At 32.9% G+C, this 1,103,048-nt stretch overlaps 30 protein-coding genes and 4 long non-coding RNA genes across 81 annotated transcripts; 15 read left to right on the forward strand and 19 right to left on the reverse strand.

The window, feature by feature from the left end:
* Positions 1-253: 253 nt before the first annotated feature.
* Positions 254-24,469, reverse strand: LOC126780591 (uncharacterized). The gene is made up of 9 exons (XM_050505194.1): positions 24,411-24,469; positions 13,551-13,652; positions 12,406-12,605; positions 7,091-7,195; positions 5,420-5,590; positions 5,051-5,299; positions 3,563-3,708; positions 2,296-2,392; positions 254-313 (listed from the first exon to the last, which is right to left on the reverse strand). Exons 2-9 carry the CDS (start codon positions 13,648-13,650, stop codon positions 254-256), a joined length of 1,128 nt encoding a protein of 375 aa, XP_050361151.1. The 5' UTR covers positions 13,651-13,652; positions 24,411-24,469.
* A 4,330-nt stretch (positions 24,470-28,799) lies between these two features.
* LOC126780452 (TBC1 domain family member 13) lies at positions 28,800-40,077 on the forward strand. The gene is made up of 9 exons (XM_050504951.1): positions 28,800-29,048; positions 31,592-31,665; positions 31,848-31,973; positions 32,108-32,286; positions 32,877-32,975; positions 34,328-34,538; positions 35,844-36,045; positions 36,529-36,651; positions 38,364-40,077. Exons 1-9 carry the CDS (start codon positions 29,029-29,031, stop codon positions 38,482-38,484), a joined length of 1,155 nt encoding a protein of 384 aa, XP_050360908.1. The 5' UTR covers positions 28,800-29,028; the 3' UTR covers positions 38,485-40,077.
* Positions 40,078-40,570: 493 nt separating this feature from the next.
* On the reverse strand, positions 40,571-67,392 carry LOC126780453 (uncharacterized). The gene is made up of 6 exons (XM_050504952.1): positions 67,038-67,392; positions 57,525-57,934; positions 49,917-50,051; positions 45,373-45,537; positions 43,995-44,169; positions 40,571-43,833 (listed from the first exon to the last, which is right to left on the reverse strand). Exons 2-6 carry the CDS (start codon positions 57,794-57,796, stop codon positions 43,624-43,626), a joined length of 957 nt encoding a protein of 318 aa, XP_050360909.1. The 5' UTR covers positions 57,797-57,934; positions 67,038-67,392; the 3' UTR covers positions 40,571-43,623.
* On the forward strand, positions 50,543-52,999 carry LOC126780454 (uncharacterized). Its single transcript, XM_050504953.1, has 4 exons — positions 50,543-50,565; positions 51,394-51,529; positions 52,471-52,611; positions 52,885-52,999. Exons 2-4 carry the CDS (start codon positions 51,396-51,398, stop codon positions 52,973-52,975), a joined length of 366 nt encoding a protein of 121 aa, XP_050360910.1. The 5' UTR covers positions 50,543-50,565; positions 51,394-51,395; the 3' UTR covers positions 52,976-52,999.
* Positions 67,393-68,676: 1,284 nt separating the features above from the next.
* LOC126780574 (uncharacterized) lies at positions 68,677-80,680 on the reverse strand. The gene is made up of 8 exons (XM_050505171.1): positions 80,512-80,680; positions 79,321-79,500; positions 77,681-77,766; positions 77,256-77,426; positions 73,259-73,402; positions 71,822-71,962; positions 70,222-70,344; positions 68,677-69,892 (listed from the first exon to the last, which is right to left on the reverse strand). Exons 1-8 carry the CDS (start codon positions 80,587-80,589, stop codon positions 69,790-69,792), a joined length of 1,026 nt encoding a protein of 341 aa, XP_050361128.1. The 5' UTR covers positions 80,590-80,680; the 3' UTR covers positions 68,677-69,789.
* A 6,660-nt stretch (positions 80,681-87,340) lies between these two features.
* On the forward strand, positions 87,341-95,887 carry LOC126780370 (staphylococcal nuclease domain-containing protein 1). The gene is made up of 10 exons (XM_050504819.1): positions 87,341-87,489; positions 87,818-87,939; positions 91,196-91,499; positions 91,581-91,751; positions 91,863-92,088; positions 92,168-92,384; positions 92,616-92,819; positions 92,894-93,872; positions 94,155-94,394; positions 94,531-95,887. The coding sequence occupies exons 1-10, from the start codon at positions 87,439-87,441 to the stop codon at positions 94,702-94,704; spliced, it is 2,688 nt and encodes an 895-aa protein (XP_050360776.1). The 5' UTR covers positions 87,341-87,438; the 3' UTR covers positions 94,705-95,887.
* Positions 95,888-112,269: 16,382 nt separating this feature from the next.
* LOC126780375 (uncharacterized) lies at positions 112,270-118,208 on the reverse strand. 2 transcript variants are annotated; one of them, XM_050504828.1, is made up of 7 exons: positions 118,068-118,208; positions 117,610-117,728; positions 117,463-117,505; positions 113,030-113,168; positions 112,730-112,905; positions 112,582-112,619; positions 112,270-112,495 (listed from the first exon to the last, which is right to left on the reverse strand). In XM_050504828.1, exons 2-7 carry the CDS (start codon positions 117,674-117,676, stop codon positions 112,296-112,298), a joined length of 663 nt encoding a protein of 220 aa, XP_050360785.1. In that variant the 5' UTR covers positions 117,677-117,728; positions 118,068-118,208; the 3' UTR covers positions 112,270-112,295. The 2 variants fall into 2 exon arrangements, with proteins under 2 accessions (XP_050360785.1, XP_050360784.1); XM_050504827.1 differs by lacking the exon at positions 118,068-118,208 and adding an exon at positions 117,874-118,012.
* A 3,311-nt stretch (positions 118,209-121,519) lies between these two features.
* LOC126780592 (proton-coupled amino acid transporter-like protein CG1139) lies at positions 121,520-123,948 on the reverse strand. The gene is made up of 8 exons (XM_050505195.1): positions 123,900-123,948; positions 123,769-123,826; positions 123,341-123,491; positions 123,025-123,231; positions 122,500-122,775; positions 122,244-122,422; positions 121,978-122,150; positions 121,520-121,767 (listed from the first exon to the last, which is right to left on the reverse strand). Exons 1-8 carry the CDS (start codon positions 123,946-123,948, stop codon positions 121,520-121,522), a joined length of 1,341 nt encoding a protein of 446 aa, XP_050361152.1.
* Positions 123,949-124,888: 940 nt separating this feature from the next.
* LOC126780369 (triple functional domain protein) lies at positions 124,889-209,172 on the reverse strand. Of its 4 annotated transcripts, XM_050504815.1 has the most exons (47): positions 209,001-209,172; positions 207,630-207,845; positions 207,358-207,550; positions 206,777-206,890; positions 206,523-206,703; positions 204,133-204,353; positions 203,849-203,952; positions 202,931-203,082; positions 202,443-202,666; positions 201,940-202,020; positions 200,053-200,250; positions 199,851-199,973; positions 199,583-199,774; positions 198,007-198,188; positions 184,501-184,660; positions 183,934-184,065; positions 183,492-183,696; positions 183,149-183,377; positions 182,762-183,062; positions 182,081-182,281; positions 180,147-180,412; positions 179,144-179,311; positions 178,679-178,805; positions 177,003-177,214; positions 176,685-176,817; positions 174,039-174,299; positions 173,236-173,397; positions 172,820-172,902; positions 172,427-172,511; positions 161,579-161,828; positions 150,595-150,667; positions 144,351-144,474; positions 143,560-143,676; positions 140,728-140,793; positions 140,469-140,552; positions 139,030-139,230; positions 138,594-138,691; positions 137,619-137,811; positions 137,186-137,383; positions 135,629-135,817; positions 135,286-135,497; positions 131,674-131,878; positions 129,005-129,772; positions 128,127-128,405; positions 127,786-128,037; positions 127,352-127,543; positions 124,889-127,088 (listed from the first exon to the last, which is right to left on the reverse strand). In XM_050504815.1, exons 2-47 carry the CDS (start codon positions 207,809-207,811, stop codon positions 126,978-126,980), a joined length of 8,484 nt encoding a protein of 2,827 aa, XP_050360772.1. In that variant the 5' UTR covers positions 207,812-207,845; positions 209,001-209,172; the 3' UTR covers positions 124,889-126,977. The 4 variants fall into 4 exon arrangements, 3 of the variants coding, with proteins under 3 accessions (XP_050360772.1, XP_050360773.1, XP_050360774.1); XM_050504816.1 differs by lacking the exon at positions 140,469-140,552; XR_007670487.1 differs by lacking the exons at positions 124,889-127,088; positions 127,352-127,543; positions 127,786-128,037; positions 128,127-128,405 and adding an exon at positions 129,853-130,048 and having other exon boundaries at positions 129,625-129,772.
* Positions 175,034-180,490, forward strand: LOC126780376 (uncharacterized). The gene is made up of 3 exons (XR_007670488.1): positions 175,034-175,498; positions 179,119-179,346; positions 180,160-180,490. It is a non-coding gene; the product is annotated as an uncharacterized LOC126780376 (long non-coding RNA).
* On the forward strand, positions 206,703-299,753 carry LOC126780367 (E3 ubiquitin-protein ligase MYCBP2). Its single transcript, XM_050504814.1, has 74 exons — positions 206,703-206,722; positions 214,784-214,898; positions 214,974-215,226; positions 215,500-215,646; positions 215,779-215,985; positions 216,125-216,451; positions 216,667-216,843; positions 216,925-217,203; positions 218,016-218,150; positions 219,061-219,210; positions 219,454-219,606; positions 220,682-220,793; positions 220,998-221,163; positions 222,633-222,754; positions 223,436-223,654; positions 223,753-223,928; positions 224,051-224,273; positions 224,357-224,852; positions 224,935-225,101; positions 225,285-225,469; positions 225,660-226,415; positions 226,489-226,641; positions 226,943-227,038; positions 227,151-227,384; positions 227,689-227,892; positions 228,524-228,658; positions 228,941-229,119; positions 229,371-229,674; positions 229,888-230,054; positions 230,454-230,628; positions 231,453-231,574; positions 232,065-232,169; positions 232,318-232,511; positions 234,247-234,406; positions 275,513-275,741; positions 277,730-277,870; positions 278,040-278,252; positions 278,662-278,856; positions 279,159-279,308; positions 280,066-280,168; positions 280,246-280,319; positions 281,247-281,335; positions 281,489-281,576; positions 281,835-281,954; positions 283,214-283,385; positions 284,607-284,753; positions 284,885-285,031; positions 285,130-285,229; positions 285,326-285,423; positions 285,500-285,679; positions 286,442-286,660; positions 286,774-286,961; positions 287,053-287,206; positions 287,459-287,697; positions 287,779-287,910; positions 288,014-288,237; positions 288,502-288,613; positions 288,735-288,968; positions 289,054-289,168; positions 289,281-289,465; positions 289,550-289,702; positions 289,862-290,032; positions 290,244-290,357; positions 290,518-290,606; positions 291,657-291,864; positions 292,100-292,272; positions 292,747-292,936; positions 293,044-293,304; positions 293,493-293,678; positions 293,920-294,027; positions 294,658-294,855; positions 295,241-295,399; positions 296,291-296,399; positions 296,497-299,753. The coding sequence occupies exons 2-74, from the start codon at positions 214,807-214,809 to the stop codon at positions 296,616-296,618; spliced, it is 13,059 nt and encodes a 4,352-aa protein (XP_050360771.1). The 5' UTR covers positions 206,703-206,722; positions 214,784-214,806; the 3' UTR covers positions 296,619-299,753.
* Positions 237,599-248,644, reverse strand: LOC126780373 (uncharacterized). Of its 2 annotated transcripts, none has more exons than XM_050504826.1 (3): positions 240,734-240,888; positions 239,566-239,752; positions 237,599-239,473 (listed from the first exon to the last, which is right to left on the reverse strand). In XM_050504826.1, exons 2-3 carry the CDS (start codon positions 239,719-239,721, stop codon positions 238,298-238,300), a joined length of 1,332 nt encoding a protein of 443 aa, XP_050360783.1. In that variant the 5' UTR covers positions 239,722-239,752; positions 240,734-240,888; the 3' UTR covers positions 237,599-238,297. The 2 variants fall into 2 exon arrangements, with proteins under 2 accessions (XP_050360783.1, XP_050360782.1); XM_050504825.1 differs by lacking the exon at positions 240,734-240,888 and adding an exon at positions 248,350-248,644 and having other exon boundaries at positions 237,600-239,473.
* LOC126780371 (uncharacterized) lies at positions 252,170-273,340 on the reverse strand. Of its 2 annotated transcripts, XM_050504820.1 has the most exons (5): positions 273,120-273,340; positions 262,087-262,339; positions 255,426-255,598; positions 254,987-255,279; positions 252,171-254,892 (listed from the first exon to the last, which is right to left on the reverse strand). In XM_050504820.1, exons 1-5 carry the CDS (start codon positions 273,270-273,272, stop codon positions 253,293-253,295), a joined length of 2,472 nt encoding a protein of 823 aa, XP_050360777.1. In that variant the 5' UTR covers positions 273,273-273,340; the 3' UTR covers positions 252,171-253,292. The 2 variants fall into 2 exon arrangements, with proteins under 2 accessions (XP_050360778.1, XP_050360777.1); XM_050504821.1 differs by lacking the exons at positions 262,087-262,339; positions 273,120-273,340 and adding an exon at positions 258,336-258,448 and having other exon boundaries at positions 252,170-254,892.
* A 4,165-nt stretch (positions 299,754-303,918) lies between the features above and the next one.
* LOC126780593 (sodium- and chloride-dependent glycine transporter 2-like) lies at positions 303,919-310,776 on the forward strand. The gene is made up of 9 exons (XM_050505196.1): positions 303,919-303,924; positions 304,462-304,699; positions 305,165-305,323; positions 307,318-307,408; positions 307,943-308,203; positions 308,866-309,073; positions 309,484-309,700; positions 309,892-310,157; positions 310,378-310,776. Exons 1-9 carry the CDS (start codon positions 303,919-303,921, stop codon positions 310,696-310,698), a joined length of 1,767 nt encoding a protein of 588 aa, XP_050361153.1. The 3' UTR covers positions 310,699-310,776.
* Positions 310,777-314,357: 3,581 nt separating this feature from the next.
* On the forward strand, positions 314,358-351,474 carry LOC126780372 (tyrosine-protein phosphatase corkscrew-like). Of its 3 annotated transcripts, none has more exons than XM_050504822.1 (12): positions 314,358-314,631; positions 322,375-322,537; positions 337,893-338,057; positions 341,976-342,129; positions 342,539-342,685; positions 344,162-344,290; positions 344,489-344,616; positions 345,118-345,279; positions 345,710-345,820; positions 346,571-346,661; positions 347,528-347,692; positions 351,035-351,474. In XM_050504822.1, exons 1-12 carry the CDS (start codon positions 314,477-314,479, stop codon positions 351,112-351,114), a joined length of 1,650 nt encoding a protein of 549 aa, XP_050360779.1. In that variant the 5' UTR covers positions 314,358-314,476; the 3' UTR covers positions 351,115-351,474. The 3 variants fall into 3 exon arrangements, with proteins under 3 accessions (XP_050360779.1, XP_050360781.1, XP_050360780.1); XM_050504824.1 differs by having other exon boundaries at positions 347,528-347,676; XM_050504823.1 differs by having other exon boundaries at positions 347,528-347,672; positions 351,033-351,474.
* A 2,332-nt stretch (positions 351,475-353,806) lies between these two features.
* LOC126780316 (coiled-coil domain-containing protein AGAP005037) lies at positions 353,807-563,339 on the reverse strand. 12 transcript variants are annotated; one of them, XR_007670476.1, is made up of 25 exons: positions 562,933-563,339; positions 553,545-555,299; positions 452,999-453,031; positions 424,179-424,327; positions 423,927-424,031; positions 423,110-423,278; positions 422,790-422,988; positions 419,037-419,187; positions 416,314-416,391; positions 369,251-369,377; positions 368,924-369,043; positions 367,862-368,000; positions 367,597-367,692; positions 365,870-366,054; positions 365,512-365,568; positions 364,187-364,276; positions 363,148-363,210; positions 362,667-362,827; positions 362,403-362,522; positions 362,210-362,316; positions 361,467-361,608; positions 361,283-361,383; positions 361,024-361,168; positions 357,252-357,582; positions 356,229-356,363 (listed from the first exon to the last, which is right to left on the reverse strand). XR_007670476.1 is itself a non-coding variant. In XM_050504682.1 (24 exons), the coding sequence occupies exons 2-24, from the start codon at positions 555,238-555,240 to the stop codon at positions 355,647-355,649; spliced, it is 4,923 nt and encodes a 1,640-aa protein (XP_050360639.1). In that variant the 5' UTR covers positions 555,241-555,299; positions 562,933-563,339; the 3' UTR covers positions 353,807-355,646. The 12 variants fall into 12 exon arrangements, 11 of the variants coding, with proteins under 11 accessions (XP_050360639.1, XP_050360638.1, XP_050360643.1 ...); XM_050504682.1 differs by lacking the exon at positions 357,252-357,582 and having other exon boundaries at positions 353,807-356,363; positions 368,951-369,043; XM_050504681.1 differs by lacking the exon at positions 357,252-357,582 and having other exon boundaries at positions 353,807-356,363.
* Positions 374,102-378,705, forward strand: LOC126780317 (uncharacterized). The gene is made up of 5 exons (XM_050504693.1): positions 374,102-374,203; positions 374,448-374,553; positions 375,870-376,078; positions 376,445-376,508; positions 376,586-378,705. The coding sequence occupies exons 1-5, from the start codon at positions 374,102-374,104 to the stop codon at positions 378,670-378,672; spliced, it is 2,568 nt and encodes an 855-aa protein (XP_050360650.1). The 3' UTR covers positions 378,673-378,705.
* On the forward strand, positions 387,913-412,752 carry LOC126780321 (uncharacterized). Of its 5 annotated transcripts, none has more exons than XM_050504701.1 (9): positions 387,913-388,048; positions 401,537-401,673; positions 402,619-402,881; positions 406,865-406,985; positions 410,202-410,295; positions 410,747-410,840; positions 410,970-411,611; positions 411,774-411,952; positions 412,043-412,752. In XM_050504701.1, the coding sequence occupies exons 2-9, from the start codon at positions 401,540-401,542 to the stop codon at positions 412,214-412,216; spliced, it is 1,701 nt and encodes a 566-aa protein (XP_050360658.1). In that variant the 5' UTR covers positions 387,913-388,048; positions 401,537-401,539; the 3' UTR covers positions 412,217-412,752. The 5 variants fall into 5 exon arrangements, with proteins under 5 accessions (XP_050360658.1, XP_050360660.1, XP_050360657.1 ...); XM_050504703.1 differs by having other exon boundaries at positions 387,939-388,048; positions 401,540-401,673; XM_050504700.1 differs by having other exon boundaries at positions 387,958-388,048; positions 401,528-401,673.
* Positions 563,340-564,120: 781 nt separating the features above from the next.
* On the forward strand, positions 564,121-573,450 carry LOC126780327 (solute carrier family 35 member B1 homolog). Of its 2 annotated transcripts, XR_007670480.1 has the most exons (8): positions 564,121-564,489; positions 565,049-565,168; positions 565,414-565,647; positions 566,026-566,087; positions 566,710-566,857; positions 567,157-567,292; positions 567,889-572,933; positions 572,989-573,450. XR_007670480.1 is itself a non-coding variant. In XM_050504711.1 (7 exons), exons 1-7 carry the CDS (start codon positions 564,301-564,303, stop codon positions 567,948-567,950), a joined length of 951 nt encoding a protein of 316 aa, XP_050360668.1. In that variant the 5' UTR covers positions 564,121-564,300; the 3' UTR covers positions 567,951-573,450. The 2 variants fall into 2 exon arrangements, 1 of the variants encoding a protein (XP_050360668.1); XM_050504711.1 differs by having other exon boundaries at positions 567,889-573,450.
* A 6,575-nt stretch (positions 573,451-580,025) lies between these two features.
* LOC126780594 (uncharacterized) lies at positions 580,026-581,961 on the reverse strand. Its single transcript, XM_050505197.1, has 5 exons — positions 581,906-581,961; positions 581,648-581,707; positions 581,146-581,202; positions 580,746-580,823; positions 580,026-580,101 (listed from the first exon to the last, which is right to left on the reverse strand). Exons 1-5 carry the CDS (start codon positions 581,947-581,949, stop codon positions 580,026-580,028), a joined length of 315 nt encoding a protein of 104 aa, XP_050361154.1. The 5' UTR covers positions 581,950-581,961.
* A 159-nt stretch (positions 581,962-582,120) lies between these two features.
* LOC126780328 (PDF receptor) lies at positions 582,121-616,118 on the reverse strand. Of its 2 annotated transcripts, XM_050504712.1 has the most exons (6): positions 588,745-588,868; positions 583,623-583,779; positions 583,225-583,454; positions 583,080-583,149; positions 582,603-582,688; positions 582,121-582,313 (listed from the first exon to the last, which is right to left on the reverse strand). In XM_050504712.1, exons 1-6 carry the CDS (start codon positions 588,759-588,761, stop codon positions 582,121-582,123), a joined length of 753 nt encoding a protein of 250 aa, XP_050360669.1. In that variant the 5' UTR covers positions 588,762-588,868. The 2 variants fall into 2 exon arrangements, with proteins under 2 accessions (XP_050360669.1, XP_050360670.1); XM_050504713.1 differs by lacking the exons at positions 582,121-582,313; positions 582,603-582,688; positions 583,080-583,149; positions 583,225-583,454 and adding exons at positions 589,672-589,782; positions 607,002-607,146; positions 616,095-616,118 and having other exon boundaries at positions 583,674-583,779; positions 588,745-588,896.
* Positions 598,907-600,652, forward strand: LOC126780331 (tubulin polymerization-promoting protein homolog). Its single transcript, XM_050504715.1, has 2 exons — positions 598,907-599,149; positions 600,463-600,652. Exons 1-2 carry the CDS (start codon positions 598,965-598,967, stop codon positions 600,650-600,652), a joined length of 375 nt encoding a protein of 124 aa, XP_050360672.1. The 5' UTR covers positions 598,907-598,964.
* Positions 616,119-619,545: 3,427 nt separating the features above from the next.
* LOC126780334 (uncharacterized) lies at positions 619,546-620,790 on the reverse strand. Its single transcript, XR_007670484.1, has 3 exons — positions 620,627-620,790; positions 620,470-620,548; positions 619,546-619,649 (listed from the first exon to the last, which is right to left on the reverse strand). It is a non-coding gene; the product is annotated as an uncharacterized LOC126780334 (long non-coding RNA).
* A 6,117-nt stretch (positions 620,791-626,907) lies between these two features.
* On the reverse strand, positions 626,908-775,199 carry LOC126780312 (basement membrane-specific heparan sulfate proteoglycan core protein). 17 transcript variants are annotated; one of them, XM_050504662.1, is made up of 80 exons: positions 775,044-775,199; positions 728,261-728,381; positions 727,567-727,639; positions 727,134-727,204; positions 726,272-726,434; positions 725,458-725,630; positions 724,146-724,286; positions 723,550-723,957; positions 723,245-723,328; positions 722,171-722,284; positions 666,216-666,326; positions 666,005-666,115; positions 665,390-665,503; positions 665,162-665,269; positions 664,771-664,884; positions 663,831-664,055; positions 663,135-663,254; positions 662,591-662,714; positions 662,212-662,321; positions 662,026-662,136; positions 660,746-661,006; positions 660,364-660,483; positions 659,533-659,586; positions 658,909-658,917; positions 657,304-657,437; positions 656,746-656,839; positions 656,293-656,430; positions 655,725-655,976; positions 655,389-655,585; positions 655,097-655,221; positions 654,376-654,598; positions 654,117-654,299; positions 653,891-654,033; positions 653,426-653,594; positions 653,091-653,302; positions 652,798-653,013; positions 652,211-652,483; positions 651,953-652,064; positions 651,538-651,635; positions 651,225-651,461; positions 650,882-650,972; positions 650,608-650,723; positions 649,774-649,951; positions 649,115-649,310; positions 648,867-649,027; positions 648,572-648,790; positions 648,170-648,356; positions 647,653-647,958; positions 646,838-647,167; positions 646,135-646,351; positions 645,703-645,894; positions 644,451-644,739; positions 644,015-644,165; positions 643,728-643,908; positions 642,700-642,911; positions 641,996-642,145; positions 641,534-641,603; positions 641,355-641,457; positions 640,542-640,771; positions 640,227-640,354; positions 639,637-639,909; positions 639,304-639,450; positions 638,667-638,821; positions 638,048-638,177; positions 637,299-637,462; positions 636,974-637,181; positions 636,578-636,772; positions 636,183-636,318; positions 635,296-635,431; positions 634,985-635,154; positions 634,580-634,812; positions 634,354-634,496; positions 633,276-633,383; positions 632,522-632,620; positions 631,717-631,969; positions 630,966-631,160; positions 630,432-630,529; positions 630,169-630,286; positions 629,715-629,856; positions 626,908-628,180 (listed from the first exon to the last, which is right to left on the reverse strand). In XM_050504662.1, exons 1-80 carry the CDS (start codon positions 775,092-775,094, stop codon positions 628,177-628,179), a joined length of 12,711 nt encoding a protein of 4,236 aa, XP_050360619.1. In that variant the 5' UTR covers positions 775,095-775,199; the 3' UTR covers positions 626,908-628,176. The 17 variants fall into 17 exon arrangements, with proteins under 17 accessions (XP_050360619.1, XP_050360617.1, XP_050360620.1 ...); XM_050504660.1 differs by having other exon boundaries at positions 641,978-642,145; XM_050504663.1 differs by lacking the exon at positions 665,390-665,503 and having other exon boundaries at positions 641,978-642,145.
* Positions 680,074-692,037, forward strand: LOC126780333 (uncharacterized). 2 transcript variants are annotated; one of them, XR_007670483.1, is made up of 3 exons: positions 680,074-680,152; positions 681,186-681,325; positions 691,972-692,037. It is a non-coding gene; the product is annotated as an uncharacterized LOC126780333 (long non-coding RNA). The 2 variants fall into 2 exon arrangements; XR_007670482.1 differs by lacking the exon at positions 691,972-692,037 and adding an exon at positions 691,819-691,896.
* A 14,912-nt stretch (positions 775,200-790,111) lies between the features above and the next one.
* LOC126780323 (galactose mutarotase-like) lies at positions 790,112-799,004 on the reverse strand. Of its 5 annotated transcripts, none has more exons than XR_007670477.1 (10): positions 798,595-799,004; positions 798,063-798,320; positions 797,745-797,954; positions 796,607-796,694; positions 795,850-795,997; positions 794,614-794,719; positions 792,439-792,552; positions 791,658-791,768; positions 791,122-791,285; positions 790,112-791,027 (listed from the first exon to the last, which is right to left on the reverse strand). XR_007670477.1 is itself a non-coding variant. In XM_050504704.1 (9 exons), the coding sequence occupies exons 1-9, from the start codon at positions 798,895-798,897 to the stop codon at positions 791,193-791,195; spliced, it is 1,431 nt and encodes a 476-aa protein (XP_050360661.1). In that variant the 5' UTR covers positions 798,898-799,004; the 3' UTR covers positions 790,112-791,192. The 5 variants fall into 5 exon arrangements, 2 of the variants coding, with proteins under 2 accessions (XP_050360661.1, XP_050360662.1); XR_007670479.1 differs by having other exon boundaries at positions 790,112-790,572; positions 790,893-791,285; XR_007670478.1 differs by having other exon boundaries at positions 790,112-790,572; positions 790,653-791,285.
* Positions 799,005-799,752: 748 nt separating this feature from the next.
* Positions 799,753-826,623, reverse strand: LOC126780324 (uncharacterized). The gene is made up of 4 exons (XM_050504707.1): positions 826,323-826,623; positions 801,216-801,389; positions 800,724-801,019; positions 799,753-800,636 (listed from the first exon to the last, which is right to left on the reverse strand). Exons 1-4 carry the CDS (start codon positions 826,521-826,523, stop codon positions 799,949-799,951), a joined length of 1,359 nt encoding a protein of 452 aa, XP_050360664.1. The 5' UTR covers positions 826,524-826,623; the 3' UTR covers positions 799,753-799,948.
* A 419-nt stretch (positions 826,624-827,042) lies between these two features.
* Positions 827,043-828,383, forward strand: LOC126780332 (uncharacterized). The gene is made up of 4 exons (XR_007670481.1): positions 827,043-827,147; positions 827,220-827,286; positions 827,540-827,722; positions 827,989-828,383. It is a non-coding gene; the product is annotated as an uncharacterized LOC126780332 (long non-coding RNA).
* Positions 828,384-834,744: 6,361 nt separating this feature from the next.
* LOC126780326 (alpha-tocopherol transfer protein-like) lies at positions 834,745-844,434 on the forward strand. Its single transcript, XM_050504710.1, has 7 exons — positions 834,745-834,841; positions 840,920-841,110; positions 841,272-841,431; positions 842,309-842,370; positions 843,325-843,518; positions 843,603-843,807; positions 844,147-844,434. Exons 2-7 carry the CDS (start codon positions 840,927-840,929, stop codon positions 844,353-844,355), a joined length of 1,014 nt encoding a protein of 337 aa, XP_050360667.1. The 5' UTR covers positions 834,745-834,841; positions 840,920-840,926; the 3' UTR covers positions 844,356-844,434.
* A 4,643-nt stretch (positions 844,435-849,077) lies between these two features.
* Positions 849,078-882,015, reverse strand: LOC126780314 (chondroitin sulfate proteoglycan 4). Its single transcript, XM_050504678.1, has 25 exons — positions 881,764-882,015; positions 881,517-881,653; positions 880,980-881,126; positions 878,485-878,628; positions 877,710-877,891; positions 876,145-876,352; positions 869,437-869,592; positions 868,990-869,214; positions 868,001-868,285; positions 864,350-864,547; positions 860,946-861,052; positions 859,474-859,609; positions 858,213-858,388; positions 857,735-857,894; positions 856,446-857,651; positions 856,194-856,375; positions 855,709-855,862; positions 855,032-855,526; positions 854,697-854,892; positions 854,459-854,614; positions 852,136-853,994; positions 851,510-851,745; positions 851,246-851,396; positions 850,885-851,032; positions 849,078-850,712 (listed from the first exon to the last, which is right to left on the reverse strand). Exons 1-24 carry the CDS (start codon positions 881,816-881,818, stop codon positions 850,925-850,927), a joined length of 7,059 nt encoding a protein of 2,352 aa, XP_050360635.1. The 5' UTR covers positions 881,819-882,015; the 3' UTR covers positions 849,078-850,712; positions 850,885-850,924.
* Positions 882,016-887,646: 5,631 nt separating this feature from the next.
* Positions 887,647-967,824, reverse strand: LOC126780325 (DNA-binding protein D-ETS-3). 2 transcript variants are annotated; one of them, XM_050504708.1, is made up of 9 exons: positions 967,457-967,824; positions 964,276-964,661; positions 957,588-957,674; positions 923,230-923,283; positions 914,589-914,660; positions 894,614-894,661; positions 890,587-890,776; positions 890,168-890,376; positions 887,647-889,015 (listed from the first exon to the last, which is right to left on the reverse strand). In XM_050504708.1, exons 1-9 carry the CDS (start codon positions 967,459-967,461, stop codon positions 888,891-888,893), a joined length of 1,176 nt encoding a protein of 391 aa, XP_050360665.1. In that variant the 5' UTR covers positions 967,462-967,824; the 3' UTR covers positions 887,647-888,890. The 2 variants fall into 2 exon arrangements, with proteins under 2 accessions (XP_050360665.1, XP_050360666.1); XM_050504709.1 differs by lacking the exon at positions 967,457-967,824 and adding an exon at positions 964,805-964,822.
* Positions 967,825-987,085: 19,261 nt separating this feature from the next.
* On the reverse strand, positions 987,086-1,014,858 carry LOC126780596 (succinate dehydrogenase [ubiquinone] flavoprotein subunit, mitochondrial-like). Its single transcript, XM_050505204.1, has 13 exons — positions 1,014,815-1,014,858; positions 1,011,580-1,011,587; positions 1,011,085-1,011,276; positions 1,009,410-1,009,483; positions 1,006,525-1,006,697; positions 1,005,209-1,005,364; positions 1,000,650-1,000,807; positions 999,198-999,362; positions 997,551-997,750; positions 990,221-990,415; positions 989,206-989,350; positions 988,716-988,951; positions 987,086-987,238 (listed from the first exon to the last, which is right to left on the reverse strand). Exons 1-13 carry the CDS (start codon positions 1,014,856-1,014,858, stop codon positions 987,086-987,088), a joined length of 1,899 nt encoding a protein of 632 aa, XP_050361161.1.
* A 62,086-nt stretch (positions 1,014,859-1,076,944) lies between these two features.
* On the reverse strand, positions 1,076,945-1,082,416 carry LOC126780329 (succinate dehydrogenase cytochrome b560 subunit, mitochondrial-like). Its single transcript, XM_050504714.1, has 3 exons — positions 1,082,292-1,082,416; positions 1,077,665-1,077,909; positions 1,076,945-1,077,278 (listed from the first exon to the last, which is right to left on the reverse strand). The coding sequence occupies exons 1-3, from the start codon at positions 1,082,360-1,082,362 to the stop codon at positions 1,076,992-1,076,994; spliced, it is 603 nt and encodes a 200-aa protein (XP_050360671.1). The 5' UTR covers positions 1,082,363-1,082,416; the 3' UTR covers positions 1,076,945-1,076,991.
* An 11,418-nt stretch (positions 1,082,417-1,093,834) lies between these two features.
* Positions 1,093,835-1,101,377, forward strand: LOC126780598 (protein SCAI). The gene is made up of 9 exons (XM_050505206.1): positions 1,093,835-1,093,926; positions 1,094,002-1,094,184; positions 1,094,519-1,094,872; positions 1,097,043-1,097,281; positions 1,097,597-1,097,776; positions 1,097,867-1,098,115; positions 1,098,387-1,098,557; positions 1,100,808-1,101,010; positions 1,101,324-1,101,377. The coding sequence occupies exons 1-9, from the start codon at positions 1,093,838-1,093,840 to the stop codon at positions 1,101,375-1,101,377; spliced, it is 1,722 nt and encodes a 573-aa protein (XP_050361163.1). The 5' UTR covers positions 1,093,835-1,093,837.
* The last annotated feature ends 1,671 nt before the right edge of the window (positions 1,101,378-1,103,048 follow it).

The raw sequence follows: 1,103,048 nt of genomic DNA on the forward strand, positions 1-1,103,048 counted from the left end.
AACGAGGATAGCTGACTTAAAACCGCTTACAGTGGTCTTATCTTGGTCATGTATTTTTTGGTTTTAATTGCAATTTCCATTTCAACTGTAACACATGATTGATTAGGAATTATGAACTATTTTCTAGAAAACATTAAAGGCTGCCATTTTAAATAGTAATTATTAATCAATGCACTGTAGTAAAAATATTGTTTTAAAAATGTCGTTTTTTGTCAATATTTGTTGTAGTATATTGTAATTAATAAATATCCGCTCAGCATCTGGCGGGTAGAGTGGCCGGGAGCATACGCTTCCCGGACAGTCGAGAAGTGTCCTGTGCCAGAGTGAGTAGAGTCACACTATAAGAAGTTGTATTTGTGATCCACAAGTAACAATAATATATTTGTTATTGCAACGTCAAACAGCCAATCAAACAATCCCGTTTTAGCGGAACGTTTTCCATCGTTATAGTTTCCATTACACCGATAATTAAGGCAAATTAAAGGTAAAGATTGCGCACCATATTGTCGGATGTTGATCCAAACATTATTATCAGGAATAGGACACTATTATTATTAGGATACTAAAATAAATACTTTTAGGTTTTCTCAAGGCCTGTAAAACGTCGATTTGCATATTGTGATTCAATTGATGTTTCAAACATTTTAATTACTATATGTGTATGTACTCGTGACACTAATTTGGTATTACAATTTTAGATATTTTTGTTCCGACAGATATTGTCACCATAAAAAATTACAAACATCAACGTCCCAGACAAGCCCCCGTCTCGATCCTCTGGACGGCGGTCGGTAAACAACGCTAATCGAGAGGAAAACCCGGGATGCTGGCTATACCATGAAATTAAAGGTTTGTTAAAAATTAATAACCCTTAATGCCATCCATTATGAATTTTTAAAACGATAAAAATCGTTGTAAGCTTTTATACATAATATATAAAAATAAATGTTCGAAACTGAGAGTGCGGATACGCTGTTTAAAGCAAAAACTATAGAATTTGGTAATATCAAGAATAAGGTTTTTTTTAATGTTTTTTATCAATGTGTAAAATCCTTTTTGGAAAAATCCGCAAATCCTTAATTGGAGAGATTCACATTGAGTTTCCGCCAAAATACTTATAGTAGCCGCATAATTGGAACGTTTTTATAAAACATATCGTTGTTTTCATCGTTCCTTCGTGCCTAAACGAGCATAATGACCAACAGTGAATAAAAAAAAAAGAGGCTTTTCTTTCAAAAAAGCCCAGTCTAACGCTAATTAAGCCCCGTAACAGAACGCCTCTTTATTTTCATGTTTACCCGCATAGAGAACTTGTTTGGTTCATAAATAGATTCATGCAAATATATACGGAAATCTAATAAAAATACTGGAATCTAATAAATTCTTTATAACGTTATTTAATTTTTGATTGACCTTTTTAATTAAAGAATAAAGACTATACAGTCAATAATAATTGTATACTTAAGACGTATTTATTTATATTTCTCAATGTCACTTGTAAATAAAAAAAAGACCATAGTAAAAAACTTAGCAAGACTTAAAAGCAAACACTTTTAATGCTTAATTCATATTTAAAAAAGATGCTGCACAATTGTATGTGTCAAGATTTCCCACTTCATGACCTAAGTGACGTAAGGCATTCTGACTAAGAACAAAATGTAATACTTTCCGGAAGATTTTCCGGTTCAAGAATTATGAAAAAGCGTTTTTGTTATTCCTTTTCATGGTATATACTTCTATTTTTGTAACAATTTGTACTTTTTATTGTAACATATTCCACATAAATTACTAAGTGAACATTGCGCTGATGAAATAGCATTTAATTAAGGTACGCCCACAACATTTGAAACCGCTAAGCCTATGTAAACTCATGTCAATATCGTTTATTTATACGTATACAAAATTATTATTGAAAACCCGTCAGTCATTTTGCTCTTTGGTTATAGTCAAAGCGATTTCAAATTGTGCTTCCATTTGAATGGACGATATAATAATGGTTAACCTAAAATGGAAGTTTAGTTCAGTATTATTTACTCATGAGTATGTAGTTGCGCATTACAATACCAATTTTGCCACATGCCTTTGACGAACGTCGTCTCTGTTTGAGGGCTTGGTCTAAAACTACGACGGAATTAAATTTATATAATATAATTATGTTCTAGTCGCATTGCGTCACATTTAGTTTTATTTACATACTACTCCTTTAGCTCATGAATGTTACAAGATTTAAAGTAAACATACTAACTGCGCGGTTCTCTCTTGTCCCATGTTTTTTAGTGAGTCGAGCATTATTACCGCATGCTTGCGGTCTTCCATAAGCGCATCTCTCTTCATACTATTAAGAGTCAGCTGCGTCATGAGACGCTCCGTTTGGTAGCGTTGTTCTTTCAATCTGCACATATTTTTAATAATATTAATATTATCGCCGATTCAATCTAGGCATGTACCCACCACCACCACCCCTGCATCACTTAGTTATTTAACTCGCTTGCAGATCATAACAGTTTTTATAACAATACATATATAATTACAAGTAGTTTACTAGTTTCCGCTCGTAGCTTCGCCAGCGTGGGGGAGAATTAGGTACCATATGTCCTTTTCTGTTCCCCTGACAACATGTATGTAAAATTTCATGATGATCGGTTGGGTAGTTAAGTACCAAACAAACACACCCACCTTATAACTAATAAAAAACTAACTATATTTATAACAACATTAGTAATATAGTACAATCTACATTTCAATCAATTTAGAAAAAAAAAACAAAGGTGTGCATAATAAAAGATGGATAATTAAAGGTTATTTAAAAAAAGGATATGAGCCATCATATGCTTCATTTTAGCTCATGGTCGGCAGTGAAGAAATACACCGTGAGGAAGCCTACGTGTCTCAGATGAAAAACCGCAAATGTGCGGCGTGGCGGAATAAGGGCGTGGACCCATGTCGGCCGCGGCAGCGGCACCGGCACCGTGTAACGGCACAGCGCCGCTGCCGGGAGACGGCACAGCACGGTACCGTGTACGGTGCACCGCAATAATTTGCCGTTCTCTTGTATATTATAAAAAATATACTAAAACATTGGCGTAAACTTATATTTATATATAGTTATGCATTTTCATTGAATTGATCAAGCAATTTTTAAGACAGACCTACAGGCAATATTATTAACCAACGTGTTAAATGTACTACACGTGGATGTTTATTGAGATTCAAATCTGGGGAAGCATCACTTAGTTTTCGTTATTATTAGTTATTTAAGTTTTAGTGGAAGAACGAGATATTGTGCTTTCACTTTATTATTAAAACGTGCGAACTATGCAATAGCAAACACGGGCTAAGGCCAAGACATTACGACTACCATGATTTTTAAATAAAAGACAAAAAATACTTTATGAAGAAATACTGGAATTTTAACAAAATATTATTTTATTACAAGACTTCACTAGTGACTTAATCTGTAACTAATCAAATCATCATCGTCGTCATGAAAAGTTTCAAAGCAATTGTCAGTAATCAAATAGCAAAAGCAATAAAATATTATGTCCTTATTAATGTTATTTACCTCAAAAGAATTTTTTCAAAGGATGGAACCAACGTCGCTTTCTGCAATCGTTTGCAGATTCCCATTACCTCTTCAAGCTCCCAGTGGACAGAATGTTGACTGATTGCGTCATCATCTTCATACAAATCATCTAGATTTGTTGCTTCCTATAGAAACGTTATTACGTTCGTCGTCACATTAATGTTATGAATTACTTTTTTTTACATTTGTTTTAGCCATAAATGGCAGTAATACTCAAACAATATATTTTCCAATATTGAATTTGTGTGAAATTATGAAAGTCAAAGGAACGTTGCGGTTAATATTATTTTTCAATATATTGAGTAGTAAAAAGAATGAAAGAGTTTATTGTTTGCGCTCTGTATAAAACACATAATAAAAATGTATCATTTTGAAAGAAAATTCCAGGTCACAAAGCACAATATTAATTGCGGTTTCTTTTCTCTTATAAATATATTTTATTATAAGACACAGTCTGCTTTTAGGATATATAAAAAAAACATCAAATCGTATGACATATTATTTTTTGTTAATCTGGTGCGGAATGAGGCCGTGTCAATACCCTTCCTTTATTAGCCTTAAATTGAATTATAAATTTTTAACGACTGCTTAAATTTGGTAGTTGGTAGGTTACGAATTGTAGGTGTTTCATACCGAAACCGAAACAGCCTGTGAATGTCCCACTGCTGGGCTAAAGGCCTCCTCTCCTCATTTTGAGGAGAAGCTGTTTCATACGTATATATAAATTTATGCCTAAAATACTTACATGTTTTTTTTTTTTTATAAAAACTAAATATATCATTATAAATTAATAACCGAAAAAAATCGTTTAATGACTGATGGTTAATGACTATTGTAAATTATCTCTCTTTAAAAAACGCATATCGTCAAAGTCAAATAACTTACGTCACTCTAAAAACCTAACTCATTAAATCTATATAATAATTAATTCAATTAAAACTTTGCCTAACTTCGTGTTTCCAGAGCTAAACTAAAATTGAGTTATCCCTGGCTGTTCCGTAATGTTACGCTCATGTTAGCAACCACTGCTGTAACGATAAAAAATAAACGAAAATTGCTTTAAAACGTTTTAACTTTTAATCTAACTCTTGCGATACAGAAAAATAAACAAATTACATACATATGTACTTATATTTATGAATAACATTTTATATTTAAATCGAAATAAAAACGTTGGTAGTCATTTTGTGAATAAAATATGAACTAATTCGAAATCCTCTACCTGTTTCAAAAGCTGGTTTTGACAAAGCCTGCTGGTATTGAGTGCCTCGGGCTATTCAATTGGGGCCTACAAAGCGAAGAGATTGGAAATTCACCCATCCCGTTGGTGATTTATTTAAAATAAACAATAGTACACGAAGAGATTACAATTTGTCCCTAATTAATTAAGCGAGGTCACGTTACATTGTGAATAAAATAATTAACATTTTATAAATTGCTACAACAAAGTAGAAAATATAATTGTACCTCCTTTCTTATTAAATTGGGAAACGAGTCAGTTAAGAAGGCTACTTCTCTTCTTACTAGCTTCAGAGTTCTTTCTCTTTCCTTCATATTTGCTTTTATTTCCTTTTCCAATTTACTAAACTCAAATTTTCTATCATCCAAGTATTCCATAGCTAGCTGTCCCATCTCAGTAGCCCCCATTAAGCACTTGCCTTGCGCGCGACAGTCCAATTTAAGCGCTTCCAAAACTACGGTGAAGTATGAAGAATCCTATATAAAAGGGTATACCACAATAAATAATGTTTTTTTTTCTTGTCATAGTAGAGCATATTATTTTGCTGAAATATATTTTAAGAACAGCGAATAAATTTAACTTTTCTTATTACGTACCTTCTTAAGGATATCCAATATTTTCTTATACATGACCTTTATGGCTAAAGCTGCGTTCTTTTTAATATTGGCTCTTTGGACATAATTAGCGACCGCCTGTTCCTTTTTTTCGGCAGGGAGTTTTCCGCCGACTTCGTAAAGGAGACGATCCCTCAACTCAGCCGACTGGAGCTTTAAATAAAAATATGCTCAGATTAATATATCTCTAAGTAACTTTGAAATATTGATAAAAAGAAATAAGCTTATTTTGTACATTTAATACTCAAAATAGCGCAATTAAAATATTTTTTTGTACATCATTATAAGCGTACATTTTAGTATTAGTAATTCCAATATCGTTCACGTAGGCATTACTCTATATTTCAGAATAAAGCACGTGTATTAACTTGTCAGGCCGGGGAACCAGCTATTATTGATTTACTCTCGAATAGTTTCAGGGTATTTTTCAATCTCTACACAAAATCTAGGTTTTATTGTTGGTACTGCCGATTCCCTACATCTTTATTCACGAGTTTAAAATAAAATAAATAAAATACTCCAAATGGAGGTACATCCTTTCAAAGTTATTGCATTCTTCATACAACATATCTGATTTTACATAAAAAAACTGAGTTATGCTCTATAATCATTTTTAATATTAACCATTATTATAATACAATCGATATCTAGCCATGCAATCCATCCATCCATATCGCTTATATATTATAGCCGCACGCCTTACGCCCATGTTTTTTCATGCGTCTATTCAAATATCTCTAAACCTACTGATCCAAATTACAATTTTTTAACAGCTATGATTATTTATATATAATGCATAACATTAATATGTTATTCATTTCTATAAGGACACGAAGAACACACACACACACACACATACACACAAACACAGGATATGTGACAGTCGCAGTCTATTTGGTTCAAAATTTTGAAATTTAGTTGGGGTTATAGTTATATCTATTGCAGCATTCGGTAGATAAGCACCCGGATCAACACTATGTCTCAATAGATTCACATAATAACATTTAAAAAATAACCTTTTTCCGTACTGAAAGTATAACCTGTTTGAAAGTTCCTTCTCAAACTTATATATAAGTAGATTTTGCGTGAATTACGGACAAAAAATAACATTTTCACGTTATAATATGTAAATATATGTAAAAGTAGGCAAGGACAAAACACAGAACAAGACAGACAAAGACAGTTCAGTGCATTTTTCTCTTCTTTTTTTTTGTCAACCGATTTACGTTATATTTGTTTGGTAGCTATTGACGATATTCGGTGTTATCGATAAAATTTAAGAAATAAGAGTAGGAAAAAAACATTCAAAACATAATAATGTTTTTCTCGAATCTTCAATAATGATTACGGTCGAATTTCAACTACTAAGCGAGCATTAGTTTGTATAAAAATACATATTAACAATGCTAAACTACTAATTTATATGAATATAATAAATATTCATATTATTAATTCATATTTATATTGTCTACGTTACGTCTTAACTACTCCATCTATTATTATGCAAACACGTTGTCAGGTGTATGGAAAAGGACGTGGAGTATCCAACTCCAGCCCCATCCCCTTCACACATAGTTAGTAGAAACTGCATTGGGGTGGCGCGTCGAACTAGCACTAATATAATTATAGTTACGTAATAAATAATCTATTTACTTGTATTTGGCGAAATTGTTCCATTTTCCTCTTTTTCGTGTATCTGATTCTATCGAGCTGTTTACGTTTATTAAAATTTTCTTGATGAATACTCTCTAATACTGTCTGAAATCATTGGAATTGTTAAGTTAGCATACATTTTAATTAATCATTACAACAGTATTTGTTACGAAATTAATAAGATATATAAGATAAGACCGCAAACACTGTCAATGATTTGGGTTTCTGAGGGCAAGTTTTTTTTTTATATGTAGAATAGGAAGGCGGACGAGCATATGGGCCACCTGATGATAAGTGGTATTGTAAGAAGTGTTAAACATCGCTTACATCACCAATGCGCCACCAACCTTGGGAACTAAGATGTTAAAAAAACATTTGTAAATTTCTTATTTCACCCGGACGAAACCGGGACTGACAGCTAGTCAATGTTTACAACATTAAAACGCATTCCGTACTTTTTTGAGATGTTTAAAATAGCGCTATTGTTTATACTAGCAGTTTCCAAACAATGCGCCACCAACCTTGGGAACTAAGATGTTATGTCCATTGTGCTTGTAATTACACTGGCTCACTCACCCTTCAAACTGGAACACAACAATACCAAGTATTACCAAGTATTGATGATCAAAAATCATGTATATCTTAGACAATGGAATCGAAACCTATAACTACACTATCAATGGTCTTGTAAAAAGTGGTTACCATTGCCTATAGGCATTGAAGAAATATTACTTAATATGCAATAGCGACATTGCGCCAGCAACCTTGGGATCTAAGATGTTATTTCCCTTGTGCCTTTAGATATACTGACACACACTTCAAACGGGAATACAAAGTAATGATATATTATATAACAAGACAGTAAGTAATAAACAACAAAATATTTATATTTTCCGTAATAAAACTTACAACAACTTAATTCACGTTAACTGTTTCCCAACGTTATATAGCGCGAATTTATCGCGTTAGTTGTCTGCAGACTTATTTTGTAAAACTACATATTTTAATACGGTAAGTTAATGTACTCCCTGAGGTCTCAGCAATTTGTATTAAAACATTTTGTTAATGGAACCATTATGAAAATTACATATTTTCTTGAAATTATGAGATGTTATAGAATATAAATGCTCTGTATCATTTTTATTTAAGAAATGATTTCGTGCATGACAATTATAATCAGGTATCCTGCATTACGTAATTATATAGTATGTTTGGTAATTAGACGAGTTCACCTGTAAAATTCAAGTATTTTTGTCCGTATTCCAAAAACTAAAACTAAATATGTAGCATTATTGTATTGTGTTTTGATTTAAGCATTTGTGAAGACTTGATTTTATTTTAATTTGATATTTTACTGTGTATTTTGTAACTATTTGCCTTCCTAATAATCCTTACTAATATTATAAATGCGAAACTGAGTTTGTTTGTTTATTTGTTACGCGTACTACTCGATCGCTTATCATGAAACTTTTATTGGGTACAGAAAAGGACATAGGGTACTTCCCCCTCCCTCGCAGACGCGGGCTAAGCCGCAGGCCAAAAATACTAAATAAATAAATCCTTAATAATTTTGAAATGGCTGTACTTAAAATATACAAAATGAACAAAGGCAAAGCCCTGATAAAGACAAAATTTGCAGACGTTCACAAGTAGGATCGTAGTAAAGATTATATATATATATATTAGTATCCAGTTAGAATCCACAAGTGTAAATGATTTTAAAATAGCCTCGAATTGGTCTTTTTAAAAATAGAAAACCAAATCATACAAATTGATGTAAATTACTCACTCAATTACTCTTAAAAATTCAAATAACACAATTGAATACATTCAACAAATCACAAGTCGCGCCAATAATGAATACTTACTACTTTATCTTCTGTCCACCAACAAAATGGCGGTTTAAAATTAGCGCGCGTCTTTTTTGTAACAACGCCTTAATAGAAGTCAAAGTAGCTAGCTCCTAACTATATTATAATATAAAAAATATCAATACTAAATATATTTAATCATATATGTGATGACATATAAATATTATGCTAATTTTGGTTCTTTTATTGATTCGTGAATATTTAATTTCAGCACTAAATAAACAAAAGCTTAACGGTCCAGTCATTACGTCAAAAAATGCCTATGCATTTTAACCGAAAATGATGATTTTTAGATGTTATATCGGGAGGCTTAGAATTCGAAACGAAATTGTCGACCAAAATTTCTTATGATCTTTCTCAGCCATCTGTAAAAATCCCATCGCAATTTTATTGGATTTGAATATTATCAAGTTTTTATTAAAAGCGTCCATTCAGGAATTTTTTTGATGTTGGTTTTTATTTATTTTTTGGGCAAAAGTAGTGTAGCAAAATTTTTTATTTTCCTTGTCAAGGTCAATTGTAAGTTAGTGTATAATAAATCAAGACAGATTGTAAATTATCGAAAAATTGTGAATTTCATTTTCAGTGTTATAGTGTAATTTCAAAATAATCCTTTAGTTAATAGCTTACGAACTACAGAGAGTAGACAAAGGCAGGCCGCCTCTAACACTCTAGTGTGACGTGTGCCGTGCGAAAGCTATTATCTAAGTAATGGAATCATTATTACTCTGTATTGAAGGCGTTACATGCATTCCAAATCCGTTTTAATTAAACCTTAACATGTACATTTTCTCAATTTTATCTATACACACAAATAAATAAAATTGAAGTGTATTCAAAATAACTGACTCATTCAAAGTTAATATGGCTATTTGCAATTTATCAAAACCAAAACAAACATTTTTAAATTTTTGTTTGTCTAGACAGACAATTGTAAGTTATGCTTGTCGAGGCTAATCTTTGAAACGGCTAAAAATTACAAAAAAAAAATGAATTATTTTAAGATATATTTCAAGTTTTAGTCTTTATGTCATCTAAATCGGTTGAACTAAATACATCAATTTTTGATTCGCTGTGTCCAGATTTTGCGGAGTAGTCCTTCTTCCATTTTAGCATTCGCGTTTGTTCATCAGTTAGCGTTGTCGTTATTCTTGTAATTTTTTTGTATTAGTCTTAACTTCTTAATTAATATTTTTGTTAAAATTTTTATAGTTTATTACTTTTAACTTTAATGGTTACCATTCCTTAGTTGAAGGTTTTAATAAAGTTGGCATTAAATTGTTTAGTTTTATCTTTATTTATAGTTTAATTAGATAAGATCAAGTTCGTGATGAATTATAAACACAAATTAAGCACATGAAAATTCAGTGCTGCTTGCCCGGGTTCAAACCCACGATCATCGGCTAAGATTCACGCGTTCTAACCACTGGGCTATCTCGGCTCATTTCATCAGTTATTAGTACAAGAACTATACGAATGATATACAATCCGTCATTGTTGCTAACGTAAAAAAAATCTAGATTTAGATAATACTGCAAACAAATTGTGTACATGATTCTTTTGGGTGTAAATAAAATTTTATTATTATTATTTAAGAAAGCAATTATCCGTACCGCATCGAGTGAACGAATGATAATACGCTTTACTATTAACTTTGATTCTCTCTACTCGCAAAATCTCAATTGCAATGCTGTAGGTAATGCCTAATCCACTTCATCCATTACGTGCATTTCAGGTTGAATACACGTTCAAACAATGACAAATACAATGCAAATACAATACAAACGCTGTATTCTATCTTCCATCTATACAGGCTTAATAGATTATACTAATTTAATAATAGGACGTTGCTAGATACTAGCACTTAGGACATTGGTAGCGTATATATGTTGATATTATATAATAATGTTTTATATTTTGAACCAATTATTATTATTTGTGTACTGGAATCAAATTTTATTTTTTTTTAATCGACGTAGGATTTTGTAATCTGTGGTAAAATATTAATTTACAATTTTTTGTCAATTCGGACCAGACTAATAGTTGAATTTTTAATTTTTCTAGTAGGTTTCGTCATCGTCGTGTGGCAGTTATTTATTTAATTAAGACCGTTATTTAAAAAAAAAGATCTACATATATTCATTACAAAGTTTAGGTAAGGATTTGGCGACGTTCACCAGAAAATGAAGCACAAAGAATAAATACGTGTTTCACTCCTTCATATTATAGTTGCAAATTCAGCTAAATAGAAACTCGTATAACATACACGTAAACGTTATTATAGTTGAAGCTATAGCTTCAACTATAATAACTTAGCCATAATTGATAGTAGTTCTTTCATTACTTCAAAAGAAACAAAAAAAAAACGAATTCGTAAACTAAAAGTATAATAATAAAATTGATTATTATCATTTATCTCTGCCAAAGTAACTTTTGCTAACATATGAAAACAATTTAAAAACGTGAGGTCATTTTCTATTAAAACATCACAATTATGTACCCACCATTCAACGAAACATTTTGTAATCATTCATATAAAAGAGGCTGTTAATTTTTGAAGGACTTTAAAATAGTAGAAATTAAATTAGACTTTCCATTGGAACATATGATAAAATTAAATCGGGATATGATTAATCGGACTATACACGGAGCGATTTCTCGCTTCAATTAATCATCAAGATAATTTCAACGATCCGTCACTATTAGGCGCTTGTCGTATACGAAATGATTGGTCGTTTCGATTGAGAGGAATCACAACATTTGTACAAATATATTTAGATACTTTTTTTATAGTATCATAAAGAAAAATTAAGCATTGGCACTTTATAAAATCTAACTAAAGTAAATAAAATATAAAAACAAGTGACGGCTCGACAGATGTAAAACATCGATATGTATTAATATGGAGTAAATGAAATAAAAACATTCTTTAATATAATAAATACATTTTTCCAATTTTTATTGTAATATTATATATAAATCAACGAAGTATATAAGATACGGGCCACACACACAAGGGATTAGAGAGCGCTGGCGGAGAGGGGACATGACGTCATAAGAGAACGTTGTATACGGCATACGATTCGGTCTTACACTATGTTTCACATCAAAAGTAGGGAGCACTTTGAAATATAATTATTAAAATAAAATTAATACAAATTCGCATGTAAAAAAAAATTCAATTCAATTAGTGCGACAACCAAAAGTTAACTTAACTATATGAAAATGACAGTCAGTATTTATCAGTTACAAATGGACCTAGTATCATTTAAAGTTTTACTGTCTATAAATTGATTCGTAGTTGCATCAAGAGCCTTTTAATGTATCCTTACAAAATTAATTTGAAACCAAATTATTGGGTGCCTTTAACTCACTAGTCTTATTTTCTGCCCGGAAAATTATAGCAATAAAACAGAATGACACAAATTAATTTAAAATTCTTACATCGGCTTGGCTATTCATATACGTGAGCTGTAACCGTCGATGCTCTTGGAAAGCATTTCGTAGAAACTGCTTGTCTCCATACACTGCTACTTGCAATTCTTCACGTTTGCTCGTAATATCCTTTCGTAATTGCCGAATATCGCGGCAATAGCGTTTTTTCTGCTTAGCCAGATCGCCTTCATGAATCTTACGATCTCTTTCTAAATACAACAAAAAATACGTTTCATTATTATATAATATTAAAAAAAATTAATTATCGAACGTATAAAATTTGTAAAATTAATTTTATGATTAAAGAGGTTTTAAAAAAAAGTATAGATAACTAGACCTGATTAAAATATAAAACTTGTAACAATAAAAATATTCTAAGACTTCGTACGCTATAGAAAATAGAGAGAGCGAGGAGCGAGGAAAGATACAAGGTAGATCTGTAAAGTTATGAAAACTTAAATAACGCAATTGTTATTCTACTCACAACCAATAAGTCAGATAAAACGTTTACATTTTAGCTACCTATTTCAGACGAAAGCGGTTTAAGTAGAACGAGTTTACGAGAATAGATATTTTTTTTAATAAAAAATATTATTTATGCGTTTGTTTTTTCATCTGTAATAAAAATAGGAACATTTCAACTCATATTTCTACACTGAAAAACATTTGGAGTATACTTAAGCAAATGAGTTTTTCAAAAAGCAAGTACTGCTTGATATCATTAATAACTTTTTACGGAAATACATTGGATATGTTGCAGAAACTGGACTGTGATAAAAGCGCTTACTGAAGCCGAGAGGAGTGAGTTTGAACAGTAAAGCTCCCCGAAAGACTGCTGTTCTCAAACAGACTATTATTATAACAAATATTTGCAATGTAGATTCATTGTTATTTGTAGTAGTAGTAGTATTGAGCAATTATACAAATTTACTTAATGGTAAATATACACATACTACACATACTACAACAACATTGCTTATATACATGTGAAAAAACTATTTAATGCTACAAATACTGTACTATACTTCTAATCTAGCTTCCAATACGTTAATATAGTATTAAGTTGTATTGGAGTATGAACGCATATTTACAGGTATTAAATGAATTCTCATAATGTGATTTGGATAGTTAATTCTACCCAAAGCAATTCTCACCGTATAGTTTGATGAGTCCTCGGTATTGATTAATTTTATCCTTGATAACCCAATTCTCATCTTGCATTCCATGAATACGCACTTTAGCAGCGGACAACATGCCTTCAAAAATGTATAAATTACAATTAAAATATCAAAATTGATTTTATAGCTTTATATTTACTATAATATAAAATGACGTTTTATTGGTTCCCTTTTTTTTTACGAACACTAAAGAGGTTTTATATATGTCAGATCGGTTGCATATATTTGCCAAAAAGAATATTTCGACCAGGGCCAGGGAAATATATTAAATTACGAAAGCTCACGATGTGCACTCACTGAGCAATTTTTATGAATATTAACAAGCAATCGGAGGTAAACAGGCGAGACGAGTATCGTGGCGCCTCGGTAATATATCACACTTTACATTATAAAGAGTTAGGATAATATTAGATTATTGTTTGTTTTCTTTCAACATTCACGCAAAAACTATTTATATTAATATTAGTCTATATTCATCAACATATACATAAATATTTTTAATTTTTTTTTTTTAATATTATTAATTTTAATTTTAAATTTTATAAATACATTATTAGCATTTCAACCATAAACATTTAACATTAAAGAAGTAAAACCCATTGAAAATAGATGGATCCTGATGAATCAAAATCTCTTTGGATATTTATTCACAAAGTTGCCATAGCAGGAAACTCTCAAGGTTTCCACTCTATCAGATTAAGCACATCTAAGTTCTAGGTGATCTCTAGGATTTCTTTATACTTTGTATCATTTCCGAATTATATTGTGTTCTGCAATTAATATTTTGAGTATTTTAAGTCACGCGGTTTTGTTTTAGGGACGGTAGAATTGATAACAATAGTAAGCTAATCATAAAATCGCGCCACAGCCATACCGATATTTCTTAATGGAGATAACTCCAATTCCCAATCTATTTGACTTAACTTTCAGTGAATTAATAAAGTTATGTGAAGCAAACTATTTTTTATTAGTATGTGAATAATTATTAGGTATTATGTCAATTTTTAAAGAAGGATGATGTAAACCAATTTGGTTAATGGTTTTAGGCTTTCATTTATGGAAATATCTCCGCAGTTACTCAGAATTAAGTCGGGATTTCAGTTATTGTAATTCTTTACATTGTTTTATTAGGACAAGTTATTGAGAGTAATAAAGTCTACAAAACGTTTACTTGTTTCTACACTTGTAATTAATAGGAGACTTGGTAGGGTTATCTTGACTATTTTTTTTTTGTATTGATTTTACTAACAGCCGCTATTTCATATCTGGCTCTAGTCATCGGTAGCGGTAGATTGCAGCGCATTGCGTTTATTTTTAATTTACGCTAATGTTGTTCAATTAAAGTAAATCTATTTGATACATCGTTATATTCGCTGCTAAGAAGGAAAATCCGTAGGGTCGGATTTTAAACGATCATATTTGGTACTTAGGACTCCCAGGCCACTTTTAAGATCATATAACGTCGCCAATTCGCTTTTTAAAAAAAAAAATATTTCATTATCTAATGCCTTTTTAATCGAATTATCTCTTGAATAATTATCTCTATACCTCATTTCGAATAATTGAAAGTAGGTCAAACTATACTGAATTTTAACACAAGACTTAAGTTACTCTACTTGAGGTGTTTTGACTACCTTTTGACTGAGCGGATTTTACGCACGTGGTTGAATTGTAGGCCTTTTTCTTTGCTTCTACATTTCAAATATTTTTATTTATCTAATGCATCTTTTTCTGTCGGGATAAAACACTGATGCGATATGTTAGCGCGTTCTATACCTACAATACGAATCCTAAGAAGTCAAATAATTTAAAAAATATTTTTTATTTATTGATTTACAAACAACATGTTTTATGATAGTACTGTTTGTTCTATTTCTATTTACCATATCTCAGGAATACTGACCATTCATTTCGATAAAATAGTGTACGGCTTACACAACAGCAATAAAAGCCATACAAAACTAGATAAATCTGTGCAATAAAGTAATTAGTTTTTTCGCTTTGATTTCAATACCAGTATCTGTATATTAATCCAGCAATGCGCTTGGTCCATGTTTATATTTACACATAACAGAGCTGAATAAAATTGTAATTACTTCAATGTTGTTTTAAGGTTTTTCTTTTACAGGCAGGCGGATTATATGTTTAATGGAACGTGATCACCGTCCATTGACCGTTGGTACACAAATCAATCCCTACTGATAGGTGAGTGGAATCAGTCGGGCTTGCATACCACTACCTATACCTAGATGGTAATCGTCGTAATAATTAAGTAATATATTATGTACGTTAATTAATCAAATCGTTATTTTATCCTGTGTTTGTACCTGAGTTCTGCCTACACATCATACTGAAGCCGCTCTTCACGAATCATTTGCCCGAAGCATCAAATTAAATACGAAATATTTTCTTATCTGCGATTCCTACATTTTATTTTGTTTCTAGTTGTAATTTTCGTTTTACATTGCGTATTAGACAATTAACACTACAAATTGTTGTTGTTGTTGTTGTATAATTTTAATAGAGTAAATTAATATTTAATCAGAACCAACTGGTTGAGAATATACTAATTATAGAGTTCGAGACTCAATCCCGGATCTACTTCTTGAGGTGAAGGCGTATTCAAAACAGTTTTTTATGGAAAACAGGTTAGACTGATCACAACATTTTAGCGCTTACAGAAACGGCGCTCGATTTCAAGCACTCTTAAAACAAGTTGCCTCTAAAATTTATTTTCTCATTGCCTGATAGACCTCATACCCATAAAACTGTGTTTTTTTACAAGCCAGAGAAAACAAAAAGAAATAGCGCCGGAAGCAAAAGTTAAGTATAAAATATTTATCGAAATGCTGGCATATCTTGCCTTTTTTTAAGTTTAATAGTTGAAATATAATATTCCAAAGAAAATATGACGAAAATATTTATATAACAAGATAAAAATGCAATTATTAATTAAATCAATAACTGTTAAAAAGACGAACCTAACAACACATTTGTAAATTGCTGATCTATTCCCCAGGTGTGAGTAATCTTCAATCCACTCTTAGATATCAAGTCATTTTATTTACGTGTAATCATATCGTACTAACATTAATTTTGTTTGTTAGTTTGTTTTTCGAGTTTCATGACAAAAACTACTTTCGATATGACAATATTCTTTTTCAGTTTATAATTTTAAAATCTACATGATTATAATATAAATTATGTTTTTATGGCGTAGAGTTTTTGAGATATAGCTCATTTTGTCAACGTAGTCGGAGAGAATATAATCTATAAATTTGGAACGAAAACTATTACTCATACACGATACCATACCATACCATTACCATAAGTTAGCCCATACGCTCATTGGCCGTGTTTAAAAAACAAACAAACACACTTTCACATTTATAATATATATAAGGATAAGTAAATTGTGTCTATGAGTATATTGTCTTATGTGCATACGTGCATACCTTTGTGTAATTTATTATTGTCTTATTTATGTCCATATTTGAAACAACATTTATATCAATATCTTAAGTCCCGAAAATGTTTGTTAAAGTCCTAAAATGATAAAGAAAATACATAATGTCAAACAGTAAAGAAAGGAGTGCAAGCGTGCTACCCCTCGTTCTATCCTTGAATTGATTTGCATATCGGGGACTACATAGATGAGTTAATATTCATTGATTTTCATGCGAGTAGGTTATCCTTTATATTTAATTAATATTATATAAAAATAACATTAATGGAAAAGAGTATGTAATAAGGTTCTTGGTTCGGTTTTTATCGTTAGTAACTATCTAGCCGATGGTATTTATTCATTTTATTTTACAAATAAAAAGTGCTTTATAAGCAATATTTTAATTTAATTCGTTTTGTACATATTTAAGAGGTTTCTTTGATTGCAAGTTCCAGATCGGTACATGTGAGGAAAACAGCGACTACCTCGGCTGTTATCCCGCGGGCACCAACCTTTTCAACAAGGCACCACTGACGCACACTCCACGTCAAAAATATGATTGCCTTACAAATAGAGCTTACAAGAATTGCTGTAAATCCGATCATTTTTTTATAGAGTAGGTAGACGGACGACCATAGACATTGGCATTGTAAGAAATGTTAACCATCGCTCACATCGCCAATGCGCCACCAACCTTGGGAACATCTTATGTTATGTCCCTTGTGCTTGTAATTACACTGGCTCACTCACCCTTCACACCGGAACACAACAATACCAAGTACTGCTGTTTTGCGGTAGAAAATCTGATGAGCGGGTGGGTGGGATTCAGACTAAAATACCTAATTGAGGATACAAATGTTTTATCATCATCAGAGATATGCAGGCTTCCTTCACGTCGAGGATGATATGAGTTGTGTATGAACATCTACTTATTTTTGTAAACTAATTTAGTTTTATTAGTGAGCTATACTCCAATTACAGTTTCAACTATTGTTTTGTCCAGAATAATTACTTACTAAAATCACGAATTTAAATATACATGTCCAATATTTTTATTACTGTACAGTACAAAACAGTGTGTATAATATTATTTTTATTAAATGATTTATTTTTATAATTTTAAGTGAAGCTTGAAAACAATATTTGAATCACAATTATACAATATAATAGTGACATTCGCACACACACCCATAATTAATAATTATTGCAGGCTTATTTTCTTTTCATTTTCACTGTAAAATAATATGTACGTAAATTGCAAAGAATGCATTTGCATCTGTATACCTATTACACAGATAAAAAGCTTTTTTAAACATTAAATCTAAATGTTCGAGACTATTATTAACTGACGTATATTCTAACTATAAATATAATTTCCATTTTACATATTATTCATATTATAGAAGTTCATATCTCACTCTTTAGAAGACCAAAAATGTTTGATTTGATTAAAGTAATACAACCCCGAACAGCAACTGCTTCGTCCGTACCTCGTGCCTAGCCAAGATAGCCGCTGTATGGCCGTTACTACCCAATAGCTTTTCATACGCCATTTTTGATAATGACAATGTTACTTTTTAATCGTAATCGTATGTGGTAATTTTTAATTTAATGAAAATCATGTTTCAATATAATATTATATAAATAATTTGTTTAAGGAGGTTTTGTTTGCTTAAATTATGTTACGTTTATGTATATCATATATATATATATATATACAAATCTTTGCCAATAAATTCTATTTCGTCAACTTTGTAAAACTTTGTAACACGTCTTCCATCTATCATAATAAATAAGTTCCATATCACTATTAAAAGTTAAAAAAGTTCAGAAATTGGAAAGAAACAAACTTTTAATGAGAGTTTTAAATAACTGTATTAAATAATTTTATTTCGATTGATTCTCGGGATCACTTAAAAGGGCACATAATCCTCTATTAGTTCCAACGCCACATCGGGTTCCGTATGGACAGTTACTGCAAGTCACTCCAGGTTCGTATATTGGAAATCCGTCAATATTACCAGCGGGTCCGTAATTACAGAATATGTAAGCCATAACATTGGGTTCTCTTTTCTTATTTTCTTTGTCAAACGAATTCAACTTACCGCGGTACAAAGGCGATTCCTGATAACTGTTTTTAATTGTTGTTGCAAAGTCTTCTAGTCGTGACGATTGGGCTAATGTCATATATTTCGTTCTACGTAATAAATTTTCTTTTTTAAGACTTTGCGTAAAGTTTTTCATCGAATTATTAATTTGGGGTCGTGGTGTCCTTTTCTTTCTAAATAAGACGCAAGAACTTTGTTTAACTGTACATATAGATTGCGAACAACCTATTCGCCAAGTGGACGCCCAATCTGCGGCGGAATACCAATGAGCGTTACATCCACCAGAAGCACTGCAGTTACTTGGCTTAAAAGACCAAACGTATTCGGGAGGAAGAGTTCTAGAACCCGAAAACCAAGCACCAACAGCGTCTGCTAATATCTGGGCAACGGTCACCCGAGGCAGTATCGGTCTGACATCCATGTTTTGGATAACATTGAATCTTATCGTATTTCTACATTCATCGTGCCTTTTTTGACACTGCCGTGCCCATATTTCTGCTATTTCTTCAAGTTCGTAATCCCAGTACATTTTACGCATGTTAGCAGCTGGCGGTTGACCTGCCTCAAGTCCCAGAGCTATATTATCTCTGTGTCGATTGTGTAGTTGCAGAATTTGATATTTCATCCATGTTGTCATTCCCGAAGCAAATAATCTTGGACTATGTTTATTCTTAGCAACACACAAGGTATGCTGGTTTTTTAAGGAACAATCGGGGTGAGAACAATAATTGAAAACCCCCACCGTTTTATTACCAGTATCACAATACATTGTAACAACAACCATAAAAGAAGTTAAAATAAAAATTAAAATATACATTTTCAATATTTGTATGAAAAACGGTAATAAATTGTCATTACGATCCTTTGTAGTACTTAAGTCTGTGTCAAAAAGTATATATAGACTTATGTAATCCGTATAAATCTGTCAAAAAAACGGTATGGTATTAAAATATAATATAGGCACAAATTAAAAAAAAAATTGTCGACGCCCATAAAGAGTATCAAAAACAAGGGCAATTTTTTTAATCTGTTTTACAAAATATTGACTTGACACATATTTATTTTAATGAATCACGTGAATAAAGTAAATGATTAATGTTTCTAGAAAGTTTATCTAAGTCTTTGGTTTTCCAAAGAATTCGTCTAACGTGTTTCTTTTTGAAATGTTAATTAACTTAACTATGGCTTATCAGATTATGCCAATGATTTTACGCAGTTTTACCTTAGTGTTAATGGCTTTAGGATATTTTTTTAATTCGGAAAGCCAAGATTTAACAAGAATTGACCATTTCATTATGCTAGGAGTATGTGGTGGGTTCTCCATAGTCATCTTGGGCATTCTCTTGGAGTCTGGTTTACAACTATACCCTGACAAGGTTATAGAAGCTTCCTTTTTAATTGCGGGTATTGGATTGAATCTATTAAGTACAGTCTTAGCTCTTCATGTATTTTATTCAGACGGTATTCCAAGAAAAAATGAAACTATGAACATTTGTATTATATCAGCTATATGTACAATGTTTTGCACAGTTGATGTTGTTCTTCTTTTAATAAATTAGATACTATTAATACATAAAAATATATTTTTTTAACAATTTATAGTGAAATTTTCTTTTTCGAGTTTTCCTCATTTTTCTAATAAAATTAAATTGATTTCCATATTGCACATAAATTTAGATTCGCAGACTCGCGTATTCGCAAAAGCTAAATACGATTTTGCTAGAGCAATGATTGCGTCGCAGTCAAAGACGCTGAAAATTGATAATATATGCATTTCAAATTAATATTAACGTCAATTTCTCGTAAATGTATTCGAAATATCTTGTTTGCTTCAACACAAAGTAAATTAGTGAGACGTTTGTTATTGTCTAGAGCGATTTGTTTTCCTTTATAAATGTATATATTCAATTATTGTATTGATATTTTTATTATTCAGGTATACGCTACACAATGCTACAGATTTAATTTGGATAATCTATACATCTCAAAAATATATTAATTGTACTATTTTTTTTTTAAATGCTTAAAATCTTTCTCCATAATTATTACGTACACAGTGATATTGCTAGTCACAATAGATCGACTTAATATTTTTATAGATAAATCCACTTTCAACTTAGAAGAATATTTATAACATTAATGATTTTTTTGAATATTTTTTAACATAATTACTAAATAATATAATATTAAAGCACCTATTTTGCCCGCCTAAGCCCACCCCTATCAGGGGGTGATGCGGGTTGGTAAGTTCTTATAAGAATAGCGTATTGCGTCGCTATATTCATTTGAAACTTGGTGTGAATTGTCTTGAAAAATAAAAGTGAGACATTGTTCTTATTTTCCAATACTTCTTTATAAAAGATTTCGTTTGTGTAAAAGTTTCCTTTGTAAAATGTTATTCCTTACGGTAAAAATGACTGATTTAACTGAATAGGTAGGTACTCGTCTGTGGTCGCAAGTCACCCACTTGTTTTTCAAATAATTGGTATAGGTTTGTTTCATTATGCACCTTATTTTATGAATATTATGATAAACATATTATTGTTAGTAAATTATTTATTTACTTTCGCCGGTTCTTCTTAGGTCAAGATATTTCCTTTCCGAACCGGTAGTAATTTCTAATTTAACAATCAATAAGTTGGTGTCATGATTTTATATTGAATAAAGTATTTTTTTGTTTTATATTATTTGTTATATTATTTTGGTTGGCAAAAATTTTAAAATATTGTACGTCCTGCCACTAATTGTTCTGCAGCCAAATTGTAATACTTTGTAGTATTGTGTTCCGACTTCCAAACCGAAGGGAAGTGTGTAACTGTAATTACAAGTTTAAGTATCATCTTATAAGATTCCATGCTCGGTGGCGCATAAACTTCGAAGTACTTTATACTTCTTTACAACATCAGGTTTATTTATCGTAAATTCTTATTTAAATAAAAAAATATATATTTCGCTAAAGGTTAAAGGAGTTTAAGATTTTTGGAAATATAGCGATATTTTCCAAAATCTTTTTACAATTAAAACACTCAATAATATAATTATAAATAATGGTATACAAAAATATACAGCAGAAACTACACTTATATCTGCAGCCAGATCAGTAATAATGTTTTAGTTTTTAGAAACGTATTTTACTAAGGGCGTTAGAGTATCGAGCGATCCTAAGAGATTTATTTTTATTCTCTTTTGCAATCGAGACCAGACCGACGGTATAATTAAAACAAAGGTTCTTAGTAGTCTTCCATTAAAAAAAAAATAGGACTTACTGTTTGAGTTCTACCTTTACTCGACCTTTGATCACACTCCTATAAAAATTAGTAATTTTTAATTGTTTGTTCATTTTATTTATTACGGATAAATACAAAAATTACCATTACTGTTGACAAAAAACTTTTACAAGATGGCTTCGACAATCGAGAAGTTAACAACCAACAACGGCCAGATTGTTTAGGTTACAAAATAGCAATTAACTTATTTAAACATAATTTAACAAACAAAATCGCTAGTTATTGTATTTGGAATACACTGGCAAAATAATAAAATATACCATAATTTTTATAAAGATCATTCTAGAATATAGTAATATCTATATAAAATCCATATCCGCATAAATAAATATACCTATGTTATTTAATGGATAAATACATCAAATAATTTTAATTAAAAAATAAAATTAAAACAGTTAACGGTAATAGTTAATTTATGGTAGCTCTCGGGGATTTAATTACATATTTTTAAATAACGGTAGTAGACATAAAAATATAAACTAATAAAGTATTCATCCATCACGCTAGTAATAATGAAAGATTCACGTGTATCGTAGGGTTGCGTCTACAATCCTCTGCATGTTGACGTAATATTTTATCGAATTTGGAATTATCATGAATTGGTTTTTATGTCTGTAATATTTCACAAAAAAACATTCAGAATCTCCTTGTACTTTCATGGACAATTGAATAGAAACAGAAAAAGTGATAGCTAAGATATAATATATGTATAGTTAACATAACTATAAATATTGTAATTGAACAACTAATGAGTGATTGGTAAGACTTGGTTATCTATTGTATAGCTCTACTACTGCTATTTAATAGCTCTTATTGATTCTATCACTTATCACACTACAGACAAATATTTCTCGAATATTCTATAAAAACGTCATAACTCATAACGTTGTTGTTTGTGACTTTTTTATCAGATAATCCGATTTACTCACTATGTGTCATACAATCTCTATTGTATTACAATCTGGACTGTTAAACTACCGCACTAATACAGGAATCAGCTGATCTCTTACAATTCATTTAACATTGTTCGCTTTGGAACAATGTCGAATTGATATAACCAAGTAAATACCCTATACCTTCCATATCCTTTTATAAGGATATGGAAAACTTAAAAATCCTTTTATTAGGCTACTGATCTAACAATACCTATAATTTTTCTAAAAGGTCAAAGCACATATTAAAAAAAAACTTTGCTCTTCTATATTCATACTTACCTGATTTTGTCTTTTGAGTGTGTACTTACGACCATCCTTAAGAGAGACTAGCCAACTATGCAAGACATAGTGCCCAAATATGTGTACAAACACAAGTGGGACGGTCAATCCGACACGACCGAAAAGAGCTTAGGCACATAACCAACGGATATACATGCTTCGCAATTGCAGGGGTATGTAATACTGCTAACCTGCAAACTCTGGGCTACTACTTATAATTTCTTAACAAAAATTAACATATTTTTTTATTGGCCCGACCTGGAGATAGATCCAGAACTTTGGGATCTACAGCCTTGCTAGCTACTATTGAAGCTATCTAATTATTTAGTTCCTACATCTAATCAGTTAATGAACTAATATTCTTTTAATTCTATTTTAATTCTCATTTCAGAATTCTCTAATCTTTCAAAGCATTATAAAAATCAATAAAGCTAAGTAAACCGCGGTTTTAATTTTCTAGCGATAATAGAGCTGTATCTACCTCGCCGCTTCGCATTCGAGGTGCGCATAAAAATTACGATATGATAATTATAAGTTTTGAGATCAAATTTTTTTATAAATGTATATGACGTTACGATGTAGGTACATCACCTGTCTGGATGGGCTCAGTGGTATATTTTCTTAAGATAATACTGTTTGCTCAGGGCTCATAAAGCGTTTTTATTTATAATTTAAGTTTTTTCTACATATACAGGTACCCAGTTATAAAATGTATATTGGTATTTTATGTTGTGTCGCCTAATGAAACATTTTACACTCGAGGAACTAATATATCTACTTACCTACTCGCGGGCGACCCGCCTTGGGAACTCCAGGCGGAAGTGCTCGCAGAGGTGTACCACTTCCGGACCGAGGTGAGAGACCGTGGATACCATCCAGGGTGGGCGGAAGTGAGGCGGATCAGGGCTCTAGCCCAGCAAGCCCTGATAGCCCGATAGAAGAAGGACCTGTGGTCCCCCACGGCGGGCCTGGCGACAGTGGAAGTGAAAACGAGACACGCTCTTGTTCAGGTTGACGCAGGTACTTACCGGACGTCTCTGCGAAGAACGGTACCCGCGCAAAACGTCGTTGGAGTGATCCTGCCAGCTTTCGAAACCTGGATGAGACGAAACTGACGAGTCACCTTCCGACTTACGCAGGAAATGACCGGGCACGGTTGTTTTGGAGAATACCTGTGTTAGATCGGACACGAATCGTCGGCGATGTGCCACCACTGCGGTGCGGACCGGGATACCGCTCAGCATACGCTGGAGGCGTGCCCACCGTGGAATGCGGAGAGGGAAGTCCTAGTCCGCGAAGTCGGACAAGACCTGTCTATGCGAGAACTCGTGTCGGCGATGCTCCGCAGGGAATCGGTGTGAAGGCCGTAGCCTCCTTCTGTGAGACCATCATGGTCCAGAAGGAGACGGCAGACCCTCCCTCAGCCCCGACACCCGGGACTTAAAAGATAGGGCGTAACCCTGGGGCCGTGGATGCGTGAGGTGAGGATCTCGCTTGTCTTATTTCAGACGGCGCTGAGGAGGACGGCAGCCGGAATGGGCTCGCGCTGCCGTATGCACTAGCGAGGGGTGCGGGGGGGCGAGATTACCTTTGTCCCCTGAGGGGAGCTCCGCCAAGCCACGAGCGGAGCAAAGCACGGAAGAGGCCGCGGATACGTTATATAAACACGATCCCGCAGCCTCTCCGATCCGTACCGAGGACAGCCATCGCAGTGGTTTTAGTGGGTCAGAATCACAGACAGAAAAGAATGTGCCGTGTCGAATAGTGCACCACACTCATGGCAATGGCGCAACACACCTTGACGGAGTGTGCCGCGTGGAGGCCCCAAAGGCATTTGTCGGCGACCTCTCCTTGCCGAGCATCATTAACGCGATGCTCGGAAGTAGGAGTACCTATTCTATCAAAAATAATCTACTTACCTAAAGCGCAAAATTATAAACTAAAACAATAAATGGAAAAAATAAACTGTAATAATATACTTGTCATACAGTTTTATCTGAACGTATTGCAAAAGTAGGCGTAACGATCATGACGAATTAACTAAATAAAAAATATATATATCTGAATTAATAACCACAACCTGTACCTTTTTATTTGTGTATGTATTGTTACAATCAATAAATATTGAACATAGTTTGTACACAAAAATTTATATATATATATATTTAATTAATTATCATATCGGTATTTTATTAAAATTAATGATGCAATTGTTTATTAGAAGAAACGAACCAAATCTTCTTGCCAGTTTTAAAGAATACATAATTTTCTTTATAAATTGCTTAAGAAAATTGCAATTAAATATTATTACGACGCTGTAGAATATATCAAATTTTAGCATTCAAGAACTTATTCTAATACAACAATTCTTGCTCACGAGGACAGAGCCTATCATTAGAATTTAGTTTGATTATCTGTGGATTTTAGTTGATTAACATTTTCAGTGCTACCAAATTCTAAATTTTACCCCTACATTAAGGACGTCGTAGTAATAGATGTAAATAACCATTTATACATATTTTTGTAATTAATAAACTTTTAACATCATGTTAACAAGATGCGACTTGATTGATTTAAGAGATAAGAACATATATATATATATATATATTACCTTTGTCCCCTGAGGGGAGCTCCGCCAAGCCACGAGCGGAGCAAAGCACGGAAGAGGCCGCGGATACGTTATATAAACACGATCCCGCAGCCTCTCCGATCCGTACCGAGGACAGCCATCGCAGTGGTTTTAGTGGGTCAGAATCACAGACAGAAAAGAATGTGCCGTGTCGAATAGTGCACCACACTCATGGCAATGGCGCAACACACCTTGACGGAGTGTGCCGCGTGGAGGCCCCAAAGGCATTTGTCGGCGACCTCTCCTTGCCGAGCATCATTAACGCGATGCTCGGAAGTAGGAGTACCTATTCTATCAAAAATAATCTACTTACCTAAAGCGCAAAATTATAAACTAAAACAATAAATAGAAAAAATAAACTGTAATAATATACTTGTCATACAGTTTTATCTGAACGTATTGCAAAAGTAGGCGTAACGATCATGACGAATTAACTAAATAAAAAATATATATATCTGAATTAATAACCACAACCTGTACCTTTTTATTTGTGTATGTATTGTTACAATCAATAAATATTGAACATAGTTTGTACACAAAAATTTATATATATATATATATATTTAATTAATTATCATATCGGTATTTTATTAAAATTAATGATGCAATTGTTTATTAGAAGAAACGAACCAAATCTTCTTGCCAGTTTTAAAGAATACATAATTTTCTTTATAAATTGCTTAAGAAAATTGCAATTAAATATTATTACGACGCTGTAGAATATATCAAATTTTAGCATTCAAGAACTTATTCTAATACAACAATTCTTGCTCACGAGGACAGAGCCTATCATTAGAATTTAGTTTGATTATCTGTGGATTTTAGTTGATTAACATTTTCAGTGCTACCAAATTCTAAATTTTACCCCTACATTAAGGACGTCGTAGTAATAGATGTAAATAACCATTTATACATATTTTTGTAATTAATAAACTTTTAACATCATGTTAACAAGATGCGACTTGATTGATTTAAGAGATAAGAACATATATATATATATATATATATATATATATATATATATATATATATATATATATATATATATATATATATATATATATATGTTCTTATCTCTTAAATCAATATATATATAATAATTTAAATATTTGTATCAGATATGTATTTATGTTAAAAAAAAATTTCCACGTATTTTGGTCTCCAGGCCTTTGTGAGCCCCCTTTTTATCATATATATGTATTGATCTTTTAGCCGTTAGATTGTTCCGTTGTACACAATATATGTAGAAAAATTTATAAAAAATATTTAATTACTATCTTAATTACTAATGCACACTTACGTCTTTGTAATGCAACTGTGAAAACCGCTTACGACGCTTACACTAAAGAGAAATAATTTCAATACGAAGTTGCAACCCAAGATGTAGTCAGTTCCTCAAACACCACATTGGATTTTCGCATTTTCGAGTCATAATCACTTTTAACGTTGCTTTAAGCAGTCTCAGTTTTCGGGCATGAGAATGCATAATGATTCGACTGCCACATAACATGTTCAACATAATTATAATCTCCAATTAAATGTAATATTTTCATATGAAATATATTTCTCTTAACCAAATAAATTTATTTTATTTTTACATCTTAAGATTCAACAGCTAACAAGAATACTCAACCAATATACAGTTTCTTTTCTACAAAGCGGTCTACATTCACAATTCATTATAGCTTTTGTAATCGAATCGTATGAGTAGTGATATCTATCATCCATAAACGTTGGCTCTTTAAAATGTCCATCACACCGTCAATATTCCACTTAAAATCAAGTTAAGTGTGGTATATAAACCATGAGCTTGTTATTACACTGTAACAACTAACCTTTTCAAACTTATGTGTCTTGTTTGTGTAGTATAACTGACGAGTTGTTTGGTAGTCTACTGGTAGGAGCTTTCCAAAATCCATACTACCAGCATTATTTACACTCATGCTTCAGTTAATGGGGTAATTTCAGCGCATCTACACCTTGCCTTAAAGGGGATAAAGAAAGGTCAGGTCATTTGGTCACTATGTTTCTCGGTGCCCTATTATTGTACCAGACGTATCTTACAACATGGAAGTGAAACGAGATTCACGTTATTCTTGCTTCATTTACAAGTCTGCAAATCCTTAATTTTCGAATAGTGAGATTTGTACGAGCGAGCGAGAAAGACAAGAAGATTAATTGTAGGTCCTGTTTGCATAAATAATATTAGAATAAAACGTCAGAAATAGATATATATCCAAAAGATTTCATTTTTGGGGATGATTCGTTTAACTGAAAACCCTGCAAGCCTCACTGATTTTCATGTTTTTATTTAGAATTTATAATTCATTTCATGCTCGGTGACGAAGGAAAATACCGTGAGAAAATCTTCATTAGTTTCAGATGAAAGTCTGCTACATGAATGTGTACTAACCAACTTTAAAGCACGCATTTACTTAACTTTCAGAATTAACAATGTAATGTGATGTGGGTAATTTTTTTGATTTAGTAGGCAATCTTCCTCAACTGACAGGCTTGACATTTGAAAATATGAACGCAAAAAACCTACCTACCTACCTAGTGTAAACTGAATCGTAATTTTGTAGTATGTAGGTATATTAATTGTTACAGAATACGTCGTACAAAGTATCGTACATCATGTGGAGTATCTAAAAATACCGTGTTAATTATCATACCAACGTGGAAACTCAATATAAAGGATGTGTGTTTCATCAATCATATGTTTTTTAATTATGCATTTATACAATTAAAATTTTATGCGATAGTCGAAAATGAGTCTTCACAAAGCCAGGTAATCGTAATAAATATAAGTTATATTTTTGTAGGTAGGTTATATTAACACCCCTTTAAAATTAACTTTTAATGTAATGTTTAATTAATCAAAAATAATTAACCTAATATATTTATTAATATGAAAACGTAGTAATTAAGTTAGTTTTTATAATATTATTTATTAAAAGCAAATAAATACAATATATTAGGATGTTATATTAACGATAAGTTGTAAAATTATTTAATAATCCTTTATTAATTTAATTAAAATAAAAATGATTAACTTTTAGCGAAAACAATATGAAAACTAAGCCTTATTACCAATCTTGGTCTATGGTAAAGAAACTGCATACTGTAGTATAAGGTTAAATATATAAATAATTCATTCAACCAATCATCAGTGATTCGCAATCCACTGCTGGACAAAGGCCTGTTCCATGGTGTGTCTAAATTATAAAGTTTAGAATATTGCTAGTTTTGATATGTATTTCAAGCATCATTATCTCAACCCATAGGGGTTGTAAGAGGCTGCTAAGTTCATATTTGCTATATGTACCATTTAAAAACTACAATATATTTTATCAATGGCATAGAAAAAATAGACATTAGTCTAAATTCAAGATACATTGATTAACTTGGTGGTTGCATCTCGTGCACGCCTATCTGGATGGATACCTATCCTAGCAAATATACCAGCAATATATCCTAGCAAACAGCAATTATTTAGTAAAGTCAATGTTCTGAGCCAGTGAAACTACATGCACAAGGGACATAAGATCTGAGTTCACAAGGTTGGTGTTGCTTTGACGAAGTAATGAACAGTACCCTTTTTACAAAGCCAGTATATATATGAGGTGGTTACCACTTACCATCACGTGGCCCATTTGATAGTCTGCCCACTTATTTTTGAATTAAAACAGAAATAAAATTAATACATACGAAAATGATTCATAATATATATATTACAAATTTAAAAAAAAATATATGTATAACACCTTGTTTTATAAATGATGAGACTGAAGCATTACTAAAACGATCAATATAACATTGACCTAACCTATTCTTTCTTCCTACCCCATCCCTTCCTTATAGTATATGTATTTAGATGTATATATTTATATAGTATATTTTGTTATTAGTTATTGTGTTATTAAATTAAATGATATTTGATTGTTATGTTTATAATGAACAAATAATAAATAAATGTGCTGTTGAATTGGAGGGTGATAGTAGCTACGACACAGTTTTATACTAATGTAGTTCCTATCGTATTTATTGTTTAAAATATGTATAATTTGTTCAAAATAAATAAATAAATAGAGTGGGAAAGTTCCAGGCATCCAAGATACAAAATTAATTTAAATCATTGTTATTAAATGCAACAATAGTACTTGATATGAATGTAAAGTAAAAATAATTGAAAGTAATAGACCATAAATGTCACAGAGCTATGCAGCGGCTTCCTTTCCTTGAAGGTGAATGCTTGGTGCTTATACAACCAGTTTAGCTTAAATTAAGCACCTAAAACATTGTGGTGCTTTCCTAGATTTGTTGTGAGAATGTAAATTCTACCTAGAAGAATGGCGAAAATTTCAGTAGTTACTCTTTTTAACAATTGAATAATTGCATGTAATAATCATTTTTAAATATATTTATATATCCTGTATACATCAACAAATGATAACTCCAAGTTCTTCTATCATTTTTATAATCATGTACATACTGTACAGGTTTAACTTCAGCTACTCCTATTTATTATGAGCCTTATTTACAAATAAGGGTAGCTGAAGTTTATTATAGGCATACTAGGCAATGAATTATAATATTGTAAGGAACCTTGCACATTTCAGATATCTAGTGGTTCTATGAAACTCATCTTGATTCACGCAATATTTTAATTCCTAATCCACTTTGCCTATATTTTATCTAAAAAATATGCCTAAACATTTATGCAGTATTAATATTATGCGTAACAATCATTCGGATAATTAATAGTAATGCCAATGTAAATTAGGTCATTAAATTTTATGCCAATCAATAGTGAACCCTATTAAAAGTGGCTGATCATAGGTGACTGATGGGCATACATAAATTTGTTTGTACATTAAGAATGTCTTTTAATTTTCTTTCTGCATTTGTATATATAAAAATTAAAACTTAAAGAAGTTTGTATTAGTATGATTATCTTTTCTTTTAAAATCATAACCTAAACTTTTAAATCATAAATATATTTTAATACATAAAGATATTTATTATTGTCTGTAATTCTGTAACATATAAATAAGACGTTATAATATATTGATTTCAAAACATTTAATCTTCTTGTAAATAATTTACTTGAGCCTTATGTTTGATGTTAGTATCTATATATGTATACCTTACTAAATGGCTTAATATAATAATAATTATTGTGTTATTATGAAAATGAATTGTTACATGCTAATTTCAACATATAATTACATATATTATATGTATGTATGTATGTTGAAAGTTGAAGTTATAATTGGAAACAAATTTAACTTCATATTGATCTCAATTTCTTAAAAATATATTCTTTTACAGGATTAAAGCTTTCGAGGACATTTTAGAGAAAGACATAGTAAATATTGAACAGCTACAAAAACTAGCTTTTAATGGTAATTACATATTTCTAATAAATTTAATTAATGTATCTACCCATAAAACTATGCAATTTATTAAGATTAATGTATTAACATTAAAGTGACTGCAGTTACTTATGGCTACTTTACTTTACATAGCTATTTATATAATAATAAAATATACAAAATTTTATCATAAATAAAACTTTATTTTATAGGAGTGCCTGATGAAAAAGGTTTACGATCTTTCGTTTGGAAGGTCCTACTGCACTACATACCCCTGGAGAAGAGTGCTTGGGAAACCACACTTCAAAAGAAACGGCAACTTTATCGACAACTTATAAGTACTTTTTATATGTGCATATATTTGCTTATGACAATATACTTAAGATAATATTCATTGCTGTTCTCGTAAATATCATGTTAATTTCATTATATGTTAAGTTATATAAAATACTCAAACTATTAACTATTTCAGATGAAATTATAGTTTCACCTGGAGGTCCGACTGATCATCCTCTTAACCTAAGTCCAGACAGTTCGTGGAGCACCTACTTTAAAGATAATGAGGTCTTGCTCCAAATAGACAAAGATGTGAGGAGATTGTGCCCTGATATCTCTTTTTTTCAATCAGCCACCGAATTTCCATGTTCAGAGGTAAGTCAATTTTTTCTAAAGCAATTTAAAAAAAACTTTTGTGTGACAATTTTTTCTTTACCAAATTTATTTATTGTCAATACCATTTATCTTGATTAATGTATATATGATTTTTACTTAGTGGTAGAACTTTGAACAAGCCCATCTGAGTAGGTACTAGCCATTGATCACATATTCTACTGCCAAACTGCAATTCTTAGAATGTTTTGTGTTCCAGTTTGAAGGGTCAGTAAACCAGTGTAATTAGGCACAAGGTACATAACATCTTGGTTTTCAAAGTTGGTGGTGCATTGTCTATGAAAGGGATAGTTAATATTGCTTACAGTGCCAATGTCTATGGATGGTGGACACCACTTACCATCAGGTGGCAGTATGCCTACGTATTTTTAATAAAATTAAATAAATTCAGTAAAAAAATTTTACTTAAATATCAACCTAGCCCTTCTTAATGAATTAGATAAGCATATTTATATTAAATATTATCTTTTCAAAAATCTCTAATCTCTAAAAACTTTTACAAAATTTTACTTTTATATGAAAATTATGATTTATGTATTATATTTATAATTCTATGTCATATGTCTTTATAGATTGTAAACAGCAATGGAGTGAAACGTCTGCACAAGCGGGTTGAGCAGTCGGTATTAAAATACTCAACTCTAGAACGAAGAGGTCTCGGTGTTGCCAAAGTAAGGATAAATTCAATAGCCATTTTTTTTATAATAGACTAAAAATAATTTGTAATACTGATACCGAAAAAAGCCGAGATGGATTACGCGTGAATCTTAACCGATGATCGTGGGTTCAAACCCGGGCGCACCACTGTATTTTCATGTGCTTAATCTGTGATTATAATTCATCTCGTGCTTGACGGTGAAAGAAAACATCGTGAGGAAACCTGCACGCGTCTAAATTAATTGAAATTCTGCCACATGTGTATTCTACCAAACCGCATTGGAGCAGCGTGGTGGAATAAGCTCCAAACCTCCTCAAAAAAAAAAGAGGAGGCCTTAGCCCAGCAGTGGGACATTAACAGGCTGTTACTGTACTGTACTGATACTAAAATTAACGATTTATAACGATAGTACTTCTTAGATATGAAACGATCACATTCAATAGATAATATTATAGATCGACGTTATTATATTTTAACTGGAGATATCAATTTCCTTTTTTGCATTCTGTCATGTAAATGTAATATAAAATATGAAACTATAGATCGCATTCCTTGTACTCGGATCACTTCACATTAAGGTCATAATACTATTTCATAATCGAACCGTGTCGAGCAGAATCTACATTACAAATATTTTCTTACTGCGGTTTCTCATAGAAAAAATAAAATGATCGGTTATGTCTCGCCCCCTTTTTTTTCGAAATGTCAAGTTGCTGTTGGCCAGAGTGGCCTCTACAGCGTCACCGGGTGTGGGCGAGATGGACTCAGCCGAATGTTGGGAGCCACACGCGCGGCTCAAGAGAGTCGGACGTCCTAAGGGTGCCTCCTGTGAGGCCGGACCTCGGCTTAGGACGCCGTTGAAATCGGGAGGGGACCATCTCGCCCCCTTGTATCGAGGGCCCCATGCGAACGCATTGGTTGCATTGACACGGCTATGCCACTGAATAAGACCTATGAGCCTTGTTTATATGGAATTTTCATATCATGATGGGGTTTAGTTTTACAATGGAAAAAACAGGATAGATAGGTCGGTTAAAAATATTGTTTGCCAAAATTATAAAGTTAAAAAACGACACTTCTAGTATATTTGTTGAATGTTTTGAATCGATTGATTTTTTTATTACCAAAATAATAAGAGACTGACAATTTTTTTTAAAAGTGTTACGTAAACATCGAGTTTACGTTTAATATGTTGCAAAGAGGAATTTTGGCAAATACATGTAAATGCACTACATGAAAGATCTTTCATAATAAATTAATTATTTTTTGATGTGACGTCTTACAATAAGATACAATTAAAATGTAAACTGTAATCCACACACAAAGGGCATAGCTAAGATTGACTTTATATTTCCGACCTGACAGTTGAGCAACGAAATCCGTCGCAGTGAGAACATCACAAGCGGCGACTACACCCCGTTGAATGAGGGCTGTGAGGCTCATTGGGAGGTTGTGGAACGGATGCTCTTCCTCTATGCGAAATTGAACCCCGGCCAGGGATACGTGCAGGGCATGAACGAAATCATCGGACCAATATACCACACATTTGCATCCGACTGTAACGTCGAGTATCGGAGTAAGTATTACCACTTTAGAGCCTGGTGGTAGAGCTTTGTGCAAGCTCGTCTGGGTAGGTACCACCCACTCATCAGATAATCTACCGTAAAACAGCAGTACTTGGTATTGTTGTGTTCCGGTTTGAAGGGTGAGTGAACCAATGTAATCACAGGCACAAGGGACATAACATCTTAGTTCCCAAGGTTGGTGTAATTATCTATATAAGTATGTATTTGCAAAAGAAATGTAGTATATGTAGTATATCAGTTGTCTGGTTTCCATAGCACAAGCTCTGCTTAGTTTGGGATCAGATGGCCGTGTGTGAATAAGTGTGTGTCCCAGGATATTTATTATTATTAACTAATACAAAAATTGTAGGTAGCATAATAAAACGAAACATTAAAACGATGTGATAATTTTTTTTTTGTTGTTTATGACATTATGATCTTTAGGTATAAGAGAAAATAAAACAATCATTTATAAAATATAACAAAAGTAAATATATAATATAATTAGTCAGCCAACGAAACAGACCTGTTTGATAAGAGCAATGTTGACGTAATTACGGGGCTCGTTTGTCTGCAATTCAATAAATGATAATGACATTTATAGTGATAATTTATAAATATTCTAAATTTAAAATAAAATTGATATTCTATACGTATGGAGTTGAAAACTTTGTATAGTTTTTGTATACCCTATTCCAATCAGAGTAGGAGTTAAGGTAAACAAATCGTAGATGCTATTTGTAAAATTGCATGCAATTCGAGACTAACTGCCTTTGATAATAATTAAGACAGATCAGATCTTTGTTTCTTTCTGAACAAGATGTTTGCCAATAAATAAGCAGTGCTTCTATATTGTATAAAGACCGAAGAGTCGGTGGACAGTCTGGTTTCCTTGTGTGCTTATATGTCTACCATGAGTTTTCCTCTGTTTGGACGCAACTCCCGTTTCTAGATTTTTTTCACAAGGCATCTCGGGCTATTCGCCAATTCTTCTGCGGTTCTTGTTACAGCGATGAGAACATCGGTGTAACAAGGATTAGTTACGGATGCTCTAATTTCGATCATTTGTTTTTTCATTGGAGTTTTTTTCTTCAAGTGTCTTATGACGCATTACGTAGTCTCCATGATTGCATATAATATAGGAGACATGATACAACTTTGGTGGTAGTTGGTATGCCCCTCTTGAAATTAAGGTGGTGTAAATTTGTTTAACCCAAGACACAAAGGTCCACTAATGCTAAAATACATCATTAAAAACATTTAAAGCTTATTTCGACGAGTAAAACTCTTATTTACCAATTGTAAATTGCTTACAGAACATGCGGAAGCAGACTGCTTCTTCTGCTTCACGAATTTGATGGCAGAGATCCGCGATTTCTTCATACGCACCTTGGACGAGACCGAAAGCGGCATCAACTATATGATGAGCAAGTTATGCGAGTGCGTCAAGAAGAATGACCGAGCTGTGTGGGACCGTCTCGAGAGACAGGAGCTGAGGCCGCAGTACTACAGCTTCAGGTAACTCCTGCCTCCTGTGAGGATTATTAGAATTACATAAGCATCAGATTTAATATGCCCTTTTTAAAATAAACTTCTTAAATAAACTTACTCATACTTATTATATATTTATAACCACCAACAGAATGTATGTATGTACAATGATATTAATTGTCTGAGAAATTTGTATAACACTATTTCCACTTACAATTTTCGTCTTGCATTTAAGACGAGACGAGAGGTTAACAGGATAAGGATATTACACAACCGAGGACTTTTTTAATTGATTGCACACCTTGGGAATGAAACGATCCAGGTTATTTCAAATTTAAAAATTTGACAAAAAATGTCAATATTCATATTGAAAGAAACATAAGTTAAGACAATATAAATACGTCCTCATAGAGTATTGAAATATATTTTCAATACAGAGTATTCTTTGTAATTTATTTATTTGTTACAGAGTATGTTGTTAAATGTTATGATTATTCGTTCTCTTTACAGGTGGCTAACACTGTTGCTCTCTCAAGAGTTTTCGCTTCCTGATGTAGAGAGGATCTGGGACTCACTTTTTGCAGACCCGCAGAGGTTCAACTCGCTCATATATATATGCTGTGCCATGATCTTGTGAGTACCTTTATATACGTTTATATTTGTAATATTTTTTTATTTTTTTTCATCTATTAAAAATTAAAGTAAGGTATAATACCATAGCAGAGTGAAATAACTATAGAACGCAGAAGTATGAATTCATAGAAACAGCAGTCGTACTTAACTTATATAAATAAATAAAATTGAAATGTCTATCTGTCATTTATTATATAACAACATTGGTCTCTTTTTAAGTTAACATGGCTTTTTTTATAGAATAGGAAAGAGGACGAGCATATGAGCCACCTGATGGTAAGTGGTCACCAAACGCCAAATAGACATTTTTTTTTTTATAGAATAGGAAGGCGGACGAGCATATGGGTCACCTGATGGTAAGTGGTCACCAAACGCCCTTAGACATTGGCATTGTAAGAAATGTTAACCATTGCTTACATCACCAATGCGCCACCAACCTTGGGAACTAAGATGTTATGTCCCTTGTGCCTGTAATTACACTGGCTCACTCACCCTTCAAACCGGAACACAACAATATTAAGTATTGCTGTTTTGCGGTAGAATATCTGATGAGTGGGTGGTACCTACCCAGACGAGCTTGCACAAAGCCCTACCACCAGTAAAGACACCAGACATTGGAATTGTAAGAAATGTCAATCATCGCTTACATAGCCAACGCGCTACCAACCTTGGGAACTAAGCTTTTATGTCCCTTGTGCATGTAATTATGGCTATTTGCGAACTACAAAAACAACCATATTTTTATTTTATACTACCGTTGTTACCTAATAATTTATATCAAATCGGCATTACGTTAAACTGGTTGATTTTGAACGATTTACGTCACAAATTGAGTTCAACGCTGGTAGCTGTTTTGCTGGATCGTAATATATCAATTGAAAACTTCTGGAAAATTCCTTATCGTCTGTTACACGTTAAGTGAGAGATAGGCCGAAACAAGTGTAGGACTTCGATCGTCGCGACACTTTTTTCTGTAGTATGTGTGTTTACAAGTGTATGACTATGTATTACAATGTATTAAGTATATCAGTAGTCTGCAGCGTATCCGTGTGATGTAAGTATCGGCCGTTTGTGTATGCACAGACACAGGGGCACTGTTTTATTTCGTCACACTCGTAATCCGATAGGACGGTAAATCCGACACAACCGAAAAGGGTTTAGATGCACGACCAACGGCTTTACATGCTTTCCGAAGCACGGGAATGTACCTACTTCCAACTTTTAGACTCATTGTTGCTTATTATTACCAATAGTAAGGGTTGTTGATATTGGCTAAAGAATTATGCCACTTGTATATTTATCCATTATATTTTTCTTGGAGGAGGAATTAGACATATTTATACAGATGGCATATGTATATATGTCAGAGATAATAAATTAAAGCGACGTCACTTATTAGAACAGCAACACCACACAACGTGACGTATGTCATATAAATTGGTCGGTTGTCAGACGTCAAGTGTGAAAAATTTAAGATGGGTGCCTATTTTATTGTACAGACGAATGATGAAAGTATGGAAATATAATGGTGTATCTGTCAATAGTGCGTGTGATCGTTTGTCGAGCGACCCTCTTGGTCTCAGGACAGCGCCGGACGTGCGCACTGACTTATTTAATAAAATCAACATATTGGACGACAATGGCGGCCATTTACATGGCAATCCGTTTGAATCCGCGAAAAATATCAAAATTTATATTTTTTTAATCTTCAGGTTGGTAAGAGACAACATACTGAATGCTGACTTCGCGTCGAACGTGAAGTTGCTACAGAACTTCCCGCCGATGGACGTATCATTAATATTAAAGAAAGCAGTCGAAATATCATCAGGTTAACTCTATATCAAACGAATGATATTTTATTAAAATTTTTATATAATACGATTTACCATTTTATATGATTATTTTAGTTTTAGTGTTTTAAAAGGAACGAATGTCTTTATCGAATATATTATAGTATATTATATAAGAACATTAAATTCACGCGTTTCACGGCAATAGTCTAAATTGAAAGCGGGTGAAACTGCGAAGATCAACTGCTTATATATCTAATAATATTTTACACAAAAACTTCTTCTTGTATAAATTTAATGTGTTATAAGGTTTTATGATTTAGACATTACAATAAAAACATATATTTTTATTATTATAAGTTATGTAGTGGTGACAACATTCCAAAATTGAAAGTCCTAAGCGATATTTTGTTTTACAAAGAATTTAGAATATCATTTCTTCCAATCAGCTTTTTTTAATCTTTTATAATTAAAAAATAAGATAAACCTAATCGAATATAATCAAAATAATTATCGTTTACTATTTTCACGTTTCATACTAATTTCGCTATTTTACAGAAAAAATATTTTACAGTACAATAAAAGCCCAATATAAAAAAACTAGATTTTCAGCTGTAAAAATGTACAATATGCATTTCATAACACACGATTATAAAAAAGTGAATACTCCTACTTGTTTCCAAACAATTACATAGCTATGCCGATGCCACCAATGCGGGCCGGTCTCTTGATTCCAGGGGCTCGATTCGAATGATTCAGCGATCCACAAACAATTATTTATTTCCAAAACAATTTTTGAAATGAAAATGGGCTCATAGAAGTTTTAAATAAAAAGAACGAAATTAAAGATAATTTCCGCCCACGAGGTATGACCATACCTATGTTCGAAAAAACAATAAATGTTTAGAGGAAAAAGTTTATTTTCTTTATAAAAATAGTATTTAGGATAGGTACTAACTATTATTTTAATGTCAGGGTATTGTGTGCAGGAGTATAGAAATTTGAATGCGTTGTGTCATTGCATAAACAGCTTTTCAACGAATTTGTTATATTTTAGTATATTGTGTTGCTATTCTCTTATGAATATGTGTATATGGAGTAGCCGATTGCGTTATATATTATATTTAAACTATCTGTCTCAAATGTGTGGATCTTGGGACAGCAATGGTGTCCTTGTTTGTTGTTAAGTACCATAACAGTTGTTCGATATTCAACATTACGCGACCGTTTTGGCCGCAAAATAATTGTCTAAAGCACGCCTGTTGGAAATTCTGTACGTCTGTACTCTTTGATCCCGGTCTGAAAAGTGAGAGAATATTTAGGCTCAGCTGACATTACGTCTTAGACCCCGTGGACATAGACAATATTAGAAATAAGAATTTCATACAACTTGAAGCCATGATGAAGATGATACACATATAACGATGGAATCAGTTTTAATTATAAATCTTTTTTGTAATTGGGAAATAAGGGCATTATTAAGGAACTTAATTTTTTAAATCCCTTGTGTTTAAATTTAAAGCTTTCTAATAAATGAAAGACAAAATGTTTTTACAATTCTAGGTAAATAAGAAGCGACAATATTTTAACTTCTAATGGGTTTATAATATTTATTGAATACAATATTTTTACCGTTTGTTGTGTCTTATTTACATTAAACTAGAAGTTGTAGAAAATGTTAATTGTGTGTTTAAAAAACCGCCCGTCGCAATTTCTGCATCAGTTTTTGTTCCATTAGGACACGTACACAAGTCGATTTCTGATCAGACATAAAAAAAACAAACATTTTGCTTTATTTTTTGTACATTCGCAAAACATATGCATAGTAAATGCAGGTCCATATTTGATAAGTATCAAGGCACCGACTAAATTAATAGCTTTTTTTATTTATTTATATTATGAAGAAAAGCCAATTAAAATTCCAATTAACTCGTTAATTGTTTACAAAGTGTAAGTCAACTATCAGCTATTATTAATTGCACTTAGCAATTAATTTATTAAGTTATCTAAATACACGTCTTCAATTTGGTTAATGAAAATATTGTAACATTCTTAGGAGTAGGTTATTATTAAGGTATTAAATAAAAAAATGTTCATGAGGATAATAATGTTAGAAGAAAACATGTAAAGACGTCATATTAAAGATTTAATATAAATAATTACAATGTAATCGATTTGTACATATTCATTGATTGATAATAATAATAGAAAGTAAATAGTTTATACAAATATAATGTCATTTTAGATTTAGTTTTCTATTACACATCTAATACATTGTAAAATATTGGAAACGAGAATATACTTTAGGTCTAAAGTCGTGAAGTAAATTTTTTCTATTTTCATTTGAATAAAGCAAACCTTCGCTTATCATTTGTAATATATTGAACCTTAATGAGAGTACTTTTATTAGCAAATAAAAAACATTATTAAGGTACATATATTATGCTCCGGTCGAATATGCAATATAGCATATATAATTATCAATCTCAGTTCGAAATGTCGCTAAACATATATTATATAGCTCCAAATCTAATTCGTTCGGGAAACCAGCATTGTACGATGATAAATGTTCTTGTAATTATTATGGCAACTGATTTTCTTTCTCGTGATCATATTTCAATCAAATCTAGTTCTTACAATCAAATAATACAGGTTTATTAAGACCTACGGTTTTGATGGCCATTGCTGCTTAGCTACTTATTACTATTAAAACATTGATTTGTATTTTAAATATCTTAACCGTTATAAATTCAGAACGATGGATAGGACCGAATTGGACATTACAGATTATGAAGCTTAAACTTACCGAATATATAAAATAGGAAGCTTTGTTTTAAAAGATTTTTGACATATTTGGGCCCTGTCTGAACTGTTTCACGAGATAAAGCACCAATATTTAAAATAATGTTTTACACAAATAAACCGAACATGTTACTGTTCACACTTTATTGTATGTTGTATAAAATTACGACCAAAACATTTGTGCCCAAATGGATGCACTTAAATATTACAGGCTGTAAACATATCAAAATAAAGATAACACTTTAAAAAGCATTATTACACTAGATATTCTTATTTTAAGGTTAATTTAATAAAAAAAGAAACCACGTGAGTTCGTAGGTGTAAGTAAATCAATTACGCTTCACAATATTTGAATACATATATATATACTGAGAGTTCAATAAAATAAATATTTTACGACAGACGATTAATAGCCGAAATTTTAAATGCCTTAGTCTAATTTCTAGGTGCGTATATTATCTACTTCGTCGATGGTAGTCACGTGGGTTCTCCAATATTATATAGTTTAGTACAATTGCAACACTCATTGAAGCAGTAACGGCGCGGATTGTTGAAAATAACTACCAAGCAATGCTGTATCTATTAACAAAAATCGATTGCTCTAGAATATTCAGAAAATTCACATTCACACCCAATTACATTACTCGAAATTATTTTAATTTGAAAATGTATCAATATCATGAAGTCATACTGTTTTACCGACAGAGTGTCGTCGCTTCAATGTTGCTAACAAACAATATCTATGTTGTATGTCAAAATAATTTATTAGTTTTTAAATAACCACCATTAAAAAATAACCGAAGTAATACAATGTCTTAAACATTATCATTCTATTCACCTATCTACTTAAGGAAACATTCAAAGAGAAAACGTAATCTAGTTACATTTTTCACAAACTTTTATTAAGTAATACATGAAATTTTCATGTCCCGTTCCATCATTTCGTTTCCATCTTCCCTATCTATTTAATTATAATATCGAATGATATTAATTTTATAACAGCACTATTGTTGCTTCTTGATATAATTTATAAGCCCATACATTTTTATTTGAAAGGAAAAATAAATAGGCAGCTAAGTGCTGTTCGTTCAATTTTATTTTGTAAATCTGAACCATCTGATCAATCAAAAAATTTGTTACTAACCACTTGTTACAAATTAATGAGTACCCTACTTGGCCACAGAGTTAAACGACAAATACAGATTACAATAAGGATACATTTTTACCTATACACATAGACCAGCGAGTGATGTTACAATCAAATCTCTATCTTATTAATATTATGTACATACATTCACGGTATTGGACGTAAGCCTGCAGCTAAAAGGAGTCAGGGAATACATTTATAGACATTTTTAAATATCATGGGCTACTATCAAGTACTATGGAGGTGCTATTACAAGCCCATATCGGATAAGCAATCTTAAATCCAACGTTTCCTATATTTATTTAATGTTATTATAAAAATCGAATAAACGAGATCATTACTGCTTTGATATCTCAGTACAACCTTCATAACAGCTGACAGTATCCCAATAAGTATGAATTATGACACCATTTAAGCATGCATATATTAATTGAAAATATTTTCATTACTGTCGCTGATATTTCTAAACACTAGGTAAATTATAATTTAAAGATTATAATACTTCTTCATAAATAAACATATAAAAATATACATTTAAATTATGTATTTTAACATTATTCAACACAGATTAACTCAGTAACAGTTTTAAAATAAATAATTAATGTTTGATACCTAATTTATGATATAAAACACCTCACCGTGAATTTTTAAAATGTTAACAAATATAATTATTGAAATATTTTGTCACAATAATTAAAAATATTTCGATTTAATAAAGTTTATTTGTTTCCTTTTAGTTTATATATTTAATAAAATTTATACTGGAGTAATCCTGTTGAGATTCTCTTTCAAGTTATGTACTAAATCATAATTAAATCAAACACTGTGGTGGGCTGCTTGTATTTCCAATAATCGTTCATATTCTAAACCTGAATCAAATATATCACCCAGACTAGTCAAATAATGAATATATCTATAACTGTCACAAATACTTATAATATAAAGTTATTAACAGATAAAACAAAAACAGTCACAAAATGTAATGCAACCTCAAATAATAAAACAAACATATATAAAAAAAATTGAAGTACGCTAAAGTACAGGCCAGACTTGTAATGCGATAATTTGTAATACAATTGAACACATAGACTTTCTGGATAATTTGAACATGAATTTTAGGTACTTCTTGTAGAACGAGTGTAAAATTATATAGCACCGAGTAAACACCGAAATCGAAATATGCTAGATTTGAAAAGCATAGCGTGTTACCGGCGTTGACATGGGTTGTGGAGTTTATTGAATGGCGCAGCATTTGCACTTCTGCTTCTTCTTGATGGTCACGTGTTCTGGCTGCAGCGGCTCTTGAGGTGGCGCGCGTTGCACCTCCACCTGTCCGGAGCGCACCTCCGGCATCGCTGTTCCGTTCTTAGTGCCGTTGGCAGTCTTAGGGGCGCTCTGATGCACCGGGCTCGCTACTTTAGTTTGCGGAGCTGGAGGGCTAGCCTACAGATTATATTATTGATGTTAATAAAAGGAAGCTTTTTTTAGTTTTTTTAGCATGGAATTGCATTTAACAACTGAGTCTAGAATTTATTTTCATTAAGAATTACTGCTTTTAGTCAAAATTAATCATCATAATAATATATATATAAATTGTTACACACATTGACATTGTTAGCGTGATCTATTTCCTCCTTCTCATCACAAGCTGGCATCTGATTTGTAACAGGTGGTGTAGGTGTGATTGGCTTGCCACCCTTGATCAGAGAGACGATTTCATCTGCTTCACGGCTTAGGTCGCCATCTGGGCGGAACGGGTTATCCCAACCGCTTTCAGTGCTATAAAAAAAAAGAAAAGTGGAATGCTTTTTTTAGACGTTTTTTTAGAGCAGATATTACAAAAAAAAAGTTTATCCATAAATTATAGGAATTTTTCTCTAATTTATTTTATTAAATAATTATTATATAAATGTCAAACATCACGGAAAAGCAAAACTGATTCTGGCGTCCTTTTTCCAATACGACATCAAAAAATCATGAAATGAAAAATCTGAAAGATCAATTTGAAATCTATACAAATTTGTTTTGTGTTACTCCTGGTACAACTATCACCCGACTACTAATAATTAGCTTTTACTCACAATTTTATTGAAGGAATTTCTTACTAGTGAAGTTAATTTGTTTACTAGTAAAGTAGTAAACAAATAGCAGTAGCTGTTTATTGCGTAACATATTATTAAACGACGTCATGCTTCTATTTAAATATATATTTTTAAAATAATCAATCCTTGATGACAATATAATATGTACATATAAATATTATATACTGATCTTATAAAAAATGCGGTCATCTCAGAGAGTATCACTCCCATTTGATAAATATTGATTCCATTCGACATGTCTGTTTAATGAGAAAGCCTCTAAGAGGCTCTAAAATTTCATCAGTAGATCAGCTTCTTCAGTACAAAAAAATGACAAATCCAATGGAGGTGGGGAATCATTAGACAACTTGTTTAATTTTTTTTTAACGAGCCTTGATTGGTGGATGCTTGCCTTTCACGCCGAAGATTGTGGGTTCGATTCCCACCCAGGATAGATATTTGTGTAATAATTATCTATATAAGTATGTATTTACAAAAGAAAAGTAGTATAAGTAGTATATCAGTTGTTTGGTTTCCATAGTACAAGCTCTGTACAAGCTTAATTTGGGATCAGATGGCCGTGTGTGAAAAATGTCCCAGGATATTATTTATTTATTATTTTTATCAACTGTTGTACCTACTCAATAATGCTGCTATTGAATAGGTACAGCAGTTTAACGAGTGAAAGAATTTATGTAACATATAATACTTTATTGTATTCTCCTATAATGAGGTCACAATATGAACAACAATGGTACACATTTTCAATGCCAACAAAGAGTCCATTTTTAAATTGTTAGCACATAGTTCTGAACTAGTAAACTCCATCTATGACACAATGTATTTGTTACTATTTAACATTATAATCAAAGTTCATAAAAATGTTATGGTAAAAAGTTACCTGACTTGTCTGTTATACATAGCGTGATCCGCCATGTCAATGTTTGCAGCAGCAGACAGTAAGTCTGCGTAGAGCACGTGTGACTCCGACTGTGCTGGTGGCGGTGAAAGACACTGCGGCCGTGCTCCTTGGTAGAAGGACACACGGACCTTCGAACGCTCCGAACTGTAGTTAAAATTAAAAAATTAGAAGCTTTTTTAATAAATAAGCATATTTAAATATCATTGTAAACGCATACTAATATTTCCCGCTGAAGCAAATTGTATATCACTAATATAACAATGTAACAATCGACATTTAGTAAAAACATTTAAAATTATATTAATTGAACAAATTATTTAACACTTATAACAGAGCATCACTATTACAATAAATATTATTAATATATTGTTTTTTTTTTATAAGTATGTTTTGAGTTTAATTGATTCCAAGGCACAGAAACCAGCACCCTGCTCTGCCTAATAACAGTACATGTCAGATAATTAAATACTGTTTAAACAAGCAATAATAAATAAACATTTCGCATAAACATTATTGCATAATATATTAGCTTTGCATTGATGACACATTAGCATACAACACATATGCACATATTGAATGTAATTTAGCAACTCCTGTTCATTATAGTAGATGACTGTACACCCACACTTTATTAACTTTAATATCAAGATGGCAGTTGGCTTTATTGTTGTTATTTAAAATAATTTTGTTGTTCATGTAAATTAGTCAGGAGTAAAAATTTATCTAAATGTTGGCTGGACTTTGGTAGAAATCCAACTTGTGATCTTAGTGAGCGAGGATAGAAGAGACACCCACACATTTTAAGATGTTAAAACTTGTTCATTTAATGAACTCATGACATCATACATGTTTAATGAATTGAAGGAGTAACAAGAGAACACAAAATTGATGGTCTCATTTATATAATTGCATAGTTAAAACTGAATTTATGAGCAAAAATTGTTCAGTAATTGAGCAAAGCTATTACTACTTCAAATATTAGTACCTAAAGGACATTAGATAAGCTGAGTTGAAGACTAATGCAATTTTTGTAACCAATGTTCCTTTTTACAAAATTCTGTTATTTCTACATGAAAGACCCTGAATCGATAATAGTTCCATATTTTTTTGAATGGCTACTATAAAATCTGTTATAGTAACCTTTTTCCAGTATGTGTGTCAGTTCAGTGAAATGTATTAAATAACATGAACATAGTTGGTGTTACTTAATAAAGAGTTATCTATACATGACAAATTGATAAAAATTGAAATACTTTTCCAGCCTCTCGTCTTTTAACATAGTAACAACGTTTAAATAGTCAAAATAAATTTAATAAGTATGACGCTCAGCAAGTCGGCCTTGTACTGGACCACAGGGCGGGTCCTCGTTATAGGGTTACGATCATTGATAGTAGAATTATAAATAGCATATATCTAATTGTTTGCCAATATATGTTTACTATTTGTAGCTAGGTGTGAATAGTGACCTTGAGCTCCAAATTACTGGATGGAATCAAAAGTCGCTTTATGTTTATAATTCAGTCCTAGTGACGTCATTCTGACCGAATTTTTCTCTTAATTATTTTGCGAATTCGTAAAGTTTTTTCGCTGCAGCGTAGTATTATTCTAGCTTTTCATAAATTAAAATGATTAACATATACATAAATACATTTCTTTTAAAAAATCCTATTATATTCGGCTGATGAATTCATAGTGCGCAGCATAACAAGTGACGTGAACTGGTAAATAACATACCTTACAAGTATTCACAATTTAATCGATGCTCACTAATATTGAAAATCACCTGTAGATAACACTTAACAGAAGTTAATCGTGAAATACAGTAAAGATTAAACACACAAAACTATTATGCACTGTAGGGCTAGATTCGCTCAGCGCTTCACAATAGTGAACACGAACAGTTTCACTGCGTTCACAACATCGATCTCGGAAGTCGCGGTCGCGCGCGGCCGTGGCGAATGGAGCGAAGCGGCCGGGCGGAGCACAGTCGTGCCAACCTAGTGACGTGCTTACCATTCACGAACACGATTCACGATTCTCATTCGAATCTCGATAAATTTAATCGGTGTTGTTTGATCCATTTTTATACAAAACATTTAATTATTATAATTATGCTACAGTAAAAGATCTCATGGTGATTTTTTAACTTCATACCGCATGCGCTAAAAATCACAAGAGAGTTACGTATCCGACACGGAAAAAAATACTTCTCCATGCATTGTTATTATCCATTTAACTGTCAAAATGGAATGGCTATAGATTACTGAGTTGACACATGACAGAAATTCCAGAATATTATCTATCTCGTTTAGTCACGTGGTTAAAATTACATATAAAATTTAATCGCTGATGTAGAAATACCATAATACTGTGTTTTTGTGAACTATTATGTATACTACGAATCAGTATTAAAGTTCGTTATTCAAAACAAAACACTTGTTACAATGATAATATATTACGATAAGTATAATAAGTGTTTTATTTGACTTTAAAACTGTAACCAAAATTATTTTGAATGAATGGTTTTGTACTACGTAAACCTGTTGTAGTACCGAAAGAAAATTCATAGAATAAATAAGTTTATCAATTAATATATAGGTAGCTCTATCATCAGCAGTCCTGCTCACGCTTTACTACAGTCAAATTCTTGCCCAAATTATTTTATTTGCTTTGAGGTCACGAGACAATATTTGTCAATTTTAAGATCGTTCTTTTCGGAATGATTAGGATTAGAAATTAGTTAAGCTTGAATGATGTAATGTTAAGTTTACTTATAAAAATCGTTTCAATGGTTCCCCTTTATAAAAAGTATATTATTTAGCACGGCTCGCTCCCTAGAGCTGGCAAGTATTATTTCTGCATGATTTAATCATTATTATAATCCTGTCAGCGTGAAAAGAGGGTCATATCCAATTTGAGATATTCAGTTTGTTTCAGTTCGTCATCAAAGTTCTACGTCTCAAAATTGAGCCGTTTTAATTAAGTCTTTATCTCATTACGCTACTATGAAACGATTTGTTTATTATTTTTTGAGAATTTAATTAATTTTTTATCTGAAACTATCAGCTAGACATTTTAAGTAAAAGTATTTTGCATTCTATACAAGTATTGCACTATCGCATGTAATAAATACCTACAATCTAAGGTACTAAGGCTACCTACTTAACTTAATTTTTAATAAAACTCACACTTTTTCTTACGTGAATAAATGGATTAATAATTTAAAGTCGAAGTATTATTTAATGTATACCTAATAATTTTTTTTTATTGTATATACGATTACCATCATAATAATTAAGAGCAGATTTAGCATGTAGAATTTGATTACAATTATTACGTTTATAAACTTTATTACTAATAAATTATAATTTAATTTATAAAATAAATCATCAGTTCTAAAAAATTAGTTTCTTACATCGAGGTAAAAAATAAAGTCAACGACGTTCCGTGAACTTGTTTGATGCAGTCTACACGTTGCGTTATAAAAAAAAAATAAGTAAAATGTTGACTTCTTAAAAAAAGTTACGGTAACACTAAAACCGCTACTTTTATGAGAGCCGTATTGCGCAGTTCGCGGAAAAGGACCTTATGCAATTGACCCCTCCTATCGCACGGTCGTTAAAACTTGTAAGTTTAGTATGTAATCGGTGGTTCCTAAAACTAAGTTTGCTGAATCATTGTGATATATTTTATAAAATGACTAATAAAATCAAAGATCGCGATTCTTATTTTTGTCCGTTTTATAAAAGCTTATAAAAGCTTTTATTTAGTTTCGACTGATATTTATGTATTTTACCAGTTCCATTCAATCGATTTAGTTGATATTTTGCACACTATAATAGGTATTTTCTGTGTTACCTTATTATTATATAAATTGATCAGTGTATTTATTTTTTAGGCATAGAACACACTACGATATTTAAAATGTGATATATAGGCACATATTTAATTAACATTTGAGAAGGATGCATTTATACACGGATTGTTCATATGCAGTTTGATATACATATTTACGTGATTCTTGAGCTTAGGCTAAGATTTACGTAAATATGTATATCACTAGCCTAGGTCAACAAGGCATCGGACCCCCCAACCAAAAATAATATCATTTTATTCAAGCCGCTTCGGAATGAAGGCGGGCTCAATGTCAAAGTGTCCGGAAGTCCGGGCCTGCTTAAGCTTTATATACGTACATAACTAAACATATATATCAACCATAAAAACTTGAGTGTTATATTTCCCAAGTTTAGGATCTGTTTAAAAATATTTCGACAAAAAACTAGATATATAGTGTAGAATTTGTAAAATATAAAAACATTTTTAGAGCAACAACAATGCAGACACCATACTAACTACTTGGTAGGTAATAAATAATAGTAATGGAAATAAAATAAATAAATTTAAATAGACATTTTGTGTGACCTCCTTCTTCCACGAGTGTCAAATGATATAAAATATATATAATTCGCCAATTCATTTGAGTGAAATAAATAAAACATACTCATTAAAGGAATATAACGTACTCGTCTTCGACGGGCGTATACGGGAACGCAGTTTCTTGAAACTTCGGTGGCGGGCTGCACTCTGGTTCCTCTTGCAGAGGGCTCTCGTAGATAAGCGTCTCCACCATGGACCCCTTGGAGCTCCCAAAAGACACCCTGTAAATTAGATTTGATTATGAGGATATTCATTTAAAGCATATTATACAAATAAGTTAAATACCTATATATATTTGTTACACAATACATTACACTAGATAATAAAATAGTTTGTAATTAAAGGCGTGAAATTTAATTATACAATAAAATCTAAGTCTATATTTGAGGTGTTGGGGTTTAAAGGTGAGCTTAATCGATGGTTAATGTCACCTTTTATGGCTCTATTCATACACGCCTTTGATCACAATGATCGACATTTGTCATCAATTATGCCTTTGTTATTTCTCGGGCTTTTTTTTATAAATGTAATCTTTAAGATTTAGTTCAGAGTATACATATATAATATTGGAAACGTGTATAATGTACGTTTTATTTTAAAACAAGAATAATCGTTCGACAACTTTTTGATTTTATATACTTTTATTGTATACTGTACAACCTTTTTACACTGTAGATATTTTTGTCAAAAATCACTGTCAATTTTTTTTTATAAACTAAGCCACAATTTTAGAAGGTAAGATAATTAAAGTATAAAATGAATTAATCATACACACGTTATTTACCTCATCATCTATTGTAATACATTCGTGATGCTTTGAGAAAATGACGTTCCTAGATAACGTTTCCTCAACAGGACATCTCGATTCCAGTCTTACCCTTAACTCGAGAACTAAGTTCGTTTTAAAAGTACTCTTTGTATATTAAAATCGAATACTTTCTAATCGACCTACATTAACTATTAAGGTAGAGCACGCGGCATCTAAAATTTTATACTTATTGTATTGCCGTATCGGTCGGAAGCTGTTTAATATTCTTTGTTATAACCGTCCTACTTAACTATAATTGACTCTATAATTCCCTTGTGATGATAATAAATGCAATCAAGTCATATTTTGTGACGAATATATAGTTAATTGTGAGCTATTATTATATCTATAATACGGCTTTTTCGATTTAGCTATCACTCGATCAAAAACTTGGAGCAACTTAGAAATATTTTTTAATTTGTCAAGTAATCATTTTTATTTTAAATATAACGAATCATTGTATTGTAACAATTTATTATTAAAAAAATGTAGAGATAAAAATTGCAATAACTGTTTTTATATTTGCACGAGTGAGACATTTTGCTGTCAATTCAAACAATTTGAATATTTGGTTGGTACGTACATGTTACGTTCTTATTGTTAGTAAGTAATGGTACAAATAATTATCTACACTACATCCAACCAACAATTGTCTAAACTGGTTTTATTCATATTTTTAGGCGTGAGGCGTTAATTTATTTTTAAATGAATGAATAGATGAAGTATTAATTGATTCATCTCGGTTTTTATTATAGCAATGGCGAAAGATCTCGGTGGGCCGAGATATGATCCGAACACAGAGGCATTCCAGTCTCGGGCTCAGTGGAAAAAAGTAGACAACTGTCGAAAACAGTGGATTGAACGTTGGAGATGGTTACTTGATGAAAGAAAGTAAGGTTTTGTTTGTGTGCAACATGTAAATAAAATAATTTTCAATGAAAGTCAACTTAAGGTACAAGAGAGCAATTATGAGTTTTTATTGTCGCAGATAAAATGGACATTATACGTAAATAAACGGATACTCTTAATTTACCAAGAACATTTTATGGTGATTATAGCTATGGATTGATTATTTGTTTCATTTAAAGAAATTGTAACTAAAATATTGATATAGCCTGAATAGGTATCAGCTTCGTGACTAATTTATTAGGTAACTTACCTATTTCGTGCGCCGTCTCTAACAAGACTATCGATAATATATTAAAAATATTATCTGCACTTAAATAGAAAGCTTTAAATTGACATTAAATAAAGTATGCTTTTGAAAATGTATACGTACCACATAGAAACTAAGTACTTGGTAGAAATAAGTCGGAGTAATCAATATTACAGTAAGATTACAGTTTATTGCAATTGTGCTAGCGATGTTAGCGCTGCATCGCAGTAGGAGCATTCGCCACAGAAATTAAAACCATCTGAAGTTTCGTGCGAAACCAATGTCAAACATTATGATACTTCCTTGCCCACGCAGTCGTCTATGACTAATAAAATTGCCATAAAAATTAAGTGGTTTCTATTGAAAATAAATTTTCTGATTTATTTCGGAGTTTTTAATAGCATAACATTATTTTTTACAATCCAAAAATATTTTACTTGATTATTTTCGAAGGTCAACCGTAACTCAATTTTACGTAGATAGTTGGTATTAAGATAAGTACTAGTTGATAAGAGTTATTTATACTAAAGAAATTAGATTTCGCATGCATTTATAATTATAAAGCGAACAAAGAATAAACAGAATCAATGATGCAACAAGTAAAGTACCACATAATATAAACTATAAAGTATTGATTGCTCTATTAAAACCTATTCTATAAAGCCATCTCTAACAGACAGGCGCAGAACGAAGCGGATGCGATTCGTCAGGAGGTTGCCGCTGTTTTGCCACATGTCACGGGCAAATTGGAATCCACGAAATCATTGAAACCAGTGCCTATCGTATCGTCGGGCATTATCGGCTGGCTAGCTGCCAAGTATGATAATTTTTTAGTAAAATTGTTATGCTCATAAAATTCTTTCACTCATTACGCAAGTTACTGTATCATCTGTATTCTCAAGCTTAAAAGCTCCGATTTACTAACACTTAATATAAAATATACTTTATAATAGTAAAGCTTCACTAGTAGAAAAATCATTGCCATTTAATACCGTAAGAACAAGAGCCAATAGAAAGGCTAACAAATGGGTAGCCATTTTTTAAATTAAAGTTTTTTATATAAAAATATTTATTTTAAGCTTTGTTTCAGACCTGATTGCCAGTTAGAAATTTACACGTCTTGGATCTCGAAGATTCCATTGAAACTTCCAGATGCTTGGGATGACAAAAACTATGTCTAATAAATGCATTAAAACGAAGTTCAAGTGATATTTTTATTTTTGCTTTTTTTAACAAGAAATGCAATTGCGATGTATTTTAATTTGTTATTATAATAAAAAAATATAATAATATAATATAAAAATATGATATTATTCTGAAACTACTAAAAATTGTAGTAAACACAATTCTGAACACGAAAACGATAACTAAATATAATCTTTATAAGACGATATAAAGTAAATAAGTCAGCTGTTAATACACCCAAATTTAATACGTAATAGCTGACAGCCATACGCGTTAGTCTTTAATTATAAGTTTTAAACGAAAATTGTTCTTACTTATGAAAGTAAGTAATGAAAAGAATAACGAACAAAAACTCGGCTCCATTTGATTTTCATTTTATTGCTCATACTATTTCTGTTAATGCAAGTACTGTTACAGTAAGTAATGAATACAATGTACATACATATTACCTCATCATTTCATGACATTGTGATTTTACAACTTGATGAAGGTGTTCATAACATTATTTGATTAACCTCTATATTCTATATAATCAAAGATCGATTTTACTCTTGTTAGATATTTATCAAGAAATGCTTGATAAACTTCGAAAAGACTACGATTCCTTTCATCACGGAGTTGACATGTTGAGGTTGTTTCGACTTTTACTAATTGCTCTTAATTTTCTTATAAATAGTAGTACATATAATGTACTAGCTGACCGTTTCTTATGAATAAAATAATGATTTTATCCCGTGCATTTTTAATCAATAAAGTATAAACATTCGCCGATCGATCTGTCCGTCCATACAGTAAAATGCTAAGGGCATATATGCAGAAAGCACCGTCTTGCGTATTTTTTCATGCGTTTGTTTATTATTGTCTACGATTTCTATTTGTGAGTGGTGGCTTATCGTACAATCGTCCCCCATTATGAGACAGACCTCTTGCTAAAGATGGCCCGTTTATATTTGTTTTCTTTTTATATTGGTAATTGGTCACAACCATCCATAGACATTGGCACTATAAAAAATATTAACCATCCCCAACATTACATCGCCAATGCCCCACCAACCTAGGGAACTAAATTATTTTTATTATTATCCCTTATACCTGTAGGTACGCTGGTTCAATTACCCTTCAAACCAGAATACAACATAGCTAAATATTGCTAGATTGTAGAATATGTGATAAACATATTCTACCATCGAATGGAACATACAAAATCTTTGCGGTTTCTTCACCACCGCATAGTTGGCCATCACCATATTTATAATATAGCGGCTTAAAGTTTTAAATAATAAAAAATATATTAAAATTAAAAACGCGCAATTCAACGGTTTCTAGTTTACAAATAATAAAGGTTAAGATGTAAATAACGGACTAAAGCGTAGTATTGTCCGCTCCCGATATCCGTGGTTCGCTTACACCGAGGCTTATTTACCTTACTTTTTGCGTTATTATACCAGTCCTAATTTCCAAACGAAAGCTCCGATTCAAATATATATAGTTATAGCCTTGCCGACTTTTTTGTAGTTGATAATGAGTAGGTACTATAAAAATGACACTATTTTAAGCTCACTGATTAATGACAATAAATGAAATGAAAAAAATGAAACCTTTTGTTAAATCAATGTAGCCTATGTTACTCACTGCGCTACATTAACTTTCTGTAGGTGAAAGAATTTTTAAAATCCGTTTAGTAGTTTTTGAGGTTATCAATTACAAACAAACATACAAAAAAAAAACAAATTTTCTTCTGATGATAAGATTGTAAAGTAAACAAAATTAAGAAAAAAAAACTTAAAAGATTAATTACGTACCTACTCTTAAATAATTATGTAGGTGATAAAAATAATATACCTACTTAAATATATAATCATATTCATTTACTTGAGATTTATTTGTATTATCTACCCATTTTTTAATGAGGTACAACTGCTAAAACTCATTAAAATGTGGTGCATCGCTTGGTAAAAAAACTCGTTTTAGTTGCTCAGTGTATTAGGTGCATATATTTATTTATATGTAAATAACAAAAAATGTCTCATTTTTTTCATCTTCAGCCGCGACGACAGTAAAATTTCAAGATTGAATTTGACGTGTAACCAATAAAGCACAGATATTAAATCAATATTTTTATTCTGTTCATTTTTTAATTGGCTGAACTCGTCACCTATGATAGATCATATCACCTATGATAGGTCGACGGCAGTTTTAAATAAGTATTCGATCATGTCTATTATTGCATTATTGTATGGGTCATCGGTTTTTTTCCTCAGATGTTGCTGTAATTCATAGCTAGTTTTTTGTTCACGCCAAATAAATTATTTAGAAAAAAATACATTAAGCGTAAAAAAGCGCTGAAACCGGTTACGCAAGAACTTATTTGAATAAATTTTTAAAATAAGCTCAATAAGATAATCAAGTAGGTTTAAATAAATAATAAATTCAATTTATATTCATAAAGTAATACATAGCTGATAATATGAAATAACGTTATTTGGTACGAGAGTGGAATCTTGTTCATAAGTATATAATTATTATGCCAATATATAATAACTGCAATTCTAGTTTCGCTTGTTAAATCACATTGTCCTACGAAATGACTACCGTTCAAAAATCATAAGAACCACACGAAAAATAACATAAATACCTAGAAATAATAGCGTTTTTATTTTTTGTTTTATCTGTTGTTTGTTTAAAATAGACAAAATTGCTACTTGTTCCGTAATGAATTCCTATTAATCGCCTTTTATATTGTGCTATAAGTATAAAGAGCTGTGCGAGCCTTCCGGTATATGTATAATTTGCTCATGTTTGTGAAACTCCATGTCTGGCTCTGGGGGTGATAATCAAATTCATCATAAAATGCTCTGATTTATCACGGAGAGGAAATTGTAAAAATAAAGAAAAAAAACGTCTACTAATGAAATTGTTCATGGACAAAAACTAGACTTTTTACTCACTGATTATGAACTGCAATGTTTTGAAACTCATGGAATTTAGCTTATATATATATATATATATATATATATATAAGCTAAATTCTTATTATTATTATATTATAAATATATATATATATATATAAATATATATATATATATATATATATATATATATATATATATATATATATATATATAAATATATATATATTATTATATTATAAATATATATATATATATATATATATATATATATATATATATATATATATATTAGTATTTCTAATATATTATACATATATTATTATATATATAACTTTATATTTATATCCTTCATACCGGTATGAATTCAAAATAAAATAACGGAATAAAATGTTTTCGCTGCAAAATATCAGCATGGATGTCTGTTTAATCAGGTTTTCTTGTATTTCTAAGAAATATGTTGTATTGCCCAAGAAGCAAAAATGGGCAAATGATATAACATGACTTTTGTTCAAGCTCAGTCAATTGAAAAGGTAGAAACAACATGCAGGCAGATCATATTCCTGTGTTCTTTGTCTTCATGTGTGTACCATTTCCGGTAATCTGCAAATTTTAGTAGTCTAGATGATTTTAATTTTATTCGTTTTAAAAAGTTTTCAGATAAGCTCTAGAAGACTTTACATGACACGAGAAAATCATATAATTCATGTTCATTCGTCATCTTTAATAAACTTCTTGTCAAATTAAGAACGGGATAAACGAAAAAAACGGGAGAAGATAAATTGATTGAATCACTAATTCCAAAACAATTTGAAACATAGTAATGTTTTAAAAAAAGCTTCCATTTTATATGATCTTGTATAAATTACAACAAGAACGAGACGCTTATTATTCTAATATTCAATAATTGAAAGTAATGTTTCAAAAGTATATAAAAACTGAAAAACTGAAAAATAATGTATCAACTACATATACGTTTTTATATCTGTTCTAGTTTACATGTAAATTGGACAAAATTAACTTTCATAGAATAAAATAAATAATACGGAATAAATCACACAATTAGTGTCGAACCTCCTAATTTTTAAATAAAATTACAGATATTTAATTGAATAAAATAAATTAAAATCTATTCAATAAAAAAATCATTAAAATCGTTTCCCAATCGAGTCCACAAGTTATTTATTTTCTTACATTTTTTATTCATTAAAGTATAAGATAGGTTATATCTCGAGGGTGTCCTCGATAAAAAAATAATTATTTAAATCAACTCGAACCGAAGCCTATCTCGAAAAGTGCCCAGTTGGTAACCTTTTTAAATTAGCTAAAATATTAAATATTAAATCGACAATTGTAACTCAAGAACTTATAACTGAAAAATGATAATATCATTTAATTGCAGTCCGGACACACGGCTTAATAATAAATAATTAGTAGAAAAGTTGTAGCTCACACCCCAGGAGTCTCTCTGATCAAGTCTTGTCGATTCACGTTTATTAATGAATTTAATCAAAATGAAAATAAAAGAATCATTGTTAATCACAACCCGTGGAAATCCATAGATAAACACAAACAAAATTGAGCATAAAAATTGGCTAATTTCGAGCACACGTGATAGTTTAATAAAGACACTAACCTTTTCAACGAAGTGTGTTTGCTTCCATTACTAAGTAGCTTGTGTTTTGGTTTGTCATAGGTCGTCGGTGTAGACGAAGATATCGTTAAGTCACTTGCAAATGAACTCGTCGAGGACTCCTTCGAAATATTTGTACGAGGTCGTCGGGCTGAGGTCTCTGGGCTACCAGGGCTAGCGATTAGTTCCAAATTCATACGGTTCTTGCCAGGTACTTGGGGTGGTTTTTCGTCTACGGGCACCATGTAGGACAGCATGGTGTCCCTATATTTCATTAAACACACGACCGCTAATTCACAGTTCCGCGTTCGCACTGTAAATTCTGCTCACATTGTCGTTTGAAGAAGCTTTTGTCTGCATACAAATACGTCACTGTGATTCAAATCTCTTTCCTTGCGATTAGGTACGAAGATCTAGAAAAAAAATAAAATAGTTTATAAAAATCTGTATGTATGTACGGTGTCATCAACCGTAATATTGTTTCCTGTTATACTAATTACTTAATTAATACATAAAAAATGTACGATTTCGAAATAGATGGAACATTAAGAGCCTGAACTATGGTAAATCCTAAGATTTTCAAATAAAACCAATGATTTACAAAGTTTGATGGTAAAAGTCGGAACTGTTCTGTGATCATCATTCATTTCGAACTTCAATCACCAATAATTCGGTACATCTTATGTTATTAAAGAAGAAGTTAAATAAGAAGGAATACTTTCGTTACAGGCATATAAAGCGTTTTGATATTTGATAGTGCATGAACAGCTAGTTGCGTCGACGAAGAAAGAGAATGACAAAGTTGTTAATTGAAATGCTATATGCAAATCTATATTTGAACTAAGTTTCCGTCCATTTGTGCAAGTTAAATAAGATTTTTTATATTATACGTAAACACGTACATAACAATAATATATATAAACATAGGCCAAGAAAAAATATTTCAATTCATATTTCTTATCTATTTCTCAACAGTTTCTATTTTTTGTTTTTTTTTTCGATGGCTATTTAGTGTTACTTATGAATAAAAATTGAATTGAAAATAAGAGTAAAAACTTATACTATAAGATACATCGCATTTCAGAGTAAGTTTTAGCGTATTATATAGCTGCGCTTCAGTTTCACCCGCATTAAATTTAGACTATTGAGGTGACAAGCGTGAAGTTCATTTTCTGGTATATATGTATACTTATACGTTTATGTTAGGTGCGAATGTAGGTGTCAAGTGTCATAATAAGTTCACTGTTTAAACGATACATAATACGTTTAATATCAAATTTTAAATGTTTGCTTAATTAACGAAATATTAAGTTACAAGTGAAAATTGAAATTAAGTGTAAATCTTGCATATTTTCAGCGTTCCTTAAGTTTGTAACGGCTCTTAATTATGCCATTATAAATTTATATTTACTAAATGGGTATAGTACGGACCATAATAACAAGTTTGTTCCAATTTTGTAACCAGCCGACAAAGGGAATCGAATTCTTGACCTCTTTTGTCACGACCTAATTAGTGCTGGCGACGGAAATTTACCTACACAAGAAATTCATATTTATATTTAAAGAGTAGAATAAACAGGGTTATAATTTACGAGGGCATATATTTTATGATTGATTTCTAGATGTTACATAGGCAACTGGATTCCAATTAGACCAATATGAATGAGTTCATCAGCAAGGTTATTAGAGTCGGAAGCTTGTCGGAATAGCGAATCTATACCCTAATTTTATAATATACACATATTTATTGGCCTGGGGCTATTGAAATGAGTAACTGTGGACCGATTAAGTTACACATAAATGGGGTCAAAAAAGCTCGATACAGGGATTTTCTTTAAATTATGAGTCTTTATTTCTTATAGTTTAGGCTCTAGACATAGGCCAAGGCCTCAACGCCGTTTTGTATGTAATTAGCTGCTTCACACGCATTAAACTTATTTCTCGCCCCGTCGGTGATAGCGTGATGTTCTATAGCCTATAGAGTTACTCAATAAATCAAATTAAACAAATAAATTCACACTTTAGTATAGACTAAGACGCACATCATGATTTTTCCGCATTGGCGATGTAAGCGATGCTTAACATTTCTTACAATGCCAATGTCTATGGGCGTTGGTGACCACTTACCATCGGGTCACCCATATGCACCATCGCCTACCTATAATATAAATATACATAACTATTAAAGTTACAATGTTGCATGTCATATTTAAACAACGAAAAAGTTTGGTAGGAAAATTATTCATTGGTTCAGTTCCCTATTAATGAGACTACTATTAACCGAGCATCATCTATGCCTTTACGCATAACATTTCATCGTTCACTGTGCAATACTGTTTAATTATTTCAATATGCAACGTATGTGTTCAAATGATTTGCTTTAAGATTGTACCAGTTTTGCCTTTGCCAAGGTGAAATAAATAACTCAACAAACTAAAATATTAAACACGTTAAGCTGACACTTGCATACTTTACGACGCTATAACTTTTAATTTCCCTTATTTATTTTTAACTATTGACCAATCTATTATGAGTAAATCAGAACAAATAATAGTTGAATTTGTCGGATATATTTTTTTCTATTACATTAAATTTAGTAAGGAATGATTTGGATTAATATTAAATTATTTTAAGCTGGTAGAATCTTTAAATAGATGCAGTGCAGATCTGTTTCTTCTCAAAAACATATCAATCACCTTTTTCTTCAATGAGTGAGACTGCTAAGCCCATTTTCCCCTATTCAATACTAATTTACAATTATAATACATTAAAAAAAATCTGACGTCAGATGTGATTGTAAATGATCTGGTGCCAGCACAAATCTCGCATACATTTTCTGCGTGGGCGGTTGTCTAAATATAATTCATGCCTTAATGACAATTTGAGATTCATTCATAACATTTCAATTGCATATTTTTTAGCATAGGACCTGAATGATTTCCGCACAGTAAGGAATGGCTTTAAATAGATATAATCTAACTTGAAATAGGAATGACAATATAATAGCATTCTTTAGCAAGGGAAAGGTCAACCTTTGCTATAACACAATGCTACTTACATGTAGTGTGATTTTAAGTCGCAGAATGTCTTCTGTAATCTATGTGCATATTTAATATCACCTACAGTTCATTTTGACCTAAGCGAAATCTATAAGAATATCTTAAATAGCAAATAACAATGATAAATGCATATGTAAAGTTATATTCTTAAGGTAAAATAGTTATTATAACAATGACATATTTCCTGAAAATAATACGTTTTGATATGTAACTTTGATGTAAACGACAAGAGTAATTTAAAGAATTGATTTTTTACATTTGTAAAGAATCATGTGACTGTAAATATTTATGTGAAAACATTCAACTCAATACTTTTTTCTAACGGTGACTGAAATAACTACCAAGTAAAAAAGTCGATAAGATAATATCCGCTATCTTGTAAAGTACTTTTTTTATTAATAATAAGGCGATTACAAATGAAAAAAAATGGTAGGTATGATGTAGCTCCCTGGTAAAATACTTTTTTATTGTATTTTATATTTGTATGTTTACAACATTAAGTTTTAGCTTGGTTTTATTAACATGAATATAATTTTAAATCTATGAAAACAAATAAGAAACGTTTGTTATAGCTAACGCGCTCACATCAGATCGACGGTCGGATAAGAAACAGCGTAAACAATCTAATAGCATCTGTATTTTATTTTTCCATTTTTACGACATTAACATTTATAAAAGATTCAATATCTAATGAATACATACTTCAAGATTAAGCGAGATTACAGATACATCGGAAATTTTTATATAACCTTGACCTTTACAATGAATCCGCCGTACCGAATAAATCCTTCATGATTCATTTAAACGTAAACAGAATACAAACATGATTATATTACTATAAAATATGAATCGAATTTACGAAGCGAGAAATTTGTCGAGTTGAACCATGTGAATGTTACAATATTCACAGTTTCTGAGTAAAGATTGCAATCTGATATGGGATAGTCCATGTGACCATTTCAGTTCTACGCTCAGCGCACAGCTCTCTTATAGACGTGGGAAAGATGGCAACTGTTCCGATTCGATAAGCTCAAGTTATATGCAGAGCTGCATTCACTTATGTAAGTAAACAGTTAATTTAACACGGGTAGCGGAATTCATAATTTATATGAAACAAAGCACTAATAGTGTGAATTCAATATTATCTACATTTTGAATTACTATTGAGTCTTTTTATGATAGATAACAATCAAAATCATTAAAATACATTTCTGTTTAAATTTACTATGTTCATCCAATTACTTTTTTCTTTTGTAAATAAAAAGCGTTTTCTTTTCAGGAACATATCATTACAAATCAGAAATTTAAAAAAAAAGTTATATGATTGCCTACGGGGTATTTTGTAGCTTGTACTTGACATTTATGTTTTTTTAAATAACTAAATCTATATTTTTTATGTAGTTTTTAGTAAATTTAAAGCCCTTAACTATTTTACTGCTGAGGAAAGGTGCTGCTCTCCTCTTAAGGAGAAGATAAGGTGTGACCTATACATGCGGCAGAATGTTAAAAAGTTGATTTTGTTTTTGTCTTTGACGGCAAAAAATATCAATGTTTACATCTTCTATAAAAAAAAAAGAAATAAGTAAATAAAACAGTTAACTGTTAGCCGTTCCACCCAGCGAGTAATAAATCCTAAATCTTACAAGTGCAATCTTACCACGAGTACTTGTCAGATATCGATTTATCAAGCCATTGCGTTGTTTATAATTTGAGAAACGATATAACAACCCTCATTTAAATCATTGAATACTGATCATTATATAAAACAAACAAAAGTCAAATTTGCGTGTTGATATTCGTAGCCCAATTGTATTCATTTCGAGCACATATGTAATATTTTTCGTTAAAAGTGCACGGTCAATGTTATGACTGACGTAGAATACGGCGTTATGTAATTTTATGCACGCAATCGAATCATTTACTTATATGAAGGCTTTCAGTCAGTTAATAAGACAAACGTTATTTTTGCAGCGGTTCATTGTTGATCACTCTTTTGATGAAGTAGCTTTTCATGAAGCAGGAAACGGGTACATCAACCGTGTTGGTCATCATGCTCATCACGGAATAATGAAATGTAGGTGGATAGATTTGACGCACCCAGATGACGTGGGCCGGGCTCCCTATTGTCGGACATATAATGTTTGTTTTGTTTGTCCGTGTGACATCATCCACAAGGACGCAGGGACGCCGCGCTGTGTAATGCATTTCTAGCAAGATCTAATTATATCCTGTGATGAGAGAACAATAAAACGCAGGCGTCATCACGCTAGATACTTACCTACTTTAAAATGTTTGTATTATGTATGCATTAACTGTTGACTTATTGCACGATATAAGAAATTATTTTCGAAACTATCAGCAATATTAATAGTAATTCTTTGAACCGGCAAGAATAACTGTTCTAGAAACGTCAAACGTCTTAAAAGTCGTGCCTAATCTATTATGTATAGTAACAAAGCTTTAGATTCTTCTCTTCAACTTCATAAAACGACTTTCCAATCCAACTCAACAACGAACAACCCGAATTTAGAATGTATTCATGGGTTCTGAACTGTAGCTAATTTAAAAGACGGGTATTTTATTCTTATAAGAAAAAAAAATATTGTTCTTCGTTACTTCACGATTTTGATTTAAAAATTAAAATAAAAGTGTATAAATGTCTAGCACCTATCTTTGTCTATAAAGATAATAAGATTTCTTATTTAACAAGATTTGAAAGTAATTTACCGTTATTTTTTGTTCTTAAAGAAGAAATATAATTTTTTTTTTTTTTATATTCTCAAGTGGTGTAACTGGTTGTAAAATAAAGCTCATTTAGTATTACTAACATAAATGATACATAATTATGAAATAAATTTAAAAAATACTTATTTTTAAACAAAGTTCTAATAACAAATTCAAAATTACCTACTTGTCTAACGAAGTGGAATATAACACCCCATACTTTTAAAAAGGGGGTGCGTCTCGCTCTTCGCTGGGCGACAAAAAGCGCGGCTTCGGAACAAAAAAAATTAAAGTAAAGAATAAAAAGTATTGTACATTCTACAATATTTACTTTATGTCATACGAAACTAACATATATACCTATATATTCCAGGTATCTACCAGAAAAAAAAAATTTAGTTTTCATCTTTTAAAAATAAGTATTTTTTAACTAACTTATAGGTTCAAAATGACAAATAATTTGCACCCGGCATGCAATATCCCTTTTCTGTCGTTCTGTACATATGGATACTTCACCTACTAGCATTCGTAGAGCAAATATCAACAAATTACATGCATTCAGTTTATTTGAGTTTAGGCGGCGTTATTTGTTTTTATAAAAATTTATTTAAAAAAAATATATAGTTAGTTTTTTTTACGTCTGTGCACACACAAACAAACAAACCACAGTGCCAGCTGCCTCATAATTACGGTTTTTAGTAATTTTTGTTAAAAAAGTACGTTCCCGAAAATTAAATCAAAAACGTCCTTACTCCTTACTATGTCCAAGGCCCTTGCGAACGTCGTGCATCAGAATCACTGTAAAAAGTGACTGATCAGCTTTACAATACTACCAGTATATAGTACCTAGGTATTTAAAACTATTTAATATTTTTGTTTAAATCTTTGGTACCTAAATTATTAAAAGTATTAAATTTTAAAATAGTCAGAAAAGCAAAAAAGTGATCGATTAAATTTTATTCTCCAAATGGTTCGTGTAATTATTACACACGGTGCTGCTCGCCAGTTCTGTTAGCTGGGACTTCTTTCTATCTTATTTTCTTTACTAACGCACGTTATTCATATTTTTTAATGAGTCAAATAAAGTTCTTTATTTTTCTATCGATTATTGGAATTCTTAATGTGGTCTTATATATTTTTTTGATTTCGCTAATATAATTTTTATTTTTTTGAGTTAGTGATTTAATAAAAATGTATGTTTAGGTACCAAATAGGTACTAAATGATTAGGTAAAAACAATTGCACAATACGGAGCCTTTATACGAAAATTATAAATCTTGGGAGTCTGAATAACCGGCGAATTTAAAAATGTTTTTTTTTGTTAATGATATGGTACCAAATATTTAAACAAAGGTACTAGATAAGTACTAAATGCTGGTAATATTTTAAAGCTGATCTTTCACTTGGTACAGTCATTCTGATGCACGCCCGCGAACGTACCTCACCTAGAGAAGAGCGGCCCATATATATATATATATATATATATATATATATATATATTATATATATATATATATATATATATATATATATATATATATATATAATATTTATTATATATATATAATATTACTATATATGTGAATCTTAATAGTAACCTACCTTCGAAATATTATTGACTCTATTGTTACTATAATTTAACATCGTTATAGAATGTCTTCACTCATGGCCTTGCCAAATTTAAATATTTGTTTCAATACAATGTTTTATTGTATTGTGTAACGTGTTTGTTTTGTATAAGTTGAATACTTACAAACTGTTTTAGAGGTGTTATAGTTTTAGTGATGACATAACAAAAAACTAACCAAAAACTCGCTTTGAAATGTATTTATAATTAAAGTTATATACTTACCGAGTACGTCGCATTAGACTAAAACTAATTGAATTATAGTATAAATATTCCATGCATTTTTATTTTTTTACATTTAAAACGTTCCTTCTCCAAAATATACGCTACTAATAGCGTTAATATTTCATACAGCGCCAATGTATATTGACCACTTAACATAAAATGGCACATTTGCTAGTACGCCTACCTATATTTTAAGTGTTTATTATGTCAAATGGGTACAAATATTGTCCAACTAATCTTGAAAAGTAACCTATGTTACTTATATAAGGTGAGATGAGGTGAGGTGACGTTAAGTCAGGAGAGATGAGGAGATGCGAGGTCATATGAAGAGAGATAAAGAGCGGTGAGCGAGGTAAGAAGAGTAGAAGAGAGGTGATGACAGAGCAGAGGTGAGCAGATGTAAGGAATGATGAGAGGAGGTGAGTTCAGCAGAACCGAGATAAAGCGAGATGAGGTGAAATCAGGAGAGATGAGGTGCGAGGTCATGTGAGGTGGTAGAGGTAAAGAGTGACAAATAGCGAAAATTACAATGGTTGTCAAATTATGAGTATTTAAAGTAAAGTTAAGTAAGTTTGTGAGAAATAAAATGTATTTTTGAAGTTGTATTGTATTCTTATATATTAACAGAAGAACGGAACTAAGGAGTAGGGGACAGAACATAAGATTGCGGGCTCAAATCCGAGCAAGCACTATTAAGTTTTGTCCACTTCATTAAAAGAAAAACTGCATCTACACAACAACCCGCAGTAAGAGCAACATGGTGGAACAAGCTCCAACCTCTTTCCTTATCAGAATAGGAAGTATGTTATCCAGTAGTGGGGCATGTATGGTCTGTTACTTTACTTACTATATCAATATAATTGAATGACAAACTATTTTATTAATAATTCTACCCTAGAAAATATATTCAGCGTATTTATAGGCATGTACGAGAAACTAACTGACCTTGAACCTGTGTGAGAAAGATTTGTATTGGTGCCTTTTTTATACCGTAACCAATCTAAAAAGTTTGTTACTCAAAATAGAAGGCCTTGTCGGTACACTTTCATCTTTAAGTCTCATGAGTTTCAGTCGAGATACTGAACAAAAACAGGATGACTGCGTTTAACTAGTCTACTGTCTCAAACGCTATGGCGTAGGAAAATGTACGCTTCCTGTCAAGTGCCGACTATCGCACCTATGTACTGTTTAACGCGACCTTCCGCAATACGACAGAGATCATTTAGTTTAAAACTGTACGACATTATGTAGTCACCTACACTAATATACTTAATTTATTTTATTACTTGTTTTGATTAACTATGCTATCGCTACATTGACCTTTTAACTTAGTGTTATTATATTGTATGCAATAATTGAAATAGTTATAATTAAATTAGACATTGTAACAAAGTTTGTAAAATAATTCCAGCCCAAATGTTATAAATTTATAGTAGAAAAATGTTATTGATTGTATTTAGTCCAGAATGTGTTTATTGCTACATTTATAATATACGTAACCTATGCCTGGTCTGAAACTAGGCGATAACTTGCGTAATTCACGGTAGTTTATGCCGATGTAACAAATGAACTTACATCCAATAGGGTAGGCAATGGAAAGCCAATGCAAAATACAAAACATGCAATTATAGGTATGTACATCTCGTCCGTAATATAAATAATTTACAGTTCGCAATTTTTCATTCAAAAATATCAATTAAAATGATACTGATTGTATCGTGAGAGAAAAAAAGATATAAACAGGGTTTAAATTATATCTTAGAATAAAAAACATTACCCGATTTTATTTCTAATTATACCGCCATAATCGTGTAATTGCCGTCAGCAAAATACTGCGTAGAAAAATATACTGCAATAAATTAGGTGATAGTGCATACATACTTGCACTGAATCCTATGAAGATGGCTGGTGCCGTCGGTGCCTTCAGGATCAGTTATCCAAACTGTTTGCACCCGGACAAATGTTTTAAGCACAAGAAGGAACGAATGGATACGACCGGCTGTTTATAAACATTGAAACAGTCAAAGAAGACGGGATGCGATCAATACCGCGCCGGGCGAATTCTAAGCGGCCGGAGCCACGCCGGCGGCCAACCTCACCTGCCGCGCAGAAGACGCGGCGTGGGTACACAGTGCACTGGACCGCGGACGAAAGGCAATGATTACAACAGTGCAAGAGCGGACTGCACGTACGTACTGCACGAGCGGCTGGCCGCAGCCGTGTGTGCGCCGCCCTAGCGGTTACGTCACACAGTTTTGACAGCTGGCGCACGAGGACTACGCTTTCGGCATCCGCACCGCGGCGCCACCGTCGCTTTGCCGACCGCGCATTCCGCGCAGAAGCCGATCGATACGCCATAATGCAACGGAACACAGCCCGCTCCCGCGACCTCTTGTCGTATTGCTACCTTCTTTCCTTTGCAGATCGAACGCTTATAAATTAAAAATTATATAATATTTTAGGATATTTTTAAATCCAACTTTCTGCAAAAGTACATTTTGAAAAGAATTAAAAATAATATCAAATAGATTTCAAGAAACAAAATATTTTGTTATCATCATCAAATTGCAGCAGTTATTAAAATTACCTATAGGCTAAATAAATATTAACAAAATTTGATTCAGAAAATGATGTAATGGTGCACACCATCATGTCGATTATGCCTTTATTTAAACATCGGCCGAGAAAGTCCGGTCGAGAAATTCAATGAAGTATAAATTGTTTTAATCAAATATAAAGTTCCCAGACAATCAATAAAACAATTTGGAAGAGACGCTGATTTTCTCCTGACATTTAATATAGAGAGTGGCTAGGGAGCGGAAGTTACACGCGGATACGATTTGCACCTGTAACTACCTTATGTTATTGGGCTTTAAGCTATAGTTAAAAGTATTAAAAGTATAGTTAAAAATAAGTCATATTAATTATTTTTATTAATTTAAGTATTAAAGTTTTAAAGTATTTCATTGCTATTTTTGTTGTATCCTGAAAAAGCAAAAGCAGTTTACGCAGCGTGCATCAGAATGGCTGTACAAAGTGACAGATCAGAAAATACCACTTAGTACCTATTTAGTACTATTTAAATACCTAATATATTAAGCCACCAAATATGTATTAAATTACTGTGTAAGAACAATTGCACAAAACGGCCGGATTGATATTGATATCTTGACGTCAGAATAACCTTACATTTTTTTTTATTAAGGACTTAGATACCAAATATTTAAAAAGGTACTAAATGCTGGTATTGTTTTAAAGCTGATGTGTCACTTTGTACAATCATTCTGATGCACGCGACCAATTTCATTATCTTAATCGTACTTTACCCTAAAAAAAAGTATTGTAAGATCATCTGTTCAGCTATATAAATTAAGGAATAAACAAAAATATTACAAAAAAAATGTTTATTAGATAATAACATATGATAATTATTTCCATACTTGATGTTTTATGACCAATGAAACTAATGTCACAAGCCTGGTAAGTTGTGTCTAAAAGATATGTTTAAATAAAACATTAATTGACTGCCAAGAAGCGTTTATTGTATTAAGTGGTTATTTATTGTAAAAGATTGAAATCTCTTTAAATTAGTGTTATCTTTAGTACTGAAAGATATATGTATAAGCAAGTTCGGAATAACACTTTGGCAATCGTATTAATTTAATGCGTTGTGAAAAGATTCGAGTTATATTAATTCAAAACCCAATAAAAATATTGGAAATCAGACTTTACGTAACAACGCATTAAATGAAATCTTTGAAAAAGTATCAACTGCACATATAGATAATATAAATACTCTTTAGTAACTATGAAGTGATAAAATCATAAAAACCAATACAAATTAAAAATGATAGATCATAGAACACGTTACGGAACATTGATTAGTCTAACACTTAACATACAACTGTAGTCTTATTCACTATTACAGTCTTTTATGGAAAATGGCGGTAAAAATTGTCTTGGCAGCATATACTTTCTAAATGTACATATATTCATAGTTGTTAATAATAATTAACGAAGAACTATTACTTCAGTAAACGTTCAGTAATAAATCGACATCGCAACACCTCGCCAGTGCGTTGCACGTGGAAGCAATATATTGGGGAATTCGTTTAAAGGCATCGGTTATTTTAAATACTTTTCGATGATTGAACATTAAGCTAGAGAAACGCAAACTTCATTTTAACTACTTTCATCAAATTCTCAAATCAAATATGAAAAATAAGTTTAGTCATAGTCCTTAACTGTGACGACATTCAGCCAATTAAAAAAAAACTATATAATTTGTGAAATCGAAGTTAGATATATAAAATTTTAGAAGATCGTCGACATACAATTCCTCATGCTGTGCGACATATGCGCTCATATACACAAATTACATCGGCAACTAGGCTAGTGACAACCGGTTATTACTAACAACTATAATATCTAACTATATTACAAACATATATACCCGAAATTTTTGTACAGCTTGTACATTAGTTTCAAGCTAACCAAAAAGCTATATGACGTAGATAATAGATATAATGTGGCAGATATAAAAGCCTGCGTAGTTCTGTACAACATTGGTAAAACAACGATTGAAATTGAATACTATGATAATATAGGTATTGGGAACGACGACAATGAAGGTTCAATAGACCTTGAGTTGGTTCTTGTCGTCGAAACCGGCAGAATGGCCAGCGTTGCGAACTATAAAGGAGTTTCCGTCAAAATGCATACGCCTTTCTCCGCGCCTGCAAAATTATAATTATTATCAATTTATTACACATTTTGCAACTTGTCGAGTACAATATTAAACTTTGCCTCGCGAGTTGCTAGGTATGACTTGTTAATTTTAATAATATTGCAACATCCACTCGAATTGAATACGTTAATACTCTCATCTCGTCTCTTGATAATATAATAAAGGGCAACAAAATACAATCTCCAATTGCCTTTTGATCCGTACTACAAGATTGATAATCACTAACATTTCATAATAGATAGTTCAGTTACAATTTAAATAGTTTTAATAAAATATTACAAGTAAACAAAATATCTAAATATGAAACCATTATCTCACCGTACGAAGAGGTGCTGCGTCTGTCCGAGAGAAGCCGTGCAATGGAGGAAGGGGCTGGTGATAGAAGCTGAGCCATTGCTTGGGCTAGTTCGCAGCTGATACTTGTGGCTGCAGCGATGAACTCTACCATACAATATTAATTATTATCGATTTTTGTTTAATAATAATTAAAATTATACAAAAATTTGTTTCCAATGAGAATTTACATCGTATAATTTTTCAATTACAATATTTCATTTTAATAAAATACATATATAACCACTTGGTATATCTCTTAAATCAATTTTAAATACAAACTATTCTTGACGTAATTTTTTTTATCTCAAACCAAATTTAAGGGTATTTGTTATTTATATTAAAAAAAACTACTTTTAAGAAACTACTAGATATGACTCTTATATAAATTCGACACACTGCATATTTATCGATCAGTATTATTTTATAAACATCTTTTTTTTTAATGTTCTGTATATTTTTATTTTATTGTTATTACTTCTTATTTTTTCTCTTCTTACTTTTTATGTCTATGTGCGTTGGTGACCACTTACCATCAGGTGACTCATAAGCTCGTCCGCCTACAGACACTATAAAAAAAATAAAAAATAAAATTTTATTTATTTGCATAGATGAAGAACAAGGATGTATTTATTACTTCAAATAAAACAGAAAAGCGCCTGTGTTTGCGCACACACTTGTGCACTATAATGTCTCCTATGTTGTTGGCTAATCTCTCTTGAGATTGGTCGCCGTAGCCGAAATCGGTCTGGAGGACATTATTATTAGAATTGTTATCTGAAGTTGTGTAATCAATGTAATTTCCCTTAACTACTCTAGACCTGTATATTTTTTTGTCAACCTGTAGCCAATTCTTAGCCACGAGACACGATAACTAAAGACTAAGCGTACTGCTGCGCTTTCCATCGTAACGAGGACCGCCACGGGTCGCTTGCTCATGCTATCGAGAGATGACAGATATGCCCGCCCAGAACCTGAATATGCAAAAATTTTTTGTGTAATGCGATATTATCGCTAAATTTAGTCATGCCATTATTGCAGATACTAAATAATCTTAATTGTATTTGTGATTTTTCTCCTTTTTATTTAAAGCTGTGTTATGTATACATTATCTGTGATTCTTTTTTCATTTTCTATGATTCTTTCATATAATTAAAATATGACCATTTCACATATAAAAAGCTGTATCCTATATATGTATAATTACTTATACTATTTATAAACCTTGTCGCAATAACAGCACTATGAATGTTTAACGGCGGTTTTGTATAGGCAGTCTAAAGTATACTGTCTGTCGCAGCTCTTCCTCCCCTTTTCCGTTCTTATTTCCCGACGTCGATAACTGTCAATACTCTTAAAACTCTGGCATATATCGTCTATCTTTTTTATTTCACAATATTTATGCGAATAATTTTCATACTTATTATTTACAATAATGTTCATACTTTATTTATTTCATATCAATTACATTCAAATACATACTTACATATAATAAAAGGTGTGGCCAAATTTCGGTTTGCTTAGAGCTTTTGATGAAACCAACACAATAATAATATATAATTAGTAATAATAAAAGCGTATTTACCTAACCAGCCCGTCCGAAGTCTGGCTGACTCGGACATTGTTAATGATCCAGTTATCGGTACCATCATCAGTGAGCCAGTACTGCACAGCTTGGAGAAGAGACAGCGCCTCATTTACGTACGACGGTCCGTGGCGAGATTCACTGGTAATAAAGAATTACGTTTCAAAAAACTACTACTAATTTCGAAGACTGAAAACACAAACTATATTCTGACATATGGCGGATAAATACTATATGAATTAACTATTTTAATTAAGTCATTACCAAATAAACTTATGTCAATTGTACTTTTGGAAACAAAATATAAAAACAAGCGGTGAGCTCGTAATGCTGACTTTCCGTTGTTGAATTTGTATATATTATATATTTATATAATATATATATTATGTAATATATATTTACCATATATATATATAAATAAATTAATTAATGTATAAAATGCACCTACCTAATATTAAAAAATAACACGAACCGGGTAAAAAATTAAGTTTTCAACGGAATTCAATTTTTTGGGAAAAACAAATTTTGAATGCAAAATGTATGCATAAAGCTCGGAAAATTCGTGTTGCTTATACAAAAGAATCAACTCAATTGTCTGAACTCCGCGGCACGGGCAAACACGCTCTACAATAAAAGCGCTTTGAGGTGTTTCTGCACTTTGAGCGTTCTGATAAAGGGGAAAATAATTTGCTGTCAAACTCGAGTATCGAAAACAATGTTTTGGCTACGTTGAAGTTAAAATTTTTTAAAGGTGGCGCTACAAAATATTAATTACGTAAATTTCAAATTTCCTTCTTAATTTAGTTTTCCGGATTCAAGCAAATACTTTAGTCCCAAGCATATAAAAAATAACAAACAACACTCTAAGTATATTAGCTTATAGTTTAGAGGTGGAATATATAAGACAAATCTTATATATAGCATGATTATATATTTTTAGATTTAAGCAAACACACTCTGATAAAAACGCCAGTGCGAGGATTTCAAGCGAATGCTAGCAAAACTAAAAAAATACTTAGATTTCTTATTAAATTGTGAAATCTTTTTACGATTTTTAACAACGTTACTTACGTTTTTAAATGTATATAAATAATTCAACAATAACTATTTATGTTTTATTTAAAGATCTATTGTGTATGAACAACAAAGATCGCTTGGAGTGATACTAATTGTATTGTAATATTTCCTGTTTGCGAATAAGTTAGTATATATTAAATAAACTTCTCGGAGTTATACTTTAATTATATCCGTGACAAGTCGGACGGCTGGTGATTTTTAATAATACATGATATTTGAACGAGGTCTTATTTCCTATATTGATATTAGATAAATTGAATACTACACAAATTCTGTATTTGTTTGAAAATGTATCTTATTAAGAATATAATTATAGCAAATATATAAGGTAAGTTGTGCCATGGAATAAACATCGCTTACTTGTAGAAGACGTTAAGCGTAAAATCTTGACTCATGTCGAGGAAGGTGTCAGTTGTAGTGCGTGTTCCGGCAGCGTCTACTAAATACACCAGCGCACATTGCTCTGCTGTGAATGACACTCCCTTGTACCACATCTTGGCATACCTAAGAAACGTAGGTAATAGTTTATAACATTTTATTTTAATCGGTAAATAAAAATCAAGAAAATAGAGATTAAACGTGCACAGTATTTTACTTATAAGTACAATAGATAGAAAAATATTTTCTGTATATATGAACCTCGCCTATTTATTTAGCAAATTGCATTTTTTCAGACCTAATAGAGAAATATTTCACAAAGCGAAAAGCCATATCCATGTCAGCATTTCCCGGTAGCGATCCCTTTGACTCTTTAATTGAAGTCCAATGAGTGCATTGGATCGTGATACTTCAAAGCGAACGCAAAACGCAATAAAATAGGAAAGTGTAAAAGCCAAATCAAATATTAATTTGCATTTCTAAGCTAAAGCTTCATTTGAAAATTTTAATGACACAGTATTTTCCAAATCGAAAGTCAATAAATACATATATTTTTTTTATTTTTGGAAATATTTACTATAATTGTATCTTTTTAACAAACCTTTTTTTCACAGATCCCGTTGCAGACACGACTAAGCCAAATCAAGTATTGGCGTATATTGTGTGTTTACGTCATCATGACATTTTACCATATGACTTATTTATTAAATACTTTTTAAAACAATAGGGGAGAGAGAGGCAAGATGGGCTACTTATCGTTTGAACCTCAACCAAACTAATATTTTGGTGTTTATAATATCATTTTTATTTTAAAAATCATCTTTGGTAATCAGTCTTCTATGATTCAATGAAATGAGGAACATATGTTATGAAATGAAATAGAAAAAGTCAGAGTCAGATCTTCTTATGTTGCCCCCTCTCTCGGGTAACTAGGGTACAACTAAGGGGCAAGATAGGGTTTGCAAAAGTTTATTTAATTTTGCTGACGAAATTCGCAAGTAAACGTCGCATCTCCGTCTACATCATCTACTCCAGCACAGCTGCAGTGAGCCCATTTGCCTTTTTCAGCCGATGCAGCCCAACCTTCATTTGACTCAAAATGACAAACATGACAATGTGTGTTTTTAACTTCACTTTCACTGCTCTTTGTTGATGACCTAACCTTAGATATATTTTTCTCTTTGGTCACTCTTTTTCTCTTATTGATTTTTTCTTTTCTTTTTTTTTTCTTGTTCCAGCTTCTTCTAATCTTTTATATCGCCATATAAAGTTATAATTGTAGTGTTTTCTCGTTTTCTTATAACGCGATAAGCTAGGGACTGGCCATGTGGAAAATGTTGATTTTTGTAGAGTATGTATGGGGTACCCCATATTCCTTGCCCTTCTATTTACAATTAAATTTAAAAATTGACCACAAAAAAAAAACGTGCATACACGTGTTTCAGCACAAAAATAAGAGCTTACGTGTAAGTATAATTGTTGACGCATGTAAATAACTTTTTATTTTGAAATTTTGTAAGAAACAATACAATCACGTTCCAATCAAAGTAAAAAAAAAAACTAAGCAAATCACCGAAAACTGTTTTTTTTTTAAATTTTACAATAAATCATGGGGTGCTGTCGCCCTATTTCTGACTAACAATGTGTTATGAGCAAAATGCGAAAAAAGTGTGCATCCTTGGTTTACAGGGAACAGGGGGCTAGCTCAAACAAAATTCTAATCATGGTTCCTAACAGACTAGACTGTATATTTATAAACCGCTGTTGTAAAGTTGGACCAGTAAATTGTATAAGTAGTACGTAGTAGTGTTTATTTTATTTTTTTGTATATGAGTCTTGCTACTTGAATAAATAAATTATTATTATTATTAAAAATAATCATCATTAGTCAATTGGTTTCTGAGGTACCGTCTTTCTCGCTATGCTATCTAGCGCCTCCTCCTTACTCAGCTACGCCGTTTTACACGACAGCCTAAAAAATGAGTGCCATGTTTTTAGGGTATATACATATACGTACATACATATGTGAATTTCTTTATTCCACCAAAACCTTTAATATACCTGGACAGATTTAAATATTACCTTTTCAATCGTAACAGAGCCGTCTGGTTTTTATTATTTTTTTAACATCGTCATAATTATCATAGTGGATCGAATAATAAATTCTTATCTACATTTCTTTCAAACCTAATCTATCCAACCAGTTTCCTTTTCCCCGAATGCGGGTGAAGCGACTAACGAAAACTATTTACTAATATTCTCCATGTTTTCTCCCCTGCGATTTGCGTATAGCTTTACTTGTGCTTGTAGTATTAGAGATGACAGTGCGAAATGGACGTGTTATGTATTTCCGGTTCCATAAGGTACAGAGAACGTTTTTGCGTAAGCCCACCCCGCAATTGTGAACAATAAACACTTTGTCAATCTGATTTATTGTAAAAAAGCGCGTGCTCATGTGACGCAGGCGAAAACGCTGATTAGAGTAAGTTTATTAAATTATATTACATACTAAACAACCCTCTCCAAAACGCGCTGCATAAGTTATATGTAAACGACATGGTTTTTGTAAAAAAAATATACAGTATAATATAATGTGTATTTAGACACATTTTGACTGCAATTATTTTAGATATAGTTTAAAATGAAAAATAAAATGTAGATGCGCTTGTTTTTTTTATGAAAACATTATATCGACGATTTATAGATAGCCATAATTACTGGAGATAAGTATAAAATTACATGTATTTACGGTATGATTAAAAAAATGTGACTCAAGAGTATTACAGTCCATCTTTTTTTTCACGTAATGTAAACCTTCAGAAAGACTACCTGGAAGGGGCTTAGCGGGTTATGTTGGATTCTTACACACTAAAACTACTGCGTGGCCATCCTCGGCTGAGCTCCTTTCGAGGGGTGCTTCTGTTTATTATATATATATAATTTACTTGAGCTCAAATTTAGTGAGTTTGTTTTTCGTTTTTAGACATCGCTTCTAGTGAGTGGTGCTGATACCATGACTATTGTAATCAACCTTATCCTACTTCATTACAAATCGAATATATGTAACTAGAGCTATGAACAAATCACTTAGTAAAGCTTTTTCACAAATACGTATCACTGTCTGCCTCGTGAACTTTTTTCGTTTCTAGGTTGATTTTGAATACCAGCCACAAAGGCAAACATGATATTACAGATTAGACCAATATTTTACATACTTGAAGCACAATAGCTCAAATACGCAACAACATGGAACCTGGACAAAATCCATACGTATCGATTTGAACTTAACCGCAATCGATACGAAAAATGTGCAAATCGTGTACCAAAATGTTCGCCAGTTCTGTGACCAAAAGGGTATACGGGTGGGCCTAATGATGTACGAAATGTAGACAGTTGACATATGCATTCATAGACAATACTTATTATAAAGTCCCAACAGATTAGTGTTTGAAAAATCAGACGCATAAATATCCTTTTGACGAGACAAATGGATCATTTTCAATATTTGTTTATTTAAAAAAGGGAGTTTCTTAGGTCTGTGATAGTAAGCACTCAGACAAAATTTCCATGAGATACATGTCAATATAGTTTATTGTAACCCCGGTTCTTGGACTATATTTCAGCGCCACTATGTGTGGCGTAACCAAAAATCTAAAAAAAATTTTTGTTCATATTTCTAAGCGAGATTATTTATAATTCAAATGAATTTTGTAGGCCAAAATATCTTTAAAAGCACCTTTTATATTTTGGATCAAACAACTGTGTGGGTGGTATAGCAGTAGGTGGAGGTATTTTTACGGATCAATAGTATATTTTCCTTTTCTCTTACAAAAAAATTGGTCACCAAGCAAATCGGCTTAAAAGAGCTTATCATGTACGATTTTTTTTAAAAAAGGTACAAAATGTAGGTACGAGAATGAAAACTTGTACAATATTACCCTAACCAGACACTAATAATAAAATACAATTTTCTATTTACTTGTTATTTCCTTGCTGGTGTCTCGCTTGAATTTCGACCCTTGAACCATATTGGTAGACGCGGCCGTTAGGGTGGATGAGAGCGGCTGAAGCTCCAGAACGAGATAACGCAAGTATTATATTATTTTTAGCGTTAGTCAAGCGCACTGCCCCGTCGATGGTCATATCCACCCTAGTAATAAATTAAATACGTAAATTGTGTTATTAAAAGATTTATTTACTAAGTAGAATATGAGTATTATAAAAAATATTTATAATTGTTAGAGAATGAATAAAAAATACGAAAGTTTTTTTAGGTACATAACTTTAGGAAAATACAGATTTCGTCTATCACGAATATATTTTCAAAATAATAATTTTTAATTAGTATTTGTTAATTGCTAAGTAAGTTCTCGTTGTATCGCACAATGCATTTATAATACTTACTTAACTCGATCCCTTAACCGCATACAGACAGTGCCGTGCGGAGTCACGGAAACATTATAGGTTGCACCTCCCATTCCATCGGTAACCTTAAAGTGAAAGGAAGCGTAGAGCGCGCATAGCAGATTAATATATTTCATTTCGAATATACTGATTTTATGTGTATACCTCTGTGTATTATTTTACAAATTGCCCAACATGCCCAACAGAGAAAGTAAAGTTTTAAATGATTTAACAAATTTCTTAATCAATCGCGGACAGACAACGGTATATCAGTAGAATGGGCCTTACGAAGGCATTTATAAATAGCATACCTACCATCTAGACGGTATCAAATGTATATACTTGAAGATGTCTGCGTAGAAAATGTACACTAGAGTGTAAGTTCATGTTTAAGTAGCGGAATAAGCGAACACAAGATGCAAGAGATCTTGACTTCCTCTTTAGACAGTTTAAGCGGAATATAAAAAATAACTTTCTTTTACTAAAGGCAAAAAATAATGGACCAAATCAAACCAATACAACCAAAAAACGTTAGAGCATAAAACATTTCTACTTTCCCGGCAATTCTCACTTAGAGATTGGCTTTTAATCCAAAGTCCATTTTGCTTCGCCGACGCGATCCATTAAGGTAATCAGATTAAAGGGGTTGGTATTGTATTACCTCTTTACAAGCTATGATTGACTTTATCCTTTGTTATTGTAAAAATATAACATGTTATAATATCTAATTTCTGGTTAGAAAGCTGGCAAACATTCGATAAATTGATTTTCTATGTTTCGATTTGTTCTAATAAGCTAAGATCTTAATTACGCTCTTTTATTTAACAATTTAAAGAGTACAGGTGCTTCGAGGCGTAATTAAAAAAGGGCACTAAGTTATTTACCATTGTGACCACTAAAAAATTGAAATCACAAGGAAGACAGAAGAAAATTTTCAGGTATTACAGGGATTTTCTTCTGTTTTTTAAAAAGTTAGACATACTGACAATTTTAAGCATTGGTACTTGGAAAACGCAGAGGCAACATGTTTCAAGACCATTCTTTTGTTACTTCACAATGTCTTTTTCTTTGAAAAACTCAAGATTTTTGTATATTATATTCACGATACGCATTTATATCAATCAATCATTAAAAAAAAATATAATATTACAATGATTTTTGTTTACATTACCGATTCTCTTCAAAAAGATTCTCATATTTCTTTATTTATACGAAATTCGAAGCCATTCAAGTGAATGGACAGCCATTGACAACGCGCGCTACCATAGCGACAGACGTGGTGCCGAAGGTTTTATGAAGAACAATAGTCACTATAAATAAAGTCTGCCACGTTATCGAATCATATAGAAAATCTGCTAGCCTGCTCTCTAAGCATTCAAGTTAAAGTTTTAAGTCATTACAACTTATAGAAAAGTAATATGTACCTAACTATTTAAAACTACATTTGTACGAGAATACAGCGAATAGTAGTGAAATAGTAATGGAGAATCGGTGTACGGTGTTTATTAATCTATGCATATACGAAATATTATATTCTAAATAACCCACCTTTATAATATAATCATTTATTTATTCAACTATTTTTTATTATTACTAAAGCAAAAATTGGAAATCAAATACATTAAATGAGATTATTTCACCTCCAATTCTCGCCACGTATCAGCATGAAAGATGTCATCGCCCGGGTAGAAAGGTGCTTTGCGTTGCAATGGAGCTCTCCATGGAGGCTGCCAGCCCGATGCACCAACTAATTCTGCTTGTCCGAGACCACCCTCCAGGAATTTACTGTAATCTTGGAATGTTGATAGGCTTGTGTCCTCCTACAAACCCACTCATGTATTACTTTTCAGGCTATATAGAATATTCTACATTACAGATATATTTCCACCAACCCGCATTGGAGCAGCGTGGTGGAATAAGCTCCAAACCTTCTCCTCAAAAAGAGGAGAGGAGGCCTTTAGCCCAGCAGTGGGACATTCACAGGCTGTTACGGATAGAATATTCTATAATCAAATTGTAATTGTGAGCCAGTGTAATTACAGGCACAAGGGACATAACATCTTAGTTCCCAAGGTTGGTGGCGCATTGGTGATGTAAGCGATGGTTAACATTTCTTACAATGCCAATGTCTAAGGGCGTTTGGTGACCACTTACCATCAGGTGGCCCATATGCTCGTCCGCCTTCCCATTCTATAAAAAAAAGTGTTATTTTGTTTTAAACAGAACCAAAAACCAAGATTTATATAATATTATATATTCATATAAACATAATATAACACAATGCAATATGGTATACGAATCGATATTTATAAATATCCATACATGGTAGTAATGTTATTGCAATATTTATCAAACTTATTTATTTAAGACCACACCCGTAATCTCTTTTTCCGTGATAGCGCCATTTATATGACCTGACTATTTCAACTGTGTTGTTTAATTGTCACTAGTTAGTGCAATAATAAGTATAAGTACTAGGTATGTTTAAAGACTTTTTCAATATTATAGTCAGCGACTATTTTCGGTAAATCTAGTGCCCTTTAAATTCGTACTATTAAAATACCAACTTCCATTTCTATTCGTATTCACTTTATTGGTTTACTGCTTATTAGTGTAAATTAACTTTTAATAGCAACTTCTAATATGGCAAGTAAAATTAAAGCTTTTAAAAATATTAAATGAACCAACACACAACTCGATCTTTATTGACGTTCTCTTATCTTAAGAAACTCTATCTGATACTAAAATAAATGTAAAAAATGTTTTGATCATAAGACCAAGTGCTGTTTTATATTTAAAAGTTAATGATTAAAACAATCAAGCATTGTCACCTGATTATAAGAATGTGCTGTATACACGCTTCTCGGGCGTACTGGCATTACATCCTTTCTAAAGTCCGCATTGGCCATTGTAGTACTTATTTATCTGAACTGTGTTTAATTTGCTGTTTTAAAAAATGCAATTAAGTCTAACGACACTGGCAAATACTACATAATACAAAGAGCTATTCACACGGTTATATTCTAAAGGAATTAATTTGTCATGTTCCTTCTAAATTCAAATTTTTTAAATATTTCTCTATGGCGACGATGTTCACAAAACAAATAGCCAGTGTTACAATGTTGTTAATAAGGCCTAATATATATTAGCTGAAATTGTTATGTAAAAAGACAATAGCTAATACCTCGTAACATCTATAAAATGGAGAAATTGTTTGGTTTAATACGAAAAACTAAGAAACTACCAGACCGATTTCTATAACTAGTTCTTTCCATTCGCTATTCGATTTGTGTGTAGGTTCCTTGAGAGCTTTGATTGTGAACCAACTTCAATACTTAATAATTTTTTTATCCAATCAGTTACAGGTCTTTCGAAGATTGTCTTGCTAAATAATATGAAAACAAATCTACGCCTTATGTAGTTTTTAGTGGAGTGCTTTGTTTTTCTTTGTATATTCGCGATCTTGATTATTCTTATTTTATTGAACATATTTTAGGTTGAATTATTCGCCTCGCTTTTCTTCTCTACGGAAAGCAAGAAAAGTCTGTTTAAATATGAAATCCAGCACCAAAAGTAAATAATTAAATATGATTATCTGATTAGGTGTAGTACATATTTAAATATTATTATACAATGAAGTTTAAAAATTTAACAATTGCAAAAAACCAATAGGAATGGGAACACAGTTGTGCATTGAGCACAGGTGCCCGTGTGGAAAAGCGGTTGACTCTTTTGACTTACACGGTCTTTACTAAAATCGGTACTTTCTTGTCCTAGGAGTTCAGGCAGGCTTTTCCACCGCGGTTCTCTTAATGATACAATAAAAAGAGCTGTTGCCACCATTGACGTTCCTGCTTTTATTGAGCCCCATGGATTTAGTCGTAATGGACTAACATTAGTTCCCTGGGAATGAGGACGGGCCCTAGTGTGGGAGGCAACATGTGTCAACAGGGTAACAATGTTAAAAGCCGGAGCTGCCGCGGAAAAAGCTGAAGCGAACAATCGTTGCAAATTGTAGGTATTAAACAGACAATTTGTGTATCTCTTTGTCGCACCTAGAAATTGGCACTAAGCTTTTCTTTACAACCATTGGATCTAAAATTGTGTGTAAATATTTTATTTACATGTAGACTGTCGACTTTAAAATTTACTGCATTATCTATACGAATAAATAAAATTAAAGTGTCTGTCTGTGATATAAAAATTACTGTCTCTTATAAAATTAACATGGCTATTTGCGAGAGACCAAAACAATTTTTTTTGTCTGTCTGTCTGTTTGTCCGGGTTCATCTTTGAAACGGCTAAAAATTACAAATTGAAATAATTATAAGAGGTATTTTAAAAATCCGTTTTAAGTTAGGCTATAATATATCTTGCTTGTTTCGTTCAAATTTGCGTTGTCGTCGTTCGGTCGTCGTTCCGTCTGATTGACCGTCTTTTGAGTTTTTTCTTTAATTTCATAATTAAAATGTACATTAATTACATAACTGATATTTAATACTTTGTGGCTTTATTAACTCGGTTATAATGTTGTAGTCTTAACTTATTAAGTCATATTTTGGTTTTGAAATTTATAGAATATTACTTTTAATTTTTAAGGTTACCTATTCCTTAGTTGTAGGGTTTCATAAAGTTTGCATTAAATTGTTTAGTTTTATACTTATTTAAAGTTAAAAAAATAAGAAGAATTGAATTTTTTTTTCTTTTCCTTGCTGCTTCTTTACCCATGGACAAACAAATACCTAGGCATATGTAGCACTATCATATTTAAGGCATGCCAAAGATATCGTTATTATAGGAAATGGAAATACTACACCTTATACCTACATAATATAAGCAGGAATTACCATAATTCAGTAGGTATATCCATTTAACTTAATTCCGTTGGCTGTCAGCCTCGATATTTCCAAGGCTTTCGACAGGGTCTGGCACAGAAGTCTTCTCTCCTTGCTGCCGGCATATGGTCTGCCTGCTCAGCTATGCACCTGGATTGCCAGCTTCCTACACAAGCGTAGCCTTCGTGTTTTAGTTGATGGTTGCGCTTCACAATTCTATGTAGTGAATGCTGGGGTCCCCCAGGGATCTGTGCTATCTCCCACACTCTTTCTTTTGCATATCAATGATATGCTCTCTCTTGGGAACATACATAGCTATGCAGACGATAGTACAGTGCATGGTGGATACCACGGACGCGCAGTGGCTGGGCGAGCGGAAATTGAGGAGAGGCGGAAGGATCTTGTCATTGAATTCGATAGGACGTTAGAGCTCATCGCCAAATGGGGCTCTGATAATCTTGTTGAGTTTAATGCCAATAAAACACAGGTATGCGCTCTCACGGCGAAAAAGTCAACATTTTCCCCTCTTCCCTCCCTCTGTGGTACTCCGCTGGTGATGCAAAGCAAAATCGCCATGCTGGGGATTGACGTTCGCTGCGACCTTAATCCAAGGGATTACATCGAGGCTGTTATAAAAACAGCTTCACGGAAACTCGGAGTTCTGAACAAGGTGCGGCGTTTTTTCACGCCACAACAACTGTGCCTGCTGTACAAAACACAGGTACGGTCTTGCGTGGAATATTGCTCGCACCTTTGGGATGGCTCCGCTAAGTACCTACTTGAGGCCTTGGACCGGTTGCAGCGACGTGCCGTACGCATTATTGGCGACGTAAAGGTCACAAACACCCTTGAACCTTTACAATTGCGTCGTGAGATAGCAGCACTGAGCGCTTTCTACCGACTGTATCACGGCGAGTGCTCTGAGGAATTATTCTCTCTAATTCCTGCTTCCCCCTTCCTTCTTAGGTCCACGCGAGCTGGTTCTAGATGTCACCGCCTAACTGTGACATCAATTCCATCGCGAACAAAGAAATTTGGCAAATCCTTTCTTTGTCGCACTTACAAAAAATGGAATTCCTTACCAGCTCACGTGTTCCCCTCCTCTTACAACCCAGGTTCCTTCAAACGAGGCGTGAAGAGGCATCTTGCGGGCCGGCAAGGCGAAGGCGGCTAGTGCAGAACGTTTTTCCCGTCTGTACTGGCCGTCGTCGCGTTTGGACTCTACTACCACTTACCATCAGGTGGAGTACAGTCATTTGCCCTCCCGGCGAATATAAAAAAAAATCCTAGAATAATAATAATCACACTAATTTCATTAATACGAAATATTATGTGCGTTGTGAATACTAGTTACTCCTTCACGCTTTATCACAGCTCAAATATGCCATAATCAACATATTTTGACCTTTTTATCCCGTTTAACTGGATTTTCGTTTATTACGCGGGCGAAGCGGCGGATCAAGCGCTAATATATAGTAAAACTCGTCAATCTTATACTAAAATCATAAAAGCATCTTAGCTACTTAGTATTATTGTGGCTTTTCCTATCGTAACGAATGGGATGTAATGCAACTTTTTGACTCTTGATATAGATAAAACGCAGTATCCCTATTACTTTTATATATTATAGTCGCTCATATTTGCTCTAAATACCAGGATATAGTTTCTTGCAACTACAATAAAATCTCTCTTACTGCATCATGGCGTGGGTAGGTGCTGCTAAGATCAATATACTTCGATTAGAAAGAGCGCAATGTCTTTTATTACAAATTATGATCTCTAAGCCTATTCGTTTCCCTACAGCTGATTTATTTAAAACCTGTAAAGTTCTCACAATGCGCCAACTGTATATACTTCAAACAATTCTTAGAAAGCACAAAAATGTTCCTTATATTCTATGGTTTGCCGGACATCAGCTATAACAAGTCAACAATATAATTACTGGAGCTCGTTTCTATATAACAGAATAATTAAGAAGATTACTTACGACTAACCAATGTAAAACGCAAATGACCTACTGGCTTCTCACATTGGGATATGATGAGACTGAGTTATTACTTAAACGATTAATATAACATTGACCTAACTTATATTTCCTTCCTACCCCATCCCTTCCTTATTATATACCTACTTTATAAATTATATTTAGGTATATATCTATTTAATTCAGATTTTTCTATAAAAATATGTTAGACTATAACAATTATTATCTAAAATAGATATGTATTTATTGTTCGAAATCAAAAAATAAATAAATAAGCTGGTCAACATTTTTTAAATAACATTTTTTTAATTTACTTCTTGCGCTCTAAAAACAAAATATTGGTAGAGCAATTTAAATTAAATAAACTATCACATCATTTCTTTGACTTAATAAAAACTTATTATTTTAAAATAAATCTATAGTCACATAGTTAGTTTATAACATTTATTAAATAAATAGCAACATGGACATAAAGCATATATACTACGGTAATGCAAATAAACAAAACGAAATAAGATCGGCAACGTCGCAAAACCATCGCGCCGGGCTCCAGCTCTATCGATCCACACTGCACCGTGCACGTAACTTTGTATTTTCATGGCTCTATTTATACTTGTATAAACAAATATATAACATTTTTTAATTAAAATATATTCTGCTTCTGATAAAATTTTAAGATAAAAACACTCCGTAATTTAAGATTATAATTAATCCTAAATAAATAAATATAATAATGTTTGCACGATAAGTATAAGTATGTAATTTTTTTTAAATATAGTTGAAAAAAACCAATGTCTATTCATTTGAACAATTGCTTATCTGTTGAAACAAAATTATATACCTATAATTCTTATATTTTATCTTAGTTACGGCTTTAATCAAAATCAAATCCAATCCAATATTGGGTGAAAGTTGATTAATGCCTAATTGTAATTAGATTTTATTAGTATCTCAGGATAAGTAAAATATGAATCCTATTATAGCTTTTACACTTACATACCGCGCTTTATGACTAAAAATTGCACTATCGTATCTATGTACATTCAAATTCAGCAAAGTAAATCGAAATATATCTGAGAATCGTTAATATAGGTCTTTTGCCCTAACGATACCTACCCTAACGACCAGATTACCCCACTGGCATATTTTTCAAAGAATAAAGTTGACATAAAAAGCTATAAGAACTGTACAACGAATCGAACATTGCAAAAATAATAAAAATTCGGAAGGTTTCTTGGCCATGCTAGGATATATCTCGAAGATAAATGAGGCTAGAGAGCCTAAAAGCTACTAAACGGTAAAGCGGAAGGTCATAGAAGTCAAGGCAGGCCCACGTCAATGATGGCTAGATGATCCGTTTTCGTTCGGTGTGAAGAATTGGAAGGAGAAAGCTAAAGACCAATACATTTGGACAAGTCTACTCGACCAGGTTAATGCATTTGATGATAATAATGAAAACCCGATATTTTGTGTGTAAATTTGGATCTTGACCGAAGAGATCGTCAGGATAAATCTCGTCTCAAGAGACGAGATTTATCTATCAAGATAGACCGTCAAGAGTCGAATTCAATCCGACGTTGTCAAAGCGTGACGCTTTCCCAATTTTTTTTCCTGGTGGTAGGGCTATGTCCAAGCTCGTCTGGGTAAGTACCATCCACTCATCAAATATTCTACACTTGGTACTGTTGTGTTCCAGTTTTAAGGTTGAGTGAGCCAATGTAATTACAAACACAAGGGACATAACAACTTAGTTCCCAAAGTTGATAGCGATGTAAGCGATGGTTAACATTTCTTTCAATGCCAATGTCAATGGAAGGTGGTGACCACTTCCCATCAGGTGGCCCATATGCTCATCCACCAACCGATTTTATAAAATAAAAATAAAAAACTTGTGGAATGATATTTAACGATACATTGTAGAGTGAGAAAATACCAAGTATAGTAGTCCTAGTAGCCCGCATAGTAGTTTTTTTGGTTTTATAACATGATGTTCTCTAAAAATATGTTAGTTATATCTGATAGTCTATTATAAATATTATTATTATTATTTAATAGACATTTATATTATATATATTATTTAATATTATATTAATGTATATTTATCGACCAGCATAAAGAAGACTTTTATATTATTAGTCATTATTCACTTATCTCATCTAGATTAGATTTTATATATTTATTTATTTAATTTATTTATTAGATCACCAACAAAGTACACACAGTTTCATGATAGCACACAGTTTATAAAATAAAAAATAAAAGAAGTGGTACCTCAATTACAGGTGATAACTGCATGAACAATAAGGCAACATATACATTATAGCACAAAAAAAAAAACAAATAAAAGACAAGTTACAAATTATACAGTTTCAAGTTACAAAACAAAAAAAAATAACTAATAAAAAAATAAAATAATAATATATATGTAATCTATTGATTGTTATACTAGGATATCTCTTTTGTATATTTGTTGCAGTTACATTTTTGACATTAAATTTAAACATATTAATGTTCATGAAACTTTGTATATTATATCTTTATATTTTTTGAATATAGTAATAAGGGAACAAAAAATTGAAACTATTGTAAAATTGATAGTAAGAAAATAGCCTAAAGTTTTTTTTTAAAAATAATGTAATAGCTACTTACTAATATTATTAAACAAATAGAGAGACATAAAAATAAAAATAATAATTTAAATTATTTATAATAGGAAGGCAAAGCAATGTTAATAAATTAATTCATTGGTAATGTAATGTTACTCGTAGAGTGAAAGTAATTTTCTAGTTATTAAACTGTTATCTCTCATTTTAATTTTATGTATAGGTAACACTGGCACCTCGCCACGTTTCGCCAGCCCTGGAAGAAGCTCTGTCCAGTCGTCAGTGATTTTTATGTTCTTAATCCTTTACCACGTTGCTTAAATAATTTGTTTAAAAATGAGTGCAACTGCACCCACTCCTGCTTACAAAATTGGAATAGTGAAGCAGGTAATTCATTTTATTACTTATTTTCTTTTATATTAGAGTAAGTGTACTAATAATCGCGATACCTCGTGCCCATATCGTTTGCCCTGTTGGCACCGCGTCCACAATTTTCAACATAACATTGATCGATTTTTCACTGTAGGTACTTAATTTTCTTTATAAGTGTAAACATATTTAAATTTTTGTTAAAACTACTTTTGTGTCATAAAACTTAATGATTTTCGCTAGAATAAGAGAAATAACTTAAAAAGTGAATTAATTATTTAATTAGTTATTCGGTTCATACATAGGACCAATTTCTGATTTTGACTTATTTCTATTTGTTGCGTAGGTTTTGTCAGGAGATACCGTTGTTATCAGAAAACAGCCACAAGGTGGACCACCGCCGGAGAAAGTGATCGCTCTCTCTGGCATCACGGCACCGAAACTAGCACGTCAAAGAACTGCCAACAAGTAAGTCCCGAATTCTAAATTAGTCCTATTTGCATTTTATTTATTTAATACGACAATGCGTACGAGAACAGTAGATGAACATTTAAGTGAGACCTTTCCAATAATCTTATCAAAAAAATATAGTAACATGCATTCTTCAAACTAAAAGTGAATGGATAGGTGATGTGTCTATAGACACATGAGTTTGTAAAAACACTGTCTTCAGACATATACATACATTTTCATTCATGATTTTATTTTCTGACTAGTGACAGAGTAATTTTCTAGATATTTTATTATAACATAATTATCTTATAAAACAATTATTTATAAGAAACAGTACATTTAACATTAATTATACAAATAACATTATATCTTTCTTATCTAAATACAAAAGTAATTTAAAAAAAAAATCAGTAAGGCAGCAAAATGTTGTGTTTAGCTAATAAGATATTTGAACTTTGTCTTGCCTAACACAGGGGTCCCCAAACTTTTTGTCTCCCAAACCAATGGTTTTTCAGGTTTGTGTAGACTCGTCAACTTTAAATTTGTTGTTGAATGATTTCTAATTGTGTTGTGTAGAGCAAAAAACCAAAAAAGAAATAACATAACGTTTTTATTGTCCTATGCTGTTTTTGCGAATGTCTGAAACAAATATGGACAAGAACATCTACTGCATGTATGCAGGTTGGCAACATGATACCTAGTATCATTATATGTTCAAAATGTATTGAAACCACCAAGCGAATATACTATTAACTCACACAGTTTTATGATATATATATCACTATTTTAATAGTATAAAATTGCGAAAACAAATTTATAAAACCTACGACAGTACTATTGTCGTTTCGTTTATTAATTTTTCAGGTAAAAACAAAGCAACAACACGTACAACACACCTTTTGTGTGTATGAGTTATTCCATTAGCGAAAAGTCAAAATAAAATTGAAACTTGACTGAATGAGATCCACTACAGGCGAATCCCTTGTAGGTTGTTGTTGACCCTTGAGGGTCAATATAAACAACTTAGGGTTTGGTTGGTCTAATGGATAAAGCTAACTCCTTATTAATATTTGTTTGATCATCCAAAATCAAAAATGATTTTGATGTTCGAACAGGTGTTTTTCATACACACTTCACTGTATTCTTACACATAGTATATTCTTACCATCATTTTAATTGCTTGATGTTATCAATTATTTTGTATTACTGCATTTTAATAAATTATTTGCAACTTTTTACAATAATAAACAAGTAAATTAGTATATGAACACAAAAATATGTAACATATTTCAATGCAGCTCATTATATAACTAAATAATATAAAAATCTTACTAGGTTTTTAAAGTAAATGAATAAAACATATTAACCTAACCATATAAAATATAACCTAAAAAAACTTAGGTACTATACACACTATGATGAGTTCATAAAAAAAAAATTCAGTATCTTATGAAATCATTAATTTTACTTTTATTAATGGTCTGTTACAATATAAATTTAATCTTTAATTGCAATTGCTATTTGAAGGCAGCCAAGCGAATTTGCACAGCGAAGATATATCATGGTAATTTTTAGTCATTTTTATAATATATGAAATTAAAATAAAAAAACAATAAAATTGTTACAGTAAGTTATCTATAAAATATAGATAGGTATATGCTATCGCGGACTTTTTTGTAGAACTACTATTTTCGTGCAATTTTAACTTTTACCGCAGCGCTCGTCGTAGAAGCTTTTAAGGTGCACAACTTTTTCCGACTTAGTTGGTAAATATAATCTTGACTGAAATTGATTTCATTTTGTAGTCCACCATGTTGCATACTTTCAGGTTGCAGCCTAAAAATCCGCGAAAAGTGATAGCTAAGCTACTGCGTTTCGTTCGGTATGTGAGAGTCTGGAGGCCCAATCCTCCTCACGCCCCTAAAACTTGATGATCGTGCAGAATCCGGTTTTTCTACCTCAGGAGGGTACCATTAGCGATTGCGGTGGACAATCGCTTTGGACATCCATGCTCAGGAAATACACCACTTGAGCAGGGATGCCCAGGCTGCTAGCGGCTCTGAATTTTTGGGGCAGGGGGCAATTTTGCGCTCGTCAATGTTACAATGCAACCCCTTCCACCCTCACTGTGGTCTTTTGCAACATAAAGGGGACTGAACTCCAACTTGAACTCCGTTCACTTCAGACGTTATTACCGACTCGATCGCTGATGTAGTGCTTCAGGGCATGGAACTCTTCATCCCGTACTCAGCAAGGCTCAGTTTTGTTCGCCTCAGCATAACTGCATCCCGCCAAAAGCGAGAATGACACCAAGCTTGAACTGATGCATCGCCATCTTGTGATGTAAATACCAGCTCATTTAAAAATAAGTATATTTTTGCCCCTCCGTCCTTCAGAAACGTTATTTCCAAGGTGAAGTTGGAGCACATTGGCAGGATTGGCGAGAGATTGGTGCGCCTTCCTTCTGGAACACGCGCATTTTGGTGTCTCGCTATGGTTGATTTAAGGAATTTCTGCGTTGCATAGGTACGGTGACTCGTTGGCCCATGCCGCGAAGGGGGAAGCTGATTTTTTGGGCTCTCTCTTCGCATCCAACTCGACTCTTAATGAACAAGGGAAGTCGTCACCGAAAAATAACAATACCACGATGCCTGATGTAAAATTCTGTCAAAGCTCAGATCGTAAAGCACTTTTTTTATTGGACATTCATAAGTCGAGTGGGCCCGATGGCATCCCTCCAATCGTGCCCCGTACATATGTTCTGAGTTAGCACTGATCTTAACGCGTCTTTTCCGCCACTCCTTCACAGTGTAGTCACGAACTCTTGAAAGACTGCTTTGGTAACACCTACTCCGTTTCTTTACTAACTAAACCCTAGTAAGACTCAACCTTGCGCGTTGATCGCTCAGAATACTCCCCTCGCCGCCATAGCTAGTGGCAGAGGAATTGTTTGGATTAGTCTCAGCCGCTGAATTTCACCACCGAGCACGATGTTCGGTTACAATTCTAATTTCTATTATTTAATTCTAACTATTTTTTTAATATACATAATAAAGAGCCTATGTTCGTCTAGAATAAAGTACCTTTTAAATTTTTAAAGATGTTATTAAATAGGTACCGTGGTGCCGGATATTACTTTTCGCATATACATAAACTCTCAAAACTCACTCTCTCTCTTTATAGTATATAGTATAGAAGTACATATCCAAAACTGCTTTGCGTTGCAAAATCATACATATATTTAGTAAAATAATTGTAACCAAATTTGCAGTGACAATGAAACAAAAGATGAACCGTTTGCATGGGAAGCTCGAGAGTTTCTTAGAAAGAAGTTGGTAGGAAAGGAGGTAATTTTCACCGCAGAAAAACCTCCTAACTCTGCTACTAGAGAGTATGGATCTGTGTGGGCAGGAAAGGATCCCACAAAGAGCGAAAATATGACTGAAGCTTTGTTATCTGAAGGTCTTGTGAAAGTGAGAGAAGGAGGTCGTAACATTCCTCAACTAAAAAAACTTGTTGAGATTGAAGAAGTAGCTAGATCTCAAGGTAAAGGAATTTGGGGGTCTGATCTGCAGGTAATTTATTTCTAATCTAACATTCATTGTTATAGTTTTTTTAAAAGATTGATTTATTGTAATTTTTTCAATAATAAACAGAGCCACATTCGCGACATCAAGTGGAGTATTGAAAATCCCAAACAATTTGTGAATAAATTTAATGGACAGCCAGTTAAAGCTATCATTGAATATGTCAGAGATGGCTCCACCGTCAGGCTTTGCTTGCTGCCTGATTATACACCTGTTACATTGATGCTCTCAGGAATTCGAGTAAGTAAAATCCCAAAATGCTTTATAAGAATATTATAAGTTCTAGCTTTTATGTAAATAGTAGGCCATTATTATATATTAGGGAATATATTGTTATTTTAATATGAATAGTGCCCTGCTGTGAAACAAGATGGTGATTCAGAGCCCTATGCAGAGGAAGCCCGTTTCTTCCTTGAATCAAAATTACTTCAAAAAGAAGTTGATGTAATTCTTGAATCAGTCAACAACAACAACTTAGTGGGAACAATCTTACACCCTCAAGGAAACATTGCTGAAGCATTATTAAAACAAGGGTTTGCAAGATGCGTTGACTGGTCTATTGCAGTGATGAAATCAGGTAAGAAATAGCATTCTGATGTATAGGAACCTTCTAGTCAGTGTTATTTCTTTACGAAAATTGGTATTTTGACACACAGGCGCATCGACTTTAAGAGCAGCTGAACGTTCGGCTAAGGAAGCTAAACTTCGTATCTGGACTAATTATGTCAGTAATGCTCCTGTTATTGCTGCTAAGGACAAAGAATTTACTGCTATTGTTATGGAAGTTGTCAATGGAGATGCTCTTGTTGTAAAACTACCAACCAATGTCCAAAAGAAAATATTCTTAGCCAGCATCAGACCACCTCGTGAAAAGTAAGACATTCAAGATTACTATTTCATACATATTCTTTGTTGTGGAATTAAAAGTAGATTGCATGTTCATACTGTTAAAACTAAAATGAATATTATTTTACTGGAACTGTATATTTGTAGGCTCTATCCTATACTTAACTGCTCTGCATGAATTAGTCTTAAAGAAAAAATTGATAAGAAAACATTAATATTATGGATTTTAATTTGTATTAATGTTTATTTTATTTTTAGAAATAGTCCAGATGAAGAGGGGAAGCAATCACCAAGGCCCAAAGGATTCAAGCCTTTGTACGATATTCCATGGATGTATGAAGCACGTGAATTTCTAAGGAAAAAGTTAATTGGTAAAAAAATCAATGTAACAGTTGATTATATTCAGCCCGCTAAAGACAATTTCCCAGAGAAAACATGCTGCACAGTTGTGGCAGGCGGAACGTAAGTTTCATTGATATAGAAATATATTTTTAAATAAATACAGTACATAACAACGGTATCTGTTTTTGTTACAGTAACATTGCCGAAGCTTTAGTCAGCAAAGGATATGCAACTGTGGTTAGATACAGAAATGACAATGATCAAAGAAGCTCTCATTATGACAAATTGCTTGAGGCGGAATCTAAAGCTCAAAAAAGTGCTGTAGGCGTTCATGCTAAAAAAGATATTCCGACTCACCGCATACAAGACACTAGTGGTGATTCTGCTATGTCCAAAAAATTCTTCCCATTTTTAAAGAGAGCTCAAAAGACGGAAGCTGTTGTGGAATTTGTTGCTAGTGGATCACGTATGAGAGCTTACATACCAAAAGAATCTGTCCTTGTTACATTCTTACTCGCTGGAATTAACTGCCCAAGAGGGGCCCGCCCAGCTATTGGCGGTGGTGGAATGCAAGTAGCGGAACCTTTTGGCGACGAAGCTCTTCAATTTACAAAAGAAAAATGTCTGCAACGTGATGTAATTGTGACAATTGAAGAAATGGATAAGGCTGGCAACTTTATTGGCTGGCTTTGGATAGAAAATGAGAACTTATCTATATCTCTTGTAGAGCATGGTCTTGCCTCAATGCACCACACTGCTGAAACATCCGAATATGCTCGGACTATTAAGAATGCAGAAGAAAATGCTATGAAAAAACGCATTGGCATATGGAAAGATTATATAGAAGTTGAAAAAGAGATTGAGAAAGAACGCTCTGCCCCTATACAAGATCGTGTCATTAAATATGAAAAAGTAGTTGTTACTGAAATTACAAATGAAGGGTTCTTCTATGCTCAAAACATGGAGCTAGGTAACAAGTTAGAGTCTTTGATGGATAAAATACATCAAGAGTTTAAAAATAATGCTCCTCTTCCTGGATCCTTTGTGCCAAGGAAGGGACTAATATGCGCTGCTCGCTTCACTTTGGATGACCAATGGTACAGAGCTAAAATTGAGAAAATTACAGAAGATAAAATGGTTCAAATCTTCTACATTGATTATGGAAATAGAGAGGTGACATATTTAGACAAATTTAATAATACCATACAATTAAACATAATTTTATAAAATCAACAAATTTATTACAAATTTTAAATATCTTTGGACATAATAAACAATACTTTTTTTTATGTCATGTCCATTTATAATTTTTATTTAATAAAAATTAATTATTTTTTACTGAACTTATATTTTAAATGTTTAAAATATAAGTTAAAATTTACAATCAGTGGCTGTTTAACTACTGAGGCAAAATATTATTATTATTTAGACATTAAAAATATATTTCTTGGACAGGTTCTCAGTCCAACCAGACTGGCTCCATTGCCAGCGGGCTCGGAGAGGGATCCGCCTTTTGCGACCGAGTACGCACTTGCGGGCGTTAAGTTCCCCTCCGATAATGATGACCGGCAAGAAGCAGTGCGTGCCTTTTCTTCAGATGCGCTCAATAAGAAACTACTGCTCAATTTGGAAATTCGTGGTACTCCAGCATCTGTAACTCTTGTTGATCCCACTACTAATGCCGATATTGGCAAGGTATGTATTTGAATTTAATGCTACCAAGAACAGATCCGAGTACAGTACTAGAGTACTAACTTGAAAAGTTCAATTTATTTTTCTTTTGTATCTTTTTAAAAATAACGAAAATTTAACCAATATTTATCTTTATTAGAATCTGATCAGGGAGGGCCTAGTGGTGATGGAGAACACCCATGAGTATCGCCTTAGCATCATGCTGGCGGAATACCGCGCTGCGCAAGATCATGCTAAGATCTCGCGCTTGAACCTGTGGCGGCATGGAGATATCACCGACGATGATGCGGTAGAGTTTGGAGCGCGTCGCTAGCGCGAACTTGTCCGGTACGATGCTACCCTCTCGCCTTCGCATACACTCTATTGTGCGACGTGCAAGGCGCCTCATATTGAGAAGATCATCTTTACCCTCATCTTAGAGTTTCTGTAAAGGCAGCAGCAATACAACGTACCAACCAATTTTGAACTAATAAACATTATGATATTCGTGTTATTATCTATCTAACCTTTTGGACTGCCTTCCCAAAAATCAATTACTGTTTTTAAATAATCGATTATGATCAATTTTAAAATGTGAATGTTAAGTGTTTAAAAGGACAAATATAATAATATTAAGCGGTGTCTATCGTAGACTCTTTCATTGTGCTCTCCGTTGACGCGCGATCGTGTAGGTATTCTTTACATGTGCTCACAGTGCATTTGTACGAAATAAGGAAATACGACAGTGTGAACCGATTGAGTGGCAACTTTAAAACCCTTCCATACCTATTCTATTACAATAATCACTTTAGATATTGTCTACATATTTTTATATTTCATTAATCTAAAATTATTAAATATAAATAGTGAATTATACATAAATTATAATAAGGACGAGGACTGTTTAAGACTTGTCAATATTTAATTAATAAAAATCATAATATCGTATACAAATTAATGGAATAAATGTTAGATTAAAAAAATTCAATTGTTATTTCACTATTTATTTACAATGCATATTTTACTATTGTTCTAATATTAGGTCATATCGACCTAATATTTAATAATTATGTTTTAATGATTTTACTGCTTCCAATGTTTTAATGTTACAATGTCGATCTCTGTCTTATTTCTGTTTTTACATATATCTTACTAGAATGTATATTTTGTATCTGTCTAAGATTCATTCAAAATATTGTAGTGGTAAAAATCAATGTGTAATGTTAGCTAAGTGTGAATTTTATCTAAAGTAATATAATATGGGAAGTCTGAGTGTAGTGGTATTTTATAAGATTTTTTTTACTTCATTATTGTTTTATATTTTATTGAATACTTGTTCTATGCAATGTAAGTTTGATTTATCGTACTTATGAATATATTGTTTTTTAAACCTACCTCTCTTCCCTAAATGTTTTAGTGCTCCACATTGCAAATTTCATTTTATAATCTTAGAGTACCACACGGTGCGTGGATTGTTAATTAAACTCGATATATTGAAATAAATATTTTAGGAATCATTAATTATTTATTACCCTTAACATTATAATTGTTATTTGTGTAAATAATACTGAATAATTACAAATGATAATGTAATTCTGATTATAATTGAAGTTGGGGCCTGGCAAAATAAATGCTTTTTAAAATAATATTATCAAGTCTTTAGGGTCCTTGAAAATACTAATATTTTTCCACTTTTTTTTAATATAAAATATAACAAAATAAATTCATAATATTTGTGCAGTGTCCTTTTCTAAGAACGACAAATGTTTCTATGGAAAATTATATAATTTTGTCAAATTAGAATATAGATCTCACGATAATTTTAGTTACCCAAAATACCTATCTTACCTTAATAAATAAATAAAGTGTCTCCATCTCGTATAATATTCGTTAAACTAAAGCCAATGTGTTATAGGTACTTATAGCAATGCTCTCTACCTATTAAATTTAGTTAGTTCTTTGTATTCTCCTCTTTTGGGTGTGAGGCTTACACGTGGTATTCAGAATTCCCAATATCAATGGAAATCTTACTTACTACAAATATTTTGGTATTGCCATTTAAAAAAAGATTTTTACAGAAGTTTGTGATTGATCTTGGCTTGAAATAATGAAAACTAATATTAGTGTTTATAAAACTGAGTAATTTATAGTAGAATAAAAATATTAAAGGAAGATGGCAAATTATGACCTAGCTTGCTTAGAAATCGCGCAGGTTTATTTTAATTAAGTAATATAGTATTTTTCTGTACGGTACCAAAACATATAGAACATTCAAATAGTCGAGCAATATTCAATAAAACGGTAATAATAAGCTGCGTGGCGTTGTAAGGTACGTTCTGGCTTGGAAACGAGATTCTAAGACTACTTTATTTCATAGTTTTTTTCCCATTGTACATAGTCGAACATTAATTTTTATAATTTCAACATTACTATATAACGAAAAATATAGTGTTGATATCTACCTAAATCAAGAACTAAATATTAAAATGATAAATTAAAAAAAAGACTTCAAAACTCGACTGGAACGGAACGTTAAAACTAACTTATTAAATGCCATTCGTACCCGAGGTTCAAGAAGCCTCTTAAAACTTGTTCAATCCAATGACACTGGCAGAGACCCCTCTGTTTACGATTAGTTATAGTGGAAGTAAATAAAATTTCCTAACGTTTACGTAATACATCAATGCTTATTTTCGGGTTTTGTCTAATAAGAAGTATTTACATTAAAAAAAATTCAATATATAGAAATAAAAATTTTAAAAAGCACACATCATGTCCACATTGTATTGTGAATATTCAAACACACTTCTATTTTCAACATTTCACCTTTGAATCACCATTCTTATTATGTGGGCGAAAAATGAGGTCATAAGAATATAAAAGGATGTTGTATTTTTGATAAAAGTTTTAGACTATTGGTTCAAGGTCCAATCGCTTAAACTGCAAAGAAAATAAAAATAATTTTAATATAGTCTAAAATTTTTCTAATTGATGGAAATCGAAAATAATATATACTTGGATCCTTTTAGGATTTTTAAATAAAAATAAAGAAAACTATTACAACACACTGATTCTTTTATAAAATAAAGAAAACCAATCACAAATCAAAATTATATATTTAAATTTATTGGTTATAAAGTTATAATGCAGACGTCCGAACTAGTCGAGCGACGAAAGTGAAGTGAAAAGTAGGCATGGGCGATACAAATCGTATATAGATTCAATATCTATATATCGGTAAAAAATCTTTATCCAGATATCGGAGCGCACAGTATCTATATATTCGGATATCCACTGATATCGTTTCTGTATAATCTGTATACGGTATTGTTATGGTACTAAATCTAATATCTAGATAACGAAGCGCACGCACAGTATTTATAATATTCGGATATCCACCGATATTGATTTTGTATACTCTGCATACAGTATATCCGATATCGAATATCGTTGTAAATTTGTAAATATCAATTGTCAAACGAGTAGGCGCGAACGAGAGTAGGATTGTTAGTGAAATATCGATATATCGAACTTGTTATTTAGAAATATCTATATTTAGTACTATTTATTATTATTATATTATTTATGTTTATCTATATCTTAGAGGGAAAAGATATATATCTCTTTTTTCTTCTTAATAATATAGTTTGCGCAAGTCTAACATTTAATAATTACATATTTTTATATTGTATTTGATTTAATAAAAATATAATCAGTTTCAGAACAATTCATAAATACGACTCACGTTTAGGTTATCTGTTGATATTTTTTAAAATATCGGATATTCGATATCTACGTAAACAGAGAAACAAAGTTTAGTTTCTCTGTCTACGGATATCTAGATATTTTAACCGTTAAGGATATTGTGATATTTTTACTGGTATCGGTTGTTTGACCTTGGGTGTCATTTTAGAAATTGCTATTATTTTTATGATCTATTTTATTTTTGTTTTATGTTTTCGCGGTCGCGTTGTTAGTTTTGTAATTTAATAACTCGCTTTTTTTTCTAAATTTTAGGTGTTTTTCGTAACTCATGTATTTTTTCTTTCTTCTTAAATTTATGATGTGTGTCAAATAATGTACACATTGTATTGAACTTTTCAAGGAAATGAGGTATTTAGGGCAAGTGTTAATATTCATTAAATGTAATTTTAAAGAATGATTTTTAGTTAGATTAATGTTTGTGTTAAATACAATGAAGAATTGTCTCGTCCCAATACGAGCGTAATTTTTGATAAATTCAACTGTAGGCAAAAAAGACAAGGGCTCTTCAGGCATTTTACAGATATTTTTAAAAGTCAAATTAGATCAAAAGAGATACGACTTATTACTTTTTCGACAACAGTTAAAAGAGATGTATATACGAAGAAATGAACTTTTAAATACGCCGGCATTACAGAAAAACATCGCTATTACGCAGTCAGTCATAAGCTTGAAAAAAGTATGAAGGAAAGTTAATTTCACTGATTTTCAAATTCGGAACTGCAACATATCTATGTATTAATAAACAAATATTTACTTATTTAACCATGTTATTATAAATAACAAAAATAAACCAATACATAATATATGCGTTAAACACAAATATTAATTTTAATCTGATATCATCTGGTACTGATTCGATTTCCGAGTACCATAGACTCGATACATTATCTAGATATTAAAATATATAGATACGAAATCCGATATTCAAAACCGATATCTAGATACGATACGATATCGCTTCAAAGCGATATTACCCATGCCTAGTGAAAAGATTTTCCTTAAGTTACTTCACTCATCCCCCTTCTATGATGGGGTCTGGTGATGGCAGTTCCAAGGGCCCTTATGACTGCGGTATCCGTCCGTTACTACGGACGGGTCTTTGGGGCGGGAAGATCCCTGGGTGTGTGCAACAGATGTCTCTAATGCTTCTCCGTTCATTCGCAGGGCGATCTAGCGCACCGGATGAGACCTCATTCAGAGAGGCCCAGTGAACGACCTGCTTTGCGAATATCTGTGTCTGATAGATGTCTATCAGATACAGATATGGTACAGAAGGAGTAGTTTCGAGGCATCTGCTGCTGATATTTTGTTGTAGGCGCGCGTGTATACTCGTTGCTTCCAATGGTAGCGGCAAGGTGGCTAGAATGAGAAGATGCGTTGATAGGATGGTGTTCTAGAGATGTTTGGCGTTGATGTGTGTTTGATGGTGTTGGCGAAGTTCGACGTTCCAGTCTGTGACTGCGAGCGTTCCCACGATCCGATCAAGCGCACCGGATGAAAACCCGTTCGGGGAGGTCCAGCGAGCGATCTGCGGTCGTGGGTAGTGGAAAAAAGATTTTGCTGTTTGCCGAGCTTTTTATACTCTATAACGTTGGTACGATGTCAACTGCAATATAAATAAATGTCTATTTTTTAGACATTAATTAATAGCAACACAATATGTAAGTGAGCAGGTTTCTCCATTATTATTTGAACTTTTATATTTTGTCGATGATAAAGTTTTTTACAAGTTGTCTCAAGCTTCTGGCTGGCACCAGCTGTATATCGTGTGATCGATAATGAATGTTAGTTGTAAGTTCTGAACCTAGCTCATAGATAAAATGAAAATATTATGGAGAAACTCGGTAACTTGAGGATCAGTATCATATACTATTTAAAAAGTATATAACAAAATAGGCAATAAAGGTAAATACTTACTAGTGTACATTCTATATAAAAACGTGTTGGCATTATAGAAAAAATATAAAACACATAATAAGTAAACGTCTATTTCGCAAAAGACACATTTCGCTAGCAACAATGAAAATAATTCTCCATTGTATAACTGGTCAGGAAGATGTGAGAACTAATAATTATATTCTTCAGACCGATTTCGGCTACGGCGGCCAATCTCAAGAGAGAGATTAGCCAACTGCGCAGGATATATTATAGTGCACAAGTGTGCGCGCAAACGCAGGTGCACTCTCTATTCTCTAGCTCTCATAACTTGATGGGATGGCAATGCGACACGACCGGAATGAGTTCAGGCGCATGACTAACGTTTTTACGTGCTTTCCGAGGCACGGGAGTGTATACACTTGCAACTTGCAGACTCCGGACTGCTACAGAATTTTCCGACAGATAAATCCAATAACTTTTTATTGGCCTGACCTAGAAATTGAACCCAGGACTTCCAGTTCTGCGGCCTTACATCTAGCTACTAGACCAACGAGGAAGTCTGAGGAGAACTACATTTAATTCGACCACACTTTCTGGAACTAAAAACAGAAAAATCATCAACAGACGAAACCGAGTTACCGTACCTCTAAAGGAAAAAAGGAACCCTTATAAGGTCACTTCTGTAATAACACAACTGTATAAAGTTGTATAATAGTCTGTACAAATTATTAAAATTGTTCTTCGTTATTCTGTTTCACCCCTCTATTGTCCTTTAAAGAAGCTATTAAAGATTGTATAGTTTGCCTAATTTTTTTTTTTTTTTATATAATTGGTCAAAATATTCTTGATAAATATTATTGTTACCGTTTCCATGAAAAAAATATTAGATTATATCAAGAGTTACGTATTACCACTCATCTGATTTTCTTCACCAGACGACGACTTTTATTGCGCTAGAATTCTGCAACTATTTATTTTTCAAGATGGTGGCTAATGCTCACGATATGGGATGACAAAAACTCGGTTTTATACTTAGGGGGCAGGTGCCCCCTAAGTATAATTATAATAATTAAATATAATTATAATAATTAGTAGGTACTAACATAATCCAATCGATAAATCGAGTAGCGGGATTTTATGCAGAGCGAACGTATTTTTTGGTGCTGAAATTTGTGGATTAAATAAACTATACGTAATTCAGTACAGTAACAGTAACAGCCTGTAAATGTCCCACTGCTGGGCTAAGGCCTCCTCTCCCTTTTTTGAGGAGAAGGTTTGGAGCTTATTCCACCACGCTGCTCCAGTGCGGGTTGGTAGAATACACATGTGGCAGAATTTCGATGAAATTAGACACATGCAGGTTTCCTCACGATGTTTTCCTTCACCGAAAAGCACGAGATGAATTATAAACAGAAATTAAGCACATGTAAATTCAGAGGTGCTCGCCCGGGTTTGAACCCACGTTCATCGGTTAAGATTCACGCGTTCTTACCACTGGGCCATCTCGACTTACGTACGTACGTAATTCTATTCGAAATAAAAATACATTAATGTAAATCCAATCCTCAAAGCAACAAAATACAACCGAGGCTCGCCTCTTAAACAAGGAATAAGCTGAGTCGACCTGCACAATATTTTTTTGTCTATACCTTCGAACAATAATTATAGTACTGGATTAAAGATCAGAAACAATTAGTTGCTTAAGTGCCTGATGCCTGAACTATGTCGGTGTTTTGTTCAAAAAACAGTTTTCGTAAGCTTACATGGCTAAACCTAGATCTCCTCGTTATTGTATGGCAGTCAGCTGTGCGATTGTGGAAACTCAGTTAAGCGTAGCGGACTTTGTTGAGCCGTTTCTTAAATTTGCGAAATAAAACAATGAATTTTGTTATTTTATTAAAAAAAAATAAGTTAGATGGAGTCATGAATTTAAAAAGTTATGTCAACTAACTTTGACACATTATCTTTTAAAAAAAAGCACTGCTAGCTAGGTTAGTTGTTTTAAAAGTTGAGTCATTTGGTTATGGTTTTAAAATGGTACAATACTTGTCACTTTGTATTCCATAAAAAATATCATTGCTAATTTTTGCAAATGGACCATATTCAAGAAAACTTATGCCATGATATATAATACTTTCGTGTACTCAAAAATCGCTTTTACAATTATAGTATAAATGGGATGAACAGATGTGATAGAGTGAGATTAGATAGTGGCAATTGATTATTGGATATGATCAGTACCCTTCGTTCCTTCGTTTACTGCGCATCTTTTCGGAATCGTGTAACCTTAATGACGACTTTGGCATGTGTTACCTGGAGTTGATATTGCAGACGCATTTGGCTTTGTTTCCCCGAAGTTGATGTGTGTTGTGCAAACTGTGTTTAGTTAGTATTTAGTAATACTAACACGTTTAATATGTATCTTATCTACATCCAATGCCGTTGTAAAGCAGCTAGAATATATCGCGAAAGGTACCCAAATATGAAGCGTCAGCTAGATCAGCACCGTATATTGTTAGGTCTGCATTGGAAAGTCGCTCCAATTGTTAAATATTTATTGTTGTAGGTACATTTTTCTTATGTCATAAGCTTTGTTTATCTATTTCGATTACACTAGGAAATTGTATATGCAACGTTAATGTAAATTAAATTTATACTTTTAGGTTGGACACATACTATGTAGTAAGAAAAAAAAGAATGACACCTGCAGTTTAGTTTAATTGTCACAAAAGTATTATCTATATCAAATTTTATTCGCATTCGCATTACATTCGCAATGCTTAAACTTAATTTGTTACCTACCTTAGTCGGTAAGATTAAAATATACTTGACAAAAAATGCTTGCTTAATTTTTAAAACTAAATTAGGTAAATAAGATTAATTATAGTATAAGTTAAACAACTTTGCTTTATATCCGCTCCTTAGAACACGTCTATGTAATAAGAATGCAAATCGAAATATCAAAATAAATATCTACTCCATTATATACAATTTAAAAAACATCAACTTGTAACCTAGTTCAGTTGTCACCGGTTGCCTTCGTTCCTGTATCATCTTTTTACGGTTCTTTATCAGTGATAAACTTGGTTCCGGTGCCGTTGTTCGACTTCTGTCCGGTGTCATCGCTCGATTTCGTCAGCTTTAATCGGTAGACTCTGTATAGGTTCAATCGATTGATTTCGTTATGATGTAAAGAGTCCACTCCGTTTAAATGCAACTGGTAGAATTCGTATAGGTGTAACCGGTGAATATTATTCAAATGTGCCTGGTAGACGGCGTTCATTTGTATCCGATCGACTTCGTTGAGATTTAAACGGGAGGCTTCGTACAGGTGTAGTCGGTCGGCTTCAGCCAGGCGTACACGGAAAACATTGTTCAGTTGTATCAAGTCGACATCGTTCTGACGTAAATTATAGATTTCGTTCAGGTGTAACTGATTAACTTCGTTCAAGTGTAACCTGTACACTTTGTTAAGGTGTAACCGGTCGGCATCGTTCGTGCGTGACCGGCTGATTTCGTTCAGATGTAATCGGTCAATTTCGTTCCGGTATAAACGATAAAATTCGTTCAGGCTTGCCCAGTAGACTTCGTTCTGGTTTAAACGATTGACTTCGTACTGACATAACAGGAATAGTTCATTCATGTGTAGCCGGTAGACTGTGTTCATGTGTACTCGGTCTACTTCGTTTAGGAGTAAAAGGTAGATTTTTTTCAGTTGCGACTGGGCGACTTCGTTCAGGTTCATCCGGCCGACTGCGCTCTGATGTATCCGGTTGACGTCATTCAGATAATACTGGTAGACTCCGTTGACATGAAGCCGGTCGATTTCGTTCGCGTGTACCCGGTATATTTCATTCATGTGTAGCCAGTAAATTGCATTCAGGTGTGAACGGTATACGACGTTTATATGTAATCTGTATAATTCATTCATTTTTAATTAGTAGACTTCTTGCAGGTGTAACTAATAGAGTTTGTGCAGGTGAAACCGGTTGATTTCGTTCAGGAGTAAATGATAGACTTCGTTCAGGATAGTCTGAGAGTCATGAAAATGTAAGAATTCTATGTTTAATAAGAGGCAAAGTAAGAATACATACGCATTTTTATTTAAACATAATTGCTAAGCCGTAAGTTTTAAAAAACTGTCCAAAAACGCCGATAATAATCAAAATGGAACATGAAATACGACGTTGACGAGCCGGTTGGCGTGGTTGGTAGGTACTTGCCGCCGAAGGTTGTGGGTTCGATTCCCACCCAGGACCGATATTTGTGTGCATGAACATGTCTGTTTGTTCTGAGTCTGGGTGTAATTATCTATATAAGTATGTATTTACAAAAGAAAAGTAGTATATGTAGTATATCAGTTGTCTGGTTGCCATAGCACAAGCTTTGTACAAGATTAATTTGGGATCAGATGGCCGTGTGTGAAAAATGTTCCAGGATATTTAAAAAAAAAATACCATCAGCAAAGTCGGCATATATAAATTTAAATTATCTTTTCAATATTTATTTGTTCAGATATTGTTTTGTAAACAAGCTCAAATATATAGGTCACTAGTCAGGCGTCCGTTGAAGAAGGGCATAGCGCAGGACTACAATGATCGATTTATATAAATCCAGGTGCATACATTTCTATAAACGTGCGTAATTTATAAGCTCCGATTGAAATGTTAAAATGGGAATACATTTTTTTTGCAATATCTTATATAAATATATCAATTTTACTAATTAATTTATACTTGAATAAAGTAATCAATTGTTTTTCTTTATATGGTTTAATAAGGAGTGACTGAGTAGCAAAAAATATATACAAATTAATATATCATCACATAAGTGTGTCGCATAATTACTAACAGAATGGAACCGAGGAGGTCACAATCTTTTCACTTTAACGCCCATCCTTTCTACCGCTTAAGAAAAAAATCATAAATTTTCCCTAGGCACCAGGCAAAACACATCAGAAGCAGCACCGGTTCTAGTCCTTCTGAAGCGTTAAGCAATATTTTTTTCGGTGCACCTCGGTTCAACAATAGATCGATATTTAAAAATGTTTTTTTTAAACTGAGTGACTTTCAAATGTAATCAAGGTCATTTAATCTCTCTAAAAATTCACTAATTTCATATTCATAACTCATTTCAACAACACATTCATAACTCCAAAAGACCACAATATTGTCTAATCAAATCAAAAGAGAAGTAAATAAAACAACGAAATAAAAATTAAAGAATATAAAAAAAACCTTAGGTTTCATATTTACACATTCATAGTAAACTAACAAATAACTTTGCTATATTATGCACTTCAAACATTTATTGAAGAATATAACACTATTTTTAATACTACATTATTGCACTTAACTTCTTATAAGGATATATTGGTAATTTTACTTACATTTTCCGTCAACAGCTACGCCGCCATTCAAAAGGTTGATTTTCACTGAAAAATAAATACAGCATAAATATTCTAGACCCATAATATTTTAGAATTTTAATGTCAAAGTTGGCACTATGCTATGAACATTTGTTTTAAAACTATCATTATTATTAGAATAAATAAAAACTAGGGAAAACGCTAAGAATTGTAATGATCTGTGAGTTATATTTATTTAAAAGGATAAATTTTATTTTATTGTTCTGAACGTGTGATTCTGTGTGAAGGTGGTTTGAACACCTTTGTTTATTTTTTTTTTATTTGAGTAAAATAAATTGTTGTGTAATTGTTTATTTTCTTGTTTGTTTATTACACTTTCACTTCTTCTACTCAACCATTACCATTACCATGAAATTTCAACAGATTGTCAGGGATACTAAAAAGACATAGGCTACCGTTACGTCAACCTTTGCCTTTTTGGGGGTAGGTGTTGCCCTTCACACTAGGGCAAATCCGCAAAAACTATTACTAATATAATATAGCTAAAGAGTTTTTGTTAGTTTTTTTTGGTCGCGCGCTAACCACTGACACTACCAGTGAGATTGGAACAAAGTTTTGCAAGCAATCAATGATAAAAACTGTACAAATGACACAAAACATCCACTAATTATAAATAATGAAAATAGATACTCGAAAAAACATACTAATCCTTACGGTTTTGGAAATCTGGAATGAAATACTACCACGACCTAACGGTGGATAAATAAATATAACCGCATTTCCGTTTTATTGAAATAAAACGCAAATGCAGAGAACATTTTGTAAATAAGCAAATAGAAATGGGGTCGATTGAATGATTACTATGTTTACTTAGCCATTAGCTGGAAATTTATCCGTACAATATGATCGATGCTAAATAAGTACTTACTATTTATTAGGAAAATGTATTGATTACATTTTTTGTGTTGAGGAGTAATAGTTGAATTGAGGAACCCCAAATCTGTATATTATAATATGCTTACTTTTAAGGGTGTAAAGTTTTTTATAATTTTGTAATATAACCTTGAGTATGTTAGACGTTTCTGCTTTTATCTGAAAACATTTTCTCATGTTGGTTATTTGTGTGTTGTGCAGATTTTGAAAATTAAGGATACCTAAGGTAAAGCAACACCAAAGCCTGTCTGTCTTTGTGCACAGGCTGCAGGTAACGCTTTCTGTTTTTGATCATGAGGTAAAAGCTGTTTCAGGTCATTTTTTGATAATAAAAATACTATGGGCAAGAATTAAATATTATATTAATGTGGATATACTTAAGAAGGATATTGCTATTGACACAGCTGAATACTGTGTTGTTCGTTTGTTTGAGACATTTGTTTAGGTATAAAAGTAAGTTGTTGAATTATAAATTTAAAAAATTACTTTATTTTATTTGTTATAATATTAATTTTGGACGTTATCATTATTAAGTAGTTCTAAGTGTATCTTTTTTAAATTATTTATTTTGGTTATAGTGTGTTGTGTACTATAATTAATTATTATTTACGTTCGATCTCATATTATAATGTCTAATTTCAATAGCAACCATGTGTTTAAGTTTTTCTAGGCGTCTAACATCTATTAGTTTGTTATTAACAATTATTACCCTACTTTGGTTGGCTGCTCTTTGTTCACTTACATGTATCAAATGAGGAAAATGCAGATCTTGTATTTTTCTATAAGCTGCTAAAGTTGTTTTATAGTTATTTCTCATTTAATTGTTAAGACAATTCATTGTCTTAATTGTGATAAAGGGCTTAAGTCTTTTGTTGATACCTAAACATTTTGAGATTGGCTAAAATATTTTCTTTGTTGTGCACTGTGTTTCTTTGTCAGTTTTGTGTATTTAGTTACTTGTTGTCTGTTGTTTATAGGATGCTTAAGTAGATTTTAGCTTTACTTTGTAAAGCGTTTTACAATTAAAATTTTATTATAGCTCTACGTTGGTCTCCTAGTCTTTACTTACACTTGCATTAACCTATTCTCATGCAATTTAATATATAGTAAGAGATCTAGAACTTTAAACATCTCTTCAGAATTAGATGACAATGCAATATACAATTAACCTACTCTCTAGTCTGTACGTGCGTTTATATGCCACTATAGACATTTTTTTTTTCAATTTTAAACTTACTTACTGGTGAGCTAGAGAAAGTTAAAACATTGAATATAGCACAGAACTAGATAATAATTCAAAATTAACTAGCTCTTCTGTCCATCTGTATTGTTTGTTCGCTACATCTTATTCACTCGATTTTAAGCTAACATCCCGATGAGCTAGAGACTTGTAGCTTTAAATATATTTCAATACCAGATGACAATGCAATATCAACTCAATCTCTTGTCTCTCTTTATTAGTTGTTCGCTACGGCTTAGTCACTCGAATTAAACTTATTTCCCGATTAGCTAAAGACTTAAAACTTTGAACACGGTTTAGAGCTAGTTAATAATGCAAAATTAACTCATTCTATTGTCTGTCTGGTCGCTATAGCTTATTCATTCTTAATGAAAGTTTCTACCCGATGAGCTAGAGACTTGAAATTTTAAAAATCTCTAGACTAGATGAGAATATAATACTTACTGTTGAGTAAATGTACATAGAGTTGTCTCTTGTCTGTCTGCATGTTCGTTTTTTCGCTTAAAATTTTTTTCTTGAGCTTAAGCAAACTTTCAAATGAGCTAGAAACTTGAAATTTTGAACATATTTGAGAACTAGAAGAGAATGCAATATTATAATACCCGTCAATAAATATTGCACATCGACCACTAAAAAGAGATAATCGACTAATTTCGACTCTGTAGAGAGTTATCTCCATCGCACGAAACACTAACAGCCCGGTATCTTTTAGGAGTTGTTAAAACAGTTATGAGTTTCTGTGTAATTGAATAAAATACACCAATTAATTCTAAAAGTACTGTCTTTAGATTATGGAAAAATAAAATAAAATGATCATTTTTGTATCATGTTAATGTAATTTTTCGAAAGTTACAGATGTAGTCTACATAACAAACACCATTATACCTTTTGTTAAAATGACACATTCTAATAGAAACTATTAATCATTTTAATTCTCAATTTCACGATGTGTGCTCCCAATGAAGTCAATATCATTGTCACTATCAGCTGTATTTATCACAAGTCTATCAGTGTAATTATCTAAATCGTGTTGAATTATTCGATATTCATTTTCACATTTGATCCCGTGATTTTTACTGTAGTCAAATTCATATCCATGTTTCTAGCGGCTACATAGCCTTTTAGTTGAGACCATATATTTTCAATTGAATTAAAATCCGGATGATATGGTGGCAATCGCAACACAATGTGTACATGTTCATCAAATACCGTGTCCACGAAAAACTCTGTAAACCTCTGCTTGTGATAGGATTGACATATAAAATCGTAAATCTGAGTTTTCATCAATTTTGAGTCGCCTGGAATTTGGTTTCTGAATGAAATGGTGTTTGAATTGGGGGGTCTTTCAAGAAATTTCTTGTGATTCGTAATGTGTTCTGTTCTAACAAAACAACTCACTAAAATGCCATCGTACAACTTAAAATTATTAAAAGTTAGGGGTTTTACAACTTTATATATTATTTTTTTAATAAGACACGACCACACTCTACTGCAGTTGAACAATGACTGGAAAACATCACATAGGTAGTGAGCGACACACATAACGCTCTACGAAGGCGAAATTAGACTTAATAGATTGTCTCTTTTGAAAGGTCGATATGCCATATTTATTGACGGGTACTATAAATCATTCACATTTCCGTCTATACGTTTGTTTGTTTGTTCGCTAGAAACTTTTTAATTGCTTATAAGCTAAATTGCTTTCGGTGATGTGAATAGAAACTAGTGTTTAAAATCGATTACCAAATTTCACAACAAACTTAAATAATCAAATAAAAAAATATATACCGTTTTCAAATGGACCAAAAAGTATACAATCATTTTTTGACCTATAGAGATTTAGGTATAGTCCCTAAACTGATTTCTCGAACTATATTGATTCTTACAATTTACTTTTAAGTTAATCGAGAAAAAATATTATTCTTATAATAATGTTAGTTATGAAAAATACATTTTTATAACTAAAAACGATATGATAACATTGTTAACGAAATTATAAAAAAAAACATCTTGAGATCCACGCCTTTATCTTTAATTTGTTCAACAAAACAAAATCAATTAAGCCAAAGCTGCAAGCATGTTGTTTCCATTAGCACCACAACAGGTCTACCACCCCACAACAGCTCCATCACCAGGTCAATTAGTCCTTCGTTATCATTAGAACTGAATTTGTTTCGTTAAAAACAACCAAATGAGTTATGCGAGTACTGTGTGTTTTGCTAGAAGCACTTTAACAGTTCAATTTGCCACGTCGAGTCCTTTCATAAGCCACACACATAGAAGATTATGAGCCACCTGTTGTCGTCACAATCATTTCGGCTCGGTAAAAATATTTATTTATTTATTTAAGATTCACCAGTGGTAAATACATCAACACGTACAAAGGTATACAATTTTAATACAATTTAAAACTAAATGCATTACCTATTAAGGTGAATACCACTTGCAAAGATAAAGTTGGAGATGACAAACTTATAAATAATTAATTGTTAGTAAATCAAGGTTAAAAATGACAAGAATTAACAATAATAGTAAAATAATAAAATACAAATATAAACAAAATAAATTAGTTAGCTGACAATTTTGACAATATTTTTTGTGAAACTTATTTGATGGGTCTCCAAAAGGGTCTAAAACAGCACTGTGCTCATTCAAAATCCCACATAAGCGAGATACAGGTGAATTGCTTCCTAAAACAGTTTTGCGGAAAGGTCTTACTAATGGTGTTATTGGTTTACGTGGATATCTAATGGGAACATTCAATTTAACTTTTGATATCAAAAACGAGTTATCATAGTTGTTGTTAAGTGTTTTATAAAGAAATTTTAAATCCAACAAATCCCTCCGATCACTTAGTGAAAGAATTTTGAAAAATTCCAATCTTTTTTTGTAAGAAGGAAGTATTTTCCCTTTACCTAACGAGAAAGTAAGATGATAAAGAAAACGTTTCTGTATCCTCTCAAGTCTTAGGCAGTGTGTTGCATAATGTGGCCTCCAAACAACGCTTCCGTATTCCAGTATACTCCTGACTAAGCTATTAAATAAAATAATTTTTGTTCTAGGATTTCGAAATAATCTTCCATTTCTAATTACAAAACCCAACATTTTCGAGGCACGGCTAATTACACCATCAATATGAGGTATGAAAGTTAGTTTTTTGTCGAAGATTACTCCCAGGTCTGAAATTCTGTCCACAGATTTAATAGGGGCACCAGCTATGTAATAATTCGTTTGAAATTCTTTTAAACTCCTGGTGAATGATATCCATGAACATTTTACTGAATTAAGTCTCATGCCGTTATCATTACACCAATGGTATAATCTTGTCAGATCATCTTGTAAAAGAATAGTGTCATTTGGTTCTTCAATCATTTTAAGAAGTTTGACATCGTCAGCATACAGAAATGGTGTAGAATATTTAAAACAATTAGGCAGATCGTTTATGAATATATTGAAGAGCAGCGGACCCAGGTGTGACCCTTGTGGGACTCCAGATTTTACATCGCATTCAACCGATTCATAACCGCCGGCAACAACATAAAAATGTCTTTCTGTAAGATATGATGCTAGAAATCTCAGTAAAGATCCGACAATACCATAATTGGACAACTTCAAGACTAGTACTGAACATGGAACCAGGTCAAATGCTTTACTTAAGTCTGTGTAGATAACATCCACTCTCTTGTTCCTATCAACAGATTCAAATAAGATTTCGGAGTAATTTACTAGATTTGTGCATGTAGATCTACCGGCTATGAAGCCATGCTGGTGGGTACTAAGAAAACATTTAACATGACTGTAAATATATGGATATATTAGAGACTCCAACACCTTACCAAAGATAGAAAGGATTGAAATAGGCCTATAGTTTTTTACATAATTTTTTTCTCCACTTTTGAAAATAGGGACTACTTTCGCAGTTTTCCACTTAGAAGGAAATATTCCGGTGACTAATGCTTTGTTAAAAATAATTGTTAGTGGTACAGCAAGACTTTGGGCACAGTTTATAATAAAATTAGGCGGAATATTGTCAGATCCAGCACCTCTATTTATATCTAAATTCTTTAATTTAGTAATGACTTCGGATTCATCATATTGATTTATCATGCAATCAATACGAAAATAAATTCTAAATTTTGGTTATAATTTAGGTTAAACTCGACTTCCTAGATATATTTACATAAAAATAAGGTGTTTAAAAAATTAAATCAATTGAATTATCATTAATCAATCTCCTTCGTCAGGCGAATGAACAAGGAATGGCTGTGATTGTGATTTTAAGACATTAATGACATTATAATTGAGCCATTTTCAAACAAACAGCAAAACACGACCTAATTAAAAACAAAAGTTACTACCGTAGTACGACCATTAGCTACGTATCCACAGTATGTAATACAAAGATCAGGAAAAATAAAACATAAATACATATGTGTACAGGCACTGGAGATATGGCTACTTAGATCACATAGCTGTTAGCTGGTAGCATATTACTTGTTGCTAAATACCTTCTTGTAACAGATAAATAAAAAATTTAAAGAAGGGTTGAAAGCGTAAGTCGAAGTGTTAATAAGGTAAGATATCTCATCGAACTCTGTAGACTTTTAAAAATGAGGATTAGTTACTGTTTCGTGTTTTAATAAGACTGTACGATATGACACGCAACAAAAAAAAATGCTATATTCATACTTTTTCAATTTATTTGACTAAAGTAAATCAAAAATAGCGTTGATTTCCAAAGTCAAATACTTGTTTCTATACTTCCTAGATCTTGACGTGAAGATGAAACTATTCGAGGTAAGTTTTTGGTGGTAAAAACACCACATAGCCGCTCAATGTCTTGCAATTGTCGAAGTTGGCGCAAAACGAGGCGTACGTGCGAGTTGCGAAGCGTACGTAAATCTTTGACCCATTTCTCCTCACACTCCATGCAACTTTCAGCTAAAAGAAAAGCATATTAAGTATAATTATTATGAATTAAATGTAAGAAAATAATTGACTATGGTTATTTAAAAATATAATTATACCACTGGAACTTGAACTGATGCACTCGTTATTTACGTGTCTGCAATCATATTTGTAAATAATTATTTTAGGTATTAAATATACAATTTCATAAATGTACTTAGTTTTTTAAGCCCAAATGGATAAAAATCTCCCCAATTAAAAACTGACCTATTCATTGCAGCTACGAGTCCAGTTTGTATTGCAACGTTTTGGGTTAGGATATGGACTGAGGACCCGACCGAGACTGTGTTAACGGACGTGTGAGCCACAACTTTATGAACAACTGACTTAATAACCAATTGTAACACATGTTGAGCTATTATCTTGCCTTCGTCAATCATTACCTGTCAGAAATTAATGTAACTATCAGATATAAAATAATTTTTAATGTGTTTACTCATGTTTGATTATATTATGCGGTCTATTTTCTACTGTATCGATTAAAAACACTGTAATGAGTATACTAACTTTTGGTTTCTGACCGAAACCTTTAGATTTATGAGATAAACTGGAAATTGAAAGAAGATATAGCGGCGCTGATGGCGGATATACAGAATAGTACGCAACCTTATTGCAAAAGCCAGGAAAAGGGACATTATTGCTGCTCCTAAAAATCGAAATATATACAACAGACAAATGACGTTGTATGACATATTTGCATTCAACAACAACAACGTGGCGTTATTATCATTTAAATTTTATCTTTATTTTATTATTAATTTGAGATTAGTGTTCCTATTATAAAGATACCACACTTAGGGTAGGTGGCCCAAAGCGAGTAAGCGTTTGTATACCGGATGAAATGGGAGTGTCAATGTGTGCATATACCGACAGCACCAGAACATCCCCGAGGTTCGAACAGTTTCGATCGGGCGTCGGAGTTGTGATTTAAGATAATTCCGTGCAATATAAAAAAAAATGTGACTTTGTTAAAAAAAACGGTATAATTTGATTATTCGATAACTTCTATAATATTGTTGATAGTGGTCGTAACTAACTTAGAAAAAAGATAACAATACCGGTATATTTTATTTTGTTTTTGATGCTATTACTCCTTAAATAAAAAAAGGTGCTCATGGAACAAAGCGGGTACTTGCTTTGCCTTGATACGTACGATACAGTTTCTTTTATTTTTTAATTTGTAATTAGTGTTAATATGTAAATATAAAATATAGTCATAAAAAATATAAAATATTTTTTATTAAATACAGACAATAACACAGGTAGATCAATTATAAATAGAACTTGTTATATGTTATTATATTATTTGTAATGTTATTAGTTATTATATTAATTAGTTGAAATTGTATGTGTGCGTTTTTATTTGTTTACTAGCTGATCGTCCCGGTTTTGCATGGGTATATAAGAAAAATGTGTTTTGGATAGGATTTGCGTAAAATCTGTTCTCAGTGAGCGTCTAAGTCGGAGAAGGAGTAACTGTGACAATTTTCAAGTCAATCGGGCGGATAGCTTAGGAGATCTTGTCATGAGTTTTATTTCGCTTATATATATATACTATAGATTTGTACATCACGTTTGTACTTTCTCGACTTTTTTGAGTCGGCTTTAATAAATACTCCGTCCCGGTCACCGGGAAAAAGAGCATTTATATCCCCATCAGAGTTTTAATGTTTAAAAAATAAAGTATTCTTTTTTTTCCCCTATTATCTACTTACTACTATAATAATGACAAAAAAGTTATATATATATATATATATATATATTAACATGAAACTTACCAAACTATTTATATGATTATTATTTTTAAATGTGCATTTTTATAAGTTTTTTTTTTTTCTAAATTTATTTTTTCTTTTATATTTTCAATAATGTATAATTAAACAGGTCTGCCTGAGTAAAAATAGTGTATAATAACTAGAGTTTGGACGTATGATATGATTATTGTCTGTAGGTGAATGTATTAGAGTAAATTATACAAAATCTATTAGCAGCTTCAGTGTGGTTCTTGAATGCTGTTAGATGTAAGACTTTTGTTCCCACTGTTACTAGTCTGCGTGCTTGTTACAAATATTGTGTCTCCAAGAACTTTGCTGATTATTGTGGTTGAGTGGAGTGATGCTTGTGTTTGGAGGAGTTTGTCGCAGTACCGCTTTAGATTCTTTGTCACTACTCCTGTGGCGCCCACTACTATCGGAATCGTTGTGACTGTGCTTTTCCACAGTCTAGAGAGTTCGACTTTCAGCGGATGGTATTTGCTGATTTTTTCTATTTCCTTTGCTCCAATATTATAGTCAGACGGTACCGAAACATCAATAAGGTAAGTTTTATTGTTGATTTTATCTATGTATATAAGGTCCGGTCTATTGTGAGTGATTGTGACATCGGTTTGTATGGGAATTTCCCACATTAATTTGGCTATATTATTTTCCTTTACAGTGGGTTGTTTAAGTTCTTCTTTCCACCATAATTTATTAACTTCTATTTTGCTTTTTCTTGCTAAACATCAGAATATATACTGTACCAAATTGTTATGTATAACATAATATGTTCTAGCTAGTTTTTCGCATCCTGCGAGAAGGTGTTGAACAGTTTCATCTTTAGATACGCACAAGCGGCATTTTCCGTCGACGCTTCGTTTCAATATGTCGCGTTCGTGCTGACGTGTAAGTACCGCTTGGTCTTGTATTGCAAATAAAGATGATTCCAATAAAGCTGAAATAGTAGTATCTTTCTGTATCTCTTTTGCTTCTGTAAATATGGAATATTTTTCTCTTCTTTGGTCTTGCTGTACTATTGCTTCAATTAGGTAGTCATTTTTTTGTTCTAAATATTGTTTAAGTTTTAGAATATGGGCTTTATACAAGTATTCTACATTAATTAGTCCTCTACCCCCTTTAATCAGCGGTAAGTAAAATCAATCAACGTCTGCTTTTTGGTGGTGGGCCTTTTTAATTGCTAACAGCTTTCGTGTTCTAATATCAATCCGCTTAAGATGGCTTATGTTGTAGTTGATTACACCAAAAAAATATACAATATAGATTTATAATTTTTTCGGATTCATTAATACCTAAATACTTATAATTTTGATCTAATTTTAACTGCTTAAAAGTATCTCCGTTCAGTAGCACATGCTCGTTACCATCAGTGTAGTTTCTGTGTCCAGCTATTAAGTGAAGTGTGTTACATTTATCTAAACCAAAAGTCATGCCTATATCCTCCGTAAATATTTCAACACTATTTAGTAAAATTTTTAAGTTATTTCTATTGTTTGCATAAACTTTAATATCGTCCATGTATATTAGGTGATTAATCCACACTTTATCCTGTAGTTTATATCCTTTCGTTTCATATTTACTTAGTAATGTAGAAATTGGGTTAAGAGCTAGGCAGAACAACAATGGAGACAAGGAATCTCCCTGAAAGATGTCCCGTCGTATGTAAATCGGTTCAGTAATATAAGACTCTCTAGAGCCCCTAACCGTCATTATAACTTTCCATTTAAGCGTTGCTTTTTCAAGAAAATATTTTATTAGATGTGGGCATTTATAAATGTCAAGTACACGCAACAGCCACTCGTGGGATATACTATCGAACGCTTTACTATAGTCGATTCAGCTCATGCTCAAATTTTTTTGTCCCTTATGTGCATTTTCTAGGATAGCTTTATTTACCATCAAATGGTCTTTGCATCCGCGGGCTCCGCGTCGACATCCCCTTTGTTCTGGGGCCATAATATTGTTTACTTGACAATGAGTGTACAGTTGATCGGATAGTATCGGTGTGAAAAGCTTATACATGCTAGGTAGACATGCGATAGGACGCCAATTATTCTATATTATTTATTTCTATCTTATAATTAATTATTTAACTTCTAAAAATATGTAAAAAAATAGTATTATAAAATCAACGTAACATACAAATAACCCTTAAAACGTTCTTAATTTAAAACATATAATATATAGTATAGTATAAAATTATAATATATATACTATAATATATACTATATATTATATGTTTATAATATATATGTTTCATATTTTTTACATATTTTTAGAAGTTAAATAATTAATTATAAGATAGAAATAAAACAGGCATCTTGTGGTGAGGAGAAATGCAATACACATCGTAATATAACAGTCCAAGACTACTTCGGTTTCCAAGGTCAGAAAGTATGACATCACGCTCTCTACCTCGGATGGGGCACAACTTGGCACCAATGCTAGCATAAATTTTGATTGGCTTATCCATTTCTTCGAAATTACCCGCCCAACAACACTAGAACATCTCTAAAATTTTTGGAGGCATTAAAATTTGCGAAACAGCATATTATGATTTACTTTACCTTACAAAAGGCAGCCCTTGGATTGTTGCGTATATGGACCTATTTTGTTACCGTAATTTATACAGTTCATAAGCTGTAAATTGTATACGACGAGATTACTTTGTTTACCCGCTTTGCCCAAACGGCTTAGGTCCACTTTTTTTTATAGTATGGGTAGCGCACGAGCATATTGGCCACCTGATAGTAAGTGGTTACCAACACCCATAGACAGTAGGATTGTAAAAAATGTTAACCATCGCTTTCATTGCCACGGTGCCACCAATCTTGGGAACTAAGATGTTATGTCCCTTGTGCAATTACACTGGCTCACTCACCCTTCAAACCGGAAAACAATAAGCACTTTTGGCCAAGGGGGTTTTTGAAGAGCCTTTAATTTTTGTCAATAAATAATTATCTAATACAAAATTACACCATTGGGCCGTTTTATTTTAAAGTTCGATACCACTCTTATCAAATAAAACATATTATTATTATCAAACAAAATTTTAAATTTTACGGCTTTCAATATTAACTTAAACTGCTTTAGGCCACCTTCCCCTAATTATACTACTGAGGTAGTGAGTTCGTGATTAAAATACACAGTAAACAATATATTTACCGAATAGGAGCTGAGCGCGAGCGTAGTGAGCGCAACTGGTTATCTAAACACAGAAATTTATCCAATATATCCAATATACAAAGTATTTTATGACTAAGCAAATATTTATTTGTACTTTTATAATAAAATATTTCTTCTAATACATACGAGTCTCGTGATGCGGCATGCTATGCCAACTGTTCTGTCCCATATTCGTATATCCTGAAGCAGACATTCTGGCTACTATCAACTTTGTTTCATTGGTTTCACTTTGTTACTTTGTAGTTCTGGGCGTAATTAAAATCAGTTATTAAAAAATGAATTATCGTAACATTATATTATAGCTAATCAAATTTTTTTAATATTATTTTTCATATTCATTTTCCGTAAGATTTAAATATAAGTTTATAGAAATATTTTATATTTACAGACCCTAAATAGCAGACCCTGAATTTTTTCATAATTTGAACTGTTAAAAAAAAGTTGTAATTTTTTCTAAATATGTTTTCTGTTTTCTAGTTATGTCTTCAATAAAATGTTTATTATTCAAAAGCAAAATATTGATAAGTCGTTACATAATCTAAATAATGACATTGATAATAATGTCATTTTACAAGAGTACCTACATAAAGTTCTACTAACTTCCGTAGTTAATATGGTTCTCTTTGTTCCTACGTAAGCTTGGATTTTGCCGAGCCCTGAACCTATATATTCTTCTATCGATTCTTGTAGATATGTATGTATATTTTGAGTATCTTGGAAACGACTTTAACGATTTGGCCAAATTTTATATTTCGATAAGGTTTTACTTAATCAAATCGTCAAATCAATAGAGTTGTTTCCAGTGTGTAAACCAGAAATTACTAGTTGCACTAATAATGTCTAGTTTATGGTTCTTTTTGAAAACATGGATGTCAATGTCATATGACATAAAAACTAAAATAGGTAGGTATACTATTCTTAAAGTGATTTATAATATTGATAGTTTTAAAAATTATTATTAGTTTAAAAAGTGCTAAGGTAATTGACATTTGTATGAAATACAGTGTAAGGAATTTATAAAAACACTATAGTATAATTTAAATATCATGTAAAATCAATAGACATGTATATTTTTCTTTTGTTCGTTTATTTAATATTACTCACCCTACACAGTAACATTTTTTTTTTTTTTTTGGGCGCATCTGCCATTAAGGGAGGGGTTTGCCCATACTCGCCGCGCTGGGCAGGCGTGTTGGCGAGCGCAGTAGGGGGTAAGATGTTTATGGGAGGGGGGACGCTGCTGCCCATCCCCCCTTTTCCCCGTCCCTCAGTCGCCTCTTACGACACCCACGGGATGAGATTGGGGGAGTACTATTCTAAGCCGGTACTCCACGGCGAAAGTCTTCAACCAATGCGTCTTACCTGCCATGACATACGGTGCCGAAACGTGGACACTAACTGCGGGACTAGTCCACAAATTCAAAGTCGCTCAGCGTGCTATGGAGCGAGCTATGCTCGGAGTATCTTTGAAGGATAAGATCAGAAATGAGATTATCCGGAAAAGAACCGGAGTCACCGACATAGCTTGCAAAATTAGCAGGCTGAAGTGGCAGTGGGCTGGTCACGTATGTCGTAGGACCGATGGCCGTTGGAGCAGACGAGTCCTAGAGTGGAGACCGCGAATCGGCAAGCGCAGCGTAGGGCGCCCTCCAGCCAGGTGGACCGACGACCTTAAGAAGGTGGCGGGCACCAACTGGATGCGGAAGGCGGAGGACAGGGAGCTTTGGCGCACCTTGGGAGAGGCCTATGTTCAGCAGTGGACAACGATTGGCTGTTAATTGATTGATTGACACAGTAACATTATGAATTGATTGTCACTGTGTAATATATTTTATTTATATACAGCAAAATATATTTATTGATATTTTTATTTGTTACCTTTACTTTTTATACAAATTATTATTCACGTATTATTCAATAGTGGTTGAAAAAGAGAAGAAGTTCCCAGCTATCAAAATATATTAAATGAATTAGTATCATTGGATTTTGTGTTTTGATAGAGATTAAATTAGGTAACTGTTCAAATATTGAGATATTGTTTTTAAATTGTAATTGGTAAGTAAATTCTAAGATATCTATTGATTCCCCTTCCTGCAGACATGTGAAAAATGTTCTTTATTTTAATTTTTTTAACTCATATAGGCCAGTTTGACCGTTAACTTGCCTGATGTAAACCATCAAAATAGTCTATTATGTGGCATGCTGCCTAGAAAAAACCTGTTTTCTCTGAATTTGAAGAGACCAACGTTGTATCTATCAGGAAATACAGATTAAGACAAAGTATTTCTCAGTTTTGCATTGCGAATAATAAAGAAATTATATAACCTATGGCGCTTTGGTCGCGTTTGTCTGGGCATTCGATGGATTTTCATTTTACAAGTTCAATAAACAAAATAAAACAAAAACAGCATTTCTTTTACTTATGTACAAATAAAAACCATGGTGTAATTATTATATATTTATTATTTCTGATTTAATTAAATAAATATGAAATGAAGGTTAGGAAGAGAGACCTTCTTTTTTTGGTTGAAGGCTGACAGACCAGATAATTTTGTTTCATGTTTTAATTGATGATTACACGTCTATTAATGTTACCTACACTATCTTCAGCATTAACTGGGCGCCATCCAATATATCGTCCATTAATAAAACAAGATTTTAAAATAATAAATAAGAGATGAAAAATGAACATAGTCTATACATATTTAATTATTTGTCCTAATTGACACATACATTAATGCAGAGAAGCAAATGGAAGATGCACTGATGCTGGAAACATGAAATTGTGCTCCTTTATAGGTTACTTTTTCGATGTCGGCATCCACTAAGAAAGGATTTTTGGTAATTCTATCCCTAGGTGAGTCAAATAGAGGATAGAAATTTGTTCTAGTCTAACACTTTTTAAGCGAAATCAATTAAAAATAGTATTTGGACTTTCGGTTATTCGGTTAAAAACAACGAAACATGTATTTAAAAACTTTGTCGCTAAGGGGGTGAAATAAGTGTTTAAATTTATATGAGAATGTATTTTTGAAGTAGAAGCATGGAATTTAACATTGAGTGTCTAGTTAGAAATAAATATACACATGTTTAAGGGTTTTTGGAAACTATACCCCTAACGGGTAAAATAGGGGTTACAGGTTTATTCTAAGTTATACACATGAATTTAAATAATGTGATTTCTGGTAAAAAATAACTGTATAAGCATTTTTGTTCAATTCATAAGAGAATATAAATAAATAAGGACTGAAAGTTTGTATGAGAAATCTGTGATTTTTGAAGATAAGAGTTATTAGATATTAATAGTTAGATTATTTCATACAAATAAAGAAATAGGTGTTGTATTTCACTGGTGGTAGGGCTTTGTGCAAGCTCGTCTGGGTAGGTACCACCCACTCATCAGATATTCTACCGCAAAACAGCAATACTTGATATTGTTGTGTTCCGGTTTGAAGGGTGAGTGAGCCAGTGTAATTACAGGCACAAGGGACATAAAATCTTAGTTCCCAAGGTTGGTGGCGCATTGGATATGTAAGCGATGGTTGACATTTCTTACAATGCCAATGTCTAAGAGCGTTGGTGACCACTTACCATCAGGTGGCCCATATGCTCGTCCGCCTTCCTATTCTATAAAAAAAAAAAATTCTTAATTCCTGTGAAAAAGTCCAGATACAAGCGGATGAAGTCGCGGGAAAACTGCTATTCATACATTAATTTGTTTATGCATAATTGTTGATTTTTCTTTTTAGTGATAATCAATATTTATTATATAAGTTATAGTTGGTTCCTTATGCTCCATGCAATTTTCAAGGAAGTCATAATTTATAGAATCCATTAAAAATTGTGTTATTTTCACAGATTCATAATTTTTGAACTCTATAAAATTATGCATTTCCTCTGGCGTTTCAGGGGCCAAAATACTTGTACAATTTTTTTTTTACTGAAACTTACTAAACTTGGGATTACTTCTTGTTCCGAGAATAAAAAACTTTAAAACAATTTTTTTATATGATTTATTATAGGCACATTATAACAATTACTCCTCGTCGGAAGCAGCTGTTATCTCGAGTAAGCTAGTGTAGCAACCCGAGAAAAGGCAGGTGAGCCCTATTACTACTATGAACACGTCACGCACCAAACGATAACGACATAATCCATAACTTGTAGGGTACCACACACATGCATCCATCAAACCAGGAAATACCATAGCCAACAGAGAGAGACAGAGAGCGCCAAACAATGCGATGAAGGGTCCAAGCTTGGGTACTGCTACAGCTGCCATCCCTGTGTATGAATTGATATATATCTTAAAATATCAAATTTTTTAATAATTTGTGCTAAATTAGGTACGGTACATACTTATATACTTTTTGTCAGGAGACGGATTAACAATATGTTGTGGAAGATAAAATAACATTAAATCACTTGTTTAATATCAGAATTGAGTTTACAGAAAAAATATATGTATGCTTTTGTAAATATAATTTTTCTTACATGGTAAAACTACAAGTAGTATACGCAGCATGTAATCGACACAATAAATGTGCTTCTGTTGTCCACATGACTTCTTAATTTTTCTCCAGAGTATATTGTAGGCTACAAAATTCTGTAGTGGGAATGTTAAAAATATTGAGATTGCAAATATAATCTTCGCGACTTGTGCCTTTCTGCATAATAGGATTATAATATATTACTCACTGTAATGTAAATTAGTTTAATTTATGAAGTGAATTGTATATAAATGTTTATTGTATTCTTACTTTTCATTATGAGGCAAGTTTAGTGTAATAGAAGCTTTTATATCATCACCGTACTTTAGATATCCAAAAATCCCCATTAATAAGTAAAGTGACATTATGACGCCCATTCCGATGTTAAATAAACCAAACAATCCCACAAATCGCTTTGGGGATTCCATGTTATACTCTAATGCCAACACCTATACACAAACAGAAAATAATTATATAACGGCATAGAAATGCATCTCAGTTAGATCCATTACTTGAAGAAACTTACTAGTCCAACAGCTTCAAGTGCGAATAATGTTGTTCCAATAAAAAAAGGAATTTCTTTATAGGCTTTAAGTTGAAGTTTTTCCTCATCGATTGTAACGTCATCTTCAATGAGGTAGAAAAATACGAGTATAAACCCGAACATTGTTACTATGTTTGAAATAGACGAGAAGGGTGTAAGTAACTTTAAGTCTTTGACTAGACCCATGATCGTAAGAGGAACTATTAAAAAGCAAAGGTGATACCGTAATGACATTTCTTGTCCATAATAGTCGCAAACCTGTAATAATATTATACTTTATTTAATTACCCAAAAAACATACAAAAAACTACACAATTATTATTACGTCCTTGTGATCAATTTCACCCATTCTGAGCGGAGAATTACCAATTGATAGTGCACAAGTGTCTGCACAAAAATATTTGCACGTTCTATTCCTTCACTGCCACTATGCGAAGCACAGTAATGTAGACATGCACATTAACAACTTTTTAATTGTCGGTGCCTGTTGAGATTGTAAGATGATACCTGTTTTATATTTTCCGCAACAAATACGCAGTAAATGCAACAGATGCCAAGTTGCCATAAAACAAGCACTGTATCGACAAAATAATAAAGATATCCTGCCGCCCAACGCATGCAAGGAGGGCCATCTTTCAGCGCTAGAAACATCGATTTGGGATAGGCCATATAACCGCACCGCCACTTTTTGCAGAGTCTGTATTGTGCTGCAATCTGAACAAATAAGTAATAAAACCGACTCTGCTTTTCAGAGACTTTAGCAATTATTTTATTTACATAATTAAATTATACTAATGAACGTATTATTTTAATATACACTTACAAGTAGATGTATACAATATGTCGCGAAGGAGCCAATAAGGAGGATACCAAATATGCTGACTATGATTCCTACTCTACCAACGGCGTCTGCCATCGCTAAAACGCCCGCGCCTATACTTCCCTTCAGTAAATGTATCATAGTATCTGAATAGCTGCCAACAGATCGTACATGTTAAACTATATTAAATGCATTGCCTACCATTGTTAAAAATGTATACTACTTGAAACAAGTTTCAAGGTTATATTGTTTGTCAATTAATAAATATGGTTAGCTTATAAGATCATTTTAAATTACGTTAAAAATAACTTAACGCATTGCTGATGGAACTTTTACGTCACTTTTATAAGTTGAAGATTTTAAAAATTAATAACTAAGGATAATGATGAAATCTTAAAATAGTAATAGATTTTTAAGTAATAGAGACTGACGACGTGGGCTTCTCTACTTTACGGTGCTCATGCGGATCGTAAGACTCCGCATCCTCTCCTGCAAGGTTTTTTTTCATATCAATTTAAGTAAATTATTTTAAAGATAATTGACAGTTAATTTGAAAAATTACCTCCTGTTATCTGATCCACGATACCAGCCATAAACTCGTAAACAAACATTTTTGGATATTTGTTTCTATACCGATACTATTTCATGATTAATGTTTTCAAATCGATGTTTTGAACATTAAAGAAAAGTAAGAAAGACGTCATAGAGTTTTTATAGACTATACTTACCATTAAAAATTGTCTTTTGACTCTGTAATTATAATTTCGAGTCAATGAATAATTTTACGATGAAATCATTCATTCTATATTATGAAGATAAAAACTAGTTATTATTTCACGTGGTCGTTATTTGTAAATGATAAAATAGATAGATTAATAAATTTATCTGTACGACTTGTACCTTAGGCATAACATATATAGTAACTATATTTTTATGTCTATTAAAGGTCAGGGTTGCCAGATGTCTGGTTTTTGCCGAATAAGTTTGGATTTTCTGTCAATATATTATATTAGTAGTGTTATGCAGTTCCACACATAACTTGCAGAGTACAATAAGCTAAAAAAACTCCAGCTGTGTGACTTCATTTATTGCCGAGTTCGGTTTTGTATTTTAGGGTTTGGCAACCCTTCCTGCCAATCTTTGGGAATAACTTGTATATACATGTTTACGTGATAAAAATTGTTAAATTGATTCATATTAAAACAAATGTATAAACTTTTACTTGACGTTTCATCTCAATCGTATAATTGTAAAAAAGTTATGTCCTATTAAATAATAATAATACGTAATTGAATTATGTCTAATTCCACTAGAACCCAGTATTCTCTTGACTGAAAGGGTCAAATTTTTTAAATAACCCCCATTTGAAATCAACCAAATTTAACTCGGATAACTAGTTACAGGTATATATTACTATTTTCATGGGACCCGTGCAATCTTTTGCATGACTGAAGGACAACCAAACAAACAAACACTCGTATTTATAACATCAGTAAGGATTACATGACAATGTTAGGAAAAATATTTCGAGTTGTAAATAAAACTATCAAGTTCACAAAACTATATATTGAAATTTATTAAAGTATAATATTCAGAGTTATATCAGTTCTATAGTAGACGTGTCACTAGCAGACGGCAGCGGTTGCTCAACGATGAGCGATGAGCGAAGCCTCGACAGAGCGGCAGTAAGATCCTCGAACTTTTCTAAAAGCATCTCTCGCATGGTGATTGTGGTTGGTCAATAATTATATTTGACAGAGCATGAGTTATAACGAGTCGCACTTTTCCGAAAGATACGAGGTGCTCTTAGAGATCAAAGTAGCAACAAGTCTAACGATTTACATGTTATGAATGATGCAATACTTTAAAAAGCAACAAATTAAAGCGTTTAAAGTTTGATTATATTTTTACCATATACTATCATATACCGCATTCGAGGTTACTTCGCCATACATTTATTTTAAATCGATTAATTTTATGTAATTCATGAATAACGACGCGTGTATCCTACTGGGTAATGTAGCGTCAATACAATGTTAAAATTAGCCTTTATTGCGATTACTTTTATATTCTTATAATGTTTTAAAGCTTAAATATTAGTCCTGCAAAGTTATTGCAGATACAATATTAATGGTTCTGAATATTTCCATCTTAGCTTAATAAAAACTATACTAAAGTGATTACAGAGATTGTTATAATATTTTTAAGTGTATTCCTATTGTTTTATTTATGATGTCATATTAAGAAGAACTTATTTTATCATGTTATTTGAAGTACTGATAAAAATCTGGTACTAAACATACTATTTGAATTATAATAATAAAAAGATTGTGACAAAAGCAGGTTATTCTATTTGAAGTATTGTAGATGTCTATTGTTCTATTAAACTAAATACAAACTAAGAGTAAAACCGAAACGTGACTCGCCGACGTGCAGCGTGAGGCGGAGCGCCAAGCTGTGACTCAACTGGTTACATTATACTATCAGCTAGTTATGTTATAGGATACTTATATAAGACTTCACGTTACACATTCCTTATATCTAATTTCCGCAATTTGGTCACAAATTAATATAAAACTATACGTTTGCTAAAACTTAGTGATATATACAGTTCAATAGTTGTTAAAACGTAAAATACATATTTTAAATTAGGAATAAGCATGAAATATTATTTTAGGCAAAAATCACAGACACTTTGCTTACAATCGCCATTGAAGTACGTATTCATTTTAAAATCCGTGACTTCAAATACAACGAAACGATTTTGATTTTTTTTTTGTTACGTGGTTTCCTAACGAATCACAAAATTGAGCGAACAATCGAGAAGGAGAGTATGACATAATTATACTATCCGTTGATCTATTTACACTTCGTGTTTCGAGTGTGGGAATACTATAAACTGGTTCAATCACATTCAAATCTGTCAATTTCATTAGGATGAGAAACGCATTGTACATTTATTTACAAATATTTTATTTTATATCATTTTCAGTATGCAACTCACCTATTGCCTAAATCGTTGCACAGTGTACTAAGAAGTATTAAATTTAGCGGTTTCGTGAACTGTGATTGCGTATGCTTAACATACGTCATAAATAAACAAGTTGTCTGAGCATTTAGGAAAATACGTCGACGTATCGTTTAAAAACAAGTGAATCCGCAAAATGTACGATAAGTTTCTCAAAAATTTTGGTAGGCGACATTAAAAAAAAATTAACTGTAAGAGAAGTCGCAATGTTCCAAGTATTATCAACATCAATGTAATGGATAGGTGGGCACAATGACTATAATACGAACGCTAATAAAAACTAAAGCTTAACCTCACGGTGAACGTAGTTAATACAGATTATTACCGAGCACTGTTTTCATCTCATTAAATAATTATATTTTTTATGAGAACTTCAAGGACTTGCTTACAACAAACAGCTTGTTCAAATACGACACAGCAATATGTGGCTTCCTTTATCACTGCGTTAATGACTAAAAATTTTATAAAAACCATATAAATTAAAATTTTATAGAATAATTTATAGAAGTAGCGATCCACTTCATCCATGACGTCCACCGTCCGGGGTCTCCATGGCCTCTTATGTATTGTCTCGCGACGGGCGGCGAGCAGGCGGTCGTGCGCGCGCACTCGTCAAGTGTCGTTGGGCGAGCGGAGAGAGTGCAGCGCGTTGCCGAGTCCCGACGGTCGCCGCCTCTCCAGAAACGTTTTGAGTTGCGCAGCAGAAAGCACCGTGTTTCCGGCCTGCCACATCAATATTCCCTTTTTAATATTTTCGTTTCCTAATTAGATCGTTGTGTCAAAATGATTAGTTAAGATCAATATCTTTTACGATACGGATTTTTCGCGTATTTTTGAAGTCAGAGTTTACGTTTATAATTATTTAGATCTATTATGTATAAGTTATTCTATTATGACGCTTACATTATATTCCGTGATTGGCGAAGGCGCATCTTCGATACTTTCTTATAATTGAACATTTATAATCAACTGAGCTTGTCTCATACCTCTTCAAACCACGAGTCATGTAGAGCGTCTCGAAGAACAAGCCGGCGATTCGGCGTCGGCTCCAGCAGGCGGCGAATAAGCGCCTGCGCACGTTCGTCTACACCCGACCAGTGCTCCGGCGGAAAGCAATAGTCACACTTTATGATATTCGCCGTTGTTTCTTCAATAGACTCGTCCAAAAATGGTGACAGCTGAAATTATTTTTTATTGATTACAAAAAAATTTTAGAGTAACAAATTGCTCAGTATTTCATGTTAATGCTTGTTTTATTAACTATCGAACTTTTCTTTATATAGAAGATTATTTAAGGCTTATCATTAAATCTTCTATAAATATGTTTATGTGTCGGAATTAAAGTATCAAGTAATTTCTATGACCGAAAGTATAATGTTTGAATTTACAGATATTTGAATTTGTCTAAAATGAAACCAACCCCTGTTAAAAATACATAAAGGAAGACGCCAGCAGCCCACGCGTCCCATGCCGGAGCAGCTGGGCGGCCCAGCACACATTCAGGGGGCGCAAACTCGAGCTGAGCGGGAGCGGGTGGTAGCACCGTCGTGCTCTCCATAACACCGGCGCCAACGGAACTTCCAGCGTTCCCGTCCAATTCAATCGCCGAACCCAAGTCGACTAATTTCACTTGTGGTTGAGCTCCACCTAACTCAACCAGGATGTTTTCCGGCTGGCGGAACGAAAACGAAATATGTGAAGGTGTCTTGTGTCACTTATAAACTAGTAAAAGTCAATAAACTGTTACGCAATAGTCATTACCCGAACGTCGAGGTGTGCTACGTTGTTGGAGTGTAGCCAGTCTAGAGCAGAGAGCAAGTGTCTTGTGTGCGTGGCGACTGTGCGTTCCGTGTATAGTTCAGGTGAGGCCGCAGCCCAATCTAGGAGAGGGCCTCCAGCGACCAATTCTAGCACCAATGTGTGCGCTCCCGCACGTGGTACCTCTGCAAATAGCGCCAAGGCGCGCACCACCGATCCGTGGGCACCGCTCGATAGAATGCGGTATTCTCGTACTGCGTCAGCTCCGCGACCGCTCACCACCTGATATTTTAAATTTTTAATTGATCAAGTGGCCGTTTAACTTTCAATTAGAACGTTGCTAGCTAATCTATTATATCTATAGATAAAGCCCACGCATAAAGACATATTGTATACTTATGATTTTATAACATAAGTCATCTAAGTCAAGTACATGTTACTGGTGGTAGGGCTTTGTGCAAGCTCTTCTGGGTAGGTACAACCCACTCATCAGATATTCTACCGCAAAACAGCAATACTTGATATTGTTGTGTTCCGGTTTGAAGGGTGAGTGAGCCAGTGTAATTATAGGCACAAGGGACATAAAATCTTAGTTCCCAAGGTTGGTGGCGCATTGGCTATAAGCGATGGTTGACATTTCTTACAATGCCAATGTCTAAGAGCGTTGGTGACCACTTACCATCAGGTGGCCTATATGCTCGTCCGCCTTCCTATTCTATAAAAAAAAAAACATATTTTTTTATATTTTATGTAAGTTCAACATATAGTAATTAACATTGTCATGTCAATTTCTTAAAATAATTATTATTGAATCTTAATTACTTTAAGTTTATTGTCCTCAACTCAAGCGTACGTAGCGTACATACATAGTAACTACAAACCTGTTTTAGTGCAACTCGTTGACCGGTCCCAGTGTCACGAGCGCTGAGAACGCGCGCAGTTCTACCCCGACCGATTTCCTCCTCGAGAGTGTAGCGACGGGCAAACTGTTCGCGTTGCCAGCTACCGCCGCCGCCGCAAGTCGCCGGCCCGGACGCCGTTCCAACTGCTCCGCTCCGAGCGCTTACTACCCGAAAACTGTATTGTCCCGCTGGGAGCTCTTCTAACGCTAACGTGTTCGCCGATGCTGGCGTTTCCGTCGCTCGGCGCCATTCTCCTTCACCGACACGACAATATTCTAGATGGACAGGTTCAGACTCATCCCACTGTATCACGAGCCCACCTCCCGGGTGCGCTCTCACTGCAGGCACACCTGGTGCTCCACCCGATCCCACCGTTAAACGCGCAGAGCTCTGAACACCACCGAGTTCGTTGCTGATAAGACAGCAGTAGACTCCAGCATCGGAAGCGCGACATGCGTGGATCGTGAGTGTTGCCAGGCCGTCAGAACCAAAACTGATTGCAAAGCGGCCGCCGTTGCGCAAGGCATGTGTCTCTGGGGCAGTCTTCCTCCAAGAGGCGGTGGCCCTCGTGGCGAGGGCTCGGCACGCGAGCGTGGCGGAGGCGCCGGCTGCGATTGCCACATCGGCGACTGGCTCGGCGAGCTCGGGCGCACGCAGCTCGGTCACGACGCCCTCGCTGGGTTCACCAGTACCGCCCCCGCTTCCACCACGCCGTAATTTCAGACCCCAGGCACGCTTCGACAAACCCTGCCGCGTAAACACGTACAAAGGTCATGATTACAATATTACTTACAAACAAATAAAAAAGGCGAATCATGCAAGCTCACCCGGCTTATTCTGCGTTGTCATCAGGCCACTAATAATTTGTGAAAATAATAAAATGCCTATTTCTATTTACAAATAAAATAATAAATAATTTAAAGTCAATGCCGTATCACATAGCACAAAATCACAGTCTTGAGTAAGTCAATTCGTCCCATTTATCACAGTCTATGTTAAAATGCATTCTTGGGTATATCATACCTATAACAAAAGAAATACATAGAAGCGTTAAAATAAGAAACCATGCGAAACTAAAAAGAAGATTATAAATTTCATAAATACAATACATAAGTAATTAGATTTATAGTAATTACTTTGAAGAAAATACTTAAAAGCAGTCCATGCATACGCAACAATAGGTTTTAAGCGAAAGTTCCATTACTAGATAGAGACAAAGCAGTTAAATAAAAAATGAGAAAATTTTACACAGTGGCGTATTCACATACTGAGATTGTCTGTCCCGACTTTCCGAGCCCGACACAACTATTCATGCTATATAAGTATAAGTAGTAGTAATTTAAATGCTTTAAAAGAAATATTGTTAAAAAGTATTCAATGTTTTCTTCAATTAAACCCCACTATAAAACGTGTGCACTACCAAAGATCCATTCCAGATGTCACCTCACCTTTACGCATCATGAGGTGTATAGTTTATATAAATGGGACAATACTGAATAATTTGGCACAACAATGAAAAATACAAAATATATAATATACTTTATATAGTTTCTGTTTTGTTTTTAACACTGGATTCTTAAGGTACGGATTAATTAAGTTTTATAATATGTAATTTTCTCCTAATATTTGGTACCAAGTAATAAATAAATTTATTTTCCAAAAATCTAATATAATTTTTAGTTTTCATTGCCGACCAGTTTGTTAGTAATTTATTTTCTTTTTTTTTTATAAAATAGGAAAGCGGACGAGCATATGGGCCACCTGATGGTAAGTGCTCATCAACGCCCATAGACATTGGCATTGTAAGATGTTAACCATCGCTTACATCACCTATGCGCCACCAACCTTGGAAATTGGAAACTAAGATGTTATGTCCCTTGTGCCTGTAATTACACTGGCTCAATCGCCCTTCAAACCGGAACACAACAACACCAAGTACTGCTGTTTTGCGGTAGAATATCTGATGAGTGGGTGGTACCTACCCAGACGTTCTTGCACAAAGCTCTACCACCAGTAATAACTTTCACTGATATTATTTAGTAAGTTAAGCGTTTACATACAAACACTTTAACACTGCGATATACCGTTACTAGATTTAGCATCTTTGCAGTCTTTAGCGCGGCCCAGGTAGCGGTCAGGTGTAAGTGAGTTAATAAATGAGATTTTTTTAAATTATATTTTTATGTCGGTATGTTTATTTAGAGATTGTTACGCATTTTTTTATACCTGTAGTTATTTTTCAAAATCTTTGTTTTTTATAATCAATAGCGAGATTTAATAATAATAATATGTATACATGCAAGTTAATTCGAGGATATTATGAAGTTTTTCTTATAATTATGATACTGCAAAGTCAAGATTTGCCAAGTCATAATGCTAGTAGAGTTCCAATATTAGAGAGTCGTAGTGTCCAAGTTTTTTGACAGTTAAGTTGTTTATGTACTAATTTGACATTAATTTAATCCTGATTTAGCGTTTATTATTTTATTACTACTAATATTAAAATTCTATTCTAAGCTTTGTATATGAAATGATACAATTTTCAACGTTTCTATTATATTCACTTTTACGATTTACGAAAAGTTTACTTCTTAATTCGAGTACAACTTACAAGTTGTCTATGTTATCATTTTGACATTTGGACTTACGTTATGATGCTGTGGTGAGGTAGGAGTTAACGGAGCGTTACTGGGCACCTTCTTGTGGTCGTCACGAGCGCTTGAGGGCAGATTGATCGTATTGGCCTTGGCGTGGGGGCGCTGAGTGCGACCACGCAGTTCTGGTGCTAAGCGGCCCCCCATAGACGGCGGAACACTCTCTGTCTTGCGGAGCCCGCACCACCCCTCACCCATGCTAGATAGGGGGGAATAGGATATTAAAAAAAAAATTAAAAAAAAAAAACAAAAGTGACTAATCGTAGACCAGCTTTTACCTAAATCGAAAAAAATTGTAAATGTATTATACATTGAATATTTTTGCCAATCACTTTACTTTTTCGAAAGCCTCTTTAATGTCAGTGGAATAGGATATTAAGGGAAAGGTCGTTAGTACCAGTTGTAAAATGTCCTAATTAAGCGAATACGATCATTCAATGATTAAAATATGGAATATCTCGTTAATCAGAAATTAAATTAATTAATAATAAACAAATATATTAATCAAAACAATCTACGTAATGTTATTATCGCATATTGTAATAAAGAAAACTGTTGTACTTATCGCTATTAATGTTTTTTTTTCTAATCATATCTTAATATACATAATTTAAAGATAAAAGCTTGTTCTCATTAAGGACCGTATCGCTGTTTTAACAACCACACCTTACGAAGGCAAAGAGCGTTAGTGAGTGTAGCGTTGCATCAGCGTTGTAAGTAGGCTCAAAGCTGGCCTCGGTAAAACAAACAAAATAATATAAATAATAATTATAAGCATGCGGGGCTAAAAGCATTAAATCACAAGCGTTTTTATTCACATTTATTGGTTACTCGTGTAACATATAGTCACGTAGTACAGTGATGATAAAGGATTAGTATATTTACATGACCATAAATAAGTTAGTTTAACAGTAATACATATATACAAGAATTTTTTTTTATAAAAAGGATTAAGCATAGAATCGAAGTTTGTCTAGAAAATACAATATTTATTATAGATTTAAAATATTATACTTCAACTAATATAGATAGAAAACATTTTCAAGTCATAAAAGATATTTATTTAGCAATAGTATCCGCTAAGCTACAAATCTAATTAATTTTATAAGAACGTTCGAACGTACAAGCCATCTTTGGTTTTAAATATTTTAATTGTTGAAATCTAATGGATACATGACAATTCAGAAAGCAGATATCAAAGAAACAAGACACAACTCAGACATGAATCGATACAAGATGACTGATACTTTACAAAACCGTACAAACAAAGGCAAATAATAATATTAATCATTATACGGATTACTTTAGTCCATTTATTCTTAATATTTATTTACCTTAATTTTGCACCAATTTTTTTACAATTTTCTTTCCAGGTGGAAGACATCACGACTTAAGATTTAAAACTGTCCCGAATAAATTCGAATGTTACAAGTAAGTGCGATTTATTTTATTATCCGATCATTATGTTAGTTTTTTTTTCTCTCGTATTATTCATAAAAATAAATGAAGTCTTTTGTAAATCAAACTTCATATATTAATTTCCATAGAAAATAGCGGACAATAGCATAGTTAGTTATAGTAAATATTGAGTTAGATATTTTATTACAATATTAACATCGAAAGCAGAGTTTAGTGTTAGCATTTTATGTAGTAGCTCTCCGAATACACAAATGCCGATACGCGCTCGATCTCGGCCAGAATATGGAAGGAGTTACTCGCGATGGACGTACGCGATATCCAGTCTTGCATTCGTGTACTCAGTCGCTAACATCCTAATTTATAAAAACCATACACCTACGTATTCTTGTCGAAAAGTTTGTCACCTTAAACTATCATATTTATCGCAAATGAAATACGATCGTGTACAACTCAAATTGGCCCCATTCGATTTTAAAATTAACAGGCTGATCCATGCGAAATCCGGAACTGAATTAACCAAAACTCGATGACTGTTTGGGACTAAAGATTTTAATGAATGAACAATGCCATCAAACACTACAATACTCGGGTATAATTCTACGTTAACTAGTAAAAAATTGTAGCGACGGTTGTGTTAGGTTTAATATTAATAATACATCTACACGAGTACAGCTTACAATATAGTGCTACACTATTGTCGATATAAACGAGAAACGACTCGAGCGGATTAGCGATTATTAATATAAAAGTTGGACGTGTGAGTTTGAGTCTATGTATTAAAATTCGTTACTGAACCCTTCACATAATACTTGTGATCGATCCCCTACAACCAAACTTACCGCGATTCTTAAATTTTTCATACATTTTAAAATGTTCACTCCAGATTATAATTCCAGTCTTCATTAATTTAACCTTAACACTAACCAAATTGAGTATGAACAATTATGCCTATGTCGATAAAACGCTTTTCAGTCATCACAATGCAATCGGAACTTATATATCAACCAGAATCAAATCAAACTCTTTAAATTATTATTAGGTATATTAAGCTTAACATTTACAACCTAGTACCCGTCGTATGAAGGCATTTTTGGTTAAAATTATTTAAAAAAAAAAACGTAAAATAGTAAAAATTAATGAATTTTAATTGATATGTTTGTGCTGTCGCTATATTAAAATATCTAACGGTGCCTCGAATGAACGTCTCTATTAATACATTAGACTTAGAAACGGTACTATCAATTTATCGACATTGCTATTGGAAATGAATAAACCGAATCCAAGAAGTTGTCGCCTGTCATATGATCGTTTAAAAGACAGATTGGTCTTCTAAGAAAATGTGAAATCGTCGATAGATGTTGGTCGACAAAGATTGTGTGGTAGTTCCAAACTCGAGACATGTATTCGGTTCGAGCCATTTCCAATTAACAGTGGAAAGCAAAATATTATAGATATTATCACTAATTACGAGTCAATTCCAAAGAGTTCTTAAAGCCTAGTGCGGTTAACTATGACGTTATTAATATAAACTAAGCTATGTAGTTATAAACTGATGTTACGAGTTACGTGTTGGCAGTAGATTTATTGCGATACTTTTACAATTATTCGTTTCGGGATTACAATATAATACTTAATATAATTATATTTTCAACGACTGTCGTCGAGATGTACGTCTGGCGTAACTCCTTATTGTTTGCTACAAAAAATATTTATTATTATTAATTTTTACGAAATCATACGAAACACAGATGGGATTATGTATATTTTGTGACATCATAACACATAGGGCGAGATTTCTGTTCGACTAATGAAATAAAACGTATATATTCATTTGGGCAAATAACTGATCACAAAATATACAAAATATTGATGTGAAAATTATATATTAAATGTATCTAGTACGAATTATAATGAAAAAATGTAAATGGTTCGAAATACATACAATTCTTTATATTATTACTATCAAATTAAAACTCTTTTTTTTAACAACAAGTTACTCCTCTAAAAGCTTCCACAGCTAAATAAATTACATGACAACCCACTCTTGCTAATTTATGACAAATTTGCCTATTAATGCGAGATAGAAAATCAATTACATTATCGAGGTCCTTTAGTTTTATTTCTAGCGTTCTACGGTGTTAGTCGAAAGCGTATAAAGGCAGCGCGCGACCACGGGCGGGTACTTACGCGGAGGCGTCGCGTTGGAGAAAGGCACTAGGGTTCTCCAGCCGCTCGCCGAAGATGAGCTGCGATTGCAGTATAGTGGACAGAGTGGAGATCCAGAGGTGGCGACGCGTGTCGGGTGCGCGGCACATGAAAGTCTGCTTCTTATTCGGATCCGTCGAGCTGATGATGAATGAATTGCTGCCGTCGATCTCCTCCAGCTCCATCTTGTTCACCTGGATTCAGTTACGTGTTTAACGTATTCAATGTTTTCGGAATATTATAATACAAAAATCTTTTTACTATAAAAATATGTGAAGAGTATGGTCTTAAAACAGTAATAGTTATTGTAGCTAGGCCAAGGTACCTGAACATGAGCTTTGTAGTTGTACGTGGGGCTGGTGAACTGTGACTTCTTTCCCACGGCCTCGGTGAAGATGACGCACTGCTGGAAGAGAAACACGTGCAACTCCTTGCCCTTGTCGTTGGAGCAGTTCGCATCCGAAACTACGAGCGGCTCTTGGAATAGCAGTTTCCCTTGAGCGGCTATGTTACCCTGAAATTAAATAAATATACATACTGTATAATGTTCTTTCTATGTGTTCGTTAATTGCTAGTAAACTCTGCCGCTCTATATAAGTTATATTTAAAAATTCTCCTTAAGTACTTCTTTCGGCAACTATTAATATGAGCGGTATATAGATCTATCGGACACTTTTAGGTCACCGCCCATAGATATTAGCACTGCAAGAAATATTACGTTCCCTAAAACGGTTATGTGCCACGGAACCTGGGAAATAGATGTTATGTATCTTGTGCCTGTAGTTCCATTGGCTCAATACAACAATACCAATCGTAACTAGTGCCGTTTACCAGTAGAATAAATAACGATACACGTTTATCGCATTAAGTAAATATGTCGCCTGGTAGATTTGATATTTACTCTAAATACTATGTTATTATAACCAGTTTTAGAATTATTAAATTAACAAATAATTAAAATTTTAAAACGAGTAATCGAAATATAAAGACAGTATGGCGCTTGCGTTTGCTTTGCTTTCAATAAAGAAAATACAAATGATTTTATTTGAATCAACGGTTTCTCGTGCTCTTGAGGAAAAAAAATTAAAAATTCCGTTAAATATCTATTAAAGCTATCTATCTATTAAAGTTAATAGGTAGGTGGACGAGCATATGGGCCACCTGATGGTAAGTGGTCACCAAACGCCCTTAGACATTGGCATTGTAAGGAATGTCAACCATCGCTTATAGCCAATGCGCCACCAACCTTGGGAACTAAGATGTTATGTCCCTTGTGCCTGTAATTACACTGGCTCACTCACCCTTCAAACCGGAACACAACAATATCAAGTATTGCTGTTTTGCGGTAGAATATCTGATGAGTGGGTGGTACCTACCCAGACGAGCTTGCACAAAGCCCTACCACCAGTAATATATATATATATATATATATTACTTTCTTTATTTGCATTATAATAGAGCGACATGAGTAATGACTGTTATTTTCATATTCTTTATTTCTCTTTATATATATTATATGTAATGTGTTTTTATAGATGTTGTATGGATAGCGTGGATAACAAATGTTGTGTAATTGTATATTTAGGAGATATAAATGAACGACTTCGTTTACGACAAACGAATTTTTCACTATAACTACAAAAAGCACACAACGTTTTCGCTTAGATATTCCGTTTTGCTCGTGCAAATATTAACAGCTTTGCAGCAAAATGTATTGTTCAAATCGCCACAATAAAACTCAGCACGAATATAAAAAAATTAAAAAAGTCGCAATTTTGCAGGAGGTTTCGCACATGCAGATCTTATATACTATTGTGTATTACAGTAAAAATATTAATTAACATGATATAGTTTAAATAAAAACGTGGACACGTGGACATACCGCGAAACCTTGCAGACGGCCGACGTCCATCATGTCATTGGCGTTCTTGGGAATTATGGAGGTGCACTGCACGGCGTCGCGCAATGACGAGATCACGTTGGGGGCGACGTTGGCCATTTCCGAGTAGGACAGGATCTTCTTTACCAGCAGGTGATACTTTTGAATGCGTTGAATTGGCTTAATCAGAAGATCGCCGAGCTGAAATAATGTTGTTATGGTCTTAGCTATCACTATAATGTCATGAAATGTTCACGAAGTCTAATTTAGTCGGCATTAATTAATAGATTAAACTAAAATTGGCTTCAGAACTTATACAAGAACCATAATAACGCGATTTTAATTTTCATACGTAAAATCAACTCTTCGAAGCATATTATAATTTATTAATATCAAAAGTATAAAAATTTAATTCTTGAAAAAAAAAATAACACACCTGCAACTTGTGTCCCAATTTGTGTCGCAAATCTTGGAAGTAGTGTTCATGATCGGAAACGATGTACTCCGAGACGGGTTTGTTGCGGCAGTAGGCCTCGTAGAGGAACATCTTCTTTTCCAGGAAACGACGGAACAGCGGTCCCAGCAGTTCGGGTGACTCGATGCAGCCTTCCAGCTCTCGGACGAACTTACTGCAAGTATCGTTCACTTATCGTACATGTCACACACCGCTGCCACGGACCCGTTCGGACCGTCACGGAAGCGCCGGCGGACATATCTTCGCTACGTAGTATTTAAAATGTTTATTACACACCTAATACGAGTCGAGTGGAACGTATGAAACATTTTATAGATTCGCAAATCATGCAATAAAATATTCGCTTAGCGTTCTTTGTGATTTAAATTCATAGCGATTTGTTAATTTTGTTGTTTAAAGACTGCAAAGCAAAGAAAACATTGATCACATTTGAAATGAAAATAAAATATTAGTTTATTTTAGACGCTCGTGTTATCTACCTCAATTATATTTTTATGACAGCGTTACGATATATTTATCTTTGTTAAAATGTCTATACTATAATAAAATATTTTAACAATTGCATCATTTACTCATAGTCACCTAAGTCTATGGTCGCTAGCACACTGTCCCTATTCGGTAGCGAATAACACATTTTAACATCGGACTCGCCGACTGTACCGTTAGTCTAATAGTAATTTAGATAATATATATTGGATTATATGTATACATATGTTGTACGAGATCACCCGATCGTAGGAGTGCTTAGGAGGTCTTAGTATTATTCACCAATTTAGAAAATATCATTTTAATTCATACACATAAAGCAAGATCTTGAGATTGTGTGTTTAAAATAAGGGATTTAAAAAAAGTACTAAAGTTATTCGATGTATATTCATATATTCTTATGCATATGATTCTTATTTTATTACAGTTAAATGGAGCCAGACTACTTACTCGCGATGCCACTCGTAGATGGCTTGTATGTTTCCGAAGATCATTCGGAGGCGGCGATCGCGAAGACCGTCTGGGATCGGAGGGTCGCTATTCGGGTCCTAGGAGAGTGATTCATTTTTATAATTTGAAGTTTAGAAAACGAATACAAAACGTTTTATTAACAACTTTTGTTAATGTTACTTTTCTTCTTGTGTCTCTATTCTGCCTTCATCGTGTGAAAGGTTTGATGGATTGGTTGGGATTTAATTTAATTCTGAGTAAGGGCGTTGCGAAGTATCCGTTTTTCGCTTAATGTCGGATTTAACAGCTTTGGATTCAATCACCGTCACAAGACAGATCTAGAGATGTTTACGTGATCGATTGATGTTATTCAGTTAAATAAAGAATCCTTAATCGATTTCTAATGTTACTTGGTTTGTTTTATCGGATACGATACCATCATGTGCTTCATGTATCCATCGCAAACGAGGCTCAGGTCGGAGACGTATATCTCTTCGGTGTCGTAGAGCTCGCGAAGCACGTACTCTCGTTTCTTGAGCGTGGCCTCGATGCAGTCGGCATTGGCCGCCTCCTCTTCGTCCCCCCCGGCCCCGTCCGAGCCGCGCGCCGGGCCCGTGCCGCCCCCACCGTGCTGCTCCTGCGTTTACGTATGTTAACATGTATTCATATTTAATCGACTAAAAACACAAAAACAAAGACCTGGGCTACATTTATAATGAAAACATTTACAAGCCCGAAAGAATAAATGCTAAATTACTCAAAATAAAAAAAAGCTTTTCGTTCGGATATTAAATGCAAAATTAAAACCAAAACATATAAATAGAAGCTTTTAAACATATTTCATCGTTGAATATTGTCATTTAGAAATAGCTATTAATTCCTACTTAATAATAATATGATTTCTAACAATACAAAAAACACGAAGCAGACAAGAAAAACAAAAACTACCAAAGCAATAGTCATGCATTTTTAATATAGATACCTGAAATGAAGCCTGTACTCACCTAAATCTACAAAACGGAAACGCGCTTAAACACAATAAGGCCTAGATAATCATTTAATTTAAAATAGAAAATAATATCATTATCCTTAAATTGTATTAACTAACTGGATACAATTAACATTTACTTTATTCAAACTCATACGAGAAATTTTCAATCGTCAATGGATCAGATTAATAAAAATTTAAACTTAGCACTGGAAATGTATTTTATTGCCGGTTTTCTCGGTTCGTACCAAGTAGTTACCTTTTTTCTGACAGGTGCATAGGTAAAGAAGTTCAATTGAATAATTTTATCCTGCATCGTAATCAGCGAATGCTTATCACTATTTTCATGTTTTATATCAATTATTGATCGAGAAATATGTCTTATTATTCATTAAATGGACTTTTTGAATGTGATATTTAATTTTTTTAATTGTCTAAGTTAAAATGATTAGAGGAATTTTATTATAGATGCCATAATTATAGTTAAATATTAATTCAGAAAGCAGTTTCGCCAATATTGATGGCAACAAAATCGTTGGTTATATAATATTGTCCGCGAAAACAACTGAAGCGGCACGAGCACACATGATTAAACACACCATTAATCTTCAACGATTATCGATCCCAATTAAAACTGCTGCAACTAAGCCGAGGTGAAACTAAAAACCGCATCATAAACTCGTTAGGGAGTTTCAAACTACAGGTGAATTTAATGCTCTTATATTCAAATATATCGAATTTTATATATTATATAACGAATCTGTAAACTGCTTTCCATACCTACATTTTCCCTATAAAATATCTGAATAATAAATAAGTTTATTTTTGAACAAAATCACAATTAACGGGATATTCATGCACACTACATGCTTTGACTTGAATCGAACCATTTTTTCCTTGACTATTTGTTCTATTTCGGCGATATCGGCGGGACCACCGTTAGAATCCAGCGCGTCCATTGCCAATGAGTTCTGAAAATGTTACCAATATATAACCCAGGTGTTCAAAAGCACCTTTCGCGCCCTCGTTTGTTAGTTACAAGTTAAGAAAAAGAGCATATATAGTTTTGAGTAGAATAATTTGAAGTACTTTATTTGAACGAATGAAGTGGCAGAGAGGATGAGATAGCGTGGGGTGTATACTGACCCGGGCGGCGGGCGCGGTGGTGGCGGTCGCGGGGATGGGCGCCTGTTGCAATACCGCTTGCGGATCCTGTGACATAATACATCATTCTATCACTCGAAACAATCTCTGTCGAAATAGTTATAACATAATAGAGTTAAGAGATTGACGTAATAAAAATCGAATCTAAGTGATTCGATTTCGACACGGGAAGTATCGTAAAAAAAGACCTGATCAATATATATGACACGTCGTGATTGATAGAAAAAGCAATACTTATTGTACTGCGTATCGATTTTATTCTCTACGACTAAAATATCATAAGTTGATGTTTATTGAAGTCACATAGTTGCCTCAAATTGGAGCACAGATATATTGGTGTATGAACGCATCTGATCTGCGTCGATTGTCTATTCGGGCGGGAAAGCATGTGTATCTAAGATCTGAGTGTATATACTCGTGTGTATCGAGGCGCTGTTATTGGACCTAACAAGACGTTCATGTTTGATGTAATTGAATAGAGCGATTTCCCGTTTGGCGCCAGGAAATCACAGTAATTTATAGCTAAGGGACGCCATTCAATCATATTACGCAAGCTTGTTTAAATCGTAGATTTAGTTTCGTCACAAACGTAAATAAAAATGGAACATTTGTGACACAAATAAAGCGATTCTCGCTTAATTGTTGAGACTTGATATAATTTCAAATATCATTTTGTAGGTCAATAATTTAATAATGATAACGTTAAGTATACCTGTTTCAGAAGTTAAATAAAGTAAATTGGAACTGGTTAATGAAATTATTCGTAATATTATTTAGAAGTAGTAAAAATAGTTTATAAATTGATAGATTGTGCTACTCAACGTTGCTTCGGATATTCGCCGCACTATCAAATGACACGAAATATAATCAAATCCTAAAATGCCTGATTGTTAGCTAATCTTTAAATAGTTTAGTGATCTTCACACTTACATATCAACATACATACCTATTTATTATTATTTAAATTTATTATTTAAATTATATCAAGTCTCAACATACATATAACATATTACATTTTATGCTGTAAATATTTTCACATTCAAATTATTAATACAAGTAAATACAGTAATTATAAATGTGACTTTAATAAAGAATTACTTCCTATTCGTCATTTTACAAGCAGCACACAATACATGGCCATTTCATAAGATACAATCTTACGTTCTAATCACCATAAATTAGAATGCACCACCACTAACGTGTTCCTCGCTTTCATATGGTAATTTAACTGTACTAATTTTAGTTAATATTTTTACCTTTTTTCCTACATCAGGGTCAATCATTTCAGCAAATGGTAATGGTAGAGCGTTTAGTATGATTACTTTACATAACCATAAAATAATAATATAATATTATATATTTAATATATTTTAAAATGTTCGTATGTGATAGCGAGAATAATGCCGAGATGATTCTATGAATTAGAAATATTTGTAATACAATTACAAAAATGTTGTCGGTACATTGTCCATTGTCTTGAAACTCATAGAAGTGTACGAGTGTATGACACTGCAGATTACTATGGGATATAAATGCATATAAATAAGAAAATGAATCTTTGAACGAACGTACGAATCTTTGAAATTTGAACGAAAGTTTTCGTGCACCTGTAAGCTCTTGTTAATAAATGCTATATGCCATATACTAATGGCAGACGTCAAAACCCATTTACAGTTTAAAAGCTTACATTACGTGTCATTAAAAAGTGTGGCGACTAAAGGTCTACTAAACATAATAATTCTATTTACTAGGCCAACACGGAGTGGCCTAGTTAATAGAATACTAACTGTCACAAGGAACCTAGTTTATAAGAGGAGGGAACACGTGTGCTGGTAAGGAATTCCATTTTCTAGAGGTCCGACAACGAAATGATTTGCATAATACGTATCGTCGTGCGCGAAGGAATTGATGTCAAAGTTAGGCGGTGACATCGAGAGACGGCAAGTTTGTGACTTTTACGTCGCCAATAATGCGAACTGCACGTTGCTGCAACCGATCCAAGGTGTCCAGTTTGTACTAAGCGGAGCCATCACAAAGGTGCGAGCAGTATTCAACGCAGGACCGTGCCTGCGTTTTGTACAACGGGCACAGTTGTTGTGACGTGAAAAGAGGCCGCATGTTGTCCAGAACTCCAATTTACCGTGAGGCTGTTTTTATAACTGCCTCTATTTAATCCCTTGGATTGAGGTCGCACCGACCGTCAATTCCCAGCATGGCGATTTTGCTTTCATACATTAAAGTTGTATAGGAATGTGGATAACTACCTTTATCTACTTACAACAGCCGAAAGCCATGTCCTTTATAAAATAATATAAATTCATTACATTCCTAGAACACCGAGGTCCGAGTACGGTGACGTATTATGCTGGAAGGTATTATACCGCAAATTAAAAAATACATATTTTACGAATGTTTAGTGACGATGAAACTCGAAAACAAAAAATGTGGTTCGAAAAGGTAAGCAAGACGTTCTCATGATTGTGTGAAAATTTAGGCATTGAACAAAGATTTTATTGTTCAAGTGACCAATGAACGTTTGCCCTGTTCAATGAACTGAAATCTCATTGACTTACAGATTTATCTTCAAATATTTTAATGACATGTTTTAGTGAAAACGCTTTTGCTGCCTCCAATAAGTAAATAATTATACGTGTGGAGCATTGTCATGACAAAAATGAGATTACACACTGCTTAAATTATTTTGCCTAATATTACTGGAATCCTATCTTTTAGCCAATAAAAACCTTAGAAAATAACATTGAGTCTGTTAAAAAAATGTTTCTATTTTCAACACAAGTGAGTGGTAACACTAACCTGTATCGGTTTCATGGGCGGCGGCAGCTCAAGGTCGGGTGCGTCGTCCTCCGCATCGTCGAGCGCGGCCGCGCTGCCTTCGGCATCTTCTACGCGCGCATTTTCAGCGTATGGTAGCTACACACACGGAATTTCATTATAATATAAAAGTCAACCAACACTAATAATATACTCTTACTATCGTCTACGTCTCAATAATACAGACTCACAACTAAATAAATATTTAACAGTGTTGTTATTATTACCATCCGCAATTTACACACAAAAAAAATTATAGAAATATTAATCAATGTTCGGTCTATTTAATATGTATTGTACACTTGATAAAGCCCTCATATTCTAATGTGATCATTTTTCTTTTCAGGAACACAACGAGAGTGTTTTGTTTATAAAATAATCGAGTTAGGCATAACAAAAGTATACAATGAGAAATGACAGCGTAATACAAAAATCAAAAATATCAAGAACTTCAATCGGCAATGTACATCACGCTGACATATTCTTTACACGTTGGCGAATGTGGTGTATCTTCGTTATTGTTCGTCTGTTCTCGTAACTCGGAGCATAATTAAAAGTTCATGTTTTTTATTGTCCATAAACGATCATATTTATTTTTAGATAGATAACAAAAATACAGAGTCACTGATCAAAGCGGCTAATAATTTAACGAACGCCCAATTATACTACCAATCTTAGAACTAAGCTATTATATCCATAATTACTGCAATTTAATAAAAAAATAATATTGTCGGATTAGCTTGTATGTCCACAATTGCTTGATTATAAAATACCTTGAGTTTCTTTTCGGATGGAACTTTCTTCAAGGAAGGCTTTTCAGCGGAGGCTGGAGATTTAGCGCCACCTGGTGTCTTCTCGCCCTTTGCCTGCGACTTGCTAGGTCGCGGAATCCACCTTCTAATGAAAAAAGATATTGCTTAGCAAATCCACATAGAATTCTAACCGTCTCAACAATATTATCGACTTTTACTTGGAAACGCCAACCTTTCACCTACATAAAGCTTCATTACCATCAGGTAACATAGACTATTTTTTATTTTAAAAAATTAGATATCACTAAGAAAATGGCAATAATGTAACTCAAGGTATCAAAAAAAAATCCCAAAGGGTCATTATTTGACGTGTGCTACAAAAACTATTGATGATATCTAAAATAATGTATTACAAGTTCATAGTACTCGTCATTACCTACAAAAAGTCCGCAAGACTATATATTTAATTATTATATGACTGCAATTATTGTGACTTTAAGTCACAATAATTGCTTTTTGTTCAAATTATCCAATAGAAACACGGGTAGAATCGAAAGATGATACATTTGTATCATGATATTTATCCTTATGCAATTTAATAGCTTTATAATAAAGGTCGATTATTTACATGTAAATGTAAATCTTTAACGACGATGCGATTTGTCCGAATGTGCGATGACCTCACACACAGCTGTAGACATAACTCTAAAAAGTTTAAGAATTTCAGAAAAAAATATGGCAGTGTTTGTCGGTCACTTTTGTCGTAAATAAAAAAATACCTATCTAATATTCAATAGCTTTCAGATTGACAGATTGCGATGCTCGAGCGCTTTTTCACGAACGCTTAAACTATAACAGATAGAAGGAGACTTCGTTCGGACATATGTATGTCTCGTTTTGTTATTATATAAAACTAGGCTGCGCCTGCGATTTCACCTACATCACTTTCGCATTTATAATATAATTACAAAAAGCAATCATTCAATAACTTTTCTGAAATAAAAATGAGATATTCAAAATTTTTCGAAATATCCATATGATATGATAGGAGATTTAATAGTGACCGTGAGAAGCCGTGGCGGGCGGCTAGCTGGATATTTACTCGAAATACATGAACGTAATTTTATACATTAACCGCATCACTCGGATTGATTATCTATGCTTTATCTCATTACAAAGCCACTTTGTGGAGAAATAATATTCATATTACATTAATCATTTACAATTTTCGACTAGAGCTATACTTTTACTAGATTACAAAAAATATTTACGGAATTGATAATTTTGTCCATTTTGTCTATTTTTAAGATATATATGTTCCCGACTTCAGACATACTATAAGTATAAGACACACACCACATAATATGAGTGAACTTTATAGTCGGAAACTAGAATTTGGGGCAGGGTTTGTTGTTTAAGCAATCGCTTTATTTTAATCAACATATTATCAAAATTTCATGGTTATTGAGTAGTTAAGAAGTGCAAGTGTAACAAACGATCTCACTTTTGCATTTATAATATTAGTTCGTATTATTTTACATTATTCGTTTCTTATTATATTATTACCTTTTAACCGATATATAAAGGCGGCCTCTAGCTCGTGTCGTTCACTGGGTGGGCGCTACGGGCCTTGAGATCAACGTTATCAGCTCATACGTAGTGTTACAAGTCATTTCAATTATTATGAAATTTAAACTAGGCCGTCTAGAGTATTTTCACGCTTTCATTTTGTACGAAGGGAAAAATTTATCTTGTAATTAGATAATTTTGTTAAAAACGCAAATGTTGATTTAAAATGAACTTAACTTACTTTCAACAAGTAATTACCCACTAGTAGCTCACGTATGCAATAAATTATCGAACATATCATCGCATTCGCAGGTCGTAATGAAAATGGAGGACGGCTCCACTATTCAGTATTTGAATAATATTTTACGGCATTTTTTAAACATTGGAATTTATCGATAAATATTTGAAAAATCATATTGAAAAAAATTGTTTTATCATAAAATCGTTTCAAATATTTGCACATTATCTATTATTACCAATACACATAAACAGCCTCACTTTATAGACATTTTTTGAGATTCAAAAAAAGACGACAAAGTATTGTGTAAAAATATAAATGGTATAGTACAGAGTATTGTATAGTTTTTATAAGGGTTTAAATAAATATAGAGAATGTAATATTTATGCATATAGCCGATGTCAATTGATAAGTGAACAAAAGATAAAGAAAATCGATAAGATAAAGAGACAATTCTCATGCGTAATTCAATATCAATTGTTAATATTATATTTTTATTTTATTTTTATTATTATTATTATTTTATTAATTAAAAATACCGTAATATTCCTTGCTACCCCAATGAGTGAAGACGACCGTCTTTATATAAACATATATACATACGTATGATATTTTTATTTATTAAACGAAGATATAGTTGTAACTTGTATCAAAAATTATGATCCTACTGGTCACGGCGGCTATTTTCAAAGGAGACTACAATCTCTAATTCTTCACTCTCATAATCCAACACAAGAGTACAGGCGAAGAACCAACGGCATTAAGTGGTGTCCACGGCGTGCGGATCGTACACATTGCCAATTACTTATAAACTTCAGAATTCTAAGTGACAGAATTTTATGACAGAAAAACCAAATAACTTTTTATCGGCCTAATAATGGAATTTAACCCAGGACCTCAGTGAAAACAAAAATATCAGACTGAATACTAGTAACATTGCAAGTATTTTTACTACACCTTACGTACGTACGTTGTACTAATACGTAGATTACCTATACTGGTAATTTTATAATAAATACTCATATGTTAAGTTTGTGTAACGATAGGGTTATACATGCATGTATTTGCAAATGCCAAACTCTCATATAAAATGTTAATACTGTTTTAAAAATGGAACACATCTCAAAACGCTTTCTCGAAGAGTGGAAATCGCCAATGCCAATGCTTAACGGTTATAAAGCGCCTGGTAAACATGTCAACCTATATCTCACTTTACATTATGTTTATTTTTTTTATTTATACTCAATTATATGAATTAACATAACTTAAACAAAACAAGGCTTCATTTAGGCACTTGACAACAAATACATTAAAAAATATATATTATAAAGAAATATTTGTTTTTCTGCCTACAGACGTCATATATTACACAAGTGCTTAAGTCAAGATAAGGTGTAAATTATCTTTATTTTTTTCCATTAGTGCCATAATTTTCTTCAGAAATACGTTATTTGGTAATCCTAATTAAGTCGCCAGAAAAAAAAAAACAAAAACAATGGGGAATGACTTTCGAAAAAGATTACTAGATTTGTGACTTATCGCTCAAGACAAAAATAATTATGTGTTGAACGAATACAACGAAATACTTGTAATTTTTTAAACTAAAGTGATAGCAATGAACTTACTTGGAGAAAACAATTTGACTCCACATCCTTATATTGATATAACATAGCACACATCACAGACAATCACGTTCGCAAGTCTACTGCGTTAAGTTCACTAAAAACCGACATACAAATAGTATCACTACATTGGTGCAAACATTGTTATCACGTATTCGTAGCGTAAAAAGTAGACGAACAAGTCGGGGACGAAGAGGGACGAGTAATATCGGCAAGATTACGGCGATAATTTTGTAATCTATTGGTCGGTAGGTGACAGGAAGCGCGTCGCAAAACATTTACATCGACGAGAGCGCGACACACGGGGAGCGAGCGGCGAGCACGTCCAGGCGGGCTAGAACCGAGCGCGCACGCCTCTGCTGTACGCCGCCGCGTCGCCCGCGTCGCCCGCGTCGCGCGCACTGGGCCCATCGCCAAATTCATAATGCAACCAAACGTTCAATCCCATGACGCATCCACTGAAGAGCGGATACCGTGTTCTTATTACAATAAATCACGTCTTTAATACTTATCACTACACTTTATTAAATTATATGACTTAGCAAATACAATAATAGTAATAATAATAGTAAAATCGATAAGATTAAACAATAATCGAACTTACCACACAACGTTGATACAAAACATGAAATACCTACTACTACAAGTTTATTGTGTTACAAATACTACATGATTATCTAAAATAAATATTCACCTTTGCCAAGTTAGCTAAATAATATACAATTCCACCATAATATAAATTACATAGAATATATACATACTGATGTTTGGAAATATAAAAAAAACGATATTCAGCTTTCCATGGACCATAAGGCTTCCAATTAATTAAAGCGAAACCGCCCGCAATCTGTTTAATCCAGGCACGCTAGTCTATTAATACCAAATTAATATTTGAAAGGATTCACAGTTACCGACAGGAGCTGAAAGTAGATCAGATTACAAATGTACAATATTTGTAATATAGTAGTTATTTATTAATTAAAACAATATCTATATTCTCCACAACCCTACTCCACATACCATATATATTTTTAGAGCTACTTTAAGAAAAATTTAACTAGCCTTTTTGATTTAATTTTTTCAGCAATGTAGGTTGGCTAGAACAATAATCTGAATGTTATATAAAAGTTTTAAGAGAACGTAAAAAAACATGTTTCTAAATTCAGTGAATCTTGACTGTAACCTGGTGAGTATCGACGTATACAGTCATCTGGGTTCCCTGGGCCTGGTCATCCAGGCCTTATCACTACATATTATAAAAAAGTCTGTCGCCATACGCGGTAGCTACGTCTGTCTGTCTTTCGGATCGCGATAAACCATTGGTCGGAGTCATTCATGAGGAAGGTTTAGGTTGATAATTTATTTATGTTTTGTGTAAATTCTTTGAAATAAAACGCTGATGTCGGAAAAAAATCATGCCGACTGGGACCTTCACTGGCCACGTGAACCAATAAAGTTATATGTATAATATTAAGTTATATGTAGGCCCTTATTAAACGCGAGCGAAGCCGCAGGTAGCTAGTAAATATATAATATCTAGGTAAACAAATATGAAGGAATATATTAGTCGGACTCGTTCTGAGATTCACGTTCACGTTCACACGCTTTGAAAGGTCTGATCTTTGTGAGATATTGTTGTGCATCCGATACACGGTGATAACGACAGGATGAAACAATAAATAGACAGAGGTTTCTTGAGTGCTCCCTTCCTATTCTTATAGACTGAGAACAAGAACGACATTTGTTTAACTCTATTACTTTAACGGTATTTTAAACTTACGCCACCGTTTCTAATCATTCAATAATAATGAAATGAAATTTGCAATAATTTCATACACAATATTAAATAATTTTTTTTATCAGAAATTTTTACAATATATACCAATATTTTCAGCCATTTAGACCTGGCTTATTTTCGGCCATATAACGCTGTGTTAATCATTTATAAAGGAGAGACTTAAGCCTGATATTTTTAGCCAAAAGACTCGGGATAAGGCCCTCCAGAGCATGCCTATGGGCCAGTTGTCGGGAGTGAGGACATAACGGATGCTGTATCACGCTGTCATACGACGAGCCGTGTAGTGGTTGTTATGAGCGATGGATAAACCGTCTAACCTTCATCAATTTGTTACAATTTTCGTTAAAAGAAAAAAAAGTTTTTTTTTTTTATATAAACCATGTTATACCATTAATTATTTATATCGGCTTTGGTTCATCCTATAAAAGTCGCTGAATTACTATTAAAGTCGAAGTGACTTGTTTGCTTTTGTATGGCAGTTGTTAGTAAAACGAATGATATAAAGAAAGAAAATCTTTACACTTTCAAGATTTAAATAATAGAACACTGTAAGAGAAAATAAATCAAAGAAATATCTCCTGTTATTTCTTATATCAGATAGCTTGTTACGACAAACAACTGCATTTGCATTGCATAAGCTGTAAAATGTCGAACAATTTGTGTCCTGGGTATTAGTACCATCTCGGGACGCTGACTCGAAAGAGTAAAATAAACCAAGATAAAATGTGACTAATGGGAAACGAGACCGAAGGACGAAGCTGATAACATTATTGTTTTGACCGGAAATACTTACTTTAGATGAATAATATTTTCTACGTAGTAGGTATTCTTTCAAGTAACATTATTATCGTTTACGTAAAATTATCATCCAATACGTAATATTTAATATTGATTTTTAGGAAGGTAGAAGCATATTTTAAATATTATACACTATTTTGACAATAACTTTAGAAAATATAGATTTTATTTTAAATATATGTTGTGAACTTTTATTATCTAGCAGCGTTGTAGGAGTGATAAGGTAAAACATGCACTTACGGAATGATTCCCTTCCTGTGTTTGCCGGGACTTGCGGCATTAGCACTTACACCGGGCTCCGAGGACGAAGCTTCTGCGAACAAAACATAACAACATTAGTAGAATAATTGAAATTAAGAAAATTCTTAATATAAATAGTCCTTAAAATATCTATAAGATTAGTAATACAAACCACAATTATAACAACCTCAACCTGGACTTCGGAGATCTAAAGTTCGTCTTAGCATTCAGCATGTATTACAGGCATTGAAATCTGACAATAAAATAAATTTCTTTTCTATTTTCAATTCGTTGCACTTATATGGTAATTTATTTTCAAAAAAGCTCTTCGGCAGTATTTTAATAACATGTTTATAAAATTTATAAATAAAGCCTAAATAAATGTCTTTCTGGCTTGTGCGTGGATTAGATATAACAGTCCGCGTTCATTTTATGTGAATAATAGAAGGCAATTTGTATTTTTTTTTAATGAAGAATCTTCTCTATGACTGTGAAATTCGCATTATTAACTCTAACGTATACTATAGAACTTTTTGATATTACTTCGTAGAAAGACTGCAAATGTCAATTGAATAAAATTAAAAAAAAAACGAAAGTCTGACAAACGGAAAAAAAGGAAAAGTTGAATACGAAGGTTTCGTCATCAAAGTTACTGGTTTAAGTGACATAATGATTTATTGACATTTTAATGATTTATTTACCCACTTTTCAAGTTTATTAACCCATTTTATGGATTCGCCGCAGTGCGGTGAAATCTTTAGGCACTAAAAGATATTCTTAAACAGTATTCTATACTTATCTTCTAAATATTAAAAATAAATAATATATTAATATAAAATATTCTGACCGATTGTTTATTATAATTATCAACCCAAAGCGTAATCTATAAATAAAGCTGTTTGAAATTTAAGTGTTATCTTTTCGTAATGTCGCAGAGGGGAGACGCAGAACTACTGTTTGTAAGTTTCGAGTAATTTTTATATTTGAAAGAGAACGTTGTCCTTCCTCAACTTTGACTTCATCATATGTTATTTGTTTTAATGTATATAAATAAATTCATATACCCACAAATATTATATAATTATATATTTAATTCCTCGGGCAAACAAAGCGCAGATTATTATATTTTATTTAGCGAAACGAAAATACGACATTAAAAAGTTAAAACGCATAACAAGCATTTTTAAATGAAAAATTCAACCTGTTAGCAAGTCATACAACTCCAGACTCATTTAAACTTCTATTATATTGCGGGATTTATTCAACTTTACGTTCATCGTCAAAATTGTTAAAAATGATTAAGATAAGAAGTCACGATTTGATAGATTCCAAAATCTTGACCGATTGTCATAATCATTGTTCAATTAGAGTAGAGTTTATTGTTCAATTAGAGTAGTAGAGTTTAAAATTGTTCATAAGATCAGTACTTTAATTGTGGCGGGTAAATAAAAAACATTTGCATTTTTTTATATAATTATTATACGATGATTTGATTTATATACTCAGAATAGAAGTATTAACTACGACATACGTGCAGTCACCAGTACATTTGAATCGTAATAATACTGACTACTATGCAAAACCTATGGGACTAGAGACCATTTAACTGTATTTTGCTGTCTGCACGCAACACGATTTAAAGCCAAGCCGAGGGTGGTCAGTATTAACACATGACACGGAATTAAATGAATTAAAATTTCAAGCGGAAGTTAGCTGTGTGACAAAACTACATGGAGTGTATATAATTTATATGTATCTGTTAACGTTATGAAAAATATGATTACTATTTAAGTCTCCATTAATCAAAACGAATCCATTAAAAGATTAGACATCTCCTTTCATAATAATATAATTGCAAGTAATGTAAGCATTTTGTCTATAATAATTTTAAATACTTTTCTCAAAAACATTTATTACAGATTAATAAAATTTATTCAAATTAATAAATATAAAATTTTATAAGTTTTTAGTTTCAGTGTACCATTCCAGACATATTTATAAAGTCGGTTTTACCCTCTACTTGCGCAGTTCCAATAATACAGCGCCTGCAGGAAGCAAGTGACGGGTTATCTAGTTTTCTTTTACCATTTTCCATATTCAGAAAGTGTAATTTCCATTAAAAAGAGGACCCAAAAGAATGATCAAAGTCGATTCACAATCGGCAAAAAAAAAACATAGGCTGAAAACAGCCAAATTGAGAACTTTCTCCTCTTTTTGCTATTGGCTGAAATAACGAATTCCTGTTAATTATATAAAAGAATATCATGACTCGCAATCATATATTCGGTGCCAATTAAGAAGAGTTAACATAATTTAAAATTAAAATAACTTATAAGTAACAAATAACTGTAAAATAGTAGCTTAGGCTTAAACAGCTGAATGCGTTTCAACGTATTTCATTGCTAGGGAGTATATGTTGAGCAATATTTGATTCAATTAATTAAAGCTTGGATTTATAGAGCCAACAGTAAAGCTGTTTTTACTAACATCTGACAAATCTATAAATATTCGCATCAATAGAAAAGAAAGATTTTGCCGTTTATCAAAGTCGTTATGATTGAAGTAAAACAAGTTCATTAGCACTGACTATACCATAGAAGAACTCTCAAAATAACCATATTTTTTTATTTAAAAGAAGGTAAGATATAAAGGAAGTATAAAAAATATAATTTAGTGTCTGCCGAGGAATAATTTCTGACAAGTACACGCTGTTGTACAAAAGAACTACAGTTTACGTAGTATTATTCCGTGGTTCCGTAAATTAAACTTGACTGTTCCTAGTTTTTCTTTAGTCTATCAACGGTGTAAGATTTAAAATTATTCATTGTTATTTTTACGTTTGCATAGAATATTTTTAGGTCTTAAATACGCTAATATGACCCATAGCTTAAATAATAAAATGTTATTTTTAACTCAGATTATTCTTATAATCTATCTAGGGTGAACACAGTACTCTAAAATGTCTTTGTTAACTTTAATTATTGTGTAAGTTATACCTTGTGTAGTCTTAGTAGATGTTAAAAACCTTATGTGATATAAATTTATTTATTATTATATAGTTTCTGTTACTCATAACTCAATTACTCTTTATTTGTTTAATAAACGATTTCAATGCGTAATAAATGCGTAAAAATTGCAATGTTGTCAGGCTAAAATTAATTCAAAAAAATAAATAAAGTAACGTAACTTTACATTTTTTTAAACTATCATTTCGATTTTATTGTTTTTATTTTAGAAAAGTAGACTATCAAAAAGGCCACCTGATGATAAGTGGTCACCTGTGGAAATAAAAACTGGCACGGTAATAAATATAAGTCATTCCGTCTACGATGAAAACACCAGCTACTTTCGGACTACATTGGTTCCCTCAAAGCGGATCTCAGTAAAATCAACACCATTCGCGGTAAAAGCCTTCATGGTTGTCTAGCAACATAAGGTTCTACGACTTTTCCGAATACTTTTTTAAATAATTGTATTATATGCAGTAGCTATTCACGTCTGAACAGGCGCATGATTCGTTGATAAGAATAAATCGATAATAACAATATAGCCTGCCTGTCACACGAAAAGAGTGAACATCGCACGGTGTATAGCTTTTGATAAAAGACATATATTGCGTATATAAACATCGGCATTTCAATTATCTTTCAATGTGAGCGTTGATAAGCTCGTAAGCTTATCTCTATGATGCTACGCTCAGGTCCTATTAATTAGGTTGTGCGAGTTTAATGCATACACGAGAGCTTGTATTACATTTAAAGTACTGCGTCTTATGATTTAGCATGGTAGATACGTTAGTTGAAAGAAGGCTAAGCGATGGTCCATGGTACCGTATTTCGGCCGCACTCGCACAGATGCGAAGTTATATTTAAATCGACGTCTATAGTACGCTCATCAGAAGCAATGTTAAGGTTGAATTCCGGAACGCTTGCGTCATGAAAATCGCGCTTGGGATAAAACCCTGACCTTATCTTTTAAGAAGACAATACGTGTGATCTAGCGAAAGTACTTCTCGCATAAAACATTGCAACATTTCAAACATGAACAGCTGCTGAGTAATAATTAGTAAATACATCTCATTTACTAATCATTATATTTAGACTAAGATGTTTAAAATCATTATCACAATGCGCTTTACAGAAAATAATTAACAATCACCAAATAAATATCAAATGTAGGTATATTTGATAATAATATTAATAAATAAGAACAGATATGGCCTAGTGGATAGAAAATGTGTGTTTAAACTCAATATCAATGTTGGCTCAAAGAATCTCACAGGGTGCGGTGAGTTTTTTTGAGCTTAATTTGTGTTTGTAACTCATGTTTTGCTCGGCGATGAAGGAACACACATACAGGTTATGTGTCAGATAAATAGTAATTATATGTGTATCCAACCCGGACTAGAACAGCGTGATGAAATAAGCTCCAAACTGTATAAGAGGAAACTTTATAAATGTCATTGTATAATACTTTATGTTTTTCATAATCTAGTATAATAAAGTACAAAAATACTACTTTTACTAGGTCGTCTGTTTGTTTATTGTGGATTCACGCAAAACTAATAATCGGATCAATTTGTTTACTGAACTAAAAGCATTGGTTCTTTTTTAAATAAAATCAGCGATAGCACATATCCAGGTGTCTACTAGTTTGTAGGTGTGTCGCATCAACATCGTTGAGGTACAAAACAAATTAACGATTACTGTAGCTCAAATAAAATTTGTATTAATTTAGCTCAAATAAATGTCGTAACGTAGTATTTTACTCATTAAAAGCCATTTCATTTTGTTAATGACTAAAAGAATATTTTCGACAAAAGTCCGTTAAAAGGATATGCGATAGAACGCTATACGCCAGTACACCTGTCATTTATTAATTTATTATCATTCTTAGTAAACTGGACGTAGACAAAAGGATTGCTTTGTGTGATTGACTTTTGTTTGTTCACACAAATTGTTCTATATTTTCTACCCGACGATTCGCTACTAGTTAAACCTAAAATGGTTATTCGCTTTATCATTGTTGCGAACAATGATAAAGCGTAGCAAATTTGAACTTTCTAAAACAAGAAGTCACTGCGACAACAGATCAAGCAAATAGTCCAGATTCCGTTTAGAATTAATTTAAATCAAGAAGAATGAAGAAAAAAAATAGGTGACCATTTCAAAAGCAACTGTTTTATTACTAGTCATTCTTAATATAAATAGTAGAATTTCGAAAGATAAAACGAATGTTGTCTCTCATAAAGAGATTGTGACACACTTATTATTGGATTAAAATATATTAAACAAAAATAAATCTAATGGAGTTAGTGGCGCCAAACGGTCGTGACGATAGACTGGCTTAAGATTTTACTTTAGAATCGTCGTTTTGCTACTTAAGCCTTTTTAGCTTTTAGTTAATATAAGTACTAAAAGTAATTGTCACGTGGTTGTCCAGCCAACTGGCGAGAATAATGCCAGTCATTGGATATCGTAACAGCTGACTAAGAAAAATTAGATTGATGAATTTTGTAGATATCAATATCACAAGCGCTTATAGCGTCCCAACAAACAGTATGATGACATGAAACCATCCCAAGCAATAATATTTCAATATTTCAGTTAGGCAGACGACCGCTAGTAAGTCTCATTAATAATTTTTCTTGCATTATTATAAAAACGCACCGCGTCGACCGCATAAATGGGCTTAGGACAGATATATTTATTGACAACCACATTTTATGTTTATTTTCCATATTTTAATATATGTTGCACACCTTTCGTGTGTTTCGAAAGATATAGAAATTAAATATTACATATGTAATTAGAACACAATTTTTAACTGCCTTTTTTATCTGTATTAAATGGTTTTTTTTTTAAAATTATATTTACAGTTCCTAATGGAATCGTTAAAACAGATATAAATGATTTACATAACTAATAAAAAGCTCGAGAAAAATGTTTGTTGGAAATATGAATAAGTAAAAAAAAAATTTCCGCAATCAATATGCCGATACAAGATCTTCGTATATATATATATATATATGCGATTGCTTTATGAAGATATATATATACTTAACATGTTATATAAACAAGATAAGTTCATACGTTGAACTCGATGAGCTGTAAGAAAAACTATTTATTTATACAAAACGGTTCGAGTCACAGCCACTCGGCGATCTAATCACATCCAGCTGCGGGAGAGGGGGAAGTTTTGTGAATGAAACTATTTAAATATACAATTCGAATCAGGTCGGCTCATATTGTAACTAGTACGTACAGCAAATTATACAAACATTTGAGCGACATAACGTATTTGTTACTTTAATGTTTTGTCATTTTATAATAGTTAAACGTTAAATACGAGGAAAATCATCTATTTCGCGTTACAAGTACAAACTGTTATATCAATTTTGTTGAATATATGTAAATATTTCCTTATGATTCCACAATAAATATGATAAAGTTAATTTAACAATAACACAATAACAAGGTTTCGTTTTAGAATTGTGATCATTGCAAACGAATTAGATTTGAACGATTTCCGCATTCAAGATACCATAGTCATTTCAATATTAATATCTCACCTGAGCTTTAAGGACCGTATAGCGATATATAATACATCATTTTAGTTTTTATGTAATTATACGTTAATTACACTTACCATGGCGTTTATCCATCAACAGTAATTTCACCATCAAAATCGGTTACGCGTGCCGAAATGAAACGAAGTCGCGCAAGACTCGACTACTCCTCAGTTCGGACATTATTGTGCAAGACCCGTGCGAGCTGCTATTCAATTTCAAATATGGTAACGGACGTACACACGTCCCATTGGCCAGGCCCAACATGCAATCGAATCGATCGCGAATCAAATTTATTATAAGTGGTTACCTTATTAACAAAAAATATAACTACTAAATTAACCGTAAATGTTCATAATGTTATTACAAATATCGCGTGTGGTCGTAATGCGCTCTATTTTTATGAACATCTACAGCCCAGTCAGTACCTTTCGGATGATATTAAAGTTTCATTAAACTGCTTTCAAAATAAATTATAAAAGTCTATTATAATTTTCGTATTACACGTATTTATATTTATCAGATTAATGTGATTAGCACTTGCGTTATGTATTAAGGAATGCTTGACACATTTCGGCGAGACTACGGTAACGTGATGACGACGACGTGATTTCGACGCTTCCGGTCCGTGACGAGCCGTCATATCAAAACATGTCGAACCTACATATATCCGATATAATATATAATACTAAAAATACTTAAATTTATGACTATCATCGAAATTGAAAGTTAAATGTTTGTTTTTCATCGGAATCAGGTCACCTTGTCGTTAAATGTAAAGTTGACTTATGAAAAAGAATATATTAAAAAGTAATACAATCACGCACGTACACTACACGCAATTCGTCGGTCCAGTGTTACAGTGAACAGGTATTTTTATGTAGAATTAATTGTCAATGTAACGTATGAAAATTACTGGATGACTTTAAAAATATATTATTTTTAAATATTTCTTCCAGTGAACATTGCTAATAAAGTCGCCGGCGTGAAATTCTATTTGTTACGAAAATCTGCCATTTTAACGTACATAACTGTTTGAATTATGTATAATTAAAATTTTTAAATTATAAAAGAGGCTAGTTAATGTAAAATCAGACGGAATAAATAAAATTGTAGTGTCTGCAACTTTATTTATTTGTATAAATAGGACTACTCTGTTATTGTAGTGTCTACAGAAGCTGTTTACAACGCCGTTTTAATTAATTAAAATACCCATTTTAAATATTATATTATTTCCCACGGAAACTTTCTAACATATTTTTTTAATTCTATTAAAAGTTCATATTATTATATAATATATTCATACTTTTTAAAATAAACTTTTATTGTATGGTCATTTTATTGATAATACAGAAGTAATGTGTATTTGAATAGTCTGAGGAATATATTGCTGAAATTCTTTACATATTAAATATTTATGGATTTTTTTTTCGTCTTTTATTCTTAATCTTTAAACCAAAAGTATATTCTTCTTCTGAGTTTCGTGACTTTGGTATTTATTTTCTCATATATCATAATTAATACAAAACGTCGAAACGTTATGACAGTTTATTTAAAAATATTTAGTGAGATTTAAAATTTTTGAATATAAGATGATCGTACATACCCAACGTAACGTTGTTGTTACCAACAGTATGGCCCAGCATCCGTGACATTTTATTGTAAGCTGACCGTAGAGATACTGATCTTGTATTGGTGTCATTTAAGACAACGTGCGCACTAGATAATATGAGACCTGAAGGCGTTTCGACTGAAGCTAAAGGAACCGAATAAAGATCGTCATCTTCACCAGAATCACTTTCATTGTTAGTAATCCCTGGGCTATTACTTGCAGCCATCTTCGAATACTGACAATATACAAAATATATTACCAATTTTTAAGAAATATGGACTGTATAATCTGAGCAATATGTTTTGAATGTCTTATGCGTTGGAGGATAGTTCATAAATAACACTATTGATATAGTTTCCGGCGTGTGTCTAATTTAAACAGGATGTGTTAAATGAAAAAAATAGGCGGTGCTCGTGCAGAGCGTGTTCAACGGGCGGGCGCGCACGTTACCACCGCCCGCCCGACTGACCGAAGCACGTTAGCACGCCCGTTCACATTCACCGCTTTCGCTGATGCGCTTCAACAATCTCAAAAGAATTCGAGCAGCATCTAGCTCAAATACTAGCGAGACGGTTGTTGCGACACAAATCACTGAATGGCAAAAACAGCTCAATAGCACGCACGTTCTACGCATTAACACTACAGTAACGCCGCGCGCGCCTCGTTGTACTTCCAAAAAGTACATTCCACACAAATGTACAAATATTAGATTTTAGGGTTTCATAAACCCGATGAAAAAACTACAACTACACCACAGCCTATTTTTCCATAGCATTTTCCAGGCAAAAAATTGCTTGAAAATTTAGGAAAAATAGACTAACAATGTTATGGACGCATAGCGTAAATAGATGAATTGCAACTGATGAAAAAATGTGACAAATAAAAGTAAAAATGATGAAGTATGATAAAGGAATACCCAGACGAAAATTCTAAATCTGTAAATTCTCCCGGCAAACGGAATAGAGCGGAACCATCTTTTACGTGAGACCGAACAGCTGCTTGGTTGATTCTTTAAAAAAAAATATAACGATATAATTTTCAAGATATATGTGTACTCATAATATAATTAATTCAATCATACGTAAAGGAAGGTAGGAGGATGTGTGCCAAGCTAAGTAATGTTATGTGGAGTGCTCGCTGACGAGTGGCACTTGGCGTCGCTCCCGCGGTCTCTCGGTAACAAGCTCGCCTCTCTACTCTACAAATGATTATTGGCAATCGTTTCACTTACTCTGTTGAACTATATCAATTTATTTTTAACGTAAACTTAATGACTGGAGTAATTTCGGTAATACCAAATAACGTAAAAACGTATTCGTAAAATTTGTAAAAAATACCAGAGACTAAGTAAGAATATATAAATTAATAATATTTTTATAAAGCCTTTTCATATTTTTAAATTTTAAATGGAACAATAAACGCATTTATCCGCTAGAACGAAACAGGAGCAACGCACACATGGCAAGTTTTTCAAGTTTCTTGAATACGCGACTCCTTTACAAGTTAAAAATTTCTGGCGACCCCCCGAGGTACAATACGTACGTACGTAATTACCTACGTATTTAATTTTCCTTCTGTTGAGACCTATATTAATAATTGACAAGTTCTGGCACAAAGATTTTGTCTTCTGGTGGAAATGACGTGTATGAGAAGTGATTAAAATTGTAAACTCTATGAAGGCAATTTTTTTAACCTCGGCCCCTTGTTTAAATCTTTATATAACACTGGTATAGACTCGGAGGTGTTTTTCAATCAATTTGTAATAAGGTTAAAACTATATCTGCTACTGTCATGTGTAACAATGATCGCGTTTTTGGCAAAATATGCAAGAAATGTTGAAGTCGCTCGATTCAGTTCGCTCGGGTACGTCATACGCCACTCGTATGTGTCTTTTGCAGCATATCACTTAAATATTGAATGTCAATCGACAACTTAGATCATAAAAAATAACGTGAGCTTGAATCAACGATAAAAAACGAAGACATTTACGTTGTCGAATAAAATCGTCAACGATGTATCATATATTTAATATCGTCGAAAGATTATATCAACATCCCTATAAATTTATAGATAATTTACATTTAATAAAAAAAAATCTTTTAAAAAAGATGGTTAAGGTTGGCATTTTGTGGCATGTAAGTTCGCTATTGTCATCGATAAATACGTTCAATTTGAACTGAACTTGAACTTTGAATTTGAAGTGAACGAACGGTGTGGGTTAAAGTGAACGAGTAATACCTTCGACTTTTATTCGTTCGTAAGTTCTTACGAGTTTTGCATACAATCAATTACGGTAATGAGGGTTTCATTATTTTAGCATAAATTTAATGCTTGATGTTTTACGCACAGAACTGTTATACATAAAACACCAGCAAAAAAAAAATTTTTAGTTGAAATAAAATTTACGACATAACATATTAAAAATGGCGATTTATTGTAGCAGGTGTTTTTCATACAGTTTTACCTAAAATAAGCAAAAGCTCCTTAAAATTTACTTTATTCGGAATTATTACATATCATGTTTAACAAGGAAATTTCACGTAAACAACAAATTTATAAGCAGCTGTTTGAGTTGTGAGGGTGAAATGTAGAAACATCTTCTTTCAAAAACATCAATTACTAAGCCTAAGTAGGTTCGATGCTAAAAAAAACAAGAAATATTTATTGCAAACTAAAGTAGCCAGTAATGAGCAGTACTTTAGACTGACAGGGAAAAAATAATGTCTAACATAATATAAGTTTCCTTTTAAGCCCCTTGTTGGAAATAATGGTTTATTTAAAATGCGTGTATAATCTACACTTACCTATAGGATCGTCGGATGGTTGACTGAGTGGTCGACGGGAGGGAGAAGTTTTCTGATGTGGCTGGGGCTTGAGAACCGCGGCGGGTACAGCACCCTCCTGCGGAGGCTCACCAGGCACGCGCACCAACCACCAATCGGCACGCACAGCCCACGCCTCCAAGACCTCCACCTGCTGCCCCTTCGCCACAGACACCTCGCCGGCACCACCAGCCGTGTGCTCAGCAACCACCCATGTCATCTCCGCCCCTGCCTTTAATATACGCAAACTTTACACACATGTACAACTACAATTTACTTAGTTTCTCAACAATCACCTCCGTTTATTTACTAAAATAATAAGTGAATAATAAGGGGACAATTAGTTAAGAAGTTTCAACGATTTATTTTAATATATAAAATTTAAATTATAGTTTATGTGTCGTGGATGTTTGTGTGAAATCACCTTTGTGTAAGGCTGGGAGAATCCTATAACGATAAAGCCAGCAAGATTAACTATCAGACGCGATGTACGTTCTACCGCCGGCAGTTGGAACTAAAGTAATATATCTGGCCTATATGAAACAAACTCTATTTTATAACTATCCAACATCTACAGAGCGGTGACGTTTTATTTGTAACGTTTGCATTGAGAGCAACTAATAGCTATAAGCAAGCCGACTATTTGCTACGACTACGTTAAGTTAATAATTTATGACTCAAAAATAAAAACATATAATAAATATACTTTACGGACTTTGTCTATAATAGAGTTATAAATATCCATAATATAAAGGTTAATTGCATGCATATAATTCGGGTTTATAGTTGAGAGTTTTTTCCGTGAAATCGATTTTTTGGAAAAATAAGAACTTATCACGTTTGTAGTTGACAATAAGTCAATACATTCATGTTACTAAAACACAGTTATCTTGCATGTAACGACAAATTACATGTCACTTTAAATTGACATATGCTATAGTACCGCTTATACCTTTATGAATAGCAATTTTAAAAATATTCTCTATTTCCGAGCTTCCTGGCTTCCTATAAACTTAATGGAGGCACGATTCCTCGGATGCTAAATTGAGTGTACTAGGGAGACGAGTTTTAACTATCTCAAAGGCGCAACGATGCATAAGAAAAAACGATAAAGACGGTAGAACGCCCAAGATGAACATTATTTCAATAACCTTGACAAAGGTATATTAAGGCAACGTAGAGTTTATGATTTACTCAAGAAATTTAATTGTCGACTTTTAAAGAATATTCAAAATAAAATTACTTCATAATCTACGTAACACTGAACCAACTATTTCTCATAAAACTATACATAAGGATCACGGATCATTTTTGGATGAAATATGCAAAGTGCTAATTAGTTCACAAATAGTTTGCAAAATACAAAGAAAGTATGTATTTATGTCACACTGACATGTTCTACAAATAATTAATATAATATATATACAATTAATATCCAGACTGGTATATACCTAAAGATTAATATTAATACGAATTAATAATTAATACGATTTAAAAAAGGTGGCAGGTTCGGGATGGATGCGGACTGCCCAAGATCGGGACGGTTGGCGTTCTATGGGGGAGGCTTTCGTCCAGCAGTGGACGGCAAAAGGCTGATACGATATACCTAGAGATTATGATAGCTTGCATGAGAAAACAGTATGTACTTATTTCGCGCACTAACCACTCCTTTAGTTTTCGAGTTATGCGTCGTCAAATCTAGACTACTTATTTTCAATTCAATTTAATTGCCGTCGTCGCGTTTGGACTCTACTACCACTTACCATCAGGTGGAGTAGAGTCATTTGCCCTCCCGGCGATTAATAAAAAAAAAATCATATTTTCACCTTTTCAAGTATTGTTTTTTCGGCAACCGTTACTTGCTTTGAACAATTGAGTGGTAAAATTTTAAAAATATGTTTACGTCAGAAGATGAATTACTAATAGTTGAAGATTCTAATATGATGAAAATAAAGATTCATGATTCACACACCTAGCGATACGTTCAGATACCCACTACGTTTATATAGAAGAAATTTCAATGAGCAAAAGGTTTAATTTAAGAAATTTTAGGACGAGGCAAATATATTAATACAAATACATATACTGTATATATAAACTACATAACTATATATATAAACTACTTGTGGTTTCCTGTTATAAAGTATCGTAGGTAGGTTGTATGTTTATCCATACAATTATATATCATATCACACATATTATTTCACGGCAATAGGAGAAATGTAAAAATTCCCATTTAACACAGCGAGCTTACATGAATGCATTCGGTGTCGATTTCTAGCGTCAATCCTCGTTTACATGACTTAACAAATTAAAGCAGTCATTACTTTCATTCTGTCATTTATCAACATTTTTGTGTTTTCAACAAAGGAAATCGTCAATATTTAACTTGTCTTGTATACGCCCCGCTGCTATGCAGATTTTTTCGACATAGACGTAATATTCATGTAACAGAAAAATATCTATTCCTACGTTATATATCTATTTATATAAATAAAGAAGAAATTTTGTTTGTTGTCATGTATGCGTTGCTAATCTATTCATCGGCAAAAATGTTGCTTTATATATTAATCTAGACGTTTTATGTTGATCCTTTTTCTAGCCGTTCGTAGTTTTATATATAAAAAAAAAAATCTGTTTTTAGCTTTGTCTTTGTTTTATGAAGCTGTGAATGCAATTGTTCTCTCATCTGAGCCGCGGCCGGCTATCTCTGGTCGTTTTATTTTAATAACTGTTTTGATATAATAGGCTCGTGAATAGTGTCATAACCGATCCTTTATACCAGTCTTTGTGAATTATTAAAATAGTACGTGCGTTGCTATTAGTGAACCTTGAACAGATATTTCCATCTCTAACAATTTATTGAAAGCATCAGATGCTCACATATCCGTAGTTGTGATTGCCGACATAAATAGCAATTTTGTATTTATGTATTGTTATTCGCTGCGTTTGCAGTCGACGGAGCGTATTATAATGTATTTAGATCTTAATAAAAACCTACTATAACTATATTTTATATACTATATTTTAATGGTTCTTAATATAAATAATTTTTACTTGAATATCAAAGTAAAAAGTTGAAGCCACGTAAATTGTTTTTTTTTTTCATTTTTCTTTAAGACCATCGATTCTAACCTTTTATTATAAATATTGATTGATTATATTATAAATAGTCAAACATATCATTATCTTTGAAAACCTCTGTTTGTAGGAGATGTCTTTTTGTACTGTTTAAATTATGATCATCGTTACGCACATTAACCGAGTGACCCACGCCATAACACCAAAATGGTAAACATTTTGAATTTATGGTGAATTTGTATTCGCATGATACCTTTTATATACGAGACATGATATTCGAGTAAGAGATATGAGTGTTGTAAAATATTAACAAGTAGATAATTATTGTGACAGATACGGAAAATTTACACATATGTCGAAAATCAATAATACATCAAGCGTGGATCTCACTCCTGTTAAGAAAATTATGAATAAAATATTTTACTAAAAATTTGAGTATGATTCTGGTATTGCATTGCAAGCATTAAAATAAAAATAACGCGCATAAAAAATACAAGATGGAATTCAACGATCATCTGTAAAATATATATTCTCAAGCAAAATGAATTCCTAAATGTTTTTGTATTTATTTATTTAGTTTTATTCTTCTAAGCTTCTCAATAATAATACAATATTCATTAATGTAAAAGAATCTATTAATTAACAAATAGACACTAGCAACAAACGTGAGCATTCAACTTTTTAAATGGCAATGGCAATGTTTACAATAACCTAAACAACAGATGCGCACATCACCACTCAAGCGATGGGCAAAAATAAATTAAAATGCGAGCGGTATACACTTTATATTTTCCAAAGTGTTACATTCTATACGGTAAAATTTATTGTACCAATAAAAAGCTAATGTTTTGCGACGGAAATGCATATATATATATATATCATAAAACAATAAGGTAAAGTGCAAACTGAAACGTCGTCAATATCATTGAACAGGTATGCAAAGTCGGCGAAGGGTTCACAAGGGTGTGTCGAAAAACTAAGCCGGAACTCTAATACGATTTGCATTCACCTGACGTTGGCGGCTGCCCTTGAGTAGTCGAGCATGGAACGAGCTTGGAGTGTCAATTGTGTGCTGGCGCGAAAGTGCTGAATGGGGCGCGCTCACAGAACTCTGCCTAAACCATGGCAGCGATATTTTGCGCCGGCTTTTATGTTGTTTAGTGGGTACGGGTAAGGGCGAATGCAGAGGTGGGGTAGTAGTCATCGTAAGGTCACGTGGCACCGAGAGGCGCTCAAAAAGAAGAACGGCGGGCGGCGGGCAGCAGGCAGCGGGCGGCGGGCGGAGACGCGGGCGCGAACTCGAGCGGCAATGAGCGTTGATCGCGACCCGCCTCGTCCGATGCGGCGCGCGGCGCTGTCGCCACTGCCGCGCATTGTGCCGCCCGCTACTATCGTTCGCTATCTTACGGGCGAAGACCCGTTCATTACGCAGCCTCCGTATCGAGCTATATTTCCGAATTTATATGTCTCAGTCTTACCTTTGCGAAGAGAGCTTTTAATTGCTTTGCGCGGGAAGCTATTGCACTAATGTTATTATGCAACGATATGCTTGCAAGAAATGTCATATTTGCTGCAAGCAGTAAAATAAGTAAGTAAAATATTTGATGGCTTAAGAAATAAATCAAAAATATTGTAGGGGTATTATTATATAATATTTTAAAATAACGTTCATTCAATCTACTTTTGGTACTTTTTGTAACAAATATATTTATTTGTAAAAAAAAAATTTAAAACAAATAATAAAAATTTCATAAAAACAATGAAAAATCTCGCACAAATTATTTAAATACACAATATAAAAGTTTGTTTGCTGTGTGTTGTATAGTTTTATTGTAACCCATTGGAACACAACTCGAACAATATGCACATCAATAATTAATAACAAACTATTGAAACCATCGTTACAAAAAAAAAAACATTGACGTAAAAAACAAAAGAGCAATACTTGAATATGAAACTTTGATTTAAATACTTTATTTTGCTCGCATTCGCATGTGCAATTACAAATCAATTGAGAACATGCAACATGAGCTCTTTTAAAGATTGAATCGGGATAATGTATTTGAGAAGTTGAGAACATGATTTGTTTTTTTCACTGAATCGCTATTGTTTGGCTTTTTCCATTGGCATTGGCACGGTAAAAAGTGTACCTAAGCCTTAAACGGGTATTACACTTCCCTGGATCTGGGTCACTAAACCCTTAATAAGAGAGGTGTAATAAGAATAAGGCAGGGAGGGTCCCTCATTAGGGAGTCTAGAGTGGATCCGGTCGGCTTTACTCCCTTAGTGCGCTTACATATTATTACACGGTGCAGTGTAATAATATTTAGTGCAGTTAAGGCACTTATTCAATCGCGACGAGCGCTAACAGCGGTTGTGTTCTTTGTTTTCGTTTTTCTGCTACTGTTGTGTACTGTTTTTTGCCCTGTCACCCATTCTCAGGTAGTTACGAAATTAATTTGGCTCCAGAACTATGAGAATCCGTATACTTGAGTGGTTTTGTCTGAGTTTTAAATATTTTTTCATCCATATATTTCTTCTTCTGCTCTTTTCTTTTCTTTTTGTAAGTGTAAGGCTTCCAAAAGCCTTACACTAATAAATTTAAAATCACGCGACATCTTGGAAATAGATGGAATGATGTGGTAAGACTAGCGGATACGTTTTTTTTACTTAAATGACTCTGTTTCAGTTTCAGACAGTTCACATTACACTATAATATTATTCAAAAAAAAAAACAGTCTTCAAATAATATCCTATAGATATAGTCTAACATTTTAAGATTAACAATTCCTCATGCTTCTATCGTCCTATTGACAAGATAGACAGATATTCATTCCAAAGATGCGTTACGTTCGCTAGAAGATCACCTGTGGACCATTTTGTTTGAAACTCGTACTGACGATACACAGTGATGTTCTAGGTAATGGATCATTTGGTTGTTTAAGATCCATTCCATCACCTTACAAAGTACTGAAGTTTGCCGCGTCGAACGATTTTTGTGATCATTTATATAAGAACAAAATTTAGAGAAATATGGTCTACGAACCAACCAAGATAAATGTAAAACATTTGTATTTCAATATAACTGACAAAGTTAAATCAAAGTAGTTTACTTAGGATGTAAAAACAAAGCAGAGCCAACAACAACCTTTTAGCTCGTCGAAGAGTCAATTTAGTGTAAATGTTCAGGGAAGGAAAGTAGTGGTAGTTATTAAAATGATGGTTAAAATCTGTCGGGCCGGCAAATTAATTAATTAATCATAACAATGTTACATTACCATAGTTCAAAAACAAAACCCCGTAGAGTTGAAAAAGTCAGTTCATTTGAAATGCGTTTAAACAAAGGAATCACGGAAACGTTGATGTAACACACACATGGAAAATACGCGAAATGTAGTAATTTAGACCAGTTTGATTAACGATTTTGATACATATATAAAGTACAATAAACATGATACGAATATCTTTGTTAAAAGCAACGCTTACTTGTATAAATAATAAAAAAAATATTTGTAAACAGATGTCGAAATTATTCCGGCTAACACTGTCCGAAATTATCAAAAATGTAACAAATTATAGTATTTAATTAATATTACACAAAATATTTTCAAAATCGTAATATCCTTGGCAAAATACAATTTGAATATAATGTTACATTGCAGATAACTACGGCGACAGAGTAATATAGTGTATCTAATTAAGTTTGTAGCGAAGCCGAGACTCATTAGCGACGCAGCGAAAATTAGTACGCTTCGCCTTTGACACAACTAAATTTATTTCTAACAAGATGGCTCTTCCTAGATAACTGATAACTCATTTAAAAAGTAATGCATACTTTTTAACAGAGGTGTTATACTAAGTTAGAGAGACAATAAAAAAAATTAAAAGAAATCGAGTTTCATGTTTGAACAAGTTTTGATAAAACAAAATCCTCCATAACATCAAAATTTCAATAAACCTGCCCATTGTTACCACTTCGCTGAAAGTAATCTCGATATTGATAGTCACTGAATGCATTTAATACAAACCAATTCTGATAAAACGTCTATTAAAAGATTATGCTATTGTTTGTTCCCTTTTGATTTATTTATTATTCCCTAATTGAATTGTTGAAACTGTAGGAACTTGTACAGGTTTTTATATGTTATATGAATAGATGAACACCCAAGCCTCTATCCAGGCATAATATAAAAAAAAATACTTGTAATTATTTTATTGTAAGACTGCCTATAAATTATTTAAATGCAAATTTCGCAGTGAACAACAAATTTGCAAAACGCTGTAACACGCTGTACTTTCGCGAGAGTAATTTATACGTGAGTTGCCCTTACACAATTAAATTTTCTCTATGAGATATGGGGCATATGAAAAACAGAAAACATAAAATAACTCAATAAGAACAGAATTCAGAACGAAGCAGTATTTAAATAAAAACCTTTGTTTTTACTTCATTTCTACTCCGTTAATGTTTGTTTCAATTCAAGATAATATTTGCGCAATTAATAAATTCGCTTGCGTCATACCTAGGGAGCAAAATACAGGGAAACAAAGCACCGGAATTCCGGTAACCAGGTCAGCGCACGGTCAGTAAAATTATCAATACTAGGATTCCTGGGATTTGTATAGGGTCATTTACCTTTATCGGGAAATAAAATCAATGTTAACAGGTCTCTCGAGATTTTAATATAAATTATTTGAAGGTATTTTTTTATACAAACGGTAAGTAAATATATTTTTAAATTGACATGCTTTCATCGTATGAGCTAATTACGAAGGGGGTGGAACCGCATTTGCTCCAAGTAAATTCATTGCGTTCCAGAGTAGTAATTGCCTTGTATTCGATAAAGCTTGTGTGCAACGCCGTGTGGACGTTATTTAAGGCTGTGTGACACATGTCCACGGTGCGCCACCGGACACCGTGCACCGATACCGGGAAACGGTGCGGCGTCGTGCCGTGTACAGTGCACTACAAAGTTTTGCTGTTGCTTAGTTCTGGCGTGGTAATAAAAATGGCTAACATTTTAGATGTCGAATCTTAAACTTTACTTGTGGAAGCACGTCCCGTTTTCTGGGACTATACAAATTTGAAAACAGTGCCGCACCGTAGATCGTAATACGTTAGTGATCTTTTATTTGAAATGTTACATATGAAAAAGTTTCATTTAGGTATTGACCTTAATTTTTTACTAATTGTCGCATCTAAGTTGTTTTGCTTCATAAAATATTTAATTTTATATTTCATTGAAAGCATCATAATGTATTTATAGTCATTATTTATGACTAACGCAATTCATAGATCCGTCCAAGCGACACAAAATTAACTTATTGTCACAAAAATCACTAATGCTAGCTTGAACCCCAAAAAAAGACTTCGCGTATTTTTTTATTTTAAAGACAGAACTTGGACCTGTGACCCCTCGATTTTGTAAAATCGAACATGATCTTTAATTTTTAACGATCAAAATGTAGTGATTTCCAGATCATTTTTTGTACTAGATAAAAAGGGGAAGAAACTCAATAAATGAACACTTCGTTCATAATTTTTAAACCAGAAATGTGATGACATTCATTCATTTAGGTAGATACTTATCGAAGTAAAAATAAGATTTTTGCGTTATTCAATCCTCATTTCAAAAAGCATGAGAGGTTTCTTTCATGTTTTAGAAGTCTGTACCTTCATATAGTTAAATTTCTTTATCGTAACAAAATTTTTTTATTTAATAAAAACTAGTTCGCTCCCGCGGCTTCGACCGCTTGCGGCGCAGGAGGAGGTGTTAGGTTACCAATATGTTTTTCTGTACTCCTGACAACTACATATATCAATTGAATAGTTAAGACATGAAAGCATTACAAACAAACGAATAAACAAACTCAATCTAGCTTTAATAATAATATAAGTAAGAATAAACGTAATTTTAATGGCAAATTGGCAACAGCACTAAAAAATAATATGTTTATAAGTCGTTCAGCTCGCTAGCCCAGTACGGCTTGAAGGCAGTAGAAGTTTGTTAAGGCAAACAAAACACAACTTCGAACATCGCCAGAGTTGGAGGTTTTCTCACGATGTTTTCCTTCGGAGTTGAAGCCAGTGAAAAAATACTTATTTAAAGATAGCAAAACTTCGAAAAGACAGAGGTATTTGCCGTTGGATTAAATATTTGCATGCAGTCCAACGGTCTCGCTGCTTATTTTTATTTTTTTATATGTAAATTAAAATAACTTCAATACGTCATTATAAGATATAGTTGAGCAAGAAGTTTTGTAACAAACCGAATTACATGCGGGCGAAGGTGCGGCTATAGCTTGTATAGAATAATTAAAAATATTAAAATTAATTTGCGTTATATATAAAATAATATGAAGTAAAAAGTAAAGTAATAACCCGTAGATGTCACATAGCCGGGCAAAAGGCTCATTTCCTGTTAAGAAGAATTGAGAAACACAGGTTTCCTCGCGATATGATTTGGGCGCGATATAAATTATAAACAAATAAAAACTTGATGTGTTTTATGCTAGATCTGTGTGAACCCTGCAAACCTTACTGCTCAGTTACGCTACTACTGATGCAGACCAAAAATTAGATAATTTACTGCCATATAGCCGTAATATGAAATAACATCGAATTGATGTTGAATATAGTTTTACCGTATATACGCACAAACAACTAATATGACACAGAGCGTATTGAATAACATAAATTTTTGTATAGTAATTCCAATACGAAATCAGGTTGAGAATATTTTTTTATTCCACAATAGAGAGACTTTTGCAGACCAATAAATCCTAGTATTGATTTTTTATAATTGGTGAGCCCTAAAAGTTAATCGAACCTTTCATCTCGGAAGGCGGCGAGTATTAATATTCGAAATAAATATTTAAAATTGAATACCTCTTTAACAGTGCGTCGTATGGAAATGACTTTTTATAAAAACTGTGTTTGATTACGATAACTACTTTGGTTATTTGGTAATACTAAAAAAAAATTGTTACAAAAATAACCCCTTGGGTTTATAAAAAAAAAAACACTTTTTGTCGATTGCCTTTCTGTTTAAACATGACAATTTAAATAACTAATTTAGGAGGTATTTTAACTTAAGAAGTGATAAAAAGGTGGTCTCGCATGAGTCTTATCATAAAAGACATTTTGAAGTCGGTTAATAACCGAATAATATATAACATAAGTAATGAGTATTGTATTCATTATGTATTTAAAAAATATCTTAATCTTTGCAAACCCAACGGGATAAATATGGTTGATTATAGGGAGATTTAGCTGAATCTTCTCGATTATTCTAATAAATAATTCATAAAAATAAATAGACGCCGAGCGAAGCGGACAGCGCTATAACGTCGGAAGTGTGGGGTGAGTTACAATAGGCGTCGACATCTTGTATAATATGACCAGCTTTGATATCTTGAAGCGAGAATTATTGTTATTATTTTATTCTAAAAGCTAAAGTGTGTTATTATTAAAGTCGCGGATGTTGGTGCAAAGGACGGAGGAGATTGGCGGAAATCCGCAAAAAACCCTTACCTTAGGTGTGTTGTTGAGTTAGAAATGTTGTAAGAAAACATGTTTGCGATAGACGGTCTGTGACCGTACGAATATGCCGAGAGTATGTCTGATTTTCTACAACGAAGCGAGACTTCTTCTTTATTGTACATACAATAATGATTACAGAACGAATAAGTTTTTCCACTTCTAGTTAGAAAATGCTACAACTATATAAAGTAACATTTGGGACTTACCTTATCTGAGTCAGTGGTGTTACCGCTGCCGAAAGATGCCAATGAGTTTCGATCAAGGTTATCCGTGTCGGTGTCTTCAAAGTCTCTGTAAAAGAAAACTTAGTTATTATTTATATCTTAGTTATAATCAAATTTTATATTATATTAAAATATATATCAAAATTTTATATAAATATATTTCGAATTTAGGTTTTAAGTTATTGGGTAGGAACTACATTTGTACACGAAATATAAGAACTGAACTAAATATACAAGATCATACGTCTATACAAATAGACATGCACATATTTTAAATAGACAGAATCGTATCTTACATAATTTTCATAAACCTCTTAAATTTTTTACACAATAGATAAGTCCGACAAAAGTATTAAACGAGTCTTTCGCACGTACCGACTCGACCGCTGCGAGCTGGCGGGCCGCGCCCGCGCCGGGCTGCGCGGCGGCTGCTGGAGTGCACCGCTAAAGTACGTTTCCTACAAGAAATACAATTTTTTAGACTATTTTTGTTTAATAAAAAAAAAAAAAAACTGAAATGGTACATGTACAAAGCAGTATCCTTTTAGGTTACTGTAAATATTCCTATTGTCATTAGAACCAATGACATAGCAATATTTATATAAACATCTCACATAACACTGAATTTGGTCGTAGGACGACTATCGTCACTGTGAATCCCCTTCAAGTATGATATTGAAGTAATTAAAATGATGATAATAATACATATGACACATGAATGTATTAAAGTTATTTTTGACGTCAACATTTACAATATTAATTAATATGTATATGTATTTTGAAAAATGTACCTGTATAACTTCTCTCAGCCGACGCACCCACGTCTGCTTAACGTCTAAGGAAGGCGCCTTCAGTACGATGCGACAGTCGCTAGCCATGGGCTCGCGGCCCGTCCACACCGAGAATTTGCACTCATCGCCCTCAATGTGTTCCGTTACACCCAACTCGGAAGTCTAAGCAACATAATATTATCATTAAATCGTTCTTAAACACAATCTACAGATAAACGAGCCTATATTTTCGCAGTTTTTATTTTAACTGCAAATTATAGGCTTTATAAAATTATTAAATAATATGTTTAGATATGGAAATTTTACAATTTTATTTGACAAACCAGTAACTAATTTACCAGTTTCTCAAATTCATCCTTTTAAAAACATAATAAATATTACGGAATTTAATTTTAATTTTTAATAAGAACGTAGAAGAGAATATTTGCCTAATGATAAATGTCCAATATGGGGTCTATGATGTTCCTTGAGCTTTACCCTTCATTGAACACTTCAAACTAGTGTTGTTCCTGTTTGGCGGTACAATAACTGTCGACTTTACGGTATATGGTATTTATCAAGCAAATAATACAAATACAACATTACTATCAAGATAACAGAACTAAAAATGTATCGTATTTTACAAATAACATAATGACTCCTAACAACCCTTAAATATTTGTAAACATTTATTGTAATAAATTTACCGTTTATTACATACTATGTACATTTCGCTCGCCATCAACTTATCAACAATTACGTCTACGAATTATTTATCATTTAATACTAGAAAAAATAAATCTGCGTCTCGGTCAGGAACTCACCATGAATTTTGTTTTGAAAATGTATTTGGCTTTGCCATGTGTGTCCTTGACTTCTTTCGCGAGAAGTAGGTGCAGATCGAACAGGAACACCCGCCTTTCTCGACATTTTTTGATGATCTGCCGAAGGTCCCATACTTGAAAGGAATCCTGCAACACCACTTCGCCTAAGCTGTCCATGGGCACGTCGCATCCCTCCAGATTTGACAGGTGCATAGCATCGTTAGCCTTTTTCGGAACTGAGAGCATAACTTCCAGTCCGTCCTGTGAACAATGGCCATGATTTATGAATCATCATCGGTTATATCGCATAAATTGTTATTTATAAATTTGCAACAAAATTAAGTGGAAAACTTTTTTAATAGACAAAACAAAATAACATAAAATAATAATAAAATAAATTATTTGATATTCTTTTCCAGTTTAATATTTGGCTAAAATTTTAAATCGAAGGTAAAGCTTTTCAACAGACATAATAATAATAATAAAGTCAAAAATAATTTCCAATTAGTTAGTTTGACGCATTTAGGGAACCCTTTAAATATTTTTTTTTATTTTAAATAATGAATTATTAATATGTATGTAAGAACTTGAAGGATAAATATTTCCTGTACATATAAAAAAAAATCCTTGTTAAATATGTTAGATCAAAAACTAATATTATTAATTTTGTTATATATGTTAGTATTATACATATTTTTTTTTATAATTAATATATCTGCACATACAACACCATCTTTCGAAGCGGGTCCAATTTTATTCGTGCGATGATAATTCAAATATTTAAGCATCATCACAATCACAAAGTCTACGTTTACACCGATCATATCATTTTATACGAGCTGAAGAAACAATTGAGAAGCACTTTAAAAACGAACACTGAAAAACACTACTCACTACGAATCCCGACTAAATGTGTCGCTTATAAATGAATCATGAGGAAAATATTGGTTCAAACTAATCGTCAATTTACAGCGTACAGTGGACTAGTTTATTTAATTTCCAATATCACGTATGCATTGTACAAACTTAAGTGAACAACAAACATTTTATACTGATAATGCCATTACAAAGCACTGAACCTCATTAGCAGTGCAGATAAGCGACTAAATCGAATCGGAAGTAGAAAAGAGCTTAGAAATAGACAGGATTCCAGAGTTCTTGTTATACACGAGTCGAATTACTCATCGAACCAGTTTTTCGATTATTGGTCTTGCACTAGCAATATTAAAGAAAATGTTTCATTAATTCTCGGTCGCGATGATATAACGCGAAACTGACACTGCCTATGATGGTGACAAAAGTGAAGCTGATTTTATATGAGAAGGGATATGGCTGTTAGTTTCGTCGATAGCACCGAACTCACATTGACGAGACTTGATTTGCAATACTAATTAATCCACAATATGTTCAAGTATCACACGGATATTACAAGAATCCGTTTCACTGTTTTGTGTATTTCCGTAAGTAATTTTATTCCAATCTTGTTCCCCTCAGCTAACTTAGATAATAAATGACGCAGAACTCGTAAGACTAATTATTAACCTGCCGTAACAAAAGCATTTACATTAGCGCGGCAGCCATCGCGCTTCATTAATTAATTAGACAGTAATTATTGCAGATTATTAGATAAAATACAACTTGTCCGAATACTAAACTATTTCTTAACAATTTTCTTTCAATAATAAAACCAATTTGCATTGTTATTTATTTAAACCGTCGTTAACTTAATTAATCATTTATTTTTCATTACATAATACTTGTATGAGTCGTATTTTTTACGATTAAAAGATATTTTAAATTTTATCACAAATTGGCAATTAGCTATGTTTATCTAAGCTATTTTTTATTCAAATAATTCTTTGATTACGGCCGAAACATTTAAATATTCTATAATTAATACAAAATGTACAAAACAATTTTACGAATATTTAATAAATAGTTTTCAAGGCAATATCGAAAAGTAAAACAAATTTTACGTAATAATCAATGTTTGTTTATGATTATAATACATTACAACTGCAAACAAATCATACATAATCGTTATTAAATATTAGTATTAATTGTTGTGTACGCCACACACTCATGTCATTAAATAATGATCGAAAACTTCAAAACCAATTGAATTATAAGCAGGCGGTTTAAAATGAGACTCACCACGAGTTTAAAAATGAGAAACACGATAAATTTTAGCAAATATACACATTACTATCGACATACACTTCTTATGGAGATTTTTTGTAACAAGGACCTTTATCTTATCGCGTCCTCTTATCACTGGATGCTAGTTAGAGCACGATAAGAAATAATAATGTAAGAGATTAGATTATCAAAACGGATTCAATGTTCTTCGTATATGTATAAAAATAAAAGTAATTAACTATTTAATTAGTTGGGTCGATTTACTTGTGACTTTTATCGATTTACTGTGAAAAATAAAAAAATATATCCCTGTTAAAATGAAAAACATCCATCCCAATCTTGTTATTGACATGTTAATTACAAACCAAATAGTGTAATAACAACATTTAATTCTTTTTTTATCAAAATAGATAACTCCGAGCTTCCATTTGCCGTCCCATCGTTTAAGAACAAATAATGTTAGTTAATTTAAAAGTATATTGGTGTAAATAGTAAAGAAATCGTTACCTTAATTTCTCCTTGTCCTTCCGCACAACACGCTTGTAAATCTTTGAGTAACAGCTGATATTTCGTTATTCTTTGCACTGGTTTTATAAGATAGGCAGCCAAGGGATGCTCAAGTTTCTTCTTGCGTTGTACCCTATTTGTAAATACAATTTTTAACATACCGTAAAGTTAAAGAACTTTTTAAAAAAAGCAGAAGAAATATATTACCTATGATGATCAAATCAATGTCTACATTTACTGTGTGAGGGAAGCAAAACGATTACTCTCAATTATTATACAAATTAAAATTATAATATATGCATCGCTGCCAGCACACACCTGTCGAAGTAGTCGCCCGCGTGCTGCACTACAGCTGCATTGCTGTCAGGTTTGTTCCGGCAATACGACACGTACATGTCAAACTCGCGCGCCCACGTTACAAAGCAATGTCCCACATCCTCGGGCATCGTCTCGTACTTGTCCAACTCGCGAAGGAATACACGCTCGTGGAACCGGTGGATCTCTTCAATATTGCCAAATATAAGTTCTTCCTAAAAAAACGAACGCATTTATTTATTATTCCGTTTGGATAACTCACAGTTATGCTTTAAGTTGACAGTCGGTATAATAAGTTATAATAAGGTTTATAAAAATAAATAAGTCTAGAGTATTTTAGTGTCAAACTCACATCAGCATTTAAGACTTACGCTATCCGTCGGTCAACTTATATTTGTTATTAAATGAACCAATACATACTAAAATGTTTATTTACACATAATTTTCACATTATTTTTGGCTTAAGAATTAAAGTCCTTGTTTAATATATGTATAAAATCCCTAGATTTTAATACATAAACGTTGAAAATGTTATCTTCTACAAAACGCTAGACGCTATGATTATGACGTCATTGGTCCGAATTACATCTATCAGCATCGATTCGTTTTTATCTATTGAAAATAGCTTTTTGCATAAAGATGCGTAAGCACTTATTCTCATTTCGACATAGATTCAGCTTTTGCATTTTTTAAATGTTAAAGGATGTTTAACAACGTCAAAAGATGTAAATGGATGCTTAAGCATGTGAAAAAAATTTAAGACAGCAATTTGCAATTGAACAGCTACGTGTATACATGGAAAAGCCAGAAATAATAGAATGCTTTAGCAACTGGAAGCAAGTGATAGCCACCTATGCCGCCGATGCGTAAAAAATTGTCCACAATTCAGTTAAATTTTTTCTTTACTAAACATTAATAAAGAATTTATTTATTTTGTGCAATAATAATATTTTAAAAATTAAATCATAAAATGTGTACTATCAACTATAATTTTTTTTTTATAGAATAGGAAGGTGGACGAGCATATGGGCCACCTGATGGTAAGTGGTCACCAAACGCCCTTAGATATTGGAAAAAGAAATGTCAACCATCGCTTATAGCCAATGCGCCACCAACCTTGGGAACTAAGATTTTATGTCCCTTGTGCCTGTAATTACACTGGCTCACTAACCCTTCAAACCGGAACACAACAATATCAAGTATTGCTGTTTTGCGGTAGAATATCTGATGAGTGGGTGGTACCTACCCAGACGAGCTTGCACAAAGCCCTACCACCAGTAATGCGAACTGATAGATGTATATCAGGCCATAAGCGCTATAAGTATTAACTCTCTCCATGGCTATAACAACTAAACGTTATCTATATGGCACTCAAGCTTTTTCATCTCAGTAAAACATCTTTAAAAACTCTTTTTATCTAGATTAAATTTGGTCTTTAATTATTTTATTGCTAAAATAAATCATGGACGTCTTGCTTTGTGCATTGAATTGACATGTTGTAGAATGTTGTTAATAAAGTTAATTTTGATTGAAAAGTTCAAGTGTTATAGTAGAATACAATAAATATGTTTACGGTCTAACAATAACATCATGAACAATTAATGCTCATTCAGCGAAAAGTGCCCATTTAGACGATTGATTAATGAATGAAGAAACCAGAGATTCTACAGTATACATACCTTTCCTTGGAGGGCGGTAGGCACCGCAGCGGGATCGGTCCGCATTTCGCGCAAGTAACATGTGATACATGTCTCTAAATCTTTAACATATGTACGTTCCGTCTGCAGGAGCTCAGCCATTATAAATCTACGAAATAAATTTTAAATTAATACTTACCTATGAATTTAAAAAGCAAGGACAAACAGCTTACGGTAATAGAACAGTTTTCTTAGTTAAGACTCATAAACTGCTTCTAGATGTGAAGTGATAATAACCGGAACCGGCCGATCAAAGTGCAATTTATAGCACGTAAGGGAAGCACTTACAAGAACAACACGACGTCTAGATTCTCATTACAGGAACAGAAATGCATTTGCTTGCGAGCGGAAATTTATAGAAGTGTTAAATTAATCTATATTGTTTTATTTTGATACGGCAGTATTTATTATATGTATTATAGTAATGCAATTGGCTGTAATACATACTCCTTGCGGCGTGCACTGCGTCGCTTGTCGTCAGCGGTCGCAGCAGGCGGCGGGTCGACGCGCGGTTCCGCCTCGCTCGTCTGTCCCGAGCTAAGCGATGCCGCCACGCCGGAGTCGCTCTCCGCTTCGCTCTCGCCGCCTTCCATTGAACCACTGAATTCTGCATATCTGCGTGTGAGATGGAACGGCACGTTACTCACTTAGTACTCTTCGAAATTATACACCTTTAATAGATGTTCCTCGAACCATAATGACCATTGCATGCTAGACTGAAATCTTAAGGCAATTGAACGTCTAACGTGAAAACGTTATTTAAAAAAAATATAAAATAATGCACTAATATGAAAGGAATTGTATTTTTATTATTGTATAGGTAGGCGGACGAGCATATGGGCCACCTGACGGTAAGTGGTCACCAACGCCCATAGACATTGGCATTGTAAGTAATGTTAACCATCACTTTCATGGCCAATGCGCCACCAATCTTGGGAACTAAAATATGTACCTTGTGCCTATAATTACACTGGCTCACTCATCCTTCAGACTGGAACACAACAATACCAATTACTGCTGTTTTGCGGTAGAATATCTGATGAGTGAGTGGTACCTACTCAGACGACCTTGGAACTTGGAAAGCCCTACCACCAGTTTTTGTATTATTAAACAATAATTAATAAGAACATTTGGTTTATTTGTCTTAATTAAGTAAAGTAATTCGCTCCATAAAAGGGGATAGTTAGGAGGTAGTGTCACCACGCTGCACCAATGCAGATTGGTGGATTCACATGTGACAGATTTTGATCCGACACACGTAGATTTCATCAAGATGTCTTCCTTTACCACCAAGCACGAAGTAAATTATAAACACAAATTAAACAATTCTTGCACGGGTTCGAACCCACAAACTTCTATTAAGATTCCGGTGTTCTAACCACTGGCCATTTTGATTAACTTCATTGATTTCATAAGTAGATACTTTTCGTATCATATTGAAAATCTTTACCTTGCATCAACAGCGGCAACCCACTCCTTAATCTGCACGGCATGAGGGTGTCCCTTCTCGACGAGTCCGTCTGCAAGTTGTGCCAACAACCGCACTCTTTCGCGGGACTCGCGAGCCACGCCGCCCGCTGCCGCCGCCGCAGCCGCTCCGCATCGCTCCTGGGTCTCGCGGATCCACTCCACGGCCGCTCGCGCAGACCGCTCGAACAGAGCGAATTGTTGGCACTGCTCGAGACGCTTCTTACGTACAGTCCAGTGCTCCAGAACCTAAAACAAGTTAAATATAAATACATAAATTCTAAGACCAATCTCACCAACAAACAATAACCGATTGTATAAATTTGATTTCACTGGAATTGTATTTAAAAAATGTTATTTTGTTATTGCATTCGAAAATATCACTGTAACCTTTATTAATAATTCTTTTCTTTCTTAAATAACCTTAATTATTAATAAGAACAAACCTTCAATTATTAAAATTCAAAGTAATATAGAAATTTAAGAAATATTTACTGTTTTCATTAAAAAGATAAATAGACTCGTCATGACGAGCTTTATAATTTCACATGGCGTAACTGCAACGGCAGACTGGCTACTAGCGATTGCATTGACCATAACATTAACGCCATTGTCCGCAACTTCATCCAACCGTACTGATCGCTGATCCAACCAGCGGGCACAAAAATATAAAATTGTACTAAATGTTCACTCGGTTGAAAGTAACGCGATCGTCGTTCATTCAAACATTTACAACGACAGCAAAATTATCGGCAAGTGCGAGGATTCGATTTCATAAATATTTTCTAGTGACATAATTTGAATCGTAAACAAACAATGAGCGATCTCGATTGATTCAAAGTTGTTAGTGTTTATATTATTGCAATGTATTTGAATCACACCATGAATAATGTATAATGAGCGATCGTATATCATAGGTTCAGAGCTATTTTTATAATGATCACCCGGAAAACAATAAGCGTACGAGATAGTTTATAAATAGAATTCCCATATCATGAAACGATCGTGCACAATTATATATTATATTACCTGACGTGCAATATTGTTTATACAATATATACATCACGCATGCTACTGATGCAGAAGAAAATATGTATTTCAGAAATACAAAGCAAAGCTAGCTTTTTATTCCCAAGGCGTGTAAACATCTTTAAAGTCGTTATTATTTATTGCTACTCTAGTACACTAACATTTTTTAACGTGAAATTTTGAGCGTTTTCTGTGTATAGATTATGGAATTATTGTTAAAACGTAAACGTATTCTAAAAAAAATTTCTAACCCTAGTAGTGTCAGTTACGGGGGTAACATGTTAATGTTTGTTCATCGTATTAATAGTATTGACGTTAAAAATTCAAGAATAATCTTTCGTATTTTTTAAAACATACACCAAATAAATACATACGATATATGTAATGATGACAATTATTATAATAAATAAAATTATTTGTAAATTAACTCTATACACAAAACCTATAATGTAATGCAATTGACTAAAGAACTAGCGACTTATATTTTTATTAAAGTATAGAAAACCAAACATAATGTAATATCGCGCATTAATTATTCGAAATTTAATATTTTCCTCGTTTTAATTTAATATTTTAACATTTAATTATGCCGTCTACCTACCAGCTTTAGTAATTACCAGAGAACACATCTAAAATGTTCACCCGAAACTTTTAAGTCAAAAAGATAAACTTTTTAGGAAAGTAAGTTTTTTGGACTCGGATAAGACTATCTAGAAAAGTCATATCCAATTCATCATTATCTAAGAGAAACATAATATATAAAAGTATTTGTATATACTAATAAGGGCAATTGATTTTATCAAAAGGCACTTAATGCCTCTCACAATACGCTGTCAAAGGGTATCAACGCGTTTTGGACTTTAAATAAATTGTTTAATGTTCACATACCTTGTTTTCCTGTGCAAGCAGCGTATCGAGAATGGCGCGCGTTTGCTCGTGATGTGCCTTGCTGGCCGCCGCTGTCTGTCCATGCACCTGCGCCGAGCGGGCGGCATACTTGAGGAAAGTTTCAGCTGTACGTCGAGCGAGCGTACAAGCTTTTAGAAATGCTTCTTTTTGCTCGCCGTGCTTCACTATTAACGCGGCGACCTTTGATAAAATAATATTTTGTTAAATTAAATAAAAGATTCTGTTTAAGCTACCATAATACACAAATAACGGCGTCCGACCTCTATGTCTAGACCACTGCGAAATTAAATTATAGTGCATAATTAGTGTGAATTATAGTGTATAAGTGTGTACGCAACAGCACACCTTTCGATAGGACCGCAATATGACAATCGTTTGTAGGGCCTGAGGCATTATGTTCGCATTGAGTTTTGTCCATTGAAGTTCGGATTTTTACATTCTCAGCTTCATCAGTAACACTAAAAACTCTATATATTGTCTAGACCAGTGATTCAAGGCCGAGACAGCGATGTAGTTTAACAGCATTGACAAGATTACATTTAAAAAGAGGTAATCGATTGCGATTTCAATGGTTGATGTTTAATTCATCAGCAAACTGATTTTAGCGGTTCAATTAAATAAGTTCTTAAATTGTAAATAGTAAATCAAAAAACTAATCACCTGAGATGCTTTATCCAAATTCTGCAGATGTATTATTTCGTCTCCGTCACTTGTTAAAGAAACCGAAGACAAAGAGACCGTGGAAAGGCCAGTATTAGAAGCGGATGCAGCAGCTGCAGCCGCAGCGCTAGATCCACACCAGTCTTCGTCGCGTCGATACTCCCGTTCTAACGAGTCTAACACGGAGCAAACCTGCTCTGCCGTCTTGTAAAAGTTGAGTGAAGCTGTTACTAGCTTGTGTCTTTCTTCCGCGCACGTCACTAGCCTTTGCCATCGTTCTGTCACTTCTTCCGATATTTCTCTAAAGATTAGACCAATAAAATATTTTGAGTATTTAACACTTCTCCATACATTTAAAAATATATAAAGTATATGAGTGCCCTGTACCTTATGGTATGTGGATCATAATGATTTGCTGCTCGAAGAGCGTCTGCCCTATATTTAACTTGCACGGCACTAGCGTGAGTTTTTTCAACTGCCACTTGGAACTGATCATGTTCTCGCTTTAACTGTTCAGCCTCGGACAGGGTCCCCGGAATAGAGAAGGAAGCTAATAACATCGCCTCGCCGTTCCTGATCCAACTGACTACCTGTGCTGCGTCTTTTTGGAATTGACCTAAAAATATTGTATAATATTTGTATTTTATGAATACAATATTATTATTGTAATAATGAATACAAATTGTCATATTCGTAGCAATTAGTTTTTTTGATTCACTACGTTTCTTACCGAGTTGGACACACTGTTCAAAACGGGCACGCCTCTCCTCTGCTAATTCTTCTAAATCTAGCTGTCTATCGTGAAGAAATTCGAGGAGAAGCTGTACACGAGCTTGTGCATCCATCGGGGTACCTTCTGAGCTATCTGAGCTTGATGCCATCACATCCGAGGCTTCTGCGATTGCCGCAGCTAATTCCTGACCTTGTTGCACGACCTTTTCATAAATAATAAGTTATTAGAATAAAAAAAATATTCAATAAAAAATTTAAACTATCCACTTTCTTCCCCAAACAGAAAACAAAATAGTTAAACCATGAGACCAGGAGTACATGAGTCATACGCGGTTCACAGGACAGGGAAACGGTTAAGTATTTGCTACAGTTCGCATTACTTAGTTAACTAACTATGATTTTTTTGGGCGACGAAACTGATTTATGCAAACAAATGATACCTGAAATGTGGCATGCTGCATCCTAGCTACGCTCTCATTGTGCGCAGCGAGTGCTTGCTCCGCTTGTTGAGGATCTCTCGGCGGCTCCGTGCGCTGCAGTTCGTCGCCCCACAGCTCGAGCCGTGACGATACCTGACATCATTGGCAAGCACAACTTCCTTAATTAATATTCTCGTTATTTCTAATAAATTATTATAACCGCTTTCACTTCAAAAAAAGTATTTAAATTTATAACAGCAAGAAAAACACATCGTGTACTACCCAATCATTTTCATTGCAAATTTCCTTATCAGCGTAAATATTTTACAAGCCATTAAAAAAACCCATTATTAATAACAATTAAAGCATAAACATTCATGTCGATATATCAATAGAAAAACTGCATGAATATTTAAATAAGACAGTATGAAACAATATAAAATTATCTTTACCAGTATACCACCATATACCTACGGTATACCAGTATACTACTAGTATATTAAAACAATAATATGTATATGAAATTTTAGTACAAATTAGTGCATAAACCCTATCGTAGCAGTTGTTTATAGAAAAATGTTCGCTTGCCTCAAGTGCATCTCTCTCAAAGTGTCTGAGCTGCAGTGTGAGCTCAAGACGGCGCTCACGGTCTGACCACAGTTCCTCAAGAGCACTGCGTGTGCCCCGTAATCTTTCGAGGGTGGACTCCACCGCCGCCGTGCTCGCTGCTTCCGTTTCTCCGGATGACCTTTAGACAAGATAAAATGTTATTTTAAAATTTAAATAATAATACAGTGTAACGAAATCAAAATTTGAATGACTTAAACTAAACATTTCCTCTTACAAAAAAAAACGAAGCTTCATGGATCAAGATTTTTTAAATTTTAAAATATGTTGATTACTCGTGTTGTCCGTCCATCATTACACTGAACAAAAAGTGAAAGATACAAATGTGCTTTTAAATTTCGTTGTAATGTTAACGTTATTTAAGAGTGATATGAATTGGACTACGCGAACTGAAGATGTGTTAGGTACTGCTAATAAATCAAGTAACGCATTCTTGGATATGGTAGATTAGATTTCACATGTTATTAAAAACAAAGTGTCAAAATCGTTTTATAAACGATATATATAGATCAGCAACTATTCTACAAACATATTTCGTCAGCATTATTTGATTTCATTTATCCTATTTATTTGGAGTCGGCGCACTATGTTTAATGCAACCGCATTAAATATGATTTGGCAGACTTTTACAGCCGGCCGACAAACTGACGCCAAACCACCATGGACATAATTTTGTTGCTAGGTGAGGTCAGGTATGTGTAATTGAAGTAACGACCAAAGTGTTCCACTGCTCGGGCTCTTCTTCTCCTAAGTTAGGAGCTTATTATAAAGCGGGGTGGTGGTGACTGGTGAGGCGCTATTAATGGACGCAAATAACATAATTTTTTCCTTTAGTCGGCTCTTATGAAACCCACGCGTTGATATAGAGTAACTCTACTCTACTCTGCCGTAAGTTAATGTATGAAAAGTAACCACTGATTCTCTAGCTGGTTCTTCTCAGAAGATTCGATCAAAAGCTGTTGTTACTTCTACTTACATACAATTTTATTTTTGACTTATTTAATTATGTATTTATACAGGAGATTTAAAAATTATCACGTAGATATGGCCAAAAGTTAATAAATAATAACAAATTTATGGTAGCAAGAGTTACTAACCTCCACCGCAAGCATTGCACGGGCGACTTGTGTCTATGCGATCGCCGATGATACTTGAGCATTTTAAACTAAAATGTTCATTTCACTGGCCTTTAACGTCAATATTTCGTACACTTCGAATCAAATTAAATCACTGACGCCTCGTTTTCAAAACTAATCACGTAACGTATTATTATTAGAGAATAGAATAAAGAATTACTACATAAACACATGAGAAGTCAAGGGTGACCTATACAGCCACGGCGCCTACTGTTATGTTACGGTCGGTTAATAAAGCTCTTACGCGATGTTGGCGAGCCATCGGTAATCAATAATATAATTGACAATTCTTTGTAAAACGCGGAAATCGTTAAATTAATAATTAAATATTAGTCTTGTTATCGGTGACGGCGTAATGTCGCCCGCGCTCATTCAACCATTTGTCATTCAAAGGTGTTGAAATTCACTAATGACTTCTTGATTGTAAAATCATGAGTCGAGCCTGCGTATGTTATGGCGCCCTAAAGTAGGGCTAGACAGATTTCATTATGTTATATACAAATTGTTGAAAAACTTGCAAATACAAAACAATAAACTACTAAAATTTGAAATATAAATTTAGTACTTTAGAAAATATCTTTATAAAAAATTAGCGGTAAACATTAAAATACAATTTTTTGTTTGGAAAACATTTTTAAAACATAATTATCCAACAATCTAAGCTATTTATGCTTGTTTGTTAAATTATGCATACTTTTAAGAATTTCTAATTAAATTGACAATTGAGACTATTAAAAAATTTATCTGCACTTCCATTGTTTTTAATGACGATAATTTACTATGTTCTAATAGGGTGGTGTACATAGTTATTACTTTTAACTGTTTCGTATTATGTATATCTAACAGAGGAACGATAAAATGAACTAGTGACAAATTAATTGAAAACGAAAATTACATATATGGCAAAATTAAAGATGTGTCCATAGATATTCCCGACACTTGTTTAGGAGAAATATTTCGTGCTACCACGGTTTCTAATGTCGTCGGAGCGCGACATTCCTCACGCGTCGGCGGCCAATCGGAACCGAGAGATATCCATCGCTCTCGAGACCGCAGCGCGAGCGTCGCAGCGGTACTCGGTTCATGCATGTGTGTTTACATCCCGCCGCGCGACCAAGGCCCTTTTTAAATACATTAACCCTGATTTATTACGAATTTAAACTTAACAGATTATTTAAAAATATATGGTTTATTTATAGAGAAAGTAAGTGAAACGATTTGTATGTTCAGAAAACTGACAAAGCACTCGCATTGACCAGTTCAAATACAAATATAGATAAAGTCGTTGACGTTTAATAAATAAATGCATTTCTTCGCTTAGCTTGATAAACAGTTCAAAGTGCATTTTAACAAGACATAAAATTTTATGACACTCGTAAATATGTTAGCCGTGACGGACAGACGTCTATGAAGGGAGCTGCCCAACAATTAGGCCTCAGTCGTAGTTTTATGGGATGTTAAAGTGCATCGCGAGCATTTTATATCCAATTTATAGACGTCGAATGTGGTATGAAATTAAAATTATTTTCAAACTATATATTTTTTACTTCTCGTATATAACTATAAACGATAAATAATTATTTTGCTATGATACTGTAGTAAGCTCACAAACGAAACGTGATGCGCATCGTAATATAAATTAGCAACGAGTACTTTTGCAAGGACAAAAAGACAGGTGAAAGTTATAGAAAAGCAGTATTAAACTGCGCATACATATGATGTTGTTCCATGACAATATTACGTAAACGTGTGTGTGCCTAAAATATCATTGGTCAATACTTTAATATTACAACTACAGCCAATTGAAAACAAACGAAAACAGTTTACGATAACTTTTGTGTCTGATGTCATAATTATGACCATTAGTAATATCTCTATTCTAAAGAAATACGAACATCAACAAACTGTAATAATTATGTATAATGATAAATATTATCATAACAGAAATCACCGCTAGCGTCAACCGCATTTTCTAGGTAGGAGGCTGGCGTTGCGTGGAGGACAGGCATCTTATTCTATAAACAAGCTCTGGCTTCAGAGTTAGAGAGTTTGACATCGATAGACAAGAAATATAATGCACATCTGTGGCTTCCGTTGCTTTAATTTATTTTTATAGTCAACTAAATTTTTATAGCAAACCAGTATGAAGTTAATCTAAAAACAAAAGAATTGATCGAAACCTATTTTAAAAGATTAAAAACAGTTCTCATGACAAATTCGAAAACCAACCCTATACTAATCTATAACCTTAAGTTTAAAAAGTAAAACGTTAATACTTAGAAGACTTTCTAAGGAGGTTGACAATATATTCGCGTGTTGCAAAACAAGGTATGCGACAATACCAGTCAACCACGCCAACATTAAAGTCGCATTCATATCGACATCACACACAAAAAATGTATAATGAGAGACTATAGGTACAATTTTAATTATCTGTGGTTCATATTATTCATGGGATGTCTGAATAATATTTAAGCTATTTTAAGATTAATTACCGTATTCTCTTCACTAAACTATTTTACGAGAAAAATAATTGCGTAAAAATTTTAAAATTAAAAAAAAGTTAAATTCACCGCTCATGTCATTTATTATATTGCTACATATGGCAAAGTATAGCACAATCAATACAATATGTTTTACTAATTAGGTAAGACGTAGTAGTAGTTCAAGATTTACGTGATGCCAAACAAATAAACGTAAATAATTAAAAAATAAATATAATGATCGGCTTTTTATGTCTATATATAGAGGGGGTTTCTAGTAGTGCGGAGAGAATGGTCGAAAAAATGTATCTCTATGAACAAGCTACACGCGAACGAAATCGCGGATACAAATCGTGTTAAAAAGACCTAAGACGTTAGAGACCTTGGTACCAATGGTGTAATCTAACTTCCTATTCCCATACGTCTCGACAGTTACAATGAACGTAATAGTGGCTTTCTCTATTGCTAACAAAAAAATACTATAATTCCTCATCACGACGTAAACAATGATTTCGCATAAGCAATTATAAGTATTGGCATTAAATGTTCAATGAGAAACATCAGAAATTCAACTTGGAGAAGAAGACAGACAAACTATCGATGTATAATACAAGGAGCTATTGCTCGTATTTGAGTAACAATTATTACATTTCTTCGTATATTATATTGACATTACTTAATTAATTAATTTTGTGAAATATATTATTGAGCGTGAGGGATAATAGCGTAAATAGTCGTCGTTACTTTTAATTACTTTCACGCGAACAAGTACGTTCTAAGTCATGTAAATAGCAAGATTAGCCTAAAATTATATTTTTTATTATCAATTAAAACAAACTGATTTAACTTTTATTTAAACGCCAAGTTGTGCGTAAAATGTCGCACAAATATGATGACTTATCTTATAAGATAATAGAAAAGGTAGATATAAAATGTATTTTATTAAAATGGAAAACGGTATTGAAAGCAGACGGTTGCAGTAAATTTAAGCTCTCGGTCTAGGTTGTTGACTTTGCTGTTTGATGTCAGGAAATGAGGGTTGCATTTCAAGCCGATGGATTTAATATCGACGTACAGTTAAGCAGGATCCCGCCCGATCGTTAGTCTCGTTATTAAAAGTTGGAGAGAGTGAATGCGCGAGTCGAAAAGGTGAAGTGATGCAGGGGGAGCGTCGGTGAGGGAAATCCGGGGGCACTATACAAAGCTAAAAACTGCTTGTATGTGCTTTTTAATTATTGTAATAGCTTACTAAATAAGTTCATGTTTTCATTAACCCTTCTTTTTTATAATAATAATGATTAAACGAAATGGTTACATTGAATGTCTTTTATTAAGAAAAATAAAACATGTAACGGTTAAACGATTTGATGCTACTTGCATAACGACCTGACCAGCGCAATCATACCGAAGCGAAACAACCGTGAGAGTTATGATTGTGTACTGATCTTCAGTAAGTACCGAACTTACAAAATGATTTACGAATATATTTACTAATTATTTAACTAAAATTAAAAACATATAGTGAGATTTATTTATTTATAAAAAATTAAAAATCTTTTATTAAACTATTTGTTTTTGTTTAATTAATTATAAATTTGTTACTCTTCGCAAAGCACGAATTTTAATCGACTTTTAACGAAATGAAATCTGATCAATTTGTATTGCTCGTAAAAACATAAATATATATAAAGATATATAAATATAATCATTTGAAACAAAAATAATAGCAAACAGACCGTGTTTCAGTATCAGTGACGAGGAACCCTAGACGTGATCCTACATAATATAACTAAAGTACGTAACAGTTTTGCAGGGATGAATGTAAACTGCAACGAGACGACTGTGGGGGTGGAGGAGACGGCGGGCACCGATCGCCGGGGCCCGTTCGCCCTCACCGACAGAAAACCGGAAACGCCGATTGTGAGACAATTTAAATCAGTCGACGCAACCCATCAACTATTGTTGTCGACTTCCCGACGTAGTGGAATTACTGTGCCTACACACCTATATACATCCGACGGCTGATTCCAATTTGGTTCTAACTTTAGCATACAATGATATCGACCAGGTTTTCTGCGACTAAATATCATAATACAATATGTTTAAAATATCTATTATTATAAAACGTCGTAACAAATTATTGAACGATTGAAAAAAAAATTGGTATTTCTTTTTAACTCTTAAATTGTAACGTAGCGGATAAAATCGATTAGCAACATTATTTTGTTTAATATCGGTCGGAGTGTCAAAAAAAATTGGCACAGTGCGTGTCGGACCGCTTCAAAATAAGATTTCATAATCATACAAATCAGTCGTGTGGTTATCTCACATCATAGTCTATCGATGTGTGTTTTTAGCATCTTTGGTAAACACATCTATTGAAATATCTATCGAAATACCTACTAGCAAGATATATCGTTAAATTGCATTATAACAATATAAAAGTTATAACTAGGTACTAATGAAATCATTTACTGATTACTTTAGGGAAAATATAATTAACGTTTAACGATAGCATATTAGTATATCACATCTTTATAAATAAATAAACAAAATTGCAATTAGTATAAAAAAAAAACTTATGTATTGTTGTAACTTAGTCATCTTATTTAAGTCTACAAATATTTTAACCTTAAAAGCCAAGACAAAAATATTTGTATTAACATAATAATTAAAGAAATAATATATATATACGCTTCTTAGTAGAAAATGCAGTAATGTAGGTAAATTAAACCTATGTTATATAAATATAATCAAGGCGACGAATAAAATACCGTGAGACTCGTTCTATAATCACAAAAAATTGCGAACATATTTCTACTAATCTGTTAATTATATTGAATAAATAAAACGTCCACATTAGTTGTTAGTACAACCGTCTCCCCTACGATATGAAGTACTGAACAATATTTTAAAGTGCCACTCAACGGAAATTATATCAAAACAAGAGCGTATTCTGTTATATTTTATCTAGGGTTTCTACCCTTATTTTTAAATAGAGACACTAAGACCGCCTGCGGAGCTGAACATATTATAATAATTCATTTACTAATTTTCAAAATATTTATATCGTTTTTATTACTTTCTATTATTTAAAAATATATAATAAATATTAAAATAATAGTAGCTCTTCATAAATACACCAAAATCACATCTCCATAATATGAAACGATTACACACTTGACAATTAATATTATAGTTGATTTTGAAATTACTGCGAGAATAATTATTTTATGGATATTATGAATGGCGCGAAATACGTTCGCGGCACTGCGGGGCGGTGTATACGTCGGTCCGCTCTCCTTGCAGATTGATACTGCGCGAGATATTGTGACGGCGCATTTACGACTACGATCGTAACAATCGGACGACGACTTGCTGGAAAATCGCATAAATAAAGGTTATTTTCTTGGCAAATCTATGAAAATAATGATAATTTTTTTGTCTATGAATACTATTTTAATAAATAATGCAAAATTATTACATAAATGACAAAAAAGCGTGAACATTCATTTAATGTTTTTATATTTATTAGAGTGGGGCGAAAATGGACCTACCCGTTACACTAATGAAATGATTTCTTTTGTTTTATTTCTTGTTGTTAAATATTTGTATATATTACAAAGGCATAAAAATAAATATATTAATGTAATGGTAACCGTTCTCCGTTTCTTCTTATTTGGTGATGCTGTCTAGAGTTGTTAGTTGCACTCACTCTAATTTAAATCCATCTAACATATTCCTAAAAGGACTTCAAATCCAGTTACGTCTACGCTTTTAAATAGTTTAATGTTCTCATTTACATATATATTTTTAATTGTTTAATTCCACAGTATTCTTACGCCCTCATTTTACAATGGTTTATAATATCCATAATCAATAAATATTCATAATTATGTTTAAAAATAACTGGGACCGCGAGTTAGTAAAAGGGTTTATTTATTTTCGAATTAGAGTTAATTTATTAGTGTAAATAACTCGGTACTCTAACTCGGACCATAAAACATCCTGCGTGGTATACACAGGATATTTTAACAACGTATTTTTTATCACAACTCAATATTAACGGCCTTAAGTTGTTTAGCGACTGTTTAGTTTAAGATTTATTTCAAACAACGTTTATAAGTAAGGCAATATGTTACTACCATCAAGCAGCATTTATTTACAAATTACTGGTGGTAGAGCTTTGTACAAACTCGTCTGGGTAGGTATCACCCGCTCATCAGATATTCTACCGCAAATCAGCAGTACTTGGTATTGTTGTGTTCCGGTTTGAAGGGTAAGAGCGAGCCAATGTAATCACAGGCACAAGGGACATAACATCTTAGTTCCCAAGGTTGGTGGCGCATTGGCGAAGTAAGCGATGGTTAACATTTTTTACAATGCCACTGTCTATGGGCGTTGGTCCGGACCACTTACCATCAGGTGGCCCATATTATGCTCGTTCGCCTACCAATATTATAAAAAAAAAATACACAGCTGCACACACGTTGTTAGGTGTACAGGAAAGGACATAGAGTACCTATTCACACGCGAAGTCGCAGGCGGAAACTAGTAATCTTACATTAGAAATTAAATTTATATTAGCGATGGTATACACATATTGCATATACATTTAAGCATAATAAAATACTCGCAATAAGGAAAAATTCGTAAGGAAACCAGTCTACGAAAATAATCAAATGAAAATCTGTTAGATGTGAATCCACCAAACCGCATTAGCAGCGTGGTGAAACAAGCTCAGCCCAGCAGCTATACATTTACATGCTATTAAAGCGGTATTGTTTTTAATTTAGTATTTATGTGCGTCCTCCACAGTTATTTAAGTATAATGGTACACGTGATAAGCATCGCGCAACGAGATCCGTCCACACACAATCAATGTGTCGATACTGGTGATAGGGTATTGTGCAAGATTGTCTGGATGGTGCACACTCAACTCCAAGCTTTGTATTACTGTTTAAAGGGTCATCTTAGATTGCATCGTCGGCGGCACATTAACGTTGTAAGGAATAATTAGCATTTCTTAAAGAGACGAGATGAATGTTATCAGATGTGGTGACTTATAAAATATTAAAATCGTTATTTTTACTACAAGCCTACAACCAAATCTATAAAACTTGGAGATATACAATAACAAACAACTTTATTATAGCACTGAATAAAAAAACCTTATCTACTTAGAATACTTAATAAAATAAACGTTTATATAAAAAACAGGCCCTGGAAAAGGAAAATCTTAAAAAGGATACCAGGGTCCCAGTCATCCTGTGCTCTGGCGCCATTGTAGACGCCAATTATACTCCTTACGGAAAACGAGTTAGACGGGAGCTGAATCATTGCAAACTGCTTAATATGAGTATATAAGTAGGAACTATTGACCGACATATTACTTTTTTAAATTCAATAATAAAAAATAATAAAAAACGGAAATAAAACAAACGTAATAATAAATTTAATAATAAAAGTATTGTAGACATAATATAGATTTAAAAAGTACATGAATAATTTGTTTTAGGCAATAATAAGGAAATTATTTTGCATAAAATCATTGGAATTAGTAAGGCAAAATTGAACTATTTTTAAAAATAGAAATAAAGGATTATTTTTCAAATACTGTGTGCGGTAAGTACGGTAGACTTAGCTTTCCGAGTAATGAGTGTCTGACCTTTTATGGTCTACGTGTATTTTTACATTCGGGTCAGGTAACTTATAATTAGCCAGTATTAGAAGTCATTGAACACTAAGTTACACTCTTAAGTTACGAGCTCTAAGTTTATTTGCTTCACGTTATCGTTTACAAAACATTCATTTATCTTAGCAATCAATATAAATAAATAATGCTATCTGGATGTTGTTAGATCTTATAGTATAAGCTGGTTAGATATTTTAGGATTTTCTTTTATTACATTGGTGGTTAAAGTTCTTTCTACCTGATGGTCGCCTTCGTCTAAAGACAGACTTTACAAGAACTATCCCGCCATAATTTACCGTCAATATACCACCAACCACGCTATCTAAGATGATGAATTACTTGTGCCTTTAAGATCACTAGCTCACCCATTCTTCAAACACAGCAGTACATTGTATTGTAATATATAGTGATGTTCAATAAAAGAAAGTGGTAAGTATCTAACCAGGCGAGCTGAAATCACCAGATGAAAAGTAAAGCCAATGATAGAGGCTTTTTTTTTTTTATAGAATAGGAAGGCGGACGAGCATATGGGCCACCTGATGGTAAGTGGTCACCAACGCTCTTAGACATTAGTATTGTAAGAAATGTCAACCATCGCTTACATATCCAATGCGCCACCAACCTTGGGAACTAAGATTTTATGTCCCTTGTGCCTGTAATTACACTGGCTCACTCACCCTTCAAACCGGAACACAACAATATCAAGTATTGCTGTTTTGCGGTAGAATATCTGATGAGTGGGTGGTACCTACCCAGACGAGCTTGCACAAAGCCCTACCACCAGCTTTAGTTAATAATAAAAAATAATACGTAAAAATTTGACTAATTGTTCTTCGGTTCCGAACATTCTTATCTAAAGGACCCCTCCAGACCTTACTCCAGCACATTTAAAGATTGGAAGGGTCAACACACACGTTCTGCAATACAACTGCACGACAGTCAGCTCTACGTCTTGTTCTAACAACTGCATACCAAATACTTGGTCTGCAGTTTCGATGCAGTTACGTCAAACGCACTAACTTTTTTTAAAACTGCAAATTAATGCAGACCGTGTGTGTAAACGCTTATTACATTTTTATTTATAGTCAATAAGTTTATATACTCTTACGGAGTAGATTCTTACAAGTCTGTCATATCAGGGAAGCTATCGCAATCGGTTAAACGTTTCGGAGTGTCGTTTTCTCCGAGAAGAATCAACAAGCAACTCAGATTTATAGATAGATTTATGATTATAATTTCACGTCATCGTATATTATATAACATATTATAAGAAACATACTAAATTGCGATGCTTCTCTACTGAAAAAATATTTTCTTTGATTAGATCAATACTTAAAACTATACGGCCGAGCTTTTTATGATATTGTTTTTATTTATTCTTCTTCAAAATTAAATAAAGTAATATTTTAAGCTAGATTAATCAAACGTAAATAATGACCATAGCAGCATAGCATGGTGAGGTAAAATAATCTTGAATATTTCTTATATTTTAGTGTGTATCGTTCATATAATGAAATATATGTAACGTATGTAAAGATAACGAGCATGTAGAACGAACATTTCACATCCATTCACGCGTTAAAAATTCCGTATGCTATTAAAAAAGGCGATCTGAAGATACCTAAAATATCATCGTGCCGGTAACGACAAAACACAATCGCGTGTGCGATATGATATTTATAATTATGATGAATCTTTGTAATTTTTTTAAATTTCATCTATTTACTTTTTAATCTGCATTTTCTAGTGGATTGTTGTTGTTGTTGTTGCAGTAATAATACATTTACTCAGATAGTGTCTGGAACTGGAGTTGTGCCCGTCTCTCCAAAAGCATCGCAAAGCAAGCAACACTGCTCTCCCGGAGCAGTCATCTGACCAGTTTTTTTAATTTAAGTCTATTTATTTTAAAACAAACTGCCTATCAAATAATTTGTGTCTTAATTATTATGAATAGACCCTTATATAAACACATGAGCAAAACATTCGTATTTTATTTGTTTACTGTTCAAAAAAATATTTATAATTGTAAAAGAGGGTGCTTTTGGAATATTGTTAGCTCATATTGTGAGTACATCAGTGTAAAATGCCCCGAAAGCTTCAAAATAATAAAATGCTTCGTGTACTGCAAAACCTACCAGTAGTGCACAAATTCAGCGATTACGATTTTGAATCAGTTCAAGCTTTGTTAATGCAGACTCTATTTATAAGAAATAGCCAAAATATCAGTATCAGCAATACTAATTATCGTGGTCGTAGTGGCAAAGGTTGATTGATTGCCAGCGCCGCTCATGGGCATGATCATGTTTACACGGAAATAGACGGCACCACGTGGGTCCCACAAATGGAATCAACTCGAACTGGTCGGCGGACTCGGCAAAATATTATAACTGATTAGGTTTACATCATTCGGAAACAGGAATTTTAAAAGAAATGTAATAGATACGTTGAGTTTTTTTTATATGTTATTGAATATACCGAATACAATATAATATTTCAAAAAAAAAAAAATATATATATATATAAGCGAAATACCATAACTCCATTTTACTTGAAATTTGTCACTGTTACTCCTTTCGCCGACGTAGACGCTCACTAAGATCGGATTTTAAGCAAATACTATCCAAAACACATTTTTCTTCTTATCTACCCGTGCGAAGCCGGGACGATTAACTACTACATATAATATAATATATTATCATATCCTGGAACATTTTCCACACACGGCCATTTGATCCCAAATTAAGCAGAGCTTGTGGTATGGAAACCAGGCAACTGATATACTACATATACTATTTTTCTTTTGTAAATACAAACTTATATAGATAATTACAGCCAGACTCAGGACAAACAGACATGTTCACAAATATCTGTCCTGGGTGGGAATCGAACCCACAACCTTCGGCATGAAACGCAAACATCCACCATCCACGCCAACCGGCTCGTCTTATATATATTATAATATATTTTTATTTTATTTTTTATTTTATTTATTTATTAGGGAAACATACAGCATATCGTATATTACAACTTAATATAATAATCATATTTTAACACTTATGCCAGTTAAGTTTCCACTACTGTTTTAACAGGGAAGTGGACTAATTTTGATGTTACATAAAATATAACTATTTATATATATATATATATATATTGAATGAAAATCACCGAAAAGCCTCTATTCAAACAATTTTGCGATTTAAATTTAGTAATGGCCAGTGGCGTTAAAATATCTACAGAATCTTATCATAGAAAGGAATACGTTGCCCCAGGAAGGATGTGTTTACTTTGTTACGAGTTTACTTTTACTTCTCGTGTTTATACAATGACTGTCGCCGATTGTATCATAAACATCTATGTTATTGTGAATATGTTATAATTCTTGGAAACAATCAGTTACTCTTGAAAATTTTATTTATATATATCCTTACTAATATTATGAATGCGAAAGTGAGTTTGTTTGTTTATTTGTTTGTTACGATTTCACGTTTTAACTACTGAACCGATCATCAAGAAATTTTGCAATCGTCATTTATCACGGGAACGCAACCAGGGCGGTAACTAGTAGGAAATAAATATAATTTTCTAAATTAGTATTATTATATTCTATAGGATTCCTTTACAGAGGTTAGTTGCATACATTGCACCAGACTACGCTAATACACCATTTTCTCTATCTGCGTAAAGTGGCTTTAATGAATAATAATGGCTAAATAAACATTAATGATATGAGATATATTAATAACAGTCAAAGTTTTCTTCTATATGTTAGTGTTTAGGCAGATTTCACTTTCAATGCGCACAGGGACCGACTACGGTGACATAATAATGAACTAAATCTCAAAACTATATGTAACATTTAAACAAACATACTATAAAGCCTGTGGTCGTCCTGAAACAATAAACTCTCCCAATATGAAAGTTCCATTTCACTCATATTTTTTATTTTGACGTAAATCTGAAAAATATCAACAAAGAAAGAAACTACAGAAATAAAAAGTATGTTACATAATCAAACAGGTAGAAGGCTTTTCTTACCGTCCTCACGTGACAACGCCGTTTAGATAATCAAGTGACGAAACCATTCGATTGGCAACTTTATTGGAAAATGTGTGCGAATATTCTACGAGTATATTTTATTGCGATTTTATCTCACCTGAGGTCTTGTAGTAACGCCTCTCCATGTGCAATGGTAGCGGCGCAGGCGTCAAGCGAGGCGGCTCTGTGCTGCGCGCACTGCTCCAGAGCTCGTCGCGCCGCCTCGGGGCTCTCATCGGATGTTACTGCGTTCGTACCGCCCCCGCCCCCGCCGCGGAGCGTCTCAAGCCATTGCAAGAGCTACACGATATATCGATATATTTTAATATCATAATGTTGACATATACATCCGTTTACAGTCTACTTTGTTTCACATTTATACAAATAAAAAAATTAGGTAAGTTCAGATGGTAAGTGGTCACCACTGTGGTCCAGTAAACAGCATCTTAAGAAATAAATGAAGAAGTCATCCTGGCCCGAAAGATAGTCAGCTGCTACGTATATATATAGTGTGAATACTGAACAAAATAACGGAAGTGTAACTATTTCAACTTCCTTACTTCGGGTTGCTGGTAAGAATTTTATAACAAAACAACTGACTACCCTGTCCCAAGAGTTGAACCCATAACCTCGACCTTTGTAACCTTGGAAGCAAGCCATTAGAGACCGACGGCATATTTATTATCTGTTAACAAATACTAACGCTCGCGCAATGGTGACAATTTAAGGCAAACATATACTGCATGTTTTGAACAAATTATTTTGTACTTATATTTTAAAATTATTTATATTAATAACACTAGAGGTCGTCCGTGGATACCAAAAGAAAATCGATTGACCAACAGAAGAAACTAAATATATATATTTTTTAAATGTATAGGCTAGCGCTTGACTGTTATCACACCTGATGGAAAGTAAGAGAGATACAGTCTAAGAGCGCGCTTGCCTAGAAGATGCCTATTCACTCTAGACTTGAAGGTACCCACATTGTAGGTGGTGGGGAAAACGGAGGTCGGGAGGGTATTCCAGACCTTGGCAGTGCGTATCAGAAACGAGGAGCAAATCGTTCCTTACGTGTCTTAAATACGTCAACTACGTACGGATGCAGATCTTTTATATATAAATAGTACTGAGCTGTTTTGGCTATTTATTTGTATATAGATTAACCATTCCATACACCATCAAAGCACAACAACGCATCGGAACTAAGGAGTTATGTTCCGCGCGTGTAATTACATTGCTCTTCAAATTGAAACACAGTAACACAAAGTATTGCGTTGGTCAATAGATTTATGAAGTTTTTTTAAATCTATATTTCTGAGATAGGCCGGCCAGTGCGCAGAAAAAATGGATCCGAGCACGCACCGCTAAATGTGTATAATTCGCGTGTAAAGATACACTTAGTTTGAAAGGATACCTGTAAGTGTCGGATGAAATTTTGGCACATGTATACCCCTCACTCGCATTGAAGCAGTGTCGTGGAATATCCTAACCTTCTCTTTATAAGATAATAAGTTAAAGCGGATACAGCGGACCGAGTCCAGCGAGGGGACAGCTGATACTTGTTAATTTTTTTAGTCAAAATAGTGTGATGTAGTAGATATGTGATACAGTAAAATAAATATGAATGTAGTAACATTCTAGTTGTAAACGATTTAACCGTCGTGTAATGCTACCACTGACGATGAGCTTACTTCTTTCTCGTGAGTGTAGAGCAACACTGCTAGGTCAAGACGGCGTCGTCGACGGTCGACCCGTGCGGCGAACGCCGCTACGTGCGCTTCTAATTCACGCGCCACACCGAGAACTTCCTCTGCTTCGCATTCGCCAGACCGAGCCAGCTCCTCAGCCGCCGACAGTAATTTTTCCGCGTTTGTGTACGTGTTCTGCAAAACATGAGTATTTTTACTAAATATAATCGAATATAAATGATAAAGGATTATATTTTTGGAATTTACTAACCTGAGCTACATTTTCAAAATGTTCGTGCGATTTCTGATACATTCGAGCCTTGTGGAGATTCCTGCCTATACCTGTGTTCTTAATTAAGAATTTTTCACCATGGTTACCTAGCCAATCTAACACCTAGAAATAAGAAATGTCATTATTAAAAGTATCTAACATAAAATTAGACACTGAGCAAGATCAGACAATGATCACTAACCTGCCTGCAGTCTTCTTTGTACAGCAGCAGCGCTAGTCGCTGGTGTAGCTTTAGTCGAGCTTGGTGGTAGCGCGACTCGAGGGCGCGGTGATGACCTAGAATCTGGTGGATAACAGCCAGTACGTGGTTGGCACCGGAACTGTAATCTGCTGCCGGGTCACCGCCGCTGCCGCCCGCGGAGCTTACTGAGCCTTCGTTCTATTTGACAAATAATAAAACATTTATTTCGACCAGCTCATCGTGAGATCATAATTTACAAATACATTTGCATAAAATATATTGTTAACACAAATTTCGATAAAATAATAATCATGATGATGATAATATTACATGTCAAAAATAAGAATCATTGAATTAAATTTTACGGATAAGTTACTATAGTAAGTTAGTGAGATTGAGTAAATTATATTTAACATATTGTTTGAATAGTCTGAATATATAAAATATAGAATACAAGACGAATAAACATACGTTATATTAAGTAAGTCATTATATGGTACAATTCAAGTACTGACAGTGGAACCATGGTTGAATCTTCCTGAAATCAGGCTCAGATTGGTATTGGAGCAAACATGTTTCATTTTGACAAAAATATTTATATCAATATAAAATGATATAATAGCATTTTATAACGTCATATTAACATATCATCATATGATTCATCTTCATCGATTCTATCGTATAAGCCCGATTCACTGCAGTCATACAGCCAGGATGACCCGAAGAAGGTGGCCGGACCCGACTGAATGCGAATGGCTTAGCGCATCTTGGGAGAGGCCTATATGCGGCAACGGATTGCGACTGAATGATAGTGACAAATAATATTATCTTAAGATCTAGTAATACTTGGCAGGAATTGCTGTACATGTCTGAAGCTGCAATTGCGGGAAACGACAATTAGATGGTGTGCACATAAGATGATGGTGTGATATTTTCGATAGGCTCGATGGGCTGGCGTAAAGTCAATATTGAAAGATCTGCAACTCGATGGATATTTTTACTAAGATATGTTGTATGAATTTGAAAATAAACTGTAATAAAAACTATTCAGCGCAATCAACCACATTTTTATTAAATAAAATTCGCAATTCGTACTTATTTATTTAGAAACAATACATACGGATGACACAGAAACATAATAATTGATTTGCTTAATCAACAATTACTATATAACAATGTCATTGAACTTTAGCCTCTTCTACAGGTTTATTTATAATTTATATTCTATTGATTTAGTAGCAAAACATTTTGGAGTGATAAATCAAAGTCTTTCGTTTATATTATGTAATATCTTATGTATTCCTATCGACAAATATAGTTTGAATCATTTTAGTCCTTACATATTTGATTCGACTGAAAATGTTTTTGACTTAATAGAAGATTTATGAAACTGCTACGAATTTCTCTAATTTGAATGATATAAGACATTAGGATATTACTAATACTTAAAGGTGATTTGACATGTTTATATAATCATAATAATTAATGACGTGAGAGCAATAAAATAATAATGTCAATAGGTCAACGTTTGTATACTCGACAGCATTTTAAAACTACTTTTACGATTAGTGCAGGATAGCACCATACAACACTGTAACATCTCGTTTTAAATAAATACTTGGATATTAATAAATACTTATGTAAATATTAAACTATTAATAAATATTTTTATAAAAACAAGTAAAGTTTTCTATTCTTAATAAAATTCACTACACGCAATGAATGCGAAATTTAAATATTTCCATTACATTAAATATCTTTTAAAATTATTTATAATCTTTATAAATTTTCGTTTCGAAATCTCAACATATTTTTGTCATAATTCATATTTCGTTAAATTAAAAACTAATTTTAACATAACTACAATAGATATATAATAATACTAACCATATCTGCGGGATCTGTCTGATGACAAACTTGCACTAAATGGTCAAGTTGGTACAGCAATTTTTTACTCGTTGAGTGGACCTGTACACATAATAAATATTGTTAAAAAGATTCAAACAATCTGGGACCTTAGTATATAAATACTTGTCAGAATTTGGACTTCTAAACCATCACGGCAACTTTCATATGGTGAGTTGCATATGTATTTACGTAAATAAGACAATATATTCATTAAGTTTTTGGATGGAAAAAAGCAATTTTTAAATATTTTTGTTGAATATATATTATTGTAAGAGGTAACTGTCTCGTTTACTATATAATTACTTCTTGTTGTTTTGTCTTACGGGTTATATAGCAAATATAGATATCGAAATTTGACACGGACATATAAAATGGTAATGTTAATGTAGGTGAACACATTACGTATGTTATTCTTATTAAATTAAATTAGTTTGTAGCTCACGCATATATCGTTAATAAGGGTAAGATCCGCTTCGACTCACTTCAGTGTAAGCTTGGCACATGTGCTCATATAGCTGTCTGTGTCGCTGCGCGTGTTGTTCGAGTGCGCGCGGGTCAGAGCAAGGGGGCGCGCCAGGCCCGCCCGCCGCCAGCTGTAGCGCCACTGCGCACTGTGCGCCCCATCCACCCACAGCGCCCGCGTACGCCTCCGCCTTGTGGTGGAATACCACCGATAGAGATAGTACTGCCGAACGTTCCTCTAGACCTACATACAAATTATGCAAAGTGAATACTAAAAAAAACAATATGCGTATCATACGCGTTTTTATGATATTTATACTTCAAGTATTTTTAATGAAGATGTATTAACAAAGTATGGCATAGCTTTTATAGGTGTATGAAGTCCTAAATGTTTTAATTATAATAAATGACACAAAATTTTTAATAACATAACATAATAAAATAACAACATAGGTCATAAATCAAGTGATAAAATGTTATTGTAAAAAAATTAAAAAATATTGTGAACCTGCTGAAAGTTGCTTATACGCTCGTTCGAGGCGATGCGCAAGCGCTGTAATCTGCGGTTCAGCATAATGCCTTTTGTCTGCAAGACGACGTGCGGCAGCAGTAACCCGAGCGACGCTAGGCCGCCCGCCGCCCGTACACGCCGCTGCGAACCTATACAAATTAATAAGATATTTTAAAACTGATATTATGAGAAACTTTATTGATACCGACGAGACAATCTTTAAAAAATAAATGTAGAAGATATCGACACGCAACCATACTTACAATTAAAAATATTTTTTTTTATAAAGACAATAAAATATCTTGTTGGATCACAAAATACTATGTGGATCTTAAAATGACTCCATGAAAATAATATAAACGTTAATGTGTCGGACTTTTGTTTCTTTATAGAAATCATTTCTGGAAATTCTTAATAACTTTATTTAAAATAAAATAAATGAAATAAAGAAAAATGTAAATTTTAATGAAACATCAACAAATTCTAGATATACCCATTTAGCGTTACAAAAAAACAAAAAGCAAGCAATATTTATCAATTGATAATATGATATTTTAGTTCTACCACAATGTAAGAATTTACTTATACGATTATAACAGTATTAGTACTATTATAAATGAAACTCGATTTCACTAATAATTAATCCTATACATACTGTAATAGAATGCAATTATTATTACAAATGCATTGTCAGATTTCTCAAGTTATTAACTCGTTGGCCTTCAACATAATCATTTCATATTCCCAGTAATACCGTCGCAATAATACTGAATTTTATTCTCAATTAAACTAAATAAGTAATAATTTTTCGGTGTTTTAAAATTTTGAATGTACTAATTTACATAATTACTACGTAAAGAAAGGTATGCGGAAAGTGAAAGTGAGTATAATAAATTTTAGCTTTGTTTAAATTACCTCGCATGCTCCTCCTGAAGGCGTTTAGCTGCAGCACAGGAACGACCGATTTCGACGTATGTTGCCAGAAATGCCGTACGATGATTGACTATCCACTCCAGCATCTGGTTAGTGTTCATTACAAATGAAAAATAGAATGTGTAAAACTTTATATTAAAGTATAGCTAAGGAATTAATAAAAATAATTGTATTCAATCATTTTGTTTAATTTCAATGTATGTTACTGACGTTTGAGTTAAAGGTGTTTACTTTTTAGGTTTTGTGTACTTAAATATAATTATCACCTTTTCGCAATCTTGTTCGAAAAGTCTTAATTGAAAACATTGATCAAGCTGCATCTTCTTGTGTTGCCATAGTTTGTGCGCATGCGCATGTGCTGATCGCACGGCGGACAGTTGCGCGCGAAGAGCAGCAGGAGAGCCGCAGTGAAATGCAGCCTCAGCAGCACCGCTTGCTTCGGCACACGCTGCCGCCGCCGTTTCCAGTCGCTGCACTACTCGTTCGCCTGCAAAATGCAAATTGACACTCAAATTGTATACAGAACTATTATCTTTCTTCTGATATCAAAATAAATTCAAAATTTAAAAGTAACTATATATTATTTGAGTATGAGTAACGCTCAATATTTCGAGAGTATATTTGTAGATCAGAACTTAACGAACCTTTCTGCTTATAAAATAATCTAGCTACAATATTCAAATGTATATTATGGACTTCTCAAAAGCAATATATATCGTTTGTTTATTATAATTTACGATAACATTACTAGAATCACTTCGAGGCAACATTTCTTTTTTACTGATTTTTGTTAATTCGCTTATATTGCGGCGTAACTTTCTAATACGTTTTATTTAACATTATTTTATAATAGTCCGTAATGTATGAAGTTTTATATGTTTATATAAGTATTAATAAATACATATTATAAACGACACGAAAAATATAACATATGATATTTCTTTCGTTAAAATGCAACGACAATGACTATGTCAGTGGATAGAATGTAGGAAATAAATTAATATTTATAAAGCGTAAATTAAACCAATCGTTTTTTGTTTAAGAAATAAGGTCAAGTTGCAATAAAAAAAATGTGCTAATTATAACTACATGTGGTCGTAATTATACAAACGTGATGTATGTAATTAAAAATAATTATAGCTTATTATAAATTAATATGAAAATTGAGGTGCTATTTACCATGAAATGTATTCTAATTTGATAAATATCGTAATAGTAAAATATCGTACCCCTGGCGTCGGAACATCGCAAACAATCAAAGCACATGACTATATGCCGACATATTTCGATATATTATGATTATGAAACAATCGCTTGCAACATTTCACAGTAAACTCCACGCGCCAATACACAATATATCGAACGCAGGAAACTCATCATGCGATCGCGGTCTTTATAACGTTCACAGGGCGAGCTGAATTTGTATAACCATATCACACAAACCACGAAATGGACCTTCGTGCAACGTTCTTGCCGTCAGTTTGTATGGACTAACTCTTTTTACCACTTTAGCAGTTGAAAGTCATCCAAGCGTGTAGCGATATAATTCCTATCATAACAATTAATAAACTTTATATCCGTTTTCATGAATGCATTAAGCAGATTTATAAAAAGTAATGAATTTTGCACTAAATACCTTGAACAAATTATTTAAAATATATGATTGATATTATTTATAATATAGCTTTAAATATTCTTATTTGCACATTTCTAATAAACTAGTTACTTACATATAAGTCAGCTTGGACACGTGTTCGCGTTTATAGTAGTGAAATACCTACTACAAACGCGAACACGTTACCAACAAGCTAATTATATAATAATTGTCGTCCCATCGGATTATGAGAGTTAGGGAATAGAGAGTGCAGCTGTGCTACTGTGTACAATATGTCCTGCGCAGTTGACTAATCTCTCTTGAGATTAGTCGCCATGGCCGAAATCGGTCTGGAGGACATTATTGTAATACGTACTATAGTAACTAAAACCGGAATAATCGAGTTTGGCCTAACAATCACGTGCCTCGCGTAAGTAGCATTATAAGTGTCATTTTGTTTATTGTTCTTTTCTAATAAAGTTCACAATGAAATATATGAAGGAAAGTGAAGCCTTACGTCGCAAAAGAAGTTGACACAGCGAATGTGAATGCTATAATGATAGCTAATGTAAAATGTAATGCCATAACTGCAGAAGAATGGTCAAATGTTTGTCGACAGTCTATTGAAGAGGGAAAGAAATTTCAGGCTGTCCTGAAGAGACTCCAGTCTCTGTAGACGAGGCTTTAGACACAATATCAGAGTGAAATATCATTAACATAAATGATTTATCGAATGAAAGCGAGGATGAGGATGATTACGAAATATCTGTAGTTGAAGAAATTCATGATTAAAAATTACATTTAAAATTTATAATTTTAGTACCTACTTAACTACTATAAGAATAATTTTTTTTTTTAAATCTATTTATCTGTTGATAGTGCGCTACAAAAAATTCAAAAACATGTTCAACCCGATTTGGCTGTACTTATATTTGAAAGTCGTAAATTACGATTCTCGGTCGTTGTTATTATGTACTTTTAGGGGTAAGCTATTGAACATAAAAAGTATATAAGTAGGGTATCATATTTCATCATCTGCCAGGTACTTATAAGATAACTAACCCTGTGCTTCTAGTTCGTCAACAGGTACTTTGGCCAGTCTCTTGTTGATGTCAGCATGCGCATCTATGGCTCGTCGAGCGCCAGTCACATCGTCAGCAAAATCTGCCCGTGCTACATCTTCTTGTAAATCATCGAGTCGGTCAAGGAGTTCACCCGCTTGCCACATCAACTCTTCTAAAGCCTAAATTAAATCATTATAGGTATGTTTAAATAAATTGCAAAATCATCAAACAATTAATCTTTGATACACTTACTAGTCTCAGATCTATCCATTGTGCATGGTCATATTGAAGAGTACCATCTAAATCTGGTGTTAGTTGTGAACTATCTATAACTTTGGGTAGTGCCTCTAAGCTAATCATTGTTGTCTGAAATAAAATCTCATATTTAAATACATATACTTGTGCTATATATAAATATTGTATGGGTCGTGTCAAACCAAATAACAATATGTGTTTTTCACTGTAATCAAAGTATATTTATTTTCTTTTAAATTCTTAGATTTAAATGTCTCCGTTTACATAAATATAACTCTACATTTATAACCATATTTGATGTTTAAATATTTAGTTATACTGAGATTGGGTGAGACTACACTAGTCAGACTGAGATTGGATTGGGATTGCATGTGTCATAATCAAAGGAAGATGTTTTATTACAACAAAAATAAAATGGAATGTATATGTCATCTCTTTAGCGTCAAATTACAATGACACTTATTAATAGACAGTAGAGTTTATTTTGATAGTTATTCTATTCAAATATTACAAACTCTAAACCTCATTCTTGTCAGTCAGCACAATTATTCATTTGTTTACTAAAGATAAAATATTACCTCAAACTTGTACTTATGTGCTCCTATTGTTGTGCGTTGCTTTTGCCAGAAGTTGTCAGGTTTGACAACCAATGCCTGGTGGACGGATGAAGAGAAATGCTCCTGCAATATTTTCAATATTGGCTTTATAGCAGCCCATGCTGAACCTCTCATGTCAATTAGAATTGTAAATCCATGAGATCTAGCTGGATCACTAAAAATAAACAAAACATACAATTTAAGTTTTGTCACTCTCTAGATTATCCCAAATATGTAGTATATAATTGTACTACCTAGGTATACTGATAAGATAATGTAGCAAACGTCGGTAGTCATCTGGAGCGACGCGATCGCGTCTCGAATTTGCAGGAAACCAAATAATAGGTCCTCCGCGACGATCCCGGCCGCCAGTGAGCGAGGCTACCCGCTCCTGAAGGAGGGGCAACACGTCTAAGGCTCGCGCCCCGACCTCCATCACTGGCCCTCTTCACGAATTTATTAAAACGAGCCTAGTAGATTAAAAATAGTTATTTAATAACATAAATTATAAAATAAATATTACTATAGATTTATTCTCAATAACAGTTATTTTGTAGTTGTCCTTTACAAAATATATTAAAAAACCTTAAACAATGCAAAGTCTCTTATAATAAAATAAATAATTTGTATAATACTCCAGCAAGTCATGCAGCTGTATATTTAAATATACTTTTATAAGTTCTTTTTACTTGTAAAGTTACAAGTTATGCCAAATAAAAGGAACAAAAACTACACTACTATTTAAATGTACACATGAATGGTACAAAAATAATTATATATCATAGAGAAAATGTCAAAGCTTTTACATGAATTTTTTTACATTAACTTTACATTTTTTAATTGCAAAAAATTTTACTTTCATCGTTACTTAAATATTCTTAAAACAAATTATTATTATTTTTCATTCAAAGCAAGAAGAGTACTAGATTTCACCAATTAAAATATAAATTATATTTTTAAAGAAGTTAAAGGTTATTAGATTGGACTATATTACCTTGTAGCATTGGAAGTGAGTAGTTTATACACAAAATTCACATTTTATAATAATTTACAAAAAAATTAATTAATAATTTATCCATTATGTTACCCTCTTAATTTAAAATTCATTATTTTATTATTCAATAAGCCATAAAATGATATTTTTTAAACAAGTGTTTATTATTTGATCACAATTTTGCTAATAAATTTAGTTAATCTACATTTTTTTAATTCGTCGAATTTTTAGTAGATAAGTTAAAAAATGATTTATAATAAAGATAACTAAACTTACAAACTACTTAATTTTAAAAACTACTTAATTTATATTCAAGTTAATAGAAAACAAAAGTGACTGATGCGCATTAATTATTTTTCATTGAATTGAAGTTGTGTTCGTTTGGTTGCTTTACAAAGCGTAAGACCAACGCCAAGTAAAGAATAAGGGGTGTATGCAGTGTAGGTAACTTCGACAATACCAAAACAGGAACTTTGTAGAAATTACACAAGCTACGAATGCGTTCATTATTTTTGTACTATTAGAACATTATAAATTATGTTTTAATAAACGCCGATGACAAATAATTGTTGTAGATATATAACTACATGTCATAACAAATAACCTCAGACAGCCATCAATTTGAACTAACCGTGGTGACTCAAAGTTGCCTTTTAGTCAGGTATAAAAGGTTCGGCACACATTATTGTCACAGTTGTTATTTTCACTAAAGCAAATGTAAAAAATATATCCATTTGTGCCTTAAAAGTTAATAAAAACACGCAGACTGGTCATTATGACACTCAAAAACCACCAACTATTACAGTCAGTATCCACCACAATGGCGCGTCAGGGATGTTCAAACTTTAAAAAACCGGTAATATTAACGACTTGCTTAATCTCTATAAATAAAACATGTTTTGATCAACACGTTCTCTTTCTTTAAATATTTATTTACTAAAACATCAAATAATAAAAGTAGTAATTTCATAAACTGAATTATACATTATTATATACCTATGATCATAATAGAATAAGAATTTTATTTACAGGATATATTTATTTATTTGTGGCATTTTTTATACCCTGTGATTAATATTGGATAATCAATTAAAAGATCACGGTATAATTATATTATAGAATTGTGTATCTAATTCCGAACATATTGTTATAGGAATTTGGTATTATTGTGAATAATTATAATAAAGAGAAATACGTCAATATTTACACATCAACAATAAAATAATTATTTGTTAGTACTATTTTTGTATCAAACGTTAAAAATATATTCAATTAAATGAAAATATTTCATTTCTAATTTTATTCGCTTTTTTTTCATATAAGACTTATTTATGTAAGAATGCTAGCTGTATTTTCACTTTGAATCGCAATGCCAATCCTCAGGTATAAAAATGTACCAGTTGTTACCAGCCCTCCTGTTACCAGTAGAGGCAATCAGAATAGTTGTTAAATTTATTTTATTTTTATTGACGAATACGTTTATTTTACTTATCACATTAATAACTTATAACATGAAACTTGGTTCAAAAAGTTACTCATTCATTCAAGGCAACAACTTCGAGTTTCGGCATATCTTATTTAAATGTTTAATTGTTTAGTGTTGAGACCATTGGACTGTACCGCAAATGTTCGATCAGACGGCCCACACATTATTATATGTTTTTATTAATTAGTTATTTTTCAACGTTGTGAGAAAACATACATAGCTGAGAAAATATGTGAAGTTTGGCTAACTTGTTCACCACGTGTGGCGAAACTATTATTACACTGAGAAGAAGCGCATGCCCAGCAGTGGGACAAATTAGAATAGGGCTGATATTATCCTTATTAATATTTAGGTATTGTTGTTATTGTGCTAACAAAATTTAAGTTGTTTAATTTTAATAAATATTTTACTGGCATTCTTCTTAATATTGACCATTGACAAACCAAATATTAATCAATCCTTACATAGTCAATGCGCCACCAACGTAGGAACTAAGATGTTATATTCATATTACCTGTAGGTATACTGGTTCCATAGACAGAGAAACTATTAGACGCAATGATGATTTCCTTTTCACTTACACAGGAAAGAGAACGAAAATTATATTACAAATGGCTTAGAGAGGGATAGAATTATAAAATCTTTAGTCCCTTTGCGTAACCAGTTTTATCAAGGTCGGCTACTCCGGTAGCGACACAAACTTGACAGTTGGTGCGTTCATTGTGCTTATTGTTCATTTTTGGTTATTTTTATGTTAGAAAACGATTCTGATCCAGAAAAAAGACAGAGAAATAATCCTTATATCATATCGAAGGCTATAAAATGGTGCATTATCGTATTATTTCATGTTACAGCGATAGCAAGAATAAAATTGCCGGCGTGTGTTTTCACGCGTAAGTACGACGGTTTTGTCTCTAAATATAGTTTCTCAGTGATGATTATTTATGCCATAGCATGACAGAACCTTATATCGCATTAAAATTCTGAAGATAATATGATTTTTCAGTTTACATCATTTATAACCTATAATTATTTATCAAGTCAGTGATGCCAGCGTCAGTTAAAAAAATATTCCGATATTAAAAAAAAAAATATATCGATTCATCGACAATGTAAACAAATAAATACAGAATCCAATAATAGTATAAAGTGCTTCGTTATATATAAATATGTTATTTTAATTTATTCTTTGTCCTATTTACCTAATAATAACATTATTTAAAATTCTTCTTGAATTTATAATATTATTACATTACGAGTCAAGAGGTTAACTTAGAATATCAATCCTCATAATAAATATATATATATATATCGTAATGACAAACATAAATATATTGAAATATAAATCGTACTAGATTACTGAATAAATAAGACAGTTATTCAATAATAAAATAAACAATTTCCTATTTTTCAAATGAAGTGCCATGTTTATGTTAACAAGAGTATAGTATCTACCGGCTACCTACCGCGTAAAATACTTGTACCTTCTGTCTATTTTTTTGGTTAATCTATGCCAAAAATGCACTGATTGGTTGATCTGCGTAATACGCATAGGTGACAAATACTTGCCTTCTTTCTTTTTCATACTAGTAAATACGCCATCTCTTCAAAGAACATGGCAACGTAGGGAAATGTTAGATTTCTTCATTCTTGCAAAACCATATGTGTGTGTATTTTTTGTTTGTTTTTTTAGGGTAAAATAAAGTAATAGTTTTTAAAATCATTAGATTTAAAGGGATTTTAGACATTTTGTTAATACTTAATAATATATATATATATTTGGCAACCTATTAGCATTCTTTATTAATAATTTACTTGCATATTTTAGATTTCAACATTTGAGAAGAATGCTAATCCAGAATGCAGTTACTATGGCAATATTATACGCACACGTTGACAAACTATCTCTGTCTCAATCGCGGTTTCACGGCCCCTTGGTCTATTAGTTTCTCTGTCTACGAATAGCTCACTCACCCTTTCAACAGAACTTAACAATACTCAGCTGTCAAAAACCTTAAAATTGTGTTATTAGGTCCTTACATACGAAATCGGCGTTTTGTACGGGAGGAATATAGTCTTTTTTTTTGCAAAATATATTTAATTAATCAAAGTATGCACCGTTGTTATCCATGCACTTTTACCATCTCATAGGTAGTTCATTGATCCCTTTACTAAAAAAATATGGGGGCGAGAATCAATAAACTCTTTAAAAGCGGTTTGGACTGCCACATCGCAGTTGAATTTTTTTCCTTGTAAGATGTTGTCGAAATTCCGTAACAAATGGTAATCTGTTGGAGCAAGGTCCGGGGAGTACGGTGGATGTCGCAGACATTCCATTTGTAGCTCATCTAACCTAGTGGTTGTTTGTTGTGCAGTGTGTGGTTTTGCGTTGTCGTTTAGCTGCAGTGGCTTAGAGCGCAATCGCTCTAGGCCACTGCAGTTAGTTCTTCCTTCCAATCTCGGTTGTTTAGCAGCTAGTTCTTCCTTCATGGTTTGCAGTTGCTGACAATAGATATCTGCCGTAATCGTTTGGCCAGATTTTAGAAAGCTGTAGTGAACGACACCGGCGCTAGTCCACCAAACACGCACAAATAACTTTTTCTGAGTAAATTTTCGTTTAGGGCAGGATTTGGGTCTCCAGGGTTCAGCCATTGCGACGAGCGCTTCCGATTATCGTACAGTATCCCCTTTTCATCACAAGTAATGATTTGATTTAAAATCCCTTCGTTATTGTGTCGATTGAGCAAAGTAACACAGTAGTCGACGCGTGTTTGCAAGTTCGATTCACTCAATTCATGAGGTGGGTACCTCGTTCAAGTTTTTTTACTTTCCCGATTTGCTTCAAGTGGATTAATACAGTTTTATCACTTACCCCGAAGCCTGCTGCTATCTCTTAAGTGCTTTGTGATGGATCCACTTCCACAATAGCCTTAAATTCTTCATTTTCAATATACCGATATTTCTTGTTTTCCATTGTGCGGTAATAAGCGACGCCAAAGAAAAAAATAATGAGGAAAAAACAAATGAATGACTGTTTCCAAAACTCAAATGTACCAGCTAAATGAATTTATAAAATTTAATTTGGAATTCTAAACCAAAGAGGAGATATTTCAAATCAAAGTAGACAGTACGACAAAACGCTAATTTCATATGTAAGGCTCTAATATGCTATTTATACTTAGATACTTATCTAAATATATTATGTGACAAATTTCGTCAAAAAATAAAATTACTTTTATTGTGCCCTATTTTATTCTAAAAGTTATTAAAATCACTGTTTTGTTATTTGCACCGAAAAGCGTTATGTATTTTTATGAGTTCATCTTACAAACACAAACTACGGCAACACCAGCTCCAGCGGATACTTTTTTTCTAAAATCCTTTTAAATCTAATGATTTTAAAAACTATTAATTTATTTTACCCTAAAAAAACAAACAAAAAATATTCCGCGACAGTACACACACATGGTTTTGCAAGAATGAAGAAATCTAACATTTCCCTACATTGCCATGTTCTTTGAAAGAGATGGCGTATTTACTAGTATGAAAAAGAAAGAAGGCAAGTATTTGTCACCTATGCGTATTACGCAGATCAACCAATCAGTGCATTTTTGGCATAGATTAACCAAAAAAATAGACAGAAGGTACAAGTATTTTACGCGGTAGGTAGCCGGTAGATACTATACTCTTGTTAACATAAACATGGCACTTCATTTGAAAAATAGGAAATTGTTTATTTTATTATTGAATAACTGTCTTATTTATTCAGTAATCTAGTACGATTTATATTTCAATATATTTATGTTTGTCATTATGATATGTAGTTCTGCGATGTGAGTGAATCAAGCAATTAGCGAAGTAACAGTCGATATTTTTTTTAACAGTCATGATTGTTGATTTTTTTAAATCTAGGGATATATCTCCGTGTACTCGTAGTTATTAAAATGAGATGTTTCCTTATGGTTTTCTCAGGTACGAAAGATTCAACTATTAAATTATAAACTTCTCAATGATATTATTTATTTTTAAATAATGATAGATCAAACGCAATTTGGTATGGGAAAGATATTATACGTTAAAATAAAAATGAAAATTGTAAGCATATTTATTTTGTATTAATTTCCCTTTTTTACTTACGATATGCCGTCTGCACTTTATAATCTATGTTTAAACATATTTGCTAGAGTATATTTGTTTGATTAATTTTTTTTTTGTATTTTCTTAAATATTTTGTTTAATATATATTTTATATTTATACAACTAATTATGATTTTTCAAGCAATTAAAATGAACTTAAAAATTACCGGTTTTCGGTCAACAAGGGGTGAAGGGCGCGGGGAATATTTATTGATCTTTTGACGTCCAACTCCTAGTCGGAACCGAACTTATACTGCAGATGAGATTTTAAATTTTGTGCTGTGAAATAAAAATATTATAAAAAGGCATTATGTGGTTGTTTCGGTTAAAGGTATTATTAAGCTTGGTTTAGTATTATTTTTATTGTCTTCGACAGTTCTTATTTGGTTTTCAAATATGTAGTGATTTTTATAACTCTTTATTAAATATTTAATAAGTGAAGTCATTTCACTATTATTAGATGTGATGTTAACTTAAATTGTTAATTAAAATAGGTAAAAGCTGGTGCGATTTGCTTTATTCTGTATATGATGGGAGTCTTTGTCATGTATTGATTACTTATTGATTGGAGATAGGCCATTGCACTTGTGAAGAATTTCTCGTCGTAGGTACATGTTTTCGTAAACTAACTTGCAATGCCAATAATTATACACAGATTTACGTATTACACTGCATTTTTATTGATGGCTAATGCGAAAGTTAATAAATATAGCGAATTTTGAGTTTATAAATGACTCCCTCAATATGGTTCTTAGTCACTTATAAAAAGCAACTTGACTGATAATTTTCAGGAATAAATTTCAAAACGTTCATAATGGATTTGAAAATTAAAGCACCTGAATTAAAATGTATGGATTCAGAGAATTATCGAAAATATTTTAAGGCTCTTTGTTGGACAGGAACCAGGTAAAAAAATATATTTTACTAAAATATTTTTTTAATTTATTTTAATGTGATTGTTACATATTTGCTTTTTGTTAGAAGGATTGACAAAAAGCCACACAAAAAGTTTAACAAAAAAGATAGATTAAGGAGACTCAAAGGATCACATGTTCTGGCACTTTGTTATGCACCTATTCTACTGCCCAATCCATCATGCTTTTCTGTATTTGCTACCGTGCGTGCAAGTATTTTAACTCGCTGTCGCCAACTTGAAGCTGCAGCAGTGGACTTTTCAGATGACAGTGACAGTGATGAAGCCAGTCCTCCACCCGTCCTTGCTAAATTGCCGAAGGTAATTTAACATAGAAAATAATACACACTCTTATAACTTACATTATGTATTCTTATGTAAAGTGTATCTTAACCTTTAATAATCAACTAAATTTGCTCTAAAGTTATGATAGATTTCTTTTAACAATCTACAACACATTATGTTGCTTCAAACCCATTTTTAAATAGAATTTTTATAGTTTGAGCTTTAACATAGGAGATTCAAGAAGTAGATAGATTCAATAGTAGATATTAATGAATTGTATGTCAGTTTAATATAAATTTGTTGTTTCAGGTCACAGGTATTGGATTACGTACGGTTTTTGCTCTTATTTCTCAGTCCCGGTTCACAGATGCACAGTTTTGTGAATATTCGCTTAAGGCTTTACTGGATGTTCTACAAGGGCATGCACCTGAAGATCTTGCACATGAACCTCATGAGGTATTTCAGTTATTTTATTTTCCTGTTTGTAAATATGTTCTATATTTTGAAATTTTTGTATTTATTATCTCCATCAATTAATATTAATTACTGATACCGTTTAAAAATAGAATTGTATAATAATCTGTGCAGATAATGTCAAATCTGCATAGCATGCTGGTAGAAGTTGCGAGTGGAAGTGGGCCTACAGGGCGTACCGAGGCCCCTACATCCCTAACTTCACTTAGTAGTTCATGCCTCATAGCACTAGCAGTAGCTCGTGGTGAGGCTGATCTTGTGCTTGGAGCGGTCACATCTTTAATTATGACTTCAACTCCGCTTACTGAGCAATATATACAGGTTTAGTACATGAGATATTTAATAGCATTTTGTATGGATATAGTTATAATTACTTACTATTTACTGAAATAATCATTGAATGTTTTTATATGCATTGTTAGTGATACAGTAAATATTAACAGCATCCTAAAATTTTTAGATACCAACAAACTTGACAATTCTACAACGAAGTGTACAGTCTGTAATTATTGGACCTCCATCTCGTAATTTGTGGTTAAATTTTGGAGTACCTCATAAGTCTCTAGTGACTAGTTTCCCAGTGGATTTACCATCTCAATTAACTGCTGGCTTTGGAGAGCTTGTAGTCCGATCTCTGGTGTCCGATGGTTGTTTCTTGTATGTTTTCACATCAAAAGGGCTATTGAAAATCGGCTCAGGATATGGCAGCACTATAAGGCAACACGTGTATTTGTATAAATCTGACTTTTTTGCTAGTGATCGTCATGGTTGGCTTGGATATTGTCGGGTTAGTTTGAAAATATTTTTATTTATTTAATTAAAGGCAAATAGCCACTACAATGATTTTAAAGATTTATTTTTGACAGTTTGTGTATATAAAAATTGACAAATTCTTCGACTGAAAAATCATCCCTTTAATTTAGAAAAGTTGTAATATATTAAGGTATCTAAAAATCCACAGGCAACAACAAAATTTTTACACTTATCTAACCTTGTTGACAGAACAAATTGTATGTGAGAATTGGCAGGAAAAAATGCGAAGTGCATGAAGTAGATAAAGATTCGCTAGAAGCAAAGTGCGTGTTGCGATTAGATCCAGGACAACCAGGACCCATTGAGCCAAAATCGGCGGTGTTTACCGACGGTAATCTGCTAGGCTTAATCCTTCTTACCAATCATGTAAGTTTTTGTTCATTGTAATACATGGAACTTAAGAAAAAAAGTGGAAGTTATCTTATTTATATATTGAATTATATACAGGACCATCTCACAATAAAACTGTATGACGCCGAGGCAACAGCAACGGAGCGCGTTAAAGGCGGAAGGTATATATTGACAGCGAGGCGAGAATTCAGTGTCCACTTATTGAGACGACGCATTCTAGTCCTGGGACGACCCGCTTTTGATGACGGCCTATCGAGACGCTTGATCGACTTGGACTCACCTGTTGCGTTGCAGTTAGACGATAATGATGATGATCCATTATTGAGTATCTCCAGCGGTCAGGATTTTGGCTTGTTAACGACGACTTCGGGAAAGGTAGGTCTTTTGTTTATGATTGTGTGCTTATGCAAATTTAATCTATAAAACGCCCCGTGCCCGTGTTTTTGTATAATACGTGTTTAAGCAGACAAAAATTCTAACTATCATTGTTTTGGGTTCTATTGCGTTGATAAAGTCCCCCGGTAGTAGATTTACTTATATATCTTCCATGTACAGACAGCGATCAGTTACAGATTTATTATATGTATAGAATAGATAGGTTAACTTTATTGTTTATGTTAGTTTAAATTATTTTAAGAATTTTCCGGCGACGATTAACGAGAAAAAAGAAATTAATGTAACTCAAATTAAGCCATTTAATGTAATAAAAATAATAATAATGTCCTCCAGACTGATTTCGGCCACGGCGGCCAATCTCAAGAGAGATTAACCACCGACGCAGGAGATATTATAGTGCACAAATGTGTGCGCAGGTGCACTCACTATTCCCTAACTCTCATAATCCGATGGGACGGCAATCCGACACGACCCGTAAGAGTTCAGGCGCAGGACCAACGGCTTTACGTGCTTTCCGAGGCACAGGAGTGAACACACTTCCAACTTCCAGACTCCGGGCTGAACCCAGGACCTCCGAATCTGCGGCCTTACATCAAGCCACTAGACCAACGAGGCAGTCAAAAATGTACATATATCATATAATGTATGATGTTGCGAAGATCTAACTACCAAACGTAGCAAACAAATATTTTTCTATAAAAACTTATATTGATTGCATTTACAGCTGCCTACCATTACTTACGTAGAAACAATTAGCGGTAACATTTTGATGTAGAGCTTTTCTTGTTTAGGTGTACTATACCGGCAAAGGCACAAGCTTAGGCTACAAAGTTGTGTCGCCACAAACCGGCCGCTGGACTCTCATGAAAGAGACGCTCTTCAACAAAAACGACACTCCTAACACGAGACGGTGCAGGGTGGTTCAGGTAAGACATGAATCACTACGCACCATTTTAACTATGTATAATATGTTTCTTAATTTAACTTTTATTCTATCATAAGAATTTGTGACTTATAGTGGGCTCAAGTGCGTCTGCGTAAGTATCACTCGCTAATTAGGTATTCTAATGCGAACATCAATACTTCGTTTTTCTATAATAATAAATGCTTTTCATAATAATGGAACACTGCTAATTTATGAATGAATGAATGTTAATGATAATGCTTATTTGTTTATTAATATTTACGCGTCGCACTTATTCCGTGGTTTGCGATGGACTGCTGACTTGATTGACGCGTATTATTTGTATATTGCTCGAAAAGAATTATTTTAATTAATACGGTGCACCGAAACATCCAGGTAATAAGATAATGCGCAGAGCAAAGAGTCACAATTGAACAATGGTCTACACTTCTTTCATAGTCTTTCAGAAATAAAAAAGAAGCGACTTTGACCCTTAATCACCTGTGAGGCAATATTTTTTATGATTTTTATCATTTTGTTCGATACTGATCTATTACATGCATCACGTTTTTATCTTTAGCGGTTTCTGCGTTGTTGTTGCTAATATGAATATAAATACATAAGCAAATCTTATTGTGGAAATAATGAAAATTCTATTTCTCACAAAGTGAAGTACATTAAGAGACAACTTCAAAATTGAAGGATTAGCCTACAAAACATTCATCCATACTATTTTACTCCCCGAGGGGTAAATAATTTTTTTTATCTAATTTTTTAAGTAGCCTATGTCCTTTTTTGAGATTAAAAATTATTCCGTACCAAATTTCATCGAAATCGATTATAAAAAAACATAGATAGAAAGATAGAGAGATACTTCCCCATTTATAACATTAGACGATGATTCAAGAGTACAATACACTTTTTCTTTGTAGGTTGCTTTAGGCCATGAAGGTGTCCATGCAATTCTAGTGTTAGACAATGGATCGGCGTTATTTACGGGCATAGCGCGACGAGGGGAAGACGGCGATGCCGTTAAACAAAGACGAACACCCAAACCGACGCGTCCTAAGAAGATTCTAAGGGTCTGTATCAAATAAGAGAGGAATAAATTTTATGTTCTTCTATCGACTGTCGCAATTATTCTTTATTTATCGAGGAATGCTCGGCGTATTTGTTGCTTATTGCTATTTATTTTATGAGATTTGATAAGCGTCTTGTTGGTTCATTAAAGATTTTATAAATTGTATAATTCTCCAGCTGTAAGTTCCATTACTCTAGTATGCAATGTAGTTATTTGTATTAATTATATTTGGTGATTTGTACAGGCTGAACGGCACCATATAGTATACGCAGCATGCAACTACGGCTCGACAGCACTGGTGACTAGGCAGGGGGAACTGCTTATGTTCGGCAAGGATACGCAGCACTGCAATGAGTCCGGACTAGTCACAGGATTGCAAAATGAAAATGTCATTCAGGTATGCATACAATACATTACTTACTTTAACTTTTACTATGCTTAGACTAGGTGGACGAATGTTTGGAGATACCTTCGCTCCCCTCCAAGTCATCCATCGCGTGAGAAAAACTCACTAAAATATGTTAGAATCACAATCAGTCATGAGGTAGGCGCTACAGAAGAATAATGTCAATTCCAATTGATGGTATAATGTAAACTAATTTTAGCTACATATATTTCATGCGACTTGCAGATAGTACTGTTATGTATATACTACAAACCATTCTGGATTAATATATCTTTATTTATAATACAAAATAAGCTATTGACAACACAAATCCACTTCAATTTCCAAATTGCCGGTGAAACTTTCGCTGCTTTTCAAGCCAAAGCGAGCCTAGCGAATTTTATACAACATTTGATACGTGGTGGACAACTACAGGCAATTCGGTACAAGGGACATTGCATTTTAGTAACCAATGTTGGTGGTGCATTGTCCATGTCAAGAATGGTTAATATTTCTTATAGTCTATGGCCACCACTCATAGACCATAGACAAGGTCAATCAAGGTCAAAGTTGTTGACGAAGCAGAAAGGTTTTTAAAAATTTTGTTTGTCATTTAATTTCCATTGAAAAATTCTAATGCTTTAGTCTGTTTATCAGTGTTATATACATATAAATATTTAAAATGAAGTGTATAGGCCGAAGTTAATTGGAAATTTAATATAATATAATAAAATGGTTCGTAAGATTTTTTTTTTCACTTTTTAATTTGTTAAATTGGTTATTTTTTTTTTAAACATGGAATGTATCCTATCACTCTCTAACTATTTGTGTGTGTAAGCAGAGAGACTTGTTACTCGATTCATACTTGGATCAAATGCCATCCGTATATAGATACAATCAATCAATCGTATTCAATACGTCTTTGTTATTCGTATTTGAAACACTTGGTTTTATTAATTATTATGACAGATCAATGTTATTGACAGAAGTATTTATTAATTAATCCTTTATATGTTTTTCAAATGAAGTATCTAAATATTTTGATTGTTTTATACTTACTTAATAATTTTATTTGTTTCGTTCATAGGTCGCATTAGGAAAAGCGCACGCAATCGCTCTTACAAAGTTTGGTGATGTATATTCCTTTGGTATCAACAACAAGGGTCAATGTGGAAGAGAATTCGGATACACAAAAGAGAGTAAGTACATAATCATTTAACTTCAAATGTAAACAAATGCAATAATGATCATATCGTAATTAAAATATATTCACTGTGATACATACTTACTGTGTTAGTACTAGTAGTTAACTTAAATGGTTGCAATTGAGAGTAACAAAAAAAAACACAAACGCCTGCACTATTATATCAAGTTTTGGTCAGGTGGATGTCATTTTTTTATAGAACCTTATCCGAGTCGAAACACGAGTACCAAAGAGGAAGCGAGGCCATGCCCTGAGGAGCATACTTGGAGTGTAGAGTACTGCCGTGTGTGCGTTCTTTGCCGAGAATGCACTGGATTTGGAAGCGGATGCCACTGCGCCACACTGCCCAACAGGGTGCCCGGCGAGTGAGTATATCTCTTGTATTCTATTTTTCTGTCGTTGTAGGGCTTTGTGCAGCCTGTCTATGGTAGGTAACACCAACACATCGGCTACTAAACCAAATAATAATTCAGAACACAGCAATATTTTGTATCGCTTTGACAATATTTTTTAAAATGTGAAAATGGACGTGACCACAGCGCTTAATTGTTCGACATCCGTCTTATTGTAAATAAATAATATACTCTCATTTCTATCTACAATTCTTTCATATAAAATTCAAAGCTTTGGCAATATTCTGAACCTAGAACCCGCGTAAAGAAATCTTACCGTAGTAAATGGCTAATTACTTCACCTAGGCGTTGTCTTCTCTTTAGGAAATCACTGACGGAAGTCTTGCTTTTGCTTAAATACTTCATTACAATTGAAATATATATCAATATTATTTATATAATAAAAAGAAAAAGTTAAATATGAATAGACCTGCGAGGAGGTAGAATAGACCTGCATCACTTCTACATATTGTATTGTGTGCATTCGCGAGTCCCGCGCACAGGCAATCGAAATTACACAGAAAATATTAGTCTCGGAAAACGCCAGTAAACGTTTCGTTAAAGTTATATATGACACGTGCTTAAAATTAGTGGTATAAATTTTCGCAGGTATCACAGTGACCACGGAATTGCTATCAGCTTCAAATTATACCTTAAAGCAAACTAACGTCAGTCATAAGTCCGCCTATCATTGAAAATATTAAGAAAATGTTGCCTTCATCGTCCTCGTTCTCTTTATGGTTTGCATATAATTAATTATCTTTTTTTATTGCATTTTTTTTTCATTTTCACCTTTAATTATCGAAACGACACTAGATAATTTAAGACTAGTATATCCGCACTCTTCATACACTGTTTTAGAATCAGTTATCACTTTTTTCTAAATGATGCCGCCTTGATGACGTCTCGCCAATGGCTCCCTTGGGAATTGACTCCGCCAGTTTAATTATCTGTTAAAATATTTGTGCCGGTTAAATCCTGAAGTACTATTGTATTGCTGTCTAAAATTTAAATCGTGTTCTAAACTCAATCATCATGTAATATTGCACCTTTTACAGCCTAACCATTCGACGCTAACGAACCGAGCGCACTAAAGCGATCGCTAGTTTGAAATAGGAAAGCGCGACACAGTCGCCATTTATAAATAAGCGACTTTGCAGTTAGTAAAGCACTATTTAGGTATATAGGAGTATTTGCATACAGTTAATATAACCTTTATACACCTTACAGTGTGAACTAAACCTGCGTAGACAGAGGCTTTATTTACTTCTTTACAAAGCAAAACAAAATCGAATATATATATATTATATAATATTATATATTATACTCGTAATACGTTTACCTTGGCATTTATTCATTTAAAAATGTTAAAATCTCAGGCTAAAGTATATCTGGGGCTGAATTTACGTATTTTCGTTATTTCAATTGATTTAATGTTGCAGGCGTTGCGGTTGCGGTGAAGGCGACAGTGGATGCAGTGTGTGCGGCGTGTGCAGGCGGTGCTCGGAGGGCTCTACGTCATCCGCTCCAACTTTGAAACCGGACCAAGATAATATATCTATTGGTAAATATTATTTTATAAATTAAATATAATTAATAAAGTTACGACATTCTAAACATTTAATCTATTCACTTCCATTTCAAGATATAATCAAAACATTTTTTTTTCAGTTAACCGACTTGTATAAATCTAGACATCTAATATGATTGTCATTTAAAATAAAAGAAAATATTCCATATAAGGGTTGTTGCATAGTCACACTTACCGCCAGCGCTAGTGGAAAGTGTGCGGGGCAAGAGTTTTTTTTGTTATCGATTGATAGTGAAACCTACTCTCGCTGACAGCCCGCACGGAATGGCAAGTCCGCGTTGGCGGTAAGCTTGATTACGCAACTACCCTAAAGCTTGTTTATGGGTATACGCTACTCTCGAGGAACTCTTCTTATCTCACATTTAGTATGTGAAAGAAAACGGAACAGCACCACGTTTAGCGCCGCTTTGAATATCACATAAGTGACTTGTTTATCTGATACAGTCGCTTATTTCGATATTCGAAGTGGAACAAAACGCTGACTACCAAGAAGCGAATTATGCAGCTGGAAATGTTTAGTTTTTGTGCTTATTGTTTGTTATTGTAAAGTGAAAGAATGTGATAAAATGTATTTTTGGGGTAATCAATAACCTGTAGTATATATTTTTAAGTAACACAATGTAGCATAAAATTCAATAACGTGACACTCGACAGAAAAAGAGCAGGAGCAGTCCAATGAACCTGGACCGTCAACAGCGTCGGCTGCAGCAGCTGGACCGAATCCCAGTGGGTCGGGACCAGGCACAGAGGCAGAACGTGAGGCCGGCGTCAAAGTGAGCTGTCTGTCACCAGCTCGCGTAGTCGTCCCCGGTGGACATCGAATACTCGCTGTAGCCTGTGGACTGCATCATACCATCCTGCTATCCGAACATGGTTTGTGATATAAATACATAGTATACCATAATAGTAGTTCTATTGTTAATATAATGTTCACCTTTTAAGTAAATAATAACGTATATTACTGTACACAGGCGAAGTATTCACGTTCGGATCGAACCAATGGGGCGCGTTGGGTGCGGGTGATATATCAACACATCACCGTCTCGTGCGCGTGCGCGTGCCTCGCGCGGCCGCCATCGCCGCCGGTAGCAATCACAGTGCTGTACTGACGCGCGACGGAGAAGTCTACACCTTTGGAAGTTACCAGGTCAGTACTCACACAGATACATATTCAATATAAACTGCAACGTTCCCAGTGATATTATTAAGAGTTAATTCATGTAAAATTGTTGTTCCTTAAATTTAAAAAAATATATGTTTCACAATTAGAAAGGATCGTTGGGACGAGCCCGACAGGATGAACCGCGAAATGAGCGCAGTCCAATCTGGTATGCAGCACCTGGCCGTGTACCGAGAATAGGACCACGTTATGGCTGCCGAGGAGTATGGATCAGTGCGTCCGGCGACCAGACCTTCATACAGGTCTCACAGGCGATCATCAACACTGACACGCTCTTCAGCTCTACAATCACGTCAAACTCCAACAGTATTAGTTAGTGTCAATTTCAAATTGCATTACATTTCTCTAACCAACTCGTATAATTCTCGTTCAACTGTTATAATCTCTGTTTGCAGTAATTCTACCGAACCGACCGGAGCATTCTTTCAAGTGCGTTACTATAAACAAAAATGATGGTTCGTGTATTGCTTGGACTGGACCCGAACAAGTCGACTTTGTGAACTCACTCGCTTGTCTCGACCCTCTTTACGATGTTCTGTGGTGCTATCAGCCACAAATGCGAGTCATGAAATGTTTTAATATAATTGCATTTGACTCGCACAATTTACAGCGATGCTGCTCGAATGATCCCGAAGCATTTTCGAATGCCGAATTCGAGTATCCGAATTACGGCTGTATGAAGAGGTTGGGAGATTTCCGACATGTAGAAACATTTGATTGGATTACCAATATTCCTGATAAAGAAACGGAGAACATTGTACTTTCCGATATGTCTATTCTTCATCAAGAATTAGCAATACCATGTAGCCCAGGTTTTCAGATTACAAGGTTCCATGCTGCTTTACATTTATTGGGGACCTTAGACTCCCTCACATACGCACACGACAACAAGTATGAGCTATGTATATTTAAACTTTTCATACTTTAAAATCATTCAAATTCGTATAAAAACACGTTTTGTAATATTTTAAAGGTCACCACTAGACGAATGCATACGTGATAATACTGTATTGCCAGTGGCACCATTGATCGATGACTACTTCACTGTGACCCGTTTCGAAAACCACGGTGGCGGTTGGGGCTATTCGGGGCATTCAATCGAAGCTATACGCTTCATGTGTGATAGCGATATAAAACTAGGTAAGATTTATTTAATTGTGGTGTACATGAAAAGTGTATTTATAATCATGATACCCAGTAAGCATATTTAATTTGTGAATTGCGCAGTTATTATCGCCATAGCACTAAAATTTCTTTCTATTTATATTATAGCAGTTCATTATATTACGATAAACAAATGAAACATTTAATTTTGATGCACAGGGGGCGTTGGGTTGTACGGAGGTCGAGGTGAATACACAGCTAAGATTCGACTATACGACATTGGCCCAGACGGAGGAGACCAAGAAGGCGAAGGAGAAATTATTTTTGAAACGGAGGATGTTTTCTATGATTGTGCTCCAAAAGACAAATACCCTTTAATGTTCGAATCACCGCTGCCTGTTATGGTGAGTAGAATGTGCACTAAAATGTCAAATTGAACATATTATATTCGTGTTTTAATCGCGATCATAATAAAATTTATTAAAAAATTTATTCAGTACAAAACAGGTTTGGCACAAACAAAATAATAATCTAGATATTATAAAAAAAGATTGGACGATTGTACAATTGACTGATAAATAAAATAATCCACAGGCCGGGAGATGGTATGTAGTGTCCGCTTCAATAAACGGGCCGTCGTCAGATTGCGGTTCAGCGGGTCAGGCGATGGTAATTAACGACGACGTGGGATTTCATTTTAAAACTTCGAAGAAATCAAATAATGGCACTGATGTTAACGCCGGTCAAATACCCAGTCTCTTGTATAATTTGACGACCTCGGACCATCCGGTACCTATCAGACATTTGGATCCCGGAGAACCAGTAATTGTTCTCTCCAGAAATGTGTCGAGGAAAGTAACAGTATCATGTTTCCGATCGCTTATAACACTTTTGCAGTGGAGTTGGAGGACATTTAAAGATAGTTTATTAGATACAAACGGTCAAATACCAATTAATTATCAAAAGCTTATGATAATGAAACATCAGAAGAGGTTGGTATATATCATGCGAGCTGGAATGAGATTGGTTAAATCTTATATCAAAGAGGTTTATCCGCAGAGTATCAAAAAGAGAAACTCACCCGACTACATGTCGTATTTCGAATCTATAGCGGATGCTAGAAGTTTCATTCAGACTGTAATGGCTGACCAAACGCCTACGTGTGCTTCGTTACCTCGAAAACAAGGTCGAAGTAAAGCTCACAGGATATGCTACGTGCAATTTGCTCTTGAGCTGACTAACTCCGTATTGAAGGAAGCTCATGAGACATTTAACGCATGTTTTTACGCGTTTTTTCCAACACCCATTCTAAAATGGAACCATCTTTGCTTAATGCTATACAATGTCAGGGTAAGTAACATGTGTTTTGATATTTTTAGCTTAGTTGTTATTATATGCTAACAATTATGGTCGTTTGGTTTAGGAAGGCAACGTTCCTCCGGCTCAAATTCGTGAGTTAACAGCAACTTGTGCTGCGATGTGCCTCTCTCTGAGTCTACGCGATGTATTGCAGTACATCGTACCTCTTACCCAGAGTCAAAGAGCTCGCCAGGAGTCACGCAGATCTGAAGTCAAGGTTATTTTTAAAAACGATGTACATACAATTAAACATGTTAAATAAATAAAAAATATTGCAATCTTTATTTACTTCAATTACATGAAAACTTAGTGCAAAGAAGATGAAAATTTCATGACGCTTATTTTAAGTAAAACATTGTATGAAATATTGTCAATCGAGTTTAAGTATAATTTAAATTTTTTATTTTATCATAAATATCATAATAAATGAATACATAAAATAAACGACTGTAAAATATGTAACAATTTTAAAATTTTGTCTTATTAAAATCCTCTAAAACATTTCAAACATTTTGCAGAATAAAGATACACCTAGTAAATCAGCAACAGTACCGCGTTCTTCTCACGCACAGAAACCGCCGCCTGTTCCACCTCGAGCCAAGGGCTCTCAAAAGGTAAGTCGAATAAAAAATTGAACTGCTTCTTTATATATATTCTGATTGTGTCTGTTTCATAAACACAACGTAACAAATTTAAAAATGATATTATTTAAAACTGTTATTACAGGCTCATGGCAACGTCGATAAATCAAGCTACTTAGAGTGGCATCTACTGGACGTTATAGCTCGACTGCTGGATGTAGTACTGAACCCTATCAAGCAGCAAATAACGCATAGGCAATGCGCGCCCGCTCACGATCATGGGGAGCTACAGACGCAGGATCGCCTAGCTGAATATTGCTGCAAGCTGACGGCACGCATTATTTCCGAAATGTCGTTAAGTGCTTTGCAGTATAACAAGGTGAGAACTAATGTCTATTCGATGAAGGTATAGTTAACAATGACGTTATTGACCGACTTTAAAAACTCTTTTTTCTCTATATGTGAAAGATTTTTACAGAATCTATTAACATTGTAATTATATTATTATATTCTCATTTATAGTTGGCGTTAGTTGATAAAAAAGCACAACACGTAAAAAGTGTATTTAACGATACTTACGGTTTTTTATTTATTTAATCGTGTATCACAAATTCGTATCAACTGCTTAGGATGCGATGGTTAAATGGAATAAAATAATAAGCGACCTATTGTGTTACCTGCAGGAAGACCCCGAGTCAAAGACACTTAAGCACCTTGTGACCGCTTCTCGCTTCATGCGCGTGAATTCGATGCGGACGTGGAGCACGGGCAACGGCAGTCCAGACGCGATCTGCTTCAGCGTGGACAGGCCAGGAGTCGCGCTCTCCGGCGCCTGCGTATTCGTTGGCTCAGGAAAATACGATTATTCTTTAGAGCTCTTGCATGACGTAAGTCCTTTTAAATTGTATATTTCACTGAGTGAATTCTATCGTTGTCATTGCTAAGTGTAAGCGGACGTCTGTGCTGTATTATTTGTTATTAAGTTTTCCCTTTTTTCTCTTTTGATTACTTTGTTTTTCTCAATTATATTAAATATTACTTTTTTTTTCATTCCGTCCGTTTCCATTGTTAAACTAATTTCCTGTGTTATCCTTTATTAATGTTGTTTGTAGTTGTCGAAATGCGAACCTCTCTGTTGGTATTATCATATGTAAGCCAATATGGTCTAGTGGCTAAAACACATTAATCTTAACCCAATCTTAAAGATAGCGTGTTCAAATTGGCCTCAATTTAATTTTTCATGCGCTTAATACATAAATTCATCTCACGCTCGGCCGTGACTGAAAATACATGAGAAACATGGATGTGTCGAATAAAATTCTGCCATATATTTATTCATTCGGGTTGATGGAGCCTCGGAGGGCTTAACAATTTCGCAACATTTTCCTCAACAGTAGAGGAGGCCTTTGCCCAGTTGTAGAGCATGCTGTTTTTGCTTACCTTTACAGAGATAAAATAAAAAAATAGAGGTATGTATTTATCATTTTTTTAAATTCATAAATTCAGTGTTCATGACAGATGCGGACAGTAGCAGAAGATGCAAATGCAGCGCACTGTTGGGTTAGCCTTGAAGTGAAGGAAGGAACATTTACATCAGACGATGCTCAACATGATGTGGTGCATCTGAAGTTTATAAGACCTGTTCTACTCAAGGTTATATTCTTGTATTGTTACTTATTAACTCTATCAGTTTAGCGCAATTAATCTATCGGATTTTTTTTGTTTATTACGAGTACAAGTAGTATAAGTTCGTTGGGGCATAATAATATGCTCAGATACAGACAAAGATACAGCTCCTATTTGTCGATGAATAAATATGTAGTTATTTCCTAAATTACATGTGACATTCATTCATTTGAAGGAATATCGATATTGATATATAAAAATATAGAAATTATATTGTAAAATGTTATCATTTAAATATTATTTTAACAGGATGATATTCGGTATGCCTTGCGCTTCTGTTGTGAAGGCGCGCGTACTGCTAGTGGAGACTGCGGATTGCCAGCTGTCACAGGCCCGGATGGCACTACGTTTCACTTCTCCTCATGCTCACTCAGTTTCAATGGAACTACCCTCGCCCGTGGACAGTTGCCTTCTCTTATATATTATAGGTAAAGTTGATCATAGTATTCATAGTAACACTATAAAAATAATGTCCACCGGACCGATTTCCGCTACGGCGGCTAGTCTCAATAGAGACTTGCCAACTGCGCAAGACATATTGTAGTGCACAAGTGTGTGCACAAATACACCTGCACTGTTATTTTTAAAAAAAAAAAAATTATAAAGGAAAGTTTTTTTGTACGATTCGATTTAGATTTATCATCAAATAATAAAAAAATATATTTTTGTTTAAATCTAGGACAAAATGGGTAGATCGCGCTAGCGACACTGCAAACACTGGCGCCCTAATCAACACGGGCTTGGTGGTTCGGAATGTGCAGCGCGTCCAGGACGACATGGACTGGGAGCGTGGTGCTGCTCGCGAGACGGCCGTGGCGGTGGCGGGGCAGCTGGCTGAGCGCGGCGGCGCCTTGTTGGCAATGATGCGTGCACTCTCGCCGGACGACCTGCGACGCGCCGCGCCCGCTTTGGCTGCCGCGCCCGCGCTCAATATTCTGCTGCCGTACGCTCTGTCCAGTCTCAAAGGCCTATCCGATACCAAGGTTAAATACATTTATTCTTATATAAAAATATATTTTTTTGATTGAAATATATGCATACAATTTCGTTTAACTAGCTTTACTTTTTTTATATAACATTACATTGATCACGGTATTCGCTATTGTTGTTGAGTACTTCTTTACGTATTATTTTGATTTATTTATTTTTGTAAACTCTTAAAACTGATGTAATGAATTTGGTGTTTTTTGTTTTAGAGCATTATTAACTTACTCGAAATCATACATAAGCTACTGCCACAAGTAGCGGAAATAAATCTTAAGATGCCAACTAACGATGAAACCCCTACAAATACGACTAGTCACTACTATACATGGGTCGAAAGTGATCATCCATACAAGCAGTCTACCGTCATCAATAAAAGGTAAATGGAATCAACAGAAGGTAAATTTTAAGGTTTTGAAGGATACCGTTGTGCACGGTAGCTCCACTATTCCCTTTGGGAGAAACGCTTCACGCGTTTTTCCAGCGTGAAAAAAAGGATACCATTGTGGACGGTGCTTGGACAATGAATTAATTTTATACTTCTTATAGTACCAATACCTTAGTGAATTACCATCACCAATCGTAATCAGAAGACCTGTTACTTATCGGTCTACCTTCTATAAATAAGAAAAATTGTGTTTTCCCTTCTGGCAAAAGAATATGAAGACAGTTTTGGATATGATTGCCAGTATCTAATTATAGTCTGTAATGAATCTAAACACTAAATAGAATTTTCTTTTTTTAATCCTGTTACTTTAATATATATTTTTTGGTTAAGGGTGCTGTTCCCTCCTCAAGTATCATGGATGACACTAGAGATGGATCCACGCAGCGTTACCGCGCAACCCGAAGACACGCTCACGATCTACGCAGTGGCCGGTGCTCCGAAACATAAGTGTCATTGTGCGAATGATACGCACATCGCAGACCCGCCCTTCCGCAAGGTATATAAGGTAGCGATCGTCCATTCCCCCATTCATTGTAATCACACTGCTACACTACACTGGCTGGTCTATTTCGGATAACTACATGCAGCGATGTCTCTTTCTGGTGACCGTGCCATCCGAATCTTAGATTCGGTATACGTGCCATAAAGACATCTTTAGAGTGAGAGCTATTTTGAGTCGACAGCGCTGCGTATAATTATACAATACATGACCAGCCTTACCTAGCATAAACAAATAATAAAATTATTGAGTGCTAACTACAGTAGTACTAATGCGTGTGATGCACTGTAGGGAAGGACACATTCGCCGTCATTCATTTTCATAATAGACTGAATTAGCATTATAATTAAACGGACTAGCGCTATTATTGCACGGCGAAAGACTTTATTTATATAGACTTAGTTATTTGTTTGAATTAATTATTGCTTTAAAATATTGCACTTTCAAATTAATTAAATTATATATAAATTAAAAATAAATGTACGAAGTTTAAACACTAAGCACTATAAATATTATTCTTATTATTTATAATATAATATTGTAAAAATAAATTTGGTAAATAACTGAATTTCTTAGTATTGAAACATTTACTGAAGTTTTTTACCCACGCTTTATAAAAATTGATAAAAACAAAAAAAAGGCCATCTGTCGCTCGTAATTGAGGTACTATGGTTCCACGGGCAAATAATTGAACAAAAATATCCTGATGTCTGTTCATTATAATATAAAAAAATATATACATTAGGATTTGCGATATTCTGTACATGGATGTTGTATTATAGTAATAAATGAATGAAGAATGTATTGTAACAAAGTTCGGATCGTTGCAGCGGTTAATACAACTAACGTCAGAAACTGGCGAGGCGGAGGAATTGGAGGAAAACGTCTCTGAAGCACCGTGTATGCATTACAACTGCACGTACGTCAGTGTCGCACCGAAGTTTTCAAATAAGTAAGTCAATTTTGTACACTTATTAAGTATTATCAAAGTCAAAATGTTCTATTTTTTTTTAATAGAATAGGAAGGTGGACGACCATATGGGCCACCTGATGGTAAGTGGTCAGCATCGCCCATAGACATTGCCATTGTAAGAAATGTTAACTATCGCTTACATCACCAATGCGCCACCAACCTCGGGAACTAAGATGTTATGTCCCTTGTGCCTGTAATTACACTGGCTAACTCACCCTTCAAACCGGAACACAACAATACCAAGTACTGCTGTTTTGCGGTAGAATATCTGATGAGTGGGTGGTATCTACCCAGATAAGCTTGCACAAAGCTTTACCATCAGTAAAATTTCTTTATTTGAGTAGGCTATTTAGTCACTTTTGAATTGTACTATATGACTAAACTGAGCTTCACTATTAAAGATACAAGTTTATATTCGTATAAAAATAATGTTCGTTGAAAGTGGGCTAAAATTATTGTATTATTTCAGCCCCATTGAGTGGCCACAAAAAGCTTTGTTAGTGCCTGGAAATGAAGTGATTTTTTCGCTGGAAACTGCTTCAGATTATTTGAACGATTACAACAAAACTAATAAGTAAGTATATTCATATGCCTTAATGTTATTGATGCTTGTGCGATTAATGGAAAAATAAAATATAGTTACTAAAGATTTAGAATAAAATAAAAATTAAATACAAGGAATTATATATTTCACGCCAAAAAACATACTTTTGTTAATAAAGTGAAGAGAGTCGCTTCGGCTACCGATGCCTGTGCGTCGGCTACGAGGACAGTCCTGTAGCGGGCTTGAACATGAATGGCGCGAGGACTGGAGGCGGCTCTCTGGCCGCGCTCGAGATGGAGCTCGTGCACCTCGGCGCCACCTGTGCCACGCGACTACTCACACCCGACTTGGATATACCGCCGCTCACTCAAGGTAATGTTCCTTATTCCCAATTCACCATTCACTTGCCCTTATCTATGTATCTTATGTTCAAATATTTATATTCATTCACATTCAAAATAAAAGCATTTCTTTCAAACAACAACGGATGCAACGGGAGCGGTCTTGTCTTGCTCCAAAGTATCAAGGCAATGTTGCACTTTAGTACGATAATCGTCATTATTCTGACTGATAAATATATTTAGTTTGGCTTAAGTTATTTTTTAATCGTTTGTGTCTTGAAATTGCAGCTTGTTAATTAACTTAATTAACTTGATGTTAGAGCTTTGTGCGAGCCCGTCTGAGTAGGTACCGCCCACTCATCACTTATTCTACCGCTAAACAATATTACGCCGAGCCGGTAGTGAGACTGTACAGTAGCATAATGTATATTGCGTTTTAATTTAATCCAATCCAATGTTTATTATCGGTAATACCCATCGACCTTTAAAAAAAACCCTTCATATATTTATGTTATTTGTTCTACCTAATAAATAACTATGTTTTAAGTTAGACCTCTAGCAATACATCGGTAAAAATTGCATTATTTTCCATGCAGTAGATTTTGAGTGATGCCGGTACAAACAGACAGAAACAAAAATTTTTTGAGTTTTGGGTTCTGTTGCTCTTATAAAGACACCCATATTCGTTTTTTTATAATATAACAATACTTATAATGTACATACATCAGCCTGTTACAATTTTATTAGTAGTATTTATAAAACATAAATTAAATTGCGTTTAAAATGCGATTGTATTTAGTTAGAAACTGTATAAAATATGGATGTTGCATCATCCGTTCGTCCCCTGCGTTCGTAAATGTCAAGGCTTTTGTATGCACTATGATATCAAAGATCGCCTCAATGATTACTTCCTCAATTGTTACAAGACATTGTATTACAAAGTGCTATTTCAATTAGAATATGAGTTACTCATACAAAAATATTCAATATTTTATAATAATGATATAATTATATAATCATGGTTTTAACGAAATAATAAACTTAACAAAATAGTTTGTATTTCATTAATGGCTCCTCGGTATCTTCGTATGCACCTCAGGTGTACATACAAATATTAAAGTTAACCAAATAATTTCTAATTTTTTTTTTTTTAGTTTGTAATGAAAACTATTTCTTTTTTTTTATAAAACGTCAAACTCCTTAAAATAGTCTTTAAAGATAAAAATAATTAAAGAATAAGTAGGAACTCGTTATATACAAAGCAAAGGGAAACTGATACATACAAAGTTCCGAGCCACGAAGTATGCCGAGAGCCGTTAATTAAATAATACGCGGTATTATATATTACATGTTGAGTATTTTTTTATATTCGGCTTATGAAAGAAAAATGTCGTTAGTAAAAAAATGTTGCTATGACTCATTAGGCCCTCGATTAGATGATTATATGGCTTGCTCGAGTGGAGCGTCCGCTCGTGACCAGAATGCAGGGCTGCAGGTGTTACCTTGATCCATTGTACTCCAGCTTAGTAATATACTTGATTAGAATTTCAACTTGTTCGTACATTTTCAAATGAAGTATATACATAATTATGTTTCCTATTTATGTATTTATAACAACTACAATATTCTATTATACTTGAATCTTCGTAAAGCTTCGTGTAATGCAATAAATCTTTCATTTATTTGCAACGATCGAAATGGAGTAATAGTAAAAGATATATATAAAGAAGTTGTTCGAATACTAAAGAAATGTTATTATCTATCAGCCACAATAGTTGAGGTGCAAATGCTCGCGATGACGTCGAACTCGGGAAATGGTGACGGAATGGCTGCTGACGAGACAGAAACACTGCTGCTGTCTCGTGGCCTTGAAATAGGACCGCCGCCTGGGATCCAAAGTGTGCTCGACGGAAACCCGTTGCTGAGGTAAGTATCTACTTCGCACTAGAGATTAAGTCACGTGGGTATATTGTGTCTAACATAACAACAATAGTTACAGCGTGTAAATGTTCTGCTACGGCTCAAAAGCCTCCTCTCCTATTAAGGCGATGCTTCGCTTTGATCACTCTGTTTCAATGCGGGTTTGTGGTTATATATGTTGCAGATATTTTAAGGGTTTCCGCACGTTGTATTCCTTCAACGTCGACCACCAAAATAATTATAACCAAAGCACCCGATCACTCCGTATTAGTAACTCAGAATTGAACTCGCGATCTTTGGTTTAGTTTCACGATTTCTATTCACTGAACCGTCTGTGCTTTTACAGTAATTTTATTAATTTGCTTAAAAATATGCGCTGTATAGATACCGTTGTGTAACTATTGTATTTTGAAGGTAAATTATTGTGGCTTGTGATGGTGGTGGATGGTGGTGATGTGAAAGCTGGTGATCATTTAATATATGATATGCTCATGTTTCATAAATTTGTGTTCGAAAGATTTTTTCAAAATAAAAACAAAATATACATGTTGTCTGCCTTCGGAATATTGGATACTTGGATACATTAGTAGAAGCAGGCATGACAAAGTTATACATATAAACCTTTTCTTTAAGGGGCTATCAAGGATGAAACGCTGAAAACAGACCATTTTTCTGTAATATTACGAATTTATTGACATTAATTGAACAATTTAAATGAAAAAAAAAAATCAAAGCATTGGATGTTTGTCTCTTCGATTTTTTCTTAGTAAACCGAATTTTGAACATCAGCTTAAGATACAGACAGGGGCACAGTTATTTTTTTAACAGAAGTTATTATAATCAATTTAATTAGAAATTTTACTCACTAGCCCCCTAACTAAATGCGTCATTACTATTAAATATATAGATAAGTTAATAAATATAATGATGTAGCAAAACTTTGTATTACCGTTAAGTGATACGTCATATTTTGGATGTAAACTTATGATGTCTCTCGGACCGATTTTGGTCAGGGCGGCCATTCTCGACAGAGACAAGCCATCAGCGCAGAAGGGATGATAGTGCAAACGTATGCACAAACACAGGTCACTATTTCCTCAACTCATAACCCAATTTGATGGCAATCTGAATAGACTTGATACCAAGATGTTACTGAATAATAATGCAATAATTTTTTATTGGCTCTATCGGGGAATCGAACCCAGAACCTATTATGCAGCCCCACTTATAAGGCTCGTGGAATGCTTACTAGCGACAAAAGAAACGATGCAGCAACTACACATATATCTATATTAAGGGATACGTATTTATTGTGAGGTTGGAATATATTGGACGTTTGATTATTTAAAGGTAAGTATTCATTAAAATTTAAGTAAAGAAAAAATAATTTAAATGATATGTAAATTACATTAATTAATTCATCTTCGTAAGTCATATATAATACTGGTGATAGAGCTTTGTGCAAGCTCGTCTGGGTAGGTACCACCCACTCATCAGATATTCTACCGCAAAACAGCAGTACTTGGTATTGTTGTGTTCCGATTTGAAGGGTGAGTGAGCCAGTGTAATTACAGGCACAAGGGACATAACATCTTAGTTTTCAAGGTTGGTGGCGCATTGGTGATGTGAGCGATGGTTAACATCTTACAATGCCAATGTCTATGGGCGTTGGTGACCACTTACCATCAGGTTGCCCATATGCTCCGCCTTCCTTTTCTATAAAAAAAGTCAACTTTCTTGTTTCTGTATTTTTATAGATCTAGTTCAGTCAAATAAGGATATAATCTCAAAATTAAAGATAATAAGCTACAAACATGTATAAACAGTTGTTTTAACATTTTACATTACTATGTTATTTAAAAGGTCTCATAGATGCTCGTGGTCGCGGGTCAAGATATTGAAGGTCGAATGTCACTAAAACGTGTTTTTTTTTTCGTAAAAATCTTGTTTCACGTGCTTTTAAAGGCTTTTTAAATTATTAATAAAAGTCTTAGAACCTCAATTGATACATAAATGTTACGTATTGATTGTTTCAAACTTTTGAGAAAACATAATAGTATAAAGTATGAAACCGAGATTAAGCCGGTGGCTTACATTATTTGATTCCTAGGTTTACATAGTTTTCCCTTTATTTTAATAATTTAAATTTTAAAATAATAATACGTATTGTTTATGTTATCTTGTATTATGCTTAGGAATGGAGTGTAATAATATTCACTCACAAATGACTAAATATGGAAAATCTTAGTCATATAGAAATATATCGAGTATTCGCAGTAAGACATTACTAGCCAGACAGTCAAATTCAACTTTATAAATCAAATTTACTTAGTTGAATTACTAAATTAATTTTTGTGTGATTTGTTAGTAATATAAAACTAGTATTTTTTTTATCAAATATACTTAATTATTTATTTAATTGCACAGTCGACTTCAATAGGAGACACTATAACCGTCCAGTCTTTCGAACATGATTGAATAACAAACACACAAACAAAAAAAAAAACTTTCGCATTTATTATATTTAGTAAGATCAGTTTGAGGAAGGGTGCACAGTATGATCGCTCTTTAACGCCGCCTTTTCTTACTACAGTATGCTTACGAAAGTGTATTATATCATAGATAAGAAGCTTTTTTCTCCCACTTAAAAAACGGTTCCTTTTTAGTTATCGCACAGCATAAAGGATTGTTTTACAAATTTCTATCGTATATATAATTTCTAGTAATCTTACAACGAACAATTGCCATTTGACCTACGCAATCGTTTATCGCAAACAATAACATATCGGGTTTAAATAACTTTTCCACCTCTCGTTAAAGATTATTCTTTGTGTTGTTTATAAGTATTTAATAAGCGGGGTCAACGTCTTGATAATTTTTAAATATATTTCAGAATCCATTTTCTCGTTACTCGCTTTAATTGTTACACGTACATACAAATATACAAAGTCGTGACAGTCGCATGGAGCAAACGTTTAAAACTTTGAATATATATTTGATTTAAAGGCACATTTAATTAAATTATAAATTGAGCTTTAGTGAAATATCAGGTGAAGCAATATATTTTCTTTATAAATCGGATCGTTGTTGACATAATTATATTCAATATCTTCATTGCACTCGCTTAGCAAGGTCATAACGTCAGTAGGTATTATTAGTGGCGCAGTGTCAATAAAATATGTTTACATCAGTTATACACATTTATTTATTAATTATAATAAATTATAAACTACACTACCTACACACTAGCACATGGACAAGTGACTTAAATTATCTACTAATTTAGAAAAAACACGTATCAATCAAAATGGCATGTTAAGCAACAATATATGTTGTTATTGAATTCCTTCAAGAATTATAACAAACTTTAAAACAAAATCTGATGTTTATATATTTTTATCATTTACAATTTGCTAAAGATTAGATGGAATAGATACGCATGTGGTAGTATTTATTGATTGTATTTTTACATGTAATAGTACTATTAAAAGATGAATTACTAAAGTTTCACATCTAAATGTGTAATATTGTTTATTTCATAATACAAATTCTGGAAGTCTTAGTAACAAGTTAATATTTACGTTAAAACATTCTAGTCAAGTCATATTCATTCGCTAAGCATAAAAAATATTAAAAAATGTAACTTTTAAATCAATCGATTTGTACTTTATTGACTTATAGTAATATACACTTCATATAACAACAACGCAATAACATGTTTTAACATATCGAATAATACTGATCGAAAGATAAACAATCTTGGCACAATTTTAGGATGACATCTTGAGGTAGAACACAATATTAATATGTGTAGGCTTCGTCCTTTGATTACATTTTTGACCAGAGAAGTTCTCTGGTTCCGGAGATCCAAAAATTCTATTATATAACGCAGTACATTCATAAGTCTGTTGTCAAAAGTTCCGCTCTTTCTACAACAATATGAAATTCTGTTTCTCTGTATGTCTTGCCATCAGGAAGAACTATTTGTACTTTTTTCTTTTTTTCATTCTCACGTCTCACTATAAAAAATATCACAATAGCCGCTATTAACATAACGAATACAATTCCTACAACGACGAAAATCCAGAAGGTTTGCTTAAAAGACCCACAGCGACTGTCCACGAATGTTGGCAGAGAAATGTAGTGACCTTCCAGATCGTACCAGCAGTTTACAATTCCACCTTGTTCGCTTAGAACTTCCCGCCATTCCTCTGCTAACCCACAGGTACACTTCGCGTTAAGATTTAATCCATCGATTCGACGCGATAATGTTGTCTGGTTGTATACGAGTGAGGAGGGCATCACGGTACTCATTGTATTGTTGTCTATTAACAGTTCCTGTCGTCCCGCAGCTGACAATACTTCTCTGTCTACCGTTAATCCTAAAAAAGCACCTTTACTAATGGTTGACACTGTGTTATTTCTAAATGTTACAGGCCCCCTTGAAGTTATATGAAAACTATCTCCTTCTAAAACACGTATAATATTATTTTCTATCAATACTCTCTTTGGTAAAGTGACAAGAAACGTTAAACTAGATAAAGTATCAATAATCACGCCTTCGATTCGGAATAGATTCGTCACTTCTACGTCTGACACAAATCTACTCGGTAGGGTCTTGGCTTCACCACCTCGCAATATGAAGTTAGCCGTCGTGAACTTTTTAAACGCTTGTATCTCCACGTTATTGAAAACATTGTTTGTGAGCTCTATATTTTTAACTCCAGTTAAACTGGAAAAGGCATACGGCTTCAGAGTGATCATTTTACTATCGCTTATCAATATATCGTTAATGTGGCCTTGAATAGCGTAGGATGAAATTTCGTTGACGGTGCTGTTGATTATTTTTATACTAATACCAGGGTTCATCTCACTATCTCTAGGATAAGGAGACCAGGCTAAAGCTCTTTCGCTTATAACAACATAGCCAACATTTTTGAGCTCTATTGTACGTAATTGAATGAGATTTCGGATTGAATCCGATAGAAAGATAACGCGCTTACAGCCCTCGATTATAATAGCTGTTGCTGTCGAAGGTATTCTGTACGCTCCGTCGGGCCGTAGCGTCAGTTCCTGTTTAGTAAAAATAGTATTTGTTATATAATAATAATCAATAAAACTTTATTTAAAATAATCTATATACTTTGGACGGATACAATGCTTGCCTCATATTCTCCGGTGCAGTGACATATGAGCCTCGTGAAGGAGTCGCATCGACAAGCCTCGTCTTCACAGGCAGTAGGCACAGCGCGCTGTGCAAGCGTTCGCGTCAGCAATAACGCTATCAATGGCCACCACGTCGCACACCGCATTCTGAGCATATCACGTCACCATTGCAATTCGTCTGGGGCCCTGTAATAATATTGTTGTAAAGACTAATAAGTGTTACTCGTATTAACGTGAAGACCTTGAACATAAATGTAACAGTACCAATACCAGTAAGAGCCTGTGAATGTCCCATTGCTGGGCTATAGCCTCCTCTCCGTTTTGAAGAGAAGGTTTGGAGCTTATTCCACCACTCTGCTTTCCTTCACCGTCAAGCACGAGATGAATTACAAGCACAAATTAAGCACATGCAAATTCAGTGGTGCTTCCCGGGATTGAACTCGCGATCATCGGTTAAGATTCACGCGTTCTAACATATAAATGTGGAAATATTAATTTAAATTAAACTGCGCAGGAGTTATCCTACAGCTATATCGCACGGATACTATTGAATTTTCCTCTTACTTTAAATTTTCGACAAGACGATATTCCCACGCGGCCGGACTTATAATCTGCATCCCAACGCGTGTATAAGTATAACAAGACGGCAAACATTATTATCTCTGATTTCTTTCACTTTCTCATGTTTCCCTTAGAATTTGTACAAAAGATAATGTTATGTAAATAAATAATATCTATTTTGATGTACTTATCACTTATATTACATTGATCGAGCCCAGCATTTCATTTTATGCAAATGTAAACTAAAATGGACGTTTGAATTCATTTTATGAATCATCATAGTATAATTTGTTTATTAATTTAATACGAATTTTACACACGGTTGATTTACACCTCTGGTATCTCATCGTTCATCAAATCCGTTGTTAACCTAGAATTGTCGACGTGCGTGCTGTGATCGAAATTCTAGAAGCGTTACGCGAATTAGTTATTCTTAAGCGGTCGGGTGTCATCTGTTATCTTATCTATAAAATTGCTTGCTATTGCTATTATTAATCATTAACATATTTCACAATAAAATATTCAATCGAATCGACACCATTCTTATTATTAATTATTTAAATATTTGAAACTAATATATCAATATATATGATCACTGTTCCTTACCTCTCTAAAACAGACGTATTCTCAATAAAAGAGAGATTATTCCTTTAATTATATTTGTTTTTAAATCACTCGTCACCCTGATCGCACAAATAACACATAGTATTGTGACTATACGTGTTATTCACTCGAAGCAGTTAATATCTATGTGAGTCAGATACGTTTCGTTATCGTCGCGTTATCAGATATGCTAGGTAGTTCACAAATAGTAGGTACTGAATTAATACCCACGTACGCGTACATGTGTGATTGCTATATAAGTTAAATTATAAAGAACCAGCAAAAATGATTGCCACTTGTAATTTTACAGAATAATTATTGAAAAAAAAAACATACATAGTAAGTCTCATTATTATGAACCAAATTTCTTTTTAAATTAGTTCGTGTTTACTTTATGCTTACGACAAAGTTGGGTAATTTACTTTTTACGAAAATGTACACCAACCACGGACGAATTTTAATCTAATGTTATCAAATCTAACGTTGCTATAAGATTTATGAATAGTTTACATACCTAGTAGAATATCGTAATTAATATTTAAATGAATGTTTAAATAAATTTTACTGAAAAATATAAATCTAGTTGAAATTATATTTTATTTAGCATTTTATAACTCGCATCGACATTCCTTTACTTCGCGCCGCGCCCCTTAAGATAACTGGCGTGATATTTATGTATAACGCAAGAATGTCCTTTAATAAGACAAATGTGGTTACTAACAGTCGCGTCTTCTGGCTATGCTAATTACAACTTGCCATGACGCTATTTTAGAATTTAAAACATACTGTTTTGGATTCATGTTTTGCAGATTGCCGTTGTCGCGGTATTTGAGATGTCTGGCCATAATTCCACTGTTCGAAGTGATTTTATTTATTTAAATTGTTATCAGTATTTTATTTGTCTGAATAGTTTTGATTAAACTTCGTTCACAACGTTGGTGGCGCATTGGCGATGTAGGCAATGGTTAATATTTCGCCAATGTCTATGGGCGGTGGTGACCATTTAACACCAGGTGCGCCTACCTATAACATATATAAAAAAACTTCGCGAGTTGTGTGTTCGGCCTCGTTATTCATTTATTTCTTAATTCATATTAATCTTCCATTGACGGCTTATGTTTTTAAGCTAGGCAACCGATTTTCATTACATTTATATTTGCTTTTAATATTAATATTTTATGTATTAACATAATTAATGTATTTATATAATTAAAATGTATATAATATTTACATATATATCTTTACGTATACGTATGTCGCATTTAAGTAAGCGTATTTTCAGATCAACAATTCTTGTACGTTTTAGCAAAGTGGATTACATCTTACATACAATATTACACTATATGTCATATCTACACGTCTTATATACTCAAAAATACATTTAATAATTTCGGAAACATCAACCTGGGCATGAACCTACGTTACTGAGTCAAGAGGACTGTGATTCATAATAAAGTATCTCGAGTGAGTAAGACTATTACATACTCCTTTGTTGTTTGCTATTATATAGTTTACGGTATTTTTAAACTTGCAACGTAAGTAAGTTTATCTGATTATCATACAAAAAATAGATATCAAACATCAAACTTTGGTATAATAATTTATAAGTGTATGATTGCGTCATAGAATTAAACAAAGTTTTTTTTTTATTATAAGACAAATTCCATTATTTTATATAAAAGATTATCATCGAAATTTCATTGTTCTTAAAATAAGCTTTTTAATCATCTAATAATTAAGAATTCAAATTTCACCATTCCACACACGTGATATGCTTAAAACCAAAATTCATATGATTAAACAAATCCGATACAGTCTCAGCCGATTGGGTGACGGTTATAGTTACTCTGATCCTCATTTACGTAGCGTGAAATTATATAACAGTCTTGAGCCATCCTCAATAAATATTTTATGCAAATTAGACTTAGTTCATGAGATTATTGCAGCAGAAACATACGTACGATATATACGTAGATTCTGTTACAAATAACAATATATATATATATAAAGAGCTCTCCTATCCATTGTTAGCTATGTATATACCTCCTTTGAAATTTTAAATTTGAAAAATTAAATTGGGAATTGAGTTTTAATTTAAAAAAGACAAATTTTTATAACGATACCAAGTTAGTCGTAATTCTTTTATTGTAAATAATACTAAGTAGAAATTATTATGATGAAAAATTAGTTCTCACTTGACACCTCGTATGTCTGCGTGAAGCGTGACATCATATTAAATGTAACCTTTTCAATGGCAGATCTTATATGCACGACTTTGGAGCGGTTTGTGTTAAAACATTCAATATATTTATAAAGTAAATAGCAATTCGTATTAATAAAGTAAAGTTATGAACTTTTAACTTTTATAAAGTAATAGCCTGTGAATGTCCCACTGCTGGAGGGGGGCCTATTAAACAAATTGTAATTATTTTATTGAGCTCTTTCACTGCAGCTTTATGGATATGCATGTGCCGTTTCAATCGTCAAACACGTGATGTATTAAGTATTTTTACAAATTAACAACATGAAATCTCAGTGGGTAGTCTGGATTTTTAGTCACGATTTTCGATTCGACAAAACCTCTGTGTTTAATCCACTAGGTAATATCAGCTCTTTCGTGTAAATATTTATTTTAAATGTTTCAATCTGTAGTGTCAGCGAGAAATGTTATTGTTATTATTTCTAGAAGGTATCGTTATCGTAGTCACAAATTAATTGTTCGATGATATTTGATACGCGCGATAAGTATTGTTTGTTCTGCCTTATATAATTATATATATATAAATAGTCGGTAATGAACGTTATATTTAAATCACTCCACATTCCTGTATAGAAGAATATTGACATGACTTTGAAAATTTTTATATTTTTTTGCAACTTATACAAGTCACTTGCAAGATAAATTACTCGACATAATATAACTTACACAAAAACAATAACACCGTCGTTCAACGAATATTTATGCTTTACACATTAGCAATATTCAAGGTTTCTTGCTTTAAATACGTGTTTTATTGAGATTACGTCAGCTACAGTTCGATAATGTTAGCTTATCAAATAAAAATGAACAATAAGATTTAGCATTTATTAATATCATTCCATTTATATTTATATTATCTATACGTTTCTAGTATCATGTAAATCATTTTTTACGTACATTTTAAATTAACAGTATTATTTTACACGTTACTAAAATCTAATATAATATCTAAAAAGTAGGTAGATTTTTTCACTTCTCATTACCAATAAACAATTATAAATACCGCCGATGTTTTCGGAACACTTGAACAAATCAACGCTATTGTATATCTTTTTTATCGTTTATTACATCTGCGTTTTACGGGAATTATATTTAATGTTTTTCCCAATGATTAAAATTAAAACTAATAAGGAGCTCCTCTGCCATTGGTCGAAAAAGAATTAAAACGGATTTACAATGTCTAATGCAAAGCATATGCACGCTCAGGTAATGGCTTAAATAATATATTGTAAATAAAATACTGTAACTAGCCACGAGCTTACAACTCAACGTATTTTAATTGAAACAATAATTATAATAATAATGTCCTCCAGACCGATTTCATCCACGGTGGCTAATTTCAAGAGAGATTAGCCAACTACGCAGGAGATATTATAGTGCACAAGATTGGTATCATACTAATTCCATAATTATGGTATTTCAAATCGTTCTACCGTTACTAAAATATACGCAACCTAAAACATATTTTTAAAACTTCAAATAGCTATCTTTGATGGACTACAAACAATTAAAATTCTAAAACGGGGTATTTAATGTAAATTTATTTAACTGGTTTAGCTTCATGATACTTTACTAAATTTTTTTTATTAATAGTAAAATTACTAGTATGGTAATGCACACAAACATGTTAAAGAAAAACGTATTTTTATAATTTGTAGTAGAATGGCATCGCCCATATATATTGGCATTTTAAGAAATATAATTTTTCCTTCTTACTCCATTTGGAACTTAGATTTTATGCGATAAGGTAAGGGGTGTGCCCATGTGCGCTAATTGATGAAAGTAATATTAGGAGTATATTGTTAATAAAACCAATTTTTTTTTTATTATAAAAGACGCGAAAAACACACTTGAAAAGGAAGAAAAGGGCACCAGATGGTAAGTGATTCCCATCGCCCATAGAAACGGATACTGCAAGATGAATACCCACTACATACACTGACACCGGTTGTAAGATTTTATATCTCTTGATATTACAGTTTTGAAAACTCGATCAAAAGAATGTGCCCAATATCAAAACTCGAGTTGGTGCACAAATCCCGACAACCTGATTAATTTTCATTTACTCATGTATTGCAGTCATTTAATGTAAAATAAATATGTTATTAACCAAGACAATATTTTTTACGTCAGAGTAAATTCAAAGTTCATAATAGAACCGGTTTAACCGATCCTTTTCCTCGTATCATTGTAAGTTAAGTGAATGTATATTTATTTAGGTTCGGTGTAACTTCTAACCCGTTTTCTTTTATTTTTTTAATTGGTTTCACCAAATATAATATTTATTGAACTATTTTTATAGATAAACCTTAAATACCAAAAACAACATTGTTTTGCTTTTAATTTTCAATTTCAGTCACGATTATGAGTCTTAATTTTAATAATAAACGACTTTAGCTAATTTTTTTTTTTTATTTTGGATGAATGTGTTGTATAGTTTTAAATTATTTTCGTAATTAATTGATTTATATGCTCAGTTGCGATTACGACGATGTATTCGTTAATCGAATTAACGTGAACTGTATGCTTCCTGCGACGAACGAAGCCGCTGTTATTCGTACGATGACGGATCATCACCCGCTCCATACTATTGCATTAGCCAAGTAAAAGTTTGACTTAACTAAAAACTTACGAATTTAAATGTATGTGACAAGGTTTTTAATGTTCGTAAAGTAAAATATTTAATGGCAGAAAGAAATGTAAATAATAAAAATTGGCTATTATATCGCTAAAGACAAATATAGAACTCGAAGCAATATAATTATATTAAAGTCAGAGCGAAGAGAGAGATTTTACCCAGAGTTTTATCTTTTAAAAGCTAACCAACGCCAACGTGAATTACATTCACGACTTATTGCATTTGAAGTGAAGTCTTAATATAAATTTTTGCTACAAATGTAGTCTATATTTACCAGATGGCAAATAGAGAGACTGCCACTTTATAAAGTCTTAGGGTTATCATGTATAAACATGTTTTGACGTTGTGACGTGGCATGTTGCGACATCGTGTCGTGGAAACTGACGACGCGATCCCGTCGTTGGGGTCGCATTACATATTTATGGTAGTATTTATTTGATGAACGACGTCGTACCGTACTATGTGGAAGGTCTAGATATCCTGACTTAAATTTTTACAATATGCAACGTCGATTTTCACGACACGACGTCGCAAAGTTACACGATGTCGCAATTTGCCATGTCACGTCGTCGTAACGTGTTCGTGTGGTAGTCCTTAGTATTGTTGTTTACTTTGTGTCGAATAACATACAAACGATAATAATAATCGATCTCTTAAAGAATATTTCATACATAGCCATCATGATCCCTTTTTATGAGATACTAGGAATGTATGTAAAACTAGAAGTGGAAATAAGTCAACATACTAGTTATGTAATAAATATAAAAGCAATATTTTCCAGACTAGTTCCTTCTGGATATTGTTTTGTTTTTATTTTCACATTAAAATAATAACATATATATGATGCTATTTAATTAATGAATTTATTCAGAAAAAAATATATCAAATATTCGAAAATGTATCACATATTCGTGATGTTTATTTGATTATTATATTTTCTATATATTCTATACACATTATCATATTTTCTAATATGTATAATAATATATCAGGCAAAAATTTAATATTAAATTTCTGCCTGATCTTAATTATAATGTTACATTATTTCTGTAAATCTTATTGCGCCCTTGTAAAGGTATACACCTTTAAAAATAACCTATTATTATTAATAATATTAACAGTATATTTATACTGAGATGCCACCGTAATTAAATCAACTTTTTAAAAAACAATCGAAGGGAGTCTCCAGCTCTGAGATTGAATAGCATTTGATGTATTTATACAACATTACTACTTTAGATATAAAACGATTGTGTACCTGGTATTAGGGCTTTGTGCAAGCTCGTCTGGGTAGGGACCACCTGATCATCAGTTATTCTACCGCAAAACAGTAGTACTTGATATAGTTGTGTTCCGATTAGAAGGTGCCAGTGTAATTAAGATGCGATTACAGGCACAAGAGACATAATATCTTAGTTCCCAAGGTTGGTGGCGCACTGGCGATGTAAGCGATGGTTAACGTTTCTTACAATGCTAATGTCTATTGCCGTTGGTGACCACTTAATTATAAATATAAACACTCCGGGAATCCAGAATACTCGATACGAGCGCAAGTAATCTGTGAAGCCTCTACATGGTCCGGTGATTTTCAAAGGCTGAATTAGGGATATATTAGCTGGGTTGGCGTATTGTGAGCGACTCACGTGTGATATATTATTGCATGCTATGTAACTAAATTAAAAAAAAAAAAAGTTTATATCCGCCTTCTAAATTCCGCGATTAATATTTCAATTATCTTGCCATCGAGCTATATAACAACAGTAACAAAGGAGGACATATGATATTCTATTATATTCTATGATATTCTATATAATATTCTATTATTTACGTTTATATTAATATTTTACCTCTAAACAGTTTGCTCTTTATACGAACATTATAATACAATGTACAGTCGAGATTCGATCAATGTTTATTCTTTCTAAGTATTCGCAACTGGAACAATATATTATTGTAAATCTATTATGTATAAATGTAATAATGTAATGTAAATATTTTCTGTTATAAAAATAATAATTTCGAAACTTAAGAGAGATTATCCAAAGAGTCTTATGGTAACATTAACAGCTTGTAAGATTTTAATCAAGTTAACCCTGATGACATTTGATTGAATTTTATTATCATTTTATGTTTATTTATTGTATAATGTTAGTGGTGAAACGATAACAAGAACTTATATATGTGCCTCGAAACGCAATTAACCCGCGAAATCGCATTGCTTGCGCGATTTATGAGATGATTGGCATTTTATCGACTAATGTTAATAACTGAATTTTGCTTTTTGTACAAATCGAATGTTTTCGGTACATCGAAAATGATTTTCATTAAATCGAGCTACATATGGCCATTGCAGTAATGAGCATACTCTGATAAAGTGCTAAGTCAATTCGTTGCAGTTGTTCTACGAAATGTATCAATATTACACATGGAAGGTATCATATAAGGATTGATGGTATTAAGAATCTGGAAAATCATATTATGTCATATTCAAAATACATATCTACACGCGAGTTTTTTTTGTATCACTCCTACACCGATTTTTAAAGTATTTTTTCAAAAGAAGCGTAATATAGCGTATAAGTCATAACCATACCAAAGGGGAATATAATATTTTCAAGTGGCACATGTTTTGTTTCAAAACTTTGATTGCATGCCAAGTTCCACCGGTACATTACCTACGTTTATTTGTAATATCATAAAATAGGAAATAATTTTACCAACCTCATAACAGAATGGGTAAATTGGAGTAAAAACATCAGCGATACTTTTGAATTTTACACTTGTCGTGGCAGTTCTCTCGAGCACTTTCTGATCTCATCCGTATAAAGTCGAGAAGTTTGGTGCAAAGAAAATTATCATTTGAAGGCACAATATTACGCATATCAAAAGTAAGCATGCGTCGCGTCAGTTTCCGCGGTTGCGACTGAGCGCCGAGCGCGAGCTCCGCTCCGGACCGTCAATGGTGACCGGTGAGCGAGTGACGGGTGCGGGCGGCGCGGGTAATGCCAACTGCGTTTGAGACTCCGCTGGGCTCTATGAGTGACCTTCGTATTAAACCTACTCACGGCAAACACGCACCTATAAGCTAGTAGGACTGAAGTAAATCTGTGATATCTTTATTGAGATGAACTCGTGACAAATTTACATCTCACATGAAGAGAAGGTCCTCTGGAATATTCTTTTAATTATTGCAACTATTGCCTTTTAACCAACCGTTTCCATAAATAAAATAAATGTTTTGCTGATATAATTTCGTAATCTATTTACCTCTTTTAAAACGAAATAACCAAGAATAATATGTGTTTCAAAAGACGATGGCTTTGTTGTGTATATATAATATATATGTTTATTTATTAACTAAATAAATATTTTAATATCGTAACAACTAAGCTATCACCTTTTGAAATGCATATAATTATTGGTCATTTAGTTTTAAAAGAGAGCCTTCGCTTAGTTAGTATCTGATTCTTTAATTCATAAATATCAATAAATAATAATAGAGAATAAGTAGAAAATAAATTAAAGTTTTAAATAATTGTATGAAATATAATAGATACAACGCAGATTTCACTTTCTTAGTAGATATGTAACGGACAGTAGAAATGACAGATAAATGAACACATTAAGTTCGACTAAACACCTCATCGCACGAAGACGTTGTGCAGGCTTCCGATAAAGTAACACGCGTCAGATACATATAGATCGCATACGGTGCTGATTGTTTATACACTGCTACGGTCGTAGACTAGATATTTTAACAAATATATTTAAATAATATTTCCGTCACTGATTTAGACTTAAAGTAATGATAGACATATTATTGTCACAACAGCGTATGTTACACTTTGCAAAGTGTACGTAGAATAATTTGTTACACTGCTCTGATACGGTTCTTGTTAAAAGTGTTTTATCCCATTCTATTTATTATATTTTATATCCTCAGATAAAAGGTAAAAGACAATTTCACTAATCTTTTATGAATTGTAAAAATAATAACACATTTGAAAAACATTTTTTGTTCTAAAAACTACAAGTAAAGTAATAGCTTGAAAACGTCACAATGCTGGGCAAAGGCTTGTAGGTTTGTAGCTTATTCCACCACGCTGCTGTAATGTGCGTTGGTGAATACGCAAGTGGCAGAATTACATCCAACATATGCAGGTTTCATCATATTGATTTCCTTCACTGCCGAACTCGAAATTTTAAACACATATAAAGAACATTAAACACAAGCGGTTCTTGCCCGAATTTGAACAAAACAGCTATCTTCGGTTAATATTCACGTGTCATGTTCATTTCGGTTTCACCTTTGAAATGTAAAATTTTCCACTGCATATCGCCGCTATCGTCGCCAATATAATAAAATAATACGATCATCACCTTTCGGAAGTACACCCTTTTTTTATTACTTTTTCTATTATTGAAATAAAACTTCAAAGGCGGTGAATCGACAGCCGATAGGTGGACGAAAATTGAGAGTCTTTGAAGGAGGTTACATGTGAGAAAAAAAAGATATAACATCAGGAAAGATCAGCACCTATAAGCTATATGACCGGGATGTTTGGCGTTTAAGAAGCTTTCATCCAGCAGTGGACGGCGGTAAGCTGAAAAAAACATATAAGCCATCAAAGAATTGGATTTAAATTACATTACTTTTGTCATTACTCGTCGTCTATAACTATGTCAATGGCAACATTAATATAATAGGTACAGTACAGTAATAGCCAGTTAATGTCCCACTGCTGTGCTAAGGCTTCTTCTCCCTTTTGAGGAAAAGGTTTGGAGCTTATTCCACCACGCTGCTCCAATGCGGGTTGGTAGAATACACATGTAGCAGAATTTCAATGAAACTAGACACATGCAGGTTTCCTCACTATGTTTTCCTTTACCGTCAAGCACGAGATGAATTTTAAACACAGATTAAGTACATTTTTTTTACAATTAATAGGCCAGCGTTTGACAGTTGACTTGCCTGATGTTAAGCATCGACACGGTCTAGCACGCTTGCCTATAAGAAACCTGTTTACTCTGGATTTGAAGACACCAACATAGTATCTATCAGGAAATACGGACTCGGGCAAAGCATTCCATAGTTTCGCAGTGCGAATGATGAATGTACACTCAAAGCGCTTCGTACGTAGGCGGGTAATTTTCACTGTGTACCTATGGCGCTTTGGTCGTGTTTGCCTGGCCGTTCGATAGTAAAAACATGAACATTTATTGGTGCTTACCCGGGTTTGAACCCACGATCATCGGTTAAGATGCACGCGTTCTAACCACTAGGGCTTCTCGGTTGATAAAAATATCTCGGTTCATAATAGGTACAGCTACACTATAATATTACAGATCACAGGTATGACAATTATTTTACGTACATAGGTTGTAAATTTTTAGGAATTGTTTTACGTCGTCATCACATCAAGTTACTTAGCACATATCCTGAACTTTACTATACAAGTATATATTTTTTACAAAGTAACCTTGTTTAGTAATTTTATTGTTATGCTAGATCAAACAAATCCATTTGAATTATATCGAATGTTATTTGGAAGAGAAAATCAAATTATGCATACCGTGAGAATAATCATTTGAATCATACTTTATAAGCGCTAATATAAAAGCGTAATTATATATTTTTTGAGTCTAATTTAAAACATTTTGATACATTTTAATATTTGATAGGGAATATCTTTAATATTTTGTACATATATATTAATGTTTATTCACATAATAAATATAGGTTTATAGCTAAATATTTTGTATGTTTATAGACATTATTTATCAATTAGATAATCTATTTTATTCAAGCAATCGTTATTACTAATCAAGCGATGGTGCTGAGCACATCACGCCGCTGTCGGCGTGTCGCAGCGGTTTTGCACCGGATGTTATATTTTTAAATCGTCTCGGCGCCCGGTATAACTAAATTACAGGCTGGTTACAAATGTAGATAGATACTAGTCATTTCTGAAGGAAAATCCCGCGAACACTATTCTGTGTATTAATATTACTCGCTATGAAATTTTGTTGGCGTACACAACTTTAAACGTTCAATCTGAACATGTTAATGAGATTATGTTATATTTTGTGTTTGTCTAGGTATTTCGTCTCTAGTAGATCGAGTATGCTCATATAGCAACTGTAATTTAAAATTTAAATAACGAAGCTATTTAACTTGTTCATATTTCGATATTATTCTTCAACTAAACTGACTTGCCTGTAATTTATAGATAGCTGTTAAACCGGCTATAGTAATTTACATATTGGAATACACACACACACACACACACACACATATATATATATATATATATATATATATATATATATATATATATATATATATATATATATACACACACACACACACACATATATATAATGTGTCTTATTTATTGTCGCAGCACGTGTTACTTATAAGAAAAAAATAGTTTAAAAAACATGTTAATAAACGATTCAAGTAATAAAAGACACAAATGCTATTCAACATTTATTTCATACGCAACATCAATGAAATTACACATATTTATTACATTAATAATAAATTTAAAACTTTAGTTGCTTTATTGCGATTGCATATGACATAGAATAATAACCTTTTTATAAATAAACGTTCTTTCTGAAATTGCACGTTGTTCTGTTATTTATTTTAAAAGTTGCTTATTTTTAATTGGAATAACTACATACTTGATATAATATTTAACATCTACGAAGTGATAATATAGCATATTAGTAATTAGAAGATGATTGAGACAAAACTACTACACATATTATTACTAAACATCGATTGCACGTTAATCATACATTTAATTTGATATATGTTAGAATTTGATCATCTAATATTTTAAGATCTTTTCAAATATTTAATGTAGTACAAAGTCGATGTCACAATAATTAAATAGTTTCATAAATCAAACGATCAGACCTTAAATTACATACTTAGGTTCATGTTCCGCGAAAGTTTGTCGAAATTTTACAACAGTCAATAAATGATAGTAACTGCAAAATAATTCTTATAAATTTTCAAATTTATATAAAAATATAAGAAGTATACTAAAGTAATGTCTTTGTAAAAGATACTCTAAAATCACTCACTAACCTTTGGGACGATAGTGTGGTAAAATGATTACTTAGACATTTTTTAGATCAATGTACAACGTAAAGGTTGATATTTATGGAATAGAATGTACATTATTTTAACTATATAATAATGTAGGTAACTACAATTTGGTATTAAGAGTTATATTTTGTAAAGTTATTGAATATTAAATTTTATCAAATGCCTAAAGGATTATTTATTTCAAAATTTTACATAGAACATAATAAATTATCAATTGATAATTGTATATAATAGACATTCATTTAATAAACATACAAGATAAGCGACAGATAACTATTCTGTAGACCTTACTTCTAATTAAATATTTTAATAAAGAATATTTACAAAAAAAAACTTACAACATTGTCTGGACCGACACAAATAATCGTATCGAAATAATTATTTTAAATAAACAAACTAAATATCACAGCAAAGAAACATTAAGCAAACGTCGCGCTCATACTTTCATCAGGAGCACTAATATACTTTACGCAATTAACTCGAGATCGCAAAGATTATTACCATTTTGGCTGCGGTCAAAGGCGATTCGCCACTTCTTGCCAGTTTAACCGTGTCGAAAAGACGTACCCTCGCCAGGATCTACGTTTCCAATAGGTTTCTCAGGTAACGGCCTGTTTATCATTTTTTTTGAAGCGTTTGAAGCTGTAGATTTATTGGATTTTATCGTGGACATAAGTTGAGGGCTGCCAATAGTGTTGTTAGGAGAATTGATTGAAGGGCTGTCGCTAGCATTTGAATTCATTTTATCACGCACGGCGCGGAGATATGGACCTCGAGGAACAGCTTGTTCGCCCAAAACATCAGGTATATTACCCAGAAGTGTCTTCTTTTCTTTGTCGCAATTAGCTATTTCCGCATATAAGTGAACAGCAAAGTCTTTGGGCTCAAAATATTCATGCACTAATGCAGTTTGCCTGTTGTATGGTGATAGCGGGGTCAATTTATCCAGCGAAGGAGTACGAGTTCCTACACTAATCATCTGTTTCTTATTTTTACCAATCCGTGGGGTTGTATTTTGAAAAGGTAAATCGTAAATATTTTCTTCAACATTCAGCAATGTAGGAGTGTTGTTATTGCAACTCTCTTCGACTTTAATGAGCTCGTAAAGATGTTCAATCATTTCGCGAGCTTCGATATAATTTTCAGGATCTTCTAGTTTTTCTTTCAAGTTTTCTAATAACTCTTTAGTTAGTTCTTCAGGTAATGTTTGAGTCGATTTATTTTCAACCTCTACTACTTCTTGGGTAAATACACTTGGAATATTAGTTTCTTGAACAACGTCTTCGACGCGTGGTTCATTAAGCCGATGTCGCTCGGAATATTCATTAACAGATAGCTGTGAAATGGATCTAGCATTATCTAGGCCATTGTTTAAACCGCAAACGCACAATCGATCACAAAGGGCGCCACATGATGAGTTAGATGAAATTATGAGATTTTTCAAATTTACACAATGCCCTCGCCGTCTCATCCATCTGATGAAACTTATAAACATAACTATGATGACACAGGCTAAAGCAGTCACAATGACTATACCAATGATCTTCTTATCTCTTTCACTTATATCCCCTCGAACGTTCTTTTTATGAGGGAATCTCGGATTCTTTATTTTAGGAACAGTCCCTGAGTCAGGGTTTTTATAAGTTTCGCATTGAATATTTGGTTTGTCATTACAAACATTATCGGAGAATTTCTTTAAAACCATGTTCTGTTCGGGTTCGTTAAAACAACGAGCAAAGAACTCATTAACAGTACAATAACTTTCACTTTCAAATGGCTCTCCAGAGGCGGTACCCAATCCTGTTGCTAGCCAAGAACTAATATTGCAATAACAGGGCTTACCAAAGTAGTTACTTTCGAAAAGAATATTATCCGAAAATTTCGAGTACGCCTGGCCTATAAATCCAAGGCTTCCCATATGCATATCCTCAATTTCATTTTCTACAAATACTAATTCATGTATCGAGCCACCGGGGGCAACAATAGCGTTTGGTGCTAATTCGTCAAATGAGTTTCTTTCTATTAGAAGTTTGTTCCATGAAGAAAGTTCGAACCCTTTCTCATTGAATATATGAAACACACTATCGATTATAACGACTGCAACTACAGTGGCATTTATGGCGCCTGTCTCTATATTTTCGAATCTGTAATGAAAAAAAAAACAGTAAAAATAAATAATATAAAATAAGTAAACATAAATTTCAAATGTTATTTAAAGTAAAAAGTTTTAAAACTAACCTGGATCTTGAAATATTCAAATTGGCCACAGCCGACTGAAGTGACTTCGAAGCAAGTAAATGTATTTTGCACCCATGAAAATACAAATTGTTTATAAGTGATTTTGGTGCAAAAGATTCTCCTTCAATGCGATGAAAGGTGCAGTTTGTCGCCATGACTATATTATATGTGTTGGCAGGGAAAGCTCCAGCTTGAACACTGCGTACTTCAACCGATTCCAATGAGATCAAAGCTGCCGAAGAGCCGAATGTCATTTCCGGAAACTCTGTGCTCTTAATATTTTTCAATTGAACCTGAAAAATAAAAAACTATTTAGAACTGTAAATTATTTAAAGCATGTAAGCGGAATTCGCATTGCAAATTAAAATAGCATTCGCTTCGTACATATAAATTATTATACCAATATATTACCTATTATCTAAAAAAAAAAATTACTGACCGTCATGCCTGGTCCGTGTTCTCCGACGTTAGCTGCAGTTGGATCTAGCATAAAGGTACCGGGACCTAGTTGTAGGTGGCGAACATTGTCGATTTTAATAGATAAAAGCCACGAAAAAGCTCTGCCCTCCAAAGATACGTAATCGCAGTCTCGTATTGTCACAGAGAGCGGCCCTGAAAGCATCCCAAACATACATTTATTTAAATAAACTAAACATTATTCTTAAAATAACTGTAGGTATTGAAATATTGTAATATATTATACGTAAATATGAGTATATGTAAATATGAGTATATATCCGTACAGGTTGGAAATTGTTTTATACAGCACGTGTTGTTTCGTTAACACGTATTGAACACGCCTCTATTGTCTACGATACATTCACGCTTCTGTGTTATGAACAGTTCGCCTCATGAGTCATTATCCTGTAAAACACGAATGCGGAGTCGGGGAAACGTTATATTTTTAGAAACCGATACGTATTCGACGCTACGGCTACCTACAGTTTGAACGAGAGCCATCTTCTTAAGAATTGTATGGTCAGTCTGCGATATTATTGTTCTTCACTAATTACTGTTTGAATGATTCGTTTTGTTACGTTAAATAAATTATTTATACGTTACATTCTATTTAGATTTTCATATAAATGTAAATAGGAACAAAGTGTGTCTTGGAAACAATTTAAGAAACATACATTAAAGATTGATTTTTGTAGTGTTTTTTATTACTCTACGATAAATATGATACTTAGATATAGCATTAATATTTTTATTGACAATAAGTTTTTACATAAACATACAATTTACAGTTGGTAGTTTACTGTAGTAATTTACTGCGTTAATCTTCAAATATTTTATATTATGTGCTATGATGAAAAAAATATTAGCTATTGTAATGCAATGGGTAGTATGGTTGTGGACGATAGTCTTTTCAATTCCTTGTTTGTTTAATCATTACTTATTTTTAGATTTCTGACTGAAATGAGTTAACATTAGATTTTTAGATAAATAAATTCGTATATAGATGAAAGGCTCACATAATTTTTAAACATTAATAATATAGAATTTTACATTTTGCTAATATTTTTATTGTCTGTTACGGTTTTACGGCAACTCCACTTACTGGAGTTGATGAAATTTCGTTGTTGTTCATTTTTACGACAGATTTATTATAAACTGTATATTAACTTAAAATTATAAATTTGGATCATAAAAGGCGTTATCATTAATCAATATAAACTTAGAAATTAGTTTATATTAAAGTCTAGGATTCATCCTTCAGATCATGTTCCCCGCAGGCAATGCTGAAAGGCTTCCATTGCCTTTGTAAAGAAGTCAGTCAATATTCTAATTGAAACGATTAACAAATTATAAATATTTATACATTACATTTATATAATGTTTAACGATATCACATTAAAATATTTTAATATTTAGGCTTTATTACTACATATTGTTTAACTAAATGTTATGATTGCACTACCTATCACTTATATTGTTACTTATGCGCAAATCACAAATGATTGCCTCAAGTATTTAAGAAAGAAAATTTTTAGAAAGAAAATTGCCACTTAATCTACGTATGATTTTCATGTAATTATCGACAAAATAATATGGGTAGATTACTTTTTTATAATTCATTCGCGTTCTTCAAATATCGTTTCATCGAATCTCTAATTGTAAAGAAACAGCATGTAAACGTCCCACTACCCAGTAGTGGGAAAGACCTCCTCTCGATAAGAAGTTGTAGAGATTATTCCACCACGCTGATTGCATGCGTGTTGGTGGACATGCATGTCGCCGAGCGCGAGATTTATTATATAGCACTACGCACGTTAAAACTTAGCGATGCTTGAACCTGAAATCGGTAAATATTCACGTGTTCTAACCACTGGGCCATCTCAGCTTTTAATGGCTAATTGCCATACGCTGAAATCAGATGTCGGTATAAATAATCACTTGGCTAACTTCTATTTAATTATAAACAAAGTTTGTGTTACTAAAGACTGCTATCAGTTATGCGCTCGGGGGTTAGTGATCCAAAGATATTTAATGATATTTATTTATGTTTATATATTGCTGATTCAAGTCTTAAGGAGATCAGTTCTCGGAGATCGTACTCGCTTCGTACTTGGCAATTTTATCACAATAGCCGTCATTCTATAGCACTTTAAGTGGATACGTCAGTCATCAATAGAAGTAACCGCAAAACGGCACACATCAAGCACTTATTTTACGTTTTCAATGTAATCATTGGGTCTACAAAGTCAAAGTTGTCTTACCTAATAATTAGGACCCGACTGGATATGGGCCAAGTGGGCGACTGCCTAGAACGAGCTTGAGTTTGGATGACTGTATTAACTTTCACGTCAAAAAAATTTTTAATAATGGAATACCTTTATTATTGAAGGTAAAATCTAAAACTTCAAAGTCACGTCAACATTAAGATAATCGTATTAAGTGCAAACCTAGAGGATAGAAATTTTTATTTTCGATTAATTTAAGAAATATATTGATTATCCTTACCTTTCTTATCTTGCGTTATATAACTAGACTTGTGCGATTTTGTTTTTAAATTTAACAATATAAAATAACGGCATTTTCATTATTTGCCCAGAATTCCGAAATTTCACGAATATATAAAAATAGGTGTGTCAAATGAGGGATACTTAGTAATCAATGTACAATGAAATATTTTTTTTTTGTATATAAAAAACAAGGCATCTAAGAAGTATAATATAAAGATGATTTTCTTCATATTATATCTGTAGTATAATTGGCACAAAAGTACAAAAAATTTCAAACATCTAGAACAATGATCACTTACATTAAATTAAGGACCATGAGAGTTCTAATGTTTATACAGGAGCTAATGTAAGATAACTGGAGATAAAATCGTCACTGTACGTACATATACGATCTTCATAAATGGCGCAGGCGCAGAAATAGTTAGACTTAGTCACCGAACGCACTGATTCCATGCTGTAAGTGCATAAATGTACCGCTTTACTTTACTCTTCATACAACTGCTTGCGACTAAGACTGTTTAAAGTTTTTTTTTTATAATATTAGATCTAAAACAAAATGTAATCAATTAGTAATTTTTAATCTTGATCATACTCTACACGGATATTTATGAATATAAAATATATACGAATGTTTTCGTGTGACTATTACTTTGTTTCGGTTTTTTAATATTTAAAAATTACTAGAAGTCTATCTCTTATAATTTAAGTTGTGCATTGATAGTTAGTCAGGAGATTTCCTTATATATTTTATATATATGATGAAGAAGATAACTATTTGTTAGTCTTTATAAAAGCTTTGGTAGCGATAATAAACCGTAAATATAAAAATGTTCTAATATCCGAAATGTAATGATGTTGTTACAAACATCGATATTACAAAACGCCAATTACTTAAATTTGCAGCAAACTCTATAGCCAATAGTTGAGCATAGTAATGGACTGAACCATATTGAACTTATTGCAATAATGTACATAGTTTACAAATTTGTTTCCGGCTTGTCAATTTCAGATAATACGTACCTCTCGAGTATTTTAAGAACAAACTAGGTTACGTGATCTATTTGTTGAAGCATCAATTGAATTTACTAATAATTTTGCTTGGTATAACAATTTTGTGGTATTGTGGATTTCGCTTTTACGCGTATGATTAATAATTCCTGTTATTTAGTTGTTTTAATACATCATCATACTATAATTATAAAGAGGTCAGTTTTACTTATTCGTTTTAATTGATTCACGTAAGAGTAATTCGATTGAAATATTAACCATCGCTTACATCACCAACCTTGGGAACTAAGATGTTATGTCTCCAGTGCCTGTACACTCGCTCACTCACCCTTCAAACTGGACCACAGCAATACAACAACAAGTACTGCTGTTTTGCGGTAGAATATCCTGAATATTAATCATTTCGTATTATAGGTGCATATGTTTCAATTTCATACCTTATTTTCTCATGCGAAGTCAGAATTGGCAGCTAGTTTGTTATCTTTATAAATTAGGTAATACAGCAGAAGATAATTTTATCAAATAAGTGAAAATTATGGTATAAATGTTTTTGTTTTTTATTTAAATGAAAGAAATACAATATTTTCGTTTAATTTAAAGGAAGTGAAAGTGTATTTCATTGTTCGTCTCGTTTTGTCAATATGTATAAATGTTTGGGTCGTGCGTCATTGCGCAGCTTTGTTCCATATGTTACCATTTTCATATGTTGCAGCGCCATTAAAAAGTTAAAAACATAAACCCGTTACAAAGATATGGCTTTTTGTTTAATTATTTTACTTGAATTTACCTAATTATAATAATATTCTGGGACATTTTTCACACACGGCCATCTGATCCCAAAATATGCTTGTACAAAGCTTGTGCTATGGAAACCAGACAACTGATATACTACATATACTATTTTTCTTTTGTAAATACATACTTATATTGATAATTACACCCAGACAGGACAAACAGACATGTTCATGCACACAAATGTCTGTCCTGGGTGGGAATCGAACCCTCAACCTTCGGCGTGAAAGGCAAGTGTTCTACCAACCACGTCAACCGGCTCAATCCTTGGATATCAGTTATGTACTTCAAATTTTCTAAATATCAATGATACTTTTGTTTGTAAATTTATTTATGTCCAATTTGCAAGCAATAAATTTTATAATATCTGACCAGATGCTTGTATTTTATGTTAACAAACCATTGTTCTAATTACACCGTTAAAGTTAACTTCGATTAGATTGACACTTCTCTTCAGTTATCCGGTATTTCAATGCCGTGTAATGTTCAGTGATGGTTTTTAAGTCTACATCATATTGACTATTGTGCACAGTACGTTTTAGTGTCGCATGTTTAATAAATTAAATTATGGGAATGAATTCAAGGGTGTAAATTCAGGTCTCAATTTATCATAATTTTTGTTTACAATTAATTAGGTCTTGGGCAAACTATGTTGTTTGTAGAAAGGCAAAGAGGCGTGCTTCTAACGCATTACAGATAGGAATGATTGTGTTATTTTTTTATAATGATCTAGTCAAAGTAGGCCGTACTCTCAGACTTGATGTCTCATGTGCTTGATACGAAACCGCTCGGACTGGTTCGTCCAATGATTGCAGCTAATCTCTCTTGTATAGATGGCTCAGTCATGGCCACGATTTAGAATCTAGAAAACTAGTATAAAAATGTATAAAACTACTATCAAAAAGTAAAACAATTGTTAAAAGTATAATAAAAATTGCTATAATAAAGAAATACTTACTAAAGGAGTAGAATCAAAAGAGATTAGTTTATCTGGTTTTGCTTATAATACGAAATTTACAAATCTACATGAATTAAAAATGGTAGTTTGAAAATCAATAACGTGATAAAAATGCATTCGAAATCGATGACGTATACAGCTATGGTTAAAATTATAGCAACCTTTCGAAGGATTAATTTGTAGGGATTAATTAATATAAGAAGAATAAAAAGTTCTTCTTGAAATTGGGTCATTCTCTTTAGTTTGCCATATAATATTATTACTTAGATTTTAATTTTTATTAGCGACGCTATCGGTTAATGAAATAATACAGAATGTTTTGTTTTTAAATCAACAGGGTTTTATTCTGACGTTTAAAAATTTAAAGATGCATTATGAAATTTCAAATTTTATCAAAATGACAAACAATGTTACTTTGAGCATTTTTTAACATTCTTGTATTTTGGATTTGCCAATCCACGCATACTCGTATAATTTAACATGTTTATAATGCCATTATTATGTAAGCTTTCTAAATGTTTGATGATTTAAACATTTAGCCTTAAGTTACAAGCATTGAATTAAAAAAAAAATCTATAAATGATATCGTAATTTTTGACAAAATATTAAAAATAATCCGACGTAAAGTTGATTATCAGGTCTATCCGGCCACGAGACTTTTGCTTCTCCGAACCGGTTATACCAATATGAACGGCCGAACGAGCAGGCTTACTTTTACAGCTCATCACTACTTTGTATCCTTTACTGTTATTGTGTAGTAAAAAGGTTTCGTTTCTAATTAACGCAGGACACTTTGACTTCAAATTCCAATAAATTAAATTGTTATACAATACATGTCTCGCAAAGCTTTTTAACGTTAGGTAGGTCGGAAGTGTGAAAAAGGGCAACCTTCCTTTCCTAAATCCTTATAAATAAAGCAATAGAAACAGTTAAAGCCCAGCAGATCCGCTGGGCATACTAAACAGTCTACTGCATTCTCTGAATCAAAATATGTTAGTAGAACCCGCGCTTCGCAAAGCCGGATAAATTAAAATTATATTCTAAAAAATATAATTTATCATTAATACGATATCGCGTTTGCATTGAATTCACACTAGTAAAACACTTCGCATGGCAGCATATCAAAAATATATATTTGTATGCGTAAAATACAGTAAGTATATGTTAATATACGTTCATTTACATACTTATATGAACACATACATTCATATATGTCTGTATATAATAGATTTAAATTTACAACCAGTGGCAATGACAAAATTAATCAATAGTTTTTTATTAAAATAATTTGTTTGTTGTTAGATTTTAATAGAAGCAATATTTCGGACTATCACTGATTGTAAAAATATAGTATTATTATTTGTTTGGAATATTACCTTTAATATTGCTGAAGGTCTTCGTTTCGATACTCAGAACATCGCAATTGTCGATTTCTAAGTATAGATTTATGATGTTGAGGTTGACGGCAGAAGCGGTCCTCATGAGGATCAGCTTGTTGCGCGATAAGTGCACGTGTCGTGCATCTTCCAGCCGAGAGAGAGAATTCGCATCTATCATTAAGGCTTCTGCACCGGCCACGGTCAAAACTTCAGTGCTTTCCGGTAGGTCGCCTTCAAAAATGTTCAGTTTCTGTAAACAAAAAAAAAAAAAAATTGGTAAAATACTATAACTACTGAAATTAATGTACTCTATAGTGAACTCGAAAAATTAATCGCCTCTAACCTCGTAGACAAAACACGTGATAACATGAATTCTCGTTACGATATCAGCGTGTATCCTTACTCATACCACATCTAGCTAAATTAAGTCTGTTATCGCTAATGCCTTATGTTTTCGTTAAAGCGGATAACGAAATGTAAAAATAAATAAAGGCTGCCTTATCGTATAGTATTATATTATTTACTTAACTGTAATTAGTAACTTCAAAATATATTTGTACTACATATAATGTAACGTACGTAACAGCCTGTTAATGTCCCACTGCTGGCCTTATATTTAAGGCCTTCTCTCCCTTTTTAAGGAGAAGGCTTAGAGCTTATTCCACCACACTGCGCCAATGCGGGTTGGTAGAATACACATGTGACAGAATTTCAATGAAATTAGACAAGCACGAGATGAATTATAATCACAAATTAAGGACATGAAAAATCAGTGGTGCTTGCCCGAGTTTGAACCCACGATCATTGGTTAAGATTCACGCGTTCTAACCACTAGTGGCCTAGTGTAAGGTTTGCAGCTTATTCCACCTACCTGCATTGGAGCGGCGTGGTGGAATAAGCTCCAAACCCTCTCCTCAAAAAGGGAGAAGAGGCCTTAGCCCAGCTGTGGGACATTCACAGGCTGTTACTGTCAGAAAAGTGTATTGAATTGTGTATTTGCATTTTGTCCAAAGCGAAAATACTAGCACCATATTTCTAAAAGTGAGAGTCTTGTTACAGTAGCTTTCATTTATTCTATTGTTTATTCAAGCACCAATGGTCAAATTTCCGTACGTTTATTCGTTAGTTACAGTGATAGTACAAAAGAGACACAATACTTCGTCGTTAGTTATCAATTTATTTAGTTATTCAAGATAAATATTTGCTTCTTGTATGCGCTCGATATTTGTTATCGAGACTTCACATTCATGAGCGCTGGCACAGATAACATCGTCGGCCTGACTCACTAATATTATGGTAACAATCTCTGCTACTTAGCATAGAAAAAATATGATGTAGATAGGCTATTAATTGGCTCGCTAATTATTAAGTTTGCTTTAGTATAATTATATTAAATGAGAATTCAATTCGTTTTAATAAAACATTTATAAATATAAAAACTTCAATTTTTTTTTCATAAGCATTGGACAAAAAAAAATAATAATGTCCAATATCGATCGATGTTATTATGACAAAAATAAACATATGCGAACATTTCACAACAGGAGGTTATCATTCTCTGTTTTTAATTTCCGTTTTAAATAGATATTCAAGTAATAGTTTTATCACAATATTAGGTACAAGAATTAACAACATACTTCGTTGTTTACGAAGGAACATTTCTTTTTTTTTTTTTTTTTTATATCGCCGGGAGGGCAAATGACTCTACTCCACCTGATGGTAAGTGGTAGTAGAGTCCAAACGCGACGACGGCCAGTACAGACGGGAAAAACGTTCTGCACTAGCCGCCTTCGCCTTGCCGGCCCGCAAGATGCCTCTTCACGCCTCGTTTGAAGGAACCCGGGTTGTAAGAGGAGGGGAATACGTGAGCTGGTAAGGAATTCCATTTTTTGGAAGTGCGACAAAGAAAGGACGTTGCCAAATTTCTTTGTTCGCGATGGAATTGATGTCACAGTTAGGCGGTGACATCGGCGTGGACTTAAGAAGGAAGGGGGAAGCAGGAATTAGAGAGAATAATTCCTCAGAGCACTCGCCGTGATACAGTCGATAGAAAGCGCTCAGTGCTGCTATCTCACGACGCAATTGTAAAGGTTCAAGGGTGTTTGTGACCTTTACGTCGCCAATAATGCGTACGGCACGTCGCTGCAACCGGTCCAAGGCCTCAAGTAGGTACTTAGCGGAGCCATCCCAAAGGTGCGAGCAATATTCCACGCAAGACCGTACCTGTGTTTTGTACAGCAGGCACAGTTGTTGTGGCGTGAAAAAGCGCCGCACCTTGTTCAGAACTCCGAGTTTCCGTGAAGCTGTTTTTATAACAGCCTCGATGTAATCCCTTGGACTAAGGTCGCAGCGAACGTCAATCCCCAGCATGGCAATTTTGCTTTGCATCACCAGCGGAGTACCACAGAGGGAGGGAAGAGGGGAAAATGTTGACTTTTTCGCCGTGAGAGCGCATACCTGTGTTTTCTTGGCATTAAACTCAACAAGATTATCAGAGCCCCATTTGGCGATGAGATCTAACGTCCTATCGAGTTCAATGACAAGATTCTCCCGCCTCTCCTCAGTTTCCGCCCGCCCAGCCACTGCGCGTCCGTGGTATCCACCATGCACTGTACTATCATCTGCATAGCAATGTATGTTCCCAAGGGAGAGCATATCATTGATATGCAAAAGAAAGAGTGTGGGAGATAGCACAGATCCCTGGGGGACCCCAGCATTCACTACATAGAATTGTGAAGCGCAACCATCTACTAAAACACGAAGGCTACGCTTGTGTAGGAAGCTGGCTATCCAGGTGCATAGCTGAGCAGGCAGACCATATGCCGGTAGCTTGGAGAGAAGACTTCTGTGCCAGACCCTGTCGAAAGCCTTGGAGATATCGAGGCTGACAGCCAACGATTCTCCATGCTTGTCGATAGCTTCACCCCAGAGGTGTGTTACGTACGCTAGAAGATCACCTGTGGACCGTTTTGGTCGAAAACCGTACTGACGATCATTAATTAGACAGTGATCTTCTAGGTAATGGATCAGTTGGTTGTTTAAAATCCGTTCCATCACCTTACAAAGTACTGAGGTGATAGCTATTGGCCGATAATTTGCCGGGTCAGACCGATCCCCTTTTTTGGGAACCGCTTGCACATTAGCTCTTCTCCAAGCCTCCGGCACACTTCCCGAAGAGAGAGAAAGTTGGAACAGGCGCGTTAACACAGGAGACAGCTCCGCTGCGCACTTCTTCAGCACTATGGCTGGTATTCCATCGGGACCGCTAGCTTTCCGTACATCAAGTGATTGCAGCTCCGCACGCACATCACGTTGCCTGATTTTAATGTCAGGCATCGTATGGCCACATGCAGGTATTGTAGGTGGCAGTGCACTACAATCATCGATGACGGAATTGTCGGCAAAGAGTTTAGCCAGGAGATCAGCTTGCTCTTGCGGACTGTGAGCTAGCGATCCGTCCGGATTTCTGAGCGGTGGCAGCGAAGGTTGGCAGAAATTGTTTTGCACAGACTTGGTCAGACGCCAGAAGCTACGGGAGCCCCTAGGATGCGAAACAAGGTCATGACCAATCTGTACAATGCGCTGTGCATCCGCTCTCGTGTATGCCTTTCTACAGGACTTGGAATTTTTATTATAGTTTGCTTTCAGTGAGTCAATGTTAGATGCCCCGCTAATGCAGCCGTTGATCCACTTGCGATATGCCGCCTGCTTAGCTGATACAGCATCGGCACATTCACGAGTGAACCAACGGTTACGCGTACTCCTACTGACGAGATCTGAGCTAGGAATGTAGTATTCCATTCCCAGCATGATCTCGCCAGCAACAGCAGCGGCACTAGCTGTCGGGTCATTCCCACTGAAGCAACGTTCCTTCCAAGGGACCGACGCATAGTAATCGCGCATACCGTCCCAATCCGCCGACTTATAGTGCCAAACGCGACGTTTGCATACCGCTAGTGGCGGCAGCTTGGCCTGTGGCACTCTGGTAGAAATAAGGCTGTGATCCGAAGAGCCAAGAGGAGCCTGAACCACAACCTGATATTCCACCGGGTGAGAAGTCAGCAGAAGGTCCAGTAGAGAAGGTGCTTGCCCATCAATGTCTGGGATCCTGGTGGGCTGATCAACCAGTTGGGTCAAGTCATGTGTGAGAGCAAAAGCATGAGCAGTCCTTCCAGCATGGTCAGTTTTGAGGGATTTCAACCAGGATTCGTGGTGAGCATTAAAGTCCCCCAAAAACACCAATTCCGCGTTAGGAAATTGCTCTTGCGCAGCATCTGCCACCCGACTAAGATGGTCAAATAGTCGGCTTGTCTCCAAGTCACCATTGTGGGATCTGTAGAGGCACACGTAGACTCGGCTCTGACGAACCAGGTCCACACGTACCACCAACATGGAGAAGGAGGGGTCCTCCAAGCAGCGCAGTCGGTGACAGCAAACATCCGTCCTGACGAACAAGCATACTCCGGCTTTCGCTTTGAAGGATTCTTCAAGCGTGTAGCCGGGATAATTAAGGTAGCTGGTATCGGCAGGACGGAGTATTTGTGTCTCCGTGAGAAACAACATTGCTGGCCGTGCTGTCTCGAGATGGTGGTGGACAGCGTTGAGGTTAGTGTGGAGTCCTCGGATGTTAGAGAACTCGACCTCAAACAGCGAGGGTATGGTGGGGGTGAGCACCGCTGTACGACCGTTATTTCTTTTTTGTTGCGCCATTTGGGAGAAATTAAATGGAAAAGAGACGTGAAGCGAGCGATGTATTGCCACGATAGGGATGGGCAAAGTGTGGAGGCGTGTTTCCCCAAGTGGTTGCCAAAAGGAAAAATACACTGACCCGCCGGACGGAAGGGCCCCCGAACCCCCCCGGAAGTGGCCGCCGGGACCCCACCTACCGGTCACCAACCGGCACGACGGTCCACCCCGAGATTATGCGTGGCCTGGTGGGGCAGCCTCACGAGCTGGTTAGGCACGCTCAGGCCCCTGTACTATGCCACGGGCGGCCAGCGGAACAGCCGTTTCTTCGGGTCTCCCTGACCGGCAGGTCAATACAGTTTCCCCCGGCATTGGTTCAACAGCCGTCTCCAACCGGACCAACACCCATCGCGGCAGTACTCGCTCGGGCTCTGGCTGTACGCTGGCTGACCTCGAAACGCGGCTGCAAGCCACTTCACGAGTTTTTCACCATGCGTACGGTGGTAACAAGCCAGGCGGATGTTAGCATCCTACCACCAGGTGAGCAGATGGTCGCTCAGATATCCCTTAGTCGCCTCTTACGACACCCATGGGAAAGAGAGGGGCAGTGAAATGTATTCTTTCTCCGTCACTGCACGGATAAAATTTCGTTGAAACTACAAAAAAAAGTAAGTATAGATGACACGTCCGCTCTCATACGCGATCGTAAATAAAAATAAACTCTAGAACAGACAAATCATTCACCCGACTATTATTAGTTATTTCCAACATTCTGTAGGTTTGTTTTATATATCAATAAATTAAATGTTATTACTTAAAAGTGTTATTCGACCTCTGTCATATTTTTTTTTGTTCTATATATTGGATATGTAATCGAGTTGTATGTAAACTCAATGAGTTGTGTTTACAATTTCTGACTCACAATCAGAATCGAGTCTGAGCAGTTATGTTTTGCAAGTTGCAACACCGTTTCGTGCAACATTCGCCTTTTAAGGACTTGTAGTGATAATAATCGCTACAAAACTTACTGTCGCTTCCATTAATTGGTCAAGTGCTTATACTGATTTAAAAAAAATTTACCCAGTTGTATTAATAACAATTTTAAAATCATTATGAAAAATTGTTAAATCATTTATCTAATAAGGCAATTGTTCTTAAATATCAATAGACTTACATGTCTTCACAATATATCAATACTATTCATATAATATATTGCTTGCTTGCTTTATGGACCAGAAAGATTAAAAAATAATTACAAAACATGGATATACCCTAATATAAACTTTTTTTAATTATTTGATTAGTAAATACCCTTTTAAATGTTATTGTTTCTAGGTTTTTTTTAATGATGAAATGATTTCAGATAACGTATTGGAGTATTATGTAAGACGGCTGGTTGTGAATATGCGCTGACGGTGCCTTTGCTACTTGTGCATAAATTAACCATGTTGATAACATCTGTTTTAAAACAACTTTTATAATTGCATAACATTAGCGGTCGTCAAAACATGCTTATGCGCTGTCATTATAGGACAACATCTTAATAGGAAATAAATGATTATTACTCGATCGTTCGAAGCCTTGATCTGTTTCATGTAAGTTCTGCCATTTAGAGGAGGTCACGGAAGGATCGGCGAATACAATGCCCGGAGATTTTTGCTAGGCACAAGACATAATTCAATTGAAACAATGTGTGGGTGCGATCTGATCTAATATATATTTTATTCATCGAAAATAGTTAAATGTTTATCTGTAGATTTATATTTCTAAATGAAATTATTCATGTTTAGCTTAAATGAATTCAATTACACTAATAATTAGAAATTATTAAAATCAGAGCGTCGTTAGTCATATACAGTCGGCAACTTAGCAAAACAAAGTCCGCTGCTCCGTTAAATAATATATGATTATAAATCACTTAATAATTTACCTACAAACGCGATAATCATTATTACACAGCGGTGAAGAGAAAGTTGAATAAATATGTACGTCATCTCAATTATTCGTTTAAAAACGTTACGGACATATGAAAGTATTAAAGTATGTACGTTGCAGATACTTTCAGATTTCAATAATAATATCAATCAATCGAAATATACTTTACTCAAGCACATTTGAATGGGCATTTAACAATTAAATATAATGTACCATCGAGTGTGTACCATCGAGTCGGAATGTAGATTTTACCGAGAAGCCAAGAAACTGAGTAGTTACTCTTTTTTCGAAAAAAATTATAGCCAACTATATGTATACAATTTACAGATTATTACGCGTATATTCCTTGTAAAGGAATCAACGAATGCTAGCTCCACGCGATATATTATCGCCATATGACCTGGTTAGTTGTCGGACTGGTCCGAAATGATTCGAGTGACGTGTCCAGCTCGGTGAGACGTTACATTACCACCGTAAATGACTCGCGCGCTATGAGATAATGCCGTGCCGAGTGTAAACCAATTGCCGAGGACAAGTGCTCCGATGTCTCAATGTTACTTTATAATGAGTATTGTTAATATATCTACACGCTTCTCAGCGTACAGATTGTAGTAATCTTTCGGTAAATGGTAATATATTACGATTATTTTCTTGCGAATATCGTTTTCGTTTCCGCCGAAAATTAATTTTAAATTAGTTAATAAATTATGTTAAATTAGCACCAACAGTATTAATCTTGCATTTCGTCATATGATGTGTTTTGTGATTAGTACTCGTGAGACACTTCACGAGTCATATGTACATAAAGCAGGACAAGACAGTATACGGGCACCGCGCGCTGTGTCGTAATTATTATCGTTTTGTACATTTACGTATTTTACTATTCTGAACATGGATATTTATTACTTTTATTACTTAAACATTGATTTGTATGATAACATTGCAAGTAGAGTAACTTGTGAATATTTTTTTTTATTTTACTGTTTTTATGAATTAATCAAAAAAATTGATTCCATTGATTGAATGTTCAGAATAATATCCCCGAAGAGTGATGATATTATATGAACTTTAGATCTTAGTAAAGTCAAGTTCGAAAGTCAACAACGAGCAAAGTCGATTTAATAAAGAAATTAGAAAATAGCAGGACATTGAATTTGTGAGGGGTGACGGCAATTTGAGACATTTTTGATGAGCTTCGTCGTGTTTCGTGCGTCTATTCAACATACGATATAGTATGACAACATTGTTATTATTATTATTTCAAAGTAAGTGACAGTACTCATGTTCTCACATTATTTACTTATCGAGAAATAAAAAAGTGAAGTCATGTAACTTATGATCGAGACGGTGAAAGTGTTGGTTTTTATAGTGGTTATATTCTTAATATAGCCGTCATGTGGGCCTTTTACTTTGAAAAAGATAATAATGTGAAGATAAATATTTAATCGACGACTTTTTGTGTAATGTTAAAATAAAAATAACGTAAAATATGTTTTGTCTATTTTAAAAACACGACCTAGTTTTTATGATAGAAAGTCTTCCTAATATTCGAATGAATCATGCACTTTGTTACCGCGTAAATTAAGGTATCGTAGTCAGCCTCGTATCGTATCGTCGCGGGCGCAGGAAGTGATCTCTCATTACGGTTTTTTTATGGTTTGTTCGTTGCTCCCGCAGGCGCGGTCTGCTGCTTGCCCTGCATACGTGTACGATGCGCGCTTCCTCGGGTTGTCTCATTTTGTATTTTATTTGTGTTCAACTCGACTAAAAGTTATCATAGAAACCGATTGAGTAACGAATTTGCTTTTGTAGATGTCTATTTTTATCATTTAATTGCTATAAATTAGAAAAAATGTTGTGTTACAAAAATAAGTAATTTTAAACGACTCTTCTGATAACTAGTCTAAACAAATATTCCGTTTGTCGTAGAAGTTTAGTGATGATAAATCGGTATTAAGATTTAAGTCATTTCATTTACAAGCTCTAATTTTCTTTAAACGATAAATAAGGATATATACAATATTCAGGAAATATAATTAAACGCAAAGTTAAAGAGCATAGTTGTGTTTGAAATCACTATTAACTTAATAAAGTGATCGGACGAGCTTCTCGCTTTTACTCGTTAACGTCCGTACCCTTCTGCCCCTTTGATAGCGCCAATGTAATTTAACGGGATACAGAGAGAGAGAGAGAGAGAAGGATGCTACGTGAATGTGAACCGTATAAAATGTGCAACAAGTGTTAAGCCGGTGAGACGGCCTAGTGATTAGAACAAGTAAATCTTTCCCAAAGATTGCATATTCAAACCCAGGAAAGCACCACTGAATTTTGTTTATAATTCATCTCGTGCTGTACGGTGGAGCAAAACCGCATGTGTCGAGTGAAAATATGGCACGTTCTCTTTAAAAGGAGACCAGATCGGAGCCCAGCAGTGTGACATTTACAGAGAGTTATTTAATTTTATTTAAGGTGTGGAAAGTACACTAAAAACGAGGTTTCAATTTCTTATTTTAACGTATTTAACAAAGCCTGTAATCAATACAATGTGTATTCAAGTTGTCCATGAAAAATATATTTCTAGGAAAATAAGCAGGTTGTATGCATATATTGACAATATTGTTCATAAAAGTTATTCACAAATACAATAGCTACTTCCAGTCGATTGAAGAAGTAAAGTAAACATTACGTTTAACTTTTAGTTAACGCCATTTAAGTATTGTTCGAGTTTCGAGCTTTACGTTCTTTATTTGAATTCATGACATGCCTCATGATGTAAATATACCTATATGATTTGAGTGTTGGTTTTAAATAATTTCATTAATTTTATATGCTTTAGGTAAATATGTAAGTAATGCATTACCCAAATATTAACTTTATATTTTAGTAACGATAATAATAATGGAGCGCTTTTAAATATTAATTATATGTACATTAATAATATTGTTTTGGTGTTGATTTGCCAAATTTATTTCACGGGATATTACTGAACGCGTAGAATAAATAATGTATAAGATTAACTATGATTTAGGTATTGACTAGCCGATATTACGATGGAAAGTTATCAGTGAGAAGCGGTCGTTGCAATATTCGAAACAAGTTTTGAACGTGTTGATAATCGAGATCTTTTATTTTCTAAAATTAGACATAGATTATTAGTCAGTTTTCTTATTAAATTATCATATTTAATATTTCAAGGTGAGCCAAATTTTTAACTATTGTATAAAATGGAAATTATTTCTTTTATACTTCATATGCGTAAGCGCATTTTTAAATTTGGACTAGTCAAATTCGCGAGTGCGTGCGCGACGTAAATAGCCCGTACTCTCTATTCACAGTCGTCCGACTAAACGAGTCGTGTTGTCCTGTTCTAGCGAATATTGTTAGTACGAATAGCAGTATAATATTTGGGGCAAATAGTTTTGACCATGCCGGTGAATGTTATAATCACCAGGAGACTGAGCTCTTTGATACGTTATTATCATTAAATAGGCTTGTATTGCAATCTTTATTTGGAATCGTGTTTTCTATAATAAAAGTAATTGAGGTAATAACTCTTGTAACTGTCATTAATATTTATAATGAGATTATTTGTTTTATTGCTTGTACTAAGTTTTTAGTCCAATATTAAGTTGAAAAACATTCATTTCTTCTTTTATTTTAATACGTAAAATGAATGGACTCTATTCCAGATCCAGGGTTGTTTATATAAATAAAGTGTTTTTTGCATTATTCGAAATGCATAGAAGTGAAATTGGTTTTAAAACGTACATTAGAATTAAAGCAATAGACAGCTGTGCAGTAGAGTACATAATACGAGTATGCTATGTGTATGTGTGTAACACGCGGACACATTGTACGCATTGAACGCGTGTGCGTTTGTTCAGTGCCACTTGTTGCTCAGGACTCGGTGTCGGGTTCGTGAACTGTCGCTCTTACAAGAGGAAATTATGGCCTGTTTATAAGGCCCAACACTGAGCTCACACATAATAAGGGATCAACTTCAGGTAGTTGTCTTTGTGCAGTCTCAAATCATGTATTTCTTCTTTTTATATAGCTTTTTCCATAATCTCTTGGTTTTGTTTATTCTGCTTTAAAAGTTCTTATCAATTTCTTATAATAATATTTTGTACAATGTACAATAAACCCGCAGCTGAGGATATTAAAGAAACCGTCTATAGAGATCAATTGAAGTTATTCGTTAAAGCTTAAAATATATTTTTTTCATTACGTATTTTAAAGTTTATTACAAAAAACAAAACGTTCAAAAAATACATAGAGTCAATTTCTATTCACCAAATTAATATAAAAAAAATAAACACTATTTTGTGTTGAAAGTTGCCGACGCCTGACAAAAGTATGCGTGACGTACCACATGCTACGAACACTTTGTTTGAAATCTAATTGAGTACCTGGTTATGAGGAACAGAGCAGTTGACATTGGTCCGCAAAGGGTGTTTTGCCGGGACACACTTGCAGTAAGATAAATTGCACACGCCGGTATGTTCGGCAATCACAAAGGCGATTAGCGCCTGGAGCACGAACAACGCGGGGAGGCGCGACATGTTGCCGCGCAGGAGCGCGACCAACCGCGCGCTACGACCGTCATGCACAGACTGGCTACTATTGAGACCCGAGAACCGAGAACCGAGCGTCCACTATCGCTACCGCCTTTACAGATGCTGGCACTAACGATAGTGATGCCATTTATTAAAGTACGCCTTAATTATCGATATCGATAATGAGGTTTAGTTAGTATCATTCCAATGATATTTGCTAATAGCCATCGACACGCGTACTTACTTACAATTTGGTTATTGTAATTATTGTTAAATGTTATGATAATTATAATTATCAAAGCGTAAAATTGTGGATTCTTATATGCTATATCTAATTATTGTATAAAAATGTAATAATAACACTAATGATTTGTGTCAGATATTAAGTCACGAGTAATTTTAAAATAAAGGTTAATTCAAATTAAAAGTCTATTCTACTATTCATTTAGATATTTATTGAGTGGCATATTAAATACTGTTCCGGTTTGGAAAATAAATTATTCTGACCTGAGAAGAACCTGCGAAACTTAGCAGGGTCTTTTTTTCTTCCATTAATACCGGAAGAAATAATACTTTTGACTGAAATATATTTCAACGTAGTTTGGTGGTTAAATACACAATAAATATTATTTATCGATTAAAATTAAATCATCGATATCGATTTTAATAACTGTATCAGTACATCCGCCCTTGCACTTTTATACTAATCAGAGGTCAGAGCAGAGGTAACTTGCTTTGGCCTAGCCGGGGCTCTAAGTCCCTTCGAAGTGCAATCAAATGAATCCTTCTTGTCATATAATTTTATTCAACAAAATAGGAAAATACTCTTTATTAAAATGCTTTGAAGTATTTCTGAAATTTTTAATATACTTATTTTCAAATTGAATAAGCAATTTTGCAGACATAATATTCTTTTAGGCTCATTGAATATAAGATTATATTATTGTACATTATATTTAATCGATTAGATACGAATGATTGATTGTGGGCTGACCATACGAGGATGTATGAACGCCTTGTCCATGATATTACTGTTTTAACATAATATATAATGACATACAATTGTGTTCAATACGTTACATGAAGTAAAATACAATTGTTTTATACGTTATGTATTATGACATTCAATTTAGTCGTGTAGTTCTGGCGGGGAAGATCAGAACCACCGCATCACAAAGATTGTAATTGTCGTAAGGGACGACAGAGAGCTTCATAAACGTATATAATCTAAACCATACGTATGTCGACATGGAAACAACCCACCAGCAGCTGCATTATTGTTTGGCGTTAGGCAGTCGACTGGCCGTAAAAATTTGCAATTCATGCTGTTCACATCTTACCCGCATCCTAAAAAGGCCCCGTGAAAGATGATCTGCAAAGCAATTAACGTAAAACAAACCTTATAGAAGATACCTTATAGAACCTTATGAAGAGGGGATTATTCTTTCTTGACGCATCTAAAAGTATGGGTAAGACATTTGTACTGAATTGTCTGCCGGCCGAACTACGCAAGGAACGCAATGTTGCAAAACTTTGGTGGCTGGACTGCACATTCAGATTTCAAACTGCGACTATATCTTGCAAGCATGTAGTTTTGCTCGCTGGTGTTTTTAGCCGGACAGGCACCCAAAATACGACTTTTATCATCGCTCACATTAATCACATTAGGATTAGGCGACATTTCTAAATTTCCACGCGAACAAATTCGCGTGCAACAGTTTGTATATTATAACAGTATTGAAATACGAAAAAGATTCAGAAATGGACGTGAAAATAATTGCTTCGATGAAGCCATATTGTCAGTTCCTTTGATAGAGGTATTGCAATTGATATGCATTGAATTTCAATATTTAATTAATGTAAAGAATCATATTTATGAAAATTTTATATTACTACAGATACATTTGGTTTGGGTCACATAAAAAAATTACCATAAATGTTGTAGACATTTATTGTACCTTTGAATAATCACAATGTTAGTGTTTTTGAATATTAATATGAATTTAAAAACACTAATTGCAATCTGGCCATTTAGTGTGCAATCATAGATCGATGACATCGATAGATGAGTTCAATCGATCGATCAGTTCCTGCTATATATTCGTATAATCTAAAATATATCTACGCTAATCTTCTATATATATCCATTTTATCGACCAGTACCTATCCGTCGCATACCTATAGCCGACACACCTTTTATAGATAAAATCATGAAAATACATTTTATATATATGCTTTGTTAACAGATGCATATCGACTGAGAGGCAGTTCCTGTCAGATTTCGTAGCAGGAGCAGAGAGCACAGCGGGCGGCCGGCTCGCGCAATGGCTCGCACCTGGTGCGCGCGTGGAGCCTTTAAGGTGTGAGCTGAAGCCACCTTCGGTGCCAGCACGACCAGCAGCCCGTATCAGCTTACCGGTGATCATCAGAGACCAGTATGGGGACATAGTATGTTCTCCAGCGCTCAAAGTTGAGGTAAAGAAATTGACAATAAAGTAGCTGATTTAATCATTTCGGTCTGAGATAGGCTTTTCTTCAACGGTTTTCTAAATGATACTAATGCTCGTATTAAACCTTCTGCAAGTACTAGTCTTGAGTAAGTGGTAGGCTGACACTGGTTCCATGCGAACCCTATTCCCGGAGCGGGTGGTTATTGTGGTCCGCCACATAGTTGATAATTGATAAGTTGATCCCTCCCAAAGCGTCAACCATGGCGATAAAGAGAGATGCAGGGAAGTAGCGGAATTATTCGTGTCAAATCTTCGAGTATATTTATATCTGGTGACAGAAGGAGATTCATACACCATCACCACCATCGATTTGTACAGCAGATATTTATTTATTTTGATCTCTGCAAATATAATGAAGTCTTAAAGTTTTTTTTTATTATTTTGGTCTGTATTGAACATGAATTGTACATACACATACTAAAAATCTAGTATTGTTTTATTTCTTCTATCACTCTATCGTTGTATACGCAAATAGAGTGTAATGTTTATTAAAGACAAATTCTTTGTCATTAAATAAAGGAAAAATTAGCGAGCGATTGTATATGACACATTTTTTCAATAAGTTTAACTATAACTAGCATGATCTTATATTTCGCATACATGTTTTTGCAATTCATTTTGAGATTCTGAATTGAATGCAAAATAAATAAAAGAGAACTCCATTTTCAGTTTTTCAAACATTTTTAGTTCAGCTAGTGTATTTAGTTAAAGTGATGATTGATACTATTGCTTAAATAAGTATCGTACATTAATTACCTTCTTAAACACATGCATGCGGATGGTAGTGTTTTGTATGCAAATATTTTTTGTATGCATTTATTTTAGAAACTAATTTATAAATGTATGAATTAAACAAAGAGGCACTATTACACATTATAATAATTTATACAAATTGAAGTGTATGTCTGTGATTTCAAAATAACTGCCTCTTTTAAAGTTTATATTTATTTGCGAGTTACTAAAACCAAAACGATATTTTTTTTATTTTTGTCTGTCTGTCTGTTTACCGTAACAACCTGTGAATGTCCCACTGCTGGGCTAAAGGCCTCCTCTCCTCTTTTTGAGGAGAAGGTTTGGAACTTATTCCACCACGCTGCTCCAATGCGGATTGGCGGAATACACATGTGGCAGAATTTCAGTGAAATTAGACACATGCAGGTTTCCTCCCGATGTTTTCCTTCACCGTAAAGCACGAGATGAATTATAATCACAAATTAAGCACATGAAAATTCAGTGGTGCTTGCCCGGGCTTGAGCCTACGATCATCGGTTAAGATTCACGCGTTCTTACCACTTGGCCATCTCGGACTGTTTGTCCGGGCTTATCTATGAAATGTTTTAAAATTACAAATTGAAACACCGGAATTATTATAAGATGTATTTCAAGGTTCCGTTTAATCTTTATTCCATCAATAGGTTGAGCCTATCAACAGTAATAAAAACATACGTAATTATGTTCTTATAATATAATTCGCGGCCATTAGCCCATAGATGCGGTGTGCTAAATACGTCAACTTCTGAATCGCGTTGTCCAGATTTTCCAGAGTGGAGTGACCTTCTGCCATACATTCAAAAGCATTCTATCGTTGTTCTGACGTATTTTCGTCTGATTGTTTTGAGTTTTTATTAATAATTTCATTATTACATAAATAATATTAAATATGTTGAGGCTTTAGGTTGCAATTATTGACTCGGTTGTAATTTTGTCTATTAACTTAAGTTAATATTTTTGTTTTGAATTTTATACATTATTACTTTTTACTTTTAAGTTTACTTATTCCTTACTTATAGGGTTTAATTAAGTTTGCTTTCCATTGTTTATTTTTAATCTTAATTATTTTAATTAGATTAGAAGGGTTTTAATTTTTATCGCAATTCCGATTCTTTGGGCGAAAATGAAGCAGCCCATCTGTCTACTATTTATGTCGTTATATTATATATATTTTATTCGTAGGTGGTTGTTCAACGACTAGAGGACAGCATTTTACGGTCTAATCAAGCATCTGAGACGGAGCGTCGAGCTAGCCTGTGCGATGTGCCGTACCAGCCAACCGTGAAAGACACTATGTGGTTTCACGCTATTACCATGATGAAGGTATTACGAGTTTTTTATAATATATTGCGAATTATAAAACTTAACTTGACTTTAGAAAAATAATGATTGCTATGTTGATTTTTTAACGGGAACAATTATTACATAGAATCGAATAAATAATGTTAAAATAAAATTGATGTAAAGATAAATGTCTTATTTATACCAACAGCAATATCAAAACTTTTCGTTCGAGGAATTGCGCTATGCTAGCGGAGTCTGGGGCGGCGCGTGCACGCTTCTAGAGGGTCTGGGAGGCCGCATACCCGCTGAGCGAATCGTCGTGGACGCCCAGCGCGATGGATCTTATGTGGCTGTTTGGGTGCCTCGTGCTCCTGGGAATTACATTTTTAGATGCACACTAGATAACTATCCTACGGCACAGGTATGCAGAAGTAGATAGACCCTCCATACATATTTGTGTATATGGATTTATGGGCCAAATATTTCTTCAACATTACACATCCTTATTGATTGTCAAATTATTATAAGTAATACCGATTCGGAACAGAAATAGGCTGACTTGAGAATAAACGAGAAAACGCGTGTGTGTGTGTGGTAATATGGTATATATATATATACCATATTACATACATACATATATATATATACGGTTCTCAGGTATATTCGCTCACGAATATTGACTTACGAGTGATAACAGCAGCTCGTGACCACGACAGGTACATCTCTGTCGAAATGTCACACGAATAAAGTATACTGAATGATAATATCTATTATTTTGTCTAAGGTCAAACTGAAAATAGTAATTATCGTTTTCTGAATTCGTCTTATAGGATTTAAAAGTGGAGGTGGTGGAGTGTGCTGGCGAGGACACGATAGCAGACCGCTGGCTGGGATCAGCCACCTATCGATTACGTAGATTTGCCATCATGGATAGCGGAGGTTTGCGCATTCGTGCCGGGCCCAGCCTGCAGTCCGAAGAGCTGAGTCGCGTGCCAGCTGGAGCCTATGTAGCAATTGTCGAAGAGGTTTGTAAATCATTAATTTATATTCAATAAAAATAATGTCCCCGGCAATAAATGTATACGTATTTGCTACATTTTGGATATTGTGATGCTCTTTGTATAATTAAGATTTGGTAGAAGGGCTTCGTGTAGGCTCTTCGGTTGGTACCTCTCTACTCTCAAATTAATTATTCTTAATCTTATATCATCTAGGAAGTGGTTTATACTCTTACAATAACCGAATTACTAAAGGGAAGATGATTATTTACCATCCTGTTGCCTATTTGCTAGATTTAATTTAGTAATAAAATTATTTTGATTTTAAGTTGACAAATAAAGATGGTACGTGGGTACGACTCAGCCACGAGACGATGCAGACATATCTGGAAGGTTGCGCAACCGTTGCATGGTGTCTGCAGTACAACAGTCACCTCGACCGTACTTTACTCGTGCCCGTTGAAGAAGAAGACGCGCAGGTAGACATTTGTGACAATCATTTTAATGGTGTTATCATTAAACATAACATGGCTAATATGAATTTCAATTAATTAAATTGCGCTTTAAAATTAAACGATTGAGTGAAAATCGTTTTTCTCGTGTAATACTAATGTAACCTGTCGCTTGGATCGAAACGGTTGTCTCGTAGAGACTGACAATTAAATTATTTTAATCGATACATTATTCAATACAAAGTAGCTAAAACTTCTTTAAATTATTGTTAAAATTGTATATAACTGTACCGAATACCGAAATGGTCGATAAAAGACGAATTGTATCATTAAATTCTCTATATATTTCCATTTATATGAATAAATATAAAAATATTTTCTGAATTAATAACAAAAACTAATTTAATAAATATACAACAAAAATAGCTTTGTCTAATTACAAACGGATTCCAGTGAGAAGATTTTCTTTTGAACGTTCGAAATGAATAAATATACCTTCCGATAATTATTTATAGTTTTTTTTTATGCGAACATCCGGTGTACAAGTCCCGAGTACAAAATTGGAGACATTAACTATACTTATATTTTATTTCATACAAGACTCCTAGTAATAAAATTTACGTGTTTTGTAATTCATTGTCGCTCTACAACTTTTCTGTAGAAAGAATTCATATATATTACAAATAAAGAAAATTTGAAAAAGAGACGTATTTTTTGTCTCCTTACTGTGCGAAATTAGTTTCCACGTCAAACTTTAAATTGAGTTATTATATGTCGTGTTCAGGAGGAGTTCACGGCTAACTATGAAGTGCTTAACGAGGCTCGAGCATTACTTCCTCTTTGGCAAGAAGAAGAAGAAGCCTCAGCTTCCCCTTCTCATAGTAATGGTAAATGTAGCGTTTCGATTACGCCAAATGTGCAGTTGTACTACTTACTTACTAATATTTATTTTTTATGTTTCTAGCTTCTTTTGTCTCAGATCAGATTTTAGAGGAACAGCGCTTCCCTTTCTCAATACAAAATGAACCTCCTAAAGAGGTAAGCTTACGATACACTAGTTAATAATCATTCTGATATTTATTATATAAACCAATAATTACAGTAACAGCCTGTAAATGTCCCACTGCTGGGCTAAGGCCTCCGCTCCCTTTTTTGAGGAGAAGGTTTGGAGCTTATTCCACCACGCTGCTCCAGTGCGGGTTGGTAGAATACACATGTGGCAGAATTTCGATGAAATTAGACACATGCAGGTTTCCTCACGATGTTTTCCTTCACCGAAAAGCACGAGATGAATTATAAACAGAAATTAAGCACATGTAAATTCAGAGGTGCTTGCCCGGGTTGGAACCCACGTTCATCGGTTAAGATTCACGCGTTCTTACCACTGGGTCACAATAATTGCACTCTTTCAAATGATAACAATTTGTACGTACGTATTTATGTAATAATATCAGAATCAGGACTTAAAGCCGATGTTATGTAATTGCTTGTTTTAATTTATTCCAATAATATAACAAGTATTAATTTTAACAGTAAAACTGAAATTGTACGCAGTTGATACTTACTGTTTTATTGCAAGGACAAACAATCTTAGATATACTGAACGAATGGTTTTAATGCAATTTTCTTACAAGGCACAATAAACAACGGTGATAAAAAAAAAATCGAAATCACCATAAATAAAAATGTAATTAATACAAAGGTCTAACAAAGAAAACTTTGATAGACCTTTGTATTAATTACATTTGATATTAGATTCGACTGACGTGGGGACCTCATATAACGTCACATAGACTAGCCTTAAGAAAAAGTTATTGTTAAGGGTAATTTTGCTTATATAAGCGAGCTTAATCCTCTTTACTAATAACTTGTTTGAGTGATGACCCATTTGCCGTTTGATATATTTTAATTACGTAAATTGTATAGAAAACTCGTAATTACTGGTCTGTGATAATTCTATTACAGAGCGAAGAAAGCAATCCGTATATGTTTGGAGAACCGAGCAAGCGCGGGCGTCTCCTGCGCAACCAATCTACTTCTATGCCCACCCCAAGGTTTGTAATCAACTCGTTTTTTTTTTAAATATTTTTTTAATTTCGATAATTCGAGAAACTGTGACAATTCTTTAATTTGTATATAATTTATTTGTATATAATATAAAGGAAATGCATTTATGCATCTAACGTACGATTGCCGTTTGTCGGCAGACGCATGCCGCGTCGCAACAACGGTAACAGCGACGAATGGGAGCCCATGAAGCACTGCTCGAGTGACAACGTAGCAGCGATGCAAGAGGTATCAATCCCACCACGCTGTTCATTGTATTGTTGTTGTGTTCATAAACGTAAATTGAATGTACTAGAGAAACGCCAAAACTAAACGCTCATAAAAACTACTGAACTGATATAACTTTAAATGTGTTTTTTTTTTACATTTTGTAATTACCAAGGTAAGTATTCGAATTAAACACGCTTCGTATTGTGTATATAAGAAGCTGTTTGTTATATAAGAATTGTTTTTTTTAAAAACCTTGTTGTATTAAATGCGCTTTAGACTGATATTCTGGAGACGAAAGAAGAAACCATGGCGGGCCGCGTGGCGCAGACCGGCACACAAACCTCGCCCGACTGTGTCGTCGGAGATGTCGTTAATGCTCAGTATGACGCGCCGAAGGTTCTTGTTATCTATTATTTTTTTTTAATTTATTCAACCTACTTTAGTTCACCTAATGCACATTATAATTTGTTACTTTCATATTTTGAAACACTCGTATTTCTGGTCAAGTGAATTAGCATTTACATTAAACGCGTTTAAGGGCGGGCTAGAAACAATAAAAAAACATTTTTGGGATATTATTCGATTTTTTTGACTACTATGTATGTACGTCTGTCGATTTGCTTTTGTATATATATCCACCAGGCATCGCACGAAAAACTTTACATCGATTTAAATTAATAACAAAATTAAGATATATTTTTGAACTTGTTAGCTTCCATTAACAATCGAGAGAAATCGCTTTTTTGCCATATTCAACTATTAAAAAAATGCTATAAAATCATCTTTCTTGCTTCTGGTAAAACTTAATAAAAATTTCGACAAACGTAAAGGGACAAATACTGAAGACAAATAATAAATCGGTCATTGATCTTATATAAATTGTAATTTATGTAAATGTTCGTTTTCTCTGTGAACTCTGTGCCTTGCTAACTATCTTGTTGAAGGCCACTTTCAAAGCTCATGATTATGACTGTTTATTTTTTTTATTAATTAGACGACGCTATAAAATTACAATTAATTTGTAATTTGTATTTTCCGGTTACAACTTATAATTTATAATTTCCGTAACGAAAAATGTTAAAATTCAGCATTTATTAAGTTATCCGATTATCTACTTTCACTTGTACAGGTTAGTTGAAACCCCTGTAACGTAAGCTTAGGTTTGATTGTTGTAAAAAAATAAGTCTCTATGTTGAGTGCGAGCGGGTAGTGGCTGAAGCGCTACAGAAAAAAATCTGTCTTTATTTGGTTTTACCCGAAAGCCGATGACATACATACATGCAATGTCTTTTTGAAAGATAACGTTACAAACTAAGTTAAAAAAAGGATTAGTTATGATTTTATTTAGTTATCCCAATTAGCTATCCTAAAAAAAAAATTATTACCATTTGTTATTTTGGCTTGTGTTTGTTTTACAGTTTAGTATCGTAGAAGCGTTAGTTGATCATCCTTTGAAATTTTCTTAGCAGTTGGGCGAATTCGAAGACAACGGGTAATATTTTTAAATTGATTTCAGTATTTTATAATTACGTACACTAAGAAGGTAAGAATGGTGAGCAGGTGCGGGCGACAGAGCCGTGCAGACGACGAAGCAACGAGTAGCTAATGCGATTGTATTCGTGTATAATTTTTTCGAAATTCATAAATTTGTGCAGGAGTGGAGCTCCAAACGGTTGTCCTGGGAGCATTTACGTCCGTCGCGCAGTCGACGTAGCGCGTCGCCCCCGCCGCTGCCCGCGCGGAACATGCCGCCACGCAAGTTCGCGCTTAGTCCCGCGCAGGCTGAGTGTCTACGTGCTATTTTCGCTGCACTACTCTGGCACGAAGGTAACAAATTTTGCAAACATTGCAACCGTTTACTAGTCGTAAGTGAAAATATAGCCGAAACTTTATATGGTCAAGGAACCTTGTGTTCAGATGCCTTTCACTAGTTCTACTAATTATATCGTCTATATTTTTCAATGTCCTCTTAATTTTTTCTTATGAAATAGAAGAATAAGTTACTGCTATACCTAATTGCCGCTAGCTCCTCGATGTAATTAGTGCTACACAGAATACAATCCATCCAAGCGTCAGTTTTTCTACTTTAATATGAAAAAAAATATGTTTGGTTTATCGCGCATATGGAGTTTTGTGTTTACTTTAATTTTAATATTCAACGATATAATTAATACAATACTCGTAAATGCTTGGCCACATGGGCTCGAATATTCACGATATTCCATTTTTGCCTAAATTCCTCCATTTTTAAGGATTTACCCACATAAAACACGCACGCGCCGATACTAAATTGCTCTTGTAAGAAGTCTCAATTGGAATTGACGCCAAACATAACAGAACGCAGCAACACAAGTATTTAGTAAAATAACGATATGCTTCTTTGTATTTGATTGGTGACCTCATTACAATAATGATTACAACGCTGAGCATTTTATTGATTAATATATAAATAATGAAAACTTCTAGCCCATTCTAATAAATAATATCTTTAAAGACTACTACTTTTGAAATAGTACCAATAGGTCGTATCGTTATCGGATAATTTTCCACATAAAGTGCACACTATAATATTGGTTAATCCCATTGCTAGGACAATCGGAAACGACCAAAGAAAAATCAAGGGATTGTAACAGTCAACGTGACAAAGGACTTCTGAGAATTCTTATCAGAAAACCTAATTAGCATTCATTGCGTCTAGATCTAGAATCTTCAAATATAGTAACAACGCGGTGGTTTCAAACTGTGGTGTAAACTGTATAATAAATAGGCGAAGATAAAAAAGCTCAGAACCTTTTCACTTTGTTTGAATTTGCTTTGATCAGACTAAGACAAAACACAGTATAAATTTAAGTGACGTATGTATCGTATTGTATAAATATATGTATGTACGATATATTTTTTGGAATGTATTTTTAAAGGTGTAAGTTTCATCATCGAACGAGTATTATTATACAATATACAATGTTTACTAACAATGTATTATAAGTTTCAAATTATAATTTCAAAATACATTTATATGATATATATATTTTAAATGTTTTTTATTAGGCATAGTGCATGATGCGATAGCCTGCGCTGCGTTCTTAAAGTTCCACCCACAACTGCCTAAGGCAGGCGCACGTGTTGTGACACGACCCCCTCATGACACACCTCCGCCGAGGCCCCAGCGTCACTCCGTCGAAGTAACTAATGCAGGTGAGTAAAAGTACCCCCTATTACGTTGTCTTGTTTACTTGAAACTTTACAAATTATTTTTTAAATACACTCCACTACGAGTAATTGAATTACGAATACAATATTCAAACCATTTAAATGTTCAATTACAGGACAATACTTGCACATCCACCCGTCCACAATGGAGACTTTGACGCGTTCCGACAACGAGGTGCCGAGCACAAGTCGAGAACCTATATCTGAAATAGACGCGCCAATTAATGAGGAGGAAGCCGGCTCTTCAAGCACTCCTGATCCTGGTACGTATAAATTGCACCAGATATATATCATATATATAGAGAAACAGATCCAGATGTTTTTTTCTATGAACAATGTAACTGACGTTGTGAATCATCAGGTCCATCTGTGGTGAACGTGTTGCCGCCCTCACTGCGCGCTCTAGTCGCGCTTTGGGATACACTAAATGATGCTGATCAGCTGATTGCAGCAACTGATAAGTACGATACTTTTTTCACGACTCTGACATCGGATTGATAACTAAGTTCCGAAATTCTGTCTGCTTATATTAGTATACGTTATATTTTTTGTCATAGAAATAGAAAAGATCTCATTGAAAAGAATGAAAACGAGGAATCGAAACCGGTAGTATGCAAGAAGAGAGATTATAAATATGGAAGAACGCCACTCATGGGTAAGGTTTTTTGTATGCAATATTTTATACATAATTTTGTCATTTGAAATGTTTTAATGCTATTTTGCATCGGCAGTTTCTTGCGAGCTTTGCAGTGGTGGTATGGTGCCTCCGCCGCTAGCGGCACACATGCGACACATGCATCCCGGTTGCAGGGCGCCCACTGTACGCGGGTACGATCGCTGCGGACAATACAAGCAGGCAGACGCCTTTCCCAGCGATGGCTCCCCTTCCGAGTGTGGACAGCTGTCTCAGGGTTCGTATTAAATTTAAGTCTAATTCAGGAAATATATCTTTGAGAATATTACAATGATTTTTGTTCGATTATGTCCTATGGTATGTTTCCAATGTCAATTCACTTCAACCCAATGTCAAAGTTGTTAGTTGTCTTTAGTCCTTTGTGGAGGGAACAGGCGATAAACGTATTGTGATCTTGAATTACGCTTTCGATGTTTATTTGTTATGTAATTCACTTACGCGTGTATTAATTTCATTTAAGGTGGTAATTGGGTGGTAATTGATTCGTTTATTCCACGAAGATACGTCCTTTTTAAAAGTTAAAAAACAATATGAATATCCATACCATCTTGAACAATGTTGGTTAGAAATAAAAATCGCAGAGCGACATTTCCGATGACTCAAGATCCGCGGCAATGTAAAACTTAGTAAGTCACTGAGCCTCGGACCGGGGTCAACTCGAGACCCCTCGCGAGTAATAATGGGGCGTGTCTTATTGTAGATTGAACTAACTTTAATGAATAGTTTGATTTTGTGATGCTATAATATTAAATTTATAAAAGTACATTTTTTATTAATTATTAATTATTATAATTTCGAATTAATTAAAGTACTTCATATTTTTGTGATTGTGTTATATTTCGATATCATTTTGTTATTTATTTGTATGTATTGTTATTTTTATCTTTACTCTTACATCTTATCTATACATTATCTCTTTTAAGTATATTTTTATTTTTTTCTTTACTTTTCTTTATTTTGATCCTCGCAACCCGCACAGACCTTATTGGTGTGAAAATTCGAGCTACCTTAGTAGCGTACCAATTGTGGTACTTATACTGCGAGAAATGCCGCGAGCGCGCGTTGAAGGCCCTCGCGCGTCAGCGAAACAGACTCGGCGCAGATGGTTCGCGCCACTCGGCACTGCCCGACATCGATCACAACGCCATGAGAGACAACGCCACCTTCCTGCTCGATTTGGCGCCGCTCATTAACTCAGGTATTGTACTATGTCTCAAATTATCAAATATTCTCTTTATGCTATCAGTCGCTGATAGATATTTCTCTAGAAGAGTTTTAATTTTACAATTAAATCGGCTTGCTCGTTACCAGAATCATCAAGCAGTTCTGGTTGGCATGAAATAGGAGGACGCAGTCCGCCAACGCCACCTGGTAGTATTTGGCAGCCGGCGCCGGCATTCCAGTGTCTTCCGGCTTTAGGCGCTGCACCCAAGGCCACGTCGACTGTACCCGACACAGCAAAATATCATTCGCTGGGAAGACCACCGCCGGTGACTTCGGTACGTGACATCTGCCATTTAGATTGATTTTGGGTCATTAATGGATATTCCATTTTAATGTATGCAATATTTTTCAATGTGCGTTGTTTAGGACGAGACACCGTCAACGTCCGGTACATCTAGTAGCCAGTGGGCGCGCGTGCCCCGCTCCGTGTCTATGGGGCAGGCGGGCGGGCGAGATCTCGCAAACGCGGCGCATCAACTTCAGGACAACATCGAACCAGACCCGCAGGAGACCCTCTCTGGTTACTAACCAAATTTAAATAAATTCAACATTAATGCCTTTAGTACTTTCTTTACTTCACTTCTTACGAAAAATCATGAATATATAATTACATCAAATATCTAAAAATGAAAACAAAATTTATTGGGTAATAGCTATAATTACAAAATAAATTTTCAAGATTAGGTGAATTTTAAAATTATTTATAAGTAAACAACAACAAGGTTTCAGTCAACAACAAGGGCGCATTAAATAATCACAATATTTTTATTAGGAGTCGGCTCGTCTTTATTAGCCCAGCCGAGTGCAGCTTTACAGAAGCTAGTTGGTGGGGGAGAATGGGCGAGCGAAGGTAATGCGGTCTCCGCTTTTGAGTCTCCGCAAGTGGACCCCGACATGATCATGCGCAGTCCAGTGCTCACCTTTATCCTTGCCAAACGCGATCTTCCTTCTTGCCGACAGAAGATGGATGCTGCAGTCCGAATAAATACGATAAGACAGTACGCTTTCGAAGTAAGTAATGATTACAAAGTAAGAAACTTTGTATTTGCCTTTTAACGTGGGTTTTAAATTCTAATACGTCTTTCTTTCAAGGCACTAAATTGGCTGCTCCGCTCGACCTCTCAACCAACAAGCGTACACGATGTTATGTGGTGGTTTTGCAACGCGCTCGACAATTTTGCAAGCATTGTTCCGCCGCAACGTTCTTATGACGATAACAAAGAGGTATTACTTTGTTTGTATTTAAATTATTTTGTTGTAAAATATAAATTCTATCACAATACAACAATAATATAATGATTGTAATGTTCGTATTTCGTATTTATAGAATATGTTCAATGATTGGAGCCGATATCCGACTCCGACAGCGTCGGCAGCAGCTATATGTCCTGGAGGTCGAGCAGCGAGAGGGGCGCGGGCGGCCTTTCACGCGTTCCTTGGTTCCGTGAGTGCTCTCGCGCCGTCGCTGCCTCCTGCCAGCGCTGCAGCGCTACAAGCCGTTCGCTGCTGGGCGCTTCACTACTCGCAGCACGATAGAACATTCTTGCACCGGTTAGGCTTTTATATTGTCGATTGTAATTTATGTACTCTACACTTAAATAAGAGTAAATATTTATATGAATATACTCTTTTGTTGAGTAGTATTCACATTATGTTGACTGGTGATCATTCAATTCTGTTAGCCAATTTATTTTCTTTGGTACTCGTAAACCTTAATATTTAAAATTTTCTGTATTTAAAAACATACATATAAAAACATAGAAGCGATGGTTTTGCTAAATTATGTGTGTGACCTGTTATTGCGGCCGGGATCAGATCACAAGTGTTTAGCGTGATAAGCAAGATCTTGTCACACGCGGAGGACAGCTCGTATGAGGATGGGTTGCTTGGTGCTCTCCAAGAGAGTTATCATAGCTATCTCAATAAGGTACCGTTTTTATTTATCTCAATATAGGAATAGAATTAACTGATAAGTGAACACCAACGTTTCGAATGTAACATTTTGTATATAGTAAGTCAGGTTGAAATTAATATATCTTCTCTATTAGCAACAGGATATTATATGGAGTTGCCCCGATGTTACTGGCTGGTGTGAAGTGAGCGTGTCATCGCGTCCCGGAATGGCAGGCGCCTTGACTGACGGCAGCACGGAGACCTTCTGGGAATCGGGAGACGAGGATCGCAACCGAGCTAAATGGATCCAAATCTTATATTCTGGACCATCTCATCAAGATCGACCGCATATATTGTGTGTTCATGTTGACAACAGTAGAGATACCGTGGTAAATCTTAATTATACATTAGTCGTAGCAAAAATGAAATTTTATATTTATTTAAACAATAATTCTTTTATTTTTTATTTTACAGAATAAGACCTATTTGATGACGTTCCTGTATAGCGGTGGATCAAGTGACTTGACTCATATGCAAGATATTGAAGTCGATTCCAAGGCTGCTGCTTGGGTTTACTATACTTTACCGAGTGAGTATTCGTTTGATCTTCTTTCCAGTTTTACACAAATAATATTTAAGTTGAAAAAACACTCGAAAAATAATTCAACGTATTTCGTATATAATATGTTTTCGTTAAACAGGATCATCTACGGCATCGGTGCGTTTGCGGTGTGAATTACGCGGGCCAGAAAGCGCTGTGCGCGTGCGTCAGATACGCGTGCTCGGTGCGCCCGTAGTGGATCCTGAGATGCGTTCTTCGATGCATCCTCTACATTCACTGGCCGAAAGAGATACACTTCGAGTGTTCCGACTGTTGACATCACAAGTGCGCATATGGAATTGGAAAATTTCCGTCTTGAAATATTCCCATAACCGTAAGCGGACGTGAACAAGTATATTTATTGCACAGGTGTTCGGCAAACTTCTGGAGTGGGAGCAAAGTAACAGCGAGTCTGGCGAGGGCGGTGCAGCCGAAGAAGCAGCAGGAGATGACAGCGATTTACGAGAACACGTTGTTGGTATCCTATTTGCCGGACACCAACTCACTTCACTGCAGCGACAGGTTTTTTGTTGATTATAATAGATTACATAAATAGTTTATTGTAAAATGAAAAAGAAAGGAAAATATGTCATTAAATGACAATTGAAATAAATTTAGTTGTGAATGACTTTAACGTTTTTTAATTTTGTTAATTATTTTTGGTGCGTTTTTTAAACGCAGGTGATGTCGCACATCGTGTTCGCAATCGGGTGTGAAGCGGCCCGTGTGCGCGACGACTGGGAGACTGCTCTCCTTTGCGCGGAGGCAGCTGATCGTGACCCCGACGAACCACCACGACTGCCCCTTGTTCACCATCTGCAGGACAATTACTGTTTTGAAATGCTCTCGCTGGTTAGTCGTTTAATATTTTCTTACCATAGCAATGTTTTTGAACCGCAAACACAGCATGAAACAAAAATCAAGCGGACGCATCTTTATCATTCGATCGAGCTTCATTTAAATTAGTAAGATACGAGTACGTCAACAATAACTTATTTCAGTGTCAAAATCAATTTTTAGTTTTCATCTAAATGTCTATTGTTTGTTTTGTTTGTTAATTTAGTTGCTGGCACTCAGTGGCAGTGCCGTGGGTCGCGCACATCTCGCCCAACGCACCGAGTTGCTAGCCGACTTGCTGGCTTTACTGCACACAGGCAGTGAACGTGTGCAAAGACAAGTAATTATTTTTACTATTATAATGTTGTTTAGATTAGTAGATATATTACTAAAATAATTTATATAACTTATTTTGTTATTGATTGTTCTTAATCAAAAGCTTCTACAAAATAAAATATTAAATTATATGTAATAGTAAAAATATATTTTTTTATGTAAAGGTAATATCATTACTACGACGGATGATCGCTGAGGTGCCGCCGCAGAAAATGTTGGTGGCGCTCAGTTACGGTGGAGACATAGCGGTTAGGTAAGACAATAGTCTCAATGTATTACAGTAATATACTAAATTTAAATGATATTGTTTGTATCGCGGATATCAAGGCCTTCAAAGCAAAGTATCTGTCGCCTCATATGCGGTTAAACTGACCGTATGTCCAAGCGGCGCCGCGTGCTTCATTTAGTCGCTTTGAGTTTTTTTATACTTACATATAATTGCATAATATTAATAATGCCGCATAGTTCCGCACCATCATAATAAGTAATTAATTACATTAATTACTGTATATTAAAAAAAAAAAAACTTAATTTTCGTGAAGGATTTATTGATTCGATTAAGTGATGCGTAATGGAGTTTATCGAAATGTTATTGATACATTTATTATCATTCTTATATTGATAATACCAATTTCTTAAAGTTGTTAGTTATTTCCTGTAATTTTCATTATCATTGAAATCCATTGATTATCGTCAATTTACTAACTATCAATAAAATAAAGTAAATAACGAAATGTCCATAATGTTATAAAAACTGCATACGATTCCATAGATGTCCCTAATTGTATATGTGTGCGTTGAATGGCCCGTTTTATGTAAGCGTTCCTTACATAATAGAACACATAAATGTTTTACTTTTTTCAAAATTAATTGAAAACAATGATGACATATAACATATGCCATCATATATTATACATAAAAAAGCCAATGGCCCAGTGGTTAGAACGCGTGAATCTTAACCGATGATCGTGGGCTCAAACCGGGGCAAGCACCAATGAATTTTCATGTGCTTAATTTGTGTTTATAATTCATCTCGTGCTTGACGGTGAAGGAAAACATCGTGAGGAAACCTGCATGTGTCTGATTTCATTGAAATTCTGCCACACGTGTATTCTACCAACCCGCATTGGAGCAGCATAGTGGAATAAGCTCCAAACCTTCTCCTCAAAAGGGAGAGGAGGCCTTAGCCCAGCAGTGGGACATTAACAGGCTGTTACTGATGGCATATCTCTTAGATATATACGGTTTGTACGTTGTTAATTAAAACGAAGTTGTTATAAACGTCGATGTTTAATTTATATAGAATAACTCTACTGGACCACTTAGTGAGTTACGTTGGCAAGGCAATCACGGTGCAAGTCAAGGTGAAAGGTGGAGGCACTGTTATACCTGGCACAGTGAATATGGGAAGCAGCGTCAGCCCTGTCCCACCCCAGGTCTGGTTTATGCGTGGAGAAACTACCAAGAATCACGCAAATCTTGTTGTTAAACTACTTATGGATATGGCAGAGGTAAGATGATAGATATTACTACTATGTACTAAAGAAATATAGGAAATTGTCGTATTTTTTAGCATATATATTATTATATAAAATGAGAGGAATTAAAGTTCAATAAATTGATAGATGCTTTTGATGTGCGCTAAAATTGCTCGATCCACCGCAAGTGATACTAGTTTAAAAATCAAATAAAATCAATCTGTTACTGCTTTTTAGACAGATTACTAATATGATAACGTGTCTGCAGGACAAAGTGTCCAATTCATGGGGCATGGAGACACGTTCCGCTCTGATACAATACGTGCGTGGGGTTGCGCTCATTGATGAAATGGATCGTCGTCCTCCACGCTGTATTACATCGGCCAGCGTGTGGAAGGCCCTGGCATCTCTATGTGTCTGTGACCATCACCATATTGAACTGTGAGTGAAGTAATCTCTATCTATCTAACAAAACAAATGAATATACATTCCGCGATATATACACATACACATGCACGCACACAGAGACACATATTCTTTTACATGAGACGTAAATAATATTTAACTTTACTGCTATGTTGTGTGAAAGAGATGGCGTATGTAAACTAGTACGAAAAAGATAGCTAGTTTTTGTCACTTTTGGCGTAGACTTACCAAGGCCTTTTATTTGAAAACTAGGTAGATGGTTGGTTATTGAATTATTGCATAAATATCTAAATAATTGTAATACAATTCAAATTTAAATGTATTATTTAATTATGTTTATTATTACGATATTTAGTGGTGCGACACACTTGTTGAACTGGAATTTCTAAAATCTAGTGAAATACTTCCATGTACTCTTTTGAGTCTTCAGTTCTCGCGGGCTAGTAACATATCAGCTTCTTTTTACATGTGTAATATCATTGATCACAGAATAAACAAATCAGACGAAAGTCGAGACCCTCGCGGTCGCGATTCTGCAACTGAAACTCGGCAACACTGCACCAATCACGATGATGGGTCTACACAGGCTGTCATTGAGTGTCGTTCATGCGGTCCGCTGTGCGCAGAGTGTGATCGTTTCTTGCACCTCAATAGGGCTGCACGCAATCATCAACGACAGGTGAGTCTCATATACATACTTCGTCTCTTATGGGCTATAAATCTATGAACAGGTTTTATATTAACAAAAAATTCGGGTTCTAAATTAGTAAAATACTCATTCGTTAGATATGCAAAGAGGAAGAAGGCGCCATCCGCATTGACATACACGAAGGCTGTGGGCGAGCCAAGCTCCATTGGCTTCTGTTGCTCATAGACCGACGTACGCTGAAGGCGCTGGTTGAGTTCCGCGGACTCGAGAATCCGAGCACTGTACCGGCTGAGACAGAAGGGACCTCAGGGACAGCTGGCACGTGTCGCTTCTGCGGTGCAAGGGGAAATACTGGACTACTGGCCATAGGAAATGTTTGTGCTGATCAACAATGCCAGGTAAAACAATTAAATAATTCAGATTATTGGAACTATTAATTCAGTAAATATAATTTGCCTTTTTGATTCAATTGATATTTATTACCGTTTGAAACTTTCAAAATTTTTTTTTTTAAATAAAATTTAAAATGTTGTATGTATTTTTAATCTGGAATTGTAGTTATTATCCTACTGTAAATTATAAACAGGAACACGGTCGCGAGGCCTGTCTCCGCGTGCACGGTTGCGGTCATACATGCGGAGGCGTGCGCGATGAGAAAAATTGCCTGCCGTGCTTGTACGGCTGCGCCGGATCAGAATCGTTAAGACAGGACGCAGACGATATGTGCATGATATGCTTTACCGACCCTCTTCAGGCTGCGCCCGCTATTCAGGTAATCAGAATTATAATTATTGTTGATTTTTGACATCAATTTCAGGAGCTGAAATATAATGTAACTATTAATATCTATATAAAATGACAAATAGAACATGATAAAACTTGATTGAAGAGGTTTGGTTTTGTTAAAACTTTAATGTACTACAATATGCCCCAACCATGCAATTAAAACACGTATATGAACTCGAATGAGAATTATATCATTTTAGTAACATAGTGCAATCCAATTGTTCCAGCTGACTTGCGGGCATGTGTTCCATCTGCACTGTTGCAAGAAGGTCCTGGCGAACAAGTGGGTCGGACCCCGTATTACTTTCTCTTTCTCCCAGTGTCCTATTTGCAAGGTAAGTTGAGTAAAATGAGATACAGATGTATGTTATAATATGTGTTGATTGAGTGGAGTTGACACAACTTTTACGTTAGTGATCACGGTTTGTATCCCCCTCAGAGGTGTTCATAGATACGGCTAATTTTGTTATTTTAGCGATCGAAACTATGTGAATCGAGTTTAAATTAAAAAATTTGGTTTTTTTTTTTTATAGAATAGGAAGGCGGACGAGCATATGGGCCACCTGATGGTAAGTGGTCACCAATGCTCTTAGACATTGGCATTGTAAGAAATGTCAACCATCGCTTACATATCCAATGCGCCACCAACCTTGGGAACTAAGATTTTATGTCCCTTGTGCCTGTAATTACACAGGCTCACTCACCCTTCAAACCGGAACACAACAATATCAAGTACTGCTGTTTTGCGGTAGAATATCTGATGACTGGGTGGTACCTAACCAGACAAGCTTGCACAAAGCTCTACTCATGGTATATACTCATATATATATATATATATATATATATATATATATATATGTATGTAGTATATATGGATATGTTCTAATATTATATTCTGCGATATTAAAACCCAAGCAAGCTTATGGTATAGCAAAAAGACTAACAGTTAAAAAAATTACGTATAGGAGGATATGACTCATTGGACTTTGGAAGAACTTCTGTCCCCGATACGTCGGCTAGCCGAAGAAGTTCGTCGCAAGGCGCTGATGCGGCTGGAGTACGAGGGGCTGGCGGCGGGCAACGCTCGCAATCGCGCCCAAGAAGACCCCGCTATATACGCCATGGAACGCTACGCCTACTACGTCTGCCATAAGTGCGGCAAGGTTGCCGAAGTCATTTTCTGTCTTTTAGTTTGTAATATTTTATTTAATATCGACATACATTTGGTTCCTTTGTTACCTTCTTGGCTTAGTGGCAATTGAGTTTGATGCAGTTTTATTGAGTTATCATACTTCACAAGTTTTCTCTATTATTGTACTCTCCCTGTTTACTTAATTTTCTACTTTTTAAAGTATATCTACGTTAACTTTTAATAGAGTATAAATACCACTAATATATGTATGTAGAATAATATTTATAAAATTTTAAATTAAATAGATTAAGCAGAACGAATGATCTTTTTGACAACGTGGATTCTGATAACTGATAATATACATAAACAAATCTGGTATGCACATTCCGATTTATTAACTCGAGAAAGTTGTTCAGGCGTACTTCGGCGGCCTGGCGCGCTGCGAAGCGGAAACCAACGGGTGGTGGGAACCGACGGAGTTGGTCTGCGGCGCTTGCAGCGATGTTGCGGGCGCGCGCACGTGCCCGAAGCACGGCGCCGACTTCCTCGAGTACAAGTGCCGTTACTGCTGCTCAGTCAGTATCAACCATCACATACCACACACGCTTGAGTTTTATATAATCGTTTTTTAATGTCGAATCACATGCATTTACAATACGTTTGTAAATATATTTGTTTCGTAAAATAATATTAATAAAAATGATTCATCTGTATTTATTATTCGGTTAAAACGTAACATATGAAATATGTGAGAAAAGTATTTTGTTGAAAATGAACCAGCCGTTACACGAACGACACATTCATACTCGTACATCAAATTTATTTCGTTTTTTTTTTTGTCTCATCATTTATTCAAGTCGCTGTTCATTCGTCTGACTTAGTTATTAGTCTTAATAGATCGGACGTAATAGTATATTATTGTTCTCAAAAACATTAATACTTTTAATTATTTTTATATCAAATTTGATAAATAATGAATAATTTAATTTCCCTATATACACGTGTATATATTTTGTTGTATTTATATAATATAAATGCGAAAGTAACCCTGTAAATCTGTCTATTACGTAATTATATAATATTTAATTAGTTAAAAGGAGTAAGAGTTCATACACGATGAAGGTTTGCGTACATGTAGTAGTAGATCATATGTTTTGGTCACAAACTGAATTCCGCTGCGGGTTCACTTAGTTAAAAAATAAATTCGAAATCATTCGTATCACGTCAGGGTCGACGTTTCATGAATTTATCTGGTTATATATATCATTGGTTTAATTGTCACATTTATACAACATTTTATATGAACATGAAGCGTTTTATGCGTTCGATGTCCTACATCGGCTTGACACACACGCAGCTCACACACATTATTCCATTCGTCTCCATACGTCGGCTGCTTTATTAAATAAGTCGTAATTAGATTTAATCGTAAAATAAAAATATCTTAAAAACTATATACGTAACAGGTGGCAGTATTCTTCTGCTTCGGCACGTCGCACTTCTGCAACTCGTGTCACGACGACTTCCAACGCGTTACGAACATACCGAGACATCTATTACCGCAGTGTCCCGCAGGTAACTTAATGCATATAGTATTTTTTTCATAGTTATTTATAGAAACTACGTCTAAATGTTTAGTGATTTTAACGGTGTCGCTTAATTGTCAATTCAGGACCTAAAGGAGAGCAGCTACCCGGATCAGCAGACGAATGTCCTCTCCACGTGCAACATCCGCCAACGGGCGAGGAGTTCGCTCTCGGCTGCGGAGTCTGTCGCCACGCCCACGCGTTCTAAACCAAAAAATGCTCCATCAAAATCAATATAATTTTCACACATATTATGTCTTAGCAATACGAATACTAAAATTTTAATGTATACCGGAAAGAAAACTAAACCACTCGGAACTGACAGATCTTACCTTTGGAAGAATAATAGCTACCTTCACTCATTGGGTTTTACGAGCCACATACCCTGGATGGTATTAAATAACACTAACATATTGATAAATTCGTTTCTCCGAGCTAATTCCTCGGATTGAAATCTAAAGAAGCGATCAACTGCACCTTAAGCACCCAAGAGTCGTCATGGACTCTCCACCCTGCGAGCGCAGTGAAGAAAAGAATCCATGCGGCAGCCGGCAGCCAACGATGAAACATAATTGTTTGGCTTCACAAAAAGGAAAACATATTCTTAAAGAACTTATGTAAAACTACTGAGCCGATTGTTCCTAGTATTAATTGTGTACATTCACCGACGGCAATTTATTTACAATTCGGTCGGCATTTGTTAGATATTTATTATTTTTTTATTAATTAATTGTTAGTATTGCGTTTTTTTTACGATGCGTTTTGGTAGTGCTATTTATAATTGTCCAGTCACGATGCGTTTTATAATTTTTATTTTAAATTGTAGCAGATATGTTCAGTTCAAGGAGTGTTTTGGTGTTTAATTAAGTTTTTAGATTTAAGAATTAGTTGGAGAGTTATTTATTAATAAAATATTATGTAATATAAAAGGTCCTATGTTACTTAAATAGTTATTCGTTTCGTAACAAATATAAAATAAAGCTTCATCAATATCCTCCGTTTCCACCGGCAATGACAACGTGGACTCGCTCATAGTCGACACTCGTGTGACCGAGTATATTACTCATAGATATTAATTGTATTTAACCATTCATCGAGTAGAGTCTTAGGAATAAATGTTCTGAATACATATTGTTTTCTTTATATACGAACACGTGTTAACAATTCTGTGTTGTAATCATATAAAAAACAATATTATACACGGTCACTTAATATGAAAAAAGGCAAAACGCGCACATTCCACCAGTGAGATATATTTTGTTATTATATAATATTATTGTAACATTAAAGAATTTAACATTAAACGACAAATATAGTAGAAGTTACGTAATTGCTCTTACTAATGTTATAATTGATGTCTAAAATAGCATTTATTGCTCTTTGAAACTAAAACTGCGTGCTACTCCGTGTCCCTAACCGAAGTTGTCATTTAAATTTATTTTTTCAATCAGACGCTGTACGTCATTTGTCGGCTTCTGACTGTCTGTATAACCCAAGAGCCTGTGAAATATAAAAATCGAAAAATTCTCAGCAATTGCTTCCAATACAGGTAGGAATGATTTGCTACTAATGATGGAGTTTGAGTCATAGTGGCTTTAACATGTGTCATGTAGCAACGGTGCATAAAATACGAACTTAAATTTATCAAATTATAAAGCGTCATTTTCTTATATTTTCTTCGGAGTAACATGACGTGATTTTTAATAATATTTATAATAGAAATCACGTCGTCCATTGCAAGACACATAATATCGTGGCAACCCCTTGCCAGATATCATTAAACTTAAAAGTACTGTTCAAGCGCCTGCTATATTTTTATCGCAACCCTCATAAATACGATTTAAGTGATTAAGATTTAGACTAATTAATTGGTGCCATCTTTTAATGAAATACCATTTAATAAAAATTTAAAATGGGAAACTCTGTAGAAATACAGTACTCCGTAGGAAAGTTTACCTGCTACAGCCACGATGACCCGAACTCCATAGTAGTAAGGCGTTACTACCTATGTTGGGAGCGACTGCTGTAAAATTTTCAGCTTTTATATAATAAGGAAGGCCATTCACGGGCTCGTGATCTAATATAATTTTTAATTGTGCCAAGATCTTGCAACTCATTCGTAATATTCTCTAAACTCTCTTTTAATTCTACAGATTGAAAAAGCAAAACATACATAAAAATGAGTCGTTAGGTATTATAATAATACTGTATTTCTTTGCTTTTCAAATATTTCACAAGTATAATACATATGAATATTCAATAATTACGTACATATTAAATTGCGGCAATGAGTGTATCGGTTTCGTGTGTTACCATATATTCCTATAATATGTAGTAGCTCTAATAGATGTTAAATAATGAATGTTGTAAAATCCTTCTCTGTATAATCTTGTTTTTGATTGATTTTAAGATAAATTTTATAATTATCATAATTCTATTTTATTTTTAACTATAATAACGATGTTACTTTTACTGATATTATTATTGTTTAAACTACTAGGACGAGGCGAGTCTGTAGTCTGTGCGGAATAGGTTCAGTGAGAATGTAACCGAAACGATAGTGTTGTCATTCGTTTGTCCTCTCATAACTTGGACGGGAATTGATCGCCACTCTTGCGCATCTTAACTCCTACGTGGAGTTAAAATGTGGCGTCTCACTCATGTGGCGTCGTCTGAAGTCAGAAAGGTTACATAAGGTAAATCTAGAATGTATAACGGAAGTATTACGATTCGTGAAGTGTCTACTTCGTTATTTTATGTCGACCTGTGTTTCGGTTTCAAGTGTAAGTGAATGTCGTGTCATCGTAATAATAGATGTTGTAACGATATAAAGTACATTGTTGTGTCTCCTCAATAGGACTCGTGTATCAATAATATCTCCATGAAACATACAGATTTAGAAAAACAAATAGAATGCATCGCCCTAAAAGGCCATTTAACATAAAATGACGATAAATTATTTCATATATTGGAGGAATTATTGAAACAGAAATAGATTAATACTGTCTCTTAATATTGATGTGCTGTATCAATGTATGTAAGTTTTGAGAAATTTCTCCTTGTTCGTGGGCGGACCGCCCTCTAATAACCATGGTAACTGACAAGTGTAAGGCACTAATGCGTGGACCTCTAAACTATACCACTCTGGTAAATAGTCAAAATTGTCCGAATAATAACTTATGTATAACTTAAACATAAAAATACTTTTGGCATATGTAACAAAATTATTTTTTAAAATATTCACTCACGGAATATATGTCCTGCTATTATAATAATGGGTGCACCTTAGTCTTCTATGTAATGAATGATAAATAGGTTATGGAACTAGGTAAGAAATTTTTCAATAAAGCTTACAATACGTACTGTTTTGTTTCATTTTAATCCATTTTCTGAGACTATAACAAGCATTCACTTGAATTATATTATTGTAATTAGACAGTGGTGAAGCCAGTTAAAAGACAAAAATATTGTATGTCTATAATTATTTATACATACAATATAATAAATTACATTAATAATAAATAATGTACTCCAGACCGATTTCAGGCACGGCGACCAATCTCAAGAGAGATTAGTCAACTGCACCGGAAATATTATAGTGCATAAGTATGTGTGTGTGCAAACATAGCTGCACTCTCTATACCCTAAATCTCATAACGGTCGCATAACGGTGTCTGAAAATTGGAAGTATCTACAATCCCGAGCCTCGGAAAGCACGTAAAGCCGTTGCTTCTTTACCGAAACTTTCCGGTCGTGTCCGTGTCCATAAGCTGTCCCATCGAATTATGAGAGTGCACGTAGGATTTACGCAAAGACTTGATCACTATAACATGTCAATAAAACTAAAATAATAAAGATAGAGTGAATAAAGTATGTAAATAATATATGAATAAGCCGAGATGGCCCTGTGGTAAGAACGCGTGAATCTTAACCGATGATCGTGGGTTCAAACCCGGGCAAGCACCACTAAATTTTCATGTGCTTAATTTGTGATTATAATTCATCTCGTGCTTTACGGTGAAGGAAAACATCGTGAGGAAACCTGCATGTGTCTAATTTCACTGAAATTCTGCCACATGTGAATTCTACCAACCCGCATTGGAGCAGCGTGGTGGAATAAGCTCCAAACCTTCTCCTCAAAAAGAGGAGAGGAGGCATTTAGCCCAGCAGTGGGACATTCACAGGCTGTTACGGAATAAAGTATTATATAAATATATACATAGTATTGTAAAAGGTTCATGTAATCATACAAGAATATTCGTGTTTTCAAGTTTTATTATCATTTTAACAATTTAGGATTGTAATCCATAAACCTTTATATAATACAAAAATGTAATTAGTACCCATAGTTACATATGGGTCTCCCGAGTGTAACACTCAGATGAAGGATCACATCGGCAATGACGTGAGACAATAAGTCGAGCTGTAGCGAGCCAGTGACATCTGCTGCAGACCAGTGGGGCTAAACGATGATGACCGACTAGTTTATAAACTAAAAACAAAATTTCCCGAAGTTACCTTTGGATATTGTAATATAAAAGTTAATCTTTTAAATAGTGTATTACTCTTGCTTTATCAATGGGAAAACACATGAAATAAAGGTATTGGTTTCTTATCAGCTACACTTTATGAAGTTATGATAAGGTTACGATATCATCATCATCATCATCAACCCTTTGTCGTCCACTGCTGGACATAGGCCTCTCTAAAGGCACGCCACTGACGAGCACAGTCTTCAGATCTTAATTTCCATCCGCTATAATAGAGGATAATAATATTTATTTTTACATAGAAAATGTCAAATTATATGTAATTAATAATTATGTCAAATTATATGATTTTTACTTCATTTCAGCTCTTGGTTAGTGGAATACACATGTGGCAGAATTTCAGTGAAATTAGACACATGCAGATTTCCTCACGACGTTTTCCTTCACCGTTTAAGCACGAGATGAATTATAATCACAAATTAAGCACATGAAAATACAGTGGTGCTTGCCCGGGTTTGAACCCATGATCATCGGTTAAGATTTACGCGTTTTTACCACTGGGCCGTCTCGGCTTTTACTAGCTCTGATCGCTGCGCTCGCATCAGATCCACATCGTTCAAAAGCTGCCACTGTGCAATTTTGACGTCGAGGGTTTTTTTTGCTTTTTAAAAATAATGCATATTTAAATTACAGTTATAAAGTTACCTAGTTTGTTTACTTTGGACAACAACGTTCGATCCCAAGGCACGCACTGAGTCAGCATAGACTATTGCCTAACTCTTCTTATACCTATTATATTTAGTATTGCTGCAACTTTTTCATTTACTGGTGGTAGGGCTTTGTGCAAGCTCGTCTGGGTAGGTACCACCCACTCATCAGATATTCTACCGTAAAACAGCAATACTTGATATTGTTGTGTTCCGGTTTGAAGGGTGAGTGAGCCAGTGTAATTACAGGCACAAGGGACATAAAATCTTAGTTCCCAAGGTTGGTGGCGCATTGGATATGTAAGCGATGGTTGACATTTCTTACAATGCCAATGTCTAAGAGCGTTGGTGACCACTTACCATCAGGTGGCCCATATGCTCGTCCGCCTTCCTATTCTATAAAAAAAAAAAAAAAACGATATCAAATGAAACAACGTTTTTTCTTTTTATGTGAACTCATAGAACCTTATACTAACTTATATCTATATTCATAATCGTATAAGTCGTTTTAGGATGAATTTGACAAAAACCTTTAAATTATCGCATTATTTCTACTAATGCTACAACTACAGGAGCAACGTTTTCCAGAAATAATTTAAGATCATCCCTAATTTAAAACTTTTGGGTAATGATTGTTTTAAGGTGCTGTTCTAAATTATTTCACTTATACAAGTTTAATTCTTAGTTTTAAGATATAAAATTGTGATGATGTAAATAAGTATTTCTCTCATAAACAGAAGCCTAAATACTGATTTCCATGTTCGTAACTTAAAAAAATATGAATTCCCATACAAAGTTACTCAATTTTTTCTCCTTAAGTGATGAACTTTCAAAAGCCCTTTTAGGACTGGCTTTTATTAATAAATACAAGCCTCAATACCGATTTCCATATTTCTAACATTAAACACGCCGATCTTCGATGAATTATGAAGTTATTAGAAAGATATACTACAGAGTGACATAAATGGAAACTAATTTAAATTATTATATCTACATAATAGTTATTTTAAATATTTTCATCTGTTTCGAATTTATCCGATCAAAGAAAAACAGCAGCGAAGAGCTTTACTAATTGTAAATATTAATACTCAGCGTGTTATGGGATTAAAACGACACGTAGCAAAGGAATTTATAAATATGAACTCATATAGTAACAAAACTATAGTTTACAGGTACACTATCACTTGCACACCAGCCGCATATGGTAAAAAACGATACAGAAAGAATATCTCAGCAAGCAATAGGGTAAAATTTGAAGACAAATCCTACTTAATAGATATTTTATACGTACAATTTTTTAATTGTTTATTTCCAACATAGCTTAATTTCAATAACAAAAATAGAACTAAGATTAAAATAATAAAAAAAACTATTCTATTGCAATTTTTAGGTGCACTTACACAAAAACATACCAGTAGTTATCTAGAAATATAAATGTAAATTTTATGAAACACTAAATACTAAGTTTCTAAATAAGGAACAACAATTATATATATATTAAATCAATATTAATCAGGCATCTTAAAACTCCAGCCATGTAGAAAATTTTGTAAATCCGAAAATATTGCGGAGTCTTTATAATAATATGATTATCTTGACGTAATTCGGGTACGAATAGCAAAACGTTAGAAAACTGGAACTATTTATGGAGCGGTCATAAATATTATATGTTATAAATATAATATACATACGATTTCACAGTTTCATTGCAGATAAATAGGAACTTCAACTACTCTTATAATTGTACTTATATGTCTAAGTATAAAATTATACTCGTTCAGCGCCACGTAATGTGACAGGTCAGTTTTCATATGGCTTAAAAATGGGCGTTAATGTAGACAATAAGAATGTCGATTTCAGATATATTAACATATGTACATGAAGTTAACTAGCCTACTTAGAATGTGACTGCTTTTTTTTTCAAACTGTTTTGTTGCTGTTGGCCCAAACGGCTTCGACAGCATAACCGGGCAGGGAGCGAGTCTTTAAGATACTCAGCTGGATGTTGCGAGCCCACTTAAGGGCTCAGAATGCGCGTGTCCTACGGGCATGTGACTGCTGCTCATTGCATTAAGGGATAAGAAAATAAAAATCGATATCATCAATCCGTGAAAGCGTCATTAGGCAATATTTATTTGACTAATCTATCACTCCGTTTTAGTTTTTCACTTAGTAACTGAGTATTTTTATTGTAACGGCAGTTTTAGTGAATAGGCAATTTGTTAATTATAAAGTTTACCAGAGTACTTGGCCGGTACAAAAGTCTATATTTGTAAACAATTTATCGAAGATCGTTGGTCAATTAGTAAATATGGAGGTATTTACTATTCAACGATGTTATTCGTAAAACAATACTCGATTGGTTTATGCAAGAAGCGTCTAACAGCGTTATTATCTGTAAGTAAACAGTCGCAGTGAAACCACTTGATATTTTATATCGAATTTGATAAGTATGCTAACTAAGTGAGATCGATTCGCCGTTACATTCGGTATCTCGTTATCTGCTCTATCTGGGACGATCGCGGCCTAAGAATTACAAATTCTGTGCACACTTTTCTCAATACTTGTAAATGAAGTGGTCAAATGTTGTGTCAATTTATGTAAAATTACCTTTCCACAAAGGATGATTATTCACCGCAACTTTAAGGTACGGATATTCATTTATTTAATGGTTAAAAATAACATGTTCATGTTTTAGTTAGAAGCTAAGTTATAATATTGTATAAAAAAATCGAAACGATTGTAATAATATTATAATAATAATTAGAAGAGAAAAATATATGTAACCGCTTTAAAGTAATGCTTTTAAAAAAATATGTTTATCAATAAAAATGTCGATTTTCTATACAAGAAGTTGTTAAGCTGGCGAAAGATCGGCCCCCATCTTTGTACTCTGGCCGTGTCTTTGAGCTTCAACAACACTTGGCGTATACCGAGAGAGGCTTTTCGGTACGGCGGTCTGCAAAGCATGCTATTGGTCACTGTGGCGTCGGCAGTGGTGGCCCTTCCTGTGGTTCTTTTGCATCTCGCCGTAGGGCAGCTAAGTCAGCAAGACGCTGTAGGTATTTGGAGAGCAGTGCCCTTCTTTAAAGGTAAAATTATAATAGTAATAATAGTCATATGTTTTACTAACAACTTAAAAACTTCTCTTGAATATTATGAATATTTTGAATGGTTTAGTAAACAAAAGTTCATATACAATTATATAGTATACGTATACATTTAAACCAAAAATGAAATATTGTTTATTCAATTAAGTTTGTCTCACGAGAACATTATGAAATCGAATTAAGTTATAGAATATAGAATACTATACGCAATTTATAATTTTTCATAACTACAAGACAGGAGTTAACAGATAAATAATAATATACAATAATATAATAGACAAATAATGATAATACAGTAATAAATAACTATTACAAGATTTTCATCCATCACATGCAAGTTTCCTCACGATGTTTTCCTGCGACGCCGTGTGTGTAGTAAGTAAAAATATCCACCGATCATTTTAGATAGAAATATATATATATATATACATATAATTTTTTTTTCAGGAGTTGGATATATAAGGTTATTAATATCGTTCTTATGCTCCATATATTCATTGCTATACGTGGCTGTGTCTGTTATGTATATGTTTTACACTTTGAGTAATTCTATACAATTATGGGAGTGCGCCGAGCAATCACATCCGTCGATAGAGACTATCGAAGGTGTAAGTAATTAAAATAACAAATATTTTTATGTGAAAATGCAATGCGAAATAATACTGGCGAAATTTAAGCTATTACTATTACTTTATATTCAATAGATTCTTGTAAGCGTGGTGTATAGTATATAGTATGTTTTTTTAAGCGACGTTATCAATCAGTAGCTATTCTTTGTGAAAAAACTCGAAAGTCACTGCAAAACACGATCGTGTGACGTCAGAGAGTTATATGCGACATTGATTAGAATAATTATAACATTTAAAGATTACACCCATCAAAATAATATATCAGCAGAGTCAATTTTCGACATTTCACGATTGTGATACAAAGTGAGTTCTTACAGATTAGCACTTTTAACGCGCTAAACATAATAATTTCTAGGTTGAATTACTTCCATACGAAGAAGATGTACATAACCTTTTTAATAATAAGCCTATTTAATAAAGAATACATAATGTTTATATAGAAAGATTTATTGTGAATTGAAATAAGGAAATATGTTATATAAACCTGTATTTGTATTTTTCAGGTTCAGAGTGATGACGTCAAACTTACGTATAACGCGACAGCGTGTTTGAAGTAAGTATTCTTACGACAACAATTATAGAGATATTAGCTAAGCCCGCGTGTCCGCCGGTGTGGAGTTCTATCTAGACAAAAAAATTTGTTTTGGTATTTTTTAATGAGGGATTGGATTAATTTTTAATTATTTGTAGATAGTTTATCTATTATCTACATAACGGTGGAAGTCTGGTTTGAAGATCTTTGGACTGCAACGCAAAAGTTCAATCTCTTGGCACAAACTTCTGACTTTTAGTCAAGTTAGAAGAATTCGCATGGAATCGACCGTAGGCTAACGAAGTCGCGGGCAGAAGCTAGTTTTATTAGGATAGTATTCGTATAGTGTTTACTTAGCTTTCACATAAATTGATAACAGTCGTTAACCCATGTAATTTTTCAGGATAAGAAAAAAAAATTCACATTTGTAATATTAGTAGGATTATGAACTATTTTACACGCAACTGCTTGCGTTAATGCTACTTACGTTAATACGACATAAAACGAGCTCTACCTGTAATAAACTTCAAGTTTTATATAAATTAAAATATATTTAAAAAAATTAACGTCGTTGTAACTGCAATCCAATGATTATCTTACAACAGTAGTAATATTCTAGTTTCATTCCTCTCTCAATTAAAATCTGCCATTATAAAATACTAGATAACATTTAAAATTATAGTAAATTCTTATATTTACAATTGTTTAAATGATATAAGGAAACATATATTTTTTTTATTTATGAACTTTAAAATTAAATAAGCTAATTGTATGTATTCAATTCATAAACAAAACTACCCATTAATTTACCCACTGCTAACACCAGTTAGATCAATCCACAATTCTGTTCAACTTTAAATTTACATAATTATATTTCAGTCGGTCTAGACCAAGATCCATAGTGATTGTCGATTTATTTTATAAAATAGATCAAAATGTATGGTAATGGCCTTCGAGTTTATATTCGATTTATCATGTAAACACCTATTTACGTAGTGTTTTGAATAATTTAGACGAAATCGAAGTTCGAAATCACTTCGAAAACAATTGTCGAATCAACTTTTACTATTCCCCCAGGATTTCAAATATCGACACAGTGATAATGGATATCAACGATATTTTCATGATTAGCAAAAAAAAATATATGCAATAATTTATTACTTGAAATACAAAATTACCTAAGCCTGGATTTGAATCTTGTGACATTCGTTTGAAGTGTATTATTTTATCAATAGTCACGTCAGGTCGCGTCAGAAAGATAAATAATAGAAAAATAAAAATACAAATACAACGGTGAGGAATCTTTAAATCTGGGCGATATGTATACACAAAGCCACATGAGATCAGAGTGATGGCATAAGCTCCAAACCTTCTACTTAAGCTTTAACTTACTTAAGAGAAGAAGCATTGACCTGTTACTTTGTTTTATTTTTTCAGAGAGACATTCTTGGCACCTGTCAATGATCAGCCGGAGTATTATGTGGCTCTAGCGTTTATTGTTATTGTGTTTTGGATAGTGTTTCCTTTTATGTGAGTAATAGATTTAATTTATCGTCCTTTGTTACATCATTTTTTGTATTACAATACCTTCCTAATATGCTTTATTCACTAGCTATTCAAAATTGACACTAATTGCTTATTTATTCCTATTCGTCGCAACTACTTAGCTGTGTTATTAAAATGTTTATATTATGTTTTACAATGATTTGTATGGTAACCTTATATTTAGTTGAGCCGTAACAGCCCAGAGGAAGGGACAAGTGAATCTTAACCACAGCTCACAGGTTCAAATTGGTTAGCATCACTGAATTTATCCAATTAAAGAACAACTAATACTAAACATACTATAACAATTTGCCGAAAAAAATACATTTAAAAAATAATAAAAAAGATATATATTTCGATAATTTTTCCGAAGAGCCAAATTCGTCAAGAAGAAAGCATGATTTTTTATAAGTATGAAAAATATTTTAAGTTCATATTGTCTTCGTCTTTTTCCGCTGCTTTAAACCTAAAATTAAAATAAATAATAATACACGTTAAATGTAATTTTGTAATTTTCAGACTTTACAACCCCGTGAAACTAATGAAACGGATACTATATGTGTTTGGGCCTTTGGTACTATTACTTGCGATTATAATAGTCAGTGTTATTGGAGAAAAACGACAAGTTGAACTGTTCAGTAATATCAGTGATTGGAAAAATTATATGCTGCCAAATATTTGGCACGGTGCGTTAGTACAAGCGCTTTTAACTTCTCAAACAGCGGGTGGATATCTGATTTCTTCGGGCGAATCAATATATGCCGATGTAGATGTTCAGTGGTAAGATTTTTAACCGTTCCTACGTCTTTATGTTCGGCGCTCTGGATGTAAGAACTCGCTATATATTCACAACCTCGGATTTATGCCTAGGCTTATAAGGCAAGGCCTAGTGGCCCCGACAGCTGAGGGGCCGCACCTAGGGAAAAATAGTATAATTTAACTCCAACCGCTTCAGAATGGGTATCCTCATATGTCAGAGTGCCTTTATTGAGATTAAGCATCCATGTTTGTATATTCTACCATTAAACAACATTTCAGTAACCATTTATCAACACGGAATATTTGATCGTCAACTTATTTTTTTTTATAGAATGGGAAGGCGGACGAGCATGTGGGCCACCTGATGGTAAGTGGTCACCAAACGCCCTTAGACATTGGCATTGTAAGAAATGTCTACCATCGCTTATATAGCCAATGCGCCACCAACCTTGGGAACTAAGATTTTATGTCCCTTGTGCCTGTAATTACACTGCCTCACTCACCCTTCAAACCGGAACACAAAAATAACAAATACTGCTGTTTTGCGGTAGAATATCTGATAAGTGGGTGGTACCTACCCAGATGAGCTTGCACAAAGCTCTACCACCAGTAAAACTTAGAAAATTTTTTGCTTTAAGCTGTTATTCGTAGTAGTACAGTAATAAAAGTTTTAAAAATTATAGGAACACGCTTATATTAGTGGCAACAAACATTGTAGCAAGTTGGGCGGCTGTTTTGTTCTGGTTCGCTATAGGAGGCGAGGGGAACAAAGAAACCGGAAATTTTGCTGTGCTCATAGAAATTTACAAAGTCGCTGTTGAAAAAAATCTTAGCAAAGCGTGGCCGCTTCTTTGCTTTGCTATGTTGACGCTGTCAGGAATTATAACTATGGTATGGTCTTTGGATATAATATCTAATCATAAAAATATAGCAACGAATTATGAATACTATTTGATTGAAGTAGCAGATTGACGTTCGACAAGAACAATAAAAGAGCTCCACACAGTAATAAAAAAGGTAAAATAATATCCCGTGAATGTTATTGCTGGGCTAAGGCCTCCTCCCCATTTGAGGAGGAGGAAATCATATTTTAACCTTGTGTAACATCAATAAGAACGTAGAGCAGAGTAGATATATTCGTAATTGGTTTTTAATACGTCACGTTATAAGTCCGTTTAATACGTCCAGATGATGAAATAATTACATCCTTCGTATTCAGTGACGATATATATATATATATGTAATTATATTTGTTATAAATACTATAAGATGTAATGGTAATAAGGTCCATTTGATCGCAGTTAACCTTTCTTCACCCCCTTTACGATCGTTATCGACGTGTGGGCGGCTACAAGTGGCGTCACGTCTCGATGGGCAGCTCTGCGGTGAGCGCTGTGGGGGCTATAGCTTTAATCTCTGTGGGAGACCATGCTCTTGCCGTCGTTGAGGATGTCGTGGTCCCATTCCTCATCAGTGTGGCCACTATTCTGGAGATATCAGCGTTTGTTTTTATATATGGTAACAAGATTTTATGTCCTAGCTAGCATTGCTTTGTATTTATGTGTATACCATAATTCATATATACAAAAAATCGAATTGATAAATATTTTTGATATAATAATTGCCCGCTCATTTCTTTAATAATCTATAATAATATTATTATATTTCGTGTAATTTTGTGTAACTTAAAAAAAATTAATCATCAACAGGCTGGAAAGTTTTGATTGAAGACATTGAATTTCTAACGGGCAGAAAAATAACAAAACTTTGGTCGATGAGTTGGTGTGCAGTTCCTGGTATAATTGTTCCTTTTACTTTATGGTGGACTGTCTTTTGGTTTATGACGAAGAAAGACTGGACCAAAGCTCCTTGGGAACTTGCGGCAGTCGTTTCCAGTATCTGTACAGTTTTGATATTATTTTTCACATTCGCCGCTATATCAGTATCGAAACAAGTTCAATATGATTTCATCGGGGTAAGATTTAGTAGTTTAGTACAGGTAATTATCGTTTTAAGTAATGCGAATGGTGTACGTTTAACATTAATGCGAAGTGGCTCACTTATTTTCCGTAAATGTTTGTCTAAGGACAAGACCTTGTGAAATCATAACATTTGCCTGCCTCGTACAACGTTTCCTTAAGTGATCTCTTTAAAAAAACATTTGAGGAAGTATAGCATTTTGGCTTTTATTGCAGAAACTGAAGTCATCTTTTAGTCCGTCGAGGCACTGGGGACCTCGGGACCCTATTACTCATCATTACTGGCTGGCGAGACGAGATGAAGGCGGCCAAAGTGTACCGCCTACGAGATATCATCGACGACAATTAGGACAGTTCTCCGGAAGATCTAGTTTCAATGACGTGTCAAGGTCTCACAATATCAAAGAAGAACAAGTTATAGAAAGTAAAAATAGGTCGAATTCCGACGACTGGCTAGTCCTATATAGAAAACATCGTATCGCTGAATTGTGTCTAGAAAGATGCGAAACTCGTAAGCGTTCGAAATCTCTGGACTGAGCTGTTTTACAACGACCAAAATTGTAATTTAATGTTATACATGAAAAAATATTCGTAAGGAAACATTTGATACGGTCTGTTCTAGCGACAAACAATAACATTATTTTTGATGTTAAATTGTGTATGTGTGTTTTGTAGTTATTAAATTGTGTATGTGTGCTTATAATGTTTAGTCAGTCACGTTTTCAAATACAAAGTACTTGTAAATTGATATCGGGTATTAACTGTTATAAATATCAAAGTTAGAAACATGAAAGCAATTGTATTAAATAGATAAATAATTTATTTACTATTTTCTTTTTGAAACTTAAAATTCAAACACTATCTCAAAATATCTCACTCGTTGGGAGGGCTTTCTGCTGGCCATCTGGGTAGGTACCACCTTCTCATGTAACATCCACTCGTAAAACAGCAATACTTAAAATGATTTTTCCCAGTATGAAGGGTGAGTGCCCCAGTGTAATTACAGGCAGAATAAATACCTTAGTTACCGAGTTAATGACTCGTTGATATAAAGGAATGATTAATTATTATAAAACCAATATATGATATTTGGCAGTGATCACTTAGTACAGGTGGTTCATTTGTTAGTCTGCTATACTACATATATTAATTGCAAATGTCAGTTACATCGAGTTAAGATTTATATTATATGTAATTTGTTCAAAAACGTGTTATGTACGTCATTGTATAAATGAATACTGGAAGTTGGGGTGTTGTCATAATTTAAGTTCTTTATACTTTCACTTTATGAATACTTCCTTGATCGAGTACAATTAATTATTATTATTATATATTGACGTAAACATACGTTGAAGTGGCTACTGTGTACTTCAAATGATTATTGTGAAGATAAAACTATCACTAGAAACTCATTATTATTATATCAATGTGTTATACAAAATTTATATATATTAATATGCGACTTAAAAATTTACATAATATACAGTTCTTCCTTAAAACAAACAATTTTAGAAACTGAGGAATTTAATCACGGCGATCGGAAATTATTGGACAATAAATATATATTCACCATAATCCGCAGTTTAACCTCAAAATAATGAATATATAAATATATATACCTATTTATATGCATAAAATATTGTTTTATAAATAAAAAAAATATTTCATCTATAAGAAAGTTTTGCGCATAACCTCCATAACGATCAGGAAATATAACAGAGCGGCCTCTTCAGAACGTGCCCTGTCTACGTGACTTTTGTTCTCGTCGACCTTCCTCTAGGAAGATGACTTCGTTCCGCTCTATAAGGCCTCACCTATCCTTTGTTATTGCAAGATTTACCGATCACGAATTCCCGGCACATAGCAAATGCGTCACTGAAAGGATGCGGTGAAAAATAATTGCTCATTAAACTTTTTTGAACGCGTCGATTGGAGCCACAGTTGAAAATTTACGGCATGGGATATTCTGTTCGGAACGGTATTACCTAAAAAAATAATATTGTCAATTTTTTAATTTGTCATTCTTCTATTGTAAAAATTATTATATAAACGGGTTGTTCGTAATAAATGTTCTCAGAACATACATTACGATCAACCCGTGGAATCTGAACTCTTATAAACTAGCGAGTAGACGAACGACGTAGTCACTGCCGATACTACTAACAATATAAGTAGCCAGATGATATTTTATAAGTGGCTACGTGACGTGACTCAAAAGTTACCTGCGTAGTTAAATAAAGCAAGTTAAAATATTTTGTTTTCGCACAACAAGCGTGAATGTAAATAACTATAGATATACCTGACGTTATATTGTTTTTGGATACTATCCGTCTCTTTTCTTCCGTGTCGGTTTTTGTCAACGATAATTAAAAAAAATATTTAAGAAGAGCGACATTAATTTTTGTTTTCGTAACATTGAAATAAATCATTCACCATGAAGTGGGAAGTTTTATTTTACTTTAGCATTGAAATGGATATTTTTTTCTTCTATAGGTTTTTTTTCTGATTAGAAAATTATCTACTTAAAAGTTATGATATAAAATTATACAAAAAAAAATTGTGATTGAGGTTGGGTGGCTTTGGGAAAGCCTGTCTGGGTGGGAAAAATAGAGTCTTTAACCCCAAAATAGACTTAAACGAGACAGTAATTACAGGTACAAGGGATATAGTATCCTATGGCTGACATCGCGTTGACGGTGCTGGTATATTTTTTTAAATATATTAATATTGATACAGATCTCCACAGACGAGCATTTTTTCTATTGGGTTGTTTTTTTAGCGCGACTGCATGTTTGTATAAAGAATTGCTTATATTATTATGTTTATATTATTATTATTATAGAAAAAAAATGCTTACGTTTTATAAGCATAAAATTTTTACTATTTATACAAAATTTATAATATTTTTAATTATAGAACTAAAAAAAAACATTAACTTGGTTTATAAAGTCCCAGACAGGACGCACAGGCTTTCGTCATCGTAAAACTTTTAAGGCAATACATTTTTCCGAAAAGGAATTGAAATACCTTCCATTTAATTAATGAATAGGAAGCCCGCTACAGCGGTTGTTAATTTTAAACTTATTGACATTTAATGTTTTTTACAGTTGTTAGAACATCTCAATTTCAACCGTTGATTGATGAATGTGAATGTGGGTTCAAACCCCGGCAAGTACAACTGAATTTTTATGTGCTTAACGGATGCCTATCTGGTGCTCGGCGGTGAAGGAAATATTGTGAGTTAACCTGCATGAGTCAGATGATAATCTGTCACATATATAGCAATCCACATTGGAGCAGTAATTTATAGGTTTAATAAGCTCCTAACTTTACTTTCAAACAAAGAGGAGGCCTAAGTCCAGCGGTTTTATTTTATTTATCGAGGAATACTCGATTAATATCGTCCACTCATAAGCAGATTGAGTCCATCCATCCATCCATGATTATGGGAATCGATACATTTTGAGCAATCCCCTATATAGTATATGATAATCTGACTATTTAATAATATTATTTGAATACTTAAATTTTATAATAGTAACATTTAGCATCATTTTCCAAAGAGAATGTAAATGACGCATTACGCGTTCAAACAGGTAATAATTTGTAGCTGACTAATGACAATGGAATAAGTAGGTAAGTGTAATTATGGAGACGTCGATTTTATAAATCGAGTTTACTAAATATTTATATATGTGTATATTTACTAATATTATACTACTACTACTACTACTACTAGTAGTAGACTGGATTAGGCAAGTGCGTATATATCGATAATGAATAATATAAATAATAGTCGCATCCGTTTGTAACATAATTAAATAGAGGACCTTATTATAATAATATAATGTGTTTCGTCTTTGAGCATTTGAATGATTTTTAATTAAGTTGATATATTTTAATGTGTCCTTATTATTGTTCATAACGTATTTTAAGTTCGTTACATGTTTTTAAGCTACGTAATTGCATTGAATATATTCCGAACCCGGGCGTATTATCATTTTAAAAGTAATATCAAAATTTAATTAAATATATAAAGCAAATCTATATTTATAACTAAATGCAATACTAAATATGAATAATAAATCACTTTATCTGAATACGATAAATAATGATTACCATAAATGACATAAACGTAGAAACGACAAAGCGCTGATGTATCAAGCTTTCAGGAGTCGGAGCTGCTTAGTGAATTAGCGCTCCGCGACAAGTGCTCATTCGAGTTTGGATCAGTGCGCGAAGCAGATCGCTTTGCGGTTACGGTCGTGCGTTTCATAAACAACTAGAAACTTGTGAATTGTCGTGAGCTTGAGTGATGTCGAAGGATAGCCCGAGGCTGAGTCGGCTGGGGGTGCTGGCTCCCGCCGCGCTGTCGGCCTGCATGGATGCTTCGGTCCTAGCTGTGCCTGCCGCTGGTGCTATCGTCTCCACCGTCCTCAAAGAACTCAGCAAGGCTTTCATGCTTAAAAAGTGAGTCTTGTAAATAATGCTGCTGCGCTATGTTTGTATTAATTATTTTATTGCATTATTTAGCTTAAAGGCGCGTATTTTAGTCTACGTTATTTTTGTACCGGATGCTAGAAAAATATATTTTTTTTCACTGCGAAATAAAAATAATTTATAATGTCTTTTGTAAGTATCTATATGCGTGTATCTATATGCGTGTTTTTTTTGTACCAAACATATAAGTGTATTATTATTAGTACGGTTGATTATAAGTTTTTCTATATCAACTTTTGGTTATTAAAAATATTTTAATTATTTTATAATATATATCTATAAGATGATAAGCAAAAAAGATAGTTGTTTTCTCCGCCATACTTGTTTCCTTAACCGTTTTGATTAATTTAATGATATGATTGTATTATTAGTAACACACAAAATCAGATATAAAAGATATAACTTTGACCTAAAGTCACATACTTATATATATATATATATATATATATATATATATATATATATATATATATATATATATATATATATATATATATAAGTATCTGACAACTGACTGACAACTGACTGTCCTGTTTACAGGACTACAAGAATTTATAGATGTATAACAATACTTTTATCTAAAATTATCGCTCGGAACAAGACCACAGATTCAGTACAAGATCAGTCAAACCAATACTTAAATATATGACTTTTTTTTAATTTGATAAAAGCTATATATATGATAAAATGAGATAGTTCACATAATTAATATCTACGTCATTAAAATATCTGAAATATTGATAGCACCTATTCAACAGTGCTTTTTAATAAAAAGTCTCTACACTCGGGAAATATTGATAATCGACTTTTATCATGCGTCGTATCTTTTAATTGTTAGAACTATCAATGTCGTATATTACATCTCGTGAAAATACACGATCATTCGTATCAGAATACTACTGATACAGAATTATTCGATGATAGAAGAATTATTTCTAAAACATACATTTATCTGATTTACGTACATCAATAGTGTGCTATGCGATGAATGCTAAATGACGTTCACTCTGTTTTAAAATAATTCTCGACTTTGATAATAAATTCTACAATTTAAATAACCACAGCAATTACTATGAAGAATCCATTTAATATATATAAGGACAGATCGATTGACGTGCTTAAAATTTATTATAATATAGTAATGCGCACAATCTTATTACATCTTAATATATCATGCATACTTATTAAATATATAATTCAAGTATAATATATTGTGTGTCAGCGTAATATTTATAATTACAAATTACATGTAATAAAATATAATTATATTTAAATAAAATTATATGCCTATTTAGTTATATTCAATGGCTATCTAATCTATAGTTTGTAAAATGAAATCAATGTAGAAACGCGACAGCTATTTAAAATAAATCTCACGAGTTCACTTTGAATATAAATACTGTATGAGTAATACAAGATGTAAATATATCTTATAAAGTTATATTACTGGATTCGAACTATGTTAGTATCTGACGAAATAGTATGACAAAATAAATTGATACATCTACTTCCTAATGTGGTCAGTTGGCAATGTTGATCGTGACGAAACAGCGGAGGTCGCGGAGGCGGTCCGGAGGCCGTTCGAGCACCTGCATTCATTCATCTTTGCCTCTCGTAACTCTGACGGATTTGCTAACACTTCCGATTACTCCTTAAAGTAACCTTAAATACAAGACAAATTTGATCATCGTATGCAAATAAATAAGTACTGATTAGCTTCCCATTTGGTAAGTCTAAATTTCGACATATCTCGTTTGAGATCCTTTTAGTTCGATTTCGCAGTTTCTATAATGTTTTTGAATGGAACTATTGTTTCGCATGTCTTGAAAAGAAAGTATTACTTTTACTTTAAAATAACAAAGAACGATAGCAAAATGAATGCCTCGATAAGTTTCTTTTTAAATTACATATTTAATTTAAGGAAAAAAGTACGAATATAATCTCTAATAATTGAAACGCGTGGGCATACTAATTTGCTCTGTCATTTTTTTATTAAAACAAATTAACATCTTTTTTAATAAAAATATGATTAAAACACTTAACAGATTTAATTTTCGGTTATGTATCGCTTATTATTGTCACTTTGGTTGAAACGATTCTTGGTAAAATAAAATTAATTGTACCGTAGATAAAAAAATATGCTAACTACTTATTTACAGTGTGTGTCACGATGAAATATCTTCGATTATAATAAATAATTGACGCATAATACTTTATAATTACTGAAGACTAAAAAAACGAAATTACTTTAAAATAAATAAAGGCACACGACAATTATACATACGTGTTTATGGGAAACACCCAATATACGAATTAGTCATCAAGCTTTTAGAATACCTAGAAGTGTCAAGTTCGAATCCGAAGCTACACAGTAATAAAAGTATAAGATATACTGTCCATTTAATATTATTAACATGTACAGTACAGTTTAATGTGTACCTAAGTGTATTTTTTGGTAAAAATAAAACGCTATACATTGGTAGAAGTAGAGGTAATTTGATTTAAAAAACACAGAATGCGGGTAATATATATTGCTAGTAATCAATGAGCTAGTATTGTTTAAAAATCGTAAAGTTTATTACTCTCGGTGACGTTTATATCTTTACTGATTAAAGTCCAGTTCCTGTGTACGCTACTCTCTGAAATCGGATGATAATAATCTGAGCTGCATCTACGGCAGATTATATAATATATATACTACGGCAGATATAGGCGATTGTAGTTAAAGTTCAAATAGTTGTGAGAAATATAAAAAAATATAGCAATAAAGTTACACTAGCACGAAGTCTTTTCTATAATAATAAATAGTATAAAACAAAGTCGCTTCCTCGTTCTTTTATCACCACTAACGCCTTTTTAACCACGCAACGGATTGTATGTATACATATAATTTATATATGTATATAAAAATAATATATATGGTCGTTTAAGGCTCTTTCTATTAGTGAAAACCGTAAGCGTATTTTACAATTTACCATTTTAATTAATAATTTAGAAGATATCTCCGTTTCTAAATAACGTACAACCGAAAAATATATGTATTAATTTGTTTTTATTCTAGTAGGCACTTAAGTTGAGTTTAGGTTTCTTCTTTTATTTATTTAAAGGTACTCGATACATATTATTTATATCTATAGTAATATTAAATAGAGAGATCGCGAATATTGTGAATATAACGCGGAAGGGAAACTCGGGAATTACAGCGCCTGTTTGAATTTTTTTTTTCAGCATTTAAGAAAATAAGGTTTAATTTATGTTTAAAGTAAAGCCTATTTCAACCTGGAATAATGTACTTTTCAAAAGCTTCCACGGTGTGCGCTGTATGAATAGTTCAAGTTACACGAAAATAATGTATGGATGAATTGTTTTTTAATGAATATTTCTAAAAAAAAAATTCTTTTTAAATTTAAGTCTAATTTCAACAAAAGATAAAATTATTATATTAGGTGTTAAAAAATATTTTTCTAAGCCTTAAGAACAAACATGCAAATTTGAAACTTGCTCTAATTGTTTAATATTTGTTGTATATATATATATATATATATATATATATATATATATATATATATATATATATATGTATATATATATACATATATGTATATATATACATATATGTATATGTATATATATACATATACATATATATATATGTATATATATATATATATATATATATAGTAAGTGTCTACGTGTCATTTTGCGTCAATTTTTACCAAAAGTCAAAATTAGGAAGATGTGTAATAATTTTGTTAAAAGATAAGAAAAAATGATGATACCTGTAATTTAGCTTAATTGTCACAAAGTGTAAATCCTTAAAAAAAAACCTATTAATTTTAAACGCTTCATGTTGATAAATATTGCTGACACTAACATTTTGCAATTCGAACCCGAAACAAATGTTATTTTATATTCCGCCGAAGAAGATATAAGAAGAAGCAAGCGATTCCGTGGCACTCCTTGTTGTGACGGAAAGGGTACCGCTGGTTTTTTAGTGGGTCTTTCGATGTTCGAGGCGCACTCGGCGCCTCGGACATCGGCGAGCCCCACATACCCCCCACTGTTCCCGTGGGGGAAAGGCGTAATGCGTTTTTCCAGCGTTCCACCAAAAAAGCTAGTCTGTATATAGCATACATAATAATTATAGTTGAACTATTTTCAATGTTCAAAATTGAAACAAATTACAACCCGCATTTGAGGGAGAGGGCATGTGGTCCCTACGTCCTTTTCTGAACCTCTGACAACGTGTAAACGAATTTCATAATCATCAGTTGAGTAATCAAGGCGTAAAAGTATAACAAACAAACAATCTCACCTTAAAATTTATAATATTAGTTTGTATTAAGGAAACTCCAGTTAGTCAGTATGTATTGTGACTAATGTTTATATACCTGAAAACAAAGTATATAGACACTTTAATCTTTCTTTAGATTATTATATTAATATTTTAGTATATGTGAATGTATGTTCGTACATACCTGAATTTTATACTATTAACGAGGCATTGTTTATAGTCAGGATTGATGTAAACATGCTGTAAATAAACTAATAATTTACATAAACGGGCTCTTAATCACCTATTTATTGTCTTGTTTTTACTTTTATTCCTACATAATAACGCAATGAGTATTCTTACTTAGAAATAAAATTTAGATAAACATCCGTAAATCTTAAATTATATTATATTTGTAAATTATAAAATATTAAAATACATTTACTTGTTAGGAGGGCTTTGTGAAGGTATGGGTAGGCGCGACCCAATCGATAGTTATTTTACCACCAAATTGCAAAATTAAGTATTGTTGTCAAAGGTGAGTGAGCCAGTGTAACTTAAGGCGCAAGGGACATTTCATCTTAGCTGCCAAGGTGGCGCCTTAGCAATGTATAGTTAAAGCTTCTGACAGCGCCAATGTCTATGGGTGATGGTGACCACTTACCATCACATGGCCTATTTGCTCGTCCAGCTAGGCGAAAACAAATATAATATATATAAACTAATTTAAGATGAAAATTGCGCTTGAGTTGTGCCTAAATATATGCCAAGTTGTGTAAACAGAGGCAAAGGTGAAAATTTGGATATATGATTTTGTTGTCTTCTATTCTGCCGGATAAAATGATCTTTACATAATATAATATAAAGATGAATATCGAATGCTTTGAGCGGTTTGGTGTCAATCACCTGCGTGTGAGGAGTGGGACCGGTTTGTATCATTTTGCATGTACATAATATGTTGTCGGAACTTGGAATACATGCGCGAAATTATCACGCGATTGCTTTCTTTAACTGTTTTTATTTACGAATATTTAATGTCAAATTTAAATAATTCCTATAAAAATATTTACGATGTATTTAAAAATAGAACTTATATACGTTAACAACTGGGATATTAATGTTAAATAAGTTTTTAATATGTAAGCAAAGAGCTAAGAGACAGCATTTATCACTGTGAAAATTATATCAAAGTAATCATAAAGAATTGATCAGCGTTCCCACAGACAATAACAAGAATTAATTATTTCATTACGTTCCATGGTACTAGCTAACATTGAAACCGTATAATAGGATATCATATTAAAAGAAAATATTTAAGCGCATCGAAATATCTTAGCATAATTTTGATATATTTATTTTCCGCGTCTGTCGTTTTATGAAAATAAAATTACCAAGTTTCTTTTAGTTGTCTTTTCGTTGAATCAATTAATGTCATTATAAAAATATTCGACCAACTTCTCGGCTCTACCCCGTCATTAGTGTTTGGAAAAACCGTGCATCAGCGCTGCGATGGGCCCTAATGATACGTAATAGTGAAATTGCACAACGCTATAGGAAATATTGCGGTGATTTGCAATCAATATTATTTTCCGCGGAAGTAGCAACGTTATTCCTTATTATGTTGTCAATTAACGATTATTCTCTGCAAAGAATGTTAGTTGACAGGTATTACCAAAAGACTTCTAATATTTTCCCATGTATAACGTACTTATTAATGATGAGAAAATACGTACATTAAAGTAATTTACAATATTTTAAGTGTGATAGTAAAAACATGACTGTAATGGCGATATTCGTTAAAATTATAGTACATTTCTAGGAGAATCGATAGTGCTCTGTCTATAAATGATAACTACTACTATTTATTTGAAAATTATTACTTTAGATGTAGATCCTTCTTATATATATTTATAAATAAAAATGAATGTTTCGTTGTTTAAACCATTGATCCGTTTGTAATAAACGTTTGGTGGGTTCTTCAGTTTACGCCTTAGGTTTTTGGCTCATAAAAACAAGAAAAAAGCCACTACCCTTAGTTGAGGATTTTTTCTTATAATATTCACGACATCGTTCAAAAATAAACGAGTTGAAATAAATTTACAATCGTCAAATATATCGTATTTCACAAACGTTTATATTATTGTAATAAGTGTTTATATAGTAAATATAAAGCAATATACACACAAGAAATAACGCGTCCCATAATTTTACAGTCTTATACGACGAGTGGATTTTTTCTTACAAAGAAACTGAATTGTACCGAACTTATTTTATTATTAAAATCGCCTAATAAAGTTTAGTTTAGGAATTAAGTCACATAGAAAGTTAATCAAATGCATATCATAATAGATGAACATCATACATGCCTAATCAAAGGTTTTGTGTATCACATCTGTTACCAGGGCCTGACATATAGAACGCGAATTGTGTGAGTTTGAGTATATGAGTAAAATAATTCAGGGACCTATTTAAAAAAAAATCAGTTGGACATATATCATATAAACAATTGTTCCTAAAAAAAATCCGTGATAGCATATAACCTTCTTGAGATAACTCAAGTGTCTGTAATAATTTTTACTGTTAGAAAGACTGAGAAAAAATGACACCTTAAGTTAAATTTAATTTTCACAAAGTTCATATTCATAAGTTTCACAATAAAAACATATTATTAATTTTAAGCACGTCATATACATAGATATTGCCTAACTAGCACGATAAATTTTACGAGATAAAGATACACTGGGATGTACGATGTTTAATCCTTAGCACTGTACAGGCGTACCAACCAAACGATCTGATTGGCGGTTGCTTATATAAAAAATAAAAAAATAATAATTTTCACGTAAAGCCGATGGTCCTGCGCCTGAACTCTTTACGGTCGTGTCGGATTGCCATCCCATCGGATTAAGAGAGCTAGGGAATAGGAAGTGCACAAAGGTGCGCTCTAATATTTCCTGCGCAGTCGAGAGCTAATCTCTCTTGAGATTGGCAGCCATGGCCGAAATCAGTTTGGAGGACATTACTATCTATTATTAAAACAGCAGAGCTAAACAATATTTGCAAATTCTACACAAACTTTCAGCAAAATGTGTCGCGATATTAGAAAAAAAGTAACTAGTATTTTCATTGCACAAATATGTTACAACACAAATTTGATTACAATAATTTACAATTTTTGAGTCTTTTCATGAATTAGACGATGCAAACACCATAGTCGCGTGTAGTATTTTTTTATGGAACGATTGAGAGAACACTAATATACGAGTATATAATGCTAGGCCACTTCCTACTCGTCAGAATGATTGGAAGTAATGCGTACCTGTTGTCATTGCACGTTGTTAAAGTTATTATAAAAGTGGCAACCACAGAGGTTCACTTCCAATTATTCACAGGAAACACTTTATCAAAACACACTTTATTCAGTGACAAATGACTTTCAGATGGTACCATGGAGGCATTTCTGCAAAAGAAGCGGAGCATTTGATGATGGACAAAGGAAGGAACGGGTCATTCTTAGTGCGCGAGTCGCAAACGCACCCCGGCGAGTACGTGCTCTCGGTACGTGTGCGCGGTCGAGTCAGCCATGTTATGATCAGAAAGCAGGTGAGTTTAGTTTATAATATATAAATATAAGTATTCATTAATTATTATAATCATGAGGGCCCGATGTGGATTTTAGGTTGACGGCTATCCGGATATAGATATGTGCCATACCATTTGTTAGTTAAAATTTGTTATTCAGTTTCTTGTTTTGTTTCAATTATGTTTAATTTTTTTTATTTTTAGTAATTTACAAACAAGGGTGTAAAATTTAATATTATCAATTAATATGCATATACTTATTTCTTTTAAACTGAATAATTTGTTTAAGAACATTTGAAAGTCATCTGTAAAGTAGAACAAAAATAAATGTATTTATTAAGTACAAAATGATTACAGTATTTACTCTTTTATATATTGATTAAATATTACAGTGTATTAAAAAACCTAAACAAATGAAAACCAATAGACAACGATAAAAAAGTTCTAAGATTTAACGAGGTTCGAATGGATTGCTAATTATTTTTGTAAGTTTTTATACTGATTTTATTTTAAACAGCTTTCTATGTATGGCAGGTCGTAATTGTATGAATTTGTATAATGGCAAGGTACAAAAACGTAAGGTCTTATTTAGAAGCGACCCATTGGACAATATATTTTTTGCTCGAAACAGCTTCGAGGCTTAGCTTCCTACGCGTGGTGGCGTAACTAATGTTATGTATTGTATTATACGCAACGTTTTATCTCTGCTGGAAATGACTAGATGAGGATAATTTAAAACCAGTAAAAAAATTGATTTTTTAAAACCCCACTTACGCTGAATGTACTCGTACTTTAATCTGGGAAAGTATTACTAAATTTTGATTTACTTTGAGTGATACAGTTCATTTCATTCGCGGCAGTGAAAGAACGCCTATCTGTCCAAATCGGCCACCTGATGGTAAGTGGTCATCAAGGCCCACCATCATTGGCGATGTAAGAAATATAACCATTTCGTACATAACTAATGCGAGTAATGATCTTGTAGTAGCACTGGCTCACTCACCCTTTAACTTCACTTTCATTTCACAACAATATTGAACACTACTGTTGTAGAATATCTGATGTGTGGGTGGTACCTACCTAGACAGGCTTGCATAAAAGCCCTACCACCTACAAGTAAAAATAAAATTTAGAAACCGAAAATACTCTAAATAGGTTAAGTCTGCGGACTCTACCACAACTAAAGTCTACAAATTAGCTTCTTATTATTCGCACGTTGAAGTAACTATATAGGTATTAAAATACCTAGAACCAAGATAAAAATAATAAGAATTATTTCCAATTTAAAAGACTTTGGCCTCGGCTTGTTACTTGATAGCAATATCATATGTATGGTTAACTGATTCGTGATTTGGATTTGGATCGTAAGGCGCTTATTTAAATCATTACAACCATGTAAGTCTTATAATACATTTTATTTCATATTAACTGTATGCGTACGGGAGAAAATAGCAATTATTTCTTATTGATTTATTATTTATATAAATTAGACACATGCAGGTTTCCTCGCCATGTTTTCCTTCACCGTCAAGCACGGGATGAATTATAAACATAAATTAAGCACATGAAAATTCAGTGGTGCTTGCCCGGGCTTGAACCCACGATCATCGGTTAAGATTCACGCGTTCTAACCACAGGGCCCTCTCGGCGTTGAAATAGTGAGTTATAAACAAATATTATTACTAAAACCACGATCGACCCAAGGGATCTATTCGCTTGTATTGTAATCGTCTTTATATAACACTTTATTTGATTAAATATTACGTGGCGAAAGAGACTAACATTATCGTTTATTATTGTAATTTTAAATATTAAACGAGTTACTGTAATTTATCTAGAAAAGAGATAAATATTGCTGGAGACTCATCAATATGACGCTATAAGACCTACAACTTATTTATATATTTTTTTGAATTGAGTCTTAATAATTTCATAACAAAACCTAGAACACAGTACGCTGCATCAAAATCCATCTTATTTGTCTGAAAAGTTATCGGATAAACAGACATACGAGCTAAACTTTAGTTTAGGTTTACGCTATGCTAATCAAAGAAGGAGTAAAGATAAACAAACCTTAGAATTACATATTGCAGGCGATTTCTAATCGGTCTTATTACACTAAAACAGTTCTTGATGAATTTGCCTTTATTTAGAATACAACACTATTCCTATTATGACTATTTTAACTTCCAAAGTTCCGATTATAACTTCGCAGACATTGAAATCGCCATTTATCGCGAATCCATGGTGGATATCATAAATTATTCAAGATCTCGACCAATGATATCGCGTCAATTCGATTTCAAAGTTTTTTATTTGTTTTTACTCCTCTTGTGTTTGGAATAATATGCTAAATGTTGTTTTATTCTGTTAATTAAAATAAATATATCCAATAGAATCACTTCTTTCATATCGTGTTGTGTGTTAAATAAAAATAAATTCTAACATATATAATTACTTCAAGCATAGAACTATTTTATCCCCGTACGAATTTTTTTATTATAGAATAGGACGAGCATATGGGCCACCTGATGGTAAGTGGTCACCAACGTCCTTAGATATTGCCATTGTAAGAAATGTTAACCATCGCTTACATCACCAATGCGCCACCAATCTTGGGAGCTAAGATGTTATGTCCCTTGTGCCTGTAATTACACTGGCTCACTCACCCTTCAAACCGGAACACAACAATACCAAGTACTGCTGTTTTGCGGTAGAATATCTGATGAGTGGGTACCTACATAGACGAGCTTGCACAAAGCTCAACCACCAGCAAAGTAAAGTTGATGGAGATGAAATAATTGTACTAGTTAAAATGAAAATATAATACCAGATGTACTATTCTTCATTTCACGGTATTTTCTGTTCGGTTTGCTTAAGAAAACCTACGTTTCATTTTGACGGACTTATTTCAGCATACACATTTTTTGCACATATTGAAGCGCTAAAATGGTTTGAGGTTGTTTATTTCTTATTGACATTATTATTTATAAGCGGCTGCTGGACATCAACCTTGTTTAGGCATTGAACTACGTTTTTGATAGTAACTATTTATTTCTTTAACGCAGCGAATAGTTTAGATAATTTGATTTTCGAATATAGTTTTCTTGCCCTATATTTTTAAGTGAAACATCTTTTGGCGAGTCTGCAAACGGCATGACGTTCTCTTATGTCGTCATGCCAGTTCTCTGTACCTATTCTCTACTTCATTGTCTTTGCGAGGCGTGTATACTGTATACCTCGATGACTGCCTCGTTGGTCTTGTGGCTAGATGCAAGGCGCCGGGTTTGTCCGGAGATAGAAGTTGGAAGTGTGTACGCTCAGTGCCTTGGAACAGCTTTTATCTGTTGGTCCTACGCCTGAACTCTTTCCGGTTGTGCCCGATTGCCGTCCCATCGGATTATGACAGTTACGGAATAAAGTGGTGTTTGCGCACACACTTGTGCGCTTATAATATGCCCTGCCCAGTTTGCTAATCTCTCTTGAAATTGGCCGACGTGGCCGAAATCGATTCGGAGGACATTATTATTATTATTATAGTTATGAAAATCTCTGTTTTAATTTATTGATTTTATTTAATTATACATTATTTCTATAATCAGCAAACCATTTTGATGTTTCACATCTTTTGGGCGTCACGTGACGGCAACATTTTTTTAACTTATTTTCTAATATAACTATGCACGCATGTAAAAATTAAATATTCAATTCAGTAATAATTGACAAAACGCGTATATTTATCAATTATCAGGTAAATTTGTTATTATTATAACCGAATGGCATATTATTTTATTGCTTTGGATCTATTTCAAGCCTTGTTAAAATTAACAATATATAAAAATTGTCGAACATTACGTATTACAGACCCTTACAAGATTAATTTTATACATAATTCATGTTTAAATAAAATAAAATTTTTATATACTTTATAAAACCTGCTTCGATGAACGTAATTAAAACATTTTATCAGTTGTTTATTCGACAACTTAAAAATGATAACCTTTGTTCTTTCCCATGAGATATTTATTTCTAAGATATATTTTATTTAAAAATAACATCACATTTGAAGTTATATAGTACAATTAAAAAAAAACATTAAACACAAGTACGAGTTTTACTCAGTATTTAAGTAATTTCATCGCACACAATTAAAAAATAACTATAAAAATGACTTCGTAAAGTCACGTAGTAAACAATCTCGTGATACTATTATTAATATAATTATTCCGTATTTTAAGAATACATTACGTTATATATATTCCCATCTGAGTCTTGTCACGTGTTTTTACATACATAGGTCTTATTAAATAAAAATGCGATTGACATAAGAATGTCCGTTTTAAATGCAGATTACTGCCTTTAAGGAAATAATTATAACAATATTTTAAAGTTAAATTGACAAACAATTAATACGTAGAGATCATATAAAATGAGATTTATTACTTTATTTCGTATTATTTATCTTATTAAAAGGAAATAAACAATGTTATTTAATGTTTTACAATTGAATGGCATGCGTTTCAACACTTCTTTTAATATATTTTTTATAGGCAGTGCAAAAATTCTTCTCATATGCATATATAATGGTGTAATTATTTTTTGTAAATTTTGTTGTAATTTAGCGATGGTTTTTTATATTAATAAATAAATTATAATAATTGAATTGATTGTATTGGTAAACAGTTATATTATATAAATAATGCTAAACGTATAAAACAAATACAAAATAAAAGAATTTTGTCTTTAAGATTTTATTCAATGTTCAATAAATATGAAGTTACTTATTAAGTAAGTGAGACCTGACACATCCTTAACGACAAAAATATTAATAAGCTATAAAACAATATTGACCAATAATATAATTTCATTTTCTTTTTTTCATAATAATTGTCAGGACAATTATGTTTTTTCTTTTTAAAAAAAAATGGCGTTATCGTTATTGGATATTATATACTAAATAATGTTTGATAATTATCTGTTATGATTAAACAAAATAATAAATAAATATGGAAGTTAAAGAAATAAAGACATAAAATTAATTAATATTTCTTATTACTTTATTAATATCCAGCAACAAATTACATAATATAGTTTACGAGTTACGCACACACAAGGAAGTATATTATAATGTAAGTATATTTGAAATTATTGAATTAATACAATGCAAGCAGCCGGCAAGAGCTATTATTAAATATATTTCAGAAATGTGCGGAAAAATTCCTCCCATTTGATACCCAACACGGTATAATACAAAAATACTTTTTTTTTTGTCAGGACTACAACATGTCCTCAACAGACCGCCCTATTGAATGTGTGACGTGATATATCCTAAAACTACCGGACTGTTTATGATGGCTAGTAAATTTTCGTTAACGTAGTAATTATGTTAGTTACTTTAAAAAAATATTATATTAAACGAATTTTCTAAAAATTTGTACACTCAATGCTGTAACTGTGAGTCAGTCGTTGAAGGCTATTACCTTAGTAAGTTATAACCCTTAGGATCTTTATTATATACTCTTAATGCTCTCATGTTCATTAAAAATAAGATTTAATGTTACAAAACATAGTTAAGAATTAGAGTTATTTAATGTAATGACAATATTTATCAAAACATAGTATGGAATATTGCATTTAAATTATAATTTTTTGATTTTGCTTTCATATATTTATAAAAATCTACATACAATGTTGCAATCCTAGCTACACATTGCCATTTATCACTTAAACCTAGTCTGCAGGCGGATAGCTCTATGCGATTCTGTTAGCCTAGTACTTGATCTAACATTGTTGCAACGATTTATGCAGCAAATGATAAGTGTTTGAGATAAAATTGTTTTAACCAATACGGATTAATATAATTTAATCTCCTATTACGTATTATGCCTACTTATTACCGTGGCTAATTATTGATTTGTTACATAAAGTTACAAAGTAATTATAATTATAAATATTATGTTGATGATTGTTGATTGATGATGATTCAATGATTCCAGTGAAAACTGGCTTTTAAAAAATGTTACCACTTTTTTCTTAAAAAAACATACAATTTCCATATGAAAAATAAATTCAATATTTTCATTTTAAAATCGCACATCCGATAATCTTACAAATTTATATTATTTTTATTTAGAAGGTTTATTTTATATTTATAATATGTAATTAATGCGTACGTTTAGTTTATATATTTGGTGTTGAAAATGTTGATTACAAAATTTATACACATTTATAGAGATAATGAATATTTCCTGCTGAAGGTTTGCTTCCTTTAGCAATATTAATGGTAACGTATCATCATCAATCATCATCAATATACAGATTAAATTTTCAAGTGCACGTGCTTGGCCAAGCCCGATACTATGAGGAACAGCGAAAAATACTCAAAGATGTCTCGGGCCCGATTTGAAAAAAAACTTAAAATACATCATTGGACTTTTGAAAATAAATTTAAGTAGCCAATATAACACAATCCTAATAATGAAAAAAAGCACTTCCAACGACTTCCAAAAAACGTCCAAAATCGATCTAATCGGACGACGTCGTCACACGTCGTTAAGTTATTGTTTTATAAAATTCAGGTTAACATATCACATTACTATTGATTTATAATAAAATGCAGATTGATCTCTTTTTAGGATGACGATTTTATTTAAGTTTAGAAGATAAACTTTTGGTAAAAAAAAATATTTACTATATAATTTTATTGGACACATCTTCTATTGCTTTGCAAAAATAAAATTGAGTTATAAAAATTCAGATAATAATAATCTATAAAATAAGCTTAATCCCGAGAAGTGAATTAAGTGAGGTTACAGAAAACGTTTCTTTGTTTATACTTGTTACAAGTTATATTGCAATGTAAATTTATTGAAATATATTGAATTGTATAAGTAGATGCTTTATGAAACAGCTAAAATATCGATTTACTCTGAATCATATGTGTAGGTAGCGAACCATTGACGCACATTTTTCACCTGCAAGAAGAATTAAATGCAATGATAAGAGAAGATAAGGCTTATTTTAGTTCGACATTAATTCTATTTTGCTCATCAATTATTATTTTTTTAACTTGATCACTTTAGGCTTAAAAATACTTAATAAAATAAATATTTAAGTATAGTAGAAAAAAAAATGTTTTACTTTACTTTACTTTAATACTTTATTTTTATTGTACATCACACAACAAAGAGAAAAATACAAAACATGTATATTGCCTAAATAAATGTACAATTATGGCGACCTTATCGCTACATAGCGATCTCTTCCATGCAACCAAGTGTAAGTAATTACAGATAGGATATGGGGTAGGTGGTGGTATGAATAAAATAATATTAATATTTAATTAAAACAAATCCAATTATTAAATGTAAATATACATATTATACATACATATATAATATAAAACAATTTATATATATATATATATATAATATAAAATACACATATATAAATTATATTATCAGTATGTACAAAATTATAAGTATATGATATAAATACATACTATATCATACAACAACGAATAAAACGATAAGTCCTCAAACATAACAAAAAAGAAAAAAGAAAAGCAAATGAATAATACAAGAAATACTGAAATAAAAGAAATTATTTGTGATAAGGCATTTGAGACAAAAAGTGATCTTTCACAAGTTTTTTAAAAATATTTATAGTTTTATGTAAAAATAAGTGAAATTTAAATAACACAAGATTATATTATCATCTGTAAAATTTATAGTAATAAAAAACACTGAATTTTAACAATATTATTAACATAGAATGATAAATATGTGCGGTTCCATTTACGTAAACTAAACATATTTTCAGCGGGAATTCGCATTTAATAAGGAATACGAAACACTCTATTTGGTATATGTTCGCCTGGTATTTACAGTGCAGTTCGTTGCAACATTGAATCTCAATTTCTACTAGCGAGGTTTGCACTTTGCAATTCCGTTAAAAATTTTCCGTTATTTTTTAATAAAAATTTTATAATAAAAAAATAATAAAATAGGAACATTAAGTTATGGATTATGATGTTTTAGTAAAATATGAAGTTTTATTTTTAAATATTAAACTAAACTTAAACTACTATGAAGTTTTATTTTTAAAGAGAAGATTCCTATTTATTTATAAGAGAGCTTTATTTTTCATTTATTATAGCTAAATTTATATTATCAATAATGCACTGAGACATGTTACCTCTGAGGGTATTCTGATTTCCTGGTACTAGAATGCACTTGGATGCAATCACTAACTAGTATGCACCGAACGGTATAAAAAAAAACCAAATCTTTTTTTTTATAAAATTAATTGTGAATTAATTTCGCTTTGATCGTGTACACTACGTAGGTGACGTTTACTTTAATGTGTTTACGATGATTGTATTTTGCAAGTAAAAATATTAATTACATATATTATTATTTTTAAAATAATTATAGATGTCAAAAATGAAAACGACTTTTTCCAAACCAAACAATTTGTAGTGCATTTTTTAAGTGCATCATTGCTGTAATAGAATAATAGAATCTAAAGGTGATTGATGTTTATTGCCTGATTGATGAATTCAAACGTGCATTATTCAATTGAATATCTCCGTCCTTGTTTGTTCTCAACTCTGCGCCAAATTTAAAAGTATATAGAGTAAACACATTTAATTAAAATTATTAATATTTTATTTCTTGTTACTAAAAATTTTTCGCTGATTTTTATTATCTTCTTTAAACTAATATTGGTTATACTATTAAAATCTAGTATTTACTTATTTAAAATATAATAAATAGACGAAAAAAAATATGTTGCATTTTCGAAAAACATACTTTGTGCTTAATGTGAATTATTTTATAAGGGAATTAGTTGAATATATATGAATCTAAATTAAATAATTCAAATATCTTATAATGTAATTAACATTTGTAGTTCAATATTTATTTATATACTTTCTGCTATGTTATGAGAAACTCACTTATTAATATATATATATATAGTGATACCATTGTATATTAATTGATTTATTTATATATTTATATCAAAACCTTTATATATGTTTAGGTACCATTTAGCTGGTGTGATTATTTTTTGTTAGATTTCAGATCAAAAGGGACTGCCCAAACAGTAACTGCCACTGTATGGTGCAACTATGAGTTTCGTATGATTCCTGTTACTCTAGTAAAAGTACCACCCTCGAAATGCCAGTTGCTGGTCTATGCAATCTATAATAAATGCATTTTATTCTCGGCCGTCAAATGCATATGAACTCTGAAAGAATAAAAGTGATCATTGTAAAAAAAACATAATTCTTTCTTGCAAGTTTAATTGTATAATTTACGATTAGTTTTTAAATAATTGTAAGAAATTTAATTATTTATATATATTATTATTAAAAGCCAGCCATTAAAATAAATGAATGAATAAAAAACAGATTTTATTTTAAAGTTTATTTCTTTTGTAAAAATCTTTTGTAAATATAACTGACTGCTATACACTAATAAACTAACTGCTATAGAATAAATACGTATGATTTTTAATATTAATTGTTATTCCAAAAATGTTTACAGTACAAGATAGAATCTTCGTCTTTCACCTATGCAATCATTTTATAGGTTAATTTTTAGTTGTAAGTAAGAAAACTGTAACCTCTGAAAACGTAATCTCTCCAGGCATCATGTTATCCCAGTACTTCAATGCATTCCCATTGCAACTTCACTTTATTAGCCGCACGTAGTTTTAGGCGACAATTCCCATTGGCGGCAAATATTTCTTTATTATTATTTTTTTTCAGAAATATTTATAGAAAAAATTATTATAATAATCATAAATTTACTGATTTGACTAAATTCTCTAAATTTTTGAAAAATAAATAAATAATATATTCGAATTGATTTTAATTTTTCTTTTTTAAATTTATTGCTAAAATATAATTCAAAATGATATTTTAAAATATTTATTGCGTAGATTCTAAGGAAATTTTTGGAGACGTGTTTATTTATTTATTTTTAAGGTAAAATGGTGTTATAGATTTTTTTATAAAATATGCTACGGTGATAGAAAGCATTGTTTTGAGAAGAAAGTAACAAAATCATCATAACAATACATAATGACCTAAGATATAGCGGAACTCACAGATAAATATATCATCAGAATTGTTGATCTTATTATTTTTAAAAGTCTAGCCGACTTTTCAAATTTTTTTTTTAATTGATTATTATAAATTTAAGTCAGTAACACGATATGACATCGTTACATTTCTGGACATTGCTTTATATAATTTGTAAGTTAGATCGTATAATATTAATGTGGAGCCGATAAAAACGGTAAGTGCGACAACATATACAAGAATTCTTTTATAATATATATGCCATTCGAAGGCAACGAACGCCTCCAGGCCATTTTAAATACTTACATACATACATTTTGTTTTAAATAATTGACGTTTTATTTTTTCAATATACATGTCGCGTCTAGGGCGGTCAAGAGGGACATTGAGTGTTATCATGGAAATCAGAAATAACAGTTCGATAGGATTAAACAAATTCACACAATAATAGACTTATAGTCTGAACAAAACAATAGATGATTCTTCATAACTAATCTTTAGAAAACAGACAAGTCTCTGGACTAAGAATGTTTCACAATCGCGGACCGCCGCCTGTGGAATTAATGTCCTGAAGATTCTTTTAATTCCACAACGTTAAAATAACGTACACTGAGCAAGAGTCTTATCCAAACGCGTTATTAATAATGATCCCATCGCATGCGTTTCTATTGCTTAAACAGTGGTTGACTTGTCAGATTTTTTTTAAATAACAAAACTGTAAATCTTTGTTCAAATAATATTTACCATAAGAAATAATTATTTCCAACCTTTACAATTTTTGAACTAGTCTGCGGAGGATCGTTCAGTGACACATTGATTGCATTTTAGACAAGTGACGCCGTCCTTACAATTCGACATACATATTATTACATAAATTGAAACTAGATATAAAATAATGGGACCAATGTTTTTCTTTTTTTCGATTTTTTTTTATTTGTCATTTTACTTGCCTTCTAAATGTAGCGCCATCTTAGGACTGTCTACACTTAAAATTTTCAATACGTTAACTTTATGGGCTGGTGTGAAACAATATTTGAAATACTTCAATGGCTTGTACTCAACCCATTGTTCAAATAAAAGTCGTATTTTTGTGCAGAATAAAAAAAAACATTAGTGACATTGTTAATTTTTTCATGTTTATTAATTATTATTTTTAAACCAAGTTGGGCAAAGACCACGACCTATTTCGACAGTTAATGTGACATCGTCGCACATTTTTTAGATTTAATATTTTTTCTCCCAATTTACATTTATTTATCCAAGCTCAGTATAGGAAAATAAAGTAACGGTATCTCTTATTTCAACACTTTTTGGATTTAAACCTAGCTTCTTTTTTCACACAAATAAGAAAATTTTATCACCTTACATTATATGATTGTGTTTAACATAATCAGCCTTCAACCAGTGTGAAAATAATTTTATGAAAACATTACAGTAATATTTTTTTGTTCTAGTGCGCCCTGCTTTAAATTACTAAAATGTTTGCTGTTTAATGAGTAGAACCTGTCAGTACCTAGATAAGGGATATCTGGTGTTTGTTGTATTTATAATAGATGTAATGTTATGTTTGTAATATGGCCAATGCATATACACAAATCAGTTAGGATTTGAAACAAATTTTATACAAGTATTTTTATATCAGCTTAGTTCCAGGTAAATTCGAAAAGACAAGAAAAATTATTTAGTATTGATAATTGCAGTACGGTTCTTATCAAATATTGATATTTAAAAATAATATGTGGTAATATTAAAACATACATTTTTTACCGTAAACAATATTAATATGCATTGTGTCTCTAAAAATCTATTTACGTCATTGAGCGATATAGTCGGAAGTCTTTTCATCATCATTCATCATTCCATCTCGTTCGTGCAGCGTTGCCACATCGTGCATTCTATTGTACTAGGTATTAAGAAAGTAAGGACGTGTTAGTCAAAAACAGGGCATGCGCGGAAAGCCTAGCCTGGATGCACAAATAGGTCATTAGTGCACTGTATGTGACCTAACTTCATTCTAGTTTATTCGACGTGAAGTTAGTTGTTAGTGTTGTCGGCTTGCATTAAACGCAATAGTGAATATCGCACCAAATTACCAGGATATCATATCGGCGGTGAAGTTAGCTAAAGGTCAGCCTAGCACGTGAATGTAGGAAATGCATTTTGCATCTGCGCAAGTGTTGTTTTCCCAATCGTTGATAGTGCAACAGTGATAGCGAGGCAAACAAGAATTTGAGATTATTAAAGAGCGCTTTCTTATTAAGGTAAGAATGTATTCTGCATTTAATTTGATAGGATCATTAAAATACCCACAATTTATGATTTATATCCAATTGTATAAATATCTTCGGTGGGAATATATTTTCTTCCGTAGGGTAGTCGCATGTATGTTTTGCTGATATTGATCGATATCAGTAAGGTGTAGCAGAAGTCTTAAAAGCAATTTATTACTCAAACAAAATATTTCCCATTAAATATATCAACATCTGGAATATATATTTTAATCATAAAAAACTTTATAAATTTAGATTTAAAAATATTTAATATTAATATATATAAATATGTAATATATACATATATATATCATTGTAGTATTGTAATAAAATAAAAAGGAGGAAATATTATATACATATGAGTACCACGAATGTAATATGAACAAGTTTCTTATAGTTAAATAGAAATATAATAAATTTGAAATCGGGATCGATTGTGATGCAAGGTGTTTTTTCTATATATAATATTAATTAAACTCTAAAATAATTTGACCGAGTAGCAATCAATAATATAAGTTTAAAATATAATATACCGTGACCCGGTTGCACTAATTATATTTATAATTAGTCTAAATGACAGCCGACCAATAACGCAGCGATCTGAAAACATTGATTTTACATGGACGCCATTGCTAGTAAAGTTCAAATACATATGTACCTTTGTATCAATTGGGTTATTTTTTATTTATGAAGTCTATTTTACATAATTATATATATTATTTCTTTTTTTTATTTAAGTTATTGTTCGCTTACTTCTATACAAATAAATAAAATTAAAGTGTCAGTTTGTGATTTCATACAACTGCCTCCTTTAAAGTTTATATGGCTACTTGATTATTTTGATATTTTTTTATTTCATTATTACTATTTTGTACAATACTTTGTGGCTTTAGGTTGCAATTATTAACTTCTTTGTAATTTTTTTCTATTAGTCTTAACTTCTGAAGATTTTTTTTATTTAGTATTTTATAGATTTTTACTTTACTTATTCCTTATTTGTAGGGTAAATAAAGTTTGCATTCAATTATTTAGTTTTATCTTTATAGTTTAATAAGATAAGAAGGGTTGTAAGTTTTTTGATTACTTACTGCTGCCTAACCAATGTGTATGTGTAGTGTGTTCACGTATCATGGCAAAGATATAATTGCAATAATTCAGTATAAATTGTCTTAATTCCTAGAATAATAACAATCTCACTAATATCATAAATACTCTCGTATTGTGTGTTTTGTGAATATCTTTTACTTCTTTACGCTTTATCATAGCTAAAATATGACATAATTAATATATTTAGGGCTTTTTTCTCGTTTAACTGTGTTATTGCTTATGACGCCAGCGAAGCTGCAGGCCAAGCGTTAGCCTTTAATGTAATTAAATATTACTGATTTAGCCAAATGGCTGGAAGGGATTGCTGCTGTAGGTTCATTGAAATATATTTGTATTGTGATGTACTTATTGTATCTATTTCAAGCAGTTAAAAGACTCTTGAAAAGAAAGTTCTTTCCAAGCGTTGACAGTTAGGGATTGCATTTGCCTTAATATTTAATTGTCGTTTGTATTTGATGCTTAGCATTGTAGACATCAACAGGCAGATATTGATTTATTTAAATGTGATTTATTTTCAATGGCTAGGAAGCTATCGAGCATTTCTGTACACGGTAGCATGCGCAAGCGATCTAATGACGCCTCCGTGAAAAGACAAAGGTTTTAGTCAGTGTTCTGGCGCTCTCCGCGCTGGTGTGTTCCACGTGTGTACGCGGGCCCGACTTCATAAGTTAAAAAAAAAGTAGGATATTTCTAACTTGACATAAATCAAAATTTGAGTCCTTTAAATTGTACAGATAATTAATAAATAATGAAGTATGTTATGTTATGTGCCATAAGAGTGCAGCAATGAATAATATAATTATGATATGCTATTTGTAATCATTTTTATTATTTTTTTATACAAGACTTTGACTGGCATACTAATAACCTAGTTCTATAGTATGGATTTAATTAAATTGTAATATTCTCGGCTTTAGACTTCATCGCTCAGAATTAAATTATAAAGGAATTATAAAGGAGTAATTGACGACTATTAAGCACTAAAATATTAGGAAAACCCTCCTGCCTGACTGCCTCGTTGGTCTTTTAGGCTGTAGACCTGAAGGTCCTGGGTTCAATTCCCAGGTTGGGCCAATCAAAAGTTATTGGGTTTTTCTGTCAGAAAATTCTCAGTAGCACCCCAAAAGTCTGGAAGTTGGAAATGTACACACTCCCATGCCTCGGAAAGCACCTAAAGCCTTTGGTCCTGCGCCTAAACTCTTTTCGGCCGTTTCGGATAGCCGTCCCATTATGAGAGTTAGGGAACAGAGAGTGCATATGCGTTTGCGCACACACTTGTGCACTATAATATCTCCTGCGCAGTTGCATAATCTCTCTTGAGATTGGCCGCCGTGAAATCGGTCTGGAGGACATTATCATTATTAGGAAAAATGATTGGTCACTCATTTTTGGTCAACTATTTAAAATAGCATTAAGGATTACGATATTACTTTCAAGATTATTTTATTAGTTTGAGATTGCTGTGACGTAAAATACAAACAGAAGTGGATTATTATTATTAGTTAATTTGAACAATGTCTGCAATTATTTTCCAAGTCAATTGCTACTTATAAAACTGTATATGAAACGGAATACAACTGTTTTTCCTTTTATGTGAAAATGTTTCACAATAATTGATTGTAATTACTGTATGTTACATAGAATATAAATACGACGATAAATATTTTGCTATTTATACTACAAAATATATTTTTTTATTAAAAAGTATATAAATAATTAGTATCGAATCCGGTTTTCGCCTATTTTATACGAATCTCAAAGTTATTTTAAGTTTTATTTCTTTTATATTTAGCACCTATCAGTTTATGTTTAATTTTATATATTTTATTTTATAACTAAAAGGTAAGGGGAAAATTTCGATATTCAAATATAGCTAAGTAAATTACAACGAGTATTTATCTTTCATCAGAACAACAAATACGACGTGGGCAGTGGCGAGCAGTTCGATGACCTAGTAGGGTTGATAGAACACTTTCGGACGTATCCTATAATAGAGACGTCTGGTGACGTACTACGTCTGCTACAGCCGGTCGGCGGGATAAGTCTACGTGCACATGTTCAGAATAGCGTCAAGGTATGTCTAGGTTACTGCTGCTGGCGTAGCACCAATATTTGATGTAGTAAACTATGTTTCGGTTTGACCTAGTGCCTGCCACTATGTCAAGAGTATGACTATGGAAAGAGTATACATAGGTGTGAGTGACCACATATAGTCAGGAGAAAGCTTTGCTCTTCTGCATTCCTAAAATAAAAATAGCCATTAAGATTTAATGGTGGGAGGATGTTAAACATCCGCCTGGCTTGTTACCACCGTACGCATGGTGAAAAACTCGTGAAGTGGCTTGCAGCCGCGTTTCGAGGTCAGCCAGCGTACAGCCAGAGCCCGAGCGAGTATTGCCGCGATGGGTGTTGGTCCAATGGAGACGGCTGTTGAACCAATGCCGGGGGAAACTGTATTGACCTGCCGGACAGGGAGACCCGAAGAAACGGCTGTTCCGCTGGCCGCCCGTGGCATAGTACAGGGGCCCGAGCGTGCCTAACCAGCTCGTGAGGCTGCCCCACCAGGCCACGCATAATCTCGGGGTGGACCGTCGTGCCGGTTGGTGACCGGTAGGTGGGGTCCCGGCGGCCACTTCCGGGGGGGTTCGGGGGCCCTTCCGTCCGGTGGGTCAGTGTATTTTTCCTTTTGGCAATCACTTGGGGAAACACGCCTCCACACTTTGCCCATCCCTATCGTGGCAATACATCGCTCGCTTCACGTCTCTTTTCCATTTTATTTTTCCCAAATGGCGCAACAAAACAGAAATAACGGTCGTACAGCGGTGCACACCCCCACCATACCCTCGCTGTTTTAGGTCGAGTTCTCTAACATCCGAGGACTCCACACTAACCTCAACGCTGTCCACCACCATCTCGAGACAGCACGGCCAGCAATGTTGTTTCTCACGGAGACACAAATACTCCGTCCTGCCGATACCAGCTACCTTAATTATCCCGGCTACACGCTTGAAGAATCCTTCAAAGCGAAAGCCGGAGTATGCTTGTTCGTCAGGACGGATGTTTGCTGTCACCGACTGCGCTGCTTGGAGGACCCCTCCTTCTCCATGTTGGTGGTACGTGTGGACCTGGTTCGTCAGAGCCGAGTCTACGTGTGCCTCTACAGATCCCACAATGGTGACTTGGAGACAAGCCGATTATTTGACCATCTTAGTCGGGTGGCAGATGCTGCGCAAGAGCAATTTCCTAACGCGGAATTGGTGTTTTTGGGGGATTTTAATGCTCACCACGAATCCTGGTTGAAATCCCTCAAAACTGACCATGCTGGAAGGACTGCTCATGCTTTTGCTCTCACACATGACTTGACCCAACTGGTTGATCAGCCCACCAGGATCCCAGACATTGATGGGCAAGCACCTTCTCTACTGGACCTTCTGCTGACTTCTCACCCGGTGGAATATCAGGTTGTGGTTCAGGCTCCTCTTGGCTCTTCGGATCACAGCCTTATATCTATCAGAGTGCCACAGGCCAAGCTGCCGCCACTAGCGGTATGCAAACGTCGCGTTTGGCACTATAAGTCGGCGGATTGGGACGGTATGCGCGATTACTATGGGTCGGTCCCTTGGAAGGAACGTTGCTTCAGTGGGAATGAACCGACAGCTGGTGCCGCTGCTGTTGCTGACGAGATCATGTTGGGAATGGAATACTACATTCCTAGCTCAGATCTCGTCAGTAGGAGTACGCGTAACCGTTGGTTCACTCGTGAATGTGCCGATGCTGTATCATCTAAGCAGGCGGCATATCGCAAGTGGATCAACGGCTGCATTAGCGGGGCATCTAACATTGACTCACTGAACGCAAACTATAATAAAAATTCCAAGTCCTGTAGAAAGGCATACACGAGAGCGGATGCACAGCGCATTGTACAGATTGGTTATGACCTTGTTTCGCATCCTAGGGGCTCTCGTACCTGGCGTCTGACCAAGTCTGTGCAAAACAATTTCTGCCAACCTTCGCCGCCACCGCACAGAAATCCGGACGGATCGCTAGCTCACAGTCCGCAAGAGCAAGCTGATCTCCTGGCTAAACTCTTTGCCAACAATTCCGTCATCGATGATTGTAGTGCGCTGCCACCTACAATACCTTCATGTGGCCATACGATGCCTGACATTAAAATCAGGCAACGTGATGTGCGTGCGGAGCTGCATTCACTTGATGTACGGAAAGCTAGCGGTCCCGATGGAATACCATCCATAGTGCTGAAGAAGTGCGCAGCGGAGCTGTCTCCTATGTTAACGCGCCTGTTCCAACTTTCTCTCTCTTAGGGATGTGTGCCGGAGGCTTGGAGAAGAGCTAATGTGCAAGCGGTTCCCAAAAAAGGGGATCGGTCTGACCCGGCAAATTATCGGCCAATAGCTATCACCTCAGTACTTTGTAAGGTGATGGAACGGATTTTAAACAACCAACTGATCCATTACCTAGAAGATCACTGTTTAATTAATGATCGTCAGTACGGGTTTCGACCAAAACGGTCCACAGGTGATCTTCTAGCGTATGTAACACACCTCTGGGGTGAAGCTATCGACAAGCATGGAGAATCGTTGGCTGTCAGCCTCGATATCTCCAAGGCTTTCGACAGGGTCTGGCACAGAAGTCTTCTCTCCAAGCTGCCGGCATATGGTCTGCCTGCTCAGCTATGCACCTGGATTGCCAGCTTCCTACACAAGCGTAGCCTTCGTGTTTTAGTTGATGGTTGCGCTTCACAACTATATGTAGTGAATGCTGGGGTCCCCCAGGGATCTGTGCTATCTCCTACACTCTTTCTTTTGCATATCAATGATATGCTCTCTCTTGGGAACATACATTGCTATGCAGACGATAGTACAGTGCATGGTGGATACCACGGACGAGCAGTGGCTGGGCGAGCAGAAATTCAGAAGAGGCGGAAGGATCTTGTCATTGAATTCGATAGGACGTTAGAGCTCATCGCCAAATGGGGCTCTGATAATCTTGTTGAGTTTAATGCAAAGAAAACACAGGTATGCGCTCTCAAGGCAAAAAAGTCAACATTTTCCCCTCTTCCCTCCCTCTGTGGTACTCCGCTGGTGATGCAAAACAAAATCGCCATGCTGGGGATTGACGTTCGCTGCGACCTTAGTCCAGGGGATATTACATCGAGGCTGTTATAAAAACAGCTTCACGGAAACTCGGAGTTCTGAACAAGGTGCGGCGTTTTTTCACGCCACAACAACTGTGCCTGCTGTACAAAACACAGGTACGGTCTTGCGTGGAATATTGTTCGCACCTTTAGGATGGCTCCGCTAAGTACCTACTTGAGGCCTTGGACCAGTTGCAGCGACGTGCCGTACGCATTATTGGCGACGTAAAGGTCACAAGCACCCTTGAACCTTTACAATTGCGTCGTGAGATAGCAGCACTGAGCGCTTTCTACCGACTGTATCACGGCGAGTGCTCTGAGGAATTATTCTCTCTAATTCCTGCTTCCCCCTTCCTTCTTAGGTCCACGCGAGCTGGTTCTCGATGTCACCGCCTAACTATGACATCAATTCCATCGCGAACAAAGAAATTTGGCAACTCCTTTCTTTGTCGCACTTCCAAAAAATGGAATTCCTTACCAGCTCACGTGTTCCCCTCCTCTTACAACCCAGGTTCAACCCTTCAAACGAGGCGTGAAGAGGCATCTTGCGGGCCGGCAAGGCGAAGGCGGCTAGTGCAGAACGTTTTTCCCGTCTGTACTGGCCGTCGTCGCGTTTGGACTCTACTACCACTTACCATCAGGTGGAGTAGAGTCATTTGCCCTCCCGGCGAATTTAAAAAAAAAAAAAAAGATTATAAAATACACAATAACGTATACAGCGCTACCTATCAATCACTTAATTTCACATAAACAATTTAACGTGAATATCAAAAAAGTTATCAAAATTATTAAGATAATAATATTAAAAGATATATATACATTTACTTACTTTTTAAGGAAATGAGGGATTTTAGTGACAATCACAACGACCCAGGATTAGACGGAGAGTTTCATTCTTTAAACATGTTGGATAATGTGCATGTATTCACAACGGTTGAAGGCTCGAAGCCGGAGAATGCGAGCAAGAACAGATATCGCAATGTGTTACCATGTAAGTTGTATAAGTAGTAAGTAGAATAATTTTTATATCGACATAATTTGTATACAGCATCGATACTATTACAAGAATATAATTAAAACTCAGTACTGAAGTTTTTGGATGTTAATTAATTTTAACCTCTTCATATTCATCACGTGCGTGCATTTATAGTGCATTTAGAGTTTATAATCAATTAGTTTATGCTCGCCGATAAAGGAAAACACTGTGATACCTATCAGGCGTCAAATGAAATTTTGCCACATGTATGATGATGGTGGATAAGCATTGGAATATGCTCCAAAACCTTTAACTTAAGAGGAGAAGAGGGCTCTGATGATCAGTAGAATAATTAAAATCAGGTGTCTATTGAACGCTTACTATTGATGTCGGCATAATTTTACACATTTTTTTTTATTTTCAGATGATCAGACCCGCGTAGTATTACGCAGGGACGAAGATTCGGGGGAAACAGATTATATCAATGCAAACTATATTCATACTACTTATCCGCTTGATCCGGGCAAAGTAACGAAGTCTAGAAGTATAAGCGACAACCTGAGTGTGATTTGTAAGAAACTTTTTATCAGTTATTTAACTAATTTACTTCGAAACCGGCTACGGCACCATTCTCACTACTATGTGAAAGTGTGTGCGCAAACACAAGTGCATTCTCATAATCCAATAGAACGGTAGATCCGACACGATCGGAGAATATAGGCGCAGGAACAGCGGCTTTACGTGCGTTCCTAGTGACCTCCCCCAAAACATTAAAAATGCGAAATCAATGTCTAATAGTCTAAATAGAACTAGAGACTTAAACTAATTCTTAACAATATAAGTTATGATCACTCTGTGTTGTCTTTGTATTTAACTTATTGGTTTTGTTATACTCTCTGTTATAAGTACGCCTGCCGTAATTTAACTTAAATTTAATGACTAATTTTTTCCTAAGTAAATTTTCTTTTTGTGAGAATTTTCGATGATAAAAATCTCAAACTTCAAATACTTCAAATCAGACACCATACTGATACTGAGAATTTCTATATAGAAAAAAAACAACAAATATTAAAGGATATCGGGATCTGCGGCTTTATAAGATAGCTATAGACCACTTTTAAAAATTTATACGCCTGGCATAACTTGCAGTGTGTAAAATATTAACCTATTTCATGTTAGTAACTAGAAACCTTCCCGCATTTGCGAATACAATTGTACGAAATGTCAACGCAATTAATGAACAATGCATAAACATAGCGATGCACAAGCAAGAGCGAATATTCATTTTTATACAATTATATAAGCCTAGCTAATACTCTACTACGCTGCAATGCCCTTTTAAACTATTTTGTAAACAATAATCCGATATAAATCACTAGCGTGAACAATTAATGTAGGTACAAATTGTCATATTCATTTGATGAACAACTGACAAACGCTGAGAATACGAACTTAAACTGAACTAGCATTTTATATATGAGATCAAATAAGTTTAGAAACATTCAAAATATTATGTTGCTTAATGACGATACAAAAAAAAACGCTTTAGATATTCGAGTGAGTCTTTTCTAAGCAGTGGTTAAACAATGGCGCGCTACATAACATAAACCCAAGGACTTGTAGTTGATTATAGTTCTATGTGAACTTAACGGTGACAGATCCTGTTTTGGCATAACGCATATCGTAAAACGTATAAACAAGGAAAATTACCTTCATTGTCTCATACAAACATCTGACTGTCATACTAATGAGATTGTTACATGGAATATGTGATGAATCGATATTGAATAATTCGCGGGTGCCACACTTGCTCGATCGCGTAGTCATTTATTTGTGTCAGGTTATATTAATATTAAAAGCTCAGCTTTGTGATGCCATTGTTTATTTTCCTGTTTAAAGTATGATTGATTAAATCATTATTTATTTTATTCTTACGTACTGTTAATACAAATTTATTTTAATACACTTCTCTTTACAGAAATAACGCGTTCATATATATGTATGTGTATTATTATCCTATTTCAAACTAAGATATTTTTATTTTCAGCAATATCCAGAGGCGATACCAAGAAAGCCGCTCCATCGGTTACAAAGTCCTTATCAGACGATGCGCTTCGAGATGTCAAAAATTACTTCAAGATGGACAAATCGAACATCAGTTTTAGTCGAAATATAAGTAAGTTGCTGAATTTCTATTAATTATGTTACGAACAATTAGATTAGCTTCGAATTATAAATGTGAAATTATTGCATTTTACGGTTAATATTATTGGAGTATTAGTTGCATAGTTTCGGCAGTATAGGATAGCGCCATCTTATTCCATATGTCTTATAACTTCGTATATTTTTAACTTTGTATTTTTATATATTTCAGTTAAGGATAAAATATACATAGCCACTCAAGGGTGTCTGCCTAACACAATAAATGATTTCTGGCTGATGTTGTGGCAAGAAGACGTCAGAGTGGTGGCCATGATCACTAACGAAGTCGAAAGGGGAAAGGTAACGCTGCTATATTTTTATCTTATAATATTATATGAGCAATTCTCGTATACATATATAAAAACTCTTTTCGTGTATCTCGGTTACGGCTCTAATAATTTGGCTGAAATTTTGTTTTCTCAAACCTTTTTTGTTTCTTTATTTAGTCATAATAATTATTGCTAGTGACATCTGTGCTTGGTAGACCCATGTTTTTGATTTGTTTTATTATTAAATTCAATTTATATTTATGTGCAAAAGTGAGACGAATGTTTGTTGTTCACGTGTTAAGTATACAGACTTATCTTACTTATTAACATAAAAAATACTTTACAAACTCGATTACAAATCTTTATTTTCGAAATACACAATATCATCTTCTTTTAAAAAGGTTTTTAATTTCAAATTTGACAAACATTTCAGTGTGCAGTCATTTCGACATTATTAGGTCATTGCTATTTTTTATTATGGCATAACGTCATACATTTCTATAGGTATATCAATCTAATGTATTTTTTTCAGAAAAAATGCGAGCGTTACTGGCCTCCCTCCGGCGAAGAGGGTACTTATGGCGAGTTGACTGTGAAGTGGCTGTCTGAGACGAAAGTTGACGAGTACATCGTCAGGGAGTTTGATGTCAATGATACCGCCAACTGTCGAACAATGTACCTGTATCAGTATACGGTAAAAAGTTCAAATTATTAATAAAAATACTTTTTTCCAAAGACTTCTTTTTATACTAAAGATTATATCAAATGAATTACATACATTAAAAATGAACAATACAAATATTTATTATGTGCATTCTAAGAGTTATTAGAGAAAAGTCTGAAAAAATACCTATATCAGTATATCTTTAACAGCAATGTTTTTTTTTAATATTGTTGTTCTTACATATTATATTAAGGACTAAGACTGCATTTTTTTGTTATTACACACTACAAATATGCAATAATTAAATTCATATTATTCAAATATTTCCAAACTACATCTATTATGAATCAGTTACTCGCTTATTTTTAATAATATTTGCTGTTTTTTTTAATTTATTTTTCATTTTGTTAGATCTGTGTTAATAAAATAAATTATTAACTGAATATTAATATATATTCAGGGCTGGCCCGACCACAGCATCCCACCTGACTCGAATCACATCTTGATGTTTTTAGAAGACATAAATCGTCGGATGTATAGGATCTCACAGGAGAAAGACAGTCCAGAAGAAGTGAGTTGTCTTTTACGCAATACTATCTAAAATATGAAAGACATTAACAAGCCATAAAATTTATAAACGCTTAACGAAAAAGCCAAGTGGCCCAGTGGTAAGAAGCATGAATCTTAACCGATGATGGTGGGTTCAAACCCGGCTAAGCACCACTAAATTTTAATGTGCTTAATTTGTGCTGCTTAACGGTGAAGGAAAACATCGTGAGGAAAATCGCATGTGTCTAATTTCACTGAAATTCTGCCACATGTGTATTCCACCAATCCGCATTGGAGCAGCATGGTAAAATAAGCTCTTTGTCTTCACCTCATAAAGGGAGACGAGGCCTTAGCCCAACACTGGGACAATCACAGGCTGTTAACTGTAACGAATATTAGGTAATAGTGGAGTCTTTTAGCAAATTATTTTATATATATTAAATTGTTAATAATTTATGTGATCGCAATTCTTCGGTTAACTAGCAATTGTTTACAGCTTGAAATCCAAATAACTCTTGTCACAAAAGCGTTGACAAACCAAAAGTTGTTAAATTTTGTTGACTTAATTTTATACTTAAGTTAATACGTTAACTCTAAATAGTTAAAGCATTAAATTTAGCCATACTAATATTATAACACACTACTGACTTTAATACGAATAGATTACGAACATTTATCATACAATCCCGATCCATGGCAGTAGAGCAGTCACTGAAAGCACGTTGACCCGTTTGCTAATATGATAAATTAATGAAGATCAGTGTATTTTCAGAACGTGTTGTGCGTTCACTGCTCAGCGGGCGTTGGTAGGACTGGCACCTTCATAGTCCTGGATATGCTAATTGACAAGATAAAAATGTCAAGTAAGTTTATTATTTTGGCAATTATTTATTTTATCGTTTCTGTCGCTGCAAGCGAATCTTTTCAGTTGTTGATAAATATTTTATGACATGTTGTCTTTAAATGCAAAATTTATTTTATCGTATATCTCATTCATTAACCGCCAGTTTCTGAAATTATAAACAAATACATATAACAAATCTAAAAAAAAAAAATTACGCTCATTTCACGTCTATTGCGTCATCGTCTGCCACCGACGTATAACCATTCAGAATGAAGCCGTATTAGATAAACTGACTTAGATCATCATAGTTTCAGAAACTGGATGTAACACTTGCCTACATGTCACCCATAGATACTGGCACAGTGGGCCATTTCTTATACTATCAATGTGCCGCACTGACCGGGACACAGCAATTCACATAATAGACGAAGGCGGTAGATTTATACACAGTTGCAAAAATAACGTCACTCAGTACATTTCTTGAATAATTAAACGTAAGCCTTAGCGTTTGTATATTATTATTAAAAGCAATTCAATATAACGTTCTAATAAATAATTATTTAAAAATACAATGCAATATTCGCATTTGGCAGCTTGCGTATCTTTTTTTTTAAATATACTGGAGTTTTAAGCGATTGTGTTCACTTTCGAATGAATGTTATATTATAATAATTTATTATTAAATATAGGACATTATATATTTTCACTTTGCGCGCCATCACTAATTTTGCGTTGCAGAAACGTATTTAATGCGAATTTTAAAAATATTTGTTGCTTTGTGTTTGAAGTGTTACAAGAAAACTTGTAAAATACTTTATAGGTATGTTTATTAACTAGATCTTGCATTTGAATGATACATTTGTTACATAAATGTGTTTATTGCAGAATTTCAAAGTGAATATGAGGTTCACGACACTGTGAAGTTGGTGCGGTCGCAGCGCAGCGGGCTGGTGCAGACAAAGGCCCAGTACAGATTTATATATCTGTCCCTTCAGTATTATCTTGATAACAATAATATAAAAATAAGGAAAAAGGTAAAAGATCCCCAAGGTAAACCATAAATACATTCTCATAAAATGTCTTAATAATCGTTTCAATTTATATGGATGTTGTGTTTCACTGTGAAATTAATCTTATTAAAAAAAGTAATCTTAGCACATATGTGTAAATTGTAACTTTCCTAAATTGGCTATGATTATATTTCCTTGCAACAAGCTGTGCAACTAATATATAACAAGACTAACTTACCTCCGACTGAGAAATACGACTCGTCGTAAGTCCATACATTAATTTACGAAAAATCATAATTTGATATAAAGTATTCATTCTAACTGGGCGTAGATTTTTTGGAAACCTGGTAAATCCAGACAGGATATTTTTGAATCAGAGTTAATTTATCATTCGTTAATCATTTAAAAATTTACATAAAATTATATAATATTGATGTTGTATTTTATTGTGAAATTAATCTTATTAAAAAAAAGTAGTGTTAACAAATACATTTATGTGTAAATTATAATTATTCTTGATTGGCTATATATTTTCTTACAACAAGATGTGAAACTAACTTATTACATGACTAACTTACCTCTGACAGATAAATACGACTCGTCTTAAGCTCACATTATTTTTGTATTCTTTCGTAAAATTACAAATATTCAAAAATGTATATAAATTAGTCATTTTAATTGGACTTGTAGGAAACCTGGTAAATCGAAACAGGATTTTATAAAAATTTGGAGTTAACTTTTCAAACACTTTACGTTTTGTTATTTATTTCAAAGTTTACATAATAATTATATAATATGGATGTTGTGTTATATTGTGAAATTAACATTATTGAAAAAAAAGTAGTGTTAGGAAATATGTGTTAAATGTAATTTATCTAAATTGGCTATTATTATATACCCTGGCGGCAAATTGCGGAACTAACTTTTGACAGATATAATTACAAATTGTTGTCATATTTTCATAAAATTAAAACAAGGCGTGCTTAAAATTATAAATATTTAAGCATTAAAATAAAGTAGAATCATTCTAGTCGGTACCGATTTTTTTGAAAACCTGATTTATCGAGTCACGATTTTTTTTATTTTAGTAGGTATAGTTTTCAAACTTTTAAATTCAGATGAATATTATATTGGATTGAAAAACAAATTACTTTAAAGGATTACTCATTGCGATTAAAGTCGCTACAAAAGATTAAGTTCCAGAAATTTGGGTGGTTCCATTCCCATGTCATTACTGGTAAGTTTAATGTAGAAAGCACCGCTGTTCTCCATTTGACTAATTTTATTATATTTAACTAAAGTTTAAATTTATTGCTGATAAGAACATGATGTTTTGCGGCAGGAAAGCACCCGCTCTTTATTTCTGTTTACACAATGCGATTTGTATTAAAAAAATAAAATTAATATCAATACTTGTATATTTGTATGTTCCTAATCATTAATTTATTTAAAACCTTCAAAATTGCCTTGGTATTTTTGCAACTTCGTTCATATTGTAACAATGAAATCTTCATTGGTTATTTTTATAACCATTATGAAATTATTCGAATATTGCTCTGTTTTTAGTACAGCTACTACATCTGTCTTAAATGTTCCGCAAACTGGCACTGGGTAAATTTATTGTCTATCGAATATAATTATTTTTCTTGGATAAAAAAAATATATATATATTGAATGTCAAAATCAATGTTTAATAAATAAAGAAATATATGAAGTTAAATTGATTCATTTACTATCTATTAAATGTTACATTTTATGATGAAAGGAAATGAAAAATTATTATAATTAAATCCGCTATTCGAGTCACGGTTGTAAATATCGTAACTGTTATTTACTGGTTTGTCTTCATTTAAATAATAGGAAGAGTTTGAGGGGTTTTCGCAAACATCCATTAATTTAATTTACACTAACCTCAATTTAACACGTTTAATCTGTATTCTAACTCTAACACTCAAACGTTAATAATAAAAAATTGGGCAAATAACACAAAATATTGTTGTAAGAAGTCAAATTATTGCTGTACTCCCAAGGCGCCGTAAATAATTATGAGATTTATTTATAAAAAAAGTACACTACAATTTCCCTTATTAAAAGGAAATGATACATTAACTTGCTTCTTGGCCGTCTTTTGGTAGACATTCTTTATTAAAAAGTTCAGGAAATATCATTTTCAATTGACACAGTGCCACCTGTTGATATATTTGAAAACTAACTGCTCAAGCTCTTGTTAAAAAATCAGGTTTTGGTCAACTACAAAAAGGTATTTCAATTGCAGAAAACTGATCAGACAACAAGGTTTAAAATTTTCTTAAAAGTATCACCAAAGGACTATATACATATGCATATACTTTAACTAAATACTAACTTTGTTGTCATATGAATGTTTCAAAAAAATTTCCAAGGGGAAATTATCGCCATCTTTTTTTTAGTAAATGAACTAATTATGAAATTTTGGTTAAAATACGTAGCTCATTAAATTGTGGTAATTTAATGAGCTACGTATTCAGATTTTATTGCAATCCTGGATTTTATTATTTTCAAGCTAACTTTAATGTAATGTGAATAGTATACCTTTATGCTAACAAATCAAACCCAGTAATCAGTAACAAATTTGGGATTTGACGTTTGATGTGCACGAAAAAAATCATAAAATCATTTGAAGGAAGAAAAACTTCAAAGCAAACTGAAACAATGGACAGTGATAAATTATGTATTAGAATCCAAATAGGTGTTGTTTTTTTTTTTAATTTCGAAGATATAATTTTATACGCTGGTTAAAAAAAAATTATAACGTTACGTTTCAGAGCTTCATACGTTTATTTTTCATTATCTGTATTATTTCAGATTGGCAAACATCTGTTTCAAGGAATATGTTTTTTATTCAAGTAAACATTACGATTTAGCGTTTTTGAATCGTGAATATTTGAATTCTACTTCCTTTTCGTAAAGCAACCTCTAATAATATATTTAAAGTAGCTGTTTAATGTTATAAGTAACGTTATCGCTTTATTATTTGTAATGAAATCATCGAGTAATTCGCTTGCATTAGGACTTGTTTACCGTAAGCTATAATTTAGTCTGGTTGGATTTGTATCATGGCTGATCGGCAGTCTGATACTCTTGGGATTTCTTTGACTGGTTGGTGGGCAAAGGTTGAGGCAGTTCCGTGCTCGATTGATGCATGCAATTAATAGAAATTCCCTTAATCGTTCATACATCATCAGCGGTTGTTAGGATGGATCTATTCAACTCTGCTGTGTAGAACACACGGCTAAAGTGTATTGATAAAAACTTTAAAAAAATATATAATTGCCAAAGTGTTTTAATTAACAAAAAATAATCATGACAAAAATGTCTATTAATAAATATTTCTTTTTTACAGATATTCTTCTGAAGCTTAAATGGAAAATACCAGTGAACCAAAGCATGTATTATATATTAAACAATGTGATCACAAAATAGAATTAAGTATAATTTTAATATTCACTAAATTATATGGTACCATGGCTGAAGTTCCGAAATTAAAGGGAGACAAAAAGCGCGAATGCGTCTGAGCGAGAAAGAGAGATCATTGTATGAATTTCAGTAGAGAAATACAGTGATATCGACGTTGATAAATAAATTTGCCCGCGGTAAAATTAAGGTCTTTTGATAAATCGTTAGTTAAGGTTCTGAAATCGAAAGGAACAAAGCTGTGGGGCTGATTATGGTAGCTAGCACCAAATGATAATATTAATTTTATGATTATTATCTAGGTCCGTACTCAAATTGTTGGTAGGTAGACTTAATTGTACCTCTGATTAAAAGGTTGTTTTATAAAGAGTTTTTTTTTTTGTTGAAGCTTACTAGAAATAGTACCGATCCTATATTTTTATTTTCAACAGGCAACACAGGCTTTATCGTTAAATATTGAACATAAACAATCTTCTTGGACTACTCGCTATAAAGATGGAAGATGAAATATAGCATTTTATCTCTGTATCGATATATTTTTACATAATTTTATATGTAATATGAAAGGGAAATGAAAAGCTTTTTAACTTGACGTTTATAATTTTAATCCACAATTAGTTTAAAATATTTGAAGCTATTTTTGTTTTAACCTAATGAAATAACGTGAAATTTAACTTAATATAAATACAAATATATTTAAAAATAACAACAATACCATTAAATAAGCTTTAAGCTAGACAATTTAAAAAGAATTAACTTATTGTATCGAATTCTAAAAGAAATAATTTTAACTTGATACACGTGTATATAATAAAACATTTGATTTTTGTCCCATATTAACAATAATAATTTACAAAACAACATATTTGGCACTAAACTTTTAAACAAAAAATACGAGAACCGTAATGCATGCGAAATTTATAATTTTTAATACTTATATAAAAATAACTTCAATATTTTACAAATAAAATATGAAATAAATAGAAAATGATTTTGAAATATATAGTTTTACAATTCCTAAGCTAGAAGTTAACCATTGACACACATAAATTAATATTACTATATGAATGTGAGAGAATATAATATATAATTCTGTATGTCTGACAGTACACACGTGTTAAACTGCATCGCAAATAATATAATACGTCCGCATTCTGACAGCATCATTGCCTTTTATCTAAAGCTCTTGCAATATCGCCATGTGCAGACGCGAAAATGTAGAAATCAATTCGTAAAATATCAAATCCATGATGGCATAAAAATAGTCGATAAACAGCATAGCAAATTAGTACTTAAAATTTAAGTAATAAAATATTATTTCTTTTCAAATATGAGTGAACCTTTGACTCGGACCGTCTTAATAATAAACGAAAGAAAGTTTTTTTTTTAATTTTTTGTAACCGGCAAAGGCGTTCGTTCAACTTTCTTGTTTTTTGAATGTAAATATTATAGTGCACACTCGACATTCTTTACATGTCGAGGTGTTAACGAGGGTTTAAATTAAGGTAGAATCAAAATGACTCAATTTTTTTAACTTTAATTAGCCTATTTTCTATTCTTCCAAGTTTATTGATAAGACAGTAAGTGGTAGCTTTCGCATGTTTTAGTTCTAATTGCACAATAAATTGCTAACAAGCATTATTTTATCTACTTTAATGGAACCAAACGTACACTGCGGATTTTCCTTATTTAATTTTGACCAATTTTAAAATGAATTCTCAGTCACCATTTCGTTTTTTAATTGTTTAGTTAATCTTTAAATATTTCAAAATTTCAATAAGTTTTCGACTACTATATATAAACCTACAGCGTATGTTGGTTCCGTATGTAACTGATATAAATTTTATAAGTTCATCTACTATCATATAAATAAAGTACAAGTACACCGTGTGAACAATAATCAGACGACATTTTTCACTCAAAGGAGGGTGGAATTTATAATTTTCAATCGTGTTTTATAAATAATTTCTAAGTGCTTGTTAATACTGTGCACTTATAATTAAATAGTGTGACACTCTGCAGTTCCATGTATTACCGGAAATAAATGCGACATTTCAATATTTCATTTATCATCTATGAATCAATGTAATTCAAGATATCTTCAAATTACGGAGTTGTATTGTATGAGAGGAATCAATTAATGATTAAAGCGAAGGCCGCATTGCGAAATCACACCATGACTTTTTTTATTTTTGCGGCTTAAATCCGCACCCGTACAGCGTCAAATTCATTTTAAGATGCAGTTTTTTGTCGTACGATTTCAGGATTTATTTTGAGAAATCAAAAATTGTGAAATCGCAGTGCAAACTCAAGTAAATTTTTATTAAGTCGAATATTTACATTCGAAATTTAAATTTAGCTCACACGTCGAATGTATTATTTTTATTTGTAGCCAATCACATAGTTTCTTGAATACCATGGTACCGCGAGAGTTGTCGTGAGACGCAAAAACATTAGAAAGCGCACATTTATTTGGCATAACATATACATTATCTATAGCTAATACTAGACTCTATACGTTGTCTAATGCAGATATATTTTGAGTCTAAAAATAAGAATATTTTAACACATCTATACAACAATATCACTCGTTCGTTATCTCAAGCAATTTGACCACAAGTACGTTATTAGGTGAAAAATATCCGGTCCAACTATACTAATATTATTGACGGATTTTGATGCGAGATTACGAATTTTGTAGTTTTGTTAATTTTGTTATAAATATAAAAGTAGATTTCTTTTAGGTGAGTCGAGTTGACCTTTATTAAGCCGTTTTTCAAAAATTTAAGAATTCCATCCTTATGAATTATTATTAAACTTTTGTTTTATCACAGTCAATTTTTATGTGTATCGTTTGTTTGTTTCTTTGATTGTCGATAAAATGTTGGAATTGAGGGATTTATTTATTTTTAAATTTTACTACGTTATTGTGATTTGGGGCTTTTATTTATGTTTTTGGTATTATATAATAATTTACTTTACTGCTCAATGTTCTATTGCATTTTATATAATCCAATTTCGTCATTATTTTATATTCCATAATTCTTTCATTTCAAATGTAACCGTCAAAAATATTAATTAGTTTATAAAGAAAATCTAAAGTTCGATATTTTTAATTGATAATAGTATTAAGATTTCGTTGTGCCAGAAATACAAAATAATAGTAAATATATTGTGGATAAGACCTGATAAAACGAAAGGCGAGAAGGTTAGAAGTGAGTTTGGCACATATTTGTAAAATATTATGAAAGTATTATAGGTACAGGTAAATTTTTAGGGACTAGGTAAGGTTATATATTATATAATAAGTTATATACATACGGTATAAAGTATATAATAGGAGAGAAGATACCACGATTCATACACATTTACGCTAATGGTAAAATTTGATGATTATATGACTAATCGTTCTTTCGTAGCTATTAATAATAGACTTAAAAGTTGTAATTTATAGACACGAGAAAACACTTATTTTTTTTTAATTATTTTTTGCTACGGTAGAACGACAAATGTGTTATACGTAGTGTAAATGATCTCTAAACCTACTGTCATTTGCAAATAGGTACTTATACATAACAGGTACATATAAAAAAATCGTGATTATTATAAGTTTTAAAGTAATTTGGTTAATATTTGTCTCGAAATCATTTAATAAAGTCAGTTTTACTTGCTGTATTTTCGATTATTTTTCAAAATAATAATTCCAGACCGATTTCGGCCACTGCGGCCAATCTCAAGTGAGATTAGCCAACTACGCAGGAGATATTATAGCGCACAAGTGTGTGCGCAAACACAGGTGCACTCTCAATTCGCTAACTCTCCGAATCCTAATCCGATGGGACGGCAATCCGACACGACCAGAAAGAGTTCAGGCGCAGGACCAACGGCTTTACGTGCTTTCTGAGGCACGAGAGTGTACACACTTCCAACTTCCAGGCTCCGGGCCTGTTGTCAAAATATATGCTTATATAAAACATTCCAATTTTGATTTTTAGTTTTTTATTCGAACTTTTTCTAAATACCTGCTTGCAAATGAGACGTAGTTATCTACAAGGTATTTGAATGGGATAGACATACTAGGAATACAGAAACACCATTAATAAGCTGTTCGCTTACACACAGATTTTTTTTTTGTTTTTTTTGTTTTTTTTTTTTGATTATTTTGCATTTTATAATGATATGAGATTCGGTTATCCGGTATTCTTGCCGTTGTTGTTGTTTAGAAGTTAGGATTAGAAGATTATAGGCAAAGGAGTTAGCAAAAAGTTTGGAGAGGTCGCAGCGCGTATAGAATTTTTAAATATAACGAGTACGAAAATCATCACCAAATAAGGAAATTATAGTAAATGTATCATACAAACAACTTAATACGATTGGACTTTAACAAATATAATAAAATATTCACGTGTGCAATAACGATTAATATGTACTTATTTGCCATTATTACATACATGTTAAATCAGTATAGTGTAATATAATATAAATTATTCTCTATAACAACTTAGGTTAAATTAAACAGATATAAATCGAAATTGACACGGTCACAGGATGTCCGTCTCGTACACTTTGTTGGTGGTAGCGACCGCGTCGGCCGGTGACGACTGGGAGCCGTCGGGTGACTCGGTCCGCTTAGTGTCGCAGTCACCAGCCAAGTGCGTCATGCTTCCCGAAATACTGGCTGGTGCCAGGTTCAGGCTCAGTTTGGTGAGCAAGTTTGACTCACTACCGGTTTTCTTTAAATCTGGTTGCGCGTTTGGCGGTAGCGTTGATCCGCTGCGCTGAATCATCTGCAACCTAGCGTACTGCTCTTGCAAAGCTTTTTGTTTCTTCAGGAGCTCCTGATGACGTTGTTCTAGGAGTGCCTGACGCGAAGCAGTTTTTTCATCATTTGAATCCGAAGAATCAGGGCGGGGTGGAGAGGAAGGCGAAGTGGGAGACGCGAGAGGCGAGCGGGAAGTGGTACGCGGCGGCGGGGGCGGTGGTGCTCGGCGCACGGCCATAGCGAGCAGCTCCGGGTGGCGCTCGGGAACTGGCGGCTTGGGTGGATGTTGGCCGCGCGCGCGCACGGGAGGTGATGCGTCCGTGTCGCTGCCGCTGGGATATGAGTGTAGCCGGTGCAAGGGGCCCTCGCCCCGTCCGCCGCGCTCCGAAGGTTTAGAGAAAGTTTGAAGTTCGTCTAGTAGCGCATCGAGGGCGTTCTCCGGCCGGACGTCAGCTGCTCCCCGGCCCGCAGCTCCTCGCCCGGCGACGGCGGCACCCTGTGCATCAATCCATCACTTCTAGATTTGTACCGCGAGCTTCACGAACCTTAACCGCGATGTTGCAGTTTTAACAAAATTTCATGAATGTTGGAAACGTTAAAATGTAGTGAGAGAAATTGCAACATCGCAGCTTTCAATATAAATACAATAACACCGACTGCACAGAAACATTGAGAAACAATCATTCAAATAATAATATTCTCTGATCAACTCTCCGTATTCACAGATATGGATAGAACTAAATGGTTTAATGCGACCACAATCATTCAAAAAGAATAAAATGAAAACGAAAGGCGATTGCCTCATTTCTTGCCGTCGAATAACGTTCATTCGATTTTCATCGCATAGATGACATTATACAATAGTATAGTATAAGTTTATTTTAAAAATTAAATGGAACGTTTAGTCAACGGCAAAAAAAAGGAAAGAATGTGTCGAGCCTGTAATGACTTGTGGTATAGAGAGCCGAGGTGACATCAAACGGAGGTCGTGGAGATGAATGTAAGATATTGCACGGACGTATACGTATGAGCGGCTGAACGTGATAGAAGATATTATACAGTTGCTTCATGTGTGACAAAAAATGCATTAAATATTTGGAGACGATACATCGCTCTTAACAATTGTGATGATTTTGCCATTAGTCAAAAATTTTAAAATTTGTGTTAATAGTGATTTAAACTTTGTCTACCGATCAAAGAAAGCTATTTAAATGTTATTTTAATCATAACAAGAACTAAATATAGAAGCTAATGTGAACTGCATACTACTCAATACTTTAATTAATTGTTTATTGAAAGTGCTTAATATACCAGACTTTAATACTGAAATTAGATATAAATACTTTATAAGCGTATAGGTACGAAATTTAGAAAAAAATATTACCTTTGTTCCAGATGCGGGTTAGTCTTTTGAAACCAATTATACTCGAAAACTTAGAACTTAACAGGCATTGGGGATAAATGGATTCATTGATTACTTGTATTATTTTATGGTGTCGGTGTCTCTTGTGGAGTGCGAAAGTGAGAAAGAGAAGAGTGGGTTTAAGAATAGTAGAAGAGTCTATAAGCACTAGTGTACGAATGTGATAGCTAATAATCTAATCGATATTAGTTCTAAATAGAAGAAGAGGAAAGAGGTTGAAGAAGGGAAAGTTGGAAATTTATTGGGATCCAGAGGATTGGTTTTGTGAGCTGCTTCTGGAATCGAGAACGAGCTGCAACAGAAACAAAACGGCAAGATGCACAAACTATTATGAAGCGGGCTAAGATATACCATGCGTGTTAATAAAATCCTTGTATTATTAAATATCACAGAACATCAACTAATACTGTTGCAAGATTTTGTTTAAAGTAACAGGTACAGTATTAGTGTTTAGTAGTTTTATTTTATAATTATTCGGTCATACGAAATCATGTACTTAGATTATTTTGCGATTATTCAATCATTTAAAATTATACATATGTTTTGTTTGAACAACCGTCGTGGCTTATAATCAGAGGCGGAGTTACTTAGTTAACAACATTTAAAGCTATTATTTTAAATGTAAAATTTATATTCATACAAACATTATATTATAATCAATAATATCGATTATTCCAAATTAGTAACAATTTCTTAATTATATTATTGTGCTGTTTTGAATATTCGTGATATTTCATTTGAATAGTTTAAGTGTAAATACGACGGCAAATGAAATCTAAAGTCTGATAATGGTAATCTACATATAGTGTTAATGTATGAGATATTATCCTAGTAGCATGCTCTCATGCTAGTAAATACAACGTCTTATGTGCCTAATTGTATATACATAATAGTACACATATTCAGTTATATACATTAGGCCTTTATAAATATAAAAGTAGTATGCAATCAATTCAATAATTATCCCATTATGTTAAATAACTAGCAACTTTCAACTTAAGATTACGTCCAAAACGTTGCAAATTTAACTATTACATATAATTCAAATTAATAACATACAATTTTAGTTCAAAATATATTACAAATGTTATAGTAAAATACACAACGATTTGTTTGAAACATAATAAATTATATACGAATGAAATTATTAAACTTAAAATATATTAAAAATATAAAAAGATGATTGTATGAAGCTGAAAGTTGCATAGCTCGTCTGTGAAGCGCTTGGCCTGGTCTAATCGTCTTAAGCAAACGAAACGCCCATGCGTATGGCACTGACTCAGCTAATATTATGACATAACAAAATTTTAGGACATAAATCTTCAAGTGCCATTAACACGAACTTATGGTTTTGCAATAATATTATTTAGTATTTAAATATATGTAAGCATGCGTACCGATTCTTTCAATACTGTTTGTACTGTAAAAAATATGCAAAAAATCTATAAGTTGATGAAACGTCTTGAAGCGAATTCCCTTAAAATATAACGAAAGCATAGTTTACCGCTGTGCACCAACATGCCTACATAAATATAGCTCTGTGTTTATTTACACAATTATGAATATTAAAAATAATGTAACGAGAAAAGTAACGTGTAATAAAAATATACAAATAAATTATTTAAACGTATTTTTATGAATAATAATAAATAATCATAATAATAAAAGAGTAATAATAATAATTATGGTTATATAACGAAGAGATTTATTACTCGTTAATAACTATAGCTTCTCTGAAGTATTGGCTCTGTCTCCAGGCGAACTGACGGGTACCAAAACGGAAAAAAGACGATGAAATTTATCATTAAAATAGTATGTTAAAAACGACACAACTCAAGTAAGTCAAAGATCAAGACCAATCAATCGGGGAACAGCAGCTACTAATCGTTGTTATGAATGGAACGATCCCAATATCCTCCGCTTCATCCTAACAATCGTGAGACATTTCATTTACTATGTGACTCGAATGACATATGTTACAGGAGAAGCAAGAGTTCAGAAGTGAAGTGACTATCGAGATGTCATGCTCAGCTTGCCCAATGTTCACGTCATAAAGTGTACCAGGCGTCCCAGTAGCGGCTATCCATTACAAGTATTAATCTATGATATCATTTATTATAAATAAATAACATACTTTCACAATTATAATCAGTATAGGACTCTGAAGAGTGGCAGGTTCAAATAATTCTGTTCGGCATCTAGGTAAAGTACATCATTACTTGGAGGTGTTCATTAAAATTGGCATTATTTTCCTGAAGCGGGGATTAAAAATGCAACGTTATGGATAGTGCGTGGTTGCAGGGTTTGTGCAAAAGAATTCCAAACTTGATATTTGTATTCTGTTCCTGAACGTCACACTCTGTCACGTCACAATAAGAATATTCACATTCACACCCATCTTTAACATCTAACTCTATAAATAACTATATATTAATATAATACATATATATAAAAATTGCATTAAAAATACTTAAATATAATTAATTATTTTATCTTATAATTAATCAACCAAGTCCTAACGATTTAAAAAACACTTAAGAAAATATTGGTTCTATGATTAAAAAGATAACTTTGATATACCTTAAACATATTAAACCTTATAACGTCACTATAAATTGACAGAGAGTGACGAAGTATTTTTCACAAAAAAGATAAATTTTGAATAATATCCGATTATAATTAAAATAGTAGTAGCATATTGACGAAAAACTGGACGTATTTCGTAAATACGCCGAGAATTTAGGGCCGAATTGAATCTTTTCAGAATACACACAAACAAAAACATTGAAACAAAAAAACATCGACACGTTAGTTATATAAGTTATTAGAGGATAAGAAACGATAAAATATTGCTATTGGTATAACTGAAACTAAAAAAGCAAATTCACATCTACAAAATCTACTTGAGCTAATGAGGAGTAAATTTTTTATCTTCCTTACCGCTATGGACTTTTTTCAAAATAAAGGGCACGTGCATAAATAATTATATGCAATATATACTAAAGGTTTCATACACTAAGCTACAAAGCAACTAGGGTTAACTTAAATCAAAATATAAATTAAAAACGAACACTCCGCAAAATAATCGAAGTGCGGGAAAAAAATGCAAATTTTAAACTTTTGGCAAACCTGCAATTGTTAAGCGGTTATAATATTTGGATATAGTGTGATCTTGAATACTCAAGGTGCTGTAAGGCTGGCCTTTATAAAAATCAATGATTAAATATTTAAAATTTCGTATTGATATGAAAACCAGGAAGAAAATTTACGCTCCATGACAAATTTGAATACTTAAAGACGGCACCAACAGCTTTGGAATGTCGTTAAGATAATAAGCATACAACATTTTACTCTGAAAATATAAAGTATCTCTGTTATTATAGACGGTTAAAGCAAATATATAAACTTGTAATCATTAGAATCAGAATATTATATGTTATATAGTGATATACTCTCGCACGACAATGGCGGCGATTGTGCTTTGATCATGTTATGTAGATATAAAGTTGTAGGCTATCTTTCGTAAGTATCTTACTTTTAATTCATTCTACATTATTCTCAGACTAAATTGAAATATTAAAATACAATTTCAAAAAAATCAGCAGTTACAAGGTAGTAGAGTAGCGTCTCAATTTTTAAGTCAATGTTTTGTTTAATAGCAAATTTTCTTCCAATAATCACGACGTTGATTAACTAATAATTTATCGCATTTGAATTATAATGATGCTTGTACCTTATTATTATTCGGAGGTAGCGCGCAAGCATTCTCCGAATTATAATCCTCAGAAGATGGGCCGGCGGTGGCTGAGCTCTGAGAAGAGCTGGGAGAAACACGACCCTCAGTAAGAGGCAAGCGCTGCTCTTGTACGCAAGCCAACCTATGTAAACAAAACGAGAGTTAAAGAACAACTGTAGATGTATTAAGTTAATACATACACTTATAAGAAAAAACAATTACTGATCCAGTAAGGGATCATTTTTGTAAAGCATACCTTTTCAAAGTCACAAGAGTTCCCGTTAGTTTTTTGCAACGACGCAAAGCCAACTCTAAACGTTCTGGTTCATCTTCCAGCAATTTCTCCTTGCGTATCACCTATATAAAAAAAATAGCGGTAATCATAAACAATCTTACCTTTTTTGTAGCGTCTCTTCATATCGGTGTAAAATTTACTTTACCTTCTCCATTTCAGCGGCCAGTTTTGCTTTCATGGTTTCTTGTAGTATCGGAAACTTCAGTTTCCAATCGGCAACGGTCTTGCTACTTTTTGAGAGAACCATAGCAATACGCTCAATATCTGCCATATTGACGCGAGTCTCCCTACAACAGTTGAAATAAGTAAGAGGTAATAGCGCTACTAGTTTTGAATTTTGTCTCATTATGACAATATATTTAGAGTGAAAATTGTTAGACAGGGCGTTTATGATGCGAACGCTGCGCAAAATTATAACCAATGCACGATTCCTATATGAAAAAAAGAAGATTTTATTAGCTATATGTATGAATACTTATATATATATATATATATATATTTATAAGCTATATGCTTACTGTTAAGCACTCCTTTTTTTCCCCATTTTGTTGACATAACAAGGGTTACGACAATTTTATTAATTTTATTAAACAAAGTATTTAACCTTATTAAAATAAATGATTTGTTAATTTTTAGCATTTTAAGTAGATAAGTATTGCCTTTTACTCTTAGCAATCCGAATTATTAATTTAAGTAATATTTCAAGATATTTAAAAAAACGTGTGTAAAACTGCATATTATAAGGTGAGATGTATTAGCATAGTACCGGCTAATATATCGAAAAGCAATGCCTCCTATTATATACTATCTGATTTCTTTAAAAGACCTCTAGATGAAATCCTAATTTGACCGATGCAAAGCCGGGCTATTGAAGGAGTAAATATTTACCTGTTAGCAGCTTGGCCACGCAGACGCTCCACAGTAGCTTCTAGTTCATACAAATCATTTTCAAGCAGCAGCATATCTTGACGGTATATTTCTTCTTCACGCGCCAACTGTTGAAATATTTTAATAACATTAAAAAAAACATTGAAAAATCACGTGTTACGTCTTTTTCAAATAATATTCTTTTAATACTTACTGTATCTTTATTGTCTTCGCAAAATGAGGCAGCTAGATCACCAATTTTTACAATGGCCTCAGCCATCATTTGCCTCATTTGTACGGAGTGCGACAATGTCGAACGACGTAGATTGCGTGTCTGTGAAAAATACACCATACTAATACATCAAACTGTGAATTATACAAGAGCTGAGCAAATTCGCGCTGCTGGTTAAAATTCGCATTAAAGCTGTCATTTATTCATTCGCTATGTATACGTTTTAATTACAAAAATAATATGTACCTCGATCCTCAGATCGCGGCTTTGCTTCTGAAGTACACGAAGCTGGTTGAAAAAATCATTGTTAACGTTCAGAGTGTAGGACCTTTGTGGCGCAAGATTCATTTGCTGTCCCACAAGACCTGCCGGCTTAGGCGGCGGTGCTGGCTTCAGCCGATCACGTTCTAGGAGAAATTTTGAAAGAAAAATAATTAGTTCCATGTATTGTTTGTATTTTAAATGGCCAGAGTCGAGATATCAAACTATATATATGATTACAAAGTAATGAATATATAGAAGTTCTCGATGGCCTAAAAGCAACGACTAAGCTTATAACGAAATAAATATATTTAATAATATTTTTGAAATCCATTAATTAGTAGATTTGTTATTTCATGCTAATTATTATTTTATTATGCAAATATAGCTTCGCAAGTTTAGTAAAAGCATTATAGTTAGTAAGGCTCTTCAAATAAACTCCTGTAAACGGATTTCAAAAAGTTACCTTGAGATGACGTCCGTGGTAAAGTTGATGACTTGATTGCTGGTTTTGTTGGTTTGGTATCGGCTGGTTATGGCAAAGAAGTAAGCGGAAAGTAATCAATTACAAGAATTATGATTTGTGGTCATGATCTTAACTACAAAAAGAAGATAGATTATTTAGTTAGGAGTTTTGGCTGAATAATGAACAGAATGCGCATGTTATATTTGTCCATTTGCTACTTTAATATATATGTACCTTATCATGACTGTAAATAGTACCTATTTTAATTTATATATATATATATGTTGTATATATATATATATATATATATATATATATATATATATATATATATATATATATATACAACATATATATATTATGTATCCGTTTAATTTAGTTAGTAATAACTTAGCATGTTACATGAAAAACGTTGCAAATGCTCATTCATTCATTCATTATTTTATTTTACCAGATTCATACGCATGCGCATTAAGTTCGTTCTCAGCCACTGATTATTATATATATATAAATATATACATATATTTAGATATATATATATATATATGTTGTTGTGATGTAGAGTGATGCAACATTGTATATGAATTTGAAATAACCGAAGTATTGGAAGTGTAAAGAATTCATATTGAATACAATGTTCTATTGAGGTGAGGAATATTGACTGTTTACATACTTGGATGAAAGAAAACCACTCCTACATACGAATGTCCAATATAAGGAAGAAGACCTACACTACAGATGAAATTGACCTTTGTAAGGATAAACGACAATGTTCCACGACTCATCAACAAGAAGTGACAACACGGGTTGATGGAACAAGGAGTGATAGAAAAACTGATGGAAGGAGCGCACAGGCGCGAAGAGTACTATTAGAATATCATACATTAACAGAACTGGTAGCTTGAACACCATCACCAGTCTATGAAATACTTTACTTCCATTCCAACTACTAATGTTGCTAAATAACCACTACAAAATCCAACTCCGTCGCAGCGTTTGTTTAATAAACATATTTTATTTATATTTCACAAATGCATACCTGAATGTTGCGGAGAATGTTGTTTGGGAGAGTTCATGTCTGGTGGGTCATCACTAAAGGATACCGATTTCTCAAAAGAGACAGACTTCTCTGAAATAACAAATTTAAATTTATGAATATAAAGGGGTGTGCAGGAAAGAAAATCGACATAAATTGGTCAATAAAGGTAATGAAAATTTACGACAGTTTCCATAATGATGTAATATTGATCAAAGTTCTTACGAGAGATGGCTTAAATTGCCTTTTTACTGCGAACGTGCAAACATTTTTTAATAATCGATACTAAATTTGTAGAAAAATTGTTGCAATAACCAATATTTTTACAAAACTAATGTTCAAAATCAACCAAATACTGAAACGAAATATTGTGTAAGATTAAGAAAAACGTGATCGTTAGAATATGTTAATAAGTCGTTGATTGTATATATATAATATATATAGAGATATATATATTATACGATGTGATTGATGGACGTGCGCGAAATAAAGAAAATTAAATTACCAAATTTATAAGTAGGTAACTAATATCCCTATTCAAAATAAAATACGTTATTCACATAAAACAATATTCACATGCTATCAATTAGGTATGCTGTATGATACTTTGAAGCTATATCACTAAACTAATAAATAAAACAAAAATAATGCTATCGACTCGAATTAATTGTTACTAAAATCAACTCAATTTTTAAATGTACTTGTAAACAATACTTGGACTGTCACTTAAAGCATACGTAACATATGTTTTGCAATTTTAGTAGCAACATGGTGTTTACTGTGACAATTATGATTGAGGAGGAGTATTTGATTTAATAATGCGTGAAACAGACAGAAACAATGACGTTGCGGATGATAAGTACTCTGTATAAAAAATTTACATTAGAAAAGGCTGAAAACAATAAAATCACACGAGTCAGCAAGCAAGCACAACTTTCGGCGTAATGTATGGCGACTGCTCAATACATTGCTAATGTAAATTTTGTCCAATAGAAATTTTCCCGAATTAATATGACGCGTTCGATGTATGTTCGTGGAGTGAAAGCGTCACTTTCCCTGTCTACATTCCGAGAGGCGCGGAAGAAGCTCACTATTAGGACTACACATTTACTCGTTCGCTAATAGAATGTGGTGGTGCCCACAATTTGCGGTTTCGTACCTTCGTTAACTGCAAATTATTTGTATGATAAGCATTAATTTCGCCAAATAAATTGCACATAATATGAAAATGTATGGACAATATGTTTATTTAATATTACTAGATCATCTCAAATTTTGAACATTAGCAATGCATCGGCAATTGTCGGGCCGCGATCATTCACACTTACGAAATCTGTCCCTCCCTAATTTGGGAGGTCTCTCGTTGCTGGCCAATTCTTCGGCATCTGAATACAGGAAACGCAATCCGTTTTTCACTTACAAAATTTAAAAACGAAAATATTATGAGTATTTTAGCTAATACGTTACAAATTAAATTATATATAATATAATATACACCGATTACCTAAGAAACGAGAAGATCGAAATTGAGAAATATCATCCGCAAATCGATATCCACGACGGATCGAAGATCATTTTTTTGTATTATATTATGTTGAAAGCTGACTGGTGAAAGAAGCCCCTAGATAAGGTAACATTGCATATGCGTATTAGATCTAATACCTGGAAAGAGTCGAGTATTCGTACCTTGACCAGCAGGTCTTGTGGCGTAGGTTGGGTAATCCAGCCTCGGCGATGCTGGAGGTGCCGATGCTGCTGTAGATGTTCCCGGCACCTGCAGAGCTTTTTGTACAAGCCCTGTGAGATTCGCGAGCTGGCGTTCCATGTTTTCCACGCGGAGGCGTTGCATTTCGTCAACGGGAGGACCAGCCCTATGAAATAATACATTATTGCTAATGATTTTAAAAAGAAAATACATATTATACCCTAACAAAACATACGAAAAAAATATTCCGCGGCAGCATACATACACGTTGTTTTATATGTACAAAGCAAGTAACATTTTACTACATTGCCGTGACATGTAAAAGAGAATCGTATTTACTATTATAAGCTAATACAAAAAAAGATCATGTGTTTGTCATTTAATGCGTAGTACACAGATTAACCAATCAGTGCACTTTTGGCATAGATTAAGCAAAACACATAGACTGAAGGTACAAGTATATTAAGCGGTAGGTACTATGCTCTTCTTATATACAAACAGTGTACTTTATTTGAAAAGTAGGTTATATATAAGTTGTGTTATTATTGCATAACTGTCTAAACTATTCAGTAATCGAAAACAATTTAATTTCAATACATTATCTCATTATGTTTGTTGCTACGATATTTATTTCTAAGAAGATACAGTGAACTGAACAAAGAGTGAAGTATAAGATTTTTCTTTAATTCCTTTTCCCCTCATTATATGTATGTATATGGTACAGTAACAGCCTGTTAATGTCCCACAGCTGGGCTAAGGCCTCCTGTCCCTTTTTGAGGAGAAGGTAAGTAAAGTAAGTAAGTTGATAAAATTGTTTATTTACGTTAATTAATATAATTGACAATTTTTGTAACACCTTTTTTTGTTATTATTTTTTCATGTTTTGTTTTTATAAATATTTTCTCTTTTTTTGCTTGCGTAATTTTTTTTAAAATGTTACTTCCAAAGAATGTACTATATTTTTCTATGCATATTAGCCAATAAGTGAGGTATGCAATTTTTATATTTAAGTTATTTAATTTTGTACTCTAGAGTAAGAAAGAAAATTATATACAGCGTTGGCACAATTAGTACACTTTCTGTGTACATACGACGGTCTCCTTGCATGACGCAAGACAACGAGCGACTAACAGCAAAAAGTCACAAATAGGAGGTTTTGAAGTCTTCAGTTTGCGCGCGTTAGTAACATAACTGTTTCTTTTTACATGTGTAATATCATAGATTTGTGCGTATACCATATAAAACTTTTAATTCAGTAATTTACTTTCGCCATTAGCTTATGAGTCGCAGAGCATCTAATATTATGGCCATAATATCGCAGAGCATACAAAATATAAAATTGTCCATATAATGTGCCCATTATAAAGCCGTGAAACAACCGTGCAATTGTAGATGGTTTCGCGACTTCGAGTTTACGCTTCGCGACGTTCCCCTTTTGGTGTCGCTTTTTAGTCCCGCGACAAAAAATTCGATTTGAATCAAATTATAAATCGATAAAACGAAACGTTGCAAGTGTAGAGGGCCATATTTTTCGCGCACAGAACACGCGCAAATCGCGGCTAAAGTTCGCGGCCGCGATTCATGGGCGATTGGAGAGCCAGTTATAGTGAATAACATTTAAATTTGCACCTTGTAATCGTATTTATAAATTAATACATAGCATTGAATTAATCGTTTATGGTATTCTTTTAGAGCGTAAATTTATCACCTGGCATCGTATGGTGGGCGGGGCATAGGTCGCGGAGCAGTAGTTATCGGGTTCCCTCCATACATCTGGTACGAGTCGTCAATTACGACCGTTTCGCTGGAAAATTGGTCGAATTTATAGGTAATTATAATTTCTTGTCATATTTGTCGGGGACTAAAAAAGGAAAGTACTTACCGGAAGGAAAACAATACAAACCCCTATTTTAAAAATTAAACTAAAAATTAATTACAAATTAATACATAAAACTATTTTAAGCAATCTTTACTTGGATTCTTCGTTGATGACCGGAGCAACAGGTGGTCTTCCGGCAGTGGATCCTAGGAATTGAGTGTAATAGGGGTCTTCATAGGGGCGGGGGGCCACGACGCGCTCCGGCGACGACATATATACATCTTCTGAATGCGCTGTACGAAATATATTTTTGGTAAAAACGTCATACATGAAACTATTCGGTGTTCGAAATTCAATTTACGTAACAAATGTAATTTAAAAAAAAATAAGCTTAGGAAATAACGTGAAAAAATTAAAGTTATGGTACACCAAGATTAAATAATATAACATGTACTTGAAGCTGAATAGGATATAATGGCATAAGAAAGCGAAGACAGTAAAGCTCATTTGAAATTTAGAATAAAAATTAAAAAAAAAATGAAAATATGTATTAGCTGTGTTAGTAAATGTTCAAAACAATTTTAAAAATAATTACTAATATACGTTGTGTAGCGGGTATATTTAAAAACTTCTTCTTCTCTTTCTGTCCTCAGCAATTCTAATAATCGAAAGAGAAGACAAAGTGTCGTGTAATTTTACGAACGCTGCACAACGTTTATTAATAAGAGGAAGTAATTACGTTTGAGAGTAATAACTATAAGATTGTTCGCGTATCACATCTTATTATATTGATAAAAAGAGTGATTTAAATATATTTTTAAAAGCTATGCACTCAATTGAATCAAGGATCATATTAATCTTTTTTAATAGTTATCTCTATTATATACTTGGAATCAGTTCAAAGCGGTACTAAGACTAAAATATATAACAGCGTTTTATCAAATAAAACCTAGACATTCACAATGTTATACATATAAAGCTCCTTATTTAATTATTTATTGTTGTAAGAAGATAATATTAAAATATATTGTTTAGTTGCAAATTTTTACTATAATAACAAATATTAAGTAATTAATTTTTTTTGAGTGGAATCAATTAAGAGGAGTCGTTTGTTTGTATTAAACCTGTTAATACGACACTGAAAGAATAAAAAGCTTCAAGCAAATAAGATTTTTGAAGCGAAAAAAACACGTCGACAGGAGGAGGCCGGGGTTACCAGGAATAGAGTATAGTTGATCGGTACCGCGGGGACATTCAGCTGCGGCGAAGGGGAAACAGCGCTCTGAGCCGCTTCCCGGAACATATGAGCGCACCGGTTTTGGTGGCGCAGGGGGACCTACACACACAGTTTTTAGAAAAATCCCTATAAAATATCTAATCTCCGCCGGATCTCGTTAATTCTTAAGAAACACATACATTATGCAGTGAATCGAAAAAATGTCTGTCTTATTTGGTAATGGCGGAAATTTATAAAAAAAAAACTATGTCAGTAATTATACCATAGTGGGAACTTAGTGGTACCTACGAAAGTGATTTTGCTTACATTGAGTTTGCTGCGAACGATCAGACGGCACAGGGGGCGCTGCTGGGGAGTAGGCTCTCAATACAGCTCCACCGCGAGGTAATGTACTTGGAGCATGGCCTCCCATGTAGTAAGCAGGCGGTTTCCCCTAAAACAAAATTAAAAGGTGGATTAAATATTTCAATTAGTACATCTATATCAATCAATACATAATAATATGTACCTATAATTGTAAAATATCCATAAAAGTAATAAATTAATAATATTTGAGTATGTTCACACTACTTCGACCAGACATACTGGTATTGGCCGTACCAAGAAATGTGCGTAATGAATGTATGCGTGTTGTGTATTTCAGCAGCACTATTTACGTACGAGAGTAAAACACACACGTTTGGTGGACACAATACCTTTATTGGACGTAAATTGTCGTGATTGAACGTGTTGCAATTTAACTTTCGGAACGTATATTATTATTAGCATGTTTACCGACTTATAGAGTTAATAGCAAGAACCAAATGGATATACTTTTGGCACCTAAGAGTACAATAATAATAATGAAATAAAATGTTGTTAGTTCTGATACTTCCTCTAATCTATACGCTTATTATGTATTATAGACGTCTAACGCGGTACCGGCAACTTGTAGTTATAATATGTAAATTAATTTATTTAAATTTAGTCAATCGATTTCTCCACGAGACTGCTATGAATAATCCTCACACTTCCTTATTTTAAACTTTTATGATTTATGTTAAACTTACAGTAAACAAAATTATTACGATAGAAATAATACTGTTATTTGTATAAAGTAATTACGTCGTCGTTACGTGTTAATGTCGGTAAGAATGAAAAATAAATAGCGAATTTAAATGTTCTTTATTAATCAAAAATATCTATTGGCGCGCATTGGGAGTAAGACCGACTCGTTTGTCGTGACGGCAAACGGCATGACGCTCTCTTATGCTCTCTTCCTTTTTTCCACCGCAGCTCTCTACTCCCTTGTGTATAATAAGAAAAAAAATTATGAACCAAACAAAAATTTAATTTATTTTACTCCATAGATATTTCTTTATAAATTCTTCCAATAACCATCAATTTCGATGTGTTTTTAAATTTATAAATTATAAAAAGCGTCCTGTATATGCAAGGCAAATGTGGCCGGCACATACAGGCCACATTTTTTAATTTTTGATTCTGAAATGCAATATCACAATTTAAAAAGATACACATTAACTATGTTCAATCCTTGAATATTAAAAAGTTCGACAATTATCGATATTTAAAATGATAATTAATTACATTATAAATAAGTGACGTCATGTTTTATTACCTGTTTATTTTATTTAAATACTATGTCATTTCCTGTTCAGTAGATAACGTGTATGTAAAATCTCAAAACGATCGGTTGAGTAGCTAAGTTATGAGAGTTTAACAAACAAATAAACTCATATATAATATTAGTATGGATTAGTTTTGCCCGCGGTTTCACCTGCTTAGTTCCCGTTCCCACAGGAATACGGGGACGAAATGTAGCCCATGTTACTCGCTGATAAAGTAGCTTTCCATTGGTGAAATAATTATTAAAATCAGTTTAGTGGTTTAGGCTTGAAAGCGTAACAAATAAACAAATAAACTCACATGCGCATTTATAATATTAGTTAGGATTATTATGTGTTAAAAGCTTTAAATTTAATACGAGTGAGGCTGATAGGCAGTTTAACCCTCTAGCACGCGTAAGCCCTACATAACCTCACCCTCACCAGAGTGTGCTTGATAATGGCGTACAAAGTAACATGTGATCATTAGTATTATAATACTTGATACAGTCATACCGTAACAATGTATTTTACAAACAATTTCAAAACAATAACCGTTGTAACATCACTCGGTAAAGATGTCAGTCGATATTTTGTCTGTCAGTAGGAAGCACGATCATAAGATATTGGTGAATTTGAGCGATTCTGTGGTTTGTATAATAAATATTAACCGAATACTTATTTAATGCCAATAAGAAGTTTGTTATTTTTTACTTGCTAATATCTTAAAGTATTTATTTGATCTCTCTACTCTTTATTTATATTTATTTGTGTCTTATGTCGTTTAACAATTTATGTCTAGCAAATTGATTAAAGTGGGGTTTCTAATCTCGTCATTTTGCTATTACTTAAGACTTACACAGTTTCTCCAGTGAAACGGAATTACAATTCAAAGGGTAACCGCTGCGTCTATTTCACCATCGCTTCGCCATAATAATTATGTACAGTCGTTTAATATTTAATATTGTTTTCTATATATATAATACTTAAGAACGTGAATTTCACTCATATCAAGTTACTAGCGAAAATACGAAGCGTATCTTCTTCTATAATAATATTATATACTAAAATCTTCTCCGAAACGCCGTGCATCTTGTAGTATAAGTTTGATTTATATTGGTTTAGCAGTCGTTTTAGTTAGGCATTACAAAAAGGGTTTCTTTATTTATTAGTATGGAATTGTCATATATTTATATTTCATACTTAACCTTTTAGTATTATTATTTCAGATAGCCGAGATAGCCGGCCCAGTGGGGAATGAATACGTGAATCGTAAACGAAGATTTTGGGTTCAAGCCCGAGCAAACTCTGAATTTTTCATGTTTATAATATGAAAATCAGGCACACGTACACTCCAACGTTACGTACGTTTTGGAGCAGCGAGGTGGAATAAACTTAAAACTTCTTCCTGAAAAGGATGGGCGGTCTAAACCCACGGGACTTTGAGAGGCTGTTAATTTGCTTTCATTATTTAATAATTAAGTGTTTCATTCTTCACTACGGTACAGTTATGCCAGGGATAGAGTAACCCCTGGCATAACTTCATAAGCGTTAAAATTTATATTTAACTCACGTCACAGCCTTAGAATGTCCCACTGCTGGGCTAACGCCTCCTCTCCCTTTTTGAGGAGAAGGTTTGCGGCTTATTCCAACACGCTGCTTCAATACGGTTTGGTAGAATACACATGTGGCAGAATTCCAGTGAAATGAGACACATGCAGCTTTCCTCACGATGTTTTCCTTCACCGTAAATCACGAGATGAATTATAATCACAAATTAAGCACATGAATATTCAGTGGTGCTTTCCCGGGTTTGAACCCACGATCATCAGTTAAGATTCACGCGTTCTTACCACTGGGCCATCTCGGGTAAACTATTAAATATATATAATTTTATTTATATAATTCCATAAGCATGACATTTGACTGTGTGTAGTGTCAGTAGAAATACACCGTCACATGATGCTACTTGGTCACGTTGCTGTTACGCATACTGCGATTTGTCCGAAATAAAAACAGCGAACGCCGTCTAGTGACAGTAGTCGAAATTCTATACAAATCGCAATTAACATCGACGCTATCGAATGGCACTGAATTAAAACTAATCTATGTCGTTAACTAAATACTTTTGACCGTGTTTGTATTATAGATCTACCCGACCCGACGTAAGTTGCAAATTTATTCACAGATATTTGTGCAATTACTATTTAAATATTTAAATTTAATATGGTTTTTATATTTACCAAAATATACTATTAATAAATAAAACTATCATAATAATACAATAGGAATAAACAATCTACATAATATTTAAAAAATCTTGATTGTGAAATATAAATTTAAAGTAATTTTGACCGGTTTTAATTAAACAACAATCAGCTACTCGACTCGGCTTTGCACGTGTGTATTTAGTGTATACATAGAAAGGTATTGAACGCACAACAAACAAAAAGATGGTTTTGAATATATAAGCATTTATTATTTGAAGATATTTTATTTCGCATACAAAATTTTTCGTAAGAGTTGCTGCCATTTCAAAGATTTCGGAATATCTAATGTCACAGTTTGCATTTTTGGAAAAAATGTCGCAAAACGAAAACGCGAGATGCCTACTCTAAGTGACCTCTCATTCACTTTGTTACTGTCTTTTTTATTTTATGGTTGATGTGTGACGAAAAGCGAAATCCGTTGAAAAATAAGAGAAAAGGAAGTGTTGGATGAATTAATGGTGTTTTTGAAGTTTTATAAAATTGAATAACATCATTATTTTTCTGGCGGCAATAACGGGTACTACGTTGTAATGGCACGACCTTCACAAATATATATCTTATATCATAGATGGCGCTCTAAGCAATAACAATGATCGTTTTTTTTTTATTTTGCATTTTGTACTCTCAATCAAAACTGTTTACTCATGATTTAAAAAATGAATTCATATTTTGGATTTTTTTTTAGAAACTCATTTTGGGTTTGGATTCCCAGTGTTTCGAATGTCTAATATTGATCTCTTTTTTCTAAGTTATCGTTTACATGATTTAAAATGAATTTTATAAATTTAAATTGTTTCTTAACATTTTTGCATATTAAAAAAATAACATAAAATAGAGGAGAGAAGTAAGAAACAATTCATACAAATCAGAGAAAGTTGAACAAAGGTTTTTTTTTTTAAATTAAGAAACGTAAATTATATATATTGAAACAAAATAAATGAAGTATTTCTTTTATACATATACCCTTTTATTTTGAAATTGTTTTAAACGATATTCTTCAAAATAAAAATGCATGCTCATATAAACCAATCATTTTTTGTGATTGTGAAGAAACTTTAGTGAGTTGTGTCGCTTACTGCGGATGATCCAAAAAAAGCAAAAAAAAAAATATTTGTGTATGTTGTGCTTTAATATAATTTCTTTTTTCTTTCTTCAAAACTGAATTTTTATGTTGATCCTTATTTTCCTCGTGCGAAGCCAGTAAGGACCCCTAATAAATAGAAATATAATACTTTGTTCTCAATTTAATCGTTAATTTTATTTCCAGATTGAACTAGTTTAGTATGACACGAATACAATGTTTACTTTTTACAATGATTGTCTTGGCCGACGCAATAAATCGTTCCGTCTACAAAATAGTCCTCACCCAAAAAGGATTCGCTCAAGTTTGTATACCTTTCAACGAAAGTATTAGCTTCGTCAGAACAAGAATTTGTAATGAGAAATTTAATATCATTGAAATAATAAATGTATCAAATAGCATGAACTCTATAAGCAAGTATTGTGCATCGACTTACATTCAAAAGAAATGCTATAGCTTTGCGAAATTAAACGAACGTATTGTTCTTAGTTTCAATGGACTTCTATATTCTATAGAATTCAACGTTTGATAAATGCTCATCATTTCAGTTCCTTCAATACGATTTAGAAACTCCGCCGATAAGGGAATTCACATTTTGCACTTGGCTACGATTTTTCGACCTGGCTGGCGATCAGAGCTTGTTCACTTATATCGGTGAGTTATACTCTCATATAGGCTGGACTAACAAGTACCTCAAAAAATCAAGAACGGTTTGAATTTTTATTGTGTATCAAGATGGCGATTGCACGCATTCATTTAATTTGTGGTAAAATCATAATGGACGAAATAGAGACTAGTCATTAAGGAAATGATTCAACACAACGAAATTCGTATGTAATTTAATATAAAATATGTAAAATAACATTGTATATAGTTATTAAAATAATATAAATATTTAAATAATATATTATTGAAACATTAATTGATCAAAACGCCAATTTTTTCGCGGCAATTTTTTTTTTATCTGGTAAAAATATTTCTTTTGAAACGATTGCATTTTAAAGAGACTGGACTATTAAAAACCTAATTTACTTGTTTCCCTATATTTATAATTGTCTATTATGGACCTGACCGGAGCTCTGTAAGTTTATGAAACATTTTTATATTTTTATCAAATATATGTATGTATATATTAACATACTTTATTACTGGTTGAAACAATATTACTATATTAGCTATTAGGCATTACTTTAAACACGGCCTAGTTAAATAGCTCGAAATATTTTTAAAGAGCCGTGAATATATGTATAATAAAATTTAAAACATTAACAAATAATGTATGTAAGAATCGTTGAGTAAATATCGTTGCAATACAATATTAATGAACACGACCCCTTTATTTGGACCAGTTCGTTGCTATATTGCCTAATATTTTAATTTTTGGTATTAGGCAACATATTTATGTTCTATGATGGTTATCAAGGTGTTGTCCCCGAAGCAAACAGTATATTGTGACGAACAATGTGACATAGGAACGCTTATGATGATGCCTTATGAAGTGGTTCACTGTTCACCGATTAATTAAACGCCAGCAACGCAAGTTTGTGGTCGGCTTATATTATAAATATATTTATGGAACATTTACACTTGAGTATATTAACATCGATAATCAAATTACAATTAAACCTAAACAATAACAATTGACATGAAAATTAAAGTTTCGTAAAATCTTAGAATTGTCGCCAAATGTACTAATTTGTTTTTTAACAATAAATAATTCAATTTCTAAAATTATTTGCGCTAGAAAATGTACGTTAATAACGTGCGATTTAGTTTGAAATATTGTGTCTAATTTGATTAGTTCTTGATATTTACGTAAACAAGTAATTTTTTTGTACATACATTACATACAAATGCGCACTTAACTTAGACGTTCGTAATTTATGAGTGCTTGATTAGCCAGTTCACAGTCTATTTAATATAATCACGAATGTTAAATTCAACTATTTAGAGCGTGTTTATTTTTTTAGCAAACGGTAATAACCGTGTAGTAAGGCTTTGGCTTGATTCTGGAGGACGGCATATTAAAATATCAATGAACGGACGGGCTTCATCGAGTGCACTGGTCGATATTAATAAAAATTCGTGGCGTCATATATGCCTTTCCTACCAATCAGATTTTGGCGCGTGGGCACTATACGTGGATGGACGACTGGAATCCTGCGAGGCCGCACAAAGTGTATGCATTCCTTTGCGTTTTATCCTTTGTTCAGGTTATTTCTATTTGCATGAAATTGGAATATGTGGTGTTTGAAAATATTTTTACCCGTGTTTTTACATCGTCCGCAATAATATGAAATTTGTATAATATAATATTACTAAAAGAGTTCGATTACAATATGTATTTATAGGACATTACACAAGCAAATTTTGTACTAGGTCATGAGCAGTCATATAGACAGCTTGGATCATGATTACCTACGGCAAATTTGTGACTTGCATAACTAGTCATGTTGTGCAAGAAATTTTCAGACGCGAGTACTTTCATGTTACGCTGCTTCGAAACTATTTATATGAGATTGGTTAATAGTAACTTATTTTACAGCTTTATGGTTTCGTGATTCCTGGTGGAGGAAGCGTCATTATCGGTTACGGTATAACCGACTCAGGTATTATACTGTATCTAATAATATTATACTTTAAGCTTAATAACAAAATTAATACGTTCTCCGTGATTTTATACTAGGTATTCCAAGCGGCCTAGATGGTGAGGTATTTGGAGCGAACATGATACTTACTTCAACAATAGAGCGCAATTATACAATTAAAAAAGATCCTGAATTTCGACAAAAAACATTTACTAGAAATAAGTTATTAGCTAACAATAACAATAAATATATAGTACTTGGCAATGTTTCTAGTGACACGGTACAATATTCTTCTGAAACATTGAGTTTTCCTTTTTACAATACTACTCGAAATTTTAAAAAATTTACAACGCCACACAGTACAATAGAACACGATGTTGGTGTAGATTTTTCACCGGTAAAAATGAAATCGACTGATGCTTCAAATGAAAAAGAAATTTTGGATTTTTCGTTAGTGGATAAAAAATTTAAGGGCAATGGTGATAAGGTAAAATTTTGGACTCTCATGAGTCAAACTGGCAATAGCAGCAAATTTAAAGGAAGAAATAGTAAAAGTAGGGAGCTATCTGGTTCTAAATTTCAAGAATTTCCTAAAGTATCAGAATACGAAACACTACCACCTCCGTCATCATTTCAAGGTTTTGTGCGCTCAAATTTTAAAATAAAGAAACCAATGATAACGCCTACTTTTGAAACAAAGGAATACGGAAAAGCTAATTCTGCGAAAATTGTTTCCGACCAAAATAGTAACGGAGTATTTGATACGGAAAAAACTCCACCGCCAGAGAAAAATGCAAAAGTATACGGTCAATGGACAAGTTCACAATTCGCCAATAGTGTTTTAAATTATATTAAAAGTTTAAACAATCAAAGACAACAAAGAAAAATACCATCAACAATCCCACTAATTAAACTGTCTGATTCATCTCCTTATGCATCTGATTTCAAATTAACAAAAATCCGTCCACCTTATAAAATACAAAGAAGAACTATTATGGACAAACGTATTGATAAACGCGAGGTTTACCATCCAGAAATAAATATGGGAAACTTACATCACGACATAAGCAGTGCAATTTTAGAATCCCACGCTAAGACTCAGGGTCATGATATAAAAATAATTGATCGTAGAATTCTAAAAGATAACAAAGGTCATAGCATCTATAGGGATGTAGATAACCAATTGTCAAGCGAAATACTAAAACCACGACATTTCGTTGCTGCTTCGAAAATTAATTTAAATAACTTTCAAGCTCGTTTTAATATTTACAGAAACAGTAATTTAATGACAATACTTCCATTTTTAAAATCGACCGAATACTTCATAGATGGAAATAACAACAAGAAAACTAGAACTAGCAATGATATATACACTAAAAGTCTATCAAATGCAAATAAGTGGCACAATGTTAAATCTTTTAGTAATGATTACACGCCGCGACATATTAATATGGAATCAGATGAAAATCAGATCACTATTGATACAAAAGTAGCCGAAGCGAATAAAAAATATCCTTCAATTAGGTTAAAATATATGCCAAATAATCACAAAATAGTAAAAAATCTTGACGAAGAACCTATTTTGAATGCTCGTAGCAAGGCAATGGAAATATCTAATTTATCAAATACTAATCTGGATTCAATTTCTATATTAAAATACAATCATGGCTTTTTACCAAGCTACAATATTAATTCACCCCTCTTAGGTAATAATGTTCGAGATGAAAATACTTCTGATAAAAATAAATTCAATCAAAATGTTAAGATAGAGAATGCTTTGAATGAGCGTTTTATAATTGGAAATAATGAAGAGCAAAATAAGCAAAGTTTTATTGGAGGAGACGAGAAGGTTCCGGATATAAATAATTATAGATCTGATTTGGATCATAAAGGTGAAAATGTAACTCCTTCTGTCGGATTGAAAATTTGCAAAAATGCCGAATTATACGATCGATTGTTTTACGTTCAGCCAGATGGTAGTGTTGACGTCACACAAATACTATCGCCTATTAAGAAAAAAAATTTAGGTATTGAATTTATTAAGCAAAATTATAAAAAATGTTCTTTAGAAGAGTCTATATTTAAACATAGTTCTTTGTTATTTATCGATTGGAATAAAACACCCGTTAGACTATTCGGAGGTTCATATCCTCAAAAAACAAAAGATCTATGTGGTTTTTTCTAATTTTAAATAATATTCCGTTTGTATACAATAAAGGAAAATTGTTCTATAATAAATAAATGATTTATGTTAGTACAATTAGATTTTATTTCATTTATTGTATAGTTTGAAAATATATGTCATATTCAAATATTAATTTAAAATGAATAAGATTTGGTTGTTGCTGGCTGGCAATATTTTTTGAGACGTTGATATTTTTATAAATATAGTACAAGTATATCGACGGTACAGGTGGATATTCATATATTTGTAAAAGCCTTAAGACATACTTAACTTCATTGGTTTGTTATGGGCTCATATTATCTAGCGTTATAAAGTGGATAATACGATTCATAATTGATTTATAAAACGATATATTATATTTATTAATGATCATTTAGATAAATATATTAATCTAAGAGCGACCAACATTTGGTAGACATAATAGACTGTTTTATAAGAAGAAAATAGTAATAAAATTGTTACTTTTAAAGACGATTTCTTAAATAACTCAAAAGAACAATATTAATTTACAATAAACTTGACTACAAAGTTAATTTCGTAATTAAAACGAAACAAAAATGTTAATAACCGTTTGCATAAATTTTATCCTTGGCCGAAAATATTTAAACCAGTTTTTGATTATGGAGAACCTACATTACGGTTAACTTTCTCTTTCTTTTTTTTGTCACAAAATCAATCACGTCACAATTCGCTCAAAATATTTCGCAAATCAAATGTCCAATATTTGCAACTGAATGAATTAACATTACTATTACGTTGGTGAAATATAAAAAATCTTTGTCTTGTCATAAAAACAATCAACCTCGATGTTAAGTTATATTCAAAGTTAAACTCTGTAAATATATATGGTATGCATTTAACGAAGTTCGCGATGCCGGCATTTGATTTAGCGTTTGTTCCCGACTACGTGACCGGAATCTCGAGTAACTTCAAAAATTATGAATATTATATGCTATATTTGCAATCTATAACCAATCATAATCATATTTGTATATAGTTTATTAAAACAGATACTGGCTATAGTTAAATATGAAATTTAGTAGCCACTTTTTCCACGTTAAATTATTTCATTGTTTATAATCATAATTCATAATATAAAATTTCTGATCCGGAGAGGATTTGGAGCGAAACAGACGAAACTTTTTAATAAAGATTAAAATTAACGAAAATACATTTATTAAAGGTTAATTCAACAAAACATGAAGCGCATATTTCGCAATTAAAAAAAGAATGAATTCGAACGTAACCAGTAATATAAAGAGCATAGCCATGTTATATAACTATATTATGGACTTCTTTGAGCTAGTCGGTAAAATAAAAAATAAAGTATTTACGCAGCGTGTATGCAATTTTTAGCCACTATTAACTGTTCGCTGTTTTATTCGTTACTGCTTTACTTATTTTTAGACTATAGGGCTTATTTCGTAAAACAAAGAAACGATAATTTCGTCATGTCCATTCCTGGTTCACAGCGTCATAGTTATATAACAATTTTTGACATATTTGCATATTTTTTTTAGGTGTTAGAAACAAAATCCTCAATTGGAAAAAAAGTTTATTTCCTAATGGAATCATGAGGGTGAATTTTATCAAGCTTCTTATTATTAAGGGCTTATAAAGTTACAGTTTCGATATTAATTTGTTTCAAAAGCGCGTACAAAAATTATTTTCTAATAAATTTCAGTTTGTTTAACCATTTAACAGTATATATATTTAGTTATATTAAATCTTATAATGTAAGAAATGTAAATTTTAAAATGTTTATTTAGCTGACGATTGATAAGCTCGTTCTTGCAAATTATCTGTAATATATTAAATAAATTCACTTACTTAAAAATATTATCTATGTACAAAATTCAATAAGATGTCAGATATATTTATATCTACAAATATATATTTTTTGAAATTTATAAAATTTTGCATATATCTTTGTCTATTAACGATCACACTGAACTATTCGAATTTTGAAATAAAGATATTGATAAAAGGAAGCAGATGGTTTTTGCTAAATAGTCAATGTATCCATAAAAAACATTGTGCAGACTTAGATTGGTATTACCAAGATAATCAAGCAATACACATATAATTAGTGACTTCTCGAAAGTATTTGCAGTACCACGAGATTTGTAAAGCCGCAATAAGGAGACTTGAAATTGTATATAGAATCAGCTAATTGTTGTACAACTAATATCTTGGTAAAGCGAACGCGTACTCTTACATATAAACTGGTCACGAATTATATTTATATTCATTTTATATTGCATTGAAATATATTCAGATCACAGACTTGCCTCACTATAAATGGCAAAAATTTTAATTTTTTTTAACTACAAGGAAAAAAAAATGTTTCTAAATCATTACCGAGTCTTTTAACATATTCAAGTATCGATATATTGTGTTTGGATACAGATCATAAAATTCCCGATCGAAATCCAGCTTGGACAAGTAAAAAAGGACGTGTAGAATATATATAGAAACCCAGAGGTTAGGAAATGTGAATCTCAATCGATGATCGCGGGCTCAAACTCAGAAGAACATCTCTGAATTTGCATATGCTTAATTTCACTATAAATTGCCACGTGTATCTATAGCTGCGTGTCTACCCGCGTTGGAGCAGAGTGGTGAAATAAGCCCCAAAAATCTTCTCCTCAAAAGAAGAGGCATTAGCCCAGCTGTGGGACATTCACAATCAATGACTTTAATGTATAATAACATTATAATGTGTACATCACAAAGAAACCATAGTTTGTCGGTTAAAAATCTGAAACACGTGCTTTTTGTACACTCCCCGCCTCCTGCGCTGGTGACTATTCCACCTTGAGAACTACCGCTGTAACATCAAAGAAAGATCACACTCAAAGAACCATCGTCTTGCCTTTATCTCAAGTCCACATAACCAATGAATTGTAGTTCATTAAAGAACCATTAACGACGTGTCATTAAATATATAAAGAGTGAATGTAACCATTTACTAGTCAATCAAGCAAAAGATTCGCATATTTTATTTAAACAAATATACGAAATCCATGTCACCCGTCAAGTTTAATTTGAGACGCTGAAAAACGATAATTTGTTCATTGATAATTCATCTGAAATATTACACGGCGAAGTAATGAACAATGTTTTAATATGAAACCGCTCTAAAGGAGTAAGCAACTATATTTAGTCGGGTAAAGGGTTACGAAGTTAGATGCCAATCAACCTGTGGATTGCGGTAACACTCCCTCATTTCGCAACGGACGTATTTATTTGATATAATTGTAACAAAATACATAAGATATTTTATTTCACGCGATGTATTATGCATTTATAACTGTTCAAATTTCAACTGTTTAAATATAAATTGAACTGTTTATTGTTATAATATTGTTTGTAGTATTTATGCATTACATTTTTGTTTGTGGTAACAACATTGTATTATTTCTCGTTTAAAGAAAACAAGAAAGAGAAACGCTCAGTCGTTCCGAAAAAATAAATACTTTCATGCAGTGTTGACGGGAGGCTAAATGTAATTAATTCAGACACAATTTTAAATACATTTTTACTTCGTTTAAAATTTTTAGAGGAAAATTCTAGAAAATCGCTGACAAAATTGCTTTCTAATATGAAACGTTTTGTGTTATTTTACCCTGCGTCGAAAATTTTAAAAATGTTATTATGTTTTAGATTATAAGAATGAAAAAATAAATTAATTCTTTAAATGTGTCTACATTTTGATTAAATATGTACTTAGTAATAGTACTTATGTTACGGCTCAGGTCATATTGAGATCATTTTCATTATGTTTTAATTTAATTGGCCATGAAAATAGTTTACAGCGAATTAGTTAACTGGATACAAAATATATACTGAAATTATTTGTAGTATCATTTACAAAAATTAAAATTACGGAAATAAAGGTCAATTGTTGAAAACTGCATAAAAATCCGTTCGTTACTGAGTCAATTGCGTTCAGAAAGATAGACAGACACGCGAAAAAGAATTTAGTTTTATATAATATGAAGTGGTAACAAAAAAGTGTTTACCAATTAAAATAGTCTTTTTAATTCGTACAAAATGTATGGCTACAAAAAAAAAAACATGAATACATTTTACGTTGCGAACTGTACATTATCAAGATAAGATTAATATGTCGACACAAAAGGAATCACTGTATCATATGCTTGGTTATTATAACATTTCAACATCTGAAACTAACTACAAAAATTAAAATACAATAATTAAATAATTATAATAGCAACCTAGTTTTAGTTTTCCTTTCGTTGTGTAACATTATTTAACAGATTGAATGGGGGGCACACTGTTCTTATATGACAAGATTATGTTCTTATATGATTTATTATACAAAAATAATATATAAGCTGAGCGGGCGGTCCAGTGATCATCATCTAATATTGCCGGTTCAAACTCCGAAAAGCACGATTGTATTCACCGACATAATGATAATTAATAAATTGCGAGGTAACCTTCTTTTATGTTAGAGGGGGCAAACGAGCAGGAGGCTCACCTGATGGAAAGTGTCTAACACCGCCTATGGACACCTGTAACACCCGAGGGCATGCGGGTGCGTTGCCGGCCTTTAAAACCTGCATGTGTCGAATGTCTATATCGGTTGCATACGCCGCCCAATGGGCGTAAAAAACATGTACTAAGTTTCGTTGATAGAATATTATATCTAATTATAACAATAACATAGTAAAAAAGTATATCAAACAGACCCAAAGGAGTATAGAGAAGCGATGGAGAGGGAGCATGACGACATGCGAGAGTGTCAAGCCGTTTGCCATCACGCGCTAATAGATATAGTAAATATATAGTAAAAACATAAGATATATAATTGTCGTAATAAATAGTACAATAACAACATTTTACTAGTTCTTTTCATTAAACTGCTCTAATTTATTTAACATTCACAACCAAAGTACGTGGGCTAAATGAGGCATTTACATAACACTTTGATTACTTCAACGTAACTTATGTAATATATAAGTCGATATTAATGTCAAAACGTAAACCAGTATACATTGTTTGAGAATGTTTTAAAACCGGCGAATGAACGCTATGTAAAGTTTATAATATCACACATTTCTATTCCATATAACAATTTATAAAAGTATATGCTAAAAAAGTTACGATGGTCAAAGAGAAATGGTCACGTATCAAACATGATACGAAAAAAAATACTAACGAAGGCGTATTCATGCTCATTTTTAATAGTATTAGTTGTACAAACTTAGTTTTGTCTTGTTAGACTGTTTTTTTTTAATTACAAAAACTACAAATCTTCATATCTAATATGAAACTTTTTTATTTTATTGTTTACAGATCTTGTATATAACGTGTGCTGTTTTGTCTTTGTCTATTCAATTTAATATATATATATATATATATACACCTGTAGGTAAAAGATACAGGCGGATGTTCCAATCGCTTAACCTTGTTTGTAATGTCGTTAATATTTATAAAGATTGCATAAAACTGCACTATATATTATAGGAACAAGATGTTAACCATAGCAAGTGGTATAAACAGGTTTCGCACTCGAATACGTTACTTGCAAAACATAATGTTATCTATATCTATATTACTTACGGCTAAACACGGTAATATCATAACCACCATATGATATGATATGATAGATGCAGAATCATCTATCGGCGCGCCTTGGGAATATGATGGACTCGTATGTCGGGACGGCAAACGGCATGACGCTCTCCTATGCCGTCATGCCAGCTCTCCGCCAACACTCCCCACTCGCTCGTGTGTGCGTGGTGCGTATTCTATACATACGTAGTTACTTTGTTTTATAAATAATAATGGTTTTTTTTTAATGAAACTGTTTTTATTTATTTCGTCTTTATATTTATTACAATTTCTCACATTTGCCGGCCGCATCGTTACTTCCAGATTTATTTCGTATTGGTTTTCTTTTTTTTTTTCAATGTAAAATCAATGATTACAGAGAGAAAGAAATCTAAAAAACTAAACGCCCGTTTAACTGCGTCAGTAATAATCATCGTTAGATCGTCTGTTTATTAAGTAATGTTATAGTCTACACTTTGCGCTATGACCCTAAAAAGCGGAGCGGCGACCATTAGTGTCAACCAATATGGTAAACTGTATGAAACTGGTTTCAGGAGGCGCAGCTAGTTACAAAGCTGTTCATTTGTATTGTGCGAAGGCGATAGACTTATCCCACTCCTGGGCTAAGGTCACCGCCCGCTGCTTGAAATTCGACGGATACATAAATGAAATATTATTTTATTTTTTTATCACCCGGGGTTGAACCTGCGCTGCGGGTAAGATTATCGTGTTCTAACCATTAAACTAAACTGAAAATTAATAGATTTTGACGAAACAATCGCGTTTTATAGTATGTAACAAAAAAGAGCACTTCACGGGAGCGAGTCCATAAAAACCATTAATAAAATTATATGCAGATAGCATCAGTCTTTTAAGTAAATTCATTTTAGTGTTCTAAGACTAAATAGCATATCTAATATCTGTACTTCTTCTAAAACCGATAATGTATTATATAGTTATCGAAATTTTAATTATAACACGCTAAAAATTATCGAATCGTTTCGCTTTTTAATTGCTGCATCGGTATGCACGCCGGAAGAGAAAGTGTAACAAATTTTGATTTTTTTTTTACATTACTTGCGAACGTAACCAATTCCTCACACGTTTGATCAAGAATGGCAACCATAGACCTTTCATTGTCTCTCAATTTAGTTAAAAGTCATAGACAAGCTTATATTTTAAGAATGCCAGTGTCGAAAGCAAATCGTTTTAATTTGTTTAATATTTATATCGTTTAAAAGGTCATCTTTGGACGACACTTAATGTTTAGTCAGGTATTAGTTACCCTAATTGCTTTCCTTTATCCCTGATGATGTGTTTGCAAAATTTCGTGATGACCTGTTGAGTAGATAAGTCGAGCAAGCATAACAAACAAAAAACTATGCTAACTATCGCATTTAAAATATTAGTTAGGATTAAGTAAATATAAATTAAATAAAAAGTAGCCGTTATGTATATTTGACTGATATAAAAATATAAAAATAAGTTCAACAACGTGTTATATAATCAGAAAGGATAGCACTTAAATGTTATATAAACTAACCGTTGTGTATTGGCGTTGCCTTAAGAATAATAATTGTAATTTATTTTACTGTTTTTCTTTTTGTTTATAATTAAAAAGAAGAGAATACTCCCATAACGGAATATTTTATATATGCTCTCTTTATTATTCGAAGTTTGTAATCTATATATGAATATTTCAATATGTTACGCTATTGTAATAAGTTTTACGAACCATAATAAATAAATTATCGTACAAAAAACGAAGGAAGATTTTTAACGAAACGAAAATAGTGAAATTGTAAATATCATTACATTTACTTTTATTCATCAATTTAAAAGATACACTGAATATAAAGTTGTTACAGATAAAATTTTGTTGATATTTGTAGAATTTCAAAACAAAACGCATCCGAGCGATAACTCGCCACTCTTCGGGATGTTTCCCTAATTAAGTTTCATTGGACCTAGCCAGGCGTTCATTGGCACCGTAATATATTTTCGTGTGCAATTATACGCTTTTATAATTGAAAGTAAATATATCGCCGACAATAATCGAATTTAAATAAATATAAGAACACGCGATTACAGTTGCGGATAAATAGCATGTCATAAAACGGTTAGATCATTATTTACTCGAGCGTTTGAAATCGGATATTATTCTTATTAACGTCATCATATCTAGATTTAAAAAGCATTTCAAGCTTTATCAATATATTTTTTAGAAAATTAAGAAATGAAAGTCGGTAATCAAATATTGAAGTACTAAGTTTTATTATTATTAAAGTCATTTCTGTGGTGTCGAATAATTAGATATATACTTATATATTCGCTAAGTATAATCTACGCTTACTTTGTTACCTAATCGAGATACGTACCGCTATCTAACGGACAACTGGATCGCTTTCTTTAATTTTATTATATCAATTATAAAACATGTAATAGTAATGTATGTATGTTACAATAAAAAAGTTTAGTAAAAGCACTTGAATTATTTATATAATAATAATATTATGTTGCTTTTAAATAAGATTTTTTATTAACTTAGTATGTGCACTTAAGAGCCAGATTTTCCTGCAAAAAACACCAATTCGCTATTGACCTCATTTACAAACGTTTAGCGGATGGTTTGTTAAACAATGCCGTGTCTTCTTCTTTCGAATGCCAAATCACTAATGTCAGAAGGAGTGAAATCATTGTTTAACTAAACAGCCGCTAAGTAACGTATATAAACAGTATATATTTAATACATATATCACGCATATATATGGTGTAAGATAAATGCGTAACTTAACGATGAATTAGAATCGGAAATGTCAAAAACAAACTCAGTTAATTTTGTACTATTTAGGTTAATTAAAGGAAGCAAATATCCATTTGGAATGGCAATTTCAATCAGTTTTAATTATCAACGATAACATTTTACTTTAAATTTATTATTTAGTAATATATTAAAAACAAGAGTAGTCGAAATTCCACCTAACTTTATTAATATACCATATTATAATTAATTAACAATAAATGAAAAACATATAAATCATTTATTCAATTGATTACTTTTAATAATATTAAAATGGCGAAATATATATTTGAATTAAATTGAATCCTACTGCGAATTTAGGCGTCATATTTGCATAATCTATGATCATTGAGCAGCTGAACTAAATGCATCATCGAATAAGCTTTAATAATTAACGTGAAAGCCATGAAATATAGAAATTAATGAAATGTAAACAAGCAACTTCATTATTTGGACGGTTCCATTCAATAACTAATACACATTTCAAACATCCTTAGCATCTTAGAAACTGTATATTTTACGATCTACTTGATTTGAGAAACTGACGTTTCGGACGACGAGAAAATTATCTTTAGCATTTAAGAAACATACCGTAAAAAAAAATTCCATCCAAAAAAATCTATTTATTTTATACAATCCAATTTTAATATTCATAAAATGTTATTTGAACGCGAACGAATGTCTGGAGCTAGAAAAAAATCCTATGATCTAAATATTTAACGTGTATAGACACGTTAAATATTTAGATCTATCCGGTGATATGATTTTGAACGGAAGGTTGAGCAACATATTAAGATACACATATTGTTCTGAAATATAACGTAACTTAGTTGGCAAATGTCATATTTGTGTCACGAGGCTTCGCTATCGGTGATCTTAAGCGTTGTTGGTAGTGAGTGGGGTGGCTTGGTGACCACACGCCGCTAACTGGTCAGTTCTTCTTGTGTTTGTGGTTGCGTGTGCGCGTCTCATCGGTGCTTTGGAGGCTTTATCGTAAGTTTTTATAATCGTTATATTATTCTTTTTTATTTATTTTATTATAATATTTAGTTTTTTTTTTTTCATTATCTGTAAAAGCTTTGCGATTTGTTGTTTTCGATTGCACGGCGAAATGTTAAATGTCTATTAGGTAAATTGATGTGGTTTTATTGCTGTGATATAATGTTTAAATGGATTGCTCATTCTGATATTAGTATTGGCTATTACTTTATCAATTATTCCCCGTGATTGTTATTTATTGTAATTGTCAAACAATCAAATTTGTTGATGGCAATTTAATGAACCAAAATAAATACTTTTGAAAGTTTAAAGATTAATTCATTACATAGTTAAAATACATAAATTAAAATAAGTGTTGGTTTTATAATTTACTGCTCAATAATAAAAATTAATTTATCTCTTAGTAGGCGTTTGCATGGAGATTGATGAAACTATATCTTACTTTTTGTGCCCGAGAATAAAAAAATAAAAATAATGATATAATTAATTCGTAGTGTAGTACATAAAAAGTGATTTTAAATGTGATTATATAAGTACTGCACTACTTTAACATTTATTCAACAATGCGATTAAATCATTTTAAAATAACACAAAATCACCTTGCTCTTACCAAAATATTTGAAAGCCTTTGAGGTATTTAACAACGCGGTCTGTCCGCTATCTGTCTTAATTAGAACCGTAACGGATATTCAGTGAATATTTTCCCAGAATAATTGTAAATATATAAATAGGCGCAGCTAAGCCAACCCCCAAAGACACCCGGAACCATTAGCGCGTAAGTCCATTATGCATTTGGGTGTCTTTTTTTAAATATTCTATAAGCGTCATACTTTTATTAGTACTATAAATTACTACTAATTTAAAATATATTTTTTTACTTGGTTCAAATATATTAATTGAAATAAATTTATTTAATGATAATAATCTAATAATTTGAGATTAAAAGATAAATCTTAATATACCATGTCATGGAACCAGCCATTATAAGCTCTAAAACAGCTTATGTACGCGTATTATAACTAAATATTAACAGCTTCCTTTATGTTTGCGATGTAAAAAGAAAGCCTATGTTTATTGCTGGCTTATGTAATAAATACTCTTGATAGGGCTCTGTGCGAGACTGCCTAGGTGATTACTACCCACCAAAAACAATTCACCGTCAAATAGCGGTACCTTGTATCATTGTTATACTTATATATATTTTTTAATCACAACAGATTAAAACCGCTTTATCGCTCGTCAGATAAAACGGAATATTAAAAATATATATATATATATATATATATATATATATATATATATATATATATATATATATTATATCCGTCTCCGAGATGCATAAAATTAATATTGCTTATTTAATTTTATTTTATCACATAAAAAGTATAAACACTAATTTTTTTGGAGATTGCCCATGTAAGTTCACATTCACTTTGTATTGCCGTGTTCCGACAAAGTGAAGTTTAACAGGCACACAGTTACTTTCGCGTTTATAATATAAGTATAGATAAGCTTTCTCAATAAATGGGCTATTTAAAAAAATATTTTTCAAATCAGAATTTCATATGTTCTAAAATTATCGTGTTCAAACAAACTCTTCATATCATTAAATTAGTGTATTTGATGAAACGGAATCAATGTGATACAAATGGATACGATATTATTTTGTTAATACAAATTACAGGATTGTTGACGCATGCAAGTGGTAATTTGGGTCATTATTTTATCATCGAATTCGATTGTGTGCTTTAAAATTACTTTGTATAGTGTAAATTTACTGTTTAATTGGAAACATTACTTATAGTGAAATAAATAATTAATCACATGACTATCTCAAATGTTTAACAAAGTGGTAGTGAGCTACAAATATTTGGTAAATAGTAGTTTCGTCTGACCAATTAGAGGTAGAAGCCGTTTAGGCCGCATTTGTTCTCGAATTACCGAATATGTATATGCTTACCAATGCAATATAATTATGGCCAAAATTGATATACGGTCGGTACTTGCTTATTCATGCAGGAATATATAATTTCTACACTAGTGATCTAAACCTGGAAGAGCTTATCGTTCCATCAGAGTAAGGCGGATAATAAAATACACCTGTATTTGCGTGTACACTAACGTATTTCCTGCGTATCTGAATGCTTGTACTTAATGGAGCCCGATATAGACGGTATATAGACGTAGATACGTTTGGCTTTTAGGATAGATTGGCTTAGTATGTTCACACATGGGTGGAAGTTAGATAGTACTTGCTTTCGCTCTGTGTTTAGAATTACAGTGCAGCGCTCTCTTAATAAAGCCGCTCTGTTCGGAGAGGCGCTACTCTTCCAACTTAACTAGGGAAAGTTGACTTAAAGTAAGATTATTCTAAAAAGAGATAAAGTATTAACTACGGCTTTGTTAACAAGAGCTCGATATTTAAAAAAAATATATATAAAATATAGTAAAAAAAAGATTAAATAGTATTTTACAATTAATATTGACGCATGCTTAAGTAAAGCCAAAAACCGACTAACGGATCGGAAAGAAATACGCCAAACCTGAGGAGAACCGTCGAAAGAAACTCTGGTCTGAGAACCTGACCTAAACATCAACATTAGTAATAATAAAATAGCATCTCGGTATTTAAGAGTCCATAACGGTACCGTCCTCGAGTATCCGACCGGTTTTATTTCTGATAGAAATGCTGAATTCACTTGATACATGGATATCGCTTTAAATAGATCGATAGACATTGACACTGACGGTCTTCTCGTTTAAAAGAATAACTCTGCGAGACCTTGAAAAACATTTAACCTTCTCAACAATTTAACAGTGACCATTCTATCTAAAAATAAGAAAAATAATTTGTCAAAACTTCAGTAAAAACTTATGACTTTTTTGGAACTGACATTTATATAACACTTTTTTTAGATGTTTTTCGGAGGTTATTTTCTGTTTGTAATATCGATTAATTTTGTAATCGTATTTTACTAAGCCATTTAGCTAAATAAAATGTCAAAACTAAAAGTAATTTTGCTCTTAGATTCAGCGAGAGTAACGGAAACTTGAACTTGAAGCAACTTCTTGATGTACATATAAGTTTTTCGAAATAAATTTGATTGATTCGATAAACTTTCGAAGTTTGAGATATTCGTTACAGGAAGTTTATGCGCAGTTAGATATACAAAATATTGATGAATGATGAGTAAAATAAAATTTATTTTATTTTTTCCGTCGTACCTACGGAAATTAAAATATCGAGTTAAAGCATAAACAGTTTGTTCGCTTTTCGTACCAAGACATATAATATAATACCGTCGCTAGTTTATGTAACAGGGTTAATTAATTTTCTTTATAATTAGAAATAACAATATCGATTAACTTACAGTACAGTAACAGCCTGTGAATGTCCCGCTGCTGGGCTAAGGCCTCCTCTGTTTTGAAGAGAAGGTTTGGAGCTTATTCTACCAAGCTGCTCCAATGCGTGGTGGAATACATGTGGCAGAATTTCAGTGAAATTCGACACATGCAGGTTTCCTTCACCGTCAAGCACGAGATGAATTATAATAACAAATTTAGCACATGAAAACTCAGTGGTGCTTGTCCGGGTTTGAACCCACGATCATCGGTTAAGTTAGTTAGGTTAACTTATAATTTAAAAAAATACAAAACAAGCGGACAAAAAGCAGAGTGCTTTATTATTAATAAAAATGTTGAAACAAATTAACAGTTCTCCTATCATTCAATCAGTTCGCTATGGAAGATGCCTTTGAAAATGTTAATGGAAGTTCTTATTACGTCAAGTAGTTTTAAAGGCACTCTAACGGCTAATGAAATTGAAAAATGTTCATTTTTGTTCTAAATACGGATGAGTGATGTGTAGCTTTTATATATTTTAATTTCATTTGTCATATTTCATGTTTCTTTTTAATCTACAAGCTTAAATGGTTTATTTAATTTTCATCCTTATTTACTTACTAAACTTATTGAAAACTATGCATCACGCACGTGCACCATGCATCATGAACGTGATCGTGTCTCGGCTATTAATGAACCTCACACTTAAAATAACACGTGTATAATTGAGAATGGACACACCATGTTAAAGTAATTTTAAAATAAAGGGGACACACACCACTATTTCATCGCTTCATATATTTTCTATACATATAATAATAATGTCCTATGGACCGATTTCGGCCACGGCGGCTAATCTCTCTTGAGATTAACTAAGCAGGCCATATTATAGTTCACAAGTGTGTGCGCAAACACAGGTGCATTCTCAATTCCCTAACTCTCATATCCCAATGGGACATCAATCGGGTACGACCGGAAAAGTCAGGCGCAGGACCAACGGCTTTACGTGCTTTTAGAGGCGGGCACAGACTTGCAACTTCCAGACTCCGGGCTGCTACTGAGATTTTTTGACAAAAAAACCCAATAACTTTTATTGGCCCGGCCTGGGATTTGAACCTCTGGGTCTGTGGCCTTATATTTGGCCACTAGACCCACGAGGCGGTCATATATTTATAACTGACTGACATATCAAAGTACAGTCCAAACCACTCAGGCTGGCGCCTTGAAAAATTGCATATTCTTCCTTTTACACATTCATTCCTTTTACCTGCTGTAGGTTAGCAGTAAGGACGGATTTTTGAAAATGTAACCCCTAAAGGTGTGATAAAAAGGATGATTATACTTCATTTTTAAAGAAAGAGCCTTGGAAGCTGATATTTAATAAATCTGAATTATGACGTAAGCGAAGCCGGGGCCGAAGCACTAGTTATAAATAAAAGAAAACAAATTTAATAGAAAATACATATAGTGATATTAAGTCCTTTAAAGTATGGAATATATAACAGAATTATGAAGCCGAGAAGGCCTAGTGGTAAGAACGCGTGAATCTTAACCGATGATCGTGGCTTCAAACCCGGGCAAGCACGACTGAATATTCATGTGCTTAATTTGTGTATATAATTCATCTCGTGATTGACGGTGAAGGAAAACATCGCGAGGAAACCTGCATGTGTCTAATTTAACTGAAATTCTGCCACATGTGTATTCTACCAACTCGCATTGGAGCAGCGTGGTGGAATAAGCTCCAAGCCTTCTCCTCAAAATGGAGAGGAGACCTTAGCCCAGCAGTGGGACAGTGGGATAATATCAAGATCAATAAAGACGTCTTATTTCCAATACTTCCTCGAGCGAAAATAGAAACCCCGAGTTTTAACGTCATAACGTAATAGTCATGTACGTTGGTTAGTTTAAAGTAAATAAGAGAAACTTAGGTAATTTTCAAACGAAATTGATTATTTTTTAAACAACATATCAGAAGTTTCACTTTTTAAACATTAATAACCCAATGCATTAGAACAGAATGTTTGATGAAATCAAATATTACTTAAGTAAATGAAATAAACGCAGTAATTATATGTTTGAAGTATTATATAGTTTTGATAAATTACAATTTCGATGTATGATGTCTGACAAACTTAGTGAAGATTAACTTACTGCACAGGGTATATTATAATTGTGCAAAGTGCGGCCTAAATGACAGATGCACTCACATAATACGTTGGGACGACAATCCAATGCAACCCGAGAGAGTTCAGACGAAGAGGCACGTCGTTACGTGCTTTCCGAGGTAAATACAGCCATCTCTTTGTTTCCTACTGAGATTTTCAACAAAGAAATATAGTACCTTTTGTAGCCCGGCCCAGGATTTGAATCCAAGTTGTTTGACTTATACAGTCTCATAAACTAACCACTAGACCATCGATGTATTATAAGACGTTTACGAGTTTCGTGTCGAGTAATAATTACTGTCATCGAGCGCATGTCCGCGGCGTTACGCGTGGAGAAGAAAGCGTTTGTAGACTTCCACATCGATTAAAATTGCAAACATGACGGGCTTTACACTTTAATAATACACGTGAATACTAATAATATATTAGGAAAAGAAAATTATGATGCAACAATTATGTTCAAAATGAAAGTTATCCTGATACGGTACTATTGCAAAAATAAAATTGTGTACGGATGCTGTTTTTAGCATTTTACCATAAGATTTCATATACAATTATTCACTATAATTTTATTTATTAAATGAGCTCGTATTTTATAAAAATACCCATAAATAGATTTTGCTTCGGTTTATTAATAATAGGTACAACTCTGACATTTGAGATCGTAGATCTTTTAAACTTCGATAAAATGAATCAAGCAATCGCATTAAATCTAAAATAGAACTAAAATTGATATTCATTATTTATATTCTTATAAAATATACTTAAAATATATTTTAACTGAAATGGTATAATCTCGGTCGGCTTACATTCATGATTGTGCAAAATATGTTTCGATAACTAATAATATTTATCACAAATTATAATTATAAACAGAATGTTTTGAGCTCGTTTAAGCGTCGCGTCTCAAGACTATCGTTTTCTTCAATATTATACAACTTTCATATTGTAATTTAAAAGCATTTACCGCCGTTAGGAATAAAGTCCAGTTATCGACTCGATTTTCTCTCTGTTTTATTGCGTTCAATATACGAATGTACGAACACAACAATTTTAGATAAACTTTCGTACCAGAAATAATTATTAGAAACCTGTAGATTTTTCTATTTTTTTATTTAAAATAGGCGAATGGACTTGATGGTAAGTAATACCATAACAAAATAACCATCCCTTACATCATCAATGCGCCAACAACCTTGGGTACTAGATTTTCGGGTTAAAGAAACTTATTTTATACCGGAGTATACAATGGATGGATGGATGATGAGTGGATGGTACCTACCTAGACAGCCTTGCACAAATCCCTACTGGGTAAGCAGCAATTTAATTATAAAATATTATGAATATAAAGAACAATTTAAGTGACTCTTTCAAATATGTCAAGTTTGAAATTGTGGTTTAATAAGTTATCTTACTAAAATAAGTAAATAGATGCCTTCTATTCGAAAAGGTTAACGAAATCATCGTCAGATTAATATTATAAGCACGTAACAGAAAATAATGTCTGTCTGTTTGTCTTAGCACGACTAATACTAAAAAACTTGACATGTAGGTAGTAGCCTGGGATCTGGATAAGACCTTAACTATTTCTATACAAAAAAATATGTCCATTCATACCTCACTTGTGCGTGAAATACAGAAAAACCAATATATACACTCTCACGTTTATGTTAGAAATAGGATAGGTGGGATCTGACAGGTAATATAGACTAGACCATTATAATGAATGTCAATTAAATTATCATACAATTATAAAATACATTGATAGTAGTTTTCTTATTAACATAAAATACATAATATATAATAATAATATGTATAACATAGCGCAGATGTGCCCGTAGCTTTATCGCAGTAAACTGGGAGAGAACGATCAGCAGTAGCACGGAAGCGTTATTGCGTAAGGTGTCTGAATAATTTCTCTAACGCGATTCGAACTCGCATCGCGCATTCTTTGATCGTTCTGAGCGTTACCGATTGACATGATTTTCTATTACGTGTTTTTGCTTACTAATAGACCGCGTGTTAGTGATCTCACTTCTTTACTTTTGTGAAATTTTACGTTTTGTTCTGGGCGACTAAAACAACTGCCGAACGCAGAAAGCCGACTTGTAACTTCCTGAATTTTTTAATGAGGAAATTGAAGATAAAAACCTTAATATTTTTATTTTATTATTAATAAACTTAGTGCAAAAAATATTTCTTTACAGAAATTCGGCGGGCTAATAAAAATCTTGGTGTCTTCGATACATAAATATTCTTCAAAATTATTATTAAAACAGTAATATATTCATATCTTCAACGACAATGCTAAAGTATGTGTGATTTGAATGGAATTGGTTTCCTATTTAAAAGGGCAAAGAATTGTATAAAAATCTTGTTCAGAATTCTTCTACATATCCATCAGCCTAAAATGAAATTAAATATCGCTTGTAGGTCGTAATATAACTCTGCTCTACTTCGGGTTATACGGGATGTATGCATCATATGACGTTACGTCCAACACATTCCTCGTGATATTTTTACACCTAACAAATAATTAATTACAAGAAAAAACTAAATCCTAATGATAGAAAACTCGCCATTCTACCGTCCGCTGTAATGAGAGACAAGAATGGAAATCTGAGCCCTCACTACAGGCAATTTGCGGGATCGAATTTGAGTGAATTATAACGTGCTTAAATTGTGTTTAAGATTAGGTGGAGTATTCATTATGAAGAAATAGATGTTGGATGATGATACCAACATACATAACATTATATTCATTTTCACATCAATTTGAAAAAAAGAGCATCTAATCCTTTTTCTTAAAATAACTAGAGTTCTTTGCCTAGAAGTGGGTAATTTGCGAGATTTTCATGTTAAAACTTCAAATTAAACCTTAACTTAAACAAGTCTATAATTACTTTTTTGCCCATCGGCAACATATATATCTTGGACCATTATTATATAAACGTTTAAACAACAACATAAATATAACCCGATAAAATAAGTATATCCTAAAAAAAGCCGTTAAAAATCTCATAAATAATTAGACTACGAAAAACAGTCTTCTTCACTAGTTAAAAAAACACCTATGCAGACATGTCAACATACCAACGTTCATACAGTAACTATCATAACACACCGCACACACACACACACACACACACACACACACACACACACACACACACACATCCACAGCCAAAACCACCCACATTATTACCCGTATGTATTTTATGTTAATAAGCAAGCTACTATTATTATAATATTTTAGTTATAATGTTACAGTATGTTTTGTTCTATTACTATTTTTATTTAATTTTTTAACTTTTTTAATAAGTCTACACGAATACATAGTAATTTTATGTACAATGTAATCACTGTACGGGATTGCGTTGGCCCCTAAGACACGGGTCTTCCTAGTTTAAGGTATCTTTGAATGTATGTACAAAAACGATGTCAATAAAGATTTTTATTATTATCATTATTTTGAAATTGTCTTGATTGAGTATTGGTGTCATTTTATTCCGACAGATTAATATCGAGCGTCATTAATCGCATCCTTCAATCGAGCACGGAAGCACTTTAAGTATAGTGGCGACGAACCAAACCCACGAGCGCTCCAAAAGACTTCCTACAAAAATACAATTAATTCATACGACCATGATACTTCGATATAACGAATTTATTAAAAAACACTCGCTGTAACGTGTGTGTGTACAATGCGTTATTGTACAAGTAAGCCCTTGAAATCGATATCGTAAAAAAATCACTCAATGAAATTGAATTTTATTATTTCGCGTTATAACAAAAGTCTAAAAACTATGTCTGTTATCAAAGGATTTATATAAAATAAAATAATACCATTTTACCAAATATAGGCTTTGGTATATGAACGCAGAGATTTTATTTTGTTGGATTTAAACGAAATGACTGAATAAAATTCATTCTCGTCGCTTCACCATTAGCTAGTTTATATTATTAGCCTTTGTTAATTATCTATCTGCCATCCATAAACCTATTATTCTGCAAACAGAAAACGCATGAGCCATTGTAATTATAGCCAAAAAGAATATAAATTTTTTGATCCCATAGTGTCGCAATAGCCGTAATGTGTTTATTTTTCTTACAAAGCCAAAGTTGACCAATTCACTTGTTTGCCTTTATGCAATATTGCGAATAAAATGAAAACAGATGAGAAACAGCTATTGGCATGCGTCGAGTTTAAGATCAACTTGTATGCCATGGCGGCATACAGCATGACGCTCTCCAAGAACGTCATACCCCTCCCCGTCCTCGCTCACTGCTTCCTTTACTTTGTGTGTGCGTGGCGCATATACTATATTTTTCGTTACTAAAAATATTTAATTCTATATAATGGTTACTATAATTACTTATATTATAACTATCGATTTATGTGTGTCCCATCTACCTGGCTTCCTATGACTTTTTTTTCTTCTCGTCTCTTACACAAATATATATACATATAGATAAGCATTGTGATAAATATCTCGCCAGACTATTTTACAGATAATGCAATTAAATCTATGAAAGACGAGAACGCGATGACGCGAAAGTCTTAAATTATCAGAAGATAATTTTATCTGAAAGCCCAAGTTCATTTTCAAGTTAAGCGCTACTTACTCTTTATTAAAAATGACACTGTAATTCAAAAGGAAATAGTCCTGAGCCAAATCATAATGCATTTTACATTTCAAACTCTGAATAGCGTCAGAGATGTTAATAAATGATAAAAATAAAACGATAAAAATCTTCCAGCTAATATAATCTCCATTTACTAAATTGATCTTAAAACAGAGCCCTATAAAACCGACTTTTATATTATTCTTGTTACTGGTTTAAATTAGACAACATAATTTCGAAATTTCATTTAACAAAATTTATATTTAAATTTTGATTACGAATTATTTTTAAGTACTAATAATATATGGATATTGATGTATTAAGGTAATCAGAATATAATCATTTTGTTATATCGTCGACATTATCATCGAGTTTTTCACGATCATAAATAATTTAGAAGCGAAATTTAATGAAGCATACTTAGGCGTCACGTATTGTACTGAGTATAAGCAAATATCTTTACGATATACTTATTGCCGCTATAAATCTTCAATTTCGTCAATAAAGAAAACTCATAGGTAAAAAAAAAAAATACTGTAAGAATCTAAGAGAAACGCATGAATTGAACGTTTCCTGAATCTCGTGTAAAATATACTAGTTATGATTAACAATTACCTCAACTTAATCATCAAAGAGAAGTAAGTGTGTGATAGAAAATTTGCGTACGTTGTTTTTTTTTTTGGTAGAACTCATGGTAACGAATGACGACTTAAAAATACTTGTAAAAATGTATTTGAATAAAACAATTCGATTTGTTTGAAGTACGGTTTAGTCTATGACAGGCGTATTAACCAGTAACAATCAATCAATTTTGCTCGGGATGTAGAGTACATAGTAGGTAATTAATTTTGATGTTTTCATCTGAACTAAAACCAGTAATCAGATTCAATCAGTTTTACTGTGGACGTAGTATTTTTATAAAGTAACTTATAAATATACTTACGAATAATTTGATATCGATTAAATTATATTCCAATTGTATCGAGAACTTGTTGTGAGCATATATCTGTTTTTTTATGCTAAAATGTTTTAATTCTTAACGAAATTATTAAAATTAAAATTTTATTCAGATTTTGATAAAAAAAATATATTTTTAGCCATGTAAGTAAATAAGTAGTTTCAGAGATATTAAAATATATTTGAGAAATTGCGCAGAATTTCGTCCGACACACATAGTTCTCGTTACGATTTTTACCTTAACTCATCAGCACAAGTTTAATTATAAATACAAATAAGAACTTGGAAACGCACTCTGTACTTGGCCAAGTTTGACACCACAACGGTTAGATTAGTTTTAGATTAGATTAGATAGGTTGGTTTAGATTCATGTATTTTTAGCACTGCGATCTAAAAATTAATTACAATATTGACAAACAATTAATAGAATTGTAAAAGTTTAATTATAAAAAATATAAGTAATGTATCTGTCTATAACTGTTAAGTATTTAATTTCAATAATTTCATATTCAGGATCACAGAAATATTTTCCTTTTTTCTAAAAGCAGAACTTTCATCCCTTATAGATAGAATAAAATATTTAATTAAGATTTTAGTTGAGAGAAATAAAATGTAAAAGCAAACAGTACTAGCATTGATTCGATGGAGCACTATGATTAAAATCCCTTATTAACTGGGTCACGACGGTTCTTTAGATACTTTAAGCTTATTGAAATATTTTACCTTAATACCTATAATTTGTTTTTATCAGGCCGGAAGCAATCGCCGCTCATGTGCGTCACCGTTAATAAATCGTATTCGTTGATAATTATAAAAGCGGATACATTCATATGTATGTAATAAATGTTATAATTAAAATGTATTTATTATGTGTGTGTTTCCCGTTATTCAATTAACATGAATATATATAAAGATTGTTTAGTTCAAACGTTAGTCTTCTTTCGCTTTTAAGCTGTCCATTTCAGTATTGATTTAATCTTTATTAATTCGCAGCGATTTAAATCACTCGCATCGAACAAACTGCACGAGTAATCCTTTCTAATTCTCAATAGTATCATGTCATCCCTCGCTTTTCAGGAGAGGATTTGGATATCTATGTGACAGATTTTGATCCGGCATATGCCGGTTTCATCAGGATGCTATCCTTGAATGTCTAGCACATTAAACATGAATTAAACACGTAAAAATTCAGTAGTGCTTACTCGGGCTTGAAGCCAAATCCGCGTGTTCTTATTACTGGATCCGCTTGGCTCTGATTCATAATAGGTACATGGTATATTACAAACATTATAACAGCCGTAAAACTAAAAAGATTTCAAGTTCTAAAATCAAATAATAACAATCCTTCGATTGTGTAATATAAATTTTTGGTAATCGTTCAGTGTACAATATGCCGCAATTTTGCGCGTTTCTCGAATAACGTCTAATGTCGGTCACCCGCGCGGTTAGTGAAGCGAGGCGGTGCACAGGCGAACGCGGATGCGTGTTTTACACGTAATACCACTTTTCCCTCCACGCCCGTCTGTCTGCCGTAACCGCGCCTTTACCTCGTTAATCTCAACTTTCATACATTTTACTAGCTATAAACTTGACACTCTCGGATATGCTACGCGAAAAACGTGCTAAGATATTTTAAACTAGGCGATCTAATAATAAATAGTAAATTTAAGGCTATTCAATTATGTAAAATTTGAAAATGGATTTGACGAATAAGTTTTTTTTTCTAATTAAAAAGGGTTAATATCAAAATCACACATTTTTGGGTCTGCATAATATTGAAAAAAAAGGCGCTCATAGAAAACATTGCGAGAAAACCTTATGTGCATTGGAGCAGCGTGGTGAAATTAGCTCCTAACTTTCTTCTCAAAAGAAGAGGCGTTAGCCCAACAGTGAAAAATTTACAGGCGTTTATCGTATTTATATCATATTAACTTTTGTTCGATATTTTTAAATATGTATAAGTAAAAGAAGAACTGTTTGGCATGTCAAAGCAAATAAATACGGAACTAACTGAAATGACTTTGTAACTAATAAGATAATTTAACACCTAGGGTAGTGATAAGGAGGGTAAAAGTTCTTCTTTTTTGAAGAAAGAGGTATGAAATTGGTATTTAGCAATTTTGAATTATGACGCAAGGCTGCGGGTGAAGCGCTTGTATCGGTATAATTATATCATCAAAATCACGTAATAATTGATGGATTTTAATTTTTATAACATATTATAGGAAAGCTTATGTAACTCCTCTCTACTTTGAAATTGTACCATTTCATTTGTATTGTTACAAGAATTTATTTATTATATGTATGTAGTAAGTAACTATATGAATGTAATTAATTAATGTAGCAACATGTGTGTATAATCAAGTTACTATTGTTTCAGAAGAAGAAGAAGATGCGGATAATAATATTATGTGCGTCGTTAGCGTTAGCGATAGCTGGCGACGCTGACCGGCATCCTATTATACCGGATACGTCGCTGGTATATTCAACTTATTTAAAGTCACCTGAAAGGTCTTTAGATGCAAGGTAATGTAATATTAATTTAAATATAATGATACAGCGCTCTCTAGCGAGCTTCAGTACATAATAACCAGCTTATAATTAATAGTTGAAAATGGCGTAGATAAGAAATCATTTGAAACATTTTATGTTGAATTTATCAGTAAAAGTTTATAAACAGACTGGATTAACTAAGTAGCATTCGCAAATTTATGCCTTAACAATTAAAAGTTACCGAGGTGTCATTTCCAGTGGATCAATTTACTAATTGTTGCTTGGTACGATATAGTACAATGTTATCAGCGGGCTTAGACTTACATAGACATGAGTATCTGTTTATCGATTCTATTTTGAAGTATATTTTTAATAATACACGAATGAATTCTTGATTCCTTAATAATAATAGTAAGTTGTCTAAACCTTAATATCGATTTTATTTCCATCAGATAGATTTTCATCATATCGATTCGATTTAATTATCTGTAACTACGAAAGCTGCAAAATTAAACTATTGTTTTTAGTCAGCAGAATAGTTTGCGAAATTCCTCTTTTAGAACTGATATTTCACCCGCCACAGTGTTGATTTTTGATCTAGTAACAATATTGATCAGGGAGAAATTTGATTTGTTGTTTTAACTTGAATATTATTATTCTAGTTCAAAGTTTGGTAATTATGACCCAGCAGTCCGTATTTCTCTTTCGTATAAGTATAATTTATATTATTACATCAAATGAGCAATTCCTGTGCTTTATTTATAAATATATTTATGTCGTGTGTTTCGAAAACTTCTCTAACGATTTGGTCGGCTCATTAATTTTGGTTGTACATGGTTAGTATAAATAGTTGTAAGCATCTATGTATAATTGTTAAAGATCCGTATATATGAAAAACAGGTGTAACTTTTTAAGAAGATTAAATAAAACCTTTTTGTTAATATGTCAAAAAATTACAATGGATCTGTTTGATTTCAGTTCCCAATTGAAGATAATTAATCGAAGACCAATTCAGTCCAGGCCTCCATCGTTTACACCGAACAAAGCACAGAGTCTATTTAACCCGGCCCCGTCAGCTGGATCTGATTCTTGCAGTGTATACAAAGTATCTATGAACCAGGAATTATTCTATCAGTACGTGGAATATGAAACAACACTTCCGGATCTTAAAGAGTTTACACTTTGTATGTGGACCAAGTTCCACAACCACTCAGAAGACCACCCCCTGTTTTCATACTCAGGTGTGTTCTTAAATTTAATAATATCGACATGAATGTTTTCTGCAAACTATGTATTTATAATGTGAATAATGTCTAGACAACCTTATAAGTTGAGAGTGTAGGTTATTAATAATTCTCTTTGAATTTGAAATAGTTGCGATAATCCTTTATGGTGTTCTCACACTGCGACTGACGTTATTGATTTGTAAGGTGTATTTACACTGGATTTATTTTGTTTTTAACACTTACTCTCAGTGTTAAATTTAAGTGTGAATGTTCGCGGAAAATAATTTGTGATAACTGAGCGAATAAATTGAGACAACGGGGCGTAAAACCGGGTGTGTCATATAATCATTATTATTAACTGAGTAGTGACGTAACAGATGTTGATAATTTATTAATATTATTACAACGAAACGATATCATATCTCTATAAAAGATTAACCTTTACACTGTTAGTCTACTTTACCATTAAATTTTAATGTTGTAATTCACCACACCTCCGTTGTAATAAATTCTCAACGTATACATATTTAGTAACTTCGTCACGGAAACATTATAACTGGTTTTAAATGTTTGATCTCATTTCAAAATAACGAATCAAGGTAATGAAATAGACACCTTTTATTAAAAAAATCTTCAAGTTACTGCTGTCAAAGAGTAAAAGTGATAGTAAATATCCCACTACTGCGATCCTCCCTGTTCTCCTTTTGAGGTGATGGTTTAGAGCCGATTCCACCACGCTGCTCCAATGTGAGTTTGGATACACATGCGAAAGAGTAAAACGACACACAGTTTCCTCGCGATGTTTTTTTTTTCACCGCCTAGCGCGAGGTGAATTATAAACATTAATCATGCTTGTTTGATTTTGAATCCGCAATCATCGTTAAGATTCAAGTATTCTAACCAATGGGCCTGGTTAACATTTATAAATAAATTTAACCTAAAAAGCTTTTGATTAAAAATCTTATGACTTCACAATCAAGTATGTTACTATATAAATGTAATAATAAATCGTATTTTAATAACATCTTCTTATTATGTATGAATAGGTTTAGACGCACTAATTGCAAGATTGAATTTATTCACGCGATAAACTTACGCTACTTATTGATACATGTTACAAAATGCTGTGTGGCAGTTTGAGGTAAGTTGCATAAGCCAAGTCGTGATCAAACCTTATATACACCAAGAAATTTATCTATAGATTGAACAATTTATCCTAAGAGCAATTTGTTGGTAAATGATAGAGTTTGAGATTGCTTTAAGAGTTTCTTTAAAAGTGCTGTATATGTCTTTTATATTCCGTTTAAATATTACAGTCGATTAACTGTCTCTTTGGTCTAGTGGCTATATGTAAGGTCGGGCCAATGAAAAGTTATTATAAATATTGTTTTAGAATATTCTCAGTAGCAGTCCGGAAGGTGGAAGTGTGTACATTCCCGTGCCTCGTAAAGCACGTAAAGCCGTTGGTCCTGCGCCTGAAGTCTTTCTATAAATAATATATAGGAATACAAAGTGCACCTGTGTTTGCGGACACACTAGTGCACTGTAATATAATTAATAAATAAGACATATTACAGTGATTACACTGAGCAGGACACTTCGCAGTTGACTAAACTTTCTTGAGATTGGCTACCGTAGCCGAAATCGGTCCAGAGGACATTTATTATAGTCGGTTAGATCACGCGAATCTTAACCGAAGGTGGCGGGTTAAAACCTGGACAAGCATCGTTGTAGTTCAATACTTAATTTGTGTTTATAATTCATCTCTTACTATTGCTGAACCGAATCCGCCACATGTGTGTCCACCAATCAGCTTGTGAGCAGCGTGGTGGAATAAATTCCAACAATACTCCTCAAAAGAAAAGTAGGCCATAGCGCAGCATTGGGATATTTCTAGGCTGTTACCTATAATATTCTTTCTGGCGTTATTATATCTTACATTTTACGTGTCGCAACATTTAAAGTTGCTTTTACTTTGCTTTATATTATTTTAAAAACATCAAAGCATATTTTTTAATAGGAAATGCAATTTATATTTCCATTTAACGAGATACAAAGCATTATAATAAAATAAACGTGTTACTTACAGTCTGCATAAAGCACACATTTAATGAAATTATCACTAATCCTCTTAGTGATGTTTATTTAAAAGGACTACGCTTTCAGATTTAATTTATATTTGTTATTTGTATAGTTTATTAAGGAAACTATGTACAGTCATTTTTATATTATATAAAATAAATAAAAAAACAAAATACACTTTAAAAACTTATAGCAAAAACACGCTGTCTAAAAGATTGTCCTGTGGCATTGTATTTATTATATTATAATAGAATATATGAGGACAGAATAGGCTTTAATTATAAAGGTTTTTTAGCGTGTATTTTTATTATGATTTCACTTTCTGTCATCATCGATTTGATATATGAAAGAAGAAGACACCCATTTACAGGTAAAGCTGTAGTAAGTGAGCGACTTATGATGTAGTAATAGTCATTGATATTCATAATATTAATAACATAAGTCTGCCTAGCAAATCAATCACGTTGAACTTACCAAGTCGTTACTATTACATAATTATAATATTTACATAATATTGTGTTCGTTCGTTACATAAATTTAGATTAGTAGGTTAGCTTGCAATGCCTTATTTGGAATAATTAGAATTGTGTGCCTGTATTAATGAATACATGTAACGTTTGCAAGAAATAAAAAAAGAATTTGTTTGCTGTTGTGACAATTCGTATTTCGGTACAATAATTAATTTGTCATTACGTATTAAATATGCTAGACAAAAAACAACAGATTTTACACATTATAAATACAAAATGTGTTGATTGTAAGTCATTCCATTCCATCCATTGTAAATTAGTGCCATACATCATGTTACTGGCCTGACCTGAACCTTAAGCCCAGGCCCTTGCTTTTTCATAAGTTAGCTATGAGGCTAACAAGGCAATTGAATCAAATAAACAAAAGCGAACGTTTCTAACAATATAACGTATATAGGTATGCACACAGCCGTACAGTTTTCAATAATTATACGATAAAAGAAATTGAAAACGGTTGGATTCGTTTCATTTTAATCGCTTGTACGTCTGCTTTGTAAGGAATCGCGATTCTTTTTACAAGTTTATTACCTGTTGTCGGCCTTCAGTATCCCAACCCACAGGGTTTCCAAGTGAGAGGGGATTAGCGCCCGTTTCTTTTTAATAGAAGTAAACTGAGATAAAAACCTTTCACACCGAAGTGTGATAGCTCCGAGCTCGCAAAACTGTCTTTTATATTAAAACTTTCATTGGAGGGCTTAAGACGCCTTTACAACATGAACGACACTGTTCAGTAATTTATCTTACAAGTTATTTTAAAATAAAACTAGTTTTTTTTTGTATTCTAGTTTCCGCCCGCGGCTTCATTCGTTGGGGATCCCCCCAATTATAAACAACGGATTAATTTGCAAAATTTTATGATGTAGTTAAGATGTGAAAGAGTAATAAACAAACAAACTCAATTTCACATTTATAGTATCAGTAAACATATTGCTAATATCTGTTCCATTTTCAAAGTTGCAAACTATTGTCATGTCCTTTGAACATTTTGATTCCTCTATATCTTTGTTGTTTAATTTGCCTTTCAAATTTGTCAGGCTCTTTTTGGCCTACCTAGCTATAATACAAATGAGTTCGAAGACAACACAGAAGTATATGTATATAGTTTAGTGATCATATATTAAATTATTATCGTTTACAAGCACAAAATACAAGTCACAGTAGACATAATAATCAGATTCACTGTTAGTGACGAATTGCCGAGGTAAAATATGGTTAATATTTCTTACAACGACAATATATCTGTGCAGTGCTGACCTCTTACCATCGAGAGGACCATTTACAGTTCATAAATTAGAAATAAAATAATGTGTAAATTCGAGACATTTTGATAATGACACATTTTGAGCAATATTCATTATATTATTTTAAAGTTAAGCCTTTTTTTAGTCGGAGACAGTCCAAAGGAAATTTCAGCATGGATTTCGAACACCAAAGAAGCGAGTTACTTCAGTATGGCTGTGCATGGACAGACATTCTTCAGACTCAATTATCCTTTGAAACTCAATACGTAAGTAAATATACTTTTAATAAACACAAATACAAATAATTGATCGCCAACTTCGCTACTAAAATAAGGAAACAAAATTAACCTTCATCAATTTGTTCAAAGTTTTCCTGACGTTTATATCAAAACTATTGACACTAAGCGCCGTTTTCTTGAATAAAAGCTTTCTCACAAGAAGCTTTATTGTTCTGTACGTGAATTCTGTTTAATGATCTTTTTGTTTTGGTATCCTAGCAGGTAAGAGTTATTCAAAGATAACTTTGTAACAAATTTAAATCAATAAATCGACAGAAAATTAACTTTATTTTTCATTGAAAATTTAATTATGTCTTTATGATTATATATAAAAATGTATTTGATAGAGAAACAAAGTAAACAAAAACTTCCGTGTTTTGATGTTTAGCGAAGTATCAAATATTTACTGTTTTCAGAACAGAATCGCTTAGAAGACTGGAAAATTCTTTCTATATCCATATCTAGCAGACTAGATTGTGAAAAGTTTCGGCTGATTACAGTAGTTACTATTAGTAGCAGTAGATGATTAATTCGTTACTTAATGTTTATTTCTCTGAATATCCCTTTTTTATTTTTGTTAACTTATCCCGTTCATTATTTTAATTTTGTAATTGAATCTCTGATACTTGAATAAATAAATCGTTATTATTATTATATCTCAATTTGTAGTTCAATAAAATAAATTTATTTTATTTATTTGCAACCGACAAAGCTTACATTGACAGCAATGTACAAGAATATAAGATTTTATGTACAAGGTTAAATCAATTACGGTCAACACCTAATTTTCATTGATCTTGGCAACAAATATAAGCATTATCTATATTATCTAAGATTATTATTAAGTAGCTAGGACAATATTTTTTACAAATTTTAATTAAAGCTTACCATGTTATATTTGCCTTTGTAGTGCGCATTTAATAATGCATAACGTAAATAGTACAGTACAGTAACAGTAACAGCCTGTTAATGTCCCACTGCTGGGCTAAGGCCTCCTCTCCGTTTTGAGGAGAAGGTTTGGAGCTTATTCCACCACGCTGCTCCAATGCGGGTTGGTAGAATACACATGTGGCAGAATTTCAATGAAATTAGACACATGCAGGTTTCCTCACGATGTTTTCGTTCACCGTTAAGCACGAGATGAATTATAAACACAAATTAAGCACATGAAAATTCAGTGGTGCTTGCCCGGGTTTGAACCCACGATCATCGGTTAAGATTCACGCGTTCTTACCACTAGGCCATCTCGGCTTCATAATGAACGTAAATAGAAGAAACTAAAAATTTTTAAAATATAAGTATCATTATTAATGCAATATTAAATTGATCTGAAAATCCTTCATAAGCGTAAGTCATTTTTTAATGTTAAAGCCAATATTTTGATTAGAGCTCGTTAAAAAGCACCGTAATTGAAAACAAATGTAGACAGAGCCGCTTAAAATTACATTAAAGTGTGTAAAAGTTGCTCGTATTGTGTTTATAAAATCAAAAACGAACATAGAAAGAAAAATTAAGTTTATTGTTCAGAAAATTATGCCTGATAGTTTTACGTCAATGCTAATTTTTACAAAACATAATATTTTTCACAATCATAAAACGTTATTAATATGATTAAAATATTTTATGTATTTCATACGAAATATAAATAAAGATATTCATAAAAGTAAAATAAAAAGTAACTGTATTTATAATACCTATTTTCTTTCACTGCAGAACTCGATATGAATTATATATCAAAATTAAGCACATGAAGAGTTGTGTTAGCTATATTTTAACTAAATATTCGGTTACTTTATGAGCGTTACAGGAATTTTACTATTCACGTTTGAATGTGATTTATTGAATAACCTGCTCGTAACATTTTCAAAACATATTGGCTCAATACGTATCTGAATTAAAGTGATTGATGCTGTGAATTACTCTGTTATCCTTGTTTTGGTTTGCGAATTGTGATTATATAACAAACATCAAAAAAAATGTTTTACATGTAATTTTAAAATGATATCATCAATGTGGTTTGTAATTTCTAAGGAGTTTATAAAAAAAAGAAAACGAAACCCGGAAGACGTTGTCCTGTCCATGTATATATGTCCATTTTATCATGGCGATCAGTTGACAGGTATAGCAACAGATGTATTATAGCGCCACCTAATACCGAGTTACAATAAAATAGACGGTATAAAAACCATTTTCATCAGATTTGAACCATATTTGTACCAACTTTCATGGTGAAAAGCCAAACGGTGTCAAAGTCTATTAATCTTAAGCCGATGTAACAACATAAATGTAAACTATACACTATACTAAGTAACAGTAAGATTAAGTAACACTTAAGACGCCGTATTATCTTAACAAATTGTTACTTAAGTCAATGAAGCTCAGCCTTGTATATGCTTGAATATGCTTTGATTGATTTTGCAATAAACGAGGACGATGAATATGAACTTAAATTACAAAGACTATCAATTCTGTGAAACGGTATCTTGGTGCTTAAAGTCATTACACGGAAATGATAAATGATCCATAATCAGTAATATCAAGTAATAGATCACGACGTCAGCACAGACTTCAAGTTTGCAGTAGTGATACTGGCACGAACTTGTAAGAGCTTAACGCGATGAAAACGCCGGGAAAACAAAATATAAGCTCAACGCAAGCATGTCACACGTCGATGGTAACAGTAAAGCAAACATGAGGAAAGTGCCACGACAACTGTAATTATCTTTATAGTTATGATAGACTCACAAATAATGACAAATAAACTAGGAATGGATAATCAAATGGTTTAATTAATATTCTAAAAACTTTTAAAGGCATATAAAAATAGCTATTATTAATAATCAACTATTACTGCGGTAATCATTTTACTCTCTCTTTCAAATATTTGTTTGGTATTTCACTCGTGAATGGCCTTTATACTATATTATTGAAAGGAATTTTACCATTCAATAATATTTATATGAAATAAACCTCCACAAATCACGAACGTAGACTGAGAGGGCAGCGAAGACATTATATTTTATTTCAAAATATTTCAGCATGCGGTCCTGTTTGAAAGCTTTAATTTCACGTGGAAAACATTTTCAATGCAAAATAATGACTAATAAGTAATTTAAATATATATTGAGATGCAATTGCTCATTTTAAAAATATATATGATAAGATTAATTTACTTATATGCATTTTATTTATTTGTAATTTAAGGTGGTACCACGCTTGTCAATCATGGAATGGAAGAACGGGCGAGTGGCAGATTTGGGTAAACGGTGAAAGAGTTGGAAGAGGTTTCCATAATAGGGTGAGGTGTCATTTTTATTATAAATTTAAAATATTTCTGAGAACATGAATCATATTAAACATATAATCAAATTGAGGACAAGTTGCTTAATACAGTTAAGCACGCATCATACGATGCGACGTAATTAGTTGGAGTGAGTTAGCTTTGACAGTTTCAGTATCCGGCTGACTTCAGTGACAATTTATTTATTTATACCAGTAGATATAAACGTTTATTAATGTCATTTAAATGCATTATATAATATCAATATCACGGATATGAAAAATAAATACAATCTAATAGAATCATAGAAATATTATTGTCGTATTTATTTGTTTTTAAAGCTCCGGAAGAAACACACAGACTGTTTGACAATCTTTGTCACCTTAGTAGTTTCACTTGAACTCGTATTTTATTTGTGTCAAATATTTACAATAGTATTTATTTCTTATGTTATTACAATCGTTTATAGCTTGTTGGTCACATCATAAAAGGCGGCGGAACTGCGATCAGCGGCCAAGAACAATCGCTTTTATACAAAAAGGACGAGGCGCAACCAATTATAAGTATGTATAATTTACAAATATCATACCGTAAATTACCGAACATTATCATTGAAATTTCAAAATGGAAATCTTAGTTAAATATATATTATTAACGATTGTAATTAAAACCAATATATGTTTCAATTGCAGAGCAATCAGGTCTAATCGGTGAGATAACGATGCTTCAATTATACCATGTCGCTTTGACTGCTGGGAAAGCTCACCGGGATCACAAACATCATCACGTACACCACTTCAAGCACGATGGCACACCATTCGACAGTTCTACGGAAGCTGTCACTGAACCACCACTGCCTCCAGCTACTCCTTTGGGCAACGGAAACTTTTTAATTGGAGGTCAATTACAAAGGCCAGCTAACCTTAACTTGGCCCATCCTCAACAACAAATCATACCTGTCCAACTTCCTAACGGTCTACAGCTGCAACAGGAATACACTAACGGACAACTAGGGAATAGAATTGTCTCCGAACAGTTTCTAAGCAATATTCAGTCTATTCCAACTAATCATCTTAATGGTAATATTCAAGGAGCCCACGTACCACTAGTCGGTTTGTCGGTATCTCCAATTGAGCAAAGTCAAAGATATCCTTCTAGACCTTTAGGACCAAGCAAAGGTACCAGTGTTGTTTTATCAGGATCACTTCTAAATCCCGCTAATGTACAATATATAGACGATAGCGCCAATTCACACAATTTGTTCAAAAGAGATTCTCACAAACGAGACAAAAGAGACAACCCCGAAAAGGAATTGGTTGAGGAAATTAGTTCAGGTAAAAGCAACGAACTTTGTTTTATTTTGCTACATATGTTTTTCATTAAGCTATTTAATATTAAAAATATATTTTTTTATTTAACTCAATATTTAAGTTTTGCTTATTAAATATGAAGCTAACGCAATTCTTGCATAAAATAATATGAGTATTGTGCAATAGGCAAAAAGGACAAGCGAGGCCTTGTAGCTTTGTCGGACGGATCTATTGTGGATGAAGCTTTGCTCAGTCCAGATGTACTTGAAGACAAAGAAGACGAGATATTGTTCCAACAGTCCCTACTTAATGGCTTAGCTGGCGTTGTTGGAAATCTACCAGTTCAGAATTTACAAAGGAAGAACGTAAGCTTTAACATAATAATAGATTAATATGCTGAAAAAAGTAATATGATTAAATTTATTTTTCTAAATTACAAATCTTTCGCTTTTCAGGTCGATGAGAGGGAGCCAGCAGAGGCAGAAGTAAAAGCAGTGATGCAAGTTTGCAGCGGATGTACCCCTGAACCTTTCAAGAAAGCACTCGTTCTCTCGTGGAGATCAACACCTAAGAAACTTTACAGTGGAGCACACTACTATAAGGGATTACCTATCTGTCGCGCATTCTAAATATACATATACTGAAGCTTAAGTTTGTGATGTGGATAAAAATTCTCAAAGAGGATTTCAAGGTACAAAACCGCCCGACCATTTAAAACAAATTTCTTTTTCAGTACCGATCAAGATTTATTATTAATTTGTTAAAGACACCGTTACAATAAATACCATCAACACGTATATACAATTTAAGCCATAACTTAACCAAATTTTATTATCTTTGCTAAAAACAACTAGCTAAAAATATTTTCTGATCGTTATTGTATTATGATTATAATTTTAATTTTAGAAGTATTTTTATCGTTACCCTAACTTGCTTTAATATTAACCTTCTTCTTTTAATTTCCAATTTATCTGTTCATTTTTTTTATATATTGTTTTTAAGCCGGCGGAAAAATATTTTTGCATGTACTTTAAACTTGCCATCGCAATTTATTTATTGTAGTCGTAAGATAGTCTCGATAACTACATTTGTAATTTGTTTAGTACTAGCTATAGGATTCTTACCAACCTGTTACCATTTTTTTAAATATATTTTTTAAATATCATTTCCTTTTAATACTTTATCCTTATATGCCTTTTACAAAATGTAATCCTCTGTCCATACAATGTATGAGTTTCCATTGTCCCTTCAATAACCAGAACCAAAACCTTAATAGGTAAAGCGACAAAAGGCAAACTATTCAAAGGATTAAGTAAATTAAATTTACTAAGATTCTAGACAGTTTGATTAAGACATAATATAATTATAGTACGAAGAGACATATATGGTATATGTGCTATTATTATATTATTTCAAACGTTTCGCTAACAATACGCCGCTGAAACGTATTAAGCCGTCGATGGTTTTGTTTAATGTGATGACAAAGTATTGCGGCATGTTGACTTGCCGCGAAACGGGCAACCGTGTTTTGTAATATACACTGATATTAAGATTAAGACTGACTTTGAGATATATAACCTTGAGATGACTATACAGTATATTGTTTAGTAAGCTAGACGTATTGTTTAAACAATGAGAAGGAATATCTTTTTACAATTTTTTTTATATATATATGGAAGTATTAAATACACTGTTCATACATATGTATGTAACTTGTATATCTCATGTTAATTAATGCAATATTTTTTTTTCGGCTAACTATTATTTAAAATTGTTTATAGCACGTTCATTGAACAATGCATTTTTAGAGTTTAATGATGCAATTTACATAATTTCTTTTCCTAGAATAACGGTTCAAGAAAACTTTGAATTCTGCATATGTCGGATCTACCATGAGGGGAGACCTAAAATCTTAAGATGTGTTGTCAGGAGTGTAATAGGGACACTTGGGAAGCGGTGGTGTAAGATTTCTCTTACAGTACAGTAACAGCCTGTGAATGTCTTACTGCTAGGCTAAGGCCTCCTTTCCCTTTTTTTGAGAAGAGGGTTTGGAGCTTTTCAGTCATTTTTCTTATTAAGCCTAAATTATTTGGGCGATCATAATACAAAAGTAATTGATTTGTGAGACATCCTACCTGATCGTTTCGTTCACATTCTTAGCTCACGCAACGCCTTTCAGAATATGCGAGCAACGTTATGCGTTTACGAGATAATCAATAAGTTAACACTAAATAGGATAGGAAATTTACACAAAAAATATGGGGGTAAAGCATAATTTACATTGTATAAAGCAAATTACGCAAATTATCTAGAACTAATTAATTGTCCTGTGGTTTCACAAAACATTGAAAATGAAAGTGAAAATTCGGTATTTTTTTACAGACTGTTTTGAGAAAACATCTGATTAAATCTTACATTATGTCTTAATGTTTAAACTAAATTGCAAGTCAAATGTACATCTTTGGTTAATTGATCGTAGACTGTATTACTTAAGTAATTCAAGCTCTTTTTACTGGTTTTTCTTTTCTACTGGTGGTAGAGATTTGTGCAAGCTCGTCTGGGTAGGTACCACCCACTCATCAGATATTCTACCGCAAAACAGCAGTACTTGGTATTGTTGTGTTCCGGTTTGAAGGATGAGTGAGCCAATGTAATTACAGGCACAAGGGACATAACATCTTAGTTCCCTAGGTTGGTGGAGCATTGGTGATGTAAGCGATGGTTAACATTTCTTACAATGTCATTGTCTATGGGTGTTTGTGACCACTTACCATCAGGTGGCCCATATGCTCGTCCGCCTTCCTATTCTATAAACAAAAAAAAGTAATATTGGGCGCGGGATGCTATAGCATCAGATATCGTCAAGGGGATGAGGATAGCCCTTTGATGTACTAGGCAATTTCTAGGCGGCATAGACTCCCTGAATATTCCCTGAGTTGCATAGATATAAAACACAAACAATAAACATAGTATTGCTTATAAGTACTAAAGTGTAAACGAGTGACATTCATCTGGCCCGTTCGTACTCAAATCAACGTAGGTTACGCAGGCTATAATGTCCTAGATATTTTGTTTGTTTACAATTTTTTTTTTCAAATTGATTGATTATATAACTGGAAATAAATGTCTTTGACCACACAATGTTGAAATTCACTTATGCTAATTTTAACTACGCTCGAGAGAGAAAGCTTCAACTAGTTAGTAGTTACTTACAACTTTGACTGTTTTCCAGATTTATCTGTTTGTAGATATTTTTGAGAGTTCGATACTGTGTGAGTAACCACCATGAGATATTTTATACTATACACTTTGTTGTTATTCGCCACAAGATGACACTGCGTCACATAAACTTTTATACCGTTCGTTGTACCGAAGCACGGAGAATATTTATCGCAAGTAATACCGGATAATAGCTATACGTAATAGTATTACGTACATATATACCTAGCATGATGTACCGTCCTAAGAAAAAAGACTTACCTGCATGGTGATCGCTGGTTGCTTTTACTTCGGAGTTGGAGGCTGCTATCTAGATATCTACTGCGAGAATAAAAATTGTCCTTACATTTACACACGTGCAATTTTCTAATAATTCTAGAAGCGTACTTCTAAAATCCTTTGCTCGAAATTCCAAGCATAGCAAGCATATTTACACTAACATCAGGGCAAAATATTCTTTTAAAAGCGTCCTCTGAGTATTATATATTAGATGTTAGAAAAAATTTGATACATTATGTCGAGGAATCCTTTAAGTAAAATTTTAGTTTTTATAAGCTGTTACATTGCTGATACAAGCTATTTTTTGTTATGAGTAAAAACCAGGAACATCGATATAATTTATAATCTCATGTAACGGAAATCCGTTTTAATTACGATTTAATGATATCGTTATTTAAAAAATTGATATAATAATTATTTATAAGGTAATCGGAATTAAAGTAAAGTAACTGTAACAATACTTTAATTATGGCACTATATGCTCATCGCGACTTTGAAGGCCGACTTTGTCAGTGCTATTAAAGCCCATTTCTTCTTCACGACATAGCTCATTCTAATACCAACTTTTTACGAGAGATAAATTTTAATCGTAATTAATACGATGAGGCAGTAAAAAACGCATTAAAGAGTTCATCGTTTCCCGTCTCAACTATTTCTATAAAATGTGCATCGACAATATGTTTCTATGTGCATCGACAATAATGACAAATACTTGTGATTAATGATATATAATTATATTTTTCGTTAAAATAATTTATTGTTTTTTTTTTAAATTACCTATTACTTGATCATAAGAAACGTATTCTATTGTTATGCTCGAAAAATTGGAAAAGACAAGTTTGAACCCACGATCATCGGTTAATATTCACGATTTCTTACCACTGGGCCATCTCGGCTATAATATAATTAATTGAATAAGAATGAAATAGTAATAGCTATACGTAAGCTCGTACCACTCATTCATCAGTTATTCTACCACTAAACTAAATATTGTCTTGTAAATTCTAAGTAAGTTAAGTAAGTAGTAAGTTAAATTTCTATTCAAAGAGTTGAATTGCGCTAATAATAAATAGTGCGCTAGTGACAAAATGTATTAGGGCCATAACATTTTCATGCTTGGCGACGCATCAACTTTGTAAGTATCAATGTTTCTAACAGTGACTACATTTGTTCCTCCGCTGGCCTGTTATAAATAAAAAACGTCAAATATTTGATTTAATTAACTTACCTTATTTTTGTTGTGCACGTGCTGTGACCGTGAGTGATAGTCGGAATCAATTTCAGGCTCGCTGAAGTAGTTCTGTTCCTATGAAAGAAAAACGATACATATAATATGAGTAACATGTATTTTGAATTGAGAATTACGAGTATAAGTATTGATTTTATTTGAGATTTGTGATTTGTTTTAACATAAGATTTGTTAATTGTAATTAAAGCATAATATGATGACCTTTTGAAAAATACTTCGCAGGCTATTGTCAACAGAATATAGTGAGCTGCGCAAAAGATACAGGACAAAAGTGTGTTCGCAAACACAAGTGCCAATATTTCTATTCCCTCATTCTTCTAAACCGACACGATAGCAAATCCGCAACAACCGCAAAGAGTTCATGTCGTAATGATCAATTTTTTGTGCTTTCCGAAGCACATGAGAGAGTGCAATACCAATTTTCAAACTCTGAGAACAGTGCACTTATTGAAGGAAAACCCGATAACTATTATTATAAAACTTTAACTTTTTTCGACCGATGATTTGAATCCGAGACTTCTATATCTCAAGCCTTTCATATTATCTGCGAGACCAACAATGCAGTAGTAATAGTTTCTATATTATATGTGTAGTCCAATAGTTCTTAATGCGCCAATCAAATGAGACAGAAATAATTGACAAATGCCTTTCCTTATTTTTTTCTTTTTCTTGATTTGTTTTACTATTTTAATTGAAGCGTAAGATTCTCCAAGTATAGCGACGCATTTGTTAAATAAACGTTCATGAAGATAAGAAATGCTGTTATAATTGAAGTCCCAATATCGTTTTTTTTCCAATATTAAATAAACACTAAAAAATACCAGAATAGTCTACACATTATTACATTACTGTGATGCTAGCAATCACAGACCGTGGAGAATTTTAGAAATGGTCGTAAAAAAATATTTTTCAATAGACAATAAAAAACTTTTGTGAAAAAATACAAAGAACTTTATTAAACTTAAAACCGAATCGTTTGCAACTTGGTGCTCTTTATTAATTCCTTTCAATCAAGTTTCCGATAGCATAGTTTACAATAGCGATCTAGTGCTATATCACTAAAATAAAAACTGCTAAATATTTTATATACTAAAGACAAACATGATTGCCTTTGCAGGAAATTGGATTTCTACTATAGCAAAGAGGAAAAACGATCTTCTGATATAAAGGAAGGAGAATGAAGTTCACAGAGCGCTTTTGATTGTAATATGTAAAAGCTTCCGCATCATGTCTTATTTTGTCGTCAAACACCGGATGAATCATAAATGCAATTAGCCATTGATAGGTTTGCCTGGGTTTCAACCTACGCCCATCAGGCCCACCTTGATTTTATTCAGTATCACATGATATTCAAAAATAAAACTTTGGAAAACTGTTCTTAGTAGTGCTCTTTTTAATTACAATATTGACGTATTAATTGTAATTACTCGTAATAATTACAATACATCCAAATTATTTAAATAATATTTACATGTTAATTATCATTATTTACAATATAATAAAATCAGATATTTAAACCGAAAACTGTTTATTTTATATTCGCATTTAGAATACTGAGCGACACACCTACCTGTAATTCATGTTACTCGTTTGTAAAATATTTAGTTACTGCTTATGTTTAGATAAATTTGTTATTCAGGTATGCAATGACTATTAATTAGCTCGTCATAATTACAACATATCTCGTTCGTGCAATTACTAGCGAACAACTGCAAATTATATATAGTCGGGTATAGGGATCAAATCCTGGAGTCCGACTTCTACGAACGAGTTCTGAAGAAAAACAAAAGTTTTTGGGTTATCTAAGATGCAATTTTCAGTAACCGAAGTAAGGAAGCTGGCAGTAGTTTCATCCAATACAATTTTGGAAAGCGCAAAACCTAAAACCGTTGTTCCTGCGGCTGATCTGCCTTAAGTCAGATTGTCCCATCGGTCTATGAGAGCGAGGAAATACAGACTATACCTGGATTTGCGCACATTAGAGCAAACATTGGATTTCGCTCACAGTAGGCTAATAGCGAAGATTAATAGTCGGTGCAGAAACCGCTTAAATAAACATCGCCACCATAACTATCATAACCTTGATCAAATTAATAAATGAACACTAAATATAATTTCGGAAGATGGAATAAAGCCCTAACAAACGACGTTCAAATTAAATGTACCTGATAAGAAAATATTTTAATAGAAAATATTTTTTTCTATTTTTATATAGTCAATAAGAAAGTAAATTTTAAGTTTTTATAATAAAAGGTTGTTGATTAACACGTAGATACTTTAGAAAACTATAAATCAGTTTATGGCTTCAATAGGAGTAATAATGAGACAATGTTATTTTTAAGCCTCTGTTTAAAACAATAAGGAAACTTCTTTGAACTACCTTTCTCGTATCCGTTAATTGCTATTCACAATATATCGTAAAAATTGATGTCATAAACTAAAATAATTATATTACAAGTAAGTCTACACGTCACCCGTTCTTCTCTTGTAACCAAAATAACGTAAAGACGATTTTGCACCACATAACTTCGAACGGTACGAACGGCGAGTCATGCAGACGATGAACACGAAGGTAGACAGTGGCCGGCGTCAGCCAAGACATCATATGTAGGCGCACATTTCTTGGTTGAAGGTCACCCGAATTCGTAAAAAAGCGTTAAAACAATGATATGATATCATGATAATGATTGATGAATACTTACAGACTCCCACATAGAAGCAAAGCAGCTCAAACTTCCCGTCGGCATTGGAACCGAACCGACGCCCATCGCCCCCGGGAACGTGCCACCACCGATGTCTGTCGCTTCGAAAAGCCGCAAAACAGAATGGTCACGGATGTCCCTTAGATGAGCCCTGCAAAATGGATTTTATTATCACAACTGTCAATGTATATTTTTAATTTTAAGAATGAAAAGTAATAATTTCTTTTACTTAATACGCGTGACAAGAAAACACGAATGCAAGGTAATTCTCGACCTAGTTTTTAGTTTCCTTTATCCTAACTTTACGTATAACGTTATGACATAATTATGTATCAGATTATTATGACAAATGATTAGCTCGGTACGATTTTCAAATTATACTCATTTTAAAGTAATCAGACTCATTTTAAAGTAAACTAGTCCACTTGTAAAGTTTTCTGTTCATATCCATTAGGTAAAAACGTTTTATTTTAAATTTAAACTTCGAGCTTATTTTGTTACTATATAAATTATATTAAGATGAACAAAGAGGTTTTAGTGCCATTTTAAGTCAATTAAACGACATTGACAAAATTAGCAGCATATAAAAGAACAGCGAAAAAATGTTATAAAAAGAACTCTTTAAATACGAAAAGTATGAATTCCTTAACCTTAAACAAGATGTATCATAGAATTCAATAATGATACACATGTTTTTTGAGTCGTGGTTTAAATTTTTTTGAATACTGGACCGCATGTTTGAACAGGTAGACGATATCTGTATTCTAGCGTTTTTAAGGATATGGAGCGTGGGTTGTTGAGTATACACGAGAGCAGAGGGGACACAAGTGGCCACGCTGAAGTGATGGTATGGAAGTATGCATTCGATAGAATTGCGTATTTAATTAACGTCACTCAAACAATTTTCACTGAGATTGCATCTTCTAACTTTCAATAAAAATAATCAGTCGCGGTTATTTCGCATTAACTACCGTTGCTATTCGTTTATTCACTATCTTCACATGGCTAATGGACGACAGTGTAGGCAAATATTTTTTTTATAACAACGCAAAACTTCTAGAGCACTTTTTAAGCAGTCACAACAGAACAATTTAATATATTATATTAATAGGTAACCAATGTTTGTTCGTTTTTTATAGATAAACGCAAAATGCTACTCATATTACTATAAGTTTTTATGTGTTGCGTATCTTTAAAACATTATATGGTAATAGTTTTACCCTTGCCAAGTTGGCACCAGGAGTTCGGGCTGGATTTAAAACTTTTTCCCTAGCAATTATAAGATTTAAAACGTAATTCCTGCATATTTACTAAGTAGAAAATTCAATATTAATAAATAAAAAAGGCTTGATGTTTCAATATTTTGTTATTCACAACTTAAGTAGCAGACCGCAATAATTTATTACACCGATGTTTCACCTTTAAGTGTAGCTTAACTGAAATTCAACTTAAAAAAAAATATTTCTGTAACAAAACAAAAAAAAATATCGCTTAGGAAATTGTACTGCGCGTTGTAGATATAAAGAAAAAATTATAAAAGATCACAATCAAAATTAAGTAGCACCTTATTAGTTTTATGGTAAAAATATTTTAAACTGACACGGCGTTAAAAAATAAAATTATTTAACACTTTTTAATCACTGTACACTTTTTAGTTTAAATTATAAGTTAACTTTTTTAAATTTTATAAATTACGTTTATAACTTGTAACAGTTAAAAAAAACAAAACAAATGTTTACGGTAAAGTACTCTAATCAATTTAGTATTTATTATATCCCACCATTTTTAGGACTGTCGATAGCGGCACAATTTTTCATCATTAATTTTATGTTTTATAAAAAAATAAAAAGTAATAAAATTATAATAATAATAATATCCAATTAATTTAAAACTTACGGGCATCGGTCGTCATGAATGTGGATGATACCCTCTTTACGCCTCATCTTGGCCGGCAAGTTAAAACAACTCACACAAAGCCAAAAACTTTTCCCTCGCGAATCCAGTTTGATAGAGTTGTAGCGCCACGGAAATCTAAAGTTATACTGTTCCGTGTGGGCCTTTCGACTACAGCGCAAGGGCGGGACCTCCCACTTCATTTTACCTTGTCATAATAAAATCACATATTTTCCCATGTTAAGAGAAAATTAGATATTTTATATTTAAATATAGATTTTAAAGGTTATTTGTAATTTATTTAAAACGTACGTTTGTAAAACTGACTTGATTCCTGTAACATTGTCTGAAATTGTTCTGAGATGTCATTAAATCAGAAATTAATATTTATTATCATTTATTAATTTTTGATAATTATTAACGTATTATTAATTAAAATGTAATTTGAATTTAAATACGTATATATATATATTAAATTACACTATAAACATATTTTTTGGTTTATGTGATATATACTTCATTAATTCATTTTATAGAAAATTACACGGCTTCATCAAGACTCTACGGAGTTTTCAGGTGCTTAATGTGATTTTACACCGGACACGATTACATCTATCGGACGAAATTCAATTAATTGTAATACACTAAATGCTGATGCTATATTGCAATGTAGGAGCATTGATGAATTGATGAATTGGGAGTAATCTTTTATTTCTCTATATTTATTTAATAAAATAATAACAATTCATTGCATTATATACTGGTTGTGCTTTTAATTTTATTTATTTTAATTACGGCTTGCTTTACTTGAATTTACTATTAATGGATTGATCTTTCCCAGCCGTCAGACATTTTTTAGACAAGTATTTCTTGTTGAATTCATTATTTATTCCTATAGTCGCTAGTGTATTTATAATCGCTTCTTATTGTTATTAAAATTAAGAAAAACCTAATTAATTGTTTACTTAAAAAAACGTATTGTTATAAACTATCGTGAAGTAAAAAAAATATATTATGAAATTATAATGATGATTTTACCTCGTAACTCCGCCGTAGCTCCGCCGTAGCTCTTTTTCATACGAGTCGCAATTAGTATTCTGGTAAACCATTTTACATGGCTTTGACGAGGAACTAAAGTCTACTGAGGTTAACACAGCGGGTCTATACTATAATAAACAGTTTTTATACGATATTTTTTTTATTTTTCTCTGTTGTATGTAAATTGTACAATTATTTCGACAAGTATAGTAATTAATTTTACATCTTAACGCAAATTTCAAACTCGATTGAGCCGTGATAACCAAAAAATATTTATAATTGACTCAGTTGCTTTATTGCAGAATGAAAGTAACAGAGTTTTTTTGTTTAATATTGGCGGGATATTTCAATTAAGCAGACGTTGCCTTTCATACCATTAACCGCTTTTGGGCATTTGTAAAAAACAAGCGTTCAGGTATTTTATTGTTTCATCGCTCAGATAAGTTTATTAAAAAAGTCTTTGTGACTTAAGCTGTATCAAAAAGTAAAAAACCCGTTAAAAAAAAGAAAAAAAAAGCTGTATCACAATAGTTTGTGTAAATAGAAGGGTGGTTTTTTTTGAGGAATCCACTATGTATTGATTAACAAGGGAATATATTTTAAAAGTAACCTACTAGACTAAATAGTAATTGCAGATAAAGAAGAACACACGTCATTATTTAACTAACCCCACGGAACAAGTTTATAAGTAACACCACGCCGTAAGTAAATTTCGAAACAATATCAAAATTTAAAATTATTTTCTTGTCACTCGTTTCAAAGAATCGTGTTTTTATTATACATAAAATAACCATATAAAATAGATAATTAATAAATATTTACCTTACATCCTCCAGTTCATAAAACATATCTTTCGTATTTTCATGTATATAAATTTTGACGTTTTCACTGTCCATGTATTGCATCGTGAGCTGTTTTGGAAAACTTCGGACAAAGAGTGCCTTCACAGTGTCTATAGAAGTTATTTCATTCGGCAGTAGAGCTCGCTTTGTCTCATTTCTGTACTGAAGGAACACAAGACCTGGACAAAATTGTGACACGTTCATAGTATTTATTTTCTAACTAGTGGTATAAGACAGTTTTTTTTAATACGACACAGGTGTTGCAATATTTGTAAAAAAAATAAACTTTAGTGCACATACCGAGAGGCCTCTCGAGAGTTTTTGAAGGAGTTCGGACGACAGGGAGAGAAGAACGTTGCTTGCCGCCACGTCGAAACCCTGTAGATGAAGTTTCGACTTCCGACATGACTCCTGGGTCGTCATCAAAGAGCAAGGCATTGTTCGGTGGAGGATAACGCGGTAGAGGTGGCTGAAACCAAACCAAATTTATACATATGCATGCTTTCATGCTATTTAATTAAAAAATAATTTGATAAATGCCCAGTCACTGAAACGTTTCGTTTTGGTAAAGGATAGCAGAATTTTAAACGAGGCGTAATTCACAACATACAGGTTATAACGGATAGCATGATAAATGTATATGACATTTTGTGTTTACAAAAATGGAAAAGCCAATAAGACAATTGTGACAATTATCCGTAATAACCAATATAAAAAACCAAGCATTATAAATCTAAATGCAAATGAACTATAGGTTTTATTATATCATCAGCGACACATTCGCGCTAGCTGCACATATTTTGTGCGTCGCATATTTAACATTGCCACGTACGATTTCAACAATTGATTTATAGCGATGATGAAACTATGGGAAATGTTGAATTATATTTGTATTGAAAAATACATCAGGTTAATAATAATACCGGTATCGTAGCTTAGTGACTTATTAAGTAAGAGGTACAATTATATTGTTTTTCTTTTGTGAAAAAATATGACTAATAATAATTTGGTTCTAATGATAGCGTTGGTAGTTGTATATGTTAGTTGTTATAAATAATAACTTACAATTTTATGTTAGTTTTATTAGTTATTTAGCGTTGAAAGGACAAGTTTGTACCTTTCTTAATCGAGGATCTAAATATTTCTGTCTCATATCGCAATATTTCGTGACAGTTGAATACTCTGGGTTGATTGTCTTCGACATCTTCGCAGCACTTTGTGCCTGAATTATTTTTATAAAAAATAATAAGAATATGAAATAAATATTATATTAATTAAATTAAAAAAAAAAAACTTTGTACTACAATTTAAGAGAAATAAAAATAATTGATACTTTAAGATTAGAACATAACTTTAAATGAAGACTTACCTCAATTTCAATCGTACTGATGTGCCCTGGATGATGTTGGTGCATGTAAATATTATGATTGCCCGCAAGAGTGTGTCGTCTCGGATCGTCTCGGCGCGAGGGTCTTCCACGAGTAAGCCCGCGGCTGCCTTCCCCGTCTGACAGTCCACCTGTTGGATGTTATTGAAATATTAAATATATTGAAATATTAATATGTGTTATAACTTTTGACGGCGACAGTGTTTTAATGTCTTGTACAAAATAAACGGCAAACACGAAATAAAAATTTTGATGGATTTTCTTATAAATGCGTTTAGTTATAGAAACATCATTATTTAACATTAAGTAATTATTTTTTTAAATAATCTATGGTATTAATTATAGTTTCGCGAAAAAGTTACCTTTTAAATGTCAGTACCGGGATACCGTATCACGGTATCGGAACTTTGAAAATAAGATTTGTTGTATTCTGAGGTTATTAGTTTGTGTTGTATTATAATAATTATTAATCAAGAACTGTTACTAGTGCACATATGATACAGCATAACTAACAAATCTTCGAAAAGCGCTTAGGTGCGCTTAACAGTCACCGATATTTGATATTTCATCCGCACGCCCCTTACCTAACCTCTCGCTATTTTTTTTACAAATTATTGTGAAGAATATGCTGTAGTTCTTTTAAATATAATATGGTAATTAATACAAAGCACTGCCCATGGTTTTTCCGTAGTCCTCCCGTCCCGTGACGTCGCAGAAACTGATGTTTGAAGTATGATTAACATGCGATAGATGTATTTTTTGCGGAAAAAAAAAGTAGTAAGCGCCAAAAGTATTTTATCGTTATTAAAATAAAACGAAAGGGTTTTACATAAAATATCTGGTGACAACCCTAGATTATTTGTAAATATAATTAATTATTTAATTTTGGGTCTCAATAACCAATAACAATATATAACCTATAAAAGAAATTATAAAAATATTAAGATAAGAGGACATTTCGTGTTTTTTTTTTCTATCGAGGATTTTTTGTGCCTTTATTTTTTTGCCAGACACAACCATTGAAAACATAATATAGTTTACATGCAATATGTTGTGTTTAACTTTGAAATGGATTAAGCAATTCTAAACCAAGTAAAAGATTAACAATTTGGCTTTATTTCTTAAAATGACAATTATGCTTCTATTTAAAAAAAACGCCTACAAAGGCTTATAAAGGTATTTTAATTATTACGTAAAAAAAAAACAATATTTTATTGAGTTATTTATGAAATATTGGTTTAAGTAACATGGATAGCTTATCGTTCGTCATATACATACGTATATATATCGACACATATGTATACATTACCCATCAAACAACGATACTTCGAATTATTGTATTGTGTAAAAGTAGGGGGAGTAGGCGTAATTAAAGCCACAGGGAAACAAACAGTTTAGTTTCTCCAGTTCTGAAGTTATTTCGACATGACTAACTAGTTTATTATTTATTACTACAACTATCAATCATTGTAATTGACATGAATTATGTTGAATGATAATTGTCGTCAGCAGCTGGAATGCCCCACTGCTGGGCTAAGGCCTCCTCTCCCTTTTTCAGGAGAATTTTTTGTAGCTTATTCCACCACGCTGCTCCAATGCGGGTTGGTGGAATACACATGTGGCAGAATTTCAGTGAAATTAGACACATACAGGTTTCCTCACGATGTTTTCCTTCACCGTCCAGCACGAGATGAATTATAATTACAAATTAAGCACATGAAAATTCAGTGGAGCTTGCCCGGGTTTGAACCCACGATCATCGGTAAGGATTCACGCGTTCTTACCACTGGGCCATCTCGACATCAGGATATCATATACATTTTACTATATCATATATATCAATCTGATGCGATTTCTGTAATGGACTGGTCTACGCAATTTTAAACCGAACACAACTTTACAAAGCTGTATGTATGTGCATGGTACCATAAATGCTGTAAGCTATTACAATCCTGATTTCATTGTGAGCTACTCAGTATTAGTATTATCTTTACCTCTTAAGGGTCTGAGGCCTTAGCTCACTAGTGGTCAATTTATCCAGCAACCTAAGTCACGTATGTATTTTACTCGAAAAACGTAATAATTTTATATAAATGAAATTCAATTTGTTTGTAATACAATTATTAATTAAAGTTTTCGAATGCGTATAAGTACGCATTTTATATATGCTCATTGGGCTTTGGTTTCAGGCATTAATAGATGTAGAAAAACTTACTTATAAAACACAGTCGAGAAATTCTGTGATTCGTCATTTGCCTTAAACTCCCGTGAGCATGCGCACAGGCGACCAGTTACAAAGAGCTCTGAGACGGTTTATTTCTTGCAGTTTTGCGGATCAATGTTTGGTTTCTCTCTCGTTTCCATGGAAACATCCACTTGCAAATATGGTCGGCGTTCAACAGGTAAACATGCAATACTGTTTGCATATACAAAACTTGTTGCGATGTGTTTGTTATAAATGTGGATAACATTGGTATTATGAACTTATTGTATATTCCAAATGTTTAAATATTTCCCTTTATTTCTAATTTTTGTAACAAAATACTATCAAGTTATCAATAAGTATTAAGACTTCAAGTCTTAGTTTAGATTTTCATTGGTCTATATCAATTAAAAAAGGTATGATTTAAAAATAAATACATTCGTGTAAGTAGGTACATTGAAAAATATATCTAAGTAAATTAATTCACGAGTAAACCAAGTTGCGCGACTGTACTTTGTAAAAGGAGGCGTAGCCGCAGTTCGAATTAATCATAGAAACGCCTCTTTTCCCCCCAGCTGTACGTTACCACCCAAAAGTGCATTTCAAGGTCATTGTCAGTACAGACAACTGAGATCAATAAATCGATTTTCATTACAGAATATAGAATGAATACAGGCGACCGTATGTTTTCATATTTACGAGGTAGGTCTCAAGGCTCATTTGATTCTCAGCATCATTAATTTAAAAAAAAAAAACATTCAATGAGGAAAAAAGTAGTATCTTATAAGAAGGTTTTGAAAATTACTGTTTAGTATGTTTTTTGGGTGTTCATAATTAAACTCAAATTAACCCATTATATTAAAAACAATAGCCGCCGTTAAACATATACCTACAATCTAATGTTTAGCGCGATTTAACGCGCTTTCATGTCAAACGTTGAATCGGTACATCTAAATGTCAGTGGGCAGAACCCCGACCAGATTCATAATTAGGTTTGCACCCTATCCCCCTATATTACATTTATCGTGATACCATGACTGACGCAATCACGTCTGTTAGCAATCCAACTAGAAGCAACATTAAATCCAGTAGTACAACTAATATTACAAGTAACTTTCTTGTGAAACGTATAATTTAAATAAGTAGTGAGGCAGCATACTGTGATATGATATTTTAATGAAATTTCGCCTACCAGTACATGTAATTACTTTTGCTTTGCGTATTTATTTCATGTTTTCATTTAAAAAAAGGATATTAATGACCAATATATATTTATTAGGTCCTTACATATGAAATTAGCGTTTTGTCGTACTGACCACTTTGATCTGAAATATCTCCTCTTTGGTTAAGAATTCCAAATTCAAATTTATAAATTCATTTAGCTGGTACATTTAAGTTTTGAAAACAGTCATTCATTGGTTTTTTCCTCATTAATTTTTTCTTTGGCGTAGCTTACTACCGCACAATGGAAAACATGAAATATCGGTACATAGAGTACGAGTTCTTCCGTGGCACCAGAGCTGCAGAAACAGCTCGAAGGATTAATGATGTGTACGGCGTTGGTGTCGCAAAAGAAAGCACGGTACTTTTTTGGTTTTAACGTTATCGTTCTGGAAATTTCGACCTTCAGAACCAACCCCGTAGACGGCCGGAGTCCAAAGTGGAAATTGAAGAATTAAAGGTATTGTGGAAGCGGATCCATCACAAAGCACTTTAGAGATAGCTGCAGGCATCGGGGTAAGTAATAAAACTGTACTAATCCACTTGAAGCAAATCGGGAAAGTAAAAAAACTTGAACGATGGGTACCTATCCTCATGTGAACCTCATGAATTGAGTCAATCGAACTTGCAAACACGCGTCGACTGCTGTGTTTCTTTGCTCAACCGACACAATATTGAAGGGATTTTAAATCGAATCATTACTTGTGATGAAAAGTGGATACTGTACGATAATCGGAAGCGCTCGTCGCAATGGCTGAACCCTGTAGACCCAGCAAAATCCTGCCCTAAACGAAAATTGACTCAGAAAAAGTTACTTGTGAGTGTTCGGTGGACTAGCACCGGTGTCGTACAATATAGCTTTCTAAAACCTGGCCAAACGATTACGGCAGATATCTATTGTCACCAACCATGAAGAAAGAACTAGCAGCTAAACAACCGAAGTTGGTCAAATCGCTCTTGGCCACTGCTAATTCACAACAACGCAAGACCTCACACTGCACAACAAACAACCACTAAGTAAGATGAGATACAATTGGAATGTCTGCGACATCCACCGTACTCCCCGGATCTTGCTCCAACAGATTTTTCCGGAATTTGGACAACTTCTTACAAGGAAATAAAATTCAACTCCGATGCGGCAGTCCAAACCGCCTTCAAAGAGTTTATTGATTCTCGCCCCCATGGTTTTTTTAGTAAAGGGATCAATGAACTACCTATGAGATGGCAAAAGTGCATAGATAACAACGGTGCATACTTTGATTAATTAAATATATTTTGCAAAAAAAAGACTATATTCCTCCCGAACAAAACGATAATTTAATATGTAAGGACCTAATATAATAATTATATCATTGACGTAATGTTATGTTTGTTTATTTGTTGAGGTGAAACATCAATTTAATAATTCGATAATTTAATTGCTTTAATTTTAATTTGCATGCCATATTCATATGATTAGAAATGTAATCTTGCTTAAAATTGTATAAGTTCATAATTTTAACGTATGTATGTATGTCTTGATTATATTCTGTTTGTGTACAGTGAGATAAGAGGGACTCGTATGTCGTGACGGCCAGCGGCATGACGCTTCCGTATGCCGTCATTCCTCTTCTCCGTCGCTGATCTCTGACTTGTGTGTGTGCGACAGGTATACTATATACTTCGATAAGTTAGTTATACTATTATATTATTATTAATAAAAAAGCCAAGGTGCCCTATATATAGGTGCCTATAATTCATCTCGTGCTTGACGGTGAAGGAAGCGAAGAACTTCTGCTCAAAAAAAAAGTGTGGAGGTCTTAGCCCAGCAGTGGGATATTCACAGGCTGTTACTTTACTTATATATATATATATATATATATATATATATATATATATATAATAAGCGAGATAAGTGATATATGATGTTTAATATTAGCCAAACGTCCCGTGATGGTCATTTTTTTAATTCATTAAAAGCTGTGTCTTCTCTTTTCGAATATCAAATCAATAAGGTCAGAAAGAGGGAAATCAGTGTTTAACTAAACAGCCGCTCAGCAACGTTTATAAGTAAGGCTGATAGTGTTTTAATGGTTAATAATAATGTCAAAGACCAAATCTTTATTCAATGAACCGTTACACTTACTTATTGATTGTCAAAAACCTTCAACCGGTTCAGAAATAAATTTCTCGTAACTGAGAGAAACCAGCGAAAGAAAGCGGGATTTTTATTTTTGCCTCGATCATATTGCTTTATAATGATGTTAATAGCTTGATGTTATTATGTAAAATGGACTGAATATTATCATTTTATTCTCATAGTAGACTAAAGTATATATATGTCGGAGAACGACGATCGGAACGTCAAATCTAATTGATATGGGCTTACTCTGTTAAACCGATTGACATCAACGTGGTTGACAGCTCACTGACAAGATTTTAAATTGGACGTGGAGAAGTTACCGTTTAGTTTATTTCCCGGAGACAGAGTGGAGCGGATATACGCTTAGCCAATCTCATTCTGACTTCGCCGCGTTCCGGAGAGTAATCTGTACACTTGTGCATTTTTAAGTAATTGTTATTAATTCATGTAATTAAAGCTATATTACAGTGGCACACGGATTTTTATTTCATTCATCTACGATGGATGAAGTGTTGAGAAGCACTGACCGCCGACATACAACCTCGTTATATATATATAAATAGGCAGAGATAAAACAGTTCATAACCCTTTCCTCCTCTGTTTGTTTGTTTGTTAGTTTTATTTGTTATTATTAAAAAGAATGGAAATAAGATAACATAATTATAAAAAAAATGAATTTATAAAATACTTTATTGAATCCGTGCAAAGTTGAGATTATTCGTTTGTATAAATTGAGAGATAGCGGTAGATCACGTCAAGATCGGTTAAATCTGATATTGATTAAAGCGCAATAATGGATAATGGATTATTGCTTTTGTTACTCAGTGCGGTGTTTTTAAAGGTAACTTTATACTTTATCATTCTTCTCATAGTTCGCGTATCATGTACTTGAATAAAGTTTTATGAAAATAAACGTAGGTTTAATTTAATTTTTTTAAAACGTTTATGAATGAAGCCTTCTAAGACTTCTGATAACACTAGTACTCTTGGAAAGAATGTGGATTGAATTGAGATTTTCACCGGCTTCATGAAAGTAAAGTTTTTTTCTCAGATTAAAAGTCAGCGATTTCTAAGACTACGTTATTTTTATACGTTTGAAAAGATTTTAATGAGGTTTCACTTGGTGGTAGTGCTTTGTGCAAGCTCGTCTAGGTAGGTACCATCCACTTATCATAATATATTGTACTGCCAAACCGCAATCGTTGTGATTCGGGATGTGAGTGAGCCCTTTGTGTTTACAAAGGACACAACATCTTAGTTTCTAAGGTTAGTGGCGGATTGGTGACAGGGTGACATTTTTAATATTTTTTTTATGTACGTTGGTGACCATTCACCATCAGTGGTCCATTTGCGAGCGCGCCTACCTAATTTCAATACAAAAAAGGTATTTAAAATATTGAGTAGTACTGTTTCTATTTGTAACATACAACCCGATTCCGGTCCTACTTAGGATTTGTTTTTTTTAATTTCCGAATACAATCCCTGCTTTTTAAGATAACGCACGTGTGTTTGCTCTTATTTAATTGCTTTCTTTTAATTCTAATAACTTGAACATTCTCACATTGTTAGTCACTCAGTCTCGAGCAGAAAGATGTTCCATCTGAAACTTTGCATTCCGTGTTAACAAAAGACTCGACTAAAATTTTATTAACATACTTAAAAAGATTTCTATTTAGGTTCGTGAGTATTATTTCTTTGAGTGAATATTATTTCTTTAGGCCAGGCTTCCAAGGCAATACAGTAATTATATATGTGTATATAATAATGATGACAGCAGATATAAGATGTCAAAAATTAAGAACGACACACATTGTGTATATCATGTCCAGACCGATTTCGGCCACAGCGGCCAATCTCAAGAGAGATTAGCCAACTACGCAGGAGATATTATAGTGCACAAGTGTGTGCGCAAACACAGGTGCCCCCTTTATTCCCTAACTGTCATAATCCGATAGGACGGCAATTTGACACGACCGGAAAGAGTTTAGGCGCTTGACCAACGGCTTTACGTGCTTTCCGAGGCAAGGAAGTGTATTCACTTTCAACTTCCAAACTCCGGGCTACAACTGAGAATTTTCTGACAGAAAAACGCAATAAATTTTTATTAGTTCGACCTGGGAATTGAACCCAGGACCTCCAAGTCTGCGCCCTTACATCAAACTACTACACCAACGAGGCAGTCAAGTATAACATAACGGACCGATTTCGGTTAAATTATAAAAAAACTTATCTAACCTAGCCAAAATATATTTTATTCTAAATTGAATGATCCGTTTATTCAATGTACATATGTATCGAGAATGTGCTGCAGCGCCGTCTAGCGGATAGTCACAATAATGTGACTAGTATAAAAAACGTTTCCATAAAACAATATATAACAACATCTATTTTATATATACTCGTATATGTATAAGGTACAAAAGGAAGTTGTCAAATGAAGATGTATAAGTTAGCCTTATTCTGTATTACGCCAAGCTATCTTTTCAGCCGCACTAAATCCTAATACACCTCACACACACTTCGTCTTCTTTCTTTTTGCGTTTTACGCAAGCATTTAAGTGTTTGCAAGCCGTTTTTTTTTGCCGTTAATGTCTGCAAATTTTTTCTGTCTGTGCTAGATTTCCTTTGAAAATAGCCCGGGTTGACTTTTTTTTATTGCAATATTCTTCGAATTCAATGCGGCGCATACCAATAATGCTTCCAGCTGGTTTAATTTATTTTCAACATCTTCAACAATCATCGTTATATTTCAGCCAATTTACGCACCGGCTTAATATTAGATACACCAAAACTTTTATCATAAATAACTCCGTCCTTTAGGGAAAACTGTATGAAAATCGGTTCTGTATTGTTTGACTTTATCGCGTTCAGACAGACAGACGAATTAAATAATAAATACTTTATGTCCACCTCGAAACTAAAAACAAAGCAATATGTTTTGTATACCTTTATCTAAAATATTCCATAAAAATATTTCTTCACTCTATATATTTTTTTTATAGAATAGGAAGGCGAACATATGGGCCACCTGATTGTAAGTGGTCACCAACGCCCTTAGACATTGGCATTGTAAGACAAGGTAATTGTAAATGTCAACCATCGCTTACATAGCCAATGCGCCACCAACTTTAGGAACCCTCCCTAGTCCCTTGTGCCTGTAATTACACTGGCTCACTCACCCTACAACACGGAACACAACAATATCAAGTACTACTGTTTTGCGGTAGAATATCTGATGAGTGATTGGTACCTACCCAGACGAGCTTGTACAAAGCCCTACCGCCAGTTAATTATATATTGAGTTCACAAGGATTTTCAACCGCCATTAGTTTCAATGTACCTAATCATTGTATACTGGAAATTATAAGTTAACTAAGTGAAAATGAAGTATGTTTACTCCACGCGATGCAAGGAATCTTACATATGAGTAATTAGAAATTTCCCGACGAACACACAACATGAAAATTTATTAGGTTTGAAATATTGCCAAGATCCTCGATGCTCGATAATACTCTGTTGCGGTTTACATCTCCACATAACAACGGCGGAGTATTTAAAAAAATGACAATGACATTGTAATTAAAATTATAGTAATTATTTAATTGATTGGAGAAAATTATATATCAATTTTGATAAAACGTCTAATACCTATGACGGGCCGGTTGGCGTGGTTGGTAGATACTTGCCTTTCACGCCGAAGGTTGTGGGTTCGATTCCCACCCAGGACAGACATTAGTGTGCATGAACATGTTTGTTTGTCCTGAGTCTGGGTGTAATTATTTTTATAAGTATTTATTTACAAAAGAAAAGTAGTATATGTAGTATATCAGTTGTCTGGTTTCCATAGTACAAGCTGTTTAGTTTGGGATCAAATGGCCGTGTGTGAATAACGTCTCAGTATATTATTATTATTATTACCTATATTATTAATTTTCCAATAATAGGAATCTTAACCAGGAATTATAATACTTATTAAGTAATTCGTTCTGGCAGGAAGCAAAAAAAATATCTACAAAGAAAAAATGTAATATATCCTTGCGAGCTCACTAATATAAAGGGTTGCAAATTTAAATTTAGATCTTCCTTATCGTAACTATCGTCGACGTAGAATCCATGCTATTTCACAAAAACAAGTAATCATAATTAAGGTAATTAAGCACAAAATAATCATGTAAATATATAAATATATGTATTAACAGATTCACGGACAGTAGTACACTAGACGTTATAAATAAGTCATTGTTATGACGTCATATTTATTTATGTATAACGTTTTTAGAATACAACGGATATGGAGAGAAATATACAACGAACAATACACAAATGAAACTCGAAAAGGCAAGGACGCAAAAAGTGTCAGCAAACGGACAATTCTAATTTGAAAAAAGAAGTCTTCATAAAGTTCATCGTCGTACTCGTGCAAAAACCATCATGCAATAAATGTATGTATCAAAAAGCAACACGAAGTAAAACAAATATTAACTACCTCGTATCATGGATTCCATACGTCCGTTGTTAAGTAAGCATTTGTAAAACATGCATGTGATTAACAAGTCTAGTGGACTTACACAATGAAAATCCTTTTCCTATACTTTTTCAAAGAGCAACGATGTGACGAGTTTTTTGAACGAAGATCTTTTATGCGGCTTACATAAGAGTGAAATGGCAGTAACGGTCGCATAACAAAATAGCGAAATGCCTAGTCTAGCGACCTCTCTTTCTCTTTATTACTGTCTCTTTCTAATTTTATACGGTTGAAATGTGAACAAAATTGAAATTAGTTAAAAATCATAAAAGCATATATTCAAATGCTCAGCGTCAAAAGTGACGCTGAGCATTTGAACTATCGAAAGAAAAAATAACCAAAATCAACTTCAGAATATAATACCAAAAATAACAAAAATGCAAACCCTCAATGCCTACGACAATTCCTGCAGAATCTAAGAGAAAAAGTATAGCAGAATGAAACATTTAATAAATCATGCCAGGTATGATGTATGTGTGTGTGATCGCCAACTATTGGCAATATAATTCGTGGCAATTGTCAAATTTTAATCTTTATGTTTTAAATTATCGCTTAAATGATTTTATTTTATAAATATTTAAAACACGAAATTTATAATCCAATGACAATATTTGACCAATTATTAATCAATTTATTAATATTTAATTTAGACGCAACTCTGTATTGATGGTTTGACACTTTTGAAGATATTTTTGGTATTCAATTTATTGTTAAAGGATTTAATTTACTTTGAAATATTCAAAATGAAATCCGTTAGAAATAATATATTTATTCTGTAAGTGGAACTAAAAACTCCATTAGTATTCTGTTAGCAGCACCACCTTTAAACAGATTATGTTAAAATATTATTTGTGAAAAATAAATCGTCTCGAGTCATGTAAATTAGATAGATATTGAAGAAAAAAAGAAGAAGAAATATTAAGTAAGAAATTTTAAACATTCCTTATATCGCCGATACCAACCTTGGGAACTAAGATGTTATGTCCCAAGTTACACTGGCTCACTCTGCCTCCAAACCAGAGTACAACAGTACTAAATATGTATTATTGCTTCGCGGTAGCACATCTGATGAATGGTTTGTACCCAGACGAGCTTCCACTCAGCCCTACCTACTTAAGTGATTATGTAGATATAACAACTGGTCGCGATTTTTTATAAATATCGACTTGTTCTCTTCAATGGATTATTATCTATTCAATGGATTATTTCGGCTCTATAAATTATAATCGATACAAAGTTATAACTTACAATAAAAGTAAATAATATATGTCTAGTAGTTCATGTAAAATTTGACCTTTTCGATGTTTTAATTTTGTTAACGGCTGCTCAACATATTATTGTAACGAATGGAACGCAACCAATTTAATCGATTCGATCACAGACGGTTCGGTCAATGTGTAACAGCCGTCGGTTTTCCACCTATTTTAACAAAATAATTAAAGTTCCTGTTGAATACGGAACACGTTAAACTAACAGACTTTGAATACTTGTGATTTAAATTATTTAATCAGTAATTCTACTTAGATGCATTTTTATATTATACTGACCCGGTTTCACACGGATAGAATAGGGGTCTACGTAGAGCGTTATATTAAAGAACAAACATAGAAAGAAAATTCTCGTTGTTTTTCGACCAGGAACCTTCGCCCAATGGATTAGGAACGTATACAAGACAAACATACAAACATTCATTTTTACTTATTCAGATAAGTAAGCTCCACGGCGTTCTTAGCAAATGCCACTTACATAATTATAATGTTACTTTATGTTAATTAGTCTTCTGAGAAAGTGAAGCTTCTAATTTTAAAAGTTAATTAACAGCCATTTTCTAAGGTATCGTTTCAGCGTAGTTATAACATAATTTCAGATACATCTCGTGCTAGAAAGATGCTTGTAGTAAAGGAAGTAAGACAATTTATACCTACTATAATTAAACATATATTTATAAATTTTTCGTAATAATAATATTTACATTAGCAACTATTAAGGTAAATCAATCACCAGAAAAAAAACTATTTATTTAGTAGAATTAAACATAATAAATAAATTAAAATTTAATTATATATAAAATATTGATAAGTTTTTAAAACCAGTGCATAAAGATAGTTTAATACTGAATTAATTTTTTTATATTATAATTAGTTTATGCCATACAAGAAGTTGTTAAATGTGTGTAAAATTATATATTAAAAACAACTTTAACTCAGTTTCCTTTATACAGTGATAAAACACCCAAATAACCCCTTCCTAATAAATGTTGTCGACAGATTGCATAGGTCATTATGGATTCCCCTTTCGAACGTCAAATTACTAATGACAGAAAGAGAGACAACTAGTGCAACTATTCGCTCACTTAACAAGGTATATTAGTAAGGCCGGGTCTCGTGAGGGTTGAAGTACTTTTAAGCTTGTATATTAGTAAAAACTTTCCACTTACCACATTTGTAAATACTTCATAAAAGAAAAAGATGACGCTAATATTTATATTCAACTGCTTAAGATAGGTATAGAAATGATAAATAATACAAATTTCTAGTATTTCATTACAGGAAAAACGTTTATCGTCTGAACAAAAGAATATTCCAGGATTACTATAAATTGAATACCTTGGAATTTTCTTTCAGGAAATTTGAATTCGCCTTATACCTTGCTTTATTAAGTCCAGGCGATGTAACTTAGAAAGATTTTCTGCGAAAGACAATTGAGTGAGCTAGAGTTTTTAATTAACTGTTATCTTGTGTCAGAGAAATGGTACAACATCCAACTTTATTCTAATAACAGGCTTTATTATGCAACGCAATGCAAGACTATTGTCAGTGTATACTGAAATTCTGAATATCAAATTCATCATCAATGAAAGCAATGTTTTATGACTTTCGTTCTACTCATATATAACTTGTAATGAAAACATTTTCAGAATCAATTTACGATTATTATAAACTACACTGTTTTTTTTATATTTGCTTTAAAATACGTAATAATATGTAATATTATAAATATGTTTTTTTATGTGAATTCGGTTTATAAACTTTTAGGTGTTTAACACTTTATAACATCATTAAGATTTAACGAATCATTTACGAGTATATAATGTATAACAGAATACTAAGCAAACCTTTATAATATACTGGTGGTAGAGCTTTGTGCAAGCTCGTCTGGGTAGGTACCACCCACTCATCAGATATTCTACCGCGAAACAGCAGTACTTGTTATTGTTGTGTTCCGGTTTGAAGGGTGAGTGAGCCAGTGTAATTACAGGCACAAGGGACATAAAATCTTAGTTCCCAAGGTTGGTGGCGCATTGGCTATATAAGCGATGGTTGACATTACTTACAATGCCAATGTCTAAGAGCGTTTGGTGACCACTTACCATCAGGTGGCCCATATGCTCGTCCGCCTTCCTATTCTATAAAAATATACCTCATTAATCAATATATAAAAAAAATATATACAAACAGTCTGCTCTGCATCATAACTTAACTTTAGATACTTCATCGGTCCATCCTATGAAATACAGAGAATTATTTCACATTCAACATTGGTTTTGAAATTTGTCGATTTTCCACGAACACCAAAGGATTTTGAACAATATCGTATTATTTATAAAAGGTATGCAGATAACGCAGCCATGCGTGAATACAGCGGGTTTATTGGTCTATGAGCGGGTACATAGGAATCTATCATTATGATTGATATCGATTGGAATTTTTAATTAAATATTTGTAAATGTGAAGTTAAGGTCAAGCTATATTTTATTCGAGTGACTCTCTCAAATGCATTTTTGAATATTTATTTTATTATAAAGATAACATAGCTTTGGAATAAAAATTGTACCGACAAGTTCTTCTCGAACAAGATACTGTGAAGTTACTCTTTACATACAATTATATAATATTTATTTATTTCTTATTAATATTAACAATTACTAACTCCTAGCTAGATCATTTATATTATCATAAAATGTATAATAAGCCTTGTTTATTTTTAAATAAATAACATGGATTTTTAAAATTAGATTTTGGTAAATGTAAAATGGTCTGCGGAATTTCATTATAGAATCAAAGACCCAGCCCCAAGAAGGATGTATTAACTTTGTAAAGTCGCAAGCTCGGTGTCATAAGTTTTTCTTTACGTCTCGTCTTTATACAAAAAAGGTCACGTCATAATTCAAAGACTGATTAAATCAATACTGGTTTCTCTTTTTATGTCATCCTTGATTTGTCATTCGAGAGAAAAAGACACAGTGATAAGAAAGAATTAGGGTCTCGGAAGAAAAGCAACAATTGATTATTACTTAAAAGCCTTATTTCCGGGATAAAACTATCCAATACAATGAATGAATGATCTTATGTGTTTTATTTATACAGACAAAATACATTTAATAAAAATATATTTTGACTTTAGCGCAAATAATAATATTTCCAGAAAATACTTTATGGATAGAATCAGCTCCAATATAGTTTTATTGTTATTATATATCTCGTTGAAAAAGTGAGATTACCTTCTTGAGGTTCAATTGCGCGGAATAATTGGACCTATGGTTTATTCAAACCCCTTATATAAAATTTACGAAGGATTCTGTTGCCGCTTCAACGACTTTTCTACAAGTATTTGAAGACCACGCTTGTTATCAATAATTTTCTTACTTTTTATTACATTGCTGGATCGCAATAATACTCATTATTAAAACTAAATTTATAGCAATAACTTTCAATTAAGATTAATTTAAAATTATGAATAATATTGACGATATAAGTCACGAACGCATAAACAAATACTGGTCATATTAATTTTAAGACGTCGGAATTTTACACACCTGCACGGAAACATCTTAATCATTGTACTTTTGCGTAATATATATTTTTAAAAGAGCGAAGATGTTATAAATTTTGTCAGAATTTGTCATCTTTGTAGCAAAAAATACAAAACCTCTGTCCAGCTACTGTCGGCTTAAATAGCCTTTTTAAAAGTCAACACCGCTCCTTGTTTACATACTCAGTACCAAGTTGGAGTTAATGAGTCAACCATTAACATCAAAAGCTTTGAGCATTTTGTACACATCTACAATTCAAGATACTTATCGAGTACTATATTAAATTCAAGTTGGAATTTATTTCGGATATTTTAACAAATAGAAATATTTTAATTATTTAGAAGCCATTTGCACGAAGTATTTTTATTTATAGAACATTTTATGTAAATTATTATGAAGGATTTCTGTATTGATCGTTTTATGAATTGTATATACCATATACCATATAAGAGACGGTCTATAACGTCTAATTGAAAGCCGTAGTGGAAGAAGATTAACCAAAAGCAATTACCAACAGATATTAATTCAATTACTTCATATTGGAATGTTAGAAAGCTCAGACAGTTGGTACCGTACGCACTCACTGAACAACAATAGCAAAATTGCGTCGAAGCTTGCCTTAACTTGTTCAATATGTGATATTGCGTCCGTCGCACTGGTTTCACAAAGTAGAAGTCTTGTTAATCAAAATAATTTACCATTATTACAGCTTTTAACCGAGACTTGCCAATTGCATTTCGGTATTCCGAAAAAACATATTGCAGGAGTAAATTTTCGAATACGATGAGACCTTAAAACGCATTTAGAGAGTTCATCGATTCCGGTCCCTAGGATTTATATAGCAGAGTTATCAACTACCTTCCATTAAAATTGCAAGACTGCATTTACAATAATGACAGATAATTCGTTTATTATCTTTACATTATACACAGTGAAAATTATTTGTACAGGTACAATATGACAATTTTAAAGATACCTAAATACCTTATATAATCATTGGCGTAAACTTTATTAAGAGTGGAATTCGGTTGAGTAGATGGATATCATTCAATCAATTCATTTTAAGAGGGAATTTGATAATAATTTTCCAAAAAAAAATATTTTTCAAAGTTTATGGACACTGATGTATTGAGTTAAAATTTCAATCGATAACAACAGTCATACAGCTAATGAAAATATCAAACGTAAAATCGATAACCTGACCAGCTCAATTAAATACATCGTTACATGAAATATATTTTAAGAACAGCATTCATTTGGAAAACACATTGACTGGCAATTTTGATATTCAAAAATATCAGATAAGCAAAACGAAAAATAAAACATTAAATAAAATTTATCTTATAACACATGCTTTAGATATTTTAAATAAAAGCTCTATGCTATTTCAATTTCGTTGGTCTAAGGGCCCTGATGGTGAAGTCGAGAAAGTGACAGGACCAGTATTGGTAATGCAGAATGAAATTTCAGAAGACTCGTTAGAAATTATATCCTTCTAACCTTTATTTTCACTAGTATTCGAAATTTAAAAAGATGACTTTGTATATAAAACATTAAATAAAATTTATCTTATAACACATGCTTTAGATATTTAAATAAAAGCTCTATGCTATTTCAATTTCGTTGGTCTAAGGGCCCTGATGGTGAAGTCGAGAAAGTGACAGGACCAGTATTGGTAATGCAGAATGAAATTTCAGAAGACTCGTTAGAAATTATATCCTTCTAACCTTTATTTTCACTAGTATTCGAAATTTAAAAAGATGACTTTGTATGCAGTATAATTTATGTAAATTGATTTTTAATTAATTCTTCAAAAATAACGTTTAATACAATTTTATTATTATGTCACGAAGGTTAATGTTTATTTAAATATTTTAACTGGAAGTGTTTCTTAATGAGGAGGTTGTCGTTGAAGGTTGTTGTTGTGTACGTAGCCTGTTCTATTATGCACCAAACTATATGGCAACTCGTGTCTGACGGGAAAACCGATAATATTATTATATTATCATTGGAGTAGTGATCCTCAAAAAGATACATCGTTTTGATATATTTATACAGTGTATTAGTGTCATACTAGTTTAAATGCTTACTTACAAGGTACGTTGTTTTATTATTACATATACACGTGTATATATATTATATCTTAATAAAATAATATTATAATATATCTTATGAAATAAAGTAAATATTATTATGATAATATATTATATATTAAGTAAATTATTTAGTAAAAATACATACGAATAATGAATGCTTTTATTTACATATGCTTTTGATTACCACTCGTGGTGGTAATTTGTACATTGGCGCACAAAGAATGTAATAATACATAAATGGTATCGGAGTGCGTGCGACACATTTAATTTGCTGGAAAACGACGTTCATTGGAACATCGTAACATAACTGATTATTCAATAAGAATAGTCCATTTGAATTTAAGTAATTCGTAAATGCTAACTAAAGTTGGCATTTATACAAAATCATATACATTCATATAAACACCCTTGATATTTGATACGGAAGGATACAGATAAATTAGTGTTTACTAGAGTGTGCTACTTATTATCCAGCTTCCTAACTAGATCCAAATAACAGACGAATAAACTCTTGTAACATTATATTAGTTTTAGCTCCGAGTAATATTATTAAACACACAACTACCAATATACCTAGTTAAAAGTATGAGTAGAATGGCCATGGCTTGTTATTTTTTTTAATAAATATATTAAGCGAGGAATATATTTATATGACGTAAACGTATAAAATTATAACATGTGAAATAAGATGAGAAAGATGGTCAATTTTTCATGTTGGTTATTCCTAATCAAGTTGGCATTAAAAGCGCGCTGTAACCACCGAAAAATTAATATTTCACCTCATAGATCGCTCTCGCTTGCTTCTTCGTATTTTAATTCAATGTTTTTTTCTGATCTGAATAACTTCTGATTTTAATATGCTTTGTGATAAAATATTTAAAAATCTCAACGTAGCAATAGCGCTTTAATACACAGATATATTTTTGTCGCGGAAAGAATATGTCGTAAGAGCCATAACATATTTATTTTTAATATATATAAAAGAGATTTACAAAAATTGCTAATGTCAGCCCTTGATTTTGTTTAATATAATTAATTTCGCAGTTACTGTCTCAATAGCATATATAGAGTATAAACAAAAACAAATATTACAATGCTAGAGGTCACGTCGTGATTTATTTGTGTAGAAAAATTTTTGTTACTTTATGTTTTTGATCAACGGTAAATCTTGAAATACATACAATATTTTGTTTCAACGTCAAACTTGATTAGCAAGTTTGCATTATATTCGCTCTTAATTATTGGTAGCAGCTTCATGTTGAAATGGCCAGACAGTTTTCTCGACGAGTTATGAATATCTGTTATCGAATGACGAGTTAGACCATTCTATATACAGAATGTGATATTTCTTAAAAGTTCTAAAAAGAAAATTTGATTATTTGAAATATTTATTATAGGCATTTTGTGAATTCTTCTTATATGCCTTTCTGAATAGCTACTAAATACAAATTAAAAATAATGTAGGTTCTGAAATTATTAATCAATTGATATTATTGATTTTATTGGATCTATTCACACATCTTGGGAGTAAGAACGACTAGAATGCCGTGACGTCAAAAGCCATGACGGTCATACCGTTACGTCCTAGCCCTATAGCCCTAGCATAACGGTATGAGCGAGGGTGTGCATATAAATAAATTTATTTTATTAAATATGTTTTATTTGCTTTACTTCATGTTTATATATTTTCTTTTATGATTAATTATTTTATTAACCATCATTTGGATGCTTTAATTCTACCGGGACTCTCATGATGGCCACGTTCTTTTTTTTTCGAATTTTTCACTATATGAATGATAATCAGTATCTAATAAACACCGATATGTGATGCAGTGGTAACATTACCTTCCTCGTTTGCATGTCTATATTCATGCTAAAAGTAAAAAGATCTAAGTAAACTATGTAATGGTAAACGAAAGAGCGAGGAAATAACGAGAGTATAAGTTTACAAAAGCTGGGGCAAAAATAAAGTAAGAAATGCGTTCCTTTGTAAGTTCCATGCAGTTTTAAAATATTTTTTATTTATGAAAATATAAATATAAGCTTTATATCAAAACGGGTACAATTTTCAAAATAAATAATGCTAAATAGTTTTAACAGTTATGTATAATAATATAAAATTGATGTATACAATGATGCGATATTGTAGTCAGTTATCACTTCTTTTTAATTGTACGTCAAATAACCTTTTTTTCTTACACATTCGTAAAACCATTTAATATCTCCAAAAATAAGATTTCCAATAAAAGTTATAATAAGCGTTATCTATAGACAAAAGCACTAATTGTATATTAAAAAAAGTATGGACAATAATACAATTTTAAAAAGAAGAAATATTATATCTATAATATCACATTGCAAAGCACGATGACGCATCAAATAGGTATACCAATCATGTTGACGATAAAACTCAACTCGAGTTTGTTAGGGTTACCAAATGTGAAAAAGTATATATATAACTTTTTTATACAAAAAGTATTAATTATAAAATATATTTTTTTAAATAGGCGAAATATATTAAAATAATGACTCGTCAAATTCTTATTAAATTAAAGAATAAATAAATAGTATATAAGTACCATAAAACAGAGTAATCGGGCCTGAAATGATCGGTAAGTAGTTACTTATTTATCCGCTACTGGTACAAGTACTACGATAAAAGAATTAATTGAATGTTGAAATGTATGTCCATTAAAGTATTTTTAAAATTAATAAATTAATTTCGGTTATGACAAGGCGTTTGCACAGTTTGCAGGCTGTATTAAAAAACGCGCGCAAGCATTGTGAGCCCTTTGTATGAGATTTTTGCGCGAGTAATCAAGATTCGATAGCAGTTTTCGCATAATTCATCTTTGATAAGACCAACGTATCGCATACATCTGTTAAGTATTTATAAATTGTGCAATATTAAATGACATAGCAGTTTCACATAAATTCAATAATTTAATTTTTAAACCTTAAACCTTATAGCTTCGGGCCTTAATACATTCTATAGATTTATTATGGTTTCTTATATTAAGTGCTCGATAATATTACAGAAATGAATAAATTCAAAGCAAGCAAAATAATGTCCATAAAAGATCATTGGTAATTAGAATAAATAGAAATAATTAGAAAGTAAAGGTTTATCACATTTATTTTTAAAAACTATTTACAGTGTCGAGAATTATTGGTAAGCGTAAAAACATTTGTTACAGTAGGTGTCGCGCTGTCGTCAGAGCGTCACGGTAGCAAGCGAAAGCGATCCCGTGGCACTCCTCGTTATGACGGAAAGGGCACTCGGTGCATTGGACACCGACGATATACCCCCCCACTGCTCCCGTGGGGGAAACGAGTAACGCGTTTTTCCAGCGATAAAAAAGGTTTCTTGCTGTCATAATAATTATTATGAAACATTTACAGAAACTAAAGATAGAAAAATGTTTTGTTACTAGATAAGATTACAGAAATAAACTACACCTAAAAACAAAATAATATTTTATTACGTCCAATTATTTTTAAGAACAACAAATTTGGTAGGTATACTGACAAGTAGTCACCAACGCCTATATATGTCAGTGACTAACCCACCACCAAGTAAACTTAGTGTACCCATTCACTTAATCATGGATTGGCTTAAGCAAAAGCAAGACAACGAAAATGTACCTATTTAGATGAAAACATATTTATCCAGAAATGTAACATTTGTATAAATTTACATAAGTTATAATAATTTTTATATTTAATAATTACAAACTAATATCCGATTTGCCTTCGACTATTTTCTAAAGTCGCGCGTTGCCATCAGTTAATGATATATCATACATCGATAAAAATTATTACACGCTACACGAGTGCAAGCTTACTAATCACATACGAAACGTACGCAAACAAAATTATTTATCGATCAGGTGAAAACTATGCAAATTTTGTATACTAGATAAGCTTTATAAAAATACATTTATAGTTTATAGAAATAAAAGGCATAAGCACGAAGTTTCAATTTGTCGAGAGTATGGAGTTACGTACCACCCTTCCTGGGTTCGCACCGACGCTTCCCCTTGGGTGGTGTAACAATCTCGAATGAAGTGGGTGCGTTTTAGTTGAATAAATTAATAAGAGTTACATTTTCAATAAGCGGTTTATGTTTCAAATTAAAGTTCAGTTATGTAATTACATAAATATTGTTTATTTTTTAAGTACGATTTGTTTTGTATGGTAAAAATTGTTGAAATCATAACAATTATTACTATAGAATATACAAACATACTTGTTCATATTAACTTCAATTAACTGATTCCAAAATCATAACAGCCTGTGAATGTCCCACTGCTGGGCTAAGGCCTCCTCTCCCTTTTTTGAGGAGAAGGTTTGGAGCTTATTCCATTCCAATACACATGTGGCAGAATTTCAGTGAAATTAGACACATGCAGGTATCCTCAAATTAAATTGCATATTAAGCACATAAAAATTCAGTGGTGCTTGAAAAGAAAAAGATTCACGCGTTCTTACCACTGGGCCACCTCGGCTGACTACATGTCTATTACCTTGTCTACTAAATTACCTTATTAACGTTATATTTATATAACGTTATTTATTTCTTCCAGATATACTCGTTGACTCAATTTTGACAACATAACAATATTTTTATATATTTCTTTTAAATATCTAAAAAAAATGTAATAGTATAAGATTTTCACCATTTACTCGCTCTATATATTCTTTATCTCTGGAAGAAATGTTAATTATTGTAATCACGTGAATCACTTAGAATTTAGCGCTCTGCATCTAATCAACTTTTCACTTTACAGGAAAAGTTTCAAATAAAGCTCGTAGAGAATTTTGTACTCTACCAGTATCATGCTTTGTGCATTATTTTTTTTTTTTGTATTTTCATTCATTAGCATAAACTATACCAATATTGCGACTTCGTTATAGTGGAAATTTGTATTTGTAAGAACTGACGACCTGATCAAAATGTGATCATTGTGGGCGATAACTATAAAATGCTTTCTTTTAGCCTGTTCGACCAAAACCATCATATACACCATGGGAACCGTACATATTTCCAGGATAAAAAGCCTATATGTTATACCAGACTATTATCTATCTCTGTGCAAAATTTTATCCAGATCCGTTCAGCCGTTCTGGCTTTGTTGAGTAACAAACATGTAACCAAAGTTTTGTATTATTTTATAGTATAGGAAGGCGAACGAGAATATGGGCCACCTGATGGTAAGTGGCTAAGACCCATAGATTACTAATCTTACGATCCTATTATCCTACTTATATTACAAATGTTTTACTGGTGGTAGGGCGTTGTGTAAGCTTGTCTGGGTACGTACCACTCATCAGATATTCTACCGCAAAACAGCAGTACTTGTTATTGATGTGTTCCGGTTTGAAGGGTGAATGAGCCAGTGTAATTACAGACACAAGGTACATAACATCTTAGTTCCCAAGGTTGTTGGCGCATTGGCGATGTAAGCGATGGTTACCATTTCTTACAATGCCAATGTCTATGGGCGATGATGACCACTTACCATCAAGTGGCCCATATGCTCGTCCGCCAACTGATACCATAAAAAAGCCTTTAAAACGCAGCTGGTAAGCAGAAGGGCGTGTCACCACTGCTCAGCGTCGACCTGTACGGCATATTGTCTACCAACTAAAATTAAAAAGCCACAAATCACCTAGATCACATTCTTAGTAAGCGATCTGAGCCGGCTTGGACACTAACACGTAAATTTTTATTTTTTTATTTATTATCTTTTTCAGGGAAACAGTAATTTTATACTTATATGATTTTTTTTTCATACCACAATTAAGTTTCCTCGACTTACTAAAACATAAACGATAACATAACCCACCCATGTTATAAGAGAATAAAGGGAAAGATAAATTACATTAAAATAAAAACACAATAAGTGTAATATGACACTGCCTTAAACTATCACGACCTTGCAACATTTTATTACTTTTCGTTCGCACAAATTTCTCGTGGTTAAGCCGACACATCGTTTATGGTGGTGTCGGCTTCTTCAAAGACGCGGCGGAGCGGGCGTCAACACGTGACACGTTGTCACTCAGTTTAGCGCGTAAAATACATCAGAGTGGTCGTTTCGTAGCTGTGCTTGTGTTCCGCGATATGTCGTATTCTAATTAAGACTATTTCAATATCTTAATGTGTCTGGGTAGGAGTGACTTTTGACCAAATTAAATGGGGCATGAATGTGGCAGCTATTTGCAACGGTGCAAGACCTCTATCTTTGCCACAGCCATTGCATTGGCGTCCTTATCGAAAGATTTGGCACCCATCTCAACTCGGACACATCAAAATAAGTTCTTTTTAGAGCTGCATAAAATGCAGTTTCTTACTACTATTACTAAATGTCCCGACCTCGTGTCCTCGTGTCTTAGCGAGCGCTGTCGCCTGTGTTACCATGTGATTTTAAAAATGATTACATAAATAGAACCACCTCACAATACCTAACTAATAAACACTATACGGGTCAGACAGGGTTTTTTTTATACACTGTATAGTACTCAGATACCAAGTACTTAGATAACATGAAAACTACTACAAAATCAAATCACACCTGTGTTGAATGGTGAGTAAGTACTTTCCTACTTACATAGTTAAGAAATAATTATAAAAATATTTAAGAATTAAAAAAAAAACATAACTTATTTAAAAAGTGTTATGATACGATGAGATATCGTAAAAACATATAAAAAAGCAGTTCGCCGAATACAGCCGTTCCGTATGGAGTCGACCACGCGTATGAGCCGCGATGCATGCAACTTCGTAGAGCTAACGACAGGCCTCGCTACCACGCCCTCACCCCGCATATGATCATTATTTTGCCGCGGTTTAAAAACTGTGATATCCTCTAAGATATTAGTATTTACTTCAATAAAGTATTTTTTTAGATAAGAATATTTATCATACTTACAAATATAATTACCATAAAAGAAGTTATTGTGAGCCAACCTTAAAAGATAGACATAATATGCTATTGCTGACTTTTTTAGAACTTTTTAAAAGGAAGACTTCATTCATGATTGTTGCGTAACTTTTACCGTTTACGCAGCGCACGCAACGGAAGCTCTCAAAAGGAATACATTTTTCCGTTTTTGCAACATTTGTCATTGACGCTCCGCGCGTATTATTCGTAGCGTGATGTTATATAGCCATCCTCGTTAAATGGACTATCCTAACACTAAATTAATTATTCAATTAAAACAATAATTCCTGAGATCATCGCGTTCAACTAAACAAACTTTAGCTTTATAATATCAGTATAGATGCAAAATCTCTTTTATCTGATCACCATTAAGCCACTGAACCGGCCGTAATTAAATCTGACCTTAATATAGTTAGGGACCTGGATGGGGACGCAGGCATATCAATTACGGTATTTACGGAGTAAATAATTGAAGCGTACAGGAAATATTTAAAAAAATTAAATTTTGAACGACGCAAAAACGATGATGGCAGCTGATTTTTAAAGAGAGACGAAAACTTGGATTATGTTCAAAGGGCAGCCTCTAACATATGTCAATGGGAAAATCGATTATAAGATAGTTTTTAGCGACATCTACTTGTACTATTTATACGTTCTTTGTGACTAATTACTTTTCTACGGACGGGTATAGTGCGTTAGCAAACTATGACTCTTACTACTTGATCTAGTAGTGAAGCGATGATTTCGAATATAAAGAAATGTTTCGGGAAAAGTGTTTATTATGGCCAAACGCCACTACCATGAATGATTCATAATGAACGGGAAGCCTAACACTTTCAAGGACAGACACAATAGACATACTTGGAGAAGACTGCGTAATGTTAAGGAACACCGTAAAGTAATGATTTTATGTAACCAAGAGTGGGTGCTACCTTCCTGAAATTAGTCAAACGTGTCGCATCGAAAACCTTCCATACACTTTTTACTTTTTGAGAGGTTTAAAAAATAATAGTTTTTTTTATATTTCATTTAAGTAACTTAAATGTTTGTGAGATCTGGTTTATGATAATTAATGTATATTTATTATGTCAAACATCAACGTAGTTTTTTTATGTGTGTTGTGTGTGCGTCTCTATACATTCCATTTAGAAATGCAAAATACACAATGTCTTACTATCAATATCTCTGATTATTAAAAGAATAATCATCAATTTAAATTAAAAAAAAAACCTTATAATATTTAAAACCTTGGAAGAATTGCTATTTTATATAAGTACTATCCTTATGTTAATAATTACAGAACAAGGTGGTTTAATTAATTCCGAGGCTCTTGTGGCATAGTCAGAAATAGATGTACGTCATGAAACGCGTTTAATGACAATCTTGCACCGCTCTATAACCGATATATCTACATGCCGAATTTCAATATTCTGAGCTAATCAGAACTCAATAATATACTTCGATGAAAGTCACAAAGCCATCTTACGTTTACTTTATCTCAGGAAACTAAAAAAATTAATATTGATTGAAATAGTGTATCTAACGTTATAAAAATTTGTATTTGTGAATTTTATCCAAATGACTTCTAACTATAAAAACGTTTATGACCATATTTATAAGTTATAGAGTACTAGACACATTGGCCTTTCAATGCGATTGAGCTCGTTTTTTTGCATATACTTGCGTATTTTATGTCAAAGGTCTCATCCTCAATGGATGCAACCCTCAAAATAAACAACGACCGCGCAAACAAAGCGGCGGAAACAGCAGTTCCGAGTAACGTAATTATATCCGTTTTTTATTGATTTCGGGTTCTCTAGACTTCCCTAACAGACAGAATCAGGTACCCAGCATTCGCGTTTAAAGTATTAAACAACTAACCGATTATATATACTGCTCGATTTTGATTATTTTCATTGTATTATGTCTAACGACATATTACTTTGAGGTAGATATTAAAGCTGTTTTCATACTGCAAAAAAAATCTCGAGGCTATTTATAATCTTGGAGCCCGAGCATCCACTTAGGATGTTTATACTTACATTTGCATCATAATATGCTTACATCGATATTATGTATATACACAATGATTAATACTTTTTGATAGAATCAACGACAATTACAAAATAATAAACACGAGATGTATAAATACACTTACAAAATCAAGTTTCCAACTCCTCAAAGCCAATACAACCTTCCTGAGGCAAGATATTCGTACTTAAAATAATATTCCGTAAACTTCTAACTATACCCATTGATTAATTGAAATCTTTTATTAATTGAAAAAGCGTAAAATTCATATTCGTTGATTTCCATAACGGACATTTAATTTTGTATAGTTGACTATTTCGCTTGAGCTAAAATGTTATTTCTTGCCAGTCCATTTTTGTAGAATTTACGTTTCGACCCATTGGTAGCATTATATTAAACAAGCCAAGCACCCTTTGTTAGGTAATAGGGTCCCTATACCCTATGTTCTATGCTGTGCCTCTGACAACGTGCATGCAAGAAACAAAATATAACAACACATAATAAGCAAACAACGCGATCCACATTTACAATATTTATTATGAAGTAAGCATTGAATCCCATCACAATTTAAGGTTGCTTAAAATTGAATACTTGTAGATCACACTTGAGTATATAAAGAGTATTTCGATTTTTTGACTGCATGGAACAGAATTGAGCACACTTACGGAGGGTTCGCCCCCGTTACGATACGCACGGTTGACGCGATTAAATTTTCGAGGGTACTTTAATATTTCACTTTGGTACCGAACCATTAATGAATTAGTCATTCGAATCACTATTGATATGAACGTTAGAGCTACTAACGTTGCGTAAATGTTGAGTTTATATATGCGACGAATGAGTTTGCCGTTAAAAAATTATAAAAAAGTATGCTCTCCTCTATCTATCTTAGTTTATTATTAAGGTTTTCTTTTTTATCTAATCTTACAACTATGGTGCTGTCATGTGAAGTAAGGTTAAATATATACAAAACGCTCTACAGAACTTGAACCATGCCAGCTTTTTTCATTCATTTTTTTAGATTCGTGTAGCGTACAACAGCAATAAAGACACAAAGGACTGAAGTTGAAGCGTAAATTTTTACATTTCGGAGATTAACATATTGTCCGATATGTATATAGCTGTATATCATGAGCGTGAAAATTCCCCTTTGAAATGACAATAAACGGAAATAAACGTAATTATTCTCGATTGATGGACACATTTATGCACAATATATAAATGATAATTTCATTGGTCAGTTTTAGTATGTTCATTTGAACGTGAAATAACACGTTTGATTGTTTAGTATTCATAATACAAAATATCACAAATTATGTCAGAAAACCTCATTAGTAAAACATATTTATGTAACAACGCCACTCGTCTTGTATCATTAAAATTGAAGTATAAATGCAATACGTACAAGCTGGTCGAATGATTCACTTGAAGGGAAAATAGATTAAATTATACTTTCGAAGAACGACCTTTGAATCCGTTCTATTTTTAAAAATAATTATTACTTCACTGTTAGGTTCAGTAAGTAAGTAAATAGATAAGAGGTAATCATTTGATACTCAGGGCAAACGAACCTTGTGAAATGATGCATTCTTATGAATCAGAATCAGTTTGTATACTCCTGTACTACTGATGGTATTATTATTAATTCTATTAACTTTATTTATAATAATAATAATTATAATTTATTTATTTATTCAAGCAACAGAAGACTCATTTAGTAAATTACAAAAAGAAAACGGTTTTAAGCAAACAAAAATAAGAAAAGAAAACGATAGTACTGATTTTTTTATATAAAATAGATAGGCGGGCGAGCAAATGGGTCACCTGATGGTAAGTAGTCACCAAGTAATCACCAACGCTCATAGACATTGGCATTGTAAGAAATGTTAACCATCGCTTACATCACCAATGCGCCACCAACCTTGGCAACTAAAATGTTATGTTCTTTGTGCCCGTAATTACACTGGCTCACTCACCCTTCAAACCGGAACACAACAATACCAATTACTGCTGTTTTAAATGCATGCTGCTGATGGTGACCTTAATAATTATTATTATGGAAGTCAGCATGTTTAACGATGTTTCCTAAGAAGATGAATTTTTAGAGAGAAGGGAATGTGACATTTTTATTTTCCCTCGGGGATTATGTGGGAACAACGCTCGCATATTTTTTTGTAATATCAAAAGTACAAATAGCAATTTATATTTGTCTGCGAATAGGAATGATACGCTAAACGGTTCAGGTATGAGAAGTTTACGAATGACAGGTAGAACGAATCCATAAAAATGAGGAAAGCCTGAAAGCTATAAGCGCGTCCAATATCAAATTGAATGCTAGTGCAGATGTGCTTACTGGCCCATAACCTCGCTGTCGCTTTGTTGGTGAGCTGAAAATAAATTACTTTTATCGGGTCGAGTGCATGAAGTTAATGACTTGGGTATTCATTTGTGTGTTAAAGGCGCGTCGGTTTTTTCTAATCAAGAAAACGTTTGTGACAAAATTCATTTACCTTAAGGGAGAGAATAAAACATCAATCAAGAGAATCACGCAAAGTTGAAAACCTCAATCTTGGGTTGCCTAGCCGCATGTGAATTAAAAATCTATCAAACAAAGGTTGCTTCGAATTTCAATCTTTATGAATGTCTTAGACTTTAAGGTATGACGGTGGATAAATATGTAGCAGAAGTTTCCTTGCGATATTCCCTTCGTCGCAGAGTGCGAGATTAATTAGTAGTAGAAACTATTTATATATATATATATATATATATATATATATTTACAAGTACTATTTATGTATGTATAAAGATGAGGACTTATATAACTAGTGAATAATGTTTATTTACCGTCAATTCTCGGATCACCCGGCCAATCTTCTTCTGAAAAAAAAGGAAAAAATTATTGTATCATCTTTATATAATACACGAAAATACTATCTATATACCTCTGCTTAGTGTCTTTCTGAAACCATATTATGATAATAATCTATTTATTAGGTGACATTTTAAGATAAATACATACAATGTACTTAAATGGTATCATTACATTAATTTCATTTGAAGGTTTATTTTATAACCATTGATATAATATGTTATGCTTAGTCGAAAAACAATTTACTCGGCAACTTCACAAAAAATTTACTCAATTAGTATTATTTTACTTATTTCCATAGTAAAATATGTTCCATGGTATGTATTACGTTTTGAGGTGACGATACATATATTGAAAATGATAACATAACAGAAACAATGTAACACAATATGAAACGTTGAATAAATAAGACGAATAAATATAAAATTATATCGCCTCAGACTTCGCTCCACCAGTTTCATGCATCCTTCCTTTGAAAAGGTATTCTATTCTATAATATGATATCTATTGTCATTTTTAGCGAGATGAGGTTTAAATATAGAAAAAAGATATTTATTTACCAGACATTACAACATTACAATTATAGAATAATTCATTAAGAATATCCATTATATAAATAAAGATTTAAATGGACGATATATTAAAATTAACTTAATACTGATATTAAAAGGCATTAAAAAGTAAATATTGACGATTTTAATCGATATAATCTTTTTTCTTAACCGGTGATCATTATACGTTAAATTAATTATACAATTATGATTCATAATGGCTTAAAATAGTACCGAATGCATAAAGGTTAATTCGATATTTAAACGGTATTACGAGTAAAAACATATCCTTGTAAATATTGTAAATATTTCCGTCGGCTTTCGTCGTGTTTAGGCCTCGTATTTGTCCGACGGCTATTTATTATCATATGTAAGTAATGAACACTTTGGTAAAGGTCAACTTACTATTCTTAGTAAAAAAATTCTTTGTTTACTCATAATGCCTTGAACTGTCATTAAAAAACGTTAAAATACCGTATTTGACATGAAATAATAAATGAGTTTTTAGAGTTTATGTTTTTAAGCTATTCAGCTTACTTGTTATTTGTTTTTGTAAATGTATATTAATGTCATATAGGTATAGAATACCGTATTTATTATTTTATAGCATTTCATTTATTTTCTTTGGTTTTCTAAACTTGAATTATTATACTGCAATATTGTTGACGTCTAAGGAAATTAAATGCTAGGACTTGTAGACCAGACCAGAAGGAGTTCAGGTACAAAATCAGAGAGCTTTTATTTTTGAAAACTTCGATGAGTTTTTACTAGCTCGATCCAAGGATTGAACCCAGGATAAAATAGTCAGCCGTGAAAGATGAGATTTTAGGATATTACTTAACATCTTACTATATATACTCTCCGAACTAAACCTCTCTTAAGCACATATTGACTACAGCATCGAGTAAATATCTAACATCGATTATTCACACACTAAAGCAACGCAGCGCAAACTGCATTGGCTCCTATCTTACACTATTTATCTTCGTCGTAATAGTTAAATTCGGGATTTGACTTCAAAGTCCGGGGAGTTCCCGTAATTTTCTACAAGATGGTTTTCTGTACTTCAACTCAATATATATACATATATCTCAACCCTGCAGTAAAAAATATTATATTACATTTATGGAGCAAAATCGTTTGGGAGAAAAAATATCATAAATATCAAAGTACAGCCAACGTCGATGAAATTTTTCTCATGTTGTAAAAATGATCGTCATTAACGTGTCCGGAAGACATCATTATTCCGATGTTGGTTTTAAATTCATTTTAGAGCCATATACGTACTAAAACAAACGTTACAACATTCTGTACCGTGCCTGCGTAACGAGACTTTAACCGGTGACGATATATTAAATGTAAAACGACGTCGTGTTTGTACAAAAACCAGTTGATTGAAATTTCAAATTGTTATTATCGTTTTACATGGGTGATGGAAATCGCATGAATTTAAATTATAATGTTTACTTGGTGGAATTATATAATCACAGCGGTAATTTCCCTCTTTTGTAGGATATTTTTACGTTGTTTAGCGTTTTTTTTTTATAAAATAGGTTAGTAGTCATCATAGATATTGGCGCTGAGAGAAATATTAGCCGTTCCTAGCATCGACGTTAGGAAGAAGATATGATGTTCCTGGTCAGGTTCAAATAGTTTAACTGGCTCACACTCCCTCGAAACCGGTACAAAACAATAATAAAGTATTGCTGTTTGGCAGTAGAATATGTGATTTGGCAGTAGAATAGTGGATGGTACCTCTGGGTTACCTACCCAGAGGGGCTTGCACAAAGCTCTACCCCCCCGTGAAGGGAACGGTGATTAGTTAAGCAATACTTGCATTCAATTATCAAATCAATAATGACAGAAAGAGAAATCAGTGCTTAACGAAAATATCACTAAGCAACGTTTGTAAGTAAGGACATTAATATTTATTTTGATAACTACCTAAATCTTACAAAGATTACATTGTCGAAAATGATCTTATTATCTACACGTATATGATGTTTATGGAGTTTGATAGTTTTTCTTTAAATATAAAGATAGATATTATAAAAGAAAAAAACAATCGTTTGTGAAACGCTACTACAACTACTACTACGCTCTGACAAACATAGTCTCTATTAATTTGTTTTTCGCGTCCCCTTATAAAAAAGGGTTGAAACGCAACTGAGTGGTACCTCTAAACAGATTTTTGGGTAGAGAATATCGAAAAGTACTTTTATGCTTGGTTTAAATATAAAAATAAATGTATTATTTATATTACACAATTGTTACACAAATTCTAAACAAATTTATTTTGTTTGGTATTATCCGGTATATAACGATAGTACAGATGTATAATGCGTTGTCTTCTTTCGAATTACAAGTCATTGATGACATAAAAAGAAAAAGTAAGTATGGAGAAAAGTATTAGTATTATAGGTCGTTTGTAAGGCATTCATTACCCAATGACGATTACGTTATAGCAGATTGCGTATCTAAAAATATTCGTTAATTTTACTCACCATTGTCGCGCCCTTTCCGTTTTTTCTTTCCGCTCGTACTCGAAGACTTGCCGGACTTCTCCGACTTATCTTTGCTTTTCCACCGACTTAACATTTTCGTAGCAACGTCCACATGGAGTTTCACAAACTATCCATTTCGAACGAAAAAGTTTTATCTTTTTATAAAAACACCGAACGTTTTCATTGTATTAATCATACCACAAACACTCGGCTGATCTCGTTAATTTAAAGTATATTAATTAATAAAAACACTGTTGTATACTTTATTTCAATTTTATAAATGTTATATGCCTTTTCACATAAACAACGTACTAGGAGATATGTAATTATTTAATATATTCAATTGTTTGGATAAAGAAGCTGTGAAAAGAGAAATATACAATTACATTACATCACTGTATTGACAAAGTCGTCGAGGTGAATTGTAAAAGTGTTCATAATATGGTAATACCCTTATGGATTTTCTTGGAGTCTTAATAATACGATAAGCCGACGATATAGGATTCATGGCGTATGTTCACATAAATATTTTGAATAACTTATAAGAATAGAAAATATCGAACATTTAAACCGTGAAAAAGAAAACAAGGTTTGCGCTCTATATCGGATTTCAAATTGATACGGAAGTTTTGACGATAAGACGGGGATTTTGCGAGGAGAATGCATATAACATATAATATAACATATAAATATTTATTTATGGTTTTTCGTCAATTCGATTGAAAATAACTTTCAATTAATACGCCTTTTTATCTTTGTTATATTAATGGACGTAGTTTAGTCAGACTTTGTTTTCGAAAGCTTTGTTAGTTTATGTAGGTTATAGAGTATCTGTCTTGTATTTCTTTCGATCAATCACTTGTTTTTAATTCACTTTACATGTTAGTGTGCATTGAACAAATCTTGCATTTGATCTTTGAACAATTTCCGCCTAAGCCGTTGAGCCGAATAACCTTGCATGTGATGGCTATATTCATTATACACAAAATACGCTGATTGCAATACATTTATGTATTTCAAATTACATTCAATTTAGTTTATTAATTAAATAAAAATGTGTTTTAAAGAGGTTTATTTTTAACTTAATCACTTATTAGTTCTTATGTTTACGTCCCGTGGCTGGGTAGGTAAGCCCTGCGTTATACATAAATAGATAAAACATTCTAACCGACAATATTAACCGAAGCGTAACAATGCGTTTTATCTTATCCCGAGAGAAAAATCCTGAAAATTAATAATGATGCTTATAATTATTTACTAATATGCCTAAAATAGCAGTAAGCTAATATGTAAGCTAACTTTAATGTTAAGTAAGAGAATCTAATACATAGTTAAATTCGATTTTGGTAAAATGAGACTTGAACGATATCCTGAAATACTCTATTTTTTTTTATTTGTTTCGAAGATTAGCACAGAGAAAGCTAAACAGACAAATGAAAACTCTGGTTGTTTTAAATTAAAAGACAGCTTAAAATCAATGCGTCGTATAGTAAGAAGCCTTTTGATATTTTTTGTTAATATTTTTCGGACATCGCTAGTGAAGAGCCACTTAGTTATGAACACGAACAAGGGTAACGTGATCTCACCCCTCTATCGATTTTTTCCCTTTGTCTAGTTAACCCATGAATGAACTTCAAAGATTTTTAAGCTTACTGTTTGTATACAAAATTGTTTTATTAATATTGTGAATAGATCGTTAAGCCAAATTAACTTGTAAAGAGAATTATGGCTTTTCAAAGAAAATTATGTTTCGTAATTTTTTCGATGTATTTTTTCCTTATTTATTATATTTAGTCGAGATGTTGCTGAAATGTCGAGTATTTTGTGTTATAAGAACGTAATTATTATAATATTATAAGTAGATAATTTTTGTTTGTTGGCTGTATTTGAATTCATAAAAAAAAATCCTAGTTTTGATTAATATGTATGTTTCTCGAATTGGATTCAGTTTCTGGACCTATGAATCTTCAAACGAATTTTTAAACTAACCGTACCAACACTTACTTTGCTTGCATTATTAGCAGATTGAAGTGAATGTGGGCTGGTTACTAATGTCAAACAACCGATGGCCGTTGGAGAAGACGCTTACGAAACTCTCTAGACAATTTAATAAATTGGCTGAAGGGTCTGACTAATAATAATCTAAAGAAGGACCCGATTGGAACTCAAAAATCTGTTTTTGAGTTGCAATCTGGTAGTCTGCTACCAGGAGCTTTATAGCACCTTAAGAGAGATATCCATCAATGGATCACGATTGGCTGAATAAAAATGATGATCAATCAGAGACAGCATGCAGAGAGTTTTATGAAAATTCTGTTTATTAATTCACCCCACTTTGGACGAATAATTAATTAACAGATATTTCTATAAACGAATGAAAAAAGCCGAGGGGTGTGCAGTGCTTGTACTCGAAATGTTATATTAGCACAATACGGGCGGATAAATCAAACATCGCTTGATATCGACTTATTGCATTTTTTTATTATGCTTAAAAAAATATCTCGTTTCAATTTTTGCCTTAACGAAGTTGGGAAGGGTAGGTAGTAATAAAATAAAAATATTAATATGTCATTTCGGCTAAATATGATCCTCTGTATCATTATAACAACAACGGTATTAGATGTCACCAAGATTCTGATAGAGTTGAATTTGAACAAAGCCTGTAAGCCTTATTGACACCGAGTCAGATAGTGTCGGATTACAAATCAATTATTATATCTTGTAACAGCCAAGTTAGTATACGTTATTATATCAAGCAAGTTAATATGTCTGTGATTATTGTATTTTAACTCTGATTTGTTAATTGATGTAGTTCGAATATGAAGCCAGTCCAAATTGTGCTTTAGTTAACTGACCACATGTTATATACAGATTTGAGTTATGGACAGGCCCAAAGGCAATCCAAATTTCGGCGTTCTTGTGTGTAATACTAATAATTATTTAGAACAGATGATTGAAACGATAAAATATCATAAAATGTTTATGAAAACTAAGACGTTGTTAGTAGTTTCTATAAAAAATAACTTACCTCATCGGAAATCAAACAAACAATGTTTTTTTTTAATCACGTGGAAAATATAAAATTTAAAACGTATTGGCTCACAAAAAGAGTTCGTGTATTGTGTAGATATATAACTAGATCTTTGAGTGGTATTACGTGGTATCAACCCCGATTTAAAACGAACGCTCTCTTCAATGCTATCTTATTTTTATAATGTAGAGATTCACTAAGGATTGTCCACTTTGATCGACGATTCCTTTGTCATGATTTGTATTGTAGTTTGATTTGGTGTGAAATTTCCTGATATGACGCAATGCAATGCACAAATAAATTTATACGGTCGAGAATAAATATTAACTTTTTAAAATTAATTGAATCAAAATGTTGAGTTTCATCAATATAAGTTTTAATTAACAAATATTGGGTAATTATAATTTTTTATCACATCGTACTTGCAGCTGTGCATTGTTAAGTTTAATCTTCCACGTAGGTATTCCAATAAAATCACCTAATCTTTTCATAGGAAATGTAAATATTTAAATATCAGCAATGCTATATAAACACAAATTTTAATTTTTATATTGTACATGCACGTATTTATTTAAGCACAAAAGCTTTAGTAATAAAAACATTTTCAATTTGGAATATTCAACATGTATTTGTGTTTTCGATCATTGTAATTTGTGTATCTTAGAGGCAAGCTGAATAGGCAACCGAATATTTTAAGTAACAATGCTGTATCTTAGACCGCATCGGGTGTGAACATAGTCGCGCGTACCTGTTCACCAGTTATACAAAGGCAGGTCACTGATTCGTAAACTGATAAAGTTGACGTCAGTTTGCTAATGGATTTCATGTTGTGGACTATTCACGATATCAATAATTAAATAATATCAAATAAATATAACCAGTTGTATTGGACTTGCTTGTTTATGCCATATTATCGCAATAAAAAATTATAATTAAAAGAATTATTTAAAATTGATTGTTCATACGAATGGAACAAATAAGAAAAATAGTAATACTCTCTAAAATTGGTAAATTAAGCCCCTATTAAATTTGGTCGATTGATATTGTGTCATGGATTACGAACATTTTTTTTTTAATTATGAAGATATTATGGAAAAGTATTAGGAGATAGTAATAATTTTAGTGGCTGCCAATACTAAGATAAAAATATATTAATTTCCACCGAGTTTCGCGGAAACCTACGGATCTATTTACTTTTATACCAGGGTAAGGTAAATCTCTGATCCCGTATTAAGCCCTTAAGCCCCGTTACGTGATCTAACCATAGTTTCACCCCCTTATTGATAAAATAAAATAAACCTATATTTTCTAACCTAGCGTAAGAAAATACAATTTTTTATTATGATTTATAGTTATTATACGTGTGTTAGTGTACATATCAATACAAGTATAGTTATAGTTAGTTTGTACATATTTCTCTGAATGAGCTCAGCAGCGCCACGCTTCGGCTTTTAAGCGGAAACTAGATCTGAAAAGGGTTCGTTTCAGTGCAAGGGTGCAAGTTGCATTCGAGTGACGCCCGCGAAGCCTGCTAGGTGGCAGTAAGCGTGTCCAGTAGTTTACGAATACAGCAACTCTCGGCGCTGCATTCAGGTTTCCAAAGGACTTGCGCCAATCAATACAGAGTATCCTTGAAATTGAGCTAAAAATAAAATCTTCCCGGAGGTGCTTGATGATAGCGTTAACGTCATAAAATATTTATAATCTTAAGTGAAGCGGGATTTTTACGACTGTTTTGTGAAAGGACCATATGTTGTAACAGTGCAATCATTGGAAAATGTTATGTGTAGCTTTTAAACGACTTATATTGTTTTATTTTTTTCAAGTGCTTGTGTTGTGCTAATAGCATACCGATTAGTAAAATATATAGATGTGTTCTATAATAATTTTCTTCTTATAATCATAAAAGCAACGTGTATCCAATTGAAAATTTGCAGAATATATTTGGGTGTGTCTAGTAAAATTTTCACAAGAATGGAAATGCAGAAAATCAATACAGACATCCCAGCATCATATTAAATAGGTGAATATTAAAAAATAATCTACTCTCTAAAATCATTTTCAACTACAAACAAACGCAATTTATTGTAGAAATGATAAGTAAAACAAGTATGTTGTACTAGTAGCAAGCAGCAACAAGTAAAATCAATCATTACATTATTTCGGCTGTCGCGCATTTTGTTTCTGCTTAGAATCCATCAATATCAAATGCATCCGAAACTAGTTTTAAGCTTAGAGCTTGAATTTAGTGAATACTAACGTAACATTATCCGGTTATAGAAATATCTAAGCTATAATTTCCAATTTTATGAGCCACCATTTTAAGTAATAGGAACTCAAGTGATCATAGTTATTGTAAATAAAATAGTTTAACATTAGTTATAGCCTGAGAATGTCCCACTGCTGGGTTATGGCCTCCTCTCCTCTCCTTTTTGAAGAGAAGGTTTGGAACTTATTCCATAACGCTGCTTCAATGCTGGTTGGTGGAATTTCAGTAAAATTAGACACATGCAGGTTTCCTCACGATGTTTTCCTTCATCCTCAAGCACGAGATGAATTATAATCACAAATTAAGCACATGAAACTGAATTTTTATGTGCTTAATTTGGGTTTGAACCTACGATCATCGGTTAACATTTCACGCGTTCTTACCGCTGGGCCATCTCGGCTTTAGTTTAGTTTAATTTAAACAATAATTCAGTACTTATTTAATAACTGTCAGTTTGTGGTTATCGGTAGTGTCTGTGTTTAGTCAGCCATGACCATGTTTCATTGAATGGCTTATTTACATTTATTTTAATTGTTCTTGCTAAAGCATTTCTTTTTAAAACGAAATAAAAATATTATGTTATTATAATTTTATAAAATTAATAATATATAAATTAAATAAGTACTTCCAATCGTTTCAGGTAGAACGAGATCATCCCATCATTAAACCCATGTAAGTAGATTCATGAAGAAATTTTAATATATTTTTTTTTTGAATAAATAAAACAATTTATTAAGGAAATCAATTTCTATTACTAATATTTGTTTTTTTATCAATATTTTCAGGTGGCGAGGGCTCGTCAGTGACTAGCAGCGGGAACGAACACCGAGTAGTACTAACATTAAAATAAAACGTATATTAACACTAATCGACGTTCTACAATATAAAATGCATCCAATATCATATGGATTGCACTTGTTCGCTGTAAAAGCATCGCAATTAGGAAAGCGAGAGTTTTGCACTCTTAATAGTTGCTCTATGTAATGTCTTCACTAATTTCTTTTTCTTTTTTTCAAATCATCAAATGTTACATAATTAACACATATATAAGAATTTGATATGCCTAATGCTCACAATTGATTTCGCTTATGTCAAGAATATATACAGTTTTAAAAATCGCAATTACTTCTCAAATATACATAATAAATATTTCTCGCGAAATTTGATTAGATGAAGATAAATAAAATTCTATGTTATAGTATAGTATAAAACAAAAGCATATTAATATATTCATATGAATACAACCTTAATTTTTAAATCGTCTCAACTGAAAAAATACATTTAATGTAAGCAAAGCTCAAAATTCAAGAATTTAACAATATTAAAACTAAATAAAACCTTCGCAAATTGCTATTAACTCGAAAATATATTAATTGAAAAAAAGGATCTTATTTCTAAACGACATAAGTAACAATTGTAAATTCGCAAAATTGAATCATGATTTAATGACATTTGGTGATTTCGTCGATCAATGTGTGATGAATTAGTGATGTTTGTATGTATGTAGCTTACTATATGTTGCCTATTGCGATATCACTCTGCTTTATATTGAATTGTTAACAAAATCTGTGTTTATGTGTGTGTGTCTATCTTTTATGTATTGTATCAATACTCTATACTTTGAATACGCATAAGAATATAATGTATCTTGATGTTAGAACTAATTCTAAAGCTTTTAAGTGACTTGATGTAGTAGTATCCCTTGTGTAGTTAAATTGTAGCCTTCTTGCTTGTGATTTAATAAATAATGGACATATTTAGATGAAAACGGTGAAAATTTATTTCAATGCAACTTAACATATATGATTTAATGTTTTAAATATATATATATATATATATATATATATATATATATATATAAATATATAAATAATAAATATATATATATATATATATATATATATAAATAATAAATATATATATATATATATAAAACACTCCTACCTAATAGTTTATTGCGCAATTGAAACGAACGTCATTTCATTTCTTTTGAGCATTATGTATATGATTTGATTGCTAGTATTTTAACAAGCTTTTATTTGTTGGATATACGATTGAAGAAGCAGTACTGGAAAGGCGCGGATAAACCTAATGACCAGACATTAGATTGTCAGACAGACTGTCAGTTTTAGAATGTTATGATTGTTAAGTCTCTGTTAAAGTTAATATTTGAAGCATTAACTTTTTAAATCTCTTTGTATTAATTAGTGGCCTTATTTCCGTTTCCTAGCACATATATTTATGTGCAATTGGCTGATTGATTTTAATCTAATAAACATTTAAGTCAAAGAAAATGAAATATCAAGTTTATGATTTTCAAATTTAAAAGTGACCTATTCGATTATGTAATTTATTTGCAATCTTTAAATTGCTATATTCGCCACCGTTTTTCCGTCGTAGCCAATTTTATTATATTACAAGTATAGTCTATCCTTTCTAAATGTTTTCAATAAATGGTCTATCGCTTTTTTAATCTTCTTTGTATTTTTTTTGTATATGTATTGGAGTTAATCAAACGAACAAATGAATCGCCTTTATCATATTCATATATATGCATCATAGCTACTATGAAAACAGGTGAACACGAAATATTAATATAATACTAATAAACTAATATAAGGAAATAGTTTTCATGTTGTCCTGTAAATTATATAATATACGGGCACATGGGCCACCAGATGTTAAGTCGTAACCACTGCCCAAAAACATTGGCGATGTAAGAAGTATTAACGATTCTTTAAATCTCCAATGCTCCATCAACCTTTGAAACGAAGATGTTATGTCCCTTGTGTCTGTAGTTACTCTGGCTCATTCATTCTTCAATTCGGAACGCAACAATACTAAGTATGGCTGTTTGGTGGTAGATTTACAGTTGAGTGGGTGATACATACCCAGACGAGCATGCACAAAGCCCTACCAACTAGTTTTTTTTATACATACAGCCTTTTTTCACATCTTGAAAAAACGTAACTGTTCATACAGGTAACATAACAAAGTCATTATATTGATAAATATTAATGGTAAAAGGTCTGGTCATTATATACGTATGATAATTGTTTTTAATTTATTTTCTTTTTATTATTTCACATATGTTACGTAGAAATATTAGACGTAGTGAATTTATTGATTGTCTTGCAGTGATATCTGTAAGTACTTACTTCATTACTCACTCGTGAAATATCGACAACCGACTTATGGTGACATACTATTTTGACATTTTATTCTTGAAATATTATCATCATTAAGGTTTAGTATTGCATATCACTTTCTGACATTTCGTGACCGTTTTCTTCGGTGAGTTTCAAGTTTGTTCTTACAGATTAGCCCCGATGTCATGATTGTTTAGAATATAATGTATTTATGCAAATTAAATTATTCGTATGCTTTGTATTATCTGATAGAAGCAACTATTAAACTAAAAGAGCTAACAAACATGTTTGAATTACATTTTTCAATTGAAATTAATAATTTGTTTATCAAAAATATATTACCTTTTGTACAACGATTATATTCTAAGGTAAGTTAATTAATTGCATTAGCTAGCACTCTAACCACATTGGTTATATAAAGCTTAATATGTGTAACTTAATAAGTGACAATTATAATAAAATAATATCTATTCGAAAGTTCAATAACATTACAAAAAGCTTTGCAAATTAAACTAAACTGACCATAATGAACAAATAAAATAAACATATAATATAATATACATGTGATTTAAAACTATAACATCATAAAATTATTTTATCAATAAACATATTACTTGGACGTCTAATAAAATTTTTATTAATTTATAGGATTAATTAGAGACGAGATGGTTGGCACACGTGAATCTAACCGAAGACTACGGATACAAACCCAGTTCATGGATTTCATGTTGATTTGTATTTATATCTCGTTGACGATAGTGAGGTAAGACAGCGATAGGAAACCTGCATGTGTAATTATCAAATTGGAACAGCGTGCTGGAATAAACTCTAAGCTTTCTCTTCAAAAGGAGATAAGACTAGTTCAGTAGTACGATTTTTGATTTTTTTTATCTTCAGAGTTCTGAATTCGGTTGTATTCTTTGTTAACTCAGAATTCCATTATTTATGAACCGATTAGGTACTCGTAAATTCTATTTTATTCCGAAGGGTGCACTTACCGTTTGGTTTCATTAAAATTTAAAGATAAAATACGGAGGGTATTTTATTATTCTATTTCTAATATTTTATTCTAAGCTTTAAAAAATAGGGTTATGAGAATATTTATATGCTTGATATTTATTTGATATCAAAATTGATTTCGAAACGGATAGATAAAAATAATATCAAGCAATTAATACAAAAAACTTTAAATATATTATATAGGTATTATCTATGTTATGTTAACCTCTTCGTTCTTTATTAAATTTTAAATTAATAAAAACTATACATTGTAAGGCTATGTTATGAATTTTAGCCAGCCGTTTGGGCGTGTCTGCGATAAGATACAAACATTTGCTTTAATAATATTACTTAGTAAGATTAGAACAGCTGTGCGATCCTAATCCTGAATAATATAGGTATATCGAATACAAAGACAGGCTCCGTACGTGTGTAAATATTTGACTTAGTGCTTGAACTTTGCCCGCTCTGAATTAATTATGTAACTGCTCATATCAAAGCAGGCATTATCGACATATCGTTATTATAACTAATTATAATGTTAAAATACATATCTTTATCTGAACTTTAGAAACAAAATAATTGTACCTGCTTGTCAATGTAAGCTGGTGTTCAAGCTACTTTGAAAAACCCCTTCTATTAAAGGCCCTGAGTATTAAAAACTAAGAAGAGACTTATACCCTTATTCCACTACGATGCTCTACTGCGATTTCTTGTGAATAAAACTTCAATAATAATTGACAGATTACCATGAAAGTTTACACATATGTTTATTCTTTATGGTAAAAGTTTATATATATAATCCAGTTCGTTGTAACTCGCTGCTAGATGGCGCTGCAGCACATACATTTATATACCGCTCAACCAATGGCCATTACTATTCATTTATTAGTATTTATATACAGACAAGACAAGTTCTACCTTTACGTAAAGAAGTTCTGCTAATAATAAAAATTGACAATGATTTCACTAGCATAAGATTGGTGATATTCTTCGTGAGTTAATGATGATAAGGGAATTTATGTCTAGAAGAATCAGAATGTATGATTTCTCGAAGACCAGTTTAAGTATTAAAGCATAAAAAAAAAAAGTTGAGTCGGTGGTAGAGCTTCGGGCTAGCATTACATTAGGTAAATATCTACTTTATAATTGTGTTCAGGTTGGTAGATTAATAAGCCGCTTAAATTAAAGAATCAAGGAATATGACATCTTAGAGTGCAAGGTCAGCGGCTGCTATAGCGAGTTCTTCACAGTGAGTTAATTATACTCGCAATGCAGTATCTAACGACAAAGTTGGTACTTACCAAAAGTTGGTACATTTGTAGTATAAGTTACGGTAAAGTGGATAGTTTAAAAAAACATAATTTTATGTGGCAACCTTCACGGTAGTCGGTCAATCAGCGTCGGAGTTTTTTAATTATCTGATTTATTTATGAACTTCCATCTATGCCAATAATATAAATGTGAAAATAACTCCGTCTGTCAAGCTGTCACGGCTTCGCCACTACATCGATTTTGATGAAATTTGGTTTGAAGCAAGCTTGAACCCATAGGAAGGATATAGGCTTATAAATTAGGACGTTGCAAATAATAAAATAATTTCTCTAATTACTAAAAATGTAAAGCAAAGGTTTACCATTTAATAACATAAATAATATTAATACATAGCGCTTTTGCAGACGGATTAAAATTAAAAAAAGTCCATATGTAGTGCATGAGACCTGCAAAACAGCAGAGCAAAACGTTGGAAATCGACGTTGTTGTTGATACGCTTATTTGAAGCTTGCGTCGTGTAAATTTTAATTTTAATTATTGTATTCAGTATCGCGTGTCAATTTCCGAGGACGTTTATAAAAGCTGCTTCGAAGTATGGAATTGAAATGAGTTGCTAGAATGAAGATCCGACTTAATTAGAAATGAGAAATAGTAATGTCTTATGTGATATACGTTATTTTCCGTTTAAACCTTCAAGTACCTTAAGACCTACTAACAATTATATTAAGCCGACTACCCCTCATGAAGTTTTCATAATGATTTGTGAAGTCAGAAATTATTGATATAATTGAGATTCGACTATTTATTATCTCTTTATATAATTCGTATTGATGTAACTCATTATATTTGCATAACTACCTGCTGGTCAAGTAGATAGCTTGAAGGCTTGTAGATCCCGAGGTTCTAAGTTCAGATTCCGAGCAAGGCAATAAAAGCTATTGGATCCCAGTAATTCTCATTATCAATGCTTAATTGTAACCAAGCAATCACCTAAAGCACACTTAGACTATGAGAGCTAGAGAGTACTTGTGTTTGTCATACACCTGCATTATAATATTATGCAGGTGTAGGCCCTATAGCTAATAGTAAAGGGAGAGTGCAGTGTGGAACTTTAGTCTTAAAAACATTTTAATAATGACATAGTAAAATGCAAAGCATAAAAAAAGATTAAAGTTAAAATAAAACACAATCATTTATTAAAATAGTTTAGAATATTTTTTTTAAAAGAATTTTAAATTATAACAAAGACTGTATTGTTTTATGCGCTAGCCGAACAATGAATATAAGTTTTTAGAGAATATTTTTATTAATTAACAATTAAAATTACATGAATTACAATATATTGTATAAAAAAATCGAATTCGATGAGAATTTATTCTTTATTCAAACATAGAAGCGTTCGATTTTATATTTTTCTGAAGATTATATTGTGTTAAATTTGAAATCACTGTTCACGATTTTGGTCGTTACCATGACGATGGCATATAGATTGTAAGCATTATTCGTAACGTTTGGTTTATTTTTAACCTTGTTTATCCTTGCTGTTCCGTTCATACCGAAAACTTAAGTAGTTTTAATTCGGTCGAATTAGGTCACTCTGTCGACATACTACAAAACTTCAGAAGTAAGTTAAAATATTTTAGTAAAATATGTTTGGCAAGCAGTTCTTTATGTTTTAAGAAATGTTAATGCAGACGAACATGTAAATGATATTGTTAGCTAAAACTTTTTATAAGTACCTTAAGAGTTATAGATTAATCTTGACGATACTGCAATAGACCGGAATGTTGATGAAAGCACAATCTTAGTTTGAAATGTTTGTTTTCACACTTTGACACTTAACACGAAAAAATCTTACAAAATCCATTATGTTTAGGTACCCAAGTATTTATTTGAGTATCCTCGAGTATTCTAAATGGTATCTATATTTCCTAGTTTTTTATATACGTTTTCAGAAAGCATTTCGTTTAAGAAGTCATAAGCTTTCAGCAAATTAACTAATACTGCATCTATTTATATGGATGATCGAGATGGAATGGCTGTGCACGCCATCAAGTAGTAGCTAAGGTACTCCGTAGCTACTACTAGCAGTTGCTTCTACGCTATTTCCCTAGATGGCGCTATGCAGTGCATTCGTTTTCCAAACAACGTCCAATAGAGTGCAGTATAACATTAAACGTGATTTATTATTAGGAAAAATTAATTTAAATGTAAAGCTGATAATAATATGTTATTAGAGCTTTTAATAATAAATTTAAGATTAGAATGTAAATAGCAGCTATAAATACGGATAGTAAAAGTATATCTTATGAGATCGCAAGCATTTTCATCTCGTTCGTGAAATCACACAGTAATTATTCCTTACGAAAAAATTAAATTAAAAACAATATCAAAATTCTACTTGTTTTTATCGACTCTTTCTCAGGAGGTTTTGTTTTAAGTAAATAGGATTATGTGCAGTAACAGCTTGTAAATGTCCCACAGCTGGGCTACGGCCTCCTCTCCCCTTTTGAGGAGAAGGGGATAAGTTAATTATCATTAAAACTTATGTTACACGGCAATTTTAAATTGGCAGCTAGGAAGATCCAATGAATAGAATACTGGATCTGAACCGAATATTGCGACTTCAAGTAGCTTAAGCAACACTGACTGTTCATGTACTTATTATGTGATTATATTACGTGAGGATATAAGCTTATGTCGGATGATATTTGAGCATAAGCGATAACTCATTTTGTTGTAGCGTTAAATTCGCTGTAAACCTTATCCTCAACAGAAAATTGTTTTACCGAGTAAGTCACAAAGCGTAAAAAATAACAGTGAGATTATTAGATCTATGCTTAATGCATTGGGCACAAGGGGATTAGCTTAGTAATAGCTTAGACTGATAATATAAAGTGTTTAATGTTTTCAATATAAATGAAACGAAGCATTTATAATAACTTTTATGTCTCCATATGCAGTACTAATGAATTAAAATTATACAACGATTTTACAGTTACACAATTACTAATTAATTTATGACAGAGAGAGAGAAATCTGTTTGTCAGATATGCATTTAAAACCCAACGACCACCTATCTTGTATTGTTTTAATTATAATAATTGCCAGATAGCATATCATTGAATTGGTTAATCCCTTTCAATTAGCTTAATCGAGAATTCTAGCGTATAAATTGATATTTCAGTAGAATTCTATATGAAATCATTATATGGTAAATTAACCTGAATTTCTAACAATATTAACAAATTAGCGTAAAACTTTAGGAACGAATTTAAGTGAAAAGTAAATATGTAATGCTTGCGTAATCGTGTCTGACGTATAAGGTTTTACTGATAACAAATAGACACTTAGTTACACGTGTTTTCATATTTTTTTTCAATTTTTTTACCTTAATTTTTATCGTTAAGAAGATTTTAATAAAACAAAGAGTATCTTCCGTGTTTTATTGAATTAAATTCGAGAAAAGAACGACCCTTATAAAGGTTTAGTATATTAATTTTGTTACATTCGACTTTTTCACTTCGTCTTAGAAATATTTTTAATAAAGTAAAAGGGACGACGAATAACAATCACCTCTCCTAATTGCTATTATAAGATTCTAATAAGCTTTTTTCCGTTCCTCCTAATATACATATATATATAGCCTGTAAATGACTTCCCTTAAGGATTGCACTAATCCTTAAAGGAGTAGGATAAACATGTAACAATTTTTCGTCCAATAATGCAGGTTTTATTAAAATTGTCTTCAACACCGAGAACGAGATGATTTATAAGAACTTATAAATGAAAAATCAGTAATAATCTCGCCCGTGCATATAAATTTTACTACATTAAATATCTTTGTTGGCCTTAATTCTGTATAATTAGATTACGTAAAATTTACTATAATATCATTTATCATTAAATATCGTTATTTTAAGATCAAAAGAGATTATTGACGTCTGCTAAAATAGATACATTATGGTATCGAGGACTTACGCAAACATATTTTAAGACCCATTACGTATGTTTTAGATGTTTCTCTTGTGAGGCATAACGTAAAAGGTTTGGGCAAATCGGTAATTTTCGTGAGAATTCGTAAAAATATACATTATTGTACATACATACATATTGTCGCGGAATTTCTTCCGAAATTTCTATCAAAAGTCAGTCCTAGGAGTAAAATCATGTCATACTTATCATAGAAATGCATTGTCATCGGTGCTCAACCAAAATGTACGATTTCAACTCTGTGGCTTAAGAGGAAGTGGTATTCCGGTACACTAACACACATTGCAAGTTATATAAAAAAATATAAGCAAATAAAAACTCGTTGTTGTTTGAACGGATTTGACTACGCGATATTTATTTGAAACATACGTCTTTTTGGCTTATTTGCCAATATTATCCTTGCAAGTATTTAAGCCTGCTCACTCTTTCATTTCCCCGTATTGTTTTTTTTTTAATAACGATAATAATAACATATCTTAGTAATGCAGCTTTATTCTATAAACTAATGTGAACCGTGCATTAGTTTTGTACATATAAACACCCTTTAACAAATAAATATAATGATTAATAGTTTCTTTACTTTTTAGTTATTTATGATTTCATTGGTATATTGTCTTTTTACTTTGAAAATTGCACTTACCATCCTTTTTAAAACATCTGGGTAAGATTATATTTTTGTATATATTTTGAAGCGATCCTAATATGAATATTATCTAGTATGGATTAGTGCGGTACGAAGGATAGAGGCTATTTTTGTATAGCTACATAAGTATACAAAATGATGAGAGGATTGTACCTATATTCACGTTAGTAAATTTATTAATGTTTGTAGACACCAGTCTACTATAGGCTTAATGTAATACAATTCATGTTGCATAAAATATTTACAATGAAAATGATCTTGAAAACATTTTCAAAAAACCTTCGAGGGATATACCTATATTAGTTTGTAAAATCGAAATGCGTGCTATTTGAATTACGAATATAACAAAATCATGTTACGCGAAATAAGATCAAACAAAATTTTAATTACTTAAATATTGAGAATCAAAAGCGAACTAGTACTGTTTGAAATTTTGACGCCGTCAAAACGATGCCCTATATTCACATGCCTCGCGGGCTTATACCATGATACATCTGGTATTTGAACCTCAACATGGCTGACGTACAATTTCGAAAATTGATGTCGAATCAATACGCGGCTTTTTGATATAACGTTTTGCGTTTACAGTTTATTTAATATTCAACGAAGTTATGTTTTTTACGGTGTACGTGATTGAATTTTCTAATATAATGGTTTAATATTTTATGATACGTGAATTAATAATCAATAAATAAAGTATCCATAGTATATATATATATATATATATATATATATATATATATATATATATATAATCTCTACTGATGTTATAAACGTAAATGTAGCTCTGTATGTCTGTTACGCTTTCACGCCTAAAGCACTGAACCGATTTTGATGAAATTTGGAATAGACATTTAATAGAGAATATATGCCTACCTTTTATAGCGAAAAAAAGGCTTAAAGGGGTTGAAATAGGGGATGCACTTTTGTATGGGATTGAGTCATTTTCGAAGATATAACCATTATCAACTTGAACAACTTGATATAACTTTGTATTTAGGCACTTGAAGTAAATTAAACATTTGCTCTAGCGTTTTTGAAATTTTGACCTACATAGGAATCAAATAGGATGTGAAAGATCATATTATGGAAGTGTGATGTTCTTCGTAAAAATGTTTGCTATATAATTATTTCGGTTGTTTGCAGGCTGTTTTCTTTCGGTTTTATATTTTTGCTTTTTTTGGGTCGTTTGTTTGAATATTACATTTGATAAAAGTAGTTTGTTTTCGAATTTAGCTTTTTTATTATTATTTTATATTATTAAATTATTATTATAATTATTTTCAATTGGATTGTTATTAATTTTTGCTTAATTACTAGAATAATTATATCACTAATATCATAAGCAAAGGTTTGTGTGTGTTGTAAATATTGGTTACTTCCTCACGCTTTATCACGCTTTATGACATAATTAACATATTTTCACTTTTTTATTCCTTATAAATAAAGCTAATTATAAATAAAGTCTGTAAATGTCCTCCTCCTGTTCAAATGCTACTACGAGCAGTTGGCGCGTATAAAACCTTGTGACAGAATTTCATTAAATTCATCCAAATTAAATACATGTCAAAATAAAGGTAACATCTTCGCGTTTAAGCGCTTCAGTTAAGATCAACCATTAATAGATTAATTATAGATCATTAATTACGCAAACGCGCAACGCAAATGCCTGAAATAATCATATACGGCATGACCGAATACCCAAATTATCTTGTAATATTAATGAAAAATTGTATTCGAACGATTCTGAGGGCCTTGCTTTGCCTTTTTTGAAGAAGTATTATTTTTATTTGGAATGCTCGTTTTTATTCGTATGAAGAGTTCACGTTTCACCTAATTTATAGTTTGACAACGTTTTAACGTTCTTGGCACTGGCGTTAAGAAATAAATAAATGTAAAGGAAGATGGTACAAATTAAAGAGCCGTTGTACATTAAGTAACAGCTAAAGGCCTCCTCTTGAACTGACACATGCAGGTTTTCTCACAATGGTTTCCTTCGCCACCGTACATGAGACACTTTAACTATAAGCACAAGTTGAGTAATTGAATAATAAGAAACGCTTGTTTGAATGCGAACCCACAATCTTCGTTTAAAATCGATACGATTTTAAACGTATATGTTTCACCTACTGGTCATATTAGATTAGGCAATAACTGTTTAGTTGTGTTTATATTATTTGTGTGTTCGTAATGCCTAATCATTGTAGCTTGATATTGAGATTCATATTTTATTTTTATGCTGCTTGAACGGGAAGTCCGGAAAAAACGCGTAAGTACTCTTTTTATAAATTATTATAATATATTGTAAGCATGATAATGTTTTCGTATATGTTCAAATTCGATTGTTACGTGCAAGTAAATCTCCGTACCTTGAAATATATTCCCTTCGTTTTTATTTGTAAATCTTCCTTTCTATGTAAAAGTTATAAAAATTAACATTCCTTACTCGTTTAATCTAAAAAACTTTTTAATTGACATGGCCTCTATGGAGGTGACCCCCCAGGTCATAGACATAGACTGTGAATTATAACATAAGGAAGTGTTAATATAAGATGTTATGTCTTTTGTGCCTATAGTATATATTAATGTCAGATAGTCAGTGGAAACGCTGCTAAAAGTGCTGTCAAACCATAAGCACTTGCACAAAGCACATGCAGTAAAAATAATTCTCCTATTTTTGTTTTTTTTTTTCAAATTCTTTATTGATAATTGAAGCTTGAATCGTAATGTATACTAACAATATAATAAAAATATTTTTATTTTAGAGTAACAAGACAATCACTATACCCCACCGGTTTACATAATGATATGCGCATTGAGATTTTAATATAGAAACGCGCTCCGGAGAACTCGTATAAATTATTTTTACACACGTCTACCTACAACCTACAACGATATTAGACGAAAATTATAAAAACGATATCGGAAAACGCTTATAGCCGTGAAACTTCTCCCTGAACTAAATATAAAATGTAATATTTATAAGTAAATATATTTTTCTTGATGCCGGGAAAATCAAACAAGGTGAACGACCTATTAGAGACAATTTTCCTGCAATTAAAAAGACCACAGTAATATAACAATATTTCAATGTTACATTTTGTTAGATCATATCGAATATTAATAAAGCTCGAATACGTTATTTTCTTTGAATCATTTTTTAATCGTTTTTTTTTTGGTTAATCTGATACTTAGCAAATATTTATTTAGGAAACTAGTACAATATCTAGTAGGGATACATTGCAAGTCACTCGGTACAATAGTAATATTTGAACTACAATTAGATTTTAATAGGCGATTTCAACATAATCGATCCATAAATTGTGTTCTGACTGCGAATTAACCTCGGACATTAAAGACAAAGATACATATGACGTAAACACCATACTGTTTAAAAATTTTTTTTTTTTTAATTTAAAACCACAGCAACGTAAAAGTGTTCTATTAAAATAAAAGTGTATTGTTATTAAAATTACGGTGTGACCTACTTGTACCCCACTATTGTGCAACTAACTGCTGGTATCATCTAACCCGATTCAGTGAACTCGTTAATCCGCGGAACAGGGCTATTGTATTGCAATTTTTTTTTCTATATGCGAATTACTCCTTTAAAAGCAGATCAGTTAACTACAATCGATCAAAATAAGGCGTTATTAATAAAAGCATAGATTCAAAAACGATAATAATACTAAAAATCATCTTTACAGCAGATTTAAGAAATACAAGTATGTTATCAATTAGAGTTTTGACTTTTAATTTGAAACTATTTGATCTATTGAGGCGCCATGGGAGTTAGATGTAATCTCGTGACTGAAAACGGCATGACGCTCTCTTATGCCGTCACCTCTCCGCCGCCGCTCACTTCTCGCTTATGTATACGTGGGGGTATACTATATATACTTTGTTGCTATATATTATTGTAATAATAAATATGCAAAATCTAAAAATAACATAAATAACTCCATTAAGCATATGACAATGTTACGTTGTGTAAAATTATTTGTGATTATAATACGTTATTATTAAGCAAAAAATGTATATATCGAGATATGTTCTAAGCATTACTTATTTTTTTATTGATAATAGGTAAGCGGACTTGTAAATAGGCCTTCTGATGAAAATGGTCACCACCCACATATACATTCACGCTATAAGAAATTTTAACCATTTTACATTGCCATGCACCAGCTAGCATGCAGCAACTTTGGGAACTAAGAAGTTGTGTCCCTTTTTACACTGGCTTACTCATAATTCAAACCGGAACACAACAGTACAAAGTAGTATTATTTAGCGGTAGGATAAATGATTCATGACTGAGTGAGTTCGTGGTACCTAGTCGGGCTTGCTTAAACCCCTTTGTCATTGTCATATGTAATATCATTACTTATAACAGCCTGTGAATATCCCACTGCTGAGTTGCAACTTCTTCCTCTCGAGTAGAAAGTTGGTGGATCCACATGTGGAAGAATTTCATCTAATATGTGTAGGTTTCCTCACGATGATTGAGAATTGAATATATTTAATTATGCTTTCTATTAATTACAATGAAATTCGTTACAGATATTTTATAAAAAATACACAAGCACTGAATTCCGTAGCGAATTCCGTCCCAAGTACCCAAGTCCGCCTGGGTATTACTACTATATTACTCATATATTCCACCACCAAACAGCATTACTTAATTTTGTTGTGTTCCAGTTTGGAAGGCGAGAACGCCAGTTCTGGCACATGGGACTGGTTAATATTCTTACGGTGTCAATGTCTACGGGCCCACTTGGCAGTCTGCCTGCCTAATACCACAAAATAGCTAGTACATAAAAATCTAAAAAAGTAACTTTATTTATATTTGAAAATTAAAGACAAAGGCGACATCCCTATTTAGTCGTATTTTTATTTACTCTTATTCCGGTTGACTTGTTCGATATATGAAACACTTTATTCGCTAGTTACTATAATATCCTTGTTTCTTTTTGCGCCCAATTAGGCAGCATAAATATAACAAAGATATGCTAAAATAAATTCTGTTAATTAACGCAAACCAATTTAAACCAAAATGGGTTTGTCATTAGAGTGAAATTCCTATGATCTCGAGAGTGTCTGAAAATAATTCACATACTGTTGACCTAGAATACGGTACAGTTTGAAATGCTTTTATTCTTAAGTGTAGCATAAAAGTCACTTTTCAATTCATAGTTGTAAAAGAAATGTTATTAAATATTTTGTCTGCAAATTTAAACTTCCAACTTGTAAATATTTTAATGTGTACGGTGTAAGTATCTACTATTGATTAATAATTTAAATATATATAATATATAAATATAAAATATATAAATAATTTTAAATGGAAGAATTTATAAAAACCAGGAGGCTACTTGTAAGTTGTAACCGCTAATAGACAGTTAGGCAGAAATATTAATCGTTCACTTGAGCGAAAACATCGAAATACAAATGATTACCATTTGGGGGTTGTATATACGTGGTCGAAAAATTAGTTACACACTTATTGTATTTGTATAAGTTCATGAAATTTATCAAACAGTTTATCCAGTTTACAGGACTAAATGAGATTAAAAATATCAATATGATTAGCGTTTTAAAATTGAAAATTATCCCGTGAGATGTAAAGCTTTATTTGCAGTCTACTTTGGAAAGGATTTAAATTTGGAATGTTTTGCAAAATGTTTAAAGATTTGTAACATTTATTAGAACCTATATAATTATTAAAAAGCTGTAGAGTTTGATCGTTTGTGTGTACGCGCTGATTTCGGAATCTTTTAGTAAAATTATAATATGATTTGCAATTGCATTTATTGAAAAAAAGCTAAAGAATATATAAAATTATGGCAAGACGAATGGCTGTGGAGTTGTGAGGTATAACGTGTTTGAAACCGCACGGTGCAGCTAGTTGAATATAATGATAAATCACAAGTTATCAAAACACTTTAAATTCAATGCAAAAACTTTACTCATAATAGAAGCAATACATTTTCTTATTAATTGTCGAAATTCATCCACCGGTACGGAAAAATTTAGGACCTGAGAAGGACCAGCGAAAGCGATTTTTTTATCATTAATGTTTATAATATTTTCTACATAATAAATTATTTATTTTTGAAATGGCCTAGAAGCCATTGTTTTATTCCCAAGGCGTGCTATCGACCTTAAATATCCGGCTATTATTTTATAAATATTATACATACTAAATAGTTGAAGTCTCTTTATTTGTACAGAGTTATTATTATCATCAGATCAGTAAAATCCAAGTAAATTTGCGATTAAGATTCAACTTTTTAAAACTTTAAAACACGTTGTAATCTCAGTTATGTTTTTTAATTTAGGAAGACTTTACTTCATTATTTATAACAAATTATTCTACCGACCTGAGAAACGTAACACACTACATAAAGCAAAGGAATGTGAAACCGAACGACGTTGAATCAAATCAATTTGTTTTATAATAAATTAATTTCATGCTCGGCAGAGGAGGAAAACATCGAGAGGAATACTGCATGTGTTATAATATTTTTTGTCACAAATGCTTATTCCTACCTAATTGTGCTTAAACCTATACAAAAGCAGTGTGGTGGAATAAGCTCTAAGACCTGCCTTCAAGAGAGAGAACATTATATCCAGGCGTGGGATATCTATAGGCTGCTGTTTTACTTCACTAATATACTAACAAAGAACAAGATTTATCTACTTTTTTTAGAAACATTAAGTACTTTTCCGTTTCTTTCTAGTTTTACTCTTTAACATAAACAAATGTCAGGTTAGGTAACGTATCGCTCCCTTGATAAACACTTGCCAATGTTGCTCTTTTGCAAAGAAAGAAGTAGAAAGTTCAAAGAAAACTTATAATTCTTATGTATTCATTTCACTTTGACGCCTCATCCATTAAGCCAATTGCAACACACGCACATTCTTCAGATAATTGTCTCTACCATTATACATGGAGTTGTTTGCTAAAGCAAACATTTGTTATGTAAACATAACAAATCAATTTTTGTTATTGATAAATTTCAAAATTTCAATATATATAAAAACAAACGCGCCGTTTGAAATGTACAAATAGATCAATTTATAAATAATTAAAGATACGTCAGTCAATGGAATTAAATTCATCTATGAGGTGTGTTTACTTTTAGATATATAAAAAGATGACATTTTTTTTGTATATTTAAAATTAAAATAGTTGAACTTATTATAATTTTCGCTTTTTTCTCTTAAATTCAAATCGTCAAATTGTACAGATATATTTTTTTAGTTTATGAATCGATTTTGATGATGTACTTTGCGTTATGCTCAATATAGCTGCAATGGTGTGGCGCAATGGTACGATCCCATTTTAATTTCATCGGTACTAGAAATTGTTAAGCTTTTATTTAACAGTCAAGCAAATACATCGCATAAGCATGTATAATAGTTTTTTCGAAAATATATAGGTACAAATATATTTCTACATTTGACGGTGAAAATAATAATGTCCTCCAGAGCGATTTCGGCCACGGCGGCCAATCTCAAGAGAGATTAGCCAACTACCCAGGATATATTATAGTGCACAAGTGTGTACGCAAAAACAGGTGCACTCTCTATTCCTTAACTCTCATAATCCGATGGGACGGCAATCCGACACGACCGGAAAGAGTTCAGGCGCAGGACCAACGGCTTTACGTGCTTTCCGAGGCACGGGAGTGTTCACACAGTGAAGTTGGACTTCCAGACTCCGGGCTGCTACTGAGAATTTTTCTGACAGAAAAACCCAATAAATTTTTATTGACCCGACCTGGGAATTGAACCCAGGACCTCCGGGTCTGCGGCCTTATATCAAGCCACTAGACCAACGAGGCAGTTACGATATTAACGAGCCACATAGTAAATATACAAGCTAATATTAATTTTAATTGTTAAAGGAAAATTAGAAGTTGAAATTTGAACAGAAAATATTTTTCTTCTTAAGAGAATAAAAAAAAGAGTCTTAACCGCGGTATCCACAAGATACCGAGTCAGGAATCTGCTTTTTGCCTTCGTTAGGCGTTTCGCATAGTTGCACAATTCAGGCACTTTGATGGCTATAGTATCTTATTTTTCATCATTTCGTAAGCTTTATTTAACTTCACCCATAAGGAATCATAACACATATTGAAATTTCGCTGACACGATGGTGCTGGTAACAATACAATCTAGTCGACATATTTTATCTAAGTATATTATATAATAATAAAAATAATAATAATAATATTCTGGGACATTTTCGCACACGGCCATCTGGTCCCAAATTAAGCTTGTACAGAGCTTGTATTATGGAAACCAGAAAACTGATATACTACATATACTACTTTTCTTTTGTAAATACATACTTATATAGATAATTACACCCAGACTCAGGACAGACAGACATGTTCATGCACACAAATATCTGTCCTAGATGGGAATCGAACCTACAACCTTCGGCGTGAAAGGTAATCCACCAACCACGCCAATCGGCTCGTCGATAGTCGAGCAATAAATATTTAAATAAATAAATACGATAATACGGTTATATTTAATAATTAAAACTTTATGAACAGCAACTCTTCGTTAAAAACTTGAAAGAGCGATGAATTAATAAAAAAATATCATTTATTAATCCGATATTTGTGTTTGACAGGAAACTATACTCGTATTTTATTTCAAACCTTCACCGATAGCATTGGTTGCGTAAACAAAAATGTTATGCTATCGCTTTTAAATGTCAAAAATATTAATAGGTACGCTTTTTTTTACTTGCTTTCATAGGTCAAATTTTGTTGACTATTTGAATTGAACTGAAATGGGCTAGTGTTTAGAACACGAGTATCTCAACAGAAGACTACGGGTTCAAATCCGGCCAAGCACCTCTGAATTTCCGTGCTTGATTTATATTTTTTTTATTCATCTCGTGCTCAGCGGTAAAGGAAACCATCGTTAGAACACTTACCGGTATCGAATGAAAACCTGTCCCATGTACACCCGCATTTTAGCTGCGTGGTGGAATGCGGTGTTTTCCGAATCTTCTGCTCAAAAGGAGAGGAACAACAGGTCTTTTATTTTATGTTAACTATACAAGCCATAAAAAATTGAAAGATGTAGCTGTAGACTGAAAAATGAAATTTTATCAAAGTTTGTTTAGCTAAAAAAAGATTCCTTCACAAAAATAGCGGTGACTAACTTATGACAAGATTTTTCTTGTTCGGATAATTCTACGTTAGTTGCCTAAAGTAAGTTGTACAATGTGGTTTTTCTTCCAAATGCTAATCTACAAATTATTTCTCGCTCAATTAAATAGTACAGGAATAAAAAAATATTTAACTTTCATCATACAAGATACATCTGTCTGATTTAAAAACTTTATATTATCATAAAAAGATATAAAACATTTACATAAAATATGTTTTTATTGGAAAAAATGCCCTTATGACATTGGTGGCAAGGGGTCACCATAGCTCATAGAAATATTAACCATTTCTTATAACATTATTTTAAGTAGTGCTGTTAACCTGCATGTGTCTAATTTCATTGAAATTCTGCCACATGTGTATTCTACCAACCCGCATTGGAGCAGCGTGGTGGAATAAGCTCCAAACCTTCTCCTCAAAAGGGAGAGGAGGCATTAGCCCAGCAGTGGGATATTAACAGGCTGTTACTTTTAGGCTGTTACTGTTAACCGTTTTGTTTTCAAATAAAATTGCGTTAAATAGCTTAGCAGCTAAGTTGTATGGGAATAGTCCTATAGGACTTACCTGCTTAGCTATTTGGTTCGTAGCGTGATATTGTCTATACAATATCACGCTACAATATCACGCTTACTACTCCGAGCCACGTGGTCGGAGTAGTAACGTAAACTGCGAAAGGCAGCCAGTAATATTAAAATCCTGAAGAGTTCAATTGTTTGAACTAGCTGATCTCAGAATCTTCTCATCCATTCAAGGTGAGTTAAGCCAAGCGAGACAGGTTCAGGCGGGTAATTTAATTATGTAAATAGCAAATTCACAATGTTTAGACTCACAAATCATATTGTAAATGTTACAATATGATTATACAAAGAGGACACTGTCGTAGGATAAAATGAGATAACGGACATACATAACAGGCACACATCTGTGTTAACGTTGAATGCACACGACATACCACATCAATATCGATTGTTCTATACTTGATGCTTTCACCGTACGAATGCAAATGGCTGCAAAAATTCCACGAATAAATTACTTATCGTTTGTGTGACTGAGATGTAACAATGTAAGCTGCGTTTCAAAGGCAATTACGATATAATTATTGATATAAATGAGTTATTTATGACAAAATTAATATGTTCTTTTATATTACGATATCGCTGTTTCGCCAACATTTTGTTATATTTATATCAAGTATTTTGTCATATATGTACCTAAACATAAGTGCGCGACCCGTGAGGTCCGCCAGATGAAACATCGAAAATGATAGCCATTGAAAAAATTCATGATTAAAGAAAATCAATTCATAATTATTCATCAAAATAAATAAAAAACAATTAGTTAAATGGTAACAGCTATAAATAAGAAAGTAATAAATAATATATAGAACAAAAGACAAACTTAACGTATGAAGGCATTTTCTACCAATCAACCTTTAGGCTTTACATTAAGGTACTGAAAACAATTAAAATAATTCTCAATTAAATAACACATATAAATATAATATAAATCTATAATGTAACCTTTTATACATCTGAGTTGTAACTGTATACATGGAATTGTATATTTCAATATCAATTGTAGCGCATTAATTAAATTAAAATTACAGCAGTAAATTAATTAGCTTTGATAACCATATATACCGAACAATATAACATTTAATAGAGTCGTTAGCGCTTTGTCGCATATTAGTTAGTTATTAACTATTAACATGTTTGAAGCAAATTTTAACTGGCAGCAAAAATCATACATTCAAACGAATCTGTAGACGTCTGTTAGTGGTCCGATTCGCTGTATATTGATTGCAGAATACATAATTGAAAGAGGCAGTTGAAACACAAAAGGACTTTGTTCACTGTTTTTATACATTCATATTTATGATTGTGTGTACATTTATTTAAATTATAGAGATTTAATCTTTGACACAACTAATTTATTAAATATAAAGGAAAAAATGCATTTAATTATTTTCTTAATAACGTACAGCATAAAGCTCTAAACTATTAGAATTATAATGATTGGTAATATTTACGTATTACAAATTATAAATTATAAAAATATATATATATTTAATTAATTTTAGGAATCAAAATACCACCTAAAAGTAAGTAGTGACTTTCTTAATTAAATAAAAAGACTTTATAAACTCTTCACACTCAATATAATATCAACCACGGTAAGTAAGATTTTATGTTTTGCTTGAATTTTCACTGGTTCACTCAACATTCAAACCGTATCATAGCAATATAGCGAAGTCATGTTTGATAGATAAATATTTGATGAATACGTGGTACCTACACAGACGTACTTGCTCGAAGCCCTACTCACCGGGCAAAACTGAATCTTTAGCTGCATAACCCGATTAATATTTAATAGCTCCATGTTACCTTTCGCTACAAATGTGCAAACCTTACCATTATGTAATTATTTAAGCGAGCACACAATACATATTACATTTAAATTGAACGAATCAAATAAAATAAATTGACTTTTCGATTAAAAATATGTGAGAGATATCATTTTGTTTTACTTAGAACTATTGACAACTTTAATGAAGATACCGATATATGTTTCAGTTTTCCATAAATATCTTTGAGAAATAGTTTACTTATCTCAAAAGAGGCTTTGCACTTATTCCACCACGCTACTATGATACGGGGTGGTTGATTTCAAGAAGTTGCAAGATTTCGTGAGACGCATGTACTTACCTCAGTAACAGTAACAGCCTGTTAATGTCTCACTGCTGGGCTAAGGCCTCCTCTCCCTTTTGAGGAGAAGGTTTGGAGCTACTTACCTCATAAGAACATGATAGCACTAACACTGAATGCTAATCCACTCCACAGCTTATATTTGGTGGCATCGCTTTATTCTAGCCCGTCCGGATAGATGACATATTCTACCGCCAAAGAGAAATATTTAGTATTATTGGGTTCCGGTTTGATGGGTGAATGCCAGTGTAATTAAAATAACACAAGGAACATAATATTTTAGTTCACAAGGTTGGTAACGCGTTATCGATGTAATGGGTGATTAATATTTCTTTCAGTGCCATGCCACTGTACCACCGCCCATAGACATTGGTCTAAAACTGACTATCTGATGGCCCATTTGCCAGTCAGCCTACCTATTAGCTTTATTTCGGATCGACGGCTAAGCATGTCATAGAATTAATTCGACACAGTAACTATCCTCAGGCTATTTCCCTTTTCCGCTGAGGACGAGATGAAAAGTCAACTCCAATTTACAATTTGTAAAGCACAGTACTGCTTGTCTTGATTTAAACCTGCTACCGTGCCTTTACTTAAAGCTCTACGTGTTTTATCTATTCTGTTAGATGTCGTAGTAAAGAATAACTATACGACGAAAGATAAAAAGTAATGAACAAAATTATTGTTTATCCTTTTCCTGTATTTCTAAGTTCGTAACTTATTAATTTACTTCAGTCGCTAATATAATATAAATAATAAAACATATTTCTGTCCCTAATGACTAAGTTTTCTCTTCAACATCAATTTTAAGTAAATAGCTAAGGGCAACGATATTTTATACATTAAGAATATATTATCATAATGTCGTATATTCGTAGTTTACTTTCGAATTCGTATGACCAAAGTTTTACTCTATCATTCCTCACGACTGTCATGGAAATACGTATTCCTTTAAACGATTATAAAAATAGAAAATATATATTGCCTTTAATCACATTAGTAAAATGAGAAAAAAATCGTTAGCGAATTTAAGTGGAAGTGTAAATGTAAATTATTCAGAATTTCGTAAATCCGTCCATAAATAATAAATACCTCCATATTATCGTGCTTTATTTTTATAGAATTATTTCATGTTACGCGAGAAATAAATACGTCGATCTATCAAATATTTTTAACCACCTGAATTGCTTGTTTTAAAATAATTGTGATTTTGGTTTACAGCGCTGTGAAATTGTAAAAAGTATCAAGGGTGTATTTAATCAATTGTTGATCAGATCGCTTCTATTTTTTTTTTGTTCGATTCTCTTCGAATTTTTTTACTGATGATATAAATCCATGTTGCCAGTCAACTTAGTGACCCATATTGCTTATGAAATTTTAATAATTTTTTTTTTAATATACGTCGATATATACATGCTATTAATGTTACAATAATATTATAACAACAATTACTAACAACCCGCACTGGGCCAGCGTGGTGGATTATGGCCTCTTTTCATACTCAAAACGGATCCATAGCCATGAACAATGACTCATGAACAACCGGCCAGTCGTACAAACGAAGCTGACATTATTATTAAGTTATTGTTGCCATCGTATGAAATTAATATTTTTAAAATAATTATATATATAAATATATTTTAAATTTAGTTAAAAAATTACGCTGTGTTTTAAACAACAGCATGCTATGAGCGGAATTAATAAATTATTATTACTCGTGCAGTCATGGATTGCACCGCAAATTCCTGAGGTATTTCGAAACTGTTTTTACAGATGCTTACAGGAGGAAGTGATGTAATTATGCGTAGCATTAAGTCGAGTATTATAAAAAGATAAAGAGGTATGATGCAGGCACTAATTTGTTCACGCGGTCGAGTGCCGCTGGCCACCTCGACTACGGTGGAGCTATTTTACTTCACAATAGGGTTATCCTTGTTCCTTTTGTTAACAAATTATGTATTGAATTATATCAGACAGTAAATGTTTTTAATGATACTATTTTTCTCTCCAACTAAATTTAAATTTTTTCTTAAAGTGAATACATAAGACCAAGTACAGATTAATAAAATAAAAATCAAAGCGAACTATATCAAGAAGGCGCTTACAACATTAAATTAAACGTCATTCCACACTGGCTCGTAACATAGATTAGATAAAAACTGTCTAGAAACACAGTAGTAACTTTTTCTCAAGAAAATTACATCTTCGACTAGATATCTACATTTTTTTTTATATATATATAATTATATATAAAAAATATAAGTAGAAATGATATTATAATAATGTTGAGCACATTTAAATGAAACTGTTTTTTTTTATTTTACACGAGATTAAAAAAAAACATTTTCGCTTCCAGATTATTTATCAGTTAAAATTTACTGATCATATATTTATGGTCGAAGACTATAAAACACCTTTCATAATAAATACAACAGTTTTCAAACTTTATAGCATTAACAATAAAATGTTTTTCAGCCATTTTCAAGCTGGCTAAGTGATTTTCATATAAACATAAATTATGAATGCTAGATTATTTTATTATTTCAAAAACGTTTGAACACGGTTTAAAAGCGAGTGACAATCGTGTTTACAAGTGCTCGAGAGTGTCTTGTCTAGCATCTTAAGAGAAAACCACTAAGGAGATTCTATCTAAAATAAAACACTGCAAAGCTTTACATCGGAGGCGTTCTATTTTAATATTCTTCACTAAGAATTTTAATCTCATATTTTGTATTAATTAGATGCATAATAAATATTAGTTTCATATATGCAATAATAAATATTAGTTTTTTTTAAATTAGTTTAGTTTTAAAATTAAATATAATTAATAATTTAAAACGTATCGACTTCGTTCAATTCCTACGGAAGTTGGCAATTACAATCCCGTGCCACGGAAATAAAGTAAAGCTGTTGGTAATATGTTTGAACTTTGTCTAGTCCTGTCGGATCGTTCCCTCGGATTATGAGAGCGTCTATACGTATATTTCCTGCTAGTTTCCCTTTAAAACATCTACTAGCCGTAATTGGCCAGGAAATCTTCAATTTATGTTAAAAAAAAATGTTGTTTACGGAGCACGATATTATTGCCGCGACCAATGAGTGACTACATTTTTAGAAAGTCTATTTGAAATTTTAGAAATTAAAGATATTGCCTTTGGGATATCCCATCGGATACTTTGCTAGTTTTTTTTTAAAACATATCAATGTAATTTGAATTATAGGTGCAAAATAAGTCTATAAAAAGCTTTTTGACGGTTCATATCACAACTCTCTTAGTTGTTATTATTTTATGTTGATATTTACATTTAAAATATAAAAAACACAAAAGATTCATTGAAAAAAAATAGTAATAGTACAACTCATTGAATGTAGCTTAATGAAAGGTAACTTATTACACAACGCCAATTGGAGAAAACGTATGAAGCTGAATATCATACAACACATGTAGGCTTCCCCACAATATTTTCCATGAACACGGAGCATGATATGAAAATGCAAAGCACTAATCGAGCGTCTGAAAACTCAACGGTGTAAACGGACGCTACTCACTCTTCAGCCGGAAATTGGTTAAAACGGTTATAATATTCACTCTATGCTCTATTTATCTCTACCAATATTACAAATGCGTAAGTAATTGATCAATTCTTATAGAATATGAAGCAAACATGATCCTTATGGAAGTACATAGATTGTATAAGCTGCTTGTTTTTAAAATGGACCACATGCAAAAAATATTCATTTATTATTTGTATAACATAGTAGTTGTCGCAGTGAATTATAATTATTTTTCACAAATATAATTATTCGAATTATAATTATAGAAATCGTGCGTTACGAATTACAGGTGAATCGATTTTTGTGTTTAAATAAGTCAATTTTAAAAATTAGTACATGTATAGTGGAATAGCGAATGTTTTGCGCACGAAAGTGTCTTCCCTATATCCTGCAAATTTTATTATCTATGCCGGTGGCATAAAAAAAATGTAAAGACGTATTTTTACATCCATATTTTTATAAATGACGATAAAAAAATTTAATCGACCTAATCACTAAACAATGAAAAATAACTAAATTTTATTTTGTTTCAAACGCTTTTGTATGGAACATTTACAGAAGTGTCTCGAAGTAGAAATAAATACTTCGCGGTATAACCCGTTTCGAAGTCAGGGCGGTATTGTATATATTAAAACAATATATTTTCTTATCAGCACAACACTTCTTATTTATTTAGCAGGTATTATGTTGCATATCTATGAGTTTTATATTCATCCGAATCAAAACCGAAATATACGAAATTTCACATTTACAGCATATAATATCACCTACTATGGGATATATTATAATAATTATTATTTTATTTTTTCCATTGATACGTCTTATAAATTTAAATAATATAGTTAGTCATACGATTCCATAAAAGTTGTCGATCGATTAATATAACCACAACGTTCATGTCCGTGGTTACTGACAATGTTAACAATAATGGCTTAGCGTGCTCACTAAAGCACCATGGTAAATACACACCGCAAGACAATAATTATAAAAATATAATTTTTAATACCTCCATAAATGCTGAGTACGTTTGTGTGCAAATGTACTAGGGGTGTGGTACAAAAAAATTAACGTAAATTATCTTTGCGTCATTTATGTTTCACTGAAAAGTTAAATATGAAATTTGATTTTAAAATTTTCGAACATCTTTATATATGCATATATGTACAAATTAACAGCCTATAAAACCTCCCTACTAAAGCATACACCTTAGGGTTTCGATCTTATCGTCGATACAATGTGAAAAAATGTATTCAAATATGGCAAATCTTCAGGCAGGTCTCCTCGCAATATTCTACTTTACCTTCGCACCGAGAATAATTTATAATAAAAATATAAATTAAACACATGATAATTTAGTGATGACCCGGGATTAAGCCTATCACCATCAGTCCAGACTTAAAATTTCTGGCCACTGGACTATTTCGGCGCTAGTGAATACGTTCTTATTAAAAATCGAAGTACAAGTTTTTTACTACTAAATAATATAAAAAGCTGAGTAGGTTCGCATATTATAGGCAGTGACGTAGCTATCGGCTAGGAGGGCAATGCGGCCCCTGAAGGTTAGGTCCCTCGGGGCAATATATTAAAATTAAAAAAATTGCAACGCTTATTTATTATACCAAATAATAGATTCATACTTGCATATAACTTATCGGATGCGATATATATGGTGTCATGTCAACCGCATAGCTACGCAACTGATTTCGCAATTCGAAATAGAGCAGTATGACATAGATTGTAACAAAAAATAATAGACGAATTCCGCCCACTCAAGAAACAAGTACTTTTAATCTCCTATTATACGATCCTGTATTAGAAAGTTCAACGCTTAAAGACACTGTCACTACTGAGCTAGTTCAGAGACAATGTAATCATTATAACTTAGATTAACTGTGAAATTGTTCAAGTTTTAATGATACAAGTTAAATATTCAATGAACTTTAACATTGCTTATTAACATACTGTGTTAGTAGGAAATTACCTGCCTCTAAATTTTCCTCTACTTAACTAAAGCCTTATGTATAAAAGAGATTATATTGGAGTTTATACCACAACGCCGTTCCAAAGCAGAACGGTGGTTTTACACATGAGGAAGATTTTTATCCGACACAATATGAAAGTTTCCTTTCGATGTTTTTGTTGTGTTGTAAACACACGGCGCTGACCGTAATAAATGGGTTAAGGCCAACAGTATGATTTTGATAATTAATGTAGATATATCGATTAGTATGAAATGCCTGCCCCCCTTTTACAAGCGGGCGGCACGCAAGCTAAAACTGTTAAAATAAAATGATAAAGAAAACCTATCAAATTGGCTCGTAATTTAATTAATAGTAATAAAGTATTTCTAAAAGAAATTCGGACACGGTTAATTAAAATGCTAATCTTAATTTATAGTATATTAAATCGATTCTATTTTTTCTTGGTTGTATCACTCTTGTCAGATGACGTTTGCTACTTCTCTGTTTGCAGTAAAGTTCACTGATAAAAATCACCTCATACAGCAGATTCGATTTTATCAATCCGTCGCATGGGCGTTCTCCCACACGCTTGGATGCCTTCGACATTGCTGTTTGCGTCAAGGCGCTCTATATATAGTTATTCCCTCGCTGTAACACTATCTCTAACAAACACATTGAACATCCGACACGGCCTTAGAGACTATAAGAAGAGTGTGGCGTTGCCATTTTGCTATCTCTAAGCTAATACTGAAAACTCATCAAAAAAGTCCAATAACTTTTTAGTGACGAGAACTGGTATTTGAATTTTAAGTCGTCGGGATTTACAAGTTTATAAGTTAGCAATTTGGTCAACATGGCATTTAATAAATTAGTAAAATTATATTAAGTATCTCGACAAGGTATTTTTTCATTGTATTAGGTAGGCGGTAAATATTCCCGGTAAAGCTTTTTCACAAATGTAACTTAATTATATCTGAATGTACGTAAATAAAAAAATAGCAACAATAAACTACATATTTCAGGGGCTCAAAACTAGCCATTGCTCAGTGTAAGTATTATTAGTACACAGTACTTTTTTGTTTTTATAGATATATTTCATTATCTTTTTAATTACTTACCCTTTCCAATGCTTATGTTTCCATGATAAATCTAACTAACCGACTACATAAATCCAAAAAATCAAAGTAGTAAGTTATTATTCTACTAAGCGTCAATAGTGCAATGCTTTTCGAATGATGTAACGATGAAAAGTAGCAGGTTCGATCCTGACCCCTTGAGTTATTGACGTCCCCACTCCTAATACAAGCTTTACGTTTAATTGGAGGGGTAAAGAGGAGTATTAGTAATTCTTATTTACCCTTCCTATTATTCACCATTATGCTTTTAAAAAAAAAAGGTACTGTCTAAAGCTAGTGTACGGTGAAGATCAAAGTAAGTTATGTTTCTTGAGTCTGTAATTAAACTGGCTCACTGTTTTAATACGTAACAGCAATCCTGTGAACATTGTGTTGTTTGTATTACTTTAGAAGGTTTTGATATATATACATTATAGATACATAAATACATTTACTTCAGATTCCACTCGAAACATGTTTATTCCATAGACATGTAGATTTCAAAATTAAATCATATGCAGCTCTAGAGAACCGAGGCATTGTACGCTTTGTCAAGTTAAGATAGTAGCTTAGGGAGGATTATTTTGAAGGGGATGTAAATTAGATTAGTTTATCTGGACACGTACGCTTATCATAGCGAAAGCCTTCGAGAATGAATGTTTAACATGTTTTAATATTATATCATAAATGCTCGAAAAAAAAACACCAATTCTTAGACTGTTCACTGACTTTTAAATAAATGTTTCTGTTCTCGTATATAATGTAGTACTTGAGCGGTATGTACTTAAAACATTACAAAACTGAAAAGGTCCACACAAAACGAAATCTCTCCTCAAATGTGCTATTCTATTCTAATAGGTCCTTACATATGAAATTGGCGTTTTGTACGGGAGGAATATTAAGTCAATTTTTTTTTGTAAAATATATTTAATTAATCAAAGTACGCACCGTTGTTATCTATGCACTTTTGCCATTTCATAGGTAGTTCAATGATCCCTTTACTAAAAAAACCTTGGGGACGAGAATCAATAAACTCTTCGAAGGCGGTTTGGACTGCCGCATCGGAGTTGAATTTTTTTTCTTGTAAGAAGTTGTCCAAATTCCGGAAAAAATGGTAATCTGTTGGAGCAAGGTCCGGAGAGTAAGGTGGATGTCGCAGACATTCCAATTGTAGCTCATCTAACTTAGTGGTTGTTTGTTGTGCAGTGTGTGGTCTTGCGTTGTCGTGAAGCAGCAGTGGCCTAGAGCGATTGACCAATCTCGGTTGTTTAGCAGCTAGTTCTTCCTTCATGTTTTGCAGTTGCTGACAATAGTTATCTCCCGTAATCGTTTGGCCAGATTTTAGAAAGCTGTATTGAACGACACCGGCGCTAGTCCACGAAACACTCACAAGTAACTTTTCTTTTTCAAGTCAATTTTCGTTTAGGGAAGTATTTGGCTGGGTCTCCAGGGTTCAGTCATTGCGACGATCGCTTCCGATTATCGTACAGTATCCACTTTTCATCACAAGTAATGATTCGATTTAAAATCCCTTCATTATTGTGTTGGTTGAGCAAAGTAACACAGCAGTCGACGCGTGTTTGCAAGTTCGATTCACTCAATTTATGAGGTACCCATCGTTCAAGTTTTTTTTACTTTCCCGATTTGCTTCAAGTGGATTAAAACAGTTTTATCACTTACCCCGAAGCCTGCAGCTATCTCTGAAATGCTTTGTGATGAATCTGCTTCCACAATAGCCTTCTTTTTCCACTTTGGTCTCCGGCCGTCCACGGGATTTATTCTGAAGGTCGAAATTTTCAGAACGAAAACGTTGTAACCAAAAGCGTACCCTGCTTTCTTTTGCGACACCAGCGCCGTACACATCATTATTCCTTCGAGCTGTTTCTGCAGCACTGGTGCCACGGTAGAACTCGTACTCGCAAATATACCGATATTTCATGTTTTCCATTGTGCGGTAATATTCGACGCCAAAGATAAAATAATGAGGAAAAAACAAATAAATGACTGTTTTCAAAACTCAAAAGTACCAGCTAAATGAATTTACAAATTTGAATTTGGAATTCTTAACCAAAGAGGAGATAGATTCAGATCAAAGTGGTCAGTACGACAAAATGCTAATTTCATATGTAAGGACCTAATATTTGTGGGACGCGACGACGGCAGGCATTCATGCCTGTAATTTGCGATTACATGTGTCGCCTTCGCATGTCGCATATAAGCAGAGAAGACGTTTTGTAAATTTGACGTGAAATTGCTTTAATACTGACACGACAAGTATACCACATGTAATAATATTATCGGTGAATATTGTATTTCGTTTTCTCCAACGGTTCTCATCGATACTTATCTTGAGAGTTATTTCCTTACAGAATACCTTCGATACGAATTTTTACAGTTATTGGCATATATATATATATATATATATATATATACATATATACTAAATATGCATTTTTTTTAATACTCGGAATATCACATCGGAAGATCCATAAAGAAAAGAAATATAGAGACATTATATTATATTATTGATTAATATAAACAATTAAGTCAACGATATATTTATTAAGTGTTATATTAAATTCAATAGAAAAATGCGAAACAGTTAAAATTAAAATGCAAAAAATTATATTTCGGTAAAATAATTTATAATAATATGTTCCGAAACATGTAAACTGATATATAGTACCGATATAAAGTCTTAAATAAACAAATAGCAGAAATTACTTTCAGTATATCAAGTTAACGCAACGTTGAAAATATTTTTTTCGGTTCATCTACATTACAAGTTAAGTCCACTATGTTGGCAGCACCAAGTGACGCATAAATTGAAGTTACAAACATGGATTACAGTTGTTTGACACTCATGAGTGGATTATAGTTTGAAAAAAAAAATTGAAAAATATTTTTGAAAGTAATTTGACCATAAAATATAAAACGAAAAATATTATAGGAAACGACTGTACTTATATATCTACAGGATAAGTAAAGTCAAATAAACGACTTTGACATTGAATTGACGCGATATAAGTCGAGATCTTGAATAATCTAGGATATTCACAACAACCCGGGTTCCTTCAAACGAGGCGTGAAGAGGCATCTTTCGGGCCGGCAAGGCGAGGGCGGCTAGTGCAAAACATTCTTCCCGACTGTACTGGCCGTCGTCGCGTTTGGACTCTACTACCACTTACCATCAGGTGGAGTAGAGTCATTTGCCCTCCAGCTAAATATAAAAAAAAAAAAACAATGTGGATACGTGAAAAAATGTCGTCGAAGTTGTTATCGGAATTTTCGAAGTGAAATTAAAGTGAATATGAGTAGTTCAGTGGAATAGTGTTGTGTATAAACAAAGGTATATTCATCAAGAATTTGAACTAGTGCATAATACAGACGAGCTATTATCAGATGCCTTGGAATTCTGTAGTCTCTCTAAAGGTTTGTTCACCTTTACTTCTTCTTTGATTAGCAACGGCTATAATATGATATATAAAAATAAAAAGTGTTTTGTATATTGCGTTTGAACGCGGTCATATCAAATGTACACATCAATTAAAAAGTATTATTACGCGGGTAAAAACCATGCGGAGATGCTACTAGTAAAGCGAATCCTCCACAGAGTTTGTATTGTATATAATCTGTCGCTTACACGCTTTTATATCTGAAAAATACCTCCAAGAAAGTATACTGAAAAGTCAACAAACACGTGCAAATACGACTTACGGTCTGTATATTTATTTTACAACTATATAAGAAAAGAGAAGCAACTTTGAGATATTATATTTTAATATTTATTACGAAATACGTTTTCTATGCAAGAATAAATTATGATAATGTGAATATGAAAATTGTATGCGTTTCGTTTTATAAATTTTTTAATAAGTATTCTTGCCTACTATCTGATATCGATGTCTGATATCTTATAAATAGATAAATGGATAGCTTTATTATAAACAAGACAAAGAGTTACAAATATAAAATCAAAAGAAAAATGGAAATTAATATAAACTAAGCTTAAATTATCACTACAATTTATAAAAGGAACACCCCACCACGTCTATCTGTCTGTCTGACTGCGATAAACTACAGAACAGATTTTCATACGGTTTTCAACAACGAACGGATTGATTCATGATAAAGGTTTACGTGTATAATTTATTACGGCTTCGTGTAAATTGGCTTTAGTATGACGATAATTGTTAAAGATTTTGGAAATAGTCATGCCAACTAGGAAATTTACTCAATTTAATTTAGAGTAAGACATTTTTTTTTTAATATTATATATTATGATATAAACGGTTTATATAGACCCTTATTATACACCGGCGAAACCGGAACGGGTCACTAGTTTTATAATAAATTTAAAAAATATACTCTAAATTGTGGCTGCGCAACAACGTGTCGTTGCAAAGAACTGAACACTTAGCTTATTTTGTTGACGTCCCGAGAATATTAGCATGTTGAAGATTTTAATCATTTCGAACTCACCTTTGAACGTGCTAAACTCATATTTTATTAGTCCGCTTTGAAAACATATTTTTGAAATATATGACCCATTTATAGATAAATATACAATACCGGCTGAGTAGTTACATCATAAAAGCGTAACAAACAGACAAATAAAATAAGAAAGAAAGTCATTTTCACATTTATAATATTAGTAAGGATATAACATGACGCTACAGTCCCACGGACCAGTAACATTTAAATCAGGTGGAACCATGCAGAGCAGCGATAATACTTACTGTGGTAGGGCTTTGTGCAAGCTCGTCTGGGTAGGTACCACCCCACCCACTCGTCAGATATTCTACCGCAAAACAACAGTAGTTAGTATTGTTGTGTTCCGGTTTAAAGGGTTAGTGAGCCAGTGTAATTAAAGGCACAAGGGAGTTAACATCTTAGTTCCCAAAGTTGGTGGCGCATTAGTGATGTAAGTTAACATTTCTTAAAACGCCAATGTCTATGGGCGTTGGTGAATACTTACCTTTAGGTGGCCTAAACGCTCGTCCGCCTTCCTATTCTATAAAATACAATAATCTAGCCCTCTGGAGGTTTGATAAAGAAAACATGAGCAATCTTAATAACTTCGTTTGTACATACTTATAATACGCGGAGACTATTATACTTCCCCTTGAGCCCCTTTTATTTTTAGCCATGAAATATATCACATATTGTTACTTTATTAATTATAACACATATTCCTTTGTTAATTATTATTTTTATACAGTTCCCCTTATGATATTCTATAAGTAGCAGCCTGTAAAGATTTCACAGGTGACAGCTTTTCATCCGATACCTTATACTTCTGAGGTATCTAAGTATTTTACTCTTTGATTATTTTTCTTCGACCTTGGAAACTGCACTATGCGATTGCAATGACTAATTAACAGAAACGATTTTGCCGATTCGACGTGGCTATAAAAAGCGGCCGTAACCGCACTTTACTTATTTCAACGTGTTCGTAAAGCAACATCGCTTGTTTTACTAAAACATTACAAACACGTTTTATACAAAGACAAAACCCGCAAACAACTCTAACGTGTCAATATAGTTGCATTACTAAGAAAATAATATATGCAGGAGGTGTTTAATTCTTCAGTGCGGGCGGTGTACAGAAATTACTTTGATGTGAAACTTAAAATTGACATGTGAACGCACATGTATTTGCAAATATAATCGAATAGGTACTACTGTATAAATTGATTTGCTCGGCTTTCTCAAATAAATAAATAAAACACAAACACACAAACACGTGACCCACACACACTTAGCCCCCGTGTGTGGTGGAGCAAATGTTATTTTCTATGTTATTTTCTGTACCCTCGATAACGTGAATGCAAAATTTCATTTTTATCGGTTGGGAAGTTAAGATATTAAAGCGGTAACAAACAAATTCACTTTCGTCTTTATAGTATTAGTATGAATTAGGTCGATTTTAACACACATAAATGAAAAATGAAATCATTTGTGGAAAAGTACTAGATTCTTTTGTATGCTATGAGGGTTAATAAAGAATTAACGGTAGTTTAATAATACGCTTTGGGGTTAAAGCGATCGCCTCGATAAAAAATCCGTAAGTTTGAAAATCGTGAACACTTTAAAAGCAATAATACCACTACGTTTCTTTCTCGGATTTTTTAAATGCAATGTTTTTCTATTTTGTATTCGTTTCAGAATATCTTTATTGTTCCTATTGATTTTGGCTCAACCGTAGCTTAAGTATAACGAGAACATTTAGCAAGATACCGAGAACAATTTCCAGTTATGTACATGACTTATTTTGTGATTAATGTGTGAGTGAGTGTAATATTTTATTTTTAGCTTTTAAGTGGACACACACAATCAAATAAATGTTGAGCATATTTGCTTTATTAAGAGACGGTTTCTTAACAGACTGCTAGTTGAAACTCAAGCAAGAGCTGCGGAATTTTCACGTGCTTAATTTGCTTTTAATTATAAACGAACATAACGTGTTAGGCGTTGAAGGAAAACATCGAGAGGAAAGTTGCACGTATCGATTGAAAATCTGTAACATTTGTATTCTCCAGTGGGGCATTATGGTGGGTTAAGTTCCAACCCTTCTTCGTAAAAGGAAAAAAGGAGGTCTTAGTCATTAAGTGATCACTGTTTTCAAAGACAAGATAATATATCATCGATATGAATGATTTGTTTCCGGTACTGCAAATATATTTGAATCGTTTAAATTAGGTAATTAATTAATTTGAAACTGTTTCAACACAAACATTAAATTAAATTTCTAATTACTTTAAAATTTAAATTTCTAATATTTGACATCATTTTAATTTAACTATTTATTGAAACATATTATTATATGTTTAGTAGTTTTTTTAAGTTAATTACTCGTTTAAAAAAAATGACATTGAGTACAAGTAACATAAGCTATTGAATTGTATAATATATATAAAATGGCGCAATGGTTCACATGAATCTTAACCGATGGTTGCGGTTTCAAACCTAGGCAAACATTATAGAATTTTGATGTGCTTAATTTTGGTTTACCTTCAACTCGACGGCGAAGATAAATATCGGAAGAAAACCTGCATGTTGGATGTAAATCTGTCATATGTTTATCTACCACACCAGCACTCAATAGGTAACAAGTTAATATTATTGGTCGATACCCACCCAGACATGTCAGGACAAAACCCACTTAAAAAGTACAAAAACTTATTGAAAACGAATCCAAAACGAAGTTTTTGGTCAAAAGTTTGATGAAATAAAAGAAACGATTGAAACAGACCAATTTTGCCCATTTCATTGTGTCGAACCGAAAGAAAAAAGAAAAAGAATGACAAGCCGCGAGCCGGAATCGACAGCATACAAGAACGCGGTACTGTAGCGATACATGTGGGAGCTTAACCAACTAACTGGGGGCATTTGGCATTTCAAAACATTATTAATTCTTGAAGCTACCCAATAATGCTGTTAAATTTATGTACCTATACCGCCGAGCATGAGATGAATAATATTAAACTCAAATTAAACACTGAGTTTCTTGTTGGTCAAATCTAGATCTGGAACCGGTGGTAGCTTCACATTCAATTTAATAAAGTAAAATGACAATTCCAAAGTGTTACGAGCCTACTTGAATAGAGAATTATTTGATTTGATTAGATTTGAAAAATGAAAATTCTGGTTCTTGCCTTAAACGCAGTTCACGGTAGTTGGACAACGGCGAGTCCCACTTACTCCCCCACTGTTCCTGTGGGGGAAAATCGTAATGCGTTTTTCCAGCGTTAAAAATAGGGTTGAATGCGGAATCATCGGTAATCGATCGGCCTTCTAACCACTGGGCCATCACGGCTATTGGTATATTTATGAAACATAAAATATACGAGGAACTTGTATTGTGTTCGTAGCTACTAACCTATATCTGACATTCAATAATCTAGTCACCTAATGGTAACAGCACATGACTTTGTATCCTTAAGCAAGTGAGCTAAAGCAGCCAGAGTGTGACACGCATGTTATTTTCATTGTAACAAATTGATTTATATCTTTTAATATTTTAGTCACCTGCTATTGTTATTTGTTACTTCGTTACTGTAACTAATCAAATTCATCTCGTGCTCGGAAATCACCGCGAGAAAACCTTAATATATTCCACCATTCTCATAATTTAATACAGCATTCCGACGGGAAGGAATCTAGCGTAAGTTCATCGGCTTTGATTATACTGTACTATACTCTCCCACTCTCTGGATCCGATGACACGGCATTATTAGTCGGAAACCGTTTGCAGATCAATATGTTTAATTCGTGCTTAGCGGCGAAGGAAACGTTGTAAAGCTTCAAAGATGTTGCTTTAAAGAAGAAGAGAAAATTAACTATAATACTTATTTTACTGAGTAATTTTTAAGTCGTGTGACAGCACGATATTGAATTATGTGTTGTTTGTTTTGTGTTAAAATATTATAGGAATGGAAGTAAACAATAGATAATAGTAGAGTGGGCGACAAAAGGACTATTGTTTCAAATTCAGTAACAAGATAATGTTTTAATGGAAAGGTTGTAGGTCGAGTGCTTGTAATTATACATTAATAGACGGCTCCACATAGCCAACGTGGGATTATATATCAAATGATGTTGATGTTATTGCTAAGTTTTCCTGTAGAAAATAAATCGAGAAGTAAAAATTAATCAAAGAAACGTTTGGTTTCTTTTCATGTATGAATGTATAAGCTTTTTCAGTATCCATGGTTCGTTTTATTAAAAACGAAATAATTACAAGCTTTCAATATTTAAGCGAGCGAATCGATAATTTCAAAGCGATTGGAAATATAATTGAAAAAATAACAGTTGCTTTCTTGCTACTCTAGCTTACTTAACTGCAGTCTCAACAATTATTGAGAACATTTTACAGGGATTAACTAGAACGAAGTATGATTTTTACGGGCTTGAAATACAATTATGTTTATAAACTTTTGCACTTTTAATGTTTGATTTTTTCATTTCAAAGAAACAATTTCAGTTAAATGATATATGTTATTAATAACTAATTTTCGCTTGCGGCTTTGGGAAGGCATTGCTGTTAGGTGTAAAAAGTAGTCCATCTCCCTCCTAAGTTCAAAGTCTCTCTTCGGTTCTTGCATATAAGGTTCGAATATCTGAAATTTGGATTTTAACACCTAACCTTTTGTCTGTTCTTGATTGTGCTTCTCCATTTTTATTACCTGGAATGATGTTTCATGAATCCTGTTTCAAGTTATATATTATATAAGAAACATCGTAATCGTAACAGCCTATGAATGTCCCACTGCTGTGCTAAGGCCTCCTCTCCCTTTTTGACGAGAAGGTTTGGAGCTTATTCCACCACGCTGCTCCAGTGCGGGTTGGTGGAATACACATGTGGCAGAATTTCAGTGAAATTAGACACATGCAGGTATCCTCACGATGTTTTCCTTCACCGTAAAGCACGAGATGAATTATAATTACAAATTAAGCACATTAAAATTCAGTGATGCTTGCCCGGGTTTGAACCCACGATCATCGGTTAAGATTGACGCGTTCTTACCACTAGGTCATCTCAGTTTTATAGAATAAGAAACATATACATCAAATATTAATCAAAGGATTTATAGGAAAGCGTTTTTAACTTTACGTCAAGAAAATCTAGAACTCAAATTTCGTTTGACTAGACTTTGTAGTAAAAAAAAACGGTAGTATTAATATTTTGTCCTCCCTACAACAATTTTTCAAATATATTGCTAAAAACCTTTTAGGTGGAAGTGCTGACAGCATAAGGATTTCATATTAGATATATTTACAGCCTGCGGGACTTAAAGTCAACAAGGAGTCGACTTACTTATTGACATACTATCTTTTCACTCCTTTAGGTTTATTTTTGTAAAGTAAATGTCATTGTAATGTAAAGAACATTTTCGCCAAGTGTTATATTTTAACGTTAAATAAACATAGGACCGAGGAAATGTTGACATAAATAAAAATACATTCAACCTATTTAGTTAGTTAATTGTTAAATAATATAATAAAATACAAAATGTGTAACGTTTATGCAATCATTTTAAGCCGATATGAAACAACGGTACGTAACATTAATGAAAAAAAATATCGTGATCAATTTTTGCGAAGATGACCAAGTCATCACATATAGACTGGAGCCCTCAAAATAAATGTAGTGTGGCAGTATCATAGCGTGACGAATATCGGAATGATCAAAGTTTAAGACAAGTATGCGGCCATTCTGGCATTAATCGATAATTTTAGAATTACGTTGTCATGCATTTACCGGGATAAAAAGCCTTTAGCAATTTCCAACTCCTAAATAATCTATATTCAGAATCACGATTATCAGTTATTTCGTTGCGGCGTGATATGACGAACAAACAATCACACTTTCACAAGCCCTCAATAATTTCACATAAGTAAAATAATTAAGTATTGTAAACAGTTATTATTTTTCTTCAATTATATTATTAAATGTAATCGATTGTTGCAGAGTACATTGTAAGAAAAATACTTATAATACCAACTGCGATACTTTGTATTGCTTTGTTCAAGTTTGAAGTGTGTGAGCGAGTGTCACATTATCACATATTCTGCCGCTAAGCATCGATACTTAGTTTCGTTGCGTTCCGGTTTGAAGGATGAGTGAGGCAGTGTTACTACTACCTTGTGCAAGGGACATAACATTTCAGTTCCCAAGGTTGGTGTTGCATTGGCGATGTAAGAAATGGTTATTATTTCTTATCTCACCAATGTCGCCAATGAGCGGTGGTGACCACTTACCATGAGATTGTTCATTTGCTCATCCGCCTACCTACAACAAAAAAGTCACAAGGGCCATAACATCTTATTTCCAATGGTTGATACATTAACAAAGTAAGAAACGGTTAATATTTCTATTTCTACGTGTCATCGGGTGGGCCATTTAACCTCTGAATTCGCATTTTAAATGAAAACCTATAAATGAGTTATAGTTACTGAGCATGTATAATCGAGTAAACACTGCCTGGTTCTTTTTAGTAGGTATCAAGATTCCCATACTGTTCTAGTTTGGCGTTTAATTTGGCGTTATTGGTGCGTACATAGCAAAATGTATCTATGTATAATAAAATACAGTAAATAATTATAAAATATTTGATTGAAATATTTTTTATGACGCAATATTAAAATAACTATCATGATATAAATTAATTATCGATCACTGTTTATTTTATTATTACTTTATTAGGTGACTTTGATTTTGTGCTTTATGTTTAACAAAGTTCTGGTATTAAATGATTTAAGAGGCACGAAAAATAAAATCACAAATAATGAAATTTGTTGAAATATTAAAAAATATAAATTTATTAAAAAGCGAGTAATACTCCTAGTTTGGTTAATTTAATAATCATATCTATAAATACTAAACACAAAATAACATTGTTTTGTAGTTTTGTGCTTTGAAATATAAAATACATATAATAATAATTAAAGAAACCCTTTGCTAATAAATAATGTGTACAATAGATAATTGGTTCTATGAGTTTCATACGGCTTCCCAGTAATAAAGGGGCTTTCAGAAGTGACCGAACTAACTTGATCTACATGCTCTCATAGCAATTTGCTTGTCCTGCAAAACTTTTGTATTTTAAGCATTTCTGATACATAATTTAAACTTGCGACAACTTCAGACAGACGCTATAGTACATGTTTTAACAAGTAATGTCATTAAGTCCGTTCAACTGAAGAACATCAATATTTAAAGCCACTATATTATGTATACACTTACTGTCTCAAACAAACGGCCGTTCTCGAACTGAGCTGGTCACGCTAGCTTTGACGGCCGACGAAGACAGCCATATTGAAGCCTTATTTGCATAATGTTTCAGTTTTCGCTACTATAAATAGACAAGAGAACCAAGCAGTAGGCTTAAAGTTATTTGTAAAAAGTTTCCATAAACTAATAAAATTGCTAAGCGCCTTCAACACTTCAAACAAAGCGGGTTAAAGTTTTATCTTGTTTTAAAGGCATTAAGCTGCTCAAGACCATCAATACTGACTAAAGAGATAAGAATGAAAAAACTCCGCCTCGATAATTTTTACGTTCACGTTTCAGCAATTTTTTTTACCATTTATTGGCCAGCGTTTGACCGTTGACTTGCCTGACGTAAAGCATCGAGACGGTCTAAGATGTAGCACGCTTGCCTAGATTATACCTGTTTACTCTGGATTTTAAGACACCAATGTTTTACTTATCAGGAAATACAGACTCAGGCAAAGTATTCCACAGTTTTGCAGTGCGAATGATAAAGGTAGATTCGAAGCGCTTCGGAAATTCCCCGCCTACGTAAGGCGGGGAATTTGCGCTGTGTACCTATGGCGCTTTGGTCGCGTCTATTTGCCGTTCGATAGTAAAAGGAGGCGGCCGGAGTTAACTCATGTAATTCCTGAAAATAAATAATAATTAATAACTTCCTTCCTGTTAAGTGTAAAAATAAAAAATAAAAATCTTCACTTATGAAAAATACTTGGAGCCGGTTGCATCCCTCCAATGCATATAAATGAATAAACATGTGGCTTGTGGCGTTAGATCTCGTTTCCCACCGAGGTTGAGATGTATATAAAAACGAATTGATTGCATAAAAACTATCAACGCAATCAGTAGATAAGTTTCATGTATTCTAGCTATCTTTATCTTGATCATCTTGTTCCTTTGAAACACAATATATATTACAACTAAAAGCAAACTCTTATTCAACAGTAGCCCGCGGTTAAGAATTACAGCTCCTCACGGTTCTAATGTGATTCAAATCTAAACTAATATAATGAAGAGGAATTATTAGATATTTTGTATGATTGCTTGTAACGATCTAACTCAAAAACTACTCGATCGATTTCAATAACTCTTTCACCATTAGATAACTACATCTTTACCGAGCTTACAAATGCTATATTATATTTTAAAAAAAAATCAGAGATCGCTACCTAAAATGGAACAATGTAACCCAAGGTATCAAAATGATGGCTATAAATGTCATTATTTTGCGTGCGCTTCGAAAACTATTGACGATATATAAAATATCGTTCCATATATTAACAGTACTTATGATTGGTTATAAAAAATGTCCGCGATGGTATATACCTAACTATTATAGTTAAGCCACAATGACATATTTGTTTAAATTATTTGGTTCAAATACGGGTGGAATCGAAAATTGGTGATATTGGTATCCTTATCCATTTTAATGGTTTGATAATTAAGTACGTGTAAATTCCACTTTAAATTATTCAGAACTTTTCGTTTAGAAGTTATGACACGGTAAGAAAAATGTCACGGTTTTAACAAACTGTAACTGTCCTACGTTTAGTCTCGTGTCAAATACAATTTTTCGTACAATATTTACGTTAAATCAAACTCAAACTTATAAAACCTGCGACTTTTACATTGCTTGGCGGCCCTTAAGCTATTGCGTTGTTGGCGCTTGCTCGCTTGAGAATTTATTATTATAACATAATAGGAAACTTCAAGCTCCGCAGAGCACGATCGTACGTTTCAAAAAGGTATATGCTACATATGTAGTACGTATAGTAAATATACTATAATAATGTAATAAAAAGTTATTTAAAAAAACAAGGCTCCCTTTAAAATCTGGGAATACGCTTTAGGTAACGATTTAAAAAGGTTTTACTTTATACTAAATACAAAATTCACAACTTCGATAAAAATGTATATTCAATGGTCATAAAGAATTAAGTTTATAAAATACATGCTTTTTAAGCAAATAACCGTTCTTTTTTAACCAATGATTTACATCATGTACACCGAACTGTATCCCAGGACATACAGGTAATCGTTGCACCCCAACTTGCATGGTCATAAATTATTTGCGGACGACCAAAGACACAACAGCGCCCGTTCTTGTTTCACCATAAAACAACGAATCCTTTCGCTTTCATGTTTCATGGCTTTTTGCATCGACGATGTAAATAAGGTATTTTATTTGGAAAATAAATATCATTTTTCGTCGTTATTTAATAAACAACAGTAAATTAATGTCCTATGAATAGCCCACAGCTGGACAAAGGCTGACTCTTCTCTTAACTTGCAATTGTTTGCTGGTTTTACATTTGGCATATCAACTAACAAATGAAAGTTTCTTCAAAATGTTTTCCTTCAACGCAAACACTAGATTAAATAAATAGTTCTTAGCTGGTTTGCCTCGCGATCTTCGATTTAGGTTGAAGTGTTCAAAAAAAAATCAATTTGTTGCAATTGTTAAATACAAACACAACATATTAAAATAATTTTACTTACGAATAATACGAAATAAAAAATGCTAGTGGAAACCAAACATGACATCAAATAGTGCTGAAATAATTTTTAAAATAGCTAAAGCACAGCGAACGTCGAAATACTTCGAAAGTTTGACGTGTTTTGCCGTCCTACTATTTAAAACGTTTAAAAGGTAAAAAAGCATAAAAAGTTTTTCATTCATGTGTATATTTTCACTTTCAGAAGTTTAACTGCTAATAAATTGAGTTGAAATCAATTATAAACCGAATCCAACACTGATAAGTTAAAAGTGTAATTAAATCTGTATATATAACAGGGTCACAATCGAATGAGTCCCAGCAGATAACTGCGACTTTTACTAGGTGGTAGGGCTTTGTGCCTAACCGTATGAGAAGGTACCCTTTGATCACATATTCTACCACCAAACAGCAATTGGTGGAATTCCTGTAAAATTTAGGTATAATTGCGCAGTAGTTACTATATATTCCGCGATAAATTATAAGTAAGAAAAATTTATTGACCGAGAAAATGTAGACAGGCGACGACGAGACGACAAAAAGCAACGACGGCAAGGCTACAAACGAGATGGCTTGTCTATTAATTACCGCATCACGCGACACGTAAATTAATAGTATTGAGTTGTTAAATTTATATTTAAAATCTAACCTTATAAAATTGTTTGTACTAACTGATTTTCTCAACGCACAGCAAAAAAACTAGTCTCGGAAGTTCAAATTTGGAACATAGGTTTATTTGATAAAATTGGCATACACTAATAAGGGATTTTTGGAAATTGAATTTTTAAAGGGGGAAGTAGAACTGGTATCTTTGTATGAAAGTTTTTGTTCTTAGAAGTTATAAATATAAACATTTAAATCTTTATTTTAACCGTACAAAGTCGGGACGGGCATTAAGTTCGATTCGTTGATTCTTATAGGATATATAGATTAAATTATATATAAAATAAAAATATAACTATTGAGTTTCTTACCGATTCTCGTAGATACAATTTTCATTCCGATGGTGGCTTTACATTAAATTTAATCCTATACGTGGTCATTCAAAAGTGCTTAAAATTTTATTTATTTTCTTATTTTTATTTTACCTTATGCGACCAGTTTATTATAGTACAGTATAACAGTAACAGCCTGTGAATGTCCCACTGCTGGACTAAGGCCTCCTCTCCCTTTTTGAGGAGAAGGTTTGGAGCTTATTCCACCACGATGCTCCAATGCGGGTTGGTGGAATTCACATGTGGCAGAATTTCAGTGAAATTAGACACATGCAGGTTTCCTCACGATGTTTTCCTTCACCGTCAAGCACGAGATGAATTATTATCACAAATTAAGCACGTAAAAATTCAGTGGTGCTTGCCCGGGTTTGAACCCACGATCATCGGTTAAGATTCACGCGTTCTTTCCACTGGGCCATCTCGACTTTAGATTATAGTACAATCAACAGCCAATCGTTGTCCACTGCTGAACATAGGCCTCTCCCAAGGTGCGCCAAAGCTCCCTGTCCTCCGCCTTCCGCATCCAGTTGGTGCCCGCCACCTTCTTAAGGTCGTCGGTCCACCTGGCTGGAGGGCGCCCTACGCTGCGCTTGCCGATTCGCGGTCTCCACTCTAGGACTCGTTTGCTCCAACGGCCATCGGTCCTACGACATACGTGACCAGCCCACTGCCACTTCAGCCTGCTAATTTTGCAAGCTATGTCGGTGACTCCGGTTCTTTTCCGGATAATCTCATTTCTGATCTTATCCTTCAAAGATACTCCGAGCATAGCTCGCTCCATAGCACGCTGAGCGACTTTGAATTTGTGGACTAGTCCCGCAGTTAGTGTCCACGTTTCGGCACCGTATGTCATGGTAGGTAAGACGCATTGGTTGAAGACTTTCGTCTTCAAACATTGCGGTATAGACGACTTGAGGACTTGACGAAGGTTGCCAAATGCTGCCCATCCCAAGCGAATTCTTCGATCGGCTTCCTTCTCGAAGTTGTTCCTACCGACTTGTATTATCTGTCCTAGGTAGGTATATTCACTAACAACTTCGAGAGGTTTCCCCTCGACGTATATCGGTCCCGGCACGACATGCCTATTGAACATGACCTTGGTCTTGTCCAAGTTCATACCGAGACCGACACACCGGGAAGACTCGCCTAGGCTACGCAGCATTTCGGTGAGTTGTTCCAGCGACTCTGCTATGATGACGATATCGTCGGCAAATCGAAGGTGTGAGATGTACTCGCCGTTTACATTGACTCCATACCTAGTCCAATCCAGCGTTTTGAAAACGTCTTCCAACGCGTTGGTGAACAGTTTCGGGGATATTACATCCCCCTGTCTCACCCCTCTGCGCAGTTGGATCGCCTTCGTCTTACAGTCCTGGATGTGGACAGTCATTGTAGCGGCGTTGTACAGACATCTCAGTACCTCGATATATCTCCAATCGATATGACATCTCTGCAATGAGTCGAGCACTGCCCAGGTTTCGATGGAGTCGAAGGCTTTCTCGTAGTCCACAAATGCCATACACAGCGGCTGATTGTACTCTTCGGTCTTCTGCACAATCTGCCGAACAGTATGGATGTGGTCCACGGTGCTGTAGCCTGATCGAAAGCCGGCTTGCTCTGGGGGCTGGAACTCGTCAAGTCGTCTGGCGAGACGGTTCGTGACGACTCTTGAGAACAGCTTATACACGTGACTCAGGAGGGAGATTGGTCTGTAGTTTTTCAAGAGGGTTTTATCACCTTTCTTGAAAAACAGTACCACCTCACTCCCGCTCCACGTTTCCGGGGTCTTGCCATGTTGGATGACGGAATTAAAGAGGCTTGCTAGCTCTTTCAGGACCGGAGTCCCGCCTGCCTTAAGCAACTCTGTTGTGATTCCGTCATCTCCCGGAGCTTTGTTGTTTTTAAGCTGTTCTAGAGCCGCCCTAATCTCTCCTTGGTCAACGACCGGGAGCTCCTCGGAGTAATGGCGCATAAGAGGGGCGCGCTGGTCATCAATACTGATTCCCACGGGTTTATCCGATCTTGAAGAGAACAACTGCCCATAAAACCTCTCTACTTCTCCGATAATCTCAGGCCTAGAGGTAACGACCCCACCATTTTCAGTTTTAAGTTTTGTCAGACGCGGCCTCCCAAACTTGCGAGCGAACACTTTCGATCCCCGATTTTGCTCAATCGCAGCCTTGATGGCACGGGTATTGGAGCGTCGGAGATCGCGTCGCGTCAGCATTTTTATTGTTCGGTTTAAGGCCTTATCTGACAAAAACGATGGTAGTTCTCGTCGTTTTCTCATGAGCTCGAGTGTCTCAGCAGAGAGTTTTGGTGCGTTGTCTCTTCTCTGTGGCGGAAAACACTTGCGGGATGTGTTTTGCAGTATTTTGACCAGCGTGTCGGTTCTCTCATCAATGCTGCTTATGGTTTCCAACGCGGTGAATTGATTTTGAAGTTCCATTTGGAACTTTTCGGAGCCTTGAGCAGCTTGGAGCATGGTAGGTCGGAGAGTAGACCTCATCATTCTCGATCTTTCGGCTTTTAAGTTGATATTTAGAGTGCCTCGAACCAAGCGGTGATCACTTCCGGTATTAAACCTGTTGATCACTGAAACATCTCTAAATATGTGCCTTTTATTCGAAATGATAAAGTCTATCTCGTTCCTTGTCACGTTATCGGGGCTTCGCCAGGTCCACCTCCTCTGAGGCTTCTTTTGAAAGAAAGAATTCATCAAAAAAAGCCCCTGCGCTTCGAGAAAGTTTACCAGCATTTGCCCCCTGTGATTTCTGCAGCCCAAGCCGTAAGGTCCGACTTTCGATTCACCGCTATCTTGTACTCCCACTTTAGCATTAAAGTCTCCCATAACAACATTGTAGTGGGCCCTCGAGGTGTCGTTGAGGGCCTTTGCGATGTCCTCGTACATCGCTTCGACCACATCATCAGAGTATGTCGAAGTTGGCGCATATACCTGTACAACCTTCAGGGAGTACCTGTCGGAAAGTTTTAGGACAAGGTACGCTACCCGGTTCGACACACTACTGATTTCCACAATGCTGCTAATGAGATCCTTTTTGACTAGAAAACCGACACCACCCTGGGAGAGGTTATCACCTTCGCGGAAGTAGAGTAAGTTACCGGACTCTAGAGTTATCGTGTCCTCCCCCTGTCTTCGGACTTCAGATAACCCCAGTATATGCCAGTTTATATGACTTAACTCTACTTCTAATTCGGCGAGGTGATGGTCCAGCCTCATCGAGCGTCCATTATACGTTGCCATTTTCAGTCGTTTTATACGGTAGCCTGCCGTGAACCGGTGATTCTTAGCACCCCCTGCCCTGCCGATACCGCGACCGGTACCTTGGTCGGGCCTAGCGGGCTTGCCGGTAACTGGGGGCCTTTTTTTGGGCGCATCTGCCATTAAGGGAGGGGTTTGCCCATACTCGCCGCGCTGGGCAGGCGTGTTGGCGAGCGCAGTAGGGGGTAAGATGTTTATGGGAGGGGGGACGCTGCTGCCCATCCCCCCTTTTCCCCGTCCCTCAGTCGCCTCTTACGACACCCACGGGATGAGATTGGGGGAGTACTATTCTAAGCCGGTACTCCACGGCAAAAGATTATAGTACGAACATAACTAATTGTAAATGTATATGGACATCGTAAATAGAAGGTAGAAATTCACTATCAATGCTCACTATAAAAACGAAATAACTGTTCTAAACTAAGGGACAAATGTAACTTATGTATCTACTGTAATACCGAAGTCTCTTCGGACCTATGAAAATTGAATAGCAGTACAATTCGTAAGACGTGTGTCTTACGAAAGAAAGAGAAGATGACATTCACTTAATGCTTCTCAAATTGCATTGTTTAAATTGCTTTTCTTTGAGAGGGAGTCAACCCTTTAAGTTAACAGTTATTTATTGTTAATAGCCCTGATAAACAATTGAGACAGCTTTTAAATGAAATAGCTAATAGAAAAACAACACTGTATTTACCTCAATATTTTAAAGTGCTATTCAATCCTAAAACAAATAAATGGGAATATCATGGATAAGCCTGGCGATAGCAAAATTTAAATTCACCGAACACTATCTGACGAAATATAAAAAATAAGTTTTTAAGTTTCAATCGTTAGGTTTAATGTAGTTTAAATGAGTATAGATCATTAATTTATTTCCTCGTGATTTAATTTTCTCTAATTTCACCAGCTTTTATTTAACTCCACTTATAAGAAAATGTTTATGTGTGGATCAAATCTTTTAACTGAATTTTAAGCCAGTTCCACACAACCTATCGAGCTGAAATGTTACACACATTGAGTTTTTTTTTAAGGTAGGTAGGCTGCCGAATGGGCCACCTGGTGATAAGTGATCACCACGATAAACTTTGGGTTTTTAGGAAATTATTCACCGTACATCGCCAATGCGCCATCATCTTTGGGAATTAGTACCATGTTAATGTTGTGTCCCTTGTGCTTGTAATTACACTGAATTACTTACCCATCAAGGCAGAAAACAAGAAGCAGTAGAGTAAAGGCTAAGTAAGTGGTACCTAACCAGGCGAGTTTGCACAAAGCCCTACCACTAAGGATTGCTTGGATAATACGAACAACTATACATATATTGTTTTAGTATTAAGATCATATAATATGAATGTTTTTGTTTCTTTTTTCTTTATTATCAACTTAGGTTTAATAGTGACCGTAACATTTAAGCTTGACAATTATTTAAGTCAATATGTAAGTTTGTTATCTAGGTGGTACCAGGCGATAGGGCTTTGTGGTAGGTACCAGCCACTCATCAGATTTTAAAACGTTAAACAACCATACTTAGTACTGTTGTGTTTTTGTTTGAAGGGTGAGTGAGCTAGTGTAACCACAGACACGAGGGACATAACAATTGTTAGTGGCACACTGACGAAGAAAGAATGGTTAATATTTCTACATCGCCAATGTATAATATAATACTGGTGGTAGGGCTTTGTGCAAGCTCGTCTGGGTAGGTACCACCCACTCATCAGATATTCTACCGAAAAACAGCAGTACTTGATATTGTTGTGTTCCGGTTTGAAGGGTGAGTGAGCCAGTGTAATTACAAGCACAAGGACATAAAATCTTAGTTCCCAAGGTTGGTGGCGCATTGGATATGTAAGCGATGGTTGACATTTCTTACAATGCCAATGTCTAAGGGCGTTGGTGACCACTTACCATCAGGTGGTCCATATGCTCGTCCGCCTTCCTATTCTATAAAAAAGGTCTATGGGCGGTTGTGACCACTTAGTATCAGGTGGCACAAATACCACTTTGCCTACCTATAAAAATAAAAAAAAAGCTTACTAAAAATTAATTGTTTCGTCTGAAACCACATCATAAATATATTATATATTTGTTAGTCTAAATAGTGAGATTTTCGAAGCGTCATCAATAATGAAACAATATTTTGGATATTGAGTATCCTTAAATAGCCTTTATTAATTGAAATTCGCTGAATATTTGAATTGCTTTCAACAACCAAGTATTTTCGGAAGGTGAATTTGTGAGTCTATTGTTATTAATATCATAATTTATTTCTTTAGTCTTGGCATTGTATTTTATACTGCATGTACAATGCATGCATACATGCATACGAACCTTAAAATAAAATAACTTTGTAAAGTTTTAAATTCTACTAAATTTATAATTATTTCTACTTTATAGATATAAAAAATTAAAGTACAATCATTTTGAATCAACGCTGTTATTATACAAACGCAACCGAATAAGTAGTTCGTTTGTTGTTCTGTGTTCTGAATTATTTACGGCCAACGGACATGACGTGACATGACATATAGTTAAAATGTTATTTGTTTGTATTATACTTTAATAATGAATTTACATATAACTATTTACTAATTTAATGATACAATTAAAATAGCTTCAATTCAAAAGTGCATAAATTAGGAATAATATTTAACAGTAATGTATAAATTAATCCCCAGGTCAATGTACACGAGAAGCTGGCGCTATCACGAATTACATATCTTAAGGTATAAAGTCTATTATAGAAAGAAGCTTGAAAGCAATTTTAAGTTTACAAATTATTTGAATTATTATGGTTTAATTTTAATCAGGCTTGCACAAAGTCCTAGCAAGTGATTTGTTTTACGTTTTAGAAACTGGAGACGAGTATTATTGTATTATTTTTCACTATAACACGATTAGACCTGCAAAAAAGGAACATTTATTGGTGAATTGAGACGTTGAATTGAAGACAGTCGCTTTTATCAATGGTTATTTTCAAAACGAAGTAAATAAGTCGGTTGAGATTTTCGGAACACAAAAATCAAAACTGCTTTCATATGTCATAAACAAGATAACTTCAAAAATACGCCAAAAAGTGAATACGAAATGAAGGACTGGATATATTATGTCAACATTTTTTTTATTTAACCATATATATAATATATACATATAAATATATACATATAAATATATATATGTATAATAACGTTGAGAGTCAAAAATTGTTATTTATTTATTTTTAAAAAAGTCTGATTTATAAACGTAATAAAGCGATCTAGAGAAGCCAAAGAATTGTGTAGCTTTACAACAGGTAAAAACGTTGCGCAATATTTTTACAATTTGAAACGAAGATATTACGGTTTTTATTCTAGTGCCTCGTCTAAAAGTATATTTAATGTGAGCCTGAAGGTTTTTTAGGTTAATAGTGACGTACTTTTCAACATTCAGAAGGTTTGGGAATTTATACCGTTTTTGTGGGCGCAATAAAATGTAAACATTCTTTTAAATATGCAGTACCTAATTACTATTATAATTGCACAACTTTTATTTTAGTTCTCTATAAAAAAGTTAATTAATACTTAACACCTAATTTTCTTTATATATTCGTTCTATTTAAACTGATTTTATCTATAATATACAGCATTATATTTGGAAAATAATAACAGATGTAGATATAAATTCAATTATAGTTTTATCATAGACAATTAAGTATGCATATACTATTATATTATTATAAAATAATATTTTTTTGATGTTTAATTATGAATCAGAAACTAGAATACATGTGTATAAACTACGTTAAAATATAACTCTAAGCAACATTTAAAATAAAGTCGAATTTTTCACTTTTTGTAGTTACAAAATTATCGGTATGTGACAATTTAATTAAGGCTATTAGAGCTACAGAAATCCATTAATCGTAAGGCTCACATGTCGACAAGTAGGTCAAGAAATAAAGTGCGCATTGATTACATGAAAATGAGATCAGCCGTGGCTTTTAATGAAGTAATTTATTTGAGCAAAAGAAAATTAAATGCTCTTTTACTTAATGGAAAAGCTATAGACGCTTGTTTAAAAGATAGTGTTGTTTAAAGGATAAACGAAACGATACTAAAGACGGACGAACCGGATTTTTTCATTGCAAATACGACATTCTCATTTTTTATAATAAAAAAATAAGAAATCAAAAAATAAGAAATGAATAATCGTGAAAATTATATTATTATGTTCATACAGCCACATTCGCATCGATTTTACAAATTTACTAGTTTAGTTTAGCTGAATTCCTATTGCCGGTTCTTAGAGGTCAGTGTAGTTTCTTTTCCGAATGGGCGGTAGTTTTTACTTTGATTATCAATAAATAAGTGTAAGTCTTGCAACTTTAAAATTTTAACAATAATATAACACTACGACTCAATTATTAATAATTAACATTGTAGGTACTCCAGTATAGTATTTTTAGGTAAAGATAATTCAACGTTATTGATGTATTAATTCGTCATCATTGCTCAATATAGAAACATTATCCTAGCTCATTTATTGTCAAATTTTTTTATTAACTTTTAAGAAAATTAAACTTGATACGAATCGGCAAAACAAACTAAGTGCGATTCTTCTCTTTTTAATCATTTGTAGTTGTTTATAATGAATATATTTTATATGAAACGGCCTGGAGGTGATCGTTTCATTTCTTTGTTGATTATGTAATAGCCGTTGAATAGTATATTAGATACGTTTACAAAAAGTCAAATATTTATAGTTATAAGATTTTACTACTAAATGATCCTTTAGTTTAGTTCCTTTAGTTAGTGTTAATTGTATTATTACTCGACATATTTCGAAAGATAATGTACCATTATCGGTGACTTGAATATAAATAAATAACTCAATGAACCGTTTGATGTAGTCAAACGGTTCAATGAGATGATAGTGTTAAAAACGGGATCCGCTGCGGAAAAATTCTAAAGAGAGCAATCGAGGCAAATATACCTGTAGAATACTAAATTATATATATTTTGCAGTTAAGGAATTGTAATTGAGAATTATATTAGAAAAAAATCGTAACACATGTAAATACCCTGTATTATAGCTATTACTGTTATCGTGGGTTCATTTGTCGCCTAGAGAATCGGAATTGCTATTTAACGAGAAAATGCTGATAGCATTCTTGCCACAATTCCACGCGGTTATGAATTGTTCAGTAACTATTTTTAATTTGATTTTAATATATCTATTTAAGTTCTCAGTATTAATAATTCAAGATTAGAAACTAAACTTTAGAGTAAAAATTTCTTTAATTAGGTCCGTCCATAAACGATAAATATAATATCGTTTAAATTTACCGCAATCCTTATAGATTCTTAAGCATACCTTTTATACTATTTTTTTTTCGTATATGATTCGTATATAAAACTATTGAAATGTATTTGTTAACTTATTTTGAATAAAATTGTACAATATAAAAGTATATGACATAATAAAACTATGATGGTATCGACTTTACATAAGTAGCTTGCCGATGTTACTCTAAAATCTTATAGAAAATATGATATTGGACTTAATGAAAATACATATTTATATAAACGTCTAATATTGATAAAATATGTCTATAAAAATATATAAGACGTACACGATACATGAATATAAATTCAAATTTTCTCCCCTCTAAATATAAAATTATATTATAATGATTGAAAATAGTATTTAATATCAACGCATAATTTGATAACTACGTGAGAGAAAAAACCACGGCTAATCTGACTTCAACTAATCAATACGAACAGTATCTTGACCTAAATATCGCAAATCGAGGCCTAAGTTTAATATGTCCTTAGCATTAATATCTTAAACAAGTCCCGTAAATTATTTTATAACAAGAGAGAGATAAATGATTACAATTTGATTTTTTTTTCTAGTGTGTTAATATAAAAAAATAGCACTAGAAAACATTAAAATAAATAAAACACGCTCAAATAATTATACTAAAGAATATATTTTATATTAATATAAACTTTTATATTAATAATCATTCGTAGTTTACTTTTAAAAAAATCTCGAAGATTTTGAAAATCGTTTTTGAAAATGTTTAAACATTGTTTTAAAGTAAACGACATTAAGGAATTATTTCGTCTTCTATGTAGCTTTATAAAAATACTAAATTTTATTCGAAATATATGATTTATAATAGCACAATAAATATACCACGCAAATGAATATCAATTGTATTTAGGTAAGATACATTGTTTTTTGAACGAGCAACGCGCGAGACTCCTTAAACGTTAGCTCGTACTCTTTTTATCACCCCCATAAACCTTTATTATCGTCTTTGAGAATATTATATATGTAGTTCGCTTAATATTTAAAGGCAAAATTAAAACATAGTTAAATATTTATAAAAGCAAAGTTTGTTCGTTTACAATATCTCTAAGTGATACAATTTTATAAATAGAGTTACATACCAAAATCCAGAAGATAATCTCCTATAAGACCGTCACTGTTTCTACAATATAATTAAAAAAATGCAACCGCGAACGAACAGATGATTTCATTTAAATTAATGTTAGATTGTCAACGATTTCCAAGAAAACCCATAAAGTTATATTAAAACTAAAAATACATACAAAAACATAAATGAAATATAAAAATCGTTTTACAACACGAAAACATGAATGAAATCCATGAACACATTCCGCTACAAAGAAAATTGGACCCAGTATCAGCTAGATAAGATATCAAATCAAGATATCAAGTTGTGGGTCGCAAAATAAATTTTGTTTTCGGTCAGAGTCGAATAGTGAAATGATGCATGTAAACTTTAAGAAAGTTACATATTAGTTTGTATTAAGAACTATTTTCGCTTGCAACGGATACGTCGCGAGATCGTTCATTGAAATATCGCGCTTAAAGTTTTAGATGCAAGATGCAACGCGCAAAATTGAAACGATGCACCGGCATTCCCGCGGGGGTGGGCGTCATATTGCCGGAGTAATACATCACGTGGTCGCCCCCCTTGCACCCCGATAGACACGTTAACGTAAGTGCCATTGAACCACACCCATGGCCACAGGCGCAAAACAAACAACATACGTCGAGACGAAAGCCGATTCGGCCTACAATGACACGAACGTCGCTTTAAAGTCTACCTAAAAATTTTGTTGGTGTTTGTTATCACAGTTATTGGTGTTTGGAAGCCGGTCAGTCGCTGTCGGCGCACTTTACGAGCGCGATCGCGACGTTCAGGGCGCCGTCTGCGCCCTCGGACGCCCTCTTTAAAACTGAACCGAGTGTTTTTACTATACACAGCGGAGGTTAGATCGGGCCTGTTGCGCGGCGTGTGCGGTCCCGCACTGGCGCGCATTTGTCGCCGGCGATCGATGCGGGCATCGACCTTGCGCCGTAGCCGTTTTGCCAAAGCCATCCGCAACCCTAAAGACCGTCTCAATTTTTGGCTCTATGCAGAGGTGTACTAGGCGGGTCAAAAAGTATCGAACGAAGACAATTCAATCGAGATATTGACGGAACTGCGCGAAAGGCACAGTGCACTTTATAAGTAAAAAAAGACACGCAAATTTTTGTGTAGAAGTTAAAATTTATATCATGGTTCTACCTTTTAGGGTTTTCACTGATAGACGAAAAGTAAATGTGAGTTGTAAAAATGTAATTTAACTTGATGAATGAATACAACTTAAAACTTACTGCAGCGAATGGAGTACACATAAAAAGCAAATTGAATTTCTGTTTATCACCTGACGGTATGAAATATTATGGCATGAAGCTGTGCGCTCAAAAGCGCTGGCGGTTGTGTAGCGGATTATCCTATTTTAAGCTATTTCAGTCCAAAAATATTTCTTAATCACAACTATTGATAACTTAGAAATAAAATATATATATTTATTTTCACCATATCAATAAATAATTTAAAGTTTCCTCTTTACATCAAACTTTACGAGGCCTACAAAGGTAAGCGTTTCATTATTTGCTCTAATTGTACTTGCATAACTTGTTGTAAGTGGTATGAAATTGTGGCCGTCTAAAATAAGACCGTACCATAAATATTTCTTGATTTTGTGGTCTATACCAAATATTGAAAGACGAACTTACTTAAACTTACAATGCTAACACTGTATCCAAACAAGCGCTTAAATTGATTTATGAGCTAACGGGCAGAGTTTTTAATAAAAATTAGTTAAAGCAAAAAATAGGTAAACTCCTCGTATTTGAAAAAATAAAAATTTAAAATGTATGAGCTATAATAGAAACGTTCACATATGAGATGAATAACATTTTACATACCATGGTATTTGAACTTTTTCAGCTACTCGCAAAACTAACGAAGTTTGGTGGACTAGAAGTTAAGGGTTGATATTTGAAAACTTCAAACTTAGTTTTATCAAAAATTCAATCAGTCACCTCAAACTTCGATTTAAATACTTGTTTGATGTCCATATAGTTTCGGAGAAATTCTTTCTGCTTTTAATATATTTTCTAAAAATTGATAATTCTTTTAAATTATTATTTATTAAAATGAACATGAATGAACACAGTTTTTATTACATTATTTCTTACATGTAAAGCTATAAATGAGTAACAGTGAAATGCAGAACATTTTAAGGCATCAAAATGTGCTTTGTAATTGTAACACACTTATAACCCTTTTCTTATAAAATTGATTATTTTGTAAAATAATAAAAACATTTAAACTATATAATATATATTATAAATGAATAATTATATTAATATACATAAGCATAACACGATGTTGACATTGAAACGGTTTTCATTCTTCAAAAAAGAGCCATACGGACTATTCATAATTTAGGTGCTAGAGCTTAGTGGTATTTTTTGGAACATTGGTCTTATGACAGTTACATCGCAGTGTATTTGTGCAAATACTCTTTATATATATTAAATAATATTAACCGATATACGAAGAAAAGTGACACACATCAATTTAATACTAGAAATTAAAATAAAATAATCATTCCATCTTAATAAAATTAAGCAATCTTTTTTAGGGGCTAGATATACGAATTTTTAATAAAATTCCGCGGTCTATATTTGAGTTCCCAAAGCCGGCTTCAATTTGGTTATAAAAAATAATCTTATTAGTAAATCCTGTTACTCTGTTACTGAATATATATCTGACAAAAATGCGTGGATTGAATGATTGCTAGATCTCGTGCAGGAACTAAGTGTATGTAATTGTAATTTTGTAAAAAAAATGAGTAACTACTGAGTTTCTTGCCGGTTCCTCTCTGTAAAATCCACATTCTGAACCGTTGGTAGAAAATTCATAAGTATTTGTAAAATTATATTTAAATAATAAATATTTTTATTTAGATTTTGCTGCCCGCTGTAGGAAAGAGGCATGAAAAATATATATATATATTTTTAATTACATAAATTTTCATACAAAATTCTGCAAAATACTGACGTGTTTTTTTTTAGATTATTACAATATACTTTAGATTTGAATACAATATTTTATTTCTTATGTTTTATAAGGAGATTTTATTATGTCTATATAGTTATTGAATTAACTATAACAAATTTATTTACAAATGTTTTTAAATGGCATTAAGTTATAACGTATAGTGATAAAAAACACAACACAACTCTATTGGAATTAAATCGAGCTCAATTATTTTAGAATTAAGTTGTAGACATATTAAACCCACAACCACTTTGTAAATAACATAATATATATATATTACTCTGAATATCTGTAAAAATTTTATTTATATATTGTGAATTTATAAATGAGTAAAATAGATGTATCTTTCAAACCAGAAAAGTGTGAAAAGTACGAAAGTACTCTTCGACTAATTTTTTGTTCGGAAAATAAATAAAAAGATTTTATTTATTGCTGGTAGCAAATGTTATTTCCTTGAAACGAACGTAATAAGAAATCTTTGACGAAAATATAAATCAACCAATTTAGATTTTTAGATTTTATAGGAATAGAAATATTTTGGTATAATTGGGAAAAGTTTGGTATATTTGGGTCGTTGGGATATTTTTTAGCTACACAAAATAAGAAAAGAATAACACAGAGAGACAGTGAATTATATAAAAAGATGCTATAAGAATCATACACATTAAAAACAAACATCGTATAGGTATACTAATACGAATATATTTGACCTACTTATAAATATGTCTGACAAAAAGCAAAGTCAGTGAGTGTGCCAAAAAAGTTGAGTTTCGAACAAAGTAAGTTGTTTTACGTTTTTCGGTACCTTATCCTACGAGTTTAAATTAGAGTAAGCGTGTTGTATAAACAGCTAGAACAGTAATTTAAAAGATAAATTATATTACAAAACGCATTGAGTTCCAAATTTCAAGTACCGTGAAAACAAACTCATTTCAAATTAATCTAATAATTCATGAAAAAAGAGAATGTTTCATAAATACATTTAAGTTATCAATATAAATTCTAATCTTAATTTAATTTCAAATAAAGGGTTATATTGGACTCAAGTTACTACCATTGAAAGCAAAATTAAAAAAAAATACACTAAATATCAAAAATAAAAGTTTCTAATAATAATGTTGGTTATAGAATTCCTTACGAGCAGTCGTGGTTTTGCTCTCGTATACTCGCTGGCGAGGAGTGCGGCTTAGGAATGCGAATGCGTATCTAAACCCCGCAGCCTCTTCGATCCGTGTCAAGGTCGGCCATCGAAGGCGTGTCTGTGGGTAAAATCCTACATAACCCGGCTTGGGCGACCAAGCAGCCCAATGCCTTTATGCGATTTCCCTTAGAGTTAGCCTGCACCAGGTCGGTCACCGCTTTAGTGTGCACGCAGGGCATAGTCAACAGATATTATTTGAAGTCCTTGCCAGCCACGGCGAACGTATGATTCGCCGGTGGTGCCACACAGGTCGTTAATACCCTGATATATTTTCGAAGGAAGATAGAATAGAATAGTCGAATTTACAGTAAAAAAATGTGTCATAAAACCCATTTTTTGTTTGATTAATATTTTTACAAAGATAAATACTCTTAACAAATCTAAGTTGTTTGGTGAGAAATAAGTCAGAACTATGTTTCCGCAGTTGTTAGCAACTAAAGCGGAAATTGCGGACCGTAACTTGGTCTACAGATGGGACAACGTATATTGTGCGGTTACAATTGTCTAAGTAGACAATTTACTTAATATCTACCATTTGTTTCGTCTTAATCTTAATATTTTTTTGATAAAGGACAAAAATAAAATGATCAAATGTAATTGGCATATAATAATAAAAAAATTAAATTATAAAAATGTTTTATAAGGATGTAATGTATGGACCAGAAAACATTTAATTAATAAAACGAATGCTGTGTCTGTAAATACAGAAACAGCCCTTTTCCAAAATGATCTTAAAATAAGCTAGTATACCTTTCAGTATTGTGTGGTGTTACGGAACCCTCAGTGCGCGAGTCCGACTCCCACTTGCCCGGTTTATTTTTTAACATAAGCCTTTTTGAGTAATATCAATATTGAATTATTGTTAAATAAATTTATTAATAAGTTATTTTAGTAATAAGCAAATGGCAAAATGTTGTTTGCAGTGCATTGTATTGTATTCAATTTTTTTTTTCGTGTTATACATACAGCATATAAAACAGCAATACTTGATATTGTTGTGTTCCGGTTTGAAGGGTGAGTGAGCCAGTGTAATTACAGGCACAAGGGACATAAAATCTTAGTTCCCAAGGTTGGTGACGCATTGAATATGTAAGCGATGGTTGAAATTTCTTACAATGCTAATGTCTAAGAGCGTTGGTGACCACTTACCATCAGGTGGCCCATATGCTCGTCCGCCTTCCTATTCTATAAAAAAAAAATACAGCAAATTTGTACATTTGCTGAACACTATGATTTAGTTTATTTTAACTTAAATATGATAAATATTTGATATTAATACAAACTCTTAAAAAAAATTCGTAGTCTTCTCGTCTCAACAGCGCCGTAGCGACATTGTAAGAAATGTACACCATCGCTTACATTGCCAATGCGCCACAACCTTGGGAACTAAGATGTTATATCCCTTGTGCCTGTAATTACACTGGCTCACTCACGCTACAAACCGGAACACAACAATAGCAAGCACTGCTGTTTTGCGGTAGAATATCTGATGAGTGGGTGGTATCTACCCAGACTTACAAAACGACGATGACTTATTAAGAAACTTATAAGTATATGTTTAAAGTATGTGTGGCAAGCGAAAGGAGATATTGTTTACTTTTTTTTATTCATGTCTAAATTCAAGTTATTTCAAAATGTCCTGACCTATTTCGGCCACCATTTTATTGTGTGCAAAACGCATTTCAGAACGATTTAATAATAATAGGTACATAATAAAAAGAAAACCGTGGCAACATAACCACCACAGAGATATCCGTAATATTTTTTATAGGTAATAACGCCCAGAAAATTAATGAAAGCTGCGTATACCGGAATCATCGGGGAATTCGGTCAAAACTTTAATAAAGCCGCAAATAGAAAGTGCCGCATTATGAGGATTTGTTCCTGCGAAATGATGCGGCTGAACTGCCCCGCCTATTGTTCCCTAGTTTATTGCAATATTAGAATGAAAGACGAAGATCCTTTACAATAAAAGGTATGCCCTTTCGGCTGTGACTTAACATTTATTTGGAATACAACCATAATATTTACCTGTGTTGATTTTAACAATTTGCCATTTTGCAATGAAGAAAGCAAATATACGTTAACAATGTTATGTTTAAATTCGACTTTAATTAACATACGTATATATTTAAATAATAATATCTAATAAAATGATAATTATTTAAAAGTACCGATGAATATTAATATAATCCAATTAATTAAAGACATCTGTATATTTTTAATGTTCACATAAATATAATCATACCTAGTGGAAAATATAATTAAAGCTTACAATTTCTAACGATCACTATGACGGCTCGTTAAAAAGCAGTCTATTGACGATGCTTCGAAGGGAGCTTTTAAAAGGAGTTCTCAAACCCGACTTTGCACTTTAATGATGAAACCATATAATGAATTAACTATTCATTTTAAATACATATTTCCTACATTCATTAAAAAAACTCATATCAGTCTTATACCATAAAATTGTATTTATTAATTTAATTATAACAAAATATTAATATTTATTTTTGTACTTGACACTTTGTTGCCTTGAAGCTTATTTGGGTTAGTTTTTCTATGCTAAATCAGCATTTAACATGGAACTTGCACATAAAACACACACACGTCAAACATAATGAAAAAGTAAAACAAGGCTTATTTCATATTGTAAGTATGTATGTAGAGACATACTTAAATAATATTATTATTAAATATTATCATGAAAATATTAGGTAATTACGATTATACTCATACCTAATATTGTATTATATGATCTGTGCTTATAATATAGAAACTGTTTTAGGTAAGATTAGAAATGTAAATTGTGTGTGTTCATGTATAATATATATATAAGTATGTATATATGTTATTACAATTAGGTTATAAAATATTCTAATAAAAAATATTTATGCCTCTTCGTTATGATATTGAACCGTTCAACAAATATTTTGAGTTTATACTTAATATTATATTTTATCAATTTTGATTTAAAATCCAATGGTAGTTCATTTATTACTTTTCAATCAACAGCCAATCTTTGTCCACTGCTGAACATAGGCCTCTCCCAAGGTGCGCCAAAGCTCCCTGTCCTCCGCCTTCCGCATCCAGTTGGTGCCCGCCACCTTCTTAAGGTCGTCGGTCCACCTGGCTGGAGGGCGCCCTACGCTGCGCTTGCCGATTCGCGGTCTCCACTCTAGGACTCGTCTGCTCCAACGGCCATCGGTCCTACGACATACGTGACCAGCCCACTGCCACTTCAGCCTGCTAATTTTGCAAGCTATGTCGGTGACTCCGGTTCTTTTCCGGATAATCTCATTTCTGATCTTATCCTTCAAAGATACTCCGAGCATAGCTCGCTCCATAGCACGCTGAGCGACTTTGAATTTGTGGACTAGTCCCGCAGTTAGTGTCCACGTTTCGGCACCGTATGTCATGGCAGGTAAGACGCATTGGTTGAAAACTTTCGTCTTCAAACATTGCGGTATAGACGACTATTATTATTACTTTTGGTAGGAGATAATCTGTAGTTCGTTTTCCGTAAACGTTGTTTGCTTTAATTTGTGATTAGCTTGTGTCTTGTCATAGCTCTTGTTGTGATTTCATGTGTTATTAAGTTTTTATTGTAGCCAATATATTTTTACAGGAGTGCATGTTTAACAGTATTCAAACGCTTCTTCGTTGTCTTTTTGTTTAAATTTATCTTTTATTTTTGAAGGGGATTTTACTGTCCTCTTTTGTAAATTGTGTATTTTATATATAAGTAAGTCTATTAGAAAAAGTAAGCTTTGAAAAATTTCCTTTGGACTTTGACAATTTTCCTTATCTCTCCAACGCTATTTCCACGAAAACTCGCCGATGAGAAGGAAATAAAGCGAGTCACATTTTCATTATTCGTTCGAAGTTCAGTCCCCTCGAATTTGTTTGGGCCTAGGAAATGCGAAAAATATATTCGACGTTTTGATCCCGAAAGGCTATTTTTGACCCATAAAATATGCTTCGAAAAAAGTTATGGAATTCTTGCGTCTTCTTGATAACTCTTATGAAGAAATTAGTAACAAAACATTCTTTTTTTATAGTCGGAGAGTAAATAACAATTTATTTTATCAATATAATTTTGATTTAATATTAACAAATCACTGTTTTGTTCTATTTTGTTTTTGTTTTGACAATTATAGTTTAGCATTATATTATCCAAGATGTGTTTACTTATAATTAATCACTACATTTAGCTATTCGAATGATAGACTAAGCTTTTTCTAATTATGTTTTATTGAGAGTGTTAGTGGACTAAATAAGTATGTAAATAAATTACTAGTTAGATAAGATAAGAGATCTTAAAAACATATATTAAAACATTTCAGAATATAACCGTTCCCTATGGAGCCGATCACGCAGCTGGGCCGTGCGGCATGCTACCTCGCAGATCCACCAGCCGGCTTCGCTACCACGCCCTCCCTCCGTGCCACACACTTGGTAATTATTTTGCTGCTGACTTATTTTAAAACTGTGTGTGAAATGTGATGAACTAACCGCAAAGGTGGCATAAGAATGAAATACAAGGACATTCGTCCCTTGTCGTGTGAAGAACCAAATAAGGTTAAATAATAATCAAGCTGTCGAGAAGTCTCGATATCAAGCAGGCTATGTTAAAAGAAGAAACGTATATAGTCGGTTTGTTCTCACAACATGGCTTCCCGATATTGCGATTCATTAAACAATGCGTGTTGTACTTGCGTTGTATTGGTGCGATGTTTGAAGGCGACGTGTGGCTGATCTACGTTCAAAAAAGCACGTCGGTCATCTCATACTCTGATGGCCAGCGAGAGAATGGTATGTCATTTTTACTTCACTTTGATATTTTTAATTAATTTATTTAATAATTTAAAACCCAGTTCTCATTTAATTTGAAAGGTTGTTTCATGTAAAATCCAACCGCAAAGGTGGTATAGTAATGGAATACTAGGAGAGTCGTCACATGTTGTGTGGGACAGAATAACGTTCAAATCAAGCTGTCGATAAGCGTCGCTTTCGGGGACGCTATGTTAGAAGAAGAAACGTATCGTAGACCGTTTGTTCTTACAACTTCGCCTCCCTATACTACGAGGCACTAAACAATACGTATGGTACTGGCGTCTTGTTGGTGCGATGTTGGAAAGCGACTTGTGGCTGATCTTCGTTCAAAAAAGCACGTCGGTCGTCTCATACTCTGATGGCCAGCGAGAGAATGGTATGTCATTTTTACTTCACTTTGTCATTTTTAATTAATTTATTTAATCATTTAAAACCCAGTTCTCATTAAATTTGAAAGGTTGTTTCATGTAAAATTCAACCGCAACGGTGGTATAGTAATGGAATACTAGGAGAGTCGTCACATGTTGTGTGGGGCAGAATAACGTTCAAATCAAGCTGTCGAGAAGCGTCGCTTTCGGAGAGGCTATTTTAGAAGAAGAAACGTATCGTAGATCGTTTGTTCTTACAACTTCGCCTTCTTATACTGCGAGGCACTAAACAACAGTTATGGTACTGGCATTATGTTGGTGCGATGTTTGAAAGCGACTTGTGGCTGATCTTCGTTCAAGAAAGTACATCGGTTGACTCTCAATCTGATAGCCATCGATGGAATGGTATGTCGTTTTTACTTGACTTTGATATTTTTACATGATTTATTTTACAATAATATTTTAAAACCCATTTCTCAATTGATTTAAAAAGTTTGTCCATGTAAATTTCAACCGCAAAGGTGGTATAAGAATGGAATACTAGGAGAGTCGTCACCTGTTGTGTGGAACAGAATAACGTTCAAATCAAGCTGTCGAGAAGCGTCACTGTCGAGGGGGGTTATGTTAGGAGAAAAAACGTATCTAGTAAGTTTTTTCTAACAACATGACTTCCGTCGACTGCGAGGCACTAAATAACTCGCGTCGAAATGGCGTTTTGTTGGTGCGATGTTTGAAGGCGGACTCTTCGTTCAAGAAAGCACTTCGGTCGACTCATGTTCTGGTAGCTAGCGAGAGAATGGTATGTCATTTTTACTTCACTTTGTCATTTTTAATTAATTTATTTAATCATTTAAAACCCAGTTCTCATTAAATTTGAAAGGTTGTTTCATGTAAAATTCAACCACAACGGTGGTATAGTAATGGAATACTAGGAGAGTCGTCACTTGTTGTGTGGGACAGAATAACGTTCAAATCAAGCTGTCGAGAAGCGTCACTTTCGGAGAGGCTATTTTAGAAGAAGAAACGTATCTAGACCGTTTGTTCTTACAACTTCGCCTCCCTATACTGCGAGGCACTAAACAACACGTATTGTAAAGGCATTATGTTGGTGCGATGTTTGAAAGCGACTCGCTAGTGGGGCAGAGTTACCGCTCCTAGGCACGATGTTCTTCTGCTACTAATCAAGAAATACTAACTGAAGAAATGCATTATGTTGGTGCAATGTTTGAAAGCGACTTGTGGCTGATCTCTGTTCAAGAAAGCACATCGGTTGACTCTCAATCTGATAGCCTTCGATGGAATGGTATGTCGTTTTTACTTGACTTTGATATTTTTACATGATTTATTTTACAATAATATTTTAAAACCCATTTCTCATTTGATTTAAAAAGTTTGTCCATGTAAATTTCAACCGCAAAGGTGGTATAAGAATGGAATACTAGGAGAGTCGTCACCTGTTGTGTGGAACAGAATAACGTTCAAATCAAGCTGTCGAGAAGCGTCACTGTCGAGGGGGGTTATGTTAGGAGAAAAAACGTATCTAGTAAGTTTTTTCTAACAACATGACTTCCGTCGACTGCGAGGCACTAAATAACTCGCGTCGAAATGGCATTTTGTTGGTGCGATGTTTGAAGGCGGACTCTTCGTTCAAGAAAGAACTTCGGTCGACTCATATTCTGGTAGCTAGCGAGAGAATGGTATGTCATTTTTACTTCACTTTGTCATTTTTAATTAATTTATTTAATCATTTAAAACCCAGTTCTCATTAAATTTGAAAGGTTGTTTCATGTAAAATTCAACCGCAACGGTGGTATAGTAATGGAATACTAGGAGAGTCGTCACTTGTTGTGTGGGACAGAATAACGTTCAAATCAAGCTGTCGAGAAGCGTCGCTTTCGGAGAGGCTATTTTAGAAGAAGAAACGTATCTAGACCGTTTGTTCTTACAACTTCGCCTCCCTATACTTCGAGGCACTAAACAACACGTATTGTAAAGGCATTATGTTGGTGCGATGTTTGAAAGCGACTCGCTAGTGGGGCAGAGTTACCGCTCCTAGGCACGATGTTCTTCTGCTACAAATCAAGAAATACTAACTGAAGAAATGCATTATGTTGGTGCGATGTTTGAAAGCGACTTGTGGCTGATCTTCGCTCAAGAAAGCACATGGGTTGACTCTCAATCTGATAGCCTTCGATGGAATGGTATGTCGTTTTTACTTGACTTTGATATTTTTACATGATTTATTTTACAATAATATTTTAAAACCCATTTCTCATTTGATTTAAAAAGTTTGTCCATGTAAATTTCAACCGCAAAGGTGGTATAAGAATGGAATACTAGGAGAGTCGTCACCTGTTGTGTGGAACAGAATAACGTTCAAATCAAGCTGTCGAGAAGCGTCACTGTCGAGGGGGGTTATGTTAGGAGAAAAAACGTATCTAGTAAGTTTTTTCTAACAACATGACTTCCGTCGACTGCGAAGCACTAAATAACTCGCGTCGAAATGGCGTTTTGTTGGTGCGATGTTTGAAGGCGGACTCTTCGTTCAAGAAAGCACTTCGGTCGACTCATGTTCTGGTAGCTAGCGAGAGAATGGTATGTAATTTTTACTTCACTTTGATATTTTTAATTAATTTATTTAATCATTTAAAACCCAGTTCTCATTAATCAATTGATCTTACAACTTCGCCTCCCTATACTGCGAGGCACTAAACAATACGTATTGTACTGGCGTTTTGTTGGTGCGATGTTTGAAAGCGAATTGTGACTGATCTTCGTTCAAGAAAGCACGTCGATTGACTCTCAATCTAATAGCCAGCGATGGATTGGTATGTCATTTTTGCTTAATTTGATATTTTTAATTGTTTCATTTAATCATTTAAAACCCATTTCCCATTTGAATTGAAGAATTGAGAAGTTGTTCTTCAAAACAAACGATGTTTTGTTAATTATCTGAAGTTACAAACCATATTACCTTTTTTTTTGTAGAATAGGAAGGCGAACGAGCATATGAGCCACCTGATGGTAAGTGGTCACCAAACGCCCTTAGACATTGGCATTGTAAGAAATGTCAACCATCGCTTTCATAGCCAATGCGCCACCAACCTTGGGAACTAAGATTTTATGTCCCTTGTGCCTGTAATTACACTGGCTCACTCACCCTTCAAACTTCAAACCGGAACACAACAATGACAAGTACAACAACAACAACAAGTGCTGTTTTGCGGTAGAATATTTGATGAGTGGGTGGTACCTACCCAAAAGAGCTTACACAAAGCTCTACCACCAGTGCTTTGTTAAAGCCCGACAACTCTTTTCAACATGGACCTATCAGCATAAGTAGCCACGACTAACACAAATTAAATTTCTTTAAAATAAATTAATTAATTTTTGCGTCTGTGTAGAATTATATAACATTGATAAGTATATAAGTATATATATAAAAGTTTTAGGATAATTCACATTATTCCATTGTCTGGAAATTATTTGGAAGAGAACATTTTTAAGCGACAACGACCATCTGAACATACTCTATCGAAGTTCATTTTTGTTTGTAGCTTGTTTTGTATATTTTATTATAGTTATCTATAATAAACTGTAAAATAATTACAGACACAAGGGATATTCCATTTTAGTTTCCAAGGTTGGGGGCGCATTGGAGACTTTATGGATATATGGAAGTGGTTACCACTTAATATCAGGTGTTCCACTATTATAATGTTAGAAAAGATGATATATAAGATTTTAAAATAAAAGTATGGTCCTTGATTTTTAACATTATATTCTATATTAAATGTATAAAATAAAGTTGTAATCATTGCATTATTAATTAATGAACGTCTATTAGTCTCTCGGCAGCACCATACAGTAATAAATTATTCTATCGCTATCTAGATATACTTTTGTTTTTTTTTCTATATTTCGGGTGAAAAAGTGACCGAGCCCGGAGTATTTAAAATACAAGGAACATAACACAACTGAGAAGTTGGCGACGAATTGACGGTGTAAGGTTGATAATATTTCTATCAATTTTCAATTATTAAAAAATGTAAAAAACAAAAATTTGCAATTGAGCTAGCCCATTGCATTTTAGGATAATGCGACCTCTAATGAATCCGTATATTAAATAAATCTCCGTTAAAAAGTAGGGAAAGGAAAAGAAAATTTCCTTTTATTGGAAGACGAGATGAAATGCAGCTTCCTTTCACGCTGATTCCACTGAAGCAGTTTCATTTAACATATCTTTTCAATTAATATAAATCCAATTGAATTTCAATTAAAATTAAATCTTAATTATATTTCAGCGCAAGTATTTTTACTGCTTATTCTTTGAAATCAATTTTTTTTTTTAGAGCAAATTGACTTCTAATAAATTTGCCGAAATAAATGCTTAAAAAAGAACTTAATGTGCAGTAATATATATAATATATAGTCGTCTATACCGCAATGTTTTGAAGAAAGTCTTCAACCATTACCTTACCTGCCATTACATACGGTGCCGAAAGGTGAAGAGGCCTATGTTCAGCAGTGGACTACGATTGGATGTTGATTGATTAATATATAATATACCAACATTCGCCTGTCTAAATTCGGTTAAAAAATCTTCCTAGAGACAAAGTAAGCCGCGGACTTTATAACTAACAATAGAAGTCTGTTAGCATACATGTACATATTTTTCCATTGTCTATAAAATAAGTAACAGTTCTTACTAACTAGTACTTAACTAGTATTTAAGTGAGTAAGAATAGGAAACATTTACTGAAAAAGCCGATATAGCCAATATTAAGAAATCGAAAATCGCAGATTAAAATTCATGTGTATAATACGTGTTTTTAATTAATAACGTGGTCGATGGTGAAGAAAACTAAAGTGACGAAACTTTTCCATGTAGGTTCTAACATTCTAACACGTGTAAACACAAACACCACCGCAGTAAAAAGACGCTATTTCTGACATGAAAATATATACAAATTAGGTAAATATCTACTGGTGGATAACTCAAATAAAATATAAATAAAAAATATTTTATGAAAGTAATAATACGAGCAATTAATATTATTTGATACCAATATTAATAACAAACACTTATTTGATATTTATAAAATAAATACTAATAGGATCCAATGAACACGATAAGGCTTCAAAAATATCTTTCAATCCAGTTATTCAACGAACTTAAAAATGTATCCCCCTAATTGACGATCGCTTACAAAATGCCGAGTGGAAAAAGGGATTTGAATTGGAATAGATTTGTATAAAGAATAAAATAATACAATATATAAATAAAATTTTTATATTTTTCTATTATCTTTCTATTTATAACTCAGAACCCAGTAAAAAAATGCTTATGTTGGTATATGGTTTGCTCATGTTCAGAACAGTGAAAGCGCGCCCACTTCGAGTGCGCTCGAGGCGTTGAAGCGGCAGAGACACCGGAGGGCTCTTGCGACGTGGCGCGACCGTCTCTGTGAAGAACGGTACACACGCAAACGCGTCGTTGGAGCGATCCTGTCAGCCTTCGAAGCCTGGATGAGACGAAAGCGACGAGTCACCTTCCGACTTACGCAGGTAATGACCGGTCACGTTTGTTTTGGAGAATACCTGTGTAAGATCGGACGCGAATCGACGGCGATGTGTCACCACTGTTGCGCGGACCGGGACACCGCTTAGCATACGTTGGAAGTGTGCCCCGCGGGGAGTGCTGTTCACAAAAGTCACATGTTGTGTGGGACAGAATTACGTTCAAATCAAGCTGTCGAGAGGCGTCGCTTTCGGGGAGGCTATATTAGAAGAAGAAACGTATCGTAGATCGTTTGTTTTTACAACTTCGCCTCCCTATACTGCGAGGCACTAAACAACACGTATTGAACTGACATTATGTTGGTGCGATGTTTGAAAGCGACTTGTGGCTGATCTCCGTTCAAGAAAGCACATCGGTTGGCTCTCAATCTGATAGCCATCGATGGAATGGTATGTCGTTTTTACTTGACTTTGATATTTTTACATGATTTATTTTACAATAATATTTTAAAACTCATTTCTCATTTGATTTAAAAAGTTTGTCCATGTAAATTTCAACCGCAAAGGTGGTATAAGAATGGAATACTAGGAGAGTCGTCACCTGTTGTGTGGAACAGAATAACGTTCAAATCAAGCTGTCGAGAAGCGTCACTGTCGAGGGGGGTTATGTTAGGAGAAAAAACGTATCTAGTAAGTTTTTTCTAACAACATGACTTCCGTCGACTGCGAAGCACTAAATAACTCGCGTCGAAATGGCGTTTTGTTGGTGCGATGTTTGAAGGCGGACTCTTCGTTCAAGAAAGCACTTCGGTCGACTCATGTTCTGGTAGCTAGCGAGAGAATGGTATGTAATTTTTACTTCACTTTGATATTTTTAATTAATTTATTTAATCATTTAAAACCCAGTTCTCATTAATCAATTGATCTTACTACTTCGCCTCCCTATACTGCGAGGCACTAAACAATACGTATTGTACTGGCGTTTTGTTGGTGCGATGTTTGAAAGCGAATTGTGACTGATCTTCGTTCAAGAAAGCACGTCGATTGACTCTCAATCTAATAGCCAGCGATGGATTGGTATGTCATTTTTGCTTAATTTGATATTTTTAATTGTTTCATTTAATCATTTAAAACCCATTTCCCATTTGAATTGAAGAATTGAGAAGTTGTTCTTCAAAACAAACGATGTTTTGTTAATTATCTGAAGTTACAAACCATATTACCTTTTTTTTTGTAGAATAGGAAGGCGAACGAGCATATGAGCCACCTGATGGTAAGTGGTCACCAAACGCCCTTAGACATTGGCATTGTAAGAAATGTCAACCATCGCTTTCATAGCCAATGCGCCACCAACCTTGGGAACTAAGATTTTATGTCCCTTGTGCCTGTAATTACACTGGCTCACTCACCCTTCAAACTTCAAACCGGAACACAACAATGACAAGTACAACAACAACAACAAGTGCTGTTTTGCGGTAGAATATCTGATGAGTGGGTGGTACCTACCCAAAAGAGCTTACACAAAGCTCTACCACCAGTGCTTTGTTAAAGCCCGACAACTCTTTTCAACATGGACCTATCAGCATAAGTAGCCACGACTAACACAAATTAAATTTCTTTAAAATATAATATTAATTTTTGCGTCTGTGTAGAATTATATAAAATTGATAAGTATATAAGTATATATATAAAAGTTTTAGGATAATTCACATTATTCCATTGTCTGGAAATTATTTGGAAGAGAACATTTTTAAGCGACAACGACCATCTGAACATACTCTATCGAAGTTCATTTTTGTTTGTAGCTTGTTTTGTATATTTTATTATAGTTATCTATAATAAACTGTAAAATAATTACAGACACAAGGGATATTCCATTTTAGTTTCCAAGGTTGGGGGCGCATTGGAGACTTTATGGATATATGGAAGTGGTTACCACTTAATATCAGGTGTTCCACTATTATAATGTTAGAAAAGATGATATATAAGATTTTAAAATAAAAGTATGGTCCTTGATTTTTAACATTATATTCTATATTAAATGTATAAAATAAAGTTGTAATCATTGCATTATTAATTAATGAACGTCTATTAGTCTCTCGGCAGCACCATACAGTAATAAATTATTCTATCGCTATCTAGATATACTTTTGTTTTTTTTTCTATATTTCGGGTGAAAAGGTGACCGAGCCCGGAGTATTTAAAATACAAGGAACATAACACAACTGAGAAGTTGGCGACGAATTGACGGTGTAAGGTTGATAATATTTCTATCAATTTTCAATTATTAAAAAATGTAAAAAACAAAAATTTGCAATTGAGCTAGCCCATTGCATTTTAGGATAATGCGACCTCTAATGAATCCGTATATTAAATAAATCTCCGTTAAAAAGTAGGGAAAGGAAAAGAAAATTTCCCTTTATTGGAAGACGAGATGAAATGCAGCTTCCTTTCACGCTGATTCCACTGAAGCAGTTTCATTTAACATATCTTTTCAATTAATATAAATCCAATTGAATTTCAATTAAAATTAAATCTTAATTATATTTCAGCGCAAGTATTTTTACTGCTTATTCTTTGAAATCAATTTTTTTTTTTAGAGCAAATTGACTTCTAATAAATTTGCCGAAATAAATGCTTAAAAAAGAACTTAATGTGCAGTAATATATATAATATATAGTCGTCTATACCGCAATGTTTTGAAGAAAGTCTTCAACCATTACCTTACCTGCCATTACATACGGTGCCGAAAGGTGAAGAGGCCTATGTTCAGCAGTGGACTACGATTGGATGTTGATTGATTAATATATAATATACCAACATTCGCCTGTCTAAATTCGGTTAAAAAATCTTCCTAGAGACAAAGTAAGCCGCGGACTTTATAACTAACAATAGAAGTCTGTTAGCATACATGTACATATTTTTCCATTGTCTATAAAATAAGTAACAGTTCTTACTAACTAGTACTTAACTAGTATTTAAGTGAGTAAGAATAGGAAACATTTACTGAAAAAGCCGATATAGCCAATATTAAGAAATCGAAAATCGCAGATTAAAATTCATGTGTATAATACGTGTTTTTAATTAATAACGTGGTCGATGGTAAAGAAAACTAAAGTGACGAAACTTTTCCATGTAGGTTCTAACATTCTAACACGTGTAAACACAAACACCACCGCAGTAAAAAGACGCTATTTCTGACATGAAAATATATACAAATTAGGTAAATATCTACTGGTGGATAACTCAAATAAAATATAAATAAAAAATATTTTATGAAAGTAATAATACGAGCAATTAATATTATTTGATACCAATATTAATAACAAACACTTATTTGATATTTATAAAATAAATACTAATAGGATCCAATGAACACGATAAGGCTTCAAAAATATCTTTCAATCCAGTTATTCAACGAACTTAAAAATGTATCCCCCTAATTGACGATCGCTTACAAAATGCCGAGTGGAAAAAGGGATTTGAATTGGAATAGATTTGTATAAAGAATAAAATAATACAATATATAAATAAAATTTTTATATTTTTCTATTATCTTTCTATTTATAACTCAGAACCCAGTAAAAAAATGCTTATGTTGGTATATGGTTTGCTCATGTTCAGAACAGTGAAAGCGCGCCCACTTCGAGTGCGCTCGAGGCGTTGAAGCGGCAGGGACACCGGAGGGCTCTTGCGACGTGGCGCGACCGTCTCTGTGAAGAACGGTACACACGCAAACGCGTCGTTCTAGCGATCCTGTCAACCTTCGAAGCCTGGATGAGACGAAAGCGACGAGTCACCTTCCGACTTACGCAGGTAATGACCGGTCACGTTTGTTTTGGAGAATACCTGTGTAAGATCGGACGCGAATCGACGGCGATGTGTCACCACTGTGGCACCGCTTAGCATACGTTGGAAGTGTGCCCCGCGTGGAGTGCGGAGAGAAAGATCCTGGTCCGTGAAGTCGGACAAGACCTGTCCCTGCGAGCAATCGTGTCGGCGATGCTTCGCAGGGAATCGGCGTGGAGGGCCATAGCCTCCTTCCGTGAGACCGTCGTGGTTCAGAAGGAGACGGCGGAGCGGGAACGGGAAAGGGCCGATCCTGCTCGGCGGAGACGACGACATCGTCGTCTCGGCCCTCTCATAGCCCAGACGCCCGGGGCTTAAAAGATAGGGCGTAACCCTGGGGCCGTGGATGCGTGTGGCCTCACTTGTCCTATTTCAGACGGCCCTGTGGAGGACGGCAGCCGTGATGGCCTCGCGCTGCCGTACGCACTAGCATGGAGTGCGTGGGAGTAAAATTCGCCCCCTGATGAGAGCTCCGCCGAGCCACGAGTGGAGCAAAGCACGGAAGAGGCCGCGGATGCGTTATATCAACACGATCCCGCAGCCTCTCCGATACGTGCTGAGGACGGCTATCGCAGTGGTTTTAGTGGGTAAGAATCCCACATAACCCGGATCCACCCCCATAGGACCCGGGTTCCTTTCTGAAGGTTTCCACTGCGAAAAAAAAAAAACGATTTGCTCATGTTACATATCGAAAACGATTAAAGTTCATATCGATTTAATCCAATATCCTAAGTCATTGCGTTTTTTAGTCACATCGCTTGTATATTGTAAAAATAAATAAGGGTAATTTGCTCACATCTGCCTCTGAGGCTGATGATCAAAATCATAAAATCTACATGTAAGACATCTAGTACTCTGCATCATCGCGGGGATGGATCTGTTTTCAGAAAGATTCTGAATATCCGCTACAAAGGTAGATTTTTTACAAATTCAAAAAGCTATCAATTTACAAAACTGAGCTTGCGCCGTGGCATGATCCTTAATTATTCTTAAGGAACTATTAAATAGTTTTTAACATTTTCGTTATTTTTTTATAGGCTAATATCACGAAAAATAATTGAAATACCAAGAATATGAAACGAGAAGTAGAAAAAAAATTTTGTTCATCCTATGTTTATAAAAATCAAGCCACACTCATCGGACATGCCTGGGCGTGATAACCTTAACACTGTTGGCGTTACAATCGCCAACGGGGACAGATTTACCACTCTTGGGCATGTTGCTCTTTTGGTTCTTACAAAGATATAATAACTGAAGAATTGTATTTTCATCGGACGTTATTACATTTATAACATTTAAGTTATTATTTACAGGTTAATTAACATCACGAAACATATTTGAATCGCCATGAAAATGAAACAAGATTTTTTTTCGAATTCGTCCGTCTCAAGAGTTTTTGGCAAAATCAAGTTCTGCTCGACGGACGTGTCTGGGCGTGGTAACCCTATTACTGTTAGCGTTGCTATCGCCAACGGGGGCAGAGTTACCTTTCCTAGGCACGACGTGCTTCTGGTACAAACCAAGACATAGTAACTGAATTGTATTGTCGACATATCTTCAACTATATTGCTACAATTACATTTTAAATAGTATGATATAAATATGATATAAATTTATTCAGGCCGTTGTAATCTTAAGGAAATGAAAAAAATATATAATACCCATGTTTTTTTACAACTAATAGACAAATAACAATAGCGAGTAAGCATGGTTGCGGGAGAGGTCCTTAATATTTCTTAGGGCACTATAACTTTGTTTTTACATTTACGTTAATATTTACGGATTAATATTTGAAATGCCATGAAAATGAAACAAGAAGTAGAAACAAGAATTTGTCCGCCATATGTGTTTGGTAAAATCAAGTACTATTCGTCGTACATGCCAGGTCGTGGTAATTCTATCCCCATTGACTATACAATCGCCAACGGGGAAGTATTACTACTCCTCGGCACGATGATTCTCTGGGACTACTCAAGAAATACTAACTGAAAAAATATATTTTCTATATGTCATCAACTACATTGCTACAATCATTACCACATTTTCAATATTTGGTATATACTTATTCAAGCAGTTGTATTCTTACAGACATAACACGACAAATTCAAAACACGGTCAATTGACAACACAGCGCTAGAGGAGTGGCGGACGCGGTCCTTATTATTATTATACTTATGGCACTATAACATTGTTTGTAACATCTTATTTATTATTTTACTAGTAAATTAAGAACACAAAATATATTCGCAATATCATGAACATGAAACAAGAAATGGAAAGAAAGAATCGTCCGCCATAAGTGTTTGGAAAAATAAAGTTCTACTCGTCGGACGTGCCTGGGCGTGGAACTCTAGCGCCATTAGCGTTACTATCGCTAGTGGGGCAGAGTTACCGCTCCCAGGCACGATGTTCTTCTGCTACTAATCAAGAAATATTAACTGAAGAAATGCATTTTGTCTGTGTCCTAAATTACATTGCTACAACCTTTGCTACATTTTAAATCTATGATACAATAATAATTTAGGCCTTTATATTCTTAAGAATATGAACAAATAATACAGAGGCCGCGTTTTTTTTTTGAAATTCAAAACACAATGACTCGACAATACAGCGCTAGCGCAGTGGCGGACACGGTCCTTATTATTATTATATTTATGACACTTAAACATTGTTTGTAACATTTTATTTATTATTTTACTAGTGAATCAACAACATGAAATATATTTGCAATGCCATGAATATAAAACAAGAAATGGAAAGAAAAAATCGTCAACCATAAGTTTTTGGAAAAATCTAACTCTACTCGTCGGACGTGCCTGGGTGTGGCAACTCTGTCCCGTTGGCGTTACTATCGCTAGTGGGGCAGAGTTACTACTCCTCGAAACGAGTGGCGGACGCGGTCCTTATTATTATTATACTTATGGCACTATAACGTTGTTTGTAACATCTTATTTATTATTTTACTAGTAAATCAAGAACATAAAATATATTTGCAATATCATGAACATGAAACAAGAAATGGAAAGAAAGAATCGTCCGCCATAAGTGTTTGGAAAAATAAAGTTCTACTCGTCGGACGTGCCTGGGCGTGGAACTCTAGCGCCATTAGCGTTACTATCGCTAGTGGGGCAGAGTTACCGCTCCCAGGCACGATGTTCTTCTGCTACTAATCAAGAAATATTAACTGAAGAAATGCATTTTGTCTGTGTCCTAAATTACATTGCTACAACCTTTGCTACATTTTAAATCTACAATACAATAATAATTTAGGCCTTTATATTCTTAAGAATATGAACAAATAATACAGAGGCCGCGTTTTTTTTTGAAATTCAAAACACAATCACTCGACAATACAGCGCTAGCGCAGTGGCGGACACGGTCCTTTTTATTATTATATTTATGACACTTAAACATTGTTTGTAACATTTTATTTATTATTTTACTAGTAAATCAACAACATGAAATATATTTGCAACGCCATGAATATAAAACAAGAAATGGAAAGAAAAAATCGTCAACCATAAGTTTTTGGAAAAATCTAACTCTACTCGTCGGACGTGCCTGGGTGTGGCAACTCTGTCCCGTTGGCGTTACTATCGCTAGTGGGGCAGAGTTACTACTCCTCGACACGATGTTCTTTCGGCACTAATCAAGAAATACTAACTGAAGTAAAAAAAAGAGTTCGTCCGTCATAAGTGTTTTAAAAAATAAAATTCTACTCGTTGGTCGTGCCTGGGCGCGGTCCTCTAGTTCCATTGGCGTTACTATCGCCAGTGGAGCAGAGTTACCACTCCTCGACACGATGTTCTTCTGGCACTAATCAAGAAATACTTACTGAAGTAAAAACAAGAAAAAAAATCGTAAGTTACATTACTATAACCTGTGCTACATTTAAAATCTATGGTACAAAAATAATTTAGGCCGTTGTATTCTTAAGGATATGAACAAATAATACAGCTTTCACGTATCTCTTTCAAAATTCAAAACGCGGTCAATTGACAATACGCTAGCGTGGTGGCAGACGCGGTCCTTATTATTACTTTAACATTTTCTTTATTATTTTAATAAATACACAGAGACTTGCGTTTTTTTATAATCTGTTGTTGGTGCGATGTTTGAAAGTGACTTGTAGCTGATCTTCGTTCAAGAAAGCACGTCGATTGACTCTCAATCTAATAGCCAGCGATGGATTGGTATGTCATTTTTGCTTAATTTGATATTTTTAATTGTTTTATTTAATAATTTAAAACCCATTTCCCATTTGAATTGAAGAATTGAGAAGTTGTTGTTTTCTTCAAAACAAACGATGTTTTGTTAATTATCTGAAGTTACAAACCATATTATCCGTGCAGTGACGGAGAAAGTATCCGTGCAGTGACGGAGAAAGAATACATTTCACTGCCTCTCTCTTTCCCATGGGTGTCGTAAGAGGCGACTAAGGGATATCTGAGCGACCATCTGCTCATCTGGTGGTAGGATGCTAACATCCGCCTGGCTTGTTACCACCGTACGCATGGTGAAAAACTCGTGAAGTGGCTTGCAGCCGCGTTTCTTTTCCTTATTTTTCCAAATGGTAGCGCAAATAAGAAATAACGGTCGTTCAGCGGTGCACACCCCCACCATACCCACACTGTTTGAGGTCGAGTTCTCTAACATCCGGAGACGCAAATACTCCGCCCTGCCGACACCACCTACCTTAACTATCTCGGCTATATGCTTGAAGAATCTTTTAAAGCGAAAGCCGGAGTATGCTTGTTCGTCAGGGCGGATGTTTGTTGTCACCGATTGCGCTGCTTGGAGGACCCCTCCTTCTCCATGTTGGTGGTACGTGTGGACCTGGTTTGTCAGAGTCGAGTCTACGTGTGCCTCTACAGATCCCACAATGGTGACTTGGAGACAAGCCGATTATTTGACCATCTTAGTCGGGTGGCAGATGCTGCGCAAGAGCAGTTTCCTAACGCGGAATTGGTGTTTTTGGGGGATTTTAATGCTCACCATGAATCATGGTTGAAATCCCTCAAAACTGACCATGCTGGAAGAACTGCTCATGCTTTTGCTCTCACACACGACTTGACCCAACTGGTTGATCAGCCCACCAGGATGTCTGGGACATTGATGGGCAAGCACCTTCTCTACTGGATCTTCTGCTGACTTCTCACCCGGTGGAATCAGGTTGTGGTTCAAGCTCCACTTGGTTATTCGGATCACGGCCTTATATCTACCAAAGTGCCACAGGCCAAGCTGCCCCCATCAGCGGTATGCAAACGTCACGTTTGGCACTATAAGTCGGCAGATTGGGACGGTATGCGCGATTACTATGCGTCAGTCCCTTGGAAAGAACGTTGCTTCAGTGGGAATGACCCGACAGCTAGTGCCGCTGCTGTTGCTGATGAGATCATGTTAGGAATGGAATACTACATTCCTAGCTCAGATCTCATCAATAGGGGTACGCGTAACCGTTGGTTCACTCGTGAATGTGCCGACGCTGTATCATCTAAGCAGGCGACATATCGCGCGTGGATCAACGGCTGCATTGGCGGGGCATCTATCATTGACTCACTGAAAGCAAACTACAATAAAAATTCCAAGTCCTGTAGGAAGGCATACACGAGAGCGGATGCACAGCGCATTGTTCAGATTGGTCATGACCTTATTTCGCATCCTAGGGGCTCCCGTAGCTTCTGGCGTCTAACCAAGTCTGTGCAAAACAATTTCTGCCAACCTTCGCTGCCACCGCTCAGAAATCCGGACGGATCGCTAGCTCACAGTCCGCAGGAGAAAGCCGACCTCCTGGCTAAACTCTTTGCCGACAACTCTGTGATCGATGATTGTAGTGCGCAGCCACCAACAATACCTTCATGTGGCCACACGATGCCTGACATCAAAATCAGGCAACGTGATGTGCGTGCGGAGCTACAATCACTCGATATACGGAAAGCTAGCGGTCCCGATGGAATACCAGCAATTGTGCTGAAGAAGTGCGCGGCGGAGCTGTCTCCTGTGTTAACGCGCCTGTTCCAACTTTCTCTCTCTTCGGGATGTGTGCCGGAGGCTTGGATAAGAGCTAATGTGCAAGCGGTTCCCAAAAAAGGGGATCGGTCTGACCCGGCAAATTATCGGCCAATAGCTATCACCTCAGTACTTTGTAAGGTGATGGAACGGATTTTAAACAACCAACTGATCCATTACCTAGAAGATCACTGTCTAATTAATGATCGTCAGTACGGGTTTCGACCAAAACGGTCCACAGGTGATCTTCTAGCGTACGTAACACACCTCTGGGGTGAAGCTATCGACAAGCATGGAGAATCGTTGGCTGTCAACTTTGATATCTCCAAGGCTTTCGACAGGGTCTGGCACAGAAGTCTTCTCTCCAAGCTACCGGCATATGGTCTGCCTGCTCAGCTATGCACCTGGATTGCCAGCTTCCTACACAAGCGTAGCCTTCGTGTTTTAGTAGATGGTTGCGCTTCACAATTCTATGTAGTGAATGCTGGGGTCCCCCAGGGATCTGTGCTATCTCCCACACTCTTTCTTTTGCATATCAATGATATGCTCTCTCTTGGGAACATACATTGCTATGCAGATGATAGTACAGTGCATGGTGGATACCACGGACGCGCAGTGGCTGGGCGGGCGGAAACTGAGGAGAGGCGGGAGAATCTTGTCATTAAGCTCGATAGGACATTAGAGCTCATCGCCAAATGGGGTTCTGATAATCTTGTTGAGTTTAATGCCAAGAAAACACAGGTGTGCGCTCTCACAGCGAAAAAGTCACCATTTTACCCTAACCCCTCCCTCTGTGGCACACCGCTGACGATACAAAGCAAAATCGCCATGCTGGGGATGGACGTTCGTTGCGACCTTAGTCCAAGGGATTACATCGAGGCTATTATAAAAACAGCTTCACGAAAACTCGGAGTTCTGAACAAGGTGCGGCGTTTTTTCACGCCACAACAACTGTGCCTGTTATACAAAACACAGGTACGGTCTTGCGTTGAATATTGCTCGCACCTTTGGGATGGCTCCGCTAAGTACCTAATGGAAGCCTTGGACCGGTTGCAGCGACGTGCAGTACGCATTATTGGCGACGTAAAGGTCACAAACACCCTTGAACCTTTACAATTGCGTCGCGAGATAGCAGCACTGAGCGCTTTCTATCGTCTGTATCACGGCGAGTGCTCTGAGGAATTATTCTCTCTAATTCCTGCTTCCTCCTTCCTTCTTCAGTCCACGCGAGCTGGTTCTCGATGTCACCGCCTAACTGTGACATCAATTCCATCGCGCAAAAAGAAATTTGGCAACTCCATTCTTTGTCGCACTACCAAAAAATGGAATTCCTTACCAGCTCACGTGTTCCCCTCCTCTTACAACCCGGGTTCCTTCAATCGAGGCGTGAAGAGGCATCTTGCGGGCCGGCAAGGCGAAGGCGGCTAGTGCAGAACGTTTTTCCCGTCTGTACTGGCCGTCGTCGCGTTTGGACTCTACTACCACTTACCATCAGGTGGAGTAGAGTCATTTGCCATCCCGGGGCATATAAAAAAATATATATATATATTATCTTTTTATTTTTGTATTGTAGAATAGGAAGGCGGACGAGCATATGAGCCACCTGATGGTAAGTGGTCACCAAACGCCCTTAGACATTGGCATTGTAAGAAATGTCAACCATCGCTTTCATAGCCAATGCGCCACCAACCTTGGGAACTAAGATTTTATGTCCCTTGTGCCTGTAATTACACTGGCTCACTCACCCTTCAAACTTCAAACTTCAAACCGGAACACAACAATGACAAGTACAACAACAACAACAAGTGCTGTTTTGCGGTAGAATATCTGATGAGTGGGTGGTACCTACCCAAAAGAGCTTACACAAAGCTCTACCACCAGTGCTTTGTTAAAGCCCGACAACTCTTTTCAACATGGACATATCAGCATAAGTAGCCACGACTAACACAAATTAAATTTCTTTAAAATATAATATTAATTTTTGCATATGTGTAGAATTATATAAAATTGATAAGTATATAAGTATATATATAAAAGTTTTAGGATAATTCACATTATTCCATTGTCTGGAAATTATTTGGAAGAAAACATTTTTAAGCGAAACGACCATCTGAACATACTCTATCGAAGTTCATTTCTGTTTGTAGCTATTTTTGTATATTTTATTATAGTAATCTACAATAAACTTTAAAATAATTACAGACACAAGGGATATTCCATCTTAGTTCCCAAGGTTGGGGGCGCATTGGAGACTTTATGGATATAAGGAAGTGGTGACCAGTTAATATCAGGTGTTCCACTATTATAATGTTAGAAAAGATGATATATAAGATTTTAAAATAAAAGTATGGTCCTTGATTTTTAACATTATATTTTATATTAAATGTATATAATAAAGTTGTAATCATTGCATTATTAATTAATGAACGTCTATTAGTCTCTCGGCAGCACCATACAGTAATAAATTATTCTATCGCTATCTAGATATACTTTGTTTTTTTTCTATATTTCAGGTGAAAAGGTGACCGAGCCCGGAGTATTTAAAATACAAGGAACATAACACAACTGAGAAGTTGGCGACGAATTGACGGTGTAAGGTTGATAATATTTCTATCAATTTTCAATTATTAAAAAATGTAAAAAACAAAAATTTTCAATTGAGCTAGCCCATTGCATTTTAGGATAATGCGACCTCTAATGAATCCGTATATTAAATAAATCTCCGTTAAAAAGTAGGGAAAGGAATAGAAAATTTCCCTTTATTGGAAGACGAGATGAAATGCAGCTTCCTTTCACGCTGATTCCACTGAAGCAGTTTCATTTAACATATCTTTTCAATTAATATAAATCCAATTGAATTTCAATTAAAATTAAATCTTAATTATATTTCAGCGCAAGTATTTTTACTGCTTATTCTTTGAAAGCAATTTTTTTTTTTCAGAGCAAATTGACTTCTAATATATTTGCCGAAATAAATGCTTAAAAAAGAACTTAATGTGCAGTAATATATATAATATATAGTCGTCTATACCGCAATGTTTTGAAGAAAGTCTTCAACCATTACCTTACCTGCCATTACATACGGTGCCGAAACGTGGAGAGGCCTATGTTCAGCAGTGGACTACGATTGGATGTTGATTGATTAATATATAATATACCAACATTCGCCTGTCTAAATTCGGTTAAAAAATCTTTTTTTTTTTTATAGAATAGGAAGGCGGACGAGCATATGGGCCACCTGATGGTAAGTGGTCACCAACGCCCTTAGACATTGGCATTGTAAGAAATGTCAACCATCGCTTACATATCCAATGCGCCACCAACCTTGGGAACTAAGATTTTATGTCCCTTGTGCCTGTAATTACACTGGCTCACTCACCCTTCAAACCGGAACACAACAATATCAAGTATTGCTGTTTTGCGGTAGAATATCTGATGAGTGGGTGGTACCTACCCAGACGAGCTTGCACAAAGCCCTACCACCAGGGAGCCCTACCACCAGGGACCTTCCTAGAGACAAAGTAAGCCGCGGACTTTATAACTAACAATAGAAGTCTGTTAGCATACATGTACATATTTTTCCATTGTCTATAAAATAAGTAACAGTTCTTACTAACTAGTACTTAACTAGTATTTAAGTAAGTAAGAATAGGAAACATTTACTGAAAAAGCCGATATGGCCAATATGAAGAAATCGAAAATCGCAGATTAAAATTCATGTCTATAATACGTGTTTTTAATTAATAACGTGGTCGATGGTGAAGAAAACTAAAGTGACGAAACTTTTCCATGTAGGTTCTAACATTCTAACACGTGTAAACACAAACACCACCGCAGTAAAAAGACGCTATTTCTGACATGAAAATATATACAAATTAGGTAAATATCTACTGGTGGATTACTTACTCCCACGCACTAGCATGGAGTGCGTGGGAGTAAAATTCGCCCCCTGATGAGAGCTCCGCCGAGCCACGAGTGGAGCAAAGCACGGAAGAGGCCGCGGATGCGTTATATCAACACGATCCCGCAGCCTCTCCGATCCGTGCTGAGGACGGCTATCGCAGTGGTTTTAGTGGGTAAGAATCCCACATAACCCGGATCCACCCCCATAGGACCCGGGTTCCTTTCTGAAGGTTTCCACTGCGAAAAAAAAAACGATTTGCTCATGTTACATATCGAAAACGATTAAAGTTCATATCGATTTAATCCAATATCCTAAGTCATTGCGTTTTTTAGTCACATCGCTTGTATATTGTAAAAATAAATAAGGGTAATTTGCTCACATCTGCCTCTGAGGCTGATGATCAAAATCATAAAATCTACATGTAAGACATCTAGTACTCTGCATCATCGCGGGGATGGATCTGTTTTCAGAAAGATTCTGAATATCCGCTACAAAGGTAGATTTTTTACAAATTCAAAAAGCTATCAATTTACAAAACTGAGCTTGCGCCGTGGCATGATCCTTAATTATTCTTAAGGAACTATTAAATAGTTTTTAACATTTTCGTTTTTTTTTATAGGCTAATATCACGAAAAATAATTGAAATACCAAGAATATGAAACGAGAAGTAGAAAAAAAATTTTGTTCATCCTATGTTTATAAAAATCAAGCCACACTCATCGGACATGCCTGGGCGTGATAACCTTAACACTGTTGGCGTTACAATCGCCAACGGGGACAGATTTACCACTCTTGGGCATGTTGCTCTTTTGGTTCTTACAAAGATATAATAACTGAAGAATTGTATTTTCATCGGACGTTATTACATTTATAACATTTAAGTTATTATTTACAGGTTAATTAACATCACGAAACATATTTGAATCGCCATGAAAATGAAACAAGATTTTTTTTCGAATTCGTCCGTCTCAAGAGTTTTTGGCAAAATCAAGTTCTGCTCGACGGACGTGTCTGGGCGTGGTAACCCTATTACTGTTAGCGTTGCTATCGCCAACGGGGGCAGAGTTACCTTTCCTAGGCACGACGTGCTTCTGGTACAAACCAAGACATAGTAACTGAATTGTATTGTCGACATATCTTCAACTATATTGCTACAATTACATTTTAAATAGTATGATATAAATATGATATAAATTTATTCAGGCCGTTGTAATCTTAAGGAAATGAAAAAAATATATAATACCCATGTTTTTTTACAACTAATAGACAAATAACAATAGCGAGTAAGCATGGTTGCGGGAGAGGTCCTTAATATTTCTTAGGGCACTATAACTTTTTTTTACATTTACGTTAATATTTACGGATTAATATTTGAAATGCCATGAAAATGAAACAAGAAGTAGAAACAAGAATTTGTCCGCCATATGTGTTTGGTAAAATCAAGTACTATTCGTCGTACATGCCAGGTCGTGGTAATTCTATCCCCATTGACTATACAATCGCCAACGGGGAAGTATTACTACTCCTCGGCACGATGATTCTCTGGGACTACTCAAGAAATACTAACTGAAAAAATATATTTTCTATATGTCATCAACTACATTGCTACAATCATTACCACATTTTCAATATTTGGTATATACTTATTCAAGCAGTTGTATTCTTACAGACATAACACGACAAATTCAAAACACGGTCAATTGACAACACAGCGCTAGAGGAGTGGCGGACGCGGTCCTTATTATTATTATACTTATGGCACTATAACATTGTTTGTAACATCTTATTTATTATTTTACTAGTAAATTAAGAACACAAAATATATTCGCAATATCATGAACATGAAACAAGAAATGGAAAGAAAGAATCGTCCGCCTAAGTGTTTGGAAAAATAAAGTTCTACTCGTCGGACGTGCCTGGGCGTGGAACTCTAGCGCCATTAGCGTTACTATCGCTAGTGGGGCAGAGTTACCGCTCCCAGGCACGATGTTCTTCTGCTACTAATCAAGAAATATTAACTGAAGAAATGCATTTTGTCTGTGTCCTAAATTACATTGCTACAACCTTTGCTACATTTTAAATCTATGATACAATAATAATTTAGGCCTTTATATTCTTAAGAATATGAACAATTAATACAGAGGCCGCGTTTTTTTTTGAAATTCAAAACACAATCACTCGACAAAACAGCGCTAGCGCAGTGGCGGACACGGTCCTTATTATTATTATATTTATGACACTTAAACATTGTTTGTAACATTTTATTTATTATTTTACTAGTAAATCAACAACATGAAATATATTTGCAATGCCATGAATATAAAACAAGAAATGGAAAGAAAAAATCGTCAACCATAAGTTTTTGGAAAAATCTAACTCTACTCGTCGGACGTGCCTGGGTGTGGCAACTCTGTCCCGTTGGCGTTACTATCGCTAGTGGGGCAGAGTTACTACTCCTCGACACGATGTTCTTTCGGCACTAATCAAGAAATACTAACTGAAGTAAAAAAAAGAGTTCGTCCGTCATAAGTGTTTTGAAAAATAAAATTCTACTCGTTGGTCGTGCCTGGGCGCGGTCCTCTAGTTCCATTGGCGTTACTATCGCCAGTGGAGCAGAGTTACCACTCCTCGACACGATGTTCTTCTGGCACTAATCAAGAAATACTTACTGACGTAAAAACAAGAATTCGTCCATCATAAGTGTTTGGAAAAATAAAATTCTACTCGTTGGTTGTGCCTGGGCGTGGCCCTCTAGTGCCATTGGCATTATTATCGCCAGTGAGGCAGAGTTACCACTCCTCGGCACGATATTAATCTGGCACTAATCAAGAAATACTAACTGAAGTAAAATCAAGAAAAAAAATCGTAAGTTACATTACTAAAAACCTGTGCTACATTTTAAATCTATGGTACAAAAATAATTTAGGCCGTTGTATTCTTAAGGATATGAACAAATAATACAGCTTTCACGTTTCTTTTTCAAAATTCAAAACGCGGTCAATTTACAATACGCTAGCGTGGTGGCAGACGCGGTCTTTATTATGACTTTAACATTTTCTTTATTATTTTACTAAATACACAGAGACTTGCGTTTTTTTATAATCTGTTCCCCCTTGCTTCATCGACCATCACCAAACTGCACCAACGGGCCATAACACAAGATCCATTGTGTTCTGGTCTATTCAGCTTATTACCTGATGATGGTACCGTAGGAGACAGATGATAGGTTGATGAACTCGTCGATGATGTTATTTATGATTTGATTGGCACTGTAAGAAATGTTAACTATCGCTTACATCGCCAATGCCACAAACCTTGGAAACTAAGATGTTATGTCCCTTGTGCCTGTAATTACACTGGCTCACTCATCCATTCAGATATAATTGAACGGATGGAAAACGAATATTATTTTTTGTATAGTGAAAAAAACATTACGACCACAAATAATTGTTGACAAGCGATTGGTTATGAATGAACATTTCACATAATATTGTTCTGATTCGACTTTATAATATTTGAATGATAAGTATCTCCATTGTGATTGCATAATATCGACTGCCGTCCAAATCTCAACGGGAATTGCAACAACTTCAGAGCAAATTATCTGAAGTGATTCTTTTCCTTCAATACCTCTTAGTAAGATTTTCTATAATTAAGTCTAGTGAATTTTAAATTCACAATGAAAAATAATTCCTTTTATTTACACCTAATGTTTATTTGTGATAGGAATATTTATCCCGCTATACTTGAAGATTGAATTAAAAACTTCAAAAAATATGTCCGCCACGGGACGTCGTCGATCAAAACTCAAGTTTAACGTAGAAATAAATGGTTCTTCAAAGAATTTATAGAAAAAAAAAATATTGAGTTAAAGAAGTATAAGTTTCGTTACTAAGATAAATATATTTTTCTAATTATTATAATAATATACAATGTAGCAACGAAGTATAAGGTACACGCGCCACGGATACAATGGATTAGAGACCGGCGGCGGAAAGGCGGTCATACCCGCTAGGTTCACCAATAGATTTTTCATATCAATAAATTAATATACGAAGAACGGACTTAACGCAAATCCTATCTAATATATATTTTTCTTCTTATCTAGTACGAAATAAGTCTTTCCATTCGACTAAACTAGTTCATGCACTGCAAACATTAAATAAAGAAGCTGGCTACTTCGTGAAATGTAGATGGTTTTATCTGGGACATCCAGACGAAGTTTGCATCGCCGGCAACGAGGAACAAAGCAATTGCTGGCTAGTGAAAGAAGAAATAACAATTGCAGAGACTTTCGAGTTTGCTGAGACAAGAATGTTAGGACAAGTAAATACATTGTTAAGATATTTGCGTTCTTCGAATTTATTTGTGTGATTTATTATGTAGAATGGTTTTATTAGAAATTTATTAATTTTTAAGAAAATTTTATTAAATAAAAAAGGCAATTTAATTTATTATAAGCTGTATATATTCATGCAACATTCGATAATTATCATTAAATAACTTTTTTTTACTTTAAGTTTATAGACTATTTGTATAAAGATTTCTTTAACAATTATTTTTATGTTAATTATAAAACATATTGATTTTATAATTTCGTTTTTATTTTGCCGTACAATGTTACCGTAAAAAGGCTAAAATATCCTCTAGCAGTTTATTTAATAGGTCATGCATAATATTAATGGAGGTCATGTTGGAATATCTAATTTTCTAATATCCTTACTTAACGCTTTTGCAAATAATTACATCAATAGCCTCAATGTTCAATAGACCGTGTGGAGTATATCGCTAAGAGTATAAACTCTTTAATTTGGTTATTTTGAACCTTTCGAAATTAGATATACGTGTATAATACTATTTAAAAAATTAAATAACTTATAATTTTTTATTAGACATTTAAAATTTAGTCTAGCAAATGAGCCACCCGGTAAGTGGTCACGTGATACTTACAACGTCAACGCGCTACCAACCTTGAGAATTAAGACATAATCTCCCTTGTAGCTTGTAGTTACACAGGCTCATTCATCCTTCAAACCAGAACCCAACAACACAAAGCATCGCTGCTTGGCGGTGGAATATGTGATGAGCGGGTAGTACATACCCAGATGGGCTTGTACAAAGGCCTATAAACAAGTACTATATTAAAAGTTACCTTTATTTTATTTCATATTTTGGTTTTCCGTACAATCAAACCACAAAACATGATAATAACATATTTTATATTATACAATTCCTTTAATGAATTTTAACTTACAATGGACACAATTTTTAGCGCTTCGTTATTTCTCTTTGTGGCGTTCTCGTTCGAAATATAAACATAAATTATAAACTTAAAATATTTATTTTTTACAATATATGCTTGCGTGTTATGCGCCTGTATTTTGTATTATGATATGATTATAAAATTGTTAGTTTTGTTTCTGTTTCCGTTCACGTGAAAACTACTAATCCGTATTATAGTACGGTATGAAATACTATTCAGATGCGGAAAAGTTTAATTTCAATACAAACACATTCAACCTTTCCTGAATTACAACTTCAGGACATGTTATACAAGTTTAACAGTTTACAAACGACAATTAAACCTTGTACTTGTTAGTTTGAAGTCAGAATAATATTTCGTTACTATTTAATGCGCATGTGTAAAATGTTACGAATACTAATTCAGTTACACAGTAGTTCATTTTATTAAAAACTAGCTGCGCACCCACATTTCGTACCGATGGTGTAAACATTTTATTAATTTTTATTCTTTGTTTAAAAAAAACGTGAAACCCAATCACAACGTCACATACCGGGTCCAATCTAAACCAAGAAATCAAAGTTTGGTATCCAAACATATAATAAAACTTCATTAAAATCGGTCCAGCCGCTTTGGAGTTCATTGACATAGACATGTACAGAAGATTTCGTTGCAATGCTATGTCAGAAACTTTTAGCAAATGTCAACAGCAATTGTACAAAGTTTCAATTCATTTGGATTTTGGAACGCACACAACAAAGAAATAAAATTTTGTGTTAATATACACAAAATATAGATCAAAATATTTTTAGTTTTTTTTTTATATATTGGTTGACTAGTTGCTATAAAGGTGCTAATTGGTTGCTAATTGCTATAAAGGTGTATTTTTAGATGTATACACATCGAACAGCATTGATACCCGAATATTTTTTTAAATTAAATATTTTTATATTGCAGACTAGATTCGCTCGCGTATGACAGGTGGGACATGTGTAAGGTAACATATGACTTTTTCTGCACCGAAAACGTGAATACAAAATTTCACGATGACTGACCCGAGTAGTTAAGACCTGAAAGCGTAACAAACAAACAAACAGATTCACTTTTACATTAACAATATTAGTTATGTTTAGGATGCTTTTACTACAACTGTCTCTCATAAAGCCAAATTCAACATACCACTTGGTCCATCTAAGTGATGAATTATTTATTATTACCGGACATTTTTTATATAGAATAGGGAGGCGGACGAGCATATGGGCCACCTGATGGTAAGTGGTCACCAACGCCCATAGACATTGGCATTGTAAGAAATGTTAACCATCGCTTACATCACCAATACGCCACCACCCTTTTGAACTAAGATGTTATGTCCCTTGTGCCTGTAATTACACTGGCTCACTCACCTTTCAAACCGGAACACAACAATCCCAAGTACTGCTGTTTTGCGGTAGAATATCTGATGAGTGGGTACATTATGAATAATGACAAGGTACATCGAGCCAAGTGATTATTATCGAATCTTCAATATTTATCACACTGTCTGGTCATTATGAATTTTGCTACGTGATCGATCGGTAACCGTAACCGTACCGTAACAGCCTGTGAATGTCCCACTGCTGGGCTAAAGGCCTCCTCTCCTCTTTTTGAGGAGAAGGTTTGGAGCTTATTCCACCACGCTGCTCCAATGCGGGTTGGTAGAATTCACATGTGGCAGAACTTCAGTGAAATTAGACACATGCAGGTTTCCTCACGATGTTTTCCTTCACCGTAAAGCACGAGATGAATTATAATCACAAATTAAGCACATGAAAATTCAGTGGTGCTTGCCCGGGTTTGAACCCACGATCATCGCTTAAGATTCACGATTAATAATATAAATATGTCGTAGGTAAATAAGGATAGCACGAATTTCGTGAAATCCCTAGGGATATAATGATTAGGAAGATGTTGAATATTCTAAACTATTACGTGCTATTACTGAAAACATCTAGGGATACAATGTAATACTACCATATGTTCAGTGATATTTATTTCACTAGGCTAAATCTAGTAAAATTAGTCAAATATTGATTGTTTTTAGAAAAACGGAACTGCCTGCGGCGCTGCCGAAAGCGCAGCCCTATCGCCTTGCGTAAAAAAAGCACAGGTACTACGTCGCGCCTGTGCCTTGCTACAGACCTACAACGCAGGCGGGGTCTACACTCCCTCCGCGCCTACGGTTTTATAAAAAACATTCCAGGGACGATGCGGCCGATAAGACCACATAGAGTCGAGAATTAACAGAATTGATTCTTTGTCAATAAGTAAAATTATAAGTCTGCTTATTCGCATTGGTCAGAGCATTTATAAAGTTAAGAAATTTTATGTCTTTTGAGTTTTAAATTTAATGTAAAGTCAAAATAATAATAATAAAACATGTATTTTATTACTCTGCCCATTATTGATATACATTATATATAATAGCCGAGCAATTTAATTATGTATTTCAATAGATCATATCAGTTGGTTCATATGATATTTTATACGTTTAGATAACCTTTCGAACTTAAGTCGATGATCGTGTAACGCCTGTACCGCTTCATGTCCGATATGGTTCCATCACTTTGCTAGGTAAAGTCAATATAAGTCCAATTATTAAAAATTCTACAAACATAAAAAAACAGTGCAAAAATATTTACAATATATTTCTAATAAGCTAATCGTAAAATTAAAACTACTTACGCTTGTGATGTCCCGACTTATTTAGTCAGAATTTTATTTGTTTTTCTACATAATGTTTAGATAGTCCAGGCATTTATTTTATTTATAAAAAACAAAATTTATATAAATAAATTTCAACTGGTTTTTAGCTCCTTGAAAAGCTGATACACGCTTTTCTTTAGCTTCCCTCGTTGCTTATTTGTTTTACTAATTAGCTGTAGGCTGTAGAGTTAATTGAATCAACTATTTCCAAAGTATGCTTTATACGCTTCTATTACACCCTGACATATACCAAGAACAAACCATTTGAAGTATTCCTTTGTCTTAATTTCATAGATTAAAATTAATAGATTTATCTAAAATATCGCGGTGCGGTATTTTATATAAATGTAAGCAGTTGTGCGCTTTATATAGCATACTTGAATGGCTGATAGGGTAAGATAAACAAACCTTAGAAATACGTATTCCATGCGATTTTTACATTTTTATTTTATAACACAACACTATACAACCTGAATACTTATAATCCACTTTAATTTTACTGCTTCAAATTTTCCAAGAATCCATAATGCCATACACTATTTTAGATCTCGACCACTGATGTCATGTCAATTCTAAGTCTTTTTTACTCCTGCTGCTATCGGAATAGACTATATATATACGTCTTACAATAATTACATGCAATTGTGGTTAGGCTCTGGATGAGTATCGCCTTTTCATTAAACGCCTCGTAATTATACCGCCAATTAAAGTTATTCTTTATCCGACTTCAAATAAGGAGGTTCTCAGTTCAATTTTTTGTTTTTAATTGAAATTGTTCTCAAGAAAATAGTTCTGATAATTGAATACCCTCTCATTAGATATTCTACCGCTAAACAGCAATACTTAGTATTGTTGCGTTACGGTTTAAAGAGTGAGTGAGCCAGAGTAACAACAATGTAAGTGGCACAAGAAACATAACATCTTCGTTCCCAAGGTAAGTGGCGCATTTTCCATATATGGAATGATTAATATTGTTTACATCGTAGGGTGGTGACCACTTAGCATCAGGTGGCCCATATAACCTATACCATAAAGTTACAAAAAAAACAATAAAACCGCAATTGCACACTCATTGTACTATACCCTAATTTTAAGTTGAGTTATATAATTTATGCATAAAACGTCTATTCTATTTATTGAGGTCGGTCTTTTTTGATATTTTTTTTATTAAGATGTTACGATTTGATATGTAAGTCGGTATACTTAAAAACATAGAAACATTACATCTGATTTGTATATGGAACCTTTTTAAATTGTCAACATATGTAACCGTAACCGTAACAGCCTGTGAATGTCCTACTGCTAGGCTAAAGGCCTCCTCTCCTCTTTTTTGGGAGAAGGTTTGGAGCTTATTCCAACTCAACTCAACATATGTATATGTAAAAAACATATATTTACATTGTAAGCAATATAAAATTGAAATCTTTTGTTTTCAATTTGATGTTGTATGTACCTACCATGCATTATTTACGAGTGCACTTACGATGCAAAGCCAATAGAATCATCAGATAAAACAAAGCTCCTACAGTGAATAAAAAAACTACATGATAAACTAATAATAATATTAAAAGCGTGATAAAACAATGGCGAACATTGAAATGACATGAAAATTAAGCCGACGTTATTATTTCATTGTGTCAACATATATTGTCACGCCTCTTTGAACACAATTAATTGAATCTGTTCAAATAGTAGTTTCACCCACACACATTTCATAAAGGATTAAATTCATCAAAGACAAAACATATATTTTCTGTTAATAATTATCAATTTATAATATTGATGTTCTATAAAATCTGATAACAATTAATTTAATTATTGTATAAAATAAATAATGTATAATATCAGAAATAACACTGTCAGTTATTTGAATAATAATAATAAAATACTGTAATTCGTACTTAGAATAACACAATTAGTACAATTTGTGCTTACTTACCTTTTTGGGCACGACTCTCCATTATTCGTTGAATTTCTCCAGCTTCTGAACCGCTTTCAGACTCCGAACACAATGACCGAATAGCACTTTTAGAATTAAAATATTTTTTATTGTTATTAATTAACCTATAATTGCTATCGGAACTTGCTACACTTGTTGTACGTAAAGGTGGTTGCGGTGGATTTTTCAAATGATTAGCACCAAAATCCAATTTTACCCGGAATTGTTCACTTTTACGAAAGTTTTTATTTTCATGACTTGTTACATAATTCTGTCTCTCGGCACTTATTCGTTTCATAGAAACTGGATTTATATTTTGTTTTTGAATAGGCAAAATATGACTGTTATCTATATTTTCAATTATTTTTTCAGGATGTCTGTAAATATCATCAGTTCCCCAATAAAACGCACGATTATTAATATAAGAATCGGTTCTCCGTTCTGGTGTCCCTCTAATAAATGGCGAAGTGGTGTAGATAGTCTGATTTAAGGCACTATTTGTATCTGTCCCTCGTGGTACACTACAGCTTTTAGAAACAACGATAAATGAGTTAGGAGTACTACAATTAGAATTTGAGTTCCTGTCGTATATTCTCGGTCCTTTCATTGAAGTGCTTAATGATTGTCTCAAAAGATATTCATCTTCTTGCTGTTTGAGTTCCTTTATTTTTTGCCAATAAAAGGCTTCAACTTTTTGACGAGTTTTTTCTTTTTTTACTAAATCCTCCATTTTTACTCTTTCTTTTGAAATTGAAGAAGACTTAGATATGCTGGAAGAGGATCTTGGTAAAAAGGGTTGTGTAACTTTTGTACGAATATGTGATCTATTTATAGAGTTTCTTTTTTCTTCTGCTTCGATCATAGTTTTTCTAACATGTTCATAAGGCGAAACTGTCGTAGGCATATTTGGAATTTTATGCCCACTAACTACAGGAGAAGTTGGTGCCGAATAGTTGTAAGGTTTTTCGAGAAATCTTTCTGTTTTACATATTGGAGGATTTTTTTCGATATTATTGGGTTTTTCTTTATCCGGTGAAAGACTTCGAGCTCTTATTGGCTGAATCATCCGTACATCGGCTTCTTTTTTCGGAGATATTAAAAATTTCGTACTGACTTTTTTAATTTCTGCCCCCACAGACGCTGGATGCGCGTGTGTTTTTGATGCTCTATAAATTTCAATTTCATCTAGAGGTGATATTGTATCCGTCAGTTTTTCAAGAGAATGATAATATACATCTGGGTATGGTATTTTGTATTGTGAAGAGTATATTTCGTTTTGTGGCTTTGATGGAACCTGAGGTATTGCCATGAATTTTATGTCATCAGTTTGATTTTTATTTAGCAAGCCCGTATTTTCCTGCTTCACATTTTCCGACACCAAAGTGCTACTAGAAGAATGATTACTCAAAACATTATTGTCGACACTTTTAGTATTATTTACATTCGGATTAAATGTAGAAGTAGAAAGATTTTCATATATTCTTTCATCATGTTCTTGTTGTCTTTCTGTCTGGTTGTCATACATTACAAATACAGTTTGAGGGGTTTGATAATAATTTCGGCTTGTACTACTATCAGTGTTCATTTTAGGATTAGAATGTTTAATTGTAGTCTTTTCTTTACTTTTATTAGAAAAAAATAAACTTGGAAATATTTTACGGAAGCTACTTCCTCTTTTTTTATTGTTATCTGACATGATGTGTTATTATTATTATTATTGATGTAATATAGATGTAAATATCTAGTCCAGTATACCTGAAACAATAAAAAATATTATATTGATCTTTTTTAAATAACAAACAACAGAGATTTACTGATAAAACTAAATAATATACTGTTTTTTATATATTTCGATTCTTTAATAAGTTGCAAGATCGTTGCATGATTATAATATATACTTACATTATATTTAAAATAAATAAATTTATTTATGTTAACGAATGCACGTATGATTGAATTGAGTGTTATCACTTGAAAGGTGTGGTAAGTAAATTTTAGATGACACATGTAATAATGATAAGATTATAACTGAAAGGCCAACTGCTGAAAACAAACTTGTATTATTCAATTCACTAATAATATTGAAACACAAAAACATTCTATACCTATTTCAAAAAAAAAAATATTATTTACAAAGCAAATTTTTTGTAAGTAACCTTAATTTTACATGCTGATTATCCAATTATTTTAATTATTATATTTGATTTGTATGTACTTATTTAAGTTCTCAGTGATAAATACATAAAAATTGTAGCGTTTATATGATCGATTGCAGTAAACTTAGGAACCACTAGCCCGATAAGCTTTTTTGCAGAATGTAATAAAGTAAGTTTATTATAAAAATATAACTTAACGATACGACCCTAACGACCAAAGCTGTACGAACCATAATGATGTTCGGTTCCTACTGACCGGTTTCAACAAAAACAGCCAGGAGATATTATAGTGCACAAATGTGTGCGCAAACATAAGTGCACTCTATATTTTCTCACTCTCAAAATCCGATGGGACCGTAGCACAAGCCAATTCAGTTGCAGAACCACAAGTTTGTAAACAAACTACCAAGAATTCCTTTACAAAAATGGTCTAAAAAAGATGCAGAATTTACTCAGTATACGCATACGTCAATCAACCTGGCAAACTAGCATTTATTTATATTTATATTTACGAAACGCCATCATTCCGGCTGAAAGAACTGGAAAAATAGAATGAACTTTAAAAATTAAAATTCCTTTGTAATTTTGTGGCTTTATTCTATTAGTACGATCAAATAATTTTCGATATTGGTCGATTCGCGTTTGAATGATTGAACACGCATTAAAATAATTTGATTAATAATCTCTGGAACTACCGTTCCGATTTTAATTACTTAATTGAATACAAATAATTTCAAAACAAAAAACTAAAGAACTTCCAGAACACAATTCATGTTTGTACATAAAACATGCCAAAGATTTCAAAGAAAATAAACGCAGAATCAACATTTATTTCTTCAAAAAAGTTTTTACAATAAAAGTTAAATCGGGTAACTATTTATAGGTGCATCTAAATTAGTTTAATATAAATTTGAAACTATATTTCTATGTACGTGTGTTACCTTGTTAAGATTAAATTACTAAGCCGATCGTAATGAAATTTGACGCACGATTAGTCCAGTCAAATCATCTCCGAGTTTAAGGGAAAGAATAAAAATTTGAAGTTACTAGTTCTCTACTTACATTTTTTTTTCTACAAGCTAATCTCTACAAATACTCTATCTCTACGGTTAAATTTATACACACATATAAAAAAAATACGTTCATTATAATTATTAATAGCTAACCGATATTAATTACTTAGCGGTTTCGCGTAATATGACATAAAATTTCAACGGCTCTAGCGGCTATAGGGTGTGGCCATAAGAAGTGATTAAGTTGGAAGTTATAGGTAATATTGTTTTAACAGATTTTAAGCTTTCCTATAATGACAAGTATAATTTAAGAGATATTGGTAAAAAGTTTACAACAAAAACAGACAACTGGGTTTACATATTTACCGAAAACTGACATTACTTTTTATCTCGAAAAAAATGCAAAGTTAACGTGGAATAGCAAACTTTTTAACTATTTTAATGCTGTACGCAGGGATCTTAGGCCTTGGAATAAAAGAAAATATATGAACTATATGAACGATTTTTCAAGATAAAATACATTTTATCTTGAAAAATCGTTCATATAATATGTCGTCAATAAAGTTATGTTATCATATAATAAACAGCAATATTAGCTTATCGGTTAGCCGTTTGATATGAACTTTAGTGTATTTAAATTAGAACATGAAGTCACCCATAAAACTAATTCAACACGGGAACATGTACCTAAGTTTTTTATTAATATAGTATATGTATATATAGTAACAGCCTGTTAATGTCCCACAGCTGGGCTAAGGCCTCCTCTCCTTTTTTATAAGTATGTTTACTTACTACTACTACTAATTAAAATTTTACGTATATTTTTAATTATTTTATAGTTATGACTTACTAGGTCATTCGCTTCGTTGGGTTTCGCTATAACTTAATACCTAATTATCGAGTTTTAAGGAATAAGCTCGTAGAAAATCTTAAAGAGAACAACATCTAAAATTGAAATCTATTTTACCTAGCTTAAAGTATTATATGAAGTACATTTTACTGGTGGTAGAGCTTTGTGCAAGCTCCTCTGGTACCACCCACTCATCAGATATTCTACCGCAAAACAGCAGTACTTAATATTGTTGTGTTCCGGTTTGAAGGGTGAGTGAGCCAGTGTAATTACAGGCACAAGGGACATAAAATCTTAGTTCCCAAGGTTGGTGGCGCATTGGATATGTAAGCGATGGTTGACATTTCTTACAATGCCAATGTCTAAGAGCGTTGGTGACCACTTACCATCAGGTGGCCCATATGCCCGTCCGCCTTCCTATTCTATAAAAAAAACATATGTATAGTTTTATCTTCGCGGAATTACTATTTGTAAAACGTATATATTGAGCTGATGTGTTTATATCCAAATTATAATATTCATGTACTAAGTTTCTATCAAAACTCTGTGTTTTTTCGCAATTTTCTGCTTCATTGTTCGTAATATCGCAATTTAATACTTGTTTATTAAACGAAATAACAACGAAAACAACACCAATAAATCAATACTTACATAATTTATTCTCAAATGAGTACATACACAAATAAAAGAAATGTACATAAACAAATAATTAACAGTAGGACTCGGAAAACATTTCCCGATTAGATACCTTCAGGGAGACAGAGGGTGGCGCATTCGATATTTTATTTGTTCAGGCTTTTACAAAAGAGTGTTGAGCTGTCGTCTCCCCTTAGGGGTACAGAGTACAGACGACGGAAAAACGTAATACGGGACCGGCATAATCATTAGTGAAACTGAACTGCAGACCTACTTATATAAAACCGTTACAAATAAAATGTAATTTAATATACTCGTAAAGTTATGCTTTATATCAAACATAGTATTTCATATTATATACTATAGCTTGAACAAGAGTGTTCGGAAAAAAATCGTTGATAGAGAAAACATTGAAAAAATCGTTACCGTATAAATAATACGTCATTTGATAAAAATACATGTTTTTTTTCATCACATGACAACGTATTAAGTGCTTTTAAAATACATTTTTTTTAATGCAGCAATCTTTTTTGCCTTTATAACACCTCCGGTAGTCCGGTATTGATTAGTTTCAGTAAATAAAAATGTACTTTTTAAAGCACTTAATATTTTGTCTTTTGATAATAAAAGATTTTATTTTATCAAATAACGTATGATATAAACGGCAACGATGTTTATTTATCAATTTTCGTTTTATAAAATATAGAAATAGTGTTAATTTACACAAGTTGCATTGTAATATCTTGTTAATGTAAGAATATCGTTTAAGCTATTAAGAGATCATGTTAAAAAATAAGTTACAGCTTACAAGAAGAACTTAATTTCGTCACATATATATCCGTGCAGTGACGGAGAAAGAATACATTTCACTGCCCCTCTCTTTCCCATGGGTGTCGTAAGAGGCGACTAAGGGATATCTGAGCGACAATCTGCTCATCTGGTGGTAGGATGCTAACATCCGCCTGGCTTGTTACCACCGTACGCATGGTGAAAAACTCGTGAAGTGGCTTGCAGCCGCGTTTCGAGGTCAGCCAGCGTACAGCCAGAGCCCGAGCGAGTATTGCCGCGATGGGTGTTGGTCCGGTTGGAGACGGCTGTTGAACCAATGCCGGGGGAAACTGTATTGACCTGCCGGTCAGGGAGACCCGAAGAAACGGCTGTTCCGCTGGCCGCCCGTGGCATAGTACAGGGGCCCGAGCGTGCCTAACCAGCTCGTGAGGCTGCCCCACCAGGCCACGCATAATCTCGGGGTGGACCGTCGTGCCGGTTGGTGACCGGTAGGTGGGGTCCCGGCGGCCACTTCCGGGGGGGTTCGGGGGCCCTTCCGTCCGGCGGGTCAGTGTATTTTTCCTTTTGGCAACCACTTGGGGAAACACGCCTCCACACTTTGCCCATCCCTATCGTGGCAATACATCGCTCGCTTCACGTCTCTTTTCCATTTAATTTCTCCCAAATGGCGCAACAAAAAAGAAATAACGGTCGTACAGCGGTGCTCACCCCCACCATACCCTCGCTGTTTGAGGTCGAGTTCTCTAACATTCGAGGACTCCACACTAACCTCAACGCTGTCCACCACCATCTCGAGACAGCACGGCCAGCAATGTTGTTTCTCACGGAGACACAAATACTCCGTCCTGCCGATACCAGCTACCTTAATTATCCCGGCTACACGCTTGAAGAATCCTTCAAAGCGAAAGCCGGAGTATGCTTGTTCATCAGGACGGATGTTTGCTGTCACCGACTGCGCTGCTTGGAGGACCCCTCCTTCTCCATGTTGGTGGTACGTGTGGACCTGGTTCGTCAGAGCCGAGTCTACGTGTGCCTCTACAGATCCCACAATGGTGACTTGGAGACAAGCCGATTATTTGACCATCTTAGTCGTGTGGCAGATGCTGCGCAAGAGCAATTTCCTAACGCGGAATTGGTGTTTTTGGGGGATTTTAATGCTCACCACGAATCCTGGTTGAAATCCCTCAAAACTGACCATGCTGGAAGGACTGCTCATGCTTTTGCTCTCACACATGACTTGACCCAACTGGTTGATCAGCCCACCAGGATCCCAGACATTGATGGGCAAGCACCTTCTCTACTGGACCTTCTGCTGACTTCTCACCCGGTGGAATATCAGGTTGTGGTTCAGGCTCCTCTTGGCTCTTCGGATCACAGCCTTATTTCTACCAGAGTGCCACAGGCCAAGCTGCCGCCACTAGCGGTATGCAAACGTCGCGTTTGGCACTATAAGTCGGCGGATTGGGACGGTATGCGCGATTACTATGCGTCGGTCCCTTGGAAGGAACGTTGCTTCAGTGGGAATGACCCGACAGCTAGTGCCGCTGCTGTTGCTGGCGAGATCATGCTGGGAATGGAATACTACATTCCTAGCTCAGATCTCGTCAGTAGGAGTACGCGTAACCGTTGGTTCACTCGTGAATGTGCCGATGCTGTATCAGCTAAGCAGGCGGCATATCGCAAGTGGATCAACGGCTGCATTAGCGGGGCATCTAACATTGACTCACTGAAAGCAAACTATAATAAAAATTCCAAGTCCTGTAGAAAGGCATACACGAGAGCGGATGCACAGCGCATTGTACAGATTGGTCATGACCTTGTTTCGCATCCTAGGGGCTCCCGTAGCTTCTGGCGTCTGACCAAGTCTGTGCAAAATAATTTCTGCCAACCTTCGCTGCCACCGCTTAGAAATCCGGACGGATCGCTAGCTCACAGTCCGCAAGAGCAAGCTGATCTCCTGGCTAAACTCTTTGCCGACAATTCCGTCATCGATGATTGTAGTGCACTGCCACCTACAATACCTGCATGTGGCCATACGATGCCTGACATTAAAATCAGGCAACGTGATGTGCGTGCGGAGCTGCAATCACTTGATGTACGGAAAGCTAGCGGTCCCGATGGAATACCAGCCATAGTGCTGAAGAAGTGCGCAGCGAAGCTGTCTCCTGTGTTAACGCGCCTATTCCAACTTTCTCTCTCTTCGGGAAGTGTGCCGGAGGCTTGGAGAAGAGCTAATGTGCAAGCGGTTCCCAAAAAAGGGGATCGGTCTGACCCGGCAAATTATCGGCCAATAGCTATCACCTCAGTACTTTGTAAGGTGATGGAACGGATTTTAAACAACCAACTGATCCATTACCTAGAAGATCACTCTTTAATTAATGATCGTCAATACGGGTTTCGACCAAAACGGTCCACAGGTGATCTTCTAGCGTACGTAACGCACCTCTGGGGTGAAGCTATCGACAAGCATGGAGAATCGTTGGCTGTCAGCCTCGATATCTCCAAGGCTTTCGACAGGGTCTGGCACAGAAGTCTTCTCTCCAAGCTACCGGCATATGGTCTGCCTGCTCAGCTATGCACCTGGATTGCCAGCTTCCTACTCAAGCGTAGCCTTCGTGTTTTAGTAGATGGTTGCGCTTCACAATTCTATGTAGTGAATGCTGGGGTCCCCCAGGGATCTGTGCTATCTCCCACACTCTTTCTTTTGCATATCAATGATATGCTCTCCCTTGGGAACATACATTGCTATGCAGATGATAGTACAGTGCATGGTGGATACCACGGACGCGCAGTGGCTGGGCGGGCGGAAACTGAGGAGAGGCGGGAGAATCTTGTCATCGAACTCGATAGGACGTTAGATCTCATCGCCAAATGGGGCTCTGATAATCTTGTTGAGTTTAATGCCAAGAAAACACAGGTATGCGCTCTCACGGCGAAAAAGTCAACATTTTCCCCTCTTCCCTCCCTCTGTGGTACTCCGCTGGTGATGCAAAGCAAAATCGCCATGCTGGGGATTGACGTTCGCTGCGACCTTAGTCCAAGGGATTACATCGAGGCTGTTATAAAAACAGCTTCACGGAAACTCGGAGTTCTGAACAAGGTGCGGCGCTTTTTCACGCCACAACAACTGTGCCTGCTGTACAAAACACAGGTACGGTCTTGCGTGGAATATTGCTCGCACCTTTGGGATGGCTCCGCTAAGTACCTACTTGAGGCCTTGGACCGGTTGCAGCGACGTGCCGTACGCATTATTGGCGACGTAAAGGTCACAAACACCCTTGAACCTTTACAATTGCGTCGTGAGATAGCAGCACTGAGCGCTTTCTATCGACTGTATCACGGCGAGTGCTCTGAGGAATTATTCTCTCTAATTCCTGCTTCCCCCTTCCTTCTTAAGTCCACGCGAGCTGGTTCTCGATGTCACCGCCTAACTGTGACATCAATTCCATCGCGAACAAAGAAATTTGGCAACTCCTTTCTTTGTCGCACTTCCAAAAAATGGAATTCCTTACCAGCTCACGTATTCCCCTCCTCTTACAACCCGGGTTCCTTCAAACGAGGCGTGAAGAGGCATCTTGCGGGCCGGCAAGGCGAAGGCGGCTAGTGCAGAACGTTTTTCCCGTCTGTACTGGCCGTCGTCGCGTTTGGACTCTACTACCACTTACCATCAGGTGGAGTAGTCATTTGCCCTCCCGGCGATATAAAAAAAAAAAAAAAAAACATAGAATAGGTACATAATATAATTTAAAAAAAACTTTAATTGGTCTAATGTTACAACGTTTGAAAACAGCAAAAAATAATTTAAAAAAAGTTTCATATCTTATGGCAATAGAATTTTACTAACATAAGTAGGTACCTAAATGTATTTATATAAAAATGTCGCTAAAATGTTAAGTTTTATACATAATCAAAACTGGTTGGTACTATGACTAAGTAATACTTACCGACTATGAGTCAGATCAATAAATAACGTTATCATAAACGCGCTTGTTGAATTTGCCGCAATTATTAAATTATGTCATCGATTGACAGCTTATGTTTCGTAATTAAATAAACTTAACTTGGGGTCTTAAAACTTATCAGTTAAAACTTGAATAATTGAAATTTAATACCACTAAGAATACTAATTTTTTTTTTTAGATAGTTATCGTGCGCATGACTATGAAAAACTTTGAAACCTAACTTCTTATTACTGTCACAAACATAATACACACGTAACTTATTTTTTAACAACGGTTCACTAAGTTAAATAAGATATTATTTACAATGTTTTTCACTAACAGTCATTTAATCGGTTAAAATATATCAAACGAATTTTAATGTGTATTAAGCACCATAATATAACCTTTTATGAGCATATCTACATCATAGTCTCATTTTTTCGTTAAGTTTGAAGGCCACTATCTTAATAACATAAGGCTTTTGCTAATGAACATAAAGTCGTTTTTCATACGTAAAAATAAGCTGTTCCGTTTTACGTACCTTCTTTAAAAGTGAAGGATTGTAAGTAGATTCATAGTTTTTATACAAAGTTTTTTTTGGTTTCACTATATTGTATATCATCAGACAAGACTTTAAAAGTGAAAAGACTTAATCTATTGTTAATTATTGAACTACTGTATTTTAATTACAATATATTTAAAGTCGAGTCCACATTCTTTATATTTATAAAAAATATTATTATTTTCAAATTACACTAGGAATTAAAATCATATAGCGACATTAAAGTGAAAAAAATACATTAAATCGAATTATGGGTTCAACCTTAAAATAATTTAGTTCCAATTGACTTTATATTTACGGTCTCTTATAAAAGCGTTTTAAGGAACAAACTAAAAACATTAATTCTTTAAACAATTTTAACTTTAATTGTAATTAAAGAAAGAGAAATATGTAAAACAATTTTCTGAATCTCAAATATAAAGGAAAAATATTTTATTGTTGTAATATTATGATTTTAAATATTATAGCTGTGATGTAAGAAATATTATAAGTATTTTTAATTGTTCTATTGAAAAAAAATAAGACAGAATATGTGATATAAAATTAGTATTAAAGTTTGTTCTATAATTTTTGAACGAATAATTTATGCGATCAATAAAACGATTGTTTTGACGTTTGCCATACAAAAATGGAGTACGTGTTCAATTTGTATTTGATGCAGTAAATTTGTATCTTTGATTTTTTTTTAAGTGAACAACATACATAGTACGTGTCTTTTACAACTTAAAATCTCCTGGTTCGTTCCGAAAAATTACACTGAGCAGCTGCCAAGTATTTTTGCTTGAATTACATTCTTCAATCATACAAAAATGATTAAACATAAAAGTGAAATTCGATTTATATTTTATTCGTCTTCCATATTTATTTGTTATTTCATATTTGGAATGTTACAAGAAAAAATCACAAGAGGCAAATATGGTGACGAAAAATTTACTTGCGCGCTTTCCCTTGTCCTAGTTCAATGTGTAGTGAATTATACCTTCGCTAAAATATTAATGGTAAATATTACCCTTATATATTATATTATTATTCACATTCACAACTGCTCTTACTTCATTAATTACCATTATGAATCCTTTTCTGATATATATATTAACTATGTAATACTTTAATATAATTTATATTTTTGTGCAGCTGAAATAGAAATTAAAGAATGTCTTCCAGTTATCAGATAGACCATTTAGAGATATGATACAAAGTAACTGACCTGATTTAATTTTTATTGTATTTACTGTATTCATTTTTACTTTAAAAAAAATCATTATGTTTAATGAAAATCCTAGGGGCCCGACACACTCATGGAGATTTAGTTATACAATTCTACAATTCAAGTTACAAATTACTTAATGACTTAAAATTATTTAAAGAGCATATACACTAATACAGTATAAGTACAACTTATCTCTAAGGATTACATTGATTAGCTATATATTTTTAAATCTGCATATGTGCCAGAACAAAATCATTCTCATGAAAAAGGGTTTTTATTTTGATGGATCGTTTTTAAAGCAACTCTGGTTGTAATACAATGACATTTGAATCTGATATTATTTTCAGTACTGGAAACATGAAAAAGACACTACCCGAACGCTATATTACTTTTCATCAGCTCTCACATACTTGTTAGCTATGGTGTGCTCAATAATGGCACTGCAATGGATCAACTACCCAACTCAGGTATGTAATAATATTATTAATTAATTAACTTGAAATTAAACAGAATTTTTATAGTAGGCTTATGTGCGAGGTCTCTATAGGAGGTATATGTTTTATGCATATTTGGAACCTGCTTTTATGTAAAATATAAGCAGATGTTTATAGGCAATTCGCATCAACCTTTACTTTACTTTAATTTGATATATCATTTTTTAATGTGTCATATAATATTTATTATTATTATTATTCATTATAGTTATTTTTAGGTTGTTGGTAAAGCAGCAAAGCCCATTCCTGTGATGATCCTTGGAGTTTTAATTGGAAGAAAACGGTATCCATTGAAGAAGTACTTGTTCGTTTTTCTTATTGTTATCGGTATTGTTCTCTTCATGTACAAGGATCAAGTAAATTTACCACACGGTGATTTTCACGGAATCGGAATAGGAGAAGTTTTGCTTCTCTTATCTTTAACTATGGATGGATTGACAGGAGCAGTTCAGGTAAATAAAAATATAAATTTAGATTATTATAGGAACCTGAGATTTGAACCGTAGACTTTATAATTAAATGAAGTGAGATAAGCACTACATTGATTTCATTTCTTATTTTTTGTAAATTTATAAGATCTTTTCCCTTAAAGCGCTGGCCAGCATAACCTTTATTTCATTAATGGAAAAAAAATTGGATTATTACAATTTATTATTTCAAAAATGAACATGCATTATACAAGTAAATCAGTATCTGCAAGGCGAATTTAATTATTATCATTTGATGTTATTTATAAAAAAAACATTGTTGCTTATTTTTAAAACTTAACTTATAAATTTATATATGCATGAATGCATGTTGTATTTCATTTTGTAATAATACATTTTCAGGAGAGAATTAAGACTGAATCTTCCCCAACAGCCTACTCAATGATGCTAAACACTAATTGGTGGTACGTAAATATTTATATTTGTAATATTTATTATTATTACATTATATACAGAAAATAATGTTAGTATAACTTCGAGGTCGAGATTATTAGATTTCGACGATTTTTAACTAACCACTATGAAAGTTGACAGAAATATGTGTGGTTACCGCCTTGACAATTAGTATATAATACAGGCAAGGCAATGTTAACTTGGTCGTGACTTATGTTGTTCGTATAATATATATAACATTAACCGGATAGCTTTTGAAAGCTTCTAAGTCCTCTGAAAGATACCACACAGTGATAAGACAACCTTTTGCAAGCTTTTTATAGTTTGCCTTAAGCTTTTCAGATCTTTTATATGTACTTAGGATGTTTCTTATTATATTAATGTAGAAGACAACATTAACATTTAAATAATAAATTGCCATGCGTAAAATAATATATCAAAACATTTCTAAAATTGAATTTTATTTTAATTTTAACTGCAGAGGTGACTTAGCGATGATTATGCTTTGTGTTCATATTGGGCAGTACAATGCGAATCTTTATCAATATGTGGGAATTAAATGTTGCAAGTGATTTGATAATAATATATTGAAACTACAAATACATTGAATAAAAGATTTTAATTTCTTTTCAGGTCCGCAATCATATCCACAGTTGGTGTGCTTGTAACTGAGGAGATATTTAAGTTTGGGACGTTTGTGACTCAGCATCCAGAGATCATTATATACTTAGTTGCATTTGCTCTGACCGGTGCTCTGGGACAGCTTTTTATATTCTACATGGTACATCCTCAACTTTTCGTACATTTTATATCAATGCAGAATGCAGATTGCAATTTGTGTTGACTGTTGTTTATAAATTGTTGATGTTTTCTCGAAGTCTTATTATGATATTTATTGTGTCACAGTTGAAAATTTATATATTCATATTAATAAATTAAAAACCTAACAAATTGTAACGCACAAAGAGAGTAATGTCTTAGTTTCAATGGTTTGTGTTACAAGCGAATGGCTAAGACAGAGACTTATTTTGTAAGTGCCTTGTAATTAAAAGAATAATAATAAAAATATGTATGTTGTAGGTGTCGGAGTTCGGTCCACTCCCTTGCTCAGTGGTGACAACAACAAGGAAATTCTTCACGGTGCTTGCTTCAGTCATCATATTTGGAAACGTTCTATATACACGACAATGGATTGGCGCTGCGTTGGTGTTTACTGGTAATAATTGAATTGTATTTTTTATTCTTTATGTTATAGGCAGACCGCCCATAGAAATTGACGATGTTAGAAATTATTAACCATTCCTAACATAGCCAATGCCCACCAAACTTGAGAAGTAAGTTGTATGTCTCTCGTGCCTGTAGTTACACTGGCTCACTCACACTTCAAACCTGAACGTAACAGTACTAAGTGTTGCTGTTTGGCGCGTGAATATGTGATGCGAGTGGGTGGTACCTACCTAGCCTTGATAAATATCATTTTATTGCGATCAATATTTACATAAAATATAATGAGTTTAGTATTTTTAATAGTTGGTTCTTGCCTGTTTTCTGCAGATCTGTTCTCTGATCTGTGTATCTTTTGTTAATATAAATAAATGCGTGAATTAATTTCGCGTTACTTGTAACATGACGTTTTATTGAAGCGTTGTACGGGCGAATTGATCGTGGTCGAATGTTTATATCTTATCCGCTAAAAAATATCTGTAGGTAGAGGCATAAGTAGGCAGGGCGGCTAGCGTCTTTATAAAAATCTATTTTATATATTAAGAAAAAATATATATTTATGGACCTAAACTTATTTTTTTGTTGCAGGTCTCTTTTTGGACATATTTTACAACAAATCTGCTCCGGTTAAGAAACCAACAAATAAATGATGGCTCCGGGCCTTGGAGGCCAGAATTTTGAGAAATTTAGACAATTTGTTAATCGATGTGGACTAATTTAAATAATTTTATATTTATTTATTTCTTTCTTACTTTGAATATAATTTATTTACTCAATATGAATCAAATGAACATGACATTTCAAATGTCTGTTATAGGAGTCTACTTTGCATATTATCATCTTAAGTTAGTTTTATGTTATTATGTGATAACATATTATGGCTACCTCATTCATTTAAGTTATATGAAATTATAACTTTATGTTACAAAAAGATTATTATTACTAAACTAGTTGGCAATGTTTCTTAAGAAAACATGTTTCGAAGTCAAACTTCTTTGGGTGCGATTAGTTTCAAATTTTACGGTCAGATTGTGATCAACGTTTTCCATGTGTGACGTTTGAGGGTAACAAGATGCAGATGATTATATTTTATTGACATTTATTAATAGAATGTAAACATTTGACTTGTGTATCGAGTTGTACTATGGGAGGTAGTCTTAGGTTAAGTTTTTTATTTGTTGATTACACATTCTCATTGAATACAATTACAATGATTCATACTTAATTAATTTACAATTTATTGAAATATATTCCATGATTGTCAACATATTTAATTGTTTTGTAATATAATTATATAAACATTAATTGTGTAATGGAGTATACATCAATATATAGATGGTATTGCAACAGCTATTAGTTATTTAGCACAGAGTATTTACTCAAAAATAATAAATTTTTAACGCTGCCTCCCCGTTTATTAGGCATTTAATCTTTTAATATGTCATAAGTAAATTTTACATTACTGTAAGTTATGCCAAGCTGTCTATTTATTTTATTATTTCCTTTCGAATCGATTAGATTGGGTGCCGATTGGTTTAAGGACACATTAATATTATTTAACCACCTTATGTATTTTGTATCAAAATTTGGGACAATTTCCACCCGATCGATTGATAAAATTTTGCACAAACTCTTAGTGCTCGCATATATTTTTATATACTTAACTATGTTCGTTTTTTAATACATTATTTGTATAAAATATTGTTTTTAAAATGTTTTTGTTTTGTTTTTTATACATATCTGTGTCAACTTTATTTTAATTGTGACGTCATTATGAAGTAGTGATTAAAATTATAACTGTATTTAGTATAGTGTAGAGTAGTGTTAGTATAGGGTGATTATCTATATACTTCATTCATCATTGTCTATATGTATCAAAATCACATGATTTGATACCGTATTTATGTGTTCATAAAAACGTATGTAACTGCCATACTCGGAGGCATTTAATGTTTTCATAAGTATATATAGCTTAGTTTAGATTTGATATATAAATAAAATCTAATTTAAGGAGCGCCTTATCAACATTATCCTGTTCTCGTCCATGCTGGACATAGGCCTCTCGAATGGCACGCCATTGAGCTCTATCTTCAGCTCTCGATTTCCACCCACTACCAGCCAATTTGCGTATATCGTTACTCCACCTAGCTGCAAGGCATCGCTCCAACGTTATATTGCCAAGGCGTGGTCTCCATTATGTAAACTTGAGCGTCTTATGTAAACTTTAAATGTTTCTGTAAATGACGGTATATAATATTAAATATATAATCTGATGGCAACAGTGTAGCAATCTTAATTAAGCATAATACTTATAATGCAAGTAGATAAATTATCTAAATGGACTTCTTGTATCAATTTCCGAAAACTATTTAATGTATCTTAGATTTATAAGTAACTGACTGTAAACGTTTGGTTGTCTAATGCCTCATTCGAAGTCTTTTGACTGAACTGAGACGATTTGTGGTTTATTTCACCACGCTGCTCCTGCGATGTGGTTTAGTGTATACACTAATGGTAGATTTTTCGACTAGCTCAGGATTCCTAAGGATGTTTATCTTCACCGTTGAGCACGAGATAAATTTTATTATTAACTAAAAATAAGCACATGATAATTCTATGTTGCTTGCCCTGGCTTGTATCCGGTTTATTTTTGGTGAAGATTCACGTTATTCTAACCACTGGGCCATCTCAGCTCTTACTTAATATTAATTTGACTTAATTGTTCAAATATATCATCCATTAAAATATAAATATTATGTGTCATAAAACTATTTCATTTATTTGTTTTAAATTATTTTTATTTATAATAATTATTATATTATAAATTAGATTTGTTAAATAAGTAATTGTTGGCATTTGAAGATTACTTTTTTTTTCACACGTCGTCTATTACTATTTAAATCGTATGTATTTATTTACATAAAAAACAGAACGTGGTGAAGCAGGATCGTTACCAAACATTGATAGTCGTAGTAATCAATACTTAATATTTCCATAACTGTGACAATGATAAGTGTAAACGTAAGCATGATTGTCGTAAGACGTCCTTATATTCGTGACCCGAAATGTGTTACTATAAATAACAAAACGTTTCTGAACGATAAAAACAAAAAAAAAAAAACTCTTAAGTCATTTAACTTTATTATAAAGGTTACAAATATTTTTTAAATCTTAACAACGGTGTAGCATTAACTAAGACAATATTGTGAAATCGCGATATTTTGATTTTTTGGAAATTGGTCATTAAATTTTTAATCTTACTATTTGGATTTTGAGCATGTTTTTAAATAGGTGTAGAAAAAAAGGAAAAAGGAGTCCGAGGAAAGGTACACGCTACTTTGTTCGATTATATATTTTGCTTAAATGAAAGAAAATTGATCTAATATTGATAAATGGCTTATATACAGTTTGCAATTATGCGGCTTCTTGTAAAGACTTTTTCTTTTATATGATGCCGTATTTCACACTGTATTTTATTAATTTCATTCGAAATGTTATTTTAGTTGATCAGGAGTTGACATTGCTCTTCAGGTATCCCCACAAAAAGAAGATCGGGACACTCCGTGCTCTTGTATTGATGGAATCTTAATTCCAAACAAATTGAAATCCTTATGCAGATGATCTACATTTTTCTTCGTAAACCAAGTACCTGAACACTGTGTCGGATTGTTTTGAACACTTTCTAACAGCAGTAATGTTCTCGGCGATCTTGAAGAATATTGTGGTCCACGTTTTTCGCGATTCCGCTACAGCCCCAGTTTCAGCAAAATCATGCACTTCACCATAAATAGTGCATTTCGTTTGATCGCTATTTCTGTCAATAATTTCTCTAAAGTCTTCTCTCATCGTTACAGGTTACAATCGAAAATTGTTTTGGGTTAAATATTTGACGTTGGATTATCATTGATTCATTTGTTTCACGACTGCGAAATGCATACGGTGAAACTAATTTTTTCGTTCATATTTTAAGCCAAAAAATATGTTACATGGAAACCTGTAACGCAAGCACATTTTTAAGTACAAACACTGCACATGAAGTTGTAGTGTTGTAGAACTGTTTATTTTGTAAATATTTAGATCAAACATGAAATGGCCGTTGAATAGAAATGAACTCTTTCAAGGCTTTTACCGCCGCCACTTTCGATTTGAATTTTTTCCCTTGTAATAAATTATAGAAATTGCGAAAAAATGAGAATTAGATAGAGCTACCTAGTGAGCATCTGATGAGAATGGTTAATGAGGGCGAGTTTTCAGTTGTAACTCCTGTAGTTTTTGAATACATTTTATATTGAGGAATGTATATTTTAGTATACCTAAGTAATGTGCTACGGAAAAGTTGTTCCTACGACAATGAGTAATTTTTTTATGCTATTCCGTATTTTTAATCTTTTTATGCCCAAAAATGGTATTGATTTAAAAAAAGTTATTATAATTGAATAGAAACGAATTGATTGATTTAATACTGCACGCAACCGACGTTGTTCGGCGATCGTACAAGAACCGGCGTAATCAACGTGGTATGGACGTTTTTATTTACGATTAACAGTAAGAAAATCAATTTAAGTTATAAATGACTTTTGATACAGCGTATACTTATATAAAAATCAAAACCCATCATATTTCAGCCAATTTATACAAAACCATAATGAATTACGCCAAAACCTTCCTCATGAATCAATCGTTCCATTTTCAAAAATTCTGAATTCGGCTTATAATATTGTGAATTGATTATTTGACTCTCAAATAAATAACCCTTGGTCATTAATTAAATATAAAGTTCCAGCCTTATAGGTTTACAAATCTTATCAGTAATGTTGTCATGTGAAACTTGATATGCATCGCTTTGTGTTTTCTTCATTAGTAGCAATTTAGAATTAGTCTTCTGCAGATATATACAGATTCAAGTTTTAAACGAAATTAATAAGTTTACTTTAGTGATAATTATGGGTTTCCAGTCAGGTTAGGTTTTTAGTAAGGTTTAGAAAAATAATAATAATAACAAATGATTTATTGGCGTAAAAACAAATGTACAACATGTAATTTTTATACTCATTTTGAAAGTTATTTACATATTTGTATAAACGAGAATTAGCAATTGATTTTATATTATTAATTATAATAATAATATAAATACCATATATTGAGTCTACGTGAAATAGAATCTTAAATAAAACTAAAAGGAATAAAAAGAAACTGAAAATAAAAAAAAAAACTTATATACTTGTCACTTTATACGTAGTATCGAAATGATTATATTTACTTAAAAATTGAATGTGAAAACCTCTTCCGAGTTCAGTTCTATTAAATTATTCTTGCAGTCAATTACTGATTTGAACAATAAAACACTTATTTTTTATATAAAACCGTACTATTTTGTAATATTTTTAATTTGAATAAAATACAACAATTTTTAAATATATGACAAGCTCACGTAGACTCCCTTGATCTTGCACGTCCCGTCCGTCATGCGGTGGGCCTCGCCTCGACGTCGCCTGTAACATTTTATTGATTTTTGATATCATGTATATGATTGATATCATGTATATGATTGATATCATGTATATGATTGATATCATGTATATGATTGATATCATGTATTTCAATATCCGTTTTAGTCTCCTTCTCTTCTTCAAGTATCTGGTGAATTACTATTTACCTTTTATACAACTTTAAATCGCTGGAATAGAGTTCATAATTAGATCTTTGTGTTCCACACTAGTATATTTTGATATTTAGCAACGGAAACTCATCATAATCGATTACAATTCATTAACGTACTACCCTTCTCACTGAAATGTTAGAAGTGTTCTAATTGAACTGTTTAGGTAAGCATAGAGCTAATGTATAATTTTCTTCGGCTACAGAACACTGCGAAGGCATCTATCGAATGGCTCTTGAAGTAGCTCACCTAGATACTCCATAGCGTCACAGGTATAAGAATAGTTGTCAAACTAGGTGCTTGACAAAGTCATTAGGGCATCTTTCATCATCACTTAAGGCTAAAATATGATATCGTGTTCATATGTGCCTTGATGATTATGAGCAATCGCAGAACCTAGATTATAAATATCAGTTAGCTGAAAATCCCCTATTGTATTATAATCTGAACAAAAAGTACTAACTTTGATAACCCGTCAAACTCCAGCGCTGTTTATTTCACACTCAGGCTGTTACACTAGGGATATGCATTTCACCCTCCGAGGCGGGTGTGGAGATCTACATTCTCGTCCATTACGAATCGTGGCACCGACGCAAGAGGGACATGCTCAGCTGGGTACGGGAATAGGTCCCCCACCGGATGCGTAAGGAGGTCATTAGTATTTGGCATCATACATATTTTTTTTGGGGCTGGAATACGATATCCTGTTCATATGTGCCTTGATGATTATGACCAATCTGAAGACCTAGATTATAAATATCAGTTAGCTGAAAATCCTCTATTGTATTATAATCTGAATACAAAGTACTAACTTTGATAACCCGTCAAATTCCAGCGTTGTTTATTTCACACTCAGGCTGTTACACTAGGGCTATCCATTTCACCCTCCGAGGCTGGTGTGGATTTTGTTGTGTGTGTGTGTAGTTGTGGAACATTCTTGTCTATTATCCTCCTTTATTGTTCAGTGGTTATAATCTAGATACCGAGTACTAACTTCGTACTGTCGTCGCAGAAGGGACGCCCTCAGATATATCCACCAATATAAACCAACAATATTTGTTTTTTTATTTTTTTATAATCTGGATACAAAGTATTGACTTCGGCGAGTAGCTTGTGTTGCTCGTTTTATTCGAATCACTTTTAATTACTTCACAAGCCGATTTACTTTATTGCAATAAGGCACCAACAAATCAGACATTTGGTTCCTTGAAGCATGATCTGGATGCCTTCAAAATCACTACTGCTTCTCCAAAATTAAGATCATCACACTGAACATCGAGTTTCAGGTGTTGATAAATCTTCAAACAGCCTTATCATCTTGATCAAGTATCGTATTATTTTTCTCTGGAAACAACGAATTCATAGGTCGTGAACTAGTTTTTTAGTTTTTGTTTCGTTAGTATTTCGCATCATGGCGTCTGTTCTGACCCAAGCTGTAATATCTATATATTTAAAGTCGATTGAGAGACTATCCTGTTCATATGGCCTTACCAATAATAGAAATTACTTATAAATCTCTTATTATATTATAATCTGAATACAGTTTACGGACTTTGTTTAGTAGCACGGGATTCTCATTCAAAAAAACTATCAATTACTTAAGGAATTGAAAGTGTTAATTAATTTCGACACATTTCATTGACATATACTTATCAGAAGCATATTCTTCGCAATCAGCATCGCAACCAGGGGTGGGTCAATAGAGCAGGACTCTTGTCTTTGAAGAATGCTGTGGCAGATGCATCTGCTCCTTTGTTAAATCGCAGTGATCAAGCACACACAAAAAATTGAAGTAAGAGTACAAAATAAACCACATCAATTCTAATGAATTGTAAAGTAATCTATATGTTCAGATGCAAGTTATGGGAGGAATTGTAGAAGAACAACTAAAGACCTAACTCGACTCGACAAACGTTTAAAAGTTTTACAATAATAAATAATAGCACACCAATTTAAAAACATCAGATAAATCTAATGTGTTAACACCTCCCTTAGTTATCATTACTTTGTATATGCACTATTTTTTACTAGACTACCCTACGTAAAGTAGGTAGGGTAGTCGAAAAAATCACATAACAAAAAATCATTAAATATCTATACTTGTTTGCACTGTACTGATTTTATTAGGTTATTGTAACATTAGCTGTATTACTACGTACACCTATTCGATTTAATTTTTCTCCTAATTGTTTTGTAATTTTCTCTGTCTGAGAAAATAAATGTCTAACCGTACATTCACAACATGTTAAAAAATTGTATGACCATGATGATCTGAAATAAATAAATAAAATAATAAATGTGTTTATTTGTGACAACACCAGCCTCCACATATTTGGTTTCGATTTGATTTGTAAAAGTTAGTACTATTGATGTCCAAATTTTATTGTGTTATGACTCATATTTATGCTAATGATGTATATATGATTTTAGCCTAAGGAGTATAACTCAACCTTATTTCTGTATGGTGAGAATCTCATATTCTGTAATCCCAGCAAATGTGTATCCTATATATAAATAACGCACCAACAATTATGAAGGAATATTAGGCAATTACATTCTGCAACATTACTACTTGGTGTTCTATATAATATAACAAATTGAGCTAAGCTAAGGAAAGCAATAAAAATTACCCCACAAAAGTGTCAACTTATATGCTAAGTGTGCTTTTGTATTAATGGAGCTTATTGTGGTAGTTTCCATTATGTAGCGATGACATAGTGGAACAGTCTGCCTTTAGCTCCTGAAAACAATAAAATATTTAATATTAAATACAAGTGATATTTGTATTTATACCGTCATTTACTGGTGGTAGAGCTTTGTGCAAGCTCGTCTGGGTAGGTACCACCCACTCATCAGATATTCTACCGCAAAACAGCAATACTTGATATTGTTGTGTTCCGGTTTGAAGGGTGAGTGAGCCAGTGTAATTACAGGCACAAGGGACATAAAATCTTAGTTCCCAAGGTTGGTGGCGCATTGGATATGTAAGCGATGGTTGACATTTCTTACAATGCCAATGTCTAAGAGCGTTGGTGACCACTTACCATCAGGTGGCCCATATGCTCGTCCGCCTTCCTATTCTATAAAAAAAAAAAAAAAAAAAATTCTTTTTTTAATATATTTAAATATAATTGTGTATATCTAACATGAATTTGATATATATGTATCATTTTTCAAATGTTTTGATTGTATAAGCTATTTATCTGTGTATTATAATTCCTATGGTTTATTAAAAAAGTGTAAAGTATATAATATAACAAGATTATATTAAAGGAACATAATAACCAGAATATATCTAGTTATTATGTAGTAATAAAGCACAGTTTTCAGTAATGTTTTTTTTAATACAATTTTTTTTCAATTTTTTGAAAATTTCGATAGAAATATTCACAATTTTTAGAAGATATGCATTATCTAGATTGGAAACCTACCAGCACAAAGTTCTTTAATAATATTTTATCACTCATAACTTTCTTGAACTAAAAATTTCACATCACTTTGAAATCTATTGTCTGATACAAGTAGATATAGAAAATTTTCAGTGCTTGATTGTTGAATTATTTGAGAATTCCAATTTCAAAGCCTTCAGAATACTTCTATCTCTGCTGTAAGTTCATCTTCAAATATAAAAGTGTCTCTTAGCTCCTTTTTTTTGTCATATGTGCATAAGGGGTTGCATTGTTCTTCTCTCAAATGTGACTGGTCATTTGAAATCAGGTCTGGTTTAGTAAAATTGCTCTTGCTTACCTATATTAGGTAACACTATATCCAAATTTTTGACTAAAGATTGATATAAAGCCTTCTTACTCGCTCGATAGAATTTTGGTATCAATATATGCTGGACAAAAGACAAATCTATAATTATTGATGACATTATTCTTCAAGTAATGTCATCTCAATAAAGAACAGATCTGATTCTTAAAAAGTAAACATAATTGTAAACATTATTTCTTCTTACTCTTTCAGTTAAATTTCAAAACTTTTTTTTAACTTTTCAGTTAAAAAGTTTCTGAAGGTGTCTATTTTACTAGGTATATTAATTTCTGTAATTTAATCTTTTATAATTCCGATTAATATATCCTCTCTTAGTACCTATTTTTTTTTTGGTAAATAACTTTATTTGTTTCAAGTTGATATTTATAATTTTTTTGTTCTTGTCATTGTCATAGTATGTCATTTATGTCAAACGGTAGAGCTGTGTATTTATGTGTAATTGTGTTAACTTCTAATGTCTTAAATTATATGGCTTATTTAATCTGTATTTTCAAAAATAATTTTTTTTTTGTTCGTTGACAAAGCAAATAGTCAACTTTACTAAAAGCTTGTTACAATCATTATTGTTTTTGATATGATATTGCGTGCGCTTAATATATCACCTAGTATCCTAAACCGGTCCATTCCGTTTATGTGATTAAGTTGATTTTGACAATATTATATTCTCCTCTTGTTGGTTTCGTCATTCTGGGGCGCCACACCTCTTTTTTCCTATAGCAACAACCTTTTTGCCGATAATTGCAGTCATACGCAAAGACATAAATTAATTACATTAAAAGGCTATCAAAATATTAAATAGATAACTCGATTAAATTGCAGTATGATGTCATTTATAATTGAGGAATACGTTATTTTGCTATCCTGAGCTTGGATAAATATTTGTAAGTAAATATTAATAGGTAAATTGGGAGAAAAAATAATGTGTGTGTGGAGTAAACTAATGACGGGATTCATATTCAAATATCTTTCCTCGATCTACTCATATTATTAACTGTTACCGGTACCCTTTCCGTCTTAACAAGGAGCGCCACGGGATCGCTTGCGCCTGCTACCGTGAACCAGTAAAAGCCAACAATGAATGCCTTAAAAATTCAAATTTTAGAGAATTCATCTTTATAAGTAACATTGGCCTCTAACATAACATCTATGAAGAGTAATGTGTTCTCGAGTCAGTATTATTGACGATAAGTTATAATTTTGACGTTAGTTAATACAAAATGCGAAAATAAGGAGCACTTATTGTATATTGATATCAGCCATTGGACTTACTTTACAAAGACTAGTGTACATTACTTTATTGTATATAAGAAAAGTCAAAGTAAATTTGAAAATACATTTATTTTTCAAAACACCGAGTTTTATACCTACGTAGGTACTATATTTATATAGGAAAAAAATATGAAGAATCTCATTGCATTTCAAATACACATTACTTACATTATTTATTATATAAACACTTATTTTATCATATTGTTACAGCTTATTGACAAATTTTAATATACCGATTGTTATAAAAAGTAGTGTTTTTGTCTTACACAAATTCTTTGGCAAGTGTAACTTCTTAAAGATTTACAAATATATATATTTACAAACCACTTCACTTTACAAACCAGCGTGGTATCTTATTAACTAGCTGAACCCGCAGCTTCGCCAGCGTTTAATTCAGTTTGTGACGAAAATTCTTCAAAATCTACCATTTAAACGCTTAGTCTAAAATAGTGGATAGAAAAATTTTTCGTGAATTTTAAGTTTTTATAAATTTTTTTTTGGTTTTTAAGATTCGCACATCGCCATATTAACGTGTAAATAATTATATTATGTATTAAATAATTCATATAGACTTCTAATTATAGTTAACATATCTTCTAATCTTATTTTCATCTCCAATACTTATTGATAAAACTTCATAAAAACATCATTCATACAATCGTCTTAAAATATAAAGTATCAAACTCTTTCAAACATTAATTTGTTATCTTTTAGATAATATTTTCACAACTTTTAAATTCTATAAGAAAAGTGTTTGTACAACATATGCCCCTTTATGTATACCTACATGATACGTTGTAGAGATGGAGCACTAATATTAGAAGTTATCAGCTCGATTCGAAACCCTATTTTTGCATTAGATAGCTCGATTACTGAGGAAACTGTATCTATTCTTAATAGTAGAGTTACTACCATAAACGTAAACCAATACTAAAACTGTCTGGATGAAGCAAATGTGGAAAACATTGGTGGACCATTGTAAGCCGTCTTTAATAAATAGGTTAAAAATGATTCAAAAAATATTCTTGTTTGTTGCCGTTAGCAAGGTGCATTCGCACAGTCAACCTCCAATAATACAGTAATCTGTTAATAACACAAGCCTGCTCATATAACTTGCTTTGACGTAATAAATTGCTTAAAAAATGTTCTGTTTTTGGTGGTGCTCCAAACTTTTATTCACATGCAAAGCGCTCGTTTTATTCTTAAATAACTCTTTTTATAATCGAATGTATGTTCTAAAAATTTAAACTTTTAGAAACAGACTGAATTTTAATACTATTAATTGACCTGGAAGTTATTACCAATGTTTTATTATGTCGTAATTTAGCTATTTTATACAACATTTTTATTGTACCCTGGCAGTCTGATTTTTTCCATTAGGTTTTGAAGCTCAAAGTCATTGTAAATTACCACGAACTCGTTTTTTTGTAACTATAAGCTCCATAGTTTTGCTCTTGAAAATCCGAAGTTAATTCATCATGGAAAAAAATATTTCTTTAATCGTCTTTCGAGGAAATTTCTTCTCAAATTTGTCCGATGATATTACCAAATGTCTTGGTAACTTCTGACGTCATATGTTTCGGTAGTCAGTCAAAAATAACTTTCATCGAGTTAATGGTTTACCAGGGTATAAATATCAATGCCATTCTTAGATTGTACCATTTATAAGAATATTTTTTCGGTTCGCAAAGACGATATACTTGATCAATTCATTTAATTAGTTTTATTCATAATATTTTCTTATTCTTTGACTTTGTCATTCAATAATAATACTTCTTAGCAATAATAGCCCGAACCAGCTAAATATTATTAAATACATTCATACACATTCAAAAGTTCACAGGTGCTCTTAAAATAGTCGTTGGGCTAAAAGTGGTTTAGATAACATCAACGATATTATTAAACGTGATACAATTGTAATGCATGTATTTCGTACTACTAATTCAGATTAAATTTTTGATCGTTGTAATATTATGTTATTATCTTAAATAAATTGTTCTGCACGTTTATTGGTTATCCCTATTTATTTGGTATTCGGGACATCCGTGAATGATGTTTCTTCAGATGCATGTGGATCAGACTTTTTTTGCTTGTTACTTCTGAAATAAAAACATATTTGAATTTAAGCATGTTGTATTTATATATCCAATATACATACATGTTATGTCGCCGGTTAAGAGCCAGATGATTTTATTGTAGATTGTTAGAGATTTATCTACAAATTTGTGTTTCTTCAGAAATCCCAATAGAACGAGCATAAGTGGGTGGCGATTTAATTTGCATTATTTTGACCTCTTATTACATGGCAAATATAATTTTTGTTGTAATTTTCGGTTCTTAACCGACAATTAGATAACATTAAATATTATTAATAATAAATATCGTAAGGCAGGCAGGGGCTAGTGTAATGGAATTCGCATATTGCAATACTAAAATAAATCCATGATTTGATATGATACTTTATACATACATACTTATATACTTCATACACAAAGAATACATACATACTTATATACTTCGCACACAAAGAAATGTTTCAAATGCATAGCGTTTAAAAAATAAATAAAATATGAACACACAATTACGTGAATAATAAATAAAATAAACATAGCAGAGAATCTAGAGATATCTAAATATTCTTAATAAACTAAAAATATGCAAGTGACATGATGAATAAAGTCGCCGTGCAATTTATTTAATATTTAACTAATTAATATTTAATATTAATAAAATTAGTAAGTACCCAAGCCGACGTAGATTAGTTAATGGGATATTTTCCGGGCATGTGTCATGGTCTGAGGAGCTTAATTCAGGTTCCGCCCTAAAAACGTGATTATAATATTTATGAAAGCAGTTATGTTACGTTTTCCTTAAAAAGTATTTGAAATAAAATTATAATAATTAGTAGTTAAACCAACTAAAATGAGTGACGTTAATAGTTGTTTGTTATATGTTACAAAAATGATATAATGATGACAAGAAGTGTTAATTAGCAAATATTAAACAGGTATTATAAATTTCAAAATAAATTTGTTTGTATATGAAATAGCTAAAAATATTATAGTTTTACGTTCGATCAAGGTGCATTTTTTATGTATAATATACTATAATTAATATAGTTACTTGTTATATAAGTAACTTACACATTAGCTTTGAGCCCTGAGGTTCCTGCCTCATTCACTTCTACTCTTACTGGAATGCTAGAAAGAGAATTACGATTTTATTTAACTTCATATCGATAATATAGTAATAGTATTTTATTTAATATGAAGTTAATCTGTGTTATTTTTATTGAGTTAATTTTATCGGAAAATCACACACGTATACATACACTGACTGCCCTTGATTTCGTAATGGTTAAATTCGTAGAAAGTTAAAACTCAAATTTAACCCAAAACAATATAATTTTTCAAACTGACTTTGATTGACTCAGTGGTTTTGTCTGTGCGTTGTCTTTTTGTACAAACGATACATTTGTTTATTAAATGGCAAAGCTGACATTTATTTTGTTTCAGTTAAATTAAGTATTTCGTAAAATTGTATAAGATATCTCATTGCATACACGAGTAAGCCGCAACTTCATTAAGGCTTGTCTAGAATTTTTCGCTACAGAAAAAAATTAAAATAAAAGTTTATTAAACTTACCCTGCTCTTGATGTGCTTGGTTCATTTAGATCTACCCGATTTTCATCCTGAGGCATACCACTGAAGTAAAGGAAAAAATATTTTCAATATGAATCATTTAGAATCAAAATGAGCAACAAATGACCGTTCTAAGTAAACACAACGCCTCTTAATTTTATTAGGGAATTTTTAAGAAACGTTTTTTTTTATTTTCGGGTTAAATAATTTAAATGTGCAGTCGTAAATAAAAAAATAGTACAAATAAATGTAATTTTTTACCCTAAAACGTTATGTAAGGGTGTTGAACGTATTGCTCTTCGCATCGGCGTTGGTCGTCTCGTGTTATCTGTCGACAGTTCGCTTCTGCGCAAGTATCGTGATGCCCTGTTGTTGAAGCGGCGACGAATGACATTTCGAACCTAATTTGAATATAAGCATTCGAACTTAAGATAAAATTTTAGCAAACAATAAGAATAATAAAAAGAGAAATGATTCTATCTCACCTCCCCATTGAAAAAACAATAAATTAAACTTAAGAAGAATCCTTGGAAAGATTTCATAAATTGTCGTGCGTAACACCATACTCTGAAGAGTTCTACATTAGTTGTAATAGGAATATCAAAAGTGGTTAGCAAATTTGTGATTCCGAGTAGCGGAAGTAAAAGTAATGTAGCCTTAACCGCTTTTCTGTAAACAACAAAATATTTTCTATTAGAAAAGCGATATTTGTAATGTAAAATTATATCTTATTATTTATCTTTTACTCGATTTAAAATAAATAATCCATATTTTAGACGTGCACGCTTACTTAAAAAATATATTTAAATCAATATTATTGTGAAAACACAGCCGAAATATGTCAAGTACCTACTAATAGTTGTAGTAGTAGTACTAGTGTTAGTAGTAAAATATAATTACATCAACATAATCGGGTAATATAAAATAAATAATTTTAAATCGAAAGAGCAATACTTACTTAATTTTTTCTAATTCAGATGTTTTTTGAGCGCGTAATTTAGTAATTACTGTGTTAAGTACTCTTATTAATATAAGTACATTTATCTGAAACAAATATTGTAAATTAAATATATTTTCCTTTTTTTAAGTAGACTTTAAGTAAAAATACTTATCAATCAATGTTACCTGGCCGAATTTCTAACATGGCTGGCAATCTCAGAGTCTACTCATTCAAGGGAATATCCCTAAGGGAATATCATAAGACATGTACTCTTTATTCCCTTAATAGCATAATCCAAGAGGAAAGAAATGTGTCATGACTTAAGAAAAATCTGGTGCAATCCGATCATTTTATGTGTTTTTCGAGGATCGGGAGTGCAACAGCTAAACCATCCTTACTCGGAAATCTTAAAAACTTTTATTCACCCGGGACTTAAATTCAGCAACTAAGCTGTATAATAATATGTCATTCGAAAATTTAAAGGAAAATACTTACTAATATAATACATAAGCGTGGTCCTTGGAGGCACCAATAACTAGCTGCCAAGTTATAACCAAACCAGCATCTAAAATTGAAATAAATTGTTTACTGATGAGATTACTTAATTTTTAAGAATCAACAATAAAAGGACCATACTTACGTTTTAATTTTTTCATCTTTATAGAAGAGCCAAGTGATAATAGCCCAAATAAAAGTTAAAATAAAGGGAAATCCCCAACCAATGTAGAAATATATCTTCAAATCAAAATTGGATTGTAATGCCTTTTTCGAAACTAAGAAATTCAAGTAAATTCCCTCTAGGAGAATCCACGTGAATGTAGCTGAAATACTGCTTTCCATAGCAACGTAAATGGCCTCACACAGAGTCGGCTGAAAAAAAGAAATATACGTTTTGAATTATTTCTGAAAACAATGTACAGAGATCAAAAATTTAATTTGTTTGTATAAGCACAATAAGTTAAAATCAAAACTTTAAAAAATATTTTTCTAACAATACTTATTTTATTTAAATGAAGCTATAACATAATATTTACTTACAATGCTGTCAATTCCTTGTGTATTATTAAGCCGATTTAACGAACCATTGATAGGGTTAACTGCCTGATCCAAATAAAGAGTCAAATGCATAAATATTTGAAACAACATTGTTGTAAACAAACATTTATGAATTTGCACTCTTTTATTTAGCAATGATCTAAAACAAACGAAAAATTAATTATTCTTTAAACTAAGATATAGTTGAGTATATATAATTTTAGTACAATTATAAAAATTAAATAGTTATGACTAGGCTTCACTTGGTTTAGCGATATCGCTTTGTCTATTACTCACACGTCAAGTAAGCTGGACCGGCAAATAACACAAATACGACAAATTGCCGCAGATACCGAGCGACCCAACACATTGGTCACATTTCCCTTAAAAACCCTCAATCCTTTGATGTGCAACTAGAAACAGACTAGTACACCAAAATACACATATTTGCCATATTTTTGCAAGTGAAACAAATATGTCGTATACTCTTTGCCGTAGTCAAGAAAAGTGACGTCGTAAATATTAAATAGTTCAATGCAATGAAATAATAAATTTTCTTACTTGAAGTAGCAGAAAATGATGATCGAAGCGGCAACTGTTACCAATGAAAGAATGTAACCAATGATTTCAATGATTCGAGTATTCTCGGCTATTTGGAATTTAGTCTGAAAATGAAAAAATACATACATACTTGTGAATCTAAATTACAACAAGTGTGCGTCTGCATGTGTCTGTGTGCATGTATGTGCGTTTACGTGTGCGTGTGCATATGCGTTCGAGTGCGCGTGTGCATACGCGTTCGAGTGCGCGTGTGCGTGGGCTTGTACGTGTGTACAAAAAATTAAATAGTAAGAAAAGAAGGTAAAAAAATGAAAAAGAGTAAGTTATAAAATATTTTTTTCAAATTAATATTTAAAAAACAATATAGATTATTTTCAAACGCACATGCAAATCGTATTCTATCGATTCGTTAGAGGTCAGCTTCACGTTCTGCAAGCATTCCGGAAAGCATGCTATATGTAAAAAGCTGATGACATGAGTCTGTAACAAAAGAAATTATATTATATTTTTGCATAAAATATATACACATATAATCACACACGTATATGATGATAAACATACGTCTATCTTCAAAATTATACATATTATTCACCCATAAGCAAGTATTGAAAAGCTTTCTGAGCATACGCATAACATAATCCATAAGCACAAAAAGTATAAACGGATGTTTAATTTTATTAATTACTAAATAGCATTGTTAAGAATTTAAAATTAAACAATATTATAGATATTCAGTCATTATTCAAAGTGCAAATGAAATTAAAGTTTTGTATATTCTTTTTTTTTGTATATCTTTCTTTATAAAAATTTTGTTTTTGTGACATTTTTTTTTAAAAGCATTCATTATTGCTTAGAAATAAATTTATACATAAATATTTATATTAATTAACATTTATAATAATATAATTTTCGTCTCTTATTCCAAATTTTAATTTTTGTTTCATTTGCAGTTGAAGCGCTTGGAGTGTAAAGCAAAAACTTTCATAAAAAATGTTACAACCCGTCTTGTGGTGTTGCCTCTACTGGTGATAGGAGGGCTGGTTCATTTTTCCATTTTAAAATCGATATAATAACAGATAATATAAAATTGCATCGGAATGGCATATTAATTTATAATTTTAGTAATTAAACTACTAAAAAAATTCTTTACAGAACTACTGACAACATTTTTAAATGTGAATCAAATACCTTGGGATTAGCCTTAAAAGCTAAGTCAATTTCACATCCTTGTAACATTATAAAAGTGAAAAATTGTATGTTGGGATGTTTGTTACACAATAAACCAAAAATGACTAAATATTTTGTCAATATTATTTGGCGCACAGATATTTTACATGGTTGTGTGTAAAAGTATCCAGTTTTATTCCGGTAAATGGCTTATCTCCTGTCAATTTATGTTAATTCTATACTATTGTATCCTACTAATATTATAAATGAGCTTATGCAGCTTCTAAATTGTGTCTGCGGCGCGGTCTTTAAAATTAGGTCCAGAAAGAAATGTGTTTAATAAAAATATAATAATGAAATATAAAATTTCATACTAATTAATAAATTTGACGAGCGGTTGGCGTAGTTGGTAGAACATTTGCCTTTCACGCCGAAGGTTGTGGGTTCGATTCCCACCCTGGACAGACATTTGTGTGCATGAACATGCCTGTTTGTCCTTAGTCTGGGTGTAATTATCTATATAAGTATGTATTTACAAAAGAAAAGTAGTATATGTAGTATATCAATTGTCTGGTTTCCATAGCACAAGCTTTGTACAAGCTTAATTTGGGATCAGATAGCCGTGTGTGAAAAATGTCCTAGGATATTATTATTATTATTATACTACACAAGACTCGCTACTTCCTAATAATAAAATTTAAAATGAATTAAAAAAAATCCTCGTATTATATATATAAACAAAGACTATTTGATTTTTTGATTTTTCTTATAAACCCGCAATGGCCCATTGGATATAACATACGAATCATAAACGAAGTTTGCAAGTTCAAAGCTATGCCTAATTTTATTTCATACTCAACGGTGTAGGTAAATATCGTAAGGAAACATGTAATAGTAGTAGTAGTATTCTCCGGTCCTCCAGAATTATTTCGTCCATGGTGAATAATATCAAGAGAGATTAGCCAACTGCACAGGACATATTATAAGTGTTAGCGCAAACACAGGTGCACTCTATTCTCTAACTCTCGCAATCCGACTCGACCAGAAGGAGTTCAGGTGCATGACCAATGGCTTTACGTGCTTTGCGAGGCTCGGGAGTGTAAAGACTTCCAACCTCCAGACTCCGGGCAACTATTGAGAAATATCTACAGAAAAATTCAATAACTTTTTATTGGCTTAAACTGGGATTTGAACCCAGGAACTTCGGGTATGCGGCCTTACATCTAGCCTGTAGAATAGCGATACTCAACCTTTTCTTTATAGGGGGTCACAAACACGTGCTAGTCATGGCGTCGCGGACCGCAAACAAAAAATATTTAAGTAATAATTTCTTAGATCTCGGGATTGTTACAAAATGATTTTTTTTAATAATTTTATGACGTTTTAAACACTTAGCAGTGCCGTAGCCACAGGCAGTTTATAAGTTCGAATTATATAGGTTACCTTTGAAATTTAAAATAGTTGAAAATAAAGTAAAATCAAGTGGGTCAACCACAAAAGTCCTGCGGACCCCAGCTTGAGTACCGCTGCACTAGATCAACGAGGTAGTCGAGGAAACATGTGCATGGGTATTGGACCAGCGTGGTGGTATATCCTTTAAACTTCTTTTTTATAAGGAGTCAACCTGCCTTAGCACGGCACTGAAAAATTTACAGGCGTACTTTTTTAATTTTGTTGGAAAAGTATGTGACATAATTTATCGTTTTAATATTATTCAATTAATTATTAAGTTTAGTAAGAGACAAATTCATTTTTTTCATAACTAATTAGTACCTGACTTTATACCGAGCCTTAAAAAATAATAGACAAAATGGAAGACATAATGAGCCGAGCTGAAGAATGAGTGTAGTTTAAGAAATTAGAAATATAATACAAAATAGCAACCTTAATTTTAGTTTAATATTAAAAATGTAATATGATATAGTACATAACGTTAAATTACATAAAATTAAAAAAGAGTCATTCATCCCATACAGTCGCAAAATTATCGTGTCTTGAAAGTCATACCGATTGTATTTATTGAGATAATTGACAGCGGAAAGATATATATCTCTTATATTTATCAATAATGCAACACACACAACACAAGAAAATTTTAATCTACTTTATAATATTACAGGAGAGTTAATTTTTAGTAATATAAGCATTAATACTGTTTTGAAAGAGAATTAACATATTTGATGCAAACTTTTACGTCTATAATATTCATATGTATCCATCACATACATTAAAATTTATATCAGCTTAAGACACCCAAAAACAATGCATTTTTTAATTACAATTAATCTTAATTATGACATCATTTGCTAAAAGCATCTTATTCATTATTGGTACACATTCGATGTTAAAAACTTAAAGGTATTTATTAAATTATTCATTACTTTTTTAATATTGTTATTATATGTTATATTTTAAAAATAAAAAACAATAAAAATTAAATACCTACAATATGATTTACCATTTTGTTTATAGAAATCAGTTAGAAATCGCCTGATAAAGACTTTAACGCTTACACGGCTGGTCCAAAAAACTGAAAAGTGAAAAGAAAAGAATCATAAAAAATAATAATGAAATATAAAAACAAATAAGATAATAATTATAAAAATATAACATACTTACAAGGTATTGGACATCCATTTTCGATAGTTAAGCTCACGAAAACTCGCGACACAGGAATAGACACTTATAACACGTTAAGGCACGTGCGCTACCAAAGACGTTCCGGAGAGAACTGTATCTCGGAGAGGCCAGAAATTGCAGTGGAGAGGGTAGTGGCAACATAGAGGGGATGCATTAGGTGAGGGTGCAAGACTGGCCCGCGCAAGCGTAAGTCCTGGACGGAGCTATCTAAATTTAGTTCTAACGACGCAAAACATCGCGTCAAGTTTTTCACAATAAAATTATAATTTTTAATATATATTTTTTCAATCTTCTATTATATATTTTTTTATTAAGTAAATATTCAAATACTTATATGAGATTATTAGGCGTATTTATTTATTTACTTGTCCTAGTAGTTTCGTTTTACAGATTTATTCATTGCTTTGATGATTTTTTATTTTTGAACGGTTAAAAAAATCAAATGGTCTCTTCCATTTTTTTTTTATTAACCTAAAACCGGTGTACTCTTAACAACACTAACTATTTATTTGTATATGGTTTTCAAAGTTGTATACGTCAGTTAATATATACATTTATAAGACGTGAATATAAAATGCAATAATTATTAATAATAAATATTTAGATTTTATTTAAATGCTTAGAAGATATTTAAGAAAGTTTAATGATTTTTTTAATTATTATTTCCAATGTGATAAAGTCACCGAAATAATACGATATAAAATACTATTTCCTTATAATTTATGGTATGTTATCTTATGATATTAATAAATGTCACCTGTGCGTTGTGTTCATTGAAAACTTCAACGATTAGAGCTTGCAGGTCTGGAGGAAAGCATGGTGTAAAATTTGTCCATCCTTTAGCGCTGGCTTGATTAGCATTACGACCTTTCCAAAGACCTTCAGGTCCACATTGCCGATAAGCAAATCCTGGGGGTTTTATATATCTATAAATAATAACCAATAAGTAATTCACAAGGCAAAAGCTTTCTCTCCTCATAAAGAGAATAATTAGGAGCTTATTTCATCACTCTGCCCCATTTTGATAATTGCCCGGTATGATGATTTTTGATGCTTTGATATGCATGTCAAAGACTGGCATTCCACATGCAGGCTTGCACGATATTTTCGTTCGCTATCGGAATGCCTTGCATTAAATGCAATAAACACAAATTAAAAACATAAGAAGTAAATGTTGTCACGGGTTAATTTAAATAAAATATGGGATGGAATAAAATACCTACTGTTACTAGAGGGTAACCGATGCTTTCGTAATTGGTTAATATGGCAGGCCCATTAACGCATCGTTACTGGTGGTTAGGTTATGGTGCAAAGCAAATTTAAAATTCCTTAGTAACCCGTATCAGCCAAAGTAAATATATCACTGTTTGGTTGGCTAGGGCTTCCTATTGATTGGATGTTTGGAGCTTATTCTGTTACATAACGGATTAGTGGTCAAAAGTTTGACAGACACGTGCAGGTTTCCTCGCGATGTTTTCATTCTCTGCCGAGCCCGAGGTGAATTAATAATACAAATTAGATAAAATAAAAATTCAGTGGTGCTTGTAAAACGTGTGAATTGTAACTGGATCATCTTGCATTTCTAAGAGTTATTCCTATAGTTATATGTAACGTAAAACGGCAACTTATTTTGTCTACTTTATATATTTATTGTAAAAATATTTAAAAATAGACATCTACTTACTCGATGGATCACTGAGACGAACTTTCGGGCAATTTTGCTGCATGACAGTGTTGGCTTTAGTTGGAGGCCAGCACAGATAAGTGTCGAAAACAGTATTGCAGAATATAGCACCTGCAAAGAAACGTTGCTTATGCTGGCAATTCTTAATTCATATTAGTGTCAGGATAGGTTACATAGTAAGGTTGCATATTTTTTATTGGCAACTAACCGAGTGCCCAATTGGATCTCTCATCGGCAACATATAGATATTGATTGATGATCCCGTAAAAATATTAATTATTCCTAGTGCTCTAAATCTGAACATACAGAATATTGATCTTTGGCGTAAGAATAACTAACGAGTATCAACCAAGCCCACAGCTTTGCCACTTTTCCAACGAATGTCGATATAGCTGAAGCAAATTTATTGCAACATAATGTTCTTATAAAAAAATATCTTTAATAAAATAGAGAGAAAATGTCTAAAAATAAAAGATGCAATGCTGCTTGCATAATAATTAGTTATACCAGAAGGAAGACCACACTTAAGACTTTTTTGTTTTCATTTCAATTAAAATTTGAATTCAATGCCTTATTGTGACTAATCAGTTTGTGTTCACCACATCAATTATTAACATTAATGCCTGAATTTTAAATTATATACTACAATTCTGAAGTGCATGTAGAAAGTTTAATCTCGATATGCAATGGAAAACGTGTAGAATTTGATCATCATAATTATATGCATTGGCAATTATGATTGCAGAACTTTATTACTACCTGAATTTCGAGTTACTGAATCCTTCCTACGGCGAGGTATTTGTTTCTATAATAATATTCCTCAGATATTTTTGTTACTGCTGGATAAAGTATACTTTGATTTTGAATTAACTATTATATACTAAGTAATTATAAATTAAGTAATTAACAATTAAATAGTATCGACATTGATTTTAGGGTGGTGTTCTTAAAAATAAAAAAAAACACTTTATATCTGTCTCTCTCTCTATTTGGTTTAATATCTAAAATGATAGAACATTAATTTAACTTTCAGTCGCTTTCAAAGAACATTTGAAAATTATACCCTAGGTCTTAAGCTCTTAAGCTATAAATGAAAAGACCATATTCTGAAAGATTACGTACATTTGGAGTACTTGCAAATTACATTTTCAAATTGCAATTTGCATTTATATTTACAAATACAAAAGATAGTAGGTATCATAATTAATTAAAATTATAAGACCACTAGGAAAGCATTTTTACCGTTACGAATATACACAAATAATTTTAAATTTAATTACGGTGAAGTTCATTAGATGGAATGTAGTGAAGCTTTCCGGGGTTATCTAAATTTGATTAACCTTGTAAGTTGATTGATTTTAGTTATAACAAGCTATTGCCCGCGGCTTCGCTCGCGCGCAAGTTGGTAAAGGGTAAATGGTTGTTTATCGGGGTTATGCTTAACGCTCGGCTAGCAGGGATTGAGGAGCGCCTCCCCCCTGCAAAGATTCTTCGTCCACCTCTAGCGGCGGATAAAAGGCCTGTTGTGATGCAGAATACAGCACCAACCTACGCACAGGCGGTCCACCTGGCCCCACTGCTGAAACCCGCACCGGCACCTAAGCGGGTGACTCCAGCCGTCACGCAGGCATTGATCGTTGCCCCATCGAGCGTTATGATTGTGCCGGAAAGGATTCCGCCACAAGTGGTCCAGGAGACGTCCTGGTCCACAGTGGTGAAAAAGGGAAAGAAGGGGAAGAAGACTGCTACTCCGGCAGAAGTCACCGCCTCAGCCACACCGACAGTGTCCAAGGTGCCACAGGTGGTCAAACCTAAGCTGGCAGCCCCTCGCACGGCTGCAGTAATCGTCACATTGAAGCCGGAGGCGCAGGAAAAGGGCGTGACTTACGCCCACATCCTGGAGCGGGCCGAGCAAGGCGTTAAGCTCCAGGATCTAGGGATCTGCGGTGGACTCAAGGTCAGAAGGTCGGCAACGGGAGCCAGGGTCTTGGAACTCCCGAAGGCACAAACAGAGCAGGCGGAGAAGCTAGCCGAGAAGCTCCGCACTGTGCTAGATGGAGTGGCCAACGTTGTGCGGCCTGTGAAGCGGGTGGACCTCAAGGTGACGGGTCTCGATGACTCCGTCACAAAAGAGAAGGTGGTAGCCGCAGTAGCACGCGCAGGGGACTGCTCCCTAGAGGAGGTTAGGTGTGGGGATATGCAACGTGGTCCCGGTTATATGGGGATGGTCCGGGTGACGTGCCCCCTTACAGCAGCGAAAAGGCTGTCCGAAGCTGGTCGCCTCCTAGTTGGGTGGAGCTCGGCCAAGGTGTGCGTGCTGGAGCAGCGCCTTTTGCGCTGCTTCAAATGCATGGGCCTTGGTCACACTAAGGCGCTTTGCCCATCTAAGGCTGAAAGAGGGGGACTTTGTTACCGGTGTGGTGTCGAAGGCCACAAGGCAGATACCTGCACCGGAAAGTTGTGCTGCGCTGTATGCACAGATGCCGGTAGGCTTTTCGGGCACGTAATGGGGTCAGGGGAGTGTAACCCACCGATCACAAAAGGAAAAATGGTCTTAGGAACCCAGACCACTGATAACGTCGGACGGCGCCAAGCTGAGGAGGAAGCTGCCATGTCATCATGAAAGACAAGCTAAGCTTCCTCCAGACGAATGTCAACCACTGCGCCGGGGCTCAGGACCTGCTATTGCAGTCCATGGCGGAGTGGCAAATTGACCTGGCTGTGGCCTGCGAGCCCTATTTCATCCCTTCCCTACCTCACTGGGTAGGGGATTTGGATGGCACCGTGGCGATCCTCACTCGGAGCGGAACGGGTCCATCCCTCTCACTCATTGAGAGGGGCTCGGGCTACGTAGTGGCGGGGTGGGGAGAGTACATAGTTGTGGGAACGTACTTCTCCCCTAACCGGGGCCTGGCGGAGTTCGAAATCTTTCTTGGCTCTGTCAGAGTTGCGGTGTCCAGGCAGTCGCCGAAACCGACAATGGTTCTCGACGACTTTAACGCAAAATCACGTGCCTGGGGAAACCCTGCCACGAATCCGCGAGGGAGGGCCGTCCAGGTGTGGGCCCTACTCTCCAGCCTGTTTCTACTTAATAGGGGGCAGGTGCACACCTGCGTGTGGCAGCAGGGGGGGTCTGTGGTGGACCTATCGTTCGCCACCCCTGTCGCAGCACGCGGAGTAAGGAGCTGGAGGGTAGAGGAGGAGGTGGAGACTCTGTCGGACCATAGATACATCCGATTTGAGATCTCCAACTCCTGCAGGCCAGTGGGACCACTGAGGGTCCCAACCACACTTCCGAGGTGGTCTCTTGGCCAGCTAAATCGTGAGCTGGTCAAGGAGGTTGCCATCGTGCAGCGGTGGGTTTCCGCGGGATGGAGGGAGGGCGCTAGCGTCGAAGAGATGGCGGGCAGCATGCACAGTGCTCTAAAGGAGGTGTGCGATGCAGCCATGCTGAGGACCCGGCTGAGGGTACCGCGCCGTCAGGTGTACTGGTGGTCGCTCGAAATAGCAGAGCTGCGGGCGACATGTAACCGGGCGCGGAGGGCTTACGTCCGTTGTCGCAGGCGCAACGGCCTCGACACGGACTTGGAGGGACGGCTGTGGGCCGCTTATCGCCAGTTGAAAAAGGAGCTGCAGCAGGCGATAAGTTGTGCCAAGCAGAGAGCAAGGGAGGAGCTTCTGGTGGGCCTGAACAAGGACCCGTGGGGGCGCCCGTATCGTGGTGTGCGAGGGAAGTTCCGTACACACGGCGCTCCTGTTACGGAAACGCTACCGCCGGATCTTCTCCTGCGCCTGGTTGGGGAATTATTTCCTAACTCAGGCGAGCAAGTCCCACCAAGTATGGCCCCTCTCTCCATGACAGATGACAATATAGCTCCACCAAATATCATGGAGCGGGAGATGGAGATGGCCCTTGATCGACTGAGGGCCAGAACAGCGCCGGGTCCGGACGGGGTTCCAGGACGTGTTCTGCGTGACGCCCTGGAGCACCTAGGAGGGAGGCTTCGGGAACTGTTCGACGAGTGTCTTTCTAGTGGGCAGTTTCCGAAGCTATGGAAGGAAGGAAAGTTGGTCCTGTTGCCGAAGGAGGGGCGCCCACCTTAGTGGGCGAAAAATAGAAAGAGCTTACTCTTTCTCGGCATACAGGCCAATTGTGCTGCTGAATGAGACGGGCAAACTCTTAGAGAAGATTGTCGCTGCCCGTCTTGTTCAGCACCTCGAGGAGGTGGGACCGGGTCTTTCAGAGGCTCAGTTCGGGTTCAGGGCGGGTCGATCAACTATCGACGCCCTGAACACCCTGAAGACCCGGACCATGGAGGCGGTGGCCCGAGGGGACGTGGTCTTGGCGGTATCGCTGGACGTGGCGAACGCCTTCAATAGTCTTCCTTTCGAGACAATAAGGGAGGCGCTTCGATATCATGGGGTGCCTTCCTATCTCAGAAGGCTGTTGGGGGCATACCTCCAGGATCGGGTGGTCCTCTGGGAGGGGGGCGATGGGCGACTTGTCCGGCGTCGAGTAGGCTGCGGCGTTCCACAGGGGTCGGTTCTCGGCCCAATCCTGTGGAACGTCGGCTTTGACTGGCTCCTGCGGGCCACCCCGTCCTTTCCGGGATGGGGGTGCTGTGCTACGCGGACGACACCTTCATCACAGCGACGGGACGTACTTTTCAGGAGGCAGCCCGCTTGGCTGAGGTCGGAGTGTCGCTCACGATGGATCGAATCAGGATGCTGGGCTTGAGGGTCTCTGTAACAAAAACGGAGGCCCTCCTATTCCACGGTCCACGTCGAGGTCCCCCTCGAGGAGCGTCTATCACCGTCCAGGGAACGGTGATTAAGGTGCAGGCCCAGATGAGGTATCTGGGCCTGATTCTGGATGAAAGATGGAGCTTCGGGCAGCATTTTGTCCAACTCAGCCCGAAGCTCATCAACGCCGCTGCCGCCTTGGGCCTCCTTCTACCCAACGTAGGAGGGCCGGAAACACCTTGCCGGCGATTATACGCTGGTGTGGTGCGCTCCATGGCGCTGTACGGTGCACCCATCTGGGTGGACGCTCTCACTGCTCGTAACAAAGCTCTTCTTCGGAGACCACAGAGAGTCATAGCGGTGAGAGCGATACGTGGTTACCGTACAGTGTCATGGACGGCAGCGACACTTCTCGCGAGCGATCCGCCTTGGGAACTCCAGGCAGAGGTGCTTGCGGAAGTGTACCGGTTCCGGGTGGAAGCGAGGTCGAGTGGCGACCGTCCAGGATTGGCGGAGGTGGAGCGAGTCAGGGCTCTAGCCCAGCGAACCTTGATTCGCAGGTGGGAGGAGGACCTGGGGTCCCCCTCGGCAGGCATGGCGACAGTGGAGGCGGTCCGTCCCCACTTGAGTCGCTGGGTGGAACCGAGTCACGGCACACTCACATTCAGGCTGACGCAGGTACATACCGGGCACGGTTGCTTCGGTAGGTATCTGCACCGGATAGCGAGGCGGGAGGTCACTCCCTCCTGCCACGAGTGCGGCGCGCCTTCGGACACGGCGCGTCACACCCTGATTGAGTGTGCTGCATGGAGGCCTCAGCGCCATTACCTGGCGGCCATTGTAGGCGGAGACCTCTCGCTGCTGAGCGTGATAAACGCCATGATCGGTAGCGAGAGGGGCTGGATGGAGATGGTATCTTTCTGCGAAAACGTCATGTCGCAGAAGGAGGCCGCGGAGCGGGAGCGTGAGAACAGTGCTTCCGCTGACCCGCTTCGCCGAAGAAGACCGGGGAGAAGACGTCGGCGCTATGCAAACCTTCTCCTCCCGCCGTAAATGTCGCCGGGGCTAAGGGGTATCTGTAACCCGAGAACCTATTAGTATTTGGAGGCCTGCAGAGGCGGGCCTACCGTCGGGACGTCACGGTAGTATGCGCAAGCGATCCCGTGGCGTCCCCCGAAAAGACGGTGTGGGTATCGCTGGTTTTTTGGTGGGTATTCCGGCGCCTTCAGCGGCGGCGAGCCCCACATACCCTCCCACTTCAAGTGGGGGAAACGCGTAAAGGCGTTTTTCCAGCGGAAAAAAAAAGGGTAAATGGTTGTTTGGAAGTGTGTCATTTTAAAGTAAGAATATGAAATGTCATTCAGGTTAGAAAATATTACGGCATTTCTTTTCATAAGTGAACATACAGTGATGCCTGTAGTTTGACTTAATATATTTTATAGTGACCTGAATAGGTTGAACTATAATTTATTTAATATAAGTCTGCCGATCTACGACGCTGAAACACAGATGCTGTAACACAGATGCATCCACGTCATTGATAATATTATAAATGACCAGATGCACAAATATTTTTGTAATCCAAAATATGCAGATTAAACAAAAATATTTAATTCACTAATAACTTTGTTTATCTATGCCAATATTATAGTTTATAGATTATAGAGTTTGTTAGGTTGAATGGTCACCGTTTGAAAAATTATTTTAGTGTTGGATAGACCTTTTATCGAGGAACGCTATATAATATCACGCTACGACCAATAGGGGCGGAGCATCAATAAAAAATTTTGCAAAAACTTAAAAAAACTAATTGATTTTTAGAGCTTCCGTTGCGCGCGCTTTGTAAACGGTTTAAGTTACACAACAATCGCGTATGACGGAATTGTTCCTCCTGAAAGGTTATAAAAAAAGTCAGTTTTAGTATTTTTTATAATTTTGACATTATTTTAACAGTTAGTTAAGTTAAATACTTGAAAATACTCATACATGAATATTTGTTTTCGTTTTGTAAATAACTTTGTAAGTTAAAGTTTATAGGTTAGGTAGGTGTTTCGTTTCGTTGCCACATATACTTTTTTCCATCGTTTTTGTTATATTTATACTTAGTAAGCGTTAATATTATAGCCTTAATATATAGAAAGTAAAATTAAAAAAAATACTGTACAAATTGTGACCGCGTGGAATGGTGGCAAGAATGCAAGCAGCATTTCCCCTTTGAATCGCAATTCCGATCCTCTGTGCGAAAAATGAACCAGCTAACTGGTTACTTGATAATAAGTGGGTGTTTAATTTAAAAAAAAAACAGATTTATGTTTTAGTTTTAAAAGGACACAATTTCCGGTGAATTTATCGTTTGCAGTCACAATAAATAAAGCACTGGTGGTAGGGCTTTGTGCAAGCTCGTCTGGGTAGGTACCACCCACTCATCAGATATTCTACCGCAAAACAGCAATACTTGATATTGTTGTGTTCCGGTTTGAAGGGTGAGTGAGCCAGTGTAATTACAGGCACAAGGGACATAAAATCTTAGTTCCCAAGGTTGGTGGCGCATTGGATATGTAAGCGATGGTTGACATTTCTTACAATGCCAATGTCTAAGAGCGTTGGTGACCACTTACCATCAGGTGGCCCATATGCTCGTCCGCCTTCCTTTTCTATAAAAAAAAAAAAAAAAAAAAAAAAAAAAGCACAGGGAAAGATATTCAAGTATGTTTGGAATAATGCCAATTGTGTGTTGCCCTATCTAGATCCGGGTGCGTCGAATACTAATAAATACTAATGTCATACGAAAATAAAACTAAAAATGTTGTATACACTTAAATATTATAAGTCTGCTCTTAGTGATTTCCTTAAGTTATACGCAGGTGATACCGCGGGCATAGATAGAACTATAATATATTAGGTATGAGTATAATCCTAATTGTGATAATAATATTTAATATTGTATGTCTGTACGTTCATACATACAATATAAAATAAACGTTGTTTTGCTTTTTTTTTATCGGCCTCACCTGTGTAGTATTTAGTTTTCCTTTTTTAAAATTTTTTTTAGGTTTGTTTTATATGTTTGTTTGCCTATGCTTAAGTAGCACCCAAAGAAACTGACAAGGCTACTGGGTGTCAAGAATAAAAAAAATATAGTTCAAAAAAAGTTGTGAAATTCTTCGTTCTGTATCTCCGCTAACTCCTTTTAAACCACGCAACGGATTTTGATACGGTTTTCACTGATAGAAAGTGCATTAAACGTACATTAAAAAGAGGATAGTTTATATATATAATCTGTTGAAAAATGGCTGAACTATGTCGGTGTTTTATCATAAAATCTCAGCTAACGCTAGCTTAACCTTAAAAGATCCGACGCTCCGATCACGCTTCGATTCAATTGCGATAAAGTGATATGACAGGACATATTCAATTGTAGTTACTATGGTAACTATGTTCTATAACCAAGATTGTCATACTTTTTAATATCAAAACTTGGAAAACGGAATATACTTATTAATTAATTATATAATATATATTATTATATTATGTTTAAGATTAAAATAGTTCGTTTGTTCATCGTTTGACCGATTACCATTAAAATCGGCACATAATATGTATTTTTGTAGGTATATATTTTAGAATTGAATATCGTACTCGCCATTAGATGGCGTTGCAGTACATTCACTACAATACCGTTCAACCGAGCGTCATGAAAGTTGATATACATACATTTGAGCACGGACAATATTTTAGTGCAATTTGTATCTGATGAAATGGTAAAAGAGGCATTACTAGTACTAACAAGCATAACATTAAAAAAATAAAGGTTTTCAAGCATCGATTTAATTTTACCGATTGCTTAGCAACGCGCTGATAGTAAAAATAACTGCAATATCGAAATATACTATTAAGTAATACTTATTGTTATAAAACATATTTAAAATTGCAGTTGTGACGTTGGCAAACTTTCAAGCTTGAATTGTTAATTATAAATATAACCCGAGAAGGATTTTTTGGTTTGGGACCTTAATAAGAACTAATATCGACATCTTGTTAAATATGCATGTCATATTTTGATACCCGCTGCAACAGAGAAGTGATCCATTCCTGATTACTGATGGACTAAATTTCATGAAATATATAGTATAACATGAAATGAAATTTCATGAAATATATAGTATGTATATTTTATGTTCGCCGAGTGTTTTATTTACGCATACTTACGAAAAATGGCTGAATCTGAATGACTGCATCAACAAGACAAAAGTCGATAGTAAGCATTGACGTATTACCTAAAAGTAAGGAAATTTTAAAAACTGATAACCCTTATACTAAAACCACGTCCCCTTGTCAGTGTCATTGGATTTCCACAACATCCTTGCCGCAATAGCTTACCTTACTGATGATGAAATTACACCCGGAAAAATTTATAATCTGGTAGTGGCTTTCAGTTGTTCTCAGTTTAACATTTCATCCTTGATTTTGATCCTCGATTTACAAATCATTATTTGGGGTTGATTTTCGAACTCAAACATCATCTGAGTTAAGTTTTAAGAATAGTTATAATGGGTGAAGAAGAACAAGCTTCACTTGATGGACAATTTTTTGAATTTGCGAAGATGATGGACAAGAAAAGAGATGGAACTACAATCACTCTGTATAATTCAGATTTCTGGATGAGGCAGTGCAAGCTCTTAGACGATAGGAAAATAACGATGACCGATACTGGGATATTGTTTAATAAATTCAGGTTCGTTTTTTGTATATTGAAGATAAAATTTGAATAGATAAAGTATTGCTAGCTGGTTAATCGATTTGCAGGTATTATTAGTAGTGATAATTGTGCCATAAGAAACACTACGGACTACATCTGCCCACATGTTAGCACTGGATTGTCATCTTACACTTTGATTTGTAAAAAATGGAGCTTATTAAAACTATACAATTTGTTTATGTCTGCCTCTGTCGTTGATGTTCAGAATCCCTCTAAAAATACGAAAATCGAAGAGGGAATCTTCTAGCGCTTTGAATTTTGTATTAATTTATTTTTTAATTTTATTTTATTATTTACATAAAAAATTATTATGTGCACCTGTCAGACCTGGGCTGTTTGATTATTGGCATTGTGAAAGATCACAGAAAAATTGTCTGTCGGTATGTTGCCTCCGCATTTTCAATTTATAGCGCTTCAAAAATGTTAAATAAAATGTGTACTATTTAATTTGTTCTAGTCTAAACCTTAAAGGGATGTTTACATTACTTATTATTATAAAAACCAAGAAAATCGATGAGGCAGACGTCCAGGCCTCTAACATTCGAAAAGCAAACAATACATTTTTAATTGAATACATTAATATATGAAAACATTTTTTGTTAAAAAAATCTAGGCAGGTCTATTGGTGTGTTCCAGCTTAAAGTGTGAAAAGACCCATTGTAACTATAGGCACTCGGGATATAACACCGTAGTTCTCAAGGTTGGTTGCTCATTGGCAATGTAATGGGTGGTTTATAATTCTTACAGTGCCAATGTCTGAGCAGTGGTGACCATTTGCCTGTCCACCCTTTCTATAAAAAAATCTACGCCTAAAAATTATTAAGGTTAGATAAGCAATAGAAAAATTTCAAATATTTGTTTGCTTACTATTTTTTTAAGAATGTTGAACTCAAAATCAGTGAGCGAAAATTTTTCAGGAATTATGACGATTCGAATGAAAACAATTAGAACCATGAGCAAATTTTAAAATTACGTTTCGTTAATCCAAATTTCTTTGATTCCACGATTTTTACCATTAACCTCAGACAGATATGAGCAACTCGTTTGATTTTTTGCAAATTTGACCTTCAGCAAAAGCTTTAATTTATATTATATATTTATAATATGAAACGTGAGCAAATCATATGACGAAAGGCCTGCTAGCTCCCTAGCTACCTCTCAAATTTTGCATTTTGCATATGATTTTCAATAATCATTAAATTAAATAATAATAATAAACATTATTATTCTTTGTGTTATAACCACCAACAAAGAGTTTTTTAAATATTCAAAATGAACTTAAATTACAGTAAGTCCGAACTGAATTGGGATGAATGGAATGAATTCCTCACAGAATTGTGTGAAATGAAAGACCTGGACGAAGAGAAAGTTCGAGACACACTAACTAACTGTGGTCTTCCGGGACAGTCGCCTGTTGTTATTCCGCAATACAGGGATTTCTTTTTGACCTACAAGCCTAAAGAAAAGACGCCGTTCTAAGACTCCATTATTTTTATGAATAAACAATATGTAATATCAAATAAAGTAAATATTACAAATAATTTTGTTGTTTAAAAACGCCAAATGGACTATCTGACAATATATGGTCACCACTGAACACGCAATGGTATATATTTGTATTTTTAAATAAATTAATTATGCATTAAAATATGATAACTAGCTTATTTAGTTTTCTTTGAATAAGTAATTATATGTAATATTACTAAAAACCTATTTGAAGTTGGAACCTATTGAAGTCTAAAAATATTAGCTTTACTCCGTGAACCTGACGAAAATTTCTTGTCCCATCACCATCCCTTACATCACCAATGCACTACTAAATTTGCTAAATGTATGATCATATTTCTCCACTAAGCCGAACAAAGTTATGCATCTTGAAAGTTTCATAAATTATCTTAAGTATTTGATTAAGAACATATTTATCATTTACAAAAAAATAAAGATTCTCGCGCAACAAAAATAAATATCATGGTGGTGGCCAACGGTGCATAATGGCGAAGTAGCCGGCGCAAAGATTACGTATGTTCCAATCGTATGTACCACGTTTAATTGGTGGTACGGCTTTGTGCAAGCCCATAGGTCCACCCATCCACTTCTCACTTATTCTACCGTTAAACAGCATTATCAATATTGTTGTGTTCCGGTTTAAAGGGCCATGTGGGCCATAAGCCATTGTAACTGCAGGAACGAGGAACATAACATTATACTCCTTAGAGGAGGTGGCGCATTGGTAATGTCAGGAATGCTTAACTTTTCTTATAGTGCTAATGTCTATGGGTGGCGTTTACCAATAACCTAGTATCACAATAAAAAAAAACAAATAACGAACCAACTCTTTCAAGAGATCTGTCATAATGTGGGACGAGTGTACGATGAGCCACCACTCACGCATAGAAGCCGTAGACAGAACCAAATTTTTATATTAAAAATAAAAAAAACGCATGAAAAAATACGCATGGCGTGTTGTACTATGCTTAATGCATATATCTTATATACTCTTAGCGTACATTGTATTGGCGAATAGATCATGTGGAAAATGTTTTTATTTTATTGGTAAAATAATACACGGTATAAAATCCTTCTTTTGCACATACGAAATCAGGACGGTTGCTAGTTTGTTATAAATAGAATGTCGAATCCAAATTTCATTCAATTAAAATACTATACAATGACATAGATTCTGATCTCTTTGTTTTATTTTACATCAGACAAGATCCATTACTTAGTTTGTGAATCAAAGCGATAGTTATCCGATTGCTCTTCGCTCGGATAACTATCGAATAATCTTATACTACGAATAGACTGCACAGATGCATTAGTGAAAAAATTATTTATACGTTGAAAAGGTTTTTAGAAAACGTATTTTACTAAGTATTTGAGATTACTTTGTCATAAACAAACCACCAAAGTCATAAACTGCACCCACAGGTTTCTTTATTATTTAGTATTCAAAGAACATCGATTCATACTATAAAGGTATACTTACATCATCTTTATAATAATTAACCTTCCATAGAATCCTTACTGTGTGTGGGTAAATATCGCATTATACTAAAATACATGTGTGTACGTAGTAACTCTACTGTTATTTATTTATTTAAGAACCAACTCGAAACTTATGAATCATTGACTAATTAAAGAAGTAAGCAAAAAGCATCAAAATATATAAATAGTAATAATAATGTCCTCCAGACTGACATCGGCCACGGCGGCCAATCTCAAGAGAGATTAGCCAACTACGCAGGAGATATTATAGTGCACAGGTGTGTGCGCAAACACAGATGCTCTCTATATTCCTTAGCTCTCATAATCCGATGAGACAGCAATCCGACCCGACCGGAAAGAGTTCAGGCGTAGGACCAACGGCTTTACGTTCTTTCCGAGGGACGGGAGTGTACACACTTCCAACTTCCAGACTCCGGGCAGTAACAACTGAGAATTTTCTGACAGAAAAACCCAATAACTTTTTATTGGCCTGACCTGGGAATTGAACGTAGGACCTCCGGGTCTGCGGCCTTACATCAAGCAACTAGACCAACGTTGCAGTCAAATATCGTATCACCGTATGTTCGTTAATCCAACAGAATAGCAATATTGACTCGAATATATATTTAATAATTTATTCAATAAATGATAATAGTAACGCGAATGGAGAAATTGCGTATTACAAAAATGGATGCTGACACTTCTAAATGTTTTGAGTTGAGATTTATATACTGAAATAACTCAATTTGATTTTTTAATTAAATGTCAATCCTCGCCTTATTTAATGCCGTCATAAATAAATTTGTTTAAGTTTATTATGGTTTTTTTTTGTAACTCTATAGTTGTTCCATAACAATGCAAGCAATAATTATTATAAACACGACCAATATAAAACCGTTATATTGATCTATATTCGATTATTCCTATATTATTTAATAATATTATTGGCAATATTAATTTGCATTCTATCGAAGTATGTATGCCAGATACTGCACCTTGCTAAGTATGCTAACGTCGTTAACAATAATTAATTTAAGTTTATGAGACTAGATATGACTAAATATGGCGTTTCAACTTTCAATTTAAATTAAAATCTTTTTACATCGTTTCATTTCAACGTAGAGCTTTAACTTTTTTATCGTTTGCTCCGTTACATTAATCTGCTTCAATGGAGTTTAAAGCAATTTAAATTTAAAATAATATTATGTCATATATTGATCCAGAGACTGTTGCTCTTTCTAAATTGTAAGCAAGAAAACTAGGGCTGATCAGGTTTTGTATGTAAATCATTTGTATATTCATTTCATACGTGAAAATTGAATAAATGAAAAATATGAATGGCCCTTTTTTTTAGCTAACCTAATACTAAACTATACTTTGGTTAAATAATTAATTTGTATCGAAATGGAAGTCAAATTATCTTAAACAAAATTTTCACAACATCAACTTAATTCATATAAAAAGCTCATTTGGAGTTAGCTTTTAAGTGAGAATAAGTTAATTTAATTTACGCTTACAGTTTCAGTAAATTCATTTCGCCGCTAGTCGAATATTAGCCGCATGCAAAAGCTTAACCCGATATGTGTTGCATAGAGGATGGACGGAGAAATTTCGGAAATAGGGAGAAAGCTTAATTAAATTGGATATGTATGTATGATCACTACAAAATGGTCCGCATTCTCTAAATCAAAAGCGGTAAAGGAACACGATGAATCGCTCTTATTAAATGTTCTTTTCTTTATTTGTACGGAACTTGAACGGAAAATAAGTCTTTTTGGGAAATACGAAAAAATCACTTGGGCGTTAAACATCATACTATAGTCAAAACCAAACGGATAGAAAATATTTTATACACCTTGCATGATGCAATAATACGTATAAAATATACAATTATTAGAAATTATTGAGTCTTAATATTTTTTTATATATATATATATATATATATATATATATATATATATATATATATATATATATATATATATATATCACGTTGCAGTTGAATTGTTCCGGAAATGATAAGCCTTTGCATGCACTTTTGCCACAACGAAAAACAGTATACGTATGCCGCATGAAATACGCGTTAATTAATTAAATGCAATCAATAATTTTCATTGATAATAAATTAATGTAATACTCGTTATCACATACAACTATTAATCGTTTTGATCATAAATCTTTTATCAAAAAGATCCACATGATATACAGTTAGTTCAATCCACAAAGATGCGCTCCACTATTAAAGCTTACATTGCACACTTGGACTGTTATGTAGCAATTTGAAAAAAAGAGTGGGGCGCGTTAACTTGTATTCAATTATCTACAATACTGCATATTATACAAAAAATCTTTTTCAGCTAAAACCGATTTATGCTTATATAAAACCTATATTAGTTAAATGAATAAATAATTAAAATACTAAATAAATTTATTATTAAAATCAATAAAAGTCGACTCGTTTAGAAATTATAGACGGAATGTAAAAAGTCTAAAAAGTCAAAGGCCAGCGTCAATAGGCCTATGGATTCGTCAGACAAAAATACAGAAAACAGTGATGGTATACAATCCAGTCATCCGTCGTCCAGAAGGTTTATTTTTAGATATGAGGTAGTGTACGTAAGGTATTGAGAAGTTTTTTATCATCATCATCATCATATCAGCCGAAAGACGTCCACTGCTGGACAAAGGCCTCCCTCAAAGATTTCACGTTGGCCGATCTTGCGCTGCCCTCATCCAACGGTTTCCCGCGACTCGTTCTAAGTCGTCGGTCCACCTTGTAGGGGGCCTGCTCACGCTGCGTCTTCCGGTTCGTGGTCGCCACTCGAGAACCTTTCTGCCCCAGCGGCCCTTAGGTTCTGCGAGCAATGTGCCCCGCCCACTGCCACTTCAATTTAGCAATTCTTTGGGCTATGTCGGTTACTTTGGTTCGCCTGCGGATTTCATCATTTCTGATTCGATCTCGCAGAGAAACTCTGAGCATAGCCCTCTCCATTGCCCTTTGAGTGACCTTGAGCCTTCTTATGAGGCCCATTGTGAGCGACCACGTCTCTGATCCATAAGTCATCACTAGCAACACACACTGAAGACTGTCGAAGACTTTCGACTTGAGACACTGCGGTATTTGGGATGAGAAGATATCGTGTAGCTTCCCGAACGCTGCCCAGCCGAGTTGAATTCGACGATTGACCTCTTTCTCGAAGTTGGACCTACCTAGTTGGATGGTCTGACCTAGGTAGACCTAGGTTTGACTAGGTAGAAGTTGTCTACAACTTCGAGTGCAGAATTTCCAACCTTGACTTGAGTGGGTGCAACATGGATGTTCGACATGATTTTCGTCTTGTCCATGTTCATTTTTAGACCCACTTGTTGGAAACCCTGCTGAGGTCATCGAGCATAGTGCCGAGGTCTTCCAAGGTGCAAGCCATAATTACAATGTCATCGGCAAATCGTAGAGTGATGTACTCGCCGTTGATATTGATGCCAAGTCCGTTCCAATGTGCAATGCAGCGTTAAACAGTTTCGGAGATATCACGTCTCCCTGTCTTACACCTCTCTACAGTTGGATAGGTTTTGAGTTCTGATTCTGAGTCGGATCGACATGGTGGCGTTCTCGTACAAGCACTTTAACACCCTGATATACCGATAATCAATTTGGCACCTTTGAAGAGAATTCAGCACGGCCCAGGTTTCGATCGAATCAAAGGCTTTCTCATAGTCCACAAACGCTAAGCAAAGTGGCTGGTTATACTCCTCAGTCTTCTGTATAACTTGCCGCAGCGTATGTATGTGGTCTATGGTGCTAAAGCCTTTCCGGAATCCGTCTTGTTCGGGTGGCTGGAAGTCGTCAAGCCTTTGCTCGAGACGATTCGTAATGACTTTCGAAAACAACTTGTAAAAATGGCTCAGCAGTAAATGGGCCTGTAATTCTTCAGAAGGGTTTTATCACCCTTCTTAAAGAAAAGTACCACCACAATTCTGTGCCATGCCTTTGGCGTTTGACCTTTGGCTATGACGGAGTTAAAAAGCCTCTGAAGAGCCCTGAGGATCAGTGTACCACGCGCCTTCAGAAGCTTAGCTGTAATACCGTCATCACCAGGTGCCTTGTTGTTTTTGAGTTGTTTGAGAGCCATTCTAATCTCTAAAATACTGACGTCCTGAAAATCTTCAGTGTAGTGTCGGGTTAGTCTAGCTCTGGTATCTGCAGCATGACTACTGACAGGTGATTGAGCTGTCGTGTACAGCTGACCGTAGAACTTCTCAACCTCTTCCAACAGCTCAGATCTTGACGTGACTATTCTGCCATCCTCAGTTTTCAGCCCTGTCAGTTGACTCTGACCAACAGACAGATCTCTGGCGAACACTTTAGAGCCTTTGTTCCGCTCGATGGCCTCTTTAATGCGCATTGTAATAAATTGGCGAGTGTCGCGAGTTAGAGACTTTGAAATCTGTCTGTCTGTATATTATTATAATAATGATTAGAAATATATTTTATTTTATTAAAGAAATTCTTTGTTTTTACTTATTTTATTTCCCATCTATGTATTGATCTTCTTTAACTATAAATTCTTTCAATAAACTTAATTTCGTTGTTTTTGTGTATCGCTGTGGGTGTCCCGTGATGGTTAAATGTTTCTATGATGATCAGTAGTTCAAATAAATTAAAAAATATTAACAGAACATAATATGATGAATATACGAGATATGTGAGATGCGTTAGTGAAAAGTTTTCATTTTTATATAGTAGTATTAAAGATAAATATATTTAAATATACAAACCGGTAAGAAGTTGAGGTGCGAAGCTATTATGTGCATGAAATGCTAATAATATTGAAGTTTTAGGTACCTTCTTCAAAAGCGTAACTCGCGTACTTCGAGATACAATCTTGTTCAGTGTTTAAGGCTTCTTCGGGACCTTGTGATATTAACGTAGTAATATTGTTGACGATCATGACTGCGTTCAGGCTTTTTACTACTTTACCCAAGAGAGCCTGTAATAAAAAAAAATATTAGCTTACACTATTTTTAAATTCTTGTTTAAGCCTAATTTTTTTTTAACTGTTTCATGATTTGTTATAAAAAAGTTAACTAATATCCTGTAGGTGGACTGTGGTTGACATGTACTAAGGCCTTCTTTGCTTTTGTGAAAATGGTTTAGAGCTTATTTCACCACGCTACTCCCATGCGGGTACAAAAGTAACATATCCACTTGATGGTACGGATTTTTGTAAGCTTGTCTAGATAGTTACCACCCACTCATCAGATATTTTACCGTAAAACAGAAATATTTAGTATTGTTGTATTACGGTTTCAGGGTCATAACACCTAGTTCCCAAAGGTTAGTAGCGCATTGGCGATGTAAGGGATGATTAATGTTTCTTATAATGCCGATGTCTGTTGGCGGTGGTAACCATTTACCATTAAGTGGCTCATTTGCCCGTCCGTCCACCTGTTTCATAAAAAAAGATTGTCATCCCAAATAGTCAAGCGGGCTTTTTTACGGCGATTTCGTTGACAAATTTTTTCAAGCATGAGATGTATTCAAATAAAGTTAAATTTGACTTGATGTTTGAACCCGCAATCATCATTTGAAGTATTCTTAAAAAATCATATTAATAATATTAAGATGTAATTTATATTTGATAATTTTATTATGATTACTTTATTGGTATCGAATTTTCAGACCATGGCTGTGGCTGATTTAAAATGGACATAGACTAAATATTTCCGGTTACTATGTTCAAGAACCAATTTGCTTTGTTTACGGGTAATGGAACAGTCTACGAGATGAATTCGAAGACGTCCTTCCTACCTTTAAATAAATAATGTTACTGAATCCAAGAAAAGCGTGTAAACGTTATTTATTTTAAGTACACACAAAGTATAAACAAAGAGGATTAATAGCTACGTGTTTCGATCGATACGAAATCGTCACGATTTCTATTTGGTTTCAAACATGTACATTTTTTTAACACAATTGCTAACTAAATTATGCATCGCCCATATTAATTGCTTAAAATACTACAAGAACAATACAAAAATGTTTTTTTTTTTTTTTTAGAAATTGTCTTATCAACGACAAATAAGTTGAATATATAAGTAATATGTCATCTATTCTGTTTGAGATTTCAAGTATCAATGTCAGTTATAATATTACGTTCTCTCTTAACTTTGAACCAACGGATATTGCTTTCCGCTCTTTTTAAACCTATATAAGTACTATTTAAGCTTTTTGATTACGAAATTCAGAGAATTGTTTATAGTTAGTCGTGCGAAGGTATTTTTATATTTTTATGGTATTTTATTATGATTCTTTAAAGTTCGATATTTAAAAAAATACCTTATCTATAAACGCCGAGAGAACTAACGTCTATAAATGTATAATTACAATGATAAGACGATATTATGCCCTAAGTAATATTGTAAATGCATAAGTAACTTTGTTTGTATGATAAGTTTTCACGTCTTAACCACTGTATCGATTGTATGCAAAATCATACATTTTGCATACACATTACTAATGATGCAGAAAAGGACACATACTATTACAATATTATATTATACTTATTATTATTAAATATATTATTATTAAATATATTATACGTTGTGTATGAGAAGCTTGGAGTTTACTCCACTACGCCATCGACCGTTCGCATGTGTCAGAATGCCTCGCGATATAGGCTTCTTTAAGTTAAAGTGTATTTTACAAAACAAATTAACCACAAAGTCCCCAATTAATATAACGCTAAACTTACTTTATACTGGGTTCCTATAATAATACCCATTTTCAATGAAATTAGTATAAGCGATACAAATTTCTGCTCCAATAAACCGTTATGCTATTATTAGGAATTCGATAACAACCGAAGTACGATCAAGTGATTTTGACATTTAAATTCGTATATATGCAATTGAGCTATTGTAAGCTTAGCTATTAAACCTAATTGTTTGAAAATACAAAACGACGAAAATATTATTATATTCGAAACCATAATACAAAAAAATATGCATATAAATAGATACATATATTTTTAAATTTAATAAATTAATGATCTCTTGTCTATTATGAAATGAATCAAAAATCGAATGCCGTGCAGAACATAATTGTAACAAAATTGTTTAAATATTATCTGATATGACTTACATATTATATTGCTATAGCTTGTAACTACTTGTGGTGTAGTGTTCCTTTGATGAACATCGTTTTGTGTATATATTACCAGGAAACGCTAGAGGGCATGTCTGTGTTTACTAGGTAGCATCAGAAGGGATTTGAACATTTGCCTTAGTGTTCACAAAGCGAAACCAACGTGGAAAATGGAGAAAATCTATTTAGCAATACGTCTTTTAGTATAAGCTGTATAGCAAGACGTGTTGCTCAATCTCAGAGTCACAAACAAGATAGAGTTTGACACGGCTATCTTTCTAAGATATATTTCTGAACATAAAAACCGTCTAGCAACTTGAACAACATTGAAATGCTTTTGACATGATATGTTAAATTATTACAAAATTACAGAATAAAAAAATATAAAATAATGTAGAAAAAAATAAAGTACAGGATTAAGTATTCATCAACTGACAACGTCGCGAGACGAAAAAAAGATTGCAAGTTTTCTGGAAAATTAATATGCTGTCACAAAGGAAAATGGGATGGGCGATCTTCATTTCGCAATTATAATTTAATTTAATTGAATTTATATGGCATTAAGTGCTCAGTAATATTTTCTTATATTACGGACTTTTTCTATTTAAATCTATTTATATATTATATATACTGAGCGAAATGGCTCACTTATTTCTTTCAATTGCTAAGTTTTAAAGAAGAAAAAAAAATTTGGCGATAAAGGTTGCAATGTAATTTTTTTAGTTATATCAAAGTTTAGTTTTCAAGTACTCGAAAGAATGTTACTACTCGTCATAAATGTCTACCCATCTGATACATGAATATCAAGGCTCTTAATCCCAAGTAATCGTTTCTCTCTAAAATAGTTTAAGTTATATATAGCACAGATATAGATATATTATAGAGATACATGTACGGTTCTTATAATAGTGGTAGGTTTTGACTGCCTTGTTGGTCTAGTGGCTAGATGTAAGCCCGCAGACCCGGAGGTTCTGGGTTGAATTCCCAGGTCGGGCCAATAAAAAAAATATTGGGATTTTCTTTTGAAAAATTCTCAGTAGCAGCCCTGAGTCTGGAAGTTGGAAGTGCGTACCTCGGAAAACACGTAAAGCCATTGGTTCTGCGCCTGAACTCTTTCCGATCGTGTAAATATAATCTCTATTAAGATTGGCCGCCATGGCCAAAATCGGTCCGGAGGTAGGGTAAGTGCTTAACTCGTATAGTGTAATACGGCCAATTTTTCGATAGCTCAGCTAAATATCAGCTCACATTAAAATAATGTTGAATCGTATTAAATATAATATTGATAATATTAATAACTCAGTAGAGCTTCACACTCGAATACATCGTTGCACTAAGGTTCTTATGAATTTAATGAATTATTTGGTCGTCGTTCATTTAATCATAGAACCACTAGTTGTTCTATAATGAAATGAAGTAGACATCTAGATCATTCCACGTAATAGACATACTATTCATTCGTATAAAACGCTTTTCGTCCTCGTTTCTAAAATTAAATAGAACTTAGTTATGTAATTTAGAATGATTATAACTTTATTAATGAATAAATTCATTTTTCTTTCTATTTTTGTCCTTCCTATAAATCCGATTGTATTTTATTTTATTTATTTATTTATTTTGAACAAATTATACATATCATAAACAATATATATTATAGTAACTACAATAGTATAATACTGTGTCGTAGCTACCAATGCCCTCCAATTCGACAGCACATTTATTTATTATTTGTTCATTGCAAACATAAAAATAAAATATCATTTAATTTAACAAAATATAATATAAAGATATATACATTTAAATATATATAATAAAAATATTTGTAAAGTGTATAAGGAAGGGATGGGGTAGGAAGGAAAAGTCTTCCTGTATTGTAGCTTCCTGAATTGTACTTAGCTGTGCCTAGCTGTGCCTAGCCGGAGGACTTTCACTGGCTCTTACTTTACTTCACTTTGATTTGCTTATATCTCAGCATTTAGAAAAGTATATGAATTATAAAATATATACAATAATATAAAATTATATTTTGCGTAATACAAGGTAAAGCCGTAAAATATTACCCGTGCAAACTCGGGACTTGTAACTAATTTGTATATAAGCTAAATAAACTCACTTCGCATATACAATTACAAATATAAATTCATACGAGTGTAACAAGACTATCCCGAGCGAGCTATTCTTACATACATATGTACATAAACGAACGGATAATGAATAAGCGGTCGTAGAATTTAGGAAATACCACTCCATGCACAAATGTTTTACTACTAACTATACATAACCGTCGGAACCAAATTAACTAGGTGTTATTGTATATAACTATTTACTTAAATAAAATATATATTAAAAAATTATATATTTTAAATTTACATTCACGAAACTTTTTAAAGTCACACTTATCGATCGACCGCAAGTTTCAATATACTAAACCATTAAAAAAATATACAAAGAAGTACTTGCAAGTATTTTAAATCAATTCGCTGTGTTCAATTTGGTAAAGAAAAATAAAATTAAAAAAAAAATCAAAATATTTTAATTATATCGCTTCAATATCAATAAACGCGAATGAGCGCTCTTCAAAAACGTTTCGAGTTTAAAATAAATTAGTTTAAATAAATAGCCCAAAAGCAATCTCTCAAAATCAAACCTAAGCGTGATTCGTGATAATTTTCTGAGCTATTTTCTGTATTTTTATGTTACTATAAGGGCAGTATACAATTATGAGAACGAAGTAAACAGTTTCGTTTACCCAATCAAGCAATAAAGCTGATCAATGTATTTCATCACTTGCCAACAATTCCTACTTTATGTATCAAAAAGTGAAGCGCTTTAACGTTACTGAACCGTTTATAGAAGATAGCACGGGCCGAATAGAATTAATGAGCTTGCCTCCGCAAGCGAAATACAGTGTAAACAGCTCAATTAGAGTACAAGTGCTCTGTAGATAAAACTCGCAGATGTAATATCAGTATTAGGCATGCCTTTGTAATAGCGGAAGTAATATTATTATAGATAATACAAATTTAATTTGTTATAATTATTGTAACATATTATTATCGGGCTTACTATCGGGACGTATTTATATGAAAGCCAGAAATTGCTATTTACTCCAACGAATATTTTGTGATATAGGGAATATTACTTGGTAATACAAACAGCTTTGTACTTCTCTTTGAAAGGTGAGTGAGTCAGAGTCATCACAGACACCAGACACATAACATCGAGGATTGGTGGTGGTTACATGGTTAACATTTTTATATTACTACTACTTAACTGACACTCGAAACCTGACAGAGGTTTCTAAACCGGCTTCTTATATTAACTTATAAAAAATATGCCGAAATAATGTAAGGAAATAATAATAAATTGTATACATATAAATACCGAAGGAGTAAAACGAACTTACAGCTAAAATATCAGCGGTCATTAAACTGCGGTGAAAAGCAAATGATATAATATTAAAACAAATACATCCGAATCTAAAATAACTTCCACGTTTTACAGTTCGTTTTTAACACTTTAATTTCATACATCTATTAAAATAACATTTACGAACATCACGAAACAACGAAATATTAAGGATGTTTACAAAAAAAAACCAGTTTTTTTACTCAGACCGTACCGATGTCTGTAATTTAATGGTATAGAACAGCAATTTCTGGCAGGCTTATCAATACATCCCGATATTTCTTTTTTTTTAACGTGCCTAAGACCTAATAAATTTGGATCCCTAAATTACAAAGGGGGACCCACCCTTTGAAAGACTGAATGAGTGGCTTTGTCGCCGCCACGAAAAAAACTTCCGTACATACTTTTTTTCTGTAATAATTAATTCCTTAAAACTTTCGTTTATTAAATCTTTATTGCTCATATTACAACTAATATATGTATGTATATTAAATCGTTCGTCCTACATTATTATGATGAGTAATACCTACATATACTTATTTTCTATAACTTGTTTCTTAATTTTTATTAAATACTAGCAAGAGCCGTGGCTTCGCTCGCATTATTAAAACGAATGAAATGTTTATTTTAAGCTCTTGCAAATAATGTAAGCAATAATTTCAATTTTTATTTGTAAAATACTATTCTATTTACTATGTCCGAAATTACAAGATCAAATTTAGTTTAAAAAAGGAGAACAAAAATTATATCATAAAGTATATAAAAAAAAACTCAAGAAAACATGTAACCGCACTGTTTATCGCGAATGTAAAGCGTTATATGACATATTTAGTACTATTTCTATTTCAGTAAAAAATACATTTAGAGAAACATCCTTATTCCATGTACTACAATTAGCTTAGACTGTAATGTTACCAATATGAAAATTGTGTAAATTTTAACTCAATCAGCGGAGTGGAAGTGATTTCAAATTCAGTTGCATCCTCGTAATATCAACATAAAGTGAAAAAAGCGTTTTATATTTGACATATTATACGTTAAAAACCAATGATAAATAAACAAAAAATTTGTTGTGTTTGATGTTTAAGTTTCTAAAATAATTTGACATAAATAAAAAAATACTAATACATAAACACAGACATTTTATACATATGTTTGTGGTAAGTTTTACTAGACAAATTAAAGAACTTATTCTTTGATGGCAAGAAAATTTATATATATAGCACAGTAGGAATTTTAAGACAGAATAATCACATGGATTTTTATAAAAAAAAAAGACCCAGAAATTTCATACTAAACATTAATAATAAAAAAACACTGCTATTATATTTTATTTCATCATACGGAAATAATATTTTATTAATTTTCAAATTTACGTTCTATAACAAACCGTCAAAAACAGAATTCGTTTACTTAGGCTATATATATGCTTATTTCAAAAAATCGTTCTTTCCTAATACAAAACTCCCCTTCCTAATATAAAAATCTTCACAAGACGTTTTTAAAGTTTTCCTGAGCTCCTAGTATAGCTTTTACTGACTGAATCGTCAGTCGATGTCCTTCTTACTCCATATGGACTTACGGGGCATTCCTGGACCTTAAAATTCTTATCAAATGCGGCAAACGCCGGTCAGATAGGATATAGATAGTATATATGTGATGGAGCTAGCTTTATAGAGTACATATTCTTTGTTTGCATTCAGTACGTGTTTTTCCATTGTCACAGGACAAAGGGTTGGACAAAGGGAGAGAGAGACCAAAAAGAACGAGAGCGAGCCTAAAAGAATTTCGTTTTTTCATTAGATGTAAGAATACCGTAAAAATCATTATTTTTTTTTTTAAATATCGCATATAATACTTTTATAGATTTTCTGTGGACAATAACTTTGGCGGCTTAAAATTAGCGTGCGAAATTCACACACGAAATTTTTGAATGTTTATTTGCAAGAACTTGAAATACACACTATTATAAACGTATTATATATCTACTAACAGCCTGTAAATGTCCCATTGCTGTGGTAAGGCCTCCTATCCTTTTTAGGAAAAGATTCAGAGCTTACGTCACCACGATGCTCCAATGTGGGTTGGTGGTTAGTTACACGTGGCAGGTTTTCTCGCAATGTTTTCCTTTACCGCTAAGCCCGAGATGAATTACAAACACAAATTAAGAACTTGAAAGTTCTATGGGTAAGATCGGCTTTTATACATGGATTTGGAATGGATTGGATGGAATTAGACAGCGATCTTTTTTTTGGTAGATCACCGAATACATCGCTGTCAAATTGGCCTGCGGATTGATGGGCCTTCTGGTGATGTGACTACTATGCTATAACGAGTTAATTAACAGTTATTTGATTAAATGTTTCGTTGACTGATAATAACTGATTAAACATCATCATAATTATATAAGCTAAACTTATACTTGACTAAACATGCTGTTGCTCTATCTGTTATTATTGATTTGAAATTCGAAAGAAGACACCCGCTAAACCACGTTTATAAGTAAGACCTAAGATGTTTATACAAAAGAAAGATAGGAATTAGAATTAAATATATTATAAGATATTTATATTATTTTGGAGCAGCGTGGTTTCCATAAGCTCCAAAGCTTCTTCTCAAAAAGGGAGAGGAGGCCTCAGCCCAGCAGTGGGACATTCACAGGCTGTAACAGCATAACTGCAAGTCCGATTATATCGGACTAAGGAATATAAAGTAAATAAATAGTAAGTACGCGTGAATCTTAACCGATGATCGTGGGTTCAAACCCGGGCAAGCATTACTGAATTTTCATGTGCTTAATTTCTGTTTATAATTCATCTCGTGCTTTTCGGTGAAGGAAAACATCGTGAGGAAACCTGCATGTCTCTAATTTCACTGAAATTCTGCCACATATGTATTCCACCAACCCGCATTGGAGCAGCGTTGAGCAATAAGCTCTAAAACCTTCTCTTCAAAAAGGTAGAGGCCTTAGCCCAGCAGTGGGACATTCACAGGCTGTTACTGTACTGTTACTGTATAAATACCATCTCCAGTTGATAATAAGTATGTTGAGGTAAAAGTAAATTTTATAATGAGTGTGAATTATCATGATATTACAACAAAACACCTTTACTATGATTTAATATTGATGTTATAGGTATTATAAATTGTATTTCGAAATCACTGTCATCACAAAATATATATTATAAAAATTCATAGTTTTTTATTTGTTCTATAAGAGTGACCAATAGTATTATTTTCGACTGAAATATAAAATAATTACATAATATTGCAAAGTATTTTATATATAATTTATAAATAAAAGTAAATCTTTAAAGCGAATTCTATTTTAGATCTGATAATAATACCGAGCGAATTTTATATTGGTTATTATAATTGACTTACCATTTCAACTCGAACTTTTCTACGTTATTGTTATAGTTGTATCGTTTTACACACACACACACAGAGCAATCACATTGAACGATATAAATCCAAAATATTATTTATTTTTCTAGACAAACGTATGAAAAACATCTCAGTTTATTTCAGTGATAATTATTATATAAATAACGCGGTGAACGTATACGTGCGTCAAACTTCTCGAGTGCGTTTTTAATTTAAAATTTAAGTAAATAAGATTAAATCCGGAGCGACCGAACCATGCTAACGTTGAGAAACGAGTAATGTCTTCCGAATATTCATTCGGAACACTGTCTTATTAAACAGACAAACCACAGGTAGACAGCTATATATATTGAATATTTTCATCGAAACAAGAGATGAACGACGAACAATACGCCTTATTGCAACACTTGATCATAATAACTATATCTAATGGGAGATTAAATATTGTAATTAATTCTAGATTTCATAATAATTTAAATTCCAGTATAATAATGACGTAGATTTATATTAATAATGCTACTAAATGTTATGAAAGATTTTGAAAGTTGCAATTAATTTAGTCCTATATGCCGTGTGCCGCTACGGGCTGCACAGATGCTCGCTTCAGGTGGTTTAGTTCAATTTAAAAATTGAAATTGAAGCATTTCAAGGGTTACCTCCCACCCGGAATGAATCGAGATCGTTCTCACTTTTAAGCGTGAGAAATAATTTACAACTGTATAGGTCAAATGTAAAAGTGTAATAAAATGTATAATGCAAACTTTTTTATTAAGTATTACATAATTTGATGAATTGGTTGGACCTAGTAAAATGTACTGTGTTTGTTTTTTAAATTAAGCAAGGCAAATATTACTTTTTTATTAATACAAGAGGTATTTTAATATTATAGCATATATGATTAATAAGGATGTGATTCAAATTCAAAATTTAAATTTAAAAAATAAAAATGACATATATTTTATTTACTACAGAATATCAGTCACAAAAATGTTTTTACTAAAACGTATGAAAATACAAAATAAGTTAACGGATGTCGTTGTTTATTGTTGAGATAGAAGAAAATAAACCTAGTTAAGATAATATTGTACAACATTTTGCCGTTCAAATATCGAGCGTTATAGGCATTTGCATATGTCTGCACATGTATATACGCTCAGATATTTTTGGAACTTATTGATTCTCGGATATGTTTAACGAAAGAAGGTCTGAAAGAATCGTTTTATTCCATGGTATTTTACGATTTCGTTTTATTAACTTATGATAATGGTCTATTTATTACCAAAAGTCTAAAATAGTAACCATTGCTTACAAAGTCAATTCCCTGCCAACCTTGACAATGAAGATGTTATCTCCCTTGTGCTTGTGATTAGCCTGGCTCGTTCATCCATCAAACTGGATTACGGATACAAAACTGGGTTCGCGGTAGAATAACCAATGAGTGGATAGTACAAAGCTGGCCTTACATAAAGCTTACCACCAAGGGGACATTTGCTATTCGTTGAATTTATAATTTTGTATACATTATCTTATATGATTTAGAGTTTGTTTTTCTTAGTTCCGTTGATACATAATACTTAATTAATAAACTTAATTAATAAATAATTCCGTTGATACAAAATCGGTCAGGACGGTTTTCTGTCATTGGAGACGATTGCTTGACGAAAACATGTTTTTTTTAATATTTAAAGGTTAAAATGATAAACTTTACATATTTTTTTTCATATTTTAAACAACAGTTATTTCATGATTTATATGATTATCAATCGGTACAATTCAGAAAAAATGTATTAATTTTGCTTTATCTAAAATAAACCGATGCCTATATATTTATATGAGTGTGGTATTTTGACTTTTTCGATTGATTGAGATGTATTTTACATTTGATAAGCTGCTTAGTAGCTTATCAAATGTAATACTCTCCACTAGCTCTACTATTTTGCTTCCGCGTTTCTAGTGTTATCTCGAATTGTCTTAATATTATTATTATATTTATCCATATTTTTCATCCATCCAGCCGTCTTTGGGAACTTATATAAAAAACTTTAATTTTTATAATATTACTAAGTAACGAAAGTACAGCTGGCCCCAAATTAATTGTGGCAAATACGCATTCATTGGACGTTGGAAATTAAAGTTCAGTTTTGTTTTTTGATGAGACAAGAATATGTCTCTTCAGCAACGACAGAAGACACTGGATGTATAGACGTCCTCCCCAACTCAAACGCAAACCCCCAATTTGTTCAATGCTACTCGAGAAATTGTAAATTTTAGGTATGGTTGTTTTATGGTACGTAGATGAATTTCCTTAGACGTAAAAACTCAACATATCTTTGTCGACCCCTCTAGCGACAGAGATGCTAGACGTGGTTTGATATGCGACAGCTGCTTACACAACATTCTTAAAAAATACGGATTGCCGTATGCTGGATCTGTTTTATGTTTAACCAAATGCCAGCAATCTGTTTTATGTTTAACCAATTTTACGACAAAATAATCACTTCCTCTTTCAGAGTCAATAATAATAATAAATCATTGATCAATTTTTCATATATTTTTTTAATTTTAAAGGTTTTTAAATAAGCTCTAGATTTCCGTTTGCTTCAGTATTAACGAAATAAAAATAATAAGTAAGAAACGTGAAAGACTGGGGTGGCTCAATTTGGTGGTAGATATATTCCAAGCGGAAAATCTACGCAGAAAGAGGAGTGTGTGTCTTTTCGCTGAAAACAATAATCCTTTTTTCGTCATCGATTCCATTAACCACCTCTTTGTGGGATTGTTAAATTGAGTCTTTAAGTACTTTTTTGCTATTCGTCTGCCGTATTCATTAGGCTTACGTATAAAATACGAGTAATGAAAGTGTATTTAATTTATTATGGCTTTGATGGTTTTCTGATACAAGAAAGATAGCATTATAAGAAGGAGAACATGCGATGAACTTTCATTAATTGGGATTAATGTATTATTTTAAGGACCTTATAACCTGGGGCGTTGTTATTTATAAGATGTGTAAATTTATGTTGGATGTAGACAAAGGTCTTAAAATATATATTTAAATATTTATTTGTATATATAAAAAGTGAATAATAAGTGATTATATTATATATAGTAATATAATAAGTGATTGTAAGCTCTATTGAAGCTGAATCTCTAAATTTAAGCAAGAATATAAAGCCTTCGGTTCAACGATTCGCCAACAGAACGAATATAACCTCGATTGTTGATTTTCTAATCTCAGATTTTCAATGTTAATTGAAAAGGATTGTCCCAAAGCAAAAAATATTTAATCGTCGAAAATATAAGTGATAATTTAGTTTGTACTGTCATTTTATGTAAAAGGATAACTAAGTATTAATTTAAACGCCAAAAAAAGGATTAATTTAATTGTAAATCTGAAATTTCGGCAAAAAAAACACAATCCCGCCGGGTTTCCATCACCATTTCTCCTCAGGTCGAGATATTTCTTCTGAGCGTATCTGTCTTAATGGTCTGCTTTTTTATCATTTGAACAAACTTGTTCTGTTTGTTTAATTAGCTGTTCATTTAATTGAACTAAAATAGAATGTGACACTTATAAATATAAGAAATAAAAATCGTTGGCGATATCCTTAAAAGACTGAATCAAAATCGGTTCATCGTAGCTCCCAAGCAGATGAACCGATTGATGATTTGATTATAGATGAACTTATCTTGCATAATATATAAATATAATATATACACATGTAACTTACCAACCCTCTTATTAATCTTAAAAGTTAAGGAAATTATATAAAACTACCATGATTTCAGGAAAGATATACTTTGTTTATTTGAATTTACAGTAACTATTTATCGTTTAAAAAAATACCTAGATCTACTTGTAAGGAGAATTTACTTTTTGCAACAATCTCTCGCGCAAGCCCTTTTGATTGCAATCATCCATCCAGTTAACGCATTTCTTTTCAGAATTATAATAAATGTCATTTGGTATTATTGTCACAAATGGGTCTTTTAAATCTGTCTTGATTACCAAGAATTCATTTCTCCCCTTTTTTTGTACATATGGTTTATCCAAAATAGCTGATGATTTTTTTGCTAAGGCGTTTATTAATTCATTTTCTACTAATTCTTCTAAATTTTCTCTTTCAGTTATCGCAGCTGATTCGTCAAAACCATCGACGGCTTCATTTCGAAGCCACTTATTAAATTGTGCTGTATTTACAAACCGCCTTTTGTCAAAAAAATGATTCCCTTTAATACGATATATTTTATCTAAGATATTAGAATCATATTTTTGTTCGATGTATTTCATGGATGGATCCCATCTTTGCTTTTGGCACTTTATCTCCGAAAAATGTAAGAATTCTATTAAAATTATCAGAATTATATTTACCTAAAAAAATAATGTGTATATTGCATTTTTTTTTCTTTTTCGTAGCAGAAAGACAGTCGGTGGAGGTGGCCGCTTTATGCTAATTAAATGACACTGTAAGTAATAGTGTTGAAAGTACATGAATAGATTATTATCATACATAGTAGTACACACTTACCGTTACTTTCATATTTAGTATATTTTTTTATTATTAACGATTGATTTTAATTTAAGGAAAATATCAAGCGTGAAATTGATTGAGTGGTTGTTACATGAAATAAGTAATCATAATCATGAATATGTAAATGAATAAGTAATCATAATTTTTTAAGCAGAAATACTGTAATTGAATGGGCGTATAATTAATATTTTTTAAGCAAACTATGTCGAAAAGTGTAAAATCTTAACTATTGACTGCTTCTGACTTCGTGGCTAAATTTTTGTTTCGGGGTTTTTCTTTATTGATAGATTGAGATAAATGATTCTACTAAATATTCTTATATTTCCATATAACTAAATCGATTTACAACGAACACAATATAAAAGTATTTCCATTAAAATGTAACACTTCTATGGGATATATTAGAAGCATTCTGGTGGACAAAAACTTCTTTTTTGCAAGCCTTTTCCTCTTCTTCTTTCGAGATATCTCTTAACGTTTGCCTTTACCGCTAAGCACAAAGTGATAAAAATAAATCAAGCATAGGAAAAGTTAGTGTTGGTATAACATACATAGAATAAATTACTAGTACATTTATAGTATATCGGATTTTGACGGAGAGTTCCATTAGTTCGGGTTCTCTAGTGCAGAGTTGATAATTCGGATTACGCGAATATTCCGATTCTCAATATAAACCTATTGGCAAGGTTTGGTTTTGAACAGTAAAACGGGAAATAGATTTAATGCAATACCAAGTAAGATGTATTTGTTCAAAAGTGTTTAAATATGAAATGCTTTATCTATCATATCAGATATATATGAGTAACAAATGTACATATAATCATTACATAACACACAATTACCCTAGTATCATTTAATTAACATAAAATTAAAAAAGATAAAACTCAGAAAACATATAGAATAATATACTTAATCTAATAAAAAAAAACCACAAAAATGATAATAAGCTAATGGAAGTTAAAATGATAAGTTTTTTTAGAAATGTGTGAGATACCACTTGTGACGCTGGGTACTTGAGATGGTCTACATGTTTTCAAAACCTTAGATATACCATTTTTTCGAAAACTTTGAGAAAAAGGACAGAATTGATATTGGGCGATAGTTTTTTATTACCCTAATTTATTACTTGGTACATTAAGATTTGGACAAACAGGAAAATAAGAAATGAATCTTTTTAAAATTAACGAAAAAGACGCATTACAAATGATTAATTATGGTATATTAAGATTAGGTAGGTAAGTAATAATAAGTTTTAGATCATTTGTGTGACGTTGATAAGTTCTATAATGTCTTTAAGAAAAGTCTTATCTAAAGGTAACAAAAAATTAGTAAGGATTATGAAAGGCGCTTAGACTGCCGTTCCTACAATAACTGCCTCCCCCGACAGGTGCCCCCTGACCGTTTGATAAATACACCCATGCCTATAAGACTGCAGATACCAAGATCCTGGGATTTTGGGATTTTGGTCAAGACATTCGCAGCATCAGTCCTAAGTTAGAAAGTTGGGATTTATAAGATAAGCTCCTATGTCTCGGAAAGTAGAAAATATAAAATGAATTACATTTTTGTTTCACAAGGTATGTATACATATATTTACCTCACAAGAGCTTCTTCTAAGAATTTATTTTGTTTAGCAATATTTATTTTAAAAGCAATTTACGTTACGACGAATCCCTCAACATTTTCATAACAAATGTAAAGCAATAGCAAAGGTAAAGCAGACGGATAAGGTTTCTTTTGTTTTAGTATTTTAATTATACCAGTACTGTAGATGGAACGCACTTGCTAAGGGAATGCCAATTCACTCTTGCATGGCCCAAATTGTTATGCCGATGAAACAATGTTTCGTGCGAATCTGTGGAGTGTTGATGACGAAGAAGTGTTCGCTCTCACGCTGCCTAGTTCACCGATTGTAGAAAGGTGAAGGAGGTGGTACAAGAAAGTCATGTAAGTCATGTGTAAACTTTCTGATGAATTGAAAGATGAACCTGTTTAACTGACAGGCACTTAATTTTCCATCTTTGATCCAAGCTGTAAGGACTATTATCGCGTGTTTTATTTCATCCATTTTTTTAAACTAGATTTCATCCTAATTTTTTATTAGAATTTTTTTTAGAACTATATGAATTTAATTCCTATAGAGATTTACAAATTAATTTACTTATATATTTATTTTAAAACATACTAATTAAAGTTGTTTCACCTCAACGTCATAGATCGACTAGCAATGTGAAAGATACAGGTTCGATCTTGATTACTTGGGTTAAGATTGCGTACGTGATATTACGCGCTGCTTACGTGCTATCATAGCTCAGGCTTAAGGCTTAATTGTAGGGGAAAATGTAAAAAATTAGTAATACCTTGATTATGGATGAATTCCTCCCACTGGAATAATGAAATCTGTTTCTGATATTTCAACAACTTAATTTAACTTTCATAAACGGTTGCCTACGAATGTAGGTCCTTAACTATAAATTGCTGTCCAATTATATAGTTTAGCACGCTAGCTGCTCACCAAAGGACTATTAATTGGTTGGTGTCGTCTAACTTAAATAAATACCTTATAACACCAAGCTTTAACTAAAACTTGTGATATGTTAAACGAATTTTAATGCATTTAAATGTTTTTGATTTATTTTCATACTAGTATCCGTCCGCGGCTTCACCCGTGTGTTAGAGGGGCGGTCTTTGTCTTTTGCGTGTATACGCTGGTACCCTAAGCTGCCCTTTTTTGTACCCTTGAGAAGAAAACTTGTATGCAAAATTTCATGATGATCGATTGAGTAGTTAAGACTGTTTAGTGAAAGCATTACAAACAAACAAACGCATTTCGCATTTATATAATTAGTAAGAATAACTCGTTTTCATAGTTTGATTAAAATACTTTTTCGTATTAAGAAATTTAAAACAGACTTACTATTTTTTACGTATAATGTTTGTTACGACACTGAATAATAAAGTATTTTTTCAATATTACGTTTTCTTGTATGTATACAAAGCTTCTTTACATCGTATAACATTTTACTGCGAGTTAATTATTCCAGTTCCTTAGATAACTCAGGCACTTTTACCAGGCGTAAGACGCTTTAAATTTAGTTCTCTTATTCACCTAAAGTGTTCATATTATTTCTTAGAATTTTAAATTCAAGATGGCATTCAATGCCATCTGCGAGTTTCAAACGATTGACGATGCTTACAAGGACTTGAATATTACATAATCTGAACGATTTGTATCTTACTTTTGTTGTTTGTTGTTTTATTTTGAGTCTTATAAAACATTTTTCACTGTTCAATACTTTGAATAAAATTGTAACAGGCCGATGTCGATTACAAGTAATCGTATACAATAATAATAAAACAATATTTGTTTGCTTAGCTTTGTATCATCGAAAGCAGAAGTCGAATAAAAAATGTAGCCATAGAATCAAATAAAAGAGAATAGAATAGGAGGTCATACAAAGCTGAACAGAAATTACAACAAATAAGAACAGTGTACAAAAATGCGACCTATTACTAAGTACTTTTTCATAAAAGTAACAAAAAGCATTATTATATTTTCATTTCATATTTCAGTAAAAAAAATATCGGCAATTATTTTGTTAAATATTTAAAATTTGTAAGAATCCTTCTCGAAAGCCCTCTCGAAAACGATCTAACCTATCGTCGGCTTCTGCTCAAGCCAAACAATCACGATTGAGAAAAGTGTCAAGCAGCGTTCTAGAAGTGCCGCATCTCGGTCCCAAGAGACTTCTTATGAACGCGAATTGCGTCTTAATGCTAATAGACGAAGTAACGCTGCGTCACGATCTGTAGAGAGTGGCGTACAACGTGAAAGTCAATTGAACGTAGATCGGTCTTGCCGCGCTGAAACACGAATTGCGGAATTTCGGGAAACACGTGAGATTCGATTAAGCTCTGATCGTAGGTGCAAAGCGATTTCCCGATCTATAGAGACGAATTCCAAACGAGAACAGCGAGTAGCTGATGGCCGCAATCATCACGAAATATCACTGTTACTAGAGTAAGTCAAGAAAGTAGATCTCAGAGAAATCTCATGTTTTCTAGAAACGCATGAAGAATGAGAGTCACGTCCGTCTGCTAACCGCACTCACTACGAAATCTCACGTGAAAACACGAAATCACTCGCTTTCTAGAAACAGATAAGAAAAGAGACTTGCGTTTGTCTATTGACCGTAAACGATATGAAATGTCACGGATGTTGGTGCTAGCTAGCTACTCATCTATAATAGATAGAAAATTACCGCATACCACCTAGAAGAAGAACGTAATCGTGAGCAAGAATTTCAATAAACACAATCCAGTGAGATCTGAATTGTGCAGTTAGAAGAAGACCGGCTGTGCTTCGATGGTATCCAATCCTGAAGAGTTGGCGTGGATTGAAAATGAAAAAAGGATGAATTTTTATGATCTAATATTGAAATATGCCAATTATATTGGCCCAATAAAGAAAATATGCGCGCATTACCTTGCATTGAAGTGGCATGGAGATCGTAAAGGAATGTGTTATTCATCTGGCAGAGTTAATTTAAAGATAACACTTCTTGTGGTTCCACCAGAACCTTTGAAAGGATGCACAATAGTATTATTAAAATTTAATTTCGTAGTAGTATTCGCTCGCGGCTTCGCCTGCCTTAGGAGGCAAAGGTTCCAGCTTACTACATACTAAATTTAGTACGCTTACCATGAATTAACTATGCACTGATTGTTGTGTTTGTAATAAATATATTTAGAGAAGACATGATTGTATGCAATAAAATTATTCTAAGCAATCCGTTCAGCTTTTTCATGAAAAGCTTGATGTATAGAAGTAGTGTTGCCATCTTGACTCGTAAAATAAAATTTATTAATTTTATTTATATAATACTATTATTGTATTGGCTTCATATCTAAACCTAATACATTCTATGCACAAAACAACATTTTTTCATGTATCTTGAATCTATAACAAAGCTTATTACAATTAGATTTATGTGTTCGAAGAGAACAAAGCCAACCGATCCATCACATTTAACGTATTGCTTCAACGGCACCATACATGATCGTTTGATTACAGTAGACGAAAAATGGGTCTTATATGATAATCCAAAACAAAAAAGGCAGTGGCTCTCTCCAAATGAAACACCACGAAGTACTGCGAAGACTGGTTTAAACCCAAAAAAGGCGCTTTTGTGTGTTTGGTAGATTATTCGCGGAATTGATCACTTTGAAGTGCTAAAACCTGGAAAAACTATTAATGCAGACCTATATAATAAACAATTGAATCGCATGTACCGATCCTTAAACGAAAAGTATCCGGAGATTATCAAAAGAAAGGGCGTTATTCTGCAACACAACAATGCAAGACCGCACTGTGTATGCACAATACAAGACCGAAGTAAAAATGTCAGCAGTGATTGTGGTGTAGCAGTAAAACTGTAGCAGTTAATAAGTGCCTGAATTTTCTATATTCTGTATTTTCTACACCTGAACCAATAGAAAATTAAAATGTAAATTAGAAGATATGTCATCATCTAAGTCATCAAATAAAACGTTCTTGCTTTAAATGAAAAATGTTTATTATTACACAGAACTAATAAGTAACGAACGGTATTTTATATATATTATTATTATATATTTTTTGTTTTGAAATATCTATCTGTGCTCTTTGGAGACAAGAGTGACGTATGCGGTGATGGCAAACAGTGACGCCCTCTTCTGCCCTTATACCTTCTCTCTACTCTCTAGGATAATCGTGGTGCGTATATATATATATATATATATAATATTAAAAATATCCTGGGACATTTTTCACACACGGCCATCTGATCCCAAATTAAGCTTGTACAGAGCTTGTGCTATGGAAACCAGACAACTGATATACTACATATACTAGTTTTCTTTTGTAAATATATACTTATATAGATTCGGCGTGACCAACCAACCTTCGGCGTGAAAGGCAAGTATCTACCAACCACGCCAACCGGCTCAAAATGCTTAAAAATGATGGATTATAGCTTGTATTTCCCATTGAATTATATCTGAACTATTTTTTTTGTTGAAATATTGCATAAAGAATTCCAAATTTCCTACTTAGATGTTCACGTACCTTTCACGTTCGGATCACAAGGGGTTGTAAGGCACAGACTATATTTGGTATACACAAATACGTGTTTATTTCAGTAAAATATTTACTGATTAAGAAGGTAGAAATGATCATAAAGCAGGATAGTGTTACTATTTGAGATTATAAGTAAAAGATAAAAATAAAAGATGCTTAATATTTTTATATATTTTTTTATTTTTAATAATTGCATTTGTTCATTTAGCAGCAATACACAGATAGTCAATACAACATGTAGGCAGGTTCATTGAAATTGAATTCGAGATGAGTTCAAACGATTACACCGTTAAAATTATTAATTATATCCGCGTAACAATTGGTATTTAATGCCACATTTATTCTTAGCTAGGCTATTCTTAAAAACAACAAATACATTTCATGCAAATATAATTTTGTAATATCATATAAAATATGTAAAAACGGATAAACAAATCACTCGCGATATATTCAAGTTAAATGCGACCGCAGTTGATTTCACAAAAACAATTTAAAGATTCACTGAAATTTTACAAACAATCAAATTATTATGTAAATATTTAAAATTAGAATATCCGTCTTAGATAACTGGTGTACTATCTAATTAACTTAAAAATAATCATCATAAAGAAAGCAAATTGTATGGCAGTGGCAGAAACTAACGGCATTTCTTATAAACGTTGTTTCGCTAGTGATTAATTAAACAATGCTGTGTCTTCTTCTCTCGAATGTCAAATGAATTATGACCGAAAGAGATAGATCGGTGTTTACCTAAACAGCCGCTTAGCAACGTTTATAAGGAATGTCGTAAATTAATATATAACCAGTTTTGGCACATGACGTACGAATAAATCAAGAACCTTGCAGCTTCCTATAAAATTCTTAGATAACGGTTAGTGTCCGTGAAACTAAACAAAGATATCGCTGTGGTATTTGATATAACAAAGCTTGATAAGCAAGATATATTTAAAAAAAAGTTAATATTTTCCTAACTACGTTTACATTCAAATTTTATGGCACCATATACAACGCTCTAGAGGGAAGAGCACCCGTGTGTTATTCAGGATATACTGTCCAGTAAAATGTCCATTTGAAATTTGAATCTGCTTTAAGACATAATATAGTTTATTATTACAATAACATTTCAAGTTACTTAAGTAATCTAATCTAGCAGTATTGTCCTCAATGGTGAAGTTATCTTAATACTAAATACGAGGGTATATATCTTAGTAAAATCCCTACCAAAACCAGTAACAAGTTTAAAAGCCGTAAGATTTGTTTATTTTAAAGAAAAAAAATGGATAATGTGACTGAATTTCATTGAATGTTGAAGTTATTAAACTTCAGCCTTAAATTTTATCAATTGACATTTTCGCTTGGAACTTGAAACTTATCTAGAGAGATTATACGACGTTCCTTCGACGTGGTGTGCTCGAGTGAACTATGATCGTTAACTGAAATTAAAACATAGTATTAAATACAAGTAAAAAGAAACATTTAAGTTTAATTACGTTTTATATAATAATAATTGCAAATAAACCTTATAGCAGTTTTGATTTGGAATACCATTGACATTAAATATTGAAAGTTTAGAAAACGAATCTTGTTAAAGATTGGATGTACAAAATTGTTATTATTCTTATAAAAACATTAAATAAGGCTAATTGTGAAACACAAAAAAAAATATCATAATGAAAAAAAAAACAACTTTTAAATATATTTTCATAGTCATATATAACTATTTTTTTGTTAAAGTAAAATCACGGCTCGGTAACGTTCCACAGCTGGAGGAAGGCTTCCTCTTATATTTCGCTACTCACACACAGATTCGACGGTGTTTCGTTTTACTGGAGACCTCGTGAGTTGCAAACAAGAATTTTATGAATACAAAAACTCATTATACTTTGCTCGGATTTGAAATCCGTTCCTTCGGATTTTAATCATCTATTAAGATCCACAGCTTCTATCCGCTGATCTGTTTGCTCTAACATACTTCGAATGTATTATTTGCTTTTGCATTATATATTATAACGAAAGCCTTTACTCGAATATAGAATATCTCAACAATATATAATATATTCATCTATTTTATCACAAATTATCTTCGAATTGATACATCTAACTGATATTTAATAAAAATAACAATTTAAAATATACTTACCAATGTTTAATTAAGAGTTAAGAGTAAACCGATCAAGCTGCTGTGTAGAAAAATGCATAGAATAAAGCTGAATAGGGACGGCATTAAGGCGAATGGAATGGGTCTATTGTTGGAATTAAAATAATATCTAGGTGGGGGTGATTCGAAAACATCGATTTCTTCAAAGAAGGGATATACATCTGGAAACATGGAGCTAGGTATCCGAGCAGCGTGGAATAAATTGTTTAATTTGAGAAATGGCTTAGTAAACATCTAAAGATATTTTAGTAATGCTTGCAAAACAGCTACTGTTCGAAATGTATGAATCTTGTATAATATTACAAAACACTATGTTATATATTGCTTAGTGTTTTATAAGCTATTTTAAAGTCTCTAATGTTTGTCTTGATATATGTTAAAAAACATTTAAAAAACTTTGTTTAACAATTTAATACCGTAACTGATCTATTTTAATTATATTTTAATCTTTGACATCGATAAAGCATGCTGAAGTAATATTATCTAAATGTTAGTTAATTCGTAATTTAGTTAATATGTTAATTAAGTATCTATGATGTCAAGTTATTGAAGGTTAGTACAAAAAATCGTATGTAAAAAAATGTATATTTCTAGTTTTAAGCTGCAAATAACTTTTATATAATAATACCAGTATTATTTTTTTTATTGCTTTAAAAGTTTTGTTATTTATTAATGAACAAGTGATAGAGCGCAGGAAAAATTTAAGGATTATACCAATATATGTTAAATAGATATTCGGACAGTACGCTTTTCAATATATACAATTCTTACATACGACCTTATGCAATAACATTATGTTATATGCTCACTTTTTGCAAGGCTGGGTATTTCTACCCGCCACCGCGACCGCGCCGAGGGTAACACTGCGGTCTCCCTTGAACTCCACTTGTTCTATACATCCCACGAGGCCTGGGTAGTTGAACTGCGTGTTCAGATTCTCTGGAATACCACCTGGGACAAAAATATATATAGAATTTTAGAATATAATTTATGTTCAGTGTGTAATTAAATGATCAATATAAAAATTTAAAAAAAAATGTACAGAGTCGAACTCAATCAAAGAGTCCTTTTCCAGCCATTCTTTGAGGTACTTAGAAAAGCATAAATCAAATGTTGGGCAGAAAGTACAAGCTTAAATAAATAAAGCAATATATAAAAATGAGCAAAATTAAAAATTAAAAAAAAAGTCTTTTTTACTAAGTAATATCTACGTAGACATAAATAAATACATAAATATATAAATAAAAAAATCTATAACCTTACCAATATATATGTTTGAATCGGCGTTCATAACATTGGAGATGCCGTTGGTCATTCCAGTCTTCGTTTTCGATCCCACAGTCAGCTCGACGCGGTTATCTTCGTAAATTTTCACAATCACCTAATAACACGAAGCATATAATTATACTTATGTACATTTCATCTCTAGACATTAAATATTGTACTACATTCAACATATGTATACAAGTTAAAAGTTATGTATTCATAAGAAGAAAAAACAGCGTTTTTAATGTAAATAATCTTACTTCGTGTCGTTCGTCGTCATTAACTTGTACGTCATCAACGGAAATGATATTTCTGCCGCTTCCCAGATCCCATTCCATGACCACAACTCCTCGCTCCACTAAGAAACAAGAACATTGTCAATAATAATAATAATAATAATATCCTGGGACATTTTTCACACACGACTATCTGACTCCAAATTAAGTTTGTACAAAGCTTGTGCTATGGAACCAGACAACTGATATACTACATATACTACTTTTCTTTTGTAAATATATACTTATATAGAAAATTACACCCAGACTTACAAACAGACATGTTCATGCACACAAATGTCTGTCCTGGGTGGGAATCGAACCCAAAACCTTCGGCGTGAAAAGGCAAGTGTCTACCAACCACGCCAAACGGCTCGTCGAAAAATCGCACGAGATATTTATTATTTTTTTACAAACATTTTAGTTAGATTTATGATCAACTGAACAAAGTAGCTTAATAAGGTTTGAAGTTATTTTTTTTTTTATCTAAACGATTGTATATAGATTGATAAAAGTTACCTCTAAGCATGATATAATCGCCATTGTAGGCGACTTGAGCTTCCTTCTGGTATAGAAGAACTCCATCGCTATCGGTATGGAACGCCAGCGCGATCAGCTCCGGTTCAACTTCTAGTTGATCATAGCGCAAGTAATTCGCCGGCAATTCCAGATAACCGTTTCCATTGAAGCCGACGCTTTGTAATAATTCCAGGGCTGGAAAGACGACGTAGTCTTATGTAAGTATATATTTTTTTATCTCTCTCCAATTAATTGTCTCTTAAATTTATTTCATTTAAATAATATTCGTCAAAATCAAGTTAAACTAGACGTTAAGGTGAATATTTTCTTGGTGCTTGGATAGTTTGGTGAAATTGAATTGGAAGTAATGTTGCCATTTAGTCAATTTGTATAAATAAAAATATTTGTATGACTGTCCTCTATGCGTTTATAAACTATTGATCTGATTGTGATAACAATTTGGTGATGTTGGACGTTTTTAAAAACCGTTATTTTAGCCGTGTGAACGCGGAATGGGTTGCTTATTTTATTATATTCTGCACGGTGAGGCGTCGCTGGTATGACGGTGGTGCGTTGCGTACTATGAGTATTCATATTAGCAGCTACATAAACGGCGTGACGGTGCCCGCCGAGCACGAGGGTGTTGTGTGACGTCTTCTATATTAAGTAGGCCATTATAACTGCTCACGCCCCGTCGTCATCGTGAGATAGCCCTGTCTGACCATACATAAATATTTCGCATAATACTTACGCATTTGACAATTCGATCCAGCGAAACCAAGCGGACAGTCGCAAGTGTAGTTCATCCTGTGGCTACGGTCAGTTTTACAGGTACCACCGTTCCTGCAGGGCGATACCGAGCATGGGTCTCCGAGGGGTCTACGGCTGATTGGGGCTCTCGTCTCGCAGTAGAGTCCGCTGTAGCCCGGCGGGCAAGTACAGGCCGTCATGTCAGATGATGGACAGTAGCCCCCGTTGCGACATTGTGAGCAGATACTTTCGGTCTGAATTATAAAATAATAATAATAATAATAATAATGTCCTCCAGACCGATTTCGGCCACGGCGGCCAATCTCAAGAGAGATTAGCCAACTACGCAGGAGATATTATAGTGCACAGGTGTGTGCGCAAACACAGGTGCACTCACTATTCCCTAACTCTCATAATCCAACGGGACGGCAATCTATAATAAACTATTCAAAGTTTATCTCGAGCTGAGCGAGGGAAAACAGTAATGAAATATATATATATATATATATATATATATTTGCCGGGATACCCTCCCGGCAAATATAAATGACTCTACTCCACCTGATGGTAAGTGGTAGTAGAGTCCAAACGCGACGACGGCCAGTACAGACGAGAAAAACGTTCTGCACTAGCCGCCTTCGCCTTGCCGGCCCGCAAGATGCCTCTTCACGCCTTGTTAAAATTAAACGTTAAAATATGTGATGTTTTCGAATAAACACATTTTATTCATATTAATAGTTTTTATATACTATTAAATTACTCTATAATGGTATGCTTTGTTTGTTCTATGTATATTATTGACTTACTTCTGGAATGTCTCCACGGTCATAGTTGACACATTCCTGCACGTTAGCAGCTTGGATCGATGCGTTGTTGAGATCTAAAGTGTCGCCGTGAAGTGTAACCTGAAACACAAAATTTTAATTTATGCAAATAATCTCTTCTCTTACGAGCACCTTTTAATTATTTTTCAAGACAAACTATCTGATAACCTCATTTCTACCGAGCAGAAAACATCATTTAGCCCTAGCCTAGTAACAGCCTGTAAATGTCCCACCGCTGGTCTAGGGCCTGTTCTCTTTTTGAGGGGATTACACAAAGCTGCTCTAGTGCGACTTGGTGGATACACATTTGAAAGATTTTCGTCAGTTATTATGCTGGTTACCTTAAAATATTTTCCTTCACCTTCGAGCATAAGTACGTGACACGTCGATGATGTTTGTTTGGATGTTGAATCTGCTGTCTTCGGTTAAGATGTTTTCTATTCATTAGGTTTTAATTTTCCAGAAAAATATATTATAATTACTTCCTTCCACCAACCCGCATTGGAGCAGTGTGGTGGAATAAGCTCCAAACCTTTTCCTCAAAAAGGGAGAGGAGGCCTTAGCCGCCAGGCTGTTACTTACTTCCTTCACGGATTTCTGCTTAGCCTAAAGGTTGACTGGCAGAGAATGCCTTCAGACATTAAGTCCGCCTTTTGTTCCAACTACATACTGTGGTGGTCAATTAAGTTTTTTAAATAAATAAATAAATATTGATAAAAATTGGTTTTAAACGTACGTCTTTGATGCATCCATTGAAACCGCCGGTGACGCCTGTGTTGTTGTTAAGGACAATCGAGTCGTCGTCGACTCCTCCGACGAACATTGAAGTTTCGAAGTTGAGATCCTGAAAGAAGTTTTTATTGTTTTCTTATTTTCATTTTGACGCGATTTATATTAAATATTATAGACAAGCAGACTGGCTCATAATGAGTTTTATGATATTATTTTGTTTGTGGTAGTGATTCCACTGGCCCACTCGACTTTAATAACTTAAAGCACATCAGTACAAGATTATCATAAGCTATTAACACTTTGTTTGATAATAGAATAACTGCTAGATGGGATGTATAAAGCCTCATTATCTAGTGTTCACATTTAAATAAGACTCTCTCCATCAAGATAAATTTTTGTGACTCTCCCTCAATCTTTAGATTTTTTTTTTTTTTTATAGAATAGGAAGGCGGACGAGCATATGGGCCACCTGATGGTAAGTGGTCACCAACGCTCTTAGACATTGGCATTGTAAGAAATGTCAACCATCGCTTACATATCCAATGCGCCACCAACCTTGGGAACTAAGATTTTATGTCCCTTGTGCCTGTAATTACACAGGCTCACTCACCCTTCAAACCGGAACACAACAATATCAAGTATTGCTGTTTTGCGGTAGAATATCTGATGAGTGGGTGGTACCTATAAGTTACTTAATTATTATAAAATGCATGATTAGTTTTAATTAATACTTTTAATTAGATTTCGCAGGTTGACTTTTTATTATAATAATGATATTATTTATTATTTAATTTTGACATTTAAAAAAATTACTTATAATTTTTAGTTACTTTTAATTTGAATTTGATTAGATTGAATCTGGAAGTGCTATGTACACTTGTAATTGACATGCATAGTAGATATACTATTATTGTGTTATAAATTATTTTTTTCAATGCTGTATACGTATGTTGTAAGTGTGCTATTACAAATAAATAAAGATGAATTAAATGTTATTTATTTTATAAAATTAAAATATAAATTAACAAAATTTATGACCAACTACTTGTCAATTATATTTCCATTAATTTGAATAATCTTACCTTAGCCGAAGCTAATTTGGCTTCATAGCTGTAGGTCATGCCTATCTTCAAGGAGACAACGTGTCCAACGCGAGCGATGTTCACATCAGTCCATTCATTAGGTGCCAATGTATTATTGCTTATAAGCACGATTGGTGTGTTTCCTTTAAATAAAATGAGTTACGATTGTTTTTATGTCATTTTTTTTTGCATAATGAAGACTAGTGTTATTCATCTTATTGCTTACCATCTCCAAGGTCGTAGCGGAATTCGAGTCTGCCATCGTGTACGGCCAAGGATGTGAACCCTCCGTAGCCACGAGCTGATTGTGCACAGTACATGATGATACCGTCTGTTACTGGTGCTTTAGGTTTGATCTTCATTGACATGCGCAGGAATCGGGAAGTCTTTGGTGGTTTTATGGCTAAGTAAGCGCTGCCTGCGAATGCTGGGTAGGCAATGTTCTGTTTTACTTCACAGCTGAAAAAATACATTTTTGTGATTATTATTTCAAACAGAATTTTGTATATTTCGTTAGTGTTATGAAAAACAATATTAATTAAAATTATCTTATTTTTATCTGGCTCTCCCTATACTGGACGCAGAAACTATCGCTGAAGCATTAATATAGTAGATAGTGGTAGAGTCTTACTTTTTCCCTGTGTAAGTGACGGGGCACGTGCATTTGTAGCCGTCGACAGTGTCGGTACATTTTCCAAGTCCACAAAGACCAGGACGGCACGCTTCGCCAGGACGGTCGCAGTTCAGCCCCGCGTATCCGGCGGGGCACAGACAGGTGTAGCCACGTTCATTGCGGGCCTCCTGCAAATAACCAACACCATTTCATTTTAATAATTGTTTGGTGTTTTAAATACTTTATTTCCAAAACAATAACGACAACATGGTCTTTTACTATGCAAGTTGTTTACGGTATAAATTGCAGTGCTTTATAGTGTTACTTACTTGGCATATACCATTATTGAGACAAAGATTGGGAGTGCAAGAATTGCAGTCCATCACGTTACGCATGTCAATGCTATCCACCACGATGTTCTTTTCTTCCTTGCCGAGGATAAGCATGCTGACGCAGCCGATAAAACTAAATAAAAATAATACTTATTAAACAAAAAGCATTGTTTATAATTCATCTCTTGCTTGACGGTGAAGGAAAACATCGTGAGGAAACCTGCATGTGTCTAATTTCATTGAAATTCTACCAATTACGCATTGGCTCAGCGTGGTGGAATAAGCTCCAAACCTTCTCCTCAAAAAGGAGAGGAGGCCTTAGCCCAGCAGTGGGACATTAACAGGCTGTTACTGTAAACAAAAAGCTACTTACTATTTTTTAATTAATAATCATTTATCACGGATATACTAACCGACTCTTTTAATCCACTTACGCTACTTGAGTGCGTATTGTGAAATATTATGGTCTGGGTTTATTTTTCTATGATAAATATGGGCACCTGATGTTAAGTGATAAGTCTATATTGTATTTTATTACCAATACGACTGGTTCTTGGCTTCATAATTTTTAAGTACGAGGTATCACTTATGAAATAGTGTTGATATCTCAAAATTTTTCATTTGGAATTAAAATTACGTATTTAAAATCAATTTCAATTTAAATTTTTATAGAAATAATACTACACATTTGTATTAGATCACTTTTTTTAATACAAATGTTATATACTTGCATTCACTTAATTGCCAATACGAAAACAGATCAAATTAATATAATATCAAATAATGTTATCTATTTGTTCATTTCATAATCTTCTGTCTGGACTATGTACGTATTTTTACTATTGCAAGCTGTAAGTTATATCCAAGCTTCACATATTACTTACCTTGGAACTGTTTCCAGTTCGGGAGGACGTTCAGCTGGTGCACCACCGACGTACAGATTTGCGTACAAATCAAGCACTTCGTACTGATTAGACGATTCTGCTACGAACGGGCCAGTATTATCGACGTCCATTGTCACTGGAATGGAATTTTTATTATAATAAAGTTTTTACTCCAAAACAAACTTAAATATGAACGCTATTTTATTATTAAAAAGATTAATGATATAATTTGGACACCAGTCGGTTCTGTCATATATTTATAAAATTATTGCACAAGAAATTGAACTAAAAAAATTATATAAATTTTAATTTTCATGTATATGAAAATTAAAATTTATATAATTTTTTTACTTAAGATTTAGATAAAATACTTAATAAATATTTATATTTTGTACCTTTAGAGCCACTCCTGCTTAGACGTATAGTATGCCAAGCGTTTAGCTGCAGTGGTCGGTCACCAGTAACAATTAAAGGAGATGACGTGTCAAATTTAAGAGTGAATTCTGGAACTCCATCGACAAGCTGAAGGATCAAGTTGTCTCCAGTACCGTTTTTATTTTGACTGTTGTATAGAATAATTCCGTTAGGATCTGGAACAACATGATCATATATTCATCATTCTTTCTTTCACCATTGGGTACAGAAATGGTATAAATTAAAAAAAAACAATTTAAGATGGCCTTTATGTATCAACATTTATATATATTTTGATTGAAGATGAGCCATTATTTTTTCAATGTATTTTACGATTACAAAATAAAACAAAATTATATCATTGAATGTAGAAATACCAGATGGTTTGAAGGAGATCTCGATGTCAAATTGCATGTAAGCATCTCTGAGTGTCGGCAAAGCTAGCCAGCTGTCGCCGTTAAACTTGGGTACTACACCCACAATACGCAAAGTGGCACGGTTTTCAACTCTCGCGCGATTATTTGTCACTCTGCATATATATGTTCCAGCGTCCGCTTCTGACACCCTTCCCAAACTTAGAATGCGCTAAATCATAACAAAATCATAGTTGAACAAGTATAAAAGGAATTATATTTGATTAACGCATAAAGTAGAAGTGATCATAATAAATTAAGTATACTTTTGAAATACAACAATTGTTACCTCGTTTTGCCTAACGCCAGGAGGAAGCTGAGAATACTCTCGCCTCCACTCGATAGAAACGGGTTCCTCCAGATTGTAAGTGCACGGCATTTCTACAATGTCACCTAAACGAGCGCTGTACGTCGCGTCTCTGTCGTCACCTCGAAAAGGAACTTCATTTTGCCCTGCAAATGTACGCAAATATAATGTAACGCCTAACTAAATTTACAGCAGAATTTAATGGTCTTATCATACAATATTATTAACAACAAGTGACAAGGTGATGATGATGAACATGATTACGATAACGATAATGAGAAACTAAAGAGAAGAGAGAGAACTAAAGAGAAATGAAAGAAAAATAATGCAAAATTGTGCGGAATTAAAAGCTAAATCTTAATCGAATAGGTTGAAAAGTCTTCCCTAATCTTATTTGGTAATAAATATATATTGGATAGTATGCACGTAAGAGAGATCTGTTTCAGTATAACTAATGATAAAACTGGGTGCAGGCCTTTGTACAAACTCGACTGGGTCAAATAACAGTACTTATTATTAACTGATGTATTTGGTTGAGGCGTGGAAATGAAGTAACATGGAAACTGTTATGTTATGTTCCTAATAAATAATGCCTATCTAACTAATGCCTCTAGTTACATTACCAATTTCTTTGGGTGATAATCACTTACCACGTGGCCAATATAAATAAAAAAAAGTGTAGAAAAAGTGGTTTATCATTTATTTAAGGTTTAACGAAACTATATGTATACCTGGGATAACTTCAAGGGTGAAATTGTCGTACGAGACACGTCCATAGCGATCTTGACCGATACATCTATAGACACCAGCGTCGGACTCCTGTACGCCTGGTATAAGTAGCATTGCTCCATCGCCGTACACCTTGTTAAGTAAAGCAAATATTTCAGAACATAAACCTACATCATAACATTTAAGTGAGGTAGTATTTGGCTACCTATTCTTCATATTACTTGAGATAATTTTGAATAATCTGTGATTTAAAAAACTTTATTTCAAATGTGCATACACTAACTTGCCATCGATTCGAAGCACTTGCATAATTACAACAAAACAACAAAATTAGCAGCGTTGAATTTAGCATTCCTTATTTTACATTTTTTTGTAATATAAATTTTCATATCTCCTCAGACGTTCGTACCTGTCTATTATTATCTTATCGAGTCTAGTAGTTTTATACGTGTGCATGTTTTATGTTGAGGTAGCATCACATTCACAATTTATTTTTAGCTAAGATTCACAGCAAAGACACTTATTGTGTAGCCTATGAGCAGAACTTTTGGAATTACTTTACGAGATTGAATACTTTTTTTACAATAAAATTGCAATAAATTTCTCACTAAATATACTCACTCTATATTCGACATATTGCTTTGATCTGAACCTTTCCCACGAAACTCTGATATCTCTGGATCTCATTCTACATGTGACTTCGACCTTATCTCCGACCCTGTACGGCCTTCGGGGCTGATCGATACCAACAAGTCCCAGAGATTCATCACGGGTTCCTGTAACATACGTAATAATATGTCTACGTTTTCCAATTCGTTAAATATTACCATGACCAGTACATCTATGATGCCTATGACCAGTCATAAACATATAACATTAGATAAATACCTTGAAACCAATATTATTGCACCGAAAAATACTAAAATAATATCAACATGAACATGCAAAGCCGAGGTAGTTAGTTATATAAGATAGTCACACATAAGGAATTATTTAACTTCGTTATATTATTCAAAGAACAAAGATGTAGGTAAAGAAAGAATTCTGAATAATTTAATGGTAAATATTTTTCGAAATATTATTCTTATTTCATATTCAAATAAATTTGCGTAATTCAAATATTGTGTTTGTCAAAATAAATTATGATTCTTTAAAAATAATATCATCAATAAACAATAAATATATGTTTTAAATGACATTATCTAGAATAGACAGCACAAAGGACATACACCTGAAAATACGTTTAATGCAAATTTACCAGTTGTAATATTTGAATCCGATAACATTGTACAGCTTAACTCATCGCTCGAATCCAGGCAGTCTGTGTAACCATCGCATAAAAATTCAAAGCTTATGCAATTCCTGCCGTCGTTGCATTTGAACTGTGTCTCCAAGCACTCATTGCCTTTACGTAAATAAAAATTATAAGCTAATAATTAATAAATGAATAAAAATAAATTAATAATAGAAAAATAACTACGGGACAAAGAATACGAACAACAATAAAACCGATAAGCATGCCAAGGTTAAACAAGCAAAGCGTTAAAATAAACGTGAAAGTTGAGTGCTATCACAACCGACTCGCACTGACCCTCGATGTGGAGATTGATGTAATTTCTTATCTGTCTGCCGTAAATGTCGGTAATGAGGCAGACGTAGTGACCACTGTCAGTTTTCTGGGCGAGTCTGATGAAAAGGGACCCATCGCTCTTCTGAATAACCGATCTCGGGAGTTGTTTGCCATCCTTAGTCCAGCGGATGGTTTTCCTTGGCAGCGTGACATTGCAGCTGAGATTGACGGCGGAGCCCACGTGCGCAGTCTGTTCATTATCGCGAGACACCGAAGTCGCTCGATCCGTATCTTCTACGAATGGTTATTAATACATGCACAAGACTGTACCTCATACACATTCACACACACACAGTGGTAAAGTAGCAATGTTAAACATTCGATGTATCGTTTATGTTACATGATTTGCGTGACGCAGACTCCCACAGCATGGCAAATTATAACAGGTGCGCAAAAAAATAACGTCGAGTGCGACCTGTACATTGGTGAAATTAAGCGATTTCGAATCAATGTGTGCACTTTTAATACAGACATCTTCTACGTGCTTATTGTTGTACTTAAATATTGATGTGATCAAGCAAGGTTATGCTTTAGGCAAATGTCGTACTTACCACTGACTCTAACTTCGGCGATGGCAGATGCATTCGCGACTCTATTTCTCGCAAAGCATTCGTACTCTCCGGCGTCTTCGATTTCGATATTGTGGAATATCAAAGTACGGTCTTGAACTTCGACTCGTCTAAAATGGTAATGCGGTTAAACTTTTTTACTTCTAGATATGTAACTTTAGTATGTAACGAGATTATTTTTTAAAACATTATTACTAATCAGAATTAACTAATTTAAACTGTTTGAAATATATATTATAAATAATTTGCAAATACTATCATAATATGTATCATCATCTATTAAAAATAAAATAGAACCTTGAGAACATAGAAGTCTTCGATCTCCATATTACGTCAATTATGTCATCGCCTTCGACAAAGCATTCCACGGTTGGCGACTGTCCAGGGTGAACGGTCTGGGTGGCAGGGTTCAGAGTAATAGTGGGTGGTGCTACAACTTGGAGTCTCGTCCTAGCTGATTGCTGCGCCTCGTCCGTCCGACGATTGAGCAAAGTGCATTCGTATACACCGCTGTCGCTTTTAGAAGTCTAGAATAAAATTGTATGGACAATCAGCGATAAATACATTAACCGGCAAACGATGCACTGTCAACTTGATTGTAAGATTTTCAAATGAAAACTTTACTTTTTGATGAAAATTATCATTGCTAAAATTATTTTGCGAACGTGTCTGACGTTAACGTATCTGACAGAAGTCATCAAAGGATTTCAATAACGATGGTGATGCTGGTAACTCGTATCGTAAAAAGTAAGAGTAACAGCCTGTAAAATATGTTCCAATGCTGGGCTTAAAGCCTCTTCTTATTGAGAAAGTTTTGAATTTATTTCACCATGCTGCTCCAAGCGGTATTGGTGGATAAATATAAGACTGACTTTCATCTTTAACATGCAGGTTTCAGCAAGGAGTTTTTCTTTATTGCTGTGCACGATATTAATTTATTATAAACATGAATTAAGTACAGGAAATATAAGTGCTGTTTGCCTAAAATATAACAACTACCATTTCAGTTCACAAGTCTAAGGCATTTTAACCCTCTTACCCTCTCTTGGTTTGTATTTAATCCTGATGAAATGAACCTAAATCATAAATATATATTATGTATATACGTACATTTGTAATGATCAGCTCGTTGCCAACTTGCCTAGCATTGTTTTGCAAACGTCTTCCGTCAGCACGATTCCAGACCACGCGGAAATCGTCCGAGGCATTGCAACTGTGGAAAATAATGAAAAATATGAATACCTGTTACACTAGTCTTGTTTTGAGTTTTTCGGAAGAAAAAAAATCACCTGATCCGACTCTGCTGTCCTTCAATAACTGCCATGCCGTTTTCGCCAATTTCGTCATCTCCGCTTCCCTCTGTATTGTATAAAATATTTACACGTGTACACATACAAATTCATTCATTAAAATATTGTAAGCTTAAACATCATGATGGTACAAATTTTATGCAGTAGGTACGAGTATATGCCATCTGATATAAAGTGGCATAAAAAATGGCATAAGAACGACGACGATAAAAACAAAAACAAAAAATATGTATACACAAATGAACGAAATGAAAAAGTTTTGAATTAGCCTTATATGCAAATCGAGTAATTGCTATGTAAATTTCGAAAGAACGCTTTGTTATTTTAATTAATATTTTGTGATCAATAATCATTACGAATATAATTACACTTAAGATATTTAAAACCAATTGTCAAAAAAAAAAAATAACAAAAAATATATACCAATGAAGCCACCATCACCTCTCTCCACCCGGATGACAAATTGCTCTTCAATGGTTCCAGCAGCAGATGTCGCTGAGCATATATAATCGCCGTCTTCGTTAGCATTTTGAATACTAAGCACCGCTATTCTTGGTGAGGGAGGCACTAATAGACGCAAGTCTGATCCCGCTGGAAATAAATAAAGCTTAGCAATAAGATACCATACGATTTGATGTGTTGATTAAAATCGTTGGCTAATTAGTAATTGTCTTTAATTTATAAATAGCAATGTAATAAAATAGTTTACATAGAATATATTTATCGAATATTGAATGTGGTTACATAAATTATTTGTGTTTTATTATATTTTTTTTTGTTATAATTTTATATAAAAAGTATTACTAGTTTTGCCAGAAAATCATAGTATCGTAAGATATTATTTATATTTATTTAAGTTTTTTTTAAACAAAGATTCGTCAACTAAAAAAAAATTAAAAAGTTATGATATTATGAGTCCTAAGATTCAGTGACTTTTGTTTGACGTTGATTGCTTAAGTTTCCGTCGTCCCCTAACCTAACACAAGGTTTAAAGCTTAATTTGAGAGGTAAACGAGAATATTAGTAATTTCCTTAACGGGCTACTATTTACTAAAAAAATACTTCATCTTTAAATAAATATAATTTCAATGGTGAAACAGTAAGCGTTTGTTTCAATAATTGTTTGTATACATTTTTTAACTTACATTTAATAGATACTTCCGGTTCAGGATATCCATCAGCACGGCATTCAACATTGACTCGTTCACCTTTAATAACTTGGATGTAGTTGTTGGGAGTTATAGTGATCGCCGGCGGTGATCGCACCTTGATGGTAGCGCTGGCACTCGACGAGCCGGCTTCATTAGTCGCGGTACAGGTGTATTCACCTTCGTTGTTTACTTCTACATTAAGGAACCTACAAATTAAAAAAAATAGCAAGTTCCGCTTTGTACTCAGTTGTTCGTTTATACCATGGTGTATTGTTCAATATAAAAATTACCGATTCGAGAAATTCATCATTGACTAAATTCAATTGTCGCCCGCACGTTGAATGTTTTATATGTTCAATCAAGTTTGGTTGAGTTTATATGATAAAAATCAATAACGGTGTTCGTGCTCAAAAGCTTTTTGTTTGTGGTTTATAAATCGTCAGCATCAATAGATCAGATAACAGTCAAGAATTAGAAGTTGCATTATAATTTCCTTACAAAATTTCTACCGATTCCCGGTGGGTTCATCAATCAATTATTCTACCGCCGTTCAACAATACTTTGTACGTCACATTCAAGTTTGAATGGTAAGCGAGCAAGTATAATAACAGGCACATGAAGTACCATCTTTGATGATGACAACGTGTTTCGACAAATTTTTTTTTATTTTTTTTTTATAGAATCGGAAGGCGGACGAGCATATGGACCACCTGATGGTAAGTGGTCACCAATGCCCTTAGACAATGGCATTGTAAGAAATTTCAACCATCGCTTACATATCCAATGCGCCACCAACCTTGGGAACTAAGATTTTATGTCCCTTGTGCCTGTAATTACACTGTAATCAAACCGGAACACAACAATACCAAGTACTGCTGTTTTGCGGTAGAATATCTGATGAGTGGGTGGTACCTACCCAGACGACCTTGCACAATGCTCTACCACCATTAAAAGTAAAATGAATGGTTTAAGGAGTGGTTTACGTTTCTTATTTAAATATCTAGCGCATTAGTTTAACTGACCTCAATACATTATTTTGTTGTATTTGCACATGCCGTGAAAATGGTCTTCCGCCGTTCCTGTCCCAAGTTACAACTGGAGTTGGAATACCAGCGTCAACCTGGCAATGTAATTCGAATTGACTTCCTAGCGTCACTGAGTTTTCGCCCTGAGGGTAGATGGTAACACGAGGAGCTTCACGACCTGGCGCAGTTAGAAAATTCAAATGTCATATTATAAAAAAGTACGTATGATATATTATAAGCATGTACATAACTTCTCATAAACATATAATATTATAATTACTTACGTTCAATTTCTACGTTTATATAGCTGCTAACAACAGGCCTGTCGTAAACGATTCCTTCGCAAAGATAGTATCCAGCGTCACTATCTTGTGCGTTGTTTATGACAAGAGTGTTTTCTCTTTGACTCGTACCGGGTCCAAACTTATCTTGATACTGTACAAGAATGAAAATTACACGTAATTTTATCTGACGTAACACGAATAATGAACAGTCATATATAATAAATGTGGAAATTTGGATGTTTCTTATTCAATCACGCAAAAGCGTTTGAAAATATTAACATGCAATTTGACTTAGCACATAAGCTACCAAGCACCTGTCAATCAAAATACGAAGCGATACGATAAAACGTGATAATAAATGAACAAATTAACACAAATAAAATTTTAATGTTTTCAGTAAAACATGTACATATGTACAATATTATGTATATCTAACCTTAGTCCACTTAATAAGGGGCAATGGATATCCTTGGGGACTGCATTCGATTGTACCACTACCACCTGTGGGTATCTTCAGCTGATTAACAGATAGCGTAATGTTTGGAGCTTCTTCGGGCGATGGCGTCCTGTTGGGTATGACTTTCAGTACGACTAGCTCAGGGTTTATGTTAATGTACGGGGTTGTCTGACAAATGTAGACACCATCGTTCTCGGGAACCGCTAATTCAACGTAAAGAACCCCGTTCTCTGCGCGTACATTGGGCAGGAATTGATTTCCGTCTTGCCTGAAATAATACGGTTAATATTAAACTTCGGTCAATATCTTTTAATTGATAAACTAGGTTGTATATAAATAAAAATAAAATGTAAGCACTCGTCTTTAATTTTATCTCTAAACAATTTTATTCTTTCAACAATACTGTATCCTATATTAATAACAAGAATAGTAAAAACAAACAAACATATTTGTCATTGAATTGTCATGTTACAATTGGTCGAGATGTTGAATAATCGATTTTAGTCATTACGGATATAAGTAGTTAAGTAAAATATTATTGTGTTACAAATAAAGATATATGAATGAAAATTAAGCAAAGATAATGTTTATACTCTTTGTTTAATTCTTTATTCGGAGCAAATCTAATGGCATATGCAAATCTAAAGTTTGTTTTTTTTTACTCCCTTTTCGATTGAATTATGGTACAGGTTTTCTATATAATAGCCGAGATGGCCCTGTGGTAAGAACGCGTGAATCTTAACCGATGATCGTGGGTTCAAACCCGGGCAAGCACCACTGAATTTTCATGTGCTTAATTTGTGATTATAATTCATCTCGTGCTTTACAGTGAAGGAAAACATCGTGAGGAAACCTGCATGTGTCTAATTTCACTGAAATTCTGCCACATGTGAATTCTACCAACCCGCATTGGAGCAGCGTGGTGGAATAAGCTCCAAACCTTCTCCTCAAAAAGAGGAGAGGAGGCCTTTAGCCCAGCAGTGGGACATTCACAGGCTGTTACGGTTACGGTTTTCTATGGATAGAATACGTGAATCTTAAGCGAAGAAAATTAGTACAAGTTAAATTAAGTTATTTTTAATTTGTGTATTATAATTAATCTCGTGATCTAGCCTTTAAGTCAAGGAAAACCGGTATAAGCTTGAAATAATTCTACTACAGTGACCCGCAGAAGATAAACTAGTATGAGCTCAAATTAATTAAACTGTATATTGGCATCCAAGTGTATTACCTGATCCAGTCTATAGTTCCAGGGGGTATATTAGCTGTTCCAGTACAAACAACTCGTGTGCTTTGTCCCTCGTTAATGGTGGTCGATAGTGAAGAAACGGTTAGTTTCTGCTTCGGAGGCCTGGACGGTCTTGGTCTCACCGTTACAATAGCGGTGCGGTCAGTAGAACCCGCCGAGTTTGAGGCAATACATCTAAAGCAAAACATTATTAATAATATCAATAAAATCTAACTAAAACGGAATAAATCGATAACTTTCACAATAGTATTGGTAAGTTTTAAGATATTATAATGAAATGAGTAAGACATCGATAGTGTTACTAGAGTTGGCCAATAAAACGATTAAAAAGAAAACTTTCCGCAAAGGAAAGGAAGCTATGTAGTTACAAAATTTGAAACTGTATTTTTGCAGTAATTTAAGCTATCAACTAACCTGTATTCACCGGAGTCTTCAACGTTGGCATCATCGATGATAAGTAAGGCGTCATAGGTCACTGTGGAACGGGGCAATGGCCGGTTGGCTACTCTCTGCCAAGTAATTCTCGGTGCAGGGTTACCAGTGGTCGCACACGTGAGTTCAATCCTGTCACCTTCATAATATTCCTTAACTGATGGACTTATTGACACAGTTGGTAATGTCATTTCGTTAACTGAAATTAAATAAAAAAATATGATTATATTATAAATAATGCTAGTCTGTCATTCCCTCAGCTTATTTGTACCCATAATGCGCCCTTATGTGGTATGTAGAAGGCAAACATGCTCAAGGTAAGGTACAGGAAATCTACGAGATGGTCTGGCACAAGAATAAAAGTGGTGGGTGACAATATGCCACGTGCTATTTATACAAATCGTGACGATGTCCAGAGGAAGGAAACAATAATTGGTCGTGATCCTTAACAGTAAGGGAACAAGAAAGAAGTCTCTAGTTAATAAACCTTGTAAAGTTTATTGTTTAAACGATATAACGTTACCTTTTGCATAAAATATCCAATCAGGTACGACTATTCCAATAAGGAAAGCATGAAAATGAACATGATTATTGCTTAGAAAATACAAAAGCAAAATAATAATTAACGGCCCATTTTCTGTAATATATGTTATTTAAAATACTGCTGATGATCAGAAAAACTTACCTGGCACTTTAAGGGTAGCGATAGCTTGACCTGTCGAAATTCCGTCACTAGTTTGACAAATGTATTTGCCGCTGTCAGATACTTGTAAATTCATTATAAGCAATAATCCAGTATTCGTATCTATTTGATGCCTGCCTTGTGGCAAATATCCATCAGCTTTGTACCAGTTGACTTGAAGAGGATTTGTGGTCATTCGACTTTGAGCCTGGCATGTGAAGTTGACTGTGCTTCCTATTTTCTGAATCTTGATAGTTGGGCTCGTGATCTTCACAACAACTGTGCTTTGGGGTGGAGGCTGTGGTCTGGTCACAGTCTCAATTGGCTCACCGCCTACAATTATATAAAAATCAATATTAGTATACCTTCATCCACAGCCACTTTATAAAGTATTTTAGCAATTATTTATATAAAAAAGCATTTTTCAGGACATGTAAATTATAAACATAAAACTTTATTAAATTGTAATAATAATAAGCTTGACGTAATTGCGACAGTTATAAATAATGGTAATAGCATCGACGACACAATGGCTTCCAATTGGGACGGCGTACTGGCACATTACAAAGTTATGCTTTTGACAGCACGAAGAACAAATCTGATTCGACTATGATTCACATTTATTAAAACGGAACAGAAAATTAAAAATGAATAGTACGGCACGTTATTAATATTCTGCTTTCCTAACATTGAATCCTGTCTAAGAAGAAACCTTTGTAGTATAACAAACGAATATGAATTATTCATAAAGCGAGACGATGTTAGCTGAAACACACAGCTGGACAATGACGGTACCAAACCTTATCGGTAAAGACTACCTTTTTCTGGTAAAGTGGTAGATAATACCCCTAAAGTGAATCCATTAGCAGTTATTGTTCGACATTCGTAAACTTCTCCCTGCTTTTTCGTATTCCATTGAGTATGCCACACGTGTTCGCCACGCCAACCATCTTTGTAAAGTTTCGATTCAGTATAACTTTTTCCAGGTTGAATCGCACGTCCCTCGAAGTAAAATTTAATACTTAAAGGCTCAGGAGCCCTGTACTTGCACGTAAACGTAACTTGAACTACAGTCGAGATTGAATGGTCGTCGTGAATAGTAGGGTGTAGTTCCATGATTAAGCCTAATGGTCATGAAATGAATTAAGTACTCATTAAATTTTTTTCGTTCTAAGTTATTGAAGCTATATTTACCAAAACTAAGAAACCTATATTAATTTAACCGTAATAAATATATGTATTTTTTTTTAATGTAATCCATCCGGATATATTCTGAAGATTTTGTAAATATTTTATAATATATAATTAGAATAATTGTAAGGGCATATCACTCACCAACAGTAGAGCAATCGGGTCCGGTAAATGGTGGTCGGCAGTTACAAACGACCTCGTCGTAGCCAACCAGCTTGCAATCGTGGCCGTTGCAGTTGCATTGTCTGCAGTATCCTGCCCTGTCCTTATAGTAACCAGCAGCACAGTTCTCGCAACTAGTACCGATATACCCTTCTGGGCACATGCATACCTAAACAATGTTTATTTAAAGATCATTAAACTCGCTTTTTTTTAAAAAAACTTGATTAAAAGTGACAATGCCTAAATATATAGTATTAGAATATTTGCTCTGTATCCACGCAACTGATGATAAATTTTGTTTATTTTTTGTACTTTAACTCGAAACAATGTAAAGAGCTGTATCTGTTTTAGATATGCATGATAGTTATCATGAATGAAATGTACCTCAACACCCTTCGCTGCGGGCGCTGTGGCGTCGTAACTCTCGACAGCAGTGTCCATAGAGACATCAGCAATTGCAGTAGATGTAATATTTTCTGCAATTGTAGCTCGGACTAGTACTCTCCTTAGGTTCTTAAGCACACTCATAAATTCATCACGACTAGCGGCTTCGGGAGAGTTCAATTTATACCAGTTGGTCTCACGCAGTGGAACTTGATAGCTCTGTAAAAAATATTTTGTCTAAATAATTTTGTCCTTTGCTATTTAGCTGCATTGGATAAAGAAATAAAGTATTTACCAAAGCTTCGCCAGATCTTATAGCAGTAGGGTTACTCCAGTAAATTGATAAGGTTTCTCCATCGAGAACAACATCCCTACCAGGTGTCGATTCTTCGGGGTCGCCGCTGAGGAATTTCTGTGTGAGTGAAAGAGTGCCTCCATAGGAAAGAACTCTATTTCCTGCAAATATAAAATGATAATGTTATATAATACACAATAATACGTCATACTATGAAATAATATATATATGTATGTTAAAAAAAATACCTGGGAATACAGGTAATGACCAGTACAGATCGTCGTAGGGTATTGATGAGAAGACATACATAAGTTCACTCTCTTTAGGTGACGGTATAAACTGATCGTTAATGACTTGGTCAGCATTTAAATCCATGAGAGAGTAACCGCCGTAGTTTTCGCCGAAAATAGGTGCAGCTAGTGGTATTCTTGAATAGTGACTAGCCTGAAATAAAAATATAATTTTAAAATTTGAAATATATTTTAAGTGATATAAGACGTTCAAATGTACATTTAATAAATAAAATATACGTTACATTCGCACCGAAATATTTTAAATGATAAGGTATAATATATACATTGTGTTTTGTAGTCATATTGTCGGTATGGAAAAAAAATTTAAACCTCATCAAATACAGCGTATCAGCTTTAGGTATAATTAGGTCATTTTATTTAACCTTTATAATATATATTAGCAAAATAATTAATTATCAATTGACTTAAACAAATTGTATGGTATAATGAATTACCTTTAGAATGCTTAACAGTAGATGACTAATTACGCTACCACGTGTATCTTGCAATACTATCAATCATCTTTTGCTAGTTTTTTACGTCGCAAGACTATAATGCTAAGAGTTTTTTATTATCTATTTTATTTAATAAAAAAAAACGATGTTTATACTTACTTCGTGACAATCTTTGGTGACGCCAGAACAGTAACAAGAGAAGCAACCGAGTGGATTGTTATGGTCAAGACCAAACGTGCCAGGTCTGCAGCGGTCACAGCCTTCGCCTTCAACGTTCTGTTTGCATTGACACCGTCCATAAGAATCACAAGGAAGGGATTCGCCTCTTGGATCACAGCTGAAACAAAATATTATAATTATATAGTTTCGTAATGTAAATATCTAGTCTACTTGTTTCCAGCCATAGCTTCACCCACGTGTCGAGGGAGGGGAAAGGAGTTAGGTACTTTATATCCTTGCTGTACCAATTGGCCAACCAACCAATTTAGGTAGCTTGTCACTAGCATAGCCTAGACGGTATCAGATTGACTTGGGTACACTTTCAACGTTCCATCAAAAATATTTATCGCAAATAGCGATATAACTTGTTGACTTTTATCAGCAAACAAGGGGCACAGGGACTGTGAGGCTTGCGGCGATTATTCATCCTTAATACCCAATCATAGTTAGTTCCCAAGATTGGTGGTGCTTTGGCAATCTTTGGGCGTTGGTGACCACTGGCTTACCATCAGGTTGCACATTTGTCTGTACGCCTACTGATTTTAAATAAAAAAAAAAACAGACACGGCCGGAAGAAGTCCACGCGTAAGATCAACAGCTTTATGTGATTCCTGAATGAAAAGAGTGTAAGCACTGCAAACTTCTAAAGTACAGAATTATACTTGAATCCAGGTACTCGATATAACAGCTTTTTAAAATAGCAACTAGATCAGTAGAGTAATATTGTTAATAATAATATAATTTGATCAAAAAACTGTTCAATAAAACACTCACTTGCATATAGTTGGTCCTGGTGTGTTGTCGATGGGAACACAATTGTTGTTTTGGTCTAGCTGGAAACCATCCTTGCAGAATTCGCAATATGGACCAGCCGTGTTGTCAGCGCAATCCTAAAAATAAGTAACAATATAAAATAGAAGTTACAAATAAATATAAGGTATGCAGTATTTGCGTGTTTAGGAAATTTATTATCTCAAAACAACGTGTTAACGAAGATTTAAATGAGTATTCTTGTACCAAACTCTATATTCCAAAACGTAATACTTACATAGCATACGCCTGTCTCTGGGTGACACATGTTCGAATGTCCATTGCAGTCGCAAGGACCGCAATGTTCTAAGTAGAGACCACTTGAACTTCTGTAATTAAAATATGTATTATTTACATTGCACTCCTTAGCTATGTGCTAAGAACTAAGTTGAAATTACAAAGTTAAATGATAAAGAAAATGAATCAATTATTTCACGGGTTTACTTGACTTGCTTGAATTGAAATTAAAATATAAATATAAGTTGCGTCAATGTCGTTAGTCATATAAATAGTACAATAGAAATCTTAGGACATAAAAGATATTATATGTGTTGAAACTTTCTATACGATATTTCAATGACCTGGTGTATGTTGGAGCACAGTTCTCACAAGATGTCCCAACGTAGCCCGTTGGGCATTGGCACTGTTCCACGTGTTGTGCCATCGGACCATCGCCATCGGGCTCAGCGGTATCAATACTCGCACTCTCTATTGAAGCTACGTCAGTGTTGCTGGTGTATGTTGCTTTGATTAAAATTGTCTTCACATCAGCTAAAGCGAGCAGGAAATGTTCACGGGATACTTGCTTGCCATCGGGTCTGTATAGAGAGAATTAATATATTAATAAATGAAACCATATAGCTATAATTCAATATTATTAAAAGAATTTTTTACCTCTGCCATCCCTTCTCTAAGAATTGTACGCTGGCGTTTAAGAAGCCATCGTTAGATGGCATAAAGTTACCGAAGTAGTGGAAAGTCAAGCTGTTGTCCTGCAAACATTAAAAAAATACATTGTTTATCCATTTTAAAACAAATTATAACCATTATACTCATAATTAATTGCAGCCAAGTACCCCGTGGGTGATTTTACATAAGCATATACGATATATGAATTACTTTGTCTTTGAGGATTTTTTTTAGATATTTCAAAATTACATTGTCGAAAGGATAACAAAATAAAAAAAAAAACAATTCAAACAAAAATAATTTAAAAATATGCGTAGACAAATTGTCTTAAAATATTAGCCAGCTATCATATACTATACCCTGTATAACTTCAGTATGATTTTTAAAAACAGTAACTTACACTTATGAGTTGGACGTCAGCGGCCGTGTTTTTCAAACCACCATAGGTAGGTACGTGACGAAGTTGGTATGACAAGTATCCACCGTAGGCTGTAACTTTATCGCCAGCAAAACTAAAAGATTTTATTGTATACATTATAAACTTAATCATAAAAAATTGACTAACTGCATTTCTGGTTCTTCTAAATTAATATGACGTACCGATTTCATAACCAAATGACCACTACAAAGTCCTTATTATGTTAGCATTATAAAATACCTGATGGGGAGACTCCAGTATAAGATGGAAGGTTGAGAACGTTCGACGTTGTTTACAGCAATCTCTCCTCTAAACAGTTCAGGTTGTAAGTCTGTTTCTATGGGGACGTTATATCTGACTGAACCAGCAGGCCCTATTGGCGCACTCTTGTACAATTTCACTTGGTTGACTACTTGTGGTACGTTGAAACGTACTGTTGTAGTTTTACGACGTAAGTTACTGATCATACACTGTTGTGAAACTCCAGAGCAGAAGCAAAGTGCGCAACCATGTCTGTAAAAAAACACCTTCATTAATTATGGCGTAGCACTCAGCTGTGTCTCGGTCTTACTGTAATTTAACCGATGATCTATTTTTTATTGAACTTAAGAAATAATAAAATGGTTAATTCGAATTTTATGACTTGAAGTGATGTGTCCATTTTGAATACACTGTCTTTGCACAATACATTTATCTTGGCAATTTAATTTTTTTTTTTTTTTTTTAAATCCTAGTGAATGAGCGGTAGTATAAGCGAACTAGACCGAATCATGCTAGTAAAAATACAATTTTTTATTCAAGTAATTATATACGTAGTAAAAGTTAACCTGAAGTCATTAGACAGGTAGAATGAGCCGTTCTTGCATTGGTCACAGTAGCGTCCTTGAACATTTTCCTTGCATACACATTCGTCTGGAGGACGAACTTGAATGGTTCCTAAAGGATTGCAGTTGTCTTGTTGCTTAGGTTTACAAGAGTCACCGACGAATAAGGGATTACCGATATAATTAGGAGCGCAGTAACTACATTGAGGTCCTTCATATCTGTAAGAATAAAATAAAAAATAATAAATATAAAATGTATTTTGAATAATGTATTATATTTATGTCGATAAACATACCCTGGTTGGCAGTCACAGATAACATCTCCTCTCGGGCCAAGGGAGCAAGAGCTAGCAAATTGATTGCCTCTGTTTGTCAATGGACACGGACAAGGCTTGCAATCGACACCTCGGCTCGGGTCACCATAAGTAAGCGGCGGGCAGGGAGCCTTCGGTACGCATGTACCATTCCAAGGTCCTTGGTTTTGCCTTTCAAATCCATCGGCACATTTCTATAACAATTTATTTTGTTAGTAGAGATTAGTAGAAAAATTATAAATACTTATATACTAAGTGACTTACAATTATAAATTTAATTTTAAAATGATGTTATTATTTGATAATTTTTTCCTTACCTCACACGATCGTCCCTTGTATCCTGATGGGCAAGTACATTCTTCGACCAGACTGGCAGCTCCAAGTCCCACATTACTCATTTGAGCAGATTCCATAGTGAACTCAGTTATGTTAACACCGGCGTTATTTGAGTCAGCTCTCAAGAGGATCAATTCAACATCGTCCAATCTGAAATTATTTTCAATATCCTTTAAGAGATATAATTTTTACTTCTTGTATATAATTTTTACTTGTAAATTAATATTGAATAAATTATTTATTTTAGTTTTCATCCTATTATTACTTCTATTTAATAATTTCGCGATTTGATATTGTTAAAATTTTTACGTCTTAAAATCCACATTCCGAACCGGTGGGAGCCCTTGACGATTCATACGTACTTATAAAAGTCTATTTAAATAAAAATATTTTGATTTGATTTGATACACACATTATAATAATATATATATATTTATTATACTAACGCCATCATAATATCCTCTCTTGAAGCTGATACTAGTCCTCTTGATGTTGGCTTCTGCCAATTTCCAGGCGTCAGGCGAGCACTTATGTAAGGATCGCGGAAGAGGTCGTTGCGACTTTTGTGAATCAGGGTTTGGTATTTACCCTAAAAATTATTATAATTTTATTTGATATATCAAAATAATAATTAACTAGATTTTACGAACTTTATTTAATAACAGAACTTACCAAAATAATGACATCGGGTATGCTATCACTTGCACCATATCGGTTAGGAAAGTGGGGTGTTATTCTATATTTTATGTGGCCACCGTATGAAGTGAGTTGATTACCGTTATACGTTTCTGGTAGTGTAATATATGGGTGTGTGCCAGTATTTCTAGACCAAGTCACGTGCTCCAATTTTGTTACCTGTAATTATTCATATTGGTAAGTATGATGTAAGTCCCTAAAAAATATTAGTAACACTTAAGCATTTTCAACCAACCGTAGCTCCATTCTTCAATGGTTGATAGTAATATTGGTTGGTTATGACTTGCTGTTTGTCGACTTGGACATCTCCGTTATAGTCTTGGTTTACTCCAACTAACCTAGTACCTCCCTCACCGAGCAAAGTCGGCATGTTAAAGATGAAAAGATCAGCGCTTTGGCATTGAGATGATTTTCCGAAACAGAAGCATCGGATACATTCGTTTTGTGATCGTGCCTCGCTGAAACAAGCCATAATTAATATAATTGTCACTTAATTATCTTAGTAGTAGAGCGAAATAGAATATATTCAGGCTTCATTTTTTATATAAAACTAGGATGGCAGAAGATACACAACGAGTAACTACTGGTGGTAGGGCTTTGTGCAAGCTCGTCTGGGTAGGTACCACCCACTCATCAGATATTCTACCGCAAAACAGCAATACTTAATATTGTTATGTTCCGGTTTGAAGGGTGAGTGAGCCAGTGTAATTACAGGCACAAGGGACATAAAATCTTAGTTCCCAAGGTTGGTGGCGCATAGGCTATGTAAGCGATGGTTGACATTTCTTACAATGCCAATGTCTAAGGGCGTTTGGTGACCACTTACCATCAGGTGGCCCATATGCTCGTCCGTCTTCCTATTTTATAAAAAAAAAAAAACTACGATATTAGCAGTAATTTTTTTCTACAATATTAATGTAAAGTTTTAAGGTCATTGATCCAAATGCAGTATTCACCTGTTAAAGTATCCAGTTGGACACACTCCTTCAGTTCTATTTACGTAAACAATAGCATCCTGTGCTGCGAATGTTGTACCCTTGTTGTTGATACCCTCGCACGAATAAGCACCGCTGTCTTCCGACTGCAAATTGTGAATGTTTATTTAATTTTCTTAATTTTTACGCAAAATTGTCTACAGTACATATTCAAAATATCTTTTTCTTAATATTTATGTCAATCAAATACATTTCATTATATTTTAATTCAAAATGTTATTACTACATAGTTATGATATTTAATATAATTTACCTGCATGTCTGGGCAGGTCAATGTTCCGATACCGTTTACGCTGGTAGAAGTACATTTCTCAGGCACATTGCCCCAATTGAGACGCCAAGATATAAGAGGCGTTGGTACACCCACGGCTTCACAGACGAGAGTTAAGGTATCACCAGGATTTAATTTAACGTTTGAGGGTGCTGGAGATCTTGTTATATGTACCGGCACTAGAATATAATAAGAATATATAATTTATGTAAATGTTTAACTGACGTTAGGGTTCAGTTCTGGACAATGAGGGGAGAAATTATTAAATATTCTTTACATCATTTAAAAGACGTGAAACACATGCGACGATAAACTTACTGCAGCCGAGTTCATCAGACGAGTCGAAACAATCCTTGTACGTGTCGCACTGGAAGCTCCGAGGAACGCATTGATCGTTGCTGGCACAAGCAAACTCGTAAGGTTGGCATTGCTGATTGGGGTCGGTCGCTACGCAGTTCTGTTCATCGCTGCCATCTCCACAATCATCGTCGTTATCACAAAGCCAGGTCTTCAAGACGCATTTACGGTTAGAGCACTGGAACTCATTTGGTTCACACATGCCGTTTCGGTCTGGAATTTTTTAAGTATTTGAAAAATAATGCTTTAGTACTAGTAGTCCAAGTCTAGTACCAGTAAATATTTTCATTAAATAATCATACTTATATAAATCCAAATAAAGGAAATGAATTTATTGTTCCAGCAGCGAAACGGATTTGACCGATATTTTACGAAAAGATCTTATATTCTCAACTACTGGACAAGACTAATTCTATTTTGATTTGAATTGGCCTTGCATCGCAGTCTTTGCCAGAACGCAGCGGTTTTTTCTCTGAAAATTGTGAAGTTAGGGACTTCCGCAATAGTGAAAATTATAAATGTTACTTACTGCAATTTTCTTCATCAGATCCATCAGAACAGTCTTTTTTTGAATCACAAACTGCTGTATTCGGTATACATTGTCCATTACCACAAGTAGCTTGGTTTCGTTGACAAAAAGTGAACGGCGGCTTATGTGTGTTTGATTCTAGAAATGATATAATGCACGTTATTTTATTTAAAATGGGTAATAACTATGGTATAAATGAATAACAATTATCATTTTTTTTATATTTTTGTTGTAACTTGAATAAGATCAAATCGTCACAATGTTATACTGTACTTATGATAACAAATGACGTATATGTATATATGTACTCGCGTTCTCGATGAAGATGAGCTTAAAAAAATAATGTCTAAATAATGTCTACTTTATAGTCGTTACGAAAAAATAGTCGCTATAAAATTTTAGTTCTTAATTATTTGTAAATTTATTATTTATAATAATCTTTATGAAACTTACGAGGACTTTCAACTGTCAAAGTAACTCTAAGTTCCGATCCAGGCTGTCCTAAATACCGCGGTGCTTGACAAATGTAGACTCCACTGTCGGCTGACTGTAATATAATGAAACATTTAAAATAATATTCACATTCGTTTGAAATTATGTAAGCATTTTATTATTTGACCACAACAGAAACTTTTTTTTTTTGCAATTTACAAAAAAGGTTTCTAATTCAATAATTTGTCAAAATGCAATATACAAATCAAGCTTATAATTAAAAAAACAGTCTCTAGTAACAGCCTGTGCATGTCGACTGCTGCAACGTCTCCTCTCCGTTTGAAGAAGAGGTTATCGAGCTCATATAGAATCACGCTGTTTTCTTTCACAGTTGAGCACAAATTGAATTATTATAAGAAATTAAGAATTTAAGAAAGAAGAAGAAGAAGAAGAATTTAAGAAGAAGTTGTGCCAAATTTGTGCCATATTTATATAAATATTTATCTTTCTTAGCTGTATTTTATTAACTACTATATTTGTGTTTTGGTTTTTATATGTTTTCGAATGATCAATACTTACAGTCACTTGGACTAACTCAAGACGTCCATTTCTATCTACGGAGCCAGGTTTTAGGGATCTACCGCCTTCCCTTATCCAACGCACGGGCGCTCGGAGTAATCCCTCGTCTCGACAGGAGAATACCACGTCGCCACCTATAATTAGGTCGCTATTTACCAAACTTTACAAAAATACCCCTGAAACCGAACTTGCATACATGCAACCATGTTGTTGTTCGATTGAGCCTAATGTAAGCGGTCTTTCGTAAGCTGGATTTCCACGGCCTGTGGTTTCATGATTTCATGATGCGACAGGTTACGCCAATATAATAAATCCGTAATCTTAAATCCAGCTACGAAAGAGAACGAAACATTATGGTATATATAAATAATACTTTAATATATATTTATAGTCGGGATCTTTGAATTTAATCATTTGATATAAAACTTGAAACATTTGTTTTTTTTTTATTGCGCATAATTTAATGGATGTTTGGATCCATGTTGTATTCGGTCACTAGTTTAAGGCAGGGACTCTAAAACGATGTCACCTCATTTGGTAAAATATAAATGTCGGAAAAAAGGTTTTATTGATAATAATATTTATAAAAAATTTGTTGTTATATTAAAAAAATATATATTTTATGATATCATCTATTAAGTCCTTATGGCGCACATCGTCATTGAATATATATCTATGAAACTAATTACGTAAAGATAATCTTAATATAAAATAAAAATGTATTGTCTGACTCACTCACAATTGTAACTATTAAATTATAAATAAAAGTAAATAAATAAATAAATTATAAATACACATATATCCCAGTATAATATTCATAACCTAAGAGCTTAATAGTAATTAAAATCACATTACTGTTATACATAAGTGCATGCGATGGTTCCCGATGCTAACAATAATGACTTAAAGTACTTAACAGTATTAAGCTGATGAAACAATCGAATCCAATAATTATTACAAGCTAATCCCTAACCTTATCTGCTTTGAGATAGCCAAATTACTTATTGTTATTTAAATAATTAATTTAACAACAAGCAATAAAAAATAACAAATGGACTGAGATCGTCTGAATTTATCTTAAATGAATATTAATTGAACCCATTTTTTAGTATTTATTTTTTTAATAAATAAATGATAAAAAGAGTATATTATATATAATATACAATTATATTACACAATAGACAAAGATATACATCACTATTTTTATTTATCAGGAGAAGCGAGACCGTCAAAATTTACAATAAAAAAAAAATATAGTTTATTTATAGATGCTTTATACTTACAAAGCAAGCACATAGCACATAGCCACGCGAGTAATAAATATAATGGAAAATGAATCATGTTTTTGGCCATTAATGCCATTTTATAGGATATTTCTTTAAATGTGTTTTGTAAAAAAATAATGACGTATATCTATATAAAATTTGAATATCAACAAACCTGTATTTGTTCAAAAATATTAATATTTTATTATATAAATGTAAATTCCAAAACGCGTTATGAAAAAAAAAACCCATTTATTAAATATGTATGTATATCATTCAAAATATATTAAGAGTTAATATAAAACCCTTAGTGCACCCAAATAAAGATACACTGACTCACCATAATGGGCTGTACCACCACCATGAAAGAAATATAGAATATTATATTATTTAAATTGATCTATTTAATATCCATCACCTCGGTAGTATTAAAGTGATCACAATACATTATTTTTTATTGTATCTAAGTGAGCACTTTCATAAAGTATTCTCCTTACCTTTGTTATATTAGAAAAACGATCTATCAAATGTCATTGGTGTCTTAATTAGTTGTTTTTAAACATTTATTTTAAATTAAATTCACTGTCAAAACTATTCATATTAAAATTAAGTCTCGATAAATAATATATTTGATATAAATTATATTACACTTTCATCGAGTCTTAATAATTTTATTGTTATGCCCAACGATTTCAAGCTCACCTGACTTCCAAGCCTTTCGTTGGATTGGAGAAATGTTTAGAAATAATTACTTAACGCATGTATAATTATAAATACTAAGTATAAGGTACGATATACAACAAGTATAAAGGAGTATAATTAAATCAATTGTAGATTGTGTTTTACAATGTGATATGTTAATCACGTAGCTGTAGGATACGTGTGCAAATATTTTTATAGAAAAACTTCGGAACGAATTAATTGAATTTGATTATTAATAAGTATTAAATAATATTTCACTTACCATTGCGAATAGTTTGTTGGTCTGGATGAGTCCTGAGATCCAGAGCAATGGGCGCTAAAAGTAAAAAAAATAATTATAATTCTTATTCTTCTAACGGTGCTCTTCAATAGGAAATACGTTAGTCAAATACAAGAGTAGATTTATACTCTTAATAATTAGTTAATATTATGACCCCAATCATAAAAACAAGCATATTTACAGTCAAATTATCTTAAATGCCCATTTACTATATTCGAGAAACGAATCGTTTTGCTTACGGATCAGAAGACTGCGAATAACGGATAGTAGGTTACTGATACAAGCATTTCAATAAAAGAATATTTAAGCGTCAATTAGACAATTCTGCTATGCGTACGAAAACGATTCTCTTATTGGAATATAGTAATCGGGATCTAATGATATGTTACATTTATTAGGTATTTTATTATTTACATTGATTTTAATTACACATTGCCGGTTAAATATTAAAAATTAAAATAGTTTAAATGAACTTTTATAGCAAAAATATCGTTGTTTTAGTTAAACTTTAATAGTATTAAAGTCTTCGTTAGTCAATATGACGTAGTTGATTACGGACATTGGAAAACATCTTCTATAATATATATATATATATATATATATATATATATATATATATATATATATATATTCATTAGATGATTAAAGACTTGATATTTAAAGAAATTTATGTGATTTAAAGATGTTTTTCAACCAACGTCGATAGTAGAGTAAGAATATTCAAAAGTAGCGGATGACATTCCGCGGTTGAACATGCTCATCGCTAATGGATCAGTTCAAGCAGTTTTATTATCAAGATCGAGTTGGTCTTACTGCCGGCTGGACAATCGAGCTCGTCCGTGTCATCATGTGGACAATCTATGTGACCGTCACAACGACGACGTGCGTCTATACAAGGCCCGTTCTCACAACGCCATTCATTTTTGCCGCATCCTAATATATAGATAATTTTAACTTCTAAGATTTTGGGATAAGAATTTTTAAATTCTAATATTATAATGTTTTTTTTTCTGGTGTCATATAGTAAATACTAATGATCACTATAATTTACTCGGTCTATGAATTAAATGGCAGTAGAATGTCATTGTCTATGTGTCTTGGAGAATAGGTACTGCAATTCTAACTGTATCCCAGCTTAACTGAGGTTATATTAAAGATGATTTGTTCATTAAACAAATTAAACAGAAATTGTTACCTTGGTGTCCATTAGGTCCATATGGATCATAGGGAGCCGAAGTGGTAGTGTGGATCGGTCGCTGAGTCGTCATGGGCATGTAGGGCGGGTAAGGGTATCCGGGGGTAGAAATGTAAGTGGGATTAGCCGTTGTAAATGGCTTAAAAGTGGTAGGACAGTCGCTCTCATCTGATGCATCCGAACACTCAGGGTAGCCATTACAGTATCCACTGAAAGGTATGCACTGACCAGAAAAGCACTGCCAGTATCCATCTTCGCATGCTGGAAAATATTATTTTGTATAAGTTTTATTAAAAGTAAAATATATCGACATCAAAAATACTCAAATAACAGCCATCTATTTTAGTTTACATACTTAGATGTTTTTTCTTGGTATATTCTTTGGTAGCTACATTATTACGAAGCAAAAACAACTACTATTAAATTTAAATATTATTATTAACAATATATACAATAAACCGAACATGATCAATTTATACTAAAGGGAAGAATATCATGCAGTCATATACCACAAAGCTAAATAACTAGAATAATATCAAATCTATTCTATTAATTAACAACTAATATCAATGGGATTATAACATGCCGTGAAAATTGGTGCTCTAACTAAAAACAAATCTTAAAATAAGAATATAAACATAGCATTAGGGAATTTCTGATCTAGGGCTCCAGTGTATACCGCTTTGGAATACCACAATCATGTAATTTTCGAACACACATTTAACATTCCATAACCAAGGGTGTAACACTGGTATGTTAATACCCGAGTTGTAACAGTTTTGCTCGTCAGAGAAGTCCGAGCAGTCATAGATATTGTCGCATCGCCGTATGTGTGGGATGCAGCGACCGTCGTAACACGTAAACTCTGATTCGTGACACGGTGTCATCTCAATTGCTGGACGGGACGGCCTCATCATGAACCATGCTGTATATCAGCTAAGTTTCAATTTTCATAGAATATTAACAATAAAATTTAGCCCTAAATGTTTGTATTATCAATATTTAGTAACTACTAATTGTTATTAATATTTATTAAGTTTGTATATTCAACAAAAATGTCGTTAGTATTATAATGCGTATTATCTAAAATGTGCTGTTAGTATTAGGTGCAAATAATTTGTTGTTTTTAGATAAGAAGTAGGCGTGAGTTCGGTGCCCAGTTTCTGAAGCGTGTTTAGTGCATTGAGCCGCGTGGAGAACAGCTTCCTTTTGCGTTAAATGTTAGGAAGCGTCGTATAAATTCAACGTTTTTCTTCATAATTACTATAATCAATACTTACGGCAATTTTCTTCATCAGAGCTATCAGTACAATCTGGGTTTCCATCGCAGAAAAACTGTTTGTCGATGCATATGCCATTTCGACATTCGAATTGATTTTCGTTACAGCCAGCTGAATAAAAAAAATATTTTTAGACGTCACAGAATAATTTATGTGTGAATATCATATGAAATTTTAAAAACTTACATGGCTCTGAGATCATAGTAACGTTGCATTCGAGTTCATCGCTGGAATCGGAACATTCAGGAACGCCGTTACAACGCAGAGCGGCGTTTAAACATTCACCATTTTTACATCTATAATCAAACAAACAATGGCTTATAGACAGGCATTCTTTGACAAGAATTCAAATAAATAAAAACGTAAAATTTTATAATTTAAAATTAAAATAGTTTATGAAAAAAAATCGCACAAATAAAATCAGCAATTCGCTACAAACATTGTATATTGCATTTGATTCGCATATTCGCTTTACCTAGTATATTATATTTATAGTTTAGACCAGCAACCGTCGCAATGCACTTCTTAACATTAAATATTACCATCAAAGCAAGTTAAAAGTTACCTGAAGTCATTAGGTCCGTCGCACTCGTCACAATCTTTTTCATCGGAGCCGTCTGAGCAGTCGCTGTTCTTGTCACAAATCTTACTATCTTCTAGACACTTGCCGTCGCATATGTGATTGCACTCTTTAAAAGAAACATAATCAAATTGTATAACCTAAAAAAACCCAACAAAATAAATAACACCGGCGAGATATTAGTTTATGTTTGAATAACGCAGATTTATCTAAGTTTATCTAAATACATTATTCGCTTGCCACTTTCTGAAAAAAATTCGCATTTGCACTGAGCAGACCAGGACACAAATTTATTAAATAACGAATACCAATATATAAATATTTATTTATATATTGTACAAATGTATTTGACTTACACCATTTCATATACCGATTGTCGATTAAACTTACTGTGTATCTACTGTATAGACACTTTATTATTCATATATTACATACATCAGGCAGATAGTATTAATATTTCATCATCAATCCGACGATAGTCAGACTTACTAATCGCCAGTGAATGAAGATATTTATTTTGTGTATTTACCAGGACAGCCGTCTTCGTCTTCTCCAGCGTCGCACTCCTGTATGCCGTCGCATCGTTTCGCACAGGAGACTCTGGAGCCGGGATCGCACGTGAAGCTGTCGGCTGGGCAGCGGGACAGGGCTGCAATGTTGGTCATATTACCCTCCATACTCTTGTAAATTCATAGTTTTCCTTTTCAATTCAGTTTTACTGTATTCTTCATTATGTAGAATAACTTTAAAGTATTCTTTAAAACTCCATTATTATTTATATAAATGTAAATTAATTTGGAATATATAATAAAAATAATAAATAATAATTTAATACACAGTAAAACTGAAATTCCAATGGAAAAATCACTAATATTATATATAATTAGTTTCTTAAAAACGAATAAGGCGTTGAAGTTAAATAAAAAATACTTACGTTAAATCGTCATATACGCTTAAATTTACCATGCAAACGTTCTCATCATGCGCGTACCTAATTACTAGACCATTGAATTGATTTTGTTGAGAGTAGTGTCGTGTTTTGTAGTAAGCTCACGTATACATATACTGCGTCTAATAAATTTTTTTTTCCGAAGGCAATAATAAAACCACAAATAATAAAAAACAACATCCAAAAAGGTCGGAGACAGGTTTCATACAAAGAGTATGGGTGAAGTAACGAACGACATCTAGATTATAACAAAGGCTCAGCTCCCGTTTTACTTACCGCAATTGAGTTCATCTTCACCATAAGGTTGACAATCAGAGTAACCGTTACATCGCTTTGCAATATTAATGCAAGAACCGTCGTGACATTTGAACTGGCCTCTTTTACAGGGACAGTTCTTTTCGTCTGAGCCATCTGAGCATTCCATAGTTCCATTGCACCATGAATCCGCCGGAACGCATTCTCCACGCGAGCATTTATATTGATAAGCCATGCATACTGTGCCTGCCATAATATAATATATACCGTAACCAAATCTCACTTCACAAGAAGTTCCACTGTGTTAAAATTAATATCGCGTTAAATGTTCAATAATTATTACTCTTGGATCTACTAGTGTTCGAACGAAAGTCTGTGTCTGAAGGTTGACAAATATTGATTTTTATTACAGAAAAGAGAGTATTGTACAAAAATATAGTACTTATAAAATATAAATTTTAAAATGTTAAAAATTTATATTTTATAAGTAAGTTTTCAGTATATATATATAGTAAAATGTTTTAATGTCTTGATACAAATATTTGTCCAAAAAAAATATCGAGGAACAAGGATCTTCTGGGTTAAGAAAACCTTCGGTCGGACACTTTTGTGGTTTCTTTGGAATAATCACTTTCAAATTTTCCAGTGTTTATAATTTCGACTGAAAAATCATATCATATATAATTTTAGCGAAAATAAATTTAGCCAATATTTGTTGAAGAAAATTTAGAATTTTGTATTTGAGTAAAAGATAAAACACAAAAGGTGAAGGTCTTTGACTAATTCAAATAATAGTATTAATTTAGCAAGCATGAAGCACTAAAATATAGATATTTTGAACTACTATCGTGCTTTAAGCATTTGGGCGGCACATTCTTATGAATCCATCACCATTAATTATTTATTCTACACAAAGAGAGAAAAATAAATCAGTAGAGAAGAATTTTGAATGTTTTCAAACCGTAAGTGCATTTTCGTTCGTCAGAACCATCCTGACAGTCATGCGTTCTGTCACATTTTTTAGATGCAGGTATGCAGTGACCATTGTCACACTTGAAGTCGCCGTCACCACATGCTGAACGGTAAAATATTATCTTTTAATACAACATTCTCATCTATTCCTACGAAACTATATTATATATCAGGAAGACATACAATTAATGCTGATCGTTCAAGAGGAATGAGTGAGGAAGAAAAAGTAAATGAAGGTGTATCACTGATTGGTGCTGAAAGAAATAGTAATAGCGAACGTATGCTATTAACAATAAAAAGACAGTAAAAATGTCGGTTGTTGAGTAAAGATGAAACAAAGAAGACAGAACAAGACACCTAGAAAATAATCACAAACTTACGACAATTTTGTTCATCTGAATAATCGCCAGCGTCGCAATCATAACGACGATTGCATCTCTGATAATCGGGTATCGACTTGCCATTTCTGCATTTAAAATACCCATTCGCTGGAAATACATGCAAACTTAAGGTTAAAAATACTTTTGATTGTGATTTTCATAAGTTTCCTAGTAAAACGATAATATAAATGACATGATAATTTAAGTAGATGGAATGGTTTGTCTTACCAACGCAATTCCTCTCATCCGATCTATCAGTGGGACAGTCGACGCGACCGTTGCACCGTTTACTACGTTTGATACAATTACCGTGATCACATTGCCATTGATCTGATCTGCATGCTATTGAATTTAAAATACTTTGTTAGTATCCAATTTTAGTACGTGAAAGTAAATTAGCGGAACAAGTTAGTTCAGTTAGTTTGTTGATAAATAATAAATACTACTTACGACATTCTAATTCGTCACTACCATCGCCCGGGCAATCTTTAAACCCGTCGCATCTTAAAAGCACCGATATGCAAGTTCCATCCTTACATTTAAACCTGCCTCTGTCTTTGCAGACGTGATCACCAGACCAGTAAAGTAATTGTGACACTTACCGTTCCAATTAAAATATGAAGCATGCACAGAAAATTTTCAAAATTGCAGAATAACTTTAAAACGATATTAGGTATATAAATTATTTCATATACCTAGTTATTTACTATTAAAGGGACTATCTATTCTTAACAACTGTCAACTTTATATATTTATAGTAACTGCAAGTTTAATATTTCAGTAAGAAATAATACAGACCATTAAGAATAGATAGACAAGTTAGTGTTTATGGAATTTACTTACAGCAATCTTGTTCGTCTGATGAATCCCCGCAATGGCTGTAGCCATCGCAACGCTTCCTGAGCTCGATACAAGATCCATCGTCGAGACACTTGAACTCATCTGATCTACATTCTGTTTTAAACATTAACTAAATCAGTATAAGTATTTAAATAACTCATTTTACGTTAGATACTATAATAGATTATATTTAGACTATAGTTTGAATACTTACCGCAATCCTTTTCGTCTTCTCCAGAAGCACAATCAATGACTCCGTTGCAGCGATATGAGCTTTCAATACATTTTCCATTATAGCATCGAAAATCGTCGACGCCACATGATTCTGTTGACAAAATAAAAGAGAATGATATTTATGAATGAATCGCGCATTATAAAACAAAAACAAAAAATTTCTCATATAAGAGCCATCTGTCGTCAGTTATTAAAACCATTCGGCATCGTTACTACGTACTCATGAAAGCCCTCTATCTTGTAATGTCTATTTACAAATATCCAAACTAGATGGCGTTGGTTGAGTTCATCATACGTGATTTTACAAATCTGATGCATCAGTAGGCAAAGCGGTCTATGATATTTACAGAAACAGCTTTACGAGTTAAAAGAGATATTTGTTCAGCTAATTGGCAAGTACACACTCGTTTGCTGTCATCAAACTAAGGCTAAACTTTCAGCGCTAATCTAACGATATAATTCGCTGAAAATATTCAAGCTTAAATTTTGCCTTTCATGAATGGTTTGATATTAAGTATTTGTGGCTTGAGAGATAATTGAAATAGTTTACTAATAATATGTTAAGCTATATTTTATCATTCGAAATGAATAAACTTTATAAAGAGATTGAAATTTACAACCGAACAAATACAAGGGCTGTCATGAGAACGCGATCACGTAACACTCATACAAACATGTTTGCATAAATCGACAATAAAATGTAAGAAAAACGCGACGTTCTGCGAAGATTTTTCTGCCATTTTTCCTTAGCATAAACATTTTCAGAAACACCTTTACATAGTTAAGATTCCGTAGGCGAAGACAGGCCTACGTGCTAAACTTAGCGTTGTATAATAAATAGGGGCTAAGTTTGAGATAGCTTTAACCGTTAACTGGGAAGACATCGTTTTTATTTATTTTAAATTTCATACTTCATATTTATTCGAATTTAAGGATATTGTAAAAATGTAAAAACAATGGTCTCTGCCATTATTCTTTTAGATAATATTTAATAAAGTATAAAAATATTATTTAAAATGTCACATCATATAAAATGTAATTTTATTATTATTGTCAAATCGAACTGTTTACACCTAGTATAGTCTATTCCAATCGAAGGAGTAAAATTAAACAAGCCTTTCATTTGCATATTCTATGCGATTTTATACCACAGGTCACGGCGGTTTAGTACTATAGTTCGTGATTAATATATCTTTATTTATAATATAATTCTATTCCGCTTTAATTTGGCTTCTAAAGTTCCAAAGTTTTCCCGAATTCATAATAAATATCATAGATTTTTCTTAAATTCGATAAGTTTGTCACTATTGCAAGATGTATATATTTTTCTAAACGACAATTTAAGTTACAGCTTTTTATCACAACGGTCTTACGTACTATCTAAAGTGGACATTAGGACAAGTATGGATGTGCTAAAAATTAAACAATTTAATTTTATCACCACTACAATTTAGTTATCTATATTATTATACATATTACTTAAGTAATTCACATGACGCAAACTTGAAACAATTTAGGTCACAGATACTTCATGCTGGTCAGGAATTAATTATAATGAATAGGTACTGACAGTTGATAAATAGAATTTGTTAGAGAAGCAATGCCAAAGCAATGATTCAAAGAATCGAATCGAACATTTGACTGAGAAATGTTTATTTGAGAATACGTTTGTGTCTTATAACTACAAATAGTGTCAAACTTTTTTAAATACAATTAAATATTTATTAAAAAAAAATGTTAGCGTAAATTAAGTCAAGTCAAAATAAAAATATATTATATTAAAAATCTTCGCAAATGAAGACTTCATTATAATTTTACTATCTTTAATTTATTTTTTTATAACTAAACAAACCGAATGATGCATACAAGTCGAAAGGTGCGCCAAAAGCTTTTTAACAAATAATATTAATTTTGACAAACGATAGATGAATTAAATTTAGGATGTTACACTTTAAATGTCCTCTAAATAATGAAGTCATAATTATATAGTTACATTACATAATAAATAAAATTATATTTACTTTGGTTTTTTTTAAATGAAATCACAGATCAAACATTTAAAATTTCTGAAAGTCCCTTTAAAAATCGTTTATATACAATTATATTCGACTAATAAGTACAACAATATATTATTTTCATTATCAATTATTAATATTTTTATATTAAAAAATTTTACTTCAATAAATGAACACTTATCGTATTATTTTAAATGGTGAAGTAAATTTATTAATTCATATTGATCTGAGGTATGTCTACACAGACGAAGGTAGCCATCATAGTTCGCAAAATAAGCAAGATGAAGTGGCACTTCGTCTAAAAGACTGATAACTGATGGGACAGAATTAAAGTCCTCGAAACCACTGGTAAAAAAAAAATAGGTCCACGCACACGTCCTAAAGTTGTCTCATTTAGGACGTGTGCGTGGACACAAATCTCTTGCTTTAGAGGGAACACTGTCAATTAGATGAACCTTGATCAGCAGTGTACCTACAAAGGCTGATAAAAGAATGCATGAAATTCATAACTGATAGTTACATATCGGTTATTATTATTAAAAACAAAATAAAATACTATATTTACTGAAATATGACCAAACATATTTAAAATGCAGACAAAATGTCACAACGTAATATATAAAGTTGACATATCAAGGTCATGACAGTTTTAGGAAAAGCGCGACGCTTAACGTAAATTGATAAATACATGCATGGATACGGCTAAGACTTTAATTTTTATTAAAAAATCTATTTGAAATTAATAATTACTTAAGCCTACCACAATAAATGGAGAAATATTTTATCTCTTATCCTCTGTTATGATATTAATATAACGTTCAAAACGTTGTCAATATTGAACATGTGAAAAATTACCTTTATTATAATATACATTTTTTTACGATATCATTCGAAATATAAACATTCAACAATTTGGATTGAATTTATTGGGAAACACAAGCCATAGTCAACATTAAGTTTAAGTTATACCGCATCTATTCAAGTAATTTTCATATATCAAAGGCTTTAACGTAATGGGTCCCGAATAAGGTAGAATCGACAAATAAATTAAACTGTGTTATAAGTAGTCAACCTGCACCAGGCACAGCCTTTCCCTTATTACCAAATTGTCCCCGTGGTTTCACGTCAGGCCCCTTCTTTAGTAGACTCAGATTTAATCGGCATTAAGTTAAAATGAAAACAGAATTTATTTCAAATATTATTAATATTTTATTATTAATTAATAAATTAATAAGAATATATATCGATTATCATGCTCTAATGTACAATTAATACAAGCATTAATTGAATAACAAAAGATCTGTTTGAATGCAATATTGTTTAACCAGATTATAAACTTTGACAGGCGTAGAGAGTGCAAAAGCGTTTTGTTCACGTTCGTTACGTAGTTCCGGATTAAGCTGTGTAGACCCCACAGGTAGGTAGGTCTATAGATTGCTAGTATATAAACTTGAAACAAGACCAAATTTTATTTACATACTAACGACTTCAGTATTTGTGCAATGTTAAAGTAATCAAAAAATTGTCCAAATAAAGTAATGCTAAAATTATAAAAAATGATTTAAATACTTTTGTGTTCTAACGATTAGTATACAAAATTATCATAACTAATAGAATATCGTATGAAATTGTTGTTTTATTGTCAATTTGTAATCAGTAATAAAAACTTTATCCATGATAGTTCGATTTATTTATTTAGTTTATTAACAAATAAAAAATATGAACGAGTAAGTGTCGCACTTTTGTATCGAATAAATTAATTTGAATAGAATTTGTAGACCATATAAAATATCGACCTAACTATAATTCAAGACTCGTAAAGGCAAAAAACAAAATGACTTCAAAATTGTCTCTTACGTTAACATTCGGCTATTACATACAAGTCTTTTTAAATAATTCTAAACGGCGATTCAGGGTAATGGCCGACCAAGCTTAAGTTCGACAAACATATTTAACAATACCGATTTAAATTTACAAAGACACGCTTAGCTGTCAAAGTGAGACGGGTCTTAATAAAACAGTTGGGCATACTTATTTGTATATCGTTAGTAAAAGAACGACACAATGGTTATTGATGAAATATGCAAAGCGGGTGTATTAGGTGGTCCCGATTCAAAAAACCTTGCTCGTAAGCCCGATCTCTCACACTATACCTACAGAGCTGTTTGTCGATGTTGTGCATTTTGAACGGGAACTCGAGTTTTTTTTTGTCACGTCGTGAACACCGTATTGTATTATTTAATCCGAATTAATGTAAAATTGATAGTTTATTTTCTAAATAATTTATGAAAGTAAATAATTGATCATTTTAAACCTTTACATAAACACTGTTGTAATATTATTTTTTTCATTTCGAATGCCTCCTTCCCGGTCCTTGATACCGCGGTACTGACTTTCAACGCTGGTTTGGTCCGATGAGGTTATGTGGATTTTGTGTCTAAATATTCTCAGTTGCAGCCTCTCAGGCATCTGAAAGTTGGAAATGTCCCACTCCCGTGCTCGGGAAAGTACGTAAAGCTGTTGATCCTACACCGGCACTCTTTCCGATCATATAGGATTTAAGATCCCCTCGGCTTATGGGGGGAGTAAGGGAATAGAGAATGCGCCTTTGTTTACGCACACATTTTTGCACCATAATATGTCCAGCGCAATTGATTAGTCACCCTCAAGAATGGACGCCATGGCCGAAATCGGTCAGGAGGATGTCAACATCATCATCATTAAAATTATTTTTTAATTAAAATTATCTTGATTTAATTTTTATGGCTACTTACGACATTATTTTATTGTAGATTACGAAATTATTTATTTTTTGTTTTCATTTCTTGTTTTATGTTTTAATTATTGAGTTAATTTAAATTAAGGTTTTATAAAATCATATATTATATTATTGTTACTAAAAGATCTGATCAAGTAATATACATTTTTCAGTACACAAGCCCTACACGCTACAAAACGGACGAGCAACTTTAGAAGGCGCGTCTGCTTGCGACTTACTGTCATGCTAATAACATCATCCCCTCGGTGGTTAATCTTTCGTGAACCTTAGTAGGTCGTTTGGTAAAAATTAGGACGGATAAAAATGCATCCATTACCATCATAATATCCATACTTATTTATATATAATAAAGTTATATTAAAGACGCTCTAAAATAAATATTATAAAATGTCACCGCATATTGAATGAATATTAAAAAATAATTTAACTTTTTAATGTCGATTAAAAATAAAAAGTCTTTGTAGGTATTTAATTAAGTGTCATCCGCTTTTGTAATTTCTCTCATACATATATAAAGGCATCGTTTAATGCGATTTACTGTTAAAGTTCACAGTTTTTGCTTAATTGGGCGTATACGAGAGCCCTTTACATCTTAGCGACATTGAAAACCCCACTTTGAGCCAAACATGAGCCTGCCTCAAAGAGCCATGAATATTAAAAAGTTTTATCTTATGCGATCAAATACCTCATGACCAGGATTCTATTGGTATGGGGTTTCATTTTATGGAACAAAATTACTACTAAGAAAATGCATTTATGCATTTACCTTTAATTTATTTATTATCATAATTCAAAAATTACAGGAGCTGTTTTTCATCGCAAAAACGCTGCACAGCCGCCATTTTGCAATTAAACGCTTCAAAAATTTTTTTGTACAGTCCGTGACGTATAACAAACACTTATTTTTGTAATCTGGTCAAAGAAGCCCTTTGTCGGCGTCTAGAGTGGCTGAAGGCCTCATGTCATGTTTAGTGAAATTCACCTAATGTTATATTTATATAGTTTAATCTACAACAACAGAACCAAATATTGTAATGACATAATTTCGTCTCGAATTAAATGTCTCTCGTATATTATTTCATCTAAATGTCAAATTGAGATACTTAATAAACTTTACAATGTGTACTAGATTCTGTTCTAATTGAAATATTGATTAATATAATGGGTGTTTCGTACGAGTGTTGTATTAATTATTGTTCTTGCGGGAAAACGGGTGTATAACGGCTTGATTGTCACCCGCCCCTTAGCACCCACAGACATACAAATCTACGAAGAGTATATTATTAAAATGAAAGATAATTTATTTATTTTATCCCATTTTCGGTTTTGATATAAAAAAGCTAGAATGTAAGGAGTAAAACTCAATTATTACAGTTAAATAAACTTAAATATACAAATTTTTACTCTCGAAACGTTCAAATATTATGATAAATAGTAGTACTAAAAATTTTTACGTGCTTTTAATAAAAATATAAGTGTTATTTTAAATATTAAGGCTGAGTAAGAAAACTAGCATTAGTAACTGGAACTATTTTTTTTTCTATTAATGCGGTTTTGCTTGGTGGTAGGGCTTTGTGCGAGACAGTTTTGGTAGGTATCATCCACTCATCACGTATTCTACCACCAAATAGCTATAGTACTTAGTATTGTTGTGTTCCCGTTTGAAGGGTGAGTGAGCCAGTGTATCGACGGGCACAATAGACATAACATCTTAGCTCCCAAGGTTGGTGGTCCAATGACGATGAAAGGAATGCTTAATATAGTGATAATATTTATGGGCGATGATGACCATTTACCATCAGGTAGGTTACCTAATGGTAAATGGTCATTTACTCGTTCACAATACGATATGATAGTACGATCACTTTATTTATTTTCGTGTGTTAAAAATTAGACGAATTGAAACAAATAAATTATAAAGAACAAAATCCGTTTGAAATGTCTTAATTTTCTTAACGACCTTCTGAAATGACCCAAAGCGATGATTGAACATGCCTCTTGAAACAGGGAAATGTGAATATACTGTTTACATACAACTTAAAACAAACGAAAAAAAACTAACATTTAAAAGCAGCATACATACAACAAGAAGTACCGGAGAGTTAGAATTATTATCAATAGTTTTATAATGACTTAGTTTTGATAATCACAATATTTCAGCTTTAAAGTGACACCGAAAGAAGCCAAGCAAGAATTTTATATAATGGGATCAGTTTTCTAGTAAATAGGTCTTTAAGGTCTTCACAAACGAGAAGTTTTTATGTTTAAATATTAATGCAACAAAACATGACTAAACTCACTTTTTTATTGTATTACATAATATTAGTATTTATATACAAATAAGCTACCATATTTCAATCTATAATAGTCTCTAATGGTTTCAAATATCATTTTATTATCGAGTTTGTCGTAGGTACCATTTCATCATGACTTTGTTTGTTTCAGTATACAGCTATGCTCATATCCTTTTCACCTGGAAATACACTGGGTCGAAAATTGATCACTAGAATAGCTTAAAATATATAAAAATAAACTGTTTTTGTATACTATAGCTATTATCACGTAAAAGAAATACGTATTATATTACGTATTCTGATGTATTTTCGCGAATCGGAAAATAAAACCAGATAAATATCTACACCATAAAAACTTACCTTATTTATATGATGTATGCGCAAAATGAACTACGAATTCGATTTTCAAAAATTCAATGGTAGCTAAATATATGTATCATGAATTAAAAACTTTAATTAAGTAATACACGATAAAAACAATCTTCTTTTCTTCTATTAAGCTAGGCAACATTTTATTATATGATTGTAATAGATGATAACATTATAATCACTTAATAAACAAAACACTTGACATATAAATTGGTTATTACTTAGATAGATAGATTGTTATAATGTTACTAGGATAGTATCGTTATAACAATTCAAATAAAATAAACCTTGCAAGACAAAACATACAAATGAATATTGAAATTATTGTAATATTATATTTCATCGTTTACTTACGTCTGATGTAGTTCTGGGCTCGCAGACTAGACGCGAACGTCAAAAGACAAAGGGACACAAAAGTCCCTCTATGAGATATGATCATTTTATTCACTTAGTTATCGCATTTATTTTGTTTTCACCACCACCTCGAACCGGGTCGAGTTCTGTTGAACGATCGTTGTTTTGCAACAGTCCCAATTACCTTTCGATTCACACTCCACACCGCGTATATTTATTCAATTAAAGGCTAGAAAAGTTTGATTGCAATTTGGGAGGCCATTAAATATTTGTGAATTTAAAAAAAATATGTAAGTGTCATAATTGAGATACGTAAAACTGTATAGAGGTTATTTTTAGTGAAAATTATGATTTATCAATCATTTTTAAAGAGCGATTTTAAACAAAATTGTTTTTTTAATAATAGTACGATGAAAGTACTTCTAGATAATGATTTCTTCAAATCAAAGGTGTAGATGCAGCTGCTACCCATATTAGCTTGTGTCGTCGTTACTTGACACCATTTGTCATTTTGTAGAGTCAGCGCTGGCATTCAGGTGTTTAACATTTTTAAGAACAGATTCTTTGATGTTGACTGTAGAATTTTTCCGATAAACTATGTATATAATAGTAGTACATATATAAAAGTGATAGTTTTATATTTATGTATGCTTTGCGATCGTTTTTTTAATTATTTTTCCTTTTTGTTTTATATATTATTTTTTAATAATTGAAAAAACATTAATTATTTATATTTATTTTTATGCTATAGGCAGAACGAGTAAATGGGCCACCTGATGGTAAGTGGTCACCCCGCCCAAAGCCCTACCAGGTAAAATTTATATTTGGATTAAATATGACATAATTTTGTTTTACATTACCGAACTATGTGCCATTTGATCGCACGTTGCCGTCGTCCTTAAACACTGGCATTCCAAATATAAATCATTCCTGACAGTTCGAGGTACGTCAGAGTGATGCTAACCATGGAATCTAAGAGGCCCTTAGCCTTTTATTATACTGGCTCACTTGCCGTACAAACCAGAATATAGCTATACAGTATTGATGGTTGCCAGTTGAAAAATCAATACGTGGATGGTAGGTACCTAATTAGACAAGCCTACACAAATAACCATCACAGTTTCAAATTGTATAGATTTATAATGTATAAGAGTTAATTTAATTTTATTAAAGTTAATTTTCCCTTAATGAGATATTAATTGTACTTCATTATTCTTTTTTATTTTAATATTCGCTTAGAATTTAAACATGTATTAAAATTATGATATGGCGTACGAAGTTTAATAGTCCTATGACTGATTAACTACAAACACAATATATATATTTTTTACAAGTCATGCCTTTTAAATTACAAGATCGAAAAAATAAGGTTAAACGGAAGCATAAAAAAATTACATCGTTCTAATCAAGAAGCGATACAGTATCGTCAATGTACACACAGTCAAGGTTGGCAAGGATTTTCGTGTTATCAACGTGATAAAATGCCTGTTTGAGCCTCTAAGCTAAATCTTTTACAAATTAAGAACTATTGCTTGCAAATTGAAACTAAAATATTATTTACTCTAGTTCATTGTTATAAAAAAATTAAAATAATTATTTTTAATAAAGATTTAAATATCCCTTTTCATGAAAAGTATCTACTGTTTCGGTACGTGGATATCACTAACATAACGCAAAATTATAGCTTATATATATTAAATATAACACAAAAAAAAATGATTTTATTCAATTAATTTCTAAATTAAAATGAAACGTAAAAATTATCAATATTAGAGTACTAACAGAACGAAACTATTTGTTGTATAAAAATAATTATATCCTCCAGACCGATTTCGGCCACGGCGGCAATCTCAAGAGAGATTAGCCAACGAGGCAGAAGATATTATAGTGCACAGATGTGTACGCTAACACAGTTACACTCTCTATTTCCTAACTCTCATAATCCGATGGGACGGCAATCCGACACGACCGGAAAGAGTTCAGGCGCAGAACCAACGGCTTTACGTGCTTTCCGAGGCACAGGAGTGTACACACTACCAACTTCCAGACTACGGGCTGCTACTGAGAAGTTTCTGACAGAAAAACGCAATAACTTTTTACTGGCCCGATCTGGAAATTGAACCCAGGACCTCCGGGCCTGCGCCCTTACATCAAACCACTAGACCAACGATACATTATTTTTGTTGTTCAAATGTAAAAAAATAAGTTTATTTGAAATTCATGTATATTATATAAACGGTATATACGATAATAATTAGTACAGATGACAAAAGCCTGATATTATTATAGATTACATGAAAAGTGCATTGTGAAGTACACACACATAAACAACTAGTACACTCACTGTATCGATTAAAATTACACCTTTCAGTTTTGTAGCAACTAACTAACTTTTAAAAATTTTCGCTCGAACCGAACGAAGGATTTTGTTTTGTACTTTCCATAAATTGTGTGATTAAAACCTTTTTTTTAGGAAATAAAAGTTATCCATGTAGATACTATAGATACGAATCGAAGTTCTTATTTAAAATGTAAAATTTGGGATTTAAAAATTTCCTTCGTTTGAATGAAAGGCAGAGCGTGCATTTTCATTTGTAGTCACCAACACCGTTGTGACTGTATTACACCAGATCACTCATGGGCAAATTCGAGATGAACCAGTGCCTAGAACACATGAGTATCAACCGAAGGTTCAAACAGCACGATGATATTTTTGTGCTTAATATGTGTTCATAATATCGTGCCTATGCGCCATGAAATCTACGTGTCTCGGATGAAAATCTGCAACATGTACCAACTAGCATGAAGATGCGTGTTGGCATAAGCCCCAAGTCTTCAAAGCGAAGTGTCAATAGACGAAAGCGTCAAAAATTGAAGTGTCTTTAGCGCAACGGTTTACGGGCCGCCTAGCGATGTAAAAGTCGCGGGTTCGATCCTGATCCCGTGGGCTATTATCGCCTTACTCCTAACCTAACACAAGCGGGAACCTTATTTGGAGGGGGTAAATACGAAAATAAGTAATTCCTTTAAGAAAACGATGACCACCAAGTGGGACATTTATAGGCTTATTTTACTTTACTTTAAGTCAAGTATAAGTCTATTGTTTTTATTGCATTGCTCTCAGCATTGCAATAAAAACAATTGAAATTTGGCTGGAGAATAATAGAATACGTGATGAGTGTGTGGTAACCGAACGTGTGCACAAAACAATCGGTAACCCAGGACATAAGCTTAGTTTTATTAAAATCTGCTATGCACGCGTAACGTGAACTCCTATAGTTAAAAATAAATGACAGGTTTCTTAAACGTGTAGATAAGATTATTACATCATTATTTAAATTAATTCGTGTATTTTTATTGACAACGTTATGTGAACTAACACATGTGTTCAAAAATAATACGATCATAATGTATTATTTTTATAACCAAGCCCTTGAAATCCGAGCATCTGGTTTTCACATTCGTCGTATCCATGACGCGTCATCTAAGATTCTTGTGCGATCGAAAGTTGAAAAAATAAACTAAGATAGTATTCAATATGGAATGTTTAATCTTTATGATGATGTAAGGTGATCTTTTTTTATTAATAGTAATATTTGTCGCCATGAAGCTTAATCACTGATACGAGGTAAAATAAGGGGTACACATAACTGTAAATGGAATGCACGGAAGCATTACACTTACTTATTGATAATCAAACAAGAAACTACCACAGGTGTGGAAATGAAACACCCAGCTCTATGAAGAACCGGCGAAAGAAACACAGCGTGTTTATATCAGCATATATGTGGAATAACATATGATTATGTGGGTATAAGAGTCGATTCGCAAAGAAAAATATTCAGTACAACACATGTTTTATATTAGTGTTTATTTTTTTCGCAAATATAACCATCGCTAATGATTATAAACGTGAAGTGCATCTGTTTCATTTATTTCTCACGTTCCGAGCCCTCGACTAATGTACGAATGTTTTCTAACCGACTGTTCGTACCTCGTCAACTTATTTAAACGACTTCTCCTTTGAAATGTTTGCCTAGTGTAGAATTTTAATAGTTTATATTTTATTTTATGTTTATATGAAATAAAACGCGTTTATTTATCCGTAAGATGGTTATATTTAAATAAAGCATTGAGATATTTATGGACTTATGCTGAGCTATTTCTATAAAAGAAATAACTAACAATATCAATCGATAAATCACTTTAATCCATTATTAAGAAATAACTTCCAAATGAATATATAAAATTGTTTACTCAAACCAATACGAATGTAAGGATTATCTGCATATTTTATCTGAACAAAAAACTGTTTGTACAGTGTTCAACCCGAGTCAAAGTATGTCATTCTTTTCCAAAGACAGCTCGCTTTAATCACCGCACCCCCTTTAATGGTACCATTTTCTATTTTTCAATCAGTGCCTTCAATTAAGGTAAATTAATTTCGTGTATGTGAAAATTTAGTAATAACCTTTTCGGTTATATAATGCTTTCATTTGAGTATTAAATAGCGATATTACATCAAACAACGTGACTGATACTATTGTTATTTTTTTTTAAATAGAAAATGATCGAACATTTGATGATTTAGTGTTGCCATTGAAGAAATAATTTACAAAATCTCATTTAGCGTTGTTTGAACGATTGTACTGTTTACGGGTTGAGGTGAACGATCGTACGATAGTGGTTTGGCATTCCACATACATTACTACTTACATATTATTACATCTTATGTAAATGTCAATGCGCTTGAGTCGAGTCTTATTTAGGATTTGTAATTATTGCAAAATTATTCTATGTAACAGTAACTTTTTTGTATTTGTCAACCGGTTTTCTAATTTTATCAATAAAAACATTAGAAATAAAAATAAATAGTTCGAAAGATGAAAATGAATATATGTTTACCTTGAAGTTTTTAATAATGATTATGGTCTAATTTCTGAACGAACATTGGTATGAATAAATTTAAATGATTCTTCATAAAAAATATAATCTAGTAAAGATAAACATACTAAGAAATATTTTAACAAATTACCTTAAAAAAATCTTTTTTAATCTATTCAAAAAATAAAATAAAAATTTAAGCACCGATTGTCCTGTTGTGTGGAACAGCTTTCAAATTAAATTGCAAGCCCTGAGCCACAGATAATATATTTTATTTAACAAAAGGTGACATTTAATAAGAGCTAGTGAATGTTTGTTGTTTATTCGTTCGTATTCTATGCGTGCACGCATCGTTCATTCAACCGAATTGAAACTTTGTACAGTTGTTGTTGGCACTCGCTTAAAGATTTCTAGTAAAGCACTATCAATATATAATAAATTATAATGACAAAATATCTAGTGTATAATATTATTTAGTAAACTAGTATCAAACCACTTGTATTTTTGCCCATTTTAACTTATGTTTTCTGAGGTACAACCTCCTGGTACACACGGACAAAGCTGCGGGCGCAAGCTAGTTGTATATTATTTTTTTCGGTTCCAACCACATCATACCATTTACTTTACCAAAATTGCATTTAGTTACACAGCAAACAATGTTGTGCGCATGCAACTCTGTGTTTTATTCTTTCGAATATAAAATCAATGATTTCAGAAAGAGAGAAATCATTGCGCATACACCCGCTAAGCAACGTATACATGTGAGGCTGTTACTGTTTAAATTTCCTATTTATGGTTGGATTTTATCATCATTAGTATAATGGTTAGAAGCTATTACTTGTTTTTGTTAGCAAACATTATTCGAAGTAAAAAGAAACTAGATCATATTTGTTATTTAGGATGCGTTATGTAAGATACAAATATGTGTAGCGTATAGCTACTAGACCGTAAAAACTATTATTCTTTGTCTAAACCTTACTAGAACCATGTCTAAAAATTGCTCTACGATAAGCACAAAGACCGTTTTCAAAATTTTAGTATCGACCAATAAGCAATAAAACGTAAAATAAATTGGGTACATAACTCTTTTTTTATAGTTAACTAATTAAAAACATAATCAAATAGATTTATATGAAGAAAATTTACTTTATGTTTACTAAAAACTGTTAATAAATATATAATTATGTAACTTAAGTATAGCAACGTATTCCAAAATTAAAAGGTAAGTCATATAGAGTATACTTTTTTTTTCTTTGAGAGTTTTTTTCTTTGAGAGTTTTTTTCTTAACTCTTTAAAAGACATTTTGTTGCCATCTGTCAAAAATAAAAAAGTAAAACAAGTAAATTATGAACGTATTTCGATCGTTACTTTGACAATAGACAAATAAAAAAATAATATTTAAAACTAGCAAAACCCATTAATAATATTTAAGACAGCATCGCCGTCGAATTCAGTTTGTGGCTAAAATCCTTTATAATCTGCCTTTTACCCTGCATAATGCCTATTTGAATTATACGTATAAAAATAATAATATAAAATATTTATATTAAAATATAAAAAGATGGTTTTTACGGCTATTGTAACTCGCAGATAGCCATATTAACTTAAAAAGAGGCATTTATTTTGAAACCACAGACGGACACTTGAGTTTTGTTTATTTGTATAGATGTATATATGGTATATTAAAGTAGATTAATACAATCACTTTGGTATTAATTTCCAATCCAGTCTATGGATGTTACATCGTTATTTATTATACCATCATTAATTGATTACATCACTCTTGATATAAGAAAGTGAAGTGCACGTAAAACGCAAAGTCAAAACAGCCATGTATATTAACCGTTATGGTATTTTCTAGTTTCATATATAGATATTATTATATTTCATATAAAATATATATATTTTAATGCCTAAATGAAAAAAACTACTAAACCAATACAACCACCAATATACAGAAGACGCAGCAAGTTTGGAAGTTTTTAGTATATAATATTATTATATGAGTCGCAGTTTCAGTGATAAGTGTGAAATTCATATTTTTGTATGTATATAAAGCAGTCTTATACGATGCAAAGATTTGTATAGATATTTTAAATAAATAAAATTAAAATCAAATGTTGAATGACGCTAATAAAACTAAGAGTTATACTCATGTTCCAATGTACGTTATAAAAGTTCCTTTATTACAAACTGACTTTGAATCTTTAGAAAAAAAAAACAATAAAGGTCGTATTACATTACTTCTTCTTAGTTCTCAGGGAATACGACACCATTGTCTATGGCTTGTCTCTGCGACAATACCTGTTCGGGGATGACATCCATTGTTTTCCAAGTTCGGAATAATCAACTAAGCGACATACGACCTTATGATGGAGTGATGTTACGATTGAGGTATTTTTATATGATAATATTACGGGTATATTCGTAAAGTAAGTACTCGCAAATATAAAGTAACATGATTTATTCGAAATAATTTCCTTATAAAAACATACTTATAAAGTGCTACATTCGAAAAGTTTATGGATATTATTGTTAATGTTATAGAACGGATTAGTAATCGTGTCTAAAATCCACTAACAATAAAAATCTTTTGAAAGAGTAAGATAATGCGAAAAATACAACTTTAGTAATAACTCTCATTTGTCATAATTTAGTATGAAATTTCAGTAAAAAACGGCAGTTGGTAACGAAAGGTAAAATTGCTCAAATTCAGCATTATGAAATTTATTTTGTCAGGACGGTCGGTATTGCAGGACACTTATTTTGAAACTGATATTAATTTCGTGATGAGCGGGTATCGCGTGCACAGGGAACGATACTACGAAATACCGTTCGTGATAAGCTGAAGCGTACGAATATTAAAAGTTATCTTTATATTAGTCCGCTTAAAATATATGTTAGAAATTTTAAACAAACATCAATTTTAAGTTTATTAATTTTATTGATTCAAAATATTAGCTCTTAAAATATTGACTGAAATGTATTACACGATACAGAATTATTTAAGCAAATAATTCCTAATCGCTATCGCTTGTCACGCATACCGGAGGATACGGTAATCGGCAAATAGTTGCTCTTTATGCAAATCTGTACATCGTCACGACATCTTCTGTGTTTTGTCTTTTTAACTCGTGAACCGCATTTCGCTATCTCCGATATTTTATAAAATAGTAACTTTTTATCGAATTGAGCGAGAACTTTTCATTAGGGCTATAAAATAGTTATAATTTGATACTGTTTGTTTTATTAAGTCTTATATATTATATAATAAAGCTTCGGTAATCAAGTGATACATAATTGCGGGTCGAGTAATAAAACTTATACGGTTTCGCAGGTTCGTAATGTTTATAAACCCATGACTCGGAAAGCACGTAAAGCCGTTGGTCCTCCGGCTAAACTCTATCCGGTCGCTTTGGATAGCTGTCTCATCGGACAATAAGAGTGAGTGTATTATAATATGTCCGTTGGGAATAGCTGACGAGGACGAAATCGACCAAGACAACGATATATTATATAAATTAGAAAAAATTGTTAAATATATTTGATTAATATTTTTGATTACTATTAAACCTTGAACTTAAATCTAATGCCTTATTTCCGAAATAAAAATCAACTACTTTTTTTAAATATGTCATATTTCTTAAACAAAATGTCGACGTACGAATAGATTAATGTGCCACTACGCCCACGCAAAGCAGCAACTAAATACAGAAAAACAAATGTACTCTGATTGAGAAAAAGGTCACATTTGTATTAACAGAGAAATTAACTTTAGTTTGTATTAAGTACAAATTCCTTAGGCCTTTCTTAAGCGAACTTAGACTACAATGGAACTTCGTGAATTGTTCAAACCGAACCGGGTTAATGCAGTAAGCTCATGGCATGCTTAAAGTTATTCATTCAGTGATAACTACAGGCGCTCAGACTTAATAGTCGTATGACATTACATTGGAAAAATATTATTTTTGTAATAAAGTATTTAACATATTTATAAAAGGCTGGTTCGTTCTTCGCTCAGAGAATCGGATTCGAAATTCAACGGAGGATTGCCATAATTTATATACATATATATAATACAATATAAGCAATTATTGTGTGAATAAAATATTGTGTATTAAAATTAAATTTTATAAATCCGAATATTGCCAAACTATACCGATGATAACATGATGTTTAGTCTGGAACATTTTTATATAATAATACGTATTATACGTAATATAATATTGAGTAGTCGTAAATATAATACAATTAATATATTTTATTTAAATAATTTAAATGTCGTAGAACAAAATAAACAGGGGAATACAACGGATTTACCTTTTATGAGATAAACGATTTCATTATAACAAATTTAAATCCTATTTTTTATAGAAATAATATACGATGTTAAATTAAATAGCTTAGGCTATCAAACCTGTTTTTACAAATATAGCAATTAATGCAACTCTGAAATAAAACCGTCATTATTATACCAAAATGTATACGCAGATTCATTTTTCTAAATAAAATGAACCCTATGTGACTGATTCATAAACTATCGCTATGTTAAGCTTGGATCTGGCTTTTCGTTGCCACTTTGTAATATAACAAGTACGATATAGTTTCGATTTCATATAAAATTACATGAAACAAAATTAAAAGATTTATAGATGGATGTATTTTAAATATAGAACAGTTGTTTTTTCAGAACAGTATGTTTTTTATTAATTGTATTTTTTTTTTATTTTACTAATTCATAATATAACGCTTGTATGCCTGATGTTATCGTCTACAACCTTTATCAATAAACGGGATAAATAAAATAAAGAATAGGACTATGATTCCCGAGAGCGGCGCGTCCAAACAAACAGACGCTGCAGCTTTTTAATATCGGTATAGCTTATGTATAAGGTTGGTTCTGTAGGTTAAAAAAATCCCTATGCATTCATACGATTCAGTTGAAACTTTATACAGTTATTTTCGAAACTTGCCTAAAGGTTTCTGCTATACTGACAATACCGTATTGCGAGAAACGCGTATAGAATTATAACCAAATATAAATAAATAAATGGAAACGCAACGCATGCCACCGGGCATTCTGTCGTACTAATATTATAAAGGAGTATGTTTTATATGTTTATTTTTTGAACGGCTTAACACAAATACTGTTAATCCGATTGAAATTTCATGAATTCGATGGAACTTTCATTATTTTATTTTATAATTTCGGGAGGGACATAGACTATATAGTATGTTAATATGTTGAATATTTTTTGAGATGTAACTAAATATAACTTGTTCGAAGAGAAAAGAGGCAATCCAAGCATTTTTGAAGCTACAATTTAATAAAACATAAGATTTGTAGATCATCAACATAATATCTACAGAATCAAATCAACAGCATACGAATTTATCTTTCAATATCTCCTTTCTTAAATAGAAGAAAAAAACTAACACAGAAAACAAAATCTTGGATTTAATTGTACGAAGTCGGGATGACTATGTATTTATATATTTTTCCTTATAAATTATTATCAGTTGTAAATTTATATATGATATGTATTCAATAGCGCGAATGTTTTGATTATAAGGATTATTTAATTAATAATTAATTTCATAAAAGCGATTGTAACTATTTCTATGTATTTGTTAATTATTTAGAATCATTTATGATCTATTTATCTAATATAAAATTAAATTTAGTCGGTGCAGTACATTTATGATTTGCGATACAAACTATTAATTTATTCATATCCAAAAAGGTTTTAACGTTCGATGTCATTTTGAAATCAAACTTAATTTATTAAAGTAAGCTCTAAAGTACGCCCTTTTGATCCGTCAGTAGTACAATTTTTTTAATGTGCAACATCTTTTAGCACACCTTGCGGGAAAACCCGACTCGTAGGCCGTGACGTCAAGCGGCATAGATCTAATCACATACTCCAGCCGTTCCTACTTCCTTGTATGCGTGGCCCTTATACACTATATATACTTTGTTGCTATACATTATTATAATAATAAAATATATATTAACGTAATTCAATGTTTTTATTTATTATCCATATTTATTTATTGGTTTTTTTTTTTTTTTTTTCGTTGATTCACATCAGCTTGGCGTCCCAATATCTACATGTTTATAATAATTAGTATAGTATCGAGCATTTTTATTTCGATATAGATATGTTTTTGGGCGAAAGATTAACGAATATGAAGTCTATATTTTTATGTTGTAGTAGCACAGTATTTTTTTCACCAACTTCCAACATGTCAGTCCATTAAACCGATACTATAAAAATATTATCTACTGTGGTGTTTATGTATATATATGTATGCAATATATACGTATATATAAATGCCTCGTTGGTCTAGTGGCTACATGAAAGGCCGCAGGCCCGAAGGTCCTGGGTACTAATCCCAGGTCGGACCAATAAAGAGTTAGAGATTTTCCGTCGAAAATTCTCAGTAGCAGCCCGGAGTCTGGAATTTGAAAGTGTATACACTCCCGTGCTTCGGAAAGCACGTATAGCCGTTGGTCAGTATCGGTAAGATACACCAAAGGCATGGACAACACGTCTGTGGAAATACACTAATATAAATAGCTAGCTAGCTACTCATTCCGGCTTCCAATGGGTAAAATAGGGGTCCACATAAGGCGTTTATTTTGAAGGACGAATATACAAAGAAAAAATGTTGTATGTATGGCATGGAAAACTTTTCGGACGTTCGCGGAACAACCCAACAAAGTTTCATCGCATTCGGATCGACTTAGGAAGGCATAAAGCACAAACATACAAACATTCATTTTTATTTAAGAATAACAAAAGTGTTAAAGAGTTTTAGGTGATATCTGCACACCACGTGATCACGGCTAACGATCACATGGATTTGTAAATGTATATGCAAAGCTGTCTTGATCCTAATATGTTTATTGTTCACGATGATATATTGTTGCTAAGATTGAGTACAAGTTGAATGAATATAATCTGATGTCCGACTTGTTCTGTTAATTAGAGCTGTCCGTTGGCACGTCACTCACGATTAGTGGCCACACTGTCACTTCAGTTTATTGGTTTGAGTGATGATTTGCAATGATGAAAGGAGCGATGACAAAACAATTACTGTTAAAACAATACATTGTAAACTTGTTTATTATAACTACGAGATAAAAACAAGGCAACTAATGGTTTCTCACAACCGTCAGATGTTTAATGAATGCTCACTATGTATTTAAGTTAGTTACGAATAAATAGCTGCTACGATAACTTAGTTTAAAGTTGATCGATAAAAAATAAGATTTAATATTTAAATATCAAACTGTCGATGTAATTACTGTTTAACTTTCCAACGTTTCAAGATGATATTTTTATTTCATTTATAACGTTAATTAATTGAATAGATTTTTTTTAAAAGTATATTATACTTAGTTTGTGTTAAATATCGCAAGTAAAATTAAATTTAAAAAAATTTGCCGTTTTATGTATGTATGATAATTCATTATTCAATTCAGTTCAGTCAACGTTCAGAGCTTCTAGGTACTTCGAGAAAAGAATCTATAGAAATATTTTAAATTAAGCGTAACAGATAAACAGACAAAATTACTTTCAAACTTTGTCTGTATATCTGTTACGCTTGCAGGGCTAAACCATTGAACCGATTTGGTATGTAGCAAGCTTGAATACCAAGTTAGGACATACATTTTTTATAAATAACACATGCCCATTCCCAAAATTCACACACAGACATCTTGGTGGTAGGGCGTTGTACAAGCTTGTCTGGGTAGGTACGACCCACTCGTCAAATATTTTAACACCAACAGCAATAATTAATGATGAGCCAATGTAACTAATGTTACAATGGACACAACATCTAAGTTTCCGAGGTTCGTGGCGCATTGACGAATAGGGGGATATTTAATATTTCTTATAATGTACAAATATCAGTTATTACTGGTGATAGAGCTTTGTGCAAGCTCGTCTGAGTGGGTACCGCCCACTCATCAGATATTCTACCGCAAAACAGCAGTACTTGGTATTGTTGTGTTCCGGTTTGAAGGTTGAGTGAGCCAGTATATTTACAGACACAAGGGACATAACATCTTAGTTCCCAATGTTGGTGGCGCATTGGTGATGTAAGCGATGGTTGACATGTCTCACAATGCCAATGTCTATGGGCGTTGGTGACGACTCACCATCAGGTGGCCCATATGCTCGTCCACCTTCCTATTCTATAAAAAAAAAAGTTATGATGGTGACCACTTACCATTGTATCAAATTTAAAACTCTGCCCACCTGTTTTAAATTAAACAAAAAACCGAATGTTTAAGTGTGTTTAGGTCAAAAGCAATATTACAAGTCTTTAACTTCCTACGCTCGGTGTTTGGTGTAATGTTATAATAGTTTACGAACTGCCTACACGGATTATTGATTTATGATTTCTTGTAAATTAGAACTTCGAAATGAAACATTTATAGTTATAATAATAAAACGTGATTTTATGTAATTACTCGTAAATAACGAGGTATCCATGATCGAAGCGTTAATAAATCTAACACGAATCATCGACCTAAAGTCGTTTAAAAGTTCCACGTAAAATTTTAGCAAATTGGTAATCCGTTAATATAACATCGCCATTATTATTATTCATGAAAAAAATCCTTTTTCTATTGTTATGTAAGTAAAATATAACAAATAAATTTTATAGTGGTTGATATGATACAAATAAAAACACGACAGGTGCAACTAGAAACTGGCTGAATCACGATACATCTGAATAACACATCTATGTATGTACAATACTATCTGGGTCATACAGTGCACGTTATAATAAATATTTAAAATAATTTTAATTTATTTGAACAATTTTGTGACAGGTATTATTAATTGATATTATCAGTATTTATTATTTTGAAATCTTTAAAGTTAGAAATCCAAATATTAAGCCTGAATAAAATCTAAGAAGTAAAAATTATTAATCGTATCCTACAAGAGACAGCATGCATACAATCGTATCTTATATCATTTACATTATAAGACTAAACCGGTCAAATTCGAAAAGTGTAAACGGTTAATTATTATTATTAATATCTAAGCTTAAAAAACGTAAGTTTATTTTTTGTTAATTATTTTCATACTTTAAACATATTGATTGATTTATTATCTTTTATCTACCATAAAACTTGCAAACATTGTACAATAATAAATATATAATTTTTAAATAAACCGTAAAACTACCGTCCTGGATATTTCATGATAAGCGTGTTGCGTATATTATAATAAACCTTAGAATGTTCATACCTGATAGTTTTCCTCTGATTTTCATGTAGATTTTGACTAACAAGAATTAAATAGGATAAGTATTTGGCTAAAGGTATTGTATTTGAATTAAAAAATAATTTGATTCTACAAATAATTACCAGAGCGGCATTTTTAACGGTAATCGAGCAAAACAGATGCTCGGCGAGACTATAATTCTTTCAATTTTGAAGCTTAAAGAGAGTAAATAAATTTTCAATTTTGCATATAGTTTAGAGCAAGATATTTTAAGCACCATTAATTTTTTCGTAAATATTGCTAGTTTAGTAATAAATAAAGCATGAAACTAATTTATAAATAGGGCCCACGTAATTATTTACACTAAGGGCCTTGAATTAACTGTGAATAATATTTTTGACGTTTATATATAAGTAATTGCCTGCTATCGCAAATTATCAAATAGGCATAAGAATAAGGGCGTTATAACGTTAGCGATAAGACGTTACAAAACGGATTGATCGTTGATGACAAGAGATTTGACATTTAGGTTCATTAGGACTTCGTAATTCCGATAACTATAATAGTTATACGCGTATCAATTGAGTTAGGTCGACCTACAACAAATTGAAATAATACCACTGCATTTTTTCATTTTTTTGTATTTATTTGACGTGCCTATATAATTTCATTGTCGGAATAGTAATATCAGTAGTTACTCACTACTGAAAATCTTGTCGATTTTATTCGGTAGAATCGACGTTCATTAACAATGATAGCTTTAAAATCAATTCAATAATTGCCATTCAAAAGTATTTATAAGGCTGTGTTAATTAATATTTTGATTTTATCGAGGTCTTAAAAAGTACCTCTTACTACTATTTGTTATATTCTTTTTATGCGTGTCTGGTAAAAGAATTTTTTTAACACGTTTACTTTTTTCAAAATAGGACTGATGAATAAACAAAAAAAAAACGTAGGATGAACGGTCATAGTGCTTGTCTCGATGCTTATTGTATTAGAAGACAATTTTTCCAGTATCACATAAAAAATATATATGTATCACAAGTAAAAAAAAAATGTCATAAAACATCAATTTTAGCCCTGACGGGGAGCTAGTATTAAATATATCATTAATAGAAGGGACAGTAAGCAATATAATTTCGATCCAGACCCTCTTCCAGCTTTGCAAGAGTGTGACAATACGACGCGTAACAAAAATATTATTTAGCGTTCTATAAAAATACCTTTAAACATTTCTTGATAAAGGGCAAAGTTGTTATACCGATGTAATTTCACGTATACGTATCGTATTTCGAATACAAACAATACGTTCTCACATCAAAGCGAATTTAAATGTTGACAACAACAACACTTCTCAACACTCAAGGCGTTCAAATAAAATACGCCTTTAATTTGGTTTCGAAATACGAATAGATGTTCACTTTCATCAAAACAAACATTGATTTTTTTACTATTGCACAAAATATTCTGCCAATGATAAAGGATGATCGGATATTTTCTTGTTTTAATCAATGATGTGATTAATAAAACAACAAAATTTATCTAATTGAATTAATAACGAAATTGTAGAATTTTCTTATGAGATTCGCTTAGAGCTTTCGGTAAAATGTCGGTAAGGTTTATTTTCTAATGTATTTGATACTACTTGTTTGTCGCGACACCATCCTACAGTGTCATATTTCGTTACGATCGGTTAAGTGGCTTAGTTGGAGTAAAGTAGTGAACAGAAAGAGTTTCTTTTCCAACATTGAATTTATGTTATTAAAAATCTTACTTTAAATTGATACTACTATTTAAGTGGAATGCGTTGAGCTAGTTTTGATTTGGTCGACTAAAACTAGTACACGTGAATATTAATCGAACATTGCATATTTAAACCCAGGCTTAATTGTTTACGAGGAAACCCACGTACCTGTCGTGGTCGGATGAAATTCTATCACATGTTTGATAGAATTCCAGTTTGCTTTATCAAAGCAGCGTGATGGTATAAGCGGCATTAACTACAAGAGGTTTATATCCAACAGTGGGAAATTTACCGGCTGTTACTTTATTCTAATATGTTTTGGTCTTATTACTACTCAACATTACAAAAAGGGGCCTAATTAGAATCCAGTCGTAGGGGCCGAGCCGAGGAAAACAATATGAAAAATTAATGTCGACATAATTGTGCTGCATCCGTTGCACAAACGAAAAACGTTCCCGAGCTAAACGACGTATTTGGATTGTATTTAAGAAAAAAACTGTTAGTACAGTTAATTATACACATGCTTTATGTATTATTTATGTAATTTCAATAGCGGATATCATTAGTCTATATACCAGTTTATCGCTACTCATTTCATTAGCTGGCCGTCCCGAATATGAAAAATATTTTTGGATAGGATTTGATAAGTAACTTTGTTATTATTATTATATATTTAGCTAATCGAACATTGGACTGAATAGTTTCGAAGTTCTCCTGATGAGTCCGTGATATTTCACTTATTATAGGTAATTAGAAATATATATACTAGACATATGGACATAGGTACATATGGGCATTGCTAGCTATCGAATGAAATATATAATACATATTCAAGCATTTATAAATATTAAAAATTAAAGCGATCGTTTTTTTTAATAAATAAAAAAGTGCTTTTAAGATCTTACTTGAATGAAGTATATTTTAATTTTGTATATCACGTCTTAACCACTCAATTGATCGTCAAGATTTGTTTCACACACATTGTAAAAAGTACAGAAAACGCCATACGGTACCCAATACTCACGCACGGGCAAAACTGCGTATGAAAGCGTTGAATAATAAAGATGATTGAATACTGAATAAAACAAATACAACATTTTATCTCTATAATATTTATATTACAATATATTCGACTAAAACTACACGCCGAGATGACCTAGTGGTTAGAACGCGTGAATCCTACCCGATGATCGTGGGTTCAAGCCCGGGCAAGCACCACTGAATATTCATGTGCTTAATTTGTGTTTATAATTCATCTCTTGCTTGATGGTGAAGGAAAACATCGTGAGGAAACCTGCGTGTGTCTAATTTCATTGAAATTCTGCCACATATGTATTCTACTAACCCGCATTGGAGCAGCGTGGTGGAATAAGCTCCAAACCTTCTCCTCAAAATGGAAAGGAGGTCTTAGCCCAACAGTGGGACATTAACAGGCTGTTACTATATTCGACTACAATTATATGTATTTTTTAAAACATAGTGCAGACGTTTTTTAAAAAAAATGATAGTGTATACGCTAGTTGAATAATTTATGATACGACCTTAAACATCACAGTCCTACGGATACATAAAATACTCTTGTGTGTTGAATTAATTGTAAACGCGAATAGAATGTAAGTACATTATTTTCTAAAACGCGATCCAATGTCAAACAGCCTGTTATCACATACCACATTAAATGCAACATTATTTATACACAACTAAGGTAATATAGGAATAGTAACGACTATCGCAAGTACGTCATAACCGTTTGAAGATAATAGAAATTAATAAAGGTTTTAAACAATATAAAGAACTAGTTAGTTAATAATTAGTCAAATAATGCTGTGTCTTACTCTTTCGAATATCAAATGAATAATGTCAGAAAGGGAGAAATATTTGTTTCACAGAACAGCCGCTCTGCAACAATTATAAGGAAGGCCGTAGTCAAAATAATCAATTATTTATTTATCCATATCAGAAACTTCATCGGCAAAATAGAAAATAAACTAAAATAAATTTCATTATTCATTACAATTAATGTTTTATTTTTTTCGTAACAGGCTGTGAATGTCCCACTGCAGAGTTAAGGCCTCCTCTCGTTTTTAAGGAAAATGAATCATTATTTACACTACTCTCAACTTAAATCAAAGAGAGTAAAGGAAATAACATAAAATTTAAATAAAGTAATTGAAAATAAAAATAAAACTGTAATATTACTCCTAATGAAATGCTTTAATTAAAATTAGTAGACTCAATAACGATCAAGCGGGTTACTTATAAACTAAATATATAAAAAAAAATAAAAAAAATAAATGTTATTTAGAGAGTGATTTGTTAAAGAATGTTGTTTCCTTCTGTCTAATATCAAATCAATAATGATAGAAAGAGTGAAATCGTTAAACTAAACATCTTCTATAAAACGTTTACAAGTAAAGCCGTTAGATTTACAAATAACATCAAATAACGACTAGAGCCTTAAAACACAACTGAACGTCTTCGATTAGGGTTGTTAAACTCGTACCGTTAGGTCAAGCGCGAACCGCATTCATAAATTGAAGCTAACTGTTCGAAATATAAGCTTCAGCCACGATTTTAAATCGAAGTCCTATTTTAGAATTTAGATTTTTTTCGATCAATTACAATAAGTCGTACAAAAGTACCGTTCGTGTCCCGAAATTTTAGCCACATTTAGTTCGAATTTTACATGCCTGTTTCCGTACAGCTCGCCTCATTCTTATATTGGTTAAAGTTTATTTTTAGTATTCTGCTTCTTAGGGTAATGGCGCGAAGACATAAGCCTAATAATGTTTTTCAAACACGGACTTCCTAATAAATAAAAAGAATACAAATTGGACTATATGTCCTTAGGATGAAAGCTCAAAATAGACTATTTTAATTTCATGTAGGTAGGCAGGCTAGCAAAAAAGTCACCTGATGGTAAATAAGACTATAAAAAATACTAACCAACATGACAACTAAAATGCGCCATCAACCTTGGAAACTAAGATGTTTTGTCAAATTATACATACAGTTTGCCATATTAGTAGATGTTTATAGTTACTGATACACTACACTCTTATTATAAGGTGATATCATATAACCTTCCTTACTGAACGGACTATCTAAAGCAATATGAAGTATTCAAGTAACACTTATCGTTCCTGAGAGCAGCGCGTTCAACCATACAAACATACAAGCAGCGTTACCAACCGTACGAGTTAAATCGTCTTAATGAAACCTTTTTGGAGCTAATAATAAAGATAATACGATGTACGATCATGTATTTGAAATTTTAACGATATTTTAAAATCTTTTTATTTTTATAACAAGATAGTTACATTATCTTGGTGGTAGGTTTTTGTGCAAGCTCGTCCGGGTATCACCCACACGGTATGCCAGTGTAACTGCAGGCACAAGGGACATAAGATCTTAGTTTCCAAGGTTGGTAGTGCATTGACGATGAAAGCGATGGTTAACATTTCTTACAAGGCCAATGTCTATGGACGTTGATGATCACTTATCAGGCTCTTCACGTACGCAGGTGAACGAGCTCACCTACATATTCTATAAAAAACATTTAGTTAAATGTGTCGATATAAGAAATCAATGTACTGCTTCTTTCTTATATACTATATGCGCGAAAGTAGTAGTTTTATAAGACTATTATTGCCACTGTTCCTCCCACGTGGCTTGTAGTGTATACAAACTAACGCAAAAGGATTTTTTGAAATCGGATTTACTGGTTCTGGGATTAGCACGATCAAAGGCCTTATAATAATAGTATAGACACAGATTTTGTCAATGTTTCGTGAGGCTCATGTCAAATTCTATAATCTCAGAAATACTGATGTCTGGCAACACAACACTTCACAATATATATCTTTGACGATATGTCATTGCATAATTAGGAACAGAACCCTTTATTATAGTATTTCTTATAACCGGATGTGAATAATTGTAATCAGGAAACTCAGTACATTGACCTTTGCAAAATGATATAATTTTATTATCGTATGTAGTATCATTATGTTACTGAACTAGTCGCTCCTTGTGCTACCACAATATGACGAGGAACGTTGCGTGACGTTATATAAGCTATAGCCTTTCTCAATAAACAGGCTATCGAGCAAAAAGTTTTTTTTTTTAAATCGCGTTCAAATATTCTTCGATTAGCCCGTTCAAATAATGAGGATACGAATAAAATTTTCAGCTTTACTAAAATTATAAATGCGAAAGTAAGTTCGTTTATTTATTTATGTGTTTTTTATTCGCTTAGCTTTCACGACTTAACTATCATTATGAAATTATCAGGGGTGGCCCACTTGTTGATAAATGTTTACCATCGACTGTAAAATTATTAACCTTACACGAGTAATACGCCACCAACTAAGTGAGCGATGTGTTATGTTCCTTGTAATAGTAATTAGTCTGGCTCACTGACACTTAAAACCGTAATACTAATAAAGGGTACTGTTTGGCATCTGAATGTTATGTTGAAACTAACTAGCCAGGCTTGTAAAAACAGCTACCACCTTTCATAGAATTTTCCGACGTGTAATAAGAAAAATATATTAATATTTTAAAAATACCGTTAATAATTCTTAATTCGAAGTAAACAGTTCTTCAACAAATAGCTATGTGATTATACGCAAGAAGTAATATATTCCACAGCTGGGCAAATGCCTCCGCTTTTTTTTCGAGAGGGCTTAGAGATTTTACCACCACGCTGCTTGAATGTTCAGGTTTTCATTCGACCATGACGCTCAACACGAGATTAATTGTATACACAAACAAGCTATAGCTTCCTTTAAATAAATAATGAAGGCGTAAACTCTGTATTTTGTTGTGTGATATGCGACAATGTAATGAAGGCGTAAACTGAATATATGAAAATTTAGTGTATTTTACAAATTACTGTAAAATGTTTAAAATAATTTAATATAAAAGCGAATAAAACTAAAATATTGGATTAATTTTAATGCGATAGAAATGATTTTAATTTTGTTTTAGTGCACATGGAATATCTCTTTTAAGTTACTATACTCCGTATGTCGAGCTTGCAACGTTTAAGGATTAGGTGAAGTAATTTAGCAAAATATGTTTAAATATTTCAAAGCAATTACATTTTGTGTAATTATTTATGAACAACGAAAAAGTCTTAAATGAAATACTAACTTAAAAAATAACGGAGATTCTAGAAAAAAAAAAACTTATTCGGATATCTTTTTAAAAGATCTTAAAATAGTCTAATGTAATCTTTATTCGTTTTATGAGAAGTAACAATACAAATATCAATAAAAAACATACTTTTAAGACGTCAAATTGATTGATTTCTAAATCTTATTTCCATTTTTTGAAATCTGCTTGACAAAGAACAATATGGAATCACATGAAGATGTGCGCTACTTAGTGCATATCATTTATTATCATCATTTAGAAACAATAACAACCAGATTTTCGAAAATCATTGAAACAATATCCCCTAAATAATAAAGATTTGGAATTTAGTATAGAGTTGAAGTTATTATTTAATTTTTATTGTTTTACAAAGTATATAAAACAAAGTGCGTTTCTAACGCAACTTGATAACTTTATATAAATTCAAATAGCAACATCCATGTATTCCAACACATACTTTCTACGTAAGTTAAATAAATCATTTTATTTATTTCAAATCAGTATTGATTTATTTGTAATTATTCCATCGCAAAGTAGGATATTTTAGGACAAAATACTGCAAATAATATAAAAAAATACGCATATGTTTTAAATTCCATGCATTTGTTGAATTTAAAAAAAAAATGAATGATAATAATCAAGACATCTTAATTATATAAATATTTAATTACAAAAAGTTCAGTATCATTTTCGCTTCTGTTTGTCAAGCGATAAGAAAATAAATTTTTAGTAGCTATTGACGAGATTTAAAGTTAAAAAAAAATGGAAATAAGAATACAAAAAATAATCGAACCATGATAATTAATATGTTTTCCTCAAATTTCGATTAATGATTTTGGTCGAATTTCCACAACTCGGTAAACATTTTTTAATATATTCATATGTTCAAGCACTGGTCACACTTACTAGAAGCTATATACCTATATAATCATAGCAAATGATAAATTTTGGTTACGCACTTAGCACACAGCTAAAAATAGTGAATTTTATTGATAGCTTTAATGAATAACCATACAAGCTTTTAAATTCAAAACTTAACATTTTATCGTAATAGGTGCATTTACCCAATTCCTAACCCTTAAATTGTGAATAATGTTACAAAGTGATGCTTTTAAATATAATGGAATTTCTAGGTCAACAAGCGCGGCCATACGTGATCTTTACCTAACTTCGAAACTATCCAATACTTAGACATTTCATAAAATATATAAATATGTATTGACACGAGGTATTTCTTATTTAAGAAGGACATTATTTTTTATTAATGATGATGTTCTATATTTTTAAGAAGGCGAGGAAGTGCACGTTCATTAATTAATCGTAACAACAATCACAAAGACACAATTCTAATTATTTAACAATTTTGTTTATCTATAAAATTAAGTATAATGTGATATTTAAGATGATAGTGAAATATTACATAATAATAAGATAAATAATTAATAGCGATATTTTTTGCTTCTTCCATAGCTTTTTATTTAAATTAAAAAATATAATTGAAATTATATTAAAATTAAACGATAAAATCGAAATCAAAATGACCTAACCATCTTTATAAAAAACTAATTTTTTACACCAAAATACAGAAACATTAAAATTTTATCAAAAAAGTAATACAGGAGATTCTTTTAAGCGAGACGCTTCGAGCACAAATCGGCTAAATTCCAATTTTAAGTTTTAAACTGTTAATGTAACTAAGGATACATTTGAAGTTTTTTCTCGTTACTCAAAAGCTGAACTTCGGACGTACTGTCTAGCTGGTTTTAGTTAGAATTTATTCATTTAAACCGTGTGGAGTGAGCGATACGCGATGGGAATCTGTCACAAAACTTACGGATGTCGTATGCGACCGCGCGGGTTGTCGGAGCGTGCAATCGGTCGCCCGTGCTGAGTAGAACTGACTATCCCGCCTCACGACTGTGCCTAGAGCTACTGCGATACAGATTGTCGAAGGCTCTCTGTAAATGCAGAGCTCCGACTGTATAGAACTCGCGTAGGACGAACCCAACATCGGGTTGCATTTGGATTGTTAAGCCTTTACGTTACGCTTAACGAACCAAATCATTATTGACGTAATCTTCTGTATATATTTTGAATAAATCCTTTTAATAAAGAAGTAATGATGCTTTTGTCAATTAATTTATTTAAAAATTAAAGCATATATTTCAGATAAAATCAAGTAAACATATTGATAAAATAATCTTACTGTTTCAGCGCTAAAACTTAAGCTTAAAATAATTAAAACTTTAACCAGTTTTAACATAACATAAAAGAATTGAGTAAGTAAAATTAATAATAAGTTATTATTATTTTTAATTGTTTTTGTTTAAACCCTTGCGATTCTTGATCATTTATGAACAAACATTGTGTTAGGCTTATATAATTCAATCAAAATTAAAACGGGAAAGACTCATTTAACCTTTAATTAACACATAACTAACAAAGCTTTAAAAACATATATATAATCAATAATTAAACGAAAACCTATGTTAAGTAAATGTTAGGTTTTGAAAATAATTATTATTTATTAAAACTTTATTTTCACTCTACAAAAAATATTTTTAATTACGTACAAAAAACTGATTTCTACCTAAACGCATCACAATAATATAGATGATTTCGACAGACTGAGGCAGCAGCCATCGTTGTATAAACGCGAGACGTAAAGGCAAACTTATAACATCAAGTTACCGTCTTCCAAAGTCAATATATTATTTCTGGGGCAAGGTATTCGTAGCTATAATAAAATTCCGCAGATATTTTTAACTATGCTTGCTAAGCATTTTAAGCCTTTTATTCAAAAAAATATTTTGAGGTAAGGCTTAATACACACAAGTATATATAGATGACAGAAAAACGTGGAGTTACTATTTGTGGATTTCTATACAGGAAATTAAAATTTATATGTAGTTAGTTAGTGTATTTCATTTGAGAATTAGAGTGACAATTAAGTTTCTTACCAGTTCTTCTTCAATTTAAAAGTACTTATAACAGTGTAATTGAATAAAGTATATTTCGATAATGATTTAATGATTAACTACTTTTTAGTAATTGTGCATTTTAATACATAAAAGTTTAATACTAGATAATTAAAGTGAGGTTTACGGTAAGCTGATCCTAATTCGAAGTGACCGACCCCCGAATGGGACAAAGGACAAATGTTTTGAAGCTTCCCGCTCTATTAATAAAGTAGATACCTCAAGTCTAGTTTCGTTGCCGCAGTTCTAAGGAAGGTCCGTAAGTCCGAGAGTCGTTTCGAAGTTATAAGTGCCAGGCACCTCACCGCAGAAACCTTGCGAGGTAAGAAAACTTTGTCAGCTCCAAGGAACTAGAGTGACGGCACGCTTTAAAATTTTCTAAGACGTCGACTAATATCTTGTGTCTATGATATAGGATTATAAGCCTTACCTAATCAAAGCACAAATTTCTAAATTAATTTACAAAACTAATTTAAATATGAATTGGTTGTAATCTGTAAATAATTATGTCGGAAATAATACGCGCGCTATCTTTTGTACATTGCTCCGATAAAAACAATTATCTTAGTACCATGGATCACCAGTACTTGAAAGCATAGAGCGATTTCAACAGAAAATTATATATATACATGATTTGAAATAATCATTAGATATAGTATTTTTTATTTAACTTTAACTGGGAATCGTTTGCATAAATTTATGAATTAAGCATCGATAAAGGGCCAGTTCCTTTATCGATGCTTAAAAGAAAAAAAATGATACTGAACTGAAAGGCAGAAATGGCTTATCCTATTTATATATATCAAATATGTTTAGAATAAAGTTATACATGTATATTACGCTTGACAAAGGACAAAAAATGACCTTCTGGCACATTATATTATCTTATCTCAAAGCGCCTACCACTTAGAAACCAATAAACAAAGAGGTATAAAATACTCTTAGATGGTTGGAAACAATTCAATCCCATGAGTTGAGGTCTTAATAAAAAGCGGGAACAGAAAAGCATGAACAAATAACATGAAACGACAAGTGGAATTTATGTTTGACAGTTTAACGTATATGATCTAAACAAATTAGCACAACTTCGAGATGAATGTACGTCGCCGATTTGAAAGTAACGTCTAGATTTTTCTTATAAGCCTATTTTCTAAATGTAAATGCTTAGTTCATGTGTCTGTATCTTAAGTAATATAATCTTTATAACGCCAATTAAAGAAACGTAATCATCAAATTGAGGTTCTATTTTTATTTTCAATTGTTTTATGAAGGCTGACTGTCAAGTGGGCCATTTGATGATAAGTGGTCACCACCGCACATTGACATCGTAAGAAGTACTTAGTAAACATTTCGTACACCGCCACCAAGCTTAGGAAGCTAAGATGTTATTTCCCTTATGCCTGTTGTTTATTCTGGCTTACTCGCCCAGCCGGAATACAATAATACTAAGTATTGATACTTGGCGGAAGAATATATGATTGGTGGTACCTACCCAGACGGGCTTGGGCAAAGACCTATCTAATTAAGTACAGAGTCGATAATTTGTATAGTTGTCGTTGACATTCGCGTAAAAGCGCATAATCGTATAGGACAGTAATTATATATTGAAAAACTAATTAGCTAGCTAGTATATTATAAATGATTATTCTTAGCGCAAGAATCAAAATTTTTCGCAAATTAATCAGTTTATTAATTCTAAAACATAAATTAAACTTAAAACACGTCAGTTTTACTCAAAGAATAGCCCTTTAAAAGATTTTAAAAGGTCTCTTTACTTGCATTAAAATATAAAGGAGAAATTATTCCGTTACAAGTAAATAACTCTCATCCTTTTTTTCGTAACTTGAAATATACGGTTCTAAGTGACAAAAAGTGTACCCTATCTCCGGAAGACGAGCTCGAGGTTGTCTTTGAGTAACATTAATCGGTTTCATCGCCTTTGGCCCTTCGAGACGAGAGGACCTATGTAAACTTAAACCTGTGGAATGAAAACAATACTCTATATAACCAGTATTTTAAGATTATATCTGATTATTTCTTTATTTAACGAAAAAAAGTCCTTGTAATCTTTAATCTTGTCACACGTCACCTTAAAATTGTGCTTGAAGTACCTATAATCTCTTTTAATTAAATAAAATAAGTATTTATAACAAAATATACATATTTAGTCGCCAGTTTTCGTAACGATTTTTAAATTCAGAATAACTAATTTGACGTTTATCTGAATGGTCATTGGCATCCGACGACTTAGCTGGCGACCAATGAGCTTTGAGTATTAGTTCATAATCATAATAGTAAATCTGACTTTAATCCAATTTTTTTAAAACTGGATTTTAGTGTTTACTATTAAGGCAACACGAGAGGATAAAAATACGAGAATTCTTTTCAATATATAATATATAGTTAGGAGAATAATTTATTAAAAAAAGGTTATGTAAAGAGTAAAAATCAATTTGTGAATGTATTATTCCTATTTTTCATTTTATATAGTAATTTAAATGATTTCAAAGTTACTATGTATAACATTGCTTATTATGGGTACAGTGGGGGGGATATCAGTACAAATATTACATAAATTATATATAAAGAAATAAACAATTTAATACTTTGTTGTTAAATACTAATTAGTCTTATATAGTAACAGTAACAGGCTGTTAATGTCCCACTGTTAGGCTAAGGACTCCTCTCCCTTTTGAGGAGGAGTCTTATATACTATCTAAGGTAATATTATATTTAAAGTACCTAACGGTTCTCAGGGCTGGGTGTTTCTTTTTCCGAAACGATGGTAGTTTCTGGTTTGACTATCAATAAGCAAGTGTAATGCTTGAATAAATCATTTTGATTTTTGATTTTGATGTAATACTGACTTATATTTTTCATTTTTATTCCAAAAATCAAAACTTTTTTTCTATATAACGTATCACTACTGAAAATGAGAAGGCCGTATGTGAATATTTTGAATTGAGATTAAATTTCACACACAATCTTTTACATTTACGATATTATGATGATGGTGATATGAAAACGTACGAAACTGTTATTTGTTAATAAACAATTCAAGCGGATGAGCTTCTGTCTCCAAATACCTATTTACTATTTTCAAATTAATCAATAGAAAAATAAAATTAGCTTAAGTGCTTTTTGCACTAACATTTAATATTTAAAACGTCTAATTTAAAAATAGAACGAACATTAACCTACCGTGATATATTCTAGATTGTTATATAATGAACAGCGACCTTAATTCTTACATATGTCATATATCGTGTGTTTAGTTAAATACTGATTTCTTTCTGTCATTAATAAAACATCTTTATTTAACTAATCATATTAATGTACTACCCGTTCCGGCTTCTTACTATTATTACTCGCACTACTTACTACTTAATATTCGCACGGGTGAAACGATTGCATAAAAATTTTATGACATTTGCAACAATAATCGTCACATTTCAGCCAAAAACATTAAAAAATACAATGAATACCTCCGTGCATTGGTTAAAACCATCTGAAAATCCGTTCGGTAATTTTTGAGTTTATCGCGTTCAGACACAGAGACGCAGCATTGAATTTGAAATTTTCAAAATAAATTATATGCACTGTTATTAAGGACAATCCAAAAATTACCATCTTGCATATTCTTTTTTTTATTTTACTGGTGGTAGGGCTTTGTGCAAGCTCGTCTGGGTAGGTACCACCAACTCATCAGATATTCTACCACAAAACAACAGTACTTGGTATTGATGTGTTCCGGTTTGAAGGTTGAGTGAGACAGTGTAATTACAGGCACAAGGGACATAACATCTTAGTTCCCAAGGTTGGTGGTGCATTGGTGATGTAAGCGATGGTTAACATTTCAATGCCAATGTCAATGGGCATTGGTGACCTCTTACCATCAGGTGGCCCATATGCTCGTCCGCCTTCCTACTCTATAAAAAAAAATCTAAACTTCTTATTATTTCTATATAAATACTTAGGATATTATAGTACTAAAAAACATTGAAATAGTATCCTCTGTTTTCATAAATAAATCAATACCACACCGTTTACGCCCGTACCGTATTTTTAAATAACTTTAGTGTATATTTAATAACAATATGTTAGTCGCGTCGATTGCAGTCTCGTCGTAAAACATCCGATATACCGCGTAAACGATAACTCTTTTGTATTTATTAATAAATACATTGGTTATGTAAGCTATTAACCTGAATTATAAATAGGTTAATAACACACAGAAAGACGCTACCTTTATCCATTTTTATTAGATTTTTACTGTTAATAAAATATTTAAATTGCTGCGACAATTATTTTTAATAACAGATTTTAGAATGGTAATATTTATATGGTTACCTAGCGACTACTATGACTATCTATATATGCATCTCATGCGCTATTACTTAATCTACATATATGTTATGATGTCCTCCTGACCGATTTCGGCCACAGCAGCCAAGAGATTAACACGACATATTATAGTGCACAAGTGTGTGCGCAAACCGCATGCAGTTTAATAATCCGACAAGACGTCAATACGATACGACCTGAAAGAGTTCAGTCGCATGACCAATGACTTTCCGAGACCTGAGAGTGTACACGCTTCCAGACATCAGTTTCCTACTGAGATCTTCGACAGAAAATTCCAATAACATTTTTTCTGCCTGACCTGGGGATTAAATGTAGGACCTCATCCACTGCCACTAGCTACTAGCCCAGAGGCAGTCCGATCTATATAATAACAATATGACGCCGAGGACTAAGGCTGAGGACTATTTTTGTTTCAAAGTTAATGTTTTAGCAAATTAAAATAATAATATATTTTTCTTTATATTATAATAAAACATTGTAAAATCTACAAAGATGTTTCATAAGCAATAAGCACACGTAATATTATAAAAAAATTAAGCGTTTATATTTTAATCCTTTTTATTTTTTTTATTTAAAGCTAGTCTAGTAAAAAAAATACGATAGTGGATTTTAATTAATATTTATTGTGTTATACTTTCATTTAGTAAATTAATAAAAAAAGTTAATTGCGTATAAATGATTTAAGCGTTTCTATATATAAAATTATAGTTACATTATAGACTTTCCGTATTGAATACACAGCAGTAAAATGTAGGCACTTCCAACAATTGCATTTTGTTCTAAACAAAAAACATATTCGCAAATAACTCGCGCTATAACAGTTGATACTAATTTCTTTATACGAATTTTCACAAATCAAGTTAGATAACTGATTCTAATGAATACGTATTGTTCAAAACAATACTGTGACAGACAAACTGGCAAAGGTAATTCAATAACGCCATTCAAACACGGGTCAAACATGCGATTTGGAGGCGATACTATTTCAATAACAATAGCCCCAATGATCATGCTGTTTACTTTCGACTTTGACTACGGCCTTAGCGGATATATTCATGATGTTATTGCTAATAATATTTGATTTAGAATTTGGGAACACGTTTGCGAAATTAAATAATGATATAACTACTTCATACCAGCCGTTATTCAATTGAATTGCAGCTTATTAATTTGTGTTGTTCTGTTTTATGTGATAACCGTAAGGTATGTTAATAATAAACTTAATCGCTAGTGGGCATCTTCGGGAATTAGGATATTATGTGCCTTGTGGCTGTAGTTCCACTGGCTTACTTTTTGGTAGTAGATTTTGTAATAAGTACTAGCCAGTAGCCAAGGTTGCCAATGTAAAAACTTCGGAAAAAAAAAACAATAGTATATCTATACGTTTAAACCAACAGAACCAAAGTTAAAGGGATCGTTGTTATATTTTTTTATACATTTTTATGTATTTATTCTCTCATTTATGTTATTACACAGAACAATAAGTTTATTTTCTTAATAAAATTGTCTAAGATGAAACATATTAAGCTTATGTTTATTAAATTATTTGTTTTGTACTTAAGTTTTTTAATTAGTAAATGTAAACAAAACAGTGTTACGATTTTTATATATTTTATATATTGATACAAATATAAAACAAATTCAAATAATCGTCAAGACTACAGTTTAAATTGTTAGGTCCATTTCTGTACCCCTGACAATGTATATGCAAAATTTTATAAGGATTTGTTGAGTAGTTAAGACTTGAAAGCGTAACAAACAAACTCACTTACGCTTTTATAAGGATATTTATTAAAATATTTCAATGTTTAAATTAGATATATATTTCGATAGTCTATACTAATATGAAGTTAAAGAGTATGTTTAAACAGGATGAGGATCAATTCTACTAATTTGTAAAAGTCGCGATACATTCTCGATTTAATTCCGATTAAACTTCCGAAACTGGACGGTTGTATTAGTAGAATAGGGAAACAGCTAAACGGCAACGATTCGATTCGATTGAGATAAACAATTTGCTAGTAGAATTGGCCCCTGATGTAGGGATTATCTAATCCGATTGAAAAAAACGATTGCGTCAGATAGCCCATTTATTGAGAAAGGATATAAGCTACACAACATCGCATAACGATCTACAAATAGAACAGCGATAGAGTAACGTAAAACGCGGCTGAAAACGCGCAAAGTAACTTAACTTATGGACCATAATTTAATTTCACGTTCGTCTTTGTCGGTTAAAAGTCGTATGTTTGATACGTCGTATATTGTTTAAAACAATATAATTACGATATCAAAGATAAAACAGCTGTTTTGTTTCTCTTTTAAAATTTCAACACGAATTTCAATCGAAATCTCCATAAAGCATTATTGCTTCATTGTTGTCAACCTTTAAATAAGTTAACCGAAAATCGAGGCGCCGAGTGAAAACCGCTAAATATATTTGTAAATCGATAATGTATTGTGTTTTATTTAAAATAAATGAGTATTGGATATGGGTATAGGACTCTGTATACGTTGCAATGAACTATTTTCTTAATTTATGTTTATAATTTAGAAGCCAGTCTGTTTAGGATTGTCATCTGCCAAACTTACTTCTGTCTATCTGACTTTAACCCCCATTGGAGCAGCGTAATAGAACAAACTCCAGACCTTAGCAAAAAAGGGGGAAACCTTTGTCCAGCTTATTTACTTTAATTTAGATTTTTTCTTCTTAATCTCGGTGCATATTATATCATATATATTATTGCTATTATATCATATACATATCATATTATATCATATACATTATAATTTCATAAATACGTTATCTATGGTATACAAATAGTTTAATAGTTCGATACTATTACCTGTTATTAATCTTGGTTACTCATTACATGCTTAAATCGAATTATTAATCTTTGTTTATGTAAGATAAACGGGCCCGAGGCTAAACTGATGGAAGTAACTACCACCGCCCATGAACACCTGCAACACCGGATGGCTTGCAGGAGCATTGCTGGTCTTATGATTTGAACAATTTAAAAAACGGTGTTATTACTATTATTATTTTTTTTGTTATTTAATAAAAATCTTTACCATCTTATGTTTTTTTGACACATCACACTCTCCGGTTCTGCCACCAAACAGTAACACAACGTGTTTCGGTTTAAATGCTAAATGAGCTGGTGTTATTGCAGGAACAAGCATATAGCATTTTATATCCAGAATGATTTCGGATTTACAGTGATATATTGTATGAAATAGTGTTTTAGGTTGATGGTTGATGGCAATTTCGTCATCTGACCGACTTCGGAAATAGAGTAAGTTGTAAACTACGTTTGAACTAGTTTATGGTTCATTGTGAGACATTTTGTTACCGTTGTCTACTTTCTGTAAACATTCCTTCATATTTGAGTTCTTATTTCATATTTTAAGATTAACGCGTTCACAAATTAATACGTTCTTCGACCGTCAACCAAAAATGTAATCGTCAAGAGAATGACATCATCACACGATAATCACCGCACACACTGAACATTCCTGAATACCCAGCCAAACAAACCATGCTCCAATTTTAAAGATTATATGTACGTATGTACACACGTCCACTGATGTGTGTTGTTTTACTACGTTGAAAATAGAGCTTATAATTCATAACTATTGATAAAACATGTCGTGACCCACTGTACACAACGCTCTTTATTACAGCACAATGTTAGCCGGTGACACAAAATAGTATGTCCGCTTAATTAATAAAACCTTGCATCTGCAAAGCGGTACAAGCATTGAATCATATTTTCGACTTATTGATGGGTTGCGATTTGTTCTATAAAAATGTTTGAGTTGAAAATCGGTTACTAAAATTTTCCCGCCTCGTCAGTTAAGACAGCTAAGTATGACACAAAATGTTTAACAAACTTTAATGCATACGCGGTATAACAAAGATGGCGACAAAAGCAAAAACAATCGTGGCTTAAAATTACCTCTGTTTACATAAACTGTGCCATTACTTGTTTCTTGCCGTGGACTTGATCGCCGGTATGCGCTAACACTGATAGACAGAGCAAAAAGTGCGGTACTATGTCGGAACACTGTCATAAAATTTACTAAACGGGGCTAGCACACGCTAAACGTCCAAGACGACCTAAAAATATAAAAGCATTACACTTTTATCGCGTTTTATTAATATTGTTTTTATAAATATTATATCATTATATGATGACACATAACATCTATCTACAAGCTTCTACGTAGTCCTATATAAATATAATATATAAAAACATATATAACATAAAAAAAATCATCAATATATAAAGCATATGTATAATCACACGGCAGATGACGTATATGAAAACTTCGTTATTTAACAATTTACGCAACACTACACATAACACGGTGTTTAAAATCTAATCAAAAGTTAAGTAAGGCAGTCAAACAGAATGACATTATGTTATCATAGACCTGATGCTTCGTTCCAATACACGAGTCGGGAAAGTTTCGGGAAGTCACTTCTTTTATACTACTGTGCTGTACTTTTTCGTTAAATATTTTTGTTTTGTTTCATCAATCGGTTGCTCCTGTAACGTGCTGATCTCGAGTTGTATTCTTTGGTAAACCAATTCAAATATATTTTATATAAACTGTTTAAGTTTTACATTTGTTTTATAATTGTCACGTTCGAGAAAAACTTATGATGATTCAAGTTTTGCCGTCGACAAGTGACTTTATATATACTGTTTGTTTATATACTATATATATACACTGGCCGCCAAAAAAATCGACCCACCCGTATTTTTTTACTTACAAAGTTGTTATCTTAACTATGCGACGACCTAGGTGGATTGTTTTACTTATGGGACATACATTTAACATTTTATTACCCACTTGATATTGATTTGGAGGAGTTGTAAGTGTTATTGAGGATATTTGGAATATTTTTAAAGTATTGATAAGAAAACGTTACTTTGTGCACAAAGTGCATGGTTAGTTTATTTCCAGTTCTTAACGCGGAATCATCTCGATTCGATGTTTATTATTGATTAAGTGTATGAAACTTTGTTGAAACAATAATTTTAATAAGTTTAAACATAAAAAATGGATACTACTGAAGCAGAAGCTGCTCAAGTCGTAGCTCTTATTCATGAGGGGTTAAGTCAGCGAAATGTGGCTAGAACACTAAAATTAAGTCGTTCAGCGGTGCGAAGAGTGTACAAACGCTACTTGGAGACAGGGGAGTATCGCCGGAGACCAGGATCTGGCAGGGGGCGTGTCACGAACCCGACCGATGACCGTTTTATTTGTTTGACGTCTTTAAGAAACCGACATCTTTCGGCTGTTGAGGTTCAAGGTAGACTCCGAGAAAGTCGTGGAGTGTCTGTGAGTGAAAATACTGTAAGAAGAAGACTTCAAGAGCAAAACTTAACCCCTCACAAGCCAGCAACAGGACCAAAACTCACAGCATCCCATCGACAAGCAAGACTACAATTTGCTAGGCAGCACGTCGATTGGACACTGGACCAATGGGAGACAGTATTGTTCAGTGATGAAAGCCGAATGTCTCTAGTAGGCTCTGATGGACGACGTAACGTCATGCGAAGGCCAGGTGAACGCTACTCTCAGTGTTGCATTCGAGAAACAGTCCGATTTGGTGGAGGCTCTACAATGTTTTGGGGAGGTATTTCTTTGACGGGACGCACAGAGCTGGTTTTTTTCCGTAATCGTGCTGTTAATGCTGAAACTTACATAACGGACATTCTGGAGCCTCATGTGATGCCTTACGCTGGATATATTGGGGATAATTTCCAACTTATGCACGACAACGCACGACCTCACGTCGCTAAAATTGTTAAAGACTATCTCAGGGAAGTCGAAATTCCAGTTATGCAGTGGCCAGCCGATAGTCCGGACTTAAACCCGATAGAGCACCTCTGGGACCAGCTAAAACGTACGGTTCCAGCACGAAATCCAATTCCAGAAACCCTGAATCAACTGGAAGCTGCCCTAACTGAAGAATGGCAACGGACCCCACAGGAAGACATTAAAAAGCTAATCAGGTCACTTTATAGGCGTATGCAGGCAGTGATTAGGTCAAGAGGAGGAAACACTCCCTATTAAAGTAAGATTTAGGCCCCCAAATTTAAAAACAAACGGCATAATCGTTTTGTACACAAAAAATAAAATTGCGTAAAATTTTGTGTTTTCGTATTTTCTCCCATATTTACCTAAAAACCTATTTTTTGCGCACTATTTCTGTTTTTGTACAATCCTACAATTGCATTTTTTCATTATCAATCTTAAAAATATAAATATGTGGTAGTTTAAAACCATACGATAGCTTTTTTACAAAAAATGTAGGTGGGTCGATTTTTTTGGAGGCCAGTGTATATATATATACTGGTGGTAGAGCTTTGTGCCAGCTCGTCTGGGTAGGTACCACCCACTCATCAGATATTCTACCGCAAAATAGCAGTACATGGTATTGTTGTGTTCCGGTTTGAAGGGTGAGTGAGCCAGTGTAATTACAGGCACAAAGTTAGTGGCGCATTGGTGATGTAAGCAATGGTTACATCACCCATGGTCTTACAATGTCAATGTCTATGGGCGTTAGTGACCACTTACCGTCAGGTGGCACATATGCTCGTCCGCCTCCTATTCTATAAAAAAATAAGCTATCCATACGATTGACTTAAAATTTAATATACTAAATAATAGTTACTCCTTTCCCGACGTAGACGCTCACTAACAACGAATTTTACTGAAATATTAACCAAAATATAATTTTCTTATCTACCCGCGCGAAGCCTGGACGATTAGCTAGTAGGAAATAAAAACACAAACGATTTACATAACGCCGGGCGTGTCGCTGAACTGACGTTCGTATCGAAATAGTTACAAAAATAATATGTTGCCTATCAAAAGATATTCCTATATCTATATCGGGTTCTTGAATTGTCTGTTATTCAGTGGGCTGTTTCGTTTCAATATGGTTGCTGTCATGGCTTAAGGAGTTGTTTTTAATCACACTTGACTTGCTTGTGACCTATCAACTGTTACCATCGCCATCGCATCTGATGTCATTGTACTTACGTAATTGATGTATCATACTAAATAATTACAACACAATGAATTGTCACGATAAATCAGCGCCAATAATAACCAATGAAACTGTTAAGGTCTAAAAAAATTATTGACATCGAATCATCTGATCGTTGCGTAATGTACTATTAGAGTCCTTAGATACTGTTTGATATGTTGACTAGAAAAATTCTTGGTATCAATGTTTCAAGACCAAATGTGTCATTAAAAACCTTTTAAATAAATGTCTTGAATTTGATAGTGTTCTTTATGTGCATACCATAACGATTAATTCTAAAAAATAATTCGAAGGTTTTACTAAAAAATATATTTTATAAAGTAAACTAATAATGTTAACTTTCTCTAAATTCATTTTTTAATAGCAACCGGTATTCATTTATATTACGAGAACAAGTTTCAGGTGGAGTTATAAACAACACATAAAAAAATTAGGATTATTAAAACACAGATACTATTTATTTAGATATTGAATTGTTATGTATGTAATAATTATGTTTAAGGCTAATTAAAAGTTTTGAGTCTAGTATACAGTTGCATTGAACAAGCCTTTGTGTGTGTCTCTCATTGTACCGCCCACGTAATAAATTCTGCTGTCAAATCTATACTTTGTATTGTTGTGTGTTTGCAGCGTAAGTGATACTAGAAATACAGACATAACATCATAGACCTAATCATTCACAGCGATTTTGACGATGTATGCTTGGTTTTGGATTTCTTGCAGTTCTAATGTTTATGGTTTTAGTGACCACCTAACGCAAGATCGCTCGTCTGACGTCCTACAGTGAAATAATTTTAAAAAAGTTAGGTGCTTCCCCGTTTAATCTTATATTATAACTAGCGAAACCCACGGCATCGTCAGCGTGGAATTCAGTGTAACGAAAATCCTACAAAACTTTGCCACTTTAGCGTACATACGGCCTATTTTATTTATGCAAATAAAATATTTCATTTATTAAAATGGCTTGTAATTCGCGATATATAATAGTCATATTAACTGAAAAGATTAGGCAGTTATTTTGAAAGCACAGGCAGACACTTCAATTTTATTTATTTGTGTATATAAAGTATAGAATCAGAGCAAAAACGATCAAGCCCCGAAGGTGTACGTCACCAATACGATATATTCCAATATCATTAAGGCTAATCGAATATCAGGTGATAACGGACATCTGCATCGTGACTACACTAAGTCAGACAAAGGTGGTTTCCGGCGTGTCGCGACGCGTGGCTCCGATCCTGACAGTATCACATCGCACATCTGATTTATGTCCGCGAACACACTCTCCACTAAGAAACACGAGACTAGGACTAAACAATGTTCAAAGTGTAAATAGCAACATCGCTTACGACTTAACAACTGTTTTGTTATTTTATTGTATTATGAAATAACCCTTTTATTTTTTCAATTACAGTTGCACAACCATTTCTCATAGGAGAATTCGCTCTGCAGGCTGCAGTTGCAATTAAGCTAGGCTGACCCTTCGAACTCACAATATATTTTAATAAAATAAAAAATCAGTACTCAGGCCTTCACAAAGTTCTACCGACAATTATTATTAGATATTATTGCACATCTTAAAATTATTTGTTGAATATAACTGGATATTAAAAACAAGACGAATTAAACAAACAACACGCGTAGAACACTCGTAGCTATCAGTATTTCATAACAATATTCGGCCTCCAGATTGAGGTTATCTAGGTTCATACAAAACGAGCACGAAACGAATAGACTAAGATAGATCTTGTGTTATGTTTCTAACAATAACTTTATCATGAACATATTTGATATAAAAAAAAAATATTTTCTTGACTTCGTTAGTTTTTTTTTTTCAGTTTAAATAATTGATTCAATCGCATTTAATTGACATCCTACTGGGAAAGTAGTTACTACTGAATTTCTTGACGATTCTTCTCAGTAGAATCTACATTCTGCAAATATATGGTAGCTTTACATTTAATTTAAATTTATAACGACGATTACTTTGAATACGAATCAAAAGTGTTTTTATGAGTCACTCGAACTCGAACTCGAATAAAGAATACTTTAAGTTTTGAATCATATTTCTGCCCTATAGATAAAAGTTGAGAGATGAGAGAGTACAAGTAAAACTTAACCACAGATCGTAGGTTCAATTCCGGGGTGGGTTTCCAATGGTTAATTTCTGCTTATAAATCATATCGTGGTCGATAAAAATTGTAAGGCATCTTACACATGTCAGATGAAATTCTATCAGATAAAATCAGCGTGGTGGAAAAAGTTCCAAGCCTTTTCACGCTTATCTTAATATATGAGACTTAGCTTTTGAATATTTCAATTTATAAATACTTTTATCATGTACACGTAGTATATTTGTTGCAAGTATCAATAAATTCTTGGTATATACATTTCTTTGTATAAAGAAGACGTTGCGTCTTTATTACAAACAAATTGCAGTCAATGAATAAATTAGCATAATTTTTTACATAATTACATTTCGTTTAGCTGACACGATATATTTTATGTACTTAACATAATTAAATTATGTATATAAACCACTTTAAACTGCCAATATATTGCACGCTAGGCCGAAACGTACTACACTTATTGGTACTTAATCAGAACAATATTGGCAATTTAATATAACCCATTATGGATGAGAGAGACATCGGTAGGAGGTGGATCGAAAATGAAGGCAAGCACGCGATCGCTACTATATTCAATTTCATAGAAAAACTTATTTTATGTCAGCGAGTTCCCTTGTACATGTATAATACAACGAACATTTGACAAATGATATGTAGAAATTATTTTGCGAAATACCGTTTCGTTTTAACAAATTAAAATTTGTTACTTGATAAAAAAAGCTGCGATTCGTGGTTGCACACAAGCTACTGACTTCACAACCGGCAATTAGATCGGCTGTACATTCGATCAATTGAATTTGGAAAGTCACATACTTTTTCGACAGGATAAAAGACTTGTTGAAAAGAGACAAAAGTTTTTATTAAATTCGAAAAAAGAACACTAACATTCATTCAATTTATTAGACTAAGCATAAAAAATTAGGCCGAACCTAGATTGAGCCCTTGACTATAATTGTTAATAAAAAAAAAAAAACAAAAATATGTAAAAAATGATAATTATTTTGCTGCACAAGTTTGTGTTTAAAACTTTGCAAAACCAGCAATAAATTGATATAGCAATTGACAAAACATTTCGTGCAGTGCACAAAATCTGATTCGTAATCTAGAACAAGGACTACGATATTTAGGACTGACGATTTTATCTTTTCCTGCAATTTCTATGTTAGCTCTATCAAATTCGTAGTAGTAATGTAAGGACTTAATCAACTGATGTGTTCAGCCCTATGTGTGCTTGTGGCTTGTATGTTTCTAAACTTTAGCATTAGATATTTATGCGATAATAACAAATAGTAATTGGGCGAACGAGCTTCGCTCAACTCTAATAAATAGTTATATTTTTTTGGGAATAATTGCGTTATTTCCAAAAAAAAATATAAATATCATCATCATCATCTTAAAATTTATAACTATATATATATATATATATATATATATATATAGTCAAATTGTATTATTGTCAAAATGATATTATTGTACGACAATAGATAAGTTTTTTTGTTATAAAAATCCTGCAACCTAACGCAGGGCCACCTACCGCGTCCAAATACACGAACCAACTATCAAAATCGGTTCAGCCGTTTGAGAACGTCAGTAACAATCACATGTACATCAGAATATATATATACATCTATAAAGATTAAAAAACCAGAAGTGACTTGGGGTATAATAATTATTATTACAAGTTTTATAACGGATGCTATCATTAGCTATAGCTCGAGAGCTTATTTCATTGAACTAAGGTAGTCCTATCTAAAAGTACTACCACTATAGAACTACTGCTTTAAGAAGCGAAGAGAAAAAGTAATCATAGAAATAATTAGTTTATCTGGTAAACTAAGCCCCGAAACCGCAGGACAAAGCTAGTCTGTTATAGAAGCGGATTGTAAAGCATGTAACGCTATTGTCAACAGTTGCCTGTAAAATGTTTAGTTACGGATTATTCCAAATACAAAAGGACACATGCAATTATAATGGATATGGAATATCGATTTCTGAAAACACGCAAATCACGATAGGGATGTGTTATGGGAAGTTTTATTGATAAAATTTATCGATAATTTCAAAATGATTTTTATTTAGTGCGACTCCATAAACAATTTACTAAATGCGATTAATCATTACATTTATAGTTGTAAGAAAATTCACTATTCTCTAAGTATTTACGCCCGACTCAATTTGCATCGATGTTCATTATGGGAAGGTTTTATGATCATATCCTAGAAAATCCATCATAATATTGTATCATTGTAAAGATACTATTTTCGACCCGCAACTTCGCCCACGTGTGAAGGATCAAAATTTCTTGATGATCATTTGAGTAGTCAAGACATAAAAGCGTCACAAACAAATAAACTCAATTTTGTATTTATCTCTAAGACAAGTATTGGATAAAGAGGTCGAAGTAGCACAAAGTCTTACAGTCAGAAATTGTTTTACAGGAAGAAGATTGCTGAACGAGAATTATAACAAATTTATATCAGCAACAGAGACAGTTGACAAAACGTGGACAGATTTTCAAATAATGCAAGAGGAAATGAAAAAACTTAGTGCAAACATAAATAGCATAACAACATTCAGTTCCAATATATCAGATGATTTGAAGGAAAGTGGGAATAGATTATGTAGCACTCGTCCATTATTACAAATTAAAATTTGTGGTCCTTTTACCGATTCAATTGAATAAAGCAAATCAAGAAAACCGTTATAGACCGACACAGTTAAAATTATAATCCTATAAAACATAGGCGAGAAAGAAACGTTTGAAAGTAATAGTTTATAAGCATATACTACTATTAATTATTACATTACTTTTTTATTAAAATTTGTGGAAACTGTTGTTTTATTATGTAATTGAGATTTTTAAATATCAGTTATAAAAGGTCATTGGTATCTTAAGGGTCAGTATAATCTATTGGGCATGGTTTTCATTTATTTTTAAAGTATATTTATCGTTATCATATTAGCCTAATTTTGTATGTAGTATAGTTTGCTATTATTATTATTACTATTAGACGACTACTTACAGACGAAATTTGTTTAAAAATTATATAATGATGACATTTTACGTAACACAATTACGAGTATTAAATTCGTATTTTTGTGTTAATCCAAGTCTTATCAATAAGTATAACCAATAAACAATATTGATATATTCGAAATAAATATTAAAAATAGCTATAGTAAAATCAATCGATTTTTAATTTATATATTATTTTCAGAGTATACAACAAAATAACGTCACTAATAAGTAGAATGTGATTAATTAAAAAAAAATCAATTGCTACGAAAAAATTAAGTAAGTAGCAAGTAAATAGCAAAATAAAGTTTTGGGAGCAACCAACGAAAAAGTATCGATGTTTAAAATGTCTAGCACGCGAACATCACAACACTCCCGTTACCCGTTTGTACCGAACAAAATTATTTATTGTTAAAATAAATATTGAAATATCAGAGTTATTTAACAGAGTTAGTGATTTCCTTTATTATGCTTCCTATATATACAAATACATATATTAAATAACCAAAGAATATTGTATACTTCATTCACACTCTCTCAGTATCTCCATTTCTTGACTCTGCGCCGGCTAACTTGATCTCGTCTACCCGGCCCTACTGGAGATATCATATTATCAAAAGAATGCTAATTTACTTTAGTTCTGCTATAAAATTCTGAAACGAACGTTAAAGTGGTACAATTTTTTCATTTCTTATATACCTCTAAATGGTTTTTAATTAATGCAGTCTTTCTTTATCCTCCATGCTTTACAAGAAATTTTCTAACGATTTCTCCATTACATGATATTATCCATTGTATATATTATCAATGTTTTAATTTGTTTTTTATATATATAAGAACATGACATTCTTGCTTATCACGTCATTAGCCTAAAGCTTTGGCTGATTATAATAATATTATATAGATAATAAAACGTTCTCCCGAACTCAACCTCGATTAAAAATAATTTATTCACTAAAGAAGCATTACACTTACTTATTGCATTATACTACTAAACATTAATTTCGATTTTTGAACCTTCCCTTGACAAAATCTTTGTTTTTCCTAACGTAATAAAATCGAGTTTATTAGTATCGGAAAAAAACCTTTATCACTAAACTATTAGTACTTGACATCGACTACGAAGCGCGCATTTAATGTAAGATTCATGTGACATTATTATATACCTTAAAAGGTGGTATTACATATTCATAGACTGCCTCTCCAATAGGCTGAACACAAAAGCCGACTTGAATTCTATACCTATGTACTTATGAAACGTGTCATACAACACATACCATGTATGATGTCGTTATGTATTAATTTACTTCAATAAAGCAGTACCTGTTTATTTAATACTGTTTTGTAAAGATAATTAATTACATTCCAAAGGTCATACAGATTGAAAGATCATTTAGCCTTCAAATTTTTTTTATATTTGTCGGTAAAAGTTCCTAATATAGTAATTATGTAAATAAATAATAATAATTTGTAACTTAAATCACAGTATTCAGTCAACACACGCTAGCTTCTATTTCGAACTATACATATAAAATATCCTTTTTCCAATTACGCTAGTTCATAATTCAAAGAGAAATACGTCATACTATGAAAATGGACGCTACTATAGACAATCTCACTGAAAGAAATATCTATCGTTAAGAAATAAATTTAAAACCTTTAACAAATAATCTTTAAAAGTGACGGTTCACTTGCCGATGATGATATATTCGGTCAATTGTCAACTAGAATAATGCCACCACCGCCACGAATAGCTAAGCGGTGTAAGTGTATAAAACAATTAATAATTGTTATTCTTATAAAACATTCAATTAATTTCAATTAAAATGAACTCGGAATTTGACACTCGTACAATATGATTGCCACAACAGCAGCGAGTACGATGTTAATTGGCTGAGATGAACATTTAATTGGATTTTTTATTCGTAAGTTCTACGAATAACTTTCCGCCCGCAGCTAAGACCGCGTGTGTGGTCTGCTGTGACGGTACCCTTGACAACGTGCATGCGAAATATCACCATCATCGGTTGAATATTTAAGACGTGAAAGCGAAACAAACAAACAAACAAATAAACAAATTCACTTTCACTTTTATATTATATAAGGATTAGACTAACTTTGGCATATACCTCTAATTTCTCAGTATTTAAATAAAGCGTTTCGTATGTAAGTAGGTATCTTCTATCTATAAAATTAAGTTACATAGTCTCTTTTAGTATTAGTTATTACCTATGTTGTTTACAAGGTCGAGAGTATAATTCGATGTGCAAAGAGTTTATTCATCACGTAAAACTCATTTAAGAGTATGTAGGCAGTATGTAACGAGCAAAGAGTTTATGTTATTTTAATTATAGCAAAAGCATTTTTACTGCCACCGCTCCTTAACGCGACTACATATCTAGCTTGCTATATATACATTACATTGCATTGGCATATATTATATACTTGGTTACTTTAAAAGCGATAAAATAATATATTGTATTTAATATTTACAAGTAACGATATTATACTGTGATAAAAGTAATAGCCTGTAATCATCCCACCGCTGGGCAAGGATCCGTTTAAAGAGAAGAACTTTTGAAACTTGGGAACATTCTGCGACAATGGTATTATTTCATCCGACTTACTGCTTTACTTTACTGCCGAGATTGATTATAAATACAAATTGTAATTATCTATATGAGTATGTATTTACAGAAGAAAAATAGTATATGTAGAATATCAGTTGTCTGGTTTCCATAGTACAAGCTCTGCTTAGTTTGGGATCTGATGGCCGTGTGTGAATAATGTCCCAGGATATTATTATTATTATTATTAAATTACGCACATAATAATTCAGAGGTGCCGCTTAGGTTGGAACCCGCGATTTAATGTTTTATTTTTATTACGTTGTCCTGTAGTATCTACAGACCTGTCCGTGCCTTTGGTGTATATTCTTATTTGGTAATTTGTGCATGCGCAATGTGCCTCTAAACTGTCCAATGTGCAATGGGGTCTAAACTGAATTGATAAATAAGTCTTAATTTCTAGTCAGCATCACAACCGATGTTTTCGCATTGCTATTATTATTATTTTTTATTATTAAAATTGATTGTTCTAGCCACTGTTCTCGATTCAACTATAAAATACATTATGCTATTCATTCGGTTCAAAAAAACTTTTATTCATAATGAAACACCCTGTTAACGGTACGATTCTCTTCACCCAAATTAATTTGACGATTTCAGGACTGCGCAAACTCCGTTCATGTTTGTCTTAATATAATAAATTTCAACAATTCATAAATATTTTAATTTAACTTATGATTTAAAATTATTATAATTTACATATTTGTTAACATTAATACATTAAATTTAATAATATCATTGTTTGTTATATATTATTATATATATTTATATGTATATTTTAAAGTTGTCAAGTCATTGCTATTTAAATTTTTCATAGTCAAATTAGTTATACTTCAAATACTATACCAAATATTTAGCAGTATATTCAACTAGTAAATTTGATGTATTTATTATATGTTTATATAAAATGAATCAGTTAACACAAACAATGACATATTTTCTCATACTTATTCAACAAAATGACCTCATACAATAAATTAACTGTTATACATAAGTAAGATATATAAAACAACTTTGTTCGCTACTTGAGATTTAAATTATTGTGAAGTCCATAATTGATCTCATACTGAGAAACGGATTTTAAAAGAATTTTTAACTTCGTAGTGTCAAATATATGCAACGATTTTTCCTAACATATTTAACAATAAATTATATATTATAAAAAGAGATTATGTCTGAATTTAAACTAGTGTACTCTTTCTATGAATCATTACGTAAGCGATTATTGAGTGCGGGGGGGGGGGGTGATGTGTTAGGTACGCAAAGTTTCATGATGATCGTTTGAGTAATAAAGCCATGAATAAAATTCATAAAAATATCTTGATAAATGTCTGCACTGTTTCCGCGCTGCAAGTACCGAATTATGATATTATGTCCGGATTGCGAAACTCATCATCATAAACACGAAGCTGTTTCAGTAATAACGAGTGTAAACGGTTTAACAGAGACCGCTGCGTATTGCTCGGGGTACAAACTGAATTGATAAATAAAAACAAATTTTATGAGATTAAATGCGCTAAAGGGTTTTGAAAAAAATAACAATCACGGTAACCGAATGAAACATCCGTAAATATATATATAAGCTTTACTATATAATGCGTATATGTAATAACTATTTAACGTGAGAACATTTAACAGTTGCTTTTATTTTTATTATTATGATGTTGACTAACCAAAGATTGACTGGAAGAGATTACTATTTTAAGAGTACCGCCATTTGTGTTGTTGTATCTTTTTTTTATATTAACTATTCAGTCGTATCTATCTTTTTTTCACGTGGATGTCGATAGTGGTTTTGTGTTTAAACTTGGGGACATTTTACGTGGACTTATCAACAGGCTGATGGTTGGGACAGTCCCGTTGTTAGAATAAGGAATAATTCATGAAATGCCGAAAGTATTAAGGAGATAGGTAAAACGCTACCTTTTGAACATGCGATAAACTTAACGAAACTCTGTTTTTATTTAAAAATTTTCATATTTATTTTAGTGGTGTTCTTTATATGTATATTACATGTTTTATCTGACGGGTTTTATGTGACGTCATGTTTTTTTTAAATATTATAATATTGGAATAAAAATCATTTCCTAAAGCAAATGAACAATATAAGTAACTTCGAGTGTATTCTATTTATATTTCGATAAACGTTCTTTGTTACACGGTTCTCATTACGTTGAGGACTACATGATGATTTCAATTGCTTGTATAATTTATTATAATTACCGCACTTGAATATATTTCTCGGCGCACACTCGACATTCTAAGCATTGAGAACAAAATAAGCTTAAATATCAATAGGGTGGATATATTTCAACACTATTTTTATTAAATAGTTATACAGTTTTTTTAACATATTAAATTTAAAAAAATATTTAATTACTAAACGGATTTTGATATTGTTTACATTTGAGATGTAGCTAATTTATCTGAAAAAAAAAATACTATTCCATTATATATGAAAATAACAATATGATAATGCATAACAAACTGAAAGTAATTTTTTTATTAACGTATTTATAATTCTATCTAAGAATAGTTAACTTAAAACGAACAACCCGCATATCTATATAAGTAATAATTTTATACTAAAACAATCTCATTTGCCTGATAAGAAATAGGCATAGAAGCCAAGCGACAAGTCGCCGATTACAAAGGTATTACATAATATAACTGACATCTGAGCCGAATTTTATAAGTGTTCTTTTTTAAGTGGAATTGAGTGACGTACCTCACAATCAGCTTTCCTTGATATCTATAACATTTCATAAGTTCGGCGTGAACTGTAAATCCGTCTTTAATTATTATTTTTTTACACCAATATAAAAAATTGAAATATACTTTAATTTGAAGTGTGGAATCTCCATTTGAAGTACAGATTCCATGAGGTATGTCATTTCCTTGTTTCTCAATAGACGATTAAGCCGATGTAATGTGAAACATATCAGTTCAAAATGATGGACAGTCTTGTATTGCTCGAATCGTTCAAATATTGTACCGGTTTAAATCATTTGAACATTCGTTATCTATAACTAATTTACCTGATGATATTAGAAGATCTTACGACTTATACTAATTTCTAAATATTTTTCCTTCAGTACAGTACAGTAACAGCCTGTGAGTGTCCCACTGCTGGGCTAAGGCCTCCTCTCCCTTTTTGAGGAAAAGCTTATTCCACCACGCTGCTCCAATGCGGGTTGGTGGAATACACATGTGGCAGAATTTCAATGAAATTAGACACATGCAGGTTTCCTCACGATGTTTCCCTTTACCATATAGCACAAATGAATTATAATCACAAATTAAGCAATGAAAATTAAATGGTACTTGCCCCTGGTTTGAAGCCACGATAATAGGTTAAAAATGTTTTCCTTCATTCTCATTTTTTCCTCACAGCCAATAATTAAGAAAATCAGTATCATACTCGCTTTGATTTCAATAGGTTATATTCTTTTATCAATTATTTAAGTATAAGTTTATATCTGTATATTTTATTTACTAGAAGGTTTTAGATATGATAATAAAACGTTGTAAGTTTCAGGAAGGTTATTATTAGTTGATGATGTAACTAATTATAATTAAAAAAAATGATATACTTGGAGAAAGCCGAGATGGCCCTGTGGTAAGAACGCGTGAATCTTAACCGATGATCGTGGGTTCAAACCCGGGCAAGCACCACTGAATTTTCATGTGCTTAATTTGTGATTATAATTCATCTCGTGCTTTACGGTGAAGGAAAACATCGTGAGGAAACCTGCATGTGTCTAATTTCACTGAAATTCTGCCACATGTGAATTCTACCAACCCGCATTGGAGCAGCGTGGTGGAATAAGCTCCAAACCTTCTCCTCAAAAAGAGGAGAGGAGGCCTTTAGCCCAGCAGTGGGACATTCACAGGCTGTTACGGTTACGGTTACGGCATATACTTGGAGATAGGTCTTAGCGCAAGCCCATCTGGGTAGGTACCACCCACTCGTGACATTCATTCTACCGCAAAACAGCAATACTCAGTATTGTTGGGTGCCGGTTGGAAGGGTGGGTGATAGCATAAGATCTAAGTCACCAAGATTGGTGGCACATTGGCTATGTAAGGAATGGTTAATATTTCTTACGGCGCGAATGTCTATGTGACGGTGACCAATCACCATCCATGGTGATCTATTTGCCCGTCCGCCAAACTGTATTATAAAAACCTCAGGTCAGATCAATAAAATGTTTTCTGGGTTTTTCTGTAAATAAATTGTCAGTAGCTCGAAGCATGGAATTGCTGTTGTTTTAGAATATCGTGCATCGCTATTAATAAGGCCTATAATACATCTCAGACATGCATTTTCTTTCTCTTTTATTTACCCTTATTTATTTACCCTTAAGATGTGTATAGGGTCACCGGCGTCAGAACTCTTAGCCGGAGTGTCCAACAATCATTTATTTAGGACGAATTTTAACATATTTGTATAACAACAAGACATATTTCCATATCATATCATTTGCTAAGTTAAACGCGTATCAGGCCACGTAATAGGCCGAAATAATAATAAAATAAAAATAATTGTTGTTTAACGATTTGTGACAATTACATGATTTAGACCCTCTATGCTAAATTATATTTGTGTTTGTATTTTATTAAGTTGCGTTAAAACATAGCAGCGCACGCGCATTGTTCAAACTAATAATACACGCTTCCTTTCTTATTCATAACAAATAATTTTACGGGGAATATGCAAAGTGTAACCGAGACGAGCATTATCGCAATCCTGTACTTATTTATCACTTGATGTCTAGACTATATATTGTTACACATTAGAAAAAGTCCTAGGCTTATATATCGGTATCATCAATGACAATGAACTATAAATAAATTCTGACGGCTGATAATTTTAAATCGATAAAGTACTTACCACTGTCACAGCCTTCCTCGTCGGTACCATCATCACAGTCAGGAGCTCCATCGCACCGCGCTTCGGGTCTGATGCATCGCGTCTCGTCGCAACGGGTCTCACCAGCGGGACAGACTATGAGAAAAGTCATTTAAAGTCAATTTCATTTGATATTTCGATTTTTTTAAGTTTTTATATTCCAAGTTTAAAAGTAAATGTAATATGAGATAACAAAATTATTTATTATATAATATGTTTCTATGTTTCCATACACTTTATTTTCTATTATAAATAGCTTAAAACCAATTTGCTTCATATAGTCTAATTATGTGGTAGGGCTTTGTGCAAGCTCGTTTGGGTACCACCCACTCATCAGATATTCTACCGCAAAACAGCAGTACTTAATATTGTTGTGTTCCGGTTTGAAGGGTGAGTGAGCCAGTAAGCACAAGGAACATAGCATCTTAGTTCCCAAGGTTGGTGGTGCATAGGCGATGTAAGCAATGGTTGACGTTTCTTACAATGCCAATGTCTATGGGCATTGGTGGCCACTTACCATCAGATGGATCATATGCTCGTCCGCAACTACTACTGAGTTACTAACAACTATTAAATAATTATAAGGCAAAAAAATCTAATTAAATATACAGGCATATTTTTTATGTAATATAGGTAGGTAGACTAGTAAATGGACCATCAGATGGTAAGTTGTCACCACCACCCTAGACATTGGCACTATAAGAAATATTAACCATCCCTTACATCGTCAATGCGCGATCAACTTTGCGAAATAAGGTGTTATGTCCCTTGTTGTTGCACTGGGTCCCTCGAACTTAAAGTCAGAACACGACGATATTCTATATTGCTGTTTGACGGAAGAATAAGTGATGAGTGGGCGGTACCCTGATGGGCTTGCACAAAGGCCTACCACCTACCACCATAAACACATTTATAAAAATACATATTTATTGATTACTTTATTAAAAGTATTATTATCCTCGGGTGTTTATTGTATTTTTGATTATTATATATTTTTTAATTATGATCGTCAGTATAGTTCCATTATTTTTATAATGACAATAACAATATGCTCACTATTTTCTTGATTCTCTTCTAAGCTCGGATTATCTGTTGCTGTTTCTGGTGATTCACCGATTGATTGAGATTCGTCTGGCGTTCCTTGAGTAATGTAAAGCAAAAAAATAAAAATTTAAAAAAAGAACAAAAGAAAAATAAAATATAAGTACAAAATTATCTTTGGTAGGTTCATTTGGCATTTATTATAAATTTTTCAAGTCAAACTCCGTCATTCGAAAATCGATCAAGATTATTGCGTCCGAGGTTCTTTTCATACGTCTGTGTCAGTTAATTACACAGTATATGGTGCGTCTGATACTTACTATATATTTTGTCATAGTAATCGCAGTTCATTTCGTCCGTTGCATTCGGACAATCATTAATACCGTTACATATCATGTCTTCGCATATCACCATTTCTGAACCCTTGCAAAGCACCTTCTTGTCACATATTTTATCACTGGGAGTATTAGCATTATCCAGTGAAGGTTGAGCCGTAGTTTGTGGCTTGTATGGTACTATCAAATCATCTTCGTTTTCCTCATTTAATTTGTTCCGTCTATCAACATTCTGATCATCAATATCCTGATCATCACCATCCTGATCATCAACATCCTGACCATCAACATCCTGGCCATCAACATCCTCGTCAACATTATTACCATCATCGATATTCTGATCGTCAGTGTTGACATCGTTAGTAATCAAATCATCAGTACTATCAGGTTTAGCTACGAAAATAAAAAGTAAATTTAAATAAAATGGTAAATGAAATAAAAAAAACTGTAACCAGTAAATGAAAATAATAATAAATTATTTTAAAATATAAAAAATAATAATTGCTAAAGTGAATAACTAAAAAATATAATCATTATAAAAAAATAGATATATTATATGAATAAAGCAAATAAAAACTAACTATCGACTGGACAGTCAGTTTCATCTGAACCATCAGCACAGTCATCAAAGCCATTGCATCGAACAGAGGAAGGAAGGCAACGACCGTCATCGAAACATTTGATCTCGTTGCTGGAACACGCTTCCAGGGGTGCATTGTATCCTATACGAAAAAAATGAGTAAAAAAATCATCAAAACCTCAAAGAAATAAAAACATAATAAATAATAATTAAAAAACCATAATTATACAAAGATAGTAAACCAATAAAAATAAAACGTAAAAAGGTTAAAAATCAGAATCTTGAACAGAATCTTGTCTTCTAAACCAGTTAAATTGAATTCTTTTCAGTATTAGACATGATGTTTAGTCATCACTGCCTTTATTTACTCCTCCACGATCTACTAGCTTTGTTATAATCAAAAAAAAATATTTTTTGTAAATATTAACATGCAAACAGTAATGGAAACAAAATTTAAAGATATTTGTTAATTATTATTATCTATTTAAATTTTTGTCACGAGTTTTTTGATTGTTTGAATGTTGAATCTACGAGTAATAAGTTTGTTCATACCATATTTTGTATAATAATAAAAATGAGCATTTAGTATGTAAGTAACCAGTAACCACTAACAGCCTGTTAATGTCCCACGGCTGGGCTAAGGCCTCCTCTCCCTTTTTGGGGAGAAGGTTTGGAGCTTATTCCACCACGCTGCTCCAATGCGGGTTGGTGGAATACACATGTGGCAGAATTTCGATGAAATTAGACACATGCAGGTTTCCTCACGATGTTTTCCTTCACCGAAAAGCACGAGATGAATTATAAACAGAAATTAAGCACATGAAAATTCAGAGGTGCTTGCCCGGGTTTGAACCCACGTTCATCGGTTAAGATTCACGCGTTCTTACCACTGGGCCATCTCGACTTTTTTTGACTTATTTAGTATGTAAGATACATAGTATATTAGTTTTATTTTTAAAGTATTTGTAAAGAGAGCTGCCATTCCCCTCCATATACGTTGACCAAGACCGATACAAGAATTTTTTGCCACAATGTGCCACCAATCATGTAAGTCGTAACATAACGCAATGTAACGCATAAGTTTTGATTTATTTCTAAACTTAATAAAAGATTTATCACTAAAATTCAAGGTTGACATTTCCTATTTTTTTAAGTAGATATATTGTAATTTATTTTTAAACGTAATGACATTATTATTTTTAGTGTTTAGAATCTTTAATATGAGTAAGTCTAGTATAATGATTTCAGTTGGTTTAGGAATAAGTATAATTATATTTTTATAATGTATTTTTTTTTCAATTTGGTCGGCTAACCTGGATCGATGACGGTAGAGCTGAAATCAACGTCACTGACAGTCGCATTTCCCAGCGTCCTCTTGTTTCTGATGTAGTCTCGAAGAATTTGAGAAATCCTGTCGGTATCTTCGTTTCCCGTTGTAACTATGTCGAGGGTGACCTTGCAAGTAAATTCGTCAGTGGGACGAGATCTGAAAAGAAAATTACAATTTCATCAAAATTATCTGAAACTGAGGCCGTATATGATGATTATGAGTTTAGTAATAATTTGAATGGTTATTTTTTATCATTACTTTCCTGCCTCGGGGTTAGTAGATAAAAGGCCGCAGACCCCAAGGCCTTGGATTCAAATTCCAGGTCGGGCCAGTAAAATGTTATTGGGGTTTTTCTATAGAAAACTTAAAAACTTAATCAAAATATTAATTTTCAAATTGTCTAAAAATAATGTTCTTTTTATTTGAATTATGGAATGTATTTTTGTTAGAATACTAAACGAACATAGATTACATTTATAGTTGAAAATATTCATAAAATGTTCCTTATTGAGTAAAAATATTGGTTTTAAAAGAATATATCATAACACATAATATCGTAAGCGAAACGTCAGACAAAAAGGAATTCTAATAATTTTTCGAAGCTATATATTTTTAGGAATTATATATAGATTTAAAAATATAACGAATTCTATTGTATTAAATATGAAATCAATAATTATTATATCGTTATTTTCTGAATAGTCATATCTTCACAGACGTTTGTGTACTTTTTCTATTATTTCATTTTACGTTACACTTTATTTGCATTTTATTTTATAAAGGTTATATGTACTCACTGTATTCGCACGAGACTAGCTCTGTGGGTACCCGGTAGATCCCTGAAAACCATGTTCACGGCCTCAGCTAGAGATTTGGAGAAGTTCTGAAACTCCGTCGAGTCTCTGTTGGAATATTTAGGCTGGTAAGGCTCCATCACTACGAAAGTCACTCGAAGTGTTTCTGAAATTGTTAGAAAAAAATCTAGTTAGAATTCGTTCTTTTTAGTTTCTTCGTAGTTTTCGACTCAATCATTTTTCATATGATTATTATTAAACTGCTTAATCATTTGAAAAGATTTTTTTTTATTTAATAGACTGCGATCGGATGAACGTCGATAATAACTATCGTCGATATTATCTTGCCTTAATCCCTTTTATTACATGGAGCGAAAAAAAATATTAATTTGAAGCATCAAAAATTATCACAAAACGATACTTTTTCAAATTATTATAAACCAAAAATATATTGATGTACATGATGTTTAATTTTAAGAGTTGCAGGGTTAGCTGATAAACACGTTGATTGGAAAGAGGATTCCAATCCAGGGAAACAATGACTGAACCCTTAATTTACAAATTTTGTTTTCATTCAATCATCATTACATTCTTGGCGATGAAAAAAAACCAAACGAAGAACCACATGTGTATTCCAAAAACTCGCAGTAGAGCCGAGTGGCGGAATAAGCTCCAAATCTACTCCTCAAAAAGGGAGAGGAGGCCTTAGCCCAGCAGTTGGACATTCACAGGTTGTTATTGTACAATGATGCCCAATTTCTTCTCGTTAACAGGCCAGGTTTACCTTCAGTAAAATATTTACTGGCTGATATTACCAGCCAGTAAGGTGTTCATTAGAACATGTACATATATAATTTATACTTACTTTCTTTGAACTCAGGTTCCATCCTGTCAGGTTGACCCGATCCATCCGGTTCGATGTCATTGTCTTCGTTTCTGTAACAGTAATTAGACCATATATTCAATTTGAAGTTAACGATGACATATTTTACTGCATATAATATTTTGAATGGTTAAAAAAGAAAAATCCCGCTGAGATTCTTTTGAGGGTTCTTCTCAGATATGAAGTGTTTCCCGAACCGGTGGTAGATTTTTAATAATCAATAAATAATGCTTTTGTATTTTCTTTTTTTGGTAAAAACAATAAATTATGTTTTCAAATAACGTATTTTTTGTTTCGTGGAAATTGATACAAAATAATAAATTGATTAAATTTATATTGAATAATATTTTCTTAAACACAATATGTATGCAATAGAATATATGTATAATGTCTATTAAACAGCGCAATAACTTACAATTTATCCGTGTCATCTTCTGTGTAATTTTCTTCCGGCGGTGGTGTCGTTGTCGGAAAAAATGAGAAGAAATCTGAAATAATATGTATTCGTTTGATTAGTGTTTTGTTCTATTGTATTATATACAGACGATAGTAATTAAAAAAAGTAGAAATAAGTAACAAACATTATATATCCTTCATTTTTAAATTTGCTTACATAATTAAAATTCTAAGTTTTTGGTAAATTTGAGGAGGTCATATGATAAAATTGAATATAAATTTAATTTCCCCCACAAATAATGTCAAAAAATTATTGTCGTTCAACATTTTTTTTTGCTGTTGTTGTAGTTTTTTAGTGTAATAAGAATTTTATTAATATTGCTTTTTGAAAAAAATAATTCTGGAACTCAATCGCAGCGACACTTCTAAATCATTGAGGATGTCACTCATAAACACAAAAAAAGTCATCAAAATCTTTCCAGCCGATGAGGAGTTCAGTGACAAACACATACGGAACAATTATGTACATAAATGATTTAAATTGTCTCGGCAGTTTAGTGTCCGCCGCGTTTATTTTCTTTGTCTTGGTTGTGTTTTTTCGCTCATAATGAATACGACTAACTTATACATTTATATTTCTTTACCTTATTAAGTATTATAAATTAAACTTTTTTTATCCAGTTACATGCTTAAAATAAGAAAAAAATGCATACCAAACGCTCGTTTTAGTCGCTTCAAGTGATGACCGATACCAGCGTCAGCGGTATCCACCTCTAGGAACTCATTCATTAAATCATCGTCGCCTTCCCAATAGATATCCTCTGCAGGTGATACCTATAACAAAACAGTTTTATTAAATAATCATAATATTTATGAAAACTATACGACATTTGTATCGAGAGTATCATTAAAAAGACCTGAATGTTCTAGACTCATATCTTTAAATATGTAACAAGTGCCCAACTTATACTATATAATGTACTAAGTATGTACAATTAGGAGGTCGTTTTGGGATGTCTCCAAGAATAGGTAGGTACTTATTGGTGTTCGGGATTGGTCTGCGCACGTACCGCCCCGCCCAAGTAACGATTTCGATTTGACGGCCCCTTCGCTCTGAACAAACCATTTTGACCTTCTTATCCGATCCGAATCTACTATTCGACTCTAAATTACCAACCTTACTGCTAATCATAGGAAGCTGAATGGCCAACTTCCTGAGAAACCGCGTGCATTTGCCTACATACCTTTCAGTTATTCACGATTAGCCCAGAAAGTCAAGGCCGCAGAAGATTTATATATATTATAAACAAACATTCTTAAATAGATGCCAAAAATAAAATGTAGGTGAGTTTGAATTCGTCTGCATTATATAATTAGGTAAAGCAATCACAGTGTTAACGATACATCGATGCAACCCACGTTATTCGTTTTACGCAAATATTTGTTTTACAGCTACAGAATTTATAACCAGAAAACTTTATGTTTAACAGAGGAAATCGTCAATCTTGTAATAAAAAAAAACTTATGTCCAATGAAATAAGAATTCGACTGCATTAGTATGTCGCTCACGAGACTTAGCTACAAAATTATTTAACAGAAAAAAAAATTAAGGATATAACATTCTCCTGGTTCAAGGATTGTACGGTTTTTTATAAATAAAATACTGGTCCTTGGTAGTTGAATTTATCATAATATTTTTAAACGATAATATGTAATATTAAGAACTATTTGTTATTTTAGGTGTTTAAAAAGAGCTGTCCTCTCTATTTATAATCTTGGTGCTTCTGAATACTTTTAACAAAATAAAAATGTGTGTGAAAACAGCTGCAATACACCACCCCTACAACAATTTGGAATATTGAAAATAATATGGATAATTATGATTAAATCAGTGGCCATTGCGGCTTGCCCGCATGCCATTCTAAGCCTCACGTGGGCACGTAAGTTGCGATTTCCATCGAAGCAAAAAATATAAAAAATATCATCCCGTTACTGACTCCGATCAATACGATCTTTCTGCGGTTAGGTATTTTTTATATACTTATAACTTTGTCAGTTAATACATTAAAATCTTATGTTGAAATATATATGCTTCTTCTTCTCGGCCGTTTGCTTCATTGCTGAAGGTCGTGTCCACTCTGATCTAGGGTCTGAGTCACGATCTCTGTGAATTTTCTCTAGTCCTTTCTGTGCTCAGCTTTCCTCAGGGCTGTGGTCACTTGAAGACCAGTGAGGTTGGTAACTTCGTCCGACCACCGTGTGGGGCAGCGGCCACTTGGTCGTTTCCCCTTTACTTTGCCAAGCACCATCAGCTTGTCTAGACTGCCTTCGCGCTATATGACCAAAATAACGAAGGACACGCTGGTAGCAAATACTTTACAGTCTAATTTTTATTTGTTTACAATTACAAGTATGACAGAAAAGCATGGAGTTAGTATTAGTAGACTAGTATTCGTTATGTAATATAATTTTAATTTGACTTGGTTATTTCACTTGAGAAAAAGTACTAGTGAGTTTCTTTCCGATTCTTACCGGTAATATCTTATATTCCGAACCGATACACGTGTAATCGTGCATCATGACTTAAAACTAATTCAAAACTATTGATAAAAGCGTACTTGAATAAAGTATATTTTCCGTTTAATTTTTTATGAAAATACATTTTTATTTTTATAAAGTTACCACAGACTTTAAATGGACATTTGGTTATACTATGACTACTTTAAATACAAAAACTGTCTTTACATACGCAGTCGTGTCATTGTAACAGATCAATAAACTGATGATATTGCGATTGCCATTTGCAATAATCGATAATAACCAGTCCATCTTGTTCTTGCTCGTGAAGAAAACGATTATCCAGTTTGTGTATGAAGTAAAAATATAATTTATTGTCTATTTTTGACGTTACACGAGGTTATTACACATTCAACTATTTTTGATTTTTATTTTTTAGTTTTTATTTTTTATTAGAACATTAAATGAGTATTTACAAAACAGCACAGTGCTATTCTGTAAGAACTCACTTCATTCTGCATTCGTAAAATGTTGACAACCGACGTATGGTGATACTATTTTGATGCGTGCATTCTTGAAATATTATAATTTATATTATGGTGAATGTCGCATATCACTTTCTGACATTTCATAACCGATTGCTGCGGTGAGCTTCGTGTTTACTTTTACAGCATAGCCCGACCGGCTATTTTTATTCGTTTTGATTCAATTTATTAAACGTCTATAACCGTGTCTATACATCATTCATCACTTGTCTTATGATTAGTAAATGATTATTATTGACATGCTAAGACGTAATAAAGTATATACACACACACATCAAAGCCTCAGAATCAAAAGTAGTCGCAATCATCAATCCTTTCATAGACATGGATAGTATTATATAACAAAGCTCAAAGAGCGAGAGCAAATAAAAGCCCTCATTAGCCGTACACAACAGCGTGCGATTCGCAAATAAATCGACCCTCAAGCCGCAATTAGAGAGGGGAGGCCACGACGAGGGATTTCTTTGCAATTTTACTTAGTCCAACATGATCCGCAAACGGGTGTGAGAGACGCGACAAGCAAGATAATAGGCGACAGTGCTGAGTGGCGACGGGATGTTTTTACGGCATTTCATTCGCGTGGTGCTTTCTTCTGGCAGCTGTTACGCTAGATAAACTAAGATTGTTTATCGATCTGATACAAACAAATAATTTGTGTCTGTGATTTGAAAATTACCGCCTTTTTATAATTAATACAATTATTTGTCTGTGTTTTTGTCGGGGAAAATCTTCAAAAAATACATACGTAAATAATAATTGTAAGGAATATTCTAGGATATCGTTTACTCATTATTTCATTAAAATCGGCTGTGTCTAGTTGTAATTGTGTTAGTTGTAGTTATAACAGCTTAAAGTTTAAGTTCGTATTTGTTAACTGGTATTTTAGATACACAAATAGAGAGGTAATTAGTTATAATCACTGTTAACTATTTTAGGATTCCTGGGAGATTCCCTCTGGGGGAGGATAAGAAACGTCCTTTTGCTTTCGTTACTGTCATTTATTGCATGTTTAACACTAAACGCAGGTCTATCTGCGGCACACTTACACATTAGTACAAAATAAAATAAAGCAGATATTATATACATTGCGTGACTCGACTACCTTCAATTTACTAGTATTATAACTCCTACTTACTCTGCAAGTTTGTAACTAATATAATGAAATGCTGTGGTCATATTATTGTCTTTTATTGAACACTATGATATGATCTTTGATTTATTATTATCACAGATTACATCACTTAAAACTACAAGATAAACATTTTATCCTAAGTAATGTTTTTTTACACTTTCTTATTGAACACAAAAATACTAAGTATTCTTATTTGGAGGTAAAATAGGTAATGAATGGGTATACCCAGACTTGTACAAAGTCCTACCTCCAAGTAAAAAAATAGGCTACAGATTCAATGTTTAATATTATTATTATATTTATCCGCTGCATGATCGGAAACATGAACTCCATTCCGACATGTTAGCAATTCCCACAAATGACGTAAGTAAAATTGTAATAGCTATAAATAATATTACTAGCAATAATGAAACAAATATATACGGTAAAACTATTAAATAATATTTGACCGACTTGTAATGATAAGAGTTTAATTTAATATACATTAAAAGTATTTGACGAAACAAGAAACTATTTAACGAAAATGAAATGTACTTGAAAAACTCGAGCTAAGTATGTCGAACGTTGAAGCTAAGAATGTTCTCAACGGCTTCTCTCAATAGCTCGATTTATGACAGCTACGAGAGCCAAAGTTTGAAGTCAGTTTGTCATAAGCGAACTACGTATTTCTTGTGTAAAAGTTATTCGTGTTGCATAGTTTCTCTCATCCTGATATTTTTTATAAATAAAATCATTTATTATTTCGTAAAATGGCTGACTGTGGATGGAAATTGAGAGCTGAAGATCGAGATCAGTGTCGTGTCTTTGGACTTAATTTAAAACATCGTATCAAAATAAAGATTAAATTCATGTAAGCAATAACTTCGCTTTGTTGGTAGTTGAAGGGGGACTTGTTTATTAACAACCGAGTGATCGTAAACCTACTAAATCTTAACGTTTCTCGTCTCACTTATTAAGCCAATCTTTTGAATTGGTAATGCCATTAAACAAATATAAAGATGAACGAGTAACAACTAAAATTGGTCACATTGATTACAAAATGCGGTCAAGTACACTTTGTCTCATTTCAATTTATATAAGTACATTTAATTTTATAGATGACTCAAAATTATATATATATATACGTAGTGATGAAATGCCACAAAATTTATGTTGACTTTTATTGCAATTTTGAGTCATCTATCTTCCAAACCGCAAGAAACACGATTTCCAAACCGCAGTCATATTGATATAAAAAGTTATAGGCCAATGTACTAGGGATGCTTGTACGCCGTACATCCAAATCAATTCAGGCATCGAAACGTTATGATGAAATAAAGAAACCCTTAAAACATTTTTTTTATATAGAATAGGAAGGCGGACGAGCCTATGCATATGGGTCCCCTGATGTGACAATGGTCACCAACGCCCATAGACATTGACATTGTAAGAAATGTTAACCATCGCTTACATCACCAATGCGCCACCAATCTTGGGAACTAAGATGTTAAAAAAACATTTGTAAATTTCTTATTTCACCCGGACGAAACCGGGACTGACAGCTAGTCAATGTTTACAACATTAAAACGCATTCCGTACTTTTTTGAGATGTTTATAATAGCACTATTGTTTATACTAGCAGTTTCGTATGGAAATAATTACGTTGAGTCTTAAATAGTATACATCCGAAAATAAGGCCAAGGACACTAATATAATTAAAATAAAGCATGTACCACACATGTTGTAACAAATATATTGGCAACGGCGGTGTTGTTTACGGGAAACTTTAATAATAGTCATGTAGTCATGAAAATATAGTAAAATATCTATAGAAATCTATTAAATTAAATTAAAATACAAACTTAAATTAAAAACTTTAGTCAAAAGTGTAGGTTACTTTTTACAGTCCAGAGACTAAATTAATATGTTATTTTTCAAGTCCTTCAAGTTTTCAGTAAAAAACAAGTCCTTTTAACTTTTTAAACGAGACTATATTAATCGTACAATACTGTGCTTGTTACGCTTTCACATCTTAATTATAAAAACCATGACCACTGTTTCAATTAGTTTAGACGTAACAAACAAACTAATATTCGCATTTATAAAATTAGTCATGATGTTACTGTACCAGACCATAATTTCATATTTTTACCGCTAAAAACATGACAATGAACGATGACTGGCTACATAGTTACAGTTTGACCGTCATCGATCTGCGGAATCTGTGGTTTTGCTTTTAATATTTGTTTATTGAATCATACCCTTCGGTTACACGTGTATGTATCAATGTAAAGTGATACTTGTACGTTGAGCACTTTATAAAAGCAATCAATTTAAAATCCAAATGGCGCAAGTTTTTAATTAATAGCTGACTGCTGAGCAAATTTGTCAGTGACTAACTTTAAAATTCGACCCTGAGGTCTTAGCCTAAAACCGTGTCGAGACAATAAAGAGAACGTTTTTTTTCTGTCAAAAAAAGCATCTCGAAGTTTCATATTTGGCAGTGTTTACGCTCCCGTGCTTTGTAAAGTATGTAAAGCTGCTTGAACTGGTTAGACTTCGTTGGAATTGACTACCGTGACCGAAAACACTCAGAAGAAACTCATCAGCTATTTTGGATACGTTCCGTATTTTTCGTATCAACGTGACAAATCTCCAAATATTATTCTAAAATAACATTCAAAACATAAACATTGGTTATAAATTGCACACAAAAAGTTTAATTCGCGGGTGTTATTGGGACAAGAGATAGTGACCAAAGTATCTCCCAAAAACAACACTAACAGTGTTAACACTAACTCTGGTTTCTGTTACACAACGTTTTTGTCTCAAAAACAATGTGGAAACGCTTAAGATATGCGTTCGCAAGTCGTTAAAAAAATGATTATGAAAACCTCGGTAACCTTTGAAAAGTTAAAGTATTCGTAGTATTTTAGCCATCCAACTGGTGGCGCCATGGAATTCACCTATGAATGACCACGTGACTAAAGTAGAATCACGCTGATTACATTTTAATGGATGTAATATTAATTTTTGGCACATTATTTCCGATGTGGATAAAGCAAAATTACATCAAATAAATATTAATTTAAGAAATTCTTAATAATATATTTCGATTAGATACCTTTTATTTAAAGTATTGTCCCAAATTTTTGTAAATTCTAAATATCATATAATCATTAGAGTAATTAATGAATAATATAATTTTATAATTTGTTGTTAAAAATATAGTTAAATGAAAAGAAAATGAAAGCGTTCCGGTTTCATTAGAAAAATAAAAGAGCGTGCCTCGACATTTATCTTAATCCATCTGGAAGTGGCACAAAGAAAAAAGGGTTGGAAGGAAACCCACTTCGAAAACAATCTCAGAATAATATAGCACATGGACATAGAATATGTTCTCAATTTAAAAACTTTAAATTACTTCGATCAACTACAAAATTCGGTGATCTTTAAGAATTTATCTAGTTTTTTAATGTGAATGGTTTATTTTAAAATGTTATGAATAGATTAGATTTAAACCTACGAAACATTTAATAAATAACGGTACACTATAGTTAAATATATATAATTCATCTGATTAATAAACATACAATATAATAAAGATAGAAAAGTTTTGAAATTTTCAAACGTTATAGAATAAATAGAATATCACAAATATTATCTAATATTATATATCTATTTATTTTTTAAGTTTCATTTCAAGTTTTTTTTTAATATTTGCCGGGAAGACTAATGGCTCTACTCCACTTTATGGTAAATGGTAGTAGAGTCCAAACGCGACGACGGTCAGTACAGTCGGGAAGAATGTTCTGCACTAGCGGCCCGGCCACCTTGCCGGCCCGCAAGATACCTCTTCATGCCTCGTTTGAAGGAACCCGGATTGTAAGAGGAGAGGAACACGTGAGCTGATAAAGAATTCAATTTTTTAGAAGTGCGACAAAGAAAGGAGTTGCAAAATTTCTTTGTGCTCAACGGTGATGTCACAGTTAGGCAGTGTATAAATAAATACAATTATATAATAAGAACCTGAGCGAACGAGATTTTTTTTTATTTCGCTGAAAATACCCATTTACGCGTTTACCCCACATGAAGAGGGGGATGCCCCCTTCCCGGTCCTCTTCGGTGGATCGGATCAGCGGAAGCACTTTCCTCATGCTCTCGCTGCTGAGTGTGGTGTTGATCACGCTCGAAACCGAGAGATCTCCGCTTACTGTCTCTCTCTCTTTCTCTGTCTCCAAGGAATGCAACCACGCAGCGCACTCAGACAGGGTATACGCCGTGACCAATGATGCAATACACTCGTGGCAGGAGGGTGATACCTTCGCCTCGCTATCCCGTCCCGCGGCGGGTAGCGGCTGGAATAGTGTCTACTATTACACAACACTTTAGACACAAACAGTTCCCGTAGCCTCCAAAAATTGCGAGACCACTATAAGGCCAATCTAGGCATCCAACGATAACTCAGTATCTACGTCCATCGCTGACAGCGAAACGACAAATAAAAAGAACAAATAACTACAATAAACAACAACAACAGAAAACTAGGTATATAAAAGACCTATTGCCAAACAACAATACCTACCGTCAATGATAAACTAAATCCATATACAAAGCCAAATACAAATATGTCGTGACAGAAGCACAAAAACCAATAAACAAAGCGAGGATGACCGTAAAAAACATCCAAGAAAAATTGATACCACAATACACGTCCGAACGGTTCGAAAGCTGGAATCCGCTCGGAGCGGGATCGAGTGACCGAACTTCATTCGGCTCTAATATATTTTTTGTATGTAATAATTGCGTTTTTCAGAAAAAGCACCCAAACTTAAAAAGCTTGTCCATGCATAAGTTTAACCAAATCGTCAAAGCAGTATCCGAGAGAAGAATTACTCATTTAATATAATAAGATAGATTTAAAAATAAAACGCATGTCGAGATCTTCTCAACCCGAAGGTACAAATGCTCGGTACTAAAACAGTTAGGAAACATGTAAACGTTTAGCTCGATAAACAAAAAATACCTTGACACAAAAAAATTTTCATGAATCTAACGATACATAAAAAGAGTAAAAATTACAGGGACTTTTTACATGAAAATACAATCGCCCGATAATTTTTTTTTAAATTATACATTGACTGTGATCAAATATAATTGGTTTAAGCTTTGATTTATTTCGGTTTTTCCAAATCCAAACTATAGTTTCGAGTGGCATGAAACTCTGATTCATATTATAGATAGCTAATAAACATAGACTGGTGGTAATGTTTATGTTGTGTGTTTTTTATAAAACTGTCTCGTTATTAGTGGCTATCTATAAGGGAGCAGAGCCTTTGTTACTGGGTTCAAACTAGGGCAAGTAAAACTTAAAATAACTGTAAGAGAGTCATTAAAACTTTTGGTCAAGTCTTTCGTTAGTCAGTCAGTTATTTCGATTATATTAGTCTAGTCTACTTAAAACTCCCGTAAGTTTTTTTTATAATTCTAACCTTTAAAAGAAGTCACTGGTAAAACTTAAAATGGCGATCAGATTCCGCCGTTGCGTAAACCACTTTAAATTTTCGGGGGAACTATTTATGTTCAAAATCTCGGCTATTTTCAAAATATCAATAAAAATGATAAAGATTTAAGTTGTTGTAAATATGATTCTCTATTTTTCAACTTTACTTTTAACTATTTTCACCGTGCGATCGATATATTTCGAACTGAGTTAATTATCGAGTTATCTCATTTATTACATAATAAACTCTAAACGAAGATATTTAATATTTTTTGCCAATTACAGTGACATTTCTTAGATATCATTATATATATAATTCAATATTAGAATAAGATACAATATAATTTACACATACTCACATTAAATAATAATATAAATGGTATTAATTTATATTCGGACGTAGCATTTTTAATAATTATACAATACATTGTTAAATAAATATTCACAATATTATGCATTTAATCAAGTCCAAAAGCTTCGAGGAAAATACAAAAGGTAAAATGGTGATATAAAAATTGTGAACTCGTCAATATTCCTGAAAATAATTGAATTACAATAAAGCTGTTTTCGTTTCATAGAATATACGACAGAAAATCAGATGCGGACATACTCGTAACTGAAAATCATGCTCTTAATATAATTACTGAGTATTATATATTTCAATGTTTATTTATTGGAGCTTTTATTTCAACGAGCGAAACAAGGAAATTATTTCATAATATTTTATTCGTGTTCCCAATTTTGATTTTGACGTGCGTTGGGGCTGGTGAGACCGACTCGTATGCCGTAACGGCAAACGGTATGACACTCTTATATCACCGTGCCCTCTCCGCCCCAACTTTCTAATCGTTTGTGTTTGCATGACGCGTATAATATGCACTTCGTTACTGTATATTATTAGAAAAATAAGAAAAATATATTTTACTCTATATTTAGTTTTTTAGTTATTTTTTTTTAATATTATTTAACACATAGATGGCCATGGATTTTATTAACATAAAACTACGGGTCAAATCGACAAAATTAAAACATGCACCGTTTTTCTGCTTACAAACGTGACTCTAACGGCAATTCATGCTACTTTAAGTCTTATAAATTTATACTTAAAGGTCATAATAGCAGATTATTTTTCTTAACCTTACAAGCAAAGGGTAGAGCGGATTGTGTTCATTAATACCTACTTTAATAAAGGCGTGCCTCTAATTGTTTTCTCAATTAGTGAACGATAGGATAACCTCAGCCAAATCCAAACGCGATTTAACACTTTTCCAATAAGTCAGAAATTAGTGAGAGAGAAAATGGAGATGAGAGACGTTACTTTACTTAGTTTATAAAAAGATTGATCTTTTTAAAGTTAATGTTAATTAGTTACGCTTATGTTTTGAATCACAATCATTTATATAACAATTGAGAGTGCTGCTACGCTAATATTTGAGTCCAACTGTCTTAAAAATTTTCATAAGTGATATAATATATTCTTTAGTCATTTGAGAAGTATTTGCATAAAAATTATCAAACGTACAAATTCAGGATACGTAAAAAAATTAAGTAAATTTATTAATTTGATTGATATTAGTATACGCAATAAGTAATCATAAGATATATGAAAAAATATATAAAAATCTATCTTGATTCAACGAATACAATATTATAGCGAAGATCAGACTTTATTCAAGTTTTATTTATCTGTCAAATACTGTGTACGTGGATTGTGATTAATTTCAAAGTATTTTTAATGAACCGGCAAGAGAGATTAAATTTTTAGAAAAGCTCGATATAATCAATTACAAATTAGTTACACAGGAAAATTTTATCAGAAATAATTGATATGTACGTAGCAGATTATATAAGTGATATTTTATTGTGTGTTTACTATATTCTAATAAAAAGTTTCTGTGAATGATTGTCATATTGTATCAATGGTTGAAGTAAAAAAATAATGATAATGAATCCGGTATAACTAAATAATTAAATATATATTGTAAATAGTATTTTGATTATATTATTAATAATAGAGAAAATATGTCATAGAAAATATAGTTACCTCTAAAAAAATACAACATTATTATTAAATGTATCGCAGTACGGTAGAATTTATTTTCACTATTCTTGACACGAAAAAATAATTTGAACTTAAGGATAATAATAAGGACAATTTAATTATAATAATTACATGGATATTAAAAATAATAATTATAAGGATTTTAAACAGCTGTTTGTTAAAAATATTCTAAAGAAAATAAATATACTATTTTGATCGAAGGTCACGGGTTCTCATCGAGTTAATAAGCTCCAAGCAATATTGACACAATTATTATGAATCATCGATAATTCAACTTGTCAGCATATTATAATAATTAAATATGATATTCAAACAATTCATACAAAATGTACAAAATATGTTTACTGAACAATATCAAGTTTATCACTTAAATGTGTTATTTACGGTTCGAAAAAATTCAACATGTTGATAAATTTAAACAAATGAACTTACGAATATAAAATGTAGACAGAAGTCTACATTTGTCTAATTTATTCTATTTATAAAAAAAAAACTTAACTTATTCAAATATAATTTAAAGATGATAACAATGAGGTCTTCCGTACTCATTTTAGCCACGGCGACCATTCTGATTGAAAGCTAGCCAGTGCGCAAGTGTGTGAGCAAACACAAGTGCACTTTCATAATCCGATGGAATGGCAATTCGATACGACCGGAAAGATTTCAGGCACAGATCCAATAGTGTTACGTGCTTTTCGAAACATAGGAGTAGAAACTTTTCAGTCGCCAAACCGAGACTCGAATCCATTACTTCGGGATTAATAATCACAAAAGATAACCACTAAACCAACGAGTCAGCTTAACATGATTCAAAATATAATGAATAGAAATATAAAATTGAACTTTATTACTAGTGTATGAAGATCTTTTATTCCCAAATAGGACTGAAAAGTCGTGGTGTAAATGAACTTATGAGTCCTATGACGATTTCTAAATATTAATACTAAGTAATTTGTTAACATGTTGATAAAATATTCCAACTTCCGTTTTGTATAACTATCAACGGTCTCAAAGAGTTTTGCTAAAAATGATAATATTCTATTAGTAAAAAGTAATTACAAAAAGTTAGAACATCAAGTCACACAAAGTCTCATTGTTTTTTTTTTTTAACTGATATGATTGTGTTCTTTTCATTATATTCCTCTATTAAACAATGTCATATATATCGATTCATCATTGTAATCTAATGTATCCAATAAATTTCTGTAACGGTGTTGTGTGTGTACAAACACAGAGGCACTCTCATAATCCGATGGGACGGCAATCCGAGACGAAAGGCAAGAGTTCAGGCGCAGGACACCAGTTTTACGTACTTTCCTAAGCACGACAGTGTATACACTTCCAAGTAACAAACTCCAGGTTGCTACTTAAAATCTTTAACAGAAAAAGCCAAAAACATTTTGAACCCAGGACCTCGAGGTCGTCGGCTTTACATTCAACGGGGCAGTTAAATCATGAAATATAAGGCCTTTGCGATCTTTTTAGGAGAAGATTTAGAGTTTATTATACTAATCTAATACTAAAATGTGGCAGAATTTCAAACTGACGATATTTTCATTCATTCATAAATACAAATTAAGCACATGCAAATTAAATTGTGCTTCACACAGTTTGAACCTGCGATCTTCGATTAGGATGCATATTTTTTAACCACGTTACCATTTAGGCTTCTTACTTTTCCCCTGACCGATTACAAAATATTTAGTCTAAGAAATAATTACGTTACAAACGAATATTATATTCAAGTAATACTAATACATCAAAAAAACAAATTACACTAAAAGTACGATCAAATATTCTTTAACCCCTATTATAGGAATCAAAGGTGGCCGTTTAAAAAAAACATAATAGGTATAATATCATCATGATCATCAAACAATCGCTATCACTCCACTTTGATTACTTGATCGTATCGTATAAATTATATACTGTAATAGATGGAAACAATATATATTTTACTCATATTACATAAGAAATTCGGTTACACATATAAATTTATATTCAATATAATTTCGGTCAAGTTAATGAGATGATTTTTTTAATCCAATAAATGTATTGTAAGTTAAAATTTAAATTTGGAATATCTTAAAATTGGCCCTCTACAGACGTTTATAATAGCATCACAGTTACAACAAGTTCTTAATTAGGTTATTTATATCTAATATTCTAAATAAGCAACCATAATATATTATTTTAAATTTAAATAAGCCTGGAAGAGATCGCTATGTAGCGATAAGGTTGCCAAAATTGTATGCTACTTTTATTTAAGCTGTACTCATGTTTTGTATTTTTTTTCTCTTTGTGGTGTACAATAAAGTATAATATAAAAAATTGTAAAGTCAGCCTGAAAATGTCCCAAACTCCTTTTACTCCTTTTTTTTTTGAGAAAGGCTTTGAACGAATTCCAACATTCTGCTCCAATGTGGATTGATGGCACACATGTGGTAGAATTTCATTCGACTCATGCACGAAAAAATAGCGAATGGAACGAAGACAAAGCATTTTGTTTATGTATCTATATCTAAAGTGCTTTATGCTTATTAAGCAAGGAAAAATATACACAAGTAATGTACACGTACAGTATTTACATATGAAAATATCATAATAATCTAAATAAAAATAATATACGTTTTTCCAAAACAGATTACGATAAAAATTTAAAAGACTTTCAAAACTGACACTGTTTTATTTGTTTATAAATATTCATAAAACTAAAATCAAATATAGATATTTAGTAAGATTATATGTATCGAGTCTGTCTGGTTCCAACTGCGTATACCTACGCCAAGTGTAATGGACTCAAAATTAGCTTAGTTACGCTTGCTTTTCCGAGGGTTACCAAAGTTATATTATAAAAGATCGACTATGACGTGTGTATGTAATATATAAAATTACTTTTATATTTCAAATTATATATTTAATGAAATCTCTAACAGAAGCTGCTTTTGGTATAAGTATAAATTATTATTAGTAATTAAGACTACAAACTGTTATCTTTCATGAGTGTCTTTTTGAAAAAATAATACTCTAGATTATCTAGACTTGCATTGATTACATTTGTAGCGATTTATAGCGTCTTTCTTTTGTCAATCTTAGGTCACGTGACACATTAAATACTCGTATATTCTACACATTTTGGTGTTTTTTTTTAAACCAAACAAAATTATAATAATTTTCCGTTTTGTAAATAATCACCCGCTAGACAACTTTTTGAATATATATTTGATACACGCCTTGGTATATGACAATTGTTATCCAGATTGGTTGACGATCGTGTTCCTTATTTCGTATAGAAGGGTAGTAACATAAATTTATTGAAACTTTAAATTTACATAATTTCCCACATTTTACTGGGCTGAAGCCTACTCTTCCTATGAAAAATAATATAATAAAATGTAAAAGTAAAAGTAACAGCCTGTAAATGTCCCCCTGCTGGGCTAAGGCATCCTCTCCCTATTTGAGAAGGTTTGGAGCTTATTGGAACACGCTGCTCCAGTGCGGATTGGTGGAATACACATGTAGCAGAATTTCGATGAAATTAGACACATACAGGTTTCCTCACGATGTTTTCCTTCACCGAAAAGCACGAGATGAATTATATACAGAAATTAAGCACAAAAAAATTCAGAGGTGCTTGCCCGGGTTCGGACCCACGTTCATCGGTTAAGATTCACGCGTTCGTACCACCGGGTCATCTCGACTTACTAATATAATTAAAAAATAATATAATAAGATAACCAATAATAATACGATCAAAATTAACTTTGTTGTACAAAAACGCTAATATACATATAAATATATGTACATAACTAATATATATCTTCTGGAAAGAACAAAAAAAAAGTATTGTATAGGTACGCTAAAAATATTTAATATTTGATGTTGATAATCCTCTGGTTTCCCAGTCCACGTACTATTGTTACATCATTAAAATCGCCGGGATTAATAATAATTTATTGAAACTTCCCAAAGCTTTGCAATTAAAATATTATGAACTTGATATTTGTATAACTGCTACGGCATATTTACGCTTGTTTCGTATCGAATCCGTCGGATATCGCTTTTCGGATAACTTTTCAAACTGTATACATCCTGTGAGCTAGAAGTGGGGAGGGGGGGGAAAGCAAGACAGACCTTGACAAATCTTTTGTGCTGACCTACTATTAAGGGAGAAAAATGAAATGTTTCCTTTGGAAACCCAAAACTCTATGACTAATTAATTTATTAAAGTACTAATATTTCACCTCGGATGTCGAAGAATCATATCATGAAGATCAGATTTACACGAAAATATCATATAATAGGCTTATTCTTTATTTTCTTCGGAAATGTTTATTTAAGAACAAAGCGTTAACGATGTTTATAACGCACACTAAATGCGTTCCAGTTTCTCGTAACCGTCTTTTAATGAATGTGAACTAAGTGGACGACTTCCGATTAAAATATAAACTCGGACTCGGGACAAATGGAAACAGGCCCTAAGTGTGACCACAATACTATTTGCCGAAAATAGATATAAAATAGATTAAGCTCAGCTGAAACCGGATTTTGATAAAAAAATGTTTCGCTGAGTTTCTACGAGTATAATAACAACATTTTGATTTTAGAATGCATATATATCATAATTTAGTAAGTGAGAAATTAACTAAATTGAATTAAATGTCCCACAGTTCTCTTTAGGATATGTTGGGCCCTACACTACGCTACGCTACGCTACGCTACGCTATTCCAACATGTGGTGGTCTATGTGGAAGAATTTCTAAAACATACAGGCATCCTCACGATGTTTCCCATTAAAAGCGAGCATGACTTATAACTCAATTTAAGCGCCTGATAATTCAATTATTTTTTATTAATTAAATTAACCGGTCTTTCGATTGGGAATTTTTGAAAAAATGGCTAATAATAGTAAAGTTCTAAGCATTTTCTTTACGAATTTACTATGGTATATAATAAAGAACAAATAAATTAGATTTATTAAGCAAACTGTATTTTTCTTATATTTAGATTTCTTATCTATTATATAGGATGAATCAATGTACACATTTATTGATCCCTTGTTGTGTATAATATAATATTTAGATGTGCTTTTGATACATCGAACTTGCACAAATAAGGTTAGTTCGTACGAGTGCGATATTCGATTTGATATCAAGTCTCGGAATGTGTACTTGTCAGGTTATTATAAGATGTCTCAAGCAAAATTGATACATTGTATCAAGCATACATACATATGTTATTTTAAAATTATATAATATTAACACGTAGAGTTTTCGAATGACGAACAAACATCGAATGTTCGATGTTAATATTATTTATTTGATATATTTTATATTTAAGGTACGCTGTATTTTTTTAACCATAATTACGACTATATAAAATTGTCATATCAAAATCTAGCTTCATATAGGATTTTGTTATTCGTTTCAGATTAATTTACTTAGCTTTTAAAAACAATTACATTATGAAAAGTAGTTAAAAAGTAACAATCTGTAAATATCCTTATGTTGGGCCAAGACTTCTCCTTTTTAAAGGAGAAGGGTTGGAGGTTACTCCACCGCACTGCCCCAATGCGGGATGGTGGATATTCATATAAGATATATCAACAGGCTTTTATTAATTCGACCTGGGTGCTAATTCTAATAAGAAATTATCACTTTATTGCAATCGAATCCAAAAGTAATCGCATAGCTGTTCCTATTCTCTCACAAGGATGATGATGAATTTATTTTTTGAGAAACAACAACGGGAATGTATCGATCGTTATAAGTGAGCAGAATTTGTGGCCTGTTTGTATAAAACGGAAAATTTCTTTTTGAAAATTTACACTCGTGATGATGACCGATGACAATATTATAATTTTTATTAAATATTGTGTTTTCGAGTTTCTTAAAACAATACTTAATTATCTTTATACAAAATTTTATGCGAAAAATTTAATCATATAATTTTTGTTCAGACATTTACATTTTTTTCTAATATAGATAGGTGGACTGGGCCACCTTATGGCGATTCCATCCATCACCCATTTTAGCTGTAAAAAATATTGACCATTCTTTACATAGGCAATGCGCCACCGACCTTTGGAACTTAGATGTTATTTCCCTCGTGCCTGTAGTTACACTGGCTCACCCAGGGTGAGGGCCAACCCGACATCAATACTAAATATCGCTGTTTGGTGGTATATTATGTGATGAGTAGGTGATTTGGTGGCCAGACGGTTTTACTTGGTAGTGGGCTTCGTGCAAACAGCAATACTTAGTACTGTTCTGGTATGAGAGATGGGTGAGCCAATGGAACTACAGGCACAAGGGACATAACATCTTCATTCCTAGGTAAGTGACTCATTGGCGACGTAAGAAATGATTAATATTTCTTACATCGCCAATGTCTAAGGGCGGTGGTGACCACTAAACATTAGGTGGCCCATTTGTCCATCCTACCTACAATATAAAAAACCGAAAAAGTTAGACAGGCTAGCACAAAGCTACCAACAAATTTATACGGTACCATGTCAATTTGCTAGATTCCATACGCCGCATGAAGCTGTATCTACATTTATATCATGCAATATGCACAAGGAGACATGTGGAAATATTATTATGAAAATTCAATGCACGTTGTTTCATTCGCAGCGATTGAAATTTTAACTAAATCAAAAAGTTAAACTTAATACAAGTTAACTACTTTATATCTGTGTTACTATTGTTGCATGTTTTTTTTTATATTTATAACTTGTCACAAATATGGTTGGAAGACGAGGACATTAATAGAGGATATTAAATAAGATCTTTATTAAATTCATATAACCTTGTGTAATTGATAGTACTTAACTAAAGGCAAATAATAAAGAAAAAAAAAATAGTATTGAAAACATATTTACAGATATTTCTGTGACTAAAACACCTATATTTTTTCTTAACTTGGCATAATATAAATTCTAGCTTAAAAAAATAGCTCAATACCAATATAATTAAATTAACTATTTTTGGGATAATTTTGAATACAATACGCAAAACCGAGAGGATAATATTCGACGTAATACGGCCATCTTTATCTTATTAATCATGCTATAACGATGACATCTTAAGAGTAAGGGTGATAGATGTATGTTTACTTCAAATTGTCGTTATAGTTTTCGTGAGGTCTCACTTTATTGTATGGAGGTCTCTCTTGTTGTTTACCTCAATTGAAGTAATACAAGACCCGTATAATGAGCAAGCGAGATTTTATTTATAAAAACATTCCAGTTGTATTTTAAAATAAAAAAAAACAAAAGACAAAAACAGTTTTTTAGTCTCCTTTTTAATTGTATGCTTAAAATTCCTATTATTGTGATGTATATACGATTATTTTGTTTTTTCTGTATCTACATCAGTATTATATCTTTAAACTAATTAATATTACTTACACTCCAAGTTGACTTGTATAATCTCTTGTAAAAGAAATAACTTTCCATTGTAACTGTTTTTTTGTTATGTTAAATATTTTTAAGAAAACCCGCATGAGAGCCCGCAATCTTCTGTTATAATTCACTCATTCCAAGCACTCTGCTCTCGTATTATATAGTTATGATATTTAGTATCAGTAATCAAGTTTTCTTAAAGTACAAAACGCCTAAAATACGGATAAAAAGCGTTCAGATTGTGTAATATGAGTTTCCTTGAAAACCTCGTCAGTCGTTTAACTGTGATGTCATCTTAAGCAAATATCAACTCTATAATTTTACAGTTTAACCTTTATAACGAAAGACATAAGAACTATATACAATAACAACGAAGAACACTTATGACGTTGACAAGTTTTAGTTAAATTCTCTTTGAACTATGACATGTAGGTATGTACATACATATGTTCGTACCTCACGAGTTTTGACAACAATTATATTACGAAGGTTACTTTAAATAATACTTGTACGGTGAAAATAGTAATTTAGGATTTATTTGCGTGTAAAACATATGTACCTATGTCATACGTATATAGATACATTGAACAGTCGCTAAGCATTTATGCAACGGAAATTATAATAGTATTCAAATTCGATACTATTTTTGGTTTAGTTTTATACCTAAAGGGATTAATCGTGTGAGCAATTATTGGCTTATAGTCTAGTCAAATAAATTTTATTCGTGCTTAAAGTTTGCGAAAATGGGAATGCGATGGTATTGTTCAAGTCGCTATATACCGGTAATAGCGATTCTTACGAAAAAAGTGTAAAAACATTTTTTGTAGAGAATTGAATGATCTACAAATTTTATCGAAACTATTATTGCTTTAAAACTATAGTTAGCAGAAAAATGCAAAAACTCATTTTCGCGAACTTTTAGCATAAATAAAATGTCACAATTAGTTAATAATTGTATTCCAAACATTCATACCAATTTTTAGCTCTATGAAAATTATTGTAACTATGTTTACCCTATATTTAGAGCTTAATTGGCTGGGCTATGTATGCAGTCTGGCTGTCTCTATTTCGGAACGAACTAATTAATTGATGTGTTTATTATTTTCAATATAATCGATGATATTTTTTTGTGTTAAGCTTACATGTATATAGATAAGATACAAAAACGTAGAAAGCAAATTGAAAACAAAATCGTATTACAATATCGCCATTACACAAGTAACAAAATTTAATAGAATAATCCTTATCTCTCCTATGATTCATTTATTTATCTCCGTGTAATATAATATTGTGTATATTTAGATTTGTATACAGACCAACCTTACAGGGAAGAAATTTAACCTCGCATGTCGCCATTAGTCACTTTTAAAAACAATACCTACAGATTAAATATGATTCGAAGAAGTACTTTATCAACGATATATAGAATCATGTTAGCGGCTTAATAGTTAACACTACGATCTGACTCTGTCTGTCATCATTAAATTGACATTCGATAGAAGAAGACAAAGTTGTGCAATTATATGTGTGAAACGAAGCTTTGATACATATATAAGTAAATATTGTATTAGTTTAATTGCTATATAAATACGATTAAATAATAAATGAATTACTTTACTGGGAACACTTACTTCGACACACATATCGAAGTGATACGTCATTACAGATGTAATTTTTCATTAAGAATTAAACCAATAATAATTACTCTAAAGATACTTGTTATAACATATTTACCTAACTTATAACTGTTGCTTAATAAATGCTGTGTCTTCTTCTTTCGAATGTCAAATGAATGATGTTCGAAAGAGCGAGATCAATGTTTAGCTAAGCATTCGCTAAGCAACGTTTATGTTATAAGTAAGCTCTTAAATGTTTATAATGTTTATCTAAAAAATATAAAAATATTTAAAACTTTGACATTTCATATTTTGAAATCTGAGTCCTTGTAATGGGATAGCAGTGAACTTCTGAGATAGTTACCCTATAACGTTGCACAGTAGAACTGTCAAAGGTAAGTATGATTACGCTTGAAGTAAATCAGGTATATTCTATATAGATTTGATTTGTAATTATTGTATTTGTCTCTCTGCATGTGATATTTCGCAAAGACAAAGAAATGTCAATCCATAAATTGCAATGCAAGTATTTATAATACTGGTTATACCAACAGAAAATAGACATAATATACGCAAAGATCTTAGATGGGTGAGCCGATCGATCGTAGATTCAAAAAAAAAAATATTCAAGGTACTTTATTTTTAATAATTCGTCTGGTTCGCGATGAAACAAAACCTGTGTTAACCTGTAATGTGTTTATTGAAATTAATAGATTATTACATGCATTTGCATAATATCAGAAGTTTCTTTCAACTCCTTTTGCAGAAATGATAATTTTTCTTTCAACTAGCGTTTAATGTAATATTTCATAAGCGAATTTAAAAAAGAAATATCGATATTAAAATTTTTAATAATAATATAAATTGATTCCCTTCAGCGTGGCTGGAATAATGAATGGATTTTATGAACTTGAAAGTTGTAAATAATAGAAACTTATCGATTTACAGTTAAATTTTGTGTAGCATTTTTTATATTCAAAAAACCACTCAACTATGCTATAAAATGTTTCGTATTTTCGCTATATAGTAATAGTCCTTATATTTACTTTATTTTAACTGTTATTATATACAATACATTGTGTATATATTAGATAATATGACTGTTTACTTGGAGTTAAGATGTTTTAACTTTAGATAACTATAAATATATACAGTACATATAATATAGTTTCGAGAATACTTTTTATATACAATGACTATAACTTCTTTTAAAATATAAGAGATTAAACGTACAGATACGAAGTATGCTCTAGCGACTCATTTACGGTTGCCCCTCAGACATTTGTGTGATGAATACCATTTTTAGCGCGGTTTAAAAAAAATAAGACTATGTGTCAATTCATCTGAACTGGACCAAGGTCTTCGTGAATCACATTTAGTGATAAATGCGATAGTATGATTTTAAGAAAAAGATATATTGTTGTACATACATGAGATGTATAAATTTACCAGTTTAAAAAAAATCGTCGCTGGTTTTTTTTTTGTAATATTATACACACTGAGTAAAGGCTAAGTAATATACTAAAATTCTTCGTAAAAACTATAATTTATAAATATTTTATGAACAATATCGTCAAGCGATCTTTCCTTCTGGATTCACACAATAGCTTATAAAAAGAACACGTAGATATATACATAAATTCCCTTTATTTTTATAAGTGACTATAATCAGAAAAAGCTTATGATATTTGTGGAACTATTCTGTAAGTCAACTCGAAAAACAACGCTAGAACTAAGTGATACGCAGTATGAAAACGTACGTTCTTACAGATTAATCAAACATTTTCCAAAATTATAATTATACTATAGTAAAATGTAACTGCTTGTTAGTATCCCACTGTTGAACCCTTTTGTGGAGAATATATATTTTATATATTAACAATATATATTTTATATAAAAAAATGTATATAAAATAATTTAATGTTAATAAATATAGTAACAAATAAAACGATAAGCGAGAACTGTTGTACGTTCCTATCAAAATAAAATAGTTCTATTTTAATGGAATACAATATATGGAAAAAAATGTAATGTAGGGTACGCTATATGGCTGTCTTTTTCTATTACGGAACATGTTATAACCGGGCGTCATGTCAGGCACCATAGAATATTATCAATTTAATACTTGTTACAGAAAATAATTACAAAGCTCACACATTTCTGCAATGAAAGGAATATATAATTATTTGCAAAAAAAATGGACTTTGTTCATTTTATGAAACCAATTAACAAATATGTTTCTACTAAAAATATATCGAGAAGTGAGATATAAAATATTATTACGTATCGGTTAAAATCTTTAAACCGAATGTAATTATTTAATGAGCAACTACAATGAACATTCATAGTCGAAGGTTTTACCACTTAATGAGAATGAAATCGAATGTGAATTTTACTGTACCCGCTTTATTTAAAATACAAAATGATAATCATATAACGATAAGCTTATCCTCCCTGTAATATACTCTTTTATAAATTCCTAGAACTTTATTCTTCCATACAATAATATTGAAAAATTATTTCTAAAGGAAATATAATGCTCTTGCAAGAAGACTTAAATTGATATCAATATTAAACTACTATGAAGTTCTCAATGGATTAAATATCATCCCTCTATTCCTGCACTTAAATGAAAATATTCACAATAAGAGTTAAGATTTCAGACTTTAAACCATTATAAAACCTTATGTATGGACCATTTTTTATCACAGTATCCATACATACGGTATTGCCATTAATCATCTCATTAAACGACACATATTAATATATCATATCGATATATCGTTTAACCTTAATAAACAAGCGTAACCTAGTAAGATAAAAACATTCATCCTCTTCCTAAGTTCCGAGCGTCGCGGAGTTAGGCTTGCAGACATTTTTTAAAACTAGATCTTAAAACTCACACAACGTCACCCGAGGGTCCTTTGTCACAGCGCTCTGCTCATAAACAATTGTTAAACATTCCCTTCGTAGCCGTACATTGCTATGGTTGCATGCTTTGCATAAGAATTTCAGTGAAATTCTAAGATTGTAACATTGATCCATACTTCATTACGTATATACAGATCTCTCGTTTATCCAATTAATTAGTGACAAGCACAAAGTTCATATAAAAATATAGTGCGCTATAAACAAATGTTTATGTCGAAGAAACGAATCGCGAACAGTTTATTTGATATTATTAATTAGATGAAACAAACATTGTACTAGAATTGTAACAATTAAATTTAAATTGCTACAATGTTTGTTTAGAAAAGGGATATCTTGATAGGATGTGTTTCGCTGTGATCTGAAAGACATATTATTAAGTCGAATTGCATATTTCAGTTCCATCAGAATGGATGGCTGGATTTGACTTTGCAGATACTATCAGCTCCGTGCGGTTAATGAGTTAAATGCTCCACTGAACCGTACTCTGATGTAATATATATTCTATAATGTTTCTCAGTTAATTGCTACCTAACGCAGATTTTTTCTAATTGCTCTTCTATATTCTTGATTAACACGTAGAATAATTACTCTCTAGTTAGCTCATTATAATTATATTTAAGTATAGATACGTAAATTGTAATTAACTTAAATAACAATCTTATAATATATTTTTTATAATTATGATTACTCAAACAAGATTTTGTTGTTATAATGTAGGAGTATCTCATGGATTCAATTCAATCAAACTGATGAGATTACATTGCCTTTTTTATTATTTTATTTCGGTTTTAGTAACAAAGTTTATAAAACTCGTTCTAAAGACATGGTATTGATAAAGATATTTTACTAATTGCGACGCTCGCCGCGGTCTCATAATAAATACAGATTATATAGTTCCACGAAAACTTCATGTGACTTCAATTTAATTTATGATTGTGCTTAGTATGTACAAAAAAATTTAGTGGTGCCCACCAGAGCTTGAACCAGCAAATGAGTCTGAATTATTGGGCCCAGATCGTCTGTATTAGTCTGTATTGATCATTATTTTGATTATATTGTATATTATTCAATAAGGATTATTTACATTTATGCCTTAATTATTATACATATAAATTTTTGAAATTGGTAATGTATAAATCATGACCGTGTAGAATGGCCAAATGGAAATTAAATATTTGTTGTGGTAAAAGTTACCTAACCTTCTTTTTGATTTAATATTTAAAAAATATCGACATCACGTGCTTATTATGATGTAATAAATATGAAATAATAATGATCTATTACAGTATTATTAATATGCTAGTTAGCTGCTTCTCGGGGTTTAAGTCCCATTACGTGTCGCGTGTTGTTATATAAACTATAACCTTTCAAGTCAAATCAAAAGTCAAATTTCCAATCAGACTTATAGATTCTAAAATTATTGTGAAAAATAAGCCAACTCTTAAGCTTTTGTTATTATAACAGCTAGGCAAATGGGAAATGGGCTAGCTAATGATGATAAGTGGTCAATACTGCCCAGACATTGGTGCTACAAGAAATATTAACCATCCCTCACGCGTCGTTAAATTGTCGGCATGTGGAGTACAACTACACTGACTCACTTACCCTATAATCCTGAACACAACAATACTAAATATTGCTATTTAGCGGCAGAATATGACGAAAGGGTGGTACCTACTTAGACGGGCTTCCACAAAGCAGTCATATCTGTTATAATTTTTGTTAAATTAATTTTAATATATAATTATAATAATTAATAAAAAAAGATATTATGACATAGAATACCTCATTGAAAACCTAATTTAATGTAATGTCCATAGCACATTGATTGATGACGATATTCTACATTTTTGAAGGTGGATCAGATTAAAACGGTTTTTTGTATAAGTTGCAGTGGTGTCACCGTGAGTAATATAAAAATTGAAATATCATTTTTAGCCGAGATGGCTCAGTGGCATCATAATCGAATTGCGTTTTCAAATCCAGGCAAGCACGACTGATTTATCGTGTGCTTAATTTGTTTTTATAATATATTTCGCGTTTGCTGAAGAACATAAAAAGAAAAACTGCATGTGTCGAATGAAAATCTCTCACATGTATCCACCAATGCGCAATAGACCGTCGTGGAGTAAGACTCAATAGCCTATCTATATATTAATGAAAATGTTATGAAAACACGAAATATCAAACCTAAATATTTATCATTAGTTGAAAAATATCATCATTATGCTGCATCCTGCAAACCTTTTGAGGTTATAGACCCTCAAGATACAACATGCCCAAATATTTATACTACATATTATACAATTTATTTAAAATTACGATTTAATGAACACAATTAACACCCTGAAATTTAAAACCGAGTTTCTTATTACACAACTCACTAAACATATTTATAGGTTATTTAAGCTAGCAATGGGAATTGTTTTGATTTTCCACAGGAAACTTAGCTATATTAATAAGTTAGGTAACTGACCGACCCAAGTAATAATATTAGTATACGTCAAATATCAGAACTATGCAAACATTTAAATTCATACTAAGAATAATCACGTGTTATTTTTTTTGGTCATCATTCCGAACACTGCACAAATCCTGCAAAAATAATATAAAATTATAATTAAACTAAATTATACATACTATGTATTTAGTAGTGATTTAAGTAAAAATTAAATAGTTTTTACTTATGTATCTTAATATAACAATAGAATATTATATTAGGCCAAAAATTTTAGTTGTTTTAAATTCAAACGGATATATTGTAGCTATTTAAATATGGATGTACTTAAATTATTGATCGCCCAAGAATATAATAGATTGCGAAATACATAATTTATGTATAGAACTTTAAACTGCACTTTCGATTTCGATCTTTTGTGAGGGAAGTCTTAATCCATCCGAAGTACTTACTTATCATCTTACGACCCGTCTCCCCCATAATCGAAGGACCTTTTTTTCATAGAGTAGGTAGTAGACGAGCATATGAGCCAGTTTAATTCTTTCATCAAGTTATTAGGTTATATTATCATAAGTGTAACGACAACATATCACAAAATTTATCTGGTAATGTTACGCTGTCGTTGAGAGAGGCATTCGTCTAATTTCACAAGTTCACAGTTTAATCCTGCCGCTTTGTGGCTAAAAATTATTTGCTTGAGCTGAAAGTACCGGAATAAATTTTTTGAAGTTATTATTTTACGTATTGTGATTAAAGATGGTTTTATATGAATAAAATAAAATAAATAATATTAGCGATTTATTTTGATAAAACGTAAAATCGTCGTGGTCTATTGGTTCGCACACGTGAATCTTACGAAGCAAAGATTACGGGCTCGGACTCTGGCTAATTTTCATGTTTTTGGATTGTATCAATAATTCATCTCATCCATCCCGTAACAGCCTGTGAATGTGAATGTCCCACTGCTGGGCTGAAGGCCTCCTCTCCCTTTTTGAAGAGAAGGTTTGGAGCTATTCCTCCACGCTGCTGCAGTGCGGGTTGGAATACACATGTGGCAGAATTTCAGTGAAATTAGACACATGCAGGTTTCCTTACTATTTTTTCCTTCAACGTAAAGCACGAGATGAATTATAATTACAAATTAAGCATATGAAAATTCAGTGGTGCTTGCCCGGGTTTGAACCCACGATCATCGGTTAAGATTCACGCGTTTCACGCTGGAAAGTTCCCTAAAGATCGACTTATCCCATCTCATCTCATATATGAAGCAAAACATCGTAAAGATGACATGCAGGTTGCATATGTCGGATGAAAATATCCCATAAGTACTAATATCATATACATATTTTACATATATATATACATTTATTTAAATATTAGTATGTGCATCTACAAATGAATAAATAATTTACGGATCGACGACACAAAACATTTATCATTATAATAAATATGATATAAAAATCATTAAGCATTTTCTGTACTAATAGACGAATCGTTGTATCAGCTTTATGTAGATTTCTGATTACATCTGCACGTTGGGTCGGTGTGTAATAGCTCATGAAATGTATGTAAGCGAGAGGAGGACTGTCTGCCTCTCCATGCGAACGGCGAAAAGTAAATAGGTACCTACAGCTTTCAAAGTCATTGTTAACGCTTCCCGTAATCCCTTTTTGACTTTTCGAGATATTAAAGTCATTTTTTGTCTTAGGGGGAAGTCTTGGTCGCTTTATTTCGACGCTTTGGCTACCGGTGCTTAATGATACGATACATAAAATAGGTATTATATCAAAAAGAGATACGCTTCAAACAAATATTTATCGTTATGCGAATTGTAATATTTTCTTAGTTATCTTGTTAGAATTGTAGGTATTAGGTTAACACGCACGTATCTTATTAATATATAGTATGTAATTACTGTATTGCAAGCCAGTATCGAGTCGCGCGTGCCATTGTTAACATATTAGAAATACATCTAGCTAACACCGTGACTATCTTTTATTTACATAACTTACGACTCTTAGAGTGGGGACCAAAGTAGTGTTCAAATTGAACACTAACAAAAAACAATATAATTCGGACATTACATAATTTTTTTGGACTTTATTGTGAATTAAAAAGACGCGATGGTCACGCCAGCAAGGCCATAACTGGAGATAGTGGAGTTAGCAACGGTTACTGTTTTGAAGTTTGGAAAAGATGTAGTGAATCAAGCAAACGACATCCTTTTGAAGCCGCCAAATACCAAGAAATATGAAGCGCTGAAGACATACTTTCTTACCGTATACGATGAATCCGAGATACGCTATTCCAAAAACTTTTAATGGAAATGGAGTTAGGGAAACAGAAGCCTTCTCAATTGTTATGACGAATGAAAGACTTAGCAAAAGATAAATTTCCTGATGACACATTTTGCTTACTATGGCAAGGACATCCCTTTAGTAGTTCGTGCCGTTCGTGCTTGCTGTCACAGACATCAAGGATTTAGGAAACCTTGCTGTGATTGCTGACAAAATTATGCAGACGTCATGACATCATGGACGGAAATTCAGGTTTATATTTTTTAGTTGATACTGGCGCTAAATTTTCTGTTTTACCAGTTACAAAATTTCAAAAACTATTTAGGATAGGATTTCGTTATCGCCGATGTATAACAGCCAACTTTAAGAACCTTTTGATAGAAGTTGAGAAAACTTTTGGTAGATTTGAATTCACGAAAACTCATCGATCAAGGAATAGATTTAAACGACATAGTATCTATTGTGAGCGTAAATGAACCTTTAATATTATCTGCTACCATTGACCATCCCTATCATGAGCTGTTATCTAAATTTCCAAACATCACAAAACCAATGTCATTCGTGGATGTCCTACCAACTACTTACTGTACACCATTGCTAGTTTTTGCTAGAGTCCGACCGCTACCACCTGCTAGATACAGACTCTTTAAAGCCGAATTAGGAACATATGGTATGATAGAAAAAATAAAATAATAGTAATATTAGGCCGTGCGGTGATTATACAAAAAATATTTTCTAAAATTGAAATAAATAGAGCCTACCGTTTTATTGAAACTGCACCAAATGACATTAAAAAAATGGCTACCATAACGCCAGTTGGTCTTTTTGGATTTCCTCGCATGACATTTGGATTTCGTAATGCGGCATAAACTTTCAACGGTTCTTAGGTATTTAGGTATTAGGTAGGTAGAAGGAAAACTGTATAGTTTTCCTAGGCTTAGGTCGTGGTCAAAGAATTGAGACGTTTCACAGGTATGGTTAATTTTTATTGCGCTTATTTCCCTAATGCATCATATCAGTCAGTACTTAATAAATATCTTGGCAGTTCAAAAAGGAGCGACAAATCTAAAATTGAGTGGTCAGAAGAGGTGAACAAAGCCTTTAACCAATATAAGTTAGGTTAATATATAAATATAAGTTAGGTAGGACAACGTAGCTGCCTTATGAAGATAAGGCAGCTACGTTGTCTTATCCGCGGACTGATACTACTCTCGCACCGATAAATGACGACTCAAATATTTTTCATGAAAACTAACGACTGCACAACAAAAATATTCGGCAGTGATTGTAAATTATTGACTATTTACTTGCAATATACTGTGAGTTATCAACCAAAATACCTAGGCCATATATTCCGAAAGAATTTAGACGCATTGCATTTGAAAGCATACACAATCGTAGTCAACCTGGCATACGTATTACTCGAAAATTAGTATGTAACAAGTTATTTTGGCCAAAAATGAATAGTGACTTTAATAAGTGGTCTAAAACATGCATTAAATGTCATACAGCAAAAGTTTACCGGCATACTTTTTCAAATTTAAGTCAATTTCCAGAGACCAATCTGTTTTGAAGATGTATTGATTTAATCGATCCGTTGACGATATCTCAAGATGGTTATATGTATTGCCTAAGAGTAATTATTGAGTGCTGCACGCGCTGTCCTGAATTGTATTTGTCGTTATGGGTATCCAGTAAATTTAACAAGCGACCAATGTCGTCAATTAGAAAGCATGCGAGTAGCTTTTTCAACAACTAATGACACTGTTAGGTATCAATAGGATACGCGCCACAGCTAATCACCCGCAGGCCAATTGAGCAGTAGAGCATTCGCATAGAACTTTGAAGGTTTCCTTTATGGCACGTTTAAATGATAAGCCATGAGTTTAGGAGTTAACTACTGTTATGAGGTTAGAGCCGTTTGCCGAAAAATATAAACTTATTCATTTAATTTTCGTGTATTTCTTTTCTTTTGAAGACAAATTTAATTGTAAGCAAATTGTAATATTAAATTACCAGTATGTTGAAATAATATTTATCGTGCGCATTCCTACATGTCAATTTACATTTGTTATGTGATACCTGAATGGTGAGAATTGCGACACCATCAAATTATATATATAGTATTCAGGATTTGATTGTGTTCATACGATTCAAATATGTGATTGTGCTAAATGATGTGTAATGTTCTATTGAAACTATTTTTATTTAAATGGTATGAATATTGTATTAGTTTAACACACAAGTATCTTATTAATATATAGTGTGTATTTACTGTATTGCAAGCCATTATCGAGTCGCGCGTCCTATTGTTATCATGTTAGAAATACAGCACCTAATACCGTGACTATCTTTTATTTATGTAACTTGCGACTCCTAAAGAATAATTACTTCTTGATTCTAGGTACTAGGTTGTTAGACCCAGTTTAAAAAAATTTCATAAAATCCTCTGTCACGGTTAAGCTGAAATTAATTATTAAAGTGATAATTTTTAAAAGGAAATATTTAATTTTAAATAACGATCAAAAGATTATATTTTTATAAATGTATTAAAATATTGTTTAATATATTATTGTTTAATATATATACATATAATTATATATTGACCTAGATAAGAAGATTCCTTATTATGAAAAATATATGATCCTGTTAACAAGCGTGTAATCCGCAACTGATCGCTCTACTCGTTCTGTTACAAAATTATGAAGTTTTTATCAAAACATAATGCACTTTAACACACTTTGTTTTGTTCAAAACCTGCATATAAAAATCAGACAAAAGGGGATTTATTTTGTCCAGGTGTTATTTTAAAACATAGAAAACTTTTCATACTTTTATACTAATTCATATAAAAGTTTACGCCGCTACCAATGCGAAATCATTTATAAACTATTGAAAATATCCATTCGATATTGTGTGTAAATTAAAACTGTCTGAAAATTTTTAGGCGCAACTATGTTTAGCCCCGCTTTTATATCTATTGAGAGAAAACTTTGTACCCCTCTCTGTCAAGTCTTACTTTTATATAATATGAATTATTTAATTTCAACGAATGGACAAAGTCGTTGAAGTTTATTTAAAAGTTAATTCATTTATAAAATGTGCTCCTTAGAATTGGATATACAGGGAATAGTTGAATATAAAGATCACATGTAATACATATATTCATACGTTAATGGCATGTCCTTGTCATCTGGACACCCGAAATGGATTTTCTATTGTTATTCAACGGGCATCCCAGGATCAGCGGTTCAGCAATTTCACTTGTGTTTTGAAAGTTTCATATCATTTCATTCTAAATCCAAAACATGATATCTTAAATAAATCAAAATATTAATATATTATAATTATCTGGTTTACTATCAATATATCCACGTGATTCAATCGAGGATAAAAGAGTATTATAGTTTCCAAAGCGCTCACCCACGGTTACTCCCTCATATTTTTAATCACGGTATAAGCTATCTATATTCTAAGTTTCATCCAAACGTTTCATCCGTTTAGCCATTTATGGTTGATTGTGTATTAAACATACAAACATACGCGTTTACAATATTGTTAGGATTAAAACGTCTTGCTTTCACAGGTTTGACAGACAATTACACATCGTGATATGAACAATAGTGTTATTGGCGATAAAAGGATCAATCAACGTGTCCCGTAACAGAACAGAGGCAACGGTCAAGGCGCTAAGAGGGGTTCCTTGTCGGCGAGCGCGCTTTCCGCCGCGCCGTCATCCTCGCAGTATTGAGATTGATGTTCCAAACGCTCGGCTCCTTGGGCTTCGCCGGACAGAATACTAAGAGGGTGGCGGCCATTCTTCGCTCAATTAGCCCCCGATCCGACCGGGTTTTGTCTCGACCGACTATGACGCCCTCTCGACACTTCACCGCATACCAAATTATACTCATATTTTTCAAGTAAGCCCCGCTATCAAAGTATCGCAATCAGCGCCAAGTTAGAGCCTTTTCGGCCAGCAAAATATATTTCGTTTTGCCTCATGGAAGTATCCATAGCTCATGTATTATATAGTTAAAGATAGTATCGACAGGGTCAACTTTAATATCATTTGAATGCTTTGCATAAATTAAGTAATTTTTGTAAATGGATATTTTTGATCTTTCACAGCAATATATTAAAATTTTAATGCAATTAAATAAATGTTCCATCTATGAGTTAATTGTGACTTTATTGGTATATTACTTATCTATAAGTCATAACTATTATTTTAAGTATAAATAAATAAGGCAATTTTGTTGTCATAATAACACACTGATAAGTTAATCGAAGTATTATGTTTAGTATAATTATATGACATGACATGACATTTAAGACCAAACACAGTATACACATTGAAATCGTAACACATGCATACATAATCATAAATGCATATATATCTTGAAGTATAACGACGTCCAGCAAAGGTGATTACAACCCCTCTACGTATCAATAAATGACAATTAAGTCGAAAATTCCTCAAAGTAAGAAAGAAATAATAGATTAATATCGCCTTTGACCCGACAAGTTAAAGTGTATGAAACGAATAATCATGGCGCAATACTTGCATGAGCCTGTCGTATAAATCAAATTTAAACAGTTTAAAAACGAGCTCAGGGCTGACGTAATTGATTGGGATGATTGGTAACGTGGACAAACGACGTATATAAATTAGTTCAATGAATACCTACATCGCGAACAAAACGAACGATTGAAAACGCCGGCGCATCCGCACTGACCGTCTGTGTTAATGATATGAAATATAATACTGTTGCGATATACGTATATTCTGACAATAATTAACATTTTAGTCACAAAGGTTGGTGGCGAGTCGACGTTGAGTTAAATATTTCTTAAAGTGTCACTGTCTCACCACGTACCCTCAGGTGGCCGACTTGTCCGTCACTCGTTCTTTTAGTGGTAGGCGGCTACCATTAAAATCATGAGTTTGTTCGTATTTTTGTTATGCAATCATCTCGATCGTGTTAACAGATTCTAAAATAATTTGACATTGAATTCGATTATATTATAGAAATAGAACTATAAAAAATATTATTCAATTATATTAAACACCACTTCATTGTTCATGTGATACATAATTAAGTTACGTTATTTTTATTTTACAATTAATTTCAACTAATGCTATCTACATAATCCTAATGCATGTTGCTTACATCTGTAAATTCGGGTTACATTTAAACAATCTGTTATTATAAACTCTGTTTAAATAAAAATATTCTAAAATAGAACCCTGGTATTTTATTAACTGGACCAAACGAAGGAAATACGTAAAAAGATCCTAAAATGTTAAACTTTCTGTAAAGTTACAGTTGTTTATAAACCTTGTAATAATTATTATATAATATTATATTATTAAATAATTGAGGAATAAAATCGATGAGCATTTAACAAAATAAAAGAATGTAGGAAATGACAATGGTCGATTGAAATGCCTGTCGTCTTCATCTTATCCCACACGCTTCATTCATCCGTATAAGCGAGGAGCTTCTAGCCAATCGTTTGTCGTACATAACATGTTTTGACGTAACCATTCAAACGAAGCACAGCTTGAAACGAATGACATTGAATGATAATATAAAAACAGCCGTTACACGTCTGTTTCAGGGCGTAAAGTATTAAAATTTGCTATTTCATTATTTGCTTAAAAAAAATGTAACCTCCTGAATAAAAACACATTTTAATTCTGTTTTTCATGCATTCTATTAGTATCCTACAAAAGTGAAAGTTTCATAAGATGCTTTTAATTCAAAAAGGCAAATTTTGAAATAGAGATGGCTTACAGCTTGACTAAAAACCTGCCCTACCCCTCTCTTTACATACGTGCAGCAGCTAGTAACATAATAATAATATTAATATATAATTTAAACATAATACATAACATAAGCAACTTTTTATCAGGCAAATATTGCGTCGTTAATAAGATTTATTTGGTCTTATTATGCCTGTCTGCTCACCGTTTATGTTATTTATATACTTTGACGCTTATTAGTAACTTATTATCGTTATACTTTGTAATAAACAAGTGATTTCCTGTTGCCATCAGTACTCAGACCTCTTAACAATATGAGCGTGGACGGTCATATCATATATATATACATAGGTACATGTACATAGTAATTTGAGCAAGAGAAAGAATCTAACTCTAAGAGACAATTTTTAAGACCGCATCGTATAGCGTGACGGTAAACGGCATGACGTTGTCTTATGTCGTCATGTCTCCCTCTTCCCTTATTTCCCTTTTAATTCAGACAATTAAATTATTAGATTAACACTATGACAAAACTTTACGCGCCGAATCATTAGTGTATTCATATTATGGAGGTTACACAATTCTCTTAAAAATTAACTTAATGTACTAAACATATATCAATAACATTAACTCTTTACTCTTATTTTCAAATTAGCATCATAACATTCAAATTGAAATTCAAACACTGTATTCAACATGGAAGCATTACACTTTCTAATGATTGTCAAAAATCTACCTCCAGTTCGGAAACAAGGACTTAAAGGGCAGTCTGCAGTTGAGTCGGAGGCTTGGTATGTTCCAACGCTGTAGCTTAAATATAGAAGCGGAACGTAAGACACGCAAAATAAAAATTCAACGGCATTCAATGAGCATGGTTGCCAGTTGACGTCATCGTGACTTAAAATGATGTGACCCCTGAACTTTTCACGCTTACCAACTACCAAATATTAATATTATGTGGCATGTTGCGCCGTCTTACTAAAACTACATTTATTTCACATCAATATCCTAGATTTCGTCTCAACGGTAATGATGTGATGGTTTTGATGCGCAGATATACGCCTGTGACGTGTATCCTATTGAATTACATTGTAATTTCCTATTGAATTACTGATTTTATTTTTACGCTTAGGACAATAAGCGGTTATCTTATAAGTAAAAAGTTTTTCTTTTCCTGTTTATTGCATGATTTGGATAAATAAAATACATAATAAAATACGTATCAATTAATACACTCTGATAAGTAAAGAGCAAAGTTTGGTTATATGACTAAAATCAGCCAGGACGAACATCATCGACATGATAAAAATATATAATATTCATTTAAAAAAATAAAACTACTAATATCCAATCAAATGACTATTATATACAGAGAAGAAACCTACCTAATTTCAATAAGTAATCAACAATACAGTCGCGTGGTCAGTGTAGCCGTGACTCAGAAATCCCTACCCAGAAATCAGACAGGATATTCTCTCAAGAAACATTACTATTGCGTGTTTGGCATCGCCCACGCTTCCAACACCTCAACATAAACCTCGATGAAACCGCACCAACCTCTGAGATAAACAAAACTGGTTCTTAGCACAACTGTTTATATAAATATTCTGTTTATACAGCGATTCCAAGAAGCAATGGGATGTCACGACTATGGTTGCTATTATTAATGTTCCAATAACCAGGACTAAAATTTGAGATGTGTGGGTCGAAAATGAACATTCCTGTTAATAATATCTTCGTTAGTTAAAATAATTATTATACGCACAAAGAACAATTTAATATTTCAAGCCGTTCGGTTTACATACATCGATGCATTATACAAAACGAAAGTCGGTTAGCAAACGTGACTTATCTTATTAGCTTATTCCTAATAAGCAGCAGATAATTAAATATACATACATAAAATTGAAAATTTACAAGATACCAATCATGAAGATTGAAAACATATTCTAAGAATACAATCAGGACGTTCCTAGGAAATAAAAACGTCTGGTGAATTTAGTTACGACTTTGCAAAATATGTTTGTGTCACAAATTATACATCCAAATTTATTTCTTATTGTTCTTTGTTAAGAGTTATAATTGAATGTATTATAATAACAAATATGCTTAGTGCATCATGCACATTGATATCGAAGAAGTGATAACGTATGTGGTCTTAGTGACTACCCATTTCAGAAATCAAGAAAATTCTACATAAAAATAAGTCGGCACATTGGCAAAAGGGCCACCCGGTGGTAAGTGGTCACTACGGCCGATAGACATTAACACTGTAAGAAATACTAACCATACCTCACATAATGCGGCATCAATATAAAAACTTACTTTTTTAATTATTTATTTAATTAACGGAGGCTTATAATCTGTTATTAACTAAGGAGATCTTACAACTATATCAGTACTTCGTGTCCTTTGTGCCTGTAGTTAAACTGGCTCACTCCCCTTTAAACCAGAACACAACAGTACTAAGTATTTATTTAAGTAAATAAGTAAAGTTTTTTAAGTAAATTATTTTTTTCAAATGAAATCAAAATACTTTTTTCAACATTGAAGCATTACACTTGCTTATTGATAGACTAGAAACTACGACCGGTTCGGAAAAGAAACACCCGGCCCTGAGAAGAACCGGCGAAAGAAACTATTGTATGTACTAAACTACCTGTGTATGTACCTATGTATTTTGCTAAATATGTCAGAGAGTTATATACGACATTGACTATAATAATTATAGTGTATAAAGTGAACACGCATCGAAACATCGTGTCACTGATGAGGCGATTTTCATAGGTTATAAATAGGTGCACTTATTTATATATCACATCTTTCTTATGAGTATTCAATAATTATGTACAGACATTTTTATAATATACAAAATTGAAATAAAAAGGAAGAACAAAATACACATTACAAATTTAAAGGAAAAACACGCCGTCTAAAAGATTGTCCTGTGGCATTGTACCCAAGACGCTGGTACTATTGCCTCTCTGCACTGCTAGACTCTAGCCTTTGGGCTAAATAAGCGCCAGGTATTCAGTTAAAATCAGTATATTGTGATATTTTATCATATCAGCGTGCAGAGTTAAATTTAGTATAAAATGGTATGACTTTTATGATTATGCGTTAACACTTAATATCCATAAGTATTAAGATAAATAGCTTCAAATAATATGTACATGTCAAGCAAGAATTTAAAAACACATCAATTAAATATTTTTACATTGAACATAAATTCTCAATTTATATCCAATTCAAACTATTATGGCTTTGAAGTCCTACCAATCTGTTTAATCTGTCATTTACACGTAGATATGTTTGCTTGTCACAAGGTCTTACTGGCAATGTCACAGAACTCCTAATCGTTATGAGATGTAATTACATTCATATTGTAAGAATCACATTTGACGAGCTGGTTGGCGTGGTTGGTAGAACACTTGCCTTTCACGCCGAAGGTTGTGGGTTCGATTCCCACCCAGGACAGACATTTGTGTGCATGAACATATCTGTTCGTCCTGAGTCTGGGTGTAATTATCTATGTAAGTATGTATTTACAAAAGAAAAGTAGTATATGTAGTATATCAGTTGTCTGGTTTCCATAGCACAAGCTTTGTACAAGCTTAATTTGGGATCAGATGGCCGTATGTGAAAAATGTCCCAGGATATTATTATTATTATTATTTTAACTTTAAATATAATAATAAATAAATAACTGCAAACTTTAATAAATACACAAAAATCTTTATATCAACTGTTATATATATATATATATATATATATATATATATATATATATATATATATATATATATATATTTAATCATTGCTTAATTGAGATTAATCAAAAAAACACTCGATAATTTATCAGCTACTAAAGAATTATAATTTTTTGCTAACAAGAAGAATCGGCTAAATTTTTATCGAATCATGTAAAATATTACGTAAGCGTGACATGCAAAACAATTAGACCCGACGTGTAAAAAATTAACACCGAATCTTGAATTTTAACATTCGGAAAATAAGCTATTTAAAATTATAATTAGTAGTTGATCTAAGATGGAACGTAAACTACGAAACGTGGTCTCCTCTGTTAGGTACGAATATAGTAAATATATTATTGTTATACAATTGTATATCTACCTCACTTTATATAATTATCCTATCTGATATTATAAATGCGAAATTGAGTTTTTTATTCAGCTTTCACGTCTTAACTGCTCTATCGACCATCATGAAAACGTTGCATACCCTTTATTATACATCCTGTCAGATGTATCACATAGGGTATCTTATTCCTGTGTCCGAAGATAATATACTAAATTTAACTAAAAAAATAAATAATCAACCATTCGAATAGTTTATACGATTAAAACAAATATCGTTATATATTTTTAAATGTATCATTGCAGCTATGGATTAAATCGCGAGCCATGCAACGAAATAGTCACAGATGTCAACATTTATACAAATATTTTAAACATAATTCGTTCAGCTGTATTCTACATACATATCAGCGTATCAGCTTAAATCGGAATTTAATTAAAACTGCTTACATATCCCTTTCCCCGGATTGAATATCGATTTATTATTTCACTTTGTTCAAAAAGTCATTTTGTAAAATATTTACGGTCATATTACTCTAAAATCTTATTCTAATAATAAGGATCACAAGCGAATTCTTGATAGTGTATTCTTTATCTCCTTCAAATATAATCCGTTAAGAACTGGGTATATAACATTTATATTATTGACCATCGTATATTGTCCCATCGTATATTTACACGATTGTAGTCATATACAGCGTTATCGCGTTAAAATATCCAGACTGTATGTTCAAATTACAGTTCTCGATGTATTTGTCCTGACGCAAGACGCGATTTCAAGGACATTTTTTATAAAATACAATATTGTAGTCAAATTTATTACGTTTCAACTCAGTGTGATAAATTTAAAATATTTTTATACAAATATTTACCGAGAACACATCATGCAAGATAAATTATAAATGTTTGTTGTATGTTTGTTATTAAGTCACTATGACTGTCCAAAAGTAGTACATAGGATAAAAATAATAATAATAATATCCTGGGACATTATTCACACACGGCCTCTGATCCCAAACTAAGCAGAGCTTGTACTATAGAAACTAGACAACTGATATATTACATATACTATTTTTCTTTTGTAAATACTTACTTATATAGATAATTACACCCAGACTCCGGCCAAACAGATATGTTCCATGCACACAAATGTCTGTCCTGGGTGGGAATCGAACCCACAACCTACGGTGTAAAAGGCAAGTATCTACCAACCACGCCAACAAAATGATTAATCGATCTTTATTTTTTTTAAAGGATCTTTTAGAAATTAAATGTAATTGTATAAAATTAAAATCTTATGAACGTTTACATTCAATAAGTTACTCATGTTACAATATGTTTTATTAAATAAATGATGAATATACAATTGCATAATATTGTTTATATAAATATTTAAATAATTTATAGTGTTGATATTTAAAAGAAATATAACCTTTAATGTAATAAGTACCTATTTAAAGTCTTGCTACGTCTAAGCGCGAGAAGATCATTTAATAAATTACACACATGCATATATGTATAAATGAAACGATATGACAGCCCGGTCATCGTAGTTACTCTTTAAAATTTATTAAAACTATTTAACAAATAGAAAAAGCAAAATAAACGAACAAATGAAACATTGCATTCTTAATTTTTTTTACTGGTAGGTACCATCTACTCATTAGATATTCTCATTAGGTATTGTTGTGTTCCAGTTTGAAGAGTGAGTGAGCCAGTGTATTTATAGGCACAAGGGACATAACATCTTTGTTCCCGAAGTTGGTGGCGCATTAGTAATGTAAGCGATGGTCAACATTTCTTACAATGCCAATGTCTATGGGCGTTGGTGACCACTTACCATCAGGTGGTCCATATGCTCGTCCGCCTTCCTATTCTATATAAAAAAAATTGTCTATTATTGACTTAAATAAATTATTTTTATTTTAAGCTTCTGCTTAAAATCATTTCGTCGTAGGGCTGTAATGCACCTTATAAATACATCCGCTGTACTCTGATTAAGCAAGCTCATATCAAAATAGGCCGACCAAGCTATCACAACTTATCTTTGTGTTACGCAGCATATTAAGTGAATTTCTTACTCATTATTAACGAATCTACTATATACGCAACAATAAGAAACAATCAAATCAAATTAAAAAACTAATTACTATAACGTGAAAGATTTTTTTTTTCATTATTAATTATCTATTTAAATATAGATAGTAAAAACTTTATTTATATGATACCATAAGTAATTAAAATGATACGAAGAAATATAGAAAAAGAAAACAAAGACAAAATTAGAATAAAAATAATCTGAGGTCAATACTCTGAAGTTAAATTTAACGTTTCAATATTTCATTCAAGCTCTTTTTGCGTTATCATTCCTAGTTCACTATCAGCTAGAGAGGATGATCTAACATTGCCATGGAAGGCACATTGCGTCACATCATACAGATACCAAGCAACGTTATTCAGACAAAATTAACAGGATATACCTATAGTACTGTAAAAGTAATATATTAATTTATCATTTAAATATCGCATCAAAGAGCGTAAAAATGCGAGTAGTTCAACTCATCACTTTAATTAAACTTTTTTCTCGACAATTCATTTGATTGCAACATTTATATCTTAGTGGTAACGAGACATTTTCTGCTGTTATTGTTACGATAAATATGTAGGTTAATAATAATAATGAAGACTTCTGTAATTAACAAATGATTTGTAGTAACGATGTTGTGTATAAGAAGCGAATATGCGTTATCTATATCAATGTACTAGTCGGGTTGGGTCACTGACGATAAACTGGACAGATAAAGTCCGAAAAATCAGAAAAAAAAATGTTTTGTATAATAATCGAGTACTAAAATTGGAAAATTGACACAGTGCGGACCGGCAGCGATAACACACTGGATAACCTCACCGACAATCTTGCGAGCGGTCACTTACATGAAAAAAACAGTGCCTACATAACTTATACCTACATTTTTGTTACACGCATTTATCCGATGGAATTAGGGTAACGAAATATAACTCGCATTTAATATCATTCTGCAAACATAAGAGCCATATAATAATCGCTTACTTCGTCGGAATCTATGATCTACCGCTATGCGAAAATTTGCTTAAATGTTTTTTAACAAACATTCGGTGACAAACGTGTGACATCATCGTTCAATTCTATCTCATTGATCCCAGAATACATATAAATTATATAATATCTTACGAGAAGATAATTAAAATATGCGTAGAAATTTAATTAATTATTTAATATTTTAATAGATTAATGTAAATATAAACTGCCCCTTGTCCTATTCTAGACTACACTCTACCTACACACATTTATCTACATAGTTTTTTTCGAATCTTTACTAACGTGAGCCAAACAATATCAAAGACAAACAAACTATAGGTGATGTCCTATTTTTATCTAATAATGACTTTGACCGACGGCTTGTTATAATCATCAATGCCTATTTATTAATAGACATCGGGTCAAATTTACAAACATACAGCCAAGAGGTTATGCTCATTCGTAATAATATAAAAGTTATAGTATGAACAACAAAAACGAAATACTGTGTAATTAAATTTATTAATACGAGATATAGTTTTGCAATTGCAATTTAAGTCTTTTTAATTTCCTCATGTTATTTTTTTGTACTTAATTAAATTATTATATAGAGACGTTAATAAATATTAAGAAAGAGCTTGTTTCCTATGCTATGAAAATTGTCAGCTCTGCTCATTTGTTAGGTGATTAAAAAATGAACAATTTTGCGTGTCCATTGCACTATCCGGAAATAGTCCGATGTTTGAACATTGTTTTAAGCTAATTCAATGTTACTTAGTCTTTGGAATAAATCAATTATATATATAAAACAATCTTTTGACACTAGCACCATTCAATCAACTGTATTATTTATTTATTCGAATCTTTTTATTATTTTGACCTATAATTAAATTTCATTAGTTTGATATTATGAATATATGAATTGATCCAACAAAATATGCAAGACATTTCGTCACCGCCAAGCATGAGATGAGTTTGTGTAAAATATAAGGCACACGAAAGACAGCGGTGTTTTCCGGATTGGAAGACGCGGTTGTTCTATTCCCTGTGACATCTCGCCTTAATTTTTTACCCGTATATTTTTAAAAATAAAAAATACATATATTTATTTGTTGAAACTATGTACAGACATTTTTATAATATACAAAATTAAAATAAAAAATACATAAATAAATAATTTATCTAATACATAGTGCTGTGGTAATTATACATAAAAAATGGTTTTAATTTTTTTTATGTATATGAGGATAAAATTTTATTAAATACACATTGTGACATAAATTAAAAAATATATATGAATAAATGCATGCAAAATGTATATATCAAATTTTTTTCAATGATTTACCCTAATATTCTACCGTTTATCGTATTTGTAGGTATGAGACTTGTCCATAAACGGAAAAATCGATTATTATTAATCGTTACGTTCCCGTAAAATGTGTAAGCGGGTATCGAACGAAGTTAAGCTTATATGCCGTAACTACTCATGTCCCAATTTATAATAATCAGTTTTGCGCAGATTATAAAGATAGCGGTTAACAGAAAATCTCTTATCAAAATTTACCTACCACTTTCTAACGCTGATAAGGGAACTAGCGATGATTAGTAGAAATAACACCGACGGCACCGATTAAGACGGTGTTACGTGAACACCGTCTTAGTCGGTGAAACACGAAGAAATATTTTCATACTATAACCCTCCCCTTTAGCATATCTACATCAAGATGAAAAAGGCATTCGATTATATGTGGGAGTTGGGTTGATACCAAATTGATCTTAAGAGTCCTGAAAAAATTAAAGCAATAAACTTTATAAAATATTTAAGTGCAGTGCCGAGCATTCCATATAAATAAAAGCGTTTCGTATACCTTTGGTCTTTCAATACCACAAAACTTAAATCGCAGTTTCAACGGCTTCCTCCTAAAAACTTGGAGTTTATACGGAATGTGAACTAAAATAATCGCATATCTTGTTGTTAGGAAATACAAGATGACCTTAATATCGGTTCGTCCCGGGCTTGATGGGGTCACTAAAACTTAGATATGATAGTATGTACTTATTAATTATGTACCCACTTGATTTTAACATAATTTGATATATTGTATTGTGATAATTATACATAAAAAATGGGCTTATTTTTTTATGTATATGGGGATAATATTTTATTTAATACATATTGTGACATAAAATAGATGTTCACAAAAATAATTGTTGAATTTCTCACACACACACTTACGAATAAATCCACTATACTAATTATAATCTTATATTGTCTATTGATCGTTTTTCTCTATCTGTAAAATTGGCGAAACCCTTGAAATCCTATTTCAAAGTAGTAACCAGCCAGCACCAGTTGCCGAAAACTTACCTATTCTACTATTCTCAACTCGTAAGTGCAATCAAAACAGCCCATGCTCTCGCAAAGTTTAAAATGGATAATCGATGGCTAGCTAAGATTATTTTATAAATTGAAAACCTACATTAAACCTTTTCAACTTTATTACATAATATTTAAAACGGTGCGCTTTTATATAATATCTGTAATTAATTGATATTTTACACAAACGGGCACGGCAATTATTTTATCTGTACTCTGTACAAATAAATACAATTGAAGTGTGTCTGTCATTTCAAAATAACTGTGGTGTAATAACCACTTTTTAATTTAATATGGCTATTTGCGAGTTACCGAAGCAATAATTTTTTTTGTCGGTCTGTTTATCCGGGTTCATCTTCAAAAAAGCGAAAATAATAAATGCAAGTATTAAATTAAATTATTATAAGAATCCATTATAATAATCCAATTTACCGTTTAGTTTTCATTTCATCAAAATGGGTTAAGAAATCAATCAAAAGTTACAACAATTTATTACTTATATTTAAATATTTTGTATGTATATAGATATATCGAATGCCCATATAGGTACGCTCAAATAGCTATATATATTGAAGAACTTTATTAGTTACTAATTCCTAAATAAGCATATTATGTTTTTATGAATATATAAATTAAAAATGTTATTATTATCATTTTTTTAAATATTTTAAGGTAATATTAACCGCTCGAAACTTGGCGTAGATATCAATGTTTATACATATATTCATACGTCTGATAACAACAAAACTGCAAACGGTCAAAAAAATATTGATGACCTAAACGATAGCGAACAACGCCTTATTCTCAGAAATTTCAATGAAAACTTTACCGAATATTACTTTTATAGTTATTATTATATTGTTTAATATTAAAGGGACTATATTAAAAAAAATACTTTTAATTTTAGTTATACGCGTCTCAATTTATTGTATTTTTTATTCATATGGGTAGTTATTTGTAATGGACGTAATTAAAAATATTATCTAAATATATTTTCACTCAAATTATAATTTATCCTAGATTATATGTTTAATCATATAATCTAGGATGAATTATAATGTGTTTTAATGCGCAATTAAATAAAAAAACGCCTTTAATCTCGTTCTGATATAATTCAGATTTTTAATTAATGTTTAAAAAAATTACCAATCTCATACGTGATTACCATCAAGATGTTATCTAGCAGTTGAACTTTCAAAATTTGTCTATTATCTATTTTTTTATAGCTAGAAGCAAAAACTATATTGCCAAGATCTTATATGTTATGTTTATGCAAACGTTCAAAGGTTTGCTTTTTATATCATTAAAATTACATAACTTTTTTATTGTTTTACTTATATTTTGCATCTTATTTCTTTTAATATTTGTCTCTAATATAATGTATATTTTAATTTAATATTGGAAACTATTTTTGTTTATGTTTTAATAATATTTATGTAATCATACCGTTGGTTTCCAAAACAAATAAATATCTAATATACATTTTTTGGTATTGCTCGATAAAAACAAAGCGAGATGTAACGCATTATGAAATGTCTGACTCTTTATTAGTAATTTTTGGAATTAATGAAAGAGATATATCGTTTGAATTGTAATAAACTTTTATAGAAACTACGTTTAAAGTAGTATGCATTCCGTACTCGGGCACGTCTCCCATTTCATTTGAGTTAATCATAACTTCGAACTCGCTCAGTCGATTAGTTATATTAAATTTCCAAGCAGTCCCGGATTATCTTTGGAGATGTAACTACCTATGCACCAGATCAGCCTTGAGGCCCATGGACAAATAGATCCATGCTCAAAGTAAGTTCATCTTGTATAATAATAGCCTTAGTTTATTTAATGCACAAGCAATTTGTCATTAAGAACTCAATGAATCTGGTCCATGTACATTCGTAATTCTTTATTTTCTATATATTAACATTTCACTTGAATAAGATGAAGATCATTCAACTATCCTTTTTATATTTTTAAAATTATATTATTATTAAATTTTGGATGTTACAAAACTATGTGTATAATTGTGAATTAATATTCTATAACATCATTTACTTTGCGATTTTTATCTAATCTTCTGCTGAAAGTGTTTATATTGCATGTATTGTATACATTTTGAAGGTAAAAAGCTTTTAAGGTTCTATCTTAAGGTAAATTGACTTGATATTAAGGAGACGTCTACACGTCTACATTTGTACATACAACAATTCACAAGCAATATAATTTATAAAATCACTGTAACAGCCTTGACAGAAATCTTTAAAAAACGACATACTGAGTTTGTTGATGAAATGGCCTTGCTTAATTTATGGTTATAGATTGGTTCGAGTTCAGCGCTAAACTGAAGCATCACGATGAGCTTATGACCGATCAGATTCATCACATATCTATTCACTTGAGTGGAGTCAGGTGATGAAATAGGCTCCAAAATTTAACCCTAAGAGCAGAATAAGCGTTTGCTCTCCAGGATCATTAAGAAAATATCTGAATTTATCCGAAAATTTGTTACTAAAACTATTATAATATAGCGTAATGTAGCGTATCTAATATATACTAAATATATTATATATATAATATGATTAAATATAAGGACACAATTTCTCAAAAGCGGCATATGTCGGGTTAATGAAACTTTATTTTTCATTAAGATTACTACATCATTACGACGTTATTACATGCTTCCACACATTTTTGATAATCGAATAAAATTTATTTTAAAAGGAATTTAAATTTTTTTTAGTACTTAAGTGTTTTAAAACTAATAAGAAATCACATGAATCTGAAGTCGAAATCTTTATTCATATTCATATAGACGGATTGTCAGATTGTCAAGAATCCGTGGCCGGATCGTAAAGAAAAAACGGCGAAAGAAACTCGAAATTGTTGCTCACGTTAATTTTATTTGTATTTTAAACGGATTCATAATTCTCATTCCCAGGACTTATAATAACAAAGAAATGTTATTAACCTTTTTTTTAAATAGTTTAGTCCTAGATATTATCGTAAAAGCTTTGTCGAATAAATAAAATTAAACAATTACAAGCAAAAGTTATCACGAGTTATTTAACTATTTAAAAGAGCTTACAATTGAAAAATAGAGCGTTATTTTATCATTCACTCATCACTCAACACTGCTCTGAAAGTGTTTATAAAATATACTATCTAATTTCGCTTATGTGAGCTATAAATATAACTCTAACGTATACAAATATTCTGCTGAGTATTAAAATTAAATAGAAATCTCGAAATTATTATTAAAATGTAATATTACTTGTAAATACATAAGTATAATTGTGCTTAAAAATAGAATTATCGGAATTGGTCTTTATTGACCGCGATATGTCTTTGAATCAGAGTTTAAAAAAAACACATTTATTTTTTTTTATATGCAATTCCTCACAAGTTCTATAGAATAATCAATGAAATAAACTTTTTTAGAGAATCAAGTAATGTACAAAAAAATCAGCAAACTAGTTGTAGTTCCAATAATGCAGGTAACATGTTACATGAACTTAGATGTAAAATGCACATCGTAAAAGTTTGAATAACGTCCAGCGATCAGACGTTGTTTGCAGAAACCGGCTTTAGGGCAACAGGCGTTGTTTATTCTTTTTTAATAAAAAGTTTAGCGATTGGAAATTTGGAGAGTTCCTTTAAAAATTAAAAATAAAAGTGTTTTTTTTTTTAAGAAATGTTTTTTTCGTTTTTAAATTGCTCGTAAATTCGACGCATTCGCAAAATGCCGGGTACTTACCTTCGCGAGAAGAGTCACGAGGAGGAGCAGGAGGGTCGTCGGGACCCTCATGATGGTAGTATATTCGATATAATGTGATGGTAGAAAGAAAGTTTGTCCGATAGGCGGCGAGCGCGGAGGCACCAACCGTGCCTCGCTAGCGTCGAACCGCGAATGCGGAATGGTGCGAGACGCGAGTTGCGGCGCTCACTTGCTCGCTACAACTTTTGGTCCAACTTTAGAAGTGCACACATCACTTACGACTTGCATCGGCCTACGCGAAAGAGGCATATGCCAATTATACATTAATTGTTATATACAATTGTTATATAGTGATGACTTTGAAGAAAATATTAAAAGCAGATAATAATCTCCTTACACAACTCAATATTCTCGCTCACTTATACCAGAGTGTAAACTAGCGAAAATATGTATAACATAGAATTATCGTAGTTTAAAAATGTATATTACGTCCTTAGTTAAAATATTTCGATACGCATTGCTATTCTACTAAACATAGTATGCGCCTACGTTTATTTCTATATATATAGAAATAATTCTTCGTTCTCACCAACCGGCTTAAATTTTGGTTTGTATTAAAGTAATGATTAAAGTAGGTCAGAACGGTATTTAATGTAATGGCATATAAGTTAGTAATAATGTCGATTTATCTTTGGGTAAGTTTGTCCGAGTAATAATTTTTATGTTGTTCGAAGAACAATATTGGTGCGAGGTGTAAATACCTTACTTGGTCTCATTTTAAAGTTAATTTCAACCGTTTTAATGAACCTATTGATCGTAAAAATTACCAATAAGATTAAAGGAACACATGTATGATATGGTTTCCTATAAAGGACCTAGTTCATAAATTTAGTGATTCGATCGTGCATAATCTTGAATACCAACATAAACTAGCCTGTAAGAAAAGTGTTGCATCTCTTTCACTCAGTCGAGCCTCAGCCCCGCAAAGTTCCATGACCCCTCTCTTGCGCTTATCACGAGCGACGCACGATTATAAAACAACGGAACGCCAAACTTGTATTTTACGAAAATCGCCCTTAATACATAATAATAACATCTTTTATTGTCAGAATTAGGTGCGCGTGATTGTTAGTATGATAAAATTTATTTACCTACTCGTTGTTGCATCGCCACACTAGATGTGTATTTTATTTTTAACAAAATAACTAAAACATCTGTCAATTACTGAACTAAATTTACGGCGCTAACATTGAATAACCAATCACGCTGAAAAAAACAAAGTGACAAATGTGAGATATTGTATTTGCTAATAATAGCTTAAGGGTTAAAACTACAAGGGGTTATGTCTGTGCACGTACATTACAAACTGAAATTTAGCATAAAAATAAATTTTATCAAAATAAACTCCTGTTATCATCATCTCAGGATGTTTGCTCGTTGCTCGCCTGTTATGTTGACTACCGCGCTCCCAAAACTTCGTCATCTTGCTAGCCCGAGCTGTCAAGCATTATTTTTGTTCCGAAATAATTTGTCGTATAACTAGAAAATTGTGTTGTAATATAATATGGACTATTTTATCTATTGCATATTATTAAACAAAATCTTAGAAAAAAAGCGGACACGGCCTGTTCCTTTTTTCGACAATAAGTTATAGTAGTAGTATATCACTTGTGCAAGGAATAATAGCTTCAAATGTTACAATTAAATAATTATTTTATAGTAAACAATATTTTAATGATGATTTCATGAGTATTATCAATCACAAGACACATATAAGATTATGAGACTAGAACATAAATAAAAATCCATCTAAATATAACCTGGTTTAGAATATAAAAACGGATAAAAAAGGCTATGTTTTGTTGAAGGCTGATTTCTAAAAATATAAATCCTACGTACAGTTTTCATGGGATTTATACTACTATTTATTCGCACAGCTATTGTATTTGTATTGCAAGCGATTGCACAAAAATTTGATTAAATGTATACTGAGAGGGTATTTTTCTATAATTGAATACTATGTTAATTATTGCCGGTTATTTTAAATGAAAAACCGAAGAAGATCCGGATGCTGTCTTAAAACAGTTTTGGCAGATTCTAAAGTAAGGGAACTCGAGACGTATGCTTACTTCCAAAATTGCTGCGAATCGAAAGATGATGACATTCGTATCATGGTATTAATCCTTATGCAATTAAATAGCTTTATAATAAAGGTTGATTATGTAAATGTAAATTTCTCTATAAATTATTCGAATCGAATTTATAATTTAGAAGTTAGGTTTGGCATAATAATGCAGTTACGGTAGCATGTGCAAGCGGTCCCGTGGCGTTCCTCGCTAAGACGGAAAGGGTCCCTCTGGTTTTTTTAGTGGGTATACTGATGTTCGGGGCGCATTCGGCGCCTTGAACACCGGTGAGCCCCACATATCCTCCTCCCCCCACTGTTTCCTTGGGGGAAAACGTAAAGCGTGAAAGCATTTCTTTCACGCTTTACTACTACTATACTAATGCAAAAAGCAAGAAAAATATTGCGATGTGAGCGAACCACGGATATCGGGAGCGAACAGTACTACGCTTTGTCTATTATTTACCTACACAAGCCCCTCTTTCCCACTGGGCACTCTGGGCACGAGCCTAGGGCCCCCTTTCATAGGGGCCACTAGTGCCTGCCAGATCACCAAACCATTACCCATATTTATGAACGATAAAAAAAATGTCACGGTTATAGGGGCCTTTTGTTAAACTAGAAACAGTTGAATAGTCCGTTTGTAATTTTAATATTTTTTTTAATGATTTATACTATAAAACGCTCTATAAAATACTTAGGGTGGTGGTCAACGGTGCGATGGCGCAGTAGTTGGTGCAAAGAATTCTTATGTTCCATTCGTATGTACCATATTAACTTGGTGGTAGAACTTTGTGCAAGCCCGTCTGGGTAGGTATCACTCACTTGTCACATATTCTACTAAATATCAATACTTAGTACAGTTGTGTTCCGGTTTGAAGGGTGAGTAAGGCTCGGTAACTACAGGCGCTTTAGTGATGTTTCTTATAGTGCCAATGCATTTGGGTAGTGGTGACCACTTATCAGACCCAATGCCAGTCTGCATACCTGTATTATAATTTTAAAAAAAAAAACGTTTTGAGGTCTGTCACAGAATGTGGGGTGAATGCACGTTGAGCTCACACACAGAAGACGTAACCAGAACTCTAAGAGACCTTTCTTAGGTCTCAGACAAAATTATAGGAGTGTTCGTCGATGACCCACCTCGAACACTTCCTGTAATGATTTAGTTTTAAAATAAATAAAACCTTTGTAATATTTACTAAGAGATATCGTTGTTCAACCCCGACAAAATCGGGACAACATATTAACATGCTATATAGATACATATTAGAATTTTAAGTTTCCGAGTGTAATCGAAAACAAAACTGTACGTCTTACTTATGTCATAAGACAATAATTATTTAACAATTGGAGCAACTTTCTAATGCAGTCTTAACAATATATATTTTTATAAACCTTTCTTAATAATTTTTGATGAAAATTAACGATCCAAATTACCGCAAAATGTGACGTAAATAGGTACCTATATCACATATATAGGCTTGAGGATTTACAAACAACAAATATTAAATAATTAGAGCAACTTTCAGCTACAATCTTAAAAAATATATTTTAGAAATTAAAAAATGAGACGTAGTGAGCATGTAGAACAACCTATAAATTTAATTATTTACAAATGGAATTGACCTTCAAATACAGTTTTAACAATCATTTTTTATACAGTCGGTACAAACTGACAAAGAATATGGATCTAAGTTATTAAGCATGCACATAATTAAATATTAAATACATATTGGCCGCATTAAAAATTGCAAATTTCAGATGACCGTTAAGGACTCAACACCCTCCGGTCCGCGTAACTGAGCCCCGCACTGACTTCCCCGCAATCGCACCGCTGACCTCCACAATCATTATTTTTGTTGCGCGAGAGTTTTTACTTTACGATAACTCCTAAGATATCTTATCTATGATAATACTAACATTTATATTTATTTTAATACTATATCAGTTAAAATAATTCATTACTTTGAACAAAAATTTTTAAGACCTACAATTACACATAGTACATTGTTTTGATGTATCTCCTAAGATTTAGGCAGCGTTGTCATGTAAGAGTACGAAAACTGTATTTTTTACAAAACATTGTCATATTTTTTTCGCTGGAAAAACACGTGTTAACAAATTATACATATAACCCACCCACATTAAATACACTTTCTATTAGTGAAAACCGTGTCAAAATCCGTTGAGTGGTTTAGGTGAAGGTAGCGGAGATACAGAACGTGGAATTTAGGGATATTGTGTTATACTATTTATGGAATAGATTGCAGATATAGTTTTATAGATAACTTTAACATTTAGTAACGACAGTCGCTAAATCATTTCATTTACCGGTACAAAAACTATCATATTGTTCTTCCAAGTTCCAAGTTATAAAATGTGATCTACACTAACTATAACTAGTTATAATATACTTAACATTTGCTGATTTTTTACAGCTAACATTAGCTTAACATTCTATGAAATTGAAAGCTTAACAAAATTAACAAAACAAACATAATTGTGTACTCTATTACATATATTGTCGAAATATGTTCAAATAACTCTAAAGAACCTAGCAATTGATGGGTCAATTAATCAAATTACTCTAACCAATATTTATTTGTCCGCCATTAACTGTCTAGAATTATAGATGCTCCTCCTTCAGTCTGCATTATAATTATATTACAGAATATACACCTAACAAATTTAATTTAAATGTACAGTGGATAGATTTGAATATTTCACAGTGTAACACGTGACTATTTTATTTAAAAAAGATAAACAAGACGACATAAATGACGTTGATGCTGTATCGGGATCTTGAGTTCTGCAAGATCTATATTAAAATCTAATACCTACGAAAAAAAACGTTAATATCACACAGCCGACCAAAAACCTGTCCTCTAAAAGAAAAGTTTAGAGCCTATTCTACCAGGTTGCTCATGAGCGGTTTGGTGTGGTTTCCTAGCGATGTTTTTTTCTTTTCCTACCGCTTGGTAGGTACAAGATGAATTATAAATGCACATGAAAACTCCGAAGTGCTAGCCTCGTTTGAAACTCTAATGTTCCACTTGTTTATCGTTTGAACTTATTTCGCAGTTGGCTCTGATTAATATTATAATTTAAATAAAAGCTTATAAAAACTTAAAAACAAAACTTTTATCTACCTATCAAACTGGGTGACGCGCGTAACTTCGTTGCAAGATATGTATAAAAATATATTAAATTAAAACACATTTTATCTGATAGGGACCGAATATATTATTTAAGATTTACATACATACACACATGTATGATTTTGAACTATCGCTATTGTTAATTCTATTGTAGCCTCTGTATATAACACTTTTTTATTTATTTATATAAAAGCTTAACTATTTAATAGCTTAACTACTTAATAATTAAAAGCTTAACTACTTAATCGATCATCATGAAGTTTTGCATACACGTTGTAAGGGGTTCAAAAAGGATATAGGCTACCTAACAGCTGCTTCCCCTCCTATCACGCGGGCGGAAACTAACTAATTAAATTTCGTTATTTTTGTAAATAATATTAAATTTAATATTTATGTATTTTTTTAAGATTAAAAAAAGTGAACAGTTTCGTCAGATAGTATTCATTAAACAGGAAGTCTGAATTTTCGCAGAGTATTATTATCAATTTGTATAAGCAAATCAGATTTAAAATGTTTTTTGCATGCTTACTATCGCTTCACGCGGACGTAATTATCTTTAGTTATCTTTTTTTCCACACAAATCCAATTGCGTTTTTATTTCAAGCAATTTAAAAAACAATTATTCACGTATAGTAATCACAGATGCCGAAATGATCCAGTGCAATCCAGGCAAGCAATACTGAATTTTCGTGTGCCTGATTTTTGTTTATAATTAATTTCAAGCTCGGAAACATAGTGAGTAAACCTATATGCGTCAGAAGAAAATCTGTCACGTATGTATCCATCAACCGGCATTGGAGCAGCGTGGTGAAATGAGCACCAAACAAACTCCAAACCTCCTCAAAAATACAAAAGGCCTTAGTCTAGCAGTTTACAGAATATTACTTTACTGGAAATTATTATCAGAAGGGCCATATCCTTCAATAAATAACGATTTTCCTTCAAACGAGGCGTGAAGAGGCATCTTGCGGGCCGGCAAGGCGAAGGCGGCTAGTGCAGAACGTTTTTCCCGTCTGTACTGGCCGTCGTCGCGTTTGGACTCTACTACCACTTACCAACAGGTGGAGTAGTCATTTGCCCTCCCGGCGAATATAAAAAAAAAAAAAAAGATTAAATTTAACCAAAAAAAAACCCTTTTCTTGGAATAGTATTTCGATTTGGTATTGTATTGTAAGATAAACGGAGTTATAGTAGTAATAAGTATCTTCTACTAATTGTATTATTAATTACGTGAATTAATATTGGAATGATGATGCCCTCCTGACTGATTTTGGTCACGACGCCCAATCTCAAGAGAGATTAGCCAACTGCGCAGAACATATTATAGTGTACAAGTTTGTGTGCACATTGACGCATTCTCTATTCCATCACTCTCATAATCAGATCGGATGACAACCAGACACGACTGACGGTTTTACGTGCTTTCCGAGTCACGGACGTGGTCACTCTTACAACATCCAGACTCCGGGTTGCTACTGAGATTCTTTGACAGATAAATCCGTTAACTTTTGAATGGCCGGATTTAGAGTCTGAACCCACGATCGCGTGATCTGCGGGCTTATATCTATCCACTAGGACAACGAAGCAGTCCTGGGAATGGAATACAATAATTATTTTGGAACCTAAATGTAATGTTAAATCTCTTGTGATCTATTATAATCAAATAATCAAAAAAACATTTTAGCTGGAATACGTATTAAGTATTTTAGTATATTAGTAAGTAAGCTTTACAGTTTAAAAATAACTTGCATTACGATTCGCAAGTGTTCCGAGAAGCGATACAAAACGTGAGCAAGTATACTGCGATGCAGTACCGCTCAGTAATGTAGTCGAAGATTTAATTAACCTCGATATTTTAAGTATTAATTCACTTAGTACCAAATTTGCAAACGTCTTTTATTTTTTTTTAATTAATCCTTTGCAAATAAAGCAAAGGTTGCATTTTTGTATAAATTAAGGAATATGCAAAACAGTTTCGTATTAATTTAGTTTTTTATCAGTATATGTTTAAAAATGTCGTGATGATGATGTCTGAATTACAGGTATTGTATGTAGGTCATAAAACCTATTTCAGCCATGGGCGATAATCGAAGGAAACTAGCCACCTGCACAGGGCATATGATCGTTCTAAAGTGCGTGCCCTTACATTCTCTCACTCTCATAATCCAAACAAAGAAACAACTGGAACAACAAACAGCTTTATATCATTTCCGAGACCAATGTAAGCAATACCACATTTGAAAAACTGAGTTACTATTTAGTAGGTATCTATTAACAAAATAACAATAATATTGTATTAGATTCTAGTCCAACCACTTCTAGATCCAGAAGATCTTTGTAACGCTAGAAAAACGGCGCATATAAAGTTAAACATATAAATTTAATAGAAAACCCCCTGAACATTGGCTTTGCTTTGCATATGTTTTGCAGTACTCGTAGCAATCGGTTGCATGGTAAAGATGTTAATGTCTAAGCAACATCTTGCGACAAGTTAAAATAAAGTTTAAAATACCTACATGAAAAAATATAAATTAAACTAAAATGTACCCTTATTGCTTCTACTGGTGACACAAGGGCTGGTTAATTTTTCGTCCAGAGTATCGGCATTGTGATTCAAAGGGGAATTGCTGATTGCATTCTTGCCACCAATCCAAGCGCTCATGATTTTATTTGTATATTTAAAGTTTTAATGTAAATAATTGCTATGTAAACTTAAAAAAAAATTGTGATTTGACAAATGTACCAACATATATTTTTTCACGTATCTACCTAGATTCCAAAAATTTGTTCATGGTTATTCTCTAACAACAGACGCAAAACTCACTGGAGAAAACAGTCGTGATGTCAGAAAGTACTATGCGACATTGACCCGCCCATGCGGGCATCCAATACTCAGCTTTCCGGATTTTCTTTTTTTATATTTGCCGGAGAGGCAAATGACTACTAATACCTAATAATATAATAATACAGAAAACCCAACTAGTCGCAACGGTGCTTACGGTGGGGAGAGAAGATGCGCATAGCGCCGACGCCTTCTCTCCGGTCTTTGGTTCAGATCAGCTGAGACCCTAATGCTGCCGCTTCGCGGCCTCCTTCTGCGACATTATACTCTCGCAGAAAGAGACCATCTTCATCCAGCACCTAAGTTGAGCATGGCGTCAATCATGCTGGGCAGCGAGAGATCTCCGCCTACTATCGCCAGGGATTGTTTCTAGGCACTCCACACTCTGTCAAGGTGAGGTGCGCCGTGTCTAGTAGCGCAACACACTCGTGGCAGGAGAGTGATAGCACCCCTTCGCTATTCCTTGCAAGTACTTACCGAAACGACCATGACCGGTAAGCACCTACGTCTGCCTATGCGTGAGTGTGCCGCTTCTTCTTGCTCCCAGCGACTCAAATATTGGTTCATCGCCTCCAGGCCTAATCATGGAGACCACAGGTTCTCCATGATTAGGCCTGGAGGCGATAGGCAGCCAGCAGTTATCCCTTCAAGTCTGCGTCATGGCCATTTCGTCTGCGACGTAGAGCCTCCGCGCCCGGTTACACATTGCTCACGATCTAGCTGGCCTAGGGACTACCTCAGGAGTTCTGCTGACCCGTGAGAGCTGGAGACCTCAAATCGGACATATATGTGTCCAACAGAGTCTCCGCCTCCTGTTTTACTTTCCAATTCCTCACTCTGCGTGCTGCGACAGGGGTGGCGAACGATATCCATGATGGTCCACAACGGAACATCACTGATTACTTACGCAGATGTATATCAGCCCCCTGTTAAGTAGAGAAAGGCTGGAGAGTAGAGCCCACACCGGGACAGCCTTCCTCCGCGGGTTCGTAGCGGGATTACCCCAGGCACGTGGATGAGGTCTACTCAGACGGGCTTCACAAAAAAAAAATTATCCTGCTTCGTTAGTTAAGTAGCTAGATATATGGCCGCAGATTCTGAGGTCATGTGTTTTAGGTCCCAGGTTGGGACAGGTTAAAAAGTTATTGAGTTGTTCTATCGATTCTCAGTAGCAGCCTGGACTCTGGAAGTTGCAAGTGTAGTTGTACACTCCCGTGCCTCAAAAAGCACGTAACGCCGTTGCAGGACCAACGCCTGATCAAGTCCTAATTATGTCCTGCGCAGTTGGTTGGTCTTGAGATTTGCCGCCGTGGCCGATATCATATAAGAGGGCATCATCACATCATCCTCATCAAATAAACAAGAATCAAATCAGATCTTTGCTGTTTTATTTTACCTTTTCATACAAATCTTATCCAATATGTCGAAAGTACAGTTTACATTGTATGTATACTATGTTAGTAGCTATACATGCTTAAAGGCTATACAAAGTGTAGAATATTTTTCGTATTTTTTTTTTACGCAATTACTAGACAGATCAGTTTTTTCATTACTTATTAGTATGAAATATTTATAAACTAAGATATATCAACATTCAATCACACCACAACTGTATTAATTATCCGCAATTTAAAATATAAGTTAAATTGCGGATATTAGTAACAAGAAGTTGTTACTTTTTTGCCATTTTTTTGTACACCGATATTTTGATTACACAAGTTTTTATTTCTTAACCTAGTGAAACGCAATAGGTACAACATGTTACATAGCAGAATGAAGCAGGACCAAGCATTAAATACTTATGTAAAAATTGATTACTTTTATAACGAAGAAGTTTCAATTAAAATAGATAATTAAGATAGATTATAACAAATTAGCCTCTGAGAAAAAATGTCAAAACCCATGTTGTCTTTAGGCGCCTTGTCATTTTGCAGTTTCATAATAATTGAATCAACTTAAGATTACTTTATAAGATATTTTATATTAGTTTCGGAAAATAAACTTTGCTGATACTAGTAATATGTAGGTACTGCTAAAATATCTTTTTTGCTTATATTTCGCAAGAAACGGATAGGAACACAGGAAGCACAGAAGTAGCTCTAAAGGTTCTTCTTTTATTGAAGATGACAGTTGTGATGCATTCATTTTTTTTTTCATTACATTCTTAAGTGTTCGCAATAAACCGTTATAAAAATTAAGATTGCTAATTGTTCAATATTTTACTGAATTAATGTCAAAAGATATTTATTTGTCAATATTGTAATTGAGTAATCTTCACAATTCTTTGTTTATGTGGATAAAGAACGTTGCATGTTGCGTGTTACATGTTGCGTTGTGTAGTGTTAGAGAGATAGAGTTAGGTACTTTTTTATTCTGTAATACATCTTATGCACTTCTCACGCGTGTAAAAACTAGATCTCAACACGCAATCCGCAATGCTCGTAAAAAGAATTCTAAGTCTATCAGTTTTGCGCCCTAAAGAGTATTTGTATATGTTCTTGTTGCCATAATAAAAATATAACTATAATTTGTAATATAATAATAATTTGTACCACATCTAATATAATATGTTACAATCTGACTTAGTCTTACAGCTCGGCCATCCTTTGATGAGTGAGACCTCTCTTTCAAATGATATAAAATAAACAAAAAATAATAATAATTCTCGCAGAATACCATACTAAGGAAACAATAATATTTGTATAAAAAAATAGTTTCTTATTACTATAACTATCACATCTAGGCAGTCTGCTACGATCTATAATCATCTGTGCTATACCAACTACATTATGATGCTCAAATTCTGCACTGATTGCTCATTGCCTGTGTTCACATAAAACATACGTAGTAAGTACAACAATAACGTAATACTTTTCATTTTCTCCTCTAATAGCTCATTACCTGTATTTGAATTAAGTATAAGGTATATATAAATATCTTGTTCAGTCTGCTACGATCTATAATCATCTGTGCGATATCAATTAATTGATTCCATTCGTATCAGCACTGACTGCTCATAGCCTGCACTCTCGTCTTATTCATGTCTGCACTACCGTAAACTGCGAGCGCATAGATGTGCAAAACAATATCACAATTTCATTCTTAATTTCTTTTACACGCCTGTTCAAAGAAAACAAGTAACTTATTCTTAATAACCATGACATCATTCTTATGTTATTCGCCTAATAATTGATTACAAAATAATTATGACAACATATCATATATTGAAGATGAAGAACGTGCCACAAATTTATATTGACATTATCCGAGACATGTACCATAATTCGGAATCAATAGTACGGACCGCCGTTGGCGACACACGCCCTTTCCCGATCACAGTTGGTGTCCACCAAGGCTCGGCCCTGAGTCCTTTTCTGTTCAGTGTAGTGCTTGATTTTTTGTCAGCGAGACGTGGCCAGCTCTGGACAACGTCTTGTCACAGTGAAAGCCCATGAGTCGTCTCCCTGGCTCATGATGTATGCTGATGACATTGCACTGGTAGATGAGGACAAACAGGTATTGGAGCAAAAGGTGAACCAGTGGAAGGGTGTGCTAGAGAGCGGAGGTCTGATGCTAAATGTTGCGAAGACCGAGTATATGGCCTGTGGCTGTACGGACCGAACCCATAAAGATAGGGGGAGAATCTGTTATCAAGGCGGAAAAGTTTAAATACCTCGCGTCCGTACTGCACGAGTCTGGTACAGTCGACCACGACGTCAGAGCTCGAATAAACGCAGCCTGGGCCAAATGGCGGGAAGTCACCGGGGTAATCTGTGATCGCAGGATACCGGTGAAATTAAAGGGCCTTGTGTACAAGTGCATCATCCGACTAGTCTTATTGTACGGCAGCGAGACGTGGCCAGCTCTCGCGAGACACGTTCAGCAACTTCACGTCGCGGAAATGAAGATGCTGCGGTGGATGTGTGGCGTTACGGGACTAGATCGCATTCGTAACGAGCACATCCGCAAGCAGCCTTGGAGTTTGCGATGTAGCGGATAAGTTGCAGGAAAGCCGTCTGCGTTGGTTTGGCCACATTAGCCGCAGACCACCAGACTATGTCGGGAACCGATGCCTGAAAATTTGTTGTCGAAGGCCCTAGATCCCGCGGCAGGCCCAAGAAGCGCTGGCTCGATGTTGTGAGGGACGATATGAGAGAGCACGATCTCACTAAGGAGGACGCTTTAGATCGGGCAAAGTGGAGGCATAGATGCAGGAAAGCGGACCCTGGCGTTACTAGGCCGGGAAAACGCTAGGCTGAAGAAGAAGAAGATCATATATTGCAGATCTACTTAATATTTATAATATTTTAAATATTCCATACCAATATTCCAACACTAATCATATAAAATAAAATATATAAAAAGTAATAATCAAAAGATCATTTATACATAATCATTATTGCTAAGCTCATTGTTATTCTCAATTGAAAAATCAATAAAATTAAGCCAAATTTGAATTGTTTGTCCTTTCATCGTTAGATCAAACTCAGAAATTACATTACCTAATATTGTAAACATATTGCCATCCGGCCAAACATTTGACAAGGATTTTACTAACTCTGTTACAAAAAAAACAAATGAGTTTCACTAATTGCAAAAATAGATTTTCTTACCTGCTTAGTCTCGTAATTCACCGCGCCACTTACGGTACACGATGTGTTACTCTGATCAGATGACCTGCGTCGTCGTTTGGAATGACGCTTGTCGTTCGGCTTACTTTCTGTGCTGCGTCTCACTCTATGCTCGTGTTCACGCCTTCGGGTCACTCGATGCTCGTATTCACGCCCGCGGCTCACTCGATGCTCGTGTTCAAGCTTGTGGCTAAGTTTCCAACTTCCTCAACGCTATTCTTCAGTTCGTGTTTGATGTCTATTCATCCGCTCGCCTCATCCGTGGACTCACTACGCATGTTTCGGTCTCGTTTGTGTTGTTTCTCTTTATTCGTCCAGTTTTCGTTTAATAAGTAAGCGCGTCGACGGTGTTTATTGTACTGACTTCATATCTGGAGTAAAGTGGCTCCTTCAAAGGCCATTTTATTAATATTTTCGTATTCAATATTTTATTTTTATACATTCCAATTAACTATGGGTATGTTGTATTTATCTCACTTCTGAGTTGTAAAAACTAGACGCAATCCGCAATGCTCGTCAAAAGAATTCAAAATCTATCAGTTTCGCGCCATAAAGAGTATCTGTCAATGTTCTTGTTGCCAGATTAAAAATATGACCATAATTCGTAATATAATAATAATTTGTATCACATCTAATATTATTACATATATATTACAATTTTACTTAGTCTTACACGCTACTACTTACAGCTAGTTTTATTATAATTTGTAATAATAAGAAAAATATATTTATTTTACAAAAGAAATTAAATTCTTAAATAAAAAAATATTTTAGTCCACTTATATTTTTTGTTTTTATTATAAATTAGTTCTATCGGCTTATGATTTTGGTGGCACGTCTTTAAAGCTTCTTACTCACTTCTTATATAAGTTTGATTTACTCATTAACCATGTTTCATCGAATAGGTACATATTTTTCCCAGACACGATCTAGTAATGAGAAAATAGAAAAAAGTTGATGGACAATTATTAACAGGCTTTGAAACAATTCATGTTTATTTTTATGATATCCATAAAATCATAACAATCTGTTTTGAGCTTTGAAATGTAATGAAGATTGTATTTGTACAAAGAAACATTTTAATTTCCTTGTAACTCGTCTTCGTGAAAGTCAATGCCAAATGCCAATGTCACCTGTCACTTTAGTTTATTGAGACAGACATTGACAAATATTTACAAAATCATGTTTCTTTTACTTTTTTATTTATTTTCATAATCTTTATTTTTATGGAAATCTTTAAGAAATTAAGATTCAGATATTACCTGGTACATTGCTATTGTTTTGATCACATTTATAAGCTAGCTTTTAATGAATTTAGCTGAATGCATCAAGAAATGTTTTGATAAACAGAATTATAAAACTTTTTTCATTATAAAAATCTATTGATTTAAGATATGTACATATATGCAAAATATTTTAAAAACACAGACTTTGAAATCAATTACTTGAGCATGAAATGTTAAAAATTACTGTTGAATTATAATACTAAATAAGCTTATACTTTTTACTATTTCTATCCTTGCAGACTAAGCTGACTTAAACAAGTAACATCGTAAGAAATTAATATGATACAATCAAGCTCCCTCATAATCAAATCAGTAAATTTTTAATTTGCTCAGCTAGGTCTCACCCAAACCTGTTAATATTATTTTTCTTCCTAACTAATCTGCAATTATACATAATTTATACCAATATCTATCTGGTATCAATAAATAATAAGAAGATAAAATAACTACACAAAACTCAACTTATTGCATCCTAACATCATAGATTATATTACGCTATATTTGGGAACTTCGTAAATCATACAACAGTCGAAAGAAATCATTACAACTTATGGATTGCTGGTGTCTGGATATACAAGTTATAAACTATGTACATTTATAATAATCCAAAAACCCTAACCCAATTACCTTCGCTTACAGACTGGTTCTTTCTTTACCCAGACGATAGGAATAATGCTAGCATTCTTGCCATGGAGGCAATAAATACTCATGATAATTTTTTGTACAAAGTAATTTTTTTTTATTTGTATAATAATATTTGGCCTAAATAATACTTATGTATGAAGAAAGAAGGAAACAAAGAAACTTAATTATTTATTTGAATTATAAATTTTCACGTAGATCAAAGAATGGAAACACAAAAACGATTTCATTTTTAATGAAAAATGTAATTGAATTTGCTCTTTATAACTTCAAAGTTATTAAAGTTTAAAATTACTTTAATATACCAAAAGTATATTTATAAATAAATATTATAGGATGATTCTATCCGCTATCAGGATCAATAAATGATGTTGTTTTTAAACTATTAAATAGTTAAAATAAATAAAAATGGAATCAGGAAATATATGTTTATTTAATTAAAAGTCATTTCAACTCCACAAATGTTTATAACCACAGCTTAGCTGATATAGACCATCCATAACATACTTAAATCATACGATAAAATAAATTTAATTTCCATAAAGTTGGGAAACTTTTTGAAATGTGACTTTTGTATTAAGTGAAAATTTAACAGGACGTCTGTGAGGCGGGTCAGCTAGTTCCAAATAAAATACTGATGCTCTAAACTCGTGTGACCCGTCATCGTACGGCGGAGAAATACACTAGCGGTTTGTGCTCTTATGCTGCATCAAAACTCTCTTAGCCCGCCGCATTCATTCGAGTCCCTCCACTTTCTTCAATTCGTCGGTCCACCTGGCTGGTTAGACTATGCTGTGTTGTCGAACTGCGGTCTCCACTCATCTACCCCATTGGCTATCGGTCCTTTAATATACTTGACCAGCTGACAGCTTGTAATAAAACTGTAATGTTATATTACCTTACGTCTTATCATAACCGTTGATTAGCTAGTTAAAAAGCATGCATGCAGATCTATAAATACCGGATTCAAATCCCAAGTAGACCATAAAATAAAACTCTGCAAATTTTTTTCAATAACCTCGGAATTTAGTAGTTGCAAAAAACCTAAAGCAATCGATCCTACGCCAGTTTTTTTCATAGTTAATAGGCAAGCGTTTGACCGTTGATTTGCCAGATCTTAAGCATCGTCACGGTCTAGGATGTAGCACGTTTGCCCAGAAGAAACCCATTTACCCTGGATATAAATACACCAACGCTGTACCTATCAGAAACTCTATTGTTTTTAACTGTCGTACATATCTTCTTCTTCTTTAATCTGGCCTGGACGACATCATCATAAGTAAGGCCGTCGTTGCATAAAATTTTATATTATTTAATTTTTATTATTGCAACTCACCTGTATATAAAAAAATTGCAATATAAAATAAGTTCAGAAACTTATGTATAAAAATATGTATTTATTACATTATACATTTTGATTTAAACGTTACTTATAAACATTTTTTAAGTATTCCGACATTGTACAATTTTTATCAATACAAATGTTATGAAGCAATATTGTTTAGACATATTTCCCGAGTAGAATACCAAATTTGTATTGTATTTTATGAACATATACTTCGCCTGGATTCAACACAGAGTTTGGGAAGTTTTTCTGTAACAAAAAACATATACGACATTATTTATAAACGTTGCTTATAATGGCTTCTTAGTTAAAAACTCATTTCGCTTCTGTCATTATTATTTTTTACTAAACCACTATGGATGCTACTTATGTGAAATAAAGTTTTTTTTTTTACTTTTATATTGATTTGACATCGATAGAAGAAGACACAGCATTGTTTAACTAATCATCCGTTTAGCAACGTTTGTGAATAAAACAAATAATAATACTTAAAAAGAAAAGACATCTACAAGTGCTCAAAATTTAAAGTTAAAAAAAAAACAAACAGCTTTTATTATTCAGTACAAACTTCTTAACTGGTGAATTCAAATAGAAAATTATATTTAATAAGATTATATTTACATGATTAACGGCATCTGGATAATTTTGAGGCATGACACAAAAAAGGCCATGTTTTCTATAATACGTCCCATTCTTTCCCATTAACGGCACATAACCGTAGCTTTTCTTGCCCTGAAACAAAATGTATCATCAGTACGAGCAGTTGAGGATAATACCAAGTACGTCCCATTGCTGGGCAAAGCTTTCCTCTCGTCCTTAATAAGGTTTTGGGGCTTATTCCATCACGCTTATCCTGTTCTGTTTTTTGGATGCCCACATGTTATAGAATTTCATTTTACTACTACGGCTACAAATATTTCTGATAAAATAAAAGGATGGTACGTGGAAATCAAATCTGCAACGTTAGTCGATGAAAAAACGTGGACTGAATGAGTTTCTTAGATATATATGAATGTTTTCTATAAAAAAGTTTTTTAGCTTAAAAATACAAACTTATAAAAAAGTTCGCGACGATGTATTCAATGTGTAACGGTTAATACACAAATTGGACAAGGAGGTTTAAAGTGATATTACAAGATATGTTACACCAATTACATATTACTAGTACCAGTATACTAGAGGTTTCATATCAATTGACTTCATATGTACTATCATAACATTTGTCTTTATGTCATTATTCCAAATAAATGTAACGAGACCCCCTGTGCGAAGCTGCGCCGAATATATATTATATATTTTTAATTGTTTTCATAAATTTAAGTTATAGTATTAGCACTCGTTCCAAATATAATAACCTAATAATATAAAATATTCGAGTCTAAATTAAAATGAAACGTTTCACCTCGCTTTCTTCTTCATTCGCCTCTTCGCCTTTCGCACTAGATTCGTCGCTGCTAGACTCACTATCGCTTCCACTCTCAGACTCAGTCTTTTCTTCTTCATCACCGACGGGCTCCTACTTAACAGAATTTACATTTAATTGTAACTTAAGAACTTTGAACCGTTAAATTTTCTTTCATGCCATATAAAAAATTATTAATCAATAATATATAGCTTTAGTAAATAATTTATTTAATCTCAGAATTAATGATGTCTTCGAATCAATTTTGGTATCATTAAAAAAGCATAGCCATCAGCGCAGAACATATTATAGTGCATAAGTGTGAGCGCCAACATAGGTGCACAGGTGATGGGACGGCAAATCCGGCACGACCGAAGAGTCCAACGGTTTTAAGTGCTTTCAGAAGTACAGTGGTGTAACAATCCAAAGATTCCGGGCTGCTACTGGGAATTTTTAATGATAAAAACCCAATTTTATTTGTCGGACTGATTTATTCTCGAGAACCTCGAGAACTGCGGTCCTCTAAGCACTAGAAAACCGATATGGCCATAAAATCCTTATAGAGAGCTATTGTGGTTCTGAGGTGTTAGATTCTAAACACTAGTAGTAGTTGAAAAGAGTAAGATTTAAATATACGCTGAATAAAACAGAAAATATCCTATTAGAAATGAATATCTAACCTCACTCTACTGACAAACAAAACGTTATAATCAGTTTATTAAAGACAATATTGCAGTTTGCTTGTTTAAATAATTACGAATTGGACTGGAATAAAATATTACCGATAATATGGCTATGGTATGGTTGGATGCTCGCTGACAAAGGAATGATTATACTATCTACATAGCTAATATTTTTGACATTAAAATTCGAGTGCCTAGTTTGTTAAGCTACAGACCACAAGATCCTTGAAAAGACCAACAAATTATGTACAAAGTCGACCACTCAGTGACAATGTTCTACTGTTGACCTCTTTTCTTTTTGAGGAGAAGTTTTGGAGCTTATTCCACCACGATGCTGCAATTTTGGACACGTGTGGCAGATTTATATCCGCCCTGCAGGTTTCCTCACGATGTTTTCCTTCACCCGGAAGCACGAGATGAATTATAAACACAAATTAAGCACATGAAAATTCATCAATGGTTAAGATTGGTTATTGGGACCACTGGGCCATCTCGGCTTCACTTAACAAAATAAAAGTTAGTATACTACAAACACAACAAACAAACAAACACAAGTGGCTAGCACAATTTACATAATATCATATCATACATAAATAAAATTAATGTTTTTTATTAAGTCTTTAATAAATATTATTAAAATGGAGGCGGCTGACCGGATTCAAGCATATATTGGTAGAGGCAAGTTCCCATGCATCCATGGATGATGATGATGTGTAATGTCCTTTATTGTTATTATAATTATTAAATTTATTTGACTATTATTATTATTTAAATAGTAATATAAAAATTTTTATTCACACAATGTCTCGTCTAAATCTGAAATGCTTTAATTATTCGTTGAATTTGTTTAAAATGTTGTAAATTTGTAATCTGTTAATTTTAATTCTATCGCGTATTTTTTTTTGTTTAGTGCATGCCAAATGTTTTACAAAATAGATAGAGATCGCTTTGTTGGCGGATGTTAATAACTGCATCACAGTTTTACACTATAGCAGTTATAATCGTTGACATTTTGTACCTGATCTAGTTTTTAAATAAAATTATTATTATTATAAATATTCATCGTTCGATTTAAATAATTTTTATGTCGTGAAATTAAATTTCTTAAGAATGAGGCAAGCACCACTTAATTTTCATGTGCTTAATTTGTGATTATAATTCATTTCGTACTTGACGGTGAAGGAAAACATCGTGAGGAAACCTGCATGTGTCTAATTTCATTGAAATTATGTCACATGTGTATTCTACCAACCAGCATTGTAGCAGCGTGGTGGAATAAGCTCTTAGCCTTCTCCTCAAAAAGGAAGAGGAGGCCTTAGCCCAGCAGTGGGCATTAACAGGCTGTTACTGAATATCTAAATTGACTTTAACATAATATTTAACCAAGTGATACAAATGCATACATATATGTAGTGAAATATACATCCGCGAAGTTATGAAACTTCACTAGAGTATTAGAAAGTTATTACAAAATTAATTCAGTAAAACTGACCTCAATAATTTTATCTGGATCTGGGAGAAGGTTGCCCGTATAGAACTGCATACCAGGTTGGTTGCTGTACACCTCTAGAACCCTCCCGGTCAAAGGATGAAGACATCTGAAATAAGCAAAACCCGATTTGTAAATACCTAATGTTATAGTCTGTAAATATTCCACTACTAGGTCTTCTCTCCTTTTGAGGAGAATACTCCTCAATGAGGACATATGGTATCTCACATCTCCTCCTCACTCGCAGGCTGAGCCGCGGGCGGAAATTATTAATAGTATTTTAATAAGCTGATATTAATTGGAGCTGTGAGCACAAGTAGGAATAGCGCATATACAAGTAAAATACTTTAAAGTCGAGTAATTCATCAATACCACACTTCTGTAATTTTTTTTATTTTAAATTCGTATGGTAAAGATAAAATGTTAGGGTATCAGTGGATAACGAACGATTGTGATTAAGCAATAATTTTATGTCTTTACATACATCTCACAACCAACAAAACGGACTAGCGATTTGCACGCTCTATAGCTTGCTTATTTTTACTCTAAGGAATTGACTTGACTTGATTTATATAATCAATTAATTGCTGATGACGTAATCCAGATCGATTTTGGGAAGAGACTGTTCAACTCTACAGGATTCAACAGGATCCAGAATAACGGCTTTACATGCTCTCCTAGGTACGGTTGTGTAAATACTGACTAATTATTATTGAAGTAGAATTAGTTGAATGATAAACCCAATATTGATGATGACCCAACTTGGGTTTGAATTTAGAATCAGGGTCGAGGTCAGCAGTATCATAATTTGGTTATTGGAAAAACGAGTATGTATTTATTAATGACTAGAAAAACCAGATTCAATACAAACCTGTAACCAAAACAATATTAAAAATCTGGACTTAAATATCTTTATATATATAATTCGTCTATACGTTTTTTGACGGACCGATTTTATTGAATGTTTTTGTGTGTTTGGCACCCTAGATGGTTGGAGATTTAACCTGGTAGATGGCACTCGATCGGATACCAAGTTTTTCAACAACAAAAAAACTTATATCACCCGTATGAAGTCGGAACGTTCAACCAGTTTTTTTAATAAATTTTAATAATATAATTTAAAAAATATATAATAATATAGTCTAACTGGTAAAATACTTAAATCCTAATCACGCAATCGCAGGTTAAAATCTTGGGTCGTGGGACACTTACGGCCGTTAGCTTACTTTCGCTACTTACCGAGCATGGAAAGTTAGGTCTTGTTCCGTTCCTTGCGTGATGCAATAATTAATATCATAACCTCCCATAGGTATTTTTGGTATCATTGTCCTCAATACTCTTGGCACTCTGAAATCGTACGCTGTTCCTCCAACAATATTCTTCTGTCCTGGAATGTATAAGAAACAATATAAATGAAAATATATAACGCTGTATTGAATTTTGTAATACATATTTAAATTAAATTAGCCTTCGCAATTCGCTTAATCGAGCTTCGATCATGGTTTGTAATTAAAGTAACATTTATTCGATTAATATTAAATCTAATTAACTTATTATCTAAATAAGACATTTCAAATAGTATTTGTTAATGTTCGGGCATTATATATATATATATATATATATAGTTTTTAAAATCTACGTTCCAAATTGACGGTAGATTCAATATTATCTTGTTAAATGTTTGATTCAAAAGTGCTTGCAAAAGTCTTCTCGATTAAAGGACATTTTGATTTTATCTCTTATAAAATCTTTACTACATCTAGTTTGAGGGTAGAATAACTAATTAAGTAAGTGATTGGCTTATTACTAATATAGACGGGTTTTAATATCTCGTTAAAAATTCGCCATAATAATATCTTTTGGAACAGTGCCAACAAATGAAAATCACGAAATCTGGATTCGATAGTACACGCTGTTATCGAGTTATTGATGAAATTTCATAATTTCGCAGATGAAGCCGCGTCGTCGTTTATTATTGTTAAAAAAAAATTGTTACCTGTAACTAGTCCATCATCGTCCACAGCTGTGTACTTGTCAGCATTCACTGTGAAGATGTGATCGTACATAACTTCAGGACCACAATGCTGGAATGTAACGAATTATATTCTTCTGTTATATGCGTATATAATTAGTAAAATTAATCTCCTTTTCTATTATATTTTTAAATAGGATTAATTCCTGTTTTTAATTACTCGTACATCTCGTTTAATGTATAACATATATAAACAAATAAGTATGGTATATGATTTTGTATGTTAATATCACAGCCGGGGTTTAGAAGCTTGTACCACCAAGCTATTCCAATGCGAGTTGGATTTATATATACATGCGGTAAAATAACATCTGACAAATGAAATGAAATGGTTTCCTCGCTATCTTTTTATTTGCCGTCGAGCACGACCATGAATGTGCATAAAATATAATTTAGGTACATCTAACGTCAGTGGCGTTTACTCTCGTTTTAACATAGAATCTTCGGTTCATATTCATATTCTAACCACAGGGTTATCTTGGCTGTATCGTAACAGCCTGTGAATTTCTCACTACTGGGCTAAGACCTCCTCTCTCTTTTTGAGGAGAAGGTTTGGAACTTATTTCACCACGCTGCTCTAACGCGGGTTGGAGTTGGTTGGATACACATGTGGCAGAATTTCAGTGAAATGGTTTCCTCACGATGTTTTCCTTCACCGTAAAGCACCGTAATCTTGGCTGTATATATCGCCAATATTTCTAGATATATATTTGATCCCAGAAAATATTGTATAGATTTAATTGAACATAACATTTCAAATAAAAGTAAACGCCATATAAATTTGGCAGTGAGGAATAGATCGAAGATGTTGCCACGACAACCCAACTAACGAAATTAATGTAAAGAGCATATCAATCAAGCTTGTTAGACATCCCATTTTATAATGGCTAGATTAGACAAAATCATCTAAAATATTTAATAATTGTTTGGTTTTGGTAACTCCCAAATTCCAATATTAACTTGAAAAGAGACTTCTTATCTTATTGAGATCTTTAATGTTATTTATTTGTATAGATTAAACTGAAACTTTAAAACGACCGTATTTATTAAAAAACTCTTACGTTTTTAAAAAGCAAAATTAATTCCACATCATATTACTTACATGGCCAGCAAGATTGAAATAAGGAGCGTTACTTAAATTAACAATAGTAGGATCACTCGTGGTACATTTCATTTCTATTTTGAGACTATTGTCACAGGTTACTTCGAACGATACTTGTGCCATTAATGTGCCTGGATATCCTTCATGGAATCGCTCAGACACGTGGCTCATGATAACTGTATTTCCTTTTACGTAGGAATGCCAATTTACCTGGAAACCAAAAAGTATTAACTCTTATATTGCGCATAACAAATAACTCATTTTTATTATTATTTCTCATAATGTTTTCTATATTAGCTCCGTATATGAGAATTGTACCTTGTCAAAGCCAATATATCCTCCATTATAATGATTGTGACCATGATTGGTGCTAAGCATATACACTCTACCAGAAGGCTTCACTAACACACTTCCGTCACGGATAAAGTTCGCGTATCGTCCTATAGTTGCGCCAAAATATGGATTTCTTGGTTGAAAGTATTCTTCTAAGGTATCAAATCCAGCTATCACGTCGTCTGGTACACCTTTCTTGTCAGGAACTTGAATGGAGGTGATTGTAGCGCCATAGGTTATCACCTAAGAATATATAATTAGAAAGTATCTAAGGTTGCCATAGAAGGGCTAAAGTTAATGGTTTATTTGTCAAGAAAATTCCAGTTCAAGCATCCTATAAGTTTAGAATAGGATCAAAATACCTGTTATTTTTATTTATTATAAAAACAGCTGTGATCGTGCACACACTTGAAGTAATATAATTTCTTCTGCGCAGTTGGCTATTATCCGGTGAGAAAGCTCACCGTGACCGTAATCGTATATCAAGATTAACTATTACTTTATTAAATTACTTTACCTGAACTGTCATTCTGTTTTTCGTCTTCCAGGTATACCTTCTGACTATATCGATGTTTGAACTAGAGGCGCACGGGCTGTGTTCTGGCTCACTAGGATTTCCTTCTTTCGCTACTTTAGATAACTTTTTGAATATAGAAGATCTTTTGGTTCTGGATAGAGTATCATAGTCTTGAGGCATGAAACCGAAGCCGTCAATCACAAGTTCTACATCTGGAGTCTTAATAGGTTCGGACTCGACCACATCAGGTTTAGCTATTGAAACTGTATCTCCACTTGCCTTTTCGTCAGCTTCATCGGCCATTATAAGAAAGAATTAGGTTTTATAAATGTTAACTAAAATTTATAAATTTTTCCAAAAAATATATTTTTTTACAAAATTTTTTGTTTAAATATTATTATGACATTTTATTTTTATAACTCGATTGACATTTTGTTAGAATCGAGACAGCTCAATTTAAAAACCTTTCCGGTTTCTTTGTTTTTAAATTGAGCTGAGCTGACGTTCAATAATTTAAATATATATAATATTTTTAAGAGTATGGATAACAGTTCACGAACCAATGAATTTTAGGGGGCGATTAGTTAAACAATGCTGTCTTCTACTTTCGAATCTCAAATCATTGACGACAAAAAGAGATAAATAAGTGTAACTAAGCACCCTAGAAACAACATTTATAAGTGTAACCGTTATTCTGTGTACGAGATAATAGAGAATATAATTTTTTTGCGAGTTTCTTACATGTTATATATAATCGTTGGCTTTCGTATTTTCTCTTGAACTTTAGAATGAGAGTATATATATAATTTTAGTGAAAACTAACTTTACTATTAAGAAGTTACTAAATTTGCATAAATTCAAAATTCGTTTCCTCTAAATAATATTAAGTTAGTATAATTAGTATATTTGATAAGCACAACTACATTGCTGTCATTTAGGTAATCAAAATTTAGAAAAATAGAAGAAAAATTAACAGGTTAACAAAGGCAATAATGTAGTTAATATAACTACAGCAGAAGTAAAACTTGGACACTTTATAAATTTCTCTTATCAAAGGCATTGCATACCGAATTGCCTTTTTTTATTTTCAGGGTCGTTTACGTGGTAACGTGGTTTTTGTAGTTTCATTTTTCACTAAATATTTTAAATAATACACAATTTCAATCTCTGTCTTTATTATAAATAAAAACGGCATAGTTATTTTTGTAACTTAATGTAAAACATAAATAAAGTTAAGTAAAAATAGACAATGAATGTTACCTAAAAGCAAACTGTATTTGCTAGTATTAAATTTGATTTACAAATATTGTAATCGAATTACAGTGTCAGAACACTTCGCCTTACTGTTAAGAAATCAAACCCAGAATACTTTAACACTTTGCTTATCCAATTCGATGGTGTCCGTTTTCCATTTTTCCGTTTCATCAGCGATTTCTTCTAAATATTCAACTTCTTTACACGGAGACGGTGGTATTATACTTATTATCGGAATACCGATCTCCTGAAATGAACTCATAGACGAAAAACCACTTTCATCCTCTATAAAATTTGATGACGCATTGTATTCGTTTCTTTTGTCAACCGTTTGTACTACTTTCCCACACGATGTAATTAAGCCATTTTGCGAACCCGGTTGTTCTTGTTCAAACAGCTTTACACCGGAAGAATTGTTTTCCGATCCGAAACTAAGCGGGGATTGCGATACAATAAAATCACTTAAAATACTATTCTCCATTTCAGCAAATTTGTTAGTTATGCCATTGTAAGCCTCGCTGTTGCAACTCGTATTTAGTACAATTTTCTCGGGTTTTGGTTTTTTATACAAATTCAGAGCATTTACATTTTGTGTATTCGCTTCTTCTTTCTTAGTTTCTTCAGTTAATTGTAGATTTGACTCAGTTCGATTACCGAGACATGCACACGCTAGGTCAGGAAGCTTAGTGCTAAGAACCGTATTGGCAAGAGTGATTAGCCTTGACATCTCTTCTGTTAACTTCTGTCCAGTCTCGTTTTCGGAGACCAATGATAACTTGGAATGACTCCTAAAATGAACGTAAAATACCTTAATTCCTACAACTTTTAAAAGTGTAAACAATACTTTATGATTCAAATTACGTAATCTCACTTACCAAATGCTGCTGCAATCTTTATATCCGTTAACATTACTAATCGATTTGCTGATTTTCCTTGTACTCATTTTCTTTACAGGGCTTATCGAGTAATCAAGATTTTTACTGACATGCAAAACGGATCGGGAGCGAGGCAAATCAGTTATGTTTAAGGTTTTCGGAAACATCATCGGGGACACGGCATCTAAACTTACATCTGGTTCACTCTTTTGACATTCAATATGTTCCTTAACTCGGTTTAGAAAAGTTACTATTTGCTTAAGTAAAGCTATATGCATCTGTCTGTTGGCTTCGGTCTGAAAATTATCACGCTCAAATTGGCATTTTATATGTAGAAAAAAATTATGTTAACATTAATCAAAATAATTTCGCACGCAGCTAGTAATTCGCTTAGCATTTCGCAATGCCTAAACAAAAGGAACAATGTGCTTAATATAATTTATCAATTGGTGCACCAATTAAGTTTAAACTATATATATTTTTTAATGTTACCTGTGCTAGCTGCCACCTTAAAGTGTCCACTTCCATGTTTAAAGCATTTACCTCCGTGCCTCGCATGTCAGCATTATGCTTGATCATCTTATCTGGGGGCTTGACGATTTCTCCATTTTGTTCTAAATTACTACTCTTCGAAAGTTGAGAACACTGCTCAATTCTTTCTGGAACCTAAGACAAATATATATATATATATATTTGTGAGACATATTGTTGAAAAACTGTGTCATTCTACTGTTGTTTGTCATTAAACTGTAATTCCACTTCGAAGCCTAGTTATAAAACGCAAAAAGAGATTTCACTAAAATTGTTCTTGAGATTTGTTAGGTTCTCCTTCATAGTATTATTAATCGAAAATGAGTTTGTATATTTGTTACGCTTTCATGTCTTAATTACTCAATCTATCGTCATTAAATATTGCATACACGTTGTCATGGGTACCTACTAAAACGCGAGCGAAGCCATGGGCGCAAGCAACTTGCTTAGAAATCCTGAGTTTGTAGTCTCTTCTTTTCTGTAGAATTTGCATTCTGAAGCGATGGTAGCTTTACATTTAATTTAATATTGTAACGTGTCATTTAAAATGCTTGTATGAGTCCATTAAATAAAGAATATTTTTATTTTATATTAATCTTTTCAATAATATTTATTAACGCAAATATCATGTTAGATGTTAAGGTGATTAAATATACATTATATATTGAGCCAATGGGCAAACTAATAGTAAATGGTCAACTAAAAATGTCCCTGTAACTTGAGAAATTAAACGATTATTTACACCGTCAATGTGCCACCCACTACGGAATCTAAGATGGTACTTACCATTCACTAACCATTGAAACAGGAACAAAGTTATTATTTAGCATAGCTATTATTTACTATAACCCTATCATTTTAATTTATGTATATGAGAAATTCGAATTGCCAATTTCCTCTAACCAACTGCAGATTATGAAATAATAGATATAATTTTCACACAAAAGAAACTTAGTATTAATGGTGTTTATTTGTCATATGGTATATTTTTGATCATTAAATTGTAATGGTTGAGTATACTTTAGTGGAACCAATTGATTTTAACCTGTAACGGAACCATACATTACCCATAAAAATAATAACCAATCAATTACTACATCGAAGAAAGTTTAAGCATTACATTTCGTCTCATTAAAAGTTGTATTTAAAAAAAAAAAGCTAGATAGATATTTAGACACGATTTAGTGTATTAGCTTTATTTTAACCTTTACAATACCCATGCGATGACAGAGGGAAAAACAGTTCAAATAACGGTATCATCTTTGTGTAAAACGCTGTAAAAACTTGGGAGCACTACTAAACGGTAGAATCATACAAGTCACACGGCTTTTGTTAAGTAGCGTATTGACATCCATGGGATTATGTAAACAAAAAAATCTCATTCGGCATCCGTTATTGGATAGTAAATAATACGGCGGTTCATTGAATTGATTCAAGAGTCGGATGTATAGATAAAACTTTATATACCGCTGACTCTAACGTTATTATTGATTCTACTTTTGTTGAACTAAACTAATCAATCTTAACAAATCTACGATTATTCATTCAGTTTGGTATCGACGGAATTGACGGTGACGTTTTAATTTTCATTCGAACTAGTTTCAATATCAGATTTTAAAATAAAATTGACGCGGTTGCCAAATTCCAATAGATTTTTTAAGGTTTCGAAGGCACTGCAAATCTGTCAAAAGTTTTCATTTCATTGAATAATTTCTAACGTTTTTAAAAAGGTTTTCGCGCCACTCGCTTAACATCATCGCTATTGTATATGAATATTTTAAACATCTAAGTCGGGCGAGCCGTTAATTAAAAAAAAATACGTAAAAGAAATCAAAACCGCTCGACAACGTTACATCAAAAATGATTATGTTACATACAGTGTACATAAAAGGACATAGGTTATATTTTTACACCTGCCTCCCCCAATTCGCGTACACGCGTATATTTATAATTATGACTATTTTATTATTTGGTTTTATTTTTGTTTAATATTTTACTGTCTTGTTAATGCTTAGGTATTACAAGTACACCAGAAATTTGGTGTGATCGGAGACAGTATCAAATGGTGTTAGTTTTATGCATTTTACTTAAGATTTTTTTACATTTTATGTTATTCATTTTTTCCTTAATCGTCTATAAATGCATCACGCTTTCTATTTTACTATTATTAGCATTTATTATTAATAAAGCTATTAATATTATTTGTTTCAAAAAAACTTTAACCTAGGTAAGGTTAAAGTTTTTTAGAAACCTTAGAACTCAATATCAGTCATTTTATTTCCACCTCGGTGTCATTTCTTCCAAGTATCAGCTACAGACAGTTTTACGAACCAAAGTCAAAGTAATACATTGATATTTGTTTATTGATTGTCAAAAATCATCCACCCGTTTGTACCGATAAATGAAATTACGGGATTATTTTTCTTTCAACTTACCATTTATTAACGTCAATGTCATACGGTGTTCTAATTGATTCAAGTTAATGTTACTAGGTACCGTTATTTCATCCCATTGTTTAAACTTGGTTACACACAATCACTTACACATAAATAAGGGTGGACTCAATCCAATTTAAATATGTGTTATGTATGGAGGTAGACCATTTAAAACAGAATGGGATTAATACACATCTAAATTATAAGTTAATTTTTTTATATAGGAATTCGAAACTTTCAGTTTTATTTTAATATATAAGTTTTTTTTATGTATAATAGACAATTTAATATAATCGGTAAGTGTCGGTTTAATTTTTTTGCGTCATTTTGTTTTATTAACCGCTAGACCGACTTAGATGTTTAAAACAATTTTATAATATTATTTGGGATAACAACAAAATATAATTTAATCTATTTTTTTTGCTATTTAAACTTTATTGTTCCATTTTTTTAACAGTAAATACCAATATTTATGATTTTACTGTACTTACAATACCATCCATTACATGTATGATTTAATAACATAAATATATATTGACAATTTCTTGTGAAGTCGGACAAACAGATAGTGTGTGACGTAATATTATATTATTTTAATACGTTATAAAAATATTACAGGAAAAACTATCGTCACTTAGAAGGCCAGACGTATTGAATAAGAGTAGTTGAAAAGTACAAAGACCTTATAAGATGTACGCGTATCCGATGTAACGACCAACCATCCAACCGACCATGGTCAATTACTTATGGAAATTACTGCATTTCAGACTTATGTTCAGAAATCAAAACATTTAAACGGTTTAAAAAACGTAATGCAAATAAATACCTAATCAAAATATAGTTGAAATTTGTTTTGAAATCATTTAATTTTAATATACCATACAGCTTTTAATATTTACTCGACTATATTAGAATAATAGTATAAAATAAGCATACCTTTTGTACTTAGTTTTGTTTTTACTTACTCGTATTTTTTTATTTGTTACGGAATCTGTCTATTCTGCTGCATCAATATTAATCACATTAAATGCCATAAGTGGATATTAAATTAACTTACATATAAAACAAACAGATAAAAAAGAGAACAAAGTATAAAAGGCATGCCACTCCTTGAAGAGATCTCTTGAAAAAAAACACTAGACGAAAGAAAAATCATTATTAAATAAAATTTTAAATACAATGAAACTCAGATATACACTTTTTTTATATAGATATATAATATATTACAAACAGGTACACAAATTCTATAAATACATATAACAATTATATACGAGTACATACATAGTATATCGAAAGAACTAGGATAATGGATGGATGAAAAAATATAATGACAACTTATTCTTGAAATCGTTAAACTTCGTTATTATTGTATAAACGTGTTTATTATGATAAGCACTTCTGTATTTCTTTTATATTTGTATGGTATAACATAATTTTCACCATTTATATATAATAAACATAAAATAGAGTAGAAGCGTAAAAATGTATGGTAATAAAACAAAGTAGGGCAGCCAACAACATCCGTGCTAAAAGCGAACAACAATCAAATATGCGCCATTGAAATTGTGTACAGAATGAGTATGGAATATCACTTTAATATACTTCGTACCTGATGACGACCTTTGATGTTGGTTTGAATTTATAAATAATAATTTAATTATATTTAATTAACCTAGGCAATTGGTGTAAATAAAGGAACTAATAAGTTTCTTGCCTGATCTTCGATGGTAGTTCACAGTCACATTTATAACGTAACATTTCGATTCAAAAGCGGTTATAAAAGTATCGTTGAAAGAATAATTATTAATAATTGATTTCATTATTTTATATTGTTTATATTTTATGTAACTTTTTTTTAAACTAAAAATTAATATGGTCTGTCATATCAAGTGTCGTTGACCCTTATTTTAATTAATGTATTTAATAAAATCGATGTCCATATATCTACTAAAATATCTCATTCTACTAATAAGGTGACTAAGTTTTCTGTCGGTGACACGTATGTCGTCTGTTTCACACAGTGACCTATTTAACTATTTACACAAAGATTTATTACATCGTATCCAGTTGCGAGGTGCTTGGTTACGTTTCTCGGATATCAGATGCATCAGCACGGAACCACGGCCCAAGGCTAGCTACTAGGCTAGGACTAAGGCAAGCTAAAGTTAAAATGAATTATTTCACATACATATATTCATGAATCCCGAAACATTAGACTCCTATTTTGGGGGAGTCGGGTAATAAATCAAAAAACGATTCATTCACGAGTATGATTTTAAGCGAAAGCCGTTGGAATGGAAATAACGTCAAAAATTGACATTACAAATTTAGTTACAAAAGATAGCTAAATATGTACTTATACGTTCATATTATGTTCGCTTGTCAAAGACAGTATGTATATGGAAGAAAACAGAAAGTAATAACAAAAAAACTAAAACTATAACTTTATATGTATTTACTATAATCATATCAAACTTGTCCAGAGGGTGGATCTACCAGTTATCTGCCCGATAGCTGGTTGGAATCACTACGGGTACGCGACCCCGGACTGCTGTAGCTACTAGTGTCACATTCCTGTATCTTCCGTGATCACAGTATCCTCCCCCCTCTCCTTGATACGTTGTTTCCCAAAATTATCCCAGCGTCACGCCAAAGAAGAAGGAAAACTAATATTAAACCCGGAGCGGTGCCTCCGTTTAGGCGTAAGCCAGTCACCTGCGGCCAAACCAGCACCACACGTATTGACTCGTCATTCCTGCGGATCCTGCTGGGGAGGAGGAGAGGGTGGCATGGGTACTGGGCAAGCCCGTGTTGCCATAAAGTCGCCTGCCCAGGCGTAGCAGCATCCACGGAGAGGACACTTCGCTCACCTGTCTTGCAGGTGGAAAACAACACGGAGAGTGGCTTGCTTAAATCATCAAAGAAGTGACAAAGATGCAGAGGCCTATATATATCAAACTTGTATAACTAAGTAAGTACATATACCTTTTTATCTTGTTTACTATATTAAATATTTGTTTAAATATCGTAATGTACTTAATGTTCTGTTTAAAATTAAATATATGAAAATCCTAGGTAAGAGATCTGATTTCAGAAATACATATATTTCTTTATCTAGTTCAGTGTTCAGTTCAGTTAACCTTATTCCAATATGGTAGTAAGTTCTTTATTGTAATTTTTTATTTGTTAATTGTAATATAGAAATAAATAAATTCTATTCTAACTGTACACTGTAATGAATCTGAGCAAGCTGGGATTCGATTACGATTAAATCGGTCAATGATAAATAACGCATGAGGTGAAATACAACGATTGTAAAATGATTCGTGATAGGATGGTACTTGATTTTTGTTATTTGTATGTCGTAGAGGGGACGTTTGAATCGGTCGGTTAGCGTGGTGTAGCAAACCCGTGACGCGACGGTGCGTGACGGACGCATCCGCTGCGGGCCCTCGGAAGCTATGGCGATGGCGCCCTACCCTCGTCCTGACAAGTGTATATGGCAACAAGTCACGCGAAACAACGGGCACAATATATAATTCGTTTTAAGTCAACTTGTTTTTACCGTAGTTCTTACATGGGTTACCGCACAATAAAGTATGCAGGCTTTTTAATTTCTGGATAGTTTACCACTTATACAAGTTAACATTATATAATATATGATGTTTATAATTATAATAAATGATGTTTTCAAATAAGTATTACTAAAATGGTTTTGGCCTTGTTGGTCTTGTAGCTAGCTTAAGCAATTTGAGTTCCAAATCCGTATCCCGAGTCATTCAAATAAAAATTGATAGGAAATAAAAGTTGAAACTACGCATCTTATAAAAAACCCCACCGGTTTTCTATCAGATCCTCAGTATTAGCGTAAAGCCACTGGTTCTGTGGGCTGGTCTCAGGTGGACTCATAGTGCGTGTGAATAAAGATTGAGAAAGAAAAAAACATTTCACCACACAGCCATTGTTTTAATTCATAGAAGACCTTTGTAATTACGCAAAAAATTGTAGTGTATTATTAACTATGAGTATCTATAAAGAAGAATTAACACATAATATTCTTTACTTCTCGGACTATTTTGCATAGAATTAGAAATTTAAACACTACACCAAGTATCTCATGGATCGGGGTTCTAACGGCGACTTTACATCTTTTATGTAACTTTTTAAATAAATATTTATAAATGCAAAAATGATCGCTGGTAAGGATTATTTATGTTATATACATGTAATATATTTATTTTGTGTATTTTATTTGTTTACGTCATATAAATAAATTCAAATTGATTCTGACATCTCGTGTTATACGAGTAACATAATAGGAAGATAACTTAGCTACCTGTGTAGAACTTAGCCAGCCAAATTAATTGCTGATTTTTCCATTTATCTTTACTAATATAATGCTAAAAAGTTTGTGTGTTTGTTTGAACATCAAAGCCTCAATAACAATATCGTGACAGAAAAGCTAAACGACGGTGTTAATGCACGGAACAACTAGTAAATCAAAGAAAGAAGCAAAGCGACGTGGTGAGCGCTACCACGTCGCTATTACCAGTATAAAATTAAAATCACGATTCATTTATTTTTAATTATAATCGGAAGGCATGCTGCGAATATGCCCGATGGGTAGTGGTCATCGCCATTAGCCATGACATAAACATTCGCACTGTAAGAAATATTAACCATCCCTTACAAAGCCTATGCGCCACCAGCATTGAGAGCTAAGATGTTACATCTCTTGTGCCTATAGTTACAATGGCTCACTCACCCTTCAAACTGGAACACAACAATACTTCAGTATTGCTGCGGTTGTATTGTGTTACCAAGAAGTTGACGTTACCAAGTAAATATTTTTGGGAAAGAAAGACAAAAAAGAAATTAAGAATCCCTCACAATTAATAATGAAAATGTAGCGAATTGTTCCCACACATTGAAATTGTTACCATATTATTGAAACCAAAATTACATTGAGCGTTTCTAACGTTAAATTTATTTACAAAACAATTCAAATGCAGTTCACTGCGTGATCGTTAACGTGTATTTACGTAACGTTTTAGGAAGTCTATACGCACAACTTAGAAACTGTCGACGACAGCAGTCCGCTTTATTTCAATAAAGACCAGTGATCGCCCATTCGATCGTAAACATTATTGAAAATTTAAGGAAATATATTTCTATTTATTTATTAGCTTGTCGTACGTACATTAAGATTAAAACAAAATAATCTAAATACAAACATCGGCTTCGTTACAGTTTTAAACATAGAAAATAATTTATATTAAAAATTTGCAACTGTGATTATATGACTAATTGAATAAACGAATTCTTAAAAAATTAGAAACACTACACATATTCATATCAAGCTACTTAACATATTTTGTCGATAATTAAAGTTATACTTAAAGAGTATTTCAATTTTTCAGTTCATTGAATCGTGTGATATCGAAAATGAAAAAAATGTTTATTACAAAAAAACGACATTTACAAGTTTTGATGTATCCGATGGATTGCTTTTTATATTTATATAAACGTTTTAAATTAAATTATTATAATTCAATCATTTAAAATTAAAATGCAACATTTGAATAATACATGCAGTTTCACATTAATATACAGCGTGTAAAAAAAGAAATTTAAGATACAGAGAAGACTAAATTATATAATAAAACTTTATTAAAATAAAGATGTCTGTAGTTGTCCTTGTAAGCTGTCACGTCTTCAGTTCGTGTCGGTTGTATTTTATATACTTATATTAGAGCCGGTGCCCGATTCGTATTTATGAAGCGTCGCGGGCATTACGAAGCGACCGACGGAACTCCTACGAGTTGCATGTGTGGGCATGACTTTATAATGAGATTTAAAACATTGGATTTACTTTGAACCGATAATTGCAATCTAAAACAAGTACATCTCCATTTTCACGCGTTTATAATTAATCTCATGCTCGGCGATGCTATAGTGGTCATTTTAGGTACCTACCTAAAATAAAACCTGCACTGCGTATCCACCAACCCTCATAAGAACTACGTGATGGAATAAGCCTAACCTCAAAATGATCGGAGGCATTGGCCCAGCATTGAGACATTTACAGGTTGATTTACGTGCATCAGCGTTAGTTTTAGGAAACATAATTGCATTTTATTTTTAACGAAATAGTGTTTAAAGAAAAAAATCTGGAAACAGTATTTTTTTTCAATAACAGTTGTCGGGTGGAATTCTACTTAAAGTTGCAAATTGGAAAGTACGATAAAAAGTTGCCGCAAAAATGTTTTTTTTTAACAATCTTATATCTTTAAAATGAAAAGATCGCCGGTTCAATGAAGCGTTACATTCCAAATTATATAGAGCTCTTTTCAATTAAAAAAAAAATACAATATAAAAAAGAGCAAATAAAAATGAAAGGAGCTGATCTATATAGGATAATACCGCGGTCTAAGTTTAACTTAATTATTGTAACAATAGCTACCCGACGTACTTCGCACAGGTAGAATAAGAGCCTAAATAAAACTATTACTTTTTACTTATATTTTACTTGTACTTTTTATTAATATGTATATAACTCTATTGGTTTACGCGGATGATGATTATAATGTTTCTTTATTTGACTACCATACATACGATTGAGTTTGAACAAAATTTTACGTTTAAAATTTTAATCATAAGTAATAAGTAAGTAAGCCTACGGAATTTTCTGTAAAAATGTTTAAAATTCACACACATGGGTCAAGTACCCATACAAACAAACTGTTTAGTTAGTTAAATACAATCTTGTAAAAACAACGTTGGTTAAATTTAGTTCAACTCCTCAGTTGGAAAATCACATTTAGTAAACGTGGATATAAAACTTTATGAGAAAAAGAGAGTTAATTTATTTTAGTTTAAGTACCTATTCTTCATTTAATTATTCATTACAATACGTTTACACAACGTAACAAAAGACTTCGGCTGATTTCGGTTACGTAAGTGAAACAGAAAGGCGAATATGTATGCATTTTGTGATAGAGCTTTGTGTAAGCCCGTCAGGGTAGATACCACAGACTCATCACATATTCTACAGCCAAACTACAACAAATAAGTTTTTTTTTTATAGAATAGGAAGGTGGACGAGCATATGGGCCACCTGATGGTAAGTGGTCACCAAACGCCCTTAGACATTGGTTGTTGTTGTGTTCGGGTTTAAAGGGTAAGTGAGCCAGTGTAACTACAGGCACATGGGACATTAAATTTTAATTATCAAGGTTGTTCAGTGGCCCATTTGTCCGTCCGTCTTTCTATTTAAAAGAATATTTGACATAAAATTATAATATCAATTTAGTTTTACTAAAAATAATTTATTTCGAATTCGGATAATCTCTTATAGATGTGACATATTTTATTATCTAGAGAGAAAATGGACATATTATCATGAATTTATGAATAATATATTTAACATCCGTAATGGCTCAGTGGATAGAAAACGGATATTAAACGCATTCATTAATTTGTGATCATAATAAAACTTTAACTTAAAAGCTTTTAGTTTTTAATTGTATTATTATTTTGTTATTTAGTAAATGTTTCTTGCACAACTATTACTATATTTTTTTTTCTATTTATCTAAACCGGATAAGACAGGATTTGCAAATTAACATAACCAGAAATATCAGTTTGGTTATTCGCTGTATCCATATCGTCTGTGGCTTATAAAAATTTTTATTACGAAATTATTTTGTCGTAGACAGCAATAAAGACAATAACTCCATTCGACGCGTTAAGAGACACGGCGGCACATCTTACAGACTATGCACCTGTCCAGATGATAATAGAGTAACATATTTGTATGCACACATAGATTCATTTTCTATTACCTCTGATTAGACAATTTAACGCGATATGTAAAGTTTTACGTGCCTTCCGTGGCACTACATACTGAGGAACCCTATAACTATTATTGGGACGAACGAACGAATCTAGTATAAAAATAATAGCTAGTAACTGGCACAAAGAATTAACGAAAGCCATTAAGTTCCATTAAAGAAATAATGCATTTATAAAATTGCCATAGAAACGCAGTAGTACCTATAAATAAAAGAAAAGTAGCTAAAAGCAATTTTATTATTCCCTAGGTAGATAACAGCAACTTGTTCACCACGGTTGGGTGCGTGAGGCATACATTTACTTAAATTGTCGGGATCCGGGCTGCATGAGTCACAACTATTTTTACTTATACGCTAAAATTACACAACACATCGTTTCCAACTGTAACGGAAGAATTAGGCATCTCATGTACTTAACTTGACTGGCTAGAGCGTTGGGTCTTAAACCTCATTAAAAGCGCACTGTACAGTTGTATATCACTATATACCTGCTATATTTACAATATGGAAATAGAAAAATAAATAAATCGTACTCATTAAATAATATTTAGAGTAATAGGTTTATATGTTATAGATTTATACAGTTATATATTTTAGGATATTGTATAATGTGATGCTTTTACGAATGATGTGATAGCCTATAATTAGTGGAACGTTTCTATTGTTGGTTGTAAAAAATAAAATACATAAATAAATAAAGATGTAAGCTGTAGCGCAAGTTAGTGGAGGATAAGTCCAGCAATCGCAGACCAGATTAAGAAGACAGGTATTATATATGTAGACAGAGAGAAAATATTTAAATATACATTCCGAGAAAAATTGTTTCGAATGTAATAAAAACATAATAAAATCCGACTTAAGAGTTTTACACTTGTATGAATTTGAATTTTCTAATTAGATACTTAAAGACTCAAGTGTTTAAGTATCTATATTTTTTTCTAATCATCGTTTGTTGGTTATTTAAATCAATTCGAATCGTAATATATTTATAGCACTAATATTACAGCTTACATTGCACACTTGCACTGTAGCGATTGGAAAAAAAGGGGATTATTTTGGATTGAACTATCTAAGCTATTATTCAAGTAGGCAAAAGCTACCGGCTCCTAATGTAGATTCTACCGAGAAGAACCGGCAAGAAACTCAGTTTTTACTCTTTTCCACCAATTGAATTACAACAAAGTTATGTTAATTCATCTCGTGCTTGACGGTGAAGGAAAACATCGTGAGGAAACCTGCATGTGTCTAATTTCATTGAAATTCTGTCACATGTGTATTCTATCAAACCGCATTGGAGCAGCGTGGTAGAATAAGCTCCAAACCTTCTCCTCAAAAGGGAGAGGAGGCCTTAGCCCAGCAGTGGAACATTAACAGGCTGTTACAGAATGTTAATTAAAGCACATGCTAATGTTCTACCGCAATCTAAATCACGCAATAAAAGAGTTTAAATTGAAAAAAATTAAAGCGCTTGATTTGTTTTACTGATCTGATACCACTGTTTAAAGGTCACAAATTATATAGTGTACAAAAACAACCTTTACGCAAGATAAAATTATTTTTTAATGTTTATTATAATGCTCTTTTTGGTATGTGGAAGCGCACATTTGAATTTTGAAATTATATTTTACTTACGAATTAATTATATACGGTTCGGTAAGAAATTTAAGCGTAGTTTTTGTATTTTTTTTAAATTATATTATAAGTACTTATACTATGATATGAGGTAATTCACCTTAATTTCTAACTGTAATTCCGCAACCGCAACCGCAACAGCCTGTGAATGTCCCACTGCTGGGCTAAAGGCCTCCTCTCCTCTTTTTGAGGAGAAGGTTTGGAGCTTATTCCACCACGCTGCTCCAATGCGGGTTGGTAAAATACACATGTGGCAGAATTTCAGTGAAATTAGACGCATGCAGGTTTCCTCACGATGTTTTTCTTCACCGTCGAACACGAGATGAATTATAATTACCAATTAAGCACATGAAAATTCAGTGGTGCTTACCCGGGTTTGAACCCACGATCATCGGTTAAGATTTACGCGTTCTTACCACTGGGCCATCTCGGCTTTTTTTTTTTAACTGTAATTCAATACATAATAATTAAACAAAATTACTGATAAAGATAAATAGTCATACAAAATGTAGCCTATAAGGCCCTGGGCCTAAGTAAAAAAATCTAGTTTCTTCTGTTGGATTACTATTGATAATTTCAAAATTGTAATTAATTATTCAAACCAATAAATCTATTCTGCAATAACTCACTTGAAACTCGCCGCAAAACACGATCGAGAAATATTAGAAATTGATATGTGACATTGAGTATAATAACTATAACGTTTAAAGCATACAGGCATCGAAATACCGTATTGCTGAAAGTCGAATTTCAACAATTCACAATAAAGTAACTTCTTGCAAAATAGCACTGCAGAATTATTCTTAAGAAAAAGTAGTTTATATTACATTTGAAATTGATATATATATATATATATATCAGGCTTTGGAAGTAGCTTTGTGTATCAGATATCCTAACTCCAAACAGCAAAACGTAGTATTGTTGTGTTCCAGCTTAAAAGATGAGTGAGCCAGTGTAACTACGGGCACAAGAGTCATAACGTCTTAGTTCAAAAGTTTGGTAGCACAACGGCCATGTAAGGAATAGTTAATATTTCTTACAGCGCTATTGTGGGTGGGTGGGCTTGACCTATTTTATAAAAAAGTATATAAAAAACATTCAGTTTTATTTTATTCAAGTTTGTATTTATTTGTCATTTCATAAAAAAAAACACGCCGATCGCGAACATCAGTCGTTCAACTCAGTACCAAATAAAGAAAAAAACTTTAGTTTAGGTGAAAGCAATTTAAAAATTTGAAAAACTATATTTTAAATTAAATTCCAAGTGCCATTACTATAAAAAATGCACTGGCAACCAACTGTGCTATATATCCGATTGACAGCAGAGATGCATCCAGTTAGCTTAGCTTTTCCATTGTCACTCTTATATTATGTGTTCGCTCAATTTTGACCTCAGTTTCATCATAATTCGACCATAATCACAATAGAAAAATTGAGATAAATGAACACGACATACACGTTTCGAACATTTTTTTTTTTACTCTATTTTTCCAACTTTTTTCCAGCCAAAAGCAACAATACAAAAAAAAAGAAAACCACTTGTCAAAAATGTTCTGGCTGACACTGTGATCATTAAACTAATTTAAATATTTCAATAGAATGACTGTCTCGAATTATTATGACGCAGACTAGATTGATTATTATCGATAATCAAAGTAACTGGCAGTCTGTGTATAGATACGTAGATCTCTCTAATATGAACACTTCTAGCCAAGACTTTACTGACTTAGATGACTTAGCAGGCCCACCAGGGAAGTCGTCATAGCTAAATTATTTTACAAGCAATGATTTACGCTACTCATACATTAACTCAAGTTTAATTCTATTACATTCCCTAGACAAAAACAATTGTGCGATTGACCCGAACAGATACGCAGACAAAATGCAACCTGAGGCTTCTTTATTTTAAAGAAATTAGTAATGATGAAATAACTATTCGTTAAAATTTTCTTGATACCTACCTACACGTCTCGTATTGAACTAATCCATGTATCGCAATATCACAATCCGCATCATATTCCTAATACAACTGAACGGCTTAAATGCAATGCGAATATACCGTCTCCTCCCACACCGCAACGGTACCATTCACCATTGTTTGGGTACCTACACGAATAACTGCGTTACAATTATTGAAATGTCGGACACCGTTTCGAGAACGAAATAAATCGCGCGGTCATCTATTACAGGTAAAAAATGAAAACGAGTTTGTTTTGACGCAACACTGTAATTTTAGAGAAACAGGTATAAGTTTAAGCAAAGCAAAATGATGGGCAAATGTAAAAAGCAAATGGCAATGTAAAATGGGCAAATGTAAAATTGTATATATAAACTTTGGTAGCATTTATCCCATGTATCTAAAAAATAAAACTATTAAAATTCTATTTTCAAATTTGTAGTTCATTAACGAAAATGAAACTATACCCAAAAAAATTATATTTGATTTATATTAAAAATGTTGTATATGGGATCGGAGCACTGTACTCCTATTTCCAGGCACGCTTTGTAATAGAATTTGTTAGATCTGACCCGACATCTAGAAATCACTACTCGCTATTGCTATAATATGCAGGATGTGAAGGTATGATTAGATTCTACTCGACCGGAACCACAATATAGTTATAGATATAAAAAAAAAAAGAAATCACAACATCCTAAAGTCCGGTTTTCGCTAAATATTCATTCATCTCGTTTTTTGTTACTTTCTAATGAAAAGTAAGACAATTGTTGTATTGATATAATAATACGCATGGTGTTCAAATTTTACAATGATTCTTTTTAAAAATTAAAACCGACCAAAATTTAAATACTGAACGTCCAAAACAAGGACCACCTTGAAGCTATACTGATACCCATCATCAAAATGTGTTCATAGACAAAAAAGTATAGACAACAAAATCAAAATAACTTATATATAAATATATTCTAATCTATTTGAAGTTGTAGGTACTTCATTGGGATATTTTTTATGTCGTTATTATGTAATGTGTGTGTGTGTGTGTAATTTTTTATCAACGTGTTTTAACAACCACTTTAAAAAGTCATTATAAGACTAACAACACAAAACAGGAAAATGTTTTAAATTAAATTCATAATAAATATGTAATTTAAATTTACATAATTATTTATTGGATAATTTAATAAATAAAATTAAAAAACTATGATCAATACATTGTATTTTATTAATATTTATATTTCTGCATAGGAAAGTAGATTTAAGGTTTTACCAAAAAGTATTTACAACATTTACAATTTAGTCTACAATTACAAAAATAGATAACCCTCTAGATAATCATTCTTAAAAAATAAATTTTATTTGAAAAAAGAAAAGATTCCTAAGGATAGATACAAAATAGAATGCAATGTACTTAGCATTCACGCTTATTTTTATTTACCATGGGAATTAAAAGGTAAAACTAACTTTAACTGGTGGTAGGGCTTTGTGCAAGCTCGTCTGGGTAGGTACCACCCACTCATCAGATATTCTACCGCAAAACAGCAGTACTTGATATTGTTGTGTTCCGGTTTGAAGGGTGAGTGAGCCAGTGTAATTACAGGCACAAGGGACATAAAATCTTAGTTCCCAAGGTTGGTGGCGCATTGGATATGTAAGCGATGGTTGACATTTCTTACAATGCCAATGTCTAAGAGCGTTGGTGACCACTTACCATCAGGTGGCCCATATGCTCGTCCGCCTTCCTATTCTACAAAAAAAAAAAAATTAAAACAGCATTGCTATTCTCTTAGAACTCATTGTATGTCACTCTATGAAATGTTGAAAACCGACTTACGCCTATTTTGATGCGTGCGATCTTTTAAATATTATAATTATGCTTTGTTTATTCATGGATTTGAAATTGCGACCATCAACGTATTGTATCCATTGGGCCATCTTGGCTCGGCGAAGCATATGGGAGACCTTGTAAAGTGAATACTTAATACAATCAAACACTTCGAGTACTTTGTTCCAAGTGCGGAAACACGTTCGTAGTTCCGCCCGCACCGCTTAACCATCAAAATTTTAATCAGGATTTAACACTGTTTACCTATTCTCCTTTCGGCCTTTAAGATCAAATCTTTCGTTAATTCAATTCCTTAGATTTAATATACTATGCATGTTATCGACGTTTAGCAGGTGCAAGACTATTAAGTTTTTATTATTTCAAAGTTTAAAGCTATAAAGACAAGTTTAAAAACAAAAACCTTAGATTTAAAATCAGCGATCAAGATTCTTCTAACGATATCTCATCTGTCAAATTATGATAGGTAGCTTAGGATACATTTATTTACGAAAATAGATGAACATACATACATAGCTTGCTGTAATCATATATCCATAGTCGGATAATGAAATACATACACAATTAACACCAAAAACGTTTTTGTATGGTTTTTTACTAACATTTCAATAATATAAATACCTGCTTTGAAAGCCAAATCGATCAATTTCATTCCAGACATCCGGTTACAAATAAAATTCGATTTTTTTAATGGCAACATAGTCGAACAAAAAGTCGAAAAATAAAACTAAAGCAAAATCTCACAGTTAACTTCTTGTAACTGTCGATAAATGATAAATAACTGCGTTATCTGGAATGTCGCTCGAAAATACGAGTACACTGAAATCTTAAATAATTCAAGGATAACAAGCCGTGGCTATTTCACATTACAATATCACATTAAAATTTTCAAAAGTAAACCTCAACTTCGATAGAACTTTTGATATTAATATCGATGTAATTATATATATTTAAATATTTTCTAAGAATTATGATTAAAATGTTGTAATATTTTAACGAACTTAGAATGAGACGTATATGTATTCTTTTGCGTGAATAAATGAATTAAAATTCTAAGTAAAAACATCAAACCTTAGGAATAGCTTTGTGTTCAAGCCGTTACAGCTTTTTGTAGATGAAATAGTCATTTTATATGACAAATTATATTTTTAATATAAGTACAAAAAGACATCGCACCAAGATCGATAATCGATGCATTCCGGTTTCGAAGCCATAAGAAATATATTATTAACAATTAATTGCACTTCGGTAAGCCTATCATGTTGCCTCTTTTGGTCTGGTTGTTGCTGTGATCAGGTCAAGATGAACAGGCGCCATATGAGAAACTAGCCCTAGACTCATCCATAAGGTAAGATTTCGGATTCCTGTACCAAGGTAAGTTAACAAGGTACTTGTTACTGATATAGTAACTGGGTTACTATATTAAATGAAAACTGTTCTGTCTATTGCATATACATTATTAATTTGTACGTATGTATGATTATATATTGTGTGTATATCAGATACATTTTTTAAATTATAAATAATTCATAATTATATCACCTTTATATGAGTAATGTTAGTCATATTGTGTATTAGTTACTTTTCTACACTAGTCTTAGGTTGTCTGGTAGAAATTGATTTTTAGTAATGCTGCCTATTTGTACAGCTCTTCAAGGTATTTTGCATTTTGGTTTACAATAAAGTATGTACTTTATTTTTATTAAATTTTGTTTTATTTCTTTCGCTATATCTAAAAATCATGTTGATGTTACATTGATTGACACAGTCTATGATTATCCCGTGGCAAAGGTAAACTGTTATCTGTAGATTATATTTATCGAAAGATAAGATATAGATACTGGTGGTAGGGCTTTGTGCAAGCTCGTCTGGGTAGGTACCACCCACTCATCAGATATTCTACCGCAAAACAGCTATACTTGATATTGTTGTGTTCCTGTTTGAAGGGTGAGTGAGTCAGTGTAATTACAGGCACAAGGGACATAAAATTTTAGTTCCCAAGGTTGGTGGCGCATTGGCTATAAGCGATGGTTGACATTTCTTACAATGCCAATGTCTAAGGGCGTTTGGTGACCACTTACCATCAGGTGGCCCATATGCTCGTCCACCTTCCTATTCTATAAAAAAAAAAAAATTAAAACAGCTTTGCTATTCTCTTAGAACTCATTGTATGTCACTCTATGAAATGTTGAAAACCGACTTACGCCTATTTTGATGCTTTCGATCTTTTAAATATTATAATTATTATAGTCAATGTCGCATGCCACCTTTTACATGGCACGATCGGGTTCCGCTGTTTTGAGTTTTTCTTACGGGATAGTTCAACAGGTGTTAACCGTCAGCTTCGGTAAATTAGAAATTATCCTTTCTACAACTTAACTATATCGACTCAATATATCAAATACGCAATCGCCTTTGTAATAATAACAAGATTTTGAAAAAGTAAAAATTTACAATAAAACAAGATGTGTTGTTTCCGAGAACTTTGATACAGAATAGCGAAATCAAGACCATTTGCTGTAACAAAACCGTAACTATAATAATTTCCTTAATAACTAATTTACGAAATAAAATTTTACTGATTTAAATATAAATGACGTCATTACACAATTTTATTTATCTCTGAATCGGTAATTACGGATGCAAATACCGCCATTACGAGCCATTGAAGCGAGAACACGCAACAGAAATAAATATTACCTACCGACAACATGAAACAACACACGTCTAGTACAATTTCGTGTCTTGTAAGCCATTTGGCATGATGTTAATATCCTGGATTATTTTTTCTAGTAAATACTGGCTTCCTCCTCGTATATGAGATGATAATAATACAGTAAACATTAATATAAGTTTGACGTAAATAGAGGAAATCGTTTGAGTAGCACTTTAGTTTCGAAGCTTTAGTAAATCGTGCTGTTGATTTAAAAAAAAACATGCCAATTTACATATTAGTTACATAATATATTATTAATATATAGGATATGCTTATTTCCTTTCTAATTAGTTTTACCTTTAGTAGCTTTACGCTTGGTCTTTTTGCAAGCCCTTCTTGTAGTTACCACAAATTCATCCCATATTTTACAGCTAAACAGTACTTCTTTATATTGTTGTGTTGTAGTATTAAGGGCGAGTGAGCCAGAGTTATTATACAACAGACATACCAGCTCAGTTCCCAAGGGTATTTTGAAATTGCGTTGTAAGGGATGGTTAATTTTTCTAAGAGTACCAATGTCTACGAGCGGTTGTAACCGCTTACCAACAAGTGCCCGTCCGCCTACCTAATACAATAAAAAAAATCGAACAAAACGACAGTACACCGTGTTCAGACACCGTGGTACAGGGTGTTACTTGAAGTATCTAGCGGACATGTATACATATATATAAATAGGTATAGCATTGTAAGTTGAAACGTTCACGATATGAAAGGCAGATAACGCCGACCCATTGTTCCTTGGTCTTCATATCTCCTTGGCTGTTAACTCATGTGAGAATCAAACAGCTATCGGACGCGACATGAGAGATTTCGAAACTGTATTTTTCCCTTTACAATTCTGTAAGAGCATTTAAATTTACATTGATGATTCATGTTATTAAATAAGTTATTTATAATAATATTTATTTTAGCTATAAATGTCGTCTATGTGTGTGTTTGACTGGGTCCTGGATGGCTTAGATTGCGATGGTAAGAGGCGCTGCGATCGGAGGTTAATAATTTTTTTAATTTGCTCCTTATAAAGTCGAAACAGGCAGCTAGTATTAGGTATATTTATTAGAGGGTTAACAAGGTTTTAAATTATGTAAAAGAAATGAAATTTAAATTAGAACCGACAAATTTTTGAATTATGTTTTTGTTTAAATCGCGTTCGATTTAAGCAGTTGATTGAGGATTAATTGCTTCGTGGGAATGCAGTTTAATGGAACATTAATAGATAAATAAATATACACTTACAATTTTATATATACGCTTCTAACCTTAAAACTTTAGTACATCAAAGCATCTTTCTTTCCACATTATTTAAGAACAAATTGGAAACATTTATCGCAAACAGAACAAGTAAGTCTTAAGAGTATTCAACGCTATTCCCCTGTCGCCAAGACTTAGACAGGTTAGCACTCAGCATCGGGTCAAAAGGCATTCACGTAAGAACTTGTTTCCACTATCACATGAATTAAAGATGGCTACGGAACGAAATTACATTAAAATGTATATCTTACAAGAGAATGAAATGTATGCTAATCAATTTAATAGTCTAAATTTGTAAAGGGGGAAACTGCGAAGCGCAGCTATTTATATAACAATATTACTATTATTATAAATGAGGAAGTGTATTTATTTATCTTCTATTATAAGTTTTATGTATATTGGTTTAGTAGTTTTACAGTTTGGCATAACAAAAAGTCTCATTTATTATACATATTTTATAAATACATTCTTACATTTTAGAGTATAATATAAGAATAAACGCGACGCAAGAGCGAATAGAAGGACTATAAGCAGCTTCTACAAAAAAACCTGTAGCAAATAAACAAATAATAATATGGTGTTTAATTCTTATAAGGCTATAAAATCGCAAAACGTTTATACGTTTACCACATCAAAAAATAATAAAATTACGTTTACAGAGATTCAGATAACTAATCCGATATTTAAGTTTAAAATTTCGAAGTCGAATGAAAAACATGTAATTCCCGACTTAACTAAAACAGTAGTTTTAAACATCATAAAACTAATTAAAAACTAAAAAATATTTACGGCCACCTGAGAACCGATGTAAATACATTAATTAAAAAAAGGCGCACTACGAATTATATTGGAAATAAAACAACGAACGATAACAACTATGGTCACTTCGACATAACTCCCTCTTTCATACCAAATGCAACTCAACTCAAGTCCTATGTATAATATATAATTTCCGTAATAATATGTTAACGTGACTGAAAACGACAATGGTAACGTTACAAACGCTGGTTTTTGTTTACGCAGACAAACCTGCGTTATGGGAAAGGGCTCATTATTTAATAGAGACTATCCAAGCGTTACCTAACATCCGGGACTAAATGTCAAACAGGTAGGGCTGCCTTTGCTTCATCTGTTAGGGTGATTGAACGAATACGTATAAAGGTTATAACGTGATGTAAGTAAACGGAAAATTACATTTTAAATTAGTTAATAATTTAGGTTGTCATTCTGTTATATATCTAGAATATTCATTCCGAAACGGTGGGTTTTAATTTAATCTTGTAAAATGACGATACAAAAGTGCTCACAAGAGCCTATGTCTATGGGCGTTGGTTACCACTTACCATCAGGTGGCCACATCCTACCTATTCTATAAAAAAGGCCTATTTGAATAAAGTATATTTTGATTTGATATGTATGTCCATGCAAAATTGTAAAGTTCGTTATAATAATAACAATAGCCTATATTTATCACTTTGACATAAATTTAACATCTATCTAGATTGAAAAAAAGACAGGGACATAAGAGTACTTTTCATATCTTAAGCCGGGAAACCAACAATTCCCCCCCCCCTTCCCCCTCGCAAGCAAAGCCGCAGGCGTAAACTAGTGTTATGAATTTAATTATCTAAACGTAAAAAGTGTCTTGCTTTTCGGTATAGGAATCTAGAGCTTGCCAGTGTGCTTCACGGTTCGGGTAGTTGCCCTTTTCAAGTGATACCCGCTATTCTTCTTAGAACGTCCTCCTATCTACGACACTGTCTCCCTTTCTTTCTTATGTGTTGTCTTGGACAACATCTTTAGACCATTTGTCTTGTTAACTTCTAATCATGTCCTGCCTATCTCCAATCTCCATTTAAGCTATTTATACGAAAACATAAATTTATAGCATCAGTTATTCTAGCTTGATTTATTATATAATATAATTTTTGTTGGCAAGTTTCAAGTATTTCAAGCGTATATTTTGATTTTATAGGCTCCATGTTGTGCATCCAGGCAAGATCCAGGAATCGAATAATTTTTCTATTATCGTTGAGTAAGGTAATGATTTTATTTTTTCGACTAGTGCATTTATAATTTAACTAACCGATTCGTTATATTAAAAACAATAAGCGACATTCATAATTTTTCGACAGTTTACGATCGTGCTACATTTATTATTGACGACCTTTAATTCCTGACATTATCCGCCCGCCTTCCGTATTATGCTCGTCCGCCTTCCTATTCTATAAAAAAAAAAGAGATTGGGTGGTGACATTCGTCGCCGTCACCACACGGCAAAAATAGGACAAACACAGAAACGGATAACTAAACGGATGAATAATATATGTCTTGTACGATAACGATCCGATATGAGAAACCCTAAAACACCACATCTTAAAAGTGTTTTCAAGGCCCTAAAGTATTTACATTTGTTATGAAATTGTTTTAAGTTTCGTTTAATGCTATCAGCGACTAATATTCTACATTTTTATTTGATTATTGTATTTTTTATTTATTTGATACATTATTTGATTATTGCATTTTTCTTACAAAATTTTAATTTGTAAATTAGCTAAGGACAATAATATCAAATGCTATCTAATTGCTATAACACAAACGATACGTAATATTTCATCTTGGTTTTATCATACTCACATTATTTTAAGTGAAGAGTTTAATTTGTTCTTTATTTTTGTGTAGCGCCCATGCGTTGTATATACATTATTTAAGTATGTTAATTTTGTTTTCTAAAATATTTAAAGTTAACTGTATTCTTTTTTTGAGAAATAAATTCTTAAACCGTAAACTAATCACGTTAGATGGACACAATCTGTTTTATTGAATTTGGCGATACGATTATTTTTTATTAAACCAGTTTTATCAAAATCGATTCAGTGGTTTAGTCGTAAAGGCGTAACGGACAGACGGGACCTTTGCATTTATAAAATTAATATAGATAAATAGAGAAACCTCAAATATGCTTAGCAGAGCATGTGCCAACTAGTAGGCCTGCTGTATATCCTGTGCTTGTGTACAGTAAAATAAAAAAAATATTTCGTTTATTGTTTGCATTATGTACGCTCTGAAGAAAAATATATTTATTTATTTAACGCTTTGTTGGCGAGTAAGTTATGGTTAATACATGACCTTGTTTGATATAAGTAGAAACTCAGTCAAACGAGGCCGCGGGCGGTGACGAGTATCCAAGTTTCACACGGGACTTCTTATCTAACTAGATTAAGCTGATATCTTCTAGCTGTCAGTGTTTGAAATATTTTAACTTAACTTTTTTATTTATTTAAAAGTTATTCTAAATAAAAAAAAAATACCATGCACATAATACATGTTTTGATATTCATATTTATGATTTGTGTTGAAATTTTTAATTAAATATTTTAAAATACGTTAAACAATCTAATTTAATAACATACGAACCGACTTCTTTATTTGGGTGGTTATAATTCATTTTTGAACACACACATTTATTTTTTTCTCTTCTGGCGTGTATCTACGCTATTTGAACGCAAAATAATCTGCCAATATCACGTATCAGACACACACACTTTTGTGTACCTACAATAATATCAATAATAATCTGTAATACTGCTGTACGAGTGTATCAGATTTGAATGGTGCGACACTGTAATTACAAGCACAAGGGTAAAAGAAATCTCTACGCTGGCGCTGGCGAGTGACGTTATAAGGGGTTGTGTATACGTTTTACAATACCAATGTCTACAGGGCAGAGGTCACTAAGCTCATTGCCTATATGTGTTTATAAAAAAAAATTATACTTACATATAGTTCTACGTCCTCTCACTCCAAGGTCTCTGGATGTCACCTTGGAGTGAGAGGAAACAATGTCAAACATAGCTGGAGATAGAGGGATAATAAGAAGGGGGGACTTTGCGAGCAACACTATGATGTAAGTAAACTCAGCAGTAAGCCAACATAGATCTCACAGCTGGCCTAAGGCCTTTTATTATTGGGGTTTGGAGCTTATTCCACCACGGTGCTGTAATGTGGGTTGGTGAATACACATGTGGCAGAATTTCATCCGACACATACAGGTTGTATGTGTCGGATGAAATTCATACGATGTTTTCCTACGTCGCAGGGCAGGAATTGAATAATTAAGCAAACAAATTTATCGATAAAATTGCTTTCCAAGGCACGAGTTTACACACTTCCAACTTTCAGACTCCGGTAAAAGTTAAAGACTGCAGTAAAAGTTTTTTGTTTTTCGGCAGTCAGTAAAAAAAAAACTTGTATATACTAAGTATTTATATTATTTTATTTTTAACTGTCTGCATATAGAGTAAAAGCGGATAAATGCAATAACGTATGAAATACTAGCAATACAAAACATTTATGTTAGTTTCTAATATGATTATAACAACGACTATGGTACATACCGACAAAACATAACTAATATCAAAGTCTTTAAACTAAGTAAAGGGTTATGTAGTTAATTCCATTTTAGAATAAAAACCACTTAAATCAATAAAAAATAGTAGATATTTCCGTTAACGCGGACATAAACGCGTCACACGCAAGCATAAATACAATTATACATGTTTAAATAAAAAAGAGATTTAAATAGAGTATCTGTTTTTATTTCATGAAACTTTCGCTATCTTTAAATTTATTTTTATAAAAAAGTAATAATAAAACGCTTGTTATACATACATTTAAAAAAGTATTTATGAACGAAATCTTTGATTGACTCGAATTGCTTTAAAAAAAAGTATTCCGTATTTTTCCCATAGATAACACAAACCTATAGTTTTTTTTTATTGTCGCCAAGATAGACAGGAAACTAAATATAATATTATCTGTAAAAAGTTTTGCCAGATCAAACAAAACTTAATATTATTTTATATAGCACATTAAATTAATTAATTATAATATGCTAATTTTTAAATAATAAAATTAATAACATCCAGCTATAAAAATTGAAACATCCGTACGGATTACATTGCAATTCTTCCATATAAATATAAGATCGTAACCTTAAAAATATAGATAGCTTACCAAGTTTAAACTAATCCAAATGGTCTGCTTTTATAACAAAGCTATGTAACAAAGTTATATATGTAAATAATAAGTTCAAATAAATAGTAATTGTTAACAGTTACAATAATAATTCAAATGAGATCACAAGTTATTTGAGTAATTTGATAGAATTAACTTACTTACCTACTCATTTTTATTATGAATATGATTTAAAGTATAAAAATATTTACTATAATTTTTAGATCACGATTAAAAGTAAAAAATTAAAGTATGTAAATATTATTTTTTTGAAATAGACGTTGATTTTGACAGGCATATCTTTGTGGGTATAAATAATTAAAGAAATTAGAACTGGAATTTAGTGCAAATTAGTGCATACTTACATTATTCAGTATTTCCTGTTTGTCAACTGGACGCAATTTCAACACAGTGTCTTGCCTTGAACCAGAAACTGAGGATCTGGAAATGTATCGGTTTGAAAGCCTTCGCGCAAAATTGCTTTTGAAATCCTCACATCGCATTATAGACTCTACTGGTCTTCCAAATTCGTCATCCAAAAACGAGTCCCGGGTCTGGGCGAGCATTTTGTTATTGAAGCCAGTGGCAGTATTTTGAAGCACAAGTTCATCGGTGAATAAATCAAATTCGGGCAGGAATAAAATTAAAGTTGCACGACCGTTAACTAACGATGCGAGCAATAAACTAAAGGTGAACGCCGGTTGGCGGTTACAAGCACCTGGCAATAACAAACAAACAGTTTGTTTTTTTTTTAACTTTTCGGAAGAACTGTTATAATTAAAAAAATACTGTCTGCCGAACAAAATATGTGTTTTTTATTACTTAAAAATTACAATATACAATAATAAATATTTTATAAAATTATGTTCTACAACAACGCCATCTATTATCATACATCTAACACACACGAAACATCAGTGCAATCGTTTTGTCAGAAATGACGAATACTTTAGCTGTGGTAGTAGCTACCAAAGAAGTTTTAGTTAAATAAACTAGATGGCTCTGAAATAATATTAAAGTAACAGTTTTTTTTTAATTTTTTTTTATGTCATCTTTCATAATCTTTCCGTCATTTCATATCAAAACGTAAAAGATGATGCCATTAAATTTTAGTTAATAATTTATAAACTAAATAAAAATGTAATAAAAGGGTAAATTTGACGAGAAAAGATGAGATACGTACAAAAAAAGTAGGTACCTAAGTATATATTATCATTTTATCGAATAGTTATATAAAAAATTAATAAATGTATTTTTTGCAGAACTTAATTTTTTTTCCTGAAAATAACTTTCAAGGATCTGCATAATAAGCCGAGCAATATACCTACGGTAAAGTTTTTATTGCATTTTTATATATATTAAACATACATTAACGTGTATATTTTTAACCTTTGCTGCAAAAATCTGCAATGTATTTTCGCCCCAGAATAAGATCGACGCCTACCAACAATTATTACCTATATACGAATATTACTCATTATTGTATAATCGGCAGTGCAAAAAAACATTATTTAAGAATAATTTATATCTTAAGACCTTTACTTAAAGCTGGACGAATATTTTTTTCATCGTTTGTTCGCAGACATGGGCTTGGGGGCTGATTTCGAATTCCCGATGAAATCTACTTTTTGCAGCCACTTCGACTTGGTCGAAATTGTGTTCATCTGCGTCGCCTTTACCTTCCTGTTGATTTTCCTGACTCAAGTGGGTCGCATCCTTTCATCTGGATTTATAGATTATACGTAAACAAAATTATTGTAGTAGTGTAAGTATTGGTGTATATGTATTATATATTATAATGAGCTGTATATATTTGGGTTTGGTTAGGGGACCATAATAAGCTCAATGTTTCTTTTATATTCCCCAAATTCATTGCGACTCAACTTAGTCCCTTTATTTCAAGTTAAGACCCAAGTGAAACTTTTACATTTGTATACATATAATTATATGTACAGATGTTGTCCATACAATTGTAATGCCTTGTAGGCCAAATATTTGTCGACGCAAAATAAAATGTTTTATCGTTTAAAGGAAACGGCTGTATATATTACAAGCTTCATAACAGATGAAGATTAAGATGAATAAGAACGAATATATAAAAGAATATAACCTATATAATTTAATGTATAATTATTAAGACCAAATAATATTGCAGCGTCTAAACAATATAAGCCATCTGCAATTGTTATATAACAATAATTTGAAAATTGCAAAACAGCCGACAGTTGACGGCATTTTTTAATAAGTGTTTGGTAACTAACAACGTAACAGCGGACCGCGTACAATGCTCTAACGATGTTTTCGATTTATAAAGAAATACTTTCGTAATACCTATTCAACTTATGTATTTGTAATTTATTCAAATGTTGTTTTTTTGCATATAAGAAATTCAATGTTATAAACGTTTAATATATTTTTAGATATTATTTCTCATTAAATATTACTCTACATATGTATTTTATTTATTCATTTAATTTTTTCACTATTAAAATTTAATAAATACAACTCGTTATGAACATAATAAAATTAAAAACCACACGCATGAATCTTACTAAGGATCGCATGTTCTAGAACCCCTGATTGGTTTCGCATATTTTGTTTTTGTATTATTAATATCGTCCTCGGCGGTAAAAAAATATCATCAGAAAACTTGTATGTGACGAAATATATTGTGCTAGGACGGATCCTGCAGTGGAGCAGCCTGCCGGAACAAGCTCTTAACGCCTTAGCAGAAAGGGAAATCCAGTTGTGCGATCAGTCTCTTTGTCTAGTTGTCCGTTAGTCTCAACATTCGATGAGACGGAAAATCCGACACGATTGGAGAGTTAGGGCGTAGGACCAATGACTTTACATGCTTTTCGAGGCAGGGAAGTGTACTCACTTCCAAGGTCCGCGGTCGCTTCTAGTTTCTAGGTTTTAGCTACTAGACAAACGAGGAAGTGTATTGTAAATAAAAATAATATAATAATAACTGTTTGTAGTGTATTATATAGCAGAGCTATTATCTCATGGCATGGTTTCTGTATATTTAATGTTTGTTTATCTCAAACCATTGAAATATATTTTAGGCACCGCTTATTATCAAATAAAATATAATTTTAAAGAACTTGGTAAAAATATATCATTTATGTATTAATTTTCAACTTTATACTTCTTATTAAGGAACAGATTTATTCTAATTTTATATATAAAAAATAGCATCAAATCTGCCAGTATTAAAGCAGTAGTTATTTTAGTTGAAAGCATCTGCCTACAAACCGCAATAATCAAGTTTCACTGCAAAACTCTTAATCATCTTCATCTGAATCTTGTTGCTAAACCAGGTACGGATTGGACAAAAGGCAAACTAAAGTGGCAATGACACCGCGTTTCTTTTGTAATTAAAATCTATTTTTGAATCTTAAAAGCAAAAATTTTGAAGCGATTTGGTTCGACCCTCTATCAGCCTCTTTCAGTTACAGAACTGTCTAGCATATACTGAAAATAGTATTACAAAGCTCTTGGAGCTATTTTCTAATGGAACATCTGTAATGGTATCGGGTGGACACGTATGTTAAGGGTTTCGTCAAGGGTCAGGAGAGGCGGAGGGGATTATGGCTCTTTAATGACAAGACTTCACAACAAGAAGAAAAGAAGAGGACCTGGGGTCAGTCCACTCCCATCTTACTTGCTGCGTCAAACGTAGGCACGTTACAATCACATTTAAACTGATGTAAGTGATCTGCTTTGGTATATATCTCCATCAGCTAGCAAGGCATCTTCCTCCTGCTTGTGGGAGGATACGCCCGATTATAAGGCATGGTGCGGTGGGTTATGGTTTTGCTAATCGTACTGAAGACAGGCACTCGATCACATAACAAACAAGATACACATCTCGACGATTTATCGAGGCGAGATTAAAAAAATGGTAGATACCTAATTCGGCCCTGTCTGTAGTTTAGATATAATAGGGGGAAATTATAAACATTGTAAAATGCATTTGTTTGTGTTCATTTTGTTTCTTCCTCTTACGACATTTTAATCTAACTCAAAGTTGGTGAATGTTGTACTTCCATCTTATATTTAGAAACGTATTTATTTTTACGTATTGATATGTATATATATATATATATATACATATATATATATATATACATATATATGATGTGAATGTTGGTTTGTGATATAAGTAAGTCTTTTTCACGTCTTTTTTATAGTCATCCTAGGATTTACGCAATGATCTGATTAGTCCGATAATCCTATACTCATATATGTACATAAATATACGTTTTTAAAACTATTTTCTTATAATCACTATTATCTATAATTCCATCGGTCGATTATTTCGGCTAATTTAGTATCCAAAATCACACGCGCATCAAGTTTTTTGTGTAGTTTTCATTTAAAAGCTGCGTGAAGGTCACCTTCAGGCATATTTGTGAAACAAGTTTCTGTTTGCGGTGACCAAGACGACAAAATGTTGACATAACGTCTCGACAATGGACCACTGACACACTTTGAGTGCAATAGGGAAGTTCATTCTAAGTATAATGTGTTTTTAGATTATGCACTGTAACAAATGTTAAGTATTGTAATATTTCTTGTGGTTTTGCTCGAGTCGAATTGGTTCTGCTCTATTATGCTCTGCTCCATGTAATCAATATTTGATAACAGACAAACAAGTAAATCGGTCACTTGATATAAAATGGTCAAGCTTCGCATTAACTTAGGTGATACTGACACTTCCGCATTGTCATCTAAGTTGATAATCTTTTGTTCTCACTTATCTACTTTTTTACAGTTTTTAAATTTAATTTGGTGACGCTGCTGTTATATAAGACTTAATTAGACCGTCAAAGCACAAAATCAGCAGTCTGACCCTATTCTCCTGCATTCACAGGCAAGGGGATTTTGTTGTTCACTAGTAAATAGCTTTAGTGGATATGTTCAAGACGCTGCACTTTGAAAGGCGGGGCATAAACATAAACAGCGACTATCTTTTGACACCTGAGATTTGCAGGCGATATCGTCATCGTGGCAAAAACTGTGCAAGACATGCTGTATATACTAAGCAGCCTGGCTGATTCTTCTGCTCGAATTGGTCTCTCGATGAACTTGGACAAAACCACGATAATGTTCAATGAACACGTCAACCTGAAACTTAACGGCACTCTTAACGGAGTTCCTCTCGAAGTTGTTCAGAGTATGTCTACCTTGGGCAAACTTTGTAGTTGGGGCTTAGAAGACACGTAGAAGAGTATAGCTGAGCTGGGCAGCATATAGAAAACTTGGTCAAGTCTTTTCGTCACGGATACCGCAATGCTTAAAGACAAAAGTTTTCAACGAGTGCGTCTTACCGGCTATCACCTACGGAGTTAAGAAACTGTGGAAACTGACAGTGCTTTTGGTCCACCATTTTGAGGTTACACAACGAGCTATGGAGAGGCCTATGCACGGAGTTTCTCTGAGGATCGGATCACAAATGTGGCGATCCGACAGAGAACCAAATTTATCGACATAGCCCCAAAGCATTATTAGTAAGCTGAAGTTGCAGTGGGTTGGTCACATATGTCGCAGAACCGACAACCGCTGGAGAAGACGTGCTCTGGAGTGGAGACTACGCCTTGGAAAATATAACGTAGAGCGCCCTCTAGCTAGATGGAGTGACGAAATGCGCAGAGGCTAGCAGCGGATGGAGATTGAGAGCTGAAGATCAAACTCATTGGCGTGCCATTTGAGAGATCTATTTCCAGCAGTGTACGACAAAGGGTTGATCTATCTACAGATGTTGAGATTATATTTAGATAGAAAGCAAAGATATAATGATTGTCTATTAAGTAAATAACCAAGTGGATAAATAATCACCATACAAATTTCTATTATATGTGTAATAATTATTAATTATTAAATACATTTTTCATGGCTTACGTAGGTAATAACGTAATTACTTGGAACAAAAGACAATTAATATTTCTAAAAATATTTATTATTATAATTATATATTTATGCAGATTTTAAATTATTATCAAATAATAAAGTTACTGTAATAAAACTTGAAACATAATTTGTTACAAAAAAGTAATAATATTCTTAATTTCCTACTTCCCATTAACTGTAAGATGAAAGCTTTAAAAAAAAGGTACAAAAAATTACTATTATAAATATGTCAATATATTCTAATGAAAGATTCAAATTTCCATTCACTATGGCGTGCCCTTTTCAATTGCAACCTTGGCCTGATAGTGCCTTTCTCATGTCGTTGACTCATGTGGTGTGTGTCGTCACGCCAGTCGAACAGCCGAGCAACACTATCGTTAACTTGTAGCCGTCTTGCAAATGGTACTTACTTATTTATTTATGAACACATTTATTAAATTCGGTCTTAACTCTAGTTGTAGAATTTTCAAATTATTCTGAAATGTTTTAACATACATATTAAAACTATCTTATATATAAATAAATTTACTTGATGATATATAAAACTGCATTGTAGATTATTTATAAATGTATAAGTAAATCTGTTTAACTGTTTATTTCCTTATCACGACTATGTATAGGGAGTTTCTTTATTAAGTCTTATATAAAATAACATTTATTTGATGTTATTTAAGCCAAAATCAGTTCTGTCGGTCTGATTATCAAATCACCATCACGACTAAATCAATCGTAACGAAATTTAAGATACCTACTTGTAGAGGTACCCCAGTACCTGAATAAGGACAGGATCAAAGTGATACTTTGATGCGGATAAAGTGGCGAACTGAAAGCTTTCCTAACCTTAAAACCTATATTTAACGAATTTTGATAATATATCTTTGTATGCACTCGTTTTATAGTATGTATCACAGTATGTACCTTAGACATTATATTTTATAATTATTGTTATTATATTGTATTATAATAAGACTTATTATTTTTTAATTAACATTATTTTTTTGTTTCTTTGACTTGTTCAGCCAAGATAAAACCACAAAGTATACGATAATTATATAATTGCTCAGTTTTCCCACTAGCGAATTAAAATCGCCTAATTTTTGGACATAGCAAAATAAAACTGGGTGCGACCCGTGAGGTTCTCACGACTAACTTCCCAGAGGTGAGGACTAAAAAACTATTTAATACATTTTCAAATCAATTTCCAACTAATTTATTATTTTTATAATTACATTAAATAATTATCAGACACATTATATATAATTATCAGACATTAATGTTAAACCTTCAATGGCTAAAAATATTTTATATGGCTTATGCTGAAATGATCATAACTTCGACAAATAGTTATAGTATAGCTTTATTTTTTTAGGCTTTTTATTCTTACTAAAAACAGCTGGACCGATTTTTCACTTCTTAATTATGTTATTACGAATGAGTCCTCAGTCCCATATCAATATCATTTTTTGTTCGCGAGATAATCGAGGCTACAGATAATAAGTAACGCACATACGAACACACAAAAAACGTTGGATTTGGATTCTGGTGACCTTGAAACGTGGAGATATCCAAAAATCGGGGATTCACAAAATCGACCCATTACATCAATTTCCTCTAGAAAAAAAAAATCCACACTTCAAATTTGTGATCATAAGTATTTAGTAGGTATGTATCAAGTCCAGCCTCTTCAGGATTAATATTATCATTTATTATAATATGATTATGTTAAATGAACAGTTTTTTAACAATGATACATTTGAATCAAAGACGTTCAAATTCAAATTGGCCAAACAAAATGTTCCTAAATATGTCATGTGTGCGGAAAACACCATTATATAATAATTGCAACAGTTTTCAACGAAATTTGATTCAAATCGCGCTGACCTTAATGTTATACGCAATGTTTGCTATAATTTGATTTATATAACGATCAGTGTAGCGAGAGAAAAATTCAGTAATGTCAAACCTTTGATTTTCTTCGCTATGTTTACGTTTTTAGTTTAGTAATACCGTAAGTAAATCTTTTCTTCGATAAAAAAAATCAACACTGGTATCTTTTGTTTTAGCTTATTATAATAAAAGCGAACGTTGTTTAGCGATGCGTTCAGCAATGCTCTTCTTTCGAATGTCAAATTAATAATGAGAGAAAATGCGAAATCAGTGTTTAACTAAATAGCCGCAGCGTTTATTAGTATAACCGTAATTTTTTATCTAATAAGGAATACTTAGGAAATATATTTACCGAAAACTCTCTATTGACCATAGTACGGACTCATAGAATACTTCATTATTATTTAAAAACGTTTTAAACATTAATTTTACAAAAACAAGATACTGAGAATGTATAGAAAATAATTAAGGACATTTGCAAAGGTCGAATACATTATACAACACATCCATTTTTTTTTCTAATCAATTTAATACTAAATAAGTCCTTAGACTAACCGAATGTAGTAAACGTCCTAATTAATTATTAATAATTCTTTACCATATAATTTTGCTCTATTTTATTTATTTTTTTCTCTAATTTCTTCTGTTACAATTTTATGATTAAATCTTGCATAGTTTGAATCCTATTTTACTCAACCGATTCAGCTAAGTTTTCCATGTGGTACTTTCAGTTATCGATAGTCACTACGATCTAATATAGATACTGAATTTTATTAAGTTTTATATATTGTTATAGCTTAGAATGAATACTTTGGATAGCTCAAACAGGGATTGCAAAATGTTTTGAACACGGTTAACAAGTTACAATTTGTGCTTTACAAAATGTTGTCAAGCTCTGAGCCATTCACCAGCAGTGTCTTAACTTCGTACTGTAATATCTGAGAGACTTCAGAGATACTACATCATCGGGGAGCAAAAGCCCGTGAACCATTTCACAAGTGCCCAGTACACGCCGGTGTGTTGTTTAGTGTACACGTCAGATTGATAAATTTCGTTCAATTTTGGCGGGATTTTTTGACAAGTAAGTTTTTCTTTAATAATTGTATTTCATTATTATAGATAATGATAAAACTTCAAAAGGAATTATAATGTATAAAAGTTTATTTTTAATTAAAAATTCATTGCTATGCGAACCACAGTTTAAATTGATTATACAAAGTACAACATTAATAGCTAAGCGACTTACTATTTTATTTGAATATTTTTTTTTTTGTATTTACATATTGTTTATTTATTACGTTTTTAGTGTTTTATATTTGATATATTTTAATATTGAACGAAATAATTTAAGTAAAGAAATGCCGATATATTTATATATATAAATATTTATTAAAAATTAAGTGCTCTGGATATTTACTTAATTAGTATCTAAAGTAAGTCCGGAAAAAAACCAACGATAAAGAATATCGCTAAAATATTATATGTTATAAATTACAATAAATCTAAAACCCTAATTATAAAAAATAGTTATTTAATTAACTTTTTTCCAGTATCATCCAAAAACTGGTTTAATTTCTATAAAACTTTCATATTATAATAGCTACATACATCTAGATTCAGAGCGCACACCGGAGACAGTTTATTATAGTAGTAATAAATATTTTTTTTAATTTATTACTTTTACAATAAAATAAAACGGCAAAGATGCCAAAGAATATTTTCGTTTGATTTGTAGATTTAAAAAAAATCAACGCCAGTAATTTTATTTATTTTTATATTAAATTATATTTATATATCACTATTAATAGTTTAGTCAAGTTAACTTTTTTATGACACAATATTAATTTATAAAAACATAATATAATTTTAGTTCAAATTATATGCGATGAAGGATTTAAGTAAATACCATATAAATTAATTTAAATATATTTAAGCGTTTTTTGAACATAAAAATTATCCCACACTTGCAATTAGAGATTGCTTTCGACACGATGCTTGAAAAATTATACCTACACATTGTGCTCTAGGATAAATCACTTGGATCCTTTAAGGTCAAAAGTTGTTTAATAATTCTAATTGTCTACCAAAATTTTATTTAATGAGAATAATTTGTTACTATTCAATCATTATATATTGATCAAAACACAACATGGTTTCATATTAGTTTCTTAATTTTTATGTACATTTTTATATTTATACTAATATTATAAAGAAGTGAAATTTGATTCTGTTATTTGTTATCCATCGTTATTTTGTTATATGTTTACGGTGAAGGAAAACATCGTGAGGAAACCTGCATGTGTCTAATTTCATTGAAATTTTGCCACATGTGTATTTTACCAACCTGCTTTGGAGCAGCGTGGTGGAATAAGCTCCAAACCTTCTCCTCAAAATGGAGAGGAGGCCCTAGTCCAGCAGTGGGACATTAACAGGCTGTTACTGTATACTGTATATCCATAATAAAGTCAAAAACTGCTTAACCGATTTTAAAAATTCTTTCACGTACAGAAAGCTTCCTTATCAGAGAATAACATAGATAAATATAAAGTTATTTAATAAGTATTTCGGTATATATTATACATTTTTTTTTATTTTGTAATAATTGTTTAGTAATCCAACAGCGCTATTTTAATAAGTAAATTAATAAAGATAAAAATATGAAAATTAATCTAAAAAAATACACATTTCTAGGCAATGTCTAATGACAGTAAATAAAAAAATACTAAATAATTTAATTTAAAAAATAGACAATAGGCTTTGTTTATTCAACTATACCCTATTTAGGTACCTACGTATTAACTGTCAAGTCTAATGAATAATATTGGGATGAGATCATAGAAAATTTAATATTTTTTAAAGATTTGACATATTTCTAACAGCAGGTAGCCATAATCATTTGGCATGTGGCTCAAAGCGTAAATAAACTCAATTAATGATCAAACATTGTTCTGATTATCGATATTGTGATTAATTAAATTGGTTCTTAATTATACAAGATCCTTTTTTTTATTTATTAATTAAAATATATATATTGGCTCATAAAATTCTGTAGTCAAAAGTGACTGAATAAAGCCATTATCTATTTCTCAACCTTTAGGCAAATCAAAAATACTTAATTTAAATTATTATATGTAAGTAGTGTCATAAAAACAATCGTAGAAAATGCAATTGAACCTAAATTAGACAAAAATCAAGTTGAATCTTAACGCGCGGGAAAGAGACAGCGTAGTAATTGTCGACGCCATTTAGTAGTTATGTATATGACCCTTTCATTTCGATCCAATTATTTGCCATCGCAATCGCTATCTCAAGAGTGGGGTCCGAATATCGAAGCTTATGTAATAATGAAAAATTATAATATTGCTCAAGCATTGAATGTAGCCGCAAGTTACCCAACGTTGCGTGAGACAGTGGGCGAAGTTTGTAAATCTGATATTACTTGGCGCTTGCTACACAGGTGTAAGAGCAAATAAATATCTTGCAAGTCACTTGTGAAATTTTAAAGAAACATTATCTATTACGGATGTCTTGAAAGATCTGCTGAGACAAGTTGAGGGGGCAACTAAAGATGTGAAATGTTTGCTAATCAGCTGGCTTGCTTGTGAAAACACGTTTTGATGTTAAAACATATTAATTTATTGATAAAATATTAAATAAATCTACATTAAATCATTAAATTCGTGATTACAAATAGCTATTAAATACATGGTATTAATAAAACAAAAACGAATTTCGGATCTTTTGTGCATAGTAAAATCAACATTTTCCCTAGATGATAACTGTACATGAATATATATAATGTTGTTTGAGTGTTATTAGGTAAAATGTAATCGATTGGTTTTTGTTATTCAGGGGTCTGTAAGTTACATTTAGGTACTACTTAAAAATGTCACTAATAATGAATGAATAACTTTAAGAGAAATATCAAATATCTTCGAGCAAAATAGGAACAAGAAAAAAAGTAGGTACCTACTAGGTACTTATCAAAAATAAATGTTATCGTATATTTTCTTTTTCTTTTTCTGGCTTGTATCGAAGCTAGTTCATAAGCATAAAAAATGGTAAATCTCCGAATGAGAGATAATAAACTGGTAATTTGTATACACATTCATTTTGGTGTTTAAAGAGTTTTCTCAAGTCTCATAAAATCTTAAGTTATTTAAGGTCAAAGGTGACAAAAATCGGTCTTTCACGATTATCTATCATTTATATTATAAATTTAAGAACGTCAAAATTAAGGTGTATACGAGTTTCCGCTTATTATCTTTCATTCCGAGGTAAATTCCTAGTTTGACGGTACTATTTACGATTAAAGACATTTATTTTCTCAAAAGATTTACATTCGAATCACTTACAGAGAAAATTACAGAACAATAAGAATAAAAAATTGTTTAAATCGAATAGGAGTACGCAGTGAAACAATGAATGTTATAGTAACATAATAATATAATATGTATATCGGTACAGTGCAAGCAAGTACGAGTAGCTTGTGACGTGAAGTAGGATAGTCTAGTAAAAAGAAACATAAAAAATGAATAAATGTAGTGCGTATACAAATTAAAGACAAGTAAGGGAGGCGACACATTAGACTCGTCTGATGTTTTTATTGCGAATCGGCAAGCGCAGCGTAGGGCGCCCTCCAGCCAGGTGGTCCGACGACCTTAAGAAGGTGGCGGGCACCAACTGGATGCGGAAGGCGGAGGACAGGGAGCTTTGGCGCACCTTGAGAGAGGCCTATGTTCAGCAGTGGACAACGATTGGCTGTTGATTGATTGATTGATTGATTGATGTTTTTAAATTTTATATTTTTAAATTTTGGTGTGCGATTGTTCATTATATAGACAGGCAATGCACAATATATGTGTGTATTTATTTACGATAATGCTTATAAATATACATATATAAATCAACTAATTTAATATTACATGATTATTGTCATATGTAAAATGTATAATTGATTACAATAAGTGTACATTAACAGTATTCTCTGGTACATTATTATTATCTTAGTATACATACATAGTTGAGTAGTAGTTTTAGTAGTTATTTTACATGAGATATATCCATAAGTAATGTTATTTTAAGTTAGGAGTAGTGTAGTGTTATTAGGTATTATATTAATTTTATATAATATTAAATTGAATTTTAAGAAGAATCCTTTAAAATGTGGCTTTTAAGACATTTTTTAAAATTATGTAGCGATTTTATATCTTTGATGTCCTTCGGCAAATTATTGTAGGTGCGTGCTCCTTCAAACAAAATACTTTTTCTTGCCGTAGTTTGTCTTTGATGGGCCTAAACATATGTTATTAGCATTTCTAATCATTCGCTTATGAATATTTTTTTTTTCGTGAAAGTAATTTGAGAGTGTATATCTTTTGTAAGGATTTTTCCAATATGAATGCAGGTGCTATAACTATGGATTTGAGTTAGGTTCATTAGTTTCGTTTCCTTATAAATTTTTATAGTAGGTGTTAAGTAGTTGTATGATGCCGAGATGGCCCTGTGGTAAGAACGCGTGAATCTTAACCGATGATCGTGGGTTCAAACCCGGGCAAGCACCACTGTATTTTCATGTGCTTAATTTGTGATTATAATTCATCTCGTGCTTTACGGTGAAGGAAAACATCGTGAGGAAACCTGCATGTGTGACAATTTCACTGAAATTCTGCCACATGTGTATTCCACCAACCCGCATTGGAGCAGCGTGGTGGAATAAGCTCCAAGCCTTCTCCTCAAAAAAAAAAAAAACAGGAGAGGAGGCCTTTAGCCCAGCAGTGGGACATTAACAGGCTGTTACGGATAAGTAGTTGTATTTAAATAGAGTCTTTATGAGTTTATTTTGTGTTGTTTGTAATTTTTGTAGATTGGTTTTGGCTGTCCAAATGTGGTTTAGCTAATGAATTATAAATAGTATAACATACACTTTTCGGAAGGCATCGTATTATACCTCGCACAGCACCGTTTGTTGAGAGAAGTTTTTTACGTGTTTTGTCAATATGATATTTCCACGTAAGCTGATTATCCACGACTAAGCCGAGATATTTTTTTATTTTATTTACCAAATGTCACGTATAAAAGAGATGACACGTGAGATCTATCAGCTTCAAATTTTGAAGTGTTTAATGATATGAATAGAAACTAAGTAATTCTGCAATAGAGTTATCCTAAAAAAATATTGTGAGGTTTTCCACTCTGCCCTCTAGTGTCAGTTGTTGCTAGATAGAATTCGCGAGATTGGGTGGCGCTAGTGAAGTCGCTTTGGGCCTAGTGCGCAAAATTTTCATCCCCTAACATTTATATCTATACTTAGGTATAATTATAGTTCCTGTACTGCTCGTTTAGGACCTAGGTGGCACCACATGTATTTTAAATCACGCTAACGTTGTGTTTAACAAGAAATATAAGGTCTGGCTTCTCGAAATATTAGTCGTGCCATAAGAGTAGTCACATTGTTCTAAAAGCGGTTGTTACTTTTAACGCTTATTTTTGGGATTCATATGCACGGATAGTGCAATGAATCTAATAATTGTGTAGTATAGACAAATGAAGTTGTATAGAAATGATTGTTTATTCGTCTATTGCCTGATATTACTTAATGTAAGCGAAATGTTAATCTCAGGTTGGCCCGCTGAACTGCTGCGGCAGTACTGATTCAGAAATACAATAGATTTAACTTATTTCTATATTATTATTAATATCGCTTAAGGCGTCGAAAGAGGAAAGCTCCTTAAAATTTAAATTATATTCATAATAATACATATTTTTAAATCTTCAAGGGTCATTAAAATTGTTGCCATGTATTTAATAGCTTAAAATAGTTAAATAGATCTATACTTGGTGGAAGGACTTTATGCAAGCCCGTCTGATACCTATTAATCAGATATTCTACCGCGAAGCCGCAACTCTTGTATTGTTATGTTCCGGTTTGAAGGGTAAATGACCTAGTGTAACTCAAGGCACAATGGACATAACATCTTAATTCCCAAGGTTGCTGACACATTGGGTTTATAAGGAATGGCTAATATTTCTTACGGCGCCAATGGATATAGATGGTGGTGACCACTTAATACCTGGTGGTCCATTTCCCCATCCTCCTATCTGTTTTATAAAATGAATAAAAATAAATAAAATAATAGGTGACCTTTTTTGTAACTAGAAGCAAAATGTCACGAAGATTATCGAAACGCTACTTGACCCCCGCTGAGGAATATAAGTGTCCTCTGTCAGCGGAAACCCAGGCGATAGCTGAGGAGCAGTTAAGAGAAACCGAAAACTCTAGGTCTCAAGCACTCCAGGCGCTGAGATGCTGGATGGAACAGAACCCTAAGTTTTCTGCAATCAGAATGGGTAAGAATAAGCTGAAACCTCATATATTTATAGTTCGTTGTTGACTTTCATTTCTCGCATTCCGATAATATTGTTAGTGATAGTGAAATATAAAAATTAAGCTTTTCAAATAAGTGTCAATGATAAATCCCAAATTTATTAATTTTAGATTATATTTTCAGATGGAAACTTTCTGCTACGTTATTTACGCGCGAAGAAATTCAGCGTCCCAATGGCCCAAGAGGCGATTGAACGCTACATACTTCTCAGACAATCCTGGGGTATCGCCTTCAATCAGCTGGACTATACTTTGCCCGTTATGACTGAAATCATTGACTTAGGGTAACTCATATTTAAAATCTCCCTAGACATAGTTTAGCTATATTAATAAAACAGATTTTTGTTTTATAATTTTGAGTGCTTCTATGCTAATGACGTTTCGCTTCTTCATTATCAACAATTTAAAACAGATCTATGGCGATAATACACATTATGAAATTTCGTAAATCTACGAAGTTTACCAATAGTTCATCTGCATAGTTTCACCTATAATATTATATACACATAATAAATCTGTATTTGATCGCTGTCTATACATGGAAGATATATAAGTAAAACGATTACCGGGGGGGCCTTTATGCAATAGAACCCATAACAATGATTGTTAAAAATTTTGTATGTTTGTCTGTGCGTTTGTGCACGCTAATTTAAGAAATTATAGAATTTGAGTTCGGTTTTCACTAATGTCTTGTAGCTAACTTCACTTAAAATTTCGTGTTTGTTTTATTTCAATCGCTTCATAAATAATAAAGTGATGTCAATTTAAAGAATCACGTCGAACATTTATTCAATAAAATTGGTATAAAATTGAGTTGAATTGGCTGAAACTTTAGCTACCTATAAATGATAGTCTGTGGAATGATGATGATTGAAAGTTTATTGGAACAAAACAAAGTGTAAAAATGGACAGTTTCAGAGATTTAGATACTTCCAATGTAAGTTGCACTCAGATCTATCATATTAAATTGGATTCAGCATATTTAATACATTTATGTTCATATTTAGCTTGAATAACTAAACACGTAAAAGTAAATCTGATGTTAAGTTTATGAGTTAATTATATTAAACATATATTTACCACAATACCGTACAGTAATCGTGCGTTTATTTAAATACGATTCCATACCATTTTTACCAATTCTTTAAATTAATATTTCAGGTACATTTTTGTAAGCCCCTTCAAAGATAAACTAGGACGTCGCGTGGTTATTTATAGGCCCGGTATGTATTTTTTTTACATATCATGTTTTTATTTGTCTCTACAATTTAATATAATATCAACTATAATTACATAATTCGAATGTCCACATAAACAAACTTACGTAATAAAATGTTTCAACCTTGTTTCTTTTTAATTGGAGTTATATTATTATAAAACACAATTCTAAAAAAGTCGTCTTGTGGTTTTTTACATTACGTTGCGTATGTACGTACCTACTTACTTACATAAGTAATGTATATATTTTGTATTTTTTTTACAAAGCACAGGCTACAGCGACCACTTCTTATCTTTTTGCCTTATCTCGTAACGTTTTATATAGGTAGGCAGACTTTAATGATTTATTCACTATATATTAGTTTCACTTGAATGAAAATACCAAATGATTATTTAGAATGTTAAATTGTAACCAAATAAAGGAATTCGATTCTAATCTACTTGAAAATGACGTATCAATTTAAATCTTCGCAAGCTTATGTTATTCGGATGACAATTTACAATTATTTTGTACCAATAGGCAATTTTTTTACAGTATAGGTTGGCGGACGAGCTGGTGGTAAGTGGTCTGGGACACCTGATGGTAAGTGGTCACCAATGCCCATAGATATTGGCATTGTGAGAAATGTTAACCATCGGTTACACCGCCAATGTGCCACCAACCTAAGGAACTAAGATGTTATGTTCCTTGTGCCTGTAATTACACTGGGTCACTCACCCTTAAAACCGGAACACAACAATACCACGTACGGCAGTTTTGCTTTAGAATATCTGACGAGTAGGTGATACCTACCCAGACGAGCTTGCACAACGCCCTACCTCCAGTTCATTCAACGTTGTAGCCAAGAGCTGGTTAATGAAATTCAACAATGGCTACCAGCCGACCCTTTGACCTTCAAGTCTCTTACATTACGTTGACAAAAACTTTTTTGTTTATAATTATAATTTACATTTCATAGGTGTATTCGATCCTTACAAATACACGAACCAGGATATGTGCAGAGTTATGGGTATCTGTTACGAAACATTGATGGAGGACGAAGAAACCCAGGTGCGGGGGCTAGTTCACTATGCAGATGGTTCTGGAGTTAGCTTTCCTCATATGACACTATTTACTCCAAAGGAAGCCGTAAGGATTGTGAAAAATGGCGAGGTAAGGACGAAATATAAATGAGGTGGATTTCGTACGCATTTTATTAAAATCAGCTAATATTTTTTAAATCATTATCAATTTCAGCGTACAATTCCATTAAGACACAAAGAGATTTACGGCGTAAATGTCCATCCGACTATCAAATTTGCTCTGGACTTCGGAATGGGTCTGATCTCTGAGAAGATAAGGAAACGTGTGAAGTTGTACACCGCAATAGACGAGGTCGAGATTGATAAGAAGCTGTTGCCTCAAGAGTACGGCGGTGTAATGCCTATGAAGGAAATGATCGGTCAGTTGATTTTCTATTTACTAACGGATACTATTTTTATTCAGTACCCATTGAATTGTTTCAACTACAAGTTACCATCATTGCTTTATCGTTAAAAACAAAGGTTAATTCAAATTAAATACATTTTTGTATGTATATTTTGAGTGTATGAAAGACAGAGGTTGCTTCAAAAATATTATTTATGTCGATAGAATATTTAAAGCTAAGTTTAAATTCAATGTTTCATTGTTGTCCCTTAGGAGAATGAATAAAATTACTTTATTCTATTCACAGATTTTTAAATGGTACATGTTATGGTCTGTGTCTCATACAAAATGAAACAACTCCTTTCTCTTTCAGAGCTGTGGAAAATAGAAATGGCCAACAAACGCGATATATTGTTACTGAACGACAAAATGGCGGTTCGTTTAGAAATGTACAGTGAAGCGGCGCGCGAGGGTGCTGTCTCGGCACTACGGAGTGGCGCTAATACTTGCGCAGGCACAGATGCTGTTGGTGACGCGATGCGGGGGCTTACTGGAAACTTTAGAAAACTTGAAGTGGACTGAATTACATTATATAGCTAGTTCTTAATATACTTAAGAAAAATATTAAAGTAAGGGTAATATAAGAGATAAATATACTTAATATGTGTGATCAATTACTACAAAGCCGTGTTTATTTAAAGTATCTATGAACAACAATTTTCAGTATTACAAATAAAACATTTTTATTATTCATCTGTACATATGTATTTATATATAAATAATATTTTACTAAGAACATTGAATTTCGAAAATGAATGACTTTTTAAATGAACTGAATAATATCATTAGTACAGAATAGCTGATAACTTTTATGTAAGAAATATTTTTAATTAAATAATATGATCAATGTAAGGTGACAAACATTAGTTTACTTAAACAATAAAATAAAACAGGTAAAAATAAAAAATGCGTTTTGTTATTTCAATGTTATTTATTAAAAAACTCTTTATCTACCTAACTGGTGTAAAGCGGATTCGATCAACACCGCAAACGCCAATGTTTCAAATATGTAATGTCGGAAGTTTGGCATTTCACAATACTGTATTAGGCACTAAAATAATGTTCGACTGACCACCACATTACTATAGACCTTTTCATTTAACGTCAATAATGCGATCATTAACCAGTCTTATATAGAAAATACTGTAACAACTATGGAGTGTAAAGGTAAATAAGTATATTTGTGTATAAAAAGTGTCCCTCATAAAATTCATGAAATTGATATGGCGATGCTGGAGCTAGAGTTTAGAATATTAAGGAAGATTCTAATTCCAGGTAGAGTTAATCGTGACTAGAGAGAACTAGTTAGACATCCACCAAAACAAGCTTAGAAAAGGATTTTTTCAAAATAATCTGTCTATCAAATATATTAACGCATAAATGTTAATTTCAAGTAATACTCTCAAAATACATAAGTGCCATTCTGGCAATTTATGGTAGAGTTATTTCATGCGTTTCGTGATACACTTTTTTGACCGACGACCGATATGCCTTTCTCCTTACCTCTACCCTCCATAATAAGAACCTTTACACACTGTCGAAAATTCGTATGTGATTAAATACCAGCCAAACAGAAGCCTTTATTTTCAAACATATTTTCAAATGGAAATTTTTATATCAACACGAATGTTCGATAGTGCGTTACTATTCTAAAATTACAATTATAGTAATTACATATAATTATTATTGTTCGAGCTACATATATTCTACGTCGAAAAGTGTCACATGAAGTGGATTGTAGCATGAAGTTGATATCAAAAAGATTCCTTAAACTCCTAATTAAGGCCCGAAATTAATTACGGACTGTAGTAATGCGGTAAATCGCTTCAAGGACTCATTAAACATAAACCTCCTTAATTTTGGCGTATTAGGAACTTTCTCTTAAAAGTATTACCAACAGTGAAATCCTAAATCAAAATTTTAATATCTCAACAAGAAATCTACACGATAATCTCAGTTAATCTATTTATTTTTGAAGTTCGTACAAAAGGTACCGAAGCAACTATCAAATACAGTACAAACTCTACGAAGAAGCATTTCTTTATATACTATTTCAATTACCACAGCTGACAGTACAGACCCGCTTTGCCGATCGGAAGAATTGATTTAATTATTTTAGGTATCCGTTTAAGCTGAATTTTATGAACCGAATCGACTTTAGCTTTGACAAAACTTAAACAATATCAAGATTTAATCATAATTTATATTAATTCATTTAATAATTCTTTCAAAATGTTTATTACAGTAACACAATTGGGAAACAACGGCGTTATAATCCGACGATTATTTACCTACATCATATTAATATTACGACTATATAAGTACAATGCAGCTTTCGACCAAGCTATTGTATCACGGAATCCTAATTTTATTAGTAATAATTTTTTTAATTGTCAAATGAAATATATTTCTTAATCTATTGCTTAAAAATTCTATTGCTTATGAATCTCAGTACTGTAAACTATTTCATTCTAATATAATGAAACGTAATATTATACTACGAATACGTAAAACCGTATAAACTGACATGCAATCAATACACTAGTAGTTAAGTAACGAACAGTAAGTACATTTAAAGCTCTTTGATTTTTAAATTAAGCGATACAATCGGAAAACACGTCACAATCTCTAAACTATTAAACCGGAAATTTAAAAAATTAAAAAAAAAAATCATCTCCAGATTATATTTAGATCAATACACGAAAACGCGCCACACTCACAGCTCATAGCGATTGGAAAGAAAGAGTAGGGGGGCGCGTAATCGTGGATTGAACTATCAATATACAAATTGTTTAAATTAAAATTATATGTTTCATTTAAATACCGCTCAATACGAAATGAATCAAACGTGGATATAGTTAAAAAAAAAATGATCTATTGCTAGCAATTATTATTAATGTATGATATAAATTTGTAAAGTCAAACCGTACACTTTGTCATCACGCAAGGTATATTTTATAAAGCGTATTAAAGGCGTTTATTGAATTAACGGACTGAATGTTTGTACTTATATAAATAACCATAAATTACAAATATCATTACATTATATATTTTATATATATCGAGGCTCTAACAACTAGGCACTTCATCGTAGAGAGTATCATCGGAATTTGACTAAAAACTAAACCAGCGATCCGTAAGTCTAAGATAACTAAGTTTTTGATACAATTAAATACTATTCTCACGTCATAATAAAGGCTATTATCGTATGTACTTCATACAACAGGACTCAGGACGTGAAAACTTTGGTTATAAAGCGTTACATTTACCAGAAGAATTTATATTATAATACATTATAATATATGATTGTTTGATTTGCGTGTGTCTTTCATTATAGTAATTAGTATTAAACCTTGTTTTTATTTCCTTATGATATAATAGCATGAGGGTCCTTGCCGGTGTTTTACGATCTTAATAATGAGAGAAACACGCTACATCACGTATATAAGAACATTATAAATATCTTACACAAACACACACTAACCCCGTACTAGAGCAACGTGGTGGAACAACTTCCAAGCCTTCGCTTCAAAATGAGAAGACGCTATATCCCAGCCGTGGGAAGTGGCTTTTACTTTCCATGACATATATCATACAAGTGTTGCTTCATCGTACCGGACCCTCATCCACCCATATTATTACAATTTCTTATAATTAAGTTAAAATCTGTTAATATTGCTATATTTGTCGTTGAGGTTCGTTTACAAAATTCATTATGTGACATGATATAAACGTAAGATGAAAAATAGATAATTAAATAGCGAAAACATTTTCTTGTACACAACAAAACCACTAAAGATACTTGCCATCCCTTTACAACGCACACATTAGAAAGAGAAAAACAATAATTATAAAATCAATAATTTTAACATAACATCATTAATTTCATATAAGTTTAGGCATTGTGAATCGTTATTATTATATGTTAACACGTACACAAACGAATATACTATTCAAATTAACAAAATACGTATTCCAAATATGTTACTGTGAATGCAATACCAAAACAATTTACTTTAAACAAGTTATTCTTATTACACTCTTTACAATACGAGGACATTATATTACGCAACTCTATACTCCAATACAAACGTACAATATAAGATTAATCATACCTACAACAATAATTAGACACTATACATAAATGTAACATTATTATCAATTAGATATTAAAATATAATAATCGTCATTAATTTAACCATTTATAGAAATATTAAACTATATTATACACTAGCACGTTTAGCGAATAAAAAATATTATAAAACTATCGTTATAAAATGGCTGACACGTTGGTTTTATTTACATAACTTTGGCACTAACGTTGGCATGGTTTTTTTTTTTTTTACAATTGGCAATTTCTATTAATAGAGTTCATGTACTTAACGTAACATATACGCACGTTGTATCAAGCGCGTGCGTGAAACATCCAAGCACAGGTGTGGTTTAACGGCCATAACCTCACCTTTAAGATTAATTGATTTTCGTAATGAAAACCTCCTTTTTCAACAAATTTCATCTCATTGTTAAAACTTTAAAAATATTTTATAACTAATCAAATTTCAAAACAAAAATAAAAAAAATATAATTAATCAAATTTTTGTTTTCGACTGTGTATGCAAGAGTCTTATATCATACGTCTCTGGTTTGAAATCTTTCTTTTCGGTAAATATGATCCTGAGGTCTAGACCAGTTTGGAGTGTACGCATTAAGAAACCAAAAACTCTTAGTTTTAAAATTATGTTAGAAACGAAATCGAAACGATAAAAATAACTTTATATTTTATATCTGTAAAAAAAAAAAGAAAAGAGAAAACTCTATCTCCCGATGGAACACCGCAACATTAACATGAGACATATTTTGATAAATTGTTATAAAATTGCTAAACCTCATTCCAATTCTTATTTTGATTGATTCGTTTTTGATATCAATTACCGATTTCTAATTCTACTTTCGATGTAATAGTTCAATCAGTAGTTCAAATAGTTAATCTTAAAAGTGAGTAAGTTATATTTACATATTTATTCATATATCACATGAAAATTCAATATGAAATCATTATCCGGAATGAAATTATGTAAGAACACAGAAACTCTTGAGCCTTTTGTTGTATAGTTGAATGAAATTTTCTTAACCCATTCCAATCGAATAATTACTTTAAAGTAAAGTCCATCAATAATGATTTACTTAGATTTATATAACTATTCGCAATATATATATAAAAGTTATTTTTTATTGCACGTTGAATTGAAATCTATTAAAATACATATTACAGATTTGGCTATTTAAGAATTATTGTTGTAATTATGCATATATTTTTTCTGTGATTAATTTGTGTGTTAAAATGTTGCGTCATTTAATTTATAATAAAATACTTTGTAATGTCCCTTTATATTTCTTATATTTCATTATCGATAGCGTCACAAATTATAATCCTTAACTCATCACTGAATTTACTAATTTATTTACAATCCGTGTCTGACGATCGGATCGGTCATGCAAACTTATTGATTTGTTATATCAATTAGAAATCGAAATGATTATCATAATTAATTAATACCTTCAATTGGGATTAGTTATAAACGTGGATAGTAACACAGGACATATGGACATGTGACAAATCGTTACTATATATAGTACCTCTCAATAGAATGATTTTTTTTAAATGAATAGGCTAGCGCTTGACTGTTATCACACCTGATGGAAAGTGAGATACAGTCTAAGATGGAGTGCGCTTGCCTAGAAGATGCCTATTCACTCTAGACTTGAAGGTATCCATATCGTAGGTGGTGGGGAAAACGGAGGTCGGGAGGGTTTTCCAGACCGGGTGCGTATCAGAAACAAATACATCAACATGATATAAAACGTGATCTTTTCATTTTATTTTTCCACAACCTCAAGACAGCATTTATAGAAACACTTGCGTGTATTTTATTAAATTACACAGAAACTCATAATTGTTTTAACAACTCCTACTGGATACCGGACTGTTAGTGTTTCGTGCGACAGAGATAACGCTCTACGAAGCCGAAATTGGCCGATTGTCTTTTCTTCAAAAGTCGATGTGCATTATTTATTGAAGGGTACTATACAATTTTTTTATCATAATATAGACATTTAACAACAAATATTTCAGTATCGTAGTTTTTAAATTTGGTATTTTTGAGGAAGTAAATTGTTTGTTGTTTAATATATGTGTAAATTGAGCCGTGATAAAATACATTACGCTGAGTCCACACAAAAGGAAAATTTCCAAGTTTTCTGTTATGAGAGAATAGCAGCACACGGGCTGCTCAATGTGTACACCTTACACAACTAGACTTATTTTACTTAAGTGTGAACACAGTATAACTTGGTAGTAAAAATCTGAAGTATTGAAAATAGTTACGAACACAGAGATTGCCAACTATTTTAGTGGAAACGCCCTTTAAGCATTATCCTCTGAATAACTATACAAATTACAGATACATGAAACATGGACTGGTTGCAGTTTTCGTTTCTACCAAAACGGCGAAATCAGTGTCCAAAAACTATCAACATCGTTGTGTTGAAGTTTTTTTTTACTTCCCATCTATTATTATTATACATATATATTTATACCTTAGTTTTTTAGATTTGTGTGTAATTTTATGTATAATGAACATGATTGCTTTAAAATTCATATTTTTTTTAAATATAAATTAGATTATAAATTTCGTACACATATGCAAGTCTCGTGTAAAACTTACGTGTGTTACGTTAGATTCTATAGAGTGACCTCGCAATTGGCGTACTTGTTGACTTTGTAGTTGCTTAGTAAGAACGGTGTAGGAACTAGATCGATGCCGCGCCTCTGCGGCCGTCGGTTCAGCGTCACGCAGTTGTCATGAGTTGTTAGGGTCACTGAAATATATAAAATTATAATTGATTTTGTTTTAATTGAGAAACATGAGTCTGTATTGAAAAATACTAATTTCAAGGGATAGACATTGTAATGTCCAAACATCATAATGAACATAAGATTAATCTTATGTTATTAATATCATTTCATAATATGTTAATGTAATATGTTTACCTTGTTTTGGTACCCTCGGTAGGGTAAAGGTGTCCGCGGGTCAGACCCAGTATTGATTGCGTCTGAGCATCGGGTTCGTGGGAGCCACGCCCGGAACGCGGACAGGGTACGCCGACTCACTCGCTTCGTAACTGCTCCAGTCTTCCGCCTATAAATTCATAAACAAAATATAATTTAAAACAGTTTGCGATTTTGATAATCTATTCTTATATAATTTATCTTATTATAAACTAACTTAACGGGTATTGAACATACATAGAGCGACTTGAACTTTATTGAACCAACTGGAAAAATACATCATATTGGCAACACCCGAAAAGAGACAATCGTAAACATTGAGGAAGATAAAAGGCACTCTTACATCGGTATGGTCTTCTGCACCGTAAGGATACCTCGCGTTGAGATCAGGCACGCCGGAGTCGGCCAGTGGTGTCACCTTACACGCCACGCTACCTCCCGACGGTAAAGGAGTACTAGTGCCCGTGTGGACCGATTGTTCTGATGACACGTATCTAAAAAACACCAACATAACATTTTTTTCTTGACTAATGACTAATAATATTAAAAATAGGGCTTTAATAAATTTTATATTATTATTTATTTTAAAATAGATTTGTAGCTGTACCTTTTAATAGGCGGTGTCGCCTGTGTAGGCGAAGGCATTAAATGATCTGGTGGTCTTGGCAGTGGTATGGGAGCCACAGCGCCTTGGCTTTGTCCATGTATTTTGACCAACGCGTTTTGATCTCTCATGAGATATCGGCGACATTTTATTAAACCAAATATAACTATAATGGCTAGAGCAACACCAAGTAACGCCATTAATATCATCATATAGTAAGACGATTCGCCGTTTGCAACCTAGAACACAAAAAATACCTACATACATAAAATACCATTTATTGCTTACAAGTAGGCAAATATTCAAAGGGCAACATTCAAGGCGGGATGGTATTTCGTTATCAGAAATAGAATCTATAATAACATACGTTATCATTGTCAGGAATGATTCACTCAAACCGCAACACAACAATTCGAATTGCTTCTTGGCAGTAGTATCATTGACGAGAGGTTGTCGGTTTGGATCTTATCCAGGCAAGCTTTGCTTCAACTAGTAAAACTACATGACGAACTACCATTGAATTGAATTAAACAATAATATAATATTATCACCACCACCCATAGACATTGGCGTTGTAAGTAATATAAATCGTTCCTTACATCACCAGTGAAAAAATTTGAACGTCTTACCGGTACACCTTCATGACTCTCTGGATCATTTGGCCCAGGTATATTTTTCTTCTGTCGGCTGCCCAGAAAAATCTTCACGTTTCCGCCGGCCGGCTGGAATATTGTAGCAGCTAGTAAAAAACTACAGTTGTCTTCTAATCCATTCAATCCACTTATTTTCTTTTTCGTCACAAAATATATCACTCCAGCTTTAACATCCTCATGAGTAAAATAAGCTACTTCCCTTTCTCGTGCGCTAGTCTTTTCTCCGGAACTCCTTATAATTTTTTTAATAGTTCCATATTTAGGTTTCCGTATAATTGTGTAAACAGGATCACTTGCCGTGAGTTTAGCCAACTCAGTCGCATCTAAGTTTCTTAGGGTTAACTTAGCCTTTTCGCCATCTACCTTTAAATCCCCTAGAGTCATTAGCGGTTGAACGATAACTTCTATTTTAAATGGCAAAGTGGAGTTACTATTGTGCACATATGCGACGAGTTCAAAACTATCGTTCGCAACTGTCATATCATTTTGCATATAAATGACCACTTTATCCATTAGGTCTTTGTGCGAGAAGTATGTAACAGGATTTCTTCCAAGATAAACCATTCCGTGTACCGGTTGCCTTGTTATATTATACCACACTTTGTGTGTCTTGGCATTCGTTTCGACATATATTTGATCCGTAGTTACAGAAGCTACATTAGAACCCTGCTGGAGGTATATAGGATGTAAAGACGTGGCGTTGAGTATGACCGGAATAACGTCTATTGTAAAAACTGTATAAGTTGGTTTGAACTGACCATCCCATACTCTAAAATAGAACGTGGCAGTTTGAAGCAACCCGGAATGTTCGTATATAATCCTGCCATTGTTTATATCCTCTTGGGTGAATTTGTTTATTGATTGTGCTTCGTCAATTGTGTGATTTTTATCAAACATCACGAGCCTTCCTTGCGTCGGACCACTGATTATGTCGTATAATATGCCAGAAGGTCCTGTATCAGCATCTTCCGTAAGCAGATCGTTCTTTGTCAAAGTGTAATTCTCTCCCTGAACTACTTGTATTTGCGGTGAATCTGTTAATAGTCTAAACGGTTGATCATTTACCGGTACTATATGAATAGAAATAGTTACATTGCAAAGCAGAACATAGTCAGGAAGCAAGTAAAGAGCCATATCAATTTTATCCAGAAGAGAATCAGAGTCATCATGCTCGTAAGTCACGACACCACTCTCCAACTGGGTCTGTGTCAGTGATGATAAGTATGGCTTTAGTTCGCCGTGAGCTGGTTGTGACCACTGTGCTTCGAGTTGAGGTTGCCTTACTCCCGCTTGAGTTTCCAAATAATTTATCACATTAGTGACATTCACTCTTAGAGGCACTTTATCTCCTTCTTGTACTTTCGTGATTGGTATGTAGACGTATTTAGCAAGACCGCCTGATGAGACGGATACATCGATATTGAAAATTTGATCGACCACAGGTTTAGCCAATGCAGCTTCCACCGTGAATATGAATGAATCGTTTGTATAAAGATCGGAGAAAGGATGTGTATGCTCATAGTATACAAGTGTATTATTAATGTCATGCTGAGTGAATTGTTTGATAGATCGATGATGATTTTCTCCGTTCAACATTATAAGTCTACCTAGCGCTGGAGCTCTCTCAATTTTATATATTATATTCCTTGTAAGATCTGAGCATTTAGACATTAGATGGTAATTATTGAGTGGTTCTCTCATTAAAGGGAACACTCGTAATGTGTGCTTCCTTACTAGTTTCAAGGACACTGACTTTGTAGTAATTAGAAAAGTAATTTTAGCTAATTCGTGGAGACCGTCTGTGACATTAAATATCATTTTGCCTTTTGAGCCATCTGGAAATAAGGGTATTTTATTTTATCCTTAGTGTAAAGAAGCATCTTTATTTTAAGCTTGTTATTAGGATTATAAAAATTTATATTCGAACGAATACGAATGAAAATGATTTAAATATTCATAACTTTCAACTTAATCCAATAACTAAATAAAGATTGATGTCAATGTCATGTCAAGTTTCAAAAAATTTTTGCTTCTATTATTCTGCATTATTTCTATTTTGAGATTACATTGCGGCAAGAACTTATATATTATGCGCTATCTAAACCAATAATTATTATTATTTTAAATTGCCGATGTAACCATTTTAATATTTTTTATCATTGACTTCCGTTATTTTTAGAAAAAGTAGCCCAATCTAAGAAGACTTCAATTAAAGTTTTGTTTATCTTAGCTATTCCCGAATAGTAATTCAAAATAATATAACAATAACTTTATGTATATAAAACATAATTTGACTTACTTTTATGAACGAAAATAACTTGTCTATTATCAATGTCAGCTTGCGTGAAGTGGTCAACGGGACTTTCCAAATCTCCTTTTGTAGCAATGTAGCCAGAAACGATGTCTACCACTACGATGGTGACGTTGTTAAGTGGAGTGTCTATGTCGTTAACATCTGTGTAATAAAATAACTTAAGATATTGGACAATTTTAATTTAAAACAAATGATATTAAGAATATTTTATTATTTAACTTACATAATTCGTTCCTTGTAAAAACAAAAGTGCCTCCTTCCCAAACACAAAGTCCAGTGTTAGCCGCTACAATAGGCGGTTCGTCATTCACCGGAACAATACTGATCCTCACATAAAAGGGCTCACTTTCCTTCCCTCCTTCCGTTATGGCGACCAGTTTGATGGAGTCTGATGATTCTTCAGAACCATCATTAATGTACTAAAAGTAATTTAAATTTAATACATATAAAGCAATTTATAATGTAATCACCAAAGAGCGCATTTAAAAAATATATGCGCAAACGCATCTTCTATCTTGTAATCACGTGGAATCACGCGCTAAATAAGCAACAGCTTACCATTATGTTTCCCGAATTAAGTTTAAGTACAGGCAGTAATGTTAAATCCTGATCCCCCATGACGATTTTCCCATATTTAGGCTTTTGGATTACTTTGTAGGACACTACTTTGCCCCTATAATATTCCGTAATTATCTTAAATAAATCTTGCTTAACGCTAACGGATTCTCCTTCGATCACTGTTAAGTTCGATGATACTACATAAAAGTGTTCAGGTATTATTATCACTGTTAGTTCTATGTTTCTAAGCCAAACTATGCCGTTTGTGACGTCCATTTTAATCCGATCTCTTGTTCGATTAACTCCTGATTGCACGTAAACCAGTCTGTTAGCGTTTATAATAGATTGGTCGAACATTTTCGTGTGAACCGGCTCTTCGTTATAGTTCTCCATTTCTATTGTGCCAGGTGTGGCAGTGATTTCTAACCAGCCATGGTAAGGTCCTTCTGTTACTTGATAAACTATATTTGATGGTTCAATTTGAAGGTGCATTACCTAAACATCAATCATACGAAAGGTTTTGTTATTAATACATTGGAAAAAAAAACAAATCTCGAAGTTATATCAATTTAAAAGAAAAAAAGTTTGTTATGTAATGGAGGTAGCTAAGCAAGTAAGAAAAAAAAACAAATAGGTATGAGAAGAAACCAACATTCATAAAAATTCAAAAAGCTTACTTCAAGTACATCTTTTGTTATATTAACACTCGTAGACTCTTCAACAATAAGTGGCTTATTAGTAGAGACCTTTAACGACTCCCAATAACTAGAGGGAAAGATCTTAATAGGATATATGCCTTCACCCCAAGCTTCTAAGCACATCACTTTAAATCTAAAAGAAAACAAACATTTTGAATGAGTCAGTATTTCATATCCAGCTAGAAGGACCAAATGAAAATAATGATAAATAAATATTGATGTGAGGCTTGTTTAGTAAATGTAATAAATTAAATGATAAAATTGATTTAGTAATAAATTAAAAAGAGTATTTTGTTGTATCTTGTTAATGTTTAATTGTTTGTAATGTTTTGCGCGTCGAGATAGACCTGTGTTTTGTGATGGATCGTCTCTCAATTTATTAAGGCGTACCACGTTTGGTAATTAGTTTACCATCTTAACTATAAACAGATGTTTGGTGATTATTGCAACGAGAAATTACAAACCTGAATGCATCAGTTGGTGTTTTCGGCTCTCGATGCCGATATGAAACTCTCGCAGCGGCTATATCGAGTTGAGTAAAACTGATTGCACCTCGCCCTTCTCCCACTTCTATAGATCCATGCTTTGGTTCTTGTGTCACATCATAGTGAATGTCTTCTTCCAGACAGTTCATATTTGTGTCCACCTGTAAGTTATATCGTTTTGAATTATCATGTTTTGCAAATAAGATAATTAGCACACAAATGATAACTTACCTGCATGTCCCTGGTGGTTATAACAACTGCTTTTCCATTTTCAACAATAGAACCATTGGTTGGATACATTCTAATAAAAGGGGGGGATGCTTGTATTTCTAAATTTCCATTCACATCAAATAGCCCGTCTGATATCCAAAAGGCCATCTTTCCATACTCCTTGCCTTGATGTTTGAAAAGCACGAGATTCTTGTTAATATCGTCTTGAGAAAATTGAGCTATTTGTTCAGATGGATTATCCGCTCGGAATATACCTCCGTTCGGAGGATCTTTGGTAAATCTCTGAACAGTGTATATAATGTCTGATGGTTTTGTATTCAAGTCTGCATCGGTATAGCTCAAATCTCTAGCCGTTATTAATCTGGCTCCACCGTGGACTATGTGAAACACTTTTTCGTTCTCGCGCACAGGACTATTATCATTTTTCAATATAATATCAATATGAAACACACCAACGTATTGAAAGTCCTCCGGTTCTGGGCTCAATGCCATAAAATGAAACGAATCCTGCCTACTTTCTGAATCGTCGTGAGCATAATACACTCTATCTGTGTTCAATTCTTGCAATGTAAAGTAAGTCGTGTTATCTCTTAAGATTTTCAAATTTTCACTGATTACTTCTATCTTTCCATGTTTTGGTATATGCGTGATATTAAATACCAAATTTGTTACTACATCGGTGCGGAAATTAAGATGCGTTGCCGGAATTGCCATTCTAGATCCTTCAATTACTTGCAATCTTTCCAAAGTTGTATGAACTCGACCAGACAAATGATCGGAGACGGATGAACCGGGCACGTGTCTAATTGTCATAACTCCAGTAATGTTATCGCATTCAGTCGCCCCAACTACGAATGCAAACTCGTCTTGTATGTGAGAATAAGCCCGTCTGTGAAGTCTGTACCATAATAGGTCCGAATCTATATCTTGTTGTGAAAATGTACTATGCATTTGTAAGTGATGTTTCCCAGACGAAAGATGTAATATGCCATATTTAGGAGGTTTAAGAATTGTAAACAATATTCTGTCGCCAGGCAAAGACAACGGTTTCGTCTTAAATTTGAGATGTTGAGACGATATGAATGCCTCTCTCGTATTATTTAATACTAATTCCTCATTAGTCGATTGATATAATTCGAGTTTAATAAAAGTTAATCGAAAATCGTAAAGCGTATTCGTTCGTACCGTTCCAACTGATGCTTTAAACTGTTAACAAATATATCACATTACCAATTATGTCATTTTTATTATTATGAATTAATGCTTTTATTGATAAATAAACAGATTACCTTGAATTCGTCGTGCGTAGGATTTCCAAGGATATGCATATATCGAACGCGACCAAAATTAATCATTTCACTAGTAAAAGAATCGACGGTTTGCCAGGTACCATCTAAGACTCTAAGACGTTCAACTACGCCAAATTGCGGAGGTTTTACGACGTCGTACCTTAAAATAACATGTTAATATAAAGCACGGAACTTTATTAAATATATTAATTTGAATAAAAATAAATCATATCTACAAATGACGTAATCTAATTTAAAAACTACCAATATGGGATATAGTTAAAATTAGGGACATCTCCACCAATTTGGGTATTTCTAAGAGGATGCGAAAGGTGTAAGTTGATAAGTGTAAAGTATCACTTGATTATTATTTTAATCTATTTATCATATATGCGTATTATGAGACCAGCGCCATTTATCTTATATGGCAGTATTATAGCTTTGATTAAAGATAAAAAACAGTCAACAAATAACTTACTTTACATGGACGTTAGTTTCATCTGCGTTGGTCGTAAAAGTTAGGTTTTCAGCCGTTATTATAGCGTACGAGTTATGAACTAGATACAATCCTGTGTTGTTCACGAGACGCACTTGTAACGGCACTATTGATATACGTAACACGCCTGGACCGCTTGTCTCAATACCGTCCGATACCTGGAACGTTAATTAGTACAAATTACTTAAAGCATTACGAAATGTGTACATTTTAAAGGGACTTAACAAATCACTAAAACATGCAAGTTTTTACTGAACTACTCATTTCCTTTGGCAAGCGAATCCAGACTTGAGATGACATTGAAAGCTAGATTACCGGTACGATGAAACTGTTTTAAATTTTACGCTTAGTTTTCCAAATTTTAGAATTGACTATTGTAATTCCTTGTAGATTTATATAAACTTATTTCCAATGAAATAGTAATTAGTAAGCAATAATTAATGTTTAACAAGGAAACAATAGATTTCTAAAACACAAGCATACAGCACACGTAAGTACATACAATCAAGTATAGCCTATTCCAATCGAGGGAGTAAAGATTTACACACTCCATTCGATTTACTTACTAATCCTAAAATACTATGTTATATACGTATACCTTTTACGTCTATATACGTTGCTATCAATCTATATACGTTTAACTTTTCCAGTTCCGAAAACATCTTCGACGACAGTCAAAACGCCAGTTTTTCGAGAATCCATAGCGGATATTATGATGTAATCACGACTAATTATATCGAGTCAGTCCCTCAAATAAGTACAAAAAAGATACTACGTGTAGAAAGAGTAGAAAGAGCAACTATTAATAAGAATGTGGTCCATATTAAGACGTATCGTGTGATCTTCGTCACCGCGAGAACAACATTTCCATATTATATTTGTTAACATCTGGCGTTATAATCATAAGTGAAAATTATTTATCATTCAATACTTATTAATTTAACATGGATTTTGCAGTTTCCACGCTTTATTAGTGTATACATTTGTAGTTGAATTCTGATTCTGATAATTTTTGTATTAATTATTATATTATTATATTTCGTCTATCTATATCAGAATTTATAGCCTCTTGACAGACAAAATTCGTGTTGCATTATTTATAGTGAAACTTAATAACTTTTATAGCGCGACCTGTTATTTAAACCCAGAACTAGGCGATCTTCGGTAATTTAAGCATACGTTTGCCTAAAAAAGCTGTTAAAATTATATATTTTATAATTCGTAAAAGACAAAAAGTATTTACTTGTAAAGTGAGACGAAGTGAAGTTTTATTCAGTTGCTTGTCGCTGGTGGTACCATGAACATAGGATATAATTCCAGAATCGATGTCTTTTTGAGTGAACGAGTCCACCGGCTGCCCGGACATTTCTATGTGGCCACTGTAACAAAAATAAATATATAATACATATTGCTTTTTCCACAGGATGAAAAGGTTAAAATAAGGGAAAGCGTTGCAGATTGAAATTAAATCTATTTCAAACATTACCAAATTGAAAGGTTTTATTAATATTGTCAAAATTGATTCTGCTCAAACAAGTGTATAAGTTGTTTCATTTTAGGTTATGGGCCTAGTCCCTTTTTTTATAGAATAGGAAGGTGGACGAGCCTATGGGCCACCTGATGGTAAGTGGTCACCAACGCACTTAGACATTGGCATTGTAAAAAATGTCAACCATCGCTTACATAGCCAATGTGCCACCAACCTTGGGACCTAAGATTTTATGTCCCTTGTGCCTGTAATTACACTGGCTCACTCACCCTTGATACCGGAACACAACAATACCAAGTACTGCTGTTTTGCGGTAGAATATCTGATGAGTGGGTGGTACCTATCCAGACGAGCTTGCACAAAGCCCTACCACCAGAACTATTGTTGGACAATAGTCGAGTTATTTAACGACTGTGATAGTAAATAGTGTGTCCAGAACTATATGAGAACAGTTTTATTAGGAAATCTTCAAATTTTTTAATCAGTGTACCTAAATTGAAGGGTAACCGATAACTATGATGAGTGGTGCGTGTTGGAGGGTATGGTTAATTGTATCAAACCCGAACGAGGTGTAAATCCAGTATCTGCAGATGATACGAAAACAAAGCCAAGCTAATCCTAACAATAGTTCCTTCGTGTACATAAAGTCAGTCAATACATCTAAAGAATGCTATCCAGGTATAGTACGATTTTAATATAGCTAAAAGTCATTTAAGTCAAAATAACGTAAATCAATTATTTAAAAAAAATGCCAGAAGGTAAACCACCTACAAGTCCTATGGAAGCTAAATTATATCGTATAAATAGAAGTGAAAACGTGCAAGATACATAAGGTATCTGGTAGTTTTATCTAGACTAGATACAGCTTGTTATAGAGACAGGTCGTGTGAAAGCAGATTTATTAACAGAAAGTTAAAATACTGTTAAACGCTATTGTTTCTTGAAAGCATTGGTTACAAAAGTATCAATAAATCTTTTTTTTATAAAATAGTTATTTAGTCGGTATTTAGTTATTTTGTTCTGCTCAAACAAGCGTTTCATTTTAGCACTAATTAAGCGATGCGCTACAGCTTTAAATTAGGTGCGATAACAAAGATAACATAAAGAGCTGATATGCATTTTCATTATATTGTTGTTTTTAGCGCTTCTCCCCAAATAAAGCTAACTACTCACTACATTTAAAGCTCCTTAATCATGAACACATAAAGATAGTTATGAATATAAACCTGTTCGCCTCGTTTTTTCCATGCAGCACTGTGTATAGTAAGTCTTCAGCTGATGTATCTGGATCCTCTGCCTTTAAAATGTCCGATGTGATAACTTTTCTGGTTCCCTTTAAATTTAGAACAATAGTATCATTATTTTTACATTTACATTAAACGTTTTAAATAATTATAATTAGTAAAAAGCAAACATAAGGTCTAGCAAATTAAAAAAAAAAAGAAACAAAAACAACATTATTAGATGATTTGATGTAAATTCTAATCGTTGAATACTTATAAAATAAATGTCTATAATTTTGACAATCAATAAATATTTTCAAAGCGATTTGATCATTCATAAATTCATTTTAAATACATAATCGATATAAATCGATTTTAAAATACGAAGCAAAATACGAAATCGGATTGCATTCCGAGTAATATATAGTTTAAATTCTGTTTTTTTCTTTACATTTTTCTTTTTCGGTTTTCATCTTGTAGTCAGCTTCCAAAATATCAATGATTGCTAGTAGTAGTATTCGGTTCTTCAGATGTATGTGCCGTCCCACATTAATCCAGTGACGATACAGTCTAGCATTTTATTCAAGTACTGGATCGAAACTGGAACTATGTGAACCGTCATCGTAATGTATTTTCTTTTTTCAGTTAATCTTGTTTCCGTGATGTCGGTGTCAACTAGGAGTCATGAGTGAGTTTGTTACGTTCAAAATGTTTTATGATGGCGCTTCGCTCGGTGTAGCGATTTAAGCGTATTTGCATTAATTGTTGGAAAAATATAGAAACGTATTTAATAGTTCAAGTGAAGAGAATAATAAAGCAAATACACCAAATATTCATAGCTAAAATAAAACCAAGTGAAGCGCGACCTTTACAATCAGGTACAGATGATTCAGCTGGGATAGAAGTATTGCGTTGTAGTGCGAGACTTCTTCTAAAAATGTCATAGTGTCTATTATTATTTTCCTACTAATTAGAGTTCATGATAAAATATATATAGGAAAGTATAAATTTACGTTTATGTCACCAAAAAAAGTGTCACAATGAATATGAATGCTATAATTACATTAGGTGAGGAAAAATTTAATGCCACAACTGTAGAGAAATGAAGATATGCTTGATTGCATATTTATTCTTGTTTACTGGTGTTAGGGTTTTGTGCAAGCTCGTCTGGGTAGGTACCACCCACTCATCAGATATTCTACCGTAAAACAGCAGTACTTATTATTGTTGTGTTCCGGTTTGAAGGGTGAGTGAGCCAGTGTAATTACAGGCACAAGGGACATAAAATCTTAGTTCCCAAGGTTGGTGGCGCATTGGCTATGTAAGCGATGGTTGACATTTCTTACAATGCCAATGTCTAAGGGCGTTTGGTGACCACTTACCATCAGGTGGCCCATATGCTCGTCCGTCTTCCTATTCAATAAAAAAAAAAAATTCTAATGAGGTAATGTAATTTCACTGTATAGACGAGGCCTTAGATACAATATCAAAATAAATTATCATTATGGTACATGATTTATTGACTACGAAATGTTTGGAGTAGAAGAAATGCATGATTAAAAATTATATGTGTAATATAAAAAATTATATGTACCTATAAAAAATTAAATAAATTTAAAGTATATGTTTATTTATCAGAAAAAAATGTGTCTTCAAAGTGATTTAACAGTACATATATTAAACATTGAATATAATTTGATTTACAATACCATACAACTGACAAGATATTTGTCTATTTGACTTTTTTTTATAGAATAGGAAGGCGAACGAGCACATGGGCCACCTGATGGTAAGTGGTCACCAACGCACAACGAACTAAGATGTTATGTCCCTTGTGCCTGTAATTACACTGGCTCACTCACCCTTCATACCGGAACACAACAATACCAAGTACTGCTGTTTTGCGGTAGAATATCGGATGAGTGGGTGGTACCTACCCAGACGAGCTTGCACAAAGCTCCACCACCAGTAATTTAGATTAATATAGTTAATACAAATATATATTATAGATTAAATCCACGATGACGCGTAGGCGCGTTTTCGAGGATTAAACAAACTATATTGTTATATAATATATATATAACGTATTGTACGTTACGTACGTACGTAATTGTACGTTGTTCTTTGAGCCTAGCTCAGAAATCAGGGACTTCATTATAATTTCTTACTTTTTATGTGAATAAAGATTATTATTATTATTATAATTTAAAATAAAAAAAATATCATATGTTTGCATATTGGTTGGTGCGAATGATTTTTGTACTCAGTTACAATTTTTTTATAATTTAAAATAATTGTTTAATGATTACATATGACACCCATATAGAAGTGACACCATTTAAGAAATTTTATTGAAATTACTATTGAAATGAAATAGCTACACCAAGTTGTGTGCAATAATCATAATAACATAACCTGACTAAATATTTTGTCTTTACAATTTTGCGTCACATATATTTAATGCATAAGTAATTTACAATTCATATCTATGAATGACCGAATTTTAATTACAAAATATGTTAATATATAACAATGTTAAAAAGATTTCGTTACGTGATAGTTTTATATATAATAGTATGTTATGATTTAAAGATACTAAAGTCCGTAAAAATGGGACCGTATTGGACCGACATTAACTTTGTATATATTTTACTTTTAAATACCAAAAGCATAATTATACGTTTAAAAAGTTACATGTTTATAAATTATTTTGTGAATATGTGTTAAATGCAATGTGCATTCATTCGAATGTCAGTTATATTCGAATAAATGTAGAAAATAGTATGTATCGTTTTATTTTTTTAATATACAAAAAATGTAATCCAAGGTTTTTAAATTGTTACTCTAGGAATATTTCATACTCACTTAATTTATTTTATCTTGGGTTATTTGCGAGTCGTGCTACACAAAGCATGCAACTACTCAAAAGCAACTCAAAAAAACAAAGAACTGAAACGCGCCGAACTCTCTGAAAATAAATAAAACGACAAACAAAAAATTAGAAGAAGTTTTACACTAAAGTATTAAACTATTAACATGCCTCTACAATGTTTCGATGACGTATTTTCGATGCGATGGGCTAGCATACGGTTACTAAATGTATAATAATAATAAATACTTTAAAAGTATTTATTATTTATATATGTTTACTTTAAAAGTATATCTATTATGATAGCATTGGTTCTTATTACAAATAAATATGATTTAATATTAACTTCATAAAATAATAGGAAGTAGGCCCAAATTCGGATTATTAAGACGATTTTAAATCACTTCAAAATGTTTTTTTTTGTTATTATAAAGAAAAAATAAGAATATTAATACTTAAAAAGATTATTATAATGTACATGCAATTTGTAAATAGCATGTTATCGTATATCGTCTATCCGTATAAATTGGAATCATACCTGAGTTAGTCTCAACACTTTCCCCGGGAGAAGGTTCAACACGGGAGGATCGTTTACGGGAGTAACGTTGACGTGTAAGACGAATGTGTTACGACCTTGCAAGTAACTGGGTAGTGTAAATTTAGTTTCTGGTATCAGTTCCATTTCGAGGACGATAGCATCTTGATGATTCTCCGATCCGTCGTGTACGTAGCGAACCTGGATTGATAGAGGATAAACGGTCAACTTATCATAGTTGTAAATAGCTGTTTTATTATAGAGGATAATGAATAAGTATCAGTCAGTAGTCATGCTGCCCTCCGGACCTCCCAAGATATTATATGCCAAGAGAATATATGTATATAAGATCAACTTTACTTTGTCATTCCCCAATTTAGGGAAATTTTTAGTGATCTAACCCGGGAGATGATCCCAAAACCTTGGGATGAGCAGACATATTATAAGATTTAATTTCGTATATATAAACGGAAACCCTTTTTTTTCAATTGGCTCTCTATATATCTAGTGAAAAACGAAAATTTGTAAATCATTCAAATAATTGCGCTATTCTGTCAAGAATGTTGTCATGAAAGAAAATTATATGACAGATGGCGAGAAGTTATCAGACATTAGAATGTAAGAAAATAAACAATAAAATGAAGTATTATTCTAGAATGACAAGGAAACAACAACGTCGTCTACTTCTTTGCCAATATTTAAATAGCAGAAATAATGTTGATGTTGCTGGTTTTCAACAATATAAAGATCTGTGTGATGGAGCGTGAAATCCAACGTGTTATGCGCTGCGAGTTTTTTTTTTTTTTTTATATGTCCGGGATGGCAAATGACTCTACTCCACCTGATGGTAAGTGGTAGTAACGTCCAAACGCGACGACGGCCAGTACAGTCGGGAAGAATGTTCTGTACTAGCCGTCATCGCCTTGCCGGCCCGCAAGTTGCCTCTTCACGCCTCGTTTGAAGGAACCCGGGTTGTAAGAGGAGGGGAACACGTGAGCTGGTAAGGAATTCCATTTTTTGGTAGTGCGACATTTCTTTGTCGCACTACCAAAAAATGGAAGTTTGGAGTTGCCAAATTTCTTTGTGCGCGATGGAATTGATGTCACAGTTAGGCGGTGACATCGAGAACCAGCTCGCGTGGACTTAAGAAGGAAGGGGGAAGCAGGAATTAGAGATGTAGCATAATTATATATTTTCATAAATATAAAAATAAATAAATATAAAAAATATATTGTAAAATAATACACATATTTATTTGTATGTAAAGCGGACACGCAAACATAATTATTAGTAGTTAATAAATAGATCGGCCGCTGCCCGGTCCCATTGTCTCGAACGACTACGTCACAGAGGGGCGGCGCTTGCGTCGCGCGGATGGACGATGCACCGGCCGATCGAGTCAGTCAGCTGTACGCTTACACGCTATTAACTCAATTCGAAATTCTAAGAAATTGTATCCGCCGCGTCCTATTTCTATAATTTATAATTTGTAACTGTCTCTGTGTAATTCTGTGCCTCTTCTAAACTTATTCTTCTTCTTCTGACTTTTAGAGTGTGTGTGCTTGTGACTTTCAATAAACTGTCCTTTCTATCTATAAACTCTTTCTCTTCAACTTTTACTCGCTCAACACTCCTTCTTAATCGTACATACCACTACAGAGAGAATAATTCCTCAGAGCACTCGCCGTGATACAGTCGATAGAAAGCACTCAGTGCTGCTATCTCGCGACGCAATTGTAAAGGTTCAAAGGTGTTTGTGACCTTTACGTCGCCAATAATGCGTACTGCACGTCGCTGCAGCCGGTCCAAGGCCTCCAGTAGGTACTTAGCGGAGCCATCCCAAAGGTGCGAGCAATATTCAACGCAAGACCGTACCTGTGTTTTGTATAACAGGCATAGTTGTTGTGGCGTGAAAAAACGCCGCACCTTGTTCAGAACTCCGAGTTTCCGTAAAGCTGTTTTTATAATAGCCTCGATGTAATCCCTTGGACTAAGGTCGCAGCGAACGTCCATCACCAGCATGGCGATTTTGCTTTGTATCATCAGCGGTGTGCCACAGAGGGAGGGATGAGGGTAAAATGGTGTGTTTTCTTGGCATTAAACTCAACAAGATTATCAGAACCCCATTTGGCGATGAGCTCTAACGTCCTATCGAGTTCAATGACAAGATTCTCCCGCCTCTCCTCAGTTTCCGCCCGCCCAGCCACTGCGCGTCCGTGGTATCCACCATGCACTGTACTATCATCTGCATAGCAATGTATGTTCCCAAGGGAGAGCATATCATTGATATGCAAAAGAAAGAGTGTGGGAGATAGCACAGATCCCTGGGGGACAGACAGATGCCATTGACAGACTTCAGCACAATGGCTGGTGTCAGCCATTATGCTGAAGTCTGTCAATGGCATCGTGTGGCCACATGAAGGTATTGTTGGTGGCTGCGCACTACAATCATCGATCACAGAGTTGTCGGCAAAGAGTTTAGCCAGGAGGTCGGCTTTCTCCTGCGGACTGTGAGATAGCGATCCGTCCGGATTTCTGAGCGATGGCAGCGAAAGTTGGCAGAAATTGTTTTGCACAGACTTGGTCAGACACCAGAAGCTACGGGAGCCCCTAGGATGCGAAATAAGGTCATGACCAATCTGTACAATGCGCTGTGCATCCGCTCTCGTGTATGCCTTCCTACAGTTGAGTAATTTAACCAATTTTCTACTATTTTCAAAAGTATCTCATAATGGTATATAGACACACAGACACATTAGAAATTAAAGACCACTTCTTACAATCTACCTATCAACAGACCGCTAACTATTATACTATTGCTCGAAACAGTAAGCGAGAGTAAGCGCGCATTGGTAAATAGTCCGTGAACAACTTTTAGCAGATTTAAGAAAAAAATGTCCTCCCTGAATGGAGAAAATATTTCAGCTGCATATGTATGCGAACATTTTTCATTATAAACTAAATGCAAGGCGTAAATCAACTGGGAGAAGAAAGAGGCGCTATGCGCACCTTCTCAATACATGAAGGGTACCACTGGGTTTTTAGTGGGTATTTCGATGTTCGGGGCGCACTCGATGCCTTGGACACCGGCGAGCCCTACATACTCCCCGTTCCCGTGGGGGAAACGCGTAACGCGTTTTTCCAGCGTGAAAAAAAAAGCGTAAAGCAAAGGACACAACAGGCTTGTTTGTGTTAAGAATAATCGTAATATATGAGGGATAGACTGATAGCTCGGACTATAAGGAGGGCGCGGTAGCTACCTTTAGCGCATGGGATATTACACTAAGCATGTGTCAATAATTAACTCGCAGATACAGGAGCACATTGGACAGTCCTGCGATACGACCGATTAGATATCTGGGATCTGGATCTACACTTAATTATATATATAATTTATTAAAAAGTAGTATATGTAGTATATCAGTTGTCTGGTTTCCATAGCACAAGCTTTGTACAAGCTTAATTTGGGATCAGATGGCCGTGTGTGAAAAATGTCCCACGATATTATTATTATTAATTCCAGACCGATATCTGGGATTCCAAATGGGAGTCTCGTTATGCGTAAGCTAGTCATTAGACAAACACACAATACTAGATTGAAGACCACAATCACTCTGGTATAACAATAAAGAGTAAATACAATAAAAAAAATACCTTATCTCTAGACAGATCCATGAGAGTAAAGAACTGCTTAGACTTTTCCCCTTCAACGTAGTTCGTGTATTGAGGTAGATTTCTCAAAGACAAGTCCACGGCGATCCTGCCGTGTTGCGGGGACTGGGCGACGTGTAGCAATACACCGGAGGGTCGCACGCCGTACTTGTGGTGGTCCAACACAACATCGATGTTCTGAGTCGTTATAACCGACACCCCACCTTCTTGTACTGTTAACGGGTAAAGCGCTACTAATTCTAATTCGCTGCTCGATTTTGAGAATACCTGAAAAATATAAGTTGATTGATCTTAAAATGAGGTAACTATTTATTTATGAAAACCATATTAATTATAAAAATGAAAAAAATAAATAAACGGATTGCGGTATGGGTCAGATTATTTTTATAACATGTAATTTTACTATGAGAATGTAATATTATTTTTAAATTATTATTACGAATATGATATGTTAATGGTATCAGCTATAAAACTAAATGTTTAATGCAAAATAAATATTTGTTGACAGTACTGAACCTGACTAAATATTTTGTATTATTTTCGTAGAAACCTTAATTTGTTGATATAATATTTTATAAAATCTACTATATATACTAGTTTTCGCTCGCGGCTTCGCCATAGATATGTCCTTCCTTTGATTTCAAGATTGTTTTGTACCAATTTTTATCAAAATCGGTTCAATGGTTTAGATTAATTATTAATAGAAGGACAAGGGTAACTTTTGTATTTATAATATTTGTTTCGATTTTTTGTTTTATTCTTTGGAAGCGTATACGTTAATGGCTTGGCTTTTGTTCAAGCAAACAATAAAAAAATACGAATATCGGCTGGAAATCCACCCCGCCGATATATCACGTGAACATAATCGAGGTCGATGAACTCTGTCACTTGACCTCATACGACATCCTTACTTAGAATATAAACTGATTCAATAGTAAGCTTTATCGCAAAAGCAATAGTGGCGATATTACCTTATATTTCTCAGCGTAGTCCGGATTAATACACAATTCAGAGTCGCACTTGCATGTGAAGTGGTCGACGCCGTGTTGTTCGCAAGTCGCTCGTGGTATACAGGGAGGGCTCGGACCGGCGTGGCATGGGTACCACCATACGCATCTCGGGCTTACGCCGTACGATACAACGGCGTTCGGCAAACCGTAAATCTTATCGTCTACCTCGATCGGTCTGATGCAACCCTAAGGATATTTCATTTATCGTCAGTATTTTCCTCGCTCAGCTACTGTTGTTTTCGGGTATCGGTTAAACCAATTTATAATAAATAATTTTTAATATAGTAGAAAGCTTAGTTATAAGTAATATAAAAATATTTTTTTAATGAATGCTTAATTATTTAAACGTTATTAGCATCAAGATTTGTAACAAGTAGTCGAGTTAAACTATATTATTAATAATCTTACCATAATGCTAGAATCAGCGGCTTTGATGCCCTTCGAGAATGCTCGCTGCCTCTTCTCGCTTTCTATCCCGCCGAGATAGAAAGAGTCAGATAGATCCAAATACCTCGTACCGCCGCTCTCTATACGAGTGCTCATTGCAATATTGTCGATTGAAAGCTGCAAATTATTATATTAAAAATGTCAAAAAATCGTCATAAACACGTTACATACATATTTTATATGAACGGCATTAACGCACACATTATATGAATGATTTTATCGATATATAAAATAAAAAATACATGAACATTAAAGCAAGCTAGTTTCCGCTCGCGGCTTCGGAGAGCCAGTGTGGGGGGGAGAGTGTGACAGTTATTTATTTATTTCGACACGCAAGCATACAAAACACATGGTTGATTACACTGGTATGTAAGCCCTCGCTAATGCATGTGCAGCACTCACAAAAACAAAATTCGTAGACATGTTACTGCAATAAAGTAAAAAAAAACTCTCAATTAACAAGGTAAGCTCTTAAATATTAGGTACGGTGGGTCCTTCTCCGCACCTCTGACAACGCGTATATGCAAAATTTCATCGTTAAGTATCGGTTAGTATGTAAGAAATGATACCGTAACAAACTACTGGTGGTAGGGCTTTGTGCAAGCTCGTCTGGGTAGGTACCACCCACTTATCAAATATTCTACCGCAAAACAGCAACACTTGATATTGTTGTGTTCCGGTTTAAAGGGTGAGTGAGCCAGCCATAAAATCTTAGTTCCCAAAGTTGGTGGCGCATTGGCTATGTAAGCGATGGTTGACATTTCTTACAATGCCAATGTCTAAGGGTGTTTGGTGACCACTTACTATCAGGAGGCCCAAATGCTCGTCCGCCTTCCTATGCTATAAAAAAAAAAACTCACTTTCGCAATAATAATATTAGTTAATATACATTTCAATAGCATGAACATAGTTCAACGAAAAGGCAAAGCACATATCAATTTGCAAAAGAAATCGCGAAAGCTCTTTTTATTATAACGATGATTGAACATGATCAAAGTATGAGTATCTTTAATACATATATTCCTTTACATTCCGCATAATATAGGCAAGCAAACATACTATATTCATGAAAAAAAAGACACTATACATAGCTTTACACTAAACACGAAAATTAAGATTTACACTATACATAGCTTTCGTCTTCGAGTTTCGTTATGTATTTTTTCATCATATTCGATACATGATCGTTTTGCTGTCACCAACGTGTTTTAACATAAAGGAATTTTAAATTATTATGAAAGCAGTTTCATGCATAATCATTACCCGCCCGACGTTGTTTTATCACAAGGCATCAATTTTATGTTGCAGGCAAATTTCATGCATTATCTAAAAAAGTAACGCCTGTAAATTTACAGTAACAGCCTGTTAATATCCCACTGCTGGGCCAAGGCCTCCTCTCCCTTTTGAGGCTTCTCCTCAACCAAATAAAACAATATATAATATTGTTAGTTTAGTAAGTAACAGCCTGTAAATGTCCCCCTGCTGGGCTAAGGCCTCCTCTCCCTTTTTGAGGAGAAGGTTTGGAGCTTATTCCACTACGCTGCTCCAATGCGGGTTGGTAGAATACACATGTGGCAGAATTTCAATGAAATTAGACACATGCAGGTTTCCTCACGATGTTTTCCTTCACCTTCAAGCACGAGATGAATTATAAACTCAAATTAAGCACATGAAAATTCAGTGGTGCTTGCCCGGGTTTGAACCCACGATCGTCGGTTAAGATTCACGCGTTCTAACCACTAGGCCATCTCGACTCTTCTGTAAATTTTACCAATATCGATATGTTTTGAAATAGTGTCACATTAATACACTAGGTACCCGTTCAAGTTTCGGACGGGTAGAATAAGCTTCTAGATAAAACATTTATATGGTAATACATGTAACAATCATCGTCATATCTGTCAATTTACACAAGTAACAGCCTGTGAATGTCCCACTGCTGGGCTAAGGCCTCCTCTCCCTTATTGAGGATAAGGTTTGGAGCTTATTGCACCACCCATTGTGGGTTGGTGGAATACACATGTGGCAGAATTTCAGTGAAATTCGACACATGCAGGTTTCCTCACGATTATAAGCACAAATTTAGCACATGAAAATTCAGTGGTGCTTGCCCGGGTTTGAACGATCATCGGTTAAGATTCATATTCGCTTTCATACCACTAGGCTATCTCGGCTTTACACAAAACCTGAATGAATTATAAATACACCTAAGCCTTCCTCAAATTTCGTCCATTGGGGAAAACCATATGGAAATCTGTTCGGTAGTTTTAAAATTATACATTAATGTCATTGTTATAATAAAAAAAACATTAAAAAATCAATTGGCGATATCATAATATCATCATAAAAGCTACAAGCTTACGACTCGGGGTCAGTCGATACCTTATTGTATTTTCGTTTCCATACTAAAATCTATTCGCTTTTAACGAAAAAATATCGATAAATAAAAGATATTACTAAATGATAAGAAATATTATGTGTTAATAAAAGATTTTGGAAGTCAGTACTCGTTTATTTCCACCTAAGAAACATACATTTAACTGTACACAGTTGTTGATGTAATTTCATTTGAGGAAAAGAGTTATTACTAAGTTACGTTAGCGTATCCTAATATTACAAATGCGAAAGTAAGTTTGTTTATTTGTTTGATTTGTAAGGCTTTCATGTCTTATTTTATTTTATCGATCAACATGAAATTTTATATACACGTTCTCAGGGGTACAGAAAAGGACATAACCTAACATCTATCAAACCCTCACACGCGGGCGAAGCTGCGTTAACAATTACAGTAATATATATTTCGAATCTCTGTGAACATTACATTTAATTTTATCTTGTTAAATAACGATTCAACAGGATTTATAAGAGCATTTTCTAACTAGTAGATTTGTGGAACGAGTGAGACCTTGGGACCCTTTTTAGTAATTTAATTAGAAAAATATTATACAAATAAAATATCGATAATTGTAGTATTTATATATTATACTATTAATAATCGGTAGATATTTTCACTTTCATTGTTCATGTCCACTCACCGCTACTTGTTACAAGGTTAAATGAAAATTCATTTCAAATCTCCGCTAATACTCAAGTATGTAATGCCTAAAGGGAAATGGCTCATTTCCATATTCAAAAGTGTTCTACACCATCGAGAGGATGCTCTAGTTCAATTTAACAATTTTCAAAGCTATGGCCGAACGTGTTAGAACTCCTGGCTTTGTAACTGACATTGACAGGAGAAAAACTGAATGAGAAAGGAAAATCGATTAAGATGATTACTCAACCAAAGCTAAAATAGATAAGAGGCATCCAATCTCCAGACCTCAGGTAGAGAACTTGAGGTCTGGAGATTATACCCCATGCACATCCAATGTATATTCCACGTGGCACATTTCCACACGACACAAGCGTGATTCCTCATGTTTTCCTTGACCATCGATTACAAAATAAATTACATGTAAGACAATAAATTAATTTCGACTCTTTCTATCAATTAAAGCTATAATAGTCTTAAGTTGGACCGAGATGGAATATATCTTGTTATAAAATTGAAAAAAAAAATTGTGCGGTCCACCTGGGAGCCACTCCATATTACAATATATTATAAACTCCGATATTGGCGGCTGTAAAAAACATATTACTTAACATCTTAGTTACTTTTGAATTATAAAGCAGTTTATCTTTTAATTACCGAAGTTTATGTACAATATTTGATATCACACACGTTGATTATTTGTCCAATTAATGACGGTTTTCAGTAAAATTCAGTCAATATGCAAAGCGTATCAATTTGGTATTTCATATATTCAATAGAAAGAGAATCCCAACCTTCGTTCGGTTCACTTTGTGAGTGCGCAATACAAACAAAGCCATGTTTATAACACATCGTATTTAATGATAATGTTAAATCACCAAATGATAACGGAATATTCCTTTCATATTTCGAACTAAGGTAACAAGATACGTAGTAACCATTTTGGGAATTATATTTGATTTTATTATCGAAAGTTCTGCAATACAGGTCGAAATTTGAGACGGGAGTAGCAATTCTAACTACGATAAACGTTATAGTACTTTTAAAAGTCTTTGGTCTATGTAAAAAAAGGATCGAATTCTATAAAAAAAAAAACTGGTGGTAGACCTTTGTGCAAGCTCGTCTGGGTAAGTACCACCCACCCATCAGATATTCTATCGCAAAACAGCAGTACTTGGTATTGTTGTGTACCGGTTTGAAGGATGCGTGAGTCAATCACAGGCACAAGGGACATAACATCTTAGTTCCCAAGGTTGGTGGCGCATTGGTGATGAAAGCGATAGTTAACATTTCTTACAATGCCAATGTATATAAGCGTTGGTGACCACTTACCATGAGGTGGCCCATATGCTCGTTCTACCATTCTTCGACTTTCTTCTTCGACTACCTTTTTTTAAAAATATGTGTCAATTGATATGAACGGGAAGTTTATTAAGAATATAATCCTATAGTTATAAGATAGATTCTAGCTTAAATGCGGTAATAATTCCATCCTAAAACATTTGGATAGATGGACGTGTCACTTTACAAACGCTTTCCTAACTAGACGTTTGGCTAAAATCATCTAAAGAAGACGTTTACAAGGGGAAAGTTGAAGTTATGCTACATACGCATAATATGATTATAAAATATTTTAAAAACTCTTTTCGTTACCTTCAAATGTACGTTTATGCCTAGTTAACTATAACTCGATGGAAATGTTTCCCAAGCTATTATTTGCCGCTTTAAAGCCTTCATATTGAATTGCTTCTTTGTCATTAAAAGATCAGTGTTCCTGATATTACGAACAGCACAATGAATCCGCTTGAATGCGGTGCGGATAATTCTTTATTGTGAGACCGAGACTTAGAAATCGTATTGACGTTTAATGGACGTAGTTCATTAAACAAACATATTGGATATTAGGATTTTATTAAATCATCAATATTATGACAGGTACTATTGAATTTTATCTGCTTAATTTTGTTTTAAGAATTCATATCGTTTTCCTGCGTTGACTGAAAACTTCGTAACGAAATCGTGCTCTAGAAGAAATCTGAGTATTTCTAAAGCACTACTTTTACTATAGAATATAAACGTATCACGCTTTTTAAAAGAGCATATTACAAATTTTGCAAAAACCATGGGTGCTGTTCTAGCGGTTTCTTTGTTAAAAAAAGTTAATACATGAAATAGATTGGGAGTGCAAATTATTCATATCAGAGCGAACTAAGAGCAACGAAAACCCGATATAATATAAACTGTATATAATTTTATAGCAAATATTTAATTTTCGACCTGATTAATTCGCAAAAGCATTAATGTGATTTAACGAATGAATGCACATGTAATATCCAAAATAATTTGCATGTTTCAAAATTAATTAAAATAATAGTAGTATATTTCCAAATAGCACTTGACCCGCGGCTTCTCCCGCGTCATAAACGAAAATCGAGTTAAACAGGATAAAAAGGCCGAAATAGATAGCCTGGACAAACAGACAAAAGAAAATATTATTTTGATTTTGGTAACTCGCAAATATTAACTTTAAGTAAGTTATTTTATAATCACAGACAAACACTTCAATTTTTAATTTAATTTATTTGCATAGAGTATAGATTAAAACATAATATAAAAAACTATGTAACCTTTTCGCATTGCATATATTAGTTAAATGTTCTAAATTTGTAAATGAATGTTATGAAAACTCCTGCACGATTTTTCATAATAGCGATAACTATAAAAAATAAACTTGATTTTCATATTCAATAAAATCGTTCGTGCAATATACGAGTGGACTAATATAATATTTGTACTCAAAGCGAGTAATGATACAAATAGAAATATAGCGTTTTAGGCGAGCGTCGTTATTGCATTCGATGTCTTATTTCACTAACATAAAGTTTAAAATTGTTCAACATTTATATTTATATTATTCGATACAAATATTGTTATCGCTGAGCACTTCATCAGACAGTTCAATCAGAGCCATTACAGATTTCGACTCGACCTCATTGCACGGTTGAATAAAAATAAGGTCAACAGTTATGCGATTGCATTTGTTTCATATTAATCTTCTACATATTAATTGATACATGACTAATATATTTTAAATTCCAATGGTAAAATTAATTATTTCTTTACGAGTACTTTAATTAAAAGCAATTCGCAATAAAGCAATTCCATTTATAATTCGTTGAAATAAAACTCATCTTCACTTGGATTGAAAGGGAATTCGATATAAAGTTTCGGTCGTTATTAAGTTTTAATGAAAAATATAAATTATGCATTTCTCTCGGTCAGTTGTTTTAAATAGCCTTCGAATAAAACATTATTAAGGTATTACATTGGTCCTTATATATTTATTGTATTTCACATAATCCATGTGAAAAATCAAGCACAGTTATCCTACCGCCAAACAGCGACACTTTATATTATTTTGAAGTGTGATTAAGCAAGCGTAATTACGGGCACATAGACTCAACATGATGAACTTAACATTTGATCATCTGGTTTATGGCGCATAGACGGCGTAAGGTACTGCTAACTTTATTTACGAGGTCAACGTTTGCGGACGTTGGTTGGATGCCTTATTTAAAAAAATATATCGCAAAACATTTGTCAGTAGCTAGAGAGCAAACAGGAAGCAGACTCACCTCAATAAGCGAAGGGTTAAACAGCAGATGCATTTTGTGCCATTGTCCGTCATTGACCCGATCGTTGTGGACTATTTGTCCCCTCGCCATCTTCACTCGCACGACTCCCTCTAATATCTCCACAGCCAAGAAGTCAGAGCCACGACCACCGCCCGGGTTGTAAAGGATCATCGCGTTCGGTGTGATCGTTTTAAATTCAATCTGCCATCTATTTATAACAAGCGAAAACCATCTTATCAAAGTTTTACAACAATATTAATGAATCTCATAATGAAACTTTCATAATGAAAGACAAACATACAAAGAAAAAAATCTTGTATTTTTAAGCCAGGGCCTTAGCTGGCGTTCGCGAAACACCTGATCAAAGTTCCATCTTAATCGGACGAAGGGTTAAGGAACGCATAGTCATTCATTTTTTTTTATAAGACTAGTACGAAGTTAAGCATTTCTATGTTAAAAAACAATATATTTTTAGTTTCAAATACTGAAAATATTTTTAATCCAATAAAAACAATATAAAGGTGCCACATTTCCAATTATTATCTAACTTTCTGCATCGCATGTCAATTTTTGCATTAGAGAACAAACTTCTAAGGGTGCAATTGCAATGGTATGATGAATATATACACCGATCGCCGTATATGTTTTGCTATAGGGGTTGCGCTAATTGACCTATAATGTTAACCTAAATTAATATAAAATTTCGAAAAAAGAAATAACGATTTAGTTCGAGCTTTTAATGTTTAAATACTTGTAAAGCTCTTGTATTTTCAAGCAATTCAAAACCTAAAAATAAAAAAAAATATTCCTTTTTTTATAAATAATAGACATTTATTCATTTTCTTTATAGAACCGAAAGATAAAATATTCTAATATAGTATTTTATTTTTTAATGGGTTTTAGTCTTAAGCAATATTAAGTACAGTATAAGGTACCATTTGATATAGACAAATTGTGAGAGGCCCTTAAATAGAAAAGTTGACAACTTGTTCGTGAAGAGCGACTTATCGCTTATTGAATAATCAATTAAAAATAAGGATTATTATACTGTGCGACAAAACAATGGCTGGTTTCAGATCTAGATTACATCCACTGCCCTTGAGAACTAAGGTGTTATGTCCCGTGCCTATAGCTACACTGGCTCACTCACCCCTCAACAATATACCCAACCAAATAAAACAATATACAATATTGTTAGTTTAGTAAGTAACAGCCTGTAAATGTCCCCCTGCTGGGCTAAGGTCTCCTCTCCCTTTTTGAGGAGAAGGTTTGGAGCTTATTCCACTACGCTGCTCCAATGCGGTTTTGTGGAATACACATGTGGCAGAATTTCGATGAAATTAGACGCATGCAGGTTTCCTCACGATGTTTTCCTTCACCGAAAAGCACGAGATGAATTATAAAAAGAAATTAAGCACATGAAAATTCAGAGGTGCTTGCCCGGGTTTGAACCCGCGTTCATCGGTTAAGATTCACGCGTTCTTGCCACTGGGCCATCTCGACTTATATATAATTTTAACTTATAATAAAATTTAGAGTACATTTCAGAAATTTCATCAACCTACCTTCCTCCCGCTCTTGAATTAATTCTCGGAAGTATCAAATACGCTCCCTCGTCTATAAAACTGATATCAGCGTTAATGTCGGCATCGAATTCTGGTGCACAGTTCCATGTCACGCCTTCTACGTGAACTGAACCACTGCGACTACGTGCTTTCTCGATTATCTTTACACCATTATAGTAGACCTAAGCACGTTACATTATAATTAATAAAGTTTATTTTTTAATATGTTATGGAGATATGATTTATTATTAAGCCATACATATTTCTAGGTGACATTATTATCACTGTCATATATGAAAAGTAACTTATAAATAAAACGTTCCATTTAAGTAATTCACTTAATGACAGACTTGCTATCTATAATATTTTAATAATTCTGTAATTTGTTTCCTTTCAATAATAAATTCAATAAGCTTAAAAGTATTTAATTTGTATTCACGATCCCTTCCCAATCAGAACCATTGAATGGACTTTAAAATAGTAATTTTTTTTTCTCATTCTAATATAATTAATAGAAAATGCTTGTTATTTACAAGCTTTTATTCAACTTGCAATATTTGTTTGTTTTTACATTATTCACGATTTTTTACTTAAAATAATTGAAAATAAATTTACTATATTATTAATTTATTAATTCATCAGAGACTTCCATTAAAGCAAATATCCAGGCATTTTAACATTTATTGTAGCATGTCTTTTTTTGTAACCGCTTTTTGTAAGCACTTTTTTGTTTTCATAGTTATGAAATATATTGGAATAATTAACATTTACATACATCTTCCATACATCCGCGGAAATTTTCCATATGACCGAGAAAGAGCTCTGAAAAGTCGCCTTGCCCTCCGAGAAATATACCGAAGTGTATGTTTAGTTCAAAGAAGCGTCCCGGCAGCCTTTTCTTCACGACGTTGTCGTCAACCTAAAAATAATGAGCCAAAGTCAATGACATAATCAGCCGTTTGGCTCGACTGAGTCATATTGCACACTTTAGTATGTATTACTATGTATATATTTCAAGCACGTTTCCAATTCGTTTAGCAACAATACAACGATATTAATCGTACAATTTTATGCAGCGAATTTTATCAATTTGCATATCAAAAACACTTAGTACCATAATATATCCTTAATATAATTCCATCTAAAGTACATACCTCATTAACGCTTCAATTCACAATTTATAGGAAGTATCTCGGTTCCATTAAATATACATAAATACATGAGCCGTAATGTACAGAATGAATAGACGATTGATTAGAAACCTGAGTAAGGACTTCATTTAAAGCCTCTTTGATAAATTATTGACAGAGTAATAGACTAATGTATACATTGATATTACACGAACATGATGATTGCAATCAATCAGATTGACTTACTATGATACACAAAGTCAGTGAGTAATTATCATAATGAATAATTATCATATAGAATATCAGATCATTTCTAATGTGATGTTTGTATACGTGTACAAATATTTGTTACACAATTACGTTTTATAATGAATCCTCGATGTTCAATTTTATAGTGAACGCGTAAAGCGTCACCGATTCGCGAATAACTGTTAAGTGGTCGACGACGAAAGTTCCCCCTTTGATGTGTGCTTTTGTAACTCAAACCAAACACTGTATTTGAAAGCCATGTGTGTTTACGGAACGAGTGCCTAACATTTTTGAATCAAAGAGTAAAATCAAATATCGATAACGTTTTTTTTTTCACATATTTGCAGTTAACATATACATTTCCATATGCATATTATTTATGTACACCATCATCATTCATTTATTTACATTCATAAATAATAAAATACACAAAACTATGTTTTTGTTAAATATTTTAAAGTTTTTATTAATATTGGTATTTATAAAAAAAACCATTTGAGTTTTTTAACAAGTATGAGCATACAAATTTTTAAAATAAAAATGTAATGTTTTTTTTTCTTAATTTAAATTCAAAACTTCTAACCACATTCTATATAACAAAGGTATCTTTAATATATCGTAGACAATAAAAAAATATATTTTAGGAATATTGTTCTTTTTTTTTTTTTTTTATAGAATAGGAAGGTGGACGAGCATATGGGCCACCTGATGGTAAGTGGTCACCAAACGCCCTTAGACATTGGCATTGTAAGAAATGTCAACCATCGCTTATAGCCAATGCGCCACCAACCTTGGGAACTAAGATTTTATGTCCCTTGTGCCTGTAATTACGCTGTTCAATGAGAACATTAGACAATACCCATATGATTTGTCAGTCTTATCTGTTTAGACCAGATCGACGCCTACATTTTACAAAGATGCAATGATAATATTCAGTTTATGTTTCAGCACGGAATTTTGATAATGGCTGGCAAGCATTGCAATGCATATTGTGTGTTGATGTCAGAAACCTATGCAAGTGTCAAAAACATCTATACTAGACTTTAGCTTTAATCAAATAGATGGTTTAGAAATGTGTCAAAGCAAACAGAGATTTACTTTCATATATATATTATAATATTATAGGTGATTAAAAGTGCATGTAACTTGTTTTAAATTATAGTTCAAATAAATAAACTTCTGATGATTTCGGATGCAATAATGAACTGCAGCATTTTATTGAATTTTTATCTGTCAATGTTTGGCTTTTATCATTTGAATTATAAGTATCTCATATATATAAATTCATTGCATTCTCCAGACTTGTAACCATAAAGAAATTACTTTCTTCCAAACAATGATGAATGAAGGAAATGATTTGATTGCTAAATCAATAGCCTTGCTTAAAGATTCAATAGATACAAGACATATTTATAAATGATAAAAAATGGCCTACCACGGTATTTAATGTATAATGAAATAACAAATAAAAACGAATATATTTTACTATTTTAATATTATTATCGAGTATTTGAAGTATTTTTTTAGTCAAATTTATGAATTACTAATTTTATAAATTAATGTATTATAGGTACATTGAAAAAACCACAAAGGGTTGACCTCAAAGCACAAGTAGCAATAAAGTAAGTAGCAAGAAGAGAGTATCTTATGTAAAAGCCATAACTATAGTTGACATTGAGAACCTTATGGTTTAAGGTCATCATAGAACATTGAATTTCAGCTTTTAAAAAAATTAAACCTTACAACATTTTGTTGTTAGATAAAATATTGTCGATTATTTAAAAAACAAATTTTTTTTATTACTTGATGGTCTAGTTTTACCTAGCTTATCTATCTATTTTCAGTGCCTAAGGTCAATTCAAATATATACATGACTTAATTTATTAAATACCTTCATAGTCAGGTTAGCCTCTCTTCTAATTATGCTGACATGATGCCACTGGGTATCATTAAGATAGGTGCTTTTTGATGAGGATAGTTCGCTTTCACCAGCACCAAGATTGATATGAAGTTTTAATCTGCCACTTTCCAGGCGTATCTAAAAGATTATATCTAAGTTACAATAAAATAAAAAAGGTATGTCTAATGTAAGGAATCCTATGATCATTTGGATACCCGAATGATGATGATAATGTTTTTGATACCAAGTTAATAATAATAATATTCCTTTTATTTCTCAATTTTAAAAGCTTAATTTCTTTTATCTTCTTATAAATTCAAAGTTACAACTTAAGTAAATCTTTAGTGATTCACTTAAATTTAATTAAAGATAAGTACTATGATTATAAGATTTTTTATTTAATATTCGTAAAAAACATTGTATCAGGATATTTGAATTACCTACAAAAATAAATTTGCTATTATATTAATGTATATAAAATTATAAATATTAATTAAATTAATGAATATTAAAATAAAATATACACACCATACAATAATCTGTTTTGCCAGCAGCAAGTAGTAAAAGGGCGTCGGATAAATGGGTACGAAATCTAAAGCTTATGTCCGTGACTCCCTTTGCTTCTTGAAGCGGGTACGATATATAACTGGCACCATAGAAAGATGCTAAAAATAAACAAGCATTTCAACCTCTGTTTATTTACAAATACCTATTGAAATTAATTGTTGTATTCATATTACTTATGACTGCTTTATATTAGGATATTTCTCTTTACCTTTATCGTAGGCCAGCCCAAAGGAAACAAGGCACAATATAAACAAAAGTTCCATTTTTAAATAAATCACTCAGTACACCAAAACTAATATTTATTGTTGAAATAAACACACGTTAAACTTAATTTTTATCCTAAGCACTCTTGTGTTTATTTTTAAAGATCTTGAGATAAAAAAATATTGAGACATCTTTAAAATCACCGGAGGATGTTGCAGGTGTGGCGTCAGTTTGAAAATAACAAACAATATATATATTTAATAAATTCTTAAAGCACTTCACTTTTTATAAAATTGTTTTAATTTATAGTATTTTTTTCTAGTCCATTACAAAAAAAAAAAACAAAATATAATTTAAAACTAAAATTGCCGTCCTCACGACAACGATACTAACATGGCCGCAAGCTGACAAGGAGTAGCTAGGTATACTGCGACAGGCGACTACTGCGTCTACTTGTGCTTGACGCTTATGCATAATACAGATAATATAGAAAATTGCGAAACTTTAAGGAAGAATTTGTTCGATCGCCGCATATAAGGCTAAGCATGCACTATAGCATTTTATATTAGTTATAAAAATAACTTTAAATAACTATGAAAAATAATGTAAATTGATTTTGATTTTTTCAAAATATGAATTATGATATAATAATAAAAAATATTGGGTTGTCTTGATATATTTGTTTTATAATTTCCTTACTTTCGCATAAAAATCTACGACAACTATTTATAAATAATAATGAAACAAAATTAGTAAGATTAAAAGTCTATAATTTGATGCAATGTATATTTTCGAAATAAAGTTTTACATAGTTCTTTTAGCCATTGAATACCATACTATAATAAATGGTGCCCATAGACCTACACCAAATAATAATGAACATACCACGGTCAGTGTATATCTGAAACAATGTAATAGTACCTGTAATATTCACACTTCAACTCACGGCGTAAGGTCGTTATTACAAACTAAATAAGATTTATTATATTTTATATATCAGCTTGCTATGCAGACACACCGTCTTCACTTCAGGCCAATAATTCCAATAATTATATATTATAGTGTTTTCCCGCGTTCCGCTATGTGTGTCACCCGAGATGACAGAAAATATTTACACAGATAATATATATTTATATTATAAAATACTAATTAATATATTATTGTACATGCTTGTACACTACAGTACCTAATTAAAGATGTTGTAGTAATTATATAATGTTTCAAGTGTTGAAAGATGTTATATATGTATATTTAAAAAAATGAAATATTATAAACATTACCGTCGTCAGTGCGACACGATTTTTTTATGTATATAAAATAAAATAATGATCTGTTTTATTATTGGTTCTACGAACTCATAAAAACGGATTAGCCGATTTTGATACGTTTTTTTGTTGTCATTGATTTATAGACGTAGAGTTTGGAGTAGTTTAATAATTTTTGAAAGACAGAAAATAAATTCCACTATAATACCTGCTACGGACTCTAAAGGGTAAGTTGTCGAAGGGTTGCGTAGGCTCATCGCAGTGATAAAACCTTTTGTCTCTTATGTTTATATAACTCGCCTTGTTGAAAATACTTCGTGGACGTATTGTGCCGAAAAGATAGCACATTCGTTGTATGTTGAACATTTTAAAATCTTTAAAATAATATTATATTGCTCTGCTTCAACAGAAATAAACTAATGTCAATTGATCATATATTTTGTTTCAAAATTCCTTTTTCAAATATTCTTTGTGTCAATATGCTACGTTCCGTAATTTAATTTATACGCATATCTACAGAAAAGGTTTTAATTTTAGTAGTATTATAATATTTGACATTAATTTTTATAAATATCGACCATTTAGACTTCATCAGTTTAGTATAAAGAGTTATATTTTACTATTTCTGAAACCATACTACTGGTATCATTAATTATGTATTGTTACAATTAATAATACCGTATCATATTTTTAGTGCAATATTATAATTAGGTTTTATTAAAAATATTTTTATAATAATGCTTGAATGTATATTAAATGCGACCTCTAGTGTAAATGCAATAAAACTGAATGTTGAAAGGGAAGTAAAGTTTTGCTCTAAGATAATAAGTTAAACTCGATGTGTTAGCGAAAAAATAGATGGCGTTAGTTATTACAATCTCAAGGTAAGGTAGTCATTGTGTTGTGTTGATATCAAATAGTAAATATAGATGTCGTTTGCTACTTCAGAGTTTTCGGGCGAAAACGTCGTATTTATTATTCAGTAAAAATATACAACGATTTCTAGCTTCTTAATATATATTCAATTCAATTCAAATGTGTCAGTTGAGAAATATTAAAAATTAAAAATTTTATTTTTATTTGTACTTAAAGAATATTTATCTTTTTTTTTCAAGTTTTGGTCTAAAGACTAATAATTATATCGTAATGCAATTCACTAGTTTAGTTAGGGTCAAAATTCAATTATATCTCGTTAACACACACTGTCATTTAAGTTAAAGATTTGTTTTTTTTTGTTTTTCGTCATTTAGCGCAACAACTTTTATTGAGCATGTTAAGTTAGCCTGTACCTAGTTGGTTATATACTTTGTAACACTATTTTTATAGACGAATTAAGAAAATATATTTCTTACTATATAACGTTGGCTTCCTAATAAATAAATAAATGACTATTAATATATGCGCTCTCTATAATTTACGAAAGTGGAAATGGAAAGTAATTAAAAAAAATATTTTTTTAGTTGACTTCCAGATCAGATGATTTTTAATTCAGTGAAGGTAACCTATTTATTCTTTAAAAAATTGTTTCTGATTATTAGGTGTCATTGTTCATAATAACTTTATAATAAATAATAATTCTATAATAGGTAGTTGCTAGCCCTTCGTTATCGTTAAGTTGTGTCAAAGTTCACGGTTTTGGGCCGTCCGCATCCCGTCGGGTCTCGCCACCTGGTCATGTCATCGGTCCATATGACTAAACTGGAAAACACAGCGTAGAATGCCTCAAATTGTATTTGACGATCCGCGTTACTTTAGGACTCGTCTGCTCCCATGGCCGTCGATCCTATGTGACCAGCCCACTACTACTTCAGTCTGTTTATTTTGCTAGCTATGTCTATAACTCCACTTCTCCGGATAATTTCTAATCGCATTTAATTTTATCCAACAAAGATCACTTTTCGCTCCATAGCAAACTGAGCTTGTGAATTTGTGGACTAGTGCCGCAGCTATGTCGTCATATAATTTATGTTAAGTATGTAAATTTTTGAATTTTATTTTTTATTTTTTTTAGTAACAATTGATATTGCATGTGATAAATAGGAAATATGTCGAACCACCGATTTGTCGTTATCTTTTGTATAAAATTCGACACGATCGAAATGTTTAGTGTGACTTATTTCGTGTGCGCATATTGCTTAAGTGTATCATATGTATTCAACAATATTTACGAACAGATTTCGTTGAATGTTTTAAGATCGCGCTTTGAAATTATTTATAAAAATCATTATAGTTGTTAAAGATGTGCAAGAATATATTAAATTCTGCTATCGTATTTGCTTAAGTTATAAGTGTGACTCTTGTCTTAATTACTTATTGCTTAATATAAGTGCAGCCAAGTATAATTACAAGCGCAAGGGATATAATATCTAGTTTCCAAAGTCGGTGGCGCATTATATAATATAAAGATGATTTATATTTCTTACGATGCAAATTTTTTTGGCTGGTGCTAACCTTAGCATCAAGTGTCCCTTCTGCACGTCCTACCTATTACATAAAAAATAAAGGTGACCTTGGACACGTGTTTTATATAACTGTTGGTTGTGATTTCAACTCTGTAGTAAAATATAGTGCATTCGCGGAGTTTATCCCGTGCTCGGCTGTAAGTACAAAGAGCTGGAACTAATTTTGACACGCAAAAAAAAATAAATAAAAATAAAAAATAATTTACTTACAGCAAAATATAAATAAAAAAATTACACCACTAATAAAATAGCTGGGTTGTTTGTTGAAACGATGATTATATAAATAATTGTATTTCCGGTGGCATCCACAATAAGCAAGCTTGTGTCGTGGATATCTTGCTACGATTTACAGAGCGCGTTCCAACTACGGTTAATGGTGTGTTAACAATAAAAGAAAAAAAGAGAAATTTAAGTAGACTATTGACTATATTGACTAAAACGTTGATCTGTAACCTAAACAGGATTGGATGCTTTCGTCTCTTTAAAGACCTCGTTACATTGTATTTGTATTCTAAATTTAATAATAGTGTTTTTGCAACGTTTTTAGATAGAATATAAGGTATATTAAGGGAACATGAGCATAACACTATACAAGCTATGTACGGTGGTAAAGGCCGCAGGTTCGATCCTGTCCTATTGGACTTGATTTGTCGTCCCCATTTCAAGCTGAAGCCAATTCGGTAAAATAGGCATTGCTATGTTTTTAAAATATATTTTTATATCGTTCTACATTATAATTATGTAGGATTATATTAAAAAAAAAAAGGTTGTTAGCTGCTAATGAATGTACGTTGGAACGTACAAAACTATTTTTTTTTTAATTTGGCAATTTGAAAGGGTTCTAAGAAACACATTAAACAATATTCACTATTCCAGCATGTCTTTGCTAACTATGGTATTGTTACTAAGAAAAATAAAGTTAAAGTTCTATATTACAAGATTTCATATAATTTATAGAGGTATCTAATAAAGAACGAGGTGACTTTTCATTTGTTTTATTCATTTCCAAATACAATAACATCTATACAATGGTACTACGACTAAGCGGATTCGTTATTCCGACACATGCATTAAAATAAATTAAATAATAAAAAAAAAAAATATTAATAAATTATTTATTGTGTAAATAAATCTTTTTAAAAATAAAAATCACCGGTATTTTACGTATTAAATCACAAGTAAGGTAACTAAACGTTATTATTAATTATATTATATTTTATTAAACATTTTTTTAATAAATAGAGAGAAATTTATTAATAATTATTAATTACATAGATAAATGTTATAATTGTCGATAAACTAAAAATAACATTTATAAATATTCGATTAAAAAAAAAAAACGATTTATACAGAAAAATAATTAGTGACCAGTTGAAAGTATTGTTTTACTTAACAAAGAAAACAAATACCAGAACGTTAATAGATTATTATTAAACGTAAAATAATAAAAAATAAAATGAAAACAACAAAAGCATAAAAATAATTATTGTAAATGTACAACAGAAAATATTCATTTAATTAGGTATTATTATATTTTCTACATTTTATCGATAATAATACGATTGCACTTTTAAAATAATATCTACTTTATGTACAATCCCCTGGCAAACGATTCCACTGAGAAAAAATTGCCCACCTTCCTTCGTGTTCATTAACACGCAATTTGCACACGCAAAGAATTGAATAGTTGCAATTCTACACACCTTAGCTTTTGACCCTCTATTATTATTACATGCAATAAGGAAATTTCAAAGAGGGAAAACATGAAAACTCTCATGAAGTATTGCAATGTATACACTTTCATTATTAGTATCCAATAGTTTAGACGAAAATATTTATTATAATAATTTTACTTCATATAATGTAGATATTTGGTAGTTGTTTTTTAATAGTTTTAATAGTTTTAACTTAATTTTATTGCCAATTTAAAAGTGATTACCTGAAACTGTGAAAATAATTTTAACAGTAAGTCAATAAAAACTTGTTCATACTGCGTTTTAAGATATAATAGTGAAAATAAAATGTAGACAATAAACATTTATTGCTATATGAAACATAACAAGAAATAAAGTAAAATCTCAAAGATCTAAAAGTTACTAAGTTTTTAATTTGGTTGTATTTAATATAAATGTCACATTCAATAATAAATAAATTATAAATTGCTTATTTCACATTGCTACACTACAACTTATTATAAATATTATACAGATTAATACTGAGATAACTATCACCATTTAACTGCTTATATGATTATTTCTGATTAAGAAAACAGCGTTTTTATAAATTCGTGTTCATTTGTTAATCAGTAGACATAGTAATATGTGAGATGGAACGGTGGACCCCGATGTAGTTTAAGAATTTCCGAATGTTTCTAAGGTTGAAATTTCCATGCCGTTGGTTTCATCATTTTAGCTTTTGGCCTAAGTGACAGACTAACTTTTGCCTCCTCCTCTATGTACTGACCCCACCATTCGTTTTGAATTTTGCTTAAGCAGTCATAGCAATTCTCAGGATAAGCCATCTTATCTCAAAACTTTGCCTTTCCAGGAATCGTTCAGGTTATTCTCGCGGCCGCCGTTCAGATTAATGCAGTTTATTTGACTGACTTTTGGACTTTCATTACTGTGTTTTATTATTATATTTGTCGAGTATTCTTGACATGTTTTTTATTATTTGAAGATGCATTTTTGAATTTAATGATGCATTATTCCTGAGCTATAAATTATTAAATATCGATGAATTTCATTATTATTATATTAGGGAATTGTTATCGATTATATTATAAAAAATTTAAATGTAACTTCGATTGCAAAGTTTAAAAAATGCAATATTGCTTTACATTTTATGAGTCCTTACATTTGATAAGGTTATACGATGAATAAAATTTTTAATACTTGATATCCTAAATAAACAATATCGTTCTACTTATTTAATGAGTATCTATTATTTACATTCTTTGATAAAAGACTAGTCACATTCCACGTGTACATTCGTGTCAAGTTGTAAATTAATTAATAAATAATATTAAAATTAGATAGCAAACAATTTAATCTGTCTGTTTTTATTTACCCTGAGATTAATTTATAGTTTACGGCATATAAATAAAATGGAATTGTCGTTTATTTCACTGGCGTATGCAGGCGAAACAATCTAAGTAAAACTAATTGTTAAAAAAAATCACGTGATATCTGTTCTCAAATCTCAGTTCCCACAATCAGGCTGTATTCGTATCGTACGTTTCTCAAGCCGTCACATTTTTTGGGTCGAATTCCATTTCATGTTAAATATTATTATATAATTCGATACAGTTATATCTACTTAAAAGAAAAAGAATAGTTTACAGTATCGATGGTAAGTTCGAGTCAAACAATGTCATATGTCGAATCGTGGTTATAGTAGGCTGGTCATGCGTAGTGCGGGTAGGAGCCCAGGTGTGACGTCACGTGGGGAGGAGCCATGGAGTGGGGGGAATAGAGGTTGCCTCCTCCTCCTCCCCAGTTACTCCATGAAGCTGACGGGAATATTGAAGCTGAAACAAAGTTCGCTAACCTAAGTTAATACAAATTGTAATGACAGAAAATTCTCAATATCTAAATATTTTGAGTAGATATTTTCTATTCTATTAACATTATTAGCTTCAAGTAATAAAAAATTTTAATATAAAAAAATATATTTACAAACAGCTATTACAGCTGATTGTAAATATATTTATATATATTGATTTTATAAAACAATTTACAACGTGAAATATTAAACATTATAAAAAAATAAAATCGCCTTGACAATCATTCGCATTATTCGCACAGCGCCATATGCCAAAAAGATTTTAAAATGATTAATTTTATCTTACGCCAAAAACCTGCAACAACTCAATTTATTTTATTATATGTATTGAAAATAATAAAAACTATGATTACTGAATATAAAATGAAATACTTAATATTTCATGAGTAAAAAATCAACCCAAAACCAATACCATTGGATCAAAATAAATCGTTTTTAAACCAGCAAGTGCCAGTAGACAGATTGCGAAAATGAATATTCCATTAAGTCAAGCGCTTGAAGCAGGCCGTGGCGTTGACATCCAACTTCGAGGAGCAAGTCAATATTTGATCAGCAAGTGTACATTAGCATTCGATGCAGATTACACTTAGCTGCGATTGAAGGGTGCATGATATTAGCTAATACAGAACTATTTATACTACTCCTAGAATTTAATTTACTTTTGCATTGTTAGGTATTGTAATGTTTTACCATTGTAAAAGGTAAACATTATTCGTGTTTCTGTTTCGTAGTCAGTTAGACTTATTAAATGTATATTCGTGATATTTTTTGGATGTTATAATGTTAAAGAAAAAAAGGAGTTTGTCGTTAAGAGGGAGGCCTTTGTCCAGCAGTGGGACATTTGCGAGATGTTACATTACATTAAGCATATTAAAGTATGAATTTGGACGTTTGATCAAAAATTCCGGTAGGTACTGGTAATGCGTTGCCATCAATTATGTTAGTTAAGAGCTTTATGTAAATATAAATGTATACATATATAACATTCCCGTTTTACTTAATTTCCTACTTAAAAGTGATTTTAAGCATTTTACAACCTTTATGGCATATTCCTCAATGTAAAATCGCAGCGCATTTGCGTCGATTACACAGTCTTTAACTGGAATAATTTAATTACCTGTCGATGTTGGCATAGCTGCGTGTGGAGCCATGAAAGACGAAAGCTTGGCCGAGTGATGATACGAGCTCATAAATAAATCGCTCTGGTATTTATAAGCGGGATCGCTGGCAGCCGGTTGCGTGGCCGCAGCCAGCCCTTGGAAATCGAACTTGTATGCATATCGTTTACCATGGACCTTCGTCATAATATTCTTGTCGTAGTAGTATCTGTACAAATGGAGTATTATTAGGTGTGAAAGTCAATACAGAAATAAATAAAATAATATATAACAATAAATATAAATCGCAAAATCTTCGCTCAGCGAAATGGGTACCCATAACTTCGCAAGGCGCCGCAGTTTTTGGTGTGTCCATATTTGACAAATATCTACCTATGTCCAAACTGATCGTACGACCCGGAAGTGTTCGTGTTTTTACCTCAAAGCCCGGCTAAGCTTATCGTAGTTCATGTTCGGCTTGGATTTACGTTCTCCCCATCTTCTGGCCACTTCGTCTGGGTCTGTTAGCTTGAACTCTCCATTCGTGCCCTCCCAGGTAATGCATCCTGCATTACTGGAGTCGCTTAGCAGTTCTAAAAGGAACTGCCATAGTTGTATTTGTCCGGATCCTGCAATGAACACCTCATTTACAATTTTATTACTCATTATATTAATTTATAAATAGTTTCATGTGAGGGGAGAACGGTGTTAGGTACTCTATCTACTTTTCTATATCCCTGACAACGTGTATGCAAAATTTTGTGATTATTGGATTAGTAGTTAAGAGGTGAAAGCGTAACAAATAAACAAACTCATTTTCGCATTTATAATATTAGTAAGGATAGTAATCAAATGCAGCAAACCTGTCATTATAGACCCATAAAGCGGGTTGTTACGCCGCACCCGGTTATTCTTTTACATAAAATAGTTCCCTGAATCGTTTAGAGACAGAGGTAATATTATGATAGCCACCATAGTATATATAATTTGCAGATCTGTGACATGTAGGTTTTGTATATTTTTAAAATATATAAAACTTCTTTGATTAAAAATATCTTGGTTGTAATCGAAGAAAAAATATGCAATATTTCTTTGTAATGTTTCTAAATCAAAAAAGTTGAAATTCTTTTACTTTTATTATATCTAACGTTGAAATTTATCTTAACTACTTATATATACCTACGGGATGTATCTAAAGGTATAAAGTGCAGGGTCGTTCCCACATGTTGCGATATTGGGCGGCTGTGTTACGATCACGCACGACTTGAGCAGAATGCACTCAACTGGAACCGAGTACCGTTGACAAATAAATTTTTTATTGATGTTACTTAGTCATGTGTATTTCTTACGCGTAGACTTACAATGTTATGTTTTATAAATGCCAAAAAATAAGAACATTTTATCATTATTGTATAATAACGTACATTGTAAAATACGTACGTACGTAAATACGTACATAATGGTAACAATAAATTACAAAAGACTGATTTTTTTTATAAAACGTTTTGCTGACCCTCCTGCTAGTGAAATGGCCGGCTCACACGAGCGTGGCATCCCAGTGATTTATACTCAATCGATTATGTAGAAGTCAAAACGTTTGCGCTCGCCTCTCGCCTCGCTGGAAGAGCTTGAGGCATTGTCTGTTATGCCTCATCAATTTTACGACTCGCAATTATTAATCGTCGATCAACACAATGGTCCACATCAAAATTTTAAGTATATATATATATATATATATATAATTTTAAGTATATATAAGTATATATATATATATATATATATATATATATATATATATATATATACTTATAATACATTTTTCCTACTAAGTCAAAATATTTTATTTTTTTAATAGTGTAGAAGGTTGGGTGTTTTGAATGTCTTAATTTTAATTGGTCATCTGATTTTTGGAAGTCATAAATAACGTATGCTGAAGTTAATGAAATGAATAAATCATTAAATGTTAGTTTTTTAAAAAGTACCTAATTCTGATATTCAGAAATATAAAAAAATGGACATTCAATTATAAAAATGCATACATTTAATTGGCTCATAGTTCAAATAGTTTACAGTATAATTTACAGACCCTTTTGATATAAGCGGTATGCCCGGTTTCTGAAGTTCCCAGTTAAATTGTCACTGGCTGTTATCTACTTCAGTAAAGTTGTGAAATGCAAATAATCGGGTAACTGTCACAGCGTTTCTGAATGGTCGACTAGCCATTTAATGACCATGATACTGGCAGCAAGTTCCTTAAGCGCCACTCTCTCGTTTCGCCGAGAATCAAAGTCTTAAATTGATTTTGTAATTTGAATTCGAATCTAAATTAAGCTAATATTCGTTTTGTTCCTTAAAAGTTTTCAAATTCACTCTAGTTTACTGAAAAAATAAATAAATGAAACTAAAGTCAATTAAAGAGTACAACTAAAATAAGTCATCACGATGGATTCCGGCGGATTACTATTCATTAAAATCGATCCATCATATTTTTAATATTATAAATACGTCTGATCTATTCAGTAGTGTAAAATGAGTTTGTTTAGTACGGTCACACAAAATCGAGACCGAGAGCAATATTTAAGTCGATTTTATCTGAGATTTACTGTAAGTATGAATAGCGATAATATGATTTAATATTATTCCACTAACCTTTTTCGTAAGAAATACATTGAATACTCGACCCGATCGTAAAAGTTAAAAAACGAGAAGAATACCTTCTTGCGTATATACCTACACAAAATACAATAAATAAAGTAATAAATATTATAATTAATGACGTTTTGACGTTTAATTTTACAGTTCTGCATTGATTATCCTGTTTGTTTGCTACATTGTAGCTTCAATGATAAATTTGTAGGTATTTGATTTTGGTCACAGGTGAATTAAGGGCGTGTGAATGTTCCGTTATTACGTAGGGCCGACACGTGCCGTGATTGTCTCACGAATACTGCGCGTGCCCACGATATTATAATGTAACGTAATTATATACTTTGATTTAAAGGTGTAACGTTGGCTTGGGTAATTTATTTTAATTTGTAATGTTGTTTTAATTTTATTAGGGTTATTTTTAATCGATTACAATTTATTGTTATGTTTTCATGTGATAAATATTTTGATATTCTTGTTTTTATATGATGCTATATATTTTATTGATAACGTTACGCAATATGACATCATTTTTTAAACATAATTTAACGATATTATGTTTTAAAATGGTGAATTAAATTTCACCAAGTGAAGTGGTGCTGGTTTTGTATTTAAGATTAGCCTATAAAGACAAAACAATATGATTTCGGATCTTAAATTATTATTTATCACATATCGTTTTTATAAATAAAAAAACTTTAATGCGTTTAAACAAAATGACAGTATATTCAGTATGATTACAGGTTCAGATATCCAAAATCTGTATAACATGATCAAAAGTCAATTGAAATAACCGTTAATAATATGACCCTACGGCAAGCGCTGCTGGCCCATTAACATTTTGACTTTCCAACAAAAGGGTCGATCGTAGACAGATAATATACGTAATATACACAATTTCGTGACCTCAGCGTTCCCACGTGAAATAAAGTGGCTTTTATCAACGCCATCTAGTAGCACTTGCGTGTAACGTCACATTTTATATTCTACCTACCTGCATAGGACAGCAAATTAACCCGCGTTAAATTTTCATTATATATGCTCATTTTAAGCACGTGATAAGTACACCCCCCCTTCATCTTCTTCATCAGTTTATTTGATGCTTCCTACCAATACCTCTGGCAGTTGCTAAATTAGCGCGGTCTTACGTACAAACTTACCTTCATAATATAAAATATAGATTACGACACTGTAAATCATTTGTACTGATTTATATTCATAGAGATCATGAATTACATGTGTTAGCTTCGATAGCTGCTTTTGTGGTGGTAAAAATAACGAAGACTTTGGAAATTGAATACTTGTATTAATGATAAATAATTATAAGATGAAGAACTGATGTGTGTCGCGCACGCGAGTCGAGACGACAAGTGAAGTTAAGTTGGTAGGCGCGTCCCCGCACCCATGGCTTTATTATATTATGTTATATTTTATAAGGACTTATTATTTATAAACTCTATGTGGAAAAATAAAATCATAATTTTAACCAAACAACTATGTAAGCTATTATATATACGTCGTAAAAACAACGTTTTTACGATTATATTTAATATCATTATATTTAAAAAAAATATATAAAACCAGGAAATAAATTAAAAAAAATAAAACATAAGTTAAAAATACTCTTGTTTTATAATGCCAAGTCGTAGCTGCAATAGCTCTTATTAGAATAAATGCACTTCTTACTAAGTGTATCCTTGACCTAATATTATCACATTATACTGCGTGACGTAATCTTCACGTTAATATATAAATCGTGTACGTTGATAAGCTTAAATGACATTTATTATAAATATAGAATAGAATTTTCTTTTAAATACCTGAATTAGCTAGACGACTGCTTGTAGGGCCAAACATTTGGTAAGGATCTGAAAAAACACAATTATAATTAATAAAACATAATATAAAATAAAAAAATATATTGTTAAATTAATCAATTTGTTTATTATCTACCTATCCTTATTAGTTGTATTAGCAAATACCGTTGTTTTTGAACGCAGAGGCAATTTAAATAATTTTCTTCAAAAACATTTGATAACGCAGGATATAAAATATCTTTGTTTTAAGCGCATTCGTAATTACTTACATTTTGATATAAGCTTTACTTTAAATATAAATCGTTTTCAATAACCAAAACTAAACCTAAGGTCACATGTATAAATTCATGTTAATTATTACACTAAGATAATCCTAGTATAATTTGTTTTTACGACGTAAAAATTCTTTATAAAGTGATGTCATACAAATCGATACCGTGATAAATCGATCATTCCCATTTAGAAAACAATTTTAAGATAAATAAAAACACGTAATTTTACATTAAAGTTATTTAATGTGAATATATATATTTATTGAGGTCAGTATCGTACTTATTAAATAACATTTCGTAGTGATACCTATATAATAGACTAGAAGAAAGCTTGACAATCCAATCTTTTATAATATAGAGTTTATCAGTTAATGAAGGTATTTTACTCGCCTAGGCTATAAAGATAGCTGTAGTCATGGCAACGGGTCAACAACAATACCGAAAAAAAAACAGACAGATACAGTACATAGATTGCATTTAAAATAGGCTTAATGAAACCTACGTGCAGCCCTCAGAATTAGCATAGATAATGTTGGCTACCGATTGTAAGGTCGACTGATAATGCATTATCCGCATTTCCACTTTTATATATGTTGTATTAAGGATCAAAATAGTTAAACGTAAAAAATATTTCAATTTTTTGAAATTATTTTCCCTCGATTTAAATAACCTTTTTAAGACTTGATAAAAACATTTTAAAAACAAGGTTTTATTTAATTCTCGCATTAAAACGAATAAAATATAATTCAATTACCTATTTACAAGCTTTTACAGGTCACGGAGAGATAGCGGAATATCTGTACTAATTCAAGCTGAATCCCTTCAGGTCCAAGGCAACGAAGTAAGTAAGTAAGTAAGTAAGGCAACGAAGAAGAATCCAACAACCTCACAGTACATATAAATATAGGAATAAGGCATAACACATCGTTACGAGACGGTCATCCTCGTCAAGTGTGAGACAAGAAAACTACAATATCGCGTCACACGAAAAACTTTGTATTTTTTACCGACACCAGCAAATACGGTTTGGTAACTGATGAAGAGGTGACGCATGGCAACTACCAAATATGTTATGGATTACAGCCTAAAAATGTCGATACCGATAGAGATGACCTGATAGTGGGAAATCTAGCTGAAAACCATCAATACCGGCTTAGGAGGTCTGAACGAAAATTGAAACCGAATGATATTAGAAAAAAGAAGATAAACAAAAGCTAAAAGATTGGCACTTACATCACATCTATCGACTTTTATTGTAATAATTTCTTGTTGCTTTAATAATCTTTGTTGCTTCAATTTGATTGAAATTTGTTCTGTCGGTTCAAATCGCAGTGATATTTGACATTTGATTTTGTACACCCGTGCTAACAGCGTTATATTATTTATTTATATAACGTGTACTTGATTTTACAAAAACTTGCAATGTGTTTATTTATTATGTTTTTTTTTTTATTGAATAGGAAGGTGGACATGGGTGGATATGGGCCACCTGATGGTAAGTGGTCACCAAACGCCCTTAGACATTGGCATTGTAAGAAATGTCAACCATCGCTTATAGCCAATGCGCCACCAACCTTGGGAACTAAGATTTTATGTCCCTTGTAAGAAATGTCAACCATCGCTTATAGCCAATGCGCCACCAACCTTGGGAACTAAGATTTTATGTCCCTTGTGTAATTACACTGCCTGTAATTACACTGGCTCACTCACCCTTCAAACCGGAACACAACAATATCAAGTATTGCTGTTTTGCGGTAGAATATCTGATGAGTGGGTGGTACCTACCCAGACGAGCTTGCACAAAGCCCTACCACCAGTCCTAGATGTCCTAGAGATGCATTTTAATATGGCTGTTTCGAAGATATTACTCCTAAAATTGTATGTGAATATGAATGTCGTATTATAATTATAAGTATAAGTTTGGATTGCGATACTTGCTATAGTAAAACATTACACATTACACATCGAAACACGGACAACAGGTTTGCGATTCGAAAAAAAAACGCGTAAGTATTTTCATTAATTCGATATTGTAAGGGTCCCGTGGAACCATTGGATGTGGATAGCGCAAGACTGGCCATCGTGGAAATCCTTTGTCCAGCAGTAGACATTCAAAAAATCAAAACCAAAATCTATTTTCTCTTAGACATTGACGCTGTAAGAAATAATCACCATCCTATACATTGTCAATATGCCACCAACATTGGGAACTAAGAAGGTATGACCCTCCTCGTACCTGTAACTACAGGTACTAGTAATAGTGAATTCGATTTATTACGCGACAGATAAAATTAAACGTTGCTTTTTAAAATCACCATTTTCGTTTGATAACGTCATTTCTAGTAAGTGTTCTCTATCAAACAGCGTAAGAATTGTGGACGTTTTCATTGTGTGTATACACGTTCCACTGTTTTATTTCATCAAAGGAATGTCTAACATGTTTCTGTTTGTATGCTTTTGTGTTATGACAATGCCTGATTGATGTACAATCGGAACTTTGGTATGGAGAGGAAGATACATGATAATATTTTGCGAATTTATCTTATACATATTTAGAACGTAACAATTGTACCTACGAAAATATTTTAAACAACATATTTCTAGCAAGTTTTATTAATGTTATGAGCTGCTTATAACAATAAAAATCATGTTCCCGCTCGTTCCTATTCATGGTACCCACTTGGTATAACTCGTCACGGCTATGCAAATTATTGCAATGATTCTCAAGTACTAGTCTGAATTCTGGTCAAATCGTACAAACAATTGCAAGCCAAATCTACCATAGTTACGTATACATAATAATCAAATTAGCCTGTACCTTAATTTAAGCGTTGCTTGCGATAGTTGCACATTGAATTTGAAACAAAAGCGTCCCCTAACTACTGTTCGCGGCTTTGTTAATATTATAATAAAGTAATTGTTAATGACACTCGTGTTACTGTTGGGCTATAAAGCAGGGAACTATGACGAATCGACCCCATGACTAATAGATTCGAATATGCCATAAATGACCCTATGATTCGAGTTGCCAGCGAAGCGATGAAAGTTTAACTGATATTAAGAATAATTACTTAATAAAAAGTTGTTTTGAAGATTTTATGATAATTACATCAAAATTATAAAAAAAATCCATGTAAATATCATAGTCTTGTTGTTCTTATTATAATTTTCATACTTATGTAACATATAATTTACGAATACAACTTAAGAATGGAAGTAATCAAGGTTACGTCTATGAAGTAAATAATAATTTTATTTTATGTAATAATATTTATTTATTCTAAAATTATTAACTTAAAATAAATATTAATTACAAATTGAAATATTAAATAAAAATAAATAAATATTAATAAAACATAAATTTTATTGCCAATACAAATTTACCGGTCCATAGAAATATAAATCCCAGTTCATACCTCCTATCATATTCTCAGGGATATACCATTCGTAATAGAAATATTTGAAGCGTTTCTGGCTGTGACAGTACGTTATGCGGGGTACACATATTTGGAAGGGAAAAGCAGTACTTCGGAATAAGTCTATCTCGTATGCAGTTGCCCTTAATATTATGCACGTTGGTATTCTTGGTATATTTAACCATCCCTGCAAAGAGTATCAACAGAAAAAATACAGATTACAAGCTATGTGCATTGTTTTTTTTTTAAATCTAAAGTTTGTGAGCGAGCCAGTATAATTACAGGCACAAGGGACATAAAATCTTAGTGGCCAAGGTTGGTGGCGCATCGGCTATGTAAGCGATGGTTGAAATTTCTTACAACGTCAATGTCTAAGGGCGTTTGGTGACCACTTACCATTAGGTGGCCCATATGCTCGTCCGCCTTCCTATTCTATAAAAAAAAATCAAATGGATTTAATTATTCCAAACATTGTTGGAATTTGATCTGAAAAAACATTTATGAAAATGTATTCTTCGCATATTTTTTTAAAAATTTAATTAAAGCTCCTCATTAGATACCGAACAAAAAAAGGTGAAAATCGGTTTTCTACTCACTCTTATTATTATCTTCCCTAACACATCCATGTGATCTTTATGTATGTGTGCGTAGAATTTTATATCGGTTCGTTTACAATCGCCAAAGGTATATTCACTATGTACAGATTCTAAAACAGGTAAGTAAAAATCTGGTGAAAATCAATTGCATATGTTTATAACTGACGCAGTAAATTAAAGTCCATGCATTAAGGAAAGGCCAATAAGTCAGCGACGCGAACTGCCTTCTCTTTTGCTTCTAGAGACACAGACCGGTCCTCGGATAGCAGTTTTACAGAAGTAGAAGCGCTAATAATCTTTTCATACCGGGATTTGCACAGACAGTGATGACTGATGATTATTGACGTAGCGCAGTAAATTTCAATTAGCACAAATCTACCGGTATTCACTTTTATACCGGTGCTGCAGGCGAGGTTCGGGTAAAACTGGTTCATCAATTATTCTACTGTCAAATACCAACACATTGTTATTTCGGTTATATTAAAGCCATTAGGTGCAAGAATTAGCTTAACCTTTAAATAGCTCTCTGCCATAAGAGTGTCTTTGAGAAAATCAGTGAATGAACAGTTTTAATATTAATATCACCGAACGATGGGACCGATAATCTGAAATTTCGGAAAGAGATCAACGCTTCAAGTCCGTTCCAAGACAAGATCGAAGGGTAAACCCCAGTAATTTTTATACTATGGACTGCTCTTGATAATTTCTTTACAGAAAAACCCGACAAGTCTCTATTATATGAACCCAGGACCTTGAGATCTACAGCTTCTAAAGTTAACCACTGGACTGACGAGGGAGTTAAAAAAGAAAAAAAAAAATAGCAGATATATAGAATAGTAGATAAATATAATAGAAGTATATCAGATTAATAATAGAATACACATATGGAGATTTAAAATTTTATATACAGTACGGTACACTAGCAGCCTGTTAATGTCCCACTATCGGGCTAAGGCCTCCTCTCCCTTTTGAGGAGAAGGTTTGGAGCTTATTCCACCACTCTGCTCCAATGCGAATTGGTAGAATACACATGTGGCAGAATTTCAATGAAATTAGACACTTGCAGGTTTCCTCACGATGTTTTCCTTCAGCGTCAAGCACGAGATGAATTATAAACACGAAAGCCGAGATGGCCTAGTGGTCAGAATGCGTGAATCTTAACCGATGACCGTGGGTTCAAACCCGGGCAAGCACCACTGAATGTTTATGTGCTTAATTTGTGTTTATAAAATTTTATATTCGATGTAAATAATACATACATAGAAGTACCTGGATCTGGTGGTGATCCTGTTAAAGTTAAGTCGGACAGTGATGTGAAATATTTCCAGCAACAATTTTCATTAACTGTAAAATTTAATGACCATTTATATTTTTGACTCACTAATCCCATAAAAATATAAACTATACATTATTTGAAATAAGTAGGTATACCTGTGATGAGCAATATCGTAAGCTGTAATATTACATAGTAACCCATAATTTACTGAGATGTCACTGTATAATTATACGAACATTATCAAGCACTCGTAGCACATGCACTCTCAGAGCTGGCAATGATTTGAATCCGTTATTTATAGTATACATATGTATATTTGTAGTATTTAATTATGATTTGTTACTAAAACATATGATTCATTAAATTCTTAATCGAACAAAAACATTGTGAATCACATCAGTGCCGTGTTTTATGTAGAGAGAGAGAGAGAGAGAGAGAGAGAGAGAGTTATTTAAGAGAAAAATAACGCATGTATAAATTATTTATTTATTTTAATAACGGGTATAAAGTAAAATGATTGTCTTTGATTGATAAATAATCACCAAATATCGTTTAATTTTTTACAAAAAGTAGGTTGTGATATAATATTTATAAGGATGGATTCAGTGGTTCCCGAGATAACGCTTTCATACAAACAAAAAAAGAATATAAAATTTTTGTTGCTGATATCCCTGTTTTTTAATTTCAGTACACGTAGGGAACAATGAGAGAAGTTTAAACATTTGTTTCAAGTCAGGATGTCAACATCAAAATAAACGGAAACAACAAACATTCCGATAATTGTGTCAATTTACAAGCTTAGTTAACGTTATAATTATATTGGAATAGGTCCGGGAGTTAAGTTGGATTTGAATCGTTTGAATTGTCTACATTTGTAAATTAAAAAATGAATAAACTTTTATACCTACATCATACACTTATAATGTTTTGTTTAGGTAAGTTTCAATCGAAATATTTTCCTTATTTATAATTTTGTTAAACGAAAGTGCTTAAAAGAATAATAAAATAATGTTTTGGAATAAATTAAATACTATTTTGTTAAAAGTGATTTATTTCATGTTTCTTTATATTTCAACACATTTAGTACATTAATTATATTATTTTTATTGATACGTGATAAGTATTGATGTTCGCTCGCGATTGTGCTGTATACAGTTTTTTATCTATTCATACTTTTTCATTTCCTCTTATAGAAAAAAACTTTTCCATGTTAACCAGGATATAGCTGTCAGTCTGGTTTCATTAAAATTCAATCATTGGTTTTAGCTTGAATCGTACCTAACCTAACTAAACTGTAACAGAAAATTCTTTTATCACCTGAATCGATATGAATATACATAGTAATAAATTATTAGTTAATGTTGATGTGTGATAATGGAATTGGTTTTTTTTCATGTAATTTTAGTATCGATGTGTGATTCTTGGAAGGCAATACCTGCTAATCAAGCGATGTATGCTCTTCGTTCAAGTCAATTTGGTTTGAGGCAAGACACCAAAGAAGAAATACCAGACGAGGACCTACCGAGAGGTACGCGTTTAAACTATATGGGTTACATATAGATTCACAAAGAATGTTATACATACATATGTATTTTTAAACTACTTCAAAAAAGGAACAGGGTCTAAATTGAATCCGCCTACCCGGTGTGGGGGTGTTATGCTACGCGGAAAACACGTGAGGAGATCACGGCGACGGGGTAGAGTTTGCAGAAGGCGGCCCGCCTGACCGAAGTCCGATCGTCGCTCAAAGTTGACCGGATAGGAATGTTGGGCTTGAGGGTCTCGATCTCAAAAACGGAGGCCCTCATCGGGGCATCCCTCGTGGGGAATCTATCACCGTCCCTCGGACGGTCGAGGTCGAGACGTCGAGCTTTCGAGCTTCGAGCAGCATTTTGTGCAGCGGCCCGAAGCTCATCAACGCCGCTGCCGCCTAAGACCGCCTCCTATGAAACGTAGAAGGGCCAGAAACGCAGTGCCAGCGATTATAAGTTGGTGCCGTGCAGTCCATAGCACTATCGATGCGCCTATCTGATTCATACAGCAGGCTCTTTTGTGGAGGTCACTGAGAGTCATAGCGGTGAGAGTGTTACGCGGATATCGTACGGTATCGTGGACGGTGGCGACACTGCTCATGAGCTGTTTGCAAGAGTGTGTGTATGCTGATTCGTAGGTGGGAGGAGGACCTGAGGTCCCCAGATCATCAGAGATCAGCAGGCCTGGTAACTTGATCCGCCCACACTTGAGTCGCTGGGTTGCGAGAAAACTGTGCCGACACTGACCTTCAGCCTGACCCAGGTACTTACCGGACTTGTGCTTCAGTAAGTACCTGCATGATATAGCCAGGTGTGAGGTAACACCCTCCTGCCACGAGTATGGTGCGCCGTAGGACATGGCACGTCACACTTTGATGGAGTGTGTAGCTTGCGGGCCTCAGTGCCTCTCTCTGGCGGCCTTAGTCGGCGGAGACTTCTCTCTGCCGAGCGTCATAAACGACACGCTTGGTAGCAAGATGTATGAGGGGAGATAGTCTCTTTCTGCAAAGTATCTATTAATTATTTTAATGGTACGTACTGGGGATATGAATCTCGGGATAAGCGATTGCCTCAGTAAACAAGTTTTTTAACATATAAAAATTTTTGTCATTTCCTGGTAGCGCGTAAGGTATTCGCAAGTACTTGTAAAAGTCCATTTAAATATTTTGATTTGATTCGACTTTGTTAAACTTTCATACTGCCGGTAATAGTCTTATAAAACCTTTTTTTGCAGATTCCTTACAACATATTTACAAGTTCGGTTGGTGTAGACCAGACGCAATAGCTAGACAATATTTTCGCAAATCAGTGAACATAACTTTGCCAACGAGGCAATCGACTCAACTGACTTATATTTATGTGAGTCATATCTCTGTAAATCTTATCGTGCTTTTGTTTTTTAACAGCGTTTTCTTATTATTTTAATAGTATAACATTAAATCAAGGGATTAAGTTATATATAAATTAATATGACTAAATTCATTTCTTACATAAAATAATTAAGAGGTGCGTGTCGTTGACAATAAATTATAAAATAAGTTAATACAGATCGAAGTATTTAAAAACAGATAGCCTTCTCCTAAAATCGTTGACGTTTACTACGATTCCGTTCCTTTGTCTTAATTTCAAAATATATGTACCAAAAATGTTATAAGTACATTTTGTTTACATTTTACAGCTACTGGCAAGGCAGCACACGATTAATTACAACCTTCAGTGTATAATAATGAAAGCCTACGTGCCCACGAAGTTCTTGTTCTACAAGAGCAGACTACCGCTATACTATTGCCAAGGAATAGTCTTTGTCTTGATGTTAAACACGATTAATAAATATGAAATACATGAATTTTTCTTATATAAAAATTTAAACATGCCTATTAATTTTAATTTCGAATTCTATCACCCACCTGCAATATAAAATGTCAAAGTCATTGTTAATAAATATTGTTAAAAAACGTTGTATCAGATATTTAATTTGTCCCTATAGTTGTTATGTATAACTGTCATATTAACGGCTGGATGGCCTACACAAGACATCCGGCAGATAAAAGACATTGAAATTAATATTTATTGAAAAAAAATATAATGAAAGAAAAAAGAGTATAATAAATAAAAACATATAGTTTTGTTAATAAAATAAATATACTTTTCTTATAATAATAATAATAATAATATATGGCAATGATGTATAACGCGCCAGGCAAACACAAGGGAGTAGAGGCTAAGAGGGGGCATACCCCCCCCCCCCCCCCCCTCATACGAGATACGAGATACGTCATACGTCATACGAGAACGACATACCGTTTGTCGCTACGGTATACGAGTTGGTCTTACCCTCAAGGTGCGCCAATCAAAAATTTATTCTGTCAAAAATTTAAGTAGCTCGTTAAAATAGAAAACAAAGAATGAACCGCATCTAAGTAAGCCATACATTTTACAATATATATTGGTTTGTAGTAAATAAATCGAAACGATTCAGTAATAACAATAGTCACTTTACGAGCTGGTTAACATGAATTCAAACCGACAAGTTTCGCTTATCGACCGTTCGCATACACTGTCCATACGCATACTATATATCGTACCTTTTAGTGACTGTAGCTTGGATTATTATTGATTGGATGAGAAGTGCATTATCTTTACAATATTATAGTAAAACACTAATTAAATACAAATTTTCTTATATATGTATGTATACGAGAATAATATATAATATTGTAATGTATTGAAAAGGTGCAAAAATACGTATGTTTTTTTACACATTATATTATGCAAATAATTGGTTGGAATTCAAAAATATCCTATCTTCGAATAAACAGCAGCTGCCAGTGTATTGCTAACAATTATGGCTTTGAAAACTTTATATGAATAGAATAACAATAGATACTGCAACTTAAGGTTCAATGTATTTAATAATAAAAGTAATTAAAATATTCATCTCATGATGATTATCCATGATTCAGTGCTTTATGGAGAATATAATTTTGCCTTTCTCTCGCGTAGATTGATAGTATAGGTAGTAGGTGATACTCGTGTGTCAATAACTTTGTTCCTTCGATTGACAGATTTTAGGTATAGTAACAATTATCTGATAGTTGTATAGTGATAATTGTAATGTTGCATTTTTCCTTTACATTTCACCCGTTTTTTATTTTTTAAGATAATATCAACGCAATTGCAAAAATGAAATGTTTTACTACATTTACTTTTTTACTAATTTGTAGCATTGTAGCACAATATTGCTACGAAACATGAGCTAAGCATATAGCGCAATACTCGCCAGCTCTATAACCTTTCTAAGTACTAGCCGCTGCAGGACATAAGAATAGTTTGAGCACTACTGCATTCTGAAAGACGAATGAATCACAACACCCACGTAGGTGACTAAGCAGTAACAAAAGACACGTTCCGAATAAAAAAATGTTGAAAATAACTGTTAAATGGAGGGTAGTTAAACGCCCCTTGTAGGGCGAGGCGCGATCTAATCGAGATGATTATGATAAATGACTACTTGTGTTGGGGCTCGCGGGCGGGTTATTTCCCAACGTTCTAAAGCCAGAATTCGTGTAAGTGTTTGTGTGTGTCCGTATTGTTTTAAGTGTCAACCCACACTCAGAGATACACCATATACTATGTCGTTTATTGTGTTCAGTGCAATTAACACGTAAGTATTTGGTCTGTTTTTTAAAAGAAAAGTAGGAGATTGAAAAATGTAACGCAGCGAATGATAACAAGTGCAAACAGATCTCAGGCGTGAATAAAAAATCTTGTATTATTTGATTGCATTTGTAACACTTAACAACGGTATTCAATATTAAGATATTTCTAATGAGAAACAAACAAAATTCCCTAAATATATTTATTTTTATAAACCATTTATTTATATACATTTCGATAATTGCAAATTGATAATTCAAAGTCAATATAAAGAAATGATCTAAATAATTAAAAAATGTTTTGAAGGTTTTATTTCTTCTGATATATAAATACTTTCAAATCCTTTTTTTTATAATAATATTGATTGACAGAGCAGAGATGGCCTCGCAGTTAGAACACGTGAACCTTAACGCTTCGGTTGCGTAATCATTACATTTTCATGTTTAATTGAAATGAGAATGAAAGCATCGCAAGAAACCTGCACGTGTCGGATGAATGTCTACCATATGTGTAACCTCTCAATCTTCTTATACCTCCTTAGCCCAGCAGTGGGAAATTTAGAAGCTGTTAATTTATGTTGAACAGATAGTGTTGTTGATTGATTAATATTTCATATCGGATAAAGCACTTCAACACGGGGACCCTATAATTTAAACGTTTGTCTTTATAACTAGTAAATTAAAAAGATACCTTATCTACCCTTCCAATAATTTGATTGCGTATAATTTAAAAACGTGCCTCTACCAAAATAAAAGCAAAGTTTTACATTAAAATATGAACGAATAAAGCTTTTATTGAATATTAGCATGATTTAAAAATCAATTGAATGGATTTATATCGATTTATAATAGATAGCATTCGCACGAATGAATACGATAATAATGATTTCATGCTATAAAGCCGTAGCCACTTATACAGCGTGTCTCAATGGCAATCACAATATTAAAAATGTAATTGTAAAAAGAAACAAATATTACGTTCATTCAACATTTTTAATTGTTTTATAGCAACATTGTGAAGGATAACGTTAAGCATGTAAAGATAAATAACACAATATATACGTAATTTTAATAAATATGATATTGTATTTATTTTCACATAAAAATAACATATAGTTTTTAAATAAATATTTCTATTCGTTACACAGTTCCATATGTACTTTCATAAAGTCCTTATGTACATCCGACTAGTGAAATATTCAATATGCGATGTTAAAATTTCGTATTGTCGTATGCACTTCGATTGTACAAAAGGTCGGAATCAAGTTGAAAACTATTGGTCGTTTCACTGCTATCTAATCTATATGAATTGCTTTTAGGGTTTCGTAAAAATAGGGCAAGTGGTAAATTGGACATTTTCATCTGTCTGTCATATATGTTTTAGTTATTATAGTTTCAGTCATATCTTAAAAAACTTACGTAAGTACCAATAACATGATATTCCTGAACTGACGCTACAGCATCATCTGAAGTCTGCATAAGACCCATCTCCTCATTAACATACAGCAGAGCTATCGTGTTTGAGCTCATTGGAATGGTCTCAGCGTATATGTTATAGCTATATATATGTACAATTGTATATATTTACTTTTTAGATAATTTTTAGTTAGGCTTTACATAAATTTAAGTTTAGTTAGTGTTTATTGATGATTTTTTGATAGAAAAAAAAAACGATACACACGTAAATCGTGTACATTGATATTCGATTACGTTTAAAATAAACTTTTAAAAAAAACCATGTAAGTTGTATAAACTGTAATTTTATTTTTTTCGATATATTGCAAGAATTATTTTACGGTTTGTATCATATTAGCATTAATTTTTAAATTAAATAAATAGGTTTATAGAAAAAGATAGCATTCACACGAATGAATATGTATAATAGTAATGTAGTAATAGTAATGGCTTAATGCGATAAATTTGTACACTTATACAGTGTGTCCCAAAAACATGGTCAATGTTATAATAGGAAACCTACTAATTAACTCGTTATAAAAATAAATATAATAGTATGAGATATCCCTCAATTAAAAGAGATTTGACAACTTCTGTGTTGTAAACACGGTATATATTGGTAATAAAATATTAGATTTACAATTTTGTATAATTTTTGACTCTTTTCAGAGTAAATAAAAATAATCTCAACGTATTTGTCTATTATGTCAAATGTATATAAAAAGTACATAGGCACTATTATAAAATTATCCCACAAATACGTTTGAAAGTATTTATTAAGTTTAAGTTTCTTTACTAACGTCTAAAGTTTCTGTATTGTAATGTTTTAGAGAAACGTTTCTATACGTAAAGTTGTCGCGAAATTATTTTGTACGTAACATTTTGTTGAAACGTTCTAGTAAATCGTTTTTAAATGTAACGTAAGAGAAAATGTATAAATATACGATAATATAATTATATATATAAACGTAGGAGAAACGATTTAGTGAAAAGTTTTAGTAAAATTATTTTACATGTAACGTTTCACTATGGTTATAGTTTAGGTTTAGATAAACGTTTACGTTTCCAAGTAAAGTTTTAGTAAAATATTTTTACATATAAAGCTTTAGAGAAAAGCTTCTGATGCAAATGTTTCAACACTCACATATAGTGATTGCAAGGTTTACTTTTTTAAATATTTTTTCGATTTATTGATTGAAGCGGCCCCAGCAGACATTTCTCACCTGAACGTGAAACGAAGTTATGACTGCACCAAATAGAATTTTCGAAATGCTATTACATTTTCCATTTACGATTGATTGGTAGGACGAACTCACCTCTGCCCTGAATTGTTGCGTGATTGTTTTGTGATACAATTTTATATTCGCCTGATTGGAATCGAATTTTGGGCGGGTTTTAAAACCTGTAATCGGTTTACTTGATAAGTTTTTTAGTATTTTTTGGTAATTATATTACATTTTGTTTTATTTAATGAATTAAATTATTGTAAATGAATCACTTGGTTTTGTGGTAAGAGTATTATTTACTCTACACATTCTACATCCCGGTTTCGCACGGGTAGAGTAACATACTATTTTTTTTAACATGGCTGGTCCGTACGCAGAATAACTTACAGTAGTTTCACCAACATTTTTGTATTGCGCAATATGTAAATATAAAAATATAATATGTAACCAAATGCTATTTATTTTTAAAATAAGATTATTTTAACATAATTATGTTGATGATAAAATTTCAAGTTTGAAATCGAAGGAGTATGTTAATTACTCTACATATATTTAATTACAATGTCCTCAAACACTAAGTATATTATAATTTATAATAAAGTACCTACATCCGTAAAATTTTTAATATATATTCTCTCATTATATGTAATTCAATTGTTAGTCTCTGAATTATATTGAACACACTCTCATACATATTTTGGAATAACGAAAAGGTTAACATAAGTAAGAATTGTGTCGGTATTTTCGTAGATATTTTTCACGATTCGTACAATATGTGTCCCCCGCGGTGTTGACAAGAGCGCTCTGTCGCTTTCCCGCGACGGTCAACAATACAGCCGGCAAACAAACCACCCTTCATATGAAATTTATTGAGCTACCGTCGAAATACAACATTTCTCGGAAAAACGCTTTTGGTACTGTGATAATTACTTTGGATTTCTTATTACTCGGCTGCCGTTTGTTATATTTTGTATAGATTCTAAACCATCATACAAAAATAATATTCCCAGCTACATAAAGATTTACACATGAAATATTTCTTGTTATTATTTATCCTAATAATTTTGTTATGTTTCATGTATTAAAAAAGGTAGTTATACAAAAATTCGTTCACTTTATTTTATATTACTTTTATAGCGAATGAAAAATTATAATTTATAAGTTAGCTAATACGACAACTTACGTAAAGTGGTCAAATTCCTAGTTTATAAGCTATATTTGAACTAAATGTTATCAAAGTTGACTTAGCTGTTTAGTCCATAAAACGTAACATATACTATTTACTTTCGCATTTATATTTTCGTGTGGTTTTATTTGAGTTTAAAGGCTTAATCAAATAGTAGTAAAAACAACTCTATACTTAAATAAATAAGTGCAAGTCTGAACGTGCGTCTTAATTGCTCGTATCACCGACGAGTGTTTCGAAGGATTCTCTAGAGCCACGTACGATGTTTGCAGCTAAATGAAATCAGTGCAAGGCTAATTCCCAAAGCACTCGGAACCCCTTCGAACTATCGCTGCTCGCCAAATGAACCTCGTAATGTCCGCTTTTCTACTGTAATTACGCACCCATTACCAACACTAATCTATCTAGCACCGTGATGCTGGTAAAGCAAATTTAGACTCTAGCCGAAGCAGATAACGTCCATTTTCAAAGAATTGTTAAAATATTGCCAGTATTGGTATAATTTTTTCACAAACTCGAAATAGTTCTTATTGCGTTAACCGTAAATCTAAAATCGTTGGTCATGCGTAACAACGTAACAGATTTATGTCTTGCGGGTAAAGATATAAAGTACATATTGGATTGCCGAGAGATGTATAGAGTAGGGTGTAGCTAGAGGCTCGAAGGAGTTAATGCGTGACGCACAAAAGACCAAATCACGACCCTCCCGACGTGGCCACGGCGTCAAAGAAGAAATTTGTATTCCAATTATGACGCCACAGACACCCGTCGATCAATATTGTTGGCCAGATTGAGGCCTTCTACATAAATTATACCGTAAAAAGATTTACAGCTAACTAAAACTACACGAGTTATTTGAATTAAAATACTTAGTATTGCTGTGTCCAAATTGAAGAGCAGGAACATCAAGCACAAGAAGCATAATATTTTATTTCCTATTATTAGCAGTTAGTTCATTTGATAGTGTAAGGATTAGTCAAAATGTTTAACAGTGTCAGTGTCTATAGTCTGATCAATGTTTATTGCTTATCTGCATTCTTATAATATAAGATGTATTTCAACGACATACATAAAAAGGTATACTGACAGTAGTCAGTGTATGAAAATAGCCGCAAGCGACATTTCTAATAAGTACCATAGTTTTCTCCAAGCCTTAAGAGCTCCCTCGAATAACATATATGTTCAAAGACAATGGTACGTCTACAACGGCAATAAAATGATAATAAATGGATAATTACTCCCGTTCACTGCATTACGATGCTGCCGAGAGTAGGGATGTACCGAATAGAGAACATGAGAAAGATATTTACTGTTATAGTCCTTATATTTAGGGACTTAAGAACCATAGAGATCAGTTTCCTTTAGATTCAGTTGAAATACCCTATACTATTAGCCATTTGATTGCAATTTCAGCCCCAATCTCGGATTCAATAAAGGTCACCCCGCAGATAAATTTTGACATATCTATTTGTTAAGACATACGATTATTGGTCGGTAATTGCTTTTGATCGTTTGGGGATAATTTAAGATGAAGCTGATTTTTTCTATGCTTTAGTTTTATCACATTGTACTTATTAATATTAGTAAAAAAGCAACAAAGTATTCTTTATTCAAATAAGCTCTTACGAGCACTTGAAATATTTTATAAGATAAATTAAATACAAAACTACTACAAGAATCCGGCAATATACTTATAATTATAATTATAATTAAAACTCATTCAATAATATATCCAACTCCAATTATTTCTATTTTAACGAGTTATATTTAAAGCTAGCTTTAGTGAGCTCAGATCAATTATTTAGTCAAACTTGATTTAGTAATAGTAATTATACTCACTCATAAACAATAGTGTGAATGAGTTATGAGTTTTTAGCATGAAGGCAAAATGAAGTCGAATATAATTGGTTATTAATATATTATAAGGTCAAAGTAAAATAGGTCTACTGATTTGTAAATATTTTTTTGCGGTTTTCACTCGGTCATAAATCAGGTATTAGAACATGTTAATATTTCCTAATCTAGATTTTTGTTACTTTTAAAACAAATTATTATTTACGTTTCCCTAAAAACCTGGTGAGATTGGTATATTTGTTCGATTTTTTATACTACCCCTATTTGTTGAGTCTGTTTGAGTAGCGCGGTTTGTCTTTGGGTGGGACCGATCAACCGTCGAGCAAACACTCTGTAATAACATTGTTTTATTGAAGCACAATTAAACGCATGTCAGGGAACACATCTCGCGTGACGTAATTGTTGGCACGTCACTATTGATGGCCTATGAATTGAAAGTGTTTCAAATAGTGTTTTTACAAAAGTATTATTTTTTTAAAAGATTTTTTTTATGTATATATTCTGTATCGTTCTTAAAATGTTTGTTGTTTTAAATATAATATGGAGCTTAATATTCCTTTTGAAATAATTTTGCAGGAGTCTTTGTGAAAATAATAATTTGTTTCAATATCTTTCAATATACTTAAATATTTTATAAAGCACGGAATTGTAGAAATATTTTCCTCGACCGCAAACCATTTTAAAAGTTTAAGCAAAGTATTGTTAAAATATTAGTTTTAATATATTTTGACGTATGACATAGCAAATTATAAGCGTCAACACTGCAATGGTTTAGGGGCTGCCAAGCGATGTAGAAGTCGCAGGTTCGATCCTAAGCTTACCTGTTCTCTTACAAAGGTGGTCTGTGTGAGATCAGTAAAAGCGATAAGACCGCTTTTGTGTGATTAATTTTTATTGCTGTTTCAATCTAAGTTTCTGTTCTTTACGTGTCCCGTAATTAACTATAAAATTAAAATTTGTTATATTTAGAAAGGATGATGATGTTGTCACACTTGGTTGCAATTTTAAAATCTTTTAAATAATTATTGAAAATTCACTGTCACTACTTAAATAATAGCATGTTGTTATGATTTCTTAGATGTTTTTAACTCTCTCATATTTTCAATATATCAAAAAACTTTGTAAAATTTATGTATGTCATATTATAACTATTGGTATTGATATACTTTCCGAGGTAGGATATTTGCTTAATAATATTAATGTAAATAATGGTAATATTACAAATGCTGAAGGAACTCTGTCTCTTTGTGATATATTTGATGAAATGGGTGACGCGAGCTTGAAACCCAAGGAAGAACATTGGCTACTTTTTTATACCTAACATCTATCACCTCACGCTGGTGAAGTAGTAGGCGAAAACTACATATATAATTGATAACGTTTGCAACAATGTGTGATGTTTGTCTATCGAAAAAATAAAATGAAAATAATACACATTCTGTTCCAGATTATCGTGTAAAACTAGTTGCGTGATAAAATGTCGCGTGGTTAGTAGTGTCTTGTAAATGGTATTCTTAGGTGCCTTGGCTTCGTGTTTACTTCAGGGCATGCATATTTAAATTAATCTTAATTTATTTCACTATCCGTAAAAAAAAATTAACAGTAATATTGAGGGATTTTACGTTATTTTTGTCGTATCAAAATAAATTTAAAGCGTTTTATTTTAAGTAGTATTTGATCGCGGTGTCGTCGTGTATCAAATCAGTCTGACCCATAATAACGGCTTTTGTATTGAATTTCAGATCAGTCTACATACGAAGCGTCTAGTGAGAAATAGAAAGAAATAAAAAAGTATATGTAATAGAAGCATAATAAAAAACGAGTCTGAGAGTCAGGATTACGCTTGTACTAGAAATGGGAACTTAGTTTATATTTGTTTCACTTGGTTGTGAAAAAAATAGTTTTTATTGTTATTAAATGTATTAATAAGCTTTTAAAGATTTATTCAACAATCAGACAATTTACAATTTTATAATAGAATAGTAACAATAATGACGAAATAACGAAATTTCCGCAAAATTTTCGCAACAACGAAAATGAAACCGAAATTGAAGAAATATACGGGGAAAGTATAAATAGAAGCCATGATCCCTATAGTCTGGCCGCATGTAATCCGACCCGGCTGGCGTCAAGAGTCACGCGGCTGACACGCGCAAACACACGGTAATGTCTAATGAAATGGAGAACTGACGGCTGTCACGCTTGTTTTAAGTAAAATGGTCTTTAGATTTATATTATTTGCTATAAGTTCTTTAAACTGTTCTTAGCCACGACTACGAACCAATTTAAAAAGTTTCGATATACCAAAATGAATTAAAATCATTTGGATTCTGTACTGAATACTGGTTTATTCGTTTATTATATTTAATTAACGATTTATATACGTGTTACCCTTAAAATAATATGTTTGGACTTAACGGTCCAAGGGCCGAGGACAAATAAATGTGCTCCCAAGGTAACTGACCGTGTACAATAAACATCCCGAGTGTTTGTCCAGGACGACTTTGCAAATCTATGAAAGAAAATATTTTAGTTCGTTACACAATTCTTTCCTTAACGTTTTGTGCAAACTCCTCAATATATTTTTTTATATGAGTTAATACTAACATCTTAGACAACAAATAAATTTAATTATTTATTTAATTTATATGATAATATTGTAGGCAATATTTTTATAAATGTTATTTCTTCAAATAGCAAAAATATATTAGAAGAACTTTGACCAAACACTTTTGATAAGAGCTGAGACACAATAAATTCAAATGATACAGTGGCTCGGAAAAGTAATAGCTCTTAGTCGAAAAGAACCGGCGAAAGAATTTCAGCGTTTTTTATTTTATCTAGCTCAATAAGTGATGAAATTCCGGGAGATTTCAAAATCAAAATATCATTATAGTATACTTTTGTAAGCTGTCATATAACATCATTGTTCTTCATTAAATGTTAACCTACCAGTAGTTCGAAATGTAGATTCAGAGAAGAACTGGCATGGTACTAAGTGCGTACTCTTTTCCAACAATTAAATTGCAAAGTTAAAAATAACTTTAAGTTAGTTAAAAGATTAAATGAAATTAAATAATTATAACACAATCCAGTCTGAAAATTAAAAATAACATACTAACTCCATCCTTTTTTATGATTTGTGATTAAATAGATTTTTTATGTAATTTGCATCGTTTAGTAATGATTTTGTAAAAAAGAAATTAAAAAGATTTGCAATTTTTTTGTAGAAATGAACATCTTGCCCCATTAAAGGTTTATTGACTTTGCGCAGTCGGAACTTGGCGTTGTTAACTTACCTTACTTTTTGTATTTATAAAGTGATTACCATTGATTCCAACACCGCCATTTTGTGTATAATGCCCCAAACCTATTATTATATGGTGGGTGTTTTTATTTACAAAAGTTTAAAGTTACCATATATATAGAAATTATCTTATTTGACTTTAGTTTTTGTACAATGCATTGTTTATAATACATAAAAATAAATTAAAAATAAATTTACTGACCTGGTTGACGCAGATGTGTGTGAGCGTCTAACGTCGATTTCGACATAGCTGATAATGAATTGCTGCCATATCCTGCAAAGAAATATCTTTATATATAAAATAGTAACGACTTGGCGGTAGGGCTTTGTACAAGTCCGTTTGTATAGGTAACAACCACTCAAACCGCCGATCAGCAATACTCAGTATTGTTGTGTTCCGGTTTGAAAGGAGCCAGGCACAAGGGACATAACAACTTAATTCCCAAGATCGGTGGCTCGTTGGAGATGTAAGGGAAGGTTAATATTTCTTACATAGCCAATGTCTATGGGTGGCGATGAACACTATCAATTGCTAGTCTATCTACTTATTTTTAATTAAAATATACCTCTATTTGCTAAAAAACTAAAGATATCATAACAACGCTCCTTTTAATTTTCCTGATCAGTGATAATTTTAAGCTACACACATTGTAAGTAACTTTAATAAACAGGAAACGTTAAACATTTATTAACCGATGTAGGCAAAAAAAACCTTACGTAACAGCCTGTGAATGTCCCACAGCTGGGCTAAAGGCCTACTTTCCTCTTTTCGAGGAGAAGGTTTTGATCTTATTCCACCACGCTGCTCCAATGCGGGTTGGTGGAATACACATGTGGCAGAATTTCAGTAAAATTAGACACATGCAGGTTTCCTCACGATGTTTTCCCTCACCGTAAAGCACGAGATGAATTATAATCACAAATTAAGCATATGAAAATTCAGTGGTGCTTGCCCGGGTTTGAACCCACGGTCATCGGTTAAGAGTGGTAAGAATGCGTGACGTTCTTACCACTGGTCCATCTCGGCTCAAAACAAAACCTTAGATCTACATATTCCATGTGATTTGTTAAGTTCTGCTATATTATGCGCTCGAAAAAGTTCTTGATTAATTTATCTCCATTAATAATACAAAACTATTCCACTACTCTAAATATATCCACGTACATTTTACTTCCAAAGTTCCAGTAACAATATAGCTGATGTTTTAAGCGCCATTTTTTTACGAATCCATAATGAATACCATAGACTATTGTTAAAGATCTTGACCAATGATATATCAAAGCTATTTGTTTCTATTTATTCTATAGTCGTGTAAAATAAGTGTGTGTTATTGATTGCTAGGAAACAACTTATATACTTGGTATAATAAAATGTTTAGATTAAGATACTTATAATTATAGTTGACCTGAATTGATTATCTTTAATATCAGAAATGGGAAGGAAAAATTGACATATTTGAGAATTACTGTTTGTCATAATAATTGCAATGAGTACAATTTTTGTAATATCGATTGTACGTGGACATTGACGTAATTTTATTGTATAAGATAGACAGGATGGCCCAGTGGTTAGAACACGTGAATCTTAACCGATGATTGCAGGTCTAAGCTCGTCATGCGTGGTGCAGCAAGGCTTGAAACTTTTTCCTCGAGAGATGAGGCCCAAGCCCAGCAATGGACATTAAAAGATATTATCTTTCCATGTCACATTTTATCACCAGTGTCGCATTTTATAGCGACTAGATGAATGGTTCCAAGTTTACGTATCAAATTGGTATAAACACTTATATCTTTCTTAATTTTAGCAGTGCAATGTTAAAGGTCTTTTAAAGCAATAAAATCAATAAAGTCTGAGAAAATCACTTTAAGTAAACACAAACTCCACTCCAGCTTGTTGAAAGCAATATTCAATATGTGTTGGCAAAGTTAGACAAGCCTGTATCTAGATGTTACTATCAAGCAAGTTCTCTAGTTCAGATATCAGAATAATTTCTGACAGCACTATCGTGCTTAAGTTTCTGTCGGCCTTTGTTTGTATGTCAAAGAGTAAGCTTCCTACATAAGTTTGATTGTGATAGTGTTATTGTGAGTGGGACTGGTTCGATAGTGTCACGAAGGAACCATGCGATCCCATGCAAACAGTTCTGTAACGTTGCAATAATTTTTAGTCAAAAAAAAACAATATTATTTATGTATACAACGGATAACAAGCGTATAAAAGTAATCGACAATTATCATTGAAGTAGATATTCGGGAGCTAAACTGTAACTTTTTTTAGAATCTGCGTTAATAGTAATAAAGTGCTTGTCTTCTTTTTTCGAATATCAGTTTACTGGTGATAGATAAGAGTATCATAATGTAGCTATACAAGCAAAACAACTACGATTAGTAAAACCAAAGTTACGTAATTACACAGTATATCGATACAAGTACATTATGTGTGTGTGAGGTATTTTAAAGGTACATGTAAATATAAGAAGACGATCCCTCGCTGTTCTTAACGTTTACTAAAGTTATTATTAGTATATTTAATATAACTATTGTTGTGTATTTAATACACGTGTTGAAAATCAATCCTTTCCACAATCCAACTCCGGACTTTATTATCAGATTCTCGTCACCAATTGTATATGGGACTCGTCAAACCAATCAAACGCGTCTAAGCTGTAGGGGAATAGTAGTAGCCACTGAATGGTTCTGATGAATCCAAGGCTCCAGACAATGAACGTCAATTATCAATGTCACGAGTAATTGTCATCCTTATCGAGACATTGCTTGTTAGTATGTGTTTATATATGTATATATCTTTTGACGTCTTGAATATATTACATAATACTATAACACTAATTTAATAACCATTCATTAAAATAAAAATTTTAAAAATAAAAATCTAAAAACGTTGGTTGAAATAGTACAAAGTTGTAAATAAAATAGGAATATTATATTTTCAACAGTAATTGATTCAGCCAGTGATGTCCGTGAAGAAAATTGTTTGATAATTAGCGGGACCACCTCATCAGCGGGCCCGGGGCGATCGAATCTGTGTAGATAATATTGCCTATTTGTTCCAGGGGGTTGACAGCGCCGTGAGCTATGTAAGCTCTTGATATTTCAATTTGTACTCTGAGAGCCACCACCGAGGTTCCATTTTAGATTGCAAGCCGTAGATCAAGGATTATAGTCTCTTTGAAGCTTTCAATAGGATTTCACGCGTTGTTAGTGTTAGAGCAACATTGTGGAAACTCCTTTTGATTTCGGGTATATTTTTGATTCCATGTTCCACGGCTCTTTGATTTTTAGGGCGCTGATAGTGACATTGTTAGGGAAGATTCACGTGACGATCAAGAAAACACGTTTAAATATATAAAAAAATATGATATGATAATAAAATCGTTTCATAGGCTTTTATGATTGTGTTATTTATGTCTTGACGCCAAAATTTTCACATAATTATTTTCTGACGAGAATGTGTAAGTAAATTTGTGAAAAACAAATTATTTACGAAATTTTGCATACCTTTGTGCATATGATGAGAATGTTACAATGTGTGTGGATTGATATAGGGACGATTAGGTGAACATCGAATCGAAAGGCGAATAATCTTTAATTTTGAAAATTATGGAATCATACATGTCGACCTAGTTTTGACTGCGAGGTCACATTACTTGCAACAATAGATTATTTCGGTATTAACCCAATTTAATTAATCTTAATGAGTTTTTATAATACAACATAACACACACATTTTTTGAGGTATTTTAAAAATGAATATTATGCTTAGTTTGGTATATATATTAATAAAACATTTGATAACATATTATGTAGGTGCGTACTCGTAGCTATTTTTAAATTGACATCCTGTAAAAATTGTATGTATTTGTGAAACCAATCATTGAAGAATTAAATAGAAACATCCAAAACTATACGTGAGTCACGAAGCCCAATTAATCTCTCTGAAGTTAGGAAAATATTAAGCAAATCATAGCTCAGAAAAACTTTACGGGCTTTAATTATATACGGCAATAAAAATAATTATTGGAGTCTGCGAGTCTGAATTCGGTGAATTTATTAAAATTTTTTTTACCCTCCTGGACTAAATATAATCCCATAACTTTGACCTCTATCGTTCCATTGTACATAGAAAACGTTATACATGCGACACTATCCCCCGCTGTTTGTTCGTCACAGCACTATCGCCGTCGGCATCAATCACTCGAAACACGATCCTCGTGTCTTACTTTACTTCAAAATCTTAGTTATATTCTAACGTATAGATTACATACTAGCTTTGTTTTTCGTTACGAAAAAAATAGATATTAAGATATTGTGTTAATTTTTTCAATATGTTGTACTGTTTAATATTACAAACTCGTATGTAAATTAATATATCTCTGAAGTGTTGTGATGTGACGTGTGCAAAGCAAATTAGCCTACGGCTTCCGACATCACCCGCAAAACACGAGATCAAAGGGCGGTCGTCTAAACTATTCGGTAGAAGGAACGGGATCTGCCTCTTTGTCACCCCTCAGAACGGTTGACAGAACAAAGCCTGTTGAAAGCTAGATCTTGTAAAAATCCTCATCTATACTTTAATTCATCTGTACTAATATTATAAAGAGGTAAAGTTTGTGAGGTTGTATAGGGTAATCTCTCGATCTACTTAACCAATTTTGAAAATTCTTTTACCAATAGAAAGCTACATTAGTTGTAAGTGTTATAGGTTATATATTAACCCGAAAAATGAAAAGCCTTTTTTGTGGTAGTCCAATTTGCAAAGTTGGTCGGAGAAAAAACGTTTCGTTTTCGTTCGGCCGTCTTAACGAACGCTTCGTTAAAATAAAATTATGAGAAATATATGATGGAGTTATAGAAAAAAGTTGTAGAGCTTAATAAATATATAATAGTAATAATGCTTATAAAAAGTTATCGACAGAATGTGTCTAACTTTTATATTTAAGTCACAAAAAGTAGTTTTTTTATATTAAAAAAAATTTAAATCATTAGGTCATGTTTATTGGTCATATTATCAACAATAATTGTTGTTGAATTCTTATCAAAAAAGTAAACTTATCGTCTCAAGTTTTTAAAACAAAAGACTTTTCCTTTTATTGCATTTAATTTGGACCAATGGTTAAAGAGATGATACGACATAGGTATGGAGCCGCGACCGTGTCGTAATCTATTGAGTATTAATTCTATATTCGGTTTTTTTTTCATATACAACACGGTCAATCTATTTAAAAATAAATTGCTTTATTACCAAGGAAATTTTATTTCGATAAAATTCATCTTTTACACTTTGTTTTTTGGTTGCATAGCTTAAAATATAATTTATATATCAAATACGCGAGACAATTTTATTAATGTTCGGCTAGCCGATCACAAGTAAAAATGTTTACCGCCCAACGAAGTGGGCACGGGTAAGCTAGTTTTATAATAAATCTGTTGTGTTTGTAAAACTCAAAATATGTTTAATTTTTATTAATATAAATATCAGTAGACTAAAGTAAACTAAAGTTTCTTGGATTTAAGTATATTTAAATATTTCGTATAATATTAATATACCAATTTCGAAAGCGACAAAAACATTACGATTTTCATTTTAAATCACAATCATCCGTCTAATAATATACACTTAGAATACGTATAGCTCTCGTTTTCGCTTCACGGCACGCAAAACAATAGGGCGCTTATGGTTTCCCTCTCCCAAAGCGACTTTTCCTCTATATTCCATCTCTTTCACACTCACAGTAAATTACGTACAATAGAAGAGCGTAGAGAACGGCGGGCAAATGCCACTCTCAGTTAATTTTCGAAGCCGCCGCTAGCTTCGTCTCCTTTCAGCGCACCCTGCTTCAAAATATCGGTTTATTTTTAAAGTCTCCATTCGCAGATTCTTACTTCGTGCATAGCTTAACGTTTTTTATTAAAATATCCTTCTTTTATTGCATTCGGTTTTATCAATGAAAATTTTTTATCGAAGCTAAGAAAGAAAATATTTTAATTTACTATTTTAAAACATATGTTATAAATAGTTTCGACTTGAGGCTTTACCCACGTGTGAGTGAGAGAGCTGTTAAGTACCCTATGTCCTTCTCTATACCTCTGATAACGTATGCAAAAGTTTATGATGAGTAGTTAATTCATTATTAATAATATTAGCATAGTTAGGATACGTAATATTTTTGAACATTGACGATGACTATGTAAATATAAGGATGTTTAAAATAATAAGAGCAAAATGCAAATGAGAATTATTAATAACTATTCAAAAGTAAGGGAGTTATTAGGGGCGTCACCTCACAAATCTCGGTTAACGAATATCGTTTAGTTTAAATAAAGTTGTAGCCAGCTTACTTATAATTCATTTCGAAATAGTCTCGAGGGACGCTGTGTCGGAGGTCATTGGGGATTTATTAAAATAACGTTCGATAAGTAAGCTAATTTTTTTTAAGTGGTATATCTTTTTATTATATTTTTACTTATTAATTTAATTATAGTATATATATGAAATACTAGAAAGAAAGAAAATAAGGAGCTAATTTCCTAATTTTTTATGTATTTTTTTACTCTTTCCATTTTTTTTAAATAGCTACATCAGTAATTTTGAAATAGAAGCAGCTTGTAAATGATATATATCAATTTTTCTTTATCGCATGCTCGTTGTCGAGTGCTTCCATAATAGTATTGAATATAATAGCTCCCTGGGGTGAGGCTAAGTCGTTTGTAACTATTGTCCGGGGGCATTAAGCCGTCACGGGCCGACGCGACTACGCGACGCTCTCTTGGACTGTATTATATTGACTTAAATTTATACTGCTATGTCATCGTGAATATTATTAATCATAAGTTAATAAGTCTTTTATTATTTTGATAGATAAGTATTTTATTGAAATTTAATTTTAAATATATATTTTTAACACGATATGCTTAATTAAATATATTTATAATTGACTTTGTGTCCTATGTATAAAATTAACGCGTATTTTCTTTAAAAACAAAAAAAAAAAATCCTTAGAAAAATAGTAATATCAAAAATAAATAATCGCAAATCACATGTCTTTGCGAAAGACTGACTATGTTCGACCCACTCCACATATGTTTTACCTAGAAGCCGCAATACTTAGTTTTTTGTGTTCCGCTTTGATGGGTGAGTGAGCTAGTGTAACTACATGCACAAGGGATTTTAGGGAGAGGAACATTTTAGTGTTTAAGGCAAGGGCCGTGATGAAACGTTTCGAGTTCAAACCTGGGCAAGCACTACTGAATATCCATGTGTTTAAAATGTGTTTATAATTCATCTCTTTCTCGGCGGCTTTCCGACAAAAATGAGAGAAGGCCTCAACCCAGCAGTGGGACATTAACAGGCTTCACCTTACCTACTTCACCTAATTTTACTAAGGGCGTAGTCGAATGTAACAATATATGTGAAGAAATGTATACATATATAACGTTTTCACATATACATATCAAGTCAAGAAATTGTCTAGGTAACAAAGGATCGTGGCAGCGAAGCGTGCAAAGATAATGCCTCCCCATATTCTCGCTGCGTATAACGATAATCATCATATTGCGTCACTTACCGAAATATTGTAAATGTCAATCAAAGAATTAAGTTTGCATTGTCGTTCGGAACACGACGCGTGTCGGCCGCACGTCAGACGATCGGGCCAGCGTTACATTATAGATCCCCTCTGTTTTGATTTCGAGGCGTAAAAAATTTATAGTAACGAAATATTACATCGAATATTAGCACGCAATCGAATTCTTACGGACGAAATGCTGTGCTTACATGTTAATTGTACAATTTTCGTAAAGGTTTTGTTAACTGGATTAACTGGATCTTAATGTCGCGGTTTCACATCTTTCAGGGGTTTAATTTGTAATTATTGTAATTACGTGCTCTGTAAAGGTCGCAAAAATATCGCGAGGATCTACATTGGACGGATAAGTATTAGTCACGTGTGTCCAAATCTGACGCACACTGATGTAGCGTTCATGCATCGTTCCTTAAAGGAGAGCAGGCTTTTGTCAAGCTGTGGGCTTGTCCATATATGATAAGATTGAAATGCATGTCTGTCATTTCAAAATAAATGACGTTTTTAAAGAAAATACGGCTATTTGGCATTTTGATTTTCAAACAGTCAGAGCCGTTGATATTGTTTGGTTTAAGGATTTTTCGTTACTACAGGTTATGTCACGGTATATATATAAAATATATTTAAAAATTTTATTTTACAAGATCAATTTTTAAATATAAAATGTAATGACATTAATTCGATTTGAGATTCTTATTTTCCATAAGAATTTTATAATTAATTTACAACGTCAAGATTATTTATTTAAACTTACTAGTCTACAACAATATGTACCCAACATTGTAAGTTCATAAATAAAGCCCGAATAGGTACTTATTTAAAATGACAATATTGCAATAATATAAATTTCACTTTGGTAATATGACGAGTAGCATATATGGAATAAGCGCAAATAATAATGTTACAGATAGTTCACCCTAAAGTGGAAGTGAAGCTTTGTACCTGATTTATCAATAAGGATTAGCTTAATAAGCTTATATATTATATAGTTTAACGGTCATGCTATAAAAAACATTTTTATGTTAAATATATGTAGGCAAACTGGCATCTTATGAACTAACGATAAGATGCCGTTAACTTTGTTACATTGTCATTATCCTTTTGAGCCGGAACACAACAATACTAAGTATTATTTCTTGGAAGTAGTATCTATGACGAGTGGGTGGTTTCTTCTCTCTAAAATCTTAACTTCTCATAAAAATAAACTGATAACCATTATTATAATGAAAGTATCTTTTGACTCACCTTGCGCAGCCTGTGACGTTGCATGTGTAGACCACGAACTTTTATAAGACGCATCTGAAAATAATAAGATTAATTAAAATTTTAATTTAAAAAAATAAAAATGCGTCTTATTTTTTTGTTTATATTTTTTAAAGGACCATTCGGTTGAATAAAAAATATTAGTAAATTAGTATATTTATTAAAACAGTAACAAGATTAAGTTGTTTGCACTATGCTGCATTGGAAAACTTTTATTTTGGAAAACATAGTAATAATAATACTAATAATTATGTCCTCCAGATTACGGCCACGGCGGCCAATCTCAAGATAGATTAACCAACTACGCAGGAGATATTATAGTGCACAAGTGTGTGTGCGCAAACACTGGTGCACTCTCTATTCCTTAACTCTCATAATCCGATGGGACGGAAATCCGACACGACCGGAAAGAGTTCAAGCGCAGGACCAACGGCTTTACGTGCTTTCCGAGGCACGGGAGTGTTCACACTTCCAACTTCCAGGCTCCGGGCTGCTATGAGAATTTTCTGATAGAAAAACCTTTTATTGGCCCGACCTGGGAATTGAACCCAGGACCTCCGGGTCTGTGGTCTTATATCAAGCCACTAGACCAACGAGGCAGTCAGTGGAAAACATAGTATTCAGTTGATGACGTATTTTAATTTCAAATAACATCCCCGAACAACATCTTATCGATTCGCATAGTATAACCTTTTAGTAATAATATATAACCTTTTAGTATTTGACAAGGGTGATTATTGAATAATGATAATAATTATGACTATTTTATGTTGATTATATGATACGTTTATATATATATATATATTTTATAGAATAGGAAGGTGGACGAGCATATGGGCCACCTAATGGTAAGTGGTCACCAAACGCCCTTAGACATTGGCATTGTAAGAAATGTCAACCATCGCTTATACAGCCAATGCGCCACCAACCTTGGGAACTAAGATTTTATGTCCCTTGTGCCTGTAATTACACTGGCTCACTCACCCTTCAAACCGGAACACAACAATAACAAGTATTGCTGTTTTGCGGTAGAATATCTGATGAGTGTTATAATTAAATATTTATATATTGCATCATTATTTATAGGCCATGAGACATGATATAATCTTTAGTAAAATTTTACCGACCCGACTAATCAGGCGAATAGCAAGTATTTGTAACTCTCTGTAACTAAAATCTAGCTTTTGTTATACTATATTTAAGTATTCCAAAGAATGGTTCCTCCAAAATGTTAGTTTTAAAAAATCATATAAAGGAATGCTATTTTTTTTGACAACTGACTTAAACTTTTTTAAACGGCACCGCAAAATAAGCGGATCCAAGACAGAGGTGTTATCGCTTTTATATCGAAAACAAACGACAAGCAATTCGGCGTCTATGAAAGTATGAAAAGCGCATGTACAAATACAAAGATAATAACGTCCATGACGCCGTGTGTAAATAGCCTTAGGCTCGCCTGGGAGTTTGTAATCGAGAGGATCATATCTAGCTTTTTCTTTAATCTGTCTGATTCCGGTTACGGAGGCTATTCTCAACGGAATCTGTATGTAAGCGCAATTACATATTAAATCTCTATTGCCTCAATCTCATAAACTGAATGGATGAAATTAAGATATAAATAATAATAAATTAAGAGATTACATAAGTACGGAGCCAAATGCTTTACATGCTTTCTAAGACGGAATATTGTAAATTTCACGTCACCGGCATGCTATAGAGAATTACATAAAAAATGGCGATCTACAGTTTTATAAGCTATAAATTATAAAATTGGTGGAAGATAGTATAACACTGGTGGTAGAGCTTTGTGCAAGCTCGTCTGGGTATCAGGTACCACTGATGAGTGATCATCAGATATTCTACCGCAAAACAGCAGTACTTGGTATTGTTGTGTTCCGGTTTGAAGGGTGAGTGAGCCAGTGTAGTTACAGGCACAAGGGACATAACATCTTAGTTCCCAAGGTTGGTGGCGTATTGGTGATATAAGCGATGGTTAACATTTCTTACAATGCCAATGTCTATGGGCATTGGTGACCACTTACCATCAGGTGGCCTATATGCTCGTCCGCCTTCCTATTCTAAAAAAAAAATGAGACTAACGAGCTTTTTCACAAAGACGATAAATACAGGTCAAGTCAACATTATGTATGTAACCAAAACTATGATCTTAAATCACTATCTATATCACAAAATTCAGCTTTTTAATATTCTTAAAATATTAATATATAATATAACATATATATTTACATATTACATTATAAATTTGCGCTAGTAAAAATGTATTAATTTTGAAATAATCACGCACAACTTGTAGTAGATGATTGTACGATACCATATAGTATGGTACATGTAAGGGTCTTAATTCAATCGGATGAAAGCTAACGAATAAATGTAAATATTAAAATATAACTATTAAGCAAAAAATATATTCCAAAAGAAGTATCACTCGTTCAAATCTGCATTTAATCAATAAACTAAAAAAATGTACGCAATAAATACTACGAGTTCCCGTAGACAATGCTACGCTTATATGCTACGTAAATGTAGCTTGAATTGCATTGTATGTTAAATATTTACATTTTACAATTATTTATTCTTTGATTACTATACAAATTGTTTATTTTCGACCAATTAAAGGCGATGACCCCTTTTTCTATAAATGTTACTCGAAAACTTATTTATATAACAATGTTTTTAAGTTCATACATGTATTTTGTTTAAATAATTGTAGTTGCAGTTACCGTTACCTTTAAATATTTTATTTACCGCCAATATGCTTATATCATACAAAGAAATAAGTTTTCATTTGAATAAGATTTAGTAACTACTTACTAAATCTTATTTAAATTATTGATGACTACTCATCAATAATTTTTAAACACGATGCTGATATTAAGCTTTATTTTCAAGAATAAATAATCCATAAAATCAACTTGAGTGGTACATTTGTAATCTGAAAAATAAAACTGTGTAATAATGTTAAACACTTGCCAATACGTGCTAATGATTAAAATAAACAGACCAGGCAACTGAACGCGTCAATGTGTTTACATTTATAAATTAAATAAGTAGACTTCCGTAATTGTTTGTTCGATGCACAGCGTTTAAATTTGCTTAACAAATTTTTACGTATTTAATGGTATTTACTGCTGAATGTAGACTTGCAAATAGTAAAACGCGAATAAAGTATAAAAGAACTTTGATGATCTCTCCAAAAACGTTTGGAGTATAATTATGTAGCGACGTAAAGAATTTGAAACATAAATAGGAATGTGTTATATTCAAAAAACGTCTCGAGCTCTTGCTATTTACGTTAAAACCCTCTCTAACCAAGATAGCTGAAAAGGAGACTATGTGAAAAGAGACGGTGATTAAGGGATGAAGCTATTCTGCTATCATTATGTCCTTTGGAAGTGCTATAATCGGGGTAGAGTGGCAAGTTTTAAAGGAACCTTGAAGTTTAAATGGGCGTATTAACGCCTTTTCGGTACACATTTGACACTTCACTTTAAAATGCATGTTTTGCTATTTTCTGTGAGTAACAGAACGAACGTATTGTTACGTAAAAAAATGTATTCTTAATATATTCGTTATCATATCCAATGTTTTTTTTTTATTGGAATAAATACAGATCGGTATTTTTAATAAATCAGAGTATTTTATATTATATTACCGAATTGTAATTATGAAAATAAAAGTAGAATTAGTCTATATACTTATACAATGTTAGTTCAAAGTGAAGTCAAGATTCATGACTTATTTTAAATTAATTTGGTGATGAAAAGGGCTATATAACATCAAGGCTGTTAAAACTGAAACTATAAATACCGATATCAATAAAAATACCAGTAGTAGTTCGGTACATAAGTAAATATTTTTAACACTATAATATTTAGTACTGACAATATTTTATTTAAATTTGAAGGAAAAGAATTTATTTAATTTAGTAGCTACAATATTGCTATTAAGTAATAGCCTAAGATAATCAGTAACAACTGATTGGGACTGAGTTAGCATCCCACTGCGTAATGATTAGCTGTTATTAGTTAGATAATAAAAATATTTGTGTTTTATAATTGTTTAACAGACACTTTCATGCAAATGTCAATTTATTACATGAATTCTACATATAAATGGTTAGACAAGTCAATGAAATGCTTGTCCAGTACTTGTTCCTAAACCATTGATCCGATTATGATGAAATTTTAATCAGCTTCTTTGAATACGACCGAAAATTTTCAGCCCAAAAAAGCAAAAAAAAATCGTAGTATGTTAATCCTTCAATATAAAAGTTTTATTTTGACCTAAATCTACCCGCGTTGGGCCGGGGCGAAATTCTAAATAAATAAAAAGTAGCACTAATCATAACAAATTACACTAATCTAACCTAACTTAACTCTACGTATTTGAGTAGCTAAATTAAGTACTTTTATTTCAATTAGCTAATCGTATGCAATTTTTTTATAGAATGATAATAAAATATTTAATTAAAATGACAGTGATCAGAGTTAAGTTTAAAAAAAGCTTATTTATTTTCTACACACAATAATCTTAATCCCATTTAAATATAAATACCATAATCGAGTACCTTAAGAATTTACAATTTATACTTTTTATGTAACTAAAATATTATTAAATGATATTATTTTATTATTATTAATACTATTCGCCTATTTAAGCAATAATTCCGCCTACTGCGTAACAGCGGGTTCACTTTTTACATTTAAATAAACCAAGCACGGAGCGCGTTTATATCTTTTGATAACTACTTTAGCAGTCTGACGCTTCATTTGACAAGATATATATTCTCAAACAATCTGATGTCACGTCAAAATATTGTTTTATACTAAACATAAGCTTTAATTATAAATAAAGTAGAGCTACTAAGATAAAATATTAGACTTAATAACAACCATTTACTATTCGCGTAAGTGGTAAAACTTAATATTTTTAAAATATTCTCCTAAGTTTTATGACATTGACGGTTAGAATATTGACATTGTTGCTGCATTCAAACAAAGATTGTTAAATATTGACTAAAGACAATAGCGAAATGAATACAAGTAAATATAATTTTTTTATATTTTTTCTTTAGGCTATGCAAACATCTTTTTTAAGTAAAAAGGCTGAATTATTTCTACTAATTGGTACTCGTTATATAGTATAGTTAGTAGTATACTATACTTCTCCTTTTCAAATAAATATTCTTTTTAAATGCTATATAATGATAAAAACCATAAAATTTCTTGCGATATTAAACTTTACCTGCTACTACACGCCAATGCTACCTACCTGCTAATTTTAAATTGGTACAAAACGAATCTGGGCAGAATTCGTTAATGAAAAATATAATGTACTTACGATATTAATAGCATAAACGTTATCATGAAAATTACGAGATTATATAAATACATAAAGACCCTGGACACAACACCGGCGCCACTTCACACCACAATCACAAATAAAATAGTATATTCACCAGCGAACAGCATCGAGAAGTTGGTAAACGTGCCCGACCGACTGAGGTAGTCGGCGGATCCTTTGATGTCAAGCATGGCGCGATCAAGGCGTCGACGGGCGCATCATATCGAGACGTGCGTTAGTCATGGCGCTACCGACACTCTATCAGCTCGACAACCGTCAGTCTCTTCACTATCGTAGGCGGAGCTTCCCTTAACGCCGCCCTTAGTCCGCCTCTCGCACCCTCGCAACACGCCCCGCCAATAGCGAAACACTCTGGCTAATCTTTATCAGAGAAAAATAAACAGGGAGGGGGGGGGGAGATAATGACGAGGCGCTTCGACGGCGCTGGTAATCACAGCGCTTTGTGGGCCGCGACAGCCTGTTAGCGAGCTTATCCGACGATGGTTTGGCGAAAATTGAATGCTTTGTGTCGCTCTTAGTTCTTTTTTATTCACGTTATTGCGCTGCCTCGCGACTGAGGAAAATCGAAGTTGGCATTCCGTTCATAATTTTGAAGCAATTTTACACTTGATGCGATATAGAAGGATCGTTTACGAAGAGATAGGACCAGTAACGAAATAAATCAAAATTATAGCTTTCTAAATATAAACAACATCAACGTGTTTTTACTTTTGTAGGTTATTTGCAATGATTATTTATACTTAAATTATCTTGAAAAAAATAAAATTATAGTATAATTCTATAAAGGAATAAATACAAGAATAATTATTGTCTTCAGTTATCTTTCGTGTAAAAATTAAATAACTTGAGAGGATTTTGTTGAGCTGTAAATTATTTTAGAGTTTTATACAAATGTAGATTGATTGTAATGTAATTTTATATAAATCTATATATATATATTAAAGAATATATAATACGTGCTTGAAGTTTTTTTCTCAACTTTTCCCCTAATTAGTTCATATTTAAATTCGAAAATAACCATTAATCCACCTGCTGAGTAACAAGTTCAAAATTCGTTAAGAGAATAATAAGCGATTTAACTGGCCTTTAAGTATTTATTTTAAAAAATTATAATGGGGTTGTCAATTAAATGGACCAAAACCAGTACGACAACGTTAACGATTGAATAATTACCGATTTAAAAAACCTGTATTACGTATACTAATGTTACTATGTATAAATTACCTTTGACAAATTTATCGACAGAATTATATAAGTATGAAAATCATTAATTCACTCAATCCATCAAAGTAAGCTTTTGAATTGCCATTTTATAAAATCGATTTAATATAATCTAATATCTACTACCGGTAAGGAAAGTAGTTTCTACTGAGAAGAACCGACTAGAAACTCAGTAGTTACCCCTTTTCGTCTATCATATTATATGTCATAATTATGTACATTGAAAAATGTCTTATTAATTAACAATAACGAACTCCAAGCTACTTTATCACCTATATAATTTCTTATTAAATTTACTAATAATATACCTCTTTTTAAACAATTACATTCAATGATTATAATTACTTTACAATTAAAAGATAGAAAATTATAGATTGCTTTGAATGTGATTGGTGATTTAGAATTGACTTTAAAAGAACGGGACGCTTGTGACCGTTTGTCGCGGACATATTGTTTTTATTTCTGCTGGTTTTGAATACTGGAACAATAAAAGCGTCCGTGTTTTATTTTTCTGTAAATTGCGCCACTGGCCCCTATCTTGATGATTGTCCAAATAATTGGTTGAATTTTAGACATATTGTAAGCTTTCATTTATGTTTCAACATGTATTTTATATTCTCTTTTATAATTGACATTGTTCAAAGGATGGCGGTATTCGACGTTGAAGTCAAAATAAGCATTAATTTTGCTTATTGTATGACAAATGTTTACCACTTGCTTTAAAAGAAATACCTCAGACCTAAGAAGAAACGACAAAAGAATGACTTACACTAAAATTAATATTATATGTCTATTTGAAGTAGTTTCGAGGTTGTTTCCAAGATTAATCATCAAAAATATCTACACGTAAATACATATATTAAAGCAATGAAGATTTTAAAGTTCAGTCTAAAATGTTATTGCAGTACGTTCGTATACCGTCGTAAAATCAATAATTGTTGATTTTTCGAAGGAGTAAATGTAAAATTTTGTAACGTTGTCACGTACTCGACACAGATAAGGTTACACTCCAAGATCTCGTAAACTTCGAGTTGTCCCCTCACGCTGTTTGCATGGTGTTTAATACGAAACACCATTACAAGCATCATTCATCATAACATCCCCCAAAAATGAACTTTAAGTATAAAACGTTATCGACTACGATATACAAGTAAAAATCATTTAATTTAGTTGTTGTGGTTTTTGTTTACTTTAAAATGTTTTGTGGTTTTTAATTCTTTTACAAATACGGAATACTATTCTGCCCACGAATTAGTGATATATACCCTATGGTTAGGTAACCTTCTTCTTTTTCCGTCCCCACTGAAAAAATATACACAAATTTTCATGATCATCCGTTGAGTAGTTAAGACATGAAAGCGTAACAAACAAACAAACAAACACATTTATAATATAAGCTGGTATTAAGAAATATTTAAAGATTGAAAACGCTTCAATTGTTTGTTACAAGAGCAGTTACCCGTTCGCCAACATAAAAAAAGAAAAAAATATAAGAACATGAAAGACCAGCTATGCTTGCTTTTTGAATCCACGATCTTCGCTTTTACCAGGCTTGTTTACCGGTTGAGCCACTACGGCTATAATTTTAATTTTCTTTAGTATAATATATATTTTGATTGATTGAATACTAGTTCAAATATAAAATTGAATAAGTTTAAATAAAAAATTGTACATTATTTACGCGTATTTGTGGTGCATTTGTTAAAGAGATTTGTTATTTGAATAAGATCTCTTGTACTTTTACAGGTTTGCACTTTATCATTGCATCGTATTTGCATCGAAGTTGTATTGAATCTTGAGACATACTACTATATTATATTGCTGATTTTTCGAAGAAACATCTGTCTGTCTTTCTGTATGAATCCGATAAGCTTAAAATATATTAGATCAGATTTTCATACGGTTTTCAGGTTGTGTATAATTATTTCTCGGTCACATGGAAGGTCATAATAAAATACCGTCTAAAGTATCATATAAATAAAGACTGTGTCTCGGAATCGGATATATAGTACTTATTCATTATTCCTTAAAAGTAACCCTGGCTAATAACGGCTATTATGATATAATGAAGCCTTTTTAATGCAATTTAAACAGGTCTACGAACATGTTTATCATCTTGATTCTGTAATATCATCATCTAAAGATCAGTTGACATTTAAAAACTCATAAAAAAGAATGTTGTATGACTTTCAAATTCAATTGCAAACGCGAAATGGAAAATTTTCGTGTAAAAAGCGAATGGTTTAATGAAAAATACTGTGTCTCTTTGACAGACCTTTCCGAGCTCTGATCAAAGCCTGTGAAAACCGATCGAGAAGTAAAGAGCGTTGGTGACTTGATTGCTTTTTCATTTGTGTTTTTTTTATAGTTTTATTTAACGGAAATTTATACCCGCCAGCGTCACTTTATTATTTTTAAATGCACACATCAAAAGTAATGTTCATGTATACAATTAAATATTATAAAGTCATATTTATAAACAATATAAGAACATGTTGTACATTAATATGTAAATGGTTAAATTAAAATAAACTACATCGTAAACTAATAAGCTGTTTTTAAAAGCCAATTAGTCAAAACAATCTAGAGGACTTATAGTGATTAAACGTGACCTGAACACCTCGAGGCGTGAAGAAATGTGCATTAGTGTGTGTTACGTGTCTTGTCTTTGCATGTGTGCGTGGCGGCATGATCGATGCAGCAGCGACGTTGCCGCGCCGCGTACTTCCGCAGCGTTGCCGCTACTTATGGCTACGTAAGGGTGTTTAAATACTTAAGACAAAAATTATTTTAATTATATATACATATTATAATAATTGTGCTATAATGTACTTTCACTTTATCAAACTCATTGTAAATATAATAAAGCTTGTTGATATTTTTACAAATTCGCTTTAAAATCTATTACTATTATGCGTATATTATTTTTATTTTTTTATTTTTATTAATCTGCAAGTAATAAACTATAAACAACTTATAAATCCCATATTACCTCATCAATTAGGTTTTGTACAAATTAAATGATAAGCATTTTTAATTAATAGAAGGTATTAGTTTAAATAACTTAATTTATTTAAAATCACTCAATCTAATTTGACATAATAATAATTTTACTTGATTACACACAAACAAAACTTTATTATTAATGCTTTATGGTTGTGCATTAAATAAAATGTTTAAATTGGTTAAAGCTTAGGAGATTGATAGATATCCACAGAAAACGAATATCCTAAAATGGTATTGAAGAGCAATACAATAAATATTAAGGATATATTCTGATTGAATATAATTCAAAAATATTACCGTTACTGGACGCCCAGCAGATCTGTATAATTGAAATTGATGGTTATAGAAATCATTTATAATTAAAGAAAACCATTAGAAAAATATTAAGTAAAATAAATAAAAATATAAAGTTTCGTTAAATAAAGTAAATATTTGGGTTAATATAAGAGATGGCGGAGAAATCGCAAGTTGCCAAATGGAAGCGTCATACCGTTTGCCGTGACGGTATACGAATCGGTCTTACCTAAATGCGCGCCAAAGTTTCACATCAAAACATTAACATTATTAAATTTAACGCACCCAAATACTGAACCTCTATCTGAAACCTAAAGACACAATAATAAAATAACCAAGTATTACTAATTTCTATTTCATACGAATCAAAGAGCTTCATAATTAAATAACTCACACTCAACTGAACTGAAGTTACGAAATCAAAGCGTATTTATGTTTATGTTTAGTTCGACAGATCCTGGCTTTATCCGTACTTAATTTAAAATTAATTCAGGCAGGCGGCGCGCAGGAAATGAGCTTAGAACGTAGAGAGGTGGCAGGGATAGGGTAGAGGGATGAGGGCGGAGTCGGTGCGTCCCAAATTAAGTGAAATTTTCATACGTGGCGATGACTACTTGTCAACATTTTAATCACAAAACTATTGAATGGTTATTGGTAAAAGCCGACGGGAAATACATGAAATTAGTAAGGGTGGGGCCGTTATCACCTTTCATATAACAATTGTTCGGATGGGTAGTGATTAGTGTGGTGTATTGTTTTTTGGTATTAACCAAAGTAAACACCAAAGTAATGTACAACACTTGTAATATGTCAAATACAAATTGACATATTACAAGTGTAATTATATATTGCAAAACAAAATTATATATTGGAACAAGTGATTGTATTAGTTGTTGATGAGTTATATTTTTATTTATTTTCAAAAAAAAATACTATTGCGAGTAATGTATCTTGTAAATAACTTTAATAGTAGTACATAAATTCTAGTTTTATACAAGATTGATAAGGTGCATTACTATACATTATTACATCGTATACTTACTCCATTCTTGTTATTCAATTTATTAAAATTTTACCAGTTCTATTATTCGGTTGTATTTGAACTGGCGATCCACACACTATCCACCTGGTTTTGAATCCTTGTTCAATAAGGTGTCTACATTAATCAATAAAAAAGTTCCAACGTTTTTCTTTTGCGAATCTTGAGCGCTTCATACAATTGAATCAGACGGTAATTGAGTTTGCTGTCTTTTTAACCATGGAAATAAAAAATAAAAATGTCATAACCAGCATTTACCGCGTAATAAAATCGGTATAAAGGCGCGTTTTCATAATCTAACAGTTTTTATTCTATACAACGTATTCGAACTATACGATTATATTTATTTTATATAAATTAAATATTTATACAAATAATAGCTAAGTAAAAAAAAGTGAAATTATATGAAAACTAACCGAATCTGTCACCACTATTTACACAATATGAATGGTACTTGCCTATTCCTTAAATAATTTTAGACGCCTATTACAGCTTTGTATAGTTGTGTTATTAAAGCATGATTTTAATATTTATGTTCATTGCACTATTTTGTTTTTTTTATATCCCGGGAAAGCAAATGACTCCACTCCATCTGATGGTAAGTGGTAGTGGAGTCCCAACGCGACGACGGCTAGTACAGTCGACAATGTTCTGCACTAGACCCCCCCCGCCCTGCCGGCCTGCAAGATGCCTCTTCACGCCTCGTTTGAAGGAACCCAGGTTGTAAGAGGAGGGGAACACGTGTGCTGGTAAAGAATTCCATTTTTTAGAGGTGCGACAAAGAAAAGAGTTCCCAAATTTCTTCGTGCGCGATGGAATTGATGTCACAGTAAGGCGGTGATATGAGAGCCAGCACGCGTAGACTTGTCAAGGAAAGGTGAAGCGGGAATGAGGGGGAATAAATCCTCAGAGCACTCGCCATGACACATTCTATAGAAAGCGCTTAGCACTGCTATTTCTCATTGCAATTGCAAAGGCTCGAGGGTGTTAGCGAACTTTGCGTCGTCGATAATGCGAATCGCACGTCGTTGCAACCGATCCAAGGCTTTAAGAAGGTACTTAGCGAAGTCATCCCAAAGGTGCGAGCAATATTCAGCGCAAGACCGCACCTGCGTTTTGTATAACAGAAGCAGTTGCTGTGGCGTGAAAAAAAACCGCACTTTGTTTAGAACCCCGAGTTTCCGTGAGGCCGTTTTGGTAACAGCCACGAAGGGATTATCCCTTGGATTGAGGTCACATCGAACGTCAATTCACAGCATGGCAATTTTGATTTGTATCATCAGCGTAGTGCCACAGAGGGAAGGAACAGTGGAAAAGGGTGACTTTTTCGCTGTGAAAGAGCACACCTGTGTTTTCTTGGCGTTGAACTCAACAAGATTATCAGAACCCCATTAGGCAATGAGTTGTTACGTCCCATCGAGCTTAAAAACAAGATCCCTCCGTCTCTCCTCAACTTTTGCTCGCCCGGCCACTGCGCGTCCATGATATCCTGCATGCCCTGTACTATCGTCTGCATAGCAATGTATGTTCCGAAGAGAGAGCATATCATTGATAAGTAAAAGAAAGAGTGTGAGAGATAGCACAGATCCCTGGGGGACCCCAGCATACACTACATAGAATTGTGAAGCACAACCATCAACTTAAACACGAAGGGTACGCTTGTATAGGAAGCTGGCAATCCAGGTGCAAAGCTGAGCAGGCAGACCATATGCCGGCAGCTTGGAGAGAAGACTTCTGTGCCAGACTCTGTCGAAAGCTTTGGAGATTTCGAGGCTGACATCCAACAATTTCCCATGCTTGTCTATAGCTTCACCCCAGAGGTGGGTTATGTACGTTAGAAAATCCCCTGTGGACCGTTTAGGTCGTATACTAAAATGTTTATATTGAAGGACATACAAAGAAAAATTCTAGATTATTTTAGGTTAGGAACCTTACCGGGCGAACACAGAATAATTCACCATATTTTCGTCACAATCAATGGTTTTGGAAAGCATAGCAAACATTCGTTTTCATTTAGATATCCATCGAAACTGCCAACCATGATCATACATGATATTGGTTTTGAAAATTTTGATGAAATTTAATAATATTTGATATTTTTTAGATATTGTTATCGTTTCCGTGATGATTAATAAATGTTGTAATTCAAATAGGTTTTCTGTTAATGATTTTTGCTGGCAGTTGTCTTAAATTAAGTAACTTTATTTCAATATACTTCATTTATTCATTAAAATCCTTACTAATATTATAAATACGAAAGTGTGATTGTTTGTTCGTTACGCTTACACGTCTTAACTACTCATCACCATCATAAATTTTTGTATACACATTGTCTGGGGTACAGAAAAGGACATAGGGTATCAACACCTCTAATCACCTAACAAGCGGGGTAGCCGCGGCGAAGTTGCCGGTGGGTGCTAGCTTATTATACAATATGAAATGAAATCGTTCATACAAACACTTGAGTGTAGGTATCAAATATGTTGTTGTTCTTACAAAAGCACACGACCATGCTCTCAATTTATGTATCGTTATTTTAATATGTTATTATATCGTTTATAGTTTGATAATTGATGACATAAGCGGACGAAGCTGTTATGTAATAATAATAATATCCGCGGACATTTTTCACACACGGCCATCTGATCTTGTATTAAGCTTGTACAAAGCTTGTGCTATGGAAACCAGACAACTGATATACTACATATATATACTACTTATCTTTTGTAAATATGTACTTATATATATAATTACACCCTGAATCAGGACAAACAGACATGTTCCTGCACACAAAGGTCTTTCCTGGGTGGGAATCGAACCCACAACCTTCGGCGTGAAAGGCAAGTATCTACCAACCACGCCAACCGGCTCGTAATATTTTCAAACTGATTGTTTTTGCTACATTGATGTACATTTTAAATCACTATACACTTCATAGTACCTTCAGCTGTCATGTTGTATAACGTTAAGGATGAATGGCCTATAAGTACTCGAATACATAATTCAACTCGATATTCTAAAACTGCCAATTACTTAAAATCATCTCTTTGTTTCATGACACCTTCGTCCACTTACGTCTTCAATTATTACTCGACCTCCTAGAGCGCGGTATCTACGCAAATTAATTTCCTAAATAATATATCTAACTATGTACCTTAAAGCGAATCTATTTAATCCCATCGTACTAACATAGGTTTATTTCACTTGGAATAATATCGATGCAAACTAACGTTTATTTTCAAGCTTTTTATATATACTATGGTTTATATAATTCGTTTGGATTTTAGTATACTATACAGATTTGATTGATAAAAATGTCCTTGTAATAGAGTAATATATACTAGTTCTTATATACCTTCTATTTTATATATAAACCAAAGTCACAATCTATATAATCCCACAACTGGGCTAAGACCTCCTCTTCTTTTGAGGAGAAGGTGTGGAGTTAATCACTGCCTGTAACTGCTGCTCTTTTGCGGTTTGGTGGACATACATAGATCCGACAAATATTTTTCTTGGACGCCGAGCATGAGATGGATTATAAATAAAGCTTACAATTATTGGTGCATATCCGCGTTTGAAACTGGAATCATCGCTTAAGATTCACGTGTTCTAAACACTGGGTTATGTCGACTCGTTCGTTATATATAATTAAAGGTTTTTTATATACAATTAAAGGAAATTAATTGAAAAAATTAAAAATCTTTTAAGAAGCGGAACGCATTTACGGCCTTACTTACAAACGTTGTTTAGTTGTTAATTAGTTAATGTTGTGTCTTCTTTTAAATGTCAAATCAATAAAGACAAAGAGAGTTATCAGTGTTTCACTTAAGTCCCTAAGCAACGTTTATAAGTAATAATTAAAGAATTTAACAATACCAAGTGGAACATTCCACTTTGCGGCAGACTACTTGTGAGAAGTCTGACAGAGCAACGAAGGTCTTATTGAAAAACTTTGTAGTTTTAATTAGTTTACTGGGGAGATGGGATGAAGTACGTAAACCGCCTCGCCTAAGGCTTTGTTCACTTATAAGTCTAGACAGTACAAGGGTATATATGGCATATGATGAAGGGTATATGATGCAGAGGCCTATATATATATATATAGGCCTCTGCATCTTTGACAGATGATTTAAGCGGCATCGCGAAGGCACTTGCGTTCATGACTGAAAAGACCAATGCGAGAGAGGATCCTTCGGCCGCACTTCCGACAAGTGTATGCGCCCCCAGATGGGCGGGGGTTTGAAATCCGCTCATGACGCCTAGTGCGTTTTTCTTTTAATATTTTAAACCAGTCATTGTCATGCTTTGATTGACCTTCGTGAATAAGGCGTCGCCACTTGGCACGGTCCTCTGCCAGTTCCTCCCATCGATTGCTAGGGATGTTAAACGCAACCATATCACGCTTAGCGCAATCTTTGTAACGGAGCATAGGCCGCCCAACAGACCTCTTTGCATTCACAACCTCTCCCAGTAGTATTTGCCTTGGAAGACGAGTCTGCTCCATTCGATGCACGTGTCCCAACCACCGTAACCGTTTTTTTTTGAGAATGGCCATGATGCTAGGCAGCTGTGCCTCGCCTAGAACAAACTCGTTTGTCACGCGATCCTGCCATGTGATGCCAAGAATGTTCCAATGACTAGGGGGGTATGTTGCTCCCTACAGTTTTCTTGTAGCTGTCTGAGTGAAAATATCATGTCGACAGTTGACCGTTGGGACCTAAAACCACATTGTGCCTCAGGGTATACGCGGTCGGCGAGCCTTTGTAGTTTGCCTAAAATGGCCCTAGCAAAGGCTTTACCGACGATGCTAAGTAGAGATATTCCGCGGTAACAGTTGCAGTCGCCACGATCGCCTTTGCCTTTATAAAAAGTGACGATGTTAGCATCTCGCATATCCCGAGGGACGTAGTTTTCTTCCCAGTATTAGCCAGGTGGTTATGACGGATGGGCAAGAGGCACTCAAGCTTGACGATTTTGGTGACAACATCGTCTTTTCTGGGGCTCTTTCCGCATTTGAGCTTCTTGACGGCCAGATAAAGTTCCTCTACTGTGGGTGCAACGTCTAGCTCGTGCCAAGTTGCCAGATTCGGGACAAGCTCCACTGCTTCTGGCTGAATATCCACTGGGCACGAGTAGAGCCCCTTGTAGTATTCTACCCATCTTGCCATCTGACGGGTGCTGTCTGTTATAACAGAACCGTCGGTTTCCTTGAGAGGTGCCGTTTTTTTTTTAGTACGTCCAAGAGCTCTTTTGATGCCCGCGTACACCCCGCCAATATTCCCCGCATTTGCGCACGCTTGGATACTTTGACAAAGCTCTGTCCAATACGCATTTATAAAGAAACGCGTGCTACGCTGGAGTGAGGCTTTAAAACCATTTAAACCATTTATTTTGCTACACACATACATTACATAGATTTTTGCCTTCGTGAGATCTTCACGCGTCGCATCGCAAGGGTTAAGGTGAAAATTTGAAATACAAGAAAAGTAGGCATTAAGAATACAATGCAATCATCTATACTAATTTATAAATGATAGATACTTTCATCTCCCTCTTTCTTTTATGCTTTCACTGCTAGAACACTGAACCGATTTTGATGAAATTCGATATGAAGTAAGCTTGAACTCCAATGGCATAAACCTTACCTAAAATGCGGACGGAACCGCAGGCGAACATAAGTAAATTATATATAGACAATTTAAATACCACAATACAATATAATAAGTGGATATTAAATTCGTTACGGTCGTACTGCGAATTTTAGATAAGTAAGATTACCAACCACAGATTACCAAGCTATAAGGAAAAATTACATAGGTTTAAATTATATAATTGCGTACGCTATCTGTTTTTAGATATCGTATCGGCTTATATAAATGATGTTAAATTTACATTTTGTGTGAATAATTGTCTGTTTATCTTATGTATTAAAATAATACATTGAAATAAACTTATTTACAAACACAGTTACTCGTAGAAATAGTTAAATGTCCTTATCGATTTACTCGAGCTCTACGTATAGTGTTTCAAAACAGAACAAGAAATACCGATTTAGCAAACTTTTACGGTTGGCCGGCTGCCATGCATCTTCTATAGGAATATTGTGTTTGAAGGTTCCTTTATCGCACTTGAAAATATCCCTTATTCAGACGACACTTACGATTGAAGTAAGGCGGCTTATAAGAGCTCAATATATTAGTGTTCTTATAAATCGAAAATGATAAGTCTAATCGTAACCGTATAGTCAGTATTTTTATATTTAATGAGTATCATAATTATACATTTGAACAAATAAATAGACATAACAATTCGACATAACGTTATTGTCGTTATAGTCAGTATTACTTCTACTCGTGTTACTTGGTCAGTGTTAATACGAAATATCTAAAACTAGGTCACTACTCGGACCATAGACTCTCTTGCACCTAGTACCGCAGGGTTCACCTCCGGACGTCGCTGTCTCCGCTCCCCGCCGCCATTTCCGCAGGGGGGAAAGAGAGAGAGCTTCCGAGTCGGCAACTACAATGGACCCTTTATGTCTTCCTACCGCTAATCTACCAGCTGATAATGTGATTAAAACTACCTTTGGGGTCTTGAGCTTACAGTGGTTTAACGTTCGGTGAGATTAAAATAATTTTGTAAGACTGCGAAATAGATTATTTTCGCTTGTTTAGCGTTAAAGATAAATGTATATTAGGGGATATAAAAGTATATTGAATTTTCAATTAAAAGTTGTATCGTTATGTATAACAGTATCTATGAAAGTAAGCTTGCACATTTTTTGACAATTAATAAGTAAATTTAATCTTCGACTTTGAATTGAATAGGTGTTTCCGTATTTTAAATTCAAAAATGTAGGTGAGTTTTAAGGTATATTTTTCATTCAATTTAATAAATCAAAATTTGTTTCTCTCTGTAAAAAAATGAAAAAAAAAACAAGTTAATAAATGAAGTTTGAAATTAGGTTACATGAAAAAATATTTTTTATACAGATAAAAAAAACATAACCCTAAACATTAGGCGGTTTGTATCAACACCATATTTTTTTTTTTATTGGAATACTTTATTTACAAAAACAGTTCGATACAATAATGTTTGTGGTTGAGGTCCCCTTTTAAGCAAGTGTTGCCTGCGTTATTAAAACCCTTAAGTTAGTAGTAGTAAGAGAGATAAAGAACTTATTGAAAATGTAGAGTTGGAGCTTATTACGTAATGAATACTCATGGCAATTACGGGGTGACACGCAATTCCAAAACGCCTCAAAATCAGGAACGATACAGCAGTAGCAGGTTACCGTGCGAGTGTAAACCGAGAGAAACGGCGTTTGTTTGCTTGTAAACATTACTTGAAAGGATAAGATGGAAGGGATTTCCGACTCTGACTACACTTGTCTCATTCACGGCCTGGCTGAGCTTTTCTGATCTTATGAGGAAGTTAGATAATGGATCGATTTGTGTAGCGCGTATAAGTCGACCAGTTTTTTCATAAAATTATGAATCATTTTATTAATTTGGCAATAATCCATAATTTGATTAAAACATGACTCAAAATGCTGTTTCATCTTCTAACGCGCACAAACAACACCGCGATGAGTGCTCGCTTTTGAAGATACAAACAATTTACATTTGCATAGTCCTATGTTTTATTACAACAGTAGTAGTTATTTCATTCATATTTAAATTATAATTGTGGTCCAGATTTAAAATAGTAAGTTTTTTTTTAAAACGAAGTTAAAAACTTCTGTGACAAAGCAATATACTGACGTATCCCTTATTTATATTTAACCTTAATGTATTTGAATTATTTGTAGTATTTAAAAAAATATATTATTGAATTCTGATTCCTAGTGGTAAAATGGCCGATTAAGAAATTTAAATCTTATGTTGAAAAAAAAACCTAAATAATGCTTATGTATATATTTACCTATTCAATCAATAAAAAACTGTGACGGCACATAAAAATACTACATACTGCGTACTAATTACGAATTAGTATTCTTTGATTTCCAAGCAGATTAAATAGTAACAGCCTGTCCCACCGCTGGCTTAGGTCTCCCCTCTTTCTTGAGGAGAAGGTTTGGAGCTTATTCCACTACGCTGCTCCAATGCGGGTTGGTGGAATAAACATGTGGCAGAATTTCGGTGAAATTAGACACATGCAGGTTTCCTCACGATGTTTTCCTTCGCCTTCAAGCACGAGATGAATTATATACACAAATTAAGCACATGCAATTTCAGTAGTGCTTGCCTAGGTTTGAACCTACGATCATCGGTTAAGATTGACGCGTTCTAACCTCAAGGCCATCGCTGCATTTTAGCAGATTAAATAATTTTTATTTAATTAACAGTTATATTAAAAGTAATCGGTAGCAAGTAGTAGGTAATTAAATTAATTCTAAAATATGATGATCTATAAACGTACCAATAAGAGCATGTATTATAATAGAATATTATGATTTTGTGAACTAGACAATAATTAGAAAACAAACGTGTTTGTGATCGTTATTTAATGCATTATTTTAACACTTTAACAAGTTATTTCATATTTAATTAGAGGTAATTATATATAATAATAAATAAAGTGAAGTGGAGTAGCTGTAACAATTTCAAATTTCAATGATGTTAATTAACTAAAATAATTTTAAGCACATAAAAATAATTTTCGTAATCAGCAAATTATATACCTATGTTTTTAATGTATGTATTGCTGATAACATTAGAAACACAAGTATTGAGCGTTTTAATATATGGGGTATACTATAAATGATTATTTCATCACATTAATATCATTAATGAAAAGAAACAAAATTTTAACAAAAAAACCTAATTTCACAAAATTATTAGCCATTAACCATTATTATTAAGAAAATGAAAGCACGCCATCTAGTGGAATATTCCGTATACACTGTGAACTAAATTGGCGGCGAAAGCTCATGCTTTGAGACATTATTGCATGCCCTCTATTGCATTATGTAAGAACTAGTTCCAGAGCTACGTCATTTCGTAACCATTTGATGGTTCAACTTTTAGTCTATGCAGAAAGTGGTGCTATTAGTTCTATTGTATCCCTATTAACCGCTACTTATTTAATAAAATTACTTATTGAAATATCATGCAGTTAGTACAATAATATAATGCTATGATACTGTATGTATCGTATAGATACAATGAGAGTTTTAAAAGCATGAAAAATTGAAGTTAGTTCATTCTAATACTAAAAAAACAAAGCCCAATTATTTTGGCTATATTTGCGAATTAACATATTTTTTACTACGGTATATTATGATAGTTTAATTGATGTTTGATAAATGATGTTTACTTGCTTATTATTAATCAAAAAATAAAAACCAAAAAGTCTCCTTTTCTTGCCGTTGTATTTCGTTTTCTGTACATATATAATATGAGTGATCAAGTGCAGATGTAATATAGCAATAATATTATACAATTGTTAGAAATGTATAGAAGCTTATGTTCGAATACATCTAGTACATATGACACTTATGGTTGAAATTTGCCCGTTATTTCGAATAAGAAACTTATATTTGTTTATCGCTAATGCAAAAAAATGACTTTTATGAAACATGGATTTTACTTTTTCTTTTTATCTGCTTTTAATTTATAAGTGAGCTGAGACTCCAACATCTGCATATAATCTAGGTACTTTTTACCCCACGGTGAGTACGACTCGTACCATTGTTTATACATATCATAGTCTGCCTCGTCTGTGTAAACAATTCCTTCGAAATCTAAAACAGCATTGATAATTTCTTCGGGCTGTAAAGGCTTGTAGTATAGTTGTGCAACACGCTTGCCATCCAACAATTTATCGATAGCTTTTCTTATGGAATTTATATCATATCCTCTTAAAACCTGTGCGACGCAGTGAATATTAAACTCCCGATTGATTCCGTGATATTTCATTAGCATTTTTGATAGAATGTATGAAATACTGCCGTAATCCGTTCTCGGGAAAAGAATTAAGGAAGGGAATACTTTGTACATCTGCGCATTTTTTGCTAACCAAGGTTCGGTTGCAGTGCCTAAAATTAAAATTTTATCTTCACTGGGGATGAGAGGTTTGATTATCTCCTTAAAAAAATCTCTCTGAAGACGCTTAGGGTCAAACATTTTTTCCTCTTTTGGTACTTTTTTACAGAAAATTTTATCAGCGTTGTCAACAAAAATTATTGTGGGTTGCATTAATCTACTTATTTTGTTAACGTATGCAAACATCGTTTTCAAATTTTTTGGTCCCGGAAATTTATTATACACATTCATTGGTGATAAATCTATAAGGATAGAATTCGTTTCCGTCGCAATTGCGTATACCAAGGTCTTTTTACCAGAACCTTTAGGTCCGACAAGTAATTGCGAGCGAACTGCATTAGGGCACGATGATCCAAGTGTTAGTAAACATCTCAATCTGACTTGTTCCTTAACATCACCTAAGCATGCTGGTGGAAAACTTGGTGTCCAAAGTACAGAACGTGTATCTGCAGCAGCATAATTCGTGTCTCCCCAATAATCATCTAAAGTAATGCGTTCGTATTTTCTTATAATACCTTCATCTACTAAAACTTGGAACATAGTTGCTGGTAGAACTTTGTCTGGCTTTGGTAGTTTAGGTTTTTTTGGTTTATTTCTTTTTCTACTCTGTGGAGGTTTAGCAATACCAGCTGCTTGGTAGTCCAATTTCAAAGAGTTTTTAAGCATATTGAGCTCTAATCTCATTAGTTCATCGACAACTGGACGTAATTTTAATTGTAAGTCTTGATAAGCATTTTCAGTAATCAGTTGTGATATGTAACCTCGTATGACATTTAAAGCAGGATCTTTCGTGTCTATGTCTTTCCACTGATTTTGATATTCGTTCCAAGCTTCGTGTACTTGACTGATATTTGTACCAATAGAAATATAAATACCTGGATCATTATCAGGATTAAGCCTTGACTTTTTGTAATCAAGTAAACGTTTTTCTTCTTTTAACTTGGCCTCTAATTTCAATCTTTTTTCTTCCTCACGAGCTGCTATTTTTTCTGCTTTAATCTGTTCTTTACTTTTTTGTGCACCTTCTGATTTTAATCTTTTCTCTTCTTCGGTCCGCCACTCTATATACTCTTCTATAGTGAAGGTTTCCCCTGTGACAATTAATATAGATCCGCCTTCTTCAGCAAAAGGAAATTCATCAAATAGTCTTACTTCATCGTACCATTCACGAAACCATTGCCTAATTTCGGCTGATATATCTTCCATTACGTCTCCTTCTCTTAGTCTAACTACACGGCTATTTTCTTTTAGATTTTCTTGAAGCCAATTTTCATAATATTTATTCCTAAAATCACGTCGAGTTTCTTTAACTTTTTCTAATTTATCTTTTGCTGAGGGTTGTACCCATGATGGAATTACCATATCAAGCTTTTGTTTTTGCATGTTAGTCGTTATATGTTTTCGCTTAAGTTCCATAAATCGCCTGTATATCTTTTGAATAAAAGCAGCTGCTCTTGTTCTTATTTCTTCTCTAGCCTGTGGAGCTTTTAAACCAGCAAGTTCAAGATATAAGTCTCTATCCTTATTAAAAGTGTGCGTCCTTTCTCGTGTAGTATATCTTGACCGTTCCATCCGCTGAATATTTGAAACATGGGCGTTATATTCTTGTTGAAGTTTTAATTCCTCTAATTCTTCTGGTGATAAATGCAAAGACTCTGAAACAGAAAATATTATTTCTTCTCCCATAGCCAACTTTCTTTTAATCTCAGCTTCTTTTTCCAGGCGTACTCTTTCTTCTTCCTCTAATCTTTCTTGTTCTCGACGTTCAATTTCAGAAGCTGTTGGAGTTGGATCACCTAATCGGTTACCGGAAAAAACTTGATCTATAATATATTGCATTTCTTTTTGTCTTATTTCGTATGGGTAATGAAACGGACACAGTATCTGAATATCCTGTGGCACCATGAGTAATTGTTGCAATGCATTATCGGGATATGTAAACTCAAAAACCTCCACTTCCTCTAGCGTTGTTTTCAGTTCAAGGATCCGACAAGTTACTGCATCAATTATTTTTCGTATAAACGGTCGCCTTTGTACCTGTTCCATCTGATCATAACATTCACATAACTTGTTGTATAAATCGCAAAACTTACAATACACTCGAGCAACGATTTCTACTGCAGTTCCTTGTGGCTTGATTCCCACATAGGCTGAAGCTAATTCTTGTATTCGTTCATCTTCGAGTATAGCATTGTGCATTTGTTCTTTAATTTTTAGCCATTGCTCGTAGTAAGTTACATTAGACATGTTTAATTTGAAATTTTATTGTAATTTATTGTTAATATTACATAATTTTTAGAAAAAAAATCTAAATATTTTAAAACAATAGTATCATGTTTTAGTAAAATAAATGTTGTGACATGTTATTCTGTCATAGTCCGATTATTAACAAAAAAGGTTTAAAAAAATTAAATAAGGATGGACCGAATAAAATAGTCATGGTTCTGTACAGGTCAGATTTTTTTGAAATTGAACAGTATTTAATTTTTGTGATTATAATTCATCTCGTGCTTTACGGTGAAGGAAAACATCGTGAGGAAACCTGCATGTGTCTAATTTCACTGAAATTCTGCCACATGTGAATTCTACCAACCCGCATTGGAGCAGCGTGGTGGAATAAGCTCCAAACCTTCTCATCAAAAAGAGGAGAGGAGGCCTTTAGCCCAGCAGTGGGACATTCACAGGCTGTTACGGTACGGTTACGGTAATTTTTGGTAGATTTATTTTTTGCGTTGTAATTTGTATGGAAGAAGAAAGGAAGGAAAAGGAAGGTAGAAGAGCTTCTTCTTGTTGCTTACTAAAATACGGACAAAGTACTCAACGCCATAATCATACTTATAATATTAATTTAAATCAAAATCTCATTATTTTTTAATCCACACAATAAATACATTTAATTTATAAAAAGCAGTACTTTTATATCCTGCTCCGGTTATTTATTTTCTGCAAAATTTTTATACATTATACTTGTACGTATGTGATGTAATATTATTAAAAACGTATTAGTAAGTATACAGTACATTGATATATTTTCTCATAAAAGCAAACTTTTGTAAGAAAATATATTTAAAATTTGTGTAATATTAAAAATATTTATGCAAATTAATTCAGACTTTTTTCATTAATTATCTTAGAACTATGACCACATTTTTCATTTAATAATAAGTAATAATTTTTTTTTCTGGATAAACTTATAAATAAAATGACCTAGTTAGTTTGTAAGTCCTACTAGTTCATTAAAACACTTCAACTTAGTTGTATTATATTTTGGAACTGCTCAAAAGGCAAACTTTGATTAATCTTTTAATTCTGCTAAAAATCTGAAATGGTATGATTTAGTGATTCTTTTTTACATTGGTACTTTCATTACATACCACTACACAATATTATAATATAAATTTCACCCACCACCGCGTCTGTCTGTCTCAACGCGACAGACTCAAAAACTACCAAATGTATTTTCCTAGGGTTTTACCAATGGACAGAGAAAAGCATATTTTTTATAATAATTCATTAAGATTTTGTGTAAATTGGCTGAAATAAAATGACGATGATTGTTGAAGATGAAAGTAAAAATGAAGTTTTACTGGAGTGCGCCGCGTAAATCAATAGATAATTATTGTTAACTGTATGGTTAAGGATGTAAGAGTTATCTTTAGGCACTTTACCGGTGCTAAGCCGGGACGGGTATATATAACCTATAGCTACTACGTAAGAATGTTTATATACGAGCGTCTGCGATTTCTCGACGCAATAATATACAAGACTCCCAAGCAATTCATTTCTTATATCTTGTTCTTTAAAACGTGGGGTCTAACAATGCTATACAGCCCCCGGCGCTGGTTACAATAAAAATGTTTCAAGTGTGCCTCCGTACGTTCCATTGAACATTAGAATCGGCGCACGCGCTCGTCTCTCGCTTCCGGTGAATGACGCGTGCCACTTTTCCTTATCTGGCGCCAGTTATGAGAGGCAGCGGGTAATTTCAAAAACAATGTAAGTACACTATTACTTGGGTACTACACCTCAATGTTGAGGTATAAATGAAACGATTCAAATTTTTGTAAATATCGAACGTAATCTAAAAATAGTTCTTCTAAAAGTAGTTGTTCTTTTATAATGTTTTAATTAATAAAGTGCTCCAATTTAATTTTATCTGTAATTTATTCTTATGTATTCTTTAAATTAAAATAATATGTCATGACAATAGTTAATAAATGCCGGTGAAACTGCGAAGCGCATCTACTTAAATAATAATATTATTAAATAATCTTGACCTTTTCCGAAACGCGCTGCAATTTAAAAAATAAATTTTAAGTGTATTGTGTCAGTAGTTTTTTCATTAATGCCTTATTTATATGTAAATTACACATGTAATATATATTTTTCTATTATAATAAAATGCTTTATAGACAGTTACAGTGAAATAAGTATTTTAAAAATCATATACCGTAAATAAATAAATTAAAATATTTATCTACAAGTAGAAAAGTTAAATATGAATTCAATGGATCTGTGTCTTATATTTTTAATATTGATTTATTAAAGTACAATGAATTTAAAAATAAGCTTAAGATTTTAATAATTACTAAGGATATATAAATCTACTTTTATTACTTATTAACGATTCGTTTTATTTTTAATAGACAAATACGTGTGTATTTTAATAAATTTTAATTTTTGTTCGATTTTGAGAATTATTAACAATTCGGTGCTAATAATAAGCTGAAGCGTTTAAATGGTTCTTCGTGATAATTTAAACGCTTTAGCTTATGATTAGGACTTAAATTTTGTAGCAGTATCGTCCAAAATGCAACGTAACATTGATTTATTCTCTATCCCTCCGATGTATTCATTTCGGGTGTAGAAATTTTAGCCATTAATTTTGTTAACTCTGTCTCGGGCAATAAAGCCGACTTGGCGAGGGTTAAAGGGATCAATGCTGTTAGTTTATAGAGTTAAACATTACTTTGATTGTTCACTTCTTTACTAAAAATGATATTTTTTTTTATTTAGTGTCCAATTGTAATTTTTATATAACAGTAAGTATGACTAACACTTGTTATATAAAGTGCTTAATCATTTATTCAATATATTTGTTTCTTATAACGACTACATTGAATTGAAATAAATATGATTATTGCAGATAATTACACGACTTTTAATGAATAACTCGAAAACGCTTCATCAAGTAATGCGTCACCACTATAACCGAAGCGATTCCACATGCTTAAAAATATATTTGAAAAATAGCAATTTTTGTATAAAATAGGACGAGCGAATGGGTCTAATGGCTAGTGGTGACCACTGCCCATAGACATTGGCGCTGTAAGAAATATTAACCGTTCCTTACATCGCCAATGCGCCACCAACCTTGGGAACAAAGATGTTACGTCCCTTGCGAGTCCTTCCTGAGAGTTGCTGTTTATTTTATTTTGTTTTATTTTTTATTATATTTGGGAAACACACAGTATACACCACATTTACACACAACAAATTAACTCGTTCACACACCAATCAAGTTTCCACTTAAAACTAATTCATGTATGACAGTAAACTAGCAATTTTGTAAATTATAAATAATAATTATGAAGATTTAAACAGTTAACAACAGCAAAACAATAATATATAATAAAAATGAAATAGATAAAATAAAAACATTGACTAAGTTATAAAAGTTTTTAGCGGTAGAATATATGATGAGTAGGTGGCATCTGCCCAGACGGGCGTGTTTATATTTTTTATTAGTAGGTCTGTTATATACAACCCTCATACATATATTAAGCTAGTATATTACAATAACCTGTATTAAGTCTTAACAATGGCTTGACAGTAATAAGGAAGCTTGTCAATTTGACAAAGACTTAATTTTATTAAGCCAATTTAAAATCATTACATGTTGATCTATTAAACCTGAAGATGCACTTAGAGTGTTTTATTCTCACGAGACCATCACCATTAGTTGCACCGTGGTTAATTTGTACTCGTGATAAATTGGTCACGGCCCCACCCATCCAGTTAGCGACTTGGAGCAGCGGAACCGACCCACAGTTTGATTGACTGAATAATGCACAGCTAACTGTCAAACGATCTTCCACGACGGATTATGGATCAGCAATGTAATTGTTTAATGAGACATCAATATTGATTTACAATTACATATTTAGGTACCTTGGTTTTCTGTTATATATTTTTTATTTAATATTTTATGTGATTTATTTTATTCTAATATCGAAACCAGACTGTAATAATTATTAAAAATTTGGGGAATATTTCACATATATATATATATATATATATATATATATATATATATATATATATATATATATTACTATTAATATAGCATATTATTAAATTTAAGTATAAGCTTAATAATCTTGAACGATCATAAATACAATGTAAAAAAAATCGAAAATGACGTCGCAGATAAAAAATAAAATTAGGAAACGCAGTAACAATTACTGAATTAAGTCAACCCTTAAACGTCGGTGTGCATGCCTTTTGTGCCGCGATGAGAAAAAACCAGTCCGATGCACGCTTGTCACCGCAGATTTGGCAACATTTGAAACACGCGCACTCATTCGATACGGGTGGTATCCATTAGGCCCCTAACATCGAGCTCCGTAGCGTATTATTTAAACATGATTATTATCTTGAGTGTTTGTTATTTAATGTTACACAAGAATTCGGACGGTTAGTATGTGGTCTTCCGCCACGCCATGCTTATAATTGAGAAGCAAGTTATAATACAGGTTGTGTGTTTTTTTTCAAAATGAATGAGTTCGATTCAATTTTCCTTCGACAGTTTTATTTAGTTTTAAATTGATAATACTTAGAAAAATATCTTTTTTTTATTACGCGTCATATAAAGAGTTTTCAGTCAAAGCGAATAACTCGAAAAACCTGGTCGTGATTCTAAAACCTCGTATATAATAGATTTTTAATAATATATATACTTATAAACAATCGCTTGTTAAATATTATTTAACAAGTATGATATTGAACGTTCTGGATTTGTAGAAATTAATGTAATATATTCAAATTTGGCGTTCACGCAAGTACAATAAAACAATGAATCAAAATATAAAACATACACGCACATAATATTGCGTAACAACTCAGGGGCCAGGTGGGCGCTCCAGCTGCGTTATAATATTTAAACATAATCAGTAACTAGCTTGTCAATACCCAATCCAGATTTTTTTAATCAAATTTGCTGCGATGCAAAATCTCGAAAGGTAATCTCATTAAAATAAAGCTCTGTTTATACAAATCATACTCCTGAAATTATAATGCGCGGCTCTCTTTCCTGTTGGGAAGAAAAACGGAACTGACTCTTCTACGCTGGTCTCCAGTCAATTTTTCTGTCATTTTGTCTACGTGATGTTTTTTCTTTGTCGCCGAACCAAATTTGGTTTAAAAATATTTTAGCAAAATATATATGATGATATTAAAATTAAATGTTCACAGTTCACCTAATAGAAACCAAGTTGCAATGTTACAAAAATATAGCATACCTTTGAAGCGTATCCATTATAAAATTCAAAAATATTCATATCTGCTAAAATATTTCGTGGAACACGTCCCCTACGATTGATCAAATCACATAAACCATGGACAATAAAGCGACAGCGTATCGGATCGAGTCATGAACATGGAGCACACTAGACTCAAGAGTTCTTAATTATCGAGGAACATGACTGTGACGACGCGTGCCAGTGTTTAGTTGCGACCTCGAGTACCAGTACTAATGTTTCGAATATTGTGTTACACGTATTTTATAGGTTTTTAAATCAATTGTTATTATTTCAGGAGTGTCCTTTCTAATTGGAGAATGGATTTATTTGTTGAACGCCACATTAAACCTTAAATCTACAGTGAAAAACAGGTGATTAAAAGAACTAAACTATATTATATATAAAATAAAAATTAAATATAAAAATGAAATTGATAGAAAATAGGCACATTTTTAATAACAAATATAACGATAATTTAACTATGTAAATCTATGTATAAATTTAAGACAAACAGATGAAGGAGTTATGTTGCATTTTTGAACATTTTGTTTTTGTTACATCAAAAAATGGTACCATTTTATACAAAAAAAATAAATAAATAAAAAATAAATAAAGCGAAACAAATAAGCCAAGCCTTAGATATAACAAGAAATATAACTCATAAGATATTGCTCAAAACATCTGCAACCAAAATACGTAACATTAAAACGCCCCACTGAGCGTGATAACCATCCCTTTGACAGTACTCAGATAACTTTTAATTGTCTAACCTATCCTTTGAATTCACGCTCCGTTAGCAAATTTAACTTACCGACTGTAATTGTGGCTGTTCGTTTTGCGTAATTTCATATTTTAACAGTTTCTGTATTTTCGATCGTTCAGATTTTTTATCACGCTACGTTCGATTCGAAATTCAATTCCTTTGTTTAAAATAGGTCTAAAAGCTGCGTTTTTTGTGTCATTAATAACGCTTTTGTTCATTTAATGGATGATACATATTTGCGTTAAACGACTTCATTCGTGTGGTGACCTGGATACGGTTATAAAGAAATGAAAGTTCTTTTCCTGCATAAAATGTGTTTATCCTAAGGCTTAACAATTCTATGGCGTTTATTATAATAAAAAAGTGGTTCCGCTAAATTATGTGCATTGAAAATAAAAAATATATATTTTACTTTTGTTTTGAATTTCGATAATAGTATTTCACACGATCGCCATTTATTTTAAAATGGAAAAAGCGGTTAATAGCGGTTGAAAAGTCATTATTGTAGTTATTTTTTTAATTTAAAATAGTATTTATAAAGTAGCCATATTATACTACAATATATATTAATCCTTTAAACTTGAAATGGTTATTTTATAATTATGAATATTATAAGAGAATTTGACTATAAAGTTAGAAAAAGCAAAACTGTTGAATTAGATTTTTTTTCACTTCCGAAACCAGAGGTACTCGTAGTAAATTTTTATAATTAAAATAACTTAAATCCTTACTTAGAAATTTGATTTCGATGTTGACTGAAGCGAGTTAAGTCAATAAAGGCAATGTATAAAATATACTCTCAGTTCTTACAAGTTAATTAAATATGTAACATATTATGTATTGAAGATCGCGGGTTAAAATATGGGCTATCACTAATTAGCATTTTCTTTTATTTTATATTATTTTATATATTTACCATGTTCTTAATTTTCAGTTATTTTGCTCAGCGGTGTAAAAAACAACGTGATGAAAAAATAAAGCCATTTGTCTATCCACTAAATTAAGCTCAGTCAACTTGGTGGAATAACAAACCGCATCCCAGGGAGGAGAGGAATGTGATGTCCACTTGACCGACTTAGGTCTCAACCGCTGTCTTAACTCAAAATACCAATTTTGCAGAATATACTGTAGTACCCAAGTGTGTGCGCAAACACAAGTGCGTTGTGTATTTCCTTGATACGATCGAAGATATGTAGTTTAGACTCAAGACAAATGGTTTTACATACGTAAAATGTGGTTAACGGGCTCGATGCAAGCACAATAAGTACATTTTACGTAGAAGTAACGTACATGTAGCCTTACTTGCTTCTGACAATTATAATATGTGTTAATAAAAATAATGACATTAAATAACAATTATAAAACAAAAATACAATAATTTCTAAATAATCTACTTCTAAATAATAGTAAGATATATATGTCGTAAATGTTAGTCTTATTGGTGCAGTTAAACATGATAAAAGCATAAAGCGACGTATAGCCTTAGTGGCACTATTTGGAAAACCAAGTTCGGCGGGGCGTAACAGCATTAATAAGGGTGAAGTCACAAGGCGAGATAACTACAAGGGAGAGGCATTTTACATAGAAAATGCAATGCCAAATCGCTTTATATATTTTGCTAAATTAATATAGTCTTTATCTCCTACATTTTAAGAGTTGATCGTAAATAGTAAGATCATCGGGACGCCCTACAAATAAATTGTGTGTCACAGATAATTTTATTCTAGCTACGTCTGTGTAGACTCATTTGAATTTGAATATAAAGATTTCATTATAAATGCTTCTTGTTTGAAACAAATATTGAAATAAATTATTTCTTGTTTGTATAAATTTTTTTAAGAAAAATAATGACGAATTCCACACACACAAAGAAGGGAAATTACATGTTTTATCTTTTTTAAGTCAATATAACAAATCTTATTAATTCCGATAAAATTGTATGGAATATCATAATAAAACCAAATTACACGTTTTAAATAGAATATTTGAAATCAAATGTACCTAACTCCATTTAAACGAAATAGCAGATATAATATTATCTCAGCCTTAATGACAAGAACAAGAAACTTTTTACTTGGTGCTTTGTCAAATCCGTGTGGTGTATAAATTGTATGATTAAAAAGTTTTTTTTTTTCTAAATACTACTTTCTTCCTTACATCGTCAATGGAATCCAAGATTTTATGTCGTAAGGAACTAAGAATGTATGACCCTTATGCCTGTAGTTACGAGTACACTGGCTCACTCACCCTTCAAACCAGAACACAACAATACTAAGTATTGCTGTTTGGCGGTAGAATATGTATAACAAAGCACCAAGTAAAAAGTTTCTTGTTCTTGTCATTAAGGCTGAGATAATATTATATCTGCTATTTCGTTTCGTTTTATATATATATATATACATATATATATATATATATAAAATATATATATATATATAAATTGTATGATAAGTTTTTTGTTTCTATAGCTTTAAAAATGTATCACCATATATTTTCCTCATGCTTAGGATGATTTATCCTAAGGATAGTGCAATCGTTCCACGAAGGTATGGAAGTTACCGTCCTGCACAATGGCAAAGCATCCACGCCATTCGTCGTACGCCGTGGTGTTCGTCAAGGTTGTGCACTGGCCCCCACCTTGTTCGGAATATTCTTCTCAGTGCTTCTGAAGGTTGCTTTTGGAGATGAACAGCAAGGCGTCCACTTACACACGCGAACCGATGGTAGGCTGTACAACATCTCAATGCTCAAGTCCAAACGCTACAGGGAGGACCTATTTGTAGATAGTCTCCTCTTCGCTGACGACGCTGCCTTCGTTGCTCATGACCAAGCTCAACTCCAGAGTCTAATGGACAAATTTGCCAGAGCGTGCGACCTCTTTTCAATGTCCATAAACTGCAAGAAGACCGTTATTTTAGCGCAAGGATGTTTAGAGCAACCAGTCATCTTGCTTAACGGCGCACCTTCACAGGTGGTTAACAAATTTTGCTACCTTGGGTCGCATTTGTCGAGCAATCTCTCGCTTGATGCAGAGATCGACTTCCGCATCGGCAAAGCAGCCTCTACGTTCGGGAGGCTCTGTTCAAGGGCTTGGGATAACAGACACCTTACGGTAAAAACGAAAATGCTTGTTTACCAATCATGTATCCTAAGCACACTCTTGTATGGAGCAGAAACGTGGACAACGTACGCAAAACAAGAACGCCGACTAAACACATTTCACTTCCTCGGAGCATTCTGGGCATCACATGGCAGGATCGCGTGACAAACGGGTCTGTTCTAGGCGAGGCACAGCTGCCTAGCATCATGGCCATTCTCAAAAAAAAACGGTTACGGTGGCTGGGACACGTGCATCGAATGGAGCAGACCCGTCTTCGAAGGCAAATACTACTGGGAGAGGTTGTGGATGCAAAGAGGTCTGTTGGGCGGCCTATGCTCCGTTACAAAGATTGCACTAAGCGTGATATGGTTGCGTTTAACATCCCTAGCAATCGATGGGAGGAACTGGCAGAGGACCGTGCCAAGTGGCGACGCCTTATTCACGAAGGTCAATCAAAGCATGACAATGACTGGTTAAACCTACTAAAAGAAAAACGCACTAGGCGTCATGAGCGGGCTTCAAACCCCCGCCCATCTGAGGGGGGGATACACTTGTCGGAAGTGCGGCCGGAGGATCCTCTCTCGCATTGGTCTACTCAGTCATGAACGCAAGTGCCTTCGCGATGCCGCTTAAATCATCTGTCAAAGATGCAGAGGCCTATATATATAGGATGATTTTAACCATCAACAATAAACGTAAAGATTTTAGATCTCAGACGACTCTCCTTAATATAAAAAAAAATCTGATTGAATTTCTATACAAGTTAATCAAAAACGGCTTACATTTTTTTATTATCGTTGTTATACAATGCCACAGGACAATATTTTAGACGGCGTGTTTTTGCTTTAAATTTGTAATAAGTATTTTGTTCTTAATATTTTAATTTTGTATTTTATAAAAATGTCTGTACATAAATATACAAACTAAAATGTATAAAATTAGATAACTGTTATAAAATAAAATAATCAAAGAAAAACATGCAAATAGATTAAATTTAAATCACGTTTAAATTTGCGTCGAAACAACGAATAAACCAATAAAACAGGCAGTCGTAGAAGTGAAAACTTGAAACTTGTTAAATATATTTGTCCATTTTCCACATCTATTGACACTTTAAGTAATAAATCTGTCCCTTTTTAATATAAAGCTTTTAATTCATCAATATACACAGTATGTAGCAAACTCGGTAAAAATATTAATACAGCTTAGTTTAAATAAATAATAGTTAAAACACACTTATATTATTAGTATATTTTGTTAGTATTTTCTGTTAGTATTTACATAAATTTCAAACATTATTATCCTCATTAATTTCCACGATACTTAAATTATTTGTACTTTCAACGATTTGATTATATTAGTATTAGTATTTCGGTGACCCGAAGTCACAAGTCTATCCTCTACGATAAGCCAGCGCAATGCGCGTAAAGAAGTTTACACTGTAAAAACCTCACATGAAACGGAAAATACTCTCTTCTGGTAATTTAGACTTAGGCACTCAAGTCTAAAATATTTTATCTCATCTTTGTATGAGGTTAATGGTTATTACGATAAAATTTTATGGAAATCTATACAAATTTAAAGTTCATTATTTAGTTTGTCTGTCTGTTCGTACACTTATATCTAATGATCATTGATGAAGGTAGAGTATTGACGATAAATAATTAAAAAACCAACAACCCATATAACCGCGGCAGTAACGCGGGTGAAACCGCGCAGAAAGCAGCTAGTAAAATATATCAACATAGCCTAATAAGCCACATAGGCACATAGTAGGATTACTTTACTCCCTCGTCCATCTTATTTCTACTAAAAACGTCATAAACTAAGTTTTTGCGTTATTTATATGCATTTCTATAAAGCAGCGTAAAGTAGTTGGATAATAAGATAGAAAAGAAATGTTCTGTACCAAAAATATGATATTTTTATCTTTGATTATATGATATTTATTTGATATACTAACCTGAACATTTCGTTGCTCTCAGTGTATCAGACAGGGTTGAAGAGGATGTATAGCCTTTAGTTAGTCCACCTGATAGCTTTTCTGAACCTGAAAAATAATTTTAAGTTACATAAATCTATTTTATATTTTTTAAATAATTCTTTGACTTTAGTCAAGCCATAAATAAAAATTCCAAAAAAAATAATTCAAATTCTCCCACGCGTATAAAAAGTTAATGTATCATTCTGAATCGGAATCACTCGGCGCAATATGTTTTGGAACTATTTATTTATTGTATAAATATGCTGAGGCACTCGGTGGGTCGAGCAGAACGCATAAATCTCACCAGCGAGGGGGACAGCGCATCATTACTGGTGTTTCTTTCGCACAATTAAGTGTTCATTGTCCCCGCCACGGTTCCCATGAAATGGCTGACATAACAAACGGATAGGAAGCTTGCGCGCGCGCATCATCGACGCGCGCCATCTATTGTCATGATATCGAACTAAAAATGATGTCACTCAAGCTGACCTATTATCATTCCTGATTTATACTTCACGCGCGAGTGCCCATTGATTGTACAATAATTGTTTGTTTGTAGGGATAATTCAAGGGATGACTGTGAGAGTTTTCGTTTGCGGATGACTTTATTGGCTTAGTGGTGTTAATGTTTAATAATCTATTTGGTTACGACTCCCCTCCTGCTTTATTTAAATATCAAATATGTGTTTATTTAATTTTAAATTATACTTCGACTTTACTATAGTAACATGATTTTATTGTTCTTCATTGGTTTATTTTATTTTTTTTATTTTGTTTTAGTTTGTTGTAAATGTACCACTCCTGGGCTGGTGGATACACGTGCGGCAGCTTTTCATTCGACACATGCCGAGCTCGAGATGAATTATAAACACAAATTAAGTACATGATATTTTAGTGGTGCCTGACTTAATCTTCGGTTAAGATTCACGTCTCTTCGGCGTCTCGGTATTATACAAATATATTTTTAACTATAGACAAATTATCACAAGCAACTGAAATTCGTTCATCGTATACGCATATGTACTACGCGCGTATAAGAGTAGTTAACTATCGCAATCGGGCAAGCCCCGTTCTCTAATGAATATAAATTACAAAACAACAAACCGACCCCAGCCCTTTCGTTACGCAATAAACATTAAAAAAATCAATATACGCGTATCAGGGCAGTTGCAACATGATTTATTGAAATATATTTTATCACGATACGATCTAAAGTACGGTATCATAATTGATGACGATTGTACCAGATTATGGATATAACGTACTCGTATTTTGTACGGCACGTTTTCAGTGAGTGAGGGCGTTCTGTAATCATTTTCGTGTTAACAACTCTTTAAGTTATCCCTTCGGGGCTTATAAATTTTAATACGTAGCTCTTAATGACTAGAAGATTAGGGTTGTACTTTAAACGTGGCGCATGGATTTTTGCACTTATTTGAATATTATGCTAATAGGTTACGCTCAGTCGCTTTCTTATTTGTTATTCTTGGCTCGATTTAAATATTTATCAAACCGTAACTTAAGGCAGGAGGAACGTGGTATACGTAAGAAGTAGAAAGACATCAAGCTTGTGCCGTACATCGTGTTATAAGAATATATTATTTTAGTAGTAAATGTATTACTGGTATAGTAGACACGAAATTTAAAAATGTAACATGAAATCAATTCAAAATAAAAATAATGAAACGCTTTTATTACTCGAACCAATTGATCAATCTCTGATCAATTTCTGTTGTTGTTGTATTTTTATTTATTTAAAATTGGTTAAGTCGAAATAATAAACTCAACGAAGATAATAAAATGTTATTCTCGCAACTAGTATTTATAAGGCAGGCGCATTGATATCTTTTATATCGATGCGCTATAAACCTTGGAAACTAAGATCCTTTGTGCCTGAAGATACACTGGCTCACCCTTCACGCCGAAACTCAACTCTACTTCGTGTATTATTGTTAGGTGGCAGAATATGTGAGGAGTGTTTGGTACTTACCCAAACGAGTTTGCACTAAGTGCTAACATCAAGTAAATACTCGATGTAGACCATAAATGTAAAGACATGTAGATTTTATACAGGAGTCTTTCAACGCTGTCGTCTCGATATAAAAACATGGCGTTTGATAATAATTTACATATTTATTTTAACGAATAAACTTTCAACCCTTAACATAATGAATGCTCTGACAGCTTCATAATATTTACCACGAAAATTGTTTAAAGAGTTGCGAAAAATATATTTGAAGTGTGTTTATAATAATAAAGACCGCCTCGAGAAAAGAGAGAATCTACATTTTTCAGCAGTTTTTTTTTAAGTGAAAAAGTTTATTGTGCCGTTGTGAAGAACTCGCATTATCTACAAAAGCTTTTTCAACCACCCTCCTCGTCTTATTTAATTATTTAAAATCCATCTACATTTAAAATATGAATAACAATTAATCTGACTAAGCTATACGATTCCAGTTTCAATTAATTTTATAATATATTTCAATATATTGTTATTATATAATTCTCTTGTATGTGTATATGTCACTGATCCTAAGCCGCTGGACAGGTTTTAACAAAACAAATAAAATTTGAATAATTCTTTGATTGATTGATCAGAAATTTAAGAAAGTAACATCAATTTCGATTTGTCATCTCACTCTGAACTGTGGAAACTAAAACTGATACAAATCATTCATTTCTAAGCTAGCTTTGAATATGAACATTTGAATTGCAACGATAGAAATCTGACTGCAAATTTTCCTCACAAGTGCCGCCCTCGTTAATGCCCGGGAAACGGGATAGCGCACCCCCGGGTAAGTTTCGAAATAATGAACTCAACGAAGATAATAAAATTTTATTTTCCCAACTAGTATTTATAAGGCTACGATGATCCGCCAGGGCGAGTGGGCGGGCGTGTCGCCATAGCAACCGTAGGATAAATCCCACACGCCCCCATTTCGCTCCCTTGTCAACGATTGTAATCTGAACAAGAAAGACCCCACCTTGCCTGTACCTACAGCCTCCCTAGCCTTAATCTGAAAGAGTTCAACCATCGTCCACCGCAAATACAACCCTATCTCCTTCTTCTAAGGTAACTAATACAATACCATCGTTCATAATCGATTTAGTTTGTATATGAACACCTACTTCTAGTGTAAAGAGCTGGTCTGGTTTCATTGTAGCCCATTTATGTGGGAGATATTTCATTGTTTTCTAAAACGCAGTACCTATCTCTTTGTTAATGCCTTTTTATTGTTAGATATATGCCAGTTAAAGCATGAACACCTTTCTAAAAGATAGTATACGTGAACTGGTAGTAATAATTTTACATAAAACTGTTACAATTGGTCGTAAGCTCGCAGTATCGTGTACTTCTAAGTACTGAATTTAGAAATACATATAATGATCAATTTAAATGACGCCAATTTACATATTATATATGTCTAATCTTGAAGGCAGCGCCACAAGTCTACAATGCAATCATTTCTTAATTTTTACACAAATTAGTTTGAAAATAAGTAAAGGCTCTTATTAATTATCTCCTATTGTAAATATCATTCGAATAGCGATTTGGAATTTTGTTATTAAAAAATTTTCCAACAAATCAACCGCTGTTTAAGCAATGGAAACGCAAGTGAAAGGATGATTATTAATACCGCGTCCGGACAAGGCTCTTGCCGATAAAATAAAGTTGTGGATTTAAAAGTATCTTTAGTGCATTAATTTCACAGACTTCGGTCCGTGATTGTGAAACATTCTTAGTCCAGAGACTTGTCTGTCTCCTAAAGACTATTGAGTTCTGAACAAAGTTAATAATAATAAGAATAATATTTTGTTATTGTGAGACAATAAAATTGTAACTGTGTGAAAAAGTTTCAATTCCATCGAACCGCTATACATATTTTATTATGAAAATAGGCTATTTGTCTAATTTATTTAAAAACCTTTTGTCAATTCAAGTTTTTGAATTACAGTAGTAATAATTATAGTCTGTATCAGAATTACAAAAACGTAAGATATTTTTGCAAATACAAATTCAAAATAAACTATACATACATAGGATATATAGGAGCCGAGATGGCCCAGTGGTCAGAACGCGTGAATCTTAACCGATGATCGTGGGTCAAACCCGGGCAAGCACCACTAAATTTTCATGCGTTTAATTTGTGATTATAATTCATCTCGTACTTTTCGGTGAAGGAAAACATCGTGAGGAACTGCATGTGTCTAATTTCACTGAAATTCTGCCACAGGCTGTTAGGGTTAGGGTTAGGGTTACATAGGATATAAGATTTGATTTTATGTTTTTGATTTTATCAACAGATTCAGAGTTTACGTTCTGAGTTGTGATATTATCCTAACAATATGTTGGTAAGGTAGTATAATGGTATGCATTAACGTGATGAGCGGTGTATATATTATACAATTAGCACAAGTGTACTTTTGTCTACATGAATCATCAGTCATTTGTGCGTGAATTAGTATATTGATAATCTATTTTGATTCAATAGTTTCCACGTTATTGATTACTAGTGTTCGCCAAGAGGTCGAAATTCAACGAAGATAATCATAATTGAAAACATTAGTGCATATAATGGATTAGAACTTCAAAATAACATAAAATAGAATATGCATGATTCGAAAACTTATTTTGTACTATTATTTCTGGATTATTTTTATTAATAACACTAAGACTCATCACTAGATACCAAAAAAGAAATTCGGTTGACAAACAGACGAGAAAAGTAGAGAACTTTTTTTATAGTGTAGGTAGGCGGACGAGCATATGGGCCACCTGATGGTAAGTAGTCATCAAAGACCATCATAGGCATTGTAAGAAACGTTAACCATCTCTGACATTGCCAATGCGTCACCAACCTTGGGAACTAAGATGTTATGTCCATTGTGTCTGTAATTACACTGGCTTACTCACCCTTCCAACCAGAAAACAACAATACCAAGTACTGCTGTTTTGCGGAAGATGCGGTAGATTGATGAGTGCGTGGTACCTACCCAGACGAGATTGCACATAGCCCTACCAAAACTGTTATGTGTGTGCCTATTTTTTATATAGCCTATTCCAATCGAAGAAGGAGTAAAAATAAACAGACCCTAAATTTACATATTCCATGCGACTTGCTAATAGTTCTACTGTATTATGCACTATAATACAGCTCTTGATTAATTTATCTTTATTTATAATACAACACTATTCCGCTTAACTAGTTATAACTACTTTAATTTAACTTGCAAAGTTCTGATTACAACTTCGCGATATATTCGCGATAAAAACAATTTTCCGTGAATGAATAGTGAATATCATAGATTATTCAAGATCTCGACCAATGATATCGCGTCAATTGGATGTCAATGTTGTTCATTTGTCTTTACTCAGCCTGTGGTTGAAAAAAGCTTTAGATATTAATATTTTTTTCAAATTTCAAACGGTCGCCGAGCTGTTCCCACAAATAACAAATTCAAATTGATTACAGAATTTTAATGTATTTCCATTCCTGGTAGTCACGTCACACGTCAACATATTTAATATTATTGAAGACATTTGTATCGAAATATTTCTAAATAGAGTTACTTAAATAACTAGCATTGTATTGTGTTATTTTATATTTGAATAATATCGTAAACATCAGAAAGTGATATGCGACATTGATTGTAATTATAATACAATTTAAAGGATACACGTTTCAAAATAGAGTATCGCGTACGAAGGGATTTTTTAAATAAAAGCAATGCACAAGATGGCCCAGTGGTAAGAGCCCGTGAATCTTAACTGATGATCGTAGGTTCAAACCCGGGCAAGCACCATTGAATTTTCATGTGCTTAATTTGTGATTATAATTCATCTCGTGCTTGATGGTGAAGGAAAACATCGTGAGGAAACCTGAATTTTTCTAATTTCACTGAAATTCAGCCACATGTGCATGTGCATGAGCAGCGTGGCGGAATAAGCTCCAAAAAGCTTCTCCTCAAAAAGGGAGAAGGCCTTAGTCCAGCAGTGGGACATTCACAGGCTGTTACTGGTAATGCAGATTTATTACCATGTACTAACGTACGAGTTCTTTGCAAAAAACTTGTAAGATAAGCTTTTCGAAGCTTTCAATAAACATGTTGTAAAAAATAACCATAAAATGTGTTTGTTCTACATACAACAATAAACTAAACAAGATTAAAAAATAATTTATACTTATATATTAATAATGTTATGGTTTACTAATTTTATTTATATTTGGAAAAGATAGCATTTATTGTCTTAATTTATATAATTTAATTGCTTACTAAGTTGAGTAGGAAGTTTGAATTTCTAAAAAAACAAATACATATCCATTTTGCGTACTTCTAGAATTAAATATATTAAATTATTTAAGCAATATTTTGCTTCTATAAGAGAATATCTTGTTATTAAATATATCGTTGTTTTTAGCTATGCTTATATAAGTGATGTTGCATATATTATATTTTATGTACTTATCTAGGGACAAATGGTTTAATTTTATTTTTTATTTTCTTCAGAGATATTTCTTTAATAGAATATTTTTCAATAATTATAATGATTAACGCGATCTATTGGAAATATAGCTCGCTAATATTATTTATAATTCAAATTAAAAAAGGTAATACATGGAAAATAATTCGCAAAAAATATCTAAATAAATAAATAAAGACTTACCTAATCCTTTGTTTTTGTCTATAGAAGCTATCATGGAGTCATCTGTTCTCGTCGTTCTGCCGAAGCCGAGGCTTGTGCTTGTTGTATCCTGGGCCAATTGTCCCCCATAAAAATCACCGAACGCAGTTGCCGAACCCAATAAGCCAGATCTGTCTTGCAGAGCTGCTTTGGCTTTCTCCACACTCTGTTTCAGTTGTTCGAATGTAGACTGATGTAAGCGGTAAGGTGGCCATTCCGAAGTAGGCCAAGGGTCTTCTTTCAACGCGCTTCTCTTCAATTCAAGAGCTCCACCATAGGAGCAGCTACTTTCGTACATTGCCGCTTTGACTCCAGCACGGAGTGTGGAGCACGCTTTGACTCCACACTTCAGCCCTCGGATGTCGACCCTGAAACAAAAAATAACATAAGCATATATCTATATAAATTGATTGTCTATACTAAAAAAAAAACTAATAAAAAATGTAAAACTTATAAGCTCATTTCGGAAAAGGTTTAAGTATATCTTTCTATATATATATAAGCTAATTACCACTAATCACGACATCTCCTAAACTATCCGCCCGATTGACCTGAAATTTGTCACAGTTATTCCTTCCCGAAGTAAACGCTCACTAAGAATGGATTTTACAAAAACCCAAAAAATGTATTTTTAATACATTTAAAGTTAAAGTTTAATGTATTTTTAATACATTTTTCTACTTATCTACCCGTGCGATGCCGTGTCAATTAGTTTCACCCGCTATACATTTAGACATATTATTTTATTTATAACAACAAAATATTAATATATTATTCTCGACTACCATTAGCATTGTCAGCTTGTTTGGGGTATGCTAAATACATACAAAAGCGTGAATTTCATTATCTTGTATTTTTTTATATTTAGTTTGATCCTTAGCAAAATTGCTTATTTGTTTGTTATGCTTTCACGTCTGACATAACAAACGTTTTTTGAAAAAATTTACAAGCGTCACCTTAGGGTTACAAAAAAATCTTGTATCCAGGGTACCTCACACTTGCCCTGTCACGTTTGAACATAGCCGTGGAGGAAAACTACTATTTTCATAAAAGCATCATAATGCAAAATGTGTTATTGAATTTCTTGTAATTCCATTATTATATAATATATTTATTATATGTGTTTTGGGATGTTGATATGTGCAGTTTATTGTACTTGTACTTGTATTGTACCTTAAAAGAAATGTTTTCCTCTTTCATATTTAATTGCATTTACCCGTTCTCTTAAAAAACTTCTTTCAACCAAGGTTGTCCGTGAGAGATCGATATAAGCGATAAGACCGCCTTTGCGCACCATTTGTTGTTTTCTATTACTTTTATATTATCTGCTATTTATAGGTTGTACAATAAAATATTAAATAAATAAAATCAACTGTTATATAATTATGTTAATTAAATATTATCTGTTTTATTTTTTAGCCTTGAACAAATCGCCATTTTCAACAATACAACAGCAAATACAATTTTATTTGAAGCACAAAAATGGTTAAGAGGCATTTATATAACATTTTATGTTAATATATATTATATTTTTATGAATGCCTAAATTAAAAAAAGCCAAGTAATTAACCGATCATCACGAATTTTTTTTTACCCGTTTTCAGGGGTACTGAAAAGGACATATGGTACCTAACATCTCCTCCTCTCCTTATAAGCTGGTGAGACTGGTATAAATATGAAAATACGACATGTACATAATGTCATAATGCCCTTGTCAACTAACTCCGAGCCTCGAAAAGCACGTTAGGCCGTCGGTTCCGGCTATTATTATAAACATCAATATAATTGCTTACTCGTACATGATCATATCCTTAACGTTACATGTTTCGCCTTATTACTTATAACTAGCTGTACCTCACGGTTTTACCTGTGTTATTTTCTTATTATATATGGAATAATTATTTATGTAAGCTTTAAGTGGTTATAGCTTTTGATGCAACCGATATTAATGAAAATGCTATTTACCCGTTGTAGGGCTTTGTGTAAGCCCGACTAAGAATGTACCGCTTACTCGTCACATAATATTCTACCACCAAATAGCAATATTTAGTATTGCTATGTTCCGATTTGAAGGGCGATGTAAGGAATAGTTTATATCCCTTACTAGGCGGTGACCAGTTACCATCAAGTGGCCCGTTTGCCCATCCATATCCTCTCTTATATAAAAAAAGTTGCCTTGAATTATTGATTATGATAAAACAATTATTATTTTGTAATTATTGTAAAGTTTGAAGGTTACCCCGGACAAACAGACGGACAAACAGAAAAATATAATAATAATAACTTTATATGATTTATTTTGAAATCACAGATAGACACTTCAAGTTTTTTTTAGAGATTTCGCGTAAAACCATTCGACCTCTTTGTGTATATAACTAGCGACGACTCCGATTTAAATACAAGGTTAAGAAAATAACATAATAACATAAAGTATTGAGTAGTTAAAGGAACAATGTTTTCTTTAAAGCAAGCTATTGTTATCCGCTTCGCTTGTTAATGACTATTGTTAGGATGATGCAATATGATTATTTGTATAAAAAAATTACTAATTAATTAATAATTATAATGTAACGGAGCAATAAAATATCTATAGATACGTGAGGCAGAATCAAAACTAGAAAAGTTATAAATACAAAAGTCTGGGAAAGTGAAAAATATAGTAATAAAAATAAGACATAAGCTTATATGGCTATTTATAATATGGTTTTACTATTCCACCAACCCGCATTGGAGCAGCGTGGTGGAATAAGCTCCAAACCTTCTCCTCGAAATGAGGAGAGGAGGCCTTTAGCCCAGCAGTGGGACATTCACAGGCTGTTTCGGTTTCGGTTTACTATGTGGTAGGCCTTTGTGCTAGCTCGTCTGTATAGGTACCCACTCATCAGATATCCTACCGTTGAACTGCAATATTTAGTATTGTTGAAGGTTGAATGAGCGCATGTGACTGTGTCTATACACAACGGATCACTCACCATCAGGTGAACCATTTGCCGGCGACCTTCTTATATTATAAAAAAAATGGATAGGTACACATACATATTATAATATCAATATAAATATCTACCAAAATATGACATAATTATATTTTGTATTGTATTTCCGTTTTAGCATTTAAGTTTCCGTTAAATTTTTTAATATTCATAGTAATATGAAGGAATCTCACCTCATATCGGATATTCTTTTTCGTTTCGGTCGCTTTCCGTCTTTCTTAATCTTATCCGTGGTGATGTTTTATTTGTGGTATCACATTTCAGTGATACCACTTAATGTTGTAAATCATTCACTTTTTGAATGCTAAGAAGCTTCGGTATTTAAGGGAATAACCCTTAAGGGAATATTATCACTAGCATCCTAAGAATATAGAGCCATTATTCACTTTCACATATCGAACGGACGTTGAGGTTTGGAATTGTTATGACAATTCACCGTTTGAATTTGACCGTTAATGAAACCGAGGATTTAGCGCACAAATATTGCCTTATTGGTATTAATTTGGGAATATAGTTAGATATAGTGATGATATCGTGATGATGTCCTTTCGACGACTGTGTGTAACGCGCCTGCGCTGTGCGCCATAGCATTCAAATTGATTGCATCCGGCGTAAGGGAAATGTGTCGTATAACCAATTTATTTTTGCTGCTCGATTTGACCACAACGTTGCGCAAACTTTCCAAGGCACGTATATTTCTTTTGTATTGAGATTATTACTTCTTAAAATATGTTTTTTATGATTTCTAAACTATTTACTATTAAAGCTTAAACTGCTCAAACCTTAACCTGATTAACCTATACTATTATCGCTTAACTATCGATCGCAAAATATTTTACATTGGCACCTAGTTAAATAGAAGGTAATTCAATATGTATGAACAATGAACAATTTATTTTACAAACTTTAATTAATAAATAGTAAAGTTCCGTAGTCAGTCCGTAATTGTCCCCTTGCTTTAAGGTGATTGCTCATTGCTTGAAGATTTATCATATTATCACGCTACTTCAATGCATGGTGGCATACGTTGCAGAATCTGTATTTAGGAACACATGTATGCAGGAACGAGGTAAATTAATCACATATGAAGTGCAGGGGAAATACTGGTGCCTGCCCAGATTTGAAGTCGCGATCAAGGTTAGGTTGTAGATTAGGTCAAGAGAAAATTCTACCTTATATAATGATTTTTATTATAATATTTAAAATAATAAATATTATAAAGTAATTAAAAATTAATTTGTAAATCACAGTTAAAATTTGAAGATCACCGTGTGTTCTATCTCGACTTTTTCCAGTACATTAAAAAAGAGTGAGATTTTATACAATTGGAACAGCGTATCCCGAAGCTAGTGGAGCACGCGTGGGCGTTTGGCGAGGCGGCCACTTCACCGCAGGAAGTCTGGATTACCTTATTATATATCCGATAAAGCGTCATCCGCCGCGTCTCGCTACCGGCCTTCACCTCACTATTGCTCTTGACTCCCTTCAATTTGCATATATGAATGTTTGTTATTTTTATACAGCAAAAACAAGTATATTTTTTTTTTTTACTTTCCTTGTATTGAGTAGATTATTCCTTTAATGTTCTATTAATATAAATTATTTTCATAAGTATTTAGATAGTATATAGGATATAAGTAGATTATTAATAGATGTGTTGGTTTCCTTTGTAATGAAAGCAAACGTATATTTTAAATATGAAATGGTTAAAAAACGCCATATAATGTGATTGATGTGAAAAATAAAAAATATATTTATATTTATAAATAATTAGCTTGCAATATGTACAAAGGTTTTATTGCTATATATTTTTTGTTAAATATTTTTTGGTTAAATTAATGTTATTTTTTAAAGTTATATTTTAGTTATGTTTGAATTAATATTGAAATATATTTCTTTGCATTCTAAAACAAACTTGCATTTTTTGTATTTGCATGTGCATTCCCAAGGATGGTGCCGGTGGTATGGGCGATGTAAGGAAAGGTTAATATTTCTTACAGCGTCAATGTACATGGGCGGTGATTACCATCAGGCGGTCCATTTGCCAGGCCGTCTGACCTTTGTTATTAATAAAAACAACGGATATAATTCCGAAAGTGATACTCCATCTTATAACATTTTGAAAATGAATAAATATAAACAAAAAAAGTTCAGTCACGGCAAACTATCCTTTTCGAGATATCGAAAAGTAAACTTACGTAAAACGGAATATTCAATTTTTTGAGTACGCTGTTTGTTGGTTGTAATGATGTAATGGTTTCCATAATATCAAAGGTATTAAAGGAATGGGTATTTATTTCTGCGTGGTCATAAAAAAATTTATCTAACCTACACGATTTGACCGAACTCACATAAGATACGGACAACCTAAAATTATTTCATGATATGGCTAAAACTGACTACATATTTTAAATCAACGCCTCTAACTGTGAATTATATAACTATTTTATATCAATGAATAATCAGTGTAGTGTAGAAATCAGCGAGTATTTTCCACTTCATGGTATAAAAAATATGACTTTTAAATAGCTTTTCATTGCTGATCATCCGTTGCCTTGAGAAAATTATACTTAAAGTATTTTTTTATTTTAAATATAGACTTATATACAGTAGCATAAACTACTAAGATACGACCGGTCACTTATCACGGAACCAATCGAGCGGGAAATCGATCTGTGTAGCGTGGGGATGAAACTCTTACTAGAGGCTCCACACTTCATTGATTTGCGACAAAGACTGTACTGTAATGTTTTTATTTTATGTACCTTTCTCGTATTTGGTTCTGCTTACACATAATAATTAATTTTTTGAATGATAGTATCTGATATGGACATGCACTCAGTAGTAGGGCTTTGTGCAAGCCCGTCATCATCACCACCAATCATCACATATTCTGCCACCAAACAGTGACAGGTGGTGACCAGTTACCATCAGGTGGCTCATATGTGAGTCTGCCTACCACAATACAACACTACATACAATGTAAAAACTTAATTCTTAGTATTAACGTTTTTTTGTAAACAATTGACTTCAAACTATATACCGAAGCAGAAAATGTTAATAGTATGATAATAATTGAAATAATAATGAAAAAATTTGCTTTTTTGAACAACGTCTAACATAAAACTTTTCGATTTAATCTTATCGACGGTTTTTCTTATTTATATTACAGAAAAATTGCTTTATTTATCAAAATTGTTTCCGTGCCCTATTCCAATCGTATAAGTTAAATAGATAAATAAACCTTAGATTTAAATACTCCATGCGATTTGCTTTTAATTCTGCTATATTGTACACTGCAAACAGTTTTTGATTAATATATTTTAATCTATTATGTATTATTTATAATAAAATTGTAACAAGCCAATGTCTTTACATTATAGATATTTAAAAAAATAACAGTTTTTAGAATATTTGTCTGTGTGTGTACGTTTTTTTAACTACTGCATGGAATTGAATGCAGTTTTCACCGATATATTGCTAGAGGTTAACTTAAAAGATAGACTCCATTTCCAAAGGAAAATATACATAATTTGATCGTTTCAAATTGAGTACGGCCCGGATCTCACGTTATTTAATGAAATTAATGCTAGTTAATTTAGCATTAAGTTCATCGTTCAGATTTTGAGAAAACTAATGCCGCACTTACATGAACCGATAAGTTAGACGGTCTCTATAGTTGCTACTTAAAAAATCATAGATGTCGCTGTTTATTATTTTAAAGGTTATCTTAATCCAACTCAATCAAATCAAATTATTGTAAATGATTACAAATCATTCTATACAATAATAGAAAACAAAACAGTATTAGCTTCGCTTCATCGACGGCTGAATTTGATAAAAAATGTAGCCATATAATCAAATGGAAGAGAATAGAATAGAACGACACACAAAGTTAAACAGATATTTCAATTAATAAGAACTGTAATTTGACTTCCAAAGTAATACAGGAACCTACAAACAAAACGTAATTTTTCGCGAATCCATAAAGAATATCATAGATTTTATTCAAGATCTCAACCAATGATATCGCGTCAATTGGATGTCAGCGTTGTTTATTTGTCTTTACTCCGCCTGTGGTTGAAATAGGCTTAACGTTAGTCTCCTATTACATTTCATACTGCTGTTATAATTTTATATGTGTGTGTGTGTTTGTATGTAAGCAATATATATATACAGGGTTACAGGGTAATATGTCACGATCCTTTTAAAGGGTTATAGTTCAGGACAATAGCTATCAAATGACCCCAAAATGCTTATGCAAAAGTGTATCGTTTTCGAGTTATTAATTTTTTAATATTTTTTTTATTTAAAGGATGTTTAAGATTCTAAAATTCAATAAAAAAAAAATCAACGTATTTTCCCTATTTTTTTTTTGTATTTCTTGCTAGGGTACATCCTAGTTAATAATAACCAGTTATAAAACAAAAACAATCTTCAAGCATTTTTAAATTACAGATCCAAAACTGTACAACTTTTCGATTTTTAATTTTGATTCTTTAAGTTACTCGCAATTTTTTTGTAAAAATCACTATGGCTCTTATCGTGCGGATCATTTTAAAAACATCTGCGTTTCCTTAGCTATCCATCGGTACATAAAAAGTACAGTAACAATCATAAACTCAGGAGAAAATTAGATAACAAAGAGACCAGGTAGGAAATTCTAAGAAATGCTATTGTTAAGAAATTAAATCTGGATCAAAGACAAAAGAATCTCAATGCAAAGTAGTTAAAGATTATTTTTAATAGGGGTAATAGGTAAAAAAGGAGAGATAAACCAGAGCTGTTTGTGGAATACAATTATCAATTCCTTTGAATTTACCGTCATTTTTTCTAATTTCCTTTTATCTCATTTCTTTTAGGAATAAGAGTGATAAAACCTTGTCGGGGTACATAATACTCACTGTACTTGCACTGCTCGTATAGTGTGGACGCGCTTTAGTGAATATTGATCTCTTAAATTTTTGAAAAAAACCGCCTCGTTTACTGGTTTATTTTGCTATGGATATTGTAACGGTGACGCCGCAGCTGCTCGTCGTGAGTATAATCGTCGATTTCCGGATCGCCGGACACCTGACAATAGTGTCTTTATTGGTGTGTATCGTCGAATTAGAGAAACTGGTCGCGTGCAAAGGAGACAATCTGATTCCGGACGCCCTCGTGTCCGTTCTCCAGATGAAGAAGATGTAATTATTCGTCATTTTCGAGAGGACCCTACAGTTTCCACCAATATTGTGGCAAACCGACTGGGCGTATCTCAATGGAGAGTCTGGTTTACTGTCCACGCGGCTGGATTGTATCCCTATCATTACACACCCGTACACGTGATTGAAGAAGGAGATCCTGCAAGACGTTTAGATTTTTGCCGATTTATGCTACACTGTGATGCAGAAAATCCTAATTTTTTGAGAAAAATTTTATGGACAGACGAGTCAAAGTTTGACAAAGATGGTATTACTAACTACCACAATATTCGATATTGGTCTCAAAAAGAACAGGGAAACCCTCACAAAAAGCGATTAAGCGGTTCCCAAAGACGTTTCTCGGTAAACGTCTGGATGGGGATTATCAATGATAATCTTATTGGGCCACATTTCCTACCTGATAACTTAAATGGTGAAAGTTATGAAAGCTTGCTTAGAGAAATCCTGCATGAGTTACTCGAAAATGTTTCGCTGAAACTTAGGCAGAGAATGATATTCCAGCATGATGGTTGCCCCGCACACTTTCGAATGTCCGTAAGACAGTGGCTAGACAGCAATTATCGTAATAGATGGATTGGCAGAGGAGGACCAATCCCATGGCCAGCGAGAAGTCCAGATTTGACTCCGATGGACTATTATGTCTGGGAGCATATGAAAAGCCTGGTTTATGATGTTTCACCAGTACAAACAATTGAAGAACTCAAAACAAGAATAATGAATGCTGCAAATTCTATTCGACATAGCTTGAGTAGTGTTGTAGTAAAAAGTGAATTAAGAAAAAGAATGCGTATTTGTATACGAAATAGGGGATCTCATTTTGAACACGAATTATGAATAATAAACAGTGTAATTTCGAAAGTATGGAGTAACTAAAAAGATTAAGTATTTTGTTTTTGATTTAAATTCAAAATTGCAATGACAGCTCTGGTTTATCTCTCCTTTTTTACCTATTACCCCTATTAAAAATAATCTTTAACTACTTTGCATTGAGGTCCTTTTGTCTTTGATCCAGATTTAATTTCTTAACAATAGCATTTCTTAGAATTTCCTACCTGGTCTCTTTGTTATCTAATTTTCTCCTGAGTTTATGATTGTTACTGTACTTTTTATGTACCGATGGATAGCTAAGGAAACGCAGATGTTTTTAAAGTGATCCGCACGATAAGAGCCATAGTGATTTTTACAAAAAAATTGCGAGTAACTTAAAGAATCAAAATTAAAAATCGAAAAGTTGTACAGTTTTGGATCTGTAATTTAAAAATGCTTGAAGATTGTTTTTGTTTTATAACTGGTTATTATTAACTAGGATGTACCCTAGCAAGAAATACAAAAAAAAATAGGGAAAATACGTTGATTTTTTTTTTATTGAATTTTAGAATCTTAAACATCCTTTAAATAAAAAAAATATTAAAAAATTAATAACTCGAAAACGATACACTTTTGCATAAGCATTTTGTATATATATATCAACATTTTAGTAAACATCAAGAACTATATTTCGTTGAAACTTTTATGAAATACGACTATATTATTAAAATAAAAAGTAATTAATTTGGTTTACAAATTGATATAAATATATTTAAAAAAAACATATATATCATTAGCACAATGGTCCGAATGAAGCTGTTTTACGGTAAATAGTGTTGTAGATCAGTTTAATGCTAACAAAATGCATCATAACGCAATATAAACCACCGCCGAAGCGGCCATTTGGCACACTTGTATAAAGCTAAAACATTCATCAAACAATATTATGTTTATGTAAACAATGCAATTATTTTGGAATCCTTACTATTATTATAAATGTGGAAGTGTTTGTTACGCTATAACCAGTCAACCGATCATCGTGAAATTTTGCATAATCGTTGACACGGGTACTGAAGAGACTACTTCGGTTTCCACTGCGTGAAAAAAAGGCTAGCGAAGAGAACATAGTGACACTAAACTAATTAACTTAACTTGCTAAGTTAAGTTTACTTAGTACAAAGATATAAATCATATAACCTTCCAGTCTTATATATTTTTACAGGTTCTAAGGTTGCTTTCAAACCAATACAAGATATTCTCATAAAATGTTTATCTAAATTCAACCTCCATTCTCATGAATGGAGGTTGAATTATGGATGAAAAATAGAAGAGTGGGTTGGTTGGAATATGGTTAATATTACAAAATGCTTGTTATGATAATATTTTTTTAGGTTAATTCATGCGATTTCATGTGAATTTAATACAATTCTTCTTGTTGTATAAATATTTTAAATGTTAAGATTTTATTTAAGGCTTATTATAAAAACAGAACATAAAAAATGAAAAAAAAAAGTTTCTTACGTTACTGTTCGTCATAAAATATTTCTACTTTAAGTTTAGAGATAACGCCGTGTCCTACGTTATATATTGTGGCTTAGTAAAATTGGGATGAACATATTTATTCCAATTTAGTTCTTATTCCTTAGACAATAAGATTCATAGTTTCCACGTACATTATTCGCGTACACGAATATATTGTAGGTGGTATCAAGTTGTATTAACATAGAGGCATAAATTTCATCGTGCTTCAAGTCAGCGCTGTAATACTGCTGAATAATATTCGCATAAATCAGAGGCGAATTAATTATTGTTGTCGACTCTCTTACATATGTAATGGTTGGATACACTACATTTATAATATCGTGTATTATTTTAAGCTAAAACAAATATTAAGAGTTTTTTTTTAATATTAACGCTAGATGTACGCTCAATATTTTTCTACCCGTGTCATCTATAATACACAAAAAAGATGAATATTTTATTAATTTAATATATTTACAAACGAATGCAAACTTTATATGAATGACACTAAGCTGAAAGTTCTGTTATCTTTTGAATATCAAAAAAGTGCATAGAGATATGATGTCCGGTTAAATGTATGCTATACAGCAATACTTCATATAGCAGTTTTTTTTTTAATGATAAGTGAGTCAATATATAAGTACACGGGACATACCATCTTAATATCCTTTGTTACCGGCCTATTGACTAAGTAAGTAATTAATGTTTAATGTTACTTTGTTTTGCTTTTGGCTTAGTACTTTCTTAAACCTTTTTAATTTCCGCCTTAAATTTGTTTAATTACTTTGAAATGTACAATAATTGTAATATTCTTTATACTATCCACCATCAACCCTTACTGTGTTTTTCATCCCTATGACATAATCGAATGTCCTTTGTTTATCTATAAAATTTATTTTTTTGAAAATATAAATGAATTGAACGAATTTATACATACAAAAGAAGTTCTTAGTTCAATTGGGCTTTTGCAATTATTTTATCCATTTTATAAAATTGAAGAAAAGTAGCAGAAGTTAGTGGAGCACGTTTTTAAATTTATTTTATGCATAAGTTTAATCTTTTCCATGCCTTTATTTCATGGATATACTGTTATCATGGAAAACAACATGAAAAAAAAAATTATAGGTACACATCACTAATGCATTTTTATTGCCAGTTCTAATAAAAATAATTCGCGCATACACAATAAATATAAATTATTCAAGTATATCTAAATTAAAAATAAAAACACCATGAACATTTAATAAAATTCATTAAATCATATAAATAGTGGCCCTTTTGGATGGATTTGATTTAAGGATATTAATTACATGTCAAAAGTATTAGCATGATATACACCAGGGACCATTTCTACTAACAAAATTACACTTTATCGCAATTGAATCGAAGCGTGATCGTCGCCGTTTTTTTCCGTTTTCCTATTATATAATTTATTTATCGACTATTATTCTAAGAGTTACGAATTTAAGTTTGCTTTTGACACAACGGTATATGTTAACATCATGTCCATTCGGTTCCAATTCGAATAAATACAGATGATTCAAAGTTGGATCGTAATTGAATCGTGAACGCATCGTAATCGTTGTAAATAAGTAGAACTCAGCCCCAGGTTGCGATAGCTTTACTCATGGTCCGTCGTTAAACCATTCGCGTTAAACTTGCTCTTATTATATAAAGTATCGAATTGTAGATAGTTACTCTGAAATAGGCTCATTAATGTAATAGTATTGATTGCATCGTTGATCTAGTAGCTAAATTTAAGGGAAATAAAAACTTTTAACAATTTTCTTGTACCAATGTTAATGCGTCTTGAAGTTTTGATATCGTTCCTAAATATAGCTCTAGTGATGTGACCACATTTTTTTTTTTTTTATTCGCCGAGATGGCAAATGACTCTACTCCGCTTATATTATAGATTAGATGTGAAATTAATACAATACAAGGCCCCGCTAACTATGATTCAATGAAAACTCGCGTTCCTTGTGCTTGTAATTACACGACGTTTGTTGTTGTTGTTGTTGATTGTTCGACGTAGAATTTTAGCTAGACTGTGTATTTTTTTAAATATTTTAAATGGTCTATAAATTAGTTGGCACATTATTTTGACAAAAATGTGCTTTAAGTTAAAGTAATTTGTGTGCTTGATACTTTCCTACACAATAATACTTATAATTTAGTTGCTTTTTGATTAGGTTCTATCACGTTTGATGAAAAATAATTTGGTCTAACTGATAAACGTTCGCCTGTAAAAGTTACCTGAGTGATGGCGTTGCTTGGTCATACAATTTAAGTGAAAATTAAAAGATTTCTTACCGATAGTCTGCTGCTAATATCATCCCATTAATAAATTTGGGTGACATTAGATACAGTTTCTTTAAACGATTTTCTAATCACAATGACACATTGCAAAACACGGAGATAATGTAGCGTAGATTTCGCAATTGATTGAGGCATTCGCAGTATTAAATTGTATATAAATATGTATATATTAGATAATTAATCTTTCAATTTTGTGTTTACGTTTATTTAGTATAAACGCACATATTCTATAAATGTAGAAATCGCAAGGACAGTGGATGGGAATTTTTGGTATTATTTTATTTTACCATAATACCTAATTATATATTTCGCTCAATATTTATGTTACAGTTATTACAGTATGTTTTATGTTAGCTTTTATCGTTCCTTTAAAACTCGTTCTATTCATATTATATTTAAAATATTACTAAAAGAGTTTCGTTGAACTCTTAAAGGTATATTTCAAATAATCGGTATAATGCTGCTCGGCTGGAGAAATATTAATAATATCTATGTTTCTTATTTTTTTTATTAAAAACAGTAATTTTGTTATTAGATTTACGGGACTTTCACAAATGTAACGATTATTTATTAGTACATAAAGTAACAGTGTTATCAAAACGGTCAGTATATGTCTCACTACGGGGCAAATATAGGAGGTTATTCATCTTAAGGTGAAAATTGGTAGCTTAATTCACCACGCTGTTCTAACGGGTTGTTGGATACAACCCCTGAGTATATTTGAGTGGGTATATTTGAGACTTATTTGTAGTAAAGCTTTAGGGTTATATGTATGAAAAAAATTATATTACAATAGTAAAAGACAGATAAAATAACGATTGGACGATGAATGAATAAATTGTTTGTAGTTTATTACAGGGGATAAGATATTATTATGTTATTAATAATTAAATATAATAATATTAATAAATATTTTAAAAACTAAACTGAAGACCATTGTCAGTTGTCACTATTTAAATATGGAAAATTAACAAATCCCATAAAAAATTGTATGACATAATTTTGTAAAAATAACTGGATTTATAATAATCCAGTAAGAGAAGAACTTCTCTACAAGAACTCCTCTACGAAGAACATCTATTATGTTAGTGTAATAGGACCGTCGGTATCTTGATGAAATATTAATAAAAATATTAACAATTTGAAAATAAACTATAATAAGTTTTAAGACAAGAAACAAAATCAAAATCCTGTGAAGCCAAACGTTACACGTAACGTCTTGGGTGGTGGTATTTTCATGGTAGCGTCTTACCTCGATTCACCTGCATCACTTGGATACTGAAGCACCTTCACCGTCCATGACTCCAACGCCGGCGGCCAGACACGTACGTCACACCCGGAAGAGCTCGACTTGCCCGCGCGGTAAAAAAATAAACAAATCGATTTATCGGAGAAGCAAGCGAGCGTTCGCGGACAGGAAGCTAGGATAATAGCGAAGCCTCGTCCGGTGGTCGGAGACGACGGGGTGGGGTGGTTGACGACCACGCCCCTAGGCGGAGCTACGCTTCGCCTGCGCGGGATTATCAACCCTTCGATGCGCTGGCTGATTCTTAACATTTAACAAAAGACCAGCCACAATGCCTCCGTATTTTTGAGATAAGTCACTCCTTCCTATCACTGAGGTGGCATTATTCCTGATACAAAATGTTTAGATAGTGATAAACGTTATTATTTTAGATAAGTTACTTAAAATTTTCCTTTTTTCAATATTTTTTCCGTTTTCAATATATTTTCGGTTTTGTTTGTTTCCAAGCTGTCTTTGAATTTCGTAGGTTATATTGAGCTCAATGTCTTTTGTAATATATTCGATTGTACCAGAACTACCAGAGTACCTTTGAATGCCGAATATATGAATTGAATTGGTCTTGCACGTCTTTGCAGACAATTCAAATATAATCTATCGTGTCCCTGATAATGTGTTGTCAGGGACACAGTCTTTGGAGTCTTTTTCCTAAAACATCTAGAGAAAATTCTGTGTGTTTTCAAAGAGGTGTTTAATTAAATAAATATAGAACATGTTCTTGATTATAGGCTTCGTTTTAATAGAAATGTGATGCATACATCCACTTAGCGAAGGACATTCCTTTATTAACTCGAAAATACCGCAAGCTGTTTTATATTTTGTCAAGTATATAATCAGTTTAAAGTTTAAAAAATAATTATGTTAAAAAACGATAATGACGAAGTATATTGTACAACATAATATATATAAAAGTGTAAATAGTATTCTTAGAGTAGAACGCGAAAATAATCAATTTTATCTATGTGTAATTTCATTGGTGAAAATGAGTAACTAATGATTTTCTAACAGTATCTTCTCGGATGAATCAAGAAGCAGAACCGATGTTAGCATTACTTTTAATCTATTATTCGAATATGATCAAAACTGCTATTATACCCTGTACAAGTTAGCTTGATCTTTTTGACAGACGGGCTAGTGATGGGAAACAGAAAATATCTGTAAATAGTAGTCCAAAAAATAACGTTTTAAAATACTTGTAACCGTGACGAGATGGTGTGGGTGTATTATGTGTGAAATTCTTTATTGCACTAGACATATAAAACATTGGGTAGATAAGCGACGTTGGGTCAATATCCATAATAAGTACCTATTTAATATCACAGGGTTATATTTGGACCTCCCGCCAAATTTAAATAGGTGGTTCAGACCATGAAAGTAAACAACTTTCCCAAAGAAACACGGGTCGATTTTTTTTAAACTTTTCGTAATTCAAATTAGAATTCAATTATTTTTACCTTATTTTTCTAAAAAGAGTTATACCAGCTAAAGAGACCTTAACCAAAAGGCCCCGTTCGTAACAATAACTTAACAATGATCTTTAATAATAATTTTTTGTAATCAATATTTGTAACAGTTACTGCCTGTTATTCGTTTCCCATCCCTCCGACCGATGTAACTTGTACAAGCGTCTATTATTTTCAGTGTTCCTATTTAAATTTTACTTTGTAGCAATAAAAAGTCTTAAAATTTTCGGATAACGCTTGAATCTTTAGGGAATTTTGTGTTATATGTATTTTTTTAATTTGTTTTTTTGGGTCACCAGAAGTGTGTGTCACAAAAATAAACATTTCTAAGACATACAATGCCAAATTCTAAAACATATATTGCATTCGCTGGTGACAAGAATGTTTAATTTCTTCAAAGATAATTGGATTTGCTAATCAACGGATTATAACAGTATACACTGCTAACATTTTTGATACTATTTCACGTGGTCACAATTTATACAGGAGCGATTAAAAAATTTGATTTTTATATATTATCTATAATTATTTGTTATATAAAGGTTGGTTTGAAGTATAAAAAATCTATTCGAAAATTATATATAAACTTAAAATATTTGATGTTTTTCTTATTAGCAACTGAGCTGCTGAAAACTGCGGTGAGTAATTGCGCAAAAAATCTCCTGGCTACACCTCTATACCAGTGTGTAAATCCTGGGCAGCCGTGCGACTATGCGGATCGATTTGCCAGGCAAGCTCGATCAATACTTTATTAAAATAAACATAATTGTACCTAAAAATATTCTGTAGGCTAGATATATTTATTAATTAATAATTAATAATAATAGTCCTCCAGACCGATTTCGGCCACGGTGCCCAGTCTCAAGAGATATTACCTAAATGCGCAGGAAAAATGTGATAATTAATGCACAAGTGTGTGCGCAAGCACAGGTGCACTCTATTCCCTAGCTCGCATAACCCGATGGGACGGCAAAATAACACGACTTGAAAGAGTTCAAACGCAGGACCAACAGCTTTACGTGCTTTCCGAGGCACGGGAGTGTACACACTGCCAATTAAAGACTCCGGGCTGCTATTAAGCATTTTCGACAAAAAATCTCGAGACTAGACTAACGACGCCGTCTAATCTATAAGGAGTAATAAACAAACCTTAGATTTACATATTTCATGGGATTTGATAGTAGCTCTACTATATTAAGTACTATAAACGGTTATTGTTTAATATATCTATATATATTTATAATACAATATTTTTCCACTTAACTAGTCCTTATCCACTATAATTTTACTTCTAAAGATTCGATAACAACTTCGCCGACATTCAAGACGCCATTGTTTCGCGAATCCATTATGAAAATCGTAGATTATTCAACTCGACCATCGAATGATATCGCGTCAGTTCAATGTCAAAAATGTTTATTTGTCTTCGCTCCACTTGTGTTTGGAATATATTTTTACATTTTTGGCCATACATATATTTTTACAAACACAGACTTGAAATTTTTTGAAAGTGTGCATCTTTATATGTATATCATTACTTTTTATTGTAGTAAAATGTTAGTTGAAATATAAAACAATTTAATGTAGGTACTTGAATAACTAAAAATACCAACCATTGAATACTCTAGACGCTGGACTTTTTTCGTCGAAATAAAAAGGCACACATTACTTTTAAAAAGTACCACGAATTTAGTTTGAAATTCGTCGAGTATACTTTTACGAGTTCGACTGTTATCATCACAGATTACCCAATGTCATAATTCATACTTTTTTTTTAAAGTTTACATTATAATTTATTTTATGTACAGACATTTTTATAAAAAAAAAAAACAAAATTGAAATAAAAAGAAGAAAATACACATACTACATTCATATAAAATTATTAATCGGTTGATTTGAAATAAAAAATAGATTCAGTCAAAGTCAAAGTCGAAATTCAAAAAATGATAAAGAACAGAGACGTGAATTTCAAGAAGCTGACTGAGAATGAAGATTGCTATTATAATTCAAAATTACACCCCTTTGCGAGATCCACGCTTGTCAATAGTATTATTTGATAATAATAATAACAATAGATGTAATTATATACATATATCTATGTATATAATGTATTAAAATTTAATTCTCATTTGGCATGCCATGGATCATCAGTCATTTCAGTCTATGTGTAAGTCATAAATAGAGTCTACGTTCGTATCTACATAAAAGTCTAAAAACCCAAAAGTTTTGTTGGAGCCGATAGAATAATTCCTTGGATACATAACAAATCTATTGACATTATCATATATATTAATTTTCATTTTTGACATATTTTAATATCTAAGTTATTACTATACATAGCGGCCTTTAAAGTAGCCTGAATGTTACTTCATTATAGTAAATATTGAATGAATGAAAATGTTCTTAAAAGTTTGTCAAAACACGATAAAAAGTTATTCTTTATTGCTTTGGAGAATATTTTGTAACAAAATATTAAAACGCAACAATAAGTAATAAAACAACAACTTCAAATTTTTTCGTAATAAACATGTTTCCTTTACCGAGGTTCTATACGGACTAAGTATAGTCTAAGCATAGCTTGCTTCGTAGCACACTGAGCGACCTTCGATTTGTGGACAGTTTTAGATTAACCTAGTGTTTAAATAAAAAATTATTCGTTCTAGTAAATACGTTACGAATACTTCGTAATAGTAAAAAGTAATATGTGAAATTAATTAGATTTCTTTATGAAATATTTAAATTAAAATATTGAATGTCACTTTTCAATATATATTTGATTATGTGATTAAAGTTCGTAAAAACATAAAGAAATCTCTCTAGAAATTGTGTCGTACACACAGCGGGTTATTCATTATTTTTTTTTACTTTTAATTTTAAACAGACCAATCATTAATATATTTTATTATGTGTAAAGTTCTGAAACACAAAATTAAAGTTAACATATTCAGCAGACAGTAAATAATCCGCAGCTTGGCTACTTTCGAGACTTGAGAGAATCTAAATTTATATCTTATCTACGCTACTTCTATACTGGTACATGAAGTAGAATTCCATTCGACACATGCAGGTTTCCTTAAGATGTTTTCCGTCGAGCGCGAGATGTGATGTGATTCTGGCCCGTTAAGGTTAACATTTTTTAAGTGACGTGTTCTACTTCAGCCAACTAAGCTCTGAAAAGATTTGAGAAATATTAAAATTAAAAAATTTAGTCTTTAATATTTTTAATAAAAACAAATTCTTAAAAAATAAGTATGGCGACTAAATTAGAACATACATTTTATTGTAAATAAATAATAATAAATATATAGTTGACTGTGACAATTAATTTAAGAAAAGCACTATTAAAATGCTGTATTATCTTAGCTGTACTTACTACATAGTAGTAATGAATTTCGTGTTTGAATAAATGACCTCTGAATGACTAGAAATAACTAAGTATGAAAACAAATCCAATCGACTTCGAATTTAAGTCGTCCCATCAAAATATTGTCTATTGTTCAAAGTGCTAGGGTAATAGTACTATTAAATATTTGAGTACTCAAACCGTCCTATATAATTAAGCATCCTGTCTTATGCTTCTACTGAGAATGGGATTCATTTTTCGACAAAAGAAACGAAATTGCGATTCAAAGGCGAAAAACATTCTTGCCACTATTCGAGTCATGATTTGTCTAATATATATAATATTGAAAATAATTTTTAAATTCAGATTAACAAAACCATAACTTTTTGAAAATATATTAGTTCAACTCTTAGAACATAGATGGCGCTATACCAATAATTAATAAACATAATTTTATTTTTATCAGTACACCAATTTATCTTTTCGATTAAATAAAAAATATATGTTTTAATAGGTGACACGTTTCAAACGTTTTCAATATTTAGGTAAAGTACGTTTGCGTAAGATCGAGGAACTACGTTGTTATTACGCGTTAGAACGTTTAGTCTTCGTAATTCAAAAGAAAGTAAAGAGATGTCGCCGCTATCGTATGCTATTCGTGTAAGTAAAACAATTTAACTGAATATTTTAGTAAAGCCAATAAGTCCAAATAATGCACACATTGAAAGGAATTTTTAAACATAAGTAGTTAGAAAAGGATAAAGAATGCTTTTGATACGCATTTGAACAAAGGGTCATCATAGTTTAAGATAAATATGTAGTTGTCTAGATGATTTGGAACCACATATTTGTGCACGTAATAAATTCGTTTGCTTATTTACTTCGATATATTATCTAGAAGTAGACATTATTAATACACATCGCATTAAAACGCTATTTTAAGTACATATAAATTAACGAATAATTAAGGAATCATTTTGTTGTTAGGCATTTAAACCAAAATATCGTCGTAATTCAAGAGAACAATGTAGATGTCGCTAGTAACGGATATTTGTGCGTGATTAAATACTAATAATAAAATTATTTACTAATTATAAAACAAATAATTATGTACGTATTATACATATTCATAATTTACCTATGCTTTATGTTTACATACTTTATAATTTATTGTTATAATTTAAATTATATTTAGAAGTAGGTAAGTCAAAACAAATAACGTCCCTACATCCCTTTTTTTACGCTGGACAAACGCATCACGGGAACAATGGGGGGCTGGGGGTATCGAGCTCGCCGGTGTCCAAGGTACCGAGTGCGCCCCGAACATCGGTATATCCACTAAAAAACCAGCGGTACCCTTTCCGTCTTAACGAGATACGCCATGGAGCGCCACGGGATTTCTTGCGCTTGCCACCGTTACTCTCCGACGGCCGGCGTGCCAATGCGGGCCTCGACCCAACATCTCAACAATAAAGATTATAATAATAAATAGATAAATAGATAGATACAAAATAATAAATAGATTTAAAGCAACTAAGTTAGTAATTTTAATGAATTACATCGTAAATAATGTATTTTACATTATCAAGATAAGTCAAAACCTACTTTTAGCCATGTTTTATACTCTATTTTTTGTTAAATATTTGTGTATTCAATAACTTGGTCCTCACCCATATAAAGCAATTAAAGTAAGAATGTAAGTTATAGTTTTCAGGCAAAGAACACTATAGTAGCAATAGAAGGCTACCCTCGGATATACTTTTCATGGCCGCTACGCACACCGCACAGGAGATGGTGGCGCTATGGCTGCTCGGGCTGACATACCACACACAAGAACTGGAATTCATACAGTTTCACCTAACACGTATCATTAACATTTAAAGTAAAAAAAGTTAATAAAAAGTGGGAACTATCGTTAATTTAACTTTTCTTATTGATTTTATTGCTTAAAACAACGTATAAAAACAAAGTCACATAAACTGTTTCTTTCTAACAAAGATAGGTACTAATTAAACATTTGAAAATCTCCTGGTTTAAATCCACAATCGCTTGTTGACATTCACACGTTCTAACCACTTGGCTATCTCAACTTATAAAGCAAACATTCATTATAATTGTATTCATTACGTAAATTTAATAACGGGAAAGCGCGAAACACGATGATACAAATAATTCCTTTATTGTCTAAAAACGCAATGGCATAAGAGAGCCCAAGCGGAGGGCTACATTGGCATCGGGTCAAAAATACGGTCAGTTAAATATAGTTTAAGTCAAGACATGACTTTCTTCCTGTTCGAGATTCTTCTTGCAGATGATTATTGCTAAAACAAATAAATCGAAACCTAAAGAAGTCAGTAAAAAAATATTGTTCACATTAAGAATGAAGTAAAAATACTAATCAGAAAACGTAAGATATTTTTCAGAATAATTGTATTAGTCTTCCCGAAGCAAATGATGAATTCCTCCTCCTCCTTACTTAGACTGGGCTTCGACAAAATCACTTCTTCGAAGTCAAACGAAGTAATTTTGTCTTATCTTTAGCTTGAGTTAAGACATGTCTATCTTCCTGTTCGAGGTTCTTCTTGCAGATGGTTGTTGTTTAAACAACTAAAGTCGATTAAACCTTAATGAATTATTAAAAGATATTTTCTATACATATAATAGAAATGTAACTGATCGCTGCCTGTACATGGAAGATATATGAGTAAAACTATTGGCGGGGGCTTTTAACAACGCAATAGGACCCAAAACAATGATAGTTAAATATTATTTTTTAGAATAGGAAGGCAGACGACGTGCATATGGGCCACCTGATGGTAAGTGGTCATCAACGCCCATAGACATTGGCATTGTAAGAAATGTTAAGCGTCGCTTACATCACCAACGCGCCACCAACCTTGGAAACTAAGATGTTATGTCCCTTGTGCCTGTAATTACACTGGCTGCACTAGTACTGCTGTTTTGCGGTAGAATATCTGATGAGTGGGTGGTACCTACCCAGACGAGCTTGCACAAAGCTCTACCACCAGTAATTTGTTTGTTTATCTGTGCATTTGTGCGCGGCTTTCTTAGAAACGGCTTAAATTATTTCGATGCGGTTCTCATACTACTGTATTTTGGCAATCACTTCAATAAAATTTAGTGTTTGTTTTAATATTCGATAAAAAATGTAATGAAATAACTTTTAAGTTGAATTGGCTGAAACTTTAGCTACCGATAAATGATAGTCTGTAAAATGATGACGGTTGACAGTTTATAGGAACAAAAAATGTTAAAATTTGACTTTTTCAGAGATTTCCAATATAAGTTGAACTCAGATTTATATGATTAATCATATTAAAAATTCAGCTTGTGCTGGACCCACGTCGGTTAAACGCACCCACGCGTATATGTAAAAAGATTAAACAAATATAACAATATATGTAATACACATTTCTTTTGTTTTTCGATACTATATATTTATTGCCCGCAGCTTTGCTCTCGCCTAAGTATAAGTATGAATAAATAGTTGTATGGAAGTCAGTGATTTTAAAGTAAGAAGCATGAAATGTCATTCTTGTTTGTCTTGAAAAAAGTATATTGTAATAATCAAGTGTAGTAATAGAAAGATTAATAATAGATAGCTTAGTCAGTGGAAATAATCATAATCATAAATCGTACTCAATACAATAATTTCATAGCATTTACAAAGCAATGACACGTTTATCATACGAAAATTATTAGAAACTATTCATTTAAAAAGAAAGAAACAGCATTTAGACTAGGACATTTATATTCATATTTGTTGAAAATAATATTAATTATATGTAATAATAATGTATTGAAATAGTTATTTTCAAAAGTCAATAGACCCTCGGTACTGGTGGTATGGTTTCAACTTCATCATCCAATGTTTTATCAATTACCGGTCGGTATGTTATATTAACTTTCCCAGTTTTTAGATCAAGTGTTGAAAGACTATGTTTCCTCCAATGTTGGTTGATTGGTTTCGGTGTCTATAACAATAAAAAAAAAAACAATTCCATAATCTATCATTAATAATACTACAAATGCGAAAGTGTGTTTGTTACGCCTTAGCTACTCAACCGATCGTCATTAAATTTATGTGTTAAATATTTATGATATATATCATTAAATTTTTGCATACACGTTGTCAGGGGTTCAGAAAAGGCCACAAGGTTGGATACGCCTAACATCTTCTCCTCCTTACATGGCGGCGAAGTTACTGGCACTAACAATATACTATTTAATATACGGCAAATCAGGTATATATCTTACATAAGACTGACTTATGAACTTATGAGTCATAAAACATCTTGTAAGTGTTTAACAATACTATACATTAATATTAATGTGATTCATTTTAATTGTATAATTAAATTCTAATTATATATTCCTCTATGTTTAATAATTTTTTTAAATAATTTAATAGGAAATTATAGTATGCAGTATTGTTATGAAAATATATTATATGTATATTAATTAATTAAATATAGACAAAAAACTTGGTCAAAAATAGAGGAATTAGGGGTGGTACATCGTCTTCCACTACCAGACCTAGTCCTGACTACCACTTCTTCCCCAAATTGAATAAGTTTTTCATAGATAAACAATTTCATGCCGGCAATGCTGTAAGATAGGCATTGCAGACAATTGATTGTCTCTTGCCTGACAGAGTTTCATATAACAAGTCTAAACAATCTAACACGTATATTGCATGTATATTACCCATCTGGATAGGTATCATCAACTCTGCGGATATTCTACCAACAAAAAGCAATAATTAGTATTTTATACTTAATACTGTTTAACGGGCGAGAGAGCCAATGTAACTACTGGCACAAGCGGCCTAATATTTTAGCTCCCAAGGTTGTCATACTTAGTATTGCTGCATGGCTCTAGAATATATGAGTGGTGGGCGTTTCGTGGACCATGATATAAGGATAGGAAGTTAGGTACTCCGTTTTAGAGATCCTCAAGCCTAACGTTCCTGTCCGGCCCACCGTGAGCAACGTTCCGACTATGGCCATGCGGCCGCCTCCTGGAAACTCCGCCCCGTCGCCGTGATAAGGGTGTCGTCCGGAGTGGTTGTGTGCCTACCCAGATGAGCAAATTAACATATTTTGCTTGTGAGCTTTTTTTGCCTTTTTAGAATTTTTAATACCTTTATAAAGATAATAATATTGTTGCTATTTTATTAAATTTCTTTAGTCACAATTGGTATTAATAGTAAATACTACCTATAAAATATAATAAGAAACAACTCAATCTTGTCTCTAATACTATATATATAATCTGACGGCCTATAAGTGGCGGGACAAGATTAGATGAACGGCAACATAAGAATAAGAAGATAAAAATGCAGACAGCTTTGGCGCACCTTGGAAGATGCCTTTGTCCACCTGTGGACAACTGTTTGCTAAAAATTGGTAAATGATGATGATAGTAAGATTCATAAGGTTGCATCTTAACCTGTCCTTTAGTAGGCTTGCTATAATCCATTTCATCTATTCGTTTCGGAAAGTCATCCCTGAAATGGGCTCCGCGACTCTCCTTACGATTGAGAGCACAAGCTACAACTTGGACAGCAGTCTGTAGCATATTCTGAAGTTCCAAAGTCTCAATCAGATCGGAATTCCAGTTAAGCCGTTTATCCGTTTGACGGATGTCCTCAAACGATTTATACCATCTCTGTATCTCTTTGTTCGCTGAAAATTTGATTTCATTTATCTTAAAATGGAAGTTTTCTAATATTGAGTATGGCAACGTCATCTAAGTGTGCATCGTCAGTTTTGTGTATTTTATCTTCTATAGGCATATGACTGTAGGGTAATGTAGTCGGTAAGAATATAAATACGATGTCTTGCAGAGGAGCACCATTCGTGAAATTTATATATAACCTGGGCCTTAAAGATTAAAGGGGAAAAAATTGACTATTACTTCGTCTATTACAAATTATCACCTTGAGATAGTAGCTTTTCGTCTCTGAACACACCACATTTGTTTTGCATAGTGGATCTCATTGATTCTCTTAGTTCGTGTACCGACGTAGAACCATTTAAGCTACGCACCTTATTCAGATTATTAAGGGCGGAGTCAAATATATTCTAAAAATAAAGTTTTTTGTAATATAATAGGAAAATACAGGAGTGGAACCTGAACTAGACGTGGCAGTTCCGCCATTGACGTTGACTGTAATAAGTAATTCTTTACCATCCATCATTAAGTGTAAATGCCGTCAATGCCTCTGTCAATAATCACACTAGGCAGACGGGAAAATGGACTACACCACCGCCCTTGGACATTGAAACATCGATGTAAGAAATATTAAGCATTCCTTACATCACCGATGAGCTACCAACCATGGAAACTGAGATGTTATGCCCCTTGTGCCTGTAGTTACACTGGCTCACTCACTCTTCAAACCGGAACCCAACAATTCTAATTATTGCTGTTTGGCGGTAAAATATCAGAGGAGTGGATGGACCCAGATGGGCTTGCACATAGCCCTTTCACCTAATGAGCATAGTAGTACCAACAATGTCCTCTAGAATTTAATTTACTTTTCATTTTGTAATCAGTTTTAATTCCATTGTGGTAAGTCATCATTATTATTACGTACTTTTACTATTTAAATATTACATACAAAATTTCTGTCGATTAAAAAGAGTAACTACTGAGTTTCTTGCCAATTCTTCTTACTAGAATCCTTATTCCGAATTGGTGGTACCTTTATAATAACATTGTAAAATGTTGATTCGAAAGTGTTTGAAGAGACTACGTAAATGAAGTATATTTTGAATTTAACTTGAACTTTAGGTGTGTCAAACTTATCCATACAAAAAACATTAACAGTAACAGCCTGTGAATGTCCCACAGCTGGACTAAAGCCTCCTCTCCCTTTTTGAGGAGAAGGAACCAATCTGTACTTTATTTACCAAATGTAATCAATTTAAATTTTAAATAATTACACATACTTCTTTTAACTCTGGTTGCTTTGCGCCTGGAGTATCTATTTTAGCTATGTTCAAACCGATTGCTTTGCCGAAAACAACCACATCTAGAATAGAGTTTGCTCCCAGCCGGTTAGCTCCATGGCAGTTGCTCACAGCCTCCCCAGCAGAATGAAGACCACGAACAACATTATCGGATCCATTCTTGTGAATTAACACCTGAAATTATATTTTGTTTATTCGGAATAATGTACCTACTTATCATCTTTGTTGTAAAAATAAAACCGTTAAATACAAGTCAGTTGTGTGGAGAAGGTTTACAATTTTTACTTTAGAAAATAGAGGGATGTAAGGGAGCACAACTGTATCTAGCTGTTCCCAGCCATCCTCACCTGCACGTGGTGCATCCTACCGATTAACAAACGAGGCTCTGGAGACCGACTATTGGCGGTATAACCATTTCATTAAGGCGTAGCTAAATACTGCAGACCGGTGACGGGCAGCGTCATCTGTACGACGAGCTACGCTCTGCGATCACCAACCCGCCTGCCCAGCGTGGTGATTACGGGCAAAACCTTTTATGGCACACACCTATACGCAACGGCCCCTAGTTCCCGGTCGCCCCGCTGTTCCTGGTCAAGGCGACGGTCATGGTAAGGGTGGGGCAGGGGGTGCTAAGAATCCCCGGGTTACGGTAGGCCGCCAACACTGACTGCCCTAGCTACGTATAACGGACGCATGCTACGGCTCGACGTACACCTGGCACAGCTCGAAGAAAAGCTGAGGAACATAAGGTGGCATATTTTGGGGCTATGTGAAATCCGAAGAAAGGGAGAGGATACCATAGCCTTAGAATCAGGCCATCTCATGTACTTTAGAGAAGGAGACCAACCATCCCAAGGTGGCGTCGGGTTCTTGATCCACAAGGCGCTCTCTGACAACATCTTAGAAATCTCCAGTGTGTCGGCAAGGGTAGCGTATCTTGTGATCAGACTCACCAAGAGGTATAGCCTCAAGGTTAACCAAGTATACGCACTTCGACACACTCGGATGCTGAAGTGGAAGAAATGTACGAAGACATTTCTAAGGCATTGCACACCACCCAAAAGGCCCACTTCAATGTTGTCATGAGGGCCTTTAACGCAAAAGTGGGAGTACATATTAGCAGCGAATCGGTAGTAGGACAACACGGATTTGGAAGCAGGAATCATAGGGGGCAAATGCTCGTCAACTTTCTGGAGAAAGAGGGTCTGTTCTTGATGAACTCTTTCTTTAAGAAACAGCCTCAACGGAAGTGGACGTGGCGAAGCCCAGACGCTATGATTAGAAACGAGATTGACTTTATTACGACGGACAAGAGGCGAATATTTAGAGATGTCTCTGTGATCACAAGGTTCAATACCGGAAGTGATCACCGACTTGTACGAGGCACTCTAAATATTGACTACAAGCTCGAGCGCCCGTCTAATGACGTCTACACTCCGACCAAAACAGGTCCAAGCCGTGGAGTCTAGCATATTTCAGTTAAAACTGGAAAACCGATTCGCTGTTTGGAAACCAACACTGACGTTGACATCAACCAAGAACTCGACCAAGTGGTGGGTATCCTTTGGGACGAGGGGACGAAATTCTATCCAGCGCAAAATACCAGCAAGAGGTCCAAACTTTCGAGAGAGTCTCTAGAGCTAATGCGTAAACGACGTGAAAACCCTACAGACACTTCGTCAGATCTTAATAAAAAAATATCAAAGCTAGTAAGACGCGACCTCCGAAACTCCAATACACGCTCTATAAACGAAGCGATTGAGCAAAATCAGGGGTCGAAAGTCTTTATTCAAAAACTTGGTCGAAGCCATCTGACGAAGCTGACCACTTCAAAGGGAAAAGTCGTCGCCTCTAAGCTCGAGATTCTTAAGGAAGTTCAGGACTTCTACGGTAAATTATACACATTAGTAGCGCCTCGTCTTCAACCCGACCCTGGGGATCCTAGAGCCACTTTAGCCCCCTTCACAGAAGAGTTGCCAGAAGTAAGCCAAGATGAAATCGTGATGGTTTTTTGGCAGCTTAAAAATTGAAAAGCCCCCGGGGAAGATGGAATTACGACGGAGCTGCTAAAGGCAGCTGGAAAGCCTTTACTAGCGCAGCTCCAACGAATATTTAATTCAATCATATTCTCGGGGAGAACTCCAAAAGCATGGAGCAAGAGCGTTGTCGTAATGTTCTTCAAAAACGGAGACAAAACCTTTTTGAAGAACTACATATTTCCCTACTACTATTTCTACTACCTATTTCCCTCTTGAGCCATGTCTATAAGCTGTTTTCTAGGGTCATCACGAATCGTCTCGCGCGTAGACTTGACGAGTTTCAGCCCCCGGAACAGGCCGGATTTCAAAGAGGGTACGGAACCATAGACCACATTTACACAGATTATACAGAAGATCGAAGAGTATAATCAGCCCCTGTGCTTAGCATTTGTGGACTATGAAGGCTTTTGACTCTATTGCGACCTGGTCTGTTCTGGAGTCCTTACAACGGTGCCAAATCGATTGGTGATACATCCAAGTGTTGAAAGGCCTGCATGACGCTGCTTTTATGACCGTCAAAGTACATAATCAGCTGTCTGACCCTATCCTCTTGCATCGAGGAGTGAGACAAGGGGATGTCATTTCACCGAAATTGTTTACTAATCCATTAGAGGATATGTTCAAGACGCTGCACTGGGAAGGGCGGGGCATAAACATAAGCGGCGAGTACCTTTCGCACTTGAGATTTGCAGAGATTTTTATCCGTGCAGTGACGGAGAAAGAATACATTTCACTGCCCCTCTCTTTCCCATGGGTGTCGTAAGAGGCGACTAACATCCGCCTGGCTTGTTACCACCGTACGCATGGTGAAAAACTCGTGAAAAACAGTGGAGACGGCTGTTGAACCAATGCCGGGGGAAACTGTATTGACCTGCCGGACAGGGAGACCCGAAGAAACGGCTGTTGCGCTGGCCGCCCGTGGCATAGTACAGGGGCCCGTGCGTGCCTAACCAGCTCTCGAGGCTGCCCCACCAGGCCACGCATAATCTCGGGGTGGACCGTCGTGCCGGTTGGTGACCGGAAGGTGGGGTCCCGGCGGCCACTTCCGGGGGGGGTTCGGGGGCCCTTCCGTCCGGCGGATCAGTATATTTTCCTTTTTGGCAAACATTTGGGAAAACACGTCTCCATACTTTGCCCATCCCTATCGTGGCAATACGTCGCTCGCCTCACGTCTCTTTTCCTAATTTCCAAATGGTAGCGCAAATAAGAAATAACGGTCGTTCAGCGGTGCACACCCCCACCATACCCACGCTGTTTGAGGTCGAGTTCTCTAACATCCGAGGACTCCACGCTAACCTCAACGCTGTCCACCACCATCTCGAGACAGCACGGCCAGCAATGTTGTTTCTCACGGAGACGCAAATACTCCGCCCTGCCGACACCAGCTACCTTAACTATCCCGGCTACATGCTTGAAGAATCTTTTAAAGCGAAAGCCGGAGTATGCTTGTTCGTCAGGCCGGATGTTTGTTGTCACCGATTGCGCTGCTTGGAGGACCCCTCCTTCTCCATGTTGGTGGTACGTGTGGACCTGGTTCGTCAGAGTCGAGTCTACGTGTGCCTCTACAGATCCCACAATGGTGACTTGGAGACAAGCCGATTATTCGACCATAGGGGGATTTTAATGCTCACCATGAATCATGGTTGAAATCCCTCAAAACTGACCATGCTGGAAGAACTGCTCATGCTTTTGCTCTCACACACGACTTGAACCAACTGGTTGATCAGCCCACCAGGATCCCAGACATTGATGGGCAAGCGCCTTCTCTACTGGATCTTCTGCTGACTTCTCACCCGGTGGAATATCAGGTTGTGGTTCAAGCTCCACTTGGTTCTTCGGATCACGGCCTTATATCTACCAAAGTGCCACAGGCTAAGCTGCCGCCATCAGCGGTATGCAAACGTCGCGTTTGGCACTATAAGTCGGCAGATTGGGACGGTATGCGCGATTACTATGCGTCAGTCCCTTGGAAGGAACGTTGCTTCAGTGGGAATGACCCGACAGCTAGTGCCGCTGCTGTTGCTGATGAGATCATGTTAGGAATGGAATACTACATTCCTAGCTCAGATCTCATCAATAGGGGTACGCGTAACCGTTGGTTCACGCGTGAATGTGCCGACGCTGTATCATCTAAGCAGGCGGCATAACGCGCGTGGATCAACGGCTGCATTAGCGGGGCATCTAACATTGACTCACTGAAAGCAAACTACAATAAAAATTCCAAGTCCTGTAGGAAGGCATACACGAGAGCGGATGCACAGCGCATTGTACAGATTGGTCATGACCTTATTTCGCATCCTAGGGGCTCCCGTAGCTTCTGGCGTCTGACCAAGTCTGTGCAAAACAATTTCTGCCAACCTTCGCTGCCACCGCTCAGAAATCCGGACGGATCGCTAGCTCACAGTCCGTAGGAGAAAGCCGACCTCCTGGCTAAGCTCTTTGCCGACAACTCTGTGATCGATGATTGTAGTGCGCAGCCACCAACAATACCTTCGTGTGGCCACACGATGCCTGACATCAAAATCAGGCAACGTGATGTGCGTGCGGAGCTGCAATCACTCGATATACGGAAAGCTAGCGGTCCCGATGGAATACCAGCCATTGTGCTGAAGAAGTGCGCGGCGGAGCTGTCTCCTGTGTTAACGCGCCTGTTCCAACTTTCTCTCTCTTCGGGATGTGTGCCGGAGGCTTGGAGAAGAGCTAATGTGCAAGCGGTTCCCAAAAAAGGGGATCGGTCTGACCCGGCAAATTATCGGCCAATAGCTATCACCTCAGTACTTTGTAAGGTGATGGAACGGATTTTAAACAACCAACTGATCCATTACCTAGAAGATCATTGTCTAATTAATGATCGTCAGTACGGGTTTCGACCAAAACGGTCCACAGGTGATCTTCTAGCGTACGTAACGCACCTCTGGGGTGAAGCTATCGACAAGCATGGAGAATCGTTGGCTGTCAGCCTCGATATCTCCAAGGCTTTCGACAGGGTCTGGCACAGAAGTCTTCTCTCCAAGCTACCGGCATATGGTCTGCCTGCTCAGCTATGCACCTGGATTGCCAGCTTCCTACACAAGCGTAGCCTTCGTGTTTTAGTAGATGGTTGCGATTCACAATTCTATGTAGTGAATGCTGGCGTCCCCCAGGGATCTGTGCTATCTCCCACACTCTTTCTTTTGCATATCAATGATATGCTATCTCTTGGGAACATACATTGCTATGCAGATGATAGTACAGTGCATGGTGGATACCACGGACGCGCAGTGGCTGGGCGGGCGGAAACTGAGGAGAGGCGGGAGAATCTTGTTATTGAACTCGATAGGACATTAGAGCTCATCGCTAAATGGGGTTCTGATAATCTTGTTGAGTTTAATGCCAAGAAAACACAGGTGTGCGCTCTCACAGCGATAAAGTCACCATTTTACCCTCACCCCTCCCTCTGTGGCACACCGCTGATGATACAAAGCAAAATCGCCATGCTGGGGATGGACGTTCGCTGCGACCTTAGTCCAAGGGATTACATCGAGGCTATTATAAAAACAGCTTCACGAAAACTCGGAGTTCTGAACAAGGTGCGGCGTTTTTTCACGCCACGACAACTGTGCCTGTTATACAAAACACAGGTACGGTCTTGCGTTGAATATTGCTCGCACCTTTGGGATGGCTCCGCTAAGTACCTAATGGAGGCCTTGGACCGGTTGCAGCGACGTGCAGTACGCATTATTGGCGACGTAAAGGTCACAAACACCCTTGAACCTTTACAATTGCGTCGCGAGATAGCAGCACTGAGCGCTTTCTATCGTCTGTATCACGGCGAGTGCTCTGAGGAATTATTCTCTCTAATTCCTGCTTCCCCCTTCCTTCTTAAGTCCACGCGAGCTGGTTCTCGATGTCACCGCCTAACTGTGACATCAATTCCATCGGGCACAAAGAAATTTGGCAACTCCTTTCTTTGTCGCACTACCAAAGAATGGAATTCCTTACCAGCTCACGTGTTCCCCTCCTCTTACAACCCTGGTTCCTTCAAACGAGGCGTGAAGAGGCATCTTGCGGGCCGGCAAGGCGGGGACGGCTAGTACAGAACATTCTTCCCGTCTGTACTGGCCGTCGTCGCGTTTGGACTCTACTACCACTTACCATCAGGTGGAGTAGAGTCATTTGCCATCCCGGGGCATATAAAAAAAAAAAAAAAAGACGATATCGTCATCGTGGCAGAAACCGTGCAGGACATGCAATATATGCTGAGCAGCCTGGCTGATTCTTCTGCTCGAATTGGTCTCCGGATGAACTTGGAGAAAACTAAGATAATGTTCAATGAACACGTCAGTCCGGAACCAATAGCTCTTAACGGAGTTCCTCTCGAAGTTGTTCAGGAGTATGTGCACCTTGGGCAAACTTTGCAGATGGGTCGAAACAACTTCGAGGGGGAAGCGAAGAAGAAGAACGAAGAAGAGTACAGCTGGGCTGGGCAGCGTATAGAAAACTCGGTCAAGTCTTTTCGACACGAATACCGCAATGCTTGAAGACAAAAGTCTTCTACGAGTGCGTCTTACCGGTTATGACCTACGGAGCCGAGACGTGGACACTGACAGTGCGTTTGGTCCACCATTTTAAGGTCGCTCAGCGAGCTATGGAGAGGGCTATGCTCGGAGTTGCTCTGAAGGATCGAATCCCAAATGTGGTGGTCCGACAGAGAACCAAGGTCATCGACATAGCCCAAAGGATTAGTAAGCTGAAGTGGCAGTGGGCTGGACACATATGTCGCAGAACCGACGACCGTTGGAGTAGACGCGTTCTGGAGTGGAGACCACGCCTTGGCAAACGTAGCGTAGGACGCCCTCCTACGCGCGTAGGCTGGCAGCGGTTGGAGATTAAGAGCTGAAAATCAATTTTAGTGGCGTGCCATTGGAGAGACCTATGTCCAGCAGTGGACGCGAAAAGGGTGATGATGATGATGATAACTTTAGAAAATAAGAAGTCAAAATTATTCTTATTACCTCCAATAGTTTCGGAAAAAATTCTTAAATGGTTTCGCTTTTTCATCGGATATACAAACTCATACATACTCATACATCAAAAATAGTCAATCTTCTCTATTATAAAAATAATTCACCAAGAATTAATATTATTTAAAATTAAATATTTACTAATATTATATGCTGCACAGCTAGGGTAGCTGGTCATGAATTAGTATACGTTTCTAATGCTGGGATGGAACGTTTAATGCGAATAAAGCCGCGCGGAAAATCTTGTAACGTATTTATACACAGTACCTCTCCTTTGTAATTAATTGGTATGCCGCCCATTGTGTAATGAACTGTTGGTACAATAGGAACAGGCTGCGTGTAAACATCAGCTCCAGTAAATGTCCATGCCGTCTCAGAAATACCGGGAAGCCTTTCCCGAATTACTTCTGGGGGAAGGTGATGGAGTTGAAGAAACACATGGTCTTTCTTCGGTCCGACACCACGTCCTGAACATTTCAAAGTACAATCTTCACCGGCAATCTGTTTACTTGGTGGCAAGCCTTTTTGCAAGTCTACCTTGGTAGGTTCCACCATTTCTCGTAAGCTCAATTTAAACAAAACCTTAATATATGCGAGCCGAGATGGTCCAATGGTAAGAACGCGTGAATCTTTACTAATGGTTAGGGTTTAAGCCCGGGTAAGCACCACTGAATTTTTATGTGTTTAATTTGCGTCATCTCTTTATTGACGGTGAAGGAAAACATCGTGAGGAACCCTGCATGTGTCTAATTTCACTAAAATTCTGCCGCATGTGTATTCCACCAACCTGCATTGAAGCAGCGTGGTGGATTAAGCTCCAAAAACTTCTCAAAAAATGTAGAGGAAGCTTAGCCCCGCAGTGGGACATTCACAGGCTGTTACTATTAATATGTCTAAATTATACACCTAACCATACAACTGTCTCATGAACCAGTCCGTTCTATGGTAAAAACCGTATGAAAATCCTTTCGGTAGGTAGTTATTGAGTTCATCGCGTTCAGATAGACATAAGTATTTGAATAGGGTCTGTGCCATCGATTTACACAATTAATGTTTTATGAGCTTAGATAGCCCAGTGGTTAGAACGTGTAAATGTTAACAAATGATTGTAGGGTTTAAACTCAGGTTATCGCCAGTTATGTATGTCGGATGAATATTTGCCACGTCTGAATCCATCAATTCGCACTGGATCAGTGCGGAGGAATAGGCTCCGGCTTTACTGGTGGTAGGGCTTTGTGCAAGCTCGTCTGGGTAGGTACCACCCACTCATCAGATATTCTACCGCAAAACAGCAATACTTGATATTGTTGTGTTCCGGTTTGAAGGGTGAGTGAGCCAGTGTAATTACAGGCACAAGGGACATAAAATCTTAGTTCCCAAGGTTGGTGGCGCATTGGATATGTAAGCGATGGTTGACATTTCATACAATGCCAATGTCTAAGAGCGTTGGTGACCACTTACCATCAGGTGGCCCATATGCTCGTCCGCCTTCCTATTCTATAAAAAAAAAAAGGCTTCAAAATATTTTCTCGAAATAAAAAATCGTAACCCAGCAGTGGGATTTTTGTTTTTACTCAACCTCAATTATAACATTGCATGATATTAGTATAATATTTTTAAGTTTTTTTTAGTTTTCTTCTTTATTTTACAAATGTTTTTATTAAAACGATTAAATCTTATATATAAAATCTTTATCGTAACTAAATTATTATTATATTGTTCCCTACATTCGTTTTCAGTTGGCACACCTAAAAGCTCTTAAGTTAAGAATTTAATTTAATTGTATTTTTCATTTTTTTCCAAACAATGATATTATCCGTGTAGGTAGCCTGGCTAAACACTTTTATGAGCCCGCCATTCCTTTGACTTTTATTAAGTAGTATAGTAGTATTAATGTGTATAATTCATTTTTACCTTGTCGTATTTCAGTTGCGATAGATCTTGAAACAACATCTCGACTGGCCAAATCTTTAGCTTTAGGCGCATATCTTTCCATAAATCGTTCGCCCTCACTATTAACGATGTACCCTCCTTCGCCTCGACATCCTTCGGTCATTAGACACCCAGAGCCATACATACCTGAAAACGACAGAAGAAAGAAATTATTATGTATGTATATATTTTCGTCACAAATATTTGAAACACATCCAAAAAATGTGGAAAGGTTACTTTCTTTAATAGCATAGTGAAATTTTTACAAAATAAAAAAGAGAATACCAGGTAAAAATGACTAGTAAAAATAATAAATTAAAGATAATCAAAATGTAATTCCTTGGACTGTTACTAATCTAATTACAGTTACAATTACAACTACTCTGATATAATAATAACAAAACAATATTTCGCTTTATTTTATCAAAAACAGAATAAAAAAAAAGTAGCCATAAAATCGAATTGAAGAGAAAAGAATAGAGGACAATTTGTTGTGTTCTGGTTTGAAGGGTGAATGAGCCAATGTTACTACAAGCACACATAACAATTTAGTTCCCAAGGTTGGTGGTCTCAACTTTTTATTAGCCCGACCAGGGATTTGTGCCCAGTCTGGGATTGAAGTCCGCAGTCTTATATCTAGCCACTAGACCAACGAGGCAGACACTTAGCACTTTGCTGTATGGGCGAATAGATCGATTGGCGAATTAGTTTATACCTTATTGATTAAAAAATACACGGCATAAAATCCTTATTTTACCCGAACGAAGTCGGTGCGGACAGCTAAAACGATAAGATTAATAAGAAAAGTTAAATTAATAATAGTCCTTACTTCTTATTAACTTTTTATAAGCAAGATGCAATTTGTCTGATAAATAAATGTAATTTTATAGTATATAATATAAATATTTAAAATTTAAAGAAATTGAGATCTTTTGTATGTTCTAAAATAAAAAATGCAAACAATAAACTTATTTATTCTTATATTATTCAATCAATCAATCAATCAAGCAACAGCCAATCGTTGTCCACTGCTGAACATAGGCCTCTCCCAAGGTGCGCCAAAGCTCCCTGTCATCCGCCTTCCGCATCCAGTTGGTGCCCGCCACCTTCTTAAGGTCGTCGGTCCACCTGGCTGGAGGGCGCCCTACGCTGCGCTTGCTGATTCACGGTCTCCACTCTAGGACTCGTCTGCTCCAACGGCCATCGGTCCTACGACATACGTGACTAGCCCACTGCCACTTCAGCCTGCTAATTTTGCAAGCTATGTCGGTGACTCCGGTTCTTTTCGGTTAGACGATTTGAGGACTTGACGATATTATTCTCTCACTTAAATTTTACTCAAATAGATAAAACCTCAAAATGTAAACCCCGGAGTTACGCCGACAGATACGATTCAAATAATTAGATGAGAAAATACAAAAACGATAATAATACCTGTTGGGTGAAACTGTATGAATTCCAGGTCTTGTAGTGGTATGCCAGCCCGAGCAGCCATGGCGCAACCATCTCCTGTGCAGGTGTGTGCAGCGGTGCATGAAAAGTACATCCGAGGGTAGCCTCCTGTTGCTACTATAGTATTTTTTGCCTGAAAACTATAACATACATTCTTACTTTAAGTGCTTTATGTTTAATTATTATGGCATCGCCTCTTCTTCATATAAATATGCAACAATGTTGTGTTTGTAAATTATACTATAATGCTTTTATGTACATAGACATTTTGAACGCTAGGAATGAATTTGGATAAGTATGTTTAGTCGGAGAAAAGGTACATAGTTAAAAGTTTACGAATTTGAAATTATATGAATTATTATAAAACTTTCGCCTTACATTATATTTATTGTCATTTTTAGTACTTACAAATATTTGTACAGTAGCAAAGTAAATACGTTTTTTAAACAAACGAGACTCTGGCGACTGACTAGTGGCGGTATAACCATTCGATAAAGGCGTAGTTAAATTCCGCAGACTACTGAAGGGCAGCAGCGTCACCTGTACGACAAGCTACGTTCTGCGATCACCAACCCGCCTGCCCAGCGTAGTGATTATGGGCAAAAACCGGGAACTGCTCCTAGTTCCCGGTCGCGCCACTGTTCCTGGCCAAGGCGGTGGTCAGGTGGGGCATGGGGGTACTAAAAATGTTTATACATGTATGGATAATTAAGTGTTGATTATTAATTGCATTATGGTCCTTGTAAATTTATATTATGTAAATTGAGCAGCCTGTTATGATGTAATGCTCATATCAACCTGTAATCATCGTCAGGTAAATCCTTCTAAGGAATTGACCTTACGATGACTATGGGCTGAAGTGAGCTGTCCATATCACCGAGTCGTTCTTCTGATTCTTAAATTGTTGGTAAATAAATGTTCTACATATTCAGACACAACCACTGCAGTTTGTCCAAACACGAAGTAAGTAAGCTTCTTATTACACTTTCTTTTTTATCGCTGGAAAAAGGCGTTACGCGTTTCCCCCACGGGAACAGTGGGTGTAATGTGGGGCTCGCTGGTGTTCAAGGCGACGAGTTCGCCCCGAACATCGAAGTACCCACTAAAAAACCAGCGGTACCCGTTTGGTAACGACGAGCGCCACGGGATCGCTTTCGCGTGCTACCGTGACGCTCTGACGGCCGGCCTGAATATGCGGGTCTCTATTCTCTAGGGAGGGTTCCCAGGGTATTGTGACCCCCCTAGAAATTCTTGTTACCCTTATTTAAGCCAAGTCATATCTGTTTTTACCAAATATATAAATATATAATATAATAATAATTAAGGTGCAATATTAACGTAGGTGCTAAGGTGTAAGGGTACATAATAAGTTTTTTTTTTTGCAAATACAATCATTTCCGAAGTTTAATGAGTCTTTCAGCAACGCAGTATGAGCTCTGCTTGCTCACTAACGCAATGTCACGTCTTGTTCTTTGAAGATAAACGAACTGAACCTGACGTGGCAAACGTAAGTCAGTAGATTTTATTCTGTAGAAGCGTGCTGCAGCATGTGAAGAAATTAGTAATAGTTTACAGTTAATATAATAAACTAGTATATCAAATACTATATTCAAGCTCTACGTATACATATAACTTATAATTACGATGCCCAACGTCCGTCCAAGCGCATCTATTCAATGTTGCTGTTTCTTATATTTAAAAAAAAAATCTTCTCAATTTATTTCAACTTGTAAGTGTTTTATTCAATAGATGCGATTGAGCCAGCGACCCGACGTACACTTATGAAAATAAAGAATAATGTCCATTTTTCGTACTGACATTTCTCTCATCGTCCATAACTCCAAAGCATGTGACAAAGTAAAGAGAAAAAGTGAACGAACAACTTCTTTCACATTTCAAAATATCTCATTTTAATACCTAATGTATGGTCTTTCGGGGGAACCGAGCGCAGCGGGTAAGTATGTGCACTGCCCGTATCTCATGATCGGGGCACGGAGGGCGAGGTGGTTGTTTAGGCCAATCTTAGTTGCGATCAACGCAAAGTTGGAAAACAGTCTTACAAGCAAGATTGATTGCTGCCAGTAGGTAAGTCATTATTTGTTAATTGACGACATATTATGTCTTTTGAAATTTGTAAGCGCAATTAAGGGTTATGTTCAGCGCTTGAGATTCAGTGGCTATCGTTCTGAATTTTGAGTTCTCGGGTAAAGTGTGCGCGGGTAGTGAACGCACTTGCCCTCGAAGTAATAAAGTACTAAATACATGTGTAAATACATAATTATGTATTTAACTGAATAATTTTGTTTACATCTATTACTTACTCAGTTGTTACAGAGTTTTTATAATGCCTCAAAATTATATAAGGAAAAAACCTGACTTGCGGCAGTTATGGAGCTACAAATTGCAAAAGTAAAAACTCTTCTTGAACAAGGGAAAAGCAAACGATCTGCTGCAGCAGCCATTGGTGTAAGCGAGTCAGGTCTTCGAAAAAGACTAAAATTAAACGTTGCTGCGTCTTCCATGGGTCGGTATTGAAATACTTATGTTTAATTTTTGTTAAATCATTCTGAACCATGCGTTCACTTCCTCCATAGTAATACGCATACTTACCCGTAATACGGGTCAATTGTACGCATTCAGACTTTCAATCATTTGTCAATGATTGACTCTAAACTAAGTGCACTTTGCTGATTTTGTTTTTTATTCCAAATGAAAGTTTAATAAACACTCTATTCGAAATAATACTTTTGTTTCCATAATCCGCGCGCACACTTCACCCAAACGACTCTACAGCTTCTTGCTATAAGTAAAATAAATAGCCTTTTAGCGAACAAATAAATCAAATTTTGAATTGATGACGACATACACAACTTACAGAAGCGATACAATAGTATCGATTAATCGAATAATTTGGTCGTTTCTTTGACATATCGACAGATTATTTTTATTCAAACTTTTCACACATTGATGAACGCTTTATTATTTATTACAAAAAAAGATTCAACTTCATGTAAAATAGCAACAGTACTATTTTTCAAACTAGCCCATTTATACCTTAAGTAAATCTTTAATTGATAACTTCTCTCTTCCCAAAGACTTCCCATCTCCGAGTCTTCCCGAAGCAATCTTTGAATTCTCCTTACTTAGACTGTGCTACGACAAAATCACTTCTTCTAAATCAAACGAAATAATTTTGTCAGATACACAGCTTAAGCCAAGGCATGTCATTCCTCCTCTTCATAATTCTTCCTTCAGATGTTTTTTTGCTAAAACAACTAAACTCAATTTAAGCGAAAGAAAAATATTTTGTTCATATTATAAAAAAGAAATGTAAAGTTATTGGAGAAATAGAAGTAGTCGTACTGGATAGTTTAAGTCAAGACCTTTCCTTCGACTTTGATCCTCGTTTGAACACTGTGGATTTAATAAATGTTTTATGCTAATATTATAAACGAAGAAATTTAATATTTAATTTAAGAGTTTTTAAGAATAATATCGGATTCATATTGAGTCTTCCCTAAGCAAAAGATGACATTTTATTTTGAAAGTGTGTCTCGTATAAGTCATTGAGATAAAAACTAGATAAATAATTTACAAATAATTTAGGGCTGAGACTAGGATTTTTTTGTGAAACTCTTTCGTCCTAATTTACGATAAAATGTTTTAGGTGCTTACAACAAATTTTTACTGCGAAAAACAACATTTCTTGTCGCATGTCACACATACTTCAGATATATATATTTCTTTCTTAAATCAATCGCTGCAGCGCTATTGAGACGATATCGATAAAAATGACAGCGCTTTGTATTAATTCTCATATTATATTTAAAATTATTACCATATTCTTCAAAACAATATGTGCATAGCAAAAAATATTTAAAACCAACTCAATAGTCGTTGTAGAAATATCAGAAATATCGTTGTAAAAATAAACAGCCATTACATCTTCAATAATTCAGTCAAATTTTGTATTTATGGCGATCTTAACAATACGAATAACTGGTCGTTGTTTTGATTTGAAACATGGAACGATTATTTTAACGATTTTTGTTTTATTAAGTTAGAATAATATTAAACTAAATGGCGAAAGTTTTATAATTCATTATAACAAATTAAAAAATTTATTAATATTAAGAAATTTCGCAATTGAACCTGTTTCAATTGCATATTCTTATATAAAAATAGTTATACGAAACATTAATATTAAAAATGAATATTTCATTTAATTGAAGCGAATGAGATTCCACCATGAAGATTCTGCTGCGTTTCAGTAATTAAGTAAATTTTCAGAAGGCTAAAAATTAATAACTCTCTTTCTGGTATCGTTGATTTGATCTTCGAAAGCAGAATTATTGTTTAACAAATCACCCCCAAGGCAACAAAGCATAAGTGATACCGCCAACTTTCAAGCTGTATACTCATTAGTTAGGACTTGATGAAAAAATTAAGATTATTTAATCAGGTTTAGTAGCAGCAAGGTAATTCTGCAGCATATTATACTGAGTGGAACTTATACGTATATAAATAATTATTTTATGCACCTGTGTAGACTGCTGTCGTCCATATCTAAAGCTAAGGCGCCTACAATTTGTTCATCTTGTACCAATAGGTCCAAAACGAAAAATTCAGAGAAAAGATCGATGTTCTTGAATTTTGTCGTGTATCCGTATAAAGTATGGAGAAGTGCATGTCCTGTTCTGCAAATTATACATACCTTGTTATGATGACGGTTAATGTAGTAAATTTACCTACGTTTTATTTTAAGAATTAATAAAGCGGCGTGAATGACATATTGCAGGACGAAGACTCCTCGCTTATTCGAATAATCTATTCGACTACGCCACTTTATTGTATATTCGATATACATATACGTCCGAATTTCATTTGTTAATATGCTACCTTAAGACGTTTTTGCTCCAACGCGACGCACGAAATTAATTATAAGCACAAATTAAGCACGCGCTTAATAGTTCATGCCATAATCTATTTTTAAAATGTAAATTTCCAACGAGGCCCATTTGTTTCCAGATATTAAAATAATTGAAAGATATTCGTATATAATTATTATGTTTACGTTATTTATCAAAGGCGGTAGTTCGCTATGTACATAACGACAATGTAATTTTAATTTAAGTATTCCTTTAATAATTATTATTGTATAAAACTTTTAATAGCTTAAGTAGGATTAAACTTTAAAAAATGTTGCGTCAAAACTTATACGCTCTAAATTTTAACGCAATACAGCGTGGTACTTCGCAATTTTGAACAGAAAATTAAAATCATGAACCACTCATCTTTTCGTATAACTTTAATAAAAAAGTGATGAAATAAAAATAATTAAATACTCTTGAAACGTTTTCGCCTTGTCTAAATCATGAAAGACAAGATAAATTTAGTTCCGCCCTCTGGTATATATTTGCAGAACCATTTAACTAGACTTTTTTACACCATCCAATAGATGGCGCTGTCCCTTTAGGCGAAATTTAAGGAAACAGTACCGCTACCCGCTCCGATAGAGGACAGTATGTGTCATTTTAGTTATAAAGCTTAACATAAAAATTAAAATCCTTGGGATAATAAAATATTAAATTACAAAATTATACCACATAACAATTAATACATTTGTTTCTAGAATACTTTTGAATTAAATAATTCTAAACTTAAACAGTTACAATGGTTGGTTTTTTTATTAATATATTTCCGACGATAAATAAAATTGAATGGAACATATGACAAGTGTTTAAATTTATGTAGTAGTTATATTTTTTGCCATAAAAGTAAGACACGTCTTAAAATAATGTTTTCCGTTAATATAATGGACACATTTTTCAGCTAGCGTATATAAAAAAGTACTTACCGATCAGCAACAGCACACGTTCTTTTCGCTATCTCCTTACCGTTTTTGATGGTACCACCGCCAAAGGACCGTTGGTAGATCTTCCCATCCTTAGTTCTCGAGAATGGCATACCCATGTTCTCCAATTCAAAGACACAATTGGGAGCATTCCGAGTCAGATATTGGATTGAGTCCTAACAAAAATAAATTAAAATTATTCTTCAAATGAAACTAATTACTTAGTTAAAGAGTACAAGTTAAAGAGTCGCTATATTGATTGAATTTATTAACCGAAGGTCGCAGTTACCGAAACGTTAACCAAGAAAAACTATGACAATCCGTGCCTTATTTACGTTTATAATTGATCTTCTTTTCGACAGTGAAAAGTAAGTCCACATAGAATAAAATTCTGATAATAACGCACGGTTCTTATATTTAACGAGTCATTATTGTTGACCCATTATTGTTGATACATTCCTATACATGCGACTTCGAAACTCATGAAATATTCATTGAGACGCTTTTGAATTACACCTCGTTGACAATTATATCATTTGTAAGCTAAGGGATTAAAATATATTAAAAAGGGTTAATTTCTTAAAGTAACCGGACATGAGTTGAACTAGAGTAGCAGTTACTTTATACATATGATTAGGGTTATATAAAATGTATGTAATATACTACTTATACCAACGTGACTCAAATGTAAGCAAATTACGTAAATATTTGATTTCAACAGGATATTAAAATTAAGCTACCACTAAATTAAAATAATCAGACATTGATGACATATCAAAATATATTAAAACGTGTATTTGCACTGCCACGGCTTTATTAAAATGAAACGCAGGCAACGTAATATCGCGTGATAGTGCATAGCAACGGCTTAATTAAATAACCTATGTACGGTATTGTATTACTAAATAAACAATTTTGTATAATATATATATATATATATAAAGTACCGTGTGATTGCTTTTGCAGCAATCGCATCTTATCGTTGTACTGTACACAGTACATACATATATATATATATATATATATACACAATTATGTTAATCTCTGTGTGTTACTTTATACTTGTATGTACAATAAAGCTTATTTGTGTAATACCTTGTTGTAGAACTAGAATAGAATTAAACTACACTCAGTTTAATTATGCTAACAACGTTAAATTAATACTTAAGGAGTTAAATCCTACGCAGATTATTTGCTCATGTCTCGTTAAATCTCGTAGGGATTTAAGTTAAGCTTAATGTGCATCGATTATATAATCGTCCGGCTTGTCGTCGCTTGCGTACGTTTTTCCGCGTTTTGTAACATTAAATTTGTAATTATAACAAGGATGATAAAATATTTGCCCGTCTCTAGAAATTGAAAATAAATCAAGAGATAAGCCAGATCAGTTCTTTTATCCGGGCTTCATTATACCCGATTTGACTCGGGCAAATCAATCTGATTTCATGAGATTTTGATGACATGATTGACATGATTGAGGGTCGAAAATGATTTGAAAACTAAGTGATCACTTCAATACAAAAAAATGATTCAATATAATTAAATCGCCACGCCCCTTTCCGGTGCCGCTCTTAATTCCCTTGTTGTTACATGGCACTCATACTGTGTAATTCCTCGCTATATATTATTATAAGAAAAATATATTTATTATTTTAAAGAAACTCTATGTTGTAATTTATTTTACATTTTTTTTAATAATTCAAAGTATCGGTAACCATACATTTCAATCGTCTCGTGACGGCCACCTTATTTTTATTCATGGATTTCAAACATAACAAATCATTATCCATTATGTTCGCCGTTTTATAACTGATACATTATTACAACGAGATTAAAAGTTGTCGTTATGCGAATGGTGGAAAGGTAGAATATTTTTAATAAATTGTCAATTAGCGAGCTTTATTCAATTGCTTTGATGGATCTCCCCTTATAATGTCTGTTGCGAGTATTATGCCATTGTAACGATTAATAGGGCTTATGGCCTGACAAAGACATGCACTCTTTGTTATTAACATACATTGCATTCGGTTTTACTAAATGTTTATAGTGGTTTATTCAAATATTGAGCTAAAATTAATGAGGAAGATAGATTAGTTTCAAACTCAATCTTAGTTAAAAATATATAATCAATCGACTAAATAAGTATATGTATAAAAACTTTAAGCGTCTATGATTACATCTACATTTTAATTGAAATTTTGGGGATTAGTTTCCGGCCAAGGTTTAGAACGCGTGTTATGAGAGGTGTTTTTTTATGTTATAAGTAGGCGGACGGGCAAATTGATAGTAAGTGGTCACCACTGCCCATAGACATTGGCGATGTAAGAAGTATTAACCATTTTTTACATCGCCAATGCGCCACAAACTTAGGAAACGAAGCTGTTAGGCTGTTTTACCTTGTGCCTGTGATACACTGGCTCACTCATCCTTCAAACCAAAACACAACAATAAGTAAGTATTGCAACACTAAGTATCTAGCTGTTTTTTTGGTAGAATATCTGATGAGTGGGCACTACTTACCCACGCGGGTTCGCATAAAGTCCGACCATCTGGAAAACTCAAACTATATCCTTTTGTTTACCCCTTATAACGTGCAATGATATCCTCCTCTATCCTGATAATCGGTTGAGTAGTTAAAACGTAAAAGCGTAAGGAACAAACAAAAAACTCACTTTCGCATTGATAATATTAGGAAAGATATAAAGCTTCCACCGATTTGGAACGTGGATTCGACATTGTTTGTGTCGTTAATTTGTAATTGAAACGATGGAAAATTATGTAATTATTGCAAACTTATGCCAATCAAATACAATTAAATAAATATACTCAATACTGTGTATGTGTGTCATCTATAATCCAGTATTATATATTAATTTAAATCATTTTACCTGATCGCCTAGCCAATCGGATCCTTTGACAGTATCGTAGAAATGCCACCGCCAATCATCCTCATGCATACTGCCTATTAAACGAGAATATAAAAATTAGAAACTTTATATATAATATTTTATAAAATATATAAATGTTGTAACCTTTTAGTGTGCGATTGAGTACGTCTGTTTGAGTATCTATGCCTAGGTTTTCTATTTCCTTTCATGTATTTGTTTGTGTAAGTTATGTTCTTGTTGTATATATAACCAATAAAAATTCCTATAATTTAGATACCAGTAGAATATATACATTTAGTTTTATTAAAAACAACGAATGTATGTAACGAAGCCATAAAAGATCATTACGCTTAATAAAATAAATAATAAAAATACGCATGTAAAGAGTATTTAAATAAAATTCGTTAAACATTTGTAAATCTTAGTCGTGAGTTTTTACACATGCTTTAATTTAACATATTGGTAATCCAAAATATTTGTTTCTGTCGAGTTACACTGCCCGCGGCGCAGCGCCGGATTTCGCTGGCCACGTGCCCCAGACAAACTATTTTTCTGTTAAGGTTTATTTTTGGAACGTGAAAAATTCGGTAGTACAAGTTGATGAAATAAGGTAACTATTAAGCACAATCAATGATCCAATAAAAAAAATCATTTTGACAATAACAGTATTTAATTTACTTGAAGTTTATTATATTTGTTTATATAGGCAGGACGGGCAGATGGGCCACCTGATGGTTAGTGCTCACCACCGCTCATACACATAGGCAACACCGTAAGAAATGTTAACCATCCCTTGCATCACCAATGCTTTACCAACCTTGGTAGCTAAGATATTATGCCCCTTGTGCTTGTAGTCACTGGTACAGTAATACTACTATTGCTGTTTGCCGATAGAGTATCTGATGAGTGGGCGGTACCTTCACAAATCTCTACCACCTAGAAATCTGTAGGTGTAAAATCTTATCTATAGTTTCATTCATGTGCCATCGTTTTTATTACGTATACATTGTATATTTAGTACACGGTAGTTTTGTAAAACAGTTAAATGATTTCATAGCACCTCTCTTTGTATAAGCCTTGAATTTTACACAGCCTGTCTATACCGCCAATACGCCTTTAGTCAAGAGATATTTTTATTTACATCTTTTATCTATATTTAGCTTACCGAAATAATCTGAGCGTCATAACACTTGGATGAAACTTTGTTGAAGTATTATATGAAAACTGATTGTTCTCGAGCGAAGGGGTGTTAACGAATTTCTCAACAATAATCGTAAAATGACCTTCCCTACTCTAGAAAAGCCAATGTATACGTTTTAAAGTTTTCATAATATGTTTGTGTATATATTTAACAGTTAGAATTATTTCGCGTGATTGACTTTTCAGAATAATACTATTAAAAATATCTTACGCTCTCCATTATTTAATGGAGTAACAAATCACGAACGCATCAGACTACTTGGTGGATCACACGTGTTTCAATTCCAAAAGGTCAAATCCCATTTTGATTGCACGGGGACTATAATTATACTTATACAAATGTACTTGAAAAATAGAGAGATGAAACATGCATGTTTCTTCTGGGAATATAAGTAAGCAGATGGTTTCTTGCAACTTTCTGAAACTTAATAGTGCAATTAGTATTTACTTCTAAGAATTTCATTTTATTCTTTACCTATAGAGGCATTCATGCCACCTTGAGCAGCAATCGTGTGTGAACGAGTAGGGAATAGTTTGCTGACGAGTGCTACAGAGAATTTAGCTTCAGCGAGCCCTACAGCAGCTCTAAGGCCTGCTCCACCAGCCCCGATCACCAAGCAATCATGTTGATGTTGTTGAATCGTATACGATGCATAATTTTTCATTCCTGAAAATTGCACAATATACAATTTACAAGTCTAAAATTAAAATTTACTTTACTTTCCTTTTCCTTACTACTATTAAAGTTCATTGTATTTCATAAACGCTTTAAATTATAGCAAAACTAACAATCCAGTTTCTAAAGTGAAGTTAGAGAAATTATGATGATCTTAAGTGGAATATTGATTTACACTTGATCTTATAATACCTGATAGTGAGATGAGAAATGAACTATGTTAAATTTGAATTTATATAAGGGTAACCTTTTAAAACTCGTTTTGCGTTCGCCGTTATTACCAATTTCACATACTCTGATACCTGCAAACATTTAAATTATTACCAGCAAAATAATACACTACTCATTATACGTATATAATTTAAATACAAATCACAATAATACAATAGAATGGAACATTAATTATTCGTGAAGCTTTATTAAGCTTAATTAACAATTTAGTAATATGAAATGTGACATCGTTATAATATTATTAAAACCAAATTTAAGCTTATTATTTTATAGTTTATTCAAATCGTACATATTGATTTAAAAATAGTCTTTATTATAGTATAAAATGGCAGAGAATTAAATTAGCAGCAGTTAAATAGAAAAAAGACGAGTGTAGTATTTCATATGTAATGAAAACTCCTAGTGACGCTCATTATCCTAGCAGAAAATATCGCATGTTATCGGAGAACATACAGTTCGTTGATGTTGTATTCTCTGTAGAATAATAAAGCCTTTATAAATATCGAACTTGAACAACTTATTAAGAGGTATTTTATGGAGGCAACTAGTAGTAGTATCTCTTAGTTACATAGTATAGTAGTTTAGTTTATTATATATACCCTATTAATGTCCACTATTGGGCTATGGGCGTCTTTACTTACTTTTAAAGATGTAAAAAATAGTAATAATCATTCCTTACATAACCAATGCGCCCCCAAAACTTGGGAAAGAAGTTGTTATGTATCTTGTGCCTATAGTTAAACTGGCTCACTCACCCTTCAAAATGGAATACTTAGTATTGCTGTTTAGCGATAAAATATCTGATGAGTGGTTGGTAACTACACAGACGGGTTTGCACAAAGTCGTATGCGCCAAGTAAATTATTCTACCAATAAATAAATTAAACTTGACTTAATAATAAATATGATCAAACTATATTGATGACTTTTCTTTTGTCCTTTTATAAGATTTTTTTATTTGCATAGACAAATTAAAAAGCGACTTTAAAAATTGCACATTATACTAAAAGAAAAACTGCAGAAATTTAGTATGTGTGTAATGATATTCGACTTTAAAGTAATATTTCAAAGTAAGTAATAAATTCCTCGATCTTACACAGAACCCTTAAATTTTATAACAATGATAACTAATGATATTTGATTTCGACCTTTCAAGTTAGTAGTAACTTGACGGTCCTTACAAAGCTTATTCTATTTTTTGTGTACCCTTATACGTGTGTTTTTGTTTAATATTCCAGTAGTAAAAGTTTTGAAGAAAAAAAATAACATCTATATTTATAATTATTATATCAAAATGATACTAAACAGATAATTCTTTGTGGTAAGAGTATTTAAATCGATATAAAAAATGTTAACATTTTACATATTACATAACTTAATTATAAAATAAAAAAACATTCTTTTTGTTCATACGTACCCCACCAGATTTTATCATATTCATTTTGTATTAATAAACGCTCAAAATTCAAACAAAGCAATATGTGACGGATTTGTTTTTTTACTGTCAAAGTAATTTACTTTTTTATTAAAATGAAAGACGAACCAGTGCTTAAAGATAATTTATATATGTAAAAACTGTTCAAAGCCATGTTTGTAATGAAAAATTTAACTCTCTATGAATAAACTAGATGATCCGTGCCCACTTCGTTGGGCGGAAAACATTTTTACTTGTGATGAAATTATGATTGTGGTTAGCTTAGTGCTGAGTGCTGTGATTTATTTCCTAAATGCCATAAGTCATTTTTCATAATAAACAATAATATTCTACATTTTTAATCTGTAAGCAAGAACAATGACAGATAGTCTTTACGGTGGGAAACGAATTCACCTTAAAATTATCTTACGAGCATTTAAATTATTACATAAAGATTTCATGATTGCAAATAATACATTAATTTCAACGAAATCTCGTTTTATTTCTGAGAATAATCTAGTTCAACATTTACCAATATTTGTAGGCCGTTAGAATCAATGATAATATAGAATGCAGTTCAAATACTTTTAAGAATGAAATAATCCGAATAGTAGAAAACAGAATATGAACTTTTCTTTTGATTTTTGATATACTAAACTAATTTCAGCAATATTTAACTTATTATCATCTGTTTTTTTTTATTCTAGTGTCATAAAAATTTATGAACATTATTCCAGTTGAATCTTAAAAGGAATCAGAATTTTTATGAGTCGATTAAGCGTAAAGCTAATATCTCTATTATTAATTCCTGTGCTGTGTGAACTTCTTAAAAGAAAACCTAAAACATATTGTCGTGCCAGAATTTTTACTCGAATTCGGAACGTTGAGGCTTTTAACCTTATAAAAAACCTTTGCTACGAAGATATTGATCGGCAAAGCCTGAGAGATGTTGTTAGGGATACGAGTACTTTGTCCAATAGATGATGTTTTGGATTTTGCTTTCCCGGAGTAACCATTATTAGTTTATCCTTACTTCTCGTGTTTACACGAAGCTTTTCGGTTTTTTTACCGAAAAAGAATTTATTTCAATATAATTGTATAATATATAAAATATACGTTAATGGCTAGAGATGCCTCAGGAGTTAAAAAACTTCAATTTAAACCGAAGATTACTGGTTAATGTACTCAATTTCTGCTTACATTCGAACTTAATTGCTTATTTGGAGGTGATATAATAAATAAATAATAATAATGGTAAATATTAACGTGGTGCAACTAAAGATAAACATGGTACGGAGTAAATATCATTATTGTTTCTAAAAGTTGAAAAAACCACATTCTAAAATCAACAGAAATTAATTTTAAACCTTCAAATTTTAAAAATCGAACTCACAATGACTAAGTAACGCTAGAGAAGGGTTTAAACTAGTCAAACCGATGGTCGAGGTTAATTTGGATTCATCAAAGTTAGCCGATCGAGTTTTCACCCGGCGTTATAAAACACGAAACAAAAAGTATCTGGCGCATGTTAACTGCAATATTTAAAAACGAAATATCGGAGGTTAGAACGTGAGAAATTTCTGGTTAAAAAATATCAAAGCACATAAAAAAAACGAAAATAAACTTCAGTCCTTACCAAATAAACAAATAAAAACATTTTTGCAGAATATTTCGGGTTTTTTTATATTATAAGTAGATTGACAAATGGACCCCTGTGGTCACCACCGCTTATAGACATTGGTTCCGTTAGAATAATAGCATTAGCAAGTTAGTACTTTGTAAAGTCACAAATTCAATTTTATGTATAACATTTTTTTAACTTAAACGCAAAAAACTAATCGTTACGAGACTTTTGACGAGATGTGCACTAACTAAAGCTACGTACACATCAATGTCATCTTTATTTTGCGCGAAATCTACGAAGTTCATGATTACTATAATATAGGGAGTTTTATTGGCAGTGACGTCACTCATTGAGGAGACCACAAAAGAGGGGCGAGGTCGACATGGCAGGCGCATGCGTTTTAAGCTTGCTTGTGCAATTAGGGTAACAACTCAAAGACGATTTTGTGAAATAGAACATTTTTGGCAGTCGCCAAAGTAACCGCTAAAATTAATCGATCCCCATTGTATAATTTATAAAAAAAAAATCTATATTTCTGCTGAAAAAAATCCTGTATAGTCAATAGTAGTTTTGGTCTTTTCTTATTATGTGTGTGTGAAGAATATTTAATAGATAAATTAATATTTTAAATATCCACATTGCGATTATTTAATCATTTATATGTGAAAATATTAAAATTATAAGCAAAGTGATGTCAGGGTTAGTCACTTCATAATTCTTACATATGCTAGGCAGTAGTCAATGTTTATTTAATAAATGATTACGAAGTTAGTGCTTTAAACAGTGATAATTACTTAAATATAGTGATGTTTTGGATAAACCCTGTGTGGAACAAATGAAAAGGTATGTTTCTAATCTAACTTTAAGGTTACGGTAAGCAAAAGCAAATCGATTGCAATGCGTCATAACCTTAACCTCACTCTCCTTTACAGAAGGTTTGTCTTTTTCTACGATAATACGAAGTAAAACAACTATTTACAGGGAATTTGAAATAATTAAAAGTTTCTTGCAACTTGTATGACGTTTAAGTTACTTTTAGTTTGTATGCGTGTTTATAGGTTATGATTCCTGGCTGTTGTCACCGACATATTCTACGATACTGTTATGTCATACTTCACTTAATAATAAAAAAGCAATATAGTATTTGAAAATGAATAGCTTTAAATATTTTTAACAGTAGTATTCATGTTAAGTAAGTTTGTTATTAATTTATTAAAATCTCAATATCATATCTATTATATTATCTTCGCTTACGTAGTTTATTTCAAAAAAGAAAAACATTTATCACAAAATAATTAAATTGCCCACAATTCAACATAACTTCAATTATGCCTACGATGACGCCCTGCTATTGATTCTCCGATTAGCCTACAGAATATTCGATGCTGAAGGGTCGGGGCATGTTTCGCTTGAATAAATTCGAGTTAAATCTTCCTATAATATATTGCAATTGCACTATCAATGGCTGTTTGATAAAAATACTCCGAGATTACGATTAATTTTATTTACATATCTTTGAGTCGTTCAGATTTCATCATCATCATTCCATATAAAGTTTTTCATTTACTTAATTACCTTACTTACTATTCTTTTGACTCATTGTAAGTGGTGATTAAACAAGTTAACTACTAAATAAACTATATAAAAATAGATCACAAATACATGTACTTTATTTATATATCTTTGAAGATATTTAAAATTAAAAAAAATAGAAATATGTAAATGTGATCTCTAATGCAGCGCTTATATAACGCTTAATTAGGAAGTTTTATCAAAACGAAAGTTTTATAAACGGTATTTTTGAAAAAACTATTGTTTTTTGGTAATATTTAAAACAACAAGTAAATATTTTGAGCATTGAGTGCCGATGACGTGCCGTCATGGCCGAAGCGCGTATCACGTTAAAGCTTCAGTTGCAAAGTGGCTGATTCGTGCAGTTTCTATTATAATTCCATTTGTATTTCTGCGATATTTTACAGAAATTTAACAAATATATATGAACGGTGTGATACTAGCGTTTAAGTTTACTCTTTTAAATCGTTTCTAATTAAACCGCGGAAAGGGTCATAAGTGATATTTTAAGAAATAGTTCTTACTGGGGTAAAAAACATTTTGGAATTAGTTTTTCTATCATTAATCAGTTATTTAAGTAATATGTTTTGTTAGTATGTCGTTTTGTTGTTAGGTAGATTGATAGAAGTGTGTGTTTATGAGAGGAAGGGTGGATCGACGTATGGGTGAATATTTGAAGGGGTGGATGAGATGGATTAATACGAGGGGCTCTCTAATATTGAATATGAAGAACAGGAGAATATTTACGATAATAGCATTGAATTAATATATTCTGCTACACAATAATCTGACCTCTGACCCTGAATAGATAAAATATTCAGCCTAACGCTAACGTGCTTAAATAATCTTAACATATTTAGAAATAAACATAATATAAAAATCAAAGTAATGGAATAGTCAGCTGAGTACACATAACAATACACAACATACATTAAATTTAATAATGTCATCACAAATATGAAAACACAGGCATGACATGACATATAAAGAAACAGTTGCAATTCATAGATGTAGTAAAGATGATTTCCGACAAAAACAGTTCAATCAAAATTAAGTATAAACTTTAAACGATTTTTCGGGAGCATAAAATTCTTTAAAATTCATTATAATTCTAAGTTTGCATCCAGCAAACGCAAAGCGTTTTCCGGACATTCCAATTAAATCAGCTATAACAAGACTACAATATAATTGCTTGAGTTCGGTCTATATAGGAGAATAATTAAGAAGATCAATTTTTACTTACGACTCACCAATGTAAAATACAAATGACCAACTGGCTTCTCAAATTGGTCTATGATGAAATTGTGTTATTACTCAAACGATAAATATAACAATGACCTAACTTGTTTTTCCTTTCTACCCCATCATTTCCTTATAAAGTGTATAATAAATACACTTTATAAATTGTATTTAGGTATTTATAATTAGGATTATATTCTATTTTATGTTTGCATTGAACAAATAATAAATAAATATGTCGTCGTACTTACTAGTAGTTGCTATCGTATATATTGCTTATGATATGTAAAAATTGTTAAAAAAAAGAAAAAAATTGTAAGCACTTTTTTTACTGTCAAACAATACTTTGTATTACAATGTTAGGTTTGAATGATCCAGGCACCAGATACACAACAACTAGAGTAGCGGTGGCGGGTAGTGTAAGGGATTGATGATACTTTCCTTGACTGTTAGGCTTATGTATAATATTTTTAATACGGAATGAAGAGAATGAGCAAAGATCAATCGGATTTTTTTAGTAGATTTTTTAACATGAGATGACTTATGGTACACTATGGTAACATTTTTTATGCGAGCTTGACTTAAGCAGAATTTATAGCCGAAGTTAATCTTATTAACTCTGCACTCTGCACCACTAGACTCAGACTTTGGGCTAAATAAGCGCCAGCTGAAGAAGATTGTTTTTGTTAGTCTAAAGATTGTTTTTTTTTAAGTATGTTAGTGATGGAATTAATTTGTTAAGAATGTAGTGTTCTTCTTTTTAACGCCTATTTTTAAGAAATTACTAATATTCCTATTTACCCTTCCAATAATGTGTAAAGCTTAAGTTAGGAGTAGGAACAACAATTTATTGTACCGCTAAGCGTCTATCAATACTTTGTATCTTTCAAGGGTGAAAGTTTCTCTGGTTGTCGATGTTTTGAAGCTGTAACGAGTGATTTATACTTTATTTGTTTATCTTATAATATGAAATGTGCAATACTTGTACATATATTGTTATTATTATTATTTTTTATTATTATTTTTATTATTATTATATATATTCGTGTATCTATTTTAGATACGGTTCTAATGTAAATTTTTGTATGTAGATAACATTTTGCTTTTATGTTTAATTATATTATAAAGTATCTAAATAGGCATCTTTCACAAAACGCTGATTTTACAAAAAAAAACATTGTATTTTCTCAATTTGAAACGAGTTTTAAAAAGTACAACTTTTAACTCTGTTTACCTGCTAACAGAATTCAAATGGAAGTAAGTTATACTTATTGCATAAAGTAATTAAATTCGATTCAAAATATTGTTATAAATTCTTTACAATGGATTTTATTTTGAATATTTTCACAGTAAATTAAATGTTTAAACAATAAACTAAATATAAAAACTGTGTTTAAAAGTGTCAAACAAACAAACCACTATACATTTAATATCAATATCTTGATAAATAATGGTCTAATATTTTCCCTTTATTAACTATTACAATATATTAGGTCCTTACATGTGAAATTGGTGTTTTGTACGGGAATATAGTCAATTTTTTTTTGTAAAATATATTTAATTAATTGAAGTATGCACCGTTGTTATCTATGCACTTTTGCCATCTCATAGTTCATTGATCCCTTTACTAAAAAAACCATGGGGGCGAGAATCGATAAACTGAGTTGAATTTTGTTCCTTGTAAGAAGTTGTCCAAATTCCAGAAAAAATGATAATCCGTTGGAGCAAGGTCCGGGAGTACGGTGGATGTCGCAGACATTCCAATTGTAGCTCATCTGACTTAGTGGTTGTTTGTTGTATAGTGTGTGGTCTTGCGTTGTCGTGAAGCAGCAGTGGCCTAGAGCGAATGACCAATCTCGGTTATTTAGCAGCTAGTTCTTCCTTCATGGTTTGCAGTTGCTGACAATAGATATCTGCCGTAATCGTTTGGCCAGATTTTAGAAAACTGTAGTGAACGACACCGGCGCTAGTCCACTAAACACTCACAAGTAACTTTTTCTGATTTTGGTTTAGGGCAGGATTTGGCTGGGTCTCCAGGGTTCAGCCATAGCGACGAGCACTTCCGATTATCGTACAGTATCCACTTTTCATCATAAGTAATGATTCGATTTAAAATCCCTTCATTATTGTGTCGGTTGAGCAAAGTAACACAGCAGTCAACGCGTGTTTGCAAGTTCGATTCACTCAATTCATGAGGTACCCAACGTTCAAGTTTTTTTACTTTCCCGATTTTCTCCAAGTGAATTAATACAGTTTTATCACTTACTCCGAAGCCTGCAGCTATCACAGAAGTGCTTCGTGATGGATCCGCTTCCATAATAGTCTTTAATTCTTCATTTTCCACTTTGGTCTCCGGCCGTCAACGCGGTTGGATCTAAAGGTCGAAACTTCCAGAACGAAAACGTTGAGACCAAAAAAGTACCTTGCTCTCTTTTGTGATACCAGCGCCGTACACATCATTAATCCTTCGAGCTGTTTCTGCAGCACTGGTGCCACAGTGGAACTCGTTCTCGTAAATATACCGATATTTCATTTTTTCCATTGTGCGGTAACAAGCGACGCCAAAAAAAATAATGAGGAAAAAACAAATGAATGACTGTTTTCAAAACTTAAATGTACCAGCTGAATGAGTTTATAAATTTGAATTCGGAATTCTTAACCAAAGAGGAGATATTTCAGATCAAAGTGATTCGACAAATTAATACGACAAAACGCTTATTTCACATAAAATTATTTAAGCGTTAAACCAGAACAAAAAGAGTAATATTTGATATTGGTCTGGGAAATCTGGGAATCAAAATGAATCCACGAAAATATACAAAAGATAGTCTTTACAATGACAAATATTTATTAAAATATTACATCTTATAATATAGTCTATAATCTACAAGAAAAAGAGGCAAACTGCCGTATATCTTATTTATTTATTTAGTATCTTGGAAGTCTCGAGTTACTTTGCATATTTGTTTTAAATCAATGAATTTTGCCAGTTACATATGAAAAAAGTAATATTTATACTTATAAATTAATAAAAAAAACTCATATAAAAGTTTATGTTACGGTGTGATTCATTGTTTATTTTCAGACTTTTGGCCTTGTAACGAATTTTTTTTATATAGAATAGGAAGGCGGACGAGCATATCGGCCACCTAATGGTAAGTGGTCACCAACGCCCATAGACATTGGCATTGTAAGAAATGTTAACCATCGCTTATATCACCAATGCGCCACCAACCTTGGGAAGTAAGATGTTATATCCCTTGTGTCTGTAATTACACTGGCTCACTCACCCTTCAAACCGGAACACAACAATACCAAGTACTGCTGTTTTGTGGTAGAATATGCAATGCTGATGAGTGGGTGGTACCTACCCAGACGAGCTTCCACAAAGCTCTACCACCAGTAGAGTTGTAGAGCTCAAACATCACGTCATATAAAGAACAGTATCGTGTCATTACGGCTTATAATAACCACTCACATAAGTTACATATTAATTTAAAAGAGATCGGTTTACGAATACATAATTCTAAAAAAAATATATGTTCCCGTTGTTGATCCCGTGTTCATTTGTTAAGGAAAACATCGTGACGAAGTCTGCATAGAGATACTGGCACATGTGTATCCACCTAACTGGATATAAAAGTTGGTGGAATAAGCTTCTAACCTGTTTCTTAAGATACAGAATTTACAATATACATTATGTTACTTTAAAGTTAAGCTGGCTAGTCGAAAGAGCTAGTTATTTTGAAAGTCAAAAATTTAACTAATAACGTACTTTTTCTATACGATTTTTTAAAGAAAAGGTTAACATTGTAACATATGTTGAAAATATTATTTTATGGATAAGTTGGAGAGAAGACATTCACTTTGTGAGATACATATCTTATGGAACTAGCAATGCACTGTCAATCCGGGGATTATGGTTGTTATATCATCTGGTTCGCTAGTCAAAACAAAAGCTATCTTTCCTTTCAAGACATCGCTCAAACGAGTTTTTATTTAGAGATAGAAGTCATAATATTGAACAGAAAATATAGATTAGATATAGAGACCAGACTAAGCAACATTAGCCATCTTCCTCATTTTAAATAAAGTCTTTGTAACTAATATTTAACTGTGATTTTTATAGTGGAGAAAACACCTAAATCATTGAAGTTTATGCGTTCTAGTATGATTGAGTTTTATGCACTCACTTTGTGTTTAAGAATTTTGTGAAAAGCATCTTGAATACTGACGTGTATTTTCACAGACCCTACCCAAAAATGAGGTAGCAAAGTAAGTTTAGTTAGATGCAGGAATTTCTTCGAACAAATTCGAAGAGAGGAAAAAAAAGTACCATAAATATATATTTAGCTTACCACATATACAATATGCAGTTAAATAAACACAGTCCCCTTAATAAAAAATTAGGACTGAACACGATTTGAAGAGATACAAAGATATAAAGTTTTAAAACAATACTTATTGTTAAAGTGATAAAAAACATTAAAATAATTTAAATCATAATTTAAAAAAAAACTCGTCCAACGTAATCTTTTCTAAAAGTTTCATTAGATACATATTATATTTATCGTCACCAGTTATCATTTATTAAGGTGCAACAGGTACGAAATTTAGATTCTACCGAAAGCCTAAATCATTACAATATTTCACTAAAGTCGATTTAATTAAGCTTATCGATATCGTCCATATGTTTCTGTACATACTGGTGGTAGAGCTTTGTGCAAGCTCGTCTGGGTAGGTACCACCCACTCATCAGATATTCTACCGCAAAACAGCAATACTTGATATTGTTGTGTTCCGGTTTGAAGGGTGAGTGAGCCAGTGTAATTACAGGCACAAGGGACATAAAATCTTAGTTCCCAAGGTTGGTGGCGCATTGGATATGTAAGCGATGGTTGACATTTCTTACAATGCCAATGTCTAAGAGCGTTGGTGACCACTTACCATCAGGTGGCCCATATGCTCGTCCGCCTTCCTATTCTATAAAAAAAAAAAAAAAACATAATTATCACAGAACCCATAGACTACCTTGAAAACCTATGCGTGTGCCTCGTTTGCAATACCTATAAATATTACGATCATATAATTGAATTTCAGTATCAGTACTTTTAATTCCACTACGAAACACAATGTTATTGTTTTATTTTTGTAAAGATTTAGTTAACTTTTAATATAATATACTGCGTACTCGACGATTTTATATTAATATTTTCTAAAATCATCGAATCAGACTTCCGCACTCGATGTTTTATAATTTTGCAAAGAAATAAATAATATGAAAACTAAATGTTATTTCATTTAGTAGATACATTAATAAAAATTGTTTCTTGAAGATAGTATTTTACAAAAAAAAAACATTTTATTTCTCGCCTTGAAACAAATATGTTTGAAGTACGGGTAAGATGCAAAAGTGAGAGGCGGTTTTTTATGAAAAAAAATGTAATACGTATCAATAGATTTTTATCATTTCAAAAATATAACGTAAGAGTTTTGAGTTTCGAGTGGATTTACTCAAACCTTACTAGCGAATGCTGCTATTAGTTAATTAATTTTGGACGACATTTTTATCTAACATCGTACTTAAAGGTTTATTGTACGCACCAGTAAATAAAAATTCTCTTGCAAATGTTATTATCATGGAACCTTGTAAATATTATGAAATATAAATTAGCGCAATCTAAATGTTACTTTGAGTACATCTTTTTCTGGGAGGAAAATGTTTTACCTAAGACTATTTAATGTTGTGTACATGAAATAGTCTTAGTCTTAATGCAATGGAAACATTTATAAGTTGAATTATAGAACTCACTTTATATCTTGTTGAATTATAGAACTCACTTTGTATCTCACTCGTGGAATATTAAAAAACAGTATAATTAATTATTATAGACCATGTCATAATTATATAACTTGACGAGCCGGTTGGCGTGGTTGGTGGATGCTTGCCCTTCACGCCGAAGGTTGTGGGTTCGATTCCCACTCAGGACAGATATTTGTGTGCATGAACATGTCTGTTTGTCCTGAGTCTTGGTGTTTATAAATATGTATTTACAAAAGAAAGATAGTATATGTGGTATATTAGTTGTCTGGCTACAAGCTATGTACAAAGCCGAGATGGCCCAGTGGTAAGAACGCGTGAATCTTAACCGATGATCGTGGGTTCAAACCCGGGCAAGCACCACTGAATTTTCATGTGCTTAATTTGTGATTATAATTCATCTCGTGCTTTACGGTGAAGGAAAACATCGTGAGGAAACCTGCATGTGTCTAATTTCACTGAAATTCTGCCACATGTGAATTCTACCAACCCGCATTGGAGCAGCGTGGTGGAATAAGCTCCAAACCTTCTCCTCAAAAAGAGGAGAGGAGGCCTTTAGCCCAGCAGTGGGACATTCACAGGCTGTTACGGAAGCTATGTACAAGCTTTATTTGTGATCAGATGAAAAAGTCCCAGGATTGTATTATTATTATTATATAACTCTCTGAAATTTCACATACGTGAGATTCAACTTTGATCATACAGAATTAACCTACCATGTTAAAACGGTAAATGAGACAGGAACTCTTACAGTAAAACATTTATACAAATAAAGATGTGTATAGTAACTGTATGACTACAACTCCATTTATTACTTGGAAATTAAGGTTGGTTTAAAAAAAAGCTCGACATCCGATGCTGAAATTAACCGCATCGAAAATATTTTTGAAGCCTGAAAGGAGTCACAATTAGTCACAAAGGCATTAGAAATTAATTTATTATTAAATTATATCAACTAAAAACGACCTCGTAGTATGGATGAGAAATAAAAGATCTTTTTTGTTTTTATTTTACGGCCAATTTCAACATTTACTAAAAATTATTTGGATTTTGACTTGATTGACTAATTGATTTGACAATATTGATGTTGAAATGTTCAAAATATTACAGTCACAGTGTATATTACATGAACAAATATTTTATTGAAAACTAAACAATACACTAAATAAGACAAAACAGTACAATATTTTATAACATATAGCTAATAGTACAATAATTTTATTGTGCAAATAAAATTATGACCAAAAATTTGATCTCACTTTTATTATAAAACACAGAGTACGCTTCGTTCAAATTATCATCACCCTATATTTATTTATTTATTTTCGTTCGAGAATATTATAGATGTTCCTTTTCAGTTCCTCTTGTCGTGCAAACTGTCTTCTATTATTTTATTTTAATTTGCTCTCTCTTCACCTTTCTTTGTGTAATCTCTTCCCCATCGTCCAGCAGGTATTTTTTTTAAGCTTTTTCAATGTAACTTACGGAATGAAAGTTTGCGGCTTTTGCATCTTTGCCTTTTATCCGCTGCTAATGACAATGCTCTTAAATCAATAGACATATTCGGATCAGTTATAGCCATTTTAATGGGACCAGCAGTATTACATTATGTTGACTCGACCAAAATAACTAAAACTATTCGAAAAACGCTCTGCTATAAAATTGATAAATTGACTAATTGACTTTCATCCGAATGTATTGTACGAATCAATTATTTGTATTTTATTTATAAAGTTTTTATTGGACAAAATTTACAAACAGAATATAGAAGAACAGGTAGTTCATAACGTATGCAAAGAAGGTCTTATGATTTACAATGATTAATTCCAGCTAACGTCAATTAAAAAAAAGTAATTTAATTTGTTTTCCTATCCGAATGATAAGAAATTCCAAACTACAAGTTAGGAAACTCCAATACTTAATTAACCACATACATTTATATGAAAGTGTTTTAAATTATATTATATTTATGTAAAGTTTCATGAACACTGTAGCCTGCATTTAAATACTGAAATACCGGTCCCATTTCTTTTAACACCTCTTACGAATAGCTAAAGGATGCCACTCCTTCCCCTCATTATATATTAAACCAATTGTCAAAAATATAAAAGAGGAAAGAGGTTGAAGTGGCCCCAAACCAACTACCAACAGTAGGTCACAACTAAGTGTCAACGAACCTTTACTTTTTTTTAATCGCTAGAAAAACGCGTTACTCGTCTCCCCCACGGGATCAGTGGGGGGGTATGTGGGGCTCGCCTCACTCAACTCGGTGTCCAAGGCATCGAGTGCGCCCAGAACATCGGTATACCCACTAAAAAACCAGCGGTACCCTTTCCGCCTTAACGAGAATGACTCGGATGTCAATCATGCGACAATAAGCCTACAAAATTAAATTATTTTACCCTGAAAGTAAAATAACTGAATTATTAACGAAATCATTCACATTTTCGAGTGTAAATTTTTCGTTACAGATAAAAAACATCATAATCTTAAATAAAAAACATAATTTTACGATTTATTTTATCTGTTTTATTTGGTTGTATCTCATCGCTCTCTCTGAAGTTCACTAACAATCACGATTAAAACCTGATTTTTATGCATAAAATAGAAAAAAAACGTGAAAGATTAAAGGGAAAATATAAACATCGATTCTTCAGTATTACTTGACTGTATATAACAGTTTTTGGAAATAATTGGTTATTATCGACATTTATAAATACTAGTGAACGCGCAGTGGTCGAAATGCAATCATAATTTATTAAAATTTTAAGTTTGAATGTTATTAAGTTTGAATGTTATTTTCTATTGTTTAATACTAAATAAAATCACAATTTACATTACATTATTTTTTGTTTTGCTATTGTCGTGAAAACTTTCTTGTTTTGTTTTATTTTACTTTGCTCTCTCTTCACTTTTTTATTTATCCTTTCTTCGCTCTCCAGCAGGTAAACAACATTCAAAACTTATCTTTCCTTAAATAACATAATTGATCCGTTGGTATTGAAACACACAAACCCAAAAAACCAGCTACGCTTTCCAAGAAAAGCTGACCAACTTCTGCAGAGCAACTCACGGAATTTACGGCTTTTTTCCTTTTTGCCGCTTCCATCCTCTGTTGATGATAATGCTCTTGAATCCGTAGATGTACTCGCATCAATTTTATCTTGCTTAGAAAGAACAACAGTATTCTATTATGTAAATAAATAAATAAAATAAAACATATACGAAATATAGCGCTGCTATTTTGACTCCAGAATTTAAATTATTCTTACACCACTCAATATCATTAACATTTTAATTATTTCAGTCGTGAATATTAAGTAAATTAAATTAAAAAAGGACAGAATTGTAATTTGATGTATAGAATTATTATTACGTAAACAAATACATAAATATTTGTTTGTTCTATAAATTTGTTATGCTTATTTTGTTTTTTATTTTAGTTACATAATATATTAATAAAAATGACTATACAATGCATAATTTAAAATTTAATATCCTGAACAAATTTTTGGTGACTGACCTTTGTTTATAAGACGGACTATCTTTGAATTTATCTTAAAATAAATTACAATTTTTTAAATATAATTTCAGCATATATTAATATGCCTTAAATGAATTTTAATGATACCTAGCACATAAATAGCGCTTGCAGAATTTTCGTTACATAACTAGTAGATATTGTATTCCATAGATTAAACTTGGGCTAATATTAAGCGTCATTCATAATAACATCACTTCAATTTAATCAAATTTGTTACAATTATGTAGTGGTACATTAAAATAAAATTTTAGTATTTATTTTAACAAGAAAATAGTAAATAAATTTTAAAGCCTCTTAAGTAATAGTGCATAACACGTGGAATATCAATTCATTCATTCAATACCAAAATATGAAATGCATTTGTTTTTTTTTTAATATAATGAATATGAAATCAACAACCTGATATTCCACTGGGTGAAAAGTCAGCAGAAGGTCCTGTAGAGAAGGCGCTTGCCCATCAATGTCTGGGATCCTGGTGGGCTGATCAACCAGTTGGGTCAAGTCGTGTATGAGAGCAAAAGCATGAGCAGTTCTTCCTGCATGGTCAGTTATGACGGATTTCAACCATGATTCATGGTTGCATTAAAATCCATCAAAAACACCAATTCCGCTTTAGGAAACTGCTCTTGCGCAGCATCTGCCACCCGACTAAGATGGTCAAATAATCGGCTTGTCTCAAAGTCACCATTGTGGGATCTGTAGAGGCACACGTAGAATCGACTCTGACGAACCAGGTCTACACGTACCATCACCATAGGTCCTCCAAGCAGCGTAGTCAGTGACAACAAACATCTGCCCTGACGAACAAGCATATTCCGGCTTTCGCTTTGAAAGATTCTTCAAGCATGTAGCCGGGATAGTTAAGATAGCTGGTCTCGGCAGGGCGGAGTATTTGTGTCTCCGTGAGAAACAACATTGCTGGCCGTGCTGTCTCTAGATGGTGGTGGACAACGTTGAGGTTAGCGTGGAGTCCTCGGATGTTAGAGAACTCGACCTCAAAAAGCGTGGGTATGGTGCGGGTGTGCACCGCTGAACGATCGTCATTTCTTAGTTGCGCTACCATTTGGAAAAATAAGGAAAAGAGACGTGAAGCGAGCGACGTATTGTCACGATAGGGATGGGCAAAGTGTGGAGGCGTGTTTCCCCAAGTGGTTGCCAAAAGGGAAAATACACTGATCCGCCGGACGGAAGGGCCCCCGAACACCCCCGAAAGTAGCTGCCGGGACCCCACCTTCCGGTCACCAACCGGCACGACGGTCCACCCCGAGATTATGCGTGGCCTGGTGAGGCAGCCTCGTGAGCTGGTTAGGCATTCTCGGGCCCCTATACTCTGCCACGGGCGGCCAGCGGAGCAGCAGTTTCTTCGGGTCTCCCTGTCCGGCAGGTCAATACAGTTTCTCACGGCATTGGTTCAACAGCCGACTCCACTGGACCAACACCTATCGCGGCAATGCTCGCTCGGGCACTGGCTGTATGCTGGCTGACCTCGAAACGCGGCTGCAAGCAGCCACTTCACGAGTTTTTTACCATACGTACGGTGGTAACAAGCCAGGCGGATGTTAAGCATCCTACCACCAGATGAGCAAATGGTCGCTCAGATATCCCTTAGTCGCCTCTTACGACACCCATGGGAAAGAGAGAGGCAGTGAAATGTATTCTTTCTCCGTCACTGCACGGATAAAGTATATATAGTAACCGTACGACTCGCACGTTGGTGACTCAAACGTCCAGGTAGCCAGGTACATGAAATACCTGGGCCTCAACCTGGATGGTCGCTGGGGCTTCGAGGAGCACTTCGAGCGCCTAGCCCCCCTGATCTAGAAGGTAGCGGGTACCATGCCCAGACTGCTGCTTAATGTCGGGGGACCGAGGGAGGATGTTCACCATCTCTTTGCCATTGTCATTTGATCGATGGCCCTCTACGGGGCACCCGTTTGGTCTCACCCATTTGGCTATTGGGCCTCCACCACTGCAGGGCTAAGATCAAAAGCTTGTAGCGGAGAGTGGCCATCCGCATTGTGCGGGTATATCGTACGATATCTTACGAGGCGGCAACCGTCCTGGCGCGCTTTACACCCTTAGATATTCTGGCGGATATGGACGCGAGGTATTAACAGATCCGCATCCTCCACCAGAACAGTGAAAGCACGCCCTCTTCGAGTGCGCTCGAGGCGTTGAAGCGGCGGGAACACCGAAGGGCTCTTGCGACGTGGTGCGACCGTCTCTGTGAAGAACGGTACGCGTGCAAACGCGTCGTCGGAGCGATCTTGCCAGCTTTCGAAGCCTAGATGATACGAAAGCGAGGAGTCACCTTCCGACTTATGCAGGTAATGACCGGTCACAGTTGTTTTGGAGAATACCTGTGTAAGATCGAACGCGAATTGACGGCGATGTGTCACCACCGTGGCGCGGACCGGGATACCACTCAGCATACGTTGGAGGCGTGCCTCACGTGGAGTGCGTAGAGGGAGATTCTGGTCCGTGAAGTCGGACAAGACCTGTCCCTGCGAGAAATCGTGTCGGCAATGCTTCGCAGGGAATCGGCGTGGAGGGCCGTAGCTTCCTTCTGTGAGACCGTCATGGTTCAGAAGGAGAAGGTGGTGCGGGAACAGGAAAGTGCCGATCCTGTTTGGCGGAGATGACGACGGCGTCGTCTCGGCCCTCACAGCCCAGACGCCCGGGGCGTGAGGCGGGGGCTTCGCGTGTCCTATTTCAGACGGCCCTGAGGAGGACGGCGACCGGGATGGCCTCGTGCTGCCGTACGCACTAACGTGGAGCGAATGCTTCGATCCGTGCTGAGCCATCGCAGTGGTTTTAGTGGGTCAGAATCCCACATTACCCGCTTAATGCCCTCAAGCAATTTTCAGGCTATTATGAACATGAAAATTTATTTAAATAACCGTTTCCATATTTAAATATTTAATTAAACGTTGTTGTATATGGATCAATTTACAAGATTCCTTCTATACTACATATTCAGTGTTGCCGGATTTCTGGATAAATAAATTGAATAAATGTTTGCATTTAAGCAGATATATTAAGGGAGTTAATTAATTACAGGAAGAATTACGTACGGAATGAGAGTGTGTAATCATCTTAAAGGATTAACTATAGACATTGGATCTTAAAAAATATAAACCAAATTACATAAAAACGATATTTAGCATTAACAGGATTCTTAAGAATTCACGTTATAAATTCTCAAGATTATTGGTTATTTTTCATGCGTATAATAAAAATAATAAACAAAGATCACCTTAATCAAAGTAAAAGCAAACGAAGTCGCGTGTTTAACTTGTATCAACTTATGTTACTTTCAATCATATTAATAACTTATAATAAAAATAATATTATTATAATAGTGTTCTGCATCATTTAACATTGTGAAAGTTATTGAACCTCGCGTTTCGGGTCTAGCAATAACACACGTGTAGATTAACATTGATATGACTGACGAAATACATAGATACATGACGTCGTCATACTTTTATGACAAAAATATACTTTTTTGTTTCAAGGAATTGGGACTACCATGGGACCTATGATATTACTTCGGCTGTAGTATTTAAATAGTTTTCTCCCAGCTTGCAAACAATGTGTACTTCACCTACCATCATCAGACAAGCCCGTTAATACCATATTATTGTGTAGTTGTATAAGTGTGAAGTTATAAAATAAATATCGTCTACTTACATATTTAAGCGTAAGAAATGTTACTAGTTATTTTCAAAAAGGTGTTAAGATTTCAAAAAGAAAACAGTATTTCAATACCAAGTAAATACCTCTAGCTTATTGAACTCTGACTTACATCACGGTACTTCATACAAGTCATAATAAACAATTCGAAATGGAAAAAAACGAAACACCATTGTTCACAGTTCGCTCAGTTTTTCTTTTAAAATACTAAACGATGTTTTCTTTGTGAGAAAAGAGCTTTGTATTTAAATAAAACAGTGATTCGATGAAAAACCTATAAATATATTTTAATAATTCATTTAAATAGTATGTTTTTTTTTTAAATAAAAAATCATGTTATAATGTATTATATAGGAGTACAAATTAATATTTATTTATGATTTGGTTCTATTAAAAAAATTAAGATTCCAGAACAATTAAAACAAATTAAATAATATTATATATGATGACCAAATGATTAATTACAAATATATTTCGAATTGAAAATGGTATTAATACACAATTGAAATACAAGTACATTCTAACTAGAAAAAAACTTATGTTACTTATGACATAAATGTTACAATATTTCTTACTGTTGCGCGAAGAATATATTTTTTTATTTGTTCGTTTACGTCCCCTTTACGTCCTAACTACTCAACCGATCATGTTTTTTTTATAGAATAGGAAGTTGGTCGATCATATGGGCCACCCGATGGTAAGTGGTCACCAACGCTCATAGACATTGGTATTGTAAGAAATGTTAACCATCATTTACATCACCATGTCAAATGGGTCTGTATTTACACTGGCTCACTCACCCTTCAAGCCGGAACACAACAATACCAAGTACTGCTGTTTTGCGGTAGAATATCTGATGAGTGGGTGGTACCTACCCAGACGAGCTTGCACAAAGCTCTACCACCAGTACTTACTTACTACTAGTAGTAGTTTTATGCAAAACTTTTCTTTTCTTTCCTTTTCCCGTACCCGTACCCATACTTGTACCCCGGACAACACGTTGTCCGGGGTACAGAAAAGGATACATGACACCCAACGCTTCCGCACCACCGTCACACGTGGTCACGATTTATACAGTACATTAATAGTAACCGTAGCAGCCTGTGAATCTCCCACTGCTAGGCTAAGGTCTTCTCTCCTTTTTTTTTGAGGAGAAGTTTTGGAGCGTATTCGACCACGTTGCTCCAATGCGGGTTGGTGGAATACACATGTGGCAGGATTTAAAATGCAGGTTTCCTCACGATGTTTTCCTTCACCGATAAGCACGAGATGATAATTATAAACACAAATATATAAAATTATAATATACTCATTTGATAATTATTGGTGCCTGGAAAATGATAGTACAAATCATGTATGCAACATATTCATTCGGTTTCATATTGTATATGTTGTGTTAGCTTAATAATTAATTTTTTTTCATGAGGATTTTTCCCTCATGAATTCTTTGAAATTTTGAAAACAATATTTTTATGTATACTAACTAGTAAGGTATAAAACTAAGATATTTCGCGGGAATAGTATGGATGAAACGTTCTCAATAAACGTACTATTTAAGGCAAAGAAAGTGATGAGACTGCTAAGACCTGAGACTTCATCATACACTACCCAATTTTAAAATATTTATACAAATTTATAATAATATAATTTTAACATTAGCCATAGACGTAAAATATTTCAATAGGCCTTTGTGAAATAGCATAACAAAACCACACTTGAACATTTGTTACCATAAACATAACAAATTATTTGAAACGAGCGCAGTTTTCAAATACAATATGATTAAATCACTTCGTTACCTAAGCTCTCGAGCCAAATATTCAACGTATTATTAAAGTGTATCCGAAAATAAAGAGTTAAAATTAAAAAATAAAATGCTAAAGCCGATTATTATCAACTCAATATTTAAAATTTTGACGGCGTCACGGTAAATTGGAGAATTATTAACAATGGTGATTAATATACATTTCAGATAAAATGCTTAAGTCACTTATCATAATATTTATGATATTATAGTATTACATTTTATACAAGAGAAAAGAGAGAAACACAGATTATATCCTATAGCAATGTCTTTGTATAAAATGAGTTATCCTTTACAACTCGATTTATTACGGACCTATGTTAAAACAGCAAATCCTGTTTAGATCTTCAAGTGAAAATATTAGTAAAGCGGGCAATATGAAGAAACTCTTTGATCGTCTTGAGACTGGATATCTGATAAGAAAATGTAAGACATAATTATATTTATAAACATAATATTGGTAAAGAGACGTTTGAATGGGTAAAATATAAAATTGTTCCACAAATCTAAATAATTTTATATACAATATATAAAGCAAGCGAAAACTTCATGTTATATACACATATTCACCCAAATAATAAAAAGTTAATATGTTAACGTCATTCCTTAATTGAAAGCGACTAATATGACCCAGTGACTAGATTACTCGATTATGTTTAATGTGCTTAATTTGTGTTTGTATTTCATTTCCTGCTCGGCTGTGAAGGGAAACATTGTGAGGCAACCCACGTGTGTCAAACACGATTATTTTTAATTCCATTTCTAAAAACTTTGAAAGACATGTTTATCAATTCAATCAAGAAACACAAATACGTAGTAAATTTCAAGCAGATCAGACTATTTTTTTTTCATTTTTATACTAATTATTACACTCCCTATTTACCGTTTGGGGTTGAATTTCTAAAAATGACAAAATACGTATGAATTTTACCCTCTTAGGAGGGTAGGAGGACATTTTCAAAAACGCTAAGATACATATTTATATATTTCTAATCAGGAGCTTGTATATGAAATTTTACTCCTCTAACGTAATTCATTCCTTATTTTAACCCTTTAGGGGTGGAATTTCCAGAAAACCTTCTTTAGTATTATTCTTAATTACTATACTTTAGGGTATTCTCGTCATAAAATGCATCGACTGCCGAAATTTTGAGTTTCAGCGGTTTAGGCTCTGCGTTGTTGAATCAGTCAGGACAAGTCATTATATGTGTATAGATAACAAAAATACGTATGATTTTTATGGAAAACTTGCAATACTGCTTATAATAATTCCGTTATTTTAATTATAATTTTTAGCAGTTTCAAAGATTAGCCCGGACACACAGACAGACAAAAATTAAAAAAATATATTGTTTTGGTTTTGGTAAATCGCAAATATTAACTTTTAAATCGGTAGTTTTTTGAAATCACAGACATATACTTTAATTTTATTTATTTGTATAGATTAATACTTATTAGTATCGTCATTTAAATGTGTTTTCTAAGGGATTCAAAGCAGCTCTTGGTTTATAATATAAATATAATAGTAAAAATATGGTTAACGAGTGCTTACAAATCATTGCAAACGCACATATTTATTATATTTACAAAATAAGCTTGTTAAGAGTTCAGATGGAATCGATCTCTCCTTAATTAATACGAAGTCGTTAATAGCATTCGATTAAATAGTCATGTTTTCACTACTTGTTACCTTAAATGTTAAATTTATGGTACACTTAAATCAATGGAATTATTTTTGTGATGAACAATATATTATACTATGCTATTTGTACAACGTAATACGCTAGTAAACTACACGAAGCGACATAAATATTGAATAAATTTAAATAAAATTTACGAGTCTATATTTTTTTGTGTCTGAGGATTTTTATAATTTTTAATATATAAGCAGATAGACCAGCTGATGGTAAGTGGTCACCACCGCCCGTAGACATTGGCACTGTAAGTAATATGGACGACCCCTTAAATCGTCTACGAATTCCTGCCGTGAAATAAAAACAAACCATTGACCATCTCAATTCTTGTCAAAGTCAAATTCTAGCTTGTTACCCCTTAATAAAAGTTTAAATCGCTTGCTAGGGTTATACACTGCATCCAAAATCCCTTGACACATAACAAGGCAATTGGCAAAATTTAAAAAGATATGTTTACATTATATTATATTTTATTATGTTTATATTATATTTTACAGTACATAGGCAGTTAGTACCGTATCGAGCTACAAGGAGATTTTGCGCGAGCGCCTCTCAGCGAAAGACTAATAGTCGCAAATACATAATTGGCTCAAGTACAAGCGGCTCCCGGCCTGTGAGCCGGGTTGCGGGCGGCGCCGAGCTCATACTCCTATGTTTCGCAACAAATCGTTTACTTACACTAGTGCTTTGTTTGCTAACCCATTAAGTTTTTTGTTAATATATAGAGCAATCGATTTAAATAATATATGAAAAGATAATCGAATGTATTAATAAAAGTCAGAAATACAAAACCTTATACAAATTTTAAGAAGCCCAATATCGAAATGAATAATATTATCAAACGAAAATTGGGAAAGATAATGTGAAGAACATAGATCTCAGAATCAATCAAGAAGAAGAGCTTGAAGTAATCAGCTGCTGCGTGGAGCGAACGATAAGCCGGAAATGTAGAGACAATTTTTTACGATGAATAATATCCTTTTGCTTTTTAAAATAAATTAAAAGTTTTTATTTGCTTGAATCTATGATAATCGTAGGGTATAAACGTAACGGAAGAACGTAGAACGACCGAACGTAGATTAAGACAGCGTAGAATGTTAATGTGAATTAATAATATGAGAGGTGGCATAATGAATCAGTTCTGTCTTGTTTATGACCGCATGTGTGTTTATATGACAATGAAAATTAAATTCAAACAGTTAGTTTGCATATTTTTTTTAACTTTGGGCTCCCAAAATTCTAACGTAAGCGACAAATTAATTTAAACAGAATTTACAGTGCTTATAATGCACGAATAGATTAATATACATTGATTAAAACTTATCAGAATTCAGTTTATATTTATTAAAGTTATTTGGTTTCTATATAACATTGATAGTAATGACATGTTATTATAAAGCAAATGTTTCTATTCAGATATTTTCAAGGGACATGGTGGTTTTCGAGAAGTGAATTGCACTAAAATTGAGGGTTGCGTTCCATAATTTAATATTACTAAACGGAAAAGTCGATGGCGCGTTACGTTCGCAATGTATTTTAGAAAATAATAATTATTATTATACATTCTATGGATAAATGGCACAAAATCAAATCTGTTGAGGTACAATAACTAATTTAAGAAGAATAGAGTAACCAGACAACTGATTTACTGAGACTCGATGGGAAGGCTGGTTGATTTTTTGCACAGAGAAGCAGAATAGCGATTCTTATTTAGTAATATTAACTTTATTTATTTATTTACTGATACAAGAAACACCATCGGTATATTCACAAATCATTACGACAATATTGGCGAGTATAGTTTGATTTAGGCATTTGCAACAATTTTACATTATAGAATATGCTGGCGGACGAGCATATGGGCCACCTGATGGTAAATGGTCACCTGATGGTAAATGGTCACCAACGGCCATAGACATTGGCATTGTAAAAAGTGTTAACCATCGCTTACATCACCGATGCGCCACCAACCTTGGAAACTAACATGTCCCTTGTGTCTATAATTACACTGGCTCACTCACCCTTCAAACCGGAACATAACAATACCAAGTAACGCTAGATTATAAACGCTTTTATAATAGTATTTCAGAAAAGGTTAAAAAATATTAAAGTGTAAAATTTAAGAGTATAAGTAGTATTTGTATTCTCAAGGCTTTTTAATGAAACTATTGCCTCTATTCCATTTAAAATAAAATATACATATATTATTTGAAATGGAATAGAGGCTATATATAATATATATATATATATATAAATATTTAAATTTACTATATGTTTGAAGACGAAAGTCTTCAACCAATGCGTCTTACCTGCCATGACATACGGTGCCGAAACGTGAACACTAACTGCGGGACTAGTCCACAAATTCAAAGTCGCTCAGCGTGCTATGGAGCGAGCTATGCTAGGAGTATCTTTGAAGGATAAGATCAGAAATGAGATTATCGGGAAAAGAACCGGAGTCACCGACATAGCTTGCAAAATTAGCAGGCTGAAGTGGCAGTGGGCTGGTCACGTATGTCGTAGGACCGATGGCCGTTGGAGCAGACGAGTCCTAGAGTGGAGACCGCGAATCGGCAAGCGCAGCGTAGGGCGCCCTCCAGCCAGGTGGTCCGACGACCTTAAGAAGGTGGCGGGCACCAACTGGATGCGGAAGGCGGAGGACAGGGAGCTTTGGCGCACCTTGGGAGAGGCATAGCTTGCAATGTCACATTGCAATGATGTTCAGCAGTGGACAACGATTGGCTGTTGATTGATAAAACATAGATTAGATTTAAGGTAAAATTATAACCGGCGAAGAACCATCGGCTTACTACCATACCATCAGCAATTCTGCTGGAAACAAAACTACATATTTCCATAAACATTATAGAGTAGTTAAGAATCTGAAACCATCACATCAAGGCAACTTCATTGGCAACAGAAGGTGTAAACTATTATATTGTTGAAACGTTATACGGTAGATTTGAATCACGCAACGCCACCGCCAAAGCAAATACAGGCTTGCATCGCCACATGGGACACTGCTATTGGCAGCTCGATAACAAAGCACAAATACTCTGAACCACCGAAAGGAATCATCAAATATCTATCAATGTCTTGATCTTTGTTCAAGCTACCTAAATAAATTATATTGTATTTTACAGAAGTGCTCAAAGGACAATTGTATTATGGAAACCGAAATGAAAAACCGCATGAAAGTTTGCAAAATGCAATAAGGTTTAGAACGATCGCGGAAATGAACATGTTTCCTTTAACCAACGTAGTTTTCCACATGAAAGTATCAAAGTGCTTTTCGGAATATCAACTTTTTTGTCTAAAGTATTTAATTAATGACATTTGTAAATATTTCGAGTAATGAAATATTATACACATAGGTAGAAGAACCCTTCAAAAATTAAAATAAATAGATGTTGATCGAGATAATTAATAGTATGCTCAAGCATACTCTTATGCAAATTACATAAAGAGACAACTACGTTCAAATAATTGATTATTATTGTTAAGATATTACAAATAAGATATAAATCTAAACTAAACTAAATAGATCATATATATGTTTAGTCCCATAGGTTAAATTCCTCCTCTCATCTTCTGAAGAAAGCTTTATTCCACTATTGAAATCGTGACTAAAACACATGCAAAGGTTGCTTGCACTTGGGTGTCTTACTCCACCGCCGTGCTCGAGATGATTTATAAATACAAATTATGCACATATAAATTCTGTAGAAGATTGACACACGTTCAAAACATTTAAGATTCACATGTACTAGCCACTGGGTCATATCGTCGCAAATCAATGGTAACTACTTATCTTTTTTATTGTACTTATTTTACTACACAGCCTAAACCACAACCAAAACCTAAACCAAGAGACAACCCCGTCCCAAGGGAAGGGGTTGACTCTCTTCTACCGATTTGATTAAACAATGTTGAATTAAGAAGGATTCATCGATTTAAATATTTTGGACATATGGTGACCTCTGACTTGAAAGACGACACGGATCCAGAGAGGGAACGAAGGACTTTGTTTGTCAGAGCCAATATGATTGCTCGCAGGTTTGCACGATGCTCAGCTTCTGTCAAAATCACCTTATTCAAAGCATTTTGTACAAACTAATACACGTGCAGCCTTTGGGTAACATATACGCAGAAACAGTTCAGAGCAATTCGTGTCCAGTATAATAATGCGTTTAGGGTGCTGATGGGGCTGCCGCGGTACTGTAGTGCATCAGGGATTTTCGCAGATTCGCGAATCGATTGTTTTTATGCAACCAATGCGTAAGCGATGTACATCTCTTTTGCGCTGGGTTCGGTACAGCTCCACCATCACCCTAAAAATGTTTGCATGCAGATTTGACTGTCAGTACTTGAATCATTGCAATATGATTCATGTACTGACTAATAATGAATATTAGTATGTAAATTGACGATAATTACATTCATGACATTGTTTATTATAAATTTATTTTTAATTTAATTTAATGGATTTTAATTTAATGTGATTTAATCTCATTTTATTTTATGTATTTTATTTAGTCTAAATTAATATAATTTAATGTGATTGATTTCTTTTGATTAGTGTGAATTTGAATTGATTTGATTTAATTCAAATTTTATTTTATTTTTATTTAAAAATTTTAGATTTGATTTGATGTTTAATTTGGTATTATAATTTAATTCGAATTAATTTAATCTAATTTATAATATGTAAAATCAGTAAAATATTATTATTGTAATTTTTGTCTTTTTAATATTTACTGTTTTGTATTTATGATCCCTGTTTGGTCGAAATAAATGATTTTATTATTATTATTATTAATATTTTAATTACTAAGCTTTATTATTTATTATTATTTAATTATTATTGATATTATAATTACTAAACTTAAATGAAACACAACGTAAGCTACTACGTCTTGTTCATAGTCGAGGAATAGATAATTGCAGTAATCTTGTGCTCACTTTACCTCAGAGGCTTTGGAAACTCCTCAGCGGGGCTTGTAATATTAGGGCGGCCAATAATGAATACAAGCTTTGCTGTTTCGCAGAATATATCGAACTTGAAACCATTAAGTAACATACATAACGCAAGTTCATAATCTCCTTAATCATTGGTATTTCGAATGTACTAAGATATAAGTCACATCAAACAAATACTAACATTTAATTAGATGCTACTGTAAGAAGGATATTAATTATTATAAAACGTAAAGTCATAACCAATCAATGTTCTACTGGGTAAAGGCCTTTTTCCTCTTGAAGAGGAGGTTTGAAGCTTATTCCACCACCCTAGTTTCATCCAACACATGCATATTTCCGCACGATGTTTTCCTTTACCACGCACACAAATGAACTATTCAATGAAGCACTTAGCGATGCTTGGCTGAACTTCAACCCACAACTTTCAGTTAAAATTCAAATGTACGAATAAGCTGTCTCAATTACTTTCTAGAAAACCTAACTAATATTACAAACGCAACGCATCTGTTTGTTTAAATGGTTATTCGATAATGACCGAATCATGCAAATGATGTGAAAGTACAGAAAGTAATTATGTCGTGAATATTTTTTTATTTTATAATTAGCAGCGATGCGGGCGTATAATTCTTAGTACAAACAGGTTTTTTTTTGCAAAACGATATCTACAAGTAAATGATACGATATCTTTAATGTAACTACATAAATAGTAATAGACAGTAAATATTTTCCTATGACAAACACTTTTTTTTAAGATGAAACTAAATTACATCTCAAGCAAATATCAGGCACTCCGCCTGATATTTGCTTGAGATGTAATTTAATAAACAAAGTTCTTTGGGTCAATTAAAAATTATACAATTCTAGTATCCGCGGCGTGGTCAGAGTATGAAAATGTTACGAATTCTACGTCATTTTCTGTATCCCAGACAAGGTGTACGCAATATTTAATTATGGTCGGTTTACTTAAGACGTAAAATCATAACAAACAAACTCACTAATGCTTTTATAATATTTGTTGAGATTAATTACGTCAAGAGTAGCTAGAGACTACTCTTTGTTTAAATAATAATATCATAAGTAGTAGTAAGTAATAATAAATCATAATATATAATACTTTATTCAAGTAGGCTCTTTCAAGTCACTTTTAAATCGCAATTTTACAATTTTGAAGAAGAGAAACTAGATACACTTTTGCAAATTTTCTTTTCAATATATTTTTGCACCGATGCATAATCAAGTTAAAAATAAATGTATTTGCAATTTTGCACTCATAATATTTTAAATGTCTAGAAAATATTTCATCATAGTAAGCGAGTCATTCACAAAATAACGCAACATTAACAATACGATCAAAAATACAATGTAAGAACACATCGAATCCTTTATCTCAGTACAAGATTACTTTGCTACATATTAATAGCGTAAAATGAATAAAATAACAATACTAATTAAATAGCTCGAGCATTAATATCGATACTACCAAAATTACGCAACGTTAAAAGGTAGCATTTCTACGATTGAAATCATCAACAGCAATATCAAAGCTGATGGGCACTTAATTAAGATGAAACATTAATTTCGGCTGATGCGACTAGCACAGGACCGGGAGAACTGGCGTGCCTGTGAGGAGACCTATGTCCAGCAGTGGATTGTTATGTATGACAGCAGTTAATTTCGGTATATTTACAGCCCAGTGAGCTCAACTGGTTAAATTTCATGTATTTCATTATTTCAGTACTTTTCATACCAATAAAATTTACAGGAATCACAAACTCGTATATGTGCTGCTAGGTTGCGTTTATGAAAAAAAAAAACAGTTTTCTAAGTAGGTACTTAAACGCAAGTGCAAAAGTTATAATTTCTCTCTCAGGCTATTATTTATTTGAATTCAATGTGTTTATTTAACTGTACCAATAAAATAATAACTTGAAGTACAGTCAATGCGAAGATTATATACACTCCAATAAATACTGAGAAATTCTTTACACCAATGAGGAGCTCTAGCTATAATATTTGAGAGCTTATGAGAATTCACGGGGTTCTTGTAAAATACAATCAAAGAAAATAGAATAGAATTGAAGTAATTTTGTTATCAAATGAAATATACATTTCGACAAGATGCATCATATAACTTAGTGGTAGAGATCTTTATGCAAGCCGTCTGTGTAGGTTAACCACCTCATTTTAGCCAAACATAAATTATTAGTATCGTTGTATTCCGATTTGAAGAGTGAGTGACTCAGATTAACCACAGGTAACAAGGGACATAAAATCTTGGATTTCAGGGTAGGTGGTTTGACAATGTAAGAAATGGTTAATATTTCTTAATTTCTTACATTGTCTACAATGTTTCTGGCGCTGATGGTTTAAAACAGTTACTTCATATTCTATAAAAAATCTGTTAAAAAATTATAATTTACGAAACCGAGAATTTTGGTTGCGGAAATGTTTGATTTTTAAACAACGAGTAACATAAAAAAATAGAGTAATTTGCAAATTCCATAAAAAAAATCAATACTTGTAGAAATTCGAATACGTTTTAAATAGCACGCAAATTAAAGCGTAGGGGTGGGTAGACGCGCGTAGCTCATACATATCTAGTTGCTACGAGGATATCTGATGACGAGCAATGCATAATTGTATTATTGATAATGCTTTTATGTCGTAATTATATTTAACAAATTCAATATTAAATGTATCGAACCGACATGTTTTATTATATCTACGTAAATTTATAACAATTTTAAGTAGTTTTTTTATTAATAGTTGTCAAACATTATTCTTATAATAATTTTTTTTTGTAAAAATTTTAACTGGGACTTTTTTGTTATAGGTATTTCACGCACGGTGTATGGAACTACCGTCTCGTCTCGATTCACCATCTCAATGAGCTGAATATTATCATCATATCTAGGTAAGAATAATAGTTCTGATTTGGCAGCCAATCACAAAGACTAGTTAGTCTCTTTTCGTTCCAGATGTCAAAAAAAAAATTTACTTTTTAATTTTTTTGTGACACGAGCCAAGTGATACATTCATTTTTTAATTTTTTATATATATTGTATATATTAACGGCATAGGCCGGAGGCTGAATTCGTCACCGGTGTATCTTTTCACGTTTTGATAATGGCTTATTTTTACAAGAGATCCAATTATATTGCATGGGAAAACATTAATGTTTAAAGGACTAGGTACCTCATCTATTAAAATGTAACGTAAGCCTTTTTAATTTAAAATTAAGTTTATTAATATAGTTTCATATTATTTTATATTAATAAGGTATATTATTTTATTATATTTAATAAGTATACAATATGTATATTTTATATTTACAAGCTTTTATAAGAGGGCAGGGATTTTGTATCCAGTTAATTTTATAATATTATTACCTACCTAGAATTCAGCTCTAAATTTTCAAACGTGATGCTCCAAAACTCATTTCAATCCCTGTCAAGTCACTTGCAAAACGTAGATGATTTGCAAACTGCCCGGACCATTTGCAAACGGCCGACGTTAAACAGTCGAACAACGAAATAAATATAACTTAACTTTCGTGATAAGGCCGACACGTTACTAACATTCGAAAAAAATCCTTTATATACAATTTTGTTATACATTTATTATGTAAGAGGTTCGTTAACGGATATCACGAATATGGATGGTAATTATTATCATTTGCATTAGGTTTAGTATATAGCGTAGGTATACCAGTTTCAGGCATTTAATTTTATTATTAACAAATAATAAACCAATATGTTAAAATTAATACTTAATTTATTTTGATAGCGAATATGACCGTGTAATAAATAAATTGAACAAAATTATTTCTGAAACTTTTTTATATATTTTTTTAAGTTGTCATAGACTTTTTTATAGACAATGTGGACAATGTGGAAATCTTAAAACTGCTGTATGTTTTTTTGTACAGTTATAGTGATCCGCCCGAAAATTTCCTATTACGTATATACGTAATATATATGTATATATATTATATCTACTAGCTAACTCACTCGCTTTGCTGGGCTTAAAATATAACTTTATAATTAGCGAGCATATCTTAAAGTGATTATTTCATTGAAAGCCCTTTAACGCGTATAACTTTAATCTGTGTATTTCGTACTTGAAAACGTTATTCGTTTGCTTTTAACTTTTGATCCCGAACATTCACCGGCCAGTCAGAAGTTAATATTTGTAAACAGAATTTTAGCTGCATAGCACATGGACAATACGTGATAAAATTGAAGCGTGAACCATATGTAGTTAAACACGGGAGTGTTTTGTCTACGCTCCCTATGTGGCTTCCCCCTTTTCATCCCGTCGGTAATGGATATTTGGAAATCCTTAATTCGGAAATTTTAAATAAGGAACGTTCACTTTGAATTTCGTTCCTGTATGACCACTTACTATTCATTTTAACTGTTCTCTAATGTGCACCAGTAGGTGGCTGTTTTGCCCATATGTCGACCTATTTAAAAAAAAAAATCTGAGGTGGCCCAGTGGTAAGAACGCGTGAATCTTAACCAATGATCGAGGGTTCAAACCCGGGCAAGCACCACTGAATTTTCATGTGCTTAATTTGTGGTTATATTTTGTCTCGGAAATCATTGTGAGGAAACCTGCATTTGTCTAATGTAACTGAATTTCTTCTACATGTGTATTCCACTAACCCGCATTGGAGAAGCGTGGTGGAATAAGCTCCAAAATCTTTTCTTCAAAAAGAGAGAGGAAGCCTTAGCCCAGCAGTGGGACATTTACAGGCTGTACTGTACTTACTACCTATTTTACAAAATAAATGTAATAGTTACATTAATTATCAATTGATTTTAAAATTGGTTGAAATTAAACAGGCATGCCCCGTGTGTTTTGAAGGCAGGCAGGAAGGCAAGTTATTATAGCAAAGCCTCTTACAAATAACATAATTTCAGCTCCAAAACCTTAAGGGGTAAGGAGATCTTGCCCTAACATTAAGATATTCACAGATTAGTTTTCTTTTAGGAGATATTAAATATTTCTTGTTAAAAGTCTGCCGTATTATTTCACTCATCGAAGCTAACAATCATGTTATAAATAACAGAAATACTAAGTATAGCTTAAGATGTTGTATTATAGAGGGACAATAAGTAATTGCGTGCTTGGGACCTGATACAAAAATATTTTTTATGTTTCATGTGGTATAGGATAAAACAAATTAATGTAATTAATTTCATCTAAATCCATAAATCATTTACGAGATTAGTATTCATGTTAGTCATTGTGCTAAATACATAGGTATGTCAATTTCATTTTATACATCCCTATCTACAGATAGACATATCCAGTCCATTGTCCAAATTCGATTATATAGATTAGCTCAGATTGAATCTCGCTGTTACTGGGCATTTCGACAAATTTGATTACGATTATGCCATTATGTATATATAATTAAGAGAGAGTTATACAATTTTACTAAATAACTCTCGTGAAATAAATCACAGAATTTGTTATTTTAGTAATACAAGGAGTATTACTAATTTATTCAATTATATAACAGTCTAACGCAAAAATATCTTTATTATTTTTATTACTATTTTTATAAAAATCAGTTTAGCATTAGCATTTAGCAGTTATTACTGGATAACGCGATATATATCAATCACAATAGAACAATGCGTTAACTCCGTTTTATGACGTTAAAAATCGCTTTCAAATTAGAATTTTTCTAACAACGCTCATAGACATTGGCATTGAGAGAAATGTTAACCATCGCTTACATAGCTCATGGCTCACTCATCCTTCAAACCAGAACACAACAATATTAAGTCTGCTGCTTTGCGGTAGAATATCTAATGAGTGGCAACCTACCCAGACGAGTTTGCACAAAGCTCTACCAAGTCGTTTCCTGTCCCGGTGATTTTTTTATAAGCCCGATTCGGAAACTACATTAACGTTATTATTCAATTTAACCATACACATATTGCACATGTATAATGTCATGTACATCATAAAGTATATTTGTATATACGTTGAACCGAATAATACAATAAAATTAAATTAATTTTCAAATTAAAAATAAATCATATCGTTAAATTTTTAATTATAATCTATGATTTCCAATTCAGGCCTGATATTAATATTAAATACAATTTACGTCAATTGTTTATAAAATATATTTCGTTATTAAATAAACGTCAAGAAGCAACGGTCGATATTTTTAGGTTTTATAGTAAATTATTCAGGAAGCTTCAAAATATCCCTCTTCTGCGCGTAAATTTAATATTAATATCGTCTGCAATATTCTAAATAGAATGGTTTAAAATATTTTATTGTCGAAAAAATATATATCTCCTCGTATCCACATTAGTTAACATTACAATTTTCTTCATCACATATGCAGTACATATTGAGCTGATCTTGAATCTGTCTACTCGACAATTTATTAATATTAAATTACGATCAACTTAATATCTATACAGATAGCAAAAAATAAAGTGAAAAAACAAAAGAAGGTGAATATTCGTGTTGTAATGTAACATTTCTTTGACTGCGTCATAATTAACCGTAACACGGGAACCGACAAAGTTTTATAAGGATTCCTTTTGTTATCTAAACAGTATGAGACTGTTAAATTAAAACAATACTTACTGTAATATAAAATTTGTAATATTATTGTTATGAATGCTTTATACACTTGTAATCAATATACATATCTGTTTTTTGTCTGCGTTTGTTTATATTTTATATATTACAGATCAAATCTCAATATCTAAAGTTAAGAATAGACAGATATAGTAATTAGGCTTAAGTTGCTAATCTGAAAATGTATTTTAATTTAGATCAAACATAAAGAATACCGAAGCGCAATACTATAATGTATATCTAAAGCTGCACAAATAGAAACCCAGTAGACATAACATACGCCCTAAGCGAAGTGTACGGGGGTATCTATTCGACCCAGTACAGTTAAGTCTTTAGGATGAAAAGACACAATCAAGGGGCTTCAAAAATGCTCGGATATTAAAGTATGTAGAGAGAGAAATTAAATAATAAAAAAGTGTCCAAAGCCTTCGATATTAACAACTGTGTAATACCGTCATGGATATGAAAGAATAAAAGCGAAACCCGTCAGTGTGTTCGTGAATTGTCATTTCATTCTTGGTTTATTCACCAAATATTAATTTTTAAATTTCCAATAGAAAAAACAAATCAAAACAAGTTATTGACATGCAGTGACGGACAAAATTATAACGATAGTTAGGAATCAAATATCAACGTGAAACATGACGGGGGTTTTTTACATTTTTGTTTTTCAACCAACGTCGACTGTTATTTTCAAATAACGAAATAACTCTATAGAACTGTACATGTCTGTGTGTGTTGCGGTTTTAAGCCCTTGGTGGAGTCATCGATATATCTAAAATCTTTAATTTTGATTCTGAGACGTGTTGGTAGTTTTAGTTAAAAAATGTAAACCAAACCAAATCGAGTAAATATTTTCACGCTTTTAAGCATTTCCATTTTGATGTATGTGAAATAACAAGGTGCATTTTTTCTTTTGAGCAGCCGTCTTTATTCGAAACGAATAATAGATGCATAGTGTAAGTCTAATGAATTATTTAGCTTAATAAGAATATATTTTTAATATTTAGAACCGGAAGTTTTGTTACACCTAGGGTACAACTATATCCAACAGTGAATTATGAGTGGTTGCTGATGATAATAATGATGATAAATACTAAAAAAAATACAATCCACCTTAAAAAAATAGATATAGAGATAATAATTTCAGAGTGTCGCAGGTTCTTAGGCAATATTCCGTTCTGTTCTTGATTGGCGTGACTCGAGAAGGCTTGATCAATAAATATCATTATAACTGATAATTTGAGTAAATCAACCTATTTATGATACTAAGGCTATACAGACAGAAATGGGGAGTTTTTAACTATACATATAGTATATTACAATTCATTTTAAATTTCAAACATTCAACTAACCCATGTTAGTCGGAGGCTTAAATTTTTACGTTTGCTATAATATATATGAAATATTTCATTCCAATAATCATAAAACATATATTACAATTGTCATTTAAGAAGTCTATCGCGTATTTTCCGCGGAAATTTAAAATTGAATCTAATCGAGGAACCTATTTACGCGAGAACCATATATATACATTTCAATATCTGAATATTTTTAAAAACCTTTCAACTATTACTCTTTATCAGATATATCTAAATAAAATGTAAAGTAATTTAAAAAAAAAGTTACTACTGATTCTTTTGTCGGTTCTTCTCGGTATTATTAGAATATAATTTGTTAAAGTAGTCCTATTGTAACTAACCGCGTGATCAATTATTGAAAAATAATAATTTCAAAAATTGTTTGTTTGTAAATGTTTACGTGAACTGAGCGTTGAGGAGTTAAATTGAAAGTATTTTTAATAACTGTTTGAGTGTTTTGGGCATGTTAGTGTAAATTGTAGAAAGAAATTAATCAAATAACAATACAATGACAGCTGCGGAACATGACGATAACTACTTATGACATCAACGTATGGGTCATTTGAATTTCAGTATTGTCAAAAAATACCAAACTGTGCCACCGGTTTTAAATTATCATCACCGAAAGAAAATTACTTGCGTATTTCTTGTCTACCAAGAAGATAAGCAAAGCAGGCACTCACACTTTGATCGGCTCCCGGACAAACGAAATGCGAGAACTAATCCACATTGATTTTGTGGTCCGATGTTTCAATTGGCCATCTCTGCTTTTTTTGTATTTGCAAGTATGTGAAAATGCGTAATCAATCGATAAACAAAATCATATTAAAGATATAGGAAATGGAAGACAATTTTTAATTTTAAACGAAAACCAATATGTTTTCGTTTAAGATTAAAAAGGATATAAATAAAACTGAATTACATTTAACTAGAACTGAAATTGACAATGTTTATTATAGCTTAAATATAATATCACTAAGAACTCCGGTTAATAAAGGTTTTAAGCATAACTGAAATTAATAAAGTTCATGATGTTTAAATACATAACAAAATGAGAACTCCAATCAATAATGATTTAAATGAGCATGCTTATTAATTATTAAAATAGTGTTTGATAAGTCATATATGCCGAAGCCATTGTCGATACACCAAAAACATCTTCATGTAAAGTAAAGCCAAGACGAGTACATATTGTTTGCACTGTAAACAAGTTATCAGCTTTAAGCTCTACACGCCCTAACCTAACACTTTCTAACTCTACTCATAGCGTAAAGCTTAAGTTCTCTACCAACTCTACACCTTAGTCAAAATGTGTGGCTTGGCCGTTTCGTGAGAGTGACGTAGACACTCCAAAGGTTTATGAATAGAAAATAATTCACTGACTAGGCGTTAATTTTGTGCTAATAGGTCCTTGAGTCATAGATCCCATGACGATCCCATGACATGATGGAGACAGAACATTGACAATCTAAGGCGAGATAATCATATAATAGCATAAGCTGGTGGTAGAGCTTTGTGCAAGCTCGTCAGGGTAGGTACCACCCACTTATCAGATATTCTACCGCAAAACAGCAGTACTTGGTATTGTTGTGTTCCGGTTTGAAGGGTGAATGAGCCAGTGTAATTACAGGTACAAGGGACATAACATCTTAGTTCCCAAGGTTGGTGGCGCATTAGTGATGTATGCGATGGTTAACATTTCTTGCAATGCCAATGTCTATGGGCGTTGGTGACCACTTACCATCAGGTGGCCCATGTGCTCGTCCACCTTCCTATTCTATAAAATAAAAAAAAATCCCAGTAGCCAGTACGTTGCTCATTTTATCTAATTTACTTTTTTACGTCACATAGACATTGCCTACCAAGCTCTACCACTAGACACATATTACAAGGAAAAAGTAGAAGTTGTTTAATTTAAAAAAATATTTTGATTGTAGCTATAAAGCGCTTTTTACTATAACCGAGTAACTTTCAAATTTTTTAAATACTTCTGTTTTTATAAGTATATATTATAAAATTGAAGTAGTCAATATTAAATATAATAGTTTTTATTGTAATACGTATTAAATTATATGCATAAATCACTGTGTTTCTACGGTTTGATATATACATTTATCCACGTTTCAGCTTTATAATAAAGCTATTAATTAATTATTTATTTCTTGGTACGTTATATAGTAGTATTTGTTTTTGTACATAATAATTTTAGCAAATGATATTCGAGTACATATGCTTAAAACCCTAACTGAATAAAATATTTTCCGTACGTCAAACGTGGCACTAGTTTCACGCTAGTCATCGATAGCCTTATGTAATTTAAAATCTTTATCCATCAAAGGGCGGAAATTCGTTTTTCTGAGATTTACATTTATTTTTATTTTCGAGCAAAGAATTTTTGTCAGTTTTTTAATGTCTTCTTAGTGACTTGAATCATTAAACATAGCCCAGGCCTATTTTTTGTTTGTTTGTTGATTTTTTGTTTTTTCATTTCTCTGTATAATAAAAGTTTTGAAAACGATATTAAACTAACTTCCCGGTAAGTTAGACGCTTGAATTCTTAAGCAAAGCTCAGGACGCTATGATAATCCAACACTAACTCGCTTTCTTATGTATTTGTTTGTCTATTTGGTACTAATATGTTAATTATTGATGCATGAGTTTTTTCATCTTAGTCAGTATATATTTACTCACCCTAAAATTTTTGTCTATCTTAATATTTAGATACTTGGAAAAAACTCACATACACAAGAAAGATACAAATATTATCTTAAAATTTTTAAATTACTACCTTTTCACCCCAAAACAAATATTTTATTATGTAAATTGATCCATTTGAAGCTACTAAAGTATAGTTTAATAAAGTTTTTTTTATTATTTTATGTCTACTTTCTTCTTTTGTGAAGTGTATCCTAACAATACTTAACACACTTAAACTTTTTTGTGTTATTAATATTATTATTAAAGTTATTTTTTATAGATTAAATTAATTTCGGACGAGCAAACACAAATTATGTATAAATTTCAAATAGTATTTTAAAATTGAAATAACTTCTGCAAATAAATATGTATGTTTAGATAATCTTACTTTCTTAGACAGTCAAACTTTTGAAACTTTCTTCATAAACGCAATACAATTTTAGTGCCCTCGCGTTTTTCCGATTTCATTATATCTAAGCGTATCTAATGTCTCATTAATATATTTATATTATTTGTGTAATTTCGCAATACACACGAAAATTATTATTAAAAAAATAGCACAGCGTTTTCTTTAGTTTCGATTATCACTTGACACTTAACATTTTTACTTTAATTAACGGTTTTTACAAATACTTTTATTTAAAAAAAACTTTTTTTAATTAATTGTATTTTAATATTAACTAAAACTTTGATTATATTGTTTTAGAAATAAGATTAAATTTTATTAAAATTTAAATTACTTTTTGGAACTGTTTAAGTTTCTTAAAACAAACATTTCATTTTATTTCAAAATATACAAGTTGAAAATTTCGCAATGCATTTTCGAAAAAAATTGCAATTATCAGATAATAAAAATATAATCACAGCACAAAGTCTAAATTTTAAATTCAACAATGTTGTGATGTTGAAATACATTTTAATTTTAACGGACTTTTTTAATTTATTCAAAACCCAGCAAAGCTCCAAAAACGCGTCCAGAGCTCACAAAAAAATCCCAAAATTAACAAAGACAATAAATTATCTCTATAAAACAACTTTTCTTAAAACGCCGTTAATTTACAATTAAAAATGAAATTAAACGCGTCGGAACATTCATTTTCAAGCGCAAAATAATTTATTACGCATTCGAAAATTCGCAAAACCGATTTTTTATTAAAATATATGAAAATACTTACCTCGAAACTCCGAGTAATGCACTCACTGCACCGTCCGACTGAATCATGAGGTCGTTCCGACAGGAGTTCGTTGAAGTCGTCCGGAAGAACACTGATAACGTATGCACAGGATCCGACTGTTGCAACATACTGAGTGCGCAGGCTGCGTTCGCGGTTAATCCTACCTGTTGAATGCTGCTCGGCAGCAAATTTATGACTGAGCATCTGCTGCGTGACATGTTTTGCGCTGAAATAATCTTGACGGCCATTTTATGAAATATACATCTATAATAATATCGAAGCACTACTTCGATATTATAATTAATATGTTCGTTATTCTAACGATGACAAAGAAACGTTTTAGTATACCTATATTAGTTAGGCCATTAAACTTAATAAATGATAAAATCCTTTTGATATACAAATATTGTTGGATTTTGGATTATAGATTTAAAATAATAAAAGATAAAAAAATATTTCGATACTGTTTTATTAAATTTTACTAACATCACAGTAATGAAAAAAAAAAGTTTAAATAATTAATCATTAACTAGGTTTTACTTCGACTTCGTTCGAGGGTAAATACATTTTTATCGCGATATATTTTATTTAAATCAATACATTTGGTATTATTCAAATTTTTTTGTTCGTATCTGGACCTGCTACAATTTTTTCTTCGACTACGTTAAATATTAAGCTTTATTAGAATAACTCGAGTTCATTCTAAAAATATAACTCATCAGTATATAAAAGTTACATCGTTTTTATTATTCAATTAAATAGTTTTAAATTTTTTTAAAGCCTTATTGTATTTATATCTAACGATATTATTTGCTTAGGTATAATAAAAAATAGCTGATATTGGCACCGTCATTTCCTTATTTTATTTATTGCTCTTTTCTCTAAATCTCTAGATTATTCAGATATATTTTTATATTATATTTCCTATGAATTTAGTGTTCGTTTTGTTAAAAAAAAACTATATAATTACAAGTTGTAAATAAAGTAATAATTTTTTCACTGTCTCGTTGGTGCATTAACGCTTATAAGGGTTCAATCCAATTATATTAATTTTTCTATCAATAAATTCACAATAATCGGAGTTAGGAAGTTGACAGTGTGCTTTCTTGATCCTTATGCATATACCATATGCATAGTATTGCATATGGTATATGCATATATATACATAGTAATTATGATATAAACAGGAAAGATTTGTTTGTTAGTAACGGATAAACTCTGAAACTACTGAACCGACTTTAATAATAATTTGTTCACTATTAAAAAGCTGCTTTATTCATAAGTAACATAGGCTACTATTATATTGTAGAAATAAAAAAAATTCAGTATGAAGCTGGTACTGGGGAGCTCCCGCCCACAGACGTGAGCAGTTCTCCATGTGGGGCCAAATTTGCTTACAAGCAAAATTTTTTTCGATGAGCCGATGTGAAGTACTGTCTCGCCTTGTTGGGCACATCAAGCTTTTTAGAGGTCAATTTGGCTTTACCTTCCAATTGACTGCGGAACAGAACTTCGATCAGAATTTCGACGCCAATTATACTTGGCTGTGGCAGTGAGAGGGCATTCTCAAAATGAGAAGATATGACAAAAGGTGACTTTTTAGCAGTTTACGCGTAAACTCGAGTCTTATTGGAGTTGAATCGGATCAAGTTTCGTCGTCCCCAATCCTAGACTTTGGTTAATTAAGACTTGATTCCAGACACAAGTTGGTTCACATACTCGTCAACGTGTTCCCGAGATATATTAGCGTGGCCGGTATACAAGGCGTCCACAATACTGTCATCTGCATAGCAGTGAATGTTGCTGATTTGCAACATGTCTTTGATATGCAGAAAAAGTGAAGTAGGTGATAGCACGCTGCTTTGTTGAACACCAGAATTGAAGAATTTGAAGTCGGAGCATGCACTGTCGACAACGACCTTGATGCTCCGATTTAACAAATAATATAAATAAATACATAAATATCATGTAATACAGAAATATTGGTATTTAGTAGATCTATAAAAAATCGCGACCATATATCCTATAAGTAATCCTTACTAACGTATTGTAGGTCTATAACTTAAAAACTAATAGATGTTTTTCAATCGTTTATGCATAAACATTTAAATCAGTCTATGCCTAATAATTCTTACAAAAAAAATAGCTTTACTAAGTCATTTGCTCATAATTTGTGTTGCGTCCTTTCGTTTGTTATGACTCCGAAAAAACGATAAAAAATAACAGACATTTTGCTTAATTATTTTAAACAGCACAGACTTAAAAGAAAGACAAAGAAAACGAATAATCAATTAAAACCTGTTTTTGAAAGCGCTTCTGTCGATTGCTTATCAAACATTAATTATTTCCATTGATATTTTTAGTTCATTTTTTATATGACGCATTCCTCAAGCTTCGATATTTTGAAATGAATATTGAAAAATTTAACGAAAAAAAATATATAACCTTTACAATATTAGAGATCTGAATGTCTGTCTCATCGATTTTCTTTGTTTGTAAATATAAGTAATATGAACATCTCTAGAGGCAGATATGAGCAAATTATGCAGCATCTATATCTTATTTTAACATTTTGAAGCACTGTAAATTGACAACGCACAAGCAATATATGGACAGACCTTTTTTCGGTGGTTTATCATAATGTCAATAATCAAACAAATTAGGTCTGCATGATATGGACATCATCATTATATAAGTATATCTTATGAAAACATAAAAAAGACATAAAATAGATTTCTCTGACAATTGTTACAGATGGTAGAGCTTTGTGCAAGCTCGTCTGGGTCATCATCAAGGGACATAACATCTTAGTTCCTAAGGTTGGTGGCGCATTGGTGATGTAAGCGATGGTTAACATTTCTTACAATGCGAATGTCTGAGCGTTGAGCGTGAGCGTTGGTTACCATCAGGTGGCCTCATATAGTTCGCCTTCCTATTCTATACAAAAAATTAAAAAATTTAGAATGCAGTGCTACCACGTTAGGAATAATTTAATCTGATTTAGAGGTTTCTGTCGACTTCAACCCAAAACGATTGAAATAGGGATAGACGTAAGTTGGTATGATTACTTTCGCCTTTAAAGATACTAATTTTAACCATAATATTATAGTAGCGACCAAAAAAAATAACGATAAAAAATAAAATGATTGTTTTGGTTTTGGTAATTCGGAAATAGCCGTACTAACTTTAAAAAAGACAGTGTTTTGAAATCACAGGCAGACATTTCAATTTTATTCACTTATATAGATCAGCAGTGCTGGGCACGGATCTTTTCTCAGTATGAGAAGATTTAGGCCATAGTCCACTAAGCTAGGGTCGGGTTGGTTAAAAGCGGTAGAAATTTACTAACGCACACTTTACACATCTACGTGGACACTCAGGCATATAGGCTTCCTCACGATATCTTCTATTACTGTTGATGCCAGCGAAAAATAAATTCAATCAATAAGGACATAACTCCGAAAAGCAAAAAAAGGGGCGTGAAATCTAATTTTTAGGTTGCCGCTCAATAGTAATATACATTGAATTTAAAATTCATAATGACTAAACGTTAAAATGGCACAATGGTAGATTTTGAAGGATTTTCAACACAAACTGAAAGCGAGTGAAAGCGCGGGTTTAGCTAGTACACTTTAAAATTTCCTGCATTTTTCGCTAGTTTTCGAGTTTAAATTTTGAAAATCTTATGATTATATTCGATAGAATTAGATGTATTCTCGTAAGACATTTTCATTTCTGAATAATGCTTAAAATTAGTTTTTTATTCATTTGCACTAGATCTTCGGAATTATGACTTCATCTGTATGGACAAACGATGATAAGAGAAGATACCAAGCAGTGGCTCATCTATGAGCTTCCTTACTTAAAGCTTTAATATAAAAAGGTAATACAGATATTATAGTTAGCTTACAATTAATTAAATTACTCAAATTCTGTGTGTTTGATAAAATTTGAGTAGGTTTATTAATTACTTAATAGTGCTGGTACAGAATCGATGAACATCTGTAATACTATTGATACACTTATAAACATGATGCAATCATTGGTAACGCATTTAACGCATTTGTATCATTAACTGATCGAAAGTTAATGATACAAATACATTATAATCATCTAAAATGTTACTTGGAGATAGGACTTTGTGCAAGACCTTCTGGATACAACAATAACAAGTATTGCTTCATAAACGTGATGAGTATGTTCATCAAGCAACACTTGTTATTGTTGCGTTCAGGTTTGAAAGTTGAGTTAGATAATGTAACTATTGAAATGATATAAATTTTGAATTCATTATTTTTGATATATATGTATAATATAATAATAAGATTAAAAAAAAAAACGTTGTCTCTGGTTTTTGTGTAAGTGGTTATAAAAATCTCTAAAATTTATATATATTTTTTTAAATTGTCACAATTCTTTCATACAAACAAAAGTTATCACGTCCATCTGTATATTTAATATGTTGTTTTAATTTTTATTATTTTATTTTTTTTTATTTTATTTTATTGAGCTTACTAAGAAAATATATTAATAATATTAAAGCGCTGGCGAAACAGTCAAGTGCGAATGAAAATAGTGGAATACTCAGACTGTAGCTTATCAACATTATTTCTAAACTAAAATACATGCAACACCCATAAGCCTTCAAATGAATTGCAAATGAAATAAATGAATTGCAAGAGAGACCTTGGATTATTATTACAATATATTGCTAAAGTCTAAGATTTCTTGTAGACACTCTACGAGGAATCTTAACCTCTTCCGTTACATGTATTACAATTATTTTGGCTGAAAGGACACTACGACTTTTTTTCAATAAAAAAAATTCAATGCATAGAATTCACAACGTTCCTGAAACTTTCTTTGAATATTAAATTTTATGTTACACTTAAACTGACAACAAAATATTAATTTAGGTTTTGGATTCGTCGAAGTTCAATCTAAAATAACAGAATATTCACGATAGACATGAACACTGCGCTTGTCATGCAGTGACGCTTCGTTATATCCAAACTAAGTGGAAATTCGAGCCTTGAATTATGTTCCGCAAACTATACGAATACAGTCATCTAGATTAAAATTTTTAAAAAATATACTTACTTAGAAATTCCGGTATGCGTTGTCGTGTCCTGTATATATAATGGTTATACCGATCGGTGACGGTGAAGTTACAACAAATTTTATAATAAAAAACTTTTTTCGTGATACGTGTTTGTACCTGCGTTCATGACGATTGGTCGAGTAATGTCAACGAATCACAAACATCCATATAATGGTATATCATCTAAAATAAACATTCGTGTGTATTTTTGAAATTTTATTTTTCTAAAAAATATATATCCATCTTCACTAAAGAAGTCAGCTCATTTTTCGAGAAAGGAATCGGCATTGTAATCCAACTCGAGAATGCAGTAATTAACGCGAGATTGCACAACTAGCATTCTTGCCAGTGTTTTACCCAGATCCTGCCTATTAGATAAAATTGCATAATTTGAACATTTAATTCCTAATTTACTATACTATATTTCAAAATAAAAATATTTTTAAAACAGAGCTTTTTAATATGTAAAAGTATTTTTATAATAATATCTAACAAACATCCTTTAAGCTGCCAAGTGGAGCGGATGGTATAAAGTAAACCTTTATTAATATCTTGTGCTTCTATTGTATTTGAAACTAATATGCCATCATAAGTAACTTAAGACGCTTACGGTATTGTTTACTTAGTATCATTCATGTTTTGTTATATACACATTGAATTAAACTTTAGGTGAACGTGTCTGTATTTTTATAAAATAATTATTAGTTATTAACATTGATACGCCATGAGCCAAACAGACTAATTAAAAACGACTAAAACTATGAGCGATGGTGACCACTTACCATCAGGTGACCATATGGGTCACCTCTCGTCCGCCCACCTACTCTATAAAAAAAGTTATATGTAGCGTTTCTATATGTACCATTTTTAATATCCTAACTATATACTACCATTATGTTTTTTTTTTCATTTTAATGATTTCATGATTCACTCATTTATATACTGTATTTCTTGAAAATGAGACGTTCAAGGGAATGCTCAATGTCACAATATTAAGCGCGAGTGTAGGTTATGTAAGCGGCGTGTTTGTCAATAATGCACTTTATTACAATAGTGTACGTTTCAATATTATGTATATTTTAATAATAATTTGTCTGAAATCTCTCTCAAGCTACCGCACAGTAAAGATCTTTGTAAATTAGCTCCGTCATTTATAATTATAATTCGCTGTAAAAAGTGTATTTTGAAGTGTTATTTGGCGATAATTAATAAAGTGTACTCAATGACAGTCTAATTAAATAACATTGGTGACTAGAATGTGCATAAACAATTGACTTTTTAACAAAACAAAATTCTGCATCAGCAAAAATACCGTCGCTTTGTGATATATTAAAGTAACACAATAATACGGGCAAGCGACGGCCTATATCGATCACTTACGACGTTCGTCTCGCGAACTCGATAGACGGCCGTCGATTGAGTAAACTGGACTTCGTTAATTATAGTTTGCGTTGTTAATAACACTGTTTTACGTATATTCTACACTTAAATTGAAATGCCGCTTAATCGTACACCACCTAAAACATCGAGTACCCCGACTGAAGCTAGTTATATGAACTTAAGTGCCCGGTCGATACCATAAACATTACCTCTCGCTTCAAACGAAAATGCGAAGATGCCAGTTTTGAGGAGATCCGCTTACTGTTGTCAACGTCTGCCGCACAAACCGAGGCTAAGTTTGTAGCCCTCCAGGCATCGATATCTGAAATTCTTGCTCAAAATATTGAATTAAACAAAAACATCTCATTCATTTCCAAGCAATACGACGACATGATTGTTAAACTGGATAACTTGGAGTCGGAACGTAAAGCGGACCGCTGTCATATTCAACATCTTGAAGAAAAAGTTGATACTTTGGAACGTCAGCTATACTCAACAAAGCTTGAAATTAAAAATGTGCCAAAAAAATTAGAAGAAACCAAGGAAAACATCTGCGAGATTGTGAAGAAAATATCTAAGGTACTTAAAACTCCAATTGAACGGCATGATATCAGGGATGTATTCCGCACGGGAAAACAGGATGCGCCAACGATACTAGTCGACTTCAATAGTGCTTATGTTAAAGAAAATATGATTAAAGGCGCTTGACAGTTTAATAATAGGCATAAGGAAAATAAACTCAACACGACCCACCTGAAATTAGATGGACCTGCCAAACTTCCTTCTTCCTTTCTGAAAATTTGACCCCGAATATACTATCTGGCCGCAATTTTGCGAGAGAAAACTTGTTGAAAAAATAAATAAAATAAAAATATATATCCCTTATGTAATCGTGAAGCTAAAGTAATTATTAAAAATTGGCTACTAACACTAGATTATGAACAAACTGAACTGTTGTTGCTATAATATTTTGTGAAACAAATTACACATTTACACACATACACACATGAAAACACACACATACCTACACACTCCACTCTAGTATACAGTATGAAATAATTATTAATCACTTTTTTTTTTACATAGAACGATATGATACTAACATATGAGAGAGGACGCTGATTTCTGTAATACAGGTCTTTGAGCCTAGCTCAGAAATTATTCATTATACTTTGTAACTATGTAAATAAAGATTATTTATTATTATTATTATTATAATTGTTTTCCTTTAACAACATCTCGCTCTAACTTCCAATGTTCGCTTAAGTATAATATCTCGACTTCTCACTGCAGATTAAGTATCATAATTAAATAGAGGTGTTTTAATAAATGTTTTCAAGTAAATTTGCGCAATTTTTTAAACATTTAAAGCGACTTAATATCAAGTTGGCTCAAGTATAGATTTGACTACTTATAAATATTACGTACTCCCCAACCTTCCTTTCATCTTAAAAGTATTGGACTAAAGGGAAAAAGTATATTTATCAGCTTGAAAACTAAGCTTTAATCGCGCAGTACTTAACGCACAAATTCGGCAAAATTAATGTCAGTAGGATCTGCGATCAATACAAAGAGACGACGCGTGTAGGTACATTATGACGAGTCGAAATACGGATGCTTTCACCAATACGGTACGGCAATTGGCAATTTGTAATAAGCTTAACTTTTAGCTGACAAAGAAATACGTTATAAATATTGCTTTACTGTCGACATACGACTTAATTTAATACATAATGGACAAAACATTTTATAGAATTTATAATTGTAATTTTTATTCTTTTTTGCCCAGTCGATATTTATTTATTTATTTGTAATAGCACACTTACAACATACATATAAAGCATTGAAAAATTAATTTATAAGACAATAATGTATATCTAATATGTATGTCAATTACAAATGTACATAGCACTTCCAGATTCAATCTAATCAAATTCAAATTAAAAGTAACAAAAAATCATCAGTAATATTTAAAAATGCGAAATCTGCGAAATCATAATTAAAAATTATTAAAAGTATTAATAAAAACTAATCACGCATTTTATAATAATTAAGTAACTTATTTCTAAAGATTGAGGGAGAGTCACAAAAAATGTCAATGTTTAACGATATTGTTATATTTATTACATAACCGTACTAAGGGATTAGCGTGCGTTATAATAGCCTCTTAAAGCAAAAAAGTATAAACATTTTCAATTATTTTGAATTTGGTTTGAATGGTGAGTGAACCAGTGTAATTACAGGCACAAGTGACATAACATCTTAGTTCCCAAGGTTGATGGCGCATTGGTGATGTAAGCGATGGTTAACATTTCTTACAATGCCAATGTCTATGGGCATTCATGACCACTTACCATCATCAGGTGGCCCATATGGTCGTTCGTCTTCATATACCATAAAAAATATATATATAATTTACTAGTTTTCGCTTCGGTCGGATATTAGGTAAAAAAGTAGCATTTGTCCGTACGCGGAACTTGTTTGGTAACAAATTTTTTCAAAATTGATTCAGAAATTTAGCCTCGAAAGCGTAATTATCAAAATACCCAAAAAACTAATATTTTCTTTGTATATTCTTCAATATAATTAAAAAGTGTTATGTAGATCCTTATTGCATTACTGCGAAGCAGGGACGTACAGCAATACATTACAATACTGCAAAGCATTACAAAATCTACATTTTTCTTCTAAGCTTTTGACTTCACACCACCTGAATGAATACAATAGCAACATGTTAATGTATTTAATGCAATAGTACCGTAAACAACATAACATTTTTAAGTTACTAATTATAAAAAAGTTATATCACTTAATACACTTCAAGGTTAAAGAAAATACATATAGAACGTCTGATACAAATAATGACCTACATTTATTGACATTGGAATTGCTACGGGCAAGTCTAACTACAAATGGCAGACATTGTCAAAGTGCTGCCAACCGTAAGACCTAAACTGTTCAGTATCTTGTGCCTTTAATGAAACAGATTGAATCTATCTTCCCACTAAAACATGATAGGAAGTAGAGTCAGTATTTGTTCTACGATGCACTAAACGTTTATACTATAACATACCTTAGTATAGATAGACATAGGCAGTTGAAAATTAAACGCTGGGCAAGTAAATTAATAAATTTCAACTGAAGCGAAAGGGTCGTCGTGTTCAGCATCGCTTTATCATCGATCGTAAATCTGGTACATAGTTGTATTTGCGTAAGCTCATATGAAGCAGACAGGAAGGCTTTGAAGTTGTGACGTTTAATTAATCAGGTCTCAATTTAGGCGAAATAGATTGCCTGAACGTCATGCGTTGTTTGGGGGATGCGTTTTGGCGTTTCAATAAGAGTAACTTGTGTCCGTCTGTTCTCTTTTACTGACAACTAAAGGGGTTCGTAGTAGTCGACTACTACTACGAACCCCTGGTTAAATGATTTTTCCTTTTTTTAGCCAGCACAGAAACAAAGAGATAGAATGCCTTTTAAACTTTGTATCTAACTGTAGCGAGCTTAGTATAGTGTAGTACCATTAAGAGGCGATTAAATTTTACCTTCGAGTATTGGACTCCTGCGTAAAATGATTATTGAAAAACAATTAAAAAAAAAATCCATAAACGTTTTACGTGAAGGACTTCGTAATCGGTTCTAGACCTTATGTTTACTTTTACGTCACAAGCCTTTAACTGATAATACGTAAATACCTTTCGACCCTACCTAAACCCCACCCTTTCCATACCCTTATTACCCCCTTAAAGATTATTTGAAATTAACTATTTTATATGATAAAAGATTTGCCTAATTAAAACAATCACTCATATGTCACACACGATGACACACGATCAAGTGGCAGACATCGAAATATACAAACTTTCAAATTTAACTTTCCGAAGCGTGCTTACTATTAATGGAATTGAGACTCAAAGATCGTTAACTAACTGTGTAATGCTTTCGACGAATAATTAAATTCAATATTAAATGAATACCTTGGATTGTCACAAATTAAGAATAGCTAAATGCTTAAAATACAATTTCTAAGATATTATATTCATCATAGAAATGATATTTTTTCGCTATATTCTGTTGGTTTATTAAAGATCAAACAATATTATAACCAAATATTTAATAACGAATTTGAGTCTGCCTGTATTCCGTATATTAAACAAAGGTATTTTAACACTAAACTCGGCAAACCCTAAGGTATTTTAGAAGTTAATTCATCATTCATCCCATTTATTATAGATTTAATATCATGTTAAGAAGGAGCCAAATAATTTACTAAAATCGATTGTGCTAGTGGATTTCATTTAATTTGATGTCATGAGGAGTCAATAGAATGTACAGCCTTCATAACTTCAGGTGGTCAGTACGAATACCTGACTATGCTTTTAGTTTAAAAAATACATTACAAAAATTTACATGCGACTGTCATCGCTTTTGTCGATGACGTCATGAATTAGACTAAATCGGTAGAACAAACTCAAAATGAATATATGAATATGAAGTTATGTTAAGAAGTAATTATAATCATATGAAGTAGAAAACGATAATGTTAGGCCAAATAAACGAAAAGTAGAGCGTCTTTCTATGTTACCACCCCCGGAATCCGCTACAATTAAGGCAATTAATTCTTATTTTCAACAATTTGTTGCACAGTTTGCGTTTTTAATTGCTCCACTTTATAGATTATCATCCCTTAAAGTAAACTTCATTTGGAAACTTTAGCATGAAATAATCAGACAAAAAATAATTTCAATATTGGCAAATTATCCCCTTTTCAAATATTTAATCCAAGCCTCCCTGTATAACTATATACAGACGCAAGTTCAGATGAGAATGAGAATGGCTATTTCATTTCAAATTCATAACAACAAACGACACATCATAGCTTATTATAGCAAACGTACATCCCCCGCGGAATCACGATATCACTCCTATGAATAGAAAACACTAGCCGTTGTAAGCGCTAACAAATATTTTATTTTATTTTTTATTTTTATTTTATTATAATTGGGAAACATACAGTACACTCCACATACATTATACAACAATTAACTCGTTCACACACCAATCAAGTTTCCACTTAAAACTAATTCATGTATGACAGTAAACAAGCAATTTTGTAAATTATAAATAATAATTATGAAGATTCAAACAGTTAACAAACAGCAAAACAATAATATATATATATATATATATATATATATATATATATATATATGTATAATAAAAAATAAATAGATGAAATAAAAACATTGACTAAGTTGACAACAAAACATGTCCAAGTCAATAAACTTCCTATTGTAGCTCTTACAAGAGCGATATATAAATTCCTTTTGAGCATAATTGGTTCGAGTGGAGGGTAAGTGGAATAAAGCACTATTGCGTGTGTTCACTTTTTTACGTCTAAAGTGAATTTTGCTTAAAAGATATGGACTATCATTCAAGTTATGTATCAGTTTAAATAAAAAACTTTGATCTCGCATTGTACGACGATCCAGTAAGGAAATCATTTTAGACAATACTTGCATGGGTGTAAATTTTTGGTATTAGCAAACTGCAATTCACTGAAGTCATCCCACCGTAAAGTCGATTTAACACCTAGAGTATTAGAACCGAAATTCAAGGGTCCATATAAGATAGTAGAAGTTCTGAAAGGCTTTGGTTACTTGTTAAAGGCTTTGAATTCAAAATAAATATATAAGTATGGGTATGATAGGATTAGGAAAATGCCAAAAACTATGTACTACTTGAATTAAATGAAAACAGCGATTCAAATTGTTATAGTCACAGGACTGACTATCATTGATCACTTGTTGTTACAGGGTTGACTTACGTGTGTGTGCACATATGTGTCGCGTTTCACAGTCACAGGGATGATTTACAGTTACAGTTTCCTTTCTTTGTCGCACTTTCAAAAATTAGAATTCCTTATCTTACGTGGGAAACACGTGAGCTGATAAGGAATCTGATTCTTTAATAACCGGGGTTCCTTTAAAGAGGCGTGAAGGCAGGGCAGAGAAGGCTAGTGCAGAACATTCTTCCCGACTATATTGGACATCGTCACGTTTGGACTACTATCACTTACTATCAGGTGGAGTAGAGTCATATTTACCTTCTCGGCAGATATATATAAAAAAAGAGTTTATTTAAATTGTGTATGTATTGTATTGAGAATTTGCAGTAGTAGTCATGAACTTATTTTGTCAGTTTATGTTGATTGGATTTCAATAGTGATGTAACTGATTTTTGTGTTGAAAATAAAATCATTTTAATAACAATGAGACGATTTTATTGAGATAGAATTGACTAGGTCAGATATGGTCGAGCGTGAATGGAATTGTGTGGTATTTTCTTTTCTTCAGATTAACACACGAGGACGTGTGCAACTCAGGATCTGGCTCATAAGTACTGCCTGCAATAAATGCACAAATGTCATAGTGACGTGTACAGAGTAGTATGTATTTGCATCACTTAACGTTATGATCGCTCTAAAAGGAACACAATCCTAGAAAAATTTTGAATATTAAATTTCTGTGTTTTCTGTGTTCGGAGAACATTATAACGTTATACTGTCAGTCACAATGAGTGACTGTCAGTATAACAGTTCTCCGATATATATTTATTCATTATAGTTTTTAATTTTATTTATTACGCATTTAATATTTTAAATTTTAAATACATATAATTATTTTATATTTAATAATACAAGCTTTTAGGAAAAGCTCCTTAAAATAATATTTAATACTGTCATAAAGAAATCGAACGACATATCGTTTTTGCGAAACGCAGCTCAGTGGAATTTTCACTTGAATTGGAATATTAACTTGAACATAAAATTCAACGAAACTCGATACAAGCTAATTAATGATATTTATAATTAGTACAATGACATGGTTCGATAAACGGATATATCTAGTCGATATGTCTCAGCCAGTGTCCTCAAGGATTAGATGTGACGAACAGTCGAAATCATTTAATGAAACGTATTCGTTATACTCGATTCGCTAGACTACAATTAATACAAACAATGACCGTAATATGAAATTGAATTCAGATCAATTATGAAAATACTGAACTTAATGCACTGGCGGTTATTTCGAAGTGGCGGAGATTGTAATTAGTATACTACGACTACATCACAACATGGATTGTCCGTTTATATTGGGCCAAGTTCGCTTACGCGGATCAATATTCGGTTCGATGAATCCCAATGCATACAAATCACAATACTAATGTAATATACGTGCGATATCTGATAGGACTATAAATATATATATATATATATATGTATACATGGAATGATACGGTATGGCAACATGGGAGTAATGTATTCGATTCGATATTACTTTATTAAGTTGAAACCAGTCTTAAGCCAGGTAATTTATTTCCTTGAAATTCATTTACGAGCTTTATGAAAACTAATTTATTATATAATCGATATTATTGCTGAGATTCTATATATATTCAAGGTAAACAATTGTACCGGACAACAAATTAATGCCTCTATGAATGATTTCCACTAAAAAGAAAATTCTCAATCCTTTTTGCTATTAATATTATTTAATATTGACTTAACGAAATATATATATAAACCTGTGGCATGCTGCATCTTACCGCGTCCAACATTTACATCATTTACAACATTGTATCGTGTATTTTCAAGATTTATATTTTATGAAACTTTGTATAGAATATTTTTGTTTTCAGATTCTCAAGTTTAAAAATGAACTAGATAGTATCAAACTCACTTTATTTGAATGTCACCTATAAAAATAATTCCTAATATTAAAACTAAGAAGCAACTTAATTTATTCACAGAGCCTGACTTGAAAATCGCAAAATCGACTAACCCGTTCATTTTATTTTTATTGAACTAGTTATATAATTTTAAATGTCGCCAGTGTTTATTATATGTTTTGTCGATGGTACATGGTATGGTATCGAACTATAGTTAAAGTACCTATGAAATAGAATAAATCACAATAGAGAACTTATCACAGCAACAACAACAGATTCGAGTAAGCTTTCTGGTTATTTGAAATCAAAGAAGACTTAGTTGAAACTTTCAATGAAATAATATGCGAACATATTTTTACAGAGCAAAAGCGAATGCGAATAAGAATATTCGCGGGGCGGGGCGTTCATTTAAATTAAACGAATTATTCTTTATTAAATGAACATTCTTTTTTATGACGAAATTTGACGAATCATAAAGTCATTAAGTTCATTCATTTGTGCAAAATAATTTTCGATATGTAATTGTTTGGTTCAATATAACAATACGAGAAAACTTTGAGCCTCGTCAAACCTTTTGTTTTAATTTATAACCTGAAGTTACCACATCATTATTTGATATAAAGGGCAATATCGTTTTCACAGGTCAAAATGATGGAAGCGTCACCGGCAGGCTTAATAACTCGCTTCGTAGAAACAGTATTGCCACGTCATAGTTTCATCGGTGACGAAAACCGCACAAAATAATATGACGCATTTCCGAACATTTATAAATACAACATTTATATTACATTGCAAATATAATTTTATTTATAAATCGTGACATCCTTTAACTTATCCTACAACTGTTCCACTAGTCAGATTATATTGAGAATTTTTTTTTAACGCTTCATAAATTCATCGTTACGTTTCAACATTAGTATGTTTAGTATGTTTAGTTAGAATTTACGTAAATATACATCCGGTTGAGATGGCTGGATTTATCTGAAGCAGCCTACAAATAATGACACTTTTGTTTATCTTTTATTTATGAAAAGCATTTTGTTTTAATTACAATGCGAGTTCCGAATAATTCTTAATTAGAGTATCTATTTATATTGCGAGTAGAGATTTGCTAATAGATTATTTATGGTTGATGGTAGGTATTTATCTACTATTATATACAGCAATTATGCATTAAATCGTATGATTACAAAACAACAGAGTTGATGGAACAAAGAATCTCATACCAGAAGTATATTTATTCACAAAAAAAAAATAATGTTTTTTTACATGTAACACAAGATTATTTAATAATCTTTTATCCACAAACAAAACCAACTAATAATTAGCTGACTCAATAATTTCATAATTATGCGCTCCATGTTAAGATATTAATTATTTGTCAACTTGATGCAATTGAAATGTACGTCACGTCATTCTCAAATTACACGCAAAATGGAGGATATAGATTGTAATGGAGGATGTAACATACATTCTGGTCAAGGTTGTGGTGGTGGGTGGTCTCGCCTCCCCATGTGTTTGAGGTTCATGCAACTGTGAGGGAGTGAAATGCAATTTGGAATGCCATACTAAACTAATTGGATATAGTGATGTTATGTCGTATTTTCAATTTATAACTAAAAATGATAATTTTTCCGAGTAACGGATCTTCGCGATATATCTGTTACGGTTTTATTTGAATTATGAATGTGTTACTTTAACGCATAGACATGTGATGTGACATACATTGCACACATTATAAATAAGTTGCAATAATTTAAAAACGAAACAAAATAATTTTTATAGATACATGTAAAATACTGTTAGTTTTTTCACTAATTATATTGTATATTATAGTATAATTTATGTTGCTCAGAAATTATATTAATAATTTCTGTGCGGAAAATATTGAACGTTCAAATTAAACCAAAACCGTTTCGTCCAAATAACTAAACTAAATTTTAAATATAACTAAAAACAATTTAAAACGCTGTAGAATCTGTATGTGCATAGACTTCGTAGACTCTCGTAGGCGTCGTAGGACATCGTAGAACACATCTGTGTCATCATTTCTGTATCAATATTGATCACTTTGTTTGAGACTTTGAGGAAATTAATATGTACATATCATGCTTTTGATTAATATCTTAAGTCTTAGAGCACCAAAGGGAAATCTCGGCGCAATTCTTGTTACATGGCATATTCCTTCCTTGAAACCTAATGGGACTTAAAAGATCATTGCAAGCTGAATCATAAGCTGTACATCGATTCAGCCTAAATCTGACTACCTTTGGTACATATTGAAATAGTTCAGACTATCATTTTGCATTTTGTACAATATTCTAACTATCGACCTACAAAATCGAATGGACAAAGCTTTGTCTACGGTGTATCAGGTAATATTACGTCGTGGTGTATTAATCGGTAATGGACGAGCTTTATAAAGGTGGCAGATGACATGAAAGAAAACATTCTTGTATCATGGTTACGAAAACAAAAGTGTTCATGCATATCAGATTACATTTGGTAATAACAAATATTTTTATATAATATTACATATTGATATATTTATATAGGTTTCGTTAAGATATTTAAACTTGGACGTTAAAAAACAGACCATTTTAGCTACACTTAACTACTTTTAATTGCTGTTTATTTTTTCAAAACAGTAAATCACAAAAGAGCCTTGATATGACAAATCCGGGCAAACACCACTGAATTTTGATATTAATCTAAATTTTAATTGTGTTAATAATTTATCTCGTTATCATTAGCGAAGGAAAACATCGTTAGGTTGCATATGACGGATGGAAATCTACTACATTTATATCCAAAATTAAAGCAGCGTCATGCTTAATGTTTATTGGAAGTTGATCGAATCCTTTTTTCAAGAGGATTAAGATCAGCAGTGAGACATTTACAACCTCTTATGTTTACGTAATTTTTACCATAACCTAATCAATAATAACATAGGATTATATTACCTAAATTTCAAAATTACCATGTAAGACTGGCACAAGGATAAGACAAGCCTCAGACTTGCAATAGAGAACCGCGTATGACTTGAACTGTTGTATAAATTTATATTTCAATTTGTGAAGTGCCCAGAATCGTAAGTACTAAGTTCTCTAGTTACGGATTAAGCTTAAGAGGAATCTACCTGTTGAAATTTCTATAGATAGCAGCAGTTGATTTCTCCTTTAGAGTTAAGTATCTATAGAAATTTTCACCGGATACTTTATAGGTATTTAATTTTATAAAATAAACATAAAATTTAAACTAATAATATAATTTTTTTACTGATATAAATATTATTACAACATAAGTCATGTTAATAGTCAGCCATAAAATTTGTTAATTTAATACCAGCTGCCCTTTCTGACTTCGTACGGGTAAGAAAGGTTTTTTATCCCGTGCATTATTTAATCAACGTTACTAATACTACTATTCTACTAAATCATATAGTACAGTGCTAAGAACATAAATTAATACATATGCGTACAGTTTTTGTGTTTTTCTTTTATAGTTTTCGCGTTCACTAAATAACAACCTAGACCGACAATTTTCTCTTCGACTACGTCGGCATATTAAGTTATAAAATTAATAAACATTTGAACTTTTATTGGTAGAAGCGGCGTAAGCACGTCTCTCTGTATGGCTACAACACAGTAATCAAATGTGACACAGCCAAATATTGTTACTTTGTATTTCCATTTTCCAGTTTGTAGGGTGAGTTGTTTGTTTTGAGTACGTTCCGGCCCTAGGCATGTGTTCGAAATGATTTCTATTTTTCACATTTGAAAAACATTTTGGATAATTTCACGTGCCTTATTATCACATCTTAGCTATTAAAGGCTACCAAGTTTAGCCGGTTTTTACGTTCGTGTTCCAAATATATAGGTAATTAGGTACTCTACTATATTTTAAATATTTTTGTTCATCTTTATTTAAAAACCATCATATTAGATCAGAAACAAAATGTGAACGATAATAACTGCTATAGTGTAAAACTGTGATGCAGTTATTAACGCCCACCAACATAGCGACAAATCTCTAGTTTATATATAATCCGAAAGGTTAAGAAAAAATCGGGCATTTTTTTAATTCTGAGTGCGTTTTTTGTGTCTTAGATTCTAGCAAGCCCAAGACTTCAAAAATAAAAAACATACCCGGACACAGTAAATACCCACTATTGTTGAATAATGTCGTTGAAATTTTATTCAAAGATTATTTTAATTATATTTTCATTAAAATCTCTTTTATTTGATAACAAAGCTTTTAATTATTTGTCTTTACAACATATCGTACCAAATAAATTTTTTAATTAATTTAATATGGTTCGGATACTGAACGCTTTAAGTCCTGTGATTGTGATTATGTTTTGTGACAGTCTTGATTTCGTAAATGACCATATGTTGTGACTCCTGTTTGTGGCATTTATATACTTACACAGCAAGCCTTTAATGAACGAAATTTATTTTTATTGTAATGCATGTATTTATTTATTTAGTATTTATTATGTATTTATTTAGCTGAGATGGTCTAATGACTAGAACGCGTGAATCTTGGTGAAAAACGTAACACGTAACGTAACGTAAAACGTTGTTGTCTTCAAATCCAGAGTAAACAGGTTTCTTTTAGGCAAGCGTGCTATATCCTAGACCGTATCGATGCTTTACATCAGGCAAGTCAACGGTCAAACGCTGGCTTATTAAGTGTAAAAAAAGAAAATTTTAACAGATGATCGTGGCTCGAACCCGGGCAAGCACCACTAAATTTTCATGTGCTTATTTTGTGTTTATAATTCATCTCGAGCTTGACGGTGAAGGAAAACATCGTGAGGAAACCTTCATGTATCTAATTTCATTGAAATTACGCCACGTGTATTTTGCCAACCCGCATTGGAGCAGCGTGGTAGAATAAGCTCCAAACCTTCTCCTCATAAGGGAGAGGCCAGCAGTGGAATATTAACAGGCTGTTACTGTACTGCAATGTTTTATAACATCATATTTAGTTATTATATAAAATGCTATATATTATCTAAACGAACTAAAATAAAAAATCTTTTAACGATACTGAATGCGTAATTGGAAATTCCATCTATCAAAAAATGAAACGTACAAAGGTGTGTTATTTAAATTTGATGTCCTATGAATCTCCCGGTTAGTGTAAGCAAAGCATGCATGGCTGAATTTAACGATCAAATATCAATTCGGTATGAAGTTACCTTTGGGCAGATGTAGGGATTACGGAGAGTATCGATAGGTATATGATTTGTTCATATTTCATATTGATGGGGATTAGATTTTGTAGAGACAATTAAAACCGTACGCTGCCGCATTTTGCCAGTAGACTAAAATTTTCTAAAAAAGGATAGAATATCGTTTACTGTATATGTGGTAGGTGGTAGGGTTATAAGATATTTGTTAAATTTTTATGAATATAATTTGATTTTTAAGCATTTGCGAGCGAGCCTTATAAATGTCCTATAATGGCATTGGTTTTTCAGGAATGCTTGAAAGGCAAGCGTGCTACATCTTAGACCGTGTCGATGCTTTAAATCAGGCAAGTCAACGGTCAAACAATTGCCTATTAATTATTAAGTGTAAAAAAAAAATAATGTCTCTTCAGCTCATTCATCGCTGATCTAATTCGGCATATCTTTTCATGCTTTTGAAATCAGATGCGTATATGCAGTGTAAGATAAATATGCTCCGTTTTTCTTTGTCTTTTACAGCAGCTACTTATTACAGCGAAAGTTTTCTTATTGTCACTAAAATATTTTAATATGTACATATCAAACTCATCTTATTAATTGCCAATAAATTTTGCGGCAGAGGGAAATATATACCTACGACCTGGAGCCCACTTTATTAAAGTATATTTTAATTATTACTTATTATGAGACGCTTGTATTTATTCAAAACGTCTACATAAAAGTCAGCAAGGGCATATCTTTTATAAATAATATTCACGTTAAATATGAGGAGAAAAAATATTTTAATATTTACAAAGTATTAACCGGATTATTGACCGGATCATTAATTGATGAGTAGTGGGAATTGTCAAAACCAATTTTGACGTAACCTGTCTTCCCATACATATATTTCCTAACATACAGAAAAGTGTTCAAAAACATACGAGATTAATATTTGAAAAGCGAGCACATGAAGACATGTAATATTCGCTTAAATTTATATATGAAATAGTTTTAAAAACAAAGTTCGAACTTTAATGAATTTCAATTGTGAAAAACTCATATCTGCATTTGAATTCGCTGGAACAATAGCTTCGAAACCTTTGAACTGACGATGATATCTGGTTTTAGTGTGCCTTATTGTAAAACCTAAGTAATTAATTTATTTAATATTACACTTTTAACGAAAAGTGTGTAAAATCTATAGACAATTAATAATATAGAGTTAATTTAGAAAGCCGTGATTATTTGAAGTAGCTCTATAAGGGAAATTAACAATAAAATGGTCTTAAGAAACAGAGACATTGAGATTTTCGAGAAACTGACTGAAACGATTATTGTAATTATTAATTGGTTTCTCTCTCTATATTACTTTAAAATACATGAACGTTGATAGCATTTTTTTCCATAAATATGAAATTCGAAACACAAAGCCTACAAACACGTGGAACGTTCGACAAACGGTAAACGTTCGTAATAGACCAGTTTCCTGAAATATTTGACAAACTATTTTACCCAATTACCCATACTTGTTATGGATACCAGTAGCTCCGTTGTGAGCTATTGGTATCCATATCAAGTGTGGGCTCAAAACAAAGTCGTGATAAAAAATGCATTGACGTTCTACATAATTGGTTCAGTAGTTATTGGCTTATTATATAGTATATTTGTGTGTTGGTTCGTTCATTTCGTTGGGCGATTAATTTCATTAATCCAGCTAAGAAGTGCAGACAAAAAAGGAGTAAAAAAGTCTGTTTGAAAATGAACGATGCATTTGGTGAAAATTAAATACATATTTTTATTACGTATATGACATTATACATTTTTATGTGTATTGATATATTAATATATCCTTATATACTACTTGACTTTGTCAATATATTATGAGTAGTATGTCAACTAATGCATTCTGGTTATGTGATGCAGGTTGCTCTTCGCCAATTCCTTACTTCCCAGATATATATTAGTAATGGCAATGGCTCTAAAAAAATTCATTTGAGGCATATATAATATTGGATAGCTATTACCTTATACGTTCCTTATAAGAACATAATTTGTATATAGTAAAGTAATTACATTAATCTTAATTAAAGCCGACAGTCCAGTGAATAGAACAAATTAATCTTACCCGAAGATCATGTTTTCGTATGCTTAATTTGCCTTAACACATTTTTTAATACATAAGAACATTTAAAAAGTGACACTATAAAAATTTGCTACTTATATATAATAACTGACTGTTGCCCGCGGCTTCACTCGCGCGTAATTATGAGTAAAGGGCTCAATGGTTGTATGGAAGTCTGTGACTTTTAAGTAAAAAATTTGAAATGTCATTCTGGTTAGAAAAAGAAAGTATATTACGGCGTATTTTTTCTAATTTTAGATTGATGTATATTATTTTAAAAATTATCACTAAGCTTACAGTGAATGCTTGTAGATTGACTTAATATATATTATAATGACCTAAATGGATTGAACCAAAAAATATTTTAGACATGTCTTCTGATCTACGCCGTTACCGTACCGTACAGTCATCCATCCACGCAATTGGATATAGGTAATGCTTTAAATAAGCATTTTTTTGTTCTAAAATACTAAGATCAAAACTAAAACTTTATTTATAAACAATAATTCTAGCACCTCTTTATGTTCCCTTTTGGGGCTAAAATTACTCAGTTATTCGCAGAACTCACTCTGGAGCACGCAACATAAAAACTGTGCATGAGAGAAAAGTCCTCATTTATATCAATGCCGGCCATGTTCAATGACTGGTTTTGGAACATGATTGTCGTGGCGAAACAAAAAGGGAAATATATTCTTTGAAATTTTAATGAAGATTCTGATGAATGGCGGTAGGAATCGTGGATTACGTTGAGGTAAAGTTTCGAGACTACCGATTAAGTGGTACACCTCACTTTAAAAGTGGGCATAAATAAGATGGATCTTATATATATTTTGTATGGCTCCGAAAGAAGTTCTTCGGAAATAATGATTATACAAAATAATAAGGTCAATGAAACCTTTGTGCTTAGGATGCAGAACCATGATCAAATTATCAAGCGGCCACGTAAAGGCAAATATGCCGGAAGCTTCACTTTACCAGCACTATTGTACATATTACCAGGCGCGTCTGATTTGTGTTTGCGTTTTATTTATAAAAAAAGTATTTTTTGAACACAAATAACGAAATTCAAAATACACAATGTCTTTGTCATTATTTGCAGCCAGAATTATTTATGTGAAGTTTTTTAATGAATATGTCTATACAAACACGTCCTAAACCTCCAAAGCAATAATAAAAAAATTGCCATATTTTCGGATGGAATTTCTAAAAACAGCGAAATACTTATACATTCATTTTTGATCAGAAGCTTTAATATTAAATTTCATTTTTCTTACTTCAACAATGACGGACTCTCCATAGAAACTTTCAATACCTATTTCACTCTCTTGGGGGGTTAATTTTCAAAAACCCTGAAGTACGCATTTATTTATTTTTAACCACGATGATTGGTTCACCTTCTCATGTTGCTCTTCCCGTTGTCGTGAGCCGTCAGAACGTTTCACATTCCGTTGCTTACCTACATTTCTGTGGTTGGTTTAAACTGAAAGTAAAAGTAAACAACCAGTAACTGTCACTTCGGAAGATTATTTTTTAATATAATATGCAGTTATGTAACAATGTAAATAATTTAACAACAAAAAATTAAAAGTCTGCTCTTAGTGATTTTTTTAAGTTATACGCGTGTGAAACAGCCGGCACCGATAGTACCAAGTATTGCTGTTTGACAGTAAATGAGTGGGTGGTACCTACCCAGTCGAGCTTGCATAAAGCCCTGCCACCAGTGTTATCTTTTAGAATATTTAAAATCAAATGACTTATCATAATATAAAATTTTCACATAGCAACAATTTATATTGAATTAATACAATAAAACAATAGAATGAAAACAAACTAGAAAACGGACCATCTGATTATAATGAGCACCGCTACTTGCAGACAAAGGAACTGTAAGAAATATAAACAATATCTTGGCCATCATCCATAGGATCTAAGATATGTCTATGTCATTTGTGTCCGTAACTAAACTAATCAATTACCGCTTCAAACCGTATAACAGGAATACAAAGTTTTGGTTTTACCAGTAAAATAAACAAGGAAAGGTTGATACTCTTTGGCGATTTTACACCAGACCAAAAAAACTGTTGTTTTTCTCATGAAGTCTAACCCTTCCATAATAATTCGCAATAAAAAGTTCAGAGCTACCAAAATTTCATATTTAACCCGCGCACTCTTTCAGCCTAGGACTCAGTTTTTGTCTTATTTAATGATCTACCGCATTTCGTATCGTATAAATTAAAAAAAGACGGTAAAAGACTACGTCGCGATTGTTTTCTATCATAGAATGTTTTATATTTTAATGTTGTTTGAATAAATTTGAACTGGATTTACTTTGCTTTCGACCAAAAAGCCTTGTTAGTCAGACGTTAGTTAAACATATGCAAATGGCACGTAATTAATGTTCGCGTATGAGTATCAGATGCAAGTAACAACATGAATTAAATGTGCTTTATCGAGTGAAATCAGAAAAATAAATCTCATTAACATACTAAGTAACTACTGAGTTTTTTGCCGGTTAATCTGGTCCGGTGGTAAGTTTAAAAATTTTTCAGTACTGTAGTATGACTATTGAAAAGTATTTAAATGAGGCTACCTGTATCACGAATATAGGCTATTATATTATATAATCATCAATAAAATAACTTTACATGAAACAAATTACTTCAATACAAATAAATCAATTGATGAACAAATCTAGTACTACAAATGATTCAAAAATATAAAAATAAGCACTGTATCATATATTTTTCTCTTTAAGCAACAAAAAAGTTCTTTACTGTACAAAAATATATTTTTTATACCACAAACACTAATTTCACACACAGGCATATATAATATTGATAACAAATTAACTATTCCTGCAACATATTAAGCATCTAAAAACTCGCTCAACAAAAATAAGAAAAGGTCACTTTAGGTTTTTTTATAGTAAAACACTAGAAATACAACCTAGGTATTTCTGTTACCATCTAATTAATATTAAATATGCGTTCAGAATAAAGCTGCGCTTTTAGAAAAATAGCGATGTGTCACGAAATTAAATCGTTCCTTATTTAAAAATATATTGAGGTAAGTATTATGCAGTGCAATCAACATTTTTTATGGAATATGAGCCTTTTTTAATATACAAAAAGTAGATTTTTTATATGCAAATAAATATTACAACAATGTATGCTCATATGCAAGACCTTAAACATGATAATCAAAACCAAGAGCGCTTAACAACAAAATTTTATTTTGCAAATGCCGGTTGCATAAATACGAATTGTATTTAAGTTGAAAGGGATTAAGGTTAAAAGTTATCCTTTAGGTAAAAGTTATTCCTGAGGGAGAAAGGGATAACTTTTAATTCATATCACACAACTATTAACTTAAAGCTCTGAAATATTGGGAGCTCCGTTTTGTTGTCCGCTGCACGGTTTAGACTTCAAGATAGCGCAAGACAGTGCCATCTTTCATTGGTCAAACCAAATCACAGTCATTAAAGAGAGGTAGACAAATATAATTTACTTTTATATAAGTGAAAAAGAGTCCAGGGGTGTTCTATGTGGAATGTTTTAAGTATTGTAAGTTAAAAATCTAAATAAATTCGAGTCTATCGCTTATTTGATGTCGACATTAATACCGTCCAACAAAGCTAATCTCTTAAGCCACAATAGACTGCAATTTGAAATAGAAGTTAATACTCAATATAAAAAGAATGACCTAAGTACGTTTAATGGATATTGGTATCTGAGATAATGAAGAATGAAGGTTTTTATAAGCTATAAACTTGTAAAAACCTTCATTTTTTGTATTCTACAAGTTGTTTGAAATGTCTCATTAGATCCGAAAAAATAATTGAATATAAAATATATAATGCCTAAATGATCCAGTGGCTGTAAGGCCGCGGATCCCGAGTTCCTGGGTTCAAATCCCAAGTCGGGCTAATAAAAATTTATTGAGTTTTTCTCTCGAAGATTCTCAATAGCAGCCCGGAATCTGAAGTGTGTACATTCCCGTGCCCCGGAAAGCACGTAAAGCCGTTAATTCCGCGCCTGAACCCTTTCCGGTGTTCTTGAGTTGCTGTCACATCGTATTACGAGAGTGAGGGAAAAGAGAGTGCACCTGTGTTTGTGCACACACTTGGGCACTATTAGTACGATTTGCGCAGTTGGATAATCTTCTTTTTTTAAATTTATATTTATTTAAATTTAATATAATTTAATTTAATGAAGTCAGTTAGTTCCAAACCTTCTCCTCAAAAAGGGAGATGACGCCTTAGCCCAGCAGTGGGACATTTACAGGTTGTTACTTAATGTAGTCAATTTTATTTGTACAATTCAATTCAATTTAATTTAACTTCAATTAATTTTATATAACATAATCTAAGAAAACTAACAATTAAATGGATTTTTAATCTGAAATACTCTTTTATTATTGAAAATGAGAGTTAAAAAATATTATTTTTTTCATTATGTATTAATAGTAATATTTTGTAAAATTTTAGTACATAATAGGTAGCCGCCATAGTAGACCGTCCGTCATCATCTGCAACTAAGATGTTCGTTTCTTGGTACCTGTGATAGCCTGTTGGATCACTCTCCCTTCAAATTAGATCATACCAATACCATTATTATTTAGCAGTACAATAAATAATGATTGATAAATATAGTTAAAATCAGTAAATTAAAAACAGTCAAATAATTTATATAATTTGTGAAATAACATAATATAAGAAAATATTTTATTCAAAGCAATGCAAAGAGTAATGTTACAACCGCGGTTGCTATGAAACTTTTTCTTGCAGTTTCATAGACATCCTTCATCGCCAGCCATCTTCCAGCATTCCACATACAAAATCGAATGCCATTGAAGTAGTGATACACAAACGGGGCACCCAAGATTATTTTTATAATGAAAATTAAAGGTCTTGAAAGATCTAGACTTTGTATCATGGACACGTAAGTTTCGACTCCGTTGGACAGGAACAAACTACCACCTGATAATAGTAGAGCGTAGAATGTTACAATAATACCTGAAACAAATAGAAAAACACATATTTGAATTAGAAACATATGTTACTTATAAAAGATTAGGCAGTTAAAAGATTTTTTTGAATCAATGTTTCTTTATTCGATCCGTATGCTTTATATTTTACCGATGAAAATGTAATGATTTTTTGTCTTCGAAGATTTTTTGCATAGCACCAAAATCAATCTAAGCATACGGCGTGAAAGCCTTGTTTTAAAATTTTAAATAAAAAATAATTTCATTGCAACGTACTGTGCAACGTAACGTGTTCAAGCTATTATTGATTTAATCAAACTACTCGTAATCAGTACAAAATTAATCATCAAACACTAAAGGGTCCACTAAATCCAATAAAGCCCTACATGTAGTATGTTCAACAGTACAACAAACCAGTAATGCGCTGCACTATCGACGTCATCGCTGGCAAAGTAGGTGCATATATAGTTAGATGCGGTGACATGGGTCGATTCAAACTCATATTTTTGTCATCATGTGATTTTTTTGGCGGTGGCACATAGGGCTGGAACATTATTCGATGACTGTTGCTAGTTCCAGACTTTTCGTCGCAACATGTATTTTTTCCACTACATACTACTCTTCTATTAAAATACGCAATCGATGGAAACAGCAATGAGCTAGAAATAAAAATACAGTAATAAGTAACAGCCTGTAAATTTTGAGGAGAACTTTTGGCATATGGCAGATTTTCATCCAAATGCAAGCAGGCATCCACACAATATTTCCCACATCATAACCGAGTAACAGATTTCATGTAATTAACATTAAAGATAAGTAGCGGCACAAAATAAGTTGTATCATTGAAAATACTGTAGAAACCTCAAGTTATATATTTAAAGACATCAGGATATATCCTCTAATCAGTAGAGCACTAAGCGAGGGTGAATAAGCTTAAAGGCTTTTGTCAAACTAGAACATTGACGGCCTGTCATTTTAAAAACTTTATTTTTTTTTTCAACGCCATATTAACTTCATCGACATGTATCAAATATCAAAATATATTCATACATATTATATTATGTTAAATAGTCATTAAAAGTTTTTTTTAGCATAAGTATAATAAAAAAGGATATTAAATAATGGCTTTTGCGGTTGTAAAGTAACCTTTATAACTTTCGTTAATAAAAGTTCGAAAATTTCTAATAAGTACTAGCCACTAATTCATGTTAATTATTTAGTTTTTTTAATTAATTAAGCGTTTTAAACCGAAATAGAACGCGATTATGGGTTCTAAACCGGGCGAGCATCATCTTTGATTTTGTGTTTACAATTCATCTTGTTTTCGTTTGTGAAGAAAAACGTCGCGTAGAAACCTACATGTGTCAAACCAAAATAACCTCCTCAATACCAGAGGAGTATAATATACTCTTTTCCCAGCATTGCAGCAGGACCTTTACCGGCTGTTGCTTACTTTTAAATTATCTACTTGTTCGTTTGCTAGGTATATTTATAAACGGATAGGAATAATTTAGTAGTAGTACTGACAGAATTGGAACACGATTGGTTTATTTTTAATGTGAAGTCACAGAACAATATTGTTTTATAAAGAGAAGAATGGAAGAACGAGATTACCAGATAGTGAAATGATGCATAGAAATAAAGATATTTTTTATATTACATTGTAATACAGACTAGAAATGTCATATACATTTCTATCGGGCAGCGCTACTATACCTAAGGAGCTGGCGAGCAAAATATCTATATAACTCGTTCTTTCGGCAAACATCATTTTTAATCTATATATTTTATGTAAAGACAAAACATTGCTCTCCTTTTTAAGTACATTTTTAGTGCACGGTTGTGAAATTTGGCATGGTTAGAGTTTATTTGAATAAGAAGTGCAGAAAGCTAAAATTTATGTACATTTATGATACAAATACATTACAATAAATAAAATATTCCCAGTTTACGTTCTTACTGCCCATATCAATTGTCGTTGTCGTCATATCGTTTGTTTTATAGCAATGTGATCATTGTACGATAAGAAATATTCGTCAAACACTAAGTGTCGTCTGTCACCATGGAATCGCTGCATTATCAATTGACAGCGTAAATCGAAATTGTAAAAAGCGCGGGTACTACATGATTTGCTCGCGTCTGCCTCTGACACTGATGTACAGAATGCTTCTGAAAACGACGACAATCGGATAGGCAGACATCCACGAATCTGACTTTTTTTATGATTTTAAATATAAAATGAACACTGAATGGCAGATGAATTGTTGAATTGTTCAATTGATATTGTGAAGTGAAAATCGTTCAAGTATAAAGCGTATTTTTTTATATTTTATTCAAGCCAGTATTAGAAATGACATATTTTGTGTTTTTTTTTATGTTTTTTTAAATGTAAATTACTAAAATACTCATGCGGCGACGTGAGAGGGGGGAGGTGTTACGGACACGGCGTGCCACACTCTGATGGAGTGTGCCGCTTGGGAGCCTCAGCTTCCTTGGCGACTTTAATCGGCGGAGACCTTTCGCTGCCGAGCGTGATAAATGTCATGCTTGGTAGCGAGAGGTACTAGATGGAGATGGTCTGCTTCTGCGAAAATGTTATGTCGCAGAAGGAGGCCACGGAGCAGTAACGGAAGCGTGAGGAGAGTGCTTCCGCTGACCCGCTTCACCGAAGAAGACCGGGGAGAAGACGTCGGCGCTATACGCATCTTTTCCTCCCGCCGTGAGTGTCACCGGGGCTAGGCGGTCTCTGTATCCCAAGAACCCCTTAGGATTTTGAACCCGCAGAGGCGGGGCAACCGTCGGGACGACATGGTAGTATAGGAAAGCGATCTCGTGACGTCCCCCGACAAGACGGAGTGGGTCCGCTGGTTTTTAGTGGTTATTACGGCGCCTTCAGCGCCAGCGAGTCCCACACACCGGGGAAAGACGTAAATGTGTTTCCAGCGAGAAAAAAGAAAGAGAGGGTAAATGTTAGGTTAGTGTGTACTTTTTTGTATCCCTGACAACGTGTATGCAATACTTATGAGGAGCTGGTGAAAGCGTAACAAAACAAAAAATAAACAAAATCACTTTTGCATTTATAATATTAAGCTTTCAATATCCATTGATTTCTCTGTTTCGCTGCGTACGGCTGTTTTTTTCTTAAGTTCAACGAATAACCACAGACGTCTGTGCCTTTGTTGTATGTTTCTTTTTTTTTTCTTTTTTATTGCATGGTTTTATTCCCAGACAGCGTCACAATCGAAATATTAGGATTACTCCTTACTACTGTTTAAAATTTGGTTTTCATATATATATTTTTTGATTAAATATACATATTTGCAGTGTTTAATTAACTAAAACAATTCTCGCACGGTTCGATTTATGTTTTTATAGAACATTAATAGATTTAAAACGAACGGAATTAGAAAAATATTTAAATAATAATAAAAATTAACAACATAAATACATGTTTTTTATTCAAATAAACGCTTAAAAGCAGTTTTGAGTCGTACTTTAGAAGAACCAGCACAAAGGTCTTTTATACCGTACACATAGGGAACACACATTAATAAAATCTAATTCAATTATGTATGAATACTGTTTAAAAAACCGAGACTAGACAGCAGATTTTTTAGTCAACAATATAAGTATTGAGTAACATTCCTTATTATTTAATGTCTTTTAACATTATATATATATGTTAATTAACTAGCAAGGTTAAAAATAATAATAATGGACTGAATCAATTGAACAATCGGTACATAAATATATCTCTTTCTCTTAATCTTTTTTTGGTAATTCAAATTGACCATAAATCAAAATCATAATCGATTTAGCGATTGATCGACAAAATACGCATGATTAAAATAGATACTTAAGGGGTTAAGTGTTACACTAAAAGTATACACGAAACTTGCAATGATACTGAAAAGATAATTTAACTAAAAAAATTATAAAATGAGAAAATTTAAAATCCTTTCTGCACGTGCAAAAGTACGATTATGAAAGTTAATTGTAACGAAAAAATGGATTGTGTCGGTGAGTGGACCGTAGAGCGCAAAAACATAATCCAATGAATCCAATGACCGTCGCGTGTATATTAAAGTGTCAGTGTAAAAAAACAATAAAGTATGATAATATCGCCACAGGGCTAGTTAATCAGGACCAGAGGCTTTTAAAGTGAGAAGCGAGGGAGCCCCGAATGTTGAATTAATTAAAATTAATTTAACATTTTACACCTTCATAGACGTTTACTTTTAAAACTTTTAACATATATGTAATTAAATAATTTGTCTTTCCTTGAAAGGTTTAATGAAGATATTCTATTAAAATATAAATGAACCTATAAAGTAATATATCCTAAATTTCACCGTTTATACCTATACAATGATCTACGTATAAAGATGAAAACTTTAATTGAATAGAATTACATTAGGAGTACATCACTGTTGGACTGAGACCCTTCCCCTGATTAAGAAAGGATGATTTTATTATTCTTTTACGCTGTTTCAATGCGGGTTGCTAGATACATATATGGTGACACGTGCAGGTTTCTTCACAATGTTTTCTTTTGCCGCAAAGCGCAAATAAAACATATCAAATCTTAGTGGCAGGTCACATCCGGGTTTGATCCGGGTCAATATTCGGTTAAAATTATATTCGGTTATATATTCATATCATTATAATTTCAATTTACTTCTAATTTATTTATTCAAACTTTGTCATATTTAGCCGTCTGACACAAATATTACTTGTATTAGTAATAACATAAAAAATAATAAATTAATAAATATCATCCTTAAAACCTAATGTCGTGCGACAGAGCTGCTGCTTCAGCCTAAAGGCACAGACGCAATACGAGAATATTTGATGGACGCTATAGTGCTAAGTTAATTAAATTTTATGAAGCTCGTATGATCAAATAAAGAACCATTTATTTATTTTCATCGCTATTGTATCTGCTTTGTTCTTATTTGTATATATACATGTTTGGTAATAAATATTTTTGTGGTATTCTTAAGATACTTCAATTATAATATAAAGTTAAGTTTTTACGTACCCGTTGTTATTTAATATTCTAAGAGCAACATTTTCTCTAAAATATCTTGCTTTTAATAAAATCGGAAACATTATTTAGAATTTCCCACAATGACAATTAAATGTAGGTTTTAATTTTTATTAAATAAATATGACATTATAAAGTAAGTTGAAATGTATCTTGGCGTTATTTTTTTAAATAGCATTAAAACCTCATTAAAGTTATTTCTCTAACTACAACAATTGTAAATAGTTATTTATGTTTAATGTTTGGAGATATTATTTATCTTAGTATTAATAAAAAATTGAGACAGTTAATTATGTATGTATGTGACGTATAATTTATGAAGAAATTATACCATTATTTTATGTAGTTAAATATATTGTATCAATTTTATTAATTTAAAAAAAAATGTTGAGAGATAATATTGTCGATACTACACATTCTTTTTCTCAAGCCAAGATGAGAAACAAGTTCTAAAAAATTAAATCAGATAAAATGGACGTATTGGCGATTTAAGCTTACAATTTTTTTATCCGAAGAAATTACTATTAATACTCCTGATTCTATGAATTGGTAAATCATTTAGCTACCTACTATTTTTTCATATATTCGAGATTGTAAATTTTACGAAGATGCAATAAAAATACTTGATAATATCTACATAAAAGATTCGTCCAGCAGTGGACGGCAAAAGGGTGAAAAAAAAAATCTACATAAAACCTAAAAATAAAATTATAGCACGTCACATACTAATTTCCAGAAAACAGCGTCCGGAAGAATCCAATTCTGAATATTCAAGAGCATTGAAACTTTTGGCTTATGACTGTATCTTTCGAAACGTTACCGCCTAAGAACATGAACAGCAAACAATTAGAGGTGCATTTATTGCTGGCATTAAATCTCAGAAAATACGAGTACGTCGTTTAATACGTTTTGGAAAACAATACAAGATATCGTCGATCATTTGATATAATTAAATGCAGAACAAACTTATAGGAAAATGAACTAAAATTCACTTAGTATTTTATTTTTATCAGAACCATGTTCTATACATAATACCTAATATAATACTATATCCCAACAAAATCGTAGCAAAGCTTGATTAATAATCTCATAATATCAACATTTTAAAACTACAATTAACATTTGTTGAAAATATTTGGTCTTGAACAAAATATAATAATGATGATTACTTGCAAGCCCAAGGCCACTTTATAATTATTATACTCAATTTTTATTTCGAAACATAAACAATATAAATTACTCTAATATAAATTACTCTAATGCCAAACACCAAATTTATATTATTGTTTTCCTGTTTGAGGGCTAGTTAGCACTTTTACTGCCATTTTCTAAAGTAAGCCGTATGCCGCAAAAAAATTAAGGCATGTACACTTAAGCGATGAACGTGTAACGGTCGCGTCACTGTTTCCGAAAATTTATTCAATCACCAGCAATTTTGACAACACTCCTCGTGCAGTCATAATTACTTACTAGAATTTTATTTTATTTTGTTTAAAAATTTATTGATAACATAGTAACTAGATTTTCTTTTGTTTAACTATTTAATTCGCAATACTAGATAATAAATTATTTATTAACGTAAGATTTATTTAAATACACTTCTTGCACTCGAAAACAAATAATTTCGGTATACTTATTATTTAAAATGAAAAATCTACAAATAATTTAATTATTTAGAGGGTGAAAGCGCTACCAAATGTAAGGTGTAGGATACCATTGTTTATTATTATTATTTATTTGCTCATGTATGTACCACCTAAATCTATCCAGGTTTGCGTACGAAATAATAAAAAAAACCTTAGGCTACTAACCCGATTAGCTTATCGCTGGTTGTCGTCACATATATAGCTACGATTTGGAATCGAGACAAAATATTTTCCGTACGGTTTTGGGTAGACGGCAGTGAAAGTGTGGGTGTGAGTACAGACACAAGGGTTATACAATTAGATCCTGTGGTGCACGGCGCATTAAAGGTTAGGTTAGGCGAAATAATCTTAAATAAAACCATTTGTTAGTCTATCTTCTCATAATAAATTTAAAATATTAAATAATATTTTTTATTGAAATAGTTAATTCATAGACACATAAAAATAATAAATTAAGAATTTGTTTTTAATCATAAATGTGCAATTTGCCAAAAATTACCAATGTGTACCATTTGACTTGTTGACCGTCTGACACACTGATCCGATAACCGATTGGCATAGTGACAACAGGAAGGGGGCCTGATCGGTCAGTCGCCGTTCATTATCATCCCCTTAATATTGTACGATGTCAGGTAGTGTTTCTAAGATAATATTTTAAGATAATGGCTAGCTGAATTTTATTAATTATATATTAAATTTAAAATTAATAATTTAAATATATAAAATTAAATTTAATTTTTAAATATATAATTTATTAAATTTTAACATTATTAAATTATTATATAACTAGTTTTCGTGCGTTTGAAAGGGTAATGTCTGATCTGTTAAGTACCCTACGACTTTTTCTGTAACGTGTTCGCAAAATTAAAAAAATATCGGTTGACATACTCACTTTCGAATTTATAACATTAGTTAGGATTAGTGACCATAGCAAATTATCTCGTACAATGTCATTCTAAAAAAATTACATTAGCAGTTTCATGAATGAAATCAACGCGATCGAACCCGCTGTTAGATGCATTCATGTATGCCAAGTAGATTCGTATTAGAGGCACGTCAAAGGCACACGGGGGAGGGGAGACGTAGTGAGCGATTTGATTGTTCATCAGAGCCATCGATATTGCAAAACATAAATATTAATTATTCTTAAAAAGATAATAATATTTCATAAAAAACTATCAGTGTTTTAAAGATGGATTAAAGATGGTTTAATGAGTAATAATAAGAGACATGATCATCAAACTGTTTTTATTCGGTAATGTTCATGTTAAAATACATATTTACTCTTATATCACTTAAATTTCATTTTAACACATACCTGGGATATAATATATGCTTCATTAAATCAATAAATGACATTTTTGACCTAGTTCAACACATTTTCTAGGAATTGTTCAAATTAAAGTAAAGCTTTTTTTATTTATTGACATCACTCTTGCATATTAGTCTTCAACTAAAGAACGAAAGAGACAGAATATTATCACACTTTCACAGGAAATTATTCTCGGTGCCTCCCACAAACCTCCGCGTGCGAGTAGGACAACCTTTATCCTGCGTTTTCGCAATTCTAGTTTGACCTATATACAAGCAACACAGCCTTATTCTGATACAATACAAAATAAAAATTGTTGTCTAAAATTGCAGTTGAAAAAAGAAATATATATGTATATATATTTTAACTGCGTATATTAACTGCGTACTGCGTATATGTACCCGGTATACATCACGTGCTGCTATTGAATTATATTGAACGTCGACGTTACGATGCTAAAAGCCATCACACAAGCTATCAAGCAAACGTCAATACTGAAAAAATGCCTTTGTACGGATCACGTGAACCTGAAAACATCGAACAAAAGTCGATTTATTTTGCTAGATCTTTTAATGTCACGTTGAATTTTCATAGGACACATAATAATGTAATTAATAACGTTATTCATACTAAGCACAGATGAGGCTGAGGTAATTTTTGAAAGACTTAAATAACTACATATCGTTATACAAGTATCTTCATGTTTGGAACATTCACCAAACAAAGCTAAACTTCACAACTTTCATTGTATAATCGAATTATCTTAACTCTTTCGGCTTTGGTAACTGACGCGCGTTTAAACGTGCGTTTGACGTGCTATAATTTTTTCTCGATCGATGCTAATTTTTTTCTTGACTCGACTGAAAGTCGAACACTCAAACGGAACTGTTACGCTAAAAACAAAAAAGGCGTTTTTTTATGAAAGCCAATATGAGCTCGTTACGGAAATTTGTACCGCTTGCAAAAGTATAGCATTGAATATACCTCAAAAGTAAAAATAGAAATACTTCCCCTTCACGATATGATAACTTGAACCTACCTAACATTGAAATTGTAGACATTGCATGCGTCAGGACGATCTCTCGTGTTAATGCATTTGTGATTTGTTTAGTTGATTTGACATATAATATACAGCATATATATTAATAGTAACTGCTATGACCCGAGGGCAGAACAGAATTCATATTGTAAAGAAGTCAATGATAAATAGTAATATAGAATTATTTTACAAAGCTGTAAGAAAGAAAGAAAACATCAAACAATTATGAAAAGGACAATAGACAACAATGGACAACACTAACCTTAATAAAATATAAAAGCAAATTAAATTAATTAAGCTTCTCGTAAGCTTTGAAATCTCCAATAATATTTACTCTAATATCAATAACCCACGGAGTTACAATTATATTATTATTTAAACAATATTTAAAAAAAATTAATAATAATAATATAATATAATTGAGGATTTTAGCTTTACTGCCGTAGCAGTAAATTTATTTTTATAATTTAAAAGATTTTTAATTAAATCTATGCGTTTATACAAAACTTACAGAATCAGGCCTCGTCATTCTTCCCGCACCTTACCTACAACCCAATGAGGCGTGTCTTAAAATAACACAAAGGATTTACCTGTAAATATTTTAAAACAACATTCAACCTACAAACTCAAGGAAAAGGGCCATAATAAATAAATCAATGCACGTGATTAAAAAAGCTTACGTTTAGTTAAGCTACAGTGTAACCAAAAAGTTGGTAGCCCTTTGAAAGTAATAAGATAATGGTAGACGAGCAGTGATTGGTGAATCGTTTTAGTATCCACCCCCAATAGTGGGGCTTACAATAAGAGCCATGGTGGTGTATCCTGCACAGTGTAATCGACTCGTGTCCGTCGATGGAACCCGCCGCGATAATACTTTTGCAGTTACCTGATAAAGCTTTGTCAATTATTATACCACTATGTGTATTATGTTTTTTGTATAATATTTTTCGCTTACTTGTTTTAATATACGTGAAATACCGGAATCCTAAAAAAGAAGTAAATCCCGACAAAATAAAAATAAAATCATTAAAAAAACAAAAAAAAAGGCGTAGACATTAAAAGGAGTATTAAATTTGTGCTTTATCTATGGAACTTAACACAGAATCACACAGACAATATTATAAGTATACTATGAATAAAGACCCCGATAGTGATGTGACAATTTACGGAGTTTCTGAGCGATCATGTAAGTTTAAATTAGAGATTGCTAGTTTATCTATTGCAATTGGTTGGGTATTCGTGTAGCTATATACTCGTTCTTAAAATAATTAATATTCTTAAGTCTTGTAAATTATAGGTATTGTTTTTAGGAATTAAAGCATAATTGCCTAAATTTAAATCTAGATAGTAACAAAATCTTGATGTCTAATTAAATCGTTAAGATAATAAATAATGATAGAGATTTTTTTTTAATTTAATCGGTATTAATCCGTGTGACAATGAGATAAAATATTATTTTATAAGTCTCGATGCAATTTTAGTTAGCTTTCCTATAAAAAAACGTTTCTGCGGTAATAATTGCGCTACTTGTCATGGGGAATATATGTTTGTTTTTAGTGTAATTTAGAAATTAGATAATAAATTATATAGAAGTATTTATTATACTCTGTATTGTTAAGTTAAGTATATTTATAACATTATTTTAATTATATTTTCATTGTCATTAATGCTATTTAACAAAGATAAAAATTATTATATTGGTTTTCATTGCACTTCAATATGAGGCGGAATTTTAGTTGGTCAGACTGAAGTTACTCACCAGTAAAAGAGCAGATATTTCGGACAAATGTGTGGTTAGTCTAAGGCTATACTCAAGATATTTGCAATGTAGTTATATATGTATATAGGTATACATTATGTAGGTAAATGCATATATGTGATGTATAAAAAAGTATTTAAGGAATAAATAAAATTGCAATAGTAAATAAATTAAAAAAATCTTATCGTTTGATTACGGAAGTGTTCGTAGTGTCTACTAGTACAGCCACCGTTGACTTAATTGCGCTAACTTCCAATTAATCCTTTGGTTCAATTTTAAAAGGTTATATAATATATATGACATATATTTTTTAAACAAATTTTTAATTTAATAAAATAAAATTTGAAATATTCTAAATGCAAAAATGAGTTTATTTATTTGTTTGTTGGTTACACTCTTACGTCTTAATTATACGTCTTAATGATGATCGGTCATCATAAAATTTTGCATACACGTTGTCACGACGTAAGGTACCAAACAAGGTAGGGTTGTATGGTTTTCATTTTATGAGGCTAAGTGATCCAAGAGATTCATCTTCATTTGGAGCATCCATCTTAAGCCTAAAGAGATTTATCTTACAACAAAATTTAATGAATTATTTATGGAAGTTTTAAAAACGCTTTATTGTAAAGTTTACTTGAATAAAATACGTTTGATTGATTTGCTAAGAAAGTTGATACAATTAGATTCGAGATATGTGATCATGGTGTATGGCAGACAGAACAATGTTTAATCGGGATTGGCAAATAGAATTAGACTTTGAGTTCTCGGTTAACATATCTTTATTTGTAATACAATACGATTTCACGAAATTACCCATACATGTTATACATATTAACTTTAATATTACTTTTATGGTTATGGTTGGCGTTCTATGAGGAGGCTTTCGTCCAGGAGTAGACGGTAAAAGGCTGAAAAAAAAATGACTTTTAAAATTCCCTCAACTACTTCGCCAACAATTAAAATGTCATTTTTTCGTAATTCCATGATAAATATCATGGATTAAATTTTTCAATATCTCTCTCGATGATATCGCATCAATACAATAAAAATTGTTTATTTATCTTTACTCCTCCTGTCGTTACAATAGGTTACAGATAAGTAGTAAATTGAATTGCGATAAGCTGTTTTATATATAGTAATATGTATATGATAAAATCTATTATATTTAATTATGTATTCATATAGTTCATTGTTTGGTAATATTACTTTTGAAAATGCCGTATTCAACATAGTAATAGAAAGGCAGCTATTTCTATAAATATTTTAAAGGTTATATTATAACCGTACCGTAACCGTAACAGCCTGTGAATGTCCCACTGCTGGGCTAAAGGCCTCCTCTCCTCTTTTTGAGGAGAAGGTTTGGAGCTTATTCCACCACGCTGCTCCAATGCGGGTTGGTAGAATTCACATATGGCAGAATTTCAGTGAAATTAGACACATGCAGGTTTCCTCACGATGTTTTCATTCACCGTAAAGCACGAGATGAATTATAATCACAAATTAAGCACATGAAAATTCAGTGGTGCTTGCCCGGGTTTGAACCCACGATCATCGGTTAAGATTCACGCGTTCTTACCACTGGGCCATCTCGGCTTACAATACATATTACGTGTAATGGCAAATAATACATAAATTACAAAAATAATCTTTCAACTGTGCTATTAAATAATTAAAAAAAAATTGTCAATGTCAAAATTGCCGCCAAAATTAACATATAACCGTAAAATTTGTTTTGCTTTAAATGTCATATAATACAATATATGATATAAAATAAAATTTATTTACAATTTACACATAATATATATGTATATAAAAAATTAAACAAACTTTTTAAAAAAAAAAGAAACACCGAGAGTATTGGCGGGAGAGTCTGTATGCGTCGACGGACGGCCTCGAACTTCGAGAGTCGTTCCGGAATCCGGCCTCCACTAAGTGGATAAGGGAGCGATGCATGCAATATAGTGGCCGAGACTACGTGCAATTTGTACACTGCCACATTAACGCCCTCCCTTCCCGAGTCCGGGCATCGCGAGGGCGTAGATGTATGGGAGAGTCGACGTTGAACTGTCGTGCCGGGTGCATGCTCAGGGAGACGACGGCTCACACCATACAGCAGTGTTTCAGAACGCACGGCGGCCGAATCGAACGCCATAATTGCATCACAAGTGTCATAGCCGAGGCGTTGACAAAGAAAGGATGGACCGTGGTGGTGGAGCCGAGGTTCGTGACCTCAGTAGGGTGTCGTAAGCCCGACATAATCGCTGCCAGGAACGGGGCTGGAGTGATCGTAGACACTCAGATAGTCTCGGGTCAGAGACCGCTGGACGACGCTCATCGTGCGAAACGTAGTAAGTACGGGAAACACGCTGAGCTAGTCCAGTTGGTGGCTGATAAACTAGGACTATCCGGAGCGGAGAGTGTTTGCGCCACTTCATGTACCGTCTCCTGGCGCGGTGTTTGGAGCGGCGCTTCCGCAAGGGAGATGCGCGAACTCCTCGGGCTTAATAAGTCCATATTCGAACAGATACCGGGCCTCGTTCTGAGAGGCTCACATATGAATTGGACACGGTTCAACCAAATGACCGCCGTCTCGACGGTGACGCCGGATTGAGCACCCGGGGTCCTGTGGTCTTTTGGGTTTCTACAGGACCCACGCGGTACCGGACCCGCAATCTTACCGTATAGGTAGAACGCTACGCAGGTCTCCTCCCCAGCATCAACTGTGTACCGCTTCCAACACCAACCTGTACAATGCAGCCACGGCCGCGGTCACTAGACGGGAGTAGGAGACAGCATGGTCACTCCCGGGGCCGTCGACTCTCAACAGTCGGGCGCTTAGCACAAAAGGTTATATTATGATTTGACAATTTTATTTTCGAAGCGATTTCGTACATCGCCTTCGCGATAAATCGAATACTTATTAAAATTGTGTAATTATCATAAATTTTAGTTTTTTCTACTAATGTATATACAGCGATAGTAGCTGTGTAATTTAGTTCTGGACCTCAGACAGATACCTCAGACTCCACTGCACAGACGTGTCGGTTGTCAAAGGTAATCGGGTCGGCCGCCCACAAATGTAATTTTTCACAAAATCTGATAGACATACAAGATAAAGACAGACGTTATAATGTATAATAAGCTTAATAAATAAAAATTAATAATCAAATATTAATATGCGCATATAAACCGATTGCAACATGCTCGTGCCGCTGTTGTCCTTCCTGTGGTTGGTCATTTGATAAACTTCACATTTATTAATTGAACTTATTGGATAAATACTAATAAAAATCATTTAAACGTAGAAAAGAATAAATATCTCATTTTTATTATTATTATACAATACAAAAAATAAAACTGTTGCCAATAATCCTTTGAAAGCCATAAACAATAAAAGCAAAGCAATATGGCAATTTCCAAAGTAAACCTATTATTATATTACACTATTTTATTACATTGTATGTAATATTGACGAGCCTGTTGGCGTGGTTGGTAGATTGATAGACTTGCCTTTCACGCCGAAGGATATGGGTTCGATTCCCACCCAGGACAGACATTTGTGTGCATGAACATATCTGTTTGTCCTGAGTCTGGGTGTAATTATCTAAATAAGTATGTATTTACAAAATGAAAGTAGTATATGTAGCATATCAATTGTCTGGTTTCCATAGAACAAGCGTTGCTCAAGCTTAATTTGGGATCAGATGGCCCTGTGTGAAAATTTTCGAGTAATTTAAACTAATATAAGTAGAACAGGTTCAATTGAATTACATACATACATCACACCACAATGAGAAAAATACAAAACATGTATATTGCCTAAATAAATAGTGTGTAAGTAATTACAGATAGGATATGGGGTAGGTGGTGGTATGAACAAAATAATATTAATATTTAATTAAAACAAAACCAATTATTAAATCTAAATATAAAATACACATACTATATATATATATATATAGTATGTGTATTTTATATATATATCCATAAATAAATTATATTATCAGTACATTCAAAATTATAAGTATAAGATATAAATACATACTGTATACTATATATATATTCCTTCTTAAAAGTAAGTAGCTATGTTATGAAATAGCCACATGAATAGAGCACACGGTATTAGGAATATAGAGAATAAAATCGCTAACCATTTTTTTACAAATTTTATTTTTTCATTATAGTAACAAATTCAAATAATAATAAAGTATAGTACAGTAACAGCCTGTGAATATCCCACTGCTGGGATTTCCCTTTTTGAGGAGAAAGTATGGAACTTATTCCACCACGCTGCTCCAATGCAAGTTGGTGGAATACACACAAAATAAACTATTTAGCGTTATTAATTTTGTGCCCAGCCAGTAAGTAGTAACACTTGGTTCAGATCTAATCATGTGTGTCAACGAATGCACGCCTAGTATGGAGAAGTTTTGCGATACCAAGACAAATACAAAAAAATGCAATAAGTTATACTTGTTACTTTGAAAAAATCATTCCTTTAAGTAAGCGTTCTTAATTATATATTTATACCACTGTATAAAATTACAGATACGATAATTAATAAAGTTTATTACAGCAATAAATAATTAATTCCTCTTATTCAATTATGTTTTATATTTTTATGACGGTAACTTTTGATTCAGCCAATAGAACTCGCGTCACGTGTAATTGTACGTACGACATATAAAATATGGGTTTTAAACAAGCGACACGAACTCCCCATTTGTAGCCTAAAGCGCTAATGAAACGTGCGGCATGATTTAGACGGTAGGAATACTAGCAACTCTAAGTGTATTTACAAAATTTAAATTCTTACAACTAAAATAGAGCCTTCATTAAAAATTAATATTATATAGTACACGTATTTTAATCAGTCTAGTTTATATACACACTTTTAATAGTATTTGTAATTAATATATTGAATCATTTCATATCTTTTTTTATTATTGAATATATATTGAGATATGTTTGTGATTTTTTCCATCGAGATTTTTGTTAGGAAAACCTTTATATTTCTTATTAATTAATTTTTCGTCCACAGATACTAACTATCATATTTCCTCAGTGACCATCTCTACACCCAGTCTCAAGGCTCCAGCCCCAGTCGTTGAATCGCTTAGTGCGAAACTGATAAGATGGTTTTGTTGCAAACCAACAAACTTAAGCGACAATGAACCATATCTACCTGAAGTGAAACCAAGGAAATCGATAACATTTTCAGCTGATACAAAAAGATATAACGGCAATAGGAAACAACTTACGAGAGCTACGCTGGAAAATGTCGGCGTACCAGATAATAACACCGGAAACTGTAATATAGACGAAACAGAAAAAATAAAAAAGAATAAACTTACAAGAGGTCTTAAGGGTCGAAAAAATGGCCAACGTAGGCGGCAACCTAAGCCGCAAGTAAAGTCTGGGCCCCATGAAGATACTTCTTCATCGGAGTCTCTTGCACAAGTGAAAACAAACAAAGCACCACGAAGTCACGATTTAGATTTGTTCGACCAAATACACTCTGTAAATTTTCTAGATGACTCGAGCAATTTTCAATTTTTAGAACTCAAGAGGCTAAAACCATTTACTCCGACTACGCTTATGTCTTTCAAGTTATCCACTCCTAGTAATCTACAACAGACAAACGAAAGTAATCTTTCACAACATTCACTTAATGAACAAGTTGTCGAAAATACAATAAACGTGGAAGTACATGCATCAGCTGATACTTGCGACGTAAGCGATTTCAACGACTTCGATTTTTAAATTTATTTATTTTTAAAAATGAGTTCTATTAGTGATAAGGAAAGAAAAATTATATTAGAATTTTGTCACTTATTGGAGAAATCCAAAGTATTATTTAATGGTTTAAGGTAAGTAATTAATGTGAAAGATACCGTATTTTTAATATAAAGTAATGAATGTAAGTAACTTTAAAAAAATTACAGAGAACTAACACCTTACGGAAACACGCAATGGCAAGACCATTTCGGACGAACATTTGACATTTATGCAAAGTTGTGGAAATTTCAACAACAGTATCGTCCGATTTTGGATCTAAGATACGGCTTAAAACGATGGCAAATTGGTGAAATAGCATCTAAAATTGGACAACTATATTATCATTTTTAGTAAGAATTAGCTTTTAATAAAATATTCACAATTAAATTCATTAGTAAATGGAAGTTCTGTTACAACTTAGTTACACGATTTCTTAAGAGAAATATATACGCTCCTATCTACTCTTTTGTATATACTTAAAAGTATGTTTTAAAAATAAAATAAATATGCAGAAATATGAGACAATCATATAAATAAATTTGATTAGTTGTTATCTCGGCCTATTCAAATCGACTACGGTAATAAGATTTAATAAATTGTTAAAATCGCTTTAATTCTTATAATGTCACTGATCCTTTTGAACCATAGTAATATGTAAAATAATAGTTTTCATTCTGTTGGTAGCTTACGAACAAGTGAAATCGCTTACTTAGTCGAAGCCTTTTCCTTCTACCTAGCCATTCGTGGAAGGCAATATTACAATCTGGCGAGCAAAGAGGCAAAATCGGAGCTGATGGTAAAAAAACTACGTTACTATGCAAGATTTATTGTTGTGGCTATACTTTTGAGGCAATCGGAGATAATTAATGAACTTGTAGTAGAACTAGAAAAGCAAATTGATGCTTATGGACAGACATACGATCCAAATGATCAAGAAGAATGGCTAAATGTTTTAGAAGAAGTAAGAACGTTTCTAAACGCGGATCCAGGTCTAACAATTTTAGACCCAGATAATAATAACAGAATTGTTACCTTAAGGTATTGTATACATTTTTAAATAGAATGAATTGATACTATTGATAAAATATATGATAAAAAAAAATGTGCGATCGCGGGTTTTGCTCAGGAACGAAGTTCTTTGTGATATTTTCACAACACAAAAAGTGTTTTAAAATGCAGATTTTTATCGATCATATTACTGAATTTATGTTACACCAAAAAGCGCAGTCCTCCTTTATTCAACTCTCTCTCTAATTTGTATATATTATATATTTTTTTTAATTATCTTTCAATGCAAAAATGTTAAGCAAGGATTTTAATTAATAAATTTCATTTAATATTTTAGGAAGATAGTAATTTATTCAAAATTAAATATAGAATAGCGAATTATAAGATATAAACTTCACTTCGCTTTGATTATTTTTTGACAATTACACAGTACTTTCCTTATATAATTTAAGTGATGCAACCTCGTCTTTATCTTGCCTCCCAGTCGGTACAAAACGACGGATCTATTAAAACAGTCAAATGTTCAAAGGCACAGAATTCAAATGCAATTATTGCATAAAAGAATTAAATTTGATTCAGAAATAAAAATATGATTGAAAACGGATTTAAGCATCAAAAATTGTCCTTAAAATTTTCAGTCAATCACGACGGAGTCTAGTATAAATTAAATAATAATAGCTTGATAAAATACAAGTGCAATATTTTCGAGTAATTATTGGAATCTAAATGTCGTATTTTAGACATTTATAAAATAAGATCATTTAAACGATAACTTAAAACAAAAATTGCAATATTTGACGATTATTGCCGATATATGACGTAAACGATAATCTTTTGTTTCGTAATATTTATTTTTTTTGCAATTTAGTTGATTTTGAATTTTTGTGTTTCTCTGAAATGCAATATTAATTACTCGAATCATATGTACATTGAAAGTATATAAAGTTTTAAAACTTGTATTAATTTCTATGATTAATTAACTCGATCGACTTTCCTTCCTAAAATTGCGATAAAGACACGCTATAAGTCCCGTGTAAATTACATGTGCATAGAATTGAAGTTATATCATTTATCGTACACAACGCTTACTGTCAAATCTCAAAACTCGCTCACTCACGCACATACGAAAGATAGCAATAGTCGCTTGGAGTGTGCATAACGCTTTTTCATTACGTGACGATTTCTGCCAGTTCACTCTACTGTAATCCACGTAAAAGAACTTCGTTCCAAAAAAATTAAACAGACACAGCTATTATTTAATGACATAATCAAGAATATAACAACCTTCTTTAAATTTGTCATTTTTTTCCATATATACAATGTGAAAAAAAACCTAAAAGATCATAGTTCTGTAACATACTTATGTTACAGATGTAACTAAAAAAAATATTAAAAATCAAAAATTCATTAATATATAAGATGTCATTGTAATTTAAAATCAACAATGAAATTTTTTGAAATGTGACAATACCAAAATCGGCACGCGGCACCTTTGAGTGCCTTTGAAATACCGCTGGCACGTGTAACCGGGCGTATTCACACTAAGCTCAGAGTCCACCGGTGCGGCATATTGCCGACTAAAATAAAAAAGCCACAAATCACCCAGCTCACACTCTCAGTAAGCGGTCTGAGCCACTTGGACACTGACACGTAATTTATTTATTAACTTTTTCAGGTAAAAACATACAGTAATTTTACTTTTAAGTATAAATAATACTTTTTGTATCATAACACAATCAAGTTTCCACAATTTGATAAACTATAACATTAACCAAACAGTTTATAGGAGACTAAAGAGAAAGAAAAAATAAAAAGACACTTAATGAGCGTTATGTGATATTACTTTAAACTATCACGATCTTGCAATAAGTTATTTTATTTATTTTATTACTTTTCGTTCGCACAAATTTATCTTTGTTAAGCCGACACACCGGTTATTCTTAAAATAAAAAAAATGTGTACAACGAGCTGACAATCGATTTTGATACTGCTTACAGCGCAATTGATTGTAAAATTATTATTATATATATATTATAATATATATATATATATATATATATATATATATATATATATATATATATATATTATAATAAGTTACTATATAATAGTTATAGTGTATACTCGTACACATGTTACATTTATTCTTATGTTGTTTTGAATATAAAAATATTTTTTCTTACTTTAAATAATTTTAAAGTGGTCGTCTCAGCCGTCACACGATTCCATCAATTGAACGAAGTCACCAAATGAATTTTAAATTACAAGACGCTATTATAATAGGCAGTGGGACTCAACTTGTAAAATTCTCAGAGTTAACCATTGATATGTTCCGTATGCTACAAAATTTGGAATGGGAGATCGATGCTCCTATCATACATCCACCCGTCGATTCTCCGCACGCTTCTGGTGAATCCTCAAGGACTCCCAAACGCTTAGGTACTATTTTCTACTATTTTCATTTACTTTGTTTTGCATGTTGATGTATATAATTTATTATATTTGTTTAGTGAAACTTTTGTTTTATAAACCACGTATATTATAATGTAGTCTACATTTTAGTGTATAGATATAAAACATTGCATAAGCGAATTTTTGTTGAATTATTTATAAGGAATTGTAAAAGTTGTAAATTATCTGCACTGCAATATATTTTTTGTAAAAAATTATTTTGGCAAAAGCTGGCTGCGTATATTTATTAAGGGAGAATTACATAATAAAATAAGAAATAGAGATGTGAAAATTAAATTTTAGGTGTTTCGTCCGTCGGTGGAAATGTTAATCCACATAAATATTTGCTGTTCAAACCATCCGCATGTCAAGTTCTTACATACATAGCTAGCACTATCAACGAACTACCACAAAAAGGCGTGTTACTTATTTTCATATCAGCTGACGGTTACTATCCTCAACATAATACCCACCTAGAAATCTGTAAGTACTTAACTTTTACATTTAATTTCTTCTAAGTATTATTATTTCAAACAAGACGGTATTATTTTATAAATATGTGTATTTTTACAGATAACTACGAAGTCGGAGGCTTAATAACATCATCCAAATCGGATATATACAGAGAAACGAATTCTGCTTACAGTACATATAAAAATAGGCACATTCTATATCCGGGAGATTTACAACCTTTTACCAGAAAACCATTATTTATTATAGTGGACTCAGACAATTCCCACGCGTTTAAGCAAATTTCCAGGACATTTGGATTACCGCTCTTAGTGCTGATGTCACCGTTGACATTACCTACCACCTTAAGAGGTTTATATATTCTCAACTAAAAAGATTATCATATGCAAAATAAAAATATTTGTATAAAAAGAATATAATGCTCCAAGACATTCCAAAAAATTCATTTTTTGTCAATATTTTTATTTAGAGGTCTACGTAAGAATAATCTTACACATTGATTAATTAATCCACATAACATTTTATAGACAGTTTTATATCCATATTAAAAACGCAACACTTTCTGGAGCTTACAATCATTTTTAAAACCTTAACAACACTCTTAAGTTGTTTGCCTTTGCAGATCGTAGTAATCAGGGGAGCCTGTTTACATTATTCCTGCACAACTCCATAGCCGGATTATGTAATTCCTGCGACGTTTACACAATCAATTTGGAAACGTGGGAGAAATGTTCACGTTTGCGTGATGTTTTTATGAAAGAAGCCATACGATTGCTAATGAGGACAACAGTAGGTAAGTTAAACTTTACAAAAGTTATTTTTACAGGACATTGTTGCATCTACTACATTAAGATAGAAATAAAAAATTGTACGTATAGCTAAATTATAAGATAAAGGGATGACTTTCATCAAATATTTAAAATAATAGAAGTTTCTCGATAAACAAAATTATTGAAAACGAAACGAAATAATCTTTAGCTTTGCATTTTCATTCTTCATATTTTATATTCAAAATGTTAAAGGTTATAGAGATATAAACTGAATAACTAAATGTCAGTCACATTAGCGATGTTTTGTTAATTGCTAATTTAGTCATTAGTCATAGAACAAATGTTTTTGTTTATTGTTAGTAAGTTAGTAATATAGTCCTGCGAGGTTATTAGTATTTTACAAATAACCCTGTATTTATATTATTCGTATGAAAATCCCTTGCCATGCGGTTCACCAGTAAATACAGCGCCAATGTAAATTTATTTTTTTAAATATTGTATTCAACTTAGAATTTTTGTTAATCTGTTCAGGTCAAATTTTATAAGCTGAATTAGAACCACTTGCTCTTACAATACAGAGTTGAAATTTTACATGTTATACTTACATACTTTCTGTGGCTAGACTCCATACGAAAGAATTCCTTAACGGTGAACAGCATAGACACAAAATTTTGTAGATACATTTAATTTTAATTGGCTGTTACATCCAGTGTTGGCTCCTATTGAGGGAACGTCTCAACATACAAATTGTCACGATATAATATAAGTAATTGATTAATTAATAGAGTAATATCATACGGCATATGTGTAGGACAGTAAAAGTGGTAAGCCGCTTAAATTATTGCATTACATGCTTTGTTTGAAACTTTAAGACAACTTTAAGAACACGTAACAAAAATATTCATACGTAACTCGCAGGGGCTTGGGCTATTTCAGTTCTAATAGAGCTATGATGTAGAGCTATTCGCGAAATCGAGAACTTGGTTTTTTGTTTCATACGAACCAAATATTCAGTTGGCGATGATCGTGGGCTTATGGTCGTACCATTTAGCTTTGACATGTTTGCTAGTTATATTAAAGTAAATGAATAAGAATCTACATGCGAAATTTCGATTTTATTACGAAGCACCGACAGTAGTAGTCTGTAATCACATTAGGTATAGACATAAATGCACAGGGATATATACTATCGATCCATCTAGAAAAAGCTAGAATATGCTTCAAATATCTAACCAACAGCATTACAAGAAAGTTGGATGGTCAGACATAAAAAAGAATGAAAATCTTATAACGATAGAATCAAAGTCGTATTTCGGTTCCTTATTCAATAACATTCGTGTTATTATTATTTAATTCACATTTGTACATAATACATATATATATAGAATATTCTAGATGAAATCGGTGCGAATAATTGGTAACAGCGATGGCTAATATCAGTTTATTATCTTAAGCGATTGTCATCTATCGTGAAATGAAAGGAAACGCTAAAGCCTTAAGTAGGCTTTAGCGAAGGTTTCTTATGTGAACGAAACCATTAGAAATATTGAATTAATGAATTTTCGAAGCCTTGTAAATAAATGATATTTTATTTTTAATTATTGTAGTATTTTTGTGATAAGAACGTGAAATAATGCTATAGCGTAAAGAAAAATTCCCTAGTCTAGTTACTGGAAGGTATGTGAAAGCTAAAATAATTTTGTTAAAAGGTCAATATTCTTTTCGATTGTGTATGGTCTATAAGATGCAGAAGTCAGATATGCTCTATGTGTACAGAAATGCAACCAGTAAAAACAACTTGAGATGTTCTTTGCTTGGTTTTAAACAAGGTAGTTAGTGTGACCCCACAATGTGCTCATTCTCATTATCTGTTGTGACGACAAATAGAACAGGGCTAGAAAGAGTTCAGTTACAGGACTTCCAGCTTTAAGTGTTTTTTTAGGCATGGAAATGTAAGCACTGCCAACTTCAAGACTCTCAACTGTTACTGCGAATTTATCGACAGAAAAACCCAAGAAGTTTAGATATTCCCGACCCGGGATTCGAACACCGCTTGACAAACGAGGCAATACGATATCACTATGATACTCGAATCATCAACAATTCTGACATTGCACCTTTGCCATGGCATAGAAATGAGTACATATCTTGGAAGCGAAATCAATGTGATTTGGAATATCAATAATAGTATTTTCTGTTAAGCTTACTCTTCTTCTCACCTATGGCATTGCATTACCCACATACATAAATTTAATTTTAGGTATTAATTTCAGATTCAACCTATCACGAATACTTTGGTTGTGAATTTTTACGACTCATGATACTGCGTTATATTTTCTGCGACTGCACTATGCGTATGCATCGAGCATTTCGAGCAAGAAAAAATTTACCGCGTGCCAGCCCATCATTACCTACCGAACTTATCGAACACCGTGACTTGAAAGCTATTATTTACGATATAGCCACTTGTCTTGGGGTAAATATTAATTTTATGATTGAAACATTTTACAACAAACTTATTGTTTATCTATGTTTTATCAGATTTTATAAAGTAATAAAATTTACAAAGTAATAAAATTATGCATTATTGTTTCCATGTCCCTAGCAAGTAAACTAAACTGTTATATTTATGTTATTATTTCAAATTAAATAGATAAGCGTGGGTAATATAATTTACGAACATTTCATAATTTAAACATAAAATTTCGTACCACTTTCCTAAGTTATAGGAATGCTGAGTATATTTAATAACAAAAAGTAAATTCTAATAGAAACGTTATCTTTCATAGGTCCGGAATTACTTCTACGAGCCAACAACACCTGGACCGGCGCACAGAGATTAAACGTATAGTTCCGAGATATTTCATTATACATGGTATTGTTCAAAATTCGCATTGCGATTTAAAAAAAGTGATTGGTGTAATAATTAAATATATTATAGTGATGAAATAAAACGATAATATATTAAAACTGAAATAAATAAACTACAAACTGGTAATTGTTTAAACGAAACCGTGAGTTATTTGTTGTAAAAATAATTGTAGTGAAAAACTAACAGAAAATATATAAACAATATATCGACTTTAGATGAATGAAATGTTTATCTGTTCCTCTGTAAAATTACCTATAGTATATCACATGTATACGTCTATGTAGAAATTCTTCTTCATGTACTACATGCACAGGTTCAAATTTACGGAAGGAAAATTTGGTATATATTCTAAATGGCAAATTCACTTATAGAATATTTATTGCTCTAGACATATAAAGATATTATCAGATAGACATCTACAACATTCTGCAATCGAAATGGCGACAAAATTTCAACGTTGAACTATTATTTTTAAGTTAAGAAATAAAATCCTCAGCGTTATATTCCTTACAGTTTTAACTATGAATTCAACTTTAGGCATAGACGGACACAAAAAGTTGTAAAATTTGAATTCCCTAAAAATCGCAACAACTGTTATATTACAATTCTAGATTTTTCTTTCGGTCAATCAAATAAAAATCTGTACGATGAAGAGTCAACATCTTAAAACTACATTGACTTAAAAGTTTTAACAATAATTGTTCGTAAGACGCATTAAATTAAATTTCCGTCATTTACGTATGAATTTTGAAAATTATAACAGTGTCGATAAATATTTGGGGTTGTTTTTACATTTGATTTAGGCTATTGACTGTTTAAAAATAAGTCACTTAAGTAATATTTATAGCTATACTTTTATTCAAAATAAAAATAAAATGTAAAAAAATATTATTAATAAGTGTGTATATTATATATATTATATTATTTATACTACCATTACTCAAATCTTAAACGTTACGTGTAATTGTTATTGTATTAAGCTAATTATAGTTATGGTTTTAAATCATTATATAACAAGTAAGTATGCGCACTCTGAGCTTAATATCTCATACTTAAAGCACAGAAAACAGAGATTCCGTAACGATACGAACTTTTCTAATCTATTTACATAAGAATTATATTAAAGAATAAAATATATCACATCATTACTTGAAAAAAGATTTATATGTATATAATATGTACTGTAATATATTGTAATATGCTAGTCTGTAGAAGTAAGCATAAATTAATTAAAAATTAAGCACTTATAGATTTCACTGGAGCCAGTAAGTTGGCAGCATAACATCTCTAGTAAACTGATTCGTTGGCCACGGTATAGCTCTTGGGCCACTAGTGAATTCCGTAGATTTATTGTATTCATACATAGCGTATGATTAACATAACGCTCATAAATATTAAAAAATATAATAAAAATAGAATTATAAATATAATTATAATTGCAGTAACAGTCTGTGTTCACCGCTGGGGTAAGGCCTCCTCTCCTTTTTTGAGAAGATTGGAGCTTATGCCACCACGCTGCTCTAAGCAACCGTTGATATCATTGAAATTAAATTCATGTTAAAACTTTTGTGGATTTATAAAAATATAGAAAAAAAAGAAAAAAAATGATTTCCTTTACAAGCTGTCTAAGATTAGTTTAGAC

The sequence above is a fragment of the Nymphalis io genome, chromosome Z, assembly GCF_905147045.1.
Source record: "Nymphalis io chromosome Z, ilAglIoxx1.1, whole genome shotgun sequence".
In the NCBI taxonomy this organism is placed as follows: Eukaryota; Metazoa; Arthropoda; class Insecta; order Lepidoptera; family Nymphalidae; genus Nymphalis; species Nymphalis io.

Bases quoted from the DNA above. Each gene is read 5' to 3' on its own strand.
- LOC126780367 (XM_050504814.1), top strand. From the start codon at position 214,807: ATGGATTTGAAAATTAAAGCACCTGAATTAAAATGTATGGATTCAGAG. The intron at 230,629-231,452 runs GTAGCGATCGTC...GGATCGTTGCAG, and splicing joins CCTTCCGCAAGGTATATAAG to CGGTTAATACAACTAACGTC. The intron at 281,577-281,834 runs GTATCAATCCCA...AATGCGCTTTAG, and splicing joins ACGTAGCAGCGATGCAAGAG to ACTGATATTCTGGAGACGAA.
- LOC126780325 (XM_050504708.1), bottom strand. The intron at 914,661-923,229 runs GTGAGTCAAAAG...ATTTCTTTGCAG, and splicing joins AACGTCACAGGCTGCGCAAG to GATATGGCAGCAATTCATTA. The intron at 894,662-914,588 runs GTCAGTAAATTT...GTGTTTTTTCAG, and splicing joins CACACATCTGCGTCAACCAG to ATCCTTACCAAATGTTTGGC.
- LOC126780371 (XM_050504820.1), bottom strand. From the start codon at position 273,272: ATGTCGCGCCTCCCCGCGTTGTTCGTGCTCCAGGCGCTAATCGCCTTT. The intron at 255,280-255,425 runs GTCAGTAATTTT...TTTATTTTTCAG, and splicing joins AACACGGACCAGGCATGACG to GTTCAATTGAAAAATATTAA. The intron at 254,893-254,986 runs GTTAGTTTTAAA...TTTTCATTACAG, and splicing joins TTGAATATTTCAAGATCCAG to ATTCGAAAATATAGAGACAG.
- LOC126780596 (XM_050505204.1), bottom strand. From the start codon at position 1,014,858: ATGAACTTCGTAGATTTCGCGCAAAATAAAGATGACATTGATGT. The intron at 1,009,484-1,011,084 runs GTAAAGAATAAA...CTCGTTTAATAG, and splicing joins TGGCATGAATGCCTCTATAG to GCAGTATGCATGAGGATGAT. The intron at 990,416-997,550 runs GTACTGTGTATA...ATATAATTTCAG, and splicing joins CAATTAATTACAAAGGAGAG to GTGTTAATTCACAAGAATGG.
- LOC126780328 (XM_050504712.1), bottom strand. The intron at 583,150-583,224 runs GTAAGTATGGTC...TTTCAATTTTAG, and splicing joins AAAGATGAAAAAATTAAAAC to ATGCTGGTTTGGTTATAACT. The intron at 582,314-582,602 runs GTAAGTATTGCT...TGTTGTTTACAG, and splicing joins TCTGAATTAGAAAAAATTAA to AAAAGCGGTTAAGGCTACAT.
- LOC126780594 (XM_050505197.1), bottom strand. From the start codon at position 581,949: ATGCGAAGAGCAATACGTTCAACACCCTTACATAACGTTTTAGG. The intron at 580,824-581,145 runs GTAAGTTACTTA...TCACGTTTTTAG, and splicing joins TCAGGGCTCAAAGCTAATGT to GGCGGAACCTGAATTAAGCT. The intron at 580,102-580,745 runs GTACTTACTAAT...TTTTTATTTCAG, and splicing joins ACTAATCTACGTCGGCTTGG to AAGTAACAAGCAAAAAAAGT.
- LOC126780593 (XM_050505196.1), top strand. The intron at 305,324-307,317 runs GTGTAAGTAATT...ATTTTTTCAGAG, and splicing joins GTCGATAGAGACTATCGAAG to AGACATTCTTGGCACCTGTC. The intron at 310,158-310,377 runs GTAAGATTTAGT...CTTTTATTGCAG, and splicing joins TTCAATATGATTTCATCGGG to AAACTGAAGTCATCTTTTAG.
- LOC126780316 (XM_050504681.1), bottom strand. From the start codon at position 555,240: ATGTCAGATAACAATAAAAAAAGAGGAAGTAGCTTCCGTAAAATATTT. The intron at 424,032-424,178 runs GTAAGTCTTCAT...AAAATAATTCAG, and splicing joins TCAGTACGATTGAAATTGAG to GCACAAAGTGCTGCGAAGAT. The intron at 364,277-365,511 runs GTAAGTGTGAAT...TTGTTATTTCAG, and splicing joins ATTAGGGAGGGACAGATTTC to AGAAGTCTGTCTCTTTTGAG.
- LOC126780372 (XM_050504822.1), top strand. From the start codon at position 314,477: ATGTCGAAGGATAGCCCGAGGCTGAGTCGGCTGGGGGTGCTGGCTCCC. The intron at 314,632-322,374 runs GTGAGTCTTGTA...AATGACTTTCAG, and splicing joins AAGGCTTTCATGCTTAAAAA to ATGGTACCATGGAGGCATTT. The intron at 322,538-337,892 runs GTGAGTTTAGTT...ATCTTTCATCAG, and splicing joins ATGTTATGATCAGAAAGCAG to AACAACAAATACGACGTGGG.
- LOC126780327 (XM_050504711.1), top strand. From the start codon at position 564,301: ATGATTAAACATAAAAGTGAAATTCGATTTATATTTTATTCGTCTTCC. The intron at 564,490-565,048 runs GTAAATATTACC...TATTATTTTCAG, and splicing joins CCTTCGCTAAAATATTAATG to TACTGGAAACATGAAAAAGA. The intron at 565,648-566,025 runs GTAAATAAAAAT...ATACATTTTCAG, and splicing joins GATTGACAGGAGCAGTTCAG to GAGAGAATTAAGACTGAATC.
- LOC126780317 (XM_050504693.1), top strand. From the start codon at position 374,102: ATGACACGAATACAATGTTTACTTTTTACAATGATTGTCTTGGCCGAC. The intron at 374,554-375,869 runs GTGAGTTATACT...TTATTTTTTTAG, and splicing joins GAGCTTGTTCACTTATATCG to CAAACGGTAATAACCGTGTA. The intron at 376,509-376,585 runs GTATTATACTGT...ATTTTATACTAG, and splicing joins TTACGGTATAACCGACTCAG to GTATTCCAAGCGGCCTAGAT.
- LOC126780314 (XM_050504678.1), bottom strand. From the start codon at position 881,818: ATGGAACTTTTGTTTATATTGTGCCTTGTTTCCTTTGGGCTGGCCTAC. The intron at 861,053-864,349 runs GTATGATTCCAA...CTAAATTTAAAG, and splicing joins AAGTGTTGAGACTAACTCAG to GGAACCAGAAAAGTTATCAC. The intron at 858,389-859,473 runs GTAAATACTTTT...TTAACGTTCCAG, and splicing joins CACTTCGTCTCACTTTACAA to GTATCGGACGGTATTGAGAC.
- LOC126780323 (XM_050504704.1), bottom strand. From the start codon at position 798,897: ATGGCCGATGAAGCTGACGAAAAGGCAAGTGGAGATACAGTTTCAATA. The intron at 795,998-796,606 runs GTAACAATTTTT...TATACATTCCAG, and splicing joins CGATGATGGACTAGTTACAG to GACAGAAGAATATTGTTGGA. The intron at 791,286-791,657 runs GTAAATATAATC...TTTTTGTTACAG, and splicing joins ATCCAGATGCCGTTAATCAT to AAAAACTTCCCAAACTCTGT.
- LOC126780370 (XM_050504819.1), top strand. From the start codon at position 87,439: ATGAGTGCAACTGCACCCACTCCTGCTTACAAAATTGGAATAGTGAAG. The intron at 87,490-87,817 runs GTAATTCATTTT...TTTGTTGCGTAG, and splicing joins AAATTGGAATAGTGAAGCAG to GTTTTGTCAGGAGATACCGT. The intron at 92,820-92,893 runs GTAAGTTTCATT...TTTTTGTTACAG, and splicing joins ACAGTTGTGGCAGGCGGAAC to TAACATTGCCGAAGCTTTAG.
- LOC126780454 (XM_050504953.1), top strand. From the start codon at position 51,396: ATGGCGAAAGATCTCGGTGGGCCGAGATATGATCCGAACACAGAGGCA. The intron at 51,530-52,470 runs GTAAGGTTTTGT...CATCTCTAACAG, and splicing joins TGGTTACTTGATGAAAGAAA to ACAGGCGCAGAACGAAGCGG. The intron at 52,612-52,884 runs GTATGATAATTT...GCTTTGTTTCAG, and splicing joins ATCGGCTGGCTAGCTGCCAA to ACCTGATTGCCAGTTAGAAA.
- LOC126780312 (XM_050504660.1), bottom strand. From the start codon at position 775,094: ATGAGGGTCCCGACGACCCTCCTGCTCCTCCTCGTGACTCTTCTCGCG. The intron at 723,958-724,145 runs GTTAGTTTTTAT...TTATTTTCGTAG, and splicing joins AACTGACTGTCCAGTCGATA to CTAAACCTGATAGTACTGAT. The intron at 655,222-655,388 runs GTAAATTATATT...CACAATTTGCAG, and splicing joins TGACCTGCCCAGACATGCAG to TCGGAAGACAGCGGTGCTTA.
- LOC126780574 (XM_050505171.1), bottom strand. From the start codon at position 80,589: ATGGCCAATGCGGACTTTAGAAAGGATGTAATGCCAGTACGCCCGAGA. The intron at 79,501-80,511 runs GTGACAATGCTT...GTGGGTTTGTAG, and splicing joins CAGCACATTCTTATAATCAG to GAGGACACAAGCCTATCAAC. The intron at 69,893-70,221 runs GTGAGATAATGG...ATAATTTTGCAG, and splicing joins ACGCAGCACCTCTTCGTACG to GCGCGGAGAAAGGCGTATGC.
- LOC126780598 (XM_050505206.1), top strand. From the start codon at position 1,093,838: ATGAGTTCTATTAGTGATAAGGAAAGAAAAATTATATTAGAATTTTGT. The intron at 1,094,873-1,097,042 runs GTATTGTATACA...ATAATTTTAAAG, and splicing joins AACAGAATTGTTACCTTAAG to TGGTCGTCTCAGCCGTCACA. The intron at 1,098,558-1,100,807 runs GTAAGTTAAACT...TATTAATTTCAG, and splicing joins GCTAATGAGGACAACAGTAG to ATTCAACCTATCACGAATAC.
- LOC126780369 (XM_050504815.1), bottom strand. From the start codon at position 207,811: ATGGAGGTCGGGGCGCGAGCCTTAGACGTGTTGCCCCTCCTTCAGGAG. The intron at 199,974-200,052 runs GTTAGTGATCAT...TCTTATTTCTAG, and splicing joins ACAAAGAAGACTGCAGGCAG to GTGTTAGATTGGCTAGGTAA. The intron at 137,812-138,593 runs GTAAGTAGTCTG...CGATACTTGCAG, and splicing joins ATCTACGAGTGGCATCGCGA to TAAGTTCGTCCGAGAGCTGG.
- LOC126780452 (XM_050504951.1), top strand. From the start codon at position 29,029: ATGAGTCTTCACAAAGCCAG. The intron at 32,287-32,876 runs GTAAGTCAATTT...ATGTCTTTATAG, and splicing joins CCGAATTTCCATGTTCAGAG to ATTGTAAACAGCAATGGAGT. The intron at 36,046-36,528 runs GTAACTCCTGCC...TTCTCTTTACAG, and splicing joins CCGCAGTACTACAGCTTCAG to GTGGCTAACACTGTTGCTCT.
- LOC126780321 (XM_050504699.1), top strand. From the start codon at position 393,597: ATGCACTCACATAATACGTTGGGACGACAATCCAATGCAACCCGAGAG. The intron at 401,674-402,618 runs GTAATGTAATAT...GTTTGATTTCAG, and splicing joins GAAAGGTCTTTAGATGCAAG to TTCCCAATTGAAGATAATTA. The intron at 410,296-410,746 runs GTGAGGTGTCAT...AATCGTTTATAG, and splicing joins GAAGAGGTTTCCATAATAGG to CTTGTTGGTCACATCATAAA.
- LOC126780331 (XM_050504715.1), top strand. From the start codon at position 598,965: ATGGGTGAAGAAGAACAAGCTTCACTTGATGGACAATTTTTTGAATTT. The intron at 599,150-600,462 runs GTTCGTTTTTTG...CTTAAATTACAG, and splicing joins ATATTGTTTAATAAATTCAG to TAAGTCCGAACTGAATTGGG.
- LOC126780453 (XM_050504952.1), bottom strand. From the start codon at position 57,796: ATGAAATATAGGGACACCATGCTGTCCTACATGGTGCCCGTAGACGAA. The intron at 50,052-57,524 runs GTTAGTGTCTTT...TCTAATTTACAG, and splicing joins AAACACACTTCGTTGAAAAG to GGTGTCTTTTGGGAGCTCCA. The intron at 45,538-49,916 runs GTACGTTATATT...TTTTAACTACAG, and splicing joins TATACGCCCGTCGAAGACGA to TTCGGAGCGTTCGAAGGTCC.
- LOC126780324 (XM_050504707.1), bottom strand. From the start codon at position 826,523: ATGCTCGCCCAGACCCGGGACTCGTTTTTGGATGACGAATTTGGAAGA. The intron at 801,390-826,322 runs GTAAGTATGCAC...TATTTGTCTTAG, and splicing joins AACAGGAAATACTGAATAAT to GTTCCAGAAAGAATTGAGCA. The intron at 800,637-800,723 runs GTAAGTGAGATT...CGTTCATTTTAG, and splicing joins AAAGATTGCAGCAGCATTTG to GAGTCATTCCAAGTTATCAT.
- LOC126780375 (XM_050504828.1), bottom strand. From the start codon at position 117,676: ATGTCTGCTTCAGGATATACGAATATGGGACAGAACAGTTGGCATAGC. The intron at 112,620-112,729 runs GTCAGTTTTTAA...ATATGATTGCAG, and splicing joins CTCGTAGCTGCAATGAATAG to ACACGTAAATAACGAGTGCA. The intron at 112,496-112,581 runs GTATAATTATAT...CTTTTCTTTTAG, and splicing joins CATCAGTTCAAGTTCCAGTG to CTGAAAGTTGCATGGAGTGT.
- LOC126780591 (XM_050505194.1), bottom strand. From the start codon at position 13,650: ATGTTGTCCGCTGCTAAAGTGCGTATTCATGGAATGCAAGATGAGAAT. The intron at 7,196-12,405 runs GTAAGAATTTTA...CAATGATTTCAG, and splicing joins ATATGAATAGCCAAGCCGAT to ACAGTATTAGAGAGTATTCA. The intron at 5,591-7,090 runs GTAAATAGATTA...TTTTATTTAAAG, and splicing joins AACAATTTCGCCAAATACAA to CTCCAGTCGGCTGAGTTGAG.
- LOC126780592 (XM_050505195.1), bottom strand. From the start codon at position 123,948: ATGTTTGTTTACGAGTTTATGGCTGGTATCGTGGATCAGATAACAGGA. The intron at 123,827-123,899 runs GTAATTTTTCAA...AAAACCTTGCAG, and splicing joins CGTGGATCAGATAACAGGAG to GAGAGGATGCGGAGTCTTAC. The intron at 122,423-122,499 runs GTAAGTTTCTTC...GTTTGTGTATAG, and splicing joins CACTTGAAGCTGTTGGACTA to GTGTTGGCATTAGAGTATAA.
- LOC126780326 (XM_050504710.1), top strand. From the start codon at position 840,927: ATGTCACGAAGATTATCGAAACGCTACTTGACCCCCGCTGAGGAATAT. The intron at 842,371-843,324 runs GTATGTATTTTT...TACATTTCATAG, and splicing joins CGTGGTTATTTATAGGCCCG to GTGTATTCGATCCTTACAAA. The intron at 843,808-844,146 runs GTCAGTTGATTT...TTTCTCTTTCAG, and splicing joins GCCTATGAAGGAAATGATCG to AGCTGTGGAAAATAGAAATG.
- LOC126780329 (XM_050504714.1), bottom strand. From the start codon at position 1,082,362: ATGTTTCCGATTTTATTAAAAGCAAGATATTTTAGAGAAAATGTTGCT. The intron at 1,077,910-1,082,291 runs GTACGTAAAAAC...TTTTATTTCTAG, and splicing joins AGAATATTAAATAACAACGG to CTCATTGCTGTTTCCATCGA. The intron at 1,077,279-1,077,664 runs GTTTGTTGTACT...TATTTGTTTCAG, and splicing joins GATAGTGCAGCGCATTACTG to GTATTATTGTAACATTCTAC.
- LOC126780373 (XM_050504826.1), bottom strand. From the start codon at position 239,721: ATGCTCAGAATGCGGTGTGCGACGTGGTGGCCATTGATAGCGTTATTG. The intron at 239,474-239,565 runs GCAAGCATTGTA...TTTACTAAACAG, and splicing joins ACTGCACCGGAGAATATGAG to GAACTGACGCTACGGCCCGA.